This window comes from Talaromyces proteolyticus (genome assembly GCF_021365285.1).
Source record: "Talaromyces proteolyticus strain PMI_201 chromosome Unknown BGW36scaffold_4, whole genome shotgun sequence".
NCBI classification, from domain to species: Eukaryota; Fungi; Ascomycota; class Eurotiomycetes; order Eurotiales; family Trichocomaceae; genus Talaromyces; species Talaromyces proteolyticus.
In genome coordinates, this window is record NW_025764280.1 from 1,680,640 (window position 1) to 2,637,636 (window position 956,997).

The following is a 956,997-nucleotide window of genomic DNA, read 5'->3' on the forward strand; positions in this document are numbered from 1 at the left end:
AGCAGGGATCGCTCGGCACCACGAGTCACTGTGAATAAAAAAAGTCGGTAGTTGCTAGTATTGCACTCAGTATGAAGTAAGCGATAAACTGTGAGGAGGCCAGACACCCGTCAATTCTCAGTTTTTATAATAATAGTAGTCATCTCTTTAATCATAGTTTAACCCTAAGACAGAGTATGCAAGGAGCCAGGAGCAATAGGGACGACGAGAGTCGCTTAAGAAAGTTAAACGGACGGCTATCCTTGAGGTGTGTAGTATTGAAAGAATAAATAATTAGTTATTATTCAATGAAACAAAAAGTAGTGCACTTATCACATATCACATAATTGTCTCTATGTAGGTTGTCTGTTTCGGGTATAGGGCACTTCTCCAGACTGTTACAGAATCCGAGTTACAATAACGCACAAGTAACTTTGAACTAAGACATGTGGAGGCGATCCTCTCATAAGTAAATGCGCTGCGTGTCCTCGTGATGACCAGCATACGATACCCCCATGAAGCGATGATGAGAGCTGTTTGAGAGTCGATCCCTGATTCTCAACATAGAAGAGGAACAAAACAACCAGCCAAAGAAGTGAGGAAAGAAGAAAAGACAACAAAATGCGCCCACTCCTCAGCCTCTTTGGCGCTGATCCTTCACTTGATCACCAGCATCCCTTCGAAACCTCATGGTGCCTACCACCCCTCGTGCTCGCTGGATACCGCGCCATTGTCGCCATCTACATCTTCTTCTGCATCTTCTTCATCTTCGGCTGGTATGCTACCCATGACGAGGACGCCACGATCGGCCAGTCCTTTAGCTACTTCACATGGCTGAACTTCTGGGGCATGGGCTTCTACTTCCTCGTCGCATCGATCCATACCTTTGTCTACGCGGCGATAGGGCGATCTGCGATCTTCAATAAACTGCCGCGAGCCTTCATTGGCCTTCACAGCCTGTTCTATACCTGCGTCACAACGTTTCCGTTCCTGGTTGTGATTATCTTCTGGGCGATTCTGTATTCGGGAAGTTGGTATACGTATTGGTTTGGTGCTTGGAGTAATGTATGTGTATTCACTTCTTCGCCCGCTAAAACGATAATCGCTAATCTAGAGTCTGATCAGATCTCTCAACACGGCCTAATCGGCTTTTATGCGCTCCTCGAAGTCTTCCTCACCACCACCCCACCCCACCCACTTCTCCACCTGGCCTTCCTCATCCTACTACTTCTCCTGTACCTCGCTCTCGCCTACCTGACTCACAAGACCGAGGGCTTCTATACATACAGCTTCCTGGACCCCGGCAACCGCGGTCAGCACAGCGGCAAAGTGGCCGGCTACGCCTTTGCGATTCTGGCTGCTATCATCGTTATCTTCGCTGTGACTTGGTTCCTGATCTGGTCACGACGGAAGCTGACGGGTGGGCGGATCAAGAGGGCGAGGAAGGATCGGGAGCTGGTGTATTCGAATCAGCGGGGGCGTTTGGGTCGTCGCAGGGGTATGAGAAGTGATCCTGTGAAGCGGTTTAGTCTAGATAGGGTTATTTATTTTCAATTCTTGGGTTTGTTTAGAAAATTCTGTGGAGGATTTGGTTTCTGATGTACGCGATGCTTGTTCTTCATGTGTTAATATTTGCTTTTCCCTACCTGACTGGAACTGTGAACCCTAATGATCATTGATACCCTGCAATTACATATGTACATCAATTGATTTATAGTCATGCCTGTGTCGGACTTTAAAATAACCATAACTCATTCTAATAATTCATCATTGATATCACCATTATTCCGAATTACATATACCAGAGAGAGCAAATAGAGCAGAGTATTACCAAAGCGGAGAATCGGTTACACAGATACTGGAGAACTACCTACACCCTCTCCCACCCAGTCTCGCTGCTCGCTCCACTATCCGACGTGCTAAGAGCATGCCCATTGCCCAACATCAACCCAACGATACTGGCCGGAATCCAGTATCCAATGATTCCATACGAGCGCGATCCCCGTCCCACAAACACGACAGCCTTTCTGCGCTTCTTCTTTCCGAAAATAGACTTTTGCGGAGGCGTGAGACTGTCGAAGACGGCGTGGTACAACGCGCGGCCTGGCGAGCCACGGATTGCGCTGGGTCCATTGGATGCTACAGGTCGCTGCTCGATGCTGGACATGTATGATGGCCCGTATAGCGCCCGTTGCTGCGGGCTCCATGCGAGGATTTCGGTGCCGGTGACTTGGGAAACGCGGTACTGCGAGCCGAGGTCGAGATTGCCGAGTCGCATTTCGACTACGTCGGTGTTACATGGTGTGCCGTTAGAAAACTGTAGCAGGCGAAGTTCCTGTCGTAATGAGGTTGCGAATCCGGAGAGAGCGCGGGTGACGGCGACTTCGGGGCCAGCGTAAGGAGCTGAGAGGGAGGAAGAGATGGAGGGGTAGAGAAAGAGGATTGCATTGCTATGGTTTCGGTGTGTGAGGAGAGGCATGAACATCTGAGTGATTAGTATTGGTGAGAGGAGTCGTGTGTTGACGGTATCTGCCCAGCTTGATGCGGGGATTGTCGGTACTGGGCCGGTGGGATAGTTTAGAGAAGGTAGTATAATTAAGCCACTTAGGTGGCAGGTATGCGGCTGGATACCAGGCGCGGGGGATTGCGGTTGTGATATGAGGGAATAGATGCCATGAAGTGCTGGATGTATTCCGGACGGTGTGGTGGGGGTCTTGTTTAGTTAGTGATAATGATCATAGATCTAGCATGACGCGTACTCACTGTTGTCAAGTCGAGATGCAAAGCTCGGATATCCGATCGATTTTGCGTCTGAATGATATGCTCTTCTTCCACTGTTTGAACAACGACATAAACAATAAACCCACGGCGCTCCAGATCCTCTGCAATTGCTCTCGTCATAGGCTCATGAGGAGATCCGGCGATGACTGAATTAACTTAGTACCACAGCCTATGACTAAAACCACATCAACACATACCGACAATTTCCTTTCGAGCCCCATTTCCGGCCCTTCTAGCCCTTCGCTTCTTTTGATCAAACGCGCGACTACCCAGTAACAAAACTCCACCGGTCCCGAAAAATGCCACTATCGCGGCAGTCCATGCCCTATTGCGCAAAATCCAGTCGTAGACTCGCTCCGGGACTGAGCGCGGTTTCGGGGGGTGCAATAATCGAGCATCGCGAGCACTGCCGTATACTATAGAGGGAAAATAGACTGTTAATGTGTCTTTGACCACAGTGGCAGCGTAGTCCACGTGGCGATCGATGGCTTCTGCCACCTCCGTCGAGTATCGCTTTACGTCATGCGGGATGGACGACAGCTGGAAAAGACATGTCAGAGCCTGCGCGTTGTATCAGATATTGGTATTACTCACGAAATCTAGAAAAAATTGGTCATCGCTCGTCATTTCGAGATCAGTATAATAAAAGCACTCATGGAATGATGGGAACTGGCGATGAGCAGAGGCAGAAATAATCTACTCGGCGATAGCTCGATATCACCGGCTAGTCACATGACAACTACGCCGCCACAGTCTCGATCTCCACCGCCCGATAACGACCAGTTTTGTGAAGTCAGGTCATAAAGATTTTTAAACAATACATCGCAATGCCTACAAAAAGAGAGACTGGGAAGGCTGTCACTTCCTGTACGGAATGCCAGCGTCGGAAACAAAAGGCATAGCATCCGTTATTGCCCTGCTGATGATAGCAAGCTAACAGGAGATCTACAGTGTAGCCGCGAGTGGCCATGCAATCACTGCCAATCAAGAAATATACCTCACCTTTGTCAGTTCATTACCGGAAAGCCCGATAGGAACCCTCACAAAATAAGCAAACCCTCATCTAGCAATAAAAGGTACGTTAAACAGGTCATGTCACCCCTAGTTCCGCAAACTGAATGCGTACAGAACCTCGTCGGGTATCCGGAAAGAGAGCTGCCCCAAAACTGCTCCAATCAGCTCAGATGTTTCCGAGAACTCTGAAGATGAGGGGTTTCGCGCTATGGGATATATGCCTGATGAGGGAAGTTTTACCAAACTTTTCCCTGATGCTGATGGTGACTTCGTAACATCAGATACCGAGGCAATCCTGAGCTCTATGCCCCCAAAACCTTACATGGGTAAGATAAGAGCCTATCTTTAGTAGACATTGATTTTGTTAACTGGAAACAGAATCTCTCGTCCGGTATTATCTGAATGAGCTCAACTACCAATATTATATTCTCTATCCCCCGCAGTTTTTGCAGGAATACACGGCTTGGTGGGCGAAAAGAGCCAATGGACAGAAGCTAGGTGCTGCCTTTACCTGCCTTCTGCTTAGGGTCTGCGCTTGTGCGACCCAATCTGTTGGCGGAGAGCTACGCCAGAAGCTTGAGCTTGAGTTAGGAGAGAAAACACAAAATCTCTCGCAGCGATATCATGAAGCCGCTCAACAACTTAGCTCAAAAATACCATCGAGAAAAGGGGGCCTAAGCCATGTTCAGCAGTTGCTATTGACTGCCGCCTGGTTCAAGACTGAAGCATTGTTTGCAGACTCCTGGCAAGCTTTGGGACCTGCGATACATAAAGCCCAGGAATTAGGTAAATAAATTCGAATCTGTTATATTTCTTTGCCTAATGTACTTCTAGGTATGCATAAAGATGCACTGAACAGGTGTTTTGCCGACTTTGAATGTGAGATGAGGAGGAGAGTATGGTGTATTCTTTATATATGGGACTGGTATGAACGAGAGCCTTGTCTTTTGGATTTCAACGATTGACACGGGAATAGGCAAATGTCGTCGTCTCTCTCTCGACCGCTCATAATCAGCGATTTAAGCTTTGAAATGCCGACCGAAAAACTAGAAAACGATTCCGAAAACAATGACAATCTCCCATCTCCGATTACACATATCATTCTCCAATGCCAATTAATTCAAAACTTGTCCAAGATAAGAGGACTTACGATGGATGATGTTCCTGATCTTCAAGTATACACTGCACTGCAGGCTATTAATGACTGGTTTGAATTTCTTCCATCAGTCTACCACCTCTCAGATCCGGATACACGATGGGATGAAGCGCATCACTACGTCTTATTGCAGCGTCTCCAGCTTCATACTATAGGGAACATGCTACTGTTTCAGTTGTTGAAGCCTTTTCTTTCCGGATCACACCAAAACGGAAAATACAGTGTCGATGATTCTTTAACAGAGGCAGGGGTTGATTGCGCATTGAAACTGGTTGATATATCGCATCGATTCTACGACCTTTCATATCCCATCTATTCAAAATTTCACGTTGTCATATTCGTCATGTTTGACACAATCGCTGCTCTTTGTTCCGCCATTACCCACGACACCGACTGCGAGCTGTACCGGAGACAGGAGGCGATTAAAAGTATTTATCTGATTTTGAGTTTGTTGGATCAAGTTAAACACTTTTCTAAAACCGCAGCGGTGTGCCATAGAACTCTGTCTAGGCTTGTGATTAAACTTCCTTTGTCATCACAAGAGAGACTGTCAGATGTCACTCAATCTTCTCCAAGTTTTGGTGGGAATCTTGGGTCTTCAGAGCAATCTCTCGACGAGATATCTGCTAGTAACAGTTTCACATTAAGTGATACCCCTGAAAACCCGTTCCCAGAAGGATTGAAAACCCCTGCATTATTTGACCTTCCCGATATTTCGTTTGAGAATGGGCATTTTCCTACTATAGGTGACCTTTCTGTTATGGACCTGGGAGGGATCGGGTGGGAAAATATTGGGTTGGAGATGCCTTTAGGGTTTGTTCCATGAATTATCTGAGATGATTGTCAAATTAGAAATTTACGATAAACAACTTCGCTGCATGTAATATAATAAATATCCATACTATTTACCTGCTTGACTGATCGTTTGGGACCAATATGCCCTTTTTGGGAGTGCCACGTGACTTCGTGTCGGGTTTCGCGGTCTTTCGCCACCTGAAAGTTGTAGGTCTTCCCATCAATTTTTCTAACAAACATCCAAAAGTTGTTTCACTAGCTTCTCGTCAATTTTTTTGCCTCTTCCTTTTTCATTTTGGTTGGAATTCTAATATCCAATCTGTGCCTTCTGATTCAGGGGCGACGTGTCGTCGGTGCCTGCGTGTTGTGCCTGCCTGTATTGGAGCTTATTCAGATTACAAAGCTCCTTCTGGATCCATCCACAACACAGGTCTTTGCACAACAAAGCAGGCATACCTTTCAATTCGCTCATCTAAAACCAAATCTGCAAACAATCACAATTCTCGCATGATTTATATTTCTAAATAAAACAAACAAAATGCACGAAATCGACCCGCTGATCCTTGAGTATCAACATGAAAAGCAGCGACCTAGAGAATCAGAAGCTCTTCTCATTCTGCGCAAGGTGGCTTCGCTAGTTAAGCCGATTATGCGACAACGTAGCTGGAAGGTTGGAACTTTAACCGAGTTTTATCCGCGACAGAGAAATCTGCTTGGTCTTAATGTAAACGCCGGCCAAAAGATCTGTTTGAGGCTGCGGTATCCTAGTGATGAACGCCAGTTTTTGCCCCTTGAGCAAGTCGTTGATACTATGTTGCATGAGTATGTTGTATACTTGATATGTTACAGACAAATATTCTGATTGAAAGGATAGGTTATGTCATATTGTTCATGGGCCTCATAATCGAGAGTTTCACGCTCTCTGGAAACAGCTTCGCGACGAGCATGATGAACTTGCCATCAAGGGATATACTGGAGAAGGATTCCTTTCAGAAGGACAGCGTCTCGGTGGTCGCAAGATGCCTATCGACGAAGCCCGCCGACTCGCTCGCACAGCTGCTGAACGGCGGAGAACATTGTCCGCCGGCTCTGGACAGAAGCTTGGGGGAACACCACTCCTGAAGGGGACGGATGTGCGGAGAGTCATCGCTGATGCCGCTCAACGACGCATTGATGTTACAAAAGGATGCGCTTCTGGCTCCAGCGAAAGCGATGAGCTTGTGGAAGAGGCTTCTCGGAACGGCTTCCGAACCAAGGCTGAAGAGGACGATGCAAATGAGCGGGCAATAATGGAGGCCTACATTGAGATGATTCAGGAGGATGAACGTACGAAATGGGGCTCGTTATATGTCCCTCCTAGTCAACAGAATCCCGCTGGACCGCGAGGAACTGTTTATCCAAATGCCGCACCTCCTGTCCCAGTGCATTCGAGGCCCCGCAGGCAGCTGGTTTCTACCACGAGAACTCTATCCGAATCTGAACCTAATTCTGGAGCGAAGAGCAGTGATATTATAGACGATATACCATGGTCATGTTCAGTTTGTACACTCGAGAACCCTCCTACTTATCTATGCTGCGACGCATGCAGCAGTGAACGACCTACACCCTCGTCCCTGACAGCCCAGTCTCGACTCGTGACGAAGCCTACCACAAGTCACACGAGGAGGGATTTATCGAAATCTCGCAGCCAGTCATCTTCTGATGTCTCCAGTAGTCGAGTTCTCTCTCTTAAGAAGAATGCCTTGGAAACTGTCGCTGCATTGGAACAAAGCAGGTCAAAGCGGCCTCTTGGCTGGCTGTGCCATGTATGCGGTGCATTTATGGAAACTGAGTGGTGGACATGTTCAGCCTGTGGGACAATGAAAGCTAATTCATGATTTGACTGTCTTAATTATCTGTTTTGGAGGAATTACGAATACTTAAACTTATACCCTGAGCGATGGTGTTAGGGATTTCAAGATCTGCCACGCATTACATATGTACCATGAAATGTATGAAAATGACGATTTGCTTCTATACTTGAGTTAAGAACATCTCTGGTCTTCTGAAATTCTTGTTCTGTATTTATCAATAATGTACATGCCTATGTATATCCCACGTGACTTGATAGAGTGCCGATATTGCCTGTGCGGCTACCCTATGTTGTTAATTCTGAGCGCCTGAGACTTCCTCATCCGTCACATGACCTATCTATTCCTGGAGTTAACTCATAATAGGAGTACATATGATGAGAAGATCAGTTACAAGCATAATTGGTGCTCTGGAGGAACGAATTAGTGCTGTGCTGATTCATATTGTTCCACGCCTCGTCGTTCCTACAGACCGAGCTCTCTAAACACTCTAAAAACGCTCGCGGAACAGATGATTTACAACTAGGTTGTCTTGACAGGCAGATTTTACGGTAGAAGCCAACTATAAAAACGGAGATGATATAAACATACAATCACCTAGGTATCTAACTATATTAGTAATAGCGTGATATTATATAAGCAGCGCCTAACTCCCGCAGCTTGAAAATTCTCTTGTCTCAAAGCAGACACCATTCGTCGAAAGCAAGTGACCACACACACCAACAACTTGATGGACCGACTAACCAACTTGACAGCTTGAATACTAAAATCTTCATAACTACGGCATAACCAAAGCAACATTATTTTCTGCTTACAACAACAGGTAAACCATCCACCTAACCCATTCCATTTCGTTCATCCCATCTCCACCTACACACACAATTGATATGATGAGAAAAATTTCGAACCACAAAATTAATAGGAAGAGCCGGAAGAGGTATGGCACAAGAAACACTCTAAAAAAATTAAAAGAGTGGTGTGCCGTCGGTGCTTAGAATTGGTTCTACTGAAGAAGATTTGCGTGCTGTGATGTTTTGGTTATTGACGTTTGAGTCTGGTCTTGATGAAGGTTATACTAACTTCAGGGGAATATAGGGTCAATCACGATTTTTCGAATTGATATGATGGGATAATAACGGAGGAATGGTTATGGATGGCATGGATAGAGGTACCGTTGGAGATACCGATTTTATATTCGTTTTAAAGACATTGGATTTTGTGTAATTGCACGTAGTGCCATGACTAGAGTACACGAGTTTTATAGTAGGATATCTATACTTTTATTCATAAACCATCCAAAAAAACAAACACTCACCGCGCCAGAAATGCTTTTACAAAACCAAAACTAAGCAATGTTGACATATGTTCTCTTAATACCCGATGAAGTCTTCGAAATTTGCTGTTCCTCCCATGTATCCACGTCGACGTAACTTTTGCTTCCTTGTTCACGCACCTGCAACCCTATAAAGTGCAGGGCAGCGAGATTGAAACCCATCTCATCCTTTTGCTTCGCTAGCACCTCTCGCAGCGTCGACCGGATTCGGTTCAGCATCGGCCGCATCATCTTACTCGAGACAATCTGGCGATGATGAGTCTTCAACATGAAGAAAAGCACTCGACATGTCAACGGGACTTCCCACTGTCGACTCGCCCAGATCTCAAGGAAAGTGAACAGGGGTACAAGTTTCGAAAACGGCAAGACGAGAAGCGCATCTTGCAGGGAAGCAGCGGGGATGCTCTGTACGATATTGAGAAGATGTCGCTCGGCTGAGACATTGCCGAGAGCCATATAGATCGCATTTCTCTGCGGGGGCGCCGCGTTGGGGTTTTTAGCTTTGATGGCTCTCCATTGACGCATGGTTTCTAGGTCTTCCATGCCAAGGTCGAGAGCCTCGATGATTCTTTCACCAGCCATGAGAGTGATGACGGTTTGTTTGCCGGCGTCAACTGCCTCGGGTTTCTCGTCTTCGTTCTCCTCATCTTCGAGAGAGGTGGTGAGTGTGTTTTCGTACAGTTCTTCGAGTTCCTTTTCGCGTTCTTCCTCAAGGAATAAAGGCTCATCGGTCTGCTGCCATATGCGGATGCTCTTGTCATGGCTAGCACTAATGAGGAACTCGCCCGAATGCCCCATGACAAGAGCCCAGATCTCGCCGTAATGGCCTTCTAGTTTTTGAATCTGCTCGAATTTATCGCCATCCCAGTATTTGATTACCCGGTCTTTGCTGGCGCTGAAGAAGTTGTGGCCATTTCCCTCGTTGTTGTTAGGTACAAAGGCTACCGACATGATGCTGTCTTGATGTGCAAAAAAAGCCCTATGGCAGTCTCCAAAATCCAAACCCCAGAGTCGAACGTTCTTATCGGCAGAGCAAGTGACGATCAGCTTGCTATCGTAGGATATGTCCATGTTCAGAACGGGCAATTTGTGACCATAGAGGTTTAGGAAGAGCTTTAGAGTATCGACAAAGAAGACTTTAACGGTGTTATCAAGCAACGCGACTGCAAGAAGTCGGGAATCGGGAGAAAACCGAACGCTAAGGATATCATCTGACACCTTTAATGTTCGAGTATGCACAAGCTTCAGCTTAGGAGTGGTACGTTTTGTCCCAGGGATCTCCTCTTGAACGACTTGGAAGTTCCAGAATTTCGCCGTTTTGTCAGCACTCCCAGTCACCATGGATTTGCCGTCTGGATGGACTTGTAGAGTCCACACGGGTCCATCATGGGCCTTGACTGTATCGAGTAGTGTTGAGGATGCAATGTCAAACACTTCTAGGTCGCCATTTTTATTTCCAACCACCACGATCTTGTCGCCTGGTAGGAAAGAGGAGCATAACGAGTAGCCACAGTCCAGCGTCCTGAGACAACTTGATGTCCGTACATTCCAAATTTTCAGGGTGCCGTTGGATGCTGAAGCTAGCATTCTATCGTCTGAACTAAGAGCGAGGGAGCGTATGTCGGTTCGGTGGCCAGGTAAATCCACCGATAGAACCCGGCTGTACTCTGTTTCCTCACTATCTTTGGCCCGTTTTTCCCCAGCCGCCACAACACTATATGTCTCAAGTTCATTATTTGTGGCCGCAGTAAGAATCTGTAAATTACCAGTGGACTTGGTGGTCATCCAAGCAAAAGACTTCAACTTGCCACCTGTTCTAACAATCACATGCGGAACAAAGACTTCGGAGATAGGTGGCGGTAAATTGTCATCGTTCTTGTCCTTTTCTTCTGGGATTTCTTCGTTTGAAGCTTCCTTCTCCTTCCTCCTTTTCCGCTTTCTAGCAAGACTCTTCTGTACTTCTGTTGACGAACGAATCCGCCAAATCTCGACAGCTTTTTCTGACCCATGGATACCGATGTAATCTGCTCGTGGATGAAATATAATCCCAGTGGTTCGATCTTTACCCTGTCGATATAGAGTACCCTGTTCGGTCAAGATCTTTTTGTTCTCGTAGCCTTCCTTTTCCTTGGCCACTTCCATCATTGTTTCTTGGTTAATAGACCAAACTTTTAATTCGCCGTCGTTTCCGCCAGTTATACAACCACTTTGGTCTGGCGACAACCCTAAACTCCAGCATTCACCGTTGCTTTGAGCGACATGTGTCTCAATACAGTGCTTGGAAGAAAGATCCCAAATCTTAATTAGAGCGTCCTTGCCGGTTGACAGCAAAAAGCCACCGACGGCAGTCTGGTCTGTCATTCCGTCGCTGGCCCCATCGCTTGATGACAGGAAATTCAGCGAGGTGATCTGATCCGTGTGCCCGCGTAATTTGTACAAGCCAACTTCAGAAATGAGGTCCCATACGATAATATCCGTGTCTTTCGCACCGCTTGCTAGCCGGACACCGGACTGATCAAAGGCGAGTTGTGTGATTGCGCTTTTGTGGCCGTTGAAAGAAATAATCACCGTGCCTATTCTGGAATCCCAAAGGCGAATGCTTCCGTCATCGTATCTGTTTGAAAGCGTGTCATTAGTAGCCGAAGATTGAAAATTCATTCCTAGACCTACCCAACCGCGAAGACATCCTCGTCCGCCTTGCTCTGCGTGATTGTAGTCACTTGGGCCTTGCAGTCGGCGTCTCGCCATTGGCCTAATAATTCCCCTTTCTTGATATCCCAGCAGAGAACCTCTTCATTGGCGCCGACAACCGCCCGCCCAGCGCCCGTACGCCGCTCAGTGCCGGAGATATCTTCGTCTCGAGTCCATACTGCGTTGGAGGAGGAGGAAGTGACGAGACCGAAAGTCTTGGAATGCTCGAATTTTCTGGAACAAGAGTTAGAGAATTTGCCCTAAAAAATAAATTTGGAATTTCCACTCACAAATATGACTTCACCATGGTCAAGAGCTAACGACGTAAATCTGGAGCTCTGGATCGGCCTCCGCAGCTTTTTTCTACTATCGATTGAATGGCTTTTTTTTCTGCTATCGATAATACTACGGGCGGCGACAGAGCGCTGTATAGCAAAGGCGGTGAGCGGACCAGTTACGTACTCAGCACTTGCGGGCGCATGACGAAGGACGTCCACTTCCAGGAACAACACAACAGTAAACCCAGGCATTGCCTTTCTGCTTTCTCTTCTACCCCGTGCGGAGAGTTGTTCCAGTGCCATGCGCACTGTCTCGCCATAATGCTTCTCCTCGACTACCACAATGTGCTCATCCAATCGCTTCTCATAGAGCGATTCTCTGGGTAATTAGCCCCGCTGAGATATCTCCATGTGTACTCTTCAGGCAACAAAGCTAACGCGAGTGTACCAGAGCCGCACCAGTATCAATAGACCAGATTGTGTCTGATTTTGACGGCGTGACATTCCATGTTTCCACCCCAGAATCAAAGACCAAAATCGTCATTTCCATCGCCCTCAAATGCTTCCGCGAACTCGTGCAGTATGGCGCCCAAGCAGTGCTGGAGCGGGAATATGGACCTTATATCGTTAACCCAGAGGCCGGGTATGACTTTTCGGTCCAGGTAGACTTGGAGGACCTGCCGGCGGATGAAGAAGGAAAAGAGGATTTGATAAGGCGCCTATCGTTGCTCAAGCGAAACGTTATGGCTGCACCCTTCGAGCGTGCTTTCGACGAATTTGCTAAGCTGTCGGAGGAGGCATCCAAATACACTACAGAGTCTGCTCCACAGGGCATCAAGGAGGGAGGAGAAGTTATGGCTGTTCACTACCGAGAGGAGGAAGCGATCTATATCAAGTCTAGCCATGACCGCGTGACGGTTATCTTCAGTACTATCTTCCGTGAAGAGACGGATCGTATTTTCGGCAAGGTTTTCTTACAGGTAAGCATAGCACAATTATTATAACAGTACAAGGCATTCGCTAATAATCGTAGGAATTTGTTGATGCTCGAAGACGTGTACAGACGTTGCAGAACGCCCCTCAAGTCCTGTTCCGAAACGATCCTCCTCTTGAATTGCAAGGAATTCCGGGTCTAAAGAACTCGGGAGACGGCAAATACAGCTATATTACCTTCGGTTGGTCTACCTTCGCGTATGTATCAGAACGAAGCAGCTGACGAATCAGTTCTTTTCCCTCGACACTTGACGCCTCAACGCCGCAACGACAGCATTTCTCACATCCAGACATTCCGAGACTACTTCCATTATCACATCAAGGCATCTAAAGTGAGTTTTTCTGTCTTTTAGAGTTGCTATTTGTTCTCATCGTCTATAGGCCTATATCCATACTCGTATGCGAAAGCGTACAGCAGACTTTCTCCAAGGTATTCCAGCCTATAATCCAGCGTACTCATATTATTAATGACTATTCTAACTTGTTTAGTCCTCAACCGTGCGAGACCGGAAAACGAGGAGCGCGAAAGGAAAACAGCCAGTGGAAGAACGTTCCGTGTCCAGGGATAATTCGTTCGAGTTTCTCATGCATTTTGGATCAGAGGTCTGTTGCTGGTGTCAATACGATGTATACATGTTTATCTGTGAGGTAGATGTTTCTGGAGGCTAGCTAAATGCAACGAAAATAATGCACGTTATCCACTAGAGCTGTGTAGGTCATAGTCAGATTTGTTGCAACAGGGATGTAGAGCCCTCGAACGAGTAAGGGAGTCCGCGACTCGGTATCTTTAGAGGAGAGGTACGATCAAGCAATGAATTAGGGGGGCGAGGGTCTTTATCCGGCTCCTTGACGCTGTTTGTGGATTCTCCACTCATGACAGACTCAGGCGCATCTGGTTCATGGTGTCTTAGTCGTTGAATGGCCTGCACAACCTTCAAGATTCCCTCATGATTAGTTCTCAAGTTAGAATCCATAAACGATGGCCCCGGATAGCTAAGTCGCTTTCCGGGCAGTCTCTGTGAGATCGTGTAATCAGAAAAATCAGATGGCCCTTAATATCAATAAAGAGGTTAAATGGAGGGGTTAGTTATGAAAAAGTTAATCGTACCGGGCTATATATTAATCTGAACTAAATGAAGAGTAGGGGGCGGGGTAGAGACAGCTGAAGCGACCCCAGCTGCATGGTGAAAGAGGCTGAAGACACGCTTGCATGTGCTATCTGGACCATGATTTGCTCCCTTCCACAACCCGCATGAGGCTGTGTAAATGCAGCGTATCTTTTTTGGTATTTTGATAGCAGATTTTCTATTGATATTGTGTAGGTATTAATTAGAGTTCTGTCAATTTATAATTTTTTATGCTTTCTGATATTATTGCTTGTATTCTAAAGCAGCACACACATTTGAAATTGACTTTACTAGTAAACATCAGTTAATGTCGACCATCAGATGAAAACATGGAGAACCAGTGAGATATCATGTTTTACTACCCCTGCTGCTGCTGCACAGCGCTTTGGAAAAGCCTGGCCAAATCATGGGCTGCATCATCGGATCCAAACATTTTTTCTAACAGAGTGTCCGTCTCATCGCCAGCTTGCTTCGCACGTTCGACTAGGGCGGTTTCAAACTCCTTCAATAGCGGATCCAACGTGCTTTGAAATGAGTCGGTATCATTTCCAGATGTCTCATATGCTTTGATGATGGTATGTGCTAACAGAAGCGAGTCATTCATGGCGAGGTTGACACCCTCTCCTGATGGCAACATCAAATGAGCCGCGTCGCCGACGAGGGTTACGCCGGTTTTGTGTTCCCAGGAGCTTCCATGGGGGAGTTTATAGAGCGCTCTGATGTCCAGACTCGCGCCCGGGTTGTCTATCGTCTCCTCGTCGCATGCGGTAGCCACCAGTTCCTTGATCGTGTTGCCGAAGGTGCCAAGAAGTGTGTCATCACTGAGCAGCTTGTCCTTGGCGTTTGTAGCTGGCTTACCAGCTAGGTCATAGGACGTGGCGAAGTTTTCGTCAGGGTGTGTGAGCCAGAGGTAAACCCTGGACGAGTCGATAGGTCCGCGCTGCGATATTATTACGTGCCTGTTTCCGAGCGAGCTGAAGGACCCAGGCCCGAGAATATTGGCTAGATGAGGGTACTTTTTGGTTATGTCTTTGATTGTGATGGTGATATTGAGCGTGCCGGAATATTGTGGCATCGTGTTGGTGAGTAGCTTTCGGACCTTAGACCACGCGCCGTCCGCGCCAATGACCAGGTCAAATGTGTACTTGCCATGAGTCCCAAAATCGAGCTCAGTTTCGGTGTCACTAGGAGTGGCTAACTTGGTTGCAGATAGTAGTCTATGGTGCCACTTGATACTCTCCGCTGGAATGTTGTCAAGAAGGAGTTTGGTTAGGTTGTGGCGGGAGATTTCTGGGCGTGCGCCATCAGCCGTATCCGTGGCGAGAATATTTCCATTCCTGTCAGCAACTATAAAAACCTCGGCGCATTCGCCAGTGAGTGGTATGAAGTGATCATACAAACCACACTCTTTGATGACCGCAAGCCCAGATTCTGCATGGAGATCAAGCATCCCAGATGGCTTAGCCAGCTCTTCCTCGGTAGGTTGCTCGCGTAGCTCAAAGATGGTGAATGGAATACCATGCTTGTAGAGCAAGACGCCCATTGTCAGTCCAGCAGGACCTCCGCCAACAATGGCAATTCTTGGATGAGATGGCATGGTTGAGGATTGCATGATTGATGCTGAAAGTATCTTTTGTGCCTGATGGACAAGTTGAGTGAAATGCTCTGACTGAATGTCCCTGTACGATTTGAGCAGATCCGCGTTTGCAAGTTATTCTTTGTGGGAGTTGACCGTTGGCTATTGCGTCTCACAATCGACAGGGAATCCCGATGTACTTATAATCACGGTGAAACCGTTTTCGGGGCGGTAACCTCCAAATGGTGAGGTTGAACCCGTAGGCATATGAGCCATTTTCGGGTTGTAGCTTTGATTCTTTGTCCGAGCATTTCAATTCCAGGATGAGCGGTGCCGTGTTTGGAGACCAGGCGCTGTGCTAGACGAGATTTCGGGTTATCAAGAACATTATCCGAGTACGAGTCGGGGCCCGAAGCGCTCAGTAGGAACGACAGGCAATCTTTCTAACCCAACTCGCAGCTACTCGTAAATCATATAGGCAAGAGAGCAAACGACGAAGAGCTGGTGTTGGTGTGAGTAGCAGCTCGGACGTCGTCGGGCCCGAGGAAGCCCACCAATCAGAAACGCTGATGCCATACCTCCTCTCTTCCACCAGGCGAGAGAAGACACGACATCGAGAACTCCTCATTAACATCAAAAATTATGGCCATCTAGTTAGCGGGTTAGCTTATTCGACATTTTATCACTCCTAACCTTGCTCTTCTGTATTATGAACGATGGCAACTACAGAATCGTATTCTTCAGGCATCCACGGCAGACCTACCTATTCCTGTATACGCTGTGCTAACCGCAAAGTCAAGTATGTTAGGTGCTGTTGTGTATACTGTTGCACTATTTTACTCGAGCGAATAGATATGTGTCGGGATCACCCCCAACTGATTTTTCATGAAATGGCATTCGGCTGCTCTTATATCAATTGATGATTGCTGACCTACTAGTAAAGATGCGATCGCAAGCTGCCATGTAGCGCCTGCGTTAGACATGACGCCCACTGCGTCTTCAATTCTTCTCAGACACCTCGAAACAGATCCAAACGCCTCAGCATCCAGACTCTAACTGGCCGACTCAGACATTATGAAGCATTACTCCAAGAGAAAGGCATTGATCCAAACAAGCCGAAACAGTCCGCGGACCCTGAATCAAGCCTTCGACCCAGCCGTATGGCGGCGGAGTCGCGTAATCCAACGTCCAACCAGCCTGAACCAAATCGATCCATGAACACAGCACAAGTGATACAGGGCCCGGGACACTTTAAGTTGGTCGACAAGTAAGCTCATTCGGATACTTCATACATATACGCTGATAGCTTTCTAGTTTACTGTGGACAAGAATGGTAGAAGAGGTAGGATACCAGAGCTGATTCGTATGACTTCATTAGAGAGTACCATGCGCTGATAGTGCAATTAGCTTCACGAGTCTCAAGATGTCTTAAGAGATTCCCCAAATGATAAAATTGACGCAGAAACATCCGATGATGACTTTACATTTGTCCTCAGCAATCAGCTTGCATCCAATAGTAAACCTCGCCATCCACCACTAGGAGACATATATCAGTTATGGCAAATTTTCATAGAGAACATTGATCCCCTAACAAAGGTCCTACACGTTCCTACAGTGCGGCCAGCAATCGAGAAAGCTGCTAGCAATATCGAGACTGTCCCTCGCAGCTTTGAAGCACTCATGTTTGCCATTTATAGCGCAGCTGTTATGTCTATGACGGATGAAGAATGTAAACAAAAATTGTGTGAATCCCGGAAGACCCTCCTGTTGCGATATACATCTACCACAAAGGCAGCATTGTCACGTGCCAAATTCATGGAAACCACTAGCCTTGTTGTTCTCCAAGCATTGATCATTCATCTCCTTGCAGTCCGAGATATTTACGAGCCCCGTGCCGTATGGTCTTTGACAGGCGTGGCTGTTCGCATCGCACAGAGCATGGGCCTTGACCGTGACGGAGTCCATCTAGGCCTTTCTCCATTCGAGACAGAGATGCGACGACGTATTTGGTGGCAGCTCAAGATGCATGACTTCCGGACCGGCGAGCTTTGTGGCATCGCTAAGTTTTATGATCTTCACACCAGTGTCGAGAGCACGAGATGGCCTACCAACATCAACGATGACCAACTATACCCAGGCATGGTTTCTCTCGCGACTGAGTCGAGCAAGCTGACAGATCTCGTCTTCGTTTCTCTAAAATGTGAACTCCTTAACTACGCTGCGAACCGCGCCGCCCGCCTTCGCCAGCAAGGAAAGGCTTCTAACCCATGGGACCCTCCTACGCCAGGAAGCGATACTGCCGACATAGATGAATCCTTTAAAGAAATTGAAGTACTCCTCGAAACAAAATATTTACGCTACTGCGATCCTTCGCAGCCTTTGCATCTCATGGCCATGCTAATGGCTCGGTGTTCCATAAACATCATCCGTTTCATGTCGCATCATCCACGAAGATGGGCTAACAGAGAGCAGATACCAGAATCTGAGAGTCAATTGGTCTGGGAAATCTGTATCAAACTTCTAGAGCAACATAATATGTTGCAGTCAAATCCTCAGCTGAAGCAATTCGCGTGGCATGCGCCATATTTCCAGCAATGGCACGCTATCATTCACGTACTTGATATCCTTCGAACTAATCCACTCAACACCGGCGCGGAAAAGATATGGAAATATATTGGCAATACATACGAGAACAATCCAGGTATGATATTTGACATGAGAAAGCCTATTCATGTAGCCGTAGGCAATCTCTGCTTGAAAGCATACGGCAACCGTGAAGGCGCACTGCAAAACGAGAATACGCTGCAAATACCACACTTCATCTTGCAACTACGTCAACAGCGCAATTCAACCAATACAAGGAGAGAAGAAAGATATGCAAAGGACAACCAACCCGAGGATCTAGTCAGCAGTACCCAGCCAAATCCCCCCAATGACAACCTGAGACTGAGGCCGACCTCGAACGACAGCGTCAACAATTCGAGCAATGCCATAGACTGTACTCATATTAAGCACAGTACAACATCACTGCCCCCGTGTTTTTCTCTTGTGGAAACCGCGGTTACCCCTGACATCGATCCATTATCATTCAATTTCGGATTTGATGACGGCCAAGTCGGCAATATAGACGATGTAAACACGCATCTGGATTTCATGCTAGATCAAGATTTCGGCATAGGGGATACTGCTACGCAATTTATTACCTGGGATCAGTGGGACTCCTGGCTTGCAGACTCTAACATGATACGTCCGCGCTCGTCATGGGAGACCTTTACGACTGACATCTAATCTAGCTTAAGGGGTTTATCTTCTATCGTTTCTAGAGCCTTGCAACAATTGCTTGCGATCATGTTGGCGAATGAGTTTAAAAAATTGATAAATAACCCCTAGATACCTAACTTGCTTGTAATTGCCGCTGTTACTAGATCATGTAGTCTTCTATATCAATTGATATAATTTTGATTATTACTAAAATAGAAATATGTAAACCCTAATCTATTTTATAAAGATAATGTTAAAGTTTACTCAATGAGCTGTTATAGGAGTATTCTAGGTTTAAGAAATTGCGTAGTCTAGAATCAGGTACTAATAGAAATACGTAGTATATTTAATTAAAATTGTAGATCGCGAGTCAATCGAATGCTGAGATGCTAGTTTTGGTTGTGTTCCTCAGAAGACTCAATCTGGAGAATCGAGGCTCCCCCCTTGCTGCACGAGGTGCATCATATTCAACTTCAATCAATACAATACCTAACCATTTCAAATCAAGGACGGGAATTTCACTGTTGCTGGTAAGAAGATGGACCCTTTCATCAAGACTTCCCTGTTCTTGCCACTAACAACTTCCAGCTTTTCCTCCCGAATAGGCGCTGGATGTCAAAGGGCAACACAATATGATTACGCTAATACAAGTAACATCGTTACTGTGTGTGGATTCGTGTACGGTATCCTACAATGTCAGAGTCCCGGAAATCCACTGATTTTCGGCCCCAGTTCGAGCTGGTCGATTCCCATATATACTTGCGCGACCGCTACAAAAGGCCTGATCAAAATAGTGACCTTTTAATTCAACGGTAGTGACGATCTCTCTGGTTTGATGGTCACCAGAATTCCGATAAACCCTATTCTGAGGGTTCCTTAACGCCGCTATGGGGTGTTGAGAATACGAATTAGTCAATGATCGATGTTGCCTCCTTCTGGGGCTTCGTTACGCTAGGTATTGCTAGCCACATATACATATCCACCGTACGGCAAGAAGATCCTAAATATCAAGATCCACCTGGAGGTAACTTCTATATATATGTGTTGGGAGGCGTCTATGGATCTACACCAATTGAACTTGACTATAGTGGTGCATCTAATTATGCGCTCATTCGTCAATAGAAACAATTAACACAAATATCAACAGGGACAGCCCGCATGATAAGTCTCATCTGGACGGATCTAGCGGCCAATTATGTTTTAGGAACTAGAAGCTTGATATCTTCTCCTGAACCATTATCGGCTGAAAATTCCAATGATGTTAGCAAAAAGGTAGGTGAAGCATAAGAGACAAGATCAAACGTCACCTTCCCCGTCACAGCATGTGTAAAAAAGAATAAGATATCAGATTCTTTATGGCATACCGGCCTTCTCCTACTTGGATTGACATCGGTTATTTTCGTCTGTGCCTCTTGGTCAGTTCTTCGAAGCTCTGAGCTAGGGAAAATGCGAACAATACTCGACCGAACCTCGATAGGACGAATCGTTGACTCCTCTGAGTTTGAACCCCCTGGTATTCTGATAAGCGTTATTACGTCAAAAAATGGGTCCATGCAAATGGCAAACTTCAAACTACCCTTAGCGAAAAACTGCACGATGAAGCCACCGACAAGAATGATGTGAGTCAAGAGATTTCGCTACTACGTCATACTAATTAGCGTAGCTATATCATATACTATTTGTCATTTAGTAATATTACTATAAATGGTATCTATTATAATTACATCGTAAAAATAGTTATCATAGTTCAAAAAATCATTATGTAATAGTATCAAAAGCAGTAATAGAGAAGTGTTAAGCTTATTATATAGTATTTCGGCCATTAAGTCCCCGGAACACCGGCAGGAGGCCGCTAGGGAGGCTTCCCCTTAGGGCCGATCTATGGGGGGAGGCTAGGGAAGGAGAGGGGTACCCAGCGGGGCCCCGCAAACCCCTCTATAAAGATTACCTAGCGCCTACTGAAACGACATCAGACCTTCATAGCTTAAAGCTGGGCAAGGTCGTGAAAATTGATTGAATAAATAAATAAATGTATAGTATTTCTATACATATATATCAATCGATAGCGTTGGTGATTTTTGACATTGTCGTATGCTTACTGGGTCTTACGATTTAATCGACCCTGTACCAATCTCATTAGAGATTTGAAGTTATAGGGAGTAGCCCAGGCTGTTTTACACCGGCATCCAGAGCAATACACTCTCTGACTATTCTTGGATTCACTTATGGCTAATTTTAGTCGGGATACCGTGTGACTGCAAATGTTGGGGATACCTTTACAAACTGCTTCATCGCTTAGTTATACTTGCATATGTACTTCTTTAGAGCTGGCTTGTAAATGCCCAAGACATCAAGAGAAATTGTGACATTGAAATCTTATTGGCATCTCTACATAATCGACCTCGACATACTATGTATGAATGTACAAACAGTGCCCAACTATGCGGCGCAGAGGCATAATTACAGATTTAATATATAATGTCTCACAGCATTGGTCGCTAGTGTATCAATTAGCTCTAATTTTATACAAGTCAGCGATAAATCCCAATTAATCTAGACTACCAGTTGACGCTCTGATAACAAAATTCTTGTTTAATACCACCTTGTGTAACCTTGTGCTGACTTTTTAGATCAGTCACACCCAACGTGCTCCGGAACGTACGGGATTGGAGGGCTGCAACCAGATATCTCCACAGGCATGATATTTTGTTTTTATTTGTATTACTTTTCTTTTCCATTCCTTTTCTTTATTGAGTCAGCTCTGCCGTAATGCGGCAGCGCCGCAGCCCGGTCAACCGCCTACTTGGCGAGTAAGCGCCTATGCACGATTGGCGGGTATATTGACAGCTTTATCGGATCATACTGTGCAATCACACGGACTGGAAATGTGACGGGACTTGCAGATGATTATTGCTGCATGCAATAGTTGGTCTTACGAAATGGGACTACAGTATGGAGTTTCTAGCTAAATAGGGAGTGTCATGTAATTAATCGGTTGAAAGCTCAATCATCAAAGGTCCTCGTGGTAGCTGTCGTTTCGCCCACGTTGATCACCCCCGTTATCTCAGGGTTGGCCAGCAGACCAATGATACATACGTGTTCTGATCAAGCCAAGAACGAAACTTCGCATATATATGTAGCTGCGGCTGCAACCTGTGGAATAATATTGATTTGGTGTTCTTTTTTTTTCGGTTTTTCTTTGTTGGTAGCCCGCTGCATGCTTTCTTTTCCTAGGGCTTCTGCGGCCTTGCATCCGTCCACATTCTTGAAGTCGGCCAATCACCTTTTCGCTTTGCCGCAGTAGTGGGAAAAAGCAAAGACCGCGAACGAAGGCCGGGCAAGATATATCAACTCAATTCGACTCTGTTCCGATGGACTTGTTTTTTTGATCTTTCAAGTACACTCTTCTCTTACAGCCGTCATGGCTGGCTTCTTGCTAAGTTTTGTTGTTGTTATAGGGTGTCAAATGTCCGTGTGCGTCGATTGAGCCTATACCGCCGTCATTTTCACAGTTTGACAATCGTGTACAAACATACCGGATTATAGATATGAATTGCAACGCCCGGCGTTTGAGATATGGACTTTGGAGCCAGAAACTCAGAAACAATCAAATTCACTCGCACAATCGCCGGTCTTGCGAGAGTTTCAAATAGGAGAAGAGATACAAAGGCGGAGCAAGCAGCGCAAGCAAGTGTGAAAATGCCTGCTACTGACTGGCTCAGCAAGCTCCCTTTGGAGCTCATTCTGATGATCCTCACATATCTACCTATCCATTCTCTTGTCACCTTTGGTGTCACATCGAAGAGAAACTATAGATACCATGCACTCTGCATGCGAAAACTGCATATTGGTATCTTTCATAAACGATTGCACTCCACGATTGCATTTCTTGACACCGATTCGATGCATGAATTTACAGAAAGCCACGTTTTTAAAAACAGCACAAAGACGCAAAGCCATCAAATACCAGTGGTTCTACCGGAGAGCGCTCTGGGAATGGATATAATAGGTTGCAGATCGCGACCACGAGCTCGTTCTCATGTCTATCGAGCGGTCGAGTCTAGACCGGGAAAACGGCTCTATGCTGAGCTGCTGAATGACAAAGGCATTAGGTTTCTGTCATCTGCCGAGCAAACCATACATGCACAGAATGAACAGTTCGCCCAGATCATTAGTAGGTACGGAATATCGCTATTAGAGTTGGAATTCATGGCGTATGATATCAACGACGAAGGCGCCATCGCTCTGAGTGCATGCTGTGGCCCGAGGCTACGACATCTGGGCCTTCGCTTTGAGCATCCACACGTGAGAGATAGTATGCTTAGTCGAAATTATTGGACGAAGCCCGCGCCTGGTAGCCCAGCATGGAACGCACTTATTGGGATCGGTCCGATTGGAAAAGGAATTGGTATGGATAATCTGGAAAGCCTGGTGTTGGAACGGGCCGGCATCACACCCTGGCAGCTGCAGATGCTTGTAAAGCGAAACGAGAAGCTGAGAGTTCTAAAGTTGCGGACTTGTGCTGCTGCTCAACCAGAGTTTGTGAACTGGCTGGGAGGTATCGATGTTTCCGAATGTGAAGAGGAGAGCCCCCGAGAGAACAGTGAACCAGCCCCTGGGGCGTTGCTGAGAACTCTATGGATAGAAAACTGTGACAGCATTCGCTCGGTTCACCTTTGTTCTGGTGAAGATGAGGAAGGTAGCGTGGACTTTAGCTTAGAATGGGTTAGTGGACTCACAGGGCTGCAAGTAAGTGACATAAACATTAGACGCAACCCGAATGATAACTAACTCACGATAGTCACTCTCTCTGCGTGAGTGCCGGAATATTGATCCTCAAGTTGTTGAAAGAGCGAATGCGAGGCTCTGGCATATTCCCGAGGTACACCTGCCTCGACCAATTGACTTCCGCCATTCGCTGGAGGTCTCCATTGAAGTCGACCCTGATTATGCCTAGAGTAGAGGCTGATGATGGAAGCTGGCTGGCATATGCAATAGTCACCGTCTTTCTTTGAGATTTCCTTTCGTAATGATGTGTATTCATATATCCGTGTATTCACAGATCATTGCCAACTGACAATTGTCCTGCAGCGGTTTATGCAATCAATCAAGCTCACTGTATCAATAAGAGGTCTCGAGTATTGTATATGGAAGAAGATAAGATGGTGTCTATAAAGGTGGCCGACAAACGGACCATTTCCTGTTCAGGAAGGAACTAGCCCACCCACAGCAGCAGGCTCCTTTCCTCACGAGCAGCTGGCGGTGGCTGGGAGAAGCAGCTGGCATTGTAGACCCATTCAATAGGGCGAGCCTCTTTGCACTTCCATCAACAACAATGAAGAATGTCTCCCATTCACATTCGCACTGGCCTGACTCATCGGGAATACGTATGACAGAGGGAGGTGGCTGTCAACAGCCATCTCAGCTGCCATCCCATGTCTTCATTACTACCTTCTCCTCCTTATCTACCTGAGATATTCGCAGGATACCGTGAGTCGAACGACCTCACCATGCCTGCCCTCAGAGAGTTCTTTTGGCCATCCTTCGGTTTCCATCTCGACTTCAGCACTGATCCTTCTCTGACTGCTTCTGCTATGCCTCAGAATGACCTCGAAGTAGGGCCATCTCTTCCCCATCAGCAGCTCGCAATTCTGAGAGCACCAAGCATCCTTTTCTCGCCACGCAAGCCGTCTGGAGCCGCCTTTACGATCAACTCCAAAGATTGGTATGACGAAAACTACGACCCAGGCTCCAAAAATAAAGACAGTATGTCTAGAACCCCGAGAAGATCAGAGGACATCTGGGAGACTGTGTATGGTACTGCAGGGGCCGTGTATGGTGTTGCCAAAGTCTTTGTTGCTTTATGTCGGAGCTTCCGAATTGATGTACGTCAATTCCCTGGTTGATAATCCCTAGTCCATTCTAACTTAACTACAGCTCCATATGCCTACTGCCGGAATGTTGAATTTCATCGACAAGGCGGAGGTTCTGCTGAGAAACGGTTCCGTCATCGACTTTGTCTTCACGATTGAGGACCTGTATTCTAGCCTTTATGCACGACTCGAGGTTGAAATCGCTCTACTTCATTTTTGCGCTATGTTTGGTATAAACGACGGTAAAGCATGGCGCAGAACAGACCCAACATTACCCGAGCCTGGCCACCTCTACACTATCATGACTGCTTGCCAGCAAGTACTGACTGATAAATCTGTCTGTTCGACATTCGACGACCACTTAGTCAAGTACCACCAGCGTCGCTTTGTTGAAGAGATGACTAGAAAATACCAGGTCGACGGAACACTGCCTCCTGATTCCACTGGCTATCGCGCCCACGCCGATGAAATTATCCAAGATGCTGGCTCGCTAGCCTTTCGTCATTGGTGTAAAATCTTTCCTGAAATGCGATTTCTGCCTATCGGAATTCTGGCATTTTTGTCAGAGAAATACGTCTCAATTTACCCTCGTCCCCTTTCTCAAAACAGTCAGATGAAAATCAATATATCATTCGGCAATATTGAGCCAGAAAACAAATCTGCATGGGATAAGGACATGATCCGTGCTCATCGTCTTTGCACCTTGGCTCAAATTGAGGGCAAATCGGTTGGAGAATTGCGGCGGGAGGAAGAACCTTCCAACGTGCTGCGATACGCAAGTGAACGGAAATGCGTCTGTCTCGAAATATGCACCTGCTCCAGATTGTGTACCAAGTTTGCGAGCACGCTATGTCCTTGTTCGTTCCGCTGGGTGCGAGGAATTATGATCCATCGCCCTGAATATGACATCGGCTACTATGATAAAAGCACCATCATGGGAGAACTCACATACGAATCCCTGGCGGCGCTGCAACGCGACAAACCTGAGGATGTAGTACGCCGAGAGCTCTACGGAGGTATCAATGTTATTAGGGAGGAAATGATCAAGCATCACATGGCTTTTCAAACCGGCGAAATCGATATTCTACTGGTATCATGAGAGTTGCATCCGCCGCACTTGTTTTCTTCCGACCACTAAGTTCCAGTCCACCACGACTGATTTTCTAAAGTCGATAAATACTAGCACAAAACTCGGAGATTTCTGAACTTTGAGTTTGGTGGACAGCTCTCCGTGCTTTGACTGAAGATGATGCTTGCGATTTTCTTGTTTCACGAAGCACCGGACGACGGGGTTGACGACTCTATAGTTTGCAATGACTATGACGACCTTATGGCTAACGGAAATTATGATTTAAAAACTAGAATAATCTACATGAATAGGAGCAGTATTCCATCGTTCTCTTATACATACCAATTTTACACCGGTGCCCAAACGGGAAGAGCTGCTTATCAGGCCGGGGTGGGCCCCTTATCGGGCCAGCTAAGCTCAGCTCATTTTATCCTGCTGAAACTCGGCGCTCTCAGTATCTTACCATCTCTTCCTCTCTTTATGTGCCATCGCAGCATGTTATGAGTATCCCTATCCTTGTGCGCCGCCGGTGCACCACTGCTGTGTGGGTATGGTCACCACCAAATCAGTGCATTCCCCGGCATTCCGTGCGATGAGAGCGCACTGGATATGCGCCGCCAGTAGCAGTCAGCGGCCGCAACTACGCTTGCGTTGGATGACCACAAGAAGACTATTTGTCGCATCGCTATCCCGATCGCAAGCTTGCGGCTTTCACACTTCATCGTTCGGATCTAAGACACCTACTCCCGAAAACGTCGATTCGAGCCTTGCCAAAACTCCCTTTCATTTCGAAACTGGGTACGCATTGCGGCCAAAGCGACCCTCGAGACCTTTCCCACCTCCTTTTGTTTCGATTCCGTCCTCGTCCTTTTCCGATCCCTTAACCACGCATTTTAAGAGTCAAGATAGGCGGCCGAAAGTGGGAGGTGAAATTATACGCGGCCTGACTAACGGGGACGACGCTATCCTCGCTGCTGACAACTTCCTTGGCGTTAACGACGGTGTTGGGGCTTGGGCCACGAAGCCGCATGGCCATGCAGCGTAAGTATCCATATAAACTAGTCGATGCCAAAAATTGACTTTTACTTATATTTCTGTGACAGCCTATGGTCTAGGTTGATACTTCATTTCTGGGCCCTCGAGTGCGAGCGACGAGTTTCCTCCACATCGCCTCCAGATACCATTGCATTCTTGCAACACGCATACGAAGAGACACTGATCTCTACAAACCAGTGGCTGGGGACTACGACTTCAGCAACCGCCCTATTACACACCCTCGACGAGAAAGCAGACGCTAAGCCGGTTCTCTACGTAACCAACATCGGCGACTGCCAGATTCTAGTTATTCGCCCTAGGGACAAAAAGATTCTGTTCAAGTCTCGCGAGCAATGGCATTGGTTCGATTGTCCGTACCAGCTGGGTACCAACAGCGTCGACCAGCCACAGAGCAATGCAGTTCTGAATACTATAGAGCTTCAAGAGGGTGATATCGTCTTGGCTGTGTCAGACGGCGTTATTGATAATCTCTGGGATCATGAAGTGTTGACCAACGTTCTTGAGAGTATTGATAAATGGGATACTGGTGATGTAGGAAACTGGAAAGTGGAGCGCGAAGTAGGACCGGCTGGTAGCATGGTCTTTGCAGCTACGCGATTGTTGAATGCTGCTCTGGCTGTTGCTCAAGATCCGTTTGCGGAGAGTCCTTACATGGAGAAGGCAATCGATGAAGGACTCACTATTGAAGGAGGTATGTGTTTAATCTACGTTAAGGACTCTGTATTGTTGAGCTAATGAACATAGGGAAAATGGACGATATCAGCGTGGTCATCGGGCAATGCAAAAAAAGGACGTCATGATCTGCAAAAGGATATCATACAGCATATCATTATCATATTATCACATACAAGACTGGGTGAAAACGAACATCACACGCTTCATGAAAAGTCACGCAGCACGACAGGACACCCACGAATATAGTGCCAACCAACTATCCATACATCTACAGCGAGAAAGTTCTCGACATCTCTTTCCATGTCCGGCAACGTTTCATTTCCCGCTTTTGATTTGCTTTGAATGACGAATATACCCACCTTTGCTATTTATTTCCAACATGCATCTGTCATTGGTTTGGAATTATAACACAGCACGGTTACGGGCACAGCAGAATGCCACGTTCAACCCTGCGAACCCTGCATACATGTATTTTTAGCACTATTGACCACTACCCGCTCCTACGTACATAATTTCCACGTACCACGCATTATTTAGCAAAAAGTCGAAATGTTATAAATTCCTTCACAAAGTAAGGACACTACTTGTTCGAATTCCGACGGCGTAAGGGATACCATCAATACCAGTCTGAAATCGCGGCATTCGCATTGCGAGATTGGAATGTAAGGACCGAAAATTTAGATCATCTAAACTGTACCAATGATGCCACACACGCAGCCGTGCAGCCAAAAAAAGAAATATGTCATTACTGATTAGTGAGCGACAATAGCAGAATCGGATGATCTGCAACATCCTACTAGTGCTATGAACTAGCAATATGCATAATTCTAGCCAAAAAAAAAAGGGTCTGATGCCGATCTTGTGTAACCGCGGTTTTTTTGTAACTCCTTTTTGGATTACACATGTTCCGGAAGAAGGGTTGTACGATGATTCTGGGCTGCTCGGTCTGGGTATCATCCTTCCACCCTTTTTAAGAGGAAATAGTAGTCTCCTTGGATTGGTAATTTTTGCTGTTTTTTTCAAGTTATAGAATTAATGACGTTGTTATAGTGAGAGCAATATGTCTGAGAAAGGAGAAACGGAGGTCTATCTGGACAGTCCAACGGAGTCCGGCCATCAGGTCGATTTGAAGGTCTGTGGAGATGTTATTCTTGTCCCTCAACCCAGTGATGATGTTCGGGATCCTTTGGTCAGTATCCTCTCTCAAGCAATTTTTGTCTTTGCTATTTACTCATTGCGTTGTGCTGATGTATCTTCAGAACTGGAGTCAGAGAAAGAAGTACCTGATTTTAACAATTCTCACCCTGACGACTTTCAGTGGCCATGCTACCGGGCTTGCGAATCAGCTGGGGTTCCCTGCACAAGCTGAGTTGTACCACAAGACCTTGACTGAGATTTCTTATACAGTGAGATACCGAAACATCACCCGATGGCGCATTTTTTCATCTGATATTGTTTGAATAGATATCCGCAGATGTAGCAGGCTTTGCAGCGGGACCACTGCTCATTATCCCCTTCACACACGTCTTTGGCCGCTGCTCAGTTTTATTATGGGCCACTATAGCTAGTGCTAGTTTCAGTATCTGGTCCGCGGTGATGACCGGTCCGGATGACTACATCAAATTCACCATCTCACGGTTATTTGTCGGGATTTTCGGTTCGACGCCTTTTATTATAGGGCCGCAGTTATTGGTGGATATCTTCTTCCTTCATGAGAGAGGCAGAGTCTTCAATACCTTTTTTGTGGTTTCGACTCTTGGAACGGTTGTTGGGCCGACACTAGGCGGGTTTATCGTTGCGCATGCGCCCTGGCCGTGGCAGTTTTGGTGGACTATTATTTTGGAATGGGTGGTAATTGCTCTGAGTAAGTTGGCCTGTATCAGCGCTGGAAAGATCTATGGGAAGTTGATTATGATTTTAGTATTTGTTTTCGTAGAAGAAACGACCTTCACGCGAAATAATGGGAGAAAGTACCCTCCCCAACCGACCAATTTTTTCCAAAATCGTATCGCAACCTATTTCCCAGGAACTGCGGTAGCACACGGAGGAGGGCTGAAGGAAGCAGTAAGTGGCGGGATATTATACTGTGCATTCAAGTTTTGCCTCCATACTCACTCTTCATACCGTAAAGGCTCGCTCGGCGAAGAACCAGTTTCTCATCGGATTGTCACCGGTCACTATGTTGGTGGGAACTTATATGATTGGAATGTGTGGGTGGTTTGTAGCTATCAATACCCTGCTTGGTGTCTTTATTCAGGGTTCTGTCGAGGATGGAGGATATGGCTTCGATTCTCAGCAGAGTGCCGCCTGTAAGGTTGATATCTTTCGCATATACTAGACATAGCTAACTATGCTAGTTTCCATCACCCTTTGGGTTGGTCTGCTGGTAGCCCAAGTATGGGGCTACTTTGTCAATGATCGGATCCCGCTCCGATTCTCCAAGAGAGCCTCTGGGGTCTGGAAGCCCGAATACCGACTTCACTCACTCTGGGTCCCGTCATTGATAGTCATGCCCATCGGACTGGGCATGTTCGGTGCTGCTTTGCAGTATCATCTGCACTACATGGTCCTCGCCACCGGGGCCTTCTTAGTGACGGCTGCGTCCAACGCAGCAGTGCCTGTTTCTCTCAACTACCTGGTTGAATGCTTCATGAGCCACCCGATTGAGTTGAACTGCGTAACAGGTCTGTATCGCCTAGGCCTCGGCCTCGGCATCCCGTTTTTCATCAATGCTTGGGTTGCCAAGGTTGGCGTTGGCTGGGTGTTTGGCATGATGGCGTTTTTTACTCTGGCAGAGTTTCTGTTGATTGTGGTGCTGATGCTGCGTGGGCATGAGCTGCGGCAGATCAGTTTTGGAAAGCTGAATAGAGATGAGGAGGGAGTTCAGGTTGTTAAGTGAGCTTGAGGAGATGCGGAGAGCAGGTTCTGGCTCGTCGTAGATAATCACGATGAATTTTCGATTTTATAAACACAGTGAGGAACATTCGCTACAGTAAACAGCCAAGAGAACAAAAACCTCAATGGAAGAACAAACCAAAGATGTTGGAATATACAAGAAAATAATAAAATCAAAATTACATGCAAGCCTTATCGTTATCGGAAGTGGAGCAGCTGGAGCCGCACGGGCCACCCTGCATTGACGGCAGAAAAAGTTGCGCGGCCGAAATTTGATGTTCAACCTTCATATTTACGAAACCACACGTCCTATTTGATTCTAGACAACTTTCTCCCCTTTTAAACCTGCAAAATGAGGGCCAAGCGATCAAAGAAGTATCGCAAGCTTATGCACCAATATGAGATGACTTTTGGCTTCCACGAACCTTATCAAGTGCTCGGTATGGCTACTTTAAATCGATACGGTTGGCTGATTTTCATTCTGGTTCTTGCTAATTGATACGGGCTTTCTTTACAGTGGACTCAAATTTCTTGCGCGCTGTGCACCAATTCAAGATGGATCTGATTCCCGCCTTGGAACGGACATTACAAGGCAAAGTCAAACCACGTAAGTATCGTCCGGAGTGAAAACAAACCCGCTTGAAATGGCTAATAGTTGATTGGAAAAAGTACTGTCAAAATGCTCTCTTGCCGCTATAATGGCGGCCCAGCCAATCAACCCCCGGACGAACAATCCTTTCAGACCTCAACATCTCCCCCCGCCAACCGTCCTCCCACTCCGACACTGTTCCCATAACGAAGACGATACCCCCATCGACGAAGTCGAATGCCTATTATCATTGCTTTGTCCGAACACAGAGACGATGCGTAACAAAGAACATTATACCCTCGCCACCGCTGAGCCAGTTGCGCTGGCTCATGACGAACTGGACTCTAATGATGCAAAGAAACGAAGACGTGCAGAAGCAGCTTTTAATGAGAGGAATGAGAAATCCAGTGCGCTTCGGTCCGGTGCGAGGTCTATCCCTGGCGTTCCTATTGTCTATGTGAAGCGCTCGGTTATGGTTTTAGAGCCGCTCAGTATACCGTCTGAAAGGGTTCGAATAGGAGTGGAGAAGGGCAAGTTTAAAACAGGCGTCCAGGCTGCGTTGGATGTTGTCAGTAATTTGAAGAGGAAGAGGGATGACGAAGAAGAGGATCCTGTTTCTCGAACCCGAGGCCCTAAGAAAGCTAGGGGGCCTAATCCGTTAAGCATGAAGAAACCGAAAAGTCGGGCCAAGCAGACGCCTGATCAAGAAGGAAAGAAAACAAAGTCGAGGCCAAAAGAAAGTGAAGCCGGTGGCGATTTGGATAATGCTGATGGGGAAACAACCTCAATGCCCAAGACGAAACGGAAGAGAAGGCACAAGAACACCAAGACTGAAGCAGACAGTACAGAAATTCCAGCAGAATCACTAACAACTGGCGGAATAGAGGATTAGCGGCTGTCTTGATGTTTTTCATTGTATATCATTTCATGGCGTTTCACAGGCCTTTTACTGGAGTTTATGTCATTTCTATCGATGCAAAAGTGAAAAGTGAAAAATTGGAATTTAAGAATGGAGAATTATTCCCAATGCAAAACCCTTTTACAACCCATGCATGTTCATGGCTTCATATATACACAATGCTGTTGTACACCCAAACATCCAACGCCTTTAAAAAATGCCAATCGAAGAACAATCACAACGATCCTCAATCGATAAACCCAACCCCTTATATCACTCTCTATTCCTGCTTCTGAGGCAACTCGCCTTGCTCTCTCGCCCTCTCCTCTGCCCAGATCTTCTCAATGCGCGAGCGTTTCTCTCTCGCTTCTTCGCGGTTCTGTTTCGCGCGCTGGAGCCGTTCTGCGCTGAGACAGCGGTTTACCTCGCGTTTTATGTCATTGCATTGGCCAAGCGTTTTCCACAGGAAACCGCGGGCATGGCATTCATCGAGGGCGGTCATGATTTCCTCGCAGTCTTTTGCAGAAGCAGAAGTTAGCGGATACCTGGGAGTTTCGTGATAGGATGAGGAAGCAAAAACGCACTGGCATTCTCTGGGGTGTGAAGATGGGAATGCATTTTGGATAATTGGCAGAGAAACTTATTCGACTTCTGTATAGGATTCGCGCAAAATAGAGGCGTTGGTTGAAATGGCTGTGGTCTGAAAAGAAACCTCAAAACTCCGCAATGCGACTAATACGATTGGCTCTTGGCATTTTGTGGGGCTGATAGGCGGTGAGGTAGCTGTGAATTCTGCCGGGCGGAACGCGAAAATCAACACAGAAAGTGGAAAAAAATTCTCGCAAAATAAAGATTCAAATCTTTTGCAAGTCTCATAGTAGACGAGATTTCATTTTATATTTCTACCTGGGATATCTCAGATATTATCACCAACTTTTACAGATACAATCTTTCCATTCAAGAGAGATTGGATAAGATATCGGTCCACTGATTTTCCAACCCACCTATCAGCGGCTATCCCCGCTTTATCACAGGAAATTTTTCTTCTTTTTTATCTTTCCCAGATCTTTTCTTCATAACATCGTAGAAATGAATTCTATGATTACGACAACTACATGGGTGCACCGTGGGGTCGCCGCCCAATTCCCTATAAAATATGACATCGATGAGGAGGAGATCAACCGGATATCGAAGCTGGCCCGGCTACAATTAGAAGATGCCAAAGGGGATTTAGAAGCTGCTAAGGAGAAAGTCGAAACGGAGGAGAATGATGGTGATTCAATGGATGAGGACGGCGATGGCAAGCAAGGAACTGATTCAAAAAAACAACCAGCGTATGTAATTCCAAATTTTATCAGAGAACATGAGTGCTAACAGATCTGGGGACAGAGATGGAGATGACGATGATGACTTGAAGGAATACGAACTCGATCATTATGATAGCGACGAAGTTGATGAAGACGGCGAAGAAGTCACCATGTTCGGCAACGTCAAGTCCCTAGCCTATCACCAGCCGGGCGATAAAGACCCGTACCTCGAAATCCCCGAAGACGACGACCAGGAAGACCGCGAGGAGCTGCAGATCTTGGGAACGGACAACCTCCTGATTGCGGGGAAAGTTGAAGACGAAGTTGCACATTTGGAGGTGTACGTGTATGAGGACTCCGCTGACAATCTCTACGTGCACCACGATATCATGCTGCCCGCTATCCCGCTCTGCACTGAGTGGCTGGATTTCCCTGTTGGAAAGAACGAGGAGAACCGCTCAACCGGAAATTTTATTGCCGTTGGTACTATGGACCCGGATATTGAGATTTGGGATCTCGATATTGTTGACTGCATGTACCCGAATGCTATCCTTGGCCAAGGCAACACCAACGATGACAAGCCAAGCAAAAAGAAGAAGAAACCAAAGAAGGCCAATGATGAATACCATGTCGATTCTGTCCTGGCACTGGCAGCAAACAGACAACACCGAAACCTTCTGGCATCGGCATCAGCAGATCTTACAGTTAAACTGTGGGACCTCAGTACACAGAAATGTGCTAAGTCCTACACTCACCACAAGGACAAAGTTTGCGCTCTCGACTGGCATCCTAAAGAGTCAACTGTCCTATTGAGTGGAAGCTATGACCGCAGCATTGTAGCCGCAGACATGCGCACCCCAGAAGCCAAGGTTGCTCGATGGTCCGTTGCATCTGACGTCGAAACCGTGCGCTGGGACATACACGACCCGAATTTCTTCTACGTGACCACCGATACTGGCATTGTTTATAAATACGATGTGCGCAACACGCCCACCAACCCCGAGAAATCAAAGCCAGTGTGGACTCTGCAAGCGCACGACGACTCCATCTCCTCGTTTGACATCAACCCCACCATTCCCGGGTTTTTGGTCACTGGCTCGACTGACAAACAAGTCAAGCTGTGGAACACAACAGACGACAAACCGAACATGGTGGTATCCCGCAAACTCGAAGTAGGCAAAATTTTCTCAACGGCCTTTGCCCCTGACCCAGAAGTTAGTTTCCGTCTTGCAGTTGCGGGTAGTAAAGGCGTGATTCAGATTTGGGATACGTCGACTAATGGAGCTGTGCGGCGCGCGTTTGCGGGCCGTGTCCCTGATGTCGCGCCTGGTTACGACGGCGAAGTTCATGAGAAAATCACGGGTGTCAACCAGAATGATGAGAGCGATTCCTCTGAGGGGGAGGATCCAGAGCCTAATGATGTTGAAAAAGATGGATGGGAGTCTATGGAAGAGGATTAGGCATATAGATTTGACGCTGTTGAAAACTGAGATACCCGTTTTGTAGCAATTTTTCAAATTCTATATGCATGACAGTGGATTCAAATATATTTAGTATGAGAAGTATGGCTGAGGTATTGAGTGATTTGTTAACAAGGTCATTTCTTCAACCAACGTCGTTTCAATCACACACGTGTAACTGAAGTCAATTATATTACATATGTAAGATAGCAGAACCAATATACCAGGATAGGTAGAATGAAAACAAGGATGGAGTTGAGACTAAGTAAATAGGACCTGACGTTGACCTTATAAGCAAGTAGCGTTAGTCCATTGTTACAACTCAAATCCAATTAGCCCTAATTTCGACTGCGGTAATATCAATGGAATTAAATCATCTACATGCGACTTCTCAGGCGCTTAATCGAGTTCACTGCTGGTATGCAAAATCTAAATAAGATCCCAGTTAAAAAATATATATATACTCAATTTTTGTCATAACACCTGGACGACGTGATCGAATTTCTAGCATGCTTATCAAACGACAGCGTATAAAAGCTTTTTCAAACTGCTCACATAAAGATCAATCTTCAAGTCTATACTAAGATATAGTTGTATTGAGTAAAAAAAGCATTAAAAATTTTACAATGTATCAAATAAAGCTAAACTAAAGTGCGCAGTGTTCTGGTCAATAAGAAAGAGATTATTAGGTTAAAAGCCAGCTAGAGCTGATCTTCAACAGTGCACCAATCAACGCGGCGTAAGTATTGTTGGAGTGTTCAAAAAATGGTGGATCGTCAGCAACAGCACCACCAACAGGAAGGAAATGTCTCCGATTCTGAAACCAATACTTCCTTTTCCTTAGTGTATTTATCCTAGGCTATTCCATATCTTTCGCCAGACTTGTCCTGTATTTTCCTTTGGAATTAAACGTAAACATTTTTAGATATGCCACTGTTCCAACTGCTTTTATGCTTAATTACCCTGGGGTTTGGGCTGTTGCGCTTACATTACTGGGTGACCCGGAGAAACTTCATCCGACAAAATGACTGCCAGGAGACACCTTCGCTAACCGGAGGTGCTCATTTCTTCGGATTAGATATTGTCTACCTATTATTCAAATGGTCAAAAAATGGACTCGAAAAGCTGCCACTGGACAAGCAGTTTGCGTTTCTTGGCTCGACATTCAAGATGCAACGCTCCTTTAGGCTCATCATCTGCACCATGGATCCTCGCAATATCCAGTCCATCTTTTCATTAGATGCTGTCAGCTTCGGCAACCACCCCTTGCGACACTTTGCATTTTCGCCGCTCGTCGGGGATGGGGTGATGACAATGGATGGAGCCTCACATGAACGTGCTCGTGCCTTAATCCGGCCGATTTTCTCTAGGACGCACATCGAGAACGAGGCCGTGTATAATGTGCACGTGCAGAAGCTGATCGATTTGCTGCCAAAGGATGGATCAACCATCGACCTGCAGCCTCTCTTCGAAAGACTGGATCTTGACTCATCCACCGAATTCATTTTCGGGGAATCAGTGGCATCGCTGGATGCTGCAGACTCGCTCTTTGTGCCACATAAGTTTCCGACTGCTTTTAATATTGCGCAGAAAGGCATGGGGGTGCGCTTGCGAATGCTCCAGTTTGACTTTTTGCATCGTGACAAGATGTTCTGGGAGTCTTGCCGGACGATTCGCCAGTTCGTGAAGGAGTCCGTTCAGCGGGCTTTGCTTAGGCGTAGAAAGCGCGTCTCCCCGGCTGAGAAGAGTTATGTCCTCGTTGACAACTTAATCGAGGCTACCCCAGACCTTGGAGAAATTCAAGACACACTCATGAATGTCTTTCTCCCCGGTGAGTATCGTGGCTAATATGGATCCTACCATAGTATCAAGACTCTAACTATCACAGGCCATGATACCATTGGCATTCTCCTATCCAACATTTTTTTTCACCTGGCTCGGAATAGGGATGTATGGCACAAACTGCGCCAGGAAGTTCTAGGCCTGACTAAAATCACGAAAAGCAGCTTAGGACGACTTGAATACATCCACCACGTCATCAACGAGACACTTCGACTCAACCCCCCCGTGTCAAACATGACCCGCATCGCGTTGAAGGACACTACACTACCAACAGGCGGCGGACCAAAGGGCAATTCCCCCGTATTTGTTCCTCAAGGCACCATCCTCAATAGCAGTTTCCAAGACCTCCATCGTCTCAGGGACATTTATGGTGATGATACAGAAAAATGGCGACCGTCGCGATGGGAGGATCTTCAGCTCTCCAATTTGGCCTGGAAATTCCTCCCGTTCAGTGGCGGGCCGCATGTATGTCCGGCGAAGAGTTTGGCCTTGAATAGGGTTGCTTTCACGGTTGCTAAGATCGTCAGGGCAGTTGATCGGATTGAGAATCGTGATCCTGTGCAAGAGTATGTTCCCGCGTATAAACTTGTAACAGCGAGCCAGAATGGGGTCAAGGTTGCACTGTACAAGACTGCTCCTTAACTAAGCCTTTCAACGTCGAAAAGCAGGTAAAGAAATAGAAATGTTAAAAAATTAGATTAACAATTGAAGTAATCCATTAGCGTAATCTGAAGGTATTCCCAAACGCCTTTTCCCACATCCTAGTCCTGTTTATTAATATTTTCCAATCATGGTGAGATATCTGGAAATCGGAGTCCTTTCACTACCTTAGTCCTGGAAGAAATATAGCGACGATGGACCAACCAATGAAGAGGCTTTCCCGCTTATCTCGCGACTCAATTAGCAGTAAATGCTAAATTGTTGGCTAAATCCCGACGAGACCCAGCGCTATCTGTGGATCATAAGCCGAAACTTTCGCCCATGCGTTTTGCGGGGATTGGGATGCCGTTTCCGTCAACACTCGATATCACTCTAAGAATGCATCTTCCACACCTTCTTGGCCTCCACAATGTCCATTGCCCAAGCCAGCAGAGAACCGCAGCCCTTGCAGCCCCCGCAGCCCTTCCAGTGTCTCGTCTGCCAAAGCCGCTTCACCAGACATGAGAACCTCAAGCGACACGCTGCACTCCATTCTCGGCCTCAAGACCGAACCGCTCTTTACTGTCAATTTTGTCCTGCTAAGTTCTCGCGGCCCGATCTACGATGCCGTCATATGAAGAGAAAGCATCCCGAACATGAGCAGACACACACTACAAAAAGGTCACGGCAAGAACGGCCGTCTTTTGGACATGCGAGTGACGATGTACGCTCACCCCATGTAGAGAGGGCCTCCCCAGGAAGTCAAGATGGCTCTTCGCCTTCGTATCCAGGCGAAGACAGCGAGTTGAGCTCGACTGCCTGGAGTACAGCCTTGCAGTATACACAGCGCCACCGTCGAACAGGGGACAGCGCACCGACGAGTAATATAGATAACGCACAGCTTATTGCGGATTCCTTGACGCCGCACTTGTCGCTGGCTGAGACGAATCGCCTTGACCAGACTATTCAAGATGCGACAGATCTGGAACAAAGCTTACTACTAGAGACGTCGTTTCTCAAGCGAGCAAATGGCCTACATACGCAATCGGATCCGATTCTTACCCTGCAGTCTCGCTCTTTCGATTCCGGCTTGGCCGGTTTTAATTTCAATCTATTATCGAATAATCTATCCCAAATTCAGGAGGATTGGTCTCCGTCCACGTTCCAAATTACGCAAGGCTGTGATCTCTTCTTCAGCCATGTCTCACACTTCATCCCATTCCTCCATCAACCTACATTCGACACAACCCAAACTACTCCTTACCTGACCCTTAGTATTCTGAGCCTTGCCTATCAATATGGCGAGGACCCGGATTGTGCTGATCAATCAGGTTCTGGTGTGAGCTTGTCTAGACGTTGCTTTTATCAAGCTCGGGCACTCATTGCCGCTGAGGAGGGAAGTTTGGATTGTTCAGCAAGTTATTTGCCCATGGTCCAGTCATATCTCTTACTTCAAATTTGTGCCATGATGTATCTTTGTAGTGATGACTCAGCGCATGGTCTCAAGATGCATTCTGACATGATTTCTCTTGCTCGAGCCGGCGGATTAACACAGCCGCTCCCAGTTGAATCCGCCATGGCTGAGGACCTTGACTCACTGTGGCGGCAATTCACCAAAACAGAGTCACACAAGCGAACTCTTTTTGCTGTCCACCAGATTGATGCATTGTGGTATCAACTCTTTTCTATACCTCGGCAAATCTCTCATTTGGAAATCAAACATGAACTCCCCTGTTCAGAAGATCACTGGACAGCATCTTCCTCGGCGGAATGGGCACACCGGCAGCTTGTTGCAAAAAATCCCGGTCCCCTTTTGCAATATGTAGATGCCGTCCGTCACTTTCTATCATCTGATGCCGACCTCAGCGCCATTCCAGCGTTTGACCCGTACGGGGCTATCAACATTGCCCAATTCCTGATTTCTAGCGCTCGAGAAATATCAGGTTGGTCCACAATGACAGGATTACTTAGTATAGATAGATTTGCCGCTTTACGCTCATCGCTCATCGCTCTCAACCCTTACATCCACCCAGAAACTGAGACCGCAATGACAACGCACGGAGCGATATGCGCTGCAACATGGCAAACCGCTATGATTGAGCTACAGATGTGGTCCCCATTACATACTGATGGTGTCGTAGGAGCAAGTGTGGACGCCCTGTTGAAGCAGTTGACCTCGCTGGCTCCTTCTTCCGAGTTCATTTGCGAAGCCAACACTATCAAAGCTATTCAGACACATATTGACTGGTTCTTACGCTATCTGGATACAACACTTGTGCCAGATCGGGAAGCACCGTGGGTTACTTTATACGCTTATAAAGCGTTTTTAATCGCCTGGCAGCTTGTTCGTGAGTGGGTGTCAGATTCAATGCGGGTCGTTGGTATCCAAGATGGTGACATTGAGGGTGCTTTGACGTGGGCAAGAAGAGTCTTTGGGCGCAGACAGAAATGGCAGCTTGGAAAACTTATCATTTCTTGTTTGGATGAACTAGGCCAGTAAACCTTTTGATGATGCAAAAATACTGGATGATCTGATATTCACTTTGCCGGCACGATAACTGGTGTTATGAAACTTCACTTGACATTACAAAACCTATAGTCTATGATGAACATTGAAGTTGGTTTCTATCCATGTTAAATTAAATAGTGGCAATTGAGTTCAAAACTACGTAAGTGGATGTTTCGAGATATCAATAAATGTTTGAGTATATCGTTGTTCAGTATCAAAATAGAATCCCGGTGACCATCAATACATCTCATAGCGCCAGTTGAGCAGCACCATTTCCTCTGTAACTCCACCCTTCAAGACCTTTGCGATCTCATTCGGATCGCCTGAGTCTAAGCGTTTATTCTCACGCAAGACTAGCCAACGATAAAACGTAATCGTAGTAGCCAGCAACAATGCAGCGCCCATAAGTGCTCCGAAAGCAGCATAGAAATGTGGCGCCGAATAATATAGGTATGAAGTCCAAATGTTCGCTGTGCCACCAATGGCATTGACTAGAGCAGAAGCCGCTGCACGCTTGGACACCGGTCGTGCAAGGTGGAGATTGATTGTCTTGTAGAGGAGAAGCTGCGGCCCGACGGAAGCAAAGGGGAGTATCATCATGGAAAAGTAGCGTGCGCCGACGTTGACTGTCGTCATTGGAATTATATACATAACGATGGAGATAGAAATGCAAGTGATAATCAGAGGGTAAACAGTGTTTTTGCGGTCCGAGTAAAACATGATGACGTAGTAGACAGCACCAGCGAGAATGTAAGGTGGTGCGGTCAGGAGTAGGCTGATAGTACGAGAGAAGTTGAGCGAGTTGACGAGCGTTGGAAAGTAATTGGCGATAGAACCTTGGGTTTGTGAAAGCATGTTACAGAAAATGAGAAGCACCAGCTTGGGATCAGAAAGTGCTTTGGCGAATCCTCGCCAAACACTTTCGTTCTCATTGCCTTCGGCTGCACCGGCTTCAGATTCGATACGCCATACGGCCAGATCACGCTCCAATGGGGAAAGAATGCGACTGTTGTGGGGGAATTCAGGCATAATGCAGGCGCATATCACTCCAAGACCAACTGTAGCGCTACCCTCGATGATGAATAGCCACCGCCAGCCGGCAATATTGTGTACTCCGTCAAGCTGGAGAATAGCTGCGGCAAAGAGTCCACCAAAAGCATTTCCAACTTGCTGAGCAATATAAAGAGCGGCAATACGCTTTCCAAGCTCCTTTTTCGTGTACCACGAAGAGAGATAGTAGATTGCCCCCGGGAAAAAGACTGCCTCAGCTGTCCCAAGGATAGCCCTTACAGCCAATAGTTGCCCATAAGTTTTTACAGCAGCCGTTGCCGCGGAAATAGCTCCCCAAACTGCGACAGCACAGCATATATACATGCCTGGTCGTGCGATCTTGGTGATGATAAGGTTGCTTGGGATCTGAAAGGGTAGATAACCAACAAAGAGGATCGAGATTGCGGTAGCAAATTGCTGAGTGGACATATGTAGATCTTCCATGATACCCTGAAGCTTGGCCGCAGCCAGGTTCTGACGATCGACGTAGTTCAAAATGTATAACACTCCAATGGTTGGGAGGACGAGCAGGTCGACCTTGCGAACAATTCTTCTGTTGAGATTTTCAAACTCGGCCTCGCTAAGGCTATGAAGAGTCTCTGGCATGGGTCGGTATGGCGTACTGCGAGTATCGACCTGGCCTTCTTTACATGATACATTGTCTTCGGCGGGAGACTTTTTGGTATCCATGATGGAGGGTTAAACAGGCAGTGAAAAGTGTGATCCTTGGGTCTCCTCTGAGAGATGGCTTTGTGGAGCAACTCGAGAGACTGTCTTCATGCCCGACATATATGTGCAGCAGGAAATATTATATCACACTCTGTCCCTACCGCTAAAAGGAGGCTATAAAGAGAGAAGACCCTCGGTCCTCCTCTAGCATTCTAGCATATCTTTCGGCTCATTCGGTTCATGAATGCATAGATAAGAAGGGAGGAGCACACAAACCTTATCAGCAGGCCTTATCAGTGCGATCGAGGCCTTTCTCCAACAAGCTGGGGATTTGGTATAGACTGCACTAGTTAATACTAAGTAGATAAGCCTCGATACTGTGTTGGAAAACTGGGGAAGAGGAGTTTAGGGGTTTTCGAGATGGAAGGTTTGGAGGAGCTCCGCTCACGGGAAGGCAAAGTTTCGGCGCTTCATCCGATCGGCTGCTTCTATAAGCCCGGCATGGCAAGATGGGAACCGTCGCAGTAGGTGATGAGAGAAGTAAATACAGGGTCTACACTCGCCTGTCTTTTACGTCTCTTTCTCACACATCTGACTTTTACCCTGGAGCTCTACACGAAATAAACTAATTAATGTGCTGCCACCATGGGTTACCTAACCGCCCACACCACTGAAATTGAGAACCCTCGTCTGAGGTTACTCAAAAAAATTAGAGCTGGCGAGTTCCCACTGATGACATTTATGGCCATTCCTTCAGTTCGCATGGCCCAAATCGTCGCTTTGACGGGACTCGACGGCATCATCATTGATTGCGAACATGGCCACATTGGAGACGATGCAATGCACAATTCTGTCGCGGCCATATCATCACTCGGGGTATCACCGATAATTCGCATCCGTGGACCAGCCCATGACATTATCAAACGTGCCCTCGACACTGGTGCGCATGGAATCATGGTGCCGCAGATCAATAACGCCGAAGAGGCACGACAGATTGTTGCGTCTTCGAAGTTCCCCCCTCAGGGAATTCGGGGTCAGGGGTCAGCGTTCCCTGCCATTGGACATGGTATTACAACGCCGGAATATATGAAATCAGCCAACGAGACAATCGTGACGATGATTCAAATAGAGACCCGTGCAGGAGTCGAGAACGTCGAGGCTATTTGTGCTGTGCCAGGAGTTGATCTTGTCTTCATCGGCCCCAATGACCTTGCGCAGTCTCTCCTTGGGTACGTGCCCGCTCGTGGAGATGAACCAGAATTTGTGGCGGCCATCGATAAAATTATCACTGCAGCACGCAAGCATGGGAAGTGGGTTGGACGCATGGTTAACAATGGTACAGCGGCGAAGCTTGCCAGCCAAAGATATGACACAGTTGCCATCACTGGTGATACAAAAGCGATTCAGAATTGGTATATTGCGGAGTTCGATATTGCTCGGTCTTGAAAGGGTCTAGGAAAACCAATTTAAAATTTCTTAAGATAGATAATAGAACACCACATATGTAACCGTTCTTAATTTAGTGGCTTGCCATAGCCTGACCATAAGATCCCGGTGAAATTGCTGATGCAGCATATCTATACATTGAAAACCATTATGTCAACTTTATCTGCTTGACTGAGCTGAGAGAAAATGTAGGTATAGATGGTAGCTTGCTAATCAAATGTTACACGTGAAATCGAAAGGAAGACGTTAACTTGTGAGTAGAATACTTTTAAAAGGAAGATTAAATGCACACGCGTAGCTCCAGTATCTTAAACATTGTACATTGCATAACTAGCATTGAAAGTGTACTGGGATAGGCACACTGAACCTGAAAATACAACTTTTCATTGATTGAACATTGGATCCATATATTCTCAACATTTTAGCATTACAAAGCTAAGTGTTAGACCTGAGCAATGCACTCGATTTCAATAACAGTTCCTTCGCCCGGAGGCAGTGCCTGAAGACATGATCGTGATGGCATCGGCTTGGGTAGGAAATCAATGTACACCTCATTCATCGCGGCAAAATCCTTCATATCGGCGAGGTAAACATTGTACTTGACCACCTGCTCCAGCGATGAGCCTGCAAGCTCAAGAACCTCTTTCAGATTTTGCAAAACAGTCCTCTGCGTAAGCAATAGGGGTCAGTGAACAAGCCTAGTAATAGGGAATATTTGCGCAAAGGAAGCTCACTGTCGCCTGTTTGATTTCTCCGGTAGCTGTTTGTCCTGCGCAAAAAACAAGTCCCGGAACTTTGACTGCGGGGCCTACAAGAAACAATCCAACTTGTTAGTAAAAATTCATGAATCATATTTGATATATCGTTAAACATCACAGGCACTCACAGTTATGGGGCTTGGGAGGAAATTTTTCACTAGATATGAGCTGGCGAGACATGCTGTCAGATAACTGAATGATGGAAAATTTAGGTGAACAAAAGCAAAACGACCAAGTCTGGAGGATAAGAAACAATTTCTCGAAGTCTATTGTAAATTTCGGTTTATATGTGAGAACTTCTTCGTTCGGGGCGCCAGCGGTCTGCTTTGAAAGTAAGAGTGGTGAGATTCTTATCTGTCGATTATCGGATAAGAGGAGCTTTAGCTATACCTGGTCTTTTGCAGAATCGAGCTCTTACAGACTTACATGTGTCTTTTCAACATGTCTGACTAGCATACAAGGCGTGGGCGGAGCTCCTCCCACGGGACCCACATCGTAATCGTAATAGGAGAGTTTAGGGCTTCGTCTTTGTCTCAACCAGGTATCCCTCGGACTCTAACTAGTCCAAACTTGAAAGTTTAAGTTGATGCACCTAATAATAATAACGCCTTGACATCATCATCTGTGATAAGCTAGAGGAGCTCTGCGGAAATAACGAAGATAACTGGGAGGAGCATATTACGAGTGAAGGAGATGTAGCAACGAAAGCGCCGAAATCAATATTAGCCTTTCTCGTTGAAGGACGATACCACGTAAGATGCGAGCAAGCTATCCGGCTATCTTCTTACTTGGGTTGCTCTCTTCTAACCTTCTAACCGAGGAGCTCACCCCAGCGGAGTTCATAGGGTGCCCCCGAGACATGCACATCATTGAAGAGCTTCAATGTTGTATAAAGGCATAAGAAGGAATAAGATATCTATACCCCGCCATTGTGAGTTAGTAGTTTGAACACTCTTTATACGCTCAGTCATGGCTCCAACTTCCCCATTCAATCCACCTTCGGCCAACCTTCCAGGCAAGCCTTTTGTGCCGGAATGGACCCCCCCTCCAGTCACAACGGAAAAACACAATTTCGCCAAACTACAGTCGATTGACCTGTCTTTGCTCGACTCAGATGATCCAGCCGTTGTTGATAATCTGATTCGACAGGTCAAAGTTGCAATTCGTGACGATGGCTTTCTGTTCCTCGAGAATTACGGAGTTTCACTTGATCAGGTGAGATAGAAGAATCCCGAATAATAGGATTATTGACGAGTCACTGATAGATAGTTCTCTCTGAAGCTTCACCGCCAGTTTGCGCTCGCGCAATACCTATATAAAAATATGAGTGATGCCGACAAGGAACGTCTTCTTTTTCATCCAGACAGCGGTGTTTGGTCCGGGTACAAACACCCATATGGGTTCAAGGTAAGAAATAGACCTCAATTTGAACACTTATAAACACAAACCTGGAGTGTGCATTGACCCGCATATATTAGCGCCACCGTGGACCTCCGGATGGCATTGAGCAGTTTAATTGGTACAAACCTGACTGGCAAAGCATCGATCGTATACCGACATGCTTACATCCTTTCATGGATGAGATCGAGGCATTTTGTAACTACCTGACAAAGTCTGTCAATCGACGACTCTTGACCCTTTTTTCCCGTGTCCTAGAGTTACCTGATGATTATCTATGGGACAAAGTACAGTCGCATGGTAGTCCAACCGGTGAAGGCTACTTTCGCCATGCACTTTTTAGACCTGTGCAGAAAGAAACCGAGGAAGCATCAAAGGGCCTTCGCATGCACGGCCACACGGATTTTGGTCTAACTACCTTGCTCTTTTCGGTTCCTATATCCTGTCTCCAGATTTGGGGCCGCGATGAAAAGTGGTACTACGTACCTTACAAACCAGGAGCGCTTGTCATCAACATTGGTGACACCTTAGAGATTATCTCTGGCGGCCACTTCAAGGCCACACGCCATCGCGTCTTCAAACCCCCTGTAGACCAGTTACGTGAAGAGCGCCTCTCACTGGTGCTATTCAATAGCTCCGTTGGCGATCTGCGTATGGCGCCTGCGAAAGGTGAGAAGATTGTAGTATGAGATCGTTGTTATAACACGTATTCTAATATTATTACCAGACTCATTACTCATCCAGAGGGAGGGCTGCGTCGAGGAGCAAGGCGTCTACAAGGAGTTCAAGAGACTCACTGACCAAGGAAAACTTGTCCCTACCAATCGCCAATGGCGCGAGATTCAGATTTCTACAGCCACCGATCCAACAGATACTGAACGCAATAGAGTCGGAGCTGATCAAGTGCTGATAGACGGGAAAATTATGCATCAACGAGAGTACATGGGGGTTAAAGTTATGCTGCCTGTTTGAAGTACATCGCATACATGAAAGTGACGCTCCGAGAAGGATCCAATATTTGGTCTACACGAGGAAACCAAGAGGCGTAGTAGTTGAACTTGCCTTCCGGGTCATACTTCTTTTTGAGGGCTTCCAATTTCTGCAGTCTCCACGGTTCAAACCCGTACCAATTCTCCTTTTTATCACCTCCAGCTGCGTAGTTAGTGTACGCGTGTAATTCTGTCTGGTCGCTGGCTGCGAATAAAATCTGACGCAATTTCTCTCTAAAAGCGATTGCCTTCGCATCTAGTTCTGGATTCTTTGCTTTGTTATCGTAGACAATCACAGGAGCGATGAGGATATTATCATCTCGATGTGGAAAGGCAGTGGACTCACTAGGAATGGCCTTGACTCCAGAAGGGGGATAGCCCTCAAACATGAAAAATGAGTTTCTGAATTCTGGTGTTTCGGAGGTTTCTTTGGCAAAAAGCTCATATACCTCCCGTTGCGCTTGGGGATTGTAGTTTTGGATATTAATAAGGAATCGGATTACATGGAGTCCAAGTTTATAGCTTGTGGGGATTTCTCGTCTAGTCCTTGAAAATATATTAAAAGTAGAGATCCTATTAGAGCCGCATCTATGGCGACCTCTGCTCCAGAAGTTGTGTCAAATTGACCTCTCCTTTCTCACGGGCAAGCTGGAGGGGGTCTTACCCTCCCAATCCACAATCGTACTATCAACTCCGCGATCAAGTAGATACTCGACCATCTCTTCTAGGGAAATATGAGTCTCTTTAAATGGTTTCTCTCGGATAGCACAATGAAGGACATTTCCAGGGGATATCTCAACGGCTGGACGTTTTCTCCAATCCATGTCTTTGATGTCTTCATTTACGTCAGCACCTAGTTCCAGAAGCCGATCCACATTGGCCATATTCCGGTCCACCACCGGCCTACGAAGCACCTTTTTCCCATGAATAGAAGCTCCATTGTCCACCAGCAACGAGATCATATCCGGAGTCGACATACTCGCAGCCAGAGCAATCGCCCATTCACCCTTGTAGTCTTGGACGTTCGGGTCTGCACCTTGGTCCAAAAGCAATTTGGCAAGCTCCAGCGATCTTTCTACTGCCCTCCAGAGCAAAGGGCCGACCGCAACTGAGAACAAAGGGCCGAGAAGGTCAACCCAGTAGTCAACTTTCATTCCGTAGTCCAAATATACCGCGAAAACTGCCGCAGGATTGGCCCCTTCAAGGGCTGCAGTGACCGCTCCATCCGAAATCATACCCCACTTCTTGTATTCGTTGGTCACAATCTCTTGCGATTCCTCGTAGGCGGAGGGTTTTACTGGCCACCATGGCTTGTCCTTTTGAAACTCAGGGAGATTGGCAAACATGTAACGTATCAGGTCAGCCTGGCCATATCTGGCCGCATCCTGAAGAAGACGCGTAGCGGGTGGTATGGAGAGTGGGTCGCAGGAAGCAGCTTCCGTCAGTGCCGACTGGAGTCGAGCTATATCTCCAGTGGCACACGACTCCAGTAGATCTTGCGTAACTTTGTGGTGATCAGGACCTTGACCATTATTTGGTTAGTTCTAGCTGTACAAATAGCATGGTAGGGATTGGTACCGGGTGTAGACATGGTCGGCGGTGGTGCTGGACACGCAACTGAAAACCAAAAATTAATCTTCCTTACCAAAGTCAATATACTTTGTTGGTCTGGCAAACTAACTTGAGGGAATAGTTCAGGGCTGTCTCACCTTATAACGGCTTGCAACCTTGAAGATCAAAAGAGCGGTTATATGGGAAACAACATGAAGGCTCATTATGCAAACATATTAAATAATCGGCTGCGTGCATCTTCGGACATGTGCCAGCCTCCGCACTAACTATCATTCCCCTGCCATTGCGTTACCCCTCCATCAGCCCTGGTTCACCAGAAACCGCTCATGCGATGCTTATTGGCTGTCCCAAGTCAAACTTTTTAGCAAATTTTTGACCATTCTTTTATTCATGGTTAGATGATGTTCTCTGGACAACATTATTACACCAGCACCAGTTAAAGACTTTTGAAGACATGTGAAACAAACAACAGCAAATTTCCGGAGGTATGAGGCCACTTAATTCATTTTACCTACTTCTCTTGTCCAGGATGGTTGGGCACTGACTAGAGGCAGCTATCTGTATAAGATAGCCCAAGCCATTTCACCCGCGTGGCATACGAGGCTTTTTTTTGGTGCCTGATGACTGGAATTTCCGAACCTCCACCGAGCTGTCAACTCAGAATGCGGCCCAGTAGCCGTGACGAATTCGAAATAGCAATCATTTGTTCCCTCCCTCTCGAGGCGGACGCTGTTGAAACGCTATTCGACGAATCCTACGATAAATTCGGCCGGATATATGGCAAACAACGCGGGGATACGAATGCTTATACAACTGGAAGAATTGACCAGCATAATGTTGTCCTGTGCCATATGCCTGGGAGGGGAAAACGAAGTGCAGCGAGTGTAGCTACTAGTCTAAGAGTTAGCTATACTAGCATCAAACTTGCATTAGTCGTGGGTATCTGTGGCGGAGTTCCATGTCCGCCTAATAATAGGTCTCACATTTTTCTCGGTGATATTATCATTAGTGAAGGAATCATTGAATACGATTTCGGAAGGCAATACCCAGATACATTCCAGCAAAAAACTGGCCATCCCGAGACTCTAGGCAGGCCGAACCAAGAGATTAGATCTCTCCTAAGTGGTTTGAAGGCTACAAAGACAATCAGTGAATTTCAGAACCGGATCTCACAGTGTCTCCAGGACTTGCAGGCTAAGTCAGAAAGGAAATGGAGGTACCCAGGCATTCAGCATGATATACTCTATGAGGCGTCCTATTGTCACAAGCATTATCAACAAGGCAAAAATACTCCGAAGTGCATTTGTTTCGACCGGGACTCCCTCTACGATATATCTTGTGACGAAGCACAGAAAAAAGACTGTAGGAGCCTTGGGTGCGAAAGACAGAGAATCCTCCGACGTCGAGGACCCGATGTTCGAGACCCTATTAACCCTAATTTCCACATTGGGACCATCGCATCTGCTGACACAGTAATGAAGTCCGGATTGCATCGTGATAGACTAGCATCCAAAGACGGCATTATTGGCTTTGAAATGGAAGGTGCTGGAATCTGGGATAGTGTACCAGCCGTCATTATCAAAGGCGTGGGCGATTATGCGGACAGCCACAAGTCTAAAACCTGGCAAAATTATGCTGCTGCAACAGCCAGTGCTTGCGCCAAGGCCTTCTTAGAATATTGGGTACCTACTAAAAGAGACTGTTAGTGAGACAAGCCCTAAATGAATGTGGATGATGTGTACCAACTAGGATTTAGTCCCCACAGATTATGATGCTTACACGCAATTCCCCGGCGGTCCCGCATCATTTCCCGACACTCATCATGATTTGTCTTTTATACAGCAAATGGAAGGTGATGACAGTGTTAATATGGAACAGATTTACTCAAGTTTCAGCCAGGAAACAGTCATGATGCTTAGGCGTTCTTCACCCCTGCAATACGCGAGTGATAATACTTATTATTCAAGTCCAGCTTCCTCTCACGATCTAATCGAATATGCTTCCACTCTCTACTCGCCTGACTCACCGCAACGCAATAGTAGTGACGGTTTGAGGTCTCCCATACGCCAAATGCCGAGGGATATACGTCGCAAATACTATCGACCACAAAGAGTTATTCCAGATTAGGTTTATTTATTTTTATTTCCGATCTTAGAAATTGTATTTAGAAAATTATATATAAAATAGTAGAATGAACAAGGTGCGCGAATCAATTTGGTCTACACATGGATGAATATTAACTCGTTAATATTCTCTCTACAGAAATTATTTCGTCTTTGGGCTCTTGAAAATGTGACATATAGTATCAATTGGTTTTCAACATAACACCCTCAACTTCTTCATTCTCGTGGCCATCTGATTGAAATATGAGATGCCTTTAGGAAGTCGAGGCGGATTCAAGTGACAGAAGTGATAGATGGAGATATAAGAAGCTGACTCCCTCTTCCATTGTCAGTCGATTTTCCACTTTGAATTCGCTGCCAATCATCTCCATCATCTATTTTGCTTGCTGAGGCAGGACGGCTTTCCACGTCACCCGTAGGTGTCGACGAATAAGATAAGGCGGTAGGGACTGGGTCTTTAGACTTTAAGGATGCACCAGTCAAGCGAAATTGAATTAAACTGGCCTCTGAGACAGGTTGTTGTGATGCTAGAGCATTATATCGGGCATGCTTTTTGCACTCCCACAGCCCTGCTTCGAGAACCCGGAGCTTTTCCTCTTCCTCTTGACGAGCATCTCGTACTGCATCTGTCTCCTGGCATAGTTCTTGCAACTGTTCCAAAGACAAATCACTTACTATAGAAGGACTAAACAATTCCGGGAGATCCTTTAACAAGCAATTTTCCACAGCTAAAGATGCGACATTATCAATGAAGACATTTAGAGCAATACCGTAGTATGCAGTCATACAGTCCAGGATTTGAGAACAGGCATCGTAGTCCAGCGTCTCCGATTGGCGTTCCTTGCCTGTAGGCATTCCCTTCTCTCTACTCTGTAGCTCTCGCAAATTAGCAATGAATTGGCGGTTCAAAGTAGCGGGATGCCCCGTCTTAAAAGGTTCTAGGAGCTCCGTAACTTTTTCATTTACTAATCGGAGCTTTCTTTCCAGGGCTGGGTAGAAGAGGCCACGCGAGAGTCTATGTGCCATATCAGGCTCAGTGATGGCGTCCAGCAGGTCATCGAGAAAAGTCTCCATTATTTCGCACACCTCACGAACATAATCTCGAGCAATCCTGCCCCATGACCTAGAGTTCTGCTTGAACGCATGGTCGATGACAGCAGGATTAAAATTGCCCTGCAGTTCACGTCCTCGATATTGCTGCAAGTAGCCTTGAATTTTCATCATGTAGTCAGCGCGATGGATTTGCTGAGGAGACGTTTGCGTGATTTCAGTCTTTCCATCCACAATTTCGTAGGTATGGCCTCGCTCATACATCTTATTAGCGAATTCTTCGGACATGTTGAAAATTATGGCTCGGAGTCGACGAGTAGAGTCTTCTCGGTCATCAGAAAAGAAATCGTGCGTGTAATAGCCGTGAATAGCATCTCTACACAATACTTGGAACTTAACACTCAGTTCAGTCAAGAAATTCATCTGGTCCTTAGGCGAATTTCGCGGGTTCCCGAACTTTTCGAGACGGCTGTGGCAACGTCGTATCTCTAACTGCACTCTCCGGGTGACTTTAGGTAATTCCAATTTTATGCGGTTAAGCAATATCTCTCTTAGTCGGTACTGCAACGATTTTACCCCAACGGTCTGCTTTGATAAGGAGTCCCATTTTCCTCGGTTGAAAAACGTTGACTCGACTACACGTCGGTTGAAACTTTCGTCTTTTCTTTCTATGGCATTAGCATTTCGTAGAACATGCCAACCATGTAGAAAAACGACGTCTCTGTTACGGGCTAGCTCGATGTAGGTTGCCTCTCTGTCCGAGCCAGTTTCCAAAGTGTCTGGTTTTGTAATGATTCCCAGAGTCCGGGAGCCGGTTGGATCATATTCTTTAGCCAGACGAATAACGATTTGATTCTCTTTGTAATTTTGTGCCGAGACTATTGCCAGGATAATACACTCCGGTTGAGCCATGTACTCCTCGACTAGGGCTTTAATACCCAATACATCATCGTAAGTTTGGCCTCGGTTTTGTGTATGGATAAGGCCTGGTAGATCGATTAGGGTGAGATAAGGCATATCAGGGCCAGAGAGGCGCAGTGTGAGGATGTAATCGCAGGCCCTACTCTCCTTTTTGTCTTGGCCAATCACTTTACTGGCTTCTTCAATCAGTTTGGGGACATCTGACAACGAGGCACTCCTCTCTCCCCCAATCCTTTTCCCGGATTTTGGAAGTTTTGTATTAGTAGCCGAAGGTCGAGGCCGAAGTTCGGCTACCGCAGCTGGGGTAGCCGCTCGTCGGAGAATAATCTCTGTTGAGAATTGAGTGCAGTAATGCTCGCTCTTTGGGAATTCGACTCCGGAGAGCGCATGCAGAACAGAGCTTTTTCCCGACGATTGGTCACCACATACTATAAGCTGGGGCAGAGAGATGTAGTGATCGACGCCTTTGGCTCGCAGCTCGTCGATTGTATTGAGCAAGCTCAGTTGCGTATTACTTTGCAGTAGATTGACTTCATTCATCATGGCGGTAGTGAGATGAGAGGATCCGAAGATAAAACTTTTGATAGTTCCGAAATTAGTAATCGAAGGCGTTCACGGTGCGGTCTTTTAGGTCAACTATTGTTGCCTCATAAATACTTTTGTGCCCTTACTCTGATGAGCAACTGTAACCATTTCAAAGCCTGGGCACCACTCAAGAACTAATAATCATCCCTCGTGAGATAGAAATTTTTTTAGATAAGGCTCTGTGACTCAGCCATGTGAGGCTCTCATCAGCCAAAATTGAGCCCAACTACAGCCACCATTGTAGACGAGGCTGAGCTCGCCTTGAGATAGGATTGGCCAACGGTATGACACGCCCAGCCAGTAAAACTGCCATACTGGCAGCCTGTCTTCCGCCACTCTCTATGTTGTGTTCTACTTCATACTTTTATTCCTACCTATATATTATTTTATTTGTTTATTTCTTACTCTTTTTTCTTTCTTTAGAACGTAGGAAATATGCGCATACATACCTATGTGATGCAGGAACGATATGACAGGCCAAATGTACGACTCTATCCTATGCGGTGTACTCGGTGTCGCCGCCGTCGAACTCGTTACCCCTACAACTCTTCGTTGTCATATCACATCATCAGTCAGAGCAAAACTGGTTTATTCCTATCACGTAACTCTGACATTTCAATCTGTGGCAATTACCAGGATATGAAGCTTGTTCTCCTTTCTCCGCTACCCTAAACTAAACACCGATTGCACAGCGCAAATGAGCTGGATTGATAATAAGAAAGCATGCACCACTTACGGTATAACTCTTCGGATCAAAAGCGAGCATAATCAAATTAAGCAACTACAGGGATACGAATCACTCACAGGCTAATTTTCAAATCCAAGTCAATAGTGCAACGAAACAGAACAAGAAATCATAACGCCCAGAATAATGACAATGCTTGCTTGATACTAGGTGGACAGTCCATCTGTATTGGGCTTCCACTAAAAGGTCGCTGAGTCGACAAAGCTTGTAGATATCCAAACATGAAACTCTATTCAAAAATTACAGTAGCTTTATCACTGATTAATTCTTGTCCCCAGTGCTCCACTATTCTATCATTGTAGTCGGACTTCTGAACGAATGAAGTTGTCAGGTCCCTGATTTTGTCAACGCCGGAGAAAGAAGTCTCCTGGACCCTGTGCGAAACGATAGACCCATGTACACAAAGCTTTATGTGGCTCAGTGCTTTATTGTCAGGCCTAATCATTTGCATATGATCATTTGATACTTTCATCAAATCGGGCTGATAGAGGTCGCTCGGTTTGTAATGAATCATTTCATATCGAGTGCCGGAAGGAGGAAAGCACATAGCTCGGAGATAGATAGCATCTTTGAAAAGATTTATCAGATGATCTTGAAGCTTCTGATCGCGATTGGATCTTTTCAATAGAGTTATATCTATAAAAGGTTCAAATAGCTCCATAAACTCATCTCGCAATCTCTCGGCGTGGGCAAGAACAAAGAGCTGCTTGAATCGGTCGCTTCTTTCAAACATACGCCGAAGCACTACCCGGTGAAACTTCACGGCGAAGTCACCACTCGCTAAAAAGATATATTTAGATTCCATTCTGGGCAGCCCTGTTGCTCACTTACCTGCATCCTGCAAAGTGTCCTGGTATTCCTTCAAAATCAAACCCTCGAAGTGGAGTTGAGTCCACATCTCCTTGGAATAGAAAATCTGATCACGCATAAATTTGAATAATATGGCTTGGAATGACGGTGAAGTATTATTTTCGAGCATTTCCTCGTTTGCAATGCTTTCCGAAATAAGGTACCTAGTATATTCCTGTAATTCTTGGTGAGATTTGTTACGAAAAGCCCTGCGAAGCAAGTCGGCAGCAAAAAACGCAAAGGTTCCGATTTTATCCATGAATTTTGTTATAGAAGTTTTCATATCCATGTCTGCATTGGCTTCAGAAATTCTGGATAAGTGTCCATTAACTTTTATAGCTCGGCTCAATTCGAGTTTGAGATTTTGTATTTCTTTATGCTGGGAGGATATCCTGTGCAAAAGGTTGTCATCGACAGGTATACCAGGCATTTGCCGCAGTTTTGCAGATTCGGATTCCTTTGCCGTGGCGTAGAAATCTAGTTTTGCATTTTGCTTCGAGTTCTGCTGCTCCAAAATATGGATTTTTCTCTCCAGGGCACTAACTTTTTCGGTTTCCCAAATGGTAAACCGATTTACTTGGTGCTCCATCAGTCGATACTTTTGACCTGAATTCATATCTGGGGAAGAGAGTGTTTTTTTGGTTGCCAATGAATCAGGAAAAATAGATGCTAAAGTCTCACGGACCTTGGTACCGTCTGAGTGAAGGTTCGGCGTTTCGCTTTTGTGTTTAAGAAAAGAGCCTGTATTAACGAAGACCATATCGTCTTCGTCAGGCTCTGACATACTCTGGCTCAACTCTGTGAGAGGACTACTAGACGATAGTTCGTCGTAAGGATAGCTTTTTTCTAGTAAATCAGAAGTAAGGCTTGTAACCTATTACAGTGCAGTCAGAAATCAAGAGTAGAGTCAAGAAATACTTTAACCTGTGAGCAGCTCTTACATTATCAAGATTTGTCTTGCTGAGAGTTTGAGTCTTCTGTACTTCGCCCAAGGTACTTTGTAGGTTTCTTTTGCCATTTTCGTTCAGTCTAACAGAGCTTATAACCTCCGTTTCAGGTGAAGCCCGCATAGACTTGTTGGAGCGACGCTTTGTATTCATTATGTTTGTCGGGTCAATAACCGCCGAACAAAATTGAGGTGGGATATGCTCTTTATCAGAGTCTATAGACACCCAACCTTTCCACCGGCCATGGCTTGAAGAACTCCCGCTTGATAAGTATGTTGGCTTAGGTTCAGGGAGAGCCTTTTCCCCCATGTTAGAATCTAACGAAATCAATGTTTTGGTTTTATTGCGCCCTTTTTCGCTTCTTGGGAGACAGTTGATAATGCGAATGCGCAGAAATCCAAAGAAAATAGTTGAAATTGAAATTTGTTGCGTTCGTGCAGGTGGGTATAGGACCCAAAAGGAAATAAAAATGCGGCGCAGACTGAATTTCAGCCTGATCTGAGCATTTTCGGTTTCATGCACGAACTAGTACAGAATTATAGCCCCCACTGAAAAAACGCCTTGTAGCATGGTCTTCCAGCCTTGTTGTGAAAAGGGGAAAGGGTTTTCCTGTGTCGCTACTTAAGTAGTGATAAACAGAGACAAAATGTCCACGTTTCCTACCCGACTATCAGCAACTCAAACATAGCGATGATGCGAAGAACTAATCCTTCCCGAAGAGTCAGACAGAAGCGGCACCATGACTTTTCTAATGCTGACACTGATTCAATGACTAGCCTACAGGCAGATGACGATAGTGCTACTACTATAGGTGGAGAGTCACCAACGGCATCCCATGAGGAACGGCCCTACAAATTCTTAGTCGCACTCGATTTTGGAACAGCGAATACTTCAGTATCTTACCTCAAATTTGACCCAAAAAACCCTCCCACGAGACTCCACAGCAGCGATATCAAATCCATTAGATCATGGCCTAACTCGCCATCGAAGACGAACCATACAAACGCAAGATCCGCAAACGTTCCAAGCGAAAGTTGGTATTTGAATGGAGAATATCTTTGGGGATATTCCGTGAGGCGGAGAATTCAAAAACCTCAACCTTCGGACACAATTACTGAGTCGAAAAACGTGATCAAGTTTTCGAAACTGCTCCTCCAAGACGGCGGCAGATCTTTTCCGTGGTTGATCGAATTATTACACCGCATCAACAAAACTCCCCACGAAGTCATTAAAGACTATCTTATCCAGATATTCATGCATACCAAAAATGAGTTGAAGAAGCATGAAGATTTCAAAGACTCTTCTGCTGCCGTGGACCTTGTAATATGCATTCCGGCTGGCTGGTCATCGAAGGCACAGATAGATATGCAAATCATTATGCAAGAGGTCGCCAAAGAAGTAGACTTTGGGTACCGAGATTTTGAACCCTTTATAATCCATGAGCCCGACGCTGCTGCTGCTCACCTACTAGAAGCCCTTGAAGGCTATGTTACACTTGAGGTGATTTTCCTTTAGCTTCAGTCTCTTTTAAAAAAATTACTGATTACAAGGCATTACAGCAAGGCGAGACGTTCATCATATGCGATGCCGGAGGGGGAACTGTGGTACGTTGATGGCTCATACGTTAATTTCTCGTTTTCATTTTACTTTCTTTTTGTTTCCCTTTCTGTTCACAGAAGTCTTCTGACTGATGCCTAGGACGCTACTACGTATCGTGTCAAGGAAGTCAACCCATATCGATTCAAAGAAGTAATTCATCCCGCGGGTAAGACTACATTCCGCGGTACTTACCTGAAATATTTGCTCATTTCGTGATCTCCACAGGTCTTAACTGTGGATCTAGCTACATCAATGACAGACTTGCTCCAAAAATAAAGCAAAGGTTACAAGGAGAAACGTACCTTGAAGAGATTATGCCCATTGATTTTTTCGTGCAAGAGGCTGTTTCTTTTGACTTTGAATATCAAATCAAGTATGAATTCACTTATGAAGAGTACTTAGGCCAGACTCCACAAGAACACTCTATTCGGATTTTCGGTCTTCGAGAAGACGAGCAAAAGAATTTTGGCACAAGTATACTTAACCTTGAATGGTCTGAAAATCTACTATCATTGCCATCGAGCATCATATACATACAACTGGCTAACAGTTTTTCAGTGAAGAAATTGCTGAGTGCTTCAAAGACAGTATAGAGGATACGGTTAGCTTGCTCAAACAACAGGTTGAAGGCGTTGAAGCCATTCGGGGCTATTCAGGCGTTCAGGTATACAACCATGTTTACACTCAGTCTTCTTTCAAATTGATGTTTATATGACTGATATATGATATGGAAAGAAAATTCTTCTTGTTGGTGGATTTTCCCAGTCCCCAGCTTTACGACGCAAGATTGAGGAAGAATTTGCAGCAAGTGTCGTTTATACAGATTTGTCAGTGCTTCTAAAGAAAAGTTCTACATAATTTTGGGCGGTGTTAGAATGCTAATATGAGTATTCTTTATACAGAGATATGTCCTCAATTGTCTCCCATGGTGCAGTTTTCCGTGCATTGAACAAAAAAAACGGCCCGGAAAGAAAGATAGCAGCCAGCATTGGAGTACTAACGGAAGAGCTGTTTGATTCTAATAATCCGGGGCATTGGACGATACCCGAGGGCACACATAGCCATCTCGATGGAGAACATTGGGCACGAGATCTTATTGATTGGCACATAAAAAAGGTATTAGCCTACTTTATTCCAGAGGCTTCATTCCTTTGTTTGTTCTCGGAAGACTGACATGAGAAGCACGCCGTGTTGAAAGCCAAGCAATCGTCGAAGAGGGTTCTCTTCCAACGATTTGAAGAAGGAGAGGAATGGGAAATAAGACAAAGACTATATTTGTCTGATCAAAGAGTTAAGGACTCCTATTACTGCCATAGTGCCGCGAATCAAAGTAAGAAAATGATGCTACCAGAAGGGCAATAGAACAAGAATGTTCAAACTAACTGGTCGTCCTTCAAGGCGCTATTGTTGCCGGTGTTCTTAAGGCGGATTTGTCTGAGTTAAAAAATACTGGTCAAATTCAGAAGATAGAGGCAGTCGCGGCAAACTCAGGTCCCTATTACGAATTCCACTACGAACTCGAACTAGAAGTTGATGGACGCAACCTCACGGTTAGACTAATTTATCCACCTGGCGGATATTGTTACGATGAGACGAGAATATGCATTGCAGCTTACTTCAAAGCGGGAACCGAATAATGAAGCATGGGTGATAAATGTTCGTGGACGTATGTATTCAGTGTCTTTTTATTCTAGAAAGTCCAACCATTCTCAGCTCATAGAAATGAAGTCGAACCGTAAACTTTCATGGATGCATAACATGACAGTTTATTTGCGTAAATAGCCCGTATCGACCCTCAACATAGAGAGAGTCGATTCGAAATGAAAATACCATGATCAGGTATTGGCCATTTTGGTATCCTGTTCATCAACTCCGTCGTTTGACTCTTCGTCCGATGATATTAAGATTGGTGAAGGTACTGATGATGCTGACGTTTTCATCCCTTCTAAGAACTCCAACCATTTTTCAATGGATTCATGGTTTTTATTAGCATCCCAGTATTCACCGGCGTCAGTCGACTGATTGATATAATTAAAACCATCCTCGAGTCGCGGCCCTAAATCAGACGGCACCGAGGTATAATAACGTCCTTGATGACAGGCACATTGGACCAGTTCTAGGATTTGTTCAATCTCGCAAACGTTATCAATATAAAGGCACCGTTTTGGAATATCGCCATTTTTATGTAATCCGTCGATCATAATACACCCTCTGACGTGAAACATAAGAGGCTTCATATCGGGCCATATTTGAATACCTCCGAAGTTGTTGGCACTTTGTTTAGTTTGAATTTGAGAAAATCGCAAATACTGGTCAACAGGCTGTCTCCGCCCTATTTTATGCCTTTCATATGTAGCTGTCACCATCTCATGAACATTAGGCGAGTTGTCCAAGACGAACCCAAAATAACCCGCTTTACCCCTGCTTACAAGAAGTTCATTTTCAATCTTGCCTTCACGTCGATATGTTGCACTTGATAAACACATCATGAAGACGGCTGCTGTGAGATTCTGGCTGACTGATTGTTCCTTAAACCGCCGGATGTATTTCACCAGTGCGTTTCTTAATACATTTGACTTTATAGGCCTCTTCCTCATGCCAGCGGGAGTTGATGATGGAACTCTGGCAACTTTACTTGCCATTATCTTCAGGGCTGCCTCGGCTACTGCAAGACACGTAATTTGACGTACTGGCTGCCATTTCGGTCCCATGAACATGAGTATTGTGATGTGGGTATAAAAGATCTCCTGCTCGTCGAAATTTTCATCAGACTGCCTGAGGGCTTCTCCTGTCCAACAATTTTCAAGATGTCTTAGTGTAGCTGCATCTAGTCTCCAGGAACTCTGCGTATATCGCAGAATTTCGTAAATTGCTTCTCGAGATGCTTCTACCGATGTATACGAAAGAAGGAAATCTTCTATATCATTCGCCGTTATATGTAGCGCTAGAAACCTCGTTTCAATAATGGATTTATCTCGTACCGCTCCAAGGGGATCAATGATGCTCAAATAGTCTAGATCAGAAGTGGTGTCGTCGAATGAATTATCCGCGGAAAAACTTCCAACTTCGGAGAAAGCATTCAACCACCCTGAGACAGATCTTTCGCGCATTGAAAAAATATCCGGGTCAGTAGTCGCAATAGCATCAGTGGCGAGAATACCGAGCTCGTTTTGTATTGATGACCGGTATATGTCACGAGCCCAGTCAAAAATGTAGTCCACAATCAAGAGGAGCTGGATTGCTCCATCCTTTCCTCGAATATCTCCACTCCATAAATCAATGACACACTATATCCGCGAATTCATTACATTAGCAAATTGTGAACTATGGAAGAGACAAAACAACGGAGAAACATTTTTGAACACTACATTTTTTACTTACCCATTTTATATCACCATTTTCTCTTTTCACAAAGCAACTTGATACCTTCCAGCGCTCGCCATACGAAGCAAAAAACCAAAGAAGAGGCCCTGTTTTCCAGCATGATTCTGAGCCTGTTGCTTCTTTAAGGTCGTGCTGCAGTTTCAAAATTCGTCGTATGCAAAATGCAGTTTGCATTTCAACTGCGGCCGTGTCTCCTTGCTTGCTCGACTTGGCCTCTAAAATGAGAAAGGGAAAGAGAAGTGGTTCACGTTCCTCTGCAAAGGGGCTCATTTCGATCATATCTCGTAGTCGTCTGGATGGGTCTCTTACAGCAGCTGAATTCATCAATAAGCTGAACTTTTCTGTCTTTCTCAGTCCGTATACCCGATCTGGCAACTCTGACTCTTGCTCATTTTTTTTCGGTTTCTTTATTTTCAATGGTGGATCGTGCTTGATGGCCGCTTCAGCCCTGTCCGAGAAAATCATATTTATACCAGACTCATAGCCATTCCTAAAATCAATGAGACGCCCCTTCCTTCGATATACTGATTTGTTTCATCTTACAGTTGATCAGGGCATTCACAGGCCTTTCTTCTCTCACGTCGTTGTTCTAACGAGTCTGCAAATGGCTCCAGACTGTTCAAAGCGGCTCTAATTTCTGATTCCCAGAGCCTAGAAGTGCATTCAGGACTATTAATGAAGGCAGTCAGCTTGCATTAAATGTGGCCTGATTGAGTTTTTGAAATTACTATCGAATTCTCACTTACCAGGTAACTTCGACACTGAACCGGTGGAATACCTCCGGTTCGATATTGCTTCTCCAGCTTCTTTCATTCGGTCCAGCGTCATAATACTTATCTGATAGCCCTACAAGCCTTTCCGCTCGTCGTGTGGTTTGTGCCCTCCATGGCTTTTCGATCGAGTCAACGGTAATGCTTTCCCTATAAGTTCCGTGTTTTTGATCGCCCAGTTTCTGGACATCTTCGAATAGTCTTCTGTGGGTTTCCGGCCACCGAGAAGGATCAACTGGTCCATCAAAACAGATTCCGTACTCCTTAGCAAGTTCGTGACGACTGACAAATTCCGCAGCCAGCATGGTCTCGTAGGTTATGTAGCGTTTTCTTCATCAAGCTTCAAGTCGGACTACATGTCGAAGGGATACTTGACAAGTACTCGGGACTCAAATCTCACAATCTGCGCCGCAGTTTTTCCTCGTTGTGGAATACATCACACTAGACCAGCGACGAATCACAGTGTACTACATCCCTGTACTTTCATGGCGTCCAGACAAGGCGCACTGCGCTAAACTGATACTAATCACTAAATCAGATGCCACTAATGCATAACACATGATAACCAGAACCAGCTGTCGGAGTTGACTAATTATTTCTCGTCTTGGGCCGGTTAGTGAATTACGCAAGGGTGTGGGCTCTTAAACACCCCCCTCGGAAGCGTGACTAGGTAGTACTGTAAAATATTAATCTATGTAAATTCAGCATATGCCTTCTTCTCTATGCCGACTTGAAACTGCAATCAAATTATAATTAAGCTCTTCTGTATATTTTGACATTGTAAGATTGGAAAAAGCTTACTCTTGTTGACATGTCAAATACTCGGACGGAGGTAGGCTAGCGATTCGGGGGGCCTGGAAAGGGCCCCAGCCACCCCTGGAGCCGTTCTCACTGCAGTATAACCGTTATTTATATTCTGATATCGAAATTTCACAATTCTTCACGTATATTTTACCACGAGTCAACTATTCAATACCATTCCCAGAATTTATACCCGATTTTATCCCAAATTCTTAATTATTTACTTGTAAGTCTGCCTGAAGACACTCGGTTACGTGTAGAGCAAATACTTCTGTGCTTTTATGTCAAATTTTCTCCTCCTCCTTTTTCGCCCTCTGATGAACTCAGTCAAATCATCAAACCATGCATATTATTAAGGCATTTACATACGTTTACCCCAAATCATTAAATCCCCTATTTCCTACATGTATCTTATCCACCTCATACATATACAAAGGCAGAAGTGATATAGGATAAAAAAGGGATAGGCTACATCAGATATATATAGGCCTCGGCACTTATTTCCGGACAATCAGAGTAGGTCTGGAACTAAGGCTGGACGTAGATGCCTAATAGTAATAGCATGACACTGGGATTATTGGTTGAGTAGAGACTTAAATTGGAAGAGGAAATTGATGCAAAAACACGTTACACACCGAGGCATTTGATGACTACACGTGGGTGAGTGCCTCAGGAATGAATATATTCATATGCATGTAAATGTATACACCTTAGCATATACAAACCCAGGATCCTATGTGCAAATGCTTTCGTGCCATATGACATGTGCCAAGTATCTTTACTATTCAATAGTTACATATGTAGCATAAGAGAGATCAGGAGTCGACACTTTCCGGATCAGTGCATGAGGCTTGCTGCCCTATCCCTCACCGCCGCCTCTCCCTTCTTCGCCCGGTCAGTCGATGTCAGGGCAACTATTTAAAAGCAGAAATCGACTACTCTACGCGATGTAGGGTGGCAAGCTGGCGTCCCTGGGATCGTGGCCTCCCACGGGAGAACGAGCAGGAGGATATTGCTGTAGAGCAAACATTAAATGCTGATGGCACCCGAGGACGTGACTGCGTAGTCAACAGAGCAAGACCATGATCACTATTTTTGATATTTAGTCGTTTACTATCATGTATCTAGCTTATCGTGTTTTATACTCTTAAGGAAATAGTATACTACTATTACTCTTCAACAATCCTTGCAGCCTATCATTGTGATAGTACTCTACTTACTTTTAAGATTGTTTTAAATATCGTTCTCTCTTGCCTTCTGTTAACAGAATATCCATCTCGATCCATATCTCGGTGACGAGTTGTGGAACCGATTGACACAGTTGTCGGATACCAGTAAAATACTTGCCCGCTATATAGATATATTTGGGTTAATACAACTTTCTTATAATATATATAACTATACATTTGGAATAACTATATTATATTAACCATTCTAAGTTGTTTTACAAACTACCGGTGTTTCTTGTGTTGAAGCAGCTTAGTAAGCTTAGCGTTAGGAATCCACTTAACTGTGAGGTCCGGGCCCACCGAGCCTACAACTGACCGAACGTCTGCAGGCCACAAGCCGGCGGGAACAACCTCAAAGTGATACATCAGAAATGATGCAATTACCCCTCATGCTCGCACTATAGAACCTAATTAGGAAGTACGATGCTTTCTAATCATGCGTATAAGCTTGAGGACTTTCCCCAGCAGTAGGAAGGCCTCAAGCGGTTTATTCTTAAAATATATAACCCGTTTTCTTAACATATTGATTTTATAGTGCCTCGCCGCCGAGTAGCCTCCTAGTCGATTTTAAGTAGGATCCCAAACCCACTATGGAGTCCTTCCAGACAAACCACCACTTTATAGATATTATATTATAATATAGTCTTGAATTATCTTCGGATCTCTGCATTTAGCACGTTTATAGTTATATCTTTGTTAAAATCGCGATTTAAGTTCAGTACGATATTAAACTAGATTATACACTTAGTTCTCTCCGACTTGTTGATTTTCAATTTAAGAAAGAAGATAGTCAGCTATTTCTCGTACAAGAGTTGGCTGGGGAGGTAATCCTTGCTTATCTAAATCTAATATCTATTTGACAAGCGAATCTTATTTAAATTCTGATAATTTATGTCCATTGGCGCGTATTTCAGCTCGATAATCTATGCCATTTAATCTGTTTTGAAGAGTCGAACGGGTGATATTATAAATCACCGCTGCTTGTCGTATAGAGCGAATTTTTTTATTTTTTAAATTGGATAATGCTAATTGTATTTGTCCCTCTTGCTCAGCTGAATTTTTTGAATTTTTATTGCGAATTGGTGGCATATTGACGCGTTGAATTTTTGAAGATAATATAGAACGCATTCTCGGGCGGGAGTGGCCAGCTCGGGTGTGGATTACGGTAAGGATAAACACTATCCTTTACCAGTTATGGAGACTATCTGGAAAACCAAGGAGGTTGTTGACCTGAAATGGAATTTCATATGTAACTTAACCTCGGTAACTGCTATTTTTTGAGTTAAGATCCTACATTAGTTTGCTTTAAATGTTTATTGTGGACAGTAGGGCTCAAATATAAAGTACACTTCTCTGGCGGGCGTCCACATTTAAGAGTCTAACCTAATAATTAGGGATACCTACCTAAATAGAGGCCGCATCCCCCAGGCTGGCAATATTTAGGGAATACTCTAGTTACTAGTACTAAATTTAGCGGTCCCATCTCTAAATTTAGATTCAGCACCCTATATTCAGGTATATCCGATTATCTGCCTATTTTTAGGCTTATCCAACCGAAATTTAGAAATACGTAGGACCTAACTATAAATCCGCGATGTAGCAGAACGCTTGCAAAGCTGAATAAAAGATAAATCCTCAAAGTCATTGGAAGAAGTCGATTTTAGCTGCTGGACCCTGTGGAGAGAAGCAGCTAGAAGGTCCCCGTAGATCCACTTTACCATTCACGCTCCGTTTCCCTTGTTCCTTCCGTTGCTTGGTCAATTAATTTTGAGCTGTGAAAACTCATACACATGAAACAACCACTTGCGTAAGACTCTAAAGAGGGGTCGCTTTTGTTAGAATCAAAACAAATGCCCAATTTTGGTGTCAATACGCAAGGCGCTGTCATAGGACGTGAGACAGAGGGTAATTTAAGTTCCCTCCAAAGTTTTCAATGTGGAACGACAGTGTTGACTTATGTCGCCAGTCATATTATCAAGCAGGTATTGCCTCGGTTGTTGATCAATTGAGTGGTCGAGGTCTACATTCTAATTGAGCGTCCATGATGAAAAGGCCCCCAAAGACAACGGTTGCATGATCACATGCAGACGACAATATGTCCGCTGTACTTCTGTCTCTAGACTTCTCGACAACTTTCTGCAGACGATCACAACTACGACCTTCACAAGGATCATAAGGTAGATATTTACCGCGCCCCCAGATGTGGGTGCGGGAAAGTCTAACCGGATCACGCCCATATCTTTCGGCTAAACCTTTGAGACAAAATATGGTAGTCACCAAATAGTTCTGGCCAACAGGAGGCGGAAACCATGTGCCGCATACCTGTATTCTCGGTAGGATTGGCTGTGGGCTAAGGCCGTCACAAAAAAGCGTGATGACTCTCTTTGGAGATGAACCTGTTGTCCAGTCCTTCCAGTTGCTTTTCAGCATCTTCGGCCAGTCTCCGCTGGATTTCAGCTCAATATAGGTTGTCAAAATTGTATAAATACGTGGCTGGCGTGCTAAGTGCGCGAAATCTATGCCGGACAATGGTATTCGTTTCGTGTGCTTTCCCTTTGCAGGTTTTAGCAATTCATTGTCTTGTAGCTGATCAAAAAGATTTGAAAATTGTACAAAAACGCCTTCCAAGTCGATATTGGACTCATATGCGGCTTCTTGACTTTTAAATCTGTCAAAGGTTTGTTTCACATCGTGTAAGCTCATGCTGTCAAAGTCCGGGTAAATTATATGGGCTTGTGGGTACTTTGCTTTGACCCAAGCTTGCAACAGATATATCACTACGTATATCTGGGGTAGCATCCAACCGATTTTGTTACGGACATCGTAGAGTAAAACATAATTAGCTCTTGTATCATCGAGGTGTTTTTCAAGGCTGCGATCATAGAGTAGCTGCATTTGCCGCTCTTTCTTTGGTAATATCCGAATCCCTGTCGAAGAACCACCTGAAAGACCTATTGCACCGCCACTAAGGGAGAATGTGATTGTTCTGTTCCATTCTATAGGCCAGCGCTCTTTTCTTTCTTTTATTTCACTCCAAATAGATGTCGTTGAGACTGTCCTTAAAGAAAAGTGGGCAGCTGCAGTAGAAATTTTAGCATTTTCATACATGCCTAAAAAATGACGCTGATGTTGCTTCACTTCCTCATAGAACTCATCTGGAGATTGTGTAGTCTCAATAGGTAGAAGGTCTGGCTGGTTTTTTTTCACCTCTGTCATGTAAAGACGAGAATTTTGCGACTCATAGAGGTGCCACTGCACCGCAGACGCCTCGTCATGTGTTTCAAGTCTTGTATGTATTAATATCGGGACTAAGGCGTTGATTCGGCCCTTCAAAACATAGCCACCCCTATAAGCCACCGGATAACTGGCTCCTGCGAAGGTGAACATGAGACTGATTGGCAGTTCTATACCATGCATATCTTTGGGGCGAGGAGGGATCGGGAAGTTGTTGGCAACATTTAGGCCATTGAAAAGCGGGTGCCAACATGTCCCGCCTCTTCTCAGGCTCTGGCCTGGCATGTCTTGATGCATGATTCGAAGGCATATACAACCATCTTTATCAGCAGACGTGAAGTCCTCAGGCAGAAAGCGATTTATGACTGCTCTGGTGAAAGAGAGACACTCCGCAAGAGGTTCTTTGAATGTGGCAATAATCCATGCTAGCTGCGAGCCAACTTCACCAACTAAATCGCAGTATTCATCCATCTTTCCCTTCACCCAGAATATTTGGATTGCTACATTGCATTGCGATGACGACGGAGAACTGCCAGTATTGCATTCGTACTGAGCACATTTCAATATCATTTCCACAGATTCTCCGAAGATATGTAAGGGCCGCACTGCTAGAAGTTAGCGGGAGAAAATAATGCCACAACAGATAGACAAGTTTCTACAAGTATCCAGTCCAAGTGTCTGAGCAGCCAGTACGGATTCTGACAACCAGGTGAAAAATGACATCCCTCTTGTTCCCCACCGCCAGTTGATATAGCGATCAGCTTTATCAGCAAAGGCACTCTCAGCAGAGCCGGTAATGGTCAGGATAGACTGAATTGACCGGCCATTCTGAGTGTAGAAATGAGTCAAATCGGCAAAAAAGCAAACAACTAGGAGAAAAAAGTTCAGTCCTGCATCAAAGATAGGCAAGAAAATTTACCAGCACCAAGAGATTTATGTCCACGCTTGCGGTAGAGTAGCTGAAGGCATCGTAGCACAGCACTCAGTTCTTCCGTTGGTATATCGTGACCGATTTTCGCTCCCGCAGTTGCAACTAGACTATGTTGAGATGATAGTTCACTATTTGCAGGCTCGCGGATGTTGATTGTAGTCATATTCCGGGACATTTCTTGCAGCAAATTATTGTTGAGACAACCTCCAACCCGCCTTGTCTTCCAACCAAAGCCTTGAATTCTGCCATGTATAATCATATCACTGGTACAGAATACAAATTGTAAAACATCACCTGTGCCATAATTTTCAGTAGTCATGATATCGTTTTTCAAATGACTATCTGCTTTTGAGCACATATTAATACACTGTTGTACTGCTTCCCATTCATCACGTAGTCTGGTCAAGACTGCCAGATCTTGATCTTTTTGAGATCCTAAGCCTTTTCCTAGTAAGACTAATAACCAAGCTAGTACATCCTGTCTGTACTTTTCCAGTCTTGCAGTTGTAATAGCTAAGCCATTTTTGCATCCCTGTAAGCCTTCTTTAGTATGAATTTCAGATATAGTATTCAAGTTGGTATAACCAAAAGAACTGCTATTATCTTGGGGGTTGAGCTCAACTTGAGCGATGTTCTCAGATAGATTTGTGTATATTTTCAAGCATTTCTCCGCGCTTAACCGCTCTTCTTTCATCGTATGAAGCTCTGTATAAAGCTCTGTATTCTCCAAGTCAGATACAGAAGCATTTTCCTCAGAAATATGCTCAAGTTTATCATTGATATTTTTAAGATTTTCTTCAAGGTCGCTTTCTGCAAATTTGATAAGCTCTTTATAGGCTTCAAGAGTTTCGGTGGTGACGGAAGATTTGCGACTTATCCCATAATCAGCGAAAAGAAAAAAATTTTTAAGTTGTAAGCGATTCAAAAGGACTTACAGACTTGCGTTGGTAACAGCGATATTGATTGTTTGCTTATACACTGCCAGAAGCCGTCTAAAACCATCAATATTATCGCCCATATATCTCAGATTTGCCCAGTCATGAAAACTTATCTGGTTTTCACCATAGTTTGATATAAGTTTTGCGATTTCCTGTTCAAAATCTTTACAGGCACTTCCACATCTTTTTAATGGAAGATCAAGCAAAGTAAGATCTTCTTGAGCTGTGATTTGAACTAATTTGTCAAGAATATCGAGTTCTGCTATTAAAAATTCAAGCTCCTGTAGCAAGTCACGAACATGTTTAGGAAGTGATTGAAAGCCTACTACTGTCTCATACAGTGCAAGGCTGGAGTTTAATGCAAAAGTAGCCAAAGGTACTAGCCTAGAAGCTACACCACTAGCTTGTGACATAATGTAAATGAATTTCGAAGATGATTATATTGTGAGAGTTTGTTTTGATTTAAGTGAAAACACTGAAATGCCCTCAATATTTGAGGCAAAGGCCAAAGCTAGCGCCGGACGCATAAATGTGACAAGTCAGAAACTAAAGAGTTAAGTTGTAGACAACACACCGAGCCTAACTGCGCTCATTAAGCGAGATCGCTATTCCTCATGTGTATTAGATTGCCATATTCACACAGTCATTATTGCTAGCATATCGGAATTGGTCGTTAGTTCAAACAAGTGTTAAATCCTCTTAGGTACGTGCTTCAACATACTTCAAACTGCTTGGATATGATAGTACAAGCTAGCAAGTAATAGTTCCCATTTAGGTAGCAATTACGATGATAGAGAACCTAGAGCACAGGTAAGAGCCGTCAAGCGAATCCAATCTGATCTATCACATTTAGAAGCTCTCTGCCTAGCTCACCACCTATGCCCCCTAGCAAATCTGGCGAATGCAATATATCAGCCAAGAAGCCAGCCGAGACATCGTCCCAACATCCTTGCCGCTCCTGACGCTCAAAGTAGTGGCTGCGGGCATGACTAGTACTTCCAATTGATTGGTGCCAGTCTGTTATGTCATCTGTCCCACTAAGATTGAGCCAATTATCTCGAAAATTTGCGTTTAACCACCCACGCTAAACGATTGAGAGTTAGTCACACCGGTGCACCCAGTGCTAGCACTAGCCTTTGACCTCAAAATCAAGGGTAATCCAATATTCTTACTCATTTCCGTTATTATCAGTCTCTTTCGACTATCAAATAGTCATGGCAGAAGCTATTGGTGTGGCTTCTGGGCTGTTGGCTTTGGCCACTTTCGCCTTTGATTCTAGCATTTCGCTTTACGAGATGGTTAAAAGCTTCCAATATCATCCTATGCAAGTACGCGATTTGCTAGAAGAACTAGAAGCTTTAATAACAGTATTGGGACCGCTCACTGAGATTGTTCAAAGTACAACTCAAGATCTTACTATACTCGATCTTCCTCTGAAAAGATGTGGATGTGCTTGTAAAGAGTTTCAACTGGAAATAACAAAATATCTATCTCACTCTGGTAAAAACCGATTAAGTTTTCGCGACTGGGCGAAAATGAGATATATGAGAGATGATATTGATGGGTTTCGACGACTACTTGCCGGATACAAACTGACTATTAGTATCGCCCTTACGGATGCTAATCTGTGAGTCACGAATAAATTACTTATGACTTCCTTCTCGCTGATAATCATCTAGTCGCAAGTCTTCTGTCACTGCCGAAGCCCTTGCAGCCCACAAAGACCTGATCGAAACTGCAAGGGACGACCTCGAAGCTCTCCTTGGAAAAATTGATGAGAAGCTTGACTGTATACTTGGACAAGCAGTGACTAAGTCAGACTCGGATATTTTAGACCTGCACCAGATTCAAGAAGAGCGTTTAAGTACAGAGAAATGTTTGCAATTATGCTTACACCTGTCACAGCATATCGCTCAGATTCCGCTTAGTTCCCAAGATAGTAACAGTTCTAAATATCTCGACTCAAACAATTTGTCTGAAACAATCACAAAAGAAAGCTTAGCTGTAACAGCTGCAAGATTGGAAAAGCATATGCAAGATATCATAGATCGTCTATTAATCTCATCAAAAAAGGATCCAGGATCTCAAGACGATCTAGCAGATTTGACTAGATTACGTGATGAGTGGGAGACAACTCGGCAATGCATAGATGTCTGTTTAAAAGCAGATAACTATTTGAAGGAGAACAGTACTGTTACTAAGAACTATGGCACTGATGATGCTCTGCAATTTATGGTTTCTACAAATGGAAAGATCTTACATGGTAAAAAGCAGGGTTTCGGGTGGAGGACCAGGCAGATTGGAGGCTATCTTAATGATGCCTCGCTGCAACAACTGTGCCAGGATATGACTAGTCGTCACCTCAGTGTGGCTGAGAAAGAAGGCTCGTTAACTCAAGATGATCCTAAATTTACCACTCCCGGTCAGAAACAGGCCGTACCGGCGGAATAAAAAGAGGGTGATGGACAAGGCTATAAGCTCACGTCTCAACCATCATCTACCGATCTTGAAACAACCAGTTCATCAATAACTAGCCCATGTCGTTCCAAACAGATATAGAGAATTTGCCATTCAATGTTTCGTGTTCAATTTAGATAGGTCAGCCATCGCCAACTTCCTAACATACCATTCATCGGTATGAATGCACCTGTATATTGAGGCTAGTCGAAGTACTTTTCACGTGCTCTATTTCATTAACCTTAAAGAACAAGGGTCTCGGGTCCGCATGCATAGATCCCGGGGGAAGGGAGGGAAGGAATACAGTAATACTAGAACAACAAACACTGAGCGCCAGAGGTACTATCGAAGACCAATAATATCGGATTATGCCCTTGAGTTTAGAGGGCTGCTGGAAGCAGCCAATTGCCAAGATGTATTAGCCGCCTTATCTCACGACACCAACCACCACCCTTACTTCCTGCCCGTCTATCGACGTAGGTTCTAGCAGAGGTAGTACTCGAGTAGTTCGTGGCCACGGAACCTGAAACAACTGGTCAAAATATTCGTGTTGGCCTCAGGCGGGTTTATCGTGTTACGCCTTTTCATATCGTCGTCGGCTTTAGTGAGGCCTGTTGAGAGCGGATATGACGATAAAGGTTTGAAAACCATGACAGGAACAACACCGTTGGAGGAAGCTGCAAAACGAGGAAATTTCACAGTCCTATATACTCTGTTAAAAAGTCTTAAGGCTGGAACAGAAATATAAGAAAGGGCGAGCATAGAAGCAGCAGGAAATAGGAAAAGTGGGAAGACGTTTTGAAACTCGTACTTAACCAACAGGAAGAACAAATCCAGATCAGAGAAGCAGTAGTCAAGCCTGCAGCAGGAAACTGGAGAAATGGAGAACAGATTATGATACTCCTACTCGACCAACGAGGGGACTATATCCAAGTCATAGAAGCGGTAATCGAAGTTACAGCAGGACACCCAGCAATCGAAAAAGAACTCATAACAGATATTACTAGGCCAACAGGGATAACAGACCATAGAAGAAGTGGTTAAAGCCATAGTAAAAAATTGGGCAAGCGCAAAAGACGTGACGACACTCCTGCAGGATCGTCAAAGTGACCAGATTCTAATCACCAGACAAGCTCCAACAAGAAGCTGGATTTAGAAGATTTAATGGAAACAATTTGCGGTCGTTCTCGAAAGAAGTTATGTACGGGTTGAAAGATATCCATGTTCGCTACTGTATAGCGGGAAGAGTCTTCTGTACCAGATCACCAGGGATTACGCTCTTGTCAGATTTATCAGGTGCAGGATGCAAACAATACAAACATGAAATTGATACTATAGAGGCCTGAGGTCTGAAACTAAATACATGAAAACAACAACAAATTTATACACAAAATCATGCGCAATTTTCCACTAGATCATCAAGGTGATTTGTATGATCTGTTTGATTTGTATGATTGGGTGTTGAACCTGGTAAAATAGTAGAATAAGCCATATAAAAAATTTTGAGCATTATGACTGGTTCGTTTTGGATTAGTAAGGTAGGCATTTTCCGACACCCCGGGCTGCTCACGTGGTCAAGAATATGTGAGCCAAACTCAACACCAATTCAGTGAAGACACGATTCATCTTTGTCACTGGAATTTGTGACGGAGCACCTTTCCCTGCCAAAACGGTAGAACATATCCTTAGCGACGTGATTATCAGCAGATGTATTGTTCAATACGACGTTGGTAGAAAGTATCCGATTGAGTTTGTTATGCGGGATGGCCAACCCCAGTGGAGCCCTCAAGAGCATATGTAATCTGCTTGCTATATCTGAAATAATACTTGCTCGTGATTAATTTGAAAAAATAGCTTTACGTAAGCCTGAAGAAAATTCAGCATAAAGCTGTCTGAAAGCTATAGATTACTAAACATTAATAATCAGATGTTATTTAAATTAGCTGTTTCAAGCAAGCTATCTTCATAAGCATCGTTACTCTCTCTAATTTTTATACATAAGAAGCTAAAGTAATAATTTTATACTTATTAAGTCTTATAAAACTTAAATACAATGATCTTAGATATAATAGTAGGCGATATATATGTATAAAATACTTGGCTTTTCGTGGGTAATATCCTGTTCCTTTTAATGAATGGAATAATGTGAGACAACTCGTAATAATAATGCGATTTATATAGGTAGGTATTGCCGAACCCTGATTTCACGGAATCTAATTAAGAAGAGCTATGTAGATAGTTGAACGCAAGTTGCCTCTTCCTGGCCGCATGAAGTAGATTGGGACAGGAAACCCCTATCTTGCACCATGTTATATATGAAGTCATCTAAATACCAGCCGCCCGTAGAATGATCCACCAGTTGGCTTATCAATGTTATCCCGTAGATGATCAGTGGGGACCCATGCGGATCGATACACATTAAGGTACGGAGAATGTAGATTAGCAGATCGATGGCGGCCTTGTCGATGACACTGTGGACGCAACCATACCGCCCTAACAACTGTCAAGTCGATGTCATACACCATACTACGACGTGCGTGTAGAGGTTGTACTGTGGCTGGAACGCCACGTAGATATCATGTGGCCCGTGATCATGGCAGTGGATATATATGGGGTTGCTGACTATGTCAACTCCGTATATGGGAGTGCATGTGTGCTTTCTAGAATATGACCCGGACGTTGCAGTGGCTGGAGATGGAGATGACGTTCGGTGGATGGGTGGTCATCCATCCTCGTCACGGGCGAAAACTCGAGATCCTACAGTAGATGATTCTGTGCGCGGTCGGCCTAGTGCAGCGACTCGGAGCTCAGGCCGGAAACAATATTATTCCATCCCAGTAAATGTGATAGTATTGCAGGCGTTTCGTTTCTAAACAGCGCAGTTTCAAGTCGCACGCTACAAGAGCGTTCTCTAACACGACTGCCTGTGACTTATGCCGGCTAAGCGCATCTGGTAAGGCCAGCAGACTAGGGGGCCAAACACTCCACAAGACGTCGCACTTCCTATGCCGCCGGTGTGCCAGGTTGTGGTGCTAGGCGCCGTGTGATTGGTTCCTAGCTCCTTGCTGCCGTACAATGTGAGGTCAGTGTGCAGGGAGACCGATGTTTCGAACCATCTGCGCCCTTCCTACACCCTTTCCTTGAGCGCATGATTGCATTCTACAGGATGCACCAACCCCTATCATACTGCACTCCTTGGTAAACTTCGACATTCTCCGCTAGATTCTTCAGTACAACTCGAAATCTGGCCAGCAAACCGTGGTTCTGTCATAAGTGGGCCGCATTATCGGTTGTGATTGGACCAGCAATAGCTTGTTTCTGGAGGGATTCGTAGTTCGGGCGAATTGCAACCGCGGCGCGCAGGCGCTGGCGCTGCACTGATCCCCACCGGGACAGGTCGCAGCGGGCGGTCACTGGCCCACAGGGTCGGTAGTGGATGCTACCCGGCGGCGCTCCAGCCAAACAGCGCAGGGCAAACGGAGCATGGGGCGCCCAGGCCCAAATCGCAAAGTCTAATTCTGTGCCTGTCCCTCTGTCCCTCTGTCCGCCCTTCTGTCACGGTCACTCTTCCATTCTACCTGAGGCTTGCCGCCGTCACCTCACTTTCTCCTTCCCTCTCCCTCAGGTCATTCATTCCCTGAGTAGTGTGCTCCTGCATGCTTCATCGAGAGTGGTCTTCGCCCCCTCTCTGCATTCTTTTCTGCGAGTCCTGGTTGTCCGCTCCTTTCACTCTCTCGTTTCTCAGGCGAGAAACCACTCTTTGACTACTACTACCACTACAAATTTGAATCATTGCAGCGCAATTCTCGACTTTCCTTGTTCCCAGTCGACATTGATAGTGCGAGTCTTTAAGTCCGTGCTTTATCGAGTTGTTAAGACACAAGCACATATTCAACTCGACCTCAATCGCATTATAGTACTTGTCGACTATTTCGACTATCCTTCGCCGATAACCTTCAATCAAGAGATCTGTGATCTCGCTGCAAACGCTTGTGACAGTCGAACCCTTCCGGACTGGTTTTCGGAGGTATCATCACGCATATCTGGATCGTTTCTTCATCTGAGCATCGCGCATTTCGTCTTGCTATCTTGAGCACTCACTCGTCCACTGACAAACGCAATCCATCCGCCATGGCTGTCTCTATCAGTCGCGCCTTCACCAAGCGCACCAAGCGCCCTGAGATTTCAACTCCCATGCCATTTCGCGAGGGCCTAGTCAAGTATTCTGCCGGCACCATTCGTCGTGGCAAAATTTCTGGTCCCGTGGAACTCTTGTCAGCAACCAACCCACTCGTCTACAACGCTCCCGATTTGAGCGGTCTGTCGTCATCCTCATCCGCCTCTTCTCTGCGTTCTGGAGATGAGAGTGACTTGACTCCTGCATCGCCTGCTACCCCAGTATCAGAAGACGCCATGCCAGAGCCAAATCACCTGTCAGGCTATTTCCCAAAGAGATCAGCCACTATCACCAGTACAACCCGCTCATCGACGTCTTCCACCGGCCTTGATGCACCAAACGTGCCCAAGCGTGCCCTTTCACACACCAAGAAGTCGCATCAAGATCTCGCCCGCAAGCGTTCGATCTCCCGGTTGTCGCCACCTCCCACTTCCATGAACACGACCCCGCCGCGCCGCACTCAGGATGTCTTCGCACCGGTTCTCGAATCCGGCGACAATCCTTTCAGCAGGGAATTGGACAAGGTCAATGAGGTCGCTGAAGATTTTGGTGCGTTGAGAGTTTTGGATGAGGAAGAACAGATTCTGCTCAGCAGAGGCTTGAAGAAGTTCACCGTTGATGACTATCTTTGTGAGATCGAAGAGCTTTATGGGGGTGTTTTTGACGACCACCTCGGCCCTCTGGCATCCAACTCGTGGCTCTAATCATAACACCAACCCATGTCTCGACCTTTACACTAAACGATTCCACGATCCTTAAAATATTTTTCTACTCGCAGCAGGACTTTGATCCGTTCGTCCATTCCTGTCAACACACATTATCATGTCACATTCTCTATACGGTTTCTTATCGCTTGTTTTTTCATCGGGGGTACATACCATTGAGTTATAAACGTTTTGTCTAGGCGTCATGACCATTGCGGAGGATTAGTTTATTTGGTCTGGCGCTGGCTCTTCATGCACATACTTAGGGTTGAAGTAGTTGCTTCGACTTGATTTTCTTTTGGCCATGTGCCTATGATTAGGTCAATTTAGGATAGGTTCAAATTGTATTTACCAACTGATTGCTGTTGAACACTGTAACACTAAAACAACAGTAGAGTTCAGTGTAAGGCGAAGCTTTCTGGCATTAATTTAACTTGTGTTTAATTACTTATTCTTTGATTTTATTTCTTATTTTTATATAAAGACTGCCTGTACATGTTTCAGACCTGCCTGTTCAAGCAAGACTAGCGCAAAATGTCTGAAGCGAGAGGCGCACAATGGCAATTCCCCGCTCACCGCCTTCTCCAGGTGGAGAGCACCTGCCGACCCACCAGAATATTTTTCATCCTCCTCGAGCTTGCCATTCTCGAGAATCGTGGCTGTCTGCCCTTTTGCGAAGAAGTCTTTCCTGAATTCTGCCTGTCTATAAATATAACACTACCAGCAGATTCTATCGCGCACCCACAGGGCAGACAGACCGTTATTCGTCGACGCCAAATTTTCGTTCCTCACTAATCTTTGTCGTGTGCCTCAGCTTTCATCACCGCCTTATTATTCGCATCTCTTCAAATGGGTATATCATCCAGACATACGCATGTAGTACTTCCTCGCCAAATGATCGCATCTCTTTATTTAAGAAGAAACCTCATTTGCGGTGCCGTTATTATTCACAACCTGTGACGGTCATCCTCGCCCCCGCCAAAACAGTTTTAACGCCGAAACCCGCTATCAGCACTATTATCGGCATGCCGCACTCATCGTTCCCCGCCCCATCCATCCTCAAGACGTCCAAGTTGGCGTCGACGCTGCCAGCTGCAGCAGGAAGGAAGCGCAAAATGATGGACATCGATATGTCCTCGCAGCCGACCTCCATACCTTCCGAGGCCGACACCGGGAGTCCGGTCAAACGTCCGCGAGTCAAGTTTGACTCGTCCGTGGAGACTAGACATCTACCTGACCTGTCGCCTGAAAGGCAGCAGCAGAAAGAGAAAAGCGTCTCCCTTGTTCGGGAAGAAGTTCGAAGAGCTATCCAGAGACATGTTTCGGGAGCAGACAGTGAAGCTTATGATCTCATCAAGCAGGTTTTTGCTACTGATGCAAGGAAGCAGGAGGATGATGAATCAGATGAAATTCCCAGTCCGACATCGATGAAACGTCATCTGATGGGTCTACTGTCAAATGTGTCTTTGCTAGATGGAAACTGCTCTGGCCTTGTAAATGCCGTGTTGAGTAGTGAGTGGCTAGGAAGAGACGAGCCATATGTCAAGCTTTTTATCCGGTTCTTGGGGAATTTATCAGCGGCCCATTCTGCGTTTCTGCGTCCGGTGTTGAAGATGCTAGTGAACTACCTCGGAGAAAGTAAGGCTTTCTTGTTCCGTTGTTCTAGTTGTTTTGCTGACTGGTCTCTAGTCCCTAAAGGCACTGGACGCATTCCCGGCTATGCAATCACCACTCATGGAGAAATTTACGACAGGGTTCACATGGCGCTACGATATCTCATGCAGCTATTACCAGCTGGAAGTGTAACTCTTTCGCCAATCCTGTCTGGCCAATTTCCGTTTGATACGGATTCAGCACAGGCCAATGTTTGTTACACCCGCAACTTGACTAGAATTATTGAATACGTCCCTGAGCTTCAGGCAGAAATCCTTGCTTTAATCACCGAAAAGCTTGTTAAGATCGATGTGCAAATTCAGGTCGACATGGAGGATTTCGAAGATGAAGTTGGCGAAGGCCTCTTGGAAGACCTTTCTCGTCCAATTGACTTGGAAAAGGGTGACGACGAAGACGAGTCCGATAATGACTCTGTAGCCAGCGATGATGATATAACCGACGTTGAAACGCGACGGCTCCGAGGAGTTAAGGAAAATATTCGCAAAATCGATTCAATGATTGACCATCTATTTGAGTTTTACTCCCCACCATTTGCACATGGAACGGACGACGAAAAGAACAACGCATTAGATCTGCTTATTGCACATTTTGAAGGCATTATACTACCTACCTACCGCTCTCGACACACCCAATTCCTTCTTTTCCACTTCTCGCAGTCTTCGCCTGACCTTGTTGAGCGATTTGCTGCGACTTGCATCCATATCATTTTTAGCAAGAGTCAGCCAGCAATTAGACGTCAGTCCGCGGCTGCATATCTCGGAAGCTTCGTTGCGCGAGGCAAACATGTATCACCGCGTGTAGTACGTGATGTCTTTGATATGCTAGGAGACCATCTTGATAACCTTCGCGCTGTACACGAGAAATCATGCCGAGGACCAGACCTCCGTCGATACGGTCCCTTCTACGCAACCGCACAAGCCCTCCTATACATATTCTGCTTCCGCTGGCGCGACCTCACAACGGCATCGGAAGAGAACGACAGTCTCGACAACGACGACATCGACCTTGAAGACGTCAACTTCCCTCAATCCGTAAAGGAAGTCCTCCACCGCGCCATCTATTCCAAACTCAACCCCCTCAAGGTCTGCTCCCCGGCCATCGTCTCCGAATTCGCGCGGATCGCCCATCACCTGCGCTTCCTGTACGTCTATTCATTACTCGAGTCCAACAAAAGACTACGGATGTCCACATTCCGAAATATGTCCACCATGGCAGACCCGCACTTCGCCATCGTTGAGCGCGAAATTAAAGCCGGGAATGATGGCGGATACCAACTCGATGCTTACTTCCCATTTGACCCGTACCAATTGCCGCAGAGTCGACGGTGGTTGGATGGCGATTATGTCGAGTGGCGGGGTATTCCGGGGCTGGACGATCAGGACGAGGACTCAGATAGTGCGGCGGAAGATCAGGATGCGGATGCATTTGATGATGATGAGCCTACGGGTACGGACGAGGAGTGATCCTCCTCATTCCGCGAGATATACGGGCTATTATATTGGACTATATATGGGTTTGATACCATTTTTTTTGTTATATTGGGTTATGATGATGTCAAAAGCTAGATGATTGGTATTTACATTAGCGCGGCGTCTGGGGTAATCAATTAGATGAATATATTACGCCTACATATACACTCATTTGATAAATGTTTGAACATAGCAGTGTTAAGACTTTCTGTCTTTCGTCTGCATTTACACCAATCTATGTCAGATTAGGCTTGAAGACTTCTCGCGATCCCATCCGTAGAAGTAAAAGGCTCAAATATTATTAATATTGGTAAAGGAGGGCTCCTTTACCCAGTCCACTCTTGTGGTGCTATCTTCCAACTTTTGTTCTACTCTATGTACCCATCAACTGATGTCAACTGGTTTTGTATACACTACCAAACACATTTCCCTACATATGTACGATCTAACCTTAGCCTCGCCAGCATTACAGAAATTTGGTGCCCTACTTCATATAAATTAGTGCTGCTTCATAAACGTTGCGCGCCCTGCCGTCTCAAAACAATATATAGCAATTTTCAGCTTGTAGAAATATTACAACTGATAACTCTCATTCAACATGTCATTCACGGATCAAAGACCCTCCTGGCGCGTGGCAACTAAACTTGAGCAAAGAAGCTTGCTGCTTGCTGTGAACTGCGTTGCTGGTCTTGCCATTTATTTTTTCGGTATGCCCTCAGAAACTAGATTCATCGGCCCTCATTGCAATATTTCAAATTCTCCAGGGTACGACCAAGGCATGATGGGAGGCGTGAACACTTTGTACGACTATGTTAATACTATGAAGTTTGGTTTTATCAAAGCCAAGGGCACGGTCGTGGTTAGAGACACCCTTCTCCAAGGCGGTATTGTTTCTGTCTATTATTCGGGTACGCTCGTAGGTTGTCTATGGGTGGATCTCTTGGCGACCGATTAGAGGATCAAGAGTCTTGCTATTGCCTGTGTATGGGGAATTATCGGTGCCTTATTGCAATGCTCGGCTCAGAATTCCATCTGGATGATTTGTGCGAGTCCCAGTCAACGGGATAGGCACTGGGATCCTCAATGTCATGGTCCCGATCTGGGCATCTGGGATCACAGAATATAAATCTAGAGTAACCTTTATCACTATGGAATTCACTCTCAACATCCTCGGATGGCTGTACGTAATGGGGTCTTCTTTATTGTTGTAACTCAAGCCCGTAGCTGTTGGTACAATAAATCCTTGATTTCACTAGAAACCGTGTGCATGGGCTTACTATTAGCCATGAGTGGTCTCCTTTAAGATGTCCTTTGGCAAATTACCCTCTTCGGCCACCCATTGTCTCTGCGACTCGAGAGTATGCAGTATACTACAGAGTAACCCGAATTAATTTTCTGGGTCACCTAACCGAATCATTTGGTGGAATACCCGAAGGAAACCTTGTCATCAGAATTTCTGACAAGCTGTAATCAAATTTGGACCAGGGCTTTCTAAAGATGAAGTAATACTCGGTGAAGAGCTTATGATCTGGAGTGATAGAATTATTAAAATTTAATTATATTAAAAGCCTTATATTGTGAGTCCTTTAAGTGTTCAGTGAATCTTACTCAATGCGTGATGTACACTCTAAATTCTATAACCCGATAGTTGGGAGACGAAAAATCGGTGGAGCTTGGCATGGCTCTCCTTGAATCCAGCTAGCAATATTAAGCTTAATCCTAGCTAAGTAGGTATTCTACTGGAGATATTAGGTACCATGTAACTAACCACGGCCTCCCTTCCTGCTACTGGCTCCCTTACTGAATAAGATTTTAATTCACAACTCACGTCTCAACCATATCATCATTCCACCTGGCTAACATCACGGGGTCTCTTCCGACTTCTCCCCTATTACGTGTGATAAGTGGGATACTCCATTTCAGCATCACGCTCCTTTTGTGACCCAACAAGAATCATCGACGGATGAAAGATATTCATAGCAACCATGGCGAGGAACATCAGAGTTGAATCAAAGACGTACATGAAAACTTCATGGCTAATGAGATACCCAGCGTTGCCTTGCGCATATTCTACTAAACGAAAGATCGACCGCACCAGGATCAGGGCACTGGCGGCATACAAGCCCACAAGGACTGTTTGCCATGAACGGGTCGTCCTTTCATTCAGACGAGCGGCTAGTGCTATTACTTCGGGTGTTGGCTTCTTGCGGATGCGAAGGTGGAATAGAGCACAGGTTATAATAAAAAGGCCGAAGAAGACCAATTGAACACAGAGACCACCGACGGTGACGTGCTCTCCTAGATTGTAGCTACTGATGGTGCCGCTGGCCATAATACCACCACCTGCAGGACAGCATGCCATTAGCATCCTATTACACCTTGAGGGGATCAGGTGCCCGACGAACCTGCGGCTTGCATCACGAATGCGATCACATCGCCAGTGACAAAAACCTTGGTCATCCACTTAATTGACACCACGCTGAGTCCTTCCGCCCGCAGGTAGACGATTAGCCGGCCCAATACCATATAAATCGATGCAGCGTAAAGGGGTGGAGCGAGAAGAATCAAAATAGCCTGGATGCTATAAATCGGAACTGAGTCGGTGTTGTTATGGGCCAAAATACGGCAAATATAGCCGATGATCTGAACTGTTCATGAGAGATTCATCAACCGACCATAAAATCATGAGGAAGTAGGGAGAGCTTATTTTGGTACACCATGCTGCCCACTTACAAATGCCTCCAATTACAAACGCAATGAAATACCATGCTCGTCTCCGGTAGAGTTGGTAGATATGGTAAATCGTTGTAAGAAAGAACAGGACCGCAAACACTACTGCTGCTGCAGTCGACGGGGTGTATCTATAGAGCTTGAAATCAATATGATCATTGCTGGCCATGACGAGAATAATGATACGCTCAATGAAAGGTCGGATTTCGTATTATGCCAGAGAGTGTATAAGAAGGTGTAAGGGCCCAATGACGAAGGCGTCAACTGGTGGGTGGCTAAGGTGTGTCTTGTGGGAAACGAACGAACACACACACATATATATATATGGACAGGCTAGGTTAAAAGTTAACCCAGAGGACTCTTTAGAGGAAAAGAGTACTCTTGGAAAAAAGAAGAACTATTGACGAAAAGAGAAGGCTTTGTACTTGCTAAGGGTACCCCTACGATATGTATTCTTATATGTAAAGTTTCAGGGCTTGGCATCGACCCTGGGTTATGCGAACACGAGTATACGAGAACGAAAACGAAAACGAAAACGATGATTCTCGGTTGCCTGTTTAGGAACCAATACCAACAAATGGTTTCATACCATGGGGAAATTCTCAGCCACACATAATAGAGGCTGAGATAAGCAGTACCTGCAGTTCCAACTTAAAGAATCCTAAGCAGCCGACTCCATCAACTAATATAGAGAGCAACGAACTTCGAATCAACCAACAGGCCGGGATTAAAAAGAGCTCGGTCAAATCAATTTGAGAGGAGCGAATTATCACGCGAAGCATCCGTAGCCAATAACTCCATCCAAATGCTACCGTGTAAAGGGTTAACGAATTGAAAGCTCTGATAATTTACGAGCATAATTTCAGGCCATGAATAGGTGAAACTCAAGGATCTAAGATTCGTCGAGAATCCACTCTTCCTCAGTAATAATGATTGAGAAGATCAACTGCAATGAAATAAACCTATATATGAGTTCGAAGGGATGTTTATATATAATTTGCTTTTTTGTCATTGTGGTGACCATTTTGCGTATCCAAAATTGTCAACTGGTAACATCAATGTTGCTATTTTTTTAATTGGTAATGACTCTATAGTTTAGCTATCGAAGTATACAACCTAGTCCGTATCTTGAATAACATAGCGAAAGAATTGCTTCTCTACTCGCTTCAGATTCCACAATCTGTGTTTGGGGAATAGACTGAAAACACTCGCCTGACGGCCTTTCCTCCAATTCCGTGCTTCAGATATGCATTGACCTCGCTTGGATGGACCCAGCCGAAAAGAGTCATTAATCCCAGCATCAGAACAGCGTCGAACAGGTAAATATACACTTCGTGTGTCATAAAGTATCCGTTATTTCCCTGGGCATATTCCACGAGGCGGTAAAGCGAACGAATGAGGATTAGACAACTACCGCTGTATAGGGTGTAGAGATGTTTCTCCCATGGAATCCAAACACGATTTGCGGGTTTCAGCCGTAGGCGCCAGTGGAAAACGATTGCAGTGCCGATGAAGAACAAAAAGAACAAGAGTTGAACAACAAGACCCCCGATGATAATATTTTCGCCGGTCTGCAATGAGCTTACTGACCCGCTTGCCATTATACCACCACCTTATAATGGTAAATTGAGTTTAGCTATGCTATTCTGTTCTCTTGATTCTGGTTATCAGCGCAAGAAGACTCACCAGCGCCTTGCATAAGGAAAGAGATAACATCTCCACAAACAAATATCTTCGTTAAAAACCGTCGTGGAATAGGGGCGTACGACTCTCCCTTCGTGAGGAGAATTATCCGTCCTAACTCCATATAGATACTGGCTGCGAAGAGAGTTGGTGCAATGAGTAACAATAATGTTTGCATGACATATGGGCCCACGGTCCAGTTAGGGCTCTGGTGACTTGACATGCATCGCTTATAGGTAGAAGAGATATCAGCGTCATCTTCACAATTCCCGAAGTTAACAGCTTACTCCTATATATCCTAGCCATTCAACTAGGCACAGTCAGGCTTGCTCAAACTCCCAAGTTTGTAAACTCCACACTTACAGTATCCGCCAATCACAAATGGTATAAAGTACCAAGTTCGAGTCTGCAGAAGCTGCCAGGTATGAATTGCGGTGGCGCCCAAGAACAAAATAACGAATATGACTGCTGCTGCCATGGAAGGGTCATAGCGATACAGCTTGAAATCGCTGTTGGAATCCGCCATTCTCGCTGAGCGAATATGACTATCAACACAATAACTAAGTCAGTTATTGAAGTGAGGATAAACAATGGAGTCTTGGGAAAGGATGATCTTGTATGTTTATCCCTGATCAGACGCTGTCTGAGGATAGGACACATATTATATAATTTTCTATTGCCAGTGTCACTATTTATGGTATTTGTGTTATTGTTTCAGATCCATCTCTAATACGGCATGGCATACAATGTCACAGAGATAGGATCAACGTGGAATGAACAATCCTATTGGACTAGCCATATCATATATCTCCAGTAAGGCCGCCGGAGCGCTGTTGCCTAGGGTCTTTTCTCAGACATGTATTTAGAAACCTAGTCCATTGTGGACCACACATGGTAGCGAGAATGACTGGTGTCAATAACCAAACAATGGCGCCACTTGAGACGCCAGCCATGTTCTCCATCCTCCGCTGTTGCGGTTGCGGCCTCTTTCGAGAGCAAGAGGATTACGTATTCCCTTCGGATACGCTCCCAAATGCACATCTAGTGCATTGCACTAACGGGGTGAGCGATGTGGAACGAATATTTCGACGAGTTAATATCGAGTTTAGCCATAGTATCGTTATCGTTATCGTATTCGTTTTCGTTTTCGTTCTCTTTCCACCTGGCTCCGCTCTTGGGAACTCCACTAAATACACTAAGTACTGCCGTCAGAGTGTATTAGTATTTCCGACCAATTTACAAATACCATAATTACAGGCCGTTGTCGCTGTCATAAAATACATACAACAGCCAGGTCACTTTATGAGTCAATAACTCTAGAACCAATTAAAGTTTATTCAGCTCGGTATTTTGGAATTAGATTTGATTTATGGGGACTCATAGACCACATTATAATTTCTTCCAGATCAACGTAATTACAAAGGTCTGATTTACGTGTAATTAAAAATACCAAAATTCTTACACGATCCCTAGAGAGTGTTGCCATTAAGAGGGAGCATGTGTTGACTTGTTTACCTCAATTGTTTGCAAGAACGTCCGTACGCATGACTAGCTGTGGCTCTTATATATTTAGCATCCGAGCTCCCTGAGAAGATAGATTCTTAAACCCCATCCACCAAAGCAAATCTTCCATTTACTAAATTCAATGTCCAATAGCAGAAATCGATATCCTTTATAATTAGCAGCAGTAATATTAGACAGAAAGTAACGAGACGTGGTTATAAGAATACGCATGAGATTGCTTCGTAATTCGCATCCGGTGAATGAAGGTCATTATGTGGAGTTTCCGCCTAAAAGGTACGGCCTTGCTGGTCCTCTATCTGATATATGCGTTTGGCAATATTGCATATGCCTAACAAATATATGTCCACACCCAAGTTCCACCCGCTGAATGCTGCTCTACCGCGACTTCGTCCAGTCCTGCCAATAATCTTCCCACTCGCCTCATTACTGCTACGCACTTCCCAAAGACTTTGTATTTGGTGTTTCAGGCGCTGCCCGCTAGGTTGAGGTCCCAGTTGCTGACGAGGGAAGATCACCAGTGATTCTGGAAACCTTGGCTGGGACGGCTCAGAGTTTCGGAGTTTCGGATTTTGAGTATGATTACCTAGCGACCAAGAACTATTACCTCTATTAGCAAGATATTTCAGCGCTTGGCAGCCATTGCATACGGTACCTTTGATTCACTAACCCTTGGATGTGGATATTGCCTTTTTGCCTCCCGGGTTCTGTCAACTCACAGGGACTGAACACTACGACGATGTCATTGACTTCGCCATCGAGAACGGGGTACAGCCAATCGCGACACTTACACATTTGGATTACTTTCAACAAACCTCAAGCCGGTTGCGTTAGTTGGCCAGCTGTAGACACCGTAACTAAATCTAACGCCCGTTTATATCATTTTTACAGGAAAGAGCTTAAAGGAACAGGGAAGATATCAATGAAGAGGGACGCATGTCTAGGCGTACCACAGGTTCCTTCATATGCTTCCGACATAATCGCAGCGTAGCACTGCATGGACTTATATGTAAGACCTTCTTGAATCCTCTGACCATAGGCCGAGATTATTCTATTTCATACAAGATGGCGATCTAAGACTATGTGCCCTTGGCGGAGCAAGATTTGAAGTACCTCAATGGAACTGTTCGTATGTGCCAATAAGCGGTATCTTGTCATATTGGGCTAGAAGGGGTGGGACTAACTGACAACAGATTTTGTTGTGGTTGATCCTACTCCACTGCAACTATCTACCCAAGCAAAATAATGTTATTGTCTGAAGCCAGCTCCTGGGCACAACCAAAGCCGATGCTAGTTGGCGAGGTAGTAAATAGTGCCTAGGTTTCTTTGGTCGGAGTAGTAAGGCAAAAGCCGAAGTGATGCTACAGCTAGTGTAGAGACAAGAATTCACGCATCGAGAAAGTGCTGTATATCTCCATGAATAGACCTACTTACCGTTGGTATAAATACCTACAGTCTTTATCTAAAAGAGGAGTAGTGAGCACGATCCAGAGTACCATTTAACAAGACTAGTTCCATAAAAGATAAGTGAGCGGAAATTTACACTAGAGGCAAACCCTTCATGCTACATTCCCTTCAGATGAAAGCTCTCGTCAGCGTCCCCAGTACTACTACAGGAGGCTCTTAGTGTTCATTTCTCTAAACCCTACAATATCGCTCTCGATTTTGAATTGGTCTACATGTCAACTTAAAATTGGAATATCTACAATCAAAGATCTAAAATTCAAATGGAGTCACGACAACTCTGAAACCACGGCAGCTTTGTTCCTTGCCCATTCACAGCAGGATGACCATTCGGGATTAATTTGATGTAGTGCCTCTGAGGTGTGTCTTATCAGTCGAACGCCAAAGTTTTTCCCCCACCATTGGTTGTGCACGTGAAGCAGCAAGACGCCGTAATGAACGAGAATAAGCATGGCCAATGGATCACCCTCCTTGAAGAGGATCATAAGGTCGTCAGGAACCATAACTGGCCATGCGACTATCGCACCCGCACCCCTCTCTGGAAGTCCCACAATTTCCCCAAAGCTTTTTTCAAGACAATCAATCGCGGAGAGGTATATATTGTGCTTCTCAGGGTGAACGTCTTTTCCTAACTGATCAGTACGCTGCCGCAGCTTCAGCAGCGCTTCAACGTCTTCATCATCCTCTGGGTCCATGTATGGTCTGGGGTAGTTAAATAGTGCTTTCATTTGTCCACCTCGAAGTGATCCATGGGAACTAGTCTTTATCGCACGAACACCACGGAGAAGTTCGAAAATTGATATGATACTGTCGCGAGGTGTTACGAGATGCTGGTCACCGTAGCATTCCGGAAACGCAAATGCCAGGACGGTAATGATCAAGGAAAACCCGAATAATGCATGACAGTTTTCCTCTTTAATTCCATTTAATGTAGCCTTGAATTCCCGTAAGCCTGAGGCCTGATATTGTACTGCAAGTTCCGTGTATGTCCACCTGTTGCTTGGTCTATGCAATGCAATGTGGAGGGACGCGAGAGCCATTATACCATCCATTAGAAACTCATGCTTGAAGGCTTCCGCAGGGATCGATCTTTTCCACACGTCAAGATCAGTTTCGTGTTGAGCCATTGTCTCGCAAGTGCTGGTCGCATAGTGATGCATAAGTTCGAGCTCTCGCAGCCGCATAAGCTTCGTGACTGGCTGACTGGAGTAGTATCTCGAGTAGATGCTTCCCAAATCTGCACTGATATGCCCTCTAGCACTTGTGCTGTCTGTACATGAACCATCCTCTGCAACTGATGGGCTTGTGCTACAAGCTCGTACGAAGTTATAAGAGCAGCCAGTATTGCGACTGATACAATTCTGGCATCGTGGTACCTGTTCATCGCACTGATCCGGTGTTAGCAACCACTATATGGATTCAGGCTATGCCGCGCAGACATGGACCAGGTTTGCGGTTACGGGCCTCTCAGCCTGCGCAAGCAATATTTTGACACCAGGAGAAAGATCCTAGCTTACCTTAACACGCCTCTGCTTGCATTGAATACAACCTGTGCGCGATTTCCTGTGACTCCTTCGTGGAGCCATGAATTTGGTACCTAGGTTACAGTACAAGCAACTGTTAGGAAAGGCGAAGTCGCTGGTGGAGGGATTGGGTGAGGGACTCGGAGTTTCGAATGATAAAGATCCGATCGAGAAACCCGACGCCGATTTGGAATTTTGCCCCAGAGAAAATTACAACAGTTGTTTGCGGCTAAGATTGGAGCAAGCTGTTATAGCCATTAGCAAGATCACTTATCAGCGCTGTAGTTGCTTGGGATGTTTCAGCCTAGGAAATTTTAATTCGACGGAAGGGCAGTCTAACGCATACGGAGTAGATATTTGCATTCGCGTCCACAGAGATTTTGCGTGACGAACGTTCCTGTGAATGCGTATAATTTTTCTTTGGTCATGTGGTACCTGGGCCCAGCGGTAACGGTTGTATTACCAATACAGATAATCAAATGCACTGAGTCGTAAACATACCATACCGCATGATTACGGGACTGTGAAACAGATACCTTTATGTACATGGTTTAGCGCCCCTTGACAATAGGATTAGGAAATACTACAAATGCATGCACCGTTTTTGCAATCAGCTGTACAGTACCTCTCTTCTACGTACATTATTAAAGCTATATAAGCTTTACTGAATTGTATTAGTTATAATAGTATAAGTGATGGCCTATTTGAGTGCAAGGAATTATAGTGCGAGTTTAGTACGACCCTAGATTGCAATAAGGAAGAAGTCCAAATTTCGAATAACTGGTAACTAGACCTAATTTATACTTAATTTACTAGTAGAACTAATTATTTATAATTATCTGAATAAGAGTAAATTCTTAGAAATTATTGAACAATAACGCATGAAAACCACGGTTCTGAAATACCGATCCATGGCATGGTAGATTACACTAACTGGCCGACAATAAGCTTAATAGTTCAAGCCTAGCAGTTAGATAGGGCAAGCAGCTGACAAAAGTTTGAATATAGTGGACAAAACTGGATGAGATATAGGAGCCCTCCCCATATCAATACTAACAATGTTTTAACTTTTGTATTATCTACAGGTGATCCCCCAAAAAAGCCTAAATTGACCTGACATGAATTGGCGTGAACACAGATAAACAGGTAGAAAGCCTTAATACTATATTCAAACTTTTGTCATCCTACTGTATATATACATTTCAACTGGTTTTATATACACTACCAACCTTTCTGGTACAGGTAGCCCACTATGGTGTAATTATACTGTCCTTCTCAGCCTCCCATCTACACTAACTCTAGCCAATACCACAAAAATAGCTGCTACTGTTGCCAGCCCACCAGAAATAAAAATCGCCGCACGATACGGTGCAACACCGCCCTTCCCATCACCTGCAATCAATTTCCCAGCAATCGGTGTGCCCATTAAGTAGCCGCCGGTCCAGCCCGAAATTGACATAGCCATAGCCACCGCGGCCTTACTGGGATATGTATATCCCACAGCCGTAGGCATCGCAACAAAAAACGCGCCATTCGCGATTCCATTCAGTGCCGCGAAGACAACCAATGGTGCCAACCTGCTCGAAACCGGCCAGATGGCCAGCATACTCCCTGCATTCACCGCCATCGTCAGCAGAAGCGTGTTCAGCGCTCCGAACCGGTCACACGCAAACCCTGCGCTGAATCGCCCCAGCGCCGTGCAGCCATTGAACCCAGCCACGATCGCGGCGCCGACTGAGGCCGAGAGCCCGATGGACTGCGCGAAAAGGGGCAGGAAGAACGGCGGCACGAAGAGCGTGAAGGTCCCGATGCTGCCCGCGATGAAGAGCATGGTGAACGGCAGGGATTTGAAGAGGGAGAAGTCAAGAATGGTAGAGGGGGAGGAGGAAGGGGAGTGTTCCTTAACGAGCAGGGCAGCTGGGATGCCACTGGCCAGGGAAATAAGGCCGAAGATGCGGAATGTCCATGCCACGCCGACATGGTCGATGGCGTATTGTAAGACCAGAACGAGCGTGGTCGACCCAATCCCGCCGCCGAGTTTTATGAGCCCATTCGCGGTGCCGAGTTTCGAGTGGAAGTATTGCACGGGCAGGGTGTTGCAGAGGGTGAAGGCGATGGCGGAGCCGAGGCCGAATGAGACGCCGGCAGTGCCGAAGAGGCCGGGGATTGTAGTAGTGGTGAAGCTGCTGCAAAGACTACCTAGACTCATGAGGAGCACGCCGAGGAGCATGCTGTAGCGGGCGCCGAGGAGGTGGGAGAGGCGCACGCTGGGTAGCATCATGGCGACACAGAGGGCAAGACTGAGCGAGCCGACGAAGGAGAGGGTGCTGGGGGAGCCGGTGGTCAGAGAGCTGGTGAGAAGTGCGGTTTGCAGGACTCCCCATGAGCCGCTCCAGCCGTTGATCAGGAAGGTAATGATTGAGCAGGCGAAGACAACCGTCCAGCCGTAGCCGCCGTCAGGGATTGCATCGACGGCGGAGGGGGTGGATTAGCATCATTGGCATCATTAGTTAGGTTGGTGTCGTTGTTTTCCAAGGAGTTGAGCTCGATAGTGGCGGTGTGGGAGTGTGACATGGTTACATATGCATTCAAATGTTTCAAATGTTGTGATGATGGAATAAGATGATGGATACAAGTTGTCGGGTGACCCCGCTTCGAGACTAACTAATAATAGATTGTTGGTTTGATAAGACTTGACCCTAAGATTTGCAGATATTCTAGACGCTGTACCAGATATATGGAGTGATTGAATCAACAGATGTGGGAGTCGTGTGAATATCAATTGATATTTACGATATAACCGGCTCACCATCCTGTCTCCTTTCCTAATACGCGTCCCTGAATAAAATTTTCTTAATATAATTAAATATAGATTTTTCATAATTGAGAAGAAGAAAATGTATTAATAATAATTATAAACTCTGATTTCTAGTGAAAATAGAAGCATATCTAGTATTTTGAATCTATATAAAATTTAAGGCACAGCTCTAGGCGGCGTGCCAAAAGGCCTGGATCGATGCTCTGAAAAGCGACCCCAAATAAATCAAGCTAGACCCCTTGACATTAATGGCGGCTCAAGTAAATTTGAGTCAGCTCACATACTCTACCCTAAGGCAGACGAAGGATTCCATTAAAAGAACCACCTGTTGAGAGAACAGGTTACTTTTACTAGAGAATTTACCGCCACTAAATCGACAAGCCATGGTGTTTGTATGTTTTTTTGATACTAAATAAATATATGAACTATTCATAAATATATAGACAGGAATAGATATGTGTACTAGAATTAATTGATATATATTCCCTTTAATATACTATATCTATTACAAATATAAGGGCGTCACATTCTTCGTCGCTATTATCATTCTTGTTAATACAATCGTTGCCTATCATGTGTTATCGCTTTTGCTATACTATCATATTGACAATCGTCTTCTCATCACTCAACAACCAGGAACTGGAAATCAAAATCACGACAAGCATTCATTCTTATTGATAATTTTCCTTTCTGAGCAATGCTTTGCCGCCTCCAATATCTTGCCAGGTAAAAGACACAATATTATGATGCTCATCACAGCTGAACACAATCTTGTAAGTATAGGTTGATTGAATAAAGCGGCCTCTCTTTGCTTCCTCGTCATGAGCCATCAGCCAGGTAAATGTATCGTAGTGATAATGCTTGAGCTTGTAGGATTGATCCTCTCGACCTTGGATGATGAGCTGTAGATCTTCTCCGTCGAAACAAACATCTATGAAATAAAACCGGCTTTCCCAGTAGTACCGGCCGCAATATTGTTCTAGTGGCTTCAGAACTGTTCCCGAAACGCGCTCCTTGCTCAGTGTCTCTTCTGCTTCTGAGAATCGTGATCTTGTCACTTGTATGCACTCTTCAGTCAGCCTGATGAAGTCATTGATATTAGGAGAACCAAGAAGGCTGTCCAGGTACATTTGTGCAAGCCAGTCGGCGCTGTCACACAGTTCACCAACACGATGACGCAACTTTTAGTGTCTGGCAACAAGTAAACAGAGCTATAGAATCCCGCCGTTGTACCTTGATGGTAAAAAACCTGTTGTGGCAATGCTCCTCTGCCAATGATTGGCATGCTCTGCACCATGCCACTATTGTCCGAGATGATGCCTAGAGCACCAGGTACATAACCGCGAGCCCACCCAAATCCATACGTGGTGTCATTATACGCAGGCACTGTTGGGTATGGAAGAACAGAATGTGCACTGAAAACCGTTGGCACATGTTTGAATGGAGATCCACTGATGCTGTGCGAATTATCTTCGTTCCGATGCTTGTACGCTTCCAATAGCGCGCAATAATAGATGAACAGTTCATTGACGTTGCTGCATACGCCCCCCGCCGGGCCCATTATGGATGAGTCGTCGATGGCTTGTGCATCAACCGCAAAAGTGGAAGCGTCCTCTAATGCCATAAACCCTTGTGCAGCATTTGGTAAGCTCTTCCACATTGCCTCGGTTGTGGTATGCTTCATTTCCAGAGGGTCCCACAGTCTCTTCTTAACGATCATCTGCCATGGCTGGCCCGTCACTCTTTCAAGAACCGCTGCCGCCAAGCTGTATCCCCAATTGGAATATCTCCAAGAGCTTCTGAACGAGAAAGTCGGCGACATAGCGTTAACCAGGGGGAGCAGATCTTTTTTATTAACGAGAGACTTGGAACCGCCCTGATACCACAGGACATTGGCCGTCGGCAAACCCGTTCGGTGAGAGAGGAGATCAACAAGACTACACTGTTCAGTTATCGCTCGGTCGACATTGTGGAATTCGGGAATGAGGGAAGACACAGGTGTGTTCCACGCAACAAGGCTCTCATCTAACCCGGAACCGGCTGCTTGAGCCACCATTGATTTTGTTAGGGAGCCAATGTTGTAAAGAGTATCGGAGGTTGCCCGCTGTCTCCGGGAATGATCTTGAAACCCAAAGTTCTCCGTCAGTTTAATCTCGCCATTATGAAGGACTCCGAGTGAGGCCCCTGTAGAGCCGGAGAGAGAGATAATTTTCTCAGCGATCGAATGAAGCGCCTGCAAGCGAGTGCGCAGTTCGTCCATTGTCTTGGCCGTGTTACTGTTTCCTTGCTATTTCTTTCGGCCTTCTCTCCGCCTTTAAAACAATGGCTTGATCATGAATATGCAAGTATCTCTATGGGCTCTAGAAATTAGCAATAATTCCAATTTAAGGCAACACAAGAAGTTGTGTTGTATGATACTAGCTGAGGGCTCTCATTTAAAGTGCGCGATGGCTGATTAGACGGCGGTGTTGCCGCCTAAATAACAAAGATGTATGTAGTGTAATTCCCCGGCTACCCTGTCTCACAGACAAATTTAGAAAAGGAAGAACCCAATGAAATTCCGGGTAAGTTATTCCCATTGTCTTCTTTACCTAGACCTCCTGCTTCATTCCTTCCTAGATAGAGCAAGTGCACATCCTGTTCTCACTCATCATATTGCTACACGCTATTCTCGGACGGCGTGAAGGTCTGGTTTCTGGCCTGTTATCAATAAGCAGCTATCTATCATTCTCGCGCTTCTGATAGCGGCTAGCCAATACGATGGAAGTAGACAAGCAAGCAACGCCATTGAAACGAATGCGGGTTCACAAACTACACCATCCCAGCCCCTAATGAGAGCGGCCAGGGCCTAAGTATCAAAGCCAGGAATACGTTAAAAACGCACGATATATAAATTACAGGAAAAAGAGGCTACTGCGCTATCACAGGAACATACTGCCACGCAAATATCACGTAATTTCAGGTTGAGAGGTATATCAGCTTGCATGTCATGGACAGCGCTACTCGAGCGGGGTAATTCACCGGAAGACTATGATCTGTATGATCACTTGAAAACCAACCATCCAAAGCAAGGTGACAAAAGTTTGAAGATAGCGCTAAATATTTGAAGACACAGAACATGAGTTTAGCTGCGCAAAAGACTTTTTGTGCCCGTCTCCGTAGAACAAAGTACAACCCTTACTGAACCTAGACAATACGGTATAAAAGTCCCTTATTTCATTTAAGATCCTCAGTTTCACAGCCCGTATATTCAAAATATTTTTGCGCCTAGCTTTTCTGAAGGCACGAGGCTAGCAGAATCCGGCTATGCTAAGATTCCTGTCCATGAAGATCGCGCCAGTGCAATGAGAACAATAGTGGCAATCCTGCACTACCAAGACCTGCACTACCAAAATGCGAATGAACTTGTTAAGGTCGACCCTGAAGGCCTCATGGGGTGGTGTTAAAAGTACTCGTCCATGGCACAAGCAAAAATATCCGCTTTTATTGTGGATGACGGCAGGGTGCTTCGCTGCCATCAGAAATAAATTGGAGCGGGCAGAGAATCTGTGGCCTCAAATATATAGACAGCTGACGTGGAAATGCGTCATCTGTAGGTATGAGTAACTGATACCTGCTGAAATCTATGGTTTATACTGTATAGAGATCAGATTTTAAAATAAAACACACTCAGAGAGATATAAGCAAGTATAAATCATAAAGAAAAATTGCGAACGCACAAGGCATATAAATGGTGATCTTATCCATATCAACTACTATAATCCAGTAATTGTTATCCACTTTTAACCCTCAACGAAAATATACCGTTGTTGTGAGGATTCTAAGGTAATCTTGACCACCAACAGAACCAAATTCAATTTCTTGGCTAATCTTAGCACTGCAGATTCATCTCTAATTTTTATCCTGGAAGATATATGACAATGAGTTAGCGAATGCGGTTAGTAAAATTGTGCTTCTCTTGACTCCAGAGTGCATACCGGACCGAGGCAATTGTTAGGAAGGTTTCACGTGGACTAGAGGTGTTAGGGAGTAGTTTTTTGGGGTATAAACCTGGGAGATCCAGGTTTAAGAGTTGGTATTTCTATTAAATCTTATTTTTATTTAATCTATGCATAAAGTTGTATGAGATCATGACCGTCACACCTCTCACAGGACACGTCTACAACCTCACCCCTGGCGAAGATGGCAAGCTGCGGGAATTTTGGACCCTTTTATTTACTGTTGTGGCATTGACCCTCTCCGCTGTATACGAGGTTCCCGTTCCGGAAGGCTCACCCAATGATCTTTTGAAACTTTTGGACAATATCCAAGAACCCTCGATTGATGGTCTCCTTAACGCTTTGAAGACAAAATCAACACCGAGCAGCTCAACCCCGGCAGATAAAAATGGCGTCGACACACAAAGTTCCCTCGACAAAGTGGAATCCCTTGTCGGCAAAGCAGATAAGAACATCATACTTCAAGACTTGTCATCCAAAAGTATCACAACAGAGCAACTGAGAACTCTTTTCGTGGAGCTTCGGAAGGCGGGTATTAAAGAGTCGGAAATTAAATCCATAGAGAAAGTTCTGACAAAGATGAACCTGGCGGAGATGTGCTTCGCTCTGCTGAAGATGATCAAGCAGGAGCATCCTGATACTCTTCTCCTCCGGTTTCTACGCGCCCGAAAGTGGGATATCCCCAAGGCCTTTTCCATGATGGTGTCTGCTCTCCTGTGGAGAAAAAGTATGGAGGTGGAGGACGACATCGTGCTCAAGGGCGAGCTTCATGCTTGGGAACTTTCCCACAATGCCAAACTCAGCGCTGCCGATCAAAAAGAGGGTCGAGATTTTATTGCTCAACTGGAGATGGGTAAGAGTTATCTCCACGGACTGGATCGAGAGGGACGGCCCGTGAATGTGGTCAGAGTGCGTCTGCACAAGCCCGGTGCGCAGACCCAGGCTGCTCTGGAGCGCTACATCGTTCATGTCATTGAATCAACCCGTATCCTGATCGCTCCTCCAGTTGAAACAGGAGTATGTTAATTAATCTACAGCCATACAAGGTTATCGCAGCTGACATTCCTTGCAGACTATTGTCTTTGATATGACGGGTTTTTCGTTGCGCAATATGGAATACTCGCCAGTCAAGTTTATTATTCAGTGCTTTGAAGCAAATTATCCTGAGTCACTGGGCCTACTCCTGATCCATAACGCACCCTGGATATTCTCGGGTTAGCGCCTTTTGCCTGACGCTAATCAGAAGCCTCGCTGACAAAAAAAAATAGGAATCTGGAAAATCATTCACGGATGGATGGATCCCGTCGTAGCCTCCAAGGTTTGTTTCACTAACACCATCGACGACCTGGACAAGTTTATTCCCCGGGACAGGATCCCCAAAGAGCTCGGTGGCGATGAAGACTTTGAATACAAGTACATTGAGCCGGATCCAGAAGAAAATGCGGCTATACACAACAAAGCCGAGGGCGACGCTATCATGTTCGAGCGGATGATGGTTGGGTTGAAGATGGTCTCTGCCACAGCAGCGTGGATCCACGCAGCCTCATCCGCAGAGACAGAGGAAGAGAAAGAAGCCGTGAGCTTATTGAAGACGCGCCGAGAAAGTGTTATTGCAGAGTTCCGACAGACCTATTGGAAATTAGACCCGTATGTACGAGCACGGGCGCTCATTGATCGAATGGGTGCCATTCAACCGGATGGGACAGTGAGGGATTATTAGTGAATTGGTTCATTTCATTCTTTTTTTTGACTTTGCCTGTTATTTCGTGTAATATGAAAACGCAAGTTGTGGGCTTTTGATGTTCTCCCCAATAAGGTGTACACTCTGCCACCACTCACTCTGCCACGAAGAATATCTACTGGCTGTGTGCCTGTCGACATACGAACAATACTATAGTATCAACTATATTATTATCAGTAGTAATATCTAAAAATTGCTTGTAAAATTGGTCAAAATAGGGTTTATTACAGGTGATTAGTTCCTAACCCCGCCAACTGCGTGTCTACTACGGCGGATGTAGGAGCGAGCCAGCTGGGGCTCATGACTGCTGAGCTTTGGGCACTGGGATAAAAAAAGTACAACAAAGAAATACGATCGTAGAGTTAGTGCTCTACAAACTTGCAGGCGCTGATATAGTCCTAGCGCTAGGCTGACAGAAGGTCCCTGTGGAGGATGTATACAACCCTTCAGGGAAAATCGACGTTTGAATCAAAATCGACAGTAGATTTTTCTTCTATTATGTAACAGAACTAAGATAAGCTATGGTAGGGTATAGAACTTATATAACCAAGCTCATACCTATAATACAGCTAGGAAGAACTCAAGAAGAGTGTACGATTTGCATCTAAAATCATAGTATACGCACACTTATACTATATTTCTTTTAAATCATACATGATTACTATTACTATTTTAATATCATCCTATAGGATCTAGTGTAGACGTCTCTCACCCTATATTTTGAAATTCATATAAAGTACCAAATGATATTAATATATTAAGTCTATAAGTATACGAACCTAGACAATTATTTAAGCAATATCAATTGATACTGAAGTGTATTAATATTAGAAACTTATTAACACGTTCAAAGGCTACACATACCTAGGAAGTTGTTAATTGATACAGGGAATCAATTTATGCACACAGGTATTATTATTCGGGGCTTACCCATATCGTATTGAAGCTAGTGAATAAAACAGGGAGAGCGAGTGGGGTAGGTGTTGAATATCAGTTGATATGCCTCATAGGAGAGATCGATTGGTATTGATTGCTTCTCGATGTTCCTAATTAAGGAACGGGCTATTTCCTACTGAGATTGCACACCATACACACTTGGGTTGCACATGATCGCTTTCTGCGCAGAACCCTGACCAAAAGAAAATACCTCGGAGGTTCAAGTGCACAGGGACTTCTGCCGGCAGGCAGTTCAAAAAGGAGGCCTCCCTATAGGTGCAATCCCACTTTACACTTTGGAACACACGTATCACTGTGAAAATGGCAAGCCTCGATTTCTTCCTTGTTCAGCTCGTCCTTTTGCTGGTCCCTCTATACACCGCAGCTATGCCCGCCATGGGAAGGGAAATGGAAAACCTCCTACCAGTTAATCCCTTCTATACTCCTCCCCGACGGGCTTGAGTTGACAGTCCCGGGAACCATCCTACGATCTCTTGCAAAGCGTAGAAGGTGAAGCTTGTATAATAAAATGATGTGATGTGAGGTACATAGATAGGATTGCCGAATGAGGAGTGATTAAGTGATGCCTATAGAAATTAGTACGTGCAAACTTCGTCAAATTAAATGCGCACCGAAAGCGGGGAGCTCAGAAAGCGGGGGGTTCAGAAAGCGGGGTATTTAAACCAGTCTTCTTACAAGGCTACTTATGGCCCAACAGCAAGCATACTGAGATAAAAGAGTGATCAAAAGAAGAGTCCATTGCGGTTTGTTTATGGTATAAAACATTAAGTTCTAAAATTCAACTCATAATCATCCATTTTTATTCCGCATGGGTATTTCTCTCTTCATGGCTGAGACACTTAAGCGTAAAAGGGGTCTTTCTCCAACATGCTAGAAATATGGGATACAGTATAAATCTACACTTTCAATCTGGCCAATAACATCAACATGAAACTGGGCCCGCATCTCTGTTTTAACGGTGTGGAGTACGAATACACTTTTTGTGAAAAGTATTTCAATCATGAAGCTACTATTTACGATCATTGTAGATAAACAGGGACCTACGCGTGGTGTGAACGCTGCTCCCAGGTGTTTTGTTTCAGCTTCCGCAAAGGATGCCCATCTTCGAAATTCCAATGCTGTGACAAATAAGAATGGGAAACATTTAACGGAGAGAAATGTGCCAACCTAACAGGATAACAGAATGTATGACCAGGGTGATTGTTTGGCAGATCTCAATCCTGGCCATGGGCTCTGGCTGGCCGTAATATGAGATGAGACCTGGGTATTGGTTATTTTATATGGTTAGTGTTAATGGTATCTGGCTGTTGAGGAAGAGATATAAACAAGTATTGATTGAGCAGTATATACAGAAGAATAAACTAGTCTATCCAGCGCCATGCCACGCTAATTCATGCAAGAGTAATATCAGTCGTAATAGTAAAAGTAAAGTAGTACATCAGTGCTGGTCGAAAATAGCCTTCATCTCAGCGCACGCTGCCCGGTAGATGACGTTGATCTTAGCCTGGTCGCGGAACGGATTGGGCGACTTGTCCCACGCATGAGGCGCCTTCTCGACCATCATCGCGCGCACTTTCTTGCCCATGCCCTTGAGCCGCCGTACAAACCGCTGGCCCTCGTTAAGCAGCATGTCCCATTCACACGTATACAAGAAGACATGCTGCGGCAGGCCGTCGTTGAGCATATCGTCAGGTGCTCTTTCGGGCGACGCAAACGGGGAGGAACGCTGGTCCACGTCTGGTAGGTAGGACTCGTCGAACAGGTTGGTGAAAAATGCAGGCATGGTCTTCCCTGGAATCACGCTGGCGGCGCGGCGATGCTCGCGCGAGGCGACAAAGTCGAGGAGCGGGTACCAGGCGAAACTGGCCAGGATTTGGAGGTTGTTCTGGCCGTTGACGAGGTTCTGGGTCGAGTCGAGCGGGCTGATGTCGATAATATCGCTGCCGGCGTCGGTCTGGATGCGGTGTTGAAGACGCAAAGGCACTGTGATGGCGAGGTTGCCGCCCGCCGAGAAGCCCGTCACCACAATGCGCGAGGCGTCTATGCCCAGTTCGCCGGCATGGGCGGCGAGATAGAGGAGGGCATCAACGCAGTCATCGACGGCAGCGGGGAAGGGGTGTTCGGGAGCGCGGCGATAGTCGACACTGACGAAGACTGCTTCTGTTTCTTGGAGCACACATTGGGCCCAGTACGAGTCGTCGGTGGCCGAGCCCAGGGTGAAGCCGCCGCCGTGGAAATTGACGACGACAGGCAGCGGGCGGCCGGTGCGCGTCGCTAGGTGTCTGTAGTAGGCTGGCGGGCAGTAGAAGTAGAGATTGACCTTGCGGGCCTTGTTGTCGAAGGGTATGCGGCGCACGAAGCAGTGGCCGGGCGGCCACGACGTGAAGCCGGTGGTGTGCAGGAACATGCCAATCGACATCAGACAGCGCCAGAACACGGCCTGGACGTGCAGCCACCAGCGCGAGCCGTCCATTGTGAGATTGGATAATGGGTATAGATGGTAGCGGAAGCGGCGGATGCAGAGAGGGTCGAATCGGGAGGATCAACAGCGATCGAGCGGCGACCAGCGATGAGGCTCTCGAAGGTCGTGTGATATTCCACACGGGACCAGGCCAGGGACCTGCAGTGGATAGCGGTCACTGCACGTGGACGACAGCAATAGGAGTCTAGAGTCTGTGCCAATCAACGGCGCTCGATGTACGGACGTCCGCACTGGCACGAGCGACGAGGAGAATCGGGGATTCGGTGCCGTTTCTCGGCCCACGCCGGAAGCGGTGGCGGTTAATAGTCGGCGAGGCGAATTATCCAAATTATCATCCACAGGAACAATACCTGTAGTATTCAGGAGTCGACAATAAACGACAGTGGGATAGACGATGTGCAGCGAAGCACAGTGAATTGAGCGGGGCGAAGTTCTTTATCTACGACGAAGCAAGCACGAAGTTACTTATTAATTCCTTAATTAATCAATCTGCTTGTCCACGTAATCGCTGAGCCACGCGTGAGCCACGCTATCTCTCCAGCGAGTTACCACTCTCTGGTGCATTCTATTTAATGTTTAACATTTAGTATTTAATGGTATCGCACAGACTGGCGTCAACGTATCGACGTATCAATGCATCAACGATAGTAGACCATAGAGACAGTGACATAATGGCCATGACATCAGCGACTCCCAGCCGGCAGGGAAGAGACGAATTAATACGTTAACTAAGAATTACAGCATTTGCTGTTATTCTTTATTCTTGATTCATTATTCTTGATTCATTACGTCCGTATTGTTCAACCATAAATAACGCATGATCTCATTGCCTCGGCCAGCTCTGTATTCGATTTCCTTCTTATTTAACGGCTTCGCCTGCTGCTCGGGACTGGAACTGGCGTAGATCTAGCAGCATCTAGCCGTGCATCGACTCGCTGTTTCCGTCGAACCGACAGCCGAGCCCCTGCACCTTCTTCTTCCTCTCCCCAGCACTCTGCACGGCTTGCCAATTGCTGAGAAAAAGACAACTATACCAGATATCCAGCGTGAGTGTATTCTCTATTGTCCCCTCCTGATTATTCATTCGTTGTGCATTACTTTGTGTAAGTCAACTAACCAGTCAGTTAAAGTTAGCTGGGTGATTGCTGGCAACTGACTAAGCAGTGCCCCTCCCTGACAAAGCTTCGCGGGCAGCACTATCGTCCACATCGTCCGCTCAGTGATAATACTCGGATCCCCCTCCTCCCTGCTGAGAAGAGGGAAGAGTGCCAGCTGCTGAGAACAAGAACAGGACAATTGCAATTGCTTGCTCTCGGGCTCGATATCGCTCCACCATGTCCGGCATCAGACGTGCCTTGTCGAAGATCCGCCACAAAGGCGAAGGCGGGGATACAGACTCCAGCAACAACCACGTCAGTGGCACCACCAGCCCAATCTCCCCACGCCGCTCCTTGGTCAACTTCCTGCGCGACCGCGACGACATCTCCTCGTCCGATGATCAGTCCGACACGGATTCCTCTGCGCCCCTGAGCAAAAACCAGCAGAAGCGCATCGCCCGCCAGCAGCGGCGAGGCGCCAAGAGCCGTCTCAGCGAGGAGCAGAGGAACGACTCGGAACAGCGTCGTCTCGACAAGGAGTCCGAACATGCCCGCACCGAAACCCCCGAGATGGCCGCCCGCTACGGGGACCTGCCTCTCGTCCAAAGCCAAGAACGATCTCGTGAACCGCGCATTCGTCTGGATGAGATCTCGACCGAGCTGATCGGCAAGGAGGTGTCCTTCACCGCGCGCCTCCACATCGTTCGCAACATGAGTGCGAAACTGGTGTTCCTGGTCTTCCGCCAACAACTCACTACCTTTCAGGGCGTCCTCCATACAGAGGATGGCAAGATATCGAGGGGGATGGTTTCCTGGGCAGAGCACTTGCGGACCGGTACCATTGTTCGCGTTCGTGGTATCATGCAAACACCTGCGGTGCCCGTGCTTGGATGCACCTTCCACGACGTGGAGCTTGCCATCCAACAGCTCCATGTAGTCGTGCGTCGTGAAGAAGCCGTCCCGTTCTCCGTCTACGAAGCCGAAGTTCGCACCGAAGAGGAAGACCGCGTGGAGGGTCGCTATAGTCATATCCCGGACCGCACCCGTCTGTCGAACCGTATCCTGGACCTTCGTACCGGCACCGCCCAGGCCATCTTCCGCCTCCAGTCAGCTGTCGGCAATCTGTTCCGCGCTGCTCTTGATGAGCGACGCTTCATTGAAATCCACAGTCCCAAGCTTCAAGGCGCCGCCACCGAGTCCGGTGCTAGTGTTTTCGAATTGAACTATTTCGGACGCCCTGCCTTCCTCGCGCAGAGTCCTCAATTGGCCAAGCAAATGGCAATTGCCTCGGATTTTGAGCGTGTGTATGAGATTGGTGCTGTGTTCCGCGCCGAGAATTCTAACACCCATCGCCATTTGACCGAGTATACTGGATTGGACATTGAAATGGCCATTGAAGAGCATTACCACGAAATGCAAGAGACCATTGATGCTGTCCTCAAGCATATCATCAAGGGACTGTACAGCAAATACCGCCGCGAGATCGAGACTGTGAAACACCAATTTCCCTCGGAGGATATTGTGCTTCTCGACCAGACTCCCGTCATCCCCTTTAAAGAGGCAGTACAGCTGCTCAACGATTCCGGTTGGAGAAATGAGGATGGGGAGCTGGTTGCCGATGACGAGGATTTGCACACTCGCGATGAAATCCGACTGGGTGAGCTGATCAAAGAAAAGTACGGCGCGGACTACTACATCATCGACAAATTCCCCCTCTCCGCTCGCCCATTCTACACCATGCCCGACCCTATCGATCCTCAGTACACCAACTCGTTCGACATTTTCGTCCGTGGCCAAGAGATTGTCTCTGGTGGTCAGCGTATCCACGACCCCACCATGTTGGAAGAAAACATGAAAAAGGCCGGCATCGATCCCGCTTCAATGGCCGAATACCTCGAAGGATTCAAGTGGGGAGCACCACCCCATGCCGGTGCCGGTGTTGGATTGGAGCGTTTCCTCATGCTTGTCCTCAAGCTTGGCAACATTCGCTTGGCGTCCATGTTCCACCGCGACCCCAAGAGCTTCCCGGCCAAGCCTGAAGTCATTCAACTTCGTCATCCAGATGCATCTACCCTTACGCCCATATGGCAAAAGGAAAACCCCGGCCACAAGGCCACTGAAGACGAAATGCAGCGTCTGGAAGAGCTCATTGCCAACTACGGTGATGCCACGTCTACCTCATGGATGGATGACCGCTACCTAATCTGGCGTGAGCCGACCACCGGTGCTGCTATCTCCTACATCCCCAGCTACAATCATGCCATCATCCCCGGCGACCCTCTTTGCGACCCCAGCCAATACGAGCGTGTCATTACTTCCTTCCTCCACTGGCTCAAGCGTGAAACCAAGCTCAAACCCATTTGGCTTCTCATTTCACCCGCGGTTGAGGAACTGCTGGGCGAGAAGCTCGGATGGCGGAGCTTGTCCTGCATTGCCGAAGAGGTTATAGACCCAAGTCGTAACATGATGGCATCTGACACCGAAGTCGCCCGCAAAATCCGCCATGCCCAAAATGAAGGCATCAAGATTGTCTCCACGCCTCTGGGTGAACTCCCGCCTCAGGCAATTCGGGATAAGATTGACCAGCGGATCAAAGACTGGCTGGCCAACCGCAAGGGCACACAGATCCATCTGTCTGAAATCGTCCCGTGGCGCGACCACGAACACCGCTGGTACTTCTACGCTCAAGACAAGGAAGGCAACATCGCTTCCTTCGTCGCATTGGCCATGCTTGCCCCTCAGCGCGGCATGCAAGTGAAATACACCCTCGACTTCCCCGGCGCCCCAGGCGGCACGATTGAGCACATTGTCACAACTGCCATCCAGACCGCTGCGAAGTCGGGTGTCAAGTCCCTGACGTTTGGAGCTGGGGCCACGGCGCGTCTAACACCGGGCCACCACATGAAGGGAGCCAAGGTGCGCATGTTACAGCACACGTACGAGGCTGTGGCGAAACAGTTCCACTTGACACGAAAGAGCGAGTTCCGCATCAAGCTTGGCGCGCATGAAGAGCCCTTGTACATTGCCTATCCTCCTCATGGACTGGGCTCGCGAGGAATCCGCGCGATCATGAATTTCTTTGAAGACTAGTTAGGAACCGCACCGATTGGAGTAGTATATCTCAGTGTTTAGAAAGGAGTAGACTTGGCTAGGTTGATGATGGGTGTGATATTTTTTTTTTTTCTCTTCTCATCTTGCTTTTTTTTTATTCCCCTTTATTCCCCATTTGTTTGATTGGCCTAGATGCCAGCAACCGATGTAATTAGGCAGGCTGCGGGCTGCAGTCTACATATGTAGCAGTGTTTTGTATTTCGTTTCGTTTCGTCTCGTTAAATACTTGTTACTTACTGTTGATGCCCAGTCTCGTCTCCACCAACCATAAGTCGGTGAAAACAACAAATACACAGCATCCTCTACCATCAGATGTTGAACAAACTCGTACATTTACTTTTGACTCTAAATTATGGCAAATCCCAGCCTACTCCAATCGGAGCACATCCAACCTACCCGCGCACGCGACTTGGCAGGGATATTGCTTGGTGTCAGCAGCAATATGATTAAATAGTATGATTAAGTTCCGAGCTGTTGGTTGGCTGACCGTCTGCTCATGCAGGAGAAGCACTGTAAAACCACTACGTCGGTATTAAGATTGTGTCGAATGAGCGGTGAGCCCGTCAGCCTGTCGCATGTCAGCCGTCACCGCCTAGCCCAACATTGCTTTTCTTTCGTGTGACGCCCAGTCGACCACTAGCAGTGAGTTATTTGGTTTAGTGGTGAGTAGTCTATTGGTATGTTTAAAAGAAGTCCATCGCCTCGTTCTGGGCCCCAAAAAATGGGTTTTGTGTGTTCTATTGAGTGATTGAGCTGCTTACAATGAATGGCGGACAGACTGCGAGAGAACTTCGTGAGCATGGCAATGCCCTGTACAAATCTGGGAAGCTGAATGAAGGTATGATTGAATACAAGTCAATTGTTGGGGTGTGCACCTGCTGGGTCTACACAATTGATCCCCTACATATATCCATCCCATTATCTTTATCGTCTTATTAGCGAGTTGATGCTAACGTATTCAGCGATAAAAATATACCACGACGCCGCCCACAATGCCAGCGAAGACGACTACCTACCTTGGTCCAACCTCTCCGCCGCATACTTCGAGACGGGCAACTACAAGCAAGCCGCCCACTGCGCCGTCAAGGCATTGAGTCTCTGCCATCAACATCATCAAGCCAACGCTACATGTCTCGAGCAGAAGCTCGCCCCGCGCATCCTGCGCGCCTATCTGCATGCCCACCAGCACGATATGGCACGTGCATGGCTCAAGCAGCTGTCCGATTCACACACTTTACCCGCCGACGAGTTACAGCAGTACCAATCGTCCCTCGACCAGGCACAGGCCGCGTGGAGAGCAATGCCAGACGAGAAAGCGCACCGGGGCCGTCTGGCTGCTGATGTACCTCGGTATCGACCTGCATTGTTAGCCAACCCTCTCAGCCCCAAGTCTCTAACAAATCCTAACATGATATTTCCCCAGCGCCGGCTATCAGGAATTCTACACCGTCGGCCACGACGAGGTCACCGACCTGCTCGGCCTACCGTTATGCTCCGACGTGAAGAAAGACATATCAGTTTTCTTCGGTGGGATCGGCGACGCGCGGCACTTCTACGGCCAGCTCGCACTTCTCGGCGCCATGGAGCGAATTTCCTCGTCGCATGCCGCGGGGCCGATCAAACGGCGGTATCATTTCACGCTGAACGACAGCAAAGCGAGCGTGCTTGCGCGCGATATGGTGCTCTTCGCCATGTTGGATGAGCTGGCTGTCTCCAAGGATATGCTGCAGACGGAACGGACAGAGATTTATACCGTTGTTTATTATGTCTTTGTGGGCATTATTATTCCACGGTTCGCGGTGAGGAGGTTGCATAGGGTTATTGATAGGGTTATCGAGGGGTTGGAGAAGGGTGGGAATGGGTTGCTTCCGTGGATGAGGGTTTATGAGAAAGACCGTGCAGAGATAGTTCGATCGTTGAGATTCTGGAAGGCTCAGGACGATGGTGGCGGACCTCTTGCTGCTTTGTACTCGACGGGGGCGACTATTGATAGAGCGGTTTTCCAGATTAGGCAGCAGGATGTGTCGCAAGAGATCATGTATGGCACAGACTCTCGACGAGCACCGCCAGGCTGTCAAAGGGAGTTTAAAACATACCCCGAAGCCCCCTTCCTGCAACCGCCACGCAGTATTCTCAAGGACCACGAGCCGGAGCTGCTCAGGCTGCTTGAGACAGAAGCCTCGACGGAGAAATTGAGAGCTTATCTAGCCAAGAACTGGTCTACGAATCCGACCTTGTTGGATGAGGACTGGCATGTGAAAGCAATGGGCGATCTCGACGTTGCCCATGATCCGTTTGAAGTCTACCGAGCAATGCACGACATCCTGCGTGTCCAGGAAAAAGGAGGACCACGGAAAATGAAACTGTTCGATCATATCGCTTCCTTTTTTCAAATGGTTGTTGTCGCCTTACGCAAAACCCGTGGGCGGCTGGTGGCTGAATTGCTTCTTGACGATGCCGCAGCGGCAATTGATGGGATCCGATACGGGCTGATTGAGGGTAGGGAGAGTGCGGCGCCGAGCTCATTCGATCTTGTGCATGTCTCAAATGTGGCAGATTATATTGGAGGCGGATTCTTCAATTTCGTCACCGCGAGCAAAATCCTCGGCGACACTTCCAAACTGATGACCACATGTCTTCGGAACACGTCGCTGTGGCGATCTCACGACGAGTTTAACAGCGAGTATATGGCTGTCAGCGACATGAAGATGCTCTCAAAGACCACTCAGATGAAAATGACCGATAAAGAAGACATCCCCATGTTTGAAATGTCAGGCTACATGGACTGGAAGAGGGAATCCACCCCATTCCCTTACGAACTTCTCCTCCCACGAGCAGAATTGACTCGCTTCGTATACACGCATTTCCTGAAAGTAGCTCTCCCTTGCGGCAGGAGCCTCTCGGATCATCATTTCGCACACTTTATCTATCCAACACTGAACCTGACGAATTTCTTCCGTCTTCTGATCCACCTGCACGAAATAGGGTATCCGCCGCACTGGCTAGCTGATGTTCTTAACAAAATCCTCGATGACCAAGTCATCACCACCGCCAGACCACCACAACAAGTACCCATGCAACCAGACGAAATCACACGACAGAATCAGCCCGCGAGACTCAGTGTGGCGGCGTTTCTTCCAGAAATGACTACCCTCACAGCCCTCTTCCAACGGCTTCTCCCCTTCACACCCCTCACAGCTAGTCCGCTCCCGGCTCTCGATTCCATATACGAATACACCATCCAATTCGCCGAAGTCGGACCAGCCCCGAACGGCGAGCCGGCGGCAATGGTGCTGGTATTTTTCAACATGCACACGCACGTGCCGAACGTCAATATCCGGGACGAGCTGGACCCGTCGCCTGAACAATCATCATCTGGCAGCAGCGCGGCTTCGAAATTGATAGAGTTCCGGGAGAAGGGGTGTGTGGTGGTCACGACGTTCACGTGGAGTGGACGGGATCATCAGACGGTCAGGTTCTGGATGAGGGAGGATGTGGTTGATAAGTTCTGGACGCGCGGAGATTCTTGGTGGTGTGGATTGTGGAGGGTCGATGATTGGATGCTGATGTCTAGGGCGCCAGAGGAGGCGTCAAAGCTGGTCAGGGGGAGGAAATGGGTTGATGGGGAGGTAGGTGATGTGGATATGACGGGTATATGATATGATTTATGACTGTGTGAAGGAGGTAATTTTTGGTGGCTTATTTTGGTTACAATCTATGGGTTTGATCAGATCAATATTTTAAATGTTAAGAACGGTGACGCAAGTCAATAATTTGGAGTTGGAATGTAAAAGTTGCGGTTAAAATAGGGCTTTTGAAATCATCTATTTAAGAAAATATTAAATTGATATTTAAAGCACAGGGCTATCCTACTTCATTCTGAGCATAGCTTAAAGGTACTCGTTTCGCATAGTGCAGTGCTCAAGATTCATTGACGTCAACTGGCTGTGTACTATCTAGTCAGAAAAGTAGGATATGCTTAATGGCCACGTTATATAACAGATCTTAGGTGTTTCCCTCTCATTTGCAGCTTCGTCACATATAGCACCAATCAAGGCTGGGACGGCTTGCATGACCGGATGCAAGGCTGTGATGTTTGACTGTCTACCCCACCAGGTCTATGAATTCCTCAACATTTTTGCTTCTAACGACGGCGATAACCAAGTTCTTATCGGCAAAGCAACTCTCCATGACAAAGCTATTTATTGGGTGGGTATAATTCAGTGACCCTGTTATGCTTCGGCACCTTTAGCTAATCGTAACAGTGGCCTCGCCTCGCACACTACCGATGCAATTCTGCGGCAGGGGTTTGAGAAATTTGGGGAGGTGGAGGCCGCTGTCAGTTATAATCCTAATCAGTTAGATTGATGTTCAAAAGGATTGATTTGTGCTACTCCGAAAATAGATTGTGATTAAGGATCGCGACACGAAACGAAGCCGGGGATTCGGGTTTGTCGTTTTTAAACGCGAGAGAGACGCCATTGATGCAAGAGAAGCCATGCACAATAATGAGTATGGAGAAATAGCCTGGATTGTATTCCTATGAGCACCTTGTTACTCACAAAACATTTCTGCCCACAGGTTTGACGGCCGAAAAATTAGAGTCGAGAAGGCATATTCTGGTAGGCCAGACCGAGAAACCCCCGGGTTTCATGGTCGTGGGGGCTACGCTCCCTGGCAGCGGACACGAGAAAACATCTTATCCATCACTCCACCAAGAGATGAACTGGTGCCCACCAATCTTGAGCCATCAGCTGTGGAAGAAAATGTAGGACCCGAGCTACGGAATTACCGATCTCTTCCTGTACCAGGTATTATATCCGCAACGAGTTAAAGTCCCAAAGATCAGTCTTAATGATAATGGAATAGTAGTAGGCGGGGGGATTACTCCCCGGCCGCTGTCGAGGAGGGCAAATCGAACCAAGCTCCTCAAATGTACCAGCCGCAGCAGATATTCACTTCCGGCTGGGAACTGCCGTCGTTACTTAAGAACGTAACCCCCAGTACTAGGAAAGATTTCATCTTCAACGCCATCACTCTACTATCAACCCAAGGTCATGTCGAGCTAATGACTTGCAGGCGGTACCTCGAAAGGGTTCAACCTAAAAGAGGGGTCAAGCTGGTGGAGATTGTTATTGATGCCTTGATCTCTTCAGAAAATGTCTCTTGCAAGTTCTTTTACGCCAGATTGCGAATTAGTCCGGTACTGACGCTTTACGGCTAGTGGACCAAGATACGGTAATCCAGGCAACACCTGATCGACTGACTATCATAACTTCTCGTGAGGACTCTCAAATCAACGACATCGCGGTTTGGCTTTGTCTCACCTTCCGAGAGCCTAGCAACATAAGCAACGTCATGATTTCATCGGGCTCATTCGACGGTGCAAGGTTTAAACTAAATATATTATCCAATGTAGTCTCTCCCGCGTGTTGGTTTAAGCTATTCAATAACGCAGTTATTGTCGTGATGCCTGGGGAAAGTACTTTTCCGTCCGGGTGGCTATTGGAATTGAGTTTTGGGGCCTTGCTGCAGCTTGCTGCTGTGGAATACCCTGTTGTAATAGATTCTGGAATAGTACTCATGGGCTACTCGACAGCCTTGATTCCTGTTGATATAAATCCAAACGGTCAGGTGATATGGCATCTTGAGGTTGCTTCTGAGAATCGGCAGCTCCGGAGATCTGAATTACAGGCTACTCAAGGTTCTTGGTTGCAAAAACAAACGTTAGAAGAGCTTAATACGGAGACGGCCCTGTTGGGTTGGTGCACATCAGCACAGGTTCGTTTAGGCTCTGACAGTCTCGAGCCTAATGTGACATGGTCAGATGCCAAGGTCAAGCCCATTACATGGCGCTGGAAGGGAGCCAATCTGCAACTGCTAGCCCAGTCGGCAGCACCCCTCCAGCTGGGCGCTCAGGCTGGATTTGCCTGGGAGCGTACCATCAATGCCATCCGATTCACTCCGGGGGAGAACTACTTACAATGTCTGGCCAACAGTATGCTTGAGCACGCCATTCTATGCGATGTGAGTGCACAGAGATCATGGCTTGTACCTCTTATTTCCGTCTATCATCACATGTTATTGGTTTATCACCACGTAATATTTCCAGGGGATGACCGACACCCGATCCCAGTAGTGGCAATGTCCGATGCATCGTCGAGCTCGTGGGATATCCTGCGAGTCTCAGGTAGCGTTGCAGTTGAGGGAAGCGGCGAAGATAGGTTAACTGTACGCGAACTCATTATGGGGTTTTCAGTCAACTTTGCAATGACATCTCTACAGCCGCCCAAGGGGTCTAGGATTTACGGTTATGAATTCATGGATCTGGTTGTGGGATCTTTACGAAGTGAGCTGAAGGCCGTCGTGGTGGAGAGCCAAGGTCTGGGGTGGGCACCACTGTTGAATGAGGTACCTTGCCTTTTCTGCTCTGAGCTGGGAGATGCAATAGTCGGAACCAGGGCTGGCATACCAGATTCTCCATGTAACTACCTGCCTACCGGCCAGAACCTACTCGCATCGTCAATCGAGGCTATTCAGATGCTATGCCGGAAGCAAGGAAGCACTCTCACAGGTGTGTCTGGGCGGGTCACACGAGATCACGTACTCTCACTGCATGGGCAGCCATTCATTCAGTGTCCCCACAGCCCCGGGGCTTCATCATGCTGGGACCACCCGGAAGAGTTCATACAAAAGATTCGGCGTGGGACAAATGTGGATAGCGGTGAACAAGATTGCGAAGAGTGTAACCCTCCTGTCCGGGGAGCATTAGTCTTCGGCAGTACGAAATCACAGAGCCTCAACTGGGCTTCGAAACTGCGGCGATGACCCTTTCTCAAAAGAGTGACCATTTTAAGTTGGGTATAATTCTTTGTGCTCTATGCAAATGTCGCCCTCTTATTAGTCAGCCTGGGTAAGTATTATTTATGAAGTGATTAACTTTATAATAATTCTACGCTTTGTATCATTTTGTGATTATTAGCCTTTTGAAGCTGCCTTAGGTTTGGAGGATGTGTAGGCTAACCACCTACAGTCAGTAAATCTCGACTTTTTAAAACTTAGTATAATTAACATGGAAGTGAAACCCATTAATTGGCCGTAAATCTCAGCAATTAGATGGATATGTCCTTTAATTAAACACTAATAATAAGGTTTCATACTAGTTGACGTGTAATTGACAGAAGAATAGATCAGGCCTCGAACATAATATAAACTTTATGTAGAAGTCAACTGCCTTTTTATGTAATATCAACTGGATGAGGTGGAGATCAATCAGACAAAAAGGGAAAATATATCATCCTATTACTCTGTGCTTGGAATGACTTAAAGTTTCAACCCTGCAGTATGCTTGCTTGCATATGCAGCTACGAGTGCTCGCCACCGGGTGATACTAGGTCTCACCGCTACATACTAGCCACCTACCATTTCGCTACAACTAGTCCAAATTTAGAAATAAACTTTAGCTTTAAAATTGAGTGTGTATCTTTAGCAATGTTACACATGTATTGTCTAGTATTTCGTGAGAAATACAAAAACTAAGTAGGTATTTCGCTACATAGCCCAAGTCAATCCACGTCTCCATGTAACGAGCAGGATACGCACTGGCTTTGTATCCGGCGGGCTTGTTTTTTGTTATAATGAGCTATTTACAACTGAGCCCTTGGAAATGTCTTTCTTTTCAACAATTCTTTGAGCTGCCTCCTCAGAATCTTCCCACTTGGACTCTTAGGAATTTGCTGCAACACAAAAATCCCACCACGTAATCTCTTGTGATTCGCAATCTTCGGATTCAGCCACGAATGTATCCCCTCGATAACCGTCTTCGGATCTTTGTCCTTTGCTAAAGAGCTCAGAACCACAAACCCAACGGGCAGCTCGGTAGCCTTTGTTTCAACCCAAGCCCCAACGACGCCTGCGTCAGCAATATCCGGATGCTCAACGAGTTTTCCCTCAAGCTCGCTGGGAATCACCTGCAGTCCCTTATACTTGATCATTTCCTTGATTCTATCGTGAATAGCAATGTAGCCTTCTTTGTCAATAGTGCCAATATCCCCCGTTCGGAACCACCTTGTCCCATCTTCGTCGACATAAAATGCATCTTTTGTTGCCTTGTCGTTGCGATAATAGCCCTGGGTTACATTTGGACCACGGCACCATATCTCGGCTGACTCGGACGATCCATCAGCGGACGTTGCAGCATCTTTCATGGTCTCCGGGTCTACAAAGCGGAACTCCATATTAGGGGCAATGCATCCAACGCCAGAAGCTCGTTTGTCCATTCTGTCGTTTGGAAACGCGGTAGCCATCGGGGAGGTCTCCGTGAGACCCCAGGATTGGATACAAAACACCTCTGTGGAGTAAAGCTCCTTGAATTTGGCTTCAAGAGCAGATGCCAATTCAATGGAAAGCGGTGCCGCGGCAGACATGATTCTTCGGACGCTACTCAAATCGTATTTCGCGACTCGTTCGTCCTTGACGAGCATCAGAGCGATGGGAGGGACCAATTCTAATCCGTCTGGTCGATGCTTTTGTATAGAGGCAAGGTATATATCGAGATCGAATCTCGGCATAACCACAACCGTTGTACCCCAGACGAGACACTGGCACATATACATATTCAGTCCGTAGATATGGCTAAAGGGGAGAAATGCAACGGCTGTAGAGCGTTTTATGCGCTGTGAGGGGAGTCCGGAGTCCAAGCAGTGAGAACGCCACTGTTGCAAATTCGAAGTGATATTCTGGTGAGTGGAAATGACACCTTTGGCGGCACCAGAGGTTCCGGATGAAAAGCAAATGAAAGCTGCCTGGCGAGCAGCTTCTGATGGATGAATTGGAGTAAGATCGCCTTGTGGAAATGTCCCGGCAATATGTTCGCAGGTAGAAGTACCAGCGCCGTCTAGCAAAATGATTTTTTCAATAGATGTTCCTTTGGCAGCCTTTCGAGCAGTGTCGATGAGCGACGAGTGGGAAATGATGAACCGAGCACCGCTGGTTTCCAGCTGAGCATATAACTCTATCGAGGATAGAGCCGCGCTTGTGGGTGCTACAATCGCTCCAGCGCCGACTATTGAATGACATGTAATGGGGTATTCGATAGTATTGGGGCTGAACAAAGCTACCACATCTTTAGGCTTCAGTCCAAAGGTTTGCTGAAGGCCATTTGACAAAGAACGAACGCGCTGTATGACATCTCTAAAGGTATATTGCTTGCCTGAAAGGGCGTCGATATACAACGGCCGGTCGAGCGGGGTGTTAGAGGGATTGGAGAAAAGAAAGGACACCAGGTCTACGTCCTCGATGTTGAGGCTTGGCAGGGGCGAGCGATATATTTTTTTGGTCATGGTGGAATTTTATATTGTAATTGGAGTTGCCAACACCAAGTGATGTTCAGTTGATAAGAAGGAAGAATTAGTACTATACGCTAGGTATTATGAAGTCAAAGGATGTACGAAGTACATCCTTTGTTTATTTAAACCAAAGGCACGAAAACTCTATAATCTAATTAGGTTTTACTTTCGAGGTGTCATCCATCAAAGCCGAGGAGAAAACGGATTACTTATCATCGGGATCCTCCGAACCTCGCCATAGTCAGTAGTTTCGGCAGACGATTCGGGACTTATCCACTAACAAACTTTATTGACACGGGTATGTTCAATGTTTGCACATATTGAAAATTGATACGTGGTATATTTATATGGTAGGACACTGCGCAGCGCTGCATGAGGCTATTAGGGCAGGATCGATATATACAAGACAGAGCATTATATAACACTAGTAGAGGAATAAGATAGAAATGTATACATTATGTACCTCAAAAGTTTGCGATATGAAGTAGACAAAATCTAGATAACGGGATATATAAGGACGTCCATTTTGCATATACTTATTTTATTTTTCGTAGTTTTTTAACTTCTTATCTAAGATACTCTAATGATGCATAAAAACTAGCTTAAACAGGAATGGTGAAGGGGTAAATCGGACAGTGGCAGCCGACAAAGATAATGCGACGCAATGCCATGGTTGGACAGGATATAGCAGGAGCAAGGCTAACACCAGGGGAATTATGAGAGTTGAATATACCAGAAAACCAATAAAATGAGAAGTATATTATCTTACTTAGGTAATCATTAGAAGAATAAGATATATTATATATCGTATATTTCCCGAAAATAAATGATATACAATATACAGAACTTAATAGGAGGAATATCAATTTATACAGTCACTCATTCTTAATACTTAGTTATCTTATCCTTTATAGCTGTTTGATCTAAGTTACTCTAATTTCTATCGAGAGGGTCAGCAAGTCGATCTATATTTATATGCAAGGTTCCATGTTATCTTAAGGGATCTCTTCTATATAGTTGTGTTATTAGACTCTCCGTATATCAAAGGCGTCTTGGTATATCGTTACTTGTCACCCTGGGAACCCCTGTGTGGTTCAACCCTTGTATCGTTCCTTGACACAGCCAGTAGCAAGTACAGTGGATCCAGGCCCGTCACAGCAAGTCATTGTGGTAGCCTATATCCGGGTAAGTGGCTTTGCTTACCCCAACCAACACTGCTGATTCGATGCGGATAATGTTGCATCGTGGATTTTCACCCCGGTCTCCCAAGCATTGGCATAATATGGAGGGGGTCGAAATTAAAAAAAAAGAAAAGAAAAAATGATCTGCGGTACTTGGCTGCATATTGATACTACCCGGGCCGAAAACCGGAATTTGTTTTCCCCTAGAGTCGGCCTTGGCTTTAAGGCTTTCAGCGGCCATCTTCCCATTTTCTTGGTGTTTTGCTAGTCACACCACGGAGTCTAGCGGGCACGTTATACGTACAACCTTGCCAAATTCGGTTTTTACTCCCAAAATTTTGAAGTCGTACGTCTTATTTATAGTATATTATTTTGATTTTAACACTCCCCAATCGCGTTAGGAGGAATAATATAAATTAGAGTTGATATGAAATACAAAATGCTCTGCTATATCAAACCAAGATCTTTTTAAGGCAATATATTTTGTATTAGGTATCAATATTAACCCCAAAGGGGAAACTATATTGTTAGATTGGTTTGGCAATATTCAAATGTGAAAAACTTCCGCCTACTGTCCAGTACTAGTCCGATTAATGTGAGCCACGTCAGGGCGGTCAAACCAGTCCAAAATAGAACTTCTATAGGCTATTGCTCTCTCCCACCCTGGTGCCGAGGCAGGAGTTCAGAATTTATCAAGGTACTCAACTAAATCAGTATAATAGTCGAACTACTAGGCGGATTTAGATAACGGTCAGGGTCATATATTTGAAAAACCCTAAGTGGGGATTAGTGGCCATTTTAGCTTGAAAGTCAAAAACTGAATTTTGGCAAGATTGGACGTATCATATCGCCATGGAAATGCATCTCGGTGCATTAGTTCAATCGGCTTCGCTTCCTATTTTACGGTCCGCTGCCCAGCCCACCCCCAACCGCCGAGCCCGCCTTAGCTGGTGATCTGCCGCAATATAGCACGTTAAAAAAGTCCTGTATGTGCTGCCTAGGGATGAGACACTAGGGGGTTACATGATCACGTAGTAACTATGTCCTCTGTGCTGGCAGATACCGGTGCTGTGCGGGCCATTTCTGCCCGAAAAGACCGATTAGAATGCCGATCCGTTTTTAACCATAAATTAATCCTTTGGAGGGGTTGTAAACCAAATTAAAACCAGAGGAGTGACTGGGAGAAAGAGATGTAAAGAATTTGACACTCATTGATAATAATCTTCTTGAATCTAACTACAGTTGCGTTATATTGAATCAAACAACCTAATTATTGAGGATTTCAGTCATAGAGCACCAGACACCGAACCTCAATAGAGCGCCGCAGGGGGGCGTCGTGTGGCCCGTTATGATCTTCAAAGGCCCCGTGAGCCATTCCGATCAAGTTACCCTTGGGTTGAGAGTCAAAATCAACGAACAAGAGAGCCTCATCGGTAGTTAGATTGCTGACGTAGTAGAATTTGTACTCGGGGTTAAACGTTAGGCCTGTGAAGTGGCTCTTGTAGTTGTTTTTGGTGTATATCGGTGTAGTGGCACCATCTCCACGGCTGAAAGTGGTCGAGTCAACCAAAGCCAAGGGCCACTGACGAACAGTCACGCCGACAGGGCGCCAAACATTGATGATGCCCCAGTGTTTAGAGAGCCATCGCTCGGCCTCTTCGTCGCCGAGGACACGCCGGAGGTTCACTTCGGCAGTCTTGGCATCATTGTCCATGTGCATGGTAGATAGGGGTTTGTTTGAAAAGTTGAGGGGATCGAAGAGATTTGTGTCCTATACTGATGATTAGTCTGTGATAGTCCCATGTAGCGAGGTTATAATAATACAGTTTCAATGCGACGATGACGATAGTTGTAGGCAATGGCTTTGGCCGCGCCACTCTTCTCCTTCACCAATGCCGCACACTCGTCAAAATATTGTGATCGAACAAAGGCATCACTCTCAGCTTTGTTGGGACTCAGTAATGTCTCTTCCGTGAGAATAGTTGGATGGTGAACCCACTCCACACCCTCGAACGAGAGCGACGCTGGGGGCTCGTAAGTTCGTAGGTCGGTGATCTTGACTTCAAGTTCTTCGCCCTTTCCTATATTGCTCTGGAACTCCTCACCCTTCTTGAAATTGAGCGTGTGTGGCTTGTTATCGGTAGTTCTTCCGAAGAAGCGCACTGTACCTGTGGTTGATAAGGGTTCCTTCCAAGGGACATGATCGAAAGGCTTTTGTTTGGAGAAATGGCCAGCCTCTGCCTCGGAAACAGACGAGACAGTCTGCTGAGACACTGACTGGAGCTTAGCAGCCTTGTGAATACCGGCCCTGGAGATAGGCGTCCATGGGACAAGGAACTTAAGGGAGGGTTGGGCAACACGTCGAAACATCTCTGCAAACTTAATCGGCTCTTGATTAGATAGTCCTCGCTGTTCGTGTTGATTTGACTGTAGAATCTTTTGTTCAAGACTGCGGAGGCAGATAAGATATGTCAAAGGCAAAGCGACTTGATGAAAATAAGTTGAACTCATACTTTCAGTCAATTTATGCTTCAATCTCTTGATGGCAGTAGGGGACTGTGGAAAGGGTGCCTAGAAGTCGATCGCTGTTGATGATCTATGTCAAATTGGGATCTTACTGCGTCGAAGCCCAGAAATGGATCTTTCGTATATCAATTCCCTCGATGATAACGAATAGACGATACTCAAGACGGCAGGTGTACGACCACAGCCAGTTGAATGGGCATAATGGTCAGCAACTATCACACTTTTAATCACCAACAGCATGATAACAGTCTTGGCTTATCAAATTATGTGGGCTACTCGCAGGAAATCCACCTCAAGCCATGATAGATGCATCGTTCACATAGCCCTTCATGTCTGTTGTGTGAAATATGGCCCAATCACACTTGACTGTCCGACATATGGTCCCAACTTTTGCCCACAGAATCCAGAAAGCGTATATGCAACCCCCTGGCTCTCGTGAATTGCGTATTCATAGATTGAACAAGATCATTTTCAGCCCCTTCTATCGAATAATGATGTCTCCAGCCAAATCTGGGGTAGTCTAGTGGAGAGAACATGCAAGCGGAAGGGCTAAGAAAGAAAAGCATTGGTGCGGATGCTAACATGTTGGTCAGTCCGTACCGACTAGCGGCCGTGAGTAGGATCGGCATCCTAGGACGGGATTAAAGACAGAAGCGAGGTTCGGAGATTTTGCAACAGATTCAATCCATGCAGAAAGACGGGGAGGGTTCGCCGAAAATCGCACACAAAGTAATATTAATAATGAGGCCGAGGCTCAGCCAAGCTTTCCCTCATATGCCATATAGAGCCCCCAGAAATTATTGTTAGGAGTTTGGTCAAACACATGACATCGTACTGTTCGTCATGTCTTCTGAGAAGGATGCTCTACAACGGCCGCAGGAAAAAACGGGTAGGGAAGATGTTAAGCCGGAGCCTTTACTGGATTCTCCCTTGCCCGCTCATCCAAGAGAGACTGAGAAGGACCAACAGTGGCTAAGTGAGTCACCGAAGCATGAGAATGAAGATGTGTACTCAGTGTTTACGCGGGGGCAAAAGAATTTCATTGTGATAATGTCCGGTTTGGGCGGCTTTTTCTCCCCTCTATCAGCCAACACATACCTGCCTGCCATTCCGATGCTTTCCAAGGACTTGAATGTCTCATGGACACTGATAAATTTGACCATCACGGCATTTATGATCTTTCAGGGTCTGGCACCTTCTGTATATGGAGACTTGGCCGATATGATGGGTCGTCGACCTGCATACTTGATTGCTTTCATCGTGTACATCGCAGCGAACATTGGTTTAGGACTACAGACATCCTATCCAGCCCTATTTATACTTCGATGTCTCCAAGTAAGCTCACACTATGACTCTGAGGTCAGGCCAAAAGCTTTTTCTCGCATTGACACAATTGCCAGAGCGCCGGTAGCGGGGGTCTTTATTCTCTAAACAGCGGTGTCGTAGCTGACATTTCGACAACTGCCGAGCGAGGGAAGTACATGGGAATGGCGCAGAGTGGTATAATGGTAAGTTGCACGTCGCCCTCGCAACATGGTCGGTCCGCTAATCCTCTCGGCAGCTGGGACCCGCGATTGGTTGGTATTCTTTATCTTTCATTATGATGTGTACCCTGTTGACTTGGTCAAGGCCCTATTATCGGTGGTTTACTAGCCCAATATCAGGGCTGGAGATCAATTTTCTGGTGCGTGCAACAGCCTGGTCAGCCAACGTCTTCAAAGATTCCCCTTCGCTAACAGTTCGACTCAGGTTTCTCGTGATCGTAAGAAATTCTTCTGTCCTAGAGAAGATATACTCAACGAGACTAATATCTCCCCAAGTTCGGCGGGGTTTACATTATCGTACTAGGGCTGGCCTTCCCTGAGACAGCTCGCAAGGTCGTCGGCAACGGCTCCCTGCCTCCTACAGCATGGTGGAGCCGATCACTCGTTGGGGAGTGGGCACGTCGAAAACAAGAGAAAGCTAATCCTAGCTTACGCGATGGGAAAAAGTCAGAGTCTCAGAATCTGGCTCAGAAGCGCATACTGCGATGGCCTAACCCGCTGAAGACGCTTTTGATCATTGTCGAGAAAGATGTGTCAGTCATTCTTTTCTACAACGCCATCATCTATGCGTCATGGTACACAGTGACGGCCAGTTTAGCAACACAATTTACAGTCGTGTACGGACTTGATACGCTTCAAGTAGGACTGTGCTATGTGTAAGTAAATATCTTCTTTCTCTCCCTCTTTTTTCTTTTTGTATTATTACCTCTTGCTCAAGATGCAACCAAGATGAGACTGACATAACTGGTTGAATTAGCCCATTCGGACTCGGTGCAGCGGTATCCATTTTTGTCAATGGCAAGCTTCTTGACTGGAACTATCGTCGGGTGGCCCTGGCCAACGGTTGCACTGTCGATAAGAAGAAAGGAGACGACTTGGCTAAATTCCCCATCGAGCACGCCCGGCTCGCCATTGTCTGGCCGTTGGTGTATGTCGGCTGCATCGTGATGATTGGGTACGGGTGGACGCTCGAAAAGCACACCCATATCGCGGCGCCCCTAATTCTAACCTTCGTCATGGCACTGACCATGACAGCGTGCTACAACAGCATGAACATTTTGCTCGTCGATCTCTACCCGCAATCACCGTCGACTGCATCGGCTGCTAACAACCTGACACGTTGTCTGATGGGAGCTGGAGGCTCTGCCTTGATCAATCCTATGATCAATGGTATCGGCTCCGGTTGGTCCTTCACCATCGTGGGGCTGGTGGTTACCGTTTTGAGTCCGATGCTTTATGTGGTAACTCAATGGGGCCCAAAATGGAGAGAAGAGCGGCGTCTTCGATTTGCAGAAAAGAAACGCCGGCAGGAAGCAAGTAAAAGCAAGGTGTAAAAAGGTATCAAGTTTGAGAAAGGGCAGAGAATGAGAGCGATATGAGTCAGACTGGAGGTTTTTTTTTTTTTAGAAGAAAAGAACAGAAGAGAAAAATAGACCTGGTGATCTACAGCCTGGATTGTGTTGGGATAGGATGAGAGAACGGTTGTTGAATCCGTTCTCAGGTTTTGAATGTTGACATGAGTAGCCTAATCGGGCAGGTGGTGCATTACGGCTTTCGATAGAGCTAGAACTTTAGATTTCATACTTAATGAAATTATGACTTGCGCTACCACTAAATCACTAATATCCGTAGTTATATATCAAATTAGATCTTTGCAATCATAAGTTGTCGATTCTCACCATCCGATTGGAAAGACCAACGTGCTCTGCTTGTTTGGGCATAATTCTTTTTTAAGCAAGCTTTCCTAACTCTATTTGCACCTTGTTCTGAAAAGTAAAATCAATGAAAATCACCAATTACATACCGTTCGAGTCAATAGAGCCAGAGAAGGGTTACTGTCGCTCTCACATAGGATACAGGAGCAATTCACAGTGGAAAAAGTCATGGTTGTGTGCTGTTGATAACGTGTAGTAAATCTTGTCCCTGTAGGAATCGCTCTACATTCTCGGCTGTTTCTTCATACCAAGTATTCATGATGCCATTCTCAACGTAGCCCATATGTGGTGTCACTAAGAGATTGCTTCGTCCATTTCGACCCCATTCTTGCGAACGCCAGGGACTGGTGGCAGGCAAGGGTTCGATATCGAATACATCCAGTGCAGCACCAGCAATCTGATGGGTCAGCAAGGCGTCCTGTAGAGCCTGGCTGTCGACCAAGGGACCTCGAGCGGTATTCACCAACAAGGCAGAGTCTTTCATCCATGCTAACTCCTGACGACCAACAAGGCCTCGCGAACGTTCACTGAGGACATAGTGCAGGCTAACAACGTCTGAATTTTGGAATAGCTCTTGTTTGGAGACAGCGGTAAAAGTTGGCCTAGCAGAGTCTTGCTCTAGCCCGCCCCCCAAAACTGGTAACCCCATCTCCTTGGCCTTGTCATTGGCCTTCTGCTGCGTCAAATTCTGGCTCCAGCAAAGCACCTTCATATTCCATGCTAAGACGCCAATCCGCGCCACTGCTGCCCCAAGTCGACCAAGACCTACTACCCCCAGCGTCATACCTGTTAAGCCTTGAGCCATTTGAGTCTGCCATCCATGAGATGTCTTCAAAACTGCATCATCCATGGCAATGTTCCGCGCCAGCCCAAGAATCATGGCCCAGGTATGCTGTGTTGTAGGGTGGCTTCCACCGCGCTTGATATCCAGTTGCGGTCTCGTCGCTGACAGGAGCCCTTTGCCACCAGTACGGCCCTTGCCTGGCGCGGCCACCACAGTGATCCCCAATTCATTGGCAGTTTGGAGGTCAAAGGTTTCAAATTGCGTGCCCGTGGCCAGCAGCACTTTGAGATTGGGAAGCTCCCGTAATAAAGAGCCGGGAAATGGGGTACGTTCGCGCATTGTGCTGATCATGTCAAAGGGTCGCAGTTTTTCAATCAGCGCTTGTTTCTGTTGCTGGGTCGTCTGTGGGTGGCCGAAAGCGGGGAACGCATCACGAAACACGGTTACTGATAACTGCTCGGATGGTATGTGGTTGAAATGCGTGTGGGAAATATCCAAATAGTCATCTAGTACGGCCAGAGAAAGTCGTTTTGGTGCTACTGTTGTTGCCATGGTTCTTGATAATCTGGCACACTGCCGCTGGCATACTATGCCTGTTCTTGTGTAGGCCATGTTTCTAACGACGACGGCCAGGTCCAGGAAAAAGTGAAGTTGCAGGTATCAAATAGTCCTCATGCGATATTAATGGATGCAACACTGCCCTAGTTGCTCCGCAGTCGGCAATAACAAGACAACGCCGGCAACGGCGCGTAGCTAGCGACGGAAACCAACAATTCAATTATTGCCAGGATCTGCAGTGCTAGGATTCACATGAGTGCAAAACAGCGAGAGAATTGGGTGTTGCATTAAGCCCTAAATCATCCGCTATAGTAATCCATTCGGCTGCGCTGTGGAAAATAATAATGAGGAGGTACGGCATTGCGTACGGTTTGAAACTGCCGGTCCTAGAAATAGCCGCGGATGCTACTCTTACATATGTACTTGGCAACGCAAATACTTCATGATGGCGATTTGATGTACATATCTTACTTGCTATTTTCAGTAGGACTGGGATAACATTAATTGGTTTAGTATTCTATCTTCTATCCATTGTCTTCATTATTACAATGATTTGCTTTCTGTTCTATTCTCCAAAAGCCACTTACCAAATTTAGACATTGCTTGGTAACGATGCGAGATCTTATTCTTCTTTTCATCATCCATCTCAGCCAGAGTTTCCCCTTCAAATTCAAGAATCGGTTCGAAGCCTGCAACCACTACTGTTTAGCAAAGATATTCAATTTCCCATGTGTATTGATCCTTTACCAAATGCCGAAAGTTCTCTAATCGGAACTATCCGCCCCTATTGAAATGACGAGTTTAGTTGTCGCTTGGCAGGCCTTGATATCAAAGACTCAAAACCCACCTTTAGTCGCCCCTGGAATAAAATAGGCTTCTCTCCTGGCCCTGATGAATAACCGGCTGTACAGACGGCATCCGCTGATTTATCTTCGAATGGATCGAGCAATTTCAAAAGGCCTTCATTCCCAATCGTGTCCAAAAACGCTTTCCTTTTCAGAATTAGAAAGCCTCTCTGCCTTTCAAGGAAACTCGAAATTTATTTACACATATGGTCCGGGCATGCCGTTGAGAGCGCTCATTTCAAGTGCCGAATCCTCCACTAGAACAGGGCCCCCGATCTGCCGTTGAACAGTTAGAGTATTCTTTTAGCAGAAGTTAAGATTAATAATCTGACTATTTCTGCTGCAGTGCGACATTTTTCTCGAGTGATTTCCTCCAGGCTCCCTTGAACCTCAACAATATCTAGAGCCTTGGCTTGTATTGTGATGGTGTCATTGAGAATCGCTTGCACTTCTTCAACCTTGTGTCGATTCCCAGTGACAAAGGTGACACTTGGTCTCGACATGTCAGTAGGTTGAAATATTCAAGACAGCGTAGTGCGGGGCGGAAGGGCCTGGAAATGCAGGATGATGCTGATAATGAAGGTATAAATTGATTGATTACATTAATTGATCGCGCAGAAAAACATGGTGCGTCTGGCTAATCCCAAATTGGTTTAGCTATAATACATCGAGATTGTATATTTGATTCTACAGGGTTAGATGTGCTCGTCACAGCCTGAAATGATAAAAAGAAATAAAAGATTTTATTGTAATTTGTACACTTTTACATGAGAGGGCAATCTTGAAACGCATTGCAGCAGAAATTCAGCCGACGGAAAGCAGATCAGCAGTGAGAGCAGGCATATATAGTGACAACTTCGATATTCCAGATAGATTCAAAGCCTGTTGCCTTCCGCGGGCCAATTTTGCTTGAATTTAGATATTCAAACTGTTCAGGTCTAAAAAATCCCCGTGATGCCCACCACCATCATCATCATCATCAGAAACATCTTCAACATATGCCTTTCTGTAGTTCGAAAGTGAGGCCGTAGTAGTGTTGTCATCTTCGTCATCTCCGTCATGCCATCGGTCTTCATCACCATCTTCATCACCGCCTTCATCACTGGGTTCATCACTGCCTTCGGTACCATCTTCGCCACTGTCAGAAACATCTTCAACGTATGCGGGGTATACCTTTCTGTAGTTCGAAAACGAGGCAGCAGAAACATTGGAGCAATCAACACTCTCCGCAAATTTGGTTTTGCTCGCTTTTGTAGATTGATGAGACCCTTTAACATTATCATCTCTAGAAGAACCCTGGTTGTTGGCAGTACCAAGAGTAGTTCCATCAGCAGTGGTGAACATTCCCGTTTGCATTGACCTGGGAATTTCTCTTGGTTTCTCGCTGCTAACACCAGGTTTCTTCTCTTCGGTGTTCTCGCTTCTCTCTGAGATAATAGTACCTGCCGCATTGTAACGAGGTTTAGACAGTTTCAAATGCCGCTCTATCACACTGGAGTTCCCCCACCACAATTCACCTCGCTCCAAGATCGCTTCTTCAGATATGCCAGTATTCCAAACAGTGCTTGAGATTTGGCATTCCACGTTACTATCATCCAGCTTAAACTCTTTCAGATCCACCGATTTCCAATACAACCAATCGCGCGAAACTGGACTAGTTCGGAGAAATAGGCCACCAGTATCGTTATGTCCAATCTGAGCACATCGTCTAGGATATTCATAAGATATAAGCCCAGACTCTCGATGAATCCAGAAAATACGACCGAAGATTGTGCAAATTTTGTTCCATCCATATAATGCCAGCTTGTGTTTTTCGTCTTCCTCTTCTTCCTCCTGCTCCTTGGGCGGGTTCCAGAAGCAACGCTTTTCGCTTCCCCGTGCATAGGTGTCCACATAGAACAACCGATTATTATCATCAATTCGCCAGTCCCAGCCTTCTGGGAGAACTGGGACTTGTTTTTCGGGGTGGAGATCTTTACGTCTTATTTTTCTCCACGAAAGCCATAAAGATGGTGGTACTTTGTATAAAGGGGGCATTTTAGGTACGGTCTCGGGGGACTCTTCTGACGAATGACCATAGTTGTACTGACCTGTAAAGGTATTGGGATTTTCTGTATGGTTTCGAAATGAAGGGTAATTCTGATATGTAGGTGGCGGTATAGTGTCATATTGATATCCTTGGTATGGTGGTTCATATGGGTATCCTTGGTATCGTGGGAATGTCGTGTAATGGTATGGACCTGTAGGATTATGATAGTATCCGGGTGCGTAGGGGTCTTGCAGTGGCTCCGCGGGGATATACGGATATTGCGGTGCCATGTAAGGATTCTGAGGCCGTGGAGGATAAAAGCCATGGGGATTAAAGGAGTTTGAAGTGGCTCCCTGCTCAAAGCCAGTAAAAGGTTCGCTTCGGTCGTTAGAATACTTCGATGCATGGCGACGATTACCACCAGTAGGCGAGAGCGAGTTTTCTCTGGATTGGTCACTGTTGACTGTCGCAGCTGTGCTCCATGGGGAAGGGCTTCGCATTCTTAAGTCGTACTCATCGTCCACGAGTATATAATTGGGCTCAGCTACCATGGGTTGGCCATCGGGTGCTTCCACCGTTGTATATCTATCTGTGGTTCTCCCGCGATCTGGGACCCTTCTAGGTCGTCTAGATGGTGCACCATCGGTCCTTCTGAATCTAATAGGTGGCAGTGGCGCCTGAAATACCGTTGACACGTCAGAGTCCGATGATGTGTCGGAATACAGATAGACCGGTTGTATGATAGTTGACCCTGATCTGGTGGTTCCTGCGAAGTGACCTTCAGTAGGTTCATTGGCTTCAGCATCATCTTCAAGAATAGGCCCTAACCCTTCCGGATTGCTTGGTCTTGCGGAGGGAAAACTAATTTTGCTACTCAGTAATCTGGGTTCTATTAGACAATTTCTTCCATAGATACGCACCTTGACTGAAAATCTATAGATTCCTCGGTACCGCCCAGTGTCAACTCGCGCAAGTGAGCCTTCAACTTGTTGGCGTACTTTGAGATTTGATCACTTCGAACCCCGGATTGGATGAGATCTCTGCGGAACTCCCTCCAAATTTCTTTGTTGTCATTATCATACGTGGTCAGTCCGGAATTCATAGATTGATTGTCATTAACATTGTTCTGTCGAGCTAAAAACTTGTGAAGTTCCGCTAATAGTTTGAGGCCGGGATCTTTATCGAAGTCCTGAAGAGAGGGACCAGCATGCACATGAACTAATCACATCAATTAGCTTCCACAAATCATCAGATACAGCTTTCTTTTCAACTCACTTTTTGTTCCTACACGTGGTGTTAATATGTCTATATTAAACTTTTCGTTATTCCCAGTGGAGATATTTACTTACCAATGATTTCGTGGCGATCTCCCGCAATGTTCCCCAGTGTGACTCCATAATTAGCGACCGTTCCATACCCTGTCGGACCTTGGGAAACTAGGGGATCCATATATTTGATAAGAATGGCATCGTCTGATGATTTGGAGATTGAAGCAATTGGAGGAGCTGAGAATACGAAGCAAAGCAATAAGCCTGCCCCCTCGCTAAAAGTATGACAAGTATGACTAAGGCACCAATTTTTCTTTGCTAGAGGAGGCCGACTTCGCTTCAGCCTTGTCAAGTTATCGCCTCAAGCTACAAGATTAATATTACCCCATCCCAGTCGCATACTAATTATATGCTGCGGCACCACGTGGACCAATCAGGGAGACATGATCAGGTCTGCAGCTCTTCTTCTCCGGATCTTTATCCAACGCCTCTTCACACGAGGTAATTTGGTATACTGTTTGGTCGTCGATTATATTTGAGCCCTCTTTCTTTGCCTATTTTATATCTCCTGTGGGAAATGAAAGCTCTCCATTTCCATTGATCTCAGAATCGCTCGCTTCGGATAACCCTAAATGAAACCAATCTCACCCTTGTAAAGCTGCGGGGCGATATTGGTGGCGTAAGAGATAACCTTCAATCGTTATCCCTGGCCAGTAGTAGGGTTGAAACTGCACTGTCCCGGCCGAGCCTACCAGGGTTGAATTGTCAGCAGACCCTGCAATCGTATGCCGTGCTACAGCTAATCTTCAGCCTCGTGTCCAAGTATTAAGTTGATGTAGCGTCGTCGCAGCTTCGGCGCTTTTCGGCAGTATCATTACCTGGCCCAAATAAAGGTCAATTTGAGCTCAGGTCATTTTGCAAATATGGCTTCTCATCAGCAAAGGTCCTACGCAGACTACACAGTCGGCTGGATATGTGCGCTCCCCTTGGAAATGGCGGTTGCCAAAGCCATGTTGGATGAAATTCACCCTCGCTTACCCCAAGCCCAGAACGACCACAACATCTACACACTCGGGACGCTGCATGGACACAATGTCGTAATCGCCTGTCTCCCCTCGGGTGTTTATGGGTATTCATCAGCGTCTACTGTCGCTGCACAGATGCTCAGCGCGTTCCCCGCCGTACGATTTAGCCTTATGGTGGGCATTGGAGGCGGAGTCCCCGGTGCAGGAGGAAATCATGCTGACATTAGGCTTGGAGACGTTGTGGTGAGTAAACCAACAGGCACCTTCGGTGGAGTCGTGCAGTATGACTACGGGAAAACCATCAGTAGAGGCCGCTTCAAACGAACCGGCACTCTTAATAAGCCGCCGTCCATTCTTCTTGCCGCTCTCGCCAATCTTGAGGCGGATCATACGCTCGGTCTCTCACAGATTGATTCCTACCTCTCGCAGATGCTGATGCGGTATCCTAGTCTGACCAAGTTTGCCTCCTGCCCGGGCCCACAATTTGACATTCTATTTGAACCTGAGTATCATCACATTGACTCTGCAGATGGTACATGTCGCAGTTGTAACCCTCGCTATCTAGCGAGGCGGCCGTCCCGGCCATCAGGCGATGGTCCTCAAATTCACTATGGATTGATAGCGTCAGGGAATCGGGTGATGAAAGATGGGCTAGTACGTGACCGAATTGCGCGAGATCTAGAAGATAGCGTTCTATGCTTTGAAATGGAAGCAGCAGGTCTGATGGACAATTTCCCTTGTTTGGTCATTCGCGGCATTTCCGATTATGCAGACTCGCATAAAAACAAACAATGGAAGCCATATGCGGCAGCAGTGGCGGCGGCGTATGCAAAAGAGCTATTATCTGTGATTCCTGTATGGCATGTCCGGAAAGCTCCTCTCATGCCTAGCGATGTTCCTACGTCAAGCGACCTACCGCCATCTGGGTATAGAAGATCTTATAGTAAGATGAAGGCTAAAGTCCCAGAATGGCAATCTGGCTTTGGGAGTGAACGCGATCAGTATCCTGTTAGTCCCTACACACTCCATTGAAATCTATGGCGATGTGGTTGATCATGGTGAGCTGACAATCTGTATAACAGGCATCCATACAACAGGGCGGTACCTGGTTTCAGGGCCCGGTTTCAAACAATGGTGTTATAATGGGGAATATCAACTCAACCAACGGGCATCAAGTGCATGTCTTGGGATCTCCGGGGGCGGCAGTATATCTAAATGCCTCTGAGCAATAGACGAACAGTAAGGGAATGGCAAGGGGGAAAGTTTAACAATAAAAAGTTTAGGTTTGCAACGGTGCTGCCGGTCGAAGCAGGTCGTCGAGGGTTTGGGACGATAATTTACCTGAATAAAGATTATTAGATCTTCTCTGCAGTACAAAGACATGCTACATGGCTCTAGAAAGCACTCTAGAAAGTATTTCATAGCAGTTGATTTTCTCGAGACATTTCCTGTCTGGTAGTCACTGTAATGGTAAGCAGGAATCATTTATTCTAGGCACTCAGGACAAGCAAGAAAAGTTAGTGGCAACTCACAAATCTACCAATATAATGTGCTGACAAGGAGCCAAACACAAATTCTAGGGTGACTTGAAGCCTAAAAAGATTCAGAATCAGTCATACAAAATAATATTAGTCTACTTATCAATTGCTCTTATCCATAAGGTTTCAATAGGCTACACAACCCTAACGCAAATGAAAGAGGTGAAAATTGCGGGGCGGTTTTACAGAAACTGGAACAACTGAAAATGATCAACTAGAAGAAATGCGCAATCAGCTGTAGAATACTGAACTTTCATGTTATTATATCAGTTGATATTGTATGCCTGAGGCACTATGTCACGTGTGTCCAAAAAAGGAAAATAATATCCTTCCATATCCTATCATACCCCTTGTCCCTGACAAGGCCATTTCTATATGTTCGCCATTCGTGTCCTGTTATTCATGTATGTTTTGCGCATAAGGCCACCAATCCTGAAAGCTGGGACGAGAAGAGGAACAAGATGAATAGTGAAATTTTGAGCGGTAAACTTGTCACATATAAACGTAACTGCTATTAACCTAACTGCTATAAACCCATCTGCTATAAACCCATCTGCTATAAACCCATCTGCTATAAACCCATCTGCTATAAACCCATCTGCTCTATGCTAACCCACTAGACCCAGATTGTGATTACAAGGCATGGCTATAATCCATGCTCTTGGGCTCATCTTCCAGCTCATCGAGTCATCATTCACATCTAGGAATTCAACAGATCCACACCATCATTCTGATAGTCATTGAACATATGTTTAATGTCATCCTCCGACTTACCATGTTTGATGGCATCGAGAAGATGATTCACAATCCTGCATTGGGTAGGGCATGTCAGTATAGATGCCAAATTCTGAGCGCAAGAGTACCTACAGCTTCATATCCTCTTTGGTCATGGATTTCAACCCTTTCTTGCCTAGCCACTTCCCCATATCAACCACTAATTGATCAAATCCTTCAGCCATCAATTCCTCTGCTAGTAGATCACTGAAAGCAACCGACATCTCCCCTATGCCGACTCCGGCAATTAAGAAAAGTTCTGTGGTAAGAACTCGATAAACGGTGATAGCTGTCACCTCATTCCGCATGGCGGGATTGCCAATGTGCTGCCCAATAGCAGCTTTGGCATACATGCCTGCATATCCCGCAACAGCAGATGCGACTGCAGCACCGACCGGCCCGAATAAAGCACCACCAACCAAAGCAGCGCCCATCACAATGGTTGAGTAGGTGCATTCAGCAGCAGCACGGACCGCCTCATCCTTTAGAAGATCCAGGATGCGCTGGTTAGCGAGCGATCAGTTTCCTTAGTTTTTTAAAAGATCACGCTCACATGGTCACCCGATATCTCATCAATGCCAGCAACTATATATCCTATTACTGGAATATCTTCCAAAAGCCTGAAAAAAGGTCCCCGCAGATCCCAGGTACCAGCGCTGTGTAGCTTGGATCAGCAATTGATCGCTGCTGAAACAGGAAAAGAAGAAAATAGAAAAGGAATAGCAAATAAACTCACGCGTCTTCCATAATCAAGTTTCCGTCATCGTCGATACTAATCCACTGGTCCATCAGCTCCCAACATTGTATATCGTCGTTCCAGGACTTGTTGATTCTTTGCAAGCTGACCCAAAAGTTCCACTGGTCGTCTAAGGACCAATTTCTGGCAGTGTAGTCGAAGTGGCCATTTTTCTTCCTGACAATCATTCCGTCTTCATTGGCAAGGTGTTTGCCCAGATCCAGTTCGGTGGCGCGGAGTGTCCCATAACGGGTGAATGCAAAGCCTTTTATTACGGTCCACTGATTAAGAGTTACATGACACAAACGCGACCGGATATTCTTGGGGCTAGTTCATGCCTTTCGGTCAGTACCAAAGTAATAGCGACTCAATATAGGAAACTTACGGAATTTGATAAACCAGTTGGCCATTGTCATTATGGAAAATCAGATCCAAGCACAGCGGAATTATCTTGTGATTCCAGCTATCGTCTAATTTGCAGAGTAACACGGCTCCTTCGGCAGCGAGCGTCAAGTTTTCTATGTTTCTGTTCGAAGTAATACCATTGGAGTCCAACCAAAAACTGCCTCCTCCCGTAATGGTAAAGCCAACATGCCAGTCAATGGTAATCTCAGAGTAGCACCATTGTCCATCATCTCGTTTACAGTACGCACATAGGTTTGTTATATCCTTGCCATCCGGTTGATGTACGATGGAGCGAAGGGAGATATTCTTAGATGACGTGGAAAAACCCATGATTCAGAGTAACGGTGAATTTCAGGACGATGCGGAAGATAAGGAAGAAGAAGCAACGAAGAACGGTGGGAGAGGATAATATAAGGGAGAATCGAGAAAAGGGCCAGAGTAGATCATGTTCATTCCATTTTTGAGGCTGGCTGAATGTAGACCTCATGACAGCTGAAGATAGGATATCAACTAGCCTTCGACCAATAGAGAGGATTGGGAATGTCTTTAATTTGACTGTGTTTAACTCTAAATTACCAAAAGGGTTAAGCGGGACGCAGTAAGGCACCAAATAGGACATAGTGGCACTGGATATCCCTCGCGATTTATAGCACACCACATGGATCGGTTGGAATCGGATTCTCTTTGCGTACGCCATCATCCCCGACGGTGGCTATTTCATATTGGTGTGGTACGGGGCAACCCTCAGGGCAATGGAGGTAGGGGAACTTGAGGGAGATAGAAGATTGGTGGTTGGGGGCTGACGGAGCTGAGGGTGCGAGGTGGGAGTTTATAAAGTTGAGCACAGAAAAATGCCCTCAATTTACCAGATATTTAAATGTTACAGTTACTCCTATGAGCTGCTCGACCTCTACCGGAACATTGCCAATACAGTTGATTAAACAAATCACGAACTTGGACATTTAGATTGAATCCATAGGCCGCTAGCAGTACTCTGAGCAAATAGAGAAAAAAATTTTTACGTGCGGTATTGTGATGGACTCATGAAGGTAAACTTCTGATTCGTAGCCTGGCTGGATTAAGCTTTTGATTCTAGTGTAAAAGGGGTAGAGGTATGATACTTGTTTTAGGAGTAATATTCCACACATCAATATAGATTGATTTATGCATTATACCCCAATACAGCCGTTTTAGTGGTTCTTTCAGGGTCGCTGGCGGCTTAAGAGGCCGGGGTGCACTAAAACTAGCATACAAAAGTCCTCTCTAAAACTCAATCCCACTATAAATAGCCCCTCTAAACCTCAAACTCTTCCGGGGCACCCGGACATACTGCCTGCTGCCTGCACGACGCCAGTTGGCCACACTTTGACGGTCAAAATTTTCTATCACACACGTTAATATATGTGGTCTTAGGTTCCAGATTCACGTCTTTTTGCAGCTTTTTCTTTTCTTTTTCCTTTTTAAAGAGAAATGCCATTAATTGGACGATTTGCCAGCCAATCTTTATTAACGATAAGGATAATGGTTAGCAGTCTACAAGGAAGCCTTGGAAGAACTGGTATTCCGTTCAATGCTCAGAATCATCGCAACATGATGGCTCAACGCAATCAGCTCACCATCCGCATCCCGCACAAGCACCTCGAGATCGAACTTTCCATCTTTGATTTGTTTCGACGACACGCGAACAGCTAACCACTCAGTGCCTTCCTCCGGAAGAGCCATCTTGGCCTCTATATTCATCACCACAGTCGGAAACCACATTTCGGCGCGCTGCTGATCTTTTTTCCGGACATCCTTTACCTCAGCATCGCTGGACCGCTCAGGCGGCGCATTCAGAAGCTCACGCAGAGCCGGCGCCGCCAGGAACGTGTGCATGTTGTGCGGGAATGAGTCTACCACATACGCCAGCGTGCCTTGTGTGATGGGCTCGCCGCTCGTCAGACGGATCCACATATCCAGCACCCCTGGGCTCAGCGGTTCCTTGCTAGGGATGTAAAAGCGCCAGTTGGCCAGCGACGGCATCAAATTGACATATGCCTTGGGAAGTTTTGATTCCTCCCAGACATCGTCGGCGCCGTTGGTCTTTAGAGCTTCAAAGTCAGATACGGATGGGAGTTCGGCTGCGGGAGTTACTTCGTAGCCTGTAGGCATTGAAATACCGGAGAATGTGCGTAGGTTTGTGTGGGTGGTGTAGGCGAGTATAATGCGGCGGGACACGGCGCGGTCGATCCATGGCGCTTGAGAGAGAAGGCCGCCTTGATAGAGCGTTAGGTGGAGGGTGGATAGTTGGCGGCCAAGCTTGACATCCTCGATTATGATAATGGCAGGCCCGGTCGATGTCCGGTTTGGATACTCGAAATGTGCGGTCAGCGTGTCGGGCTGACCGCGGGGCCCGAGGTGTTTGCTAGCTGCTGCGAGCATGCATGCCGATGTGTAGCCACCATTCGGGACTAAATTAGTTGAGGGTCAGAGCAGTTACATATTTATGTGCTTATATCGTGATTGAGAGCGACAACGCTAGGGGGACGAAAGGAGGAAGCTAAAGTACCTGCGCCAATACAGAAGGCCTTGTCGAGATTGACTCGGTATGTGTGAGAGTCCAGCTGCTCAACCTTGGTAGCTTCGGAGAAAGAAGCAGAAACCCCGCCTGCTTTGCCTGCGGCCATGGCGATATTCCAGATGTCGTATGGACGAGCTCCAAGTAAGAATGCTTCCAGGTGGTGACGGCGTCGATAATCAATTGATAAAGGCAGCAACAACCTCGGTAATTGTCACGTGTGTCACTTATTATTGTTAATGTTACTTTTTTTTTGGGTCTGTTCTGTTGGTTTCTGTGTTATGGATTGGATGAGCGTTGTCTTATAAATAGATGTGACGGCTAAGGAAAAGGAACAAGGACCATGCCAAGTAGGGTTATTCTAGTCGCTGACTTATAATTTCTAGTGCTGACCATAAAAACATGAATATAACAGGCATGCTCAACTGCTCAATAAAAAATAGAATAAAACGAAATGGAGTAACAAAATATTAGACAAAATATATGAAACATCTTAGTAAGGTGACACTGCCCTATCCAGGGCTTATTCTCTTAGACAGATCCGCCTGACCTAGAGTTATTGCTGCATTCAATTGGTGTTTAGGTGTGGCGTTTTTGTTGACGCTGCTGGAGAGGGACAGAATAATATTTACATGAAGATGCTGTTATATACCTATTCAATACCCTACACACTGTTCACTGTTGTTGCGTCTGGTATACGATACATACCTTGACGATTTATACTTGCTACGGATGTATTATCTCCAGTCACATACATAATTCATTGAATTATTAATGAATAGTTTGATACATGTACATCTGCTATTACTAATGTGTACAATCGCCACCAAGCGATCCTATCTATCCCATACCTAATGGTCAGACGAGTGATTGCTCAGGCAGTATTGAGAGCAGCAATTTCGTAGAACAGCAAGAGAAAAGAGAACGCGAAAATCAGAAACCCACCCACCCACATTGATATCCGGAAGTAAACGTAAAAGCATTTCATCAACTGCATAAATACAAAAATCCACCCTGAAAGAGAAGGACAAAATAAGTAATAAAAGCTGATATCAGAGACCTTCTAACGCCAGTAATCAAAACAAAAGATCAGGGCCACCCACCCACCGTCCGAAAGGGTTCAGAAAGAAATAATAGAAAATGGAGACCACCGCTGTTCCGGGTCCAGGTGGAGTTTCGAATGAAGAGAAATAAGCCCGTCTATCCATTGACCGCAGCAAGTCATCACCAGAGTGGCAGATGATGAGGTATTCAAGCTGCGGGGTCACTCTATTATCATCAACTCGTCTCTTCGTGCCTGAAAATATAAAGAAATAGAACGAAAATTTCAAGTTAGAACTAGATCAGCACTCGCGCGTCTAAACAGCTAGGTAGAATCGATGTCTGTTGCGCCATTTGCATTGCTCATGATCTGGCTTTTGCTATCCTCACTAGGGGACCTCGAGTTCTGGGCTGTAAGTTTCGACACTGCCAGATTCAACTGAGCCTTTGTATCGTCCAATTCTTGTTTTAGGGATTTGATATAGTCAATTGCCATTTCGACAGTGCTGGCTTTGCTGATCGTCTGTTGAGAATTCTTCTCCTTCTCCTTGTCCCCATTTTTGCCAGCGCTAGCGGCTTCTTTGCTCTCCTTGGCAGCGTGTTGGTGAGCGAATCCCGGCGGAAGAAGCGCTTCGATTTCTTTCAGAGCTGTATTGATTCGATTGCGACGGCCTTGTTCGGCTAGCTTGTGGTTTGTGCGCTTGGAGCTTAGATTCTCAGCGAGGGTCTCGGGATAAGACACGCCTGGAAGGAGTGTGCCGTCCAGAATATGCTGATAGTTCGATTTAGACGCAAGGTATAATGCCGAGTTTTCACCTGTAATGCCTGCCATCATTATATCAAGTTAGCTATTTTGAAAGTAATTGGAATAGAAGGGGGAAAACACACCATCTCCGCGCACCAATGGTTGAATACTAGGACTGATCCGTGGTCGAAGAGCCGGGCTGACATGAGAAGAGCTCACACTCTGCCTCTTACGGCCATTAGTAGCCTTTGATTCAGACTTTTTCGCAATTGGTCCACTAGGCGATGGCATCGCTCCCGCTGGCGTCAACGACCCAGAGACAGGTCGTTCTGCAGACTTGGGCTCGGCCAAAGGAGTCGACTGAGTTTCGTTCGTGGTAACCGTCGTATCAATTCGGCTCGGTCGTGGTCGCAGTGTTGTCGCTGCCTCAGGCAGTACCACGTCTTCCATAAGCTCATCCTGTGGCTCGCCTGTGACTAAGCTAGCAAAGCCAGAAAACTGGCCAACAGGTTCCTGCGAATGTTGCGGCCGATTGCTGATCTTCATCAATGTAGCCGGGGTAGCTGGAGCACTTTCATCTGATGCATGGACCTGGGGCCGGAAAGCCGGGGATTTGCGTGTCTGTGGTACTGCGGGCGGGGGCATCAGCGGCTCTGAGATGGGTTCGGGTGATACAGAATCTTGGGAGCTGTCGTGACCGTTGTAGCGTAATGAGCTTCCCCCACTGGTCGGTGGTCGAATGGAAGCTTGTTCCTGTCCTAAGCCCGCGGCAAGATCATCGGCCATGAGTTGCGTCTGCTTCCTCCAATTTTTAGGCTGAATAGATGGCGAGGCTTTGGCAGCACGTCCGCCTGCTCGGGTCACAGTTGACGGACGACGTCGTTGTCTTCTAAAGACAGCGGGCGACGAAGGAGCTGATGTCATCACCATGCCGGCTGCATCCATCTGCGACTGGGCGGTGGGAGGCTGAGTCGTAAACGGATAGCCATTTGAATTCGAATTCTGGGCTTCCAGGGCGGGAGAGGTCAGTGGCGTGAAGTATTCACCCGGTATCGTGTATTCAGGGAGCCGAAACTGTGTCTCCAAGGGCGTCATCGCGGGTGACACCAAGGGAGTGTAAAAAGCAGCCTGTTGTGCGGTTTGATGAGACTTGTGTGAGCCAAGATGGGATATGGAAATTCGTGTTACCTGATCATCGTTCATTTGACTATATCGATCGTAGATCTCATTTCCCATATCAACGCGCTGCGGATAACGTGCAGCGCCGCCATGGAGCTCGATGCTATTTGGCGTGGGTGGGATAACATGCTGGCCCTCGGGATAGTGATGTGGAGCCGAATGGGGAGGGTATTTTTCTAGATGATGCTGCGCGTGCTGGTGCGCCAGCTGGAGCTGGTTATGTTGGGCCATCTGTCGTTGCTGATGTTGCTGGTGTTGCTGATGCTGTTGTTCATGTGAAAAGTGGAATGCTTGATCGTCGACGGACCCGTTATTCGGAATGCCCATGGCCATGTGAGGTGCGAACTGAGGCGGCGGGCCGGCATGGTCGGCATTGACGTGCGAGTCCTCAGCCATGGAGGTGACGATGTGGTTATCGGGGTGCTGGATTGTGCGTTGATGCTGGACCGATGCCGGGTTGTGCCCCTCCATGTCGGTGAAATCGAGGCCGAACTCGAGGAAACTGGAGAAGTCGTCTTCATTGCTGGGGGCCATCAGCGTCTCCTCAGGCAGCTGCTCCGGCCAGGAGACAGCAGCGTCGTGGTCCATTGCCATTGCACTGGCTTTTCGATAGTCGAGCGAGGCGGGCTGCGTGAGGGTTCGGAAGGCGCCCCGAGAGCGGCTGGCGACGATGCCGCAGGTGGCACTGCGGGAGAAGACGACGAGCAGGCGGCAATGCGATGTCTCATGGGACAGTGGCTCGAAATCGAGCAGAGACGGCGATGATGGTATTAATTGCGAGGCGACAGCGACGGGCGGTGGTTGCAGGTGAGGAGAAGGCAGATGGAAATTTTCGTTGGCAGCTGAAGGCTCGCGGGTGCGATTGGCGGGTCGCACCCAGCAGGGAGGAGGCACCGCACTGCGTACCCTCTTCGAAGTAATTAGACTCTTTACTCTTTTGGCTTCTCCGAGGACGCTGCTGCTAATCAAGCCAGCCGAACTGTTTCCACTCGCTGGCGCGCTGCTGATTGGCGGCGCCGGGTCCTGGAGGGGTCGCCGGAAGAATAATATTATAATACTATTCGAGGGTGGTGTCCCTGGGAAGTGGGACAACGCTGCATCTTGACGAGCTGCCTTTGATATCTTCTTGTCTTCGAATAATCAGCATGGATCGATCATGCGGGTGCAGGCATGGGCTGAGATCGTGCCGTCATCATGTGCTGGAGAAGGGTCTAGCCTGAGCCCATTAATATATCACCTGCATGCTGCTACGTACTAAACGTGAATAGTAACTACATCTGCAGAGCTTACCCTGTACCTTCTGGAAGAGCTTGGAAATAAAAATAATAATAAAACATCTGTTCACCAGTATTGATGCAAATGAGCGTGCCTGGCAGCACCAGAATACGATTATTGCCATTACCAATAATATTAAATAATGCCCCATCCAATGTGAATTTTGCTCGGAAATTCCCGCGCCGACACAAATTCAGGCAAATTCAGCGGCAAAAGCGCTAAACCAGAGACACAACTAGAAGCTGCGTGCACTAGCTGCATCCTGTTCGGTCTAGTGTAGTCACCCTAGTCTCTTACTACTGTTATTATTATCATATTGCTGTAACCCTGGTAATAATGGAATAGTAGACTACTCTTTGTGGCAGGCGACTTAAATGTCTTAATTGCAGTGAATTTCCTTTATCCGGTGCCCACGATGCAAACAGTGCAAACACTCGACGCTTTACTTACCCCAGGTCGAGTCATTTACCAGTAAGTGGCCAATCATTCAATTATGACATAGTCCCAATAAATTACAACAGTCGGCGGGTAAGCATGTAAATGGTAAATGGTAAATGGAGAGCATTCAGGAGTAATAGAGTCTAGTGTAGAGTACAGAGACTAGTTAACTATAACAGTTAGAGTCGAGACAGTACGGGAATGAGGTTAGATGCGGGGAAGGTAAGCCGCCCACCACACGTGATCCTTATCATCAACATCATCATTATCATCTGTATCACCGCCAGATAACGAGAGCGATAGAAGACACCGAATAATCTCGCTCAGATGCCACCACTATGCGCCCTGTCGTCCCCGATTACCTGCAGTCCCCGGCTCGCAAGTCCGCCTCGTGCGAACAGCCTGTTCCGTCGTGGGCCGACAACCAGACCACCTTCTTCCTGGCCCGCGAAACAGACGACGACCTGATCTCCTCCAGGCAGAGCATCTCTCCGCGAGAGAGCATGTACGGCGTTCAGAGCCTCGAGGAAACAATAATCACAGCAGACAGCTGTGTACCGGTCAGAGATATCACCCCCAAGGATGTCGAACCACCCAGACGCCGCACGACGCTCAAGCCATCAGATCTGTTGCACCATGTTGACCGGTCCGATCTTGCTTCGCACGGTCGAGTCTCGCCCATAGCCGCGCCGTCCCGTCCCTTGACGCCGTTTGGCCTGCAGGACGACCCGTCGTCCTTGCCCAGTAGCCCCAAGTCGACATCTACCCGATCGCTGAAACCGTTGGATGATCTGTCTATCACGGACGAAATCAACAGTCAAGTGTTAGCGTCCAGCGGGGAAGAAGAGGATGAGGTTCCGGAGACTGGTGATAAGCCAAATGATAGCTCATCTCAACTTATCATGCCGAGTATCCGAATGCCTAGTAGACGTCCGTTCACGGATAGAGGTAAGGGCTTTGGCAGATTTAAGCTTCTGGTAGCCGGGCCCAAAGGTAATAAGTCCATCGTCACTGCGATCAAGGAATTTAGCTAACCCGGCCAGGCTCTGGAAAATCATCGTTGATCAAGTCCATAGTCCAAGCCTGTGACGATATAGTCCATGTTGACCCGGTAGAAAGATCAACCTTGCATGAGAGTCACCGGCCACGTGCTTCCACAAACCCCAGGACTGCCGCTACCGTTACCCTTTCGGAGATCTACGCGAGCACCAAGCCATACCCTCCGTGGTGGTCTGATCTCGAGGACTCGCGTGTCCTTAGACGGCGTAAAAACTCTGGCGAGATTGTGCTGGAAAGAAATCTGTGTTTCGTTGATACAGTATTATCTAACAAAAACCGACTAAACCAAACCGAAACCATTATTCAATACATGAGGCAGCAGCTGTCCCGTGCTGTGACCGCCGTGAGACACCCTAGTCTTGATTTTCAAAATATGCTAGGAGGTAACGGGGGCTCACAAGTTGATGTGTTACTTTATCTTATATCAGAAGGTCAGAACCATCTAACTATATTTACTTATACGGTGACTAACATTACTTCAGAAACACTGTCGTCTGATGTAGAATGTATTCACAAGCTCTCTGATTTTACCAACGTTATTCCTTTAATCTCCAAAGCCGATTTACTCTCCGCTTCTCAAATCACCGATCTCAAAAAGTCGTTCCATTCGCACATTGAAGGTCGCGGTATCCGTCCATTCTTCTTCGAGAGTTCAGGCTCGCACGAAGCCTCATCCCCGCAGTCCCCTTTTGCAGTTTCTTCAGCCCGATCGAGTGATGACGATAATATGGACGCCAGTGTCCTGATGAGCCCAGACTATATCCAGCCTTTATTCCCATCCGAGCTCAGTGGTTTGATAGACAAGATATTCGATTGCGATAATATGTCCTGGCTGCGTCACTCAGCAGCCAAAAAGATTATTCAAAACGGAAGCTCAGGTCCTCCATATCAACCAGAGCCCGTTTTCCCAAAGACTTTACGCCAGCGCTCTATCAGCCCCGCTAGGTTCTCCCCATCTCCAGGTCTGACCTCGAACTTTCTTTCCTTGGAAGGGGCCCCTGGCTATGCGATGGCACGAGTAACAGACTATACCCAGAACGAGGAGAAATTGGCGCGAGTGCGCCTTGCGAAATGGGCCGCGGATCTGCAACAAAGCTTACAGAATGAGCGCGAGCGATATGCTGCTCTTGCACGGGGCGATCGAGCGGTCTGGCTGACGGAGCGACTAGGCGAATGTGTTGTCGATGGTAGCCTCGTTCCAATCCACCAAACACCCGGCTTTCCTACGTGGACGTTCGGCACAGACAAGGCAGGCGGCGTCTTAGTCCGCACGTCGAATGGGCAGACAGGGAAATATCGTCTCACCAAACTCAACCCCAAAGATCCTCTTGGTCTAGTCCGTTGGAACGACGACCTGCGTCGACGGGGCTGGATTATTGTTCAAGTAGTCGGGAGCTTCGGCGTGGTAGGGGGTTTGGCGCTCTGGCTGGCAAAGCTCTGGGGTTTACCGTCTCAGAGCTTGTCCGAATGGCAGTTCCACTGGATCAGTTCGCAAGACTAGACTTTCTTTACTTTGTTTCACCCACTGTCGCACAATGCATGTTGCCACGGTTTTGATCGGTACTGGACACCAAAAGCTCTCCATCAATACGCGTTTCTTATGATTATATACGACGATATCTATTACGACATGAAACAACGCTGGCGCGGGACATAATCATTCGACGGGGTCACCATTCTCTCTCTTCTTTAACCTCAATTCGTGTCTCCACACTGCCACTCCATCCTGATCAAAGCAAGACAAGTAGTACCAGTCGATCGAGCCGGTCTCAAATCTATCTATACGCCAAGCTGGTAGCTGAAGCTTGACAGGGCTGGATATTTTTTTTACGAGAGTATCAATTGATACACGATGGACATTATCGGAAGATTTTCACTTGCGCTACAGTAGTAGTGTAGTTAGCCTCATCTAGATATCATGAATGCATTTATTTAATCGTGATTCTGTTCAGCTCCTAGCGTGGTGAGTTAAGTAGCTGCCCTGGCAACGGCGGCGCCATCAACTCAGCTCTACTAATCTGCCGCCACTTTGTTTGCTGCTTCCATACAGTAATGTATGCGCATGCGCAATTATGCGTGTGTTGAAGTAAAGTAGATAATTAATTCCAAGATGACCAATTTCTACGGTAGTGACAGCCTAAGTTCAATGTTGTCTATCTAGAAAATTGCTGCAAAGCCTGTTGAGGTGAGTCAGTCAAGTGGGTCGTTCTAGATGGCTCTAGAGTGCGGAGTTCTCCAGCTTGCACAGGGCATGCAGCTCACAGCATATCCCAATTGCAGCATGAACAGTTCACAGACAAACCCGAGAACAAAAGTCCGAGGAGCAAAGCAAACGGTGATACTTACATGCATGGATATGGGCCTGGTAAAAATAGGAGAATCAGTAGAAAGACATCGAAGGTCTGATTTGCCGCTAACCATGTCTGGAAGCAGGCTAGCTTCATGTGACCTAGCGCCAGCCTGTAGAATAGAATCGATTCGAAGCTACAGGAAAGCGCAGGCAACCCGGTCGTCCTCCACCACCAGGTATTTTAGCCTTCAAACACAACCTGCTCGCTTCTTTTCTCTCCCCAAACTCTCTTCTGCCTCGTCTCCAACCGTCTGTGTTGCTAGATTAGCTGTCTAGCTGCTCTGTGATATCCCTTTCCTCTTTTTATTTGTAGGTGACTCTTCCCCCAAGCTCCTCGCTACGCTGCGCCCGCGAGAAAAAATTTCAGCCTGGTAGCTCTCCTCACTAACCAACCTGCTTCCAGGATACCCTTCCATCCCCTCACATCTTCAAAATGTCCGAGACTTTCGAGTTTCAGGCTGAGATCTCTCAGCTTCTGTCTCTGATCATCAACACCGTCTACTCTAACAAGGAGATCTTCTTGCGAGAGCTCATCTCCAACGCCTCCGATGCCCTTGACAAGATCCGCTATGAGTCTCTCTCAGACCCATCCAAGCTCGATTCGGGCAAGGATCTTCGCATCGACATTATCCCCGACAAAGAGAACAAGACCCTCACCATCCGCGACACTGGTATTGGTTTCACCAAGGCTGTAAGTTCTAGACTTGTTACCCATTTATCGAATAATTGCTGATAGTTTTTTAGGATTTAATCAACAACCTCGGTACCATTGCCCGCTCCGGTACCAAGCAGTTCATGGAGGCCCTCACTGCCGGTGCTGATATCTCTATGATCGGCCAGTTCGGTGTCGGTTTCTACTCTGCCTACCTTGTTGCTGACAAGGTCACCGTTATTTCCAAGCACAATGACGACGAGCAGTACATCTGGGAGTCCAGTGCTGGCGGTACCTTCACCCTCTCCCCCGATACTGAGGGTGAGCAGCTCGGCCGTGGCTCCAAGATCATCCTCCACATCAAGGATGAGCAGACCGACTACCTCAATGAGAGCAAGATCAAGGAGGTTGTCAAGAAGCACTCCGAATTCATCTCCTACCCCATCTACCTCCACGTCCTGAAGGAGACCGAGAAGGAGGTCCCTGATGAGGATGCCGAGGAAGAGAAGGCTGAAGAGGATGAGGAGAAGAAGGCCAAGATCGAGGAGGTTGATGATGAAGAAGAGGAGAAGAAGGAAAAGAAGACCAAGAAGATCAAGGAGTCCAAGATCGAGGAAGAGGAGCTTAACAAGACCAAGCCCATCTGGACTCGCAACCCTGCCGATATCACCCAGGAAGAATATGCCTCTTTCTACAAGTCCCTCTCCAACGACTGGGAGGACCACCTCGCTGTCAAGCACTTCTCCGTCGAGGGTCAGCTCGAGTTCCGTGCCATCCTCTTCGTCCCCAAGCGTGCTCCTTTTGATTTGTTCGAGACTAAGAAGACCAAGAACAACATCAAGCTGTACGTCCGTCGTGTCTTCATCACTGACGATGCTACCGACCTCATCCCCGAATGGCTCAGCTTCATCAAGGGTGTTGTCGACTCTGAGGATCTTCCACTCAACTTGTCTCGTGAGACTCTTCAGCAGAACAAGATCATGAAGGTCATCAAGAAGAACATTGTCAAGAAGACCCTCGAGCTCTTCAACGAAATCGCTGAGGACCGTGAGCAATTCGACAAGTTCTACAGTGCCTTCAGCAAGAACATCAAGCTCGGTATCCACGAGGACTCCCAGAACCGCCAGTCCTTGGCCAAGCTCCTCCGTTACAACTCCACCAAGTCCGGTGATGAGATCACCTCTCTCGCCGACTACGTCACCCGTATGCAGGAGCACCAGAAGCAAATCTACTACATCACTGGCGAGTCTCTCAAGGCCGTTCAGAAGTCTCCCTTCCTTGACACCCTCAAGCAGAAGAACTTCGAGGTGCTTTTCCTTGTTGACCCCATTGACGAGTACGCCTTCACTCAGTTGAAGGAGTTCGACGGCAAGAAGCTTGTCGACATCACCAAGGACTTCGAGCTCGAGGAGACCGACGAGGAGAAGGCCGAGCGCGAAAAGGAAGAGAAGGAGTACGAGAGCCTTGCCAAGAGCCTCAAGAACATCCTCGGCGACAAGGTCGAGAAGGTTGTTGTCTCTCACAAGCTCGTCGGCGCTCCTTGTGCCATCCGTACTGGCCAGTTTGGCTGGTCCGCCAACATGGAACGTATCATGAAGGCCCAGGCTCTCCGTGACACTTCCATGAGCTCATACATGGCTTCCAAGAAGACCTTCGAAATCTCCCCCAAGTCCGCCATCATCAAGGAGCTTAAGAAGAAGGTCGAGGCCGATGGCGAGAACGACCGCACTGTCAAGTCCATCACCCAGCTGCTCTTCGAGACCTCGCTCCTCGTCTCCGGCTTCACCATCGACGAGCCCGCCAGCTTCGCCGAGCGCATCCACAAGCTCGTCTCTCTCGGCCTGAACGTCGACGAAGATGTTGAGACCGCCGAGGAGGCGTCCGAGGAAGCGCCCGCCGCCGAGGCCACTGGCGAGAGCACCATGGAGGAGGTCGACTAAATCACCACCACCACGCGCTATCTCATGTGATACGAACCCCTGGATGTAACATGATTTTTTCATAATGGACGAAAAACTTGGGGTCATGCTTCCGATGGATGGATTGTGACTTCGGCGTTTGAGCGGTTATTTAATGACTAAAGTGTATTTCTTTTTACTACTTCAATGTTTCATTTTCATCTCTCGGTTTGATTTCCTGAGTCTGTAATAAGAGATGCAGGTCTTAGATTAAATAAGAATCGAATTGCTTTGAAAACAACCTACAACCTACAACCCATCTTAATTCGTATTGTAAATGTAAATCCCCTTCTTCATTTTACGTAGACTGTGATAGGATAAGGTCAGCTGATGTCGTGCCTCGCACGTGGAATACCACCTGCCCCAATTGGCCAGCCCGAAGGACGCGTGTCGATGTCGATCCCTCGGCCGTACATGCATAAATGCATAACTATAAATGATCATGACAGGAGCCGTTCCTGAAGGCAACCTCGCAGCAAGCCAGAGACAGAGACATGCTGGAGGATAAGGATAATTTATAAGAAAGTCCGCCATGCATTTCTTCGCTCTCACCGCGACGCTTCTGCTCCCCCTGGCTTCTCAGGCCATCGATATCATCTCCTCTAATGATGACGGATGGGCAGAGGTCAACATTCGCTCGCTGTACAGCGCTCTGACCGCCGCTGGTCACTCCGTGGTGATTTCTGCCCCAGCCGAAAACGAAAGCGGTACCGGTATGTGCTTAATTCGATTATCAACATAGACATTTTTCCTGACACTTGCAGGCTCAAGCACTCGTACTCCCACCGTCTTGACCGAGGCGTGCGAGTTTGACAGCTGCCCCGTGGGCAGCCCCGCGTATGGCTATAACGCCTCACAGCCGCGCTTCAACTACGTCAACTCGTACCCGGCCACCTCGATCCAGTACGGCATCCAGAATCTGTCGACCAAGTTCTTCGACGGCGTGCCCGACCTCGCCGTGACGGGCCCTAACGTGGGCAACAACCTGGCTCTGACCGTGCTCTTCTCCGGCACGGTTGGTGCCGCCGTCTCAGCCGTAGAGAGTGGTATTCCTGCGATTGCATTCTCGGGAGATACGGGCTCGCAGACCGCGTGGAATGTGTCGCCTACACCACTGTACAGCCAGGTGTACGCGGAGCTCGCGACCACCCTGACAGACCATCTAATCGCATCGGGGGCACCTCCTTACCTGCCGCCCGACATCTGGCTGAACGTCAACTTCCCGGCCGTCAGCAACGACAGCTGCAACAGCGCCGACCAGTTCAGCTTCGTGCTTTCGCGCATCTACACGGCCGTTCCCCTGATCTCGGGTGCCGATGTGGAGACATGCGGCAGCACACGCCTGCCGACGGAGACTGCGGTCGTCGACACCGCTGGTTGTTACGTGGCTGTCTCGGTGGGCAACACTGACAAGCGGGATGGGAATGCCACCCAGCAGGCTGTGGTGTTGGACAAGCTGAGCGACCTGCTAGTGTGCCTGCCATAGCAGTAAATCTACCCTACCTGATTAGTGCGTGGTAGTAGTATAGTACATAATATATATAGCATATAGTGCATATAAAATTAGATATTCCTTAACAACATCTCAAATTGGCTAGGGTCGGTTATGAGCCATAGAACGCATGATTTTAGAAGAAAGCGGTCAGCTCACATTCTGCAATAGAACGGCAAGAACAGTCATGGAAAGGAAAAGAAACTCTTCAAAATTCTCTGGAATACAGTTTTCCGATATAAATATCTTGTTGGACCAGTATAAAGCTACACATATATTGATTTAATACTACGTCCCGTTGACTCAAATCTATGATATGGATGAGTCTAGGCTTATACACGAACTACTAGGTGCTTAGTGATGCTTTGAAATGGAAGCTTGCGTGCAAAAATCTAGAAATATGTGAATGGGAATCGATTATTGAGACAATATCTTCCCAGGGTAATGCGCTCTGTTTAGAGATCATATTTAAAGGAACTACGCCTAATACTGTATTCCTTAGCTCGTAAATATCATTGAATTGCAGTTATATACATGCGAAAGACCACATTTACCTCGACTTGAGCTTTTTTGCTAGCTTAAAGGCCATGTATAGAGAAGCAATCTAATGAGTCTTTTTATATTAATGATGCCGTATTTATAAAGAAGTTTTAATTTATAGAGTTATATAAGTCGATTATAGACTATTATTTAATAGCACTGCCGAGCTGACTGAATTCCATATCATAGCCCTGCGGCTTGAGCAATGCCAGGCTTCCTCTCCTCAAGAATCTTGAGTGTCTGCTCGTACGCCGTCTTCTGCACCCTGCGTCCAACGTCGGTATAGATCCACGACTCGACTTCTTGGTTTGCCCCATCGCTCTGGAACTCGCCGTGCGAAGTTGCGGGGGCAGAGGCTGCAAGCACAAACGTTCTAGCGCCAACCTCGGCCTTGCGGTCGAGAATACTGCGTAGGATACGGACGGCTAGAGGAGGTTTGATATCACTACGGCCAAGTGTAGATGTGCACAGGCCAGGGTTCACAATATTAATTATGACGGGCGGAACAGTGTCTGTGTTGGACTTGGACTGAAGCCGGAAGACTATTTCACGTGTGAGGAGGAGCTCAAGGAGCTTGGTCGCCTGGTACCTTTTAGATATTCCCCATCAGACATTAATATAAGTTTTTGGGGGGGTTTCCATAAGATCTCAAAATGTAATCCTTACCTGGGTTGCTGGCTGAAGGATGTCTCGTCATTCAACTTGGCGTACAAATCCGGAGCGTTGATCTCGGGAAATTTGGTCAGACGGTGTGCCTCAGAGCTGACAATGACAAGATGCGGTTGTGATCCGACGAAAAATTTATTTGTTTCATTGAGCTTAGGGAGCAGTGATAGGGCGAGCAAGAAGGTGTTAAGCACGTTCACCTGGACGGTTTGCTCAAACCCCTCGCACAGCGTCCAGACATTGGTGTTGATGCCAGCGTTCTCGACGACAACGTCGACACGCGGCAATTCGGTCTTGACGCGCTCAGCAAACTCGAGTGTCGAAGTAGTGCTGGAGAGATCCAGCGGCCAGACCTCGATAGCATCGGGGTCTTTGCGATGCTTAACGCTCCTGACAATGTCCTCCTTTGCAATCTCCCCTTTGGCGGGGCTGCGCACTGAGAGGATTAAGCGGGCACAGTTGAGTCGGTAGAAGTGGCGCGCAGCTTCGAGCCCAAGCCCTGCGTTTGCACCGCTGACGATTACCGTCTGATTTGTGAAGGGTTCTTCTGGATAGCGCGGTGTGACGAACAACTGCGAGTAGAAGAACGTGCGCAAGGCCGAACCAATCTTGGGTTCAATTGGAAATTCAACCCCTTTGTTTGACATTGTTTCAGTTTTTTTCTTTATTCTTTATTTTTTATTAATCTAGAGAAAATTGGTTCTCTCAGAATGTATCTACCGTTTGAGGCGAGTGGCAGGCTTTTGGTTGAATGAGTTGAATGTGGTCGAAGAATAATAATGATAAGAGAGCTTTATATGCATTCCATAATACTCAATAATCAATAATTAATTATCAGAAGAGAGTCAGGGAATAATGTTTGATTTATATTTCTCTCACCTCTCCGAAGAGAGAATGGCCGTTGCCTAAATAGGAAAATCAGATTATATACCTAACCTTATCTAGATAGGACCCACCATCGGCTCGCATTTCTCCAGGTAACAATTCCCCCAGAACTTGAGTGGACTAATTTCTTGGCTAAGATAGTGGGAGCAATTCCCTTAGTAACATTTGAAATTTGGATTATGGACTTCGATGCACAAGAAAGAATTCCCTCGATCCCTCTGATATAGGATATGGCAGCTGCTACCTAGGGATGTCATATTACCAAGAAATAACTAGCCACTCTGCTGCTTGTGTACATAAGATTCCATCCTGCAGCTGCTATAACAATAATCCCACGGGCCAACCACAGCCAGAAATAGACGGCCCGTAGGCTACACATCCTTTTCGTTGTCTTCTTCTCTGTATTCCATCTACTAGTCTCTATAATTCCCCCAACCCCTACGCATATAAGTGGCTTAACGCGAGGAATTTGTTTATACATTGAAACACTAGGCACTAGTTTGAAATAGGTAGTAGAAGGAATTAGGGGCTTAAACCCCTATCAAGCCTCTTAACGCCCACTGAAAATGAGATCTTCATAGCTTTAGTAAGTATTATTACAAGTTGTGACAGTTCGGGTAGCTCAGGCGGGTTGTCGAAACCCAGTCAAGACACCAGAAATTGCTTTGAAGATTCCTTTCTCATGCTTAGTTTTCGATAGAATAGCACCAATTTACTCATTAAATGACTGGCACCTCACAGAATCCCCTCAAACACTTTCAACCTCCTCAGTAATCTTCTTGGTGGTATTATCCAAGTCCTCGGGCTGGTTGAATAAATGCGCAATGTCTTCTAGGGAGCGTTGTCGGGTCTATAGTTCATCAAATCCTGTTAACAAACACACCAATGCGACTGGTAGAAAAAGAGGAGCGAGCGGGTAATTGTTATAGACATACCTCTGGACAATATAGCCAAACAAACACAAAACTCACAGCCGTACAAGCAATAAACACCGTATAATACCTCCATCCAATCTGAGCAAATGCCGTCGGAGCACATTGCAGGAATATAATTGTCGCCACGAAAAGCCCAGAGACGGAAACCGCCAGCCCCTTTGCGCGAACAGGAGTTGGGAAGATCTCAGATGCATAGATGTAGGAGGTGGCGTCGCAGGTAAGAGAGAAGCAGGTGATATGCAAGAAGAGAAAGAATACTGCGGCACTAGCTGCTGCTGTATTCGAGTTTCCCGATTTTTGATAAATGCTTAGACTGATGCATTCGCCAACGAGCGCGACGATTACGCCGGCAAATCCGGCCATTAATAGACGGGTGCGCCCGATTTTGTCCACGATAAGGGAGTTGAGAAAGTTGCCAATGGGGCACACGCTGATCCAGCCACTTTGGATTAGGAGTTGGGGGACAGTGCTGAAGCCGAGGCCGGCGTATAATGATGGTCCGTAGTCTGGGTTGAGTTAGAAAAGGTATACGATGTCAGTGATGAGTAGAGAAGACTGACTGTTAATTACCAGAGTTGCAGTTCCTTGACATGCAAACAATACACAGAACCCGATAAGGCATCTCTTGCGCATGGATGGGTCGTAGAATAGATCAGCAAAGGTATGTTTATCCTGTCTTTCTTGATATATAAGGGAACGAAGATTATTAAATTCCTCCATGACCGAAGTGGAAACATCAGCGTTAGAAGCCGATGGTTCCGTGTGAATAGCCTTGAAAGCGACTAGTGCATCCTCAATTTGGTCGCTATTGATCAGCCACCTAGGGGATTCGGGGAGAAAGAATATTCCGCATGCGAGCAAAAGCGGTGGCAGGCATTGGATTGCTAGTGGGAGTCGCCATTGTGATCCTGGTAGGTCAACAAAATAGAAACCGAGACCAATCCAACTAGCAAGTGCATATCCAATGCATATCATCACGCCATGAGTCCCGACTAGGAAGCCGCGGATCTGTGGAGGTGCGATCTCTGATTGATACAATGGAACGAGAGCAAGCAATGCTCCTAGAAAGAACATTTAGTCTGGATTACAGTCACGAAATATAGCAATTGACATATAGTCGAACTAGCCAAGAAAAGGGAGGTCGCTTACCAACACCCAGCCCTGTAATAAACCGGAAAACCAAGTACATAGCAATATGCACACTGCCCGCTTGCAAAGCACCACCAATAAGACTAACCAGGGCTGCAATGAAGATCGCTTTCTTGCGGCCCAGCATATCAGCAGACCCTATACACGAAAGAGACCCAAACAAACCACCAGCCTGAAATAGGCCATTGATGGCGCCTTCTAGTTGGGAGGCGTTTGGACGGGTGTCTAGAGCAAAGTAGGCAAGGAAAGAAGGCTGTCCAAGCGTGGTCGAGATGATGCTGGAGCAGTAGCCGTAGGTCAGACTACCCAGAGCGACAAAGCCCACAATCTGAAATTAGAATTTAGCTGTGGTTTCTGTTGCAAGTTTTCTATCCAAAGAAAAAAGACGCTTACTAGAATGTGAAAGGCAGAAAGCGATAGTACCATGGTGAATACTAGTATACGAAGTATATCTATCGAATTGTTTATGGACCTGGGGGAATAAAAAATGCGGGGGAGTCTGGAGAATATTATGTATCTTGGGGGGGTGGGGGCACCGGGGAGAGTTACGAATCCTTACAATCAGGGGTTGTAATATGTTGAGTCACCGAAAGTTACCTCCATCAATTTCTGGGGCACCTTCGGATCAATGGAAATCTGCTTTCAGTTCGGCGTCTTAAAACCCTTTATCACATCTTAAAGTGGAGGACGCTCGGCCTCTCGGCATTTCCCTCTACAAAATCATACACCGGGCCGATAAAGTTTAAACATCTTGTTCATATTCTGTTATTGCATTAAAATTATTCTTCTCTAACATTATCAATCTTTTCCTCAATAGAGCATAATTAAATGTCAAATGAAAAGTTACCTTTATAATTTAGATTTTGAGTTAGTGACGCATATGAGATTCAGAGTCTGATTGGCATTTGGAATAAATTCTAATTCATCTATCAACTATAAAAGCACAGCTTTTGACCTCAATATGCTATCCTGTTGATAGATACATTCATACTCGAAGGATAACCTTCCTAGCCTTGTGCTGTGCAAACATCGCAAAGCCTTCCGAAGCGTCCTTCAGGTCCAACTCATGAGAAACGTAAGTTTTCAATTTAGCTTCGTTTTGTTTGAGACACTCAAGGGCGTCATTGAATACAGTCCGTACAGGGACACGACCAAAGTTCACACTGCAGCCGTACTTCAGTCAACAATCTTATCCCCTTAAATAACATTATGATGGATACTTACGTGATGTTCTTCAAGTAACAATCAAGCCCCGTGAAAGGTAGCTCTGATTGATGGAAACCCACAGAAGACAGTATCCCGCAGGGCCGTAGTAAATTGAACGCAGAACGAAGAGCGTCTTGATTTCCGACTACTTCGACAACTGCATCTGCCCCTCGACCATCTGTAACAGCCATTATTGTTTCCTCGATATCATCTTGTCCAAGTTTGAGGGAAGTCGCACCCAATTGCTCTGCTTCTTTCAGGCGATCTTCGACGCTGTCAACAGCGTAGATCCTCCTTACTCCTTTGGATAGGATCGTTGCGATTGCACAAATTCCCACCGGTCCACATCCTAGAACCACAATTGTCTGATCAAAGAGTAATTTAGATTTACCTAACGTGTCTTCTGAGGTAGCTGGTGTATTCTTAGAAAACCCATTGGTAGCCTTCTGAGAGAAACTGGTCAACGGCGACTCAAGCTGATTGCAAAGTCCTTCGATTGCGCGACTGGCGCCGTAGTAACCTGTCGGGAATATATCACACATCATAATTAAAAGTCGGTCGTCCAATTCCGGAGGGACACGCTGTAATGTGCCATCTGCAAAAGGAACACGAACGAACTCAGCCTGGCCTCCGTCCAGCTGTTGGGTGCCAAAAGCCGTTCCTTCGACACATCGATTGGTAAGTCCTCTCACACAATACCAACATTTCATACTGATATAAAATAATTCTGATTAGCCACTTCCATATTGATGCTCGAAACAGAATATTGAAAGCTTCAGTTACCAGACTGGTGAAAATATAGCTACAACGGAGTCGCCAGGCTGGAAGTCAATGACTTTGCCGCCCACTTGCTCAACAGTTCCAACAAATTCATGGCCCTATATGATATTACACACAAAGTTAATTTTATGCTTGGACAGATATAAATGCGCCACTTACCATTATATGTCCCGTACCAGTTTTCTGGTGGCCGCGATACATGTGAAGCTCGCTGATTTTAGGACGATAAGTAAGCGACAAAAAATCATCAATTGATTTGGCTCTTTGAACACACCTTCCACATATTCCTGCTGATTTGACACGTACAATTGCATCAGTCTGTTGTTTTATTTGAGGCTTTGCTTTTCTTTCAACGGAAATGTTGAATGGCCCGCGAAATACAACGGCATTCATTGTCTGGATGGCCATAATGAATTGGATTTTAAGTGAGTAGTAGTTTTCGAGCGACCAATTAATCATGAACAACCACTGATATAAATCACTTGAGTCCAGAGTCATTGTAAGTGGCTGTAACTGTTCGGCTTCTTCGGCGTTTAGAGCATGATCAAGATGCCGAACCAAACCCTTATTAGGGTCATCGGAATACGTCACGCTGGTCTTCATTCCATCTGACCCAAAACGTTTTCAATATTTTGAAAAATAAATAAAGGTTTCTTCTTATAAATTATTCTATTTCTTAAAAGGCATTTATCTATACTGTTGAAGGCCGCCCTTTCATCTATCTAGGTTTTGCTCTTCAATCCGGTCTAATTCGCCCGATTCCCAAAACAGCAATACCCAGAATCCGATATCAGAATATCACAATGAGTGACGCTTTAATTGGGCTTCCTATTCCAATATCCTTCAGAAAGCTTTACATCAATGGCGCGTATACGGAATCACATTCTCAACAAACACTTTCCATATACAACCCTAAAGATGATACATTAGTCGCAACAGAAATTCCCATCGCTGATGCATACGACGTCGATCTCGCTGTAACAAATGCTGAAACTGCTTTCAATGGCCCATGGGCATCATTTACTGCGTCGCAACGAGCAGAGTGTTTTTACCGTCTGGCAGACCTTCTCGATAAACGCCTCCCGATGATACTCCGACTTGACTCGTTGACAACCGGAAATCCAGTATCTTTGATCCCGACAAGAGAAAAGGGCTATATCAGAAATTGCCTCCTTTATTATGGTCTGTACACATTCTATGATATTCGTTGTGAACATTACTTACTCAAGGCTACTATCTAGCCGGCTGGACCGATAAGATGCGAGGAGATTATTACCCTGCTGACGACGGATTTGTGAAACTGGTTCGCCATGAACCATTAGGGTAAATATTAATGGGTTTGGCAAAGTCAGGAGAATATATAACTAATCCAATTTCCCCATCAGTGTATGCGCTGCTATCAATCCATTTAACTCCCCTGTGGCATCGCTGTTTATCAAGGCGGCGCCTTGCCTGGCAACTGGCAACGTGCTTATAATAAAACCGTCAGAAAAAAGCCCCCTTGGCTCACTAGCTGTTGGACCTTTATTTGAAGAGGCGGGATTTCCTCCTGGAGTTGTACAGGTCTTAACCGGCGACGGCAGCACAGGGGCGCTTCTTGCCAGACATATGCGGGTCAGAAAGGTAAACGGGAGTCCCTCAATATAAATTTTTTTTCGCAGTATATCATTGCTAACTCTCTTCATCAAACATCCAGATTAGCTTCACGGGAAGCATAGCAACTGGTAAAAAAATACAAGTAGCGGCTGCTGAGAGTAATCTCAAACGCGTGACTCTCGAACTAGGTCGGTTTATATTTCTCTATTATTCAATCTTTTCTCAAGAGAATTCTTCGCTTAATCTGCATTTTGGACAGGCGGTAAAAGCCCAGCTGTGGTATTTGATGATGCCGATTTGAAGAATGCTGTAGATTGGTGAGTTGTCTTACAAAGAAGGTTTGTGACCAATATTAATTGGTATATGCAGGACTCTCAATGGTATACTTGCCCGCAGTGGACAGGTCTGCGTGGCATCATCTCGTATTTACGTACAAAAGTCAATTGCCAACGAATTTATTAAGCAATACACAGAGCGTATGAAAGCCGCTGCTACAGGTTTTGGAGATCCTCAAATACCAGAAACAAAATATGGTCCCCTTGCAGATTCACCTTCATTTGAAAGAGTTCAAGGAATGATAATGCGTGGAAAGAAGGAGGCAGATCTGGTAGTTGGTGGGAACAGAATCGGAGATGTCGGGTGCTTTATTGAACCTACAGTTTTTCTTAATCCAAAGGACGATGCTGAGATCTATAGAAACGAAGTATTTGGTCCAGTTGCTGTGATTAAATCTTTTGATACGGAAGAGGAGGTGGTCTCGTTGGCAAATGATACAGAATACGGACTAATGGCAGGCGTGTTCACAAAGGATATCAATCGTGCATTGAGAGTATCTCAACGAATTGATTCTGGTGTTGTTGGTATCAACTGTATCAGTGTCATGAACATTCAAGCCCCATTTGGCGGCAAGAAGGCTTCAGGGTATGGAAGGGAATTCGGAGAATATGTAAGACTCCATCTAAGATTTCTTAATAGAAGCTAACCGTGTCCTTATAGGCGCTGAGAGTCTTCACTGAACCAAAGACCATCCTTATCAAGTAAGTTCGTCTCCTCTATTTTTGTAAGGTAATGCTAACTAGATTGTGTAGTATGATGAGTTCCTGATGGGTTTAAATTTTAAACAATTCAAATTTGGCGATCGAGTAAATTCTGATTGCTGGATCATATATTGTCATAGTTTACTTTTTTAAGTCTACACCAGATTTGAGAGTAACATGTTCAATGTTGATGTGTTTGAGATTTATTCTCCGTCAAGTCTTTCCAATTATGTATCAATTTATCTATCATTGTCATGTCAAGATCGACATCAGACTCTTTTACTAGCCTTACAGGCCAATAGTACGAGCATTAGTTGATAGCAATAGTTAAATCCGATCACAGACAATCTATATTCAAATAATTTGTTTCAGTCTCTTTGGCCGTCAACTTTGATGGATGGGGGGGGCTTCAAAGAGTCGAACAATATCAATAAAGAAGACATCCAATCTTGTAAATATACTTACATGATCTGCTCAAGTACTAAACGAGCACTGAAGAGTAAAACAGCAAATGATATAATCAAATTCTACCTCGTGCCAGAAATCGAACGGGTACATCCACAATCCGACTCCTGATGTATTCGCCAATGCCTTTTCCTAGTCCATCGATGCGTGCAGAGCTAGCGATCCCACCACCTAAGAAATCCAAGACACGAAAATGGACCGCCAAAATATTTGGGAATTCGCATCTCTCAATACTCCGTTTAATCCCCGTTTCAGTCAAGTCTTTCCAATCGTTTCCTAACAATTTTTTGAAGCAAGATATCGTTAAGAATGATTGAAGCCATGGATACTCATCTTCATGTCGAACAAAGATACCTACATTGAAATTATCGGCTTTGTCTCCAGATCTTGCATGAACAATACTTCCTAGTGGTGCACGTTCGGTAGGGCCGAAATAATCAAGAGATACCGGACTATCCGTTTCATATGAAGGTCTTTGCAATTGATATTCAGACGTAAGCACTGGTGGCGGTATTTCGATTGTTTTTCCCGATGATAACTTGACAGTTTGTTTGATTAAACACTGAGAAACGATAACGGGGAAGATCTCCATGAATGGCTTTGGATCCATTGTGCGAAAGTCAAGATTCATATGATAGCCTGTGGTTACTTCATCAGGCAAAGACGTTGTTGTAATAAGATTTATTGTTGGTGTTGTCGAAAAGTGAAACACGTACCTGGATAACTCTGCATTCTAAGAGCATAAATTGGAGTCTTGAACTTGTCACTTGATATGTCTTTCTTCTCTCGGGCTTGGGCAAATACGCGGAGGGAAACAGTCCCTGCTTGCTGGCTTTGTGGATCGCTTGTAGGTGTTCCATATACTTCTACGGAAAATTTGCTAAAGTTGTTGTTTCGAAAAGCACTTTTCAACTGTTGTTTCATCATTTGCGCTTTTTCCGGAACGTCAAGCCCATTGATGTAGAAAGTTGCCTCCGCCTGGTAACCACCCGGCGCAGCAATCATGGCTTTGGTTGTAGCTGGTGGTGGCATGCCCTTGACGCCGTCAACAGTAACTCTGTCTGGTGCTGTTTGGGTAACTCGGATTTCTTGTAAATCAGCAACGGTGTCCGGGTTTAAATACAGCTCGCCTTGCAGTTCGTATAATAACTGTGCGATTGTATTGAATTTGGTAATGGCTCCTCCATATTGCTCAATTTTCGTAATTGTGCACGCTCCAGTATCATCAATCTCGGCAATAGGGAAAGATAGGTCGACTAGTTGCGGTAAGAAATCCTTGAAGCCAGAGAAATTAGCCCCGGTAATATATGGGCCACATTCAATAAGATCTATCCATGGTCAGTTGGTGAATAATTGGAGTTAAATATCTCACATACGTCCAGCTACAAGAGCTCCAGCAAGTTTGTTCCAGTCATCTTTCTTCCAGCCGTACCACCATGCAGCGGCACCGATAACTGGTGATGCATCTGTTACTCTGCCGCAAATTACTATCTGCGCACCGTGTTGTAGAGCCTCATAAATACCCCAAGCGCCTATATACGCAACACCACAGTGAGGTCTCAATTTCCAATCTCTCAATCGCCAGTCTTCGTGGTCTAGGTGATGTAACCCTGAGTTGTGCTCCAATCCATCGGAATTTGTGACTAAATCTGATATGTCATCACCCAGAACTTGAGCAACAATGACTTGTTCGCATCCTTTTCTTCGACATAACTCCTCTACTTCTCTCGCGAGAGATGGTGTATTCAGTGCGCCGGCATTTGTAATAACTTTGATGCCCCGTTCTATCACAACGTCCAGACTTTCGACCAGTTGGGATAAAAACCCTGATTCATATCCAAGTTCCGGATCCTGACTTTTGGTGATAGCATTCCATGCAATATTCATTTCTGAAAGCCAATCACCCACGATCACATCGACATTACCATGACGTGCCATGCGGGACATAGCGGTTGGACTGTCACCTGTGGCGCCAGAGACGTTACCAACACGGAGACATTTTTTAGCTGTCATCTTGAGTAGTATCATGTAAGGGCGGCCTAAAAATTATGAAAATGGCAAATTAATATCAGCAATTCGAAGTAAGCTAGGATTGGCACATATGTAAAGTGAATGTATACCAATTTAGAAATCTATAGGTCGGTCACATGTACTAATAAAGAAAAGGTGGCACTTGAAGAGCCCATTATTTGAAATTATTTGCTATCAATGAGTAAAGACTAGTTCAATATGGAGGGGAATTACCGAGGGTAATCATAACATTGGAGCTGTGTGCTTGTTGAAACTCCTCTCGGCATCTCAAAGATATCGGAGTTTATGTCCGATTCACTTCGGCGACGACGCCGAAATTGTGGCAAATTCAACACTCCTCCCAATCCAATATCAATAGCCAATTAACAATATATCACTCAATTTCGGCTTTTTATCAGCAACTTAGCCTTGTCATCAATGGGGTGACCATCGGACTCAATGACCCGCAATCGCATTGAGGAATCGGTTCCGAGACAGCGCGTCGCCTGCCGCCGTTGCAATACCAAGAAGATCAAGTGCAATGCAAGTGGAGAGACGGCATGCAATAACTGTCTTGCATCCAATACTGAATGCATCCTGATCAATTCCCAACGCGGAAGGTAAGCCAGCTTACTCAATTTGAAAGATGATGACCTGTGGACTAAAACAGACATGCATTTCCATAGATACACCCGCCGTCATACCCGGACACGCGCGGCGAATGTACCGACATTGTCACAGCAGCAGAAGGCTAGCATCGCAGTAGACGCCCGTCCTACAGGTTCAAAAGTACACTCCCCGATATTGCCCTCTTACCAGCCACAAGTTAGGTCTCCTCAGGTTGGAAGTGACGGGTCTACAAGCGTTGCAGACCGGGATCCTAACGGGGCATTTTACCTGCATATTGCAGATCAGACGGTCAACCCGACCAACAACCAACGTATTACCGATAAAGTGCGCACTTTATTTCTAGGCGAATCTTTCAGCCTCACTTACGTCGTCCATGATGTACTCTCTCCATTCTTAAGCAATGCTCCCCGCTACAAAAAAAGACTACACTTCCCCATAGGTGAGGGATATGATCCATCAGTTGTGGGACAGCACGATATTGTTCAGAACCAGAGAATCTTATTACAGGAGCGTAATCTGCTTTATCAACTGGAACCCTCAACCCTAGAACGTTTGCTTGGTGTTTTCTTCCGATGGTTTAACCCAGCATTTCCGATCCTCAACCCATCAGAATGCATGCAGAACTGCCGACAAAATGAAATGTCCCTTTTGGTGCTGAATGCCGTTTTGATGGTGACAGTCACCATCTGTGATGACGAAGAGCTCGCACTTACACGCTTAGAAAACCGGCATCAAGCGAGGGCGGTGTTTTATCATCAGGCGAAGACACTTTTCGACTCTGACATGGAGCCGGATAAAATTAACAGCGTCATCGCCGTGTTTTTCTTGAGCTTCTGGTGGGGAGGGCCAAATGATGAGAAGGACTCATGGTACTGGCTGGGAATTGCGATTGGACTAGCGCAAAGCTTGGGAATGCATCGATCGTAAGTACCTGGTATTGTAAATGGGGAAATCGACTTTTTAATTATAGTTTGGGTTTCAGAACAGCAAGATCTCACATGAGTGAGCGCACCGCTCGTCAATGGAGACGGATCTGGTGGTCATTACGAGTAAGTTCCATATAACCCAAATTAAATCAATGACCTTGTTCGACATGCTAAATCCCTAACCGGTTCGAGATGTTCTCACAAGTGGCTCTATAGGTCGTCCTCAACATTTTTCTGAGCGCGATTGCGATGTAGAGATGTTGGAACTCGAGGATATTTATGATATATATACGGAAGAGGATTCGGAACAAGCGCATTATGCACACCAAATTGCGCGCTTGTCAATTATATGCAAGTATTTGCCTTTTCCTAAAGAAAACGGAGAGCTGATCATTAGAAATGTAGTCAGCAATATCATTGTTTCACGATACGCGGCTCGCCACGCGGATTCACTCAGTCAGAAAATCAATCTAGAGAAAGCACTGGACAACTTTCGTGAGCAGATACCACGCCCTCTCCAGTATTCTGGTATCAACCCTGATTCCAAAAAGGGTTTATGGTCAGCGATGTTATTAATGGCTTTCAAGTGAGTCCACTCTTCATCATGAGAGCTGAATTTCAAATTAAACCACAATTCTTTCAAGTTTTGGAGTTATCCTTCTCTCTCGGCCGCCTCGGAGTATCGATATCGACACAGTCATAAATCCTGAGTCGTGGGGAAATCATTTAATGGCACAGTCAGCATCGAATGAGGTTACAAGACTTATGGAAGACCTACTTTCAGCAGGAATGGGAAGACTGTGTCAAATTCATACGTGAGTTTCACAGACCATTCAGCATAGTCAAGGCGAGTTTATTAATGGTGTCGCGCTATAGTATACCGGCGTTATTCAACGCCCTCGCAATGCATGTTTTCTCTATATGCATGTCCGGTGCTATCGGTCGAGAATTGGCTGAAAACCGTGCTCGGACATGTATGCTCGGGCTGCGGTGTCTGCAAGAATCCTGGCCTGTTAGCGGATGGATTCTCAAGCTATGGGTGGATATAATGGAGAGATTAAAAGCTAAGCTCAGCTGTACACCAGCTTCAAGTGATATCGTCCCTCATTCCGCCTATCGTGGACGAGATGTGGTAGGGGACTTTACGACGCAACAGCTACGGACACAGCTGAATAGCAATGGTTCACCGGTATCACCGTCACTACCAACGACTGCTGCGCCGCCTATAAATGGCGGCTTTGATGATATGGGAACTTTTAGAAGTAATAATACCCGTCTGAATCCATGGGTGCTTCCAAATAACGATTACACGCCTGGCCAGGACCAACTTTTGCCCAACATGTTTGTTCTTGATTGTTTCTCCCAAGACCCGGTAGCGGAGCAACTGAGCTTCTTTGACTCGTTGAATGTTCCTGATTGGGATAATATATAGAGTAAACCTTATCGTTGATCCAGAATCACGAGTCCTGAAAGAGGGCTGGTTCCTGTGGACTAGAGTATATATAGTCTAGTCTCGTCATGCAGTCTGCCTCGCGCTCGAAATCTTTTTATTTGGGGTTATTTTACAGGTCTGCGCTTTTTTATTGGGTTATGCAAACCAATACAATCACATAATGAACGTGTATCGCTAAGGCTGAGCTCTTGCAGTCGATCCGTGTATTTGCTTTTTTTCAGATATAAACACTAAGCATAGACCTTGCCCTAACACAATAAGTTCATTGTTAGTCAACATTGAAGTTAAGGCCACATATATGTCGACAGCAACATTTGAAATGCTATCAATTGATATGTTTTTTAAGTATATATAAAATCTTGAGAATAATGTAGATATTCCGCAGTCTAGCAATTATTTTCTACTACTGCCGTTAAGTTTTTGACGAAAAAAACCCAATTATCGACATAAGCAATGCTTGGTTTCCATGAGATAGAGAGAAAAAGAGGAAATTGGTAATGGTTATCAATCCTTCTCCTTTCTGTGTCCATTCACATCCACATATCAACTGATGAAACTCCTATCAACTGACAAGATTCCACCTCCTGAAATCATTCCCTCGATCGGTTGTTTCCCCTCTCAACCAATCCAACCCACGACGTCGTCATCATATGGTGCTGTCTTTTAAACAGATAAAAGGAGAAGAAAGAGCAAAGAACTATAGTGTAACATACAGCGTGAGGAATAAAGTGTAACCGAAAACCCCAAAGCAGATGAACCCTTGTAAAAGGTTTGGGGATTAGTCGAGAAACCACCGGGATGGAAAAGGAGTACATAGAAAGAAATCTGGTGAGAAAGGGGGTGAAAATCAGGCAATTTACATAATTATAACCAGGGGAACATGATCATGAGTAATAATCGAATGCGACAAGGGGGGTGTTAAAGGATAATAGATAATAAAAGCAGAAAAGAAAAAGAAAGACCTCAGGCCCGCTATGCTAGAAACAAAACAAAACCAGTAAAGCAAGTTTTAAGACAACCAAAGCTGCCCCTGGTCAGGGGAACTTCAAGATGGGGAAAAAGACAAGGGAAAAAGGTCAAGTCGCAAGAAACCAAACGAAATTTGATACAAGAATCGAGTGCCGCGCTAGAAAACTTTTTTCCAAATCGCGAAATTTTATGATCGCAACGAACATATCGTCAGCTAATACCGTGTCGTAATTTTAAAGATTGCATGTGATAAATATCGTAGAGTTCTTTGCTGGAAATCGTCCCGTGTTGGTGTTATTCATACCATCAGCTGTCTGGCATCACTTAAGCAGCCTGGGGCTGGCTGCGACCCTTGTTGACATTACCGCCGCGGCCGCCGCGAGATGCAAATCCGCCACGAGCTTGATCGCGCTGGAAGTTGCCGCCACGGCCCTGGCTACCAGCACGGCCATCAGAGCGGCCACGGTTGGCACCACCGCGACTAGCAGGGAAACCGTTGCTGCTAGCGTTACCAGCGCGAATACGGCGCTCTTCCACAGTGATCTGCTCGGTGCCGATCTGGTGAGGGTTCGCAGCAACGGCGGCGTTGTACGAAGCTTGGTCGGCAAAGTCAACAAAAGCGCAGTTCTGGATGTAAAGTTAGCGATGACTATACTTGAATTATGTGGGAATGCATACCCTAGCGCGGTTGACATCAAAGTGAGTCAACTTGCCGAAGCGAGACAGAACAGTCTTCAATAAAGCAGCGTCAACCTTCTCGTTGACATTCTTGATATAAGCCGGGTGCTTGTGCTCGTCGCCAGAGCGAGCCTGTTTCTTGTTGTGCTCATGGCCAGCAGTTTGCCACCCAGCCCCATCAATTGAAGACTCCTGACTAGCAGTCGATGACTCAGCGACAGCAGGTTGTTCCGGCTGCGGTTGAGCATTTTGAGCTGGCAGAGCAGGCGCTACTGAAGGCGAAGGAGCAGCAGTCTTGGCCTGGGCTGTAGAAGCAGCCGCAATAGCGGCAGCAGCGGAAGCACGCTTGTTGGCGGAAGCAATGCTAGCCCACGTCTTGGGAACAGACTTGGCAGGAACAGCAGGCTCCTTCTTAGCAGCTGCTGCGGCCTCCTTGGGGGCGCTGGCAGCCGGGGTGGGTTGAGGCTTCTCGGCCTTGGGCACCTCGGGCTCAGTGGGAACAACAGGGACCGCAGGGGTCACAGGAACAGCAGGCTTTTCCGGGGTTGCAATTCCGTTAACCGAAGCAGCCTCAGATTTCTCGACCTCACTGTCGGTAGTAGAAGTGACAGTCTCAGCCACTGATTCTTCAACATTTGCTGGAGCGGCAACGGCCGGTTCAGGCTCCGGTGCAACCCCGGGGTGGGAGACGGAGGTATCCTGAAGCTCAGCAGCCTCTTCTGGTTCGGCTTGGGCAGTCTCGCCAGAGACAAATTCCTCCTCGTCGTCTGCAAGGTAGCGGAAGATGTCATTGAGCACATAGTATCCGTTTGGTTGTTCGGCAAGAACGAATGTCTGAGTGAACTTGCGGGAAGGTTCGGAGCGGTTGGAGATTTCGCCGATAACAGCGACGAGGATGTTTTCGAACGAGGCCTGGGAATCGACGTTCAAGACACGAACCTTACAGTCATGGAAATCGAGTGCCTTAATTTTCTCGTTGATGGCCTACGTAGCAATATTAGCGCACAAGATACCCATAATCAGTGATGCTTCGCCTTTACCTTTTGACCAACAGCGACTGGGACGGACTCGGCCTCAGTTCCAAAAACAAAGTGAGAGTGTCGAGAGTAAAATAGAGGCAGCTTCTCTGGGTTGCGACTCATAGTAGTATAGTATTGCTCGACGAAGTACCAGCCTACCTCATCCTTAGGAATCTCATTCTTGCCCTCCTGCAAGGAAGGGCCGTTTGAGGGAGTACCAGTTGGCGCCGGGTGGTAGCTGTTACCCACGGGATTGACGGCGGCATGAGAAACGTAGGAGTCAGGGTACGGGTGAGGAGTAGCATAGGTGCCATTGATAGGAGCCTGAGTCGTGTCGGCCATCATGAAATGCTGTGTGTGGAATGAGATCTAATCTAGCTCGTCTAGGTTGGAAGTGAGATGTTGTCGGAGTGATGATGGCAGTGTCGAGCTCAACGTCGCGTCTGAAATATGAAATATGAATCTAAAGTACGGGCGCTCTTTGTCGACACGTCACAGACCTAACAACGAAATGGTCAGTACAAGCACGAGTGAGTAATGAAAGCCCGCTGCAAGAATAGGCTGTGCTTACCCAAAGAGGAATATGGATCAATGCAATTTTAAATCTCAGAAAGGTGAGAAGGAAAGGTAGATGGAAGCTTTGCCGCGCTAAATGCTAAGAATCGCAGGAGGGCAGCGGGGATTGTGTGAGCGACTGGAGTTAGGACTTTGGCAAACGGAGAAAAAGTTTCTTCGAGGCGAAAGCAGGCTAAGAAGGGACAGGAGGGCGGCGGCGCTGATGGATAAGGGGAGTCAAGAAAGGATAGCCTTGTCGAGATCAGAGAGGAAGGGTCTCGTGGAGGGCGAAGTGAAGAAAGAAGCGAGTCTGGAGACTTTTGGATGGTGGAGGAGGTCGAGCGAGGAGCGGAAAGTGCGAGGTCGCTGGCCCGTCACAAATTATGTCCCTAACCCCGATGTGGGCCCGTGCACGCGGTGGTGACTAAGGCGACAAGGCATCTCTTATATTATGCCATCTATTGATGTCAATGATGATAGTATATACACCTCGCTTTGACATGGAAGTCATTGAACAAGTCATTTGAGTAAGAAATTGATCTTGACATTGATATTGATATTGATATTGATTTCAATACGCTGGTCTCACTATGGTCTGTACCGCAACACCAAAGAATATCAGTCAAACTGATCCAATCAACGAATAAATGAGCATAGCAGGTATATATAAGAGAGCATTTGCAGGAAGAATGGAGACGCCAATCATAACCAAGGAGGTCGTCGTTGAAGCCGTAGACAATATGCCGGGTAAACCAAGAACAAAGATAGACAAGGAAAGATAGACAAAGATAGACGCAGAAAGATTGAGCATATGTGTGCATGTATATCGTCCTGATCAGCAGATCAACATTATGCAGTGGAAAACACGCAAGAAAGAAGCAGCCGATCAATTCTCCAAAGCCTTCTTCTCGTCCAATATCACAGGTTTCCGCATGACGGCGTCTTGGCCCGTCATCCTCCGGCCGAGCGCACGTTCGACTTTGGCACCGAGAGCCAACTTGTTCAGGTTGTCAGATTTCTCTGCGCTGGGTATGAATCGCTGTTGTTCGAGCGGTTTGCTCTCGAGGCGGTCGAGGCCTTCGGAGTATTCTTTGATTTCGGCCATTCGTGGGTCGCCGCTAGGCAGCGTGCTGGTAGTACCGTCTGAGGCCGCGAGCGAGGGGACGCCGCTATATGTTGAGAAGCGCTTTGATTCGTGGTGCTATGGCGAAATCAGTCGATGCTTAGTAGCCAGAGACCGCAATAGGTCCATGAGAGAATAGGTAGAAGAGAGAAGGTGCAGTGGTGGGTGACGTGAATGGGAGGAGGCAGGATATCAAACCAGGGGGCGTACCGATGGAGCCATAATAGGCCTCTCCGAGTCCAGGGAAACGCGAGCCATCTCCTATTTATTCTTGACACGGACAGCAAATGGTGCAAAGAGAACCAAGCGTGCAGGTGGAAAACCAGTGGGTGACAAATGTCAATCGAAGGCAGTATTAGGCAAGACCCTATTTTTCCCCTTGCCCACTTTTTTTTTTTCTCCCTCCAGCCGAACACGATTGTTATTGGTATGAGCCGAGTAAAAGCAGAAGTCAGAGGAGCGGTAAAAATGCGATGTGACGAATTTGTGACAAGTCACTGCCGATTATTATTCTTCTTCTTGCCAGTGGTGTGGAGGTGGGAGAGGGGGATGCCAATGCCGATGGAGTCGCCGGGCTCCCCCCAAGCTCTGGGCGCGCGAATGAAAGAGGGGCTGCCTGTTAGTTCGTCGTCTTAAAGCCACATCCGATGGCGATCAACGAGTCTCTTCGACGCAAAGTTCACAGACCGCCCGGAAGACGTTCCTGCCCTTAATGCTAGACCTCGTGGCCGCACGAGACTCTTGCTAAATGCCAATTTTACCGGCTTGCACATGCATGTATAGTCGGTAGACGTTTCGAGTTCCAATTTTCCCCAGCCATCCGGCAACGATGAACTTGTGAAACCAGTCATGTGTGCGATACCACGAAATCCGAAAAACGGGGTGTGTTGCAATAAGCAGGCTACTGCATAGAATCGCCATTAAGCCCTTCTCAGGCCATCAATTGATCCGTTATCATGGCTGGTGAAACAAGGCTTGCATTGCGGGTGGAGTTCAGCCTTCAAATGATAATCTGGCCCCTTTCGCCACGTGTTGCGACTCGCATCCGGAAGCAGAGGAGAAAGTAAGCAAATCAGTGAATAAGGCTTTGTATTCCACGTGCGACTGTATTTTAGCCTGAGATCTAGTTCCCTTTCAATATCCACGAGTCGCGAACCTAGGGGAACAGCCGACAAAGAGTCAAAGACACAGGCATTGCACACAATGGCTTCTCTGCCCCACAGCCGTCAACGGGGCTCGTAGCACTTTCTGACTGTTTGCGTCTTGTCTCAGTCTGCGACTGTGGTTCCCTACGTTGACCTGCGTGATTGTACTCCATGGTAGCACCAGACATGTCCAAATACGTATGTAATCAACAGATCGACCAGGCTATTGCCGCTATTGAGCGGCTATTCTCAATACTGCTAATATTGAATCCCCCGATTGCCGTTCTACACGTAGCATCTGTCTGACATCGCACACTTCGGTGCCGGAAAATCGTTCGGCATGGAAAGCATCTAAGTTAGGCAATAATTACCGACTCCTGAATCATAGTAAACCTTTGTAGCTCTGCATATCTATGTCGGTAGAGAGAATAGTGAGAATAGTCATGTCCAATCAGAAGCCGTGCACCATGTGATGTCCCTACTCCTTCACCGCCTCACGTGCGCGCCGACCGCCACTTTTGGGCTGGCAGATAAACCGTACTTCATTGGCTGAATATTGGGTATGTCGCCTCATGCGGGGGAGTCGATGATGATAGCTTTTTATTTTTTATTTTATGATATCGTTCCTTTTAAGCCATAATCATATATCAGCTAATCACGAAATGCCAAAACCAAAATCACTTCTCAAGGAAGCTGGCGGTGGGAAGAATAAGCAGAAGAAGAAAGGCCGTCACCAGCCTGTGAGTTTAGCTCTGGTTGAAAATATACAAAAACATAGACGACATTGGATTTGATCTTCTGACGTATGACGTGCTTCCATTGCTATAGGACCCTGAAACAGCTGATGAATTTCTAGCTGGTGAGATAGAAATTAATTAATTAATTAATTTATTTTTTTTTTGGAAACTAATCATGAATGCAGCTGGCGTCGAGCAGGAAGAAGGCGGCGAGAAATGGCGAGCCGGTGATGCCGTCAAGGCGATGCGCTTTTTCATGCGCGCCATTGAGATTTACGACAACGGTCTGAATAAATACCCCAAATCATTTGATTTGGCTTACAACAAGTAAGATCAAATTCAATATTGTTGATGGTTAAAAAAGACTAGGAAGTGAGTTGACTGGTTTGTCTAACTAGAGCTCGAGTTCAATACGAAATCACCCAACATCCCAAACTCGCTACCCAACTGCCCGCACCACAGGCGAAGATACTCCAGATTGCGCTCCAGTCTCACCGGGAGGCGCTCGTTCTTGAGCAAGATAATGCCGATGTTCTATTTAATACGGCGCAGGTCCTCACGAGTCTTGCCGAGAGTTTGACCGAATCCAAACGTCCCAAAGAAAGTCACCTACAAGAAGCACTCAAGTATTTGCAGGAGGCATTGGAGTTGTTTCAAAGATGTCTAGTACTTCAAGAGCTTCGGTATACGGAATCCCAGGAACAAATTGAAATGATGGAATCGGGTGAATATGCAGATACCGCCGGTAATACTGGCGGGGAGGACTTGGCCCAAAATGCACCGGAAGAACAGACAGGAGATGAATCGTCAGGCGAGGAAGAGTGGGCCGCAGTGATTGAGCCAGTGACCAAGAATACACTGGTCGACACAGCCGTGGCGCAGCTGGAAACCCTGTCCACACTATGCAGCCTTCTTGCGTTAGATGGGCACAATGGCTTAGCTTGGGTCGAGGAGTACTCGTACGATTTATTGAAGACAAAAATCGCGGCCTATGTTGAAGGGACAGATAGGGAAGACGAAGTTGCTCTAGCTCGTGCGCAGTTCGTGGCTGCCTTGACGGAAATACTATATAGGAGTGGGAGGATTGATGTGGAAACGTATCAAAGGGAGCTCAGCAACGCATTTCCACCCGAGCTTGATTTGTCGGATGATCCCGAAGGTCTGTGTAGCAAAGCCGAAGCTCTCACCTCTTTCAACTCTGCGATTTCCGACAACCCTCCAGTATCCAGCGATGAGGAATTGCAAAGATCGGTGACCTTGCGCTGGCAAGGACTGACCACGGCACTGGAAGCATTGACTGCAAGTTCAAAGCTGGCGACAACTGATAATGTCTGGAAGGTACATATTGCCAGAGGAGACACTGAAATGTCGCGGTGGAGGCTCGCCGGACCACCCTGGAATTATAAGATGGCACAAGAATACGCCTCAACACTTCTCAAGAATGCACAAACGTATTATCGCGGGGCTGCTGCACTAGCCCGTCGAGACGGTGCCGCTGGGGAGGAAGAAGCTTTATGTAAAGAGGCTTTCGCAGCAGCTCTGGCTGGAGATGGATCGAAATTAGCCCAGTTGAAAGCTGCCGGTCCTGAGAAGGTCTTCACTGTTGTTCAAGATATGGTTGAGGACGGGTTGGTTGCGCCGACAGATGCAGAACCATTAATTTCGTAAGATTTTTTCATCGAATCCTGTACATTGTACATTCACATAGATAATCAAACAATACCATCGAGTTGGTGATCTTTCAGGCTGCGTTACTTTTTTGAACATCCTCGTCGACTTGCATACTTTGCTGTCGAAGACTGTTCTCCCTGCTGTACTGCGTGGATGCATTGGCCGATCCTTCGAGGTCTGCCATAACAGCTTCTAGCCCTGATAACAATGATTCAATCTCCTTGCGCTGAGAAATAATCTTATCGGCCAATTCCGCGTTCTGCGACTGCGTGGTCTCGAGCTTTGCGTTGAGCGAGTCTTGGGCATGTTGCAGGTACGGCGCTAGATGCGCCTGATAGAGGTTGTCTGCACCCATCATATGAGGGCTATAAAAATTAGCTGGATTCGCTCAAACATCTTATGAAACGAATTGGATGGACTTACGGCACAGCACTCTCGCTCTCTCCATTATCCTTCCGCCGCCTGGCCTCACTCACCAATCTGTCCAATTCATTCAGCCCCTTAATCGCCTCTCGTTCCCTGACAATCTCATTAAACTCAGCCGTTGCGCCTTCTTCCAATTTGGCGTTTAACTGGCGATGCACCGACTCCAGGCTCGCTGGCACGTGCCTCGCGGGGGTAGGGAAACATGATGCGAAATTCTCGTATGAGTTTGCTTTCACAGTTGCACGGAGGGCTTTATGATAGATATCCTGGAATCGCGAGGCGCGCGGGCCTGGAGTCAGGGCAACAGGCGGAGGTGGTGGGGGAGAGGGGGACGCAGCGGTAGTTTCGACGGCTTCTCCCTGCTGTTGAGGCTGCTGAGGGTCGGGCGCGGGCGTGGGCGAGGGCATTTTGAGCAGTATTTTATAATATATCCTGCCTGCAGTTCAGAGTTTGGTCAATGCAGAGAGGAGCTTGAGGAAGCAAGTCATTCCAAGGAATCCAAGCGGAGTTAGAGTTGGCAACGCGACGCGCTGACCCGCTCTAGCACCCCTATTGGCTACAACATACTTCTACAATCATCCATTCACACTGTTACTATTTGGCGAATCGATTTGGTTAGGAATACAAGCCTAAGTTTTCTATAACTTATCTATCTAGATCTATTATATACGAGTTCACATAATTATTTATTATAAATTAAAGCTTTTAATACTTTATTAGTTAAAATATTGTCAGCCAGCTAGTGCAATCTAACACACATGGAACGGTATGTCAAAAAACCATCGGGCTGAACTACGACAGATTCAAGAACAATGAGCCTCATCCGATGTAACTCTTTTGATTGGTTTAGTGACTCACCTCTTTCGGCGACTAGTGATCTTCTCAAAACGATCAACTGTGTGCATTCAAAAATCGGACTCATGAGACATGTTTTCGGGAATGGCCACGGCACTGAGGAAAGGTAGGACATACTAGGCGGCAATCTTGCTTCTTAACCTACTTTTTGATAGGGGATAGCATTACCATCTGCCATGTAATAGCTCCACTTCAAGTAATTAAATAGAAAATATCTTAGCCATATATTCGTCGAGGAAATTGCACTTAATACAAAACTAGTAGTACTATTTGGTAGATCATGAGATAAAATACAATAATTCTTAAACATGAAAGCACCATAAAGAAAAAAATAAGAAAGTTATCTCATATAGTCTCCCTTCCTTCATCCCAACCCCAGCCTATGAATACCTTTATACGTAGAAGTAGAGCAAAGGAGTATCCAAAAGTAAAATACCTAATTCCCAATAATTTCATCATAATAACAAGACTTAATTGCCCTCTAGAAAGTATATCCATAGATGCTTTTATCTTTTCTTTCCTAAAATACACCCAAAAAATACCCTCAAATAGAGCTTTGATTTTAGATTTTTTTTTATTTACTGTCCCTCGCTAGTCTAATAGTTCTTACTGCAGTCCAAATAATATTTATCACAGTAACATCTTTCACCATCATAAAGATACTTCTTTATAGTTCCATAAGTATTGTAAGTTATATATTAATTGATCATCCCATTATAGCCACAGCTAAATACAAGAATAAAAGGATTGCATATAATATTTCTATATAACGTTAAGCATAAGATATACCAAAATCAACTGAACTAATCTTAAATCTGATAAAATTAATTTAATCAGTATTTTGCTGCGTTTAATTTTTCTCTGAAAGAGTGCAAATTAATCCATACTTTCAATAGGCTCTTGGAGAGTTTATCAACCTACCACACAGTGAAAAAGCAACAAGTATATTGAATAGTGCTGCAGTAAGGAAAACTTCAGTTGAATATGTGCTAATGTGTTCTACCCAGGAAGTTGGGTAATTTATATATGAGGACTATGTTTTTACTGAGGTTTGTATACACTTGATAAATGAGCAATACAGAGTGCCCCTAATATTAATCTGTATCTAGCCGCCATGTCGTTGTCTATTACAGCACCCGACCTTGCCTTACAATACAACTTTACTACATCAGCTTGATTGAGAGAAGTCAGACAGGGCATAAGCCTTTTAATCACTGCACCACTGAGTTATTAATCTAATATTCAGTGTTGATCTCATGACCTTCTAAGCAGCACTTGTCATCCCATGGATGGTTCCTAAGTGTTAGTCAGGGGGTGATCTCTTCTGTATCAATTGGATAACAGATTAGTGTTCCAGGTCTGCTAATTATAGACTCCAGTGTTCACTATTATTAGTATAGCTAATTATATCTTAAACTACGAGTGATTATTGATTGTTTGGTTATATTAGGCTTTGTTATATGTCTTTTCAATCTTAGCTTGGTTCAGAAAATTGGGCTGTATATTAGGCAATAGACTAATGGTAAAGCATGGCCCCTTCTGAGGCTGGTGCTACACTGTATAGCATGTTATTAGCTGTAATCGTGTTTAGTTTTATTGATCTAAGTGTTAAGCGCCATCTCAACATGCAGTGTTTGAATTGAAAGCTATTCCCGGAGCTGAACGAACAAGGCTTCTCCATGAAGGCAAGTTCCTTTTGTAAGCTGAACTCAGTCGAGGAGTACAATGTGTGGAATTGTCTAACTATCTGGTCTTTGGCTGCGGCCATAACGGGCGGACTAACTGCCAGTCTACTGCCCTGCCTATGGAACCACTCTGGGATATTGAACTGGCGATGAGGATCGTGATAAGGAGTGATTATTGGTGTCGCCCACCGCCTTCCCATTATTAGGATGCATGCATGCCCTTCCGATTAGGATTAGCGTATCAACCAGCAGCTGGCCAGTAACTTAACTTATCTCTGCTGTAATCTGGATTTTTCTTTTCTTTCCCAACATTTAAAGCCCATGTTCCGGCACAACTAACAATCGTTGTTGCAGTTCTGTTGGCGTTCGTTATCAAACGCTGTTCATTTTTACTTCTACCATGGTCGTGCAATTCTGTGCGGATTGCGGAAATCTCCTTGACGAGTCACCACAGGACCTTGTCACTTGTGCAATTTGTGGAAAAGTGGCTAAGAGTTAAAGATATCTCATATCTGTCGCCACGACATTTCGTTGACTTCAAACAGATGAAATACTCTCTCATATACAAGTTTCTGTCTCTAAAGGCTTTCCATCGCGACTGCGAACCAAACTCACATCCTACACACAGAAGGTTACTCCAGAGACAATCGGTACAGGGCCAGTCATAAGAATGGACTACCCTGAGTGCCCATCGAAGGAAATTACCTGGATTGAGGCACAGTTACGGAGCGCTGATGAAGGAAGCACTATTTTTTATCGTTGCACGAAGTGTGGGCACAGGTAATCTATCTAGCTTTGGGTTTGAAACGATAGCTTTCTTCTAACAAAGTTTGATAGGTGGTCAGAGAATAATTAATCTCCTTGATTCATAAGTCAAAACTTCATCGGTGTTTAACAGAAACAGTGATTGTTCTTGTCATGTTTGCGACTTCAATGGCGCTTTGCTGTTTTTGGCCTCGTACTCAATTTTGAGTGGAGAGGTTAATTCAGACCAATTTCAGCTGTCTGCATGGGCTAACCGATTCTTGTAATCTACTGCTACAACTTTTTGTTTCACGCCGCGCTTCCAGCACACCTAGGTCAAGTAGTTTAAGATGTCTCCTGATTCTTCAAATAATAGGCGATCATGTGAGGCGGTGCTTATGGTAATAGTCATTTGGGCATGGTTGCAGCGAACTGAATGAGAGGAAGACTGGAAATAGACCAAGTTCGAGAAATGACAAGGAAAGTAAGCCTGACGATTTTGAGAACATGTACTCTTTGTTGTATGTGCAGAAAGGAAGCGGGAGCGTAAATTCTTTCCAATGGTTACAGATAGAGCAGCATGGCAGGGCTGTTAGACTGAATATTCAATCGCGTAGATCCACCCTAAGAGTCCATGCTTACCATGTTTGACGAGACAGTAGGCTGCAGGGAGAGAGATAAAAGCATAGAAGGCTAAATTGGCCAATTCGAGGGCTTCAGTCGAAGGTGTCATGCTGAAATTAAATAAACTGTGAAGTGCTGGTGTGTAATCAAAAACTATTGAATGTAGAAGTCGGATGGGAAGCTTTCTTGGTTCTGCAAGATGGGTTGTCTGATTCCAGAGGCACGCCCACGGTTTTATGTCTGCTGCAACAATTTAGGCGAGTGCTTTTCTTTTCTGGATCATCATTTCAATATCTATACAAGCCACTTTGGGAGTAATTTCAGTTAGCAAAATACTGAATTGAAAGATCGGCGCCGGGTTCAGCTTCTTATACAGCCCTGCCAAATACCCATCTTGATTGGCAGATTGGGTGGTGCCCATTAAGGAAGTGAACCCGAACCCGAATTTTAGCGTCTGTACGCATTGAGTATTATGGCATGGCACCGCCACAAGGATTAGGTTGCATGATTACAATCCTGAGCATAAATACCCTTCTAGATCCGTCAAGTCTTGTTTTAACTCAATCAACGCCACAGTCAAAGAACATACTTTGGACGACATCCTTTCCTCCTTTCCATAACAATCGTATTTATCATCAATCCTCTCCTCTTCTTTACACATCGCCATGGGTCTCATCAAGACTGGTCTTACCATTGCCGGCGGTTACGGTCTCATCAAAGCCGCTTCCAAGTGAGTCGCTCCCAGCCATGGGTTTAAGCCCAAGCAGGCTAATCAACACCTCAATAGAGCCGCAAATAGCTATGAGGAGAAGAAGCAAAATCGTCCAATCCAGCCTCAATACCAACCGCCTCCACAACAATACCAGCCCGGCCATGATCAGCAAACGGGAAACATGTATACGAACCCGATGAACAACAGCCAGCCACACCCACAATGGCGGTCTCCATACGAGTCTCAGCAAAATCATGGAAAACAAATGAACTACACCGCGCCTCAATCGCAATCTCACGGTATGAAGTCTCTGGGAGGCTGCCCACCCCCATATGACCAAGGATCCATGTATGAGATGCCACAGGATATCAAGCAAGGCTCGGCGTAGGATTATTATTCTGGGGATAGAACTAGATGTGGCTTTATGGGTTAGCTGGAACTGGCGTTTTGTGTTCTTGTCTACTTTCAAGCTTTGCTAGCTAGGAATGCAGTTGAATCTCCGGGAAATAAATTTGAAATACCCATATCGCTTACTGTAGTAATTGTTGTTGTTTCATTTACCCTGACCCGTTTGAAACTCTGAACTGAGGTACAAGTGTGATGATATTCTAAACCATTAATGAGGCAGGTACAGCTATTTATAGTCCTGATAGCTGCATTCATACTGCCTAGCGCGGTAGTTACCTACCAGGTTACTAGTGGTAGCCTGGCACTTATATGAAGACTGGATGCAAACAATAGTGGATATCCTATTGATATAAAGAAGGCCTGAAGGTCTCACAACCGAGAAATCAAGATAGCGACCAAAAGATTGCAGCCTGGTAACATTACTCAGCTGATGATGGCCAAGAGCAGATAGGCCAATACGGGCTCCTTGGGAGTCTAATATTTGTAGCGAATCTACTGTTGGTCAGAGGAAGCGGCATAAAGATAGAGGAACCAAATAGAAGATTGATTGACGAGCAACTTAGTTACAGTAACATACAGAAAAGGAGATAGATACATGCAATTTGGGACGGAGTTCATATACAGGCTCTCAGCACTTGTGATGTAGGCAACAATATAAGCACTAGTGTAGGCACCATTGTATACTGTAGGCATCAATTCCATGCCGAGCGTCCTAACTTTATTCATAACAATATTCCTTGGGGATCGGCGCGAATAATGCGGCAACCCAGAAGTCGATCGAACGCTCTCTGCCAAACACGAGAGAACTCACCTTCTACGAACAGACACTAGCGCCTTTCCATCATCTTCACTATCAGCCAACCGCATGGCTTTCATGACCTCTGTCGATAGCCCACGGGGTAATGACCTCCACTCTTCACGAGAAACGACAACACGGCTCTCTATTTGTGAGACCCTGACCACATCGCTCCCCGGAGCTTTCTAGGACCACCACCACTCCTCTGACTACCTGTACTTGTGGAGATATCTGCCCCTTTTTCCTGTGGGTTTTTGGGTTGTTTTGCTCCACACCATCAAAATCCTATATACTTAAGGAATTGGCTACTTCAAGGAACTGCAACACCGCGGGACTAGAGACCTGGGATATATGGTTTTGTTTTAGGGAGAATTTCAGTTCGATGATCTCTGGACTACTGCAGCTACGTAAATGCCCCTAAGAGTCTCTTCGTATATGATAAACTTCTTTAGTTAAGGGCTAAACAAACTACGAGCTGCCATAGAACACCCAAAAGCTCAATATGCATCTGATCTGTGGATATGCCTTGATAATCCAGATGTAGTTGGTGAAGGTTGCGTGATACCGCTGAAAAGGGATATGAATTCCCGCTTTGTTCTAAGGTCTGAATTCGTCCAGTAGCGTTGCGAGAGGCCTTTGACAAAAATACACCGAGATGGAGGGTTGAAGCTTGAAAATCTAAAGTGCTTTCTTACCATGACTGTGGTTCGCATTTGCCATCAAGAAGAATGTTTGGTTTATATAGGGACCAATAGACGGGAGAATAAAACACGTATTGACCAAAGATTAACGCGATACACAGCAGTTTAATGAAATAATATGAATTTATATCTGATATTATGTGCAGAGCACAAGATGTAATACCTGGAATTAAGCTAACATCGAACTTGCTTCGTCAAATGCCTGTGAATGAAGCAGCCGTGTCCCAATTGTAGTTTAGGTTACTCATATTGGATTCAATGCACTCTACTTTTCCACAATAAGAGGTAGTAATTGCTCTGTGAATCTCCACAGCAGAGATGAATCTTGCGTGTGAAACGCAGCCCCTGTATAATAAGTGCTTCTTTTGCCTTGCATTGCATAGAGTCTCTTGTAAAAGCCGCTCTCTATCGCGCTAGACGATACAGTCAGCTCGAATGGCGTATGACTGGCAAAGATCGCGAACTCAGGGGACTCTACCGAAATGGTTCTATTCGGGAGACGTTGAACACTCGCGATGATATCACTCTGAACTTGTACATCAGCGAGGGCAGTCGGACTGCCGTATTTGACATTGAGTAGTCCTGGAATAACGCTCGGTGAGATGGAGTAAATTCCTGGCAACACAGGCAGGTGATACGTTGTGTTTATGCCTATATTTTGGACTGTAGTGTTGTCATTGATGCCAGTGTAGCGCAACACACCGGTATAGTAAGCACTGTTTCCAAATTGCTGGAAAAGTGATTTTTCTGTAGCATCGAGGTCGAATCCATCGAGATTATCTAACTTTGGTGGTATTGCAAGCAAGATCTTTTTGGCCCGAATTTCCCTCCTCCCACAAGGAGTGGTGACAGTTATGCTTGAATATCCTGTGATGCTTCGTTTGGTTGCCACGATACTGGTATTAAGGAGTGCATTATCCCCAAGTTCGGCTAATGCTCGCTCGTAGATTTCGCTATTGTCATGTTTGGCAGTTGTGAGGAATCCTTCCTGGATGCTCTTCAGATCTACAAGTCCGAAATTCTTCATCACATAGAGTGTAGGCTGGTGGAGAATGTTTCCAAGACCTTGGGCATATTTGAATATAGTTGGCACTGTGTCATCCAATGCGTACTTTTCGACGAAATCACCGAAAGGAAGAAGGAGATCAGTTGGTACTGGGTTAGGCAGATCAAAACCGAATTCCAAATAAGGGTACTTTGCCAGTTGCGTGGCGTACGCTGTAAGAGCATCGGTAGCATTGCCTGGAGAATACTGGCTAACCAGCTGCCCAGTACGGTAGTCCACATATTGAACAGCCGATGGAGCAAATTCGTTCTTTGTCAGCGATATTTTGAACCGGCTGAAAAAGTTTCTCACGATATCCCAATCCTGCCAGATTTCCACACCAATATCAATTTTGCCTTTCGTAACTGGATCAGTGTATGTATGCGTGTGTCCACCAAGGCGGTCGTTTCGCTCGACTACAACTACACTCTGACCTATGTCCCGCAATCGAATCGCAGCATAGGTACCACTAGAACCACCACCAATAACTGCCACATCTCTGGTAATGATACTCTCGGTTGCACAGTTGATAGAATCGAGGTTCACACGCTCAGCAAGTCCTGCCGAAATTCTCCATAAACCAAATGTTATGAGCTTAAGGGAAACTCTCGTATATTTTTTCATTATGCCTTTCAAATATGAAGAAAGAAACGGACAGATAACGATGTGATCTTGTGCATAGATAACCAGGCGAATGCACTTTTCTCAATGAGTAGGCAGAGAGATGTTGTTCGTTATATAATGTCGCGTTTTCCATGCGGATCAGCTGCTGATCCTAGTCCTACCCATAATTTACCATTACGCCAGGACTGTGTATCAAAGTCAGCATTGCATGTCCTCGGGTTCGGTTTTAGAACTCAGATTGATTTTGAGAATTAGTTAGCTAGACTATACTAGCTCCATTTGGTGGTCGTTTCTGTGGACACTAGCAGATCCTGAATTGAAAGACTCAATCTGAAGAGTAATTCCATGCACACAGCTAGAAGTGGTGTGGATATCAGTATGCTTATTACGAGAATCAAGGCTCAATAATATTATTAAGTCATTTTCATAAACTGCAAAAATAGAGCAAGATGGACAGCAGAGATATTGTAAGGTACGAGAAGGTAAGGAGTTATGATTAACTATTTATGACGATGGCATACTGTTACGTGGTAAAGATTTCTTACGTATCAGATACTAGTAGCGGAAAATCCCTTCCTACTATGATACTATGATCCGACATCGATGTTCTAATTAGGGTAAGTATCTGGGTACTCTGTATGATAGCTGCCCACATGAATCTTGGAGGTCGGAGCCGGTTTAGGAGGAACGGCGAGACACATTGTTGATCTGCTCACTCGCCTTGGAATGGTTTTCTTCTGGTATGTGGTCCTTTGGAGGGGTGATGGTTTTTTGAGGACGCCAGGACACATGCTAATGATGCTATTGTCGACATACCGTTCTTGAAGACCAGTTTAAAAGCGGACGGTTCAGCCGTTTTGCTTGGAAGGAGGTTACGGACAAAGAGAAACTTGTTGCTGCGGTGATTTTCGCTTTTGCGAGGGCAGAATATAGCTCATAACTATAACAATAAGATATCGCTCTCTGTTGTTTATTACTCAGCTGCACATAGGTTAGGATTGAACAGCACTATAATCGTACCTAGTTAGGAACAGTTAATGATTGGTTCTTTCAATATTTTACAATGAATAGATTTTATTTTGTAATCTTTGGTTCTGATACATATCCAGTTTGAGTCCTTTACTTAAATTAGCATACTCAATTATATCCAATTACACTACAATGGAAAATTTCAATTATTACCTCTAGTCTTAGTTTGGATATTGCTTGTGATAACGTTTTCTCTTATTCAGACTTTATGTCGCTTTCGGGTCATTGGCCATAATTGGTAAAGGAATGATGAATCTCTTTTTCTTGCTACCGACTTAGACATAAATAGCGGTAATTTAATTTACAACAAAGCGTAAATAACTTTCATACAGCTGTCTTACTAGCAATATTGTTTGCAATAGGGTAATATCGGTATAGTCTTGTATCGGAAGAAGTCTGTTAGATAGGCGATCAGTTTTTAATGACCCTATCTTATGCTTTGCGTAATTCTCACTCCTTCTAGTCTCTCTACTTCTTCTTCTTCTTCTTCTCCGCCGCCGCCGCAGGTATCCTCATTCACACCGCTCCCGACTTTTGTTTCGCATCTCTATCGTATTATTTACTTTACTCTACTTCTCCATACGAGGCGATTCGTTCACATTGTGTCGTCACGATCAGCAGACAGTTCTTTATATATATCAATGGAAACAATTAATCAGCCTCGTACGACTAACCTACTCCGCCTCTTCTCCCGATGCGACCTTCGGCGTGGAAGGCGTACGTGTTCTTCCAATCGCGTCGACGTGGGCTTTTCGACGTTAATATTCCGTGTCATAAGACCAACGACCACGAAAACGACTGCGATCAACAATTGGGGTATAATGCTCAGGCACACATTAACTGCGAGTGATGTGGCGAACTTCGATTCGGACTGGAAAATGGAAACGGCACCATATACGCCTCGAATAAGAATCAATGGTATAGATATCACGACCGCATAGAGTAGCTATAACTCCCCCAAATCGTATTAGTAAAGTTTGCTAGGATACACATGAATTAAGAGAGGTTATTGGATTAGGTATTACCAACCTTACTCCCAAAGTCATATTTAGGGGCGGCAGGATATGTTTGTCGGGACGGCAATGATATTAGTGTGTAGATGGCAAGGATGATCCACGCAATTAACATCAAAGCATACCCAACTTTAGCCATGGAAGCAGCCGATGAGGGCGGGTGTGAGCTTGTCATAGAGCTGATACCACTGGCCAGAATAGCTAGACCTGTGGTAACGAAGATGTGATAGATGATGATGAGGGCCCATTCAAGTTTGTTGTTGACAATCGAAAGATGTGCTCGTCTCCTATGTAAAAGTTAGCTACAGTAATACACTGGGACAGTGCAGATACCCTCACGCTTCGTGTAAAAGACCTAAGGCGGACAGAAGCAGCGGGGAGAGGCCGATGTTATTTAGAAGTACAGCGCTCGAGCTAGTGGACCCGTTGTTGTCAAGTTGCATTCCTAAACCTGCCACTCGAATGGTCACAAATGCTGTAAGATATAGCCACCCAAGGATGCCAGCTGTTTTGTGTCGATAGAGAATGTATAGGACTGGGAGAAAAAGGATAACATAGAGGACAAATTGAGATGTGTTGAGAGCAGACATTGGGCCGAAGAGATATCGTGTATGTAGATAGGAGGAATAAAAAGAGAAAGCACTTCACTGGAATAACTTCTTCAAATCAGCATAATCTTATTTTTCATGTGTTCCTGAATAGAGAAGATATATTGCGAAAATCGCACCCTTTAACATGAGTGATTTATTATATTCTGAATGATACAGTTCGAGGACAGCATCGGAACAAAGCCTTGAACACAGCCTCCAAAGATACCCTAAATAATATAGTAGTGACCTTTGCCAAGTTATATCACTAAAATCTATGGATAAAGTCTATGGTGTCTAGTATCTGGTTGGTAAAGATCGGATTACCAGGTCCGGCAAAGAATCCGAAAGCGAGGGAACGTTCACCGATCTGCTTAGCCTCAATTTACGTTAGTCCCTGCATAAAAAGCCAATACCGAGAACCTACGCCGAACTATTCAAAAGTTCGGGTGTAAGTATGAACATAGACACTTCCTTTCATTAAAAGTAGTTCCACTTTCAGATTACAGGTGAGCATACCTCGCCGAGTTCTCCACCAGACTCCCCCACTTACCTTTGGAGGGGCCGTATGAACTCGTTATGTACACAGCAATTGGTAACTCTAATACGCTTTCCGATGCTGACATGTCTTCCTGAATCAGTACAGTAACCCGATACCGACACTGCCCCTGCACAACACCGTTGTTTGCGTTAAGGACAGTCTCAACAAGCCTTTGCGACACAAAATCTCCTGCGCCATGGTGCATTATCGGAATCAGACCTCTCTCACGCGTTTGGCAATAGCTTTGAGATGCAGGCTCATAGGCGAAGGAGGCTCAGCACTTATATCTTCCCAGTTAGTGTTGATTTCGGAACGACTACCATAATTAGAACACCGAGAGCAACCAATCAACCTACATTTACACCGTGCTCTGCTCATCAGTAAAGCCGACGGTTAAGTCGAAGGTTCAGACTAAGGGCGATCATCATCGGAATCATTACATCACCAGCTAGATCATGAGTTCAGACTGTTTTGGTGACGTTCAACAAGATTAGCCCGCAGATTAACCCTTTCCCCAAATAAAACCCCCTGCATGGTGTGGCACGAGAAAGTAGAATCCGATAATGTGGCAGTACGCTGCGATCAAGCCTGCGCACAAAGAGACAACTGCATGAACCTTACTTAAAACCGCCTCACTCTAATCCCTCATTTCTCCCGTCTTTACTTTGTCCGAACTTGATTCTATAAACAAGCTATAAAGTATATTTGCTCTCAATAATTAAACAAATCTCCACGGTAACGCCTTTCCGCACAAGAAATGAAATAGTCGTAGATCACTTATGAAACATCATTTCCATCCCTGATTCAATAACATTCAATGGCCACTTCATTGCCCACCGCCATTCTGCAGGCATTATACTATTGATTCCACGAATCTCTTGCTCTGGGATGCCACGGAGCCACCAGACGTTGTCTGCACCACTCACCAACGCGAAAAGGTACGCCAAGATGACCAAAGCGCGAGGTCGTCGCTGATATAGCAGTTGAAGAAACCTTTCTGTCATAATAGGAGGAAATGCACACAGTCGCTTTCGTATTTGGAACTCAGATTCATGGTTTCTGAGTGCAAGGTACATGACGTCGAGGTAGGATACGCCATATTTATATGCATCCATCGATACTTGATCAACATATTCTATATCTGCTTGACAATGCAAAAGGAATGAAAAAGTTCCCTTAGCATTGTTTTCAAGCTGATTTTCGTCTGGTAAGTGTTCAATGACTGGTTTCGCACGAAGGAGAGGCAAGAGCCTGCCTCCAGGCATCGTAAGCCTGTCGTATACCTGTGTGAGGACTGGCCGGATCCCACGTGACATGGACAGCCACAGCATAGGTGGCTCGTATGGACCAGTGGGCATATTGGACCTGAGAGCCAAGGTATAGAACGAAATCAAGATGGTTGTCATGCAGATGGATTCAAATTTTGGTCCTGCTGACTCGGCCAAGGCTTTCTTATGCTGAAAGAGAGCAAGGTCAAGGTAGAATTGATGACTATTCCAACATTTGTGTTCCATTAACATCGACTTTGACTGATGAAGGGCAGACACGGCGAACAGAGTATATAAAAGGGGCTTGTGTTCGAAGGCCATTTCTGGAACGGTGATATCCCACATGCGTCGCACTTGCGGGTCTCCGGCCATGCTAAGAGTCCCCGAAGTATGTGTGAGGTAATGATGAAGTAGGCGAAGACTTAGCAAGATGCTTGACTCAGGCTCAGAAAGCAGAACAGGGAAGATTGAGCCTAGGAATGATCTCTGCAAAGGAGAAACAACATCTTGACGTTCAGAAACCTGGCTCTTTCTGATCCGCTTAGATATTCCTTTGTCGGGAGTAAAGGTTTGAATTTTCAGCGCCGGATATTCGCAGTCAACAAGATGGCGGGCACATTGGCTACATTTCGGTCGAATTTCATCACACTACAGAACGCGATCAGCGGACACCGAAATCCATTGGAAAGCCAACTATACCTTTACTTTCCTTGCTTTGCACCTGCGACACCCAGTTGTCGATTTCTTATGCTCCAAGCGGGGAGCCTTTCGGAGCATATTGGATCCTAGGACATTCTCGGATTCAGCATCTGCAGGAATAAGATCGAGGAACTAAAATTACTTCTTGATTTGGTGTACCGTGACTTAAGTGGCGCGACACCAGTAACTTTAAATTAATACTGTAAGTTACTCGGAACAAGCTACCTCAGTATCCTCAGACGTGTACTAATTAGGAAAGCGGTGACTCACATGATCTCAGAACTAGTCCTAAAATGATTAGCATACATAACCTCTTTTCGGTCCACATTCAGGTTACAGGTCAGGTGAGCCGTTCTTAGCGTCGGGCGAATCCTTGGCCATTTCTTGCAACAAACAATGTAACGTACACCAAAAAGCTTGTATGGGCGCTATGTTCACGCCGGCAATTTTAATGTATTTGTTGGATTGATTGGGTCGAGTGGTGGAGGGCCTTGGACGTCAAATCCAGTGTAAAGTGATCAGGCGCATGCAGCTGGCTTGTTCAGGGGAAGGTAACAGGATGCAAAAAGCCTGGTAAGGAGAATTAATTAGCTATTCCCTTTTTTAATAAGTTTAATAAGACTATAAAAGATAATAACTAATTAAGAAATTTTAGCATTATACTAGGGTAATATAAAGTTCGAAACACCAATTGTGGATTCATTGTTAGTCACTTTAGTGCGCTTCTAGTCCAGAAGGGAATCCGTACTTCCTCAACTACCATATCCTGCGAGTGGTCCGTTCACAGCATCTGCCCTCATCGTTGTGGATCAAATATTTTACTTTGACAGCGCTTAAACGAGGCAGAGATCTGCTGTAAGGTACTTAGATTTCAACCCACCTAGTCATGTTTCCGCTTTCTATACGCCAATATATATATTCTCAAGGATTCATTCCTCTTAAATAGACCTGCCATATACTGTCGTTCCCAATATAGTAACATTGACTACGCGCCTGAGTAAAAGAGCGTTGTTTCAGGGTCACCAGCGGCAAAGATTTCAAAGTAACCAGATTCAATGGTGATGTTCAAGATGTTTGATTATGCCCTCATTCTGGCGGCTAGAGATCTTAATATAAAAGTGAGCCTGTTTCCTAGGTATTGTACCTTGGGGTACACAAAGCTCGACTTAACCATATCATTCGCTATCTACTTCAAGTCCTTACAATGAAGGGCGGTCATCTACGTTTGGATCTTCACTGCACGAAATAGGTGAGGCATTAACCTCTGTCAAGTTTGCGGGCATCGATTCATACGAGAGGAAACCACACAGTGGTGAGCACAATCAGAGAATATGTAGGAGTTCAAAACACCAAGCCACGGCGTCCAGAATTCACGAGATAACATTCATCTCCTTGAAATAAGGTTGAATTAAAATTCCTTAGACTACTCATTAACCCACAAGAAATTCATGAAAATTGAGGCCATAAGGAAAGCTCCAGAGCTGTCGGACCATTAAAAATGGCCAAAGGTTCCCTCGTCCATCATTCAAACGGGATGTAGCGGTCGGGATGTCCGACTCCTTTCTCAGTAATGAATCCTCCGTTTCGTTGGAACAGATAAGATAAGCCTAGATAGCTTTTGTCAAAGGAAAATAGAATTCATATTTTTTATCTTAAAAGTACTTGTGCTTTGCTAATCAAAGTGGTTATATGACGAGTGAACTAGGGAAACAACTGAGACGTCAATAGTCGATCGGACTGTCCGAAATTGAGTATCCTGTCCGCACTATCCCCAGTCTGGGGGAACAATCTGCAGATCCTCTACAAAGATAGGAAACTATATTACGACTGATTAAGATGAGACTTTGGAATTCAGCAAGGGAAGGTGTTATCCGCCGCCCAAGATCTTATATCGCTGATACTAAGGCTTGGTTTTGCTCCCAAATTTACCATGTTCGATACTCGAGCCAACATACTCTTGTGTGGATGCGGTGCGGTTGGCACTATGGCCGCAGTCGCACTGGAAAGATCTGGATGTGCGGCTGTCACGGCAGTGCTGAGATCAAATTTTTCAGTAGTTGAGCAGAAGGGGTTTACAATTGATAGTGTGGACCATGGTAGGCTTACTGGATGGCATCCATCATATAGTAAGTTTGTATTTTAGCATCGAAGCCGGTTGACAGCATCATGTTGCTTACTATTCTTGATAGTAGCGCGCTCAGTTGAGAACGCAATGAAGCATGGGCCTTTCCAATTTATTGTTATAGCATTGAAAGCCCTTCCTGATATATATTCAATCCCTGAGCTCATAGCCCCAGCCGTAACGCCTTTTGAGTCAACAATTGTTCTCATCCAAAACGGCATTGGAATCGAGCAGCCATTCATTAATGCCTTTCCACGTTCCACTATCCTATCCGGCGTGAGCATGATCGGCGCCCATCAATTGAGCAGCGGCGTGATTAGGCACGACAGATCCGACATTCTCCACCTAGGTCCAATCTATAACGCGTCTATTTCAAGAGAGAAGGAGGATGAACTGGCGGCTCTTTTCTCCTCACTCTACACATCCGGTGGCGCATCTTGTCTCCTAACTGAAAACATCACATGGATGCGTTGGAAAAAGCTCGTGTGGAATGCATCTTTCAATAGTGTTTGCGCCATGACGGGCCTTGATTCCGGTGCTATTATCGACGCCGGGGGCGTAGAGACAATAATTCGCCCAGTAATGGACAAGATTAACAGTATTGCCAAGGCCAGCGGACACACTCTACCAGATGGCATCCAGCAGTTGATGATTGACTCCATGCCGCGGGAAATGCACTTTCGTCCGAGCATGTTGGTCGATGTTGAGCGTGGCAACCCTATGGAAATCGAGGTCATTGTCGGTAATCCACTACGCATAGCTCAGGAGCTGGGCTGTGAAACGCCAATTTTGCGTATGATTTATGAGCACTTGAAACTGGTTCAGTGGAGAATCCGTAGGGCTAAAACCGGGAGTCGCTTACAGAAATGAATATAGCCCTTCCAATCGTGGTTATATCTCAAGATTTTAAATGATCTGTCGCTTCAAAGTATAGTCACAGTCATGACCTGGCTTGGAAAATAGTTATGGGGATTTGCTATGACGTATGATGAATGAAAACTTGCTAAGGATGTCATGAGTAATATGAAACATGATCAAGAAAAAAAAAGATAGACAAAAAAGAAACATTTAGTCATTAAACAACTTCTGTGCCAGCTATTCAACTCAATTTGCAATAGATATCCCATAGACCAGAGGCACCCAGCCAATCCAAAAACACTTCATTCAATCCTTGTCGTAAAAGTTCGTCTCCCATATAGTACTGTCTTTTTTTATCCCAAATTAAGTTCCCCATTGTGCTTGTAAGAGACTTTTCTAAGCGAATAGCCTCAATCGAGCTTTGAAGATCTGTCCAATATACACTTTGGGGCATCCAGACTCGATCGCTGTCTGCACCTGATGCAAGTTTTTCAAATTCTGGTAGAGATTGAACAATTTTCCATATTCTGGGCGCATCATAGTACGCTGCACTACCGTACGCTACCAACATCCGCTGGTGTTCCTCGGGTGTAATCATCTGCCGTGAGGTTCTTCGGAGGTACTCGGTTTGCTCGGTTAGAAGTTTTTCTAGAACTACTCGGTCTAAGGCCAATTCTGGTTCTTTCTCAACTGTCTCCAGATAATGGGTGATCTCGTCTCTCAATTTTCGCAATCTGTACTGGGTCCATTCGGGGTAGAGAATGTTTAGATTGGCGTAGGGCCTGATGTTTGTCATATAGCTGGAGTCGTAGACAGTTGGCACACTTGATCGGTATGAAGTGATGGTAGATATGCGTTCCTTAACCCCTCTGGCTCGAGCAGCTAGGTGTTGAACTTTGCTGCCTTGAAGCATTACTGCATGACCAATCCGAGGCCCTTCAACCTTGGAACCTGTCAGTTCCATGTACTCAGCGGAATGCAGTCTAGCCTACCTTCTGAGCTGTCCCATCACCCTTTTTAATATATGTTTCTCCTCCAATCATACCCTCGGTTTCACTTAGCATTAGAACACAGACATAAGGATAAGAATCGTAACTTCGGTTAAGTTAGTCTCGAAAGTATTAATAGCAAATGAAATGAAGGGGGCTTACTGCCATGGGATAATAGCACTAGCATCCTTTAGCGGATCATAAGCCCGTTCTTCTGGACTCAATTCCACTTTCTCAACCGCCGGCTCAACCTTGAGCTTCTTTGTCATTTCTGAAATGGTAGCTCCCTCAACTTGGATGTTGGTATGTCCAATCTCCGTTGGCATGATCACATCCAAAGGCACACCCATTGCCTCAGAAACTATCCTCATGGTCTCAGGGTGTGTCCAGAAATTTTTGATGAATTTCGATTGCTTATGTGCACCACGGAGAACCAAAGTACCTGGAAAAGGCGAGCTCGCACATTGATCGAGTACGTTTTGCTGGAACAAGGCTCTTCTGTAGGCTCTTACGCCTTCGCGTGACAGCAGTGGAAATGCTGTCGTTCCTGCAACGGAAGAGGTGTCTGTAGTTTGATCTAAGAGCAAGTCTTGCATGGTAATTTTCTTTTCTGGTGGCGAGTAATGGAGATGAATCTATTCGGTGTAAGTTGACTGACCAAACATGACTGTTCTCTCTTCCCATATGATCTTACTTTTGGATCGAATGTCTCTTCCTTGTCCGTACTTGTAGGAGAGCCCCAGAACCATGCACTTAGCCAACAGAAAGAATCCATGACGCCTACAATATAGCAATTATATAACGCTGAGTAATGTCTCCTTGAGGTTTCTAACCGCGTTGCCCCCCGTTAACGCACAACTCTCGATTCTTCGGACCTGTCAAGATCTTTCTCGAAATGCGTGGCCGCTGTGAATCGAGGAATGGCCTTTCCATACCCTGAATTGCTCGAGGAGGCAATAGATATGATTCACAGTCGGACTAGCCGATACTGAGACTGGCATCCAGCAGGAATGGATATCTTATCGCTTATCGGTGGTCGGGCGGAATCCATTTCCTTTTTCGGTATATATGTCCCCGATATATCGAGCACCGTTTCGACACGGGTACTCAAGACATCTAGATCCACAGATGGCCTGTATTATTAGTAGTAGTAGTAAATCAAATTTTACGTCCGCATTCAGCTGTAAGCTATGGCAGGCAAATGCCCTGTAAATTCTTAGTTATTATTCTGTCGGATCCGCCGCCGCCTGTATTTATGATACTATCAGAAGCCAACTGACCTTCGTATCTGCCGAGATGTAGTGATGACACGAGAGTTGCTTACCTCTCTTTTCTCATGTGCCCTGATAAGGGTATTCTCAAGGATTCTGATTCGCCAATTGACATCCTTGGGAAGCACTGACATAAATTGAAATCGTCCTGCTAGGGAGCTAGAGGACAACAGATAATCATAGAAGATCAATGAGGATTTCCATTTTTACAATTTCTTTTCTCTTTTCCCTCTATAAAAACAATATTATCTTGAACTCACCATGGAAAGCAGTGATCCAGCCTCTCATAATGATCTAAAAGTCGCACCACCTCCCGTAGTCGAGCAACTCGCTCTGGACGATAAAGGGCTAGAAAAAGATCACATTGTGGCACCAGATCAACTCGATGAAAGATATCGCACTACTAAATGGGAGATTTGGGCCTATTACGCGTGCGTCATCATTAGTTTCACAATGTAACTAGCTTTGATTGAACCATTATACTAGTTACTATATCGGGAACAACGGACTGTCTCTATTCAGTAAGTTCTACAAATCGAATCTTGATTGATCCTTCCTTCTCTAACGAACAAATAGATTTTGCCCCAACGGCTTTCCAAAATCTCCTCTACCAAGCGGCCGGAGACAGTGACAGTCTATTATTCGTTGGAAGACCTCGATCCATCAACAGCATCGTGCTCCTATGCAATGGAATTTCATTTGCAATCCAAATCGTGGTTTTCCTAATCATCGGCAGCTTCGCTGATATAGGGAACTGGAGACCTAACATTCTCATCGTACTATCTATCATCGCTTATGCCCTTGGGTTTGCCTGGTTGGGCGTTCACACAGAAGATAAATGGCATATAGGTGCTGGGCTCTACATAGTTGGGCTAATCGCCTATCAGACTACATTGACTTTCTGGACTGCTGCGTTCCCGGGACTTGCGCGCAACACGGCTGAAATGAAAGGCCATGCTGATGATCTCGTTGGAGGGAAGATTTCTCGTGAAGAGTACGATTTCGCTGATACGATGAAGAGGAGTCAGTTGGCCAATGTGGCATTTTATATTCAGTCGCTTGCGGAAATTGTGATTCTTGCTATTATTGTTGGGATCATGTTTGGGATCGATGTTAATGCTAGTGAGGCGAATAATAATTGGGGACAGAGTGTGCTGATTGCATTCGCGAGTGGTGTTTGGTTGCTTGTCTCGTTGCCATGGTTCTTTTTAGAGAAGAGACGGCCTGGTCTGGATCCAGGGAAACGGAATATCATTCTGATGGGCTTGTCCCAGTTTTCATATGCTCTGCGTCAGGTGTGGAAATTGAAGCAGAGTCTGCTATATCTTATTGGTAGGACCAAAATGATCCCCTCCATTGTATGGATTCTGGAATGACTTTTTCCAAGGTTATTTCTTGCTGGGTGATTCCTTGAACACCACGGTCACCGTGATTGCCACTTTGCAGAACGGCATAGTAGCATACAATACCTTGCAGTTGACATATCTCCTGATTGTGGGGATTACATCCCAGGTACGTTCCCCTTTTGAAAGCATTCTAGATTCTCTTCTAACTAGTGTCCTCAGGCAGTTGGTATTTACGCGTTCTGGTCAATTCAACAACGATATAAACTCGGGACAAAAGCTATGTTCAATGCCATTGCGTTTTGTATTATCCTTCTTGATGGCTGGGGCATGATAGGCATTTGGACTAGCAAATTTGGCTTCCATCATATTTGGGAGGTTTGGGTGAGTGGCTGATTTCTGTTATCGTCATTTCATTATACAGAAGAAGATTGTGTAATAATCCATACATTAACGGTCCTTTAGATCTACCAAGTCTTCTATGGTCTCTTTGTCTGCCCCTGGTACAGTTATTCGCAAATCATGATCTCTGAAGTGACACCTCGTGGCCATGAATTCCTTTTCTTCAGCCTATTCAGCATTGTCGGGAAAACATCCTCATTCATTGGGCCAATCGTCTCCAGCGCTATTATTGACTCCACGCCTTCTAAAAACGCATCAACACCATTTTACTTCCTGTTCGTATTGAGCCTGTTCAGCTTCGGGATCTTATTCGTCGGCGTGGATCTGAAGAAGAGTCGATTAGAGCAGGAGCAATTCTTGGAGGAAAAACGAAAGTTGAAGGGAGATGTTTCATCCGCATTGTAAGATGGATGGAGTGTAACTCAGAAAAACAAGATCAGATATTTAGTAGCATCGAACCGAAAATATTTATCTACCTACTCTACAAAGTCTTAGTTTTCATATATAGAAATTTCCAACAGAGATCTTATACTGAAGCCTTTCCACGCCATGTTTGAATAGTAGCTCATACTCACTAAATTAACCAAGATAGAACTGCCCAAATCCGAGTCGGTTTACCAACAAGTTTTCGTGATTACCACACTTATAAAGGAATATCATTTCCTAAAGTTCCGAGAGGACATCAGTGGAATATGAAATATATATCACAAGGCAAGGCAATAAAGCCGTTGATTTTCAAAGAAGAATATGGAAGCAATGATTCCGTGACATCTATTTCACCCTGGTACGGAGTTATTTTGTTGTTAAAAGTCCTCCTCTTCATCTTCTTAGGAACAGTCATACCTAACTTGTTGACTGGAATGCCCAGGACTTGCTCAAGTTCGGTCCCAACCTACAGATGCATGCTATAGGTTGGAAGAGTTCTCCCCTAATTCTATAAAACTTGCGGAGAGTTTCTATACATAATGCCGACTGAATTATTCTCGGACAAATGATTGGACTTTCGTGTGACAGCCTTGCAGCTGCACATGCAGACTACTCCCCCTGGTGTCTACGAAACCACATATGCCTTGATCGTGCTCGCCCACATGCTGTCATGAGCCCCACGATCACAATTCGACGCACCCCCGACTCTTGTATCGCTTGTTTTAAGTTTGCCTCGATAAATGGAGAGTTTGTTCTTTTGATGAAAATAGGCTCGGAAATCTGCGGAGCAGCGTAGGGCATGAATTTCGCTGTCGGTTTGGAGGGGTGCAAGGGAGATGATTCAAATGGAGAGTGGTGACAGACATGAAATATTGGAGAATGCGCTTCTCTGAATGCATGGAGAAGTTTTTCTACGTTTGTTTCGATATCTGGCGTTGACCGAACTTGTCCCCAATGAGTGGGATCGAAGAATCCTTGTTGGATGCTGGAGAAACCTAACACTAAGCCTTCTCTTCGTGTGTATATAAACACATATTTATACATACAAAAGTTGAAATACTAAGTAGGACTGCTCAGTAAATAACAATAAATAGAAAATAGCTATATACTTATTAGTTATAATAACTAACAAAATAAATTTTATTTTAATACATATATTAGCTAACTACGGCGCGTAGCTATAAGTTATACAGTCGATTTCTCTTCTTATGCTTAGTATTCTCGTTGAATGATATCACATACTTTAGCCATTTGCCGGTCGTAACAGTTATCACGGTCCTCAACCATTCATTTATCCATTGTGTTCCTTCAAGTGCTAGAAGCCAAGCAACATCATGTTGTTTTACGATCATGACTCGGATCAAGCTCTAAGATAAGCATAAATATCCTTCTCCCAGAATGGTCGCTTCTTATAATTCCCTAATTTCTCTGGCATGGACTCGATAGCGTCCGCCAATGCAGGTCCATTACCTTCAGCAATGATATGTGACAAATGCGTCATATAGGATCGTACACAAAACACGATTGCCCGGCTCTTTTTTAGACTCACAAGCGACTGCCGCTCACATCGAAGGTAGCATTTTTCAAGGTCGATTTTATCTTGGATTGTAGGCAGATTATGCCCCTGTTCGGGGTAAAAGTTGTTGCCATCAAGACGGAAAAGATCTTTGCCATCTGTTTGGAGGCTCCACTGTTTTTGCTCAGGGCTCAAAAGTTAAAAGAATAGCTTAAGTGAGAAGGTGCATAATAATTATAAGTAAGTTACTACAGTATAAAGTATTGTCGAAGGGCGAGGTAAAGGCGAAATTGACTCACATTAAAGCGTTGAACTTTCGTTCCACCTTTCATCCTGGAGAAGAACCTATCGGTCCCCCTTTTGATTCGCTCCGGATACCCTGGCACTGGATTGTGAATCTCGGCCATCGACAGACCGACTCTTGAAGGGCTATCAAACCCACCGGGAAAGCAAGCCAGGTATCCTTGTAACCGAAACTCATTTTCACTATCGGGGCACATGAAATAGAAATCTTCTTCAACGTTCTCAGAGAGCATAAGCAGCTGCTTAGTATTATCTCGCGAGACTTCTGACAATCTCCAGGTCTTGCCGCTCACAATGTTTTTGAAAACATCGCCTCCTTCTAATCGGAATAAATTGGGAAACCTCCCGAGAACATGCCTAATAACCTCTGTCCATAGTTCCTGGATAGCCAATGAGGATACATCATTGACACCGATTGTTTTGTCGGGATGATTCAGTATGGTTTGTCTCCTTTCGGCAAGTCGATCAAGATAGCCATTATCAATCTGTATCCAATCGTCGTTGGGGCAATTTTGAATTCCCATTGACACATGTGCCCGAGAAAGAAACGGACGATATGGCCTGGGTTCGGTCGAAGAAAAGTCAAAAGATGCCACATGATTCTTCAGATGAGAATACCGAATATCTACTGAGCGTCCACTCTTCAGAAAGAAAACAAAAACAATTGGAAGAATATAAAGAATTATCTGCCACCCGATGGGTTGCGATAAGTCGGTGAAAATTCCCATCGTCTGGAGAGAAATATAGCAAGAGTTGGATAGATTCCTGAGCAGAAATGTGTACTGTAGAAAAATCTAAACACAACCTCCAACGTCAGAAGGCTCGAGGACTGTTTCTAGGGCTCTATAAATACGGACAATCATCGACCGCCAACCCATAAACGGATTATACGGAACAAGTCTCCAATAATAGCATCAGCAGTTCAAGATCAAGTTGGCGTGATTACATGTGATTATGCCCCCTGCGTCTAAGATAAAAGTAGATTCCACATTAGGCATCATTGCTTTACAATAAACAAAGGTTGACATACATGAAATGAGACATTTTCTAACTTAAATTTTAGCACCACCGTGACACTACATTTATTAGGGTAGCATTGAAACCAATGCACAGTGCCGCAAACTAGGGCCTTTCTAAAGGAATGGGGACAGACAGTGTCACAGCGGCCTTCATAGCGTTCCATTCTGATTCATATCATTCTACCATTATTAGAGATGTAGCTGCACAAAGAGTCGTCATTGCGTACATTACAAATAGTTTCAAGTGGATGTACTGAGTACATGTAGGTATGAGGCGATAATGCCATCTAGCAGGCGACAGCTGCACGTAAATGACTCTTCGACAGGAATGTGTGCCATCAAGTAGGTGCCAAGGAAGGCCATGTAAACTGCTGGAAGCGGCAACATCCAGCCCAAGTCACGCAAGTGCGGTTTTACAGTATTTCTCATTCAAGGACCTCTTTCAACGGAGTTATTATCTGAAGTTGACTCGAAAGTGGCTGAATTCTCATAGGATATATATGTAAGTAGCATCTGCTAGCTCATTCATTGGCTGTGAGTTATCGATTTCCATGGCATTAATTAGAAATATAAGTCTGAGTTTCTTATAAATTATTTGTCTAGATCTATTTATATGCAAATTTACGCTATTTTTTGTTATTAGAGATTATCTGGTCTAAATCAGTATTTCTCATTATCGATAATTTAGATTTTGGCTACTATCCAAACCTTATTTCCAACAATATTGAGTGAGCATCAAGAATTTCAATATCACGACGCCAATAAGTATATAAATCCAAACTGACTAACATATTATACGCTCATTATACGTTCATTATACGCTCATTATTCTGATATCTCTGACCTCGCCTCATTCGGCCTCGCAAACTGCCTCGTACTCTCCGACTCATCAAACGACCTGAGACTGTCTAATCCAGAGCTTTGTGTGTCATACTTTCTAGTCACCTGTTTGAATCGCAATGGAACCTTATTTGTCGTGTAGCTTCGATGGCCGTGATGTCGACGGCGGATGAACGACGTGATCAACGACGACGAGATGGCAATGTAGATGATGCTGTTCCAGAAGCCCTGCAGGGGAAGAACAATCGCAGAAGCGAGCTCCAATCCGAAGCTCATCGACTCTGGACGAGCTAATGTCCATACGCGGTTGATGGTCGATGGTACCTGGTCAAAGTTCATTAGCCTCACCCATCGAGATTGAAGATTACGCTCACCCATGTTACGATGAGAGCAACGAAATAGAGAGCTGCATATTTGCAGTACGCCCACGCCGCTGCGTTATTTATTTCATTCCGCGGCCTATGTCGTGTTGTCGTTGACTGGACCAGAGTTTCTTTTAGCGTTATTGGTGTCATGGGAATGGCATTCCCCCTTTCCACCGTCACCGAATATCTCGCATAGCTTCTTCCAGCACCCCTCGCTATTCTTTCCGACTCCTGGTCTCCTCTATCATGCGACTGCCTGGCGACGGCGGCTTCGGCATCAGCATCAGCATCAATCGGGCTATTCGCCAGATTCGCCGCCTCACTGGTGATGCGGACGACCTTGGATGCGTGGATCTCAAAGCCACTATCGACGGTCCCATGCTGATCGGCACTGCTGAAGTTCTGCAGAAGACGCCAGTTTTTGAATATATGCAGGCCGACTCGGATGTAGATGCCGAATGTTATGAGAATGATGAACCACGCAGGGCCGTAGAAGGCGGCGATGCGGAGGATGTCCCAGGAAGTTGACACCCAGCACCATATCTTAGATTCTGTTCAGCGTCTAGCTTGCTTGTTTTTGTTTCTGATAGTACATACCACAGCAGATCCATATATGGGGCCCTTGGAGTCGCTGTTGATAAAGAAATATACAAATGACGGGATGAACGGGAGGCCATAGCACATCAGTACATATTTCCACTCCAGATTCCGCAAGGTCGAAGCGTCATATTTTCGAAAAAAGGTCAGATAAACGTTGCATGCCATTGCAAATGTCCACAAGGCGTCCGCGGGCATGAACCTAGATAGTCATCAACACTGACTCCTGACTCTTGCGCCTCTCGGCCAGATCTACTTACCACTGAATAAAAAATCCCTGAAACCGACAAAGCGCGGAATTCTCACCAGCAACAATCCCAGACCGCGACACCAGCGTTGCGGCATTGGTCATCACGTTGCCCCAAGCGGCATAGAAGACGAGACGATTGATGGGCTTCCGGAAAGAGCGCGAGCCCACGAAGGTACTGATAACAAAGGTTGTGCCGATCAGAGAAAGAATCGAAGTTGCTCTTTCAGCTGCCATGATGGCAGATAATTGCGAGTCGCTGAGAGACATGCTGGCACTGCTGTTGAAAAGCAGATGAAAAGGAGGAACTAGTATATAGCGCAAGATACAACGAAAGACTGCTTAAGACGGCAGGAATGCTATACAACTCATTATCAATAGCATGGATATCGTGAGTATGCTGCCGGGCAATGAGCGAACAACGGCCTTACGCCCCTTTATGACTTCTCAAAGGAGCGTTCGAGGTATATGTCTGCGGATAAGGTGAGAGCAGGCGTCAGCTAACAATGAACGGCGACGCAACAAGACTGGCTTAAGCAGGCCAGGATCATGCCATGAAAAACAAGAGTATTATTGAAAGGATATACTCTATTAAATAATGCCATCACCCGATTTCGACCTATACCCGACACTGGAACAAGTAATAACATTGAAACGGAGGCAACCTCCGTGGGAGGGAGGGAAAGAAAAAGCAATTCTGATATGTTCTCCATTTAATTTTTATTAAATTTTTTTTTAAGTTCAAGGTGTGAGATTTGACTCGTAAGGCACATTGGAAATTTGTTCGTACGAGAACAGCATTTCATTGCTAGGCGGCGCTGTGCAGCCCTAGTGCACAGGACCCTAGGACAACATGAGGCGACTGATTGGTCAAGCAATATCAGCAGCAACCTGGTGGCCGCGCAAGTGCATTGCTCAAGCCTATTTGTTAATTTTGCAATTAAACTTCCATGCTGATCATGTACGTATATAAGTACACAAGGACATGGGTGCGATTCACATGCACACCGGTATTTGCGTCGGGGCAATATGAGTAAAAATGGGCTTCAATGCTGCAACCAGCCGGCGTGTATTGATATACTAATGCTCAAGCACCTGTGTACATACACGGTCGGAATAATTATTGCATTGTGTCGAGGTACATATCATTAGTCGTGTATGTTTTGTGCTCGATAGACCAGGCGGCATCAAATATCCTTGTATAGACCCCCCGTGCTGGGTATTACCATAGCGTCTGTACTATACTCCCTGGATTTATTGGACCAGGCCTGTTTGGATTTGTGCGGTACTGGGATTATTATTAGTGTTGGGCAAGATCGAATCATAATAATCACTCACACCCAGCCAGACTCATGGCACGAGCCAAGGAACTTCCTCCAGACAAAGACTAAAGGATCGACTCGAGATACGATATTCCTCCAATCGTCTGACATGCCGAGAACGAACTCGCCTGTCATGCTGGCGTCCAGCCTCATATGATCCGGTGTAGGTGCGACAGACAGCAAGTGCACGGTGCGGCCTGGTGCACCTACACCGCCCGACTGGAGTCAACAGACAGCATACAGCCTGCGATTACGAACCGGACGAGGATGTCACGGAGTATATGCCTTATTCGTTGAATCAAGCCAACCGAATTGCGGGGGGGGGGAGAAGGGGAACAGGGCGGATTCGTAGCGCTCATGCACGACTAGCCCTAGTCAACTGCGCCAAAACCACTACTAACTGTTAACCAGCCTACAGCTATAGGCTATATACAGGGCTAGAGACGCCACCATTTTGACTAAATCTATACTACATAATCCATACCGCTAATAAATCCCAATATGTACTAACCAACAAGTTCTTTGTCCGGGGTTACGCGCAGTAGTTGTAGCACAAACCAACCGCGGTGCAGCTCGCTCACCATTAACACCTTCATGGCTCGGATGAATTTGAATATCGGCTAGAGCGACGCCAATGCTCCGTCAGTTTCGGAAAGGGAACGTGAAATGAAGTCAGTCGTATTTCCGAGAATGATGTGTTGGTCAGGGGAAATGTTACATAGGTCGGTGTGACTGCTCTTGCATCGGGATTTGTCTTAATATGCGATATACTTGCGGTGGTGGGACAGGAGTTGGGCCCAACTCAATGTTTCAATGTTTTGATGTTTTGATGTTGTGTGATGACATCTATCGTTCATGATTGATTTCAAATAATGATCCTGTGAGTCGTTGCGGAAACATGCGACGCCTAGCTGGGCAAGTGCTGGTGTATTGAGGTTTCACTAATGTCAAATTATGAACCGACCTACAAGTCTACTTTTCAATAGCAGCGAATTCATCCCTTGATAATACATAAGTACGTAGCCCTATACCAGTTGATCTGCAAAGACTCAGTAGAATGCGAGCTTTTGTTACCCATATCCGAATGCACATATGCACTTCCCTCCCAAAAACCAGACTCGACCGGCGGATCAATCTTTACCCAGAATCTACATACACGTAGACGTACTATACTGTCTTACTAAGTAGTCAGAGCAAGTGCACTCACCGTTTCGCATTCTCATTTACCCAAACCCTGGCAGTCTCCAGAAGGTACTAGTTACATGTTCGTGCAGGAGACTAAGACTGCTTTCGCGTGATGATGACCATCATCGCTGGAACATGTTCGGTCGCAAAATCAGGGCAGATGTTTTAAAAGGTCTTGGCTAGTGCATGATTCAGGTAGATTCCCTCTAGCGTTTGACTTTCAGCCTATCTGATGCGTCGCGAAAATTATCTAGAATGGAAACAGAGAAAAGAATTTAACAAAATCAATACGAATGACTATCTTACTAGAGCTCATAGAGAAGTCTGAAATCCATACGATGATAATATGAATTACTGAATATAGTAAAAGATAAACCGCATTTCTCGGGTATAACGCCTAGCCCTGCAATGACAATGTGTCCCATCAATTGAACCCCAAACTAACTCCCCATTTGACATCTAGTATCCAGGCTGTGCGGCAACCATCTTGCCATAGCCCGCCATTTGTGATTGTTGTTGCTGCTGATGCAGCTGCACCTGGAGTTGGGGTAGATCGTTGAACCATGGATGTCGTAGAGCGTCAGCGGCACTGATTCGCATTTCTGGACGCAGCTGAAGCATGCGCGTCAGTAGATCCAACCCCAATTGATCGATTTGTGGGAGAATGAGTCTCAGATCCTGCGTCGCGTAGACGTGGAAGTTGGGCTTGTATTCTGGGAACTGGGAGATGCCTGGCCAGGAGCGCTCCGAGGGTGTGCCCATCAGCCGGAAGATCTTTTGCAGTTGGTCTTCGTTGGTGGTGCCGGGGAACAGTGGACGGCCTGTATACATCTCTGCCATGATACACCCAGCAGACCAGATGTCGATGCTCGTGTTGTACGTGCGGCTGCCGAGGAGGACGTCGGGGGCGCGATACCAGAGCGTGACGACTTCGTTAGAGAAGGTATTGACGGGAATACCAAACGCACGGGCTAGACCGAAATCGGCGAGCTTGAGCTGGCCTTTCTTGTTGATCAAGAGGTTCTGTGGTTTGAGGTCACGGTGTAGGACGCGGTTCTCGTGGCAGAAGGCAATGCCCCGCAAGAGCTGGTGCATGAACGATTTGATCGTGATGTAGTCCAGCGAGCCGTGGTCTCCCTTGGTATCCATGTAGCGTTTCAGGTCTCGGTCCATGTATTCGAACACGAGCATGAGCTTGTTTTCGGTGTGGATGACATCGTACAGCGAGACGATGCTTTCGTGCTTCAGCTCCTTCATCAGCGAGATCTCGCGAATCGCCGTCGACGGGGTGCCTTCCTCCGAATCAAGGTGTATTTCCTTCAGAGCCACCATCTCGCCGGTCTGCCGATTGCGGCCTTTGAAGACCTATGATCCGGGTCAGGTATGGTCTTCACACCAATATTTATATTGCGGGTGTGTGCGTGTTTTGGGAGTAACTTACTGTGGCATAGGTTCCCTCACCGAGCTGTGGTTATGTTAGCCACGGTCATGAAAATATTAAAATATCAAAGGGTTTGAAGGGAGGAAAGAGGGCGCACCTTCTCCAGCTGCTGGAAGGAGCTGGGCTGCTGAGGCTTGTCCATGCTGCGCGAGTATTCTCTCTGGGACTGCACAGAGAGGGAGTGCGGGGTGGTGGTGGTGGTGGTGGTGGTGAACAGCAACGAGCTGGGCGAGACGAGCGAGGAGGCGATGTTGAGGAAGGCAGCGGCACGCAGCGATGAGTCGGGCGGATTGATGGGATGGATGTGATTGTAATTATTATTGCTATTCTGCATGTCGATGATCTCCAACCAAGTCGAATAGTTAGTTAATCCGCTTCAGTTTTGGCGCCGGTTTGGGCTGTCAGCGCCAGGCCCGTGCCTGCGTGGCCAATCAGCGGGCTGCACCGCGCCATGACTCGACGTCCTTGCGTCTACTATTATCATCTTATATGCATATGTATATATATTAGACTCTATTTTTATATACTGTCTAGAGGCACTCTTTATGGCAAGCGCGACACCACCTCTGGGAGCACTGCCTCCGTCCTGTGGTCGCACCGCACATGGTTCTGGAGATACCGCTCGCCCAGGAGCTCCCCAAAGATCTGCGACTCATTGCGCACGCCTCCAACGTTAATGATGCCAATGGCCATTCCTCGTCGGTGCGCTCGCTCGACTAGCCGCCACGCAGAGTACGTCGCCAGGCTGCTGCCCATGATCAGCAGCCGACCAGCATCGTCAACGGCTTCCTCGGCTGTACTGCGCACCATCGGACTAGTAGATTCCCCAAACATGATGACCGCAGGCTTCAGTATACCAGCCGTAGACGATGGCGACCAGGCGCCGTCTTGCTCCTCTACAACCGCCCTCGATCCATCTTTGAGCAGCGGCGGATTCGCCAGGCAGCGTGGACACGCGGGGTATCGGAAGCTGGAGTAGTGTGCGTGAGGGAGATCCACGTCGCCGTCCGGGTTCAGCTTGAGTCCTCTCTTCTGTTGTTCCTCAGGGTTATTCGTATCCAACGCGCCTGATCCCAGCATCTCATGTAGGAAATCCGCCCAGACAGGATTGAGCTGCGTCAGGGACTGCTGGAAGTCCTCTCGCGGCACTAGATTATGGCAATTGACGCACACCACAGACCGTAAAAATCCATGCAACTCAATCGTTGCCAGGTCTGGGTGCGCAATCGGATGGAACGAGTCTACGTTCTGCGTAATCACACAACTGATGTAGCCCTTACGACCCAGCTCAGCGACAGCCCTATGCGTCGAGTTGGGTTTTGCCTTGGCCAACCCGGGCCACCCGACAAAACTGCGTGCCCAGTATCGCTTTCGAGATTCGTGTCTCGTCACGAACTCGTGGAAATAGGTTGGGCGATACGACTTGTTTCGCACGTACGTCCCGTTTTCGCCCCTGTAGTCAGACAACCCCGATGCTACCGAGATTCCGGCGCCTGTGAGGAGAACCGTCTGGCCATTTTTGCCCACGTCGATGCCCTGGAGCAGAGGTGAGGGCGGAGCAGAGAAGAAGTTGAGCAGGGCGTCGATGGCACCGGGGACCGTGCTCGCGGTTTTGGGAAAGACGATGGCGGGTGGCAGCGGGCTTGTGTAGGGGATTCTCAGCGGCGACATCGAAGCATGATGAATATAATAATATCATTGACGGAGGTTGCAGTTGCACCTGCAGGAACAGCAAAGAATGAAGGTGAGAGAAGACGAGAGGACGGAGGCTTGGCACGCTGGAGCATGTCGGATATATCCCCGCCTCGTCTTTGTGCTATCCCATTGATACACTAACTATACTATTCCATTGATATGCATTGTTGTTATTGATAGGTATTATTAACTACTCCGTTAATATTACCGATCAATCTCATCAGATACTGCTGCGTGTGCACGCATTGGGCGTATCCAATATCGATATCAATATCAATATCGAAGAACCACTCGGAAATCCGGCAAGTCAGCGCATTCCGGAAAAGGGACACCCGGCACCACCACTGACTACATGTTCATACGCCCGACAACATCGAGATTCGCACTCAGTCCAGTGCCAGCTCTCGCGAAGTACTTCTTCCCCGGCCGGTAATCCAAATCCGCAATGACAAGTCGCCATTGATCCAAGGACGGGGGCAACGAAGGAAAAGACCAGGGTGTCCTTTTTGGTCGTCAGCATTTTGTGCCTGCCAGCTTGATGACTCTTCTGGCGCTGCGTGGCCGGGGCCGCGCGTGCCACCACCACTGTTTCCCCGGATTATTGTTCTTCTTATCCCCATCGAATTCGACACTTGGTCGTCACACGACACGACGACTTTACCAGGCCCGCGTGCTGTGTGCTTCCAGGTCGTCGCGCATTAACACAACTCATCATTATTCCCCTCGCCTGATAAATCCCGCCCAGCGCAGACCTCAGCTCGATTCCTCTTCCTCCCTGCATGCTACGACTCCCTCACCAACAACACCAACAACAATAGCTCTAGTTACATCTTTAATGACGACGCAAAAAAGGAGCCATGCTGGCCATGGCCATCACCATCACCACCATCACGACAATGTTTACCTGACCTCCAAAAACAAAAGCGACGCCGGCGTGCGGATAACCCGCATTGGACTACTCGTCAACCTGGCAATGGCCATAGGGAAATTTCTGGGCGGCTATTTCTTCCACTCCCAGGCCCTGGTCGCAGACGCATACCATGCACTAACGGACTTGGTCTCCGATTTCATGACCCTGGGCACTGTGGCGTGGTCGCTCAAACCCCCGAGCGAGAGATTCCCCAATGGCTACGGCAAGGTCGAGAGCCTGGGTGCGCTCGGCGTCAGCTCGCTGTTGCTCTGTGGCGGTGTCTTTATGGGCCTGAATGCAGGCCAGGTTCTCTTGTCGCAGTTCTACCCCGACGCCTTCGAGGCATTACAACATGCTGGTCTGCTCGTGCACGGCCATTCGCATGGGCATGACCACAACGCCGAGGTTCTAGGCCCGAATATCAACGCGGCCTGGCTGGCTGCTGGATCAATTGTGGTCAAGGAATGGCTCTACCGTGCTAGTAAGATTTATTAGATTTAATTGATCATGACTGTCACTGACATTTGGTTTTCTTTTTTAGCAATGAAAATCGCAAAGGAACGCAAATCATCCGTCCTTGCCTCCAATGCCATACATCACCGCATCGACTCTCTCACCAGCATCGTCGCTTTGGCGACCATCGCCGGCGCACATATCTTCAAAAGCGCAGCGTGGCTTGACCCGGTCGGCGGCCTGGTTATTTCTTTGATGGTCATCCAGGCCGGATGGGGCAACACCAAGACGGCTCTTCTCGAGCTCGCCGACACCACAGTCGACGACGAAATCAAAGATTCCGTTCGTCGCGCAACATCAAAGACGCTCGCCCAAGTTTCACGACCCGGGGACGTGGAACTTCGAGATATCCAAGGAATGAAATCCGGACAAAACTACTTGATGGAAATCGAACTTGCGGTTCCTGGCTCTTGGACAGTTGAACAATTCCGCCACATCGAGGAGACGCTGCGACAAGCAATCGGCTCGAAAGTTCGCGGCGTGCGGCGAGTCAAAGTGCGCGCTGTGCCGCGCGAGCTCAGCAATGTCAGTTTCATTGAGGAGTTCATCCCTGGAGATGTGAGCCCGCGGAGCAGTCCTGAGCCGGAAGAGAATGGACACAACCACCAGCACAATGGGAATACAAACAATGGAGTGCATAAACGGCACTAACCGGCGATTGAAGAATAAAACTAAAAACTAAACTCAATCCTGCTTTGGCAGGCCAAAGAATAGCAGATATGAGCAGCGAATAGACGTCTGTCTAGAAGCATGTGGGATTCAAATTCATCATTGGAATACTAGGTCACCTTTGTCAGGATGTAATAAATCAGCTAGACCATACATATTAGACATGTATTTTTGAAGATATTTCCACAATTATGCAGACCAGGATCATATTAAGCGGCCGGTTAAATGGACATCTAGAGCTTGCGGCAACTTACCCGAGCGGCCCAGCTTGCTGGTAAATCATGGCTGCATCTACGAATACGACGATCCTTACCGCATAGGTCGACGCCTGTGTAATCAGCTGTAATGGATGACAGCACTCCTTACATCATCGGAACAAACCACAAAAACAATAATATTTAATAAACTGGCGCATGCGCAAGAGAACCCGGTTATTTGCCTGCCATTTAGCCTTAAACCCTACCCTAGGACTGATTTCTTAAAGCTCTCGCTCAGCCTGGCCCGATTCAAGCTACCCCTCCAACATTGAACATTCCTGTGCCAAATACCCGGGGTTAACTATCTAGGCTGTAGGGTATAGACATCGACTGTGTGTCTTTGGATCAGCCGCAATGGCGTCGACCGGCGGACCGCTGTACATCGGCTTTGACCTCTCCACGCAGCAGCTCAAGGGGCTGGTGGTGTCGTCAGACCTGAAGGTGGAATACGAAGCCAAATTCGACTTTGACGCACACTCGCACGGCTTCCAGATCAAAAAAGGTGTGATGACCAATGAAGCTGCGCACGAGGTGTTTGCGCCCGTGGCCCTGTGGCTGCAGGCGCTGGACTGGGTGTTGAAGACGCTGCAGGACCAGGGTCTTGACTTTCGGCGTGTGAAGGGTGTGAGTGCTGCGGGCCAGCAGCATGGCAGTGTGTACTGGAGTCATGATGCGGGGAGGTTGTTGGCTGGGTTGGATAGGAATAGGACTCTGCAGGACCAGCTCGATGCGGCCTTCTCGCACCCGTATAGTCCCAACTGGCAGGATGCGAGCACGCAGAAGGAGTGCGATGAGTTTGATGCGTATTTGGGCGGGCCCGGCGTGTTGGCCGAGGTGACGGGGAGCAAGGCACATCATGTAGGGCTTTCCTTTTTATATACGGATGATTTTTTATTTTTTTTATTTTGCTGTGTTGATGGCTAATGCCGGTGGGCATTGGAATAGCGATTTACAGGTCCTCAGATTCTTCGCTTTCAGAGAAAATATCCCACGCAGTACAGGAAGACATCTCGGATCTCGCTGGTGTCGTCCTTCATTGCCTCGCTGTTTCTGGGATCAATTGCACCCTTCGATATTTCAGATGTCTGTGGGATGAATTTATGGAATATCAGACAAGGTGCATGGGATGATCGCTTGCTGAAGCTATGTGCGGGTACTTTCGGGGTAGAAGATTTGAAGCAGAAGCTTGGAGATGTGCCCGAAGACGGAGGCATTCACCTGGGCAAGATTCACAAATACTTTGTGGAACGTTACTCCTTCAACCCAGACTGCACGATCATTCCTTCTACGGGAGACAACCCATCTACGATTCTCGCGCTTCCTTTGAAGCCATCGGATGCGATGGTTTCGCTGGGAACGTCAACTACGTTCTTGATGTCGACTCCAAGCTACAAACCAGACCCCGCCACCCATTTTTTCAACCACCCGACGACGCCGGGGTTATACATGTTCATGCTGTGCTATAAGAATGGCGGGCTTGCGCGAGAGCATGTGCTGGATGCGATTGACAAGACGGTTGAAGGAAACGCGGCGGCGGACGGAGGGCCGTGGGCTAATTTCGACAAGGCGCTCTTGGAAGCACCAGCGATGGGTCAGAAAACAAAAACTGACGTGATGAAGATGGGTCTTTTCTTCCCGCGCCCTGAAATTGTCCCGAACCTACCATCTGGCCAGTGGCGGTTCAACTACAGCCCTGAAACCCAGACCCTCACAGAGACGACTTCAGGCTGGAACCAGCCTCTGGACGAGGCTCGCGCCATTGTGGAAAGCCAATTCCTTTCGCTCCGACTTCGGTCACGAGGACTGACTACGTCTCCAGCCGAAGGTCTTCCAGCTCAACCCAAACGTGTATACCTTGTTGGCGGAGGGTCCCGAAATAAGGCTATTGCTAAAGTGGCAGGCGAGATACTGGGCGGTCACGATGGCGTGTACAAGCTCGACGTCGGGGAGAACGCATGCGCGCTGGGAGCCGCATACAAGGCTGTTTGGGCCATTGAGCGACAGCCAGACCAGACATTCGAGGATTTGATCGGCAAGCGATGGCGTGAAGAAGACTTTGTAGAGAAGATTGCCGACGGCTACCAGCCTGACAGATTCGAGCAGTACGGAGTCGCCGTGGAGGCGTTCGATCGCATGGAGAAGCAGGTTGTGCAAAAGGAATCTCGTTAGATAAATGCTCATTCGCCGTTCTGGGCTGTGGCATGATTTGTTAGTTTGGGATAGAGCTAATGTAAGACTTTATGTCGTACTTTAAGCGCCTGATAAATGACGTAGTTGATCCGCGCTGATGCTCTCATGCGCAGGTGCTGCGGCTGGCAAAAAGTAGCAGAAGACATGTTGAATATCCTGCTTTCGAGAAACACGACGAGAGTGCCTGCATAAATGACAGCTGCCAGCAGAATAAGAAGGTAGTAAAAGGGGAAGAGGTCAAGAAGATGCATAGGAATGCATATGTCATGGTTAGCGTGTGCCCAATCAGGTAACAAGGGTCGTGCCTGCCTGGGCGTTCCACTTTCCCGCTTCCACAAAACAACCGACAATATTAAATGCTGCACACCGCAGAGCTTGCCACAAGACCAGCCCTCTCGCATTCAGCTTTGTGTATTATCCATTGCAGTGCCGCCTCAATGTGAGCAAGCTCGCTCTCTGCCACCCTGCAGAAACTGACCGTCTTGCAGATTATTCCAATCGCCCTCCTCCGTTATCGCCGCAAATTATGGCCGCCTTGTAAACTCGATCCGTGACCTTCCCCGTCGATGTGTCGAGCACTCTGGTCCTTCGCACGCCACCCCCTGCCCCCATATAGGCACAACTCGTTGCATCTCTTGTCCTCGAGAGTCTCCGCGACTCGCCGGGGCAGCTCACGATGGAAGAACAGGTAATTTCTGATCGGTGACGGCATGCCCGTTATCTGCCCCGCCCCCTCCATCGCCGCACCGCAAGTCGCTTCTTGTACGCCCCTACTAATGCGGTCTGTCTCTTCTACTCACAGGTAGCAAATGCCATCGAGATCGCCTCCAACCCTACCTCGGACCAATCTTTGAAAACACAAGCCTTCGAATACCTGAACCAGCTCCGCTCCGACCCCTCGGGATGGCAGGTCTGTCTGGCAATCTTCACCAAAACACCGCGACACTCGGAGATTGTTCGTCATGTCGCATTGGAAGTTGTCAACAGTGCCGCCCAGGCGGGGATTATTGATCTCCAAGGCTTGCAGTATATCAAGGATGGGTTGATGGAGTACTTGCGGCAGGTCTACGGAAGTCAAGGTGCAGCATCAGATGGTCCCGCCATTCAGAACAAAATCGCCCAGACCGTTACCTATTTGTTTTCTGCACTTTACGGCAATGGCTGGGAAAGCTTCTTCGACGACCTCCTCAGTCTGACGACCAGTAATCCGGCCGCAAATCTTCGGGACAACTCGCTTGGAATAATATTCTACCTCCGAGTCACCAACTCTATTCATGACGAAATAGGCGATGTGCTAGTTTCACGATCACGCGTGGAACAAGAAAAGGCAAACGCTTTGAAGGATCTCATTCGTCAAAGGGACATGCAAAAAATAGTTACCTCCTGGCAGGAGTTTCTGTCTCAATGGCAAGACGGCAACGACCAGATTGTTGAAATGTCCCTGAAAGCCATCGGTAGCTGGGTCAGCTGGATCGACATCGGCCTCATCGTTAATCAGACAATGCTCGATCTTCTCTTTCAACAACTATCTCGTGCTCAAAAGTCTGATCTTCGGGACGGCGAGGATAAACTGAGGGATGCAGCTATCGATGTGTTTACAGAGATTGTGGGCAAGAAGATGAAACCAGAGGACAAAATCGACATGATCATATTTCTCAACCTCGATGGTATCGTCACTCAGCTCTCCAATAGCGAACCGCTCCGTGGAAATCGATTTACTTCCAAATATGACACCGATCTTGCCGAAACCGTTGCGAAACTTGTTAATATTGTTGTTCTCGATATTGTTCGTGCAATGGATAACGACACAATCGACGTTGCAACGAAGGAAAAGGCGACCAATTTGCTCAAAATTTTCTTGATCCATGTTCTTCGATTTTTTTCGGATGACTATGATGAAATTTGTTCAACAATCATCCCATGCGTCATGGACCTTTTGTCTCACGTTAGAAAGGTCTCCAAGCAAAGCCTTGGAATGAGAGAGCAACATGCTCCCATGTTGCTCCCTATTCTAAAAGCTACCATTGCAAAAATGCGATACGACGAAACTTCATCATGGGGCGATGAAGATGAACAGACGGAAGAGGCCGAGTTCCAAGAGCTGCGCAAGAGACTGAATGTCCTACAGCAAAACATTGCCGCTGCTCACGAGGAACTCTATATCAATGCTCTTTCCGAGGTGGTTGGGAAGACATTTGAAGACCTTCGTCAATCAGGCGGCCAGCTGGATTGGCGTGATCTTGATTTGGCTTTGCAAGAGATGTATTTGATCGGCGATCTTGCTGTCAAGGTTGGCGGACTCTACAATAAGAATAAACCTAACAGCCCCGCAGCGGAGAGACTCGTTGAAATGATGAAACTGATGGTTGAGTCTGGTAATTATATTATCATTTTTGCTCATTTCCAAGCTAACTTCTTTCTCAAGACATCAGATACTTCACTCATCCTGTGACTCAGCTACAATTTATGGAAAACTGTGTACGGTACAGCACTTTCTTCGAACATCACGCACATCTCATCCCCGGTGTTCTGGAAAGCTTTCTCCAATTTGCACATCACTCTATTAAACGAGTGAGAACTCGGTCTTGGTACCTCTTCTTCCGTTTGGTAAAGAGTGTCCGTTCTCACATCGGAAATGTCGCCCAGACGGTAATCGAGGCTTTAAGCGACCTGCTAGTCGTTCAAGCAGAGCTGCCGTCCGAAAATGACGATAGGGATGACATGTCTTCATCAGGCCATGAATTAACATACGATGCCATTTTCTCGAACCAATTATACCTTTTTGAAGCCGTTGGATCGCTGTGTTCCACTCCAGGTATCCCTGCGGATAAACAGGTCATTTACGCGCAGTCTGTCATGAATCCTCTATTCGTGGATATGGAAAGACATCTGGTCACTGCTAAGTCTGGAGATGAGCGGGCCTTACTACAGATACATCATGATATCATGGCTCTTGGAACACTTGCTCGAGGCTTCTCGGAATGGACCCCAGGAATCACGAGCGCTGGAAAGCCACCCACAGACGAAATTTCAGAGGCTTTCAATCGAGTTGCCGAAGCCACGCTGGTTACCCTTGAATCTCTCAAGACATCTTTCAGTGTTAGAACTGCTGCGAGGTTTACGTTTTCTCGCCTCATTGGAATTGTCGGCCTGAGACTCCTCCCACAACTACCTAGGTGGATAGATGGGCTATTAACAGAGACATCTTCTAAAGACGAAATGGCCCTATTTTTGCGACTGCTGGATCAAATAATCTTCGGCTTTAAGACTGAAATATACAGTATTCTGGATACTCTCCTCACACCATTCCTCCAACGTGTTTTTGCTGGTATCACGGACACAACAACAGGCACAGACGACGAAATTCAACTTGCGGAATTGAAACGCGAGTATCTTAGCTTCTTGTTGGCCCTTTTGCAAAATGACCTTGGTTCTGTCATTGTTAGCCAATGTGAGTATTTTGTTCTGCGTGCAAAGCTTTATCTACTATATGCTAATAGTAGTAGCCAATCAATCTATATTCGACTCGGTCATATCTACCATTGAACATTTCATTAGAGATGTAGATGACTTCACAACCGCGAAAATGGCATTCAGCGTACTATCAAAGATGGCAGTCTCTTGGGGGGGATCTGAGACAACTCAAAATGGTGTCACCGCATCTCAGGGTGCGATACCTGGATTCAATCAGTTCATGTTCACTCGATTTTCGCCACTGTGTTGGGTTCTCCCAAGCTCTAGTGGCTTCAACCCTAAAGATGCACAAGCGAGGCAAGTATTGGGCGAAGCTGGTGCATTACAGCAGACAATTTACTCAAAGGCCGGCACTGAGTATACGGATTACCTTCGGGGCCAAGAGCTTCCTGGGGTGGGTATGGGACCGGAGCTAGTTGAAGAATATATCAATGCTTTGACCCAGTTGGATGTAAAGGGGTTCCGAGCATTTTTCCTGGTAAGCGAGATTAATTCCTGCATCCGATAGACATTGCTAATTTTTATAGTCTTTTATTCAGCGGTTCAGCTCATAATACCCATTTTCTTACTCGCCGTTTTCTGTATAATCCATGAAAGACCTCTTTACTTGATTATATCCCACGCTCAATACCTTGAAGAAATTTGAAACCTCACCCTAAGAGCGGTTTGTGATTCTTCATTTTGCTTTTTCATCATACATATTTTCGACTTTTGCATTCGTGGCGTTTTCATACACGCACTACTACTCATACTAACATTGTAACATTGTCCTCAAACTAATGAGGGACTATTGCTGGAATACATTTACCAAAAAAGGGCGATTGAGTTTGAATATCTACATGCTGATAATGTTTCAAAACAAGTCTCAATATGACTACGAGAGCGACTGGCACATTGTTTACGAGGAAATGTTTAAAAGAGAGAACCCAGAAATTCCGATATCAAGATACACTTGAGATCATCACCAAGTCGTACAAAATAAACAATATATTATGTATTAGGAATTAAAGGCCTGCCTATAATACATAGACAAAAGGACGAAAATAATAGAAATATATCCGCGAGTGGTCACATTTTCCAATTCTCACGCGTCGATGATTGTATCGCCTTTCTATCATCACTTCAAGCGAGGTCAGAACATGAATTTTATTATCTGCTATCTTCATTTTGTCACCGCGAAAATCCCCATATCCTTTATTTACAATAAATGAATGAATGATCTTAGCAGAGAAACAGGATTTGGAAAAAAAAGGCCACCCACTATGCAAATAAATACTTGGCGGCATGTTCTACATGATCGTCCGAAAACGTCGCCATAGTATAATAACTATGATCGTAATCCGGCTGATATCGGATATTCACACCGGTCACACCGGCTTCTTTGGCTGCTTTCTCGAAGTTTTCGGGTAGCAGTTGGCCTTGTTTGTAGAAATTGTCGCCGGTGCCCTGGACAAAAAAACGCAGGGTTGGTTAATTACCAAGGATATCGGACCTGGAAAAGAGGGCAATGGTACATACCACGTCAATGAGCACGTTCAACGGCCCCTTCCATTTCTTGACCAGCTCCGTAGCGTCATGTTCTTTCCACTTCTCTTGATTCTCTTCGCCAAAGTAGCCCTTGAATGCCTTCTGGCCCCAGGGACAATTAACCGGGTTTGTGATTGGCGCGAATGCGCTGACGGATTTGTATTTTCCTGGGTTTCGTAGGAACTTTTAAACAGTCAACAATACGATTTTTTTTTTCCGTTTTAGAAAAACAATTAGTAAAGGGAGCTATGTTACCAGTGTCAGAGCACCGTGTCCACCCATACTATGACCCGTGATACTGACACGGGTAGAATCGATTTCCCTGAATGCCGCAAAGACTGTTTGTGGAAGTTCTTCCGTTACGTAGCTGTACATATTGTAGCCCTTGTCGTACGGTGCCTTGGTGGCATCGACGTAGAAGCCAGCACCACTGCCGAAATCATAAGCATCGTCTTCCCCCTCAATATTCAGACCTCCTGTACAGCCCCTCATTGTAATCAGCAACAAAATCTATTTACTATGCAAGTATGATCAAAGAAGTAGGTGGTCTTACGTGGACTCGTATCCGGATACAGTACCGCAATGCCATTCTTACTCGCACCGTGCTGGAAGAACCCTTTCTCCGAGCAATTCTCCGCGGTGCAGGTCAAACCAGAGAGGTATATAAGCAAGGGAACTTTTTTATCTGGGTGCGCAATGGCTTGTGGCGGGAGATACAGATTGAAGTTCATTTCGCAGTTTGTGGTTGTGGCGTTGTGGCTCAGTTTGAGGAGTTTACCGCCAAAGGAGGCGATTGTAGCTTTTGTTGTTACTGCCATGGTGGTTTGATTTTCAATAATGGTCTTATGCAGACGGTGAGGTGTTTCTTGGGAGGCGGGCGATGTATATGAGTAAAGAAAAAGGTGTTAGTTAAGCTCAAGCTCGCAGCTACGACGTCAGAGGTAGGGATATATAGGTGGGGGGGCTCTCGCCGTGAGGGGCATCAATGTATATAGCCAGTGAGGGGAAGGCTTCGGAGTGGGTGAGGGGCAGTTTTTCTCAAGTAGGAAATCGGTGTCTATCACTACATATGTACTGTGGGGTCATGCTATCAGCCACTAGCTATGTTCAATTAATTGTATTGATGCAGGTGGATGATCAAATAATATCATTATCATATTCTACAGATGAGCTGCACCATCTATTTTGCTTATAAACATGGGTATCAGCAAACAGAAAAAGAATAAAACGCTAAAAATACATCCAGTCAACACCCCCAATGCTTATCTGTTAAGATATATAGGAATACCATAGATCACCGGCGCAGCTCCGTTCAAATACTTCAATAGACACGAGTTGCGAGACATGGCGATGGCCTCATCGAGAGCACAGTTTCCTTCTAGACTAGACTCAGCTCGAGCTGGCTCTTTACCCTTCGAGCTTTTCTTGGACTTGCTAGAGTCCTTCCGTTTCGTTATTTCTTGGTCATTCTCGCACTCATCTGGGCCAATTAAACCCCATTTCTGGAATGCGCATTTGGCAAATCGATCGATATCTTTATCTGTCACGTCCCACAGAGTTGCTACAAGCGCAGGAGATCCAGCTTGCATATAGTTCATTGGTGTGCCGTATGGCTCCAGCTCTCCAGTTTCTGTGAGACATCCACTACTGCAGCCCATGAGGAAGGCTACCGCACATTTGTCGAGGCGTTTTATTGTGCGTCCCCGAATGTACTGCGCTCCACTTCCGTGCCCAAAATACAAAAAGAGGCTTTTGCTTTCTAGTGCAGACTTAAACTCCGCTTCAGTGGGTTCGCGTTCGGTGATAGAGGACCAGCCGTTCAGATTTGACAATGTATTCTCAAATGTGCTCTGTGTTGTCTTCAAATCCCCACTTGGGTTGAGCACGGAGGTGCCATTGTTACGATCAATGTGAAAAATTTGACTCGACTCCTCTCCCATGGCCCTTCTGAATTGAACGATCCTTTCACGAAGGCATTCCAAGGATGGCATGCGTGAGACAGGTAATCCCTGCAGACATGGTAGAGATTCCCAAGGAAAAGAGTGCAATGACTTGTCGAGTACTAGGATGGTGTGATTCGGATGTTGTATATCTTGGGATGCGCTACTATTGTAGCTGTTCAATACATCAAGCGTATCAACAACCATCATGTCAAAGTCAATCTCATCGTACGCGTTGCGTTCACCTTGGAATTGAAGAATGTCGACAACGAAATACAGCAAGTCCATCAAGGAGTCTTCGGGATTTTCTTGTTTGTCGAGCCCTTTGAGTCCAACAAACAGTCCAAGTACATTCTCATGGATTTTGATCTTCTCTTTTCGGCTGCCCTGCTTTCGTCGCGAAGGTAGATGCTTGTCTAGTATTGTCTCAAATGACGCAGCAAATCGGGAAAGTCTTTCTGGGTCTCGAGGAGTCGGGTCGAATATACCCCGGAAACCACCTAACCAGACATTCTCGATGTTCTCTAGAAGTGTCTCAAGTCGACGATCTAGAGATTCACGTGTAGTCCACCAATCCTTCTTAGATTGTCTGTCTATCCGAGTTTTGGCGTCGTGGGCACTAGCATTGGCAAGTTTGATGATCTCCTTCATCTCGTTCTTACCCCAGTCAAATGTGAAGTCATCCTCACTTTCATCTCCTTCGTCACTTCGCTTAAGTGGAAGCCGTAGAAGAAATGGTGTGCTGTCACGGGACATTCTGGAGATAATGAATTCTGTATGGTCAGAGTTCAATGAAATAGATAATACGTTCCAGTCGCAGGGCAGGATATCGACATAATCTCGCGAGAAATTTGTGATAATGTCCATCTTCTCTTCTAGAACGTAACATGTAGAGGTCGGCCAATTCATTGAATCCACATTGCCAGAGAGTTTCTTATCAAGGCTGATGGCGAGACGTTCTCGATCGAAAGCGGTAATGCGTCCAAGTTCTGATAGGTTAGTAAATGAAATGTGTTCGACCTGGCTTGAGAGCTTACCATTTGCGTTCACCGGAGTCAGGATATCCTTGTCTATAACACCCGGTTTCGTCGCATGTAGAAGCATGGAAATACGGCCCATGAGGCACGACGCAGCATGTCCCTCCATCGTTGATCCAGACGCAACGGCCTTTCTAACGGTCTCGCTTATAGCACTCTTAGCCTGAGACATAATGCTCCCAATATCAATTTCTTTCTTAGCAGTCTTTGCAGCGCGACCTCGTGGTTCCTTTGCCGTTGATTTTGATCGTTTCACAGGTGCAGTTTGTTTGTTAGCTGGAGAAGTCATAGCGTCGATAACAGCTTCGATTGATGGCACGGATAAGGTAGATTCAGGGAGAACGCAATATACAGCATGAGTTGCGATACTTCTCATGGCATCTGCGAGTAAATGTTCAATTTCTTCAATTTGAATTGATATCTGACTTGTCGTGGAAGGGGATTCTCGGAGGTTTTCAAGCAGTTTGGACGCTTGATCCAGGTCTTGAACGGCCAACAAGTTTACAACTTGTTGTCGGAAAATCTCGTTTTTAAGAGCTATAATAGATTGCGAGTGGACTGCAGGCTTTGGAAGAACGACGTCTTCTGTCGCCTTAGTAGTGGATTTCGGGGTCGCTCTCGTTTTTCGTGGTCGTCGATTTGGGAGGAGCTCGGTTTCTTTCAAAACAGAAGCTTGACGAATTTTCAGGTCTGCCATTTTGTCCTCGAGACTGCTGTTGGTAGGCTTGACAGAAAATAATGAGTCTGGCTTTACCTCGGAAGCGCGACCAAGCAATACTCCGGCCTCTTCGAGAAGTCGCAAAGCTTCTTTATGCTCTCCGTGGCCTTTACTTAAAGCCGCCAGACTGATCTTCAGTTTGACGACCTCCAGGTTGTTGAGAAGATTCTCAGACGAATATGGTGCGGCGTTAAGAACCTCCTTAGCTTCCGACAGGTGATTTCCCCGAATCCACTCCAGCCCTAATTCAGCTTGACAAGCGATTAAGCGTAAAGGAGCACCGAGCGCTTTGTTGACCTTCAGAGCTTGTTCGCCATAGTATATCGCGTCTTGAAACAATCCATTGTAAGCAGAAAGACGCATAAGGTTTAGGAAACATTCATTATGTGAGGCCACATGGTTCCAATAAACCGCCCCTTCTCTGTAGCTGCATGCGGAAGAGGCAGACGCCGAGGAAATTTCCATATTTGCTACACCGTCGATGACAAGATCCATCTCCGATATTTCTTTTGTCAGCTGACCCGATTCTCTTTTCTTTTCAGACAGGTGTTCTAGTTTAGCCCATATCCGGGTACTCAGTCTGACTGATAACTTGGCATGGTACAAAGCGACTTCTAGGTTTTGTCGATAGTAAGCGATACGGGAGAACAAAAGAGTTCCGTCAACAACCAGGCGTTCCCACACAACTTTGGAATGACTTCGGTTTCCACCAACATCTGTTCCATTCTCTCTATCTTGGTAGAGCTGCTGGGCAGAAGATAAGGCTGTTTCAGAGAGATCCGGATTGCCGATCTCTAGGTAGTATTCACTTCGTGCTAATTGATATGCCACCGAGGACTGATTGTCAACGCTGTGAGTATCGGCATACTTTTTCGCACGATCTAGTAAGTAGAGAGCAGAGTTGCAATCTCCACGGCGACAATACTGCAATGCGCAACGTGATAAGATTAGCAACATGGACGACTCATCTGGGACTGGTTGAAGTTCGAAAATGTGGATGAGAAGCTCGGATGCCGCCAAGTAGAGCTTCCAGAATCCACGGGCATCGAAGTAATCCGAGGCCGCCTTGAGCTGTGCAATCCAATGCTCGCAATCATCAACGACAGAGTTGAGTGTATCCCAGGTCGTGCAGTTTCGCATCATAAAGGTCCAGGACGCGATGGTATCTCCTAATCTGTTTATCTCAATATCATCATCGTAGAAAGAGAGGGCGAGCCTGAGAGAGTTTTGAATATGTAATACAAATGGTTCTAACATGGCATCTTTTTCGGAAGTTTTGGATTTGAACACGTTTGAACTAGCACCTTTAGTCAAAGTCTCAGTGACCACATTGTCAGCTGAGTTGGGATGGTCAAGAAGAAAGCGGAGTATGAATCGGATAACACGTAAACGGCGGATCGGATAAATTTCCAAGGAATAAAGCGAAAGAAGTTCAGAGATGAGCATTTGGAATAGCTCCCGGAAATGATCGGTGTCAGAGTCAAGGCCATGCGAGCCTGTAATTATGGCTATCTGCCATTCAAGCAGAATTCCCCGCTCTTCAGAAGGCAAACTTTTGTTATCAAAAACATATTTTTCGTCATTATCTGGTCGACGTATTTGCATTTTGAGATATGAGGACAGAACTCGGCCTAAGATGAAACCGGGACTTTGGGAATCATTCAGAGGGTTAACTGGAGGCTTTCCAGAGAGATACGCCATGTATTGTTGAAGTACCCCGCAGTCGATATGTTCTTGTATTGATCTTTGAAAACATGAGAGAGATTTTGCGCCCATTCTTGCCTCCAGGTACAGATGTGCAAGTCTTTCAAATTTGAGAGCAGCAAAACCGGCTACTCTTTCGGCAACTGGACAGTTTTGTAGAAGATTGGCGGACTGGTCAAGCAGTGGAATAAGTTCCTTGTACCCTTGGCCTGCTTCTTTCTCCTTGAGGTAACGAGACCAATAAACATTGGACAGCTTCACTGTCGATGCCTTCCAACTATTGCCATCATCCAAGGAGTGCTCGTCAAGATTCTCGAGGTTACTCAATAACCTTCGAGAGTCTGACAGGACTGGCTGTACAGTTTCCCAAGGCGGAATTTGACGCAACACGGCTGTTTTCCCCAATGCGACAGACGAATCCACAGCGGAAAGTATGATGTTCTTTAACCTACACAATACCGCCTGGGCTTGTATTTTGGACGTTTCATCATCCTTATCCTGCACTTGACGACCAATATATCTCCTTAGGAAGCGGATGAATGCATGTAAAAATTCGACAGTTGGGTTGACTATGTCGTCCTTGGGGTTAGAATTAGAAGAGAAGGAGTCTCCAAAGCTTGCCATTGTTAGTTTTTTAAGCTTGGCTGACTCGACCACTAATTCTTCAAGCTCGTGACTACTACCTTTATTCGGCGATTTCAGTCCTGTAGCCGCAGTCACAAGAGAGTTGGCTACCAAACTCGGAGAATAGTCTTTGATGTTTCGGCAAAGGCACAGGTGTATAAAAGCAATTCGACATTGAATTATGCTGACTGCCAAGGGTTGTTCTACCTCTGCGGATTCGATTGCATTGGAAAAGAGTTTCAAGGCCTCCTCCAAACAAGAGGCATCTTGGGCAATTCGACCAAGAACCGAAGCAATTTTCCATGGAAATGCTATTGTGGACATGCTGTCATTCGTGCCCTTCGATTGCAGGCGCTGTACTGTCCTGTATATTGAGACAAAATCAGACCTTTGAATTTTCGATCCGTTATTCGAGAATGTCTCCAGAAAGCGCAACAATGGGTCCCAAAATTCACGTTTGAGATCAGGGATGTGACCAGATAGCTCCCATGACATAGTACGGACCTCCATTGATAATAATTGTAACGTGAGGGTAGAAAGAGAACGTGTGTTAAATTTTTTCGTAGCAGGATTCGCGGCAATCGACTTCTGTGACAAAGTTGCCAAAGATGAGATAGTGTTGGACAAGGAAACCAGTTGCAAAGCGGCCTTATCTTTGTCCAGGATTTTAGCTTCCAAAGACTGCAAGATAATCTTGGCGGGACTACTCGGGTTTGATATAGCAAGAGCACTACTCGCTTTTTCAACATTTGAAACTTTTGCCTCGGAGATAACGAGTTTCAAAACATTTGTCTGAAATGGAACAAGAGCACTGAGAACTGGTCCTGCATGCTCGACGTTCTCCAACAGCAGTAAATCGGCCGCAGTTTCTGTCACAGAGGTATCCTCAACCGGTCGAGAAACCGAAGCCTTCGACGAATTGTTGCCTGCTCTTGATTGTATAAACTCTTGTAGACGCCTTTTCAGCGCTTTCAATTCTCTGTAAGCCATATTGTTCAATCCGAGCGCGATAAGTCTTCCCGCAAGTACACAAGTTCCCTGTTCAAGTTGTAGATTCGGATAGGCGTCACTTCCTGCTTTATCATTCTTTAGTGTTCGAAGACTGGCAAGAGCTAAACTCGCGCATTCCGCTGCTGCTACCAAGCCATCGGCAGACGATTGCTCACTCGTACCCGATGAGCTTTTGCTCGTTTTCAATTTTATTGTTGGGGCGATGACCATCTGCTGGTTTGGCGACGCGGGTTTCAGGGGAGATTTGCCATTGTGCTGTGACGCACTGATCTGTAAAGCATCTGATAAAGCCCTCGAGACTGCATTAAACACCTCCGTTGCAAGCACCAACCTGTCTTGCACGGACAACTGTTGTGTCTCCTCGTCGCCTTTAATATCGGTAGCGGAAGGTTGAAAAACGGCGACTTTCGCTGCAATTTTCGGATTCACTGACCGCGTCGATTTTGTGCGAGTCACTGTGCTTGCAGTGGCCTTTGTTGATTTACTGTTCGAGCGAGCCTTTTCTGACGACGCAGGCTTTGTGGTGGACCGTAGTAGCGATTGTAGAGAGGCCACTGTTGACGCTGTGCAAGTTGTTGTTGATTTGACGGCTTCCTTGACAGACTCTGGGAGGCAGGAGTCTGCCAATGATGTTTTTACCGCCATCCTTACGCTTCGTTAGGCAAGTTGTGTCATGAAGTGACAATATCCTGCTAAGTTATTAGTAAGAATCGCATTTGATGTGTCGTGACTTTAGTGATTTTGGAGATCGCGAACACTAGCTTTACCCCGAACCTTGGCTTTACCCAGGTGAGCCGTTGCCGGGACGACCACGCCGTTCTGGAAGGAACCGACAAAGCAGGCCACTGCGCTAGTCGCTTTTTGGATCCTCACATCGGCCTCAGGCCGCCAGGTCTCCGCAGCAAAGCAGATAATTTGCCCAGTATCATAGATTGTTTTAACGCATGGTGATCCTACCACACCAAGCACCAGCTAGTTATGATGAATCCCCTCAGATCAGCCAGCCGACGCTCCGGCTATGCACTCTCGTCTCTTTCACCCTGGCGAACATCCTACAAGATCGGACTATCACACTCGCAAGCCCACGGACGATTTCGCTCTACCACTACTAGCACTGCCTCCGACGCACTACCCCGGATCGCCCAGACATCATTATGGACCTCAATAATCCCAAGATTCATCCGTGACCGCTTTAGAGCACCATCGAGTCCATCATCAACCAAATCGGCGTCACAGGAATGGAACCCAGCGACATTCTACATCGTGATATTCCTGCTCATCGGCTCTCAGGCTATTCAAATGCTGCTACTGCGGAAAGACTATGAGAACTACAATCGGAAAACGGATGCCAAGATACGGTTGCTGAATGAAGTTATTCAGAGGGTGAAGAATGGGGAGAATGTGGATGTTGAGAAATTGTTGGGGACGGGGGAGGAGTCGAAGGAGAGGGAGTGGGAAGAAGGTTAGTATGGGCTTATGTCTTGTTCGGGCTTGGTATTGAAATCCGATGCTGATATATTTCTGATGGTTGCGTAGTGCTTAAAGAGATTGAAGAGGAAGATTCTATCTGGCATCAAAAGGCTCGCAAAGATTCAGCGCCCGAGTCTGCCGGGAATACAAGTAAAGAGAACAAGTCTGTTGAGAATGTAAAAGAGCACAACAAAGGTCGCCCTCAAGAGCCAATTTTAAAAACAGGGGCTATGTCAAACATCGGTGGAAAGGGTCGCTTCTATTAGAAATCTTCATACCCTGAAGCAGCTTCGGCTTCGACTTTAAAATGTGATACCCATGCATGTCTCCATGTATATAGTTGTATAATCCTCTTGGTGAAAAGTTGTAAGAATATACATGTATATTTTCTCCGATCGACATCTGGAAGTTTCTAATAATCTCTATCCACCCTAACAGAAGCAATGCAGTATATTCATAGGGCATCGCAGCCACTCTATCCGAAGTTGAAACACCGTACTTTTTGTACAGCCCGACAGGAGGATCAAAGAAACCATGACTCTGAAGTCAAAGACAAAGCCGATCTATCTATGACAGCCAGGAAGAAGAAGTGCTCCAACACGCACCGCACAATCTATGTGCGAAGAAAAGCCCGCAACTAATACAGCATGCGCTCGCTAACAAAAAAGACTTTCAAGTCTGCCCATACTCAGAAAAAGAAACCCAATGCAAGAAAACCCAATAGATGAGTTCGTAAAAAGAGTAACGGGTGGAGAAGTACGAATTTACAATGACGGACCGCGGCGAGATACCATAATAAGAAAAATGTGCTTTTTGGTACCGTTACCGATTCCTCAAGAGAATCGTTTGGTGATAGTCAACCAGAGCCTACTGCTGAGACCGGCCGAATATTTTCGGGAGTGAGGTAGCATCAGGAATTCGGATGCGACCAAAGTTCTCATCCAAATCCAGTATCAATTTCAGGGCATTCCTTGATCGCAAGTATGGTAGCGGGGCGCTAGTCGAAGGCACGGACGAGGTTTCCACAGTTGAAAGAGATGGAGCCTCTTCTGCTGATCCGGGTAAAGGTAGCATGTTCTGAAGGACTTCATATGCAGCTAGTGTAAACCCGAACTGCGGTGACGAACGAAGAATACGGGCAGGGCCGCCTTTGAAGAAAGCCTTCAACCCTTCCTCCTTCCATATCGTTGAAGCACAGTGACGCAAAGATGTATACTTTGTTTCTCCTTTACGAGCTTCGACTTGCAGGCGAGTCTTGATCACGTCACATGGAGTTGTAAGGTAAGCAGCTGGCATACCGGCGATAGCGCCAGCTGTGAGCAGCTGTACGACGCCCAGTTTCTTTGAGGGCGATTCTCCGAAGAAGTCAGACTTCAAGTGTGCATAGGTCGGGAAGTAAATGGCAGAGAAAGGAACTGAAAATCACGAATTAGTTTTATTCCCAGATTAGGCTTCAATTCCACTTACCATCACGAAGAAGACAAGCACTAGCACCCTTATATAATCCCATGAGACCCAAGTTTCTGACAATCCACATCGCAGAACGTTTCGGGGTTCCCTCGACATTCTTAGCAAGCTCACCCTGGACTTGAAGCCGAATTTTAACGATTTCCAGGGGGTTGGTGAAAACCTTGATATAAGTTTAGTACAATTCCCGAGGTGCGAACACTACTCAACTTACAACTTGACAGGCACCAGCACTACCACCAGCAAAAACTTCCCAAGGCACTTTAATCTTACCAGTTTCCTTGTCGGTGGCATAGCCTCGGACAAAGTCATTAACAGTAAGTTTGATAGCTTTCTCGGGAGCGACCCCAATGAGTTGGGGCACAACACCGGAATACAACCCAAGGACACCTTCATTTCGAATCACCTTCTTGGCACAATCGAGAGAATTGTTGTATAGTCTCTCACCGGGGCGACCGCTTCGCTGATTTTGCATGCGTGTTTTGACCAAGTCAATAGGGTACACCATGAATGCTCCAAAGGCACCTGCAATGCTTCCGAGGGCAAAGTGGTGCGCGGATTCGAGGATATTATGCAGAATTGACGACGTCTTTTCGGCGACTTCTTGGACGGAACCATCAGCCAGTGTAGCCAAGGAGCGATCAGAGATATGCCACGAGGCGTCGATGACTTTAGCAAAGTCTTTGAGTGAAAGCCTTCCGCTAGGCGCATCCAAGCCTGCAAAGTGGAAAAGAATATCTGCTTCCATAGGTGTAAATTGTGAGAAACGAGTGATACGAGCAGACTCGTTAAGAAACTCGGTCCGAGTGATTTTCCCATCTGGGCTTTTCTTCGTAGCCTCACGAATGATCACGTCGATGATGTCCATCTCGCGAATAATATTTTGGAAGGCGCGGACATTGGCGTAGGAAATCTTGCTTCCGGTAGAAATGTTGCAGAGAGTAGGGAGATGTTCTAGCAAGTAATCCGATAGCTTGTGCTTCGAAGTCTCCAGAATAATTCGCTGGAAGTCTTCTGGGGCAATGTATCCATCGCCATCCTTGTCAAAGAGGTGGAATGCCTGGCGAATGCGCTCGCCTTGCAGACCTCGCAACATTTGGGCGAACTGTGGATATGTCATATCATGGCGAGACTTTTTCCTGCCAATGTACAGAGACGCCCATTCTGAGTTCCAATCAAACGGTATGCTCTCGTTGTCCTTATTCTGATCATATAGCTTCTTGAAGGTGTCGAACTTGACGGCGCCAGTTCCGTCTATGTCGAATAAGCGGAAGGCGATTTCGTATTCGGCATCGGGCTTAGCGAGCAAGTTCTCAAAAGCTGCCCAGTCTGTGAGATTGATTCGGCCGGTCTTTCGGCGATCGGCTACCTGGAAGAGGATTCCGTATTGATCGCGCCTAATTTTGTGCTATTCAATAGTGTTAGTATACGATGGCCATGCACGACATAGACAAATGCACGTTGCAACACTCACGTAGTCTTGGTTGCGTGGAGCAATTGCATTAACAAAATCCTCCTCTGTCATATACTGCTCTCCAGTTGTCTCGTCCTTTTGCGCAAACTGTACGAAATTGGCTTTTATCTGTTGCGACAACTGGAGCTCCTCCTCCTTGCCCACGAGCGTTGCTTTGACGGCCTCGGTGACCTTGGTCATCTTTGCTGGATATCGACGCCGTTCTCGAAAGACAGGTTATTTGCAGAACAAAGGATTGGGGATGCGCCTGTATGTACGTAATGGGCGATAATGATAATCTAATAAACGGCGAGCTGGGATAACAGGGCTGAAACTGTCCAGGTGGCAGATGGGGCTGGAAGTGAGCACACGAAGAGCAAAGCCTGGAGGGAAAGGAACAGAAAAACTACCCAGAATCGCCAGCGCAGGTCTGCACAAACAAAGGCAGTTCTGGGGATGCAGAAAAACGAATGCTCGTCAGCGGGAATACCTGGTGACGACGGAAGAGAAAGAATTATGCAATCGCGAAGAGTAGTTGTATTGGGTGACTACTATTTCCATGTAAAATGCTAGAATGCATGGGAAGTCTTTTTGCGGCGTGCGCGGTCCAGCCTGGCCAACCAGCGTCCGTTCGGGGAGGAGCCAGCCAGGGCCTTTTTTCCTTTTTGCCTTTGCCTGCCCGTTCCTTCCTTCGTTGCCTGCGTGCCTGGCGGGTTATCTTATATCATCATCTCATACAATTAACGCCGATTCTTATTCTATTTTCCACACAGCTTCTACTTATAGCTGGTTCTCCGTTTTACTACAGCTGCTCTACAGTAGGACTCTTGAGTATCTGCCTCTTCCCTGACTTTTGCTCCAGTCACACGACGTAAAAAATGGCCTGCAGTCGGAGGTCGGAGGGTGGCGACCCACATGGCTGATTGATCGATGAGTCCTGAGTCTGATGGCAATGCTGATAGCAAAACCACACCAAGCAGCCTTGTGCGACAGAGCAGCATCCCGGGGAGATGTACTATCGACCTGTCCTCTACCGGCTCCTAGCTACGCACTCACATGGCACTCTGCCTGTCGTGTAATCTGCAACATCGCTCCCAGGGGTTTGGGCGACATGGACAAGGATATAACGATCTACCGGTGTCGAATCTCTCACATGACAGACCACCAGCACCGCTATCGTCGAGAAAGGACAAGCCGCACGGTTAAAAAAGATCGTCCTGCAGATTCTACCCGAATTCTGCCGACCTACTGAGCTCCCTTCGCCTTGCCCATCCCCACCGTGGCTGCCCGGGTCAATCCGGTGTGGAGCTGAGAATGCGGGTCGAAAGTTGGAGAACAAAAGCACTTTTCTGACTCAGGCTCTCGGAGTACGGAGTAACCCTGCTGTTGGCAATAGCATTATCGATTTTCTCTGGCCAAGTCGACTGCAGCAAGTACAGCTAGTGATTGTAATGGCTTACGGGATACTCGGGTTCTAGTGGTATGTTCAAGATCAAAAGTCGCCCTGAGCGGTCTGATTGATGAGGCATTTATGTTTAATTCGGCGGACAAGACCAATCGCAACGAAGTTTGGATCGTGGCGTTCTGCATCTGCGTAAAACTCAGAATAGGAGAAAAGGAGGGAAAAAAAGGAATTATGCAGATTGACCTGAGCAATGTGCAAGAAATAATACTCTCCGATGGAGAGCCCCTCACCGAGTTGTTCTTTTTGTCCAACTTAGCCCTTCCCCGCACTACCCCAATTAACTTAGCTACATACAACTTGGCTATAACGACTTGACTACACAACATGCTATACCAATATGGATCAAACAATCGAGTGTATATCTTGTTCTTGCTGCCATTATATTGTTATTAGAGAATTATCACAAATTGTGTTGCATTATAATTAAATATATGTACGTAGCTTGGTATATTCTCATCCGCGTCGTCTTTTCGATCTACGAGTGACGGTAGTTTCAGCAGCCTGAACAATAACTTCCTCCTTTTTAATATCCTTGTCCACGTCCTCATCCCGCGGCCGTTTCGCAGTGACCGTAGACACCACTCTAGTTTCCACCGGCGTGGCATCTTCCTGCTTAACCTTAACGTCAACTTTCGAGCTCAGCCTCTCCGAGAAACTTCGCAAGTCGGCCGTGAACAAAACACTATGCGCCCATCCAGCTTCCTTGCCCCAGAGCCTGCGAAAATGGTTCCCAATAGCATCATATGTCGCCTTTGTCAATGACTTATTTCCACTTTTTCCGAATTTGTAGTCTCGTTGTGCAATCTGCCAGACTGGAATGACCATGTTAATTAGACCAGGAATAACAGGAAAGAATGATAGTTGAAAACTTACCATGTGTATCGACCGGCACTGCTTCTCCCCAACCAAGCCCCATCAAACAAACGCAATCCGCAACCTTTGGCCCAACGCCTTGTAATTCCAGAAGCTTTTCGTGAGCATTACGATACCCATATCTTCCCTCCGGTTTCATTTCACTTCCAGAAACAGCTTCAACACCCAATACCGGACTTTCTGGGTTCCGTAGCGAGTCTAACCACCCCTTTTCCCTCTCCTTCGCCACCATAACTGCTGTCTGGTATATATACTTGGCTCGATATCCAAACCCCAAATTTCTCAGGCTAGACTCGACACCATCACCCGTCAATGCCTCTGGATTCGGAAAATCGTGGTACGGACGACCGTCAATTGTCCCAACCAGATCCCCATAATTCGTACACAGCTTATTAACCATTTGCGAGATCCGAGCGATATTGTTATTGCTACTGCATATGAACGAAACTAAGGCCTCCCATGCATCCTGATGCAAAATGCGTATGCCCGTGAAATTAGGTGCTTTCTTCTTGAAATTCGGGTCGGAATCGGACCATTGCGAGTATAGCTCTGTCAGGTTGGAGGCTAGATTGAGGTAATGCGTAATGATTGCCAGGGTATCATCGGACGCCGAATCTCCATTTGTAAGGATCGGTTTGTGGTCTGCGTACGATGAAGGGGTCGATGACTGCGGTGTTGGGAATCCAGGGATATAGGATCTGTAATACAGGTGCGACGGGTCCTGCTTGAGGGAGATGATGCGTCCACGGAGAACGCAGCGCCATTCGTCATTTTCTGGCAATTGCTGCCATCTGAATTAAAGCTTGAGAAGGCGTTCTGCATAGAGATGGGTTTATTGTGTACCTGAATGATTGGCCGCATCGCAATGTCGTGTTGATGCACAGTTCGCTCAGACCGACAGGCAGTTTGCGCCATTCGGAAAAACCGAGAGACATATTGAAAGTAAAGAGCGTCAATGTCCAAGATTCACCCCATAGCGAATGCAAGTGAGTTTTCTAGCCACGAGCAGAAGACGTATTGAGGAGGCGAAGTACGCAATTGCAAAGCGGTACTGAGCCAGTATAAGCGCGCGCTTAATATTCCCGCGATAGGCGCCGGGAGGCGGGAAGACGTTCTTTGAAGCTCGTCCTGTCGTTTGCGCCGACAAAAGATTTCTGGAGCAACACTTGATTCCTCCACGCTCTGTGCTCACTCTGACGGTCAATTATCGGAGATTTCTAATCTCACCTATTGAGTAGCATTACTTGCGTGGGTTTTATTTTCATCTGTCAAGGATTTTCTTACCTGGAACCTGTGAAGCTGAAGCAACAATGAACGGAGACGCATACTCTGCCAGAGGTGAGCCACCCAAGTACCAACCGATCAAAATGACATTTGTGCTAACTCCTACTGTTTCAGAGCCTGGGCGCTCTAGGGATTTCTATGTATGGCTATTCTATTGTGCTTTTGTACGAGCTTGCTGATTTGTTCCTATCAATAGAGAGACGAACGGAGGGAGCGCGGAGATCGTGGTGATCGGGGTGATCGGGGTGATCGAGATAGAGGAGAAAGAAGACGCTCAAGATCTCCACACTACGGTTCTGGTCGGGGCTCGCGACGCGAACATGAAGCAGACTCGTATTCCTCGAGTCGCGATTACAGGGCTAGAGAGCGCGAGGATCGCTACACGAACCGTAGAGACGAGCGAGAATGGGATCGCGATCGAGGAGATCGCCGTCGCCGAGACATTGATGACCGTCCTGCACGTCGAGAACGTGGCGACAGGGGTGATCTATTCGAGGAACGTCCACGTCGTCGGGAACGTGAGCGCGAGCGTGAGGGTGGCCGGGAGAAGGAGCGGCGACGAAGCAACTCACCTCCTCGAAAGAGGGAGCCAACTCCAGACCTAACGGATATTCAGTCCGTTTTGACACGAAAACGTCGTTTGACTCAGTGGGATATCAAGCCGCCTGGATATGATAACGTTACAGCTGAGCAGGCCAAGCTATCTGGTAAGTGCACGGCCATTATTCTATCAAATATATCTTGATACTTATCGTCTGCAAGGCATGTTTCCTCTTCCAGGTGCTCCTCGTCAACAAGCTGTCGATCCTTCACGTCTACAAGCGTTCATGAACCAGCCAGGATCAGCCGATAATGCGGCACTCAACCCTTCGAATTCCAGACAAGCTAAACGTTTATTTGCTTACAACTTCCCGGATACAGTGACCGAAGATAGCTTTGTTTCGTTTTTCAACCTCCAATTGAACGGTCTGAACATTATAACGGGAATTGACCCTTGTATATCTGCTCAAATAGCAAAGGATCGTTCATTTGCACTTTTAGAATTCAAGACACCAAACGATGCCACCGTCGCCCTGGCTTTTGATGGAACAACAATGGAAGAACACGAAGCCATGGACACTACCAATGGGGGCGTGAAAGGCCTCGAACTGCGCCGACCTAAGGACTATATCGTTCCTCCTTCTGAAGAGCAACAATATCAAGAGGGCGTGATTGCTAATGAGGTGCCTGACTCGGCAAACAAGATATGCGTGACAAATATTCCGACATACATTCCCGAAGAACCAGTCACGATGTTACTGAAGTCATTTGGGGAACTCAAAGCTTTTGTGCTTGTCAAAGACAGCGGAACAGAAGAATCCCGGGTAAGTTCATTCAGATATGCGATTCGAGATGGTGCTAATTCTCATTAGGGTATTGCCTTCTGCGAATACATTGATCCCGCGGCAACTACAATAGCAGTTGAGGGTTTGAACGGCATGGAGCTTGGTGACAAACATCTCAAGGTAACTCGGGCCAGTGTTGGGTCCACACAGGCATCTGGTCTTGACATGGGAGTCAACGCCATGTCCATGTTTGCAAAGACAACTTCTTCAGATCTCGAGACCAGCCGTATTCTACAGTTGCTGAACATGGTGACACCTGAGGAACTTATGAACATTGATGATTACGAAGGTACGTAGTCCACTTTTCAAGAATAGCCTTGTGCTGATAATGTTTCGTAGAAATCTGCGAAGACGTGCAAGAAGAATGTTCCAAGTATGGTCAAGTTCTTGATCTAAAAATTCCCCGACCTACTGGTGGGAGCCGACAGTCTGCTGGTGTTGGTAAGATCTTCGTCAAGTTCGACAATGTCGAATCTGCGACTCGGGCGTTGCAAGCCCTTGCTGGACGCAAATTCTCCGACCGCACTGTTGTGACGACTTATTTCTCAGAGGTGAGTTCTTGTTGTTCCATCAAAAGCTTAGCTACTTACTCTACAACAGGAAAGTTTCGAAGTGGATGCATGGTGAGCCAAGGCACCTTTCCCACAACATTGTATCCGATTCCGTCTCTCTTTTTCCCCATCAATTCGGCATCAATATGACGCCAGTGGCAGTACGCAGGAAGCATGTCTTGCCTTCCGTATCTCAAAAATGTTCTCGGTATTGGCCGAAAATATGAAGCTCTTGTGGACATTTAGCACTGTCTTTGTATCATTTGAACGGGAGGTCTCTGGCCCAGCACTTGATTTTTCCATCACATTTCTTTACCATTTCTGTTGCTGGTATGATTGACGGGCAGTTTTTTTTGCTTTTCTTTCGTATTTGTATGTCTCAAAAATATTCGTCCGATCAGATTCGCGGGGGTGAGCAATCGTGGTTGATGCATGTACTATAGTTCATTTATCTTGTGAACTTAATGACACTAGCAAATTTGATCAATTTCTTTGGATCAAAAATACGGATTCTGAATAGTTGGATACACATTTATCTCATTTACCCGTGTACAGAGCCGACACATGCCCGTCAAAGTACCATTAATATAGTCAACACCAATAATAATTGACAAAAGTAAACCGACACAACATTGCTGTTGATGTAAACGTCCCATCATCCAAAACATGGCTAGGTCTACTAACTACGCAGAACTTGTCAGTTTGACCATCTCGCAGCGGTACCAAGTACCAAGTACACTCGATTAACCATCAACTTTTCTAGCACCAAATCAACCACACACATCCTATTGAATCTGTTCTTCCAAGATCCACCATGCACAGTACATATCAATTGATTGATACGTGTACATGGCCATACAAATAAAATTATTGTATCGTATATGTTTTACATCCAAAGACGCCCATCCCACTACAAAATCCAACAGTCCATCAAATAGCACCTCTCGCCTAATTACCTAGCCACATACGTGACATAGGAAGCTAAGCTCCTTCTGTCCGGGGAACCCCATATTCCGTGTTTTATACTCCGTGTTTTCGCTTATGTACTCCGCATATCCTAACCCTTGTTTTGCCGAATATGCTCATGATAGTGTTATTATTGTCTTGTGATTATTATGCGGGGAAACTATTGATAGTCGGATGAACTAAGTTATGCTAAGCTGAATATTTGAGTTTGATTGATCCTCGGAATGTGAGATTGTCACATGGAACCTCGGCCGCCAAATATGGATAATCGAAGGAAAAAAAGAAACGAGGACCAATTTTTTGATAATAATCCAATCAAACGTCTTATACATTTAATGTTCCCGGGGATAGAACCATTGACAAGTTGCTTTTTTCCCTGCACAATAGTATTGATTAATCGATTCACCGATTGGGATAGAGTTAGGGTTTGATGGTTCGGGAGATGTCATCTCTAGCCGTGACGATCAATTCACTTACTTCCTACTTGAGTATCAATATCTACTCGAATCTGGTGTAGAATTGATGAATCGAAGCACCCTACCTGTATGCAATCCGAAACACGGGCAAAAACCACGACTCCAAATGCCAGTTTGTTGCTTTGCATGATCCATGGCAACATGCGTATCCAGGGATCCACCGATTCGAATAATGAAATCATGCAAACGATCAATTTTCTACATCAAATATCGAACCTAATGACGACAAATCTTTCCTTAGTAAACGAGGCATTGGTTTTCATTACGTTTATCATGGCTGTCAAATACCGATTCAATTCCATGGGCTGAACGTCGCGAGGCTGGTTGGTGAGAACATGATAATGTCGATCAGAGACAAACCATAACAATTAATTATTAATAACGCGGAGAAAAGGCATTATAATAACAATAATAATAATAACAGCCATCACCGGTAGTCTCGAAAAGGAAAACGATATCCCATTCATCGGCCTTCCTGGGATTAATCTGGGACAGGGATGGCGGAATCTGCCGCAATAGCAATAATCTCCATCACCCCCTGAGTTGCTAAGCATGAATTTCTGACCACACTAACCATCACTCTTCAATATTATTCTCTGCAGTATTCTTCGCGTGGCAATTCCCTTTCCGGTAGCGTGCACAAGACACATGCCGAGTGCACAACTGCATATGAATATTATTTCAATCCATGCCTAACTAGTTGTACAATGTGGATTCCCAGATCGGCAGTATATCGATCCTTCAAGATTCTGAGTGAAGGCGAGCCACAAGGGCGAATTTTTCGAGGACTTCTTTTTTGGGGCTAGTCTTATACGAGTAGTGCGTCATTTAGAAGAAGCCGAGACGCTGGTCTTCTCCATGGTACTGCTCCATGCCATGAGACTTGGCCCGATAGACTTCATGTAACAATTAACTGGCTTAGCTATACAGTAGACTCACTAGGCTGAGGTGCTACTTGCTACTGCCATGGAGATGGTTTATTGCTGTACAACGGTACAATACTATGTATTACATGAGGTGTAAGTTACTAGGTTTGAGCTACCATGAAAAATAACATACGCCAAACCCAACCAAGGAGGAAAGCCGTTTTTAGAGGCGCCAAGTCAAGCCCCGCTGCACTAATGCAGGTGGTATGTGTGACGTCTTCCCCAAGACGGCTAGACTCAGATGTCTCACCCGTTTCTACATAGTAATTTATTATTATTAATTACAGGCAGCGAGCTAACAGCCCGGCTTCACTTTCGCTAAAATTGATTGATATTATTAACCTGCAGTTCTTTGATGATCCTTCTCTACGCGAACATGTTCCTCCGTTGGTGAATGAGAGTTCCCCGGAGTTAGTTATCCAATTCACAACAGAAGACTGCCTGTTATGTTCAATTGAAAATTTCATCGGTTAGAGAACTTGTTTACGTACATACAAGTCGACTTAAAGTTACAACCACCAGTTGACCGGTCACCCTGTTAGGTAGGGTGATGCATAAGATACACAGGAAAGAAAGCACTGTGACAATGGAACTCGAAAGCAACACGCCCACGTTTCAAGATATCTCCGTTGCCGGCGCAGGTACCCATGGGCAGAGTTACATTGACGACAGTTCTACGGCACGTTCCAGAATTCCAGAAGAACCCAGACTGCAACCCAGACCACATACTAATTAATAGATAAGATAAGTACGCACTGTACACCGGCCCTGCCTTCTTTTAAGACGCCATGTCCATAGCCTCTCTTACTAGACTTGCGGGTCTACCGGAAACAAACGCGCTCGAGCCTTGTCTCGCAACGCGCCGTACTTTTGTACCGAGTATTCATCTACCAAGTCCTACTACCGTCAAGGCGAGTTCTACCTACTAAGAAGCGCAAGCAATGCGGGCAACCCAGATAAGGATTGATCCCACAAACACGGCATTTGTCTGGGAAGCTTTGCGCTACGATTAACGCTATTTCGTGGCGTGGCTGGTTCGTGCCTTCAAAGGTTTTGAGTTTCAATTCGAACATGGTGCAAAGCTAATGTTTCAAAATTCGTCAGTGGCAGGCGAATTACGTAGCTATGTACAGAATATATGGAACGCTTATTTTTTTTTAATGGCAACGATTTCTCTGTAGGAGTTGTGTCACGCTTGTTCTGAATTGGTCTCGATGTATACATATTCATCCCAAGTTAGAATCCCAGTACGTACTAGTATATATGCATGTCGTGGTCATGTACTCCAGCTCTTCTTGAAATGTCAATAATCCAATTTACACTAGAGTTGCAATCGCGCTTGACGCTGATCATAAAGCAGAACTAAGAAAATTACGTTCTATAACAAAATTTATCCATGCGCTGAAACTCCAATGTTTGGGGACTGATGCACCGGAATGACTTTGTTATCGGAATCTGACCGTCCCATCTTTGATAGAAGCTCGAGAATCCCCTTACTCGGTTTGGTAATAAGAGGTCGGACGTACTATGACATTTTGCGCCATTATTGGGTCTCCATGTGGAAACCGAATGAACGATCTTGGGCATAAAGAATATTCGGCACCAGCGAAAATTTAAGAGGGTGGCAATCTCAGGGGTTGAAGGCCCCACCAGCTTTGCATTGACAATGTCCCAAAAGTTGACACCGAAATATAATAATCTTGAGAGGCAAAGAAAAATAATAAGTGTCTGTGCGACCAAAGTATCAATTTTATACATTGGTAACGAGTGATTATCCTAATATTGGGATATTCCACTAGTAGAGAATCCGGCGACCGACGCCTTTTCCTTCCTAATTCACCCAAGCTTCAAAGCTTCTATAATGATCAATCATAATAGACAAACAACATGCTAGAAAAAGTACGATCTCCGACCTTTTTTTATCCTCAATACAGCGTTAATATATAGCTTCGCCTGTAAGGCTATAAAATACAGTGAGAGATCATACTTCATAACAAACTCCCGCCGACACCATGCTAGAATGTAAGCTGTGAATGGAAAAGCATATTAGACATTTTCAAGGATAGTGCTAAAAGAAAAAAGAAGAATCATGGCATGATTAGCGTCCGTTTACGTAGGTATGGTGACTCATTTGAGAATTGGATCGCGAATTGGATCGCGCAAAGCTTGAAGTCACATCCCACCCGTACGAGTTGGCGCCATTGTTTTGTGATGAGCTGGGAGGTCGCGGCGATGAAAAGCTCATCGTCGGTCTTGTATATGAGGCATCCATCCCATAGTCGACTTCTTTCGGCAAGTTGCTGCCGTAAACAACAGGACTTGGTGTTCGCACCTCGACGAAAGGCTCAGGAGACTTGGCGTGCTGACGTGGGTCGAGCATTTCGTAGTCGTGAGTGACTGTAGGACGAGGACGAGACCGTGCATCGACTGAGACAAACTCAACACGCTCGATAAAGCGGCTCCTATACAGGGAGATCCAACCTTCCACCATGGACCAACGAACCGTGAAGACGATGTTCCAAAGGTTAGCAACGGCGAGCAGTACCACCATGGCAACCAATTTAGCTTCCGCAATTCCGACTAACTGGGCTTCGCTGGTGCACTCCTTGGGATTCTTCTTTTCCAGCAGGCAGAATAGCCACGGTTCTGCATTCACACGATTTGCCTCGGTCAGCGCTAATGAATTGTTAAGTTGAACAAAGACAACAAAGAAGTAAATGACATTGGCGAGAATGGTCATGACCAAAGCCATTGATCTCCACTGCAATTTAATCACTCGGTGTATACGTTTGTATGCCTGGCGAGCAGTCATAGTGCGCACGCTACCCTGGTACGAAGGCAAGCCAGAGTTGTTTGTGCTCGTGGGATCGGGGTCGAAAAGGGATCGAATGTAGATGTGGATACAGTACCCCATTGTTATAAATTGAATCAGGAGCGCTAGCCCCGAGAATACCATGATTGGAATCCAGTAATCGCCCATGCTGTTCGGACTGTTGATATGACAAACCCCTCCAAATCGGTAAGATACCCCGGTGTAGTGCAGCATCAAGGCGGTAATGAGGACTGGAACGCCGATTCCAGTAGTAGCGGAACACCACATGAATACTGGCCCGATGATGACTTCCCAGCACACCTGTAGATGAAGAGCGATGGTGCGGAGGAGACTCCAGGTTACAACGGCAATGCCGCCAAATAGTAGAACAGCTCCGCTGAAGGCACAAGAAATGTCTGTATACATGTCGTTCGGCGTGATTTCGTCATGGCATTGTTGAGGTTTTGTGCCCAAAGGAATGATAAAGGCTACCTGCAAACAGATGATTGCCAAAGTAAAACAGACGGTGATGTATTGACGGTTGGTGTACTTTACTGGGACTACCAAGTAAGTGAGAAGGAGCCATGCTTGGAATGGCAACAGCGCAACAGCAAGCCAGCCAGCTGCGTTGGTCTTCGAGGTCACATCTAAAGTACATTAGCTTATTAAAGAAAGAAACTCGCGCGCCTCAGCAAAAGTTCCTTACTGTCAGGATACCTCCAGTCTTGCAATGGACATGGTAAGCAGCATGAAACCCCTCCAACCGACTGACAAAACCGTCCACCGATATCTAGGTACAGGGGTCAGGATACACAGCACTTCCAAGTGAGATTCGTTGAATATCTCTTACATCCTGTGGCGTTGGAGAAAAGACTCTCCTGTAAGAATGGCGACGGACAGAGTCCGTTTTTTGACGAGGTCATCTTCAGTCCGGTTTTCGGTTTCCGACGTATACAATCACAATCCGATGTCAACGAGAGAGGCAGTCCTCATATTCAGTGACTTTTGGGCGTCAATATGGCGAGGAGCTGTCGGGGGGGCGCGATCCTGCGCAAACACGCCGGGCTTGAACGACAACTGCTCAGTGTAGGTGACCTCCCTTTGCGCGGGGAAATGACTAGCTTGGACAAAAGGGCAGCAGGGTCCGGTGATATAACTAAGAATGGCTGAGCGGACTAAGAAGTGGATGGCCCATGGCCATGGCAGCTTCTGAGGTCGGGATCCACCGGCGGCTGTTCTACATAGGGGAGTCGAGGATGTGTATGGAAGACTCCGTACGGGGCGTGAACGGGCTTGGGAAAAGGAACCGCGGAACATCATGGCATTCGACCAGCTAGTAAGAGGTGCTCCATCCGAAGTCGGCGTATGGTTGGCTGTGCTTCAACTATCGCGGAAACTTGTGGCACTTTGTTCTGAGGGGGGCCCCTGTGAAATTATGTTCTGGGCTGTGGACGACCCGCCTCGCGAAGCACTAGCTTGCACCACTGGATGACCGAAGGCGGGGGGTACACGGTTGTGGAAGAAGTGCGGGAGAGGCTGGCCGGTCTGCTGGGCTTAGGGCAAGACCCGCAGCCAATAAAGCGCCGGCCCACCGCCCACCAGCATGGGCCAGGGGTAAGCTGTATCGTACGAAACGCGCAACTGTAATTTACGGTCTGTTACATAGGTGATACACTCAGCCCACGAACCGCGCCATTACAGCCAATAAAAGTCGTGTATCTCCAGATCGCCTCTTCTATTTTACATCGGAATATTTAATTTCCGTTGCTTGAATCTCCTCGAATTACTCCTCCGACATTCAGACATAAGGTTGTTACTGTCCTCATCAAAGTAGTCTTCCATAGCCCTCCTGAGCAATTGGTTTCTACAAGTCCATCTCGGCAATCGTCCAGCCGACTACCTTGCGTAATCCCAGTTAGGAACGGCCAGGGCCCAACTGAAGCCAACATTTCCCTCAGCTGGGCTGAGGCTGCTCTTATTGGTGCTCCGGCTAGCCAATCAACCCAGACTTAGAGGCATCGCACATTATGCGTTTTTATCACCTCCAACTATTAATGAGTCGTGGGAATGCAATTAGCGAATTCAACGGTTTGCAGCAAGACGCATGATATGTGTGCATAACCAAACGCCCTTCAACAATCCGTCTCCCTCGTAGCGATGATTATTATGATACAGTCTAACCCACTAGCTGAGGGAAGTTTCCGAGTCTCTAACCCCGACACTCGTCGAAAGCAGGGAATCCTTTCCTAAATTGATTTCGAGCGCAACAAAGCTGTTTGGGCTACGCTCGTAGCCATACGTACTATGGGCTAGGCACTGGTAGGGGTGGTTATCCTTAGGGTCCACTCAGATTGCGAACAACAGTAAAAGGGGAGTGTCATTGGTTTGATGCGGCTTTCATGTCAGACTCCGGAATAATTGTTGCAATTAGTTGACTCGGCAAGGAAAACAAAGGCCGGTCTGCAGCCAATATTCTGGGAGTTTGCCATTGACTATAACTGAAATGGAAATGGTTATAATGGAGTCGAGACTCGGGACTATATTACTAAGGCTTGGAGGCTGCGCCAATTTTGTTATGCAGGGGTACATGTATTGACTTCATGCAGGCAGGTGCACAAAAGACGGCAGCCAGCTGTTAGCAACCTAATAGAAAAAATATTCTTCTTTTTTGTGTAGTAGTGTCCCTCTGCGCCACCGTTCAAATATAGTTTCTGACTCGTTTAGTATAAAACAAGCAGAACACCGTTGCAACGTATGATGATAAGCCCCAAGCCTAAATTATATAAGCTCGATACCAGTTGACGTTGAAACAGCTGATTGCGACACCATGTGTTTGGCAGGTGTGGGGTGTTTCGGGTAGGCTTCATCATTGTGAGACCATCAAATATTCAGTTAGAAATTAACAGTTGCATTCCAATCCAGTCCATGATCCGGTATTGTTATGTGGTTGAATGATTGGACGCGTCCTCTTCGTACAAAGCGTGGGTTAGGGCTAGGATTTTTAAAATTCGCCGCGGTTGCGTTTCCCACTAGCGAGGATCCTTGGCCTATTAATTGCACTCCTACTATTAGTCAATACCTACTACGTATTGGATTGCATTGCGTTGTTCCTGAATCAGAGCATAATCGAATTCCAAAGATTTGGATGACTCGATGTCTGAAAGTTTGATGCTAAATCTATTAATAAATATTTCACATACAAGGAAAATCCGCATTAACACGAATGAATACTTGCGTGTGGCAGATACAAATCAAAGACGCTATGGCAAACCCGACAAAAACAACCCTAATACTGTTGGCAAGGGCTGCAATATGATTGCTACGGCTAAAGAACATACGGTTAGATTTTTTAGCATGTAATACGCGTAATAGGTGGTAAAGGTGTAAGAGGTGCAAAAGGTGTAAAACGCATCGATTGACTCACTCTGCATGCTGGATTTCTACCACTCCACTTATCCGTACCAGAGACCATCCGAATAAGTAACATAATGTAAGGGGCACGATGCTCAAGGTCAAAATAAGTCTTTAAAATGGACAGAAAAGCAAAGAAGTTTCCGATGTGATTGAAACCTAAGATAGTGTCAAGAGGGAAAAAAGAACATCAAAGTATTCTTGTTGATAATCAGTTACTAGGAAGGAATGACTATTTTGACGGAAAGTCCGTTTATGGTATGATGCGAGATAGATAGTTGAGTTAGTAATGAAGTGAGTGATGCCACGATATTGAGGGAAGTTAATATTGCAATTCTACTTTTATGACTGTCTGCATAATTCGTATATGACAAGACTCGCTTCTTATTGCGCGATACATCACAATTCCTTTTCTGTCAATGACAGTCATGGCCTCTCATTTGCCCATCCTTAACATCAATGGGGCGGGGATGGTCAAGTTGACGAGCCGTCTGGCAAGAGGTAAAGAGTCTGGTTCTCTGACTGTTGATGGCACAGCCCAGCCCATTGATAACACACTTCTATAGGTTAACTGGTCTAAGTAGGATGGGTAATTCTATATACAGTCAACCCTATCTAAAAGTAACCCCTGGTTATGGACAACTGAACACCGTGCCAAAATTGATTTACCATACAAATTCCCCTAATATCTCTTTACAAGATTATTCCTTATTTTTTCTTGTCCTCCATACAATTCTCTTAAGTATGGATGAACTAGCTTTAATAAAGCTAGGAATCATATCAGATGAGGCTTTTTTGGCAATAAAGCCATCGAATCTTCCACCGGGTATTACAAACCACTAATTCCATTATTAAACTCATTACGGAAAACAGTCTTTCCACATGGTGGGAATTGGAAAATGAAGATTCGGGGCTGTATACCCGAATGATAGAGATACTTCGTGCAGCCCAAAATGAACACTTAGATAGTTCTAGCTAACACTTTTTGGTCTTCTGATATTGTGGTTTATTTTTAATCGGCACGCGTATTCCTTAACTATGTCCAGCAGTGTGTAGATGAGTGATATTATGAGGGATCATTCTTCGACATAGGAATAAATATATTCACGCTTTACCAACCCTGTCCTTACATGGAAGATCTCTATATTATAGTAATTAATAGTAAATATTGCTTATAAATAAAATATAATGTCAAATTTTAGAGTATACAAACGTTACTTGACAGAAGGGGCCATGTGAAGGTGGTTTCCATCAACCTTAACCATAGCTCTACCATGATCTACAGTAGCCAGCGTTCTCACTGCAGCAAAATAGAAATATTCAATCTGTTTATACTAGGGTACCTCACCCGTGTCCCTTGAATATCCGCACGTCGTTCTAGAAGCAGACGAAATGTGGGCTCCGAGTTTGCGATAGAAGCAGCAGATAGTGGACTTATATCTTCCCGGTTTTTATATGGGCGAGGTTTGATCACATCAGCGCCTTTATCCTGAACACATTGTATCCTATCCATAGGTGCTCCAGCCCTCAACATAATAGTCGTTATCAGATTGAAGGCAGTATCACTATCCTATTTGTTCCGGTCTGACTCGTGGATCGCCTTGTCGTAGATCAGACGAAGCAAACCGGAACTTTGCTCGAAGCTGAAGTGCGATAAACACAGATAGCGTCGGCATAATCGAAAATCCTTCAACAAATGACATGCCTTGCACCTGGAGGTTAGTTAATAATTTATTCGCACCAGGGCCGATACTACATGTTGATTCCGTACGCGCCATCAAGTCTTGAAGAATACTGGAAACCCAATCCCTCTCCAATCTGTAATTATGGGAAGATACTCTGGATCTTTATAAATAGCTATCTAGCATACAATTGCCTTGAAGCGCACCATCACATTCATCTAGGTGCATGTAGTACATTACTGAACAGATGGAAATATGATTCAGCCCGGATGGTCTAGTGGTATGATTCACGCTTAGGGTAACTCCAATGTGGTTATTTGCTGTGTGAGGTCTTGGGTTCAATTCCCAATTCGGGCCAAATTTTTTTATTTCTTTTCCAAATTTTTCGGATTGGTTTTTAGGTATGAGACCGAGTAGTTTGATAAATATTTGGGCATCTATATAGCCTTTCACGCTGCATATTTTATAATGGAATATGGTCATCACAACATCGCAACTCGGCAGGGGGGTCATCAGCTACTCATCAACCTTGAATTTTTACTTTCATGGTCGTCTGTGTATTTCGAATACTATACTGTAATCATTTCGGGTACCTCGTTGTACCAGGAATGCTTCTATGTCAACTGTGGTCATTTTGTTCTCATTCGTCCGGCCTGAGAAATTTGCATCGTGAGTCTTTACCACCCGATTGCCAATGATTGTTCATTCACACAAGGGAATGCGGTGAACCGATCCACATCAAACTGTCATTTGTGAGCTAGCAATTGTCGAAATGGATAGATAAGCTGCGGTCCATCTGACTCAAAACTGCAATCCTGCGAGACCTCGTAACGTGCGGTGACTGGACCGCCACTCAACCCGTTGCGTCTACTGGGCAGCCCAATGGTAGCCGCCAGGGGCATCGCCTCGTTGATGGCCGCCGCTATTGGCCTTGACCTAAGCGCTTACCAGGAACCAAAAACATTGCTCGTTGTCCAGTGAGAATATGCGCTTAAGTCCATAGTTAAGTAATGATAATGCCTTGTATGCCTTATCAGCTGCGTAGGATTTTGCTCCGGGCGATAAATTGCCTACCAGTCGCCAGACAATCCGGGTGCCTTGAATAAAGATATCCAACTTCTGATAATGGCTAATTCCGCCAGAGAAGCACCCGCATGCTGCTCTTTTCAGCAGTTTTACACTTTTACTGAAGACCCGCATTGCGATACCTGATTCTTTAACTGCTGGAGCGAGCCACTATCTCAGTTCTTCTCATTTTAGATACTCCTTCGGATATGGATAAAGTCGCCGACGGGTCATTAACGATGTAATTTGTTGGTATTCGAGAGACGTTATGACTGCCACCAATATATTTATCTATGCACAGTCGTGCTAGTTTTCACTTCTACAGTTTTGATTCTACAACGTACAGGCGGGGAATAGATTATCTATTCATACTGTCAAACCAGGAAGCCACAACTCGTCGTTTGTACCGCATCTTTGACCATTCCATAGGCATCGCGAATGCTTAGAACACGAGCCGGATCCTCCTCACCGAAGAGCGGCGTGATCTTGCCGCACTCAAGTGCGAGCTGTGTACTTGCACTGACTTCGTCCCATCGAGCTAATGTATCTCCTTCAACATCGATATAACCAAAGATTCTTGTGTTGTCAGCAACCTTATCGACAATGCAGAATATCGTAGGAATGGTCTACCTTAATCTTGATGTCATCCATGTCGAATTCTTGTCCTTCACTTATATGCTTGAGGGCCTTATGCCATCGATTTCGCAAATCCTCGTCTGATAGCTGAGATTGTCATACTCTGTCGAATCGTAGTTTCCTCATAGATTCTAGTCTATGCGATGTAAGTAATATGCCTCATATAGGATCCGCAGTAGGAAATTAATTTTCTTACAGCTAACGGCACATTTCCCTTTCCAGCCAGCTTGATACATAATGCCAGGACAGCAGAGCTTTCTATCGCCTACGAAGCGCCTTACGCACTCGTCGGCAGATGGGGATGACAGCTGTCTCCTAGCAGAGCAATATTCCTACTTCGACTCACCCAGGTGGATAACGGAGCCCTATAACAGATCTTCCAATCTAGGCAACTGGGCGTTGCTCTAACCGCCGATGCAATTGTCTCATCCAATCTTCAACCAGCTTGCGCACGTTATCCTTGTTTCCGGGTTGAAACCAGATCTCTTGGATGTCTTCAGTGTCCTTATGCCTGATAACCCGGTTGAATTCCTCACCATCCCGCAGCGTATTCTGAACAATGTGCCTATCTTCTCCAACCCAAATATTCACACAATCCTTCTGCAACAAAGCCTGACGTTGAGGTATCTCTTTAAAAATACTGCCCCCGAAGAAGGCCTGATAACATGCATATCCGGACTTTTGGGTGCGTCTTTGAAACCCAAAACGAGTTCTCCAGCCCTAGATTTAATATCATCCGCACCATCAATCAGATCTGCGCAGAATGTTCTGCCGCGTTTTAGTGTAACGCTCGGCAAGTCTTCATCAAAAGAGACAACTTCGTGGTCCATACTGATTTCTACACCCTTTTTTCTCACTCGGCTGATAAACGCAACATGATATTACCCTCTATGGCCTATATATCCAGCCATATCCTTTCATCATTATCAGCGCGATGTCAAAAACACTCCCCTTTCTACTTAGGGCCGGAACTAACCATCACCCCACCGACGTATATTCATATCGGGACTCTTATTGCCAATAGCAATCTCGCCGAGACCAATAGGGACGCCAAACCGGAGGAACACCCGGACTTCCTCAAAAATGACAACCTCGAAGCCGGCATGGTGCATGGTCATGGCACATGCGAAACCGCCTAAGCCTGCGCCCATGATTGTGACTCGAATTCCGTCATGATCCTTGGGATAGGAAGGAATAGAATTGGACATGGTTTCTTTTCTCAAATCTACCCGGTCTTTTCTGTCAGTTTGATCTACACAATATAGTAAACTCCAAAAAAATAGAGCTCTTTTATAAGAATGGCCACGGGTTGGGACTAAGAAGGGTGTTGTGTTCAATTGATGTGAAAGAAGTTGAGTAACGAGTTGACAATTATATTCTAGCCCTCAAATCATATGGCCAAACTATGACACCCCGGAAAAATTCTTCCTCTCAGAGGAGTACGAAGTAGCTATGGAAAACTCACTCGATATCTTTCAATCTATAATGGCACAATTAAATCTGACGTTTGTACATGTATGGAAAGCCATAAGTGACCAGGACATAAGAGTGCGGAGGATACCCCATACTGTCATGGAAATCCCCCGTCGTTTCTCCCCTCATAAATGGTCGTTCCGGTCTTGATGCAGCTACATAAAATCAAGTTTCGAATAGATGTAGTCGTATTGAGCTGGCTACAACTTACTTTGCTGCTGTAAGTGATATTCGTACAAACTATATTATTTGATGTGCACAGTTGTATAAAACGGTTATATAATATATTGCTACAATTTTCGGTAATGAGGATGAATTTCTCGGTTGATTTGGGTTGATATTGATGTAATTGACAATAGCCTATCAAGCAAACATGCAATACATAATTGTGGCAGTATGTGTCTATTTCAGTGGATTCGTTCCTGACATCCAAATAAGCACGCGAGTAAACTTGCCATCTTCATCAACATCAAAGAAATTACAATTATCCATATCATTCCTCGTCCCATCAATCAACTCTCCTGTATATCTCTGCTCAATTGCGACTCGCCTCGTGACTGGGTCCACAATGATATTTTTGATATCATGAAAAATTGTCTTGGAGTTGTTCACGAAACCAGTAAACATGCCGCGAATCTCTACCGCGCCATGATATGTGACGTTATCAGTATAAACTCTGAGCATTGCGTCGGGAGCGAAAAATGATACTATAGTATCAATGTCTCTGGTATCGACTGCCTGAAAGTATTTATGGGCCAACACACAGAGGTCACTGTGGGTGAGGGGCGGCCGGGTTTGTTGGGTCGCCATGGAAAGGATATAAGAGCTATTCCCACGTTATGAGTGTTTTATCGTTGAATGCTATTTTTGATATGTGCATTCCTTCAGGAGACTGTGTTTTTACTTTACAACGTGAATATATAGGTGAACACGGGCCACCTATCAATTGATGTAGGTGGGACTATGTGTACCAATGCCCCGCCAACACATGCATTCTGTCGATCAATTAGTTAATTGATTGATTTTGAACTGTAACATTGGTGATAAAATTTATGATACACGTGGCTATACTTTGATCTTCTTGTTGTGATTGTGATCGGTATCATTTATTTCACAACAATTGTCTAAAGCTCATTCATAAAATTCATTTGCTTTCGCGTGTATCATTCCAACATCATCCCAATCAGCCCTCCACATCTGTGAAGCAGAAATTACGCGAGGCAGAGACAACCCGGCGGCGACCTAGGGCAGCGATAAGTTATATTAAAGTGCGAAAATTTGGAATATTTGGTGCTTAAGCTTCCTTGATTTTTCAACACATCCAGAATTACAATTCTTTGCAATGTCTCCAGAAATAACAGTGTCTGCAGTTCCTGTATCCAGGATCAACAGAATATGTATCTGCAGTAGTTAATTGAGCCAACAAATATGAGATACTTCTCTGGCCGTTTTCATCCATGAACTCGCAGTTACAGACAGGAAAGAATAGAGAGGAATCTTATCAAGGGAATGGCCAAATGCCACGGAAGATCATCAGTGAGCATGCAAGGAAGCTGCCTTGTGGCAATTGTTCCTGGGTACTTTATGGTAAGCCTATACCATTTTCGAAGTCTATTCCGCGCTGACTCTGACCAGGCACCCTATACGGAAGTGCTCAAAACCAGATAAAAGAAACTCTGGAGGTTGTAAAAAAGCCTTTGGAGTAACCAAAAGCACGATATTTATACACCCGGAGCATGTTCCAGCCGATCACTATCTTCGCTCAAGAGTAAATATCTGCTCTGGGGTACCAGAAATCCGAGAGCTTGAGTGGCTGAGTTGGAAGAAGAACGGTGCACATCTACTTTTCTTCCCAGTTTGTCCAACAAAGAAGCGGGATGCCGGAAGATTATCGACATTGCCATCTGAATTCATGAAGGGTTTGGTCTCGACCTTTTCCCGACGTTCTGCATCGCCCCCAGGGAACTGCGTCTCATTTTCAACACAGTTTATGACAAAGCAGCTCTGCCTAGAGACAGCGTTCAGTAGCAGTGATTAGGAAAATGGTTGATGAATGTGCAATGGTGGGATATAGCGAGTATCGCACGCATATCCTTCTAGCCGACCAAGTGGCACAAACATACTCATGGAATAATCAAACATTACTTCGATTTCACGAAAACCTTAGAGATAGCCTTGATCCCAAGGGTATCCTTGCACCTGGTCGTAATGGGATCTGGCGCAAAAGGCACCGTGGCCAGGGGTGGGAATTACTAGCAGAGGGGTAGTAGCACTTCATCTCCAAATCCAAAGCTGTAATCAAGTTATCAAAAGACAGATGGATAAAACTCAAAACCGATCAACCTGCACCATTAGCGAAATAAAACTTCAAATATCAAGGTTAGATGAGATGTGTGCCACAAGAAAACCGAGACAGTAAACTTTCGTAGTTCACGGTAACGCGAGACCGGGCTATCTTCTTACGATCAAAAAATTTGGAAGTGCTTTTCAAGGAGTCCTTAATAAAACCGCAAAAGTCCTTTTCGTGTTATAAACGATACTCCGAACTAGGAATCGATATTCGCGAGAAAGCAAAGAGTTTCAGGCGAAGCAGGATTACAACAAAGTGTGTTGAGAGGCCAGCAGCTCAACCTCACCGACGCGCGCCTCATACATGCTCTAACTGTGGAACGAGGCGCCATTATCGTACGCCGTGTACAGACGCTCCTGTATCGATATGATGGAATTTTGGCAGGGTAGAAAGGATTGATGTTTCGGATACTTTTTTTGCAAGGCGAGGAGTATTTGGCTCGCATGTAGCAATCAGCGCAATTGATAAAGGAATATATTTTGTAAATTTTCAGATAATATAAATGAATTTGTATAATTCTAGCGACACTATGTACGTAACGAGCTGATCGTATATCTGTCAGACAGGAGCTTGCCTTGAAGTCAAGTCAGCCAAGGTATCAAATAAATCGAACACAAGAGTAGACAAAGAGATTTTCGAGAAATCAGAAGTCCGTTTCGATCATCGAGGCAACACCAACAGAAGCCGATGCGCCTCTGACACAAGAGGTACCAGAAAATAAAATAAAAGGATGTGTTTCATCATATGATTATTTGAAAGGGGGAATTTATAGAATAGGAAAATACTGACCTTTTCAAGGAGATAGGTGCCTCAGACGCAATAAGAAAAAAAGAAAAAAAAGACAAATCTTCCAATATGAGGAAAAGATAAAAACAGCTGCGAAAAACGAAGCTGTAGTTTTTATGGGTCAGAGCGGATCGGAAAATCCCTTAGCGAAAGGTTTGCCAAGACAGGTCACATGATCCACACTGCCCGGCATATTCACCATCAAAGTGGGCATATTGAACAATCTTTTCTAGAGGTCATTCCGCAGTCGACAAGTCGCCCAACGTTTCCGGCAACACAGAACAAATAGTTCATAATGGGTCGGTGAGTTACACTTCTATCGAATCGCTACGGGATAATCGAAGTATCCTGCTATCTCGGCGATCTCTCTACAATTGGCGTTCGCAGCCGCTAACTTGAATTCCAGTCTTCACTCCAAGGGAAAGGGCATTTCTGCCTCCGCTATTCCTTACTCCAGGACTCCTCCTGCCTGGCTCAAGACCACTCCTGACCAGGTCACCGACCACATCTGCAAGCTCGCCAGAAAAGGGTAGGTTACGATTGATGGTGACTGAAATGATTTTCTCTAACTTTTCTTTAAGTGCCACCCCCAGTCAGATTGGTGTCGTTCTCCGTGACAGCCATGGTATTGCCCAGGTCAGGAACGTTACTGGTATGTTTTATTTCGAATCTGAAACAAAACTGGGAAGGCTAACATGATTTGTCTGTAGGTAACAAGATCCTCCGTATCTTGAGATCCAACGGTACGAACCCCCTTGAAATTCCTCTCCACCCATCGTAGATCGACTGGCGAGGGAAATCGATACCAAGAATGGAAATTCAAAATGGAACGACGAGTACGAAAAATACTTGCAGATGTCGCATCCGAACAGTTCTATTCTTGGTACACCGATAACCCCCGGTCACCGCAATTATGCATTTTGCATATACTCTGCCTCTGTTTGGTCATATTCAAGGCTGACAGAGTGATCTTTTGTAGGCCTCGCCCCTGAGATCCCTGAGGATCTTTACTTCCTCATCAAGAAGGCTGTCTCCGTCCGCAAGCACCTTGAGCGCAACCGCAAGGACAAGGATGGCAAGTTCCGTCTTATTCTCATCGAGTCCCGTATCCACCGTCTCTCTCGCTACTACAAGACAGTCGGTGTCCTTCCTCCCACCTGGAGATACGAGAGCGCCACTGCCAGCACCCTCGTTGCCTAATTTATCTTGGACCTTGTGTACCTCTAGGCCCAAGTCACGAAACAAAAATATCTCTTCTGGGGGTGCACAGGCTCGATTCATATCCAAAGTCGACATTGCATCTGTCTCTCGAATGATAACAGATACGATAACAACCGGATACCCCCGATTTCTTCTTGCCAAGGAGAATGCACTTAAAAATCCTGTTGTACTTACCTTCTTAGGAGAGAAAATTTCAAAAGTTTTATGACCGTCTGAGATATAATGATTCCCCTGTTTCAAATATAGATATCCCACATTTGACATAATTTATTACTTATCATTCATCATTAAATCGCGTATATAATGAAGATTCACACATATTTCACCTCTCTTGCAACTGCGTTGCAGAGCTCAACTTTTATCCCAGCACCTGTCAAGACATGTATCCACAGCCTTTGTGTATCACTGAGTCGATCATTTTCCGATTTCACCTCCACAAACATAACTTCTTTCTTCTCTGTATTCCATAAGAAGAGATCCGGAATCCCACCTCCACGTTGCTGATACTCCTGCGCCATGACTTTGCAAACAGTAGCTAAGGCGGAACCATGGAAGCACTGCGCAATCTCGACAAGATCCTCGACTGGGAAAGTCCAGTCTATACCTACAATGCATGTTTGTTTTGAAAATTCGCGCGAATGGACGTCAAGGATAATAGATTCGGCTTCGTCGTTAGCGATTTGGACGAGTCGATGGTTGATTTCAGAGGCACGGGAAGGGTAGAAGGCATCTGTATGGAGATCTAGTGGACAGGTTTGGAATGGTGTTTGGAAAACGTTGGGTACATAGGTGAAAAGAATGTCGTAGAAAAGGTAGCCGAACTATATAGCCTTAATCAATCCCGCCCTAACAAATAAGTAAAGATTGAGAAGACATACCAGCGTGCGAACAATACCCCCTTCTGCATGATAGCCTTTCCAGCCTTGGTCGCGGTACCAGCTAAGACACATATTTTCGACTCTACATTCTCCACTATCCTCACGTTCATCGAGCCAGACGGTAGGGCGACCTCGCCGTGTTGTGGAAGTAGGAGTATCGCCATTCACCTTTGAGCCGGATTTAACCGGGGAGTCCTCTCTCTCAATACGGATGCCTTCAATCGTTCGCTCTTCAGGTTTGACTAAAAGAACATGGCCGAAATCATGCTGCTCTCGCTTTACTACCTTCAATGACTTTTCCAACTTCATAATTCGCTTCTGGAGATCGTAATGAAAGATGACATGGCAGTCTAGATCCTGAAGCCCAGCTTCACAGGTTTTGAGAGCCATTCGTTTCCAAAATTTCTTCTGCGAATCATCACTTCGGTCCTCCTTTGGCGTGAGAGCCCAGAGGTAATGTTCCTCTAAAAGGGCTTTCCTTTGATACCATGAGCCGCGGCGAGCAGCATGGAAGAACTTTTGATCGAGTAATTCAGTCAATAGCTCATACTCTCTTTTATGTTCTTTGAATCGGGCAAGAGGGTGAAGAGTCTTATGGAGAATTCTAGTATAAACCCACGCAGGGGAAAATCGGCGTAAATAGGCACCTTCGCCAGCGAGGTAGATGCTATCTTCCTTGCGTTGTTCTTCCTCCAGTAAGATTTTCCATCGGGGATAGACTTTATCGCCCAAGTCTTTGATTCTCTGCAGACGTTCGGTGGTTGGTTTTCCACTAAATTCTAGGATATTGTCGATCTCAAACTGAATTCTCAACGCCGCTTCAAATTCTAGTAAAGCAGCTCTTGACGGAAATATCGATGTAGATCGTGAAACAATATAATCAGGGAAATTTTTGCGGGATATTTTGGCCAAAATAATGGTCGTTAGCGATTTCTCTGTCCACTCGGTAGACCGATAGAAGACCAAGTGTACTCTCTCAAAAAGTTTCAATGGAGCCGGTGAGAGTTTGATGCAGTCGCCAGTGATATCTAGAATCTTTTGGTGAAAATGGTTGTCTCTGTTGCTATTCTCGCTGTCCCAGGTAAGTCCACCTTGAGTTTGGCTCGCTTGGCGGAGTGCCGTCAAAAGCTCGGTCTTATTCTTTCCTTGCACTTTTGCATCTTTGGCCAGCAATTTGAGTTCATCCAATAGCAATAAAGAGGATGCTTCCTCTAACGAAGTTATTTCCTCGATTCCCTCGGCGAATCTGAACGAACTCCCTAATGTGTTCTCTGCCGGAGGTTCATATTCTGCCGGGTTCTCGTATTCCGACGACGTGGAAGTTGGAAGTTTATGGACATGTCTAAGATCCGTCACAGTTTGAGATATATCAGCAATATCTTGATAATATCCCAGTCGGTTTATCCGATGCCATGCGGCGGTTTTGCGAAGGAAAAGCCGAACGTATCTTTCAATATTTGAAGAAAAAATCAATATCTGAGCGTATAAGAGCCTTTGGGGTGTGTAAAAACATACAAATACTGTGCCTCATAGCTCATATTTCTCCACTGACTAAAAACATCCAACTCCGGCTCGTCGAACAGGTGGGCCTCTTCTTCTAACACGGTCTCTAGCGCAAGGTTGAAAGCATCTACATAGATGGAGCTTCTTCCCTTTTGCCATTTTCTTTCTCCTAGCCTTTGCTGAAGAGTAAGTTGCGATTCCTCATCATCTGCTTCAGCTGCCTTTGAAGCTTCGTACTGCTCGATGGCTTCCTGACCGGTCGCCACTTGAGGAAGAGAAGTCTCCAATTCTGTTTGACTCCCTCGAGGCAGATCATCGTCTTCGTTTCCGATCGGGACTTCGCTGGGGTCTGGGGCCGGGGTCGTATATTCTGAATCGAGCGGTGGAACAGATGATTCCTTTTCGCTTTGTGGTGTATCTCCACTGCAAGACTTGTCTGTTGAATCTTTCAGATTGTCATCCGACAGCCTAATCCGCTTTGCAGTAGGGCGACTTGTTTCGAAAAAGTCGAGGAGAGAGGGCATATTTCACGTCTGATGACATACCATCGAGACATTATATCCAAATTTCATCAAAATTCGCAGCCTCGAGGTCTGTAGTTGAGTTGCGCTAGGTACAAGAACATCTGGTAAATACCCCACACGCGCACCGTGTTAATTGGAACACGAGATCATGTGACTTGATATCAGGTTCAATTTCTCAGCAAATGAAATACAAATGCTGTTAAAAATAATTCTAGGCCAGGCTTATTGCTATTGTGATCGACTTGGTATCGGAGACACCCGAAGCCTCTTTGTAAGCCTATATAGCCCTAGAGAAAGTTTGATTGTGGCTTCCTCAGTTTATGCAACGTCAAGTCCAGTGGCGTTATTGTACTCCTATTATCGTTAATCCTTTTTATATTATTATCCTATATGAATGAACGCATAAGAAGTGGCTATAAAGTACACGACAACTCCATATAATGTCAATCCAAGCCTGAGATACGATAGAGTCGCCCCACTTATGCAACAAACAGCCAATCGGGGAGACTTAAAGCCAGTAACTTCACTCCTTAAGCTTGCTCACGGAAGCTGCAAGTCATGCATGTCCCTCCATTGTTGCGCTCTCAACATATTCGTATTAAGTTATTTCCCTTCGTTTTTGAAGCTACAATTTGAAATCAACCACTGAAAGACAGCGATTTCCCTATCAAGGTGCGTCAGATAAAACATGGATTCCTAGCTTGCGATTTCTCCGCTCTCCAGCCCAGCATTTCCAGCTCAACAACATTCTTTCTCTCTTTCTATCCCGAGACCCCAGATATTCTCATACCTTATCTGACAATATATATTCTAATACCAATATTTGACAATATATAGGAACCCGCTCAGACCTAGAAGTCTCCCATCAACCACCTATCTTTAGAATCATCCCCGCATCGTCTTCCCCTTCCAAGTCAGCAAACAAGCAAACTCTCAACCATGAGTTCAAACGGAACACCCGTTGGCAATCACTCGGAGCCCCATAATTCAGCGACTCCAGTAGCCGGTGGACCGGATACAACGAGTTTACCGACTGTAGCTGGTGGTGCACCGGCGCGCTTATACATGAACGAGAAGATTGTGCCATATCTGCTGGAAGGGATGAAGAGAATTGCGCAAGATCAGTATGTTTGATGCCTTGGGACTACAACGAATAGATTGTCTGGAAATTTCGCAATGGGCAAGACTGACGGATTTTTCTTACGCAGACCGCCTAATCCATTGAAAGTGCTGGGGGAGTTTCTTATCCAGAAGAGCAATGAAGTCGAGCAAGAACAAAATAATTGATTGTATATGGAATAAGATCTTGTGTTTGCCTATTTTTTAAAGGCGTGGTGAATGGCGTGGTGAATGGCGTAGTTTTTGAACATATTGTTGATGGTCTTGACTATAGGCTTATACTGCTTTCTATTTTTTAAACCATGATTCAACTGGTCTCTACAGTATGAGAATCATGCATCTGACATATCAAACAGCATTTGTCCTTCACTTGCGTAGTGTTTCATTTTGATCTAAACTTGATGAAAACATTGTATAGAAGAGATTACGGTACAACGAAAAAGCCGAATTGTAGAGATAGCAAGTTCCTTGTTCATAACCTAACCTCATGTCAGCGTGTTTCTACAATCAAAAAACTTACCCTCTTATCAGAATCGCTTCCAAGGCAGAACAAGCCGAATACGAGTGCGGCGAGCTGGAGGAATGAGCTGATGTTGCCGGGATAGACATTACGAGGTGGGAAGTCCGTCACGATGGTTTAGGTGTCTGGTTTGGACTTGACGATACAATTTGCCATGGAAGACGTTCTCTTGTCAAGGTTGCCTCAAAGCCGACTTTCGACACGCCATGGTATGTGCTTGGGGGCGGGGCGAAATGTGACTGGATGAATTAAATCTTTTTGTGATGAAAATAAGAACGAGAAATTTTTGTGTTTGCTGAATCGCAATTTTTGATCGAGTCGTTACGTGAAAAGTTGAATACGGCCAAAATAGCTGACTATCGACTAGGATCATTCCGGAAAGTTGCAACGTTGCAGTGCTGTCCAGGACGACCACGGTCATATTACAACGCAGTAATTAAAAGAAAGTTGCTTTTTTGCTTCGCCGCCAAACATTGCCGTAACCTGAGAGCGAATAGAAAAAGCACATAAGAAAGATCATCGTAGAGCGAAAAGTGACGACAAGATAGAGAATAGTTGATACAGGTCGATCGTGAATTTAACTGGCGGTCTTCGAAGTACGGTAGAGTGCCAAAGCCGATTCCTTTTTTTCCTTTGGTCCCCGAGTGCACAAAGAGATGAAGACATGAAAATTAGGGCGTATGCTGACCGTAACCTATCGCGCCTTTCCCCAAGACCAAAATAATGAACATACCGAGAAATACAGAAAGAGGAATTGAAATTTGACGAGATGAACAGAGCCGGCTTGTAGAAGAATCTGCCATCAACTGCGTCTGCAAAAGTCATGTCCAGATCAACTGCCGTTTGCAAGGTTCGATAAACCACCTACCTAGCGCTGTATCTCTCCTCACCACGGCCTTCGTAGGACCGACCACCGGCACCACCGGTATAAGGGTCACGGCTTTCACGAGGAGCCTGATCGTAGCTAGGAGCACTAGCATCACGATCATAGAAGGCGCCGCCGCTGCTGCCGCCACCAGCACCAGCACTAGCACTAGCACCAGCACCTCCACCGCGACGTTCCTCACCACCGCTACGACGGTCTTCACCACGAGGGTAACGTTCCTCGCGAGAGGCGTACCGATCAACTCCACCGCTTCCACCACGATAACCACTGCCGCCGCCACCGTACTCTTCACGATAGTCATCACGGCGGCTATAATCGCGGTTGTAATCACGCCCATAGTCGCGCCCACCACCGCTGCCGCTGCCGCCGCCGCCGCCGCCGCTGCTACCACCTCCACGGTAACCATACTCATCACGGTAGTCACCACCACGGCGGCCATAGGAGTCGTACCGGCCATAGCGGTAGTCATCATAGCGGCGCGAGCCACCACCGTATCCACGACGGTCATCATAGCGGTCACGGCCTCCACGAGGAGGACCACGGCGTAGCTCTAGATGAACTAATTAACACTGTATATCTTATTATAGGGAGAAAAGAGTAAACTCACCTCGCTTAGGGGGACCAAAGTACTTTCCGGGAGTGGGTGTGCGCGGACGGGCACGACGGGCTTTCTCGATGCTGAGAGTACGGCCCTCGATAACCTCACCTTGCAAGCCTTCCTTAGCGGCATCAGCTTGTTCGGCAGTGACCATCTTGACGAAACCAAATCCACGAGACTCCTTGGTGTGAGGGTCAATCATGATAGAGCAGTTCTCAACATCGCCATATTTTTCAAACAAGCGAGAGATATCTGCCTCGGTCAGCCGAGGGTGGATGCCAGTGACGAAGAGGTTGGATCCAGGGTTGATAGATCCTTCGTCATCCTCATCCTTCCTAGAATCACTGGCGGGGGCTCTAAAGAATATCGTGAGTAAAATGCTTTTATTTATCGTAGATAGTCTAGGGTTTCCAAGTGTGTGCTTACCTGTCATCGGCACGGCCGTTGGGGGAAAGGCTGCGGTCACGGTCAACACGCGAATCTCCCCGAGGAGACGCACTGCGGTCGCGATCGTAGCGACGGTCGTCTATCGTCAAATTATCAGTAAATTATCGTGACTTGAGTCGTTGAGTACTTGGCACGCACCGTCATAGTGACCGTTCTCGTTCTCGTACTCCATGGCAGACATTTTGGGCGATGGAAGGTGTGAGTGATGGATGGTTGAAGGAGAGTCAAGTCCAGATGGCAAAGAAAAGAGATTCTGTGAGGGTCTTGGCGGGAAAGTGGAGACCTGCCTCGCTGCTGCGGACGGCGAGGCTGAGCTAACTCTTAGGCAGTTGCAGTTGCAGTTGCCGTTGCCACAACAATAATGAATAACGACAGCTCGCCTTTCCTTTTTGACACTGCTATTTTATTTCCTGTGCTAGTATGAGAAGCTGTTTCCCCCAACTAGAAGTGAAAGGAAGGCAAGAGACGACTGCCAGCCAGGTTTGCTTGTTCGTCTACTTTGGGAATAGCGCATTAAGCTCTGGCAGGCTGTCAGCATTACAGCTGTCTTCCACAAATAATCAATTCTCATTTCGTCTGATTAATCATAATGATGATTATTGCTGCGATATAGATCTTAAACGTTATATGCTGGGGACTTGAGCGCTCTAGGTCAATTTTCACCCTTCCTGATTGGACAGCGAAACAATGACTGACGCGATTACAATAGCTGAATCAATAGCTGAATAGACAACCTTACAACTCTCGGCATTCAATATGTTATCATTACCCTGGTCATCCGTATTTATTGATAGAGGCTATATGCAGTACGTATCGTAGAACAAAAAGCCATCAAAGAGGCCAGAAAGTTTCCCACCAGAGTTTAATATCGAAGAAATCGTAAAACCACCTTCTAGCCCTGTACTAGGATGCACCTAACAATACTAACTCCAAAAATTACACAACTGAGTCCTATGAATTAATTATAATTCCCTCCACGCCGGCGCGTGCGGTGCACCTTGACGGGTTCCGATATTATCCCGTTAGCCATGTCCGAGACGTCGGTTGACAGCCCGAGGCCATTTGCTTCTTCGTTGTTTACCAAGCCTTCGAGCTCGTCTTCGTCAAGCTCACTCAACTCTTCACTCATTCCTCGCATCACATCCCGACCCGTCCATCGTTCCTCGTGAATAGTTGTTCCAATAGGGTCGAATGGTTGCATGTACCATTGTATGCCCCCTTGCGCGAGTGGCCCTTGCTGTTGGTCACCCTGAGAGCTCAGAGGCGGTGTGATTGGGCTACGGACCGTTCCAATGACCCGAGGACGAGGTTGGGAGCTACTGACACTAGCATTGTCTTTTTTGGCGACATCCTGATTCGTGTCTTCATTGACAATTTCCACCACTTCCGCGGCTGCCTCGCCATTGGTCGCCTCGTCAGAGGGTACAGGAGCAATGCCATTGCACTCTGTGGGTTTATGATCTTCATCCTCATTCGCATGTGACGCTGGCTGTTGAGTATCTGCATCAGGCATTGGCATGTCCTCGTCATTTTTGGTCACCATTTTGTCTTCCCGCAATTGTGCCTTTGTGTCCTTCACTTCATCCACAGCTTCATCTTCAACTACTCCATTAGTTGACGCACCAAGATCGTGAGCATCAGGGTCAGTGACCTCAATGACGGAAATCCTGCGAGATAGGACACCGCTCTCGAATATGGCATCAAGTTCTTTGAGTTCCTTCTCAAAAGGCTTGCCACTCAGTTCGCTCTCCTTGTGAATGGCTTCTTCGAGAGACGGTTGGATAGATTTGATGATTCGCTTTGCTAGTTTTCTCTTTTCACGCTGGTCTAGGGAGAGTTCAGGTGCCCTTCCACTGATCTGCATCTGCAGTTCTGCAGTATCCTCGGCCGGCTGCACGCCAATCTCATTGGTGAAAATATGTGCTAGATCTGCCGAGAATGTGGATACGGTTGTATAGAATCGTGACTCCAACCGAGCACTGACTGCTTGTAAACTTGGACTAAAAATCCCTTTAGGATCGAGCCTGTTTCATAATTAGTCGAGAGCCATGAATAGAGTAAATGACATGGTACTTACGCTTGAACTTTCTCGAAAATTGGCCAAAGTAAGGGTGGTATGGGGAAGTAGACAGTGTCGACAATGTTACGAAGTACTTCAACATCCTCCAGTTTCTCCGTTTCACGTTGCTTCATGTTTTCACACAGAGTGCGAACCTTGTCAACATCAAAAGTAAGTCGTTCTGCAAAATCAATACGACGCTGCAGTCGCGAGCGACCAATAGGACCCATAGCAACAAAATTCCGCCTCGTCATTTCCATAGAAGAGAATGTCTCGAGTTGAAGTTGTAGTCGCTTTAGCAGGGCTGCTCCTCGACGAGCTTCCCGCTTGAGCGTCCAATATTTACAAGCGTCTTCAGCATATTGCTTCCTTTGGCGAACAGTAAATCGCTGCAAAGAAGCAACCACAGAGTTCAACAATGTTTGAGGAATAACAGGAGCACCAGAGGGTAACTTCCAGATAGTTCTGGGTACGGCAGTGCGCTTCCGTTTGTTGCTTCCTGCATTAAAGGTCAGATGGAGGCCTGTTCCGGGATGAACATTATTTTCTGTTGGTTCGCCGCCGTCTGGGATTGATGGTCCGAGAGCAAGAGCTGCAGCTTGGCTGTCACCCCATCGTTTACCATCCATTGTATTTTTGTAGTACTCAACTGCATCGGCATAGGCAATATCTGTTCCATGTTCTTTCCGCCAGTCAGGAGGGACGTGCTTATGGCAAAAAGCTTTCAACAAATGAGAATCCATGATGGCAGAGTTCCCGTGGCCAGTCTTCATCTTCAGGTAGAGTTGAGCCCGCCTGGCACATGTCACATGAAAGGCGACGAAGCAATTCTTGTTTCCGCATTGAATTGAAGCGCCCATGCGCTGTTTGCAGATATAACATTGTAGCTTCCATCGGCTCTTTGGGACCTTTTCCACGTCTGTAACGGGCTCCATAAGCGACTGGTTGCCAATACCCACCTCAGGAATCCAAATTGAGCACAGAAGATGTGACCATTTTGAAGTGTTTGTCTGCTTGAAGGCACCTTCGGTATTAGGGCAGAAAATACAATTCGGTGACCCTCGTCCAATGAGTTGGCATTTCCGGCAAAGCCACTGGCCTTCGGGAATATATGGCACACCATAACACTCTTGATGAACGGCAAGATCACAGCCATCACAGAACACTATAGCATTAGAATTTTCACAGTCCCCGTCATCACAAACAGCACATTTACTGTCTTGTTCTTCGCCAGCGCCGACTGGTTCACCATTGACGGCAGCAGCAGAACTAGATCGTGGTCGGTGTGTTTGTGGTGGCTTAGGATTCGGTTTTGGAATCCGCTTTTCAAGAGCATACCACTCTTTCTCAATTTTTGTCATAGTGATTTCAAAGACGGCAGGTTTGATAGGTTCTAATTGATCATCTTTCCGTTTGGCGTTATAATCTTCTAGCCATTTTTCATCTTGCTCGTCCATATCGTATTCGACTCTACCGACACCGAGAGACCCTATGGCGGCATTCGAGTCTCCGTCTGTGATAGGAGGATCAAGGTCTAAATCCTCCTCTATAGCACCTTCTGCCATACGAAAGAGCTGGCGATCGTGTCGAACAAAGAGATCACTCTCTTGATATCCCACACTTGCCATAGTCCGATCAACATAGTTCTGCTGACCCACACCTTTTTGCTCGTAGCGAACAAACGGGTCTCTGGGGTGGAAATTAGGCGTAGGCAACGTAAGTTTCTCGCGTGGATTAGGTCCTGGAGGTGGAACGGTCTTTGGTTGTTCGGGGGTAAGAAGAGCTCTGAGCATTGCATCAGGACGCCTTGGCGGCCGGCCAGGTCTTCTTTTGATAGGTGTTTGCGGGGCCTGGGGAGTGGTAATTGAAGAGGTATCGTTGTTATTTCCATCAGCGCTCGGAGTTGTACCATTTTGTGACTGGCCATTTTGTATAGGCTGTGGTTTAGTCCCATCAACTTCTTCGGCACTGAATACTGCCAGTTTTACTTCGATATCAAGGTCTTCGTGAAACTCCTCCCAGCCCCGCTCTTCGCGTGGCTTATATCCATCGCCTTGTTGGATCGCCAGGGCGGCGGCTGTAGACGAGCTATATCTGCCTCGGCTTTGGGTTCGGTCTCTTCGTGGACGAGTGGAAGGAGGAGTTGATATGGGAAGCGGGGTGGTGGTAGCTGTTTCGCGACGACGACGTGGGGAGGAAAGACTTTGGACGGATTTTGGTTCTTTGACTCGAGGCGGAGCTTGCGTCGGGGTTATAGGTTTCTTCTCAACCACAGCATCTATTTCGATGAACCTGCCACCGCCTCCAGGACCGCCTGGGATGTACTTTCGTTTCTTTGGGGGAGGGCCATCGCTTGGGGGAGGCGCCCCGTTTCGTGGGTTCCGCAGTGGCGCCATAGATCGAGCTGACGGTGTGCGCTTTTGGAACAACGGTGCCATGCTATTATATAGAGTAGAGCTTGGAGCCTCTCTGCTCGAGCCCTGCCACTGGTAAGGTGGCTGCGGCAAACAGGGCCAGGGGGTGACTCAGGCGCTTTGTAAGAGAAGGCCAACCAAGAGAAAGGGGAAGCCCAGATGAAAATTCGTAGATAAGGTGATACTCATGACTTCACTAGGCCGAGGGGTCATCCAAATACTGGCCGGAGAGCAGAGAGGCGGCGCGAAGGCTCTTGTCGCATCCAGTCTGCAGAACGCGAAACTGCGACGTCGGTTATCAACGTGCTGAGTCTCGAAGCACGGGAGGAGATTGCGCTAGCCTGTTTGGGTATGGCGGGTGGTTGCCAGAGCGCCAAGCCGAGAGACATGATATGATTGAGCTCTCCGCATCCAGGAGCTCCATCTGAGCTTAGAGAGAGCTCGACACGCGAGAGAGAGTCGCAGTTGGTTGCAATATGAGCGGCCCTGGAGAAGACCGGTGAGTTTCATCCTACTTTCATTTTGCTTGACTGATATTGCTGTCTACTGCTTGTTGGCCTCATTCATTGTGCGACAAGTGTGCACGCGCAAAGATCAATGCTGACGAGCCACATTCTTTAACCAGATGGCGCGGTGGCCGACCATTCGAGAATCGTCAGCCCACGCAGAGGAATTCTGGCCTGGGCTCGCGCGACCGCACAGGAGGCTCTCAGGGAGGAGGCTCTCGAGGAGGTCAGTCCAATTCTTGGGCTGGTCCCCGTGGACAGGCGGCTCCTAGTCCCACGCAAGAGCAACATATCCCCGTAAACGAGTTCAATGCTGCCGAGTGCAAAACTGCGCTGGAACGAGGTAAGTCGCCAAACCCGTTCGAAATGTTACACCCTAGAATCGCCAACTGATACGCTCACAGTTCCTACCCGTGCGTTGACTACTTCGTGCCTACGACAAAAAAGATAACGTACTAACGATGCCATCCAACAATCAGAACCAGCTCCCATAAAATACAGACCCTCAGGTCTTCCAGCCAAGGATGTAGCTACCAATCGTGCTAGCGGGCCATGGGGTGTTAAACGTATGTTTCGTCGTTCCATAAACAAATACCGTATATTCAAAGTCGGTCCTGACATGATGAAGCAAACTCAATGGCCAGCGGGAAAGACTTCTTCCTGGAACTTCGAAAGCAAGTAGGCGCCTTGCAGAATGGTAGCAGCATATCCGGCGGTTGATGCGAGACCTAGGTCAGAGATACTTGCAACAATCTATTCTCCCATCTACAACTTACCAGCGGCAATCACGGATAACTCGACATACGTATTTAGTTGATGTCTTCTACTAGCCCGTTGTTGACCTGTGTTCTTGCCTACATTTCCTGCAAAATACTTTTATTTCGGTCTGTCTGAAACCAATTGTACATACTTGTTCACAAGATGGGCTCCTTTCCCTATCTGTGATTCGTCTCGGTGGAACTCTGACTATTTTAGACGGAACTCAAAAGTAGACACCGACCTCAAAATTACATGCATGACCGCGAACTGGCCTCTTTCCACCTGTTTCCACCTGAAGGGATGTAACACACCTTAGTCATATCATTCAAGCCGAAACCCCTAAGTATAGTTAAGACTCCACGAGCTGAGGTATTATTCAAAAATTAGCACACATGGAATAATAAACACGAATCGATCAACATGATTAGACGGCAATTGATAAAGATTAGTCAAATGTCAGGACGCAAAAAGAGGCCGCTTAATCGACAGGCAACGATTTGCCTGAGACAGCCTCGCGCTATGCCTCCCAAGACAGTCAGTTATGGCGGCGTGCTTACTACACTAATGTTGGTCCAGACAGCACGGGGCACGAACGGGGCCAAAGGAGAAATTGGCGTACGTTATGCACGGTCAGGAATGTATATGTTGTAGACCGAACAACAATAATAGTACAGATAGTACAGGTAATGTCTTTTTATGATTCCGATTGGTACGTGGACGAACCCGTACTAACCAGCTACGACCATGACTTGGGACATCAAGGGCGTACGAAGCGTGCTGGTGTATCTACTACCTGCGATCAATTAGCGGTTGATGATTGTTAAGCAGAAGTAGTCGCCGAGACCTGTGGAAACATTTGAACCGATTTCCGATACAGGAAGTAGAAAGAAGGGAAAGAAAAAGAAAATAAAAGACGTTTGTTCAAGTGTTGGTTGTATAAACCACGCTGATTGCACGACGCGTAACAACAACTAGACATATACTCTAAAGAGCCTAAACCTAATCATCACAATCTGGCAAGGGTTCTGGTTGGTTGGTAGGTTCGAGCTTGTCTAGTGACAAGTTTGTTACTAAGCACTCCATGCAACCAGGCCGGACCCTGCGACCTATATTTAGGTTCGGTTCATGAATAATCCTCACCTATGGAGTAAGAAATCCCCCTGCTCTCCACTGCGGGCGATGCACGCGTGGTGGTGGGCCACTTGATAGCGTTGGGTGGCTTGGCTGGGGTGTCGACGATGTCGGGATCCAATATTATCCTCGTTTCAACGCCTTCAGCAATGTTACTACGTGCAGTTAGTGGTCTGGGGTCCATTACATAAACTGGCTAGCCCAATCTGATGCTTATAAATAATTCAGTAGTCATCGTAGGCCGGCGGCCGCTATCTAAGAATATATATACGCAAATAGTATATGGCTATGTGCTCTTCCGCCAATGGAGTCCGCCCGTTAACCGCCGCTGTTCCTTCGGGGCTTTGGCGCGGAAGCAATGGAGAGTCCGCTGAGTCTGCCTTGCGATGTGCGTTCAATATCGGTATTATTCTTGTCCTTCTTCTTTCTTCGGTCAGAGGACGGAAATAGTCCAATGAGCCAAATTTAGGTTCCGTGTCAGCCAGCCGGCCCATCCATCTTCAATGTTCCGACCTGCATAGAAGCCGTCGAACGATTACCGAAGCCCGCATAAGCTCCGAGAGATCGATTATGATTACTGGATTGTATTCAGTTTTATTTACTGAAGATTTACGGGGCCGAGATCAATATTGGCGGCAAGATAAAATTAACCATCTTCTGTGACTGGTACCAGCCATGCAACTAAGCTAGCACTGCGCCGGCGGTGGTTGTGCAATCCTTCAAAGGATGTAAAGTTGGCACCGTGCCTCCACCTCCCCCGCCGGGCCCGGGGAGTACGCGACAGGAATAATTTTATACGGCGGCCGCATTTAGTCGGCCTGGCTGACAGGTTTGAAGGGGGAAAAGGGCACGTGTCTTGTTCTAAATCGACGATCCTAAAAAGTGAGACGTTCGATTAGATGAGACTTGCCCAAGGAACTGTTTCAGATGCGGCAGCTGTTATGAGCGTTAATTTCTTTGACGACAAACCAACACCGTCTTCTGAATAACATGTGAGATGAAAAGTACGTGTGTTGGAATAGTTAGACTAAGGAAAGACACGAAGCGCTAAATCCTTCGATGCTGATCATTTCCCAGTGGCTGTAGATACCACTGCTACCTTAGTGAAGAACGATTGGACTACGAGTCCGGTCAGCAAAGCGATTGGTTGTGTATAACCATGTAGTAGTATGTACCTAACTTCTACCAACGAACATGCACGATAATCGCACCACATTCATAACTGTTGATTCTTTCGCAATGGTCAGTGTTTCAGACGCTCGATCGTGACCTCGATTACTTCTAATATCAATTGATCCTTATTCTGGCTCTTGGCTACAGCGAAATCGGCCGGATGGTATCGGGCCATCGGCCGATCCCGTTCACGGGGGGTGTCATCATACATTGGATCTTCTTGCGTAACCTTAAACCGGCCGCACCGACGGGACGCCGTTAGTAGATACGTATCGTCACAGTCGCGTCCAGATTAAATTAGATGACTGAAATGAAATAAACACTGGAATGATGACAAAGGGTCGAAAAGCGTGGCTTCGATGTCACGGTATACCTTATACAACCGTATACAGATACAACGGTGCTAGTTTCTCCCATGGCACTGATGACGTTTTTGAGGGCTGAATAGGCTGATACAAGATTAGCGCCCGAATGGAGATGGTGTACGTCACCAAAGCAGTATGCACTCGCACCACAGCGTGCAGTGCAGAGTAGAGCAAAGTCGGCGTAAAACCAAGAGATGAAAATAATAATCAGAATGAAGTGCGGTGTCCTGACTAAGAGCAGCTGCGGCTGGCGGAAGGAACATTCGAGGCGGGCCCGAAGCAGGGACGCACTAAACGGTCGCCATATATAGCAACGACTAGTCCCGATACGGCATAGCGGTTCCCCCTCCATTGGGTCGAGCCTTGCCGGGCCCTAGGCTGATGCTAATAATACAATCTGCACGCCTAGTGAGGAGAGCGGAAACACTGAATATAGAACATAGAACATAGAATACAGAATGTGTAGAGGTGAGGAGAGTGCACACAATAAGCAGGAAGGCGCCCGGAATCCAGACAGCAGCGCAGCGCAGGCAGGTGCGACCTGCCAGGCGGCCCCATGGCTCACGCGCCCCCAATCGCACCTTCCATCGACCTTTGTCTAGCCGGCTTACCATGGCACTTGCCGGTTGCCAAATTTACCAGGCCTGCAGGCACACTGCCGGCCTGTGCCGTGTGTCTTCTCTTCTGCTTCTCGTCCTCATCGCATTTCCAGCGACAACATCGGATACATGATAACTCTCCTATTAAGACCCCGCTGGACCTGCATTTGGATGCATCGCCCCCAGGCCCTCTGTGCATCAGCCTCGGTGCCGGTGCTGTAGCATGTTCCCGCCCGAAAAAGGCCTCGAGCTGCCACTAGCCAGGCCGGCCGGGATCAGTTACGACTCCATCGAGCGACCCTGGTCGCAGACAATCAACTAGCATGTTACACTTCCGTCCTGGCGCCCACTAGCCCGATCAGGCCCGTTTCCACCTCCAGATTGATAGAGCTCAAACACGCTAGAACAACCCATCTCCAAGAAGAATGCCTCTTCGAGACGAAGCATCGCCAACGCCCTTGGCAAGGCACCGTCATGGTCCCACTCACACCTCGATGCCCCTTCTGATGGCACATCACCTACGAAGGTGTCAACGAGGCTGTGGACCAGCCCGGAGTCTAAGTATTAATAAATTGTCCTGCGGCGTGCATCATGGTGCGCCTGTAGCGCCGCCATCCCAACCCATCCCCAACACTTGCCAGTGCTGTGCCGCTAAGCTGTTGACCGGCCAGATATAAGCTGGCCAGAGCTCCCCCTCATTTACTACCATAGTGCCAACACTTGACTCATGGTCCTTCATCGCCACATTCAGTCAAACAGTCAAACAAGCTGCCACCGGGACGATCCGTCTTTCTCTCCCCAGCTCGATTTTCGGCGCACTATTTGGTCTCAACCACCGTCTCGGCTTCATTCAATGCCTCAACAAAGACAACTATCTGTGTCTCCCCAGTAGACCGCTGTCATCAGAAGATCCGAGCATCCAGCGCCTTGCCTGTTGTTCAATTGACCCCATGCAGCGTTTCTCACCTTCACAGAACTCGACTTCGCCGTCTCTGAGCCTCAACGGCCAAGATTGTGATCTGGCCGAGATCACTCAAGGTTTTGGGAACGGCGGGCCCCTCAGCTTCACTCCTCCACTTCTAGATCACGCACAAAGCACACAGGACCTGGAGTACTCCGAAGCGGGAATGACCTCATATCAATTTAGCCCTATCCAGGCCGACAACATCAACCTGGCGCATCCCAGCTCTCAACGACCACTTCCTGACACCGGTAGCACAAATGTCTCATCGACGTGGTCGGGCAGTGATGATGCCGTGCTAATGAATGCTCGAGCTCGCAACCACGGCTGGAACCAAATTCAAAAAGACCATTTCCCTAACAAAACAGCAAATGCTTGCCGGAAGAGATACGAGCGTCTTGTGGCAAAGCGTAGAGTGCCTGAATGGGATCAGGAGAAACTTGAAAAACTGTCCGCTGAATATAATCGGCTACGCGAGGAGACATGGCAGGCACTCGCAAGTGCCATTGGTGAGAAATGGCAGGATGTAGAAAAAGCAGTAAGCATCGGTCTTAAAAGTATTAAACACAACGATAGGAGCTGACTTCTCCCCAAGTGCTTCGACAGGGGTCTGAAATTATTGACCTCACCCAGTCGGGCCCATTATCGAAATCACAATCAGGTCCAGCGAAACGAAGTAATCAAAGCTTCTGTACCGCCGCCTCAGCCTCGCAGGGACAGTGTACTTCCCCTTAAGGACATTCTGTCAGCGGATTAACTTTTTGTTTCCGAGTATCTCAACCTCCTTTCTAAATACCCTCTAGCTTTGATGTGTTGCGAAAATTGCATGATGGACATTACCACTTGATACCTTTGCATTGTGGCTTGCAGCGCTTCAATTGACTGTTTATTCTTCTTGCTTCTCTTCGAATCATCTACCTATTCCGTTCTTGTTCATACTCTACAATATTCGGATTTAACTTAAACTCTATCCCTATTCATCCCGCTCTCCTTTCCTTCTTCTTTTCTCTTCTTCTTTTATACTCTTCCATTTTTGTACTGTGTTGATTAACGATTAACGATATGATGGATTGATCCAAGTTGGACATGAGCGAGGTAATGAAAATTGGGACGGTATGGTATGGAGTATTGACGCATGATCTTCCTTTTTCCTCTTTCTATCCTTCCTTCTGATTATGTATTGACCTATTAGTCATTTATCAGCCGCGTTTTTTTACTTATCCTTTACCTTCCTTTCTGTTGATGCATTCGGGATGCTACAACCCAGAAGTCTGTTTGTGCTGTTCATGTTATATATTGCATATTGCATCTTGTCTCGGCATACACGCGGGTGTTTATGTGGACTGTTGTACATTTCTGGGTATCATTACGTACACGAATAAAGTTTGCTTTTTCTCTCTATCTTTGCCTTCTTTGCATTTTATGTAGTTCCTCGCTCTGTCCACCCTCGCTCTGTCCACCCACCCGGCCCCAGGATGCCACCATCAGATGCCTGCGGATCAAGCGTCCACTTCCTTAGAGCTCTCACACTCAAATCCGTCACCCATCCAGCCTCGAACATCTCCAACCCAGCCCATCCGATCATCGCTGCGTTATCTGTACAAAGATAGGGCGGCGGGGCCACAATTTCCACATTCTCAAATCCGCGAACATCCAGAAAAGAACGCAGCACTTTCATCAGGAACTGATTCGCCGCAACACCACCACTAACAACAAGCGTCTTAACAGCCTCGCCCTCACCACCAGCCTGTCGTCTACGCGCCTCCAACATCTCCAACCCAATAATTGTCCTCGACGCCAAATGTTCAAAACAAATCCGCATCGCCTCCCGCGCCAGCGCAATCCGCTCGTCACCACCCATCTCTCTCCCAGCAGATTGATTCTTCCTCGCAATTCTATCCACGGTACTCGCGACACATGAGAAACTAAACTTCAGATCCCGCGTGTTAGCGAACGGCGTCGTGATCGACCATCCCCAAACCCCTCCCTCATGCTTCACCGTTTCCTCGCCGCGGGTCATTGGGGGCCGGTAATCAGCGTAATCTGACGCGCCGCGCGGGAATGCGAATCGCTCGAGGAGTTTACCGTACATGGTCGTTTTTGAGGATTGCAGGATGGACTCGGGAAGAATGTGGCGAGATGATTTGTCTAGGGTTTCGCCGATGGCTATATCCGCCGTTGTGGCCAGGACTTCGTGCTCGAGGAGGGATTTCGAATGAACCAGCATTGAGTGCCCCCCAGAGGCGAGAATGGAGAGGAATGGAAATTCAGGCTGTAGTTTAAATTTCAATGGATCAGTGGTATTATTATTGTTTTTGTCGTTATTCAACCCCGACACGAGTCTTGGCGTCAGGAGATGCGCTTGCATATGATGCACGCCCACCAGGGGTTTCTGCCACGCGACTGCCAGCCCTTTCGCCGTATCCAGCCCAACGGACAAATTCGACCTCATCCCAGGCCCTCTCGTTGCGGCGACAAAATCTGGTAACCGTCGACGAACCCCATCCGCAGACAGCGTCACCGCAGCATTAGTTACGTAACCTGATGTTGATCCACCCTCACCGGCCACGGGAAGAAATTGCAACGCCTTCTGGACCAGTTTACCAAGATTTTCTTGGTGCGATTGCAGTGCCTCGATCGGGTGGATGCCACGGTATTGACGTGTGTCGGCGGTGATGTTCTCGAGGAAATACACTTTTGCAGCTGGCGACGACGCTAGGGAGGTGTGTTTCTCGACGATGGCGACGGATGTGTCATCGCTATAAGCCAGTTAGTGTCAGTACATAAATCTAAATTATATAAACACCTAAGAATGTGAAATGGGACTTACCAAGAGCTCTCAATAGCGAGTGTTAGCAAACTCCGCCGCCATCGGAACGCCAAATGCCTTGCGCCAGCATGTGCAGCGGCTGGCAGGTGAAAGCGAGTCGTTATTTGTGCATGATGTAGAATCAGCATTTCAGCCACGTGTCCACAACGAAAAAAGCAACAGAAAAAGTAGAGATAACGATTTTAAAGATATCTAAATGAACACGATTGACTTGGAGCTAGCTCCTCCGAAAATTCCGCGCACGGACCACCGGCCGAAGCCCTCACCCAGAGCCCTAACTACCTTATGAATTGGGAAGGGATGATGCTGTCAATTTTTGTTACCTCTGGAATACGTCTTTTGTAGATTTTGGGTTTGCATTCTGTCTATGTGTGTTTGGAGCAAAGAAAACACAACTGCCGCCTGTAAAACAAACCAGCCACCATCCATTCCCTATTTAAATACAAGAAAAAAGGTGGTCGAAAGGTCATGAGAGAGTCCGGTAACATTTGAAGCATCAAAAAGGGAGTTAAAAAAAAAGATTCACATGTATCCTTGTCTGTACCATTCGCAAAGTTTACGTGTAGAAGTAGTAAACAGCAGCATAGTCAACTTCAAAAGTTCCCTTGTGACCGTCGCAAGTCGCTGGAGCGCTACCACCGGCAGTCAGGACACGATAGACTTGCTATAAACCCGTCATCAATCATGTCTAAACGGATAAATACTGAAATAATTTGCAGGAAAAAGCTTACATGAATACCCAGGCCATCCTTATATCCAAGCTTCAACCACGCCACCGATCCTTCGACCGCACTCCCCGGGGCACTCACGCTCTCCAGCTTCTGCGACTCTATCCACTGCTGATTCCCAAATGGCCTGAAGTCAAATGTCGGCGTAGTCGCATCCACGAAGAAGTGCTGGCCTACGATAATCTCATTATTCTGATCATTATTACCAGCTAAAACCGAGTCGGTGAGTCGTTTGACCGTCAAGGCAGCGAGGACAGCAGCATCAAGTGGCATCTTGGCGGCAACAACGGGCAGTTCGGCGAGAAGGTTAGAGTCAGCGGCCGCAGCGCATGAGACATCGAAGAGCGTGGCGGTGGCTCCAATGGCGGATGGGGTCGTTGCACCAGCGCAGCTGTAGTTTTGGGTTCCCCGTCCAAGAGCGACATATTGAAGTGTTCCGTTTGTCTCTGGCGCAGAAAGCGCGATGGTTGTTTTGTTGAGTGGTGGGGAGACGTTGTTCAGACTGCAGCTAGTGATGTTGAGGTTGCTGAGTTTCTGGGAACTAGAGAATAGAGTAAGGGTGTCGGCGAGGACGGGGCTAATCGGAGCGGCGCCCGCCAACAAAATAGGAAGGATGAGAAGATTGAGAAGCATCTTCATTTTGACGAAGATGGTGGATAAGGAGAAATGGTCTTTGTCGGGTTAAAAGGGCTTGTTATGGTGGTGATTGTGGGTTGGATTGTTTGCTGTGTTGTTGTTTAGATGTGATAGACACTTGCTCTTGCCTCTATTTATACTTTCCAACTCTGTACAACGAAGATGTGCATGAGGCAAGAAGAATATGATTCAACCTTACAAGGCATACCCAGTTCAAATAGCGACTCTGGCATGCTGTATTTAAGTAGAAACGATTAGCTTTCGTTGCTCAAATTTAGCAGGCAACTCCACCAACATGTAAAACACTGCCGGCAAAATCCATTCTCGAGACAAAGAACATTTACCATTGTCATTGAAGTAGAGTAAACCTCCCCCACCCAACAGTGACCCGCCCACGACCGCTAAAAGTGTCTCTAATTGAGCATAGTAGAAAGCAAGATTGTCAGAACATCCGAGTGAGCGAATCATTTCCGCCACTTTTCTATAAGTAAGCTTTTAGTCGATTATTATTAGTCTATAACCGCCATTAATGCAAATATTGACTCATTAAATATTAGCTTTTTTTGAGGTTGGTATGAGGTTGGTATGAATAATATACCTGTAACAATAAATGTAGGAAGATGAGTAGATGTTGAAGCATTAAATGTGTTATGAAATTTTAGATTTGATTCTTTAACAGTTTCTATTACTATTTATTTAATCTTTTTCATATTATATTTAAATTTCATCATTATTTTGAATTATTCTAAAAAAGAATAAGAAATAAGTTCAAACGAGTCATGTAACTAGTGCCAACACCACAGAACTCAATATGGATGCATTTGAGCGCCGACCCTGACTACTACCCACCGACTATTAGGAATCATGAAGTCAATGCTTCTAGAAAATCTTAATTTTCCCATTTTTAGTACGAAATTAATACCACGTTTACGTCAATGTTTCCATATTGATTTACGTTAATAATTTGTGATAACTTTAATACCTCATTTATGTCATTGTTTCTGTGTTGATTTACGTCAATAACTTGTGATCTCAATTAATGTCGATGTCAGCATTGAACCCATACATAAACAATCCACCTAATATACAACCAAATAAGATGTCTCCCAATCCAAAAGTTGAATACTCAGTATGAAACTTCAAAGTCGATTCTAATTGATGCATTAGTTCCAAGTTCCAACACCATGGTTCAGCGCTAACTATAACCGATTTGGCTAGTAATCAGAGCGATGCGGAAGATGATTGGCTGCGAGAGGTTGAAACGCCAACAATATTCTAAAAATAATAATTATAATTAGTAGCTCCAAATATACACCAGGGTCTGATTCGCAGCACGGCTATTAGGCGGCTTGCTAGGTCGGGATTTAACGAGGCTTTACTGGGCTGACTGGATTTATTTATCAGCATTTTAGCAAATTTGAAAATCCCGTCCATGCTGCTCTTTCCTCTGCTCATACCATATCAAAGATAGCTCATAACGCCAGTTATAAATGGTGCATGCTGTAACAATGAAGAGCATCCTCGGCATTGCTACTACCTTTATCCACAACATTATCTCTGTTACTATTAATAAGGATCAGTGTTCTTTATTACAAATGTGTCTTACTCTAGATCTTTGATTTCGTAACAAAATTGCGAGATAACCCATTGTCAAAATGGGCCTATGGTCACGACAGGCATGTTTGACAGGAAAAACGACGGAGTAACCCCGGATTACTCTGTTAAACGAACTATTATATTAAAATTAATTATCAGGCCCATTTGTGACATTAGCATAACACTAGAGATAAGTCAATGTGTGGCATTAGTACGGCTATATCAATTTATAATTAGAGATAGTCCTTATTATTCGATAGATTAGAATATGATTATATGGTGTTTTAGATATTACCTTTAATATTCCTTCCCACCCCTCCCCCACGCCCCCTGGACGTATGGCTGCTTCAAATGTTGTCGTTAGAGCAGGATAAGGAATTTGAAGAAAAATTAAATTATATTCAATGTTCTAATTAGTGATCCATATTATCAGATTCTTTATATATCGTTGCAACTTGTTTTAATAGACTTTCCAACTTCGCCAGGCTAAGCTTTGACGAAAATAAATAAACCCCAATGTAGCTAGTAATACAACAAATACTAGGGAAGACATGAAATTCGACTTGTGCATAAGTAAAGGGTTCACCTCCCGTAATATTTCTGTACGGGCGAATAAATCCTAACCCTAATCCTACTAAATTCAACACGAATCAATTGATGTACTCTTATGAAAAAGGTCTTTCAGAATTTATATACACCTCGTCTCAAATACCGTGGGATAATTTGATGCTAGCATGGATAATGGTAATTCCTGAAAATCTCAACTCCTAGATTGATTGTTACGTTAGACTGGGCAGGGGGTAGGATCACACACGCCATATGTGTACAAGTGCTCTATCTAAACAATCAATATCAACCGTCTGTTGTGAACACACTTTCGATATTCCACATCAGTGGATCTCTAAATCCAATCATGAATTAGCGACAGCATTCGGTGCAGGTAGTTCAAGCGTGGTGAGATAACGCTGCATGACGGAGAACCGTTGGGATGGTTTCAGTCAATGGGGACATCTAATGTGCCAACATCCAGACGCAGAGTAGCTTCAGAGCTGCAATTGATAGTATAGTCGGCGTTTGTTTTGGGAAGAACAGAGAAAACTGTAACGAGTACAGTTGGTTCCAATTATTCCCCATGTCCAAGGAAATCTGCATTGATGCAAACAGCCTGAAACTCGTCAATATTATTGGTATCTCATTGCGATTTCAAAAAAAATTGACAAACTGCTTCCACCAGTTGATATATATTTCCACACACACACACACACACACACGATATATATGTATATATATATATCCCTTATTTGAAATAGCGCTGCGTAAAATAGGATCAATCGATAGCGTTGTTTTCCTTATCCTTAGCCACTTGATACTTCCTGCCTTTTTAGAACCATTATTATGAGTTGATAAGCAAGCGCGAATTCTGTTTGGCCAGAAACACCTATTAGTAGCCTATTACCAACATTGAGCTTGCACCAGCACTAACAAACCAACCAGATGTATCTACACACGCTCATTTGACACCCTCTTCATTCCGCCTATTAGATATTTCGGTTGCTTGCAGTTCAATGAAGACTAGTGTCTTGCAGCTCAAGTGCTGTAGCCTTTTCACAGTTGTATAGGTCACACTCTTTGTGTTTTGTATGATCTTGAAATGAATCTAATCAGTCGTGTGTAATTTGTATGCTAATAAACTTATATCTCATTGCATAGGAATAGAATGAATGCTCTTACCTATGTGTCAATATATATTTATTTGAAGCCTGGTTACTCGGAGAATTGATAACACATTCTTTCAACTCCAGTGCAAATACTTGTAGTGTTCAGTATTACATATATTCAATTATTTTATTCCATTTACTGGATTGCCTCACATGTCGTCACCTGGCCATTGTATCTAGCTGAATCCTAGGATATTACATCGAAGAGTCACTGACTGTGCTATTCCATGTTCAGGGTGTCCAGCAGTGATGGTATAAGGACACTTTAATATCGTCGTTACATTTTGTTACATAAAGGTCAACTACATCGGGTTGATTGGATAGGGGGACGATTATCTAACACATTTCATAATGTAGACCAACGAGATGTAGTATTCATATATCAAGTAACCTGAGCTTAGGATTCAAACCAAAGAACCAATTCGAATTGACGATTGCATTGCTAGAGTACAGTATATATTCCAGAACGCACAAGACCAGATATATGTACAAGTGAGAATGTGCATTCGAATGAATCAGATGATCTGCAGAAACAACCCTAACAAACAACACAGCCCATGCGTCTCCCTCCAACACCACAGTAATCAGTGAATAAAGAATGAACATCTATTAAGAGGTAGAGACTGTAACGACGAGCACCTAGACAGAAACAACGAAAATCGATCGAACAGCGAAGGGTGAAAAGCAAACGCAAAAAAGAAAAATGATATCATCCAACAACACAACATCTGCAGATGGTATCAATGATTGCAAGGATCTCGCCTGCATAGTGCAAATTGCAAACCCTCGGTCTCGCGAGGTCATAAGTAATGTGAACCGTAAAAGCGGCAAGTCGTGCCATGCCGAAACATTTTCCAGGGCAGCCCAAAAATGAGGTCTATCGTCGTAAAAGAGAAAAAGAAATGAAAGTCATCACCGGATTTCCCATCCCATTCGTTCCTTTGAAACGCTGTGCATTTCCGTTCCTTAAAAAACAATCCAGGTGGGGTATCAAATATGAACAGAACCTGAGCCTGCAGAAGATAAAAAAGACGCGTATGTTGTACAATGATGAAACGAAAACCATCTGAAACAGGATATCATGATGCGCAACGACTCAATCACGCAAGACGCCGAAAGAAACAGAATCAAAGTCGCTAAATCGACAGCGGACAAGCGAACAACGCGCCTGAACTTATATGCACGTAATATAAATCCTAGCCCGAGGGTTGGGAAGTTTACTCTTCGTCTTCGCCAGAGCCGGTTTCCTTTTCTCCCTTGTGCACCTTTTTATGCCGTCGCAGGTTGGAAACAACGGAAAAGTGGCGACCACAGCCTTCAACGTCGCATGCGTATGCTATGAAGGGGTTAGCAAAGGAATTTTAGGTAAAGAGAATATCCGGACATACGCTTTTCACCAGTATGGCTATACATGTGAGTCTGAAGAGATGATGGGCGCGTGAAGCGCTTGTCGCAAACCTTGCACTTATGCTTCTTTTGCGCGTTGGATGGCATCTTGGAGCTGAATTGGCTCATCATCGACTGAGGGCCGGCAGGAGCAGCGGCGCCGAGAAGAGTATTTGGGCGAGGCAGGGTTCGCGACGGAAGACCATCGTACGACTCGGAAGTGGAGCTGTAGTCTGTAACTGATGAGTCGACTGATGCAACCGAGGCGCTGTAGTAGGGATAGTTTCCTGTAGAAGACATGGACGAGACCGAGGAGTGGGTGGATGGGAAGCCGTATGAGTCCGTAGAGCCCCGCGAGTTTCGAGGAGCGTAGATGTTGCGCGGTGTCAAGTCCTGGCTCAATGCGACCATTCCGCGGCTAGCATCGATCGCGTCACTGTAGGTAGCAGCAGGTTGAGAGACACGGGCATCATTGCTGGAGCGCGTTAGTATAATTCTCCCGTCGGTCGGGTCTAAAGGTATAAACTTACGGATGAGATATGCGACGGCCATCTTGAATGCCGTGGCCATAGTTCATGGTTGGGTAGTTGGCAGGGGTGAAACCGCCGATCGGGGCGGCAGCGGTGTAGGAGGGAGCACCGTCGATGGTTGAGCGAGGGAGTTCATGTGGCATATTGATCATCTCGGATGCTCCGTACGGAGCGGAGGTTGAGTAGTTGCTGCCGGCAACAAGCGACGGGGCGGACACGGGAATGCTCGAGTAGGGCATGGAGATGGCGGACGGGCGGTTGACATCTCCGTGCTTAATGGGATTCAAGGCCAGTTGACTGCTGCCCATGGAGGTTGAGGTGTAGACGGGAGGAGTCGAGTGCGAGGAGGAGTGAGACCACGGATCTGTGAACTGGGGAGTCTGGCTGTGAGGCATATTGTTATGATAGACGTGATCGAAGCCCATGCCGCCGTACTGGCGGTTCTGGTTCTCAATGACCATCGTCATGGAGGCTTGCGTGTGCGAGGCTGGTGTAGTCTAAGTATGTTGTAGTAATTCACCTGGCGACGAGGCAGGCAGGAGCGCGCGGTTGAGGATCTACGGGCAGATGCGGTGATACAATGGCGTCACCGTGGGAGGGCTGCGTAAGTCTGTGTGCTGTGTTGTGCTGTGTCGATGTTCACTGGATGTAGTTGGACAATTGAGTTGTCGACGAGCCGTCTGTATGTCTGTGCAAAGATGAGAGGCGGAAGATTGGAGATGGTGAGGTGTGGTGACTCTGGGGAAGGGGATCGGCGTAGCTTAAGAGAAGGAAGGAGCAGCGCCTGGTATTATTATTTAAGAGTAGGAAGGTATCGGTTGTGTTCCCATCAGAAAGAATAGTTCCGTTCCATGTATGCAGCGGATGGGCCCTGTGCCACTGACGATGTTCCGTCGGGGGAGGCTGTAGATCCTTGACTTGGCCGGACTAGCGCGAGCCGACTGCTGCCCTGCCCCAAACGGCGCGAATATCAATGGCTCCCATGGCTCGCGCACAGCGGAGCCCGGCTACCGCTGCCCATTGGCCGGCAGCCGGTGGGCCCCGGTCTGGGCTAGCTGCTGTTTTGGGCCTTAGTGGCTCCTTTAACTCGGGCCTGCCAGCCCGTCCCAAATGCCCAAAAAGGGTCTCAACTAATTACTGTGCTCCGTGTGAAAGCTACGGGGAAATTTCGAGCGGTTGTGGTTGGCTGTGTGCTCCTATTCCATCTCCATGTCCGTTTTTGTATACAACACAATAATATCTACTCTGGGTAGTGTGCCCACTAATACAGAATAATGGATGCTAAATACGTAGTGGATAATAAATTTAAATTAGTAGGTAAAGGAAGAATGGTTGCAAACCGAACTTTAATAACTTGGGGCCATGCAGGAATCTGCGCATCGGGCGGCTTGTCGGTGCGTCCTACAAGCATCTTGAAGCCTAATCCTCTCAGGAGGGACGGTGGATGGGTTGGATGGACGATTACGGAAAGCCGAGCTGCGACCATAACAAGGGGGAGCCTGGGAAGGTGACCCGGGGCGGTCAGGTAGTCATGCTACATGGGAGTGGTGGTGGCACGGGAAGAATATCTGCCACTATGTGCCATATCTGGCCTGGTCCGAAAAACAGTATGTACCTCTGCCGTCCCGACATACTGACAAGGTGGAGAAGGAATCCTCGATGACACCAACTCCCAGCCCTGACTGGCCTTGGGGGAACCTAAAATGGACTCAAAAGTCACAAATGGAGGGGGCGCAAAATCCACACGTCACTAGTCTCCATGGGGGAGGGAAACAAGAGAGAGAAATAAAATAGTAATAAAATAAAAACGACGCTATCTTGAATAGATTGCTTCACGAGTCTTTCTATGGATTGTTTCAGGATAGCGGGGGTGGTTGAGGCAGCGAATAAGCGGCCGGCAAGATGAGCTAAGCTAGAATGGCGCACCAGGAGTAGAATAGCGCAAAGTTAAAAGTGGCCGGCGTCCACTGACAAGGCGCAGGGCGGGGGAAAGGAGGGAGAGAGAGAAAGGAAAGAGGAAAAGGAGCAGCCACTCCAGCCAGTGACACCTCCGGGTGGGGCTCCGGGCAGGCGCGCTGAATGGCTGGTGCTGGGCTGGCAACGGGAGATGCCTTTTAGCCCGGTGGGGCATCGGCATTTACTTGGTGATCCTACTGGCCTTATGTGGGTGGCAAATATGTGCTGGGCTCACAACCTCCAGAAGCCTACAGCCTACCTCGAGGAGCATGCCGTGCCGCCAGGAACCAGATCAGCACAGGACCAACGTGCGACATCTCGTAAGGTTAAGCATTCGGTATTTAGAATTCAGTCAATCGAGAGGACGGTTCTTCGTGCGAACCAGTAAGGTCAGGGAGCCGGTGTACCGAGGGACACGGGACGCGGGTGGGCTCATTTGGTGGCTTGATGATGGCTTGCGATGGCTGATGATGGTGGAGGATGGCGGCCGATGGCTGACATGGCTGAATAGCTGCATTGACAGGTGAACGAACCACGCATTGTTAATTCAATGTCAGCCATCTGCTACATCCTCTCGCATCTGAAAGTACAGCTACACACCTTCAGTGTTCACTGCACGAGGTACAGAGGCCAATCAGATGGCGTAGGGCCACTTCTCGAAATAGTAAACACGTAGCAAAAATGCAGCTTATGAAGCGAGATGATGCTATGACTAATATTCATTATTTGGTTTCTGGGTTCACCTCGCAGACTATGTGAACAAAGCGGGGCTCCTGGCCAACCAGGGGGTCTCTACTTTCCATTCAATTTTCAACTTTTGATCCCCTTTGCAATTTATCAACTTGTCTTCGGCAGCATTTGAGACGAGCGAATGTTGATATCAATATTCGAGGATGTCGACGTAGAGGAGTCATTACTATTATGAGAACGGCACTATTCTTTATATGCAATATATCGCAGCATCTACGTACAGACATACTACAGAGTATCCGTACATACTACATACTAAAAACAGAGGACGGGGTGTGGAGCCCCACTCCTGCAGGCTGGATCCTCGCAGCGCCGTACCTGCACACCGACGTCACCAGTAGCAGCACTTCCCTACCAGTTCCTTCCCCCTACGGCAGCTGTGAAGCATCTCTGTTGCTCGCGATAAGCATTACTTAGTCCACAAGACTGAAAGCCAAGACAGATGGGATCCTGGCTGCAGCATCTCACCTAGGAAATAGCCAACTATCCCCGTAGCGAATCATCCCTCTGCGCTCTCCAGTTTTCCCCAACATTCACACGCTGGTTTGGACATTCCAATCCTCGTGACCGCGCAATGCAACCAGCATGACATTTTTAATCCCGAATTCAGAATATCCTGTCCCAATTTCCAAACCATCACACGCAGAAGAAACATGGGTGGGCAAGCTGCCATGTTTCACTTGCCGGAAACCACATCCAGTCAAATTACCGCGAGATGTTGCATTCACTTTTTGTCAATTCTTATCCTTATCCATTGTCCCTTAAGTGATCCCTTAACCTTCACGGATTGATACCCTGGTCGACATAGCCATCTGTCACGCAAAGGCTGCACCGTGAGACCACGTCGTCACGGACCACGATCTACCGCCACCATGCAGTCGAGTGGATGCATGTCGCCCCGCCACGGACCCCAACTATTCAAGCTTCGAGCTAAGAATCGGTGGGCAGGGTGCTATGCGGATGCGCCGAGCGAACGGGCAAGGTCCGAGCTGGCATGTTCTCGGGTCAAGAACCCAACTTTAGTAATGGTAATGATAATAATAGATAGCATGTAGGCGATTGTGTTGGTTGAGTGGGAGACCGGTAGAAGGTACAACGCTGCACGGGGTCTCCGGGTGGAGGAATCTTGAGGGGTTCGTGCAAGCAGCCAATCAGCGCAGTGCCGTGCCGCGGTGTGGGCGCTTTGCCAAGCCGAGGCAGATGCCAGGAACGATGCAAGGGTAAATTCTTCCGGTGCCAATACTTGGATATACTGTGTATTCCTTGATCCTCTGATGATGGATATTCTATTCACTACGTTACCTGTTTCATGTTGATAGTCAATATTAGAAGTGGTAGAGTGCAGACTGGATCCAGGTCGTACCGGTGGCCCGGTCGTAATCCGTGTGAAATCACATGTTACATCAATTGATGTCACCGCGATATATAAAACACCAACGTTTGAAAAAGGACGTATAATATAATCAACTGATGACGATAATAGCAATAATATATGTTGGTTTGATGTGAAATATGTAATTGCACCATTGACTCAAGTAAGCAGTCACTCCTATCTGAGACATCTGGACATTTGACACTGCTGATGCCGCAACGTCGCAACACCGACTAGCTGTTGCGACTCTGCGCGGCAGACGTTCGTATATGCAGTGGATAATTGGGTATAAGCAGTCAGATAGAAAGTCAAATAAACTCCATATTAATCTACCAGATAAGCCGATGGATCCTTGTTACTGTATAACGTACTGTAAGCAAGTGCTGAGTAACTTGTCAATAGTAATTAACACGTCCACTGGCCCGGTGATGGAGAAACTAGGATTAACCAGGGAAGCCGGAGATCAGGACCATGAAACGCTTGGGCCGATGCTTCTGGCGCAAGGATGCGGCCCCACGCATCTCATACACGGGATTTACACTGCCACGACATAATATTAATTTTTAATTGCGCAGCAGGCATAACACCAGATATATTATTATGAATACTTTTTGCTACACATGCTATCTCCTCTCTATTTATTGTATTCGCAGTGGTGATAGTTTCTATATTCAACAAAACCAGCCTGGAGACTTATGTACATGTTGACCAAGAATCATAGTATGTAAAGGTTAATAGGTAGAACCAGGGAGGGCCGTGCTGATTGGCCACGCCACTGGATCGTCGCGATGTTCCTGAAAATCCTCGACGGGAAGCCCTCGACGATCCCTGTCGTGCAGAAGATCTCGATAATCGCATCGCGGATCACTTGAGAGCCTCAAGATTGCCAAATCAACTGACGATAAAGATAGCATCTCACGTCTTTTACAATTTTCTCTTTCTTGCTGGACTTGTCGCTGCACGGCAAGTATTCCAAATCCTGCGTATGTAAGTAGCACTAACTCCTACTACGAAACAGCAGCGCCGACCAATGAAAATTTTCCCAGCGCAAAGAGTCTCCGCCCGCACACACACAAAACCCATCACACAAATACGATTACTGCTAGTATGCTGGTGTTATTATAGGGATGATATCATTAACTCCGCCGGGCGCTCGAGCTCCCAGCAAACCAGGGCCAAACTTTGATTGAGTCCTGAACCGTGGATGATAACTTGTTGGTACTGACAATGAGAGGGTGGTTCTGACTTCTGATATCATGGCGCTTCCAACTTCTCCACAAACAAACGCCTCCGGTTGCACGTTCGGGACGCCCAATTTAACTTTCCAGACTATCATATTCCGCGCCTGGGAGATATTGATTTCGCTGATTACTGGTTTGGGGATAGTTGGTACCGGGACTTCGACTCAGACGTCTGCCGAGGTTTTACTGTATTGGCTCGCAATAGTATAATAATTATGTCTTATTATGGATATGGATATGGATTTCAGTAGCCGATTCCTGCGCACTGATGAAAGCTAAGTATGAAAAATATATAGACCGAGGATTAGATCGTACGTGCACTGCATGAGCAAGTAGGAGGCAACAACAAGAGGACGTTATTATTCTGTTATTATGACGACCCCGCTCGCCGACCACAAGATGCCACTCTCACCGCTCATGCTGCATGGAGGCATGGACTAATGAGGTTCTGGGTTCTAACCGAACATGAAGCATGGCTGAACTTTGCAGCGATTACCCCTCAGTCATCCATAAACTGTCACAAGTACCCAACTATCCGGCTGTCCAACTATTTACGGGGTAAAACGTACGGATACATGTACAATAGTCGGGAGGGCGATAATAAGTTTAGACTTGCCTTGCCGCGACAACAGATTCCCAGATTATCATTGGCGAGCAGGCGCCATCGTCAATAGACATGCGAACTAAGCTACGACCGCTCACTAGAAGGAGATGGTACTTGGTAGTGTATAGAGCCTAACGAGAAGACTGAATAATGAGAACGTCTCCACTGGTAGGCCAGCCAATCAGATAACACAGCTGCACGACTTTTCACAAAAAGACAAGTCACATGCAGCTCCTATTGGCTGAAATTCCCGTGCGTGGCAGACTCAAATGTTCTTCAATATTCCGCTGAGTGTAGAATAAATGCAGCTCGACACTCTGCCGTTATTGTGGTGCAGCAGTAAATAGTGCATCTCGGTGGGCAGGATTGCTGCCTGAGTCCGCAGCCCGATTTCGGCAAGTACTCAGCCCCTACAAGTGTGAACGTAAGACTTACTCCTGTCTCTTGCTATAGAATTAAAAAACACTGATGAGAATATTATCATAAGAATAATCTGATCACCCGATAAAGGCTATTAGCGCGAACTGCTCCAGCTTCGCATTGCGCTGGATTGGTTCTGCTGACGAGTGCTGAGGGCCTGAAACACGCCGTCGACGCTGCCAGTGGAGACAGCCCTCTTTTTCTCTTCAACACTAGCAGTGCGTTAACTTTTCGACCCTCACAAGCGCCAATATTATTGAATATTATTATTTGAAATCCGCGTCAAAGCAAGGATAGGTATATACTCATCCGGTTAGTCCTACACAGCCCCTAATCATTAACCCTTCGAGTAATGCGTGCTCAAGAGTAATAATGCGATGCGACCTCGGTTCGCTGTGCGTGCACAAAAGTAAAGTAAAATAACATCGATGCAGTGAACCCCTTATTCACCTTTTCTTGCTCCTAGTCGCATTTGCTGGAGCAGAAAGTAGACTGAAGGAAAGGGGCATCCTCGTTTCGAGACTCCAAGTGAGTCGAAGCAAGGTTCAGGATTCGCCATCATAAATGGTCATAAATGCGTGCGGGTGGAAGCCGCCGGAGGTATGCGTGTCTTGGCATGACATCATAGGATTGCCAACAAGACAAAAGGCAATCAATACAATAAACATCCGATTCTCTACGAGTATCGAAGTTCCCGAAACCATTGATTTGAGGACTTGGTCAAGTGATTCGTATCTCCGATTGTTTTCCTGGACGATATTAGGTGACCGCTTAACGATGGAGTCCAAGATCTATGTTGATGAATCGATCAGTTGTTCTGGCTTGTAGATCTCATGGATTCCACATGCCACGCACATATTTCATCCCGAACTATGTCACAGCATTTCCGAGTATCGCTGTAGGGTTTTCTTCTCTGTTGACGTATGCAGATCCCACCCGCAGATTCCTCGCGTTTTACGCACAACCCACAAATCCTTACGTACAGTAGCAGCAGCATCTGCATCCTTCCGTATCAAGCATGGCTTCAACAACTTCCTCCTAGGATGACGTAGTTGCACGCGCTCATTCTTTGGCGGTACAATACTCGTCTCTACTTTGTACATATCTTAGTTCTGATAGTTCGTAGTTCGCTCGGACGGGTAATGACGAAATGGACGCCTAGCTTATGACTGAGAAATCATGCCCCTTTGTTGTTGTTATGTGTTGGGAGCTAAGCAACATCACCGTCATTATTACTTGTTGGCAGTTACCAGTTGCTACTGTTCAAGACAAGCAAGGTACACAAATTGATTGGATGCAGCGTACAGACTATGGATTACGGAGCATGGGTGTTACACGAGTCTGCTCATAGTTCTCCTCCCTTACTGTTTACATGTGAGATTCCGGCTACGTCGCCAACTGAGAAGGCCCTGTACGTCAGTTCAGGAGCCTCTCGTATGGCATATTGTTGTGTCTGTATGTCATATTTTTGATATTTGGTCTGGATGGGTTGTGGATGATGTCAGATGTGCTTTGACTGATGGTGAGATTCGTATATCGCGCTAGTCTTCGTGATGGCTGAATTGAGTAGATAGATGTAGACGTTTTAGTCTGGTGTTGGTTGATCGAATTGTTGAATGGTATCAATTGATAAGTTAAGGTGTTAGACTACATGGATGTATTTAAATTGATTGTGAATTTATTGATTAATAAAATATCAGTAACACCAGAACCGTGGAATCATTATATAAGCGCCTAAGATATACAAGTTAAAGCACAATATTCAGCTCCGGTCGCGACAATCCATCAGTTTCCAAATCTGGGTAATAAGGAACCATCGCATCCGCGCTTTGTACATACGCATCATTATACAATCTCCAGTATGGCGTACGCACTTTACGCGCAGGATGGAACAGACCTGCCCATACGTAGTTCATTACCACGCCTGTGCCAACTGCCATGCGGATCGCGTCAATCGCTTCGATGATCCGATCAATCACGTGTGGGCTTGTCTCGAAGATGTTCGGGTATAGCAGGTTCAGCAGGTGCACCATGGCGTCTTCGCACCCAAGACCAACCACACCGAGGGCGATATGTTTGACGACGCTAGCTGCTGTTTGACGGTGCACTTGGTCGCGGTCAATTAGAGCGTCTTCTAGTAGAGGAGTAACAGCGTAGACGTAATCTTTGGCCATTTCGCCAATATACTCAAATAGGAAAGACATGGCCTTCAGGACACCGTTTTGAACGTTAAGTTCAGGCACCCGGTACTCGTTCATTAGCGCTGGAAGTACTGTGAATGGCGCGCAGGTTTCTGCGACGATACCGATGGCGACTGCGGTACACACACGCGACTGACGCTCTTGGACTCGTAGATTGTTAAGCAACGTGGCAAGCACGTCCTGAGGACCAATAGCTTTAGCAATGAAACCGAATGTGTTGTTAGCCGCTCGGCGGATACCCTTCTTGTGAGCCTTTAACATGTCTAGTAGCTCAAAGCAGATACGCATCCATTCACGGGCGTTGACTGACTCTGGTCCACGATCGGCAATACGGCCGACCAAGTCGATGGTGTTTTCCTGCACTTTTTCATGCCGATTTCGAAGGATAGGGGTAAGTCTAGGGAGAAGATCACGGATTGGTGGCTGCATCTGGTTGATACCTACGACGGTGACGATAGATCGCAAGGCGCCCAAGATGGAACCCAGAACCTCAGGATATTCTTCACCAAGGTATTCATAAAGTAGAACACTGAGTTTGCCCATAAGAGCGTCCTCGCCGCATTGCTTCATAACCATTGTAACACGAGAAACCAGGTCGGCAGCCTGTTGGCGAACGGTAGCAGACTTGTGGTTCAACCGCCATAGAATAGTACTAACAATTTGAGGGAGATATGGTTTGCATCGGGTACCAAGAGCATTAACAACGGTGCCAAACCCATTCAAGATGACAATGTCTTCAATGCTCTGCTCTTGGAAAGCAAGCAGAACACCATCAATAAGTCGTTCTTCCAGTCTTTCAGAAATATCAGCCGCTCCCAGAGATGCAATTAACTTCTCCACAGTCTCCACCGTCATCTTGCGATAAGCTTCGCTTTCATCCTTGAGGTTGGTTACAATGCGCTCTAAGATCTCGCCGACGCCAACTTTTTGGCCTAGATCCACTGTTGTTTCGACGACTTGGCGGTAGTTGCGCTTATCCAATGCCATGCGCCTTACCCAGAAACTCTTGAAAAAGTCCTGGAGCACGTGTTCTTTCAAGTACTGTGCTGTCACACCATCCGTCTGGGCACATTGAGACACGACCTTCAATACAACCTTTTTCATCTCCTCATCGGGGGAAGAGAATTCACGGAGAAGGATCTCCATAATCTGACTGGTATAGTAATTTGCATATTCTTCGTCCATCAAAGGAATTATATAACCGACAGCCTTCAAGAATCCAGCAAGACCCTTTCCACGCTGCTTTCGAGCACCTGTCCAGAGAGGGTTGAGGATATCATCGAAGCTTTCGATACCGTATGGATTGGCTGCCTCGGCCAATGCGGCAATGGCCAAACTGGTAACAGTTCTGACCTTTGCTTGTTCATCACTGAGGTTGTCTGCAATGCAATCCACCAAGCCCTTCAGGTGCGGCAGAATAGCACATCCCATCAAAATTGGAATTTGTTGAACGATTTTAACACCGGTGTGGCGAGCTTGCCATGATTTCTTACTGCGGCAAACAGCGCGAAGAAAAGGAAGAAGGGCCGGTATACCCAAAGCAGACGCAACCACAGCGAATGCTCGAGCTGTAGTATTTCTCACGTATTCATCAACATGATCAATATCTGGACGCATAGTACTGATCATATGTGCGAGACCAGCGGCCTTAGCCAAATTCGAAATAATTTCTCGACCCTCAACGCGAGCATAGTAGTCCTGATCAATGAGTAGGGGCTCAATAACAACCAAAATTTTGTGTGTGTAGGGTCGAACAAGGTCATCTAGTTTGTAAAGTACGCGGTCAATAACTTTGACAAGCAAATGACGTTCCTGATCCTCTAGTGATTTTTCCATCAAAAGAGGAAGGATTTGGTTGAAAAGAGCTCCAGCTCCGAATTGTCGAGCATTGTCAGTGAGTTGGCGTAGAGCGGTCTTACGCATAGGCGGCGTTCCGTTCTTGACTTTCAAAAGCAGTCGCATAATCTTCCTCTCCTTCAGTTCTTCCACAGATAAAGCATTCTCATCTGCGCCATCCACTAATTTTCCAAAATATGCCATATCCTCTGCTTTGAAAAATTGAAGGTCGCCAACTCCCGGGATATCCGTGGGAAGCTGTTTACCGAGTGTGCGAGCACTCTCTGGTTCCTGCATCATGAAGCCACCATATCCACCTGTGCTGGCCACAGGGGCTGGGGTGCTCGTAAGCTTTCTTGCAGGGTTTCTGATAGGCTCATACCCAGGAGGAGGATCTAGGATCTGATAACCTTCCGAGGGAAGCATCATATCCAAATCTTCATCTGACCAAATACCATTGCGACCAGTGATATCGGTTCCAAAGCCGGGTGCTGATGGGTGCATCGGTGTTGCAAGGCCTGGCTGTCCGACCGGTGTCGCACCGATTCCGGGCGCAACTGGTGCTTGATCCCAGCGGGAGCGACGCTTGGGTGCTTCTTCTGGTGTAGGTACGGCTGGAGTCTGGTCCCATCGCGACTTCTTGGCCTTGGACTCGGTCTCCTCTTGCTCAGATGCAGCGGTCTCGTCTGCAGATGCTACATCCCATCGTTGTTTTCTCTTGCGTCCGGCGGCTACTGCGACAGTGGGGCCAGCATCGAGGTTTTCCTTGTCAGCATCGTCCTTCAGAGTTGCCTGATACTCGACAACATCGCCATTTTCAGCTTGTTTCTCGGAAATGAGTTTCTTGACACGCTCTTCTTCCTTTTCAAGCTCACGAAGGGCCATAACCTCTCGATAGGTCTGACCTTCAGACTCGACATTGGCATGCGCGTTGGCTGCAAAGGGGTCCGCTCGAGTCGGAGTAAGAGGGCCGCGGTTGAACCGGCGCTTCTGGTAATCAGTTTCACGGTCTGCAATCCTGGCAGATTTTTCACGGCCGAGCAGAATGTCCTCCTCCTCAACTCCATTTCCGCTAGCCATTTCATTGATCAGCTCCTTGCTGGCGGTATATTGACCGACCAGCCGATGTCCTGGGTCTGCATCCTCCATATCCTCATCGCCATCTATAGCGATGGAGGTATTGTAACCAGCATACTTATCGGCGCCATTGCGATCATACAACTCCGTGTCGAAGGATTCAGTCAGAGATGCCTTGGTCGAAAAGTCAGTGCGCTGACTGGATGGGTCAAATGTCTTTGAACCTTTTTTTGCAGCGGCAGCGGCATTCCGCTCAGCTTGTAGGCGCCTCACTTGCTCAAAGTCGGCTGGAAGTAAAGTCAGTTGGTGAGATTTTCGCGGGGGGGAGATGTCGCCTACCGTCAGACATATTGGCAGGCTGCAGAACGACACAAGCGATGTCAACTCAGAATAAAGTTGCAAGGCTACATCCAGGGTAGTGAAGTTGACAAACACGATGCGACGTTGGATGGAGGTTGGCCTGTGTCGAATGCGATGATGGGAGGTTGAAGTCGTCGTCGAACGCGATTTTCATCTTTTGCCGCCAGCTGTCCGCAATCAGACTAGCTCTTGATCAAGATCACGTGATTAATTACTTCAGCCAATAGAATATCACAATTCAAGGCCAATTAAAACGCTCACAGTAATACATTAATATGGAGAGTTGCACATACACAGATAATTCTTTGATTTACCATTATCAATATTATCTTTTGTTTATAGAACAGAATCAGCGTTAATATGCATCTGTCGCGTTCAGTTTACTGCATTCTAGTCCAGTCAGGAAAATCATATTAGGTAAGAAGCGTCATATTGAAATAGCTAAATTGTCATCAAGTCATTAGGTGTTTTTGCCTTGTCTTTTTGTTGTCATAATTCTGCACTGTATACATGATTTCCGATAAACAGAGTTTCCATACGCCTTCAGTATCACTCTTTTCATTTGCCAGAGCAAAGTCGAGGTCTTTTTGAAAGAAATATTAATTATCCAATGTCAAGGTATCACTCGGAGCCGGACACGATAGAAGAGGCGATGCGAGGCTAACTCGTCATTTGTCTTCGTTTCTCATTTGGGTAAAGAAAAAATATGGCTTCTTGCTCGCCAGCATGGAAACAAGAAAATCCTTTCCCTTTCACGACCTTGACACCCACCGCCTCTCCTCACGCGACATTTTCGCATAACCGCCATAGTACTCATCTTTGTTCTCAATAGGCGTGACGCAGTAGACTGTCGGCGTATTCTGAAACTGAATAGCCTTCTTACTCGAGCGCGTTGCCGAAGAAGCAGCTGAATTGGTACCCTTCTTCAGAATACTCTTGGACGTGCTCGAGTTGGTGTAAGCATAGGGCTGCGGCACCTGGAAGCTCATGTCTCGCGAGTAAGCTGGGCTCATTGGTGAAGGCGAGACTGGTGTTCGGGGTATTGGAGCTGGCGATCGCAGAGAGAGAACGGGACGAGGAGTGTTTGTGGCAGCAGAAATGCTGAGTGACAGCTTAGGCTTGGCTGCGCGTGCGGCGTACATTTTTGATGAGTTTCTCAAAAAGACCGATATTAAATAGATGAAGTATGGAGTTCGTGAGGACGGATATCCACCAGGGAAATCAGATCCAAAGTGCGGTGTATTATTTAATTCAGAAAAGATACGATTGATCAACAAACGTATCTCTTAGAGGAAAACAAGCAAATTCTTTGACGTCGGTGAAAGAAGAATGGTATTTTTATTGTTTGTGATGTTATGTTTGTCGATTGGACCAGCCAATCTAGGATAAGAAAGATACGAAAATAGAAAAAAGGAAGTAAAAAGATAATGAAAATAGCAACCGATGAAACAGTTAACGTTCGAGAAAGAGCAGAGAGGGATTGGGGCGGCGGCTATATAGTCAGCCTGGGAGGAAGCGAGCAAAGGCCTCGGGGTGGTTGGGGCGGGGTAGACTGCGAGAACTTCATTCATGGAAAGTATATTGCGACTGATTGGGGTTTGTGATGCTGCAGGTTGGTGGTGATTGCTGCACAGCACGCCCAATCAGCGCCCCGGCCTGTCTGTAAGCGCCGGCCGCCTGCACTATCACCAGTCTATCACACATTCTAAGCCAACGAGTCATGTCTGGCTAGCCAATGAATAGTGATACTTTCAGTTTGGACGGATTCCCACCAAAGTACTAACTCATTCTCTACGAAGTTGGCATGAACTTTTAAGGAAAGAAAACTTAGTATACAAACGCAGAGCGATGCCCGGCCAATGAGACCACATACATTTGACAGGCCGTTGGATTTATCAACATCACATACTAGTGTCAAGCGAGCTTGCGGGAACTGATTGATATGAGATAATGGCGCTACTATTAAATTGGCTTTTAGAGTTGTCATCTTGTGACTCATGGCATTGACTGACCCCTCATACTGTCGATCCCGGCCACGGAGTGTCGGACTAGTCCAGACCACAGTATCTCGCTATTATTGGATTGAGTATGTGCTTGCTGTGCATAGCAGCACGTTAGGCACATGATTACATCGTTCGGCTTGCATTTCTTCACACTTAAAGTTTGTGGACCATATACTTTCGATCAATCATTTAGTCGTATTGAAGAGACTATGACCGGAAAGTTGTGAAGAATTGGCATATTGGCGTTTCTGATGTCGGATAGGTGACCAGCACATGTCTCAAGCATAGTTATCTATCGGTAAGCAGGATTTTGAGGTGATAAGAGCCACTCTAAACGAATAATAGTCTAGGACTATTGAAAACTTAGCGAGGCAAAGTCGGATACATCAATAATCGTAGTCGGACATAGCCTAGCTACGTATGCAGTAGGTCGAAAATGATTTTTTTGACGGCCCAAAAATGGATCTAGAATACTATGGGTCTCCGCCAAACTTACCGCAGAACTGATGTGATGTGAAATTCGTACAAATTTCATTAGGGTCAGGAGGAAAATTCTAAGTAATTAGATTGGCGAATTGAATTATTTGAAGACCTGAGTGACCAGAGTAGCCGGTCTAGTATCATGCTTACCTTCTTGATATTTCATTATGCACACAGCTGTTTGGATAGTAAAAAAATAAACTCAACGTGTCAATTTTTCAAACTAATATCAAAAATGAAATTTTGGACCTTCTTACTCATATGCCGAGGCAAAGGCTCTCATATCAGGAAGGCTGAGCGTTATTCAGGACAATGAGAGTCGCTAATCATACCATCCGCAATTGTTTCTTATTTATGAGACACAGAACGGTTTCACAAGAAAAAGCATGTTATAGAGACGGGAGTTTTGATCGCTGCTGGGTTTGCAATGTATATGGCCATTCGCCAGTGCTACTTGAGTGGATACTGATGGATCCTTGAGCGTCATAAGCATCCGCAAATGGAGGATGTCGAGATAATCTTCGTTCACAGCTTGTTCAAATATCATTACATAGTTTTTCTATATCAAGGATTGTTCTTCATATGCCCAAACGTTCCCACCACCATTTTAGTGTTTGTCAATGGTATAAAATACAAGGTAGAAAGAAGAGAAGTATATAGGATATTCAATACAGGCTGAGGGAAGAGTTTAGGATAATAGTTCTATTATGTACATGTATTGATGAGCATGAATTTTAAAAAGTCATTTATTGCTGTGCTCCCTTTAATATGTACAGTATTGGCATATAACACAAATCAATAGCACACCATCTTACTCAACCTTAATAACAACTTTGCCTACATGTCGTCCCTCCATCAAATACTGGTATGCCTCGCGAGCTTCACTGAATTCAAAAACCTTCTCGTCAATCACTGGCTTCAGATCAAGCCTCTCAACTGCACGATTCAATTCCTCAAGCTGTAACTTCGAACCTCCCAATACACCACGAACGGTGATCGCACGGGCTAACGTCGACATCAAACCGGGACCAGATCCAGAATTTCCATCATCCGCAAGGAATCCCACAACAGAAACAGTTCCTTCAAAGCGGACTGCTTTGAGTGATTGATCAAGGGTATTTGCGCCTCCGACGTCAACAACGTGATCCACGCCAACGCCATTGGGTGTGAGTCTTTTTGCAGTTTCTCCCCAGTTTTTGTCTTCGTTGTAATTGATGACGTGTTTCACCCCAAGACTCTTAAGTAGTTCTACCTTCTTGCCTGAAGAGGTTGATGTTGTTGCAATCACAGTCGCCCCTGCTACCACGGCTAATTGGATCACGAAGAGACTAACTCCACCAGTTCCTTGAGTCAGGACAATATCTCCTGGTTTGATCCTTGTGACAGCACTGCTGGTGTTTTCGCTTCCATAGAGAGTATTCCAGGCCGAAATGCCTGCACCGGGTAGTGCACTTGCCTGAATAGCAGACAAATTACGAGGAATAGGTACCAGTCCCTGTTCCTCGTATGTGGCGTACTGGCGTAGCCAACCGTCTGTGCCACCTCCTCCTAGGGTTGACGAAACTTTTTCAAAATCTATTCGGCCGGCTAGATGAATGGGAGTGATTGTAGCAGACACTTTGTCTCCCACCTTGAAAGACTTGACACGAGCGCCTACGGCCACTACAGTACCCGCACCATCCGAGGTAGGAATGTGAGGTATGTTCACAGGAAGGGGATACTGGTTCTGTTTACCAGTGTTAGTTTGTTATCAAAGAATTCCTTTGTGTCAAGGAGGTAAGAGAGAACGAACCCGAATGATGGCTATATCTCGAAAGTTCAAAGATACGGCTTCAACTTTTATCAAGCAGTCGTGGTCTCCAAGAGGTGGAATGGTAACTTCTTGGAGCTGGAGGTCCTGAAGTCCATTCTGGCCGACAACAGCCCATTGAGCAGATGTTTTAGGAATTCGGTATGCCATTCTTGTGTCTTCTATTCCGAACGTATCAATTGATTATGTTCCAGAATTTTCTTCTTTTTCTTTTTTTAATTTAAATCTTTGGGTGCGATACATATGTGGTTGAAATAATGCCGATGGAATACCCCATTGCCCTTTATCTCTTATTCGAGATGACGCCAATTTTTATTTTATTACCATTTTATTCCGATCGTCACCTCATAGTGGTGAATGATTGGTAATAAACGTATTTACAAATTGCATTTTACGAGAACTATCCTCAGTTTCTCCCCCAAAAGTTGACAGATGGATATAATTGGTTCGGCATATAAAGCGTCTTCGGCATCAATTGAGCCGCTCGGATACTAATGAAGAACCCCAGCTCACAGTCGGCCTAAAATTTGTCCGATGATGAACGAAAGTTGAAATTTGAATACTAAAGAAAGTATCCAAGAATGAAATGTTGTCAATTTCTGATTTTAGTGAATTTAGGGCCATGTTGAGGATTATTGACAACGTCTCCCCCTCACGTCTACCTTGATTAAGCCAGTTGGTCTGCCATTTTCTCTCCTTCTCTTTCTTCACCAACTTATACGAAAAAAATATATTGAGTTAGAAACAAAACCGTTGTCTACAATGATAGCTAATGAGAAAGGAAACTTTTCCGGTATACCGCACGTGACTCGCACAGCCCTGTGTTGATCCAAATCGTATGGAGGTTGGGAAGCGTTCAAGTTCATACTGATTTAAAGAATATAATTGCAATAAGGATAAAACAATAATATTCTATACGGAATTATATATTTCAAAGTGAACAAATCCAAGTTCATGGGGATGCTTGGCAATGCGTCATGTTACTTCTGGCAGCACTGAATTCATCTACTACAGTTGGGTCAATTTTGAAGTTTATTAAATGCTTCCTACATGTATTCGTTTAAATACTGAAAATTGTCTTTTCCCTTTCTCTCCAAAATATGAAGACCTCTATCGTCATCAGCTTGTCAGCCACAAAAACTAACTAGTATAACTAGTAAGATTGACCACCAGGAATGTCGGCATACTAAGCGGGGAGAGTTGGTTGCACTAATTCTGGTGAAACATGGGGAACCTGACCGGCTTCAAGAATCTCGACTTGACTATTGATGGAGTCTTATTTATCCGGCTTCTTTTAAATGTGACACTTTCAGATTTTCAATGATATCTCCATGATTCCGCGTGGCATTGGGTGCTATTGATTGGGGCTTGTAGACTGGATTGGCCTATATAATGCGGGGCAAAGAACAAGAACACTACATACGTGTAAGAGATGAATAGGATTTTTTAGATATTGCGCACAAAAATTATATGATATAAACGGTATTGATTGCATCCCATAATAAATTTGATTACTGTGTTTGTGAATGGTCGATATCATGAAACTGACTACGTCCTTCCCAATTTTGGCTATGACCACTGCCGCAGCGCTGGCACACCTAAGAGATGTATCGCCGGTTTATTTCTTCACTTTGTAAGTGTTTGGTAAAATATTTTCTTTCTGTCTTTCTTTCATTTTTCTACAAGAGATCAATGAAAAGAAAGAATTAACCTCCATATTTGTAGCGGGGACTCGTATTCCATGACTAGTTTTGATACTAGTGGTGTGCAACCGAGCGCGTCCAATCCAATGGGCAACCCTACATTAGGTTTGTTACTATATCCAAGGTTTCTTTATGATACTCTATGAGAAATTCATATCGTTGACTACCGTTCTCTCTATCGCCCAGGCCAAGGAACAACCACTGGAGGCTTGAATTGGATCGAATATCTTACTACTGAATGCAACAAGACCTTAGTTCTCACTTATGACCTCGCAGTTGGTGGGGCTACAATTGACAACGACATTGTTTCTAATCCAGGATATGATGATGATGTAGTTTATCAGGTTGGGGTGTTTGACTCAGTTTACAAGGATAGTCCTTCGGATGCTCCGTGGACATCCTCAGACGCGGTTTTCGGTTTTTGGATTGGAGTTAATGAGTAAGTTTGAACACAGATAAATAAACAAATTTCATATTATTTAACGGAAGGAGGGTGAAAAGACGTTGTTGAATTCGGGCTGACATCTATCTAGTGCGGGAAATTCATATTGGAATTCGGACCCCGAAAACATTACTTCAGCCCTAGCAAATGAGTACGAGTCACTCGTTGAGCAAATATATACAGACGGTGGGCGCAAGTTTCTGTTTCTGAATGTGCCCTCTATCCAGGAAAGTCCTTTTTGGGAAAGTCAAGGAACCACGGTTGTCCAAGAACTCGCAAATTATCTCACCGTGTTCAACGGGGCGATCAAGAACATGACTTCAAATTTCCAGCAGAAATACTCCGACGTAAGTTTAAGCAATTCTTTTTAACTAGAAGGAATGACAGGGGATTTTCTTCTATATACTATAGAATTTCAATGTCAAGAACTGATAGGCTTTTGGTAGGCTACGGTTGTTTTCTATGATTCTTTTACTCTCATGACGGCCATCCTAGCCTCACCCACAAAATATGGATATCCAAATGACACAGCGGCGTCATGCTATAATTCAGATGGGAGCACTTGTGTGTGGTGGAATAGCCTACACCCTGGATATAAGTTTCATCAGTTAATGGCCGAAGAGTTAGCACCTCAAATATCTTCCTTCGGTGGATGGTGATTCTTCAATGTTACAACCCAAGTATCATTGGATTCTAAAGCCAATTAAAAATATGAAAAAAGCCCATAAACATATTTAACTTGTTTATATAGTATTCATAAGATGATATATTTTTATCTTTACTATTTACTGATTAAGATGCCGAAACTAACAGAAAAATATGTAAGTGAAGATAAAAGGAGTCTTGGGACATGGTCGAGATGGAAAAAAGTAAATAATAAAAGAAAACATCGTTAACATAGCGGAGCTCATAACGGAAAAAATATACCCTTTTTGTCACAAGCATATGAAACTTCAAATCCGCTTCCCAAGGTACAATAAGCCAAAACAATTAGGCTCAGTAGTATCCTCGTGTAATGCAAGGAATCTATCCCTTTCATCCCCGAGTGATATGTGCGAAGTAGTGCGAAGTATGGCTATCTCGCTTTAGTACTGGAGGTGGAGCAGGAAGATGCTTTGAGCTTTCTTTCCGGCGGTCCTTCATGTGATCATTCTCATGCTCAGCAGCAGCAGCAGTAAGTGTAGAAACTTCTTCTTCCTCATCCTCTTCAATGATTGACCAACGCGGCCACGTCTCGTGAGATGTTGCAGGAGGATTTCTTGCATATGGAAGGCCGGGCATGCCTAGTACTACGGGCTTTGGGGTCCCTTCCTTAATAGACTTTTTTGACGATGACGAAGAAAGTGAGGATACCGAACGGTGAAAACTCAACTTCGAATTCGATAGGCTCAGTCCAGCTGTTATGTTTGTATTTGAAGATAACGGCACCATGAAGTCAGAAGTTTGATAAGGAATTGAAACCAGCCGTCTCACAGATGACCCGACAAGCAATATAAGGCTGAATGTCAGGTGCAGGTTGGCGATGATTGTTGCAATGGTACCATCCACACTCGGGAAAGACGATTTGTTTTGTACTTGAATGAAATGGATATGAAGTGCTGGTAACGAAATAATACTGTATCTTTACAGTTAGTAAAAATATTATTTCTCAATGTATTGATGTGGTTAGAAAAGTGTTATAGACTAACAGTACCCGACAGGTTAGGCTCGCAAGAACGCGAAATTTCTTTATTTGAGAAATTCGCACCCAATATAGGCACATGCCAGGGTAAACAAGAAGGGTCATCTCACTTGTTATATCGAGCGCCGTGACAACTTTCCAATGAAGAAGCTTCATTTTCCATAGTCAGCTCATGCAAAACTGAGAAAGGAAGGTATAGCATACGAAAGATGAGCAACGATGATTGACGTTTGTCCACGGAGTTGATGTGCATCGAATAGCTAGGATTAAAATGGACGCAATCCAAGTGGCGCCGCAAAAGAGCAAAACGTTATTGATAACCCAAACTGGCACTCTATTTACTTGCCGAAAGATATCTCGGGAAAAAATGCCAACACAGATCCTGGAGCATCCGATAACTGTCACGTAGAAGAGATCCGCTGCATATCCTGTCTGCAATACGCACAGTATTCATAAGCCAGTAGTCAATTTTCGAGCCCGACAGAGACTTGCCTTATACATAATATCCTCTTGAGACCGATGTCTTTCCCATGGTATTTGAATGTCGTCACTTCCCCATCCATGTTTTACTTGGACTAAAACCAACGCAAACTGGCAAAATGCGAGAACCGAGGCAACAAAGAACACTACATCATTGTGTTTAATGGCATGTCGCTGCTCATGCCATATATATGCAGAGTAGGCGTTGAAGCAGAGTTTAACAACGACAACAGTGATACAAAACGAGACAACGATATACATAAGGGTAGCATTATCATTCAGAATAATATCCGAAGGAATGCGAGGCGGATCTGTTATTTCGCTAGACGACATTATTAGTTGAGATAAGAAGTCATCTCAGTCAAATCGCATACCCAACAGCATGAGCAAGCTAGGTGGGAATAGAAGCTCAGGTAACGGCCCATTCGTGTTTACATATAGGACAAGACTAGAATTTTTGAAGTCATTTTATTTCGTCAAAGCCAAATTGAATTTAGAAGCCATACATATGAGCTCAATTCAGCGAATGGGCTCAAAGACAGTACAAGCGTCTATTTTCAGCATCGGGCGCATATTATTTGCTAGTGCCTTTTTATAGACATCTTCAAGCACCTGGCTTCACTTCTGGGTGCCGAGAGCTTCTGTTTAAGCCTGTGGTTACAGTATACCCCGCCGGTCCTTATTTCTGGGTTATATGTAGGATCCAAAGAACACGCTTTGTCTTAACGGCCGGAAAATGGACGAACTCACCAAGAAGATCTTATATTTTAGCATAACAAGCAGAAGTACCGCTGCAACCGGACTTGTTAATCCAATTAAAGCCAGTAAATCCATTACTGACTAAAGGGCGTAGATTCAATACTAATATTTTTCTGTTCTTTGTCTTAAGTTGGAGAGCGTAATGCTAAATTTGCACTCTCTTTGTTTGATTGAAAAGGCACTCGAAAGATAAGTTGTGGCTTTGTCCTCCTCACGGGAACTTTGGAGTTGATACAATTCTGAAACACCTAGAAAGGTGGATTCAATGTGATTAGTCTTGGTTCGAGAGTTTTGGTGATAATGACGAGTTTCATCGAGTCCAAAGAATCGTGTTTACTCATTGAACATTGTATCAACCATGATTGGAGGAAAGGGCACTGCTTCAAGTAGCAATTAGGTTTAAAGAAATTTGCCATGTGTGTTTGAATATTTCTTGCATACGCTGAAAAAAAGAGAGGGTGGGTAGATGCTAAATAATCCACCTACGCCCACCTCGAAAAAATATGGAACGGAAAGAATGTATAAACAAAATATATAACTTGTCTTCGGATACTATTTTGTACTCCCCTAGGCTATACCCTCTTCCTACTGCGCCATACCAACAAAGATCTAAAACTGCTCCGACGACGATAGCGGCCCCCTGGGGGGTGGGGGGAACATTGAACCATGCAATTTCAGCGTATGTAACAGTAGCTACCACAACCCATCACGGATCTCTTCCTAGGCTCTGCCCAGAAGCATCCTGTGAAGTGAGATATCTAATTTCCCACAAGCGGTAGACAGCGGTAAATACAGGCCAACTGCTGTAGCATTTACTCCCCTCAGGAGATCATTAACCCATTTATTTCTTAAGGCTCGCCAAAAGCTCTGAACAGCGACTGTTAACGCAATTCCTGGAAGCAAAATACCCAGGAAGCCTAGTAAAGAACCAAAAATGGTTGGAAATGGAATTGATTGCAGGAAAGCGCACCAAGGTACACCGCGAACTTGAAGTTGGGCTCAAGGAAAAGCTTGAATAATAGCAAGTCCGAGGAGAAATTCACGACTTGAAACCAATTCAGGCCCTAAAATGTATGAACGAAGTAGCGGAATCACAATTGGTCCCCCTCCAAATATGATCGTACCCGCAAGATACGTGTTGGCGAAAAGATCGAGTGCAAGAGCAGGCGTAAGCTTGACGCTACAGCCAACAAGTACGCCAATATAGGAGGCTATTTGGTGACGTTAGTTGTCGAGTGCCAAAAGATGGTTTGGAATTGGGAAGATACCAAAGAAGAGGACAACAATAGCGATACCAACTTGGACTCGGATTGCGTGATCGGAAGAAGCCTGATGTTGATACTGCTGTTGATCTTGGTCCGAAGAGCGCTCTGGTGGCGTTTGTGGATTTTCAAGACTCGGATTTCTGCAACAGTCACATTTCTTCGTTGTATACTAGGACTATCTGTCACAGTTTCTTTTTAAGGTGATGCTGTTTGTAATCCAGGCTTCCTCATCTTGAACATCCAAGATCGACCTCCTCTGCTTCAACTTAGCCTTTAATATTCTAATCCTTTGACTCATCCAACCGTCCCAGATCACTGTTGCAAGTCCGCCGATTACCATAAGCAACGGGAAATACCATAGGGTGTTATAGCACATTGCTGCGCAGGCGCCAAAAATAGCAAGGATACGGGGTAACTTGTCCCTAATAGCTTTCTCTGCTAGCTGAACAGCTGCAAGGGCGATAATGCCAACAGTCGAAGAATTAAATCCGAACAGAAGACTATAAACTGGAGACAGAAGGATATCGCTGATATGTTGAACACCAAAGGACAAGGTATACATTCCTCTTGCTCCGGGAAGACTGGATTTAACATAACATCTTTCACACCTCATCAGGGAGATGCGCTTTACCTCCATATAAAACACTGCCACTACGAGTATGAAGCCAGCACGCGATAAAATTAGACAGAAAAGCATTTTTGTGCTGCCTGGTCCCGGTAGAGCCTGACATATCGCAAACAGTTCCTGATACTAGGGAGCTAATTAGCTAATGCACGGTTTCAATACATTGAGTGACATAAACTAAAACTCTGCCTATTACCGGTTTCCAGCAATGTCAAATACTCACAGTTTGTTAATCTACACATTTTTCTCCACCCTTCCCTTCGACAAATCTCTGATGGACCGCTGAAGGCCGTGAAGCCAATATCCCAGGCGCGAAAGGAAACATCGCTTAAATTGTCGGAAAGTGATATTTGGCCGTCATTCCCGCGGTTAAGTCTTAGCCGTCTACCATGGATGAGAGATCTTAGTGCAGATATGTGGGAAGAGAATGTCGCTGTGTGTATTATTTTACTGGACATGAACTAATGTGGGCATGGCGCATTCGAGATTATTCCTCAATTAATGGAGGGATATTTGATTCTTTTACATGTAGTGACTACACAGTTCAGGAGGGACACATTTTCCTTTCTGCCACTAAAAATATGCCGAAACGACACGAGGATAGGAGAATTACAGATTTGGTATCTACATGTACATATGTGTTTCAGGTTTGACTAGGTTTTAAAGAACAAAGCGTATGCCTTCTAATATAATTTGTACGATTCCATATCTTCATTTAATTCAATGCTGATAATGCTTTTAAGTATCAAATTTATATTATACACATGTGCAGACTGGAAAGAACACATTTAATGGCCATTGAGAATTGTCATTGGAGTATTTGGTCGTCCTAGATAGAGGTTACTCCAGGCCTTCACATAAAGTCATCCCACGAAGCAGTCTATAGATAACGTAACCAGGCCAACACTGTAAGGCAGGCACTGTATGCAATTGATTTGTATCTGACGAAATAGTACTAACCCGTAATTCTACATTGTCCTGAATTACAAGGCATCGAGGTACCAGGCTGCTGGACCTCAATATTACGGGGTGTGGCGCAGTGCATGCAGCATGCCACGTTTGTCACCCTTACTCAAAAGTCCAACTTGGAAAAGTAAGCTAAAAGGGTCTCATTACGAGTCGGGGTTTTTTTTCCCGCTTGCCACGTAGACACGTGTTCAACAGTTGAATAAGCCTACACGCCCCGGTACATCCGTCGATCATCGTTGCAGTGCCGCCGGACACTCCGACCTGATCTACATACAGGTATTCTGTACGCTGTGGCTATGTACCTATGAGCTGTTTGCGCATTTAGATACGAGCTGAGGCTTCTAACAGACGGTCAGGACAAGGCTCACAATCATTGTCACCATGGCGCACACCGCGATATTCAGTTCCAAAAAAAAACCCCCCTGATAATCAATTCTATTGGTGCACCATCCATGAAATTAGAACTAAGTATAAAATCATTTTTATTGCGGCGCAAAGCAGAGCACGAGGTCCATAGGTACTGTTAAGACATCCACTGCTTTTCCAGGGCACTGACTTTGGCTTCGGGGCTTCGTTCGGGGCTTGCTTAGGCGCCGAGCTGCCTTGGGGCTTATACTGAACCCAATCCTAAGGCCTTATACAGTACGAATTTTTCTATAGTTATATGCTATTGGGTTGATAGCTGTCTCGATTGCCTGCATCAACTAGTAAATCAATAAATGTTTTTTGGATATCATTGAATTACATTCCGTGTAGACGTACAATGTATCCGTATCAAGATGATTAAACCGTGAGGCAAGTTCTATACACATGTACACCCAGATGACTAAACCGTCGAATTAAGTCCCTTTAGCGATCCTTGAAAAAAATTTTAGTTTTCACCAATTTTCGAAGGATTACAACCACAGTGACAATGAAAGGGTTCTGTTCACGTGACATGCGAGAGAACCGGTTCACGTGATGTCATTATTATTGTGACAGAGCGCGCTCTCGGAGCTGATATCACTACAAGCCCAAACATTCCTGTCTGGCATTGTCATTTCGTCACCACCTCTCTTTTCTTTTCCTTCGATTCTTTGTTTACCTTACCACGATCTATTGTCCCTCTATCGAAGTTCATAACCATCATATCCACCTGAAACTACACTCCTACCTCTATTCTACTATTTACAATCCGCGCGCAATCGCCGTCCTGCAGACCGCCAACCACGCCCGACCGATATTTTGTCATTTAGCCCGTCGCAAGAATTGTCGCAAAGCCAAAGATGACTTCAGAATACGAAAAGAAAACCGTCGCACAATTGCAGGAGCTTCTCAAAGCCCGCAGTCTTCCAACCACTGGAAAGAAGGCGGATCTAATTGCACGACTGCATGAGGCTGATAAATCGGCAAATGAATCTGCTGCAAAAGAAGCCAAGGCCGATACCGTCGAAGATGTTATTGATTGGGATGATGATGCACCAGGAGGCGAAGGCGCTCCCAAGGAAACAACACAGCCTACGACAGAAGCCAGCGCTGCTGTTATTGCTGCCGGCGGTCAAGGAGCAGTGTCCAACCCCGTCGCTGTTCCTAACCAGACACTAGGAGAGGATCCTGCTAAGACAAATGACCTCCATGTTGAATCGCAGGCCGGTCAGACTGCTGCTGCAGAAGAGAAGAAGGAGGAAAAACCTGCCGTGGATTACAGTATTGGTCTTCAAGCAACCGATTTGGAATCCGAGTTGGAGAAGCGTAAAGCCCGTGCCGCGAAATTTGGCATTGTCAATGAATCTGGCGACGCAGAGACGGGAGCCGATAAGGCTCTTGAACGAGCCAAGCGATTTGGCACAGGCGAGTCGGCGCCTGCTATCAACGGTTTAGATCAAGCACTACCTGAGCGTTCTCAGAAACGAGGACGAGGAGATGATCAAGGTGGCCGAGGTGGAAAGCGACGTAACTTTGGCGGTCACAATCGTCATCGCAATCGCAATGGGCCATCAAACAGTAACAAAGGCAACAATCCTGCGGGCCGTAGCAATGAACCGAAGTCTGTCTTCAGCGATAAAGACAAGGCTGCACTGGAAGCTAGAAAGAAGCGATTTACTACGGCTGCCTAAATTCCATGTGGATCCTGATCGAGCCTCTTATTTGGACCAGCTTTCTACTTTCGTGAAATGTATTTTTGAGACCGAGGATTAAGATTTTGGCGTTCAGGCGAATTACCTATGGGATGAAACTTGTGTATGCAGAAATAATTTGTAACAATCCAGCTCATGAAAATTCATATCTGAGCGAAATCTCAATTGATGTGTGTGCGACGCTTAATGGCACCAGTACACCAGGCATCATCGCGCCGTAGATTTGTTGAGTTACATTCTGGGTTAGTAGGTATACCGGATGCTAGTGAGCCAACGAGAATGATATTGAATAGTATCGTTATTCAACGAGGCTGTCATTATTCCAATTTCACGTACATGTTATAGTGATGGCGTTGCAGTATTATTAGACGCAGGCTTGTAGCTGGTAAGACTCAGATGCCGATCAGCTGAAAGGTGCATAAGTAGTTGCTCTAAACATGGCGTTTACCTGCCTCTAGTAGAAACAGAGCGGTCACGGTAAAAACCAGACCATGCGTAATATATTCCCCCTGCAGTATATGAGACGACGAAGGCACGTTAGTATATAGAGCTCATTTCGCGTGCCAAACGGGGATGAGCACTACAGCTCTCAGCAGCAAGGCTACAAGTACGTATACAGTGCGAATCAATTGGTGTAATTATAAATCCGTATGCCGATCCTTTCAGCAGAAATCAACGAGTCATTTCTAGGTATTATCGAGACTGCTTCAAAAATAGTATCCTGTTTTGCTCGGCGATGGAACTCCATGGTAGATATAAATTTATATCTTGATGAGTTTCCAAGTCTAGTGTCGCATAGACTTTGGCTTCGTGAACGAATAAACCGACTCATCACCCCTAAGGATTCAATAGAAAGCATCAGCACAGGTGACAGTGTGCGTTGAAGATACACCACTGTAACGCCCCGCATATTGCACACGAAGCCTGGTCAATCAATGTTATGGGCTGTGTGAAAACTGCATAGAGTATGGTACGGTTAGATATCCAACACGCTAGCTTCACTTGAGCGAGGATCATAGGCGTGACTGTGATACCGTTGAAAAATTACCTTTTTTTCTTTCTTTTTCTCTCATCTTAGTGGGTTAGTCCTATGCATCGGAAAATTATGACCACGAAAAAGGAATAGTGTCGTATGCGTGCTGCTTGAATTCACGTTCGTTTGACTCTAGACCGTAGGAGCGACCGAGAGTAATGGGCCTCCGTGCGAGGCTCAGCTCGCCCCTGGCTGCACTAATGCACGTCAGCGATCGAATCAGACTCTTCAACAGCGCCTGGTAGATCTCACTGGCTGACTAGGAACGAATCGCTGTGCTTCAAGACGTTGCGTTGAAAAACCGGGCGGAAAGCAAATAATGAATTATCCCTGGCCTCGAGTAACAGGCTACTGGAAAAGGAAACGCCTCCGACAGAAAATAGGATGAATGGAACCTGGAGGAAAAAAGGTTCGGCTCGAAGCCTATGAGTCTGACTGTTAGAGACAAAATTTGGTAAACTACGGAGGAACCGTAGATCACTGCTCGTTGGATGACGGCGGCAACTTATCGATACCTGTCCGTAAGTCAACCGCAACATTAATAACTGAACAATACTCCGTGCGCACTCATACTCAGTAGTTTGATGCCGGGGTCGTCCAGACTGAAATATGGTTGCCCGACTTGGCTAGAGCGTCCATTGCCCTTGTAAGTTGTAATTTGTAGGCGTTTGGTAGTAACAGCCAATAAAGCTAGCCTCACCAATAATAATAATGGCCCGGCAGACGCCATCGGGCCATTCTCAATCGTGGACGTGTAGTTTGAAGCCAACGTCGGTAGTCAAAAGACTCGCACTTTCCATGCAGCCCTGCTTATGGCAGCACCGGTCTCGTGACTGCGCATCTCGTGATCGGCAGCAGCCTCGGAGTACGCCGAGCCAGCAGAAACGTGCACACGAAGGCAAGAGCGAGCAGGGCAGTCACCTGATCCGTAGCTGCCTGCTGCAAACAAAAATAGAAAAAACAGGAAAACTCTTCCAGTCGTGCATATCAATATCATCAATGCTACGACACGCACCAGTGGGAGCAAGCATCACATTGCTCCGCTCTGAATCGTGCATTTACTAGTCCTTAGTTCGTCGTTAGCTGGTGACTCAATCATCAATCCGACTGGACTCCACTGGCACCCAGCCCGTGCACGTACATAACACGCCACTATCGCTCCCCTATCACGTCCTGGCTCGTTCGCCGGACGCTGGCGACGGCCCGCTACGCTCATCAGAATTTTCTCCAAATCCTGAGGTCCTTCTGGGTGGAGTCGAGTCGTTGCGTCTGATCCCTCGCAAACGATCTGATCCAACCGTCTGCCGCCGTCAACTGCTTGTTCGTCCATTCACTGGCATACAGTCTTGCTAGTCTATGTTACTCGTCTTCGTACCGTCCCCGATGCTTGAGGCCCCCGATGGGGACCCTCTTCCAATATGGTGACTCGTCCATAGAGAACCCGCGCTTGTTCGTGATTGTTCGAATTACATGAGCAAGTACAGACATGGGCATCAAATCGGGGTGGTAGGAAGCCCCGTCGATCTCGAGAATGTTACGAATGGGGGTAGTATTGTTCACCCAAACACCCCGGCAAATATTAATATAATCCCAGATTGTAGCCCAGCGCTCACTCACAAAATTTTCTTCTCTGTAAATTTGCAGACAGTTCAAGACGCTTCCACGGAGAGTTGGAAAACCCTGCTCTATTCCTTTCCTCACGAAGCTCCAACTCCAGCTGATTAACGAGTGACGTGTTCGCCCTTTACCTTTTTCAATCGGCCGGCGTTGCCTCACTGCATACTGTTCCAGCCTCCAGCCACGATCTTCCGATGTGGAGTGTGAGCCCGGCCCACTGTGTGGCGGAGTCTATGCATACTACAAGTACTTACTATATATTCCGCTTCATCATTTTTTTAGACTACCTATATACTCAGCCTTGAACGGCTTTTTAGGCCGCCTGTTGAACCTCTTTAACATATGGGTGTTTTTGTAACCTGATTGCTATTCAGTATTGATATTTCCTTACGATCCGTGCGCCGCTATATACACAATAATATTTTTAATTTACACGCCAGCAGTTTGAGAAGAAGTCGCTTTATTCGGGTGGCCAGGGCAAGCTTGATCACAAGAGAAAGACAATAACGTTTACACGACTTTACCGGATAACGAGAACCCGAAACCCGAAGCTGATAGTGTAAACTATTCGAGTATTGCGTGTGCAATATTAGATCGACAACACGCTGAAGTCTCGTGATGACATTCTTTGGTGTTGGTATTTGAAAAGAGTTGGACAAGCCGTCTTCTAAGTCCGATGCTGGAACATTGGTACGAGGCCGCGCAATGTCATCGCATAGGTTTGATCGGGTCAGGAGATCGAGGGTCTTTGAAAAACAGCCCTCATTTCATGATGCCTCATCCTCGCAACCACAAGTTACTTCCATAGCGAAATCCCCGGTCGTTGGACCTCCCAGGTCGAATATTCCAACACCACTCAGTGCTTCAGTTAGGCGCGGGAGCGAATCTCGTTCAAATGCTGGTGAGAATGAACAATTAGTGATCCATCCTTTGGCAAAGACATCACGATCTATGTCCAGTGATGATGCTCGACCGACAGGACTTCCGCGGTCTAATGGTAATCCTTCGTCGCTTAGACGCCCATCAGCACCCTCAATTTTCGCCACCAGATCCACTCCTTCACCTGGACCTGCGACTTTTGCGATACCCACTGCGAGCTCAGGGAAAATTGAGACTGTTGGAAACATGAGAGAACGTCCACGGAATGTGCTTCGCAGGAAGGCAAATTTTAGGAAACCAAGTATCGATACAAACCAAGCCATGGAACAGTCGCAAACTGGTCCCAAGGTGTCTGCAAATATTTCGTCAACCTCACTCAGTATACACGAGGCACAGCCGGCACATGGCATGGGTATCATGACACCTGTTAGTAACGATGTGCCGTCTTCAGAAAAGTCATATATTCCATCAACGAAACTTCCTAAGATGAAGATTCCAAAACCGGTCGAACAACCTCCTCTGCAGCAGATTCCCAAGGAATTTATTGGGCTCCGGACTGTAGTCAACACAAGCAATCTCCCACCTCCGCCCACACCTATTTACGCCCCAAGTGCAAGCCCGTCGACACGATATTCTGATTCTCCTGGTATGTGGAGTAGCCGGGGTTCGACACCGACGTCGCTTTCATCTTATTCACCGGGAATAACACAGCCTGCAACGGGGTACAGATACAAGCAAAGCCCTACTCAAACGCGTCAACCGGCTCTTTCACGAAGTACCACTACCCCTGTGTCTCAAACAGAAGTTGATGAACCCACCTTTCTTGGCCCCATAGCCGCAGACCCTTATGCAAGGCTTGGTCACGTTAAAGTCGGTATTGTCGAAAATAATATCAAAGATACCGTGTTGCCCAGGAGTCCGCCTCCTCGCAAGTCATCGATGAAGTTCAGGCAACCTCAAGAGTCAGACAGTGAGGATTCTAATAAACAAGCCACAGTCGACTATTCGCAAGCTGTGGATGATACTGAAGTGGCTTTGTCTAATGCAGATGTCGTACCTGATGCAAAACCCTCAACAGATAGCAGCCCGGTTAGGCCAAGACGACCAAGTCGCCAAGGAACTGATCGCTTGGAACAGGCCGTATCTCCTATAATCCGTAGTAATCTAACAACTTTACGAACCACCGGACACACTCGAAGGGAGTCTTCTGAGAAATTGGTCTCTCCTGAGCGACTTCGTGGAATGCCAGTAGGATCCGCGGCTACATCTGTCGAGTCATTTCAATCCAGTTTTTCTACCCGAATTCCATCTCGCAGCCAGAGTCCTTCACAAATTCCAAAGCGATCTGCGCGTACTTTGGTCAAATCTCCACGACCCCAAAATGAAACAACAGACGCAAATACGGGGAGAAAATTTGGCCTTTTTAGCAAGAAATCGAAGCCCAACTTGTCATCGTCCAAAGGTGACTCAACCGATAAGTCTTCCCGCAAAGGGCCAGCGGCCGGAACTGGCCACGAAGGTTATGGAAAGTATGCGAATCGAGGACGCAAACCTAGCGTTGGTAGCAATGGTGGCCCCAGAGCACGGTCGACCAGTACAAGTGGTGGGAGATCTATCGGTAGCGGAAAAGGTGGTAGCCGTCAGGAACCCGATATCGATAGTTTTTTTCTTGACCGTTTGGAGCCTGTTGTCATTAACGGTGGTGGAATGGATCGAGAAGAACTCTTTAGAACCCAAAGCGGCCAGAGTATCAGCAGCTTAAGTGTCACTTCAGCTCCTGATTCGTCCACGATGAGTACGGGGACTATAATGAACGGATATTCGTCAGAATCACTTGGAACATCCACAGAGCTTACTAAACCGACAACACCGTCACTTAGCTCGGAGTCGAATTTTCCTTCTCAGCCAGAGCGTCTTCATGGAAGTAAGCCACTTATCCCCCGAAATGACTCCTCATCTTCCTTGTTGCCGACTATGGTCGGAAGGCGCCGTGGGTCTAACGATACACGAACGGGCTCGGAAGATAGCAAAGACGCCAACTTTTCTGCGCTTCCCCTAATTGCGAAAACCTCCAGCAAGTCGACTCCTGCACCTTCAACGAAGAAACCAGTCAGTAAAGTCAGTCGGAAATGGAATTTTTTCCATAGAAGCCAAAAAAGCGATCAGAAAGATTCCACTGCTGAGGCCAGCGAGCCAACTGAAGCTCAACTTCACGCTAAAATTGCTATTCTGCCGAACAGTCGACCTGTTGCTCACTATGCTCTCCTTGACGCTGATTCGGACACGCTTGAAGACATTTTGATTCAAGTTGAGGATTCACCACTGAGTGATGATGATTCCTTCTTACACGGAGATGCTAAGCCTGATCCAAATCTGCAAGCCCGACATGGGACGTCAATTCTGCTTCCCTCTCCTCCTGCACTTTGGTCAGAGTTCACCGATTCCAAAGCCAGCCCACTGCAAAGTCGACCTGCATCGCCAAAGGTATTCTTCCGCAAGGACGATCAGAATGGTCAGGCAGAAAGTGGAAGGCCAAGTCGATTAGCTTCAGTTGGACGGATACCGCAAGTTGTCTCCCGACAGGACCGTGATCATAAACCATCTTCTCAATCTTATTCACGACCATTCTGTCGTGACGGAGCACCTTCATTTTATACTACAACTGGGACTAATCCACATGACCAACATCCAGTGTATCGACCGCAACTCGATCTTCAAACCGAGTTTCATGGGAAAATTTTCAACTCGGATTCAACTACCCCAAAGCCAGCCAGTGCTCCAGTCGTCAGCGAAACCGCGAAATTTGCGTCTAGTGCATATGCTGTGAATGAATTCTTGCAATTCCCCCCTCGAAAGCAATCTCAAGTTTCCTCTTCTACTTCAGAAGCCGATTCTATCATGGCAGTTGTAGCTTCTATAGGACCTAGACTCGATACCGCCTGTGAAGAGGACATATGGACTGAATATGATGATCTCTTGGATACTGTTCTGACTGTGGATAAAGGCACTGCGGGTAATAAAGAAGTTAACGAACCATTTGAGATGGTTACGAAGGCAAGCAAGACTCTCCAGGCAGAATTGAATGCCTTGGATGACAAGCCCCGTGTTTCTGTTGCGTCCGACACATTGTCTATTCCTGTTTCAGAGTCATCCGCACAATTAAGTGACGCCTCTGTTCGGCTACGACGATCTAAGATTGCTACGGCCCTGCACACTTCTTTGTCGCCGTCGCCGCAAGTCTCGTACAGCGACCTTATCGCTGGTTATGCGGAGCGTAACAAAAGTGGCAATGATCTGACCCTACCGGACAACCCTGGGGTCCCTCCTAATAGTGAAGACCAGACAGATGAGCCACGATCACCGACACCGACAAGAACTGACTTTGAGACTACTCGTCGGCGAAATACGATGCTGTTTGACATGGCGGAACGAGACCGAGAAGGTGCCGCTGCCCAAACAAACCTTCGGTCTGCTTCTTTGATGACGAGTAGATGGCTCTCATTCGGGCGTGTGCTATTCAGTCCAGCCCATAATCGCATCAAGGAAACCGAAGCAGAACGTATTTTGATTATCGACGGTCTTGGAAATGACGACTGGTCCTACTATTGCGCCCTTACCTATCCTAATGCTACGATATATAGCTTAAGTATTCGGCCTGAACCACCCTCATCTTCACCACATCCAGATGCTTGGAAACCACCTGTGAATCACCACCTTGTTCATCACCCCAGCGCCAGTGCAGCCTTCCCATTCCCTAAAAACTTCTTCGCTGTTTGCATTCTCCGGTTTCCTCCTGCCTATTCAGAGGACGGACAACGGAACGTTGTTTCTGAATGCAAGAGGGTGCTTCGTCCTGGTGGGTACATAGAAATGAGCGTTATAGACCTGGATCTGGTCAACGTGGGCAACCGGGCAAGGAAGGCCGTGAGGACTTTGAAAGAAAAAGTCTTTCTCGCTGATCCAACCATTAGCCTAAAACCGGCAAGCGACAACATTCAGAGACTACTAGGTATTTGTGGTTATGATAATCTAAACAGATGCATGGTCAGTATTCCAGTGGCTGGAATGATTGGGGGTTCTTCAGACTCTTCAAGATCCAATCGTTCGGTGTTTGATCAATCTTCGTCGTCGCATACACAATCTCCATCACAACCGCCATCCACGACAAGCAGCTCGCAGCCGCATACTAGGACTCCGTCTGATGATGCGGAGCTTTCCCTCGGTGACTTATTGTCCGACCCTTCTCCATCGGCATCAAACGATGAATCCATCACCAAAATGGTGGCTAGGGTGGGGCGGTGGTGGTATACACGATGCTATGAGATACCTGTTCTGGTTGACCCAAGTACGGACCGCAGCATCTGGGCTGAACAAAAATTGTTGAGAGAATGTCAGAAACAGGGCACAGGCTTCAGGCTACTCATCGCATACGCTCAGAAGCCAAGTGAAAAGAGGAGAACCGTAAGCGTGTAACGATAGCCTTCCACTCGCGACGACTATCACTATTTTTATTTACTCTTAACCCACGAGAAACGAAACCCAACACTTATTACATATTTTCTTTTGCACTATACGACGATAACGATAACTTATGATGATCGTGATGATTTGACACTTACTCTCAGATACCAGACTGGAAGTTATTTTGTTAATTTATCATCTTGTTACGAAGCGACTTCTTCAGACGTACGGAGCGTGTTTCTTTTTTTCAAATGATAAACAAGACGCATGATGGACCTCGCGGTCCTTTCTTTGCCATCATCGGTCACTAATGTGGCATGGTTTTCATTATGGGAATTTTTACATTGATGGCGTTGTGAGCCTATTGGTTGGGTTTTGATGGTTATATATCCTTGTTAACTTTTATGTCCTGGCGGCTAGTTTCCTTTTCATTTCTTTTGATTGTTTCATCACCTTTCCATGATTTCTGTGAAGGATGGAGGCTGTTTGAAATGTTCTTTCTTTTTAATTCTGTTCAGAGCAGGTCTATGGATGGATATCGATAAGGTTATCTTAATATGGAGATTCAAATTTACAAATCTTTCAAACTTGACTACCGATTAATCATGATATTACTTCATTTTAAGTAGATCCGTATTAACTTATTGATTGGTGGTGTTGATAGTTTTGATAAGCTCCCGTTTTCAATGTTGGAGAGAAAAGACAGAACGCCCGATCAAATAAATGTAAAGGTACAGAGAATGATGAAAGTATATGCCCAATACTGCCCTATTTCCTACCTATCCCTAGAATAGTTACAGAAACAGAAGAACCTTCTTTTCCAAGCCGAACGCTCATTTAATTTTTCTTCGTTTGACGGGGGAAAAGTAACACAAAAAAAAGAAAGATACATGATTGTTTCTGGATATGTCATGAACCAACTGGCCGGAATAATCTTTTATTTTCCGACTTTGGATTTTTTCTTAGGTCGGTCTTCTTCCACTTCATCGTCATCCTCATCAACAACATCCTCATCGGCATCTGCATCATCCATTTCGGCTTCACTACCGCTGCCGCTGCTTTCGTGGGCAGAGTCGTATTCTTCGGCGACGTCGGAGTCGGAATCAGCATGGAAATCTTCGTCGACAGACTCCTCATCCTCGTCTGCAGAGCCGCGGTCGAGTTGAATTTCCTCTTCACTAGAAAGGTCGTTGTTCTCGAGAGCGGCGGCGAGCAGGGCGGCAGTCTGTAAGTGGAAATTTAGTTTCTGATACGAAAGGTGTTCAAAGATTTATATGGCAGTTGGGTGGATCTTACTTCGTCAACCATCTCGTTCTTGAGCCGGATGTTTTTGGCTTTGAAGAACTCTTCGAGGGGTTGTTGCTCCTCGCTGGCTGGCTATTAGTGAAATGCACTAAAGTAGACATCTTTGCGATGTAGAATGATGCTCACCGATTAATGTTACTGAATTGGTGCTCCCCGAGACCCCCCTTTAAGCTGACTGTAATATCGAATGTACGGCTTGCAGAAATGGCTCCGCCGACACGCGACATGGTAACTACAGAGATGTTCTCCATCTGAATGTATGTAGCTGGTTTGGGAACGAACATTAGACTCTTATCCAAGAAGTATAATAGACCTTCGTTGGCTTTGATGGAACACTTCACGCCACTGTGACCGTGATGGCTGATAAAGTCCTTTGATGGCATGATGACCTTCTTCCCCGAAAGGCCACGGAAAATCTTGGTGATGACTTGATGGATAGGCTCCTCATAGCGGGGTTCAAGCTTGTCTTTGTAGCGCTCTTGCAGTAGTTCCCTAGCCGTAATTTTAGAAAAGGAGAATTATAAGCGAAAGGGTGATAACATACTCTGTCATGTTGAGCTCAATGCTGACTTCCTCGTCTAGCTTCAATTGCATAACTAGGAAAGGATACCGCGTTTGACCCTGTCGGAGTGGCGGGTCCAGACCAAAGACGATCAAAGTGTGCATCTCATCGTTCTTAGGCAACAAGAAGAATTTCTTTATCGACGAATACTGAATCTTGTAGTCGTATGTCTTGCCACGCAATCGGAACGATGATTCATACATATCAATATCGAAACGACCTCTGTTGTCAAGTTAGTGCTATTCACCCACTATGAAGCGAAAGAATATTTGCATACCTAGGAGTGAGATGTAGAACATCCAGGAAGGTAGCAAATGTATCTCCAGCAACATCGCCAATCTCGGCTTTGTCCATCAAAGTTTCGTAGAAAAGGTTTGCTGCATTTTGCTCCTCTGCACCCTCCTCTGGCTCCTCCTGCTCTTCTCCCTCGCTGCCCTCTTTCTTGACGTCGCTTCCGTCGGCCTTTTCCTTCTTTAATATGGTGCCTGGAATGTAAAATCTCATTTCAACCAATTCGTCTGTCCCAGCAGCGGCTTTCCGACCACGGTTTTTTGTGCTTCCTTCAATGTGGCCGTTTGTCTTTTCGTCTGTTGGCAGAGCGAATTCAACAGCAACTTCATTTTTGCCTGCTAGGTTTGTGTTGGAGATTTCTGAGTAAGGGATTTCGAAGGCAGGGCGGTTTTGCACATTAAAGGCAAGTTCGGCTTTTGTGAATTCTGCTTTGCCCCAATTCCATCCTCGCAGAGCATGTTCGCGTTGCTCGATTGCAACACCGTACCAGACTTTGAAAGCTTTGCTGAGTCGCTCGAAGTCCTAAGTGGCAAGACACAAAGATTAGTCGGGCGCAATTAGAGACTAGGGTGAGTGCATTTAAAAATGAGCTAACCTCTTGCTCAAACCCGTCAAGCTGGATGACACCTGATGTCCTGGAGAGAATCTTCAACTCATATGCCTTAGCTGCTCGACTCCATTGCGCAGCGCCTATGTTGCTGCTATCTAAAGTGAAGGTATCTCCGCCACCGGATGGTCGCCATCCCATACCACTCTCTGCTAGCTTGCATTTTCCTGGTTGTTTAGACAGGTCGAGATAGATGTTTTCGAAACTCTCCCTGTCATGAGATCTGTCAGTTTTTGACAATAGCAACCCAGAGAAAGTAGACTCACATATTGGAGGGGCGCCGAAGCTATTAGCGAGAAATCTGTGTTCTTGGTTTGATCAGGGATTAATATGCCACTTCAGTTTTGTTGTCAAGGAAGTATGGGTGAGAGGATAGATTGGTTCGAGTGAACTATCGTCGTAGCTGATAATTTCTGGAGACTCGCGCCGCGTTGTTCGCGCACGCGGAGCTTGCACATTTACGGCCATGTTGGGACTAGCGCAAGAGATTTTGATATAAGTCACGTGACCGCGCGAATAGCATCATATCAACTCATAGGAGCGGTCAAACAATTTGGCCTGGGATGAGAATTTACTGATCATATTGTGATATATTCGTACAAGAATTCCCTAAATCCCGGCAAATACAGCTGTTTATTGGGGACAGTCAGTCATCTAGTTCCGATTTATTCGGCGAGCATCCAGGCCTCGTGTGTACCTTTAGATGCCAAATTAAGCGTGAAATACTAGTCGGAATCCGATTTGTTTTGGTATGTACAATTTCAAATGTTTCGTTCAACGTTACTATCAACTGTCGATACGAGTAGTCAACACTCCAAATGAGAGCTGGGCGCCTGGACTGAGGCGACCTTAGATAAATGCATGTCAACGAGTAAGCGGCGCGTTGTGTGGTGTCAGTTGGACCAGGAAAAGGCGATACTTTTCAAAGGCTGTCTCCTTTCAGATCAAAGACATCGATAGTTGTGAATTGATCGGTGCCCTGCAGATGTCGTAATGATGTCAAGACTCAATACTATAAATGTCCCGCATCAAAGTATCTTTGATGCTCCTGATACGAGGAATGATTCATGATTAATTTCAATCTTTCCGTGTAGCACCGAATGATTGCTTGGCCCGTTATCTGCAGCGAGCCAATCAGACTGCGCGAAGGCCCGGGAATGGCGTCGATTTAGTGATGTGTGCAACAAATACTGCCTCAACTCGGGCGGTACACGTACGCATGTCAAATTACGAGCTGCCATATGGCGAGCCAGCGAAACCAGAATCTTTGTCTCGGAGGATTGGAATTATTTTTTGGGATCCTAACGCTTCTATACTTGGACATACAAAGAAGCTTAACATAACAGAGGACAGGCCAACATGAATATTAATGATGATGCACGCCTGCCCGTGGCTCGGCTGGCAGGACGAGCGTCTATTGGCTGCTAGCCAGCCCTAGTCTTTGACGGATGACGCTAGGCCGAGATGGCACGGATATGTGCCGCGTTTATTGGTCTGGTTTCGACGCTAAGGGCCACTACAAGCCGCTAAGCCCCATTCGCAATCTTACGGGATGGGCGGGCCCCTAAGGCTAATAGTTTGGCTGGGTCAGGGACCGAGACAAAACAAGCTGGCGGCCGCACTTCACCACCAGCTCCTGCCTGTTATCCTCCCTATACGACTGCCTCCCCTCAGGCTTCAGTCCAGCGGGATCTTCCCTCGTCAAACAGTGCTCGCCACAAGTCCCTGCTGGCCCGGCTATGTCTCTCGCTTGATCAGTTTGTCTCTCTGGATTGCTTTTTTTCCAACTACACCACGTTCTCTTCTCGTACACACGTCGGCTCCCCGTCTTTGGCCACTCTGGTTTCTTTCCATCAGTCTTTTCTGTCAACTGCGATTTTCTTTTCTCGTTGTTCTTCCGTATCCTTAATCAAATAATTCGACCGCCACAGGGGCCAATGATCGACGGTGTCTGTGAATGAGATTGGAATTCTCCCTTTCTGTTGCCGCATGCTTTCGCGGCCACCATAATTAATCTCTTAGGGGTTTTTTTTTCCTGAACATTCCTCGCGCTTTCCTCGCGTTCAGCACACCGACGAATTTAAAACTGGCCCTCCCCGCTAATTTCTACCGATCACATCCTCTGCCGCTTTTTGATTGAATAATAAATCGTGGACTGGCAATAAAATATCCCAGTGGTCTGTCGTCGCTATCTATGCGATGAGGATCTCCTCACTGTTGAGGTCTGCGACGGCGGCTGGAACATCCATTCTTCTCAGCACCTGCCAGGTACCAGTCGCCACTGCATTCACCGCCACTCCAGTATCGCTGCCAGACCTTGACCTCTCCCCTCTAGGCAGAGTCGCCTTAACAGGTGATTTTGATTCAATATCCATCTACTCCTATCAACAACAAACCGAGTCCCTACCGTCAACAAATGGCTCGCAATCATTGCTTACAGAACTCCCTAATGGCGTTATTGCTACATTGTCCACCGCCGACGCCGATATTCTCGCCATGTGTCCATGGACACGCAAGGATGGAAGCTTTGCAGGGTTGATAGTTGGCGGCAACTTCACAAGTTTAGGTGGCATTCAAGCACAGGGAATTGCATCCTACGACCCAACGACAAATACTGTTCATAATATGTCTGGTCTGTCTGGCACCGTAAAAACCTTATTGTGTGACCAAGAATCGGATTCGGTGTATGTTGGCGGCGATTTCACTGTCGGTAATTCGACAAACGCCATGGTTTGGAACGGATCAACTGGCTGGCAGTCCTTACCTTTTGATGGATTCAACGGCCCTATTTCGTCAATTGTGAAGAATGCAAATAGCCATTTCATCTTCGGTGGAACGTTTGATGGCTTGACAAGCTCAGGAAGCTCGGGAAATTCGACTGCGAGCTCAAATCAAAACTTTTCGCAAATCATCAATCTGTCGACGGCCAATGTTTCTAGCGATGCCCAGACAACCATTTCTGGGTTTATTGATCCTCGGAATATCATCTGTAAGACAGACGGTAGTGATAGCGCCGGAAACACATGGTTGTTGGATGATTACTCCCCGGGATTCTGGAGAGCTGATATGGGTTTTACTTTCCAACCGACCAAACTTCGTTTATACAATACCCATTACCAAGGCAGAGGTACCAAGTCATTCCGCCTCCAGCGCCTCCCTGATACTGGTTACATGAACTTGACATACACCGATTCTTCTACTGGCAACACCGTAGCATGCGACGCCTCGTGTCCACTCTCCAATGATGCCTCAGAGAAGTACCGTGATTTTGAACTCGTCAATTCTGTTGGCATGTCGGGCTTCATGATTCAGATTATGGAGTGGTATGGCCAAGGTGCAGGACTTGATGGTATCGAGATTTATCAAAACCAAATTTACACATATGCTATTAACGACTACAACGAGCCAAGTTGTGGAGTTGAGTTTCCCTCTTCGGTAAAAACTACTGGTGACTGGACAACAACATCTGGAGGCTCTTCAGCACCCTACTTGACTGGTAACGTCACCGGCTCCTCGGACTTGTCTGTTACGTTCCAACCAGATATTACACAGTCTGGCAATTACTCAATCCTTGTCTATACACCCGGCTGCTCAACTGATGGCACTTGTGGATCCAGAGGCTCTGTTAATGTGACGGCGACTTTGGGTTCTTCTTCTAGCACGCAAGCAGAACGCCCTGTTCAGACGATCAGTTGGCAGACAAACGAGTATGAAAAATATGAAACTATTTACACCGGCTACGTCGAAGCAAGTGGCAGCAATTTCCGACCTTCAGTCACTATATCACCAGCGGCCGGACAAAACAATGTGAAGGTGGTAGCATCTCGTGTCGCCTTCCATCTAATCAATGCAACCTCTACTGGGGAACTTAACGGGTTGTACGATTACGACCCTACTCAGAACTCGACCGATACTGACTTTAAAACCGACACTATCGATTCCATTGGAGCAAATCTGGATGACACCGCAACTATCAATAGCCTTGTGCAATCTGGCGACACTACATATGCGGCAGGTAATTTTTCGACTGGCTCCATGCGTAACATCATCTCTTTCACGACCAGTGGTAATGCTACTGCTCTCGACGGTAATGGCCTGAATTCACACGTGCAATCCCTTCTCCTTGCCAACGAGACACTTTATGTTGGTGGGAACTTTACCAACACCGCCCAGGGCGGATCGCAAGGTCTGAGCTATGTTGCAGCTTACTCCACAGGTAGCAAGTCTTGGTCTTCACTTGGCGCGGGAGTGAACGGTCCGGTTACTTCTGTCTTGTCATTTCCGGTGAATACTTCTGACGGCACAATTGAGACCACAATTGCAGTCAGCGGTAGCTTTGACCAGATTCTAGCCTTTGGCTCCAACTCATCGGTGACTGTCTCCGGATTTGCTGTTTGGGTTCCGTCACAGAAGAACTGGTTGGAGAACCTTGACGACTATCAGATGGCTTTCAATGGTCAGTTAATGGCAACTGCTAATGTGGGAAATAATACAACTATCCTTGCCGGCTCCCTAAAGTCCGATGGTATCTCATCTAGAGGGGCAGTCTCCTTAACAGATTCAAACCAGCTTGCTCTACAGCCCCTTCCAATCGATATCCTGGCTAGCCAAACTAGTGGTTCTGTCTCCAAAAGAGATACTACCTCCCAGAACCAGACTGGAGTGTCTATTGGGCTATTTGATACAAGCAATAATCGCAATCTTACCATCTTAGGCGGTCATTTTACCGCAAAGGATACCAACGGTTCCACCATTCAAAATCTTTTATTCTTGAATGGATCCAACAGCGATATGGTGACAGGTCTTCCTTCAGGTGTTGATAGCAGCTCGACTTTCACTTCGCTAGCTGTGCAAGATGATACCTTGTTTGCCGGTGGTGTGATTACTGGTAGTGTCGGCTCGTCTAGTCTCAACGGTCTTGTTGCTTACAACCTTGCTAATTCGAGCTTTGTCTCACCTCAGCCTCCAGCTTTAGCAGGTAGCTCCGTCACGGTAAATTCAATCACTGTGCGGCCAAGCTCAGAACAAATTTATGTCGGCGGGGTATTTGATTCTGTTGGAGCTTTGCCTTGTCCTGGGGTTTGTGTCTGGGACACCTCTTTGGGTCAATGGAGCCGACCTGGCGGAAACATGCAAGGCGTTGTGTCTTCTCTTCAATGGGTGGGAAGTAACAAGTTGTATGCTGTCGGGAACTTGACTGTTGAAAACAACAGTACAATGATTGCAATCTACGACGTTAGTTCACAAAAATGGACTGCGGTTGATGGCGCCTCACCCTCTGCAATTCCTGGTACAGTCACGGCATTTGGACCAGCAGCCACTGATATGTCATCATATTGGGTAGCCGGTCAGGCCTCAAATGGCTCGACCTTCATCATAGAATATGATGGCACGAAATTTAACAGTGTTGGGCAGCTTTTTGGAGAGTCTACATCTGTTCTTGGGTTGCAAGTTATTGGGCTTAGTAAGGCTCATGGCAGCACAAGTTATTTGAATGATGATCAAACGCTGCTTATTACTGGTCAGCTGGCCATTCCTGGGTTTGGAAACGCCTCGGCAGCCCTCTATAACGGCTCTACTTTGTCGCCCTTCATTCTGTCGACGACATCCGACGGTCAAGTCGGCAGCATTCATCAAATGTTTACCGAAAATCAGAATACCTTTAGCGGTAACAGTAAGTTCACACCGTCTTGATTTTACTCATTAGCCGACGAACTAACAAGCGATAGCCACCCACCATCTTTCTGTTGGACTTGTTATTCTTATCTCGTTTTGTATCGCCCTGGGTTGCGTCTTCCTCATTGTCGTCATTGGCATTATCTTAAACAAGATCCAAAGACATCGGCAAGGCTATGTCCGCGCTCCGACTGCATATCATTCAGATCGACCAACCAGCATGCGACGTGTTCCTCCCGAGTACCTTCTCGACTCGTTGAGACAACGTACCGCGGGAGTGCCTACAGTTTAACCTAACTGAACGATATCAAACGTATCGTCACATAGAGTTGGCATCGATTTCTTAGACTTCGCTACACTCTCTATCTCCCTCTCTTCGATCATTTGGCGTTTGGAGCATCTTCTAATACCCTACTAATGTCTAGCGATTTTATCTCCGTTGATGCAGATAAACTTCTGTGTGCAATAGTGCACTCTTTACCCTCTCTGTCAATATTTCCTCACCTGTCTACTCTCTCTAGTCTCATGTGATCTGCGAGAACCGCTATGTACATACCCGGAGATTTGTGGCATAATGATAGTAATGCCTAGAGATCGATTGAAATGCATATATTCACCTCGTCTATAATAACCAAAGGGACATGTTCGTAGTCATGATTTTAGAGCTATACAGTTCCCTTGCTCTTCAATTATGAGCCAACAGCAAGGCGTGTTTTAGATAGTTAGGCAAATCATATTCCAACAATGTATACATGAAGATTCTATGGCGATGAAAATCTCTGTAGTGAAAATGAACCGGTTCTTCTACCTGTTCTTAGAAAGCTAGTCTAGAGAAAGACATTTATAACAAATTTAATTATCCAGATTCTCACCCTGAACGGTACCTGGGTTAGAACGATGTCTTTAATGAACCGGCAGTGCCAAGCATGTGGGGTTCGTAACTTCGCGGAGTAAACCATCCCCACTTTGCTGCAAACCCGACAATGCACGTGGACAGCGCCAAACTAGACTGCCTTTTCCATTCTTGAGACTGCGTATTGTTGCATTGGCAACACATTGTGCGCGGTAGCTTTCCTAGGCGGCTGTCAAGAGCTGCGGATGCTGTGGTATCGACTTGGTCGCGCCCAGCGTCAGTCGGTATGCGATCCCGAACAGGATGGTGAGTGCTGTGTGAGCATCGACTCTATCTCTTTGGTGGAGACAATGATAGATCAAATTATATCCAGAGACAACATAACTGATTCAATTAACAGCTTAACATGTCGCGCTCGGAAGTTAAAGTGCGACGAACAATACCAGACGACTGGCGATGACCCAAAACCACAATGCTCGCAATGCCGGAAGGCGTCGAGAGACTGTCGGCCGAGCGAGGGCATTGTATTTCGTCATCAACAAAATGCTTCAATGAATAAGGATGAGGTATCCTCTGGCCGTGGTGGCTTGAATGGTTTTTACTCTTACAAAAATACGTTCGATGAGGACAGCGTATGGCTGGAAATCCCAAAAGAAGGTACGAATATTCAAATTTGAGCATGCAATTGAATCCTGGCCTCCTTGGACTGATTCCTTACTGAATAAGACGAGTATTATTGTTAACATACTTCCTACAGTAATTTTCGTGGATAACTCGGATCCCGACCTCGAGGAACTCGAAGCATCCTTGCTGGCTGCGGATTCTGATATAGATGGGCATCACACCAATGGCTGGGGCCATGAGTTCCCATTAATAGATCAGGACAGCCATGGTCTGAGTTCTCTGTCAAATGCTGCAACGCAAAGTCATTATACATTTCATGATTCCGTCGGAACACCGACAACTGATAATAGCAGGATCTCTTTAAGTCATTCGAATCTACCTGCACCAGCACCAACGACGATTTCCTCGCCAAATAAGTCGCGCGGCGTAATGCCTCCTCCCGCATCGCCATCAGTGTCGATTACATCATCTAACAATAATATTAACTTTCTACTCAATCCTTCAAGTTCGATGTCTCCCCCGATTGAATCGAGGTTAACGACGCCATTGGGAGTCAGAGATCCGTCATATACGCCCAATGCCACTACATTATCCAGAAATACAACAATCCACTCAAGATCGGAGCCAAAGGTGGAAAGTAGTCATGAAGTTGCCTTTCTCTTGAGACATTTTGCAGAAGGCCCTGGATACTGGTATGTAACATATATTAGCTAATGATATCTCATATATCTAATCGTTGTAGGATGGATCTTTTTGACATTGAAATATATTTTTCGTCTCTGGTGCCAGTCAAAGCTCTCTCAAATCCGCTGTTGAAGTACGCAGCATGCGCCTATGCAGCTAAACAGCTAAGCCGGGTACAAGGTTCAAAGCCTGTCATGGGTGGCAGATGCTCGAAACAAGCATCGATTGAACTATGGCCAGACGCCGAGAAAGTTGACTGGGAGTGGTATGGTGCAAAGTACTATGACAAAGCTATCCAGCTTTTGATGAAAGAACTACAGCATGATGCAGAAGGACCAGCTCCACTAAGCACGTTAGAGGCTTTTGGTCAATGGGAAGCGACCGAGTTAAGCAAGGGCGGCGAGCCTGCACGTAAGCGACGTAGGCGTTCTTCCAACAGCCGTTTTTCTAGCAGTCACTCTGATGAAGTGCTGGCGGCAACGGCTATTCTTTCGGTCTATGAATTTCTAGACGCCACGGGCTCCGCCTGGAACCGTCATTTGAGTGGTGTCAAGTCCCTTCTGGATATCGCCGAAGTCGGTATGATGCCGCTTGAACAGGAAAAATCCCCTGGAGGAAGTGCCATTCCACGAAAAGGCCCAGAGCGTAGCCTGCGAACGGCTACGTTTTGGAACTTTGCTCGCCAAGATTATCTAGCTGCTTGCAAGTACCACTTCAGTATTTCTATTGTTCTTTTATGGCAGCTAATCGCCTATTAAATTTTAGTTATCAACGAGTGTCAAACACGGTTAAACCCGGAGGACCTGTTATTATGGACAGAAGCTGGTCTGCAAGTCGACAGTCACGGTTTTGTTCGCCCGAGCAACACCGACGAAGAGAGTATTATGCGAGAAGACATGATATCAAACGCTCTTATTTGGCTGTTATCGAAGATTGTCAATTTCATCGGCGCCGGTGACCAGATCCATTTAACTCCGACTGGCAACCCAGCCGAACAGGGACCTATTGGAGTTTCACAAAACACATTACTTGAGCGATGGTATCAGTTGCACCTTGAGCTTGATGCTTGGTACAACGGACTACCCGATACATTCAAGCCATGTGCTAGACTTGAGCCTACACGAATTCCACACCAATTATTGAGCGATACAGAACACGCTCCCCCGTTTCCTGAGATTTGGTATAGCATGCCGATGTGCGCATCTACAATGCAGCACTACCACATGGCTCGAATTTTGTTGCTTATCAACAAACCTCACGAATCTACTGCTCGTCGAACGACTGTCACAGATAGACTCCGATCATACCGTTCAATTGAAAGCGAAGTTCGCTTCCACAGTCGTGAAATCTGCAGTATTTCAATGTCTCGAATGGATGCATCTGCGAGGATTCATTCGTTACAGCCTCTTTTTGTTAGTGGACAGTGTTTAACGGAGTTGAGCGAGCGACAGACAATTGTCGAACTTCTCAGGAGCATTGAAGCTGATACCGGTTGGGCCACGGAGTATCGAGTGAAGCAGCTTCTTCGTGAGTGGGGTTGGGATGAAGCCAATACTGTTTAATAAATAACGACTGAACTTCTTGATCCCTGGACTCTGCAGAGGGAGAGGCCCTCCACTTCATATGTTGGCATATATTATCAGAGACGTGGCAGCGTGCCATAAATGCACGCGCATGCAATTGTCTTTGGAGACAGACTTTGTCTTACCTTATGAAGTCCTGATGAATCCAGGCACTGGTTAAAATCAAGTTAAACCTTCTCGAGCGTGCCGACATGATATTGGTAAGCCACTAGTGACTTTCTGCCTCAGGGGCCCATAACCAATATAGTTAACCAAATCGATCCCCACAGCCAGAACCTCAGTATTCTTTTCATGACCATCACTTGTTCTTTTCCCAGTTTTAAAAAAGGCATCCCTCGCTATACTTTCTATATTCCGCCTATGCGGAGAACCCCGCAAAACTCCTCGGGTGGGTCAGTATCGACCACCGCAGACGGAAAGTATGCCGACCAGACTCCAAGCTTATCATATCGGCGTTGTACCGATGAACGTGGGGTTGGGAGTTTATTAGTCTTTGGTTGATTTTCTTGTGGTACATGACTCTTGTACATGTATTTCCTTTGAAGGGAAAGTTTTCCGGGTGATAGACCGATCTGGCGTCAACAAGGGACTGTCACGGATACTCAGCATATAAACCTCAATGGTCCCTCAACCCTCTAACTCCAGTCGTCATCAATATTCACTCTAACTTCACATACGCCATCAAAATGTCACAATTAGACACAGACATCCTCATCATAGGCGCAGGCATGTCCGGCCTGAACTTCGCCATCCGCCTCCAACAACTCTACCCCCATAGCTCCTATCGCATCGTCGAGTCCGCGTCTGATCTTGGCGGTACCTGGTCTGTGAACACCTACCCAGGATGTGGGTGCGACGTCGCATCGCATTTCTACTCTTTCTCTTTCGCCCTGAAACCGGACTGGACACAGAAATTCGCACTGCAGCGGGAGATCCTGGAGTATTTCCGCGATGTCGCCGAACGCTACGGTGTTACGAGACATATTGAATACGAATCAGCTGTTCAGAAGGCCACATGGGATGAGAACTATGGGGTTTGGGTGGTCGAGATCTTAGACAAAAAGACTGGTGTATCTAGGCTAGTTAGGAGTAGAGTGGTGGTATCTGCTGTCGGGGCATTGTCGATTCCAAAGAAATGTGAAATTCAGGGTGTAGCTGAGTTCAAAGGGAGACTATTTCATTCTGCGAGGTGGGATCATGACTTTGACTGGGCTAATAAAGAGGTTGTTGTCATTGGTAGGTGAAATTTTCTCATATTTCAAATACCCACATTGATACATCGATATATACTTATGATGGAATATAGGAAACGGTTGTAGTGCAACCCAATTTGTCCCAATTCTTTCTAATGGTAGCACTAAAACAAACTACATCGTTATTCGCAAAGCCGCTAAAAAAGTCACTCAATTCTCGCGTCAACCGCACTGGATCGCCGAAAGGCCGAACCCGGTCTACTCATCCCTTTTCAAATGGAGCATGCGATATATCCCACTTGCCATGCGTCTCTATCGCTTCTGGCTGTACGCAGACATGGAAAAGGATTTCTTCGGGTTCTATCTATCTACTGGCGGCAAAATCCGCAGAGATCTAACAAACACACGGATTGAATATATGAAACGCACAGCGCCAGTGAAATACCATGCTGCATTAACTCCGGCCACAGAGATTGGATGCAAACGCAAAGTCAATGATACGGATTATTTTGATTGTTTGCATAATGATAACATGGAGCTTGTTTGGGATGACCCCGTGACGACGATCACGGAGACGGGTGTCAGGACGAAATCCGGGAGGGAATTATATGCAGACGCAATAATCTTGGCTAATGGCTTCGAGACTCAGAAAGTTTTGTATCCACTAAGCTCGGAGATTAGAGGCGAGGGTGGTGTTAGCCTTGATGAACACGTACGGTTCCTCTTTCTCTTCATCATTATGCAAAAAAGCTAACAAGAGTTATCAGTGGGATAAGCTCTCCAATGGGCTCCCTCAAGCCTACTACGGCACCTGCGTCTCCTCCTTCCCCAACTTCTTCGTCATGATGGGTCCAAATACAACGACTGGCCATCTCTCCGTCATCTACTCCACCGAATGCCAAGTAAACTTCTGTCTCAGAGTCCTCAAACCCATTCTCCAACGCCGATCACCCCTCTTATCACGGACCCCGCAACTGGACAGCGTCTGCGTTACACCCGAGGCTGAAAAGCGGGATAATGCATGGATTCAGAACCTTTCGAAAGATCTCGTCTGGTCCTCCGGCTGCACGAGTTGGTACATCGACAACAAGAGCGGGAGAAATACGATGCTATATCCGGATTGGCAGTTTAAGTACTGGTGGCGCAGTGTTTTTGTGCCTACGAGTCGCGATTTTGTGTATAGGAGAAGTGTGAAGGATGTTGGTGGCTCTGGCCCGGGAGAGAAAAGGAATCGGCGTAGCTCGTGGAATGGTGTGGTTGTTTTGGCTTCGGTCGTAGGGGCTGTGGGCTTGGGTACGGGGATTGCGTTTGGAAGTGTCAAGATTAGCGGTGATATTGATGATTTGTTGAAGGATATATTGAGTGAGCTTAAGGGGGTGCGGGAGAGTGTTTTAGGTTCTTTGAAGAGTGTATTATAGATATCACTTTGGTATGTGATATAGCTTATGATGAAATTCATGTAGTCCCCAAAACATTGATGCATGTTGATAGTCATTAAACTTCCATCCTATTAATCTATCAATTGATATATTTATCCACACGATTGACTCATTGGACCAATAACTAATGTAATCTCCTCAAGGCTTCAATCATTTTCTGCACCGTCGCCAGCTCAATACTGGCACCTATTAAGCCCAGAATCTCCTCTTGGACTGGCCGCTCGCAATCCAGAAACCTCTCAATCAGCTCACCGTCAACAAATCTAAACGGCTCTTCGGCCTCACGCACTGTCGAGCGGAAAGCTCGGAATTTGTTGAACGACATTTGACCTGGAGAGTCAACGTAGGCAGCGATTGTAGTTTGAAGACGCATGAGGAAGTCTTGATGTTCCGGGTTGATGATTGCAAAAAGGTATATTGATCCTTCGACCTGTATTTCCAATCATCAGTATCGAAGGCAAATTTAATTGTATATAATTAAACATACCGTCCCTAGGAATGCCTTCGGAGTCACGGCAACCGTGGAAGTTTGAGGGATGTGGACTGGTCTGATCCTGTTTACCATTTCACCGAGAAGCAACTCACTGGTTACTTCTAGGCGTCGTCGATCTTCGTCTGTAACGCCATCCACGTTCCGGCGAAGCACAATGAGGTTCCCTTCAGCATCGCTGACAAGCCATTGGTTCAGTCCAATATCTGCAACTGCTGTGGTCCATACAGTTGCAAAGTGACGGGCTACTTCTTTTGCTTCTTCTTGAAACTGCTCATTTTTACCACTCTCGACAACAGAGATACTCTTCATAAGATCGGCAACAACAATCGTATTGCCATTAACAGTAAGGTCAATGGGCGCCGTCGACGTTCGGTACACGGCGGATTTGACCAGTTGAATTTTTCCGAATCGTTGCTGCTCAACCTTGAAGACAATAACCTAAGTTTATATTAGCAATGGCGACATTATTACCCTCCAGATTGTTCAACTTACAGTCTTGATAAGAGCAGCAACGATCTTGTCGCCCATCATAGCCAACGCGCGACATGCTCCTTTGACAGGGTGGTCCGTAACCAGATTTAGTTTTCTATTTGGATCAATTTCAAACACGAGAATACGTCCTCGAATCGACTCTTCCCCTTCGTCATCCAAATATGCGGTGCCAACAATGAACCGATCCCTGGAAATTGACTGTCCTGTTTCATCTTTTCCAGAAGGTATTTCAGCACGTATCACACTTTCAACCAGCTCATCTTGATTCAGATCAAAGGAATCTAGCTGTCGGAACATTATTTCGTCGGCCAGCACAAATTGACTCTCCACTAATTCTGCGCCATCTTGCAACGTGCGTTTAATCGTCCCGATACCAAACGCTTTCTCCGTAGGAGAATATGCCACTCGTCTAACAGTGGCCCCAATTGGTAATGTCTGGATCTGCGTAGTGCGCTCTTTGTCTACAAGTGCTATTTTCAGATCGCTTGCCGTTGCAACTGCAATAGAGTCGGGATAGGCCTCCGTATTGAAATAGCAGACTCGGGTTGCGCCTTCAGAGTTCACTGCCGAGTAGATGATCCGGCCCTCAGAGCCGTATATCAGACTAGGATGCTCGCATGTTGCAAATACATTGAATAGCCCATCACCACGAGGAAGTTTCTTGAACGTTGGTTGCTCCGAGCCAAGGATTAGTTTGTTTATACCGGTTAACGAGTGGTTGCTCGCATCATAAGAGAATGTCACAACACTACCATCTGCCATGGAGACAAACAGAGTTGACGGACTGTCTGGCAAAATAGCAGCTAAGACAACGGCTCGTGGGAAAGCCTCGTGAGCAGTCCCTAGCGATTCACTTTGCAGTTCATTTAATTCTTGCAAAGATAGAACAGACACTTGCGCTCTTTGTGGAAAAGCTGTGATACATATCCGTGAGGGCGATGATGGGATCGTAACACCGGAGATCTGATTGTCCTTGCCGAAGTCCTTTTGCGAGATGACCTTGAGATCACGCTTTACTTCCAAAACAAACAAAATCTGACCTCCTACAACGAGAATGACGTGCTCCTCGTTTGATGAAGCGGATGTAATTGTCTGGCAATCCGGTGACCAATTTGTGGTAACCATCCCACTCTCAACCTCAGCTATACTCGCGCCACTTTCCGTAACATGTAAAATGCGACCCCCAGATAGATTGCACGACAACAAGGTATTCTCTGACAAGTTCAATCCGAAAAATTCATCTAGCTCTTCAACTTCACCTTCGGGGCTGAAGGAAAACACCCGCGTCTCGTTGACAAAGGTAACCACAAGAGTGTCTGAAAAGTTCCCTGTACTAGAAACTTGGAGTGACCACATATCGGTAATGTGCTCCATTTCTCCCAATACACCTAGCTCTTCCATACCCACACCACTTCGCACACTCCGTAAAGTTCCGTCGTTAAAGGCACCAGACCCAGTGACTATGCGAGCCTGGCCGGATGAGAATTCGTGGGTATAATTTTCCCCTTCCCGGGTACCAAGATCCATGATGGTGAAATCCAAAATAGGCGCAATGTTAGACAAGGTTTGAATAACTTCGAAGGAGCCATCACCGATGCGAATAACTTGGGAATCACCTTGGTGGGATCCAACGAAAGTTACACCGGCACCTAAATAAACCAGAACTGATGCTCGCGAGGTCTGCCCGAGGTAATCTATCTTCCAGCCTTCCACCTCGTTTTGAGTATCCAGTACCAACATCAGGAAATACAATCGACCGTAGTCATCAGCAAGTAGCCATCGTTGGCCATCAACCCGTTCCCATGCAACAAATATCGTAGCCTCGTCAAGAGGTCTGGAAATCGTTTCGTTACTAGCATCATCAATGTACTTAATAGAAGTTTCTCCCAAAACCAAGAGCCCCCCTAAAGTCCATCAGTAATAATTTACCATCAACAATTTAGGATAAGCGGGGCTCACCTAGAGGCGCTGGAACTGGTATCAAATGCGAAGCTCCCAGATCCAACTCTTGAGCAAAATAATCCGTGTCTTGAAAGACAGGTTCTGTGGGGGCCTCGAAATTGAGTTCTCTAATTTTCAGCTGGACTTTTCGCTGGTTATCTTCGTGAAGTAGTGCTAAACGCGGATGTGCTTTGCTCTCAACATGTAGGAAGGCGGACGACCGAACCATAAGCTCATCAATCCTCGTGATCATGGGCTCGCCCAACTCTCCAATCTGGATTGGGGGTTCGTCCGGATTACTATAATGCCCAGTGCTGATTACTGGCGGCTTCCCTCGTCTCTTATGTGCTTGTACTATTGGTAGGACGGTGATAATGCCTTCGAAAATTTCCAACGTCATAAATTTTCCACTCGGGTCAATCAGACAGCGGTCGCCATTCTGGGTCTCTCGAGATGCCTTGTCGGCTAAATCAACATAACTCCTCTCTGTACGAACGATTTTCTTCTCGCTGTCCCATTTTAATGTGAAGTATGTATTCTGATCAGTGCCGACGAATAAATGATCGGTCGTCGAATTAGCCGGTACTGGCAGCCGTGCCAGCATGGAAACCTTTGCATAAAGCGCACGAGAACTTGTCAACGTCAGGCCATCGGGGGTGAGCGAGTAGAATTCAAGGCGGCCTCCTTTGCTAAACCCGATCAATGGGCAGTCAGCATTTTCCATCACAGGATAGACTGGCACTGGGAATATACGTACGCGACAACCAGGCAATCTTCCTCCGGTTGGAAGAACTGAAGCTTCAGCGCGTGTCGAACGCTGCTCGCGCGGTGAATTGGGACGACATAGGCCATGATTTGGCAGATCCCAACTCCCAGGATTTCAAATCGAGGCGGTCCCGCAGGGAATCGTGGGCGCTGCGAGTCGCTTAGACGGCAACAGTCGACCGGTGGTAGAAGGCTTCAAGTGGCAGTCCCTCAGAGAAAGAAAGTAATAAGATCAGATATTTAATATTATGATCTTGACCTTGGTATTTCTCTGGCGACAACCTGCGTGGTAGAGTTTGTGAAGGACGAGCGATAGCGCAAACAGGCCGATAAACGAACGGGAGATGACGTCCGGGCTTCCCTAACCCGCAGTTGCACCTTAGCTCCAGCTATCAATTAGCTGGTCCGATAACTCCGGGATCGACCAACATTGTTTTTTATATACAATGTACATTTTACCTTTGGACATGCTCGATTTATGTTTGATTCGCTCGAAACGCGTGTTCAATGAATCGGTTTTCTGTGCTGTAGCTTGTTTAATTTCAGCATGGTCATTGATCAAAGCTTCAGCCGGTACTGTCGAAGCCTACGTATTCAAATGCAATGTGATACGATCTGAATAAATATTGCACTACTTGTCAGAGCCTTGAGAGACACAGTAATCGGCAAGGTCAGGCCTCAAACACCGAAAAAAAGAAATATAAATCTTCCAAACCCCGAATTCCGTTCGATAGGAAAAGAAAAGAGGAAACAACTCCATTTCATATACCTCTCAAGGGTCAAAGAACACACAGATGGAAGCGAATATGAAAACAAACAAAATGGTATCCAATGAAGGCGCTATCGAGAAATCTCCTGCAAATATTTATAAACAACCGAAAAGTCCTTTCCGGGGTGTGCGTCGTCCACAGCGTCGTATAACCCACGAGCTGTTGCAGCCAGCTCTAAAGGTGTGCCCGACTCTTGGGCCGCTGCGATTGCCAGTTTCAAGTCCTTCCTCATGAGACTAATTCCGAATCCGCCGTCGTAGTTGCGAGAAGCGGGGGCCTTCTCGACAACTCCAGGGACAGGGTTGTTGACTTCGCTAGGCCAGCAGCGACCAGTCGACGAGTTGATCATGCTAGCCAGGGCCTTCGGGTCTAAGCCCCATCGAACTCCGAGATTCATCGCTTCGGCCACTGCGATATTATTGATGGCGAGTATGTAGTTGTTGGCAAGTTTGCCGCTCACCCCGGCGCCTTGTTCGCCCAGATGCCACGCATTCTTGCCCAGGTGAGCCAAGACTAGTTTGACGCGCTCGACCAAGGCGCCTGTTTTGGAGGAAGCTCCGAACATGAATGATAACGTGCCAGCTTCAGCGCCAACCACTCCCCCAGACATAGGTGCGTCAACAAAGCGACCATGATTTGGTGCTTGGACAGCATATGCCACTTCTTTCGACGAGGCTGGGTCGATAGTGGAAGTGTCGATAAAGAGGCGCTCCCGCTCCAACGTCGGTAAGGGACCAGGTTTGAGAATTGAGTGAAAGACGTGTTTTACATGAACTGGCTCAGGGAGACTGGTGATGATTGTATCCTATTTATAGATCAGAATTAGCCAATGTGTTACATTTGGTCGCAACGATTTTTGAAAGCATTGATTGTAAAACTGGTATAAGAGAAGTCGGAAGGAAGATAAAGGCAGCTTACTGATTTCTCGGCCAGCGCTCTCGCGCTGTCCGTAATCTCAACAGCATTTGCGCCTGCGCCGGCAGCTTTAGCCTCGGCAGCAAACTTTTGCATAGTTGCTTCGTTGACATCATGTACAATGAGAGTATCTGACGCAGGGATCTTTGCACGGAGATTCCGTGCCATTGGATAACCTATTCGAGTCCTGTTAGCAATCGTTGCGCGTAAATCACGTAGTCGACTACTTCAGAAAGCGGGAGAAGCAGCATCGCGCGCGGGGTTGCGACACAACAGGAATGTCGGCACGCGATCTGCGCAACGTAGGCTAGGCAGTGTGACAGAAGGGACCGAGGGGAGCAAACTTGGAGAATCAGAGCTTACCCATTCGACCTAGCCCTATAAAACCCCATGTCATATCTCGTTGCGTAGTTGTGGAAAAGCATCGTTGGGAGTAAGCGTGGCAAGCCACTCTCCGCAAGGGCAGAGCACGTGCGGGGATCATGATGTCGGTAGCGGATCGAGGGGAAGTCGCAGCGAAACGACGCGCTCGCTGAGTTTTATCTATAAGCTCAAGAGAAAGAAGACTGGCGAGCAGTGAAGATAGAGAGGAGATGAGGAGTGGAAGAGGAGAGAGGAGAGAGAGAGAGAGAGAAACAGGCGCACAGATAGACGGCAGCGCCAAAAACAGCAACGGCGGAGGCTTGGGTGTAACGGCCAGCAGGCTAGCAGCAGCAAGAGGGATTTATAGCTAATACCACCGCTTCAAGGACGTTTTGGGAACAAATGAAGCATGGCAGCCAGCGGTCATTGGGTCTCTTGAATGTGTTGCGGGGGCTCAGCCGGGACAGACTGCTCCGTCAGGAACCAGGGAGGTCACTCGGAACCCCGGTTCTTGCCGAGGTGCTCGAGTATCTCACGGATGGACCACTGCGAGGCCGTACAAAGAGCACAGTGGACTGTAGACGTGGCGGACCGGACGTGCCGGTCTTGTCGGTGCCTGCTGCGTCTGCTGTATGGGAAAGCAGAGCCGTACATCCTCCATTGATGTCCGGAGAACGGTGCGAAAGCAGGGCCCAACCAGACGGCAGCGATGCATGCGGGGAAAAACTGGGCTGGAGGCCTGGCTGGCGGCGGCCTCAGGCTGTCAGCTCCACTTGGCCCAAGTTAAGCCTAACTAATTAAGTAAGCAATTAGTGACAATCCGGCTAACTCCAGCCCGCCGCCAGCCGAACTCCGCGGGTGTCGGGTATATTTTATTTCAATAGGATCAGTAATACACATTACAGCTCTTAGATGGGGATGAAATGAATTGAATCGTATGGTATAGTATGTATGATATGTTCATATGCACAGTTAGAGACTACAAAATCTGTCCGAATATGTATAAGAATGAGAAACGCCGGAGAATGGGAATTGAGCCTTTCCCTTGTGCGCCAAGCATGATTTTAATATGCGCCGTCAAATGAAAAAAAAGTTGTAGTACAGATACCAGCTTATAATGAACAAAAAGCATCACGCTCCTCCCTGCCCTGGGGACGTTGGGCTATTCACCGAACCCGTGAGGAATTCTGCAGGAACTTTGGGCACTCGTGGAGAGTTCGCCGTCTGAACAGCTGCTCGTTGCTGAGCCCGTAAAAGATCTCGTTGCCGCTCCTTGTCGCGCGCAGAAGCGGTGCCGCCGGTTAGACGCCGCATGCCACTGCGGATCATTGACTCGAGAGATGGCGCAGTCTCGGACCCCTTCCGCGCTGTAGTTGACGATGCACTACGTGCTGGACCTTGAAACCCCCCTGTCCGCTCATCAACGTCTGAGAATCCCTCCTCGAGCTCACTGTCCGAGAAGAACGTGGCTTCCATTGTCGGGATAGTTGTGGAAAGGCTCGATTTGTGATGTGCAAGGTGGTTTGCCGGTGAGGTTACTGATCGGTTATGCATCGCTGGTCGTATGGTGGCGCCGAGGCCCGGTACGGCTGCACTTGTTTGAGAAAGTGGTGGTGAGCCAAGATTTAACATGCCGTCGAGTCGAGTTGGGGGGCGCGATGTCTCCGCGAGGCCGTTATGGAAAGACGACGAGGAAGGTGTTCGAGCAAGGGATTTGCGGAGAATCGGCGCTGTCTGTTGATCGTAGAGGCTTGCTGGAGTATCCACAAAATTGCCAGGGAACCCACGTAGACCTGAAATCATAACAAAGGATGAATCCACTCCGTCGGTTTCGTCAAAGAAGTCATCCAAGCTATCAAGCTTCTGAACAATATCGCCCATGTTTCCGTCCGTCTGAGTATCGATCGATTGCATAGTATCAGCCCGCATTGATGGGAAGTATGATTCGTTGTACTCGTCAAAATGGAACTCCACTTCAGGAGTTGCAACTCTTTGTGCTTCCGTTCGATCAGCTTCGGCACATGTGTAGAACACGGCGTGCACATTGTGACGAGTATTAGCCGATTGAGACGCAGGAATGGGGATAGACCACCCGGTCGGTTCCGGAATTCCGTATAGACTTTGAACACGTTCGTACTGCTTTCGAATAGCGCGGGAAGAAGACGAAGATGCCATGCTCATTCGTAGATGCTGCCGTTCAAGCGGATTACCAGAAACTTCCATGATGTGATCCATAACCTTGAGTGCCTGAGGGCAAAGTTCAGTCTGCAGAAGTCGCAGTAGAGGAGAAATCAGATCCGGTCCGTGACAAGTGACCTCGGAGCGCCGCATGTTCATTTCCGGAATCAAGGCACACAAGATACTCATGACCTTGATGCGGAACCATGTCGTAGTATTCGTCAATAGTCCCATGACAAATACCAAACTATACACCTCTTGTTCTGGGAAGTAGTGGGAACGTATTTCAGAAACAATATGCTGTAAAAAATCCTGCTCCTTCTTCCACTGAGTATTAGCTAGTCCGATTAGACAGGCAGCAAGTCCCTCTAAACCATATCGCTCGGCAACTTTGCCTAATAGATCAGCCCTGTCCAAGATTTTTGGGTCGCATTCCTCGACGTCGAACTGACTAAGGAAGTGAGGTAGGTTTGCCAACATGGCAAAAAGTAGTCGGTTGCTACCCCCGATGATGGCATTGTCTGGCAAGGCTATCAGCCGATGCAGTAGACTTAGTGTTCCATATAATGACTTCGATGACTTCAGGCCTTTGTACACCAAGTCTTGGATACCACTAAAACCGCCTTCCCACAGTGGAGGTTGATTCTCCATTAGTGTACTTACGACATTTGCGTCACTCATATCGATCCTGTCTAGTAGTTTTTCGAGCATGCCAATACTCTCGATAAACTCTGTCTCATGTATAGTATTGAGACATGCACACGTCGTCCAAAAAAGCTGAGGATAACGCATGAGATCCCCTGGTGCGAGAGAACTTATTATCACCTTGAGGGTGGTCAAAATCTCCATCGAAAATGTTTGATAATCGGTTTCTTTGTCAGCGATGGTATTTGAGAGTCGAGCCAGCATATCAGCTAGCATTCTTGGTTCAAGAGATGTTGAGATGCAGCGGAAGATCTGAAATGATCGACAAGCTAAATGGCGAACGGGACACGAGGTAGCCCAGCTTAAAGCTTCCTTGGACCAACTATCACCGATGTCGTCAAAAGTCAAGCTGAAGAAGTTGACAACCTCTCGTGTAACAAGGGCCATGGCCGTTGGCACTTTTGCTCCCTCATCATCTTCGTCTTTACCAGTATTATCTTCATATTCCCAGATCATTGAAGTTTCGCTTTTTCGAATCGACTCCACGAAGTCCTCGATGGCTTTTCGGCTGTCGGAAGCGGCTTCATCTTGTATCTTTGACGCAACGAGCTCATGTATAAGATGCACAAGCATTTCTCTTGCTTGTTCCTGGACTGTAAGGTTATAATGATCCCAGAGTATCAAAACCACGTGTAATAGTTTGACAACATCGTCAAGAGCCAGAGTGACAGGGGCAACCATTAAATCTACGAGGAAAATCATTGAAAGCTGTCCCAATGACAGGCCGGCCTAAAAGAAACCAAGTCAATAAAATAATTTAAAACTTCAAGACCAAAAAATTGAAGCCTTACCTGCTTGTTCCCTATTGGGAGGACCTCATCCAAATCGGCGACATAGGGTAGGCCTCGATTGTCAGGCGGTGTGACTACGGTATCCTTTCGCTCTTGTACCATATGTTTCGGCGCAACATGCAACAAGAAAAATTCGATGACTTTAGATCCTGCTGGGGTGGAAGACAGGAAAACCACGATTTGCTTTGCAAACTCAACGAAGTTCTGCTCCTTGCGATCTAGACAGAGACCAATGATGAAGTCGAGTACAACTTGCACATTGCCTCCATGTGGGCCGGTGGCTAATGCTTGCCAAAGAGCCTGCACCTCATTAGGTAGGATGCTGCTGCGACTAATAGTGATTTCGAACAAGTTTGCAAGTAGCATATAAGAGTTGGCTGTGAGTTGATTGTTGGGGTCGATTTGCAATTCCATTATTTGAATCCATGGCAATACTGCTGTCACAATATTGCGTTGTCCGTCAGGGGAGAAGGTCCGGAAGTGCAAGCAGAACTCGGAAAATATGATGAAGGCCAGATCACCATGTTGTGAGGCGAGTCGCTTAGATATCTCAAACTGGGCCAGCTTATAGACAGCTGTGGTCTTGTCAGAAATGCTGATATCAAAATCCTGCAACCGGGAGCTCTTCTGTTGTCGCTCCTCTAAAGTACGAAGGAGTCTTGCAGACTTCATCCGAATTTCGCGTTTCTCATTCCCCAAAGTGTATAGGACAGCGGCAAGAATTCTCCAGAATGCTAGGGAGTAATTGGTCTCTTCAATAAGAACTTGGGCGACAACTTCGAAATAGCTTTCAAGGGGCTTATGAGGATCAGACGTGTAAGTTTTGCGAGGTTCTGACATATAGCACTTTTCTACCGTTCGCTCAAGTAAATATGAGTATTCTTTGTTGTGAATGATCAAGTTCTTTAGTGCCCGTTGGCCAATAGCATGCAACTTGTCACTCATAGTTTCAAAGATACTGTCAATCCATTTCAATATTCGGGTGACATCAAATTGGAGAACTGAGCCACCTTCTGTAATTGTGCTGATTGGCCCGGCCTATCCATAAAATCATTAGCTTCCTTTCAAGAAATTGATGTAACAGAGAAAAAGGCAGTAAATTATGCAATGATAGCGAAAGTATAGGGCTCGACTTACGCATAACGATGCCATAGCACTTAGTGCAGCTACGCGAAGATTCTTCTTTTCTATTTCCATCGCTGCTGCTGTATTTCGTATCTCCCCGGTCTCCTGCTGTTGGGCAATAGCAATCCTTCTCATGTTTTCTTCACGCTGAGCGATTTCTTTTTGGCTGGGTGAGTATCCACACCAATCCTCCATTAATGAAAAAGCAGATTTGCGGGATTCAAATGACAACCAGCGGGAGGGCTCTTTAGACCGATTGATACCTTCAAAAAGCTCCTCCATGAGACCACAATAATGGGAACGTAGGCGTTGGAAACCCCAATCAATCTGCACCTCAGCATCACTCAGGAAAATACGTAAGTCCTTTGCGTATGTGATAAGATTGTTAACAATCCAGTCATCATTGAAAACATCTGGCTCCTTGAGAAATGTGGACGTAAGTTTGTACACGTGGGTGACTTCAGTACGTAGACGGTCAGTCTTTCGGCTGCGGCGAGGGCTGCTAGGGGTCCGAGTATGGGTGCCAATCCGGAGTTTAGCCTCTTCATTGCATGTCGTTACCGCATATTGTAAAGACTCGAGAAGTGTGCGGTAAAGACTCTTGTTAATCGAGCCCAATGCTGCAACAACAGCATCTCTGATCGAGTCAAGCGACGCAGACAACAACGGGATTACAAAAGCAAACAAAGCTCGGGCAGAGCCAATTTTATCCTGTGCAGTTTGTGTCGCTCTAGAAGTCTTACGAGCGTGCTGAGCGTTGGCTAGTTGGCTCTGAGACTGTGCCCCGACACTATTAAGCGTCGTGCAAGCCATAACTAGGTATAGCTTCCACTGTTCAATCATGATCTCTGCAGGACTACTAGCTCTACCTAACGTTGTTCGGCCCTGCATGACATCAAGAGAGCCATAATATTGATGACGAGGCATCTCAGCGAGAGAGGTAATGGTCTTATGCATGTGTACGAGCCTGGCGCATACAATCTCCCGGGCAAGCGTGACCGCAACAGGGCATGTGTCAAATGTGACGCGAATTATGTTAGGAAATACCTTAACCCAAAGCGTGGAGTCGTACGAGACTTCGCTGTTACACAATTCGATTAATGTGTTCTGCGATGCACTCCTCCTCTTTCCCTTATGTAGACGACTCCTTTCTGCAACTGTAAGCTGCTCATCATTCAGGTCCATAATTTGGTGAGAGTCCGCTTCTAGAATTCGAATTATTCTTGTGCTTTCTTTGCCAAGAGCACTATCAAATTCCGTGACTAGCCGCAGCACCGATATTGCGAATCCGCGCACTCTTCGTGACTGGGAACACAAGAAGAAGAGACCGTGTGCTTCGATTTCCTCAACATAGGCAAGGACACTAGACAAATCAAGCTGCAACGCTCGAGTACCGGAACCGGTGTTACTTTCAGAATGGTCGGATGAGGCTTCTTTCGTCTTTTGCTGGATTTCTTCAATCCAGATTCTCAAGAGCTCAACGTACAAAGTCAATGTCGACTCAATATGACCAGGCCCTAGCATTCCTTCGTCCGACATTGTCGAATATCTTGCGTCGAAATTAAAAATGAACCGAGCAAATCCAATGATGACTTGCTGAGCATGTGTTTGGCGAGCAATGGACTTGAGGGACTCGGCTGATGACCTGGCTATATTCGATTGCACATGAGCTGTTCCTGTGCAGAGGAGATTAATCAAAGAATTGAAAGGGATCTGGTCCGATAAGCATCTGGGAATCGTTTGCACAGCTACGTGTAGAAGATCGTAGAAACTCTGTTTCTGGTCTATTATCGTTGAGTGATCGTCGCGTCGAGCGAAGCTGAATGCCTCTGATATGGGTGTCTTGGGTGTTGAACTGCCGAATTTTTCGTCAAGGGCCGCCTGGCCCCCAAAGGTGTTATCACAGAGTAAGGTGATTTTGCCTAGAACTTCACAAAATCTTAAATAATAGCCTCTCGCCAAGTCGTTGAGTTTAGAGGTGTTCACCGGTCGTGATAAGGTAAGGCCATTAGCAGGTAGCGAAATGGATTTAGGGTCCGCCAAAAGCTGCGGTCGAGGAGGAAGAATAAAATTTGGAATGTCAACAAAGTGCGTTGATATAGGCCCAGCTGGAAAAGGCGGATAGAGTTGATCGCCATTTTCTAGGTCGGTCATTATGGCGAGAAACGACCTAATTCCCAACACCATTTTTTCGGGTTCCATCTGCTCGATTTTGAGTTCCCTTCCAGACATGAAGAGGTCTGAGTTTATCAATGGGAAAATGATGTTTCTGAAGCACAAATCTGGAAGTTTGAAACCAGTCATTCTTACGAGTTGAATCAATGGCTCGACCACGGCAGGCTCAGTTGTGAGATACGTTCTCTTTCCTGGAGGTAAGGCGACCTTGATCACCTCATCAACTCTCCGAAGGGTCACGTTGGGGGGGTCTGGGTATCTAAACAAATAGGTCCATAATAGTCGACATAAAGCTTGAAGCGCTAGCCCTCGAGTAGGTCGATCCTTTAGGCGTGCAGGCAGACTCATAGCCAAGGACATCCATTGACCAGCAAAAGCGTCCTTGGAAGAGACACAGAGCAATACACTGTATATAGGAAAAACTGTCATCCAATGTCGAGGCTTAGCTAACATTTGTGAAAGACGAGGCGTTATTAATTCCAAGAATTCTTTCCATCGTGAGTGCGCAAGATCGCAAGCGGGGTTCGCGGCGACCGCAAGCAAAACTTTCTCAATGATATAGCAATAGGCCTGTTTGACCCTTTGTCCATGAGAATTGACAAATAGTCGAGCTAATGAACGCATAAAATCACACGTGCTGGTCCACGCTTCTGCGGGATAAGTTTTGATACTGAAGTGCCTCATTCCCAAGATTAGCAATTCCACTTTCGCATCGAACTCTCTGGATTGCCCTCGGGCAATAGCATCTTTTTCATATCGCTCAAGTTCGACGAAGTAGCGCGCGGTGACCCTCGTAAAGTTCGTTTCGCTCATCTTACCCAAGAGTTGTCCGTATATTCGCCAATTAGCCATCCGTAGCGGTGAGGCTGCAATTTGCTCCGGATCCACGGTCTTAAGCTGCCCGAAGACTATATCTTCCAATCGCTCTGTTATATCATTTCCGATAGCGGCCAAGCTACTTTGATTGAATATTTCAATCAGAACTCGGCAGACTAAATAGACCGACACTGTGGCCTGGCGCTCGGCTAACTGTATATCTTCTTGTGTCTGTATAAGAGTTGGTTTTGGTTGTAGATTCTCGCTATTTGATTCGGCTTCGACATTGCCTACATGGATAGGTTCTGTGTTTCGGCGGACAATAGTTCCGTTCTCGGGAACAGTGGTCTTCTTCTGAACAGAGTATAAGCATAATTCTAGCTTTCAGAGGGAGTTGGTTTACCTGTTTAGCGGTGACTGCCGCCTCTCCCTTTTTCTTTCTCCATAACATTATTGTGTCAATCAAAGGCTTTGGCTTTTGGCGAGCGATATGACCCAGAGCAGAAATGCACTGGTCAAAAACCGGATCCGCACCTTGGCCGCAGATCTCTTCAACGGGCGCTTCGACTTCAGCGACTCGAATGATGCTTTGATTTATCTTAGTGTCGGCATGGGCCACAAACTGAAAGAGATAACTCGCATTAGCCAGCATCATAATGCACGTAAGGTCCACCTACCGAGTTGAAAAGATGATGCAAAGCGTATTCGCCGACTGTTTTAATTTCCGGCTTTGAAATAGAGCGACTCTGAGAGCGGCCTCTGCGACCTTCTCCACTGGACGATGTGGTTTGAGGTGTAGTACTTTTTTCTTTCACGGGACGTCCTAGATCATCATCTTGAATTGTGCTGAGGCCATGGCCTAGACCGCCGTTCCCATTACCCGAATGCGCCGAGGAAAGTTCGGGCTGCTCTACTCTGCTCGCAAGTGATAGGTCTGAATTCGAAGAGAGAGCATTCGTACTACCTAACCCAGCCGAGGCAATAAGCTCTGGGCTTAAAGGACTTGTGGAGGACGTATAACTCTTATTTCGGAGATGCTGGATGCCATGAACGATCGACGTCTTACGATGGTGTCCATATGTAGAAAGAGAAGGCTTTCGCTCAATGGTACCTTCTTGGCGACCGGCGTTGGGCTCAGGACTCTTCGAATGAGATTGACCAGGACTTCGGGATTGGGCTTGAAGTGTCGAGAGACCTCGAGTCGAAGTATCGGCCGGCCGTCCCCTCGCCAGAGTAACGGAGGGTTCTCGACTATGCAGACCGTTGAGGCCCGGCGAGGGTCCGTTTCTTGCGAGTCTGTCAGGCGGCGAGGCCGGGTTGTGGTGCGACATGATAGGAGACTCGTTGGAGCTGAGGGGCATCGTCGTGGGTGCAGCTGCCCGACGAGGATGTTCAGTCGCTGCAAACGAAACTCAATTAATACCCATGTTTTTCATAATACCGCAAACTCGTCACATCTGATGATAGCCGACTATGCACGCGGCGAGGGAGCTGGGATGGGTGTGGCACTCACGGGTGACTTGTGGTCTAGAAACCGCCTACCATCGCACGGTAGTCATTGGAGTTCATCAACGTGGAGAAAATAACGACCATTTCTGAATGGCGCGCATTAGGGTGTTGGTCGTGTCTGGATTTTCTGTAGAAAAAAATCTAAAGCAGTGGCGCTGGCGCTGGCGTTGGTGTCGTCGTAGCTTGTTGCTGTTCCTTGCAGACTCGGGCAGGGAGGGCAGTTGCAGCTGCTAACGCCGGCGCTATCGCCCTTTGCTATCGCCGCGACCCTCCTTAGTCATCTAAACCAACCTTCCATTCTGTGTAAGACTTGGATTCTTATTCAAAGGGAACCGAGCTTGTTGTTTGCACAATTTAGATGGTGGAATGAGCCCATGTTTCTTGTTAAATCTCCATTAGGTATAGTATTACGATCACAAAGCTATTTCATGGGAAGCACTTTGACTTTTCAAGCAAGTAACCGCCGAAAGCCAATGTCAATGCAACTATGAATGTTGGACTTGAGGTCTAGGTGGTCAAGCTATGTAGTTTGTCTACAGTTGACTCCCACGAAGCAATGAGTACCCCGCTAGGTTAGTACTACAAGAAGCACGTGTCCATTGCTCTCAATCAGTCGAAAACCGGCTCAACACTCGGCAATTGTATAAGGTATAAGACGTTCCTACAAAAATCCCCCACACCGCAGACCCCACTCTCCTGCCGGGGATCAAAAATATGCTGCATCATCGGTTCATGAAATACAGAAGTTTCAGATTCTCTCCTAGGCATTGCCAATTGCTAGGCTTTATACACTTATCAAGAAGGGCAAGAGAATTTGATAGACCAATTCTCGAAAATTTCCACGTCACTCTACCCCCAGCCATTCCGCTATTATTTCCCACCGTTCAGTAACGTGTCGTATCAAGCAGACATGTGGCCGCTTTCTCCATTCAGAATTTCAGATGAGCCAGTCGGCGAATGTGGAGAAAGACAAGAAGAATAGCGGTGCCTTGAAACTCTGAACACGCTTGATCCCCGAGCCCCGTATTTTCCGCAATTCCGCAATGGGGGTTCCGGTTACCCCCCGCGTACATGTACCTCTGCGACTTTTGTGTCTGCTTGTGAGTTCTGCAGCAAACCGAGGCAGGCTCCTATTCGCGAACGTAATACCGATTTCGTAGCTAGAAATCGATGTATACAAATTAGTTGCGAAGAATTAAGGGTTGGTGCTCCTGAGCCGAGAATTAAATTGTCCGAGGTGAAGAACATATCAAGTCGACCGTAGATCGATATAGAACCAGAAAGAACAGTAGCGTTAGTCGTTACTCAATGTAGGCCGTCCCACACCACGCCTATGAGCGCCGCTTCGACTACCGAATCCGAGCCATAGCCGATGAGACAGATATAAAGTGGCCAAGGGCTTCCGTCCGCGCCAGGCACTAACTATAATAGTCACACGTCAGTTTTGTATTATTCTTGTTATTCTTTGGGGACAGTCTTTCACTGTTGCTTGTTCTGAAAGCCTCGGGAGCAGTGCTTCCGGTATTGGACGTTGGTTCCGCCCAATAAGTTAGGGAACTCTTAATTATTGTCGCCTGCAGCCGATCCCGTGCTTGGCCCGGATCAGCCACTCGGTCAGGCTCAGTCAGCGTGCGTTCAACACATGATTGTTCGTTCATTCAAGAGGAAGACGTGGCTTTAACTTTGCTCTGTCCCGACTCGCTTCCTCCGCCGATCACCCTGAGTGCATCATTGATTGATTCTTTGAGTCGAAGCAGCGGATTCAAAGCAGCCAGTCCGGACACGTGTGCGGAAAGGGGATAGCGTCCTGCGACTTCTGAGCCGCCCGTTCCTCGCCAGTTGTTCACTCTTCTTTCTCCCCTCGTTGATCTCGACAGTATTGACTTCCTCTCCAGCGTGCCTGGCAACCGACATCATGGCGCAAATCGACACTCTCGATCTGGTGGTGCTTATCCTACTCCTGGTGGGAAGCGTGGCTTACTTCACCAAAGGAACTTATTGGGCTGTCCAGAAGGATCCGTATGCCGCCTCATACGCTGCCGCGAACGGAGCCAAGGCTGGGAAGACGAGGAACATCATTGAGAAGATGGACGAGACGGGCAAGAATTGCGTGATTTTCTACGGCTCGCAGACGGGTACCGCCGAGGATTACGCTTCCCGCCTGGCCAAAGAAGGTTCTCAGCGATTCGGCCTCAAAACCATGGTGGCAGATCTCGAAGAATACGACTACGACACCCTTGACAAGTTCCCCGATGATAAAATTGCCTTCTTCATTCTTGCCACCTATGGCGAGGGTGAACCGACCGATAATGCTGTGGAGTTCTTTCAGTTTTTCACTGGCGAGGACACCGCGTTTGAAAGCGGTGCAACTGTCGAGGACAAACCTCTCTCCAGTCTCAAATATGTCACCTTTGGTCTTGGAAACAACACCTACGAGCACTACAATGCTATGGTCCGCAAAATTGACGAAGCTTTCACTAAGCTGGGCGCTCAGAGAATCGGTGATGCCGGTGAAGGTGATGATGGTGCCGGAACAATGGAGGAGGATTTCCTTGCCTGGAAAGAGCCCATGTGGGTTGCTCTTACCCAGGAGATGGGGTTGGAAGAACGCGATGCCGTCTACGAACCCGTTTTCTCGGTTACTGAACAGGAAGACCTAACTCCTGAAGATGCCTCTGTCTATCTTGGTGAGCCTAATCTCAACCATTTGGAAAGTGGCGGTAAAGGTCCGTACTCTGCACACAATCCGTTCATTGCCCCGATTGCCGAATCTCGTGAACTTTTCACCGTCAAGGACCGAAACTGCTTGCATATGGAAATCGATGTTTCTGGCAGCGGACTGCATTATCAAACTGGTGACCACATCGCTGTTTGGCCAACTAACGCAGGTATTGAGGTCGACCGCTTCTTAAGGGTATTTGGGCTCGAAGGAAAGCGCGAGACCGTAATCAAGATCAAAGGACTCGACGTCACCGCCAAAGTTCCTTTCCCGACTCCGACTACCTATGATGCCGCCGTTCGCTACTACATGGAGATCTGCTCCCCGGTGTCTCGTCAATTCGTGAACACACTCGCGGCATTTGCACCCGATGAGAAGTCTAAGACCGAATTGGTTCGCCTTGGTAACGATAAAGACTACTTTCATGAAAAGATCAGCAACCAGTGCTTCAACATTGCACAGGCCCTTGAAAGCGTCACCACCACACCTTTCTCGACTGTGCCATTCTCATGCCTGATTGAAGGAATCAACCGTGTTCAGCCTCGTTACTACTCGATTTCGTCTTCTTCCGTCGTTCAAAAGGACAAGATCAGCATCACTGCCGTTGTCGAGTCTGTGCGCCTTCCCGGTGCCACTCACGTCGTTAAAGGTGTCACAACGAACTACCTGCTAGCTCTCAAACAGAAGCAGCACGGAGATGCTAATCCTGATCCACATGGCCTAACCTACTCCATTACCGGTCCCCGAAACAAGTACGATGGTATCCACGTCCCAGTTCATGTTCGCCATTCGAATTTCAAATTACCATCAGACCCTTCCAAGCCAGTTATTATGATCGGTCCTGGTACTGGCGTTGCACCCTTCCGTGGCTTCGTTCAGGAGCGTGCTGCACTGGCCACTAGGGGAGAAAAAGTCGGAACAACCCTTCTCTTTTTCGGTTGCAGAAACCGCAATGAGGATTTCCTGTATCAGGATGAGTGGAAGGTATGCATATCCCGATTATCTAAGTAGTGGAGACTCTACATCTGCTAATAAATGATTTCCCACAGACTTACCAGGAGCAACTTGGAGATTCCTTCAAACTCTTTACCGCATTTTCCCGTGAAGGACCAAAAAAGGTCTACGTGCAACACCAGCTGCGCGAGAATGCCTCCCTGGTCAATGATCTTTTGCAACAAAAGGCCAATTTCTATGTGTGCGGTGATGCAGCACACATGGCCCGTGAAGTCAACACTGTACTTGGGCAGATCATTGCAGAGCAGCGTGGGATATCGTCTGAGAAAGCCGAAGACATTGTCAAACACATGAGGAGCAGTGGAACGTACCAAGAAGATGTGTGGTCATGATCTCGTTTTACTGCTCGTCTTTCTTTCACATAGATTTGCTTCTATTGTCCTATTTTATGACAACGTATTTAAATTTTTACTTTATCTCAAGACTTTGACGCAGGACATGTTTGTTCTTTTTGTTAATCTTTGGATATCATTTTCCTGTTTCCTGACGGCCTGTTTCTTTTCTTGTTACTTGGCTTATTATCATATCCCTTCTCATTTCCTGCAAGCAATAGGAGCTCGCGCTTCCAGGCGGCGTTGACAGTGGCGGTGATGTTGAGGTCCATATGTTAATTGGCGTGATACATGTTATACATGTCATCATTGCCTTTTGTCTCATTGCTGGGATGAGGAAATGCATTAGAAGACTCAGACTGGAAATGAAATAATTATACCGCTATAGATTAGCAAATAATAACTACTAATTACGTGCATACGAGTAGTCTCAATTGATCAATGCTGATGTGAGACGGCCCCTCAAGCAGCTCAAATTACATGTAATTTTTGGTCTTCCTCACAATTGCCACTGACGAAGCCTTTACATTAGCTGTCTATTTTTCTTCGTCCCAGAGCCCGAACGTGTGAAATTATTGTTTACATATAGATGCTGTTTGGAATTACGCTGAAGTCAAGCGGGTATCAGGTGCGGTTCCGCACTGAGGACGGAACCGTTCCGGGACCAGCAAGATACCCAGCATCCATTCTATATTACATAGACTGGTAATAATAGATTGTCAATTGATATATAAGAAAAGGTCTGTGCTAATTCAGGCGCTTCTATGGTGTCCATGTCAAGTGGGTGGTTGAAATTATGTGAATGCTGGTGTTTGTTCGAAATCATCAATCACGAAATCCGAAGATCAATATACAACTATCAATTAATATCCGCAGACGGTATTGCCACAATGGAATACAGATCTCAACATCTGATGCATGCTAAGATCAGTCTTTCTAAATAATTGCCACGGGGTGTATTCCACAGGATTATTGCCCTATTGAGATTGGGTATTTGTATGAATTCCTCATCAGGCTGGCGTTGGTTAATCACAATCAAAACCATCAATCCTCAACATTGAAATATCAATTGATGTCTTTCTACCGCCAAGCAACAGATGGCACTGCATTTGCATGTCAAACTACAATTGACATAATACTGATTGAAAACTCAGAAGAATACCTGTGCAGTGACTCAATCGTCCAAATCAGCTTTTGCGAGGTCCGCGGCTTCCTCGCCGGCGGAGGCAGGAGCAGGCTCCTTCCCAAAATGGCCGCTGGTCCTGTCCTGCCGTCTACCATGCCGTTCCCTATGATATTTTCCCTCCTGTTCTCTCCCTTTTCTTTTCTCTCCTCCCCCTTCTCCAAGCATCAAAATTGGAATCAATCGTTCATCAGAACCCATTACTCATCCCAGTCATTCTACTAATACTCATCTACTTGTACTCCTGCTTATCGTTTCCTATGCTCCCGTAGCCGTCTCGAGATCTCTCCGCCCAGACCTGGACAATAGAGAGCTAGGTTTTCGGTCTTGTTCATTGCTCTTGGAAGGCTTTAGTAACAAACGATATCCCCTCGTTTTCATCAACCAGAGTGCGTTGTCCTAAGTACACCTAGTCCTTGTATTTCGCTCTTGCCGTGTCATTACTCCTTACTGTCTTCGTTTGTCTCTCTCTTCCAAAGGGTATCTCACCACGACTAGTCCAAATTCATTGTTACCTCTCGTTATGCCTCTGCTTGTTTCGTACATTCACATCACGCAAATGTCTTAATGACATTGTATGTACTAACAAGATCTGCAGGGCAGTATGAATTCAGCGGTTCAAGCCCCCGAGATTAAAAAGGAACACGCTTACGATTCAGGTAAGTTACCTCGTTTGCCGACTTAACTCTTGTTAATAACCCTAGCCAAATACGTTCCTCCAAATGGCAAACTCAACGTCCCGCCCCGGCTTCGTCCAAAGGGGCCCGAGGAAAGCAATGGATCTTCCTCTCACATTAATACTGACTTTGCGACTCTTCCGAGAGAAGTCCTTTACAATACCCCTGTGATGGTGAATGGAATGAACCCAGTTAGCCATTATGGTCAGCGTCAAGTTACTCCCCCCGGACCAACTATTCCAGGCATGTCATTGCAGCCATCTGTTCCCCCAGGTGTGTACTATCCGGGATTCGTTGGCGGAGCACCCATAACGCCAGTGAACTTCCCATCCTTGCCATGGGGAGTACAGGGAGCCGGCATGAGCCCTGCCCCTACTGCTTCCTGGTCCGTTGACGACGGCAAGCATTCTCTTGTTGATTACGCTGGAATAAATGGCTGCCATCCTTACACTCCAATGATGGACCGTACTGCCATGACCCCTTATTCAATGCTATCCCCTGTTAGTATTCAGCAGCCTTGTCTCCAATATCAAATGATGAAGACACCCACTGGCTACATCATTCAGGATATGGAAGTGCTCACTCAGCAGGAGCCGCCAATTCCTCGTGCCATCCCCGCAATGTGGACAAACCAATCCGATTTGACTTTGGCAAAGTGCCTAGAGAATCGTGAGGGTATTACTAACGTTTACATCCGTGGTTTTCCTCCAGAGACTACGGATGAAATGCTTCATGCTTACGCTTCACGCTTCGGAGATATTGATCGATGCAAAGCAATTCTAGATCTCGAGACCGGACTTTGCAAGGGGTAAGCGTTGGACTGCTTCAATTCTGTTGATATGCTATTGACTCAGTGACTAGATTTGCATTTGTTCAGTTCTACAACTTTGACTCATGCGAAAATTGTATTCGTGGTTTTTACTATCTCGGCTACCAAGCTTCCTTCGCACAGGTAAGCTATTTTAGTCGAATTTGTCTTTTAGAAAGTAGCTGACCAAGGATAGAAGAGCCGAAACTCTCGCCTCAAAGACTTGGAAGACCGGAACTCCACCAATATCTACTGCACTAACGTACCCATTGACTGGTCTGAGGCTGTAAGTTTTCGTCTCTTTGTTGAATTTCGGAGGTGTTAAGTGATGGGTTAGGATCTACGCCGTCATTTCGAACCATATCGTGTTGTTTCAGAGAAGATCAGCCGCGACGAAAAGACTGGTGTTAGCAAAGAAGTTGGATTTGCCCGGTATCGAATCTTTCCTGTGCATGTACTGTTGATGTCTTCGCTGATGAAATACTTACAGTTTCGAGAACCGCGACATTGCCGAACGGGTCATTGAAGAATTCCACAATGTGGTCGCTGGCGATGGACATAAGCTGCTTCTTCGCTTCGCCGATACCAAAGCTCAGAAATTGTTGAAGCAGCAGTCTAATGAGCGTCGTGCCTATAGAGCAGGCGAGTATAACTATTCAGTTGAGGTCGTTCAAGGTTCAACTCCCTCACCAGCGACTTCACGCCTTGGAAATGGACCCGCGTCACCCATGTCATTTCAGTCTCCAGCATGGACACCCGCCACCACCATCTCACCTTCGTATGTATTGAAAAAAACGTAGCTATCTACAAATTGTCTAATCTTTTGCAGCATTCCCGTGATGAAGAACGGTGGCGTTCGCCGTGGCATCCATGTTCTTGGTGCTCGTGCTTCGAGTAACACCGAAAATACCCCAGTAGCGTCACGTGGTCGTGCAGCTTCCACCAGCGTCGCTGCTGTTCCTGAGAATGGTTTGGTTGCTTCGCCTTCTAAGTCCGTGAATCCTGGGGATGAATCTGCTACCGCTACACCTCGTACTCCGATTAAGAAGATTGTGGGCAACCGCAAATCCAGTTCGGTTTCTCCGGTCACCTCTCGAAAGGACATCGAAAAAGTGTCTCCGAAATCTGCAGCGAACTAGGACCACCCCTTGTTCTTCTCAAGTCTTTCAATATTCCACGGAGTAATACTCATAATGAGAAGGCTCCTTGGCTGAGCATGTTCCGTCATTCAGGAAATTCTATGAAAACATGTTATCCTATACAGTTCAATTGTTTATCTAGGTACGCATCCTCGAATTTTTACTTCATATATTTTTGTTAACTTATGCAAGTTAGCTCGAGCCTACACGTCGTGGTTTAAACCTTTGAAGTTATAGTGACTCTTTTCTTTACGCATCGCCTATTCTTCTATATATTATTTCTCGTCACTACGTATGTTATTATTTGGTTTCTTACACAGAGATTCTGTCGACCGTGGAGACTTTCGCCGCTCATCGGCGAGGCGCGCTGGAAGCAAACATTTCGTAAGGCTGGTATGAGTTATCTGGATTGAAGAGCTTTTATAATTATATGAGATATCAAGATATGAGGCTATCATACAATGTATACATTTAGTCAGTTAGAAGAAGCAGGCAGCTCGAATGACACTAATACTTGTAGCACCATTCTTTGTCCAATGAGCGTACCTTTTGAGAGCCCATATACATTTGATCATTGTAAGTTCTCAGCAACAGTCATGGCAGACTTTCTTTCCAGTTATTTTATGTCTTTCCCTCGATGGTTTTCAAGGATTTCATCATCGATGTGAACATTTGAGCCTTCGTGAAGATATGATAGCGAGATCTAGCCATAAAGAACCACAAGATTTCGTAGCGAATAAAAGTGAGATAGAGACCTGCTAATCTAGCCAACACCTGACGCTTATGCCTAGAAAAAAGAATGGTAATATAAGTTGAGTACACCTGGAATCACCCTAAGACCTTCGTCTTCTTCTTTTTCTTCCCACCCTCTTTCTCTTTTTTCGTTCCCTTTTGCCAGTCCCTCCAACTGCCAATTCTTTCGTCGCGTGTATCCTCCCAAGCCTTCTCAGCGTCCCGTTTGCGTTTGCGCTCTTCTATCTCAGCTTCTTCTTTCCGCTGTTCGCGGCCTTCTTCTTGCATTCGCGCTTTGAGCTGTCGACGCCTGCGAGCCTCCTCTTCAAGCAATACCTCGACCGTCTTTTTCCGCCACTCCGCCTTGAACTCTTCTGTTTTCAATTCCGGCGAATCAAGCGTGTATTTGTGTTCGCGAATTAGGAGTCGCCGAGCGTCGGCGATACATTCATCAAGATGTTCCCGGGCTTTCTCATCTAGCAATGTAGTCTGTGCTTTTTTGAGCCGATCAAAAGCGTCTGGGGCTAGTTCATTTTTCGTTTTATCCGGATGAATTAGAAGCGACTTTTTGCGATATTGGAGCTTGATGTCCGACTCGGGTACACCAGGCTGAAGGTCGAGAACAGCGTATCTGTCGCGAGGGCCAACAAAGTCAGTCTGACAGTAGCAGGAAGCGTGGCGATTAGGCATGGGACTTACGCATCCAGGGGAAATGCTTTTCTGATACGGTCTATCTCTGCATCCTGACAACAGCAAAGTCAGCACACGGCCAGCGGACACAACTGTCTTTGGCGCAATAGCAAACCTTGTTGAACTCCGAAGCTTCTTTCTCCAGAGCATTAAGAGCCTCCAGCTCGTCGTCAGCCATAATCGCGACGTCACAATTTATCAGTAAAGGTTTAAGAATAATGATTCCCAGAAAGCAATGGCCGCGAATATGGCAGATATAAATCGCGAAGTGGGGGATGCGATGCTGGATTTGAGCCCTTGAAAGGTCCGGGCGATAAGACCTTTATCTCCACACATGCTCGTTATCGATCAGCTGACTAAGCACGCCGCAAAAAAAAGTTGTCGGCGACCAAGTTGAGGGTAACAAGAAACACGATCATTCATGAGCACAGCAATCACGACTATGGCGCCTACTGATGAAGCTCCTCGGAGTCGGAAGGCTGTCGATAGGAACCCACGGAAACTCAAACAGACACGAATCGAAACGGAATTGACAACAATCAACCAACAAGTGGAAGCACTCGACCCCAAAATCCGCTTAGAATCTTTTTCGCAACTCCCTCTCTCTGAACCTACTGCCTCCGGTCTTGCGGCAGTCCATTTTAAGAGCCTGACTGACATTCAGTCTCGAGCGATTCCTTATGCACTCAAAGGACGGGATATTCTGGGTGCTGCCAAAACCGGTAGCGGGAAAACCTTGGCGTTTTTGGTTCCTGTGTTAGAGAACTTGTACCGAAAGAAATGGGCTGAGTACGACGGTTTAGGGGCACTCATTCTGTCCCCTACCCGAGAGCTTGCTATTCAAATATTTGAAGTGTTGCGCAAAGTTGGCAGGAATCATTCATTTTCTGCGGGGTTGGTTATTGGAGGAAAGAGTCTGAAGGAGGAACAAGAACGCCTTGGACGGATGAATATTCTTGTGTGCACTCCTGGCAGAATGCTCCAGCATTTGGACCAAACGGCAGAACTTGATGTGTACAATTTGCAAATGCTAGTACTTGATGAGGCGGATCGAATTATGGACATGGGATTTCAGCAGACCGTTGACGCGATTGTCGAGCATTTACCGAAGACACGCCAAACATTACTATTCAGTGCAACCCAAACGAAAAAGGTTTCTGATTTGGCACGGCTGAGCCTTCAAGACCCGGAGTACGTTGCGGTACACGAGACTGCATCTAGCGCAACCCCGTCGACCCTCCAGCAGCATTATATTGTGACACCTTTGCACGAGAAACTTGATACACTATACAGCTTTATTCGCAGCAATCTGAAATCCAAGACAATGGTGTTTTTGTCATCCGGAAAACAGGTCCGCTTCGTATACGAGTCATTACGCCATCTTCAGCCTGGTATTCCACTGCTGCATCTCCACGGACGTCAGAAACAAGGTGGACGGCTGGACATCACAACTCGGTTTACTGAGACCAAACATGCCGTTCTGTTCTCGACAGACGTAGCGGCAAGGGGCTTGGATTTTCCGGCTGTTGACTGGGTCATTCAAATGGACTGCCCTGAAGATGCCGATACCTACATTCACCGAGTTGGACGGACAGCCCGCTATGAGCGAGACGGACGTGCCGTTTTATTCCTTGACCCCAGCGAGGAGGCTGGCATGCTTAAGTGTCTAGAGCAAAAGAAGGTTCCTATTGAACAAATCAATGTGCGGGCAAAAAAGCAACAGAGCGTTAAGGACCAATTACAAAACATGTGCTTCAAAGACCCGGAACTTAAATATCTAGGGCAAAAGGCATTCATATCGTACGTCAAGTCTGTCTATATACAAAAGAATAAGGACATCTTCAATGTCAAGAACCTGGCTCTTGACGAATACGCCGCCAGTCTCGGACTTCCTGGAGCTCCACGTATCAAGTTCATCAAAGGAGAAGACAGCAAGATACAAAAGAATCAACCCCGTGCTCTACGCTATACATCGTCAAGCGACGAGGAATCTGACCAAGAAGATGGCACCAAGAAAAACAAAAAGAAGGATGGTGTTCGTACGAAATACGACCGTATGTTTGAACGACGCAACCAGGATGTTTTGGCCGATCATTACGCGAAACTCATCAATGATGATGGTACCATGATAGACCAATCCAAATCCATCCAAGGCGATGCAGACGAAGACGATGACTTTCTCACCGTCAAGCGTCGCTTCGAAGCTGGCGACAGGGCCCTTGGAGATGACGGCGATGGCGAGTCTGATTCTTCCTCAGCTTCGGCTTCCAAGAAACCAGAAGCCACCATGAGAAAAGATGTCAGAGTTGTCAAAATCTCCGATGCGTCTGAGCCACTTGTCATCGACTCTAAACGGCGTGAAAAGCTTCTCAAGTCCAAGAAAAAGCTACTCAAGTACAAAGGACATGGCACAAAACTCCTGTTTGATGAAGAAGGCAACGCGCATAATGCGTATGAGCTGGAAGATGAAGACAAGTTCCGTGCGGGTGGTGACGCTGATACTCAGCGGGCCAAGTTCTTGGATGCGGAAGCAGAGAAGACTCGAGCGGCTGATATCGAGGACAAGGAGGTCGCTAAGCAGAAGAAAAGAGAGAAGAAAGAGAAGCGTAAAGCGAGAGAGCGTGAACTGGCAATGGAGGACGAAGAATCAGGAGACGGCGGTGTTGCCGTGTTGGCGCCGTATGAAGGCGATCAGGCTGGTGATATGTCCATGTCAGATTACGACGAAAACCAGCGAGAATCCTCGCCCCGAGAAAACAAGAAGAAGCGAACACAAGGTCGCTCGTTTTCTGACAGCGATAGCGATGTTGATGACAAGTCTCGTAAAACAAAACGTTCTAAGCGTTCCTACAAGACGAAATCGACTTCTGATGAACCTGTCGAGGTTAATACTCTGGAGGATTTGGAAGCATTGGCAACTGGTTTACTCGGCTGATTCATCTCCTCGTTACTTTTTATCTTACATATATAGATTCTCGCCTCTCGTGGATGCGTAAGTACCATGAAGTTCTATGTTTTATACCATCACTCAGCTTTGCATCTGCTGGAGTTCATCTTATCATGGATTGATGTTTGGGTCCCTAAAAGTCGTGTATTATTTATGACATAGCGAGTGAGCCAATCAATTCAAATTGTTTCTCTGGTACTCTGCCACTCATCCACTTCAGTCCTAACCAGGATATCCAATAAAGTGCCCTAGCCTGCTGGTCCCATCGGAGTAATCGACCACGTGGTTGTCCTGCAATCGCATCAAAATTGTCGACGACTGACAGCTCCAGACCCCTGGAGGGTAGTGGAGTGACAGGAGCCGCAACCACGCTGAGCGGCCCCTAGAGAGCTTAGAGAAACCGCGCGCAATCCTTACGCAGCCCCCTAAACTGCTTCGGGCCGCAAAACCCACCGCGCCCAGTGTTTCCCCGAGGCTTTTAGGTAACAGCAAAAAATTCTCAATGTAACGCGCCATGACCACAGCTTCTGATTGGAACACTTTTCAAGCACGCAATCGGGCTGAGGATATCATTATCTTCTCGATTCTAAAATGTCCGATCAGAAAGACCGTGAGCAGGGGAAATTTTCTCTCTCCATGATCGCGTGGCATTTCTTGCTTGTATGAACGGCTTCACCTGGCAGCTAGGTTTTTTCGCTGTTAGCTCCCGGCCGGCCAATAGTTGCCTCGTGCTCTCGATATTCTCCATTGCCCTTCACTCGCGAATTCTCCACTCTGGGGAACCGCCTGCGACCGTCTGGCCAGGCGCATGTTTATAGCGGCAGAGCCTATATCGACGGTTTGAGATTTGTCTGATCCACGATTGGTAGGAGGACAGTGGTGTGCGCAGCAGTGGGTGTGTGATAAGCATCATGTCGGATGCGGACATCGAGAAACGGCCTCAAGGCCGCGAGGCCTTGCCGGACTATGGCGATAATCCCATAGACGAACAGAACCCTCGTATTGTAGTTGCGGACAAATTGAATCGGTCGTTGTCTGCTCGTCAGGTTCAGATGATTGCCATCGGTGGCACGATTGGCACAGGTCTATTTCTGGGTACAGGAAAGTCTTTGGCCACCGGAGGACCGGCGTCGATGCTCATATCCTATGCAATCGTCGGTGCGATAGTGTTTGTCACTATGCTCTCTTTGGGGGAAATGTCGGCATTCATTCCTGTGGCAGGTTCCTTCTGCACATTTGCTGGGTAGGCATTATTCTATATGAACGATCTTGATTAGTCACATTTATTAACTCTTTCCCCAGCCGCTTCGTGGACGATGCATTTGGATTTGCCCTTACCTGGAACTATTGGTTCAACGATGCGGTGTCGACGGCCTCGGATTTGATTGCCCTTCAACTGCTCTTGCAGTACTGGACGGACAATTTCCCAGGATGGGCGATATCGCTGATCTTCCTGTTTGTTGTTATCGCGCTGAATGTTTTCTCCGTAAAAGCATATGGAGAGGTAGGCACACTCCGACGCTCTCGGCTGAATCCACGTACTGACAATAAGTATAGGCGGAATACTGGCTCAGCTTGTTGAAGGTTGTCACCATAGTGGTATGCTTAACCCTGCCAATTCGATGCGACGTCCCGACTAACAAATTCCCCTAGATATTCATCATTCTTGGTATCGCAGTCAACTGTGGTGGAAACACTAGTCATCACTATATTGGCGGGGAGTACTGGCATATTGGCGATGCTCCCTTTGTCGGTGGTATCGGCGGATTTGCGTCGGTTTTTGTCACTGCTTCATTTGCATAGTACGGTAGCAGCGCTCGAGCTAGGCTCTTCTGGTAGAATCATACTGACTATGTGACAGTGGAGGCACGGAGTCTATTGCAGTGACTGCAGGTGAGACGAAAGATCCGTCCAAGGTCCTGCCACGCGTTGTTCGGAACGTATTTTGGCGGATCCTGCTGTTCTACATCCTGTCGGTCCTGATGGTCGGTCTCAACGTGCCATACAACTATCCCGACCTGAGCACCAAGTCCAGCCGCACCAGCCCCTTCACGATCGTCTTCCAGCAGGCTGGAAGTGCAGTGGCGGGCAGCTTCATCAACGCCGTGATCATGACGAGCGTGATCTCGGCCAGCAACCACGCGCTGTTTGCAGGTTCGAGGTTGTTGTACACGCTGGCAGTCGACGGTTACGCGCCTTCCGTGTTTGGCACGCTGAACCGCTTCAAAGTGCCGTGGGTGGCCGTGCTGTCCACCTCCGTCATCAGCGGCCTCTGCTTTGGCGCCAGCTATATCGGCGCTGGCCAGCTATGGACCTGGCTGCAGAAGTGAGTGTCACTACATTCGTGCATGTTTTTTGCAATTCATACTAACAACACCCGCAGCATCGTCGGCGTCTCCAACCAGCTCTCCTGGATCGCCATCGGTATCGCCTCGCTTCGTTTTCGCGCCGCTGTCAAGAAGCAGGGTCTCGAGCATCTACTGCCCTTCAAGAACTGGACGTATCCCTATGGACCGATTATCGCGATCGTGCTCAACTCCGTACTCGTGCTGGTCCAGGGCTGGTCAGCGTTCAGCCCCAGTTTCGCGGCAGTCGACTTTGTCAGCTACTACATCGAAATCCCCGTCATGATCGTCATGTTTATCGCATGGAAGATCATCAAGCGAACGCATTTCGTCCGCCTTGATGAGATGGACCTGGTTTCGGATCGGTATGATAGCGGGTTTACGCATGAGGAGCGCACGCAGGCACTGGAAGTCGCGCGTCGAAGTCCGTTTGCTCGTGGTCAGTCGTGGAAGGAGAGAGCCTTGACTGTCGGGACGTGGCTTTTCTTCTAGAGGTTTTGCTCACTTGCCTACACATCTGTATATAGATCTGACCGTTGGTTTTTCGCATTGCGCTGCCTAAGGGCACTGCATATTGATGAGCGATCTTCTATATCTTAATTAACCTCTATTCTCAGTGACACTTGTCTTGATATACAATCACTATCAAAATTATCTACAGATTGTGTGACTGAAGCCTCCAAAAATAGCTGATGACGAAACACCAAGACGACATACTAGAGTGTCTTCAACTACAAATAGCCCCAGTGACTATTTAACTACATTAGTCAAAAACTCACGATACAATAAAACTTATCAGTAAGCAATCGTTTTTCCCCCCATATCAATTGCTTATAGTGCGATACTGCTTGATCTAAATATTAAGACTACTTACAAATAGATCAGGTGATTAATTTTTGTGAAATACACTAAGAAGTAATTTAGACTAGTCTAGAAATAAACTTATATTATTGGTTGATATGAGCCTGCTATTATGCAAATTTGTATGAGGAATCAATTTTGACATGGTGTCTAGTTGCTTCTTTTGAGGGATTGCTTTCCCGGGTTGCTTAATGGTAAGGTTTACTGTAGTTTCTTTCCCCTCTTTTTACATTTTTACATTTTACTTTATTTTAGGACTACATTTTCGCTCCTCTATCCCGAGGGGAAAAAAAGAAAATCGACTGAATTTTGGGCCCGGCAGCGTTATATAGAAGCCGAAAAAAATCAGGGAAATAAATCCGAAATTTCCATCCAATCATGAGATAAAGTTTCGAGGAATAAAATAAAACCCATAAAAGGATTGCTTCTTAATAAGACCTAAAAATTATCCATTACGAAATGCGAATCTGACTTTAATTGATTTGATAGTCGAGATATGAACTGACTCGACAGAACCCTCGCTGGCCCCATAACACGCAGCGGGGTATGCAGCTTAGCTACTTAGTCCATAGCCGTCTCCACGAGACTTGCACAGGGGCGGGCTTGAAATTTCAATTGAGTATATTCTGCTGCAGATCTCGCCGCTAATCAACACAGAGAAGGTTCGTTAATTATCGTTGACTAATTATCGATGACTCGTTGTAATCAACTGGTGTGACCTGGCCGTTGCAATTCGTGCTAGAGGACGACGAGCTTCCACTTGGAGTATTGATGCTCTATAAGTATCAATTGATACGAAAGTATACACAGCACAAAAGAATATTTATCTTGGCCCGCAACAGTGCCAAGGCAATGATCGTAGGAGAAATAGAACAGAAATTCTCCGTGAAGATCATCTGCTCGGACTACGGAGTAAATTAAGCTGGGTCGGGTAAGGCCCATACAAGGTTATGGATCAATAGTTTGACTTGTGCACTGATGTTAGTGTTTATGTTGGTAATTAGTTTCTGCTTCGACCCGGAAATAAATCGCTGTCCCCACCACAAGTTGATAGTTAACTCAGTCACTATTCACTAATAAGCAATATCCCGTTACCAAGGCGAAACCCTTGACCGCCGTGTATAGCCAAATCTTGTTCCCACCGTTAACTGTCGTGCGAGTACGCCCGGACCTTGGTATATAGTAATATCTATGAATATTTTAAATGCGACGGGCCCATGGTACATCTGACAGGCCACACCGCGCTTCAGTTCTCCTTCACTGGACCTTAGAAAGCATGGTACTAATTTTCATGCTAAATAACGGGAATTCCTTCCTAGTTGACGGGGCGAATTTGGCTTCACCGTTGGTCTTTGGTAGCACGAACCGTCGAACTAGTACTTGATAGATTGGGCTTCAGCCTTCCGCATCCAATACTGCATGAGCTAAGCTTTGCATGTTTGCCTCGCAGAACAACATCACTCTGATGGCGATAGTGCTGTCCATTTATTCGGGCATGCATGAAGCCACAGCATGTGAGTTGCAAACTAGAGATTAGCGCCATTACGGCCAGGCAGTTGGACTAGAACGCTTATTTTGCGCACGAATAGGAGGGAAGCCAGCATTTAATTCATATTTAAATTAATTAATGCAAATGCTCCCCAGCGGCTTAGCGTGTTACCCTGTTCGGACCAGGTGGAGATTTTGCAATTTCTCCTTTCGCGCTAGCGCGCAGCTGTCGAGTAAGTTTAGCCGGAATCCAGCCCCGACTTCCACCAATGGGCACCTCTTGTTCTTCTCACTATTCTCAGGTCACTGAATAGTAGTCTGATAGTTAATGATAATAACGATAATAACTCTGATCGCCTTAGGCATATGTGCTGCAAAGATCAGGCACTGGTTTTCCTAAGGTACAGTACAACAATAATAGTACGGAGTATGTGCATGTATTATTATTATCTTAGATCGTAACCAACAATAGAGCCCGCCGGCCCAACATATATGATGCCAAGCACGAGTCTCCCAAATAAGGCAGTAGGGTTGGTCATTCAAGGTTCCGAAGATGAGGTTCCTCCACAGCATCGAAGTTTAATCAACCAACGTTTGTGAACGATCGACACCAAAATCCGGGAAGGGTGTGAAGGCGTATCGCCGTATTCAGATTGAGGGTCTACGCGCCTCTTCTATCTATGGTATTATTGTCCTGGATACGTACTTAACTGCTACTGTGCAGTAGTGCGATCGTCGGATACCGTGTTGTCGCCGATCGAGTAGCCTTTGACAGGCGGGACGATTTTCATATTAATGATTGCTCCAGCCCAACGTCCCCTGCTTCATCTCTCCTGGTTCCAAGAAGTTACAACAATCTAACGTTCCACTGCCTGAGCGCGAAAGCAGAAGACGGCGTGGATATGTCTGACTTGGCTGGACATTCGAGGGACTCGGCAGAATTCGCGATTTCGCAGCCTATTGGGAGGTTTAAAATGTGGAATTTTTCTCACTCGCAGTGGGAACGTCGGGGGATTCTGTGACCACGGAGTATTTCATATTTCCGTTCGAGAGAATATAGTGTCACTGTGTAGTAGTACTACTAAACAGTACTAATGGGCATCCTTCGAAGCCACAGCAAAGTCTATTTAGTCAGGCGCAGACTTGAAGACCCGGATTAGGGCACTAGTTGGCTGCAGCTGAGTGAGCCCCGGGACGATCACCAAATAGAAAAAGAAAAGAATAAAAAGAAAACATGATGCTTGGTCATCGTTATTGGATGCGTTTCGAGATGCGGTGGTTGGAGGTGTACTGCTTGGTAACTCGGTGTGGGTTCAGTCAGGGCTCCAAATCTGCCGGTACGTGTTATGATTGATGCGACGCTAATCAATTCATGTGCTCTCGTGGCGAATGTGGAGCATGTCATTTCAATCACCTGATTTACGTGATCTCCCAGCTGCAGCCGAAGCTGAGTCGATCAGGCTTCAGCCCCGGTTCGTAGTTGACCCAAGCACGGGTACTAGTACGTATTACCACTTATAGTGTATCGTGATTTTGTGTGAACATTCAGTTTTCATGAAGCAAGATGTTGATTTTGTTGTTCCCTCTTCAAAGTTGACGCACTGTACCTTTCTTTCCCACTATGAATTCGAAAAAGGGCAATGATTTTGAACGTAGGCCAAGTATCTACTTCGCCATGATTGGATTCGGAATAGATGATGACAATCGCAAGGTAGAGTGTGGCATAACGGAGCTCTCCGTACTAGTTGCTCGTCGTACCTATTACTTGTCATTGATAGTTACATCTGATCGCCGCATCACTGTTATCCATACCTTGCGTCAAGGGGCCGCTCCACTCCGTAATGATGGGCCAATGGAGCCCATGGTCTCTCAATGTTGAGAATAAACTATCAGAGAAATGTCTCCTTCAAGCTCTTGTTGTTGTGGGAGTGATAGCCCAGCAGGAGGAAGGATGCTTGACTCGAGTCGATATCGATTAGTGGACGGAGCACTGGGATTGACTCTGTTGGCCGCTGTCTTCCTTGTCCTCCCTTTCTTTTTCTAGCCTCAGGTCAGAGCATCGCAGATTCATCACCTATTGGTAATAGACTGTGGAATACTGCACACCTACCTGGATCAATATGGCAACCACTGACTAACTAGTAGTAGTAGTAGGGGCTGCTCGTGCTCTGCATCAAGCACGGCAGGCAGCAGGAAAATAATAATGGAACGCGTAGAAGTAACTCGCAGTAACAATCATGAAATGGCGATACGAGTCACATCTCCCACCACAGACACTAGTTAATAGGTACATGTATCTTTCGGAAGGAACGAGCCGAGCCAGCGGAATCCGTTTCGGGAGGCAGTGGACTGCCTTCCCTTTCCTCTCCGTGCTCCTGCCCGCTCGACGTGGTATCTCAACCTCCTGTGTATCTGTGTATCACCCCAACAATCACAAAAATTCCACTCTATCAGCATGCTTGGCTACCCTATTATGAAACCACGACGCTGCATCCAGCGCCTCTAATCGACAGTCGCCCACGGTCAGCTTGTGCGCACGGACCTGAACCAAGTCGTTCTTGTGGTCGCGGAGTGTGGGACAAGCACCACAGACAGCTTAGGTTCTTATGGGAACAGCATAACGTGCGCCTCCGTGCCTAACACATATGCTATTATACGATTCACGACTATTTGGAACGTACGGATTACGTACCACACCCCACCAGTTTGTGGCTGATCGCATTTGCGTTCGAAGCTTTACTTGATGGACTGTTGCGACACCAGTGGCTTTGCCGTCTATTGATTATTGCTCTTCGGGCCCCTTGCTACGGCGTGACTGCCTATTGGGTCTACTACAATACTACTGCACCTCACGCTACGCCTTCACACAATAATATGTCCACCTGTCGTTGCAAGGGGTTTAGCGTTGCATATTTCACATTAGACCCTAAGCCTTTTGAATAATTTCCAGGGATTAGTCGATCCCTTGGGCCCCGGACCCCGGGCCTCCACTCCACCGAACTGATCTCCGTGCTGACAGCTTGACACCGACAGCAACCCAAGCGTCGGGGCATATCTTTACCCTGGGCAGTTGGGGACGCTATTCTAGAGCTAGGTGGTGACTGGTTAGCGAAGGAGTCGAATCAAAGCTGGGTCGGAATATTTTCTGCAATGAAAGTTGTTCCTGCTTCCTAACTCTGTGCAACCCTAAACTTACTGGGATTATGTTTCTTGGACGTGTGATTCGGCCTTTGAAAAATTAATTCGCCTCAGAAATGGACGCTGATTTGCTCCACTTGCAAAGAATTTTCGTTCAGGACATGAGTCAATCCGGCTGCGACAGCTACCTTAGCCTTGTCCTTTCGGATCTTTAGTTATGGCACCTTTCCCTATATGGAAAGAGAACGAATGACAAATTAGGTCAAAGTACCAAACTAATCACCCCGTACGAAGCACCATGGACAATACGCATATATGCACATCCAATAGTAGGAAGGCTTGCGTTTTACGGATCACGGGAAATTTTTACAGAATGGCGCATTAGGAAGTTAGATGATGGTGAGTGGAGTCCTCACTGCCATGATTCGCTCGATCAACATGATCTACCATTAGGTCTGAGCCACGAGCCCACGACGAGGGAGACGATTGCCGGCAGTAGCCATGAAATCCCTGCTCCTAAGTGCTGCACAAATCTGGGGTTAATTCTGTCCTCCTCCGTATTTGCTTTTGTCGCGTGTTTGCTTATTCTCGGGTTCTACTCACACTTCGCTAATGTAGTGACAACCTGAAAGACTCAGAGAAATATCGCATCTATGGAGACTCGAAGATTTGTCGATCTGAAGGACAAACTTATAGGATATTGGAAAGGACGCCTTCAACTGTGGAGTGCCTGTTGGTGTTGCAGCAAACTCGCAAACGTAACCACGAAACACGAGACACGCGGTTATAATTGGACAGAGCAATTGTGTCCTTGATTCGGCCAACCCCCTGGCGTTGAAGGCCGTATTAGAATACGCATATCTGCCCCATCATATTTCCGCTCTTGTTAAGGCAGCTCCTACATTATTAGTCAAGCTGTTGCTTTTACGGTGTCATATCAACGAATCGTTCGTCTTCAGACCCCGGCAGAACCAGACTGGATGCAAGGTAAATTTGCATTGCATTTGATTGACGTAAAACACATGAGTGGGTTACATGTAGACTTTGAATCATTTGCGAAAATGCACAGGTATGCATACTGAGTGCGAATTGTACGACATCGGTGTTTTCCACCAGAGGGCACATAGATGCACTTTCCCCATTATGGTTGGTAACAGTACTAGCCTTCGCATCAGCTCAGAGAGATACTACTGTAGCGTTCATGCCGGGGAGTCAGGTACGATAGTCAACAAAAATGAGGTTCGTGATCGGATTGTTAGCTTTGCAACCAGGGCGGCGAATCATGGCAACGTAATCCTATTTCGGTGAACTCTGTTTTCACTCTTTCATGGGGATAAAATATCCGGGATTCAAGATCGGAGCCCCACGGATTCCCGGCCATCCCAGCCCAGGCTTTGCTCCACCGAATCCATTGTTCTATTTGCCGATAAGGGTGCGAGGCTTGCTAGCACTTCTAGGCTGCCAGCCCTTGTACCGCAGTGTCGGTAGGCCATTTTTTTCGCCCGCCAAGCACGGATACATCGAAAATTAGATACGCACGATGCGTCTCGATAGTTGGGAGAATGGAGTCTTGGGACCGCTACTCGCTCGAGTCAGACTGCAATTAATGGCGACTGAAATATGAAAACGGCTCAAATGTAGACAGTTCGATGGAGAATGTCCCTGATGAGATCGCTCAAATCCAACACCTGAGATTACGCAGCGGTATCTAGGGATGTGTTCAATTTAAAAGCCATGACAATGGCACATAAGCAGCGCTGGACGCAGCTGTCATATGCAAATACTAGGAGGAATTATGCCACGGACACTATTATGTGGGCTCGCATCTCTAGTCTCGATATCATCGCAACTGTGTGGACGTCGCGTTATTTGAGTTATCGCGACAAGTTACTCCGTATCTCGCGCCGTTTTGGCGTACCCACGGTCTCCACCAGTAATGATTTTCGCTGGAGCATGTCAAATTGTCAAGCACCCAAGTGCCAAGTTTCTAGAGCAGGAATGCCTGCCCTGTGCAGTCAGCAGTAGGCGCGTCACATACCAATCATCCGTGCCATTTTGTATACGAATCAGCGCTCCCTATCTCCCGTATACCGCTTGATCCCTTGTGTTTTTCTTCTCCTTCTCTTTTGGGACGATGCCATGAACCTGCCACCGGACTCTCACCTGGCGTTTTAGCCTCTTTTCCTTTGGCTCGTCTCCTGCGCTGGCGATTGGACTATTGGCGACTATTGGGGCCGGAGCAAAAACAAGACAGGCGACAACGTCGATCCATCCGTCGAGGTTCGCGACCGCTGTCTGACGCCTCCGATTGGCTTCGGCGCATCATCTGGGGTCTCTAAATAGAGATAGCTCCCCACTAGTCACTCACGCTGATTCGACTCGCAGATTGAACTCATGTTCGAGAGCTCGACCCTCCCTCCTCCTCCCCTCGTCCCTCATCGCCGTCTAAAATTGTTCGTGATGCCCTTTTCGGCTGTCAGCTAGCCCTTTCCGGCTTCACTGGCCCTGTCCGCTGACAGCGGCAGCCATTCTCAAGCGTTCAGCTACTGCAAGCCACTGCAGCCGGCAAACCGCGGATCCTCAAAGCACAGGTCGGCACAAAAAAGGAACATCCTCGTTCCCAAGAACTTGTCGTTACTATTACGAGCTGGAATAATGTAAAATCAGACTTGGCGGCCTGGTCCTGGAGGTGGCTCCAATAGCTCCTCAACCGTCGATAATATAGCGGAGGCTACTCCATACTTGACGGTGGAAGGCGAAGCAATTGATCAATCACCTCCCCCAATCAAGGCATCCCGACCACCGACTCGTGACCGACAACCTATCGAGGGAGCAGCTCGTCCATTCTTCGCGCGCGCCGAGTCGGTCGCGATTAGGGGATGGTGGATCAATCCGCTATGGAGATCAGAAGGCTACCGCTACAGTTAATCTTGCAGACTATTTCCGTAGTGCTCCAACCGTGACTTAGTAAGAGCTGCACTGTCCCACGGACCACGGTGAATGCAAAGACTCATACCATTCATTACCCGCACGTCTCAAATCCTGGGCTGTAAATAACATGGGCGTGCTTTCCCACCGGCGCCCCTAGCTACCAGAGCTTCCAGACACTGTCATGACCTGCAGGGTGGAGGCGATCACCCAGCGCGCGCGCACCCCATCGTTGCAGATCTTGGGCACTGCTCGAATCCTTCCCTCTCTCATCATTCGTCATAAGCTCCAACGTGTGGGCAATGGGCATACGCCGGGCCTCATTACCACTAGATATCAGTAGCCCGCAGTGATCCACATATTCTTCTCTACAGACTACGGAAGACTTTCTCAACGTCCCTGATCGGCTTGGGGCATATCTCGCTGCGCTTTTCTTTTTTTCGTTTCTTTTTTATTATTGCGTTTCCTTTTCTTTGTCTTACGCTTTTAATCCAATTTGCACACACTCAAAGACAATATTGAGACGTGTCATCCATTAAACTCTCGCTATCAAGACGCGGCGTCGATCGTTCCAGGCATTAGGGTCGCGCAGAATTGAAGAAAAGGGTCCCCGTTGCGGTATCTGATGCAGAACATTTTGATAGTGATCTATCTCGCTACTCCGATAAATGGTTTGAGCCCCTGACGGACTTATTCAGCGGTTGCACGGTCAACAGGTAGATATTGGTGTGAATTGTCAGTAGTTTTCTTTCTCCAGCGGGTCAAGGTCTTGGGAGACCTGCCGAGAGCAGAAGGTGCAAGAGGCAAAGAAGGAAAAGGATCCAGGCTGTCTGCCACCGTCATCAATTCGCTGAGAGAGACATTACTGTCTGCGAGGCCTAAAGTTTCAAAAATAGGTCTACATAAAACCACACCATCAATCTCTCCATCCTTTTGAATCTGCAAATGTTTCTATCAGCATCGTCACTCATTTACTCGGTATAGCTGCGCTATACGATAATATTGTCCTAGCCACCGTACAGACCTGATCACAATTTACAGCAACAACTCCAATGCAATCTCTACTCCTTCCCGCTCCGTGGTTTTCAAATACACATTTTGGGCCGCACCGGTTTGATATCGACCCTGGCCATATCCCCATACACTCCCGGCCGCCTTCCGCAGGGTCGAAATCCAGCCTCGGGGCACTTCACATACCACTCCCTATGTCCGGCTCTCTGCCGACAGGCACTCAGTCGGAAGGTGCAGATGTCATTCAATATCAGCAGCAATCGGGACCTGAAAGACCAACCCCAATAGATCCAGTTCGTACGAGTTTGCCACCGAGACTGCCGACCTTGAATCCCATAGGCACTTCAAGTGTAACGCAGCCGCCGCGGTTTCTCTCTCCATTGGGAACACCAATCCATGGAAGCTCGGCTTTTCAGGTCCCCGGCATCAACACTGGGCTATCGCAGGTTTTTACGGAACCACCGCAAACTTATGGCGTGCCGGCCACCAGTACCGTTCGACCGTTACCACCAAGATCCACGAGACGCGCTAAGGCGCACGTTGCTTCAGCATGTGTGAATTGCAAACGGAAACATTTGGGATGCGATTCTGCCAGACCATGCCGAAGATGTGTGTTATCTGGCAAAGCGGTAAGTCTTCTCGATATCGACGAGCATGTAAATTTTTGAGTTAACAGGGATGGGTATAGTCAACATGTGTTGATGTCACACATAAAAAACGAGGACGACCACCTCTCAAGGCGGAGGAAACCCCTTTACGCGCATTTTCTTCGGTCGAGGGAGCAATGACGTCGAGAGAGCAATATCAAGTGGGATCTGCTCGTGGACACGGCCATTCTAGGACTTCTTCGCGGGAGATTCGACCAATCACCGACTTGCAATATGTACGCCCTCAGGGAAATAATGTGGCAGGGCCAAATGTAAACTTCGAAAGCATGCCTCCCCATCACCAACGTTGGCAGCCGCTCACATCGCCTCAAACGATGCCAGCTGGTCGAGGTCAACCGCCTTTGGCATCTCCGGTGGCACCTCCCTTTCAGCCACCATACACTGGAGCCAACTATCCCCAGAGTCCATACGCGCCTTCACCTGTCCCATCATTTGCAACGTCTGCAACAGGCGCTGAGTTCCGACCTGTGCTAGCGTATGGTGATCGTCCTCCTGTTGTAACACCACCAACAGTATCACCACAGCAATACCATCAGCCTTATCCGCCGTCATTGCCACCACATGTGAATCCACAAACACCAAATCGTCCAGGAGATACTGTAGGTCCGTCTCTTGATATTCAAGATCCTTCTCGTGATACTGGGTTTCGACTACCGCCAATCCTGCCTTCGCCGACGGCGTACGCTCACGGAAGCCCAGCACATTCTCACAAGCGGAGTGGCTCATTCCCTGATTTGGCCGGATTTCAAACGCAAGTCCAACCTCAGCCTCAAGAATCACCACGCTCTTTATTCGACCCGCCGACCCGTGTGGATTTGCGGTCACAATTCCCAGCGATTGCTAGGCCTCAGAGTTTGATCACCGGACAGGAACAAATGAGCCCGGATTTCCAAACACACCAGTGGCCAGATACTACAGGAGCTAGCGGAACAGCATCAGACCGTCGGCGAAAGAGCGAGGCTGATCATGAGGAGAACCCACAGCCGGCTAAAAGACGAAGGATGGCGTTAGACGACATAGTTAACGACTAATTATGGGAAACTATGCAGGAATCGAATGGGGGAAAAGTCATCTCGAATTACATGCGTTTTCAGGAGCGGGAACTCCAGTTAACTGTCTAATCTTAATTGTCTGCCGTTATTGGCAATAATACATAACAGTACGCTATTGGGTGTCTAAGTTTTGATGCACCTTGTTTGAGCTTGTACAGATTTGTGTGCTGAATCTGCGTGATGTTGAATGATTTCGCGAAAGAGCTTGGTGCATGGCTTGCAGTTCCTTTGTTTTGGAAAAGTGTAGATTTTCTTGTTGTTGGCAAGGACTAGACTTGGTTTTCCTTTTTGTTTTTTCGTCATTTTATCCTGTGTTGCGCTAGATACCTCACAGTTATTTCTGTTTCGGGTGAGCACTGCTAGCCGTCGATATTTCTACCTTGCATTTTGACTTGTTTTGTATACTTACCATGTATAGCGCTGATTGAGCTTGGAGTATGATGTTTCTTTATATCATTCTTACTTTTTGCGGTTATTTGTTCAACGATATGGCATACCGGAGTTATTTTTTCTTTGGCTAGTTCCTCCTGAATGTAGAATACCTCTGAAATATCTTCGGATCTTATTTTGTCGAGTTGACCTGATTCAGCGCTACTTTTCAGTATTGATTCATGTAAACATATTGCTTATGGGCTTCATCAATGGCCATAAAGAAAACAGCGGATGCAATTTCAAACAGAAGATACTTTCATGTTGTAATTAACGAAAACATCTAGAATAAGAGTATTCATATTTCAAATATAACAACCAGCACGACCAACACTCAAACTGATATATAAGAGCAACTATACTACTTCTTCGAATTCGTAGCCAGAAACAACACACAACTACCGACAATCACCGTAGCCACTACGGTGAAAAACAATTGCGTTCTCCAACCACTCTGCACAAGCGCCACCCTGCGACTGTACTTGGTCACGGTGGTTACATAAACCGAGAACCCGCTGATCAGACACGCCAAACTCATGCACCAAAACACAATGCCTAGTGGCAAGGAAATGTGGCGCTCAAGTGTGCTCGGCGCAGATTTGAGGTGGAATGAGACTGTGATGGCAGATGAGACGACTGCAAGATAGATGGCGAGCCGCAGCCAGGAGAGAAAAGTGCGCTCGTTGGCGAGATGATCGCGAGCATCGGACGCGGTGTTCTCGAATATCAAGGCGCCGAGCAGAGGCCGCGCAAGAAATAATGGGCCTGCGGTGAGGGGATGGCTGTTGGGATGTTAGCTGTTGATATAGACGACGTTGGTTGCATTGTATAGACGACTGTTATAGTGTAGTATGTATAAATAGCGGATGGATGACAAGATATGATAATATCAACTAGCTTTTTCTCTCTTGCCTGTACCCATTTGCCATATTTAACACTACGTAGTGATGCTCGTCTCTTCAGAATGAATCACGTACTCTTCAACGACAACTGGTCTTGCATTTGTCGGATTAACTAGAGGGTTGAACCTGCGCGGCTGGAGGATGGTCGATGGGCCACTATTATCCTGGGCCATGGTATTGTCGCATCGTAGTTTAGGGTGATAGTTCGAGATGTAGTGTGGCCATCACCATCATTGACTGGAGTTATCGTGGTGCGCGTGACTGGACAGAACGAGAACATGCCGAGGGGTTTCATGCAGACAACGTGCGCTAGCCTAAAATGGCATCATACACGTATGGAGATACACGCTTGCACAAGTTAGAAGGTGGAAAATATGGGTAGAGACTCAACACATGCCGACTTTTCATTCTTGACCTGATGTCAATATATAATATACTGACACTGCTTCTGTGCATGTAGAATAATAGATACATACATGTACCAATATTGATAAGAGAGGCGAACCCGCAAGGACTTGCCCTGTTGAGCCGGAGCTGCGGGGCTGCCGTTTTCCTTGTTCGGTCCAATCATAGTTGGTCCTGCCATAGAAAAAGACCCTGAAAAGTCGACGCTCTACAAAATCTCTTCAACTGCTGCCACTATTCTATTCTTCTCTTCCTCTCCTTGCATCGAACGCGATTACGAGGAGCTATGATCCCAGAGGAAACGGTGCAGCCGTCGGAACATTAATTGTAACCAGCTAGTAATCGCTATCAGAATATCACCGAGTGCGGAGTCCAGATTCTCCACTTCGCATCTGACTCAGTTGCTTCGACCTTTTTTTCGTCCTTCACTCCTGTCACTATCATCCTTCATTCTATGATGATGCCGTAGCGCTGTATCTGTATGCCGTTGATTCCACTGGGTGAAACGCTACACGCACCAGCTGCATTGATATAGCAGTCATTCAACATGGCCTTCAATAGAGCCGCCCCGCTTGCTGTCGAGCAGAGTGATGAGTTCAGCCGGCCACTCACTTCGGGTTCGCCCATTGCTCAAGCTGCCATTGCGCGCGATCTCGCTCAATACAGTGACCGTGGCGGAACTGACCATACGTCTGACGACGACGACGACGACGACGACTATGATGCTAACGACACATCGCTAGTGCACGAGACAAGCAATATCTTGGGCACAACACCGCATTCTTTAGCGGGCTCATATCGTCGCCTTGGATATTTTACATCCGGATCTCGAGGTATTGTTGTCCCGCACGATGCCGAACAAGAACCGTGTTTGTCCAAGCAGGAATTAGAGCGTGTTTATGCTGAAGAAAGAGACTTGTTGACTGATAACAATTTCCTTACTGCTCGTCGAACGCGGACTAGTTCTGTAAGTTATTTGACTAGTCAAATTACTGCTGGGCTGTTGCGCAGGATGCCTTCTCGAGAGCCAGACGAGGAAAACCATCAGCCGGCAAATTCAGAGCCGAATGAAACATCGGCTTTGCTAGGAGAAGAGACACTTGTTAATGATGAGGAGGAGATCGACCGAAAATGGGAGGAGGCAGTGACTGCTGGGCTCATCCAATCAACTTGGAAGCGAGAAGCGCAAGTTATTGGGCAATATTCACTGCCGCTTATTGTCACTTTCTTACTCCAGTATTCCTTAACCGTGGCCAGTATCTTCACAGTTGGTCACCTAGGAACAATAGAGCTAGGAGCTGTGAGTCTGGCAAGTATGACTGTCAGCATCACCGGATCAGCCGTCTATCAAGGTCTTGCTACCAGCCTTGACACCCTTTGCGCCCAGGCTTATGGATCTGGGAAGAAGCAGCTAGTCGGGCTTCAAATGCAGAGGATGGTTTTCTTCCTATGGGTAGTGACGATTCCAATTGCCCTTATTTGGTTTTTCGCGGATAAAATCCTCGTGGCTATTATCCCGGAGACAGAGGTTGCTCTTCTTGCGGCGCAGTATCTCAAAGTCCTTATCTTCGGCGCCCCAGGATATGCCTGTTTTGAAAGTGGCAAGCGGTTCGTCCAGGCACAGGGCATTTTTACAGCATCCCTGTATGTCCTGCTCATTTGTGCTCCGCTAAACGCCTTTATGAACTGGTACTTCGTGTGGAAACTCAACCTAGGCTTCATTGGTGCACCCATCGCTGTTGCTATTACCGAGAATCTCCTACCACTATTTCTTTTTCTATATGTATATTTCGTCGCCGGTCGCGAATGCTGGAATGGTTTCACGTGGCGTGCATTTGAGAACTGGGGCCCCATGATCCGTCTCGCTTTACCAGGTCTCATCATGGTCGAGGCCGAATGTCTTGCCTTTGAAGTCTTAACGTTGACATCGTCCTACTTGGGAACAGAAGCCCTTGCCGCTCAATCTGTCCTCAGCACGATTAGCAGCATCACCTTCCAGATCCCCTTCCCCTTGTCAATTGCAGGTAGCACACGTGTGGCTAACCTCATCGGTGCAACCCTCGCCGGCGCCGCGCGTACAGCCGCAAAGGTGACGCTGAGCGGCGCAGTCATCGTGGGAATCCTAAACATGATCTTACTCTCATCCTTGAGATTCTCCCTCGCGGGTCTTTTCACGTCAGATGAACAGGTCATCGAAATGGTCGCTGCCGTTCTCCCTCTTTGTGCCGCATTCCAACTCTTCGATGCATTGGCAGCAAGTTGCAATGGTATCCTGCGGGGCATGGGCCGTCAAGAAATCGGTGGCTATGTACAGGTTTTTTGTTATTATGCTGTTGCAATGCCGATCAGTATGGGCACGACTTTTGGTCTTGGATGGGGACTTTGGGGGCTATGGTCTGGTGTTGCGATTGCCCTAGGACTGGTCTTTATGATTGAGGTCGTGTTCCTGAGCCGGACGAGTTGGGAAAAGAGTGTGGAGGAAGCCAGGAAGAGGAATGCTGTTGCTTGATATTTTACCCATTTTGGTTGCATTTGTGAGGAGACTTGCTTGATTATTCCCCATTTTGCGTGCAGCGTGTTCTTCTGGTATGACATATATACATATATAGCTGATTGAATATCAAATTTCACACACTGATTCGTACAGGAATACCAAAACTTATACGGTCAAGATGACATCAACTGGAGCTATCTATCATTTCTTTTATTAGACTACATCAACCTAACATGTGCCCAGAGAGTGGCCTGGGCCCTTTGATAATACCATATCATAACACATCAACTTTAGCCCATCGAGAGCATAAAGAAAAGAGAAGCAGAGTTAATACATTTAAAATTCCAGAATAGCCCATGTATATTCGTCCACCGTCGAGAAGATCAATCCATCTCCTAACAGCTCATTACCAGCCTTTATGACATCTGTCGATGGCAGGTTCAATTTGGCGGATATGTTCTGCATGTGTAGCCCCTCATTACTCTGCGGCTCGTTCTTCAACATATTGTAAACGCGTCGTGCCGTGGCAGACAAGTGTGGTGGAAGTTGCGGGCCCCCGCCGGCGTTGTTACCCGCACCCTTCTCAACTGCACCGTACGCATTGCCAGCAGCAGCACCACCCTCAGTCTTGGGAGGAGGAGGTCCATGCTTAAAGAAGAGATGTGCAGCAGTCGCCTCGAGGAAATGCACATTAAGCTCATTGATATCGGTCAAGGGACGCACAGAATGCGCACCTAGATATCTCTTATTCCCAAAGACCTTGACCGTGCCAAAAGCCTTGACATATCCAGTCACTTCAATCTTTTTCTTCGCATTCTGTTTATCGGCCCCTTGCCCGTCAAGATCCATATCATCGCCGCCTACAGGTGCCGACTCGATCCATTTCTTGGCTTCTATTTCGCCCGTGCCGTCATCGATTTTGTATGTCACGTTCGTGCTTTGTGTGGAGATGTTGCGTACTTGACCGACGCATAATACGTAGCCTAGGTCAGCACCATCGATCTGGAATGGGGCCTCCGGGTGGGTTTGAGAAGCTTCAAGTAGTTGTTTGATTGTTACGGGGCGGAGAGTGTGGTTTTTCTCTTGCTAGGTCAGAGTTAGCAGGAAAATCTTATAACAAAGTCGCTGAAGATTTGGATCACAAAATATTAAGTGAAATGAAAAGAAATAGTCTCACCCTTCCTGCGGCAGGGCTGTTCATCTCGCCAGGCATAAACCCTCCACCACCACCCATGCCACCTTGCCCTCCATACGAGGTGGTGGTGTAATTTCCATAGCCAGAATCTGCAGCTGTCAGCATATTTCACAGCCAACTTACATAGCAGAAAACTTACCCATCGCGTATTTCCCGCTTGAAGACTGCTGTCGAACGATATGGCCGGGGTGTGTGGAATTGCAGAAATTGTTGATCTCTCCATATGTCTCTTTTCGGCCGACGCGCGGGGTGACAAGACGCGTCGTGCCTGCCGCCAGATGAGGCCAGGCGGTGTGCTACGGCAGTAATCTTTATCACTCTCACCGCCTTCGGATATCAATCCATTTTTTGATAGCGAAAAAAATAGAAAAACGCAAGCGCGAGGACGAGAAGCTGGATTGCACCATCATCCCTCGTAACTATGCCTGACCGAGCGGCTTCGCCAGCCGTCTCCGAAAGCGAGTTCGATATCTCAAAGGCTCTTTTCAAAGATGATGCCGCTTCCGACGCCGAAGACTGGGAACTGTCGAAACCGAAGAAACAGAAAAAACCAATACTGGCTGCCAGTCTGAACTTGCTCGACGATGTCAACGATGATGACGACGGCAACGATGAGGCTTTCATTGCCGCAACCCAAGCCGCTGCAAACCGGAAGTCGTCCAACCTCAAGGGCCGAACGGTCAAGAAGGGAGGTGGGTTTCAGGCCATGGGTTTGAATGCGCAGCTTCTCAAAGCGATTGCCCGCAAAGGTTTCTCTGTGCCCACGCCGATTCAGCGCAAAACTATACCTGTTATTTTGGACGAGCAGGATGTCGTTGGAATGGCCCGCACCGGTTCCGGAAAGACAGCTGCGTTTGTCATTCCCATGATTGAGAAGCTGAAGAGCCACAGCAGCAAAGTTGGGATGCGGGGTTTGGTGCTGTCTCCATCGCGAGAATTGGCGCTTCAGACGTTGAAAGTTGTAAAGGAACTCGGTCGTGGAACCGATCTGAAGTCAGTTTTGTTGGTTGGTGGCGATAGCCTGGAGGAACAATTCGGTGTGATGGTTGGCAACCCGGATATCGTTATCGCAACCCCTGGTCGTTTTCTGCATTTGAAAGTCGAGATGGGGCTTGATCTGTCAAGTGTGAAATATGTAGTGTTCGACGAAGCTGACCGACTTTTCGAAATGGGGTTTGCTGCTCAGCTCACTGAAATTTTGCACGGTCTCCCTGCCGCCCGCCAGACTTTGTTGTTTTCTGCAACTCTTCCCAAATCACTTGTGGAATTCGCTAGGGCTGGCCTACAGGATCCAGCACTTATCCGATTGGATACTGAAGGAAAGATATCCCCAGATCTGCAGAACGCTTTTTTTACAGTACAGTCTGCGGATAAGGAGGGCGCACTGCTTTACATTCTAAACGACGTGATCAAAATTCCCACCGGGCCAACTGGGGCAGCTCAACGCTTCGCGGAAGAACAGAAAACTGGGCAAAAGTGGTCGAAAAAACGTAAAAGGTTTGAAACGGACAAAGCAGCTAATGTGACCGCATCGCCTACGAAACACTCGACTATCGTCTTCACTGCCACAAAACACCATGTCGACTACCTGGTCAGCATTATCCGGGAAGCTGGGTTTTCGGTGTCATATGCATATGGTTCTCTCGATCAGACTGCTCGTAATATTCAAGTACAGCGGTTCAGAAATGGGGTAACAAATATATTGGTTGTGACGGATGTGGCTGCTCGTGGAATCGATATCCCCATTCTTGCGAATGTCATCAACTACGATTTCCCTTCGCAGCCCAAGGTGTTTGTCCATCGTGTCGGACGAACTGCGCGTGCTGGTCAAACAGGTTGGAGCTACAGTCTCGTACGGGATACAGATGCCCCCTACCTGCTTGATCTGCAACTTTTCTTAGGCCGGAAATTGGTTGTTGGGCGACAAACTGACAAAGTCAATTATTCAGAAGAGGTTGTTGTCGGAGGATTACCGAGAGATGCCATTTCCACTCATTGTGAGTGGGTTACAAAGATTCTAGACGACTCAGAGGACTTGCACGCCCAAAAAGGTGTTTCGAACAGGGGTGAGAAACTCTATATGCGAACAAGAAATGCTGCATCCTTGGAAAGCGCAAAGCGGGCAAAGGATATTGTTACTTCAGAAAACTGGACTTCATTACATGCACTGTTTAATGATGAGAACAGCCAGATGGAAGTCGAGCGTGAAAAGATGCTCGCTCGTCTTGGCGGATACCGGCCACAGGAGACCATCTTTGAAATCGGTGGTAGACGCACGGGCAAAAAAGGTAACGACGAGGCTTTCGAAACAATAAAACGAGTACGTTCTACGCTTGACAAAAAGAAGAAGCAGCGCCCTGGAGCCGAAGAAACCACCGAGGCTGCTGAAGCAGATGCCGCCGAAGGAAGTGATGACAACATTGAGAAGGGTTTAACTTTCTCTGATGGCGATGAGAATGATCAACTTGACAACTTAGACAACATGTCCATGGCTTCTGAATCTGACCTTGAAGTTACATTCTCTCAATACTCAGGCAACAAATCCAAATCTAAACAGTCCTCGGAGGCCACAAATTCCTTCCAAAACCCGGAATATTTCATGTCTTACATCCCTGCTAACACATCCCTTGTCGAAGATCGTGCTTATGGTGTGCACTCTGGCTCCAACTCTAACTTCGCACAAGCCTCGCGGGATGCGACAATGGACCTGACGGCTGACGAAAAGCTCGGGTTCGGAGAACATCGGTCTGCTATGCGTTGGGACAAGCGTCACAAAAAATATGTTTCTCGGCGTAACGATGAAGACGGCTCCAAAGGCGGATCGGCCTTGGTACGCGGCGAAAGCGGGACCAAAATTGCGTCCAGTTTCCGTAGCGGGCGCTTTGATGCCTGGAAGAAAGGGAAACGAATGGGTCGTATGCCTCGTGTGGGCGAGGCTGAGAATACAGCACTTTCGGCGGACTTTAACTCATCAATATCCGGTCGGAAATTCAGACATAACAAACAACAAGCGCCGAAACAGCTTGACAAGCTGCGCGGTGATTATGAGAAGAAAAAGAAGCAAGCAACTGCCAGGGAGCGTGAGGAAGCTGCTTCTGAGGGCGGTGGTGGTCCTGCTTCATACGGTAGAAATGGTCGTGCGCCAAAGAATGAGTTGAGGAATAATGAAGATATTCGCAAAGCGAGGAAGTTGAAAGAGAGGAGAAAGGAAAAGAATGCTCGACCATCGAAAAAGGGCAAAGGCAAGGGCCGGCGGTAAATAGTACAGTTTTAGCAATCGTATATAGGAGCTACTTGTCATTAAGGATATCATAAATAAAATTGAATGATGCTATTGAATTAATCTAGAGCTCCTATAACAGTAGTGGGCGTTGATGTCGTATAAGATTGTTAAGAGGTCGGATATTTTTGAAGTTCAAAAAGTGGTATCATTGAAAAGACATGAGACGGGCTCGTGATGGGAAAGAAAAACACCAACATTGCCCTATCACATGCGGCGAATATCTTTCTCTCCCTTGAATTTCTCAAAGGTGGAGGCACCGAAATGACTCCACCATTCGAAAAGCATCGAATTACAGATCAGCTTGAACCACGGGGTAAACTTCAGCGCTGGATCATTAAACATGCTCTTGAGCTCATCTGGGGTGACGTATTTGATATCTTGGACCTCATTTGGGTTTGGATTGACGTCGACATCCGCCTGAATGAAGAGGATGTAGTCAACTAGGGCGTATGTTAGTGCTGTATACAATTTATTTTTATATTAGATTGTGGATGAATAAGACTCACTTTCATGCTCTCCCCATTTCCCATCACTAGGAGCAAGGTAATGAATTCGCGTCAAAAAATCGAATTTGTCAAGCGGGACCTGCTGTGCCTTGATTCCCAATTCCTGGTCGAGTTTTCGCTGAGCGGCTCTCTTCACGCCTTCGACTGCGGCGGATAGTTCTGCGCCTGTTTCACCGGCAATACCGAGCGGATGCTACAGAAGATATTAGTCGATATTCCAGTATCAAATTATTGGTTTTCATGACTTGCCGAGCAGCAGGTGTTTGTCCATAGGTCGGGGAAAGTAATTTTCTCGGCGGCTCTCTGCTGGAGTAATAGACGATTGTTGGAGTCGAAGAGGAAAACCGAAAAAGCACGATGAAGGAGTCCCCGATCAATGTTTGTCATAAGATGGCCTAAAGACAAATTTCGTGAGTATTAATATGTTGAAGTCAAAGCTCAACAAAGAAAAAAAGTCCATACAGGTCTTCTTGCTTGCACTACCGATTGGCTTGTCATCATTGTCAAGAACAATGCAAACCTCCTCCATCAAACGAACTTGCTCCTCGTCGTAGCCTTCAAGATCACCCCCCTCTCTCGTGGAAGAATCGCCATTCGCTGTTGGCAGCGTTTGGTGCGCGAGAGAAGTGTCAACGTCAGGGAAGAGAGTCGCGACATTGTCTGCGGTGATCACGACGTGTGCCGGCGCGACGGTTTCGGTGACTGTTGCTGTGGAGCTCATGATGAGAGAGGATAGCAGGTAGAGTTGTTGTGGTTGCTATTATTGCTGTTAAATTCCCAGCGTAGTCAAACCTTGTATTCTTAAAAGTATGCTGATTGTCAGGAGTTGCAGTCAAGTTTTCCCCGCCTCCGGGGCGTAACTGGGCAAATACCCGCCGAGCCTGGCGTCCCCGAGACTCGGAAACACCGACGCCCGGGCATGCCCAGCTACCCCCTTTGGGTAGAGTTAGGTTTAGGTTTAATCCTTGTATTAATGCCTTGATTTTATGTCCAATATCATCAACTTCGTGTGTGAAGGTAGTGAGGGTATATCGCAGCATACGCGAAAATTTTGTTTGCCATAGCCATTGATAAAAGCAGAAAGCCGACCCATATCATTTTCACCAATCGTAAAATATGATTGTACGCCACCAATTGTTTTCGGCCAGGGCTTGGGAGACAGAGAAGTGAGGTGGAATATCAAGAAATATCCAACGAATGACAGAGAAGTGGTTTGAGGATATAACATTAATAGGACGTCAGTGACTTCGCTTGAGAACACTGTCTTCCTGTCCTTGTATATGTCAAAGGGCAAAGTGATGTGCCGAGAAGGTATTGGATCCATAATGAGAAAGCCTTGTCTTTAAAACGTCTATAGGAAACTTGTTAGTCAGGAGGCTCCAGAAAACTTTGAGACTCTCAGGTTATAATGGTTTTGTTGAATAAGAGGTTGTTATCGAAATTGCACTGATTTTCTTCTCATGATATCAATAAATCAGGCATCCTCAGTCTAAGAAAGGAGCATTGTCAATGGCTACCTAGTCAATTGCACTGAATTTTGGAGATTTTCTATGCTATTTCTATAAGGAACTAGATGCGATATAAGCATGAAAGGCTTGATATGATATTATTTTAGATAACTGAGATAGATGGGTGATATTGGGAGTAGATGACCGCAGAATAAGAATAAGAGTTTGGAGGAGAGAAAATTCTCCTCCCATGAAATATCCCCCGATTGCATTTAAGTTAAAAATTTATCAATATATTTTCTTCGGTTATGGAGGGTCGCCATTTTGATATCGGGCTAGAGGCCATGGAGTCATTTCGATATAAATGAATAGATAATATTGACAATTCTGGGTACTGCCAAGATCATATTATCTAGGTATCTTGGTGATATAAAATTTAAACCCAAAGTTTTCTTTTTTTTTCTTTTTTAAGGGCTAATAATATAGTAGAAGGGGAGAAGGGCCAATCAAGAAATAAGTTTATTGGTGCTTTTTATCGAGAAAACTGAGCATGATGACGGAAACTAATCTAACGTACGTCACAAGCAAACGGGTCATACAAGCGAGCAGATCAATGTAAATCACATACAAAATAGACCTTTTTTAAATCTTAATATCTCCCAATTGTTATATTATAACTGACCCTAAAATTTAATATACAAATAAAATATAATCTAGAAATATATATTCTATAGTTCTTAAATTTCTAAAATAAATTATTTATAAAAATAGTTAGATTGTTTAAAAAATACATAAAATTATATTCTATTCTTTAAAAGCTTTCTTATTTTTATTTTCAGCTAGTGAAAATTATTATATTATTATTTTATAAGTAATGAATTAAATAATTAATTTTAGTGGTTGATTATAATATAAAAATTAGAAGATATTAGAATCTGAAAGAAGGCTATTTTGTATGTGATTTGCATCGATCCGCTCGCTTGTATGACCCGTTCGTTTGTGACATATGTTACAAGAGCTTTCTGGTGTGTTGTCATTGTGCGCAAACGCTCAAATCACATGACCTCTCCAGCTGCTGCCTGAGCAGTTAGGCATTAGACCCGATATCAATCCAGACCGTCATAGAAGGTCTCTATTAAGACAACACTTAAGAAATGTGGCTCGCTCAACTTTAATTACCGTCGCTGGGGCTACTTGGGGAGCTCATAGTGCACATGTGTGCACATGTAGAATAACCCTTGTTCCAATTTGCTTTCCTATTTTTACAAAGCAAAAGTGAGCAAACTATTTTGTAAAGCTTGGAAGTAGATACATTGAAATTCTTGAAAATTTGCTCATCCAGACAGAGAACATGAATTAGGGCTCGTAGGGACCACAGTAACTACCATATTTCTCTCTTTTAAAGCAAAACCATATAGCTACACCTTCTAGGTATAATTATATGTATCGAACGAAAATATTAACAAACGCTTGGTCCAAAACTTCAAATTCTGCCAGGTCTTCTTTAAGCTATAAAATTACAAGTAGTCAATTATACGTTTTACTTTATTTTGTTTCTGAGAGGAAAAGTTTTCTATTATAAATAGAGAATTCAATTACCTCTCAATAAAACGATAGACCATAGCCTTACCTTAACATAGTGACTGTTTCCAGTCTTGTGAATTAAAAAAATGCAAATGACACGTAAAGCTGATATATGAGATCTGCAGACTAATGCCTGAAGATAGCTAAAAGGCCAATACATATGCAATACTCCTAGGACCACATTTCTATAAGCCACAAACATTAATAATCTTCATATCAGGGATTTGCATCTCCACCAACCGGGAATAATGCAAAGACGGTAATATCCTATCCAATGAGCACGCAGTTAGGCTTAACGGAGTTAGACGGCTTGACAACTCACCTAGCGATGCAAACACTAGTGCTATATAGTAGCACATTGCAGATTAACTTTGAATCCGATCTTTTTTCATGCTGTCAGGAATTCAAAAATGGATATACTACATATAATTATGTACGAGGTTCCCCCCCCTTCTCTCTTTTGCAGCATTTCCCCGAGAAAGTCCGTAAGATAGCGCCGCAATTATTCGAGAGGATCGGCGGGCTGTAAGTCTTTTGTTAAGCAAGAAATTCAATTTATAACCTCTCTTTGAAGAGATACATAGAAAATTCTTTGATTTTTCGTTGTCTTGATTTGTCATGGGCATAACCTGACTTTTTCACACAGGCGCTAATGAACACTTCGATAATCATATTGTAGATGTATTCAAAAACAGTAACCAAAATTATCGATTTCTATATATTTTTAGCCACATAAACAACACACAATATCAGGTGGTGAATCTAGATATGCGTTCTATATATATAAATATATTTATTTATTAGATAGTCCATAGGTATTGATAGCCAGATTGATAAGGAACGTGTTATGGAGATGTCAATAGCAGTCAAGTACAAATAAACCAATCTAGACATTAGGTTGACGTCAACTGGTATGTAGTAAACATAAAGGATCCATTGTGCAATACCCCCTTTTCTAAGTTTTGATATACGGGGATCTAGCATTAATTCCAACTTTGCCACGATTCAGAATTATAATTACCCATGGCTATCGTCCCAGATCTAAGTATGATTCATTTACGCTATAAAATTGTAGAATTTGTAACGTTATCATAGATGTCACCAGTATGCTCGCATATCCTTGACAGTACACCAAAAGAGGGGGGTTCTATAGCTAATTTCTGGCACATATCATATATATATGTAGCAAAGAGTGTTGCCTTGGTTGTCTATAAGGTAGACTGCGAAAGAAGTTAAATACATCAATTGATTGTTCAATAATATTCATATCTCAGTTCCTTCGCACCAGTTGACCTTAGTAATATTACTGACACTGATCAACTCCTTTGAATTATAAACAGAGTCGCCCTCTGTTCTATATAGTTTATGTATCAAGACCAGAGGATACGAAAATGTCCACGATATAGTAAGGGTGAAGGGTATTTGTAAAGCTATCTTTTCAGTGCCTATTGCCCAAACGTAGTCTTACATCGGCCTCTACATTGCCTGGTTATGCATACTCGGGAGGACAGCGCAAAGCCGCGACAACACAGGCGAACATGCATCGATTAAGCAGGCCATCACCAGACTTAGACTGAATAAAAAATTGTACTGCGTTAACGACAAGCACTGAACCAAAACACAAATCAGCAAATGAACAAGCATGATGCCTGAAACCTGACCCTGCACACTCGGTGGCTCGGCTGGAAACGATGATTGATGATTGGTGAGGTCCTAGCCTGCGTCGACTGATGTAACTCTACTAAGAGAAAATACCTCGTGGTCAGTGTGTTAGTGAGCTAAAATAGTCACAGAAAACCCCACGAAGCCTCGAGCGAGAACACAGATGCAGAATCAGCAGCAGTGATAGGCCGGCTGCCTGTTCTGCTTTTGTGATGCCGAGGGGCTGATGAGCAAGGGTCATAAACTCTAAGGGCTGCACAGAGACTGGATAGACCAAAAATCAATTGGTCGGCCTCCCAGCAGTTAATATTATTAGCACCAATGAGTGCAGATCAAGGCCCCGTGCATGATCGCCATGGTTTAGACGCCGGAAGAGCACTAAAAGCGCGTCAAATACTCGTAAGCAAAGCCCTAATGCCAGATCCAATGATTAATCCTCCGTGCCGAATGTCAATACAGCACAGCGCATCCAGCTGAGCCACGCGACTCCTTCGGCCGAGCTAAGAATAGCAATTATGTCTTATTATGCTGTATAGACCATGAACTGGGTGTTTTGTGTTTTGTGTTTCGTGTTTTGTATAGTGTTTCAAGAAACAAAACAGCTGACAAGGCTGAAACCGAACGACTACGCTATTTCAGAGCGCTGGATGTGCTTTTTATTTGATTTAGCGACTGTAATTTTAATGATCCTTGCTTTGGAAAATGCATCTACTAATGGGGTCTCTCACAAGCGTCCTAGCTTTGGATCAACCCGGGGAGTTTCTGAGACCTGGCTTCCCGACCTCCCCGCCCCCAGTCCCGATGATCGATGTCGTGTCAGGATATTATTCTGGGCCAGGCCACGAGGCTCAGTCTAGGACCGGAACTAAGCTTGGAGGACGGAGTTGTAGTTTGATACGCAATATTAAAAGCTATGATACTCTGTATTAGCTTGGGCTCACATGAAATGAACCTGGTGGCACTCGAGCCCTTAGTCACAGCGTTGACGTGCGTCTGCAGGTCTCTCCTTACGGCTTATGCTTATCAGGAATAAGTCTAATAATCATGTGGACCGTGAGAAAAAACAGGGTTTTCGGGAAGTTTAATTATATTAATGATGGAAAGAAAAAAAGAAAAAAGAGTGTTTAGCGCCAACATTTTAATAAAGCGAGCATTGGCCATGAGGGCTCGACGTGGGGATGATGGGCGCCAGCGCCTCCTGAAATTAATACCGAGTCGCCGATGATGAGGATCCCAGTTGCACTGATAAAAATAATCATCCAGTAATATGATGAATAGTAATACTGCCAGGCCTGGGAGAAATGCGTACGTAATCAGTTTAATTGCACGCCCTGGCCGAAATTTTGCCGAAAATCGTGGCAGTAACCAAGCATAGCGTTTAGGGGGACAGAACTATTAGTTGTACTGACAGTGTAGAGCCCAACGCAAGCTTAAGCCTTAAGCCTCGTTGGCGTGGTGAAATGTGCTCAGGCGCCAGGCATTTGGGGTGCTGCAATTGATTTGCATTTATTCAGCGAGAAGAGTGATGGGGGAAATGTGCCTGCAGATGTGCAGAAAGTGTGGGGTAGCGTGAGGCTTTGATTGAAGAGAAATGAGATCACGGCGCTGATATTGCCGCCGTGATAGATATTCGTTCATAGAATGATTCGATATGAAGTAATATAGAAACAGGTGTAAATCTTTAGTCTTTCCACGTCTATAGCGTTTGAATTTCAATTCTTCGATGCCCAGATAGAATCATCGTCTATGCATGTTAAACGCCATTGTTAAAAAAAGGAAAAAAGAAAAAAAAAAGAATATTTGCACTGGCTAAACATGTTGGAGAATTTCTGCTTATACATCCATTCTAGGAAATATTGACTCGAAATTCAGCTGGAAGACAAACGCAAGAAAGGCGTAAGAAGAAGAGCGCTCGTGATGCATAAATCGATCTGAATGCTGTAATCCTAACTATGATAATGCAAAAAATCCACACAAAGAAGTAAAGCTGAGTTTGGCGCCTCTCTATCATATCAAGTCCGGCGTTGAACCTGTTTGAATTTGTCGCTATTCTCGGCGGATGGTGACCTGCGCTTCCGTCTTGAACAGCCGGTTTTATTGTGTCTGAGGATATACATTAGCAGCGGTCTTTGCATTCTCGAAACAGAATACTCACCGGTGTAGAGTGTCCATCCGACTATAAGCTCGACCACATCGTTCGCATGAAAACCTTTTCTCTCCATCATGAACCTTCTCAAGTTTATCAGTATAAAAGTATCAATCATTCAGGAACAAAATTTGCTTACCGTAGAATAATGCCGTTTCAAATCCGTCTTCCGCCCAAAAGTCTTTCCACAGTCCTTGCAGGAAACAATTGTCCTCTGTTTCGGATCATGTCGCCTGGTGTGTTCTCGACAATTTGCGCGTCTGGTGAATTTTCTACCGCAGATTTCACACAACAGCCCTAGTTCTAAAGTTTCAGTTAGCTCTGTCTTTCACTCCCGTTCATATTCTGCATACCTAGAGAAAGAGAATCTAAAGATGGGGATCTTTCAACGGACCCTCGGTGACAGGTTTCAGGCTCCGAAACATCTGCTGATGGGGATCGCCCATCTTGTTCGTGGCTTTCGCCCCCAATTCCCAAGTCGCCGAGTCTCTGGTCAACTGCCAACGAACGATGAGACAGTGTTGTCCCCGAGGGCGAAAGCGACTGTTCCCACGTGGGGCTGTGAGTGTGTGGTTCCTGCTTCGGATATCGCACAGGGGTACTAATTTGCGATTGCGGAGTGATAGGCCACACTGTAGCTTCGTGGTATACCGGACTTTGACTATTCCTCGTGTTCATATTCGCGTTGTAGTAGACTGGAGCAGTATGGTCGCGAGGCAACTCTGAGTAGCGCATCATAGACTGACTGACGACTGGATCGCCTGGGTATTGTTGGCGGAAGTACGGATGGGGACCGTAGTCTGGCGCTCCAATAGTCGGATTGAAGCATGCTGATGTGCCAATGATGGGCTGGGCCGCCCAGTCATGCATGGGTAGAGACTGAGTCACCGGAAGACAGGCAACGTCCGGCACGATGCCTAGGCCAATCGTCGTCGGAGGGGAGTAGTCTTGAGGCTCCATCTTAACTGACACCGAGGTTGACGAGCGGAGGTATGAGTCATTGAGACCAAAAGGGTGTTCCGAAGAAGGTCGTCGATTTGGACTTGCGGTGGCAGATTGCTTAGGTTGCATGGTGTTGAGTGAGGAAGCGTATGCTTCAACTGGACAAAGACAAAGTCGCGTGAGACAGATGATGCTTCAGAGCAGGTTGTAGACGGTGTAGACGGTAACGAGAGGAATGCGCTGCTGAAGCACTCGAAAAACTGGGATCAGCTATGTGGGTGACAGCGATGGTGAAGATGGGAAGAAGGCCTGTATATATAAATGCAAGGTGGGTCAACGAGATTGCCAGTAACGGGCGTCCGAGAGAAGTGCCTGAGAACGAGAGTGTAGGGCAGCACAGCGCTTGCCATGGAATTAATAGGTGATGACGCTTCCAAGACAACCTGACTGGGGGTCATGCTTCCCTTTGGGGTACCTTGTCCAGAGAGGGAAGTAAGTCAAAACATGATCGAGCCAGTGTCCGCAAGGCAGACTTCTGCAAGACGAGCGTCTACCAGGTCGGGCGAGAGTCCGGCGTCGATCAGATAGGCGCGACGACAGGTACCTCCGGCGGGCTGCAGGTGTGGATGGAAGCAGAGCGAGGTGGCAAGCAGGGGCGAATCACCGGTCATTTGGGGGATTATCCAATAAGAAATCTTAACGGGGGGCAGGGCTTGGGGAGGGGCAAGTGCAGAACGGTGTAATTCTTGTCGGTGGTGAGCAAAAAGGCAGCGCGAGCGTGGGATTGAAGATATGCGCAGGGCCAGGCAGCGCAGGCAGCTCGCAGCAGTGCAGGAGGTGCAGGAGTGCAGGGCAACGCAGAGGGGAAAAGCCTGCATGACGAGCGGCGGCCGGGAAGCACGCTGGGCCATTGCAGCGAGTGCTTTTTCGTCCTTCATTTTTGGGACTGCTTGAAGCAGTTTAGGCCGGACCCGACAGTCTGGATAGACTAGCTAAACGAGGCGGCTGTGTGTGTCTGATGCTGCAACGTGAAAGGCCGCCGTCGCAGCAAACTGCCCGCAAACAGGCATCACCAGCCAGTGGCCGTCGTGCGTTGCTGGCCGGTGCAGCAGTAGGCCAGAGGGATCGTCTGCGTGGGTGGTGTGTCGCTGCCAGCGTTGTGTGAGCGTGGCCTGCCAGTGTGATATCCTGCCAGTGCCAGCCTAGTCGCAGCCACTGCCCCCAAACGGGTGCTATTTTTTTCATCCTTTTTCCCACCGAGTATCTCCAGAAAAGAGAAGCGGCGGATGAACAAGCAGCTGAGAGTGCTGAAGAATGATGGTCGAGGATGAAGATCTACAAATGTGCGCTGGAGCGAGCGACTGTCTGGCGATGGAGGATGGATGTATCGACGTTGTCCCCGGAATTAACCCAACCCCAAGTCCTCGCAGAACGGGCACGCCGTGGAAATGGCGCCCCCCCTTTTCTTCGCCTCTTTTCTGCGCGCGCCCAGCCATTGCATTCACTTTGCGACAGTACAGAAGCAGAGAATGCTGGCGTCCAAGCCCTAATCGAGGACGGCCGCGAGATGTCAGAATCGGCAGGCGCGGCCAGCTCCCGCTCCGATCCGCCGTGGCAATTGGCGCCTCGGCCGTCGCTGAACGGCTGTCAACCACTCGTTGCAGCGGGTAGCTCCCGCAGTTGCGCCGCGCCAGGCACCCCTCCTTCTCTCCACCCCCTGGCAGTAATGGCCATAGTAGCTATGATAATACAGCAGTATTATACGACGTGCGTGATTGTTACTAGTAATTAGTACAATAATACCTCAGTCTCCAATCGTCAATCGTGTCTGAACCAGGGCCTTGGCCTTGGAATGCGCATCATATGACATATATAATCTACAATCTATAACATTAATCTATCGCTGACTGGTACACGTCTGTACTCTGAAGTGCGGACTTGGCTTTCTGCCGAGCCCTCCGCAGGTAAATATTAATTAATATTAAAAATCCGGGCTTCTCCAGTGTGACAGTGCCATGTCCACCTCCTGATCAAGTCCAAGCTCTCTGCCGGTGCCAGCGCTGACCCACAATAAGCCCTTCGGAACGGTCCTCAACGGAGTCAGCGCCGTCGTCACGCTTCGTCCCTAGCATCCAATGACCGCGTCGACGGCTGCCGGGGAACTGTGGCCCGACTTGCCAGAGTGCGTCCTGGCCGCGATTCTCGCCAGATGGATGATAGCGTAGCCGACGAAGGAGGGGTTTGAAATGTCTGTCGAGATCTCCGTCGTCTAGCTTCATACGCTAGGATGATCATCACAAATGGGAGATGTGTAACTTTCAACAGCACGATGCGGAGTCGCCGCAATGCCTCTGACGAAAGGATCAGTCGTAACGGTCGCAGGCACAGCAGCGGAATTAAATTCTAGACCAACAGCATCGTGTTTAGCACCATCAAACCCTGGCGCATGTCAAGGGCGTAACTAGGCAACTCACTAGGGGAGGCAGAAAATACGTTAACCGGCGAGAACTGCTGCTCTCGAGTACATAAATCGAAAGCCTAATTATGCATATATCAGCTCGACCGAACGGTACGTATTACTGAGGGCACTGACTGGAAGAGATACTCTTCCCGCGCATGTGCCATCACCTGTGTTTATTTGCGCGCCGTGATTAGCCACACCCCTTGTCCCGCACACCCGCCCTGACGTAAGGAGGAGATTGCAACAAACTTACTCCTTCCAAGCTCAGACTCATCAAGCTGATCAGCGACGAAATCAAAAGGATATTCGTCATGCAGACGAAAATTATCCTAGTGGCATGGAATCATAATGGTCAGTTGGCTAGATCTTTTCAGCGCGGCGCTTGTTTGCTCACAAGGCAAAGCTGGCGCTTCGCCTTGTACTATGATAGAAGATAGCAATATCGAATAGAAAAATTATAGTCCGATCAACGTGACTCACCGCAAATGCGGCTTTGGGTTTGTATAGAGTGGGTGCCATATGGAATCGAAACACTCAGCGCTGATCTATGAAATCAACACTCACATAAGAACATAGCCAAAGACCGGGGAGATCTAAAATAGCGCGTCAAAAAAGCGTGCACTGTCAGCCAACCGATTCTAGAAAAACAGAACAACAGCCACACTTACATCTTGCGCGATGTCCTGAGAGCCAATCAATTCAGCCACACCATACAAAAACAATAAATCGGCCAACCGGGCAGTGACATACAAAACCAAGCGTTGCAGACCTGTTTTCATCATTAGCCGCTCCCTGGAAAATCGATAGGACCTGTCGGTGTGCCCTACCCAAAGAACACCTTGACAAGGATCCAAGACATTTCACTAAGAGTCAACCGATCACGAGCTAGCATGGTAAACGTTGTCAGGAACCCTTGGCAATCAGAATTAGCCAATGCCTACGCCACACAGAAGCAACTACCACTCACCAAGATATAACACTATGACAACCGGCATGAACTTTAGAAAGGCCTTAGTCATTTCTTTTAAGACTAGGATCTGAGGTAAACCATGTTAGTAGGTTTCTAGAACAAAACAACGAGGCTGTGCTGCCTAAAATAGACACATACTAGATTCCCAAAATAGGCATTCAAGCTAACGAGAGAGCAAATCCTATTTTCACCGCATCAATATCACGCAAGTAGCATGCCATACAATGGCAATGAGCGGTCACTATTGAACACACCTAGGGACTAAAAACAATGCCTCTAGTGATAGTATGTCGAAAGAAAGCTCGATGATGTAACCGCTCTCTTTGGCTAGGCCAACAATACCTGAAACAATCATTCAGACACGACCCACAGACCAAGGACGCCTTAAGAGGAGTTTGGATTCTATTCAAGGGGGGTGGTGGCAGTTCAGCTAAGGCAGAATTCGACCAAAATGACTCACGGCAGACCAAGAAAGCGATGCCCACGCCAATGATCCCCAGGTTCCAGAGGCTCCAAAACTCCAGCTGGTAAAAGAGCATTCCCGCATCCAAAATGCCGCTTAACTCGTCGTAGGCAAACGCTGTGATCCAGATGTACATGAGGATTTCCACTGTATTGATTGCACTGGGATTCCGCTGTGCTAAAACCGCGTAGTATATAGTAAGGAACGAAATGAAAAACACTGCTTCGAAAGTTTTGCGATACACTGGGATACGAAGCCGGCAATAAGGATCGATGTGTCTGACAGGAGAGGTAAGATACCTGAGTCTTTCACGGAGCCATTCCGCTTACCTTTTCCTAGAAACATGGGGCGTTTTCTTTGCATGCACATTCAGGCTATCCCAGAAAACAATCTCGCCGCGCCATATATCATCAATAATTCTTTGCACAACTTTCTGGCTAAGAAACTTCTTAGCAAGGACAATTCCCGCGATCTCCAACGCGTTGAGACCATGGAACGCTAACTGGTTGTTGTCTATGCCAGGTTCGTTAAAGGTGTTTCCAGTGTTGAGTGGTCTTCTAGAATCGAATACGCTATACACAGATGAAGCTGAGTTTGCCAACAGAGGAGTCCTCTCGTGTGAAAGTTGGGACCCTTCTCTGGTAGTAGGCAGGGATCCTTGCTCAGGATCCTCAGTGGTCACGGACGGCCGTCTTGAGTCAGAAAGATCCTGCAAAAGAAACTCTATAATTTCTCGGTGATTTAATGAAGTCAAAAATTGCCAGGCAACATATTCACAGGCAAGACCACGACTCTCATTGAGGCCGATTTCATCGTCCGGAAGGTTGTCAAAATGCCATTTCAAAACCCTGGGATGTCAGAGCCAACAAATATTCATTGGGAAGCCCTCGTATAAGACTTACATAAGAGCACAGATCAAAGTCGGGTTATGAACGTTATCAGACAGGTGCTTTATTAGTGGCCGTAATCTGTGACCAACTACCGATAACCTCATATCATCGAATGAACAAGGAACATCTGGAATTGCGGTTATGATGTACCTGTGTTTGCTTAGATCATGCGCCACAATCAATGCCTGTCAGACTTACTGGGAGATCTTCCTAGCTACATCCTGCATAGAGTCTGCATCATCAATTGCAGGCAATTCAAGTTCGTTCTCATCTAGCATGTGAGAGGAGAACGATCGAGAGAGTCTAGCCACCATGATCGCAATTCAGGATCAGTGTAGACTTTGCTATCGATCGCGCTAGATAAAAATTAGCAGGGGAGTCGACCTGCTGGTGTCGAATGAAAGGAGGAATACGTATCTAAGAGAATATATTAGAATCAACGGATTACAAATGTAACGAAGCCGCTAGGCCATGGGTTTAAATCAAATTGAAATGCTGTGCAAAATAGAGATTCTATACTGACTGGAGATGTCTCGGCAGGAAGAAGCGAATCACTCAGCTTGCCTTTGCGAGTGCCAAATTGGCGTACAAAATGCTGTTGCCCGACGATCTAGAGTCGAAACTGTATCGCATCCAGAATTATCGCATGTGCAGAAGGGTATAAATTAGAGAAATTGACCTCCAGGTTCCATCGCTGGGGAGATGCGCGGATGAAAGCGACCAGGAGGGCCGTTTGGCTGTTGTCTCATAGTTCGGCCACGAGGGCGGCACGGGCCAATGGGGCGGCGGACTGGCTGCTTACTAACGAGACGTTGGAGCGTGACGTCTTGCCGCAGTCCCACCACAACAGACTAACAGTCCATCGATATCATCAATCATCGGGATGCCCTTGCTGGTTGATCCGGCATGCCATCACTTTCTACAGCTGCTCTCGCCAACACGACTAGTCTTTGCACCCTGGCTGCATGCTATGGAGTCAGGCCAGCCGTCATGAACTAGTCCAGCCACTCCTGCATCTCGCGCCCAATTTTCTGTGGAAAGTCACCATCGTACTTGCGCCGAGATGGGTCAGGGCTATTCTTTGACCTCCCTGTCCGCAGGGTCGGCCGGTATCGACGTGCCCGAGCTATCGGATCTACTGTATGAAAAGTCCCTGGGTTCAGCAAGGTTTATGAAAAGCATCAGAGCTCGCCAGCAGAATGGCTTAGCTTTTGTCAAAGTTATCATGAAACCGTACCCAAGCTTACAGCTGGACCCCTACGTTAAAGCAATAACCCGTAGGAACCATTCTCTGGGATTTGCTTATTATCCTCTAACACTTCTTCCCAGGTGAAAGAGAGCTGCTCGCCAGTGTCCCTAATGCGTTACCTTACCAGCGCATCTTGGAGACTAGTACTAGTGGATATTTGGTTCGCCAATACATCTACAGCTCTCTGTACGACAGATTGAGGTAATTGGGCTACACAAACTCCTTGGGGTTTTCTAGACTCTACATTTAGGCTAACGATTACAGCACGCGCCCCTTCTTAGAGCACATTGAAAAAAAATGGATCGCTTTTCAACTTCTGTGTGCGCTTCGCGACTGTCACTCTCAAGATATCTTTCATGGAGATATTAAGACTGAAAATGTTCTAGTTACTTCGTGGAACTGGCTGTACCTATCTGATTTTTCATCTTCATTTAAGCCAACCTTTCTCCCAGAAGACAATCCAGCGGACTTCTCTTTCTATTTTGATACATCTGGTCGACGAACCTGTTATCTTGCTCCGGAAAGGTTTCTAGAGGCAGGGGAAGAGCCGGAAGGAAGACAAGTTAACTGGGCAATGGACATTTTCAGCGCAGGATGTGTCATTGCAGAGCTCTTTCTTGAAGCGCCTATTTTCACACTCAGTCAGTTCTACAAGTACCGCAAAGGAGAATATAGTCCTGAGCATAGCCATCTATCGAAAATAGAAGATCGAGATGTTAGGGAGTTGATTCTTCATATGATTCAGATTGACCCTGAGTCGAGATATTCAGCCGAAGAATACCTCAATTTCTGGAGACACAAGACTTTTCCAGAATATTTTTACAGTTTTCTTCATCAGTATATGTCTCTCATTACTGAACCAACTTCAGGAAAGACACATGTCGATGCAGAGACTGGCAATACAGGCGAGCCCGATGATCGAATAGACCGCGTTTACCTAGACTTTGACAAAATATCTTATTTCCTAGGCTCTAGCCCCAAACTATCCGATGATGGGTCGAAAATGGTTACCACAAAACTCACCAGCCAGGTCCTCCCGGTTCATTTAGACCTCCCCGCTGCTCAGCATGCATCCTCAAAATCAGAGCCACAAGAGGGTGCTCTCATTTTTCTTACTGTCGTTGTGTCAAATTTAAGGAATACGGCAAAATCTTCCGCCAAAGTGAAGGCTTGCGACTTGCTTTTGGCATTTGCTGAACGGCTTCCTGACGAGTCTAAACTGGATCGCATTCTGCCATACGTGATGACCTTACTCAATGATCGATCTGATGCTGTCAGAGTGGCAGCAATACGCACCCTCGCCCAACTTCTTTCCATGGTCAAAGTCGTCTCTCCAGTGAACGCCTATATATTCCCAGAGTATATATTCCCCAGACTTTACCCCTTGACTGGAGATACGACAAACAACACTAGTCCTATGGTCCGTGCTGCATATGCTTCTTGCATTGCCTCACTTTCGCAATCATCTTTGAGGTTTTTAGATATGATTCAAGCACTTAGGACAGACACGCGGCTACGATCTGTCATTCCTGCTGGCTCTGAAGCTGACTGGACTGAGGATGCTAGCTTTCATAACCTTTATGATGTCGGGAAAATTGACCTTTTGGAGTTCTTTGAAACCCATACCAAGTCTCTTCTTACTGACAGCGATCCATCTGTACGTCGCGCTTTCCTTGGATCGGTTCCGAGTCTTTGTGTTTTTTTCGGAAATGCGAAAACAAATGAGGTAATTTTGAGCCATTTGAACACTTATTTAAACGACAAGGATTGGATACTCAAGTGTGCATTCTTCGAGGCGCTTGTTGGTGTTGCAGCTTATGTCGGAAGTGTAAGCCTTGAAGAGTTTATTCTTCCTTTAATGGTACCATCGATGACGGATGCGGAGGACTTCGTCGTCGAGAGAGTTATTCGTTCCATGACAGCAATGGCTGATCTAGGCCTATTCCAAAGGTCAACCACATGGGAGCTGCTTCACATTGTCGTCCGATTTTTTCCTCATCCCAATGGATGGATTCGAGAGGCGGCGATACACTTTGTGGTAACATGCTCAAAGTTTCTATCCTTTGCAGACAAACATTCCATTCTCACACCGCTTGTACGACCATTTTTGAAGACGAACATCATCGCGATAACAGAATGTGAAATTCTTGACGCACTCAAGCGTCCACTACCAAAGGCCGTGTACGATATGGCTCTTGTCTGGGCGCAGAAGTCTGAGAAAGGGGCATTTTGGAAGGCTGCAAACCGAGACAGCGTTTTCAGTTTAAATGTTAATGATGTCCTCGTTGGCCGCGGTTTTCCCAGGCAGGTATCTCTCTCTGGACAGCCTAAAAACGAAGAAGACGAACAGTGGATTTCGAGGCTAAGAAGCCTCGGTATGACTCAAGAGGACGAATTCAAGCTCTTTGTTCTTCGGGAATATGTTTGGAGAGTGGGTATGAGGTCAAGCCGAAGCTCCGATGTGGCGGAAACGTCTAATTTGAATAATCTCATAACATTGGCTCAGTCTGGGGTTACACCACAGACTGTTTTCTTCGACAAAAACCAAGGCATCAAGCAACGAAGGCTGTCAACGGACTATGAACCCACACAGGGACACAAGGGTACAAAAACTCACACAATAGCAGACGCACTACTAGATGCGTCTACAACTATTAATTCTCAGGCAGCAGCTCCCCAAAGACACCATCGATCAAGTGCTACCGCTGTAGAGGCCATAAAAAATGGCCCACAAAGCCCCTCGACCTCACCTTCGCCAGCCCCCCAATCGGCCTCTCAGGAGTCTTCCGCCCCAAGTTCGGACATCGATCAGGGGGCAACTGCAAAATTTCAAGATGCCGACAAGAATTTCGACCGGGGTAGCATAGCAACAGCAACAAACCCGGGAAATCTAACCCCAACGGGTTCACTCAACCGAATTGAAAGAAAATCAAGTGCTATAAATCTTCTGAACCGCAAAGACAGTGGCAAAACTTACGCCGAAACAAGTATGAATTCGATGAATGCATTCGGCAAAGTAGATGTCCATTCTCAACGCAAGACCTCGCCATCTCCTTTAGGAATGGCAAAAGAGAATGCAGTTCAGCAAACAGTCCCCCAACAATACCATGCCGGACATTCCTATAGCGGTAATGATCCGGTGATCCTGAAGCTTCTAGACAATGTTTTCGCTGAAAATTATCCTACTGATCTCTTCGATCTTGGTCCGTTTGTGAAAGAAGTAGATCCCCGCCGCCCAATCAAGAGAGCTAGTGGTGAGAATACGGATAAACCTTGGCGGCCTGAAGGCGTGCTCGTTGCTATGTTCGGAGAGCATACAGCGCCAGTTAACCGGGTAGTAGCTGCACCCGACCACTCCTTTTTTGCTACAGCCTCAGATGATGGTACTGTCAAAGTATGGGATACTACCAGACTGGAGAAGAACTTAACGCCCAGATCACGCCAGACATACCGCCATGCCCCTGGCACGAAGGTAAAATGTCTTACATTTGTGGAAAACACGTACACATTTATTAGCGGGGCTACCGATGGAAGCATTCAGGCAGTTAAGATTGACTATCACAAAGTAAATGAAACAGTGCGCTACGGCAAATTACAAGTTGTTCGTCAATACCAGCTGCCAACAGGAAATGATGGTGCCGTTGAATACGCCACTTGGGTGGAGCACTTTCGCTCGGAGGCCCAGTCGACGTTACTCATTGCCACCAATACTTGTCGTATCATAGCTCTTGATATGAAGACGATGCTTCCGATCTATTCATTGCTAAATCCAGTTCATCACGGGACGCCTACAGTGTTTTGCTACGATCGTAAACGTAGTTGGCTTTTGGTTGGGACTTCACATGGTATTTTGGACCTCTGGGATCTTCGATTTCGAGTCAGGTTGAAAGCTTGGGGTCTTCCAGGTGGAACAGCAATCCATCGACTTCAGATTCACCCAACCAAAGGCCGCGGTCGATGGGTGTGCGTTGCGGGAGGAAGTGGAAATGGGGGTGAAGTCACAGTTTGGGATATTGAAAAAGTCCAGTGCCGAGAGGTATACCGAGCAGCATCCCCATCAGTCGCGGTCGGCAACCAGTCTTCACCGAATGGAAATTCTTCAAGCCATCGGACATCGGTTGTAAACAACTTAGTTGCGATGAATACGGTTACTAAAAGCTATGAACCTTGGCGAGTGGATGAAGACCGGCCGGAAGGAATGCTTAGTCGGTTCGCGAGTACGTCGTCAACTGGCATCGAACCCAACACAAATTTGTCGCCAACTTCACCCGGGATCGGAGACCGGAATGGCATTTGTGCTCTCAATGTTGGATTCGATATGCCAGCGGATGGTAAAGAGAGTACTAAATGTGGATTTGCGATATCGGCAGGGTCGGACCGTAAAATTCGATTTTGGGACCTTGCTCGGCCGGAGCTCTCAAGTATACTGAGTGGTTTTGACGCAGCATCTGATGCAGGAATTGCTGCAACTCCCCGATACGAGAGCGTTCAACCAGCACCTAGCCTCACCGTCACAACGGAGCACATGCCCAATGTTCCTGGATCTAGCAGTCGAAGTGGTGGTAGCGGTAAAAAAGGTAGCACCAGTGCTTCAAGACCACCTCGAAGCACTGTCATTAGCCTACAGCAGCAGCAACTCCTCAAAAGCCATTTGGACTCTATATTAGACGTGGCTATCCTCCGGGTACCGTATGGAATGACCGTCAGTGTGGATCGGGCGGGAATGGTCTACGTGTTTCAGTAACAGCAATAACAATTCTCTTTGATGTCTCCAGAATCTAGAGTCAGTGGATGGAGCCAAAGGAGTGCTAATTCTGTTGAAAGCGGGTAGATTAAGTGAATAGTATTATTCGATATTAGATGACCTAACTATATTTTGTCTTAGAGATACCTCATTTCAGATGATATTTGAGACTAGCTAGATATTCAAATTTTATTTTTAGTCCAGTATTTTAGATGTAAATACGATCTAAGTCAGATTCTTATATAACGACGACGCTTCAACCTCTCTGACCCAAAGCTTCCAGGGCTTATCTTGAGTCCCCTCATTCATTTTCCGGCAACCCTCCGATTCTATGCCGTTCAAATACGGAAGGTCCTGCTGATCAAATGCAGCCTGTGATCCAAAATAAGCTTTATGAAGCATGACTGCATTTGTCTGAACGCCCGCGTTTGTCTTGGTGTAGAGGGCCCGATAGACTGCCTCTGGAACATTCTTCCCTAGTGTAGTAAAGCCATGCCGTTTCATGAGCACGACGGTGTGATCAGGAGACTTATTGTTTGGGGATAAGGAGTTATTGGTCTCCGTGAATAGATTGGCAAGTTCGGAGCCGAATTTAACTGTGTTGACCAGCATATCTTGCTGGTCGCCATCCTGGTAGAACTTTGTAATGTCATAGATGGGGACATGCTGGCCTGGCATCTGATCAGAATCTGATATTATTTGACAGAGACAAAAAGAAGGAGAAAAAAAAAACCTAAAAACCCAGCCATGTGAAAAGCTGGACGCAGGGCTACACCATTCATGGTATACGGTAGCACTTGCTCAGCATGGCTATGGACAACGCAATTGATTTCCGGGTACCTTTTGAAAACTTCGCCATGGATAAAACGCTCTTGGTAGCCTTTTTTACTGTCCGGATTTACCGGAGAACTGTCATGGATGTAATACTCGATTAAATCATCCGGAGACTCGACTAGGGCTGGCGCGAGATATCCAGACATAATGTAAACATCCGGTTTCTCAGGGTGGCGAATCGAAACGTGTCCGTATGCGTCGACTGCATCATGGTAGTGAAGTATGTGGTTTGCGTACACCAGTTCGCGAAGAGCCTAGGAGTTTTTAGCAATCATGAATGTAGATTGTGACGACTGTACTATGTTATACCTCTCTAAGGGTGTTTGACGACATGGTTTTCTTTAAATCTAGAATGTTCGTAGACTACGGATATTTGATGAGTCTTGGAAATTATTTTATTTGAGACCAGCCGTTCGAATTTAAAATCATTCGAGGTGCACGGAATGCCACACCACGCTTGTGCAGAGAAACCCGGATTTGCTTCCGTATGGACCCCGTGTCACACTCCGAACTTGAAATTTCAAGCGGGGTAATAATTAAACAATTATTACTACTAGTAGTTCGAGTAGGTATGGAATGATAATTTTAATGCTTTAAGGCCACTGATAGACTTTAATAGGCTGATACAGGAATTTCAGTATTTCATTTACATATGTAGATGTTGCGTGCTTTATTTTATACTCAAATTGAAGGTGAACAAATTGAGAAGGAATAGGTTTCTGGGGATCATACTATTACATTTGAAGCACCCATCAATAGGTATTCCATGAGTATGATTCTAGATCAAATGGTGTAGAGTCTAGCCATGCCATATCCATTATATCAAAAGTTGTCCCCAGATCACCGAGATCCTGAATTTCTGGTGCATCATTTGGTCTCAACTGCTGAGTAGAATTCACATCTAACCATGGATCAAGTCTGGACGATTTGGTTGGCTCCGTGGCTTCTTCATTTTGTGCCTGGATTCCCCCGACAACTTTCTCATGAAGGACTTCCAAAGTGACGAGGCATCTTTTAGCGGAACGGCTGTACTCTTGGTACGCACGTAATGTCTCGAGAGCACAGTTCCAGGATTGGGTTAAAAGGCTTTCATCGATATCAGTAGCGACAGATGGGTATAGACGGGTAGCTGTCATAACAGTGGCAGCAGTGTAGATATCTAATAATATATGAGCTGAATCCTTGCAATAGTTGCTGGAAATGACTTATCAAACATACAGAACACGTTATACCACCAAGCTGGAAGCGGTCCCATAGAGCCATCTTGCTGTAGGTTACTATGGATAAGCTCAACAAGTTGCTGGGCCGCTTTGATGCATTGAACCACACATTGTTGAGCAACTGAATATTGTAGAAAGGCGTCTGAGAAAAGCTCGGCCCACGTTGTATCACGATCCTGAAAGAATGTGAATACAGGTCGAAAGAGTAGTATGCGCAAATGAAGATATCTGACAGTTTGAGTAACTGAGTGAAGTTTGGATCAAATCCTCGTATTGGATTACTTACCGTGCTTGAAGCACATTGGATTGTCGGTGAAAGACAGAGCCAAGCTTGCTAACTTCATTTTGACCATTGAACTGTAAACAGGAAGGAATTTCTTTCTTCCATCTACTCAAGCCTGCTTCAACCCGAAAGATGGAATTGTTGTCCCAGCATTGAAGTTTTCCATAGAGAGTAGCACTATCGGAATTTGGGCTATACAGAGATAAAAGAATATCGTCAAGCATTCCATATAGCTTAACAGTCTGGATGAAGAATTCAATTTGTGATGGCATTCCTGCTCGCTGTTCTCCAAATGTTTCAGCCGACTCGAGGAGATATTCATCGTCAATAGGTGCAGGGAGAGGTACTGCACTAGCAATAGCCCGAGAGATCGTTAACGGGCGCCCAAATGTCATGGATAATATTCTAATATCATCAGCCAAGCTATTGTGTAAATGGAAAGGAACATACCTGTCCATCATCACACAACCATGCCATACCCTACGTGCCATTTCGCGATCAACTTGCCGCGGTAGGTTGGCGCTTGTCTCTGGGAAGTGCAGACCAAGGCTTTGCGCAAGTCGGATAGCCAGACCAACCACTATCCAGCAGCGGTCGCGCGAGTTTGTGCTTTGTAAGTATTGTGCCATTAACAAAAGAATTTGGATAGTTTCAAAGGAGCTTCCATCGAGAAGCACAGGCTGTAGAGTTCGTTTGGCTATCTTATAGTATTCATTTGATAAGGCTTCTCGCTTGGCAGGGGAGCTATCTTCGCTCAGCTGGGAAGCCAATGCGAAGACTATATTGAGTAAGCACGGAAACGTGGGACTGTCGCTTTCCGGCTGGTCTCCGGTCCATAGTCTTTGATAGCTCCGAATAAATGACTGTCGATGAATAAATGGATACAGATTATGAACCTTTGTCCAGTACGTATCTAGTAGTCGGTCTGCAGTTCTTCGTGGAGGAAGAACATACTCAGGATATACTCGCGACTCTGTGGAATCAAACGAGGATAGTGAATGGGAAGTAATTGAATGTCTTGGTGCTGGTGTACCATTGATCGACGATATCTTTGCATCAACTGTAGCCTGGACTTGTCTCATAAAGTTCGCGACGCTCGATGTGCCGAATATGGCATGTGTAGGTAGCCCATTATCGATTTTTCCCATGCCATCATCATCACGAACATCAACATCGCTATGCCGTGAAACGAAAGACTGATCATTATCTACAGTGTCGCTCAAATCACTGGAATGAATCTTGCGCCGTGTCTCATCCAATCTGATCTGTAAAGAACTCGGTATCTGCCCTGAAGAGTTCACTGGTTGTCGAGCGTGTGATTTTGGACTGTTTGTAAGCTCCGTATTACCACTGACATGATTTTGACGGTGATGGGTTTGATGCCGATTCACCAGGGCATTGTGAGGTAAGGAGGACTCATCCAATGGAGATACGTAGTAAGCATCATACAATTGGGCTTGTGGTGTATTTTGCTTAGGGATTGGAACTTCAGTCTATGTTATGTGAGCCATATGAGAAAGCAGTACCTAGAGACTGGAGCACCCTACGTGTGAGGTTGTATCATTCTCTCGCTCATAGCTATCGGTAGTAAGGTCCTTCACCGAGCCAGTACTCGCACTTTGCCCACGCTCTAGCTCGTGAATTCGAGCCTCAAGCCGAGAAATGTAGCTGCGATCACCATTAGTACGACTATAGAGAACTACAGAATAGGGAGGCTAAGCAACCTTTTCGAAAGCGAATGAGAAAAGCTTGAGTCAAGCTCGTAAATGCAATTGGACGGTTTATCTCTTCTCCTGCGACAAGAGCCACATACTTGATTCGATTAGCGTCGCTAAAAACATCTATTGGCGATATGTCATCTTACCTGGTTTTGCACCATCGCATTTGGTTTTTCGTAAACGACAGCCCTTGCAGGCGATCGCGATCTTGGATCGTTTTGCCGGGCGCTGGTATTCCGTCTCAGCAAGCGCCTCGTTGTCCAGCTGAGTCGTGGCTGTCGCAGCGCTCAGGGTAGACTCCATGCCGGCATGCCATGCAAGTAGACGAGTTCCGGAAATGGGTCCGATGCGCAGGAAGACTTCCGAGTCGCTGCGCCCGTGTATGCTATTGAAGGGGGCAGCTCCGGGTGGAGAGGCCAGAAATAGAGCCTATATATGCCTGCATCACTTGATGGCGTCTGATCTCGGTACTTCCAAGCTCCTGATGCCGGCAGGCCCTCCACTTCCCCGCATTCCCCAGGCTTGTCTTATTAGTCCAATAGGAAGAGAGCGCGTCCGGTATTTGGAATAATTGCTGGGTATAGAATGATATAGACTGTCTAGTTCGTATTTCAGCGTGATTAGGGCGCATGTAATTGTGATTAAGGGTGTCTCTGAATTGATCAATAGGCAATCATCGCCCTGTTACTCTTGCCACTAGCAATAAGGCTACGTTTTGTGGCAAAGAAAACAAAAGGGGTTCCGAGACTCTTCCCTTTTATGAGAAGCTTAAGTTTGACAATAAAGTTGAGATTTCATTGTTATAAGACGAAGAAAGCTTTATTACCAAACTGAAATCTTCAAGGGGATAAACGAATATTCTTACCTCCTCGCGGCAATGTAGACAAGTACATTGTAGGGTATGTATAATAGATGATATTAAACTATTTCGTCCTAAATGCACAAAATTTTATACATTTATCAGGTCCAATTTCCTCTGCATCTCTGCTTCAAGTAATAATGTATCCCTGAGCCTGAAGGGTATAATGGGTGTCAATAAAGTTGAACAAATTTTAATTGACCAAGACTCCGATCTTTATCACTGCACTTCATATACTCTCATGTTCGGCTGGTATACCCTGCTTTTCTCGGATCTTCTCGCCTTTGAAAAGCATGAAAACGAGGGGAAGAATAGTTGACAAATTAATCGCAGCAACTACAGCAAATGCCACATCGTAACCATTCCGGTTACTGAACGGAAGCGCATAAAACCCAACATTGAAGGCAAAAACTAAAGAGCGACTCATTAGTTCTGCATTTCCCAGCTGATGAAAGAGGGGGGGCCATACTTGATTTGAATAAATTGATAATAGCCCCGACTTCTCCAGACTGAGGCTTGTATGAGTCCGTGCAATATGTGTAGACCACAGTATTTCCGAGCTGACAGCCCAATCCCGCGACAGCCATACAAACAGAAGACTCAATCCATGGACGGTGGAGTTGAATACAGTACCCGTATGTCGCAGTACCGACGGCCATGATAGGGCATAGAGGAAGTAGAAACAGGCGAACTTCAGGTTTTGCAACGCCCCCATGTCGTCGAGCATACAAATTAACAATCAAATCGCTGATCCAACCTGCAGCTGCTTCTCCTATCATGCAACCAATAGTAAGAGGGATACCCATGAATAGGCCAGTTTGCTTGGTGTCAAATCCATACACGTTTGAACTAATGTGGGATCCTGTCACTGCAAAGATGGTGCTTCCGTACCCATTGCCAGTCATGTAGTAAATGCAAGGAATTGTTATAGCAGCATATTTGGTCATTCGGAAAGAGAAAGCGTAATCTGACAGATGAATCTTACGGTCCAAAATTCTGCCAGTGAAGAGCAATTTGGACGTATAGGAACGTTTCTCGGGGCGATTGTGGCTCTGTCGCGAGAAAAGTGTTTCTGGAAGCGTAAAGACAACCAGGACCCAGAGCGCACCCTGAATTATTGCCGGGATCCAGAAACACCATCTCCAGCCCAGGTTCTGGCTTACATAGCCACCAAAAATGGGAGAAATATGTGGTCCATTTGTCACGGCCAGTACGTATATGCCCATGTAAAAGCCTCGCTGGCCCTGATAAAATAGATCGCAGATCTAGAATATATTAGCCAAGTACAAGAAAAAGAATGACTTGGAAACGATGTACTATCGCAGCCCCAAAACCTAATGGTACGCTTGATCCTATACCGTTAAATATTCTTCCAACAACCAGCCCTCCGTATGATTTTGCACCTGCTGACCCGATATTCGCTGCAGCTGCTATGAGGGTGAACACCTGAACCTTTGTGAGTATTTATCCACCATATAAAGTTAGAGAAACGCACCACAAAAAGATTTCTTCTACCATAAACATTCGCAAAAGGTGCCATAAACATAGGCGTGACCCCAGCAAATAGAATCCACACAGTCGTGCAATACGAAGCTTGCTGAATACTGACATGGAGATTCTTGGCTAACTCGTTGAAGGCCGGATTTGCAAGAGAGGCACTCACTATTTTTGTCAGATACAAGAGCAACATCATCACCAAATTCAACTAGTAGTCACCTTGCGCCATGAATCCAAGCATCGAAACCAGCCCAACAACATAAACTTTTTGAAAGTATGGCCAATTCTTATAATCGTCAGTCTGAAAATATTCAGAATACCAGAGGTATCTTACTAGAGGGTCTTCCACGTGATCGCTTGGCTGAGGAACGAGTACGACACCGTGTTTATCGACTTTTAGCTGAGACATACTGTTATTAGAAGGACTGTCTTCTAGATGCTGTCTTTTATCTTTAGGACATTTCTCCGTGTCTCCAGAGGAAACCGGCCGCCCTTGATGTCGATCCATCGAAACCTTGTAGGATATATTGCTTTTTCGGTGTTTTATCTCGTGGTTTTCACGTAGCTGTAGCAGCTGTATCCAAGGTTACTGCATACATCTAAGGATGTCATATTGAGGCTATTTTATCCCCTGGGAGTATGCAATGAGGACAATGCTTTGTTTCCCCAACCCCCACATACTTCGGGTCGATCCCGGTTCCTGCATACGTACAAGATCGGACTCGGAAAGAGCTCCGCATGTAGAACAGTCGGGTGTTTTCATCCGGTGGAAATGAGGGGTAATAAACAAGATGATCTAGGCCAAGGTCAAAATAAGGTCTGAGAAGCTTGTCAAGTATTCGAATGTTGCAGAAATTGATTACTTTGAAGCAATAACGTCTTCAGCTGTTCCTTGATCCAGTACATTTACATCGCATCCGTTGCACATTCGAAATACGAAAACGGTAATATGTGAGATAAAGCTGTCTTGTAGTCATGTATTCCCCATAATGACTGTGTATACTGACATAGAATATTCTGGATAGGGCATATACGACATCAGATGCATTTTTTGAATCATTATGGGAGGTTCGTCTTGCTTTTCCAATAATATAAACTGCAAACTTAAAATCATTCATAAGGCGGGAATCACAAGATGCTTCGTAAATCTAGGATCCGATCATCCTAGTATTATGGAGTCCATTGCCAAAGGCCAAAGGAATTCACCCAAGAAATTTCCAAAAATAATTACCTGTCCAAATGAGGTATAATTGCGTTGTCAAGATTCTAAAAGCTGGACGATATTGACTGTCAGAGGATAGATGGTTGCGCTGTCCATGGCCGATGGTTATGCTCGTTTCACGAACAAGCCTCAGTGCGTAATTGTACACGTCGACGTCGGTACGCAAGGTCTTGGTGCGGCTATCCACAATGCATCCTGTGGTCGAGCCCCAGTCCTGATATTCGCTGGTCTATCTCCTTTCACAGCTGAGGGTGAAATGCGCGGATCCCGTACAGAGTATATACATTGGATACAAGACATCCCGGATCAGCGAGCAATTGTTGCGCAATATTGTAGGTATACCGCGGAAATCAGAACGGGGAAGAATATAAAACAAATGGTGAACCGCGCATTGTCATTTGCGATGAGTGAGCCTAAGGGACCCGTGTATCTGATGGGCGCGCGGGAAGTAATGGAGGACACCTTGGAGCCATATAAATTGAACCAGGCGGTCTGGAGTCCGGTTGAACCAACATATCTTTCTGAGTCTGGAGTTAAATCGATCTGCAATCTACTCGTCAATGCAGAGAATCCATTGGTAGTAACAGGTTACAGTGGTAGAGATCATCGGGCAGTAGGTGAGTTGGTAAAATTAGCAGACAGGATAAAAGGGTTACGTGTCCTGGATACTGGAGGAAGCGACATGTGCTTCCCTGCTGATCACCGGGCCTGGCTGGGGTTGCGATTTGGCGTTGACGAGAGCATAAAAGAGTCCGATGTCATTCTTGTTGTCGATTGTGATGTCCCATGGATACCAACAAAGTGTCAACCCAGACCAGATGCCAAGATCGTTCATATTGATATCGACCCTCTGAAGCAGCAGATGCCATTATTCTACATAAATGCCATATTGCGCTATAGAGCAGACGGCTACACGGCTTTTTCCCAACTATGCTCGTATATTGACAGCAATGATGAATTGTTATCTAAACTCGCTGGGCCTATTTACATCGATAGATGGAATTCTTTGGGTGAATTTCATAATAGAAGATTGAGCAATATCGCTAACTTGGCCACTGCTGGTAAAGATGGGTCTTTCACAACCTCCTGTCTGACTTCGATGGTACGCAAGTGGTGCCCTCCAGACACGATCTGGTGTATCGAAGCAGTAACCAACACAGTGCTCGTAGCCAATCAGATCCAGGCCACACTTCCAGGGTCATGGATTAATTGCGGCGGTGGTGGATTGGGCTGGTCAGGTGGTGGCGCCTTGGGAATTGGGATAGCTGTCCAGGATGTCAGAGGCAAAGGATTCGTTTGCCAGATAGTAGGAGACGGCACATTTCTGTTTAGCGTTCCAAGTAGTGTTTATTGGATCTCGCGAAGATATGGCATTCCCGTTCTAACAATAGTCATCAATAACAAAGGTACGGCTTCCCATTAAAGTTTCATTGCCGTGCTGACAGTCTGCAGGATGGCAAGCTCCGAGAAAGTCTCTCCTTTTGGTACACCCAAACGGTCTTGGATCTCAAATCTCTAATGAAGAGCTGAATATCTCCTTTGAACCATCGCCGGATTACGCAGCGATTGCGAAGGACGGAGCAGGCGGGCAGCTGTGGGCAGCGAGTGCGAGGACTGTAGAAGACCTCGAAAGGCTTCTTCCAGAAGCTGTGAGTGCCGTGCAGAACGGCACAGGGGCTATACTTGATGCCCACATAGCGTTCAAAGTGGGCGAATTCTGAATTTCAGCTCAAGATAGAGAGAACCTTTGGCATTTCCAATCAGGAATAGAACAACGCGTCATTCCCGTTGTCGTATAAGCGAGAAACGAATGAAATTCAATGGATATGAATTACGACCTGTATACCACTTTAGGAGTTGAACTGTGAGGTATAGAGAGTATTAATAATAATTCGTCGTGAGATTAAATAAAAATAGAGGACGAAGAATAGACGAGACAGCCAATGGAAGGCAGCAGCGTTCGGGCTTAAGGGGCCCACCGCGAGGAACAACTTCCTTAGCCCCGACTTCCTATCTTGATCAACATCTGAGCCCCAACTAGACCCAGCATTTTGAAGTAGGCAGCTGTAACAGTGTACCGCAATATGAGCTCTCTGCCGTGCAAAGCATATAAATCGTGGGAGAGTTCCCCAGTTACTTGGCGGCTGCTTCGTGCAAGACCCCCTTAGGGACTCCTCCAATTCGTGCGGAAACAAACATAAATTATTATCAAAATGCTTTTCAGGTCTATCATATTGCCTTTTTTGGTCATTTTTTGGGCATCTTTGGGCAGCGCAACCCCCAATTGCCCATTTCTTGGATTTGATCTCCCATCGGCTCGTGCTCCTTCGAACAGCACGGCCGTTCATACAGCGAAGAGGAATGTAACTTATCTCATCCACGAGCTGTTACACGATCAACTAGCGACGGTCAATTCGACCTCGTTCTCAGTCCAAGCCTATTCGACCCACGAGGAGAGCGTTCTTTTCGAATACCATTATGCAGCCCCAGTCGGACAGGTTGGCACCAGCAGCGTTGATGGCAACACTGTGTACCGAATTGGCAGCGTATCAAAACTCCTGTTCATATATTTGTGGTTGATTGAAGACGGTGACATTCACTTCAATGATGCGATCACGAATTTCGTACCCGAGCTTGCCCAGGATGCAGAAACTTCGACTGGTATTTTACAGCCTCTATGGAGGGATATCACCATTGGTGAGCTAGCAAGCCATCTTGGAGGGATCGGGCGTGATTGTGAGTCTTTAATATTGCCTTATAGAATGTATAGTTTTATGGACTTCTTCCTTGCTGACAATCATAGATTCAACACCCTCGGAGGCTTTACTTGTCCTTCCCCCCAATACTCTCTCAGAATTAGATCTCCCTCCACCAACCGAAACGGTACCTTGTGGGCTGGGAGAAGCAAGCAGACCGTGTGACAGAACAGGTAAATATATTCAATTTTACAATCTCATTCCCTTTGATTTCTTTCTTTTTTCCTTGTCACTAATTACAATAGACTTTTTCGAAAACTATTTGCAGCGGCGACCCGTTTTCACATCATCGAAAACACCAATCTACTCAAACGTTGCATTCCGAATTCTGGGGTATGCTCTTGAGACTATCACCGGAATCTCCTTCGATGACTTATTCACAAACGATTTCGTGAACCGTCTGAATTTGCCAGGGACAAGCCTGTCTATACCGAAAAATGGGACTCCGTCTGTCATTCCAGTTAGTCCTGAGGAAAGTTGGTGGAATTACGACTTGGGAGAGAACGCTCCGTAGGTAACCTGGGTCGGGCATTGGTATTCGTCTGTGATTTCTCGATTACTGACTATCGGAATTTCTCAGGGCTGGAGGAGTTTATTCAACTCCATCGGATCTCTCGGCTATTGGGCGATCAATTCTGAAATCATCAATCTTGTCCGCGTCCCTAACCCGCCGTTGGTTGACTCCGCGTACCCACACATCTTCTCTTATAGAGTCAGTCGGCGCACCTTGGGAGATAGAGCGCGTTCCGCTTTTGCCGAACCAAACCATCGATCTCTACACCAAAAATGGAGGAGTCGGTCTCTATGGGGCTCTCCTCGTCTTGTCGCCCGACCTCGATTTTGGAGTGACCCTCACTGCCGGGGGACCCGCTAATATTGAGGTTATGGAAGCACTTATAGAAGTGGTGTTGCAAAATTTTATGCCTGCGCTGCGATTGGCAGCTCAAGAAGAAGCACAAAACAATCTGGCAGGGACTTACTCCAATCCAGCCCTTAATGCTTCAATCAAGATTAATACGCAGGCAAATAGGACAGGGCTCGTTGTCTCGGATTGGATTTATAACAGTACAGAGGTCTCGGCCATTTACAACGTGGCTAGCGGTTCTGATCCAGACACGCCGCTGGATATCGCCCTCTACCCTACTGGAATTCAGTCTGGTCTCAAAAATGGAACTCAAAACGTGTATTACCGTGCTGTTTTCCAGGAACAGGCACCGGACGAATCACCCGATACTACTCCTGGTACTATTGTCGAACCGTGCTCGAGTTGGGCATCTGCTGACTCACTCTCTTACGGAAATGTTGCCCTTGATGATATTGCCTTTACGTTAGATTGCAAGGGGAGAGCAATTTCTGTTGAGCCTCGATTTCTAGGCGTTACGCTCAAGCGTCTCTAAATGGGTTTAGAAATGGCTTAGAAATATTAACCTTAGCGGCAATTATTGTTGTATCGTGGTACTGGCTGGACTGACTTTACCAATATTTTTTAATTATCTATATCACAATTATAAAAATCCAAACATAATCTTCTAATATAAGAAGAGATACGACCCTTGGAGTGGTCTTTCTTTGGACCAATCGGCTTCAAATGTTCTAAATGCACCCTTGCAACTCACCTATCTCTGGCTTCGAGTTCCATGATCTTGAGTGTAAATTCCACATACTCTTGACAGGTCTTATGTGGTTGTGAGATGGAAGGGTCCAAGTGGGCGGTAGACACGGCTGTAACAGCGAGAAAATTTTTACATATCTAGTTTAAAGTGAATAATCGTTCCAGGTCGTTGCCTGATTATGGTTTATTACTACTCTCTATTATGAAGTTTCTGCATGCGCGAACTTTTTGGTGAGGGAATCCTTTTTGTTGGCCCCGCTCATCTATGATTGAACAAAGGAATGGTTACAGACAAGCCGGGCCAACTTTTGGTTCAGCTGTCCGTTATAAGGATCTCGGTTTTCCTTTTGATTTGAGCCCGCTATTCCGACTTTCATATTAGATGCTTATATATAATCACATGTTATAAATTCGCTTGAATCCCTTCTACAATCAAAGTTAATATTGTGGGTATACCGCTCACCATTATTGAACCTGAGTTATGCCTAAACCAACAGTTATTTTCGTTCCTGGAGCCTGGCTTCCGAAAGCTTCTTACGGCTTATTCCTCCATGCCTTGGAGAAAGAAGGGTTTCCAGTTCATTATGCCTCGTATCCATCCTTTGACCCAACCGACAACTTGAACGCGAGCTGTGAGCGTGATGCGAAAGTTATCCGCGGCGAGGTTATTCAGCCTCTTGTTGAGGGTGAAGGCCGGGATGTTGTCTTATTCATGCATTCCTATGCTTCTATGCCCGGAAGCGCTGCTGTCAGCGGGTTTTCAAAAACCGAGCGTGTCCGAAAGGGCCAGGCCGGCGGTGTTTTGGGGTTGATATGCATAGGAGCATTTCTAATTCCTCAAGGACTCAGCTGTGCCGGTATGCAAGGTGGAAATCTGCCAGGCTGGATTCTGCTTGATCAGGTATGCAATTAATTTCTCCGAGATACTCACCGTCTAAACGACTTCGTAAGTACTAAATACAAAGACTAACACCTCGTCATTTTCTTCATTTAGCCCGAGAAGGGAGTCAATATTGCAGACGACCCGGTAAAAACATTTGCAGCTGATGTAGACCCAGATCTTGCAAACCAGATGGCTGCACAGTTAAAGCCACATTCCAATTTGGCTTTTACATCAGAGCAACCGCCTCCGGCCTGGGCTGAAGCGGATTATGACGGCCGCTGTGCTTACATCGTGACTGGAGATGACCAGGCTGTTCCCCAGGCTGCGCAGTATGGCATGATATCAGGTACCGGCAAAAACTGGATTGTTAAAGAATTCGCTGGAAGTAGCCATATGGCGCCTTTCTTGACGAAGATTGATCCATGCATTCAATTTTTGCAAGAAATTTTAGACTTGTTTCCGCAGGCATGATCCTGTGCCGCTAGATTAGGAATTTATAAATAGAATGCTGGATGATTGAGCAATGCACCAATTGATATAGTTCTTAGCTACATGTAGACATTACATTGGTATGCTCAATAGCAATTTACCTTACCCAGTGTACATGCCACAAGTGCTACTAATACAAGGGGATGTAGAATTGAAAATAGAAGCAATATCTAGAGTAGCAGTACTACTCTTTTCATATCTCTAAAAATTTGGGTATCCGAAGCCTTATCCTACTTGACTCGTTGCTGATAGAGCTATTCCAAGGCGTTAGTGACATCTTCAAGCGTGACCTCTAGTAACCCACCAATAGGGACTTCATTCATAAACGCCTGGCCGACTAATCTCTTGGATACAGTTTCTACATTCTCCCATTTGCCCACAATTTTGTCTCGCCCAGCTCCTTGAATAGATCGATGTTCATATCTCGATCCTGCTTTCTCATTGAACAAGATATCCTAACCTGTTTCTCACATAGCCTTTTCTGAAAAAGACAGAGGCAGTCTTTGGGTTTCATCTTGGGAAATATCATCTCGGTAGATCTGCCGCATAATCCTTCATTCGTGCTCATGAGTTTGTTCATTCCATTTTCATAGCAAGCAAACGTCATCACAAGCTTGTGGATGTATCGCTCTTTGGTCATACAATCATCCAGCTTGCTGACGGCTTCCGATGCAAACTCCCTATGTTCCTCCTTTAATCCCCAGGCGGTAAGCCTCGTCGACGAATAATACTTTGCAGAGTACTCTATTTAGCAGGCTCCACAATCTTGGTCCTGTATGGCCATGTGCTGTGCCAACGAGATCAGTTACCGAGCAATCGATAACTTCGGTGGTAGAGAGGAACCCCATAGAGTAGTATATTTGACCAAGAACTCAAGAAGTCGTAGTCTTTTCTGTTCCTTGGTGTCTTTAAAGGTGAAGCTAAAATGACGTGCTCTCGTGGGTCTAGGCCATATCGTCGCATATTTGCTGCCATCTGTTTGTAGTCTTTAAAGACTTTGGTCACGTCCTGGAAGCCAGCCATGTTGTTAAGTAGAGAGCACAATCTTCATTAACCTGTGATCCATGATCATACTCTGGATCAAAATCCCAAGGCTCTAGGACGATTGTACATGGAATATCTTCCAGGCTTCGATTTTTCCTCGCCAACATCGGTAATTAGATGTGGTATATTAATTGAGTTGCTCCACATCGTGGTGTGTTGAAGTCATGGTTATTAAATCGTATATCTGAGTAGCTGAAGTAGACATTATCAAAATGAAGTAGTGAACAATATAAGAGTAATTTTCAGAATATATGAATTTACAGTACGTGCAGGAGAGAAAAGAAATGATCAAGAATGTAAAGGAAAGAGCAATCAATATATACGGCAGCCGCAGCCAATCCGAGGCTTCGGTGCAGCCAGGCGGGATCTCCGCGGTGACACCTCGACACCTCGACACCTCAGTCACTTCAGTCACTTCAGTCACCTCTCCTCCGTCCCTGAGCTCTCCCGCTGCCACTGAAGCTTCTAATAGTCCCCCCAGAGAAGATATGACATGACAATGTCCGAGAGGAACGGAGGCCCGTCCTCCTCGGAAAAACTCTCAAGTCGGAATGGCGCTGTTGATTCCGCTGCAATGAAAAGCACAGCTGTGCCCAAATCTGCTGCTGCGGTCAGCCATGCGCTTCCCCCGGAGCGGGCAGATGCTATATGGACGCGGACGAAGGTGGTATTATCATTCTGGGCGGTTATTATATTTTTTGGCATTCCTATGTGGTGGAAGACTACTTCAATTTACCGGGCCTCGTTACCCCTTGAAGAGATGATGAGCTGGGCGGAAGGCAAGGTGCGCAGAAGTCGATTTCTATTTCTCACACCTTGGAAGCTAACCCACGACGATATATACAGGCATGCAAACCAGAATATCCGCTAGAAATCATCCTCCGAGCACCATCAATTCCATTGCCCGAAGCGCAGAACCTAGTGCGAATAACACAGCATGCTCTGGACGATTTGAACGAGTTTCCGGTTCACCATCTCCGCCTCAAACTCGCAGAAATTACGGCGGTGAAGAATGCCGGCGAATTTAATTTAGACATTGGTATAGAAGGCAATTCAGATGCTGCCTTGGTCGTGAATCTTGTCCCTGAGGAAATAGCAACGCCCAAGTCCGAGCTGCATTCATATTCCCCGCGCCTGGATATTTTCTACCCACCGAATCAGCTTCCATCTGCAACGTCGTCGAACTCGCCATTGGTGACATTTATCGCGGACGAGATTCAAAGTCTTTACATTGAAGAAAAGGCGACGATTGCGCATATTTTGAAAGAAAGCAATATTGGGTTAGCATCATCGCCGGGCACAGGTCAATCAACCGGAGTCCATTCTATATCACCCGAGTTAGCAGAGTTTGTGAGCTCGCGTGTCACTAGGAGTTTTAAATACGCTGAAACATATCACCTTTCATTCTCGCTTTTCACTCCCGGATCTGAACCATCCTCATGGGAAATCGAGACCGCGATTCAGGAATTCATGACTCCGCTGCTTGACGCCTTTTCGCCAATCAGTAACTTTTCCATCGACTCTCAGGTGCAACTATATGCTTCATTCTCGCCTACATCACCCCGTCCAGAGTTTGATGAGACTACTCGGCAATGGACTTTGAAGCAGGAGGATCTCAGTGCTTTCATCAACGCCGCCGAATGGCCATTGAGCCCTAGTATTGGTAGTGGTCCGACAATCAACTTCGTTCTCTATGTGCCAGCTCCGACCCAGTCACCGCTAGTGGTAAAGGAGAGTCAAGCTACAAGCTGGGTTGTGCCGCAATGGGGTGGTGTTACAATTGTCAATCCACCTTTAGTATATACCAACGACAACCCCAGGAACCCATCGCACTTATCCCAAGAATCTCTCAAGCCCGCACTCCTGACCTTTTCTCACCAGCTCCTTACCCTGCTAGGTACTCCAGCTACACCATCCGCACTCCCTCTCCGCCTCCAAACACTGATCCGCACTCGTGCCGCTACGCTCCTACTCTCTGCATCCTCGACCATGGGCTCTCTTGCTCGTCTCACTCAGTCACTCGCCTCCATTCCTGTGCCTGTGACCGTTGCGTCTTCTGTGTCTACTACTTTATCTCATCTTACCTTGACCTGTCAGCTTCTTCGTGAGGGCAAATTCAAACCGGCCCTTGCCAGTGCGCGTATTGCCGAGAAAGAGGCCGAGAAGAGCTTCTTTGAGAAAAGTATGGTGGGACAGATGTATTTCCCAGACGAACACAAAGTAGCAGTATACCTGCCATTACTTGGGCCAATTGGAGTACCTTTGTTTCTGGGATTAATAAGAGAATTGAAAAGATTTGTCACTGATTTGAAACAGAGGAGGGTCGCGAAGTGATGGAAAGGTTGTAAAATTAGCGATACCGTCATGTTGTATATCGACAGAATTCAAAATGCCTTCAATTTTAAATGCTGCCTCTGATTCGCATTATTTAAACCAATAATATATTATCAAAAGAAACCTCAAACTGCGACTATGAACTCCCATAAATGCCAACAAATTATTCCTAGGGTATCGGTATATGACAACGCCGTCTATAAGCACTTTTCGCCATCTAGGGTTCAGTTTGCTCCTAGAGAAACAGAGCCTCAGTATTCCTTTTCGAAAATCTTTTGAATGGGTTTTGCAGCCTGATAAAACCATTAGCACATATATCTAGAAATCACAAGCAAAATTATAGAAAATCTTACATCAATAAACCGCTCCAAGTCCTGGTCAAGATTGGCCAAATCGTCTTTTCGCTTTTTATTCTCGGCAATGAGAGCCTGCTTTCGCTTCAGAAGCTCTTGCCTTGCCTGTTCTAGCTTCTCTCGCTCCGCGTGTTCATGGTTGATGCGGGCGATCATGAGCTCGTGTTCGTCGTCTTCGACATGCTCAGGGAATAACTCGAGGAATTGTTCAACGGGAATAAGTGGAAGAGACAGGTACTTGTGGCTGTAGTTGTGAATGTATGTTAGTCGTGTGTCCTTTTTATACCACCGCATAGAATCGTGGAGATAATAAAGATGGACTCTTACTCGTAAGATTCGCAAGCCGCTATCTCCCCCACCAGATGTTTCTGCTCATAATACAGATTCTGTAGCTGAAGATGCAACCTGTCGATTTCCTGACGAGCCTCTGCAGTCGACTGCTTCGTGTCGCGCACTCGGAGTATGGCATCACGGTTCAGACCGCGCAACTGAGCGAGCAGCGCAAACAGGACCTTTTGTTGCTTCGAAATGGCGGTGAGGGTATCTTGAGACGGAGGGTCGACGGTTTTTGTTGGCTCGAGAAGGGCCAGCAGCTTTTGGCATTCGCCATGAGCCTCTGCGCTAATTTGCAGGACGGGCAGCAGGGCTGGATCGGCGACGATATCACGGACTGTCACCGTGCTCGCCTCAGCCATGGCGGCGGGGATGGAACGGTAGAGGGTGGTCACGGTAAAGCCGATCCTCGGGCGAGCAGCGAGGAGGAATAGCAGAAGTGATTCCTAGAGCCTTGTGGTTGGGTGGCGAGCAATTGATAGTGATAATAATGATTCTCTTATGTTGAAAAGGACGAGCCAGCCAATCACCGATGCGACGGGCTAGGATACCGCGCTCTATAGGTGCTTCGGTGTAGGGGCCCGCAACAAGCGACGAGAATGGGCAGATCCAATAATATCAAGGGTCGTTGCGCAGAAACTTGATCGATGCTGTGTTGCTGCAGGCAAACTCGACGTGGTTGCGATTGCCGGACTAACTAGAGCGAAGCATCGGCCCATGTGAAGAGCCTAAGGCGCTCAGGCTTGATTTATGGCTGTGAGTGGGGACGCCAAGCCTCGCCTTGGCTCTCGACATTCCTGTCTGTCTGCGCCTGCCAGTATTGCCCCTCGCGATTCCTCGCTCACATACATGATATGATATTGTTATCCTGCAGCGGGCAGCGTACAACATACAACTGCAGTTTCTGGTCTGTCGGCTAATTGTGATGCTGAAGTGCAACCACTGCTGAACCGATACTCTCAACCCACCCGCCAATTTCTCAGCCGTGCCAACCTCCCCAACAACAAGACTCAACGATCACGACATGCGATAAGAAGAATCACACAAACCTAGTTGCGATATCGTAAAAGATGGCGTGCAAGGCTCGCACAGTGACAATTGATGCCTTCCAAAGCGCTACCTCGACCTCAGCGTCAACTCCCTACGAAGACACACCCCTGATCCGCTCCCGCAGACGACACTCGTTCCAGCATGCGAGACGGTCGTCCTGTGACTATGACGCAGATGCTGTGTTTCTCAGAGTCAGTGGCTCATATTATGATGACTGAACTGGTCTTATTGACTCATCGTTTTAGGTCGAAGTTTTCCTCGCCGAATTAGAGAGACGGCTACAATGGCTCGAAGAATACCGCAAGTCACACATGGAGCAGATCGACGCCAGCATGCGTAGAGGTTACGCTGCGCTTGAGGCCGTTCGTGACTCATGCTGTGCCGCATCGGGCGAACTGATGGGTGGTGGTAAAAAAAGGGCAAAGATTCTTGTCGAAACATTAGAAGATCGCTACAACGAAGCTCTTGCAACGAAAGAGACACTGGGAGAAAAAGCATATGCCGGAATGCGATTGATGGAGTCATTTTTGAATGAAATTGAATCAAGGTCACATCTCGTCCGTGAGGGTGGCATTTATGGTGCGCTCGATGACGGATGGAAAGCCGTCGACTCGAGCCTGAGTCATGCCAGAGAGGCAGTTGATGAAGGTATGGGGCGAGCGCGACGAGCGAAAGAGGCTCTGCGAGAAAGCATCGACCATGCAATTCAACTCGCTCAAGCGAACCGATTAATTCATTATAAAGATCTGCCGCACCCGTGGAGAGTCAACCCGCATATCCACCAGGGTTATCGATTCATGACCTCCCCGGTGGAGTGCGTGACATCCATGTTCTTTTTCTCCAATGAATTAGTGAATATTTGGTCGCATTTGATCGGTCTATTCATCGTCTTATCCGTCGCATTCTACTTTTACCCGCTGAATCCAAACTTCGATCTAAGCACAAAGGCCGACATAATGATCGCAGCGGTCTTCTTCTTCGCTGCATGCAAGTGCCTCGTCTGCAGTACAATATGGCACACAATGAACGGGATTGCGAATCAGAAAGTCATGGAGCGGTTCGCCTGTGTTGATTACACGGGAATCTCTTTCCTCGTTGCAGCCTCAATCATGACCACCGAGTATACAGCCTTCTATTGCGAACCCACGTCCCGATGGATCTATATCCTTCTTACCTTCTCTCTTGGGGTAGGCGGGGTCATCCTTCCCTGGCACCCAACTTTTAATCACCCTAACATGTCATGGGCCAGAGTCGCATTCTACTGCACCATGGCACTAACGGGATTCGCTCCGATTGCGCAACTGAGCTATACAAGAAGCTTCACATGGTGCTTGTACTTCTATGCCCCAGTGATGAAAAGTCTGTTAGTATACGGTCTTGGCGCCTTTATCTATGCATCTCAAATTCCAGAGCGCTGGTTACCTGGCTGGTTTGACTACTGTGGTGCAAGCCACAACATATGGCATATTGCTGTACTCGGCGGTATCCTCTTTCACTACTGCGCTATGCAGGAGCTGTTCGCGGGTGCCTTCGTCCGGGCGCAGGGAGAATGCCCGAATTTGGCTTCTTAGAAGCCTTTCTTTTCAAATTCTTATTTATATAGACTTTTTATCTTTTCTGCTCTGCATTTCTGGAACCTCCATCATTATATAGAGCCTTTTCGTAGATGTTATTTTTTCTTGTGAATTTTTCATTTTATTTTCGGTGCATATGGTTCTCATAAAGCAAAACGCATTTGGAACGATGAATAAAGCCAGCCTCGCATCAAGCGGTTTAATAACGCCAGAACCTTGAAGGGTTAATGAAAGGATCGATTAGTTGCATGGATATGGACAGCAAGATCACTTTACAGCCGGCTACACATATGGCAACAAACTAGCAATAGAAACGGATTTTCAGTGTCTGAAATATCTTCCAAGTAAATCCATTGATATGTAAATTTTTTGAGCTTCCATAAGTATACCACTCCTACTCTTTCCATAGCAGTCAACATTCTAGTTACCCTCTTTCTCCCGGAGTAAAATACAAAGATTCGTACGGCGGAAACCCAGTCGTCTCTTGCTCCGAATTCTCCATATTATTCCCATTAGCCGTGCTCACACTTGGGTCCCAGAGGGGATCCAGAGCCCCAAAATAGAAGTCCTGCATGTGGCCGTCCCAAGCTTGCTATGATTCAGTAGTTAGCACCCACCCTACATTCACTACTGCGTACAGCAGTGTTGAGATATCCACTTACCCAGTCAGGATTACTCGGAGCATCGATCATGGACTGAATGACATCAAGAGTACTTAATGATGGGTCAACCTCCTGAAATGGCTGCTCTTGCACTTGATTATATATCGGCAATGCTGCGTCTAGACTAGCTGGGTCGGTTGTTCGTCTTATGATGCCGTTGCCCGTCGAGGTACTGGTATTGGACACCGGGGGTGTCGGGATAACGCCACCGGTGTTGAGGCGATGGGAGGGGGTTGATTTATCTGTTTGGAAAGTTAATGGTGTAGTGAAGGGGAAGAAAGTGTAAGCATACCACGTCTATCAGAGCCACTATATCCGACGCTTGATGCGCTCTCTCCCATTGCAATATCATCGTCTCGAGCGGGCGATGTGTTCCTGGGGGCTGGTTGCCGGGTTTTGGTTATAGGCTGCTCTGGATTTCCGGTATTCCCATCTCCTTGTTTCCTTCTCTCGTCATCTAATTGGGCCTTTTTCAACATTATCGTCAACGCATCGAATGCCTTCCTTGCCTCGACTGAATGTTTCAGGTTCGTCCTCCAGATATCCCTTGACTTTTCCAAAGCATCGAGCATTTCACTTCTCCCATCTAGCACGATAGAGAAGCCGTAGCCTTGCTTACGGGTTTTCACTTCGTCGGTATTACTCTTCGCCAGCTCCAGACAAATCACCATGGCAGCTAGGACAAAGTCGTGGTTTTGCAGGGACGTGAAGAACCAGCGGTGCGAGTAAAGCCGGCCGCCGACTTGAGATTCATGGAATAACTCATGCTGATGACGCAAGGCTTCCTTTGCGGCATTAATACACACCCAACGCGAATAATTGAGACGGGAGTCGTGGTGCGCTTCAGTGAGATATTTTCGATGCAGCACAATCCGTGCTTTTTGGTACAGGACATCCAGCGTGTATCGTTTCATGATCACGGTCTCGTCGTCGGTGAGGGATTGGTTCATGGGTTTCATGCGCAGGGACGACGCCATCGATTCATGCGCTTCTTCGAGCTTGCGGTCTAGCTCGAGGATTTCCTCGTACGAGGTGGGTTTACGTGAGTACGCCAAATCGGAGATTCGGCCAAACATGTCCATGATGCGGGACTTGGAGATTGTGTATGTTGTTACTGTTCGAACGGATTCTGGGCGGGATGGCGGTAGTTCTACAGTGTTTTCGTCAAAGTCCTCGTCGAAGAGGTTATGCGGGAGCTCGGTATCGCTCTGCCAGGGTTGGAGGTGTTTGGGAACTCCGACTTGAAATGCCGTTAGGGCGTCGAGTTGGCATATCACAGCCCACGACCGTCGGCGCATTTCACCTTCAAAGGCGGATATGTTGCTGTAATGTTTCGGGTCGCGATGGTAGCCCATGCGCATGGCGAGTTTGATGGCAATGCCTAGAATAAGGGACACGCTGATGGGTGCATTGCCCTTTTTTGAGTATTCGGTTGTTGCGTACATCAAGAGTGCTTCGACTTTCAGTTTTCCGACTTTCGTGTAGTTGGAACTGATAAGACACTGGCAGCAGTTTCGTTGGAGTCGGTTGATCATTTCGATGGGGTCTCCTAATGCACCTGGTAAAGGCTCGAGGCTGCGGCGATACATGCCGACAGACATGGTCAAGCTGGCGTACAAAAGACCCAGCCATGGTAGAGATACATTTTCCGGTTCGAGCCAGAATTGATCGTACTATTACAGTATGAGTAAGCAAATTCGAGTCGACATGTGCAATAGAGATTGCATACCTCTCTTTGAAACGTAGGAAAGTGTAGGATAACTACAACTAATGTTAATTCTGTCGAATCGGCTGGTTATAGAAGTGTCACTGACCTAGTGTAGGATCTCCTGAGTTCAAGAATCGAGCCATTAGACGATCCGATATAGACCGCTCTGGGAGGTCTGCAATCAGCTCCTCCTTGGTCAAGGCACGACCGCTATAAAACAGCAATGCCGGACTGGATGAATCGTGTACTTCATCAGCCTCCTCATGATACCCATCATCAGTAGAGACATCATCATCGTGAAGATACTTTTTAACTTCATTAATCTGTTTCCAATGTCAATCCATATTCCGAATTGGGGCAGAGCAGCAGCAGCAGCAACAGCAACATACATCATCCAGAATCGCCCGCCAATGCGAAGAGTCCACATAAGTAGTACCCATCTGCTCATTATTTAAAATCTTCCCCGGATCATCTTCTACCAAGGGAGCCGCCGCCGCCGCCGCCTCCGTTGTCACCGAAGGATCGGTTGCGAAATCTGTGACGTTCCAGCTGGCAGCGGCGCCACTGCCACTTCCATCCTGCTGTTTCTTTTGCTGCGCAAACGACAGGATCAGATTCTCCAAATGCTGCATTCGACTCTGGATATGCGATGGATTGGACGCTGCATGAGATGGGCGACCACGTGGGCCATGCCCGACGTATGTACATGACGCGGCGTCTCCGCGCCGAGTACATCGGTCGCAGGGATGTGTGCGGTCACATTTCAGCCTAGCAGATAGTTTAATTATCGAGCCGGGAATATCAATAAACGATGGGTTAATCTACATACTTGCGATATCGGCAGGCCGTGCAGGAGAACTGCACTCTGCTGCGTTTCTTATGATTGGCATTGGATGATGCGGGGACTTCCTCGTTGTTGTCAAGGTCGGCCATATCGCCGGTGATCGAGCGTTAGGGTGGAAGCCGAGTGTAGTCTGAGTGTTGCGTCAGTTAGCTTATTCCAGCTAATTCTTAATGGTTTTGATCAGCTTTTCTGTTTTATATCAGATCGTACAAAATTAGCTGTGCAAGAAAAGAGCCCGCAGCGCTCAACGTATCTCCGGGGCTTCGATTGGTTCTCGGATTACGAGACTTAACTCCGACATGATCGCCACCAACATTAAACATTGAATTATTAAATCTTGATGATCTGTGGCTTGCTTTTTTTTTAAGAAGTATATAACCATGTATGTACATATTCGGCCGCTCTATCCTCTTATTTCAGCCTTCATCGAAACCACACCACTGTGATTGTAGATATTGACTGTGCTCGCTTCAGCCCCCTTCTCCAAGACAATCTCATAGTCTTCATCAGCATACAACGGACTTGTCGCCCTGTAAGTAATGCTTTGAGGCACGATCAATGAGGCATCAGCATACCCCTTACCGCCTTGTTCATACCGAAGATCCCGCCAAAAGTCAAGCATAGAAATAAGATTCAATGGCCCATGCACAACAATATTCTTATGCCCTTCTACATCTTGAGACCATGGCACAGAGTAGTGGATTTTGTGGGGATTAAATGTTAGTGCTGAGAACCGGAAGAGCGTGACTGCGCTCCTGTTGTAAGGGCGTTTGTAGACGCCTTCCATAGGAGTAGATGACACCAGCTCTGACGGTTTGGTGCGGCCATTACTACTCTGCGATAGCGATGCTAGGTTGTTCGACTCCCTTTTGGGCTGTGGGGGGTTTGTTGGTAGGGCTTCACGGAAGACCCAGTTCCTGCATGCCGTCAGAGTCACTTCGAATAAGATAAGAAAATACATGTAAAGAGGACAGACCGTCGATCAACAACTGCAACACCATCCTCGTTCGAGAATGTCTTCTCAACACCTACTACAATCATCGCCTCGCCTGTCTTGCGCACCACCTTCGGTTCTGAACTGAGCACCGTCGTGGTCTCCTTTACCTCCTGGCCCACGCGCAGCAGATTCAATTCCCCCCGCGCATCGCGCGGCCAACTGACTTCTCCACCAGCCCACATGCGTCTAGTGAACGGTGATTCGGGGTTATACGACATATCCGTGCCATCAGCGCCCAGCTCGGTTTCGAGGAATGCGGGCGTGAAGTATACCAGGTGATAAGCTGGGGGATAGGAGTGCCTGTTGGTGGCGGGGATGCATTTGATAGGTTTGGGGTGCCAGGGTACAGGGTTGGTCGGTTTAGGGTGAGGGAGAGGAGCTGGAGTTGGTTGGCATCTAGGACCTGTTTTCTGATCTGGGGCCCTTGCGACTGGAAGCGAGAAAGGAATGCTGAAGCAATCGACGCAGCAGAAGCAGCAGCGGCGGTGTTATGTATGGGAGATGTTGTGGAGAAAGCACAGCTATGTGGTTTTTGCAGAATGGTCTTCCAGAGACCTCTTGTAGGGGAGTGGGATAGCATGTTGCAGACCGTCCTTGTGGGTTACAGGTTCATTCTCGATATTAATTATTAAAATAAGTCGAACAGCGATCTATAAAGGAATTGATGCTGAGGGCATACTGAGCAGATAGCCGACTGTGATCGGATTCGGCACTGCGTGTGGAGAAACTAGCCTGATTGGTTCCATGCATACAGCCGACTCGGCTCCAACATGGCCTTTGCGAGCCAGTGTTGGTGATTCTACAAAAAGATAGGAAATGTCGTTAGAATATATATAGATATATGCATATATGCTACTCGTCCAGGTGCGGATACGGTACAAAGGTTGGTCGGTCATGGGCATGGGTATCAATCGTAACGGTGCCATTATGCTGTCTTCTAGAACAGTTCATCCAAGTCGTATACTTATAGCCTGACTTGGGCCGCAGAGAGTTGCGCCCAGTCGGCAGGAGTGAAGGGTACGTATTTGTTGCCCTGTAGCCAGTACAGGCGATCGTTGGGGGAGACTTTGCTGGGGTCCACTCCCTGCTCGCGGAGAACATGCTTTTGCTGCTTGTTGTTCCCCGTTCGCTCTAATTCTGCAGTCACCCGGAGGAAGAGTGGCAGCGCATAGCTAGGCAGATTGGAAATCACTTGCACAGCAAGCGAGTCCAATACCTGCGTAGGGACGTCAATTAACCCGCTCTTGAAAACGACGGCGGCGCAGCCCGCGCGTCCGTCGTGGTGAGGCAAGGAAACGCCATACACGTTCGCTTCGAAGATATCGGGATGGCTGCCGAGGATTTCGGCCACCTCGCTGGTTGATACGTTTTCACTCTTCCATCGGAACGTGTCCCCAATACGGTCGGTGAAATACCATCGACCTTCAGGATCCCATCTCATAGTATCGCCAGTGCGGAACCATGCGTCACCCTTGACAAAGACGTCTCGTATGATCTTGGTCTCCGACGCTTTTGCGTTATTATAATAGCCCTGGAATTTGTCTGAAATGTTTTGCGGATCTAGAGCATATAGCAACTCGCCCGGTTCTCCTCGCGGCACACGTCGGCAGAGTCCGGTGACTGAGTCGCGCCGTGGAGTCTGTAATTCATGGTCGACTTCAACAACAGCCATAGTGCCTCCCAGGATGAGTTCCCCGATGTATCCATTTCGGCCAATTGCACCAGCAGTGTAGTCATTGGATGATAGATTCCAGTGTCCAGAGAAACCCTCGGTAGCCGAGTAAAACTCGCCAATCGTTTCGATGCCGTAACGCTCCTTTACTTGGCTCCATACGTCTGGCCGCATGCCATTTCCGTACGCCAAACGCACCTTATGCTTCTTGTCAAGGTCCTCGCCAGTAACAGGGTCAGTTTGACGAGGAGCAGCGAGAAGATAGCGCATGGTTTCGCCGACGTACTGGATAACCGTCGCGTCACTATCACGAACTTCGTTCCAAAAGTTCCGAGTCGAGAAGCGATGGCCAATCACGATCGTCGACCCGTTAAAAAGTGTAGCGGTGAAAGCTAGAATAGCCGCTGTTGCATGATAGAGAGGCATACACTGACTCAAGTCAGCAGCCATACTTAAATTTTCACAGTTGAAAACCACTTACGGTAAAGATTCGATCATCAGGCTTCAGCTTCAGCCAATTGCCAATGAAGATACTTCCAGCCCAGCACTTTGACACACCGACAAGGGCAGGTTTTGGGTATCCAGTAGTGCCACTCGTGAATATTAACAAAGTCATGTCGCTAGGTTTCGAAAAGCTACGCACGCTATCTTCTTCTCTAATAGCGGGCATCTGTAGGACCTGAGTCTCAACCTCCCGGTTAAAGAAGACCACTTCCACCCCTCCCTTTCCATCTCGAAAGTCGGCAGACGATATTGTAGCTAGCTGCTCCTCGGAGAAATGACTCCGAATCTCCTCGTCGGCGATCAACACTCTGGCGGTGGATACTTTGATGCAATGGGTCAGTGGTTTCCCACTGAGGTTATAGTTGATGAACGCCGGAACGGCTCCGATGCTACACAAGCCCATCCAAATGAAAATATAATTGGCCGAGTTCATAAAGTCCAGGGCGACAATCTCCTTCGGCTTGACGCCCAGATTCTGCTTGAAGAATTGTCCATATCGGAGAACGGTCTGATACGCTTCGTGGTATGTCCATGTTTGGCCGTTGTAAACGATGAATGGTCGGTTCGCAGACTTGGGAGCCAAGGCGTGTTTCTCAAGTATATAGAAAAAATTCAGGCGGTCCTGACGAGTGGCCAGTTTCACCCTAAGGGTTATCGCGAGCAAGGTGGTGATAAGCTGATAGTCATAGAAGAAGGACCATCTTGCGTTCAGGTAGGCGAGCAATGTGGCAACCGCGGGAGCCGCATATTTCACAGGGACGTCTGGAAGAATGGTTAGTTAGAAAACCCTCGAAAATGATCGTTATCTCCGGGAGGCGTACTAGGGAGAGGCGGAAGCGACGGCATAGCGGTGAGTTAGCCCGACAAATCTTGGATGTACACAACGAAGTCTAGAGAAACAAGATCCGAGCGCGAGAAAAACACAACGCAAAGCCAGGCATGAGAAGGGGGAGAAGAGGGAGAAGGAGTAGGAGAAGGAGAAAGGCGAGCGGGAATTTAGCAGGTATTATTAAGAATGTCCGGACATTACGAATAACAGCAGCATGATGCGAGATGGGAGTTGACAGGCTAGTTAGCACTTAGTAGCTGCTGGTGTCAGTTGGTTATGCATGCGGTGCTTCCCACTTTACCTCGGCCGAACCGCACCCCCCACCACATGCCACGCTTCCCAATCGCAGCTCTCGTGCCTCTCGCCTCTTGTGACCCAGGAATGTCGGAGTGCCGCGGATGCGTAACTGTTCATTCTTCAGGTTCGTTATACGAGCATGCTTGTGAAAGAGTGGTTAGGTCAATCAATATACGCTAGTCTTTTGCTGTTATTGTTGCACAATCCGCTTTATACATAGCTAACCTACGCATCACCGATAGGGATCAGCCTATCGATTGTACTTGATAGCGCCACCCTTATCAATTAATTGAAGAGGCCAAACATTGAATGCCAGCAATTATTATTGGTGACAACGCTATCTAGTCCTGTTGTAGAGAAATAACATATAATTCTATAATAATGTCGCCTGTTGTACTATCACATCTACATGCTTGTAGTATAGATCTCAATTGATGTTACATACCCCCCCCCAATCGCAGTGTGGAATTACTCGCAAGTGCCGTATTGTGTGGGAAGAGCTTGTAGTTCTCGGCTGCCCCCCCATGTTAATTTGAAAACAGAGTCCAGGACTATCACATCGATCGTGTCAAAGAGACAACAGGAAAATGAAAAGAAAGAAAGAAAAAAGAAAAAACAAATCCTAGACAGAACCCCGCTGTTGGTGATCCGCCGAGCCGGCTGCTTGTAGTGACGATCTATAAACTTCATTCATTGCGAGGCTAGAGGTATGTAAACTTTTAACCCATGTAAAACAAGATCCAAGGCTACTTAGCCAAAGGCACATCGTCAATAAATTCCTGCTTCATAAACTCACGAAGCCTCTCCAACGCTTTCTCCAAGACCTCGGTCTCGGAAACATATCCAATGCGCACATAGCCTTTGAAATCACCATCACGGCCAAAGCACTGGCTACCAGGCACCACCAGAACGCCGGCTTTGTCATTCAGCAGCTTGCACAGAGCAATATCATCCACTGGGCGGCCCATCTTGGAGAACTTCACAAAGGCAGTCGTTCCAGCGCATGGTTTTACCCAATCACAACCCCATCGATGAGATTCAATGAACTTTTCCAGCAGGTCGAGGTTTTTCCGGGCTAGCTGGAGATTTCGGTCTAGCAGGTTATGGATGGTGTGTGGGGCAAGAGCAAACGATGCAACGGCGTCGTCGAGCTGGCTGACGGAGATGGTGGTGTAGTCCCTACCTACTGCGCACCGTTCGATGATATCTTTATTCCGCGATGCTATCCATCCGACCCGAATACCTGCGAGACTGTAGGCCTTGGACATGGAACTGGTCACTACTGCATTTTCATATCCGAGAGAAAGTAGAGAGGGCGGGAATTCCGGGTCGGCTGGGGAGATTGAGTGGAACAAGGGACGATATACTTCATCCGCATGGATGATGATTGATTGGCGGCGAGCAATGTCTACAATTTCCTGAAGCTTTGAGCGCGGAATAATAGCACCTGTCGGATTTTGAGGATTACTAGTAGCCACTGTAAGCGAGGTGTTCGAGATATATCAAAGACAATGTTGTGCAATCAACTTACTTTAGAACAATTAATTTGGTATTCGGACGGATCAGACTCTCCAATTCCTTTGTGTCAACTTCCCATTTATTCTCTTCTCTCGCCTTCCAGAGACTGACCTCAGCCCCGATGGACTCAGGGACCGAGTACAGCTGCTGGTAAGTTGGGTAGTGGACAACCACATGGTCTCCAGGGCCAACCAGAGCATAGTGGAGGAGGAAGTTTGCTTGGATAGCCCCGGATGTGATCAATATATTCTCTTTGGGCAATGAGTCCGGTGTCTTGACCGAGTACAGACGCGACAGATGCCCCAGGAACTCGTCGGAGCCTCGAATAGCACCATAGGTGAGTTTTTGTGTCAGAGAAAGAGGCCTGATGGATTTTTCTGAGGACAGGTTTTGAAGGTCTTCAATGGAGATGGAAGCACAGCATGTCTCAGCTATGTTGTACGTTGTTTTGGTTTCATACGTGTCCATCCACTATGCGACTTGTCAGTAACAAGTCATCAGTAAATTGTTGGAGTAGCTTAGGGATACATACTTGCTCGACGGCGAAAGGCTCGATTTTGACCATTGGGACGATCTGCAGTTATTTCTGATTATGACCGATGTGAAATTGACTACAGAAGAAAGGGATAATGGCAGACAGGCTTTATATTCACAGTTGGGTAGAATCGAAGGATCAATTGATGCCACGCCCTGCAACATCTTCCCCACTGTGGAGTCACGCAAAATCATATGTACACTGCGGGGTACCGCAAGTTGATGCCATTGGATCATGTAGAAAATTCTGGAATTCAAACATAGAGAAACCTTGTCATGGGGATAACATCAACAAATTGAGTGTGTTAATTCTAATATCGAATTCTATTTATTTCCATAGATCCACAGGATAGAAAGAGCACACACGATCCGAATTGAATGCGATTATCATAAACAGATTGCTCACTGTTTAAAGCGAGACATTAGGTTTACATTAAAGATAAATGTTATGTCTCAATATGGAACTAAATCTCCTCTGCAGATCGCAGCAAACGTTGTTGGTCGAGTTCCACTCGGATAGCTTCGCATCATTTTCATCCCACCCAAGGCTAGCGGTTTTGGTTCAGGCTGGAAGACAAAGTCGAACTTTCCCTTCGCTGCCGTGACCTTGGGGATCAATAGAGCGTTGAGGCCGCGGTCATCATGTTCCGAAAGGAAGAGTCCTTCGTAGGGTTCTGAGATATTGCAGAGAAATCAACCTAATCCCTAGTGTAATAAGGCCAGAGGTCTCTCAGAGTATGAAGACCTATCATTTCTGGATTGTGAACTAGATCAAACTGCGGCTTCGAATGCTCTTGAAAGTGTTCCAGCGTCTTTCCAAGTGAGGACAGATAACAGTGCATAGCAGTACATGATTATATCCATAATCATTATGTAGTACTAAACATTGAACAATCGACTGTGTACCTGAGAATGTGACGCAAGTCATCTGACAGGCGGGGCGAGGTACGCTCTTCCTGCACCATGATTGGCCAGCACGGAGCGATCTTTATCCGGGCGCAGTCTTAGCGGTCTTCCGTCCGGCAGCCTAGGTACTCCACCAATTAGGTCATAGGAGGCCATCACACTTCCCCAGCTTGCCAGCCTCACCTCGCTCCTCATCGTCATCACCAGACCTGCCCGCGACACTGCCTAGCTATCGGGCACTGCACCTTCGTTTGCAACATAAGCATCTCTCTTGAACGAATTTCTCTTTCTGTATGCGAATCAACAGTCCATTTCATGGCTTGCTAGCAATTTGATCCTGCTGTTGCCTGTTCCGCAACGGTTCCACCTATCTCCTGCTTCGTCCAGAGCTCTGTCAAAGCATTCCAGAATGCGAGCCATATATCTTCTTGGGATAGCAAGCGCCCTAGCTTCCTCAGGGAGCGGTGTTGTCGCTCTCAACTACAGTTCCGATAACATAGACCCTCTATTTTCCGTCTTCGACGACCGGCCCGCCGACTGCCCGCCATGCTTCAATTGCCAACTCGATGCGTTCCAATGTCACCAGTTCGCTTCTTGCAATAGATACACAGGGAAGTGCTCCTGTCCTCCCGGCTATGGCGGCGACGACTGTTCCACACCAACCTGTGGCTCTCTCGCTGATGGCGTCAACCGAGGCCCGCGCCAAGATAAGTACTGCAATTGCAAGGATGGCTGGGAGGGAGTCAACTGCAATGTCTGCAAGACGGATGAAACATGTAACGCAATGATGCCGGATGGAGAGGGCGGTGTGTGTTATACGCAAGGACTCGTTGTGAAAGAGAATCATCAAATGTGTGATGTTACAAACCGCAAAATTCTTGATCAACTGAAAGAGCGGAAACCACAAGTGACCTTCTCCTGCGAAGCAGAAAGCAAAACATGCAATTTTCAATGTACGTCTTATCAACAAAACTATCAAATAATCACTGACTTTGCATACAGTTTGGGTTGACCAGGTCGAGTCGTTCTACTGTGCTCTCGATTCATGCAGTTGGGGAATGGATGCGGAATACGATCGAAATAAAACACATTACAACTGTGATAAGGTCCGCTGCCAGTGTATCCCGGGGCGCATGCTTTGTGGCGAAGAGGGTTCAATAGACATTGGGGACTTTCTTACTGAGGAAATCAAAGGCCCAGCAACTTTCAATACTCTGTCAACAGATGCGGGTGTTGAAGATGGAAGCACTTTTAAAGAGCCTGCTATGGATGATTTGATTAAGAGCGTGTTCGGTGATGAAAGCATTACGCTGCAATGCCACTCCGGCGAGTGTCTCTACAAGACAGATGTGCCTGGCTACCAGCGCCCAGTGAAAGAGATCAACAAGCCTCTTATTGCTGGAGTCATTGCTGGTTGTGCTCTATTCGTCGTCGCAGTGATTCTAGGCATCTGGTATCTTTCCAGGCGTGCCGCTTACCGCGGTTACGGTGCCATCAGACTTTCTGATGATTCAGAAGACGAATCTGACAAGCTTCTCAGCGACCAGCGCGCCGCTTCGTTGCTCTTTGAGAATGTTTCATATCACCTCAATGAGAAGGAGATTCTGTCTGGTATTCAAGGGGCCGCTCACCCGGGTGAAATAACGGCCATCATGGGCGCTTCTGGAGCTGGAAAGACCACCTTCCTCGACATCCTAGCACGGAAAAACAAGCGCGGGCTGGTTCAAGGTGAATTTTACGTCAATGGTGAGAAAATCAGCGATAGTGATTTCAAGAGCATGATTGGCTTTGTAGACCAAGAAGACACCATGCTTCCGACTTTGACTGTTCACGAGACTATCTTGACGAGTGCTCTTTTGCGACTTCCCAAAGACATGAGTCGTTTTTCTAAGGAGCAAAGAGTTACTGAAGTTGAAAAGCAACTTGGTATTCATCACATCAAGGACCAAATTATTGGCTCTGAAGAAGGCCGTGGGCGTGGAATTTCTGGCGGAGAAAAAAGAAGAGTAGGAATTGCTTGCGAGCTAGTCACAAGCCCGAGTATTCTTTTCCTCGATGAGCCTACAAGTGGTTTGGTGAGAGAACTCCCATTGTTCATTTTGGTGCTGTTTACTAACTTTCGAAGGATGCATTCAATGCCTTTAACGTCATCGAGTGTCTCGTGACCTTGGCAAAGACGTATAATCGCACTGTTGTATTCACCATTCATCAACCACGCTCCAACATTGTTGCTTTATTCGATCGACTTATCCTCTTGGCTAAGGGAAAGACTGTCTACTCCGGCCCGTTTTCGACTTGCCAACAATACTTTGACCATATTGGCTACTCGTGTCCTTCTGGCTTCAATATTGCTGACTTTCTGGTTGATCTAACCATGCATGCCCTCGGCTCACAGACACCTGTCGAGGAAGAGAATTTGCTAGACGTGCACACTGACAACCTAAAAACTGCATCTAGCAGCTTGCGAGCTGTTAAATCCATTGCTAGTGCATCCAATGCTAGTATTGATGAGCTTGGAAGAAACGCTCAAGATGCGACATCGCGTGCTAGCAACAAGCGACGCCAATCTTTGAAGCAACGGCAAGATAAACAGCTCTACACTCGGCGAAAAGCGGACCTAGAAATACCTCCTCCTCCGACTCCTAAAACTGATGAAGACGAAGCCAGCCCTACAGCAGCGAGCAATACTCAACAGTGGCTCCGACTATCTGCTCGCCGTGGCGCTGTCCCTCCTCAAATCCTTGATGATCCGGATCAGCTTCCTCCACCAGCCTCGGGCACTACCGACTTGGATGTACTTGTCGCCAACTACGCCTCGTCAGACGTAGCTAGCTCTGTCCATGAAGAGATTGTGTCTTCTATACAGCGTGCTAATGCGGCAAACGGGAACCAGAATGCAGATGCCCTTGGGAACAACGTGCCTGCAATGGGATATGCTCGTGTCGGTCTCCTGCGACAGTTTGTGATTCTCTCTCAACGGACGTGGCGGAACTTGTATCGCAATCCGATGCTGATGCTAACCCACTATGCTATATCTATTCTCCTGGCAGTTTTGTGTGGTTATCTGTTTTACGGACTCACGGATGACATTAAGGGGTTCCAAAACCGACTTGGCTTGTTCTTTTTTATCCTTGCGCTTTTCGGTTTCAGCACATTGACAAGTCTTAATGTTTTCTCTTCTGAACGGCTACTCTTTGTTCGCGAACGTGCAAATGGTTACTATTCGCCTCTTGCGTATTTCTCTGCCAAGGTTGTTTTCGACATTGTGCCTCTTCGTCTAATTCCCCCAATCCTCATGGGTGTTATTGTTTATCCGATGACTGGGTTGATTGCGGCATGGCCCGAGTTCTTGCGATTTGTTCTCATTCTGGTTCTCTTCAACTTGGCTGCTGCTGGAATCTGTCTCTTTATTGGCATCGTGTTCCGCGATGGCGGTGTTGCTAATCTCATTGGAAGCTTGGTCATGCTATTCAGCTTGCTGTTCGCCGGTCTTCTTCTCAACCACGATGCTATCCCTAAAGCGGCTTTGTGGTTGCAAACTGTGAGTGTCTACCCCTTTTTCATGGCTACGGGTTATACTAATTAAGTTGCAGCTATCCATCTTCCATTACGGATTTGAGGGCCTAATTGTAAACGAGGTTACCTTTTTAACCTTAATTGACCACAAATACGGTCTGGATATCGAAGTTCCAGGAGCTTCGATCCTAAGTGCATTTGGGTTTGACACCCTTGCTCTTTGGAGCGACGTGATCGGGCTTGCCGTTATTTCTGCAGCGTTTATCGTTCTTGCGTATGCTGCTATGCATGTTCTATTAGTGGAGAAGCGTTGAGCGCTCTGCACTTGCATATATATACTTTACTGCGTACACGCTGACTGATACCAAGTCATTGATGTTTGTGAACTTATAGAAATTTTACGTGTGACTTGATATCATATGCGCTTGGTTCTGGGTTTGGTTTGCATGGTTTCGCAGGCAGGAAGTCAGCCCTGATGTACCTATTATAACTTTTCTCATAAGAATTCAATGTCTACAAACATACCTGATCTGTCGAGCAAATACCTGTACTTGATAATATATGTAGAGATGTAGCCGGATTCGGTGACCCCGCTTAGCTCAACATGGGAGTTTTCACATGACCGGGACTGCAGCAGCATTCCGCAGAATATTCTTGCAGGCTTCTAATATTGCGTGGTTGAACACCTTCAGAATAATATTTACACCACACGTCTACTCTTCTCCAGCGCCAGATAATTCGACATCCTCAGCGTCGACTTACGCAGCTCCAATTATTGCCAGGCAGAAATTCCCCACGCGGCTAAGCTAGGCCGGCCTAGTTTGCATTCGATTCACCCAGCCGACTCAGACCTCACCAAGGCTTAAGCTGCACAAGCGACCTGACCTCCAGCCAAATCCACAACTCTCCGGTGGCAACAACCAAGCCCTCGTGCCTGTTCCCTTTATCGCGAAAAAGTTCGTACCTAGCTCGGTGATCTTGTTCTCCTAACCTGCTCTTGGGCATCCCTCCTACCTTTCTCCCACTAGCGATCGCGGCTTGTCGGTCATCCTCCGCACTCAACCCAACCAGCTGCTGTCCACTTCTGAATATATCTGATCTTTCTGATCGACTAGGAGTTTCTTCACAATGTCCGGTGAGGCTTGGCTGTACCTGTTGGCGGTGTTGATAAACGCCGTCAACCTGTTCCTCCAGGTATTTTTCACAATCATGTACAGCGATTTGGAGTGGTGAGTAAGCTGCTATCGGCCATGGGATGGTCCGATAGAATGTCCTGCTTTGCTTTATGACGCATTCTGACCATGCGAAACCGCAGTGATTACATCAATCCTATCGATCTCTGCAACCGCCTGAACGCCTACATCGTACCTGAAGCCGCTGTCCACGCCTTTTTGACCTTCTTGTTCGTCATTAATGGCTACTGGCTCGCTATCATTCTCAACCTCCCGTTGCTTGCCTACAATGGAAAGAAGTATGTTCTTACTAAACCTGGGTAGAAGGACACCTTCTAACGCGCCTTAGGATCTTCGACAACCAGCACCTTCTAGATGCTACCGAGATCTTCCGGAAATTGAATGTTCACAAGAAGGTGCGTACTACCAATTTGAAGTCTTGGTTTAGGGTAACCTAACGAATATGCAGGAGTCTTTCATCAAACTTGGTTTCCACCTTTTGATGTTCTTCTTCTATCTCTACAGCATGATCGTCGCACTGATTCGCGACGAGACCCACTAAATCCGTAGCAAGTGACCATGCTATTCACGTATGACCTTTTATCCGAGATTCTATGCGAGGAAGTCATACGAAGTGGAGAACGAGCATTCCCAGAAGTTTGCCACTGGAGGAGAGAGTAGGCCCTTTGGAGTACTGGTCCAGACTGGATAACTTTTCGCTGAGAAACGGACTATGAGTGACGACTGGAGTTTGCTACTGATTTAAAGAATGGTTTCGAACGAGGGTTGTTGGCTGCGACGACGATAAATGGCACTGGTTTTTTTACCCTTTCGACGATCTGTGTGTGGGCATGATGCTCCGCAGGGGACTGTGAGGTGTGTAAAGGTTTTCTCTGTGCTTTTAAAGTTGTATATACCTCTTGCGCGATTTATCAATCGCCCAATCAATATACCTAATTTAAGATCTCTCGCTTTGGCTAGTAAGCTATAAAAATTATGGCAGCGCAACTGCACATATGGTCCGTGTGGCGGCCCGTAATATTTCAAGATAGTCGATAACTCTCCACTACTACTATTCCGCCGCAACAAAATCATATCTTACACATTTCCCTGTGCCCATCATGGCTTCACTTCTGGCCGGAAAATATGATTCATCAAGCGATGACGAAGCCAAGCCCAATACAACATACACCTCAGCGACCAAAATCGTCGCCGCTCCTGAAGTCAATGTAGAGGTTTGGTCCCCGCCACTACAGCAAGACATGAAATCAAGAGAATTTTGCGGGTACGATATCTAACAATGGTCATACAGGATCAATCCAGATTGCAGCTCATCACCGGAGCTGGGAACTCGACTGCGCTCACATACAACGCGACGTACGATGACTTGACACGCCCAGCGCAAGGTCCCGTCAATCCATTTAAATCTAATAATGGCGTTGGCAATGGGCTGAAACGCAAGAATGTGCCTACGGGCCTCGCTGAAGAGGCAGCAATCAGTGAAGCGACCTTCATTGCGCAACACCGCACGTTTCAAAGCCTCGGATACTCGCGTGACCCCAGCAAGCCGGACGCTTTCGTTGGTGATTTAGCCAGTGCCGCGCAACATGGCGGAAGAGACTTGGTGCAAATGCGGCCATCCAAAGAGGCATCAGCAGCGTTGCGACGGAAGAGACAGAAGAAGGGAGATCCGAGTATTGTGGAGGGGGAAGGGGCGTATCTGGGGCCGTGGGCGAAATACCAGAATGATGGTCAGATGTATGAGGAAGAAGCGGCTGAGGCGGACTACGAGCTTGCGAGTGACGAGGAATACGTCGAGGAGGAGGGAGGCCTCGCGATCTCGGAGCTAGGTGCCATGGCGACTGATTACCAGGAAGATACGTCGCAGAGCGAATCTACAGAGTTTCATGGTAGCGAGCAGTTCGACTATCTTGGACGAACTTATATGCAAGTTTCTCCAAGCATCTATAGGTCTATATGCGTTTTGCTAACCTTACATATAGGCATGTTCCTCAAGATCTCGATATTGATCTCAAAAAGGAACCCGGCAGCGTCAAGAATTTCATCCCCAGGAAACTGGTACAGACTTGGCAATCACACACGAAACCGATTACATCGCTCCGCTTCTTCCCCAGATCCGGGCACTTATTACTGTCCTCAGCTGCCGACGGAAAAGCCAAGATCTGGGATGTTTACCACCAACGCGAACTCCTGCGCACATTCTCCGGCCACTCCAAAGCCATTAGCGACACCACCTTCCACCCCACAGGCACCACTTTCCTCACAGCCTCATACGACCGGCAAATCAAACTATGGGACACTGAATATGGCAAATGCATCTCCCGCTTCACCACAGGCAAAACCCCGCATGTTGTCCGCTTCAACCCCGACCCCGAACACTCACACGAGTTCCTGGCCGGCATGTCCGACAAGAAAATCGTGCAATTCGACACCCGCTCCGGCGAGCTCGTACAGGAGTACGACCACCACTTGGCTGCCGTTAACACAATCACCTTCGTTGACAACAACCGCCGCTTCATCACCACCTCCGACGACAAATCTCTGCGAGCATGGGAATACGGAATCCCCGTGCCCATCAAATACATCGCCGAAGCCGACATGTTCGCCATGGTACGTGCCTATCCTCACCCATCCGGAAAATACGTCGCCTTCCAATCCGGCGACAACCAAATTGTCGTGTACGCGGCAACCGACAAGTTCCGGCAGAACCGAAAGAAGGGATTCCGTGGCCACAACAATGCGGGATATGCCATTGACGTTACGTTCTCCCCCGACGGCCAGTTTATTGCCAGCGGTGACTCTGGTGGTTACGCCTGCTTTTGGGATTGGAAAACCGGAAAGATGTATCATAAGATTCAGGCGGGTGGGAAGGAAGGCTCGGCTGTTACGTGTCTGGACTGGCATCCACAGGAAACTAGTAAAGTCGTCACGGGTGGTTTGGACGGTCTTATAAGGTATTGGGATTGATTGGTGTATAAAAGATGTTAGTTTAATTGCGGGCTAGTATGAATATGGTATTATTTGATATAAGAAGTAGATTTTCTGTATTCATATACAATTCCTTTGAGAAGAGATAATGGACGGTTTTCAAATGTACAATGTTCCATATTGTAAAACCACTTAAATGCCGCGATACTAATTAATTAATGGTGAGAAGAGTAAGACGCCGAAAGATGCATATCACATAAGCCCAGTGTAAGGGATATCGGCCCTTGTCCATTCCACTCAACGCCCGCTCACGAGGAAAAGTTATAGACAAGAGGAATTGGAAGTAGACATTCAAAAGTAAGATCTCGTAAGATTCTTTTTGGGGTGTGAGAGTGATCGATTTGGGTTGGTAGAGCGATGAGAGCGGAAAGATCACTGCTCGAATGCAAGAACAAAACGGATCAAAAGCTCGCCATCTCGATATACGTGCTAATGAAGCTCAATTTCTTGCCCTCTTCTGTATTCATAATGCGCCGAAACTCGTCGTAGTCCAATTTAGCCCCACCGCCGCGTTCAATGGACTCGCGCTCTACTTGATTGAGGCGCGCCCAGTATGCTAATTGACGGCGAGATGGTGTGCTTGATAGGTGTTTTTGAGGAGGGAGGGTTGGTGAGGCATGCACAGGAGATCCAGTGGATGGCGAGGGTTTTAAGATAGGTGAGAACTTGGGAGCTGTTGCTTCGGCTGCGTTGGAGTTGTCTGGGTGTGGGGCGGGGAATGTCGTTGATCTGTCAAGCTGGAGGCGAAGAGACAAAGCCGCTGCAGCGGGGATGGTTTCTTCTTCATTGGGTCGATGTTGAGGCAAGGTAGGGTCAATTGCTTCGACTATCTCGACTTTTTCAACTTCCTCGGAAGTGGTTGCGTCAGGAGGGGGGTCGTCAGTGATCACGGAATAGCCTGCAGCATTCAACAAATCATCCAGGGGTTTGTCGCCTGTCGACCGGCCGATTGGCTCTGGGCTGCTTGTAGCAATGGGTTTCTTTGGGTCGAGATATGACTCGATTTCAGCAGCCCATTGAAGGCGTTCTTTGCGAGTTCGACGAGCCTCCATCAGCAAATCCTCTTTCTGCTTGAACAAGGTGTCGAGTAGATCGTTCATTCCTTCTTTCGTGGCCTGGTAGAGTATCTCCTTGCCAACATCTCGCTCTGGTTCTGGCACCTCAAACCCACCCCAGCGTTCTCCCACTGAAGTTGAACCGTTGGATCGAACATCAAAGTCGTCATCTTCGAAGCGAACTTTCGAAGACGATCGTGATCGAAGAGACGGAGGTCGAGACGATTGTTCAGGATCAAGTGCCTCGTCGGGGGATTCGTTCACATCCGACTCATCCTCAAATCCCTCTGGAGCAGCGGCCCCGTCTTCTTCATCGGTGTAGAATTGCCTCCGACGCCAACGCTCATGGATCGCGTTTCTACGAGCTTCTTCGATTGCCGATGAGCCAGAGCTTTCTTCTGACTCCGATTCTTCTTCTTCCCCTTCTTCCTCTTCTTCTTCGTCTTCCTCCTCCTCCTCCTCCTCCTCCTCCTCCTCCTCCTCCTCCTCCTCCTCTTCGGTTTCGCTCGCGCTTTCGACCTCGGCCACAACTTCTACTTCGGCTTGGTCATGCTCTCCGTCGTTTTCATTTTCGTCATCGCCATCCTCCTCCTCGCCCTCCTCTTCTACCACGGCATGTTCGTAGTTTTCGATAAGCTCTGTGTCGATGTGGCCATTCAATGGCGGAGTAGGGGGCGATCCAGTCCGCACAGCTGCCAAAGGGCGTGCTTGTCCGAAACGGTCCCGAACAGCAGCTTCGCCTACAGCTGTATAAATATCGCCATAGTCCATGCTGTCGGGTCGCAGCACATCACCTCCATCGACAACCTCCATATCTCCATCAAGATTGGTGCGTTTACCTTCTCCTGTCCGGGGGGGCTCTGCATTACCGAAATTTCCGCCAAACGCTGAACTAAGAGGCCGAGTTCCCAGGACAATATCACGTGCGATGGTGCCAGTGCCATCGCCAGATCCAAAATCTTCTTCCCATCCATGCACCATATCCGCAGTTAACTCCTTGATGAGGGCATAAAACGCGCGGAACAAGCGCAAGAAATCTTTCCGTTCAACATAGCCATCCCCATCAATGTCGTATCCCTTGAAGATACGTCGCATTTTTTCGTCGATCGCCTTGTTGTTGAAACTAGCTATTCCTTTCAGAAACTCTTCAAAGCCAATGAGATTATCCCCATTGGAGTCATAAAAGGCAAACATGCGGTCAAAAATCAGGCTTGGTGGTGGGGGTCGAGAGGATGTGTTTGGAACGAAACACCGATCGAACGTTTTGCGATCAATAGCCATGCCCAACTTGTTCGGGTCTGCAGTCCAAGTAGCATTGGCTAGACATCGAAATTGGTCCCACAATGCGTCAAGCTCTGTGTTTTCAAAATTCGTCTCTTTGACTAGACGCCGTGCCAGAGGAGGTGGAAGGTTCTTCGGTAGGTTCTCAGGCTTTCCAGGATACCAGACTGGCCGTGCCTGACGGGGATTGCCCATATACGGTGCAGGTATACGAACTTTGAGAAACAGGTGCGTCTTATTATGAACTTGCTGTGCTTCGCACATCTCGCAGAGATCGAAATCCACACAGTTATCACATCGATACCGGATACCCTGAATAGGCATCATACCACAGTTATTGCAGGTCACACCACGGTGAATATATCCATCCTTCCTGGCTTGGTCCTCAGCGATGTGGTAAAGGAGGTTGAGCAAGTTCTGGCCCTCCCGAGTAGGCTCCCCATCAGCATTGTCGTTACGCCAGGAGAACATACTCTCATTATCTCCCATGCCAGGTACTGGTTCATCCAATTCTCGTATATCAGACCCTTGAACAATAACCCTAACACCATACTGTCGACGATGGCGCAATACTTGGCCAAAGTGCGGATCTTCATTGATCGCGTCAAGCATGGCATCAATGTCAGCATGTGTAATTCCCCGTTCATTAAGCTCTCTGATCAAATACTCGCGCTCCGTGGTTCCCCTGGGAAATCTGTGGCCAGGTGGGAAGTCGAGAGAAAGGAAGTTCTCAAGAAAGTAATTCTCCATCATTTCACGGTATCGGTCCGCAGTATCCTCATCTATTCCGTCTATAGCCATGAGCTGTTCACGAGTACCAAGAAATGAAGGAAGTAGGCCACACTCGAACCTGGTGGTACCACTGATCTCGATTCTGAATATTCCATAAGGGACATTATTGCGCTCTTGCCGTTCAAGGTGCGCGATCGCTTGCCAGGACGGACTATCGACAACATCACTGTAACGTGGACGGCGGTTGCGACGGAGAACAGCACCTCGGCGGCGTAGCCGCGTGGTATTTTCAGACGAGGCTCTTGTATTGGACCGTAGATACAACAATCCGCCCACTGCAGCAACGCCGGCGATCGCGAGCAACAGGGGGCGGTATCGGTGGTATTCGTCGGCCATAGTCCGGGCGATTGTATCAAACTAGTTTCCTGCGTATTCGGAATGTAGACATGTGTGCAAAATCAGACTGTGGCTGGCTGGGAGGAGCTTCGAGAGAGGTTTATGTTGACATTGCTGGCGATGACTGGAACCGATTCACCGAAGTTTCAGTAGAAATCGTTGTCCTCAATGCGCTGAATCCGTGAACTGACAGACAGAGGAAAGAGGTTGCACATATAGCTCGACTAAAACAAATTTTATGAGCAGGCGATGTGCACCAAGTTTCAAGACATGTTTGACAAAAAGCTGGGAGATCCGTAGTTGTTATGCGGTCATCAATTGAATTAGTTGAAGGCGGAGAGCTGGCTGTGCGCTTTACCCGTTTTGGAGTCACTCATGAGCAGCACCGATAGTAGGGCTTATTCTTGCGAACCATTTCCATGTTGTAGATAATAATTTTTTTGCTCATCTATTGTTCTATTCGACAGTACCTATATCAGGCTTAAATGATCTCTATATACCATCTATACGATCATGAACTCGTGGCCAACGACACTGATATCCCTAATATCTCTCCACGCACCGTCAATTCAATCGCTTCTCATTTATAAAAATGCTACCGAAGAGCGCAAAAGCCACCACGAAAATCTGAAACCCAAATGTCAAGTTGGTTGACCAGCCGTAGGACTTACGAACAACATCTTGCAAGGCCGGCGGTAAGGTCTTGATGAAGTCCAAAGATTGTCGTACATCTCGAATGATGTGGTCGATTTCTCCACTGTCTCGCAGTGCTGTCTGGAGCCGGTCGCGGAGAACTTGCTGTTCGACTGTAGCGGATAGTGATAATCCGATTACAGAGCCTAGAGTTCTGAAGAGATAGGAACAGGCTGTGACAACGGCTTGATTTTCGGGAGAGGCATTGGCGACTGCAATGAGGAGGGAATTGTTAGTATCGAGCTATTAGAATTAAAGACTGGGACAGTTAAAGCTTACTCAGGCCAATCAACGTTGTCGTGACGCCGATTCCGTTTCCAAAGGCACATATGGTTGAGCCGACAATTATCAAAACAGCGTTGTTCACAATCGTGCCCGAGAATAGGAAAATAACAGTCATACCAACTGTGAGTAATGCATATCCAATCACAGTGATGTTGTAGTATCTTCCAGTCCGCCTCATCAAATACCCTGAAAATAAGGAGCCTGATACTCCACAAAGGATAGAAGGCAGCAGTCTCATACCTGCCACAGTTGCCGATACGCCGTCGACAGCCTGGTAATGAAGCGGCAGGTAAAATATAGCAGCCAACCAGCCACCAAAACTGAAGAAATTACAAGCATAGCATGCAAAGAGAGTCTTATCGAAGATGAGATGCCCCGGCGCGAAGGGTTCGGCTGCAACGTAGACTTCCACGAGTATGAAAGCAACAAATAAAACCGACGAGATGCTTAGCGGTATGTAGCTGATAGGTATGCTCCAGGAGACGTTGCTCCCACGATCCAAGCCAATAAGGAAACCTAGAACAGCCCCCACGAGAATGATAGCTCCGAGAAAGTCAATGCGTCGTAGCTTCGAGCGCCAATCGCCTGTATCAGGATTGGGAACTTTGAGTAGAACAGTGACAAGAATAAATGCCACCAGGCAAAGAGGCACTTGCGCGATGAAAGCCCTAGATTTATGAGTAGGTATACGTCATACGTGGATCCATTTGACTTACCAGCGCCAGCCAATATAATCAGCCAGAATACCACCTATCTACGTTAGAAAATATTTCGTCAAGACGGGGACGTGTTACCTAGCGGAGCACCAAGACCTGATCCAGTAGCATAAATAATGTTGATAATTCCCTGCCAAAGACCTCGATCACGCAAAGGTATAATATCGCTCATGAGAATGCTGACAACTGTTGTCATTCCTCCTCCACCAATACCTTGATATACCTAGAGAGTAATCAGTACGATCGATATAAAACAAAAACACAACTCAACATACCCTCGCTGCAATCAATTGATTGATATCCTGCGCAAGGCCGCAAAACAGATTTCCCGTACCAAAAATCACATAAGCAAATAACAGACATGGTTTCCGACCAAAGATGTCGCTCAGTTTGCCGTACAGTGGCTGGAACGAGGTGAGGGTAAGGAAGTAAGAGGTCGCGATCCAGCTTGTCAAGTTGAGAGCATTCAGATCGCTGCCGATTTTTCCGTAACTTGCGACGATGATTGTCTGGTCGGCGGCAGAGAGAAAGACCTAGACAATATCCATTAGCCCTCCGAACTGACAGGTCAATGAGATAAGGCGATCGCATACTCCTATCGAAATAGCACCGAATATGTATTTCAATTGATTGGCGGAGATTTGCGCTTTTCCATCGGGAGTCGGCGCACTTGCTCCATTCGAAACTTCTTGGTTGATGGTACCATTGGTGTTTGTCACGCCATTTTCTCGCAGCAGAGGGGTGCTCTCTGTTGCGATCGCTTCCTCGGTAGACATCTTGGATGTACTGTACTCCGCCCAATGGTTCCGATTTTATCAGAAACTTGAAATAATAGACCGCTAGAAGAGTGGAAATTGACTATGTCATGCTTCCCATGAATCTTTGCATCTCCTCGGTTCCACATTAATGGCCTCGCGAATCGGAGGAAGCAATTATAGACTCATAATCTCGAGAACCGACGTGACGCTCGCTAGTTATGTAAGATGTGAATTAGCGGGGGAATATGCATGCACTAAGTAATTCCGCAATGATAAGACGCGGCGATGCTATCATTTCTGCATTTGATTATTCAGCGTGCATTAATTTAGTTAACTATTCAGTGGGCCATTCGGCATAATCGCCGAGCTCCCTGCGTGCCGACGAGTAATCAATATTATTGATCTGTATGTAATTACGTGAACAGAAGGGAATAACATTTATTTTAGCTGCCTGAAATTACGGAAAATGAACCCATGGGTATTTTGCTCGCTATTTTGCTCGCTCTGGATGCTTCGAAATTGCAAAGCGTTATGCCTGAGAAATATACCAAACTGTAAACATGCACGCCATCACCTCGTAGTGAGATCTATCATGTCGTCGCCGTATCTGCAGATGGAGACGGCTCTGGCAGAGGAATTGGGCCACCAGGTGAGTCCGGAAGTCTGGCTGTCAAGATCTCGACGCCATCTTCAGTCACCAGAAGAGTATGCTCGAACTGCGCAGACAAAGAGCCATCGGCAGTCACACTGGTCCAGTCGTCGGGCCATGTCTTATCTTTATGAATGCCAATATTGATCATGGGCTCAATGGTGAAGCACATGCCGGGTTTCGCGGCTCCAACGGTCTTGTTCTTTGCATAATGCGGGATATTCGGCGCAGTATGGAATAGTTGGTTGATACCATGTCCACAATAACTCTTGACAACACTGCAGTCACGACTTTTTGCATGTTTCTCGATGACATTTCCTGCTTCTCGGAATAACCACCCCGGCTTGACTAGCTCGATTGACTTTGCAAGACATTCTCGAGCGGTTTCGACAACTCGGACGGCTTCTGGGTTGGCCTTTGCCTTGTCACCCACATAGTATGTCTCATTCAAGTCACCATGGAAGCCGCCATGATACAAAGTAACGTCGATATTGACAATGTCGCCATCTTGTAAAGGTCGCTGATCGGGGATACCGTGACATATTGTCTCGTTAACTGATGTGCACACTGATTTCGGAAAGTTTACGTAGTTAAGAGGAGAGGGATATGACTAAAGAATATCAGTAAGGTTTGCAGCTATTAGAGCTGATCTTCTTACTTCACGTTCCAGACAAGCCTTGTGAACAACTTCGTCGATGTAGTCTGTTGTCACGCCTGGCTTGATTTCCCTCGCTGCAATGTCCAAGACTTCTCTCGCCAAGCGACAGACCTTTCTCATCCCTTCTTGTTCTTCCTTGTTCAAAATGGTGATATTATGGCGCCCAATGAACTTCTGTTCAGATCGCGGGATCCCATCTTTGGCATAGTCGGGGTGGGGGATCGTGGCAGGAACGACTCGACGCGGCGACAGAGGATAGACCGGACGGAGTGATCCGGTGAAAGGATATGTGGGAAATGGGTTGTATTGACCGGTAGCTGGATCTGGTTCAGAAACTACTTTCGGAGGGAATAGGTTGCGGAGGAGATTACTCTTAGGTTTGTGAATAGACTTGTGGGAGCCCTGTTATTCAAGTAAGAATAAGTCCATAACACATTCAACCCCAAATAAACATACCCAGCTGCGCTTAAAGCAGTCTTGTGAGCAGAAGAAGCTGTCTGTGCCCATTTTCAGGCAGGTGGGACATTGCAGAGTCCCCGCATCGTTGGGGCACTCAATGCCAATGCACTTGCGAGTCGCAACGTCCGCTGCCATGATCGGCGAGGAAAGGGTAGAAAAAGCGGATTGGCACGGAGAGAAGGGTCGGCTGGGACCTTGCGAGAAGCGGTGCTCCCGAGAAGCAGTGTTCCTCGGTGGTTTGTCAATAAGCAACGGAAAAAATTGACACCGGTGGCGGGGGTGGGGAGGCAATTACCCGATACGGCGCTTATCAATCGCGGAAGAGAAATCTTTTGACCCGCGACGACCCGAAGATAATGCCTGACTCACAATTGAATCACAAATCACGTTGAGAACGCCCGACACGGTATTGCGAATAAAGGCGTGTGGCCAGCAATGGCAAGCCCTCCGAAACAGAAGGTCGTCATCGTGGGTGCTGGCCCTGTTGGGTCTTTGGCTGCCCTCTATGCGGCTTCTCGAGGGGATGATGTTGAGCTTTACGAATTGCGAGGGGGTATGAGACCGTCCGATACTGTCATTCTTGTTTTTTGCGATTGAATCAGACCTTGCACCCAGCGAATCCTTTGAATATTCTTTCCTAACACATGTACTCCTTGCTGAGCTTGCATCTGAAAGCTATATATTATATTTGATGCTAAGCGTTACTCTTTGGGAAGTGCGATTGATCTAACCAATAATCCTATAGATCTCCGGGATTCATCGATTGTTCCGCTAAATTTCACAAAATCGATCAATCTGGCACTGTCAGAACGAGGCATAAATTCCATGCACCAGTCGGGCCATACAAAGGCTATCGATAACGTTCTGAACAAGGCCATCCCTATGCACGGGCGAATGATCCACGGCCGAGATATGTCTGGGAATCTGTGGGAGGCATCTCAAGCTTATGATGTTCACGGAAGAGTGAGTGAGCGCTTTCGAATAGGATGGGCCTCAGGAGTCTGACAGCGTATTAGGCTATCAACTCTGTGGATAGGGCGACATTAAACAATGCACTGCTTGACGAACTTGATAATATCCCAAACGTGAAGATATTCTTCAACCACAAACTCACAGGGGCGGATTTTAAGTCACGTAGAGCGTGGTTTGAGCATACACTTCCTGAAAAGGTTAAGAAGCCGGAGGAAAATCCCCCAAACAGGCGGCGATCTATTGATTTTGACCGCTCCCCTGAAGTCCAGGTGCAATTCGATTATCTCATTGGAGCAGATGGAGCACATTCCGCATCGAGATACCACATGATGAAGTACAGCCGAGTGGACTATCAGCAAGAGTATATTGATATGCTGTGGTGCGAATTCCGTATTGAGCCCACGGCGGATGGCGAATTTCGCATCTCTCCAAATCACTTGCATATCTGGCCGGGTACAGAATTCATGTTTATCGCATTGCCATCGCCTGACAAGTCATTCACTTGCACGCTATTCGCGCCCGCACATTATTATGCTGGCCTTGGGAACACGCCTGAAGAACTGTTTGAGTCGTTCCAAGAACATTTCCCTGGAGTGTCCCCAGAATTGATTCCCCCAGAAGATCTTTATAACCAGTACAGCAAAAACCAACATCTACCCCTGATCAGTATCAAGTGTCGACCTCATCACTATGATTCGAGTGCTGTGATCATCGGAGATGCAGCACATGCTGTTCTGCCATTCTATGGACAAGGACTGAATGCTGGAATGGAAGATGTCAGGGTATTGTTTGAAACCTTCGATAAACATGGGGTGCACGAGATCAGCGATCCTGCTCGTAGGGAGAGTGCTCGCGCTGCTGCACTTCAGGAGTACACAGAGCAGCGAGTGGCCGACGTCCATGCGATCAACGACTTATCCAAGGGCAATTTCCTCGAAATGCGAGCAGGGGTCAACTCACGCATGTACAAAGTACGCAAATTCATCGAGGAAAACCTGGATCGTTACATCCCGCAGTTGGGATGGAAAACTCAATATGCACGAGTCAGCTTTAGTAACATGCGGTACTCTGACGTCGTGAGAGCGGCGAAAAAGCAGCGTTTGTTGCTCAGTGCCAGCGTCGGGACCGTGCTCGTTACCAGCATCATGGCGGGCCTGGCACTGGGAGGGGTGTTGGTGTGGAAATGGCCTCGACAGTTTGCACCTCACCGCCTGCTGTCAAGCCTGACGATGAAGCAGTATTATCGAACTGCGTATCAATGAGTGATCACTGCTGGTGATAGAATCAAGGGGATAGACAAAAGGGAAGAAGGTGGAGGGGAAGGGAGAGATCAAAGGGGAAGAAGGGGAAGAAAATAAGTGCGAGGAAGTTATCCATGCTGGAATTGAACCAGAGCTGTCTGACGACACAAAAAAAGGGCGAAAAAGGCCAAAAAAAAGCGAAAACTAAAAGGTGCCTGCCCGTTCCTCCTCGGGTTTGTCCTGACCCTTAGTTTTAAGCTGCCATCATTGAAAGGTCGATATCAGACTGAGAGGCCAGTCCTCTACTACCATGGACCAATTAACCACCAGACCATCCTTTCTCGGCTGCTGAACGCTCCAGGATGCGAACGATTCATAAAGGAGCATTTCGTAAGGACGATCACAACAAAAACATTCCATTCTGGTCCCCCTTCACCCTGTTTGCACATGTATTATGCTAGACCCTCTCATAGAACTGGAAGCTGTATTTAATTATTAGAATTAGAGAATTAATCGATTGAGCACCAAGAGCCTGGTTAATGGGGATATATGCTGGATGATCTGTAAATCTGATGTCATGCGCTAAAAGCGTTTGACAGGTGGGTACTTCTGTCGGCACTGTGTTTGCACGCATTTTGTGGTACCTGCCTGACTGCTACATTTCTCTGTGTACTTCCATTTTTCTATGCCATCGTTAATACGCTACACATAATGATTCCTCCTATAGTAATCTACTCGTCGAGACTTCTGCCATACATCTCGATATGCTCCAAACTGACATGTCTCAACCAAAACAGCACTAGTACATATCTGGCAGCTGCTGGGTCGAACCGCTCGGCAGCAGCCGACCAGCTTATCACCCCACCGATAAGATGATACGTCGGACTTCTATCCGGCCGAATTATATCTTTGTATTCCCTGCACGACCAACCTGGCTCTTTAGAACTTGATACCAGCGCATCTCACCACCTGGACCTGTCGAGTTGCCACACCTGGCATTGAGTTGCGCGTAGAATAGTCGTACACAACTGCCATGGCCGATCAGTCTAAGCAATCAGGCTCGATCTGGCCCACTATTGCTCTCGTCGCAACCATCTTCGCGGCTCTTCTCTCCATCCTCATTGTGCCCTTCAATCCCTTCAACCTGACCATCGACGTGCACAACGACGCTCTCTGGTCGCGCATTCTGTCGTCGCCCATATTTTCGTCTCCGATATTCACTCCAAAGGAGACTTACAACGAGACGGACTTTGCGTCTCGCGCGAGAGCCATTCTTCGGAGTACGCCGCTCGTCGATGGACATAACGATTTCCCGTTTTTACTGCGGTCGCAGCTACGTAATCAGATCTATCAACATGATTTCACTCAGTTGCATCTGGGAAGCCATTCGGATCTGTTCAAAATGAGGAAGGGAATGATGGGGGGCCAGTTCTGGAGTGTGTGGGTGCCGTGTCCTGGTGGCATTGACTCTGGACTGTTGAATTTCACTGCACCATCAGGGACAGAACCGGGCTTAAATGAACCTAACGTATGTTCACCTTCGCGTCCATATTTATTCTTCGCTTATATGAATTACTTACATTTTATTAACATATACCAGTGGGCCGTACGAGATACTCTCGAACAGATAGATATTACAAAGCGCCTCGTAGCAGCCTACCCCAGCCACTTCCAACTCTGCACCGAGCCATCGTGCGTGCGCACTGCACACAAAGCCGGCAAAATCGCCAGTATGATTGGCATTGAAGGCGGCCACCAAACCGGCAACTCGCTAGGGGCACTTCGACTGCTCTTCGACAATGGCGTTCGGTACATGACATTAACACACAACTGCGACAACGCGTTTGCGGCTGCCTGGACTGGCGTTGACGCAACCAAACCGATGGACAGCCGCGAGGCAGACAGCGGATTAACATCCTTTGGACGCGAATTGGTTCGTGAAATGAACCGCCTCGGCATGCTGGTTGATCTTTCCCACGTCTCTGCGAATACCATGCGCGATACTCTCCATGTCGCCCGTGCACCAGTCATATTCTCGCATTCTGGTGCCTACACGGTGCAGAATCATGATAGAAATGTCCCTGATGATGTTCTGGTTAAGGTCAAGAGTAACGGTGGGGTGGTTATGGTGCCTGCGGTGTCGTTCTTTCTGAACGTCAAACACCCTGACCAAGCAACTGTGGAGGATATGGTTGATCAAATATTCCATGTTGCGTCTGTTGCGGGTTGGGAGCATGTAGGCATTGGCTCCGATTTTGACGGAAGTTTGGCCGTTCCGAAGGGGTTAGAGGTGAGTTGTTTCCTCTGAGTACAATTTTTGAAATAAATAATCTCATATTGATGATAACCAGGATACGTCTAAATACCCCCACCTGCTTGCTCGAGTCCTCGCGCGAGGTGCCACCGACGAACAGGCCAAGATGCTGGTTGGGAATAACATTCTACGTGTCTGGGAGGAAGCCGAGAAAACCGCTCGGAAGATTCAGAAGGGAGGAGAGTTGCCGAATGAAGCGTACTGGGCAGATAGGGAGTGGGGACCAGATCCTGGTGATATCGTTCCTTATCTATTTCCTAGAACCTAGCCAGTGAGGTTTATAACCCTAGTTTCATCTATGATACATGGACATTGGATGATCAGAAATATACATGTATTCGGTGTTGGGTAGATGATAAAACAAGTTTGAAATTGCCCTACAATTATAATACATAAAATTCAAAACCCGCAAGTATAAAAACTATATATAGAAATAGAAAAAGGGAGAAATAGCACACTTAAGGCCGTTACGGGTATCTGATGCAAATTGAATGATAAGTAATAAGGGCCCCACTTATCCAATACTCTTCTCAAGTCTCTTCAAAAACCCGTTGACCTTGTTCTCAACCTTTCCAGCTCTTTCTTCGAGTTTATGGTGCCGTGAGTTGGGGTTCGCCATGGCCTTATTAGCGTGTTTTACTGCGTCACTCTTGGCTTCGTATTCTGTTGGGCGATAGACCTGGCTATGAATGTCATACTCGCTACCAAAGGAGCCGGTATGCTGGAGCACAGGTTGCGCGTAAGAATAATTTGAATAACCGCCAATAGCCACACGCTCGTCTTCCGCACTATGCTCATAGGCCTGCCCATAGCTTCCAGACTGTGAGTTGTGTGGGGTATGAGAGTACTGTGGGGGAGCTTGGCCCTGGTGGACATCATGAGCATCCTGGGCAAATAGATGCGCGTTAGGGTTCTGAGGAGGTGGTGCAAAGTTCATTCCGCCAGCTTGCACCGTTGGAGCGCTGGAATAAGAAGGAGCTCTGATACCCGGGGTTCCGGGGAATGGTTGTGTTGGAGGAAATCCAGCACTTGGGGGTGGAGAGCTGTATCCATATTGGGGGAGTCCGGGAACAGTTTGAGCTTGAGTCTGCGACAGGCTACCCTGTATCTGGGTCTGAGGGTGATATAGTCCCTGATCTGCGGCAACAGCGGCTGCCAATCCGGTACCTTCTCCCCCATCCATAGGAGGCGGGGTCTCTTCGCGATACTTGATGGGTTCAGGAGCTGCAGGAGCGGCTGGGTTATAAACAAGAGGAGCATAGTTTGCAGTTGGTTGATTTGGCGTCTCATTGGCAGCAGGCTGTGGTTCGGATTGCGAATTCCGAGTCTGTCCATTCTGATACGACGGGTCGGAGACTGCTACATTCTCAAGCTTTTCAACAACTGCACTCACCGCCGGCGATTCGGCTTGAGCCTGTGGACGATTGGTTTCAAGTTGCGCAGCCGGTATCGCTCGCTGGACTGCATCCAAGAACTGATCGGCATCCTCGGTGGTCCAGAAATAGATATCTAACGTATGTAGACGAAACCGACGAGTTTTATTATTGCGAGGATCGGTAAACGGAAGAAGCCATTGCTCTTGAGCTCCTATCGGGCTGTGTGCCGACACAGGGGAGTTTTCGGCCTGCGCACCAACGGTCAAGGTGCATAAAGTGGGAAATCTGGTGGAATGAATGATGTGGACATGATCCAGAGCTGGCACATAGTTAGCCCAAGGACTCCGAAAAGTTCAGTATAATCGAGAGTCTCACCTCCATGGAATGCATCCTGGTCGCTAGTGCCAGGGTTGTTCGCAACTTCTACCCTAGCACTACCCCGCACCGCATCATAGTACACATACAAGTACGAGCCTTTGTCAAACCGGTGATAAACGGGCTGTGGAGTAGGCGAGGTGAAATAGTAATGAAGATCCGCAAAGCTGAGGCGGTGAAAAAGGTCAGATCATTTTGGTAGGCCTGATGAGTATGTTTGCCCTGCAAAGAACACTTACACTGTTAGTACGCGGTCTTCACCAGCGAGAGGAGGCATGGTGTCGGCTTGAACAACGGATTGCGGAGGTTACAGAGAAGGCACACACATGGAATGAAGACAACAGAAATCCAGGCGATGAAACCCAGTACATTATAAATAATCACAATGCGAAATGGGGTAGAAACGCACTCACCTACTGACCAGCAGCACTCTAAACATGCTCGGCGGCTAGAGCTGCAACATGGATGGCTGAGAAAGGCCCTCGTCGCCCAACGCCCTGTGATTTGCTTGCGTGGAACGACGCTAAGTAGGAGCTGCTCGGCGCTTGTGCCAGGACGGGCTTAGCTCCATTAGCACGTGACTTGCGGGCGTTGGCAACTTGGCAGTTTTGGCTCCTGACCGGCGGCACAGTTTCTCCGGCTTTTTTCGTCGGCGAAAACACTCGTGTTGATGTCGAGTGACAGACCTGAAAGAAAGCAAATGAAAAGCGACCAGCATTGGAAAGAGCGTCATCACTACGAATTCAATTAATGGCATTTGGATTGAAGGTGGGGATTTCCGTTGATCTTTGCTTTTGGAATTAGCCTCGACTGCTAATAATGCTAACGTTGCTTTTATCATCTCAGACATTATATACTCGGATCACCTGTTAACCTATCATCCAGGCTGTGAGCCTGCCTAACCTGCCGAATATGTCTCTCGTCAACTTAGCACATGTGTTTTCACACCTCAACAATGTCACAAAGGCCCGACTGGGTTTAACGTCCATCCCAAACACAAAAATGCACCTCAAATTAGCACTGTCCATGCAGAACCAAGGACTCATCGGCAGCGTTGTTCGAGCAGGCAAGGCGCCTCCACCACCTCATTTCCTTACGGGGCAGCCAGCAGTCGGTGGCGCGCTCGTTGAAGTCGAACCCGTCACACAACAAAATGTCGCATCGCGGCGACTTTGGCTTGGCCTCAAATACTGGCAGAGTGAGCCTGTCCTCGGAAAGATAACACAAATCAGCAAGCCAAAACGAAGGATTACTATCGATCTTCCTGGTCTCCGTAGAGTCTTGCAAGGCCAGAGGGACGGTCCCATCGAAGGTCTACGGTCACCTGGAGAGTGTTTATTCCTTGCAACTGATCAAGGAGTAATGGAGGCCCGAGAGTGTGTTGAGAAGAAAGTAGGAGGCTTGGTTTTGTGCCGAATTAATTAAGGCATTGAAGATTTGTATATGCATCCATCAGGAGTTAGTCGGTCAGACCTTGTTTTCATATGTCATGCGTTTCAGATTTTCGATTCCTGTATTATATATGTACGCTAAGACGAAGCTCTTTTCACTGTCTAAAATAATACGGCTCACTTACCGTGAGTAATTGCATCGAATTTAGATACTATGAAGACTCACTAGGTTCAGTTAGAAGCTGGCAATATCAAACGATCTGGAGACTCAGGAGCTATTCTTGCAATACGAGCTATTTTAGAGCTGTCAAACAATCAACAACGGGAGATATTCTCCAATGCCTAAAATGGGCTTATACTATTAATTATCATTCACTAAGATATGACCATGCTAATACACAAGGCAACCTCGGGTTTTTAATCGGAATAGCCCGAGGCCGAGAATTGGCCCTATCATTAGCCCGAAGACAGTCAGTCACCCTTCATATTTTCGCACCCCCGAGCTTCGGATTTACCATTAGCAATATCCCTTCCAACAAGATACAAATAATGAACCCTCAGAGCTCATCTGATACTGCACAACAACGACGGAGACGGCCTCCGCTGGCATGCGAGCAATGCCGTCGGCGGAAGGTGCGTTGCGACCGAAATCTACCTTGCACACCTTGTAGGCGTGCTAGACAGTCTCTAGCTTGTTCATATGCCCCTACCAATCATGTCTCCCAAGATATAACCTCAATTAATATCGATAGTCCAGCTCCTACATGTTCACAGGGGCAACCAAGTTCCAAAAAACGGAGCATCACTTCGGTCTTGTGTGGAGAAGAGGGTGAAAATGCCGACAACCTCGGGGCATCCAATATCTCATCCCCGAATACGCAGCTTATTGAAAATCTTCAGTTACGGGTTCGTCAATTGGAGGAGCTAGTGGGAGCTTGTGGCATACACCCGATTACTGATGCTGTGGTAACGTCTTCGACTGCAGCTCTAGAACAGAGCACTGTACATCACCCCAATCCAATTGGACAGAACCATTCCTCGCAGTCTGGACGTCCACAGGCATCTGAAAGTTATTCAATAACTGCTCCGCTACCGCGTTTGCGAGTGTCATCTGAGAAGAGCAAGTTGTTCGGGGCCAATCACTGGATAAACACGGCCGCGCAGGTAGCTATCTCGCTTTATGGTTACCTGCAGGTGTTATATTAACGTTTACACAGTTTCAAGTGATCGGTGACTTTACTCCAAGAGACGTAGAATTCTCTTTTGCAAATGAAAATATGGCTGACCTTCAAAACGCTGTGAGGGAATGTGCCGGATTACGACGGTCGTGGAAAACGCGGCTATACAATGAGAATACACTTCCTATTTTGGATATATCAAGCACGTTTCCTGATAGAACTGTATGCAACGAGTTAGTTCAGTGCTATATGAGGACGCTTGAGCCTATTTACCGTCTCTTTCATATTCCATCTTTCTGGGAAGAGTATGAACAGTTCTGGAACAACCTGCAAGCTTCTCCCACACAATTTGCAATGAAATTGGGGCTAATTCTCGCTATTGGTACTATCTTTTATGGAAACCCCGAAAATTGGGAGCACCTTCAAGGACTATCACAGAAATGGATATATTCTGCCCAATGGTGGCTAACTGGCCCATCAGGACCGGCGACTTTTAATTTGGATGGTATCCAGATATGTTGTCTGATAATCCTATCACGTCAAGTTGGATGCTTGAGTACTCCTCTATGGATTTCAGCAGCATCTTTGCTACGCATGGCTATGATGATAGGGTTGCATCGAAATACGACTCTTTTTCCAACTCTTTCCCCATTCCAGGTGGAAATGAGAAAGAGACTATGGGCAACGGTTGTAGAATTGAGCGTCCAGTCCGTGATGGATTCTGGAGTGCCTTGTGCACTTTCCTTGGATGATGGGGATAGCGAAGGTCCTTCAAATATTGATGACAACGATATTTCCCTAGGAAGCAAGTCGCAAGTAATACCAAAAGGCAATCGAGTTCTCACGGACTCTTCAGTTCAGATTTTACTGGGAAGGTCACTTCACGTGAGGCTCGAGATAGCCCGCCTAATTAATAAGACGTCTCGCGCAGATTTAACCTACGACACCACGTTAAAACTAGGAAACGAGCTGCGTGCCGCCTGTCGCGAAGTATCCGCTTTCTTTCAAGCTCATAGCTCTACCCGAAACAAGCATGAGACTGGAGTGACGGACTTCCATCGCAGATTCATAGATATGATGCTACGTCGATATATTTTGTTTCTACACCGGCCGTTTATGATTGAAGCTCGAAAAGACGCACGATATTATCTGTCACGGAAGATATGCGTGGAATCTTGCATAGTCATGGCATCATACACCGAGAAATTAGATGAAGCATCCGAAGATTCGATAGACTTATCACGTCTAACTTTTGCTGGAAATATATCCTTCAAAGGACCACTTTGTATGGATGTTATTTCAGTGCTGGGTTTCGAGATTCTGATGCAAATCGAAGAAGGGGACTCACTAGGAACCATTAAAACGCCAACGTCACAGACAGGAAACGATATCCTTGACGAACTAGCGACGGCTACCCGGGCACCACTGTTGAAATGCCTTATGCGTATAAAAGACCAACTAGAGCAGACTTTCACTTTTGGTATTCCGAGTCTCAAACGCTATACATATGCTGCCGCTATTTTGAGCTTGATCCGAACTATGGAAAATGGATTGCCTCTCAAGCCAACAATTTACGAGGACGCCACAGCCAGCCTGAAGACTTGTGTCGCGTTGCTTAAGAAATACCAAGCCGATCGAAACCAGACCGTACCAATAGAAGCAGCACAATCAGATGATGTTGAGAATATCTCTTCCTTGTTCTCCCTGGATGACTGGGTATGTGAAACATCATCGAGACTAAATAAGTTCACCACTCATGCAATAATAGGACTCGAGTACCGACCTGGACTTTTCGGATCTTCTCGGCTTCCCAGGGCTTTTCGATCAACCGCCCCATTCCGGATAATTAAAATAGCAACGAAAATTCAGAAGCAACCCGAACGAATATGACGAAGTTCGGTGTCAATCTCGGTGAATTCGGCAAGCTCGCCCGTATTGTCAATATATATGACCCCCCAGAATGCCGGTCCTGTTATCCTCAAAGAAAGTGTTTCAATAATGAGATCGAAAATGTATTCTCAAACTTTTTCTTTTTGGCACAAGTACCCAGGGCAATTATCACGCCATCATGTCTCACCCTTCCAAGTGCAGCCTCGAAGAGGCGCAGGAAAGTTTCTCAAAATCGCGACGTTGTGCACTGTGACCTATCTTGTGGAAAAGGAAATTTCTTTCCTCCCAGTATGAAATTACTTTAAACAAACTGGATTATAACACTGTTTCTAAAATGCTGCAGTGAACGAAGAGCTTCAGATATACACAACAAGAAGCTTGGAATGAACAAGAACGGAGAGACAGCCTGACCTATCTTTCGGCTTCCTCAGACCGTTAATTACTCTATACCTCGCTTATAGCATTTTCATTTAGATTTTGTATTAGTTGACATGTTAGTGGTTCCTTAGATTCCAAGCTATAAGCTATGCCATCCATATCCGGTAGCATGCGGGCATGATTCCTTGTTAGAATTCCGTGTATCTCAATGATGACCAAAAATAATTCATATAATACTGTTCTACTTGCCAATTTGGTATTTGTCTAGTTGTCTTCTTCAACATATGTTGTACAGCATAAGTTAACTGACACTGTGGCTTACGTCAACCAGAAGGTCGGCCAATCAACATCTGCACTGGTATGCATGCAACATCTGAGACCATCCGAAGTTGGAACCGTCAACATCGAACGCTCCTCTACGATACAGCAGACATCACTTGTTACTAATTGAAATACATATACAATCTATATACCCTCCGATGGAGCTTAAAAACGTCCTTATCACGGGTGGCTGTGGCTTCGTCGGTTCAGCGATCGCCAGGGCCGTAGTGGAGAAGTACCCAAAATGCCGCATTACCGTCATAGATATAACGCCGCCAGGCCCAATCCATAAAGTGCCGTCGCAAGCTGAATTCATCAAAGTAGACGTGACATCTGCAGCCCACGTTGACAAGGTACTGCATCAGGCTCAGCCCAACGTCGTCATCCACACAGCAGGTATCGTGCCCGGTCTTGCAGAGCGCTTTGGGCGACGACTCCAGAGTGCGGTGTGGAAGCTGAATGTTGACGGAACAAGGATTATATTGGAGGCTGCGAAGCACTCTGGTGTCAAAGCTTTTGTCTTCACGAGTAGTTGTTGCGTGACAATAGATGATATGCGCCTGCCGTACAGAAACATTAGCGAAGAGTGGCCCACATCGCAGACATCGCTGATATATGGCGAATCAAAGGTTCGCTTTTTGAACCCCCCGGGCGAACATGAAGGTGGGATGGTTATTTGGGAGGAGCTGACGAATATCTTGGTCGTTCTAGGCAGCTGCGGAGAAACTAGTGCTCGAGGCTTGTTGCGCCGAAATGGTTACATGCTCACTAAGACCGTCAGTGTTGACGGGGCCCGGTGACTACCAGCTGCTGCCGGCAATCCATGCGTGTATTGCGAAATGGGAGACACCGTGGGTACTAGGTGATGGCCTCAATTACTGGGACGTAACCCTGGTACAGAATATTGCCGATGCACATGTCCTTGCTGCCGAAAACCTACTTTCGACCAGAACCGCGGCAGGCGAGGCCTTTTTCATTCAGAATAACGAACCCATCACATTCCGAGATTTCTGCCTCGCGATCTGGGCGCATTTCGGCCATATACCACCCTTTACCGTGCACGTCCCCGAGTCCTTGGCTTGGATGGCTGGTCTAATGTCTGAATGCTACACCTGGTTCTCTGGCACTGAAACTACCCTCAGCAGGGGAAGCGTGAAGGATGCATGCCATATGAGGTATGCAAGTGGCGATAAGGCGAAGCGTATACTGGGCTATGAAGCTCGAATTGGCCTTGAGGAGGGCATTCGGCTTAGTTGCGAGGTGAGTAGAGGGCTTGCCTTTGTATTCGTTTGGGTTCAGAGCTAACTGTTGCCCCAGGATTATGCCCGTCGACTGGGCATCAAATTACCCGAGAAACCCAGCCTAAAAGCCAAGGCATCATAGGTTCATGTTGAGATAACAAACAAAGCCGAGACACCGGTGATCGTAACCTCTGAATGTCTTCAGCCTGACCCTGTAATCTAATCTGGTATAATATCGATGATCTCTGGCCGCGAAGCGTGTAATAAATATGGGGCAGTGGTGCCCGTTTCTTGCATCCAAGCTCTTAAAAAGCAAAAGGCTAGATTGAATAGCCTGTTTCTACGCTGAAAATTGATTCATCTCCCAACCTGTGGCTGGCTCCTGGTTACATCATGATTTCACCTACCGGGGCTGGGGGCGACTTGATATCTCGTGTCGATCATCTTATCTTGTGTTGTCTACGAAAACCACATCATTTACGAGTTAGCGTTATTGCAGAAAGCCACAATCAAAGTAAGCTCAGGACGAACAATAGTAGCGATAATACGTTGCTCTTAATGCAGCCAGGTGATCTTCCATTGGTTGGTATGCGGCAAGCCCTAAGCCACGGTTGCTTCCCAAAACGGCATACAATTAGGGCAGAAACGCCGCCCGGTCAAACGGGCCAACAAGCCTCAAACATGTCCCAGACAAGCCACTGACATAGCCAGCCGCCGAGCAACCTTCTCTGGTTTACACTCTTTTTCAATCATTTGTTATTGGATTTGCGTGCGTCCTGACAAGAACGGGTAGCCTGATGACGTTCGCCCATGACTTCGGCATTGGGCATGACACTTCACGCATATATGCCCAATGTCCAATGGCAATGGCCGACCCTTCCGGAAATGCATAAATATTCTGTTAGAGCTTCGCATAAGGCCTAGATTAACTCCAAACCACCTTTGGGCACCAGCTTAGAGGGTTTTAGCAATTGGGTGCACTAGAGGGTTTACTGACGATCACTTCCTGGAGCGTTTACTAACGTGGTGTCAGCGTCCCTCTTCCCCGGTACTGGAATTGGCGTTGCATGAGTTGGCTCCTATCAAAACCGGGGTCCTAGCGCATCATTTGATCGGCAGTGTCTGCTTTGCGGTAATAAGTGGGCGACAAACGGGGTTCTTCATAATAGCCTACCAGTCGGCAATCGATCCCATCTCTCGTCGAACACAGATCTCCATTGAAGCCGCGAGGCACCATGAACCACACTCGACACATCGCAGAGATACACTGCTTATCTTCGCCATTATTTTGATCGAGGTATCGGGTTTTGTCCGTGGATTCGGCCCAATCCGCCGATTCCATGGTTCTCCCCGCGCTATTGGGAAGAGCTGCCTTATTGGGTTCGATGAATGCCCGGAGTTGCTGCCCAAACGACCTACGAAGGGGTTGATCAAGGGCCATTTCTTTTCAGGTCTGCAAGACCATGGCAAGGAAATCCCTATTGTTCGCCCCCCTAGCTCTTATTATAGACTACTACCAGTCAGAAACAGTTAAAGGCCCCCTCTTTTTTAACTGGGTTGATCCTTGCACAAAATCTCAAAGGATCCGCCAAACGTTTCGAGTGTCTTTCATCGCGGCCCGTAACTCGACATGGGAAGTTCTTATACCGCGAAATACTACTACAGAGTGTGCTCCACTTGGCCCCTAGAATAAATGCACGTAATTCTGTGAGTCCGCAGTTACTTTACTTGTGGCCCGATCCGAAGGACTTTGCAAGTTCGCCACTGGCTTGACACTGCGTAATTATCTCTCACTAATAATTAGGTTGGCCGACCATTCGCCCCTCAGGCCCGCAGATAAACAATGGCAGTAATGAGAGAGTGTTTGGCGCCGCTGGTTGTTGAATGGGCAACAATTGCTCTTAGTCCCATCCCCCGTCTCCGGGGTTCCTTTACTCTAAACTATGTATATAAACACCCATTAGCCATTTCTTTCGCCTCACCTGTGCAACCCCCAGAGGACGTTAAATAAATATCCTTTTATTTCCCTTTGAGGTGCGGATCCAAGTATTTATATTCGAACTTTCTTCTCGCTACACTCATGCCTCAAGTGCTTGCTGCTCGATCAGTGCCTTTATCATTAGGCTTCAACCCACTTCCAGGAGTGACATCGCCAATGGACACGTACTATACATCTTCTGCCGTTCAAGACAGCTTTCCACGACGGAGGTAAGTGCATCCTTACAGTTGACTTCATTGATTATTGACTAGATATCCTCAGTACATCATCCTCGCAGCCTGCCTACTACGCTGGTTCTGCAAATGGCCCTGTGATCTACCAACAAAGGTACATTTACTTCTGAAGATCTCCATCTATCCTTGACGCATACAATGTACTGAGTCCACCTGGTGCATTTTCACAGTGGGACCCGCGGCTTTTCAAACTCCCATGACTATGTGGATATGGATGTTGCAGGTAGAGCCGCTGGACAACCCAATCCAATGGATTACCAGTCCTATTACAGTCCATCCTCTTCTTCGTCCAAGTATAGGCGATACTCGAGCGCATCGATGACTCAAACACCAATCGGACAACCACCTCGCCAAGTCTCTATACATGCAGAGTGGGATAGGCCAGCCAGAATCTCCCCGGATGGCTATATGCGTGACCCGGAGTCGCCCCGATCTTACGACACCGCAGAGTATATGGTAGAAACGAGTGGCAAGGTTCGTCCAGGCGAAAAACCTAGAGGTAGCGTTAAGTATCATTCTCAAAGACGATCATCTAATCGTGATGAATTTGACGGACCACACCAACTACTCAACCCGCCATCTCCGAAAACAATTGCCGCTCAAGACCGCGAGCTACCCAACCTGCCTACTAATCTCGATGTCTCAGAGCAAGACCGTATTCTGTGTGAGGTTAATGACCGCCTCTCACAGTGCGCATTTGATTTTGTGGCCAAGTATCAGTTTCCAATTCCTATTGAGCCGGATAAAAGACAGGTGAGGGTACCAGCAGACCGGGAATGGACCGAATGGGTTTACCTTTTGAAAAGACTGGCCACCAAGCGTCGGATCCCTGCCCGGGTTCTTTATAATGGCCAGATTAAACAACTTGTTACCGTTTTGGAAAACTCCTTGGAAATGCGTCACGCCGCAAAACATCAATCCAGGCCCGTAAAAGATGACCGTAATGTCCTTCAACTTATTTCCGCTGGAACTCAGGTTGCCAAAATCCTAAAGGATGCCACTGCCATGGAGTATTTGGACCGTTTATACCAGGAAACCGAGAAACGGATTAAAGACCGACAGACCCGTCGAGTCAAATTTGCCGCTTGAAATGATTATGGCCATATGTACTTGGATAACTCTTTTGCACAACTGGTCCTTTGTGCCTTTTTTTGCTTTTTTTTCTTCTACGCGCGTTGCTGCTTTACGCCGTTGTTTAACCCGGCAAAGAGAGATGAGAAGATGATGAATGCTCCGCGTCAATTTGTGCATGCCGACCCCAATTCCTGGGAGTAAATTGAGGGAAAACCCGATGGTCCAGTGAATATTTCAGGAGAATTTTAATGGAACGGCCCGAGTTTCAGCGACTTTTATCTATTCCTCTTATCCAAGCCTGCATGAGATCTGGTTAGCGAAGCATATCGCTAGTCTTTGCTCTGAATACACGAACGCACCATTGACTTGGAAGGACGGAACATCGAGTTTCGTTTGTTTGACATAGCCTTTACCGTTTGAAGGAGTACGCGATGAGGATGATAAACAACCCGGACCTACCACCGCCTAGGAGACACAAACCAGATATCAACCATTATGGAAAAGGAACCAAGAATAGCGCACTCTACACAAGCCTGTGTTGTTGGGTGGGGAAAAGGAAAGAACAGTAACAATGGTGATGAAAGATTGACGATCATTCTGATTGATGAGGCTGCTACTTTTCATAGCCCTGGCCAGGGCTTGTCTGCCTGCCTTGAGGATTTGATAACACTTCTGAGCCGTACCCGAAGGAGATATAATAGGATTTTTATACATGTAATGAACCCAATATCAGCTGGTACAGCTGTCTTTGGAAGGATTGAGTAACCGTGGAGTCCATCTTCACTTGATATAACATTTATCATATTGCTCGGGTGTGGTAATTGTTGTTTTTGTTTTCGTTTTTGTTTATGTTTGTGTTTTTTTCTTCTGATTTCGGTGATTTTGTATGCTTGATTTTCATGCTGTGTTCGTGGTTTGGCTGTCTGATATTGGTTTTTGCCTTATATTTCTATCTGATATTTCTAATTATCCTTTATACTATCTGACTGGATCCTCCCTGAAAGATTATAAAGAGATTTCAGAATTTCCGAAACTCACTGTGCCATATACCGCCAGTGCTAGAGGTTCTGAAAGCCTGGGTTCGCTTGGTTTTAGACTTATTCCTACTCTAATATTGGAGGTGGGTTACTCATCAATTAATTAATACAGCTCAACTGGTATCGTCGTTAATTGATAGTCGATATTTGATCCTGATGCGTTTTTCTATGAAACTACTAACCACTATTGATATAGTTGATTTTGAATTCCAATTTCGAAGATTGAGAATACCTGGGAGATACAAAACACTGGTCATGACATATGTAATATTATGTATACTACAATTATAACACATGTTCGGCCATTTTCGTTAGGCTAAACACCCAGATTTTGGTCCTAGGATTTAATGTCCATATCTGAGAATTTAGCGACAGCCTGCATCGACCATCAATTAATGCATATATCAATTGACGTATATTAAAACATCTAAAATGCGTACATCTATAGATGTCCTATCTAGTACTTGTAATACAATCAAATAAAAAAATCAAGCAAGATAAGCCTCCTGTCATCTGCCCATAAATCAAGATGATCTTTCCGCCATTTCTCCCAGGAAAACTTCTCCTCATGGCCATCACCTATCTCTCCTGCGAGTTTCAGAATTTTCTTGAAAGTAGCCAAAAAGGCTTCGTGCTCAAGATATTTCCCCGCTCCGAGACCCATTGCAAGAGAGCAAATGTTATCTTCAAGAATACGGAAGTATCGTGCAAGATCGGGTCTTCGTCGCGCTTCAAGAGTTGCAGCGATATATTCATTTGCGTTTATGCCTTCGTCGTCACCGTTATTTCTGGATGGTTGGGGTCTGAGTTGAATTGCTGACGGACCAAAGGCTTCATACCCAGGTACCAGTCTGGAAAACGTCCAATCTTGGATTTCCACGATCTTGTACTGTGCATCCACTATAATTTTATCTTCAGTAATACTCGTCGAGTGCTTGAGATAGAAGTGACTCGTGTCTAACTCCGGTTCATTAGGATAAAAAGGGTTGAAACGGCCTTTCTCTGCAAGTTCTTTCAGATAGCGAAAGGCTAGAAAGGCGTCGACTGGGAATCTGTTGAAGATTTGCCGATTAGTGATCATTTGCAAAAGCGTCTCGGCCCATGTCGTGTAATATTCTGTTGCGTTATTGAAGGGTCCGATGGAAGCGAGGGTCCATTCTAAGTATATTGCCATAGTCTGAATTTCGCCTAGATATCGAAACAGAGAGCATATTTCCTCAGGGATTCCTTTCTCTACCAGTCTCTTTCGGGGCTTGTCGAGATCGCAGATAAAGTATGCAAGTTCGGAATATATCTTTTGCCATTCGCGACCCGATGGATTCAGAGTGGAAAGTGGTTTGCCTTTGCCTGCAGCAATGGCATCCACAAAGAGAATACAGTATGGGTCAAAGATAAACTGTTCGTAATGCGGTGCTGCTTCCACCCATGCCGTATGTCGTAAATGATCGAGTGCAGCAACATCAGCGAGCATCAGAACTGCCGCCATCTCGCTCTCAGGAGCTAGTGGCGTAAAGTCGTCGCGATAAACCCTCATCAACAAGTGCTCTGCACGTCGATTCTTGCTGTCATCACTGGGGGTTGCTGGAGCATCTTTGCTGCTTGCAATTCGGAAGTCAATATAATGTTTACTTATTCGGACTGTCCCTCCAAAATGCACGGTATCGTCATTCGTGCTTTTTGCTAGTCGAGCTACGAATCCCTTCTCATACAACCTTGCTTGGGCTTGTTTTGCGAGCTCATTTTGTGTTTCTTCTCTGGAAGCACTGGTGAGCGGTGATTTCTGGAACCAATTGAAAGTTAATCAAGATATATCCAACTCCTTCATCCATGACCAGATATGTTGTGAGTAGAGAAATGAAGATCGGTTCGTTGGGGTTCTACATACATCACAGGTATGCTCAGGGCTGTCCACGTGGCGAAAACAGTAATACTTGCGACATCTTTCGCAGCCTCCGATGTCAATGGCCGCCAGTTGGGTGCAATCAACGCTTGAGCAGGTTCCATATCGATCGTCTCCCTCGACCATTATAAATAATGCCAGTAATCAAGGGATTCTGACCGAACATGTCGATTGTCCACGCCAATTCAGCAACTTACACAACCCTTTTGCATTGTTCGCTTCTGCCTGAGCCCTAAGCCGAAATTGGCAATTGATGACTAGCGAACACCCCCGCATCAACCATCCAGCTAAACACTGCCACCGGTATACAGAGTGTCCAGTCATGTTTCCATGTGTTGTCAATTGTACTTGAGATGTCCCGGATAAGAATGATAGGAATAACAATAAGAATATAATAATAACAGTCAACCTATGAATAATACAGATCCCGTAGTTAAAACAGATCAAATCGAATTTCTCGCCAGTGTGAGATGCAAAATTTGGGACCGGAAATGAGAAAACCATCGACAAATATGCCAGAGAATTTAGATACAAGAAGGGAAAGAAAAGAAAATTGCTACACAGCAGTATCAATGCAAACAGCTGAATACCGTGGTATACCTCAAAACACCGAAGAAGCGCCAAAATACAGGAGATCAAAACTCAGGGGGGAATAAAATATAGACGAGGTCTCTGGAAATTCAACGTAGACCTTTCGAGAACGTAATTCAAGTACAACGTATGTCTTTGCTAGCCTCTTACTTAGATATCTTCGATCTTTGGGTCTTCTACTTTTTCAGTAGAGGGCTCATCTGAGGAGGGTTCCTGGGAAGTCACCACAAACTCCTCAATTGAATGTTCAGGTTCACTGGGGGCAATTTTGGCATCTTCAGCAAGTTGAGCACGAGGTTGTTCAGGTTCCTTAGCGGTCTCAGCATCCGGAACAGGGTTTGCAGCAGGCTGCTCCTTCTCTTGATCAGCAACATTAATATCAGGGACAACGTCTGAGGTAGTCTCTGAAATAGTCTCTGGGACAGTCTCGTGAGGCTGCTCTTGTGTGTTCTCAGAGCTTTGGATTTGTTCTTTGTCAGTCTGCAACTCCACAGTCGGCTGTTCCTTAGCTAGTTCATCTTCAGCTTGCTCCTCAACCAGCGTCTCTTCAACTGGTTCGGCGGCATGCTCACCGGTAGCAGATTCGAGTTCTTCACCTTCCATATTATGCTCAGTTACCTGAGCGTTTAAAGATGAATCGGTAGCGGAAGGCTTCGGCTCGTTAGCAATGACTTCTGCGGCTGGCGGTGTCTGTACGACATCTGGTTTAATCTCAGGAGTGGCAACCTCAGCAACTGGAGCCATTTTGACAACCGGCTTTTCCGCTTTGGGTTCTACCGGAAGAGAGGAGACAGGCTTTGGCACAGGACCCTTGTGTTTGCTCGCTATCTTTGGGACCTCCGGTATCCCTTCACTTCGAGAAATATTTGCTACCTTGGCTAGTTTCGGTGGGCTTCTAGGTTCGATCCTATCGTGCATTTTGCTCGCAGAGCTTGCAGTTGGACGCATCATCCGAGCAAGGAACCCTTCTTCGTGCGCGCCACGCGAGGATGTAGTGCTCACCCGGGACTTGGGACGATCAGGGATCGAGTGTGCAGCAAGACGAGACACATCAGGCCTGAGAGTAGAAGGTTTGCGAGACAGAGTCTTAGGCGAATCCGTTTTGGGAGAGCTTCTCAAGTTTGCATGGCTCTGAGAGCGTGCGAGACCACCGGTCTTCGCTGCTGATGCAGCAGTTGGGGTTGTCAAAGAAGCTGGAAGGCGTACTGGACGAGTTGGAGACCTTGTCCCGGTCTTCGACCTGGGGGACGCCTGTGCTGTCGAATTCTTACTGACATCGTGAGAGGGAGTGCTTGCACGCTCTGCTCTGGCACTGGATGCTATATTTCTGGATATAGCAGTCCTGCCAGTAGCAAGTCTGTCTGATTGGGGAGTGATTCGAGACAAGACGGTAGCCGATCTCGTTGGGGCCGCAGCAGACTTGTTATCCTTAGAGGGTGTGCTTCTAGAATTCGATTTACCGATCGAAGTATCTTTTGCTATAGCCGCAGAGGATGCACTCTTCTTAATAGTCCTCGAAGATGTAGGCTGCTTGTTCACAGTCAAGTGGCCAGTCTTGTCAGATGGCTTCTGCGCTGCGGTAGATTGAGGGGCGGCCGACGGGTTGACCTTGCGTGTTGCCGTAGTCTCCAGTGTTGCCTTCACTGCTGGAGCTGGGGCTGGACGGTCGCCATTTGCATCGCCATCGCCATTGCGTTGAAACGTCGCAAGAGCGGTACGGACCTTTTGAGGAGACGAGCTGAGAATCGAATTCGTCGAGGCGGTTTCGAGTTGTGTGGAAGGTGATACTGTAGCAGATCGCTGCGTCGAGTCCCTATCTGTGCCATAGCTGTCGGCCCTTCTCAGAATACCGGGGGTAGGAGAGCCCTGGGCATTTCTCTCGACAGAGACAAAGTTGGCGCGGACTTTGGAAAGGGGCCTGTTGGAGGAGGTATCATCGGACTCGCCGGAGGGTCGGCCACGAGAAGGAGGGGAGACGTCTGGGCTGTTGCTATTATTATTATTATTATTGATGCTGTTGTTGTTCTCGAACTTGGCCAACAGACTTCGTACGCCACCAGAAGCCGGGAGAGCAGCCATTGTCAGAGGATGGAGGGATGCAGCCGAGGTGTTGGAGAATCGGAATGGTTGAGATGTGTCCAGGAGGTTTTAGCACCTGCCGCCTCGTGGACGGAGGGCACTCTGCAGGACGAGAGGCGCTAGAGGACACCTGGCTTCGAGGGGCTAAATGACCGCAGGCGTAGTATTTAATATCGATAAATATGTATTCGTACAAATAGAACGTGTGCTGACACGAGTGATGTCCGGGTAACAAGTGTTGACGGGGGGAAGTTGACGTTAGCGGACTACTCCAGGGGGCGCGCGGTGTCCTGTCCTCTTAACCTCCCGCCTTCGCGGCCAGGCTTCAACCGGCCCAGGGTTAGGGGTCGGATGATCATCGAGATCCCCGAGATCCCCACTCGGAGATCCATCACTCTGGGAATCAGGCACGCGTTGCTTGCACGGACTGGATCGATAAGAGAAGGAAATCTCGTATCATTGACACAACGTCCTCTGGGTGGCCTCTATCGCGGCCAGCTGTGCCACCAGAGCATCTCCAACAAGACTCCAACCAGACTCCAACCAACTGTCTCTACAGAGGGCCGAGGCAAAGCCCGGCCGGTTGTGAAATACCAATCAATCGATAATTGATTACCATGTCGCACCGGCAGACAACTAGCTGCTCCGTAATCTAATAAACCTATTGACTTGGAGCAGAAGCAGTCGGAATGCCATCAGCATCGCGCGTTTCGCATCCCGCCTCGATGCAACCATTCTTTCCCTGGCACAGCGCCTCGATCGCTCTTCCCCACTTACCTTACCCCGGATGTTTGATTAAAATCCTAGTCTCTCGTTGTAACTGAAAATTGGCTCTTCTCGCACACGGTTGAAGCAACGAGCATGGATATGGTAGTTTGTTTACATGTGCGAATTTCTTCAGCTTACAAAAGCCAATCGGAACGCGCTCTGTCCTCCGAAGACCCTGCGGAAATATGTTTTTCCCGCTCCCATCTCGAATAAAATGCGGGCACAGGGCTCCGACAACGGACTGAGTCACTTAACATTGCAGGCTCGAGGGCAAAAAAAAGGATCATGGCTGCTAGAACGCTGCGGATAGGTCAATTGCTCTGGAATTCGTATTTGCTTGATATGGAAAGACTAACGTGAGCGCTTTATACAGGTCTCATTCCTGGGGATGGTATCGGGAGGGAAGTAATTCCGGTTGGTACTCCGAGTGTCGCCTTCCATCTTGGCTCTGTCATAGGCTAATGTGCTGTGTTCGGGGCATTGCAGGCTGGTCGTCGACTTCTGGAGTCGCTACCATCGTCATTGGGTCTGAAGTTCTCATTTGTTGACCTTGATGCTGGCTTCGACACCTTCAAAAGGACCGGCACCGCTTTACCTGATCAGACGGTTGAAGTGCTCAAGAAGGAATGCGATGGTGCATTGTTTGGCGCCGTCAGGTAATTACTCATCTGTCCATAGACAATGTGATAATTGAGCTCCGCAAGCTAACACAATTCGCCACACAGCTCTCCCAGCACCAAAGTCGCGGGCTATTCTTCCCCAATTGTTGCTCTCCGCAAGCGTCTCGACCTCTATGCCAATGTCCGGCCCGTCAAGACTACTGCGGGTGGTAGTGCAACCGGGTCTCCAATTGACCTGGTCATCGTTCGCGAAAACACCGAAGATCTCTACGTGAAAGAAGAGAAGACAACGGAGGGACCCAACGGCAAGGTCGCCGAGGCTATCAAGCGCATCTCAGAGCGCGCTTCTTTCCGAATTGCCACCATGGCTGGTGAGATTGCTCTGCGACGACAGAAGATTCGCGAAGTGTCTCCTGGTACCTCCCACATCTCGAAGCCCATGGTCACCATCACCCACAAGTCCAACGTCTTGTCTCAAACCGACGGGCTTTTCCGTGAAACCGCTCGACAGGCTCTTGCAAACCCGAAATACAGCTCCGTTGAAGTCGAGGAACAAATCGTGGATTCTATGGTCTACAAACTATTCCGCCAGCCTGGTTACTACGATGTTGTTGTGGCACCTAACCTCTACGGTGATATCCTGTCGGATGGTGCTGCGGCGCTGGTTGGTAGTTTAGGACTTGTTCCCAGTGCCAATGTCGGTGATGGATTTGCCATCGGTGAACCTTGCCACGGCAGTGCACCTGATATCGAAGGCAAGGGAATTGCTAACCCAATTGCAACCCTCCGAAGTGTGGCGCTTATGCTTGAATTTCTTGGTGAAGAGCCCGCTGCTGCTAAGATTTACGCTGCTGTTGATGGCAACCTTGATGAGGGCAAGTTACTATCTCCTGATCTTGGAGGCAATGCTACCACTCAGGAAGTGCTAGATGATGTCTTGAAGAGGCTGTAAAATATTTGTTCTTGAAGCCATATTTTCCAGATCAGTTGAATAAAAGCTCGTTTTCCATAGTCTATTATATAGCTAGACTCTGTTCTTTGTAAAATAAATCAGATGCTTTTCGCCAAATACCCACTAGATCAACTTTATATAGGAACCAAATTCTCCCGTATCAGTCAACATCGTCTGGTTGCGGACTATGCTGCTCCTCCTTGTCATATTTCTGGGACGCTCGTTCTTCTTCGTCGCTACTGTCAGTGATAGGAGAGCTTCTTTCACGAATTTCTTCCTCCGTGTCGTGCAAGAGGAGTGTGAGTAGGACCACGAGGATCGTCTGGTTCGTCTTCTTATTCTTCAAAGTATAGCGCAATTTGTGATTTCTTTCGCTGATGTACTTTATAACATGGAGATGAAAGCCCGGTAGACGAAGCGAAAAATCTATTCACAAAATAACACGTTAGCAGGGAATCCTCATGTTACATACAGTTAGTCTACCCTACCATTAAATCCCAAATAAGGATTCCCAAAATCCACCAAATACTCCCTCCCCTTCTCAAACACAAAATCTTTGCGAACATCCTCACTCAGAAAATGCTTTCTCCTGTGGCCCGGGTCGTCGGGTATTTTCATTTTCTTCCGAACCTCTATCCCACTCCCTTCAGCCCCTTCCTCAACCACGTCACTGTGAATATCCACTGTATCCTTCGTCTTATCATCGCACACAATTTCCCCAATTCGAAAATAATTCCATGACGCGACACCAGGACTGTACATATATGGCTTATCGGCATATGCATCACCCTCCAAAGCCGGATCAATAGCCCATTTCACGATATTCAGTGCGGTGTTGAAGCCCGGTGGGATACTCTCGCGAATCGGTCGATCAAAGTCATTTCCGAAAACAAGATCGTTGCCGCAGATATCATCTTTGGGCACGAAGCTAAAACAGATTGAATACTGATCTTTGGTATGAAGCGGATGCGAGAAGTATTCGCTCGTTAATGGGGAGCCATTCGGGAGACCTGGGTTTATACACATAATTCAATCCATGGTCAGTGATGATATGAGAGGGAGCCTTACCCGTGTAGCCTTGAATCCGCATACATAGGTTGACTGAAGCATACTCATTCTCAAATCGTAAAGTCTTGTCTGAGTTGACCGGGACAATCTGGTGTGTTTTGACATCGTATTCAGGCCCCGCCGACACTCGAAGACGATAGTTCGAAGTTTTCGTGCCTTCTGTGGGATTATTGACGTTGTTAGACATAGCGAGAAATCTCAGTTCCAGCTCTAGTCAAGCCAGGTCCTCGATCCAAAATCATGTTCTCTGATAGAAACAACGACGTTGTTGTTATTTCAGGGTCGACACAACTGCCCGTGCGGGAGAGGTAGACGTCATACCGGCGTCGGTGTACAGCTGCCACGTGAGCTTGTGCCTTCCCTAGAGCTCGACAGCAGCCACGGGGTTTGCTTTTCGGCGCAATTGCACTGCTTCTTGTGCCTCGAAGTGTCTTTAATTCAAATTCATGCCACTTACATACTGGCTTTCTCAAGTGAATTCTAGACAAGTCACCCTCAAGGCGAATCGCACTAGATCTCTCCCCATTGGTCGATCTTTCGAAGTAAGCATGCTTAGCGTCGGAGTTCAGATGGGTATGCAAAAGAACCCCGAAAGACGTGCCTAGAATCGCCAACGATAGGACGTACGCGAATAGCGAATACCAGAAGCATCATGAAAAGGCTGATTAGCTTACAATATCGCTGTAGTGTATATTTGCAGCATGGCTACAAGGCGACGCAATGGTTTGCTCTCCTCGTGCGAGCCTTGCCGACAGTCCAAACTCCGCTGTGATCACTTGATTCCAGTATGCGGACGATGCATCGAGACACAGAAATCCCACAAGTGCTTCTACCACCCCGCACCGTTAACCCGACCTAAAAAAACAGAGGGATCAGCTTCGGCCCAATCAGGGAATGGGAAGAGGGGACAAGCCGTTTTGAAAGAGAAGGCCAAACGGACAACCAATTTGCTGCAGTTGTATCGAGTTTCTGTACTGGAGGCTCCGAGCCCGGCCAGAGAGCATGAGGAAGACTGTAGTGCTTCGACCAATCGCAGTCGACATGGTAGAGTTCCTGTCTCTATCACCGGCTACCTTGGGGCTTCTAGCTGCTTAGCAGCATTTGAAGAGCCCGACCAAAGCTATTTCTCCGATGCCAATTCCTGTATGGAACCGGATGTTCCTTCTGTGTTACCAGATCAAATTAGAGCTGGGGCTAGGATCTTAGGTTTGCTAGAAGATTTACCCCTGTATGACGTCTTGTTGAATTATCGATATTCGACGTGTAGGCCTTGGGTATTTGGCCAAAGATTATCGACCGAGATAATCGGATCGCTCTACGCCTTGCGTGAGGAGATTTTTCACTCTACAAACCAGACCAAGTCTTTGAAGAAAAGACTGTTTACTTTTTCTCGAAGATTGTTTCGTAACATCTCAGAGCCTATCAAGACAGATAGAATTACGATGCCATCTCAATACTTTTCTTCAATTGCTATGAGATGGGAAACTATTGGACTGATGTTTGCATGGGTGGCTCTTTCAATGACCATAATTCCTGATAATCATGAAAAATTGCGAATTGATAACGATGGACGAATGGTGGTTGCGAAATACGAACTGAGAGATCTTGCAGTTGAAGTAGTTGAAACTTGCCTGAGTTTCTGTGATGACGCCGGTACCATGTCTGATCCGTTGACATGGCTACTGCTCCAGCACACGATATTACTTTCTGATATTTATGGCGAGACCGGTGAGTCTTATCCGTGAATTTCTGTGCCTCATTTTATTCTGATGCCTTTCCAACTCGCAGATTTCAAGCCATGGCGGAAACTAGGCGACTTGTCAAACATTATTTTTGCTCTAGGCTTGCACCAGCCTGAAAATCGCGATGTCTCCAGCATCCCATTTTTTCTATCCGAGCTCCGCAAACGTATCATGGTTGCTGCATATTCATTGGATAAACAGCTTGCGACACTTCTGGGTCGACCTCCACGGATAGCATGGCAATATTGTAGTATACAGTATCCTCTCGATCTCTCTTACGATGAGTTGTTTGCCGCTTCACTAAGTAAAGAGCAAGAAAAACAAATTCTAAGTGGCCTTGGTCCCGATGGCTGGAACATCAAAGGACGGATTACCTCGGGTTCTCGGGGTAGATTTCATCTTATGATTTCAAAGATACGGGAAAAGGTACTCGCGGTATCGCTATCTCCGCATTCAGATGATGGTGCTCAAAAATTACTGTATGTTCAATCAGATAGCGGAGCCTTTTCTTGACTTTAAATGGCTGATACAAGAACAATTCACAGGGAAACATGGATTGAACATGAGCAGATGTGCTCGAGTCTTCCGCCAGCTCTAACTATTCAAAAGTTCCTGTTTGAAGAAAACATTCTAATAGATATTGATACAAATATGGAGTCGCTAGCCAACTTGCAGCTTGAATTTCTCAACAATGACTTGATGATCAATCGGCAACTCGTTAAACAAGCTGGCAGTAATGGAAACAGAGCAGCTCTTGTGAAAGTTGCAAGAGAAATGTTAAGTAAATTGTTAATCGTTATTTCTCATGCTACCTCTGAGCGCGGGTACTCCAACTCGATATGGAATGTAAGTTATTCGGTATACGTCTAGCTCAGGCAAATGTTGATGATGATATGAAAACATGCAGCTTCGTTACCTTGGTCTGCCATGCGCTGGTGTTCTTGCATTAGAACTCCTTCAACCGTCGAAGACATACGCACTGGACGAAGAACCGTTCCCTCGTTCCGAAATCCTAGAAAATCTAAGAACATTTGCCTCCCATCTGGAGAAGTCCCTTGTTATCAAAGACAGGAAACACCTGATTACTCGGAGAGGACTAAGCGCCATCCGTAATGTCCTCAATCGTGCCCTATCTCCTGTCGAAGGTCCTTCAACTCTGTTACATGCCCATCCAGTCGATCAAGGTGTGACAATGGAAGCAAAGACATCTTTTCTACAGCCGGCTCCCTTCGATAGTCATGATGTTAACTTCATGATGGTCGAATTGGACAGTATTGACTGGATTCAAGAGTCAATCCTCCTAAATTGCACTTAGATGCAGGGACTTAATTTATCAATTTGAAAATCATTGAATGAAAGAACTGATTAAATCGTAGTACACCAGGTGGCTCCCAAATGGGGCACAAACTCGGAGATAATATGTGGTAAACGCTGCTATATGTTACGCCTTCATATGCAAAACAATCTATGACAGAGATAAGAAAATAGAGAGAGGTGCCCGATCTTCGAAACACGGCTTGAATACAAAGGAAAATAATACAGAGAAGGAATACATGCGGTTTAGACATTCTCATTCGACATCGACAACACCTGATTCAACAACAGGCTCTGTAAACTCTTTCTGACCATGAATGGGGTTATCAACCTCTTCAGAGAGGTCTGCGCTCCAAAATCCAACTCCACTGTCCAGGCTTCTGCGATCCTTGCCTCGCCCAACACGAATGTTGCCAAGCGAGTAACGTTTGCTCGGTGTCGATGGCTCACTCCCAGGCAGGCCAAGGTTTGAGTTAGTGTCGTCATTGTCATCCGACATCTCAGCAGTTGGGCTCAGCCGCCAATCGACCCTCTTGGCCTTATCATTATTTCTATACGGAGTAGGCAGTTCGCTCCCTGGAGAACTGTCTGCTGTGTTTTTTGGCTCGGCAATATCGCTAGACGAATTCTGCCAATTTGTGGTTCTAGCTTTGGATTTCCTCTTCTCATTGCGAAGAGAGCTCAAGCCCCGATGTAAGATATTGCTGAAGATTTGTTCTAAATTTTCACGAGATTCAACCTCTTCATCATATTGGGCCTGTAGGCCCGTGTTGAGGGCTTTCATCTTTTCGATATTATTTTTACCGTCGGAAATCTCGCTTGACAGGGTTTCCAGCTGCTTCAAATGTCTGCATCGTTCTTCGAGATACATTGAAACCTCGCCCCTAAGAGACTCAATCTGAGAGACATATTTTTCAATCTCAGTATCTTTAGCTTCAAGCTCGAACCTAAGCTGGGCAATGGTTTCTTCTGCCTCCTGCGAATCTCTGGATGTTTCAAGAGCCTGTTCCAACTGGCTCACAATAGATAGATACCTATCGTTATCCTGTTGAAGCTTTTTATTAGCATCGATATGTCTACTAATCGTGGTTTGTTGATGCCGAATTTGATTTTCACGCTGTAGAACAATTTGCCTAGTAAGCAGCATGTCACCCGTTAATTCGTTGTGAGCCTCTTTCAGTGTCACAAGTCGACCCTGCTCCAATTCAAGCTTTTGGAGGAGCGTATCAAACTCGTTTTTCAAAGCACGGTGCATGTTGAGAGCACCCTGTGCTTTCGACTTCTCGGATACTAGGGCATTGGCAACTTGCCTCAGTCGCGACGTGAGGGCTAGCAGAGTCGCCTTTCCGTCGTTTAGATCAGAGGCTGTTTCTCCAGGGAATGTACGCTCGAGATCCATGCGGGCAGAGCGGAAACATGTACGCAAGTCGTTGAGGATTTCGTCGATAGTCGAGCCAAAAAATCCTATGTTGGAGAGTTCGATAAGAGTACTGTCTAATGTCGCCACGGCATCATGATCAACTATTGATACTTGAGATGAAGTGTGTTGCATCGAAGGATGCGTCGCATTGGGTACATCGGAATAGCAACGATCATTGTGAGATCGGAAAATCGGCGAAGTCGACATAGAAGGCTCATCAACCATCATAGTGTCCATAGTGCCACAGTCTTCCAGGCCAGTCGTAGAAACATACTGTGCAGCTTCATCGTTCGCAGATTCTTTCTGAAGGCTCTGGACATGTGCTTCTTCCTTTTTAGTCTCGCGGTTCTCCCGCTCGATCTTGTTCATTTCATCGCTCAATCCGGATCGCCAAAGTCTACGTCTGGTTCGGGGCTCGACAACCTGCCGCAGTGGAGTGAACTGTACATACGTCGGCAGATCTGACTTGAAGCTTGAAAGCAGTGGATCGAACATGAGGTTGGTGTGTCTAGGTGGCGCCGACCTTCTTCGTCTACGATCACTAGGTGTCTGGCAGTCAGAATAAGCACGATCCTCGCTCATTGATGTACGGGATATTGCCGGCGTCAGTCCGGTATTTCCATTGGAGAGTTCATGGTCGATAACAGGGCCAGGGTCAGAGAAGCGAACTCTTTTGGACCTTCTGGGTGTTTTTAGTGCTACCAGTGCATCCTGCGCCTGCTGCCGACAGGATAGCAAGGGTGATGTACCAGCTGGTGAGGGGGAAACATCACGACCCCTCTTTCGATTGTTACCAGTCGAGGTAACACCGTCCACTTGGTTTTCCATAGCAAATAACGCGTCTTGTGGACAATCAGCAAAAGCAATTACCAGGAGTAATCTCATATTGACATGGAATGGACCATACCTCCACGCAGAGAAGCAGTCGATGCCCAATTGGTTGAAGTGAATAAATTGATGGCGCAAATCTGTCAAGAAACTATGAAAATACTAAGAGAGTTGTTGTCGAGAGAGTTCTCAAGTTGTGTTGCCGAGAGCGATTCGAGAAGTAAATAAACAATCGCCGGCGGTGTCAATTACCCAGCGAGGTCAAGTCCGTACAAAAACAAACCAAAGCATCCAGTTATTCTGATTCGTCGACGAGAATTTGCCGCAGCCGAATATGAAAATGAACATAAACATAAACATGTAAACAATCGAGTCCGGCAGATCCAAAAAGGACAAGTACGACAAACGCGTGCATACAGTAGTGTCGCAACGCAATAAACGGTGAGAGAATTTATTGGATATGATAACAACAAAAGTAAATAGATCACTAACAAGCAAGCTAGCTACAGCAACTAGATCACACCACAATAAGACTAAAAATGCAGGCAGCAGGCTCCAGTTCTTTTTCGTACCTCTCATGTCAATGGCTGAGGTTATTAGTTCATAACAAGCACGGACTTGTACATGATTGCCAAATTGGGAAAATGTAAACAAACTTCTGGATGCGGGACCCACCCCACATATTGATGCACTCTGCTCTCTGCTGTATAACATGTTGTCTACAGGATTCGATACGTTTTTCTTTTTCGTCTTTATTTTCCTATGGTCAATTCACATGTCCCATTAGTTTGTAGTGTATCGTGTATCAGGTTGTATGTTTGCCTAAAGAATATATATTCCTCATAATCACGTACAGTCAATCTAATAAATCTAAATTCATTCACTGGGAACCTCATCCATTGAAAACTTCAATATTATATTTCTATAAAATTGGTTAACTTTGTAAATGGATGCTCTATTTGTTCTCTTAAAATTCGTAAATATCAATTCAACAGTTTGATGCATTTTCGCTAAATCAAGGAGCAGCAATGGGAATGTATTCATGAATTATATGCCAAGTGTCGTTCACAACATCGCGCTCAGTCCATGTGAATCGTAAAAAGACCTGATCATCCCTTCGATTCCACTTCGCAATGTCCTCCTCACTCGTCCCCGGCGGAAACCCATCTCGTGGCCGAAACATATGGATAGGTCCAAGACGCGCTTCTTCCGGGATGAGCGCTGCAGTTGGATCACTAATATCTAAGTCCATAAGTGTAGGATATTGACTTGCAGTGAATTCGGACTCCGGAATAGCGAAAAATTCGCCAAGGTCAAACTTCGAAACGTCGTTGATCATGGTTCGGCTAGGGGATTGGTATTCGCTGATTTCATTTGTAGGTCCATTTGTGGGTTCCGGGGTCGTAGAGGCGATCGCTTCTTGAGCTGCTTTCATCGCCATTCCGTATCTTTCTTCTAGGACCATGACTCGTTCGCCGAAGCTTACGGCGGAGTGGGATTTGTGCAGTCCCTGTAGCTGAGGTGCTCGGCGCAATAGAGCTAGCGATGTGCGTCGGATTTTAGGATCGCGACATCTGAGACAGGTGAACCAGAGCGGATAGCCGACGTTGATTTCAAAGGTAAACGGTGGCTGAGTGCCATCCGACCGAGCCAAAGCGTCAAGAGAGATGCTGGTATGTTCAACTATATTTCGGAAGTTAGGTATGTAGGAGTCAGTAATGATCTGCGATGGCGATAGGCAGGTCTCGGTTATTATAAATAACACTTCATGATAAGTGAAAAGGAGGGCGCTGATGCCCATCTGTCGTTGTGTTAAGACCTCTTTTGTACGTAGTGAATCCATCAATTTGGTATAGGCAGAGAGCCAGTCCCTTAATCCAGCTGATAAAATTGTTTGCTTATTTATTAATTCCTGGGGTACGGTGGAGGTATGAATTGTTCGTCGATATTCATCACACATATGCTGCAAGAGCGTGATCTTTACACCCAGCAGAACGAGGGCTTCCCGCGCAGATTTGAGAGAGACAAGTTCTTGGATCAATTCATGGTCAGTGTCTCCAAGTAAAGCGTGCACCGGAAAGCCGGAAACGGGGAGAGCGATAGCTCCTAGGCGGATGAAGATTGGAACGATTGTATCCTCGATCAAGGATGCTTCGGCAAATGACAGGATCCCGGCGACCATTTGGGCGCGTGAATCGAGGATAAGACGCACCCCCTGTGAATAAAGATGTATGGCATCTTCCACACTTCCCTGGAGAGCCTCGATACACATAAATAGTATACATGTAATTAGCCCAACAAAGATGTTTAGGCGGCCATCTTCAATTCGCTGCCGAATAGCAGACACCGAGCGTGAATACCAGTACAGTGCGTCTCGGTGATTTTGGTTGAGAGCGCGCGAATGCTCGTGGCTTATTGGAACGAGATCGGGACATGGATCGGGGCTCTCAAACAGTGCACTGATGGCGATGATGGCATCCCACACAGCGGGCTCGCTCCGGCAAACCTGCGGGACGATGGTGCTCCAGAAATCAACATCCAGTTCACCACCAACTAATGTGGCGGCGTGTTGAAAATAGTAGGCGAAAGACCTACGCTCTCGCCACACCGTGTTCGGTGCTAACGAAAGCGGGTTGTCGAGGATGGAAACTGAGCCATCGTACTCGCACTTGCGACCCGTGCTGGTGCAACGGATACAGTGCGGCTTTTCCTCTCCGCACTTGACTTTTCTGATCCTAGAAGATGTTTAATACTGGACACTCTCTATGAAAAAGCTACCTACTTGCAGGTTTTGCATCCATGTCTTGACTTCAGATGGCCCGTTGGACTACGCCTCGAACGGGCTGACGGGTCAATGACCATATTGCCGGCATTCCAAGGAGTGTGCTTGGTGACTACAGGCCAAGATCAAGTTGTTGGAACGTCATCTCAACCGTGTTTCACAAATGATGTGAGGTATTGGTGTATATCATCTCCTTAAACTTACTGGTTAGGCTATTATTAGACCCCGGAATCTTTAGCCCCCAAAACTATTGGTAGCTCACCGCCTGCTTGACCGCCCAGGAACAAGACTGGCAGTAACACAAAACACCAGCGCACGGACCACGTCATGGTGAGTGACAGGACGATGGCCAACGCCGGCCTTTCTTATCTCTTCCTCTTCTTCTTGCTGTGCATGGCCTTTCATTCAAACATGCTCCAAGAGCACTACCATTGTGCTATGCTCTGTCTGTGAAGCTTCCTTCTCTCTTCTCCATTCTGTGGGCTATCGCACATATCTTATGATGTCATCTTAAGGATTGACGACCACGGAATAATCCAGCCTGGATAGGGCCATTCACTTTTAGCATGGCTGATGCACCCTCATCAGGTAGCGTTGCGTGCCTCACAGTACTACCCGATGAGCTTAAACAGCACATATTTTCATACCTTTCAGCTGTGGATATTGCTGCCGTCTCACAAACTTGTCGAGTTTTGTACCAACAAGCCCAGGAAGAGAAGCTATGGCAAGAGCTTATTAATGATCATCTCCCAAAGAGACTTGAGAAACCGGGCATGTTTGAGTCTTTCCAACGTCTCTATTCCGCCCATCATCCGTACTGGTTTTTGCCGAAAAATAAGATTTGGTTCTCCGATTTCGAATACACGGGCCAGCTTATTATTGCTCGCTACGACCACCGCAGGGGTGTCATCGAGGCTTTTCGGCTGGTGGCGGGGATAAAAGAAGAGACATTTTCACAATGGTCGGCTAACCCAGAGGTCATTATACAGTCCTTTAACCCTCAGGTGAGACTCTGGATGGATGATCCGGTTATTGAGATGAGAAACGCCGCCTGCCTGCCCCCAAGAGATCGACAATACTCTCGCGACTATTTCAAGATGTCTAAGACAGTACAAGGGTCAGGTCCTTGCAGCTCGTTTGTATTGTGCCGTGGAAACGTTGGCAAGCGTCCACCGATTCGTAACGATTTTCTCTGGCCTCCTGTTACTATTCCTAGTGAAAAGTCGTTGCGGCGAAGTCACGAGATGCTTAAAAATGAAAAATCTGGCATGTTCCTTAACTCTATAAGCGAGTCTGAAAATCCCACCGCGATCTCAGACACTAGTTTTTATATCCGCAAGTGGCTTCACTTTGGACTTAGCCAGCCAATGATTCCGAGTGACCCCGGAGACCAATTGTCGACTTATGCAACTCTTAGTCCCGAGCTCTACGCGCCAACGAAAGAGAAGCCTTTCCAGGGAATTTGGGTTGGGGATTATAATTTTCACGGATGTGAATTCCTCCTATTTCTACAGAGAGATGCTGGCTCGATCGCACCACTGGGTCACGCTGATAGAAGTCAGTTTGTCTTCTCCAATGGTGTGCCTGGTATACATACTGCTGGATTGCATAATGAGCATGAGTTTGAGCGAGCTAGCTTACCGAACTCTGCACCTAGCAATGACGCCGAAGAACATAATGGAATGGTGTTCCGCGGGCGTCTTGAAGGAATCAAGCTCACTGGTGACCCGAACATTCCTCGTGGCGAAATTTCCTTTGTCGCAGAGGATATTGGGCCAAGTGGAACCATTGGTATTGCGGAAGATGACGAATTCAGGGGCGCTCGCGTCGTTCGTAGCAAGGGTCACATTGCCTTCCAGCAATATACAGATGGTAGGTGTAGTCTTTTACATCTATGCGCCTTGGATGATACTGACTATTCTTGCAGATCGGTGGGTTGAGACAGAATTGTTTCTCATATCTCCAGACTGTGTGGCTCAGTATTGGAAGCCTATGCGCCATGTATCTTTCTTCCGCAGAGTCAACATCGATCAATACACCAATATCTGAGGAACGACTTGCTATTTTGCACATGTCGGGTTCTGAATACATCATCGGGGCGTTTGTGATATTGAATGGACTTGTCTGACACAGTAATGTTGGGAATTATTGGTCAATCAAGATTCGTCTTTATGCATCCCTCTTCCCACGCAAGAAATAGACACATGTCATAGAAAGGGCCTTATGGTCTCTTTTTGTACACTAACAGCCAGATGCAGGTAGGTTTTAGCAAACACAAGGCATAATGATATTCCAGACAATAATTGTGATGGGTCTTAACGCATAGCTAAGCTAATGAACACATGATAAGCTAATAGCAATAAAGCAAAACAGTAATGATGTTCCTTTCCATAAAAATGGTATGCGCCATAAACTGAGACAAGAAGCAATCCAAACGCCACTTTGTATTAGCAATAGCTCTCAGGGTAACAGTACTGCACCCTTTATCCAATTCTTGAAGAGACAAGAGAAGAGACAAGAGAAGAGACAAGAGAAGAGACAAGACAGAGACAGGATAAGTGTGCCTGTATCTGTCATGTTTATGTCCCTCTGTACAGCATTAAGGAGTGGGTTTCCGGCATTGCCACCGACATATATAACATCCCTCTCATATTTCATTCATTATATCAACGTCGTCGTTCAAAGTACGAAGTCGAACCCAAAACAGCGACAGACTGGTCCATAATCCACTCGCCCACGCCGAGATAGCTCTCTACCCATTTCTTGATATCTTTGCTGTCGGTAATCTTGTCAGAGTTTAGACTGGGGCTGTGCGCACGAGTCCTAGAAACATCGACTCTGTCTTACTTTCTGTTCGGGATGGAGAAAGGAAGCAGAGCGATGTTGGGGACAGTCGCGCAGACGTTAGCTATATCCGAAGAAACTAATAGTGTGTGCAAAGGCTGCGGACCGCAGTTCTAATGACTATGTTTTTCGGGGGACATACGTGAGGCCAGTTGATCTTTTGATTCCAGCGAGGAAGGCGGAGACTGTTGATTCTTATTAGCTGCAGGTTTGACCGGGCAGGTGGGAAGAATAGTTTGTACTCAGAACCGCATCGAATGCGTAGTGTGTGAGGCGACCAAGCTGTACAAATCCTAGTCAGCTATACGTACTGATACGGTATCTCGTCGAACAGAACGTACCACCATTTTGTCTGTTTGTGCGGGGAGGACGAGGGAATAGGTTTGCTGATCGGGGATCGGCGAGAAGATATGTCGTAATTATATGCTGGTTCAAGAGACGGGTTTTGGTATACTGTTTGTACTCAATAATGTATCCGCCTGGACGGACTGATAGACGAATAACGACCGGCTGTAGTTGGTCGCAACAACTGATCACCGTCGTGATCACGGGGCAACCCGGCCGCCGAACGCCTGAGCCAATCAAGTGATGCAAGTCAGCTGACCGAAAGCATAGTCACGTGATGGAAGCGTTATCGATAACGGTAATTCGTTCAGAGCTGTCAGCCAATCAGGGCTCCGTTTCGCTCCCCGCTTGGCACCAGAGGCAAAAAAAAAGATGCGCCAACAAGAAAGAAAAAGCAGACTCGGCGATGCCAAGTTATTAGAATTATTTTATGCAAGACAACAGCGGCTGTGTTATGGTTACCTCTGGATGGCGAGATCAGCATCAGCCGATGCAGCGCCTCCTGGCAAGACGTATCATATGCGGACTTTTTCGCTTGGCCTTTGGACTACGCTGCATGGCATCGATAGCGCGCTTTCCTAAGGCTTGGATGCTGAAATTGGAGGCGGCAAATAGAATAGAATAGCTGTCTTCTATCATTGAACTCTTATTAATTACCCTATCCTAGTACGTCAAGCGCGACTTATCAGGTCCGAAGCCCCCGCGGTTTTCCCTAACCGGCACACCGGAGTGCCTCAGGCCGTGAAGGCTAGCAGCCAAAGCAAACAATTTTGACGCTGTTCCCAATTGAGCCTTGGGCCAACAACATTTTCTGTAGCGCCCACGTCTTCCTCCAGCTCCCCCCATCCACCCCTCACTCGCTCCTGCAACAGCTGCCTCTGCGACTTTTCTCTCCTGCCTTCCTGTCTCTCTACGCAAGGCAATTCTGCAGCAGTTTTTGCTTCCCGATAGACTTCCCTTTACTTGCCATCTCCCTCCATCGCCGCTCTCGTCCCAACAAAAATGGCTGCCGCCAATTCTTTCGACCACCTCACCAACCGCATGAAGCTGGAATGGTTTTCCCAGCTTCATACCGAGATGGTCCCGGACAGGAACTATCGTCGTACCTCCATCATTTGCACCATTGGTACGGTCGCATTGACTGACCCCCTTCTCTGCTGAACCATTGCGCTGATAGCCCCTCCAGGTCCCAAGACTAATTCGGTCGAGAAGATTAACATGCTCCGCAGAGGTAATCTCCAGAGCCGTCAATCCATCAATTACAACCCGAATACTTACAGTTTCAACAGCTGGTCTCAATGTCGTTCGCATGAACTTCTCTCACGGCTCATACGAGGTTGGTTCTCGTATTTGCGAATCCACTGCATTGATCGGCTAATTGTCTTGCCTAGTACCACCAATCCGTTATCGATAACGCCCGAGAGGCCGAGCGCGTCCAGGCGGGTCGCCCTGTTGCCATTGCCCTTGACACCGTGAGTTGTCCTGTCAGCATTGACTTTCCATTGCTCACACACTTCCGTTTGGCAGAAAGGGCCCGAGATTCGTACCGGAAACACTATCGATGACAAGGACTTTCCTATCGCTGCTGGAACCGAGTTCAATGTCACCACCGATGACAAATATGCCACTGCTAGCGATGACAAGAACATGTACGTGATTCTCCTGATAACCTCGTCGACTTGTAGTTCACGTCTTCTCGCAATTAAACAGTAGTCGAGATTGGCTCACTAATTCATTTTTCTTGTAGGTATCTTGATTACAAGAACATCACCAACGTGATCCAACCTGGCAAGCTCATCTATGTCGACGATGGTATTCTCTCTCTCGAAGTCATCAAGGTTGTTGACGACAAGACGGTCCGCGTCAAGTGCCTTAACAACGGCAACATCTCCTCCCGTAAAGGTGTCAACCTTCCCGGTACCGATGTAGACCTTCCCGCTCTATCTGATAAGGATAAGAACGACTTGCGATTTGGTGTTAAGAATAAGGTCGACATGGTTTTCGCTTCATTTATCCGCCGCGGTGAAGATATTAAGGAGATCCGTAAAATCATGGGTGAAGAGGGCAAGGAGATTCAAATCATTGCCAAGATCGAGAACCAGCAGGGTGTCAACAACTTTGATGAGATTCTAGAAGAAACTGATGGTGTCATGGTTGCTCGTGGTGATCTCGGTATCGAGATTCCTGCTCCCAAGGTCTTCCTTGCTCAGAAGATGATGATTTCCAAGTGTAACTTGAAGGGCAAGCCTGTCATCTGTGCCACTCAGATGTTGGAGTCCATGACATACAACCCTCGTCCCACCCGTGCGGAGGTTTCTGACGTAGCTAACGCGGTTCTTGACGGCGCTGACTGTGTCATGTTGTCTGGTGAGACTGCCAAGGGTAACTACCCTTCGGAGGCTGTCTCCATGATGCACGAGACATGCCTGATCGCTGAAGTTTCGATCCCTCACTTCAGCATCTTCGACGAGTTGCGCACCCTTTGCCCTCGTCCTGCTGACACTGTCGAGGCTATTACCATGTCTGCGGTCAGTGCTAGTCTGGAATTGAACGCTGGTGCCATTGTTGTCTTGACCACAAGGTAAGGCTTTCTCTTGCTGACATGATCATTCTCCTGCTAATATTGATTAGCGGTAAATCCGCCCGTCTGGTCGCCAAGTATCGCCCCGTCTGCCCTATTATCATGATCACTCGTAACGAGTCTGCTTCCCGATACTCTCATCTGTACCGAGGCGTCTACCCCTTCTACTTCCCAGAACAGAAGCCCGATTTCAATGTCAAGATCTGGCAGGAGGATGTCGACCGCCGCCTGAAGTGGGGTATCTCCAACGGTATCAAGCTCGGCATCATCAAGAAGGGCCAGAGCGTTGTCTGTGTCCAGGGCTGGCGCGGAGGTATGGGCCACACCAACACCATCCGTGTGGTTCCCGCCGAGGACAACTTGGGTCTCGAGCAGTAAATAATTTCAAGCCAAGCGTAATCAAGCTAGAAAACCGACCGATTCGACTTGGAAAAGCGGTTATAAGATCAAGTAGTCCGGGGTGTGAACCCTACATGGGTTTGCATGCAAGTTGGGAATCCATCAGGTCCTCACAGACAGGAAAATGTCTGTCCATTAGACATTTAATAACAACACCCAAAGGAAAAAGCCGGTCGCTCTGCTGGATCATTCTTGTCCATTGTTAGAAGACTAGTCATTTTTCTTCTTTCCAGTTTCGAGCTTTTCATCCTGTATCTGAGAGCATGAGCATGACTATCATTGCAAGTTTCACATCCTAATGTTAGATTGTACTTTGAAATGAAATCAATTCCTCCTTTCATTCATCAGGAAAAAATAAATCGAAGGGAACTGTGTTAGTGTAGGCATAAATGACACAGATTTGTTCGGATTCTTCAATATTACATGAGAAAATCAATCCATGCATAATTTCCGAATCCTCAAGGAGCTGTTAGCATGTGTAAATAAATACCCGAAGAAGAATGACAGAATTCTCATCACGATACACGCGCCCCATGTGTATCGAAACTGATTTCTTCCTTTACAAATCATGTAATTTCATGATTTGATTCTCTTCTTCATTTCACCTCTTCTTATTTTTGAAAAAGGAAAATAATAAAAGGTAATGAAAATGGCACATCATTTTCTCATATACCCGAGGCTTGTGCCTCGGTCCCGCTCCCCCGAAATTTGCCGATGGGCGCAGTCAGTTTGGTCGTTGGCGTGAGCCTTTGGGATTTTGGCAGATCCTTAAGGCTGGGCTGACTCTAGTTATTCTAGTGAAGGTCATTTTCTTTCTCTGCGTGTGTTGGTTTCATATCAATTTACTTATCGTCATGTTTGCAAGTATACTTGTAGGAACAATATGGATCATTCTAATAGTTCATAATGAGAAGTATTATTATACTGATGTGATCTCGTTAGAAACTAGACTTTTTGGTTTATTCTAGAGCTCTTCTGTGTCGCTATAGTATTTAGAGAAGTACGTAGTATGTTATTATGCATAATTACCAGAATAAGCTAACATTTGAAACCAAAAAAGCCATCCATGTCAACTATCAATCAGCTTATATCTGGGTTGTAATCAAATCTGGGTATCGTAAAGTCTTTGTATCATTGTCACATCACATAAAAAACAAATGAAATGAATACCGAATCCTGTAATCCATGTACATTATTCATTATTCACGGGAGTCACTAGCAGGTCGCTGTTCTCTGTATCGATGGGTATTGGCGTTTGCATATGGGAGAGGTGATTCTCAATGCGGCGACTGTCTAAGTATGTTGATTGGAATTGATGCCAGCAACTTGGGGCGATTTAGCAATTTGGACTTTAGAACAAAATAGGAAAAAGAAAGGCTTACTTAGGTGCATGGAGGACGTATCTAGCCATTGCTTCTCTGAATCGACTCTTGTACTCCTTCGGACTTGTCACAGTCGGTCTGTTCTTACCGCCGCCGGCAAAGCCACGATCTTTAATCCAGGATTCAAGCTTCTTGTCCCAGGTATACGTTCTAATGCAGTCAATAATTCCAACGACAAGTTCCTTGCGAGGCTCGTCAATTGCGATCATCAGGGAATAGTCCATGACGTTTTGTCGACCAAGGAACAAGGTGTCATTCCATACGCTCTGGCTGAGTAGCTTCTTTGAATGCTCGCGAGTGAATAATGGTGTCTCGTAGATAAAATCAACCATGTTCTCGTCAAGAAGCACCTCATCGCGCTCTCCAGTACTTTGCACCTTGCGATTCCGCATCGACCCCTTGAGATCGAAGATACGGGTGGGTTCTCGATCATAAAACAAGTTTTCCATGAGAAGCAAAAACCAGTTGAATTCAACGCCTGTAGCAGGATTCTTTATAATGACCTGGTAGAACCCACACATCTTTGCAATGGCCGACGGAAGTTCGTGGAATAATGCCTCAGACATAATTTGGAAGTAGGCTGGAGCAAACTTGAGGAATGCTTGTGTTTCGATCTGAGATAATGATTTCAGGACAAAGCGATCGTCGAGTGTTTTGAGAAAGAGTGACTTTGTCTTTCCGCCTTTGGAGTCCCATTTGGCGCATCGAGAAAGAGATTCAACGATACGATCTGCTACACCACACTTCCTTCGCAGGGCATCGAATTGTTCGGCGTAAAATACTTTGCACAGCATTTTGGCTTGACCTTCTTGAAATTGATATTTCAAATGTGTGCCCGTGGGCCTAAGAAGAGCATGTTCAACGCTGACTTCGTCCCGTGCTTTCACCTCTACATTCGGAGACATCTGCTGCTTGTCCTCCTGATTGTAATGCGCCTGAATACTTGCAAGTTTGCTTTTATAGTCGGCGGAATCCAACGCAAATGCAATCAAGGAGGTCGGTTCGTCTTCGCGGACGATAATGTCACAATCAGCGAAAACATGATCCGATACTTTCAAGGGGTAGTCTAGAGGCTGCCAGCCGCTTGCAGACCGTTCAGCCCAGAAGTTCGTCAACATCTTTACCAATGTATTCCGTTCATGCTTGGGAAGCTCTTTCAAATCGATCTCGTCATCAATTTTCATGGATTCTTCAGGTGATTCTGCGACGGCTATACTATGATCCTCATCACTTGGCGTCTCCTCAGTTTCGAAGGAGTTCTCAGTCGTGTTGTTCTGTTCTGGCTCCGGAGAAGTTGAAGTGGTATTATCAGCAGGACCATCCTTGCTGATATTCGTATCCGTTCTGAAAATCTCATCACTATCCCTAGCAGCAGTTTCTAATGGCAACTGTGACTTCCCAGAGAGCAGTTCTTCTCCTTCACCAGAAGGTTCCCGCTCCTCGACAGCTTCACGAACATTTTTGTAAACCTCCACAGTGGCTTTCGAGGATGTCATGGGGTATGCACGTGAATGCTTGCTCTTGGCGGCTCGCTGTAATCGTTCGCGCTGTCTTTCTTTTTCGAACTCCCTGCTTAGCTGTTCGAAGTGACGAGCTAAACTGGATACACGCGGGCTCTTCTTTTTGCTTGGAATTGAGCGGGGGATTAATGAATGGCCCGCGGGAACTTTCCCGGACTTCAATGCACCTAAACCAAGACGATCAGACAATTTTTTATCACCAGTCTTGTATTTGTCAATCGCAGGTGGGCTAGGCAAAGGACTGGGAACTTTGCTCGAGTTGCTGAAACCTGATTTCAACGCAGCCATTGGCCCTGAGTTGCCCTTCTCTCGTAAAGTCTGGAGAGGTTGTGAATATGCCCGGTGCAGAGGAGGCGACCTGGCTTTGCCATTCCGACGTGAGTTACTCTCGGTGAATCTAGGAATATTGGAAGTGTTAGGTATTGGCTGAGGGCTAGATGCACTGCCCCGGCGGCTTGAGCTTTTCTTTGCAGGTCGAGGATGATCGAGTAGTTCAGGAGATGGAGTAAGTCTGTCCGAACATACTGAGGGTGTACCGGCTCGTGAGGCAGAATCACCATTTGCAGATGCAAGATCATGATCACCAGACATAGCATTCGAAACCGCGAGATCCAGATGTTGTACTTCTTCCTGGTTGGCCACGCTTGTATGAGAACCAGGATCATTCCTTGAAGCAATTTCGGGAATATATTCCGGCGACTCGTTTCGCTTTAATTTTGTTCCGCCTTCGTCGATTTTACCAGAATGCTCCTCAACAACCGAAACAAGTACGTCTTGTGCTTTTTCTGGTGACAAAGTCATTCGACGTACAGATCTCGGGCGTGGGGATTTCTCGTCTAGTTCCTCAAGGTCTTGCTCAGTGGGAGTTGTTGAAACATCCTCAGAAGATGTCAAAGATGTGACAGAAACATCCTTATCAAGAAAGATCTTTTTGAGTTGCAATGAAGCCAACCTTCTGATATCCTTTTCTGACGGGAAGAAATTTTTCTCAAATTCAGCAAAGCAGGTGTCCCATTCAACAACCTTTTCTTGGACAGCTCTGAGAACTTCATTCAGCGGGATAACTTCCCAATAATGAGAATTCGTGTATTTATCCTGTAGGTGCTTGACTAAGCTTGCGTGATCTTCATTGGCCTTTTTGACGAGCATTTCGGTTTCTTTCCTGCATTCTTCGACTTTTTCAGGCAGAACACTCTCAGCATTTATAAGCTTGAGGCGGGCCTTCACAGAGCCCATGAACTTGGAGATTCGGTGCTCAAATTTGTTGTAAACTTCATTTCGGAGGCGCAGGTCATTGTCGACTTTCCAGGTCACTCGCGCACGTGGAACAATTATTTCCAGTAGAGTGATAGCATCATAGTGAATCCGAATAGCCATGTCTTTGAATCCAAAATATCGCAAGTAATCGCGATGGATGTCATGAGAACAAACTCCAGCTCTTGCGCGAAGATCTCTGCTCCAGAAGGACAGTTCAAGATACTTGCCAAACGAGTATCTCCAACTGCTTTCGGACATAGGAATAACCTGGGTCTCGTTCCCGCATATTTTACAACAACTCCACATGAGTATTCTGTCTTGCAAGCCACGTAGCTTCGATGGATACGGCTGCACAAATATGCTAATCTGGGCCTCACCATGAACATATTGGCGATGATGTTCACACATACGCTTTTCGCATCCGTTCACGTTACACACTGAGTTTGCTTCTAAGCACAAGTCTTCAACATATTGGCCTAAAGTGCAATCCGCTTCAAATACGTGATCGTCACCTTCGTGTTCATTGTAAAAGTCCAAGGCAAAGATATCGGGCCCAGAACAAGGAATAGAAGTCGTAGTGCAAACTAAGCTGTAAAGCACTACTATATTCTGGTGAGCGAATGGATCAAATAAATTCTTGTTTCCTGAAAGATAAGCCTCCCACTGCCGTTTTTGAGTTTGGTAGTTGTGCATAGCCCTGTCAAATTCTGCATCGTGTACCGCTCGCAGAACTTCCTTCACCTTTTCTGAAGCATTTCCCGGGTCTTGATGAACCATTTCAGGTGTGATCAGCATGAACTTTTGAGATTTGCTCTTTTCATCTGACACGTGCTCCATTGGATCACGGTCACGTAGACTTTTTAGATAGGATAATCGGCGTTCTAACTCCCGGGCCCTCATGAGTAGATATGGAGCCTCAAATTTCACACATGGGGAGGCTGAAAGAATTTTTGTCTCGTGCTTCTCAACCATATCTTCGTAGTAAGTGGGCATTGGAACATCATCGGGTACGTCGGTTGCAACAGTTGCACGAGTAAGACCGGCTGTGCCGTCTCGAGTAGATCCGTCGCCCATAGTTGGCTGAGCAGAATCCCTATGAGTTGTAGAGTGTTCGCTTGATGGCAATCCCTTGAGTACCAAGCTTTTCTCACCAGTGTTAACTTTCTTCTTGCTAACCTCCTCGGTTGTCGGTAACTTTGCAAACTCATCTCTCATCAAACAGGTTTCCAATTTCAAATTATAGACCACATAGACCATGAATTCAGTGATCCGCTTCACTCTAGACAAAACATCATTGTCTGCACCACGTAAGACTATAGTGCAGCCAAGTTCCTCCGGGCAGCCTGATATGTACATATACGTTTTCCTTCGACCTCCAAAAACGTAAGTTTTCAAGTCGAAGCTGTCACAGTGCCCCGTATGAGCTGGCGTTGTGACTAGTTTATCCATAGAGGTTATTATCTTTGTCTGTGTGCATCTTGAGACAGCTTCGAGGACAGATGGTTTCACATTGTATGCAGTCGCAATATTGGACTTCTCGAGAAGTTCGAGGGCAAGCCCTGAGACGCTTTTCTCAACAAGAAGTAAGCTAGGTCGCAATGCTGCAATCCTGCTGACTAGATTTTCGAGAAACTCTCGTTCTTGTCGGATCACTGGTTCAAGACTCATAAAATGTTGTTGATGACGGGCATATTCAATCGCAAAGGTAATAATCAAAATGTTGGGATGAGATATACTGCGGGGCATGCTTTTCAGGGCTAGATTTTTGGTGAAAACCAAGCCAGAAACATATGATGTATCCCCAGGACGCCCCCCCGGTATCCTTTTGAGCTTCACGTAATGACGAATGTCCATATCATCACCGCCTTGCACATCTGGGTCAACCTCATCCGTGGCCTTTAACAAGATCGGCAGCAGCGCCGTCTCCCAACTGTTTGAGTGGGGAATGGAGAAGTCCTTCAAAAGCTGTCGAAGCAGCTTACGAACATGATCTAAGCTCACTCGATTCAATTCAATAGCGGGCGCACTAGATCCCCTCATGGATGAACTCCTTGTCATCTTGAAGCCACTGCCCGATGTGGGTACGGCGGCATGAGCAGTATTCGGTGTAGGATGTTCATGAAACAATAAAGCATTGTCCTTAGTAACACGCGGTATGGGGCGTTGGTGGGCGCTACTTGCAATGCTAAGATTACGGCGTCGAGAATTGCGTGGGAGATTCACGGCTTTGGAGCTGCTGATACTAACATCATCTGCTTCACGCATGGAGCCAGGGCCATTTATCGTACTGCGGTCGCTGAAACGAGATCGGCTTTTCTTTACTGCTGCAAGAAACCCACCAAACGAGGCCTTCTCATGGTCATTGCTTTTGGCCAAATTGTTGTCGGATACGACTGAAAGTAAATTGGGCTGTTCGTCTCCACTGGATGCATCGTCCGATAGATATTGAGCCAGGTCAGGGTCAATAATGCTGTCCCTGTGAAAAGCTGGCAGCCGAGTATTTTGGTTTGTATCGTCCAAATGGCGCCGTTGAAACGGAGCACGGTCTTCATGGGAGGTCTTGAAGCCTCTTAAAAGTTGCTGTCGCGAGTGATGTCGTTTGTGGCTTATTGAATGACTTCGAAGGCTTGCAGATGATCTAAGTGACCTAGAAGATGTTGGACGAGTCAGCGGCCGTTCTGGGCCAATCTCTAGAACAGCAGATCGTCGATTTCCACTTTCTGCCATGCGCCTTGTTGCTGGGATGGCCATAGTAGGGGTTTTGATCACATGTTCCATCGATTGAGAGATAATAGAAGATGTATCGTCATCCTCCTCAGCGTGAGCGCGGTTGGTCACAGCTCCGTTGAAATCAAAGCTAGCAGCATCAGCGTTGGCAACTACTGGACTTTGCTCGATATCCGATAGATCTGAAGAATCAAATTCGCGTGAGTTGATCATATCTTCACAAGGTTTGCAAACCCTGATGGAGCCGCCTTGACCAAAAAGTGTCCCCGGTATGAGTGTTGTGCACTTGGAATCGAAAATTTGGCCGCATGTGCGGCAATGATGTTTTCGTCGAAACGTGGTAAACGGCTCTCCGCATAAAAAGCAGTCCTTAGCATTTTCATCTCGCATCCAGAATTCTCTGCTCAACAGTTTACTCTTTAGCTGAGAAAAGGCGCCATGCTGATTATCTTCGACCTTATTCATAGCTCTGCTTCGAAAGGACTGATTTGTAGATTGCTCAATCACGGCTGAGCGAGTAGTAGCCGTTTCGCTTGATGATGCCCTAGACATCACATAACCCGGCAATCGACCTGTGCTAACCCGTGTGACGAGTTTGTCTCGAGGTTTATCAAATGAGGAAGTTGAAGATATTGAAGGCCTTGATCCGTGGTCTCCTATAGAAGCAGACGTTGCTAGAGTGGTGGAGGTGCGCCCATCGGGGAGGGATATATCGTCATTTGAACCTTGCGTCAAACTATTACTAGCGGACGTTGGGGCTGTAGATTCATCAGCATTGAGGGAGCTCGAAGAGGTTGTAATCATGTTTCCTTGCACAGAATTTGCTTCGTGGTCGCTGTTTTGTATTTCTTTGGCCTTCCGAGTGGTGGTTGCTACAGACGTGTCTAATTCGGGAAGATCGCGATGATCATGTAGTTCCGATACAGGCTTCTTCTGTTTATCCAAGTTTGGTGTATCATTTCCGGTCTTTGTATTGTGATATGGATCAGGCAATGTTTGACCATCTCGAAAGTTATTGTGCGATTTCCCAGTCAACACAGGCGAAAAGGATCGTTGACTTGAAAAAGCAGTCGCATTTCCACTGATTGAAGATCGCAGAGAGTCTTCACTTCTCTCTGTGACGCTAGGCTCCACAACCAGCGGCTGTGTTCCGCTAGAGTTGACGTTGAGAGGGCCATCTCGGAGTGCATTAATATTGACTTCTGTCACCTCAGGGTCTGCCACTTTCGTGAGCGGTGGCACAGGCGATTTTACAGCGGGCGTAGATGCCACAGATGCTTTTGATGACACACTTGCCGGCTTTGAAGCAAGCTTATTGTTTTTGGTTCCAGGGCCGTTGTTGAAAGTATCTGTGATGGGAGAAAAGGCGCTCACTGATGGCGATTGAACCTTAGAGACCTGACCTGAAGTTGTCTGAGAGCCCTGCGCGTAACCAATGTTTGCAGAATTATTCTCTGCCACAGCTACTTTATTGGAAACGTCCGGTGACGGTCCTTCAGATCCCCGACCACCATTACTCATCACATCTTTGACACCGCCAACAGATGCTCGTAATCGACTGTAGAGTCCGCTAAGACCTCCATGAGGATCATTTGCGATGCTGTTGTTCTCGGCAGCTGACGAAGGAACTGGTGGGTTCGTGAACTCGTTGAAAACGGTAAGAGAGTCAGATTGATAGGCAGCCGAATGGATTTGATCCAGAGCTTCGTTCAATGTTTCGCGCTCGGCTTGAGTTGACAAAGAAGCACGAGAGCCACGTCTGCCCAGAGGCAGGAATATCGACGATGCTGATGGACTCACCGGCTCTGCAGCTTTGAGAGAAGTCATTCTGAATGACTGGCGGAAGCCTATGTGTTAGCGTTCTTGACAAAGCAAGGTCATTCTGGTGGCTTCGTATCAAGGTACGGGCGCGTTATTTGTTCAGCTCTTTAACATGCAGGAACTTCGGGGTGAGAAAGTCTTTCCAGGAAGAAACGAGAAATGTCAGCACAGGAAGCCCGCAACTTTGCAGCCTGACTAATTTCTTGTTGATGCGGAGTTGCCTTGATCGACGGGCCTGGCCGCCCAACGATGATGTGGTGCATGTGATGACGTGGGGTGGCGCGTGAATGGTGTGGCTTGCCACTGCCGACGCGAAAGGTGTGGCTAAGCCTGCCATATCTCCTGTTTCGGTTTAGTTAAAAATCACGCGTCCAACTGACAAACAGACGAAACCCGATTTAATGTATGACTGCAAGTTCAGTCTGGTCGCCTAGCTGGTGTTGTATGTTATGTGAAATTACATCCTGAACTGATGTGTCACTAATTTGCTAGCAAGGGATAATGACGATTGGCACAGTCCAGTGTTTTACGTGCTAGGGGAAGCTGATCCTTTCATGATCCTTCCTAATATTCGACTTCTTGGCCATCACCTTATGCCGGATATCAGGATCTACCCAAACTTGCGCAGTACGTGCACTGGAGGGTCTCGAAACGGTGATTACTCGTATTTCATTTTTGGCCTATTGTAGGCTTTTGTCATTTACAAATTCATTTCCCCTCATGCATTTCGCATTTCGCCTTGCTATTGCTATGTCGCATCCAAATCGAGCGCAAATTAACTGATCAAACTTGCTCTAGGACATAGAACCCTATAACTCGAGGGCAAAAATTGCGGTATTACGCCCAGGTTGACCAGAAAAGATCCTTCCGATTTCTCGCAATAACCGTTAGCTACAACCGACCTTCAGTTTCTCCTGACCCCGCAACCAATAAGTCGGATATCCAGTTTTGGTTTCGCAAACGGCCGTATTGTTTATAAATTTATTACCGCAAGCAGGACCTGTGCAGATTCCTGGAAGAGGGCTATTTTAAGTGCCGGTGCTCGCTGAGGATCTGATATTGTAGTCGCACCGCTCCAGAATACACTCTGTTGACCAAATTCGAGAGAAATATGACGAGATTCATGGATACAACTTGAAGTATTACACAAATTTGGAGGATTCTTGTTCTGAAAATTTTTGAATATGACCATGGAGGATTTCAAGCCTGAGGAGAATTAAATACGAGTGATCATTGTAAAGGCTGGGCTTATACTGCACACAATGACGCCTGCAAACTCCAAGCGCAAGAGAGGCATGAATCAAGCTATTGATGAGGCGAGAATTCATAAGGTTCTGGAAAATCAACGTGGATACATCGGTGATCACGAGAGCCTTGCGCATTATGGGGCCCACCCATCTCCGTCCAACTCTATAAAGTCCCAGGACCTGGATATCATACGAAGTTCTCCTCCTTTTTTCGAATCACAAGAAGTTCTAGCAACTCAGTTCCCTCCTCAAGGCCTCAAAAGGCGGTCTTCAACCGATTCTGTACGGTCCCAAGAAGGAGATGTAGCAAAGCCATCTCTCGCTCCATCTGAATCACAGGAAATAATGGCAACACAGCTGCCTCCACAAAAGTCACCAAGTTATATAGCGAGACCTCCCATTACCGATGCTTTCAACAATAGAAAGTCCCTTTTACAGCATCTTAAAAACCCCAATATTCAACGCAACGAGCAGATATCTCGATACCCGGCTCCTGTTACGGTCACAAAACGAGGACTTGCTATTGAGGCTCTCCTTAACCCCAGAGTTGATACCAAATTAAGCGGGGGCTATTTACCCGCCGAAAATTCGGCTGAAACTCCAGTGTTAGAAGTCAAGGATTCTACCAGTTCTTCGCAACCACAAGTGAGCCCGAGAAGGAGCCCTCTTCTCCCTTTGCCATCAAAACTCAATTCACCTCATTCCCCTCGAAATAGGGGAGTAATACAATCTAGAGAACGCTCTAAGTCGCAATCAGATATTATTAATAGACCCCGCCGTATAGAGGACCAGCCCACGCCTACCGAAGTCCCTGCCGAATCATACCACACCAAATCAATTGAAGTTACACGTCAACCGCATATACCTGGCTCTGATCCATGGAATGGTATGACTAAGATTAGGCGGAAGGATGTAAAAATCCCCAAAGATCAGGAGGACCTCTTTAATGGTTCTGAATGTTGGATACCTGCGAATGTAGGCCATCCTACCCCCCACGGCCACGTTCCTCCGGCACTGCTCCAGGAGTGGAACAGGAGGATGTCATGCAAAAACGTGGTAAATCCGTCGCCTGAAAGACTAGAAACACCATCGGCACAAGTGCTGGACGATTTACCACCCCTTTCTCAATCAGGGCTACAGCTAGAAGACGAAAGCGGATCGGAGGTAGAAAGGGCAGCCTCGTGGAGTGTAAGCCCACCCAGACACATTGGGGCTGCCAACCACCCTGAGATTCTGCCGCCTGACAGCAGCCCCGTTGGGCAAAAGAGGTTCCGGGTTACCAAAAGCACTCCAACTCAGAAGAAGCGTCCCAAAACCAACATCAGCAACCATACTAATAATCATGATGTTGAGAAAAGCTCCTCTCCAGCATCTCCAGAAATATCTCAAAATGATGTTATTCAGGAACCAATCATCGCTGATGATGGCCAAGATGTTGTCGTTGATTCTTCAATATACCCTTCTCTCGGCGAAAACCCAATATCAGTTGAACTGGAGAGGCCTGTAATTACCGACACGGATGATGAGTCGGACATGGAAGTTTCCATCCCATATGCATTGGGTGCAAGCGTTCAAGAGGATATTGCCAGCCAAGTTGAGCAATCACAGACCGTCGATCCAGACTCCTCAAATCCGAGTTGTGCCCCTCCTGACAGGGTTCAGATATTGAACACGCAGTCGTCTAGCATTAATCGTGCTAAACAAAGGTCAAACAAAGCTGGCGCTACACCTCTATCTTTGGTGGCTCCAAGTAGTTCATCTGACGTCAAGTCACCTTCACAGACTACTGCGAATTCGGTGGGAAGCCAGGAGAAAAATTCTTCGTTGCTATATGAAGAGAACTTGGCACTCACGCGTGGGACTATTGTGGCAGATTCACAAAACAGTAGCGGCGACACCCACCAGTCCAGTCATTCTTCTCATCAAGACGGTCAACGCGTCCTAGATATTGTTCCCGATAGTTCCATACCCTCAATACGACTCCAAACGCAAGAGGACTTTCACTATGATGAGACGCATAACGAGGATATACAAAATAGTTTCCTGGATTCGGTTGCTGTGACTCCTTCAATTACTTTGAAGCGAAGCGCAGAAAACCTAGGATTTTGTGGAGAAAGTCCATCGAAACGGTTTAAGAACGATCATAACAAACTCAATATCGCACCTGTGAAACAAATTACGGTCGTTGCGGAGACCAAACATGTGTTCAAAGACAAGCACAGGGATACCTTTGATACCACACCCGACGGACCCCTGAGGGTGTTTGAAATGTTCAAGAAAACATATCCGATCTATAATGGCGACTTTGGCCATTTCAAAAGTCTCTGCAACAAATTGCAATCCCTGCGTGGCACCGAATTACTACGACATTACTTCTGTTGGGATGACTTTATTCTTAAACACATTATAGACTACGGCAATTATGTGCAAACATGCGTTGCGGCTGGTAAGAACTGGGAGGACTACGAAGTATACTTTTGCGCCAATTTCACAAAACCCTCGTTCAAGAAGCGAAGTTTGGTACCTCACACGCTAGACGCTGTCGTTTTGGAGCCCAGGACTATATCAATAAAAACCCCCGTGGTTGATATAGAGACAGAGGCTAGTTGTGGTCGCCCAAAGAAACCTCCCCAAGTCTCACAGGCGTCGGCTATGGTGGATATCGGCATTCAAGCCAGCTTAGTGGATCAGGATATGACCCCTGCCACTTCTGATACTACATTTACGGTTCGCAAGTCAACCCGAATAGTCTTTGAAAGCCCGCCCGATCGTCCAGAGACCACCGATGATATGTATACGGTGAACAGAGGGACGCAAATTAATTTGGAAATCCCAATGCCCCTAGAGCATGAGAGTATGGTTATTGACGAGACACAACAGTCTTTGCAGGCTGAAAGTGATGGGTCGGAAGGCGAAATCGATGATGAAATGGACGCCGAGCGTCACGAAACCGCAAGCCAGGAACTTGGGAATGAGCCAGAAGACGATGTTGGTCACAGTTACATTTCGAAAGCTGAATTGGTAGCAAACATTCAGCGAGAGGATCGAGAAGCTGTCCAAGATTTGTTCAACACACTGCTACCGCAACCTCCTGCAGATCCGTTCATCCGCGAAGTTGACACTCCGTTTAGAAGCTGGGCTCGCGCTGATCAAAATGTGGTGTCTGAGCGCCGTCGACGTGGTGGCTGGCCGGTGCCATGCGATAAGGATGGAAATATCCTGGTTACACATTATCCTCGTGTTGGCGGGAGGGGAAACAGAAGGTCGATTCGAAAAAAATCCAGGTCTGCAGTCAACTATTGATTCTTCAGATGGGAATCGTCAGAAACCGGCGAGACACACGAGCCTGGTGGTTGATTTGAGATACTACCTACCTAATCTAGCATTATAGTTTAGCTTCGCATATGCATTGTCTATAGTCGCCATTAATGGTAACAAGCTTCACATTTAAACCAGATCATCACCTTCAAAATTGTATATAGCTGGATAGGATGATATCGTTTCAGCGCTTACAAATGTCCAGTTAACGGTCAAGTATAGGAGTGATAAATACGTCTTTGCATGATTCTTTCTCTGTGTCTGATGAAATATCCCAAATGTCACCATGGTAGCTATTTCTAAAGTCGGTCGCTTTATGTATCTAACTGGATTTGGAAGACATGGTCGTGCATTAATCCGTATTCTGTACAGGTTGGTCATAAGTAATGAGACGATATGGAATTAATAATTTCTACTGAGCAACATTGTGGCAGGTTCCATTGCACCGTGGTCCTCACATGAACCATTGTTTTGTTTCATCAAGAAAGACGCAATTCCTAATTATCTAATGTTGCATCCACCTTACCCAAACTCCATGCGAGAAACGGGAACATTCTTAGTCGTAGAAGATAAGGTCAATGGGATCAACCCCATCCCTTGAGGCCAATCCACTGGCGCCGGCAGCTCACAGAAGTGCATTTCCCGAGAATGGTCTGGCGCCGGCAATGTAAAATCTGGACACAAGATGATATAACATTAAAAGCTGCGCCGTCGCTAGCCTGACTCCAGATGACTGGTGTAGTATTCTCGGCTCCACCCCGATAACTAACCGCCCACTAAGTGTCGTCGGCTTGGAGGGCTGTTATCTTTCGACTACCGACATTTAAGCCTTCAGTGTCAATAGGTGTGGCAGGGGGCCAGGAGGTACGTACCGCCAGGAACATGGATTACTCAGATATTTGAAAGCAAAAAAATCCTACTCGTTTTATTGATTAGGGCAGGTATCTCATCACCCAGCGGATTGATCTGCAAGGATCAACCCGAGCAGCCAATCAGAGCAGTGAAGATAAACTTTGCGTATTACCCTGAGTCTGTGGCACAAGGCACGAGGGTTACATTGCTGTATGTTTTTGTGAGAAACGTAAGGCTAGGTGGGTACTATTCGAGACTCGCGTGCTTGGGTCAATTTGTTTGACTTTACACTAAACTATTATGGCGACTCAACTATTATAGCAACTCCTCTCTATACAATATAGAAGTAGTATGGCATTAGTCTTGGCATCGTAAGATGTATGAAATCCTGCGGCCTGCAGCCCTAGGGCTTCCAACTAATGTTGTATTGGATCCTTTTACGCCCCTACAATGGACACCATGCGCCCCAATCGGCTGTATCACTCAAAGGATGCTGATGGGAGTGGCCGGAGCGTAATCTGTAACCCAAATCACGCTGCCAATTAATATTTCAATATCAAAGTAAGTAAATGACAATACGTTGAATCTCATAATCCGACCCATATCACGAACAAGGCGGTGGCACCTAAACTTCATAGCTAAGAGGATCGGTAATAGTCCGCGGGTTGGACCCGAATCGGGAGTGCCCTACTATTGGTTCAGATGTTATGGTCCACAAATATCTTCAACGTTTCAGAACGACTATTCATATATCGAGTATATTGCTGGCTCTACATAACCTTGGGAATCACCGATTAGGATCATCTGTTAGTCTGACGTCGCAGCAAGAGTAAGCGACGTAGTTATCTTTTATAGCTACATGTACACAAATTGACATGAATTTATAATCTCGTTATGGATTAACCTTGTACATATAGGTCTTCTGTAGGCAGCAGTATTAAACATGATATGTCATCACAACGACCTTACTAAACAAAATTAGATAGTTGTGAAAGTAAGAATATAAGGTTATAGGAAAAGGAAACTGCGCCACAGTAATCCGTAAGCTCATGACGCCAGCTGAATTGGGTTGGATTGGCATGGCGAGCGAAATGCCTGTTAACGTGCTTATTGATATACTTAGGAATCATGCAAATGATGTCAAGTAAAGCTACATGTAGTTCTTTGAAAACTGATTTAAATGCCCCCACAAATTTGTATACATTCTTTGTTCTAGTTGAAAAAAAAACCATGGCAACTATGCAAAAAAACTAAATTTCAATATTTGTAGTACTAGTTATGGGTTTTTATCCAGTAGTAGATCAATCCTTTTCCTGGGAATCACAAGGAGTAAATTAAAATTACGAATAAGGATACCTATCTATTTCTATATAAGAATTTAATCAGCATATAGGATACCAAGTTTCCATGATTCCTATGGGGGTTGCTGCCATTTGCTTCCAACTAAGTAATTAGGCTAGCACAACGTAGCATGATAGTATTACAATTGATCTACATTTTGAGAAACGTGGCCTCGTTTCCCTTTTAGCAGGGAGATCCTTACAGACCTGTCAAGCCAACGGACCTAAAATCTAATCCTGGCCCCTCCAATGGCTTCTAAATCTAGCATACCCAAACTTTCCTCAATTAGGCAGCTTAATACACATGGTAAAAACCGGTTTTCAAAACCTCAGCCAACAATATATGATATGAAACGCTCATGGCCTACCGCCAAACTTTATAGAGCATATAAGTAATTATCCCGAGAGTGGTTGTATTACTCACGTAGTCTTAGCAAACTATCGGCCTATCCGATGTCAGTCTAATTTTTCTTTAGTGGAAGTCCCCAGGAAGAGAAGTCGCCCTTATAAGGCACAGAGACCCCTCCTTCGCTCCATATTATATATGTACCAAACCCAAGTGAATACAGACAGCAAACACTGGTCTTCTGTAGCCATTTAATCATGATGACAGGCCAAAGCCCAGCCGTCATTACTACTGGCTTGATGAAGCGCGCATGGTCTAAACCAGAAGGTCCTGACCCGAACCTTGCGCAAGCCAAATACTTTGCAGCAGCCTTCTCAGCCATTGCTGGTCTTTTTATCATCTTCCGTTTAACAAGAAAACTATACATCAACCACAGAAGAAACAACGGCCATGAATCGTCGGAAAACTCGCTAGTGAAAGGCGTGAGGTATGTCGATGACGAGCTTAACTCGTGAAGACAACCTGCTAACGCAACCTTTCTTAGGTCTGTCTATGAAGTTTCAACGTCTAAACTCATATTTGGATATAATGGTGGCCTTGTGCTCCTATACCTTGCATATTGGGCTATCAACGTCGTATTATACCTCACGAACGTTTCTTTAAATAATTTACACGCTGTATGCCGATATTTCTAATTACCCAATACTCTTGTCTCAGCACTAACTAAGAATAGGTCGGAAGCCGTCTAGGATGGTGTGTTTACAAGACCTTTCTACTCATAGTTACATACATCTTACGCTAATTCTTCTAGGATGGCCGTCCTTAACCTGGTAATAGTCATATTCCTCAGCCTCAAGCATACTCCTCTCGCGCTCTTATCAGTCAGTAGCTACGAGAAGCTATTACCTCTCCACAAAGTTGCCGGATACACCACCATCATCGCCGCATGGGCCCACGGAATTTTAAATTTCAAATATTTCTCTGACTTGGGGCTTCTCAATGCAGTTGTCGAGGAAGATGGACTCCTTGCTGGTGTGCTAGGTATCATTGGCTTTGCTGTCATTGGTATTTCTACGTTTCCGTGGCTTATGAAAGGTGGCTATGAGGGTAGATATTTCTTTTCTAATAAGTATAGAAAACAATTCGAATAGCTGACTCAAAATTAGTGTTTTACGTGCTGCACTTCCTTCTCACGTTGTTCGTCATTATCGTCATCGGCCTTCATAAAAGCATAATAGCTGAAAAGGTCCTCATCGTTATACTTTTGATAGCTTCAATGACATTCGTCGACCGAGCCCTTCGATTCGGCAAACTAGTCTACTATTCGTTCGGAAACTATGCAACACTAACAGCCCTACCAGGCGGGGCAACTCGCGTACGACTGCATTGCTCAATAAATGCAAAGCAAGCCTCACACGCATACCTCTGGATACCTTCCATCCGCCTCATCCAAACCCACCCTTTCACGCTCGTCTCAACGAACCCCGTTGAATTTGTTGTTCGAGAACATGATGGTTTTACAAGAGATTTACACAGAAAGGCGCAACAAGTTGGGCCCGAGGCTAAACTACGCGTCTCGCTCAACGGTCCTTACGGGGCACCAACAGAGGACTTTACGGCGTACGATGACGTGGTTCTTGTCGCTGGTGGGAGTGGTGGGAGTTTCACGTTCCCGGTGGCATTAGACCTTGTTCGACGACGACAGCAAGCGAAAGAGGACAAGCAGGCTAGGATTAGAATTGTATGGGCTGTAAGGACCAAAGACGCGTTGAACTGGTATCGGTATGAGCTCGAGGAACTCATCTCGTCTGGTATCGTGGAAGTAAAGCTTTACATGAGCATGCTCCAGGGTACGAGTAGCTCCAATAATTCAGTTCCCAGCAGCTCTGCATCATCAAGACCGAATCTTCAAGATGCTGAGAAGAGGAATCATGGTAACAGTTTTCTGGGTGTCAAGATCGAAGAGGGTAGACCAGACCTTGACTCCCTACTGAACGACTTTATTGACGAGGCTGGCCCGAGTCGGAGAGTTATTGTTGGAGCCTGCGGGCCGCGTAGTTTCATGAATATTGTGCACGCTCATGCATCGCGGAATGCCGGAAATGGAGAGGGAGCTGTGGTTACATACTATAATGAGGTATATCTATTCATTATTTGGTGATTTGATAGTATAAGTGCTAACGTGGGTATTATAGGAATTCGGATGGTGATTGTTTATTGAAGTTGATATGATTTGTATTCATTTTACATACGAACTCGATTATCTATGCTGCTTTTGTAAATTGGCGTGCGTAATTTTCTTAAAGGGCCTTCTATCATTTCATAACCAATGACATCACAATAATAGCAATTTCTAGTTACTCATGACTTTCACAACTCGTAGATAGAAATAGACTTTTCTGAACTAGCGAGCTTTCCCAGTATTCCACATCTGACAAGATTAATTGATGGTACACAAACGAATAAAAAAAATTCATACTTATTTGGTGATCACTACTTTCAATTTCAAGTAAGGTAGTTCAGCCATTGCATCAAAGACATTACCCATCTCGGGATATGACCCAAAATCTATATAATCCAACTATTTCAAATGTTTCCTTCATTACACCATTGTATAACCCCACAGAAAGCCAGTAGTGTACAGTCGTGACGTTTGAATTAGGCCTGTGCGCTCTACCCCTTTCGGCAAGTCTACGAACAACCAACTTGCCAATGCCGTCTGTCGGTAGATCGCCATTATTTAAGCACGAAGGAAGCCAAAATAGCTTCAAATTTCTTTCCGATAATTTACAGCCACATATGTCATTAGTTAATCCCGCATATCCGAAACGTTGAGACGCATGATTGTGGCGTCCGGGGAATCGGGGTATAGCGTAGCTTGGACAACTACATTTTCTACAAATGCGTCTGTATGTAGGTTTGGGTTATTCAATCAAAGGTGTTATTCGAATGACAAATATTATTTAATGATTTGATTCCGCTTTTATACAGGAAGCGAAGTAATTCCTTTTTCTTTAATACCTATTTATTATATCACTGCGCTGATCTGATTTCATAAATGTAGATAGTTCATATACAATGTCCCTCCTACACAATCAAAACCACGTCCATCAATATAACACAATAATAGATTTATCCCAACTACGTAAATCTTTTCCAATTCCATACCGATATCTTCTAGCAGGTTTCAGTTAACGATGTTTCATCGACATTGAACCAACTTCCCAAACCTAAAACTCCAATCTCTTAACCCTCCGCATCCAAGAGCTCAATATCACCAAACAAATTCTCACATCCATTTCATACCCAAACAATCACGGCCTTATCCCGATCCCAAACCAGAAATTATGGTTTCTACCCCGTGCAGATCATTACCAAACCTTCAAAGTAACACCGGACGAGCCGCGTGGCGCTCCAAAACCAGGCTACGATCAAACAAGCTTATTTCGGCGGGGTAATGGAATCTGTGAAATTCAGTATCAAAGATAACGCCTCAATACTTGATAGGAATAGTTTCGCGTTTTAGCTCAGGCTAGTTGCCTTGGGGGCTTGGGCTGGAGAGTAAATGCCGAAATTCCGCTAAGCGAGATTTGTTGTTTCCCTCTCACATAAATACTGTATAAACGAGAAATTAATGAATCTGAAATAGGTCATAAGGGTGGATTTATCTCGTTATAGGGTATGGAACATCATTCTATTAGGTTAGTCTATCTTTCACACATGGCCGGGTTTAAGGTGCGACAATAGTATGCTCAAATAGAAATCCACAGAGTAGAGAAATGGATGTACCTGCATAAGTTTACCGGATAAGTTTTAATTATTCATTCCATATAGCAACCTCATCGGCTTCGGGGAGTACCGCCCCTACGTTTCATCTTTCTACTATACTAGTTTACATGTCACGAATGACTGCACTAGTAATCCCGCTATTCTCAGCCTTTGCTTTTTTGGTATATTAGTTGGGTCCAAATATACTTAAACAAATATATAATATTGTGTGTTATTCCTGCAATTAAAGTCTTGGTGTTTGGTAATGGATATAAAGTTTATAAACTGGCGTGTTCCTTTGTCAATTGTGATAGCTTTATTTCTCAGAGACCACAAAAACGAAGAGAAGGTTTAGAATTGTCATCGATTAAACAATATTCAAAATGAAAGCACAGACTCTCGCTGTCCTTCTCTCCGTCTCGGGCATTGCCCTCGGCGCTCCAGGACGGGTGAAGAAGCGCTCTGGATTTCAATGTACATCTCCCACACTCTGAAAAGGCCGGCGATGATCAACTAACACTGGATCCGATGATAGGGTTCGGTGCAAATGAATCCGGCGCAGAGTTTGGCCAGACGTCGATTCCCGGAGTCGAGGTACCCATCAACCTGCTGTTCGATTCAAATCGAGACACTGATGAGTTGGTCTTAGGGAACTGACTATACTTTCGCCAGCACGACCGCTATTCAAACCCTCATCGACGCTGGAATGAATATCTTCCGAGTGCCGTTCTTGATGGAACGCATGGTTCCGAATTCGCTGACGGGGTCAATTGATTCTGCCTATTTTTCGGGGTATAGTAATGTAAGCCAGAAGCGAATGTACGTGGTTTGATGGCTGTTCTAATATGTGCAGGTTATCAATTACATCACCAGCAAGGGCGCTTATGCAGTGGTTGACCCTCACAATTTCGGTCGATAGTAAGTACACAGGGTTTCATAAGTGCGAATGTTTGCTGATTGTGTCAGTAACGGCAACATCATCAGCTCGACCTCCGATTTTGGCGCGTTCTGGAAGACCGTCGCATCGCAGTTCAGCAACAACTCCAAAGTCATCTTCGACACGAGTACGCACCCTCTCGTCCTTTTCTCATCGCGAATCAAGCTAACCGATTAGACAACGAATACCACGACATGGACGAATCCCTCGTCGTCTCACTCAACCAAGCTGCCATCGACGCCATCCGCAGCACCGGCGCAACAAGCCAATACATCTTCGCCGAAGGCAACTCATACACCGGCGCCTGGACGTGGGCATCCGTCAACGACGACATGAAGAGCCTAACGGACTCGTCCAACAAACTCATCTACGAGATGCACCAGTACCTCGACTCCGACGGGTCGGGGACATCGGCGACCTGCGTAAACAGCACGATCGGGCAGAACAGGGTTGAGGCTGCGACTGCGTGGCTGAAGGATAATCACAAAATCGGGTTTTTGGGTGAGTTTGCTGGAGGCGCGAATAGTGTTTGTGAGAGCGCAGTGACCGGCATGCTCGACTATTTGCAGCAGAATTCGGATGTGTGGTTGGGTGCATCGTGGTGGGCGGCGGGGCCCTGGTGGGGGGATTATATTTACTCGATTGAGCCGCCGAGTGGTGTTGCGTATGAGAGTTATATGTCGGTTTTGAAGCCGTATTTCCCTTGATTTACATTGACTGTGGTGGGGTGGGGTGGATGTCAATGTGTCCCAGCCCTCTTGTCGTGTCACTCTTGTCGGCTGCTGTGCAGTTCAATTCGTGTACATTTCCATGATATTCTCGTTCCTTTTTCCTTTTGTCTTATCAGTCTTCAAAAAAGAAAAGAAAAGAAGGGTCAATCTGATACCCGATGTCATACCTAAGCTTGCCTTGAACAATCCGACGCTAAGCCGCTCTCAGCCTCCTACATATCAGAATAATCTCCGCCCAAACCATGGTGCGACAAATCTAAAATAAGGATAATCATAATATTTTAGTACAAAGTTACTAAGATGAATACCGATCAGTGGTTCGGCCAAGTGTTCTTTATAGCCGTCAGGGGTCAAACTCGGATATATGACAATAATGTTAGTTCCGCTTGGACATCACATACATCAATCGATATGTACCCCGTCATGAAATCATATCAACAGGTCTTTGTATCGCCCAGGCTTGGCTAGACGGATGTGAAATTTGTCAATAGGCTTGGACTGTTATTCTCCGAAGTCAGTAATAGGAGCCCATCTTATAGTTATAAAGATCGTCATTTGTGCGACAGTGAAACCTATTCTAACAGGCCCTACGACGTATACTTCTACGAAGCTGCATATAGCAAGACGAGAAAGAATATTCTTAAAATGATATATGATAAAGCTGCATCTCAGTCATCTGCATCCGTTCAGTAATATAACATGACATGCACCTTGCACCCGTTCATAATATAATGACAAACACGCGTTTCAATCCTAACAATCGATAGGAGATTGAAATAGAAATCCCCGTTTTAATGCCCAAACTAGAATCAACGCCATTGATGACCAATCTAGCAACTGCAATATTGGTATGCCAGCATCCAACGACTTACACATAGAAAAATCGGTCAGAGAGGTGACAATGATAAAAAAAGAAAAAAGGTATCCCAGTCTAGGAATATACACGCTTTCAGCGCTGGTAAAGAAAGTGGCTGTCGAGCCAGGTCGAATGTAATGAAGCGAGAGAAGAAATCCATGGTATATTAATCAAATAGCCGACACCATAACCCAGCAAGTTAACCAGTCGTGATGAATATATAAAATTCGGGTATGTCGGGATCGTAGATCGATGGAGGACGAATCGGTCATGGTGTATATATATAATATCGAATAAGAGAAGCTGTCAGAGGGAGGTTGTGACAGGCAGATCGCTACTGTTATCGGCGACCATCTGGGCCTGTATTTTCGCTTCCACTCTGCTGCCTGGGATGGACCCATTGCGCGGCATCTTCGTCTTGTGTGAGAGGTGTTTTTTGCTCGTCTCCCCGGATGAGCCGCGACGAGCCTGGAAATAGCGCTGTGATCTCTGCTGCTAGTGCAGTTGTGGTGAACATGCGCAGCTCTCGCTCTTCCCGCTCATCCTCTTTTCGCAATCGCCGCAGTTCTTGTTCGGAAAGTTTCTCGCGCCGTAATCTTCTGATCTCGTAGATTCCCCATAATAGCACATCCTCGGGAACTCGATTTCGCTTCGCGCCGTGTTTGGAAGCATTGCGAACGTAGCGGCGAGTCACGTCGGTGGCTCCATCGATAGAAAATGCAATGCAATAAGAAAGTTTCCAACCCCAGCCTAGTCAATGTTAGACAAATCAAATCCGGGATTTGGAACTAAACTGTAGACTCACCTTCTGTGTAGAGGCGGGGCTTATCCCACATGCCTTCACAAGCGTCGACGTGCACCCACCTCCTTTGGTGTTCCGAATACACCTCAGTCCAAACATGGTCCTCCGAATTCCACACCCATCGGACTCGGCTCCCTAATGCTCGGCAAAGCATAGTGAAGCAGTTGGCCCACTCGCCTCCTCGACCGCATCGGGTCTGCAGGAGTTGCCAGACATCCGAGTAACGTGGGAATCGCTCCAAGGTACCACAGCCCGAACACTTGTAACCTTCCACTCGCGTAGCACCTCGTGCAGTTTCATCCGGGGTGGGAGGGACCATTCCGTAAGCGATGGTGGGCATGAAACATCGGGAACATTGCGGATTGTTCACCCAAGTGAAGAAAGAGTTCTTGAACCATCTAGCAGAGCGTTAGCATCGTCTCACATCCAGCCGGCCGGTAGTAAACTTACTTTAGTAACGACTGAATGACGAAATCTTGGTATCCCCATTGCGGCTTCTTCCCGACACTTGCACTCTGCGCCTGGTGGATTTGGTGGTCGTCATCGGCCTCGGCATACAATCGATCCAGTGGGATCACGGTCAGAGCCTCATCCAACAGGCCTGGGTTCTCGTATTTTGTCGGGGTTACAGACAGCACACGGAGTAGATTGCAAAACTTGACCGACGCAGTTTCTTGCGGATGTTGTGGCATAATAGGCAGACGTCGAGCGGCGGGCGACAGTGTGGATAGATGCGAGGATTGTGACGGGGCCGGAGACCCTGTGCGCGAATTGTTCTGTGACTGTTGCTGGAAATCATTGAATCTCTTGCTTCGCATCAAATTCTCGAAATCCTTAGAGAGCTCGGCGACATCCAAGTTGCTCGCTGTTGCTGGGGCGCGAGGAGCCCGCTGCGGCTTTTCGGCCATGGCGATCAGATCGAGACTGGGCGGGCGCGCGATTGCAGGTATCTGTTGTTGCGGGAGATGGGATCTATCTCCTCGCCCTGGTGGTTGAGATACCGGTAGGTCTCCTGTTCTGCTGAAGAGACAAACTGCACGGCACAGCCCTCGGCTCCGGCTATGGCTCCGTCGCCACTCGTAGCGCTAGGGATGGTCTGTCTAGTCGGCGGTCGCACAGGCGATGAAGTTGACAGCAAGCCGACGACGGGCAGTGATGAGGTTGTTCAGAGTTGAAGGAGCTGGCGGCATGAGCTGGAGAGAAATTAAGAAGAAGCAGCAGGGCCAGCGCACAGAGGAGGCAGACGTACACCCGGACGTGGTTCGGTGGGTTCTATTACGAAGCCTGCTCCTGGTTGCTCCTTCCGGCACCCAGCGCCAAGACCTGCGACTGCCCTAATTATAGCCTTCCTCCCTTCCCACTCACCACTCTACTACATATTCTTCTACTTCTATATTCATGTATAAATGTGTAAATATATAAATATAAATACATATATATATTTGTATGTACATAAGCTTGCTACATATTCATTCTGCCATTCTACACTCTCTCCATATTTGATACGTGTCTGACAGCGCTGAGTGTTCCCGTAACAGGACATAATGAAATTGCAGAACACGCAAGCAAGTCAGGCTCCGTGGCCGAGAGCGTCGTCAGCGCGCACTCGCGGGCCAATCACGCGGCTTGCCGGCACCAAGGCCGCGCGTGTCCCGCCCCGACGGCTCTCCAGCCTCGCGTCCATTCGGCGCTGCGGCACATGCCTGGGCTTGGCACGCTAAAATTCGAATGGTTTGACTTTTGCTTCGCTGTACTGCTGCTTGTTATGCCTTGCGACCGCTCCCTTTATTATATCGACACAAAGACATGTCAATGAGAGTATCTCGGTATGATGCGTCTTTCGCTTTCACGGTCTCCGGGCGCACTCGAGTGAAATACGCTATACCCGAAACTACCGGTATCCACAGGGCTTGGCGATCTTCTCCACCTGATCATCCCCCAGTTCACACGCCGTTCTTCTATGCATTCAGGTACTGGGAAGTAGTCTCTGAAGTCGCAATGTATGCACCTACAGACTCAAATGGCTTGGTCAATCTCATGCCTGCTCGGCTGCTTGTGTAACCTGTCCCTGCAGCTGTCCAGAAGCCACATATGGGCAGATTATTCCACCATTCATTCAGTCGCTGTTGAGCATGTTCTCTCGGCTGTGCGCAGTGCATTAATAACGTTATCTATTATCTGTATAGTTTTGCGCCTTGGCACTGCCAATGCCAATAATTAGCCCGATGATTATTAGATGGAGCCGCATTTGTCGAAGTGTTGGCTGTTGGACCTTGGCAGGGTATGCGTAAGCCACTATATAATAAGCATCGCCAAGCATATATAGTGACACCACCGGATTACGTATATATTTGTAATGTGGTTCAGTGGATGGACTCATTACATGTACATGCACATGCACATATATTCAGTATTGCCACGTATATAATCCAGATGCATCCCATGACTTGTTAAATATTAACTAGCTCAACATCTAAATTATCACCACGCCATTACGAGGAGGACTACGTAGTTGCATATTTAACCTTCAATTAATATATGATTAATGAACTGCGTTACGAATCAATCAGAGAAGGCGCATTCCATTCATCACCACCTATGTACTAATATGTAGTCATCAAATATGACATTGCACATGACAACGACTGGAGGACGCGCAATCAGAAAATAACAGTCGATTTATAGTCCCTAGTGGTATATTCAAATTGGTTAGATACTACGGCAATGAGATAAGTAGTAGTAAAATATCTTCTTTATACCGAACCTTTTCCCTATAGATATGTATATACACCAATTTATGTCTGACTATACCATAAATAACTACGGTTTGGTCCTAGTATCACTAAGCAGTTTAGAGGCTCTAACCTCCAACCTTTACAGTCTTAGCTGTCAGTCTCCTTCTAACATTGAGATATACTTCTAGAGTTGTTTGACTATATCTATCAATATCTGTACTGTTAAGGTTCACGTTTCGCCGATCCTTGACTGGCCGTGGTCGATTTTGGGGAGAGTGCGTCAGATGTCGGCCTTGGCGGTGATTTCGTAAGTCATGAGCGTAACATATAGAAAAAGCAGTAAATGCCAAGGCCTGGCAGGTGCGGGAGCGGGCACGGGCGGCCAATCAGAGTCGCGAGAAATCCAATTAACCATCAACTGATAGGTCACACCTTCAAATGTATGTGCGAAACGACATCATTGCAACACCCCCCCATCCCTAATTATGAAGTTCTCTACAACTTGCTATGGAGGAATGTTGACGACGAGGATATATAGTCAACCACCCCGAACCATGACAGCGCCGATCATCCGACGGGAAATTCGATGAGCGGCTGTTGAAAATAAATGTCTGTCTTTATTATGATCATGCTCTGCTAACAATATCCAACCAAGCACACCAAGTCAACCCTTGGACAGCTTGAACCCCCCCCGAACCTTCGTCTGGAAGAAGCCAAACGGATCATATTTCGCAGCCACCTCTCGCAATTTTGCTACTTGCGCCGCTCCATAGCTCACAATCGGATCCTGCCACTTCGCGGCATAGTTCATGTACCTGTATCGAACGTTGACACCTTCTTTCTCTGTAATCGCCTCTATCTCCCTCAGCAGTACTTTGGTAGCAGCCTGGACCTCCGCGGATGCGGACGTGTCGGACCAGTAATTTGACAAGAGGCAGAGAACGAGATCGCGCTCGGGGTGGCTATTGGGTGCGAAGCCGAAGCTGTTCTGTGGTGCCGAGGTGGGCGGAACGGGGGGAATGGCCTGGAAGGTGAGGACGGCTAGTAGGGATTCGACGTGAGAGAGCGCGTGGACGGACGTGTTCCAGGCCACGAGGATGGACCGGAGCGCTGGGAGCGAGACTTTGAAGGTAGTTGTTGCATAAACGGCCCTACGCGATCAATTTACCAAGTTCGTATCAATTTGGAACACGGTATCGTTAAAGTCAGATACACACGAGGGACTTAGCATACAGTTGATCAACTGGTTGATACTCAGCCAGCTCCTTAGCGAAATCAGTCGTATTTGAGATGCGCATTGTGTTCGATAATTGCGGTTTAATGGTCGTGAACTCGGCTAGCGCACTAGCATTGACTATAGGCTTGGTATAGAACATATTATTAGAGCTGGTCCTCAAGTTCTCCGCCGCGGTATAGAGGAAGCTCTGCTCGAGTTCCGCATAAGGGTCGAAGTTTTCCGGATATTTAAACTTGGCGAAAGCCAAAATTTGGGCCTCATCGCAATCGTCTGGGTATTCAACTCCACCGCCCCAGTAATCTGGTTGCTGGAAGGAACGAATATCGAAGCGGGTCACGATGCCAAAATTGTTCTGTCCTCCTTTCAGCGCGGCAAAAAGATCGGCGTGGCTGGTCTCATTCGCATTGACAATGGCGCCGGATGCTAGCACAACTTCCGTGTTGACCACATTGTCGCAGGCAAAGCCATGCTCGGGCGAGAAAGTAGAAAGACCACCTGTTATCAAGATGCTCAGGATTTGCTTGACGAAGCAATCTAAAACTAAGATACACGTACCTCCGGTAGTCAGCCCTCCCACACCCACCGTTGCCACTCGTCCTCCCACAGCAGCGAGTCCGTACGTGTCCAGGACCTGGTACACCTCCTGCCATAGTGCACCCGCACCGACAGATGTGATGGATCCACCATTATGCACCTGTACAGCATTGAGCGTTCGCATATCAAGCGTAACTCCCACATTCGCATTGGCGGCGCCGATATTTGGCGAATGGCCGCCCCCTTTTACGGAGAGCAGTGCGGACGGAGAGGCGGCGATGTGGTTGACAACTGTCACCACGTCCGACGCGGAGGCGGGACGGACGATGCATGTTGGGTTCAGACGTTCTTCCACAAAGTAGTAGGACTCGACGGAGCTATTGTAAACGGTGCTGTTGGTGAAAAAGACCTTTCCTGGAAGAAGGGTGGCTAGCGCAGCACAGTCGGTTGCAAAGCCGGCAGTGCAGCATATGGGCAGCAGGGCAAGGCCCAGAACAGAGGGGGCGTTTCGCATGATCCAATGGAGTAGCTCGATCTGAGTCGGGTAGTAGTTTGGATCCTTTACCCAAAGAGCTTTATGCAGCAGTTAAGGGAGAGGGTGATAATCGCTTCATAATATATACATGTCGTCGCGCGATCAGCGAATGGCCAATGATAATATCCCCATTAGTCGTCGAGCATATCGTCACCCATTACAACTGGGACCCCATGCGCATGCATATCACCTACCATCATATGTAGTTGGTCAATTGCAGTGCCCGTTCAGGCGGACCTGGAAGCTGAAAAAGCAACATTGCTCGTTGTATTATTTAGTGCACGCCGTAAGTACGTAGTTGGACTAACCACTCGGCGATTAATCTTTTGAAAATATCTCTGGGATGTCGAAGCTAGTCCCTAGCACATACTCGTTTATTAATACGCGTTGCCTGCTCAGGGTTCTTTCGCTGGACACAGGCGCTATTTTAGTCAATATTACATGGTATGTAAAAACAAGCCATTGTATTACACGGCGTTTCGGGATATAAAATATTGTGGGCCATGCATGTTTGACTAGGATAATATATAACTAGAATATTGATCTACCTAGCCGAGGCTGAGGGCTGTTGGCTGCATGTTGGCCAGCTCACTCGTCCGCTCAGTCAACTAAATGATGCGCGACATGCAAGACTCGGTACGGATCATCAGATCGCAGATCAGCCCTTGACCGGCACATGTATACAGAAGTGGAGGAGAGGGGAAAGCCACTCAGGACAAGTGTGGGGTTGGTATTTGAAACTAAATTCAATTCTACGCCCAGAAGATGATTGGAAATAAGGAATGTTAAGTGGCCATGAACCATGACATTGAGCGACATTAGCAACGTGGATTGTAGTTTGGATAACCCACAGCATGAAGAATAGGTCACAAACTCTACAGAAAAGGACTAGCTGGGACGTGAAGAACGAATTAAAAAAAAGCAAATACTGTATAAAAACCGTCCTCTTTGCAGATGCAAGTTATGGTGTTTGTACAGGTTGTGCTCCGTTACTTAACCCGTTAATTCGGACCGACGACGTAGTAGCACGCGTGTAGAGTTGTATGGGATGCTGAACGACTCCCACGTCCAATGCCGACGAGACCTCTTTGCGTCCAACTCAATTTCATAGTCAACGAGCAATGTCGCGACTACCAACTTCAGGACCAAACTGGCATGATGTCGACCGGGACTGGAAAGGGCGTCAGCTCTACAAACAAAGAAAAGAGAAATTCGAGACATAACGTACCATGCCAACGATCCAAGACCCCAAATCAAGTAGTTCTCAGAGACATCGGTGAATCGATTAGCTCGATCATGGCATTGGCCATTCGTAAAGCGGCGAGCGTCAAACGTCTCCGGCGCCGGGTAAACCTGGGGATTATGAGAAGCAGCGTACGAGTCGGCACAGATAGTGGCCCCGGCCGGAATTTGGGCATATCCATCGGAGAAGGTGTAGTCTTCTAGAGCCTTCCGACGAATTGCGACTGTGAGACGAGTCACGGAGAGTTAGTGTTGAAGAAGTTGGAAAAGAGTTGATATTCACTTACTCTTGTCCAAGGAATTGAGCCTCGCAGTCTCTCGCATAAAACCATCCAGCAGAGGCAGCTGGTTTAGCTTGGTGAAACCGTCAAGTGCCCCATTTTGCATCACCTCATCTCGCAGAATCGACTGCCATTCGGGACGGATGCAGAGCTCATACATGATATGGTAAAGATTCACCCATGGCTGGTGAGATGCCGCAAGCCAGAGGCCAAGAATTGACTGGGAAAGAGTGAATGGGCTCCAGTAGTCACGGTTAGGAAGGGATTGTTCGATCAGGTCATAGAAGATGGTCGACTAAGAGGTGGGTTAGCAAGTCACATCACACCCGTCACAATGACCCAAAGCTTGGCATGTCCTCGGTCTATCGTACCTCTTTGATGCCCTTCGGCTCGTCCCAACTGTCGACCCCCTGATCAATGATGGGCATAAGATAGTTCTGAATTTTGTGCATCTCCCGACCTCCTCGCGTCATGATATTATGTACCAACCTAGTTAGTGTCGATAAATTCGTCAATCAATGCTAACCTGGGGTAGCACACGGGTAGACATACGACGTTAAGAAAGAAGGAGTGAACTGAAAAGCGCCCATGCAAGCAATGGTCTGGTTCGGATGTCGTAGAAGGGCCTCGGCTAAGTCAGGATTGGACCCTGGAAAGTATCAGATCTTACCACCGGCATCGCATTGGGGGTAGAAAATGCGAACCAAGGTTTTCTCCAAAGAACATAACACCCATCAGTCTTGATGAGAGGACCTTGGCCGTGGAGGCGAGGGGAATCAAAATGGACCCTGGATATTGTATCAGCATGGACTAGTATGATTCATTGTCCCAGGCATGGAAGAGAGACCGACGTGAATCTGGGATGGCCAAAACTTCCAGCTCTCCATCGAGAAAGGACAGAAGTCGTTTTTGTAGCACTGGATACAACCGTACAAGTTGACTCGGCCCATTGACGTTGAGTACCCTCCCAAATAACCGTGATTTGATAATATTGAGCTCGTTGTGGTCGAACTTGTTCATGGTATGTTTGAAGCCGAACATCTAACAATGGGTTTGGCTCACTTAGTATCTTCCAACCGTGTTCCTCCACATAGTCTTAGCTCCGAGGAGGGGCATCTTCTTACATCTGCGTACACCGCTCTCTGAGATAACACAGGCGTGTCGCTCAATTCCAGCAGTCTCTTTTTGTCTCCGGCAATGATGATCGGCGGCGTGCCCCATGGTTTGTAGTACCTGCCATTGCTCTTCCCATCAGGTGGTCAGTGATGTCCCACCCCCGCCACACGCGCAGAGGAGGGGTGACATACAAAATCGTGAATTACGGATCTCAATTTTGAAACTAACGATGCGACAGATACAGTGAATTTGGAGATGTTCGAGCTCTAGAAGGTGTTCAATCAGTTTCATCATCAATTCCTTCCAGGATCACTCAACCAATCGTGCATTGGGAACATGTTCATACCTTCAGAGCAAAGAAGAGCTCAGACAGAACCAGTCCTATGGCAGCGAGCCAAAACAGCCAGGTTGAAAGATTGTCAAGGTCCATGATAGCCATTGTATTGAAGCTAAGGTCTCAAGTTGAAAGGCATGTATACGCTGCCACAAAGTGTGTCGTTATGTATAAGTATAGATGAATTACCCTTTCCCTCTCTGTTTATTTTATTGTCGACAGTGTTCGCCGCTACGACGATGAGTAGTTTGTCTGACTGGCTTGATAGCGCGAATTGGGCTATCTACATGTATCACGTCAACCATCGTTAAGACATGCTAACACGGTGGGTTTAGATTGATCCGTCCGGATAACAACGCTCGACCCAGGCGCCTTGCTAGAGCGGCTAATTAATAAGCTCTCCATCTATAGACCGTTAATGATACCGCCCCCATCACTAACCAAGCGTGACACTGAGGGGGCTTGCTTATGCATTACGGTATTAAGGTATCGCCAATAGACTTACTAGCTCCGGGGCTATGCTATCAATAAAATAGGTATTGTCCAGAGCTTTAACGCCGAGGAGTATCTAGAGACTATATTAGATCAAGTAGTCCGAAGACTAGCCAATGAATTCTAGATTTTGTTGGTTTCCTTCTGCAAACTACCCCTGTACTTGTACCTCCAACGATATACAGTGTTTACATCTTATCCAGCCCAGTACCCTTGACGAGACCACTGTCCTGAAATAATGAAAGAATCATTAGCTGAAAGCTGTAACCCGCATCTGTATGTCAGAAATTGACCACCCACCATGAAGGATGTTGGCAGGTAGTTGGAGCCAAATTTGACAGCACTGGCATTATCACCACACCAGAATTTACCAGTGGCGCCCGTGGTAATCTTAGTGACGACTTGATCGCTATAGGTCATCAGGTCCATCCGGGTCGAGCCATCGATGCCCTGCGCCCGAGATGCAATGGTGTCCTCGATTGAGTGGTATGAGGAATCGGCGGGCAATTTGAAATCTCCAAAATAGGTTTGACCCTGCGTTTTCACAGCTCCCGTCACGACGGACAAGACGCCAACATTGAAAGGCCTAAGCTCCAGACGAAGGGTCTCGGCGATAATCTCGATGGATCGCTTAGAGGCAGCGTAGCTTCCTGCGAAGATGTGCGCGGTTAGTCTTCAGAACAAACATGTACAGTTCCGCTTGCGGGTCTGGGCACGTCGAAGCATCCTTGCAATGAAAGGCAGACGATGGGAGGCAACCATGACAAAAGTAGGTTGGTCTGATATACTATCCACTGAGCCAATGGGAGCCTACTTACCCATCCATGGAACATTGATATAGCCCGAAATGGAGGTGATGAAAACAATCTGGCCCTTGGCTTTGATGAGTAATGGTGCAAAGGCCTGGGTGACTGCCACTGGTCCCCAAACATTAGTGTCGAAAATAGCGCGGGTGGCGTTCAGGTCTTCGTCCAGAATGGGCATGAAATGGTTGCGGCCTGCATTGTTGATGAGGTAGTCCAGGGTGCCTCCCGTTTGATCGCTGACCACCTTGGCAGCTGCAGCAATCTGATCAGTTTCCTTCACGTCTAGCGTCAGGAGGGTGACATTTGGGAGGCCTTGCAGCTTGGACATCTTCCTGATGTCACGCGTGGTGGCAAAGACGCGGTAGCCTCGTTGCTGGAAGGTCAGCGCGAGCCCGTAGCCAATGCCATCGTCACTGCACCCGGTAATGAGAACGGACTGTTCCGGCATGACGAGCAGAGAACACTGGGGTCGAATAGAGACGAGTGAAGAAGAGACAAAAGAACCAGACTATAGTGTTTGGTAGAACGAACGAAAGGGCGGCTTAGTATGATGGGAAGAAGGATCAGAAATTTAACTAGTAGAAAGGAGGGCGTTTCTGATAAATTATAACACGCATCACCGCTGGATGGTTGATTTAGAGGGCTAATATTGGAGTGTGAAGTGTAAGGCTACCCATGAGCGGATGTGCTGGCCATTATCGAGATTGTGGCAATGGGAGGGGAAATGATCAAAAAAGACGAGGCTGGCCCTCATTCGATCGCCAATCAATAGCTGCGGCGGGGATAAGCAATGACAGGGTCCAATTTTCTTTGTCCGCCTAGGTGTAGCTCCATTTCCCTTTCTGTAATAACCTCACTGGCTCATCGTTCATATGCCTATGCTTATATTGCACAGTAATATTACGTTGGAGATGTTGTGCTGAGCTTCTTCTTGGCCCCAGCAGGGGCAGGGATCACGCGTCGGAATATTGAGGAATGCGATTACGACTCATTCGTATACATTCCAGAATGTCTGGAGCTAGCCAGGGTACAGCTCAATGGGTGTCTCAAAAGTGTTGGCTGGGCGTTAACTAAAATTTAGTGGCTAGGTGTCAAGGTTATACAAATAAAATTTGGTAATTTGTTTTTACTTAAAAGAAAATCAAAAAATAATTTCTAAAGATTTATATAGGGAGCCAGGGAACAAGGAGGTAATTATTTACGCTGTTACCGCACTAACCCTAAAAACCCTAAAAGGGAAGTTGTTTGTACTGATACCCGTTTACCGTTTTCGCACTAAAGTTTTATTGACACCCGCCGAGCGATCCGAGACACCCCGGAGCTAGCAATTCCTGATAGATCAGCTCTATAGTATTAGTTCCTTCGGCTCAACGAATGATTCGAATCAATACCTTGCTGGTCTCTTACGGCGGACTAGTGAGGGCTTGCAGCTGTTAGCTGTAAATAATTTGATCCCTGCCTTGTATCTCCGGCATTAGCGCATTAGAAAGGGTGGTGGCATTACAGTGGTGTATTGCATGACTCCAAGCCTGCCTTGCATTCCAATTCACGGTTCATAGTAAGAAACCGGAGATCGGACTGCGGAAAGCAACGCCAAAAAAAAAGGTAAAAAAATTAGAGTAATTACCTATGCTATACTCGTACAAGACATGGTGGACACTAATGGCACACAACATGCGACTACTAACTGATTAAACGGCATTTGCATCGTACTGAATGCCCTGGTCGATCCCGTACTGCAAGCGGATCCCATCATCAACCAGGCCATGTGGCCGTGGCTCCGCCCGGATCACCGTGCGCACGGGCTGTTCCCCGTCCAAGGTCGCCGTGCTGTGGGGAGCATCTTCCACTCGCCTGTACTGGGACTTGTCCGGTATGGGACGCAGCGGCCATTGGTCAGACGATTCATGGGAGAGATCGGCATTAATGCGTTTACTCGACCCAAGCTGGGACGAGTGCGGAATGATCCGCGAGAAGAGCCGGCTCAAGGAACCGCCTTTGGTGCGGAAAAAGAGGGCCATGGATGGCATGCAGCTCGCTGTGATTCCGACACACATTTCGACCAGGCACATGGTGAGTACAGGGAGCGTATAATAGCTGAAATCATCGGTGTGATGGTCTAGCTTGTTCTTGAAGTAGATGCTGAGAGACGACGCGACACAGGCTCTAGGAGAGCATTAATAAATCACGATTATGTGAGAGGAGGAGAGTGAAGAGAACATACACCAAACCGGTCCCAAAGATAGCCAGAACGCCCACTTTTTTCTTCCGACTCATCTGTAATCCCCAGATAGGGAACATGGGGAGGATCAAAATGTACAGGTCCAGGGCGAGACTGCCAGACGCAATGGGGATGGTCATCGTTAAGGCCTTTGCGTATCGTGGCGAGGTAAATGACTCCTGCCAGGTCTGCCCCGGCGCGGGGCTGGTAAAATAGAGAGTAGCGATGATGATGGCGATGTAAAATCCCCAGGTCACAAAGAGTCCGGAGTAGACGGCATAGCGATGCCATCTGATACTTTGAAACATCGTGAGGTACATCAGGAAGAAGGTGGTCTTTGCAAAGCCCCATACGATTGATGTCACCCAGTTCGAAAAGTACCCCGACTAAACTGTCAAGTCAGTATATGCACCGCTGTAGTCATGAAATCGATCGTGTTCGCTCTTACAATGATAAAAGCGTCGCTTGAAACATGAGCGACTGAGAGATCGTACATGTGTGTCCCATACTTTCCTTTCACGACGGCTATTTATCACGGTCCATTAGAGGAGTCGAACGGAGATAATAGGGTCGATTACCGATAATACAGATCACAAAATAAAATATCGCGCCGATCTTATATGCAAAGTTCATGAGCAGGCCACAATAAACGTATAGCGGAATTTCTCAGAAACTCACCACTGCAACCAGTCGTGTCCCTGGGAATTGACACTCGATTAGCTTTCTTCTTTGAACGAGGGCGGGTGGATTGGGAAATATCACTTACAGTCCTCCGGTGCGGTTTTCCGTCTGATAAAAATTCTTGTGTACAAACTCAACCCCGCCGTGAGGAGCATCAGGGCCATCATGATACTCCCGACGATAACTAGAATATTGCCATCCGCTGGTGGATCTACAAGGTTGGGCACCACGCCCGGCGGCGGGACTCCCGCAGGTGTGGTTGCCATCTGCTCGGGGGTCAACGAGCTGGCCATTAGTAGTTACAGAGTGGAACTAATTTGCAACGTCCTTGCCGACCGTGAATGTGCGGAATCTTAGGCTTTTGAATTAATTCAAAGAGGTTATTGACAATTTCCACCACTACCATGCTCCGAGAGAAGATGATTCGGCACAAAGTAAGCATTAGCCAGATCAGATCGTGGACCTTTCGCAGAAATGCGCCAGGAATCATAACGAACGCTGATTTGACAGTGCTGGGAGAGGGGACAATTCTGTCAAGGGTGGCTGATAAATGGGGATAGGGCCAAAAAATCCATCCCGAATCAAATAGTCCTCGTATATAGACGACTGACTGGCAAGGGTGTGAATATTACCCCGGCATTTCAAATGCTTTAGTTATGCAGCCTGATAGCGTCTTGGCACCTTGGTAAGTAATAATACCGTTGCTTGTGCGCTAACACTGCAGGAATGCCATGCCTGCTGCTCTATTATACCTGAGCTGAGAGCGAAACATCCTCAAACAGTATTTTATCGGACTATGATTGCCGCCAACACTAGTCGGAATACGCTACCAATACATTCTAGGCTCCTCTGTCCACGCTCGTCACATACTATCCAGCAGCAGCCTTATGCTCTTAAGGGATTTGTCCTTTATAACCTGGCTCGTTGTATTAAAAGGGGGTTGACTTCTATCATAGAAGATACTCAGCTCACTAGAGACACTGTCCTATGTAGACACACTCATGATGTCGCTCGAAAAAATAATCAGCAATATGTCTTCTACGTTCCCACCCTTGCTCGCTCGGACCACCGAATATCTTCAGAGTCCATTTTTCTCGGCTTTCCTTGTAGCGAGCGGACTCCTACTATGCTGGAGAATTTGGCGTTTCTCAATCCAGCCCATGCTCTACCCGAATGATCCAAAAGAGCTACCCTACTGGATCCCCTGTAAGAAATCCCGAATTCTCCAATAGAGGAAGTCCCGATTCCCACAGGAGCCCTAGATAGACTGACTCAGAGCTCATTATTACCAAGGACTATAGTCGTCGGTATGGTTGGTCCAGGAATTCCAACCTCTCTATAACGAATATCTAACATAGCCCTATCCCAGGACATGCCATTTCTTTCCTTTTTGACTTCAATGGATCATTGGACAATGCCATGTGGGTTCCCTACCGATGGCGGTTGCATCTCAGCTAACCCAGTTCTCTAGCAAAAAGAAAGGGAGCTCTAAGGAACCGTTCGGAATCACTATGGCGGGTAAATCCATTTACTTGCTCACCAACCCGAAAGATGTAGCGGAGGTCTATCGCCACGAGGATACCCTGTCCAGAGACATGGTGGTAAAGGATTTGTATTCACGCACTGGAATCTCGATGGCAAAGGTCGAGCGACTCTTGGTTGCCAATTCAGAATCGCCGCATAACAAGGGACTGCCGCGTCCTCTCCACTATGTTGATATTGCGATGGAATATTTTCGTCGGGAGCTGTCACCGGGGGAGCCGCTTGATCGCTTTGTTGACGAGGCCGCTCTTCCAGCAATTCTAAAGGCATTCGATTTTGGTCGTACCCACGCCCATTCGGCAATTCTGCACAACAATGGCGACTCTCTCGTGGTCTCGTTGGAGCATCTTTGTATTGAAGCTCTTATCAATGGCGTGATAGACACCTACTACGGTCCCAGTCTCCGGAAAGTGAATCCCGATTTCGTGCACTCCTTTATGATGTGGGAGCGGGTGAACTGGAAGTACATCTTCCAGCTGCCGGGCTTCCTCAGTAAGGATATGTTGGATGCAAAAAGTGACTTGGTCGATACATTTGTCACTTACTTCGAAATGGACCGTGCCGAACGGGGTTGCGGTAACTTCTTTGTAGACTCCGTGGAAGATACGCTTCGGGAGGCAGGAATGGGAAATGAGGAGGTTGGAAGAATATTCTTCCTGCACTCTTGGGCGTACGACTTCACTTCTTCGTTTTTCTGGCCCACCTGGATGTTTGATAGCTGACTCACTTTGTAGGATTCTAGGCAACATGCAGAAGGCCGCCTTCTGGATCATTGCACATCTGATGTACGACCCGAACTTACTTGAAGCAATCCGCGCCGAGATTCTCCCGGCCGTAGAAGGGGGAGAGGTCAATCACCAGTATCTTGTCAAAGACTGCCCGTTGCTTGACTCGCTTTATGCAGACATTCTTCGCGCTACAATGAGCAGTCCTATGGTGCGCGACGTAATGGAAACCACCACGATAGCAGGAAAGAAGCTGCGGAAGGGAAACCGGATCATGGTAAGCAATATCCACCCAGTAGTTCTTCCAAGATTGCCAATAATATGCGTCTCTATATGCAGATATCATATCGTCAGCTGCATCTGAACACTGATGTTTGGGGAACAACTCCCGAATTGGTGCAGCCTGATCGATTTTTGCGGGATAAAAGCCTCAAGACAAACAATAGCTACCGACCATGGGGAGGCGGCAGCACGCTCTGTCCGGGTAGATTTTTTGCAAAGAAGGCAATATTTACCTTTGTCGCCGTGTTGCTGGGTCGTTACCCGACTATTCGCATCGACGAAGTGACGGTGGGAGGCAAAAAAGGAGGCAGTAAACCAGCATTCCCGCGTGCAGATTTCTCTAAGCCAATCCCGGGAATTGTGCCCCCGATTATGGGTGATGATATCAGGTTGGTGCTTCGTTAAGCGATTGCCAGTGAGCAAAGAATGCGGGGCCCTGCAATACTGGTCACTGGCGACGAAGCCAGAAAATTCTCCGTAGAGGATAGAGTCTTTGTGTTAGCCTAAATAACCACTAGAAATGCCATTACCCTATGGGCAAACCGCTTTTGGGATAGTGGTTAAGTGCCTAACCCTTTGCATACAGTCTAGCTCAGGCCGTACACCAAAGATAAAGGTGCCTCCCCTTTCATAGGAATAGGTTCGCGTCAATTGCACTAACTTTTAGTCTTATTTTCAAACTCCTGTCCTAGTGTTGTATAATAATACAAGGTCGTATTCGCGGGATCATGCCTGGCCCTCCCGCTTCTTAGAGCGACGCCCGTCAGCACGATAGCCATACGGACTGTCCCGGATAGGTTCAACTATCCATACTTGCGCCCGACCGAGCACTACGAATCATAACTATGACAAGGTACAAAAAAACAATGGGATTTAATTCGACCACCAGGGGGAATTCATGCGTGCTGAAAACGTGGCATGGCAGGGGTCTGTCTCAGTTCCTAACCATTCTAGAAAATGGCCAAAATATTGATCGGTCAGGTCTGCTGAGCGGCCAAGCTTCGGACCGATCCATTGGAAATTATTTAAGAACAGGATTCCCTGTAGTTACTGATGACCGACCCGTTTATCTTCTGTCTTCAAGCTCGACTTCTACCTTGGCTAGGAGTAGCTGGGTTCAATTGAGTCCCTGTCAAGATGGGCGCCAGTACGTTCTTTATCGTTGTTTCCTTTTCCACCTTCGGGATGGTTTATTCCCTGGCATTGGCCAACGCAATGGCTTGCGGAGCTCTATCCATTCTCATGCCAAAGAAGGTCTTCTACTCCAACTCGACCAGTTACACAGCGGCTCTTGAGTCCTACTTCAGCCTCCAAGAACAGGAAGTGCAGCCCGAGTGTGTAGTCATTCCGCAGGGCGCCCATGATGTTTCTGAAGTTGTTGAAACGTTGGCGGCATTTGCTTGGATTGGAGCTCAGTTTGCCGTCCGAGGGGGTGGCCACACCAGCTATGCTGGGGCGGCCAATCTCCAGGGTGGTGTCACCATAGATCTGAGCTCTCTCAATGAGGTGACTGTCAGCGCTGACAAGTCCACCGTTGACCTTGGACCTGGAGGGAAGTGGGGTGCGGTTTTCGACGTACTAGATCCTTTGCAGATTACAGTCCCTGGTGGCCGAGACTCAGATGTCGGGGTCGGAGGATACATTCTCGGAGGTGGAATGAGTTATATTGGCCCCCTCGTCGGCTGGTCTTGTGACAGCGTGGTGGAATATGAGGTAGTCCTGGCGAGCGGCAAGATAGTGAATGTCAACAAAAATTCATATCCTGATCTGTTCCTGGCTCTTAAGGGTGGAGGCAACAATTTTGGTATCGTCACCCGCTTCACGCTCAAGACATTCCCTCTGGGCAATTTCTGGGGCGGCTTCCTGGCCTACCCGGTAACCGCTGTTGACCAGCAGATTAATGCTCTATCGAAATTCCTGGGAACCGAGCCTTTTGACCCTCACGCAGCCATGATCCAGAGCTGGGGGCACACCTCGGGGATGACCACTATCAGCGACGGAGTATACTACACCAAGGACGTGCAATCAACGCCAGCTATATTCCAGGACTATGTTGATAAGAGTACCATGCTAATGGGTAGCTTGCGCACGTCGAACATGTCCAGCTTTGTGGCGGAGACTGATTCGTACCAGTCATACAATATGAGGTTAGTATTGCCATGTTGGTACTTCCATCTCTGGTTAGAAATCAAATCGACTAACGTATTGTCCAGACAAGGATACTACACAACGTCCTTCCTGCACACCCCTTCAATATATAGTACTATCTACGACATCTTTAACAGCTCTCTAGCTTCAATAACGAAGGTCCAGGAAATAAACTGGTATCTCACCATCCAAGCCACTCCAGCTCTCAACGGCACCAACAGTTTAGGCCTCAAACCCGCCAGCGCACGCCTCGTCAACGTTCTCCTCACGACATGTTGGTCTAGCGTTTCTGATGATGCGACAGTGGCCACTACCGCCAAAAACCTCATTTCGTCCATTGAAAATGCGACTCGTACGGAGGGTGTTTACCAAGCCTACAAGTACTACAATTATGCCGACAATTCCCAAAAAGTGATCAGTGGATACGGCTCGGCCAGTGTGGCAAAGCTTCAGGCGGCTAGTAAGAAGTATGATGTCTATGGTTTGTTCCAGAACAGTGTTCCAGGTGGCTTTAAATTGTGGTGATTTTATGTGGTGGGGACCGAAGATGGTGGATTGGTGCAAGCTAAGGAGCCCGCACAAATAATTAATAAATTAGTTAATCTATCAGTATTATTCATTATACTATAAGAAAAAAGATTATTATATAGAAGACACTAGATCTGTTTGACCGATCTCTTGCCGAGTCCCACGATTAGGAGACGCCAACACGTCCCTGACCGTAATACGGTGGACTATAGGGAGCACCATACCTGACTATCGACACTTATCATCCAGATGAGGATAGCTAAATCTTTGTTGCTGCAACCCTTCTCCATTTGGACATGTTGCAAACAGATCACCATTGTAGTCTATGAAATTTGAAAACAAAATAAAATGTTATAGTACTCTACTATGCATCTATTGAAGAGGATACGATATTAATATGTAAGTTTATTCACTATGGTTGTGTTATATTTTTATAATGCATATTTGGTTAGCTGATGCTCTGAGAAGAGTAGCCTCCAACAGATATCAGGAGTTAGCGAATTCAGTAGGATGAATGGTCCCGAAATGCGATTCGGATTTTATCGAAGCTGTTTTTTAGATAGTTGGTTCTAGAGGCGAGGCTAGAACAAAGTAGAACGGAGATAAGCTTTTCCCGGTGCCCAAACACCCTAACTCCGATTCGACGCTAGGTCTCCGAATCTAGTACCTGAGACGCAACAACACCAAGACTAGATAGCTCAAGGAGTAATTCTGGTTGCACACCGGCGATAAGGCTACCCCCGTTAAGGAGGAATTCATTGAATTTATATATAACAAGGATGTTAGTTGACTTCAAAACTGGGACAGAGTACAAGAACGATGACCGTAGGATACAGCAAGGATCAGCCTCAAGGCTTCACCAATCGCATCGAAAGGATTGCCATTGTCGGGGTACGTCCGCAAGTCAACTTAACACAGAATAGAATCGGTACAGGTATCACTAACAATAAAACTCCAGGCCGGCGGTTCAATTGGAAAACATCTCACAGAGCAACTCCTCAAAAACGGCAACCATGTTGTCACAGCCATCACCCGCCCTAGCAGCACCAACAAGATGCCTGAGGGCGTACAAGTCGCTCGAGTCGATTACGGGAACGACGATGACGCAGCTCTTGTGGAGGTCCTCCGTGGTCAACAGGTCCTTCTGATTACCATGAACGTCATGGCTCCCCCCGACACCACCATCAAACTCATCCGAGCCGCCGCGAAGGCCGGTGTCCCATATATCGAGCCAAACTGGTACGGCCATGACGCGGCCAACGACCCCCTCTGTGATGATAGCATGCTCAAATCCAGACGTGACCTTTTGATTGCAGAAATCAAGCGTCTCGGCGTAAGCGCTTATCTGTTCCTCGTATGCAATTTCTGGTACGAGTTCAGCTTGGGTGGTGGAAGTGACCGATTTGGGTTCGATTTCACCAAGCGCACATTCACCATTTTCGATGATGGCAATGTGCCCATCAACACGAGCACGTGGCCTCAGTGTGGTCGGGCCATTGCGAAATTGCTCAGTTTGAAGGAACTGCCCGAGGATGAGAATGACAAGTCCCCTACATTGTCCCAGTTCCGGAATCGCTCTGTTTATATTTCGAGTTTTAGATTGACGCAGCACGATATGTTCGAGAGTGTCAAGCGCGTCACCAAGACGACAGATGCGGACTGGACCATCACACATGACTCGATTCCGGAGCGGTTCAAGGAAGGACAAGAGGGTATGAAGGTGCACAATTGGGAGGTGTTCACCAAGATGCTTTACAGCCGGATGTTCTTCCCGAATGGTGATGGGGACTATGAGTCCAAGCGGGGTCTGGACAATGAACTACTTGGCCTCCCGGAGGAGGACTTGGACGAGGCCACGGCGGAGGGGATCCGGATGGGAGAGAACAAGGAGGTGCCGTTCTCTCATTGAACAATAGAAAACGATGTGGAAATATACGTATTCTTATATATAAGACATCTATACAGTAATCGAACAGATCTGATTTGTAACATGTGGACTTGGAGACGGACAAGTTCAAATGTTGCCGAACCTCTTCCATGTATGCGCTTCCCATAAGTGTCTGTGACGATTAGCCGAAGACCTCCATCCAATGACAGAGTATTAATGGCTGTCAACCTTCTTTCGGTAATAGTATATGTCGAAGAATTTAGGTAGTGAGAGAGATTATTGATGTCGAAACCATTAAATTCATCGCCACAATCTGTCCTCTCAAGGCCTGACACCCAATCCTGATTGCGCGACGATTGATCCAAACTAACTGAGAATGGCGCTAAATTGGTATTCCTGATTCTGTTACAGGCGACTATGTATACGGCGGTATCATACAAGAAGGTTACCTTCTGTGAAGGTCTTGGTCACTTTGGTAGTCAAAGCCGTCACATATACTTGTTTCATGATGATTGCGTCGTATCCTTCCATGGTGGATGATTTGACTTAGTATGCTAAATTCTGTTAATTAATAAGGAGAAATATTATTTATTTATCACTAACATTTGAAGACACAAATATCGTTGGGCCTTTCATTAGAGTTCGTCCAACAGTAATTGCAACTCAGTTCTCCCCGTTGAGGGGCTTTCATTTTGTTGTGATACAGTCTCATATGTTGTAGCTCCAGTAAACCCATTCAAGGCCCACGAAGTGAATTCGTCGTCCACCCCAAACAGCCATGGGGTATTTCCAACCAGAGGGGAGGTAGAATATTGTGGGCCTTCAGGACTGATCATCGGGGCCTGAAAAAGACTGTCTGTTGTACTGTATGTAACGTCAGGTATTGAACTTCTGTTGTATACCTCTTGTCTCTTTGAATCATCTCGGGAATTTCGGGGTGTTGTCCATCTAGCCACGACCTCGATGAATTTAGTTGCGAAATGCGCCGAGTAGTAACTGTCCTGCAGCTCCCGCATCATCTGCCAGCACTGATTAAAGCTCTGGAGGCCATTTTGGCGGATCTGCTCGTCGTCTGACCGAGTGTCAGAGATGTGACTTATCATTGCCGGTACGAGGGCACTGAATCCTGTCTGCGGAAGAAGACGAAAAAGGTCAAGTTGATGGAGGTCTAGAGCGATTCTAGTGATCTCATTAGCTGCGGAACGTACGATGGTGCGCGGATTGCTTCCGGCATTGTCTTGATTGGAGGTGTTCCAGAGGACACTTGTAGAGCGGCTTTTCGGCATAAAAAGCGTGATCAGTGTAGCACAGTAAACCATGTGCAGTAGTGCACGGTGAAGCTGAAGGGAGGAGTCAGGAAAGTCGGACGACTCAGGATTGTACGGATTATACAATGCTTCCTTTGGGAGACGTTCTCGCCACAATTGTAGATCGTGATCATAAGCTCTGAGCCTATGTTGATCTACCTTGCCAACGCGGGGCAGTAATACCATTGTAGTCGATTTCCCCCCTGAGGTTAGACTGCTCTTATCTGTCATGGCGTATTCCGTACTTAAAATATCTCTGAGATGCTTACAAACCTTCGTCATCTCGATGAACAAAATAGCGAGTTGACGTTGTTTTTCTGGCTGAAAATTTTGCATCGCTTCTAGAGGAATGTCGTGGTATTCCAAAGATACCAGTTCGATATCAAAATCTTCGATCATCAAGATAGATATATCGTGTTCCTTAGGGGATACTATCATTGGTCTCTTTAGTCCCAAAGAAACAATGGCGTCCCGGTTGTACAGCGACCACCATATACGTCTTCGCAACTTCTGCAACCCAGGATCTGAATTCTGCCTGGCCTTGCGTTGGTTCAATCCTACGGTAAGCGCCAGGGAATGCGCCCGGCCAATCCAATGCCAAGCATCTTTCTGATCATCTGGGGTTTCGTACCATAAGGACATTAGCAAAAGAGACTGAATCAGACATATCCGATCCTGTTCGTAGTCTTGATCGTAAAGTAACTATTTCCGGATTAGCATTATCCATTTATTTCATTCTTCCTATGTGACGGGTTCTCTACCCTAACTCTCTTAAATAGGGCTTTACGTGCGGCTTTCCTGGTAAGAAAGCCCATCATTCTCAAAGGCTTAATACCAACATAGGCACTTCCGGCAAACATGACAGCTTGAAACAGCAGTAAGCTTATTTTGCCACCTAGGGCGTTCGTACCTCGCGTTACACCCAAGAACTTTGGCAAGTCCAAGACCGGCATGAACGGATGGATGTATTGGACGTAGCCCTCAAGGATGGAATTAAAGAGTGCAGGAGACGGTATAGACAAAGCACCCTTCTCGGTAAGATAGCGTATATCTTCATGATCTAAGTGCGGAGGTAGCGGCTTTATGTAAGAAGGTAATGATTCACCGGACCACAAGTTAGAGTTAGCCTTATATCTACCTTCACTTGACATGGGGCTTGGTGGAAGATCTGTGCGAAAGTCTATGGCCCCTTGCTCCCATGTCGGTGATGGTGGATCTCTCTGAGTGCAGCCCTGGTGTTCGTCTAAAATGACCTCGAGGACACTACCTTCCCTAGAGCAATCTTCTCGTGCATTCTCTGCCGAATAGTATTGAGCAGGCGGTCCTGGCGAATTTCGATTGAATATCTCGGAGCTTTCGTCCGGCGTGATTGCTGCTACTTGACCTTGTGGTTCTTCGACCGCTGTTGTCTCAAGGGCAGATTCTCGACGATTGCGTGGGGTCTTGGAGGTGCTTTCTAACATTCGTTGACGCTTTCTTATCCGGCTCCAGCCAGCCACGTCAGTGTATGCAAATAGAAATAGACCAGTCAAGGACTTAATTTCGAGAGTAGGGTTATGGGGAAAGGGCAAAAGAAAATTTATTCCGTTGCTTACTGTGTCCGTTGGGTCTTTGCGACTTCACATTTTACCTGGTCCAGCCTACAGTTGAGGCAGGGCACGCCTTCCTCGACGTTGCAGCGAACCTTTCTGAACTGACAGAATGTGCAAGCAACAGTAGCCCTCCTCTTCTTCGAGAATCCGGGTTGGCGATTGCCACGGCCAACAGTTGTACGTGGTGGCTCCATTGGGGCAACGATGACGAATGATTGAGAGACTCTCGGACTAGAGATGTACTAAGTTTTGAACACTGTAACAGATAAATAAGCTCTCATAAAGGCAATACGCACTTGATGAGCCCAACAAAAATTTGGAGGGATCAGAACTCTGCGTAGTAAGTAGGAAGTAGGAGAACTACGGTTCTATGCGGGGGCCCTGGAGAATATAATTAGCATTTTGCGGGGGTTGGGGTGGTCTGGACACCAGTTGACGGCATCAAGGTTCATATCCCCACATCTAATTACCCAATCAGTTGATACATGTAGTTAGTCCGTACTACCTAAATTCTATTGGGTGTGTCTATTGTTATCGGATATTTTGACCATCTTAGACGAAGATGATCTCGAGCCTTTCATTGTTCGGCCTAGGTTGCTTCTATTAAACGAAGCTAGGACATTGGATATGATATCTAACAAGCAGGAAAGGACCTGCAACGGAAGAAAGTATCGAATTCTATTTATCCCCTAGTGGTGTTTTTACCATGTCTAGTTTGCTTGCAAATAAATAAAGTGGCAGATGTATATGCCTTGTAACGATGTTTGTTACATCTTTGTCGTTCTCAATCGACCGAAATTATCATCTGATAAGAGAAAATTAGGATACTCGAAATCGTAGCTTGAGTCTCCACCATGCGTGCGCCAAGCGCCTCCGTCCACTATCGGCGTCAACCGCAATGTTCAGCAATATGAGTCGTCACTTCTTTAGCTTACCTACGAGGATCTCGCCATTGACATAGTTCCCAGCATCGGAAAACAGATAGACGGTGGCATCCGCAATCTCCCTGACATTACCCAATCTTCCTAAAGGAATCCTAGCAACAGACTTCTCGTTTCCGGGTTTCGTCAACCTTCGCATGCCTTCAGTGTTCGCAATAGGCCCTGGTGCAATCACATTTGCCGTCACGCCTCGTGGCCCAAGCTCAATGGCCGTATTAGCCGCTAGTACATCGATACCCGCTTTTGCTGCCAGTGCGTGGGCTTGGAGCGGTACACCGGTGTAGTATGTCGCTGCACTGAGGAAGATGATGCGTCCACCAGACCTGGCAGACTTCTCGCTTTTGGCACGGGAAGCAGACTGGAGTAGAAAGGGAAGCGTTGCCTTTAACGTGTTGAACGCACCCACGAGGTCTATTTCAACGACCGTCTTGAATGCGTTTTCCGAAAGCTGAGTTATAGGTGCTAGGAAGTTCCCTGCAGCTCCAGCACTTGCCGGTTTAACATAATTCTATTAGTCAGGAATTCCTTAAAAAGGGTGTCCAAACAGGACTCACATTACAAAATCGATCCCTCCAAGCTCACTCGCACACTTTTGAACAGCTTCCCGTAAAAGCCGTGGATTTCTCACGTCGACTGAGCCGTACCCAAGAACCTTCGCTCCAGGCCGCACCATTGCAATATCTCTGGCTACTTTCTCTGTTTTCTCGATATTCCGCCCAATAATGCAGGCATTCGCACCGAGATATACGAGCGCCTTAACCTGCGCGCTGCAGATGTCTCCACCCCCACCAGTACAAAACACAACCGTCCCATCTAAGGGGTACCGTCAGCTAAACATCTCTTTCATATCAAGATAGCTAAATACTCTACCAAAGATGTTTTCTCTCCAGACGTTGCTGACATAATTATTTCCACCTGGTGTCATACTGTATACTATCAATATGTTCAACAAATCAGTCAAGTTGAGGGAATAAGTTTAGCCAGCCCAGGAAAATAATTTGCCATTTTAGTTAAATTTACATATGGTAAAGATAACCATCCTAGAGCAGTCATGGACTGGGCTTGGAGCTGCTCGCTGTATGGGAATCTGAAGAGTCCCTCGCTACCCGAACTTACCTCGCCGAGGCAAGTTCGGTTTGTTTGCAGCGCAGCAGATGGGCCATAATCACCCTCGATGTAGCAACTGACCAGATGCTTGCCCATGTCTCTTGTGGAATTAATTCAACTCCCTTAAAATCACAATTACACGATTTAATTAGCGGTGCTGCCGCCGCCTATTGCTTTGTAGGCGATATTCTAGAGCGTCAGGGTTGTTCTCGGTTAGGGTTAGGGTTAATGAACCTGCTTCCGAATTTGGCAAGGTTACGTGTCTCATGACCCTTCCCAGATATAGGGAGAGATTCCCAGGCCGTTTAATATATATAAAAATCGAAATCTCTATGACGTCTCAGATCTCGTAACCGTCACCTGTTTACAATAAAAATCCTTATTCCGCCAACAGACAACAATCACGGCTGGTGTTTCTCCGTAGAGATATTCAAGTCTATGTTTTTCAGGAGTATATCCAGTTTTGCAATATGCACCATAGAGTATTTTACGGAGTTAATATAAAGAGTTAAGACACGAGTACATGTACATATGTAGTTGACAGCTTGAATTCGATGCAAACGCGGATTATTCCCCCCATCAGCATTTCATTTTTCAACTACCAACCCCTTTCCACCCCCTTTGTACATCAGAGTAAAATAAGTTAAACAACCATACTATCTGGCATTACAACCACATCCTCGATATGTTCCTGTTGTTTGCTCTGAGGGCGGGTTTTCTCGTTGGCTTCTCCTCCCCCATGACGACCCTCACTGGTAACAACTAGTTCCTTAGTGCTGCTGTCGGTATGTATATCTCGGGCATACACGGCCACCTCATCCTCATCACCAAACATAGCCGCCATCTCTTCAAGCGGGATGCCTTTAGTCTCTGGAACCTTCCAGATAACCCAGACAAAACCGAGTCCAGATATAATGATGAAAACCTAAGACGAAGAAATATAACAGGATTAGCGGCACGATACATTAACAGGATCGCTTTAGAATACTTGTTTCTCTCCTGCTCATCAGGTGTTTCGAGTCAAGGAAACATATCCAAGAAGTAGAAATGTTCAGATAATGAAACTGAGCTCACCAAGAAGAACTTCCAGCCAATATGCGCAAATGATGTGGGACTAACTTGAAGATATACAAGATCTGTCAAGGCGTTGGTTGCGACGGCCAAAGCGAGTCCCTTGGCGCGGAGGTGATTCGGAAAGATTTCGGTGTAGAACACATAGCCACCAACGTCCACACCAATGCTGTAGATGAATATGAAGAAGTACAGAGCAAAAACGCCCACGCCCAGGCCTGCCTTGTTAGTTGCTGTGCCTCCGTACGTCGCCACCATGGCCGCCTCGATCACTAAGCACAAGCAACAACCTCCGACACCAAGCGCCATAAGTGGCCGTCGACCCCAGCGGTCAACCACCAAAGAGCCTATTAGATTTGCTGGAGGGCCAACTGTAATAACATATTCGTTAAAAATGAGTATCAAAAGTATTGATAAACTTCAGCGGGTGGGGGCTCGTGCCTGATATATAGCCACATAGTAGCCGTAACTGATCCCGTGTCCCGAAACCTAATGACTGGTAGATAGTAGGGCCCTGTGTTGTGTATGAGTATCACAAAAGCTAAAGAAGGTAAAATAAATGTTGTCATACATAATTGGTTATTACCAACGGTCCAGCACTTTGACTCAGGAACGCGAAGGTGACGGCCAGAATACAGCGTCTACGATATGACGGTCTCCGGAACATCTCATACCAGGATGGGTCAAGGGTAACATCTATCTTGGTTTGTTCCCGCATCTGGTAGAACTCTCTGCGAGCATATGTCTGATTGGGATCGTCAGGGACGGTGTGGAGCTTCGAGATGATATTCCACGCCTCTTCCGGCTGTTCCGACATCAAAAGCCAGCGTGGTGACTGAGGAAGAAACGGTAACATGAAGAGTATAAGCACTGGCCATACCAATGCAATTCCGAGAGGGCCGCGCCACTGTGTATCTGAAGTGGTAAGGTCGTAGAATGCTAGGCCCATATAAGATGCTAAAGCGTAGCCGAGTGTTATCATCACACCGTTGATGCCAACAAAAAAGCCACGCAGTTCAGTTGGGGCAAGTTCCGCCACATAGACGGGAGCTGTTAAATCATTAAAATCTATTGACAAAGTTCCAGCAATAGGAAAAGCACACATACTAATTGAGAGAAATCCCCAGCTCCCGGCCCCGGCAAAAAACCGGAAAGCAATGAACATGCCCGTATTCTGAGCAGCGCAAAGCAGTACCCCTCCGATGATAGAAAGAACAGAGCAGTATGCAAACGCCATTTTTCGACCCCATTTGTCACTTACCCAGCTTGCGATGATGACACTGAAGAATGCCCCAGCCTGGAAGTTCCAAATCAACAGGGGTTGCACTCATATCATTTTTCGGGTACACTCACTTGGAATACTCCTGACATTGCCCCAGTAAGACCATCGGCCCCCGGTTTCATCTCCCCGTCGGGTGTTACCAGGTTCATGTATTTGAGGAAGGCTGGCTGCCCCAGGGTTGTCCCAATAATAGAAGCTGGATAACCGAAACCTATCTGGCCCGTAGATATGAGGCAACATATCCAGAGGGTTCTCCAGGTCCAAGGACGGGATTTTTGGGAAGTCATATTGCCCGCCATTGGAGATAGGCTCTTACCTGAGACGTGGTTCTCGTCTAGCGGGGACGTCGAAATCACGGGTTGCTGGGAGTTGAGAGGATAATTGAACAACCGAAGTAGTTTTATATAATCAGATTGGAGGTTGAGCTGTTGATTGTCGCCGCAAGGTGAATTCTATATTAAAGAAAAGTTGAAAGGTTGGGACCAAAATTTTCAAGAAAGGGCGAGGAAGGTACTGGTAGTTCATGCTTAGAATCGGCAGAAATTACTGTCCGACGTTGCGGCTTTATCCCCACCTATTTCCAAAGCTCCAATTTTGAACAGGGGGTCTGAAAGTAGTAGATTCAGAAATAAGGTTGATGGAGTGGAATTTCCCTTGATCTGTATCGTTCAATATTCTGTTGTTTACCGAGGTCTGCTCATAATGAAAACTTTCCCAAAGCCTTAATAAAGCTCGGAACGGCATCGGCAACAGTCAAAAATAGCGGTTCAATCAAAGGTATGGTGACTTCATAATTGAGTTTGTGTCTATAACTAATTCGATTACGGTTAACTAGAGCAGACTTGCTGTCAAAACTGGCCTAGGAAATTACGATTTCGTTTTGGAAGTCAAAATCAGTGACAAATTGCCTTTTCCTCCCTCTGTTACAACTTTCTCTTAGAGTTGAATGTTCCATGATCGCGTTACTCGGCTGAATCGTCGAAAATGCCTTACAAGTCTCGTTGGTCCGTCCCTATTGAAACGGCCAGTTTACCCTCGTTCCTCTTCGGCTCTTCGCACAGCAAGCTTCCTGAAGTTCTCTCATATGTCGACGCTGACCGGCCTGAGACGCATTATTTTACATTCCATGACTACCGAGAGTGGTCGAAACGTGTTGCAGCCGGTCTCATTTCTGCCGGTCTCATTGCAGGAGACCGCGTGCTGTTGTACTCGGGGAATAACCTCTTTTTCCCTACTGTCTTCATGGGTGTGATCATGGCAGATGGTATCTTCACGACTGCCAATCCAACCTTTACCACCCGTGAGTTAGCATATCAGCTGAAAGATTCTGGGACCCGTTTCCTCTTGGCGGCAGAAGGAAGCTTGGCAGTGGCCTTGGAGGCGTCTAGAATCGCTGGACTATCACAGGACAGTGTATATATTTTTGATGATGCACCTTTCGATAAACGGGGGGAGGATAAAGAAGGCATCCGGCATTGGAGTCATTTGATTTCTAACCCTGAAAGTGGCAATCAGTTCACCTGGAAGCCCTGCACGACATTGGAAGAGGCGAAGCGAACTGTCTGTCTTTTGTACTCCTCTGGAACCACAGGCGTTCCCAAAGGGGTTGAGCTTTCACACTACAATCTGATTGCGAACTGTTGTCAAGTGGATCACTTGATAGATTTAGATCCACGTTTTTCCCGCGATAGTGTTGAGCAGCAGCGGTGGCTCTGCTTCCTACCTTGGTACCACGGTCTGGCACTCATTTACTTCGGAACCGTCGCCCCAAGGAGAAAAATACCAGTATTTTGCATGAAGCGGTTTGATCTACATAAGATGTTATGTCATGTTCAGCAATTCAAGATATCAGAACTGCTTCTAGTGCCTCCAATCGTGGTGGCCATGGCCAAGTCTCCGACCATTCGGAATGGAGCATATGACCTTAGTAGCGTACGAAAGATCTTAGCTGGAGCTGCTCCAATGGGTCGAGAAATCTGCGAAGAATTAGAATCGTTGTGGCCAAATGGACAGGTAAATGTAAAACAAGGCTGGGCAATGTCTGAGTAAGCTTCACTGTGGATGGAGTAGTGAGTGAGTGAGTGAGTGAGTTAACTTGCAGAGCAGGGCACCCTGCCAACTCCTAAATTGGGACACCCGAGAGACTTCTAAGTCGTCATCTGTCGGAGAGTTGATGGCCAACTGTGAAGCAAAGATCATGGACGACGATGGGATTAATGAACTGCCCGATGGCACCGCTGGCGAGTTGTGGGTTCGCGCACCAAATGTGATGAACGGATACTGGCGCAATGTACCAGCGACTCAGAACACCATAACTACTGACGGATGGCTAAAGACCGGTGACATTGCATATATTGATGCTCATGGAAAGTTTTTTATTGTAGACAGAAAAAAGGTCGGTCCCCCTTTCCACTGGCACTTGCCAACCAAGACATATATGTGACAAAAGCCCTAATCGGACCTTTTAGGAATTGATCAAGGTGAAAGGCAACCAGGTTGCCCCAGCCGAGCTCGAGTCAGTTCTGCTGGATCATTCCGAAATCGCTGATGCAGCCGTTGTGGGTGTTAAGGTGTAAGGCTACTCTCACTCTGATATCCTGACTATGCGACAATAGCTAAACAAAATTATTACAGGGAGGAGGATGAACGACCGCGGGCGTATATCGTCAAGAAAAAGGGGGCTTCTGTCACCAGAGAAGAAATCCTGAAGTTTATGGAGAACAGAGTGGCTAAAATCAAGAGAATAACGGGAGGAATTGTCTTCACCGATGAAATTCCCAAAAACCCTGTAACTCAGTCCCTAGAGCTGATGGAAGCCAAACTAATTTGTTATCAGTCCGGCAAGATTCTTCGACGACTTTTACGTGAGCGCGCCACCGCTGAACAAGCTCCCATGGCAGGCATAATGACGAAACTATGAGATTTTGATGACTTGACTAGGGACCACATATTCGTGTGATCACAGAAAAATTGGCAGCTCTAAATAGCAAAGAGACTACATGTATTTGCGCTACTCTCCAGAAGTTTGCGCTCGAGCCTAGTATTCATCGATTTTTATCAGCATAATCACCAAATTGCAGAAGCACGAGATGTCCTCAAAATTAAGTATATATAACCCTCTATTAAACATAGTTTGGACTATCGAGGGGTCTATACACAAGGGGAGTGGGACCAGCTTGACGTCAACTGTTTCCATCATATGAATTCTCTGCAGCTCTTAATAAACCCCAGTGTTGCACATTGTAATGCTCCCAAAGTCAAATTTCAAAGACGACTCCATCAAAAGTGATATTCTATCAGAATTGACGGGTCTAGAATTAAGTAGGCTGTTTAACGGTTGAGCCTCCTGCGAGAGAATTTCCGGTATGGATGCCGAGCTATTCATAATATTTCAAAATCCCATTAACTCAATAATTATCAGACATAAAACTTGAAATAATCATAAAATTGACAGCAAAACCAACAACTAGATTCACCATGTTATCGTGTCGCAGACACAGGACAGCGGGACTTCTAAAATGACTCCCGACTCTCAAGATTTCGGACGGAAGATAACGACTCGTCTAGGTATTGGATAATACATGAGTTAAAATTGCTACTGTATTAGCTTTCGATATACTAGACGAAGTTGCGTTGTGAAAAATATACCTCAATGTGTATTAGGCGTGTCTGGCGTGGCAACCACCGAATCAGCCCGAGTCCATGATACGATACAACGATACAACTCCTAAAATTAATCCTTTGTTCTCTCTAATTCATTGGTTTTTAAGTTGGAAGTAACATCAGTGATAGGAGTCTTGTATTTAGAACATATCTCGAAGGAAAAGGAACTTTACTCTCGTATTTTCTAGGCTCCAAGCTCATAACCATTCGCAATTCATTGTTTTTATTAATCGATAACTGAAGTTATGGCATAGAGCAGATACGTTTCCTTGTTCTAAATAGTCTTGCTTGGCTGGCTTGGTATCCATCTGCCATACCAAGCCAGCATTAATCCCGGGAGTGATCCCTGGGGAGTCGAATCTAAAGTTCTGCCCCGAATCTCGCGACGGATTTGTACCAAATCAATCGACTAGAAGTTCATCCAACACCCCACTCGTGTAAGAAGCCTTCCCCAATAATTCGGTTCAGCCTAACAATGCCTCTTAGAGAAGAAAATCTTGACATCTATATTTATGGTAAGTTTTACGAAAGCGCCTTAGTTACATTTACTGACTGCCCTAGGATTTTTTCTCTCAGACATCTCAAACGATCCAGTTTGGAATTGGTATACGCGAGAGAACTTGACTGATAATGCAGGGAGGTCTGGTACAATGCGTGTCTGTGGTTCGATAGATTCTTTTGACTAGCCAAATCTAAACCAGATCAGGTCTGTCCGCCCGTGAAAGGGTTCGCTATAATGAGACTTCATGCTTATATACCGTGACTTGTAGGCGAAGTACGTTGGCCATGCTTTCTTCTATCTAGATGTGAACAAAGTTAATAAAATAAGGAAATTTTAAGTCAAAGCTCTGGGAGAGCAAGTTAGGTTTTTTTTGACTGATTTGATCTTCAAACATCCCACGGATCTAGATATCTGAGTACTGAAAAACCGTCAAAACAATCTGAACTTCAGTAAATAATTGTATTGACAATTTTTTCCGAACGAGGTGAGATATTTATCAGTATCTTGGCTCTGCAAGTCGTACCCGTTTTCTGAAGTGAAATAAACAAAACTAGACATTATCAAAGATGTATTTCTTTATTTGGAACGACTTGAACTTCCCTATCTCCATGAAAAGCTAACTCAAAATGATCAACTAGAAATTTCCAATGATCCCTGGAACTGCTAGAATCTGGCCTGAACTTTCTTCTCAGTATCTCCCAGTGCCCAGTCACTGCGCTTTTTTGATCGAACTGCATTGGATTGATTCACAGTAAACCCTCCGGCTTTGGTAGCAGGGTTATATCTCAACCCTGTCACCTTTTTCACCTCTTCATTATCGACTCTTCGATTATCCGCACCGTCCGCTCGCCGGTAAATAGTTACAACCCCTGTCCCACCGAGTCCAACATTATGCGCCAATGCAACGTGGGAATTCTCAACAAGTCTGTTATTCGCCCAGCCGCGAAGTTGCCAGACCAACTCTGCGCACTGTGCAAGTCCCGTAGCACCTAGAGGATGGCCCTTGGAAAGCAGGCCGCCGGAAGGGTTGATAACCGTACGCCCGCCAAATGTGATATTCCCAGCTCGTACGTACTCATGCGCCTTACCTCGTGGGCAGACACCTAGAGAATCTATAAAAACCATCTCCGCAGCCGAAAAACAATCATGCAACTCGATGAGTTTAACGTCCTCGATGGAGACTTGTGCTTCAGCCAGCGCATCATGCACCGCGCGCTGAGTGATCCCTGCTCCTACTAAATTCATGGCGGTGCGGTCAAATGCTGAAGGATTATCAGTCGCCATTGCCTGGCCTGCAATAAGAATTGCTTGGGACTTGAGTTCCGGTCGAGCTTCAAGGAATGCCTTGGACACAAGGACAGCAGCAGCACCGCCGTCACTAGTTGGACAGCACTGTAATTTGGTAAGCGGATCCTGGATCATAGGTGCATTCATAATCTCGTTGAGACTGTAGACATCACGGAACTGTGCGTAAGGGTTATGCTGTGAATGAGAATGATTGACTCGCGATATTTCTGCAAAGTCGCTGGGTGTGGCTCCGTATCTAAACGATATATCACTCTCTGTAACACGCGGACACGACAACTGGAGAAGGGAGACTCACTTCTCCATATATTCTTGAGCTGCATACCCAAATAGCTGTAAAGCAGGCGGTGCATTCGTGTCGCCTTTAGTGGCATGTAACAGATCCATATGTCTTCCGACTGGGTCAGCGCGATCGTTCCAGTAGCTTTTCAAGCTTCCTGGGTTCATTTTCTCGAAGCCCACAACTAAGATGCAGTCGGCACCACCGTGACTGATAGTGTTACGAGCCATGGAAAGTCCAGTAGATGCTGTAGCGCAGTTATTGTTCACGTTAAAGATTGGGATCTCCGTCATCCCGAACTGATAGAAGACTCGTTGACCGCAAGTACTGTCGCCATAACAGTAGCATGCAATACCTTGGTCAACGTCATCGTAGCTGATATGGGCGTCTAACATGGCCTTGATGCCAGCTTCATAGCCAAGCTCCGTGTAGTCTACTTTTCCACGAGGCTTTGCAAACTTTGTCAAGCCAACTCCTAAGACGTATGTGGGTGCCAGGTTATTTCGTGGCATCTTGCGAATATCAGCCTAGCTTCAATGCGTGGGAAATCGGGATATACTTTGCTCCTATTTCTGTTAATATCCTGTCTGTAATCTTCTAGTCAACTAAATAAGTGATGAAACGTTAAAGCGTGTCGGCCTTCCGTAGATAAAAACTCACTGTATTCATGGTCTGCAGATCAGAACCCGACCTGCACCGAGGAAAAGAAAAATCCATACTATTCCCGAGTCGGAATTCCCCAACCAAATTCTAAAGTATTATTAACCTCTTTGTTTGTCCCTCCCGAATTCCCGGGGTTGACATTGTGGCGGTAATGCTAAGGTCGTCTCGACCCGGTTTTGCCGTGGCGAGGTTGCTCGGTATCTCAGTGACAGCTTCGCCCAGTTCTAAAATCAGACAAAGCACTCAATCAATACTTGAATTTTGCTGTCATGGTGTAACCGTGCATACTTTTAAGTTTCTGAATGAAAATATGACCTTACAGGCAAGAAATAGTGAGCCCGTGCAGACCGGCAATGGTACAGTCTAACTGATACTTACTAGCCCTGCATCGGCTCAAGACAACTCATAGCCGCGATTAAGTATATCTGACAGCCAAAAGCCATCCACTCTTTTCTTCTTGATGGTCGATTCTGAGACAAATTTCTACTAGTCTGCTGCAATTCTTCTGCAGACATAATTTCTGGCCGCCTTGCTGTAATTGATCACATCTCTACATCAAAGGGACTAGAAGATGTCGTCCTTTAACTTCAAAGACCAGACTGTCATCATCACAGGGATTAGTCATGGGTTCGGAACCGCATATGCAACTGAGTTTGCAAGACGTGGTGCGAATCTCGTCGTGAATGACACATCGAAAGAGGTCAAGAGAACCGCACTCTCTCAAGATCCGAGTTTTGAATCTCGCTGACATGGTCCTTTATTCCAGGCTGTCGATACTTTAGTTGAGGAACTGCACCGTCTTGGAGCAAATGCTATTCCAAATTATGATGATATCGGCGAAGGGGACAAGATCGTTGATACAGCGGTCTCCAATTTCGGGACTGTCCACGTGTTGGTCAGCAATATGGGGACCATTGGGCATAAGAATTTCGCCCTCCTGGGCAATGAGGAGTGGTTGTCAATGCTGAGAGTGGACTTAAAAGGATCTTACAAGGTATACGTCATAGTAGTGTAGTCAAAGCATCGTTTCTAATATGTATGATGTATAGTGTGCAAAAGCCGTTTGGCCACACTTTCGAAAGCAACGATATGGACGGATCCTTAACACAGCATCGATAAGTGACTCATCTAGTCAAACGCTGAATTATAGTAAGAATCAATCTAGCAAACAGAACGATAGGAGAACTCACCGTGATTAGCGGCGCTGTTCGCCCAGTTAGGCTTTACTGAAACACTTGCGAAAGAAGGCATGAAGTACAATATCTTGGTCAATGTCCTTTCGCCGGTTTCCGCCACAATATTTGAGCCACGATGGGTGGTCCCATTTACTATGGTGTTGACGCACCGTTGGAACAATGAAACCGGTTGCCTATTTGAGGTGGGAAATGGATCGGTCCAGAAATTGAGGTGGGAACGAACGAAGGGTGCTCTGCTCAAACCAGACTCGACCCTCACCCCGGAAGCCATCTTGAATAGATGGAAAGACGTAATCAACTTTACTAATCCTGATTATCCTAATGGTTCTGTGGATCTTCAAAGCACGTTGGAGAGGACTCAAAAGTTGATGCCCAGCGTCGGCGGTGACCGGATAGAATTCAAAGGCAAAGTGGTACTTGTTACTGGAGCTTCTTCAGGGTAAGATCCCTGAATATTCTTAGTTGTCATTTCGTTTCGGGTCGCAACATGCAGTACGGCCGTTTTTCTAACTTTTACAGACTTGGTCGCTCGTACGCACTACATCTAGCTACACGGGGCGCATATGTAGTAGTGAATGACCGGGCTGACCCAACCCCGGTCGTTGATCAGATTCGACGTTCTGGTGGCACGGCAGTTGGTGTGATGGCATCCGTTGAAGATGGAAATGTCATCGTTCAGGCGGCGATCAACAGTTTCGGTCGCATTGATATCCTTATTAACAACGCCGGGTTCGTACGCGACAAATCCTTCGTTAACATGACAGACGATCTCTGGGACTCGATTATTGCGGTACACCTCAATGGTACTTATCAAATGACTAAAGCGATCTGGCCTTATTTTGTTCGACAGAAGTACGGAAGAATTATTAATACCACCAGTACCAGTGGAATATATGGCAATTTTGGTCAGGCAAATTATGCCGCAGCCGTATGTAATACTATAGAGACAGTAAATGGCTTTATTTGATAATATTCAGGTGCTAATCAACTTTCTAGAAGCTAGGGATTGTTGGCCTCTCCAACGCACTTGCACGCGAAGGAGCAGAGTTCAACATTCACGTTAATACTATCGCTCCAGGTGCCAGTACCCCTGCGCTTGCTGCTGCTCTTGCTGGCAGCAGCAACGATTACAAGCCGGAGTACGTGGCTTCATTTGTGTCACTGATTGCCTCTAATAACATGCCCGAACCACGGAGCAACGGTCTATTCGAGGTGACATGTGGGTGGCACGCACAAACAAGACTACAAAGAAGCCAGGGGTATGACTTTAGTTGCGATTTTCGCTTCTGCGGTGATGCCGAACTTACTGCAGAAGCCGTTACAAAGGCTTGGAAGATGGCGGTCAGCTTCGAGACGACGGGTAGTAAGGATCCAGGGGATAGCCAGGCGTTGCATTCCGACGAAAAAACACGACTCATGATCCTTCAAAACATTGACAGAGGAAAGAAAATGCGGGGAAAGGGAACTGAATTCATCTACGGCATAAAAGATACCATTATTTATAGTAAACTGCACTCTAAAACCAATTAAAGTATGAAAGCTAATTATCCAGACCTTAGTGTTGGCGCCAAACGACGCGATCTATCTTTAATATACGAAAGGTCTGGATCTCTTCACCCCTTACCTACATTCGGTGTAATCCCATTTTTCAATACTGCCCTCCCTTTTGATATCAGCGACATTGTTCCAGGTTTCACACCACACAAATTCCTTCACGGTGAGCACTACCTTGAGATCCTAAAGCATCCACTCCCAGCCTCCGGAAAGTTCATCACGTATCCGAAGCTGGTGGATGTCTTGGACAAAGGTACTGCGGCCATCGTTGTCATTGGCTACACCACGGTCGATACTCGTACTGGTGACAAGGTTCTTTACAACCGAACCTCCCTTTTTGTCCGAAATGTGGGCAGCTTCGGCAACAGAAGTCTCGCAAGCGCAAATGACAAACGTCCCGGAGATAGCCCCTTACACCCACCAGAACGAGACCCGGATGCCAACGGAACTGAAATAACATCTCAAGAACAGGCGGCCTGGTACCGGCTCACCGGTGACAAAAACCCGATGCACATCGACCCGGCCGTGAGCCGGCGCGGTGGCTTCGACATCCCCATCCTCCACGGATTGTGCACATTCGGTATCTCAGGTCGGCACATTTATCAATGCTATGGGCCATTCAACAAGATCAGTGCACGATTCACGGGAACGGTCCTCCCGGGACAGACACTCCGGACGGAAATGTGGAAGGAAAAGGGGAGTAATGTGATTATCTGGCAGACCAGAGTCATGGAGACTGGAAAGCTTTGTATTCAACGAGCCACTGCTGAGCTCTTGGTTGAAGACCATAGTTCCATTTATAAGCTATGAGTCCGGCCAATGATGTTCAACTTTATGACAGAGCCGATTATAGTATCAGCACCGTCAAGGAGCCGATCCAGGCAATGAGAGACTCTAGCTCGCTAAGGTTCTCTCTAGTCTTGAAACCCCTCGTAGTATTCGAATTATCTCAAGATTCTAAGAGATCCGCTGGATAGTTAGTTTTACATCAGGAAATTATAGTTATTCTTTATCCAATCGATTGCCGACGCACCGGCACCAACGGTGATTTAACCCTAACCCTAATATTGAAAACGGATAGTGCATTTAACTGAATAAAGTCCTTACACCTGTCACCTAGTATATACCTGCGTATTCTATCGAAACAATACCTGAATCCATTGTAATTTCGAAACCCCATATATGCGGGACATACAAATCTCGCTGAACTCTTAACGAGATTTCTCTAATACCTACACATCCACGCGCAGTTCGATTAATCGAGTGTACATAGGTCCACCCAGCTATTCCGGAACACCCGGATCGACAACATGCGACAAAGAACTTGAATGAAGCAGAGACACGTAGATACTCTCCGCACCCCACTGGTACAGTAAAACCTAGGAATAAGCAACGGGAGGTCTGTGCCAAATCGATTGCTTAACCCTAGGCTTTATTGTACCACTGTCCGGGAAATGGTGAAAAGGGATATTTCTCCAATGCGGGGATATCTACTGCGAGAAGTGTTAGAGTTGGCGGGACGGCGGGACCGTTGACCAGAAGAGAAATCGAAAAATGGCCAAAGTTACACGAGAGTCGGAGAAGGCTGGCCTTCTGCTAGAGACGCCGAGATAAAAGGTAAATATTATGTCGGCCTTACTCCCTCTTTCTACCCCTTCTGAAGAACTGATCTTCATCAGACTTTGCTGGCAATGAAATAAAAAAATGGCCGAACAACGCCCCGCCAGTTTAAAAGAGTATGCGCAGACAGACACTCCAGCATCAGAAGAGAAAGCCGGCCAGGGCTCCCATGTCGAACAGGCGCTGGATTCGAATCTTGTCTATGACAACTACGATGAAGAGCCTGAGTTTCACGCTCGCACGTGGATTGCCGTGTTGGCCATGTTTTTTCTGAATCTGGTCCAGGTTTTTGCCTTACAAGGACCACCGGCGGCGGTAAGCAACCATCCCATACATTTATCGATTATGATCACCAAAACCAATGATATACTAATAATTATACAGTTAAACTACATAGGCAAGGACCTGAATGACACGCAACGAGACACCTGGGTTCCCAATGCGCTGTCCCTCGTACAAGCCGTGCTAGCACCAGTCATCTCCTCGGCCTCCGACACCTTCCAGGCTCGGAAGACAATTCTTGTCAGTTCCTCAGCCATTTCGTTCATTGGAGCTGCAATAGCGCCCGGCTCGTCAAATATCTACCGCGTCATTGCTGCGCAGGTGCTTATTGGTTTCGGATTTGCTACCGTCCCGCTGGCCTATACGGTGCCGAGCGAGATATTACCTCGGAAATGGAGACCGAGTAAATTTCTACAACCCTATTTTTATAAAAGATAGACGCTTATGTTTTATTTTGGACAGTGGCACAGTCATGTATGAATATTGCAGCGGCTATCGGCGCGATTGTTGGGCCGTTGATCATTGGCGGGCTGACCAGGCGGAATGCGCATACTGGTTGGCGGAATTTCTTCGTATGTATCTCCCCTAACACACTTTTCCAAATTGCTGAATTGTGATCAGTGGATCCAAATGGCCCTCTGGGGTCTTACGGCCATCTGTCTGTTTATCGGCTACCGCCCCCCTAAACGCCATACTAGCCTGGACCACCTCTCACTGATCCAGAAACTGAGACGTATCGACCTACTTGGAGCCTTTCTCCTGACTACTGGTCTGACTTTATTCCTCGTCGGGCTGAACTTGGGCGGTGGTATCTATACCTGGACGGCTGCACCCGTTTTAGCGACCCTTGTCGTCGGGTTAGTCGTACTAATCGCATTCGGGCTGTACGAATGGAAAGGCACTCGAAGTGGAATTCTACACCATGACCTTTTCCGCGGCGGCAAAGACCGAGGGCGTACATTTGCACTATGCGTGTTGCTTATCTTCATCGAGGGGATTTTATTGTTTTCCTATATTCTGTTCTATCCGGTTATGTAAGCCCCAATCCCCCTTTCCACCATTCAACACAACAAGACTAATTTGACAACCACAGGACGTCCAACTTATTTGAAACCGACCCCTTCCTTGAAACTGCCCGAGACGTCCCCTTCTGGCTCGCCTGCGGTCTGAGCACGGTAGCTTATGGCTACGCCAGCACCAAACTCCGCACCATCCGTCTACCACTATTCGTCGGCTTTCTAATCTTCACCGCTGGTATCGTCGGGCTAGCCACTATCGAGCTTTCCAACAATGCCTCCGCAATCGTCTTCGCTGGTCTCGCTGGCCTCGGGTTCGGCGGACCGCTTATCCTAATCATAGCCGGCGTGCAGCTCTCCACGCCTCACGAGTTCATGGCAACAGCTACGGCCGCAACAGCATGTGCGCGCGCGGTCGGCGCTACGACATTTACAGCCATCTATTCTGCTGCTCTTAGCACGAGATTGGGCAGTTATATACCCGACTACATTGCTGCTGCAGCAATGAAGGCCGGGCTGCCGCAGCCTTCGGTAGGGCCGTTTATTGAGGCGCTTTCAGGTCATAACAGTACTGCCCTGAACAATATTCCGGGTCTGACGCCGGTTATAATCGATGCTGGAAGCACGGCGCTGAAGCAGGCGTATGCGGATGGTGTTAGGGTGGTGTATATTATTGCCGCGCCTTTTGGGGCTCTGGCGTGTGTGGTGTGTTGGTTCTTGGGCGATATGAAGAAGACGATGAATTATTATGTAGATGCTCCTGTTGAAAATTTGCACGCGAAGAATGAGGGGCATGCAGCGACGGCCTAGTTGAGTTTTAATACTGTTATCACATTCAATTTATTAATTAGGGGGTGTATTCTGTATACATGTATGTGATAACCTTCACGTTTATGGTGATTAGAATCTATGACAATGTATAGCTTTCATGCTGGGGATTTTTACGATAAGATTAGATGCATAAACGAAACACAAGATTAAGCTTTTATTTCCCCAGCATGTAAAATCTCAACATCTGATTGGATGACTATATATGTATAGCTAACGCCCGGTTCGCATATACTTACAATAGAGCTATATATATATATATTTCATCATCAGAGAACTTGAACTAAGAAAGCATATGGACTGTAAATCGGCATCTAAGTAAGATAATTCCTCCCAATTTTCTTTCTATAGCTAGATCAAGAAAGAAATTGACTATGTACAAGACGGATTGTACCTTTTGGCAACTATGAACTATCAACTCACACACCAAGCTACCCCAAAGTAATGTAACAGAACTAAAGACCAGTATTCGACTCTCCCACCGTCACATTCTGCACTATACACCCTGTCGTCGAATATATACTCGCATACCTCCCCTCCAACACCGTCGTCAACCACGTCATCGCCCTCGCAGCCCCATTCGTCAACTCATCCACATGCCCTCCTCGGGTATTCCTCTGATACAAAACATTCACACCCAATCCACACACCCTCTCCACATACGCATCCGTTTGATTTATCGGCGTAATCTCGTCATGAATAGCCTTGTATATAAACAACGGAGTCTGCGGAACCCCATGATACGTCATGATGGTATTCAACTGCAACGCCCTTTTCACCGGCTCTGCTTGCATAACATCCCTCCCATTGATAAAGTAATCGTACATATTCTGCCCATTAAACGCTGCGTGGCCTTGATCATACGACATATTACGAATAGATAAAAAGGTAGTCTTGTTGTACGGCCCGCTAGGCTTCAGGTGGTCGAGTATGTAGTTGTATGCGTCTGGGTACTGCGACGTCACGCCCAATAGACCCGCGATGCCGTGGCTTGCCCACATAGTATTTCCGACGGTGTCAAAGACGTATGTGGTATTGCAAACTAGGCCGCCGAGGGCAGCACCGGTGATCTTGAGTTCTGGTGCGTATTGCTCTTGGAATTCGAGTGCCCATTCAGCTGCTATAGACCCGCCGGAGTACCCCCAGAGCGCATTCTGGGCGTCGATTGCGAGGCCGAGGTCTGAAGATAGCACGGCTCGGATCGAGTCTAGTACGGCATGAGCTTCCTCGATACCGGCAACGTTGCTTGCAGTTGGGCCCTCGAAGTCGGGGACATTAACGAACCAGCCACTCCCCAACTGGTCTCCGTATGGGGGAGTAGAGCTGGAATAGAGAATGTAGCTGGGGCTGGAGTCGACGTCGACGGAGTTGTAGGGGATTAGGTAGGAGAGGAGAGCAGAACCTAGGCCGGAGACGGTGGAGTTGGTGAGAGGCGTGGAAGGGATGAGGAGGGTGGTGACGGACCAGGAGGGAAGGTAGCGGCTGTTGGTTGTGCGATAGACAATGTTGTATGCTGCAGAGCAGTTGGAGCCCATCACAGCAGTAAAGTTTCCTGGTGCGCGCCGGATACGGAGGATTGTGCCCGGCGTGGTGTATTCGAAACCAACCGGGGCGGTATAGAAGGGATCGAGACTGGGTGGGATGGCGGCTGGGAGGGAGGTGTTAAGATGGGAGATGATAGGGTCATGACCGGTTTGTAGGGCAGATGACACTGCTGCCAGCAGAGACAGAGTGAGGGAGGTGAAAATGGAGGTATACATGTTCATGATATTATGCTATAGTAATTGAACAGTGGGCTAAGGAAAAGAAAAGACGAAGGACAAAGCAGCATTAACCTACGGAGGCAAGGATCTTTATATGCCCTCTTTGACCAGGCTGAACTAGAAATTTAATGTAACCGGTTATCATCAATTTTTAAAATTGTCCAATCCAAAAATAAAGAGCTCTAGCTGCTAACACTACTACTGCTAATTTATCCTAAACATCAACTATGCAACGTCAACTTTTCCCAAGAAGGAAATGGATTCTGTCTACAGAGCCAATGACAAGGATTTTGCTTCCATGGTACGTAGGTCGCATCCCAAACCACATGGACTTTACACAACGTTCCCACAAGCCCAAATAATCTCCGAGAAAAAACAAAGCAAATATTTCCGATAATCATGGCATCATGCAGGTGCATGGTTGTTTGTCCCACATCCGAAATAAGAATATAACACGTTGATGATTTAGTGTGAGTATGTGGGGATGGGGAAATGGGAATATTGTTGACGGAGATAGAGAGTTTGCCGAGATGGGTCACTGCAAGCTTTTCTTGGTGCTAGCAGGGTTGGTAGACCCTAGAGAGAACTCTTTGTTAACTATTGGTGCTACTACGTACTAACTAATCAATGCTTGAAGTGTCGACAGGGATTGACGGGTAGTCTTAAGCGGGCAAATGAAACTTGAACTTCTTATCTTCAAGAACATGCAAGATGGGATGATGCATCTGGGTACCAATAGCTAATTAAATGTGTTGTTAAAATACTACCTTACACATGTACCATTCCAGCAGTCATACGTTGGAAATACTTAAACGTAATCTCATACAACATCGAATTATCTAATCACGACAACAACCTCACCGCATTCCCCTTCAATACCACCCTCCTCACCTCCTCATCCCACTTCACCTCGTCTACCATCCCCTTCTCCATCTCCTCCGCCAGCTGCACCACCAACACCTCTGGAGTAAACGGATAATCACTGCCATACAATAACCTCTCCGTGCCAACATACCTCAACAACCCGAATATCTGATCCGGGAACGGAAACCCTGCAAGATCGAAATAAAACTGTCTCGCGAAAGCCTCTTTCACAACAGTGCTTGTCAAGCTCTGATCTGCGCCGATCAGTGGACCAAAGCCTGTGAACCGTTCAATCAGCGGCGGCAACGCGCCGCCGGCATGTGGGATTATGAATGTGATGTTCGGGCAGCGCGAGATTGTGCCGGAGGTGAATAGGTTGATCACAGCGCGTGCGGTGTCGAAGAGGAATTCGAATATGGGGTTGGGATAGTGGTTTGACAGGGCAGTTGTCGCCGGAGTACTGGTCTCGCTGTTGGTATTATTACTTTGCAGACGCAGACATGGCGTGGTCGGGTGAATGAATACTGTCGCGCACCGCCGATTCAGCTCGTCAAAGATGGGGTTAAGGCGGCTATCGCCGAGATAGACTCCGTGATGGTTTGTTTCGACGGTGACTCCATTGGCGTGCAGGGTGTCAAGCGCATAATGGATTTCAGTAAGGCTGCCCTCTACGTCCGGTAAGGGGAGTGAGGCCCAGAATCCGAAACGAGTGGGATGCTGGCGGGATAGGCCGGACGTGTACTCATTACACTGTCGGGAGAGTTTTCGTGCGGCTTCATGGTCGCCGTCGGTGAGATAGGTACCTGGAGTGCTGATGGAAAGTATTGATTTGCTGATGTTGAGTTTGTCCATTAAACTGAGATGGGATTCCGGGGTCCAGTCCTGGAAAAAAAGCATTAGGGTATTATCCTTGGATGTAGAAGCGGCGGATGGCTTACTGGCAGTCTCGGCATACCGTCTGGTTTCGTATGCCCATTTTCTCGACATGCTTGCTGATAGAAGGGGGGAAGCAGATGAGTATGCGTGTCAATGCGTTCTTCAAAAGGCATTTTGGAGTTTCAATTTTTTTTCCTGTTTTTGATTCAGAGTATGTTTACAGCAAATCAAAGTGGTAAGTTAGCACGAGGAGAAATCTTCAGCAAAAGTCAGAAATACAGAAACGGCATTGGAGACGTGCAAAAAGCATACTGCACAGGTAAGTACCACCTAAGAAGCTCTGATATTGGAAGGAATCGGTAAGAAACGCCGTGAGCGAATGGTTGAGCTCTGTTGTTTCGACGAACTACTCGTTTGCGATACATTTCTGCATCGTTGCCCCACAGGAACGGCGGGGCTGCGGGACGAAACAGAGTTTACCAATAGTTGCTTTGACTTTAACCCACGGATGGAACGCGTCATCTTATGGATCAAAATTAGGAAAGCCAGCCAGTGTCTGCTTTCTAGTATACACGGGATAATCGCTGGATAGGCGACAGCAATTACATGCTAACTTTCAGAATAATGCGGCCTGTCGTGAATCAGAACTGAGAACAACGACGCCATCTTCTGGCTGATGCCCCAGTGCCCCAACCTAGTCAACAAATCAATCAAATGAAACAAGGTACTCGACTCCGACGTTGTCGGGCGAGTTCTCTTAAACCCATTCGCCGCAAATAATACACGCCGGCCATCAATGCCTGCTTTGGTCAGCTCCGGAAACTCGAGTTCCGCAGAAATCGAAGATTCTTGGCGGCCATGATAGTCATCCCGGCCAAACCGGGTGTAGGCGTACCAAATCAACGATGCACGATAGAGTAACCGAGGAACATGGATTGCTGGTTCTTCGCCGATGGGTATTCGTTGCAGGTGCTTCAGTATCAACGCAGCGTGAATCGCGCATCTATGGCCAGCAGCCGAGGAAGCCCAGATTGTGGCGTACTCGGCCTGGTTCTGAGCTTCTTCAAACCCTTCGCGTCCAACAGCGCATTCAATTTTGTTCATGTCGCAATACAAAGACATAAAGAGAGAGTGCCATAGGGCTTTGAGGCTGAATGGGTCAGAATCGGTTTGGTGACGGAGGTGTTCGTTGTAGACTGATGTTAAGAATTGTGTGATTTGTTGCTGGGTTTCGGGGGAATGCACCTGAGTGTGTTCCATGATGTAGCTTGCTTTTTCTTCGAGGAGAGAGTAAAGTGCGAAGGAGGGTGATACTGCGATTATACTAGACATGACGGATGAATCAGTAGAGGTGGTTCCGTAGGTTGAATCGGTGAGGTCGCGCTCTCTCAACACACGAGCCCAGCTTTTGGCAGTCGGTGCAGTCCAGGCATCATTGTGCGCAACCGTCAACCGTGTATTAGCTGAACTCCGTAGAAACGGTTCAGCCATAAATAGTTCAGCGAGCTCTGCATCATGAATCCGAAGGCCAACGGCGACTCTGCGCGAAATTAGAACTGAAATCACATTTAGGGATTGTCAGGGTAGTAACAAACCGTTTCTTCTCCTCGCTGTGTACCCACCGTCTCCACGCAGATTCAACTTCTGTCTCCGCGATTCCTGTGGAATGAATCGGTGCAGTTGTTTGATCAAACATTTTTTGCCGCCGGGCCCACTATGAGTCTCATAAGTAGTGCTCAAAGGTAACACGATGGCTTGACCTACTGCTATTATTGTACCGTGAAAGGTTTGCACGATTGCAAGATGTCTCGGATTCTGTCTATATTAGTAAATATTAACAAACGTACAGGGTAGCAACATACTCCAGAAAGCATGCCAAATGTCTGGCCTATTAAAGCTGCTTGGGTCATGGCAAGTGCGTCTGGTGCTCCTCGGACAATGTATGATTCCCACTAGACATTGGTTAAACACCTTTCGATAAATATGCATTATTGGACATACCGATGCAAGAATAGCTTTGTTCAGCCTTTCAAAAATCCTGACTCCCTGCGCTACAGCAAAGGACGAGCCTAGGAAAAGACTGCCAACGGAACAAATAGACAAGAGAAGCAAGGATCTCTTAGCAGACGGACGAAAGGTAGGTGCATGGACGATAGGAAAAGTTGGGTTAAATCGTGTAAAATACATTTGAATACATAAATTCTAGTAGCGCGTTAGCAGACAAAGTAATCTCTAAGGGGGAGGCCGTACAAGAAAGTCGGTTGATGGAAGGGGTTCATTATTGACGCGTTGCTGCAGCTCCCGAGATAAGTCTTCGCGGTATCGCTCATCGACACTCGTAGGCTCGTTGCTGACATCTGGCGTGATATGGCCAGATCTTTCTGGACTTAGATATGTAAACCACTGTCGCCGAATATAGTCCTCTCTTGGCACGGTGATGATCTCTGTCGGGCTTTGGATGACGATATTGTTGTTACTATTATTATTAACTTGGGTCGATCTCGCACCACTCGTCATAAACCCGTCCGTAGACCAATCCAGTGAGTCAAATGAAATTCCTGGTGGCAAGATGTGCGCATTCAGCACACTCATATCAAAGTCATCGCGCACTAGCCAGCCGGGGATCTGGTGACTACTCGGACTAAAGATCCATTGATTAGAATTTGCAGTGTCTATTCCAGACGTTTCCAATGTCGGTTCAAGCGCTAATTGATGGTGATTCTGCCCATCCACTGGCTGCGAAAAGCTCGATCCAGCCCAGCCAGACATGCCGGTGAGCTCTAACGGCGCTGGATAGTCACAAGGCAACGATTGATTAGTGGCGTGTGACTCGTGCGTTGATGGTGATGAATGGACTATTGATGCTGTTTGAGCGGCATTAGATGGATAGCTGTTGGCGGGAGACCCGGCTGTGGTGGTTGAGAGCACTGGGTTTAACAGTGTCGAGATTGTCTCTGCTGATTCTGATGCATGCTGCGATGGTAGTCGTCGATCGTCCATGTGCGATCTTGAGTGTCGCAGCAGCGAGTCACTATCGAAGTGTTATTTCCTCTTCATCTGTTTGGGTCACACAACATACTGCCTGGTGAAAGACTTGCCACACGTCGCACAGGAAAACGGGCGTTCCTTGGTGTGGCTGCGTACATGGCGTGCGAGATGGTCGTCCTTGGAGAACGTCTGCGAACACCACGAGCACACTCTTTTCTTGCGCGCCATACGTTTATCAATCATCAGCGTGATCGATCATTGCGACAAACTTCATCTGGGGAAGTGACGACGGAAGCTCGCGGGGCCCCGCACGTGCTTTCTAGTTAGGGTTATGGTTGCTATACCTAATATGGTTTAGTCCCATTTGTCTTTCGATTGGTCTTTGATTTTGTCACGGCGTCCATAATTTATCCTTTTGCAGGCCACTAATGACTATGTATAAGAGCTATATTCAGGTCCGTACTGAATGAATGATATTGGAGGATATTGATGTCTCATCATCCTCCTATGTCACTAGATCAATGATGTAAAGACGACACATTGATGAATTGACATATATCACAACTCTACACTACAATGCTCCATAGACCTTCAACTGACAGATTATTGGGGAGTAATTACCTTTTTCATTTTCTAAAGTATATTTCCCTCTTTCTCCAGACTCCAGCTCGTCCCACATGGACAAACAGGTCCCGCATTGACCGCACGGATATAACTTTGTAAACTCTATCTATTCCCGTAGACCGAAATAAAAGAAACACAGGCAATATCTTATTTTCAACTTCAAAACGTAACGAGCCTCCTACAAATATTGACAGCTACGTAAAATGCCTTCGTGGACTCACCTTGTTCGTTTCATCGCCGTCGAGGATAGCCAAGAGCATCTCGGCCAGCTCGTCGATCCCACCCGCGATGTTGGGCGAGACAGTGCCGATGGCAAGGAGATTACAGTGTATCTAATTGACGGAACAATCTTCGATGGAAGAGTGACTAAGGAGATCTTGCATGTCAAGCAGGTGTGTTATTCGCAGCCAATCTACCCACCAAACTAACGATATCAATTTGCAGCTACTCTCTCCAGTCTCGAGAGAGGATTGCAACTATATCCGATGTCTAGGATTAAACTACAAGGATCACGCTAAAGTAACTTTTATATATGTTCTATACTATGTTCGGGTTTCTAATGTTCATCAGGAAGCCAATCTCGCCCTCCCCAAGGCCCCTATCCTCTTCAGCAAGCCTCGCACGGCCTTGACCGGCCCCTTTCCTGCCACCATCAATATCCCAAAGTGTGCACAGGACGAGACTAGTGACTACGAAGCCGAGCTATGCCTTGTTATTGGAAAAACAGGAAGGAATATCCCTGAAGACGAGGCTCTTGACTATATCCTTGGGTATACCGCGTCCAACGATGTCTCGGCGCGTGCACTCCAACTAGCTACTACACAATGGTCTTTTTCGAAAGGACTTGATGGGAGCTGCCCAATTGGTAAGTCTTACGAACTTAGCTTCGCTTGTATTAACGCAGACTAATCTAAGTTATATAGGACCCGTCCTTGTCGCTCCATCCGTCATTAATGACCCCCAAACCCTATCTATTAAAGCCATCCACAACAACGACACTGTGCAAGACGGGCATACTAGGGACATGATATTTGATATCAAGAAGCAGATCTCATATCTCTCGCAAGGAACCACGTTAGAGGCTGGCACACTTTTTTTGACGGGGACGCCAGCTGGGATTGGCTATTTCAAACAGCCGAGAAGGGTTCTTCGTGATGGGGATGAGATTTCGGTGCAGATTGAGAAGATTGGGACGTTAGTGAATAAGGTTCGGTATGAGAACTTGTAGGTGAAGATAGTTAGCAGATATAGCAATGATAGATTTAGATTGAGAGAGATATTGTACTTTGTCGTGAGAGTGTTGAAATTTAGTATAATAGTTTGAATAAAATGTACAGAGCTATGTGGTAATAAAATCATTCTGTGTTACTAATATACCAACATTGAATTGTACATACATCAATTGGTCGATTATCCATGACGAGATTGTCATTGCCGTCATGGTACCTCATGTAGATGTATGGTCCTCGTTCTAATTTTGTTACATAGAATGATCCCAGATTGCTAATTCTAGTGAGTGGCCGTTATCTGCTGACTACGTTCGCATATAGAGTTCGTATGGCAATCAGGTGTTTTCCTCCGTATCTTCACAGATTCCACAAGCGCCTGTTCCTCTCGAAGAGTCAGGCGTTGCGACAGAAAAAGATAAATAAAATGTCATACGCAACTAAAATACACGGCGACTATTGTACATACTATAAATACATACTATTAATTATTACAGGACAAGGTAATTACCGAATGGCCATCCATGCTAGTTGGTCCGAATTATCTAAAAGATCATGCGTTGAGATTTTATTCCGAGGATGCTCCCTGGTTAGCTATACTCACTTGTAGACCAGTATTAATGCTGATATATTTTTCAGACTGAAAAAACTGTTAAAAATAAACGAGCAAACGGGAATAGAATCTCGGGCTGTTGTAGACATGTGGAATGATCCTAGGTGGAATTTAGACACTCTTCCAACAGCGGAGGTCCTCGATAAAGTGTTTCGCATTCATGGAACTCAGCTTGCAAAAGCGACTGCTCTTAAAGCGCTAGAGGACGGCGGTATGGACGCGACTTCCAACACCCATATATTCGCAGTCACACGCACCCACTCCGGTTGTCCTGGATATGACTAGCTAGTTGCGCGGGAATTGGGCATTCATAAAACAGCAGAAGAGCTCTTCTAAAATGGCCTAGGGTTTGCTGGTGGTCTTGCGGCTCTTCGAGTGGGCATCGAATCTAGCAACTGCAGCTACTTATTGTAGTCATAAAACCAAGGTTCTAGTCATTGCCTGCGAAATACGCAGTACGCATATTCGAGCACAGTTGCACGCAGCATCAGAGTCTGAGGCTAGTGGAATCGGACTTGCGCTTTTTGGCGATAGGGCATCTGAGCTCGTGCTATGTAACTCCCATGCATTGAGTCATAGCGCACCCAAGAGATTCTTGATAGTTGATTGGCGTACACAAATTTGGGGGACGTGTCAAGAGATGCCCTACAACGTGACATCGCATGTCTTTCATCTATCGTTGTCGAAAATGTGCCAGCTCTTGCGTCGGCAGCTGTGAAGACACCTTCCCAAAACTTGAAGATGGCAGTATTTCTATCCCTCAGTCGGAATTTGACTGGGCGCTCCATCCCGGCGGCTCAGCTATCATCAAAGGTATTCAGATATCTTTGGGCCTGTCTGACTGCGCCCTGATACCGACAAATGAAATCTAAATGAAACGGGGAAATACGTCGGGTGCTGCCCTCCTGCTGTCTTAGACACAATTCGTATACTTAAAAACCGCAGAAAGGATAATATTTCCTGCAGTTTTAGACCTAGTCTAACAGTCGAGATGGCGCGTTTGGAAGAGTTTTCATGAAACCGATAGCATGAAACACGATGCATTTGAATACCATTTAGCTCATTGATACATGTACTTTCCATACACTACCAATCCTTCATATAAAGCAAACTACTGCAAAAACCACCCCGGCACCTCCGGGCCCCAAACAGCCAACGACTCATCTCCCGCCGGCCCATACCCAATAGGCGTTTTCTCATTAACCAAATCCCCATCTGCATAATGCTCAATCATATTACCAGTAGTATCCCACCAGTAATCAAAAATCTGGGAACCGAGAATATGCCGGCCAACGCCCCACACAGACTCATACCCCTTTTGGGCGAGCCACTGATGGCCCAGGTTCTGGGTATCATAGTCGTGGACCTCAAACGAGCAGTGGTGGACATGGCTAGTTGCGTTGCTAGTGATGAAGAAGGAGTGGTGGTCGACGAGCTCCTCTCCGCGGTCGATATGCGCGAACAGCGCGACGTTTTTCTTCTTACCGTCCGGGCTGGTGACGTATAGAAAGTCGGTTGGGGCGATGTTGAAATTGGTCGTGTAGAAGGATACCATTTCGGTGAAGTTCTGGGTACAGACGCCGAAATGGCCAAGCTATATCACACATACTCTCTCTTATCAGAAAATAGGTTCTCTAGCAATCTGAGCGTGCGGATCAGGGTGAGGGAGGCGAACTTTGTGCACGGCCGCCGGACCAGGCTTAAACCGCTGAAACTTGAGCTTGCGGGCCTTCTCAGCCTCATAATTGAGGGTTAGTTTCTCAGGGTACGCGCCCGTCGCAGCGGGTGTTTGGCCGAACATGAGATTTACAGGGAATCCATCCGGGTCGGTTAGGGTTAGGATGTAGCCGCCGCCAGGTGCATCTTTCATTTCACGGATCTCGGCGGCTGATGGGAGCTTTGCTGCTCTGATAGAGCATTAAAATAAGTGTATTGAGTGGAAGTGTGTATTAATTTACCTCTCCAAATCTTCGTAAGACTCGACTTGAAAAGTCCCGCCGAGGAATTTCTTCGGCCCTTTGCAGGCGTAGTACACGTACTGATCGCTGCCGTATCCGCGGAACCAGATCTCATTATCGGTTCTGCAGGCGATTCGCATTCCAAAGTCTGATACTCAGCAAGTACACTTTACACCAGTACCCTTTTTTCAAGAGAGAAAGACACACCGATGAGAAAAGTGGTAATTTGCTCCAGATCCGGATGCTGATACCGCATATGCGCCAGCTTCACCAGCCGGATTTGGTTCTCCTTGTTGATGGCGGAGCGTTTCTGCCAGCTGGAGAGGTCTTCTGCCTCATCGCCGATTGCGACGACGTCGGGCACGGAGGCGCCGTGGTTTGGAAGGACGGTGGTAGCCTTAATTTGTATCAGTATTCAAATGTTTTATTTTAATATATAGAATGGAAGGCAGAATCTAGACCAGACATACCATGTTGAATGTGTACGGTAGCTACTTTGATTCCCCGACCTTACTACAAGGGGAAATCGCTATTTAAACGGGCGATTTCTCCATGCTAATAATATGATATAATATTATAACAATTAATGTGATTTGTTGGTGCTGTATATCCGGGGTAAGGTCCCGCCGCTATGACCAGGTCCCGCTCCCGTTGTCACACTGCATACCAGCACCCCGCCCACCTCTGGCATAAGCTCTCTCAATCATTATGATTGGATGATTGATGATTGATGTCCCGCCGGAAGACTTAATCGGTAAATCAACAATACATCTACAGCACTATATACAACTTATAAAAAATACCGACGACATTCCCTCAACACCAAACCTGACATCCACAATAACATCGAGCCCTACCATCCTTCCATTAAAAAAGGCATAAGGATAACGATAACGATAACGATAACGATAACCATGGTAGAATCGACAGACCCAACAGAAAGCGAATGCGAAACCACCGCCATCCTGATCTGCGGCTGCGGGCCCACAGGCGCCATGCTCTCCGCCTATCTCGGGCAAATGTCTATTCCCAACATCGTGCTCGAGCAAGAAGCCGACATCACGACTGATCCGCGCGGAATCGCGCTCGACGAGGACGGGATTCGTTTGATGCAGGGTTTGGGCGTTTATGAGGAGATATATACCGAGATTGGCACATGTAATCATCAATCATCACATCTGTGGGAACGTTTAGGGTTAGGGTTATGATGCTGATGGGTGCAGGTATGCATTTGTTCAAGTTTGTCGATGGGTCGGCGTACGATTTGAGTCGGCAGGCATTTCTGGAGATGGATTATGCGACTGTACGTCCACATTATATCTATACAATGTATATATGCATGAGTGGTTGACGATGGACAGACAGAAGGAGGCACCGGCCACGTCGGCTTCATATGCCACAAACAGCCCGCTCTCGAAAAGACCCTACGTTCCAAAATGGCAGCCAATGGGTTCAGCGAGCTACGGTCTAGATGCTCAGTGACCGGGCTGAGAGAAGATGAGAACTGGACGTACTGCGAATACACGGACTCGAGCGGCGCCACACGCCGAGTCCGCTCAAAGTTTTTTGTCGGGGCAGATGGGAAGACGGGCTATACGCGGAAGAAGTATCTTGAGTCTAGAGGCGTGTACATGGAGCGCGCACACAAGTACCTCACCCACTTTTCCTCTTCCGCTTGAATATCTGGATTGACATTCACTGACTGATGTGATGTGATGTATGGATAGTGCGTTTTATGAAGAAACCTGGGTAGCACTGAACTGGAAAATCTCGCTGCCAACTAAGGCAACACATCCCGATTTCCCGCTGTGGGCACTGGGGTATACGGCAGAAGAGGTCTATGATTTGTTTTTCCCCGTGAATTTCCGTTTCCTGTGCAATCCAGCTCGGCCGGCGGTATGCGGCCGCTTTGGACCGCCGGCAGATCGGTTGTGGAGGTTCGAGTTTGTCGTGCGAAGGGATGAGAGGGGTGAGGAGATGGCGGAGCCGAAGATGGTGAAGAAGATTGTGTTTCCGTATTTGAAGCATCCCGGGCGGCGGTATGGGTATGTCAATTTCCAACTAGAAGAGGAGAAGAGAAGGATTGTGCTGACGAAGTATGTAGGCTTGCGCAGGATGTGCAGTTTCCAGAGGACTGCATCCAAGTGTTACGGTCACGCCCATTCATGTTCTCAGCCCGCAGCTGTAATAAATGGTCTGAAGGACGAGTTATTCTCTGCGGCGACGCCGCTCATGTTTTCCCTCCCTGTCAGTCTGATCCGCCTACCTCACCTCTTCTTTTGCATTTTCACTGCTAATACCACTCAGTCGGTGGGCAAGGCATCGCATCTGGCTTTCGCGACGCATCCTCTCTCGCCTGGCGGCTCGCTTTCCTTTGCAACCCATCTCGCTCGCCGTCAATCTCACACTCCAGCATCCTCACAGCATGGTATCTCGAGCGCAAACAACAACTCGAGAAATCCCTGGCCACGACGATCGAAAACGGGCGATTTGTGACCGAAACCAATCCGCTCAAAATCTTCATTCGCAATTGGTCGTTATGGCTGATGCAGTTGATTCCCTCGTGGCGCCACGAGTTGCGGCTGGGACGCCGGAAAGAAGGGATGGTGCGATATCAGCAGGACGCCGGAAATACTCCATTCCCGTTTCTGGCGCAGTTGAATGGCGGGTTGTGTGTGTCGCAGGTGTATTGTAAGCCAGTGGGGATGGAAGGGAAAGGGAAAGACGGGGTTGTGTTTAGTGATGATGCGATATTTGGTGGGAAGAAAAAGGGACTTTTTCAGCTGCTGGTTTATCTGAAGGACGATAGGGAATTGACGGGTGCAATGGCGGATATAGCGGGTGTTGAGACGCTGGCGAGGGGGTGGTTGAAGGATGCCGATGTGACGATTGTTCTGGAGAGGGAGGGTGGGTATCAGGTTGATGAGCGGTGGAAGGGTAGATCGGTGTATACGCTTGCTAGCGGCGAGGAGTTTGCGCGGTCGAGGCTGTGTAATGGACGGCCGGAGCCGCAGTTCTATGACCCGTATCGTCTGGGTAAGGAGTTGAAGGGAAACAGGTACACGATTATACGCCCGGATAGGTTCGTGTTTGCGTCGTGTTCGAAGAGGGAGGAGCTGCAGACTGCGGTGGAGGGGATGGTGGCGTATTTGACCAGGGGGGAATTGAATTAGAAGGTTATACTTATGCATTGTATTCTATTATTAATGACTTGGAGGGAATGAAATCTAATTAAACCGCTTCGTCACTCATCATCGTCGTCGTCAATGCTATTCGTGTGCAGAACAGCGAGATAGTTCTGCAACAAAGGACTTGCCCCAAAACGCACTAGAGAAGGTCAGAGTTAGAAGTATACGCTAGAAATACTATAGGAACCTACCTCGTATACTTTGACGTATACTTCCACAGCTTCTGGTACTTGGCGGCACGCTGCTCCGGCTCCATAGACACCGCCTGGTGATATGCCCTGGCGAGATCTTCAGTGTTCCATGGGTTGACCACCAAGCTTCCATTCAAGCTCTGCGCCGCACCGGCAAATTCCGACAGAATGAGAACCCCTTGGCGTTTCTGTTGACTGGCAATGTACTCAAACGAGACCAGATTCATGCCATCGCGCGTCGACGATACCACGCACGCATCGGACACCGCGTACAGCGCGAGCAGCTCGTCAAAATTGACGGATTTATGCATAAAATGAATCGGCATGTAGTCCACGGTTCCTGTATCGTCTTAGCGTGTCTCTATCAATCTTGATGCTGGACTCACCAAATCGCCCGTTAATCCGCCCTACCAACTCATTCACGACGGTGCGCAAGCTTTGATATTCCTCTACATCCTGACGACTAGGTACTGCAACCTGCACTAAAACAACCTTGCCAACCCACTCCGGATGGTTCGAGAGAAAGACCTCGAGAGCGTGCAGTTTTTGCGGAATACCCTTGATGTAATCCAAGCGATCCACACTTACCATCAGCTTTATGCCTTGGAATTTCGATTCCAGACTGGCGATGCGATTCTGTACTTTCGGTTTATTCAGGCCGTCGAGAAACTTATCTGGGTCAATTCCAATTGGAAATGCGCCCACAGCCACCCATTGGCCTTCAAAGCGCACGCTGTTGGGGGTTGTGTCTAGGTTTCTATATAATGTTAGTCCAACAGTATATTACTATGTAGGAAAATACCGCACAATAGAAGAGAGCAGCTGCTTAGAAAGTGGCGTGCATAGTCAAAAGTATGAAAGCCAATGAGGTCGCAGTACAAAACTCCTTTGAGAAGATCCGTCCGCACAGGCAAGACCCGATAGATCTCGCTGCTTGGAAATGGGGTGTGCAGGAAGAAGCCGATTTTGATATTCCTCTTGCCAAGAGCCCGCAGCTCCTTGCGAAGAAGCTCAGGCAGAAGCATCAGATGGTAATCATGGACCCAAACCAGGTCTCCATCCTGGGCTTCTTGCGCGATAGTATGCGCAAACAGCGAATTGGTTTCCCTATACGCATCCCAAGCAGCCTCATCAAACACAATTTCGCCGGGATGATAGTGCAGAAGCGGCCATAGAATAGAGTCTGTGGAGGTCAATCGGCTGTCTGAAAATGTACGGTGATTACTTGATTACACACTTGAGAATCCGTTGTAGTGGCGGTCGGCGAGTTTGTCATCGACAAACACTGGAATGGCGCCGTATTCCTCTCGCAGCCTCGACTTGACGATCTCGACTTCGTTTTCAGGCACCTCCAGACCAGGCCAGCCGTACCATTGGAAGGTGGTGGTTTTTGCCAGGCCACTGAGGCCAGTTACCAAGCCGCCCGAGGACATGGAGAACTCATATTTCCCCCCTTCTGAGCGCCGGATTGTAATGGGCAGGCGATTGGATACCAGCAGCAACCGGCCACCTTCACCTTCACCATCACCACCACCACCTGCACCAACCTCGTTCTGCGATGACTTGGCGGGGCACATCATATAGCGCAAAACGGTACAAGCAAGTAAATGGGCAGCGTGGGTGGAAAGATGAAGATGCAGATGAAGATGCAGATGACGATGCAGATGAAGACGAAGCAGGAAGCAGGAAGCAAACAGCATAAAATATAAATTATAAACACATTATGTCATAGTCATATGTTCCTGACGGCGCACAAAGGAAGGAAGAGAAGCCGAGCGTCTGGTTGGTGGGGAGCGACCCACCTATAGCCTTGCGCGACTTCCTTGTTGACTCTATTCTGTGCATACTCTTCTTCTGTTATTCCTTCCTGTTGAGATATTCAACAGCCTCAATTGTCGACAGCTTAAAAAGAAGAAAAGAGAAAAGAACCAATGTGCTGACACGCTAATTGCATGCTGTGCGGGGCATTCATCTCTACCACTTGACTACACATCCAGCGTGGTCTAGAATGGCAATTATATTATATACAACACTGTATTAACACCCATCAGTGGATGTGAATGTGATTGCGTCTGTGAAACAGCATCGTGACGTGAATATTGGATGTGACACTTGGATGATGGTACATCAAGACGTGGCTAATGTATACCAATATATAGCTGGTGCACTATTTCTCTCACCGCTCAAATGAATGGCTGTCACGCAGTTTATATTAAGTAATATCCATTAACATCATTTGATACATACATATTCACTATCTTAGCAAATGTAAAATGTCCAATTCCAATCTATTAATTGCATACGCTATCTTTCAACTTCACGTGTCTGGCTGCTAATTACTAATAATTCTTATAAATCACTGCCCTAACATCACTGTATATGTCTCGCTTTGCGGAAATCCTCTTTACCCTTCCCGGTTAGTATCCTGCCCGATCCAGCAACTGGTCTTTATCTACCTTAACGTATTTCACCAGCAAACAGGCTACCGCAATTGTCATACAAAACTGGCACTTTTGGGCTCTCAATATTTTGCAACTTTTATTAAAAAAGTACGAACTGAAATTGATATATAATATAAAACTTATTTATAATAGATATTAAGTAAAATATCAATTTCAGACTATATTTTCTAATAAAAATTACGAAATATTAAGGGCCCAAAAATACCAGTTTTGTATGACAATTATAGGTGACCCGTTTGCTAGTGAAATACGTCCGGAGATATACATTGGTAATTACTAATATCCGGCAAACGAGCGGGCCATCGGCAACAACATCATGGGTCGCCGGGCGAATCAGCGTGTTGGCCAGTGTCGACGCAGTGTAGTTCGTGCTATACAGCTTATAAATCAACTACATGTGGTTATCTACAGTATATCTAGATGATGAGGAGTATAAATAGGTCTGTCCGCTGTACACTATTCTCCCACCCCGACCCCACCTCCTTGACCCCCCGGAATCGATATCGTTATCGATATAGATATAGACATGTCGACGCTCTTCTCACCCCTCAAACTAGGTCGCCACGAGCTCGCGCACCGCACGGCTCTAGCCCCCCTCACACGCTTCCGCGCCGACGACAACCACGTCCCACTCCCCTTCGTGAAGGAGTACTACGCGCAACGCGGCTCCGTGCCCGGCACTCTGCTCATTACTGAAGCCACCATCATCACGCCCCAGGCCGGCTTGTACCCCAATGTCCCCGGCATCTACACGCCTGCTCAGATCTCCGCGTGGCGCGAGATCACCGACGCCGTCCACGCGCGCGGCTCCTTGATCTACCTGCAGCTCTGGGCCCTGGGCCGCACCGCCTCCCTCGACACGCTCAAGGCTGAGGGCGTGCAGGACCACCTCGTCAGCAGCAGCGCGACGCCGCTAGAAGGTGCTCCGGTGCCGACCCCGCTGACCGAGGAAGGGATACAGGCGTACATCCGCGACTTTGCGCTCGCAGCGAAACGCGCGGTGGACGAGGCGGGGTTTGATGGCGTTGAGGTTCACGGCGCAAATGGGTACTTGATAGACCAGTTCATTCAAGATGTGGTGAATAAGAGGACAGATGGCTGGGGCGGGAGCGTCGAGAAGCGAGGGCGGTTCGCGCTGGAAGTTACCAAGGCAGTGGCCGAAGCCGTCGGGGCAGATAGGACGGCGATACGGCTGAGTCCGTACAACACGTACCAAGAGATGGGCATGGCAGACCCAGTCCCGCAGTTCACTTATATCGTGGGCGAGCTGGCGAAACTGGGGCTGGCGTATTTGCATGTCGTTGGGCCCCGGGTGACGGGCAGCACGACGATTGAGACGACGAAGGATATTGATTGGCTGTTGAAGGCGTATGGGAATGCGTCGCCCGTGGTGCTTTGTGGCGGGTTCTCGGATAAGACAGCGGTGGAGGCGGCGGAAAAATACAAGGGGGAAGGGTTTGATGTGGTAGTTGCGTTTGGGCGGTGGTTTATATCGAATCCCGATCTGCCGTTTAGACTCAAGGAGGGCATTGAGTTTGCGCCGTATGATAGGAGCACGTTTTATCAACCCAAGGTTGTAGAGGGGTATACGGATTATAAGTTTAGTGAGAGATTTGCGCTGAAGGCTGCAGCGTAGGTGGATATGTTTGAATAGACTGCCCATGCATATAGATAGAGAATAAAGTGTACATTTAACAATATGCTCCGAATACGACAATTGTTGACCGTCCACATAATAAACGAAAGCATATCCAACGCCTATCCAACCATGCTGTCCAATACCCCCATAACATAAACTAACATAACTATTCATTTCTCCTTCTCCTTCTCACTCTCTGTTTGTCTCGTACTCTGCGTTTGTATCGACGCTGAATCCTGTGCAATCAACGTCGGCGCAATCCGCCTTTTTTTAGGCGGTTTCTCGAGCTCAGTCACATTTTCACGGACATGTTTCTGTCCAGTGTTGACATTCACGCTAGGTTCTTCTCTTTCAGACTCGCTGGCTGTGCCGATGTCCCGTTTACCTAGCACCGTGCTGCTGAATGAGCTGGTTGCGCTGTGGGAGATACCCGGCATGGGGGTTTGCGGGGGTGTGGTCAGAGGGAGCGGTTGCGATGAGTTTGTTGCTGTGACGAGAGGGACGGAGCTGAGGCTTGGCGTGGGGTTGTTGATTACATTATTGTTGTTGCTGTTGGTTTTCGATTTTGATAGAGAAGGCGTCGGCGTCGGCAATGGCGTGTTATTTGATGACGAGCTTGCTGAGTGAGTGGCATGGTGGGAGGTCGGTACAGGAGGGACATAGGGCTGGCCCAGTTCGTCGGGTGCGAATGAGAGAGTTGAGCAAAAGCCATCCGACGAGCTCATAACCAGCGTTAATCCATCCGACGACCTATCTACGTTAATCACACACAAGAATAGAGTAAGAATAGGATAAGGCGTACCAAGTCAGATCAGTAAAGGTTGCATAATGTAGATTGCTCACCACGCAAAGCGGCGTTTGTTGCTGTGTATCATAAATGAGAACTGCGTCTTGGGTAGCAACTGCATAGACGAGTCGATATGGCAGTGCAAACGCAGCACTTGACGGTGTATCAGTTTCGGTCTTTGGAGAAGAAAGCGGCTTCGACGCATCCGCTGCAGCTGTAGGAGGGGGTTCCATTGACGGATGGCTGGTGACGCTGCCGCCGACGACAGGATCTGGCAACGCCGGAAACGACTCGTCGCCAGAAGACGTGTCGATGGTGAGTTGGTGTGTAGGTCGGGAGCCCTGTCTGAGAGTGTAGAAAATCGGGGAACACCTCACGGCTACAGACGGCTTCTTGTGTCCTGGCAAATGCGCAATCGGGGGTTTACTGAAGCCAGCACGGGTGTAAATATACACTGTGTTCGTAACGTCCTCGCCAGATTTTGTTGGGTCGCTAGTAGACGACTGGGTCGTTTTGTATTGCCCTGCAGGCGTCAATAACAGACTTCCATCCGGCGTAAACGTCAACCGACGGAAAAACGAGGTGAAGGATTCGTTGGCGTAGAGATTTGAATTCCTGACCACTAGGCCCCCGAATAAACTCGGCGATGAAACCTCCATAGGCTTCACTGCAGGTAATGGCAAAGACGGAGCGGGAGAGGCGGATCGACGGATAGAAGGAGATGACCCAAAAGACGAGCGGCGACTGTGGGATACTGGTGGAGGGTCCATCGGCAGGGTCATCGTCTTTGGCGTGCCAGGAGTAGACGGCGACGGCGAGGCAATTGCCATGGCGCTGGGCGGTTGGGGCTTGTTTTCTGGAGCAGGACTACTCGCGGGTATCCTCCTCGCAGGCAGATCCATCTTCAAGAATTTCCCGTGTGTAGTTAAAGAAAACTGGCCATCCTTTGTCTTCAGGCTGTAGATATGAACGGATCGGTCTGAGGACTGTGTAGCGATGAATTCGTTGAGGGGGTCCCAAGCAACGCCTTGAACGTAGTGCGAGTGTTCCGCGATCTGTCGAACCATTTGTCCTGTATTCTATTTTAATATACTTCATACTTCAATCAGAGTTATATCATACCAGTTTGAGCATTGTAAATACGAGCGACGTTATCCATGCTGCCGGTGATTATAAAAACGCCGTCTGGAGACCAGGCCAGGTCATAAATCTCCGCTCCAGATGACCGACACATATGCTTGACTCGCCAACTCTCTTTATCGTCAGCGTGATCCTCTCCCATCGCGGTCATCCCCAACTCCGACGGGCCCGACGGTACCCATAGCAGCACGTTTCCATCGTCTCCTGCAGATGCCAGCATCTCACCTGTATTCGTCAACATCAAAACCCAAGAAAAGGGTAAGAGTGTGTACCTTTCGGCGAGAATCGAACCACATTCACAGCCTGCGTATGCTTCACCATCGTACTCAAATACGTGATCTTGCGCTCCTCCCCCGACCCCTCGACTTTCCAAAGCTGTTCGTGTTAGAATAGTAGAATCGGACGCGAGCGAGGTGTAGGAGAGCATACTCGAACATTATTGTCACTGCCAACAATCATCGTCAGTATGCCATACCACAAGCAAAACATTCAGAAATCGGACGAGGGATTAGACGCACTTTCCGGCAGTCGCCAATCGACCCTTGCCATGTGGATCAAAGTGTACTGAGTAAATGGGGGCGTTGTCGTTGTGCCAGGCGATCAACAGTGGCGTAGCTTTCATGGTGAGCTACAGCCTATCGGTACAGTGCTCCGCAGAGCACTGCTGTGTGCAATGTTCTGTCAATTCAAACGTCGAGCAATGGCAGACGCATTAATAATATTCAACGATCATTGATGGCGAGACAGCAGTGATGAGAGAGCACAGGAGGTGGGAGGTTGAGGTAGGAGGTTGGAGGTTGAGGAGAATAATTGTTAGGTGGAACAGAGCAGCCGACGGGAGCAGAATATCACCAAATAAGTGTATGTTCAACCATACTACTATTTGGTTGTTGGCAGGCTCTCCACAGTCCACACCAAGAAAATGAAAGGATGCCAATAAGGGTGAATTAATTATCGAATAAGAATTGCAGACGAGGCCCTATCGTCGCATGTGGCACGCTCGGACAACCGTACACACAAGAAAGTAGTAACCTAAAGTTCAGCCGTTCGCGTTGTTCTCTAGTATTAAGGACGGCGTCGCGTCGCTCCACTTAGTCCTCTGCTTACTGGTAGCCCTAGTCTCTTGACTGGTTACCCGCATTATTAATATTCACGCTTGACTGGACACTAGAGTCTGGGTTAAATGGCAGGCCTTATCAGTGCAGGATGATTATTAAATTAGGTAGTTATGTGACACCGACTGTCACAACAGTAGTCTGCTCAGTCTTACTTCTCCATACATGCATACTCATTGCCATGATCAAATATAATATATTAATACACGATATTAAAACAATTTCACTCATCAACCGTAATGTTCAAATGTTTAATATTTACATTGAGATAATCGATAATCACGTAATCCACTTCCCAATTGTCTCGCCAAACCAGCTCTTGGCCTTCTCCTGCCTCTTATTCCGCGCCTCCTGCTGCATCTGCAGATACGGCGAGGCCTCGTCGACATACATCCTTTTCTGCTGAAGATCCGCATTGATCGACCGAATCTCAAGTTCGCGTTCGTGCGGCGTGAGGCCTTTGAGTGAGTTCGGCGGTGTGAAGCCCGCAGGCAGCTGCTCGCCGCCCGGTGTGATATTATCATCCTGGCTCATTGGAACTGGCGTCGATGTCGGGCTGAACAGAGACGTAATCGGCGGTGGCTCGTCGCCTGCGGCCCGCGCCTCGGCTACGCGCCGCTCGTAGTCGAGCATCTGGTGATAGAGCTTGTCGGCGTGCATCTGAATGCGCTCTTCTTTCTCCGCATCCCACTCCATTGCCGCCGCGTATCCGAGCGCCTGCAGGAATTTCTACAGCAGTTAGCTCATACAGCCTCATACAAAGAAGAAAAAAGAAATAGAGAGGGCATACAGCCTGCGTCGTAAAACAGCGCGAAAACTTCCGATTCTCGTCCGCACACATCGTCGCCCGCGCCTTCGCCATACTCCACCAATCCCCCTTCTGAAAACAGGTCGATAGGGCCTCGTGCTCCAGCGCGCAGTTCTCCATGGCCGCGTCCTGCACGGCGTCCTTGCGGGCCTTGAATTTCTCGATTACGCGCTCTGCTGCGGCTTGCGAGTGTGTTGACTCGGTTTCGGCGAGGGGCTTGTATGTTTTCCAGAGGTGGGCGTAGCGGCCGTCGGGGAATAGAGAGGGTACAGACGTAGGAGAAGAGGAGGCATTATTTGAGGATGGGTTGGTGGTGGTAGTGCTGGCGCTGTCTGGGAGGGTGTATGGCGCTGGCGTTTCTTGCCTCAGGTACTCTTGCAGTTCCGGGTCGAGGTTCTTGGTTGGGTCGGGCGTGGAGCCCCAAAACCAGCCCATGTTAGAATATCAATATGAGTTGCTCAGTAGAGAAATGTAGTGGAGTGTAGAATTAAAGTGAGTTTGTGTGTTGTATCTCTGAGATCGTCATAATGCGGAGAACGAATTGCAGCGCCAAGCCCGCCTAGCGCCTTCTGTCTCTGTATTAGTCCGCGTTGATATACAACATATACATACATACACGCGCTTTCCCAGCGCGACACTCAACCTCCACCCTCCCCCCGGAGCCTGGAGTTAAAGCCTATGACAATGGAATCAAGTACGTCCTGTACATCCGAATCCCCAATGAAATCTAACCAAACTCTCGCTAATACATACCAGCCCGCGAGGAGCGGCTGCAAATGCGCCAGCGCGGCGCCGGGTACGCACCAGCCATTACACTCATTAAAGAAACGCCGTCTAATTGTTTCGTGACAGGACTCGCAAAATCCAAGAAGTCGATTTTGGATTCTCGTTCGGATCGCCGGTGGCCACTGCGACTGCGGGGAGTATTAATCAGGTGCTTGCTGACGGGCCTGCTGCGAGGACGACGACGCGAAGTCCGAGAGCGAGAACAAGTGTGAATGCTGCAGCATCAGATGACCTGGAGCAGAGGAGTAGTAAGCGCAGGAAAATTGGTTGGTATGGATTCTCTTGTTTTGGGCTTTGTTGACGGCTTTTAGAACAGGGGAATGGCGATGCGGTTGTCTCACCTACGCCGGGGTCTGCACGTGTAACAAGACGGTCACCACCTACGAGGGGGTCGAAGCAGGATCAGACTGAGGCCGAGGGGCCTTCTAATGATCAGAATGTAGATACAAATACGACCACTGATCCTGTGCAGGGTGGGGAATCTACAGAGCGGGAAACAACTTTGCGGCCTGCTCAAACGAGTACTGAAACGAGTCCGAGAAGCAATCGCGGAAGACGCAAATCGGGGACAGATCGTTCTACAGAAGTGCAAGAGAATAGTGCTCAGGATAGCGCTACAGCTGAGTCGAAGTTACAGGCGGCGGATAGAAATGGAGAGTACACAGATACTAGCGCGATGTCGAGGTCGAGAAGACAAAGGACGAAGAACACACAATCTGCCGAAACTGGCGATCGAGGAAAAAGAGGCAGCGCACAATCCAGCACAGAGCAGCCAGATTCTGTGGGAAATGCCAAAGACACAGTCCAAGATCGTCCTAGAAGAAAAGGCAAAGCAGCGGCTACAGAAGTCGTGGCTGATACTGGTCCTGAGAGTGTTATATCAGAATCTCGTTCTAAGAGGCAGAAGCGAAAAGAGAAAGAGATGGAGCCAGAACAAGTTCAGAACGAACCTGATCGTAATACCGAGCGCTCCCGAAGGCGGTCTTTGCGAAATACCAGTCCTAGGCAAGACGAGACCGAATTGCAAGCTTCGAAACGACGCAAAGGCAAACAAAAAGCATCAGAACCAGAACCAGAACCAGTCAGAGAGCCAGAGCCAGAGCCAGTGGAAGAGGAAGAGGAAGCACCCAGCCAGAAACAGAAAACCAAAAGAAAACATCGCGAATCGCGAAGCCCAGCCGAGGCACCTCGACGCAGGGGCCGTCCATCCCTTGACAAGGACATATCTAATAAGGACGCGGGTAAGGTCGCAGCAGAACCTATCACTCACCCTCCACCTTCATCTACTGGATCAGAACGCCCAGCGAAGCGCCGCCGCGGAAGGCCATCTACAGACGCCGAGCAGCGTCGACAGACGAACCCAGAAGAGAAACGGCGTGAAGGGACGGTCGCAATCACCGTACACCGTCTCGCCAACACCAGCGCGCTCGGTGACGCATCGTCCGACTCATCCGACTCATCCTCTGACGAGCTCGACACCCGCAAGACCTTCCCCAGCCGCTCCGGCGTCAATCCAGCCGACGTGTTGTCTCAGATCTGCCAGGAGATACTCGACAAACACGTTACCGGCCTCAGCAACAGCATCGCCAATGAATCCAATCAATCAAAGCGGTCCGAGGCCGTCCGTCAGCACAAGGCCGTCGAGGCGTATCGCAGCCAGTTAGAAGGACGGCTCTTCGAGCTCAGCGAGCTGCTCGAGAGTAACTTTGCGATTGGCGTGAAGCTGAAACGTGCGAAGAGGGAGACAATGGACATGCGCAACCGCTTGCTCGAGGTGCGACGACAACGGCAGGAGATTGCTCTACGCATGGACGCGGTGAGGCTAAAACATGGCGAAGAGGAGGATGCAAAAATGGTATTTTCTCTCCTCTCTTCCATACCTGTTTTTATCTCCTTGAAGTAGATAGAAGTAGATAGCTAGCTAACTCTGATAGTCCCGCAACGCGATCAACAATTCACTACACAATCTCGAGCTCACGCTCGACCGGAACCGCGTGCCCGCAAAGACCGACACCGCGAGCGCAGTGGCCGGGCTGGAGTTTACGTTAAGGACGGTGTCGGAAAACGTCAGTTCTGCTGCTGAAGGCGCGCAGGGGGGATTGCTCAGCCAAGTACGAGCATTCAACGCGCAGTTAGAGATGGCTGCCAGGAAGCTCTCTTAACTACCTGTACGTCTACATATGTACGCTAAATGTACTAAGTAAATACTATTATTTATTAAGCTATTAAGATCACTTACCTAAATAATTACCTACATAAAAAAGTGATGTGCGGCGCTAACTTGCTCGGCACGGTACCGCTTTATGCGCAGCAGGCTCAGGGATCGCGCACTGAACAGCACCCCGGGGAGCGGGGCGCTCAGTGAGCGATCCCTGAGCATGCTCAGCCCGGGATGGGCGCCCTGGAGCCGCTCACTGAGCACCCCGAGTGCTCAGTGATCGCGCTGAGCAGGCCCTACCACTGCCCTCTGAAATTCCTATGGCAACCCGGCGAACGCTTGCGGACCCAACGTGTATTCATGGTCCCTGAATGGGCCTGTTTGGATGACCCGGCTTCATTGTCAAAGTTTATTTCGATAACATGTCCTGATTGCGACGTGCTGAACAGGCGATTTCGGTAGCCTGGTTGGGGTCGCTTACTGAACACGACTTGTCACCACCGTCCCCTCGAATCTAGTCTCTTGCTGCTTGTCGGTCGCATGCTGCGAAACTGGCAGTCTTTATTCGTGACGCTTTGTAACGCGAACAACCATTGAATGTCCGCAAGTGAGTCCTTAGCTTCCACCTTCCGTATCACCCCTCGTCTGGCGACAGATCTCCTCTCCCTCATGTGCTGGACTCCGAGAGTTGATGAGAAGTCGCTGTACCAAAATCTCTGGTATGTGCTCCCGGGTCCTACGGCTCCACATCAATATGATGGGGTAGACGGAAGAAACTGGCACGATTGAAAATCCTGGCTCTGCATTCAGCAGATACTATTCCTGAGTTAAAGGACTCTGTTCGTGACCCGCCCCAACTCCGTTTTCTTCGCTTTGCTATGCTAACCCCTCGCGGCTGATTTCGATGCTAACGGGGTTCCCGGTGAGAAGATTCCGATGTCACCGCTTGCTATAGGAAGACCACTTTGCGTGGCGTTTTGAGGTGAGGGGCTAGGAGCATCGTCTTCCAAGATCGCTCTATCGAGAGCGTCTTTCCCTGTGCCGGCTCTTAGGAGCCGATGAATGCAGACTTTGGTACTGCAGACGTGACTACGCACTACCCATGACCAAGCACAAAGGGTACGCTCAAATGATCTATATTGATTCTTGGGCTAACTCTAAGCTCCCTCTGCTGTCCTAGAGTCATGGCGTCTAAAAAATTCCGCTCTCCTCGACGGTATGTCTGCGATGTTATTTGCAGCGCTTTTTGCAATCCTTTCATTCGCTATTGGCGATTCACTCAATTGCTAGCTTCGTTGAATATTGGGCGTAAATTCTGAACTAGATCGCTAGATAAGAGGCTTCTCACTCTTGAGATCGCTGTTCCTGTGGAAGTTTCCCTCTTTTATTTCATCGAGAAACGAGTTATTGCTTTATTGTCACAACGTTTGAACCATGTAAATTCCAATGTGAATGTGAATTTAATGTGATGCGGGAAGATAAATAAGAGGGAGCCCTGATGATACTTTGTGCATGAAGCGCGGACAACTGATCTGGATTGCAGAAGTTTCTTTTGGACCTATCTGTTCACCGAATTCCATTTCCTATTTTGAAGCCATACCGATATCAGGGGTGCAGCATCTATAGCGATGTGATATATTGTATGTCCTAGGATGAGTGCTGCATAGTTAGACTTGTTCTAGCTTTCGACCTCGCGCATGCTATCATTGTCAATTTGATGTTGACTCTTGTAGCCATTTAAATTATTACGGTCCTGTGGTTTATCTAGAAATCAAGTATTTTTGCTTCGAGCTTCAATTATTCAAAATTTTTATTTCCGCAGAGAGCGATCAGAAGTTTCAAGTATCAAAGGGCTTGGAACAGTATTAGATACTGTATAGATACTTTGAGAACTTGAAGGGTCAAATGCTTAATGCCTGGTATCTCTCTCGGCGGGAGCAATTAAAGTAAATTGATCGAGTAGTTAATTGGAAGGGAATGCATCATCTTCGTCCCCCTCGGTACAATTAAACATGCTTTTTCTTAGGACTCCTGCTATTCACCAAATGACGGCTGCATGGACTTGACTGGACCACAATTAGGCGGGTCTGTCTTGATCGCCGTAGTCAAAGAACATTGTCAAATATCCCTTCATCCATGTCAATTTCCCAGATGTACTGAGCCTGGAGATATGTTAACTGACTTGAAACGAAAGATAACTCATGGCACTGCACAATGTATGCATATAGGCACAGCTTGGGAATTCTAAGTTGATAGAATGCTCAGCTCTTTTATTTTGTGCCTATTAGAGGCATGGAGACACACAAGGGACTGGTTGAGAGGCTTAATTTAATCATTAGCTTAGATATGATGGTATGAGTTATAGGTAGGATAGCAGGGGAAACTTATTCCCAGTTGCTGGTGCTAGAGAATACAAGCTGTCCGTCACCGGTTCACTTATTTAAGCCGTTCTCGCACATAGTTTGCTTAGCACATAAGGCCCCATAGCATGTGATTTCATCTAGCATATGTCTAGCTAGGGCATATTCTAGATGAAATCACATTTCTCCTGCAAGCTTGCGCTAGCCATCACCACCAGGGCAGCAGCCGTCACATGCAGTGAGACACAATTTTTCTATCCAAACAAGATACAGCCATACTTGAGCACCCGGGCCTGTTTCGCATACAGACGTGAAATGTCCTACGTATATTCTCCGCCTTCAAATGGTACTCAGATGTCAACGGGCCGCCGTGGACTGTGGCGAGGGAAGTCAATGTCTTTGATTCGATTTTTCATCGATTTCGGTATTAAGAACAGTGGATTCACTCCATCCATGGTCGCTGCATTAGGACTACTGGTCGGGGTGACTACTTGTTTCTTGAGTTGTAGCCCGGCTTTTCCCTGCAGGTTTCCTAACTCCCGTCCCCTGAAACCGCTTTTTTAGCCGAGCCTCACGATTACGTGACTTGGATGATGCGGGCTCGAGTTCAACAGGATGGTTTGGTTCGCTCTAGCCGTCGGCCACATCCTGCACATAAGAGTCGAGTAGTGAGCTATCAAACGCATAACGATCCGGCCTTCGAGATCACTGATCCCACCATGATGGCGGACGATTTGAGTGGTCAAGAGTTCGATGACCGATCAGATGTCAATTTGAGTCCGACGTATTGGGCCAATACTTTGATTTTGACGCTGCATCATAGTGCGCGGAGCCAATGCAATGTAAGAATAATAACGATAATACTTGATAAGAGTTTTCTTATCACAAGGGTCATAACGTCATATATTTATTAGTGGATGGATTAAAATCTATCAACTGAAACTAGTCCTCCAACGGATCATGGACATGGGTATGTATGTCAAAAGTCTTTGCCTCGTGGTCAAGCGCCCATTCCTTGATTGCGTCGAAGTCACGACAGGTATGTAGGGTGGTTAAAAGACCTCTTGCGTTATTTGTCTCCTCGTACCACTTCCAAGTAATGGGCGAGATATCCGATGAGCACATGAAGCTCTGTCGCATGGAGTCAATACAATGATCGATATGGCCCATATCCATCATGGTAGTCTCATTAACGCCAAGATCTTGATGTCCTTCACCAGCCCAGATTTTGAGTCGGATCATGTTCTAGATAGTTCATAAGATTGTCAGTGCCCTCTGTGTGAATATACATGTACCCGTCTCGTCGCAGACCGCCAAACTGCGAGAAGACGGGTATACATTGACGAAGGCTACTGACCAAACAGTGGAGTTGGTGGAATACGTCGAGTTGTATAACATATTCTCCTGGGTATTCGGGAATAGGCACGGTTTTGTTCACCAGTTTTGCCGCTTCGCTCATAGGGATCCTGCTTATGCCAACTAATCTGTTAATACAAATCGTTTTAATCACCTGAGATACTTACAGGAGTAAAGGTCCTCCCAGGCTGCTAGATTCTCTGGAGTAGGAGGTCCCTGGTATTTAGTCAAGTCTGGACTGATGCTGCGCGTGAAGGCGAGGTTCTTGTATCTGATTGCCTTTTCGGCGGGTGCTTAGAGAGCATTAGGCAAATACTCAAGATAATAATAGTGAGTTAATACTAACAATAGACATGATCTAGTACTGTTCCATCTATACTTTTATACGGACAATCTTGCACTGTTTGACCTTTCCAAAGAACTCCGATGGCCACCAGGAGTGCAGCCAAGAGAGCCCATTGCGCGACAATTAGTCGCTGCTGCCTCCGATAACTCAATCCCAGCGCTGAGTTCGTGTATGAGTCTGATGAGGACTCATCGCCTTGCAGAAAGCCTTCTTCCTCAGGCTTTTGTGAAACGCGTTGGTAGGTATCTGAAGGCATTCTGTGACATGGCAGAAAGGAAGGTTGAATGAAGAAAGATAAACCTGTTACCAGGCTCATGCGGCAGGAAGGCAAAAGTTACTGCCATATTTAGTCTAACCAAATCGAATAATGAATTCTAAACTACCATTTTAACCGGCCATTAATATTAATCCGTGCTATTGTTAGAGTGGAGATCCATTGGTGATATCGCGCCATATTAATTTCTACGCTTGTAATTGTTATCGGTATGGTGAAATGGAGACACAAATAACACCATAAGGCGAACAAACAATCCGCTCAAGCATTAGATAAAATGCTATGTATAATACGTCAATTCGAGAATCCAGACAAACTCCGTACTAACTCCTGAGCACCATATGTAAGCATTGAGGTAATCGGAACGAGGAACGCAAAACCATGCTACAAGCAAGTGGCGTTCAGCCGGACCTGTACAAAAAATGGCACATCTTGTATAATTACTTATCGTGCCATATAAGGTAAGAGGATGCGAGGGTGGATCCTCGAGAAGGTGCCTATATCTTGACTAACAACGTGGAATACATGAATTAGTCCTAAACTCCTAGGTAGTCTGTATGCCGTGTGCTATGTGCTAATAAGTATACAGAGCAGTCTTTTTCATATATAAGCATCGTCAGTCAACAGGACAGTTACCGACGGCTGATCAACCAGCAATGCTCAAAACCTTATTAGGAAGGTCGTAGAAAGGCTCGAAGAGTCGAATGGAATAACAACGAATGAAAAAATAAATTAAAAAAGCCTGTCGCGTGTAGATAAGGCGGGGTAGCCAACTAAGCATTTTTCCAATTGCCTATCATTTACTAGCTCACCAACAATTTGCAAGCCACCAACGCACTAAGATCACCAACCAACAAGCTTATCAGTGTGTAGTACGAGGGCTGAGGAAATGCGTCGAGCCGTTCCTGCATCCGCGTTACGACTAACAGAAGCGTTATTTAATTCAGTGCAGCTGTGCATGGATGGCGATGTCTTGCCTTATTGATAGATAAAAAGGGACACGATGGACGATGAACGAAGATTCAGAAAATAATGATGTGACGGGACTTGATGACTGTCAACCGGGAGATCGAGATGTTTCGATGTTGTAACAATGCGCCTTATTTTCGTGATCCCTAGTTGGAACAGTTTTCGCTCTGTAGCAGGAGGCTCCTGGGTTTTATAAAGTTTGTTTAATTAACTCTATACAATATGATGGGATTTCTAACAAAGTTAGTGGCTTGGCCAGGGATATTACCTATTTAATTGGTCATATACGAAGTAAGTAAATCGTTTGTTATTATAATGTATTGCCATAGACCCCTGTAAAGGCATTGAAATGAAAAAAATTGCGATGTTGGAAATTCTGGCTAAGCAACTCCGTATTGTTGTGATGGGCGCTTCAAGCCGCGAACGTCGGAGTCAACTAAAAATAGTAACCTCTTCATGCAATATCCCTCTTTGAGGTAGTTCTAACAATCGCAGAACAGACTGGGAGGATTTTGACTGGCGGGATATACCACAGAAGGTCTTAACTCTCACTATCCACAAGAGGCAACCTTCATAATTAACGCATAACTAAGAGTTTTAGGCTACCAACAGTTTGTTGGCATGTTATTAATAAAGGATCCGATAATGGTTGATACATGCAGATACCGAGCTCGTACTATCTTGTTTATAAATTTCGATATGGCGCGATGTCACCTCCATATCCACCATAAAAAGATAGCTCGATAGGCTCAAGCTCTTCCACCTTATGAATTCTGCCACCAACCTCTACGGGGTACGTAGGTGGGAGTGGGCTTCCAACTGACCAATGCTTTCTTCAGAGAATCCTGCCAAAGGTGGGACACAAACACGAGAAGCAATCAGTCTAGATGACATAGTTATGTATAAATACAGGCTCCATGTCTGAATCGGATACACCGAACCAAGTGTCATATTCTGGCTTCCTTTGGATTATTTTTGATTACACTTTTCATCATGAAATCCACCCTCGCTGCTGCCTTTCTTCTGGCTGCGACATCGCTCGCTGCCCCCGTTGTAAGCACTATTTATTTCGGATTTTATCAATTGACTTGCTGAACATGAATGAATATAGGACAAGCGTGATGTCGACCTAGTTGACGTGTCTACTCCCGACGGCTGGGGATATAAGCGCGGTGCTGAGAAGCGTGACGTCGACTTAGTTGACGTGTCCACTCCGGATGGCTGGGGCTACAAGCGTGACGCCGAGAAACGCGACGTCGATCTCGTCGATGTGGCTACTACTGAGGGTTGGGCTTATAAGCGTGATGTCGATCTTGTCGATGTCGCTACTGCCGAAGGCTGGGGATACAAGCGCGATGCTGAGAAGCGTGACGTCGATCTTATCGATGTAGCCACGACTGAGGGTTGGGCTTATAAGCGTGATGTCGATCTTGTCGATGTCGCTACTGCCGAAGGCTGGGGATACAAGCGCGATGCTGAGAAGCGTGACGTCGATCTTGTCGATGTAGCCACGACTGAGGGTTGGGCTTATAAGCGAGATGCTGAGAAGCGTGATGTTGACCTGGTTGATGTTGCTACCACCGAGGGCTGGGGATACAAGCGTGATGCCGAGAAGCGCGATGTCGACTTAGTCGACGTGTCCACTCCCGACGGCTGGGGCTATAAGCAGTAGGGATGCCATGCAAATCTGGCTTGGGAGTATAACCTCTAGGAGTGATAATGCATGGATTCAGTTAGTTCCTCTTAGTTAAGTACTTGACCAAAATAGCAGTATGTGTTGGATAATGACAATATTCATGTATCCTTTGGAAAGGCTTGAAGAAATAATCAAGAAAATAATCTTATTTGATCTATTTTGGAACAATGTCAATAGCCGTGGGCGTAGAATGGGATATTAAGGTCAAATATAGCGGCTCCGAGGCGTGCTCTCCCAACCTCAGGATGCAAGAAAAGACTATTTCTATTGATGAAATCTATGACCAGAATGATTAAGAGTACAGGCTAACCATGCGGACTATTCGGACTTTAAGAGATATCCACTCTATCTCGCTTACCTTATTGAGCAGCCGCCTTTGATCATAGCACCTTGAATCTCTCCTTCCTTGAACTACCTCGCCATCTCTTCAAACGTCACCCATTCAACGCCTTCGTGGGAGCTAATGTGTTCAATGAGCTTTTCGTGCAAAAGTTGAACCTGGGGTCTACCCGACACTTGCGGGTGGATGCTGATTGGGAAGATAAAAGGGTCGTATTCGCGGCAGTAGAAATCAAACTGAGATTTCCAGTTCCGCAGGACGACGGAATCCAGTACCAGGTCTTCCGGAGTTGAGTGGAGGCCAGTCATCCAAGTGCCAGTTGGCCGAAATTTCGACAATGCCAGGTGGCTGAAGCTTCGACATGGGCGTCATCCAAGACTCTGCTGGTTTGCTGACGTTTGTTTCGATATTCGTTGGGGCATTGGGTAGATAGTAGGGCTGACAATCATGATGCATAAATGAGTGGTCATAAATAAGGTCGTGCTCCTCCAGAAGTCGGACTGTGTTGCCAGATGTTGCCCATGCTGGTGCAGTCCATCCACGGGGCCGTTTACCGCTCATTTTGGTGATAACCTCTATGCTCTTGGCAAGCACGGCTCGTTCTTGTTCTTCGGAAAGTTCGGACACGAATTCCTGGGTATATCCATGCAGACCGCCGCAAAATTGTAAGCACGGTCATTTTCGAGCTGAAGAGACATCAGTACTTACATCTCATGACCGTTGTTTACAATATCCGCGAAAATTTTGGCAGGGAGAATGCTCGAGACTGGCACCTGGCTTCGGTTTAGTCCTGATCAACTCTGGGATAATTTGAAAGAAAACTTGCTGTTTCTCGATGAATTCTGGTAGCATAGTCCGACTACATGAAAATATCAGAGTCTATAATACTAGAATTGGGAATTGCTAACACTATATCCACTGCCCCCTACATTCACCGCCGGTTATTCTGAAGATAACCATCCGATAGAAGGATTGGACAAAGGCTAACCCTATAAAAGACATGTCTGTACCAAAAACCCCCTATCAGAAGAACTGGCTTCCTACCGTGCAGTCTGCTACTGTTCCCAGAGACGGATGTACACGCTCGAGCAGCAGTAAATGACCCGATTGCAACCCGATTGCAACAGATTCCACTCTCACACTCTGAATGTGTGCGTATCTACAATGTTCCATTGCCTACCAGAAGCCATTGCATGGTCACGCAAGAAACAGGGCACCGTCCCACCGTCCGAAATACAAGCTTGAGCCAATTGGCCCACGCAGCACAAAGGACATGCGGTCTTGAAAAGGGGCTGTAAACGAAATATTCAATACTAGGGTGTTGTGAATTACCATGAACTGCTGGGTATTATACCGCCTTAACATGACTAGTACGTAGTTTCTTAAAACCCCTCTCGTTACAATTGTTAAATTTCAATCGTACGGAGTGGAGATTACAATTAGGCGTGTGGGGACGCGGGAATAATGCATTATTGCATCAAACGTTGCTTCTGAACTTCGTATAGCCGCACTTGATACTGTCTGCCATTTCCTTCGATGCACCGTATCCAGACTATCGAACAGTCAAAAAGCAGCAAGAACTACGCCTCAATTTTTTAAAATATTCGCCACCAAGCCCGGCGGTATCAGGGACATCATAATAATATTGTGGTGGCAAGAAATGTCAGCTAAAAACATTGCATTCGGCGTCTGGTGCATTTTCGCGGACATCTCCTTTTGCATTCATTAAGTTAGTGGTTTACCAACTCCACAAGAAATGATCAGGGGCTCGACCCGAGTGAGTTAGCCCCAAAATAACCAACCTAGAGAATCTAAATTAATTTCAGCCGTATATCTCGATACCTTGTTTTTAAATTACATAATTACAGAGACACAAAAGCTGTAATTTCAATTATGACAATTACAAATGCTTGTTTGGAAAATGTGCCTAACTGTTACACATATAAGGACATTAGTGACTTTTAGTCAATCTGCGAATTTAGACCTTTATCAATGCCGTCTTCGCTAGGCGTCCTACTATACGCCGTCAGTGCCCGCCCTCGCAGTTCATGATGTGGACGCGACCGATCCTGAGTCTCCTTTGGGCTGCGACAGAAATATTCTTGGCACTAGCTGACGTTGAACCATATTATGCATCCGAAGATTATGAACAGGGTAGTTTCGGGGAATGGCCTCAACAGTCATACAAATCCTCATCAGTGATAGGGCCTGTGTTGAATTATCATCGAAGTGAGAAATGCAATGGAGATGGGAAGTATATCATGATTACGCCGCGGGGGAATAGCGTGCCTACATGGGGCCCCATGATCCTCGATGGACACGGAAATCTGGTCTGGACGAAACGATATGGCCCAACGTTTGGCCTGAACGTTCAGAAGTACAGAGGAGAGAACTATCTCACATTCTGGGTGGGGGATGATCAGGCCGGTCACGGTAGTGGCAACTATTACATGGTAGTATATTCCTGTATTAGTTCTAAGGGTTTATCTAATATTGTATAGTTGGATTCCGCGTATCAGGAGGCGTACAAAATTAGTGCTGGCAACGGGAGAGCTGCCGACCTCCATGATTTTATCATTACCAGTGAAGGAACGGCAGTGTTAACCCTGTATGATGTGTTGCCAAACATTGATCTCTCTTCGGTTGGTGGGCCGGAGAGAGGATATCTGTTGGACTGCGGATTTCAAGAAATTGATATCGAAACTGGCCAAGTGATTTTCGAATGGTGGGCATCAACCTATTTTAGTTATGACGAGGCATATCGAGGTGTCGAAGGCCAAGGTCAAGAAGAGAAGACAGCGTGGGATTTTTTCCACATCAACAGTGTCGACAAAGACTCAGTTGGCAATTATCTAATTTCTTCAAGATATATGCACTGTCTTGCATATATAAATGGTAAATCCGGAGATATTATATGGAAGCTTGGTGGGAAGCATAATATGTTTCTCGACATGGTTGGAGGTGCCACGAACATTAGCTGGCAGCATGATGCACACTTTCATAATAATGGTAAATCTATAACGCTCTTCGATAATGCCTCCCGTGGTATCGATGGATTCTCACCTGCCCCAGATGATCCTCCCAGTCGTGGGTTGTATCTTGATCTGGAAACGGAGAATCTGACTGCGAAAGTACGGCATACTTACTGGAACCCCCGAGGAATTACGAGCATCTCACAAGGATCCCTTCAAATTCTTGACGGAGATGATCGCGTGATAGTTGGTTACGGCATCACTCCTGCTTGGACTGAATACACGATTGATGGAGAGGTCCTGTGTGATGTACACTTTGGCACCGAGTTAGGCGTTCCTACCCGAAATGCTATTTCCTATCGCACCTCTAAATATGCCTGGGTCGGACGACCTGAAACGACCCCGGATATGGCGATTGATGGGAACCAGGTATATGTTAGTTGGAATGGTGCAACAGAAGTTGCAACATGGATCATTGAAGGAACTAGGTCTACGAGTGAAAATTGTCGTGGGGTTTGTCGGGAGAATTATCATATTTTAAGCTCTCGGCCAAAGACCGGATTTGAAACCGTCATTGAAATCCCCGATCATAGTTCTTATCGGTTCCTTCGTGCGCGTGGCCTTGATAGGACTGGGTATCTGCTAGGCTTCACAGAGACCATTGAATTGGGAAACACTACTGAATCCAGGCAGATTGCGAGTTACCTGCGTAATCCGACTGATTGGCTCTTATTTTCTATAGCACCAGCTATCGTGTCTATAACTCTTCTGGCGGTGACAGCAACTTTTATAATAAGAAAGAAAACGAGCCAAAATGGTCGACCTTGGGAGAATGAAGAAATCGAAATAATCGGGTTGTTAAAGGCTGAACGTTCACTTGAATGACTGGTGATGTTAATTCGACTTGTAATATACGTAGCATGAAATTATATACGCAAACTTATATTTACAGAAAAGTTTGACACATTTTCGATATAGACTTAGATATTATTCTTCCAGTCTCGGTATCACGCATCTATCAAACCATCCCATCGTCGCAATGTCTAAAATTATCTTTGAATGATTTTGAGACTTCCGCATAGCATGCGTATGTTCCGCAGCGTAGTCTCTTAATGCGTCCCCGTCTCTACACTTGTGATGCTCACCATAGCCTACATAAGTATCCCCAAATGTATACAGAGTAGAATCTGCATTTCTCATTGGTACCTATAACTAAATGGTATGTTAGTGTAATAGGAAAGCTATGGATCGAGCAACTCGTCTAACACGTAATACTACAAAAACGTACTTGTAAGAGCTCATCAAAGCAATGTACAATATGGGCCCAGGTGGATTCGCTTTTTTTGCTCAAATCCACACCAGATATACCTTTGCCAAATACTTCCTGAGAACCTCTTGCTTTTCTTATTACAGGTTTGACTCCCTACGGCGTATTCCACCCTTTGAACTCCTCTCTATAGTGATGCAAACGCCTTGCTCCCTGCATATCACATAGAAATTACTATCAGACAATACGCAATCAGCTCTTATCAGACGGGGTATAGAAAAATTTACACCATATGGACTTAGCTATTTCAATACTGAATTACAGAAGTTAACGCTGGTTAGATCATCCGTATTCACAATACGCCGTACTATAAGTTACATACGTTTCATTACGCATGGCGCCACAGATCAGAGTTGAAGATCTCGCGTAAATACGGTATAAGGTTATACTAAACATAGTCCTATAACAGCTCTAACTAAAACCGCGCGTTATCTCCCGGCCTTAGGCTTACAGTACTATAGCGAGCGAAACTTAGTGCGGCAACCTTAATTGATGCTTCATTGGACCACGATGTTCTCATTTAAGTTCAAATTACATGACTCGACAGACTTCGTACACTACGATTTATTGTTTTGGAAATGGCAATCGTCATCGAAATGAGCGGAGACGATTGGCTGCACGATTTATCCTTCTGCAAAATGGGATTCGCTAATCGATTATTTGCCGCTTTATTTGGGGGCATTTTCACTTCCCAGCTCGTTGTATATCATGTCGTCCATCCAAGCAGTCATTAATAATTGCTATTAAGCCCCTTATATCATGATGCATACTTTCATTGCGAAATCCCGAGGCCCGAGGTATGATGTCTTACAGGAATGCTAACTGTATGTTTATGGGTGAGCTGATTTGCAGTAAAAAAGGGGGCGGTGTAGGTAGCACTCTAGGTTTGCTCCTCTACATCTTTCGCGACAATATATGCCTATGTAGCTTACGACTGTACTCACTTTCATCTCTATAGACAGATATACGTAGATATTTAATTATAGATCAGAAGCTGAATTGATAGTCTTCAGAAAATATAACGAGAATGAACATTACTCAGGAGGGTCGCTTATAACGAAGTCATTCATTCATTCATTCTCACCTAGCTGATATACACGTATACCGTCTAATTATTTGGAATTTATTTCCTCTAGGAGAATATTCACGCCTTAGTCTGTACTACATATATTATTCAGATCGTTTAAACCCTCATTCTCACTTTGCATTTGTCAATCTAACTTGGTAAGACAGTACGTGAAGATCTCCTACATACTTGGTTAGATATATCACTAGCAGGCCTCATAGCGTATGTGCTGACTGAATAATTATGCACTTGGTTTATTGTGACACTGAATAAAAACATATATTACGGCGACCACCAGTACGACTGTAGCAACCATTGAAAGAATAGACATAAGGACAACGAGGAGTTTGTGTTGGGTGAGAATTTAGTATAGAAACACTGCATATCATACCTTGATAGATAAATGGATTATCTCATAAGTTCAGCTTGCTATAGCCTTTAGATAGAATAGGTAATATATCCGTCCACTTCTTAGTAAAGATACGTGTATCTAACTATTGTGGATAGCGACCTTATGGAACTTAAGCCTCAACCCTTCGATATAGCCATGACAAGATTAACTTGGCCCCGATAATGCAGTGAACCTCAAAATGCCTCATATACGAGCCGCCTCTGCTAAAATCTGACTTTCACAAAATCTATTGCCGTCTCTGCATTGACGTACTTCAAGTCATCTGAGCATCATGCGATTAGCCTGACCTTCCCTGTTTCTGTTCCCCACTCGCACCTTTCCTGAAGGAGAAAAAACCCACATAGCCTATCTGGGCCAAGATGAGAGGGCTAGCTATGACCTTGAGGTCTTAGCATTCACGACGTTGGATCGAACGCCCCGGATTTGCAGAAGAGAGTCAACCAGCTTCTCTTCTTTCTTTTCTTTTCTTTTTCTCTTCAAAGCAAGTCAATTTCAAAATGCCCGAATATCTACGTCTTTCGCAGTCAGACTCTGGCCCTTCTATCTCAGAATTATCGGGGAAAGAGGCGAGTTTTGACAACCCTCGACATTACAAATCTCATCATCATCCTCAAGGAGCTTGCCTCAGTCGTCAGCAGTCATTCGTTTTATACCTTCTGTCATTTGCTACAGCGTTGCTGGCCTTGAATATTCTTTTGATAACGCTTTTTTATTTTCGGTCGCGGAGATATACATATCAACCTGCTAGCCATTCTCCATTGCTGTCGTGGGAATTAGACGTGCAGAATTACAAGAAGGATGGCGACTTTAGGAGCTAGGGTGATATCCAGTATGTGTTTATTCTATGCTCTACAAGAAGTATATTGTGAAATAACTTAATGCCTCAGCATGATAAGTCTATATTTGCGACTAAGTTGCTTTAAAAACATAATTTACTTGGTCTTTTATATCGACATCGTGATCTTAGTATCTACATCGGATGAAAATGATGGATAATTTCTTTGGTAGAGCAGATTCCGGACAGCTAAGGAATAATTCGTGTATGGATATATCACTTCCTCAAGATAACCAGAATACCGATGGAAGTGGAAATCCCCCAAATCCTCAATCCCTCATAGTCAGCTTCATCTACCCTCTATCACCAGATCGTGTTCGATGACGGGCTTGTAGCAAGTATTTAAACGGCAATATACAAGTAACGAATTGAGAATTTTAGTTCATATTATCAATATTATATATTGCTTTTATCTCTAGATTGATATGTAGCACGAATTTGATATACTACGAAAGTATACGGTGTCTGCTGCTCGCAATATGTAGTGGTAAAGACTGGATGCGTTCATTTGAAAAAGCTCTCTGAAATAGTAATGATCGCTTTGTTACGATAGTTACATGGTTTGACCATACTTCTAGCACCGATCCCTAAAATTGTCTCCAATCCTCAAGTATATCCCCGTTCCTTTCGGGTCAAGTATGGCTAATACTTGAAGCATTCAGTGCAGAATTCCAGCGCAGTAACCATTTTATTCAATCCCTCACGGCTTGTTCAACGTCGTCTGTTAGATTTGCTCAGCGGCAGTCCCTTTCAACGTATACAGAAGACAACTTACGCCAGGAAGACTGGGACAAGGTCTAGCAGTCGACAGTACCTCCCTCAAGGGTATCACGCGCCTCGACATCAGCAGCGGCATTGACTGGGGCTGCGACCGCAATCATGGGCAAAGCAGCCAAGAAGGCAAGGATGGCTCCAATAAAACGCATTTTGAAGTTTGAAAGTAATCCGTAAGTAAAAAGTTTGATTCAAATAATGATCTTGACAGAAGGATGTTTGTTTATAATGAGCCAGTTTAGCCCGGAAACTCTTTGCCTTTTAAGTGATTCCCATCTCGCCGAATGTCCAATTTCATCACTTCGTATAACCTGCCGCTTGCAGATAAACAGAGCGGCCTTATCAAAGGATTTAGTGTATAACGTAAATTCTGCATGTATGGTATAATATTGATCGACATAGATATTTTATCCCCGGAATAGAAGAGACACTAATTTCTTACATTGATTACAGAGCTTATCAATTAAATCAAAATTACCACCTATGAGAGATACAGTGATACACAAGTACAATAACAGAACTTGAGTCACGCCCTCGTACTTATCAAGGCCGCACTCTGTACGAGTATTCGCCGCCACCGTCCATTACTATCGGCGACTTCGGTGAGTCGGGCAATGCTTTGCTGACAATTGAAGGCCTCTCCTCTCAGTTGACGTGCGGCTACCCTTGACCTTGCTTTTGCCATAGTCTCAACCACGTTACTTCCGTTTTTGCTTCAAAGACTTGTTCTCAGGTGCCTATAGATTTCACAATTTTTCTTCTCAATATCAATCCTTTTATGTCCGGCAACCATGCAGTTTGGACGTTCGAAGTATTCGAGTCTAAGCGATGAGGAAGAAAGCCAGTCTCTGACTGGAAAACGTCTCAAGGGCTCTGAGTTGCCGTGTGGCTGTTATACTAGGAGAACAGGGATACCTATCAGGAAAATTTGTGTTTCGGCCATTGTCGTTGCCAACATCTTGCTTTTTCTTTCCACCATCGCAATGACATTTATGTCTAAGGGAACTCTCTGCTCTGAGAAAGAGATGAGCTCATACTGTAAGTCTTGACTGCCGTCTTCAATTTCAGATACTGAGTAAAAAGCTCCTATATTCGACCGACTGGGTATTTATAGATCGGAATACCGGCACAATTACACCAATTACTGGTGGGATAATAAACCTTCCATTTTCCAACAAAGGCCCTCACCTGAAGTTGACGAAGCTTGGGAAAGATTGACTAGCACGGAATCCATCGCTCTGAACACAGATGAAGTTCGCAAACTAGGGTATGACCCGGAAACTGTGTGGCCAGCACCTGCAGATGAATTCGGGGAGGGTGTCTACTACGGGGTCATAGACGTATTTCATCAAATGCACTGTCTGAACATGCTCCGAAAAACAGCATGGCCTGCATATTACGGAGATATGAGAGAGAAAACCAAACACACACCACTTAAATGGGAAGATCACATGCTTCATTGCACGTACGCCGTTCTGCGAAGTCTTATGTGCCACGCAGATGTAGAAGTTATCGTCGGCCAGAAATTCAAGGGATGGCCTGGGCTTAACCTGAATTTTGCCTCCACCAAAAAGTGTCGCAATTTCCAGGATATTCTGGAATGGAAGGAGGCCAATACAATCCACCAGAAGGCCCCATGGTCGGAGTACCCTAATATACCAATTATAGAGCAGGATCCTCAGGGAATTTTGACCCCCTATGGCAACCATCTAGGACTGGAGGACTGGGCAGAAAGTCAAGGTATTGATTTAGAGATGCCATCAGAGTTGGCCTGGCAACCAAAGAAAAGCAACAACGATCCCGAAGGTCAGAACAAAGAGGAGTAATCACTTTACATATTAGATAGTTGAAAGAATGAACTTTTTTTTACTAAGTCTAATCATAAGGCGTCGTCTTGTGTTTTCATGGATACCCCTCGTGGCTTTATTATTGATAACTCACTGGCGTACTAGAAATAACAGGCTTTTCAGCTGTTGAATGATATTTTGCAGAAGATGGGCCAGTATTTCGGCGCCTTCTTTATTACATACCTCCGTATTCTTAGCGTCGTCACTGCATAATCTAAGTAAATATAGATGTCTATACTAGGGCTGACGTCGTGGTCAGCAGTGAGTCTCAGGACAAAATCCACTTTTATTGAAATTGTGAGACTGACTGTTATGTCAGTCCCCCCAGTGGTTCAACATTACACTGATTTACTATGGGATAATTGAACTGGATGACTATGTTGATTTATTCTGAATCTCTGGCTCATTGCGAGGGGGGCGATAGACAAACCCCATACAAATATCAATTTAGGTGCACTCTGACCGCTACCCTCATTGGACTATTACTAACGGTAGGCAGCATCACATGAAGCCACAGTTTCCCAAGCCTCATTGATTGAAACGCAACTTCTCTGACGAAAATATATATGTCGCTGAATCCTCTTCACACCTCGTCGAGGGCTTGATAGGGAATGCCAAAACCTATCACGACTTCAGCCTGCTGTTAGAGCGAGGGCCACACAGATTCATCCATTTATCGATTGGGGGAGAAATGCCAGATATGGTCAAGCAACAGTATTTTAATCTTTTAATCTGCTCGTGCATTTTATCGTCTTATATTATCTTTCGTTTTGATACGGAATACACAGAAGGGCCACGTTCTATCGCTAACATCTTCCTTGCCTTCGCAGATCCAGTTTTCTTTTTACATTACGCTCAAATAGATAGACTATGGTGGAAATGGCAAATCAAGGAACAAAATGGTGGCTTTCGAGGTTATGATAGTATAAATGGTGTTTTTGAACCTTATGACGATACTGCATTGATCTCAGACAAAGATATGCTGATATTCACTGGGCTTGGTGATGATCTAGAAGCTGAGAAGCTGGGGATGTAATTTCAACGAATACCTCGCTACTGTGCTACGAATATGAATGACGAAGCTTTCGGCCATTGACCAATCTAGCTATACTAAGTGCGACTTTTCGTCCAATGATATTGCAATATTTGAAATTTTTACTCTATACCATTTTATTTAATCCTCAGAGTTCCTTTTGAATTCGACTATTTGTGTTTTCTCTCTATGAATATGGACAGTTTTCCCATCATTCTTTCCAAGTCTCAGGAGAATGGAAATAATCCGGCAGTCATACTGCCTCTTGCATACCATATAACTGACAAGGGATTCACCGTATCGACTTTCCTGATTTTCTAGCTTCTATAAAAAAGATTGATTGATATCAGTATTCATATCGATTGGTCCTCAAGCCTTAGGTAGCTAAACATGAAGTTTATTGCGAGAAGTCTTCATTATGTATTCTCAATCGTATTGGTAATATGGCAAGCCAATCAATCAATTATTGGACAATTGGACCTTGATATTAAATATTTAGTATATGTAATTGGTCAATTCTCACTGACGCTCCGACTTTTGATCAGCCAAGACTAGAGATTCAGAACCCAGCCAATTAAACAATTTGTTCGGTTAGGCTAAAGCTGTCAACATCGTTTTGAATTCCAGCTCACCTTAATTTTTTACGCTATAAAAAAAAAACACCCTATTCACAATACTCTTTCCCAAATTAAAACAAACTTTAAAGATGTCTCAGGCCCCAACTATACCCCAGCAAGACCGACCCCCATGGTTTCGCAAACAGTTCGGCAGTCGCTTCTCGCCAGCCATGCGTCAGCTACTTGTAGAATACAGCAAAATTCCAGCTGCAGAAATAGATGAGCATATTTACAGCATCCGTGAACGAGCATGGCAAACCTCTCCATATCCGTGTATCGGCGGGTTCACTTTCTTGGATTTCGCGTTTGCAAAACACCCTCGATACAAGACTGTACTTGGACAATTAAAGACAGAGAAAGATGATATTAAATTTATTGATATAGGATGCTGTTTCGGGCAAGAAGTTCGCAAACTTGCCTTTGATGGGGTATCGCATGATCGATTATACGGATCCGACATCCATCCGGAGCTGCTAGAACTTGGGTTTGAGTTATTTAGAGACCGCGACAGATGGGCTTCTGCTACTGCTGTTGCGCCATCCTTCTTCCCTATGGATATTTTTTCACCCGTTGTTCCCGGTGATATTAGGTTTGATATTGTGTATATTGCAATGGTGTTCCATCTCTTCTCACGGGAGAAACAAGTGCAGGCAGCGACAGAGATTGTTACCAAACTTCTTGTTGACAAGCCCGGTGTTATCATTCTTGGATCGCAAGCTGGAACGATCAACGCCCGCTCGGTGCAGTCTCGTCGACATGCCGACAAGGCATCATTTCTACATGACGTTGATAGTTTCAAAGAAATGTGGGTAGAAGTAGGCGAAATGACAGGGACTACGTGGGCAGTCGATGCAGTTCTTACAAAACCATGGGAGAGTCCAGAAAACAAGGAGATTGCGGAGAAAGACCGCTATTTTGTGGATGACGATGTACGGTGGTTGGTCTTTAGCGTTGTCAGATTATAAAATTACTATTGACCTAAGAAATGATATTTTTTCTAATCCTAAGCACAATTTACACGATCTCCTAAATATACCTGATAAGTCACCCCTCAATACATACATGCAGTAATAAGATCAATCCCCGCATACCATGAGGCCAACTGAATTACATCATTCCCCACTACTCCAGATACTGGATGACTCGGTATACTGTATGGTCTCCAACTACATGTACCGTCTCCGTCGATCTCGGTCTACCCTTATTATGCTGCGGTGTGTAATGACATACATACATGTATTTATATATTGGGGTATATCCATGTGACCACCTCCACTCGCTGATCCGTAAGCAGATCAGTGATCCGGATAGCCCGGCCAACAAGCTCCATACTGGCTCTCGTTGCGGGGATACTCCGCATTATCGTCTAAGAAACCAGTGATCACTGGTTCAATAAATAATGTTGGGTTGGTGATGTACCAGTCCCGCGTGCGGGGAACGGGATCGACTCGTTACATGTAGGTTGTCTGCAGCCGATTCTTACTAAGTACTGTGCTATTACTATAATCTAATATCGGCGATGGCAATGATCTTCAGCCCAATTTTTAGCAGTTTATAATTTATATTCAAATCAACCAAACTTGGCTGAGTTTTTAGTACCAAATAGTGTGGAAAACACGTTAGAAAATATCGAATAGGTTAAAATATTGAAAATAGATTAGTCTCCGCCACAACTCAAGTTTTTTTCATAATTTATTCGGCTCGGACGTTATTCTTTATGCATATTTTATCGGTCACTATTTTACTTTCGGGATTGATTTCTATTCTTATTTTTTTCTTTTCTTTATTTTGAAATTTGGGGTTATTAGTGGAACCTCACCAGACATGCAGGCAGACTATCGATGAATGAAAATAGGAATCTATCGGAGGATAGAAAAGGTGAATTATTGAGATGATTGTGGGTTCAACTTTGTCTTCCTAAATAATTATAGGTTAGTAGGTTCAATAGTAATTTGAAACATATATTCGACGCCATAAAGTAAAACATACGTCAATTGATTGATAAGTACATTTGCATGATGTTGGGGTAAAGAAGTAGATATGTAAATTACACGTGTCGCAATCACTGTACAACTCCAGTTGAACTCTTCTATACGATGCTCAGTAGATGTAACATAACATGGAGTGTCGCGGGTGCATTGCAGGGATCAGGGTTGGTGAAAATAACGTCGACTTCTATCTACTATCGATCTAGCTATAGGCACGAATAGTACGGAGCTGTACTATTGTCTCATCAAGTCAAGCATAGTATAGTATCCCACAAACACAAACGCAGTGTACTTATTTATAATTTTACATGTCTACTAATACGAAGTTCGACGAACCCTGGGTCAACGACCTTAGGATAGGTACGGTGAAACTAGGTCAAAAGCAATTTATTAAAATCTCCCCGGTCTATTTTGTTAGTCTTAGAACCTATATTATTATTAGTACGGGATCACTTTCCCCTCTGGGCTAGCCGCGGACTGTCGGCCGCACAATAACACGCGAATCAGCCATGCACGTGAGATTCAACTCCTATTTTTTGAACCTCAACCCAGTCAATAGTACTAGTACTACTTACTAAGGAGCAAGGACGAAGGAGTAAGGAGGAGAAATGAGTGGTGGATTATTTGGACCAGGCCTAGACTAGTCTCATTTATGAGCAGAGACCCACTCGCTGCGACAGTACTGCAGGATCAATTGGCTCGGCCTTACACTATTTCTTCATCTGAGGACAGAGTATTTTACTACCAATTATGTAAATCGTCCCATATTATTACTAAGCTGTAGACGCAACAGGAAACAAAGACGATGCTGTATGACGCGAATACGTGGATACGTGGATACGTGGCTACGTGGGTACGGTTCATGCGTCGCTGGTTGCATTAATAATAATACTAATTACAGGTAGTATTAGAATCGTAAAACTAATATAAAACGGCGCTCAGCACGGACAAGTCTCAAGCACGATCGGCGGTTTGCCTCTCTGTACATACTATGGCACAACGTGATATGTCTGTATTCGGACTCGCATAGAAATGAATTCGACTTAGTCAGCTGTGGTACAATTGGAAGTGTATTCTAATCGGAGAGTTATGTAATGGAGCGTAATATATGCGTAATGTAATGTGAGAAATATGCGGGGATTACATCCTTGCACCCGACGCTGTCCTGATTGGTCCGTGCTACCCCGGACGCCTTTCAGCCAATCGCCGCGCCACATCTCCATCTCTCCACCCATCCACCAGCCAATGAGGGGGGCCACCCTTTTAGCCGACAGAAACTTCCATTCACCCTGGCCAATCAGCTCATGCGTCGTAGAATTTCCCCTCATTTGCGAGTGCGTTCTCTGCTGTTTTCTGTATGATGTCCGCTCGCTGTTAGCCTGCAGCAGCTGCATGGGCCGAGCAGTAGTCCCATCTTGATGAGCAGACGGGCTCGATCCCGCTTCCTGAAATTTGGATCTCCGGCCGAGCTCGAGTCCGCTCGTCAGCGGCTCACCTGTTGCTGCTCCCGAGCTCCAGTAGCTAGCATGTCTCCGTCTGCTTTATATAGAACCCCTTTCTGCTCGGTCCCCAGCTTACTGCAGCTCAGTCCAGACAGCCCAGGACCTGGTAATCTGCAACTTCAATTTCAATTTCAGATTAATTAATTACTCCTTAATTACTCCTCCAGTCTTGTTTCATCCTCTTGCGGGGCTCCCGTCTCAACCCTGTCACAAGCACTCCACCTGCAGCTGCCGTTTTCTATCAACGATACTATTATAATATAATATTATATTGTCAGTGCATTGTCTGAGGTGAGTGTGTGCATGGACTAGCACCCTCTTGCATGCATCTATATTTATAATAAATATCACCCCTACTGTCTGTTTTGGGCCACGCTGTTGGCTTTGTTGTGTGTTTGTACCGTGGGCGGGCTGTTTGTGCTAACATCACGCTAAAAATTTTCTCTTGCTCATCTCTTTCTCTCTTTCCTCTCCTCTCATCCTCTCACTCATCCTCTCATCGTCTCATCGTCACTTCTGAATCCCATCTAAGCTAAAGAAAGAAGAAGAAAACCATGGCCGACATAACCCCCCCGATAAAGAGGCCACTGTCGCCGCGCCTGCCGCCGGGGCCAATGGCACCAGGGCTGTCCCTCAGATGTCGCACGAGGAGCACGAGGTTGCGCGCGCTGCCGCTCGCTTTGGATACGGTCCTCTGGCCCATGTCAACACCGCTGAGTCTCGCCTACCCGCCTTTGGAGGTGAATTCCAGCCTGGTCTGTACCGGCCCGTGAGCGACCGCAAGTTCGCCAACCCTGCGCCTTTGGGCCTGTGTGGTTTCGCATTGACTACCTTTGTTCTTGGTGCTATCAACATGGGCACCCGCAACATCACTGAGCCCAGCATCGTTATTGGCCCTGCCTTTGGCTATGGTGGTTTGGTCCAGCTTCTGGCCGGCATGTGGTAAGCCCATCCCCTTTTCTTTCTATACATGTAAGTTTCGTCGCCAGACCACTAACAGAGCCAGGGAAATGGCCGTCGGCAACACCTTTGGTGCCACCGCCCTCTCCTCCTACGGCGGCTTCTGGATTGCCGTCGGCATCATCCTGACCCCTGGAGGCTTCAACATCGAGAGCACCCTAACCGTGAACGGCCCGCGTGAATTCAACAACTCATTCGGCCTGTTCCTAATGGTCCGTCCCTTCCCCTTTTACTTAAAATCCATCCTACTAACTCTGCCTAGGGCTGGTTCATCTTCACATTCATCCTGCTCCTGTGCACGCTGCGTTCCACAGTTGCATTCTTCAGCCTTTTCTTCTCCCTCGACATGGCCTTCCTGCTGCTCGGCATCGGCTACCTCGTTCAAGACGCCAGTGGCGCCCCGACGACCAGCATCATCAAAGCCGGCGGGTTCTTTGCGCTCCTCGCGGCGTTTTTGGCCTGGTACAATGCCCTCGCCGGTATCGCGGACTCGAGTAACAGCTTCTTCGTTATCCCCGTTGCGCACTTCCCGTGGAGCGAGAAGGGTATGGAGCGCAGGACCAAAGCTGAGCGGGAGACTGTTTAATCGTTCCGTCTTAAAATGGTAGGATGGGACGGTGGTTACTCATCTGATGAGAGAGAGAAGAGAAGAGATGGTGCAGGAATTGTCGTTTGCGATACCCGTGTGTACTACACCACCCTAGACTTACTTGTGCCTTCCTGGTCTGATCGCTTTGATCTGCTGGTTGGTATGGTCAGGGTTGGTCGATGCAGCCTAGCCCGTTACAGTCGTTTCCTTAAATATTGTGCAGATCCGAAAACATAGTTCCTAGTAGGTACTCTAGTGGACGCACTAGGACTATAATGTGTATCTTAATCTAATAATGCGGAGGAAATCAAAATGAATCAAGTTTCAATTAAATAATAAGAATAATCAATCGTAATGTACATCATTCGTTAGCATAATAACATAACCATACAGCTAATATCATAACTATACAGGTATACCCATTAATATATATATATATATCTACTCAAGTCCAACTTGAATCAAGTCCGTTTGAATAATCGCCCATAACTCCCGCGCCTCGTCGCGATAACAGCGCGGCACGTAGAAATACCGCTGCAGCAGATCCTCCAATGAGTCGAAGGAATCGATTCGTTCAGATTGGGTATAATCCGTATCTACACCCATGCCCCCTGCGATTTGGAGTGTGTTATTGGTAATATTACTCGTCTTGATAGCGGAAATCACCACATCGAGGAAAAAAGCGCGACTTGGGGGTATCAATTTCGCCGCGCAGTACCCGATAAACCCGATCCAGATGAGGAGGGGGTGAGCCGATTCGTAATTTCCCGCAGCGAGCCCATTGCGGACCCCCGTTTCGAGTGCGAAGATGGGCGCGCAGAAGATCGGGCCAACTGCAGGGTACCAGGCCCAGGTGATGGTGTTGTGGAACAAGAGCATGGCGAGGCGCACGCCGCCTTCGATGGTGTCGTCGCCGCGCAGGACAGGAGTTGGGTGGGTAGGGAAGGATGTAAAGCGGTCGTTGCAGAGAGTGTATTCGATGTAGAGGACTTCGTTGTTGAAGTATTCCTCAATGTCCGGCTCGCAGAGCAGCGGGGGTGCGGAGGAGAGGGGTTGGGGCTTGTGGGTTTTGTAGATTTCGCAGAAGATCGTGAGTGAGGTTAGGTCGTCGATCGTGCGGCGCATTTCGATGCCGAAGAGGCCGGGGACGAGGGCGAGAGCGCGGAGATTGGAGGCGAGGGGTCCAGCGTTTTCAGGGAAGAGGATTGCGGGTGTGTGTTCGGGCATGGTGTAGCGGATGAAGGGGAAGATTGGTTGGGACATTTTCTTGCAGGCGGCGCGGATGTCGGTCCTACTCAATTAATATCTGTATATGTAGATATTAGATGAACTAACCACTCGATTTGCCATCGTACGTGTTTGGCGATGTCTGAGAAATTCTGCCGCAGCGAAACGATCTTGCGTAGACCATTCAGATGGATCATGATCCAGTCGAGATGGCCGCCGACAATCTGACAAGTTAGAAAAGTCGACCAAGCGTCAAAGCGTCTAACTAACCTCAATCCCTATCATCAGAGCCACCGCCGCTATCAAAGCATCGCTCGACGCTCTCGACGGGTCCGATAGATCCGAATTGATCAGCTTGATAGTCTCGCCCCGATGGTACAGCCTGTCGAGGATGAACGAACTCCCACGCTGCGTTGCCGGATCTGCGAAGAAGACGCCGACGGACAACGCCTTGTGTGTGGCTGCCAGAGTGATGGCCGAGTGCATCAGAACTGGACTGGACTGGATTAATGCAGTCCAGTGACTCTGTAACGATGGGATACCGTGGTTCTGAAACGGCGCTGCTTGTCCGACGAGAATGTACAAGACTATAAAATTAGATTTGAACGTATGGTATTCCAGGATAGAGTACCCACAGGTATGAAGATGCTGGAAATGCGAATTCGAAACCGACACTTGAACGGCATTGAACGGGTCGCTTCCCCCAACGCCTATATACGACCAAGGATGCGCAAGCAGAATCTCACCCTGCTGCAACGGGTCTACCTGCACACTCTCAACCATCTCAGGAGCCGTATTTACAATGAATGTATCCGTATCCGCGATAAAAGTATTACTATCCTGCTGCATCTTTTGCACCGCGCCTGTAGGCAAGTCGTCCCCGCTCTCCGGCGACGCAGAGTCCTTTGAACTCGCATGCTCCGGCGACGACGAGGATGAGGTCGACGAGCCTGATGTGAAAAAAGTCGGCGGCGACTGGCTCGACTTGCTGGTGGCCGCAGGATCCGGCCGAAAAGCGAGGTTCTTCCATGTCTTGTTCTTGTTATACCGTCGAGTATTCTCCAGCCGCTTCTTCCGGTTGTGCTCGGACATGACGTGCGATCGAATCCGTTTCAGCGTCTCCTCCCTCGATCCTCCCTTGACGGACTGCACGTCAGCGTTCACCCAGAACAATGGCGATCGGCCGTTGGCCTTGCGCGGCGGGCGCACCTGTGCCGATACTGTTGTGGGTTGGAGGTGCACATTGCGGCGGGGTGCAGTGGTCGAGGGACGTCGTGCTGTCGCTGTGGCTGTCGCGTCTGACTCCTGCTTCTCCTGCTCTGCAAAGACGGGAAACACCTGCTCGTATGCGTGCGTGGTGGGTTGCGATGCAGCAGGACGAGTCTGGCTGGGGAAGCCGGGCTTGGCGTCCATGTCCATCCCATTGACTTCCAACACCAACACCAACGCACGGCTAGTCTGGACTCTGCTAGTCAGTATGTAAGCGAGATAACGCAGAATGCTACTGCTGTCGTTTGTATCTATCCCCGACTGCTCACACAAGGTCCGGGCAGACGAGTCCCGGCTGCATGGTTCAGCGGCGCTTAGGAATATAAGAGGGAAGATCAGAGTGCGAGAATAATAATCAGGAATGATCCAGACAGATTCCAGCGCCAGAATGTACAGCCACTGTTTAGCCCCGTGGATGCCACGGATGGACGCCGACCCGGGCAAATCAAATCGAAGCTGGAACAATCAAGCTTTGCTCTAGAAAATGCCGAGACTGGCTGTTATCAACTGCCTTAATGCGTAAGCGCCGTTCTCGAGCGATGAGGCACTGCCGGAAATTAAATGGAGCTGCGTAGCAAGGCCAATAGAGAATTGGATAATGGAGTCAATCACGTGGTGGGCCTGGCCACTCGATCGGCCGTCCTCGTTCCGGTCGTATTTCTTTTCTTTTTTTTGATGTCGTTTACTATTGGTATTTTATTGCAAGTAGAAGAGTTTTGTAGACGGACGTTGTCTTGACATGATACATCGAGGCTCACTCGCGACGATCGCACAGTAGATACTGCGTTTAAGCTTTGGCTATACCGGCCAAGCGGCTCGTTCTCCAGTATGCTGATACTATAGACAAAGTATATATCAATGGATGTCATCATAGTATCATTTTAAAGGACTTATTGATTAATCTCATATTAGGCTAATATCGATTAATAGCCAGTCTATTTTTAATATAAACAATTCCAAATAATGTACACCAATTGTTCAGCCTCCACGTGCTATTTATATATAACATTCAATGCTGAATCAATACAACTAAGGATAGACTACTATAAGCATATATCAATTGATAATTATCAGGACTTTAGATTTCACCAAAAGCATTAAATATTTGAATCTTATTGGTGCCATTCTTTGCACATAGTGCAATATTCTTACTTAGATATATATATGTACATATAGTTGACTTAGCGCCAGCTGATAATGATATTATTGCAATTGATGTCCAGAATAATTAATAACATATAGTTTATCTTATTATGTACGTAAACTCGGCTACTTATACCTAAACTACATATGCAATTTAGATAGTTTTTGTTATTAATGCTGGTATGTAAGTATGTATATGTAAGCGTGGTGGCTGAGCAGATATTAATAGAACTGCACGTGCCACTCCATCACCTATCAATCAACATCAAACATCAACATTTGAAATAATATAGACGCGCTTATGGTCAATACCCAATGACATGCATTATCTATCAAATACGGTATTGTGTAGTAGCAGATTAGAAGTATCCACAGAAAGAAGCCAATAAAACGAAAGAATGATGCGCTGGTGATGTTGCACAAGTTTCAAACATAAGATACGATTATGTACGGTCTATTCACGTCATTCCCGGGCGAGGGAAGATGGGCACGGTGTCGAGCTGTTCTAATCCCCCCATAGTCCCGTGCTGCCCGCCGACTTGCCATGCTTGGCCGGTCTGCTGGTTGATAAACGCGCTTTGGCGGAAGGGATTGGTGCTGCCGGTTGGATTGGGCTGTAAGGGTTGGAGAGTTTGTTGAGACGCGGTTGGAAGCGCCGGGGACTGCTTGGCGAATGGGTTTGTGCCTGTGCGTTGAGGCTGGAGGGGATGGGCGGTGGGTTGGCCTGGCTGAAAGGGGGATGGAGATGGAAGTTGTTGTGGCATTGGTGGTGGCTGGGATGGAGGAGCCATCGAGAGTCTCTTTGAGAAGGGGTTGGTGTTTTGCCGCGTTAGTGGTTTAGGGGCCTGCCCTGGTTGATTGAAGCCGCCGGCACTGCTACTGGGATTGGAGATGAGCATGGATGCTCGGAATGGGTTAGTGCCGGTCTGCTGCGGTTGTAAAGCATTTGATTGTTGTTGGAAAGTGTTTTGCTGCGGTTGGAAACTCGTCTGTTGTGGTTGGAATGCGTTTGAAACGCCTTGTTGCTGTTGCTGTTGGAACGTTGATACTCCGTTTTGAGGAATGGCTGGCAGCGTGCTCTGGAATCCATACGATTGTGGACCGTAGCCACCGAATCCTGCACCCGTGGGCTGGGTCTGGAGTTGCTGAGGCGTGGCCGGTACTGGTGCTTGGGGTTGAGGTTGGGGTTGAGATTGGGCAAATGGATTAGTGCCCTGTTGCTGATTGTAGCCACTAGCAAAACTAGTCTGCTGAAACCCCAACTGAGACTGGGGCTGCGCAAACCCTGTTTGCTGAGTGGGAAAGCCCGTTGGTTGCCCTTGAAACATCTGTTGACCAAAGCCGGCCTGTTGGAAGTTTTGCAGTTGCGGTGGTTGGCTAGGTTGTTGCTGATTCATATCAATCGAATCGAAAAAGTCAATGAGATCGCCACCTGCGGCCTTGGTCTCTGGCTTTGGAGCTGGTGCCGTTTGAGGTCTGCTGGGCGTGAAACTAGACGGTGCATTGGCCTTGGACGTTATCGGCGACTTGCTGAATGACGAAGTTCGCCCTTTCTTGCCATTCTTTTGCACCCGATAGTCTCTCCGCCGTAGGTCGAAATCAGGATCGTTCAGGTCATTCTCCAATAGCTGCACGAGATCGGTTGAGGCGTGTTTGAGGTTCGGGATCTCCAATCGGGTGGCATACTCGAAATGCCGGGCCACACCGAGGAATTTGACCACCTCTTCAGTTTGCGCGCCGAACGTTTTGTAGATTTTCAAGGCACGCTCGCTGTCTGGGCGTGACATCTCAAAATAGTGCTCTGAAACAATTAGTATTTTCAAATAATTAAGGCAATCAAAGAGAGATCTCACCCAGGACATTGATTGTGCCTTCATTCATAACAGAGTATAGAGCTAGCAGATCGAGGGTCAAAAGCCGGAAAGCAGTCAGGGTGATTTCATTTTCGACATCATCTGTCAGGAGCTAAATATCGAGTTAATATCAACACGCACCGCTCAGATAATTCAACATACGTCACATTTCAGCAATGCCTTGATCTGCTTTTGCACAACTTCCGTCTCTCTTAACAAGCCTTTGTCGACTGTTAGACGTTTTAATCGGCCTTGTCCACTACGGACGTAGTCGACTTTGGAATCCGAAAAGGCTCGGGCGCGAGCAATAAAGTAATCGGAATATCTCCGGATGTTGTGTCCCTGTGATTGAACTGCCAGGAATTAGCATAGTCATTATAAATAGCAGTGAAACTCGCCTTCTGAAAAGCTGCTGATTGCTATTTTCCTCGGATTCTCCGCAAGGTATTCCAGCGTTGCCGATTCGGCACCCTCTCGGATCATCAAGTGAAGCACGATGAGCGATTTAAAAACAATAGTCCATGTTGAGTCGCGTAATCGAAACTGCAACGTGCGAAAGATTTCCGCGACACCGGCCTCTCCGCTGCGCGTTGCTAGGAGAATATGCTCGATATATTTCGACTTGGGGGGGGCAAGCTGTAACAAATTCGGTCAGCAAAGAGCCATCGGAATCACCGGGCACACCAGAACGGCCAATAGTAGACGTACCTTAATCTTTGTGGCCCCTTTGACCGACTTTTCAAAGTTCTGCGTCATTCTCTAGATTGTTGATAGGGTAATGCAATTGGCGATAGACGGAAGTCCAGGGCAGACGTGACGGCTCCTCAGCATTGGCCGGGCCAATGTCCAATGTGCAAGACGCGCGAGATACGGTGTTTAGATCAACGATTCAGCGCTCAGCATCATGCTTGCTCGGTGTGACATGCCAATAAGGGAACGATGTGCCCCTCTGCGCAGAGGGTAATGATGACGGTTGGCGAGCTGGTACGGATAAATACCGATACACGGGAAGAAATAGCAGAATAAAAAGAGGTAAACTGCAGGTGGTCGAGTAGCCGGCGTACAGCACGGTGGAAGACGATTGCAGTCAGACTCGCGGTTGAATAAATAATCGTGGACCGCAGACTGCATGAGTTGGCAGCAGTCATAACAGGATTGACTTGCGGCTGCCAGCGTTGTCGTCCGTTTGCTGTGGGTCTACTGCTGCCGCTGCTTGCCAGTACTAGAACATGACTGCCGAATGAATGTCTTGGCACGTCTACCGTCCTTCGACTTGTATCAACACCATGCATGATACCTTGTACGTGTGCTTTACTGGGTCGAGATGGCCGCGGTGAATTGCTATATCGATATTTGATTATCAATTGAGATAAATCTTTTGACTGAATTTTTTCTCTCACTTTACCACCACTTCTTGGGTAAAATATGTTGGAGAACAAATTGCACTGTACTCCCAGCTAGACTCTGAATATGAACTGTTATTTCACCACAAGACACTTCTGAGAGTGACAATGTGACAAGCAGGTCACCGAGATGGTGCCTGGAGAACCGCCCTCCACCTTACCCTGCCATCGCCCCTCAACCATGCATCTGACTTTCTCTCTCTCGTTCTTTCTTTTCAGCTTCACGTCCCTCTCATCTGAAAGATAGGCTCTCACAAGCGCAGCCTTGGTTGATAATATTATTATTTATTCCAAACAGATTATCTACCCTGTGCCGTACTCACACACAGTTCTCACTTTCAGATTACTTGACATTGTACCATTACAAGCTCACCTTCTTTCCCTATCTTACTAGGGCAGCATGGGACCACCTGTATCCCTCAACTTCAGGGAAAAGCGGCCTCATCATAGCTGGACCCAGGAAGAGCGGTTCCTTCTATGTTGCATGAGAAGGTTCTTTGACCTTCACCATGGCGAGGTCACAAAAATTTTCAATGAAATATATCGAATCAAGATATCAGCCGAAGGCTTTCCTCCTGATGGCCTCAAAAAGTCCACTTTAGTAATTCAGTGGGAGGACTTAGGACGAAAGCTACATCATGACTGGCGTGTGGTCCACGAGCAGGTCTCATTTAGTGAAGGACCTAGTCGCTTCTCGCACCTCTTTGAAAAGATCAGAGAGTCCGCTCGCAGATGTCATATTGGGCTTGTAGCGAGAGCACGAGACTTGGACGTGTCTCGATTCCAAGTCAAGGTTGAAAGAAGACGACAATTACAGAAACCAGCACATCCAGTACAACCACCGCCACCACCGAGCCGATCAAACCTCATCACGATTGCAGATGAACCAACATCAATTGAGAGTCAACCAATAGCTCCTCAGCTAATCCAACGACCTGAAGAGAATGTCAAGGCCAGTCAAATGTCGTCTACGTCTGTAGTGAGTCACCAATGTCTTACAAATGACGCCAAGGTACTAATCAGTGACATAGCAAATTGAGCCAGGGGTAATAACCGACCCAATCGAGCACATTCGCTCCTATGGACTCAACAGGAGGGAAGAGTTTCCGAAGCCGCCCAAACCAGATCAGATGCCTTCTCTCCTGTTCCGCTTCTCCAATGATGAAAGCGCGGGTATCAACACACGGTTTGGCTACATCGCCTACGCGTTCACTGAGAACCTGGCCAATATTCCGAATCCAGCAGAGCGGCTGGAGGAGTTTCCAGCGTGGGTTTGGACTCACGTTAATAAAAAACGCATACCCTCGCCTTTCATCTCAACATCGATTGATCCGCTAATCCCGATTCACCGAGCTTTAAGAGCTAACAGAAATGCTATTGTAAGTATTGTTGACCCGGGACAAGTTAATCCAGATCATGTTTTTTACATGAGAGATCTCATGAGGCGTTACTCCATCAGAACCATGGGCTATTACGGGACGAAAGAATGGATCATCTGGGGATCCATTTCCCGGAAGGCAATCCTCACCACGTTCAGAATCGACGAGCTTTTAGCTTTAGCAAACCAGCACCAAGATATAGAAGCCGTGCTACAGCTCGACAAAATAGCTGCTAGCAAGACTGTTAAAACAAAGCTTCACGACAAACTGTCCGAAAAGAGGTTCGAGAATGACTTTGTTGTAGGAACGACTATTGGGAAACTAGTCAAGTTACTTCGAGTTAGAAACGAATATGTCAATGATGTCGCTCTCGCCCTGAATGTTTCTTGGTCATTTGCTTCCTCTAGGAATACGGATGAATATCTTCGCGGTGTGGAATCGGGCCATGATGCCACTAAGATGGAAAATGTTGAGGCGATAGCACCCAGCACAAATGAATCTAGCCAGTCGAGCGATAACAATAATTCTATCGAGGACTATGTGATGGTGGAAAAATCATCACCGAAAAACAACACCGAGAAACATGAAGACCCTGCAACCGAGGCTTCTCGGATCGTTCGTGAGTCCATGGATAGGCTTAGTATTTTCGATGACGCCGATGACAACGTTATGGTCATCACAAACACTCCTACCCCTTCTCCATCGAGTGGAAAGGGCAAGGAAGCCGTGAAAATTGCTGAGAAACGACCAGCTCTGCATCAGTTCTCTTCAGAAAGCAAGGTTCGCAAGACCAGTGACGAAACATTCTCAGCTAGAAACAGAACTGTAGCTACACTCCATATCTCTATGTTTAACCCGGAGTCAGCGTCTTGGTCGCCAGTTCACGCAAGTCCCTCGCCTGAAGTCAACCATGCACCGTCTGTGAAAGAAGAAATAGTGCCCTCAATCGAGAGTATCCCTTCTAGCGCTCAAGTCCAACGTGTACCTTCCGCGGCGCCGGACGTTCAAAACCCTCGTCAGTCGGATGCACCCGTCACACCATCAAAAATAAAGCATAGCCCACACTCTAGCAATGCCAGCGATTCAACACTTAGAAACGACACGCCCGGTGGTGATCGTTTCGGCGACGAGCGGACACATACTAACCGTATCATGGACTATGACTGGTCCGCCTTTTGGGACTCGATAGGGAGTTCGACGTTTAGTGAGTGAATCGCTAAATTTACTGATTTTGCCAAGTGATACAAATATTTTCTACGATAGAGGATGAGATATGGAGACATATTCGGGTTTTGAGCGGGATTTGTAAGCACGATGGGCTGATGGACTTGATTTAACTGTGAGATTCCTTTCTCATGTTGAGAAGGCGTATCAGGTGGAGATAATGGTCATTCGCCCCAAACTCTGGTCAGAATCAATATCGTGATTGGTGCCATCGTGTTGAATATCTGCCGCTGCCGAGTCGGGCTCTCCCCCAATATAGGCATGTTTACCACCTTCAGGTGTATTATCTTCTTTCAAAGTTAGAGCCGTCTTTAGATGGATACCCCTTTTCGATGTTTGGTCGGCATTTTTGGTCGATAACTGTGGATGGGACTAGATTTATCGCCTTAAAATTGCCAGACTTCGCCTTGTCTCGTCTCATTACTAAAGTGGAAAAAAGAAAGTACACAAATCCATTGATTTGCTAATGCAGTAAAAAGTTTACTTATACCAAGCCGAGTCACCTAATGTAAGAGATCAAAAAAAATTTCTAGGGAAACACCTGCCATACACAAACACTCGTCGCCGATTAATCAACCCATCCATGTTGTGAAATGATGATGACCTTTGTTTTATTTCCTCGCGACTGGTTTGCAATAAAAAACAGCAGTTTAGCTGTCAGTCCCATTTTTGAATTTTTTTCCTCCCATGTCCCGTTTTGCTGTGTCGTTATAATATCCTCACAAATGAAAACCCCATGAACATTTCAAAATCTAGCGTTGATTTGTTTAGAATTTGGAGAAGGACTTGACGGCCTTGCCGGTGCGGGGGAGGACACGGAGAACGTTGAAGCGGACCTACAATCGGTATTAGTAAATTCGCTGAATATACCATCGAATATCGAACGTTTTGACGCGTATTCGAAATGGAGTAGATCTACATACAGTCTTGGACAGAGGACGGCACTGGCCGACGGTCACCTGGTCACCTTCTTCAACACGGAAGGCTGGCGAGACGTGAGCAGCCAGGTTCTTGTGGCGCTTCTCGTAACGGTCGTACTTGGGGACGTAGTGAAGGTATTCACGGCGGATGATGAGGGTACGGTGCATCTTGGTGGACACAACGGTGCCGGTCAAGATACGGCCACGGATGGAGACGAGACCGGTGAAGGGGCACTTCTTGTCTTGAGAATAGTTAGCATCGCATACCCAAAAAAATTGTCGCAAAGCATCTTGAATTTGTGGGTCCGAGGAATCGCAAATTGATATTAACGCATATGTTGTAATCGTCGAGCCGGTTTTCTCTCGTTTCCTGTGGCAAAAATAATGCTGGATATTCGTATTTCCCACTTAAAAACTGTGATTTCCATCATATGCGTATCGTCGATCAATGCGAGTTCCTCGGTTTCCAACACTTCAGATATTCTTTCGACGTGATATTCGTAGAGCGTATCATACCGATGTAGCTGCCCTCAATGGCGGTCTTGGGGGTACGGAATCCCAGACCAACGTCCTTGTACCATCTTCGGCCACCCTTTCCGACTCTCTTGGACTTGGCCTTAGACTTGGAGTTGAGGAAGATGTGAGGCTGCTTCTGGAAGGCGCGCTCCGACTGGACGGTCAACTCGGTCGCCATGGTTGCGAGGAATCAGGTCGACACTGCGAGAGGTGATGTCGAGCTGGGTGAAGAGAGGGGTGGTGGTGGTTGTCGACGTCGAAGGTTGAGAAATTTGTGCGGAGCCCAGGCTGCAAGTCTTGCTAGATGGATAATTGTGTGCGAAATGTGCGATGTCTACACTAGTGCATAAACGGCATAGCGCACCTCGGCTAGGGCTTCTTTGGTTTGTTTACATTTGCCGCTGCAGGCCCGATTCGGGAAGGCGGTGTCGTTTGTAGGTCAAACGCGCTTTGCATCATCATCGCTGCTACCGTTGCCTGTCGTTGCTGCTATTGTTGATGCTGTTGTGTTTCTGATTAGTGCTGCGTTTTTGCGCGCCATTGATGTCACGACGGGTCTTTGAAAACATTGTTCATTGCTATTAATTTCTTCTCCATCCCATCTATTGCCCAATAATGGCGTCGCGCGACACCGCGGGGGCAAGCGTTCGCCCTCGCTCTCGACGTTCAATCGCCTACGTACCGAAGAGGAATGCAGCGCTGGATAAGGAGAACGCTACGGCAGATATTGACGCAATGAAAGATGCGACTGCTGCTGGTCGGACAGTGACGCGAGACAAGAAATCGCGTAGCAAAAGTTTAGGACCTGGGGGATTAGATGCGCTTCAAATATCAAATGGCAATCGACGAAAGGTACACCACCTTATTCTTACTCTGACCTGGTGAAGTGGATATTTACTCATTGATTCCTCTCTAGTCATCGATGGCGATTCCTCTGAAATCTATTCTCAAGCCAACTGTTCCACTTTCGCCCCCCCGCCAAATACCAGCATTCGATGGTGCACGGAAACGAAATGCCAGCCGAAGCCCGTCACCAAGGAAGTCGCGAAATACACCGAAATCGCCTCAGGCAGAAGAGGGTCTCCTCATTGATTTTTCCACGCCTGCAAAGGCCCCCGTGACTGGCACAGAGCAATTGGACAATCCTTTTGACGGCTTCAATGCCGGCTCGGCCATCCGTGATGCCAAAGAACGCGAGGAGAAAGAGCGGAGGGAGCGTGAAAGAAAGGCAATTCTTGAACAGAGAGAGGCCCGGCGGAAGTCTATGGGTGAGTTACGATGATATAGGTGGTTGGACAGCGCGATTAACATTCGATAGGTAACCGCAGAGTTTCATTTGCTCCCGAAGCTACCCTTCACACGTGGAACGTTGTTGAACTGGGAGAAGATTCGACGGCTTCATCTTCATCAAACTCAACTAGGCGCGCATCTTCATTGGCGAACTCCACCAGTCAAGCCCCTGCCGACACTCCTGAACTCCCAGCGGACGAGGAATTCGACGAAGACCCGGACGTTTCATTCTCACCAATTCAACATGGTTTGCAAGAACAGCCAAGGGAGTTCTCATCAAGTCCATTTAGTGGCAGTTCTATGGGTGGTAGCGACGGGACACGAAGTCCGATCAAAGATGTTGATGATGCTGAATCGGACAGCGATAATGATTTCGACGGGGAAAGCACAGCGATGAGCCTTGATGATGTGACTGCCCGTACGAGTGGCTCAAATCAAACGGATGATTCTAACACAAGCTCGAGTGCTCGTTTGAACGAGGCATTGCGACAAGCCGCTCGGGAAGCTGGCACCAGAGACATCGACTTTCACGAGCCTGGCGATACATTAGCTGGCAATCAGGAAATTGCGGGTGCATTCAAGCCCTGGATTCAAAAGGGCCAAAGGATTAGCTTTGATGTGGAAGACATGAGCGCTTTACAAGATCAAGAAAATATAAATCCACTCCAGGATGCAAATACGAAATCAAGTGACGACGATGACGGTGCAGATGATGTTGATAACGAAAATGAAGATCTCAGTATGGAAATTACAGGCGCTGTAGGACGAATACTTGGAGGAGCCGCTAATGGCCAGAATCTGAATCGTCGAAAGTCAATAGCGGAGCAGAGCAATTATGACGAACAGACTATGGACCTGACTAATGTTGTTGGCGGAATTGAAGCAACGAAGTCGCCGGCCAAGTCAGATGCTGACAGTAATATGAACGAGGACGAGGAGATGACCATGGAATTAACAAATGTGGTTGGTGGGGTACTTAGCAAGAAACCATCTAGCACTGAACAGCTTAATCAGGATCTGCTAAGCGTGACGCCTCAGCATGAAGAACTAACTGGTCGTGACTTTTCGGAATGGGGTGATGGTGACGAAGAGGATGAAGATGACGCCGCAATGGATTTCACTGGAGCAGTTGGCCGCATCCTTTCCCCCATTGAGGAGAGTACTGAATCACAAGATGGACATACTGAGGGAATGGACTTTACTACAGCTATGGGCCGGATTCTGCCTCCTGGGTTGGAAACCAACACTAAAGAGCAGGCGAAGCAACTTATGGAACTGGAGACGGATTCAGGTCAATTGGCTAGCTCACCATTTCAAGACAATGTACCACTATCTCCTCCTAAAGCTCTCAACCCACAGGATGTCGCTGCCGTTGTTTCAGAGATAGAAAGTCCTACTCTTGCCAGAGTTCGCGTACAACGGACGAGAAGAGAGTCTGCGTCGTCTGCCACGCGCCTTTCTCCTCCACGACAAACCACACCCACTAAACCTCGAACACCTTCAAAACAACTCACTCCACAACCTCCTCGACCGACTACTCCTGAAAAAACCCCTCCTTCCAGCAACATCACTTTCCGTAGTGCTTCGCCAAAGAAACTCTTTCGCGAAGAGATTCGAGCCTCGGCGAATAAATCTCAGTCGCCAGGGCGCAGGAGTCTTTTTGAGAACAGTGCAGGTGGCGAGTCGGCTCCAGCATTTATTCTGCGTCCCCATCCACGATATTCATCCGGTCTTGGTATTGATAAAGAAGGCCTGGGATCGCCAAAGGTTGCTGCCATACTTGATCGTCGACGCTCTATAGGTGAAGATGCCGAGGATTTCGTACCTCAGGATCAATCACCCAAACGACTTCGGTTTGAGGATCCTGTTAAAATACACGAGGAGGTCGATCGCGAGCGAGAGGAAGAGGAACATAGGGAGGAAGGACACAATCTATCCCTTCAAGCTAGTGACCTTGATCCGACATTAAGTCTGAGAGATCTCATCTCCAGCCTGACGCCTAAGAAGCGCAAGGTTGGCAACCGCAAGAGTCTCCATGTTGGTGCTGCTAAGGGCCTTCTTGGTAAACGCCCTCTTGAACTTGATGAGGACGAGGAGGAAGAAACTCCCAAGAGAATTCGTGCCATTTCTGCAAGCCCTGTCAAGCCGGTTAAGCTCCCTGCTCCTCCATCGAAAGACGAAACAGTGCGCCGCTCAAAACGTAGCTCTGGGAAACTCTTTGACCTTTCACCAGAGAAGCATGGCAGTTTTACACCTAGAGGCCAGCCTCCAGTAGTTTTCAAAAGTCCGATCAAATTGAAGAGTCCTATTAAGAACGTTCAATTCAACACCGAGCCCACCGAAGAGGAACAAGAAAATGGCGAAGAGGGTGATGAGGAGGCGGAGGGCGATTTGGATTGGGAACCGCTTCAGTTACAGGATTTCTTGAACTTGACCAACATCCACTTTATGGAGCTAACCACGACCAAAAGACGACATACCACTGTTCCAGGTAACGACAGCACACTGAATCGTTCAGGGAGCTTTCATCGAGGAAAGAAAGAATTCAGCTTCGAGGACTGTGTCGCAGCTGGCTTCTGCACAGTTCCGATGCTTGAGTTGTATCAACACGTAAGTGACGTTCAATTGTGCAGTGAACGTATTTCGCTAATTATATACGGAAGTCTTGTCGTGAGTTGAAGTCGTATATTTCTGAAGGGCGCCAAATTATACGCTCAATCGAAACTGAGACGTTTGCTGATAATCCACCGCTGTTCCGTGAATATGTGACTGCACCACCCGACATTCGCGTCGTTATGGATAATCAATTCCGTAACATCAAGACACATGCTAGACTTTTGAGTAAAGCTATGTGGTATGAATGGCGGATGAAACTCTTGGAAGGTCTCAAGGAAGGGCTGGATCGTCACGTGGAAGAGATGAAAGATGATGACAACGCTCTTGCCCAACAAGAAAACGTCCTCAACAGTGTAGTCCCCGACCTCGTTAGCAAACACACCTCTCTCGACTCAGAAGCGTCGAAATTGCGGGAACTTATCAACGAGATGGAGAATTGTGATCCTGATGAGTTGCGCACAGCAAGAGAGAGACTTGCTAAAGTGGATGCTGAGATTACGACCAAAAAACAACAGCTCCAGGCAATGCAAGAGGACTTACAGGATAAGGTTGACACCATCGAGGCTGGGACAGAGCTCAAGTCGGAGTTTTTGGAGCAGATTCGAGAAGCAGAGAGAGTTAGAGAAGAGTGTCGTGGATGGAGCGTGAAGGAAGTGAGCGCTCTCAAGGGTAAGAAGTCTGAATTCGCTCTGTAGAAGTCACATCTAATTCAATTATTCTTTACTAGACTCTGTCGATCTGCTGCAATCGCAGACGGGATGGTCTGTAGTATTGGCTGCCGATGCACCTGAGCTAGCTGGTCCCGTTTTGACTCTGAGCTACAAGGAAGAACTTCAAGTCAAACTACACCCAAAATTATTTACAGTGCCTGACACAGCAATGCAAGTGGATAGCCTTCAGGCCGTTGAGCTTTCCTATGTTCCACAAAGACCTGGGTCTCCTAAATTTGTGGCGCCTACTATTACTCCTACCAAGGCGCTTATTCTGTCTTGCCTACAGAAGAGGATCGCCTCCATACCCCCGTCTTCCATCTCTCTCAAACAGCTATTCGGTTTTATGTCCGACGGATGGAATTTGACCCAGAAACTGGAGGAAGAAATCCGGGTCTTGAACTTCCAAGGTGTCACCAAGACTATGCTGGTGGAGAAACCTGATGCCGAACCAACCTTGCGAGCCCGATGTATCCTTGTAGGCTCTATTGGTGCTGGGGAAGAGCAGAAGCGTGCTCGAGTGGATGTCGACTTTCACATCACGCCTCGACTCAGCCAGCACAAGGATGACGGTGCAAACGAGACCCAAAAGCTGGAAGTAGGCACCGACATTGCCCTTACCAAAGTGTATGGCTTCGGTAACAACCACACCAAAGGTCTGTCAGACACGCAAATGCGAGAAGTCATTCTGTATCATCTGGGTGTCTCCAGCAAAGGAAAGAAAGTCTCGCCGGAACTGAAACAACCTCAGCCAACCGTGGGACAAGGACTCTGGAGCAAATCGGTACAAGCGTTGGCGTCGAAGCTGTTTTCATGATTTGCAATTTAGTATGATTATTATGTGGCGTTAGCGTGTGAGATGCGATCTTATCTGAGCCTTAAGAGCGGCGATCTCTGAGATTTTTTATTGGCATCCGGGTGGATGTTGGGGCGTTTTGTTATCACACCACTGCTTTTTAGCCTCAATTTTACGATGAGCTCGAATTGTTATTTCTGCTAAATATCATATCAGAGGGTCTACGATCTAATTAAGCTATGAACCATATATTGCTAACAAGTCAGAAAAATCGATCGGTCGACCGCAGCAAGCAGACGCCCGATCGCGGCCGATTTGCGCAAATCAGATGCTCGTTCTACGATCTCTAACTAACGTTAAAATTTAAGTCTAATATAACTCTAAAAGTTAAAAATTTTTTTATACGCACGTAGGCCATTGCTGCATTACTAATGATAGGTTCTGCCGCACTGGGCGGCGGCCGGCATTCGATTGCTCCGTATCCCGTCCTACCTAGCACTTGCTGCATCAGCAATTGGTTCCCTCGCCCTCATACAGTACTACCACCAGCTATCCAAGCCTCGAAAATCTCACCTTATAGCTCCCATACTCGCTCGTGCGTCTGCTGCTCCTCGTCTTGTCTGCTCGGCTTCACGGACTGCGCCTCTTCGCTGCTCTTATCTTAGTCTCCGTTATCTCCGCCGCCCCCGCGCGCAGAGTAGCCCCAGAACTGGTGCCCGTGAGGAATAGCAGCGTCATTTAACCAACCGCCACTCAACGTCACAGAACCCCTGCTGCCGTAGCATGGATGTTTCCCTCGTGCGATCCCATTCTCTAATCGGTCGGTTTGCATGGGACTAGTCTGCAGCACAGTACACACACAGCGCGGCCGTCAGACGAGGAAAAGAAAAAAGGCGACGCCGGTATGATGCAGGCCGTCAGTGGCGGTCGCGCAACCCGTGTTCCTCATGGAACAGGCCCCCGGAAAGCATCTCTGCATGAGACGAAAAGGATTTATTCAGATGGATTGAAAGAGCGGGGTGTTCGTCAAGAAACGGTATATCTACCTCCCTTCCTCCTTCTGCGTGCCGCAAGCTTCCGGAGCTAATATGAAGGAAAATCGTGATAGACGTGTGATGCGTGTCGCCAGCGAAGATCGACATGTACCTTTGAATTTTCGGTGCCGATTTGTGTGGCGTGTTTGAATCGGGGGACGAAATGTACTGTAACGCAGTTTAAGCGGCCAAAGGTTGATTCGGTGAAAAGGTATTGATTGGGAGTTTTTTTTTTGGGTCTCGTTGGGGGACTGTGATGCGGATGCTAATTCTTCTTTGCAGAAGTCAACATGTACGGAGACTCCAAACGAGGTTGAAACAAATGGAGGATTTGCTGCGATCTGCGGGGATTGATCCTGGGGATGACGGAATGGATATTAAATTGGAAGATGATGGTGATGGGTTCAGCTCGGACGATGACGTGGATTACGCCCCGCCTTACGAGAACGAAAGCGCATCAACACCATCACATACCGATAGTACTCCGAACTCAATGTCCTCTCCGCAGTCTGCAACTAGTCAGAGCATCCCGTTCAATTCGGCGCTTTTCATAAAGTCGGACTCGGGGGAGGAGCCCATATATTATGGTGAGAGAGCCTGGAGACTGTAGTTCTGATATAGCCCCATCTAATGTTTCCGCAGGCCGTGCTTCGACTTACTACATCCTCTCACGAGACGGAGTTCAGTTTATCCGAGATAAAACCGGTGAAGCGGATTGGCCCAATGCTTTGTTTTCACAACCTTGCTGGAAGACACAGCCGATATATTGGCGTTCGGATGTCTTTGCCGATTTGTTTCAATGTCAGGTTTATAGGGCGCTACCTCCTCGATCAGAAGTATTCTCGCTCCTGAAGACCTACTTCCGAACGATCAATCGCATATTTCCGGTTTTCCACGAAGAGACGTTTATGCGCATGGTGGAATGGCAATATACACAGCAGGATTGTACGGACGTTGGTCGATGGGCGAGTATTAACGCGTTATTGGCGTTGAGTTATCGATATCGACATGGACACACGTCAAGACCCGAAAAGGACACGGAAAAGGCTTGGATGTACTGGAAGAATGCTGCAGCAGTGTTGACCGAGTTGTTTTTGCGCCGGAATGATTTACTGGGTGTGCAGACTTTGCTCGCTATGGTAAGCACTTCATCGAAGTCTATCGAATCTGGCTCTAGTCTGATTTAGAATAGGCAATATTTGTGCGAGTGAGTGGAGGGATACGACAGGCTTTACCACTCACCACGGCAGCAATACAATCCGCAGACGCTCTAGGGCTACACAGGAGGAACGCTCGTCCTGACCTTAGTCCGACGGAGCAAGAGATTCGGAACAGGGTTTGGTGGTGTGCATTCTTTCTGGATCAAACGTAAGATGTCTGAAATTTGCTTAATGGTATTTAACTCACAATGTTTTTAGCCTTTCTATCCAAACAGGAATGGGTAACATGCAAAGCGCGGACGAGTTTGATCTTGACTTGCCAAGCGATGATCCCGACCTCGGAGACAGCTCGACAGACTGGTATCCCAAATGGTTTCGCATAACTTGTGCCCATGCTCTTCTCCGTCGCAAGATTTACTGCGAGCTATACAAGAGCCGAGCCTTCTACAAGACTTTCGCAGAAGTTTGCAGTACGGTTGACTCCCTGAATGCCGAACTAGAAGAATGGAAAAACCAGAACCCATATCTCGATTTCAAGCCCCCTAAATCAGAAGCTTTGGACAGAGAACAGGAATTGGAGGTGCTTGCCAAATGCTCTCATATACTTTCCTACCGCCATTCGTTGGCGTTGATCAACCGTATGCCACTCCTACACGAAGTCGCGATCTGGAGACGTCTCAAACCGGAAATCGACCCCGTTCAGTTTGTCTCTACGAACTCTACTAAATATAGTACGATCTGTTTACAAGCTGCTCGAGATTCGTTGAAATTATTGCGTGGATTACCTTGGAGGGATCTCGGGTATAGTTGGTAAGTAGATGTGTTTTAGAACTAGTAATATGATTCTGAGGCTAACTCTGCTTAGGTGTCTTGTGGATTTCCTCTTTGTCGCAAATCTGACAATTTTCTCACATGTTCTGCGGGTACCAGTGAATCCCGACACCGCGTCCACTGAGGAGAATCTGGAGATGCTGAAAACCGCAGCAACGTATTTCAAAACAGTGGCACCGCAGGATGGCGGGTCCAGACAGGCGAAATTCATGGCTACCACGAGCGAAATCATGGAACGCACAGCACGCAAAGTCATTGACAAAGCACACAAGGACGCACAGGCCAAGCCCACCGAACAACAGCCTGTATCAACCCTACAAACACGTGCCCTCAAAGACAAGCCATCCAGCAACGTCCACATCCCTAACGTCGACGGCCTTCCGCCAGTCCAATCATCCGGCTATTTCGTCCCTGGCGAACCACACAACGAAATCAACGCAGCCGACATATTCTACGAAACCGCTGACCTGGCGAAGATGATCCCGCATGAAGATGCGCCACTGACTGCTCCGTATGCATGGATGTTGCCCGACATGTTCGGGCCTTCGGTGGACTCGACACTTGCCGGCGATACGGCTGCATTGCCGTTCATGGATATGCCGTTTGCGACGGCGGATTATTTGGGACAGACGAATCTGGACGTGGCGGCTGGAGATGGAAATTACCGTGCAGGTAACGGCCCGGCGATGAATGGGGATATGCTCTTTGGATATACATGGAACAACGTTGGTCAGTAGTAGAAATTATGACGACGACGAATCCTCGCGTCGACGACAAAGGCATGTCGAAATTGCTATTGTACTTCGTAGTACAATGGCCCCATTACTCCTGGCCACTTCGCCAGCCCGAAGGCTATAAGATCATACATGATCAAGCCCGCGCTGAATGAGCTGTATATATAATGATTCTCTAAAGAGGACTTGGTTTGCATCAAAATGGCGCTTCGATCGGTAAATAATTCGAGTATCCCACTTGACTTGACTTTATCTTGTTATGGGCAATGTACGGCTGGTTAAGGGAGGATGCAAGGAGTCTCGTTTGAAATGATTAAATATGAGTTATGAATGGTAGCCGCGGGTGTTAGGATAGGTTTGGTATATAACATTGAACCGTCTTGCATATAGTTTTTGTAATCCCTGATATTGAATATTACATATTACAACTTTAATCATCAAATCAAGTTTGACGCAAGTTTGATTGGACTTTCAGTATTAAACTGGTCCAAGATCCTCAGCTCTAGACTCGATGATACATGTAAACTTCCAATTTCATCCGCGATGCACCACGAAAGCGAACAAGGCAGCTAGGTCGGTGGAAGACGAAGCCTATTTTCGTAGCTCCTGATAAGGAACGCTGCATATTTTGCGGCCTTGCTTTCAGGGGTTGGGGTTCCTTCCTGGCAGCCATGGCATGCAGAAGTCAGAGCGCGTGAGTCAAAGCATATCTCTCTTAATGCCTCTTCTAACCGCGTCTAGTCTATCTGACTCCAAACAACAAGGTCAAACTAACAGGGGTTGGGGTCTTCCAGGATCATGAGTATTTCGTTCTCGATAAAGAAAATGCACAATGGTATACCGAGAAGGACAGTGACTTCTTCACAGTGTATGGTATGCGGGAGATGAAGGGCCTCTACCTGTTTCACGATCGATGCTGGGGTCGCGTCATGGAGCATTTTTCTCCTGATGAGTTCGATTTAGTCAGTCTTCACAAGGCTTTATTACCTTTTCCAAGGTCAACAGGTCTGCCCCTACCCTTTAATCTAACTTCTTCCATATAACAAGTTACTTGTACCACCTAACAAGCTTTAGAGCCACCTTCGTACTGCCTCGCGAGTAGATACGAAGATAAAGAAGAGGCTCTTTATGCTCTACCCTCTATCGATCAACTCATGCTGTCTCCAAAAGCGGTCCCTAACACCCTGGATTCAGTCAGAAAGCTGGCGACTAAAACCGATGTGTTCAGTGTTCTTCCAGTTGAAATATGTGAGATTGCCGCAGTTCATCTCCCGACTCACGACTTTCTCTCATTGCGCAGTATCTCCAGAGCAATGGTACCAATATTTGCAAGTGCACATTTCTGGAGATTACGATTCTTTATTAACGAGGAACGCGGATATCTTCATTTTGCGATTCAAAATTAGCCAACGACAGTAAGAATCCCGACAAAATGAGTCACGAGACTGACTGGCGATTACTTTATCATTGTACTTGTAAGATCAAGTGCGGCCTGGAGTTTGATTTTCAGATTGGCATATGGGAATCAATGAGATGGTTAAGAGACGCAACTTTGGCCTTCAAATCCGGTACCACTGAGATGCCATTGCACTACCGCGGCAAGGCGCTCCAAGACTACCATAATTATTATGCCACTTTATGGATGGGAAATACACATACAGAGTCAGTTGATATAGGCCCATCTCTTAGTGAAATTGCAATATCAGGGGTCAAAATTGGTGATTACGCGTATATAAGTGGAATCAAATTCATTTTTGATGATGATCGACCAGATGTCTTGATCGGCTATGCAGCACCTGGGGCGACGATTATGCATGGACTGGTTGACGAACGTCAACAAGGACTTAAGTGGAAATTCCTAGGGATTCAAATCAGAGTAAAGGTGTCAAATCTGCTTGGTTTCAGTTTCTATACTGATGATGATTACATCCGATCGATCATGATACTCCATCTCACGGAAGTCCAGCTGGCTTTACTCATGGGACTTACCCTGGGGGGCCATCCCTCTATATTCCTCGTAGATGAGGTCACCAAAGTCATTGCTGTATTTGAAGCGAGTTCAATTCTAATTTCTAACACCATCGACAGAGTCATGAGACTAACACTAGGAATAGGGCCTTAAGTTAGTCAACCTAGGAATTCTCGGCAGAGTAAGAGACCCAGACAACGTGCAAGGTTTGGAGGGTTACCGGAAGATACTCCGACGGATGGGTTAGACTCTCGAATGCTGTAGAATTTGGGGGTCATGGAATTTATTCATTCAGATGCGTATCATTTCTCGGTACAATAAACTATAGTCTCAGGAATATCAAATGTTATGTGTCTACTTACAACAGCATTTGTTCCTTTAATAAGTATCGAATTCTAGCTAGAACAAGATATATAAAACTCTATTTAGCCCTCTGTCGCTAGTGTCTATCTAAAATTTGAATTTGCGAATTGACCGTATCTACCAGAGGTAAGAACAATGAGCAATTTCATAATTACCTTGTTTACTGCTGAGCCTCACACTAGCTGGGGAGAGGTAATCGAATTTCGATAAGGCTTACTCGAGTCAAGATTGAACATCAGATATTTTGGTTCGTTTTATTAAAGCAACTATAATCGTTCTAATAATAGGCGAAGAAAGAAAAGAAATTCCACGAAATAAAAACCAAATGTATAAAGTGAGACAAAGATACAAAATATGGACTGGTCCTACTATCTCCAGAAGGCCCATTTCGACCAACCTGGCCAACTTGTATATTAGTGAATAATAGTTTAAATATTGAATCAATTGTATAAAATATATATTAGAATAAGGATTATGCTAAAATTCATAATCCTAAAGAATAACCTTATTACTCTAGGCTTTTTTCTAGCTCTAAAGAGTGGTATTTTGCGTAGTTTTGAACAAAATACCCTAACAGTAGATGTCTCACGCTCATTCCAACCCCATATCATGCCAATTTAAATATTATTGGAAAGATTTCTAATATATACTCTATTTATTATTAATTATTAAAAAAATCTCTAATAATTATACTAAAAATAAAATAAAATAATCCTCCGCTCTCCACCTTCAGCCAGCCTACCAAGCAAACTTTGCGAGAATCCCATTAGGCCAGCGGCGTGCACACGCTTTTCGTCCTTCATCAAGACACAGCAGTCCGATCCCGAAAGTTGCTGGCAAAAAATAGTGCTGGGCAGGAATGCCAGACGTGCCAAGGACCACTTGCAGTTGGGGGATATACAGCCATATCACGGCGATTCCTAGGGCTGCCACTATAGCTGGGAAAAGTAGAAGGTTCTGCGTTTCCTTATTGAATGCTGGCGGGTGCTGGAAAATGGAGAGATGGCGGGTTCGTACGCTCATGAGGTTGAACCATTGCCTGATTAGACAATGTTAGTAATGTGGTTATAGGAATATGTGAAAATGGTTGCTGTTTCCTTACATAACCACAAGGTTCATAAAGTAGATAGAGCTAGCTTCGTTTAAGCGCGCGTTGTAATAGTCCACGTCGATGCTAGATGGAAGGTTTCCAAAGCTGAACCAGACATCAGAGAAAGGAATACCTTGGCGCTCGAGATACCAGAATGCCATGGAGAAGGAGCAGACACTTTCAATAACTCCGATAAAAGCATATGAATGGAACATTAGCTGCCAGTTGACGAGACGGGTCTTCTTAGGATGGCGAGGTGGACGGAGGAGGACGTCAGCTTCCGGCTTTTCATATGCCAGAACAACAGCCGCGATGCAGTCAGTGAAGCAGCTGTTATGTATGCCACATTAGCTTCAGACTGGAGGTGTTCGACAAAGTCACAGACCTACCAGATGATAATCATCAGAAATGACGATAGAACCTGTGGAAGTCCAAAAATAACGTTGCAAAAGACTGGCCAGAACTCTGAAAAAGACCCAGCTGGCAATAGATACGCAATTGTTTTCTTCAAGTTATCGAAAACAACCCGCCCATATCGGACAGCTTCGACAATAGCGCTGAAGGAATCCAATAAGACCATATCTGCTGCTTCAATAGCAATATCAGAACCGCTCGCTAAGCTGATACCAATATCTGCAGCTTTTAGGGCCGGTGCGTCGTTGACTCCATCTCCAGTCATCCCAACGGTTTGGTCTCTGGCTTGGAGCTCACGAACGATGCGAAGTTTCTGGTCAGGTGTTGTTCTGGAAAATACAACTTCGGGATACTGGCACGCAAGGTTCCACTGATATTCGTTGAGACTCAAGATATCTATCCCAGAGAGTAAGAGTGCTCCATTGGGCTTGATGGCCTCCCCTTCATCCTTCGGGGCTCGGGGGAGATGCGAGATATCATCAACCGACGGCGACGTTACCATTCCACACTGACGGGAAATTGCAACGGCCGTCAATCCAAAGTCACCAGTAACCTATATGCGTCGCGAATCAGCCTGACCCCTCATACATAAAAGCTTTTGAGGAAATCCAACCATAAACATGCGAATTCCAGCACCACGGAGAATTTGCATTACTTCCGAAATTTCCTTTCTGGGGGGATCGATAATACCAATAAGACCAACAAGAGTGAGACCTGATTTTGCTTCTGAGATAATTTGAGCCTCAAGTTGATCTGAAGAAGGGTCTGGAAGAATCGTATCTGGAGCAAGGATCTTACGCCCAGCGAGAATTACTCGTTTACCCTCATTGGACCAGCGGTCCTTGATTTGTCGCATTGTGGTTTCAATTTCAGGTGTCATTGATTCAACTTTGCCATCTGCATCGATATAGGAGCTGCATTTTGGCAGGAGGATGTCCGGAGCCCCTTTCACCGTGAGAAGGCTAAAGTATCAAGGTATCAGTATTACCTCTGAAGCTTTGAGAAAGTGGCTGAGAACGGCACTTACACGCTGTTCGTATCGAAAGAAAGAGCCTCTGCAGATGAAACACCAGTACCGACGTCGTTGGTTTTGGCACAAGTAACACCCTTAACCATGAACTTGCGCTTGCTATCGAATCCTAATTCAAACGATTCTTTCCACTCCCGGCGAAGCTCCATGACTGAGTCAAGACTCTCCGAAAATCGAAGAATGGCCTGATCCGTCGCATCGCCAAAAATTCGTCTCTCAGGTAGGGGGAGATGAGACACTGAAGCGTCAAACTCGGCTGCGTTGCACAGGCCGGATATTGCACGAAGTTGCTGAACTGCGGATCTTTTATTGCCGTTGGTTTCTTGCGCGCTATTTCCTTGAGGGACAGTAAAAGTTTGGTTGCCAATTGCATAGTCGGTTACGAACATTTTGTTCTGTAGGTAGTAAACTGTCAGTACCATCCATGTCTCAACCTACATATTCGTTACTACGTTGACACACCTGGGTAAGCGTTCCTGTTTTATCGCAGCAAATAACCGACACTGCACCCAATGTCTCGACGGTTTTGAGAGACTTGCAAAGAATTTTGTTTTTCTTCATCAGATTAGCAGTGATGGTAAGCGTTGAGGTTACCGCAATCGGAAGACCCTCGGGAATATAAGCGATGGCAACGCTGACACAGTCGACAATGAGAGCAGGAACGTTAATCCAATCTGGATAGTCTTTATGAAGCCATCCACCCCTAGACACGTAACCGGCAGGTCTTAATAATTTGTCTTAGGTTACGAAGCAGAGGGGTAGAGTCTTACCAAACTGCAGCTAGAATAACGATCCAAGTGATCATAATGGCGAAGATCAATAACACAAAACGAAATATTTCTTTCTCAATGGTAGTTAACCCTGTACGAGGCTCACCAGCTAACTTGGCGATTTGGCCGAAGACCGTCGAGTCTTTCGTCGCCACGACAATTCCAGTTGCATGACCACCAATGATGTGAGTGCCTTGAAGGCCAATGCACCGGGTTTGTAAGTAATTGTCATCCGTTGAATTGACTGAGATATTGACCGGTTTAGATTCACCTATGGCCGGTCTGTTATGAGCTGTTTCTATCATAGTCGGAATCGCGCTTACCCGTGACGATAGAACGATCCATGGATGCATCGTGAGAGGCGCTAATAAACCTGAGGTCGGCGGGAATACGATTTCCTGCCTTCAGCAAGATCAGGTCTCCCGGAATAATATCGGTCGCGCTAACCTCGACCTTGGTGTTGTCACGCATCAAGAAGCATGATTCCGGTAGCATTGCGGTGATCGAGGCCATCACACGAGACGAGGACCAATCTTGCCACGCATTGAATGCAGCTTGAATAAAGAATACCGCGATGAGGACGATTCCAAGCGCGAGATTCGCCACAGCAGGGGGATCACCAAGGGGCTTCCAAGAAACGAAGACCAGGATACCGCCAATCAGTAGAATTGAGCCAAACCCCTTGAAGAAATAGCCCATGATTTTCCAGAACCAAGGATTTGGCAAGGGCGAGATCTTGTTCTGGCCATACTTGCGCAGTCGCTCCTGGACCTGTCGGTCTGACAGACCAGCCGCTGCATCGACTTCAAATCGCTTTTGGATCTCTTCAATCGACAGAGTATGCCATTCGATCTGCTCGAGGTCTATTAACCGTTAGTTGATATACGGTTGATAGTGTGGCTGAAAATACCATATGCGAGTTTGCCCTTAGTTTTCTCTGCTTCGAGCTGTGTTTTTCGTTGGCTTTCATCGATTTCGAAAGACCTAAACGTCGAGTCAGCGACTAGGTTAGATGTAGAACCGGAATGAAGAACGTGACAACACGCACACGCTGCGGTATTGAATAGGCAGGGCTGTAGCAGGGTCGATCTCATGACGGCTGTGAGTTGACAGTCGTCGCGAGCTGAATCGCTCAGCCTGGGATGTATTCCTTTGGCTCGATCGAGGTCTATGACCAGACTCCTCGTCGGGTTCCTTCCATTGCAACGGCCGTGTTGCGCTCATTTTTGTATTCCTTGGCTGTTATACACACAGAAATGAGAGAAACTAAGGGGGTCTTATTTTTCTTCTCCTCACTTTCGAGGACATGATGATGGCCTTTTAAACCCCTGCATCGGCAAATACTAGCCTCATTCGTTGACTAAATTCTGAGAGGAAAAACTGCTTTGAAAGTCAAAAGCACAACTTGAGGTCCGGTTTGGCGTAACTGTTATGTTATAGAAACTGCGACAGAAAATGGCTCATGGAGTGTGGTCTGCGTGCGGCATTTAAATATGCCAATGGAGATGATGCCCTAATTCGTGCCGCAAAGCTGGGGCGCCACATGGTCGCGGGCCCTTACGGGAACAGGCAATTCCTTGTCCCTGACTATTATATCAAAGAGGAGACGAGTCATGAGAATGTCGCGGGAATATTGCCCTGAGTCGTTTTTATGAGGTCATAAATATAGCTAGCTCATGTCAGCAAGAAATAACTTGTATATGAAAAATACCGCACTCAAACAAACATAACCCACCTCGCCTGGAGGGTGCTGCACAACACTTAACAAGCGATGCGATAGAACAATCCATAAGTCTAAGGTCGCAACTCCTGCAACTCAGTGAATCATTACGTAAAGTAAACCAGGGTTTAACGATCTGTTATAATTGTAGTCGGTTCAATTGGCCCTGAAATAACTGAGGTATATCGCGCATACAATGTTGCCATTGGGTCGGTTGACCCCTTAATTGTGATATAATGAAAGACTTGAGGGCTTTCAATATACGGTCTTCTGAGACCCATCGCTGTGAGTCTGAATACAGAACAGACTTATTGATAATGTTTTGATAGGATCCGCATAGGTCCTCTTGCACCTGCCAAACGAGAGTTCTTTCGAGTTTCTCCAGTCATCCTACGGTGTATATATCCATGACTACCAAAAGTCACAATGCGCAGAGAGTTCATGCTAATAATTGAAAGGTACCTGGTACTTGTGGATCCCTAACATCTCGGTTATATAGTTGTGAATGTAGGCGAGGCCGTATGTTCCATGCCCGGGATTCAGTTACACGAGTCGTCCAAGTCGACAATTTGTGAGCCTCTATTACGTCAAACCTCAAAAAGTGGAGAAGGAATAGCTAACACAGTAATTTGAGGTTCTAATACAGAATCCTCCGACAATCCGCCTGCTCTTCAGGGTACCCCGTGTAGTAGCGCGGAACTGCACTCAATCAACTCGGATTGCGCGGTGTGTACAGAGACTCTTGCGTATAAGGAGAATGTTCGAGTTTTTCCATGCAACCATGCATATCACGCAGAATGTATAGATCCTTGGGTTATAAGATTTTCCGGGACTTGTCCGCTCTGGTAGGTCTTTTTCCACTAGACAGAATCCTCGGGTCCAGCTTCAGAAGATATGTGTTAACGAATAGCCAACAGCCGCAGTAAAATCCAAAACTACGTCCCTGATACTTCAACTTTATCTGTATCAGACGTCGGACAAGTCATGTCATCCTCGGCTACGCTTCCAACAGCACCTCACAATATCGCCCAGCTACCACTAACTTCACAGCCGCGAGCTCTTTCTGGAGTCAATAGAGCTTTCCGGTCTCTTTCCTTGTCCATAGATTCTCATATAATATCCAACCAGATGATATCCGATGACACTGACGTGTCAATATTAGCGTCAATGCGGAGATTGCAGATGTACAATCAACCCTCAAATAGCACGGGGCTGTCACATGCAGTACCCAGCAGCGTGCCTGGCCGCTGGCGGTTGGGAACCACAGTAAGAAGGAGATTTCGGTCTTTAGTTTGAAAATGTTTGCCTAGCTAGTTTTAACTGGAGCTGACCACCTCATTGCGATTGGGATTTCAGCATTCGTTCTTTTGGTTCTTTGGGCTATACTAAGCTTTCCATAATAATTTCAAGTAATCTAAAATTACACTATTTTGGCCAACGATAATATTTAAAGATGTGCAAGGCGGTCTTTCAAAATGACTGTCAAGTTTTTTTACCATTCTAACAACCCTGTGAAGATCTCCATGCGGCTGACACGGATTTCTGATTCATTACGTACGTGCTAGATTCTGTTTTTATTATAGACACTAATCATTTTTAAAATTTGGGACATTATGATGCGTAAAACGGTTGAAATCGTTTTTCTATATCCTAAATACTTTACAGCCGTTCCTGATCCACAGAGGCAGGAGCAGTGGGAACAGGGCCATTGCGCACGAACTGCGCTGCAACAAAACCTAGAAATGCAATAACAGCAACTGTCCACCATGAAAACACGGCAGATTCCAACTTCAAACCCTCTTGATATAAGTATCCCGCAAAAAATGGCCCTAGAGTGCGGAAAAGGGCGGAAGCCATTTGTCCAATTCCATGTACTTTTCCCAATAGATGTGCAGCAGGCGCGCTATTATTAAGTACTATTATCGTTGCCGGTATGACGAAAACCCGCCCGGTGACATGTATTAACAATGTTAAGAAGATAGCGGGCCACATAGCTGCAGCTGGCTGAATAGCCTGAAGAAGTGGAAAGGCAAGATAGGCCAGCAGAAACAAACTACTGAAAGTTCGATAGCTGTTGACCGTACCAATAATGTCATTCACTCGTGGATAAATGAAGATTTGTATAATAACCCCGATAACACCTGAAATGCTTGTAGCCAATCCGACGCTTTTTACCGACATCCCAAGGCCTCCAGCATGGCCACTTACTTGATCCTCAGGTGATGCACGAGCATTAGATAAAAATAATGGCCAAAGACCAGCGAATGCTCTGTATTGAAGAGTAACAGGTTAATTGTTCAGTGTCCTTTCAAAAATTCCGATGTGCATTGGTTGACTGCTTACCCCATGTGGAAGTCGAAAATGGCCTGAGAACCAAGTGTTGCGATAAAAGTAAAGGTCCAGATGCTCATAGATCTTCGCACTGGACTGCTCTTTTGAGCCCGATCCATGCGTGGACCTGATCCAGCAGACGCACGCTCTTCGAGTTCAGCTGAATCCATATCTTCGGGGACTTCCTGTATTAGTGCTGCGTAATCAGTTGGTTGACGACGCCCGACGAGTCTGAGAATTAAGTATTTCAAGTTTCGTAGCGCTTGGTCACGAGGTTCTAAATTTGTGGCAGTCTACCGACTCTATTAGCTTTAGTACCATCGTACTACCACAGTGCCATACCTCTTTTGTAAAGAGAAACACCACAGCTGAAAGCAAAAACATCGTGGCCGCACTTGCCAGCGAGGGCAGGGCATATGGAAATCGCTCAAGCCAGTGGGAAGCTGGGTCTCTTGAAGCGGAAGTAACTTTCATAGGGTTTGAGAGAAAGCCGGTGATGACTATTTACATTAGAGATTGTCATCCGACTTTCGTTAATATGAATCATCACTTACGAGGACCCAAGAATGTAGCCACATTGAAAGATAGTGATAGCAAAGAAAAAGCCCGGGACTGGAATCTGCTCCTTGCTTAGCCTAAACCCAAGGTGGGTTGATTTAAAGACGACTTGCCGTTTCTCGACTATATTTTCTGACATCATGGTCCGACTAGAATTGCAAGTCCGTTAGTATAGGGAATTGCGGTGTTCAAAGTTAATAACTAACACAATGCCCACTGTTCCATTTAATAAACCGCCAATTACTCTAAAGACAACTGTACCAGAAAATGAGGTGGTGAACCCTAAGCCAATACACGACAATCCTGTTCCACTTAACCCAATTAAGAGGACTGGTTTTCGACCACACCATTTTTTATCTGCACAGGATCCCCATAAAACTGAAGTGCAAGTTTGAGCAGCAGTGAACGCTCCGATTGCAATCCCTGTTTGCCACGAAAGAGTTATTTCCGATGCAGATGGATCAATAGCTTTGAGCTGATAGTAACATATCGTCTGGAAAGAAGCTATTTGCATAAAGTCAAACACTCGACAGAGAAACAGCAGAAAGAGCTGATCTTTCTGTGGGAGAGTTAGCCATGACGTCTCTTGCCCTGGGTTCAGACTTTTGCTTTGAAAACACGGCATAGTAAGGGGAGTCTATTCAAAATAATTAATCTAACAGCGAACGAAAATGACACCCAAAATCTTCAGTAACTACACTTTGCCTTGTGACCTCAATTATTTTGCAAACTATTCAAACAACTGCAAATTACTTTTATTTGTCAATAGTCAAAGTACTTATCTCCGGCATAGTTAGCTGATCACGCAATGGGCTGGGATGATGGGATGATCCCGGACTATATCCCTACAGTGGGGAGAACCTCGTACAGCCCCGGTCCGCGATACTACATGCCCAAGGCCAAGGCAATTGGCGGTCAACTCTTGAGGACCATGCGCAAAAATATTGAATCCTGAAAGTGGGCTGGTGTGGATGTTTTCCCAGATCATGTCGTCAGCAAAACCGCGTCACGGCGTATTCGCCTAATAACGAACAACTACCGACATTTTTGGATCATAGAGGATGATATTGGAGTTCAGTGAATTTTTATACAGTGGATTTTCCAGTCCAATTAGAATTTACACTACACGCTGGCCACTGGGGTTTGTGACTTAAGCAATTAGAGCGAGCGAACTTGCAAGAATATATCGAGAACGGTAACACCTATTATATATTTCATGATATTTTCGATGGATTTTCCATGTCAAATGATGGTCGTGGTTGACAACTCAAGGGTTTGAATTGATAAAACGTACGAACTAGACCAAAAAAATATGATCTGCATTTCGCCCAACACTGGCTGACGGATGGCGTCTGAATACGCTTAATACGTAGATGGATAGTGGCAGACACTAAGCGATCCTTCCAACCTAAAAGTCTAATGAATAGACGTGACTTGTAGACAGGCCTGGTTAGTTGTGAAATTATGTGTGGGCCAATATAGTATTCCTTGAAAATCGCATATACGCAGTAATTCCAAATGCACGTGCGGCTTCGATAACAGCTTGAGGCCAACCCAGCCCCTCATTCCTACTACCTCGCAATAAAAGTAAGTATTGACTAGTAAGGGAACTAATATTGCTCTATCTAGGCTGTATGTAGTATTTATGTCTGCCGAGATGCTCGGACTAAAGAGTCCTTACTAGTATAATTACAGAAGAATTCATGGACTCTATCAACCCCGCGAATGGCCCTGAAAACCTAAGTCGAACGGCGTTTTGGATCGACTAGACATTATCGTCTCCTTCAATGTCTAGATAATCTCATGGCCTTTTATCTATGGCTTCTCGGCGTCGTTTGGACATCGTTTGCACAAGCCGATGTTGAGCCATACTACGCATCTGCGGATTACGATAAAGGTGAATTCGGGCCTTGGCCGCTGCAGTCGTATAAGTCCTCCTCTCTTGTAGGACCTGTGGTGAACTATCTTTTTCGCGCCGAAGAGTGCAACAAAGATGGGAAATATACGTTTATTACGCCGCGTGGATATAGTGTTCCGCAGGCAGGGCCATTGATTCTCGATAAACATGGAAGTTTAGTTTGGACAAAAGGCTATGGGCCATCATACGATTTCAATGTCCAGAGATACAAAGGAGAAAATTATCTTACTTTCTGGGTGGGCAATGATGACCTAGTTGGGCATGGGAGTGGCAGCTATTATATGGTATTACAAAGTTCATTGAAATCGTGACTTTTTATTAACCTTTGAATATAGTTAGATTCTTCCTATAAAGAAGCCTACAAAGTAAGCGGCGCCAATGGTAAAGCCGCTGATCTCCACGAGTTTCGCATTATCCATGAAAATACAGCAGTTCTGACCTTGTACAATGTCCTACCAGCAAATCTCTCATCAATGGGCGGACCGGAGAATGGGTATATTTGGGACTCTGGATTTCAAGAACTAAATATTGAAACTGGTGAAGCAATATTTGAATGGTGGGCTTCCGCTTACTTTGGCTACGATGAAGCATATAGAGGCATTGAGGGCGAGGGAGAGGAGAAAAACACTGCGTGGGACTATTTTCACATCAACAGTGTAGACAAAGATCAAGATGGAAATTATCTGATTTCCTCGAGATATATGAACTGTCTTACCTATATTAATGGGACCAGTGGAGACATTATATGGAAACTTGGAGGGAAACATAACATGTTTGTCGATCTATCCGGTGGCGCGGCCACAAATATCAGCTGGCAACACGATGCCCGCTTTCAAAAGAACGATACAGCTATAACGCTGTTCGACAATGCTTCTCGGGGTAGCGATGGATTTTCTGTCGGCGATGGAACATCCGAAGAATACTCGAGTCGGGGACTCTACCTTGATATTGACAAAACAAACTTGACTGTGAAGGTGCGATATACATACTGGAATCCCCGAGGAATCACTAGCATTTCCCAGGGGTCCGTACAACTTCTCGAAGATGATCGTGTGATTGTAGGGTACGGGATAAACGCAGCCTGGACTGAGTACACACTTGATGGACAGGTTCTTTGTGATGTGCACTTCGGCCCTGAATCAGGCTTTGGTACTAAGGACATTGTCTCTTACCGAGCATCTCGACATGCTTGGGTTGGTAAACCTAAAACATTACCAGATATCGCCGTACATGACCACAAAATATATGTGAGCTGGAACGGAGCCACAGAAGTGGCAGACTGGGTTCTAGAGGGAGCAAAGACCAAAATGTCGACAGCTGAGTATCATGTCATAGTCTCTCAACCTAAAGATGGCTTTGAGACTGTTATCTTGGTTCCAGAAAATCCGTCTTACCGGTTTATCCGTGCTCGTGGTCTCGATCGATCTGGTTATTTTCTCGGCCACACAAAGGTAGTCGAGTGGAAAGTTACCAAATCCGAATCTCATGACCCCCATTTGCATACGATTTGGTGGGTTGTATACACTGCAACACCAATTATTATTTGCGTTTCTTTCTTGGGTGTGGTTGCTATCTATCGCCAAAGAAGGGCAAATATTACGTCTCAGAATGTCTTGCAATGTGACGAAATGGAAGAACTCGGCCTTCTAAAACCTAGTCAGGAATGATAGTGTATACCAGCTAAACGGCCTCAGAACTGAGCAGAACTTTGAATAACTTTTAGGTGATGGCGGAGAACGGCCCTCTAGAAATGAAGATTGGGCTGTATGGGGCTACCATTATAATACAAACGGTAGATACATCTGACCTAAGTTAAAACGTAAGGACATGTCAAATTGAATTTCGCTGTAGTCTCAGACTGTGGAGACCTCATAAAAACATACGGAACCAAATCCTCGGTCCGCTGAGGTCAATGGCACTAAATACGTCTTCAAAATAGTACTAGGGATGCAATTATAGCACATTCAAGTATTTATCAACAGTGCAGCTATGGGCGCAAGTAGAATATGCCGTGATACTTCAAAGAAAAACCAAAAATTAGATGCGGATATTGTAGAGTACAATACAATCCAAAGGGGCGAATAGTTTTTTTATTAAAGGCTAGTGTAATACAATTGACACCATCATATGCTCGAAACATTCGAAGTTTGACAGTGGGTTCAGTGGGGGCGTTTCACAACGGCCAAATATTTGACTGAATAACAGCTGCTATAAAATGACAAATAAACTAACTTCTAGTACACATGTAGCGTTGATCGGGCTATAAATATACATCATTTAAGGCCGAAGCTTCAGCCTTCTCCCCCAACACAGCCAAGATATGCGATTACGCAGAAATATCTAACAATGAAGTGGGTCGTGAAACTAAGCCACTGGCTCTCGTCAGTGGCTCACCCATGCGAAGATATTCTTGAGCCTTGACCCAGTTGTATCGACGGCATCTATCCACAATTTGTAAATTCTATCTGGGGGCCAAACCACTTTACCTAGTAGGCTATTGCCAAGAACAAACATTCCGTCTGTGGTATTGTATAGATATTGTATCTCCACCGCCGTACTCAAAGACTCTCGTTCATTTGAACGGTCGCATCTGACATATAGAGGCGCCAATATAACATGTCCTCTTTGAAGCATTTGTCGTCCATCGTGAAACATGAGGTAGGAGCTAAGTTGATTGCGTAATATTAGTGTCGATTGTGTCTATGCCTAATGCAAGAGCTAGATACTACTCTTATCATTACTCCGGGGCTGACTGCAGCGCTAGGATAAGCGTGCAAATTAAGAAAAGTGGAAACGAGCCAAGAAAATCCCAACTCAATGTGGCATTTTATTGTTCGTACGTATATACATGTGCATACACTCGCACAAAAGAGCGTGACAATCCTTGGCTGAGGTGACCGCGCCTCTTCATCAATTGATCAAACAAAGTTGTAACCAGCAGCATTATCATGTCTTTGTGTAATGCTAACAAGTTACGACACCAACCATGGACAGATATATTCACTGGTGATAGTTGTATTGATCGCCGAAAATGTCGCCGCACTGTACCTATGAAGGTCCTCGCATTGGGTGTTGGTCGCACAGGAACAGCCTGTAAGTTCGAGGATATCTCGCTGCCTTAGGAAATAATCTACTTTTCAATGCTGCATTTTATATATAATCGGGAATTTGATTCTAATAATCTATATTTTGCACTTGATTTTGTTTAGCTCTCCGAACTGCCTTACACCAATTAGGCTACATAAAAACCTACCACATGATGTCAGCTAGCATTGAAAACCCCCCAGATTGCCTCATGTGGCTTGATGCGCTGGCAGCAAAATATGACGGGGTTGGAAAGTTTGGGCGTAGGGAATGGGATCAACTACTTGGAGATTGTCAGGCAGTCTGCGATTGGCCAGCTTGCGCATTTGCAAAAGAGCTCATTGAGGCTTATCCGAATGCGAAAGTCATTCTGACTACGAGGGACGTCGACTCATGGCATACGTGAGTATTTTCCTTGATTTAATAGACAAGTTGCTGATTGGGTTTCCCGGCAGATCTACAATGAAAACGGTATATTGGCGTGCTACCGATGTCGAACACAAGTTCGTTTCAAATTTTAGCTGGGCAGCAAGCATGTACTATCCCATGATTAATAAATTTTTTGCAACATTCTTCCACAACGACTTCCCCAACCAGGGGAAACAAATTTATCGTGAGCATCTGGCCGAAGTTCGCAGCCTAGTACCACCTGAACGATTGTTGGAATTCAATGTCAAAGACGGATGGGAGCCACTCTGCGAATTCCTAGGAGAGGAAATACCGGAAAACCCGTTTCCACGTTCGAATGATATTGCCAACTTTATCGAACGAAGCCGAAGACGTAATAGGAGACAGATGCTAAATGCGGTCCTGCAGCTATTCACTGTGGTATTAAAGCTGTTGATTATCTTTTTTATTGGCCATTACGCCCTGAGGCGGTTTGATGTCGTACCGAAATTTCCAGCGGCATTGAATGAGACAAGTTTTTGGACTGGTCGGACCACTACGTGTTGATATAATGAGTCTGCTTTAAGTCTGGGCGGCGAGAATATACTTCAATGTTAGGACAAGCAGACATCTGGACGTTCTTACAAAAATACCGCGGGCAGGAGGCTTTCCTCTCCCAGCGCCTCGAAAATATGAGTTTATGAATTTTATCGAAAAGTAGGCAGCACAAGCTGTCAAATGATTGCAAGTTGCACATGCAGAATTGGAAACGTGCAGGGAGACATAGCTCAATGGACGATGAAACAAAATTTATTTATTCCTAAATTGATGAAAATCATATGTGAATACAACCTATTATTCCGAATGGCAAAGAATTGACATTCTTTGTACGATGATATTTCAAATGTTGATTGGTTCCATTCTTATGTCGTTTTCAATGCTGCGAGAAGTTCTATCCAAACTCCGTCATAGAATCAATTGGAAAATTTCTCTCTATTTTGCTCACAGTGACTATATATCACTCATCTATTCACATTCACAAATCCTGTTGATGGTTTTACGGATGGTTGGGCACCCGCAACGTGTTTTTCAAGCCGTGAAGAAGTATAATCGAGAATGACTGAAGAACACAGTAAATAATGTTCCGATTTCTTAATATCGGTATTTTTTATTTTTAGACGGAAGCATTCCAAACTGGATTATGTGTCAGATATACAATAATATACTAGGTGATGTCACGTTTGACCAGATCATTGACTTTGAGGTGCCGAGAGCAGCGACTAGCTGAAACTATATCGTGTACAATAATCTCAGCACCCTGGTATAAATAATAAATGGGAAACACTTCCGACCAGAATTTTCCGCTCCCGTACTTGACAATAAAGTATGGGTCTAGCCATGGGTTCGGTGTGCGAACAGTACCACGCAGCCAAGAGAAAGGAAGCTGTTGACTTCCTGCGAGCCAATACACCTATTGGCGCCCGTCACAAGGATATAGGACCCAGAAGGGAGTTCGAGATGCTGCGGGGGTATTTTTGCAAATGGTAATTGCTTGAGAAAGTCGGAAGGAGGTAGAGATTAGTTTCAAAAATACTATGGAGATGCTAAGCCATTCTTTTATAACCGAAAGCCCTACATATTAATCATGTTGACATGTTGGTATGATATATGCTGTCCCTTCTAGTAATTGGCTTTAGGCAAGTGGGCATCGATCGACTATAAGCGAGCGGACCAAGCAAAAGATATAATGTTGCACATATCACGCTACCAACACTTTTCAGCTGTCTCCTAATTGAGAATTTTCGAATAGCGTATTGACACTTCTTATTGCGAGTTAAAAAAGACTCAGCGTCGCCGGGAACTAAAAAGTCCTAAGATCTATTGAGGACATCAATGAAGACAGAAATTATAACGAGCAAAAGTCTTTACAAACCTTGAGAACCGTTGAGTGCAAGACGGAATTTTCCTTTGACCAGTCTTACCCAGCTTGCATAAGGCCCCAAATCTAGGAATTTTTCTCCCTACCCAGTGGAAATGAGATTTTGAGATATGTATGTCAAGAATGGTTCATGCTGTGTCATCTAATCTACACAAGCTCGTCATAACTGGGGAGGTAACCCTAGAGATTCAAACATTCGATCTAAACATAGAATGGTGCAGAAAGAAAAGGAAAATGCCTTCATATATCAATTTCATCATCAAAATTGACCAAGAAATTGATCTCTAGATATATTAATAGGTAGCAATAAAAACATTGATGATCTAGAACCAAATTCAAAGTAAGAAAGACCAATTAATTGTATCCACATTTGCAGCTCTTCATCTAAATTACGTTCATGAGTTATATTCCTTAGCATTAAAGCTTGTTAATCATACATGTACATCGGTAGAACAATAGCTGCATGCAATCATGGCATCTCGAAGCTCAGAATAGTGACAACTCTCATCGCCCCTCTGCAGGAGGTCTACTCTATATTCCCGTGTTGGCAAATTCGAATGACTCATGTTTTAATGCAAGGATACAGTCGGATCATCGAATTTCCTCCTCCAACAACCTCCGCTACAAACGACAATCCATCTGAGGTATCATATTTAGAAGGGAAAAGACGCCGATCGAAAGCTAAGGGTCGGTGACAGGGCTAATTGAGTAGTAAAGCTTTTATAACCAATTAAGTCGTAATTAGATATTGAAAGTTATATACAGTTAACCAAATTTGCTATAAATACAAAGAATAGTGACAAGTTGGGAGGATATCCTAGAGCAGTCAGCGTTATGCAGAGACCAATAATTACCCCCAAGCTGGTGAATATACTGATCGATCACTGCTCAGAAAAATTGAATGCCATGGGTGCATTGTTACTAATCGCTCAAAACCGCAAATTCAGGAGCTAGTTCCCCCTAGCCCAATAACTAAAGATTGCTGCAAAACAATCTCGGATCCTGCCGATGCCATGGATGTCGCATTGACGCATCCACTACAGCCATGGTCTGCTCATTCCCTTTCCTGCCCGAATTCCTCAACTTTCATCCATACGGCACACCATCTCCGGAAGGCACGATCCCGGCCTTCGCTGCAACAACAATCAATGTTCTCGCAGGCCAATATGATGCTATTGGCCATGACTCCAGACTCGTCACAATCTGGCGAATTCAAGGAACTTTGTTGAAACTTGTATCTGAACGCGATATATCCGCGCCGTCCATCAGCTAGCTGATGAAAGGACGTGGAAAATACGCGTCACGGTCCATGCGACATCTGGGATGGCAGGAGTAAGAAAGGACCTAGGGAATACAGCAAATCCGGTCACGAAGATATTTTGTGTGAGTTCTGGGTAGTTTGGGGCGAGAGGTGAATAGCAACATGGGAACCTAGACTGTGGCCGACTATGTGTGCAGAACCGTTACGGGATTTGACACGTATGAGCTGAGCGACATTTTGGGAGCATGTTTTGGTTGAGTGAATGTGACTGGCCATGCCCTGGGAGGTCGGAAATTAGAAGGTGATAGGATTGTGGCATGCATGTATGGGATGGTGGTTGGTGAGGGTGACACCGCGAATGAGAACCACTGTTGTTGTGCGCTTGGTGTTGTAAGTCGTATAATGTCGCGACATTTCATTCAATTTTAGTATGTAACAGACAGAAATCCATATGTGTTGTGGAAATCCTAATATATTAATTGTTCGACGTAATCATTTATCTTTTTGCACCCGACACTACGAATGACTAGTGGGTTTCATTGCTGCCTAGCCATTCAAAAATAGAAAAACCGGATTGACAACATTGTGCTTGATTAACTAGCTGCATCTCCATTGATATCCTAAACTACGATAAACACATTTTATTTAAAACTGCAAGCAGTGATTGCGACAAAAAAAAAAAAGCGACCCCCAACCACATTAAGATGAGAACATTAAGGCCACATAACAAATCCCGCCAAGGCTGTCTAAACTGCAAGGCCCGCAGAGTCAAGGTGGTTTTGACCCTACCCAGGGTAAACGCATTTAACTGATGGTTTCTTTAGTGTCAAGAGACACGCCCTAGCCCATGCTACAACTGTAGTAGTCGGCAACTGGAGTGCATATACCCATCCAAGGACCAGCTAGTGCGTCGACGCCATGCGACACATGGAATCTCGTATAGACGAGGAGAGGAAAGGGAACATGATTTCCTCGTCAGCACCCCAATAAATGGACATTACTTACCCTCATCACAAATGGAATTGGGCTCACCTTCATATATGTTGCCGGAGGCTTTCACTGGACATGACCTAAGGTTCTTACATCACTTCTTGATCACCGCATATCCTCATCTTCCTTTTGGCAGTGAAGACTTGTGGAAAACATCTCTGCCGGCGTATGCACATGAAGTATGTTCTATAGATTTCTGAAGCGAACCTTGAAAAGTTACCCAGTGGTGTACTAAATTGAATTTAGTGTCCGCACTTAATGCACGCAATTCTCTCTCTGGGAGCTTCTCATTTGTCCTTAATTTCGCCGAGAGCGGACGAATATACCCCTCTAGCTCTTGCTCACAGAGGTAAAGCGCTTAAATATCTTGGTGACATGCTTGCAGCAGTGGACCAATACACGAAAACTGATCTAGACTTGATCCTGGCCACAACCTATGCGCTTACATTCCAGGCAAATTACATGACTGATGGATTAGTTGATTTTGCTGTCATGGTTCGAGGCTGTACGACTGTCACACGGCGAATTCGAAGTCAGGACCAGGAAAGCGATATGTTCCGTCTGCTTATGTCGGAAGCTATATACGCTCGAGTCTGCTCTCAGCTCCCCTTAACGCCATGCTGGGATGCTGACATGCTTGAAATGTCTATTGAGGCAATAGAGGGTATACAGCCTCTACTAGAGACAAATGGTCACCGAATCAACTACCACGCTATCTTAAATACATACCGTTGTATGCGGATCTCTGGGCAGCAAGGCTTCATCGCCTTGAGTGAAGTGTACAACGGATGGGGAAGTATGGACTATCAGGAGTTCATGAATTTCCTGGATTCTGGAAACCATGTCTCTAGACTGTTGTTGCTCCATTATGTCACTGTGACAATTATGATGAAGCCAGTTTTTAGTATTTTCAGGCCGTCTATGCGAGAAAGTCCTAAGGACACACTCGCTAACCATCAGTGGGGAATTGGTATCTATAGAAGCCTTCCTGCCAAATTTCGCGGCTTGGTTGAGTTGCAGTATCGGTTTATTGTTACGGATAAGGCGTGGATTGAGGAGGGAGGTACGATATCTGCAAGCGTGAATGCAGCCGACGTTTTTGCAACTATAACACAAGAAATTTGAAACGAAGTAAACGGTCATTTAAGGCCTCTATTAACAATCCAAATGTACTGGTAGTCCAAGAAATCCCTAACAATCCAAAGAGACAAGCATGAGGAGGTGCGCCGAAATACGGCGAAGTACGCAAGAGTCGGTAGGTCGAGACATAAGAAGAAAAGGTCGATGGAATCTTGCAACCTTTTTCCAAAAGGTTCACAGAGATCGGCCCAGTGGCTGCCCATCGCTATCCCTTCCACGAGACTGTAACTCTGTCGGTTTGTCCTCAAGAATCGACGCGAGCCATCGTGCAGGATGATACCACCCCATTACCACCATCGCAGCAAACATCGGAACTGCCTCGAAGACATAAAGCGGCCACTCATGAGTCCACGTATAACCTCCTATGCCGATAGAGAATTCAATGACTCGGTAAATCAGACGAACCTAGTAGTCAGCAGTTAGTAGGTTCGGTCCTGGTCAATAACAAGGACAACATAGGAGTATGATTTACCGTGATAAAGAAACCTGCGATATAAATCCCATTCAACACCGACTTCACCTCGGAGCCCTTTGTATCCCTTGATGAAAGAGGAATTATGCGAATATGGTACCAAATGACAAGAATAAGGAAAATCGCAAAGGTAACAAGCTGTAACACCAGCCCAGCAATGAGCACACCTATACCGGCATCTTTCGAGGAACCTTGCCAGTCATTCGAAGAAGCAATCCCACTTCCCGAAGCTTGCGTGAGGAAACTAAGAATATCCGATATGACAAAGATCCGTGGGATCCAGGCTAATGAGATCTTGCCTGCTAACGGCGCTGGTAACCTTTTCGCCGTCGAGCCATTCGAATATCGTTCTAGGCTCGACCGAAGCAACCGTCCGATCAGGATATACAAGCTCGCGCAGACAAGAACAGGTGCAATAACGACTAACGTCGAGGACGTTGCGTATAACCCGACGTTGTCTGGCATCTTGATGCTGGCAGCACGGACGCCGTAAGCGGCTACTTCTATTGCGGCGCCAATCACGATTGGGATGAAGTACCCTGTTCGGTTGTACTGCCCTGTACAGGGAGCAATGACCGTTATGTAAAAATGGTAGAGGAAAGGGAGGACGTAGAGGATGGTGAAGATGATGGATGCCGCCAGCGACGGTTCATAGAAGTATATGGATTTGCCCATTTTGTGAACTTCGTCTCTTTTAGTGTTTAATTGATATGAGATAAATGTCCTGAATAAAGATCCTTCTTTGCGATCTATCTTGAGACTCGTTCAAGCTTTATATATTTTCATTTAATGATACATAAATAGACCATTTATCAATGATCTAAATAGCCCACTGCAATAATTCATTGATACATAGTAGAGAAAAAGGCGCTATTCAATAAGCTCAATGCTATTGGTCTGCATTGTGGAACTCGTATTCGCACTTCGCTTTTCGCTTTCCACTGATATATTTATCAGACCGGGACAGGCGGGGAATTTTATAGGTCAAAACTCTGTTGCCTACATGTGTCGAACTATCGATAATTCTGCTCTGACAACATGTATATTAAGATACAAAATGGATTTTGAATTTCGATCCCAGCCTCAGTTGATCCAATTATCGCACATTAGGCAGCGATAAAAACTTCTTGGCGACCTGTGAAGATGGATGGACTGGACTGTTGTTCTCTACAGCTAGTGTCGTCCCTGGACCAGATGGAGTTATTTCCAAATCTTAATCGATCCAAATATAAATATACTTCTCCTATAACAGCGATGATGCAGTTTCTATTTCATCACTTTCAATGACCCTTAGGACTTCATTCGCTTTTATTTATTAATCAATTTGTATGACCTCACCTAGCTTTAAGCCATAAAGGTCCCGTTTTAGTGCCCTAGGGAGGGTCTTCAGGGGCCAAAGTCCCAAATTCCTCACGCCGCCTGCTCTGAACTAGTGTCAAAACTTTCAAATACAATTACACGTTCCTCGCTCCGGGCCGATTATATACCAGAGCGATTCGGGCGCTTTATAAGGGCTCGCGGGAGCCCGGCCACCCTGCTGGAGGCCGAACAGGTGGGCGTCGCGTGCCGATGGCAGACCGCCTAGAGCTATCATCGTATAAGTGTCTAATGGCCTACCCACCTGGATACTTCTGGACTCTCTCTCAAACGATGTTCTGAACGGCCTAGTACATGTGCAGTTTGGGTATACGTGTAAATAACCAGCTATATGAGTTGTGTAATTTGTGGAAATATTATATACGTTTCTTACAGTGCTTGTGAATTGAAAATACCGAAGTGAATCGATTTTCAACTGTCTCTAAAAGACAATAGCCAAATCACGTGTTAATAGATATAACAACATTCTTTGCTTATATGAACCGCCTCATGTACAGCCATCCGCAGGCAACCCCGCACCCAGAGATCATCATCATCGTCAATATTTTTATTCCAAGTCTCACATTACTATAGTTTTAGCTAATACATTCACCCGTCCTTGTTCATTTTTAGGATCCAAATGGTCGAGGTCGGGCTTGCAATGAGCCTGACGCCCCTACTATCTTATTTTATGGGGAACGATGCTTGATACATACTAGCCATGTCGAGATAGATCCATTTTCTGTTCATCTTTTCAAGTTCCAAAGTCACCTACAATAGAGTAATATGTCATGGGATGGAGATCAATTTGTGTAAATTTTATTGTCGACAATACTATGGAGAATGGCAGGAGGCTTGGAAGCGGTGGAAATTATTTCATGAGCTTTAGCATTAATATTATATATAAATAGATAATTTTATCGAAATATACTAGAGCTATGGGTTTCTGCGACCCGCCATCTTCATTTCCTTTTCCTGGAGAGCATATACATCTGTACTCTAGCAATTGTAATCCCTGTCCTATCAAGTTCAAGTAAATCTCACACCAAGAACCATCATTCACTAACCGCCTGATTTAGCGCATTCACCCTATAACTCTCACTGCGCTCCAGAAGTTCTAAATGTGTGCCTCTGTCGACACATCGCCCATTCTCGATCAGGAAGATCACATCTGCCTTGCGAATAGTGTACAGGCGATGTGCAATGGCAATGATGGTCATATTCTTGGAGACCTTGTCAAGGCCATCTCGAAGCAATCGTTCAGACTCCGCGTCAAGAGCACTAGTGGACTCATCTAGCAACAGAAGTTTTGGTCTACGTACAAGCGCCCGCGCGATGGCCAGTCGCTGCTTCTGTCCTCCTGAAAGCCGATCTCCGTTTGGCCCACATTGGGAGTCATAGCCATCTGGTAACTCCATGATGGTATCGTGGATGTTAGCCAATCGGCATGCTTCCTCTAGTTCCTCCTGAGTCACCCTTTGGCCTGGTCTTGCGCCCAGGGTTAGATTGAATCGGATGGAACCGTCAAACATGAAACTTTGCTGCGGAACATAGGAAATGTCATGACGAAATGTGTCTGCTCCATATGCGATGTTGTGACCGTCAACTTCGACTATTCCCGATTCTGGCATATAAAGACCCTCAACAAGTGATACGATTGTCGATTTTCCAGCACCACTCGGGCCGACTAAGGCAGCGAATTGCCTGGGCTGGATGCTGAGATCCAGGCCGTGGAGAACTCGAGTGTCTGGCCTTGCAGGATATGAAAAGACAACCTGCTTAAATGTAACGCCTATGCCGCCAACAGATGACTGTGGCTTCTCACTACAAGTAGCAGTAGCTTCAATGTCCCAAATTGGAGTGAGAGGTGCGGAAAGCTTGTTCGTCGATCCCATTTCGAGCACGTTCAATAATCTACGTGTAGCCTGGAATGCGCGCGAAACATCAGGAGCGAGGGCGAACGCTTGACCCCATAGCTGAGAGCTGACGAGTAGAGCAATTTGTACAATAAAGAATCGAGTTTGACTGTACTCGCCGGCGATAATCCTTGTCGATCCCCACCAGTATGCTAGTGCGTAGAGAAAGTTGCTCAGCCCGTATCCAGCAGCTAGCCACAAGTTTGCCCATGCACTGTGCATGGCAATTTGACGCATGGGTTCCTCAAGTGACCGACGATATGTACCAAGAATCTCGTGTTCTAATGAAAGAGACATCACGGTTTTGATTGAATTCACCGCCTCAACAGCAATGGCGTTGGAATTTGCAAATGCTTCCAAATGCTTCTCCTCAAAATTCGCTAGCGTGGTGATCCGCATATAGGCGGCACCCAGCAGCAGTGGCACTACTGAAAGACACACTATTGCAATTTTCCAGGCTATTATGTGAGTCATGGTGATTGACGCAATCAGACTAACAAGAATTGATAGAATTGTACAGACTACAGAGCCAGTGAGACCACCCAACGCATTGCTATCATTCGTAATTAATCCAAGCAATAGAGACGGGTTCTGACCTTTCGATTCGTGCCATGCCAGATCCTGTTCGAGAATCGACCGCAAAGATAGTACGCGTACCTTATAAATAATTTGCTCTGATACCCAGCCAAATAAGGACCAGCTAACGACATTGGCGGAGAATTCGATGATAGCTAGGATGAAAAACATGAGTCCGAAAAGTTCACCGGAATGGCGAATGGAGCTTGGTTCCTCGCAATAACTGAGCTTGCCCACGACGTTACCGAAAATAACTGCTGAACCACAGTATGTTCCGCCAATAATGACCGCTCCGACTATGGCGATGATCAGCACAAAAGAATATGGTCTGAAAAGAGCACCCATAGAGCGCGCCGTCGACGTCAGTCTTCTCTTGTCAACATCATTCTCGTTTCTTGACCCCTGGCTTTCAGCCTGCAAAGCTTCCTTATCCGTCTCTATGGTTGATGTCTGAAATTCTGCAGGCTTATCAATGATCTCTTCTGTTGAGAAGCCAGAGCGAACAGAGCCAACACCCTGTTCTTCATTATCCTCACTGCTGCCGCTGACATTCAGGTTCTGCAGACGAACAAGCTCGGCATAGGCACCATTGGCTTCTACTAAATTCTGGTGTGTTCCTTGCTCTACAACTTTACCTTGACGCATGACAATAATATTGTCTGCACTCTTGATTGTTGAGAGCCTGTGAGCAATTGTGATTACTGTTCTGCCAACGGCTACTTTGGCCAAAGCTTGCTGAATGCGCATTTCCGATGCTGAGTCGAGAGATGCAGTGGCCTCGTCAAGAATAAGTATGCGTGGGTTCTTGACGAGGGCGCGTGCCAGTGAAATCCTTTGTTTCTGGCCACCGCTGATGAGATGGCCTTTGGCGCCAACCGAGGTTCCATACCCTTCATCAAGGCTTTCAATAAAACCTGATGCATCTGCTAACACAGCAGCATTTAAAACCAATTGGACAATTTCTTGCACCTGTGCCCCATAGTCTTGAGATGCCGCCGTTAGGTCTTGGCCATCTCTTACTGCTGTAGCCACATTTGCGAGGATGTCACTCATCAGAACGGTGTGCAGATGTTCATGACTGGGAGAGTTAACGAGACCAAGAGCGATATTCTCGAGAATGGATCTGTCCAAAAGATATGGCTCCTGCTGCACAAGGCTAATCCAGCTTCGGACCGTCCGAACATTCAACTCCTTGACATCGTGGTCATCCAGTAGCACAATACCTTGATCCGCGTTGTAAAATCGGGTTATCAAACCAGCAACGGTGGATTTACCACTTCCTGAAAGACCAACAATAGCAGTGTGCTGACTGGATGGACATTTCAAAGACAAATCCTGTAGTACCGGTTTTTCTGGTCGAGATGGAAAAGTAAAATGTACATTGCGCAGCTCCACACTTCCAGAAAAGTATGACAGGACTCCACCGGTATCTTTGACAGTACCGTCAATCTTTGATGAATGTTCCATTTCTTTCTCTAGCTTGGTAAAAGCTACCAAGGCCGAGTCAAAACTACGCAGAAAGGGGGTAGCCTGGCTAAGAATCAAAGAAGCTGGAGCAATAAAATTAGCATATATGCCTTCAGACTGAGAGAAAGCTAAACGAGAATATACCATCCACAAGAATGAGGATCACAGTGAAGATAGAGCCAACACTAATGCCACCATTAGCCGACTCTACGGCACTCGCAATTTGTCGTGAACCTTGCCAGAAGGCAAGACCATTCGCCGAAAAGGCGATAAAGTATAAGAGTCCAGCCTGGATCGCCATGACTACGGACTTCCATACACCAGCTGACAATGCCGGGGTTAGGACTTCAACGAATTTCTCCTCTAGTCGCGCATTCGCTGACAGTGAGTGCACAAGTGCTATATTGGAAAATGCCTCCAGCGCCACCGATGACGCTTTACCTATGCTCTCCAATGAGCGTCCAAAATACTTTTGCACAAAATATCCGCCACCTAGCGCCATAATAAGATATGCTGGGGTAAGAGATACCAGCATACCGGCCAGCTTCGGATCTTTGATGAATGCCACGACATACGCAGCGATGAAGAAAGACACGCTATTTATAACAATACCGACCTTTTCATTCGCACCCTGCTGTACGACGGAAATATCACCGGTGATACGAGAAGACACGTCACCAGCAGGCATATTGTCGAAGAATGCCGCATCCTGGCGCAAAATGGCGCTGAAGTATTTCTCGCGCAGCCGCTGAGCTAGCCGTTCACTAGAAAGATTCCAACAGAGCGTATAGATATATATAAGCACAAAATAGGCAATTCCGACGTAGACGATCACTAAGATTTTGGAGTTGATTCCGTCTTGGTAGGATGCAGCCGTGGAGGACTGCACTTCACATGTGGCCGAGTTCAATCCATTAACCAGCTGTCCAAAAACAATTGACATGATAGGGAATGGCACTCCGGAGGCAATTGCGGCGAGTAACCCGATAAAGAGGATAATCAGGTCAGTAGACGAGGGGTCACCGTAGACCAGTAAACGACCGAATGATCCGGCAAGGCGCCATATCTGAACAAGGGTTCATTCAATACATCTCACGCACAATACTTTAAAACAGTAGCAGAACGTACACTTCGCTTTGCCGGCGTCCTCTCTTCCGCAGAGACGTCTGGTTTGGCAGCCATGATGTCCTCCAGTCTGTGCCCTTTCACTATCGTTGATTGTGGTAGTCAAAAGTCATACGATCAAACCCCTACCAGCATCAGACGACAAAAGGGAAATATGTGCAAGAACAGCTCATAATTCATTACCTAAAGTCTAACAGCTAACTACCTCCCCAGCCTACCCACCGAATTAAATTCTAACGGTGATCTAATCCCTATCAGGCATTTGGTTTTGTTTGAAATAATTGCTTTGCTTGCGACATCGGAGTACCATACTTCTTAGATAATCTTATCTGATCATGCTAGGTACCGTATGTGGGGCGCACTATGTGACGTTGGCCCACCTTTTCTAGTTTAAACAATACGCCTCAATACGCACTAGTATTGATTTTCTCTCCCTTGCTGTTCTAGCATAGAAAGCGACGAAAGCGACGAAAACGACGAAGCAGGTGCCATATATAGACATTTAATTGGATATTAACCTAGAAATTTATTAGATGAAGGCGTGGCTATATGTTAGCGTATGACAACAATAGTCCTTGACGTAAGCCTTTTGTTGTGACAGTATAGCTTCATGCGTGTGATACTAGTAGTAATAATACATGTGGACCCCTTTAGACAGGATCTGAATACCGAGAACAACCGATTGCCGTCCCTTTCCCCTCGGAGGTAGAATAAATCTTCAACCCTGCATGTTGCGCAATTTGTTTTCTGCCTGCCTTTGTACCATACCCGGGGATTGTGTCTAGCATCTCGAAAGGCCATTCGCAGGTATTATAGCATTAAAATGGGCGAAATAGCCATAACGGGAAGCAGCAAGCCAACCGCCATCTCGCTTCCCAGCTCAGAACAGTTCTGTCTTGACAGTGAACAAGGCGAGACATATCAGATCCAAATATCTTGGCCATTGCATTGGCAGAATGGTCGCGCATCTGATCACGGGCCACTTCCCATTATGTAAGTGACAGTCTAGTAACTAACTAGTTGTCTCAAGACGTGCTCGCTAACCTGTTACGCCTAGATACATTGTAGATGGGAATGCGCTGTTCTTGACTGCAACTGAGACAGCCTGGCGTCGCGCGGCATCTTCACATTTCGCTGGCGGGGGCATCATTGTTAGCATCGGATACCCATTAACCGGAAAATTATACGACGCACGAAGACGTAGTCTAGATCTGACGCCGCCGACAGCCGCCCCGATTCCTGGGTATGGAGGCGCAGACATATTCATAGACTTTATCGACAAATGCGTTCGACCCGCGGTCAAAGCCCGATTCCCCCATTTGCGTGTGTCCAGAGAAGCGCTCTATGGACATTCCTATGGGGGACTGTTTGCCCTCCACGTATTGTTTACACGACCTCATCTATTCGACTGTTATTTGGCTGGTAGTCCGTCGATTTGGTGGAATAGCCGGTGCATCTTACACGAAGCAAAGACATTCATCGAAGAGAAGGAAAAGCCTATGGATGAGAAGACGCCGTCGCTGATGGTTTTCTGGGGTGCCTTCGAGCAAAACCCGCCTCAGTGGGACAACGAACCGCTCGACCACTATGAAGGAAGAAAGCAGATCGCGTCAGATTTGCGAATGGCTGGCAATGCCATCGATCTTTGTACGATACTAAAAGGTAGCAAACGCTTGCGTACCATCATAGATTATGAGTATGATAGTGAGGAACATACTAGTGTCATGCCATGCTCGATTAGTCGGAGCTTGACCATGTTCTTTGAAGATTGGCCCCTGCATCAAGCATGGAAGAAGGGCGAGACCATGGAAACTGCAGCCATCCGATAATTATTTTTGCTTTTCTTTTCCTTCCGTTTTGCTGTTTAAAAAGATTTGCATCTTTATACGTAATAGGGGTTGCAAGCGCTATTCAAAGGAAAATTAGTCCCCAATTTTTTTTGGTGACATGAGCTTAAGAGACGAAAGAAATAACTGAGACATTGTTGTTGTTGTTAATAACGTCAACAACAACAACCATAATAATAATGCGAATAGTTAAAAATACCCTCATTTGCCCCACTTGTCCCCTTGTAGAAGGTATTTTTCGGAAGTTCCTTCCTAGCGGCGTAAAAGGGGGGCAGGCGTCGCCCACTTCCGAGGAATAACCCCAGAGGTGCCACTGTCGACATTAGGAAAAATAGGGGGGAAATAGTCCCTGCCCTTATACTAGTACCATCATCTAACGATTGGAATTCCTATTCGTAAAATATATAGTACGATTCCCACGGATCTATAGATGTTTTATTTTCTGCTGGGATTTGTAGTGGACATCTAAAAAGTTGGTATAATTAGCTAGTGAGAACCGATCATTTACTCCTATTGATAGTATTGCGTTGTCCAATGATAGTCGTAAGGAGCAGAATCTTAGATCGGGAGAAAATAATTTTTGCGAAATAAACACTGAAAAGCGCTCACACAACTCCACTAGCACGCTAGGACGACCGCGACCGAACTTCGTCTAAGCCAGCCGCAATCTAATCTTATCCATCTAAACTGATGCGGTACGTAACACCTCTGGCTACATAGATACGAAGAGCCTTTACCTAACATCGGCCTAGTCTAACCGCATGACGTAGGGATCAACCAGTGTCAGAAATGGTTTCAAATAAATATGTCTACCGCAATAAGAGCAAATTAATTACCGGCACCCATAAGGTGATCCCTTTTGGTATAGTGGTTTTACGGCGGAGGTAATATACTCATCCTTCAATCCAGATCGGTCAGCATCTTACGGAAGGAGTGGAAACAGCAAGTAATATTAAGCATTCTGTAGCTATCGAGTGCAGGCAAGACCAACATAGCTAGCCATGATGCTCATCATCGGGGGTTAACTAGTTTGACCGAGCATTTAGAGGACTGGGGGCCAGATGGTGTCTGGGATTATTTTCTTATTATAAAAAGAAGAAGAAAGGAGACAGAAGCAGCATACACAATCATAGAGCAATTGTACGAAAAATTGTCTATAACTACAACATATCGAGCTGAAACATTTTTCCCGCCATGATGATCAAGAATCAATCGGCTTTGAGTACCACACGTCTCAAGCTGGTTCCTCTTGGACCCGAGCACCGTGAGTTCACTATGCAATTAGACATGAATCCAGAAGTCATGAAATACGTTGCCTTTGGTAGGCCGTTTACCAGGGAAGAGGCCATCCAAGTGCACGACTGGCTTCTAAATTCCGCAACATCCATACCCGGTCTCGGAACCTGGGTCGGTTTCGCAAATGGCGAATTTGTGGGCTGGTGGATACTGGCTGCTATCCCTAGCAAGGAAAATCCTGAAATCTTCATCGCCAACAAAACCGAGTACGGCTTCCGACTCCTTCCGAAGTTCTGGGGTCAAGGATACGCAAAGGAGGGTGCGCGAGAAATGGTCCGACATGCCTTCCAGGATCTTGGCATGACAGAGGTGATTGGTGAGACTATGGCCATCAACCAGGCTTGTCGGGCGGTTATGGCTGCCTGTGGCTTGAAGCACGTGAACACCTTTTTCAATAAATACGACACACCCCCTCCAGGAATTGAGGAGGGCGAAGTGCGCTATTCCATCGCCAAGGAGGAATGGTTGGCGCTTGGTTCTTAGCCTCACTAGCCTCTGCAGGACTGCCAATAATACGTATTTCCTTGTACAAGGTTCGAGTCTACTGCTCATTTTGGGGCAAAATTATCCTGGGTAGCTGAAAAATGTCCGCTTCTGTGCCCTCTGTGGATAGTATTTGAATATCCAACTCGTCTGAACATCTAATCTAATCTAATCTAATCCGATCATCCATTTCAAATTAGGTAACATATACAACAACCAACTGAGTTTCCCCTGCCCGATTACTCTAGATAGCTAAAGGAATTATTGAGTTTTTACTGTGCACGGATAATTTCCTCGTCGAATAATAGCTAATGAAATTCTGGCTGCCACAAATATGCGTAATCGGGAACGCCAGTTGTATACATCGGCTGTCTGTGTGTTGTGTTGGACTCTGGCAATAGACAGCATATAGAGAGCTCTCGTCACCACCACCCCTAACAAACACGTGGTGGCGCGTTTACCGGATTATATTGAGATCCTGGCACACCATTAGATACACTTTGGTTCCGCTCTCGTCGGAGAGCCATGCTTGATTGGCCGTCAGAGGACGCGCTTTGCACAAACACGGCTTCTAAATGTCGCACGTATTAGTGTAACAGGCTAGTTGTAATTATCGCTTCAAGTAACCCAGTGCCATCCATGTCTCCGAACGCGGCATTCAACTTGATCCATTCTTTAGTGGCTCATGTCTTTTTTTGTTTTTTCTTTTTTGTGATTCTTTCTCATTTCACTGCGAAAAACGGCCGTCAGGCCCCGCAGTGTAGGCTCTAGACATAATAGACCGGAATCACCTCTGCCGTAATCAGATATTTATTCGATCTCTCGCGCTTGCTATCAATCTCTCATTTGTTCGGAACGTGTATTCCTCTACCGTGAGAGCAACAATGGCAATCGTGCAAAAATTCCACACAATTGTTGGCGGAAAGTCCGTCGACGACTTTGAAATCGACCAAAACCCTCGGCAAGCGAATGCAGACGACAAGGAAGCCGGGCCTGCTCCCGTTAATGATTTATCTATCAATGAAGAGGCCAAACCGGCTGAGAATGCGCAAGCCGGTGCCCAAAAAATCGAGGCTGTGACTATAACCTGGAAAAGGTCGTCGATGTATACGATTTTGGTTCTGTCAGTCTTCTTTGCCCCTCTGCTGAATACGCTGCTGCAATGGAGTTGTGCGACTGACTTTAATCCTTTCCAACAGCATCTGGTTCCTCACATTAGTCAACAACTTCAAATCTTCTATTGTACTTAGCTTGACTCCCTATGCTACGAGCTCTTTCTATGGCCATTCCTTGTTGACTGTCATCACCATCGTGGCAAATGCGATGACGGCTGCGGTTTATATTCCCATGGCCAAGGTGCTAGATCTTTGGGGTCGTGCGGAAGGCTTCCTCGTAATGCTTGTGTTCTGTCTTCTGGGTTTGATTATGTTGGCTTCATCTCATAATCTCCCTACTTACTGTGCTGGAGAGGTAAGATACCACCTGACATAACAACGCTGCCATCATTGCAATTGTCTCTGATAGCCATATCAATGTTAGGTCTTCTATTCAGTCGGTTTCGGAGGTCTTGCTTACAGTTGGGATGTGCTCGCAACCGATGTGACCAATTTGAGAAATCGAGGTTTGGCATTTGCTTTCACCTCATCTCCGGCTTTGATCTCAGCATTCGGTGGATCCAAGGCCGCCGAAGCGTTCTTGAACAATGTCAACTGGCGATGGGGCTATGGAATTTGGGCAATTATATTGCCATTTTTTGCCCTGCCCATCTACCTCTTGCTAGCCTACAATCTGAACAAGGCCAAGAAAAATGGTATCCTTGTAAGGGAAAAGGAGAACCGAAAGTTCAACCTGCAGACAATTTGGTGGGTTATTACAGAATTTGATCGTGAGTAATGACCAACAGGCTCTTCCAGAAAGGGACACAAAGAAAGCAGCCTCTACAGATTGCTAATTACTCTTCTTGAAACTAACAGTTCCTGGAGTTGTTCTTTTCGCTGGTGGCTTTGTCGTGTTCCTTCTCCCTTTCACTCTGGCAGCCACCGCGCCTCACGGTTGGCAGACGGGTTATATTATTGCAATGATTGTGGTCGGTCTAATAGTCATCATCATTTTTGGGTTTTATGAGACTTTCTTAGCCCCTGTGCCATTCCTGAACTATAAATTCCTAACTGACCGGACTGTTCTCGGTGCATGTCTTCTGGATATGACTTATCAAATCTCCTACTACTGCTACGCCAGCTACCTCTCATCCTTTTTGCAGGTAGTGTACGAGCTGGACGTGGCTACAGCTGGATACGTCTCAAACACATTCAGTGTGGTCTCCTTCGTCTTCTTGTTCCTGACCGGCTGGCTCATCCGCGTAACCGGTCGATTCAAGTGGATTCTGTGGTTCTGTGTTCCACTGTACATCTTCGGACTTGGATTGATGATTCATTTCCGGCAACCTGGAGGATATATTGGATACATTGTCATGTGTGAGATCTTTTTCTCCGTTGCTGGCAGTATATTCATCCTTTGCGTACAACTGGCAGTTCTCGCTGCTGTTGATCATCAACATGTTGCTGCCGTGCTTTCATTGCTATTCGTTATGGGCAGTATTGGTGATGCGGTCGGCAGTGCCATCTGTGGGGCCATCTGGACAAACACATTTTTGAAAGAACTTGAAAGAAAGCTGCCAGAATCCGCTTTGCCCAATTTGTCTCTCATCTACGAAAGTCTCCCCGAGCAGCTCAGCTTCCCGGTTGGAAGTCCCACGCGTGACGCAATCGTGAGTGCCTACGGCTACGCACAGGTAAGAATGCTTGCTGCCGGTACGGCCTTCATGGTTCTGGGTTTTATCTGGGTTGGTATGATGAAAGACATTAATGTTAAGAACAAGACACAGACTAGGGGTAATGTTCTTTAAGGGACTAAAATTCCGTCGAGTAAAAGGGATGCTAGGGTAGTCCATTTAATATAGAGATGGGCGTAATTTAAAACCTAGCCTTTCTTTGGCTTTTGTGTATTACCGAATAAGATGGTAACCCGACTCCTCTGGAAATGCGTGTCTTTTGTATTTAATCATCACTCACTTCCAAGTTTCGCTTATATACAAATGGAATGTAATACATACTCCTAACAGTACCGTAGCTCTAAGCATCAATATTTCCACCACAAAACATAATAAGTGAACACATCGTTCTGTGTTTGTCGACTTAGGCGTATATCTGTATTTTGCAGCACCTCTGGATTTCATTTTATAAAAATTGTGAATATTTCAACTATTATATTCAGAAATAGTTCAGATGCTACATAGATGCCCGACGGAATAGACTTTAGTTGTGTTAGTTAACGTAACCCACCACTGAACAGATCACTCAGCCAGCTATACATTACCCAACGCAGAGTTTCTCAGTATGCGAAGTAAATATTCTGACGCTCTACAACACCATATAATATTAGATATTTATAACATTTATAAAGTAGCAGTAAATCAGCATAGAGATTAGTAGATTAATTATTAACTTACTACTAATATTTTCTAATATTTTATTCTAATATTTATATTTAATTAAATAATAAGGGCCTTTGGTATATTTAATTTTTAAAAAGAGATTAAGATTGTTTTAATTTTAAAAAAACAGCTCCTACGTCGGTTTCACTTCTCAATGGCCGACACAACAAACCCGTAGAAATCCTTTAAAGCAGGCTTTTTCAACCAGACCAACCTTAACGTTCGCATTACTCAGCGAGGGAGCTGATAATTCAATTATTAAGTATGTGGTCAGAAGGAACGCTAATCTAGGGCAAACATGAAGTCAAACCTATGGCTGTTTAGAATAAACCCTAAATCTGGTGAAAGTATAAAGTTAAACAGATGACGTGGCTTTGCCTGGTCAGAAGGGACGCTAAATCTCAAAGGTGAAGGCAAATTTAATTGCGCTGATCAGGATAAACTTTAAATCTGGTGAAAAGTGAAATTATGCACACAACATGGATCTAGTTGGTCAGAAAGGGCTATATCAGGGCAAAAATGAAATCAAACTTAATTTCAAAGGATTTTCATCACTGTAGAACATAGAACATTTCACGAAAAGGAGTATAGAATGACATGATCGCCCCTAATACTACAGCTAGAACATATATAAAACATTCAGAAGTTAATTTTGCATGCAAAATCCAGTCCCCAGGACATCATACCGTGGACTCTCCGGTGTAATCTGTCTCCCTTGCCGACATTTCCTCGCTGGCCCCTCATATCCTTTGATAGGAGAGCAGCTAAAACAGCATCGATGTCGTGAAAACTTGCAGTTTCACCCATAATTATATACCAGGTACAGTTCCATAGATTGAATTCAACGATGACGGTGGCTATGATGTCCAAAGCAATTAAGACGGCGGGATCCACAATACCATTAACGCCATCTCTATACTCGTCTTGTCAGATTCAGATGGATTCTTCAAGTTGTTCTGTAACTCGCCCGTAATAACTGTCAACAATGGGCGGGACAAGAAAAGTCAGAAGCAAAAAAGCAACCCACCATAGTATTGGAGCCCGATGCATTACAATCTATTTTTGAATTACCGTCTTCCCAGCATAGAGATTGGACGACTTGGACTATGGTCAGAAGAATAAACGAGTTTTGACAATGAACATTAATATTTTACTCAAACACGAATCCTGAACTTTTTCAGTCAATCTTTCAACAATCTACTGTGTTAAAATTCTCATTCTGCTTCATTATCGATGCCTCAGTAATTATCAGTTGATTGTAATCTATAGTCACGGCCTCATCTTTCTCGTATAACATTGACAAGGTGCAGCTGTCCTGGGCGTGTATGCCACGATCATCGACGACATCATTATTCATTTTAATGTTCACTTTGGCGCTTCTCACCTACCATCCGATAGGAGCTCGGCCCGTTATTTTTTCAATTAAAGGAGGGACGTTGATGAATGAAAAACGAGCATATATTTTTACAGTTAAATTTCATGTAAATATAAGACTGTACTGTACATTCACGACTCAGAAGTAAGTAAAGCCCAATACATGCCTTTTATCGGGCCATCCTTAGCTAAAACTCTCGCGGAATGTCACAGCAGGGTAGAGTATAGTACGTTCTACGTATCGAGAACGTACTGCGCCCCATCTCGTGTTCTTCCTGGGTTGAGAAAGAGGGAGCGCTAGCGTTGATTAGTCGTAGTCCTATTTATCGTCTCCGTCGCGGCTAGTCTAGTTTCCTACCTTTGAGCCGTCTGTCCTATCGGATGGTACGCCCCAAATGAGGAAATCGCGGGGTGGCGCACAATGAATGACTTCGTGATGTGATCATGCAGAGGACAGGGCTAAATGAAACAAAGTCCCATCGTAATCAACTGTAATCCGAGCCGAGATGACTAACGCAAAGTTTGTAATTGAGTTTCATTTGAATTGTGACCAGTATTCCGAACACTGAAATGAACCGGCGGGCGTATGATAGCCGGTACCCGATTCAGATCTGGAGGGCTGACTATTTGATTTCGAGGTGCTGTCATCCTAACCTCCAATACACATACTCAATAGCACTTTTGAAGATCTCAACAAATAAATATTTTTCAGAAAAAACACTGACCCAAAACGATGTATACTTTAGCCTTAATAAGATTACGTCCGAAATTATCTGAAACATCAAATTACGACAGAATCCAGTGTTTCTACAGTGTCTGTAATTTCGACACACCCTCGCTTGCAGAATACTTGGACTGCTTACACGTGGAATAAGGAGAATTGCTTGTTCCAGGCCTGTGATGTTGTTATACAATTGCTCTTCAGATCAGGTGAGTGTACAATCACACTGAGTAAGGAAGTTTCTGATTCTTGGGAGGTGCAGCATGGTGAATATTTACCTGGGTTTTATAAAGCGGTCTCTTCAGCAACTTCGTGTCTAAGCTATCCGTCGACAGTGACGTTTGTACAAAGTTTGTGACTCCACAGTCGAGCATCAGGTGACTCTGATTGGATTAAAATTCTTTACTCAAAGAGTTTAAGTGTCGCTTCGAACTAGCTGTTGGTTTGAATTGACTAATCCCATGGGGATCAGTTTAGTGCCAAGACTTCCCCGCACCCCTTTTCAGCCCAGTGCTTTTCAAGGCTTTATCAGTTGAGCTCGTCCGGTCAACGAGGGTGACGGCTAGAACACCGAATGGAAATGATGGCCTTTGGTAATCTAGATAGAAAACGACGATCCGCATTGGCATGCCTTAACTGCCGAAAGAAGAAAACCCGATGTGATATTATATCAAAAGGAGCAACACCTTGCTCGCGTTGTCGTATCAATCGCGAGGAATGCCTGGTTGCAGAGAGCAGACGGGGAAGGTAAAGTCATATGATCTGTAACTTTCCATTTTTCCAAGCTAACTGATTATACTATGATTGCAGAAAACGGGGCGAGGGCTTTCGCGAGAATACAGATTGGCCGGAAGTACCGACCCCGGCCCCAACCTCTCAAAATCTATTCTTGGGCCAAGAACCCTTGACTGAAGGCCACTATCCGCAACCAACTTTAGAAGATGAAAGGAGCACAATGGCAGTATCTGTAAATCAGATGGGCAATTACTCTAATGGTATGGTGGTATTTTATGTCAGATTCCGAACTCTTTGATATCGAGCTTATCGCTCTCAGAATCAATTCATGTCCCACCGACGATTCAACCTACCGAGAGCGCTGCAAGCGAAGACTCCAATAATTTTTTACCGGCTTATATTCAACCATTTCCCTCCGATTGGCCACCTTATGATGTTGAATTCTTGAAGCGGAAAGGAGCCTTCACATTACCTAGTGATGAGCTCCGCAACGCTCTCATTGATAGCTATATATCCTGGGTGCACAGTTCTTGCCCAGTCATTGAATTGCATGAGCTCTTATCCCAGGTGCTACATTGCGATGGCTCCAAGGGAAGAGTAAGCTTGATGGTGTTATATGCTGTTATGTTTTCGGCAGTCGCCTTTGTGCCGTTTAAGTTTCTTCGCCGTGCAGGTTATGCCGTACGACAATCTGCTCGGGAGCTCTTTTATTTTCGCGTCAAGGTACGTATTCTAGGACATGCTGTTTGACGGGTATCGATTTCGTGAGCTGATTTACAAGCCTAGTTATTATACGATTTTCGGTACGAAGAGGACCGCATCCGTACAATACAAGCTTTGTTATTAGTGTCTTACTGGCAAGACAAACATGATGCCCTACAGAATCATTGGTATTGGGTTGCTCTGGCGAATGCCATTGGCCGCACCATTTCTCTGCATCGCGACCCCGGTGAGCAGTTGTCCCCGCAGGCGGCGGGCTTGCGAAGGAGATTAGGCTGGACATGTTTCGCACGAGACCGGGTTCTTTCGATTGGTCTGAGACAAACGCCTTCCATACTACTGAAACAATTCACTCTGCGGCCGCTGGAAGTATCGGATTTCAATATTCAACCCTTCTCATCGGAAATACTAGAGACGTTCGGACAGTCGAAACTACTCATAGATCAATCTAGCCAAATTGCTCTAGCCGAGATGTATATTGCCCAAATACAGTTGGCTGTCATTTTAGACCAAGTGTTTGATGAGCAATACACAACTCAGATACTTCGACCTTGTGCGACGAACGAGCTGACTACGGCGCTCATTGAGCGGGACTACGACAATGCTATCGAGAAACATGTATCCACACTCCAAAATTGGCTTTCACAGCTGCCAGAGTCTTGCCAGTATCGTCCCACACCAACGCCCTTTTTGAAAACAGTCGACAAGATTGTATTACTCCACCGAGCTTTTCTTAATATGTTCTACCATACCGTTCATTTGGCTCTTTTTCAACCACAGCTCCACAAGAAAGAAGTTTCTGAAGCTGCCTTACACCAAGTGCGTTTGTCATCGGTTATGATTACTCGTGTAGTAGAGGAATTGCAAAACCACGGTGCATTGCGCTTTCTACAATCAGCAGCCGTCTCGATGCTTGTACGTGCGGCTGTCAGTCATTTGTATGAGTATTCAATGATGAGCGAGGCGCAACGGGATCACAGTCTCCGCCGGTTTCTGGACTGTGTCAGCTATGTGACACAGCTGAAAGACATTCACATGTATGCGGGTTTCTCTTCGTCATTTCTCTGTTACTCAGCTGGCAAACTCGGTATTTCGAGCCAGTTGTTGGCTGACTCTCTGTCATTTGACTACGGGATATGGGAGGACGTGCATACTCCTGAACGGTTCTTTAAGAGGCCAACAACAGAACGTAGTGCCACCAGTAGCCATAAAGTGGACCCCCAAGCTCAGCAATCGTCAGAAAACGGCCAGAATACGTCACTAGCAACTGCAAGTCCAATCAATATGTTCGATGGATCTTCCGGAGCTCATCCGATAGACGAAGAAACTATAATGGAAAATTTCGACAGGAATACAAATACCATCTACAGTCAAGTCTTACCATCTCAGTCTGGGAGATGGTTCAATGACATCGAAACATGCTCAGATCCGACATATTTGGCATCTTTGGATGCCTGGTTTAGGGATTGTTTCGAATCGCTAATTCAGGAGGATTGATTTCTATTCCATTAACCAAACAATTCTTTCCGTCCATTCTAGCACCCAATATGAACTTGATGCAATTCTTTAGTTGAGATGACCGTACCCATATTTCGTCACCTGTATTTTGAAAACAAAACCATTTTGGAAAAAAGGCATACAGAGCTGTCGGCATATCTGTGTAATAACAAATGTGGAATGGACGAATATTTATTGAAGTCAGTGGCGATGTAAGAATACATTCACTCTCCTTTGAACCTGCCTAGTGAAAGTTAATGTCTGTTTCGCTTCGTTCTCAGTAAATTCAAAGACGTTCAACTTATGAAGCTCAGAGCCTTGTACCAGCAACTTTGAAGTGGTTTGTCGACGAAGTAACCGCAAAGTTCGTACTGTTCAACCTGTTTTGAAGAGTTGCGTACAAGTATTTAAATTACGATAGCCCAGATGATAAACAGATTGCCAGGTGCGCAAGCTAGAGAAGCTTAATCCCTGCAAGAAAGACTCACTATACTAGTTGCCTTGTATACAACACGGAAAGTTAAAACAGTCAAGCATACAGACCTCTTTGCCACCAACGACACCTCGCACTCGCAGCTGGATCTCGCATCTCAAAAATATTATCTAAATCTATATTCAAAACAGTTGTATTTTCTCCATGCAATGGGAAACTTGGCCCAATTTTCGATACTGGATGTCCCGTTTTCGCGAAGCTCGTGATGTAATCCTGTAGAATCAAAGCAACGGTGTCGTTTAAAACGGCAGGGTTAGGACCGTTATAGAACGTGTATGGGAGGTCCTCTGCATGAACCCCAGGTGGTATGCTAAATCGATATGCATAGGTATGGTTTCCGAAAGCACGATTGACGTAGTCGGTATTGCATTGAAAACTGAAATCGGACAGAGTTAACGCACCTCTGCCAATTCCATCCATGTACCCATAGCTGCCATTGAAAATGGGTGGGTATAATTCATCTGATATATACTGTCGAATAGATTCGGCGAGATTTGGTGGCAAGTTTTCAGTTAAATATAACTCGTATCCACTGGCATTCAGTGCCTCGGGGGTAATGAATAAGAGACCTTCATCCGAGTTTGAGCCTACCATTATTCTCAGACTGTTGTGGAACCGGCCATTCATCAGTAGCTGACCTGGTAACGCAGGGACAAAATCACCATCAACAGCTGGTCCGAAGGTGAAATCCCCGTAATACGAAAATTCGCCAATGTGATAAGCATTTCCGGATATTAATTCCCCTGAAGGTAAAGTTCTAGCCTCCTCAACTGAGGTCACATTCAGAATGTCAAGCATCCGTTTGAATGTGCGGTCCTGGCGCTCTCTATCAGGAAGAGGCAGGAATCCGGGACTCTGGAGCAAAGCTTGTTGAAAAGGTAACTTGCCCCTGGATCCCCCGTAGGCCGTGATCTGATGAAGAATAGATCCGCCACCGGCAGATTCTCCAAATACTGTTACTCTTGCACGGTCTCCACCAAAGAGATGAATATACTTTTGTACCCATTCCAAGGCCATTTGCTGGTCAAGTAAACCGGCATTAGGATTTCCGTCCTTCTCGAATTCCGGACCTGCCAGCCAGCCAAAAGCACCGAGCTTGCAGAGACGAGGATACATAAGCATTATGTTCAATACAAATCAAAATCAGACTTACCCTATAGTTAAATGCCACGAAAATCACACCGTCATTGCCATCATTCATACTTCGTCTGATAAGCCCAGGAGCCCCAGTCTGCGTCGTCTTATCTCCAAAGGTATATCCGCCGCCGTAGATCCAGACCAGAACCGGGGCCTTTCTCTGGTCAACCTGCTTACGGATGGACGTTTGTTCCAGAACCATCTTCGGAACCAAGATATCTAGAAACAGGCAATCTTCTGTCGTTCTTGGGTCTAAAGGCGTCGGAATATATGGATAACTAGACAGATTTCTCGAGCCATTGAATGATATTCCTGATAGGTAATCCGGCACGAAGGCACCTTCAAGAGTAAACCATTTAGGATAAGCTTGTGGACAAACTCTTCCAATCGATGCATCTTGAATAACAGAACGGTTTGTTAAAGGCAGATGAGGCGCACGAAATCGTCGATTCCCAGTAGGTGGCGCAGCGTATCGAATGTTGCTGAAATTGTAAAATGCGCCAGTTTCCTTACCGTGCGATGTGAGATTCTTGGAAGGTAAACCACGTTTGGGATGAAATTCTTTCACTTACATTGAAATACGATGCTCTATAGATTTCATAGCCTAGGTCAACAGTTGGCATCTCTTCGACACTTATGGAACAAGATAGGTGGCATAGGATAAGTCCCACCAGGGCCACGACCATTTTTTGAGCCATGTTACAAACAGTGATGAGTCGTGAACTGATCAAGCTCACCTTTAGTGACCCATTTTGGAATTATTTTCTATGAAATATACATTGGGTCTATATGGTTGGGCTATTTCTGTGTGATACGGGCGGAAACAGTAACCGAAACAGACTCTCCCAAATCAAGGTTCGTCTAATTGTATTTTTACTATAACGAAGTCCTCAATCTACGTCAGGGGTCTGTGAGTAGCATTACGCCCATCCGGCCAGGTCAAGCCGAACCATAACCGATACCATGAGATACAGCGTATTCTGACCGGTCATCCGGCAATGAGATTCGTCGACGGCAGTCGAGGCTAGTGATTGATTATATTGCGTTCATATAATTAGACTATACACTATGGCTGCTTGCATTCTCCTAACTAAAGAGCAAAAGCGGATTGAGAGTCAAAAGCACACGCCTGTTATTTGATTGACATCAGATACGTCACATCTTCAACATGAAGAATTTCATGGAAAATGGATGGTTCTACTCACGTAGACAAATTCTTCATTATCTGAAGACACGTCCATCAAGTCTGAAGCCCCCAAAGGTTTTTAATATATTGTCATGTCAAGTATTTCGAAAGCGGCTAACTAGGTAACAGACAAAACTCGATAACCCGATTCATGTCTTAGGGCAATTGAATCGTCATCAATGGCTTATGTTTTCTTGTGGATTTATTGCATGGGTTTGGGATGCGTTTGACTAGTCAGTCTGTCAATGTCTGTGATTTCTTCGTTAACTGACAGTTTTCTGTCCCAGTTTTTCGGTCTCGTAAGCTTTGTGCCTTTTTCCGGTTGCCTTATACTGCATTCTTATCATTTGTTATCTAGTCTAACCCTGACCGATATCGCAAACGATTTCGGAGTTGATTACTCAGATGTTTCATGGGTCTGTGATCTCTCCTTTTCTAGTTTAAGGAACACGGCGCTCATTGTCTATTCAGGGAATGACCATCACGCTTATGTTACGTTCCGTTGACGCCCTTATATTCGGCACCATTGCCGATCGCTATGGTCGGAAGTGGCCCATGATCATCAATCTCTGTTTCTTCATTGTGCTGGAACTAGCGTCAGGGTTCTGTCAGAATCTTTCACAGTTCCTTGCCGTTAGGTCGCTTTATGGCATTGCTATGGGAGGTAAATAATGCTAACTAGACTCATCAAACTTAGCTATGTCACTTGCTAATTAGGGATAAAAATAGGAATGTTTGGTCCTGCAGCAAGCACTGCTCTTGAAGAATTACCGTATGACGCGAGAGGAATCCTGTCTGGACTGTTCCAGAACGGCTACTCCACGGGATACCTCCTGGTCGCCATATTCTATCGAGCTCTGGTGCCTACGACCAGGCATGGCTGGAGGAGCCTATTTTGGTTCGCATCTGGCCCACCAATATTTATTATCGCCTTCCGGCTTTGGCTACCTGAAACAAATCATTTTCAAGTCCTACAAGGGGAGAGAAAGGCAAGAGTTGAACTCCTAAATTTATCAACAAACGAAGACATTGTATCTTCATCCCCCAGAAAACGGAAAGAAATGATCGTCTTTCTCAAAGATGCTGCAAAATCTGTCGGTGAAAATTGGGTCTTACTTATCTACATGGTGATTCTTATGACCGGTTTCAATTCATGTTCTCACGGCAGCCAAGATTTCTATCCCACGTACCTAAAGGCGCAGGTTGGATTGGGGCCGACAGATGTTACTGTCATTTCGGTGGTAGGTCAGATTGGATCTATCTGCGGAGGGACAGTCATAGGATTCGTTAGCACATTTTCTGGCCGACGCCTCGCCATGTTGACTGCTTGTGTATTTGGTGGTTCTCTGGTGCCAGCGTACATCATCCCGCGTAATATGGGTCTCGTCGCTTCTGCATTTTTTGAGCAGTTTTTTGTGGGAGGTGTATGGGGGCCAATCCCGATTCACTTGATGGAACTTGCTCCTCCATATCTCCGTACTACCGTCATAGGTCTTACTTATCAGCTGGGTAATCTTGCATCTTCCGCATCGGCGACGATTCAAGCGGTGATTGGGGAGCGATTTCCGCTTCCGCTATCCTCAACTGGAGAGAAAACATTTGATTATGGCAAAGTCATTGCAATATTCATGGGAGCCGTGTGGGTATATGTGTTTATCTTCTTATTTTTAGGACCTGAAATGTCACAGGAAGAGAGAGAGCAAGAAACCGAGGCGGTGCGGGACTTGGAAGCCAAGCGACGAGAAGGAGCTGATCTGGCCCAAATCGGCGCAGACTTGGCTGGGGGAGGTAACAAGGATATGTTTTCTATACAGGTTCATCTTGAGAACGTGACAGTCGCAGTGGGTGAGATATAATACTATTGTTGTTGATCTCCGACGAGTCCATTTGATCTGCCTCAGGATGCAAGTATTGAAACTATTGTGCAAAATCTTGAAATATACTGTTACCTACTAAAAGATATTATTCAAGGTGTGAAGCCATTTCTAAATTTACACTTTACAAGTTTAACAAGTTATATTCTACATAGTTTGTGGTCTTAAAATACTTTCAGTGTAGCCGCGTAAGTTCGGGTAGCTAGAAACGATAGTTCCGAGTACAATGTCAACTTGTTTTATCGGGAATAGTTCTAACTAGCTGGGTAACACAAGCAAGGTGGTTGTACAATTTTAGTCATGGGCGGCAGATTTCAAGTAGCAACTGCTATAATCCGTAGCAGTGATTCAAGATCTTCAGAGCTTCAACTAATTAGGGTTGAGATTGCAGATCTGAAATATGAAGTTAGAAATCAGATCCACCTTCGAGTTGTACCAGTACGGTTCCAGCTATTGTTTGGAATGTCTATGCTGCCAAATTCGCCTGCGATTTCCATGTTGCCTTTCGCTGACAAAAGTTCAATAGACGCGGCATACGGTAACTTTACAGTGATATTATTTTTTGTCGTCCCTCAACGCTTGATCACTCTTTCACCGTTTTAATCGGAACAAAACAGATCAAGTCACCGAAGAACTCCAACATGACTGATTCGAAGCTGCCCTGTTTTGTGGTGGGAGGCTATGTGGCCTTGGGTATTTTTCATCGAGCCTTTATTAGCCGGAATCGAATGCCTATCCCCCTCTTCTCCCACATTGAATCTGCCCCTTTTGGTTTCTACGAGGATCTTGATTTGTGACAACTCTAGCAAGACGAACTCCCGCCTTTTTCGATAGGTTGTATAGCGGCAGTTGTTGAAACAAGCTTTGTTCATGATGAGATCCAAAAGCTCATGCTGAAAGACCTGGCCTGTGGGAAACCTATCCCACGTTTGCCAGATGCGTGTTAAGACATGCTCACCATTTCGGAGCACAACAACTTAGGCGAACCCGGGTATGTCTTTTGGCCCTCGGATGTAGCCGTCAATCTACCTTTGCAGTCGAGAGTGGCATGGTTTCTCATTCCGCTGGCACCAAACAACACTGGTACCAGGATGCGATCCACGGTTTTGTTAGGATTCTGTAGGGAGAGGGGAATAGCTTGTTGGTGTTGTATATTTTTACAGTAATAACCAGAATAACTTTGTGTAAAGATCGCGTAGACAATACTTGAATAAGCTTGCATGATAGAAAAGTCTTCATGTTCAATGCTAAAAAGATTTCGAGCTGAGTGGCGTCTGCATATACTAAACTCGGAGAAGCCATATTACATGTCGGTATTTGAACACCGAAAATATTGAAATTACGTTCAGCCGATAGGTCCGGAGCGGCTGGTAAATGTTGGTTCATGAGCCAAGAGCCCGAATAAGATCTACTTCTAGCCCGATCTAAAATTTCTAGCTGAGAATTTTCCAGTAGACACCACCACAAGGCTCGCAAGGCTGGAAGAGCCCGGTTCTTGCTTGAAGGGGTATTGACGGGTGAATTCATAAAATAACGACTCACAGCATTGCCAATCCTTGAATTTATTCCCTTCCTTGTTATCAATCCTCCACATGGCTCCATATGGTGCTCAAAGCAAAGCTACAGCTATCTAACCCCTGGACTTAGAATCTCATTTCTGGATCTATCCTCTTTGATTTTCGTCTCATTCCGTAGGACTTGAATGAGACATCTTGATATTTTCCACTCTACTTGCTCCTTCATGACGCTTATCTTTGTTAAGGTTTACGCCGCATGAGAGCTAGTTGTTGGTTGATCCACTGGGAAGCCTGTGTGTTGTAGGTGTGAGGGTACTCCATGTGGATCATAATGTTATTGCCACTGGCGCAGAAAGGGTCCCCGGTGTTACAGTATGAATGGATGACACTAGCGCAGGCATTGCAGGCTCCTGCTGGTCGAGCATATATCTAAAATGCACGGTGAGTATACAGTAACCTAGGAATACTGGCTCTTTAAATTGTCACACTCAGCCCATTCGTGGTCGCTGTTCCCTCATCCCATGACTCGCCTGCGACATGGCCAGGATCACCATGTCCGACGACAGCTGCAACTATATTCCGTCGTCAGCGACAGAATTCGTTACGGGTACGAAGAAATCAATATCGCCAACATACTATTCTTCCCTTGCGAAGTAGTAATAGTTGGGCTGCCAGTGCTGCCATTTGCCGCATTTCCAGAGCTGCAAAGAGCGTCTAGGATAATCTGTGCGCCCTGCGAGTAGCCTATAAGCATGAGAGTTGTATTAGAGCATGAAGCATATTCTGTGAATTCATTCGTGTCTGCTGTGATACCCGTCCACACATCGTCTATATATATAGGAAATGATCCCCCTGGGTAGTTAATTGCCTCTTGAGTGGTTCCTGAACTTTCATTGATGACTAGTTGCGCTAGAGATCCTATAGAGCCGTCTCCAGGATACTCACCAGTCCTCACGCGTGCAACAAATAGGTGGATAGGAGCACAGCTCGTCTGTCTCTTCTCAGGAACGGAAGCCAACGAGTATGCAGTGACCATGACAACAGTCAAGAGGCTAGCTGCAGCAGAATTGCATTTTCCCATAAAGACCCGCGAGGGAAGTGATTTATAGTTGCTAGAATGCTTAACTCGAAGCTTCGAGTTCGACGTACTCTCCATACCGTGGACTGGCAGTACCAGCCTTCTTATATTTTTGGTCTCTGCCATATTTTCCTTATCCAACGCCAACCCAAATAAAGACATCCGCAAACTTGCCCTAGATTTTTCCCCCGAAGCACTGGGTAGGTGTTTCATACTAAGCCGGGTTCGGCTGAAGCTAATGTAACAAGAAACGGCTATGGTATGATAGCCGGTATCCGATACACATCACTTGTGGCTATATAGAGTTTCATACTTGGTCTATTGTAACGATCTTCATGTGGAGGGATAATATAACCTTGGTTCTAAGCTTTAATGATCATAAACGGTGACTCGGTTACAGTGTAAACGGTACAGTATAAACTTCACTGTAACAGCTTCAATTTCTCGAAGTGGCAGCGTCATCCTAATTAGGGAAAGGACTGGAAATCTAGAGTTTCTTGGTACAGCATTGGTGCTCTTGGATCCATGCAACTAAGTCCACTTTGCAAGTCTCTTTCTCTGACAGGCTAATCACGGACATGGCGAATAAGGAGCGTTTAAATCTCGAGAGGCTTAGTTTACTTCGTCAGCTGAGGTCGATTGAGGCTTGTTCCTTCTCGCTCGAGGATTAGCAGGCTATACTATGTTCAAGGCAACCAATTAGAACTAAAGCGTCATTGCACTGAAATTTCAAATTTAAGAGAAAGGATTATTACTACCCAGTTAGGTACGAATTATAACAGATTCATGCTTCATAGCTGATGGGCCTGACAGAGTAGGATAGAACCATGCGCTTGTCTCCGTGTAGAAGAGTTTCCCAAGAGTCTTTGGAATACACCTTTATCGAATTTCAGCTTTGCGACAACCATGTATGCCAATTGAGATGGCCTTATATTACATACGACCCGCGTTTTGTCTCCTTTCCCACCTCTCGAAACTATCATCTACAGAATCAGAAATTAACTGCTGGGAGATAGCAAGGGGATTAACCGTTGAGTCTGAGACTCGATAAATGGGACAGGTCAATTTCTTTTGCCGTCGTTAGGAGGTGGACGGTTAACTAAAGTATACAATTTGTCAAAGTAGGATGATTGTCTTCGGGTTCTGTTTCCATAACTGCGGATCATATCCTCAAGTGAAGCAGTTGGGACTAGACTGTACTAAGGTCGGGAGAATGGAGGCCAGAAAGGGCGCAACGCCGGGGCACAGATACCAATCCATATCTCACATCAATAATCACTGGTAAACCATATATTGGATCGCGGTGCGCAAGAAAAGTAAATGCTAGACACTCACAATGCCTAATCCCAGCTATACAGTAGAGGTGATAAAATGCCGCCTCTGTGTGCCAGCTGAGATCGAAATCGAAATCTTTGAAAAAACCATCCATATAAATAGTGCAATATACTCACGTCGCAACAACAACAAGCTCCAGAGCGAAAATACGAATGATAATAATACGCTATCTTAGAAGTACTAATTCATGATTTCACGTATTAGTAATCTCAATCTACGGTGATTAGAACTATATAAGGGGGCTAGGATGGCTCTAAGCAAGGACTTAAGTGCCTTGGAACATCAACAAGTATGCGAACACAATTGCTAGACCAGGACAATGGCCGTGGCCAAGCAATATTTCAATATTCGGATACCCGCTGTGAGGCCAGGGTCAAGGGGGGGTAGGAAGAACCATGACAATACGATCCGAATCCAAGTAGATGAGAACGCGAATAACATCATGGAGTTAAGATTGAACCCCATTCCATCGTTAATCAACGGAAGAATGATATCCCAGAGATGTCAATTCCGGCCCAGACACTCAATTCAGATACACTAAAATATGCACATAGGAATTTGTAATAGACTCTCAGCTCAAATTGCCATGCAACTAGACTTCAAGGCCATGTACATAGTATGTCATTTGAAGCCACTTTTACAGGTCCCGATACTAACCGCCTCCTATCACTTAGACTGGCGCGGGTACTACGAGCCAACATTAATCTGCTCGAAGGCTTCACATCCAAAGGGCAGGCCCTGGTCCCTTGCTAGTTAGTGATTCCTACTAGCGTGCTAGTGCATCCAAATTGATACGGATAGCTAAAAATGGACTCTATATTTTCTCAATAAATATGCTTTAAAACTCTGAAGATCTTGGTCCTATATTAAAAGCTTATAATTATAAGCTTTTACTGTATTAAATAAAGCTACAAATAAATTTATGTAAAATCTTCTAAATAGTAGATCTTTATTTCAATCTAATTATCTTTATGATTTACAAAGAAAAATTCTTACATCAAAATATAAGAATTTAATAACGTATTCAGAATCTTATATATAAAATATTAATGACCCTATAGAGTTAGTTATGCATTACATTACGAATGTATAGAGAGCCACTGACTTTATAAAGATTGTCATTGACACGTAGCATTGTGATATAATATAACTCAAAATATGATTCTTGAGGGTAGACTGCAAAGTTCTGTACAAAGTTCTGTAGACTACCAGGTTCCTATGAGTACATATATACTGGGATTGACTAATTCTGTTTACGGTGCAAACCCAGACATAAAAGTAATATATCGCACCTTCTTACACAATTTGAGTACCGTTATGCGAATGCTACATTATGTCTGTTGGCTGTACGGCTTGATGATACTGCTGTATGGAACCATCGGCTTACGCAGTTCTAGATAGCCTAAGCCTCCCGACATACCAGATGACTTCGGCTCTATAATGTCTCACTGGTGGTTCGTATAGTTGGTTCGGCAGTAGTGGGGCTGGATGACATCTCCACCAGGGCAATGGCCTTACTCTTGCCCATCCTTGCAAATACATGTAAGTTACAGAGATAGTGCAAGGCGAGCGCTAAAGTGCATGCAGAACAGACAACTCAACAAAGAGGGGACATGAGAGGATTCTAGATAAACCAGAGTATATTGTCTAGTGTGGGGGCAAGTCTGTGTATGATTAGTCTATTATATACATTAATAGCGCATCCATATCCCTCATCTAAGCGGCTGCCTCAGAGCCCTTAGTGCGCTTATAGTACCAAACAGCACCCTTGCTATGCGCGCAGGACGTGTCACTACCCACACTATCAGCATCAACAGGCTTATACTTCAAATCCTGGGGCCGGCCATGGGCATGGAAATAATACCAGACCTCATCCAAGACGGTTCGCCCGTTGTCCTGGGAGCCTTTTCCGGCTGCGGTCTCATTGAAGCGGGGACCAGTGCAGCCCAGGTATGGCACCGCGCCAGAAGCCTGGGTCAACGTCCATTGAATTTCGTCGAGGGTGTATGCGGTCTTGTTCGACGGAGTAATTCCAGCTGCGGAGAGCCAGTCGTAGGTTGGATGGCGCAGGAAATAAGTGATTGCGGTCTCGAAGAAGTTGACGACGTCGGAGTGCGGTTGCGCGTCTGGGCCGAAGCAGGGGGTGTCAAAGGTCGAGTAGCAGGTGGCGTGTTTGGAGAACTCGTGGGCCCATAGATTCTTGCTTGGGGCGCCTTGGTTAATCCAGTACTTGCTCATCCAGGCCAGCAGATCGAATTTGCCGAAGGGGTGCAGGAAGGTGTCGATTGAGGGACCAGTGTAAGGTGGAACGCGGGTTCCTGAGTAGGTGGAGATGTTAGCATGTTTTCGATCAAAGTGATGTGAGTTCAACTCACCGTTTGCGGTGCCTGTGGTGGTGTTGGGAGAAGGGGCCGGGTCGTATTGACGGTTCAAGTCGCAGTACTGCGTGTACGAGCCATTGCAGAAATCGGGCCAGAGGCCGTGGAGAGTCCAACTGTTGGCGGGCAGAACCTGGCCCTCGGATTCGAGGCCGGTGTAGGTATTCCAGAACTGGGTGCTCAGGAACAAACCACCAAAGGTCTCGGAGCAGCAGGTATCAACGAGGCCGGGATGAGCTTTGGCAGAGCACGACCACACGGGTTCCTCTAGAGAAGTATGTTGGTGTCAGGAAGTGTGTTGGTATCAGCCAATTGATCGTTGGGATAATTAAAACATACGTAAAGCACATGTGTGGTTCAGGTTGCTCTCGCCGTATAGCGACGCCGAGACGACGCTACAAAGGGCGGCCACAGCAGAAAGCGAAGCAATGCGAGGCATTTTCAGGCCAGGAAGATTCGACGACTCAATTGTCCCTGAACTTCGCTCGGAGTCGCCCGAGATTTTTGAAGTATTTAAATAATTGTCATGAAGGCGCAACACGTGCGCTGACAACCAGCTGCCCGGAGCCGCCAAGCTATGTAACATCAGCCCGCGCCGCCCATTGGCTGAAGCATATCGGGTTTGTCCAGATCTGGCAAGAGATAACACTAGCGCGGATCTGTACTGCAACGATGATGCCATGTGCGCCGTTCATTGGCTGAGGCAGTGGATTATCGGACCCTCTGCACGACTGGCCAATCATGATGCTTTCTGCTCGGTTCTGGAAGAGTGCCAGATGCATCGTTCTTACCTCTCTTCTTCTCGTCTTTTCTCATTCCATTTCTCTCCAGTCTGTTCTGTTCGTTGCTGATAGATCTTCTTGCAATGCGGTGATAGCTTATATGCGTTCCTGCCTGAAGATGTATCGTTTCGTGAAGATTCGGCCGTCAGAGCCTCGATCAATATTAAGATGAGCACGACTCGGAATGCGTCCGATCGTATCCAGCAAGATGCATCAAATATCAATTGAAGTGTGCGAGAGTGCTCACCAAACCAGCGGGGCTGAAAGCTGCTTTATTCGGTCACAATATCCGTATCGACGGATTGACGGATTGCAGATTGACAGCATGTCGACCCCGCATAGTCATCTCCCCGCGCTAAGAACGAAGATTGGTTTATTTGTCAGCGCATTGATTGGCCATTAATACAGCCATCTCGCTGAATTTAAAAGTTCTTCTTTCTCTGCCATCAAGATTATTGTGATTTGTCCAGCTTGCTATCATAACCACAACATGGCGGTGTCGGTGGGAATACTCTCTATCGGTGACATGGGCCTAGGCATAGCGCGTCTCCTGCAGGCGCATTCTTATCGCGTATTGACGGTAACGGCCGGTCGAAGGTACGTTACAATATATAAATTCACGAAAAAATCTATAATTCACGAGCCGTGCTGAAGGTTCCAGCCAGGATACCATCAACCGGATCAAAGCAGCGTCTATTGAAGCTCTGTCCACCGACCAAGACCTCGTTGTACAATCCGACTACATTCTCTCAATTGTGCCACCACGAGATGCTCTGGCAACTGCACAGCGTGTCGTGGAAGCTACACAGCATGTCGACACTCTTCGCAGACGGTCAGAGCGTGAGAGTGCCTCAAAGAAGCCGTATTTCTTCGACTTGAATGCCATATCGCCACGGTCAGCGCGAGAAATCGCAGCGCTCTTCTCGCCAACCACCTCTGAGGACGACACAATTGCTTATTTCCTCGATGGCGGGATCATCGGCGGTCCGCCGTCTCTCGACGCTGTGGGTCAAACGTGGAAGAAGCCGAGCCTGGTGTTGTCTGGCTCAGTACCTCTTCCGGGCACATTCGCAGCGCTGGCCGAAACGCTAAACATGAAGATCGTAGGACCGAAAATCGGGTCTGCGTCGGCACTCAAGCTGTCATTTGCGTCACTAACCAAAGGACTGACGGCGCTGACAGTACTGTCGTTCTCGACGGCACACTCAGAAGCGGTGCTGCCAGAACTGTTGGAGCATCTCAACGAGTACTCGCCCAAGACAGCGGCGTTGAGCACGGGCGGGATCGCAGCGATGCCTCCCAAGGCGTACCGATGGGTGGAAGAGATGCGTGGAATCGGCGAAGCGTTCGACACGGAGGGCCACTGGGACGGGGTGGGCAGCAGCGTGTACGGGGCGTTTGCAGAGATCTACCGGGGAATCGCAGAAGACACGATTCTTGGGCAGGAGAAAGTTGGCCAACGCAGGCGAGGCACCACGGCAGAAGATGTGGCTGCCATTGTGGCTGCGGCGAAGAGCCATCCATGACGCATCACGTGGACAGCTTCTGCATTGATCGTGACTACCTGCTTATTTCGGCATACTTTGGAAATGCCAATTGCCAATTACCAATTACCAATTACCAATTGACGTTCGGGGAAATCCGAGACTTGTCTACATATGATGTCAGTGCAAATTTGAGGGAGCCAACATGGCTCAGCTGAGACCCTGAGCCGCGATGCTATGCTGTGAATAATAGAAAATAGAGCTCGTCATCTGTGGGCAATATCACCATATCGCATCTGGAGATGCTTGTCCCAAACAGGCATAGTGCGACGGTTGGGGCCGTAAAACAAATGACACAAATAATAATAATGATCCTTCAAACTTCCACGTTTTGCTGTGTCTTACTATTAATTAATTAGTACGTAGTAGTAAAGTAAGTGCAGGTCTGGACGCTGTACGCATCCGGAGCAATTCCTGAATAGAACGACGACCGAGCCAATCAGAGGCAGATCCGGGCGGACGAGAAAGGATTGTGGGGCGAGACTCGTACACCATCCATACATAGTACATCGCCATCTACATCCATACAGATATAACTACAGTATATACTGTCTCCAGTACGTCACCTGACCAGCATCCGTACATATGCAAATACAAAATACTGCATATTATATAGTATATAACGGATGTACAGGCACGTACATGTATTTAAATAATAAGCGCACGCAGCGCCAAACAGAAAATGCGCCGCCTCTGATTGGCCGCCATGGATCACGACATTTCCCCATCGCATTCGACAATCACCCTAGGCCCGTAGCGCCCGAATCGCACCAATCAGAAGGCGTATATCTCTAAGATCGCCTGCTTAGCCCCGCGGCGCCCTGGGTAAGCCCCTGCCGTGTTGGCCAGCAGACTGGACGGCAGGATCATCACGTCTTCAAGCCAAACGTGGAGGGAGCCACGATAATAAGATTCGTTAATCCGGACCTAATCATCGTTAATGATTAATCAATGACAATTAACTAATCCCCCATCCTCATCGCCCTTCACCTGGGAACCACGCCATGGCCGAGGGCCGCCGCCAGCATCTGCAGAAACCGCAACACCATCCACAGCAGCCACAACCGCAACCGCAATCTCAACCATCCCAGTCTGTTCTGCAGCACGACCAGACGCAGACGCAGACGCAGGCGCACGCTCAAGCTCAAGCTCAAGCTCAGGCGCAGGCGCAGCAGGCTCACGCACAGCAGCAATCACAGGCTGCCCTATCTTCTGCCCGTCTGCAGCACTTTAACTATTTGGCAGCGCCCACCACGCAGGCCCAGGTGCAACCCGCCCAGCAGCAGCATTATATTGGGCTTTCGTCCTCTGCCTCTGCTTCTGCGTCGGCCACCACTGAGCGACGGCATTATTCGTTCGATACGGATCGTGACTCTCGGCGATTTTCGCTCAGCACGGCGCTCAACAGCATGGATTACGACCAGACCGAAGGCCTCGGCGGGCTGTCTGTCAGTTCGTACGAAAGCATCGACGACGACCGCAGCGAGCCTGCCATCCGCGGCTACCATTTTAATGGTGAGTTTCACTCCTTTTGCTCTTTTACTTTGTTCGTATCTTTTCTGTTCTGTTCTGCTATTTTCTGTCACTTGAGCCCTCGCCTCTTGCATAATCCCGATATTCCTATTCGTCATCAGCACCTCCGGCCACCATGGGGCATGTATTATCTATTTTAAATCTAGCCTAGTCGTCTGCATGCCATCTGCTACTCTGCCACCCTGGTAACCAGTGGTGCTGTTAGGCCAGGTGAAGCTATATCCGCCGCTGTTAGACCGTGTGTAACTCACCGCTGTTTTGCTTGGCACACCCCTTTCTTCATTCCTCTTACCATTCACCGCGCTTTGATTGTTCTATTATTCAATTATGAATTTGAATTGTTCGATTGCCCGCGTCTGTGCGGCTGCGGCTGGTTGTCGGTCGTATCGATATCGCGACATCACCGAGCACGCCATCTGGCGCCCCGATTGCCTTTGCCTTTGCCTAGCGATGCAGTCGATCATCCACGGTTCCCCCGGATTGAAGTCTCCAAAGCTTATTCTCTTCTTCTCTCACCGTTGCCTTTTTAACTTCTTTCTGGCCATGTACTCACGTTCCGCAGGCGAGAAACATATCAACTATCCCATGCCCGAGCAAGTGCTCCCCTATTCAGCGTCGCCGCTGTACCCGTCAATCCCCTACCAGATTGACGAGCTTGGCCATGCGCCGGGCAACTACACGCCATCCGACGTGTCCTCGTCCATCTCGCCGCCCAACGGCCAGATCGGCAACAACAAGTACAGCACCGTGCCTTCGGGCGACCGACTGGCCTCAGCCCTCGGGTTCGAGGAACAGTCTCGCATGACCGCCGATGAGGACAAGCGACGCCGAAATACCGCTGCCAGCGCCCGCTTCCGCGTGAAGAAGAAGCAGCGCGAACTGGCCCTCGAACGCACCGTCCGCGAAGCCAGCGAGATGAACGCCAGCCTCGAAGCCCGCGTCGCGCAGCTGGAGATGGAGAACCGCTGGCTGAAGAATTTACTTACTGAGAAGAACGACAACCAGACCTCGCGCATGCCACCGCCGCCGCCGCCAGAGAACAGCACGGCACTGACCCATTCAGATCCTGCAAACGCAGGCAACCAAAAGCCGATTCAGCCGAAGCGCACTGTTGGGGTTGGCACTGAGAATTGACCAACATAATGTATTTTCTCTTTTTGACTCTACTACCTATTTCTGTCTTCACTTTCCGTCTTCACTTCCTGTCTTCTACTACTATTTCTGTCTTTATCTTGCTGATCGGGATACTATCGACTATCCCTGGAGTTGGGGTTTGATTGGGATGTATGACGGCATGATTATACGAATGGCAGTCGATGCACTCTTTTCATTTCAAATCTATTCACGTAAACAGTAAATACCTACAGTAAATGCAGACTACATCATTGTCACCTCGAACATTTGAACTAGTTACAAGATCTCCTAATCTACCCGCTATGTGATTGATTGATAATGAAGAATGAGCTGAATCGAGTTAGTCCCAACGCCTACCTCACTAGTTAGCAGCAACATCGATCTACTATTGATTCTCGAACACATGTATTAGTACCTATGCGTAACGAATGCTACAATAACCTTCCCCCATCTTTCCCATCCCCATCCCACCTACCCTTCCCTTTTCTAACATATGTCCACCCTAACGTCTAATACTGCCCGCCGCTCCGCCTGCGACAGATGTCGCGCCCACAAACTGCGCTGTATCCGCGAGCCCCTCCCCAAAACCTCCACCACTGCCACTCTTCCTGCTGATAACCTACTTGATCCATACTCGTCATCGTCGTGTCGCCGATGTCTGAATATCGGTGCGCAGTGCACGACTAGCGCGAGCGCGAGGATCGGGAGGCCAAATGTGCGGGGAGGGGGGGTATGTTCATTACTATGGCACAAATACAACTACAACTACATTTACAAACACAACTACAGATACAAGTGTAAGCGCAGGGACAGGGATAGGGACAGGCACGAGGAGTGAGAATGGCTGGAAGGGGCCATCGAGTGGATATAGAGCACCACCAGATACTGCTCCATCACCCGCCGACATCACCACCCTCAGCCCATTCAACATCGCCGAGCCCTTCCTCTTCGATGCTGGGCTATTCATGGACAACAGCGACATCTTCGAGCCTCTAACAGTCCCCGGGTTCGACGGAACTGAGTCGTCCGTAGCACCAGTATCAGTATCATCGCTGCAGGGAACAGCCTCCTCATCGTCAGATGCATGTGCATGCGAGTATGGCGATGCAGAGGGTCGAATCGAGCACATCTCACACACCTTATCCACATACCTTGCACAGCTCTCCCTCGGCCCACCGGCCATCACCCTCACAACCATCATCTTCACTCACCCTACCCCTACAAAAGGGGAGTGTGAGAGGACGGATACGGTTGATAATATCCTAAAGTACACAACGCGGTACGTCGAGGCGATCAAAGCGGTACACCAATCGATTACTTTCAGGAGTAAAAATGGTGCGCAGAAGATTGACTCCACAATGGTCCTGCGCCTGCTTACCGGCTACGTGACGCTGATCAAGCTGTATCTGATTCTGTTCGCGCACGTGCACGAGTTTCTGCAGGATATCATCACGGACTGTGACGAGCAGGAGGATGGAGTAGGGGGGAGGAAGTTGGAGGGTATTCCGGGGATACAGATCCTCGGGTCTGATATTCGTACGTCTCCCTCTACATCTACGTGTATAAATAATGTATGTGTGTGTTTACGTGTAGGTGTGGGCTGACGCACTGGTGTGGTGTAGAATCCGGCACGTTGCAAGTCACGCTCTTCACGCAGATCATCACGCATCTGATTGCGTCTATCGAGCAGATGCTCGGTCTGCGCGTGGAGTACAGACTCGATAACAGGCAGCGGAAAACTGGGGAAATGAAGAACGGTGAGGAAAGGTTGTTTTCGGATGATGATGAGGAGATTGTTACTGCCGTTATGCGGAAAGAGGCTGCTAGCGTTGATCCGATGAGAGGGTGTGGAGGGGTGGAGGTGCTGAGGGCGACGATTGAGCGGGTTAAGAGGCTTGTGGAGAGGCTTCCGCTGTAATATTTAATGTACTTCTTACTATACTTCAATATTACGTATTAGGTTGATGGGTGTTGATGTATGTCGGAAGGTTAATTGTCCAGACTATTAGTGATATTAAACTAGAATAAGAAAATTAACGCCGAGACAACCGTCCCGCAATCGTACATACACTGTTGAGTACTGAGTAACCTGATTCTGATATTGGCATGATAATCGACATAAGAAATGCGCCTAAGCAGCAACTGCATCGCGCTCTTCAGTTCGGCCGCGATGCTCGCCGTTGACACCGCTGTGTGCAATACTGCCGTCGTCCTCCACCACGCCGTCGTCGCTGACGTCGTCAACATGGTAGTCTGCGTGCTGGTCAGCCGGCACCCACGAGTCACGCTCCTTCAACGACTGATCGGTGAGATCGCCCTCGGCGTGGCGCTTGATATTGTTAGCGCGACGCTGTGACAGCGTACGCGACCGCGTCGACAGATTCGAGCGAACTGCTGCTCCAGATGTGACCCAGTTAGTCAGCGCATCCTCGCAGTCCTGGATGATAGCCTTGCTGGCATCGTATCCGTCGTATGCCTGGCGGGTCTCGCCGGGGGTAACGGGAGTGTCGTCAACAAGCTCCAGCAGGTGTTTGCCGTAGCCGGCGATGATGGCAATCTTCTCGCAGTGCTCGCGAAGAGCGTCGAATTGGTAGGTGAAAGCCCCCTTCAATTTCTCGCGGGTGATGTTGGACAACTGCGCCTCCGCAACCAGCGATTCGGCCTCGGCACGCACCAATTCCTGCTCGAGAACGACAATACGAGGGGAGTTGGGATCCTTGTACTTCAACTTGGCGATTTCGTCGGTGATTTTCTGCTTGCCTGATAACTGTCAATTACGGTCTAGCCTATCAGATAGAAGAAACATACGGTCTCGGCTGGGCTGCACAGAGGCTTCGATGTTGCGAATGCTCTTAATCGTAAGACGGTACTGATCATAGCGGTCGACAAATTGATCCTCCAATTCACCAATCTCGTAAATCAAGACACCGAGCTTATCCGTGACGTCCGAAACATCGTCGTCGCAGGCTTCGCCCCAGATTGACAATTGTTGCTGCAATTGTTAGTCAATAATCCACCAATCTGCTGAATAGACCACATACGGCGACTTCCATGCGCTCCCGGCCAACCAGTTCCATACTCCTCATTACGTTTTTCTCCATCTTGACCAACTGCGAAAGCTTCTTGGCCAGGTCGGGACCGAATGCACCGGCAGCGTTCTTGCGGAAGGCATGGCCTAAACGGCTCATCTCAGTCAGCAAAAGGGTGGCAGACGGATCTCGAAGGCATCTGCGAAACGCGAAGCGTCTGGAGAGGTCCAATTCGCTTGTTCGTGACATTGTCGACGAACAACACCAATGCAGCGCAAAAGACAACAAAACGCAAAACAAACTACAAAAGAGGTGCAAGGTTACTCACCAAAGTTGCTCTTCCCGAACAAGCGACCGGACTTGGTGCTGGACGACGGCGGCGGCGGGTTTTCGATCTGCGAGGCAGTCGGGGCGCGAGACTGGCGCATAGAGTAGGTGCGATGCATGGCTGCGCGGGAGTTTGTAAAAATGGGAAGAGCGAGGGGTGAGCACTATTAATGTCTCTCGTCGCGGCTGAAGCTGATCTGAAACTTTTTGGCCGCCGGTGGTGTGACGTGAGGGTGAACGCAGGCGGGGTCACTGGCGGAAATCAATCAATCAAAAGGGGCCAGCTGGAAGGACTGAGGCTGAGTCAGTACTGTACAATCCCTGCCAGTGTAATTGGGAGGTCGGGTTGAGGCACAATCTAGGATCTCTTGTCCAGAGTATGTAGTTTGTAGTAGGCTGTATGTACGGGTCGATGGATGCGCAACGGTATATCGAAGATTATAGATTATTATAAAGAAAAGAGCAGAGAGCTCCAGCCGCCCAAGTGGGTGACGTCGTCGCAAGCGGCTTGGGCGATGCCCGAAGCGGCGGCCCGCATCACGTCGAGCCCGCTGATTGGCTGTGCACCGTCATCAAGGCCTTGCGCTATCTGCTTATCCAGAGCTCTTCGATCAAGTGCACGAACCTGGAGACAACTCAGCATAGCTGCAGGGACAGCGCTGTAGATCTGACGCCGCAGAGTAGTCTGCTGTGCGCTTGGAATTGGTGCCATTCCTGTTGTATACACTTTGCACGGCTGTAAGCAGTAGTTGCAATAGTGGTACATCGACGACGTCATCACTGCAGCAACGGAAGCCCGGGAGACGACGACGTCATTTCGCCCAAAGTTGGACGATTTATGGTTCGACACTAGGTCCGATCTGGACGGCTCTTGTGCACAGCCTCACCGAGCAACAGCAGTGGCTTGCCTTCGTTCCCTATCTGGGGTTGTCCCCTATCAATCTGGGAAAGAGATCACCGCTTTCTTCTGCGTCGTCCTTCTCTGGTCAGCCGTAGCGCCCAATTGGGAGACGCGGACAATTTTTGGGTTGTAGTCGGCTCGCTCATTGGTCAATGGCGTGAGGAACGACTGTGGCAAAGATAGAGATGTATCTTAAAACTCGTAGCTTGAGCTATGGCAGGATGTACAGCATATAGGATGATTTACGATCAGTATCAATACAGTACTGAAGCTATTGTAGGCTATATCCATTGATATTTATGACTGAATATATCGCCGTAAGATATCAGGCTAATCTCCCCTTCTGCGCTTCCTGCTCTCTTTGGCTTGTTTGGCTTGTGTGGCTTGATTTGCCTGTTCTTTCTGTTTTGCTTGTTCTGCTAGCCGGCTCAAGGCTTTGTCCATGCGGCTCTTTCCTTCTGCGCGCACACGTGGGGCAAACGCTCCTGCTCCAAGGCCGCCGCCGACAAACCGCGTGATGTTGGCCTGCGTGCCTTCCTGCTCGCGCTTGTTCATGTCGCGAATCACCGGCAGCAGAACCTCATCCGTCCTTTCTTGCGACCAGCCGATCGTCGCCATCAGGTAACTGCGCAGCCCGTTAAGGTCCGGGACCCCCCATTGGAACTCGGATGCGTCGTTGTCGACCTCGGGGTTCAAATATGCCTCGTCGATATGAGTGTCCGGGAACGACGGCGGCAGGAACAGCTTCGTCGCCATCTTCTTGAACTTCTTGCGGAAGTTGTGGTGTGGGTCATCAGTTATTTCTACTCCCAGCTGTACCTGCATCCACCAGTCGCGGAACTTTTCAAGGTCTTGAAACTCGGTGATGATCTCCAACGCAGTCACCGGTCCGACGCCAGCAATGCCCTCCGTGTAGTCGCTTCCAAGGAGATGGGCAAATCGAATTAGCTTAGGGCGGTCGAGGGCATATTCCTTCTCAAGGTCGTTGGCAAGAAAGCATTCTACGTATTTGCTTTGATTGAACATGTTCTTGTAGATGCGAGTGCCGCCGAAAAGGAACGTGTCGCTGTCGTCAGTCACAATCCCATCTACCAGGCCCAGAGATACGAGCTGCGCACACTGCGCTTCAGCTTCCATAGGCGCCGTAATATACGGTAATCCAAACAATCGAAGCAGTTGCTGACATTCAGAGACCATGATCTGAGATACTTCATCAGCATCACGTCGGTCTTTCTTTTGCTGGTTGCGGAGCTGTTTCAATTCTTGCTCAAAGTCACGAGCGTTTTCAGCCTGCGTTTTGTTGTTGAGCGTAGATGCAAACCGAGCATGTTCTTCCGCTTCGGCGGCTAATTGCACCATTAGGTCCTCATCTTCTGGGTCCGAATATGGAACCTCATTATCAACCATGGCAGCATCTTGCTCGTCCAAAATAGCCGCACTAGTCTCTGCGAAAGCAGCTGTGTTCTGCACTGGTACTGCAGCAGCAAGTTCCACATCCTCAAACTCCGGAGAAGGCGATATACTTTTCACTAGGTCGGTGTTCACATGAGCGGTAGCACTGGTGGCTCTCGCTAATGTAGATTCTTGCTCGTCATCGGTGGGCTCCCAATCGGAAATTTCCTTCTCTTCGCCAGCACCTTCTTGATCGCGAAACACAGTCTGTGTTTCCGCCACGGTCGATGGTGTTGATGGTTTCATGCGGATATTTTCAGTAATATCATCCATCAAGGTAGGCTGTTCCATGATTTGTTCCACGGATTCTGTTTCTGATGCTTCTTGCTCTTCAGCGTCAAGGTCAATAATCTCTTTTGATTCTGGTATTTCGTCGACATCGATAACCTCTGGCGATTTATTTCGTGATAAAATTTCCTGGTGAAACAATGTATCGTCATACTGCCTTTTCACGGGCTCCTCCTCATTTCTATCTTCGATAAAATCCGCTTTAACCCCATCATTTTTGATAAACCAAGGCGGAAGAGCTTCGGCTTTCTTCTTTTTTCTGCTTTGAATACTCTCATCTTGCCTCTCGAAACCACCCGCATCAGCTTCAGGTGGGGCGGTTCGAGGCAATTCCTCTTTCGCTCGGTTGTTTATCTTCAATGTCTCGAACGGCAATGGGCCGTTGAATTTATATTCTGGACGAACTTCTGGGGCCTTGGCCTTGGATCTTGGCTCTGGCTGTGCTTTCTTAGCCTGCGCTAGAGCCGCAGTAAAGTCCATCTCATCCCCATCCTCGCTCTCAGAAACACTCATAGAGTCAAACGTGGGTGGAGCATGTTTGGCCAGGTTGTCTGTATTTACAGGTTGGGTAGATTCCGCTTCCGGTGCCCTCTCTAGAGACATTGCAATAGCTCGGCTAAGATCTTCATCCTCATCATCACCAAATAGGCCAGCCATATCTCCGCTAGCAGGGCTTCTCTCTACAGGGACGAAAAGAGCGTCATTATCTTCATCGTCAACTGTACTATTGGAAATTCCCGCTTCCTCGCGGCGCGCTGTGTATACTGCTTTCCTCCGATCCAAGGTCTCCGCTTTGTGCCGCTGAATAGCCTCATCGAATATCCCCTTTTGTAGTATGGGAAGCTTAGGTAATCGATTGAGGCCTTCGATAGGAATGTCTTCAAACGCATTGTCGTCGTCTTCATCATCTTGCACCGGTAAAATATCAGGCTGACCATATTGATCGACATCGATCGGCCGATCGGCCACTGTTCCTTCTTTATTCCCAACAACGCCCAGGGCCCAACCACCCTCGACATCGGGATTTTTGACCAGCACATACTCTTTTCCGCGTTCGCCCGCAATTCTTTGACCACTATTAAAATCTATAGCCTCTTCTCCATTCATTCCGTTTATGTTCATTAAACGTTGAGTTAGGTCATTTCGTTCTTTGACTCGTTCTATCTGGAACTTGGAGAATGCCATTCGATCTGGAAACATAGAATCAAGTTGTTCTTTAGAGTAGCCCATTCGCAGACGACTACGAATTCGGGCGGCGTTGAGGATATTGTATCGATCACTTGCGGGAAGACTCATGAAGAAAGGACTGTCAAAATCAATCTTCGAAAAATCATAGAGATTGATATCTTCCCCATTATGGAACTGGCGAGCGTATTCCTCTAGCTCTTCTTGCGACATGATTCGCGGGTCGTCAGCTCCGCCCATGTGATCAAGAGATACATCGAGGTCAGGCAAATGATAAGTATCCTTTTTACGAAACTTTCGATTTTTCTGCCTCTCTTTCGGTGTCATAAAAGTTTCGTCGACATATCTTGCCTCCGCCGATATTTCTCCTTGTTCTGTCACCTCAATATTTCCATGTCTTCGCCTGGTCTCTTCCTCCTCGGCCTGCCTCTGAATCTGGATTGCGAGGAGCTTGCCAGCAGTTCTCACAGCATCTTCCCTTCTACCCTCTCGCCTCTTCCTTCGAGCCGCAATCGTTTGGCGCTTAAGCACCGGAGCTCCGCCATCGAAAACAAAAACTGGCTTGATTCCGAAGAAAAGCAGCTTACAGATCCGACGAAAGAAACCAACCACATGAGCGTTTCGCAGAGCATTTCCTTCTTTGTCTCGAACCGCTTTGAGAAATTGGTAGATCCAGATGGACGCGTCGACTGCGAGGCGCTTGCGATTCAACGTTTCCAGTTTGATTGGTCGCGCACAGGGCTGGACCACAGTCCATAGTCCGGTAACACCCATGGCTGAGATTTAAGACCCCAGAAGTAGATTTATCAAGAAACCATTGCAAACCTGAGAAGAGAGCTGATGCTGAGGCAGCCGTTGCCCGATGGCTGCATGTGTGAAAGTGGGACGATGGCGGTCGGGATGACGCATTGTCAGAAACACGCATCGCGAAGTCATGTGATCTCATATATCCGCATCAGGAAGGCGGGGATTAAACGGACGAATCCACTACGAGAACGCGGGGCTTGGCAGGTGAAGGCACAATTTTTGCTCAATCAGAACTTCACTAGACATCCCCGAGATTTGCTGTGTTGGTTTAGGACTGGGTGTCGGAGCTGTCTTTGGAAATGCAAAGAGCTCCACTATATATTTTGCGTGAATGTCGATATCTTTGGAGGTAAGTAGTCTGCAATTGAGTTGACCGTAGCAGCAGCTAATTTTTTCTTGAGCATTTTGATGGCCGTGTCCCAGTCACTGGCTTGAAAACGTTCCAGTATGGGAATCTATCTCTACTCCTGCAGGGCCAAGGGCCTTTTGCCTCGGTGATTAATACAGAGAGCGGGAAACTGCTCTCCAGAATCAGAGTGTTTAGAAGAAACAACATTTATGGATATATGATTGATGAATCACGACACAATGGAGCCGATAATATAGATATACTGGCCTGGGGCGGCCAGTCTCTACGTATAATCAGTATAAGTAGCCAGGACGGCAACATATCAGTCGCGCACACGACATCCGAATATGCGGCCCCTGATTGGATATATGATATTTGTCCCGCCAATGTTGACGACAAATCCAGTCTTGCCTATCTAGTTACCGGTCACAATTCCCTACTCTGTCTTGATGTGGGAAACACAACTACTTCCAAGTATTCTAAAGCTATACGGCTGCGACGAGTCGCCGCAGGCGTTAGATCAACACTTTACTCAGCCAACCTCGTAGCCCTTTCACCTTCACATATCTTGATAACTGCCGGCACAGTTTTCGGCGAGATCATTGTCTGGTCTTGCTTTCGAGAGACGGAAAATTCTGACTACAGCGGAAGTGCCAAGTCCTCTATCCACCATTTCTTCACCGGCCATGACGGCTCGGTTTTCGGTGTAAATATCTCAGATGAGATGACTCTGACGGCTGGGGGAGGATCCGGCAGGCTTTTAGCGAGCTGCAGTGATGATAGGACGGTTCGTATATGGGACATTTCAGACTGCTGTCACGCGACGTCTACGGATGTGACGGCATACTCTACAGACGGATTCGATCTTCGAAGCACCGGTTATGGAAGCACAGCACCTGTCAGCATTGCGGGTGGTTCTGAATCGGCGGTTGCAAAGGCGTGGGGTCATGTTTCTCGTATATGGGGCGTTTACTTTCTTCCAGTCAAAGAGGGAACTTCTACCGTCATCAACCTGGTCTCGAGAGGGGAGGATGCTACTTGCCAGCTGTGGAGGTTGGATCTGAGCTTGCAACCAGGCAAGGAAATGAGATATGATTTGAAAAACATAATGCAGCTAAACCATCATTCTGGCAAGCACATATGGTCACTAGCACTAGCTAGAGATGAGCACGACGCAATCACGGTATTTAGCGGTGGCGGCGACGGGGGAATCAGGACATTCAGGCTAGACTATTTCGGCCACCTCGCTTCCAAGATAGAACTGCCTGAGCGGTCACCATACAACTCGGGCACGATGGTGAAATTCGCGCATTCCAAAGTCGACAATGGTGATCTACCCCGATCTTCAGCATTTGTTTCCAGGGACAGTTTTATTGTAGCCAATGCTTCTGGTGCAGTGCAGCTAGGGTCTATAGACCTTTCTTCGACATCCGCTAGATTTCAAGAGAGGCCGCATATTACTTGGCAGGGTATAGCCGTGGAGCAGGATCTTCGGTCTGTCTCATTGATGGATTCGCTTCCACATTCCGGGATCGCTGTTATCGGCAGCTCGAGCAAACGACTGTGGGTTTATGATCATCGCACGAAGGCCTTGACTGAACTTGTGACTGTGCAATACAGACCTGTCAGGATTGTAATGCTTGAGGGCACAGTTGATGCTTCGGATGGTAGGATGAGTTTCAGTTTCATTGTATCATATGCAGATACCAGGCAGGTTGGGCTGTTCAGATATGACTTCTCAGAAAGCGGACAGAATCTTCAACGAACAGAGTTATCGCTGCCTACTCATTTTCAGGCAACGGTTGCGGCAATCTTTTGCCATGGAAAATATCTAGCGATTGGAGGGAAATCGGGAGGGATATTGGTATACAGACTAGATGTCGAGGTAGATAGGATTGATCACTTGTTTCACATGGAACGTGTCCATGGCAAGGAGTACGTGGCTTGTCTTGTCCCTATAGATGACCCGGATAATACAAACACGGGTTACATCTTTTCAGGAGGCCAGGACGGCCACTATTCTGTACATCGTCTCCGACACCAGCCCGGTGTTGGTGGGAGCGAGGCTTTCCAGGCCATCCATAGAGCATCCACGCCGTTTTCGCATGTTGAGAATGCATATTTCGATTCAACGACCGGCGACTTTGTTCTCCTTGGCTCTCGAGGTGGGATATTTATAATATGGAATGAGACCACGCAGACAGAACTTATGAAAGTCAATTGCGGCGGCGGCCATCGCGTTTTGCAGTTTATGCCAGGTCTAGGTGAGTCTGGTTCTGGGATAGTGATGGGGATTCTGCAGAGGTTTCTGCATATTGTTGTCACAGACTCTGTTACACCTCGCCCTCTTCGCGCTGGGAGTCATGGCCGTGAGCTTAAGAGCTTGGCTATAGCCAATGTGACGGGTGATGCTACAAGTGTACCGCTCATTGCGAGTGGTGCAGAAGATACCGCGATACGCATCTCTATACCACGCAAGGTTACAGATGACAGCATGTCAGAATCTTTACAGTGCGTAAGGGTCATGACACGCCACGTTGCCGGCATCCAGCATGTCAAATGGTCAGCTAACAGACGGTTTCTGTTTTCGAGTGGCGGCGCAGAAGAGTTCTTTGCCTGGAGGATTCGATATGTGCCGAAGTTTGGAGTGGCGGCATTTATGGAAGCTGCTATCCCGAGGGATAATGCTGAAGTGGAGTTGAGGATTACAAGCTTTGATGTTCTGAATTTGAAGTCGACGGCCGACGGGGACTGCTTTTTGTTGGCGATGGTTTACTCGGATTCTCAGGTCAAGGTATGGTTTGGCTCGAAGTGACTAATTACATGGGAGTGTGCTGATTGTAGGTGTAGATGTTTAAGTATACTAGCTCCCCAACCAAGTGTGCTTTCGACCTAATCGGCAGAGGTATGTATTCGACGAACTGTCTAACCGAGGTTCATTTCGTGGAAGTTGGCTCCACGACATATCTAGTCACGGGGTCGACCGACGGCCATCTTGCATTCTGGCCACTAGGCCTGGATAACGAACAGTGGATTGCAGCAGAGGGTATGCTTTCTATAAAATGGGTGATTCACCATCCCATCCACAGCAGCAGCATCAAAAGCCTCGACATAGCCAAACTATCACCCACCTCTCATCTACTCATTGGCGGTGGAGACGACAACTCCCTTTCTGTCACACTCTTCCGATCAAACGACACTAACAAGTCGGATATCGCGACTGTATCTATCCAGAACGCACATGCATCAGCCATTACAGCCATCAAAGTCTTGACCACCACGTACCACCCTTCCTCTAATCACCCCCCCTCTGCAGCAGCCAGCAGCAAGAGAAATCTCATCACCGTCACCATAGCATCCTCCGGGAACGACCAGCGCGTCAAAATCTGGTCTGTCTCAATCGACAACAACAAGCCCGCTACTCAAGCCGTCACGGTTTCACTGGAAATTAACCGCTACTGCTCTGTCGCAGACATTATCGCAATGGATGTGCTCGAATCTAGCGAGAGAATGTTGGTGATCGGCGGTGTGGGCGTGGAAATGCTGCGGTTATGAAAACATCTTAAGTACATATATAGTGAGAATGTCAACATAGGGCGGAGTAGTAAGAATTTGTTCATCTGAACTCTTGCTTAATTATATATATTATTAGTGAGTTAGAATCCGAAATCTATAATCTACAGGTAATGACCACCAAAGAATATATCACCTTCTCAATTCGCAAGTCTGGCTTGTCCTCCTACTTTAAATACCTCAATTGATGTATCCTAGTGACATATAAAGTAATATTATCTGTCCGCCTTCCATGTATCTTTTCTCTTACCATCCAACAATCCTTCACCAATGATCCAGCTCTCCCTCCTAGCTACAATCCTGGCCCGTTAACTATCTCTTCCAAGCAAGATATGCCAGACCAGCCACATGGGACAGAGCGTGTGGTCGAGTTCATCCGTTTCCATAGGGGGAGAAAGGCATTTGTGTATTTCCAGCAAAAGAAGGAGTTCCTTCTTCTAATTGGTGCTGTGGATTGCTCTCAAAGGGGGAGGAATTCGATGATAACATAGTCATATACGGGGACGTTTGTTGGGATGTCGGATAGCCCATCCATGCATCGTGATGGAGATACGGAAGCACACCAGTCTTCTTTTCGGTGGCAAGCTTTCCAATGTGGTGATAGTGCAACTGATCCATGGAGATCTTCCGTGACTGGAAAGATACGCTTGAAGGCGGAGGACTAAGCAACGTACTCATTGTCATCGCTGGACTGTAAGGAGACATTCTGTTGTATAAGAGAGGCGGTGAAAGGGGGATTTCAGATATCCGATCATAGAGATCATCAAATGAAGACATGGTGCTAAAGGAATGGACATTCCCGTGCGGAAATGAGCGGCTGAATACATTTATAGGAAACGGAGGAGACTCCTGTGCCGGGACTGAAGAGTAGGACGAGCGAGTGTATGGTAAGGTCAGAGGGGCGATGGAATTTGAGGTCGCTTGATAGTCGCCCAGCTGTAGTAAACGAGGAGAACGTAGAATTGGTGTAGGCTCTAGAGGCGACATCGTGACTAGAGGTTCAACTAGCGGAGGAAATAGTACAGAGGAGACTACCGGTAAAAACGGCGACATGTGTGGACGATTTTCAAGTGAGACCATTCCCGCTCCCGACCCTTCTTCGACATAGTCATTTAATCTATGCTTGCGAGAATACTGGGGAAAGTCATTACCAGGGAGTTGTCGTGTCGGGGATTGTATCCGAATGGGGGAGCCAGCACTCAATGGTGGGCTCAAGGTATTTTGAGATTGATGGAGGCCGGTTGTAGGATGGGAGTGTGATTTTGAAGCTGGCAATGACGGTAAGCCGTTTGGGCCAGGCGAACGTGCCGGGTTTGGTGATGCTTGCGACACAGGATCGGCTAGGATTGGGTGGTTTTTAATCCACATACCCAAAGCCTCATCAGAGACGGCCGCGAACCGACCAAGTGTAGAGCGCCAGAGCGTCCAGTCTTCGTAAGAAATGAACAGATTGTACCGTATGTTGCTTAGAAACTCGATTTCCATAGTGTGGATCTCATGTACTGCTATTCCAGATACCTCAGCCCAGGTTTTATTGGTATAGGTGTTGTCATCCAGAACTATAAGGGGTTAACTAAATATCAACCCAGAGAAGGTACTACATACATTTGTTGCCCATTAACAATGCAGTGGTCAGCAGTCGGAACTCACTGCCCCTTTTTCCTATAACCTTTGGGTTCGTCTGCTTCAGGCGATAGATGAAGAGAAGGGCCAGTATAATGACATTATGGCTGATTTGGGTGGTGAAAAGAATCATTTCCACCCATTTCTGGAATCCTATTGTGGGCACTGCCTCGGTAGAGATAGGGACGGCCGTCACCTTTGAATACTCGATGGCTATCAATTTAAATGGATTCTCAAACCAGAAGAGACAGGTAATCTAAGATCCCAGATTAGCGTGCAAATCATGTGTGTGTTCTGGGTGATATCCTCACCTGACTTGCAAATTTAGCAATGCTCGCCTTTGTATTATCAATTGCAACCGGGTTCCGCAGATACAAAGGTATCGATTCCTTGTTGCTCGTGTTCTGGCTCTGTGTCTCTGGCGGAGGAGTGGCGACAGGGGTTTCTCTAATTGACAATGGGATATACCCCTGACTCGTTGTCGCATTCGAGATTCCGATAGACGAAGGGACTTTCTGGGAACTCTGAGAAATGGCTTGGTCGGGAGTTAAAGGGGTTTGTGGTTTTGATGAACTCGAGTAATAAGGCGTATAAACGCGGACAGCCTGGGGAGTTTTGGGAGTAGAAGCTATAGAATCCTAATTGGGCAAATCATTTAATATACTGAGAGCTACAAGCATGCTAACCTTTGTTGTAAGAAGGAAGATTATACCGAGATATTTCCTTCTTAACCTTTGAGACGGAGATCTTCTCGCGGCCAATACACACTTCGCTTTTTTTCCCCTGACGATTTCGTCGTTCAATGCGATCAGCGATAAATTTCCAAGTGGCTTCAGGATTATCCAAGCGTTTTCGAAAACCCCATTTTCTGAATGTCCGTTCGTATTGTGCCTTGCTACGAAATTGTCAGCTAAAAGTTCTAATGATTTCGGATTCCATACCTAGCGTGGAAATTGTGTTTTTCCTTCATTACACCTATCACTTCTTGAATGGTCATTCCGTCCTCCAAGAATAGCTTCTTCAACGTTTCCTTGTGAGTATTCCATCGCTCCACCATGGCCGAAAATCAAAGAGAGAAACTCGCTGAAGTTTAGGGGAATCAAAAGATGCAGTCGGAAGAATACATATGTAAACTCAGATATAGAATGTACAAGCTTATGGGATGAAGAACAACCTTGCAAGCCCATGTATATAAGAAAAAGACATCCGGAAATGTGAAATATATAACAACAGATCAGCCTCGTTGTAGTCTGAAAGTTTCGGCTGGTGATTGGATGTGGCCAAACCCTTCATCCCATTGCTGGTTAGCTCCAACTTTCAAGGCTCAGATGATGATCCAGCGGCAATTGGTCGAAGCCGAAACCCTCATCAGGGGACCACGAAGCACTAGCGCCAGTATGGAATACATGTATCCATCCATAGTAAAATTACTTCCTACTCTTCTGCAAGCGCTTAAACCAACCGAGGTTCGGATTGGTTGCTTCCATAACCATCTCATAAAATTGTCGATTTGGGATCACTTCAGACTGATTGGGTTTTTCCAAACCCATCAGTAATATATCATATAGCTACGAGTGATGTAGAAATAGCTTTAAATATCAGTTTTCCCTCGTTCCATAGGCGTGGTTCTGGATGATAGTTGGATCTTAGTATTCTCATACCTTGTAGCCTCAAATAAAGACTGTTCTCATTGTGATGGCCATTTCAACTGAAGCAATTATCGGGATTATTGCCGTCGTCGTCGCATTGCCACCGTCTCTCCTGGTTTTTTGGAAGGTCATCTCCCGTAGAGGCCGAGAAAGAACAGCAACAGATATCGGTACGTTAATTATCTAGATACTTGGTCTGTTGAGCCGACATCGCATTGCTAACTGGGGCTTCTTATAGAAGAATGTCATCCACGGGATGTAGACTCTATGCGATTGTAGAGATGTCTTCACATCACGTATGCAACTGATTTGGAAATGGACTTTCGCTTGAAGGTTAATTCTTCTTCCCGTTACATACATTACTATCATATTGGTATGATACCTAATGGGTTGTATTTTACAGGAAAATTATAGTCCGTATACGTTTTGCCGAATGTAGCCCTCGTCGGCCGTCTACAGTCACGAAGCCGAATAATTTCGTGAAGCGCTCGCTATTTGCGAATTTTATTCGAGAATAAACTTGCATGCGGTTGGTTGCGATGTCAAAGGAGAAATATGTGTATATCCAAGATAGTTTGGTATTACTGTGTATATGTGGAAGAACGAGGCTTGTCAACGCGGGCAAGTAGTTATTTTTTTAGGCAATAGACGAAGGTTCTAGACTTGCTTAAGTGCATTTACACGTTTTGGCACCAGTTCGGGGCTGGCGGCGTGGGGAGTTAGGGGCTTAGGCCCCTAAAGAACCCTCAACTGTCCGCTAAACCGAGAAATTCGTAACTTGAAGCTGGGTAAGGTCGTAAAACTTGACTAAATAATAAATAGTTCCAGACTTGTTGGAAGGAACCACAGCTTACTACCAATACTATTAAATTTTCTTTCGGGATTTGTGACCTGGTCAAGTCATCAAACAAGTTCTGGCACTTATTCATTGCCTTGGAAGACTATTCGACCCTCCAACGTGACATAAGCAAGGTTTATAGCAAGGCTGTCGAAAGTACTGAACTTTGGAATCATAAATAAACCTGAGCAATGCCCTGTGTTTCCATGTATATTTCGTGTATCATAACAAGCATGACCCCGTTCAGCCTGGTTTATATGAATACGTTTATATGAATATTTTCAATGGCGGTCAGTCATGCCCTTTAAGAGCAAGTACGGCGTCCTTCGAGTTCGTTGATAAGTGAGGTAATAGTGTTGATAGCAATAACATGGACATTAATGACTATATTTAGTCTCTGCACACGTGATCACAGAAAAACTTGAAGGTGTGCGTATATTTCTTGACGTGATGTCTGCTGCTGGAATTGAATGTTTCTGCCTAACTCTGTCGGCCAACCAGCCACCATACCCAGCCACCAGCCCCACCCAGCCTGAGGGCCCAATAAGGCAACACGGAGCGCTCTGTGGAACATTGCATGCTTTTCGTTGCAAGAGTTCTGTGGACTTGATCGTAGAATAGTGTTATCGATATAAAATATCTAAATTCGTACTATTCGAACTATTCTATACTACTATATATCGGCCTCAAATCTCGTCCTCCATAGCTGAGGAATTCAGGCACGCCGATCCATTCCAAGCCAATGACGTCGGTCGCCGTCTCCTGGGCCGAACTTTCTCTACACCAGGTCTTGGCAGGCCTCATATTCAATCTGTGCAACATTGTCCTACACAGCAGTGTCTACTTGGGTATCTCTTCATTTTCCATCTTTGCTTATTTAACCAAGTAGTCCATGGTACAGCCACGCCAGCCACGCGAAAAATAGAAACATACGTGGACTGCGACCCGCTGGCAGACCGCAAGCCCGCTTATCGCGTCTGCTCCCCGCTGAGCCACGCTGGGCAGACCAATCAGCCAGCGCGCTCTAGTGGGGCACAGCAATTTTGGGTGTGGATTGCCAGCCCTGTTGACGTGCCTTCGTTAACGGTCGGCAAGGCCCGTCTCAGTATTTATTCCTGCCTCCGCCGTCTGTCTGACTTGTTCCTACTTTCTACATTCAATCACTCGCTCTCGACTGTGTTGTACTTCACTATTTCATCACTCGTTGTCGTATCTCATCGCTCGCTCGCTCACTTACTTGCTTGATCGATTCATTACTTGCCTGAGATTGACCACCATGGGCAAAGCAGGCCGCATCGCGTGTATCTTCACCCCTTATGTCGTCAGCGTCGCCGCGCTGGTGGCTATCATTTTCGTCGGGTTGGGCAGCACAAAGTCAGGCTCCGGCACTCTCGACAACCTCTACTTCTTCAGGGTATGTCTCTAGATGGTTACATTATGAAGAATTGGCTAATACTGGAATAGGCTGATCTGAGCAATTTAACCTCGTCGGGAGGCTCGTCCCTCGCCGATGCACTTGCCAGCGACCTGGGCGACCTCGCCAACCTCGGCAGCGATTCCTTCGAAGTTGCCCTAGCAAAGTCCAAGGCCGAGGGAAATATTCGCGATTTTTATGATATCGGTTTGTTGGGCTACTGTTCCGGCAACAAGACCAGCAGCGGCAGCTTCGAGGTCGATTACTGCTCGGAACCCAAGGCTGAATTCGCCTTCGACCCCGTCACGGTCTGGAAACTCAACACATCGAGCAGCGATTCCGACAGCATTCTGCCAAGCAACCTCAAGAAAGCCATCGACACCTACAAGACCGTCTCCAAGTGGATGTTTATCGCCTATGCGATCGCATTCGGCGCCACCATCGTCGAGCTTCTTGTCGGCCTCTTTGCGATCTGCAGTCGTCTGGGCAGCTTGTTCACCAGCATATTCGCTGGTATTGCCTTCTTCTTCACCATCGCCTCCTCGATTACTGCGACGGCTTTGTTCGCTGCTCTGACGGGAACGTTCAACTCGGCGCTGAAGCAGTATGGTATGCACGGCTCGATGGGCAAGAACATCTACGTTGCCACCTGGATTGCTACCGCCTTTGCGTTCGGTGGATCACTGTTCTGGCTGCTGAGCTCGTGCTGCTGCTCCGGTCGCTCGCCGTACCACGGTGACCGCCGCCGCGGCCGTGGCATCTCCGCCGAGAAGGCCCCCTACACATACGAGCGTGTCGGCAGTCCGTATGGAGGCGTTCAGCCTACAACCCCGTACATGCACCAGCAAGCCCCGCATGATGTCCCCATGGACACATTCCACCAGAGCAACAACTACCAACAACGCCAAAATGCGTACGAACCATTCCGTCACGTATAATGACTTTTTCTTTTTTCCGTTCATTAGAGCAGGTCTGATGTTTTGATCTGTATTACGATCTCATGATATGCCATGCCTGTGTTTATTATACTACATTATGTACAGGGGATACGGATAAACCTCGATACCCAATGAATCAATTCGGTTTTTACAATTTACCTATTAATCTTAATCGTAAGCTAAGGGGTGGTTATTCATGCGCATTAATAATCATTAATATTGTAGATGGGCCTTCTCATTGGCGACGCTGGTGGCTGTTGAAACCTGAGGCTTCCGCAAACGGCGCTAACTATCCGTACACTGTACTAATACGAAGTACAAAGTAACTAGTGTAGTACGGAGTAGAACTTACTATGGATTGTTTAAACAAAGAATGCAAGGATACCCGGCAAAGCTTCATTCTAGCAAACAGTAAACAACACGATCAATTAAGTTCAAGCTCGTGACCCCTACTGTATTTGCGGTGCGGACAGGCGACGGCCTATGAATAGTGAAAACTCAGCTGGAATCGGCCTTGGGCTCAGCCTCCTCGTGTTGGTTTGCTTGGCCCGCCCCACTTTCTATTTTCGCCGTGCTACATTGCACCTGCCAAGGCACTGCTAACTGCTAAGGTAACTAGCGGGATGCCATGCTCTGCCGCTAAGGGCTATACTCGGATTGTGGCGATGGGAAGGCGCCTGGTCGTCCAACACTGCTCCGTCGTATGTGCTGTGAATAATAATCCACCAGCAGCAGAGAGCATAGGTGCGATGGAACGAGCCAGTCATCGCACGCTACAGTCGAGCAGCACTGCAGCCTACCATGGCTCCACCGCGCCGTTCTCGTCCAGCGAAAAACGGGGCCGCGTGGTCGTCTCGTCATGCTACGCCCAATAGTCGCATCGCCGCTCCGCCGCAGACTCCGAGCCAAGATCTCCTCGTTCCTAGCCCGTATTTTTTCGCGAGTCAAGACTCTCCTTTTCCTTCAGCCTCCCCCAACCCAAACCCTCCCAGTCGAACAGAGCCGGTGAGCCGCAGAAAAAAACTGGGGATCGCTCGCAAGCGCTGCTCGCCGTCGCCGTCGTCATTCGCTATATACGACTATATAAGCCGCCCCCAGCCGCAAATCTTCGTCTTGTCTGTCTCCCCAGCTCCTTTTCGGTCACTCCACCACCTACACACCTCCCTTCCCCTACCGCTTATTGAGTCCTCACCATGGCTATCTTCTCGTCCCTTGGAGGTTTGGGTCTCGCCCTATTGGGTCTGACTGCTACAACCGCTCTCGCCGAGCCTAAAGTCCTCCATATGCCGTACAGCCGCAGTGCGAACCCCAGGAATCTCGCCAAACGCGCCTCCGACACTGCGCAGGTCACCGTGACAAACGATCTGAGCTACGGCTTGTACTATGTCAACGCGTCGGTTGGTACACCCGGTCAGCAGGTCAGTCTGGTGCTGGACACTGGTAGCAGTGATGTGTGGTTCTTTGGACCCGGCGCTTGCGAGTCGTCGACCCAGTCACAGGGCGATTGTTTTGGAGGAGATTGTAAGTTTTATTTTCTTTCAGTTTGCTTTATTTTTATTTTCATTTTCATTGTTATTTTTAATTTTTCAATTTTATTGTTCTGTCGATGCTGCATTTAAACTTCCGAGCCATGTGCTCCATGTGCTCCCGCATACCGATCCGCATTCCACTGTTCTCGGCACTCGCTAACTTTATGCCTCCAGACGATCCTACCAAATCCTCTACCAGCAAAGTTATCAATAAAGGCGGATTCTCCATTCAATATGGAACTGCGAACTCCGATGTCCAGGGCGACTATGTCCTTGACACTATCACCGTTGGCGGTGCCACTGTCAAGAACACCACCATGGCTGTCGCGTACAAGGTCGCCGAGGTTCCCGCTGGAATCTTGGGTATTGGATTCGATACCAACGAGGCCATCGTAGCCGAGGGAGGCCACAAATATCAGAGCTTCGTCGATAATTTGGTCACCGATGGTGTGATCAGCACCAAGGCCTACAGCCTGTGGCTTAATGACTTGTGTATGTCGTGGTTCTTTTCTCTGTTCTCATGAGACCGATTGCTAACCATTGTAGTCTCGAGCTCGGGAAGCTGCCTCTTCGGCGGCTACGACACCAAAAAATTCACTGGTCAGCTCTTGACCGTCCCTATCCAGGCTGATGCCCAGAGCGGCGATCTGACCAGCATGACCGTCGCTTGGACTTCTCTCCAAGTCACTACCGGCAATGGAGTGAAGACAATTACCTCCGACAACTTTGCTAGCGCCGCATTGCTCGACTCTGGTACAACTTTGACCATTATCCCGGAGGATTTGTACTACGATCTGTACGAATTCTTCGAGGCTGCTCCGGCTCCAAATCAACCAGACGTCATCCTTGTCGAATGCGATCTGCTCAACAACGCCGACGGCACGCTGAACTTCCAATTCGGCGGCTCCAAGGGCCCTGTTGTCAAAGTACCTTACTCCGAGTTCGCCCTGCCGGCCACTTCCACTGACGGGACGTGGATTAAATTTGACAATGGTAAATTGGCCTGCACGCTTGGCCTACAGCCCCAGGATCAGTCAACCCCCGTTATCCTCGGCGACACCTTCCTCCGCTCCGCCTACGTGGTCTACGACCTCGACAACAAGGAAATCTCCATCGCTCAAACCATCTTCAACACTACCGATACCAGCGTCGTCGAAATCACCAAGAGCAGCGCCATCGCCAGCCTTGTCACCGGCGTGACTGTTTCCCAAACCGCCTCCGCTGGCTTCGGTGGCATCCCCGGCTTCGGCAGCGGTGGCAGCACCCCCACCGCCACCGCGGGCAGTGGCTCCAGCAGCGTCAGCATCGGCAACATCAAAAGCGTCCCAACCAAGTCCGGCGATGCCTCTGTCGCTGGCACCAGCTCGGGCTCTAACTCAGGCTCCGGCTCTAGTCCCAGCTCTTCATCTTCCTCTTCCTCTGGGAAGGGCAACGCCGCGGGCGCTTCATTCCAAGTCCCCGGCGCGCTTCTCAGTCTGCAGGCCGTTGTTCTGAGCATGTTTATCGGCGGTGCCATGATCGCATTCCACTAATATCCTCCTTCGATCTTTCTGCGCCTATTATGATTATACGCGCGGTTTGATATATAAATTGGTTTTGGGCAGTAGAGTAGGAGACGCAGGCGCTTGGTGTCTTTTTCTTTCCTTTATCTAGCTTTGGTTTTGGCTTCTCATTGTATATACCAATCCGCCTGGTTAGGTCGGGATATTGCATATATATTCAGCGCTATATAGCATATATTTGAATAATGATCGCTATCAACAAATACACGTGTTTCCATCCAGTACGAAATATAACATTTCAACATTTGGGCATTTTAGCTACATAGATGTCAGTGTCACGCACCTGGATCCACTTTAGTTGTCATTGGCTGTGTCGTGGAGCGATACGATAGTTGAACCACACAGAGGTTCCTTGAGGGTAACTAGTAGCGATATACTATATACTAAGGTTGCCGAAAGGTACGAGTAGTTAAGTAGCACAACTAAAGTAAAAGAGTTGCCTCGAAGTGCCATAGAACTTCAAATATGATTGCCTTGCTGACCCTCTCAGTGTAATCAAAGTAACTTATGTAAAGAGCTATGCCAAGATGACTAGATACATAGAAATGAGCGTGGTTATATTGATAAATTCCTTATACAGACTGCAACTCATCCCGTATAGCCCTTTAGAAGGTCTTGCATTACAATTGATCTCCTTTTCTCATACCATGAGCTTATATAATCTCAATAACCGTTTTACCAATACTACGAGAAGCACTTGACATCTGAACACATGCTTCTCGTACGGCCTTTATATCTTCGAATTTCACCGTTCTTCCAACTATGGGTTTTAACTTGCCCTCGTCAACCCAGCCAGCTACCCTTTGAAGATCAGGACTATTTGCGTTCTGAAGGGTACCTTGCCAGTAGATCCCATACCACCATGCATGAAGCCATTTCCATCCCGCTCGAAAGTCTAGAGCCAATTGTACGAGAAGTGGGATGTGAAGATTTGGAATCGCAGCTTTGACACTCTTTGAATCTATCGTCCCATATATGCTTGTAATTGAACCGCTATTTTTCAGGAGCAGTGGATACTAATAATCGCATTTTAGACGACAAACTGGGTAATAAACCGACGAGAGAAATTTTTGGGACTTACGTATTCTTTGCTTACTCCAACGGTGTCAAGCAAGACATCCACCGATCCATGTGGGATCTCTTTCAGAACATCCGATTTTTTGTAGTCGATAACTAATCCGACTTATTAGTATATAAAAATATTCCACCGGACGTGGGTCGAACATACCTTCATCGACAGCGCCTTTGCCAAACAAATCATTCACTTTAGACACGTTATCTGTAGATACAGTTGTGATGACTTTCTTCGCGCCATAGACGCTTTTCGCAATTTGACAGGCGATTGAACCGACACCGCCAACTTTGAAAATTATTCATTATTAAGGAATGTAGCAGCATTTTTAATTTTAATTTTTGGAAATAGAAATACGTACGTCCAGCCGCTATCAGGATAGTCTTCCCGGCGAGTCCATTCGGCACCTTGTCTAGAGCTTGTACGGCTGTCATTGCTACCATAGGCAACGAAGCTGCTTCCACATGGCTCAAGCTTTTCGGTTTATGCGTAAGCAAGGAAGCTGTTGCTAAAGCGTATTCAGACCAAGCTCCTGTATCTGTAGCAAGGAGAGAGCAGAAAACCTCATCGCCAACCGCAACGTTATCCACCGACGAACCGATTTCAACCACAGTTCCTGAGAGATCAAAGCCTAGCTTGAGCGGAAATCTATGTGTAGTCTATTGAGCTTACGAGCTGTGGATACTCGATTTGTTGGGGGGGGTGTTTTTGAAGACTAACGGCGGTGTCATTATGGCCTTGAAGTTGCCTCCAGCAATCTCCATATCAACTGGATTGATACATGCAGCGTGCACTCTGATGAGCACCTGATTTGGAGTCGTAATTTTTGGAACAGGGATATCGGCAATGCCGAATTCTGTAGGTTTGACATACGCATGCACACACAGAGAACGCATCGTTGGTGGAATAACAGATGTCATTGTATTGGCCAATAGCAAATTTTCCACTATACAGTAATATATAAACCCAATACGTCTGCCAAATTGTCAAACTAGAGGCTAGTGAATGTCACGCTTCACCTCTCTTATATAAGTTCGTAATGCAGAGTTACTTGGAGATCGGGCCAACTAACCACGTGACGCGGACAGAATATTGTGCCGTATCACTACCACCCGGGCTATTATTCTCCCGAAGAGGATTCTGATTGAGAAATGATAGAATTGTTCAGCACCGGTTAGCTTTCACTGGCCTTTGAGATATTTCGATGCAAAGTTGAACTGTTGTAGAGAACACATGATGGAAATAAAATGACGGGATTCTAAATAGGTGCAAGATGCAAATAATATAAACACAGAATTGATATAATTGAGGTCTGACAATTTGAGAACTAACTACATGTCAACAGTAACAATTTTATAGGTAAAACCGTCATGATTTTGCTTAATAGATCATCAAGCTGAATTGTATGATGTTGTTGATGTGTTTGATTGCGAAATTCATAGGTGTGAACCTAGAATCTGTTTAATAAGATGCGTGTTTATGTTTGTGTTCCTATTTAATCGCGTTTATTTATGCGGTTGTATTGACTGTGATAGCTCGTGAAGACAGACACTGGAAGAAGTCGATTTTTTATGATAACAGAAGGGCTTGTCTATTAATCGATGAAGCTCTTGAGCATTGACCTACTTGCAGGAAGATCAGGGTTTTTCTGTCGTCTCTTGATTTGCTAGTTCTCTTCTGTACATAGCTTATCTCGAGAAGCAGAAATAGTGCCGTGATCAAAAGAATGCTTTCTTGAAAGAGGTCAGCAGGCTGCGTGATGAGTGTTTAAATACCTATTGGAATTGGAAAAAGACCCAAGCCTGAGACTCCAATTTACCGATCACACCCTTCAAAGCTTGGTGCAGTCTTTAGAGAGTCGTATTGTAGCCATTCTAAATAACGGAATTGCTTGCATCAAGTTTGAACGCAACAAGCAAAGGCCCGGTTGACGCAGTATCCCAATTGAAGCCATAGAAAGATTCTAAATCTAAAAATAACGTAAAACAGATCAAGCATTGTGTCTGATAAGACTGGCAGCAAAATTGCTATGTGCTGCATCTTCGATGGCTATTCATGGTAGAACGAAATCGAAGCAGGGCATAACGCGTAATTTATGCCAAAACCACTGATTGACACCCTCTAATATCTTGTTCATATAACAAATGAGGTGGAATATAGGCCTTTGCCTTATTCTGCTAAAATAGAGTGTCTACAACTTAATATAATAGCACTCACATAGAGCGCCTACACCTAGATAGAAACGTTTCGTCTATCTAAAGCGGCTTTGCCCATTAATTGATACAGAACATCTACGCCTATATAGGACAGGTTCTCCTATATCGAGCGGCTTTGCCTGTATAGCGAAGCCGGTATTCGTTCATAAAATCTTAATACACATAAAATATTACATTTAATAGCGAACGATAATTAGAATAGCAGGTTCTGATTACTGCGTGGCACCTAATCTACAATGTGGAAATAAAAGTTTCAGAGTAAAAACATGAATTGTCCCTAGCATCGGTTTCGTCCGCCACATTAGTGAAACTCCAATTACGAAAGAACTTTTTTTATTAGTTAGAGAACAATTAACTAGGATGGATGAACTACAGGAGTCTGAATGACTGGGTAAAACATCATCCCGCCACAACCACGCAAACTATTGACAAAAGAATCAGTATATAGTCAGGTATTCATGGTTCGTTCGATTCTCCATCGATGGTGACAATTTCTCTCAGAAGGAATGTGAACTAAGAAGTACCTGCGATACTAAGGTCAACCCCATTTTGGTGCATTCGACGGCTACAGGCCTAGAGGCTAGTTTTGATATAAAACTTCCACTATCTCTAGCGCAGATAGTCTTATTACACGAAATTCATAGAGTTCTCCACAAAAGAATGAATAGGGAATGTTTGTTAGTACGTCTCAGAAAATAAACATCTTATACGAAAATTGAGATTTCTTTATAACATTGAAACTAGGGAGGTTGTCGGAAATAATATGAATTAGAATTACCTGAGTCACAAAGGGCGAAATCTCCTTGCTGCAGCCCTAAAAGGTTCGACTGATGGTGAATTCATACCTCGTTTCCAGTCATCTACCGATGGTCCAAATATATATTCAGACCGAAAGCACTCTGTTTCATCCGTCCCCTTCTGACAATCCTGCATCCCTTAAAATAAAGTCACTCCGTACGTGATCAACTACGTCGGTCTCTGTGTCCGCGAGACCCAAGCCACGGTGGATTGGTATACGCGGGTGTTCGGCTTCGAGCTCATCGGCAACAACATCTCGTATATCATTCCCGACCAAATCCCTGACGACACCATCTTTGGCATCTACCAAGACTCCCTGCACAAAGTCAAGATAGCGCACATGGTGACCTGCAACGGGGTCGCATTTGGGCTGTTCGAATTTAGTGATCTCAAGCCCAGCACCACCGCCATCAACTCTGTCACCCGTTCGAGGAGGGATACAACCGCAACGGACTGTTCCATATATCTGCCTGACAGATTCAAACCCCGAAGCGGTCGCGGATCTGGTTGAGGAGGCCAGCGGGCGGAAGATCGACCGGGAAAAGCCGTCAAACTGGCCAACAAGATGGTGGATTGTCTGTATGTGGCGGATCCGTGGGGGAATGTGGTGGAGGGTGTTGAGCGCCAGCTTTGATCGATTGGCCAGTCGACTCAACCGGGGTATTTGGTGGGGTGATTTGGCATCGGATGTCGCGTCGCATGAGTTTCAGGCAAACATGGCCGCGTATGTTTGATATGAGATATGAGATAAGCCACATAGGTGACTCGCTTTTTGATATAACTCCCTACCATACCTAATTGTAATGGTATTTCGGCCCTGCCCATCTACATTGCCCTCCTCACATCTTTTTCCGTTCACATGTTCACCATGGACAGCCACGAGATACTTTCTACGCCCACAATGGACGACGCCCAACGTCGTCTTCAGTCTCATCTCGATGAAATGAGGCTAGAATTTACCCCCGATCGCCACTTTGTTCGCTGGTCGGCCTCGAACCGCCGCCACCCGCGTAACTGGCCTATGGTGCGTAAAGTCTACGACAGTAGCTTGATCATCTGGTTGGATCTCTTCACGTATGTGCGGATCTCATACGAGCAATCGATTCGGAGGCACTGACAGGTAAATGCAGCACCGCAGTGAGCACCGCTGGAGTGAGTTCGGTCTCCTAGAAACGGTGTAGATGAGGTTGACGAGGCGATTGGCTGCAGAGTTCCGCGGCAAACAGCGCACAGCAAGAGTTTGGCACGGAGCCGACCTTGTCTATCTTTATATTTGTGTCGATGTACGTCCTATCCTACGGTTTGGAGGTCTAGTTTCTCCCAAGTATTCACCCACTGTCATAGATATCTTCTGGGGCAGGGTCTCGGCGGCATCATCTTCCCACCTTACTCGGAAGCCTTTGGTCGCAAAAAGCTCTACATCATCAGCACCGGCCTGTACAGCATCTTCTGCGTCCTGGTGGCCGTGGTGCCGTCATTGGGCCGGTGTCGTGATCGGCCGCTTCGTCACGGGCTTCTTGTCGGCCATTCCGACCGTCGTCGTCGCCGGCAGCATCGAGGACATGTTCAATGCCAAAGATCGCATCTGGTTGATCTTCCTCTGGGCGATGGTCTCTAACATGGGTTTGATCACCGGGCCCATCATGAGCACGTACATCACCGCTGCGCTGGGATGGTGAGTTCTGTCTGCAGTTCGGGCCGTAGAGTCCAGAGTCTAATCCGCAGACAGGAGATGGGTATTCTATGTCGCGGCAATCGTTCTGGGGATCACAACCAGCCTTCTTTTCGGCCTGCGTGAATCTCGCCCATCGCTGCTTCTCGTCCGTGAAGTCGCCCGGCTGCGCCAAACCACCGGCATGGACGACCTCCATGCGCTGAATCCTGACCACACGCCTGACCTGCGCACCTTCGTCCGCCTCGCCCTCTTCCGGCCTGTTCACCTCTTCTTCACGGAACCCATTGTCTTCATGGTCTCAGTCATGAGCGCTATCGCCTTCGCGTTGATCTACCTCTTCACCGAAGCCCTACCCCCCGATCTACGAGTCGTTCAACTTCTCCGCCGAATCCGCCTCGCTGCCTTTCCTTGCCATCGGCATTGGCCTGATCGCTGGCATCCTCACCCGTGTGTGCGACAACCGCATCCTACAAAACCACCGACGAGACGGCCACCCCCTCACACCGGAACACAAATTGCTTGGTTTCACCATCGGAGCGCCTATCCTCGCCGGCGCCCTGTGGTGGTTCGCCTGGACGATCCCCCCGCACGTCCAGCATCTGCACTGGCTGGTCTCGACCGTCGCGCTGGTCTTCATCGGGTACGCGCTTAATGAATTTGACACTGTGCTCGCCGGGTACCTCGCTGACAGCTATCTGAGCTACGCGGCGAGTGGGTTTGCGGCGCTGGCGCTGCTCCGCTCGTGCATATCCGCGGCATTCCCGCTGTTTGCATCGCAAATGTTCAGGGGACTGAGTGCCAACGTCGCGGTCTCGGTCCTGGCAGCCTTGGCGACCTTGTTTTGCGTTGTTCCGCGACTGTTTACGCAGTATGGAGAGCGGATCCGGGCCAGAAGTAAATTTGCCAAGCATAGTTTGCAGGTGTATCATGATAATGGGGTGGATAAGAACGGTTATTAAGTGGGAGAGGTAGAGAGTGCAACATGCCTGGTGATTAAGTGCATTTTGGGTTGGCTCTACAGGCTGCTACTAGATGTTGAAGAAGGTCAGTGGTATTACTAGATGTTGTGAATCTCCCACTGGCAGTTTAATCTATGCCATGACTTAGCGATTTTTTCCCTTAAGAAAATGAATGAATCAATGAATCAATGAAAGTTGCAACACGTTCTTGTAAAACACATAAAATCTGTTGATATACATGCATACAATATAAATTCTGCTAGTCATTTTCACCTCCAACATCACCCCCCCTCGTCAACCGGCCACCTGCAGGATCAAAATGCACTCCACAGTTACTTCCAATACTTCAATCAACCTGACCTTTGGCACCCATTGCAGCTTCTCTTTAGTCAGGGCAATATCTGGCTGGCGTCTGAATGGATCACTAAAACGTTCTTGGTTCCTTCGAAACAGGTGTCCAAAATTCCTAGAGGATTCTCGGGAAATCATTTGGGGCTGGCAGGACAAGCAAGATGATAGATCTCGTCCACCTTCTTGACGTCTGGAGGGAAAGGTTTGGTAACATCATGTCTGCAGGGAAGCCGTAGACAACAAAAAATACGTGATGTGATGGTGCTTTCTTACTGTATGAACATGAACCGTTTGTGATGTTGCAGTTTGGTCATGGATTTGATGGACCCAGTCCATGAGTACATGACAATTACGTGGTGATTTTGTTCAGGGGGGGAAACCAAGGGGGATCCCAGAAATCCAGTCCCTTTCATGAAGCGTCAGCACGTGTAGGGCTGGTGCTTAGAAAGCGTTTAATATTCCTTACGCCAGTCACAAGGATGGTTGACATCTGGGGCCTTGATGTTGAAGTTACGTTCAATACAAAGTAAAAAACACAATTGCCGCAATCGGTAATCTTCCCATGCTAGCTTCCGAGCGGGTCTAGACTCAGCCGATTTCACTCGGTATTCTAAATGGAAATAGCCGCAACGTCATCTCTTTGCAGAAAATAAATTAATAACCAAATGCTCCTCCCGCACTTTCTTCATCGACTTTTCATTACGGCTATTCCTAACTCTGATAACCGTCTAAAGACTGACATCAGGTGGCCTTCGCTGAATCACAAGTCCCGTAATCCAACAGGCTGTTCTTGAGACAAAAATGAAACCAGCACTCAAAGGATGGCATCCAGGCGAGGTAGATCTGCAGCGGAAACTCGGTTTCTCTGATGCTATGCGGGATAAATGGGCTAGTGTTAAAGATGCCATGAGTGAACAGCACCGTATCTTCCATACGTCGAACCTGCACTTTATCCCCATCACTACGCTAGACGACCGTGGGCGACCATGGGGCTCACTACTTGCTGGAAACAATGGGTCTATTGGCTTTGCTCAGAGTCCTAATGACACTACACTCAGTCTAGATGCTACTGTATGGAATGGCGATCCGCTATTGACAACGGTTTCAGCCTTTGCGGACCAGGAACACCGCAAAAATACGGATAAAGAGAGATTCTTGATTGCCGGAATCGGTGTTGAGCATTCTACAAGGAGACGGAATAAGTTTGCTGGTCGGCTTAGAGGTATCAGACAGAAGGATGATACTACTTACAGGCTGGATTTAGAGGTTACCCAGGCGCTGGGGTGAGTTGATACGTATATTTTCTTTGCTATCTCAAAGAAACTCCAGCCCCGGATAAGCCAGCATTATTTTGATCCTTGCTCTAATACTAAGCGCATTGTCAGGAATTGTCCAAAGTACATCAACGTTCGTAATTTGGTACCGCATGCTGATACGCATCCTGTCGTTGTATACCGTAATATGGACATGGCAGCTTGCGACACACTGCCAGAAGAAATCGTCAAGTTTGTCACGGAAGCTGATACAGTATTTCTGTCATCTGTTTACAAATCTACAACCCAAAATAACGGAACAAATCCCTCACATGCAGGAATGAATATTCGAGGCGGACTACCGGGTTTCATTCGAGTCGACCCTTCTGATGCTCGCACAGTCGTAATTCCTGACTACTCGGGGAACCGGTTTATGTCGAGCCTAGGGAATATTGTAACCACGCCTGTGGCAGGGTTAACTATTGTTGATTTCAAGACCGGCGACGTGTTATACTTAACCGGTACAGCGCAAATCTTCTCCGGCCCTGCGGCAATGGAAATCATGGCGAGGCAAGCGTGCCTCACGACCATCAAGATAACAGGCTACACCTTAGTACGCGATGCATTGCCAGTACGACAAGAGCAAGGAACACCAGTGGAGAAAAGCCCATATAGCCCAAAAATAAAATATTTACGTGCTGAACCGGAAGGGCTATCTGGCGCAGCAGGTAATGGGCTTAAAGCACGATTGGTTTATGCGACACAATACGCTAGTGATATCGCAATTTTTCGATTCGATATTATCAACGCATTCGGTGATTGCGCTGGGTTAACCATACGCCCGGGTCAGGCGGTCGTGCTCGACTTCATGGATTGGATGGGCCCGCCGACGTATTCACACATGGCAAACGACGCTCCCAGCTCCATAAATGACGATCGAGTGCGCACTTGGACTGTGTCTAGCGCGTTTCAGGATGGAGATTCTACTTGGATTGAGATGACAATGCGTGAAGTGAAGAAAGGCGCGGTGACTGGCTCCTTGTTTGATATTATACGCGAGAATACCGGAAACAATTGGGGCGAAAGAGTACAATTAAGTGCAAAGAATATAATTGCAGATATTGTAGGGGTCACTGGCGACTTTTATCTGGGAACAAATGAGGTTCGAATGCTTTGGGTAGCTGGGGGAATTGGAGTCACGCCCTTCATGTCTATGCTTACTGCAATCATCCAAAGAGGCTATGGTAGCAAGGCTGATATTGTTCTTGCCCTTGCTACCAGAGAACCCGAAGTTTTCATAAAGCTTATCAAAACATCACTTCCCAGGGCTTTGCCAAAAGTCCGGGTCAGAATTGATGTTTTTACGAACGAGGAAGATGCCCAGACCCATGGACTGGAACAGATGAATGTGGATCTTTTTTTCCACAAGGGTCGTATCTCAATGGATTATTGGCCAACTGTTACGGATGGCCGTGACGTTTTTATTTGTGGTCCAGGAGGGTTTGGCGATGCAGCAGAAGCTGGGATAAGAGCCGCAGGGGTACCAAATCACAAGATATATAGAGAAGGCTTTTACTGAGGGAGGAAATGGGACTTTTAATTTCATTTTCTTTTAAGTCGTATCCTAACAAATCAATGCCTCAAATATTTAATGATCTATGCATTATTCTGTCGTTAGAAATTAGAGTATAAACGACCACAACTATATAATCACGAAGGGCATGGTCTACGCTGAATTTGGAATCAAATGATCATTGGATCCAATCTGTCAGCACGGGTTGATCCTGCAGCCAATTTTCAGTGACCAATCTTCCACCGTCATAGAATTCTACTTCTAATTCACTGCTGCTACCAAATATATCCTTCTAGCTCCAAATGCGTAGACGCCTGCACTTGTTAAGGAAATCATTTCGTTCATGATCCGAGCTTTTCGGCCTCAGATAGTACGTGATAAACGCACTTTTGTTCGAAGAGGAAGTAGAGGGAAATTCCGCCATGACGCAGGCTGGCTTACACTATTTCCTTCCATATTTTCATCTTCAAATCCCCCTAGCAGTAGTATAATTTTTTGCGAAAACTCGAATGGGAAAGAGCCCTTCTTGTTCGACACTCCCCATTCTTCAAGTGATCCCACTCTGACCATGATGGCAAAGGGCAGCAATGAAGAATCTGATTGATAAGCAGAATTTTGGAGCGGGGATGGAATTGATTACTCAGCGTTATTTGGTAAGCAAACCTTGGCAAACACCAAATTAGGCAGGTGCCGCATTTTGCAAAAAAATAGCTTACCGTAAAATTGAGAGGGGATGTTTCAGTCATGCACCTTGTGTAATTTCAAGGATTAGAACAATTTCTCTAGGACCACTTGAATAGAACTAGATGAATGATAGGATGAATGATAGGATGAATGAGGATATGATAAATTAAGATCGTTTTACTCCCCCGAAACCTGGTAAATCGCCATTCTGAGGTTCCGAAGAGGCAAGAAGTTTAAGCGAGATAAGCGAAGTAGACAAAACAAATGAGATTCTATTGTTGTTTGTATGACGATCTAGCCAAAAGTTACATAATGGAATGCTTGCAATGTTGTGGGCATTTCTCTTCGTTATTGGGCACAAGGGTCGGTATAGTTGTCTCCGGATGACCGTTTTCATTGCGATTGAAGCAGCTACAGTTTGTTGGAGGGAAGGATTGCAAAATTTAATAAAGTGATTTGCTATATTCGACGATCAAGCTTGTGCTATTAGCACCCCGGCAATGAGAGATATATTTAACTAGATATTGGAATAACCTGCTCAATTCATTTGATAGAAAGAGAACGACTTCTGGCAAGAATGAAATCATATTTTCAGTACAAACCATTTTCAACCCAGATTCAAAGGCAAAGGGATAAGGTGAAACCGTTGAAATGTTTTGGGAAACATACCAGAGCATTTCATATATCTAATAGGAACAATTATAATGAGTCAGACATCTCTAGAGTTGACGTACAGAGAGACGAAAGCTCTGGAACAATATTTATTGTTCAGTTGGGGGGGCTGGATGACACATGTACTTCTTGTTTAATCTAATACTTCTTCATCAGCCTTTGATTAATTTTGGGACTATCGATAGCGGTATCTGATTGAGTATATAAGCACCTACATGAGTCGAGGCTAATTGGTATTTATGTCGGCTGTTGGAAACTCTTATCGTATTGAAGCGACGTACAAGTCCTGGGTTTCTGATAGGGCTAACAAAGCCTCTAAAGGTATGCATTGGATTTGATTTTCCGGTTCGTAATTGGAGACTCATACTCAAGATCGACTTTATATTTTATTCTACTGTAGTATAGATTTGTATCATAACCCGAAAATTGTATTTCTAATCATGTCACTAAATAGGGTGACCTTTTAGACTATAAACTGGCTAGTCATAATATGCATGACATGATCTAGGTAATAAAAAGTGTATCACTGGGAAATCACCAGGCAATCTTCGCTACCGGACCACTTGGCCAAAGTCTCACAGCAAGCTTCCGCAACTCATCCATGAACAAAATACCCAACGCCATCGGGATCGGAATGAGCCAGAACTCAATCGGCGCAGAACCAGTGCCGAAAATGGACTGGATTCCAGGTTCTTCAGTAACAAAGACAGCAATGGCAAGACTGATAATCGCGCCCACGAAAAGCCAAGGATTGCGTCTCTTTTTCTGCGTCAATGGGTCGGCTTGCAGAATCGACAACCGCTTGTTGCGGACGCTGAGAATGTTGCCCCACTGGAGGATAACGAGGGTGATGAAGTAGACGCTCTGGCCGACGGTGTTGAAGTTGGTGAGTTCGTCTTCGGTGTATCCGTAGAACCCATCTGAGTAGTTCTCAAATGCAAAAACAAGTGCGTGGAATGGAATTCCAGCGTGCTTGTACATGTATAGGAAAAACATTGAGTGAGCGGCAATGGTCTCCATGACGCCCATGAAGAGATAGCTCTGAATGTAAATCTTGAGGTTGATCAGATGGTCTTTCTTGTGGTTGCGTGGCGGTAGGCTGAGTAGATCGAACTCTTCTTGCTCCATGATAAGGGACAAAGCCAGGAATAAATCGGTGAAAACGCAGATGATGATCATCAAGAACGAGGACAGTGGCAAGGGGACACCAAAGTACACATTCATAAGGACGGGCCAAATTTCGGACCATGAACCTGCAGGAAGCAGATAGCTGATGACCTTCTGGAGGTTCTGGAAGACAAGACGGCCAAGACGGATGGCTTCAACGATTGAGTCGAATTTGTCCATCAAAACAAGATCTGCTGCTTCGAGCGCTACATCGCTGCCGGAGACAACGGCAACACCGACATCTGCTGCACGCATGGCTGGAGCGTCGTTGACACCGTCACCAGTGACGGCAACAACATAGTCGCGTTTGCGGAATTCGTTGACGATTTTGAGTTTCTGATCCGGCATGGTACGACCAAAGACAATTTCTTGGTAACCGCAGACGAGATCCCAGTCTTCGTCTGTGAGGTTGGGGATTGACGGACCTTCTAGAAGAAGACTGGTCTGTGACCAATCGCTGTTCCTGCTGTTGCTGTCTTCATCACCCTCGGATTGGCTCTTGTCCTTTTGTTCGATTGCGTGTCCGCGTCTTTGAACGAGTGTCTCCATCGTATCCGGTTCAGCGGTACTGGTGAAAATGCCGACTTCGCGAGCAATAGCTGCACCCGTGAGACCAAGATCGCCGGTAACCATGAGGAAGCGAATACCAGCACGACGGCAAGATGCCACAGTGGCTGCGGTCTCCTTGCGAGGGGGGTCAATTATACCAAGAAGGCCAATGATGCATAGATCAGTCATTCCAGTAGTTTGTATTTCGTCGCTGAAAGCATTGGACCCGACAGTTTCGCGGGGAGTGATATAGCGCTGGCAAAGCATTATAATACGCTCAGCATTGCGAGACATTTTCTCCTGGACACTAGAGAGCTGCGACCTTGCGTTTTCATCGAGGGGCTGAATGGTGTTGGTCTTGTAGGACCAGTAACGGGAGCAGCGTGGCAAGAGGATGTCGGACGCGCCTTTGACAACCATCAGATAGCTCGAATCCGTAGCCTGCTCGCTTTCGGTTTTATGCAGGGTGAGCATCCACTTGTTGGTTGAGTTGAATGGGATCTGAAATACTTGAGGGTTGGCATTTTTCATCGATTTGAAAGAGTTCTCTTTCACAGTTTCGACGAACTTGAGCATCGCACCATCTGTGGCGTTACCCTGAACAAGGCGCTGGGTGATTGGCTTGTCCATGGTTGACGAATCGAATGCACCGTCATTGCAAAGAGCAGCTGCTTTGTGAAGTTCGGTCAAAGCTACGGAGCTCTTGTCCTGAATCGTAGTGATAGCTGTGTCAATTGGCATAGTTTCATCCACGAATGTGGCTGTGACAACAGCCATGCGGTTCTCAGTCAAAGTACCGGTCTTGTCGGAGCACATGACATTCACACAACCGAGCGTTTCAACAGTCGAAAGCCCTTTGGGTAGGATGTTGTTTTCCTTCATGCGACGCGCAATCATCATCAATGTGAGAGCCACGCCAACAGGCATACCTTCGGGGATGAACGCCACTACACAGCCCATCACATCATCCAGCATCTCAATGACATTCATAAACGCGAAATGGTCACGGCGGAGCCATCCAGCCCAGGTGACCAGAAGCAAAATAGCGAGGAAAGCAGTTAGCCCGACAATAATCATCACGAAGCGGTTGATTTCGCGCTGGATCAGCGTCGCCTGGGTTTTCACTGAGGTTGCGCTCAAGGCAATATGCCCCATGACTGAGTTTTTGCCGGTCAGTACAACCACTCCAGTTGCACTGCCATTTGTAACCATTGTGCCCATCATCGCAATGTTCCGAGTTTCGAGGAAATTTGTATCGGTGATGGTTGTAGCGCCTTCAACTTCATCAGATTCACCCGTGAGCATCGATCTATCAAAACGTAGGTCACCGGATGTGCTAAGAAGACGTAGGTCGGCTGGGACTTTGTTTCCGATACTGAGCTTGACAATATCGCCGACAACAAGGTCTGACGACGGCAGTTTCGCTGTCTGGCCGGACCGTACCACGAATGCATCTGCAGGAAGGAGGTCGAGAATTGCCTTCATGGTCTGCGCTGTAGACCAGTCTTGGAAAGCGGAGAAAGAAGCCTGTAGGAAAATCACGATGAGAACGAGGATCGCAAGACCGAGGTTGTATGGCGCGGGATTTGGATCGCCGAGTGGGCGCCAGCAGATGAAAAAGATGATAACACCGATCCAGAGAACTGAGCAGAATCCACCAAAGATGTACTTGAGCAGCTTCAAAACATAGTTCTGGCGACGATGAGGAAGCGTGTTTCGCCCATCGCGCGCCAACCTGGAAGCTGCCTCAGTCGATGATAAACCATCGTTGGGGGCAACATCTAGCTGTGCGCAGAGTGTATCTGCGTCGACGGAGTGGTACTCGAGATTCTCAAAGGTAGCAGTATCGTCGACCTTCTTTCCTCCTTTCTCAGGTTTGCCTTTCTCATTGTAACTACTAATGGGGGTCTTGTCCCCATATTCCACGCCACGTTGGTCGATGGAAAGCCCACGCACACGATTGGACTCGGAGAGCTGGAAGCTCATACGACGGTACTCGATGGGGATTTCAGAAATGGAGCGAGCACGGCTGCGCGAGCGAGAGCTCGAAATCGAGGCCCTGCTGCGCGAGCGATGGCGGCTCAACCGTGGTTGGACCGCATAGCTGGAGTTGTCGCCGTAGTCCTTCTCATCTGGCCTGAAGGTGATGCGCTGAGGGGGGGACACTGCAGCTTCCGCATCTACGTTGTCGCTGCTGGGCTCGAAAGGAACGACATTTTTGGATTCGTCGTCCGCTTGGATTTTGGGTTCTTCGATTCCCATACCCTCTTTAGAACAAGGGGGTTTGAACGAGGGGGAGCAGGGGTTGAATGCACACGCAGATCAGATTATGCAAGAAGGGGGCAACTGCAGGTAGATCTTTGTGCGAATAGAAGAGGAAATTAGAAAGAAGCCATCTTCGAGGATGAAAGCACCTGCAAGTCCCTTTTAAGGCTGGGAAAGCGAGAACGCAACCAGTGGAGCTGAATGTTGCAATGACTGTCGATGACCAAATTTTTCCAGTAACAGAAAACGATCAAAGAGCAAAAAAGAAAGAAAAAATTGGACGACAGGCCCGATCCATCTACGAACATTGTCACGGCTTCCTCCGTTTTGGCCATTCTGGGCATTTCCGAACGAACTAGACAGGAACAAACAGATGGAAAACTTAAAAAGCAGCGACTACAGTCATTTTAAGTTACGTAACAGCGACGCATAGAAGCAAAATACACCTGTCAGCGTTGTGTCTGAAGCGCCAGAACGATTGGTGAAGCAGTAATGAAATAAATGCCTCGTGGCGAGGGACTGCTTTGCGTGCGGCGGTCTGAAAATAGTTTGGTTGGCGGGAGCGATTGTGGTTTGCTCAGAATTAATCTCTCATATAAAAAATGTAAAAAACACGGGAGCGAAAAGCTTGTTTTAATTTCAGACCACGCCCTAATGTTATTATTATTATTAAATAATTATTGGTTATTGGAATATTATCGCCGCGCTTGCACGTGCGATGGACGAGTATCAAGACGCCTTATACGTATTATTACGCTGGTATTCAAACGGTTGGCAGCGTTGTTTTCTCCGAGTCAAAAATAGAAGATACGACGAAAGCAGAAAGAATAAAGAAGAATCATCGACCTTCATTGTTTCTCGCATTAAGCGACGAAAATAAAGTGAGTCATAGTCGCGTGGTGGGTGAGGGTCTTTTTCTCTTTACAGCCGTAATTTTCAGCTTCCTGTCAATGGTCTATAGCTTCGAAGGCAGTATTTGGTAACCCGTACAGCTATTTGGAGCTGCCTACAGTGGAGCACTCTGGCTGTAACCCTCACAGACCGAGACGCCCCTCATCCAGTCTGTCTGCAGGGCCTGACTAGCTGTCAGGCGAGATTTGGGCTTGGTGTGTAGCATCGCACAGATGGTATTTTGTCGCGCTTCCTGTTACAATCGTAGTTAGCATTAGTACGATTGAGAATGGGATGCAGAAGAAAAGGAAGAAATTTTGGTGGCGATTATACATACACTACCCCCTAATACGAGCTCAATAACACTGCGCTCCTCACTCCCGTAACTTTTGGCGTATTTATGATACAGTCCATCGCCTTCATGGGCGATTCGCCAGGGCCAGCGGCCAGTTCTCATAGCAAAGTATATTATACCTACAGACCACATGTCAACGGCCATGGGGTCAAACCTTTTGTCGGTGAAGACCTCCGGAGCAATATACGGGACTGTGCCCAACACGCCCCCAAGATATGCATTGAGGTTCTGGTCTGTGTCTTCTTGTGATGTAACTTTTGCCTTTTGCCATGGCAGTTTGAAGCACTCGGCGCAGCCGAAGTCGGAGATTTTCAAAACACCGTTTCTCGTCAATAGTAAATTCTCTGGTTTGAGATTTCGATGTGTGACTCCGACACTGTGAAGGTAGTCGACGCCGTGGAGGAGCTGTTTAAAGAAGCAATCGGCCTCTCCGTCATCCTCTAATTTGGTGACTTTTTTCAAGAGGCAAAACAGATTTCCGCCCTCACAAAACTCCATTACCTGGCAAAATTCGTTACCAGCAGTGGTTGTTTGAAGCAGGTCCAGAGTTTCGACGACATTGGGATGGTGTAGGGAGTGTGAAATACAAAACTCCGCCGTCAGATTTCTGAGATATCGTTTGGTCGACTGTTGTCTTCCCTGGCGAGTGAATATCTTCACCGCGTAGAGATTCTTATTCCCATTCTCTGTTGTATTAATTTCGCATTTCGCCCCTCTTTTTTGAATCAAGCGAACTTTGGAAGAACTGTTTGAGTATAGAATATCTCCATGATAGATGTATTTTTCCGAAAGCAAAGATGGAGACACACAATTCGTGCTATCGTCCCGGGTGCTCTTCGGCTTTTCCTTATTACTGTGGTATTTATGTGCCACCCGATCCAGCCAGCGAAATGTCGACATAAAGGGAAAATGCATGTCGGGATCTTTCCAACGCTCCGTTCTAGAGATGACGATACCATCATAACAGATTATTGAATCATGGCCATCTGAGGTTGAATGATAGAGGCAATGCCGATGCCCTCCATCAGCTAAACGTATGTACCGCTCCGTAGAATTTTTGTTGTTTTGTCCACGGGTGGCCTTCTTTTTCAGTATCGGAGAAGGCTGGTTAGTTTTAGTAATGGATCCCGGAAGAGTCTGGGATGATTTGTGTCCAAGAAGATGCTGCCGGTCTTCATTTTCAGAAAATGAATCGACCTGCGGCATCATCTCCGGATCGAAAGGGTAGTAATGGGTGTTCATGAACGAACGACTAAGATGGAAACTTTTGCTGAGAAGAATGAGACATGGCAAGGGCAGGCATCATTGTAGGCAACCCCAGTATATCTATGTCTGTCTAGGAACGAAGGCAGAGCGCGATCATTTGTCTCCATTAGTATCAGGGGTGTTGACCGCATGTGCGCATTACCTAATGTCAAAACAAGCCATTGGATCAAGTATACCGCTCACTACGCGCTATAAATGCCTCATAATGCGGAAGGTGTTCATTGTGTCGATGACCCAATATAGCATTGCCATTAGATTATTACCGCGAGATAATTTTATAAATAATAATTGATAAATTTATTATGACATTAAATGGTGCAATTTCGATTTACCTGGAAAGTACACGGACAGGCCTCCACGGGTAGTATGTAGCACCTGTTATCGAGGGAATCCGTACTATCCTAGCTAACAAGAAAGCTTTGAATAGAGTTTGCTTGCCTATTTTAATTATCGGCGACTATTATGGTGCCGATACAGTGCCAAACAAAACTAAAGAGTTATATAAGTTAATATAGCGTATTCTTTTGCGTGATTTAGTCGACGTGCCGGATTTCATTATAGCTCGAGTATGAAAAGCTCGTCTTCATACAGAAAGCCGTGTTTGAAGGGAAAAGCACCTATCTAAGCTTTGGGCGGTCTAGCTCAATAATTTAATTTCTAGTTTCCTTAAAAATATTAAAATTTTACCCTTTTCCAACTGCATATCTACGCGAACTCAATTCAAGCTTGCCTGTTTGTAAATAAATCGCCAACCCCTCTTCATGTATCTTTAGTTTTCCTTGTTTTAGTTTCCATTGAGCCATGGATAAGAGATACTTTATTCTAAAGTCGCATCTTGACTGGGAGGAATCTCAAAGCAATCCACATACTCGTGAATCACATGTATTTATACCTTGATCCCCAATGGAATCTCCTTGGCTTAAAACGTCTTCCGTTGCAAGATGCTAGTAGCACAATACTCATGAAATCTGTTTTTGCAAAAGTTTCCCACCCATATAGTCATTTTCACCATGGATATGTATGACGGTGACATGACTTGAAATGATAGGTCAGGCCATTCATTGGCTGGGAAAAATTGAAGACTCGCTATTAAAGCAGAGCTGATTGGGTATAGAGATGGAGGGTCTTTCCATAAAGCGCCTAGCGCGCACTCAATGTCCGTAAGTAGATTGACCAATCGGGGCCTTCATCTACCAACAAAATTTCCTCGCGTTGAATACTTTTCTATCTCTTTAGCTTGAATTATATATATAAGCTGTGAAATCCTATCGTAAGAGTATTAATTTAATTCTATCTATTTTATCTGTACAGGAGATTTGTGGAGTTGTTTTACAGTATTATACAACAGGCTCTGCGCATACAATACATGAGCCTCATAGAACAGTTTCGGCATCATCTTGAAATCCTTGACAGACTGTCCTCTAGGGTAAAGATTCGAGCATTCCACCATGACATATGTCACAACTGCCATCTCATCCGAGATCTTTTCCACGATGAACTCTTGAAAGCCGCCTTCCATCAACCGCCACGGCATGCCAAATGACGCGGCTCTGTCGACGGCGTTGAATAGGCTATCTGGAAATCTCCAGTATATCACTGCACCAGCTGTGTCTATGGAGCTAGCTTCGACGACGTCTTTGTTTGAAGGAAATTCGGAGCTAGGTTCAGGAGCTCCCGAAGGAAGATCTGGCAGTTCGAGAGATTTTCCCAATGTTGTGCTCCAAGTTCCGAGCATGAAAGCTCCGGGACCTGATTTATCCCCAAACAAAAGAGAAGCGGGTGCAAAAGACAATGGCGGTACACCTCGATCCATAAGCCGCGCTTCCAGTCCCGCAGCCCGCGCATCGAGAAATGCTGCAACAAGATTACGCATCAGATACTCCGCGTCATGTTTCTTATTCTCACATTCATGGCGGCATCTTCCGTACTCTGCAAGAAGTGACACTGGAATTTCGGCTCGAAGCGCTGCAAATGAAGGAATCCACCGAGTTTTATCTTCATCGTTACCTGGTGGCCATGGTTTCAATAGGGTTGAATGCTGTATTCCCCATGATGTTGTGTGGCTAGTAATTTGTTCACCTGTTTGCTCCACAAGTTTGCGACAAGCGCTTGATTTTGGAACTTCTGTGATGGAGATTCTCGGGCATGAGTGGTCAAACCGTTGTTTCCCAAGGTATGCAAAAACACCACCTAGAGCGGCTAAAGTCACAAAACTTGCAGTCAATCCAAGTCGGCTTCGGATTATAGTCGTCATGAATACGAAGGAGGGGATAATGCAATTGCTGAACAGAGTAAAGAGATTTAGGATTCAATCTGGGGAGTTACCCAGTTAAGGGCGAACGGGTCGTCGTGTATAAAAAATATAAATGAACTCTTGAGCATGGTAGAATGATAAAAAGTGGAGAAATAATAGATCCTAAATATATAGGCAGTTGTCTCAGCAAGAATGTTAGGTGCGGGTGGACCCGGAGCAATCTAACGTCGTGCACGGTAGGTCCGGATAAATTCGATTATTTTGAACCTCGTGATATGAAGAGTTTGATGAACTTCAAATAGAACAAAGAATAATTAACCTTGACAAGAATACGCTAGTTTTTGGTTAATTTATCTATCCGACTTATGTATATGACGTCAATCCCGATATTACTGAAATTGGTGCTTGGTTCCATTATCCTATTCGCTTGCTTTAATCTGACTTTCCTATTTTCTTGCGTTGAGAGTACCAGGATTGAAGATTCAACGCCAGCACCTGTACCCATGCAACACCTGCCAGAACACAAATAGCCGTCAGGGCATGGCGATATAGTGGTGCGTCTGAGGTCCGGAATATCTGCGAGCCAGAAATACCCGCACAATTCGCAGCCATTACAATTAATCTGTTCCGAGATTATTAATTACTTGTATTACTAGAATACGGGGGATTTGGATAATACATACGCCATGGCAATGCTGCGCTCCTGAGGAGTCTTGCAGTACACTGAAAGCCAGCCAATGTTAAGAATGCTGTACGCGAACTTTGATTAGCACTCACATATTGACAGCACACGGCATGATTGATACTACTTACTGGACGCCAGCGTAGAATAGATTGGCCGCAACGATAACTCCATAGCGGTGCCATGAAGATGAGTGCACTGACGTTTGCTGGAAGCAAACGTACGTAATGACGTTCCATGTCGCGCCAAAGAGAACTCCTGGCCCGCGATGGCCATATTTATCGCTAAAAGTTACAGTGTAAATAAATTTGTCTCACGGTGTGCACAGAAAAGGTCCACAAACCTGACATATGATACAATGGCCAACAGAACCATAAAACTATATACGGGGACGGAAGCCAGAGCATTTGCATTAATGGCGCTAAAATCCAGGGACTTGATCATGCTCGGCGTGTATTGCGTCAGACCTTGGAAACCGGACATGGAAACCAAAGTAATGAAGAAATGCTGGATGACTCGGGGTTGGCGAATGGTTTTGAGGATGTCTCTGCCCGTGATCTTGATGTGTCCACGAGCTTTGAGGGGGTCATCGAGCAGTACCCTGTCTTGTATGATGCGCGATTCTCGCTCAGTAAAATAACTCCAACGGCCGAAGCTAATAAGAGGGCGTCCATCTCCGACACGAGGTGGGAGAAGGAGAACAAACACAATGCCGGCGAAAATGGTAATTAAACCCTCAACTGTTGTAACCGATTAGTCGGCCTTATGGCATTAAATGGGGGCAAGTGAAAAATACCGAGAAATATCCATTGCCATCCAGCCAGACCTCCTTTCCCGGAGAGTCTCAGTAATCCGGCGGAGATGAGACTGGTAGTAGCACCAGCAAAAATCTGCCCAAAAAAGAAAAAAGTCACACGCAAGCTGGTTTCATCCCTTCTGTACCAGGTTGATAGGTAATATAGAGCACCTAAGAGGTGGTCAGTAAGAGGAGATACGTATAGAATTTTCTCATGTCCGGCTAACCAGGAATAAAACCACCCTCAAGCAAGCCTAGGAGGATTCTCGTCACTAGATATGCAGGGTATGATTTGATGAAGGTCTGGAACGTTGCGACTAGTCCCCAGGCAAATAACTGCCCGGACAACCATCTCTGGGGCCCGATACGCTGGAGGATAATATTGGATGGAATCTCGGTGATAACTATACCGGCCGACAATAGTTGAGTTCCGACATTGATCTGATTCGTGTCGATTCCCAGGTCTTTTGTGATCGTAGACGTCAGAGCAGCACTTATATTCCCACGGTCCATTTGCAGGGCGAAAAAGGCGAGACCGAGAACTGGCAACAGGATAAAGTCGACCCTACACGTTAAAAAAATAGGTTAGATGATGCAATTTTTGTCTGCAAAGACTCCCAATCAGGTGGAAGATATACGAACTTGCGTCGAATTGCACTCTCCTCCTTCTGATCCCAGTCGCATTCGATAGAGGCATCGTTCAGCACATCGCCTGGTACGTCGCTGTCCGAATTCCGTTCTTCGTTGGTAACGTCACCAAAAGGTGTCTTTTCGGCGAGTTTTCCACTCATCGTGATTGCAAAAAAGGTAACTGAAATATCCCTTGCTTGCGAGTTACCGATTCTCAATCCGCAAACATTCCAGCTTCTATCTCAGCCGTCTCCCGCAGCGAAGCCGTAATATTTATTCAGCCGATAGTGAATCATTGTCAAAAATTATTATCAACGGACCAAGACCACAGGCGACTTTCTCAATGGCTGGACTAAGTACTTAGTAACGTACCTCGCCTTTGCGACAGAAGATGGAGCAATGGCGCCATCACGGCTCCATTGAGTATGAATGCGGGGCCCACTTCTCTATACTGGCGAGTCAGGCTATACTTATGTATTCTTCGACATTGCTGTAGAATTAACTTATTGATTTATGAATACGTACAATCATAGGATAGAGGTCTGTTGCTAGCTGTTGATAGAGGTAGGTTATGTCCATCGGGGCCTGCGATGTGATCGATGGATACTAATCTGCTTGAGATATCTCCGTCAATTAATATTCCTTGAATACATATAAAGCTCTCTTTCAGATTATGTCTGTCAGATGTCAATTTTGCACATGGCCACACTGCAAATCCTCTGTTTAACTACTTCATTAAATAGTGAAAAATGAGGGCGTAACCAAAATAATAAAAATAGCATAAATGAAATGAAAATTAACCCTCATAATGGCGCGTGATACGCGGCCCGTAATCCCCCTGTGAATGGAATTCATAACCATAACCTTGAATCGCACTCTCTCCACGAGAAGAGTAAATCTCGAAATCCGTACTGCGTTCGATATAAATCATATTCCCTTAGCAGTTCCCGTGTGAATGGAGATATCCTCCTGATTAATGGCTCATACATTGCTACCTCACGACGTGATCCAAGTACCCAGAGCAAACAAGTTCCAAAGGAATATTCACGACACCTCCGGAAGAGTATGCCTCAAAGGCTGATAGAATAGCTGGCCCTGCATCTGTCGTCCCATCCATCACAGCGCCGTAGTCAGTGACATCACAAACCTTCGTGCTCATTTCAGCATTGGCGATATTAGGGCGCTAGCCACCGACTATGAGGAATTGACTGACTGACCCTGGCGTGATAATTTTCACCTGACCGGAAGCCGTCAATTGATCAATTGATGCGGCCATCTAAACTTGTTAGTTTTAGCTGGAGAAAAGCGTAATGATGGCAAGTCGCTAGCTATTGTCATGTTGTACGAAATTGATCTTGACAGCTATCGTGTCTCCGTTTCTTATAAATTGATTAATCTGGATGCCATAAAACAGACAGTAAAAGGGGAAAAGATCGATGAAAGAGACATATCTATGTAAGATATTTGATAATGCCTTTTCTTTCGGATTTTACAAAGAAAGCTTAGACAGGACTATCACAATGTTCATTATATTATCCACCGCTCCAACCAAAATTAAGCTTGTCGAACTAATGCCAAACAGTCTCTGAGGTGACCTATAGATCAACCAGTGATATTTTATAACGGACGATATTGTATCATGTTCTTCATAGGAGTTTATGTGGACAATCGTATCTTCCTGAAGAATAACTTATTACAACCTCGTATTTCATTTTCGATCAATGCAACCTTCGCCCCCGACACGATTAACTAAATGGAGGGTGGCGGAATGTTGGATTTATTACTGGTCCGTAAGCGGGAGATCTACAGAGCATTATCTTAGATTTACTATGAAACGATTGAATCCGTCACTGACGAGCTGAAACACGAGCGATCAACATGGTAAATATGGAGTCTTTTCTCGTGGTGATAATAAGCTCGGGTCATATTTCCCGGTTAAGCTAGGGCTTCGAAAACTGAGTTCTGTTGAAATTGAACCCGAGATTATTTAGTCAGCTCTAATCTTCAATGGTTTATCTCATAACTCTGGGACTAATAAATCTATCCACGCAGGATCATTGAACTCAAAATGAAAACCACAACTTCTGTCGCAGTAGGTTTGTCATTGCTGAGTGTCGCACATGGAGTGGATCTCCAGGTGCAAGCCGGCTACCATGTTATTTATTCGTACGAAGGGACGGTGCCGCCAACTGAACTGTCCAGTCTTATTGAACAGGGATTGGTAGGAGGTGTGCTGCTCTTTAGTGACAATGTTGATGAAAATCTGCCAGCCGCGATTGAAAGCTGGCAATCCACATATAAAAACAGCTCGGTTTACGCGGGATCTCCTTTGCTGATCATGACGGATCAAGAAGGAGGAGAGGTGAAACGACTGCCAGGAGGGCCGACGTCTTCTGAAAAAGTGATCGGCGAGGCATCGGATCCTGAAGAAGCTGCGTCGCAAGCGGGTTCACAAGCCGCCTCCGCCCTTGAGGCATATAATATGAATGCCAACCTGGCCCCAGTACTAGATGTATTTCGTACTCCAGGAGATTTTGACGACCAGTACCAGCGGTCATACAGCGACAATGCGACTTTGGCAGGAGTCTGCGGTGCAGCTTTCATTGCAGCCCAGCAATCAGCAGGATACATTGCGACTGCGAAGCATTTCCCTGGCCTAGGAGCAGCAGCTTCCAATGAAAACACGGATGAAGTGCCTGTAACACTCAATATCACGCTCAACGAAATTAGATCCATTGATGAAGTGCCGTATCAATCTGCTATCGCAGCCGGGCTCGATATGGTAATGCCATCGTGGGCATTGTACCCTGCCTTTGATTCACAATATCCATCTGGTCTCAGTGAGAAATGGATACAGCAGGAACTAAGGGCCCGCCTAGGCTTTAAAGGGGTCACTATTAGCGATGCAATTGAGGCGGGTGCATTAAAGGCATTTGGAGACGATTCAAATCGGGCTCTGTTGGCTAGCCGTGCCGGAATGGATATCATACTCGCAGCTGCACAGAATGTTACTCAGGGACAAGCTATTGTGAAGGCCCTTGCCGATGCATTGGGTGGAGGAACATTAGATCAATCTTCATTTGATGCTGCTACACAACGTATTCTTAGCTTGCGGCGGAAAGTCACCCCCTCAACTCGATAGGGTTATTTGAAAATTAAGGTCTGGTCTCCGCCAATTACCGAATATTAATGTCACCATATTCCTTTGAAAAGGAATCTATGTGTATAACGTGAGATAAATTAGACATCTATTGTTATTTGATTCTTCGGTTGCCAGGAAGTTCAAACTTTTCATCTGGAAGGGCAGTTGGCTAGCATTCGATGCTCTTGACAAACTTCCGATCAGAATGACTTGACATGCTCGGAGTATATTATGCACCAAGCACATGTAGACTATTGACCATTGGCAGAAATAGAGGGGAGAAAATGATAAGATGTCTCCACGCGTAAATTCCGACCTCTGTCGGTTTTGGAGATTCTGGAGAATCAGGTGGACTGGGCGAGGTCCTGATTTGGCATGAAATGCGGTGATAACTACATATACCTGCAGATGGAAAACAGCCTTTAAAGCCGTTGGCACTTATCAGTTGCCACGTGCCTTCTTTGCCAGAGTAATTGTTTATAATCCGCGACGAATGTCTTCAAAATGAGGACTTCGGTTATGTCACGAGCCCTATTCGGCCCAAATGCGGGATCACGGCCAATTTTGCTGTTAATGTCATCTATACAATAATAAATATATATTTACATTGTCTAAAAGCAGGAATTCGCCCGATACGCTTTTTGTCCTCTCGCCGAAAAACAATTTGACAATAGCTCTAAACATGCGAAAGATTAGGGGACTTGTTACAGCTCGGGCGGCATACTGCATCTATTTTGAGGATTGGCCTTCTCTGTTTCCACACCATAGGTTTACAAATTTAATGATGCCTGCCGTATCGTTTCCAATATCAGCGTATCCTATACTGTGGGGTCAAATCAACATCAAATCAAAATTCCTACTTCAACCTGTCCCACTCCACGTGGACCCGCTCGGCAAAAGATACCGCAGAGGACAATAGCATACCATTTCTGCTCATTCTGAGTGCACTTCTAGCACTGATACCTGTCCCAAGCAGCTCAATTATGAGGTTAGACGATGTCAAGTATTGAAAACAATACGCGTAGCAGAGTCGCCAAGGCGTATGCACCCTTTTTATCACATAAAGGATCTTAATGACTGACGCAATCTTACAAAAAGACGTCGAACGTGTCGACTAAGGAAAGTGAGATGCTCAGGGACGGTCCCATGTCGGAGCTGCACAGCTCGGAACCAACAGTGCATTTTCGAGGAAACCGATCGCAAGGTCGTTATCTCAGAGAGACATTTGCGAGACCTCCAGCGCCGAGCTTCTGCTTCAAATGCACATAACCAGGAACAGACCACACATCTACCAAGAACAAGCGACAGCTACTCACCGGCGCATCTAGCAGACGACGAAGAGATTCCAGAGGGTATTGATAATGTTGATAACCACCCGTCTACTTTGTCTCAAAACGAACCCCCCACTTCCCCGATTATTCCCACCGGGCCATGGAGAGGAATGAATGCAATCAGCCGGGTAACTCCTTAAGAATACAGAGAAAAAGGCATTATTATAGCTGATCAAGAGCAGGCATCTACATGGGCATTTGTCAGAAAGGCCCTCTCTATTCAGGGTCTACAGTATCAGAGGCGACATATACGCCTGCCCCCGAGAGCCTCGTATGGTATTGCATTGTGTACAGACCCAGCCCTATGGAACGCTTCTGATATAGCCTGCCTGCCACGGTCAGAATATATTGCTCACCTTGCCCGGACTGCAGACTTTCACCTCAACACAAGTCTCTTTCTCTTTGATGTCTCAATATTCTTGAAGAATCTTCGTGATGATACGACGCCCGATCGCACGGAGCCGCATGCGGGCTCCAATGTTTGGTTTGCGCAGGTATTCATCGTAATTGCACTTGGCAAGCTCTTCCTAGTGAACAGAGCGTCCAGTCTTGGACCTCCAGGAACAAATGAATTTGTACAAAGCATGAAGCTGCTTCCACTTTCTCCCACCCTGACAGATCAGGGAAGCCAGGTGATGTTCATTGAGACTTTGTGTCTCCTGTCGGTTTATGCCCAAGCAGCCGATCTACATGGCACCGCATATATTTATGGAGGTTTTTATACATTGTTCCATCTGATCTGCGCTAACATGGGTGTAGACTGGCCAAGCTTCTAGACTTGCTCGCTTGTGCGGATTAGATCGAGGGAAATTCGAAACTCCTCAGCAAGACTGTATGACAAAATTATGGTTGACTATATGCGTGCTAGATAACAGACACTCTGCAGTTGTCGGTACTCAGCCGGATTGCGACGCCAGAGCGATAATGCTTGAGAGGATTAGTTTCACCCCTTATCTTCCAGTTCACTTTGATCTATCCATTGCTCAAAGACTGAATTGTGTCATGGAAGGTAAAGATTGGACCCAAAAATGATTTTGATTATTTCCAAATAGCCTAACATCCGAGGCCAGTTATGTCAAAATCATCCGAACACCAAATAATCAATGTCTCAGTCATAAAAGGGCTATCCATTCAACTTGCAGCCATAGCAAAACTTGGGCAAGAAACGAGGAAGTTTGATCCACTATGTTGTGGAAATTCTTTGGTATCTATTTCAAGATCAGTTGGTACACTGCATCTATTATATTGCCATGTATGAAGCTCTAATTAGTTCTGATATTCATTCCTAACTCTTTTGCATAGTGCACTCTTATGGCTACCATGCCGATTCTGATAGAATTTGTCAAGAAACTTGTGAATGAAGGTGACGAATACCTTGAATCACAAGATGTACTTCTGGAAGCAACATATTCAATGGTCCGAACTTCCGCTAATGCTGCGAGCCTCAGCTTGAACATACTTTATGCACTACATGAGCAGAGTCTTCTTGGTACATAATTCCTTTCCTGCTCATTCCCAAATGAACTTACATATATGCAGAGGTTTTTATGTTCCGCGATCTTGAAATATGTTTCTTATCTGCACTCACACTGTTTCTTGCCAACACAATAATCCCGGATGCCACGGATCCATACTTCATCGACATCGCAAAATTGATTCTGCAAGACATGTCTCAAGCTGGAAACTATCCAGCAGCCGCACTCCTTTATGAGCTAGGGAAATTAAGTGAATCTATATTGAACCTGCGAATAGCACCCCCCATGCATAGCGGGGAGAGCAGCGGAAGCAGCAAAGTCTCAAAAACTATAACTATTATTCGGGACGGCCAACGTCTTAACGAAGCCATTTTCAACGTGATAATAATCAATCCACGATATCATCATTCTTCGAGTCTAGAGACCGGAACTCTAACAGACTATGCCTTTAAAACGGGAAATCACCGAAATTGCGAGCATGATTCTTTCTCTACAACGAGCCCTGCAGAGACATTACGACAGGAGTTGTTTAAACAAACAGAGCCCGCTGAGTCTACGTTACCGATGGCCAGTGTGTCTTACACACAAGATCAAATATATATGCATGATTTCGATCCTCTAGCGAGCTGGGTCACATTCGATAATTCGGATTTAGAGTGGTTAGACACTGTGCAATAACAGTCTTTTGGTTTTGCCTTGGCGCTTCCTTGCTGACATATATTACACCTAAACCCAAATCGATCCAGGTCAAAATGTATTAACCCATCGCTTTGGTATATTGCTTTTCCTAACTATATTTCCAGGCTGTTATTATTTAACATTGATAATTGGCACTCTGCTGATACCTTCATTGCTGCATATGATTGCGTCGTTCTCTTGGAAGTCATGTTATATAAGCAGTAAAAATCTCTATATTAGATAAACTAGAGTTCATCGTTGCATTTGTCATAGAAAGGTATACTACATATATGGGATTATTATAATATTACAATATTTCTTATCATGGAAGTGTATGAGGCTACACAGGAGCATCAACCGCCTTCCTGAACAGTTAGCATAATCATAAACTTACTGACTGCACGATTGATCTATCAATTGATATGTTAAAATTCTTTTACGTATTCAATTGCATGTATAAAATACTATGAATATAAAACTTCAGGACCCCGGGAAGCATCACATCTATAAGCTTACAGTTCGTGAAATGAAAATGAAAAACCAAATAATTATATGTTGAGAGCCCTTACTTATCTGACCTCATTTTATCCTATTATTTGCTAGTGCTTACCATGCTATTTAGCCTACCTTTTGTGAAGATTGTCAATCGCTCACTGATTACGGGTGATACCGCTCGACGATTCGGATGCGGGTTACCGAGCCCGCATCTCGCTCGGACCTTCCATCCGAGCCCAGCCGAACGTTCTGCCAATCATTTGCCATCATACACAGATAGTCATCCAGTCATCAATACTAGACTTGCTGGTACACCGGTTTCTTCTCAGTGCTTCTTGGGAGAGCTTCAGCAGTCTCTAATCGACAACAATGCTTCAAAACAATCTTCTCCAGAAGGTATCTGAGAACCATATCTGTAAGGTAAGATCAATACACAGCAGCTTGATATGTCTATCTCCGTGTCGAAATACTAGCAGTAAACGAGACCCTCAAAACGAATAGCGAGCTCATAAGTAACGTTTTAAATTTAGGCATTCGGTATTAAAGTCGTCAAAAGCAATGAGGTCATTCTTCTAGCGAAAGCCGCTGGATATGACGCCGTCTTTATTGACCTCGAGCATTCAGTTCTTTCTACCCAAGATGCAAGTATATTATGCTCCTCGGCACTATTATCGAAGATTACACCGTTTGTACGTGTGCCATACCAGTGCGGCCAGGGATTTGTGCAAAGGGTGCTTGATGGAGGAGCGATGGGTATTATATTCCCGCATATAAATACGGCAGGTATATTAAATCTTCTCTTTTCTCGTTTCTTGAAGAAATACTTTCTAAGATACGAGTTACCAGAGGATGCCAAGAGGGCAGTTTCGACAACAAAGTTCCCCCCTCACGGCAAACGCTCCCTCACGGCAGCAGTACCCCAATTTGAATTTCAAAGAGTCGGTGCTAAGGATGTAATACAGCAGCTTGACAGTACAGGGTCAACTGTTTTCATCATGGTTGAAACTGTTGAATGCCTCAATAATATTGACGCAATTGCCGCCATGCAAGGCGTCGACGTCCTCCTGATAGGCGCAAACGACCTGTCCCTAGAACTTGGTATTCTAGGGGAATGGGAGCACTGGAAGTTTCAAAATGCCCTACATAAAATCGCAAACGCGGCGCAGAAAAGCGGAAAGATACTTGGGGTGGCTGGCTTGTATGCTCGTCCCGATATCTGCAAAATGCTGGTGAGGGAGCATGGGGCTAGATTTGTGCTGGGGCATCTTGACGTGGGCCTGTTAGCCATGGCTATGAATAGAAATGTTGAATTGTTGAGAGATATGGAGATGTAATAATACATTCACAAGGCTTAATGAATGAATAATGTTGCCAAATTACTACCATTACTATCCAATTTTCAAGCATTAATTAACATTCATCACTTGGACAAACGTAGTCTAAGGAAACAATTTAGTTCTATTTGTATCGACACGTCATTTGAGACGCCGAAAGAGAACCAAAAAAAGTTTACAGTTGTAACTAGTGCGCTTGAAAGTGTAACCAAATAAATAAGCTACCTCTACGGGCTCGGACTATCCTCCCGAAGGCGATTCGAATTCGACTAGAAACTAGTTTTACTTAACATGCCTCTGCGCCGAAAGAATTTCGTTTTCAACCAAATTGCCTATTTGCTGCATGTCTGTGAAGTACTTGGACCTTGGGCTTTCAAAATGGCGGTGCAGACTGGCGCAGATATCCTACGCAAACTGCTCGATAAATCCAAACCAGCAATCGCCATGGCAGCTCATAATCCACTCAGTGCAACTATAGCAGCCGAAGCTGGATTTGATTCTGTATGGATCAGCGGATTTGAGCTTTCAGCCTCATATGCAGTGCCAGACGCGAGTATCATACCGATGGGTACGCATCTTGAAATGACGCGGTGTATAGCCGAATCCACGTCAAACAGGAAGTTTCCAGTTATCGCCGATATTGACACGGGCTTCGGAAATGCCATAAACGTAGCGTATTCCATTCCACGATATGAGGCAGCCGGTGCGGCTGCAGTGGTTATCGAGGACAAAAAGTTCCCCAAAGATAGCAGTTTGCGGCTCAACGGCCGACAGGAATTAGTCTCGATCGAAGAATTCCAAGGAAAGATCGCTGCTGCAAAAGCAAAGACTCATTTGATGCTTATTATTGCACGGACCGAGGCCCTAATTGCCGGTTTGGGAGAAGAGGAAGCTCTGCGGCGGGCACTTTCTTATGCGGAAGCCGGTGCAGATGCTATCTTGATTCATAGCAAGAAGTCTACACCAGAAGAAATTTTATCGTTTTGTCGTGCCTGGCCAGATGAACAAGTTCCTCTTGTACTTGTACCGACGAGCTATACACAACTCTCCTTTGCCGATATCGCCGCCCTTAAGAAAGTCGGGTTAATCATCTGTGGCAACCACGCTATACGCGCTTGTGTTGCATCGATGAGAAAAGTTTTTGGCAGGATATTGAAGGACGGTAGCATAGCTTATGTTAATGAGGATATTGCATCCGTTTCAGATGTCTTCGAGATTCAGGGTGATGCTGCATTGCGTGCACTTGAGAAGGAATATCTACGCTAAGAAATATGCCATTGCCTCAGTAGACTTTGATAAGAATTGATAGTCGAAAGGAAACAGCATATCCTCCTTTAACTATTTACTGTAAGTGTAGTGGTTATAAAACCACATCTCTAACGAGTTAACAATGTTTACTAGTATGATGCAGAAGCTTTAGGGAGTACAGATCGCAGATCAGAGCAAGCGGTGAGCTTTCGTATTTCGAATGCCGCGAGAATATCATGTTAATTCACAGAAACCCAAAAGGCTAGCCGAGCTGCTGACTGGATTTGCGAATAGTGTGTACATACATGTGCATAGACATTCACCGAATTGGGAACTTCCGTCTGTCATCACGTATACATGCATTACATGTGATTGTTCTGTCAGTTAGTTCCAGCTTGAGAAAAGGGGTTATTAGAATGGTCCTTACCGTTAAGTTGTGTTAGTAGTGAATAGGAATAACGACAAATCAACTTTCTTTTTGCTGAGCGGTCTGAGTCCTTAAATTTCATATATTTATCCATAACGCTTCTGTAGATGTATCTCAATTATGACACGTCCTACGAACCACGGGCACCAGACAGCATTCCCATGTATATAGGATTCCTTCTATCCATATATTACCACAGAGATTTTGCACGGTTAATATTTGCAAACGGATATCTCAGTACAAATAAAACCCTAACCTCGAAATGTAGAGAGAGAGAGATAAGGAAGAAACAGAAACAGCGAGCCCGTGGAAATGAAAAAAAACGCACCTCGCCGGTTACACGTAATCGCCGTCCCAGCTCGCCGGTCCATGCGACTTCTGCACCTGAACAAGTCTGACACCGTCATCATCGCTGCCTTGAGGGTAAGGGACAGAGTATTGAGCAAGGTATTTGTCGCTGTTTCCTGCATTTACGCTGAATTTGCTACCGTTATGGACTGAAGTGCTGCTATTATTGGATATATCTCTGTCAATCAACTCGACAGCGCCTGTCTTTGACTGCGACTTCAAATATTCAGTGCGGCTGCCAGTGCTGTTTATGGCATATGAGTAGTATGACCGGATGTGATCGAAGCTGGTCGAGACGAGGGGCTTATATGTCGGCAGACAGGCGGAAACAATGGCTATGCCAACATGAACGTTCATCCAGAGGGCATCTTTGTTCACCTGCAGCCCAATGGGATCTTGGTAGGATACTGCGATACGAATTATGGCGGTGATTATGACACTGTCCCAAACCGGCGGTTGGCAAATGAGCATACAGGAAATAACAGGGAAACACACCAGCCACCAAGTAAAAAAATCCCTGCAACAATGATTTTGCGATTCTTTGACAGCTGCAATTTGCGCACTTCATTCACTGGCAGGATCAACATGAGGCACTCTAACAAGAGCTCAATCAGCATCATTGTCAGCCAGAAGATGCCGTAGAGGATACAAGTCGGCTTCGGGGATGTCCACCATGATGACGGTGGATTGCAGACCCAGATTTGCACGATCGTGCCAGCAATAGTCCAAAGCGCCTGGACTATGATGAAATAAAGCGAGATGCGGCTAAACCAGCTCGTCTCAAAGATGCGGCGATACAGCAGCAGAACAGAAATATTGGTGATACCGATCGCTGGGAAGTAGAATGGCCCGTAAATATATATAAACTGTATTTATCCATCAGTAAAAATTGACTCAGCACTGTCACACGTGCAACTTGTGGTACTTGAAACAAAAACCGATGCTTCCTTACCTTTGCGTAAGTCTGATAATTAGGGTCCTCGGCACCATTTGTGATGGCGGAAAGTGCTTTCACTCCTAAGATTCCATAACTAGATCAGTCTCTTATACTTCGATAGAAAAGACAAATTTCGTCTAACCTCTCAGTTCCAAACCAAGCGCAACAATAAATATCACCTGTGCCAGCAGTATAGTCCAATCATCCCACCCACAGTGCGCTGTCTTGATGAGTCTCGATGTGAAACGCAAGATAACGGCGACAGTACTAAGAGCGCCGAATACGAAGCCTGTGAACCAGATAGCTGGTGCTTGATCCTTGCCAACGTCGGACATGCTTTTGTAATTTATCTTTCGCTCTCTCCACAGACTGATGGAATCTGTGACGAACAAGATGAGCTAATGGTCGCTATTATGATGCTGCCGTATCCAGCCATTTCAAAACCAGTTATATAGGACAAGTTGTAAAATCTAATTTTACCTGTTTACACTTGATTTGGGAGATGCGGCAATGATGACCTAAAACATGCTTATGCACCGAAAAGGTGGTCTAATACATGCAGGCGCTCATGTTCCAATCGCTATAGTCTTCGCGACGTAAGTGGCTATCCATCGGATACAATCTCGCCTTCTAGTGCTGAGCGCGGGTGGGTTAGAATTGGGGTCTGCATGAGCCGCCCTATCATGATATTCGAAGACAGTGTCAATTCTTCAGTCCCAACGCTAATGCAGAGCGAATCATCCCTGCAAGCGGCTACACTAGAGACCCGTGTAACGTAGACTCAGCTGACGAATAGCCAATTCCTAGAACATCGGTTCTCGAGACAGAGGACATAGTCCATTGGCCGCTACCCTCTCTCCAAATGGCCCCAGCATAAAGGAGATTGACAGTGGCAACTGCCGACTCACCCTCGTGTAAGACCCGGAGAACATGCAAGGGCCTACATCTGCACATGCCTATGTCTCACAGAAAGCTGGCAGTACTTGGATTTATCTCAACTACACAGTAACGTAATCACATAGTAATCGTATAGTCCGTGTGTACTTCAACACCATTCGCCAAGATGCATGCATACTTTTACAGCTAGACATTTCGTCACTTGATTTGTTCAGTGAGTATATTTTTCATTGAATATTTGTGCGAAGCTCACAAGTCCTATGTATTTCAATAATGTTCTAAACTTAACTAAGTACTCCATCCGTAAGGCTCGAAGCGACATTGTGGTATGTATTAGCTAAATGTGCATGCAGACTTTCTGGGGCGACACAATCAACTTAGTGCATTCCTCAACCTCCAATCAACACCTAGGACCCCAGCTTTACCATCCTGAAAGTCGGCGAACTATTCGACATAATCTGCGGTCTTTAGTTCATTAAACGAGCACTATTATCACAGCCAATTCTCTAGAATTCGGGTCTATTGGTTGGCACATGCATCTTTCACCACCAGCCTCTAGCAAGCACACGAATCATTTGTTCGATAGCTTTTACATAGCATCAGAATAACATAGTTATTCTTCACTGCAGACAGTTTCTGGCCCTCGTGGTTGTTTCCCAGCTGACTTCACTATCATTTTGCTCTGTTCTTCAATGTACAGCCCTTTCAATGCGTACAGTTACGAATTTTCTTCCAGGAGAAAACTTTTTAGTCTCAAAATAGAGTCCTTGACGTCTCACGTCTACAACTTCCAACTGAACATTGGGACTATCCAAAAGCTTATTATTATCCTCAAAGATAAATAAATTAGGAGAATAGAAGGAAGGCATCAGAATTGGTCATGCGCCTGCTTATTAGGATGTTCTCTGTAGCAAGACTCGACGACCTACAGAACCACAGCTCTATAGGACTAACTCTGACGAATTACGCTAATCCTTTATACAACGCAGAACAGAAACCCCCCACAAGCCAGCAAATTCAAACAAGTTCTCACTGAAGCATTGACCAAGAACGCAACAATCCCAAAAGACCTTGAAACAAGACTTGAGGATTACACTGTCAAACATCGTGAACTTCTTTTCCTCGTGTGCGGGTCTTGCGATGACAAGGTCTGGGCTCTTGTTTGTGGCATAGTTAATGTTAAATAAGTTTTTCAACTCCTTGCTGACCATTATGGGAAGGTAGACTCAAGAGATCCTTTCAGACTAGGCTTGAGCTAATATAGTACCAGGACCAGTGTCAGTCCTATTTGCAGACAACTCTATTCTAATAGGCAAGGGTGCTGGTTGAAATATTATAGAGATGAAACTTCTCAAACACTGCTTGTTTGATCCACGTTGAGGAATATCTTTTTTGTATAAATGACATATTCAACAACCCTGGAATTCTGTAGAAACATTCGAGAGACTATAATTGCTTCTCCAGGAGCAGGTTAGTAGACATCTATATTTACACATTAAAACTGAAAAGAATATGCAATAGCAACATCTGTCTAGTCTCCAAAGATTATGCATCTAACTTTATGCACTAAGTTAAAACAAAAGATATGAGATGTCTAACATTTAGTCAATCGGCAATCGCAGATGAAACATTTGAAGAAACAATTGGAGGGTTAAAAATATTTCCCCCTCTTGTTTCTTTGGCGTTTGTGATTTACTGAACGTTCCCGCTCCATGTTATATAAAGTCCATTTATGACTTATCTGACATATTACAAAACAATCATGTTTCTAGTCCATTCACTACTCAGAAGAACCATTTCTTTCCAAAGGAAATAAGCTCAAATAAAGTAGCAAATGTGATATCTGATCTTGCAAGCTGAAATTTTGTTTTAAAGTTTATACATTTAATTATCCAGCAATTTAAAAATCTACATACCTCTTCCTCAATTACACTTTTGCCGGACATTTTTCAGTCTAACCTACTTTTCGCCATGAGAAACCTACACTTCCTCAAATTCTCGTTTCATTCTCTTCAACAACTGAACACACCTCCCAAAAGCCTCATCATGTCTGACTTGGACAATTACAGTTACCGCAGACCCTTTTATTCCCATCTCACACTGTTGAACAAAAATAATGGTGCCGATGACTAGCACCGATGTCCTGTCACCGCTACCTCGAGTGAGGACATCAAAACATTTTTCAAAGGATTGCAGAAGCACACCAAAAGCAGCAACGCGGCAATAACCAACATGCAACCTTTCAATGTAGCGCAGTGGACTTTTCAAGCTGCAGAGTGCTATAATGTGAGGAGCTTGTTATTAGGATCTACCGTTTGGATCCATTTTGGTACAAAAACATCCAGAAATTGACCGATAGTCTCAGCGATGCCAATATCACACTCTCTTGGACTTGGACGATGCCAGGGGGAGAAACCGACCGATACGTCCTCCCCAGAACGTTTCTTTTGAGGATTATTGAACGGGTAGCGAAGAGCGTATCTACCACATTGACGATCCTTGTGTTCACCCATCTGTCTTTGTCGGTTTTGAGAAAACCATGCGCTATATGTCTAAAAAGACGGTGGGACGTGGAATCTGTCAGATTACTGCAGTAATTTTACCCGGAAAAAATGGGTCAATTTTATGAAAACAAATTGAGATTGTTGAAATTCAACTAGTTGCTTATTATGAATAAATCTGTACCTTATTTAAGCGGAGAATTTTTCCCCTATTTAGAAGAATTCATGCCCCTTCTTATAAAATATGTTTTCACCTTATTGATCCATCGAACCTTCGCTTGAGGCGGACTATGCCGTGAATCGGCACCCCCAAAATTACTCATATTATCCAACAGAATGTAGTTCACTTTATAAGTTGCAACTATTGTAAACGTGGAAACCGTTGAGGAAAGAGGGACCGGAGAACACGGACATGGCACGCGGAACAGATAGAGCGAGAAGCAGGAGGACTTTGACTCAAGTTTGCCATCGAAGTGGAATTGGAAGTTATAAATTATCAAATACGAGACTAACACACGGGGAGCACGAATATTAGAGGCATTGGCATTACTGATTGCTTTAAGAGAATAGGCGATAGTCCTTGTAATGCTGATAAGCTTGGGCTCAATTGAGGCGATTCGAAAATATATTGAATTAACTTAGTATCAGAGTAGTCCTGGAGCATGTAAAACTACAGAAACCTGAACCCATTACTTAATAACTAGAGACTCGACACTGATTAACGATTAGGTTATACGAGAAAGGCAGAGGTGATGAATTCAGTTCCATATAGTGAACACCCCCTTTACATGGGAGTGAAATAAAAGGGAAGATAGATGAGGAAGTGAGGGATAAAGGGCGGTACTGTGCCGGTGAAACATTTCGCTGGTTTTTAACTACGAAATATTGCAGTTCTACGTGATATTCTAGATAAAAGTTCTTCCGGGCTATCCCAGCATATTGTAATTGATCCTATTCGACGATTATAATTATACGGACGTGCCTTCAATACATAAATATATTTGTGGCAGCCGTTTCGTAGATTTGAATAGTGAATCCATATATTTATATATCTTTTGAGCCGATTGAAAATATATATATGTATCATTTTCACAACTGAATGAGATCCCGGCCACCAAGCATGCTTGTTTGCTTATTACATAGAAATCAAATTGAAAGTTCGAATAGAAAAATTAAACTGCAGCACCGCATTGTGTACAGAAGGTTGTTGATATAGCCGTGCCACACTGGCCGCAAAACTTCCTTGTCGACTGTTGGTTCATGCCTGTATGTCCATAGGGTTGCGGTAGGAGAGGGTCCGTAGTAGGAGCTGGAGAATATTGAGGTTGGCGGTGTGGAGGCGCATAGCTGGTCGATGTCTCTGGTTTTGTTGAGTAGTCTCCCATGGAAACATTAACGTAGGTAGATGGAGCCGCCTCATAGGAACGGTAACGACGACGTTGAGTGCGATATATGATGAAAAGAATCCAGAATGTAAGTTTCAACACACCACCAAGACAAAGACATGCGATTCCTCCGTCCCAGAGACCTATATTTCCATAGCTGTAGCAGTAGTCATCGTAGCTATAGTCATCATAGGATGTGCAGCCAGTATTGAAGCTGTTATAGTATGCGCCGAGAAGGCCTCCGCCGATAGCGAAGAATATCAATGCAGCGATTATGACGCCTATTGGCCACCATTTTGACAGTGGTCGCTTTGCTGGTGCACCGTATGTTGGTTGGTATGCCATTGTGGAATATGCACTGGTGATTATATTCAAGGGTGCAGTTCATGAATTGGATGTAAGGGAAGTTGGTTGATTGTCCTCCGAATGGACATCAAAGGGTCTTTAAGGGTCATCCTATTAATCTAATTTAAGTAGAAAAACTTCCGCCAACATAGAGGCTCATTCGCAATTTCCCTTCTTTGGGGAGTTAGGGCACAAGTCAGGTCAAGCGGGGGCTCCTTTCAGCTCGTATTCAGTGATGATCCCTTGGATGCTAACGCTGCTGGATACGAGATGGGGCTTTTTCATTTCCCACCCGACCCCCCTTCCCGTTTTCAATCCTCATATGTTCACTGGAAATAGTTCGCCTAGCAAATAATAATGATCGTCCTGAGGCTTAGGCACACATTCAGCTATTCAACGCTCGACCCACCGCTTTTTCGAAACCATTTCTTCGGGTCCAACGATTCTGCAATCGAATGCGAATCGTGGAACGTTCCCGATTAAGACACAACACTTAGAAAACTCTATTCCAATATTAGAGTCAGTTTGGTCCTTGCATGTATCACCCTTGTAGGTTTGGTAATTTGGTGTCGTGTAATAAGCCCATACCTAGCATCTCACTGACATGGTCAAAATGATCAGCTAATAATGATGCTATGTGACTTTAAAAAATGATTCATCGTTTTCTATTTCGTATCCCCTTTCTTCTTAATCCATATCGCCGCTCTATTTATCTTGGCACTGGGCATGCATGTTTACGAGCTGAGCCAAGTCGAATACGAGGCACAAGGCTCCTATGCTCAATTAAGCGCGCTCACTAACACATTGAATTGCTGGATGTCGTATTTTAGTATAAAAATTTCAACTTGATTTGCAATAGTAGCACCTGACAATCCTGCTGTCGTGATATTAGCATATTTACAATCGGCATGGGACGAATTGAGTTCCGCCTGTCGTGCGTTACCGTTACAAACCAAATATTGCTTAACGGCGCTGTGGGCATGAGCATTGTCTAATACCCTTAGATGTCTTCAAAAAGCTGTATGAATCGTATGACAAGGCTAAGAAGTACATATAAACGAAGAACTATTCTAGCTAGAATATAAGCATGCCGTCTTCATGTTTGTTAAGGGAATACAACGAGACTTAGCTTACTTGAGTAATTGATGGTTCACAGCGAGATCTAGGCCTTGGGGTTCTATGTATGGTGTCTTGGCTTTTGAAAATTGCTAAAAATGCATCTTCCGAAAACGCCATTTTTCACGATAGGCTAGCACCGCCTAACGCCACCTTTGGGCCATCCAGATGGTTGTGGTCGCGAATCCTGCCCATGTCGATCAATGAATCTGAACCCTCATGTACTACTAATATTATATATCAAATCCAATAGAGGCTGCGAGCTAGAAGGCAAAAACGACACTTAAGAAGCGTCAAGCGTAGCCGAAAGCTGAAAATGACGACGCTTTCTTTAGGATGGAAATTTAAGGCATGGAATACAGATTGAAATTCGCGACCTCTTTCGAAAATGAACTTATCATTTATTCAATTGGCTTTTAAAAGTTGCGCTCACATACAATAATCAAGTCAATTTAGGACTAGCCCCTAACTTAGGAAACCTTTGAAAGAATGTGTTACATTTGAAACATAACGTAGCTAATACACATGTAGATAATACCCTTTAATCAAAATAAGTCTTCGATGCAGGTTATGCGCAAGGAGAATACTGGGCCCCAGACCACCTGAAAACCCCCTCCCTTCATGAGGAAGCAATAGGTGCTGATAGAGATGGAATCGCTCGGGCAGTTTTCGAACACAGAGGTTCTAGCACCGTAGCTGCACGTGCTGATATGAAGAGTGGCGGTGTAAGACTGGTTGAAAAGAAAGAATATATATTGAAGGCAGCACTCAAAGTCGGGCTTTCAATTAAATATAGACTACAAGTATAAGCAAGAAAATTTCATGATTTCTAAGAATAACAAAAGGTCTTTAATCATGCCCAATCAATCTCTTACTACTTCGAGCGTAAAAAAATAGTCGTTGTATTTACCAGTGTTACCATGGCGTTGGTCGTGGTATTGTTGAGCAGCTTTACGGTGAGAATTCCCCTACTCGTTGTCTAGTTCGATACACTAAGTTAATAGCCTACGAATTCTGTTCTCAAAATAGTTGCCGGCGCAAAAATAGCATTGGCGATGTCGATGACCCTCTTTCTCAACGACTGATTTCTTCATTAAAAACCAGCAGTGACGATTCAGATCCGCAGGCAAACTAGGTACACCGCAATACATCATCGTACAACGACCAACTGTCCCTTTTCCAATCGACATTCATGCTATATAGAAAGATCGATATCGTAATAGCCAATGCCGGTGTTAGTATTCATCGCAACCCTTTTTCTCCGACGAATCTCACCAGCGACGAAATTCTCACCGAGCCTAGTACTCAGAAATCGACATTAATCTAAAGGGGCGATACATCCGGCTCGATGGGAATACTATTGTTTAATAAAAGTCCAACTACGCATCACAGAGGTGAAATAGTATTGGCATCTAGTATAGCAAGCTTCAAGGAATGCGAAGGTCTGACTAGAATACAGCAAGTAAACATGGCGCTATCGGTGTGATGAGGGGGTTTGGCGTTGCAAGTAGTAAAGGAGGGAATTAAGATCAATATGGTTTGTCCGTGGATGACAAGTATAGCGTAATTCAATCGTCAGTTACTTGCAAATACGGACTACTAATGCAGTAATGTAGAAACTCGCATGATCAATGGTATTGAACAAGGATGGTATGAGCTCGGTCTACCCACCAACGAGCCTGCGGACGTCGCTATGGCAATCCTTATTGGTGCTCCTGCGAGCCGAGCTTCCAAATCTCCGGAGGAAAGGCATGACGTTGCCATTCTGCAGATCTCGGGAAATATTGTGTGGGTAGGGGGTGGGGAGAGCTGTGGGATCGAAGATAAGCTGCAGGGTCTGGAACCCAGTTGGCTGGACATCAGAATAGCGAGGTATTGAAGAAAGGCCAGGGGTATCTATCTACATTCTACAGGTACAATTTGGGATAATAAATAGAGGATGCATTGATCTAGAATTTATACCAGGAACGATAATATCTCATCCTCAGCAAATGGCTATATGGCCAAGACGAAGCCAAATGGAAAGTTAATTCTCGAGTTGTAGTCTCTGAATGTCAGCTTATTCAGCCTCTGGCCAACACCCAACAACTTCTCTATTATCGCCGTCAAAAGTTAGGACAACACTAGCGCCATACTCAAGCGGATCACCTTCCCAGATCACAAAGTCGGAATTTCTTTCACTTTTCTGTAAGCCAAGAACATCATCAATCTTGATTGAAATAAGATCAATGGCCTGCTTTGAAGAGATGCCAGCCTCTTTGGCAATAGCGGCTGCTTCAATGGGTAGGTTGGCAAGATGCCAGTCATCTATTTCCATGTGTCAGAATTTAAAAGCCTAAATATGCAGAAGGGTGAGCTTACGGCCGGGCAGCAGGGAGAGCGCAAATGTGACGTTAGATTCCAGAAGGACCTGCACAGGAGATATGGTCAAAGGAGGCCCAACGAGGAGGTCCTTTTTCTCCCATTCTGATGGAGCAGAATGGGCGGCGTTGAAAATGACCGGAATTCCAGCTGATGCAATTTCATCAGCCACCTATATTTCACGACTTGTCAGACCATGTTTTGAAAAAGATTAGATCAAGAACGTATAAAAACTCACAGCTGGGGCCTCTGAAGCACCGTAAATCACCAGGTTGACTTTGGGAAAGTCGTACTTGATTTTGACAAGTTGAAGAATATCATACTTTTCATATAATTAACCACCCATAATCTTGGCTACCTGGATGGAGATGCACTGACCTTATTCTCAGAATGTGCAACCACTGGAATTTTCCCATTGGCGGCTTTTCCATACAATGTGTCTTTACCCTTATTGTCATTCAAAATCCTTCGAAGTGTAGCTATAGACTTCGAAACGCTTGGGGTTTGCAGCGAAGCTAGATACATGTCAGAATTGCTTATATTGTATGAGTAAGGTTGAAACGCACATTTTGCATCTTGTCCAATGGAAATGTGCAACGCAACGTCATCTTTGAAAATGCCCCCATTGATAGGATTACCACCCTCGGCTGTTTTAATCCCAACACTAACGCCCTGTAAGAACCCGTCGCCGTATGGGTACGTGATGGACCTTGTCACACCCCCAATGCGGGCACGATTAAAAGCCTTTCCTTCAAAATGAATTCCATATTTAGTGTACAGCGCAGTTTCAGGATCTAGTACATTAGCTGTCCTATCAGCGTATCCATCGGCAGTGGTCTCCTCGGATTCGATCTCCGCAAGGCCCAAAGTATCAGAAATAGTAGTAAGGCCTGGAAGTACGTGCCCGTTTTGAAGGGTGATCACACGGCTGGTCGATGTTGTAGAGATGCATCGATCCTGATCTCCTAAGCAACTTATTTTTCCATTATTAATTACCATTGTCAAGTTGAAGCTCGCGGACGGTTTGATATCGGGAGTGTCCAAGTAGAAATTCTTGATTCCAGTAACGACAATGCTTTCGTCTCTCTTCGGGTGTTCACAGAATAATTTGATATCTTCCGCGGCGGTCTCAGCGCGCATTCCAGGTTTCGTATTATCAGCGGCTTCTGGTGAGAAAGACTTTTCCTCAAGTGTAGATTTGCCGTCAATGTATACCTGCAACGCATTTGCCCCGGCCGAAAGAGGATGCGAGTTCCATACAACAATGTCGGCGTCGTACCCAGGTTTCAGATATCCTACACGATGATGTAGTTCAAGAGATTTAGCCGGTACGCTAGTTACTGACTGTAACGCGAGAAGCTCTGAAAGGCCGAATGAATGAGCCGTAGCAGCTTGAGACCTAATCAAGTAAGAATTCCGTTTGATATTGAAAAGAAAAGCGAAACCTACAATAAGTATCTAGCGTTGGTGTTTTCATCAACGTGGTCCTGTGTTAGTTATTAGATATATACCATTCAAACCCTGAACAAGTGACGGGAGATACCGATTTATATGCGACCGGCACACCATGCTCTGTTAAGATCTTTCCGGCCCATAGATTTCCATCGTATGCTTCCTTTTTGTACAAGCTAAAGTCGGCAAATGTCGCGATCGTAATATTTCTACCGTGCCGTAAGTAAAGTAGCACAAGCACTAGAATCATGCACGTACTGTCCACTACTCTTGATTAATTCGGGTACCTTCCATGCACTCAACGCGTGATGGAATGCCTGAATGCGGAATCCGAATTCTTCACTGTGAAGGAGCATATCTTCAAAGTCTTCCTGCTCGTAACAATGAACATTAATACCTATCTTTCCTCGTAGCATTGCAACACTAGAATCTAGCTCAAGCTCCTCTGGAAGCCCACCCTTAGCATAAGGCCCTTCAGCTAGGAGGGTTGCAGCAGCTGCAGAGTCTTTTCTCTGCCTGGCGATCCCGGCGGCGGCACACCAGGCATCCTGTTTCTCACGCAGTTCTTTTGCACGCGCCATATGATGGCGGAAGTGCCAGGCATTACCCATACGAGTGTGGTGATATACACGTCTGGGGTTCTCTCCACATGCCATTTTCAAATATCGCCGTCGGTTTTCTTTTGCAATTCCATGTTCAAGAAGGAGCTCCTCGACGATTTCCTCGCCGTACTCACCACCTCGAAGGAAGTTTTTAACTGGATAGGCCTCTCCGCCCATGATATTTGCTGAGCCGGGAAGAATCAAGGATGTGGTGATGCCGCCAGACGCGATGATCTTGGCGGCTATATCGTAAGGCTTGATAGCGTCGAGTGCTCGGACCATTGGAGTTAATGGACCAGTGGCTTCGTTGATCTCATTGTCATCTACGTAGCTTTCCAAACTAGGCCAAGGAATAGCTAGATGATGTGAGTGCATGTCCACGAGACCTGGAGTGACAAAATGTCCATGGTAATTGTGAACAATTGTATTTGCGACGGCGTCGAAGTTGTTGGCACCACTTGAGGTGATTGACTGCACAACACCTTCTGCAAAAACAATATCTACAGGCTCTGGTAGAATGGAGTCACCGTCAAACACAGTCACATTTCGCAAAACTACAGTTTGCTTTTGGCCACTAGAGACTTTCCACCGCGGATTGGTGCGATTGGCTGACGGAGGAAAATCATACGTTTGCCATGGTGCCTGCAACTCTTCGCATCTCTGCAGGTGGGCATCTAGTTTATCCCATTGAGAATGAGACAGCTGGGCATCTCCGTGGAATTCCACGACATAATTAGAAAGCTCTGGCGGACGGTAGAATGTAAACAATAGAATGCTAATTGCGATAAGAGAAGGGAAGAGGAACACGCGACGAGGCCCCACTCGCCGGAACGCGGTGGAGGGAATTGTACCCGCCAGCTTCAATGTATCCATGATGCTTATATCAATTGGACATCACGCATCAAGTTGCGTATGCTCAGAGAAAGAACCAGTTCTTATCTGGGTCTGCGGACTGCAGAGCTGTTGACATGTTGCTCCGAACTATGTGGGGTTTCCGCGATAATACTTGACTAGCGAGCATAACAGCAGCTTAGCAATTAATGATGTCAGCTGCTAACTCTCCGATAGGCTGCGACTGTGTAGTTCGATTAAAATGCTGAATAATGGATAGTTTCTATGATTAATTGATTTTCAGTGAGCCATGCATATGAGTAAATATACGTACATTGCTGCAGAATATGTTAACATCTACTTATTTGTTAGATAACATGGATGATTTTGGATGGTCGCCAATGATTCGCGTCATTCGCCCCTAATCAGCACTCATCACATCTAAATGAAACTTTAACCAATTAAATAAAAGATTATATATAATAAAAAATGAGTTAAAATCTTGAAATCTAAAGGTATTCTTCTTGGTAAATTGGATATAAATTTATTAATTATAAAAATAATAAATTATCAAGATTATTGGGCTTCACAACGTTGTTCATTACCTTATCTCGATCGAACACTGTTTTGGTGATTGACATCCCAGATTTTAACATGACAAAAAGAGTTTTTGATTTAATGAAATAGTATTTTAACAGCTGATAGAAGTTGGCCAAGCTCCTGAACTTCATATTGATCTAGCCTGCTGCGCTGTGAAGAACTCGATTGTATGTAGCCCAACTAGAGGGGGGAAAAGATCAAAGGACGAAACAGAAGTAAAGCTTCCTCACCCAATCCTCTGTTTGTACCTACAAGTTCCCGGCATTTGTATGTACATTTCTACCTATTGAGAGACCTCGGATCGATATTTCCAGATTGGCGTCCAATGCATCGATTTGTCTTGCTTTTAAAATGGTAAGTTGAATGATAAGAATTTAGGAGTTCAAGGTTTATTATCACTTTTAGTTCAAAGAAATATGGGTACGAAGTCACCATACAAGCTTATAATAATATTGCAACACATACAACTAGGCTTCAATCACGATAAATAAAGTTAAATGGCGCGTCTTTAACATAGTGTTGTTTTGGATGGTGTCTCCGGGGAACACTGATCTCAAACACTTTGGCTCCAGAATCTGACACAATGGCTCAAATGTCCGATAAGCGTCGAACAACATAAGATCTTCGACCCCATGTGTTGCTCGAAGCTGTATATACAGCTCTTCAAGTCGAGGCAGCCTTGACAGCACTGTACAAACTTCTTCCCAGGTATCTTCATCTTCTGGGGGAAGCAGATAAGGATTCTTCCACGTATCACATTCTTCTAAACGACGAACAAATGGGTACATCATTTCTTTAAAGGTGTAGTGTAGGAGCAGTACTCGGAAATGATCCAATCTAGGCCTAATCACGGTTCGTGAAAAGGCCATGATTGTGTCTAGATAGTCGAAGTCGAGAATATTCTCTTTGTGAATGATGTTAGTTGTTTCTGAATATCTGTTATAATTAGCTGATAGTTAGAAATAACCAAAAATGGCGACACAATAAGCTTTCTCACTTTACCCGGCATGTCACTGGAACAGAGGGAAGATTGGTAGATTCACAATCGAGTTCGTCCCCATTAGAATAGACCACGACAGTCCAAGCAAGCCCTTATAACTTCTGATGTGTTTGCGACGACGACAAGTATCAATATTCATGGGCAGGTTAAGTATACCACTGCATGGGATTGCTGAAAGCTGCCCACGATTCCGTACTATATGTAAGCGTTTATTTCCCAGAAGAAACTGTCAAATTGTCTGCCGGATTTCAGGTGGCAGACGCGTAAGAAGGAAAGACTGTTCTTGATTCGATGTATGTTGAGGGACCAGAGCCTTTTTCTTGACGAATCCAGAAAACTTATGTTGACATTTTTCAATCAGTGTATCCTATAGAGGTAAGGTCAACACCCGGGGCCATTGTTCAGGAAGGGGTTACACAGTCAAAGCATTGCCGTCTCTGAGTTCTTTAAAATAGAAACGCAGTATGAGCCAATACTCTTGATCAAGGGCGTGCTTAACCACACTGGCAGTCGAAAGTAATAGACAAAGATCTTTTTATGTGAATAGAATAGAGAAATCTGCCCAGTCTGGAAGATAATCAATATCCACAACGTGCCAAGGTTTAGTGATCTAACTACAGTTTGTGAATATTCGTCGGGCTATTATCTGATAGAAGCAAGAACTAGCAAATAATAAGAACAGCAACAACAACAACAACAACAACAACAATGATGAGATGATGATGATGATGATGATAGGAAGAAGATGGAGAGAAGGGAGAGAAGAAGGAAAAGGAACAGAAGGTAGAGTGGAAAAATGGTGAGAGTTGTGTTTCATTGTTCGAGCACGGGCTAGTTGATTTTGCATATAGTGACCAATCGTGGGGATATTGTTCTATACTTAAACGTGCCTGATAAATGTGGCTGTGAAGTCGTTTCACTAGAATATACTTATTTGTGTTTGTTGAATACTTTTCCCTGTCTCATCATTCCTACCAATCTTGCACTTTATTCTCGTAGACCTCTTTTGCTTTTCCCCCCTCAATTATTCAACTGGGGGAGTGTTTACCTTGGTAGGTGAGAAAGATATTGCATGTTGACTTGAAACCCCTCTTGATTGTATCTTTACTCTTTTGAACCAATTTTTCACCATTTTGAGCGCTTTACAATGAAGGACATTAGTCTTCATATCGCACCAAACAGACTAATCAGGCACTCGGAATAGAACTGGTATAGTGAGATAATTTAATTTTTAGCTCAGTCTTATCTATTGGTGTTAATGCTAAGGCGCGCCTTTTTAGTGCCATATGAAAACCAATATCCTGCCACTGTGGTCACTTACTACTTCAATGTTGACATGGAGAATGGCAAGTCGCTCATGGATGGACTCGCGATTTACGTGTGACCTACAGGCAATCCTAACTATGTGTAGTCTGAATGTTTCGATTCCGAAAACTACTAGTTGGAATATTGATTGCAAGAGAAATTGTAATTTGAGGCGGTGTTGAGCTCATTTCATTGAATCTAAGCTACACACACGAGAGGATCCGCATTCTATCATGCCCGCCGGAGGGAAAAACTCGTGATAAATGATCATTTTGGAGGTATGTCAATGCCCGACAAAACCAAGCCATTCACTGCAACACAAATACCCGAACCCAATAATACTGCGCCAAATAAAAGTCGTGCGAATTTTTATTTACTCGTTGATTTCGCGCAAGCGACGGAGGGTGGAACGAGCAGCCGAGGCAGCAGGGGTACTATTCAGTAAGATTAGCGGCTTTTCCTTCGTCTTCGGTAGGCGGAGAACTAACGCGAGAGTGTAGGCGCCACCAGTGATGGTCTTCTTGCAGCCAGAGCAGTGCCAGATACCGACGGAGTGACGGCGGACAGTGTTGCGACCGCAGAATGTGCTAAGCCCCTTATTAGTTTCGTTCTTCCCGCTAGTCTCGTTTATTCGACATACCAGGTGTAACGGGCGTGCTGGGAGACTTCCATGCGCTTGACTTGCTTACGGAGGGAAGCACCGTATCTAATTTTTGATCAATATCCATGTGCGAATCCACCAATTTCACAGATAGTCATACCTAACACCGTACTTGCCGGTGATACCGACCTCTAGAAGTCATCGTTAGTAAGTTCTTCGGTTTCTCATTAAGCGAAATTGTGAATTCATTGTCGCTGGGTTTGAATATTGACATGGAATCGATATTTCGACGGCATGGTGTATCGTGGTAGGAAGGAGGTCTTACTGGTAGTTCTCTTGGCCATCTTGACTAGCTGTTAAACGATCAGCACAATGTTCGAAGATGCAAATATTAAAATGATTTTTCAAATTCGAGGTCGACCAAGGGCGCACTACACTGCGACAGAGAGGCGAATTGGTGTGGAAATTGTCCGGGAAATTATTTTCTTTGCATATTTGGGGCTGGAATCGATGATTTGAACGTACCTTCGAACTTGATGTCGGGCTGGATAAAGGGTGATGGATACAGAGTTCGACAGTTTGTGGATAGCCTCGAGTTTGGCGACTGTGCGGTGGTGGTGCGGTGAAAACTTTTTCCGGGACGCTTTCGGGCACCACGTCGCTTAGCGAGCACAGGTCACGGACTGCGGGATTCTATTGGCTGGTCGACACTATGCCCCCACCCGCAACATCACTTACAATTCACGTCCTCAATGAGATTACGCCAAAAGGGTTATGAGAATACTGGCTTTATACAAGCAATAAACGTATTAAGGATGCAGAGAAGCTGTGTCAAGAGCAGTCCAGTCGTGGAAATTGGCTATTGCTTGTACAAAGCCGAAATGTCTCAACGGCTTTGATCACTAATTTGCAAATAGTTCGAGCATCAGCCTCTCAAGACTATTTGCTATCTGGCAGATTACGGCTCAATAATGAAAAAAGATTGACGCGTCAAGACTTTCTAATTCAAGCTAACCGATGAAAATACAATATGCATAAGAAACACCCCCATGGCCATCGACTCAAATACTCCAGAATGACAAACAAGTCAAGTAATCAATCTACGTGATCGGTAAGCTCTAAGTGACCAGCACTTAGAAGCAGCCAGAGCAAGCGTCCTATGAGGATCATGTTAGCGTTTTCGATCAGTATGAGTTGCCGTGCAGTTGTCGGTCGCTTACATTGGCAACAGTGGAGCCGACAGAGGCGAAGCAGGCAACATCAGCAAGAGGGTCTTTGAAGAGGAGTTAGTTTATCTTATTTAGTGACTTTTGGAGCAGGTCTCAGGGTATCTTACCCAAGCCAGCCTGGGCGGCAGCAGCACCGCAAGCAGCGGTATCACCAGCGAGAGAAGCGATGCACTCTGTTCGTGTTTGTTAGTCGTGTTTTATGCACGGCGGATGTGATGCTTGAACGTACTCAAGGTGTCGCAGCCATCATCCTGGAGGGCTTTGATGGTAGATTGGGCTTGGACCTTGAGGTCAGCCATAGTTGCAGCCTTGCCAGATGCTGGTGCCGCAGAAACAGCAACGGCGGAGGTGATGAGAGCAACGACGACCTTGGAGAACTGCATGTTGATGATATTGAAAGAAGTTTGTAGATGAAAGTTGAAAAAAGCGTTTTTGCTTGTTTTTGAAGTTGCGTTGAGCTGTTGTTGTTATGATTGTGTGATTGATGATGAAAAGAACGAATTTTCGATGGGAATCGAAGATGTATTTATAACTTTTCTCTGACTCTACACTGACTTCATCAGCCTTGAAAATAGACTACATATCTCATGACGTTTCATCTAACCTTCCATGTATGGAAGGCCTTCAGCAGATCAAAGATGAGGCTAGAAGATTGATCGAACATAGACGATTCGCCCAATAGAGGCTTGGGAATATGCCCGTGAACCTTCCAACCAGTCGATCCACATTCCTTCACAGAACTAGTGCTGTAGTAGTTTATACCCCACGAACCCTATTTGAATGAGCAACCACTGCTACCACAGTTAGGCCAGTCGTGTTCCAACACTCCATCTACGTCTATATTATTCGTTACAACGTCCAGGTGTCAATAGCGATAGAGCTTAACTATATAAAAAAATGGTTAATATTCTCTAGAGAAACAATACGCAAATTTTAATGCTGATCTAGAAATATCTAATGGCATGCTACAGATTAGACAATGATGAAATCTGGGGAAATCTAGCATTAGATTGGCTATATAATATAGGGCAGGTTCTAAATGGAATACGGGCATGCTTCATCCTACTTGTTAGAGAGAAGAAAACCAAGCTCAGCCTCAGGTCATGTTGGCTTTGGGGCGATGATGTAAATGGAGCTTGTCGGCGACTTGTTCATCCGGCCAAAGATCCTGACCGAGAACGGGAGTTTCCCACCACGATTATCTGGCTTAGCTGCCTGACAGAAAAAGTCAGAGAAAGTCGATCTAAGAATAAAACCCCCCACGTGGATCGAAAAGCGCGGTTCGAAATCTAACATTCATTGTACTTGACAACAAGAAGTAATCGCGGCCCCAATAGTTTATCTGAGACCATGGGCGCCACAAAAGCGCCCCCGTCGATCAACGGTGAATTTGCCCGAATCACCATGCATCCTACCAGCCGCCTCGTGTTTCTGCAACCATCCAGTAAGATCAGCATGTAAAAACGCCTCTTTTTGCAGTTTGTGGGGTGAAGTCGGATTCATCTTCAGAAGTCAGCAGGCTTGTCCCAGAACAAGCAACTTGACGTATGTCGGTAGGCGGATATCGGTACCTAAGCTATTTCTAGAAGCCTACCCCTTTTAGCGGGACTGAAGGACCTGAAACTCGCACTCAGCCTATAGAGATGCTTTAATAGACGAGATATGTCGCATGGCATATTTTAGTCTGCAACCTTCTGTACACCCCCTCGAATAACTCGGTTGCTTACAGAAGCGTTTATCATTGCCTTCGCTGTAAATATTTCATCCAGTTCGTGACCAATAGAACTGACGCTGACAGTTTAATCATCCCCGTTTTGAACCATTATGACTCCCTGAATGTTTGGAATCGGTACTATATTGATACCAAGAAAGATATTTATGGGTCTATATTTCCCCATAAATCCATGTAAGAAGGCTTCACTATTTCTACTTATCAGGTGAGACAAGCGAGGCGTTTACAGGCCTCAAAAGTATGGCTTCAATTACTGTACCGCAATTTAGCAAATATATAGTGAGGGATTTTCTACATACCACCGTCCTGATAGGGATTAGGCAAATGTTGTGGATATTTCTAGCCCCTTATAAAATCAATTATGGGTAGTTTTCATCTAAAAGTTATGTCACGAGGGCTTATGCCTCTCTCTCGTCTGTGATAGAAGAATTCAATACTAAGCCACTAGTTAAAGGCTAGCCTTCCTTCGTGTATGTGATATAGGTCATCAACCAGGGCATTCAGCTTGTTTTTGACCTTTTCATCATTCAGCCCATCCTCGAATAACCTAGAGATCTAATACTTCTTTTTTCCCCATCCATTATAGCATAGCCCCAAGAACCAGTACTATTATTTATTGCCATTCACCAGGCAAAGTCTGGGTAAAATAAATAGAATTAACCGTCCAACTTGCCCAGCATCTCCATCTGGGAGACTCCCGCGATCGATCGATAATTCGTGTGGCGGAATGTATACAAAGAGATTTCAGTCGAGATTAGAGATGAATTGACCTTTAGCACTTACGAAAAGACTTGATGTTTAATACTAAGGTATATTGCAGTGTCTGAGGACAATTTATGTCTATTGATCGCTGACACAAGTTCGTATAGGTAGACAACCTCCAACATTCCGATCAACGATCATTTCCAAACAAATAGAGGACAAAACATCGCAAAGATAACAGCTTGGCGCCGAATCGTTGCTCAGGAGGACGGTGCGTAAACCAAGATTTGATTGGGAAGATAGAAAGAGTCACTTGAAGAATTTGGAAATCATTCTGATTCTTCTACTTTGTATATTACTCCAAAGCTTTCTCAAGCTGGTGATATAACAAGAAAAACAATAATTTCCCCTAATAAGCGTGGAAATGATTGTCGTCTTAAAAAGCTCCGATAAACGATATCTGTTTGTGACAACGGTTTGTGCAATCATTTTACTTGACTATTATAACAAGCCATCTTTATTCTCAATTTAGGTAATAAGAAATCCGTTTCCTCCAGCAGCGTTGGCACCTGTGAAGATATAAGCTTAACAAGTCCACATAATATCGGATTATAGAGCACCTACCAGCGACACCACCACGCTTATTGCATTTGCCTACAATCTTCCGCGCACCGTATGCCACGTCACGACTAGATTCAGTAATATCCAGTCAGCATGAAAAATATTATTGAGACCAAGGTAAGGATATTCTCAAGATCAGCCAATAGGAGCTCGCACTACCTCCACCCGAGACATTAGAGCCACCAAGAGCAGCCTTGCCAGATGTACAGAATATGGCATTTGCACCATTCACTGTGCATTTCTTTGTGTCCATTGACACAAGCCTGGGCATTACTGGCTGGCACTCGCCCACCACCTTATCCTGGCAAGTGAGCTTAAACCGCTTCTCGAGAGGAGAAGGCTTGCGCTTGCCTTATTTCTCAGTTAGTAAAATTATATCAAACCCCAATCTATAAGTCTTTGGCTTACGTATAGTTTCATAGTAGAGATCCTCGGATGTTAAACCAAGGGACTCCAAGCTAGGCGGTCCTGGTCCTGGAATAATCTCAGCAATTCCTCCCTGGGGAGCAGCAGCTGGGATAGCAGATGCGCTACTTAAAGAGGCAATAATGGTAATGAGTGCGATGGTGGTATTCTTGGGCAACATCTTGCAAACTAAGTCTTGTGGTAAAGGATAATGTGACAGATAGATGCTAGCATATATTGACTGGTTTAAATGCGAAAATTCACTTTCATTCCAAGGCAGGGTACGGAATTGATGCCGGTTAAAAAAATTGATCAGTTTTGGGACAGAGAACATCCGATTTATACTTCGCGAGACAATATCAAACGGCAGCTAACTTGGTAAGACAGACATTGGATCGTGTAGTTCGACACTTGGATTTAAGCTCCCACGCAGCTGAAGAAAACATACGAATAATCTCAGATTCATTGATTAAATTCATTAATTGTCTATTTTATTACGTATCTCTCTACAATCGACTTTATTGTTGGCTCAAAAAAACACTCGAAGATACTTCTTGATTCAGGTCGGCATACGACGCTAGAATGAATCGGGCCGTATCTGATGCCCAACGTTACATGCTTATTCTCATTTGTTCACAAAATATAAGCAAATCCAATTCTTATCTCAGCTCTAATAGATTCTCTTTGAGAAGGGTAGAACTAGTGGTCGCATCGCTGCATGATGCTTCTCCACCCCCGCAACTAATTATATATACATCTCAGCGGGATAAGACCCTAGAACCTCAGTGTGTATCGAAAATTTATTTATAGATACCGACGGTTCCTGGTCCGTGAATCATTGTGCCCATACCAATCATTCCATCCCGCGCGGGATGCACCCCTAGTAATTGTTTCGTTCATCGTGGTCTTTCTAGAGCTAGTAACTAGCCAGTAGAAGGTTACAACTATGTTGAATGACGATCTCTGTGCCTTTTAAGGGTAATGAAAATTACTTAATGTCATAAAAATCGTGGCGGTGTAGCATTCACGGGGACTCTCTTCAGCCGCACTCATTTATGATTAGACATGATGCAAAAATGTAGCATTTCGTTCTAGAAAGACCTGGTAAATTCCGCAGAGGACTAACATCTGACTTACAGAAGCAATATCACTCCGTCGACATCGTTGAGTTTGAAGTCGACTATTTCCCAGCAGAATCTATTGATAGATAGTTTGGTGATATACAGGAATTTGCACATGCTGCACGATCATTTTATCCATATTCTTGTTAACTTTCTGCAATATCCAAAACGTCAATTCTCTGGGTCTGGGGTAAGATTCCACGCGTATTCCAAATAAAGAATCCAGTGGTAGCCATTAGTCTCGAGGAAGTTCAAAAAGTCCTCGCCTCACAGAAAGGTATAGGTATTATGAATTTGAAGAAGTTTGTGATTCAGGTACGATTCTTTATTTAATAACAATGCTTGACCATAGGGAAAGCTATTTGACGAGCCTCAGAGCACAGCATCACTTTACGGCAGGCCACATGCGAGTTGCTTCAGTCAATCGAAATTAATAACCCATTGAAGGTACGTTGGTTGGTGTAGAGTATAACCGTGAAGGAGGAAAGTAAACACAAACGTAGAGAATACACGGATCTGGCACTCGCATGTGATATTAAATTGACTAAAGAGACGACTATGCTACAGAAGTCCGCAGTGTTAGTAAAAAAAGATGTTGCTACTTCTCTGGAAAACTGAACAACCTGAGGAATTATTCGTCTAGGCGTGCCGGAGGTAGTGTCTGGAGTTGTGCTAATTAGTCTTACAGTGGACATTTCAATCCCATTTCCTGTGGTACTTGAAACAAATGAGGAGACAAGAGTATCAGTCACGAGCACATGTTCCATTCAGCTTGCATCCATAATACCTCGTAAAAACGGTGGTAAATCTCTGCCTAATTTAGTTAAACATTACGAAATCCTGGGCGGGAATAGAAGTCTCATAAATGATAAATGGGTATAGAGCGTTGAAATTTACCTGATCTACGAAGCATGTTATACTCACAAAGAGCAATTGAGTGGTAGCAACAAGACTACATTATGCAGATGAAAGTTGATAACGTCATCAACGTTGAAGCTCGATACAATTTGATAGAATGTTAAACTTGATTATTCAAAGAAAATCGACAAGTCTGAAAAAGGGGCCTAACATTCGTCTTCTCAAATATATATATGTACACATGATAAAAAACCGGTATGTCTTATAACATTGAAATTCCATATGTTTAGAGTACATAATATTGTCACTAAATAATTGGATAAAAAGATATGACATATATGAGGATAGAGATATATGCCCCGGTCAAAAAAAGAGTTGGCATTTCAGATGAAAGTGCGCAGGTGTAGAGGCAACAGGATAGAAATATCCATCACTTCTGTAAGAAATATAAATAAACTAATCAAAGCAAAGATGCCTACCCATATATGCCATACAAAGCAAGACTCTAGAAGAGCAAAGAATAATTTTATGTTGTGATACCTGCCGACACAATTCAGGTGGGGTGCCATGTAGCAGCTCCGCCGCCCCGAGAAAGCATGTAGAGAGGCCACAGTTCCCCGACCACAGGAATGAAATGATGTTTGACACCACTGAAAATAATTATGGCATTAAAATAAAGGTACGAAGAGAATGGATAAATCGCAGCTTTATATTTGTTAGTACATATGTAAGAATATAGTAATACATAAATTCAAGGACGCATCATTCAATTTTACTGTCAATGATTTCTACATACATAAGATTCGCTTAAAGTTGATAATTGTTAGTAGAATCGGTGATGTTTTGTAACAGCTTTGATTATCTAATATACTACTAGTTATTAAAACCAACGATATCGTGCTCAGAATCCGACTGGTGTGAAACCCACACCCCCCCTGTTGCATGCATAAGGATGCATTAGTAAAGATAGGCTACTTCCTTTCTCGGTTAGGGGACGAAATTCTCAAAATTGCAAGATTATTGAAGATCCAAACGACTTCCGAAATATTCGAATACCGCCGCTATAATTTTTGAAAGATCGAAGATCGTACTTTGGGAAATTCTTAGCCCTCTCCACGGCCTGCCATCAATATTAAATTTAGAGTTTTTCTTTAAAAAATAATTTCCAAAAAGTGAGGAAAAGGGTAATTATAGAATCGGGAAGGCAAATGGCCTCTCACAAAGTATCAATTGATACCGGATACTCGATAAATTACGCGATAGGTACAGATTTTGCACTACTCCCGAATGGGAAGTAAGTGTCCCAAATGTCATGATGGGTCCTGGAGGAAAGGGACTTACGTGGTAGCCAATGGCAGTGACATACAAGGTCGCCATTGAATACTAGAAATTCTAGAATAAATATATCAAACGTTCATCAAAAATTTGGAAGGATTCAAGCAATGAAACCGACCAATACATGTTCACGACGCAAGTTATTACAGCCGAGGTACTGGATTTGAGTGCAATTGCGAGACTTTTGTTCTCCATTAAGACGATTGAATGCTTAATCCCGGATCTCTATGAGAATATGACAGTGTGAGGGTATTGCCGTTTTCTGGATTAGTGGAACGGGGATCCTTGCGTGGTACTGCTGTTCGGGGTGCTGCTGGGATTGTTGCATAGAGCCATTGACATGCTGGGACCCTCGCTTAGTGCTGAGGAATATAGCCCAGTTGGGCAAGTAAACGGGGGTATGCCTTTGTTTGTGCACACACCACGGTTATAGATTCTTGGCGGCGCTTCGAGAATTACTGATTGATCAGAAGCAATCCGAGGCAATAATTGATGAATGAAACGGGCGGTCAAGATAAGCAGATAAAACCGTCACGAACCATGGCGTGCATGTCAACCCGATACTGCAGTAATATATGAGGATCGTTTGCTTGCAATTACGTTATTTTTGATTTGAAGTGTTGCACAGTAGCTGGCGGAATGGGAGTTCAAATTCGATGTTTTCTGCGAAGGAGGTCAGCTTCGGACATGACACATGACACTGTCTATATGTATGAAGTGCATGACTAGTGAGTTTAATTGTCCACTACTGTCGATATAGTCAGGCCGTCTATTCGAGTCAGTCGATGCCAGTAGCCGCCAGGAAGCAATACGTACAATTGATAATTGTTTACCCTTCTTTCAAAGACGCGTGTTAGTGGATTCCCGGACAGTATATATCAGACAGGCATACATGTACTGCAAGGTGATAGGGTAAGCAAAGAATCGTGGTCAACATTTCAATAGACGAATAAAATGCGTTGGTATCTGGAATAACCATGCTCTTATGAGGCAATCACGCCGTTACCCTGGATTGAATTCTGCAATTCCTCGACATCGCACTGCGAATTGGACCTATATCAGATGTCGGTCTCTCGCGTAAGAAGTAATGGTGCATATTCAACTTCCTGGCCAGGCCATTGGAATGTGAAGCCTGTGCGGGTGTCTCAGGCGTTGATTCACCGGTCTCCGAAAGCACCAAACTGCTCAACTTTTCGATAGCTTTCACAATTCAAAATAATTTTGTGCTAGGACGTCGTCGGTCAAAATTCAAACACTTGTAAACTTGAAATGTACAAACTCCGGAGTAGGGGGCCTAAAAATAGGCGATTTATGAAGGCGATTTGTCACAGGCGGTGGGCTCTCCTGTATCCCAAAGATTTAGCGTTGCCGCAGCCGAAGACTAGCCCCACGATGACGCGCTATGGGAGAAAAAGCTACATTCATCTAACAAAACAAGGCCTTGCAGTTCATTAGTGGGTGTATTTTACGCCACGGGGACTGACTAGCATTTCTGAACGGCGTTCATGCCATGAGCTCGTGTGTTTTCAGACTTTAAAACTCAACATACCTCCAGCCTCCGAGCGATCGACGCCGAATTCCGACGGCAGGCAAATGCTAGTCTGAAGTCTCGTTGATGATTCGAAAATCTCTTATTGAGAGGAGGATTCATTCTGCCCAAATCATTTGAGTGCTACGAATCAATGCGATTGATTATTCTTCAACCACCGATAAACCAACGATGATGGCTTCCCCGATCAATGTAGCCGGAGGAGAACCCGCAAGAATCAAGAAGCCTGCAGTAAGAATTGCCTTCAAAATTCGTTTCATAATGACAACTAATTCGGAATTCTAGTGTGATAACTGTAAAAACCGTAAAGTGAGATTCTGCTGGCAAAAACCAATGTGTTGCAAAGACAAGAGTTATTAACAGCCTCCAGACAAAATGCGACCGCAACACGCCTTGTTCAAGCTGTGTAACGGCTAGTCTAGAATGTTACACCGCCCAGCAAGCCATGGAGAAACGACAAAGAGTTTTAATCTCGACAAGATACGATGAGGCCATGGAAAGTGTTGATCGTGTGCTTCAGGAAGTGCTTCAAGGTGTCAACAAAATTGTAGAAAAGACCGAGACTTGGCGGAGATCGCCAATGGACCATCAAGCCTCTCCAGCAAATATTGTCACAAGCAACCTTCTGGAAGCATCAAGTACCGTGGAGGGGTACAGAGGCGATTCGTCGTTTAATGCTCATGTTAAGCGGGTGGCGGATACTCTGAAAAACGCTGCATCCGATATTGGCTCCATATCTGATTCTCCTGCGGGTGCCGACAGTCAACACATTTACAATGCCATGGATACTAGCGAACTCGCGAGCCAATCGTCAGCTGATTCTCAAGTTCGCGAGCCCATACAGTTTCCTGAACTAGAGGGCAGATCTCTCCCACCTATGCACCCTGTACTTTCATTACTGCGTATGATACAAGATGAAAAACAGCCCTTATTTTTCAATATCCCTATCATGGATGAAAAAGAGTTCACGGATCTCTGTCAGAAAGTTTATTTTGCTATCCAACGCTATTCGGTCATGACATGGACAATCGTTAATGCAGGGCTTTACTATCTCTTTCTGTCTATTGAGGAGGAAGATTACGACCGATTGGGTGTCAGTGCTCCAGAACTGAATGGGTATATTCAAATATTGTCGGCGAATGTGGAGGCAGTAATGGCAAACCTGAGGATGATCTTAGAACCATCTGTTGAATCATGTCAGGCCTTGGCGTTCCTCGTGAGTATGTCTTATGTTTAGTTGATGCTAGTACTAATTATTGCAGTCAATGTTTGTTATGAGGTCGGGTCAAATTTCCATGACATGGAGACTTAATTCGGCCGCCGCAAGAATGTGCATTGAACTAGGACTCCATCGCTTGCCGCATGGCGCCAGTGGACGCAATATAGCAAGAAAGCGCAAAGTATTCTGGCATATATACACCATGGACAAAGGGTTAGCTATGACCTTAGGAAGAACACCATCGATCCACCAGTACGACGTTGCTACTGAAAAACCCGCTTTTCCAGAGGATTTATCCAAAGTTTCGACATAGTAAGTTTTCGTCTTATGCTTTGCTACAAGAACAGGAGAGTTCTAATGCTAGCCAGCGATCTGACGGCTTTTCATTTACATTCGGGCTTCCTGGATTATGGTATTATTTCTGGAGAGATGTATATTGAATTGTTTTCTGCGTCTGCACAACGAGTACCACAAGATATTCGTATTAAGAAAGCCGAGCATTTCGCCGGGAGACTGATGGAAGTCAACGACAACGTTCAAAAGGTTAGTAAATCGAGATTTGAATGAACTTTTGTTTTTAACATCGAGAAAAGCTCCTCCAGGACGAGCCACCTACAGACACTAACTTCGAATGTTCCGGAATCCTTCTCGATATAATGATGCACTGCCTTGTCACAATAGTCTACCGCATAGTCCCTTGCCAGGCGCCGAATTCTCATCCACTACAATGTAGCGATGGCTGTGTTGACGCAGCCCGGAAAGCATTAGCTGCTATCGATAGAGCCAGACAAGCAATCTCGGCAATAAGTCCAGCAGGTTGGGTTCTATTCCTTAATACGTAAGTCGATTCTACCTTCGCTGTAGTGTTGAAACGCTTAAGCTTACTTCTAAAAGATTATTCGCCTTGGTGCCGTTTACACCCTTTATTGTGCTGGCTGGAAATACTGTCGCGAAGCCATCAGCGGAAGATCTTAACCTTTTATGGTCCGCACTGACTAGCATTGAAGCAATGTCTCACGAGTCTCCAAGTTCGCAGAAACTATACAACACATGCAAAGCATTTTATCAATTTGCCGAGGACACATTTTCACGCAAAATGAAAGGCGTGACTTCTACTGGTGCTGAGAGCGAACAACTACTCTTTAATGCAAATATCTCGCATCCAGCGTCGGTATGGGAGAATGAGATGAATGAGACCAGCCAGTTTGAACAGGCCATGGCTCCACAAGCGTGGGGTGCGTTCATGTCTGAATTCGTGAATGAACACGACACCAACTTCGAACCAGCGACATTGGCATCCGTCCTTGAACCATATTTGCCCTTGGACCAGGAAATGCGGTATTGATGCTACCCTAGACGCCCTACGGCGACGGGCTATGTAGGGGTGATGATCATGAAAGGGTCGATAGTATTAAGAATCATACACAATATACGGTAGAAAACGCCGATCACCAAGTTCCAACCAATACTATTTTCTATAAAGACATACCGGTGAAGTCTATTGAAGTCTTTGGGAATAATATTAATTGTGCGTCCCATATCGACCGGGCCCGAGGCCCCGAAAGCAGGGCTGACCTCGAGTGGCGGAACACGCCGCCGTGGACTCGAGCCCCGTCAATCTCGCAGCCTATCACACGTTTGGTTGCATACACCACTGTATGTCGATCTCTTGTCCGAAGATCCCGGTTACCACCATGGATTAATATTTTGTTTCAGCTGGTTGTCGTTATTCAGTGCATGGTATATGCTAATATCATTGCAGGAATGCTTATCACTAAAACTTAAAACCTAGTGCATTGATTTGAAAGGGTTTGAAAGCTATGGAACTAAAAAGGTCGAAAAGTCTCAAAACTATTGCAGCTAAAGTGGGATCGATCCAAGGATCACGCTTTTACTGTATATGATGACTTGAATTGGCCCCGGACGACGGTCAATATTCCTCTGGAAAGCCATCTCCTGCCTTGTCGTGCCTGAATTTCCAGGATAATGACTACTTGAACAGCCTGAAGTCACTGTGCTACGATGATTTGTACAAAAGCATGTCTTTGTTCTTTCTTAGGGTTCGTTTAGTTGCACGTAAATTGATATGTACTATTGATTCTGTAAAAAGCCTGATTGTTCTTTTTCAACCAGATTACGGTTGCACTCTGAACGTGACAACACAAAATGAAAATATCACCGTTGGTTTGTATTTGAGAGTGTTGTATAGATTGAGGATAGGTAGAAAGTAAGCCTCATCTCACTGAGCCTCTTTTCTAAGTACGAATGCAACTATCAAGGGCATCAAGTTTCTTCTAGTGCCCTTTCATGACAGAGATAAAACTAAGGGCCAACCCAAGGACTGCTAACCCAACCGAAAACCATAAGGCACCACGGTAACCGAGCAGCCAATCAGCTTTCTTGATTCTGCCGCCGTTGATGTTAGTCTCAATGGTACCGGCGAATCTCAGGCCCAGAGAAATGTTATAGTTGATGACAGTCATGACTATGCTAGCACCCATACCCTGATACTGCCGCGGTATCGCATTCGAGAAAATAATGGTGGCGGCAGAGAATGATATGTCTATACTGACGGTGATGATCAGGACACTAAAAAAGAAATATGTCCAATAGGTCGAGTCTGGACGTCGGACTGCCGTTAGAATTGACACAGCAAGGTAGGCAGTTTGCCCTATAGCCATTATCCATGATGCGGGGATATTCTTGCTTAAAACTCTGCCTACAACAAGAGCCGAGATGAGACCTGACGGAATGACGGAATAACGGCAATGAACCACGCTGCCATTTGGAATGGAGTGTTATTTCTAATCTTGATTGCAACTTCCAGAATATAGAGAGCCTGATTATGTATATTAATATACATGTCTCCCAATGGACATGAGTGTAGGGGAAACTAACCCATATCCCACCGCAAGCCCATCCTGTTGCTGTGCAGGCAAAGACAAAGGCGATATCTGAGTTGAATGCGGAGAGGGGAAGGATTGGTGATTTTGCCCAGCAAACTTCAATTAAAAAGAACAAACGCCAAAAGCACACCAATAACCAGACAGACATAAGCGTAGGGCTCCTTCCACCCGGCCACAGCAGCCTGGTCCCATGCAAGATTGAACAATACCAAAGCTCTGACACCAGTAACCCCCTCCCGCCCGGAATATCTAAACTATCAATCATTTCACGTGCGGATCTTTTCTCTTCTCGGTGTACTGGCAAATGCGGAATTGTCCAGGAAGAAAAGGCCGCAACCTCAGCGAGAACAAAAAGACCCCCAAATAGAAAGCCAGCAATGGCTCCAAATGGTGCTGCTGCACAGACCCAAGCGAAGGACATGTTTTTGCGTGGTCCGGGGGAGTACGATTGTCCCAAATCGTGAGTCCATTTGGTAACGTCAATGCGGGACCCATGCCCTAGAATACACGCGCCAAAACAAAAAGAACAAGCGACGAATACACTGGGAGGCCTGCTACGAGAGACCACAGCGAGTACCAGCTCATACCGACAACGAAAAGTTCCTTATTGCCAAACTCGTCGCCCAATTTTCCGCCAATGAGAATAAGTGTACCCGATAGTCAGACTATTCCCAGCTATAAGCCAAGATAGCTGACCTTGGTTTGTGATGCCAAACGACTCCCTAATCAAATTCACTGTGGCCAGTGTATTTCCTAGGCCAACTTGATTGGTGAACATGGCGGTACATAGAGGTCCAACAAAGAGGATCTGTCGTGCCGTTAAGAGACCATCAGCGTATGTATACTCATGCTTCTCAGGTTGTATTTTGGATGTTAAATCTTGGTCTGATTTCAAGTCAATTAAGTGTCAATTAATATCATCGGCTTATACCTTGATGTAATAATACATGTAGCTGAGCCGTTGGCTTTACAGAAACCTCAGTTTCGGGTGCTGATGCCATGACAGGAAGGTCTTTCGGAAGAACAACATTGAATATTGAACTACTGTGGAAGACAGATTCAGGGACCAAGGCAATGCATAGACATCAATTGATCAGTCGATTCTTTTATATTAATCTTGTGTCTAACTTTATAGACAGTGTTGAGAACAACATCCTTGCCAAGAGCCGTTTTTCGATCTTCAACCACCGTTTTCCCGCGATCCCAACTCTTGTCGGAGACATAAATAAGACAGCGAAAGGTTTCCCCATTTTAGACAGGATTGCGAAGGGAAACAAGGAGCTTGTTTATCCGAAATGGATAGCTGTTTGCACACATCCGAATAGTGGCTGACAAACCGAGAGCAGAGCAAACACGTCAAACACAATAAACGCCAATCAGGAGTGGTTCTAGCAATGCAAATAGCGCAAACAGTGCAAACAAAGGTAGCTAATACAAACTCAACAACGATAGTTATGTTTGCAGCCTCATTCCTGCCTTTGCTCTCACCGTGTACATTATTAAGCATTATGCAACTCTCACATTAGGTCTCAAAAGATGATAGACATAAAAATCGAAGAGATTCACCTCCAGAATCCCATATTTTCCCACACAAACCACAGTTCCTTCCCAAGTGTAAAATATTTGATCTTACATAATGGCTTCAAGCTCTCCAGTTGTTCTCATTTTCGGTGCTGGTAGCAATATTGGTAGCCATGTTGCTCGTGCATTTGCTGCCAAGAATTACAAAGTCGCGCTTGTGGCTAGAAAATTGAAGGAAGCAGAGAGTACACCAGATCAGCTTCACATTCAAGGGGATTTGTCCGACCCCAGCGCTGTGATTGATGCTTTTGCCAAGGTGAAAGCAGCATTTGGTCTACCAAGTGTTGTTGTATACAATGGTACTTATCACCAGCCTTCTATATTCTTTCGTTGTTATATAAGTATAAAGGATACAAGGCTTACGAACTGTAGCTGCTGCTCTAACGCCAAACGACAGCAAAAGTCCACTCTCTCTGGGTCTACCGGACTTTGTTCGTGACCTTAACATCAACACCACGAGCGCCTTCGTCGCAGCCCAACAAGCAGTAAACGCCTTCGAAATGCTATCCAGCTCTGCTTCAAGGACCTTCATTTACACTGGCAATCTCCTCAATACCGCGCCAATTGCCAGTTTGCTCGATCTTGGGGTGGGAAAGTCAGCAACGGCACATATAATTCACTCTGCGTCGATTGCTTATAAAGACCGAGGCTTCAAGTACGTTCCATTGCGAGCACAGTCTGCTCGAGTACATCCACTTATCCACAGATACATTGACTTTTACTAGGTTCTACTACGCAGATGAGCGAACGGCCAATGGGGGGGCAGCCTTTGCCGTTGATGGCGAAGCACACGCAAAGCTGTTCACTCAGTTGGCCGAAGACCCAGCTCAGGGTCCATGGCAGTATACTTTCGTTAAAGGAGTAGGATATAAGTCCTTTTAAGCCAGTAGGTTATAGGTACTTGAGAACCGCAGACTTTGTTCACGCCCGTATGATAAGTTGTATGAACTGAAGATGTCTCAATATTGTTTCGAATAACTGGGTTTCTAGGAATTCATTAGCGAGAGACATTTCTTAGCGATTGGTTATCTATGTTAAATCTCCCATTTAAATGTCAACTGCTTTTATTGGAATGAAATAAATAACATTTGTCACTTATTTCTCTTAAATACATGTATGCATTTTACAGATATATTTACAAAAATTCTTTCTGTTTCAAAGGAAAACAAAAGAAATAGAGAAGGAAAAAAGATAGAAGAAACAATCTTTCTTTTCTATTGCATAATATCGCTGTTGTTATTCAGAGATTACTGGAATCCTCACCTTGGTTATGTCGGTGCCGAGCCACCCCACCTTCACATAATGCGACATTATCCAAACCATCACGATCACGATCTTGTCCTGCTTTCATCCATCTCGATCTTCATCTACTCCCAAAATGTCCACAATAATCTGCCATACCAAGTTAAACCGCCTCGGTGATTAAGACGTTAAATAGCAATAGTCATGACCCAAGAAGTCCGCTCCAAACGGCGTCAGGTGGCTCGTGCCTGCGACTGGTGTCGAGCGCATCGAGTTAAATGCGACAGCAGCTTTCCATGTCGAAATTGCCTAGAAAGAGACCTCAGCTGTAACAAAAATGTCTCAAGCAATACCAGAACACTTCCAGATGCTCTCAGGTCCGCCTCTCAGGGTTTCTTGGAGTGATGGCAGAACCGTAGCTGACCCTGCCTTCTAGAGAAATCGAGCGTCTCCAAGCGCGAGTCAGGGAGCTCGAAAGGCAACCCCAGAATTCAAAGCACACTACTAATCATCCATCGGTCAGCTCCACCTCAGCACTTGTATCATCATCATCCCCGCCTCTTGACATAGCGGGAGCGGTTACCAAAGGAGAAGAAAGAAGAAGGCTGTTAGAAGGAATTTACACCAGCACAACTCAGTCAAATCAAAGCCAGTGGTACGGGCCATCGTCCTCCTTTTTTTTCATCGGGCGAATGAGCACCTATATGAGTACGGTGCTCAACCAGCCTCAACTCGACCGTCATATGTATCCAGATACCGCCAGCAAAGTGTCTCCTAGTGCACTGGCTTCAAAGCAGGGCAGCGACAACCTTGAGAATAATTCTATGTCTATCGATCGCGCATCATCAGATGGATATCTGACGGCAACTCAGGAGGACTACTTTCTAGATTTATTCTGGCAATCATATCATTGCACTGTTCAAATTGTAGATGAAAGCGAATTTCGCCAGCATTATCGATCTCTATGGTCGGCTTCTTCTGCATTGCGGGAACCATGTGCGCTTGTCGACATCATACTGGCTCTCTGTATTCAGTGTGGAATTGCTCTCATGCCTCGAAATAACGACGGCATAGAGAGCAGATTAGATACAGGAGGGAATGACGCAAGCATTGCTGGGAGGTTGTATTATCGACGATCGCAAATGCTTCTATCATCTGATCTGGAAAGTCCGACCATGATGACTTTGCAATGTCATATTTTTTCCGTCATATATCTCTGTAATGCGTCTTTTACGAACATGGCTCATACTACTCTTGCTATTGCTGTGCGGACAGCTCACATCCTCGGCTTGCATTTAGAGCCCCCGGAAGCGATACCCCGACCTCGGAGAGAGTTACGCAAACGCTTATGGTGGGCTTTATATGTCATTGAAAGCAAGATATGTATGAAATTAGGACGGCCATGGTGTGCTCAAATTTCGGAGGGGACCTGCCAACTTCCGGCAGATGATCGCGAACTGGCTTTGGTCTCAGGCTCCAATTTTGGCATGTATGGTAATAATGTGACATGGTTGACATACAGTCTATTCAACGCCAAGCTGATTCTTGCTGCTCGTGCTGTCTATATTGGTTTCTCTGACAAATGCGCAGACATTCTCGCCATTAATGACGGGAAGAGCCTCTACACGGATTTTCAAAGCCTAGAAACCTGTGCGGAGTTTCTTGCAGGTAAGATGGAAGTACTTCATAACTGGGCCCAAAGTGTTCCAAATGCGCTAAAAAATAAACGAAAACGGGAGGGTAGCCCATTATCAATCGATGGACCTGCCCTTGAGGTGGAGATGTTTGCACCGACATGGCTTCAGCGACAGCGTATCGTTCTTGAGTTGCTTTACCATAACCTTTCGATGAACCTGTACCGACCTTTTATCTATTTTTCATCAAAGACAAAAGAATATTCCTCATTAAATATACCCTATCCCATGACCGAAAGTCACGCTGTTTCATGTGTTAATCATGCGATAGCGATCACGAATATCATTCATTAAATTCTAACTTCTCCGATCTCCAATGTCTTGAGCGGCTGGCTAGAAGCATTTCAATGGGCGTGGAATGCTAGTCTGTCTCTTGTAGGCTTTCTCGTTGCCTATCCGATGTCCCCGTTGATCCAAGCTGTCCGCGATGCAATCAATGACGCTATTCTCATCTTCGAGATTTTCGGAAACTCTTTCTCCGTTGCAACTAGCGCTGCCAAAGTGACTCATGAACTGGTTGTAAAGGCGGATCTCGTTATTGATCAAATTTTTAATCAGGGGGCGTCTTCGAATATCTTATTATATGATAATCTCGGACTGCAACCCTCCTATGAAGGGCCGAAACAGACCGGCATGGATCAGGTAGGTATATCATTTGAGAACGTACCAGCAGATATGTTCCCAATTACCAGTTCCATGGATATGGCGTTGTCAGTGGATTCATTCTATTCCTTTGACCCGTTGTATGCCGGGGCCACCAACCTAGCAGCTGAGTGGGTCTTTGGCCAAAGCGAAGTATAAGAATACTTTTCACAGCATTGGGCTCGCGTATTTCCATGTGTTTGAAAAGAGGGTTGTTTGACAATTAAATCGTTTCTATACGCTAATCTAAAAAATGGGCCCGCTATGAACGACTATGATTTGTTGAAAATCTCAGTTTCATTAACGATGAGGTATTTGAAAACCAGAGTTGACATTTCATGATGTAGAACTTTCAAGTAATAACCTTTTGCCTACTCCATGGTAAGCACTGCCCGGAACCGCACCGATCCATTTAACATTGCTTCTATATTGTAAAAGAATTAGTTCTGACTCCATCCTAAACCATATCAATGCTCATGGAACTTACCATATGCCTCATTGGCTTTTTCCAGAGGAAATCTTTCGATCATGCAATTGATATTCTGAAGTTCTGTGAACTTTATTGCGTCTTCCGAATTCATGGCATGACCACTCGGCCATGATTGAACCGAGAGTCCGTATCGAATCTGACATTCCCAGCATTAGTGAGACACCTTGATGATAGCATTGCTGTTTCATTTAAATGAAGGGAATATATACCATTCCGCCAGTATTTACAGGAACATCACCAATATCTTTCATAAAGTAGTTAGTACGAACAGCCCAACTATATAATGTGCGAGTCAGAACAATTAACCTACCGGATAGAATGAGCAACTTTCCAAGCATGTCCAGCCCCTTCATCAGCGGCGATATCACCTCCACTGACGGAGCAGTACAGACAATCAGTGACGCCCTTCCGAGTCTCTGCAAACTTTCACCGGCGTTTTCTTTGCTAGTGTCGATGTACTCATGTGCACCGAGCTGTCGAGCAAATGCCTCCTTTTGCCTTCCACGCGACATTGCAACAACACGATAACCGAAGCGATTCGCATATTGGATCGCCAAATGGCCTAGTCCTCCGAGACCCTGAATAGCCACCATCGCACCAGGAGCTATATTCATTTGGCGTATGGAGGTGAAAACGGTTACCCCAGCGCAGAGAATAGGGGCATATTCAGCTGCGTCAACGTGTGCTGGTACACGGACGGCAGCTTCTGCACGGAGTAGACAGTATTCTGCATCTGTTATAAAAGATTCATTAATTTTGGACTTTACATTCGGTTGTCGTGTTTACCATACATCCGCCGTCTTTGCTGATACCGTTAATTTCTTGGTGGTCGCACATCTGATACAACCCCCTTTTACATGCCGCACAGGTTCCTGTCAACTTAATCAATAATTTCACTTCAAATGAATGATTAGAAGACTTGAAACACACCATCATGACCCCCATGCCAGCCGCCACCAATTCGGTCTCCCAAATTCCACCCAGATACGCCATCCCCAATAGCCGCGGCTCGTCCTATAATTTCGTGTCCTGGAACAAGCGGACTGGAATCATATTCATTAGTAATTGGAATAAATATATCATTCAATTTTGCATACAATCCTCTGCCTGCGAGATTATTCTGCGCAACTGTATCAGAATAGCAAACCCCACATGCTTCGACCTTGACTAGGATTTCCCCTGGTCCCGGATTCACTATGTCAGTCTCTTGAATGATCAGGGGGCCGCCGGAATGTGTGAAGGTAGCTTGTTTGAAACTTTTTGGGAGACTCATTTTGAGTTTTCTTTCCCTCTATAGATGTGGAAATATCAATGTTACGTTTCTATTGTCGGTTCGTGGCATTAATGGTAAGGCTTAGGACTTGTAGAGAATGATACTTATGATAAGAATGGTATTTTATTCTTTCTGAACATCTAGAAGAAGAAAGCAGAGTCTCTTCTAATATACAATTTCTGTCGTCGTCACCATGTCGTAAAAATAGTCCGCCTAAGGAGAGTCGGAGCTGATAAAACTCTAATCCAGGGAGACTTGGCTTCATGTCCTGAGTTTCCCTCAAATGTGTCAGATAAAGCTTAATTATTAATTAACCTAAGAATGCATTCCCATAAATCATAATCCCCTCTTTCTCTCTGTAACCGCGTGAATGAGATTGGTGGTTTCTGGAAATCCGGAGTCTCGGAGTTGGAGTCTGGAGGCTAAAAGAATGGGTGGCCACAGCCTTTATGACCTCCGAAACTCCGGGTACCGGTTCCTCGAACATCTTATCACTTTATATTACCATCTATAAACATATAAAAACTACAAAATATGCATTAATAGTAGACCACTAATTACTTAAGTCCTAATTCTAGAAATTCAGCAGGTGATCAAATTCGGTGGAGTACTTATATACAAACAGCCTCTACCCTCGTCACAATTTCCTCACTCTCCTCAATATTGAACAACCATAATCAAACCAATTATATTCAACTCAGTGAATAAAATCTAGGGAGAAATTGAACTAAAATGTCTACTAAAGGTCACTGCAATTGTGGGAGTGTCAAGCTTATACTAAACGAGCTACCCAGCTCCTGCATTCTATGCTACTGGTGAGTCTTGGGCACACCTTTTCTATCGCGCTCCGTGGAAACTAATTATGATGAGCAGTGGCAATTGTCGACGAGCAGGAGGATGTAAGTCTTATTCCTATCATTCCATACTTTCCTTACTGGCATCGCGAAATTTCTTATCAGATTGGAGTAGTGTGTTCGGCGAATTACAACATGGCAGTGTCAAATATCTCTCTGCAAGACGACTCGGGTGCCTTGCGAACGTATGAAGACCACAATACGACAAGTGGAAATGTACAACATGTAAGTAGAGTGCATGTTCCGAAACTATTGAGGCTTCAAATGCTGAATCTCAATAGAGAAAATTCTGTGGAAATTGCGGATGGTATAATGCACCTCTTGAAAATCCCAGAGCGTCTTTCTGATACTTTTTTCTACTGTAGTGCAATTCTCAGTATCGAATCCTCGAATCCCGATATAGCGTTTGTCAAGGCATCATTATTTGAGAAGGTTCCGGCACCGACCTTGGAAGTTTTCACCGAGCAGAAGCCGGCGTGGTTAAGAGCATTAACTAATTAGTCAATGAATGGAGGGGACTGTCACAGCTGATCATGTTACTTGCGTATCAAAGAAAAGCTGAGGATGTTGTCATCTACGCAGTGTTTCTGTCGTGGTTAGAGTCTTTATTTAATCTCCTATCCTTCCACCGGGGATATTTCCTCATAGAGCAAGGGGATGAAACAGCCACTACCAATGTAGATTATCATGTAGTGCGGCGATATAGCTCCGGTAGTTTCTACATCGGATGAAGATCTGCATCATTTTTCATAGCCGATGCATCTAGCTTCGACGCTTTCCAGAAGAACGGAGACCGGGCGAATAGAAGAGGAGTGTCGGGGGAATGTCCAGATTTCTGACCAACGAGTGTCTCAGGCTAGGAAAGCCCGTTGACTTTAGCGCGGATGCTGCAACTGAAACGAGGCGGCATTACTGGCGGGGGAGACCCTCCACAGGAACGGGACACGAGGCGTGTGGGGGAAGCGAAACTCCCCGCAAGCAGCTTCAAACTTCCATTGTTCGTCCTAGTTGTGTGTTGCTCCCTCAACCTTTTCTCAACGTCAAGAGCCATCATACGTCCAGCTTTTGAGGCTTTCGTAATTTTGTCGTCTGGTTGACATGGTTCTGGGAAACCGCAAGGAACTCGCCGCTCGATTGTAGTCTGATATCGCCCCTTGAAGTCTCCTTGAAGTCTCTCAGTCTTACCAGCTCCAGTGGCACCGATATGCGACATCCCCGAATTGCGCTGTTTCTTAGCTGGGTCTGTTCTACTTGACGGATATGTTGGCTGAAGAATCCACAAACGATCAGATGGAGGAGCTTGAACACGAGGAAGAAGAGGAAGAAGAAGAAGAAGAAGATGTTGCTCATGACAAGGACGTCGCTCACGAAGAAGGCGTCGTTGGCGAGGAGGAAGCAGTAGCAACGACGGGTGTTAAGAAACGCTGGCGCCGGAATCGCGTCGCCTGCGATGCCTGTCACGCCCGCCGTGTGAGATGTGATCGCGCATTTCCCTGCTCTCGATGCGTTGGAAGTAGCATCCGCTGTGAGCTGACACGGGAACGCCGCAAGCGGGGTCGTATTCCTCGAAATGATGCCTCTCGAGCAAATAGTTCCTTTGTACGAGAAACACCAAGGGCTGATTATGGTGTTGGTAATGGGCAGAGGAAGCCAGAACCACACCAGCAAGACTTTATCAGCGTGGTAACCAACCCCCCTCTCGCCGACCAAATCCCACCAACAGCACATTTCTCTCGCTCCGCTCCTACCTCCCCAGATAAAAGATTGGAACCATCGGCGAACAGCAGTGGTGAACGCCAATCGCGGACAGAGAACATACAACCCTCGCCCAAGGAATCAGGGACCGGGGTTGCGAAAGCTGTTGAAGATTGGATGTCTAGATCAAACGGCTTCCAGCAAGCCCCATATCCATATCCGATATTTGGAGATATTGGACTCGCGGATGGGTTATTTGACCTACCACTCGAAATGTTTGGGATGAATGATATCAATGGTTATCAAGTATCACGATCCGCATCGCGACAACGTATGAGCAACGGTCAAACTCCACGGGCACAGGAGGTGCCTCTCAAATATCCTGTTCTGGCACCACTAATGCCATTTATCGAACCGTATCTTTCTCGAACCTTGGTATATGATCTGATTGATTTGTACTTCACAAGTGCATTTTCCACTATCATGCATCCGGTTTGTCATCATATTCACTGTTACGTTGTACGCAAGGCATCATTCCTAAGCCGCGAAAGCCCTCGCAACAGCAGTCCAGCATTGATATCTAGTATGCTCTGGGTAGCAGCACTTGACGACCGGGCTTTTTCATTATCTATATCACCTCAGAAACGTAAGAAACTTTGTCGGTTCCTATGCGCTTTGACAGTCCGGCTCTTACGTCCATTGATCCACGTTTCGTTCAAGGATGACGATACTGTACCTATAATCGAAAACGATCACAGCTTTCCGAATCCTGCCTACGACAATACGCAATATTTTGGAGAAGGTGGTGATGATAGAGGCCTGGTTGGACCGGCAGGCTCGTTAGATGATGTCATTACATATATGCACATTGCCTCGATAGTATCTGCAAGCGAGCAAAAGGCTGCTAGTATGCGATGGTATTTTATCCTCCTTTAACTTGTCTGTCCAGTCTTGTCTAACAGAAAATTCGGATAGGTGGCACGCTGCATTCACCCTGGCAAGAGAGCTGAGGTTAAACCAGGAAGTCGAGGTGACACCAAGTCTGGAGAGCCCAGTCGAAAGTTCATCCAGACCCTTTGAATTTGCCGAGGGTACGGGCCGAGCTACCGGTAGCAACGGCGCCCATGCTGATTATTTCTCTCAACCCGGCCGGTTGAGCTTGAATTGCATATGCACAACACCACATCGACCCAATTTAATGACAGAGGAACATCGTGAGGAACGTCGCCGAGCATGGTGGCTGTTGTATATCATGGACCGTCATTTGGCACTATGCTACAACCGACCTCTCGCATTACTCGATGCCGAATGCGAAGAACTTTTACTTCCCCTCGATGAGGGACCCTGGCAAGCTGGCGAGGTACACAGCAACAGTCCCAAGCCGGATGGCCCTCAGTGTCTCGTGACAGGCGATAAAACAAAAAGACGCTGCTTCCCAAACTTTGCGTGCAACAATCACTCCGTTTTTGGGTTCTTCCTACCACTTATGACCATCACAGGAGAATTAATTAACCTTAACCAAGCAAAAAACCATCCAATTCTTGGTATGCGACTCCAGGGTAAGGAGGCCTGGGATGTACAGGTCAACGAGGTTCTACGCCAGTTGGATACATACAAGGCGACTTTACATGCCTTTGCGTCACAACACCCTTCGCCTCCTGCTCCACCACCACGGCATGCCTTAGCCACACAGCAGAATGGGGTATCCCCATCAATTCTCAGCGAAGGAGTCAATATCGACGAAAATAACCTGACTTCTTACCATTCCTGGCATACGCAGACCGTAATTGCCTATGCATCCTATGTCGTTCATGTACTGCATATTCTTCTCATGGGCAAGTGGGATCCAGTCGCACTGCTCGAAGACAAGGACTTCTGGACCTCATCTCCCACATTCGCATCCACAATTTCGCATGCTCTTGAGGCCGCGAATGCCCTAGAGCAAATCCTACACTACGATCCAGACGTCAGCTTCATGCCATACTTTTTCGGCATTCAGCTTCTTCAAGGCAGCTTTCTGCTCCTCCTCATCGTTGAGCGATTGCAAAAGGAGGCCGGGGAGGGTATCCTCAAGGCATGCGAAGTTGTGATTCGCGCAACGGAGTCGTGTGTCGTCACGCTGAACACAGAGTATCAACGCAACTTCAGACAGGTTATGCGAAGTGCAGTTGCACAGGCTAGAGGGCGTCCTGTCAATCATAGTGAAATCAGACATCGACGGAAGGCTGTGTTAGCGTTGTATCGCTGGACAAGAAATGGAACGGGGTTAGCTTTGTAATCCCACCTTTTATATTTGTAAATATGTTTTTGACATTTTGTACATGATGACCAACAAAAGGGGAGAAGATGATGAGTTGTCTGTATTATTGATCGCTATATATCCATCAATGCCGTTATTCTCAATGTTCAACCTTATGCACGCGCTCAGTTTAACGACGGATCAAAATCTATTAAGCGTAGTTCATGAATTATCCAAGCAAAACCCCGCCTTTCTAACAAGAGGCACCTGCTTCTCATCCTGCTGTGTAGGATTACTATTTTCCAAAATCCATTCTCCATTTAGCGCTTCATATACCACGCCGCCCTTCTCAGCTCTCTGCATCATTTCAGCATCTGCCAATGTTCTCTTCCCCGTCTCCCAATCCCATACCCATCCTTCTCTTAACCACATCCATGTCAAATAAGCCCTGAGTTCTTTATCTTGAGGGATAACTCTTTTCCACTCCGGCTCGAAGACTTCCCCACCTTCATCAGCATCATTATCTTCGAAATTTGAACCATCTGACCAAAACCCACGAAGCCTATCCCGACAAAAGATGCGCCATGAATCAATCGCATACGCCCCGACACCCGGTAAATGCGCAATTTCCCATCCAACTCTTCCATCATCATCGCCAATGGTCTCATCAGCGCCAATATCTGCACCATCCTTTTTGCATGGGTAGTGCAGTTTGCGGTACCTACGTCCCTTTTCTGGCGGACTCTTAAGCCATTTTTTCGCCAACGCGATGAATTTTGTGGCTCGTTGGTTTTGGAACCCGAGATTGTGTATCATGCCCACTATATCCTCGTGGTTTGCTTCAGCCATGGATTCAATGGTTGGATACTTGTCGAAAAGTTTGAAGAAAACGGGGATAGCGACTGGTCCACGCGTACGGTTGAGAAAAATTGTGGCTATGAGGAGCCGGAACGGGTCGCTTGAAAGCTGCTCTTGAACCAGCCCGAATGAATGGGCGGATATAGGCGGGAAAGGGAGACAGGAGGTCTCAACTAGTGGTAGGGGTTTGGGGAAGTAAGGGGATAGCTTGGGTGGTAGTTTTTTGGGGGGTGACGTGGATTTGGCGTGTCTATTATTGGGAGATAGTCTTGTTGTCGGTGGCTTTTGTCCATCTGGATTGGGGTTATCTTGAGTATTGTCTGCGCCACGGTTTGTGCTAGGCAAGTGGTTGGAAATAATCGGTTCCTCCACAGATACACATATCTCCGGATTTCCAACAGCAGTTTCAGTAAACCCGCGACTTTGAAGGCCATCTGCCGTGTCGATATCGATAGATTTCCCAGTCACCCTAACATTCTCACACTGTACCGAAGGGGAATCGATTGTCACCTCCGGGCTACCAATGAATATGTCCAAGATAGACGAGCTGTGAGAAAAACTGGTATCACCATTATAATTACTCTCTTTCTCTCCTTTTTTAAGAAGAAGACTGTCACTTTGACTCTGATGTAGCTTCTTCACTACCCTCGTGTTGGATCGAATGAAATAGCTCGATGTCTTGGACGTCTTTCTTGAATTCTTTTTTGTCGCATTCTTGCGACTAACCATGCTAAGCCTACTAGAAGCTTTCTTGTGATACCTAACAATATCTTCAGATATAAATTAATAATAGTGCTGATGATCAGGTTAAAAGATAGATGGGTCATAAAAAGATGTTTGTTTGTGTTGGATTACGTAATGGAGCAATGTGGGGCTGAGCTGTCCAATTATTTTTCTTGTTTTTCCGTCGCCCTCCAATATGCACTGCAAGTCTATCTGCACCGAAAGAGAAGGGCAATACATGAGGATAATCGGATTATATCGAACATTACGTATTTGGAGCAGACACACTGTCCATTATGCGCAATGTTGGAGGATGCGATAAGGTGTTGGGCCAAACAATGCAAGAGCAGTGCTTGCCGAATCTCCCCACATGCACAGTCTCCATATTCTACCTACCAGCCCAAGAAATATTTCTCCTCGCTGTACCTGCAGGGCTTTGAAACGTACAGACCAGTAACATGTCTCGTCCGTTGATGATGTGGGAATTGCCACTCCGGCTTCGTGGTGATCGCAATACCAACAATATCCAGATAGAACAACTTCCGCATGCAGCACGAGTCTTGATGTCATTCGTCTTCATGGGGTTATCTACTATCGAGGCCACCAATGAACACTCTAGCAGGGCTGTAGCCAAGAAATTTGCACGGATGGCAACTTGTTTAAGGGGGATGTTAAGACTGCGCAAATTGCTTTTATTGAGTTCCGAGAATCCCGCCCATAGCAATGGTCCAACCGGAAGAATGCAAGCATCAACATCCCTAGCATGTGTCAGTGACCCATTTGCGGGGTTTTTAGTGCGACGCATACTCCTGTCAGCTTTTAGCGCTTGCATAGAAGGCCATATACAGCGTCCATGTTCACTATTGATGATTGTCTAGGAACGAGAAAACCATGCTGTTTTCAAGTCCGAAAAGGGCGAAAATCTTTGTCGCGATTCTGACCGTGTGCTTGCTTTATTCTTTTACTAGGTGGTCGTACAGAGCGTCGCCGTCGCGGCTTGTACAGGCTAGCCATCCCCAGCAGCAACAACAGCAACAGCAACAGCAACAAGTGCCGTCCTGGAAAGGTGACGAGTTAGAGAAAGGGTTGCACAGCAGCGGTACTGAGGATCATGATAGTGATAACCATGGACCGCATGATACCCTTCCCCAGGTTATGCCAGATAAAGACTACACAGAGTCTTCGACATCCCTGTCAACCTACCTAATCAGCGAAACCGACCTGATTCAAGATGCGCACAAACGATATACCACGGCAGAAGCCTTCCTACCGTATCTTCGATATATAACGACACACCTCAAACCTGTAACTATGGCAGAATCGAAGGCGGGATGCAACTGGATTGCGCCGCAAGAAGTGAATTTCCAGTATGGTGATGACGCGGACTGGGTCACGCAGGATCGCACGGACTTTGAGATCAACCTGCGGCGGGATCAGTGGCATGAATTTATCAACAAGAAGCTACTTCCTTATGCACGATTCAAAGACCGGTTCGATGGGAGAGGTATTGTAATTGTGGCGGGGAACCAGAAATCATTGAAGAGAGTCCGCGTCATCTTACGGCAGCTGGCGAAGCTGGGTTCGCACATGCCGATCGAACTTCATTACTGGGCAGATGAAATGACCGAGGAATCAAAGCAAAACATGACGGATATGTGGATTCCCGGAAGGATGTTTTTCAATGACTTATCAATGCCGTCAAATATTATCAAAACGAACCACGATGGTTACTACATCAACTACCAGCTCAAAACTGCCGCAGTCATGAATTCGCGATTCGCCGAACCGTTGCTTCTAGATAGCGACAACATCCCCCTCGTCGCTCCCGAGAGTCTGTACGAATCCGACGTGTATCAGGAATACGGCACGCTCTTCTGGCCAGACATTGCGCGCACACGTCCCAACAATCCCATGTGGGCGATCACAAACACACGATGCAGGACTGACGAGTACGAGCAAGAAAGCGGACAACTAGTCGTCGATAAACGCCGCTATTTCTACCACTTACAACTCGCAGCGTGGCTCAATAACGAGCAAGCAGACTACTACAACCAATTCCTGCTTGGCGACAAAGACATGTTCCGGTTCGCATGGCATGCGCTGAAGACCAAATACGGGAAGCCTAAGAAATGGCTTACCAGCGTCGGAACCCTCTCGGACGATGGGTACTACTGCGGCCATAGCTTTGCGCAACACTATCCTGATAATGATAAAGTCGCCTTTGTGCATGGCGGGTTGATCAAGACGATGTCCAAGGAGGTTCTTCGGTGGCAGCGAGAAAGCCGCGGGGGGATTTTTCAGGTTTATAAACGGAGTGAGTTTGATGAACAGCATGCCGTCAATGTCTATAACTCGATAAAGTGGGACGGTGCGGATTACCTGCCGAATCGGTCTGCAGATATCGAGGTGGCGTCTTGTACGGATTTCTGGACTGTCCAGCCTAGGCCGCTAGAGGAGATCATGCCTGGGTTTGAAAAGCGTTTTGAGGAGCTTGGAGGGTACTGGATGCTTGATGATTAATTTTCAGGTGGTGCAAAATGCGAGTTCATATCGTTGTTCAAATGTTGAGACGAGAGCTTAAACCTAGGAATAATTTCACGTGAGCACATGATATTGTACAAAGCCACAGTAAATTTATGCATGAGGCATCTACCAGTCCAGCTAAGCACGAGATGATCTGTATCCAATGGTATAAATTGATATATCAATAGGTTGATAGCTGTTGTCCGGCCGATTTCACGGCCTTTTCTGTGAACGCACATAAACATTATAAATACGCTTGGATATAAATAAAAACGAGTAGCTACGTCAAATGACAGGAAATATAAAAAGATTGTATAACAAATCAAACCCGCAACGAAAGAGCGCCACCAACTCTATTGTACAAAACACTAGCATTTGAATGTGCTGGGTTATTTATTCATGCATGTATAAATGGTAAAAGGACACAGTCCTATTTGTTAACACCAAGTCAAGACTGGACCTTGCCAGCTTCTCGGACCTCGTTCATGAAACTGTCTTCATCACTCGACAAGTTCAAAATCCAATAATAATGTTGCTGCTGACCAACGCCGGCGTTGGCGAACTGACCGCCACCGTAACCCATTATTGGGGTTGGAGAACTATGGCGCGTTTTGTCTTTGTTGTTTTTCTTGCTACCAATAACAGCCCCCATATCGTGAGGGCCCCAGCCAACAACGTGCTTGAGTTCTTCGCGTGACTTCTCGTCTGACGTACCGAAGCCAAGGAGTTGGGTCTGGAGACAGCCTAAAATGGCGACGCCCGCTCGAATGATAATACGATCACCTTCGAATGCCCAACAGTCCCATACACGGCTCAAGCACTCCAAGTCAAGGCCATTGGTAAATAATGAGCGAAACATTGGTTCCCAGAGTTCGTCATCTGACAGATGGACGGTTTCGTAGAGATGGGTGAACAGTTTAGGAAATTTGTATCGGAGTGTCGCAGAAGCCAAGCTATAGGTACGAGTCATAGCACCGCGATCCTGAGTAAGGAATGCAAGAGGAAGGGACCGATTAAGAGCATTGGCCATTACAATGAACGCGGAAGCAGGGGTAGGTAGTTGCAAAACAAGAAGTGCGGCAATGGTCTGGCAGATGGGTCAGCGAACCTGGGTAGCTAATTATTAGTCACCGACGCTTACATGAAGACCATAAGTGTATCCAACATCACTGCGATACATAGCATAGGCTTCCAGAACATCAACGAGGGTTTCGCGTAGCGGTCCGCCCTCTTGAAATAGATGAAGGTCAGGGAAGGCAGATGAAACATCCCGAGAGATAGCAGCAAAGCATTCCCGCATCCGCCGAGCAGTCTCACCAGTGTCTTGATCCTTAGAATGCAGATTTTTAGCTCGTTGAAGTGCCTTCTGATATGAGTCTTCGGTTAAAGAAAGCTCATTGCCGATGGCACGTCGCCATACAGCCCCTCGACATCGAGGACTAACTCCACGCCACCAAAGCTCTCGCGTTCGAGGCTCTGAAACAACTGTATCCCAATTAGGCAGGACATGGTCTTCCCAAATCTGCTGAAGCGCCTCCCTGGTACTATCCTTTTCGCACGCCGCGGCTGCTGCCTTGGCAGCCTTTTTCTTTTCTGTAGAAACTGGTTAACATCTGCAATACATCAGATACTTCAATATACCAACCTGTTTCCTTTGCCTGCGCCATCATCTTTTTATATTCTTTCAAGTGCTTCTTTTCCTCCAAAGGATCCTTGGGAGGCAACCAACTCGGGCGCGTGCGACTTAATACTTTCTCTTTCTCCTTGCTTACAGGCAACGGATCTATCATAATGTTCGATTTCTGCAATGGAGGCAGTTCAACCATGCTGCCACCCGAAGTCCGTTTTGAGTCAATACTGGTACGCCCGGAAGCGGTGCCGTTTTGGACTCTTTCTTCGCGCCTCCGCTCCGAATCGTCAGCGTGGTATTCAAGGGTTTGAGTCAATACTTTTGCCTCTTCAGATAATTCTGCCATGGCCAGGTTATAAGAATATGTGCGCGGGTTCCGCGGTGATATTTGGCCCCTCTCTGGACCGGCTGAGGCTGAACGTGTAACCTGTAACCTCGACTTCGCGCCAGGTGAATGTCGAGAGGATGAAGGTCGCGACTTTGAGCGAATTGGTGTCAAGTTCTCCTGCGAGACCGCATGTGATAGGGGAATGGGCTTGGGGCTAGTTTGTTCCGGGCTGTTACTGCGTGATTGCGATCGTTCCTGAGGCGGCCGGGGAGACAATGGCACGTTCCACAAACTAGTATCGCCTGGCAGATCATCGTCTGAATCATTGTATTCGGCCTCTAGCTCCTTCACAGTTTTTCGATTAGGCTGCAAGGAGCCGCGACGAGAGCCATGTGCGGATAAAGGCGAGAGACCCATGCTGGCAGTCGACGGGGAAGGAGACCGAACAGCAGGTTGTGGAACAGGCGTGGAGGGCGAGACTGAGCGGGATCGATGTGGACGATTTTTGGGCAACGGGCCATTTGCCGCTGCATAGTTTTTCGCCATTCGGCGGCCATTCTTCAACATTCTTGGATCCAGCCCTCGCTGGTTCATTCCCATCATGCCCTGCGTCTTCAATTGCGGCGGACTAAACGGGTTCTTCTGGCTCGATGACATCGATGTGAGGTCCCTCGTAGGCTTGGGTGTCGGCGTCTGCGTTGATGTTGTAGCTGCGCTGTTTAGACTAGTCATGCTACTCATGCGCGAAACAGCACGTGGCCTGCTGTTGGCTCGTGAGCTCGCTCTGGAACGAGAATATGGGTATTTATTGTTCATATTTTCCGGATATGCCAGCTCCGGTTCATCGGCTAGACCAATGTCTTCGAAATTAGAGACATCCGCAAAATTCACGTCTTGACCGGAGTCGTGTGAGGAGGAATGAAAGGAAGACGACTTGGAGGATTTGGAGCCGGACAGGTCGGGGGGAGAATTTGGCGAGGCTAGCGTAGCGGCCGCCATGGTTGATCTTTTTGTTTTCTAAATATACTTATGGAGAAGGTCCAGTTCCAGAAAGTATCACAGCCGCGTGTCCGAGGTTGCAGTCAGGGTTCAATTGAGGCGTGATGTGAAACCCAGGAGCTTGGCCCCTCGGCAAGTGACAGGGCGGGGGTCGGCTTACTCCGAGCGGTTCTAGAAATCGAATGATCAATGGGATATTATTGGTATATTGGATTCTCGGACAGAAATGCGTTGGCTCGAGGATTGTCTGGTCGGTGGAGGAGGGGGTGGGTAAATAATAAAAGAATGAGAGATAAGAGAGAAGAGAAATAGGGGAAAAGGAGACACTGTCTGCCTGAAAAGAGAAAGGAGAAAGAATGGATGATACGACCTGGCCCAAACAGGGACGATCAAATGCAAAACGAGAGCAATGAAGAAAAGAAAAGAGCAGCGAAAGAGTGGACAAGTGTGAGATGCACGCAGCGACAGGATGAGAAGAGGAAGAGCAGCCTCGATGCGAGCAGGCGGAAAGAGCGAGTTCAAGGTTGGATGCGCACAGCGCGCTTAGCCTGATTCGGCCTTGGCGCCTTCGCATGCGGGAGGGTTGCCTGAGGCTGCCGACCCCGAACCCTTCTTCTTTCCTTCTGTATACTACTATAATTATATTCAGTCCAGCTCTGCATAATAATGCATAGTCAGGTGGCCGATGCAGCTAGCCCTGCACCGTCATGCGTGGCTGTCCCTCGGCCACTTTCCTGACATCCATGTTTGTTGACGCTAGCCTTGTTACATTTTTCTCCCTTGCAATAATGCCTTTCAATCCTTCGGCCACTGGCAGTTGGAGCAAATCAAAAGCCACGGCAGTGCACTACGGAACGCCACAAGCTTGGTGTCCTCTCATTCCACTATTCTACTGTTTCACTAACGAGGTTGAGAACAGAATTGCGAAGGCGAGAATTAGTAGTTAATATTGGGAATGACAGAGGACGAAGCGAGACCCTAGCTGCGCCACAGGACTGGCGAGTATTCAACATAATTCGCAGCCCTTGCTTCTTCCTTCCAAACCTTGTGCAACTCTCGAATCTCGATCGAGTCGGCCCTAGGCTAGCTAATTTTCGTTCTAGGCCCTGCTCCTTGATGACAGGTGGAGCTTAAAAGATAGTGCGCCACTGCACCTTCTTGACCGCCTTTCAGATGGAATCCAACCTGGGCTGTGGTTACTACTACTCTAGATTCTTGATTGAAAAACAAACATTGAGTGAGGTCCTGACTTGATGAGTAATGCTGAGCCCACTTGCATCCAGTCCATTGTCAGTAGCTGCCTCCTTATTAGGTAGACCATTCTGTCCTCAACATGTGGGTCAACACACAAACGCCAATTGAAATTGTTATTCTTATTGCAGACCTTAATTAATATTGTTTAATACAATGAGTGTAGCAGTGTACGTGCTGCCAGCAATGACGGTAGAAAAGTTCTGACTGTAAATCGGAATCTATAGGCAACTGGCGGGGCGGGATCATAACACTCACGGCCATGACCGGCTGTGGAATACTATTCAAAAGGATCTTGATGAACCTCAGTATCGCGTGCTCGCTCTGTGCTTTTTGATATCATTACGAATTCTTATTTTCCCTGGATTAAGACAAAATTGCAAATATGATACTAATTCTTCTTGACTTATGAGAAAGTCAACTCAAACATTTGGACCATATCGTGTATCACTGGGTTAGTGGATTGATGCTTCAGTTATTGATCTTCAGTCAACTGACTCGCCCGTGCGTTTCTAGGTCAGGAATCAGAAAAGTAAAATTCGATTCTTGAACAAGACGACCTGTGGTATCAAGAACAAAGATAATATAACCCGAAGAAGCTCGCTCTCATAGAGATTCGGCTCAAAGAGGTCAGACAATGAAGATTGAAATGCTTCATTATTGCCTGATTTAGAAAGCACTGAAGCGGACAGACAAAGAGACGAAGAAAAATAAATAACATTAAGGTAGAGCATCAATACCACTGTCAGACAATTAATGATGGCTCCTGGGCGGTATATTATGATCAAGACTCCTTCCTACGCGGAGGAAGGCTTTAACCATCTATCTTCAGAGATGCGCGAGTTTTTTTTCTTTTGATTACTCAGTCGACTGAACGGAGACCTTCGATGAATGGAGCGATTTTCAGAATTGCGTGCAATCTGTTGCCATTTGTACCATCTGAAGGAGCCCGGCCAAAGCAGGGAGCTAGATTCAAGCTCAGCAAGCACACTCCGGAGTCCACTTGATCCACCTTCGAAGATCTGCTCAGTCACTTGAGAGATTGCGGCGCCTACTTGCGCAGAATGACTCGGTGGACCGCTTTCTTCCTTTCGAACACCAAATGCAAGGCGAAAATTAGATCTTCTTCCATCAAGACATGACTTCATTAATCCTTTAACAATGTTCTCCTCAAGGTCAACCTCCGCCTCTTCTGCTGCATCTAACAAAGCTCCACTGATGGCCAGCAGCAGGAGCGAGGATGGAGAAACCAGCAAAGCAGAAAGAGCATTTACGGTATTAAGCTGTCCTTTGGTGCAAGAAATGAAAAATAGTCGCTCGAGTAATTTCGGTCCATCCTGGAAATTGACGTTATTATTTCCCGGGACATCTGGGTCCGAGAAATGGATAAAGTCACAAGCTCTTAGCAGAGAACCTACTGTTAAGAATGGGAAGCTCCATGCCAAAGGGGTGGTATATTTTCCTACGTCGTATGACATATGACCATCTGCGTCAACTACTGTCTCTCGCATAGAGTTACAGGTGTTGAGGACGTCGGCAATGCGCCTTTTGCCTTCTGGTTGGCTCATTATTTGATGCATTTCAAACCCCAGCGTAGTCAGTATAAAGCATAGAAGCGGTCGTTTCTCTATATAGTTGCAAATGTCGTTCTGGGATCCATCTGCAAGCTGATGAGACGGCGAAAGAAGCATAGGCTCCAAGTACGGCAAAATTTGCCTCATGTATGTTCCTCTCTCCCAGCGAACCAAACTTTCAGCCTCGGCAGGTGAAAACCCCAGATCAAGTGAGCTTTCATCCTGTTGAAGGAATGTCCTGACGCTTTCGTGTGGAAGTTGCAAGATATCCCATCGAGTCGGCTCCAAGTATTCGCGCTCCTCGGTTCGTGGCACGGCAGGGATAATTTCTATGAACGAGCCACATAATTTCTCAATTTGTCGTTTGAATGACCCCCAACCCGTAATTCCTGCAAAGGCATTTGTATTTTCTGTACTTCCATCGGCCCTAAAGTCATGGGAGATAATTTCCAGTAGGTCCTGCAGCTGGAGCTCATACTTGGAAGATACAGAAACCCACATCAGAGCTCGACGAGCCTTCTTTAACGTGTTCAGGTTTCCTTTAAAACTCTGGAGAAGGTTCACTACAACCCGAGAGTAGAGGTCTGTTAGCTCTAGTGGCAGGTTTTCGAGCTCAGCCTTCAGCGAGTTAACGTCAAATAACTGTTCTTCCTTGCATTTCCTTTTCAGTATATCAATGACGGTTGTAACCCAAAGCACAACTCCTTTAGCATTCACCCTCAAGTGGTTTTCAATATCTGAAAGCACAGCCCTCTTCTCCAAACCAGCATTGACAAAATATTCTAGCTGAGTACTATCAGTTCTTCCGAAATCAAAGGTAGAAGATCGGGACCTCGATAGTGTCTTGGTTGGGGAGTATTCATCATCAGAATCAAAGCCATCTAATATCCGAGATAGGTCCTTTACTCCTTGTTCAATAAGGAAGACTATATCAGGGCGGTTGACTCGGTGCATGGATATATGATATTTTCTCTGGAGGGTCTTACTGATATCATCGGATGGGCGACTCAAGAAAATTACTCTCAGGGGAAGCGCTTTCAACGTTAGGCCGAGAATAAATTGTAGGGCTTCTGCCCGCGAACAATCATCCCCATGATCGTTAGCATTTGCTTCGTCCAGTCCATCGGCGACTATCAAGCACGACTTCATTTCCGTATGCGTGGTTGTGAAGACGGCTGACATAGCATCTTTCAAGCTCTGAATGGGCCAGACAACGGATTCCTCCTCGGTTTGTCGTGTCAAGAGCGACCTGTATGCGTTTCGGACCCTCTCGAAAAGGTCGCGTGCCTGAGAGAGTATTTGATATAATACCGCTGAGAACATCTGTCTATGTAATGTAAGATTGTCTCTGGCACTGTAGAACCATGAGGCAACTATTGACTTCGTAGCCTCAGAATCTCCCAATAAACTTGCCTGCATCGTTTTTGCAAGAACCGACTTTCCACTCCCTGGCTTACCGGCAACCCATATGACAGATGACGCCTTGGATTTCCAAGCAAGGTAGGACGGGTCGTTCCAGATCCAATGATTTGTACCAACTGTTGCCGAGACAATACGATCTCGCCGGATGTTCATGTTATTAAATTGGAGACTATTCAGACATTCTGTTTGATCTATCAGCATGATTCAACAATCTTTGCAGTAGGTAGGTACCTACCCAAATACTCCGTGTCAATATCAATCACTGCAGAGTGACGGGAGACCATTGGCATAGTTTGAGGATCTCCGCCCAATATAACAACCCTAAGATTCACGGCTCTGGAGTTTGAGGATGGGTCAAGAAGTCTTCTGAGAAGCATCCCGACTTCCGTTCTAACATCATTGTGCAATGAATCAACGTTGTGCAGGAGTATCACCCACTTCCTGTCCACATCCATATCCATGAGTAATGTCAATATTCTTATAACCTCCACGCGTAGGAGCTTCGGGTGTCCTGGGTCGTGATCAAAGATGCCATCTTTGATGAGGTATGCAGGGAATGTTGCGTGTGCGAAGTTGAACATGTAAACCTGTTGGAGCGTATATACTAATGCTGAAGTGGCTCTCACTGACCAACCGATACTCTCTAGGGCGGGAAATTCCGACAAAGAGGGGGATTCGTCGGAGACGTGAATAATAGAAATATCCTGTTGGAGTAGGAGATGGCCGAAAGCTGTGGAAATTCGGTCCGCGCTCTCGGTTTGACACCAAATAATAGGGTGACGTCTGGTTCCTCCAGGTGATATATCACTCCATACGCGATAAGAAGATGTCTGCACAATCCAATCTAGAGATTCGTCCGGTTCATGATTTGAGAGAATATTGAACAAATTGTCTACGTTTTTTGAAACGGACTCACAGAATTGTGAGAGACTGCGGGTATCTCCTGGATGCCTAATCAGCTACTGTTGGGCTTTGAGGAAACATTTAATTTCAATGTTAACTAAGAAACAAATACATAGTATAATTCCAAGCATAGATTTAAATTTCAAAGTCCATCAGAAGATAAAATGACCTACGATAGCTCCATTTCTGGCTTTGACTCACTTTCTGGATTGATCGGCTCTGTTTGTTTCAGCTCTTCAAATCTTGTCCCGATAGCTGCTTCCTTCATGGCTTCTTCATATAGCCAGTAAAAGTTGTTTTCCACGAAATCGTAAAGATCTTTGTCATCTTCTATTTCGGTGTTGAATTTGCACATATTGCTGTGATCTGCCTCCAAACCTAATATTGTTTCGCGATGGCCCGGTAAGCCGAATGTAGCAGACTCTTTTGTTACAATCTAAGTTGTTCTGGTGAGTCTGACAGCCAGGAAGCGTGATGAGGCTGACTTACAGTGCTTTTTTCTTCCCAAAACGAAACAATCCAATAGTTTTCGAGTTGGTGGCGGAAAGATTCTCGGAGGAAGTCCCCGAAAAGTGACCCTGGAGTGAGTACTTTAATGATGGAATCATTGGCGGGGAAGCCTAGACTCTTTGCTATATTCGCCGCAGTCAATCCGAGTTTATTTTTTGCTGAATCGGTATTTCCGCCTGCATGGGGGGTTCCGAAGAAGACTAAGCCTTTCCTATGTCACTAGTTAATATGGAAACAAAGGACGAGCATCTAGTTCACAGCGTACACAGAGGCTTCGATGTCTGCATAATGGCTATTGTCGTGTGCATTGACTAAGGCTTGTTTGATAAGCAATCCCCCAAGACTATGGCCGACCAATATCAATGGCCGAAGTCGATCCTAATGAGGATCAACCATCATATTACCATTTAGCAAATGCTCAATGACAGCTCACCCCTCGTCTTTTGCCCTGCAGACAATCGAGGAACTTGTTTCCCGCCTCCCAAAACTCGCCATGTTTACCGCTGAATACACGCGAGTCGTACTCATATAGGAAAATTCTAGCCTCCGGGAGACTTTTCGGCAAGTCTTCCTGGAGCCAAATCTTTCCTTTATCACCGTCTCCTTTTCGCCAAGTATCCCAAGCGTGTTGCTTTACATCCTTGCCTTTCGGGTTGAGTCCGTGTACTGCGACAATACTAGAACGAGGTATAAGTACTTGTGCGAGGTTTAGACGGTCTTCAAGAGCAAGAAGCTCACTCGATTTTCGGACTCTCCCCGCCTTGGGCTAGCTGACGAAGGGCTGGAGGCTGCGGGGTAAAGTCAGCGCTTGGTGAGTGCCTGGTTATTTGTAAGGTACACTTGCCATATCACCACTATAAGTTGTTCCGTCTTCAACTAGCAACCCTTTAAACGATCCTCCCAGACAGGCCTCTTAATGGAATGTTGGAGTTCGTAGGAAACGAAAATTAGTGGGGGTTGCAAGCCTGACAACTAGGCGAAATCTAACTAATATATGGCGGACGCTAACCCGCGGTGCATATACTTGCAATGACCACTTCCTAGTGTACCAAACAAACTGAATTGAAGCTATTCAAATGACGCGTGAGCGAAAGAATATTCAAACTAGAAGCTCATTTACTCTTTTGCTCAATATATTTGCAGACTAGCTCATTTTCACGGCCTTCCAGCTAGTCTAAGTATCAAATAAAGCTTCATTTTCTCTGGAACATCGCCAAGACCTTCCAAGTCGTCTCCGTGACTAAAATGCAGTTCTCGGTGGGAATCACAATCCACGCTCAATGGCCGGCGTTTTCGCTGGTAATTCTGTTACTAATCAGTATTATCAAAGCTTTAAGACGTAGAGCTTCATGATTTGTATATGGGAAGCATTGTAAACGTGCCCAGTTAATGACTTCGTCATGTGGCCCGTGTTTAATTCAGCCGCACGGATTAGGCTCTCTCATCACAAGGCAGACTGGAAGTATACCTTTCTGCCTGGTACCCCACAATGCCATTGTTTATTTATTGATTTACATCTAGTCATTATTTCCTTATATTTTCTATTATTCAAGAAAGTGAAGTGGGAAATAAGAAGAAAATTAGTTCAAAATGTCACTCACAATCAGGCCAGACTTTCTCTCACCGCAAGCACCACCAAATGTAACAAGCAGCATCATCGATTTCAATTCGACAACGCCTCGGATCCGAGCATACAAACGCAACTTTGCAGCCGTCATCGACAATTTTATGACCGAAGCCGAATGCAACGAACTCCTCGCGCTAGCCGAGAAATCAGCCGCCCTCTCATCCGACAACAAAATACAGACGCCAATATGGGAACGCGCAATGATCAATGTCGGTGGTGGGAAACAAGCGATGGCTACTGACGTGCGTAATTGCGGTCGCATAATCTTTGACTCGACCGAGCTCGCTGACCGGCTACTGGCGCGCCTAATACCATTTTTCCGTCGATGGGATATGGAGCGCCTTGAAAACCGGATGGCTGTTACGGGCCTTACCGGTAGGCAGAATACCTACTATCTGACGCGGCTGAATGAGCGGCTACGGTTTTTAAAATATGTTGGTGGTGAATATTTCCGGCCCCATTGGGATGGAAGATACATCACACCGGATCGCGGCGAGGTCTCGTTCTATACAGTCCATTTTTATCTGAATGGCGAGGGGGAAAGTGGTCAGGATCTAAAGGAGGTATTGAGAAGAGAAAAGGAAGAAAGAAAGTGGGGTTGTGACGGTGAAGTGGGCGACTCGGAGGAGGAAAGAGGAAAAGGGAGGTTGCTGGGAGGTGCCACCAGTTTCATTCCTTCGTGGGAAGAGGATGATCAGGCGGTTCGGGTGTGGCCGAAGACCGGGCGGGTGCTGGTATTCCAGCATAATGACCTCCTACATGGCGGTGATTCAGTCTATGGAGGTACCAAATATACCGTCCGGACTGACGTTATGTACTCGAAAACGAACCCGTTGAGTCAGGCATCTGCCAAATCCTGATTGTATAGTTTCCATTGGTATCTCATCAAAAACAGTAAATTTATATACATATGCATGACAGTGGGTATCATGAAAGCAAAAGAAAAGCCAAAGGAATCTCATCTGATAAGCATAACATATGTTCAAAGGTCTTTCAAGTGAAGACACATTTTTGCTCCTTCAGCATCCATCGTAGTGGACTTGTGTTTGCTTTCACAGACTTGTCTAAACCAACTCGGTCGACAATCCTCGGTATTCAACCACTATGTCAATGGTGTCAACTTATCCTTCTGACAGCCAAGACATTTGTCACTATCCGGACAATTACTGAAGATGGAGTGCTAGTATCCAATAATCCAATATCTCAGAACCAATGAATCTGCTCATTAGCAGCAAACAAGCCGAGCGCGACGCTATGAACAGGCGCATCGCTCCAGCGCCCGTAAAAGAATCCACCGGTTTTATCTAACCATTCGAAATAGGAAGTATATTCTTCAGGGCTCCAGAAATCGAGATCACCGACTTCAAAGTTGCTCCAGAATGGCACGTGCTATAGCCGTTTGCTGTCTTGCTGTGTTTGGGTCGCGATATATGAGTCAGTCAGCCAGAGGAGCGAGTTATCGTGATTCAAATAGCCAGGGTGTTCATCCAGGAATGAGGTTGTCGTTGGCCACAGAGTGGGTATGGTGTTTGGGTCGTCATAAACGTTGATGGTGAATCCAAACGTCTTATTGTTGGTTTCCATGAGCCGGAAAACGTCGTATTCAATATCGCAGAAAAATCTATCCCGTATCAGTATGCTGCATTCAACGACACAAAGGTGCCAAGACACACTGCACATTCGGTTCGATTCTCCAATAGTACTTAAACTAATCCAAAGCGGGATGCCGGAAAAAGAATCCAAAGTATCATCTGCACATCTTATGGTAATTCAACTAGTTACCGTGCTTGATCCATGCCCGACTGGTCGATCCAGTCCGGAAAATCCCAATGTTACTTGGGAATCACCCCCGCTTCTGCATCATCTTATTTCCTCCTTCCTAGTATTCGTCTCGCTCCAATCCAAACGAACCATACCGCAGGGCAAATATCATCAATTGATGTATTCAGCTCGAAGCTCAAATAGTTGACATGGGATTTAATCGTCTCATCCCTGCCAACTCGAACATGAGAATGAAACGACAAACCAAAACAGACCCAATATATTGCGCTGCTACACTGAGTGCCTCGAGCATGCCAATAAATAATAATGATGACAGAACCATGGTGCCGAATAGTATGTGGGCGAATCCTGCTCCACTTGCAAGCCACTGCAGAGAAACGACTGTAAAGCCATCCGCTTCCTTTAAATCCATCGGCATTTCTTGGGCTGCACAAGGTGTTGCTTCCTGTCTCAACATATAGACCAGCCTCCCCCATACGCTGTTAGGTTTCTTCATCTTCGAGTCGCTAATCTGCGAGAATTTTTTTCCTGCAGGAGAAATTCGAAATGCACTGGCAGCGATGACGTGCACCACCAGTGGGAGTAGCGTCCATAGCATTGGCATGAATGAGTTTTGACACTTCCAGTTCAAGACGGTGTAGGTGCCGACTGTATAAGAGCAGTAAATCACATTGACACAAGCTCCAAAAGCGAGCATGTATTGAAACGAGCTGATTATAACTTTCCTCCGGTGGCTCTGTATCTCTTTCGTCGCAAAATTTCCAGGTTTAGCATCCAAAACCTGGAGTGGGCTGGAATACTCTGCGAAACGGGTAATCGAAACTGAGACACACCCGATCGCTAAGAAAATGGCAAGAATAGGCCGTCGGGATGCGAGAAGAGACATTTCTGGAATAGTCGGCCCAAGACTTGCGAGGAATGTGGGAATGATGCCGAGGAGAACAGCAGCACTAGCCTCAACCGCTTTCTCCTCCTCCGGTAAATTAGATAGAATGCATCTTATTTGAGCGTAACAGAGGTTTGCAGTAGCCGGTTGGAAGCCAGATGAGAGGTACTTTTGGAGCGTAGAATTGCATGTTTCGGTTGACACTGGCAAGAGAACCCAATTCATAGACGGATAGAAGTGACTGAACCGTTCCTGAGCGATTGACGCATGGACCACTGTCAGCTGCAGCAGAAACAGAACCACGGCCTTGCACGCCATCTCCGTGAAGTAGGTATATTAGACCTGAGGAAGGGGGAGAAGCCCGTAACTTGTGTGATTTATCAATGCTCAATGTACACTGTTATATATAGCGCAGATCCTTTTAGTTGCCGAAGATCTTCCATTTATGAGCATTTTTCGCTATTTGTCCAGCAATCTGGCCCCCAATGCGAATAGCGCCACACGTCGCATGACTTGTTGGACGAGATTTAGCGGATCCGCTAGCCGGCTACACGCGTTCCCAATGGCTGAGTCCGGACCCTGGTGTTCGAGAGGAGTACATGCCGAACTGAGCAGTAAGAGATTATTGGTGAAGTCATAATACTAAATCTTTATAGTACCTATTTAATGCAGTTTCAAAAAGACCTTCCTAATCTATTGTAGAAGGCAGTTGTCCGTCCCGCGGTTTCTATCTCGTAAATCGCAAAGTTGAAACGGCAAGTTGACGTGGCTAAGCTGAAAAGCCGGCAATTTCAAGCACTGCCCTGAGTTGCTGCAGGGATTCCTGGTTAGTTGCTGGACATCAACAGACCGAATTAGGTCAAAACAGTAGCATCAATGAAGACTAGGTTCCAGCTCCCCTAAGCGAGACAACTGTAGAGAAAAAATTATTCGTATAGCTGTTTAACTTATCGCGGGCGGTGGGAAAGACATAAAAATTGTGCGGCTACCAGTATTTTCTGAGAAGAAAGATAAAACATTCCGTTTCTAAAAAAAAGCTGCTTTGGGCTGTCTGACTTGCCTACTACCTACTGTATGGTATTTTGAGCTTTGATTTGGGAGATGCGGCGGCAATGCGCGACGTGTGGATGGTCGCTCCGAGGACGATCGACAGCGGTTTGTGTATCACAGAAGCAAAGCCCGGCCAATTAAAAGTAGCTGTAGGTTGATGCTTGGCTCCATCATGTTCTCCATCCAATAATGCCAACTGCAGTGCGATATGCGTAGTGTGATTCTTGAGCGGGCACCATGCAAATTATCTATGCGGGGTTATTTCTGTGCTCCATTAAATTTGACGATATTCGCTTCGTAAGTCTTGGTAGGTTTTGTTAACCAAACCAAACAGAAGAAACTGGCAGGACGTTTGGATCAGCCAATAAACGACCGTGTTGGTAATCATACGCAAGCACGCGGATTTGTGTTTGCTGTTGACAGCCTACGTTGTTGTTCTATGCTTGCAGGGATAGTCCAATCTCTCCGTCTGGTCTAGCAGCAGAAACAAGCAATCAGGAATTTTACTAGTCTTTGGCGTCCATATGTGATGTTGAAATGGCTGATGAGGACAATAATTGAATGCGAACATTACACAATTCCTAATAAAATTGGTATATAACAGAAAAGCAACATAGCCACCCCGCCCCCTCCACTTCCTCAAAGAAAAATTTCAGACATCGCACGCCCCTAAAAGCCGAAAATCAAGACTACACAACCCTTTCTATCTGACTGTCCTTAAACAAAGGATTATGATCGATGACTTCTAACGAAAGCTCAACAGAAGGATTGAATAAGTCGTCGTCTAGACTATAAAGTCTATGGTTACTTCTCTGTTGCTGAACAGTCGAAGCTTTCATATTACCAGAACCACAGGGCTGGCGGTCACTGCCAGCAGGATGAGCATGAGAAAACTCTGCAGAGCTGAGCGTATTCTCTGTGCTATGGCTGTTGCTAGGCGCGCTCCTCTGTAGGGAGCGAATAAAAGAGGATGTCGACACAGCCTTTTTAATGCATAGAAACACTGGACGCAGTGTTGGCAGACAAGCGCAAATGATCCCCATTCCCGTCTCGATGTCTGACCAGGCAATTACCCAGACGAGACTGTACGTGATGTCAGACGAAATGAGCTCATGGTCGAGAAAGACAAAGAGACGGAAGATAGAGGTGAATATCACACTTTAATAATTAGTTATACAGAAGATGATTTCAATGGGTGACATGGTGTATGTTTAGGTTAATACCTACAATAGACCCAATCCGAAAATCAGTGTCAACAAAACCTTCTCGCTCAGTCTCAATTGCAATCTCCATATATGTGGGAGTGGTAGAATAATAATAGCGATATCACTCGCAATATTTGTAACAGAGCTAGCAATTGATCCGGAAACACGATTCGCGCAGTGACCACGTAAGTCCGTGTCCCATCTCTTCTGAACAGGTACGCAAGTGAATATCAAAATGAAGAAGAAAGCAATGAACCACGTAGTAACAAGAAAGCCAAGACCCAAGACCCATCGCCGAAAATGTGTTGCGACATCAAATATGCGGTGTTGCATCAACAGTACACTGAGCTTGGTGAAAAAAAGGGTTAAAATATACAGTAAATCACTTGCCAAAAGGAGTTTGTTCACAGCGATCAGGTCGTCTTGAGGCACGTCGATAGCATGTTTCCCCAGGCCTTTTTGTACCATAGTCAGGTAAACGCCACCGATGCTCAGTCTGCAGATTAGTGCAGCTGCAATAAGTGCATCGTCCCACCAGAATCTCTGTTTTTTAAGATGTCGTGCAAGCACTCTTAGCAAGAAAAAGATAATGGTAAGGATCGCCATCCCCGTCATGCACCATATCTCTGGACGAACCATTTTAGCCCGTAGCTTTGGGAATACCAAACATCACCATCGATAGGCCACGGCAGTCATGACTTGACAAATTGATTTTGAGGCAAAAGCATGGGTTCAAATATGTGTCAAGTTTTCCAAAACTTGAAAACCAGATTGTGGGCGACAACCTGACCATCTTGTAATTGTAGGCCGTTCTCGATTCCAGACACACTATCGAGTCTTATGAGGGAGCCAGAGCTTTACACAGATGGATACGATCCAGAATGAGGGCTCTTTATTCTTTGTCATATGTTTGTCTTGGCAATTCCTCCGGACGAGGCGGGCCAAACTTGGGGCTGGTAAAAGAGTGTCACTTACGAAGCCGAAAACTCTTATATTTAAAATGAATTATGCGGCAAGAATGTATTCAGTAGTTTTAAAGAGGCATCTATTTCCTCAGTTCTCACAACTCACGTCACTCGATGGTTGATTAACTGTCGACATGCAAGGAATAAATGGCAAGTGCCATACAGCATTCATATCATGCTCATGTACGCAAAGCGGATCCCAACCCTAACTGCACAAGAATCAAGATTTAGCGTTAGTTCTCGACCCTACAGACTCTGGTCTTCCTTTTTGCTTGACACAATTGCCCGGCTTCATCATTCCCAAACCGTTTAAACCGTGACGCGGATTCGGTAAGCCGCTGCAAGCGCCGCCCAGCAACAAAGAAAGGTGCAGTGGTGGAGGAACTCAATCGCGGTGATCACGATTAACTACACGCTAATTTTGAGGCAAATAGATTTTCTTTGTTCTGTTCTTTGACAGTTGGCAAGTGAGGTCAGTGGGACAATTAGCTGGTGAAAAGTACGCTGATTGGCGAAATAAGCGCTTTGTTCTACATTTTTGACCTATTTTTGATTTTTCAAACAGTCAAGACATGTAATTTGAAATATTTTCAATATTACAGTTCATACTACCTCAACTACGTCAGAATATCATAAGGTTGATAGTAATAAGGAGACGATGTCCGGGGGCACTCGAACGCACTATCCCCACGTTCATGAGGGGCACCGTCATATGGGAGATTACTCTTAAGTGTCAGCATATTGAGTTACCTGAGGCACCCGGTCACAGGTAGTGCAGACGATATATCAAATTTTCTCCCCTCCCCAACGAAACTCTCATCTAGTCGTCAGTTTATCTAGTTTATTTAAATTCAAGGTATTTACCTGCTATTTTATCCCAGACACGTCTTGTTTTATCCACAAATACAAAGTGCATTGTATTCCAGTGCATGAGTAGGCAGACTTAAACAGGTTTATCATCGGCCAGGCTAAGTAGGTAATGATCTATTGGGATACACTATACATGACCTCATAAAAGACCAATGTGTGTGATCGTGCACATTTCTAGTTCGAAAAGGACTAACTCCAACATTCACAACCCGAGGAGGTATAAATATTTCAGCAACAAGTAAGTCCCATCTTTATGTTAATGCATTGCCGGAGTTGCGTCCTGGAGCTTTAAAGCTCACCTCTTTGGACAAAACAAGTAAATTTGAAATAAAAAGGCATTAAATACCTTCAATTTGGATAAATTAGATAACTGACTGAGTTGACAACGGCTTAGGGAGGGGAGAAAACTTGACATAAAATACAAAGACTGTTGAACTACACGTGATCGAGTGCCTCAAGCAAACCATATGCCGACAGCATTTTCAATGTTGTTGCCCCAAGCGACTTATAGAATCTTTGTTAGTTTAAGTAGGAAAGAGGCAGCAGCTTAGCTCTGCTATCTGCCTGGCTAGCTATGCAATTTAGAGAAATATGGGAGTTTTGGAGCTATTCTTGAAAATGAAGAATATCGGTGGTTTATTAACAAAATGTTGCGTTGGAGATTTCTTGATAGATGAGCCAACTACTATTGTATGATCATAATGAATATTAATTTAGGCTTGACAAACTTCCCAGCTATGGCAGATAGAAACTGGTACCATGTGGAATATCACCGTCGTTTGCTAGTCTTGTAGGCTGTCGATTAGTACATTGATTCTTTGCTATCATTCACATGATAAAAAAGCTAAAGCATTGTGACTGCATCTTTCTAGGAGAGACCCGATTGGCTATCATATATATGTATATCTGTTTGTGTTTGTAGCTAATAGAGATGTGTGACACGCCAACTAGTAGCCTATAATCAACCTAGACTGGAATATTTAGGAATGGAAAAAAAATCTTCTATAGATATAATGCCTACTAATGAAGTGTAATCAAGCGCGGAAGTTGTTTGAGATAGCCCCATCTGTGGAGGATGTGGGAAGAAATTTTGGGTGTAATGACGATTCTCTGCTTTGATAAAGTACAGGAGCCCTTAGCAGCGTCTCAGATTTTTCGATCACGAGAATTAGAATGAGAAAAAAGGAAAGAAAGAGAGTTTTTGCTAAGATGGGTTTACTAGGAAAGGTATGTACAAATAGGCGATCAGCTTATCCCTGTATTGTGCATGTCATGGAGCTGCATCGCCTCCGTAGGGATCATTTGACTACACGTGTTATCCATAGCGCCGACTGTAGGTACAACTCGATGGGCAGCAGTGAATCAGTTAAACTTGTCCGAGAGCTCTACTGCGTTGATACTGATAAGGTCAGGCCCCAAATAGGTGAGATGCATGGAGTAGCACAGAGATCGCCTGCCCCACGCCGAAACAGAGTACCCTAACAGCTGACGATTCGGCCAGAAAAGCACCTTAAAAAGAAGCCGTTCTTTTGTGGAGGAAAGGGGAAAGCTGGCAGGCTCCATGACTCGTTCCAGGTGCATGGGGAGGTGATCTATTTTCGGTGATGTGTATGCAGATGCTTTAAATCGCGTGGAACTCGAAATGTTTCGCATTTCCTCCATATCAATGCACGGCACTCGCCAACTCTCGACCAGTTAATAATTTGAGCCTTGAAGTGAATTATTATGGGTCTCCGCATGCTCAAGGTAGGATACATGTTAATTATTGCCGCAAGGTCTAATTTTTCGCCTAGACAACGAGCTTGCAAGCGTCCCGAGTACCGTTCTGCTCAATGACGACTTGTCAAATGGAGATACCACAGAAACGGATTTAAAACATGAGACCGGCAGAAATGCACATATTGTACTCTCCCCGCAGCCCAGCAGCGACCCAAATAATCTAGTGGAAGAAGGAATTGTTTATTACTATTCTAGCATTTGGTGGCATGTTGAACGCTGGCACAAGCGTAAGCGTCTCTCTCCTTTCCTTACCTTTTTGAGTATTAAATGTATGAGTAGGGTATCCTTCTTAATGTATCGTATTCACCAATCGCGAAATCACTCAATCGATCTCTAACAGGCGTTGTCCTCGTCTCTGGGTATAATCATCTAGCAAGCAGGTTGTTCTGTCCATTTGTCTGTGCATTCAGTCGGAAATATGGCAAACAGCCAGTATTCCTCGTTTCAACACTCTTCGACATCATCGGCACTGCCATAGGCGAGGCGAAACTGGATTACGAGTACCTACTCGCAGCACGAATCATGCAGGGGTTCTCGACCAGTGCTTTTGAGTCTCCGCTAATTGCCGTCGTGGGTAACATGTACTTTGTTCATCAGCGGGGGCTACGCATTGCAATAATCAACTTTATTCTCGATTCTGCCTCAAGTTTTGTGTCCATCATATACGGTCATGTCTATGCTGATACAGTGTACTATTAGTTATTCCATCTCTTTCAGGTATTCTTTGTCCTCCAGTTTGCGGCAATGTTCTTGTTCTGTCCTGAAACGACGTATATTCGAGACGTCCAATACGAAACGGATGTTGTCACTGATGAGAAAATAACTCATATTAGCCCATCCAACCCGAAGAATGTAGATAGTGGGCTGATAGCCACGGATACAAGATCTCAAGCCTTGGACATCCCCCAAAAGAGAACATTTGTCTAAGAACTTGCCGAATTTACAAAGGTGTACTCGCCCGATACCATCATCAAATTCTTGTTCGGCCCGTTCCTTGCTCTGCTGAACTCAGCTGGCTGTTATGCAGTCATTGCATCGGGTTTGTAGAACAGTTGGTATATTTGCGTCGTCTATTATTCTGTCGGGTATCTGTGCTGGCCCACCGTGGAAATTTGGCCCGGCTTAAGTTGGGTATCTCGGACCTGGTCCGGTTATTAGAGGGGTTCTTGGGACTACTATTGCTGCGTGGTTGAGTGATCCGGTTATCAAACGGATGGGTAAAAGGAATGGCGGGATATAGTATGACTTCGTCTTCCATCATTGTGTTAGTGATCAATTGGCTGATAATCATCCGCCGGCAAAGCGAGCCCGAATTTCGCCTTGTCTTATGTCTCTTTCATGTGTGACCTGTAGAATAGGCATGTTTTTATTCAGTCATGCAATGCAAATCGGCGCCAACGTGGTCCTCTGTGCTTTTCTCAGGGCATCATAAATTTTGGAGTTATTGTGGGCATCTTCTCTACTCTATCCTATGGTTTAGACGGTTTCCGTCGGCAAAACAATAAGATTTTCCTCATGAACATGTTATTCAATGCTAGTCCCTTTCCACCAATTTTAATTTCTATAAAACGCGGCTAACGGCAAGGTTAATCCAGAATTGCATGTTCTACGATCTCAGCACCTTCGCCAACAATTGGGTTGCTGCCAACGGGCCGGCGTAAATCATGGATGTATTTGGCGGTATCTCAGTATCTCTGGCATTGATGGCTATTCTTGTTTATATTTATGGCACGAAGTTATGCAGTTGGTGGGCGCGTCATGATTTCTTCATTAAATTTGGCATGGAAACGTCTGGTCCATCTTTCCATATGGGATGACCTATAACGAATTTACTTGGCAATATCAAGTGATAGTGTTTGTGAGATTTTAAATGTTATTAATGAAACTGATGAGAATATAGTAGAATTTGTGCCAGAGTACTTTTTCGGTTCGGGAGATCCATTGAAAAAAGGGATTGGTGCACGCCAGTAGAGGCATTTCAACATCGAAAATATTGTCTTTTACATGTTGGATACCTTAACGAAATATATATTTGCATGATCCCACATCCAGCTATAGAAGAATATATACGTAGTCTCATTTGCAATTCATGTTTTTTTTTTTTGAAGACTGTACGTCAATTATTTTCAATGCTTCCTAATACCAAACTCGACCAAGAATCAGAATATCCACATTCATGTGAGGTATATGTTGTTTGTTTTCATACTGAGGAATGAATACAGACTTGGAGCTTTTCCGGGCCGATGCCCAACTAATCGATGACGCATACAGTCACGTGATTCATATTGATGCCTCAGAACTAGGGCAGCAGCCCCATACCAAGATAGGTCCGCATGCGAGAGCTCCATTCCTCCTTCCATTGTATGGTATACCAGTCGTGCCGGATACTACCTCCTGATATGAGACTCAGACAATTGATAGGGTATTAAATTACATGGATCTATTTGTTAAACGGTCATAATGAATAAATACAGGAATTATTACAAAACTTAGCTGTTTTGAAATCTCTATACCGATTGACACCCCTTTATTTGAAAAAGGTGCCGTACGAATACAAGTCATGTTGTCATACTTACGAAAGACCCAGCGCCAGGTTCTCCCTGAGCAGCCAATCAAACCGGCAGTTTTGGGTCTTCATGAAACGACTCTGAGAAGCCTTCGCCCACCCATGAACTGATTTTTTCGGTTCAGCAGAAGACTTCTATGTAAATAATACCACGTAAGACCCGCACTGAGATCGGGTCTTTTCGTTTTCTTTGTTTTATTACTCGTGTATGGAATGCTATCATTAGGAGTTTGGTAAGATAAAAAGATATAAATACCAGCATTTCGCGATGCAGGTGCAGACGAATTCTTTCTTCCTCTGCATATATCACCGAATTGATGCATAAATTGAGGCATGGCTCGGGGGGAAGCAAGCGATCACCATCATGTGACTGGTACTGCAAGGTTGTCCTGTTGGACGGGATTCCCCCTTAATCGGCATAGCGTGGTGAGAAGGAAGGTTTCCCGAAATGATCACCGGCGACATCACATTCTATACTCAGATCCTTTCCATGGCTATTTTTGACCAGATTTTCTACGCAATTGAGCATTTATGGGGTGGTGTATATGTAGAGGTGTTGAATCACGCTGCTGTATCTGTTATAGCTCCAAGCTGGTGGACAAGGAGATATGTCTCCCAGAGGGAGAGCAGTAACATGGCAGATCCCGGTTAAATACAGTAATGCAGGATTGTATGGGTAAATTAGTTTTCGTAGGGGATTATCTAGCGCGGACCACTTGAGCTGCTTGCTTCGGCCAATAAGATAGCCGAGAGCCGCGCGTGTATGCCAACCTGCCGAGGATGTCGAATAATGGCAATCCGATGACCCGGTTTTGTGACGAAACGTATGGTTAGGAGGCTTGCATGAGATCCACAATCCAGCGCTCCCGTGAGAGCCTCTGGAATCTGCAATGCTCTCGGGTTGTGTTTACTCTTGTCTTTATTATTGACGGAACCGCCTCTCTAACTGCAAGGTACCGACGGCCAGCTGCAGACGTGCTCGGACAGTGCATGGGCAGTAGCAGTGCAGGGCAGGGTATCCCGAGAGAAATTTTCTCGCTCTGCCGGGGCTTTGCCATACCCACATGGCTGGTGGGAAGCCGTGGGCCACTTGCCTGGACTCGGAATCCCGATAGCTGCGACGACCAGGTGGCCAATCAGAGGTGCTCCCGAGCGGGGCTGGGCATCCGATCCGGCCCGATTGGGATAGATCCCGTCAGAACGTTCCGGCAGCCTCATCAAATTAGCTGATATTATTGGCTGGGGCTATCGGTCTTGGCGTCCCACTACCTCGGTGAGATCCACTTGGGTTCAAGCTGGATAAGAAAAAAAAACAACAGCTCTCACAGCTCCCCCCGTCAGAAAAATATTCTCCCAGACCTGCTCATCCACACTTGACTAACTGGTTCATGAATACGAAGCTGGGGAAGCTCAATTGATGTTTGCTTGACCGTGCATCTCTGGGGATGCCACTTACACAGAAATAGTTCAATGCTGATCCCATTGTGTAGCTTCACGAGTCCCATGGCCCCATAGTTATAACCACGTCACGTCGTAAGACGGCGGTAATAGCCCGGATCCGAATCAACCCGAAGAATAGGTGGAGGGAAATCTTCATGCGTATTGTTCCGTAATAATGAAAGAAACCATCCAGAGTTCTGCGGTCCTCCATTTGTATAGCTTCCGTAATGTACCGTTGCTGGTTTTTCGCTCGTTTTCCGTCTCCTTGAACAACGGAAAAAACAAGCCCAGCTACCCGAGCGCAGTAATTAGCTAGCTTGGAAACAGTTGGGAAAGGGAGAAAGCAAAGACTCCCAGACACATAAGAAAAAAAAGGGACCCACAGCCGTATTATTGAATCGGTCCTAGTTAGGCCACTGTGGCCCTTTTCTTTCCCCTAACTAGCCTGCCTCTTCTTCCTTCCCTTCCTCCTTTCTCTCTCCAGAAAAGTTTTTCTCATCATCAAAACACATCTTCCATTCTCCCCTCCTTTTCTTCTTCTACATCCCCAATTCTCTTCAGAGAACCAAAACAACATAATCACAATGGCCTCCAAGATGCTCACCTCCCGAATTGCCACCATGGCTACCTCCAGCGTCGCTCGCTCGACCGTCCGCAGCCAATTTGCTGCTGTGCCCAAGCGCACCTTCACCAGCGCTCTCCGTCCTCAAGGCTCTGCTTTCCAGACCCCCAAGCGCACCATCCAGGCCACCGTTGCCCGCCAAGCTTTCCAGGCTCAGGCTCGCCGCAACTACTCCTCTGAGATCGCCAACGCCCTCGTTGAGGTCTCCTCCAACGTCGGTATGGGTACAGCTGCTATCGGTCTCGGTGGTGCCGCCATCGGTATCGGTATGGTCTTCGCTGCTCTCATCCAGGGTGTTGCCCGCAACCCCTCCCTCCGTGGTCAGCTTTTCTCCAACGCCATTCTTGGTTTCGCTTTCGTCGAAGCTATGGGTCTTTTCGACCTGATGGTTGCTATGATGGCCAAGTTCCTGTAAACAATTTGCTTTTCAAAACTATTTCGTGATCAACGCGCACCCATCATCCAGCATTCTCGATCTCTCTTTCCGACCATATTCGATCCGAATTTTGAGCCGCCGACGGTTTACTTGATGATCTGTTTCGTCTCGAACTTTGCCCGATCGATCAACAACACATACCTCGAACCGATAAAAAAAAATAGAAACCCGTCTATCTCTTTTGTATTCTACTATCTCTAGAGGCATAGAAGAAAATTTTAGAAAGGCTATAGAACAAAGGCATAGAGGGGGGTGGGTTTTGTGTGATCTATTTTGTTTTTTGGAATGAAGAAGCCACCCCCAGTTTTTTTAACCGATTTCGGTGTGTGGGATGTAATATCATCATGTGTACTACTTTCTAGCATCATCCAGCATTATCATTTATCATCAAAAACGATCTCCTATCGTTCCTTTCATTTCTTATTCTACCCCTTGGAACAATCTCCACTGAACCACTGAATTGTACATAAAGAGCTGGTGAAAATCTAGGAGGCTGAAAAGGACCGGATTTTTCATACCATCCTTTGACCGTACTATATGTAAACGTATTTCTCCACTCCCAAGCTTGAACCCCAGATTTGACCAGCTCTGGAGGCTTCACGCTATACCTACTACCCCGGATTCAGTGGATTGGATTTCGTAGTGTAGTGAGTTAGGGGGACTATTTAGCTAATAACTCAATTCACCAACTGGTGTGGTTCTCGTGATCCTACAATTAAGATTCAGCCCCCGTCCTCGTTGAAAGCATACCGCATTGATTCTTTCTAGTATACCATGAGGGTTGCTTGAATACCTAAGATCAACGTCCAATGCAGAATGAAATTCAATTTAGTTGTTCCTGTCGTGTTTATCATGAAGAGTTTTAGCCGAGGGCTCCGCTCGGAACTCCGGATACGTCACTATTATTGGGAAACGCAACAATCCCCCTAAGAAATCAAGTTTTGAAACTTTATTTTATTGGCGAAACATTCAACGCTAGCTTATATAGCTATTGTACTAATTTCAAATCCAATTGGCACGTCCACGCCGGGCGAGCTCTGTACCAAGCACCCAAGTAGCTGAAGATAGGAGCTTGGTCCGCTGGCCAATCATGTTGCTTTATACATGTCAAATCTAAAGACTAAACAATAGTGGAATTCTAGACAATTGACCTGGAGGAAAATATATCAGCATCAAATTCTTAGTGAAAAATTGAAACAAGAGCTAAAAGTCCAACCCCATAAAAATAGTTCCCTCAACAGGTGTCTCATAATACTTCTCAATTTCCCGAAAACCATATTTTCCATATAATACCCGGGCACTGGCCATGTACTCCCCCGACAGTGTATCCAATCTTATCCCCTTGTACAACCCTGTTCCTCTGGCGTGTTGAATAATCGCTTCGACAAGCCTTGCTCCTAGCCCCGAGCCGCGTGCTGACGGGGAGATGTAAAGTCTCTTCATCTCGCAGTATCCTTTATCTTCATTCATAGTCTTGTCATCCCCATCACTGACTGGACTTGTGGAACTCGTCGTTGAAATTGTTGTTGATATCGGCAAAGCCCGAACAGCAACACATCCGACTATCATCCCTTGATTGCTCACATCGCGTGCAATGAGTATAATACCGCCGTTTTCTGGCGAGTACTTACCGGGAAGCGAATTCAATTCGGTTGAATAGTCCTGAAATGTGAGATCCAGTCCGAGAGCACTGGTGTAGTCGGAGAAGAGGGATATGATGGCTTCCTTGTCGGTGGGAAAGACTGCGGGAGTGATTGTGTATGTTTGTGTTGACGACATTGGGTTTGGTGCGTCTACCTCAGTATGTTATGATAATAAACGATCTTTTTCAGATCTGCAAGATATCTATCTCGAATAATTGTGGAACTATTTCAAGTTTTATGTAGCATGGATTGAATTGATTTGGCAAAAAGATGACAGTCTGAATGGATGATACAGGTTGGTATGATATTGGTTGCTGAAAACCAAAATCTCGGCCACGAGAAAGATATAATAGGCTATGAGACTTATTCACTTTGTGAAATCGCCAAAGTAAAAGGTTTTGTTTACATGTTAACATATTCAGACGAGCCTGAGCAGCGGAGATAATGAGTCACTAAGTCCGATATCGGCCCTAGATGTCTGTTCCTCTAGTAACATGCAGTCAACAAACATAACAATTCGCGACCGTTGTTGCTATAGGATCAGAATACATAATATTGAATATTATTTAAGTTTCTATTTCTGTCGTTTTTGGCCTTCTCCTAAACTGTGAATTTTCAAGTGCTATTAGTAATAATAACTGTTGTACGATCTAGATGATTCATGGACGGATTGAAAGATCTAAACCAAGAACACATAAACATAAACCAATCATTGGATCATTCCATTACTGAGTATTTTATTGTTGAAAATGATTCGACTGAAAATAGGACCGAATGTAACTTTGAGACTTGAAAGCCCATGTAAGGGTTATGCGAAGTGAACCATTCAAAGGAAGCATCAGGTAAATCTGACTTTAGACATGTCCCCAAAATCATCAAACAAGTGTGCCTTCGTATAGCCCGCGTCAAGGAGGTCATTGAAAACATCCAGCACGGCATTCTTTTCTACTCCCTTCCATATGTCGTCCAACCTGTTTACTGCTGTGTCGCTCAAGGGACCGGCTTTCAGCCATTCCAGTGCAATTTTCAAGCTCCTTCCGTAGCTACACCCAATGATGACTGCATCACCGAGCTCGGGCCTCAAGAAAGAGTGATTTCTTAGCCATCTATAGGCTAGCTCCGCTTGGGAAATCCCTTCCTCTTGAGCAATCTTTCCAAAGCCTGCCATAAATTCCAACATATCCGTCTTATTGAATAATATGTTGAACATAGGTTTATAGTGATCACTTGCAAAGCGACCCTTAGGATTCACTGCGATGTCTTGAGGTTTTTTCGCTAGGAAACCACCGCCTAAAGGGGCATATGCATGAAAGGACATGTTATTTTTGCGAAGGATAGGAAAGATATCTGTTTCAACGCGGCGACCCACGGCATTGTAGAACCCCTGATAGACAGATGGCAAAACGAATTTATTTTCCTTTGCGATGCTGATAACTTCTTCTATCTCTTCGGCCTAGAAATTCAATAGACCGAAGTATTTAAATGCGCCTGATTTGTATAATTCGTTGATACCTTCAAGTGTTTCCTTAAGTGGTATCTTGCGACCAGGAGCATGGATGTAGTAGATATCGACCTTTATATTAATTAATCAGTTTTCTATCATGATTGAAAAAGAAACGGAGTACTGTAAAGTAAATACCTGATCAACACCAAGGGTTTTAAAGCTCCCCTGTCTAGATCGAATTACATTTTCTTTGGTCATCTCAACATGGGGCCACAGTCCACCAGGAATTTTGGTATTGATTTGGAATTCGAAAGTTGCCACATTTGTCTTCCCTATCAATACCTCACTATCCAATATAACGGGGAGGTATCGATGGTGTTAACACCCTCTTTCGCAAGGTACTTTAGAATCTGACAGATACGATCCGGAGTGAAGCCATTAGCGCTGGTCCAGTCAGCTCCCCCATATATTACTCTTAAGTGATTGGTCGTCATTTTTGTTTTATGGCTAGCGTATATTCAATGTCCTGAAGAGACAATATAATAGTCTCTCAGTAACGTTTGAAAAAGAGATTTGCTCAAAAGGGAAGTCGGGTACGTTCAAGTAGGTACTTCATACACCCTACGTACATCACAATCAGTAACTGGATGTATGAACTACAGAAACTCGGAGTTCTATAGTAATGGTGGGAAGACACTCCATCTAAATATAGTAGGGGAGCAAGAAGCACGTCGACGACGGTGTGACGCCCGCCAGCCTCTTTTTTCCAAAATCAGAGAGTTACCATATTCCACTGCAGATATCCAGCTAATAAGAATTTCCTTACATATCTCAAGCGAGAAGACTAATTTTGTGGCCAGCTCTATCCATCAAAATTTCAAATCTTCAACAGGATCGCACCAAAGCCGCATTACACCCAAACATATCCACGGTCACCTCCTCTCTTCATAGCCATCAAAAATAAGAGTTTTAGGCTTTGAGAACCATTTCTCCTTGGCGATGCTGGTCCGTAGTGGAGACACGAGGAACATTATGCATGACATGTTCCATGACAGAACGTGAGTCGGCAAATAAAGGCCCGGAGTACATATTGCCTGCATGTGCTGTTCATTGTTTGAATTGTCGCCCAACCGGATAAGTCGGAAATAAATTACACTGAGCCATCTCCATATAAAATTCGGCAAATAATAGCAAAAGGGTAATTTCCCGCTTCCCTACCAACCTTGTAAGTTCGACAATGGCCGACAATGACGTATCTGAAAAGCTGGCAATACGTAGACGTCTAGTATTTCGATTGCTTGAAAAAGGAGTCGATTGATTCTTCCAGTAGTTATAGAGTATATGCTGATGGAATTCCTAGCAAACCCTTTGGAAAGGGGTCCTGACGCATTGCGTTTTGGTTACCCGGTCCAAATCGAATTTCTTCCAACTCGCTTGACATAGGTTCTAGGAACCCTATATAAGAACATGGCTGATGACAATGTTTGGCTTATTACAGGCTGTTCGTCTGGCTTTGGGCTTCACTTAGCTCGCCTGGTTCTATCACACGGACATCGGGTCATCGCGTCTTCAGGCAGCCCTTCAAGAACCCCAGACGTTGTCCAGGAAATCGAGGGAAAGGGTGGGCATTGGATTAACCTAGATGCGACAAGCCCAGACATCAAGCATACGGTTACAAAGGCCACCGAAATCTATGGTCGTCTTGACTTCGTTGTCAACAATGTGGGATTCTCGATCATTGATGGGTTTGAAGACTTCGCGTGAGTACATCTGCTATATGCATGGCTTGCCGTGCACGTATCTCCTAAGTACTGATATACAGCCCAATGTGAAACCTACGTTTTTGGTGCTTTCAACATGATGCAAGCGGCACTCCCAACTATGCGTACTCAGCGGAGTGGGACAATAATTAATATTAGTTCCACTGGGGGGGCTGCGTACTGTACCAAGCCTCAGTCTATATTCAGCGTCCAAGCATGCACTAGAGGCTCTTAGCGAGGGAGTCTCGAAAGAGCATGCGGAATTTGGTGTGCGCGTTCTTATGGTTTGAGCTAGGGCCATTTCGTACTGACATTCTCCAAACCAAATTTGCGTCTGATCGGCCTCTGAGTAAGTTCTATTAAGGAACCACCATAGAGGAGATAATAGGATTTATCAAGAGTTCAAATGGAAAGCAAGCTGGGGATCACCAGAAAGCTGCACAGTGAATCTACGAAGTTGTTATGGGTGAGGGAATTGCTAAAGGAAGAAAGAATATCTACGCTTGATTCTGGGGAAGTCGGCCCGGAATACGCTCGGATGAAGCGAATTTACAGAAAAAAACTTTCGACGCCTTTGAGGACATCGCAGAGAGCGTCGACTATCGATCATCTCACTAGCCCACCTAAGCATAGGTGTGGCTATGGGGGTACGTTGGAGTAGAGGTGAACCCATTCAGAGACTCATTAGATCTGTACAATATTAGAATTTGGATTATTTTTTTAAAGAAATTCCCCCGGAAAGAAACTAGGAATTAGTCCCATCAACTTTCTTTCGTCGACTACCCACGATGCTCTGCAAGTAAGCGAGACGGGACGACTCTCAATTAACGTAGCGTATATACGAATTAGCGTCGATTAAAGAATTTATCATTAATAGGTGACGCAATAAAACAATTATTTTCTCGGACTTCTACATACAATTAGAGGAAATTGCATACATGTCATAAAGTGTTGCAAATGATGTAGGTTTAGGAGTAGATTCTTAACATGTTATGCACTCTTCTGTAGACGAAACCTGAACGAAGCTACAGTAATCCGGAAATGACATCATTTTTTTGGTTAAATTTGGACTAAAATTGAAATGTCTAGGGTATCGAATACTTCGATAAAATCTTCTTTACTGAGGTTTAAATATGGCCTGTTAGACTCGAGATGTATTTAGTGCTTCCGGTTTGAAGTTAAAGTATTGATGGTATCTTGCTCCCCGGCAAGGTAAAATGCAGTTGGCCTGTATTCCAAAGCCGACTTTCTCTCGTCTGGCGACAAAACGCGCAAGTCATGTAGATACGATCGAATAACTGGTAGATTAGCAAGACTAGATGAAGAAGAAGAAGAAGAAGAAGAGAACGGTCTATAAATATCGGCAACATCACGAACGAACCGAAAAAATCCAAAGGCATCACACACCATAAGACAAAGCTGGATCCCGAGCGCAACGCCTCCTCAAGCAAACCTTGTATGCTGAATGGCTAGTATCGGAGGTCGGTGGAATTCGTCTATCGGTGAATTGAAAGGTGGCACGAGACTGGCGCCACAATCTGGCAAGTCCGTCACCATGACTCTACGTGATGCGTTATTCTTGTAGGAAAGGTCATCTAGTCGGAGGTTGCACTGAGCTTCGAGAAGCTCACGTCCTGTCCCCAGACAGCCTATCTCTGGCGCTCCATTGTCGGGGTTGGTATGCAACCGTTCCGTTAAATGTGGGTAGTCATTAAGAGCATAAGAGAGAGCATTTCGCAGACGGTCAATCGGGATGAGATCTTTTCCAGAGCTGAATGTCGGCTTTTCATAGACAAAGATATTTTCGATAGGAACCGGAAAGATTACTTCGTCTAATGGGCCAAGCTTGAACGGAATCTCATCTGTGGACATCACGTCATTATTCTCACAATGTAGCGGAAAGCGATTAATAATTTGTACATCAATTTGGCCGGCTGATGTGGACATTTCGGTGACAGAAAAAATATTAATTATGGAGGAGAGAAGATGATATAACGAGTGAGCACTTAAGACGACTTTGGATCGGCTTATTCTTTTGGATCTGAATGCGATGTTGTCAGGCGTCAAAAAAGAATATTTACGAAGGGACAAATGTAACGAAATTGTTGAAAATATTGGCATATAAAGATTCTAAATTAACCCAAAATTTTCGGGTTTCCAATTCTAATTCTTTGTTCTCAGTCTCCCAGCGTTATGTTACACAACACAAACGGAAGATTGCGTCAAAGATCGGACCCGGACCTTTTGTTTACTTTTAAATTTGTCCGAGAGAACAAGGTGTGAGGCAGCTCGTGATTTGAAGGGAACTTTATCTATGGTCTCGTGTTTTCATTCCAAATGGTATAATTTCCTTTGGCTGCGTAATGAACTCGATACAGCCTTGGAATAGAATGATGCCTGCTGTCTTAAGAATGAAGTGAGAAGCTGTGCAGCGAATCAAAGCGCAAATGACTTCCCGAGAGGTACAAATCTTTTTTCAAGTTTGGAAATCAAAATCGGATTTAGTTGTACAATATAGTAATAGATTTTGGTAAGTTTCCTACCTTCTATTTCAAGTATTCAGAGTATATCGTGAGAGAAGCTGTAAATAAACGAAGGGATGCATCTAGCTGAGTACATATCGGGATATATCAATTGATCTACTAGGATCGAGACCTTAACTGATAATATAAGATTCCCAAATAGCCATAGGCAACTTAGGATACATTGCAAATTTACTCTTGGGAAGAACTCCGAGCTCGTCGACAAAACAAACAATATCGCAAAGTTCATATGTTACTTCAAAAGTTAAATTGTATGTACAGCATATGTTACGTTTCAAATGCGTTTAAGCCAAATTTTCTCTTTCATCTGCTTATTCCATCCAATGCCAAGCTCGTATGGGTTTCCGTCTGTTCCTACGCGGAACTCCGCGGGGTAGGTCTCCGGAAAGAAAGCCCCATAGTCACCCTCATGTTCTGATTTGATTACAAAGTACTCACCACTTACATGCTCGAAGCTCATGTACTCTGGCCACGTGGTGTCCTCCCTATCGGCGCGCAGAACACCGCTTGACTTATCAAGATATATGTCCACTTTTTGGTAACCAGGATGAAAATAGGTACCAGTATATTTCTGTAGAGAGACCGCAGTGGGAAGGGTTGGGGAAGGGAGATTAGGATAGAATCGTTGAATGGAGTTGATGTTCTTTTCCCTTTCTGCTTTTATAGTATTCAAATCACTAAATAAAAGGTTAGTGATCTCTAGGATTAAGATGGGAATTCATGCTACGGAACACCGTATTTTTCACATACCGTTGATTCCAATCAAATCTTTTCTCGGGTGGCACATCAAGCTTTTCATCAATTAGATGGAATGCAAGAGTGTGTGAAACGCAGTTTGAGGTAAGCGCAGTGTTCCCCAAAATTGTAACACTGTATTTGAGCTCTGGAATTAAAATAAGCTCGGCCCCAAACGCATTCATGCCACCCGAATGTTCATAGAATTGAACTCCTTTGTAGACACCGATTTGCCAGCCGAGTGCGTACGAGAGAGGCCCGGTAAATGGTGCTTGGTGTGGGATTAACGTGCGTGGCTCCCATATAGCCTTGTATGTTTCCTCAGATAATGGTTTTTCCCTGTTTATTAGTGCACGAGCCCATTTAGCATAGTCTAGCACATTGGTGATCACCGACCCTGCACCAGAGATTTCATCGAGCGGCATCCATTCCACCTCTTTGAAGCCCTTTTCAGGGGAGTATGAATATCCACGAGCCAGATCCTCCTTGGCAGATAGGGCATCCTCTCTACTGAAAAACGTAGCCGTCATCCGAAGCGGCTCCCAAATGCGGTGGGCTAAGGAGTCGCCCAACCATTCGCCAGTCAGGGTTTGGATGACGTGAGAGGCTGCAACAAACATGAGGTTGCAGTACTGATACTGCGTGCGAGGCTCGGCTGTGAGTGGGAGATGGCGCAGCTGACGCACCATCTCTCGTGCAGCTACATCGCGGCTGAGGCGATTGCCGTAAGCTGCGTCATGACTTGGAAGACCTGTTCTATGGGACAAAGCATCTTCAATTGTGACATGCTCTGTCGCATAAGAATTCTCGAGAACAAAATCGTCTCGAATCAGATCGCTGATTGGGGTATCCCATTGTACGTGGGGATATGTTTCATTGTCCTCCACAAGCGTGGCCATAATCGCCGACGTAAAAGCTTTAGTAGTGCTACCTGCATAGAACAGTGTCGAAGGTGTGACTGGTGTTGATGGGAAAGATGCCACTCCATAGCCCTGTCAAACATTTTAGGAACCAAGTTTCAAGAACATTTGGAAAGCTACCATAAGGTGTATGGTGTGAAAGATATACCTGAGCCCAGGTGTTGTCTCCGTCTACCACAGCAACTGCGATCCCGGGTACATGCCATAGGTCTAGTGTCTTTTGCACCAGCTTTTCGAACTCTTCGTTGAGTGGATTACCACGCATTGTCACCTTTAGCTCTGATTTATTTCAAATTGAAAGAGCGTATCCTTTCATGCGGTGACTAGTAATATCTGAAGTGGCTTGTGGTATCCATTGATTCCGTGCGGGGTAAGTGTCAGCCTTTAGTTGTCCCTTCCAATTCTAGGCTCCAGAATATTGAGATGACGAGAAGTGATCCTCACAGCCACAATAAAATATCATATTTAATTACTTAAGAACAAATTGAAGAGCTTGTAAGCCTGCGGTATACTATTTTAAGTCTAGAGAAATATTGATTTTCCTTTGACATACATGGAACTATATGGAGAGTCGCTTGGTTAGCATCAGCCTGAGACGACATTTGAAGTAGTATATTTTCATTTATAAGGCCATTATCTATACCTTGAAGCTGTAAAAGTAGTATGAGTGAGGATATAAATGACTGATAATAAAATAAACAAACCCAATCATGCCGGAACTCAAATGAATATATTACACCAATAACTGTTGAAGTCATCCTTGTTGTCCTGCTTCATGGGTCAAAACCGATCATAAATTACTATTCGCCTTTGATCATTTAAATACTTTATTTTCTCTAGCCAATCAATTCGACCAATCTGATCTGGTGCCAGAGGAGTTTGATAGGGTCCTTCCCTATTACGCTAGATAATTTTTCAAATACATGTCTACCCGGGTTGTGATTCTGTAAATCCGCTCCAAGGAAGAACCATATAAAGTCGAACTTTTCATTTTGGCTCAACAGTATAAGTGCTGCACTGCAGAAATTTATCCTTTATCAGCAGGGAATTCAAGAAAGGAAAAAAAAGTACAAGCAAATAGTGCTACCGATTTTTGAGAAATTCCCGACCATAATAAATCATTCGTAAACTTTGAAGAGAGGGTATTAGATCTCATCATAGTCCATTCTGCTATTGAATCTATTTCAGTATCTTATACCCATGTGTACCATATATGCTCCTGAATGGTTTTTGAGCTTGTTCTTTTTCTTGAAAAATTTCTTATTACGACAGTTGGGATTGACGGAGACAGTGCAAATGAGGGACCAGAAATGTCAAGGTACTAGTATCCTAGTATCCTCATAGCGCTTCTAGCTATGAATAGAGATGGATTAGGGTAGTTACGACTGGCTATAATGGGCAAATAGCTAGGAATTGGGCTATATGTGTGTGGTGAGCTTACAGACCATTCTCCGTTACACGGCGAATGAAATAATATTAATCTCTGGAAAGGATGAATTTCAAGTAAAATTTCATAGAAAAATGTGATCCGCATCTGAATTGCTCTGATGTGGAATAATGTAGCTAGACATACATGCATGAGACTCGACTATGAAGATAATGGTCAATTTATGAGGTCTGTCAAAACCGACATTTTGAAGAAAAGGGTAGGCATTGTAGCTTTGTGCACTGCTTGAGCGGAATTGACAATGGTGGTAATTTATTAAGTTTATGACCTCAAATGATTGAAGTTGTGCAATGGCTGAACTTGGCCGTTTTAAATACTATTATCTATCAAATGCTATATATGAAATAAGTTAAATGTACGATCTAAAAGTCATGTTGTTGGGATGCGTTTGGGATACTAGAGTTCTTGTAAAGATTTATGAAAAAAAGACAAAAAAAAAAGGTCTTGATTGTTTAAAACTACATCTATCTACAGGCCATTCTCACATTGGCGTTTGTCAATGATCTATTGATCACCTCCGTAAGTGTCTACTTACTTGATGCACGGACTTCTCATTTGTTGAAGACGATTTATATTGGCATTAGAAATTTAAATGGTGACATTGTAAGCCTAAGAATGATGATATCATAGAACATGCCTGCCCTAAACGCAGGTCACATTTTTCCTACGATGGTGTGCTGATAACTTACTACAGAGTCGCTCCATTCGGTCGATTGAGAAATATAAAGATTGAGATAGTGAAGCAAGAGTTAATTGTGTAAGACGAAAATTCAAATTTCGTGGCGCCTCGGTCTAACTGGGATTGACCTGGTGGGTAGTACTTTGTGAGAGGGCATGCCTTGCCAAAAGATTCGGCAAGCTTGATTCTTCAGTGCCGATTAATCCGATCTGAGCTGCTGGTATATTCAATCAAAAGGACAAAAATGAGCCATTATCTCACTGATGCGCGACGCTCCCCCCCTCCAAGTTCAAAATCTAAAGCATTTAAGCGAACTGCCGACCAATTGCTTTGAAGCTTAATCAAACTGTTTGGAGAGTGTAACGAACCTGGGTACCTTTTTCCGCGCTAAGGTAGCCAATCATGTTGAATGGAGACCTGACCCATTTACCAGTGTCCAATGGGAAAGCGTTCCTTACTTTTTGGAGTTCTGGCTAGTGGCGCATTGGCGCATTTTTCATTGAACTTTCCAGAACATTGATGATTGTTGTGACTGGCCACTGAGACCCACAACGTTAACCGTCCAATAAATGCGTTTCCAGATCTAATGAACCATGGAATTTGAGGCTTCGCAAGCTCTTTATCTTGCCACTTGTGGTTAAGATTGAACGCCGGATTTGGAAATATAAAGAGATTTCCGCTGGCGTTTTCGCCTTTTCGCCTGGGGCCGTTTCTTGTTGACCCATGATGCGATGACCGCATAATGGAGACGGGCGTTCGTCTGTACCTCTCAGGCACCAGGCACCAGCCAATGAAAGTACATACCATACTATTGGGATAACATCTTGTTCACCGTGCTCTCGTGAGGGCTGCCGTTATTGAATTCTCCTCTGGAAAAGTCGGTGTATATGTTCGCAGTCACACTGTAGTTTATGGAATATTTTTCTTGTTTCACTTAGGCCAAGTGGTACAATAATATTAGAAGATATTGGTATGGCGGTCAGGAAGTTCGATGTGCACGATTAGCACATATCTCAACTACCACGAAACGTTCTGGTTGGTCTAGAACCCGCTCTAAGATCTGATTGAGGTTCTAGACTGTTATTCATTGAGAAGGAAGATCCGGAGTAGTGACAAGGTGGCGGGGAAAAGTCGATGGAAATACCAGATTAGTTAGTTCCGGTAGATTAGCTGCGACAGTCAAGGCTTGACATGGAGGTGGGGAACTGACAAAAAGTATGTACTCCAGAGATCAACTCCATTACAGCAGTCATTTGGCATCCTGGTTTGCATGTGGCCACATTGACGACCATGGTACACACGTTTTGCTGAGTCAGGAGAAGGGTATATATTCTGACTCAAGCCCTCCCACTTTTCAAATTTCCCTTCTCTCTTCCATCATTGAGTCGAAGGATAACGTTCATTTATACCACTTCTTTTTCTAGTCATTCTTTCCGGAGTTATCAACATCGATCTTGTATCTTGGATATACCCGGTTCAAGCTTACTTTTCAATCATTTATCAAAAGAAATTAGTCTCATCACTCTTTTTTTACATACCAAACAACATGAAGTTCCAGTATACTGCTGCTGCTGCTGGTGGCCTATTCTTGGCCGCTGGCACCTCTGGCCAATCAACCATTGCAAGTGGTGAAGGCTTTGGAACATACTACTACGATATCCAACAAGTTGACGCTTGCGGCACCTCTTTCGAATACCAGAACCAAGGTGGCGTCATGTGCAACTCTCAGTCTCTCTTGTCCCTGGACCAGATGAACACAAACTATGTTGTCGCGATGAACAACAGCGACATTCGTGCCGATCCCTCAAAGTACTGTGGCAAGAAGGTCGTCGTTACTGTTAACGGCCAGCAATCTGATATGCCGCTCTTCATTGGAGATGGATGCCAGCGCTGTGCTACTGGCTCTGCCTCTAGTGATACCTGGGACGCACAGGGTGCTCCTGGTCTTGACTTCAGCTACAGTGTTCTTAACGAGCTGAGTGGAGGCAGTGCCTGTGATGATGGCCATGTTGCCATCTCATGGGAGATCTTGGATGAGACGATCTATGACTTCTCTGGATCCGGATCCGGATCCTCAGGATCTAGTAACTCTGGATCTAGCACACCAACAACGTTGGTGACCAGTGCTGCGTCTTCTCCAACCCAGGGATCGTCTTGCTCGAACAACGCATGGCAGTGCAACGGAAATATTATCGAGCAGTGTGTTGACAGCGCTTGGAGCCCTCGTGTTACCTGCGCCGCTGGTTCCAGCTGCCAGGGTGACTCCAACCCTTACTGCACTTAGATGGAGCATCAATCACGACTCGTTTGGAACGAGAAAACACCCTTTCTTTCTATAGGACAAGCTACCCAGTCGCTAGAGGCGATAGTAGCGAATCCATGTCAAGGCTGCGCCGTTGAATTTATTCTCTTCTCTTGTTATGCTATTATTTGATTCTGAAGTATATACAATCTTACATACACCTCTTTCAATTTTATATTTCATATATTCTTTTCTCAAAGTTAGAGTTTATAAAAAAGTGAATCTATTTGAAAACATCGCCATTTCATAATGTGTTGCAATTCATGGCAAGAAAATTCTCGTAAAAATTCATAGAATCAGATTATTTCTAGGCAACTCTATTCATGGAGGTCAGCCAGTTTCTGCCTATCAACTATCCCAATCCCGGACCATTGCTTCCCCGCTTTTCTCTGTGTGATTGGTGGGATCGCTGGTAAGCCGTGCCTAGACTATAATCCCTCGGCTTTAGCGTGCGGTTGGCATGTTCGGCATTGTCTAATACATCTGCCTTGCAATTACATGGAATTGAAGACCGCATGAATTAATTTCGCATCTGTTGTCAATTCTACTAACAAAACGAACATTTATATAATATATTGTTGTTGACTATCAACTACTGAAAAGGATGGAAAACAGTTGGCAGCCATATTTAAAGTCGATGGATGATGTCTGGTCGAACCACACGGATCGTGCGGAGAGAAGAAGGGCGCAGAATAGACTAGCACAACGGGCAAAGCGTATGCTAGAAGAACTTAAGTTTTGGTATAGCCTAGTGACAGAATCTGATATTATCAAAATAATAGGAAAAAGAAAATCCCGCGCACAAGTCGCCAAGGGCAATTTGTCTGATCAACAATCAGCCGGACAACAAGATATACCTGGGAGCGGTGAATACGAAGAGATCAGTATTGATAACCAGCCAGAAACCCAATCGCTATTGCAGACACCTACCACTGCTGAGATCCCTAGATTGGAACAAGTCAGCAGTCATAACCAGGAAAACTTTCTACCACCATTCAACAGCAATACAAGCACTCACACTCAGCCTTCAGACCCTAGCTCCGACACCCACTTCATGATTCTCACCTCCTGTCGAAGCCATGAAGCTTTTTCACGAATCCATACGATTCTTCAGCTTAAATGCTCTTACGCCCTCGCTATTCATGTACCGCCATTCGTCCAGCCACCGGCCTCTCTAGTACCGACGCAGGAACAACTGACTATTCCTCATATGATGGCCATTGATCTACTTCCTTGGAAAGAGCTACGCAGCAATCTAACCCTAGCAACCGATGTTATAGACTATGAAGAGTTCATCCTCGATATGACATCTGATCAGTTAAAGGTGTGGGGCTCAACGCCGTGGGACCCGATGGGGTGGGAGGTTGGGGAGAACTTTGTCAGAAAATGGTGGGTCTTTATGGATGAAAGTATATTGTATACGACAAACTTTTGGAGGAGGCAGAGGAACGAAAAACCATTGGAGTTTCCAACGGTGTGAGTCAGGCGGAAAGCGGTCATAAGGGTTTGCGTAATTCCTGAAATAAATGGAGTTCTCTGCTAGGTACTGAGTCTTTTATCAAGTATTTTGAATAATGGTATTATCAATCATACAACGTGAACTTTCTTTGACCATGATGAGGTATATTAGATATCACGCTAATGGTGGCGCTAGCTGACGGCCTAGCTGACGGCCTAGCTGACGACTAGGTCAACTAGCTGACGAGATGCTGCGGACCACTCTGTGTTTATGTATCAAGTTCGGCTTTGATTATACGTTTAACATCCTTATTTCCGAGGTTATACGTATGCACTAAAGAAGTTACAGAAAGCTTTACCCCACACGAAAAAAAAGTATAAATACTCTTTATTGCCTCAGAGGAACGAGTGAAATAAAATGTAATTGACCCTTGAGCTTATATATGATTTGCATTGATTCATTGATTCATTAACTTCTTTCCAAATATGGCAGAGGTGCACGGAACATACGACGACCACTTCGAGTCGGTCAAGAAAGCCCTGAAAACAAACCTGGATAACGGGGAGGAGTTGGGCGCAGCAATATGTGTCAATATTGGCGGGAAGAACGTTCTCGATATCTGGGGAGGCTACGCTGATAAAGAAAAGAAGTCACCATGGGAACAAAGCACCATTGTCAACGTTTGGTCAGTGACCAAGAATGTTGCGGCATTGGCAGCATTGATGCTTGTCGACAGGGGAGTCCTAGATCTCGATGCCAAGGTGGCTGAATACTGGCCCGAATTTGCTGTGAAAGGTAAGGATAAAGTGACTGTTCGGCATATTCTGTCTCACATGTCAGGAGTCTCTGGCTGGGACGCGCCTTTTGAGGATAAAGATATGTATGACCTAGAGGCGTCTACTGCGCGTCTGGCGGCTCAAGCACCTTGGTGGGAACCAGGAACATCATCAGGCTACCACGCATCAAACTACGGCCATTTGATCGGAGAGCTTGTCCGTCGCACTACAGGCAAGTCAATTCGGGAGTTTATTGATGAGGAAATTGCGCGTCCGTTGGGAGCGGATTTTCAAATCGGTGCCCTTGAGTCGGACTCACATCGCATCGCAGAGCTCATAGCTCCTCCCCCAGCTGATATAGCAGCCTTTTCATCACTCGATCCAAATTTACCAGCCGTCAAGACACTGCTGACACCGCCTCCAAATGCACTCAAAGCAAATACGCTGGAATGGCGTCTTGCGCAGATTGCTGCCGTCAACGGACATACTAATGCGCGCGCACTGGCTCGCATTTTTTCGGCTGTAGCCCTTGGCGGGGAGATTGACGGGGTACGGTTACTTTCGCAACAGACTATTGACCAAATTTTCGACGTACAGTACGAAGGCGTGGATCTGGTCCTTTTTTGTATGTTACGTTGGGGAGTTGGTTATGGCCTCCCGCATGTCGATAGCACCCCGTGGATTCCTCAAGAGCATGTAATGTTCTGGCCGGGATGGGGTGGGTCAATTCTCTTGGTAGATGTGAAGAAGCAAATGACTATTGCATATGTGATGAACAAAATGGGAAATGGGGTGTTGGGAAGTGAACGAACTCGACAATACGTTGAGACGATCTATGACGTTGTCAACCAACTCCATACGGGGAGTTGATGTGATGGTGCGGTTCAAACAGGTCAACAATTACAAGATTGTACAAATGAAACATGGACAAGGATAATATTGAATGCTTCCATGTCAGCTTGTAGCCCACTGTGAAAGAAGCCGTCTATGTAATTTCTAAAATATTCATTTAGCATGGAATTTGTGCATCAAACAGTTTTCTGCCGCGAACGCCAACATGGCACTTGAAAACTCCTCCATGCCATTTCCCAGATTCAGGATACTTGTCAACCTCAGGATCCTCCTCACTAGTAATGTAAACATCTTCATCGGCAAAAGCAACAGCCTGAGTTGTAATTAGACCGGCAATTCAAATAGCGAAATGAAACTAAATGAAGCGGCAGTGACTCACAGTTGGACACCTTGTTGGTACCTCGATTTCAGCTGTCACTTTTCCTTTCGGTGAAACTTTGACAACTTTCCATGCACCCCAAAGCGCAACCCAAAGATTTCCTTCTTCATCCATGGCGTGTCCGTCAGGTCCGCCTTCATCTGAGTGCCAAAATACTCTCTGATTGGTGATATTGCCAGTAGAAGCATCAAAGTCAAATGCGTAAATATTTCCGGTGGGAGTGTCAGTCCAGTACATGGTCTTGTCATCTAAACTCCATGAGATCCCGTTTGGGATAGTCACATTTTCAAGCATGCGATGGAAGGAGCCGTCTATATCGAGACGGAAGAGGGTGCCTAATTATACATGTGAAGTTTTGAGTTTCCATTCATTATATCAAAGAGGGGAAATTCGTACCAACAGGATCAAATTTGCCATTAGTGACAGCTGGATCGTTCATTGCGCCGACCCAGAAGCGACCCTGGCTGTCAACGCCGCCATCATTCGCGCGCATGATATTTTCATAGCCCTTAGAAGTTTCGGCATCGTTCCAAAAGCGCTGGATATATCTGTATTCATTGCTGTTGCGTTTAGCTATTCCGACCCCATGCTTTCCACCAAAGAGAAAGCTGTCTTTTGATGATGCGAGATTCGCAGTCACACTGGAAATTCTATCAGCTTCACTACGGAAATGAAGGAGGTTATTCAATAAAGTTCACACACCCGAATGAAATGTCGTAACCAAATTTCTTAGCAGAAGATGGGCCTACGTTCAGATCTACCCACCACGTATGGCGTTTGGCAATATCGATGAAACGTAGGGTGTTGGTTGATTGTTCGTAAAACGGTCCCTCTGAAAGGCCGCATTTGAGGTCGAGGAATGGCTTGCATTGTCAGATTGGCGGGTGTATTTACCTTAGGAAAACGTACCTGCGTTATTTTGAACTTTTGCATTTTGCAAACTTTTAATATATAGCTTAAAGTGATGTGGTGAGAGCCCAGGGAATGAATGGCCGCGGGGTCGATATTTATCGGGGGACACTACTCCAGAGGGGCTGCAAATTTGATGGTCCGCCCAGGCGCCTTGTATATCACCGAGTACGTTGACGCCTTGGTGGGGCTTATAGTGGGACCGACACTTGCCAATACAATATTTTGAAATTTATTATGGCCGTATTTCGACGTGAATATAACGTTTCGATTTTGCTTTCTAGCACACTGGAGAGGCACAATCTGGTCAGTTTCATAGGGCCCTTCTTCTGGTAAGGACTCAAATACAGTACATAGTTTCAAGAAGTACCGTCAAGACCGTAGACTTCTATTGAAGCGAAATATTGGGCTTAGTCTTCATAGTCTACGATCTCAGTATACTTTGAAGATTCCCGAAGAATCATAGCTAGAAACTTGTCAATGAGAATTTGAAGGCTGCGGGATAGCGCCATTTAAGAGCAAAAAGTGCATCACTTCTTCGTGGCCTTTTGCTGCTGCCCTTGCGATGGGTGTTAAGCCATTATTGTCTTGTGTATTCACATCTGCACCGTTTTCTACCAAGGTTTTTACTACGCCTGCATGGCCTTTCCCTGCTGCGAACGAAAGCGGCGTCCGATTTTCCAAATTTTTCGAGTTTGGGTCTGCCCCGTACTTCAGCAAGTAACGGGCTGAATCCGCAAATCCGCCTTCTGCTGCATAATCAAGTGGAGTACGACCCTTTTGATCTTTGGTGTCGACCAAAGCTCCCCTTTTCAGAAGAACGTCGACCACTTCTTCGTGTTGATCTCCCTCCTGAGTGTGCGTGTACCATGGGTAGCGATCGACCTGTTTTGCGGCGTGCGATAATGGAGTAAGACCGTTAAAATCTTCTGATTCTAAGTCAATCCTTTTCTGTTCGAGAAGTAGCTCAACAACGGCCAGGTGACCATTTCTTGCCGCGATTGATAGAGGAGACAGACCACCAGCCCCCTTTAGGTTCGGGTCTGCTCCGCTTTCCAGCAGCATCCTCGTTATTCTGGTATTTCCTGCTTCCGAGGAGTAAATCAATGCCGTTCTGTGATAGCAATCCGCGGAATCAATATCTAATCGACTAAAAGCTCCGTTCAACAGAGACTCAACCGCTGCTTCTTGTTCACGTTTAGCCGCCCACACCAATGGAGTGGTGTCTTTTGTGTCTTTTGAATTAGGATTGGCTCCTTTTCCGAGAAGAAAACTAACCATCTTTGCCTGACCATATTCTGCCGCGTGTGATAGTGGGGTTTGACCATGCCTATCCCTTAATTCAAGGTCGACACCCTTCTTGAGGAGCATCTTGGCGACTTGCTTGGAGCCGGATTGGGCCGTAATTGCCAGAGGACTATGGCCAAAGCGATCTGGCATATCAAGTTCAACACCCTTACCAATGAGGGTTTTGACAATAGCTGTGCTTCCAGACATGGCGGCATTCCAAATAAGCTCCTGGCCATGACGATTTGTACATTTGCAATTCGCGACCTTCCTTAGGAGGAGGTTGAAAATTCCCTTATGACCGGAATATGCGGCATACACTAGTACATTTTCTCCCTCGTCGCATTGAGCGTGCGGAGAGGCCCCCCGTTCCAAAAGAAGCTTGACTACTGTCTCATGTCCATTTTCAGCGGCAAACATTAGTGGCGTCATACGATGGAATTGACATGGTAAATCGACATCGGCCCCTGCGGCCAAAAGAACTCTTACAGCTGCTTCAGAGCCTCTGCTTGCTGCTGATGCCAACGGGGTCCTCCCATCATTGGCTATTGCATTTGGGTCGGCGCCACTTTCCAAAAGAAGCTTGACAATAACAATGTTATTGTCATTCGCAGCTCTTGTTAGTGGGCTATCGCCTTTCTCGCAGCTTCGGTCTGGATCTGCTCCGTATTCGAGGAGTAGCTGCACGATTTCATCTTGCTTGTGCATCACAGCTAGGAATAGAGATGTGAAACCAAAGTGGTCCCGCAGATTCACATCACATTGATTCAGGATTAAACGCTGAGCAGTTTTAAACTGACCGCGCTCTGCGGCCCATAGTAGGGCTGATGGTGTGGCGTCATGCTCGGAATATTGATAACGTCGCACATGAAATTGGTATAGGAACTCGTTTAAAAGTATGTATAAGCGGGCATTAGTTTGAGTAAATGCATTGATATCTTTCTGTGAATCTAGAAATTCGGTTATGGTGTGTAAAAGTTCATTGGGCAGGGTAAGCAGAGACATTATCGGCCATTGATGAAGAATGAACGAATGTTGCTGGGAGGAGAGAAAGTAACATTTTATATGCCTAGCCAGGTAATATTTCATATTTTTCTAATTTTAAATGAGTCATTTTTGGGTGCGTGAAAGTTATTTGTCATTGGTCAGGAGTACCCATGCCGCTGACAGCTGTCCAATGATCGACATTTGAAACTCCAACACTGCCACGAAGGAAAACATCCAACACTCACAAATATTCACACCTACTAATATAACAGCGAAAAGATCCAATACTGGGTCTGGCCGAGATTTCCTGAAGGTGGTTAGATGGTTTTAAACATAATTGCCACGACAGCCACAGGTTGTACTTCGTTTCTGTCTAACCTCATTTTAGTCCATAAAGTGCCGCTTTATGGCTTTATAGGCAGTAGTTTTAGTATTTTTCTTGCAATTCCAAATAGTTTCAAGCAAATAGTAGTATTTACAACAATTTAGAATGTTACGGGACATTTTCAGATCTTCCGACATCGATTTTCAGAAAGGGAGAAGTCCGCTCAGAAATTCGAGCTATGTAGATTGAACGACACTTGGGTCTCTAAATTTTGTCTCAAACCCACCCTCCATCGACAACCAATCCCTGGTTTGTAACACCCTCGCTATCATCTGCAACAAGCCACAATGCCATGCGGGCAACATCACCCGGCTGCAGAAGCCTCTTCAACGCCTGCCGACTCAGCACCCATTCTTGATACTCGTCAGTTAGAACCTCTTTCTTTTGTCTCTCGGTAGCAATTGCTCCTGGCAAAATGCTGTTAACTCGTACGCCTTTAGACCCAAGCTCATGCGCCAGCGTCCTTGTCAACCCAACAATCGCAGCTTTGCTAACTACATACGGTGCAAGTCCTGTTGCTGGGACTGCCCAGGTGATGCTGCCCATATTGATGATCGAGCCTGAGCCACTGTCAATCAATGCTTGGGTCAGGAATTGCGTCAAAAAGAAGTGGTGGCGTAAATTAACATTCAAACTATTATCCCAGTCGTCAACTGTAATAGATGATGTTTCCTGTCGCATATCCCTGGCTGCATTGTTTATCACTGCGTGAACCACAGTCTTGCTTCGGAGGATCTTTTCACAGGCAGGTTTTAGCGAGTTGTTGATATCGGTAACGTCACAGTGGATGAATTGAGGGATATGAAGGATTTTTGTATTTGTTTTGCTTTTTTGCTTTAGGCTTTCGATCAGAAGGTGGGCTGCATCTGTTTGGATATCGAAGAATATCACTTCGCTGCCCTGCAGTGCAAAATGTTCCACAAGCGAACCGCCGATCCCAGTTGCACCGCCAGTGATGACCACAACGCGGTCAAGAAGGCTAGGATATGATGCGTATTTTGATGTCATGGTCATAATTTCGCTGAATTTTAAAACGAAGCAACTCAGTTCCCTTCAGCGTGCAGATCAAATTAGTCAGTCCATCCTTGTGCGGGGTTGGTTGTTGGCCGACATTCCACTCGGCGCCTCTCCGATCGGGTTCGCAAGTATCCCGAGAAGTGTTTTGGGCATGCGTATAATGCTTTTTTTTTGTGATGAAAACTTTCAAAAAGTATATTTGAGCTCTCATCGTGATTCTTAGTCACCACCTGGGATTACAAGCTAATATGTGAATAGGTGATAGACTTCACTCCTCACAGTTCGACTCATCGGTTTTAATATTTGAGTATCTTTGTTATGAATAATGATATCCCGAGTTTATGGCTATCATATGCTGCCTCTATTCTTCCGCCTTTTCTCCATTAGTTGATTCTCAGGGCTAGTCGAAGTTGTTTTTAGAAACATCAACTGATCAACTATGTTGACATCAGAAATTGCAGTATGCACCACTAACCACCACTCGGAAAGCAAAGGACGACCTACTTATTGTCAACAGACAAATTGTTGAATTTGTTATGTAATACATAATAATAGCATGGACTATTACGATTAGGAAATCACGAGTCAACGAAATAGTCAACGCAGTTACTACGGCAAAAGTGGAATATACAGTTCTTTTCCTCTTGGTAAAGTATCGTTAAAAATTTGCGATCCCAAATGAGAGATAATCGGCCTAATCGTCATTCTTGTCCGCTATACATGTATTTATACTTCTACACCCCCAGCAATATCTCTTTATTTTTGTCTCTACCCTTCTCACACCTTCAATGTTCATATATTCTGTTTTGATATGTCCACCCTCCTTCGTTGCGGCCCTACAAGACTTTTTCCATTTCGAAATAGAAAAAAGTGGCGAATGTAAAAAGCGGGGTTGAAATCTGATGATAGGTGAGATGTTTACCAATATTCAATGTCAATATATCATTTAACACGCTTATAGGACCAAAAAAATTTGATCTTTGCCAAGTTTTCAAGTTCCATATTGAAAATACACGATTTCTAGAAATATCAAGTCGCCATAAATTTTGACAAACAATTGCGAACTTGCCGATCACCCCTGCAGAAGAATTCAGTATGAGAAAAGTCGCCGACATATCGGCAAATGTGGTATACAAAGAACCAAATTAAGTTATACGAAGACCAAGTGGGGGGCTTCTTGGCAGGTCCGGCAAATGTGGTTGTGCTGGGTTTTCTCAATATTCTGTATGGTGCCCTTGAATCGCATGTCAGTATTAAACTATTTTGGCCCATTTCGACTAAGGATGATAAATCCAAAGGCTATTCCTTATAGCGTGTGCCAACGGAGGCCTAATGATTATTGCCATTGTCAGCATTTTCAGCCGCAATGATGAAACTTCGTCGCCGCGACTTGCATCTTTTGACGAAGAGGAGGCAAGAATAGTAACCATGTCATTTGAAAGTTGCTAGGGGGCGAGGGGCTGAACGGATTGTACTGCAGGCCTCAAGTGCGACGACTGAATGGTCGCAGATAGCAGTCACCTTTGATTCTGAATATGATATTGCTGCATGCCTCAGATTCTAGAAGGGATCTTCACGGGCCGAGTGTTGAATCATCCTAGTTTCTTTTTCCGGAGTGTCCGACATGGGGACAAACACGGACAAGTATGTTTCAACGCCGACAATTTATAATTTGCCACCTTTGGGTTCTCAAGGGGCCTTTTATCTCTCAATAACAAAAGAGTGTGGATATGAAAGATTTTAGAAAGTCGTTTGTTAACGTATTAAAGTGAGATCAATCTCTGAAAGTACTTACGAATGGAGATCCGCGAAAAAGAGAACATTGCTGGTATTACACTCCAGTGTAACCAGTGCACCCGCCGGTATTCGACCCAAAGTGCACTTCTGCGACACAAAAAGAGCCATGACCGAAATGCTTGGTACTCCTGTGAGGTTTGCCATCTAAAGTTCTCGCGAAAGGATATTTTGCAACGACATAAACAAGTGCATGGTAATACCGAAAAGCTCTCGGAGCGCAAACGCGCAATCCACGCCTGTGATGAGTGTCGCAAGAATAAAATTCGCTGCAACAGTGATTACCCATGTCAAAGCTGCATAAAATCCGGGAAACAATGTACTTATCTGACCCAGGTGTCACGGCCAAGCATTCAGGGCTTCCGGGGAAGACGCAAAAACGTTACGCATGAGGCAAGACTTCCATCAGAAAGCATAGATGCGGATTCACCCCAAAATCGTAAGGTTATATTTTTCTAGATATTCACAGTGATAAAGTAAACTAAACTGGCGTAATAGAGCAACCTAGCCGCAGTCAATCAGATGCGTCGAATATTTTTCTTCCAATAGTGCCACACGGGGATACATTCACCTCACTGTCAAGCTCCAATCAGTTGCTACTGACAGATATTGATTTACTATTATCTCAGTCACAAACAAACCGCAGTTTGACAGCGAGACATGCTGTAAATTTTCCCGCGGTGTCTGAACTTGTCCCCTCGTGTACGACTCGGTCTAGCTTCAACGGCCCATTGCATTTAACAGACAGCATCGGATATCCTAGCTTGAAGCAAACCGATCCCTCAACTTTTTCAGTTCTTCAAACCTTAGGTCCAGCAAACAACTGGTTTCAAGAACTAGCACTACCTATGGCGATATCGCACAATGTCGTTCGCGATATGGTCCAACAAGCTGCCGCCGACTTCGTGGAACTTGAAATAAAAGATGCCGTATGGCGCAGTCGTAAACGGCGTTCCTTTTCTCACGTGATACTAGACAATTTCAACCTTTCTGCATGGATGAAAGGGAAAAAGACACACTTATTACACACTTTTGTTACTTCTTTCTTCGATAACTTTTCACCATTATGGCCAATATCATGGCGACAGGGGTTTGACCATGATGCGGTTGAGCCTCTGCTTTATTTAACAATGACTGCAATTGGAGCTATGTATGCTGGATGCCCCAGTGCAGCATCGTACGGCCTTATTTTACATCAGGAGCTATGCGCAGTTCTTCCTGATTGCTGTCTTTTGTGTGCGGATATCGAAACAAAACTGGAGGCTATTTTTGAAGCTCTCTTACTCAGTGAAATCATGTCTCTTTATCGAGGAGACTCACAAGCTTCCACTTATGTGAAGCACGCTAGTGCCATTCTTGTCGCCCATGCACGCAGGATTGGTGTTTTTCTCGAACTTCCTGCTCAACAATTCAAAGATTCAACTTTGGAGATCTGCCATGACCAGACGGAAAAGAAACTTCAACAATGGATCCGTATGGAACGAAGAAGAAGAATGGCATTTGGCTTCTTGCGTTGTGAAGTATTCTCCAGTATAATTTTCAACACACGACCTATTATTGCAGCGGAGGACCTGCGTCTTAGAGCTCCATGCGATCATGGTGTATGGATGTATGTAGGACCAGAATGGAGGGATAAACTTCTCTCGGTCGTTGAAAAGGTTGTTTGTTATCCGCTTTACTCTGATCTGATGTGCACCATTACAAAATGGGACCGAAGCCAGATTCCTCTTCTTGATCCTTATACACACGAGCTCGTTCTATATGGACTTCAAATATCTCTTCTTACCTCATGCCACAATAGCTCTAAATTATTCTCAAACTTTCAGAACTCTGACCAGCTATCAACTAACGACCCTTCCGTTGTTATCACGGACTGGCAAACACCCATTGAGGATCTGACTTTATCGAAGATTCTGCGTCACATTGATGAATGGAAAACTGTACAGGACAAATTCCAGGCAGCTGGTCACAACGGCACTGATAAATTACGAAACCCCTCGGCACAGCTATTATATCATATGGGCTACATCAGAAGCAACGCGGATCTTGTAGTGCTTCAGGAAATCTTGTCTTATGACAATAACTCACCCTTGAGAACGGAGTCTCAAGAACGAGCATTCAGAAAAGTCTGTTGGTGGGCTACCACGGATGCAGCCAAAGTTGCCTTACTACATGCATGTCACGTCTGGGCGGTGGCTGAAAAATACCTCATGATGCAAAGTCACCTGGCCAATTCCAGCTTGAGGTACGATCAGGGTATTGATATTTTTTCAGTCATATCGCTTTGTTATGCGGCTATCGTCATCTGGGTTATGGCAGAGTTATGTCCCAATATTGATATCCAGGTCGGACATCCGGACAACAATGATGCCGACTTTCTTGTAGTAAATTCTGGAAATATTCGCCAAGGTATTGAAAAAATTAGTGACGTTGTCACAAGGGCAAGTCCTCCGTCGTGGCAAACAGCGTCTTTCCTCGTTATGAGCACGAAAGCATTGACTCATAAAGCACTGTATTTATTTTAGAATTCGTATTCGAGACGAATGATAGTACTCTCTCGGCTTCTTCGGCGTCGGGACTTGCTGAAACATATTATAATGATCTTAATACCGCCCATCTACTCACATATTTTCATAATAAATAGCCATAAAGATATTACGGCCCTGTAGACTGGTAGCTGATGCCTCAGGCACTGGAATATAATCTGCGTCACCAAACCATGTATCCTTACGTACCGCAATATCGTGCTTCTATCAGTTTTCCAGTCTTCAGAAATGATGAATTTCTCCTCGAAGATCCCACAGTGAAGCGACAATCATTCAGCATAACGCAGCATAATTCCTCAAGCTGTCGGTGTTGTGTTGTTAGCCATGACGTAACCGAGTGAATCGGGCACTGTTATGAATTATCATTCATTCGATGCTCTAATAGTATTCCGCGACAAGGAAAAAGTTTACCCCGATGCAATGCAGGCTCAGAGGGTTTATTGATGATATTGAAAAAAGATGAGATGGCTGATCCGAGGATCGAAGTCAGGGGCGACCCAATCGGTGTGGGTACGGCATATGGGGTGACCTGTGTGTCCTATTGCAGGCGTCTACAGCCCAGACCATCAGGGTCCTTTTTCCAAGCTTTGGAGATTGTCTTACCACCGCCTATGTACCTCGATATCTTAGTCTTTCCACCCACCGACAGATAGCTTACCTACCATGGCGACTGTACACAATGTAGGTACCAATAATACTATGAATATAACCACGGTTCCCACGGAGCTGCTGCTCCTTATTGTGTCGCAACTGTCCAACATTGAAGACCTGCTCGCATTGGGTTCGGCCTGCCGTGTGTTTCACGAAATCATCACCCAGCAAACCTCTCCACGCGTCATCCTTCGTCTTTTCGCCTCGTCCGCCCCGACCTTCTGCTCGCCGCATCCTCACTTTTTAATTTTATCGCTGGCTCGTCAAATCGCGACATGGACTTTAGCGGATCCTACGGCGCGGAAGTCGCTGTTGATTGAGGCCTTTCGGGGGGGAATCGACTCTTTGTACGATTTCTGTCTGCAGAACGCCCCATTTGGCTTGTCACTGGATCAAATTCGGCGAATGCATGCGATGCGATTTAGTATCATAAACCCTCTCTCAGACGCGATCGATCGCATGGCCGGGGAACAGTGGTATAAAACTCCGAGATTCTGGAATGGCGGTGTATCAGAGGCCGAAACACTCCACACCGACTCTGGTCGGGCAACGATGCAAATTCTTATATACGGAGAGCTTTTTGGATCCACTATGGACGTGTTTTTGCGGAATGGTGGGAATGATCGGCCGCTTGAGGATGTAATTTTCACTCAAGAAGATCGCTTTGAATTTATCAAATATTGCATACCGGACCTTTGCTGTCGCTCATGGGGGGAAATATTTAAGGTGGAAAGTACTGGCCCCTATGCACCAGACCTAGAGGGAGAAGGTGTAATAGAGGAAGATCAAACTGCGTTGCGGCATATCCTCGCGTGTCGGCGCTGGCACCGAATGTGGCAGAAGGCGAAAGCTATAGTTACTGTCAGTGACACTAGAACTGTACCGGAAGAAGAAAAGTTTGACTTCACTGCTCTCTCGCAATATCTTAATCGAAGCAGAGAGATTGAAGTGAAAGATGATATTAATGAAGAAGACTGGAGAGAAAGACTGTATCGCGAGGCGCTCGTATATCAAGGATTAGAGGGAATGCAGTTGGTAATATTGCCTTATGGAAAGGTGGACAAAAAGGTGTTAGATAAAGCCAGCTGGATTCGCAAAAGGATAGGAGATATGGAAAATCCGTTTGAGTGCGTGAAATGGGGAGCAAGGTCACAGATACCCGTCTCTGTAGCACCAGACCTATTGAGAGAAGTTCAAGTAGCCAGTAGATCAAGATATCCAGGTAATTCGTGAGTGATATATCAATTGATAGATATAGGACGTTCAAGGGTCATACACGTGGGCATCGCACTAACCAATTTTATGTTATCAACTCAGAGACTTTTAAGCAATGTCGTCAACTGAACCCAGTTTTCTTTGAAATGTAAGTACATATCTACAGCCTGATATCAAAAGGAAATTGTTTGCCTGCAGGCCTCAGGCATCAAACTTTGAACATTTAATCAAGAGAGCTGTTTGACCAATGGAAGTTGGGTTAGCTATGTAATTTTGGGACTTTGGTAGATCGAAATTGCATCATCTCTGAGAGCTGTGATTGGCTAAAACTATAAAATTTCCCCGACCGCCTACCCTAGAGGTCGGCGGTGAATGCAGAAGAGTACTTCAGCCTTCCAAATAGTCTGTTACTCAAAGTTGGCAAAGCCATCACGTATCTCCATAGACATATATAGCGGTCTGAGATGTACTATAAGTTGAGGAAATGCTATCAGCATTTCTATCAGTCGAGAGCTGAATGCAAAGGATCCGTTGGAAAATAGCTCCTCGGTGGTGTTGCTGGCAGAAAACTAAGATGATAGCCAATGATGAGTCTATTAACAAGGCGGTGGGGTTATAGGTTCAGATTCTGCCAGCAGAAAACCTAGCTCCGCACTGCCAGTTTTGTCTTGAACGATTTCATTTTCAAGTTTTTGTCATCACATTACTTCATTACTTCTATGTGCTCGGGGCTACAAAAGATCTTGCTTTACTAATTCTCTCCAGAACCCAATCTCTCGTGTTCACTGCAATTTAGAATGTTTCGCAGCTGCATTACGCAAACAGCCTCTGCTGCGGGGCGCTCTGCGACCGCCGCGCAGTTCGTTTCGTCAGCAACCAGAAGTTTCGCTACAGTAGCACCAACATCGCCTGTGACATCTGCTTCTAGGGATCACAAAATTGTCATCGTCGGAGGTGGTACCGCTGGTCTAGCTATCAGCCACCAGCTTTTACGATCAGGCAAATTTGTGCAAGATGATATTGCTGTCGTTGACCCCGCGACATTACATCACTATCAGCCTGGCTGGACTTTGGTCGGTGGTGGTTTGAAAACGAAACAGGAGCTACAAAGACCTCTCAACAGTTTAATTGATCCAAAATTCAAGTTTTACAATGAAACCGTTGATACTTTCCAGCCGGAATCGAATCTAGTCACCCTTGGAAACGGCGACAAGATCGGATACGAGCAGTTGATCGTCGCACCGGGTATTAATATCGATTACGAGAGCATTAAAGGCCTACCTGAAGCATTAGCTGATCCAGATTCTTTGGTTTCAACTATTTATGGCTATGATACGTGTGACAAGGTGTTTCGTACCGTTGAGAAGCTGAGAAAAGGAACTGCCATATTCACCCAACCGGCCGGGCTTATAAAATGCGCAGGTGCTCCACAAAAGGTCATGTGGCTTGCATTGGACCACTGGAAAAAGGCTGGTCTCTACAATGCTACCGGTAATTCCGACATCAATATTGGATTTGCAACCGGAATTCCTGCCATGTTTGGTGTACCCAAATACAGCGCCAAGCTTGAGGAGCTGCGAAAGGAAAGAGGTGTGGAAGGGTTTTTTCAACACGATCTAACTGCCATCAATGGTAATACTGCAACATTCGCACTTCCAGATGGCAAACAGGTCACAAAGAAATTTGATCTATTACACGCCGTTCCAAAGATGGGACCTTATGCATTCGTCAAGAACAGCCCCCTTGCTAATGAGGCCGGTCTTGTTGATGTTGATGCTGCTACTACTCGCCATACTAAATACCCCAATATCTGGTCCGCCGGTGATGCTTCGAGCCTCCCAACTGCTAAGACGGCGGCAGCTATCACCTCGCAAGCTCCTGTCTTGGTACGCAACTTGCTGCAATCCGTAGAAGGAAAGAGCCTCGACGCAACATATGATGGATATACGTCATGCCCGTTGTTAACCGAATATGGTAAAGTTCTCCTCGCCGAATTTAAATATGGCGGTGAACCTAAGGAGACCTTCAATAAAATCGGAATTGATCAGGCCACTCCACAGCGTGCATTCTACCACCTGAAGAAAGACTTCTTCCCCTGGGTGTATTATAATTCTATGGTGAAAGGTACCTGGGGTGGTCCCAAGGGTTGGATTCAATAAAGATAGGTGTTGAAGATAGAACTTGTTACAATAGTTGTTAGATCAAAACTAGATTTCTGTGCATACCCGCTTTTTACCTCTGCATAAATATGACATTACTATAAATCACGGAAGTAGACAATATCGTCGGTGCTTGAAGTAGTGCTGAAATGTAAGAAAATATTTTGTATAGGTTGAAAGTCATAGATGCACGACGTATTCAACCGAGTGAAATATCCTGAAAATTACGGGTACTATGATTACTTTTCCTTGGATTACCTAAATTTTATGTCCTTGGTTCATTGAAAAGCCTAAACTATGCAGTACAATATCTGAACCAAGGGTTTGCGCGTCGGTTGCAACTGAGTTAGGGCGTACAAGCCAAGTGACTCTTATCGATGCGGAGTGAACTATAACGATAGCACTAGTCCTCAAGTAGAGGAGATGATGAAGTAAGAAGAAAGGGGGAAAGGAAGTTGTAGATATGGGTTTTCTAAAAATACTAATCAAACGCGTTGAAAATCGCAATTTAGTGATTATTTATTGTCTACTTTTGATTAGCAAAACATATTGCGAGTATTATAGCTTCAAGAAAGACTTACCAAATTTGACCACTTTTCCCTTTTGAGTATATGATAAATTCTGTGAATGGCTCTCTTGTCCATTGAAGTAAACCGCCGTTTTTGAGACAAGGACGATGGTTTGATAGAAAATGCGATTGAAAATATTTTTCTCTTTGCGGATTATCACCGGAGTTTTCCTTTTCGACGTGCAAGGTGAGAAGATATTCCACAATATTCTTCGTTGAACTCCCGACCTTTCCATTGATGGAGCGCCTGGGATTGACCGATCTCAAATTGAATGTAACACGATCCGTCAACGCACACCTCCTCATCTATGGGTAGTATCAAACCTGATTCACTCATCATCTATCCCATAAGCCTTCAAATCCTCCGCCATTCCTTTCAAGGCATAGACAGCACTATGCGCACCTCCAAATATCTTCAAATGTCGTTCTCCTCTAAACTCCAATCCAACCTTTTCTAAAACTCGTTGACTCCGCTTATCCTTCGCAGAACAAAATCCGAAAACTCCATCCGCGCCGAGTTCCTTCCTTGCATAGTCGATCAGGCCAATTGCTGCCTCTGTGGCATACCCTTTGCCACTTTCCTCGGGTAGTATAGTATATCCCACATCAGGCGCAGTATATGCATTAGGAGGCTCGCCTTTCATAAGAGATACGATTCCAATTGGTTTGCTCTCTTCTAGCGATGCTTGGGGATGCGGCTTCAGAGATACTAGCATCTGACCATATCTGTTACGACTGTAGTCGCTTTGGACTTTTCCGGCGATGAATTTGGCTGTTTTTTCAGGCGTATCCAGACCTGTGTTTCCTTCCGCTTGAATAAAGTCTTCCGTATTCCACAGGTGGTGGAGAAAGGTACTGTGGGCCGTGTTTCCTGATTCGAGATAAGAAATATGTAAGCGTTCGGTTGGAATGGTGAAGTTTGGTGGGGCGTTGAAGGTGGTAGCCATGACGGGCAGATCTAATTGTGATTCTTGCTAAGTATTGAACGTGTAGATGGCGAGTTGAAGGATCAATGAAAGAAATCCTGATAATTCATATTCTTTTGAAACGAAGTTGGGTTATTCCCTTCCGGTTAGCGTCGAGCAAGAAATCTATGCTGACCTTGTCACTAGCTGTGAGTCACAGTATGCCGTTTTTATTCGGTGTTTTGGCTTAATTTGGTTAGCCGGAAATGCGACGGGACAATTATCACGACAGCACTTGATCCTTCAAAAGCACATATTGCGTCTTATGAGTATGTCCCCGCCTTCTTATCGTCCCACATGGTCGGAGTTGCTGGAAAGTCACAGGCTTGTAACACCTGTAGGGAGAGGAGGGTGAAGGTACGCAATCATCCAAGGCCGAACAAAATGGCACCGGTTACCGCTAGTTTTATTTTAAATACATATGCATAAAATAAAGCTATTTGAGTCATCCGTTGGTATATCCTTCCATTAAACCTTGCTGACCGAAAGCCTTGACTAGTGCGACTTGAGCCGACCCTCTTGTCTGAAGTGCATTTCTTCGAAGCGAACATGCGCTGGTTATGGGCGAGATCTCATTTTTGTGAACAGAACCCCATCAAGACCAGCATCGACTGCGACGTCAGTGCTGTCAGAGCTCAAGGCTCAGCAGCAGCTGAAAAACAATTTAGCTACTTCAAAAACGGAGGCTGAGTTGCACCGCTTATTTTTTAATTCTTCCCAAAATTGCCAGGAGTTTCGAAAGTACGCTGTCGAACTATTGAAAGCTACATATCTTCCCAAACAGTCAGCTTCGAACAGCCCCAAGGGAGAGACCAGCGACGGAAGCTATTCGTGGGCGTATAGCCTGACAGACCTAGTCGAGCCTAGCAAGTCATTGGATACTTCGATCTTTGCCTTCTGCCTTGCTCAACTCCATATTACTGCCACAGGCAATGTCTCACTTTATCAATGTCTTGACCAATATAATATTGCTCTACAGCAGCTTTATTCAGATTTAGGCGTTCCGGGCCGGCAGTTACGAGAAGAAACATTGGCTGCTATTTTAGTTCTATCAACATGTGAGGTATGTTCAGGAAACTATTTAAGACATGATCCAATTCCACAGGATCTTGAGTACAGTATTATTTACGAATTTCATTAGCTGTTCATTAGTAAGGGGAATAATGGCTGGAGCATTCACGCACACGGCCTCACAGAGATTTTACGATTGCGTGATCCGGGAATGACGATCACTCCAGCATGGCGACACTTATTATCACGCCTGAGGATTATCTGCGTAAGTCACATCGAGTTTGTTTGTTCTCCATCTAACGAACCACCAGGTTCTCGAGGCTTTGACCAACCGACAGGCTCAATTTCTTAAAATTGATACATGGGGACAAATTATAACCGATCCTAGATCCAGCGATGCCCTGAATGAAGTTTATCAAATGATTATAGATGTTCCTTTCATCCTCGAAAAAGCAGTTGCTTTGCCTTCCATCGACGATTCAAGCATTCTCCTAAAAGAATCCATAGCGCTTATGCAATCAATATTTGCTATACTACAGGCTATCAGATCATGGAATGATGATTTCTGGAACGTCTCGCCAACTCCTCGATTTTGGTTGGTGCCAAGCCGTGTAACTAACCCAGCCGATGTCGATTCTTCGAACAAAATCTTTCCATTCTGTTTCGAGTTTTCCTCCATCAACGTCGCTGTGGCGATAGTGATGTCCTGGTCGGTGGTCACTCAGCTGTATAGCAATATTATTCAAATATATGACCTTGTGCAAGCAAGACTGGGTCGTAGTGTTGAGCTTGATGATACCCTGGCTCATGCCGACCCATTTTCGGTAGACATACCGACCATGTTGGGGCCTCCAGGAGGGAAAACTGAAGGTTCTACTACTGACAAAGGCCGCTCAATACAAGAAATTCAAGAAGAGGGAACAAGGATGGTACGCTACGTATGCCAGTCCCTGGAGTATCATCATAGGATAGAGATGGGAACATATGGTGGTCACGCAACAACCTATGCATGCTGGAGCGCTCGCCAGTATTTTCGGCTGCATTCCGGGCATGAGCGAGAGCGGTTATGGTTGCAAAATATACATAAGACAAAAGGCCCAGGTACACAATGGGGATTATCGATGATGACATTTGTAGATATCGCCGACCCATTAGGGAGTTCACCAACTAAACAATTATAACAAATTCAAATCTTGAAGAGGATACCACTCCATCGAAGTGTCTGTAATGGACGCAAGTAGTAGTTCTTCGATATCTTATTCTGAGCCCCTTAAGATAAACTATGATTATCTTTAAAAATCGGGCCGTACGGAAAGAGTGGTAGCGCATGTAGTTTGACTAATTAGTATTCGGACCACTAGCCAACGTAATCGGACACCCACCGACCACTGACATCTGTGTATTGCATATAACAAATATCTATTTTTAATACATTATTAATACAGGTTTTCATGTATATATATATTTCATTTTATTTTATAATTTATATATCATTTTACTGAGATATATTGACATTAAGACGGCCATTTTATATGCAATACACACAGTCAGTGGCGGGTGGATGTCCGATTACGTTAACCCCCTTATCGGCGTTCTTTTCGTTATTCTGATCTCTTCGCATAGCTTGCGGGACTGATACCACTTGGCGACGCTAATATAGTGATCGAAAGATGATACCGCATTAGGACTAGGGCTATCTCTAGCCTAACCAAGCTTCATTGACGTAAATATCTATATAGCCAAGGAGATCGCTCCCACAATTAGATTTTTTTTGTCAATGGGTTCTCATATTTTGATATAATAAATGATCAGTTGAGAATTTGTGTTGCTTTCGTGTGTCAATATGATGTCAAAAGCAGACGATGACTCCGCCAATCACCAATCGGAGAATTTGGGGAACAATAAACACGAACCCCAGCTTTCGGAACCGCTTTCAGAGAAATTGCAAGATTCGACTGCTGTTGGGCCGGATCCAAACATTTTCCCAGATGGCGGCTTTCAGGCATGGTTTTGTATTGTCGGTGGATTCTGCACGATCTTTGCCAGCATGGGTTGGGTGAATTGTATAACACCAATTTTTGGAGAGTAGTAATGCAATTTGTTGACCGAGATAATAGGCATTGGAGTCTTTCAAGACTACTATCAAGCTCACCAGCTTTCATCTTATTCGCCTAGTACTGTAGCATGGATACCAGCAGCACAGTCATTCATGTTATTCTTTTTCGTGGGTTCATAGCACATACGTTTGGCTTCTATAATGCTAATGTTGAGTAGGGTTTAGTTTCGGGCAAAATGGCAGATAGCTACGGCCCACGTTGGCCGTTGCTAATCGGATCCTTTTTACATGTTTTTGGGCTGATGATGATATCGCTATCTAAAGAGTACTATCAGATATTTCTTGCACAGTGTATCTGCAGTGGCATAGGAACAAGCTTTTTATTTTACCCCAGTGAGTAAACCAACACTCTCGTTATTTGATATTCAAAAGCTGACAGTGCTCAGCTGTTGCTGCAGCAGGCACTTGGTTCAAAAGACATCGAGCACTCGCGTTCGGTATTATGGTGTCTGGATCTAGTCTCGGTGGTGTCATACTTCCGATCATGGTCCAGAACTTGATTCCAGAAGTCGGATTTCAATGGGCAATGCGCATTACTGCATTCCTTCTTCTTGGGCTTCTGATAGTCGGTAACATAGCTGTCAAGTCTCGCCTCCCTCCCGTCCGAAAGCCTTTCTCGGTGAAAGAGTATTTCATTCCATTTTTTGAAATACCGTTTCTACTGCTTGCTATCGGTTCCCTTTTAATCTACTTCGGTGCATTCTTGCCTTTCAACTTTATCATTGTTCAGGCAAAGGAGGCAGGCATGTCCACCGACCTTGCAAATTATCTCATTCCGATTGTCAATGCAGCAAGCATTTTCGGAAGAATCCTTCCCGCCCACCTTGGAGATATATGTGGAGTCTTCAATGTATGCATTGTCTTCACGCTTTTCTCAGGCATTATAAGTCTTGCGATATGGCTACCTGCCGATAACAATGGCCTGTTGATTGCCTTTGCGATCCTATATGGTTTCGCGTCAGGTTTGACACTGGCGATTATTCCTGCCTTGGTAGCTTCAATCTCAGACATTCAAAAGCTAGGCATCCGCGTAGGCACCTTGTATGCCTTCTCCTCATTTGGTGTTTTATTCGGTAGCCCGATTGCTGGGGCAATTGTGACTTCACAGAATGGCGGCTACTCCGGCCTTAAGATCTTTTGTGGTATCACATTAATCGCAGTAAGTACCCTCAGAGAATGTTTAATATTGAATATTAACGGTTATAGGGTGGTCTTTTTGTCGTTCTCTCGCGGATCGTATTAGTTGGCCCTGGACTGCTGGCTAAGAAATGAACAAAATACTTTGGTAAATTTAAAGAAAGGATCATAGCTCGGCCGGCGTACTGTTTTTGAGATTATCAAAGCAAATTCGAAAGGTAATAGAGCATAGCGGGAGTGGGTGGGAAATAAGTAAGTGTATATGTTTACAAAAAGAAATGTTAATTTTGTGAGCCGTCATATAGAACAATATAGAAAATAGATTCATTTATTACTCTACCTTTAATTACTAAAATAGCAACAATTGGCTCCCTCCCATGCCATCTTCAAATTTCCTTGTGATGTCATGTGGTTCGCCAATAATTTGTTTCTCTAGTCGTATTTACCAAGATTTCCATCAGTACTTCTTGTTCTCTCAAATCCGTGAAGCGATCGGAACATATATTACTGGCCATACACACTGTAAGGAGACATGGCCAGGATTTGCGATTCGACAGTGCTATTCCACATGTCTCGAATACCAAATCCCTTAATTTTGGATCCGTGTCATCCATAGACTGGCACCTAGCAAGACCTACCTACCACACATGCGGCGAAAAGAAGATGAGGATAATTCGAAGTAAACATATGGTTTGGAAGGCAAGGCTGTGGCAATCTTCTAGAGACCAGGGGGGGAAAATTCACTATGCTTTCGATTTGATCTCTTAGAGTAGATTGAAGAAAATGATAGCGGTTGAGATTGGAGCCAGCGGTTAAGCATTTCAACAAAATGATGATGGCATTTCAGGCTCCGATCTGGCTCTGTGTCGCAAGAATATTGTAAAATGTGAGCGCCAATAATGAGCAGTCGGTTAACCCACACATGGTCAGGGGCTCCCTCATTGAGTAGCAATTGTCCCTAAGCCTTGGTATTTCATTGTTGTATTTCAGCGAGGGACCATGGCTTTTAGTCAGACATAATATACCCTAAAAGAAGCCAGTATTGCCGTAAATGACTACCCTGTTTGCACGGTGGTTGAAATAGTGTGGCGAAATCTCCACTTAGGCTTTATGCGAATACATTCTCTTCCCAATCTTTCGCATCTTGTGTACTTCTGGTCGTCCCATTGCCTAATCTCAGTTTTTGGATCAGCGCGAAACTTCGATATTATTTTTGAGGTGGGGGTTATTACACCTAATTACTATATGGACAATATTAGATCTAGCCGTATAGTTGTGTACAAACTATAACCGGTTTTCCAGTGTAATCGCTAAAACACAAATAAAATATAACAAGACATAAACCGCTGGATTAGAAGTCTCATATTCCATCAACTACATATGTACAAGTATCACTTGGCATATATACATATGTATATTTAAAGTTGATCAACTGATTACCTCAAACGTTAACTGTCAATTGCCTTACATATAGCGGTCACATATTCCTCCGTCCTTGCAGTGCCCTGAGTACCAAATCCTAGCTTGTTCATAGCGTATGCAATGGTTAACTTGCGGTCAAGGTCCATAATAATAATGGAACCACCGTAACCACCCCAGTAGCAGACGCGACCCTGTGGTATCCATGGCTTGCTACTTAACTTGCTAGGTAAGGCGAACCCGATGCCCCATCTAATGTGGTTGAGAAGAACGAGGTCCTTGACATGTGACTGTTCGTAAAAAATCATATTCAATGTTTTGGGAGAAAGAAAAGTCTTTCCATCGACGGTTCCACCCATCGATATAGGACAAAGACTACGTGCCACCGAACGTGCATTGGCGAACCCATTGCAAGCTCCTAGCTCGGCATTCCGAAACTCGGCTGTTGTGGTAGCTCCATCCTTGAAATATTGTGTCGCCAGTGCTCTTGCTGCAATGCTTTCCGGGTCTAACTGAGATTGAGTATTATGCAAAGGTGTCTGAGGCGGGATATAGAGCTCAGCGATGCGTCCCCAGTCCTCTTGCGGGGCGCCGATGTGAAAATCGGCGTTTAGCGGACCGGTGATTTCCTCTTCAATGAATTGTCGCAGAGACTTTCCAGTAATGCGTTTAACTAATTCACCAATTAAGTGACCTTGCGTGATGGCATGATACCCGGAGGCAGTTCCGGGAGTCCACCAAGGCTTTTGTTGCGCAAGGATTGCCGCTCCCTTAGAAATATCGTACAGCTCCTCCAAAGTTATCGGCTCTTCCCATGCAGGAAGGCCAGCGTTATGGCTCATAAAGTGGCGTACCTCAACATTCTCTTTACCATTTGCTGCAAACTCTGGCCAGTATGTGGCTACTTTTTCATATGGATCAAGGAGGCCGCGATCAACCAGAATCAACGCAGCAAAGTTTGTAAGACATTTTGTTGTTGACCAAACAAGTACCAATGTATCTTCCTCCCACGGTTGTGAGCAATTCGCGTCTTTAAAACCGCCCCAAATGTCGAGCACATTGGTCCCGGCCACATTAACGCAAATTGAAGCCCCGATTTCCTCTCCAGAGGATATGTTACGCTGCAGGAGCTGTCTAACTCTATCGAACTTGGGGTCACAATGCCCGTGGACGTCCATTATGATCGACGGTTTGCAAATGAATATTTGCCTACTTATATAAAATGTATCAGACTTTATTCTTCATCATGGGGAAGACTTCGGTGGTGCGGGGGATGTGCCGATGATAGTCACTAGTCATACCGAGGCTAATGATCATCGTATCTCCGTGTTAGTGCGGTAAGACAACGTGGGGAAGGGGCACGAGGGGGATATGCAGCTTATGTCGAAGTCAAGTAATAACAAACGTATTAGTCAGCTTATATAACTTACACTCTCTCAATTTTGTAGTTGGTATTGCAGTTCAAGTCACATTCCGGCAGACACTATGATGTGCAACCGAGGTCGTATCATACTCATTTGCATTAGTTGTGCTTTGTCTGCAGGATTAGTGTTCATCAACATCGGAAGCTCTCTCCTCCATAGTCCCACTTAATTCAGTCGATGTGATGCTTATGTGTATGTCATTTCATTGTTCCATTATTGGATTCTGGATACGGCATTTGAAGCAGACAAGCAGGGAAAGAGTGCTTTTTATTTTACAATTCCCTTTTCTCGTAGATAAAATAATGTTCAATAGATTTCGATCTAGCATTAATACTAGAATGCGAATTTACCAGTTTGTGCATTTCTGCCAAGTTCCTGTAAGAAGAAAAACGATTATCGCCAGCCAAGCATTATTAGCATCTCCGCTGTTTGTATTGTTTGCACTCCCTTTTGGACTAGGGTTAGGCAGAGAAATTGGGAGGCATCGACGACATGTTGCTGAACAGTAACGATATGTCTCGTCTCTATGATTTCTCAATAATCTACCATTTTATCATGGCATTGTGGCCTCATCTGTGGCGCGTTGTTGCGCTGCTTGTGCTGGCTGCTTTTGTTTTGCTCGTCCCACAACACGCCGCTGAAGTAAACTGGCTAGGCGGGTTTGGTAGTAGCTACTATAATATGAGATGGCCTCACGAGCGGAGTGACCGATACTCGCATCTTCGAAATCCTATTACGCCTGCAGAGCCTGGTGTAATTCGCTACGGTGGAGGAGGTAGCGGCTTGGAAGGAGTCTATAAAACGCTCACGACCAACCAGTCTATCAGGCACTTATTGCTGTCCTACAGGAGCTACGGATGTATTGTTGATTCCCAGCCGTTTGCCTTTGAATTCGGCGACGGTGATCGATTTCCACCCTTGGAGACATTATATCTGTAAGTCTACAACGCTTTGCATTAGGATCGATTGCTAATAGCCCAAGCTCTGAATACGAGTTTATGAACACCCGTGAATATGAGTACGAGAAACAGCGATGGGAGACTTCAGTCCTCTACAAGTTATTGAAGACATTGGCGGGGCTTGGCCTGAACTTTACGCCAGACAGTAGGCTCACAGTACCTGGTAAGCCCAAAGCGTGACTCGAGCAAATTTGAGTCTAAAAAGTTTATAGAACCAAACATCGACAAATGGCTACGAGTGATGGATTTTAGCAATATCCAGGATCTTGAGCTATCCTGGCCAGAGGATATCTTCTTCCACAGGCTAACCAATAAGCTTCCAAAAGTAAAGCGATTTTTGCTGCGAGCTAATCTCAACCAGTATCGTGACGATTATATTATGTTCATCAAGAGCCTTGAAGGTTTACAGACCCTTGAGTTGGTTGGAACAAACACAAAGATCTGCAAATGTCATGGCAATCGTACATTCTTTCCTATAACAGATATTTTGGAGGATCGAGGTCTGCATCTACGAAGCCTATCACTGCATCAATTCGAAGGGACCGACCCCGAAAATCGCCGCACGATGCTAAGTGTCTCAGAAATAGAATATATTTACAAAGCATGCCCAAACCTTACCCATCTCGGATTGGACATTGATCGTAATGGGAGCTGGCCACTCGAGCACCTAAAAGCCATTGTCCAGGGACAAAGTGTAACTTATCTCACCCTTGGTCTGGAAATTGGTGCCGACCTGCATCCACCCGGAAACTATTACCCTCACGTTGAATCTTATAGTTATCGTCAGGAAAAATACCGCGAGCCTTACATCGATTCCAATTCTGCTCATCAGCTGTTCACGTTGATGCGCGACGCCAAGGTCGGTGAGGAGCTTGAAAGGGTCGACATTGTGGTCGGTGACCAGAGAAGGGATTGGCGAGGCGGACTTCGAACAATTCAATGGCACGAAGGTAGAGCCTATAAAATGGTTTGCAGTGTCAAAGATAAGGAAGGAGTCAGGTGGGCAGCCGGATTACCATGGTGCATGCTTGAGCGCGAATTTCTAAGAGAAGAAAATGAGGAGGAATTGAGCGAGGATGGAGAAGTCCAAATGTTCCGACCCCGCATACCTGAGGAAACTGTCGAACTATTCTAATCTACTTGTAAGGAAATGTCAATTTAATCCTTATTCATAATAACGAGACATTTTGTGTTTCTGCAGTGGGTCGGAATTAACCTAAGAGACACTAAAACGTTGAAGATGGTTTCGAGACTTCCTCAATGTTACCATTAAATAATGGCTCATTATATCACACGCTACACATCTGTCTCGTAGTGTTTCATGAACGATCAGAATATCCCGCAACGAACAAAGGATGCTTTCCTATAAGTAAGTATGTAATTACCATTATTTGCGCAACTTTTATCGACGATTTATCTCTCAACCTCAAATCTAAGAGACCATTGATTATTCAATTCTCACGTATATTAAGGTTATTCGCAGCCATATTAGCCTCTTCGAATACAAATTGTAACCGCTACAATGAGCAACCGGAAATATAAAAGCTGCTCGGGATGGAAAATTGCCTTTTGGTTAGTTATTGCTGTGGGCGGTATCATTCTCATCCTGGTGGGACGACCACGACCGACTCTCTAAGCCATTCATAAGGAAAAGACATCACAAGCAACATAAAAACTCGATTTCATTCGGATTTGATTTCAATATCCAAGAAGTTATCAATACATTCAAAGCGATGACCGGTGGAACGCCTCAGGGTTGGTGTTCTATCCGAAGAATAGTGATACAGTCTTCATTCTGTGTAGTTTTCATTTTAGGAATGCTTAGGATCTGAAATCGCCGCATCAATATCAAGAATTACAGTTTGGTCGAGTAAGCACGTTCGAAGATGCAACTCTTTGCGGTGGAGGAGTAGGTCGTTTTCAAACTGTGGAATTAGCAACGGCCAAGTTATACTATTCTTTTTCGCTCTCTTTTAAGTTTGAAGTGCAACCCCCAGTTTTGGCCCTTGGTAATAATGCATAAAGTGGAATACAGAATATTCACTTAGTCATAAAACCTAGCTGTACAAGGTTAGCTCTATCTCCGTTACCATGGCAAGATTATATCAAGCAGCGCTATCTCCTATAACCAGAATATTTACAGAAATATTTGAAAAGCCGTTGTACAATTTATCATTTCCCAACTATGACATATATATGGTTGGCAAATCAATAACTAACATAACTATCGAATTATAATGTACGTAATTTAGACGCCATATTACTAACCGGAGCATTCCTGGAACATCTATATATGTGATCATTTCTATCTTCTATAGACACGATTTCTGGATTCAGGTGATATAATATTGACTAGGAATGCGACAGCCTAGGAAATATTAAGCTTTTCTGCTTTCGAATTAGGGCTACGATCATGAAAGTATTACCCAGCCGATTTTGAAAAATTTCCGAACGGATCCGAGTATAGATTCTATAAAATATTGAAGACGTAAGAGCAAGTGAGTGTGTTGATCTCAAATCGGGGATTTGTTTCGTTTCACGATAAGGATCTTCAACTCGATGTGTAGCCCGTCAAGGGTTAGTAGTGTCGTTTGTAGCCGTTTATTAATTACTCTTCTTGGGTTGTATTTTTCGATACTAAGGTGTAACATTTGGGATTATTATTGATCCTTTGCTATACCTTTTTTGGTGGGTTACTATCTGGATTTCTCAGATTGTCTTTTTGTTTTAATAGCGGTTCGATTGACGTAAATCTAAGTATTTGATTTTGTCGAGAAGAACACAAAGATTAAATACATATTGATATGATTCCATTGCAGATATAGCTCGGGAGAATTATAAGGACATTAAACGCAGGAAGTAGAAGTCTAGCACACCAAGATTCTAAGGAGGACAGGGTAGCAGGGAGGCAATCTTTGTATCTGGATTTCCTTGAGCCAAAGCCACCTTTCACAGATACACAAAGGCCTATGAAAACCAACAAGGCATGAGTAAATTCGGGAGGCAATAATCATCAAAGACAGGTTTCGGAGGAAAGTATATGTGACTACGTACAAAGAGCTGACATATAATTGGACTATACAGTCTTGTGGTAAGTTGTATATGGCAGGTGACTTGAAACCCCCTTTTAGCTCAATAATGAATCTCTAATTCACTTTGAAGATTCAGGTTATGTAATACTAAGAGTAAGGGATGTCGATTTCTAAGCTGTGAAACGAATATATGAGGCTTTATTTTGTCCAGCTTCGCATAAAACAAATATCATATAGACTTTCCATGAAAAGTGAATTTAGCATTATTGAAAGTCTCCATTCAATTCATTCGTAGGCTCCACTATTTCAAGTGAGACTTTTTATTTCTAGATTCCTTTCTTCTACGTGGCCGATTTTGAGGTAGATGCTGGCCAACTCCTTCCCCAGCGCTTGTAAAGAGTCGACGCTGGCTTTAGGAATCAGGGAAAGCTCATTGAAGAAGTCCGCGATCTCTGTGTGATCACCGTCAAATTCATCCAGCCCATCGATAAAGAAGAAAAAGTCAACATCGATAGCTATTGTTGCGAGAATTTGACGGAACAGTTGTTCCTTCAACATGGGGTTCTTGAGTAAGAATTTCATCAGTGTCGATTTTCCCGATGCTGCTTTGCCATTGATCTAATATATCCCACTTCCACTCTGCAGCCAAGCCACAAAGCTATCCCATGGTCGATTGTGGATCGCAGGGTCTTCGAAGATCCAAGCGAACGTGTTCTCATGTGCCGTGACGATAGATTCGTGACGGTCATGAATACCTTCAAAGCAAAAGCTCTTCAGAATCGCCTTCTCAACAAGTGTATAGTCTGCTCGCGTGACTTGGTGTCTCCGTTGAAGCTGGTCTCCGTCGTGAAGGTGCTGTTGAGAGTGAGACGGTATTTCCATGTGTCGTTCGGTGGATGTGATGATTCGACCACCTGGTTCAACAATCAACGACTCTGAGTTGTTCTGTCTGTTCATGAGCGAAGTCTTTAGGGAGTCCAAGCTTTCCAACAGTGCATCTTGGCCTGCGCGAAAGTCCTTGAGAATCTGCTTGCTGATCTTGCTTAACGTATCATAACGGTCGGATTGCTGCAATGAATCAACGTCGATTTCTTGCCTGATAATCCATAGTTGCGCGGGTCAACCTCGACATCTGCAGATGAGCTATCGCAAATTTCCCAACATTCTAGTAATAGCTTAAATGTAAAAAATTTTATCACCATACCAATATTGTAATTAAAATCAGTAATCATACTGTACATTACCATATCAAACTAATATTATTCCCAAACTAAGCCATATGCATCCTAGTCTATCTTGACATGTGTTTAGTTCGATTTAACCTTCATTATGAATGTCAAGCTGATTATGCAATCTACTGTAGCTGATGTTTCTCCTTTCAAAATCACTCAGAGAAGGTTGGAGTACTATTATCAAATATCATCATTTCGACGGAGATTGTAGCCCCAGCAGCGTAATTGATAGCACTAGGAAAGAACAAGCCCATGCACCACCACTAGGAGCAGCCAGCAAGAATCTACTACCCTAAGTAGGTTTTGGCGAAAATTTATTTATTGCTGATACTGCAGTTGTATCGATATAAAAGATATTCTAAATCGGGTCACATATCATTAGTCATTCCGGTGACGTCACGACTCACGGTTTCTATATCTGGTCAATGAAGCACACTCAAGATAACCGTCAACCAGCTTCAGTCAATTATAAATAGTCGAATTCAAGGCCTAGAGATTCGAATTGATAACTATATGTCACGCATTCCAATGAAACATTCAGGAAATAATCGGACATGTTGAGTTTACTCAATTCCCCACCTACTGATGAGAAACTTTGTGAAGCCTATCATCTCGATCTTCAATCGCCTGATGGTAGCTCCATTAAATTCGGAGAGCTTGTAGCAGGCAAAGGGGACTGCATCACCACAGTGGTCATATTTAGTTCGTATTAATAACTACCTTGAGGTCTTTCTTGTTTATTTAAAAATCGGAAATACTAACCATTAAATGTGTCTTATACAATCAGTCCGACATTTTTTCTGTGCTTATGATCAAGACTATGTTCGAGCCCTATCGAGGCACGTCACAAATACCTTCCTCTCCAATCTTCCGGCCCCAGCCGGCCCGACACAACTTATTGTCATCGGATGCGGAGATCACTCACTGATTGTACCGTATATGGACGAGACCACCGACGCGTTCCCAATATATACCGACCGTTCTGGGACCATATACGAGACACTTAGTATGAAAAGAACATTAGCCGGGATGGTTCGCCCCCCAGAGTACACCAAAAGATCATATCTTCTCAGTCTCTTTCAGGCATTGAAGCAAATGTTCCGAAGTGGGCCGTCAAGAGCTTTCAAAGGTGGGAGTTGGAATCAGAATGGTGGCGAGTGGATATTCAAAGGAGGGAAACTGCAGTATGTGCATCGCATGACACATGTTTCCGATCATTTGTCAGCAGGAGAATTGCTCAAGATAATTCAATTGGACGAAACCCAAATTGGGATGATGCAAGGAAATATTAGAAAGTACTGATGGTGCGATCTGTTTTGATGCGTGTATTATAACAATGTTCTGTCCTATTTTCTTGGTGTGCACGTGCGCAAAGGTGTCTATTAACTATACCAAACATTATAAATATGAGCTTATTTTATAATTGATATAAGCAGAAAAGTTATTTCTCTTTCCCCTTCACTATAAAAGAACAACCAGTAAATTAAACGACCAATACGATTTGCTAAATCATCCCAAGGTTGGCAGATAGATTCCGGCAAGGCCTTGGAAACATTGATAACTCCCACGGTCCCTTGCCTTATCACAGTTTAAATTATGCACAGCAGCCCACTACCAGTCTACACACGTAGTGACGACTCCGACTTTCTTATGGTCAATACTGAAGTGCTGAACTAATCTAATTTAGCATCGAAATAACGTGGAATTTCACGTTGAATGGGCATAACTAAAATACTGGATATTGCTGGGTTGTGGCACATCGACAGAATCAAGCAACACATGATCGGTAACGACCCTAAAATTAGAATAAATCACCCTCGGCCACGCAGAGCCACCACGCCCGGTTTGCTGAGATGCATGAATGCCTAGGCTGTGCAGCCTTTGCTATCAGCCTCGACGGCTAATTCGACAACAACGTTGTTCGAAGCCCGAAGCCGAAAGTCAAAGGTCCACAGCCAAGCATGGGACTCAGCCAGAATTCATATTATTGCCAGAGGAAAATAATGATCAGAAGGAAAAACAAATTACAAAACCAGCCTCCAGAAAACGGACATTGACACTATCTCCCAAAGAAGCAAAGACTCGCCGCTATACCTGCATGGTTCCGAACTTCCATGGCTACCCGAGAGAGACACTAGGCTAGACTAAGAATTGCTTTGATCGCTGAATGGCCATGTATCTGCTGTGCCGCATGAACAGGGATCGATTTGCGACTAGTTCGATATGTAGCTCCAACAATCGAGCAATTTCGTTTTTCTTTGTGCAAGTACGGGCACGTCACACACTAAGAGCATTAGTTAATTACTGCTGGACTAATTATGACCATCGTCCCTTTTTCGTACGGAGGCCTCTCCCGTTCATTTCGCCCTGCCTGTTTGCTTCACAACTTTCCTACACTATGAAAAGGCAATGCTGAAATGGATCCTAGAATTGAAATCTGAAAGCCGCGTTAATCCAAGATCAGCTTCGTGGTTCTCAGAATATTCTTTGCCACCCCCCAAAATCCCTTGATCATGTCTCGAAAAATCTTTATTCTGGGGTTCCTATTCGGTATTACTCCCTTGACTGTCGCCGACTTCAAATTTAGCAGTCTCTCAAAGAATACATTGCAGCCAAATCAGGTTATCACATTTAATTGGACTCCCTCTAATGGTGGGAAAGTCGACCTGCGATTGCAATCACAGGATGCAGATTATTCGGACACCATTATAAAAGGTACAACCAACATAGGGGCTTATACATGGACTGTCCCTTCGGATATACCGTCGGATTCACACTACGTTATCAACATATCCGATTCCAGCGACTCCACGAATACTGGTACTAGCGATTCTTTCTCGGTTCAGGGTTCTTCATTTTCCGTGACGACGAGAGCTTCTTCGACATCAACATCAAGTGCATCTTCAACCTCAACATCAAGTGCAGCTTCAACCTCAACTTCAGCTTCCACGACTTTTACAACTTCGACATCCTCCGTAGGAGACACGCCTGCTACTACTCAAAGTAGTACGAGCACAACATCCTTGCCCCCCTCACCTCAGACTTCGGCCACTACTTCAGCCATCTCCTCCTCTACAGGTGTGACTACGCCCAACACCTCTAATGGCGGTTTGTCAACCTCAGCACGCAACGCGATCATCATATCCTTGATCCTGGCCGCCGCACTAGCCGGCTTTGCTGCATTATTCTGGCTATTTCTCCGCCGCAGACGACGATCAAAAGCTTCCGAGATACCTGCCGATGATGGTACTCTCAACGCCGAAAAGAGATATACCGATGACGGCAAAGGATATATGTACAGCCCAACCCTCTCACAGGGTGTCAGGAGCTCCCAAGCTACACAGAATACAGAACTATGGCATTACAAACCCGAACTACCGGGATCTGATCCAACGCGGGAGTCGGGAATACAGTTTCTCGCACCCGTTGAGCTGCCTGCCTGGGAGCCAAGTGAGATTGACCCATTGACACATGTCAGTAATGAGGAACAGCATGGTGTACATGTAAATGATATTCATGAGAGCACCTCTCGACCAAACGAGGGGCCAGAAGCTTAAATGTGAATATAGTGAATTTAATAAGGCAGTTAATATTAATGAACTAATACTGTTTCATGTCGGTTTGCTGGTCGAACGACAGCTCCCTTAAAACTAATGTAGTCATATTTGTCTGTATTACGACTATGACTAAAAGTAGTGGATGCCACACGTCTTTATTCCGAAACTGTCTTTTTTCGTGAAACTTACGAAATAAAACGAACCTTTGATGCAGCGACTTGAGCTAGATAATTTTGATACATGAGTGATATTTTCCCTGATAACAAATCATGCCAAGTTGCATGAATTGTATTGTTCGTTGTAAAAAGTATAGTGTAAAGTCCCTTGTTGGTTCACCATGCTGAGAGCTGTTAGAATAAGTAGTCCTAATAGCAATAATTAGACTTCATTCCGAAGAATCATTTCGTCGCCTGCTGCTGAGGAGGTGTTTTGCCTGGAAAAGATGAAAAGTGTCAGTAAGACCTCTTTGGGCACAAATGTAATTTAGAGGAAAACAAATGAAATAAACGAGAGGGGAGCAGAAATATTCTGAAGAGACAAAGGAACAACATACCTGGTTACCACCTATTTCTGATTTTTCATTCGCGACTGTCTTCGAAGCAACTGGCGTACAAGTTTTGCGACATCGGCACGATCCGCGGTTTCCGCCATATGGATGGCCCATTCGAGCTCCCACTTTAAATACTTCCGGCTCAATTTGGCTTTGAGCAAAATCTCTGCCACGTCGAAGCTTTTATTCCGGCAAGCCATCATCAACAGAGGATCGTTGTCTCTGGCCGTTGCACCGTGTTTCAAGAGGAGTTCCACGATCGGGCCACGAGATCTGTTTACAGCATGATAAAGCATGCTACTGTGGCCCCTTGCAAAATTAGGATCGAGTCCACCGTCGAGAAGAAATTTCAGGATTTCGAAATAACCGTGACATAGTGAAATATAGAACGCCTCCCGGCAATGGCTGCGAATGGTCTTGCTAGGGTAGTCGCCGGCCTTTAATTTATGGAGTAGTAGTTCTACTGCATCTTTGAACCCATGAGAAGCAGCAATCGCCAATGGGAGATTATGTCGGTAGGGTCCATAAGGGACAAGGTTGGCACGATGACTGATCAACAACCTGATCACTTCAATTTGATTCTGTCGTATGGCACCCATCAGCGCAGAAGCTCCACAGTACTCCCCTTCTCCAAGGTTGATGGGCATTCCACCACTAATTAGAAGCTCAACGATTGATACATGACCAAGTTCAGCCGCGCGTCTCAAAGGGTAGGAGGTATAACCATGATAGTGGTAGCCTGAGTAGTAGCCCTTATATAACCCAAAGTTTGCCCCTAATGCGAGAAGCTTTGAGAGAATGTCTGGCTTATTTCCCTCAGAAGCTTTGAGTACACAGCGAGTAAGATCATTATTGTAGCCGGTGGTAGGAATGACAGCAATACGACGATAGAGGTACGTGTCGAGGACCGCAAACAGGCATCTGCATGTCGTAATCATTCGTGTTACTTCTTTGGCACCAAGGTGATTGGATATGAGATGCAATAGCTCATTTGGAAGCGATAGAAGATAGCATTTGTTGGAATTATTGGGCCGGCCGACGGAAGAGACACTCATCTTGATGAAGCTGTCTCTTGCCGGTCAGCGCAAGGATTCCGTAAGAGTTTGAAGGGTTGGCGAGTACAGAGACGGCAACTCGATATCAGGTAGGCGCACTGGTGGTCGGAGGAAGAGAGTCTTTGCGTGGGCAACAAATTCAAAATTAGAAGGGAGATATTAACCAACCGTGTAAGCGCGCGGCATAGGCAATGGCCATTGTTCGAGAAGATAACAGCGCAAGACACGATCAGACGAAACAATGTACAACCATACAAACGGCCGTTTGTTGTTCTTGCCTGAATAACACACAAGGCATCACATGACCATGGCTACCTCATCGGCAGATAAAACAATCTTTTCTTCATACTAACCCTTCATTTGGAAATGTAAGAAATGGGAGAAAATGGAAGTATACTAAATCAACCATGGAGGGAATTCCTAGGATACTAAGGGTGAAAAACTATATCTTCGCCTTCTCTTCAAAAATATGATTTCATCAAGAGGAGAATTACTTAGGTTATGGAAACTACATATAGAAACCAAAGAACTCATGATTATTAGAGTAATCTATAAGCCAAGTACGTCCACTATCGTATTAATCTTAGTTATATTGATATTGATTCGGTCGAAAACGCTACATATTAGTTTCGGTGATATTTCCGTTTGCCCAGCCCAAGTGTGAATGTGAATGCCTACTAAAAACCTGATGCCATATACAGAGTATCTTTGAACAATCACCTTTGACTACAACGTCGATTCTGACGGCGACTTAGGATTTCAGCGTGCTCGGATATAGTCGAATATCTCACCTCGAAAAAGCAAGCCCAAGAATTTGCTGAGATCGCTCGCCTAAGGATTTTCCTTGCCCCATCATCTTACCATCGTGCTGACATTAAGTTACTTTCCAAGCCTTTCTCCTCATTGTGACATTCATTAAGATATTTTCTGTGGTCCAAAATGTTTGCTCAATTGAAAGTTCTACGGATATCACATGAGTTCCGTCCTATAAGTAGGCCGCTCTGCGCGTAACATTTATCGTTTTTTCTCCTTTCACTCCGCATACTCACAGCAGTTGTCTTCTATATCATCCCATTTATCAGCACGTTTTCTCCTCCTGAATACATCTCACGCTCGACACACAGTGCGAGTCTAATGAGTCCCCTTCGCTGGCCAAATGGCCTCGTTGACCTATCACTATACTGCCTAAAATGTCGCCAGGCCATGACGTAGACTGGGCTCTCGCAAGCTACCAGAGACCAGACACGTTGCTAAATGTCAAAGGGAAGGGTCAATGCCGTCTTTCATCGCTCTCAACCAAATTGCTGTATCTCTTTGCTGATTATCTGGACTCAGACGATATCAGACGAATGATCAAAGCACGCAAGTCCTTGCGCGACGTCCTCAATAAATACCTTTATCGTCGTATTGCATGAAATCGGGGACGCACACTACTGAATAATGTATTCCATTGTGAATGATAGACCTCAAACACCGTCAAACCTTCTTAGCCTAAAGGTTTAAATTCGATACTATTTCTTTCCCGGGTCTCGTCGATGATAGGTATTGGAAATTCAAAGTCGATCATCGACTTGCCGTTTTTTCACTGTGTTATGCAGCTCATTATGGACATATTAGAATGGCTAAGCTTCTACTTACCGGTGGAATGAATATCGGCGAGGAGCATATTGGGTTTCGCTATTTTCAGGGTCCTATGACGCGACCTTTGAAACCATTGTGTTGTGCTATTCAAAGGCGACATCATGAAATGATCTGATTACTTATCAGTCATGGGGCCCTTATTCCATCTAAGGAAAGGCAAAATCAGCAAATGTGGTCTCCACTCGCGATTGCAGCATAGTCTAGGTTCAAAGACGCAGGATGATCATTCGTGCGCTGAAGGAAGCTCCCCAAATGCGAAAGGGCTGTTTTTATTCGACAGTGCCAAACAGCCTGCTACTACGCTGTGACTGAAGGACATACTGAGATAGTGAAATTGTTTGTACGTGGTGGTCTTGATCCTAATTTTGGAAGTGGAGGCAAGGGCATGCTCTCCTGGGCCACAAAAACAACTCTCTTGGTATTGTTGAAGTTCTTCTACAGAACGGCGCAAAACCTGGAAAGACACATCAGAAATAATTGAAGCCTGTGGAAATCGCAAATTTGAGGTGGCTAAGGGTTTACTCCAAAGTGAATTCGACCTTCGAGACCACTGGGCTCAGCACCTCAAGCTTTTGGTGAAGATCAACGAAACAACCGCATCTTGAGAATAGCAGTCGGTTTGGAAATTCTCAAGCTCAAGTGAGTGAGAGACAGCCAATTAATGTCCGATATCAAGAAACTTTCTTTTGTTAGCAGTATCAACCCTATGTTCTTTTACGTCGTATTCCATCAGGGTGCAGTCGACACCGATATCTGTGCAGTTTTGGCCACAGTTCGACTGACCAGAATAAGGTTTCACTCTTTGATATTCTGTTTCTATTACTGACTAGGACCGTATAGAAATCGCAATGACTTTCGGGAAGACACAGCATGTTACAATTTTCTAGCAGTTTGCAGTTCGTTTAATGAAGGTCGTGGAAGGCACTTGGGCCCAGGGCAAATATTCCAATTCAGAAACTTAACTTTCCTATATCTCATCCTCTTCTATGATTATTTCGCAATGCATGCAATAGCTATCTATCTTGATTCCAAATTGAATATGTCATCTGGTTCTTTTGATTAAGATGATGTAGACCTACGGCGCATATCAGTCTCGGTTCTATGGAAGTATTCTGTAGTTGCCTAAACAACACAAAGGAATCACATGAGCGCGCCTGACTTGCGACATAAAGCCATCGTCCTTGCATGTTACCCTCCTATATTCTACCTCAGCACCCGATTTTGGGCCTTTTGGGAAACCGTCATCGATGTCCTTCACCAATCTGCCAAACGAACTCGTCCTTCTTATTGCCAAGACACCCGATCAAAGCTACCTCAACGCTCTCGTCCGAATATCCCAACATCTTTACGAGCTCCTGCTCCTCTATCTCTACAAATACAACGTCCGATACTACAATAGCCTTACTCTTCTTCATACTGCCTGCCAAGGAATTCACTGGTTAGCCGTGGAAGTTTTCAAAGCCGGAGGAAGACTAGAACAACTCTCTGGTTTCGATGGAGTGTTTCTAGGAGACATATCTCCGAGTCTAGCAATGAAGCCCAATGTGCATCCCCAGTAGATCGCTGCTCTCTTGGGTCACACCGATGTGCTCAGCCTCTTGTCAGATGCCGATCAACAAACCATATTTACGACGGAAATATGGCTCAACAAATTATTACAAAGGACAGTCTGGGATCGCAAACCACAAGCAGCGAAGGCCTTGCTCGATAGAAATGTACAAATAGACGACGACTTTGTGGATTTATACGGGCTGTTAACTAAGGCGCGGCGGCGGGTGATACGACGATGGTCCAATTTTTGATTCGCAAGCGGTTTTTGGATCAGTGCTTTCATTCTTGTTCAACAGCTGCGTATCATCGGCGTTGCGACATGGTCCGTATTTTCTTAACGGCTTGTGTTTCCGCTAAGGATAGGGAAGATGGAGCTTCACAGTTGATGGCTACTATAAAGGGGGGGCGATCATTCGACAATTCAGCTTCTTGCGAAAAAGGTGGCTAGACTGAGAGTTGTAACTACAGATGAGTTCAAGAGAGCTCGGGATAGCCCTCATTACCAACCGTGTCAGCGTTGTCAGAACATTGGATGGTCTCAGGATCGCGTTGTCGCTTATAGAACTGATGCCGATATTTTCTATATTTTCTATATCGTAATGTGGGTTATCCGCGTTACACCAAATTGAGGGTTACGCCATGCAGTTTGGCATGATGATCACCTCCAGATCATAGCTGATGTCGTGTTTTTCGGCCACGTCGACCAGGCCGCCATTTACAACAGAACAGAATAATATTTCTGAAGTGCTTCTTGTTAACAATATCTAGTCGGTATTTTACAACCATATTCGCCGGTTATGGTGAAGCGTACCCGATTGGGAATGGCTTCAAGTACATGAGTCAGGACACGTGATATATACACCTAGTAAAGTGGTCGATACTCTTCTGCCGCTCTGAATTTCACCAACTTCCTTGGGCGTCTGCTATTGGGCTAGAATTTGGATAAGGTATTTACGGACGCTATTTTCTGTTCTGTAGGTTGCTAATAGTGTTAAGCTCCTCAAACAGATGGCGATTGGCATATCATGTGCTTAGAGAGTCATTCGACGCCTAGCAGGAATTAAAAGACGGTGCTTTGCTACTGTTATTCTTACGACTAGGAAAAATACAGGGTTGGTAAATCAAAGGTATCAATTGATTGGCTAAGTCGTTTCATTCGTAAAACGAGCGCTCAATGACGGCCTCACAGAGAAACCTATAAGCAGGACAAAGACCCGAAGGCATATGGTCTACGATGCGATATTGCCTGTCTTTTTTGTTTCGGGTGAATTATGTACACCGAAAATGATAGAAGCAGAAAATAAAAAAAATGGTCGCCTTAAGCCTCAATGCAGTATTGATAGCCTAGCCACAGGTTGCTGCAAGATGAGTCCAGACCTGGATTCCAGTCCATGAGCTGGGACGCCGTGATGCCGGCTTCAGCCTCAACCCGGAGACAGTAGTCGCCGGACACCACGGTGTAGTACTTCTTGCAGGCGGATTTGGCCTGGGGGTAGACGGGGCCAGACGAAGAAGAAGCGGGAGTCGCACCGGCAGCGGCAGCAACAGTGGTGGTGGCTGCTGGAGCGGGTGCGGCGGTGGTAGTTGGAACAGCAGCAGTCGTGGTGACTGGAGCGGGGGTGGTGGGTTCTGGCGAGGGAGCGACGCTGGTGACGGGGGCAACGGTGGGCGAGGCTGAAGTAGTCGTGGTACCCGAGGAACCGCCGTTCCCACCAGAAGTGAACGAGCCCTGGGCGCTGGTAAGAGACCCAATGGTGCCAGTATTGCATGAGCTAGCACCAGTGGCCCAGCCCAGAAGACGGTTGGCAACATCGGAGACGTAGCAGTGAGTAGCAATGCCCTGGCCGAGGTTGCCGCCGCTGGCGATGGAACCAGAGTTGTAGAGTCGAGCGGCCTTGTAGTACTTGGTAACGTCGTCAGCGCCAGCCTGGGCGAGGAGTTGCTTGAGACCATCACCGCTGGAGGTGCCAGCAGTACCGTCGGTGATCATTTGGGTGATCTGGCTGGAGGGGCATGGGCTGAGGACACCTCCATTGTTGCAGGATCCAGTGCCGTCGTGGCTTTGCATGAGGCCAGGGTTGATGACGCCGTAGTTGGTGGTGGGAGCACGCACACAGCCATTGCTCTCTTGCATAACGATGGCGAGAATGAAGCGGGCATCGACACCGGTAGACTTAGCGACGGATTGGATACTGTCAGACAGGGCGCTTATCTCGTCGTCTGAGTTGTTGGGGACGTTCCACTGGGCACAAGAGCTGGACAAGACTTCCTTATTGTTTGAAAACCTACACACGTTAGTCATGCTCTATTCCGACGAGGAGAGGAAAGCTTACATCTCATCAAACGACGAGATCCAGTCGTTGATGGCGGGCCAGCCGTCAGAGACCTCGCCATTGCCGCCGAAGACGGTGTAGGCACTTGTATCACGCTTGGGGAATGAATGAACGCTTGCTGCTCCTGCAACATCGCGAGAGGGAAGGGATGGAACCGGGGCTCCGAAAATGAGTGCTGGAAGGCTGCCGGCAGCCAGGATCTTGAGGAGGTTAGTACAAGCCCTATACAGAAGTCAAGATGGAACTCACAAAAGGAATGACAGACATGATGCCTGGAAAAAAAAGAGCGTCGAGGGAGTGGAAGAAGTCTCGCTTACTTACCAAGAGAAAAGAAGAGAAGGAGGGACACCGCCGCGTGGGCGTGAGCGATTTATATAAATGATTATTCGCAGCATGATTCATCCCAGGCAGGCATCCTCACAGGTGAATCATGGTCCAGCGCCGACGTGCCCACTACTCCACCTGAAACAACAGTGTTCTGCCAGTAGAGCGGCCTACGCCAGGGACACCGAGGAAAATTTATCGGACTGGCTGCAGGAGGCGCTGATCGCAGGCCAGCGACAGGCCAATCACAGCAGCATAGTGCTGGCGAGCCAGCGCGATGAAACAACCGAGACGATTTAGCGATTTAGTCGGCGCGCACTGTTCCCCGCACGCCGTACCGCCGCCGCCTGATTGGGCCCAGCCAGAACTGTGCCTGACTGCTTTGTACTTAGAACATGATTAGTCGGTGTTCTCCGTCTATCTACTTGTTCCTGTTCCTCATTCCAAGACAGGATTATTGGCCTGCGCTGTAGTGGCAATCTATGCCGCTATGGAGTAAGTCAACAGTTAGGTAGTGGGGGCCCTCAGCTGTGATGTTATTAGCCCAGCCATCCTGCTACTGGGGAGCCTTGCATAATGACTTTGCATTGTCGATATTCTCCGCAAGCCTCACGCCACCAGGCCAACTGCGCCGAGGCCGTCCTTGTGATCCTTGTAAATGTGATTGTTGTATGACCCTCCCGTACCGAAGTATCGACTATGTAGAGTATGTAGAGTATGTGGTGTGTAGTTGTACCTGATGAATTGGGCCAGCAGACTTTGTGTTGGCACCAGCTGTTGGAGAATAAAATTAAAAGAGCAATTAAACGAAATGAATGCCAAATGACGTGTAAGAGAGAGGAAATGAAGTGTCGCGGCGGCGTTTTCTCTAACCCTGCAATAATAATGCATCATAGCGCCTAATTGGTTCCTGGGGCATGAATCTTGGCGCCAAGGCGGGATGTTACTAGGCACCCAGGCACTCAGGCATCAAGGCATCAACCAGACTCTAAGGCACTAGCACATCTGCCTGAGGAACTGGTCATTACCTATAGGCTGGTCGGGACTAGCCGTCCACGTGAACCTTGTCGGCCCATGACTGGCCGAGACAACCTTGATCGTCAGAGACAAGCTTTGATAATGCGCTGACCAGACACAGCATGTCTAAACACCACAGCGAAACTATTACGCAGAATACAGAGTCCGATATTCTCGCAGAATGCAGAGAAAGCGCTATAGCTGCTGTCCTCAGTGCTACAGTGGAATCATAGTATAGAATACTAGATAGATACTACCGCTATCTCAGCATATAACCACCGGATGTTCTCCTCGCAGTCTATTCATTGGTCTATTAAGCGCCAATGAATTGACTCGTTAAATGTACATTCAATAGTGTCCGTCACTCAAAAAAAACGCAGGGTAGTTCTCATGGTGTATCATTTTATTTTATTGTATGTAGGTAAAAGGTGAACGATACCATACATTCTAGATGTTTTGATCGTCTTAGCCCCGGCATTGGCAACTGGAATATCACAATTTCAAATGATCTTAACATTCTGAATTTTAGACTACATGAGAGGAAAAACAAACCACCTTGTAGAAATAAGCAGTGCAAAATCCGTTCAGCAGCGTTCATGCTAGTTTTCTTTGAAAGATATGGAAGCAAGGATGAGAGGCCTCTCTGAAAAATACATTTCTTCCAGGCCACCTCTTTGTCGTGGGAGTATTAGAGAAATATTTTTCGGCTTTACCGCTACCTCTTGCCGTTACCAACATTTAGCAGAATGATTGAGACAAGGAAGATACCAATTAAAACAAAAGGTATCGCACGACTCAAATTTCTCCTTCTTCTGCCAGATGAGTGTTCAGATCTGCAATCGCACGGTCTTGTATTCGCCTCCGGGTCACGCTGGCCCATTAAAATCGTCTGATGTTGCACCGTTGCCTGCGAATAGCTGGGGGGAGCCTGACCCAGGTAGGCGTTCTGCGGCCGAGAAATTTGATCGACCGGATGCATCATATTGTTTCTTTGCTTGATTGGAAATTTCACCAGTAACGAGTGGTCACCAAGCAGAAAGAAGTATTATGCTAGATAAAAAAAAGACAAGGCTTTTGGTTGCGATTTATGATAAGTGTAAAACATTGTAGCCTATCTTTCCCAAAATGGAAATGTTTCCCAAATGGGACAAGGCATCCTTGCTCTAAACTCAAATTGCGGAAATGAACAATAGTTGACGTTAGGTAAGTAGGACACAATCGGATATCAGCTGATGCGCTTAAGCTTTTTATTTGTGGGAAAGCCCGAGGATCATCGACTGAAGCTTGTTTGGCGTGGTGTTGTGGTGTTCTATGAATATTATAGGTTTATACCTTCAATGTGGTCAGCCGGTGGCTTGTCGTAATCCTCGCCTATGACTAAGGTTTTATTATTGAGAACGTAAATTTGCATATCCTTGATAGAGATCAATGATGTGATACAGAATTATTCCTCCTTCATATGGGTATTTTACACAGTTGCCTGAAGCATATCTGCCTCGGGAGTTAATTGGGCCATGGTTGAGAACGGGCTAGTTCTGGTTTAAGCCTAAGATGAACATGTTTCGTAATCGATTGAGAGAATATGAATTGTCAACTTGTATGTTACGTGTCATCCTTCATAACTTTCTTTCTTTTTGGGTAGAGAGGGAAGGCTGCTTTTCCATCTTACATCCTTAAATAATAGAATAAATCAACTTCCTGTTGAGCGCTCAGCTTTGAGAGGAGATCAGGCCGGCAGGAAGACGGATTTATGGATGAGAGTCGGATGCACAAGATGCAAGAAAAGCCAATTACATTATTTCCGTCCAGTCCTAGAGGTTGAGCTTGTATACGACCCTAGAGAGCGCTGTACGGGTACATGTAGAGCGTGCGAATTCGTCGCCAAGGACATAATATGGTAGTAACGATTGTGCAACGTTGCCGTTACGCGATTGTTCTCCACAATCTGCATCAACTCTCCGGTTTCGCTTTTGGCTTCTTTGCATTCGTCAAGCTTCTTTTCAAGACGTCCCTGGATGCCTTTGAAGTTGTCGACCTTCAGTTTCACGATGTAAGCTTTAATATCCCTTTTTGCGACCATCTCGTCCGCTTCGGGTATCGTATAATATTTGTGCGATAATGTGAGGCGTAGGCGAGGTGTTTTGATGATGATAGGACGGATTCAGGCACGTGTTTGTAGCCCTGAGTAGAATCTTCCTCTTTTCCTACACACACACACACACACACACACAACTCATATTAATTATACGGGCACTACCACGAACATATCCAGTTCCGGTTTTCGCTTTTGTCCTTTGTTGGGAGCCCCCTTCAGGAGTGAAGTTTTCAGGTTTAAAACTTGGAAACTTGATGTTAGGGTTACTGGATATTCCAGATACTCACATCTTTCCTGCAACTATCTCCCGTAGCTAGATCAGATGTTCGTTAGTAATCATTTCTCGTTTGCCAGCAAGATACACTCACTGGCTATTGATGTTAGGAAGGCTACGGTGTATACTACGGCGTGAAATTTGCGGTAAGACTCCGTCTGTCCAGACATTATAGTTTAAAGTTGTTAGGCATAAAGCCTGGAGAAGTATCTGGTTTGAAGTTATTGATTGATTCTGGTTAGATAGAAGTGCCAGCAGCCTGCGCAGCAGCTAGATACTAGATAGACGGTGTAATGCACGGGAATTCTAATCCTCTATGGGTAGAGGCTGGCAGAATAACAATGAGCTATATTGGCATAAGAAAATCCTCTCTAAAAAAAATAAACCTCAACGTCCTCGTTAAAGGATTAATCAAAGAAAACTGCAATATCAATGTCATAATCGCCTCTAAGAGCCCCATCGTGAAATTAAATCATTCGGTAGCCGTAAGAAAATGTGCTATGAGTCGTAAGTGCTGGCTATCAAAGAATATGTGGTGAGATATCTGTTATCTGTGTTTTGAGCGTAGGTGAAAAGTATTTGTCTGCGCTACTAGAGGCTTGCCTTCTCGTTTTCAACGCTTCACTGGAGGGCATAGTGGTATTTAGTATTTGATATCGGATCAAAGAGTATAAACTGAGATGCCGGCTCATTGATTATGTCGCTCATATTGAATACAGGCTTTGGAGAAGTTTGTATTGTATCAGAAGCCTACAGATCTTTTCTTTGCTTCGTCCTTAGTCTTGACGTTGCAATCGTCATCCGCGGCCGGCTGTTTTCCACTGGCCTTTGTTGAACCGGGAACGTAAGTAGGGACCGTGATCCGTCAGCAGTAAATGACTATTTTTTATTCCTTCGAAGCACCGTAAAACGTAAGTCAGCCTTTCCGTTCAATCAGTAATCCTTGAGGTAGATCAGTCAATAATTGAATTCATCGGTGTCTATTATCTAGAAAACTAGGCATGAAGTTTTAGGTGTTTCATTATACTATGAACACACGCACCTGGTCAAGGTAACTCGCTGTCTGAGGCCATAGTTCACCAGGCCGTCACAATCCTCGTCTTCGTGAGTCATTTAGTTGAAACCATCAATTGATCTCGTGCCGCGAGCCACCTCAGTAGGTACTTTGTTCAAATCGGCTTTCTGATATCCCATCTGTAAAATAAAACCTACCTCCCGACAGCGACGATACCATAGGATTTGTGTGGCCAACTATGTTTCCCCTATTGGTCCTAAAGATATCCCTCAAGCTGATCGAGCACTCCTTTCCAAGCAGCATTTGATAATTTATAAGCCTGCTTTTTGCATTGAGTGATTAGGAAATGGCATTCTACTGCCGTTTCCGATTCTGCGGGTCGACTAAAGGATAAGTAAGGCATATCAACCGGCTCTACCAGCTAGCCCGGAGATTTTCCGATTCTTTTTTAGGATAATGAAGGTGTAGTCGGTTGTAGATAGCCTGATTTCTCCGTCCATGAAACGGGAGACATATTGGCGCTCCCACCGCGTGTGGAAGGACGCTCGGGCTAATGTAGGCGTGGTCGGTTATAACAACCGGATTTCTCCGACCATGAAACGGGAGACATATTTGTGTTCTCCATATAGAAGCAGCCAATAGAGGACGCCTACGACTCTCACCTTAGCGATGACCTTGCATAAGGAAGTGGTTTATCGAGGACCCTTTTCACCCACTGTTTAGTGTGAGTCAGGAATATGTAGTTCGAGAGTTTTTCTTGCTGAGCTGTGGATGATGATTCCAAATTTTCATCCTTTCCTTGTCTCTTAACGATCTGGTGGCCATCTTTATCGAGCGCTGATCTGCACGGAGAACTTTCTCCATAGGATAGATGTATAGCAAGGTATCGAGTAACTGAAGGCAGCGTACGTTGCCGAAATTCCAACTGGCGCGATTCCCGTCCTCTTCCTGCATTGCAAGGCAATTGATGAGCTTGGCCGCGTCTCAGTTGCATTGCATCCTCTCAGTGAGGGACAGGGTGCATACGAGTTCGCGCCGGATCGCAACAGGGGTGTCCTCGCCGATCCGTTTGCTGGTAGGATCCTGGAGTCGAGGGGAATTCGGGATGAGGTGGATCGACAACCAGTCATACTGAAGGTTTATTGACCGTGTAGCTGACCACACACCGCTACGTGCTGGAGCTTCGCATGAAGTGGACGAACGTGCGGTAGAACGTTTAGTCCATATCCGGATTCATCATGGTTATGTTGTTCGGAAAAAATATACATCCCCCCAACCTGGCTGAGAGCGATTGTGCCAACGGACACATCCAGATTGTGCGACATGATATAATGGAACGAAACTTCTGGACAATGGCTTTTAAGATGTTCCCTTCGCCGGTTTTGTTGGAAGAATTCGTTATTGGATAGAGGAATCGTTAGCCCCTTCATCGAGATGGCCGAGATTGGCTTTTCCTCTTTTGATTGTAATTTTCTGCTTTATTTGAGGTGGTGGTAGATGAACAATTGAAGTCGCCCTCTTGACGTTTTTGTAATTTGCTGTGGACGTTATTCTAGGAATCCTAGAATCCTTGACAATATTTCATTATTATCTGATCGCTTGGCGTCGATTTTGATCCTATGTTTGACTTTGCCCCTGGATTCATTAATCCACCAAGCGATATCCTTTGCAAGTTTTGCTCTTGATTCAGTGTATCCAACTTCTACTGCTACAGTAGGCCACTTTCGTTCTTAATGGGTTAGCTTAAAAGATACATCAGCTTGTTTGCTTCGATTAGGGCATTGACGCGAGTAGCTTGGCATAGTGAATTCTTCGCCGGACATTCATCTGAATAGCAAGATTTATAAATTCGATTCGAATTGCCCGCAGCTGCGTCCTCGTGAGGTAGGCTGGGGATTTTCAGGACCTTCTCGAAGGCGGCAAGCTCGGCATGTGCGGCAGGTCTAGTTGCTCCATTTTGAAGGTCGCCGGAAGAGATTCATGATTTCACCGACTATCGAAAAGACACCTGTCGGGAGGATCTGAAACCCGACTCGGTAGGTCTTAAAACACATTTTTCAAGTTGCGGTTCGCCCTATCAACTCCGACCAATATAACAATGTGAACTTGACCTCCCGAGCTCTCTATCCACCATTTAGCATCTGTTGGGCAAGGAATCAGAGACACCGGATTCAATCCCAAGAAAAGGACAATCCTCAAATGGACATCCAATTTTTTGATCCAAGCTAAGACCTGACCGCGAGCGAAATGATAAACTTGCAATAAGTATAGTGATATGAGGATAGAAAGCAGTATGTAAGCCCCAACGCTATGATAATAGTATCATCGACTCTCTAGTGAGATGAAATGTGGAAGAAGGAAAGATTCCGTAAAGGAAAAAAGAAGGATATAAGAAGAGCTAACAAACAGCTTTGTTTATGTGCCTAGTGGCTTACTCGTGATACTCATATTAGTCTAGGGGCTGGAAGGGCGGTATCAGTTGGAGCATATCAAACACAAAATTCGAAGGAAAAATTAGGGCCGACATCCCGAATAGGAAGGTGGCCTGGGCTCCACTAGAATCGGCCGCGGTAAGGACTAGTTCTTTGTATACGGAAACGATTAGGACAATCGATTGCCTCGTTTATATGCATACAAATGGTGAGGTGTAGTCATTAATATACGGTTAGTAGACAATCTGCTAGGCACCTACAGAAACCCCTCTACAGCCTCCAAGAACTTCTCAGGCTGCTCAGCCATTGGCAAATGGCCCGCTCCTTCAATGATAGCCAGCTCAGCAGTACCATTCCCACCATAATCCTCAGCCATCTTCTTCATTCCCTGTGGTAACACCCCATCTCCGGCTCCAACAACGAATAGACCCCGAACGGTACCGGTCTTCATAGCGTCCCGCAAGTCGTACGAGTACAGGGCTTTGACGCTCTTTTTAAATCCTTCAAGGTGGTTGTCAAAGACATACTTTTTGACCTTCTCGGCGCGTGCTTGGCCCACACCGCCGTCGTAGCTTTCAGCCACAAACCAGCGGCGTGTGGTCGCTTCAGCCAGTTTTTCGCCGACAAGCCTGGCACCGGTGGATGGATCGGTTGGCGCTTGTGGGTCGTTTTCGGCCAAGGCGATGCGTTCTCCCCATGCGGTTGGGTTGCTAGGCGGTGCCAGGGAGTTGGTGTCACAAGCAATGAAGCTCTGCACACGAGAGGGGTATTTGAGTGCGACATTGAGTGATGTGGCGCCGCCTAGGCTGACTCCGATTACGAACGCTGCCTTTTGCACGCGCATGGCATCGAGGATGGTGATGACGTCTTGGCTCAGCAGATCGAGTGTGATTGGCGTCTCGCCTGGGTCACTGGCACGACCCCGTGGGCGGTAGCGTAGAACGCGGTATTTCCGGTTCTCTGGCTTTGCGAAAAACAAATCCAGGAACTCGTCCCAGATGCCCCAATCAGACAGGATGGAGTTCACAAAGACGATCAGAGGCGCCTCTGGATTAGAGCTTCCTTCGAGCTTGAAGGGAAGCTGCACCCCGTCTGGGGTAGTGACGAATGACTGGATCAGAGCTCGCTTATTGGCTGTTGTTGACGCAGAAAAGGTCTTGGTCAGTCCGTCCCGAGATGAAAATGTGGCCGCGTATGCAGCATCAGATAACGAATTCAGGTCTCTTGGCGCCGGTCCAAATGTGTAGTACCATTGATACGCACGTCGGACACGGCCAGAAACTACAGTACCATAAACATCCTTGGCCCTATCCGATGACGTGGCAGCCTTGAACTCAGGCCCTCCAAGGCCATTCTTGGGCGCATACTCATGCAGCGCCAGGTACTCCTTCGTCTCCGCCGATGGATTGAGAACGGAGGAAGTAACAAAACGCCTTGAGCGGCGCCAGCCAGGCACCTTTTTCAGCATGTCAACGTGTTCCTCGTTATACCAACTAGTAAGCTTGTCCTCTGTTCCAGGCTGGATCTTGAAGCACACTGAGATTAACACAGTCCCCTCTGAATCCGCGTCGATGTCCTCCGCCTGCTTGTAGTCATCCGCTTTCCATTCCTTTACAAAGTCAAACATGCGTCTGTCGACTGAGATCTGTGACATAGTCTGCTTCTCGCGCTCCGTCTTGATAGTGTCTTCGCGCAGGGTGGTATATGGCGGGCGCACAAACTCTGCCGAGTCAGTGATATCATACAGAGCCACCCATTCGTGCTTTGTTGCGCTGTAGGGACTCTCGGCGTCGGCGTCGGTTGCGCGATAGCGGAAGCCGTTGGGGAAGAAAGGAAGACGCAGGCGAAGGGGGCCGTGTTCGTTATTGTACCAGTCGTGGAACTGAGCATCCGGCAAGCCGCACTGCGGCTGCATAGTTACGTAGAGGAGGCCGGCGGTCATTTTGGCGGTTGTGTTTCAATATTCCAAGGAGATGTCTGGAATGAGGTTGTTAGTGAAAAGACCATCATAATATTGACTGAATTAATTGTTCTCCGGAACAACTAGGAATAACAAGTGACCTCCAAAAGATTTATCCATCCATTGCTCACCTATACAACTAGCTCTCGGAGACATCACCGATCAGCCCCCCGCATCCAGGAATCAGCTCAATAGTAACGTCAGAGCAGGGCAGCAATCGCTTCCAAAAAGAGGGTTGCATTCTTCAGGATGGTGAAAAGGTTGGTTTTCTAATTATTTGGCGCAATACCATTGTGTCAACCTGCGAGCGTGGCAGTGATGAGCATTAGCCGAGACGCATTGCCGGGGGGGAAATATGTTTGCAGCGTCGGAAGGCGTGGCGGGGCAGTTGCCGATAAGATAGCGCCATATATCTTTCCGTTTAATATAGTGACATTGCCAAACAACAGCTGGAATTCATTTTTCTCACAATCAAAGTACAGGATGCAGATCTAAAATATTCAATCAATAAGCTCGACAGCTACATACATTCAAAAAGAGCATCGACTCATTTCTTTGCTCTGAGCTTATTCAGATTGAACATGCGCCGGAAAAACCATCCATAGAACCCAAACCACAGCCACCCACCTGCCAAAAACTTAATCATGCGCGTGCGGTTCCCCTCCCATATCCAATTCCGGTACCACCGAGAAGTCGAGGATGTGCTTCCTAGGACCTGTGACACTACGCTCCGAGCATAGGCATCACTGTTCATGGCCCCTTCTTGGCTGTGCTTGACGCGACGATGGTACTCGTTCATGATGGGCTGGTAGATTGAGTTGGGGAGAAGTTGGCGATCCTCACGGGCAATCTGAGATTGGACGCCTCCAGTAACAACAACGATCACTTTCACGCTACAAAATATTAACATAGGATAAAAGGAGATGGGGGCATTCCATACTCGAATGGTTCAAGCTCAATTCTCAGGGTGTCGCTGAATGAATGGAGAGCTGCTTTGGAGGCATTATACACCGAGCCAAAAACATATGGGACTATCTAATTCCAACAAAACGTTCCAGTCAGATTGTGGACGCTCCGTGTGAACAAGGGATTTATTTGACTCACTCCTGATACAGAGCCAATCTGCACGACCGTCCCCTTTGCTTTCATAAGCAAGGGTAGGAATTTTTGGCACATTGTAATCACAGCAAAGAAGTTGGTCTCGAAGACTGCTCGTGCTTCTTGGAGATCGACCTCCATAGCTGGAACAGTGTAATCTGTAACAAAACATTCAGCTCAATCCAACCGGTTCTATGACAGGGCTTAAATCCATCATACTTCGTCCACTGTAACATCATATGTTAGCTTTTGACCATACAAGGGCGAGGAGGGCCGGCAAAATATTACGCATTATTAACCAAATAATCCAACCCCTTTGAGCCTACTCGTGACTCGATTTCTGTAAAACAGGCTTGCACGCTCTGCAAATCATCAACCACGAGATCTAGAGTCTCGATTCCAACAGCTTCAAGATCAGCGATTTTGGACCGATCTCTTGCTGTCGCGAAAACGCGTAGGCCCCGTTTATGAAAGGTATGACTCAAAGAGTGGCCAATTCCTCCAGGGGAGCACCTTGGTTGAAGGAAAAAGGTCAGCATACATTTCTAGACAAGGGGCGTATCCATCAAGGGTTAAGGTGTACCCGGTGATAAGCACCGATTTGCGAGAGTCTGTGGAACTAGCCATCTTTACAATTGAGGAAATGGTAATTCAAAAAGAGAGAGGAAATATAGGATTTTCAAAATTTATTGAATGAGAAACTCGCTGCAACAAAAAGGTACGTATAGGATGGGCACTGACATAGCACGCGACCGACATAGCACACGGCCAGCACGGTACCGGCATATACAAGGGCTGATATTACTGCCTCCACATGATAGGCGCTAGTTTAACCGAGGTTAACTGTTCATATATTAACTATATCAATAATCAACCATCTAAAACGCCCGTATATTGCCATCTCAGCGACTTCACGGCGATGACCTGATATTATTCGTTATTCCTCCGAAATGACAGATCTCTATGGGAACGCGTGAAGTTCCTCCACGGAGAGACTCCAACCGTACCAACTAGCACGGGCCGCAATGGAGCGACCGTTACGTCGGGAACTGTTTATGTATTTTAATAAATAATGTTTAACTTCAAAATTCATGTTTCATGCGATAGCATATCATTTCCAGCACGCGTACAATATGAAGCCATTTTCGCGACTGATCCGCTTCGAGTCCGGGGGAGAGACATTCTTCGCCGATCTTAGCACAACATCAGAAATACCACCAGCAGGATCATCCATAACAGCGTATCGGACATATGATGATCTCACAAACACCCAAAATCCGGTGGAAGTCGCTTTCGGAAAGGTATGCGTTATTCTCATACTGATTGTATATAGCAATGCTCAAGATTATCTGGTCCCAGTTACTTGCTCCATTGCCACGAGCCGACTTACCTATCTACTGTGTCGGGCTCAATTATCGATCCCATGCAAAGGAAGCCAAGGTGCGAATCTTCTAGCTTGCCAATCTATAATTTAGGCGGTTCCATGTACTGATCGTATGGATAGCTCAATATTCCCATGAACCCACCGGTGTGGACCAAGCCGCCTGCTGCTCTGGCATCGGCTGAAGAGGACATTCGGATGAGTCGCTATTGTGCATCAAATTTTCCAGACTGGGAGGTACGCTACATTTAATTTCTTGTCAAGTTTTTACAAAAAGAGACGACTAAGCAAAATGCACTCTTAATATTTTACAGGGTGAACTCGTCTTTGTCACATCCCGAGAATGTCGAGATATCAGTATAGACGAAGCAGAGGCATGTATTCTGGGGTACACAGTAGGCAACGATCTCAGCTGCCGGTTTTTCCAGCTTCCAGCGCAAAACGGTGGGCAATTTTACTATGCAAAGGCATTCGATAAATTTGCGCCTATCGGGCCTGTACTCGTCAGCCCAGAGCAATTCAACAGTGGCAAGAAAACAAAATTGACGACACGGGTCAACGGGCAAGTTATGCAAAATGTTGAGATTCAAAAGGATCGAATATTTTCGCCGGCGCAGGTTCTTAGCTTCATGAGTCAGAGTAGGAATACCCACCCTTTATTATTATAAAAATAAAGCTGATATGTAAAATCCAGGCACAACTATACCCGCGTATACTGCGGTTATGACAGGCACCCCAGCCGGCGTAGGTGCATTCATGACACCCAAGAGGTTTCTACGGCAAAACGAGGTGGTGGAAGTAGAGATAGATGGGATAGGAATTCTTCGCAACAAGATTGTTTTTCCGGATGGCCAAGATTCACTACTGTAAGTTTTTCATAATCTGCCCTTGGGAACTATATTAATAACACCCGTAAGAAATGATTCGCGCTGACGGATTCGTGGTATCACAAAGTTTTACATATCTACGAGGACTTGTGAGCATTATCATTCATCGATTGAGTGGGTGGCTGTAGATATCAATTGATGTCTTCTCGGAAACATGTAAAATATAAATTTATATAGTTCATATAGCATGGCGAATAAGCAGAATCTTAGATAAGGAAAGTTCGATTATTCATCACGGTTTTCCTGCTCCTAAATATGTCAAACGTAGTCAGGATTGATGCTCTAGAGCATATCTCATCCTGTATACAGCTTTTTGAATAGCAAGTAATTGAGTCTGCAGATCGATGATTGGCTGATGTCTCTTTGCTGTGGGGTCCCCGCACTGTTGGGGCACGTGATGCGTAACCTTCAATTTCTCCTACGCAACCATACTCATCAGAAGTAGAGAGTATACACTGTAACAATAATGTCAGATTGGATCAAGTCCGAGATCTGGTACTCTTTATCCTACTTTATTCTTTGGACTTGATGCGCTACCGAAATAAGTCAAACGGAAGTCCAGCGGTGTGATGAATTCCACAAAAGACGAGCACCAGAGTGACCGTGTTTGTGACCGTGTTTGTGACCGCTGTGTCCAGTCAGTTCTTCCACCATACAAACCCAAATCTTCTTTTGGTAGTTTGTATCAGCCGACTAACTTATAAGCAGGAGAAAAGTTAAATGTATGACATCTGAGTCAATACCTGCACCAATCAACTCCTAATTGATGTTCTTGTTCAAAGGTAATCAGCAACGTCCGACGTGTTCAAGATGCCAGGAAGCTGGGATCGCTTGCATCTACTCGTCAAAACGTCGTAAGCCTGGTCCTCCGAAAGGAGTTCGTCGAAAACGACGTTCTCCCCAGACAGGGACAGACATACCCACAGATCCTACTCAGCTGATGGAGGAATTAAACTCGAGCATCTTTCCTGGCCATGACGTCAACTCTGCGGCTACGAATATTTATTTTCCGTCAGAGAGCGGATTTCCCGATACAGAAACGTTTCTGGGACTAAACTTTTCTAACACGCATTCGATGAGGGGAACCCAGCTACTAAATACATCTGGCACTGAGAGTGGATCGCACGAGTTGCCATTTACTCCGACAGAAGAGTTGGATTTGTAAGTTAAATTTATTTCCTTTTTAAATGCAGTTTGGGACTTACTAAATACAGATTGAATAATTTCTTTGCCTATTTCCATCCATCCGGCTTTCTCTTTCAGAAAAACAAATTCTTGGCTAAGTATCATAATGGGCTCCTGGACAGGAGTCTAATAAACACCATCCTAGTTATAACTTTACTGACATTGAGGCCACGCACCACGACTGACCATATTAATCTCGAAGATCTACTAGACAAATTGAGGAACTCATGCTCTTATGCCATTGAGACTTCCAGTGGCTTCCTGACTCTCGATGTCTTTAGGCAAGCCTGTATGCTTGCCTTTTTCGATTTCCATCAAAGACCCGGACTTCAGAGTTGGATGAAAGTCGGGCAGCTGACGCGGCATGCATATCGACAGGGGCTAAACCAAATTGAAAATCCCGACACATGTGCAATATATCAATTTCCACACACAATCGCTGAAGATATTGAAGAATGGCGACGCGCGTGGTGGTTCATTTATACTCTGGATTCATATTCGAATATCATGGCTTCAACACCCTTTTTAATTGAACTGGATGGTGTCCATACCGCGCTGATAGGTCAAGAGTCTGAAAGTACCAGCGATGAAGGCTTGGAGAAGTCAGAAAGAGCTTTTCTAGCATCTGAACCAGATCAATTATGGAAGACCATGCAGACGATTGTTGCCAATGGGAATGAGTTGAACGCCAATATCCATTTAATTACAACTACGATCCTGCGAATGGCTGCTAAACTATCACTCCTACGCAAGCAAAATCCATCAGAAGATTTATTCCGCCGAATAGAGTCTCTCAAGGGCCATATATCAGCTGTGCGGCTGGCAATGCCGTTACGTTATATGAAGCCCACGCGTGATGTGATCATCAACGAAACAAAAGAAAGGCATCATGAGCGATTGGTTTGCATACTTCATATTCATGCGGCTTTGCTTATGCTATCTATTCCTCCATATCCGCATAAAGATGAGGATGCGTGGCTTCTTGCTTGGCGGCAAACCCTCGAGCCATGTGACGATATTGTATCTGTTCTCAAAGAGTGGGACGGTTCGTTTTCTTCTAATACAGACCCTGCTCTATGCTATATAGTGTTTGCTTCGCTAGTTGTTATTTGGCTACTTGGTAAATACGGCTTTGAAAATGACGTCGAGGTACGAGAGAGAATGGGCAGAGCGAGTGACATTCTGACACTATTCCTGGACCACTTTGAACCATTGTGCTGTCAGCCTAGAGTCCTCAAGAGTAGGTTTATTTCTATCTTCCAACTTGTCAAATTTCCCGCCCTCTGACTAATTTTTATAGTGTGGTTTCAAAAGTTTAAGGTTCAATACCCTGGCTCTTTTGGATCAAAGCAGATTTCGCAGATATTGCGATCAATTAACGTTCCATTTCAACTGAACGCATCGCATCCACTCATGCAACAAGACCATCTAGGCGCAGGCTCTACACCACCACCTCTCAACCCTTTTGGAGAACAAAGCTTAACGTCATTGAACTTGCTCTCACCGAGTTTTGACATTGACGACCTTCAACTTATAATTTAGATGGTATACGACTTATAAATTCCCCCAAGTTGTATATATACAGAGATAATGAAACATCAACCAGCCTTATTTGCTGCAAAGTCACTCGGGATTTCTGGTCCCCATATAGCCAACGGCCCTCCTACACTGCGCCTATTCTTATAATCGTTATTGACAAGGTCTCCATCCGCATAATGCTCAACTTTGAACCCGCTCGAATCTAGCCAGTAGTCAAATATTTGACTCCCTAGAATATGTCTGCCAACACCCCAAACAGGTGTCCATTTCTGATCCTCCAGCCACCGATGACCCATCAGTTGAGTATCAAAATCAGCCACTTCGAATGAAGCATGGTGAAGGTACGTCTTTGATGTTCCCGGCGGTGCTCTTCCTAGGAAAAAGCAATGGTGGTCAGAATACTCTTCGCCCAAGTCGAGATGCATGAACGTCATGAAATCAACCCATTCAAATTTATCATGTCGCAATATGTCTGAATGAACAAAGTTGAAATTAGAAGTATAAAAGTCAAGTTCTTCTTCGAACTCGCAGCACACGTATCCGAGATGCCCTAGTTTGTGGACGAGAGCTGGGGCCGGTTTGAACCGTTGGAATGTGCCGAGTCTGCCTTTCTTGAACGGCTCATTCAACGGACCATATGACTCGATTATTTTCGACGGCGGTTCTTGAGATGCATCTACATCTCGCTCCTTTTGACCGTAGACGACATGCATGAAAGTCCCATTGGGACGTGGGATCGTAACGAGTTGCCCCCCACCAGGCGCATCGCTGAGATTTTTGGTGATAGCACCTTCAAGTCTACTCGCTTTCTCGAAATTCTCCTCGTCTCGCGCAACGAACGCCGCCCCGAGGAATCTTGACCGGCGATTTTGACTCTGCGACGCGACGTAGACATAGGGATCCCTGCCATAGCCCCGGTAATAAATAGTGTTCCCGTGTCGCTTTTCTTCCACAAATCCGAAATCGGCCGCGAATTTTTCAAATGTTTTTAAATTGGCATGCTCAAAATACACGTGTCCGAGTCGAGACAGCTGGACTTTTGAGTGGTGATTATGCACATCTGGGATTGCAATGGGAGCGACAATCCATTCTTGCACCGAGCGAGGAAGGCGGGCGACGACGTCGACGATGAAAGACATTATTGTTAGTAGTCATTTACAACTAGAATTAATTATCAATATCTAGATCTGTTCATTATTATTTATTCTAAATCAAGGTGGTGTGTTTAGGAAGACTTGCCAACCGTCCAAGGATGATTTTCGAAGATGTTCCGCGGAGCAACCCTAACCTCAACAATCATCCTAGTTCCCAACCAAATGAAACATAGAACACCCTCGGAACGGAGTAAATATGTCAATAGAATGTATTATGTAATTGAATTAATTTATTTCCATAGGCTTCTCACGTCATAATGTAGCTCCTGTCGGTTTTCCCCGATAGTCCTGGTTACATGGTTTATATGTAGCTTTCCAATGTAAATACAATCTATAGTGATTGTATACAAGATAAATTCAAACGAACTTCTAAGAGGGCAGTATTAGAAGCACTTTTACGGATTTGAAGGAGGCACCACTGGCACTGGCGCCATCCGATACTCCAAGATATCATCATCCACAGAGACCGAACCAGAGTGCTTTGTAACGACAGACCACGGCACTATTATTCCTCCTTCCACGCCATAGTAACGTTAAATACCAGTTCAAAATATTCGACGCATTTCAATGGAGTCAGCCCCAGTTGTCGTTGTCGGCGCAGGGCCTTCAGGGCTCGTGTTTGGATTATGCCTTGCCAAATTCAAGATACCGGTATGTTCACATAAAATGAAGTTCCAACTACATCACGTGCATAATTAGAGAATATTAAGCTAACGGGAATTCAGTGTATCATCCTAGAAAAAGAAAGTGACATAACCGATGATCCGAGAGGCGTCTATCTTGCCGGAGACGCCTTGCGTGTTTTATGGAAACTTGGGTTGGGAGATGCAATGCCATCGATTGGACATGGTTTGTTTCTTCATATTTTCTACTTAATATAGAGCATTTTTGAAGAAAATAGCTAATGGTGGAAATGTTCAAGAATTGGACGCGATATATTACCACCCAAGCTCATTCAAGGCACCGCCGTTTTTGACCATCCCGATTGCGCATGATTGGATGGGACATACCATCCCAGGTGGTATCTTACAGAGTCAGCCAAAACTCGGTACGCAAATAGTCAATAGACACAAATCAACATTGTGAACTAATCGTTAAAAGAGCGCGCGCTTAGGGATGCCGTTCAAAAGTCTCCGTTCTGCACTCTCCGGCCAGGCTGTGAAGTCGTGGACCGAGAAGAAAATGATGACTACATGATCATAACCTACCTCGATTTGGATAACAATATCAAAAAGAAAATCAAAACGCAATGGCTCATTGGTGCTGACGGCAAGCGAGGCGTCGTGCGCAAAAAGTTCCTTGAACCGAAAGCAGGTATAAAGCAAGAGGATGGAATATTCCGTTACGATGGGACCTGGGTGGCGGCAAATCTGCATATTTCTCTACCTACACCTGAGACGCATCCTGACTTGGGTCTCTGGAAACTTGGTTTTACGCCGCAGCAGGTTTATGATGTGTTCTGGCCACAAGGGTGGCATTTCTGTTCGCCGCCTGGAAAAGCAACTGCCTGTGGAAGATTTGGACCACATGAGGACCGACTTTGGAGGCACGAATTTGCAGAGCCAGAGTGGAATGATTCAATGAATGCGGAGGAACTGCTCTGGGATCATCTGACGCCAATGATTACTCGATCGGAAGATAGCTCTGGGCGGCAGTTTGGAAGCGAAATCACGTATCCGATAGACTGTATTGAGGTTTTAAGATGTCGCCCATTTCGCTTCACCCATAAAGTTGTGAACAAATGGTTTGATAATCACACAGTGCTGATCGGCGATGCCGCCCATGTGTTCCCTCCGTTTGGAGGACAGGGTATTGCGTGTGGAATTCGAGATGCGGAAGGCCTTGCATGGAGGATTGCAATTCTGGCAGGTATAAAAGAGCCTGCCCCTTCGAAGACTTTGAGTAACAACCTTTTGTCTTTATGGGCAGAAGAGAGGCGTATGGGGGTCAAGCTGTCGATGAAACAAACAATGATGAGTGGGAAGTTATGCAATGGAACTGCAGGCTGGTTTTTTTCGTCTATTGCACCAATGCTGGTGTATCTGTTCACGTCGCCGATATTCTACAATCTTCCATCCCCAATGTCTCGAGGCGAGACTTTGGGCTACCAATTTGCGAAAGATGGGTTTTATCTGAGACAATATGCGGGGGGCAAAAAACTTGCTCAGATATATGGCGTTGCTGAAATCGCAGCCGATGGATCCTCAAAATCTCCTACGCGAAGAAAAATGTTATTATCAGACCATATTATCCATTCTGTGCCTACAGCTCTCACGCTACTTGTGTGTGACAGAATTACGCCCCAGGAAAACTCGCAATTAAATAGATTGCTGGAGGGTGGTCCATTACACCCATTGATCCTATCCAAGCAATCAGTCATCCACTTCTATCCCAAGTACATTCATAATAAGGAAAGCTCACTAATTGCAGACAAAGCTCCTTCTATCTCATGGTCTCCAATTCCTTCTGAACTCACAATGGGCTCAGTTCTACGGCCAGGATACAATCCTCAAACCTTTCAGAATCGTCTTGGAGGGGCGATTTCAAAATACGTCATTATCAGGCAAGATAGTATTGTCTTTTCGGTGGCAAAGGATCTTCAACAACTACAAGACTGCTTGGATAATCTAAATGCTTATGTCAGTGCTTAAAGTTGCCAGGTTTCTCAAATTCCTTTGAGAACTTGGCAAATCAGGATATCATAAGAGGCTCACCGGAGCTGGAAAGCGCATAGAAGTGGTGTACTTTAGATATAAAGCCAATATAATTGTCTTAAATAATGAATTATTTGTCTTTGTAAACAAGAATTTTAACCGTGGCTAGGACAATTTAGTAGACATCGTAATCAGATGGCGATTAAAGTCTCAAAATCAGATATTAAGCCTCGATGTTAGATATATAAGTCACAGTTAAGAATATCAATTGATAGGCACGATACAGAACTACATATGAATAATGCTCACCCATTAGCAATGACCGGTTAGTTTCAAATCAATCGATTGGTTAGAAAATAAATATTTGATATGTATACGAAATACAAACCCATCCAACACCATACAATGTGATCATTAAGCACGCAGAGCACAGGAACTTAATAGACTACGCCAACTTTGGCTTTTTATTACGCCCCTTTCCTGCACCAGCACCCTCATCAACATCCATCATATCCACATCCGATGGCGCGTCCTCGTCGATGAAATCAATTTCCTCGCTCACATCAGACCCGTAGTTAGAAGGTTCATCATCGTTTTCCGAATCCGTATCAACGCCAGCTCTCCTCTTGAGACCCTTCATCTTCCGTGTTTGCATGTTGGCGAGATCCTGCTTTCCAAGATGCACACGACCAACCTTATCACCAATTATGTCCATGGAGATATTCTTCTTCGTCCTGGGTTCTTCGTTGGGCCGTTTGCCTTGTTTCATGGCTTCCTTCATCAGGTTAGGATCAGCCTCGCGAACGCGGCCGACCTTGAAGTCAAATTTAGGTCCTATTTCCTCCAACTCAACCCGAGGAAGTTTGTGTCCACTGCGTTTCGTACGAGTTTTATACCATCGCAGATGAACAATAGGCGATAAACCAGGCTCGGCAGGCTCCTCAGCGGCAACCATCATCAGAAATTGGAGTCCTTCAACGTCAATCTTATCAGTCTCCTCGCCCTTGAATATGTCTAAGAAGACGCTTTTGATCATTGCATAGGTCCCGGATGCGTTATCCTCCCATATACTACCAGCAAACAGCACCATTGGCTTCATCCCAATCCCCATCTCAAATTTCAACGCATTGGGCGCTGGAATGGCATCTCCATCGGACCCAGGTAGTAACAGCAACTCGAACATTTCCAAAACCTTCGCATTGTAAATCCGAGCCAGTGTGATGCAATTGGGTCGCTTCTTGTTGCTACTTCCATAAACCACGATACCGCATTCATTCTTACCGGCCAAGAATTCAATGCTATCAGTGTTTTCGAATGGGCGGATATTATCGTTTTTTTTATGGAAGAGAACCGAATTGGGGTTCGTTAGTCCATGAAATGTCTTGAGCAGAGTGTTCAGTGGAACCGGACATTTTGTGCCGTGCAGGAGCAGTGTGCGTTTGGTGGGTTCGATTAATTTTGGTTCTTTCTTCTTAAGAATACGCGCTGTGCGCGGATTCTTGGGTTTCCTGTTAAGCAATGTGTCAGCAATGGGAACAGTAATTCAGCAAAGCGAGCTCTAATCGACAGTCGCTGTAATAGTCCTATTCGCTATGATATGCTAGATGGAGGGTATTCGGGTTGCAAACAAAACAATACAACGGGCAGAACGAATATCACTTACACTTCTCGAAGCATCTTGACTCTGCTTGTGTGACAAATACCAAACTCCTGTTTGAAGAAATTCCTGACAGTCTCGCTTTTTTGGAGGCGGAAAAAAAGTCGAGAATATTTGTCTTGGCATTCCTTATCGATAACCTTATCTCGGACCGATAAGCTCCACCTTGAGACCAGCCCAGCTCATCCTCGTCAGCTTTTTGTATTTTCATAATCTAATTGTTTTCATCAGGGCGAGGCTCTTTTCGCTGTTCACCATTCTCATAACTTGCCGGAACAAGTTGGTATTACCCCGCCCGATGTCGTTCATCTGTAAACTAGGCGCTACTCCCACCGTCTCGCTACTCCAACCGTTTCGCTACTTGCTATCCGAAACCAAAGCCCCTGCGCCAGAGACGTCGTTATTATCAGCCCCCAGCCAAACCTGAGACTACGGCCAAGCAACCTGTAACATTTGTCAAGAACAGAAAAATCTAAAATTGTAGTTCTCATTTTGGATACAAGCTAATAGGGCATCCTCTACCCACACGACGCTAGTCTCAACTTTTCTGTGACGTCTGATGAAGTACTGTCAAATTCGGAATCAAGATCTAAAGTAATATTGAGGCAAACACGGTACTAGACTTCAATAGATTAGTGTGACAGTATTGGAGACAGGAAGCCCCTAGGCGTCCAAAGGAAAACCCGCCCCGGATCTTATTCTTTTTTTCTTCTCTATAGTCTATCTCTAGAAGACATCTTTCTCAATGAACCCTTTCACAATTCCATTAAGTTGAACAAGCCCCCAGGTGGAACTCCAAATCCTCTTTTCTAGTAAGCGTGAAATATTGGGCTATACCACATCCTTTGAGATCGGCGAAGAGTCAAATCGAGAAAATAAACAATATGCACCTAAGGGGTATTCTCCTAGGCATCGTTGCCTTGCTTGTCGGATTCCAGGTAATACATTCATCCAGTCTGACTGCGGAAATCCTAAGATGTATCAGGAAATCGTCGAAGCTCATCACCATGTATTGGGGCATGATCCATCGGCAGCAGGTATCCGTAAGCATGGGGGAGACGGAAGGCGAAATAGCAATGCCAGTGCAGGATCACAGTAATCTTCTCCAAACTCCCAAATGAATGTTGCTGACCATATAATAGGGCGACAGTTGGAGTCATCCAGCCTTTGAACCCCAAAAAGTCAAGTTCACACATTGTGCAAGCCTCGTCGCAGGCAATCCGGAAAACGGCCTCTTCGGCGGCATGTAAGTCTCGCCGCTTCTGGGGGTGATTATAGCTGACCAGAAAGCAGTGAAACCAACTCCAAGTACACAAGCAACGGCTCAAGCAACTGTGCAAAACTCGGCAAATGCTGCGCCAGCCACCTCTCCTGGTACCACTAGCCGACAATCTCTCCCATGAATTGTACGAAAACTGCTAACCAACCATGCAGAATTTACGACTCTGACGACCGTGGTAGCCGTCAGTGCTGCCGGGACTACCTCTATCGCACACACTGTAACGGGTGTTGAAAACGGCAACGGCCAGGGGAGTAGCGTCGCAGTTGCCTCAATTCCCACATCAACGCCCATTGCAACCTCAGTTCCAACCTCTGTCCCAACCTCTGTCCCGACGTCAGCAGTCGCAAATGCAAGTGCTCGTGCTTTTTTTTCCCTTGTGACAGTAATATGTCTAACGTTGATTCAACAGGAACCCCAAACGCAAACATCTGTGGCTGTGACAACAAGCACACCAGAAACGAACCCAGCTGCCGTTGCAGCCTCGGCACCCAAAACAACATTGACAACGACAACAATCCCTCTTGCGACAACAGCGGCCGCAGCTCAGCCACCGGATTTCAATACTATGACATTTCATTCTGCGGTGACGATCATGTTGGGTCGGTAATAGGCGAATTATAGCGTATGCAATATAAAATATACCGTTGGCGTTCTCCATATTCGTTCTAGATAGGGCGCTATTGTCAAGTCACAAAGTATGCCCGTTAATAGTTTTTGTACAACATTCCATCTTTTTAATGCATTTGCCTTTCAAGACGGTTCAGTGGAGATGCTGTACATCGTATCAAATAGATCGTATCAACTAGCTTGCAGTTCAGTGAGTAATTCTTGTTATGACGGTGCGTTTGCCTCGAGGCGAGCCTTTTTCGCCCGGCGCTTTAATTCGCGCTTGGAGAGAGGCTTCTCGTTTTCAGGGACTGAGCCCAGAGAAGCTTTCCGTTTGAGACTTTCCCCATTCTTTTCAACTATCGGAATATCCTTCTTTTCATTCTGCTTCCCAGGGGTATCTCGGGGTTGGTTTTTTTTCTGTCCACCATCCACGATGTCCACGATGCCTCGCCAGCTAGTTCGCTTCAAGCTCGATAGAGCAACGACTTTCCTAACTTCCTCGCAGATGGCTTCTTTGCCTCGTTCCTGGGAGAACCCCCAGAGACAGGCAAGGTTGACAATATCCATTGGTGCACGTATTGCTAACGCCCTCTTTGCCTCGCTTGATATTATTATACCTCGACCTTCTCGGGTTGCTCTAACGAGAGCTCGCGCATTTCCAATGACGTTTCTGCGGGCTTCAGGCCCACCTCCAGTTATCCCAGAGCTATAACATATTTCGAATCTGACGCCTCGGTCGAATGCAGACTTGAGAGTGTTGATCTTGAAGTGGGAGGGAAATCGGACAGAGAGATCAATCGATATCAGATCACACTCCATGTTTGTGCAAGCATTCAAAAGGCTTTTCTCGTTTGTTGGGCGTACTGCCACAATAGAGTAGAGCGGAATTATGTTCGCTAAACGGGGGGTGTCGGCTGGATCGGAGAGGACGATGGTGAGACGGGTCAAAAGCGTGAGAGATTTCGGGGCGTTCGAGGGAAGCTGCGGAGGAGTAAGTTTGGAAGGCACCTTGCCTGATATTGTTTGCGACAGAGCTACTGTTGTGTACCCCACTAGAATGTTATAAGCTTCACATGGTTATTGAGAATAGCTCCAATACTCACGTTCGGCCAAGAATTCGAGAGTATTCAGTATCCCAGGATCCTCAGCAGAATACGGCACATTAAGGTCATAGAACATGTTGCTCGGCTTCTGGGCAAGAAGCAGTCGTCCTCAATCCAGCGACGCAGTTAAATGAGTCGAGAGAAACGTCAGAAATGAAATCGAAACAAAAATGCTGGAGCTGTCAAAATAATGCGTGAGTCGAAATTCTACCCGATATATAATTGGCCGTGCTGTCACCGCCTTCCTCCGGGCCAATCAGGTCGGCGAACCGGCTCTCGTCACAACTCTGCGGCCGGAGCAGAACCAGCGACAATCACCACGCCAGGCTCAGGCTTCACAAGTCCCACAATTCATGCGCATTACCTGTCGCCTCGGTCGTTTTGTCCACTGTTATTCTTACTGATTTTCAAGCTCATGTCAACATCAATATAGCCCGTCCTTGTGTTTCCTTCAACTTCCTTGCCATCGTCAATCGCGCGTTGACTTTTGTCTACCCCGCTTTGCGCAATTTAGCCAGCCACCACCATTGTGGGCAGCTCCTGTTCACCAACACCACACGATGGCTCGAATCTACGCCGATGTGAACGCTCACATGCCCCGGTCCTACTGGGACTACGACAGTGTCAACATTTCCTGGGGTGCTTTGGAAAACTACGAGGTCGTCCGCAAGATCGGTAAGTTAGCCTACTACAGATGAAGTTCCCACTACCCATCCAGCCCTACATCAGACTAATCGGAATGAATGCGAAGGCCGCGGAAAGTACTCTGAAGTCTTTGAAGGAATCAACATCGTCAACTATCAAAAATGCGTTATCAAGGTGCTGAAGCCGGTAAAGAAGAAGAAGATCAAGCGTGAAATCAAGATTCTTCAGAATCTCTCCGGCGGACCGAATGTTGTCGCGTTATTAGATGTTGTCCGGGACAGTCAAAGCAAAACTCCAAGTCTTGTGTTTGAGTATGTCAACAACACCGACTTCCGGACTCTCTACCCTCGCTTTGTGGACTATGATGTGCGCTACTACATCTTCGAGCTTCTCAAAGCCCTTGACTTTTGTCATAGCAAGGGTATTATGCATCGGGACGTGAAGCCTCATAATGTCATGATCGATCACGAGAAACGCAAGGTTAGTTTCTTACGAACCATAAAACTCAACATCAAATTCTGATGATTTGTCTTATAGCTACGGCTTATTGATTGGGGTCTTGCGGAATTCTACCACAAAGGCACCGAATACAACGTTCGTGTCGCGTCAAGATACTTCAAAGGACCTGAGCTTCTTGTGGACTTCCAGGAGTATGATTACTCTCTTGATATGTGGTCGCTTGGCGCGATGTTTGCCTCGATGATATTCCGCAAAGAGCCGTTCTTCCATGGACAAAGTAACTCTGACCAGCTCGTCAAGATAGCCAAAGTACTTGGCACAGAGGAACTTTTCGAGTATCTTGACAAATATGATATTGAGCTTGACTCTCAGTATGACGACGTTCTCTCTCGCTATCCTAAAAAGCCATGGCATTCGTTTGTCAATGCTGAAAACCAGCGGTTTGTCACCAATGAAGCTATCGACTTTCTGGACAAACTCCTCAAGTATGATCATGCGGTATGAAAACTCTCATTTTAGTCTCTTATCTTCCTTCCCTGCTAATTTCCTTGATAGGAACGTCTCACTGCCGTGGAGGCGATGGCCCACCCCTACTTTGAACCTGTCCGTGTAGCACAGGCGGGTCAGAATAACAATGCAGCACAATCCTAAACACTCTAAATAACTCAAAGTCATTTCTCAATCAAACATGGCAGCTATTCCTGGGCAGGCATACTGCCATGTACAATCTCGGAAGACTATCAAACTTCCACACCGACGATTTTCCTACTTAACGCAATATTGGGGGATGTTACGAACAACCTTTTCAACCTAGCTTGTAACCCTCAAGCAAATTCACAATACCAGACGAATACCAACAACTCGTGGAGGTGACAGTGGACCGCACCAGCTTCGGGTATAATACATTCAATGTCACATTCGGTCACTTATCCTCTACAAATCAATAATCTCCAGCTTCTGTACGCGACAGCCGTTGGCGATCTAATAGGGTTATGGCTTTTACTGTTCTACGTCAATCATCCAACCAGTCTATACACATACGGGGTATGTCGCGGTATTAAGGGCCGTGGTTCCTTTTTGATCCATCTATATGTCACCTCAACTTTGATGCTTGTTTACGGGTGTGTGAGTTCTGTGTGGAGTACTGTGAGTTTGTGCATTTCTAGGCGAAGAAATGATATATTTGTGTATTGATTTCATGCTACTTGGCCAATCCTAATATCCTCCAAAGGAACAGAAAAGTCAATTTCTTTATCGATATCGATAGGATATTGTAGTAGCACGTGACTTGCCATAGCTTGGCCTTACCCAGCAACAATCCCTCAGTAGTCATTTTACCGTCGAAGCCTTTCTGCAACTCACCAAACAGAACCCCCAACCACATCAATGCTATAAACGAGCTTGAGGAGTAAGTCTACATACCTGACGGCGTGAGCGGTGGCAGTCTCCACCATGCCGCCAGCCGCCATTGGCCCCGCAGTTGCGAACCAGTCACTGAGTCATCCCCAGGATAAAAAAATTCCCCTCCAACCAAGCTCCTCTGTGCTTTCACTCCGTCTCAGTCCCATCGTTTTACGTCGGGCGGTCAAAATACTTATCCGGAGACTTGTGGCGCATCGGGCGCCTTGGAGAACCGTTTCTCCCACTTTTCGTTCCTTCATGGCTACCAATTCTGGGTCTGCAAACCCTCGTGAGTACAACCCCGCCTACTCCCCTCCTCATCCATGCGACAATTCGATATTAACATAGCACTATATCAGTCGGGGAGCAGACTGCTCCTGTAACACAACCGCCTCCTCCGTTATCCGAAGAAACCAAATCCGCTATCCAAGAAGCTGCGAAAAATGGACAATCCGAACCAGGCCAGGACACCTCCGCGGCCCCTGGCAAAAAACCAAAGACTGAAAAGGAGCTAGAGCGGGAAAGACGCAAGGCCGAAAAGAATAAGAAGTTTGCTGAAAAGCAGGCAAAAGCGGCGTCTGCCAAACCTGCGCAGCCCAAGGCAGAGAAGAAGGAGAAGGTCATTGACAAAACCACCGATGCGTACGAGCCCAAAGTAATTGAACAGGGTCGTTATGAATGGTGGGAGAGGAAAGGGTTGTTTCAACCCCAACTTGACGAGAATGGGAATATCAAGCCGGCAGGTGCCTTTACTATGGCCTGTCCTCCTCCCAACGTTACCGGTTCTCTCCACATGGGTCATGCTCTCATGGTGGTAGGTTTATCAGTGGTTATTTGATAAGGTTTATGTGAGGAAATTAATTGTGATTCTCTAGGCCCTTCAAGACACCATGACGCGATTCTACCGAATGAAGGGAAAGACGACTTTATGGATTCCCGGAGTTGACCATGCGGGTATCTCGACTCAAAGCGTTGTTGAGAAGATGTTATGGAAGGAGAAGAAACAAACCCGCCATGATCTCGGTCGTTCCGCATTTGTCGAATTGACCAAGGAATGGAAAGACAGATATCAGGGATCTATCCTTACTTCGTTGAAAGCAATGGCCGCCTCACTAGATTGGTCTCGTGAGGCCTATACCATGAACAGCGATTTCTCGGCCGCAGTGACAGAGCATTTCTGTCGCCTCCATGAAGAAGGCACTATCTACCGTGCCAATCGACTTGTCAATTGGTGTTGTAACCTGAATACATCTTTGTCGAATTTGGAGGTCATAAATACGGATATTCAAGGCCGAACTCTGCTCGACGTTCCAGGCTGTATGTTTTCAAAAGAAAGCTTTTGTTGCGGGAACTAACAATGTTATTAGACGATAAGAAAGTCGAATTTGGTGTCCTCACCCATTTCTACTATGAGGTTGATGGCCTTGCTGAACGCATCGAAATAGCAACGACCAGACCTGAGACAATGCTTGGCGATACTGGTATTGCCGTACATCCTGATGGTGAGAGACATTTACCCGCCAGTTTTTACTCTCTCTTTTCTCTCAACTAACATCGATGGGGATAGATAAGAGATATCAGCACTTGGTCGGAAAGAAGGCCAAGCATCCTTTCGTCGACCGCCTCTTGCCAATTGTAGCCGATTCATCTGTCGCCATGGATTTTGGTACCGGTGCAGTCAAACTTACACCCGCGCATGACTTTAACGATTATGCCCGTGGAAAACAACATGGCCTTGAATTCGTCTCAATTGTGAGGGTGATCTTTTATATTGATCTGAATAAAGCTAATACAAACTAGTTGAATGACAATGGCACTCTTATGGATAACTGTGGTGAATTTTCTGGTCTCAAGCGTTTTGACGCGAGATATGCCGTTATCGCAAAACTTAAGGAGAAAGGCTTATATGTGAAGTGGGAGAACAACCCTATGGTTATTCCACGTTGCGAGAAGAGTAAGGATATTATTGAGCCTGTGCTCAAGCCGCAATGGTGGATGAAAATGGACGAGCTCGCACAAGCTGCAGTGAAGGCTGTTGAGAACAAAGAAGTTACCATCAGTCCTCAGTCTGCTGAGAAGAACTTCTTCCATTGGATGAGGAATATCCAGGATTGGTGCATTTCCCGTCAATTGTGGTGGTATGTTTGGTTCAACCCCTTTTAAAAAATGTTTGGCTGATTTGCCGATGAATAGGGGTCATCAAGCACCCGCTTATCTTGTCGAGTTAGAAGGAAAACCTGCGGATCAAGAAGACAATAACTCGTGGGTGGTTGGGCGAACAGAGGAACAAGCTCGCGAACGAGCAGCAGCAAAGTTCCCAGGACAGAAATTCACCCTCAAGAGGGATGGGGACGTACTCGACACATGGTTCTCCTCTGGTTTGTGGCCTTTCGCGACTCTAGGCTGGCCAAACACCGAGAACCCTGATTTCCAAAAGTTCTTCCCCACCAGCACTTTGGAAACTGGCTGGGACATTCTTTTCTTCTGGGTCGCGTATGAATCTCTACATTTTTCCAGCGTGTTCTCATGACTGGATATGACTAACTTTTCACAGGAGAATGATCATGCTTAGTCTCAAGCTGACTGGCAAAGTTCCTTTCAAGGAAGTCTACTGTCACTCTCTGATCCGTGACAGCGATGGTCGCAAGATGAGCAAGTCACTTGGCAACGTTATCGATCCTCTCGACGTTCAGAAGGGTATCACTCTGGATGCTTTACATGAGAAGTTGAAGCTCGGTAACTTGGCTGAGAATGAAATTAGCGTCGCCACCAAATACCAAAAGAAAGCCTTCCCCAAAGGTATTCCAGAGTGCGGTGCTGATGCCTTGCGCATGGCGCTTGTATCGTATACTACGGGCGGTGGTGACATTGCTTTCGACGTCAACGTTATTTTCGGATATCGACGATTTTGGTAAGTCTCTTGTGTATTAATTTATGAATGTTTCTTTCTAATGGACATAATTTTCAGCAACAAGATTTATCAGGCTACCAAGTTTGTTCTCGGAAAATTGGGTCCTGACTTCAAGCCTTCGGCATCTCCTTCCAAGACTGGGCATGAATCACTCTCAGAGCGATGGATCTTGCACAAATTCAACGAAGCAGCCAAGGAAATCAACAATGCCATCGAAACTCGCGAATTCTCCATCTCCGCATCAACAGCATACCAATACATCTATTCCCAACTGTGCGATGTCTTTATTGAAAACTCCAAGTCGCTTCTTCAAGCCGATACTCCTGCTGAGATCCAAGAGTCGGCCAAACAGACTTTGTATACTGCCCTCGAGGGAGGTCTACTCTTGATACACCCCATCATGCCTTATATCACCGAAGACCTCTGGCAACGCCTACCACGCCGCGAAGGCGACAAGACTGAGTCTATCATGGTAGCCCGTTTCCCAGAGTACACTGCTTCTTTCGATGATGCAGCGGCCGAGAATGCTTATGAGCTAGTCCTGAACACTTCCAAATCCATCCGCTCCATCCTAACGCAATACGAAGTCAAGGAGAAATCCGACCTCGTTCTCGCATGCTACAACGACACGAGCTACAAGACCGTCTCCGACGAAGTCGTGTCCATCAAGTCTCTTGGCGGAAAGTACGCCGGTGAGATCTCCATCCTTGGTCCGGAGAACAAGACTCGCCCGTCGGGATGCGTGGTGAGCCCGATTGGCGCCGACGCAGCTGTTTACCTGAAGGTCAGCAAGCAGGTCGCTCTTGAACGGGAAGAAAAGGCCAGAGCTAGTTTGGCAAAAGCTCAAGATGTTATTTCCAAGGCACAAAAGACGATGAATACTCCTGGCTGGCGCGAAAAGGCTAGGCCAGATGTTCGCGAATTGGAAGAAAAGAGGTTGCGGGATGCAGAGGGTGAGGCTCTTTTGATTGAGGAACAAATCCGTGAGTTGGAGAAGTTGCGTCTAGATGCTTAGGTGTGAAGTATGTACCGGAGGTGAACATAAAAGATAGTTGGGTCTGGTGCTAGAATTTCAAGTCCTAGATACAGCCTAAATCTTCGTTTACTATTGAAAGGAAATAGTGTCAAAGCTTATCAAAATTCATCAAATATTTATATGAAAGAATTAATTCGGATATCAATATTACTAATGTAAAAGCAGCACATATCTATATACACGGCCACAGACCACGCAAAACAGTCGCCAAACTTCTCAATTATGATAAATTGCCACCAAAATACAGCAAATAGCAAAGGAGAGGAAAGAAACTTAAATCCGCATCATAGCCCGCCATGCAAAAACGGATCTGTTAGAGGAGATGGTCTTGGACCTCCAGGCCCTCCACCCCAATACCTTTCGCCTTCATTATTCGGCTCATCCCTGCACTGCGGACTCAACCTATCTTGCACTGTACCTTGCGGCCAAATAGGGATGTAGCAAGCTTCATTATAGCCGCATTTCTCCGAACATTCCTTCCACGTCGTCCAGCCAAGATACTCGATCAACGCATCAATACGAGAAACCGCAACATCGAGATCAACGTCCTCGAGAATGCTATGTAGCGTCGAGCAGGTTGTATATGAAACGTCATAGACGACTTTCCCAGCTAGACTATTGATAGCGTTGGTGTTCTTTTTGATACTGTGGGGGATGAATTGCAAGGCACATAGCTCATTTTCGAGTGTGTCGTTGCGCTGGAGTGGGTCAATGAATGGTCGTAAGGGCTTGTAAACTTGTTTCTGGAGACTTTCCAAGGTACCGAATTTACTCGACGCCAGAAGTGATTTGAGAAAGTCCGAGTATTTCAGCACGACCATGTCGGCGATGGACTGCCAGTTGAAAGATGACTCGACCACGTCATGCTCGAGGACAAGTTGACTCAGGTCTGATCGAATAGGCTCGAGTTGCTCTGACGATAAATGCTGGAGTCGGGGCTTGCTACCACTGCCGCTACTTTCATTGAACAAATCGAGGTTTGCGTATGTATATGCAGTCACGAAATTGTCATAGTTGACTTTGACGCGCTCACCGCCAATTCCGTCGAACCGCGCAACGTTGATAGATTTATATTCATAAATATCATGTCTCTCCATAAATTCCTGCGAAGACACAGCGGCGATTCGTTGAAGATTGACATCGCGTGAGAAGTCGCACAGAATTATTTCGAAACCGGACTCAGTTCGTATAAATCCATCGATACGGTCATTCCATTCATCCTTGGCGATGCGACATGCGAGTTCAGCACGCACAGATTCGCCGAAGGGCCCTCCGGGTCCTTTCTTCTCATCGTCGTCTGCCCGCGCCATCTTACCTTCGTTAAGTTGATCCCGAAGGAGAATTCTATCTTGTGAATCCAACGTGCCCATATCTGTTTTTCCAGCTGAAAGACCGTCGATATACAACAGACGCAGATCTTTGGCTGCGGAGTACATATGAAGATAGCCGTACTTTTCTTCTCCCTCTTGATTGTCTCGCTCATCCTCGGGCCGCTCGTGGAGCACCTCTTGCTGTCGTTTCAAAAGCTTTGGCCGAAAGGGTCCCGGAGGAGATGGACCAGGTCCACGGCGAGGACCACGAGGCCAAGCAAAAAATAAAGCATGTTCGGGCTCAAATGCCAACCATTCGGTATCGTTTACACGAGCATCAGAAGATGAGCCATGGAAGAATTGTGTTCCTTCAGGAACTGTTGCCAGGAAGAACGACATTCCATTATGATACCAAGCAGCGCCCCATTGTCGCATCGATGAGTGGATTGCGTTAAAGATATGATTTGCATTGTGGACTTCTGATGTGATGATGCTTGTGTTGATGGCTGAAGCGGCACAGCTGATTAGGGCAAAGCTGGCGAGGACGTTCGCAACCCACAACATGATTCCTATAATCTGGAAATCGCTTGGTTTATGATATTCATGCCTCGTTCTCGTCACACACCGAGGAAGAAGAATAAAGAAAAATAAAATAAAATAGGCAGAAAAAGCAGGAAAGACGGGGGATAAGATGGAAGATCTTATCTTGTGGCGCCCACGGGCCACGCAATCGGTGGGGCAGTCACTACGTACGCTATTTTCTGCTCTACAAGTACGTTATAAAACACCCATATAAGAATTATGCCTTCGTTGTAAAGCAACTTGGGATCACCGTGAACCCGCATCTGACGGGCAATATGGCAGAATCTTCGCCAGGGGAAGCAGCTGGGAGGGAAGGGTTCTACGTCAACTGATACTTAGGAGTCATTGTTTAAGCAATGTATCAAACTAATCGTAGGCCATGACTGTGAAGCAGCTTATAAAAATAGAGTATGCAAGCTAACATTATTGCGTTGCAAATAGAATATACCATTAAAAATGTACAAATTAGATGATGGTTCAAAAAATAAGTTAGAAATAGAGAATGATGATGATGGAAAGGGAGAGCCACTTTGGGCCTGGGAGTGTGATCTGAAATTATGCGTAATTTGTAAAATGGATCACTCATAGTCTAGAAGAAATATGTTTGCTTATTATCTTCTAATTAGATAGACTATCAGTAAGCAAAGAATCAATTCTCTTTTAATTACTTCAGCTAGTAAATTCACAGATTTCTCAAATAGAGCTTCATATCGCTTCCTCGTGGTATATGATATCTTCTCTTCTGGTGGAGTCGAATGGGTAGTCCCAAGGGTGCCAAGGCTGTTTAGCTTCTATTCCATTGTTTTGAACTCGCTGATGATGCGTACATCAGATCAGGAGACTTCAAAAAATTGCTGATCCACCTCACTTCTATTCACACTGAGGGTGTGTTTAACTTTGCCTAGTCCAACCCGTGGGGACCCGGTCACCAACTTATTCGAGGGCCAACTCAGCGTATAGTCAGTCATATGCTACCGCTCCCAAACACTATGACTCAGAGTTCACAAAAGCATGCACATCTCCAAGGCCAACAATCTGGCTAGACTTCTCAAGTACATCATGACCTTCCCCAATATCCGGGTAGGTATTTTCATTTCCCAATATAGGATGGAATAATTCGCGAAAGGTGATATTAGCCGTGGACTGGGCTCCTGACAGGATCTGGTTACGGGGAGTATAGTCATTCGCCTATTAAAGAAGGCACAACTGAAGCTCACATCCGCGGCCGGACCCTCAATTGCATGTATGCTTCCGTTTCCGTGGTGCTTTAGAGATTAGGGCTTCATATCCATAACCACATAAACCCGAGTCGCATTTCCTAAGGCTCTTGAAACGCCGGAAACTCATCATATATCTGCTTCATTTGCATTGATCTGTTGAGAAATATAAAGACTTACAATAAGAGTTTTGTCTCAAGCAGAAAGTCTAAACCATAAAGAGCAAATACAAAAAAAAGGAAAAGAAAGAAAAGAAAAGAAAGCAAGGAAGCATCTTTCCAGCAATATATCTCAAATAGTTTCCCAGAAAAATATTGAAGTCTCAAACTGCAATCCCAACACCATTCTATTCGAATAAAACCTTTCATCATTATTGCTGAGCCATAGCTTGAAACAAAGGAGTAAGGTTCCGTGCAGCTGGATCCTTGAATAGTGTTTCTGGAGCTGCAGCCGTCGCACCTTGAGTACTCATAAAATGGTGGCTTGAGCCTGTGTATGACGTTGATACTGACTGTACCGATGCAACGCTGCTGGCCGTCCCCGTACTCTTACTACTAAACACACTTGGTACTCCTACGGAAGACGATGTAGAAGAGGAGGTAATTGCCGATGAAGGTGTATTAACCGACGTCCATGGATTTGCGTGCTTTTGAGTCTGGCTTTTGAGTTTTTCTCTAGCGTCTCTTAATTCATTATACCATCTTTTCGCAATCGTACCTCCTTGCGGGAGTGTATCGCGGTGCCAACGAGGACATAGCATCCAGTCTGCTAGCTCTCGGAGTGCATTCAGCTCGAACGTATCTCCAGGGTCAGATGACTTCATCTTTGCTATACGGTCGGCTGCATATGACTTATGAGCGCTCGAAATGAAATTTTGGCGACAGCGTGCGCCCTTTTTCGTGACTCCGACGCATGTAAAGTCCGAGTTCAGATCCTTTGCGTATTCCAACAGGTCCGAAGGCAAGGTGAATGTAATTAAGGAAGGAGCCGCCGAACCAAAGCCTGAGGTCAATCCAAAAGCTGGTTTATAATCAAGACCTGATGAGCGTGATGTTGGTCCAAAGCCTGGTGTTGAATCAGAGGTAACTTTTGAACCAAAGACCCCTAGTGGGTTTTGTGCCTTAAATTCCACTTTCTCCAGTTTTATCTTTCGAATCCTGTCTTCTGCGGCCTTCACTTTTTGTTCTCGCTCTTCCAGCCTCTTCTGTAGTGCTTGTAGCGCTTTTTCCCTATTTTCTATTTCCAACTCTCGATCCCGAACGCTCTTGTCCAGCAGTGAAATCACATTATCTCCAATTGATTCGGTGATGTCAGCTATTTGTTTTCTTCGTTGAATTCGAACTTCATCTGCTGCTGCAGCCAGCCGTGCAGACCGCCGCTTCTCCAGGAACGAAGTATATTCCAACCATTTTGTTTGAAGCCACGATATCAGCGTCAGAGATATCACCATGAACCTAGGAGTGCTTCCCACAATGTATAACATAAACAAGAGTGTGCCTACGTTCAAAACATTGAAAGAACAAGGCTTCGACTTTTCCCCCATCATCGTGAAGCACTGGAGACGAGAAAATTCCGTAAAAAAGTAAAATTAAACGAGCTATAAAAAAAATGGACATACAAACCTAGTGCGCAAACGATTCCGGTTGTTGGTCACTATACTATATTTCATCTTGAATAGAAAGTTGGGCTGCCCTGGAGGGGGATTTGCCTTTAAAAAGGCGGCAGTGTCAACTCGCGTGGTCTCGCATTGACGAATAAAATGACTTGTATTCGCGCTGGAGGCGCAGCTTTGACGGATGTTCGCAAGGCTGCGACAAATCATGCAACAAATCATGCGACAGGGTCCAAGCCAGATTCTGAGGAGGGGTTCTCAGCCTATCACCACAATCTTAATGCACAGGGTTCACGACATGTTACATCCAGAGTTTGCACTAGAACTAAGTTCCCGCCGGTTTAGGGGTCTAACAATTTTCACTATCCAAAGACGACGTCTATTTTTGGATTGATGCTAGACCGTAATTGTCCTGGTCGAGACAGGTGGGAAGAACAATTCCCATTATATTCTTTTACTAACTTAATTTAGACGGACACAACTAAGCATTACATGTGCATATGTAAAGGCTTAATTTAGCGTTTTCTTCATCCAATCATTCTAATTATTGCCAAAGTCAGTGTGGTTACAAATGTACTGCCACGACTAGCATTATTACATCCAGGCAACTCGATTTCTCAGTTTCCAGTACATTAGATGCGCAACGTCATCAACCTAGTCATAGCTATCAGCGATCTTATACAATTTCTTTCGGAATTTTGGGAGTCGAGACTAGATGCCTAGCTCAGTGTAGTCGATCTCCTTTTAGTTCTTAGAAGAAACGGAGCGACCGGGGCGTTCGGGTTCGGCCACGATCATGATCACATCGTTAGCTTTGAGACCTGGGCTTGTACTCCATTCCTACACTCTGTATAGGTCCTCAGTTCCTTCGTTGTCATTTTCGGCATCCTTGTCATTGCAGACTTCGCGATATAACCTCCTTGGCCTAGACACTTTCGTGCCTGGCTCGACCCACTCAAACTCTTCCGGTGCATCGCACCTGATATAGTCTCTAGTGGGAAAGTCCAGTAAAGGGTGACTTTAGAGCGATAAGGTCCCTTTTCCCAGGTGAATTACTATATAATCGTATACATGGACAAGGCAGTTGCGGCAGTCACGTATTCAGTTGGCATGATTCCCTTTTCCTGCAGTGTTTACTTACCCCTGTCCCATTGGGCCCCCAGAGCCTCTTCGATCAGTACGCTGACTCCTTCCATATGCTCAAGTCAATTGATATGGCCTTTATTACCAAAGAGCAGCAGATAAAGAGTATCATCAATAATATACAGACAAGGACGGTTTTTATTTGGATTCTTTGATGCTCTGATAAAAACCTGTACACATAGGGGTCGTTTTTGCCATTTTTTATATTTCCTACCTCTAATGTGGCTTGTAGTTTGTAGTTTTGTTGGGATTTAAGGACATTATGGAGGCTATTTAATATGGTGTATGGGAGTGGCCGACTCTGGTGTGGATTAGGTTAGTCGATTTTTGATTAGTAAGGGGAATAATTCCAAGTGGTGCTATTCTGACCGTAACATTTTCATGAAAATACTCAATTCATCAGGATGCTGCTTCTTTCTTTGCCCCAAGAAATCCTCGTGCTTATTGCAAGACAGCTACGGACTATCGACTTCATTCCCTGTTTGCAAGTGAATCGCATGCTTTACCGTCTCCTCATATATGAACTATGTAAACGAGACGTTAGCGACAATGGCGGTCTGGCCATGTCCTTTTATGCGTTCTGGGGCTATGAGACCCGGGTACTCGATATGATTGCCGCGGGGGCTACTATTGATCTTCCCCACCCACGATGGAGAGACAGAACACCTCTAATGCTTGCTATAAGCCGACACCATGTATCAATCGCCAAGGTCTTACTCGACCATGGAGCTAATCCAAATTTCACTGGAGATGTTAAAAATAGCCCCTTGGATATTGCCATTCTAAACGCAAGCGGAACTGATTTTACCATGATAGCATTGCTATTGGACTATGGGGCCAATATCAATCAAAGAGGATATCAAGGCCGCACCCCGCTATACACAGCTATTCTTCGCCAAGACCCTGCCAAGGTGGCTTTCCTTCTTTCTCAAGGAGCCGATGTGTCTGTACGAGAATCAAAGAAAGCACGAACCCCACTCTTATTCGCGCGTGGAGAGCGAAGCTCGCATGAAAATGATGAAATCGTAAAGATGCTTTTAGATGCGGGCTCTGAAGAGGCCTGACAAGTCCTATCAGACACCATACACATCCATTTTAGTGTATAATAGTAAATTAGAGTTTGAAAGGCAATCTACATACCTGTATGTTTGGTATGGAAGGACTGTACCACGTGTATTAGCTAGACTTGATATATTAATTCTTCTGAGTCTCAATGTTCCTGTAGACTCGTAGTTCTTGTTAACTTTCGAATTAAGCCTTATCTATAGGAATCAAGACCTATAACACTTGAGCCTGGAGAGTAGGGAGCCGATACGGGGGGAAAGCGCATTAAAATGCATCACTGATATGGAGGTGTAGAGTAAGGTGGAAGGAGAGAAGATGTTGACATGTGACGAATAAAGCTTCCCGAGTTAGGTCAGTTAGGGTTTGCTACAGCCATTTACTACAAATTGAAATCCAGTAGAATCGATTGAAATTAGCAATTTAATTATTATATTTACGCAAATGAGGATATATACAATTTCATCACAAGATTATACTACGCATAAACTGCATCGGCCTTCTCATGAGGCTGAACAACCTCCTTATATGTGACCGCAATGCCCTTATCAACATCCTCCTCAAACACATCGACCTCCGTACTCGCAAACTTCCTCGCATTTACTTTCTTTTCAAACAGCATGTCCAACTCTGCAAACGTGCGGCCCCTTGGCTCTGGGACACGGAAGTAAGTATATATAATACAGCAGAAGCATATACCGGCCCAGAAAAACCCGGCGTAGTTGCTCCAGTTCCAGGCGCTGGGGTTCAGCATGTACGGCGTCAGGACGCCGGTGATGATGGCGACCACGTTGTATAGGTTGCGACCAAGGACCACGGTTTTGATTTGGAGCCGGCGTGTGGATAGTTCGGAGACGAGGGAGTAGCAGACTGTGCCGACGGAGAGTTGGTAGAAGAGGGCCCAGATGATCATCATGCTGCCGGTGGCCAGAGCGCCTTGTTCGCGGTGCGCGGCGGGAACGAGGCCAAGGAAGCCCATGATGAAGAGCATGGCGCAGAGGCCGCAGAGGCCAAAGAGGTAGAGAGATCGACGGCCGACGCCGAGGGTCATAAGCCCCCATGCGCCGAAAACGCCAGCGATATTGATCGCGTATTGGCCCATGGCAAAGGAGTACGAGGTCGAAGCATCGAGACCGGCTTGTTGGAGGAAATAGGTGGAGTAATTGGAGAAGGAGTTTCCGCTCAGGTTCTGGATCGCCCACACCATGCAGACGATTTCTGTGCGGCGCAGGTCTGTTCCCTTGAAGCAGTCCCAGTAGTTTGATCCGCGGGTGATGTTTTCTTCTAATGCAGCGGTGTGCACCATCATGGCGACGGTTTCGTTGGCGTTGAAATCGGTCTCTCGGTTCTGGCTAGTCAGCCGAAGGAGAGATTTCTTCGCGTCCTCGGCGCGGCCTTTACGGACTAGCCACCAGGGCGACTCGGGAGCGAAAAAGACCCCGATGGCGAGCGGCAATGGCCACATCCATTGCAAGCCGTATGGAATGCGATATGCCCATTGATCGTCACGGTTCAGCATAGCCTTAATGACTCCGACGCCAATCAACTGCCCAATTCCCCAGCACATGTTGACATAGCAAGTGAGGTAACCGCGAAGGGCGACGGGGCACACTTCCGAAGCATAGGTAATGGTCAGGGTCTGAAAGACACCCCATGGAATACCACATAGAATCTCTCCAGCCAACAGAGTCTGCACATTCTGGGCTGTGAAGAAGATAGCCGTAAAGGCGCTGACCATAGCGAGACAGGCTAGAATAGTAAACCGGTATCCAAATCGTTCCGAAACATAACCGTTAATGAAGAGGCCGATAATCTCACCGACTGTCGCGCCATTTCCCAGAGCAGCCTGCCACTGTATTTGAATTAGTATTGCCATTTCCCAGTCAATCAGAGTCTAGAAAAGCTTACTCGCGCCGGCACTTGATACGAGCCGTCGGAAATCTGCACGCCATACTTGCGATTAAACGCAGGAAAGGCGAAGAAATTGCTCACGAGACAGATATCGTAGCCCTCCATGACGATGCAGGTGGAGATGAGCATACTCCAAAAGACGGCCTTGGGGTAGAGCCTGACGCCCTGCATGAGGGTCATCGTGTGCTCCTTCTCAGTCGCAGCCTTTGCATTGGCGATCAGTTTATCCATTGACTGGGACTGATCCAGGCCGTCGTCGTTGGTAACGTAGCGGAGGCCAGTCTCGGTCTCCTTGTTGGCGGGCTCGACCGCGTCGGGTTGGGGGGTAGCCATCTTGCACAGCAATGGCAAGTTGATTCCTGCTTGACTGAATCAAACCGACGGGGGCGGGAGTGTTCTTATATAGGCCGGCGCGAGAGCAGAACGGCTTTTGTTTGGCGAGAAATTAATAATTAGTGCGCTGCTGTTAGCTGGTTGTGATAGCCAATTGCGGAGTGATTGTACTCCACCCCAGCACTTCAAGCCTCAAGCCGGGGATATACTCTCGTAATCAGATCAATAGCCGATATGCCTCCCTCCTTTACGATGTGGTGCGATGGCAATTGACCGTTCTCTTCTTCCTGCGTCTGTTTGACGGGCGGGGTTGAGCCACTCGGAAAAACCAGCACGAGGAGAAGAAAAAGCTAAAAGCGGAGGAAAGCGGGGTCTCCCATTGGCCCGTCGCAAGTAGATCTCCTCGAGTCTCGTGACACGTGCTGCCTGAGGCAGAACTCCTCGCTTGTGTTTCCTAGAGAGGATAGTGCCAGCTGCCCTCTTCAGCGCGTCTACCTAACCACGACAAACTGCAACAGCAGCAGCTGCGAACATCGATATACAAACTATACAAATGTGACAGATGCTAATGAAGCCTAACTGAGAGCGATCGCCACGCCTTCCCCACGGGGAATGCCATGCTGAGCACCCAATGGCAGCCCCCTTGCAATGCGCCTACGGAAACCACTTTCCGGTGCGAGAGTCTCGCTCCACAGTAACCCTCACGGCTATAACTATACTATGGATATACTAGTATAAGGAGTATCGCTTATGGTTTTTTTTTATTGAGTTTCTATATTCCTTCTCCAGCTCGTCTGTACGCTCATCTGTCTGGCTACATACACACCCTCAAACACATACATGGTAGGTATCATGACGTAAAACAACAAGAAATTGAAAAGCCAGCATCTATCTGCACACCCTAACTCCTCCTCAAAACAACGCTGAAATTCATGGTCAGTCAACCGACTGACAATTGTAGTGAATGACACACGTAGCAAATACTCAACTCGTCCCCCGCAGCTTGGAGTCGTCGGCAATGTCAACGACAACTCGTAAATCATTGTCCATCCAGTCGATCGTGCCAGCCGACAGCTGCGCGATCGTCCAATCGCCGTCGTTGGTCACCGAAACCAAGCCCTCAGGGAGCCAGACTTGAATTTTCCAACGCGACGAATCCACGTTACCGTTCCCATCTAGTCGGTAAGTCGGCAGCTGGGTGGCGAAGCGGTGGCCGATCAGGTTGCGCAAGCTGGGGAGATCGGGACATTGTTCTGCTGTAACATCGAGTCGCGGAACCACGCGTTTGCCGTCTTGGATAACATTGAGTCGCAGGGTGATGGGCGACGTCTCGTCGTGGTGGGTGTGGTTTGTTGCTGGGCCCGAGTCAAACGGGGACTGGTGTATTGATTGCATGTACGAAGTGTGCGACAGCCCGTGTGTCTCTGTGTGAGTCGGGGTGTTGAGGTGAGAGGGAGTAGGCTCCTGTCCTCTTTTGACGAGATTCTCTTTGATTATTCGCGTGAGATCACGGGTGATGCTGCTTGCGCTGTGGGACTGTCAGTAGATTATTCAGTGTGCATATGGTACTATATACATACAATTGCTCACGGACGGTCTTGTCAGATCCGCCACCAACTCTCCAATCTAGGCTGATAAGTTCATCAGACGAGATAATGTTATCCATATAATTCTTTTCGCAAGCAGGAACGCAATCCGTTGGGTTGCCGTGATGCATCACTTGATAATGGCTGTCTATAGCAGCAACAAGTCCCCACCAGTCTGGCTGCTGCAAGCCTGATACTCCCCAAAGCGTATCTAACTGATAGTCTTGGTTCAGTGCACTGTACGACTTAGACACATTATCCCAATCTGCAGGGTACCCGTCCATCACTAGTTCTGACAGACCCAAGCCCATTTCAGGTGATGAAGATGATATATGTGGAGGCAGAGGAGGCGGAGGGGCTGATAGGAAGTGATCATGTCCGTGCTGGTGCATTTGCCGGTGCTGATGTTGCGCATCCTGTGTGTGCTCAGAGGTATTCAAATCTTGAATAATGTCATCCGTCTTTCTGCGTTTGCGCTCTTCAACTACCCCACCCTTACGAGTTTCAATCGCATACTGTCTCTGACGCTCGTTTGTGACCATACGACGAAGCAACGGAATAACGAGCGAAATGATCTTATGCTGATCGCGTGGCCAAATGAACTGCCGAGGTGGCATATCTTCATTGGTAACATGCTCTCCGAAGAACCGTTCTCCATACCCTTCAGCATCAAGAAAGTCGCGCACGCAGTTCCATAGCCGCAACTTCACCATTTCAGTATCCCCTTTTCCGCGTTGGCCGACGCACTCTCGTCGCTCTGGATGGTTATCGTCTAGCATGTAGTTCTTCGCAGCCGCTTGTAGATGCAAAAAGTTCTCCGGCGATAGCTCAAGCGACGCAAATAATCGCGACATTGGAGGACGAGTGTACTTCTTAGTATTGGACGGTTGTCGAAATAGGGCAGCTGCAGAATGCACGCCCGCAGCTCGCGCATCAGTCAACGATTGTTGCGGGGGCAGTTCTCTGATACTCAATTCGCTTGCATCAAATGCCTGCTGTTGTTGATCACCCTGGCCGCCAGCAGCAGTCAACGCCGGGTCAAGTGCCTCTTCTCCGCGTTTCCTCTTCTTCGAAACAGCTCGCGATAAACCCTGTCCTTGCCCGTTGGCCGTCGACCCTCGAAGCTGGCGATTAGCAGCGGGCGCAGAACCAAGGCCACCGAATGCCCCATCACCGAAACCGTCCTCTGCAAGATTTAGGTCTGCCGAATATCCCTCGAGGTGATGATGCCCGGCGGCGGCGGCGGCGGCTGCTGCGGTAGCCCAATCGGAGACTTCCTGGCCTGCTGCAGCAGTAGCAGCTTGTACAAGACCAGCGAGCTGGTTTTCTGTGGTGTCATAGTTGCTATGGTCCATATGCGAATTGTGCGCTGATTGAAAGTCGGCTTGTTGTTGTTGCGGCTGTTGTGATTGCTGCTGAGAGCTCGATGTGGAAGCCATTTTTAATTCAATATGCTGCGATCACTGATCTGAAATCAACAGCAGCCCTGTGCTTCCATCTAATAATCACGTCTTAAATTTTGCGACAACTGCACGCGTTTTCGGGCGGGACAGCTTGACTTGAGCTACGTTCGAGGCGACAGCGAAACTTCGCAAAGCAAGGGAGTCGTGGCAACGGTCGCGGACTGAGAATTTGAGCTTGGACGAAGCCCGTCCGAGCTCCAAAGAACTCTTGGAGCTAAAAAGCTCTGGGGAATTCAAGCTCAAACTTGTTGATAGAGCTTGTAGTGGCCGCTTTGTATAGCAAAGTAATGCGATGTTTGCTTCGTTTGGCAAGCAGTTTTGGTTGTTTGAAGAGAAGACAGACAATGCAAACTCTGCCCGGCAATACTTAGGCCCGATACGTACACCAGTCACGATAGGTTTTCCGGCAGCTGTGGGGCCTGTCCTGTTGTATCACGTGATCCGATACTAGAATATAAAATATAGAGAAATATAGAGAAATATTAATATTTATATACGGTATATCAATTGGTGTCACATAATGTACGGCACTGTCTAGACTTATAATCCCGTAGTAAAAATCATTGATCTATGAATATCGTCGGTTTCATGGCCGTAGGTGGAAATTTGACCATTTCTATATTGACTTTGAATGCAAGCAGTGAATTAATATGGAGCAAGCCATCATAAAGACTCATATAGCTCTTTGAATGCACTATCTCGCGACAGCAAAACCCGCGGAGAGTCAAACTCAACCAGCTCGCCATCACGCATCACAGCGATCCGGTCAAAGTCCATGATTGTATCAAGTCGATGCGCAACAGCCAGTATCGTGCAATCTGCAAACTGCTCACGGATAACACGCTGCATTAATACGTCAGACACCAAGTCCACGTTGCTAGTCACCTCATCCAGTACCACGACTTTACCGCTTTGACGTCGCAGAAGCGCGCGCGCAAGACAGAATAGCTGTCGCTGGCCATGGGAGAAGAAGTTTGTTTCGAGATCGGCATCGAGTCCGCCCTTGGACTGCACGATATCCCACAGCTGCACAGCCCGTAATGCATCCGTGATCTCCTCGGTTGAGAGACTGTCCGATGGATCTGCGTTCGCACGCACCGTGCCACGCGTAAAGAATGGCTCCTGAGGGATCGCGTTGAGAGCGGCTCGCAACTGCTGTCGTGGGACACGTGTAATATCGACACCGTCTATAGTGATCTGGCTCTCAGCATCGACCTCCAACATACGGAAAAGAACTGCCAAAAGAGAGCTTTTCCCACTACCACTACGGCCGCAAATACCAATCTTTTCGCCGGCAGAAATAGACATGGATAGGTTGCGAATGACGGCCTTGTCTTTGTCACCGGTTCCGTATGAGGCAGAGACATTTCGGAATTCGATGGCTCCTTTATGCGGCCATGACGATTGTTCGTTAAGTTTAGTATTGCTACTGCTGTTGCTGCTGCGCCTGATGCTGCTAGGAAGCGGAATATTCTCCTCCGGTCTATTCTCATTTGCTGTAGTACCAGTAAAGTCTCTAATTCGTGCGATCGCACCGATCGAGGTCTCGAGTTCGGTCCAAGTGCGGAGGATCAACGATAATGTTTGACTGAAACTGATGACGTTAAGGATACCCAAGCCGACATATCCAGCGCCAACTTCGCCTCGGAGTTTCACGATCATGGTCATTAGAACAACAGATAATCCTGTGACCATCAGGTCCAAGGAGAGCTCGAGCCAACGCTGGATACAGTAAAGTAAGTAAAACGGCTTCTGTGATGCATCCAGCAAGACGAGGTTTTCTTTCTCAAAAGTGGATGACCATCCGAAGGACCGAATAGTAACCAACCCAGAGAGACTCTCAATAAACTGGGAGAACAGAGGTGATTTGGCTTCCAAGTCAAGAATTCGCATTTGGCGGGACGTTCGGAGGTAGAATTTCTGTAGTGTCCACATGAGCAGGAGAACTGGTGGCAGGGTTGCTGCAAAGTAGCGTGCGGAGGTACACATCAGTATCGCAGACATGATTCCACTCGAGAGCGACAAGAGGAAATCGGTCATGGAATACGTAAGATCGTTGTCGATCAGCGTCATATCTTGACTAAATCTATGTAATGGCCAGTAGTCAGTAATGCCCTCTCTCTTTCCTATTCCAGAAGGAAGCCCCCTACCTGTTCGTTGTAATTCCCATGTCCACAGAGGTAAAGAATGCGAGTGGCGCATTCATGACTGATTTTAAAAGCCGCTCATGAAAAACTTTGGCGCTGATAGGAGCATAATACAAGATGTAATGAGAGCCGCCTCCGATCAAAGCGACAGTGGATAGGGCAGCTAGCATACCGTAAAGACCGAGATAGAACCCGTTGACGCTATTACCCTGTGACTCAGCTGCACTTGTCCAAAAATTCACTAGAAATTCACTAGATTTTGCCGCCACTCCTTGGAGCACAAAGCAAGAAGCCCAGACCAACGCCGATGACCAATGGACGGAGCCCAAGTAGTACGCATATAGCGACAAATCCCCATGCTGCCTTGACAACCCATTATCTGTAGTAGTAGCATCTTCCCGTATCTCCGGTATAATTCCATTTGTCTCTTGTGGTTGCTGCCGGTCTGATTCTGATACTTGATTCATTGCTCGAGTAGATGCTTTAAGCAATGATACGGCGTTTCCCGCAGCTTCAATCTGCGCAAGAGTTCCCTGTGCAGCTATCGAGCCTTTTTCCATCGCGATGATACGATCAGCGTAAGCGAGACGATGGATAGCATGGGTAACTAATAGCACTGTAATGCCCGTCTTGCGTAAAAGACCCTGCGGCGACAGCAGGCGCGTGAAAATCCGTTCTTCAGTATCGGCATCAAGACCAGAAAAGACATCATCAAGCATTAAGACCTGCTTGCGAGCATAGACTGCACGAGCAAGTGCAAGGCGCTGTTTTTGTCCTCCGGAAAGTGATATTCCCGAGCTTCCAACTTTAGTTACTAAATGAAAGTCAGCAAAAAGAAGTAGTGGACTTATCGTCCATAATATTGGCTTTCACTTACAGTGTCCATTGGGAAGTGCAGTTTCTTGATCCAAAGCACAAGCCCAGACAACCTTATTATACCAAGCCTCATCATAAGCAGAGATCCCCAGGATGTTATCCTGGAAAGTCGCATTGCGAATCCATGGCGACTGGTCTACGAACGCAATTTCCTGGTCCTTAACATAAAGAAAACCCTTGGTAGAGAGCGTTTCGCCAAGGAGTCCCTTAAGCAGCGTACTCTTACCACAGCCAATGGGGCCTATGATAATACATAAATGGCCCCGCGAAATGCTGAAGTTCACATCATTGACAACTGGCTCATCATTTTGAGTCCACGAAAAACTGACATTCCGCGCGAGTACCATTGCAGAAGAATCAGCCTCGACAGGTGTTCGCTCTACAAGCTCGTACTCTTCAGCAGTCTGGTAACCAAAACCTTGTCTCGGACCAACGCTCAAGTCTTGCAGAGAAAGACGATTGTCTCGTCGCGAGTCAGAATTGAGGAATGATTGAATGCGGTTCAAAGACGCCATAGCGGCATTCATTGACGGAATAGCACGAATTAATTCGTTCATAGGACTGGAAATTAGTGATATAAGCGATAGAGCAGTATATGCAGAATCTGCAGTCAGCACGCGTCCATCCTTGCTTCCTTGGATCGCGAATATGGCAAATGTCGCAAACGGTGCCAGTGTTCCCAGAAGATTGCCAAAGAAGACACGAACAATCAACAATTTTCGAAACATTCCGGCCATTTTGAGCTCCTCTACTCTTAGCCCTTGAACGATGCTACTTAGCCAATCGGTGAAACCAAGCATCTTGACAGACTTCATCGAGCTCAGCATGGTCGCCGTCACGTCTACTCTGGTCTGTATGCTTTGCATCCAGACCACCTGCGCACGATGCATCAGTTTTGCGATAGACAAAATGCCAACTGCAGAAACGAGAGTCAAAATGGCCGGCATAATCCACGCAAGACCAAGCTGTCGGGCGAGCAGGTAGAGAGCAATTCCTACTTCAAGTGGCACTGCCCAAAAAGTGTGAATCATTTGGAAGCCATTGCAGATAGATTGAGTATCACTTGACATCAATGTTACGGCTACTGATTCGTCCAGAGCAGTAATACTCAGGTCAAGAGTTTTGGCGTATATAACGCTTATAAGACTACCTCGAACACTGGTAACAAATCGATAGTTCATATGGTAGTAGAGGCCGTTTGAAACAGCCAAACCAAGAAGCACCAGGAAGAAAGCCCCAGTAAGTCCCCAGCCAATGCTCTCCGACTGCGATAGGTCACTTGCGTACCAGACAGTGCGAGTTAAAAGGAATGGTTGTGTGTATCGAAAAGCAGTTACGCAGAGCCGTGGAACAATACAGTAAAAAAATGATCTGCGGTTTGCCTTTATAACAGCCCAGAAAAGTGCCCTTGAAGAGGCCTGAGAGACTTTAGTGGTATTTCCCCAGGTACGTTGCATTCGTGTCTGTAGTGCTTCGGAGCGCATCTCGCGATCAATGGGATACAGGTCACTATTCCGTAGAAGACGGCGGAAGCCGCTCGTCATGAGTTGATTCAGCCAAAAGAAGAACGACTTGCTATATATGCCGCTTGTTTCCTCAGGCGACAAGTGCCGATAAGGCTCGAGCAGCAAATCGCGCTTTTCGATGGCTTCGACAAGTAGAACCATGACCTTGACACCGATCATGCTCGAGAAACATGCAGCGATTGATTTATCAGCATTGGTACGGAAAAGGCTTCGCACACGAGCAATATCGAATACCAACGTCAACAGTAGGTAGGCATTAATAATTGGCGATGGCCGAATCGACCTGATATGTTCAAAGCGTGAGAGCACACAAAGCCCCAAGCTCGTGACAAACACAAGGGCCGCCGTAGCAACAGTGACACTGGTACGTTGTGATGGTATTCCAGCTTGTAGGCCAAGTAAAGCCAGGTTCATCGCAGTCAAAACTGATAGGAAGAGCAGCTTGCAATCATGTAGAATGCCGCCCTTGGCAACCTTCGGTCGACTCCTTTGCAAGCTGAACATACGAAGCGGCAAAGCGACCAGAAGGAGCGCAGATGGCAGGATACTAAGGAAGACATCTTCAAAGAGTATTGTGAAATCAAAGCCAGAGTCCGCAGCTGGGCCGATTGAGAACAGCCCGACGGCATCAATGCCGCTGGAGTTTTTTTGTAGAATTTGAGTGCGAAACAACGCACCAACTATAGAATCAGATGGCTCCATGTCTATCAGCGTCGTATTTTCAAAGAAAAGGAGATCGCTAACAGCGTTGTTGCGGCGTCTTTATCATCGCGAGCCGTTCCCCGCGCGACTTCAGGCACCTAGTTTAACAGCACCTTTGTCCGTTTTTTCCTATCTTGCTGCCTTGGACATGCCGTCATCCTTATCTCTAATTGTACAATTTCTCAGGCAGGTATTTTATCGAACCAACAGAAATTTTTGCACCAAAGGGACGTCGTATTATGTATGCATTTGCCTTTGCCCAATCACATGTCTCGTTGCAACAATTTCCAAATCAGGATCTCCAAATCCACTGATACAGCAGACTCATAATAAATAGAGCTAAAACATGCTCAATTACTTAGCCCTACTCAGTTAGCAAAAGCCTACATGATCGGAGACACTATCCAGCTGTTCACGAGATCGCTGCCTTACCGAATCTTTCAGTCTCTTCTTCTTCTATCTTCTTGTATTTCCTAATAACAGTCCTGCTCATCACATATTGTATGTCCCCCGCATCGCAGCTGGCTTATCACGACATTCATCATCAAAAAGAGTGCTCATAGATCGTCAGGTCGCCACACCTGTTCCGTCGCCGCAGCACGCTGTTTGTTGTATGTAGGTCACTCACTTTTCATTTCAAATGAAAAAGCGAAAATATCAAAAAAAGCTGACCCCACTGTGAGTCGAACACAGAGTCTTCTGGAAGCCGAGTTCGTCCGGTGAGACAATCTAAATGGAAAGATAAACGGAACTCTCTGGAATCAGACGCGTTACCATTACGCCATAGGGCCATTGTGAATGCAGATCAAATAAGGCATCCTAAACCAACACCTGTACTGGGCTTCGGGAAGGTGCTCGTTCGAACCGTCCGAACATCTCGCACATCCATTTATTTAAAAAACCAAGACATTTGTTGCGCTACTACCACCTATAATAAAATGATTAGACGGCCTAATTAGTAACGGCACGAGAACGTGTTTGTGCGCGGATTGGCACAGATTTATTTTCATTTTCGTAGGAATCCGTGGAACATATAATTATGCGCTCTTCATTCAAGCACACTAGTCAATATTTATTACTTATATCTGTTTTCGAGAAATTAGGTTTATGAAATAATATATCGTAATAATCTTTTCTATCGCCTTACTTTTTATTGGCACAGTCCGAACTTACCGTATTATTTTATGAAGCAAGCGTAACGCGTTATCATTTTATCCAAATACCATTAAAAATATATCGGCAAACGTAGTAGAAACATTTGAAGCGTAGACACCGCGCTATAAATGTACGTGGCACGTTGACGACCATCGGATACTTGTAATTATATCTGCTACTAGTATAAAATGTGTTGGGATACAAAACTAATTCCTCTTGTGCTTTAGATATAATAAACTAGCATGTACAATATATATTAAGGGTGTGTCTCGGTTTCGACTTTTTAGTAAGTCAGTAGGTTCGCGTTAATTTTTAATCCGCCTTTATTTCCTACACGGAATCAATTGATAATTAGTTTACAGTAGCGAAGTACATTCATTTGATCTCGAGAACAGCCAAGCGAATGCCCCTGTAGAATCTGTTGATCTAGTAGCTAGTCTAGGGCCCATTAGGGCAAGATTATTAGTAGTGACTTGAGGGCTCAATAGCAAGACAAAGAAAGAAGTGTGAAAAACAAAGAAAGAAACAAGAGAGGAAGGAAAAAGATGGTTTAGAACTCTGACGACTGCAGAGGTGCCACGGATAACACATTGGGACCTGGTCCTGAGTACAGTTGATCGTCATCTAGTGGAATCCCCTAACAGTTCGGGTGAATCACAGCCAGCCGTTCTTTAGGTGTAGCAAAAACTGGCGTTAAGCTTCTACACGAAGGTATTTTGATGATCTTAGGTGGTATGTGTAAAACAAGAGAGTTGTTAGGTATAGTTACTCGCTGTGCGGAAATATTATATAAGCGAAGTTGAGCGGTGCCAAAAAAAGGAAAGAAGGGAATGGTTATAAAGAGCATAGGCTGTACATATGTACAAATGTCCGGTAATAGAGATACTATTTTTGCACATACTCTGTTGACTCATAACGAGATAAATGCACTCTCCAATTTGGTAATGATATACCTAGGTAGATATCAAAATGACACAATTGCTAACAACTTTATGCTGACATTCGTTGATAACGCCACAAACCACATGCAATACCAGAAACCAACAACATCCCGTTGAAAATAGCCATGATATAAAAAGGACTTCCTGAAGAAAGCACGTCAAATAGTAACCCACCTAGCTTCGTCAATATGAGGATACCGGCTCCTCCGTAGAGCGAATATATGCCGGCAATCGCGCCTTTCAGATGATTTAAATTGTTGGTAGCAAGTGAGCTACCAGGCTTGGAAAGAAGGGGCTCGTGCTCACCCTGGGGAGCACTGTGGGTTTCGTCTTCGCTTGGATTGGGTACTTGTAGCGATGGCCTTTCATGACTGGGCTGAGGGTTGATGCTTAGGACACCGTTGCTGAGTATGCCTAGACTGCAGACAATGGCTCCAATTTGACTGATTCCAATAAGACTCATTATAAGGAACACCCCACCGTTTCCATTCGGTCCTTTGAATTGAGGACTTGGGAGGAGAGGGAAAGCAACATAGCCAGTAATACCGGCGATAGTAGCAAAGAGAAGCGGGAAATTACTACGTCGGGACTTTTCAGAAAGGTAGCCGAACGCTGGTGCACAGAGCAGAGCAATTAGCTGTGACACGCCGGTAAGAATGGAGGCAAGAATATAGGCCTCCGGACAAGACTTCTTGATATCTCCAAGATCGCGCCTGGAAATGACATCAGACCCGGGATTACTGCACAGGTCTGAATTCCGATAGTAATGGTTGACAAATAATGGGATGAAAAGGGAAATTCCAACGGATGATGCTCGAGCTACAAAACCGCCTACATATCCGAGAAGAATATCAGGTTGTTTGAAGCTGAGAGAAAATGCGTAAAGGAGGTTAAGATGATTGACAGAAGAGCTTGGCTGAGAACCGTTGCTCTCGACGGCTTCTGAGGGAGGCGTCCATAGCGATCGTAGATGCTTCCCTTGCTCTCCAGGTAAATTTCGCAACCCAAAGAAACAAACAATGGAAATAATTAAAGCAACCAACGAAACGATGTAATAGCTTTGTTTGACCGCATCTGCAGGTGAAGAGCCGTACTTTTCAAAGCGTGCTGGAAGGGGTAGAAAGACGGCAAGTGCAATCAACGCACCGCATCCTGCAAACATTCCAACAAACCCCGCGAGTCTGGAAGATGAAGAAGCAGTCTGCTCAGCTTCTGCCTGTCTCGACAGACGTCGTTCAAACCGGGATGGGGTTATTGTCACTTCAGACGATAAGGATGCTCTCCATATGTGATGTGACCGTCGCTGCTGGTTTGATTTATTATTGCTCTCGGTTACTGTAGGCAATACAGCTGTCACCATTGTCGAAACAGCCGATCCACCGAGGCTGAACAGCAGTCGGCCAAGGAGGAGTTGCGGGTAGACGTTGGAGGCTTGGACGAAGAGGACCAAGGATAAAGCGATTATCGCATAACCAGCGGTGCATACCTATCCAAAGAGCAATTAGGTTAGATTGAATGGGAGTATTCAATTTAAAACTAGTTACTTACATATCGCACGCCTATCTTGTCAGAGAGCAAACCCCATACTGGGCATGCCACCAAAGCTAGCAACTCATCGGCGAATCCCAACGTCCCGATGGCATCGCCCTCGCCGCTCTCGAGCCCGATAACATCTGAGACAACGAAAGAGACCGAGGAATTGAGAAATACCAGAAACGCGATGGAGAAAGGGCAGACGCCCAGCAGATAGGTAGCTGATTGAAGACGCGATGCAGTGAAGAGCGGCTGGCGTGGCGGGGCCATGATCTCACCTCCTTGCTGGTAGTGAGCAATTAACAGGGTAGTCAATTTATGAGACCTGATGTCTCATGGCGTAAATAATATCATCAAGTCCACGAGCGTCACCATAAACTCCGTGGTAGGACGCTTTAGTCAAGGGGTTGTTTACCCTCAATTCCTGAGCGGTCTCGGGCCCGATCTGACATCACCGAGATATCACGTGCACGATTTTGTTTCAAGCTCAAATGACTACAATTTATATCCCAAAGCATCAATTACAATGCGCCGTTCCACAATTTTCCTATACTACAAGGCTAATGAACATCCTCCTCAGTTACGCATTATTGAGGTTTCTACGATAAGGAACCAAAGTCAACGCTTATCGGGTTTCGACTTCCTGCGATCTGGCTGCTGACATAAGCGTGGCGGGCTGCGGAGGCGTTCGGGGAAATGATGGGCCTGGATGATGATAGCTGGCTTGTTCTGCCACACGCGACTGTAGCTCTCCATCCATCTCCTACCCAGCACGCCTGCGATTTATCGCCTCTGCGCTGGTGACCCGAACTTGAAGAATGCCTTCTTGATATCGGGCCGTTACTTTTATTTCCTTACATTGGTGTTGATGGTTGCGTGCACTCCCTGAGTGCTTAGTTTAGGATGCGGTTGGCCGCGTATGCTGGGGTGAGCGAGCATCGATATTGAGCACCCTACTGTTTGAGAGAACATGCGCTGATAAATAATAGGTCTCGGCGACCCTGGCTGCTGGAGTTGTTTTGAAGGCTTTGCATCAGAGGTCGAACTTCTATGCAGCTGCCGTATATCTCTCACAAAGTAGTGCCAATTTGATGGTAAGTCCGCCAGCACGTTGAGACATCGACAAGTTGTTTCACTTTGGAGTTCCCACTAAACCTTCCTCGAAATAACAGATATTAACAAACCTTTTCCTCGTCACTTCGGGATTCTTTCTTTATGGAATGCAGCGACTTTTATACGGACCCCTCCGACCTATCGAGACCGAACAGCTTTATGAGAAAGCCTGGTTCGCCGTGACGGAAACATGCCTTGCCATGACGATATTCAGAGGAGAGCTGGGTGTTTGGTTTCTAGTTATGTTTGTCTGTCTTCTCATTGGCAAGGTATGGGGTTGGATTGGTGAGGGCCGGGTTGAGATTCTAGATCAGCAGCCGCCAGCCAACCCTCGTCTTTTCCACGCCCGTCTTGCATCATCTTTGATACTGTCGGTGGCTTTCGATGCTTTTATGTTGAACTATTCAGTGAACACTGTGCTGGAGCAAGCTCGGCCGGACATGATGGTGATGTTTGGCTTTGAGTTTGCTATTCTCACGATATTGTCGACGTCAACCCTATCTCGATACGGCATTTCTCTCGTTGAGATTTACGTGAACCACCGCCAGAAGAAACTCAAGTTGGAGGAACGTAGAGCGGAAGTTCGGGTCGCACGAGAAGAAGCTCTTCGCGAGCATCGCGAATCGGGTGCTGAAGGAGTACCCGATAATCTTCCAGACGAGAATGACGTGGATGAAATGGATCTGGACATTCCCGGCTGGGAAGAGAAAGGCCGATGGGTCTTCTACCTTGACTTAATCACCGATTTCTGCAAACTAGTCGTATACTTATCATTCTTTGCTATTCTGTTCATCTTTTTCGGCCTTCCCATTCATATTTTACGAGATGTCGTCGTTACTATCCGCTCGTTCGGTCGACGAATCATTGATTTTATGCGATACCGCACTGCGACGCGAGATATGAACGAGAGATATCCCGATGCTACCCCCGAAGAGGTAGCGAGAGAGGATGTCTGCATTATCTGCCGTGAGGAGATGACGCCGTGGCAGCAACCGACTCCAAATACGCAACAAGTTCCTGACAGACTGAGGCCAAAGAAACTCCCTTGCGGCCACATTCTTCACTTTGCTTGCCTGAGGAGCTGGCTTGAGCGGCAACAGAATTGTCCCACCTGTCGACGTCCTGTGGTTGTTCCTGCAAATCAACAATATCGCGCGGGTGGTGCGAACAATGAAGGTCGCCAAAATGGTGCACCTGGAGCTCAGCCAGGTGTTAACCCACAAGGTGGTCCTAACAATAATGCCGGTAATGGTCAACCTCGAGCTCGCGTATACCAATTTGGGCCATTCCGCATCGGCTTTGGGGCTGGGAGAGGAGACATGTTCCAAAATCTTCACCAACAAATACATGGGAATAACGCCGCTCCTGTTAATGTTCCTCCAGGAGCTCAACAGATTGGTTTCGGCTTTGGCTTTGGCCGACCACAGCCTGCACCTCAAAATCCCGTTGTTACCCAGCCTGGAACCGGTCAGACCAACTGGGCTAATATCCAGGCTCAGATGACGCAGATCGAACAGCAGATTGCCCAGGAATACCAGAGCCTACGAGCTACGGCGGAGCAACTGCAAGTTTTGCGCGTTCTGCAAGCAGATCTTCAGTTGTTAAGGGCTGCGCAGCTGCATCCTCAACAGCACCCTCAACAGACTGGCGTATCAACCCAATCGCCTGCACCACCTTCGGCAGTGTCGGCTGCCTTTCCCCCTTCTACAACATCTTCCTCGTCAACACACCCAACTACCAACTCGTTACCCACTCCCATCGCCGCAGGCGATAGCCGACTTCCTCAGGGACTGGTCTTGCCTCAGGGGTGGACATTAACGCCGCTTCGACGCGTTGAGACAACTACCGATACTACGAATATTACCACAGCATCTCCAGCAGCTGCAGCCCTTAACCCTCAGTTATTCGAGACTAGCCCGTCGGGAAGCGCCTCAGCAAACACGACCACCGAACCTACTGACGTTCCAACATCAGCTCCAGAAAACCATGATGAAACTCATGACGAAAACGACTTTGAGTATATCCGTCCCTCATTTCAGTGGCCGAGCAGCTCTGAAGCAGAGCATCACGATGAAAACCACGATTCAACTGCGCCAGGTCCCGCAGACGAAATGCCGACATCAGCCTCCTCGTCAGACAAAGGCAAAACTAGAGCTGTAACGGTAGAGGATGTCGACGAAGAGGAAGAAGATTAATTCATCACGTGTACAGGGCATTCGCTTTGCAATATCTCCCATTCAGATATGTAATTTTTGAAAACACAGGCGTTTAGATTTGCATCATACCCAGTATTTTCTCACGCCTATTGTAGACTGTTCTTAATAATATCACCGATAAGCATTACGAATTATTCCAATATCCACTTGCCTGCAGCCGCTCAGCCCCATCAAAAGTGGACCTGCAGCGAACCAGCAACAACTTGCCACAGCCTCATCCTGACAGTGAGCGCGATCGACAGGGTGCCATTCGCTAATCGAATGAGACAAGAAGGAGCGGCCTCGTTGCGGCCCTCGACCCGCCCGTCATCGAGATTTGTTCTTTCTGTTCCAAGCTGTGTCAATCAGGAGCACGTTGTACGTACATACTCCAACCTTAATCTCAGACACGCGCCTGCAGGGTTTTTCATTTCATCTTCACTACTTTAGCAAGATCCCTTCTTCTCTAATGGGATTTCATCTAAAATCACACAATTCCTTCTCGTTCTGTCTTATCTGGAGAGTCGAATAAGCGACCGACTTCCCGCTTCCCGTTGACGAGATTATTTTTCATGTTGACTGGCGCCCATCCGTTGATTGAGACTATCGATATTTACTAGTCGCACATCGAATTGACATTTTGTTTCAGACGGATTCTTATGGTATACTGGGCTTTCACAAATTCAATCGTTATCGCAGCAACGTGCGAGCTGCACAAGCCAATGACGTGATATCTAATCCATCAGGTACGTTTTGCCAGCTACATTTTGCCAGCTACATGGATTTGTTTCGTCAACGATGTCTGCTATCTTTAATCCGTGCTGGTGATTATGAGTATACTAAATGAACCCAAAACTAATATGTTCGCCTAGAATTAATCGCTCACGTATGCGAAGAACCCAATACTCCATGCGCCCAGTCAGAAGCTTTATACCGATCCTCAGCATCGCTGCGTGCAGCTCTCTTATTCTTTTTGCAACATTCTACTTATCCCACGGAGGACGATGGCGGGGGATACCTCAAAAGATAGGTCTAGGCGACTTTATACGGCCGCAACCAGCGAAACCATACTACAACGCAGACGGATCAGCGCCGCCGTTTAATATCAGTGAATTCGTCTCTGGTATACCCAAACCGCTTGGTGAGCGGTATTCTAGAGCCTTGGTCATCGCAAAGACAAAGAAAGAGAATTCGAGCTGGGTCGATGACGAGGTCACAGGCTGGGATAAGGCTGTTTACGTTATTGACGACCCTCAAGCCCCTTTGCACACGCCCAAGAACAAAGGTCACGAAGCGATGGTTTATTTTACGTATATAATCGACAATTACGATAACCTGCCGGATGTAATGGCATTCATGCATGCCCATCGAACTGGCTGGCATAATGAGGAGATTTTTGACTTCGATGCTCTCGAGATGATAAATCACTTGAGCATGGAACGGGTTACGCGTGAGGGATATATGAATATGCGATGTCTTTTGGCGCCGGGGTGTCCGGACTGGCTGCATCCGGGCATGCTGCAAGAGGATGGACAAAAGAAGGAAGAATTCCTAATCGCGCAAGCCTGGAGCGAGATCTTCCCGGACATACCAGTTCCGCAGGTTCTTGCGCAGCCATGCTGTGGGCAGTTCGCATTATCCCGGGAGCGTGTGTTGAGTATTCCGCGAGAGAGATATATTTACTACCGCGACTGGCTATTGCGCACCGATATACGCGACACAATGTCCGGGCGTATTTGGGAGTATCTTTGGCACATGGTGTTCACAGGTGAAACTGTCCACTGTCCATCAGCCAATGCTTGTCTCTGCGACGGCTTCGGGATCTGTTTTGACAATGACGCCCAAATCGATACATACTACCAAACCATGTGGCGAATCCGCGACGCCAAGGACGAATTGAAGGATTGGGTACAGCAGGATGGCATCCTCGACGAAGATGCTCGCATCAGCCTGAGTCTAGATGAAATGGAAGATGCAGAGCTCGCCGAGGGCGACAGTAAGGGAATCCTGCTCACTGCCGAAGTAGAAGAGAAAACGGCAGAATTGGAGAAGATGAAACAGGAAGCCTTGAAAAAGGGCGAACAGGCACTCTGGCGGGCGTATTCAGCGGGCAGAAAATACCACCAGGGTGATGGATTTTAACATACTTTCTAATGTATATGATAATGCATATTTATGCTCAGCTACTTTTCTCGTACTGTCTGAAGATCCTCGCCGCACCTTCCTTTATTAATATTACAACCCTTCCCCTTGATACATAACCATATATTTTATAGTTTGATATTTGTCATTTTACGCTCTGCATAAGCAATCGAGCAACGTGGCTGAGGACGTTGGGCCAAGCCCTAATTCCAAATCATACTAATAACGCTATCGTTATGCTACAGATCTTACACTCAGACAGAAGTAGATAGATAATAAATAAAGTAATTATAGGGTATTTGAATAAACCTGAAGATGTAAGCAGTATTGTGGCTGTGAGCAAAAAAATGCGAATGCGAATACCTACATGCTTATACATCAACGTAAGGGAATATGTACTCTAGATGCCCTATATAAACCCTTACTCGTTCTGCCACTACCTACTTGATTTAATCAATGATTCCGCCGTTAAAACAATTCAATCACGTACATACTAAACTTCTCAGACGACAACTTCTTTCATCGGACTCCTCAATGGCGTCTATTCTGGTTGCAGCGATTCTATTCTTGTTAAGTCGTCGCAGTTCCGCGCTGGCGACTGACCATTTAAGCCAAGAGCAGCCAACATGCCATCAATTCAAGGACCCAGTGCATGCATCGGCTACGAGTGCACGTGCAGTTTATGATGTCCCCAGGGTAAGACAATCATATCGACGCGCCAGTTTCGGCAATTAACTCTGATAGCCAGTACACATGGCGGCAAAAAAAAACCCCCTCATATCCTTAAATTCCGACGTCGAAAGGCAGAATGAAATTTGTCCAACAACCCATACCAACATCGTCCGAGTTACATACACGGTTCAACTACCTCTAGCCCGCGTCTAGCTATAACCCTAGCTTCCCCGACCGATCTATTTCCCCTGGCACTGATCTAGCGTCCAGATTGTACATATATTCTTTGGTACTGCGTTCACAGAGGAGATACTAGAGTACGGCAACTCGACAACCTAGCCCATGGCGCGGGTGAGTGGCTAGATTTTGCAGTTGTGATGGAGATTGCAGGAATTCCCATGATGAGAAAGAGGGCGTTGAATAAGATTTGTCTTAATGCTATCGCCGTTGAGTGTAAATCGAGAACCTGTCCATGCTGCTTTAGATTTATTGTATATGGAATTCGATGCATCAATTGATGCAGTGAGCAATTTTATCAATCTATGCAAATACTTTCCACCTGCAATAATCAATTTGATGTACTGCTCGGCCAGGTACCGTACTGATAGGGGTTACAGCTGAAGAATTCAATGTCATATAACCCAACAAACTCTGAGCGGTGATTGGGTATTCTATAGTTCCCCTACGAAACAAGGCCAAGGCACTTGCATAGCTCAAACCATATCACATAGCCAAGAGTCTTCGGCTAGAGTCCGATCTTCGCAGAGATAATCCCCGATTATATACTTACTCTTCTTAGCAATATTGACTTTATTGATGAGGGGGCCAAAGACATTTAAGTACCTATCGTAAAAAAACGGCGGTATTAGCCGACTCATTTCTACCTCTCCGAAACAACAGTCGAGCCTGATCAATTTAATTAGGAGTGGAAATAGGATTCCGTATGTCGCTGTGTAATGTCCTGATTGTCGAGCGACCATGGAACCCGGACAATAGCCGGGGATCAGTGCGCGTGGCGCAAGGTCTGACCATTAAGTGTTTACTATAGCTCTGTGCGAATTTTTTGCAGGCGGCCGGGGAGATCCCCATGTCGAGAGAATCTCCACGTTAATATGAGAGTCCACGTTAATATCAGAGCATCCAAGACTGGAGACCACTGGAGACCAGTGGAGAGCATGACTAGGGCTTAATACCGCTACAGCGAGACCTGGAAACCAATCAGTGACTCTACACAGAGAATTAATAATGATACTGATTATTACGTCGAGGAATGTTTCTTGCCAAGAGCACACCAACATTGTTGATGTTACATTAGGGCTGGGGAATACCAGATTCTCCCACTTTTGATTGGACCCCGCAGAAGACGGAGAAGTTCCGCCAAGCAGAAAACGCGTGGTTTTTGGTCAATTGGGCATCGGATCAGCGTGATTCGGTCCGAATTTGACTGGTCAAGAACGTGGACTCGGACGCTTGCCCGAATTTCTTGGCCACCGCTTGATCGAGAAGCAGAGCGGGTGGTAAGTGGCCGGCAATGCCGATAAAAATAGGGCGGGATATTGATATTGCCCGCATGACTACAGCTTCCCCGCCGGAAGAAAGAGGCCTTTTTTGCGGAGCTGGCCGACCTAACGTAGGTTGGACAGCCCGATTGGCCTTTACTACCACAGAGGCTAGTCCTAGAAAGCCCTAATTCGTGCATATTTCACCCCCGCGTATTCCCACGTTGCTCAGAAGGCCCTTGGGGGTTGTCACTCGTCTGGTATCATTCGATTCCTGAGTCTAATCCCAACAAACTTAGCCGAGCTGTTGTAGTTACCATTGGAGAACTTAATAAGAAATCACAGTAGACTAGTCAGTAATCAGACACGGCCTTCCGTGGGATTTTCGTGCTGGTTGGTAGAGCTAGGAAAGCTCTGCTCTAGAAAGCACAGAAGGGGCAGTTCCAGCCTAGTATGCCCGTAAATCGGAGAAATCCCGATATCGAGCACTGTAGGACAAAGCTCTACTTATTTGGGGACTATATTAGTAGACCGCCTACCCCGCGCTTTTGACCCTAGCGACGTTTTCAAGTTTTCTTCGGCTGCTTACAATTCCATCATGGCGGGAGGCGTGAAGAAACCGGTTAACATCTTCAAACTCAGGGATTCCAATGAGCCCAAAGAAGTCTTCAATTGGCGACTATGGTTTGCAGTCATCTCCTTTGGCCTCATGGGCGCAGCCCGTGGTGTGGATGAAGGGTTGATTTCAGGTGCCTTTTCGTCCAAGGATTTTCAAAACACAATCCACTATTCTTCCTATAGCAAAATTGAGCAGACCAACATCAAGGCTAATGTCTCTGCCATGGTTCAAATCGGCTCTGTTGGAGGTGCACTTTTGTGAGTATCAATTCATGTTTTCGAGGCTATTCCACTGCTAATAGCTAATTTCCTCGCCAGTGCTTTCTTCGTTTGTGATCGTATTGGTCGTGTTTGGGCAACGCGCCAACTTTGTCTTCTCTGGATTCTCGGTATTGCAATCTTCATGGGCAATAACGGTAGCCTCGGCGCTGTTTATGCCGGTCGTTTCATTGCTGGTCTCGGAGTCGGTCAGACGCCTGTGGTGGCCCCCGTGTATCTTGCTGAAATTGGTACGATATCAAAGTTTGCCCAGTCGAGCATCCCTGCTAACATATCCAGCACCTGCGTCAATCCGCGGTCTTTGTACCTGTATTTTCACCGGATGCGTGTATCTCGGTATCGTCTTGGCGTATTTTGCAAACTACGGCGCTCAGGTCAATCTGGGTGATGCGACGCACAATCGATGGGTAAGGAGCAAGTTCATAAATGCAGGATGGGCTTTCAGTGCTGATCCCTCTCTAGGAGGTTCCAACTAGCTTGCACATCATGTTCGCTGGCATCATCCTGGTGTTGTCTTTCTTCCAACACGAATCGCCGCGTTACTATGTGAAGGTCGGCCAAGATGAGAAGGCATTACACGTAATGTCGCGCATCAGAAACCTGCCTCCTGACCACGAGTATGTCGTCCGAGAGATTAGTGAGATCCAGGCGGCACATCAAGAAGAAATGGAAGCCACTATGGGCGCCGGATTCTTGGGTGTCTGCAAAGAATTGTTCTTGATCAAGAGCAATCTGTACCGTCTATATCTGGCCGTCTTCGCTCAGATTCTATCACAATGGTCTGGAGCTGGCAGGTACGTATCTCGCCATCTGATCCATCATCATGCAGCTGACCAACGAACAGTATTACTGTCTACGCCGTGAACCTCTTCCAACTTCTCGGCGTTACTGGTAACAACGAGAGCTTGCTCGTTACCGCAATCTTTGGAATCGTCAAATTCGTCGCCGCCGTGGTGTGTGCCCTGTTCCTGGTGGACTTCATCGGCCGAAAACGCTCGCTGCTATTGGGCATCACCCTGCAAGCAATCACAATGACTTATATCGCCGGCTTCCTGACAGCCGTACCCAAACTCGGCGTCGACAGCCACTACGTATTGCCTGCATCGATGCACGGTGCAAGTCGAGGTGCCATTGCCATGATGTACATCTCTGGGTTTGGCTGGGCACTAGGCTGGAACTCGATGCAATACCTGCTCACAGCCGAACTATTCCCTCTGCGTATCCGCGCTATCGCGACGTCGATTTCCATGACACTGCACTTTGTCAACCAATACGGCAACACGCGCGCTGTTCCGAACATGCTGCTTGGAACCGGAGAAGGAGGCATTTCGCCGCTGGGCACATTCTGGTTCTTTGCAGTGGTTACCGTGCTTGGTGGGGTGTGGGTGTGGTTTACAATCCCTGAGACGGCGGGTCGGTCATTGGAAAGCATGGATCGGTTGTTTGCACTGCCATGGTACAAGATTGGACGGTACGGAAATGAGGATGCGATGCAGCAGGATATGGTGCTGGACGAGAAGCAGCAGCAGATGGAGGCGCATCAGGCACAGCATGTCGAGGAAGTGCGAGACAACACCACGAGGGTGTAGCTGAGACACTGGCTGAGACACTGTCGTATTATATAATGTTGGCGGTTATGAATAGCAGGATTGAGTGGTGAAACAAGCCATAATGCAATAGTTCATTCTTGATTGTACGGATGAATATCGATGTAATCGCAAGGAGTAAACTAAAAGGAAGGAAATACAGAGTACAACAAGTATCTGGAGCATTCGGCTCAGCCCGCACCAAGAACAACCCAGAGAAGCCCGCGGCTCTGTCGGCCCTTCCGGCACCAATCAAGCACCGCCAAGCTCATCCAGACCGTCGATTTCTGCGCCTCAATGCTTCACATATGCCGTTTTGTAGCAAGCCCCGTTTGGCGCGACACGCTTATATAACTTAAAAAAAAGGAGCCGCCGTGTTAGTTTCTTCTGCACATGTAATTATTTCCATCGACATTCGTTTAGCCATCACTGCTATTCTTCTTCCTCTTCTTCTTCTTATTCATTCGTTTATTAATTAATTGATACCAACATCCTAATAATACCGGTAAAATGGCCTCGATCGCGCTCGCCACCCTTGCCCTCCTTGGCTCAGCAGCAGCCGCGGACCAAACCGTGACTCTCTTTCTCCCTGGCTTCGACCCGCAGGCACTCGTTGCATCTATTGCTGGAAGCGTATGCGCAGTCTCCATCGGTTCACGTATAGACAAATGACTAACCGCCACAGGATGCCTCTGCAACCACCTACGCCATACAATGCGCCCCTGGTACATCCTCAGACGACTGTGGCGCCGGCGATGGCTTCACTCTGATCGAGGGTCCCAAGACGGCTCACCTAGAAATGGTTGATGGTGATGCTTCCACGTATGCATATCTTATAACCACTGCCAGATCTCTTCGAACTAACATTGCCTGCAGCTTCGGTTACATAAATAACTGCATCTTAACCGACTCGCCGCCGGCCATCTGCACTGAAGTCGTTACCGGTCACGAGGCCAATGACCCAGGCACCACGACCGTGACTTATGAACCAAGTGATTACTCGTCTGCCTTGATCGTCGTCACTGTGACCGCTGGCTCTGCCGCTGCTGCTAGCACTGCAGCCTCGGTGACTGCGCCTACTGCGTCTGCGACTGGTACGACTGCGAGCGCAGCCGCTGGGAGCACCGCATCGGCTGGTCAGTCGACCTCTACTGCCGCCGGGACTCCAACTTCGACGGCGGCGAGCACACCTTCTGCTGCTGCGTCGGCTGCCACTACCAAGGCTTCGTCGGTGAGCACTGGGGGTATGCCACGGGTTACTGGAAACGTCGAGTGGATTGTGGGGGGTGCTGCTGTTGCGATGGCGCTTGTAGGAATGTAGAACGTGGTTCCTGTATTATAATATCAGATAGAAATCCATCTCATGATAAATAACTGTTCGTGATGACATATATCTCTAAAGTATTCCCAGCTAGCAGCCTCTGCGATGGATCGATTGAGAGGCCGACTGATGCTCGATAGCGTCGACACCGCGTGTTTCGGTGCGCTCGCTCTCTGAAGTGTAGTCAATGGATCTGTCTTTATCGATCTGATGAAATAACGAGGGTCTGCTCGATGAAAGATTCGTAGAGAAGTGATCTGTTGGATGGAATATGTCAGCTTCGAAGCACAGCGTTGTGGTGGTTGGGAACGAGTCTCCTCTGGTCGCTGCGCCATCAGGGTTTCTCTCATTCCAGCTCAGGCAAGCCTGTCAGTCGCGTTGAACTGTCAGGTCGAATTTCGAATTTTTAGATAATGAAGATAGATGACGGGCAGAGTTTCTTGATGAATTTTTGGATGGGCGTGATGGAAGGTGGTCACTCAGGGGTCGCGCGCGATCTGGGATAGCAACAACACCACAGGGAAGGAGCGTACGAGCAGGCCAACAGGCACAAGGAGGGCTGTAGACATCTATTTTCATCATCAATGGTACCAGGTAGCTCTATACAGATGAAATAATGTATAATCAATGCCACTCTACGATAATTTGTGATGGAACTGTGATGATTATCCTGCTGGGAGGCACCCACGATGCTTCATCTCAGCACTCTACAGCTTACCAGCTTAAAACTACAACCACAACTACAATCGGCTACAACTACAGAAGCACAAGAAGAAGAGAAAGTTCACGTAATGTTTTGTATTGATTCCCACCCGCCCTTCGACCTAGATGGTAGATATAAAAGAGACATCCCCATTCGGGCCTGGAAAAGTCCAGTAGCCTAGGAAAAACCCAGTGGGTGAAAACCTCGACTAATGCTCTGGTGGTGCAAGAAAGGGTAGAATGGTGCAGAGTGCGCGAGAAAGGGTGAAGGGGTCTACAGGTAGGGGTTGGGTGCAGATGGAGTGAGGTGGATGGGGTGGCTTCAGAGGAGGAGAACACCTCGACTCGACTCTGGAAAGTGTGTTGTAGAGGAGAAGAAGAGAAGAGAGGAGAGATTTGGGAGAGCGCGGTACTTATACCCGGGAATCGGTGCCTGGGGTTGTGCCTGGGTGCCTGCGCCAATCGTGCCTTCCTGTCTGGGGAAAAATCACGTCATGGACGCGATTTGCAAACATAGATTTGCGACTGTTTGCAATTAGCTGCACGGTATAAGGGATTTATAGACATTGTGCTGGATATGATACAAAGAATTGAAACTCCTTGCTTCATCGAAGTATCTCGAGTTCGCTGCGGTATCCTAGCAAATGACTCCAAACTAATCACCTTCAAAATTAGACTTTAGATATGATATAAATGCTTTCGGTGTATCCGTCAACATTACTGAAGCTGCTGATTGTGATATTGACATTTGTGATGGTACTTTATGGACCTCCTATATCCGTACCAAGCTATTCAAAAACCCTCTCCCCCAGAAAAGCATGACAGAGTTAGCAGCAACCCGTCCTGTTTGTAGGCAATTGATTCTCCAAAACAGCTAATGCTTGGATACTAGAGAGCAGTATTGCGTCACTGGCACCGGCATTCCAATTTATGATACGAAAGTGTTTGTATCTTAGATTTATATCCTTGAGTCCTACAATACATCTGTAGATAGCACCATCAATATTGATGATCCAGTGACTGGATATAATTATCGAGCTAGATGCATACCAACTTCTAATGACACTTGCATGAAAAGGTTACCCACCTTGGTGCCTTCTACAGCTGACTCTAATAGAACAACATCAGAGGACAATAAGCAGTTCAATATTGAGAATCCCTTTCAAGACTCTCCGGGTACGCACATCCTGATCCGAAGGGACAATGGGCTTGAGAAAACGGAGACCACAAAATCTAACGTGAAACTGAAAGATTGGATGGATTTAGTGTGACTCATGCTAAGATCTCAGCCAACCTTTGATTGAAAATGAATCAATGAGCTATTTACCAGAAGTTTTTTTTACAGCACATTTTGGATTACTTTATCAACTTTATATACTATCTCAGAGAAATATTAAGATTATTATATAATTGCTAAAGCATAGCAGATTAGCTTCCAGCCATGATACTCCGCCGCTGAATTTCGTCAATGTCTTCAAAAGTACTCTTATGAGTTCCAAAGCCTAAATACTATCTATATATTAGATATTATATATATTCAATTCTAGAAAATAGTTATCAAAATTACATTAAATTACAATGTAATTTTTATAAATTTATTACTTTCAATTAGATCTTATTTTAATTTATAATATATCTCTTTTTTTGGGTATATTTTCTTCTCGAAATGTTGAATTATTAAGGTCTACAAAATGCCATTTTGGATGTGTATTTGCTGTCCGGGTTGGGTGTCCTGCCCGATTACGTTAGTACAGACTGCTAATCCAGCTACAGCAGTAATAACAAAATTTACTGATTCGACGAATCATAAGACGTTTGCAACCCCGAGATCATGCGAAGAATCTGCCCAAAAAGCTGTAGCATGTCGGTGGATCAACAAATGGAGTCGACTTTTCTCGTACATGGCGAGATGCAATGTGATAGCCTTGCATATTGACGTGGCAGGTTTTGATTTGTGTTCTATATAGCAGAGATAGCCCATGAGGCTGAATGCAGTTGTAGTATTTTCCCCTCGTCCAATTTTCCATTTTCGATCTCCCAGACTCTTACATTTCAACCAGTTTCTTTCAGTGAAAAATCCACATCTCTAGCTTCTTAAACGTTTGGTTTGTTTTAGGCAAAGTAAGAACTATTCACGTTCGCTGAGGAACTATTATGAACGGATCCCTCTTACCTACCTTCATAATATGTTTAATCCTAAGGATTACACAGTCGGCTGGCTCTGTGCCATAAGTATGGAGTGCGTCGCCGCACAGGCTTTTCTCGACGAAAAGCATAAAGGACCAGAATATTTGTCCCAAAATGACAACAATGATTATACATTGGGCAGAATTGGGAAACACAATGTTGTCATTGCCGTTTTACCTGATGGAGAATACGGCACGTCCTCTGCAGCAAGTGTCGCTAGAGACATGCTGCATAGCTTTCCTAATGTCAGAATTGGCTTGATGGTTGGCATCGGCGGCGGCGCACCAAGCCGAAAGCATGATATTCGTCTAGGCGACATTGTGGTCAGTGCTCCTCGCGATGGCAAAGGTGGCGTCTTCCAGTACGACTTTGGCAAAACAATACAAGATCAGAGCTTCCGACCAACGGGGTTCCTGAACCAGCCACCGATGGTCCTCCGGACGGCAGTGAGTGGACTGAAGACCCAGTATGAGAGTGAAGGCCATCAGCTTGAAGAGGCCATTAACAGGATTCTTGAGAAGAAACCAAGACTAAAAAAGAAGTACAAGCGACCAGACCTAAGTAGCGACAGGCTCTACCAATCTGTGGTCATCCATCCTCTGAATGACGACACAAACTGTGGTGTAGTTTGTGGCGATGATCCATCAAATTTGATACTCCGACCAGAACGGATCGCATACGAGGATAATCCGGCAGTTCACTATGGCCTGATTGCTTCGGGGAACCAGTTGATGAAGGATGCTTTGCTTCGGGATAAATTTGCTGTGGAAAACGACGTTTTATGTTTTGAAATGGAAGCGGCAGGTCTAATAAACCACTTTCCATGTCTAGTTATTCGTGGGATATGCGACTACTCGGACTCCCATAAGAACAAGGAGTGGCAAGGATATGCAGCAATGGTAGCAGCTGCATATACCAAGGATCTTCTATGTCGAATCGCTCCAAACAGGATTGAAGCTGAGAAGAAGATCGGTGATATCCTCTCTGGTCAGTCCACAGGAGATTAAGAATCATCCTGTCAACAAATACTAATTCTACATAATATGAAAGGTGTCCAAGAAGGATTGACTGTCATATCAAGAGATGTTGACAAACTTCTCTGTGTGCATCATGATCAAGAGCATCAAGCCATCCTCAACTGGCTCACTGCAACTGACTATTCCTCTCAGCAGAGTGACTTCATTGAAAGACGACAGGAAGGCACTGGCGAATGGCTATTGAAGTCGAATGAATTTCAGGAGTGGATAAACCAGAAGCAGATATTGTTTTGTCCCGGCATTCCAGGAGCTGGAAAGACCATTGCCACATCTATTGTGATTGACCACCTCTATAGAAAATTTCAAGAGGACACCAGTGTTGGCATTGCATACCTGTACTGCAACTTTCGGCGGCAGCAAGAGCAACACCTCACAGACCTACTTCTCAGTTTACTAAAGCAATTTGCCCATCCTTCCGTCCCCAAAACTGTGATAAGCCTCTATGAATACCATAAGGAGAAAGGAACCCGCCCCTCCTTTGCTGAAGTCTTAGATGTATTATACACTGTTGTTACTGGCTATACAAGGGCTTTTATCGTCATTGATGCGCTCGACGAATGTCAAGTTTCTGATGGAACTCGGGATAAGTTCCTGTCGGAGATATTCCAGCTTCAGGCCAAAACTGGTGTAAATTTCTTTGCAACGTCACGGTTCATACCGGATATAAGGGCGGAATTTGAAAGAAGGGAGAGCATTCTGCTAGAGATCCGTGCTAGGGATGGAGATGTGAGGAGTTATCTAGAAGGCCATATGTCACGGCTGCCATCATTTGTCAAAAGACAACCAAATCTGCAAGAGGAAATCAAGACTGAAATTGCTTGTGCAGTTGACGGGATGTATGTGCGTCCTATAACTTCTAAGCAGACTAAGCAAGTTAACGATTTGTTCAGGTTTCTCCTAGCGCAACTTTATCTAGATTCTCTGATCGGAAAAATATCGCCGAAAGCCACTAAAATTGCATTGCAAAATCTGCGAAAAAGATCCAAATCATCAAATAATAATGATGATTCTAACCCATTATATCTTGCATATGAGGAAGCCATGAAGAGAATCAAAAGTCAGCACGGGGACTTCCCTAAGCTTGCCACGATGGTTTTATCTTGGATCACTTTCACCGAGAGACCCCTAACCATATCAGAGCTCCAACACGCTCTTGCTGTAGAAGTTGGCGCTGCTAAACTTGATGAAGAAAACCTTCCAGACACCGAAGACATGGTTTCTGTATGCTGTGGCTTAGTCACTATTGATGAAAAGAGCGATACTATCCGTTTAGTCCACTATACAACACAGGAATATTTCGGGCGTACCTGGGAAACCTGGTTTCCAGATGCCCATACCGATATTACCGAGAAATGTGTTACCTACTTATCGTTTGAAGTTTTTGAGACCGGTTTCAGTCCATCAAGAAAAGCTTTTAAGGAAAGACTAGAGTCAAACGTTCTATATAGCTATGCTGCACGGTATTGGGGATATCACGCCCACAAATCTTCAATCGAAGGTGAAATGTTGATTTTAGATCTTCTTGAGAGTACTATGAAAGTGTCTGCCTGTAGTCAGGCTATGATATACGATGGATCCTATACCAGGATGACAGGTTTGCACCTCGCAGCGTACTTCGGACTTGAGAAATCTACATCAGCTCTGCTAAAAAGAGTCCACGACATAGATCCAGAGGATCGCAGCGGCCGGAATCCACTATCATGGGCAGCCGAGAACGGTCATGAGGCAGTGGTGAAGCTGCTGCTCGATAAGAATGCCGACATTGAGTCTAAGGGTAGTATCTCTGGTCGGACCCCGCTGTCAAGGGCAGCCAAGAAGGGTCATGAGGCAGTGGTGAAGCAGCTGCTTGAAAAGAATGCCAACATTGAGTCTAAGGATAGTGTCTATAGCCAGACCCCACTGTCAAGGGCAGCTGAGAAGGGTCATGAGGCAGTGGTGAAGCTGCTGCTTGAAAAGAATGCCGACATTGAGTCTAAGGATAATAGATCTAGCCTAACCCCGCTGTCATTGGCAGCCATGAGGGGTCATGAGGCAGTGGTGAAGGTGCTGCTTGAAAAGAATGCCGACATTGAGTCTAAGGATGACAGATCTGACCTAACCCCGCTGTCATTGACAGCCATGAGGGGTCATGAGGCAGTGGTGAAGCTGCTGCTCAAGAAGAATGCTGATGTCGAGTCTAAGGATAATGAATTTGGCCGGACTCCGCTGTCATGGGCAGCCATAGAGGGTCATAAGGCGGTGGTGAAGCTGCTGCTTGAAAAGAATGCCGATATTGAGTCTAAGGATGACAGATCTGGCCTAACCCCGCTGTCATTGGCAGCTATGAGGGGTCATGAGGCAGTGGTGAAGGTGCTGCTTGAAAAGAATGCCGACATTGAGTCTAAGGATAGTGTCTTTGGCCGGACTCCGCTGTCATGGGCAGCCATAGAGGGTCATAAGGCAGTGGTGAAGATGCTCCTTGAAAAGAATGCCAACATTGAGTCTAAGGATAGTGTCTATAGCCAGACCCCACTGTCAAGGGCAGCTGAGAAGGGTCATGAGGCAGTGGTGAAGCTGCTGCTCAAGAAGAATGCTGATGTCGAGTCTAAGGATAATGAATTTGGCCGGACCCCGCTGTCATGGGCAGTCATAGGGGGCCATGAAGCAGTGGTGAAGCTGATTCGAGACGCAAAATCTTCTCGGCTTTCTGTCTGATTAGACCTTTTTACGTAGCCACGACAATATTACATCCTACAGTACTGTTATAATAACAATTCTTTTGTGTTTCAAGTAACAACTTTGAAGATACTTCTCTTTTTTCTAATCTCTATTCAGCAGGAGGGCCTGGGATGAGTGGTTACTTTATACCTCCATAAATCGTTTCTAGAATGTTTCTGGTTATTTCTAGGAGATACTAAATAAATACAATTCGATCAGTAGTATGGCGTAGAAAAGCAGCGAAGTCCTCATCTCATAGCCACTGCTTATTAATCATACATGTTGAATATGCTGTGACCATACTCAGAATCATATTAGTGGCGCGTCTCTGGTATTTTAAGCTAAAAAGAAGAAAGAGCTTTGGTGGTCGAGGGATGTGTCGTGACGACACAATAGCCGTTTGAAACTTCAGGAAACTTCAAGAGAAAAATATAATTAAAATTCTAGAACAGAACAATACTCCTCCATGCCCCGTATCTCAATTTCCTGTCTGCCTTCTTCTGCTTCTTGAGTTCGTGATCGCCTTCTACTACGCCCCGAAGCCGATGGTTTCTTCCAGCTCGAGCGGTTTCTTTTATCTCGCGCTTCCTCTTCGCTTCGACGATATCCTCGTACTTCATAATTTTAGCGTTGCCAACCACAGTCGACTTCACCAGTTGTCGCATTTTTCTTTCATTATTTTGCCGGAACAAATCCCGGTTCTGTTGTAGAAGAAGCGTACGTTCCGCACAAAGGCATTTTCCGTCGCATTCAGAACCATCTGGAGGCGAAGCTTGCAACCATTATCTAGTCTATGAATGTCGTCCTCAACTTCACTACGTAAGAGGGCCAGGTTCTCATGGGTGACCGGCGTTATAGGTAGCTCATCAGTAGTAGGATAGAAATTACTGCTCCTAATATCGGTCTGGACGCGACAGTCCTCCGCTGGCGGCTTTTGGATGTCTCTAAGAACCTTCTCAGGGTTGAAAGGGCGAAAGTCCAGTTTTAGACCAGCCGGATAGAATGTTCCTACAAGTGAATTTCTCGCTTCGGGCGCGGCTGTAGAGATAAGTGAAATGTTGCTTGCCGATAGCATTAGCACCTCCACGGTCCAACGATTCGGCTTGTTCACGATATGCCGTCTTCAATGATGAAAACACGCCAACGTCACAGGGTTGAAGCTTATGGGATGTATGGGATGGGATCCGACAGGAGATGATGTTGTTCTGATAGTAAAATTCCATAACTTCGAGGGATTCATGGGTGCCAAACCCATCACTAATGAGAAGGCGTGGCTTGTTCCCGGCCTAAGCCTTAGTCTCAGGGTCGAAGACATGCTGAAACCTAGTACAGACTAATCACACTATCGGTGTATCCGGATTTGGAGCGAGCAAAATGCCATCCAGGAGTGGGGTAAGTGGTCCAGGTGCTGCGATGTGTGGCAGCTGGCCAGATGAGTGGATTTCCGGAGAGACCTACCGTCTGCCGAGATACATTAAATCGCCGTGACTAATGTCCGCTTCACCCTTGCTCCTCTAGAATTTCTATAGTCATCCTTACCTACCAAGACTTTCAACAAGTTGGGGACGCTCAACATGACTCCTGTCTCATCCATATTATAGACGTTTACAGGGTCAGTCACAGGATTATGGAGCTCCGGTCCAATCACGCTGAACCACTCTTCAACTTTACTACGAATATTATAATCGTGCCTTTTACAGTCCACGGGTTTCAGCCCTCTGGCTCTGACCTCTGGATGTCGTTTGTAGAAGCTTCGGGACCAACTGGGGCCAGGTGGTTTAGCAACGGCACTGCTGGCGGGGACGTGGGAACTCGAGCTACGCTGCTGAACGATGAGTAGAGCCAACGATCGTAAGGATTTGACTAGTAAGGGATAGCCATTTTTAGTCGTGCGCAACATGTAGATAACCAGGGCTTTCTCCTCTGGATCCGTGAGGTATTGTTGATTTGCTGCCTTCTCTTCCTTTGATGGTCGTCCATGGGCACGGTGCTAGAGTGTGGACGCTGGGACCTCGGTGGAATCTGATTTGGCAGCCCAAGTTTTACAGTCAGTAGAACCGCTTAATTTGGCAAGTGCTAAGATTGCTGGATCCGACCAAGGGACAAGTTCCCCAACACTGGGGCTAGGTACCCGTCATGTAGAGACCGGCGAGGGGCTATATTTAGAGTATTCGGATAAAGTGTATATCCGAAAACATTAGAGTACAGTGCAGTAAGGCCACAATACACGGTCGCATGGGTCAACCGTAAATTATTCTGTAAAATAGATTACATTAGGTATCTATAGGACGGACCTGGGAGACTGATTCCAGCAGATTTTATTATGGTAATGACTATAGATATTGATACTAAATAATTTTCATACTTCTTTATTAAGTAATTTTATATATCAGATGTCTGTGGCGAGATGTTAGGCGATTATACTAATCACATAAACTATTAGGGGCTCTTGTTAATTATTTTACAGATAATTATAAATTTGTAAATCTTAGGTCTTTAACATAAAAAATTATATTATATAAAGTAGAGGAAGTATAGTATATACTAAGCTATTTAAACCACGATAATAATCTCTTTTGGTGGATATTTACTGACTTATAGCCAAGGTACCAAATTCATAATTCGGCACATGGCTCTTCTTCGGCACAGCATACAGACTTACAACCTCCTTCCCATGCCAGAGCTTACAGAAGAGAGTCGCCACCCATCAATAATTACGCAACAATGACGCAGTTTGGAACTTAAATTTTATGCATCATATAAACTATTTTTACTGTGGCGTATTTGACACGGTTACATTTAGAATCACTATGGAGCCCGAGACAAATAAAAAATCTGATCCTCAAGTACAAACTCTTTAAACTAACGTGAATTATGTTGACGATTTCTAGCCACTCTCTGAGGCCGAAAGACGCATCTTCCAAACCTATGGACGGATGCCTGGCGAAAAAAGTTTGAGGGGACGGCTCAAGGCGAGTTGAATCAACCAGTTTATATGCCATAAGTGTCACTTCCTAAGTGATAAAAAGAAGGAACGAAAGTACTTTGATTCTGGGGACTTCGCACTTTCTGCGACTGGAAGGACCGTCACCGATAATGGTGCTATGAAAACTGGCGTGGATCATCCACAACGCAGGAGTATTTCACGTCCTCATGCTCCAGTTCCCGAGGCTAGCAATGTCGATGAGGATGCCAATGAGAAGCTTCATGACCAAAAAAGCGCACATTCGGACATGGTAGACAGCCCTCTCTTTCAACATACCGATTCGAGTGAGAAACCAGTCGAACATAGTACAGGGCCTACTATGTAAAATTGAAATTATTTTTAATGATCGATACAAGATTGATATGCAATTTCAACACTTATTTTTGATTTGGACATATTTTCAGCATTTCAGATATATGCCTCGCGCTTCCGAAAATCTCGAAACCAGGCAGATTCTTGAGTCTTATGCGACTCCTAAAATATGATGGTCATTGATCATGTCAACGCCCCACCGAGATCCATCGAGCTGTTAAATATGAACTACAGTAACTTAAGATAAACAGTTCGAACCAGGAGACTGGACATCCTAGACAGTTTATTTCTATGTACCAGGAGGTTAAAACCGGGAAGTATCATCTATATCCAAAGGAATACATGTATGACATTGCACCAAGATGGCAAGCGGTGGCGATTCAACGAAGGTCAAATAGAATAAGAAACGGTGATATAAGGTTATGTGCAACTATCCTACTGTGGTATATGATCCTAGCTTTTTATCATGTTAAGATAAGTTTCTAAGATGCCAAATTTCGTATGTCGAAATACAGGTAGGAGAAAGAACATAGTTCTGAAGTTTGACAGGTAGTGAGATCTATTGATATGTGTTTTTGGGTCAGGAAGACGAGAAGCACTATGTAGAATAAAACAATTGATTCTCTATGTACATATACGCAAGGCATAATGGGTATCATTGGAGAGGTTCTCCATGCTTTTATTCTGCCTGAGGCCATCGTGGCTATTATCCTTGCAGTAAAGGCAAAGTTCAGGCAGCCAGGCAGCTAGGCTGCCATAGTGAGTGACGCCCTGCTCTGGGTGTCCACGCTTGGACTGTTTCATTCAGACGAACGCATCGATAGCTAGAAATTAACTTTCGCACTCGAGAGTACACATGTATTCTCTCATGCAACCTTTCGCCCAACATTTCCAATCCCCTTTCCAACAATGCTCACCACCACATCTCCATCCAGATTCTCCTCAGCTGCATCTCGAATCCCCCACCCTGCCGCGCCAAACTTGGACAAATCTCGCGCAAACTGGATCAATCCTTGATCTGCAATGACCTCCCTCCCGATTTGAAGACGCCCAACATCTTCAGACCCCATCGCCATCAGCATCAGCATCGTGGGTGCAGCCGCAGGAGCAACACAGCCACCCTTGGAGATCGTTTCGAGCAGTTGATACGCACACCGCTTGCCGATATCCTCAGGCGGCTCTCCACCTGCCGGCGGCGAGGCAATATCCGCCGAAAACAAACAGCCTGTGGATGTTTCTGCGACAAGGAAAAGACCAAAGCCAAGGCCAGTCTTCCTCTTCGCAGCCGGATTATTTCTCTCTGGCGCGGGGATCAACGGTGCAGTAGAGGCATCAGAGGCGATATATGTGTCTGGAGCCAGCGGGTTCAGAACCCCCCTGGCAGTCTGAATCATTCTCGCATTATTAGTGGCAGAAACACCCGTCGAATAAGCAACTCCGCGTATAGTCTTGATTCGTCCTGGGTTCATCAAATGCAGCGTCTTTGGCAACCGCACTTGGTGGCCGAAAACCAACTGAACCTCCCCCCCGCCTCCCTTGCCATTGTTCCCAGGATTCGATCGTTGTAGTATCCGCAATTCAATGTTATTCCAAATATTGAACTGTTTGTATAATGGCAAAATTGCCATGCGAACCGCATCCACCGACATATCCCCCGTCGGCGTGGCCGATGTGATCACCCCTGGGCCCGTAAAGAGCACGTTCACAGGGCCCTTGGAGAAGGGCGCAAGAAGACACAGCGGGATCAGAAAGTAGCTTATCCCGCGCGCGCAATTCGACGGAATCTCATGTCTAACCACGCCATTGCTGGCACCCAGCCCCGACGAGCTTCCTGTAATCAGCCCGGGCTTGTAGACGATAATCGTACCACTGTACGAAATCTCCATTTGTGAGCCATTCGTAATCGCTTCTAAAAGTCGCAGAAATGATATTTCGTGTGTCGCTAGACCGGGGTTGGCAGGCGAATTGGACCGGATCTGCGAAATGTGCACCGGTCGCCCGGTCAGGGTTGCGAGGACAAGGCGATAGGTGAAATTCTGTTGCGAGGTTAAACGCACTGGGGGGGTCTGCATCGAAGCCATTATGAGAAAATTCTCCAACAGCCTGATTTTTTTTTTTCCGTATGCCTGGCTGGACCAGCACAGAAAGAGTGGTTGTCGAAAAAAATCCCAGAAAGGTAAAGCTCAAAAATAGGTCACGTGAGACCTTATCTTATCGGATTATCTCCGCAAAAGTGGAGTCCGCGCATCGCCGATAAGGCCGAGCGATGAATTAATAATTTCCTCGAATAGCAGTATCATGACTCAGTCTCACGCTGTCAACTGCCAACTAACAATCTTCTGTTGTATCCGAACTACTATCTAAACAATCCACCTATATCTCACACTACACCTCCCTTCGCGCCTTGACAATGCTGCCCCCCTCCCTCAATATACCGAAATGGTATGTACACAGCATACCCCTCCTCCGGCTCCCTCCATACTAACATAACTTCCCCAGGCTCGAAGCCAACTCGCACCTCCTCCAACCGCCCGTCAACAACTACTGCATCTACCACCCGTCGACGTCGGCAGGCTACACAGTCATGATCGTCGGGGGGCCCAACGCCCGCACCGACTATCACATCAACTCCACCCCCGAATTCTTCTACCAATACCGAGGCTCAATGCTACTCAAAACCGTCGACGAATCCACCACCCCGCACACCTTCAACGACATCCCCGTACACGAGGGCTCGCTGTTTCTTCTACCTGCCAACACGCCGCACTGTCCCGTGCGCTTCGCCGATACCGTTGGCGTGGTCATGGAGCAGCCGCGTCTGCCGGGCGCCGAGGATACGATGCGTTGGTATTGTTTGAGTTGTAACGAGGTGGTCTTTGAGAAGAGCTTTGTGTGTACGGATCTGGGCACCCAGATCAAGGCCGTGGTAGAGGAGGTTGCGGCGGATCAGGCGAAGAGGACGTGTGGGAAGTGTGGGACCGTCGCCGAGACGAAGTTTGGGGATGGGCAGGTTGTGCAGCCTCCGCGGTTTCCGGAGTAGATATATATCCCGACTTTGTTGATGGGTGGTATGTTGGGTGGTTGTGTATAAAAAAAGGTGGCGCGAAGTAACGTGATGACGAAAAGTTTTATCCCCACTCATAGTTTAATGAATGTATGATTGAATCGTGAGACTTAAGTAAATAAATGATTAAGATTAATTTGTACAACAAAACTGTTCTGTTGAATAAATATAGAAGAAGAACGCTAGACGCGAAGCAAATGGCACAGCCCAAACATTCAAATCTGCTATCACAGAATATTAGTACATTACACATGCAACGATATTGCGACTGCTGAAACAAGAGATGTTGGCAGAAAGAGAGGAAGGTCTTGATCTCGTCCCATGGTACATGACATGACGTCGTCCTTCTAATGGTAAATCTAACAATAACCCAACCCCCACTCTCACTCCCATGGAAATGCATATATTAATGAATTGGCAATCGATCAATCGTCGAAAGGACAGTCAATGCTCTCATGACCGTCTCGCTCGCATAATGCGCACCATTTGCTCTCGTCAACCACCCCAGAGGATCTACCGGCGACAGGGCCCATCGAGTTGGTCAGTCCGCCAATGCCCTTGAGTCCCTCGAGAACGGCGTCTCGGCCGGTCTTGTGCGATACTGGGCTTTCGACTGGCTGCTTGAAACCGTTGGAGTGGTGGTGGTTTTGCGTCGGAGATTCAGTGATAGTATCGATTGCTGGTTTGGACGGGCTGGTGATGGGTTCGGGTTTGCTCTCAATATCGTGTGCCTGGTGGTTGCCGTTGGCACCGAATGTCGTGCAGGTCAGAATGTCGTGGCCGTTGGTCTCACAGATCTCGCACCAGAGAGAGCCGTGCTCGGAGGACTGTTGGTCGGAGTCCCGGTCGATATCCTCGCTGTGGTTGTTGGTCTCAGGATAGGTGGTTGTCGGCGGTGAGCCTAGTTCGTCGGGGCTCGGCGAGTCTTGCCAGTCTGGCGGGACGACGGTTCTGTCGGAGAGACTATGGACATGGCTGACGGAAGTGCCACGGCTCCCTCGAGCAGAATGAGACGACCTCATCTGCCTGAGAGGCGCGATGGTTACTGTACCGCTTCGGCTTCTCACTCCATTCATAGAATTGCGGTTGAGGGAGTTGCGATTCTGGGGCTGGCTGATTTGCTGTTGCAGCTCTTCTATACGAGTTGAGCGAGAGTCTGCCAGGCCTTCGAGCTCTTGAATGCGCTGCTCAAGCTGGGACACACGCTCTGTATCCTTCGGGTCTGATTCCGCTATGCTGGTAGGAGACATAGGCCCGTTTTGATTCAACAGGGCTGGGTTTACATCCCCTCTGCTCAGAGAATGGATGATAGCTTTCAGCCCTCGAATCTCGTCGTCTTTCTGATCTAGTTCCCTCGTGTTTCGTCGTCCTTCAGCATCTTTCAACGCAGCAGCTGATTTTTCGCGTTCTTGCTTCAGCTCGAGTCGCGTTCGTTCAACCTCCCCACGCAGAAACTCAACGTCTCCTCTGGCTTCCGCTTCTCCTCGCCGTGCATCCTCTAGGCCTTCTTCCAATTCAGAGACTAGTTCCTCGAGCTGCTTAAGTTGCATGGCAACTGCCTCCACATCTTCTCCCCGGTCCTGCAATTCCCGATTCTGCTGCATAACTTCGTCCAATCTTTTCTCATATACTCTTTCTGTCTCCGTAGCAGCTATTTCAAGCGTATCTAATGTGCTGCGGAAATCCGCGCGGTGGCTATCAAACTCGGCTGTTAGCTGCGCAATCTTCTCGTTCTTCTCTCGTAGCTGAGCACGAATCGAAGCACCGTCCTGTCCTTCCAATTCTGTAATACTCTGCTGGAGCTCTGCAAGCGCAGACGACTGATCCTCGAGCTGTCGATCACGGTCCTTCAGCTCTTGCTCTAGCTTCTTGACCTTTTCCTGTAGCTCATGCGCGGCTGGCCCGCCACCAAATGCAGGCGGAAACTTGCCGGATGTTGGTGTATCGTCATCCACGCTCACTCTCGACGGAGGACGATCAGACAGTCTTGACGGCGTCTTGAACGGCGTTCGCGGGAATCCGTTGGAGATACCAGCCGACAGCGGCTTCGAGACCGTCGACGACGGACTGCGCAAGGCAGGCAAGTTCAATCTGTTCGGCGGCGCGGTGCGAGGCGACTCAGGGCGCGGCAAGGATGGACGGCGCACACGCGGGCGAGAGATTGACGGCGGACCGACTGATTTGCTGAAGTTTGTCGATATCGATGGACGAGACGGGGTGGGCGGGGTGATGACGGTTCGTTTGGTGACATATTTGGAGCTGTTGATGGGCACGAAGATGCCAGCGCCAGGGACAACGGTGGTGAAATAGCTTCGGCCGTCGACATCGCCGTTGTTCTTGCCCCTGGATGCGTGCTCGGCGGCCAGCTCGATGCCGGCAAAACGTCCTGGCTTCCCATCGACTATGCCCAGAAAGCGCACCACGCCGTGCATGCCCCCGGGGACGTTTACCTGGTCGCCGACCCGGATATCGTCGGAGGGGGCCATGGTATGACGATGCTGGCCGTCTCTGTATATATTCCGATATAAGACGCAAAGGGGGGAGGCCGGGAGAGAGGGTGTGGTGTTGACCAAGACAAGACAGGGGTGAAGAAAAGATGAAAAGGAGAGCGGGGGGAGATGGCGTTTAGATTTAGCCTGCCCGAGGCCGATAATAGTATTATTGCAATTGCTTAATCAGACCGCCTTGTATAAACTTGATGTTAGTATTTCTTTTTCTGCTTTCTGATTTTTGTTTGGAGCGTGCGGTTGGCTGCGAAGCTGCTAGGCGAGCGGACTGCATATATAGTCCATCAATGCAGTGATCGATTGCGGTTCTGGCCAGCTAATACTTACATCAATTGCTGTATTGTCAATAATTTTGCTGCAGCTGCATGCGCGCCCAAAGCGATTTCTAGTTATGGATCTTAATTACAGATGCGAGGGCGCGTTGGATCTGCACAGTCGGCAGCCAGGGGCTTACTCGCCTCGTCAATCGAGATATACGCCGAGCGTTAGTTGTATACAAGAATTCATGTTTACAGATTAATATTAGAGTAATGGACGAACCATGGTCGGCTGGTGCGACGCTCTGCGAATGAGAGCGAAGAACAGTACATTAGATAAGCAACTGCTGACAGCTGTTCTCTGCGCCTCCCCCAGCACGTCGACGTTGCATCCAATCCCACACGGCATGATCATGCCGTCAATTACATATATTTATTGATCGTAACAGTTGTGTCTTTCTCCTATTCCCTAAATTACAACCACCCCCGGCCACTGCCGCTTACAGCCTCTTGACTGCTGCGACCGCCGGGATTAGCTCTGGAAGCTTCGTCTCCTGTCGCCCAGTCGACTATTTCAACAGCAACCGGTGCTGCCGCCGCACCCCGAAGGAGAAGAACAATCGACAAGATGGCGCAATATCTTTTTGACCTCCTGTACACGTTGACAGACTGCATGTGCTGCTTCCCCAGCTCTCCGCAGCTCAAGATCAACAGCCGCAGCTTCAAGCTGCTGCGCTTGCTCGGCGAGGTACAGCACCATCGTCTGTTCCTGCCATCGCATCTAACATGTTTATCTTAGGGTGGCTTTTCATACGTGTATCTCGTGCAGGACAAAAACACCTCGGAACTATTCGCGCTGAAGAAGATTCGCTGCCCGTTTGGCCAGGAATCGGTGTCGCAGGCGTTGAAGGAAGTCGAGGCGTACAGTTTATTCACGCCGAATGTCAACATCATCCGCTCCTTCGATCATTGCGTGACGACCGAGTCGGGGTCGAAGTTCCGTGGTGGTGACGATGAGGGCAGCTCGAAGACGGTTTATATTCTGTTACCGTACTACCAGCGCGGGAACCTGCAGGATGCGATCAACGCCAACCTCGTCAACCATACCAAGTTTCCGGAGAAGGAGCTGCTGTCGCTGATGCTCGGCGTCGCAAAGGCGCTCAAGGCGATGCATCAGTATAAGGTGAAGAGTGGTTCGGGGGCTACGCGTCAAGCAAAGGCGGTGCGAGGCGAAGGCGAGCAGGCTGATGAGGAGCTGTCCAGGAGGATGGGGAAGCCGAAGAGAAGGAATACACATGGGATCGATGATGATGTGGAGCAAGAGCCTTTGATGGATGACGAGGTGACTCGCAGCCAGGAGGGAGTTGGCGAGGGAGATTTCCGACCCTACGCCCACCGCGATATCAAACCAGGTAGGTCTACATTGTGTTATCTATTATCAATGGCTAATGTTTGGATATAGGCAACATCATGATTGACGATGATGGCCGCACGCCTATTCTAATGGATCTCGGATCCTTGGCCCCCAGCCCCATCGCGATCACATCGCGATCTCTTGCAATCGCCGTCCAGGATACGGCGGCGGAGCACAGCACAATGCCATACCGAGCGCCAGAACTGTTTGACGTGAAGACCGGATCGATCATCGACACAAAGGTCGATATTTGGTCCCTCGGCTGCACATTGTACGCGTGCTTGGTGGGCAAAAGTCCATTCGAGGCCCGAAGCGAGGAAACCGGAGGTAGCTTGAGCATGTGTGTTCTTGGTGGCGACTGGAGGTTCCCCGACGAAGCATCAACCACGGCGAAAGGAAAATCAAGAGTCAACACGCAAGATGGAGGCGCCTCATCTCAAAATAGCAGTGAGGGCGGGATCAGCGAGCCCATTAAGGATATCGTCAGAAAGTGTCTCCAGGTTGAGCCGGCGGACCGTCCGGAAATTGACGAGCTGATCCAGCTCATTTCAGATACCATCAAACAGCTGCCGGATGGGGCTGAATGAAAGACACGTCTTGTAAAAACAAACCATTAGCTATTGTTTCAGCCTGCTTTTGCCAGGCTTGTATGGTGTGATATTCGTTTGGTGTTGGCGTTTCATTAGGCAATAATCTGCATATACACCTTTGTCGCCCTTAAATATTTGAGAACGAAGTCTTAACCCTTCTTTTCTATGCAAAGTAAAACATTTAATTGTTTCTTTCATTCTCTGTTTCAAGCCCCGCGTGGTCGAAAGACATTGATCCTACACTATGCGGGCTACCGTCATCCGGCCGGAGATTAATGATTGATAAGAATAAATATTCCCGCAAAAAAGGGTCCTCAGTCTTTACTCCGCCCCAACATTCGCCCTTGACCTACTCATGAGCCCTTTGCAGCCCCTCGCGTGCACTAAGGAAGCTCATCCCCCCGCCGTTTTTCAATCCGTGTGATTCTGTCGGTAATAGTGTACAGATGCTTCCTTCGGTGGCGGTTCCATCTAACCCACTGCAACCGCGCCTCCCTCACGAATACCGATCGATCCCCTTCCTGATATGCGCATTTGATGAAACCGGATACGCATGATACAATCCCACATCCCCGCGAGACATAGCGTGACTTGTTAGTTGAACAGGAGGAGGAGGATGAGAATGACCCTTGCTGTGCGCTCCCTGGCGGTCTTGCACGTTTCCTCCGCGCGCTCAGCAGCAGCCAATTGCACCAGGCTACTACATGGACAGAAACGATCCTTCCATGCGACCACTGCCCGTTCACACATATCCTATCTTGTCGCGGGATCGTGCTCCGCAAAGGGCAGCCGGTTCAACGCCGACAAGCACACGTACGTCTTCAACCCCGCAAGCCAAGATGCGATTGGCGTGGTGTTAGACGACACGCACCTAAGCCCGGTGAACCGGCGATACGGCAGGCCTGGGAGTGGTGAAGACGCTTTTTTTGCGAGTCGAGTTGGTGGTAATTCTGGAGCGATCGCGTTTGCGATTGCCGATGGAGTGGGCGGGTGGGCCGAGCATAAGGTTGATCCGGCTGATGTCTCGCATGGCTTGTGCACGTATATGGCGCAGCATGCTTTGAGTGTGGACATGGCTGCGCAAGATGTGCTGCTGCGGCCGAAGGAGTTGCTTCAGAAGGGGTATGACGCCGTGCTGGCGGACGAGGTGATCAAGGCTGGAGGGACGACAGCGTCGGTTGGGATTGCGCAGGCAAATGGGAACGTTGAATTAGCCAAGTATGACCCTGACCCCTGTCCCTTTCTCGAAGGTATATAAAATAGAAACGGTTGGCTAATCAGTGACAGCCTTGGAGACTCCGGCTCAGCGCTCTTCAGGCTTGGAGCAGTGCATCAGTACTCAACACCGCAAACTCATGCGTTCAACACCCCCTTCCAACTCAATGTCATCCCACCACAGATGCGCCAGCAGGCGCACATGTTCGGCGGAATGTATTTCGAAGACCAGCCGCGAGACGCGGCCGTCTCCACGGCTTGTATGCAGGACGGCGACGTGCTGGTGCTAGCCACCGACGGGGTCTTTGATAACCTAAACAACCAAGAGATTTTGAAAATCGTGACAGGCCGTATGGTACACGGCGGGGCATGGAAGGAGACGCCAGAAGGGGGGATCAGCGTGACTGGTAAACTGCAAGCGATGGCAGATGTTTCATCTCTTCCAACCCCCCCTGCTTCACCAGCGCCGTCTTCATCGTCATCGAGCTCGGCGATGTCGAAAACAGGCAGCCACCATACACTCCCCGGACTCGTTGCGTCGTCGATAGTCCACGAGGCGAAACGCGCGAGTCATGATATCCGTCGCGACGGACCGTTTGCCAGAGAGGCACAGCGGTATTTCCCCGGTCATTGGTATCGGGGTGGCAAGGTGGATGATATCTGCGTGCTTGTCATTGTGGCAGTTGGCGAGCATGTATAACCATACTCTAATCTGCAGGGCGGAGAGGGTATGATATCGACTACATATATACGTATACGCGCACGCGCACGCACACGCACACGCACACGCACACGCACACGCATTCGACGGCGTCACTAGATGGTTCTTTTTTATTACGTTTATGTTTATTCTTCAAATGTTGTTTAGATGGGAGGTTGGTTAGAATAAAGCTGTGCCATGTGTTACCTCGCGGTACGCAGCGTGGCATTTTAATTTCATTTAGTACAGTCATTTATACAAGAAGTCAGACAGCACTTGGTATCATTATTGAACAGTTTGGTCGTGTCAGGGAGCCACCATAATGAAAAAAATCAAATTAATCCATATCTATTCAGAATATAGTAATATAAAACATAGTTATATAGATCTGCGACTGCTTGGCGGTCTAGCTCCGCCCCGCCGTGCTCGCTGGTTGGCCGGAGCTTAACCTGTGGAAGCTTTCAAATGTTCGACGGACGACCGAAAAAAGAACGTCCTTCTTCCAGCAAACGACACATTTAATGTTATTGCGCCTCGCCGTCCACCTCTCTCATATTTAGTCTGGGACCGTCTCTCCATCTACTATCTACTACCTCTGATTAGCCTCTACCATACACAGCCAAGATGATGCACCCGGCGCGGCAAGCCTATGTCGAGGAAGCCGCCGACGATGACGCGGGCATCGATCTGGCAGACCTCCGTAAGCCCTCTAACACCTCTCTGCCATACTTACCACATACTAACTTTCTCAGCCATCGACCGCGACTATGACCTGCCCGCCGCAGCCGCCGGCATCGCCCCCGAGCGCGCCTCAGCGCTCCTCTCACAATTCGCACGCAAACGCCGCGCCGCCGCCATTGTCGTGCCCACAGACGACAACCGCGTGCGTCTTCGTCTACGCGAACTCGACGAGCCCATCACCCTCTTCGGCGAAGGACCCGCGGATCGCCGAGACCGATTGCGCGAGCTCCTCACCACCCTAGAGGAGCAGCGCAATGGCGAGGATGTAGAGATGCTAGACGAAGCCGCCGAGACAGAAGCCGCCGACGACGAGGAGGAAGCAGAGGTGCAGGAAGAGTTTTACACTGAGGGATCTCCCGAGTTACTGGATGCGCGGAGGAACATCGCTTTATATTCCCTGCCCAGAGCAAAAGCGCGGGTAGCTGAGCAGATGGAGCAGTCGAAGATACAGTTACGAACGCATATCAAGCATCGAAAAGCGGTGAAGGAGAAAATCCAGGGCTTTGAGCTTTTTGGCTCGCAGAACGTGTCGGCTAAGAAAGAGGAGAATAGGCCCATTGGTATCACCCGGTTTGCGCCGGATGGACAGACGCTTGCGACGGGAGATTGGGCGGGGAAAGTGAAATTGTGGTCGGTGCCGAATCTCGATGAGAAGATGTGTTATCAGGGCCATGCTGGTCTAGTTAGTGGGTTGTCGTGGTTTCCTGGCGCGACGTTGCCCGGTTCGAATGTGTCGGAGTCCGCGGTGAATTTGGCGTCGGGGGAGGAAATGGAGGGGAAGGGAGTATTAACCTTTGGTCATTGGATAAGAAAGAGCCGTTATCGACGCTGTCTGGCCATACAGGCCGGGTTTGTCGAGTCGAGTTTCACCCCTCAGGGCGGTATTTGGCATCGGCTTCGTATGATACGACGTGGCGGTTATGGGATGTTGAGACGACGACGGAGTTGCTTCTACAAGAAGGCCATTCGAGCGAGGTCTATGCTGTGTCCTTTAATTCAGATGGGTCTCTTTTGGCGAGTGGTGGTCTAGACAGCTACGGGCGGATCTGGGACTTGCGCACAGGCCGGACGGTCATGGTTCTCCAGGGCCATATCCGCGAGATCTACGGCGTGGACTGGGGGGTTGATGGCTACCGAGTCCTAACGGGCTCTGGCGACGGCTGGGTGAAATGCTGGGATCTGCGTAAAGTGGATTGCAGCGGCAGCATAGGCGCGCACAAGAGCGTCGTCTCGGACGTGCGATGGTACAAAGGCGGCGACGCATCATATCTCCCATCAACATCGGCAGAAAATGGCGACGAGATGGTCACAGACGAGTCTAATACACCGCCACAACCTCGAAAGGCGGGCACGTTCTTTGTCAGCTCCGGCTTTGATAAAAACGTGAATATATTTAGTGCCGATGACTGGTCCATGATAAAATCGTTGACGGGCCATTCGGGCAATGTGCTCAGTGTGGACGTTAGTAATGACGCTAGATGGATTGCTAGTGCAAGTCATGACCGAACTATCAAACTTTGGGGTATTGAATAGATTCATATCAGCATGGATTTTACGCTTTACGCCTTCTTTTCAATCACCCCATAGTGGTACTAGATATACTACATGGTACTAGCAAAATGCTACACCAAATCATCGCTTCGAACAGCCACCAACGGCGTTTTCCCAAAGGACACCGGCCGGGTGCAGGTCAGTCGACTGATGACTATATCAGGACTATATCGCCGTTGAGCCCAGCTTCGTTTTACACGACTATAGCGTTAGATAGCACAATATAGCTAGGGACAGAACTACTAATGATGTAAAGATCTTTTTTTTTTGCAAAAAACTTACTAAAACCTACGGTCTATCCTTATTCTAGAGGGTATCTCTTAAAAATCGCCACTGTGATGACGGAAGTCCATGGAACCGTTCGTCGACGTCTAGGGCGAACCATTCGTTACCGCGTACATCAATTTGATTTATTTCAACCTCGTTCAAATTTTCGGGTCCTTTCCGCTCGACTACGACAGTATCCTATACACGTTAGCTGGACAGAAGGCACTATGAGGGTATCGAGAAGGGGGAACCAGTCAATAATAATGGCGAAAAGAGAACGGTGGAAGAGGAGGGCTCACATGACCGCCGATTACAATAAGACGCTCAAGTCGAAATCCGCTCTTGTCATTATTTATGACGTCCCAAATCTTTGGAGCCATCTTATGTAAACTCGTTATATCTGACGGTACCGAGAAGATACCCGTAAAGGATAATGAAAGCACTTGGAGATAATGATTCTGGGGAAATTCCGGCAAAAAGCCAGAGAGGGAGAAGTCAGAGAGGGAGTTGTCATTCAGACTTGCTATTACCCAATTTGGAATACCCATATGTAAGTATTCCAGAAATGGGCAGTAACACATGACTTTCTTGAGCTGTTTTAGGGACATCCTGTGATGGATGGTCATTCTGCGCAGTGTCGGGCCATGTCTCTGGAGAACCTTCTCCATTGAAGAAAAAGGTATATTGCATACCAAACGAAGGTCTTTTAGAGGTGGTAGGCAATCCATCATATGTTCTATCTCAGATGCTGTTGCGTCGGTGGGTAATACGTCAAGCATCTCGAGGGATGTAAATTTAGTACGTGCCACGGAATTGATTACCTGCCGATCTGATACCTGTCCCAGAATCAAGTAACGGATCTTAGACAAGTCAATGCAGTGTGACCATTCTAATAGTTCTCCTAATTCTACTCCTGGATCCCCAGAGTAAGTGAGAGAAATGAGTTCGCCCTTCTTGGAGAATTCTAATGGTGGGACGAATCCTTTCCAGGGTTGCGGCGATCCGCTACCCCCCTGCATATAATATCTCATTACTTCAGGAGATGACGCTGGTCGAGTTTTGACGATGTTGACATGCTTGAGATTCGCAGCTACAGCAGCAACCTGAAATATTGCATCTTTATTATAGTCCGGTTTACCGTCTATACCACTCGTCGTGACTCTCACGCTGATACTGTGTAGATTAGGCGACTGGATCAGGTCTAGCTCATGAGGGTCAGTGATTCCATGGTCTTCATCACTGCAAAGACTGCGAAGGCGAAAAGACCGCATGTGTAGTCGACTGGTTGGATGGCTCTGTTCAACGGCCTTGAGCAAACACGGCGGTAGCTGGTTCAGACAAATCCATATAAAATCAGAGATGTGGTGGGACTTCTGGATGATCGTAACGAGAGGCTTCCAAGCTTCCTGAACTTCTTCTGCTGATCCATCAGGCCGATCCCCATAAAACACATGGCCGTGCTCTGGGTCCCATTCCTCGGGATAATCAGGGAACTCCTCAAATTCGGGGGAGTCTTCTTCGGTTAGTAAGGGCAGATAACCCCAGACTTTAAGACAGCGAACATGAACCAGGAATTGGCTGCCAAGCCGATTTTCTTGGAGTTCAGCACAATCTTCGTGCAGTCCTTTGTGTGAGGAGACCATTAGCGAGAGGTTTCGATAAACATAGGGAACTGCGGCATGATAGCAGCCCCTGCTCACTAGCAACAAACATCGCAGAGTGTTGGGTGATGAGAGGTAGATCTATAGTCTTATTAGTAAATGTGATACTAAATATAGAGATAGAAGACGTACTTGATCGTAAATCAAAGATAGGACGAGCGACGGCAGGCAGTCAAGATTGAGACTCATTCTTGTGTTGCGCGGGGCTTTAGACAAGTGAGAGTGAATCAAATCGAAATCGGGGACAAGACCTTATCATAGTTAACTGGTGTTATTATTATATAATCTAATTAAATATGTATTTATATATAGCAATGAAAGTAGATATATATGGGAATAAGGGTGGTGTTGTTGTTGTACAAGGTTGTGACGTAGCAAGCCCGACCGTTTTGCGGGAAAATTAATCCTTCGCCTGTCACCTCCATCTCCATCCCAGACTGTTCCTCCACAACAGCACATATACAACAATCGCTACGCCATTCTACTAGACTTAAGATGCGAGGAACTATCGCACTACGATCGCAGCGACTAGTGCTGGCTGCACCTCGCGCTAGAGGATTTCCAAGACCTGTGCTACGAATAACACCCAGCAGAATAAGCAGCAGCAACAGCAGTGTCTGTCTGCTATGTCGATACAACCATACGTCTACAACCCCTTCCATCCTACGACAACTCCCGCTCCAGCAACGACGCACAGCATCCGGCGCAAGCCGAGATGATAGCACCCCAATCACTCCAGACGTCACGAACCACTACACAATCTTCCCCTCCACACTCCCCAAGGGCCCTCCTCCGCAATCACCCTTCGAAATCGACACCTCCTCTCTCCGCCGCGAATTCCTCAGACTCCAAAACGGCGTCCACCCCGACAAAGTCCCACAGGGCCCCGAGAAACAGCGCGCCGAAGCGCTATCGTCGCGCATAAACGACGCTTACCGGACCCTCGTCGACCCGCTCAGTCGCGCGCAATACCTGCTGGCGGAGTTCCACGGCATTGACGTTCTGGCAGAGGACGGCGGGAACTCAAAGGCCGCGATGGATTCGGAGACGCTCATGGAGATTATGGATGTGCAGGAGGCCGTTGAAGAGCTCACGAACGCGCCCACGGCAGAAGCCGAGAGCGAGATTGCGCGCTTGCGGAAGGAGAATGCGGAGAGGATTGAAGACTCTGTGCGGAAGCTGGGAGAGGCGTTTGATAACGCCGATATGGAGACCGCGCAGATGGAGACGGTGCGCTTGAGGTTTTGGTATAGTTTGAGAGATGGGTTGAGGGAGTGGGAGCCGGGCCATGCGGAGATTCGCATTATTCATTGAATTTACCACCCACTTCTCTGCTGAATGCTGCTACCACTCATTGTGGGATGTTGGGTGAAGCTAGATGTGGTACCTGTAACATATTCGTGTATTATCTCCACTGCTACTGATTTGACTCGACATCGCGTCACTGGGTTGTGTTCACATTGATCTCGAGTGATTGCTGCCGCTAGACAGGGCTTGTGGATTTGTCCACCGTCACCTTACATATCGTTCTACACGCATTTAAATAGACACATTTAAATAGACGAATTACGTTCCTCGCTAGCGTCCCTGTACAAAATGGGTTTAGAAAAAGACCAATGCGAATTAGCGGTGTGAATCTGCGCAAACTATGCTAGTCTGCCGATGGGCATCATCATACAAACATTGGGCATACATGTTACAATTCCACAACAGCCACGACGAGAAGAGCAGGTAAAAATTTTCGGTCTTCCTGCAGCCAAGCCACATGAAAAACGGGTTAGACGGTAGACTAACGCTGCTTGGGCAGGGATTATTATTGGGCATTTGTATTGTTCAGTGGTCTTTGCTGGGTTTTTTTCGAGGATGCATGATCCGCCATACCAGCCCCCTCGAGTTTATCGCACAGGCCATGCTGCACGGAGTTACAGTAAAATTCTGCAATCCCAGAGTAAGAGATCAAAAGCCGTAGAGAATAATTGCTCAATGAAATAGACCAGAGAAAAGGGTACCATTGTTTGTCAACATAGATATCAAAATGAAAGTCGGCGTAGGGAAGCTCCATACTGGTGGACAACTCTTATCTCGTTCTAGCGCGCATTGTGGCATTTAGAGTCATAGAACTAGTGTCTGATAATAACGTCTTTGGTAAAGCGCACCGCACTGGGCAAGCAAGCGCACACCCATGTTGGCAGTGGTCGCGCGCCCATCATGTCTGCCCACGTAGTCATTCTCCATCATGGACGAACCGTGAGTCGGTCTTCTTATAGCTGTTCTTCGCTGTTTCCCCTCCCAGCCACTTGATTTCCGTGGTAGGGGAGTTTGGTGAGAGTAGCAGAGGAAGTAGGTGCCTCGGTTTTTTCGGTGTCTCACGGAAGAAGTGATTTTCTTCTTTTGACCTTTCGCCAATAGTTAGTTCTCGTCCGTGGTAGCCAAAAACCGACGCGACGCCATGGAGACGTTACCAGATTTTAGCAGGTGCGTCTTCAACTTTCAAACGTTCAGAAATAGCCTGGATATCAATTAATCGCGTCGCTAGGATAATCTCCTCGCCTCCATTCACGTTTCTAGTTGGCAAGGATCATGCCAAATTGACCATTCAATCCGGCCTGGCAAGACATGTCTCCAGGCCTCTGGATCATCTTATGAACAATGGTCAAACCCGCGAGTCAAAGCATCGCATCACCGTACTGGAAGATGAAGAGGTCGAGGTCTTTTCAGCTTTCACCGAGTATGCATACACAGGCGACTACACTGTGCCGGTGGAGAAGAAAGAACAGCCTGAACAGCCTGCACAGCCTCCAACTCCCTCACCACCACAGTTACAGCCACGACCACAAACAGAGGCTGTGAGTGTGAGCCCATTGAAGCATCGTGCACTGCGCGCCCTGTCTACTGCTTCTTTTTTGCCCCCGCCTGCCCCGACTCCTCCCCCTGTAGACCGACCAGAGTCGAAAATGCTGCCGCAGCAAGAAGAGCCGTTGATGATCGAGTGGGAGAACCCATTTGAAGGATCGATTGCCCAGCAACAGAATAGTCCGGCTGGGCCTGCGAGCAACACGCCAGCAGATGAAACTGTCGAGGACAGCCTGCTTGACTCAAAGGACGAACCTTTGCTCTTCCCGCCCAGAAAGTTAAGCAAGAAAGACAGAAAGAAGACAAAGAAAGCCAGCGCAACACTATTTGAGGAAACCGCAGCCCCCGTCAGCCTAACTCCGCCTTCCACGCCGCCTTTCCAACACAAGGACGTCAAACCAGAGATCGACACAGACAATAACGACGCAGATCGTGATTGTGCCATTGAGACCGACCCTGGAGACGATATCCCGCCTAACGCCAGTGACTGGTGGGATCGACCCTTGTCACCTGGAGCTGAGCATCCCAGACATGGCTATCCACGCAGACCACTGCATTCTGCATCGATGATCGATACTTCCTTCGCAACCCAGGGAATTTCAGCTCCTCGAAAGAAAGGTGTTAGTAGTTGGGACGAGTTTGCAGATCTTGAATACTTCCACCAGCCCTCGAAACCACCAGTCACCTCACAACCCGATGTCCCTTATATCTTGTTCCACGCCAAGCTCTACGTCTTCGCAACAAAATACCTGATCTCCGGCCTCGCCCAGCTCTGCCTCAAGAAACTGCATCGCGAACTGCTAGACTATTCTCTAATCCCCCCCTCTGAGAACGAGGAAGGAGACCTGGACGAAACCGAAGCAAACCGCTTCGATGCTCATGCAAGGATGTTCCTAGACGTCCTTCGCTACACATACCACAAAACCAACAGGTTCGAGCCCGAGTGCCAGACCTCTGCTACCTTGCTTCGAGAAAGTGAACTACGCAAATTAGTCGCTCAATACGCCGCCTGTAAGATGCGTGAGCTCGCTCTTTACTCCCCTGCGGCCATCCCAGTGCCGTCTTCGCCAAGTCATGGTCCGGGGTCGGGGGTTAGTGTTATTGCGGCTCCTGGTGGAGGGCTAAGGGAACTTTTGGATGGGATTCCTGAGCTCGCCTCTGATTTGGTGTTCCGCATGATGTAACATTTTTTTTTAGCTTTTTTCTGTGGTTGATGTGTTGATGTGTTGATGTGTCTAGAGATGAGGGATAAGGAGTCTTGGGGTGTTCTTTGATCTGTTACGTCTTTATGCGTGTGAGCATTTACTATTGTTTTATTGATATGCGTTTTGACGACCTCCCATTGTATTCATGATGACTAATGTATGTAACAAATTATGTTAGTTCACGACGAGACGGATAGATCAAGTTATCATTAATTCAGAACTTTTTTCATACGAGACAAAGTGCTTATTAAGTCAATTCTCAATTGATGTACGACTAACATGTAACTTATGCCTGCATACGTTAGATGGGATCTCGCCTTCGCGGCTTATAATTACCAGTATCAATAGATCAACTTGAATACTATATCAGCTTTGATTGACCATATCGCTTCAGGGATTTCACTTGGGGAATTACCTCATTGAGCCTCTGCTGCTGCTGCAAATTTTGAGACAGAGCAATAGCAGATAGCTGTACGCATTGTCATGTACCGCAGCAGGCCATTAAAACCGTAAGATCAGTAACCGGATATTAAGGAAAGTATCTTCCTACCGCATTGTACCGATATCAGTTGACCTATGGCCCATGCAGTCTAGGCGGATGCTGATGGAAACATTTCACGAATTGGGCGATTCTGCCAGCATCGTCTTTTTCAAATCCTACCACACCTCATCCATACCCGCCTGCGCCCTCCACTGATGAAATGGCACAACCATCCAGAGCAACGAGCCAAACGAGTCCACTCCTTCACACCAACTGAGAATATCCGGAAGAATATCACTTCTCGGATCATCCGGCTGTAGCTGTCTGAGCGTCCCGGAGTCATCCAGTGCCAGCAAGTCCCCTATCGTTAAAGCCTTTTTCGTTTTCCGCTTCGATAGGTACCGCTCAAACTCAGTCCGCCAGATGAAGTTTGAATGTGCCTCCCATAGATCCCGTGTTGCTGGAAGGGGGATTAAATGTAAATGAAATGCGCATAGAGAAATGGCTACGCTTCGTAGAGGCTCCCTGAGACCGTCGAGCATAAGATCTATGACTATGATTAATACTATTGTCCTGTGGAATACAAAATGGACGTTAGATTGCGTTAAAATTATACCGGGATGGTAGGGTCGTACCTCCGGATACTCTCTTCGTGAATCCACTGCTGCCGGTCTGGTACGCCGTCTAAGATATTCGTTTCTAGTCTGCTAGTTTTTGAGAGCGCCATGGCGATTTCCTAGAAAACGGTCGGTCAAAAACTTCAAAATTTTCTATCATTATCGATTGATGCCCAACTTACCAGCACGCTACGCATGAGCGAGTAGCCTCCATTGGCATCACTAGATTCTACATCGTGAGCTTGGAGCAATGCATAAATAATTGTCGCCTGCAGAGCGGCTAGCTGATGATGTGGATCCAAATCCTCAATCTGTTCGGAAAAATATAAATCAGTTTCGAATGCTTTTTTTTGGCAACTCGACTCCATATTTCCGCATGGGAGAAACTGACCTCTCTGTGTAGCCTGTCTTTCTCAGCATATATTGTTTTCCACACGAAATCTGCGTTCTGTGGGGTCCGGGAGTAGAACATATCTACTAAACCAGCACATATGGCTAGTTCCTTGGGGAGACATTTATGTCTCCTGTTCTTCGCACAGTCAAAAGCTAATTCTTCATGAAGGTAACAAGGTGGGGAAATGAATGGCGGTAGACGGTCGCCATGGGTCATCATTTTCGGAAAACTAGTCAGTTGTCCAATAACCACTCTCGTAAGAGCGCAACTTTTGAGTACATGTCGCAGCTGAAAGGTCCGGAGAGGCGGGCGTAACAGAACTGATTCAGGTGAAATGGTACAGGATGAATTGTCTGGCCTTGATGACACTCCAATTCTCCCCATGAACCAAGCACTGACGTTATTTTGAGGTGCTCCCATACTGTTCATGGTATCGATGCCTGGTGTTTCTACGCCGATATCTGCTAATCCTTGAGTTCCGGCCCAGATCGGATATGGAGCGGGCATAGTAGGTAAGCCCAATGATGGGCTTAATTTTAATACATCGAAGGATTGGTCGTCAGCAGTATTGATAGCATTCCAATCTACTTCAATATCACCCGGCTCAAGTCCCGCAACCTGATGTGGGGGGTTCATGAACACGGACGCCGGTAGATCGGGAATGTCACTGGAATCTTGCGACTGCAGTGCGTTGTCTGATAGCTCCTCGAAAATTCTTGGCGATGTCGTAGAGGTTCGAGATGCTCTAGACACTGAAGATGATGACCCATAGCCAACCTTCCAATCATAAATGCAGCTCACACCTCGCTCCGAGCAGCGAGAGCAGGTTGGCGTCGCTTGATTGCATCGTAGCTTGGATTGCCTGCATCGCATACAGGACTTTTTCCTTGAGAGCGGCATTATCGGAGGAAGATAGGCCGCCGATATCTTTTTGTTTGGCTTTTCACCAGATGATCTTTCGAATCTCCTTGAATTGATACAGGGCTCAAACGAAGTCCGCGGAGTTCAGGTGGGGCCTGGGGAAACGGGGCGCATCTAGACAGGCTTTTGCATATGAGTCTCGTTTGCCTTTGAGATTCGCTTGGTTTGTTTCCCAACCTAGAATTCTATATCCAAACCGCGTAGATATCCAAAGGTGAAAGCCCTCCCGAGTCGGCAGTTGGAGAGAAGTTTCCAGCTCTGCGGACGAATACTTCCCGTAGTAATCCAACGCTTCGAATCTTCGGCTCGGAGTTCGGGTGGGTCCAGCCAGACTTTACAGAAGCCCAAAATCGGAATTCCATGTTGTTGGTTCATCAATCAAGAATTAGTAATGCACTAACTATAATGTGATCTATAATCAGTCAGCCACACTATTCTAAGTCTATTATTGGTGGGGCTACTATTAAATGTATATGGCTCAGTGTAGGATCGCTTCAAGATGACACAAGCTGATGTTAATGATATTGGATGCTTTTTTCTGACGTTCTGAGTTTGGTTTCATAATTCGGAGTTCCGCGGTACGAAAGTACTCAATTTCTAATCAAGAACAGCCGTCTATAGTGATTATTAACAACAACACTTGTAACTATATAACCACAAGTTTGCAGCAGGATATGGCTTCTAAAACAAATCATCCAAAAGAAAATTATTAGCCTCGTTTAATACCGTCAAAAGCCTACTTTGAAAATGGCGCCTATTCGTGTTGGTATCATCGGTCTGAGCATCGTCACCCCCACCGGTCAGGGTTACACGTCTGGTACCTGGGGTCTCATGCATCTCGAGTCTCTCATCAAATCTCCACACTACAAGATTGTTGCTCTCTGCAACTCCACTGCCGAAAAGGCTCGCAAGTCGATCGAGCACCATAAACTTGAACCCACAACAAAGGCTTATGGCTCCCCTGAGGATTTAGCCCAGGACCCGGACGTCGACCTCGTTGTCGTGTCTGTTCACGTCGGCAAGCATTATTCTCTGGTGAAGCCTGCACTTCAAAATAAAAAGAGCGTCTTTGTTGAGTTCCCTCTCTCGGGTTCCTACCCCGAAGTCGAGGAGCTCACAAAGCTTGCCAAAGAAGGTGGCATAAAGACTATCGTCGGTGCTCAGGCTCGTGGCAGCCCCGCGTTTGCCAAGGTAAAAGAGTTGCTCGAATCTAAAGCAATCGGTGATGTTATTAGCTCCAGCTGGACTGGTCATCTACCTCTCTCAACCTGGTATGGATTACCGCAGAACTTGAAGGATTTTCTGGATCTGAATGGTGGACCAGGCCGCATCAACATTGGTCTTGGACATGGTATGTTTCTTTCAAATCAATGCTGATTTTCAGTTTCTTTTCGATGGATATTTAATGAATAACCTGAATATAGGTCTGGAGCCATTCATCAATACACTGGGGGAATTCAAAGATCTCCAGGCTGTCCTAAAGATCCATGGCAAGACAGCACCCTTGTTTGACGACACTGGCAAGGTCGTCGATCCGGCATACAAAGTAACAGCTCCGGAGTACATTTTGGTACAAGGCGTTCTCGAAAGCGGTGCCGTCGCCTCGATCAATCTGCGCTGCACTCCAGCCTCTGTTGACGAGGAGGGGTTCCGATGGATCATCAGCGGTTCCGAGGGCGAAATCGAGTTTACTGGTCCTGCTGGTAGCTACATTCAAGCCAATTTCAAGGCGAAGGTGTTTCTCAGAAAGTGGAAGGGTGAAACCGAGGCGATTGACCTGAGTCGTAATGAACAAGAGCATGTCACCAGTATTGGTGATTTGGGCATCAACACGGCTCGTTTGTATGAGGCTTTCGCAACAGGGAATGAGGATGGATATCCATCTTTTGAGTCGACGAGAAAGGTACATCATCTGATTGAGAGGATCAAGAGCGTGGCTGTGTGGGCCCCTTAGCCATGTGCGCCTTGCACGGCTGTCGTTGAATTGAACCGATGTCAATAATGCTCAATATCAATTGCTTGTATTATTGAAAACCAAAGGGAGGGATTCACCTTTAATTCTAAGTTGTTGGTAGATATTTATGAATGTCGTAGTGATATTAAAGAGATGACTTGTGTCGCAGCCGGTGGAGGGGCTCCTTCCCTCGAACCTCACCCTCCTTCCGCCTCGTTTTCTTCCATACATGTATTTGATCTATTCGTCCGCCTTGTCTAATTTAAGGCATTACGTTGATCTACCTTCAGAGAGATTATATAAATCACAAATTCATTGAGAGACGAATGCAACAGTGAGGCGCTTCGGGCTGGCGGGGCGAAACACCACCTCATGTCGTGAACTAATCTGGTTACACTATAGAATCTCACACCACAACGCCGAGTCCCGCTTTTCTCCATGCACAACAGCTATACAATCTGACTGGGGTCACTGTTCTATCTGACTATCTAGCTATAGTATTCCTCCAGCCATTTCCGCAAATCACCAATCGTCGGGTAGTCCAGGAAGAGACTGCCACCGACCTTAACATCCAATTCCGTCCTGAACTTTTCAGCTATGACAAGTGACATCAAACTGTCAATACCAAGATTTGAAAAACCGGCATCATCCTCCAAGTCCGAGATATCTAACGCCGCTTCTTTAGCAATAAGCATGAGTGCTTTGGCAGTGACGCTACCCGAAGCGGCTGCAGCCTCGATTGACGGTGCATCGGTGTCAGTAGTAGCAGTGGCAGGAGCTTCCTGAGGTGGAGGAGAGGGTTGGCTCTGCACGACCTTTTTGCTAGCTTCGGAATCAGGAATAGATGCTTCTAGCTTTGACTCTGTCGCGGGGGCTTTGGGTGCTGGTGCTGGTGCCGTGGCCTTAGGGGCAGCTGCTTTTGGTTTACCCTCCATGGCTGCCATTTTGTCTGGAGGTGAGAAGAATCTACTGAGTAGGAGACGTGGATAACGACGGAACTGGATACCACCAACCATCCCAATGATGACATCGTCTTGCATGATATAAACATCCCCCAGGAAGACAGTTGGGTCCTCGATTGTCGGAATCATCTTGACATAGGAACGATATTTAGCACCGGGGAGCAATGGCTTCGCAAGTCGCATTGACTTCCAACCTGGAGTAACGCAATAATTGTTCTTTGTATCCATAGCGTCAGAGCAGTTCATGACAAAGCCTGCCAAATGTGCCACGCTGTCAATAAAATATGGAGGGACCGTCCAGACCCCGCTTTCCTTCGTGGTAAGTTGCACATCAGCGAAAGCCTCCAACTCATGCATCACAACCGATTGCATGCCGCGGTATTTTTCAGCATAGTCAACTAAGTTGCTGGCGAACAAAGTGTAGGCCATATTGCGCGAGAAGCGGTTGGCTTTACCTTCGACGGCCAAGCGCTCGAGGGTTTCGATTCGGCCTTGAACAAGATGAGTGACGGGGCCCCAAGAAGATATCCATTCGGATGCATCTCCATAATAAAGTTTTGCGGTAGCAAACGGCTCATGAACATTATCGTCATTGTCGACATTTTGCCATGTCAAATCTACTGCGCCAGAGTGGACATCAGAAGTAGCAGCAGTCACTCGGATCAACTGAGGCACTTTGGTATTACTTTGAGCTACAAGTCCCTTTGTCACAACTAGATCGACAATATTCATGTTGACTCCCTTGGCCTTGGGAACTAGCTTGCGGTATAGGTAGTCACCGAGAGTGTAGGCGATGTCGGCGTGGATAGACTGGAATAATAGTAAGTAAAGTTACCGCCAACCAATTGAAATCAAACAGCTAACTTACAGATGTAACAACGCCGCAGTTATTCATCTTGTGTCCATGGGCAGCAGCGAGGAAATCAGCTTGCATAAGATCCGACTGCATTGTCACCGTACCCGCAGACCCTTTGAAATCCTGCTCAATGATCTGCTGCACTGTTGATGTCTGGATTTCACTTGGCGGAAGTGACTTAGGTGTTGAATTGGCTTTACCAGCAATTTCTTTAGTATAAAAAGTATTGCCTTTTGTCAAGCACCAGTCACCCTTGTACTGCAACCAGTAGTTCTTCTCATTCCAGGCATACGTCGGCAAATCAAGAAGTCTGACTCTGCTCTCGAAGGGACGATGGAATTCATTCCAACCAACTTCAACGCCGGCAAGATGCAATGCAGCCATGCTCTCGGCCAAAGTTTTCCAACTGTCCTCGCCACGGCGCAATGATGGAATTGTGAGCCGAGTAGATGGGATTGTGGACTTGACAAACCCGGTACAGACTGGGTGAGGTCCAATTTCGACCCATACAGTTTCATCACTAATCGTGGATATCGCTTGAGCATTCTCTAATGCGGATAGAAAGTCAACCGTCTCTCTGGTTGCTCGTCGGACGTAATTTGCGTTGAAAGTTTTACCGTCGAAGACGACCTTACCAAGTAATGGCGAGATTACTGGTAACTTTGGCTCCTGGAAAACGACACCCGTCTTTGAAATGGTCTCGAAATCGTCCAAAATAGGATCAGTCTGTTCGGAGTGGAATGCAAAAGCAACATCCAGCTTAATGCAGCGGTAACCGGCAGCCCCCAGTACGGAAGCGAGGTCATCCATTTGGTCCTTGGTACCGCTAAGGACTGTATCCGAAGGACCGTTGACACAAGCAATCGTATGTGGCTTGCCAGCAGAGCTTTCAACTATTTGGGCCAGAGAAGCTCGTACAGCCATCATGGTATGACTGCCGACCTTGCACCTTTCCTCAAGCATTTGAGCCCTGCATCCCACCATAAAGATAGTATCGTTTGCAGTGACTACACCAGCCACGTGCATCGCAGCATATTCACCGAGGCTGTGGCCCATAACAACATCTGGCTTGACTCCTAGAGAAGTCCAGTATTTGGCCAAAGCAATCTCGGTGCAGACCAATGCCAGCTGAGTAATGACTGGGGAATGCGCATGGTCTTTAGGATGCGATCCATCAAGTGCGGGAATAAAAGATGGAAAACCTTGTCCACGAGCGAGTGAGTCAAGATGTTCGATATGTTCTCGGAATGTCGGTACATCGCGATACAATTCCAAGCTCATCGATTTATAAGAAGCGCCCTGGCCAGTGAATGTAAAAGCAACTGGTGGTGGTCCGGACTTGCCAACAGGTTTTAGCGAATCAACTTTTTCCAAGCGGGAGTTTAGCTGTTTCTTGAGATGTACCACATCAGAGGTCGCTATTGCTACACGATAACTGTGGTGGTAGCGACGCGCATTTGACGTGTATGAGAGATCGGCGATGTTTGTATCTGGATTTGCATCAAGATAAGCAATAAGGCGCTCTATATTCCCGGTCAACGATCCCTTAGTCTTTGCCGAAACTGTAATGACATGGTTTGGACGAGGGTCTTTCTCTGTAATAATGCGATCTGGACCCTCTTCTAGGACCATTGTTGTATTACCACCAGCCGCACCAAAGTTATTGACAGCTAAAAGCCGTTTCTTACCGGGAACTTTTGGCCACGGGGTTTTCTGGAAGGGGATATGCAAGTTGCGCTTGTCAAAATCTTTGGGGAACTTGGGGTTGATCTCTGTTTTGATACCAATATGGGGTGGAATGGCATTCTTTTGAAGCATGAGAAGCACCTTAATCAACGACGATGCACCTGCAACAGATTCTCCATGCCCGATATTCGCTTTAACAGATCCGATATGCAGAGGTTGATCCTTGCTGCGGCGCTTAGTCGGTGGCGCGTATACCTCCATAATTCCCTGCATTTCTTCATGATCACCAGCTTGAGTACCGGTTCCATGAAGCTCGACATATGATACATCCAAGGGATCTACACCGGCTTGTCGGAGGACCTGGCGAGACAAATAGGCTTGATGGCCTGCATGAGGGTGAGTAATGGAGACCGCTTCTGCGGAATGGTTTGTTCCTGCACCGAGAATGACGCCCAAGATGTTGTCATTGTCAGCTTCTGCATCCTCTAGTCTCTTAATCACAATCGAACCAATACCGTCGGCTCGGCAGTATCCATCAGCGGTTGCATCCCAGGTTTTGCATGCATTGTGTCCCTTGGTGAGGAAGTGACCGTTGCACAACCCAGTGAAACCGTCAGGGTTTGTTAGCACGTTAACACCACCTGTGACGGCCATATCAACAGTGCCACTCCAAAGAGCTTGGCAGGCAATCTATAGCAATCAATATACAGTTAGCACCTTACTAGTTTCAATCAAAACTTGCAGATATCATACCTCAATCGCCGCAAGCCCAGAGGAGCAAGCAGTATCAATGCTGTAGCTGGGACCCGCAAATTTAAAAAAGTAATTAATTCGACCAGGCCCAAAAGCGCGACATCCACCTGGGATATAGTAGGTGCTAACCTCCTGACCTTGGTTGACCTCGCGGTAGTCATCGGCAGCTTGGCCATAGTATGTACCAATGCGTTGCAAACGTGTGGAAGCGGTGCGATTACCAACGTAACCAGAACGCTCTAGCGCCTCATACGCAGTGACAAGAGCCAAGCGCATCTGCGGGTCCACAACCTGGGCTTCACGGGGTGACATATTGAAGAATGGGGCGTCGAACAGGCCAGGCTCGTCGATAAAGCAGCCGTATTGGGTCATGGTCTTGTTCAGGTCCTTGCCGGTAGGATCGAAGTGTGTTTCAATGTCGAACCTATCAGCTGGTATTTGCCGTGAGACATCCAGACCTTTCTCTAGGAGCTCCCAGAATTTCTCTGTGTTTGTCGCGCCTCCTGGAAGTCGACATGACATACCAATGATGGCAAGTTTGGCCTGGGCTGGGTTGCGGGGCGTAGTGTCATTAGGATTTAGTTTGAAGACCCAGGAAATCAGATTGTTACTTGAGACTTCGACATCTGGCACATCATTTTTGAACGCAGTGTTGAGGTCGTTGAGAGGTATGGAGTTGCCAAAGCTGTACAGTACTGCTTCAGGGGCAGCAGTTCCCTTAACTCGGTCCACCACACCACGAATGACATTATCCCAATAGATCGCCTTCGTCAAGAGTTCTGTCACAACACTTTCAAAAAGGTCACCGGCAGTCTTGACTGGGTATGGCAGACCAGTGCTAGTCGAGTAGACTGGGATCGTTGGTGAAAAATTTGCACTGACTGTATTTAAAAGCCTCCCATGAACAATGCTCTTAACGTCCGCCACTCCATAAATATGTGGAGCATGACACAAGCCACCATAAACAGGCAAAGCAATAAACCTGGTTTCTCGAAAGAACTCTGATTTATTGAAAATCGCCTTCAATCTTGTTGGTGGACCACTCACTGTCACCGAAGTTCGGCTTACAGCACTGATAAAAATTCTACCAGTGTCAGGAATTTCCGAACGAGAGTACATGAAGTCGAGTTCCTTCTGGGCGTCATCGGGATTGACATTATGCACCACGTATGCCCATGTATCTGGGGTCTCTGACAGATCACGAGCTTCTAGATTCTCGGATACGGCCAAGACATGAATACCCAAACGGAATGCCAGACGAACGACATCTGCGCCAGCTAGGGGAAAGTCGACAAGCGTCGAAGATAAAGAAATTGCGGTCGATGCCAGCAAGCCAATTCCGAGGCCAGCAAGACATGCGTTTGTAGTATCGCCAAATTCTTCGGGAAAGCTCTCGATATGTCTAATAATAAGTATCCGTCAATACCTTCATGTAGCGCAACATATTAGGTTAGGGGTGACAACAAAACTCACCCAATATATGCCGCTAGCTGAACAACTATGAGAAGGACGCCATCCACAGCACCACACATCGAACCTTCCCGAAGCTCATTGTCTTCTGCCCAGCTTAAAAGAGTATCAAATGGTGGTATAATTTGTTTCAATTCAGTCGGTAGGTGCCGGATCTCGTCCTTAATTGCCAATGTAGCCTCCTTTATGAATTGAGCCAGAATCGAGTGGCTCTTGTCTTTACTCTGGTTGTGTATGCGACGAAAAAGATCTTGCAGATCGTCCCTTGGAAACTCATTGCTGAAATATATGAGTTCCATTTTTGGCAACTCCCTGTCAGAACCCAAACTGGATGTTGGGGTGTAGACGGCCATCAGTTCTAAACTGTAAAACTGTAAATGGTGAAAGAACGGTGGGAGAATGTTGAACTACAATACGTAGTTAATCTTAAGCCCGCCTGTATGAAGAGGCCTGAGGACTCGAATATGTCGTCTATAAGAAAACCAGGAAAGAAAAGAAAGAAACAGCAAAGTAGTGTATAAATGGTGTCCACAGTCAACTGTTGGGCTATGGCAAAAGTGAAGCACAAAACTGCACACCTGTAAATTGATGTGCTGATAGTGCATTATTATTGTAAATTTGACACGGCTCATTTGATATAGGAATGATACTAAGCACTATCTATCATGGGTAGTTTCGGGACCAGTTTGTTGGTCGGATGATTGGATCAGCACAATATGCCATTCTCCCATTGTACCGCTCTTACCATCATACGTTGTCTTTCAGACTATGTAAAAGGTCATCTTTGTCTCAAAACGAATAAACTTTCGTATTGACTCATACATCAGAGAAGCATGACTTCAGCCCCTAAAGCAGTGGCGTCTTCCGATCCTTACGAATCGCCACCGGCTGGTCCGCCCCTAAACCTTCCGTGGCTCATCCCGATGCATGTAATCCGAAGAACGCAGCTCCGATGATCTAGAATATGTCGAGGGATTGGGATTGTTTACTTTATCGGAGAGACCAGTTACGCAGCATCGGACCCCGGGCTTGAATATACCCCCGGTATAGATTAAAATGCCGATATACAAGTGACCTCCTTTTGATCGAGATCTTGGAGAACCCTCAAATTTTAACATTACCTCACTTTCTTTTTGATTTGTGTTATGTTGGGCACTATTTAAGATCCCCTGATTATCAAGAAATTACTCTTCTTTGCATCTTTTGAGTGACAAAATGGTTCATAAAGTTACCATGGATGACAAGGGCGGGTACAGACAAATTAACAAATCACTTAATATCTGCGCATTCGACGAATACCTCAAAGGTCAAACCGCAAACCTGCCTGTTTTGGCCGATGTAGAGCAACTCACGCCTAGGGTGCTTCGAGTGTTAGGTCAAAACCCAGGAAAGGTGATTCATAATACCCATTGTGTCGTTTCAAGAGCTAAGACTTGTTATATCAGTTTACTTTTCAAGGGACCAACACATACATCATTGGCACCGGCCATGATCGAGTTATGGTCGACACAGGAGGTGGTGAGCCAGCATGGGCCGAGTTAATTGAATCTACACTCAAGTCCATGGGAATCAGACTATCACACATCCTACTGACACACTGGCATGGCGATCATACTGGTGGCGTTCCTGATCTGTTACGACTATACCCACACCTCAAGAACTCCATCTTTAAAAATGAACCTGATAAAGGCCAACAGGACATTACCGATGGACAGCTGTTCGAGGTTGAGGGCGCAAAAGTCCGGGCTTTACACGTGCCTGGACACTCCGAGGATCACATGTGTTTCATTCTCGAAGAAGAGAACGCGATGTTTACCGGCGACAATATCCTTGGTCACGGCACAAGTGCCGTAGAAGACCTTGGAATATTCATGGAGAGTCTGCAGAAGATGCTTGATCAGAATTGCGCTATTGGATATTCTGCTCACGGTGTCACCATCGAAAACCTGCCAGCCAAGATATCAGGAGAACTTGGAGCTAAATTGCGTCGTGAGAGACAAGTTCTCCAAGCCCTTGGCCGAGTTCGTAGTCGTGGTGAGAAAAGTGCCACTGTCAAGGACGTCGTCACAGAAATATACGGCGAGTCTATTGATGAAAGCACAAGGGTTCTCGCCTTGGAACCTTTTATTGACGAGGTATTGCGGAAACTAGCAGGTGATAGCAAAGTCGCTTTCGAGATGAGAGGAGGCAAGAAGAAATGGTACTCGTTGGAGGCGGTACAGCAGACTGCTACACGCAAGTTCTTAGATGTCAAAGCTCCCTCAGTTCGTTACGCTGAAGTCGGAGTAATTACGGCTTAGACTGCCGATATCCGAGCAATAAGAGAAGATGTGCCTGGGTTTTGTTGGGGGCCTTTAGCTACTTGGTTTATACGGAGAGTCACAGCGCTGGAGTTTTGTCACAGCACAGTGTCAAAGCACTTCCAATTGGTCTCATGTGAACCGGCTATGCCACAAACAGGTACCTTAGGTATTTGAGAACTTGAGGGCCACAATTTTGGCTCCTCGCGGTTGGACAAACTTAGGTACCCTTGCCCCACTGAGCATCTATTACCGAAGCAAATAGTGCGTTCATAACGAGAATGGCCGGCTATCGAAACTGTGAACGGCATATGACTATCTCGAAATAGGGAACAGACAATAGCGACAGTCTTGGGGTATGTAAATAAGATTGAGATTTTGTTATTTCCACGCGCAAAGTGAGCTTAGACTAGTTGATTTGTGATTCAGAATTCGATATTATAATCGCCAACACTTCTTAAAAAATATACAATATAGAGCCTCGGACTGATGAATGCTTCTTGGCAAATACGTAAAATTTTACATGCGGCTCTCTTCCTGAGACCACGTGTGGCATGTACGTACTTGGTTTAATTAGAAAACTAATCTTATCAACCAGAAGAGAAATGTGCAGAGTCGTCTTCTCATTGGCGTATTGTGTTACTGCAGGGACTTGGCCCGGAGCCCGATGTTTTATGAACAGGGGTCTGAATTACCCGATGCCCTAGCTGCAAATTCGGATGATTTAATACCGTAGACAACAAGTACTTATGAGACTTGTCTACAAGCAGTAATTGGAAGTTAACTAACTAGCCAATAATTTCTGTTTATTAATCTGTCAGCTAAATTATGAAATCATTGATTTTACACTCAGTGCACATGAATTGCCTTGAAGACATATAGTAGTCCAGTATAATACCCTTATGCTAATAAGTGTACAGGGAATTTGAGACCAGTAGAGAATCATGTGAAGGCTGCATAATTTTTGTACAGTAAACTATGGATCATCTAGTGTTTTTTATTTCTACCAAATGCGCTCCTGCAAGACGCCAACCAATCCCAGAATCGAGCCAGCCAAGGGAAGCAGTGACCGGACAACATGCAACCAGGCCCATTTCATGAGTAGCTTTCGGACAGTGGGTTCGTCCATCATCTGTGTTGATCCCTTTGGAAGTTCGTCCAGTCCAAATAATATATAATTAGTTGGGTCCATCAAAACCCAAGTAAAAGGAACAATTGCAATGGTCGAAACTCCCGCGGCAGCATATATGAGCAACCTATTGTGTTCCCGTGCTGCCCACTTGCGCATTGCAGTGTATATATACAACCCGGTCGTTGCGACAGCGAGTGCAGGCATATAGATATGTCCGTAGTGGTAGAGACGAGCCCATTGGTGAACCGTGTGTCCAGAGTCAGTGAGATTTGTGTCGAGGAGGACCGGAACTGCGATTACCGACAGACTCATCATGGCACCTATTTACAAATATGTAAGTTCAATGAAAATTTTGACTACTAATACTAATCCTGGTAATTATTACCTGATAGAAACGATCCCGTCACGAAGGCAGTCGTTTGGACGCCAATTCTTGGTTTTTCGGATTCATGTTTCGGTGCCATTGTGTCTCGTGCAGTTTAGTGACAATTGGCAGTATTGACTGGCTTTGCATCCTTTTTTACAACAGAGAGCTCTGGCTTTCATTCATAGATGTGGTGCATTTCTATCATCGGGTTTACCAATTGAGAACAAAGTGAAAATTTGTTTTTACATGTTGACCATCGGACCGAATCAATTGCCCGATTGCAGTCATCCAATGACCAGGCTTTGCTCTTTTTATTGTTATCGCTTTCTCCGAGAACGTACATGAATAAATACTTCTTTATTGCAGCAATAGATATCTTTGACATGTGCAAGTAGGTAATCCAGTCATGGCAACCTCCAATCAACTTGCCGACACTATGTCGTCCAGCAGCACACCCAGAGCCAAGTATCTATGCCTTACGATTCTTGGTTATCGTAAGCCGGGCATGAGCGAGGAAGACTATCGCAACCATATGGTCAATATATCGGCACCTATGACTAAAGGGCTTATGGCAAAGTATGGAATCAAAAGATGGACACAGGTAAGCTAACCAGTTGAGCAGTTCCACCGTCGATATTTCATTAATATTAGTTTGTGATGAAAATAGATCCACAACCAAGAGTCAACGCGTTCCCTGATGTCCGAGTTATATGACCCACAAATGGCTAATGTCGCCGACTTTGACTGTTTTAGTCAGGTGGTATTTGAAAACATAGAGGATTATAAGCGTATGAAACAGGATCCGTGGTATAAGGAGCATTTGATGAAAGATCACGAAGCTTTTGCGGATACGAAGAGAAGCATGTGAGTATGCGACATAATTTGTGTATGGGACGATGCAACTGACGGAGCAGCAGGATGACAATTGGGTGGATTGAAGAGTTTGTGAGGGATGGCCAGGCTGTCGATGGGTTCAAGGCCTGCTAAGTGTATATTTTCAATTGGAAAGTGAACTACAATGTGTGTATTTCGATAGGATCAATACACAAATTCATCAAAAATATACCGAATTTTAAGAATGTTTTAATATTTTCCGTGTTCACTCTTTCCTAGTCTAAAATAAGCACGTTTTCACTTCCAGAGCTGTCAATTATAATATTAAAGCATGAAAATAACTCTATGTGTTTCTACAAAGCTTCCAACACAAGTCACTTTGGCGAATTTGTAACGTGATCCTACTCTTCCCGATACCGCGTGCTAGTCTCGAAGAATATTACCTAAGACTATATGGACAAATTCTATAACAAGGAAAAATGAGACAGGTATTGAAAACCCCCACTTTGTGTGCATCTCTCATGTTACAATAGTCCGAGTTATGTCGGGGTGATTAATTACTGTTGACCGAAAAACCACTACACCAAAATGGGGTTCCCCTCATTAGTGAGTGTAATTAATTTGGTATTTATTGGCTGACAATTACGCATAATCCCTGACGACAACAGAACCCCGGAGTGGGGTACAGTAGGCTATGTATGACCGTGACCTGCACTGTATTTTGACTAGACCTAGTAAGCAGAAGATCTACAATCTAGTAGGAAAATGGATTTAACGCGATGTTAAAAAACCGAGTCTTCTCTACCGCCTCACTTGCCCTCTGTACTACACTGATATTTTGAGCATTGAAAAATAATGTTGATTAAAGAACAATGTCTATATTATCGCTGTTCTCTTTAAGAGGCCATTTCTCAGCCGTTTAAAATAAATATGCCATCAGTATGGCTTCAAGGATAGAGATGGACATCGGATTATTTTCACCAACAAAGGCGCCCAATCCTTCTGGTCAGATCGGTTAGCGATGACGCATGCGGCGCCACCATTTTGAAGTCGGAATTGATCATAAGGGCACCAAAATTATCATTCAATGGCTGTATATCATCTACGAAATCTCAATATCTCCAGCAGACGGATACCCTAGATTATTGAATGGTACCACTCGATTATCAAATACAGAGCCCACCAATTAACATGGATAATCTCACCGAAGTCCAGGCAGCGACACTGCAACGATTCCTTGAGGCTTGGAAAAAGTGGGATGCCCAGGAATGGATGGCCACTTTCGCCGACGACTTCACTCAGGTCACGCTTCCATTTAGCCTGGGTATTCCCAATAGGACGCGGGCACAGGTTGAGGAAATACTACCTGCCCTCATGGCTATAGTCAAGTCATACGAAGTAAGAGAAACCAACCACTGGAAAAGAGGCTAGATTGCTAACCTGGCTTGTCAATAACTAGCTCACAATCCACCATGTCATCCATGACGCCGAGAAAAACAAGGCTGCAGTATACGCATCGTCTAAGGGAATCCTTCCATGGGGCCTTTGGGAGGTGGAGTACTCGACTTACATAACTTTTTCTGAAGCAGGAGATAAAGTTTCAGTGTTAGAGGAAATGATTGACCCTACGTTTATGCGAGACTTCGGGCCCAAGTTCAAACAGTATTTACAAGATAATGGTGGACCAGTCGCAGTGGCAGCAACTGGATAGATAGCTTTTGACTTGAATTTAGAACCCCTGTGACAAACTAGTACACAGTTTATAGTCGATTATCTGCCTAGTACTGTATAATCAGAGGCCTAGCTACAATTTTCGTTAAAGATATAAACGTATAGTACGTACGTCAAACAATGTTTTGCTTATACTGGTGGATAGCTTGGCAGTCTCTTAATCTCAAAGTCCGAAATCCTGGTATTGTCTTTTTTGTAGCTATACTTGTAGCATGATTGGCTTTATTATGAACGCATTGACCTTTTTCTTATTGATACCCCGTACTTTTTCGGTCCGATGCCTCTTTATGGTACCCGGTGCCCGAACAACATGGAAGCGAGACCCGGAAGCACAATATAACCAATGGCTAATTCCACTGAAATATTCAACATAAAGCAATTCTTACTATCGAGACACATTTCAGTTTGTCTCTTGGCTTCCTCATGGGCATGGCAACGTACGCCGTTCTAGGTGCCACCGGCAACTGCGGCGTCGCTCTTATCGACAACCTCCTACGTAAAAAGGATGCAAAGGTTAATGCATATTGTAGGAATAAGGCCAAGTTAATTCAGAAGATCTCTCAAGTGGAGTGCAGCAAGCAAGTTCAAGTCTACGAAGGAAGCATCTACAACATTGACCTTTTGGCCGACTGCATTCGCGATACACAGGCGATTTTTCATGTCGTTACCACCAACGATAATGTTCCCGGGTGCCATGTGGGCTTGGATACTGCCAAAAGTATCATTTCTGCCCTACAGAAGCTCAAGGCAAACTCACAGCTGGGCACAAAGATGCCCAAAATTGTCCTCCTCTCCTCAGGCACCATCGACGACCATCTTAGCCGCCATATGGCCTGGTGGTTCCGCCTAATCCTGCGGACCTCTGCATCGAATGTATACGCCGATTTGAAGCGAACCGAAGAGTTTTTGCGGTCCCAGGAAGACTGGGTCTCAACAATTTTCATCAAACCAGGCGGTCTCACAGTCGATGTGCAGCAGGGCCACAAGCTCAGCCTTGATCATGACGAATCTTTTGTTTCGTACCTTGATCTCTCTGCTGCTATGATCGAAGCCGCCGATAACCCAGATGATCGCTTCCATATGATGAATGTTAGTGTTAACAATATAAACGGCTCTGCAAAGTTTCCAAAGGGAACTCCGATGTGTATCTTGACGGGGCTCGCTAGGCACTTTTTCCCGTTTTTGCACCCTTATCTTCCTTCAACGGGGCCTAGCTAGATATTTGTAACAAGATTGCTTAGTTTACGAAAGAGTCGGTCGTTAACTAGGCCTAATAAATTTGATGTACTTTGCTTCACTTTGGTATCAAAATATCGTTCTAGCCATTAGCTTGAATACCTTTCTTGAGCGAGTATTGGTATATAAATCACAGATAAACATTTTCTTTGACTAAATAATTTGGCTTGTCAACCAAGACGTCAGATCTCAGGCGTGGATATATCCACATTTAACAAACTTTCAGACGAGAAAAGTAGTTTCCTCATGCCTTTCTTTTGAGGAAAGTCTGGAGGATATAGTTTATGATACTGTCTATCTAGTCATAGTAATCCTTGATCGCGCCATTTCCGCTACGAAGCCGTGTGGCTCGAGGGAACAGATAGGAACAGGACTTCATAATCCATGTTACCTCCCGAAAGCTAATTATCATTGCTGAACACACAACCCCTATGATCACTTGTGGGGGTTGAGTTTTGCCTACACCACCACAACATTATCAACTTCACACATGGCCAGACTTATCGATAGTTCTAGTAGATACAGAGTAAGTAGACGAATTAATAACTAACAGCAGTCGAGAAAGCCATCCATAAATGAAAAAGCTATATTTCAACTAGCAATACAATTAACACTACTTTCCAGGACTGACAGGAACTAAGTATCTACAAAAAGTACCCCCACTATTCGCAGCATTTCTTTTCCTTTTCCTTTGACAGTATAGATTGCTCAATACATTGCTCAATTCTATTTACACGTGGACAAAAGAAGTTTAACCTAACCTAAACCCCAACACCATGGTCTTGCAAAGACTTGCGCCTACGTTTGAATCATTTAACGAGATCAGCAGCAATGATGTCTTGCGCAGCACGATAGCCCATCGCGTAAGAGGTAGCCATGGTATGGCAAGTGATGATTTTCGGCGCAGCAGGCGATCCGATGACACGGAGGCCCTCCACACCACGGACACGCCAGTTTTCATCCAGAACAGAGCCAATGGCAACGGTACCCATGGGATGATGGAAACTTCCCGAGGTCTGCTGAATAGCTGACCAGATATCCTCGTCGCTCGTGACGTTCGCACCTGGGAACAGTTCCGAGGGGATATACTGCTTCAGCTCAGGACTTCCGATGAGTGCACGATAGTCCTTGTATGCGTATAGTATCGCAGCCTTGTCGGCCGGGGTACTCCAGTAAGCTGCGTTGATGATGGGATAGTCGCGGTAATCACTTGTAGCCAAGGTCACATTACCACGACCCTCGGGCTGGACGAGAGCCATAAAAGGCGTGATAACACTGCGACTCTGGTACTGGGTCTGGAAGGGTACCGTCGAATACTCGTAGATGAAGTGTGGCCGGTCGGCTGGCAGGCTCGTGTGGTAACTGCCCAATCCGGTAAAAACCGAATCCGGCAACCGTATCGCGCCGAATACATTTCCGTCTGCAAGTCCTAAGAGACCACCACCATTTGCCTTGTACTGGGCCTCCGCAAGCTGCTCTCCAGTTGTATTGCCCGTAAACTGCCACACCGTCCCCATGGATGGAGCGGCCTCGAAGACAAGTTGGGCATAATGGTGATCCATTAGGTTCTGTCCCACCATCGGCGAGTCATGTACGACGGGGATGTTTAATGCTTCGAGATGGGCGGCGGGACCAACACCAGAGAGCATAAGAATTTGTGGGCTACCAATGGCACCCGCAGATACGACAACCTCCTTGGATTTGACCGTATGCATCGTGCCTGTCAAGGTGTCATTATAGGTGACAGAGTCAGCTTTCTTGCCGGTAAAGCCAATCTTCGACACCCAGGCATCATGTCGTACTTCGAAGTTGGGGCGATTAGCAGCGAGCCAGCCAAAAGTGTTCCAAGCATAACTTCGAGTCCGGTTACTGGCACGGATCGCATCTACCTGTTCTGTGATGCCAATTCCGTAACCAGAAACGAAGTCGATCTCAGGCACATTCTTAGTCGACTTAAACAAATCAATGAACGGCCGGTCCAGAGAGAGCTGGAAACGCTGCGTAGTAATTTCGACAGGGCCATTGCCAAACGAAGTGTGGTTGACCGCCACCTGGTCCTTTGGATGTACGTCGTTTTGGAAATGCGTGGTGTCCTTGAAAGCTTCGAACATAGAATTCCAAGCTAATCCTGGGTTTCCTGAAATCTCGGCCCACTCGTCGAAGACGGAAGATGCGCCGCGGCAGTATCCCATACCATTGACTGAGGAGCCGCCGCCCAGAGCCCGGCCCTGCCACAGGTCGGGAGTGCGTCCGTTCAGGGCAGGGTCAGGGGCGGAGGCATAGTTCCAAAAGTATGCCGATGTCTCGAAGAAATAAGCCGGCGCTGCAACGATGTTAGAAACAAAAGGGCCTTTTCAAAACGGTACTACTAATATTAAGTTATGTACTTACTAGTGACGTGGGGATCGAGACTTGAGTCAGGCCCAGCTTCTAAAAGAAGCACCTTGACATGAGGGTGACGCGTGAGCTGCTCTGCCAGCACTAATCCTGCAGGCCCGCCACCGACAACAACGTAGTCGAATGTATCGTTAGACGGACATTGCGTGCTAGGAGCTGCAAGTGACGAGGTAATCAAAAAAAGCTGGAGCAAGCTCCTAGCTGTAATGCTGTCGCGAAGCATGTCTCTAGGTGGCTTGGCGTGGTAGTTTGATATGACGGTTGGCTCAAGAAGGATGATGAGACTGGCTTATGGCGTTCATGTTGACAAGAATTCAAGTACGATTTTATACTCTCCCACAAGACGGTTTAGTTAATGCTCCCCGAAAGCCGAAAGGCGGATGATTTGGCCCCCGCTCACATATACGAGTCAATTGTCGCTACCAGGATCTCACTCATCAATTGATGGCTTGCCATCGGTAGTGACTACTACTAAATCGGCCAGTACTCAGGGGCTCCTGCACAGATGGTCGAAAATAAGCAAGGCACCCATAACACGAGGTTATTAATAGCCCAGCCACGTGGATACGTCGAACAAGGGTCTCTAGGCTAGAGGTCGGTCAAATTACTGGGTAAGACTTTTGAAATTGTCCGACTCAAGTTCGAAACATCGGAAACTCAAACCTGAACCGGGTCGCGACTCCGTTTGATTCGACTTAGATCTGGGGTGCATAATGCTAACCCTAACCCTAATCCCTGACCTCAGAACCTGCGGCTTGGCTCCAAGGCGAATCGACGAATCGTATCTGACGATGCTTGTATTAATACCAGCTACTTTATTTGTTGTTTACATTTCTAGAACATACCTAGCGCCCCTAGGAACTTACTAGTAAGAGGGCCGCGAAAAATAACCCAGCCATGCCAGGGCCCGTTTTTAGCTGAGCTATGATTGCATGCTGCTTGAATGCTAAGGATTCGTTCCCCGTAGTGGGTCGGTGGCTGCTCCGCAATGTATTTTCACGACAATACAAATAAATACCTTACCGCTGTCCGATGTCTCATAGCGAAGCTGACAGCCCGAGAATCTTGAACTATGAACTTGATTTCCATCTGCAGCCATTTATTCTCCAACCAACTGTACACTTACGCGTAACTGGTAATTGTCTAGGCGATTTCATTGCTAGTGATTTCGGGGAGGGAAATCAGAGACTCCCGCTTGTATTAGCTGCATTGAGCAATAGGCCATCTGTATAATTCGCCGCATGCAATGAAATGGATGATTGTTCTGTGTCGCTTGTATCCTGTCCGAAAATACAATCTATAACTAGGGACTCTGAAGTAGAAAGACGAAAGAAGACGATATCCCATCACAGCCAACCCTTACTGTTAAAACAAGGTACAAAGATATTAAGTAAATATCTCTCTTTCCACTTCTTGCGAGTCATCACTGCATATATCTGGCCCCTAAAGAGATTGACTCGGCCTATCTAAGAATTATGGCGTTGAATACAGCCCTCGATCTCTCCCCATCTCATCTGGGCGTCGTGCGGGGAAATCTCAGTCCTCCAGGCTCACTGGAGGAGTGCAACCGCTTGCTATATAAAAATCATGAAACCTATCACATGTTTTTCCGAGAGATAGCCGGCATGAACCACATCTCCCATAGCCTGCTCACATGTTTTGCACTGGGCGCCGACATCCAGGAACTTCGGGACCGTTACCAAGACGAGGCGGCAGGCCAGCGGCCAATGCCGCCCGTGAATGCTGACCTTCTGGATAAACTGGACGACCCTGCGGTGTTCCTTCAGACCATGTACGTCAAGAAGGAGTACAACACGTTCCTCCACTTCTTCGAGCGCCGTATTGCCGCAGCCGGCGCAGGAGGCTGGCGGAAGGTCGTACACGAGTTCGTCTTTTCTCGCAGCGAAATCGCCGAGCGCATGTTTTCGAGTATGTTCGACGGTCTCTACCACCCTCTCATTCATCTTGGGCTGGGAATTGAGTTTGACTTGCCCGGAATCGTGGCCGAGGCGCTGGCCCAGGCTGCCGCCAACGACGACAGCGATCTCCACCGGCTGTTTAGCATGTGCGAGGAAGAAGCTGCAAAGCAGGCTGTACCCTTGGGTGCAGATTCAAAGAAGGCATCCATGCTAGAGCTACTGGATGCGATGCGCAACACCGACGAGATTCGCACGGCGCCGCTCTGGTCAGATATGGGACTCAAGATGCGTAGCGGCGTAGTAGGCCGCGCAGGCGATGCCTTTGCAGCCGTAGCCGGCCGCTTCAGAGTCTCGACCGAAGATGAGGATGAGCTTCTGGAACGCACAGCTGAGATGATCAGTACCTGCGCGCACATGTGCGGTGGTGGACAGCATGCCGGTCGTAAAACAAAGATCGACTTCTTCTGGATGCACTCCGTGACCAGCAGCATCTTCATGAGCGTTTTAGCCGCGCAGAAGGACTGGATCTCCCTTCCTGACCGCGCCCGCCTGCTCGAGTACAAGGTACGCACCGATCTAGCCTGGTATGTCGCCTCGGGCAGCGTCCCACTGGACGCCAAGTACGTCACAAACTACGCCAACCCGGAGAGCGACGGCTGGTCATGGGAGGACATCTTCAGTGCCGTCGTTAAGCAGCACGACGACGGCCATGCCGCCAAGTTTATGCGCGCTGTCAAGAACGGCGAGATTGTCTGCCAGCAGTACGAGACCCGCACTGAGTCGACAGACCGCTTCCCGGTCAGGGGAGACATGTGGCTCAAGCTGGCCAGGATGTGCCACGACACGACGAAGAACATGGAGATTGATCTTAAGTGGGTCAGGTTCACTGGGTATGACGAAGCATGGCGGCGACCGGATTTGTTGAACTAGTATATCCTATAGGGTAGGGAAACACGCAGAATGAATTTTGTTTCTTTGACAACTGAGAGATAAATGTACTCCTGTATCGAGTTAGTTGTATTCCGTTTTCATCAAGGCTAATGAGCTCATATACTCTCGGATAAATAATAACTTGCTAGTATAAAGTGTCTGATTCTTCCGTACAAGGCAGCTGTGGATTGCTAACTATATATACTCTTGGGCTAATAATTTACGAGTGTTGTTACAACAAATTGTCTGATTCTCCTGTAGATGGCAGCTCTCAATTGTTCTAATTCCATACACTCGCAGCAAGCTTGCACAAACACCAACTATTTGTCCGGGCCTGTTGCAGGCAGGTAGGGATGCATCCATGGGAAGTAGTGCCGGACAAAGCCCAATGCGATACACAGCGGGGTGCCGCCGGGGACCCTGGCGCCCTGACCTGTCACCTTGTTCACGACACCGACGTTTCTGCCAGCATAGCGGCCTTCTTCGTCATCTGCGACCTCAAGCATACCGCCAGCGATGTCCATATAGCTCACAAAGCTCTCCTGCTCGTCAAAGGTCAACCGGTGGCCGCGCGCTATGTCAGGCGACAGGCCGGACGGCTTGATGAAGATGGATTCGATCCAGTGGTCGTGCGAGCGCATGATGTCCTCGGCACGCTGGAGATCTGCGTAGATTCTAGATGCGGCGCGGACGATGATCCAGCGGAACGCCTTGGACATGGTGCGTGCGAGGTGGTCATCCATGGCGCTGGCGCTGAGCTGGACCAGCTTCGGAGGCACGTATGAAGCCGGGCCTGCTTCGTCGCGCAGTCGATAGATGGATCGCAGAACTGCCAGTGCAGTGTCGGTATTGAGGCGGATTCCTGGGATGTTGTCATTGCTGGTTACTGCTAGGAAGACTGCCTTTGTGCCCCGCAGAAGGTCGTCCATCAGCGCGTCATCGCCGATGCTGCCTTCAAACACCTCGACTTGTTTATTGTCGATGACTTCAGGGATCACTGTGTACAGTTTGGCCTTGTTGCGGCAATACGCCTTGATTTTCGTGTCGGAAGATTTCTCGAGGAGGCGGCGAACCACGGCGGAACCACAGTTGCCCGTGCTTCCAAGAACGGCGTATGTCGGCATGACGAGGTCGTTGACAATGAGCAAAGGCAGTAAAACTGATTTCAATGTCAATGGCTAGTAGACAAATACTCTGGGTATTTTTGGAGGGGGCGACGGCGGGGGCAAGGGAGGGTCCTGATATTAAGCGGAATCGCTGTCCTGTTTAGGAGGACAGGAGCTTTGGCAGCTTCATTAGAAGCTCTGAAATTCCCGTTGACAATGATCGAGAGATCTCTATATTCCTTAACAATTGAGCGGTGTCTTGAGTCAGACATGCTGCATGCATGCATTGCATGTTTATCCACACTTCGTATTCCGGCCACTAGCCGAGTGAGATCTTCGGTAACCGGCATCCTAGCTTCGGGGGTTTATGTTCCAGCCATTCGAATCCTAAAGAGCAGAAGTTCACGTTTCCTCGGTGCTTTGTAGATTTGACTGGACAACTGATCGTGCCGGACAGGATTAAACTTCGCTGAGGCGAGTTACGTACTTCACCGGCCGGGGATTCCATGGCTAGGTGGCTCTCGTTCTAGAAGTAGAGACGACCCACCTGTACTCACAACATGGCCACTCTGCAGAACTTGGAGTATTTTGATAGGTTCTGCGTATATACATAACGGGAGGGAGCTCTGCTTTTCATTATTTTCGCAAGCCCGTCACCTACATCCAGGCCAGCAGCAGCATCATCATCATGGGCGCTCAAGACTTCACGGGAATCGTCCGCAGAGCGGTCGACTCTGAACGTCTTTCGGGCTTGTTCGAAAAGGCTATGAATGATAAGTGGCTAACTCTTCAAAACTCCCTCCTTGTGTGCTTTTCACTTTACTCCGCGTATTGGTTGGTCGTATACATCTATCGAGTAACGCTACACCCTCTGGCAAAATTTCCAGGCCCCGTACTTGCTGGTGTTAGCTTCTGGTATGAGTTCTACTACGATGTGTGGCCCAGGAGGTACGGCTATATGTGGAAGATTGAAGAGCTGCACAAGAAGTATGGTGAGTTTATAGTCTGGACTTTTTCGAGTTATACATGACCGCAAAAGCCTCCAGTCCAACTGCAGCTGTCTGACAAGCTGACAAGCACTGCAAAGGCCCGATTGTGCGCATCAACCCGATTCATATTCATATCAATGATCCCAACTTCATTGACCAGATCTATGCGCCTGCTGGAAGGGAGAAACGTAACGGTGACCCGTGGTTTAGCATGGCGACCGAGTCGGGAATGATGGCGTGGTCGACGCTTCAAACCATGGACCATCACCAACATCACCTACGGAGAGGTGCCCTCAGTCGCTTCTTCAGCAAAGCCTCTGTACGGCAGCTGGAAGGCCTCATCTCAGACAAGATCGATCGACTCTTACAAAGACTCGCCCAAATGCACCGCGCCGGCGACTCGGTCATCAATTCCACCCATGTCATAGCTGCACTAACCATGGACATCATATCGTCGTACTCGCTGGGTGTCGACATGGGAAACTTAACCAGAGAGGAATGGGGCCGGGACTGGTCAGAGACATTCCCACGACTAGGCACTATCAGGCCATGGGGTCGGCAGTTCAAGAATTTAACAGTCATGTCCCTGAGCATCGAACCAAGCATCGTGCGCTGGTTCAACCCCACCGCAGCGGCTGTGGCCGAGAAAGCGAAATACCCAATGGAGGTCATCAGGGCACACATTGACAAACATGAAAAGGATGGTGCAACTACCAACATGGCAACTAATAATAGGACAATATTTATGGAGATATTAGACAGTAGCCTTCCTCCCCATGAGAAGTCGGTTGGACGGCTGAACGCCGAGGCCTTCTTGCTCCTCGGTGGTGGCACCGATCCCACGACACGCAACTTGACGGTGACCATGTATCACCTCCTAGCCAATCCAAAACTTCTACAGCGCCTTCTCGATGAGCTCAAGTTGATCATGCCACGGCCAGACTCTCCAGTGACAGTGGCTGCCCTGGAGGCCTTGCCATTTTTCGTACGTATCGCTTGGAGGCGACGAGTGTCGTCGTCCACGAAAGATCAGAAACACTGCTGACAACCTCTTTCTAGTCTGCATGTATCACAGAGGGTCTCCGAATGACTAACGCAGTCTCTACACGTATGCCACGTGTGTCGCCTGATAAGGCGATTGTGTACAAGGATTGGGTCATCCCCAAGGGTGTAAGTGTCTCACTCTGTCCCTCACAGGTACACGGAAAGATCGAAAAGTTAACATCGCCCCCTCTTTTCTAGACACCAGTGATGCAGTCTCTGTATCTGCTGCACATGAACGACGACATCTTCCCCGAACCAATGAGATACAACCCACAACGGTGGCTGGACAATCCGAGCCTCAAGTCACGTTACCTAATGGCATTTGGCCGTGGTAGTAGACAGTGCCTTGGCATAAAGTGAGTAGTTCGCACAGATACGAACACACAAACACACCTGCGCGTGACATTCCATCCTTGTTTTTGTGACTGAAAACTCGAGAAAATTGTGGGAAAATACTGACACATTATCTTTGAAAATAGTCTTGCCAACGCGGAAATGTTCCTTACCTTGGCCCGCGTTCTGACCCGGTTCGATCTAGGCCTGTACGACGTCATCAGGGAGCGAGATATCGATGTCAGTGGCGATTGTTTCAATGGCATCGTACGAGACGATAGTCCGGGAATTCGAGTGAAGCTGCTCAGAGATAACTTAGCCGAAATATAGAAAGCATCATCATATGCGTTTCCGTGTTTTCTCTGTAGAAACCAATCCTGAGCGGAGGTGTCGAGGCGGATCTAAGGTGAGTCATGCATAGGGCTCATCATCATATTAAGGGGGGTTTTGTTTTTGTTTGAACATTGGTTTACTTGTGCCTGTGACAGTCTAGTAGAGGGGCGCGGAAATTTGAGTGCATCTAGTAGATGGATGTCCGTGAGAAGTAGTGTCTTTGGAGGAAGGAAGCACAGCTAGCCCGGCGTGCATTTTTGGAATGGTTTTCTTCGTTCTCTAAACTCAATGAATTTCTCCGGATGCCAATATATATTTATTTTGATATAGACTTGTATATCTAATTAAAATATTTTTGCAGCTTTCTATTTCGTATCTTCTTCTTCTGCTTCTTCTTCTTCTTCTTCTTCTTAGCTGCTAGGGTGTGGCAAGGAAGTGTTTGACGCTGGGTTATTGGGAAAGGAAGCCCTAGAGTGTGCGTCGCCGAATTGGAGGGTTTTCGACTCGTAGACCGCCAGCTGCATCAGACACGGCCAGGGCCTCGGGATCCAGGTGCCCTCTAGATAGAAGCAGGGCCACTAAAGGATTGGCCTTCATAGAGGTCATTTAGGCCCTAGCGACCGACGGGAGGACACTAAGGACGCCACAGGGCCGATTTATGGTGATTGGAAGCCATGATGGAAGAAGCGGCCTCAGGGTGCCTTGAGGGAAAGGTTGAAAGCACAAGGCGGCCTGTACTGTGACTTACAGGTGATGCCCCCACGTTGGGCTTCCGGGACGTAGTCGGAGGCCCGGAAGTCCCTATATTGCCCCCGAATAGCCCTAACCATACAAGTGGCTTGGCTCGAGGAATTGGGAGCTTAAGCCCCTAAAGACCCCCCGGGAGCCCACTAAAACGAGACCTTCATAGCCTAAAAGTTGGGTAGGGTCCACGAAATATTATAATAATATAGTCCGACGTACTCTATACTCGTCGCTGCGTTGAAAGGCCAAGTCTGTTCCACAACATCAAGGATTTATTACTTAACATTCTGGAGATCAGGCATACAATCACGCATGTCCTGACGTCATTTTGGAGGTTTCTTATCTATATTTGTATGTCTTTGGCACAACTATAGCATCTGCGCAAGTAGAATACATAGCCTTGTATGATGAAGCTATACACCAGGATCCTTTATCCTTCGTTGAATTCCTTAGGCTCCGCCATCTACGCCAATGACCTTGCCATTAACCCATTCACCCTCTTTGCTAGCCAAGAATACTACCGTGTTGGCAATATCTACCGGATAGCCGTTCCGCACAAGTGGCGAGGCATGAGCAGCCATCTGTGGCGATAGAGTTAGCGGGTGTTATATGTTGCGAATAATTTCAAATTTGAGAAGTGGATTGAATAAAAAATACCTCTTGCAACCGCTGGGGTGTAAACTGGTCTCCGTTTGGGATGTAGTGCTGTGCAACGTCGTGGAACATGTCGGTCACCGTACCACCGGGAGCAACAGCATTGACAGTGATCTTCTTCTTGCCACAGTCGATAGCCAGAACTTTGACGAAGGACTCAATGGCACCCTTTGATCCAGAGTAAACAGAATGGCGGGGGACGGCGAAAGCGTGGGCCGTGTTCGAGCTCATGAGAATGATACGGCCACCTTCGTTCAGGTTCTTGTAGGCTTCACGGGCGACGAAGAACTGGCCGCGCGTGTTGATAGTGAAAACACGGTCAAACTCTTCTTCAGTGACCTCCTCTAGGTGGCCGAAGGACACGACTCCGGCATTCGAGCACACGATGTCCAAGCCACCCCAGACCTCAACTGCTTCCTGGAAGAGCCTGACTGTTTCAGGCACCTTGCTTACATCCCCCTGCAGAGCGACGGCGTCGGAGCCGAGCTTCTTGATCTCAGAAACCACTTCCTCAGCAGACGCTTTGGACTTGGCATAGTTCACGATGACTTTGGCACCAGCACGACCAAGTTCAGTGGCCATGGCAGCGCCAATGCCTCGACCGGAGCCTGTGACAAGCGCAACCTTGCCATCAAGGCGGAAGGGGATGTGGACGCCGTTGGAGGTCATTGTTTTTTTTGTGGAATGCTCAGTGCAAATGAAAAAAGACGATGCTGATGACAGTTCTGTATCCGTGGATCGTCGACTTTTTATTTTCTTTTAATGTACAGAGTCATGGGCCGGAACTACATTGGAAACGCGACGCACCCTCCACCCCCAAACCACGGGCAATCTTTGATTTCCAATTCTCCGGGCGGAAGTCAAGTCAGCCGAAGCATATTTACATTCATGTCCGATGACCCTACTAACAGGTAACCTGATCCTTAGTCCGCTTTCCGACGAAGAGCTGCTCTTATTTACCTCCCTTCTCCCCGCAATCGGGTTAGGCATCTCCGAAGCCCGATGTCTACACTAAGGACAAAGCCTGCAGAGCTGACTCTACTCTACCGACTTTCGCAGGCTGCTTTATGATTCTATCTCTTGTACACGATTGTTTGCCTTTTCATAGAGTTTTCACATTCTTCGTTTAGTTTCATCTACTTCGCCTATCTACAGTGTTAACACCATGCCAGAGCAACCTGCGCCTGAGGATGTCTTGGGCTGCCAAGACGTCTTGTTTCAGTGGGCTGAAAGCTTCGATACTAAGGCAAGTTGGGGTCTCTCCTTTATGTGCTTCTAATGCTAGGAAGTTAATACAGATGGGTTCAGGACTGGGAACGTTTGCGGCTATACCTTGCCCCCATCATGCGTGTAAGGATTCAGATTCAATTAACCCGCTTGTCTTGACAGATGGGAGCTGACACCAAAATCAGGTGGATTATCAGCATGTGATGGGCAAGATTTGGGAGCAGATGCCAGCAGATGAATTCGTCTCGCTTGCCTCGAACCCACATTTTCTGGGCGACGAACTACTCAGGACGCAGCACTTGATCGGCGGGGCATCTAGCTGGGAAAAGGTGTCCGAAGACGAAATTCAGGGCCGTCATCAACTCCGAGTTGCTCACCAGCGCTATACAGACAGCTCGATGAAAGAGGTTGCTATTAAAGGCCATGCCCACGGCGGTGCGACGATGTGGTACAAGAAGGTCGAGGGCAAGTGGAAGTTTGCTGGACTTTGTCCGAACATCAGATGGGGCGAGTTTAATTACGATGAGATATTTGGTCAGCATTAAGCTCCATTAGAGAATCTTCGAGGTTGTTTCCAGACTCAATACAATTTCATTGGAATACTGCCTCAACCAATCGCGTTAACAAATTGGATTTGACTAATATCACGAATTCACCCGGTATTTCCATATTTTATCAACTTAAAAATCGCTCATTTAAAAAAAGGTATGGCAGTTCTCTGCCAAACCTATGAAATTTTATCAGGTACTTAAACCAACCACCTATTTACAATGTCGACACTAAACCATAAGCTGTTTTGTCGGTATTACAGTACAAGAATTCACCAATGCGTTTTTTATTTTACGGGTACCAATTTAGCCACCCGAGATTTGGATAATAATTGCCCGATGCCTAGCAGGAATGACCCGTAATCTGCCAACCAGCAACTGGTTTGAAGCCTTTCTTCCCCCTGCAATCCCTTTACCCCACACTGACAGTCTCATATTGCTTCAACAGCTTCAAGGTATGGAAATCTAAGCGGGGTCGGTACTAACCGGATAACGGGGCAGCCATGGAAAATAGGGAACTACATATCGGCGTTCTGGCGGGAATCTTAGCGCTATCCTAGACGTTGAAAACGCTCACCTTCTTCATACTGGACAGGCCATACAGACTTCAATCGGCTCGACCATAGCAGCAGCCAACTCCGGCCAGAGCTGTACGTATTTTTTGTACTTTTTATTAGTGTTAGCCAGTTAGGTAGTTGATCTTTGGCCTTCCAAT

General features: G+C 46.4%; 350 protein-coding genes and 2 non-coding genes across 352 annotated transcripts; 175 read left to right on the top strand and 177 right to left on the bottom strand.

Annotated features, from left to right (window-relative positions):
• Positions 1–435: 435 nt before the first annotated feature.
• On the top strand, positions 436–1,714 carry BGW36DRAFT_134419 (uncharacterized protein). Its single transcript, XM_046209382.1, has 2 exons — positions 436–1,044; positions 1,105–1,714. Exons 1-2 carry the CDS (start codon positions 601–603, stop codon positions 1,576–1,578), a joined length of 918 nt encoding a protein of 305 aa, XP_046074391.1. The 5' UTR covers positions 436–600; the 3' UTR covers positions 1,579–1,714.
• A 135-nt stretch (positions 1,715–1,849) lies between these two features.
• On the bottom strand, positions 1,850–3,387 carry BGW36DRAFT_395734 (uncharacterized protein; the record flags this gene model as incomplete). Its single annotated transcript, XM_046218077.1, has 4 exons — positions 1,850–2,692; positions 2,743–2,906; positions 2,958–3,300; positions 3,355–3,387. 4 exons carry the CDS (start codon positions 3,385–3,387, stop codon positions 1,850–1,852), a joined length of 1,383 nt encoding a protein of 460 aa, XP_046074392.1.
• Positions 3,388–3,587: 200 nt separating this feature from the next.
• On the top strand, positions 3,588–5,756 carry BGW36DRAFT_425502 (fungal-specific transcription factor domain-containing protein; the record flags this gene model as incomplete). The annotated part of the gene is made up of 6 exons (XM_046220123.1): positions 3,588–3,642; positions 3,701–3,836; positions 3,889–4,100; positions 4,153–4,560; positions 4,609–4,699; positions 4,751–5,756. The coding sequence occupies 6 exons, from the start codon at positions 3,588–3,590 to the stop codon at positions 5,754–5,756; spliced, it is 1,908 nt and encodes a 635-aa protein (XP_046074393.1).
• Positions 5,757–6,735: 979 nt separating this feature from the next.
• On the top strand, positions 6,736–7,973 carry BGW36DRAFT_374780 (uncharacterized protein). The gene has a single exon (XM_046215700.1). The coding sequence runs from the start codon at positions 6,745–6,747 to the stop codon at positions 7,600–7,602; it is 858 nt and encodes a 285-aa protein (XP_046074394.1). The 5' UTR covers positions 6,736–6,744; the 3' UTR covers positions 7,603–7,973.
• Positions 7,974–8,648: 675 nt separating this feature from the next.
• On the bottom strand, positions 8,649–11,950 carry BGW36DRAFT_134483 (putative small nucleolar ribonucleoprotein complex subunit Dip2). The gene is made up of 3 exons (XM_046209383.1): positions 11,890–11,950; positions 11,579–11,833; positions 8,649–11,522 (listed from the first exon to the last, which is right to left on the bottom strand). The coding sequence occupies exons 1-3, from the start codon at positions 11,904–11,906 to the stop codon at positions 8,921–8,923; spliced, it is 2,874 nt and encodes a 957-aa protein (XP_046074395.1). The 5' UTR covers positions 11,907–11,950; the 3' UTR covers positions 8,649–8,920.
• A 248-nt stretch (positions 11,951–12,198) lies between these two features.
• On the top strand, positions 12,199–13,439 carry BGW36DRAFT_425505 (putative ARP2/3 complex 34 kDa subunit; the record flags this gene model as incomplete). The annotated part of the gene is made up of 6 exons (XM_046220124.1): positions 12,199–12,260; positions 12,329–12,857; positions 12,911–13,052; positions 13,102–13,202; positions 13,252–13,300; positions 13,360–13,439. 6 exons carry the CDS (start codon positions 12,199–12,201, stop codon positions 13,437–13,439), a joined length of 963 nt encoding a protein of 320 aa, XP_046074396.1.
• Positions 13,440–14,355: 916 nt separating this feature from the next.
• Positions 14,356–15,594, bottom strand: BGW36DRAFT_357344 (salicylate hydroxylase; the record flags this gene model as incomplete). The annotated part of the gene is made up of 1 exon (XM_046213864.1): positions 14,356–15,594. One exon carries the CDS (start codon positions 15,592–15,594, stop codon positions 14,356–14,358), a length of 1,239 nt encoding a protein of 412 aa, XP_046074397.1.
• Positions 15,595–16,818: 1,224 nt separating this feature from the next.
• On the top strand, positions 16,819–19,041 carry BGW36DRAFT_374788 (uncharacterized protein). The gene is made up of 2 exons (XM_046215701.1): positions 16,819–16,913; positions 16,979–19,041. Exons 1-2 carry the CDS (start codon positions 16,904–16,906, stop codon positions 18,859–18,861), a joined length of 1,893 nt encoding a protein of 630 aa, XP_046074398.1. The 5' UTR covers positions 16,819–16,903; the 3' UTR covers positions 18,862–19,041.
• Positions 19,042–22,533: 3,492 nt separating this feature from the next.
• Positions 22,534–23,791, top strand: BGW36DRAFT_395739 (F-box domain protein; the record flags this gene model as incomplete). The annotated part of the gene is made up of 2 exons (XM_046218078.1): positions 22,534–23,583; positions 23,636–23,791. The coding sequence occupies 2 exons, from the start codon at positions 22,534–22,536 to the stop codon at positions 23,789–23,791; spliced, it is 1,206 nt and encodes a 401-aa protein (XP_046074399.1).
• Positions 23,792–24,428: 637 nt separating this feature from the next.
• Positions 24,429–25,806, top strand: BGW36DRAFT_293123 (uncharacterized protein; the record flags this gene model as incomplete). The annotated part of the gene is made up of 2 exons (XM_046210968.1): positions 24,429–24,719; positions 24,772–25,806. 2 exons carry the CDS (start codon positions 24,429–24,431, stop codon positions 25,804–25,806), a joined length of 1,326 nt encoding a protein of 441 aa, XP_046074400.1.
• A 625-nt stretch (positions 25,807–26,431) lies between these two features.
• BGW36DRAFT_291928 (phosphatase 2C-like domain-containing protein) lies at positions 26,432–27,632 on the top strand (the record flags this gene model as incomplete). The annotated part of the gene is made up of 3 exons (XM_046210879.1): positions 26,432–26,817; positions 26,880–27,523; positions 27,577–27,632. The coding sequence occupies 3 exons, from the start codon at positions 26,432–26,434 to the stop codon at positions 27,630–27,632; spliced, it is 1,086 nt and encodes a 361-aa protein (XP_046074401.1).
• A 935-nt stretch (positions 27,633–28,567) lies between these two features.
• Positions 28,568–30,406, top strand: BGW36DRAFT_292323 (major facilitator superfamily domain-containing protein; the record flags this gene model as incomplete). Its single annotated transcript, XM_046210906.1, has 6 exons — positions 28,568–28,696; positions 28,767–28,913; positions 28,972–29,355; positions 29,413–29,571; positions 29,639–29,816; positions 29,865–30,406. 6 exons carry the CDS (start codon positions 28,568–28,570, stop codon positions 30,404–30,406), a joined length of 1,539 nt encoding a protein of 512 aa, XP_046074402.1.
• Positions 30,407–30,694: 288 nt separating this feature from the next.
• BGW36DRAFT_316841 (putative rRNA processing protein) lies at positions 30,695–32,006 on the top strand. The gene is made up of 3 exons (XM_046212568.1): positions 30,695–30,842; positions 30,920–31,009; positions 31,072–32,006. The coding sequence occupies exons 1-3, from the start codon at positions 30,755–30,757 to the stop codon at positions 31,881–31,883; spliced, it is 990 nt and encodes a 329-aa protein (XP_046074403.1). The 5' UTR covers positions 30,695–30,754; the 3' UTR covers positions 31,884–32,006.
• BGW36DRAFT_374801 (cytochrome c oxidase biogenesis protein Cmc1 like-domain-containing protein) lies at positions 32,007–32,641 on the bottom strand. Its single transcript, XM_046215702.1, has 2 exons — positions 32,474–32,641; positions 32,007–32,405 (listed from the first exon to the last, which is right to left on the bottom strand). Exons 1-2 carry the CDS (start codon positions 32,505–32,507, stop codon positions 32,170–32,172), a joined length of 270 nt encoding a protein of 89 aa, XP_046074404.1. The 5' UTR covers positions 32,508–32,641; the 3' UTR covers positions 32,007–32,169.
• Positions 32,642–32,978: 337 nt separating this feature from the next.
• On the top strand, positions 32,979–34,656 carry BGW36DRAFT_425514 (putative rRNA processing protein Pwp1; the record flags this gene model as incomplete). The annotated part of the gene is made up of 2 exons (XM_046220125.1): positions 32,979–33,223; positions 33,279–34,656. 2 exons carry the CDS (start codon positions 32,979–32,981, stop codon positions 34,654–34,656), a joined length of 1,623 nt encoding a protein of 540 aa, XP_046074405.1.
• A 927-nt stretch (positions 34,657–35,583) lies between these two features.
• Positions 35,584–37,140, top strand: BGW36DRAFT_338497 (putative N-alkane-inducible cytochrome P450; the record flags this gene model as incomplete). The annotated part of the gene is made up of 2 exons (XM_046213012.1): positions 35,584–36,487; positions 36,545–37,140. The coding sequence occupies 2 exons, from the start codon at positions 35,584–35,586 to the stop codon at positions 37,138–37,140; spliced, it is 1,500 nt and encodes a 499-aa protein (XP_046074406.1).
• A 389-nt stretch (positions 37,141–37,529) lies between these two features.
• BGW36DRAFT_374806 (fungal-specific transcription factor domain-containing protein) lies at positions 37,530–39,813 on the top strand. The gene has a single exon (XM_046215703.1). It carries the CDS (start codon positions 37,568–37,570, stop codon positions 39,635–39,637), a length of 2,070 nt encoding a protein of 689 aa, XP_046074407.1. The 5' UTR covers positions 37,530–37,567; the 3' UTR covers positions 39,638–39,813.
• A 70-nt stretch (positions 39,814–39,883) lies between these two features.
• BGW36DRAFT_425517 (putative pantothenate transporter) lies at positions 39,884–41,386 on the bottom strand (the record flags this gene model as incomplete). Its single annotated transcript, XM_046220126.1, has 1 exon — positions 39,884–41,386. One exon carries the CDS (start codon positions 41,384–41,386, stop codon positions 39,884–39,886), a length of 1,503 nt encoding a protein of 500 aa, XP_046074408.1.
• Positions 41,387–42,010: 624 nt separating this feature from the next.
• BGW36DRAFT_291701 (Pyruvate/Phosphoenolpyruvate kinase-like domain-containing protein) lies at positions 42,011–42,811 on the top strand (the record flags this gene model as incomplete). Its single annotated transcript, XM_046210860.1, has 1 exon — positions 42,011–42,811. The coding sequence occupies one exon, from the start codon at positions 42,011–42,013 to the stop codon at positions 42,809–42,811; it is 801 nt and encodes a 266-aa protein (XP_046074409.1).
• A 442-nt stretch (positions 42,812–43,253) lies between these two features.
• BGW36DRAFT_459840 (translation initiation inhibitor) lies at positions 43,254–43,934 on the bottom strand (the record flags this gene model as incomplete). Its single annotated transcript, XM_046222066.1, has 3 exons — positions 43,698–43,934; positions 43,546–43,619; positions 43,254–43,478 (listed from the first exon to the last, which is right to left on the bottom strand). Exons 1-3 carry the CDS (start codon positions 43,747–43,749, stop codon positions 43,254–43,256), a joined length of 351 nt encoding a protein of 116 aa, XP_046074410.1. The 5' UTR covers positions 43,750–43,934.
• A 604-nt stretch (positions 43,935–44,538) lies between these two features.
• On the top strand, positions 44,539–45,939 carry BGW36DRAFT_291736 (uncharacterized protein; the record flags this gene model as incomplete). The annotated part of the gene is made up of 4 exons (XM_046210862.1): positions 44,539–44,784; positions 44,851–44,976; positions 45,048–45,636; positions 45,695–45,939. 4 exons carry the CDS (start codon positions 44,539–44,541, stop codon positions 45,937–45,939), a joined length of 1,206 nt encoding a protein of 401 aa, XP_046074411.1.
• BGW36DRAFT_293043 (putative FAD-dependent oxygenase) lies at positions 45,923–46,486 on the bottom strand (the record flags this gene model as incomplete). Its single annotated transcript, XM_046210959.1, has 1 exon — positions 45,923–46,486. A coding segment is annotated over one exon (564 nt), but the record flags the coding sequence as incomplete, so codon positions are not given.
• Positions 46,466–47,569, bottom strand: BGW36DRAFT_374810 (ankyrin repeat-containing domain protein). Its single transcript, XM_046215704.1, has 3 exons — positions 47,535–47,569; positions 46,642–47,478; positions 46,466–46,615 (listed from the first exon to the last, which is right to left on the bottom strand). Exons 1-3 carry the CDS (start codon positions 47,545–47,547, stop codon positions 46,545–46,547), a joined length of 921 nt encoding a protein of 306 aa, XP_046074413.1. The 5' UTR covers positions 47,548–47,569; the 3' UTR covers positions 46,466–46,544.
• Positions 47,570–48,190: 621 nt separating this feature from the next.
• BGW36DRAFT_338512 (nucleoside phosphorylase domain-containing protein) lies at positions 48,191–49,739 on the top strand (the record flags this gene model as incomplete). The annotated part of the gene is made up of 2 exons (XM_046213013.1): positions 48,191–49,229; positions 49,285–49,739. The coding sequence occupies 2 exons, from the start codon at positions 48,191–48,193 to the stop codon at positions 49,653–49,655; spliced, it is 1,410 nt and encodes a 469-aa protein (XP_046074414.1). The 3' UTR covers positions 49,656–49,739.
• A 185-nt stretch (positions 49,740–49,924) lies between these two features.
• Positions 49,925–52,165, bottom strand: BGW36DRAFT_357360 (vacuolar sorting protein; the record flags this gene model as incomplete). The annotated part of the gene is made up of 1 exon (XM_046213865.1): positions 49,925–52,165. The coding sequence occupies one exon, from the start codon at positions 52,163–52,165 to the stop codon at positions 49,925–49,927; it is 2,241 nt and encodes a 746-aa protein (XP_046074415.1).
• Positions 52,166–52,946: 781 nt separating this feature from the next.
• BGW36DRAFT_134665 (uncharacterized protein) lies at positions 52,947–54,677 on the bottom strand. Its single transcript, XM_046209385.1, has 2 exons — positions 53,784–54,677; positions 52,947–53,732 (listed from the first exon to the last, which is right to left on the bottom strand). Exons 1-2 carry the CDS (start codon positions 54,583–54,585, stop codon positions 53,182–53,184), a joined length of 1,353 nt encoding a protein of 450 aa, XP_046074416.1. The 5' UTR covers positions 54,586–54,677; the 3' UTR covers positions 52,947–53,181.
• An 839-nt stretch (positions 54,678–55,516) lies between these two features.
• BGW36DRAFT_425525 (uncharacterized protein) lies at positions 55,517–57,984 on the top strand (the record flags this gene model as incomplete). Its single annotated transcript, XM_046220127.1, has 9 exons — positions 55,517–56,248; positions 56,308–56,352; positions 56,447–56,513; positions 56,573–56,840; positions 56,906–57,011; positions 57,083–57,174; positions 57,250–57,463; positions 57,530–57,677; positions 57,746–57,984. The coding sequence occupies 9 exons, from the start codon at positions 55,517–55,519 to the stop codon at positions 57,982–57,984; spliced, it is 1,911 nt and encodes a 636-aa protein (XP_046074417.1).
• A 99-nt stretch (positions 57,985–58,083) lies between these two features.
• On the bottom strand, positions 58,084–60,806 carry BGW36DRAFT_447513 (uncharacterized protein; the record flags this gene model as incomplete). The annotated part of the gene is made up of 4 exons (XM_046221723.1): positions 58,084–59,634; positions 59,729–60,221; positions 60,275–60,400; positions 60,478–60,806. The coding sequence occupies 4 exons, from the start codon at positions 60,804–60,806 to the stop codon at positions 58,183–58,185; spliced, it is 2,400 nt and encodes a 799-aa protein (XP_046074418.1). The 3' UTR covers positions 58,084–58,182.
• Positions 60,807–66,649: 5,843 nt separating this feature from the next.
• BGW36DRAFT_293155 (uncharacterized protein) lies at positions 66,650–68,047 on the bottom strand (the record flags this gene model as incomplete). Its single annotated transcript, XM_046210970.1, has 2 exons — positions 66,650–67,568; positions 67,632–68,047. The coding sequence occupies 2 exons, from the start codon at positions 68,045–68,047 to the stop codon at positions 66,650–66,652; spliced, it is 1,335 nt and encodes a 444-aa protein (XP_046074419.1).
• An 801-nt stretch (positions 68,048–68,848) lies between these two features.
• Positions 68,849–70,085, top strand: BGW36DRAFT_357365 (uncharacterized protein; the record flags this gene model as incomplete). Its single annotated transcript, XM_046213866.1, has 2 exons — positions 68,849–69,261; positions 69,314–70,085. 2 exons carry the CDS (start codon positions 68,849–68,851, stop codon positions 70,083–70,085), a joined length of 1,185 nt encoding a protein of 394 aa, XP_046074420.1.
• Positions 70,086–74,222: 4,137 nt separating this feature from the next.
• On the top strand, positions 74,223–74,972 carry BGW36DRAFT_395753 (uncharacterized protein; the record flags this gene model as incomplete). The annotated part of the gene is made up of 1 exon (XM_046218079.1): positions 74,223–74,972. The coding sequence occupies one exon, from the start codon at positions 74,223–74,225 to the stop codon at positions 74,970–74,972; it is 750 nt and encodes a 249-aa protein (XP_046074421.1).
• A 634-nt stretch (positions 74,973–75,606) lies between these two features.
• Positions 75,607–78,435, top strand: BGW36DRAFT_338526 (RNA polymerase I-specific transcription initiation factor RRN3 superfamily). The gene is made up of 2 exons (XM_046213014.1): positions 75,607–76,610; positions 76,662–78,435. The coding sequence occupies exons 1-2, from the start codon at positions 75,998–76,000 to the stop codon at positions 78,107–78,109; spliced, it is 2,061 nt and encodes a 686-aa protein (XP_046074422.1). The 5' UTR covers positions 75,607–75,997; the 3' UTR covers positions 78,110–78,435.
• Positions 78,436–78,713: 278 nt separating this feature from the next.
• BGW36DRAFT_357368 (uncharacterized protein) lies at positions 78,714–79,241 on the top strand (the record flags this gene model as incomplete). Its single annotated transcript, XM_046213867.1, has 2 exons — positions 78,714–79,031; positions 79,071–79,241. 2 exons carry the CDS (start codon positions 78,714–78,716, stop codon positions 79,239–79,241), a joined length of 489 nt encoding a protein of 162 aa, XP_046074423.1.
• A 765-nt stretch (positions 79,242–80,006) lies between these two features.
• BGW36DRAFT_357369 (putative RTM1-like protein) lies at positions 80,007–81,014 on the bottom strand (the record flags this gene model as incomplete). The annotated part of the gene is made up of 3 exons (XM_046213868.1): positions 80,007–80,458; positions 80,521–80,763; positions 80,849–81,014. The coding sequence occupies 3 exons, from the start codon at positions 81,012–81,014 to the stop codon at positions 80,007–80,009; spliced, it is 861 nt and encodes a 286-aa protein (XP_046074424.1).
• Positions 81,015–82,011: 997 nt separating this feature from the next.
• BGW36DRAFT_291901 (putative RTM1-like protein) lies at positions 82,012–83,054 on the bottom strand (the record flags this gene model as incomplete). Its single annotated transcript, XM_046210876.1, has 3 exons — positions 82,012–82,457; positions 82,532–82,786; positions 82,892–83,054. The coding sequence occupies 3 exons, from the start codon at positions 83,052–83,054 to the stop codon at positions 82,012–82,014; spliced, it is 864 nt and encodes a 287-aa protein (XP_046074425.1).
• Positions 83,055–85,694: 2,640 nt separating this feature from the next.
• Positions 85,695–87,431, bottom strand: BGW36DRAFT_374845 (uncharacterized protein). The gene is made up of 2 exons (XM_046215705.1): positions 87,031–87,431; positions 85,695–86,901 (listed from the first exon to the last, which is right to left on the bottom strand). The coding sequence occupies exons 1-2, from the start codon at positions 87,097–87,099 to the stop codon at positions 85,783–85,785; spliced, it is 1,188 nt and encodes a 395-aa protein (XP_046074426.1). The 5' UTR covers positions 87,100–87,431; the 3' UTR covers positions 85,695–85,782.
• Positions 87,432–88,198: 767 nt separating this feature from the next.
• On the bottom strand, positions 88,199–89,643 carry BGW36DRAFT_374847 (major facilitator superfamily domain-containing protein). The gene is made up of 2 exons (XM_046215706.1): positions 89,510–89,643; positions 88,199–89,426 (listed from the first exon to the last, which is right to left on the bottom strand). The coding sequence occupies exons 1-2, from the start codon at positions 89,608–89,610 to the stop codon at positions 88,298–88,300; spliced, it is 1,230 nt and encodes a 409-aa protein (XP_046074427.1). The 5' UTR covers positions 89,611–89,643; the 3' UTR covers positions 88,199–88,297.
• Positions 89,644–90,375: 732 nt separating this feature from the next.
• On the bottom strand, positions 90,376–92,138 carry BGW36DRAFT_459853 (beta-lactamase/transpeptidase-like protein). Its single transcript, XM_046222067.1, has 2 exons — positions 91,104–92,138; positions 90,376–91,035 (listed from the first exon to the last, which is right to left on the bottom strand). Exons 1-2 carry the CDS (start codon positions 92,112–92,114, stop codon positions 90,526–90,528), a joined length of 1,521 nt encoding a protein of 506 aa, XP_046074428.1. The 5' UTR covers positions 92,115–92,138; the 3' UTR covers positions 90,376–90,525.
• A 1,846-nt stretch (positions 92,139–93,984) lies between these two features.
• On the top strand, positions 93,985–95,572 carry BGW36DRAFT_425536 (CRAL-TRIO domain-containing protein; the record flags this gene model as incomplete). Its single annotated transcript, XM_046220128.1, has 3 exons — positions 93,985–94,869; positions 94,925–95,066; positions 95,121–95,572. 3 exons carry the CDS (start codon positions 93,985–93,987, stop codon positions 95,570–95,572), a joined length of 1,479 nt encoding a protein of 492 aa, XP_046074429.1.
• Positions 95,573–97,988: 2,416 nt separating this feature from the next.
• On the bottom strand, positions 97,989–99,023 carry BGW36DRAFT_425537 (putative lipase; the record flags this gene model as incomplete). The annotated part of the gene is made up of 1 exon (XM_046220129.1): positions 97,989–99,023. One exon carries the CDS (start codon positions 99,021–99,023, stop codon positions 97,989–97,991), a length of 1,035 nt encoding a protein of 344 aa, XP_046074430.1.
• A 1,343-nt stretch (positions 99,024–100,366) lies between these two features.
• BGW36DRAFT_425538 (aspartyl-tRNA synthetase, cytoplasmic) lies at positions 100,367–103,219 on the top strand (the record flags this gene model as incomplete). Its single annotated transcript, XM_046220130.1, has 1 exon — positions 100,367–103,219. The coding sequence occupies one exon, from the start codon at positions 100,367–100,369 to the stop codon at positions 103,217–103,219; it is 2,853 nt and encodes a 950-aa protein (XP_046074431.1).
• Positions 103,220–103,961: 742 nt separating this feature from the next.
• Positions 103,962–107,101, top strand: BGW36DRAFT_405925 (uncharacterized protein; the record flags this gene model as incomplete). The annotated part of the gene is made up of 4 exons (XM_046218980.1): positions 103,962–103,970; positions 104,018–104,078; positions 104,203–104,605; positions 104,664–107,101. The coding sequence occupies 4 exons, from the start codon at positions 103,962–103,964 to the stop codon at positions 106,897–106,899; spliced, it is 2,709 nt and encodes a 902-aa protein (XP_046074432.1). The 3' UTR covers positions 106,900–107,101.
• Positions 107,102–107,356: 255 nt separating this feature from the next.
• BGW36DRAFT_374858 (uncharacterized protein) lies at positions 107,357–110,236 on the top strand. The gene is made up of 5 exons (XM_046215707.1): positions 107,357–107,449; positions 107,506–107,578; positions 107,712–107,752; positions 108,116–108,401; positions 108,488–110,236. The coding sequence occupies exons 1-5, from the start codon at positions 107,361–107,363 to the stop codon at positions 110,066–110,068; spliced, it is 2,070 nt and encodes a 689-aa protein (XP_046074433.1). The 5' UTR covers positions 107,357–107,360; the 3' UTR covers positions 110,069–110,236.
• A 650-nt stretch (positions 110,237–110,886) lies between these two features.
• On the bottom strand, positions 110,887–112,581 carry BGW36DRAFT_395761 (uncharacterized protein; the record flags this gene model as incomplete). Its single annotated transcript, XM_046218080.1, has 1 exon — positions 110,887–112,581. The coding sequence occupies one exon, from the start codon at positions 112,579–112,581 to the stop codon at positions 110,887–110,889; it is 1,695 nt and encodes a 564-aa protein (XP_046074434.1).
• Positions 112,582–115,035: 2,454 nt separating this feature from the next.
• BGW36DRAFT_338548 (uncharacterized protein) lies at positions 115,036–116,184 on the bottom strand. Its single transcript, XM_046213015.1, has 2 exons — positions 115,593–116,184; positions 115,036–115,539 (listed from the first exon to the last, which is right to left on the bottom strand). Exons 1-2 carry the CDS (start codon positions 116,136–116,138, stop codon positions 115,051–115,053), a joined length of 1,035 nt encoding a protein of 344 aa, XP_046074435.1. The 5' UTR covers positions 116,139–116,184; the 3' UTR covers positions 115,036–115,050.
• A 953-nt stretch (positions 116,185–117,137) lies between these two features.
• BGW36DRAFT_425542 (major facilitator superfamily domain-containing protein) lies at positions 117,138–119,172 on the top strand (the record flags this gene model as incomplete). Its single annotated transcript, XM_046220131.1, has 7 exons — positions 117,138–117,629; positions 117,695–117,802; positions 117,856–117,871; positions 117,924–117,978; positions 118,044–118,056; positions 118,115–118,494; positions 118,596–119,172. The coding sequence occupies 7 exons, from the start codon at positions 117,138–117,140 to the stop codon at positions 119,170–119,172; spliced, it is 1,641 nt and encodes a 546-aa protein (XP_046074436.1).
• Positions 119,173–119,433: 261 nt separating this feature from the next.
• BGW36DRAFT_374864 (D-isomer specific 2-hydroxyacid dehydrogenase) lies at positions 119,434–121,252 on the bottom strand. The gene has a single exon (XM_046215708.1). The coding sequence runs from the start codon at positions 120,947–120,949 to the stop codon at positions 119,720–119,722; it is 1,230 nt and encodes a 409-aa protein (XP_046074437.1). The 5' UTR covers positions 120,950–121,252; the 3' UTR covers positions 119,434–119,719.
• A 132-nt stretch (positions 121,253–121,384) lies between these two features.
• Positions 121,385–122,410, bottom strand: BGW36DRAFT_374865 (non-canonical purine NTP pyrophosphatase, rdgB/HAM1 family). Its single transcript, XM_046215709.1, has 5 exons — positions 122,073–122,410; positions 121,943–122,016; positions 121,743–121,887; positions 121,643–121,679; positions 121,385–121,584 (listed from the first exon to the last, which is right to left on the bottom strand). The coding sequence occupies exons 1-5, from the start codon at positions 122,241–122,243 to the stop codon at positions 121,439–121,441; spliced, it is 573 nt and encodes a 190-aa protein (XP_046074438.1). The 5' UTR covers positions 122,244–122,410; the 3' UTR covers positions 121,385–121,438.
• A 181-nt stretch (positions 122,411–122,591) lies between these two features.
• On the bottom strand, positions 122,592–123,450 carry BGW36DRAFT_374868 (uncharacterized protein). Its single transcript, XM_046215710.1, has one exon. It carries the CDS (start codon positions 123,189–123,191, stop codon positions 122,679–122,681), a length of 513 nt encoding a protein of 170 aa, XP_046074439.1. The 5' UTR covers positions 123,192–123,450; the 3' UTR covers positions 122,592–122,678.
• Positions 123,429–124,196, bottom strand: BGW36DRAFT_374869 (uncharacterized protein). Its single transcript, XM_046215711.1, has one exon. It carries the CDS (start codon positions 124,173–124,175, stop codon positions 123,723–123,725), a length of 453 nt encoding a protein of 150 aa, XP_046074440.1. The 5' UTR covers positions 124,176–124,196; the 3' UTR covers positions 123,429–123,722.
• Positions 124,197–125,593: 1,397 nt separating this feature from the next.
• On the top strand, positions 125,594–127,497 carry BGW36DRAFT_405932 (nucleoside phosphorylase domain-containing protein). Its single transcript, XM_046218981.1, has 2 exons — positions 125,594–127,070; positions 127,145–127,497. Exons 1-2 carry the CDS (start codon positions 125,961–125,963, stop codon positions 127,292–127,294), a joined length of 1,260 nt encoding a protein of 419 aa, XP_046074441.1. The 5' UTR covers positions 125,594–125,960; the 3' UTR covers positions 127,295–127,497.
• Positions 127,498–128,108: 611 nt separating this feature from the next.
• BGW36DRAFT_374871 (uncharacterized protein) lies at positions 128,109–129,997 on the bottom strand. The gene is made up of 5 exons (XM_046215712.1): positions 129,496–129,997; positions 129,111–129,437; positions 128,928–129,030; positions 128,468–128,856; positions 128,109–128,409 (listed from the first exon to the last, which is right to left on the bottom strand). The coding sequence occupies exons 1-5, from the start codon at positions 129,843–129,845 to the stop codon at positions 128,301–128,303; spliced, it is 1,278 nt and encodes a 425-aa protein (XP_046074442.1). The 5' UTR covers positions 129,846–129,997; the 3' UTR covers positions 128,109–128,300.
• A 558-nt stretch (positions 129,998–130,555) lies between these two features.
• Positions 130,556–132,487, bottom strand: BGW36DRAFT_374874 (thioesterase family protein). Its single transcript, XM_046215713.1, has 2 exons — positions 132,064–132,487; positions 130,556–131,965 (listed from the first exon to the last, which is right to left on the bottom strand). Exons 1-2 carry the CDS (start codon positions 132,179–132,181, stop codon positions 131,049–131,051), a joined length of 1,035 nt encoding a protein of 344 aa, XP_046074443.1. The 5' UTR covers positions 132,182–132,487; the 3' UTR covers positions 130,556–131,048.
• A 951-nt stretch (positions 132,488–133,438) lies between these two features.
• BGW36DRAFT_357386 (uncharacterized protein) lies at positions 133,439–135,631 on the bottom strand (the record flags this gene model as incomplete). The annotated part of the gene is made up of 2 exons (XM_046213869.1): positions 133,439–133,938; positions 134,002–135,631. 2 exons carry the CDS (start codon positions 135,629–135,631, stop codon positions 133,439–133,441), a joined length of 2,130 nt encoding a protein of 709 aa, XP_046074444.1.
• A 1,457-nt stretch (positions 135,632–137,088) lies between these two features.
• BGW36DRAFT_425550 (uncharacterized protein) lies at positions 137,089–139,310 on the top strand (the record flags this gene model as incomplete). Its single annotated transcript, XM_046220132.1, has 3 exons — positions 137,089–137,743; positions 137,794–138,240; positions 138,292–139,310. The coding sequence occupies 3 exons, from the start codon at positions 137,089–137,091 to the stop codon at positions 139,308–139,310; spliced, it is 2,121 nt and encodes a 706-aa protein (XP_046074445.1).
• Positions 139,311–140,322: 1,012 nt separating this feature from the next.
• On the top strand, positions 140,323–143,010 carry BGW36DRAFT_374880 (Hsp90 protein-domain-containing protein). The gene is made up of 2 exons (XM_046215714.1): positions 140,323–140,850; positions 140,904–143,010. The coding sequence occupies exons 1-2, from the start codon at positions 140,593–140,595 to the stop codon at positions 142,749–142,751; spliced, it is 2,106 nt and encodes a 701-aa protein (XP_046074446.1). The 5' UTR covers positions 140,323–140,592; the 3' UTR covers positions 142,752–143,010.
• A 202-nt stretch (positions 143,011–143,212) lies between these two features.
• Positions 143,213–144,531, top strand: BGW36DRAFT_405938 (acid phosphatase precursor). Its single transcript, XM_046218982.1, has 2 exons — positions 143,213–143,482; positions 143,534–144,531. The coding sequence occupies exons 1-2, from the start codon at positions 143,302–143,304 to the stop codon at positions 144,253–144,255; spliced, it is 903 nt and encodes a 300-aa protein (XP_046074447.1). The 5' UTR covers positions 143,213–143,301; the 3' UTR covers positions 144,256–144,531.
• Positions 144,532–144,984: 453 nt separating this feature from the next.
• BGW36DRAFT_459871 (uncharacterized protein) lies at positions 144,985–146,114 on the bottom strand (the record flags this gene model as incomplete). Its single annotated transcript, XM_046222068.1, has 2 exons — positions 144,985–145,390; positions 145,468–146,114. The coding sequence occupies 2 exons, from the start codon at positions 146,112–146,114 to the stop codon at positions 144,985–144,987; spliced, it is 1,053 nt and encodes a 350-aa protein (XP_046074448.1).
• An 843-nt stretch (positions 146,115–146,957) lies between these two features.
• On the bottom strand, positions 146,958–148,862 carry BGW36DRAFT_459872 (general substrate transporter; the record flags this gene model as incomplete). The annotated part of the gene is made up of 5 exons (XM_046222069.1): positions 146,958–147,202; positions 147,288–147,793; positions 147,848–148,348; positions 148,437–148,764; positions 148,830–148,862. 5 exons carry the CDS (start codon positions 148,860–148,862, stop codon positions 147,101–147,103), a joined length of 1,470 nt encoding a protein of 489 aa, XP_046074449.1. The 3' UTR covers positions 146,958–147,100.
• Positions 148,863–149,421: 559 nt separating this feature from the next.
• Positions 149,422–150,830, bottom strand: BGW36DRAFT_395773 (chaperonin 10-like protein; the record flags this gene model as incomplete). Its single annotated transcript, XM_046218081.1, has 6 exons — positions 149,422–149,599; positions 149,661–150,033; positions 150,100–150,353; positions 150,426–150,520; positions 150,582–150,633; positions 150,697–150,830. The coding sequence occupies 6 exons, from the start codon at positions 150,828–150,830 to the stop codon at positions 149,422–149,424; spliced, it is 1,086 nt and encodes a 361-aa protein (XP_046074450.1).
• A 395-nt stretch (positions 150,831–151,225) lies between these two features.
• Positions 151,226–153,059, top strand: BGW36DRAFT_447574 (aldehyde dehydrogenase domain-containing protein; the record flags this gene model as incomplete). Its single annotated transcript, XM_046221724.1, has 7 exons — positions 151,226–151,604; positions 151,664–151,745; positions 151,808–152,045; positions 152,119–152,206; positions 152,278–152,335; positions 152,388–152,964; positions 153,015–153,059. The coding sequence occupies 7 exons, from the start codon at positions 151,226–151,228 to the stop codon at positions 153,057–153,059; spliced, it is 1,467 nt and encodes a 488-aa protein (XP_046074451.1).
• Positions 153,060–153,420: 361 nt separating this feature from the next.
• Positions 153,421–155,792, bottom strand: BGW36DRAFT_374886 (uncharacterized protein). The gene is made up of 4 exons (XM_046215715.1): positions 155,641–155,792; positions 154,897–155,559; positions 154,237–154,848; positions 153,421–154,159 (listed from the first exon to the last, which is right to left on the bottom strand). Exons 2-4 carry the CDS (start codon positions 155,546–155,548, stop codon positions 153,576–153,578), a joined length of 1,848 nt encoding a protein of 615 aa, XP_046074452.1. The 5' UTR covers positions 155,549–155,559; positions 155,641–155,792; the 3' UTR covers positions 153,421–153,575.
• An 85-nt stretch (positions 155,793–155,877) lies between these two features.
• Positions 155,878–158,873, top strand: BGW36DRAFT_405942 (fungal-specific transcription factor domain-containing protein). Its single transcript, XM_046218983.1, has 7 exons — positions 155,878–156,150; positions 156,217–157,083; positions 157,143–157,209; positions 157,272–157,437; positions 157,492–157,672; positions 157,731–157,901; positions 157,963–158,873. Exons 1-7 carry the CDS (start codon positions 155,990–155,992, stop codon positions 158,516–158,518), a joined length of 2,169 nt encoding a protein of 722 aa, XP_046074453.1. The 5' UTR covers positions 155,878–155,989; the 3' UTR covers positions 158,519–158,873.
• A 720-nt stretch (positions 158,874–159,593) lies between these two features.
• BGW36DRAFT_135153 (uncharacterized protein) lies at positions 159,594–161,668 on the bottom strand. The gene is made up of 3 exons (XM_046209387.1): positions 161,227–161,668; positions 160,187–161,170; positions 159,594–160,135 (listed from the first exon to the last, which is right to left on the bottom strand). Exons 1-3 carry the CDS (start codon positions 161,548–161,550, stop codon positions 159,833–159,835), a joined length of 1,611 nt encoding a protein of 536 aa, XP_046074454.1. The 5' UTR covers positions 161,551–161,668; the 3' UTR covers positions 159,594–159,832.
• Positions 161,669–162,184: 516 nt separating this feature from the next.
• BGW36DRAFT_135181 (uncharacterized protein) lies at positions 162,185–163,415 on the bottom strand. The gene is made up of 2 exons (XM_046209388.1): positions 163,094–163,415; positions 162,185–162,961 (listed from the first exon to the last, which is right to left on the bottom strand). Exons 1-2 carry the CDS (start codon positions 163,139–163,141, stop codon positions 162,647–162,649), a joined length of 363 nt encoding a protein of 120 aa, XP_046074455.1. The 5' UTR covers positions 163,142–163,415; the 3' UTR covers positions 162,185–162,646.
• A 1,275-nt stretch (positions 163,416–164,690) lies between these two features.
• BGW36DRAFT_292979 (uncharacterized protein) lies at positions 164,691–166,433 on the top strand (the record flags this gene model as incomplete). The annotated part of the gene is made up of 4 exons (XM_046210952.1): positions 164,691–164,768; positions 164,857–164,887; positions 164,951–165,092; positions 165,164–166,433. 4 exons carry the CDS (start codon positions 164,691–164,693, stop codon positions 166,431–166,433), a joined length of 1,521 nt encoding a protein of 506 aa, XP_046074456.1.
• Positions 166,434–166,469: 36 nt separating this feature from the next.
• BGW36DRAFT_135198 (putative MIND kinetochore complex component Nnf1) lies at positions 166,470–167,465 on the bottom strand. The gene is made up of 2 exons (XM_046209389.1): positions 166,860–167,465; positions 166,470–166,801 (listed from the first exon to the last, which is right to left on the bottom strand). Exons 1-2 carry the CDS (start codon positions 167,267–167,269, stop codon positions 166,507–166,509), a joined length of 705 nt encoding a protein of 234 aa, XP_046074457.1. The 5' UTR covers positions 167,270–167,465; the 3' UTR covers positions 166,470–166,506.
• A 3,879-nt stretch (positions 167,466–171,344) lies between these two features.
• On the top strand, positions 171,345–172,004 carry BGW36DRAFT_135219 (uncharacterized protein). The gene is made up of 2 exons (XM_046209390.1): positions 171,345–171,500; positions 171,558–172,004. The coding sequence occupies exons 1-2, from the start codon at positions 171,436–171,438 to the stop codon at positions 171,868–171,870; spliced, it is 378 nt and encodes a 125-aa protein (XP_046074458.1). The 5' UTR covers positions 171,345–171,435; the 3' UTR covers positions 171,871–172,004.
• A 1,648-nt stretch (positions 172,005–173,652) lies between these two features.
• Positions 173,653–175,056, bottom strand: BGW36DRAFT_291748 (amine oxidase, flavin-containing superfamily; the record flags this gene model as incomplete). Its single annotated transcript, XM_046210865.1, has 1 exon — positions 173,653–175,056. One exon carries the CDS (start codon positions 175,054–175,056, stop codon positions 173,653–173,655), a length of 1,404 nt encoding a protein of 467 aa, XP_046074459.1.
• A 2,043-nt stretch (positions 175,057–177,099) lies between these two features.
• On the bottom strand, positions 177,100–177,688 carry BGW36DRAFT_357402 (uncharacterized protein; the record flags this gene model as incomplete). The annotated part of the gene is made up of 2 exons (XM_046213870.1): positions 177,100–177,385; positions 177,438–177,688. The coding sequence occupies 2 exons, from the start codon at positions 177,686–177,688 to the stop codon at positions 177,100–177,102; spliced, it is 537 nt and encodes a 178-aa protein (XP_046074460.1).
• Positions 177,689–178,893: 1,205 nt separating this feature from the next.
• On the bottom strand, positions 178,894–180,393 carry BGW36DRAFT_135228 (uncharacterized protein). The gene is made up of 2 exons (XM_046209391.1): positions 180,194–180,393; positions 178,894–180,142 (listed from the first exon to the last, which is right to left on the bottom strand). The coding sequence occupies exons 1-2, from the start codon at positions 180,269–180,271 to the stop codon at positions 179,000–179,002; spliced, it is 1,221 nt and encodes a 406-aa protein (XP_046074461.1). The 5' UTR covers positions 180,272–180,393; the 3' UTR covers positions 178,894–178,999.
• A 1,730-nt stretch (positions 180,394–182,123) lies between these two features.
• On the top strand, positions 182,124–183,185 carry BGW36DRAFT_291500 (ketopantoate reductase PanE/ApbA C terminal-domain-containing protein; the record flags this gene model as incomplete). Its single annotated transcript, XM_046210842.1, has 2 exons — positions 182,124–182,319; positions 182,383–183,185. The coding sequence occupies 2 exons, from the start codon at positions 182,124–182,126 to the stop codon at positions 183,183–183,185; spliced, it is 999 nt and encodes a 332-aa protein (XP_046074462.1).
• Positions 183,186–183,414: 229 nt separating this feature from the next.
• Positions 183,415–184,937, bottom strand: BGW36DRAFT_395782 (uncharacterized protein; the record flags this gene model as incomplete). The annotated part of the gene is made up of 4 exons (XM_046218082.1): positions 183,415–184,116; positions 184,166–184,268; positions 184,325–184,797; positions 184,857–184,937. The coding sequence occupies 4 exons, from the start codon at positions 184,935–184,937 to the stop codon at positions 183,415–183,417; spliced, it is 1,359 nt and encodes a 452-aa protein (XP_046074463.1).
• Positions 184,938–185,694: 757 nt separating this feature from the next.
• BGW36DRAFT_395783 (autophagy protein) lies at positions 185,695–187,583 on the top strand (the record flags this gene model as incomplete). The annotated part of the gene is made up of 6 exons (XM_046218083.1): positions 185,695–185,864; positions 185,920–185,954; positions 186,010–186,765; positions 186,821–186,945; positions 186,999–187,160; positions 187,242–187,583. 6 exons carry the CDS (start codon positions 185,695–185,697, stop codon positions 187,581–187,583), a joined length of 1,590 nt encoding a protein of 529 aa, XP_046074464.1.
• Positions 187,584–188,964: 1,381 nt separating this feature from the next.
• On the bottom strand, positions 188,965–189,947 carry BGW36DRAFT_357407 (uncharacterized protein; the record flags this gene model as incomplete). Its single annotated transcript, XM_046213871.1, has 2 exons — positions 188,965–189,294; positions 189,420–189,947. 2 exons carry the CDS (start codon positions 189,945–189,947, stop codon positions 188,965–188,967), a joined length of 858 nt encoding a protein of 285 aa, XP_046074465.1.
• A 1,320-nt stretch (positions 189,948–191,267) lies between these two features.
• Positions 191,268–192,761, bottom strand: BGW36DRAFT_292700 (uncharacterized protein; the record flags this gene model as incomplete). Its single annotated transcript, XM_046210927.1, has 4 exons — positions 191,268–191,606; positions 191,657–192,190; positions 192,245–192,446; positions 192,505–192,761. 4 exons carry the CDS (start codon positions 192,759–192,761, stop codon positions 191,268–191,270), a joined length of 1,332 nt encoding a protein of 443 aa, XP_046074466.1.
• A 2,449-nt stretch (positions 192,762–195,210) lies between these two features.
• BGW36DRAFT_374901 (cyclin-dependent protein kinase PhoA) lies at positions 195,211–196,624 on the bottom strand. The gene is made up of 3 exons (XM_046215716.1): positions 196,537–196,624; positions 196,440–196,463; positions 195,211–196,363 (listed from the first exon to the last, which is right to left on the bottom strand). The coding sequence occupies exons 1-3, from the start codon at positions 196,579–196,581 to the stop codon at positions 195,458–195,460; spliced, it is 975 nt and encodes a 324-aa protein (XP_046074467.1). The 5' UTR covers positions 196,582–196,624; the 3' UTR covers positions 195,211–195,457.
• A 358-nt stretch (positions 196,625–196,982) lies between these two features.
• BGW36DRAFT_425573 (putative SIR2 family histone deacetylase) lies at positions 196,983–198,110 on the bottom strand (the record flags this gene model as incomplete). The annotated part of the gene is made up of 1 exon (XM_046220133.1): positions 196,983–198,110. The coding sequence occupies one exon, from the start codon at positions 198,108–198,110 to the stop codon at positions 196,983–196,985; it is 1,128 nt and encodes a 375-aa protein (XP_046074468.1).
• An 859-nt stretch (positions 198,111–198,969) lies between these two features.
• On the top strand, positions 198,970–200,208 carry BGW36DRAFT_292311 (putative cation efflux family protein; the record flags this gene model as incomplete). Its single annotated transcript, XM_046210904.1, has 2 exons — positions 198,970–199,525; positions 199,586–200,208. The coding sequence occupies 2 exons, from the start codon at positions 198,970–198,972 to the stop codon at positions 200,206–200,208; spliced, it is 1,179 nt and encodes a 392-aa protein (XP_046074469.1).
• A 312-nt stretch (positions 200,209–200,520) lies between these two features.
• On the top strand, positions 200,521–202,755 carry BGW36DRAFT_374906 (D-xylulose kinase). Its single transcript, XM_046215717.1, has 2 exons — positions 200,521–201,341; positions 201,429–202,755. Exons 1-2 carry the CDS (start codon positions 200,838–200,840, stop codon positions 202,650–202,652), a joined length of 1,728 nt encoding a protein of 575 aa, XP_046074470.1. The 5' UTR covers positions 200,521–200,837; the 3' UTR covers positions 202,653–202,755.
• A 269-nt stretch (positions 202,756–203,024) lies between these two features.
• On the top strand, positions 203,025–206,814 carry BGW36DRAFT_135318 (putative tRNA exportin). The gene is made up of 6 exons (XM_046209393.1): positions 203,025–203,112; positions 203,162–203,361; positions 203,476–205,048; positions 205,099–206,124; positions 206,180–206,625; positions 206,675–206,814. The coding sequence occupies exons 2-6, from the start codon at positions 203,350–203,352 to the stop codon at positions 206,699–206,701; spliced, it is 3,084 nt and encodes a 1,027-aa protein (XP_046074471.1). The 5' UTR covers positions 203,025–203,112; positions 203,162–203,349; the 3' UTR covers positions 206,702–206,814.
• Positions 206,815–207,407: 593 nt separating this feature from the next.
• On the bottom strand, positions 207,408–208,492 carry BGW36DRAFT_395789 (putative esterase; the record flags this gene model as incomplete). The annotated part of the gene is made up of 4 exons (XM_046218084.1): positions 207,408–207,593; positions 207,666–207,857; positions 207,930–208,150; positions 208,228–208,492. 4 exons carry the CDS (start codon positions 208,490–208,492, stop codon positions 207,408–207,410), a joined length of 864 nt encoding a protein of 287 aa, XP_046074472.1.
• A 319-nt stretch (positions 208,493–208,811) lies between these two features.
• On the bottom strand, positions 208,812–215,437 carry BGW36DRAFT_316951 (putative separin). Its single transcript, XM_046212569.1, has 2 exons — positions 210,652–215,437; positions 208,812–210,603 (listed from the first exon to the last, which is right to left on the bottom strand). The coding sequence occupies exons 1-2, from the start codon at positions 215,351–215,353 to the stop codon at positions 208,937–208,939; spliced, it is 6,369 nt and encodes a 2,122-aa protein (XP_046074473.1). The 5' UTR covers positions 215,354–215,437; the 3' UTR covers positions 208,812–208,936.
• Positions 215,438–215,589: 152 nt separating this feature from the next.
• Positions 215,590–216,550, top strand: BGW36DRAFT_135409 (uncharacterized protein). Its single transcript, XM_046209394.1, has 2 exons — positions 215,590–216,170; positions 216,254–216,550. The coding sequence occupies exons 1-2, from the start codon at positions 215,687–215,689 to the stop codon at positions 216,442–216,444; spliced, it is 675 nt and encodes a 224-aa protein (XP_046074474.1). The 5' UTR covers positions 215,590–215,686; the 3' UTR covers positions 216,445–216,550.
• Positions 216,551–217,045: 495 nt separating this feature from the next.
• BGW36DRAFT_357417 (putative mitochondrial carrier protein) lies at positions 217,046–219,299 on the bottom strand (the record flags this gene model as incomplete). Its single annotated transcript, XM_046213872.1, has 4 exons — positions 217,046–217,593; positions 217,646–217,808; positions 217,860–219,053; positions 219,120–219,299. The coding sequence occupies 4 exons, from the start codon at positions 219,297–219,299 to the stop codon at positions 217,046–217,048; spliced, it is 2,085 nt and encodes a 694-aa protein (XP_046074475.1).
• Positions 219,300–220,973: 1,674 nt separating this feature from the next.
• BGW36DRAFT_374920 (putative DNA N-glycosylase) lies at positions 220,974–222,445 on the bottom strand. The gene is made up of 3 exons (XM_046215718.1): positions 222,280–222,445; positions 221,437–222,227; positions 220,974–221,375 (listed from the first exon to the last, which is right to left on the bottom strand). The coding sequence occupies exons 1-3, from the start codon at positions 222,369–222,371 to the stop codon at positions 221,017–221,019; spliced, it is 1,242 nt and encodes a 413-aa protein (XP_046074476.1). The 5' UTR covers positions 222,372–222,445; the 3' UTR covers positions 220,974–221,016.
• A 301-nt stretch (positions 222,446–222,746) lies between these two features.
• On the top strand, positions 222,747–224,732 carry BGW36DRAFT_425582 (splicing factor u2af large subunit; the record flags this gene model as incomplete). The annotated part of the gene is made up of 7 exons (XM_046220134.1): positions 222,747–222,774; positions 222,835–222,860; positions 222,917–223,427; positions 223,483–224,084; positions 224,133–224,394; positions 224,445–224,656; positions 224,706–224,732. 7 exons carry the CDS (start codon positions 222,747–222,749, stop codon positions 224,730–224,732), a joined length of 1,668 nt encoding a protein of 555 aa, XP_046074477.1.
• A 4,390-nt stretch (positions 224,733–229,122) lies between these two features.
• On the bottom strand, positions 229,123–230,759 carry BGW36DRAFT_292218 (uncharacterized protein; the record flags this gene model as incomplete). The annotated part of the gene is made up of 3 exons (XM_046210898.1): positions 229,123–230,483; positions 230,543–230,626; positions 230,687–230,759. 3 exons carry the CDS (start codon positions 230,757–230,759, stop codon positions 229,123–229,125), a joined length of 1,518 nt encoding a protein of 505 aa, XP_046074478.1.
• A 1,842-nt stretch (positions 230,760–232,601) lies between these two features.
• BGW36DRAFT_135540 (uncharacterized protein) lies at positions 232,602–233,051 on the top strand. The gene has a single exon (XM_046209395.1). The coding sequence runs from the start codon at positions 232,778–232,780 to the stop codon at positions 233,003–233,005; it is 228 nt and encodes a 75-aa protein (XP_046074479.1). The 5' UTR covers positions 232,602–232,777; the 3' UTR covers positions 233,006–233,051.
• A 2,141-nt stretch (positions 233,052–235,192) lies between these two features.
• BGW36DRAFT_t21 lies at positions 235,193–235,286 on the top strand. The gene has a single exon. It is a non-coding gene; the product is annotated as a tRNA-Pro (tRNA).
• Positions 235,287–236,759: 1,473 nt separating this feature from the next.
• BGW36DRAFT_135554 (uncharacterized protein) lies at positions 236,760–237,731 on the top strand. The gene is made up of 2 exons (XM_046209396.1): positions 236,760–236,775; positions 236,829–237,731. Exon 2 carries the CDS (start codon positions 237,045–237,047, stop codon positions 237,507–237,509), a length of 465 nt encoding a protein of 154 aa, XP_046074480.1. The 5' UTR covers positions 236,760–236,775; positions 236,829–237,044; the 3' UTR covers positions 237,510–237,731.
• A 774-nt stretch (positions 237,732–238,505) lies between these two features.
• Positions 238,506–238,913, bottom strand: BGW36DRAFT_357421 (uncharacterized protein; the record flags this gene model as incomplete). Its single annotated transcript, XM_046213873.1, has 1 exon — positions 238,506–238,913. One exon carries the CDS (start codon positions 238,911–238,913, stop codon positions 238,506–238,508), a length of 408 nt encoding a protein of 135 aa, XP_046074481.1.
• Positions 238,914–241,442: 2,529 nt separating this feature from the next.
• On the top strand, positions 241,443–242,850 carry BGW36DRAFT_135560 (40S ribosomal protein S13). The gene is made up of 5 exons (XM_046209397.1): positions 241,443–241,542; positions 241,646–241,768; positions 241,821–241,891; positions 241,950–241,982; positions 242,219–242,850. The coding sequence occupies exons 1-5, from the start codon at positions 241,535–241,537 to the stop codon at positions 242,437–242,439; spliced, it is 456 nt and encodes a 151-aa protein (XP_046074482.1). The 5' UTR covers positions 241,443–241,534; the 3' UTR covers positions 242,440–242,850.
• On the bottom strand, positions 242,772–245,365 carry BGW36DRAFT_292573 (VRR-NUC domain-containing protein; the record flags this gene model as incomplete). Its single annotated transcript, XM_046210923.1, has 3 exons — positions 242,772–243,281; positions 243,339–244,785; positions 244,854–245,365. 3 exons carry the CDS (start codon positions 245,363–245,365, stop codon positions 242,772–242,774), a joined length of 2,469 nt encoding a protein of 822 aa, XP_046074483.1.
• Positions 245,366–245,903: 538 nt separating this feature from the next.
• Positions 245,904–246,769, top strand: BGW36DRAFT_135665 (putative COMPASS complex subunit Sdc1). The gene is made up of 3 exons (XM_046209398.1): positions 245,904–246,037; positions 246,203–246,489; positions 246,574–246,769. Exons 2-3 carry the CDS (start codon positions 246,305–246,307, stop codon positions 246,650–246,652), a joined length of 264 nt encoding a protein of 87 aa, XP_046074484.1. The 5' UTR covers positions 245,904–246,037; positions 246,203–246,304; the 3' UTR covers positions 246,653–246,769.
• Positions 246,770–247,868: 1,099 nt separating this feature from the next.
• Positions 247,869–249,116, bottom strand: BGW36DRAFT_425588 (uncharacterized protein; the record flags this gene model as incomplete). Its single annotated transcript, XM_046220135.1, has 4 exons — positions 247,869–248,440; positions 248,498–248,844; positions 248,915–249,014; positions 249,074–249,116. 4 exons carry the CDS (start codon positions 249,114–249,116, stop codon positions 247,869–247,871), a joined length of 1,062 nt encoding a protein of 353 aa, XP_046074485.1.
• Positions 249,117–249,692: 576 nt separating this feature from the next.
• On the bottom strand, positions 249,693–253,770 carry BGW36DRAFT_316971 (putative PHD finger domain protein). The gene is made up of 2 exons (XM_046212571.1): positions 251,013–253,770; positions 249,693–250,959 (listed from the first exon to the last, which is right to left on the bottom strand). The coding sequence occupies exons 1-2, from the start codon at positions 253,430–253,432 to the stop codon at positions 249,894–249,896; spliced, it is 3,486 nt and encodes a 1,161-aa protein (XP_046074486.1). The 5' UTR covers positions 253,433–253,770; the 3' UTR covers positions 249,693–249,893.
• A 12-nt stretch (positions 253,771–253,782) lies between these two features.
• On the top strand, positions 253,783–254,870 carry BGW36DRAFT_374950 (uncharacterized protein). Its single transcript, XM_046215719.1, has 5 exons — positions 253,783–253,907; positions 254,034–254,257; positions 254,319–254,327; positions 254,394–254,480; positions 254,543–254,870. Exons 1-5 carry the CDS (start codon positions 253,885–253,887, stop codon positions 254,632–254,634), a joined length of 435 nt encoding a protein of 144 aa, XP_046074487.1. The 5' UTR covers positions 253,783–253,884; the 3' UTR covers positions 254,635–254,870.
• A 4,021-nt stretch (positions 254,871–258,891) lies between these two features.
• Positions 258,892–259,659, top strand: BGW36DRAFT_292130 (uncharacterized protein; the record flags this gene model as incomplete). Its single annotated transcript, XM_046210889.1, has 2 exons — positions 258,892–259,440; positions 259,498–259,659. The coding sequence occupies 2 exons, from the start codon at positions 258,892–258,894 to the stop codon at positions 259,657–259,659; spliced, it is 711 nt and encodes a 236-aa protein (XP_046074488.1).
• A 663-nt stretch (positions 259,660–260,322) lies between these two features.
• On the bottom strand, positions 260,323–261,860 carry BGW36DRAFT_395803 (putative O-sialoglycoprotein endopeptidase; the record flags this gene model as incomplete). The annotated part of the gene is made up of 2 exons (XM_046218085.1): positions 260,323–261,661; positions 261,733–261,860. The coding sequence occupies 2 exons, from the start codon at positions 261,858–261,860 to the stop codon at positions 260,323–260,325; spliced, it is 1,467 nt and encodes a 488-aa protein (XP_046074489.1).
• A 428-nt stretch (positions 261,861–262,288) lies between these two features.
• On the bottom strand, positions 262,289–263,099 carry BGW36DRAFT_425593 (malate dehydrogenase; the record flags this gene model as incomplete). Its single annotated transcript, XM_046220136.1, has 2 exons — positions 262,289–262,396; positions 262,464–263,099. The coding sequence occupies 2 exons, from the start codon at positions 263,097–263,099 to the stop codon at positions 262,289–262,291; spliced, it is 744 nt and encodes a 247-aa protein (XP_046074490.1).
• A 4,528-nt stretch (positions 263,100–267,627) lies between these two features.
• Positions 267,628–268,793, bottom strand: BGW36DRAFT_357431 (C2H2 conidiation transcription factor FlbC; the record flags this gene model as incomplete). Its single annotated transcript, XM_046213874.1, has 3 exons — positions 267,628–267,746; positions 267,799–268,271; positions 268,327–268,793. The coding sequence occupies 3 exons, from the start codon at positions 268,791–268,793 to the stop codon at positions 267,628–267,630; spliced, it is 1,059 nt and encodes a 352-aa protein (XP_046074491.1).
• Positions 268,794–276,334: 7,541 nt separating this feature from the next.
• Positions 276,335–280,335, bottom strand: BGW36DRAFT_338627 (splicing factor 3b, subunit 1). The gene is made up of 2 exons (XM_046213016.1): positions 280,123–280,335; positions 276,335–280,070 (listed from the first exon to the last, which is right to left on the bottom strand). Exons 1-2 carry the CDS (start codon positions 280,130–280,132, stop codon positions 276,418–276,420), a joined length of 3,663 nt encoding a protein of 1,220 aa, XP_046074492.1. The 5' UTR covers positions 280,133–280,335; the 3' UTR covers positions 276,335–276,417.
• Positions 280,336–280,554: 219 nt separating this feature from the next.
• BGW36DRAFT_374973 (uncharacterized protein) lies at positions 280,555–281,720 on the bottom strand. Its single transcript, XM_046215720.1, has one exon. The coding sequence runs from the start codon at positions 281,283–281,285 to the stop codon at positions 280,896–280,898; it is 390 nt and encodes a 129-aa protein (XP_046074493.1). The 5' UTR covers positions 281,286–281,720; the 3' UTR covers positions 280,555–280,895.
• Positions 281,721–283,437: 1,717 nt separating this feature from the next.
• BGW36DRAFT_291886 (alcohol dehydrogenase) lies at positions 283,438–284,586 on the bottom strand (the record flags this gene model as incomplete). Its single annotated transcript, XM_046210875.1, has 2 exons — positions 283,438–284,352; positions 284,419–284,586. The coding sequence occupies 2 exons, from the start codon at positions 284,584–284,586 to the stop codon at positions 283,438–283,440; spliced, it is 1,083 nt and encodes a 360-aa protein (XP_046074494.1).
• A 1,388-nt stretch (positions 284,587–285,974) lies between these two features.
• Positions 285,975–287,240, top strand: BGW36DRAFT_425598 (uncharacterized protein; the record flags this gene model as incomplete). Its single annotated transcript, XM_046220137.1, has 5 exons — positions 285,975–286,069; positions 286,162–286,244; positions 286,326–286,578; positions 286,673–286,928; positions 287,028–287,240. 5 exons carry the CDS (start codon positions 285,975–285,977, stop codon positions 287,238–287,240), a joined length of 900 nt encoding a protein of 299 aa, XP_046074495.1.
• Positions 287,241–287,616: 376 nt separating this feature from the next.
• Positions 287,617–289,075, bottom strand: BGW36DRAFT_425599 (uncharacterized protein; the record flags this gene model as incomplete). The annotated part of the gene is made up of 2 exons (XM_046220138.1): positions 287,617–288,196; positions 288,849–289,075. The coding sequence occupies 2 exons, from the start codon at positions 289,073–289,075 to the stop codon at positions 287,617–287,619; spliced, it is 807 nt and encodes a 268-aa protein (XP_046074496.1).
• Positions 289,076–290,207: 1,132 nt separating this feature from the next.
• Positions 290,208–292,594, bottom strand: BGW36DRAFT_447603 (uncharacterized protein; the record flags this gene model as incomplete). The annotated part of the gene is made up of 9 exons (XM_046221725.1): positions 290,208–290,259; positions 290,295–290,499; positions 290,545–290,712; positions 290,770–290,935; positions 291,005–291,347; positions 291,375–291,517; positions 291,576–291,580; positions 291,672–291,824; positions 292,582–292,594. The coding sequence occupies 9 exons, from the start codon at positions 292,592–292,594 to the stop codon at positions 290,208–290,210; spliced, it is 1,248 nt and encodes a 415-aa protein (XP_046074497.1).
• A 1,031-nt stretch (positions 292,595–293,625) lies between these two features.
• BGW36DRAFT_395810 (uncharacterized protein) lies at positions 293,626–294,456 on the top strand (the record flags this gene model as incomplete). The annotated part of the gene is made up of 1 exon (XM_046218086.1): positions 293,626–294,456. The coding sequence occupies one exon, from the start codon at positions 293,626–293,628 to the stop codon at positions 294,454–294,456; it is 831 nt and encodes a 276-aa protein (XP_046074498.1).
• A 968-nt stretch (positions 294,457–295,424) lies between these two features.
• BGW36DRAFT_136114 (uncharacterized protein) lies at positions 295,425–296,573 on the bottom strand. Its single transcript, XM_046209399.1, has 5 exons — positions 296,211–296,573; positions 296,078–296,136; positions 295,763–296,014; positions 295,526–295,707; positions 295,425–295,433 (listed from the first exon to the last, which is right to left on the bottom strand). The coding sequence occupies exons 1-4, from the start codon at positions 296,238–296,240 to the stop codon at positions 295,581–295,583; spliced, it is 468 nt and encodes a 155-aa protein (XP_046074499.1). The 5' UTR covers positions 296,241–296,573; the 3' UTR covers positions 295,425–295,433; positions 295,526–295,580.
• Positions 296,574–296,869: 296 nt separating this feature from the next.
• On the bottom strand, positions 296,870–297,401 carry BGW36DRAFT_357438 (uncharacterized protein; the record flags this gene model as incomplete). Its single annotated transcript, XM_046213875.1, has 2 exons — positions 296,870–297,344; positions 297,382–297,401. The coding sequence occupies 2 exons, from the start codon at positions 297,399–297,401 to the stop codon at positions 296,870–296,872; spliced, it is 495 nt and encodes a 164-aa protein (XP_046074500.1).
• Positions 297,402–297,832: 431 nt separating this feature from the next.
• On the top strand, positions 297,833–302,479 carry BGW36DRAFT_357439 (uncharacterized protein; the record flags this gene model as incomplete). Its single annotated transcript, XM_046213876.1, has 1 exon — positions 297,833–302,479. One exon carries the CDS (start codon positions 297,833–297,835, stop codon positions 302,477–302,479), a length of 4,647 nt encoding a protein of 1,548 aa, XP_046074501.1.
• A 611-nt stretch (positions 302,480–303,090) lies between these two features.
• Positions 303,091–305,783, bottom strand: BGW36DRAFT_415741 (uncharacterized protein). Its single transcript, XM_046219326.1, has 7 exons — positions 305,499–305,783; positions 305,221–305,443; positions 304,612–305,147; positions 304,317–304,556; positions 303,899–304,264; positions 303,764–303,836; positions 303,091–303,692 (listed from the first exon to the last, which is right to left on the bottom strand). Coding segments are annotated over exons 1-7 (1,728 nt in total). The 5' UTR covers positions 305,501–305,783; the 3' UTR covers positions 303,091–303,404.
• A 1,507-nt stretch (positions 305,784–307,290) lies between these two features.
• Positions 307,291–311,663, top strand: BGW36DRAFT_136134 (putative cellular morphogenesis protein). The gene is made up of 2 exons (XM_046209400.1): positions 307,291–310,906; positions 310,962–311,663. The coding sequence occupies exons 1-2, from the start codon at positions 307,432–307,434 to the stop codon at positions 311,198–311,200; spliced, it is 3,714 nt and encodes a 1,237-aa protein (XP_046074503.1). The 5' UTR covers positions 307,291–307,431; the 3' UTR covers positions 311,201–311,663.
• A 649-nt stretch (positions 311,664–312,312) lies between these two features.
• Positions 312,313–314,631, top strand: BGW36DRAFT_425604 (uncharacterized protein; the record flags this gene model as incomplete). The annotated part of the gene is made up of 4 exons (XM_046220139.1): positions 312,313–312,418; positions 312,519–313,077; positions 313,128–313,786; positions 313,835–314,631. The coding sequence occupies 4 exons, from the start codon at positions 312,313–312,315 to the stop codon at positions 314,629–314,631; spliced, it is 2,121 nt and encodes a 706-aa protein (XP_046074504.1).
• Positions 314,632–315,338: 707 nt separating this feature from the next.
• On the top strand, positions 315,339–317,263 carry BGW36DRAFT_357443 (putative flavin-binding monooxygenase; the record flags this gene model as incomplete). The annotated part of the gene is made up of 3 exons (XM_046213877.1): positions 315,339–315,888; positions 315,959–316,557; positions 316,613–317,263. 3 exons carry the CDS (start codon positions 315,339–315,341, stop codon positions 317,261–317,263), a joined length of 1,800 nt encoding a protein of 599 aa, XP_046074505.1.
• BGW36DRAFT_415745 (putative UV-damaged DNA binding protein) lies at positions 317,257–321,286 on the bottom strand. Its single transcript, XM_046219327.1, has 5 exons — positions 320,968–321,286; positions 320,229–320,899; positions 318,270–320,173; positions 317,772–318,215; positions 317,257–317,714 (listed from the first exon to the last, which is right to left on the bottom strand). Exons 1-5 carry the CDS (start codon positions 321,060–321,062, stop codon positions 317,409–317,411), a joined length of 3,420 nt encoding a protein of 1,139 aa, XP_046074506.1. The 5' UTR covers positions 321,063–321,286; the 3' UTR covers positions 317,257–317,408.
• Positions 321,287–321,815: 529 nt separating this feature from the next.
• BGW36DRAFT_425607 (3-hydroxyisobutyrate dehydrogenase) lies at positions 321,816–322,828 on the bottom strand (the record flags this gene model as incomplete). Its single annotated transcript, XM_046220140.1, has 2 exons — positions 321,816–322,550; positions 322,664–322,828. The coding sequence occupies 2 exons, from the start codon at positions 322,826–322,828 to the stop codon at positions 321,816–321,818; spliced, it is 900 nt and encodes a 299-aa protein (XP_046074507.1).
• A 1,119-nt stretch (positions 322,829–323,947) lies between these two features.
• On the bottom strand, positions 323,948–332,511 carry BGW36DRAFT_338652 (putative cell morphogenesis protein). Its single transcript, XM_046213017.1, has 6 exons — positions 332,327–332,511; positions 331,491–332,212; positions 331,217–331,435; positions 327,835–331,167; positions 326,698–327,735; positions 323,948–326,635 (listed from the first exon to the last, which is right to left on the bottom strand). The coding sequence occupies exons 2-6, from the start codon at positions 332,172–332,174 to the stop codon at positions 324,155–324,157; spliced, it is 7,755 nt and encodes a 2,584-aa protein (XP_046074508.1). The 5' UTR covers positions 332,175–332,212; positions 332,327–332,511; the 3' UTR covers positions 323,948–324,154.
• Positions 332,512–334,237: 1,726 nt separating this feature from the next.
• BGW36DRAFT_292036 (putative NADPH cytochrome P450 reductase) lies at positions 334,238–336,387 on the top strand (the record flags this gene model as incomplete). The annotated part of the gene is made up of 2 exons (XM_046210886.1): positions 334,238–336,025; positions 336,091–336,387. 2 exons carry the CDS (start codon positions 334,238–334,240, stop codon positions 336,385–336,387), a joined length of 2,085 nt encoding a protein of 694 aa, XP_046074509.1.
• Positions 336,388–338,174: 1,787 nt separating this feature from the next.
• On the top strand, positions 338,175–340,194 carry BGW36DRAFT_395820 (putative RNA binding protein MSSP-2; the record flags this gene model as incomplete). Its single annotated transcript, XM_046218087.1, has 7 exons — positions 338,175–338,229; positions 338,275–339,055; positions 339,109–339,199; positions 339,252–339,341; positions 339,393–339,487; positions 339,546–339,833; positions 339,885–340,194. 7 exons carry the CDS (start codon positions 338,175–338,177, stop codon positions 340,192–340,194), a joined length of 1,710 nt encoding a protein of 569 aa, XP_046074510.1.
• An 828-nt stretch (positions 340,195–341,022) lies between these two features.
• Positions 341,023–341,794, bottom strand: BGW36DRAFT_395821 (uncharacterized protein; the record flags this gene model as incomplete). The annotated part of the gene is made up of 3 exons (XM_046218088.1): positions 341,023–341,557; positions 341,626–341,669; positions 341,732–341,794. 3 exons carry the CDS (start codon positions 341,792–341,794, stop codon positions 341,023–341,025), a joined length of 642 nt encoding a protein of 213 aa, XP_046074511.1.
• A 264-nt stretch (positions 341,795–342,058) lies between these two features.
• On the top strand, positions 342,059–344,551 carry BGW36DRAFT_291032 (putative DEAD box RNA helicase; the record flags this gene model as incomplete). Its single annotated transcript, XM_046210811.1, has 1 exon — positions 342,059–344,551. One exon carries the CDS (start codon positions 342,059–342,061, stop codon positions 344,549–344,551), a length of 2,493 nt encoding a protein of 830 aa, XP_046074512.1.
• Positions 344,552–345,277: 726 nt separating this feature from the next.
• BGW36DRAFT_136261 (putative amino acid permease) lies at positions 345,278–347,880 on the top strand. The gene is made up of 6 exons (XM_046209401.1): positions 345,278–345,806; positions 345,866–346,067; positions 346,121–346,162; positions 346,217–346,365; positions 346,425–346,889; positions 346,947–347,880. The coding sequence occupies exons 1-6, from the start codon at positions 345,475–345,477 to the stop codon at positions 347,398–347,400; spliced, it is 1,644 nt and encodes a 547-aa protein (XP_046074513.1). The 5' UTR covers positions 345,278–345,474; the 3' UTR covers positions 347,401–347,880.
• An 8,495-nt stretch (positions 347,881–356,375) lies between these two features.
• Positions 356,376–358,033, top strand: BGW36DRAFT_357452 (uncharacterized protein; the record flags this gene model as incomplete). Its single annotated transcript, XM_046213878.1, has 2 exons — positions 356,376–356,963; positions 357,023–358,033. 2 exons carry the CDS (start codon positions 356,376–356,378, stop codon positions 358,031–358,033), a joined length of 1,599 nt encoding a protein of 532 aa, XP_046074514.1.
• Positions 358,034–358,723: 690 nt separating this feature from the next.
• BGW36DRAFT_338666 (uncharacterized protein) lies at positions 358,724–359,893 on the bottom strand. The gene is made up of 3 exons (XM_046213018.1): positions 359,783–359,893; positions 359,461–359,733; positions 358,724–359,265 (listed from the first exon to the last, which is right to left on the bottom strand). The coding sequence occupies exons 2-3, from the start codon at positions 359,556–359,558 to the stop codon at positions 358,845–358,847; spliced, it is 519 nt and encodes a 172-aa protein (XP_046074515.1). The 5' UTR covers positions 359,559–359,733; positions 359,783–359,893; the 3' UTR covers positions 358,724–358,844.
• A 444-nt stretch (positions 359,894–360,337) lies between these two features.
• Positions 360,338–362,299, top strand: BGW36DRAFT_292446 (putative MATE efflux family protein subfamily; the record flags this gene model as incomplete). The annotated part of the gene is made up of 1 exon (XM_046210916.1): positions 360,338–362,299. The coding sequence occupies one exon, from the start codon at positions 360,338–360,340 to the stop codon at positions 362,297–362,299; it is 1,962 nt and encodes a 653-aa protein (XP_046074516.1).
• A 154-nt stretch (positions 362,300–362,453) lies between these two features.
• BGW36DRAFT_136450 (replication factor-a protein) lies at positions 362,454–363,779 on the bottom strand. The gene is made up of 3 exons (XM_046209402.1): positions 363,619–363,779; positions 363,462–363,568; positions 362,454–363,370 (listed from the first exon to the last, which is right to left on the bottom strand). The coding sequence occupies exons 1-3, from the start codon at positions 363,620–363,622 to the stop codon at positions 362,621–362,623; spliced, it is 861 nt and encodes a 286-aa protein (XP_046074517.1). The 5' UTR covers positions 363,623–363,779; the 3' UTR covers positions 362,454–362,620.
• Positions 363,780–363,846: 67 nt separating this feature from the next.
• On the top strand, positions 363,847–366,806 carry BGW36DRAFT_375020 (putative ATP dependent RNA helicase). Its single transcript, XM_046215721.1, has one exon. It carries the CDS (start codon positions 363,901–363,903, stop codon positions 366,736–366,738), a length of 2,838 nt encoding a protein of 945 aa, XP_046074518.1. The 5' UTR covers positions 363,847–363,900; the 3' UTR covers positions 366,739–366,806.
• Positions 366,807–366,966: 160 nt separating this feature from the next.
• On the bottom strand, positions 366,967–367,989 carry BGW36DRAFT_395828 (isopentenyl-diphosphate delta-isomerase; the record flags this gene model as incomplete). Its single annotated transcript, XM_046218089.1, has 4 exons — positions 366,967–367,202; positions 367,269–367,461; positions 367,518–367,663; positions 367,731–367,989. 4 exons carry the CDS (start codon positions 367,987–367,989, stop codon positions 366,967–366,969), a joined length of 834 nt encoding a protein of 277 aa, XP_046074519.1.
• A 199-nt stretch (positions 367,990–368,188) lies between these two features.
• Positions 368,189–368,695, bottom strand: BGW36DRAFT_375023 (uncharacterized protein). Its single transcript, XM_046215722.1, has one exon. The coding sequence runs from the start codon at positions 368,590–368,592 to the stop codon at positions 368,239–368,241; it is 354 nt and encodes a 117-aa protein (XP_046074520.1). The 5' UTR covers positions 368,593–368,695; the 3' UTR covers positions 368,189–368,238.
• Positions 368,696–373,974: 5,279 nt separating this feature from the next.
• Positions 373,975–375,179, bottom strand: BGW36DRAFT_425620 (uncharacterized protein; the record flags this gene model as incomplete). Its single annotated transcript, XM_046220141.1, has 4 exons — positions 373,975–374,065; positions 374,118–374,191; positions 374,248–374,411; positions 374,462–375,179. 4 exons carry the CDS (start codon positions 375,177–375,179, stop codon positions 373,975–373,977), a joined length of 1,047 nt encoding a protein of 348 aa, XP_046074521.1.
• Positions 375,180–375,547: 368 nt separating this feature from the next.
• On the bottom strand, positions 375,548–375,988 carry BGW36DRAFT_425621 (uncharacterized protein; the record flags this gene model as incomplete). The annotated part of the gene is made up of 1 exon (XM_046220142.1): positions 375,548–375,988. The coding sequence occupies one exon, from the start codon at positions 375,986–375,988 to the stop codon at positions 375,548–375,550; it is 441 nt and encodes a 146-aa protein (XP_046074522.1).
• Positions 375,989–378,071: 2,083 nt separating this feature from the next.
• Positions 378,072–380,148, bottom strand: BGW36DRAFT_425622 (uncharacterized protein; the record flags this gene model as incomplete). The annotated part of the gene is made up of 11 exons (XM_046220143.1): positions 378,072–378,104; positions 378,180–378,194; positions 378,262–378,280; positions 378,339–378,423; positions 378,479–378,548; positions 378,620–378,662; positions 378,736–378,823; positions 378,942–379,222; positions 379,274–379,792; positions 379,847–379,984; positions 380,033–380,148. 11 exons carry the CDS (start codon positions 380,146–380,148, stop codon positions 378,072–378,074), a joined length of 1,407 nt encoding a protein of 468 aa, XP_046074523.1.
• A 542-nt stretch (positions 380,149–380,690) lies between these two features.
• Positions 380,691–386,030, top strand: BGW36DRAFT_375073 (uncharacterized protein). Its single transcript, XM_046215723.1, has 3 exons — positions 380,691–381,111; positions 381,164–381,284; positions 381,348–386,030. Exons 1-3 carry the CDS (start codon positions 380,898–380,900, stop codon positions 385,825–385,827), a joined length of 4,815 nt encoding a protein of 1,604 aa, XP_046074524.1. The 5' UTR covers positions 380,691–380,897; the 3' UTR covers positions 385,828–386,030.
• Positions 386,031–386,052: 22 nt separating this feature from the next.
• Positions 386,053–386,994, bottom strand: BGW36DRAFT_459924 (class II aldolase and Adducin N-terminal domain-containing protein; the record flags this gene model as incomplete). The annotated part of the gene is made up of 3 exons (XM_046222070.1): positions 386,053–386,498; positions 386,561–386,915; positions 386,971–386,994. 3 exons carry the CDS (start codon positions 386,992–386,994, stop codon positions 386,053–386,055), a joined length of 825 nt encoding a protein of 274 aa, XP_046074525.1.
• Positions 386,995–387,413: 419 nt separating this feature from the next.
• Positions 387,414–389,723, bottom strand: BGW36DRAFT_338677 (fungal-specific transcription factor domain-containing protein; the record flags this gene model as incomplete). The annotated part of the gene is made up of 5 exons (XM_046213019.1): positions 389,712–389,723; positions 388,615–389,657; positions 388,168–388,569; positions 387,880–388,109; positions 387,414–387,820 (listed from the first exon to the last, which is right to left on the bottom strand). The coding sequence occupies exons 2-5, from the start codon at positions 389,310–389,312 to the stop codon at positions 387,414–387,416; spliced, it is 1,737 nt and encodes a 578-aa protein (XP_046074526.1). The 5' UTR covers positions 389,313–389,657; positions 389,712–389,723.
• A 1,162-nt stretch (positions 389,724–390,885) lies between these two features.
• On the bottom strand, positions 390,886–392,647 carry BGW36DRAFT_459926 (major facilitator superfamily domain-containing protein; the record flags this gene model as incomplete). The annotated part of the gene is made up of 6 exons (XM_046222071.1): positions 390,886–391,152; positions 391,211–392,006; positions 392,059–392,187; positions 392,237–392,403; positions 392,458–392,524; positions 392,573–392,647. The coding sequence occupies 6 exons, from the start codon at positions 392,645–392,647 to the stop codon at positions 390,971–390,973; spliced, it is 1,416 nt and encodes a 471-aa protein (XP_046074527.1). The 3' UTR covers positions 390,886–390,970.
• Positions 392,648–393,010: 363 nt separating this feature from the next.
• On the top strand, positions 393,011–395,347 carry BGW36DRAFT_447651 (thiamine pyrophosphate enzyme, N-terminal TPP binding domain-containing protein; the record flags this gene model as incomplete). The annotated part of the gene is made up of 5 exons (XM_046221726.1): positions 393,011–393,044; positions 393,281–393,306; positions 393,360–393,482; positions 393,540–394,866; positions 394,913–395,347. The coding sequence occupies 5 exons, from the start codon at positions 393,011–393,013 to the stop codon at positions 395,179–395,181; spliced, it is 1,779 nt and encodes a 592-aa protein (XP_046074528.1). The 3' UTR covers positions 395,182–395,347.
• A 147-nt stretch (positions 395,348–395,494) lies between these two features.
• Positions 395,495–397,774, top strand: BGW36DRAFT_338681 (beta-lactamase/transpeptidase-like protein). The gene is made up of 4 exons (XM_046213020.1): positions 395,495–396,196; positions 396,264–396,389; positions 396,462–396,726; positions 396,797–397,774. The coding sequence occupies exons 1-4, from the start codon at positions 395,674–395,676 to the stop codon at positions 397,611–397,613; spliced, it is 1,731 nt and encodes a 576-aa protein (XP_046074529.1). The 5' UTR covers positions 395,495–395,673; the 3' UTR covers positions 397,614–397,774.
• Positions 397,775–398,309: 535 nt separating this feature from the next.
• Positions 398,310–399,182, top strand: BGW36DRAFT_395834 (Alpha/beta hydrolase fold-1; the record flags this gene model as incomplete). The annotated part of the gene is made up of 2 exons (XM_046218090.1): positions 398,310–398,729; positions 398,823–399,182. The coding sequence occupies 2 exons, from the start codon at positions 398,310–398,312 to the stop codon at positions 399,180–399,182; spliced, it is 780 nt and encodes a 259-aa protein (XP_046074530.1).
• A 221-nt stretch (positions 399,183–399,403) lies between these two features.
• Positions 399,404–399,920, bottom strand: BGW36DRAFT_136754 (uncharacterized protein). Its single transcript, XM_046209403.1, has 2 exons — positions 399,505–399,920; positions 399,404–399,454 (listed from the first exon to the last, which is right to left on the bottom strand). Exon 1 carries the CDS (start codon positions 399,838–399,840, stop codon positions 399,559–399,561), a length of 282 nt encoding a protein of 93 aa, XP_046074531.1. The 5' UTR covers positions 399,841–399,920; the 3' UTR covers positions 399,404–399,454; positions 399,505–399,558.
• Positions 399,921–400,818: 898 nt separating this feature from the next.
• On the top strand, positions 400,819–402,578 carry BGW36DRAFT_293094 (putative GPI transamidase component PIG-S; the record flags this gene model as incomplete). The annotated part of the gene is made up of 2 exons (XM_046210965.1): positions 400,819–401,028; positions 401,091–402,578. 2 exons carry the CDS (start codon positions 400,819–400,821, stop codon positions 402,576–402,578), a joined length of 1,698 nt encoding a protein of 565 aa, XP_046074532.1.
• Positions 402,579–402,639: 61 nt separating this feature from the next.
• On the bottom strand, positions 402,640–403,974 carry BGW36DRAFT_375083 (Fms-interacting protein-domain-containing protein). The gene is made up of 3 exons (XM_046215724.1): positions 403,259–403,974; positions 402,932–403,175; positions 402,640–402,871 (listed from the first exon to the last, which is right to left on the bottom strand). The coding sequence occupies exons 1-3, from the start codon at positions 403,624–403,626 to the stop codon at positions 402,830–402,832; spliced, it is 654 nt and encodes a 217-aa protein (XP_046074533.1). The 5' UTR covers positions 403,627–403,974; the 3' UTR covers positions 402,640–402,829.
• BGW36DRAFT_317044 (hemolysin-III related-domain-containing protein) lies at positions 403,953–406,213 on the top strand. The gene is made up of 2 exons (XM_046212572.1): positions 403,953–404,505; positions 404,560–406,213. Exons 1-2 carry the CDS (start codon positions 404,335–404,337, stop codon positions 405,883–405,885), a joined length of 1,497 nt encoding a protein of 498 aa, XP_046074534.1. The 5' UTR covers positions 403,953–404,334; the 3' UTR covers positions 405,886–406,213.
• On the bottom strand, positions 406,214–409,305 carry BGW36DRAFT_317045 (uncharacterized protein). The gene is made up of 7 exons (XM_046212573.1): positions 409,088–409,305; positions 408,648–409,026; positions 408,365–408,581; positions 408,280–408,311; positions 406,843–408,223; positions 406,551–406,792; positions 406,214–406,480 (listed from the first exon to the last, which is right to left on the bottom strand). Exons 1-7 carry the CDS (start codon positions 409,189–409,191, stop codon positions 406,313–406,315), a joined length of 2,523 nt encoding a protein of 840 aa, XP_046074535.1. The 5' UTR covers positions 409,192–409,305; the 3' UTR covers positions 406,214–406,312.
• Positions 409,306–409,505: 200 nt separating this feature from the next.
• BGW36DRAFT_395839 (uncharacterized protein) lies at positions 409,506–410,679 on the bottom strand (the record flags this gene model as incomplete). Its single annotated transcript, XM_046218091.1, has 3 exons — positions 409,506–410,019; positions 410,079–410,399; positions 410,447–410,679. 3 exons carry the CDS (start codon positions 410,677–410,679, stop codon positions 409,506–409,508), a joined length of 1,068 nt encoding a protein of 355 aa, XP_046074536.1.
• Positions 410,680–410,690: 11 nt separating this feature from the next.
• BGW36DRAFT_136798 (putative long-chain fatty acid transporter) lies at positions 410,691–413,250 on the bottom strand. Its single transcript, XM_046209404.1, has 3 exons — positions 413,097–413,250; positions 412,253–413,037; positions 410,691–412,200 (listed from the first exon to the last, which is right to left on the bottom strand). The coding sequence occupies exons 1-3, from the start codon at positions 413,119–413,121 to the stop codon at positions 411,064–411,066; spliced, it is 1,947 nt and encodes a 648-aa protein (XP_046074537.1). The 5' UTR covers positions 413,122–413,250; the 3' UTR covers positions 410,691–411,063.
• Positions 413,251–414,147: 897 nt separating this feature from the next.
• Positions 414,148–415,484, bottom strand: BGW36DRAFT_425636 (putative aminotransferase; the record flags this gene model as incomplete). Its single annotated transcript, XM_046220144.1, has 3 exons — positions 414,148–414,868; positions 414,933–415,390; positions 415,452–415,484. The coding sequence occupies 3 exons, from the start codon at positions 415,482–415,484 to the stop codon at positions 414,148–414,150; spliced, it is 1,212 nt and encodes a 403-aa protein (XP_046074538.1).
• Positions 415,485–416,515: 1,031 nt separating this feature from the next.
• Positions 416,516–420,411, top strand: BGW36DRAFT_375090 (putative ABC transporter). The gene is made up of 4 exons (XM_046215725.1): positions 416,516–417,312; positions 417,362–418,434; positions 418,485–419,900; positions 419,953–420,411. The coding sequence occupies exons 1-4, from the start codon at positions 416,769–416,771 to the stop codon at positions 420,187–420,189; spliced, it is 3,270 nt and encodes a 1,089-aa protein (XP_046074539.1). The 5' UTR covers positions 416,516–416,768; the 3' UTR covers positions 420,190–420,411.
• A 126-nt stretch (positions 420,412–420,537) lies between these two features.
• Positions 420,538–422,011, top strand: BGW36DRAFT_375094 (putative ER-derived vesicles protein ERV14). The gene is made up of 5 exons (XM_046215726.1): positions 420,538–420,831; positions 420,991–421,104; positions 421,191–421,346; positions 421,397–421,463; positions 421,517–422,011. The coding sequence occupies exons 2-5, from the start codon at positions 421,004–421,006 to the stop codon at positions 421,607–421,609; spliced, it is 417 nt and encodes a 138-aa protein (XP_046074540.1). The 5' UTR covers positions 420,538–420,831; positions 420,991–421,003; the 3' UTR covers positions 421,610–422,011.
• Positions 422,012–422,133: 122 nt separating this feature from the next.
• On the top strand, positions 422,134–424,086 carry BGW36DRAFT_375096 (putative mRNA splicing factor). Its single transcript, XM_046215727.1, has 3 exons — positions 422,134–422,282; positions 422,360–422,994; positions 423,051–424,086. The coding sequence occupies exons 1-3, from the start codon at positions 422,169–422,171 to the stop codon at positions 424,033–424,035; spliced, it is 1,734 nt and encodes a 577-aa protein (XP_046074541.1). The 5' UTR covers positions 422,134–422,168; the 3' UTR covers positions 424,036–424,086.
• Position 424,087: 1 nt separating this feature from the next.
• BGW36DRAFT_317062 (EF hand domain protein) lies at positions 424,088–430,218 on the bottom strand. The gene is made up of 9 exons (XM_046212574.1): positions 429,808–430,218; positions 429,490–429,747; positions 429,293–429,437; positions 429,215–429,248; positions 428,493–429,166; positions 428,120–428,425; positions 428,054–428,070; positions 425,724–427,541; positions 424,088–425,576 (listed from the first exon to the last, which is right to left on the bottom strand). Exons 1-9 carry the CDS (start codon positions 429,988–429,990, stop codon positions 424,458–424,460), a joined length of 4,554 nt encoding a protein of 1,517 aa, XP_046074542.1. The 5' UTR covers positions 429,991–430,218; the 3' UTR covers positions 424,088–424,457.
• A 344-nt stretch (positions 430,219–430,562) lies between these two features.
• Positions 430,563–431,873, bottom strand: BGW36DRAFT_293197 (putative methionine aminopeptidase, type I; the record flags this gene model as incomplete). The annotated part of the gene is made up of 4 exons (XM_046210977.1): positions 430,563–431,231; positions 431,280–431,596; positions 431,651–431,681; positions 431,736–431,873. 4 exons carry the CDS (start codon positions 431,871–431,873, stop codon positions 430,563–430,565), a joined length of 1,155 nt encoding a protein of 384 aa, XP_046074543.1.
• A 300-nt stretch (positions 431,874–432,173) lies between these two features.
• On the top strand, positions 432,174–433,972 carry BGW36DRAFT_291933 (putative kynurenine 3-monooxygenase; the record flags this gene model as incomplete). Its single annotated transcript, XM_046210880.1, has 3 exons — positions 432,174–432,291; positions 432,484–432,701; positions 432,755–433,972. The coding sequence occupies 3 exons, from the start codon at positions 432,174–432,176 to the stop codon at positions 433,970–433,972; spliced, it is 1,554 nt and encodes a 517-aa protein (XP_046074544.1).
• Positions 433,973–434,984: 1,012 nt separating this feature from the next.
• Positions 434,985–436,533, top strand: BGW36DRAFT_292133 (membrane dipeptidase-domain-containing protein; the record flags this gene model as incomplete). The annotated part of the gene is made up of 3 exons (XM_046210890.1): positions 434,985–435,479; positions 435,552–436,241; positions 436,303–436,533. 3 exons carry the CDS (start codon positions 434,985–434,987, stop codon positions 436,531–436,533), a joined length of 1,416 nt encoding a protein of 471 aa, XP_046074545.1.
• Positions 436,520–438,471, bottom strand: BGW36DRAFT_136995 (uncharacterized protein). Its single transcript, XM_046209405.1, has 3 exons — positions 438,256–438,471; positions 438,017–438,183; positions 436,520–437,960 (listed from the first exon to the last, which is right to left on the bottom strand). Exons 1-3 carry the CDS (start codon positions 438,291–438,293, stop codon positions 436,780–436,782), a joined length of 1,386 nt encoding a protein of 461 aa, XP_046074546.1. The 5' UTR covers positions 438,294–438,471; the 3' UTR covers positions 436,520–436,779.
• Positions 438,472–438,663: 192 nt separating this feature from the next.
• BGW36DRAFT_375109 (40S ribosomal protein S8) lies at positions 438,664–439,820 on the top strand. Its single transcript, XM_046215728.1, has one exon. The coding sequence runs from the start codon at positions 438,929–438,931 to the stop codon at positions 439,439–439,441; it is 513 nt and encodes a 170-aa protein (XP_046074547.1). The 5' UTR covers positions 438,664–438,928; the 3' UTR covers positions 439,442–439,820.
• A 34-nt stretch (positions 439,821–439,854) lies between these two features.
• BGW36DRAFT_137076 (uncharacterized protein) lies at positions 439,855–442,882 on the top strand. The gene is made up of 3 exons (XM_046209407.1): positions 439,855–440,571; positions 440,625–442,301; positions 442,354–442,882. The coding sequence occupies exons 1-3, from the start codon at positions 439,957–439,959 to the stop codon at positions 442,429–442,431; spliced, it is 2,370 nt and encodes a 789-aa protein (XP_046074548.1). The 5' UTR covers positions 439,855–439,956; the 3' UTR covers positions 442,432–442,882.
• Positions 442,883–443,332: 450 nt separating this feature from the next.
• On the top strand, positions 443,333–444,557 carry BGW36DRAFT_395850 (uncharacterized protein; the record flags this gene model as incomplete). Its single annotated transcript, XM_046218092.1, has 3 exons — positions 443,333–443,803; positions 443,886–444,434; positions 444,492–444,557. The coding sequence occupies 3 exons, from the start codon at positions 443,333–443,335 to the stop codon at positions 444,555–444,557; spliced, it is 1,086 nt and encodes a 361-aa protein (XP_046074549.1).
• Positions 444,558–446,176: 1,619 nt separating this feature from the next.
• On the top strand, positions 446,177–447,976 carry BGW36DRAFT_137057 (uncharacterized protein). The gene is made up of 3 exons (XM_046209406.1): positions 446,177–446,623; positions 446,676–446,741; positions 446,818–447,976. Exons 1-3 carry the CDS (start codon positions 446,496–446,498, stop codon positions 447,734–447,736), a joined length of 1,113 nt encoding a protein of 370 aa, XP_046074550.1. The 5' UTR covers positions 446,177–446,495; the 3' UTR covers positions 447,737–447,976.
• Positions 447,977–449,156: 1,180 nt separating this feature from the next.
• BGW36DRAFT_459948 (uncharacterized protein) lies at positions 449,157–451,060 on the bottom strand. The gene is made up of 2 exons (XM_046222072.1): positions 450,644–451,060; positions 449,157–450,538 (listed from the first exon to the last, which is right to left on the bottom strand). The coding sequence occupies exons 1-2, from the start codon at positions 450,782–450,784 to the stop codon at positions 449,234–449,236; spliced, it is 1,446 nt and encodes a 481-aa protein (XP_046074551.1). The 5' UTR covers positions 450,785–451,060; the 3' UTR covers positions 449,157–449,233.
• A 3,282-nt stretch (positions 451,061–454,342) lies between these two features.
• BGW36DRAFT_375119 (isocitrate dehydrogenase LysB) lies at positions 454,343–455,701 on the top strand. The gene is made up of 4 exons (XM_046215729.1): positions 454,343–454,406; positions 454,470–454,510; positions 454,583–454,752; positions 454,822–455,701. Exons 1-4 carry the CDS (start codon positions 454,382–454,384, stop codon positions 455,666–455,668), a joined length of 1,083 nt encoding a protein of 360 aa, XP_046074552.1. The 5' UTR covers positions 454,343–454,381; the 3' UTR covers positions 455,669–455,701.
• BGW36DRAFT_459951 (uncharacterized protein) lies at positions 455,702–457,143 on the bottom strand. The gene is made up of 3 exons (XM_046222073.1): positions 456,737–457,143; positions 456,157–456,678; positions 455,702–456,094 (listed from the first exon to the last, which is right to left on the bottom strand). The coding sequence occupies exons 1-3, from the start codon at positions 456,921–456,923 to the stop codon at positions 455,829–455,831; spliced, it is 975 nt and encodes a 324-aa protein (XP_046074553.1). The 5' UTR covers positions 456,924–457,143; the 3' UTR covers positions 455,702–455,828.
• Positions 457,144–457,437: 294 nt separating this feature from the next.
• BGW36DRAFT_357489 (uncharacterized protein) lies at positions 457,438–459,793 on the top strand (the record flags this gene model as incomplete). The annotated part of the gene is made up of 4 exons (XM_046213879.1): positions 457,438–458,464; positions 458,525–458,957; positions 459,024–459,324; positions 459,386–459,793. The coding sequence occupies 4 exons, from the start codon at positions 457,438–457,440 to the stop codon at positions 459,791–459,793; spliced, it is 2,169 nt and encodes a 722-aa protein (XP_046074554.1).
• BGW36DRAFT_137271 (uncharacterized protein) lies at positions 459,699–462,216 on the bottom strand. Its single transcript, XM_046209409.1, has one exon. It carries the CDS (start codon positions 462,095–462,097, stop codon positions 460,049–460,051), a length of 2,049 nt encoding a protein of 682 aa, XP_046074555.1. The 5' UTR covers positions 462,098–462,216; the 3' UTR covers positions 459,699–460,048.
• Positions 462,204–462,863, bottom strand: BGW36DRAFT_137249 (uncharacterized protein). Its single transcript, XM_046209408.1, has one exon. It carries the CDS (start codon positions 462,752–462,754, stop codon positions 462,302–462,304), a length of 453 nt encoding a protein of 150 aa, XP_046074556.1. The 5' UTR covers positions 462,755–462,863; the 3' UTR covers positions 462,204–462,301.
• A 78-nt stretch (positions 462,864–462,941) lies between these two features.
• Positions 462,942–465,059, bottom strand: BGW36DRAFT_375125 (C6 zinc finger domain protein). The gene is made up of 2 exons (XM_046215730.1): positions 464,823–465,059; positions 462,942–464,775 (listed from the first exon to the last, which is right to left on the bottom strand). Exons 1-2 carry the CDS (start codon positions 464,900–464,902, stop codon positions 463,056–463,058), a joined length of 1,800 nt encoding a protein of 599 aa, XP_046074557.1. The 5' UTR covers positions 464,903–465,059; the 3' UTR covers positions 462,942–463,055.
• Positions 465,060–465,388: 329 nt separating this feature from the next.
• BGW36DRAFT_357492 (F-box domain protein) lies at positions 465,389–466,871 on the top strand (the record flags this gene model as incomplete). The annotated part of the gene is made up of 2 exons (XM_046213880.1): positions 465,389–466,694; positions 466,750–466,871. 2 exons carry the CDS (start codon positions 465,389–465,391, stop codon positions 466,869–466,871), a joined length of 1,428 nt encoding a protein of 475 aa, XP_046074558.1.
• Positions 466,872–467,488: 617 nt separating this feature from the next.
• Positions 467,489–468,013, bottom strand: BGW36DRAFT_425657 (uncharacterized protein; the record flags this gene model as incomplete). The annotated part of the gene is made up of 4 exons (XM_046220145.1): positions 467,489–467,597; positions 467,809–467,851; positions 467,909–467,948; positions 468,008–468,013. 4 exons carry the CDS (start codon positions 468,011–468,013, stop codon positions 467,489–467,491), a joined length of 198 nt encoding a protein of 65 aa, XP_046074559.1.
• Positions 468,014–468,803: 790 nt separating this feature from the next.
• Positions 468,804–471,343, top strand: BGW36DRAFT_137477 (pyruvate kinase). The gene is made up of 7 exons (XM_046209410.1): positions 468,804–469,137; positions 469,198–469,242; positions 469,301–469,347; positions 469,403–469,483; positions 469,539–469,660; positions 469,759–470,592; positions 470,643–471,343. The coding sequence occupies exons 1-7, from the start codon at positions 469,014–469,016 to the stop codon at positions 470,968–470,970; spliced, it is 1,581 nt and encodes a 526-aa protein (XP_046074560.1). The 5' UTR covers positions 468,804–469,013; the 3' UTR covers positions 470,971–471,343.
• Positions 471,344–472,183: 840 nt separating this feature from the next.
• BGW36DRAFT_292921 (putative 1-phosphatidylinositol-3-phosphate 5-kinase) lies at positions 472,184–479,704 on the bottom strand (the record flags this gene model as incomplete). Its single annotated transcript, XM_046210946.1, has 2 exons — positions 472,184–472,316; positions 472,374–479,704. 2 exons carry the CDS (start codon positions 479,702–479,704, stop codon positions 472,184–472,186), a joined length of 7,464 nt encoding a protein of 2,487 aa, XP_046074561.1.
• Positions 479,705–480,960: 1,256 nt separating this feature from the next.
• Positions 480,961–484,248, top strand: BGW36DRAFT_425660 (uncharacterized protein; the record flags this gene model as incomplete). The annotated part of the gene is made up of 1 exon (XM_046220146.1): positions 480,961–484,248. The coding sequence occupies one exon, from the start codon at positions 480,961–480,963 to the stop codon at positions 484,246–484,248; it is 3,288 nt and encodes a 1,095-aa protein (XP_046074562.1).
• Positions 484,249–487,061: 2,813 nt separating this feature from the next.
• On the top strand, positions 487,062–488,962 carry BGW36DRAFT_357497 (ferric reductase NAD binding domain-containing protein; the record flags this gene model as incomplete). The annotated part of the gene is made up of 5 exons (XM_046213881.1): positions 487,062–487,288; positions 487,346–487,478; positions 487,535–487,554; positions 487,613–487,908; positions 487,968–488,962. The coding sequence occupies 5 exons, from the start codon at positions 487,062–487,064 to the stop codon at positions 488,960–488,962; spliced, it is 1,671 nt and encodes a 556-aa protein (XP_046074563.1).
• Positions 488,963–491,097: 2,135 nt separating this feature from the next.
• BGW36DRAFT_291067 (endo beta 1,4 glucanase) lies at positions 491,098–492,213 on the top strand (the record flags this gene model as incomplete). The annotated part of the gene is made up of 5 exons (XM_046210812.1): positions 491,098–491,163; positions 491,219–491,371; positions 491,423–491,487; positions 491,536–491,633; positions 491,684–492,213. The coding sequence occupies 5 exons, from the start codon at positions 491,098–491,100 to the stop codon at positions 492,211–492,213; spliced, it is 912 nt and encodes a 303-aa protein (XP_046074564.1).
• A 1,220-nt stretch (positions 492,214–493,433) lies between these two features.
• Positions 493,434–494,803, bottom strand: BGW36DRAFT_292773 (putative peptidase; the record flags this gene model as incomplete). Its single annotated transcript, XM_046210930.1, has 3 exons — positions 493,434–493,843; positions 493,899–494,293; positions 494,346–494,803. The coding sequence occupies 3 exons, from the start codon at positions 494,801–494,803 to the stop codon at positions 493,434–493,436; spliced, it is 1,263 nt and encodes a 420-aa protein (XP_046074565.1).
• Positions 494,804–497,094: 2,291 nt separating this feature from the next.
• Positions 497,095–498,915, bottom strand: BGW36DRAFT_447684 (uncharacterized protein; the record flags this gene model as incomplete). Its single annotated transcript, XM_046221727.1, has 2 exons — positions 497,095–497,781; positions 497,864–498,915. 2 exons carry the CDS (start codon positions 498,913–498,915, stop codon positions 497,295–497,297), a joined length of 1,539 nt encoding a protein of 512 aa, XP_046074566.1. The 3' UTR covers positions 497,095–497,294.
• A 1,014-nt stretch (positions 498,916–499,929) lies between these two features.
• On the bottom strand, positions 499,930–502,014 carry BGW36DRAFT_357501 (putative cytochrome P450; the record flags this gene model as incomplete). The annotated part of the gene is made up of 10 exons (XM_046213882.1): positions 499,930–500,107; positions 500,165–500,402; positions 500,466–500,754; positions 500,831–500,948; positions 501,012–501,108; positions 501,164–501,247; positions 501,311–501,500; positions 501,584–501,703; positions 501,767–501,841; positions 501,922–502,014. 10 exons carry the CDS (start codon positions 502,012–502,014, stop codon positions 499,930–499,932), a joined length of 1,482 nt encoding a protein of 493 aa, XP_046074567.1.
• A 412-nt stretch (positions 502,015–502,426) lies between these two features.
• BGW36DRAFT_375145 (putative hydroxybutyrate dehydrogenase) lies at positions 502,427–503,917 on the bottom strand. Its single transcript, XM_046215731.1, has 3 exons — positions 503,220–503,917; positions 502,702–503,051; positions 502,427–502,631 (listed from the first exon to the last, which is right to left on the bottom strand). Exons 1-3 carry the CDS (start codon positions 503,653–503,655, stop codon positions 502,590–502,592), a joined length of 828 nt encoding a protein of 275 aa, XP_046074568.1. The 5' UTR covers positions 503,656–503,917; the 3' UTR covers positions 502,427–502,589.
• Positions 503,918–504,898: 981 nt separating this feature from the next.
• Positions 504,899–506,842, bottom strand: BGW36DRAFT_447692 (uncharacterized protein; the record flags this gene model as incomplete). The annotated part of the gene is made up of 7 exons (XM_046221728.1): positions 504,899–505,373; positions 505,432–505,814; positions 505,877–505,953; positions 506,007–506,043; positions 506,107–506,108; positions 506,195–506,394; positions 506,829–506,842. 7 exons carry the CDS (start codon positions 506,840–506,842, stop codon positions 504,899–504,901), a joined length of 1,188 nt encoding a protein of 395 aa, XP_046074569.1.
• Positions 506,843–507,545: 703 nt separating this feature from the next.
• BGW36DRAFT_395863 (putative cytochrome P450) lies at positions 507,546–509,063 on the top strand (the record flags this gene model as incomplete). Its single annotated transcript, XM_046218093.1, has 3 exons — positions 507,546–508,321; positions 508,386–508,653; positions 508,716–509,063. The coding sequence occupies 3 exons, from the start codon at positions 507,546–507,548 to the stop codon at positions 509,061–509,063; spliced, it is 1,392 nt and encodes a 463-aa protein (XP_046074570.1).
• A 780-nt stretch (positions 509,064–509,843) lies between these two features.
• On the top strand, positions 509,844–511,331 carry BGW36DRAFT_291744 (uncharacterized protein; the record flags this gene model as incomplete). Its single annotated transcript, XM_046210864.1, has 2 exons — positions 509,844–510,805; positions 510,872–511,331. 2 exons carry the CDS (start codon positions 509,844–509,846, stop codon positions 511,329–511,331), a joined length of 1,422 nt encoding a protein of 473 aa, XP_046074571.1.
• A 695-nt stretch (positions 511,332–512,026) lies between these two features.
• Positions 512,027–513,365, top strand: BGW36DRAFT_338755 (uncharacterized protein). The gene is made up of 2 exons (XM_046213021.1): positions 512,027–512,225; positions 512,293–513,365. The coding sequence occupies exons 1-2, from the start codon at positions 512,154–512,156 to the stop codon at positions 513,241–513,243; spliced, it is 1,023 nt and encodes a 340-aa protein (XP_046074572.1). The 5' UTR covers positions 512,027–512,153; the 3' UTR covers positions 513,244–513,365.
• Positions 513,366–513,857: 492 nt separating this feature from the next.
• Positions 513,858–516,451, bottom strand: BGW36DRAFT_338756 (fungal-specific transcription factor domain-containing protein; the record flags this gene model as incomplete). Its single annotated transcript, XM_046213022.1, has 3 exons — positions 516,125–516,451; positions 515,291–516,005; positions 513,858–515,231 (listed from the first exon to the last, which is right to left on the bottom strand). Exons 1-3 carry the CDS (start codon positions 516,313–516,315, stop codon positions 513,858–513,860), a joined length of 2,280 nt encoding a protein of 759 aa, XP_046074573.1. The 5' UTR covers positions 516,316–516,451.
• Positions 516,452–516,888: 437 nt separating this feature from the next.
• BGW36DRAFT_395866 (oxidoreductase) lies at positions 516,889–517,987 on the bottom strand (the record flags this gene model as incomplete). Its single annotated transcript, XM_046218094.1, has 4 exons — positions 516,889–517,001; positions 517,057–517,550; positions 517,617–517,875; positions 517,933–517,987. The coding sequence occupies 4 exons, from the start codon at positions 517,985–517,987 to the stop codon at positions 516,889–516,891; spliced, it is 921 nt and encodes a 306-aa protein (XP_046074574.1).
• Positions 517,988–518,812: 825 nt separating this feature from the next.
• On the bottom strand, positions 518,813–520,405 carry BGW36DRAFT_395869 (general substrate transporter; the record flags this gene model as incomplete). Its single annotated transcript, XM_046218095.1, has 5 exons — positions 518,813–519,094; positions 519,244–519,611; positions 519,697–519,754; positions 519,812–520,290; positions 520,348–520,405. The coding sequence occupies 5 exons, from the start codon at positions 520,403–520,405 to the stop codon at positions 518,813–518,815; spliced, it is 1,245 nt and encodes a 414-aa protein (XP_046074575.1).
• Positions 520,406–521,506: 1,101 nt separating this feature from the next.
• BGW36DRAFT_291759 (putative 4-coumarate-CoA ligase) lies at positions 521,507–523,442 on the top strand (the record flags this gene model as incomplete). Its single annotated transcript, XM_046210867.1, has 5 exons — positions 521,507–522,567; positions 522,629–522,917; positions 522,991–523,094; positions 523,157–523,310; positions 523,359–523,442. 5 exons carry the CDS (start codon positions 521,507–521,509, stop codon positions 523,440–523,442), a joined length of 1,692 nt encoding a protein of 563 aa, XP_046074576.1.
• A 1,908-nt stretch (positions 523,443–525,350) lies between these two features.
• BGW36DRAFT_293013 (non-specific lipid-transfer protein) lies at positions 525,351–526,784 on the bottom strand (the record flags this gene model as incomplete). Its single annotated transcript, XM_046210955.1, has 2 exons — positions 525,351–526,230; positions 526,291–526,784. The coding sequence occupies 2 exons, from the start codon at positions 526,782–526,784 to the stop codon at positions 525,351–525,353; spliced, it is 1,374 nt and encodes a 457-aa protein (XP_046074577.1).
• A 722-nt stretch (positions 526,785–527,506) lies between these two features.
• On the top strand, positions 527,507–530,495 carry BGW36DRAFT_425676 (putative peroxisomal multifunctional beta-oxidation protein AoFox2; the record flags this gene model as incomplete). The annotated part of the gene is made up of 7 exons (XM_046220147.1): positions 527,507–527,635; positions 527,702–527,929; positions 527,985–528,084; positions 528,135–528,570; positions 528,651–529,059; positions 529,128–529,635; positions 529,684–530,495. The coding sequence occupies 7 exons, from the start codon at positions 527,507–527,509 to the stop codon at positions 530,493–530,495; spliced, it is 2,622 nt and encodes an 873-aa protein (XP_046074578.1).
• Positions 530,496–531,389: 894 nt separating this feature from the next.
• BGW36DRAFT_292328 (major facilitator superfamily domain-containing protein) lies at positions 531,390–533,413 on the top strand (the record flags this gene model as incomplete). The annotated part of the gene is made up of 5 exons (XM_046210907.1): positions 531,390–531,620; positions 531,690–531,990; positions 532,050–532,159; positions 532,209–532,621; positions 532,681–533,413. 5 exons carry the CDS (start codon positions 531,390–531,392, stop codon positions 533,411–533,413), a joined length of 1,788 nt encoding a protein of 595 aa, XP_046074579.1.
• Positions 533,414–533,709: 296 nt separating this feature from the next.
• Positions 533,710–535,228, bottom strand: BGW36DRAFT_375156 (lipase 1). Its single transcript, XM_046215732.1, has one exon. It carries the CDS (start codon positions 535,195–535,197, stop codon positions 533,887–533,889), a length of 1,311 nt encoding a protein of 436 aa, XP_046074580.1. The 5' UTR covers positions 535,198–535,228; the 3' UTR covers positions 533,710–533,886.
• Positions 535,229–535,865: 637 nt separating this feature from the next.
• On the bottom strand, positions 535,866–537,361 carry BGW36DRAFT_137676 (uncharacterized protein). The gene is made up of 3 exons (XM_046209412.1): positions 537,265–537,361; positions 536,997–537,191; positions 535,866–536,940 (listed from the first exon to the last, which is right to left on the bottom strand). The coding sequence occupies exons 2-3, from the start codon at positions 537,105–537,107 to the stop codon at positions 536,038–536,040; spliced, it is 1,014 nt and encodes a 337-aa protein (XP_046074581.1). The 5' UTR covers positions 537,108–537,191; positions 537,265–537,361; the 3' UTR covers positions 535,866–536,037.
• Positions 537,353–538,879, bottom strand: BGW36DRAFT_137664 (uncharacterized protein). The gene is made up of 4 exons (XM_046209411.1): positions 538,797–538,879; positions 538,699–538,749; positions 538,530–538,648; positions 537,353–538,474 (listed from the first exon to the last, which is right to left on the bottom strand). The coding sequence occupies exons 1-4, from the start codon at positions 538,842–538,844 to the stop codon at positions 537,544–537,546; spliced, it is 1,149 nt and encodes a 382-aa protein (XP_046074582.1). The 5' UTR covers positions 538,845–538,879; the 3' UTR covers positions 537,353–537,543.
• A 1,870-nt stretch (positions 538,880–540,749) lies between these two features.
• BGW36DRAFT_395876 (putative fumarylacetoacetate hydrolase) lies at positions 540,750–541,774 on the top strand (the record flags this gene model as incomplete). The annotated part of the gene is made up of 4 exons (XM_046218096.1): positions 540,750–540,938; positions 540,991–541,065; positions 541,117–541,411; positions 541,470–541,774. The coding sequence occupies 4 exons, from the start codon at positions 540,750–540,752 to the stop codon at positions 541,772–541,774; spliced, it is 864 nt and encodes a 287-aa protein (XP_046074583.1).
• Positions 541,775–543,496: 1,722 nt separating this feature from the next.
• On the bottom strand, positions 543,497–544,816 carry BGW36DRAFT_357518 (trihydroxytoluene oxygenase; the record flags this gene model as incomplete). Its single annotated transcript, XM_046213883.1, has 5 exons — positions 543,497–543,979; positions 544,061–544,292; positions 544,344–544,491; positions 544,551–544,740; positions 544,814–544,816. The coding sequence occupies 5 exons, from the start codon at positions 544,814–544,816 to the stop codon at positions 543,497–543,499; spliced, it is 1,056 nt and encodes a 351-aa protein (XP_046074584.1).
• A 441-nt stretch (positions 544,817–545,257) lies between these two features.
• BGW36DRAFT_395878 (putative monooxygenase) lies at positions 545,258–547,516 on the top strand (the record flags this gene model as incomplete). Its single annotated transcript, XM_046218097.1, has 7 exons — positions 545,258–545,501; positions 545,567–545,646; positions 545,705–545,991; positions 546,071–546,388; positions 546,448–546,590; positions 546,651–547,034; positions 547,068–547,516. 7 exons carry the CDS (start codon positions 545,258–545,260, stop codon positions 547,514–547,516), a joined length of 1,905 nt encoding a protein of 634 aa, XP_046074585.1.
• Positions 547,517–547,612: 96 nt separating this feature from the next.
• Positions 547,613–549,299, bottom strand: BGW36DRAFT_395879 (putative alpha,alpha-trehalose-phosphate synthase subunit; the record flags this gene model as incomplete). Its single annotated transcript, XM_046218098.1, has 6 exons — positions 547,613–547,670; positions 547,723–548,062; positions 548,109–548,479; positions 548,530–548,905; positions 548,960–549,238; positions 549,260–549,299. The coding sequence occupies 6 exons, from the start codon at positions 549,297–549,299 to the stop codon at positions 547,613–547,615; spliced, it is 1,464 nt and encodes a 487-aa protein (XP_046074586.1).
• Positions 549,300–550,522: 1,223 nt separating this feature from the next.
• BGW36DRAFT_375178 (NADH:flavin oxidoreductase/NADH oxidase family protein) lies at positions 550,523–551,882 on the top strand. Its single transcript, XM_046215733.1, has one exon. It carries the CDS (start codon positions 550,711–550,713, stop codon positions 551,818–551,820), a length of 1,110 nt encoding a protein of 369 aa, XP_046074587.1. The 5' UTR covers positions 550,523–550,710; the 3' UTR covers positions 551,821–551,882.
• On the bottom strand, positions 551,883–554,760 carry BGW36DRAFT_375179 (WD40-repeat-containing domain protein). Its single transcript, XM_046215734.1, has 6 exons — positions 554,269–554,760; positions 554,180–554,195; positions 554,023–554,125; positions 553,733–553,975; positions 552,626–553,682; positions 551,883–552,573 (listed from the first exon to the last, which is right to left on the bottom strand). The coding sequence occupies exons 1-6, from the start codon at positions 554,370–554,372 to the stop codon at positions 551,994–551,996; spliced, it is 2,103 nt and encodes a 700-aa protein (XP_046074588.1). The 5' UTR covers positions 554,373–554,760; the 3' UTR covers positions 551,883–551,993.
• A 225-nt stretch (positions 554,761–554,985) lies between these two features.
• BGW36DRAFT_375181 (uncharacterized protein) lies at positions 554,986–556,176 on the bottom strand. Its single transcript, XM_046215735.1, has 2 exons — positions 555,656–556,176; positions 554,986–555,594 (listed from the first exon to the last, which is right to left on the bottom strand). Exons 1-2 carry the CDS (start codon positions 556,106–556,108, stop codon positions 555,145–555,147), a joined length of 903 nt encoding a protein of 300 aa, XP_046074589.1. The 5' UTR covers positions 556,109–556,176; the 3' UTR covers positions 554,986–555,144.
• Positions 556,177–556,300: 124 nt separating this feature from the next.
• BGW36DRAFT_137777 (uncharacterized protein) lies at positions 556,301–558,690 on the top strand. Its single transcript, XM_046209413.1, has 5 exons — positions 556,301–556,367; positions 556,430–556,469; positions 556,526–556,707; positions 556,771–558,314; positions 558,394–558,690. Exons 1-5 carry the CDS (start codon positions 556,352–556,354, stop codon positions 558,619–558,621), a joined length of 2,010 nt encoding a protein of 669 aa, XP_046074590.1. The 5' UTR covers positions 556,301–556,351; the 3' UTR covers positions 558,622–558,690.
• Positions 558,691–559,095: 405 nt separating this feature from the next.
• Positions 559,096–559,549, top strand: BGW36DRAFT_137796 (uncharacterized protein). Its single transcript, XM_046209414.1, has 2 exons — positions 559,096–559,456; positions 559,548–559,549. Exon 1 carries the CDS (start codon positions 559,215–559,217, stop codon positions 559,404–559,406), a length of 192 nt encoding a protein of 63 aa, XP_046074591.1. The 5' UTR covers positions 559,096–559,214; the 3' UTR covers positions 559,407–559,456; positions 559,548–559,549.
• A 2,370-nt stretch (positions 559,550–561,919) lies between these two features.
• On the bottom strand, positions 561,920–562,925 carry BGW36DRAFT_415802 (uncharacterized protein; the record flags this gene model as incomplete). Its single annotated transcript, XM_046219328.1, has 4 exons — positions 562,680–562,925; positions 562,501–562,626; positions 562,335–562,456; positions 561,920–562,222 (listed from the first exon to the last, which is right to left on the bottom strand). The coding sequence occupies exons 3-4, from the start codon at positions 562,434–562,436 to the stop codon at positions 561,920–561,922; spliced, it is 405 nt and encodes a 134-aa protein (XP_046074592.1). The 5' UTR covers positions 562,437–562,456; positions 562,501–562,626; positions 562,680–562,925.
• Positions 562,926–564,873: 1,948 nt separating this feature from the next.
• Positions 564,874–565,594, top strand: BGW36DRAFT_406045 (uncharacterized protein; the record flags this gene model as incomplete). The annotated part of the gene is made up of 2 exons (XM_046218984.1): positions 564,874–564,975; positions 565,034–565,594. Exons 1-2 carry the CDS (start codon positions 564,916–564,918, stop codon positions 565,592–565,594), a joined length of 621 nt encoding a protein of 206 aa, XP_046074593.1. The 5' UTR covers positions 564,874–564,915.
• Positions 565,595–565,864: 270 nt separating this feature from the next.
• On the bottom strand, positions 565,865–566,612 carry BGW36DRAFT_447726 (uncharacterized protein; the record flags this gene model as incomplete). Its single annotated transcript, XM_046221729.1, has 1 exon — positions 565,865–566,612. A coding segment is annotated over one exon (423 nt), but the record flags the coding sequence as incomplete, so codon positions are not given.
• A 1,100-nt stretch (positions 566,613–567,712) lies between these two features.
• Positions 567,713–569,815, top strand: BGW36DRAFT_459982 (ASST-domain-containing protein; the record flags this gene model as incomplete). The annotated part of the gene is made up of 3 exons (XM_046222074.1): positions 567,713–567,735; positions 567,791–568,411; positions 568,460–569,815. Exons 2-3 carry the CDS (start codon positions 568,007–568,009, stop codon positions 569,813–569,815), a joined length of 1,761 nt encoding a protein of 586 aa, XP_046074595.1. The 5' UTR covers positions 567,713–567,735; positions 567,791–568,006.
• A 4,163-nt stretch (positions 569,816–573,978) lies between these two features.
• BGW36DRAFT_447734 (uncharacterized protein) lies at positions 573,979–575,170 on the top strand (the record flags this gene model as incomplete). Its single annotated transcript, XM_046221730.1, has 4 exons — positions 573,979–574,382; positions 574,413–574,419; positions 574,459–574,661; positions 574,683–575,170. The coding sequence occupies exons 1-4, from the start codon at positions 574,136–574,138 to the stop codon at positions 575,168–575,170; spliced, it is 945 nt and encodes a 314-aa protein (XP_046074596.1). The 5' UTR covers positions 573,979–574,135.
• A 712-nt stretch (positions 575,171–575,882) lies between these two features.
• Positions 575,883–576,227, top strand: BGW36DRAFT_357530 (uncharacterized protein; the record flags this gene model as incomplete). The annotated part of the gene is made up of 1 exon (XM_046213884.1): positions 575,883–576,227. One exon carries the CDS (start codon positions 575,883–575,885, stop codon positions 576,225–576,227), a length of 345 nt encoding a protein of 114 aa, XP_046074597.1.
• A 360-nt stretch (positions 576,228–576,587) lies between these two features.
• Positions 576,588–578,247, top strand: BGW36DRAFT_375195 (uncharacterized protein). The gene has a single exon (XM_046215736.1). The coding sequence runs from the start codon at positions 576,931–576,933 to the stop codon at positions 577,804–577,806; it is 876 nt and encodes a 291-aa protein (XP_046074598.1). The 5' UTR covers positions 576,588–576,930; the 3' UTR covers positions 577,807–578,247.
• Positions 578,248–580,968: 2,721 nt separating this feature from the next.
• On the top strand, positions 580,969–581,877 carry BGW36DRAFT_292375 (GPR/FUN34 family protein; the record flags this gene model as incomplete). Its single annotated transcript, XM_046210911.1, has 3 exons — positions 580,969–581,273; positions 581,338–581,503; positions 581,554–581,877. 3 exons carry the CDS (start codon positions 580,969–580,971, stop codon positions 581,875–581,877), a joined length of 795 nt encoding a protein of 264 aa, XP_046074599.1.
• A 444-nt stretch (positions 581,878–582,321) lies between these two features.
• Positions 582,322–584,520, bottom strand: BGW36DRAFT_291974 (uncharacterized protein; the record flags this gene model as incomplete). Its single annotated transcript, XM_046210885.1, has 4 exons — positions 582,322–583,171; positions 583,216–583,331; positions 583,378–583,694; positions 583,743–584,520. The coding sequence occupies 4 exons, from the start codon at positions 584,518–584,520 to the stop codon at positions 582,322–582,324; spliced, it is 2,061 nt and encodes a 686-aa protein (XP_046074600.1).
• A 1,104-nt stretch (positions 584,521–585,624) lies between these two features.
• BGW36DRAFT_317136 (ANTH domain-containing protein) lies at positions 585,625–588,526 on the bottom strand. Its single transcript, XM_046212575.1, has 5 exons — positions 588,081–588,526; positions 587,771–588,008; positions 587,535–587,725; positions 587,373–587,484; positions 585,625–587,320 (listed from the first exon to the last, which is right to left on the bottom strand). Exons 1-5 carry the CDS (start codon positions 588,126–588,128, stop codon positions 585,978–585,980), a joined length of 1,932 nt encoding a protein of 643 aa, XP_046074601.1. The 5' UTR covers positions 588,129–588,526; the 3' UTR covers positions 585,625–585,977.
• A 649-nt stretch (positions 588,527–589,175) lies between these two features.
• On the top strand, positions 589,176–591,366 carry BGW36DRAFT_425699 (uncharacterized protein; the record flags this gene model as incomplete). Its single annotated transcript, XM_046220148.1, has 2 exons — positions 589,176–589,754; positions 589,807–591,366. The coding sequence occupies 2 exons, from the start codon at positions 589,176–589,178 to the stop codon at positions 591,364–591,366; spliced, it is 2,139 nt and encodes a 712-aa protein (XP_046074602.1).
• A 779-nt stretch (positions 591,367–592,145) lies between these two features.
• On the bottom strand, positions 592,146–592,992 carry BGW36DRAFT_293111 (40S ribosomal protein S11; the record flags this gene model as incomplete). The annotated part of the gene is made up of 3 exons (XM_046210967.1): positions 592,146–592,214; positions 592,302–592,540; positions 592,815–592,992. 3 exons carry the CDS (start codon positions 592,990–592,992, stop codon positions 592,146–592,148), a joined length of 486 nt encoding a protein of 161 aa, XP_046074603.1.
• Positions 592,993–593,251: 259 nt separating this feature from the next.
• Positions 593,252–598,530, top strand: BGW36DRAFT_138021 (uncharacterized protein). Its single transcript, XM_046209415.1, has 5 exons — positions 593,252–593,666; positions 593,731–594,082; positions 594,133–596,714; positions 596,768–597,389; positions 597,448–598,530. Exons 1-5 carry the CDS (start codon positions 593,430–593,432, stop codon positions 598,245–598,247), a joined length of 4,593 nt encoding a protein of 1,530 aa, XP_046074604.1. The 5' UTR covers positions 593,252–593,429; the 3' UTR covers positions 598,248–598,530.
• A 992-nt stretch (positions 598,531–599,522) lies between these two features.
• Positions 599,523–601,988, top strand: BGW36DRAFT_291961 (fungal-specific transcription factor domain-containing protein; the record flags this gene model as incomplete). The annotated part of the gene is made up of 5 exons (XM_046210882.1): positions 599,523–599,847; positions 599,903–600,399; positions 600,453–600,628; positions 600,679–601,230; positions 601,286–601,988. 5 exons carry the CDS (start codon positions 599,523–599,525, stop codon positions 601,986–601,988), a joined length of 2,253 nt encoding a protein of 750 aa, XP_046074605.1.
• A 668-nt stretch (positions 601,989–602,656) lies between these two features.
• Positions 602,657–604,107, top strand: BGW36DRAFT_447746 (uncharacterized protein; the record flags this gene model as incomplete). The annotated part of the gene is made up of 4 exons (XM_046221731.1): positions 602,657–602,669; positions 602,727–602,990; positions 603,054–603,233; positions 603,392–604,107. 4 exons carry the CDS (start codon positions 602,657–602,659, stop codon positions 604,105–604,107), a joined length of 1,173 nt encoding a protein of 390 aa, XP_046074606.1.
• A 924-nt stretch (positions 604,108–605,031) lies between these two features.
• BGW36DRAFT_375208 (putative H /K ATPase alpha subunit) lies at positions 605,032–609,065 on the bottom strand. Its single transcript, XM_046215737.1, has 10 exons — positions 608,670–609,065; positions 608,532–608,605; positions 607,945–608,484; positions 607,622–607,892; positions 607,314–607,554; positions 606,849–607,246; positions 606,435–606,783; positions 605,797–606,374; positions 605,420–605,737; positions 605,032–605,356 (listed from the first exon to the last, which is right to left on the bottom strand). Exons 1-10 carry the CDS (start codon positions 608,843–608,845, stop codon positions 605,056–605,058), a joined length of 3,246 nt encoding a protein of 1,081 aa, XP_046074607.1. The 5' UTR covers positions 608,846–609,065; the 3' UTR covers positions 605,032–605,055.
• Positions 609,066–611,000: 1,935 nt separating this feature from the next.
• On the bottom strand, positions 611,001–612,855 carry BGW36DRAFT_395892 (major facilitator superfamily domain-containing protein; the record flags this gene model as incomplete). The annotated part of the gene is made up of 6 exons (XM_046218099.1): positions 611,001–611,610; positions 611,685–611,949; positions 611,999–612,172; positions 612,227–612,291; positions 612,344–612,379; positions 612,437–612,855. The coding sequence occupies 6 exons, from the start codon at positions 612,853–612,855 to the stop codon at positions 611,001–611,003; spliced, it is 1,569 nt and encodes a 522-aa protein (XP_046074608.1).
• A 1,178-nt stretch (positions 612,856–614,033) lies between these two features.
• Positions 614,034–615,964, top strand: BGW36DRAFT_395893 (ASST-domain-containing protein; the record flags this gene model as incomplete). Its single annotated transcript, XM_046218100.1, has 3 exons — positions 614,034–614,432; positions 614,484–615,599; positions 615,872–615,964. The coding sequence occupies 3 exons, from the start codon at positions 614,034–614,036 to the stop codon at positions 615,962–615,964; spliced, it is 1,608 nt and encodes a 535-aa protein (XP_046074609.1).
• Positions 615,965–617,096: 1,132 nt separating this feature from the next.
• On the top strand, positions 617,097–618,279 carry BGW36DRAFT_447752 (P-loop containing nucleoside triphosphate hydrolase protein; the record flags this gene model as incomplete). Its single annotated transcript, XM_046221732.1, has 3 exons — positions 617,097–617,241; positions 617,358–617,634; positions 617,688–618,279. 3 exons carry the CDS (start codon positions 617,097–617,099, stop codon positions 618,184–618,186), a joined length of 921 nt encoding a protein of 306 aa, XP_046074610.1. The 3' UTR covers positions 618,187–618,279.
• Positions 618,280–621,426: 3,147 nt separating this feature from the next.
• On the top strand, positions 621,427–622,941 carry BGW36DRAFT_459995 (C6 transcription factor). The gene is made up of 3 exons (XM_046222075.1): positions 621,427–621,592; positions 621,644–621,988; positions 622,056–622,941. Exons 1-3 carry the CDS (start codon positions 621,524–621,526, stop codon positions 622,932–622,934), a joined length of 1,293 nt encoding a protein of 430 aa, XP_046074611.1. The 5' UTR covers positions 621,427–621,523; the 3' UTR covers positions 622,935–622,941.
• Positions 622,942–623,123: 182 nt separating this feature from the next.
• BGW36DRAFT_447764 (RTA1 like protein-domain-containing protein) lies at positions 623,124–624,142 on the bottom strand (the record flags this gene model as incomplete). The annotated part of the gene is made up of 2 exons (XM_046221733.1): positions 623,422–624,142; positions 623,124–623,354 (listed from the first exon to the last, which is right to left on the bottom strand). Exons 1-2 carry the CDS (start codon positions 624,094–624,096, stop codon positions 623,124–623,126), a joined length of 906 nt encoding a protein of 301 aa, XP_046074612.1. The 5' UTR covers positions 624,097–624,142.
• A 1,690-nt stretch (positions 624,143–625,832) lies between these two features.
• BGW36DRAFT_447773 (putative ABC multidrug transporter) lies at positions 625,833–629,918 on the bottom strand (the record flags this gene model as incomplete). The annotated part of the gene is made up of 3 exons (XM_046221734.1): positions 625,833–628,819; positions 628,881–629,802; positions 629,865–629,918. 3 exons carry the CDS (start codon positions 629,916–629,918, stop codon positions 625,833–625,835), a joined length of 3,963 nt encoding a protein of 1,320 aa, XP_046074613.1.
• Positions 629,919–630,684: 766 nt separating this feature from the next.
• Positions 630,685–631,690, top strand: BGW36DRAFT_425710 (putative siderophore esterase; the record flags this gene model as incomplete). Its single annotated transcript, XM_046220149.1, has 2 exons — positions 630,685–630,854; positions 630,919–631,690. The coding sequence occupies 2 exons, from the start codon at positions 630,685–630,687 to the stop codon at positions 631,688–631,690; spliced, it is 942 nt and encodes a 313-aa protein (XP_046074614.1).
• A 1,161-nt stretch (positions 631,691–632,851) lies between these two features.
• Positions 632,852–633,487, top strand: BGW36DRAFT_447775 (putative acetyltransferase, GNAT family; the record flags this gene model as incomplete). Its single annotated transcript, XM_046221735.1, has 1 exon — positions 632,852–633,487. The coding sequence occupies exon 1, from the start codon at positions 632,903–632,905 to the stop codon at positions 633,485–633,487; it is 585 nt and encodes a 194-aa protein (XP_046074615.1). The 5' UTR covers positions 632,852–632,902.
• An 884-nt stretch (positions 633,488–634,371) lies between these two features.
• On the top strand, positions 634,372–636,392 carry BGW36DRAFT_425712 (siderochrome-iron transporter MirB; the record flags this gene model as incomplete). Its single annotated transcript, XM_046220150.1, has 4 exons — positions 634,372–634,610; positions 634,687–634,957; positions 635,027–635,372; positions 635,461–636,392. 4 exons carry the CDS (start codon positions 634,372–634,374, stop codon positions 636,390–636,392), a joined length of 1,788 nt encoding a protein of 595 aa, XP_046074616.1.
• Positions 636,393–640,188: 3,796 nt separating this feature from the next.
• On the top strand, positions 640,189–642,027 carry BGW36DRAFT_292438 (fungal-specific transcription factor domain-containing protein; the record flags this gene model as incomplete). The annotated part of the gene is made up of 2 exons (XM_046210914.1): positions 640,189–640,533; positions 640,597–642,027. Coding segments are annotated over 2 exons (1,776 nt in total), but the record flags the coding sequence as incomplete, so codon positions are not given.
• A 242-nt stretch (positions 642,028–642,269) lies between these two features.
• BGW36DRAFT_447779 (Alpha/Beta hydrolase protein) lies at positions 642,270–644,355 on the bottom strand (the record flags this gene model as incomplete). Its single annotated transcript, XM_046221736.1, has 3 exons — positions 642,270–643,615; positions 643,674–644,165; positions 644,230–644,355. The coding sequence occupies 3 exons, from the start codon at positions 644,353–644,355 to the stop codon at positions 642,557–642,559; spliced, it is 1,677 nt and encodes a 558-aa protein (XP_046074618.1). The 3' UTR covers positions 642,270–642,556.
• Positions 644,356–644,825: 470 nt separating this feature from the next.
• On the top strand, positions 644,826–646,699 carry BGW36DRAFT_459999 (carboxylic acid transporter; the record flags this gene model as incomplete). Its single annotated transcript, XM_046222076.1, has 6 exons — positions 644,826–644,918; positions 644,973–645,076; positions 645,131–645,142; positions 645,202–645,259; positions 645,315–645,507; positions 645,573–646,699. The coding sequence occupies 6 exons, from the start codon at positions 644,826–644,828 to the stop codon at positions 646,697–646,699; spliced, it is 1,587 nt and encodes a 528-aa protein (XP_046074619.1).
• A 1,775-nt stretch (positions 646,700–648,474) lies between these two features.
• BGW36DRAFT_425716 (cutinase-domain-containing protein) lies at positions 648,475–649,438 on the bottom strand (the record flags this gene model as incomplete). Its single annotated transcript, XM_046220151.1, has 3 exons — positions 648,475–648,663; positions 648,721–648,806; positions 648,871–649,438. The coding sequence occupies 3 exons, from the start codon at positions 649,436–649,438 to the stop codon at positions 648,475–648,477; spliced, it is 843 nt and encodes a 280-aa protein (XP_046074620.1).
• Positions 649,439–652,363: 2,925 nt separating this feature from the next.
• Positions 652,364–653,245, bottom strand: BGW36DRAFT_293035 (ribonuclease T2-like protein; the record flags this gene model as incomplete). Its single annotated transcript, XM_046210958.1, has 2 exons — positions 652,364–652,965; positions 653,023–653,245. Coding segments are annotated over 2 exons (825 nt in total), but the record flags the coding sequence as incomplete, so codon positions are not given.
• A 1,052-nt stretch (positions 653,246–654,297) lies between these two features.
• On the top strand, positions 654,298–655,333 carry BGW36DRAFT_291114 (6-phosphogluconate dehydrogenase; the record flags this gene model as incomplete). The annotated part of the gene is made up of 2 exons (XM_046210815.1): positions 654,298–654,404; positions 654,469–655,333. 2 exons carry the CDS (start codon positions 654,298–654,300, stop codon positions 655,331–655,333), a joined length of 972 nt encoding a protein of 323 aa, XP_046074622.1.
• An 899-nt stretch (positions 655,334–656,232) lies between these two features.
• On the top strand, positions 656,233–658,340 carry BGW36DRAFT_375223 (uncharacterized protein). Its single transcript, XM_046215738.1, has 2 exons — positions 656,233–656,866; positions 657,447–658,340. The coding sequence occupies exons 1-2, from the start codon at positions 656,356–656,358 to the stop codon at positions 658,016–658,018; spliced, it is 1,083 nt and encodes a 360-aa protein (XP_046074623.1). The 5' UTR covers positions 656,233–656,355; the 3' UTR covers positions 658,019–658,340.
• A 171-nt stretch (positions 658,341–658,511) lies between these two features.
• On the top strand, positions 658,512–659,936 carry BGW36DRAFT_357558 (uncharacterized protein; the record flags this gene model as incomplete). Its single annotated transcript, XM_046213885.1, has 4 exons — positions 658,512–658,686; positions 658,808–659,589; positions 659,612–659,629; positions 659,676–659,936. The coding sequence occupies 4 exons, from the start codon at positions 658,512–658,514 to the stop codon at positions 659,934–659,936; spliced, it is 1,236 nt and encodes a 411-aa protein (XP_046074624.1).
• Positions 659,937–660,149: 213 nt separating this feature from the next.
• Positions 660,150–661,493, bottom strand: BGW36DRAFT_425721 (putative cell wall integrity signaling protein Lsp1/Pil1; the record flags this gene model as incomplete). Its single annotated transcript, XM_046220152.1, has 4 exons — positions 660,150–660,778; positions 660,827–661,010; positions 661,060–661,193; positions 661,376–661,493. 4 exons carry the CDS (start codon positions 661,491–661,493, stop codon positions 660,150–660,152), a joined length of 1,065 nt encoding a protein of 354 aa, XP_046074625.1.
• A 1,112-nt stretch (positions 661,494–662,605) lies between these two features.
• Positions 662,606–665,974, bottom strand: BGW36DRAFT_395903 (DNA excision repair protein Rad2; the record flags this gene model as incomplete). Its single annotated transcript, XM_046218101.1, has 1 exon — positions 662,606–665,974. The coding sequence occupies one exon, from the start codon at positions 665,972–665,974 to the stop codon at positions 662,606–662,608; it is 3,369 nt and encodes a 1,122-aa protein (XP_046074626.1).
• Positions 665,975–666,067: 93 nt separating this feature from the next.
• Positions 666,068–670,055, top strand: BGW36DRAFT_317165 (WD repeat protein). The gene is made up of 3 exons (XM_046212576.1): positions 666,068–666,356; positions 666,409–669,150; positions 669,207–670,055. The coding sequence occupies exons 1-3, from the start codon at positions 666,339–666,341 to the stop codon at positions 669,909–669,911; spliced, it is 3,465 nt and encodes a 1,154-aa protein (XP_046074627.1). The 5' UTR covers positions 666,068–666,338; the 3' UTR covers positions 669,912–670,055.
• A 128-nt stretch (positions 670,056–670,183) lies between these two features.
• On the bottom strand, positions 670,184–672,782 carry BGW36DRAFT_447798 (uncharacterized protein). Its single transcript, XM_046221737.1, has 5 exons — positions 672,494–672,782; positions 672,239–672,447; positions 671,864–672,180; positions 671,535–671,808; positions 670,184–671,488 (listed from the first exon to the last, which is right to left on the bottom strand). The coding sequence occupies exons 1-5, from the start codon at positions 672,607–672,609 to the stop codon at positions 670,302–670,304; spliced, it is 2,103 nt and encodes a 700-aa protein (XP_046074628.1). The 5' UTR covers positions 672,610–672,782; the 3' UTR covers positions 670,184–670,301.
• Positions 672,783–673,787: 1,005 nt separating this feature from the next.
• BGW36DRAFT_375243 (uncharacterized protein) lies at positions 673,788–674,542 on the bottom strand. Its single transcript, XM_046215739.1, has one exon. The coding sequence runs from the start codon at positions 674,128–674,130 to the stop codon at positions 673,948–673,950; it is 183 nt and encodes a 60-aa protein (XP_046074629.1). The 5' UTR covers positions 674,131–674,542; the 3' UTR covers positions 673,788–673,947.
• A 773-nt stretch (positions 674,543–675,315) lies between these two features.
• BGW36DRAFT_291623 (uncharacterized protein) lies at positions 675,316–676,391 on the top strand (the record flags this gene model as incomplete). The annotated part of the gene is made up of 2 exons (XM_046210854.1): positions 675,316–675,453; positions 675,504–676,391. The coding sequence occupies 2 exons, from the start codon at positions 675,316–675,318 to the stop codon at positions 676,389–676,391; spliced, it is 1,026 nt and encodes a 341-aa protein (XP_046074630.1).
• Positions 676,392–677,817: 1,426 nt separating this feature from the next.
• Positions 677,818–679,702, top strand: BGW36DRAFT_138285 (aspartic peptidase domain-containing protein). The gene is made up of 2 exons (XM_046209416.1): positions 677,818–678,412; positions 678,467–679,702. The coding sequence occupies exons 1-2, from the start codon at positions 677,998–678,000 to the stop codon at positions 679,450–679,452; spliced, it is 1,401 nt and encodes a 466-aa protein (XP_046074631.1). The 5' UTR covers positions 677,818–677,997; the 3' UTR covers positions 679,453–679,702.
• A 232-nt stretch (positions 679,703–679,934) lies between these two features.
• On the bottom strand, positions 679,935–681,591 carry BGW36DRAFT_375250 (chaperonin 10-like protein). Its single transcript, XM_046215740.1, has 5 exons — positions 681,275–681,591; positions 680,916–681,202; positions 680,711–680,842; positions 680,564–680,655; positions 679,935–680,498 (listed from the first exon to the last, which is right to left on the bottom strand). The coding sequence occupies exons 1-5, from the start codon at positions 681,472–681,474 to the stop codon at positions 680,136–680,138; spliced, it is 1,074 nt and encodes a 357-aa protein (XP_046074632.1). The 5' UTR covers positions 681,475–681,591; the 3' UTR covers positions 679,935–680,135.
• A 2,140-nt stretch (positions 681,592–683,731) lies between these two features.
• On the top strand, positions 683,732–684,101 carry BGW36DRAFT_258477 (uncharacterized protein; the record flags this gene model as incomplete). The annotated part of the gene is given in 2 exon segments (XM_046210045.1): positions 683,732–683,951; positions 683,968–684,101. Coding segments are annotated over 2 exon segments (354 nt in total), but the record flags the coding sequence as incomplete, so codon positions are not given.
• A 368-nt stretch (positions 684,102–684,469) lies between these two features.
• Positions 684,470–686,202, top strand: BGW36DRAFT_395907 (putative MFS transporter; the record flags this gene model as incomplete). Its single annotated transcript, XM_046218102.1, has 7 exons — positions 684,470–684,642; positions 684,699–684,720; positions 684,778–684,851; positions 684,913–685,053; positions 685,121–685,243; positions 685,298–685,544; positions 685,591–686,202. The coding sequence occupies 7 exons, from the start codon at positions 684,470–684,472 to the stop codon at positions 686,200–686,202; spliced, it is 1,392 nt and encodes a 463-aa protein (XP_046074634.1).
• A 1,005-nt stretch (positions 686,203–687,207) lies between these two features.
• BGW36DRAFT_375255 (putative oxidoreductase) lies at positions 687,208–689,447 on the top strand. Its single transcript, XM_046215741.1, has 2 exons — positions 687,208–687,836; positions 687,939–689,447. The coding sequence occupies exons 1-2, from the start codon at positions 687,355–687,357 to the stop codon at positions 689,383–689,385; spliced, it is 1,929 nt and encodes a 642-aa protein (XP_046074635.1). The 5' UTR covers positions 687,208–687,354; the 3' UTR covers positions 689,386–689,447.
• A 1,701-nt stretch (positions 689,448–691,148) lies between these two features.
• BGW36DRAFT_375256 (putative Na/K ATPase alpha 1 subunit) lies at positions 691,149–695,195 on the bottom strand. Its single transcript, XM_046215742.1, has one exon. It carries the CDS (start codon positions 694,711–694,713, stop codon positions 691,270–691,272), a length of 3,444 nt encoding a protein of 1,147 aa, XP_046074636.1. The 5' UTR covers positions 694,714–695,195; the 3' UTR covers positions 691,149–691,269.
• A 192-nt stretch (positions 695,196–695,387) lies between these two features.
• On the bottom strand, positions 695,388–697,302 carry BGW36DRAFT_317177 (kinase-like domain-containing protein). Its single transcript, XM_046212577.1, has 2 exons — positions 695,945–697,302; positions 695,388–695,860 (listed from the first exon to the last, which is right to left on the bottom strand). The coding sequence occupies exons 1-2, from the start codon at positions 697,202–697,204 to the stop codon at positions 695,723–695,725; spliced, it is 1,398 nt and encodes a 465-aa protein (XP_046074637.1). The 5' UTR covers positions 697,205–697,302; the 3' UTR covers positions 695,388–695,722.
• Positions 697,303–698,491: 1,189 nt separating this feature from the next.
• Positions 698,492–699,619, bottom strand: BGW36DRAFT_460013 (uncharacterized protein). Its single transcript, XM_046222077.1, has one exon. It carries the CDS (start codon positions 699,480–699,482, stop codon positions 698,523–698,525), a length of 960 nt encoding a protein of 319 aa, XP_046074638.1. The 5' UTR covers positions 699,483–699,619; the 3' UTR covers positions 698,492–698,522.
• A 45-nt stretch (positions 699,620–699,664) lies between these two features.
• BGW36DRAFT_447811 (putative allantoate permease) lies at positions 699,665–701,926 on the bottom strand. The gene is made up of 7 exons (XM_046221738.1): positions 701,603–701,926; positions 701,188–701,525; positions 700,961–701,131; positions 700,508–700,904; positions 700,296–700,448; positions 700,166–700,231; positions 699,665–700,104 (listed from the first exon to the last, which is right to left on the bottom strand). The coding sequence occupies exons 1-7, from the start codon at positions 701,749–701,751 to the stop codon at positions 699,915–699,917; spliced, it is 1,464 nt and encodes a 487-aa protein (XP_046074639.1). The 5' UTR covers positions 701,752–701,926; the 3' UTR covers positions 699,665–699,914.
• Positions 701,927–703,658: 1,732 nt separating this feature from the next.
• On the top strand, positions 703,659–704,732 carry BGW36DRAFT_357572 (putative glycosyl hydrolase; the record flags this gene model as incomplete). The annotated part of the gene is made up of 1 exon (XM_046213886.1): positions 703,659–704,732. One exon carries the CDS (start codon positions 703,659–703,661, stop codon positions 704,730–704,732), a length of 1,074 nt encoding a protein of 357 aa, XP_046074640.1.
• Positions 704,733–705,728: 996 nt separating this feature from the next.
• BGW36DRAFT_425735 (uncharacterized protein) lies at positions 705,729–706,839 on the top strand (the record flags this gene model as incomplete). The annotated part of the gene is made up of 3 exons (XM_046220153.1): positions 705,729–705,772; positions 705,831–706,191; positions 706,246–706,839. 3 exons carry the CDS (start codon positions 705,729–705,731, stop codon positions 706,837–706,839), a joined length of 999 nt encoding a protein of 332 aa, XP_046074641.1.
• On the top strand, positions 706,774–708,273 carry BGW36DRAFT_138353 (uncharacterized protein). Its single transcript, XM_046209417.1, has 4 exons — positions 706,774–707,072; positions 707,134–707,315; positions 707,366–707,552; positions 707,603–708,273. Exons 1-4 carry the CDS (start codon positions 706,898–706,900, stop codon positions 708,214–708,216), a joined length of 1,158 nt encoding a protein of 385 aa, XP_046074642.1. The 5' UTR covers positions 706,774–706,897; the 3' UTR covers positions 708,217–708,273.
• Positions 708,274–708,980: 707 nt separating this feature from the next.
• On the top strand, positions 708,981–710,096 carry BGW36DRAFT_375263 (Pyruvate/Phosphoenolpyruvate kinase). The gene is made up of 3 exons (XM_046215743.1): positions 708,981–709,131; positions 709,242–709,494; positions 709,558–710,096. The coding sequence occupies exons 1-3, from the start codon at positions 709,081–709,083 to the stop codon at positions 710,043–710,045; spliced, it is 792 nt and encodes a 263-aa protein (XP_046074643.1). The 5' UTR covers positions 708,981–709,080; the 3' UTR covers positions 710,046–710,096.
• A 327-nt stretch (positions 710,097–710,423) lies between these two features.
• On the top strand, positions 710,424–711,311 carry BGW36DRAFT_425738 (phosphoenolpyruvate phosphomutase; the record flags this gene model as incomplete). Its single annotated transcript, XM_046220154.1, has 1 exon — positions 710,424–711,311. One exon carries the CDS (start codon positions 710,424–710,426, stop codon positions 711,309–711,311), a length of 888 nt encoding a protein of 295 aa, XP_046074644.1.
• Positions 711,312–711,810: 499 nt separating this feature from the next.
• On the bottom strand, positions 711,811–713,340 carry BGW36DRAFT_406079 (uncharacterized protein; the record flags this gene model as incomplete). The annotated part of the gene is made up of 4 exons (XM_046218986.1): positions 711,811–712,507; positions 712,564–712,934; positions 713,021–713,085; positions 713,148–713,340. 4 exons carry the CDS (start codon positions 713,338–713,340, stop codon positions 712,057–712,059), a joined length of 1,080 nt encoding a protein of 359 aa, XP_046074645.1. The 3' UTR covers positions 711,811–712,056.
• A 4,235-nt stretch (positions 713,341–717,575) lies between these two features.
• Positions 717,576–718,133, bottom strand: BGW36DRAFT_357577 (uncharacterized protein; the record flags this gene model as incomplete). Its single annotated transcript, XM_046213887.1, has 1 exon — positions 717,576–718,133. The coding sequence occupies one exon, from the start codon at positions 718,131–718,133 to the stop codon at positions 717,576–717,578; it is 558 nt and encodes a 185-aa protein (XP_046074646.1).
• Positions 718,134–721,172: 3,039 nt separating this feature from the next.
• BGW36DRAFT_138382 (uncharacterized protein) lies at positions 721,173–724,803 on the bottom strand. Its single transcript, XM_046209418.1, has 8 exons — positions 723,321–724,803; positions 723,154–723,271; positions 723,060–723,097; positions 722,177–723,009; positions 721,989–722,125; positions 721,849–721,932; positions 721,611–721,782; positions 721,173–721,556 (listed from the first exon to the last, which is right to left on the bottom strand). Exons 1-8 carry the CDS (start codon positions 724,535–724,537, stop codon positions 721,309–721,311), a joined length of 2,847 nt encoding a protein of 948 aa, XP_046074647.1. The 5' UTR covers positions 724,538–724,803; the 3' UTR covers positions 721,173–721,308.
• Positions 724,804–727,773: 2,970 nt separating this feature from the next.
• On the bottom strand, positions 727,774–728,345 carry BGW36DRAFT_395913 (60S ribosomal protein L37a; the record flags this gene model as incomplete). The annotated part of the gene is made up of 5 exons (XM_046218103.1): positions 727,774–727,834; positions 727,889–727,987; positions 728,041–728,106; positions 728,162–728,192; positions 728,327–728,345. The coding sequence occupies 5 exons, from the start codon at positions 728,343–728,345 to the stop codon at positions 727,774–727,776; spliced, it is 276 nt and encodes a 91-aa protein (XP_046074648.1).
• Positions 728,346–729,134: 789 nt separating this feature from the next.
• On the bottom strand, positions 729,135–729,613 carry BGW36DRAFT_425743 (uncharacterized protein; the record flags this gene model as incomplete). The annotated part of the gene is made up of 4 exons (XM_046220155.1): positions 729,135–729,158; positions 729,222–729,274; positions 729,338–729,403; positions 729,460–729,613. 4 exons carry the CDS (start codon positions 729,611–729,613, stop codon positions 729,135–729,137), a joined length of 297 nt encoding a protein of 98 aa, XP_046074649.1.
• Positions 729,614–732,192: 2,579 nt separating this feature from the next.
• Positions 732,193–732,871, bottom strand: BGW36DRAFT_357580 (uncharacterized protein; the record flags this gene model as incomplete). The annotated part of the gene is made up of 4 exons (XM_046213889.1): positions 732,193–732,233; positions 732,289–732,353; positions 732,399–732,636; positions 732,694–732,871. The coding sequence occupies 4 exons, from the start codon at positions 732,869–732,871 to the stop codon at positions 732,193–732,195; spliced, it is 522 nt and encodes a 173-aa protein (XP_046074650.1).
• A 1,935-nt stretch (positions 732,872–734,806) lies between these two features.
• Positions 734,807–735,255, bottom strand: BGW36DRAFT_375276 (uncharacterized protein). Its single transcript, XM_046215744.1, has one exon. The coding sequence runs from the start codon at positions 735,236–735,238 to the stop codon at positions 735,053–735,055; it is 186 nt and encodes a 61-aa protein (XP_046074651.1). The 5' UTR covers positions 735,239–735,255; the 3' UTR covers positions 734,807–735,052.
• Positions 735,256–737,998: 2,743 nt separating this feature from the next.
• On the top strand, positions 737,999–740,117 carry BGW36DRAFT_425745 (uncharacterized protein; the record flags this gene model as incomplete). Its single annotated transcript, XM_046220156.1, has 5 exons — positions 737,999–738,769; positions 738,816–739,084; positions 739,141–739,315; positions 739,366–739,610; positions 739,667–740,117. The coding sequence occupies 5 exons, from the start codon at positions 737,999–738,001 to the stop codon at positions 740,115–740,117; spliced, it is 1,911 nt and encodes a 636-aa protein (XP_046074652.1).
• A 949-nt stretch (positions 740,118–741,066) lies between these two features.
• Positions 741,067–742,679, bottom strand: BGW36DRAFT_415827 (uncharacterized protein; the record flags this gene model as incomplete). The annotated part of the gene is made up of 7 exons (XM_046219329.1): positions 741,067–741,487; positions 741,529–741,611; positions 741,671–741,774; positions 741,809–741,911; positions 741,977–742,258; positions 742,295–742,563; positions 742,610–742,679. 7 exons carry the CDS (start codon positions 742,677–742,679, stop codon positions 741,067–741,069), a joined length of 1,332 nt encoding a protein of 443 aa, XP_046074653.1.
• Positions 742,680–743,314: 635 nt separating this feature from the next.
• Positions 743,315–746,996, top strand: BGW36DRAFT_425747 (uncharacterized protein; the record flags this gene model as incomplete). Its single annotated transcript, XM_046220157.1, has 5 exons — positions 743,315–743,558; positions 743,632–743,914; positions 743,985–744,101; positions 744,938–746,433; positions 746,533–746,996. The coding sequence occupies 5 exons, from the start codon at positions 743,315–743,317 to the stop codon at positions 746,994–746,996; spliced, it is 2,604 nt and encodes an 867-aa protein (XP_046074654.1).
• A 212-nt stretch (positions 746,997–747,208) lies between these two features.
• BGW36DRAFT_395917 (alcohol dehydrogenase) lies at positions 747,209–748,600 on the bottom strand (the record flags this gene model as incomplete). Its single annotated transcript, XM_046218104.1, has 7 exons — positions 747,209–747,261; positions 747,325–747,463; positions 747,537–747,571; positions 747,638–748,060; positions 748,119–748,199; positions 748,258–748,370; positions 748,425–748,600. 7 exons carry the CDS (start codon positions 748,598–748,600, stop codon positions 747,209–747,211), a joined length of 1,020 nt encoding a protein of 339 aa, XP_046074655.1.
• Positions 748,601–749,210: 610 nt separating this feature from the next.
• On the top strand, positions 749,211–749,984 carry BGW36DRAFT_375292 (uncharacterized protein). Its single transcript, XM_046215745.1, has 4 exons — positions 749,211–749,415; positions 749,474–749,499; positions 749,570–749,815; positions 749,903–749,984. Exons 1-4 carry the CDS (start codon positions 749,333–749,335, stop codon positions 749,953–749,955), a joined length of 408 nt encoding a protein of 135 aa, XP_046074656.1. The 5' UTR covers positions 749,211–749,332; the 3' UTR covers positions 749,956–749,984.
• A 760-nt stretch (positions 749,985–750,744) lies between these two features.
• BGW36DRAFT_291140 (putative C6 transcription factor) lies at positions 750,745–753,427 on the top strand (the record flags this gene model as incomplete). The annotated part of the gene is made up of 2 exons (XM_046210817.1): positions 750,745–752,066; positions 752,125–753,427. The coding sequence occupies 2 exons, from the start codon at positions 750,745–750,747 to the stop codon at positions 753,425–753,427; spliced, it is 2,625 nt and encodes an 874-aa protein (XP_046074657.1).
• A 62-nt stretch (positions 753,428–753,489) lies between these two features.
• Positions 753,490–755,044, bottom strand: BGW36DRAFT_375294 (uncharacterized protein). The gene has a single exon (XM_046215746.1). The coding sequence runs from the start codon at positions 754,973–754,975 to the stop codon at positions 753,611–753,613; it is 1,365 nt and encodes a 454-aa protein (XP_046074658.1). The 5' UTR covers positions 754,976–755,044; the 3' UTR covers positions 753,490–753,610.
• Positions 755,045–755,800: 756 nt separating this feature from the next.
• BGW36DRAFT_138713 (mannosyltransferase putative-domain-containing protein) lies at positions 755,801–757,755 on the top strand. The gene has a single exon (XM_046209419.1). It carries the CDS (start codon positions 755,861–755,863, stop codon positions 757,487–757,489), a length of 1,629 nt encoding a protein of 542 aa, XP_046074659.1. The 5' UTR covers positions 755,801–755,860; the 3' UTR covers positions 757,490–757,755.
• Positions 757,756–757,940: 185 nt separating this feature from the next.
• BGW36DRAFT_292880 (uncharacterized protein) lies at positions 757,941–760,449 on the bottom strand (the record flags this gene model as incomplete). The annotated part of the gene is made up of 4 exons (XM_046210942.1): positions 757,941–758,579; positions 758,634–759,085; positions 759,138–760,143; positions 760,201–760,449. 4 exons carry the CDS (start codon positions 760,447–760,449, stop codon positions 757,941–757,943), a joined length of 2,346 nt encoding a protein of 781 aa, XP_046074660.1.
• Positions 760,450–765,516: 5,067 nt separating this feature from the next.
• BGW36DRAFT_375302 (uncharacterized protein) lies at positions 765,517–767,057 on the bottom strand. The gene is made up of 6 exons (XM_046215747.1): positions 766,954–767,057; positions 766,848–766,897; positions 766,543–766,786; positions 766,375–766,487; positions 766,089–766,320; positions 765,517–766,035 (listed from the first exon to the last, which is right to left on the bottom strand). Exons 1-6 carry the CDS (start codon positions 766,954–766,956, stop codon positions 765,769–765,771), a joined length of 909 nt encoding a protein of 302 aa, XP_046074661.1. The 5' UTR covers positions 766,957–767,057; the 3' UTR covers positions 765,517–765,768.
• A 613-nt stretch (positions 767,058–767,670) lies between these two features.
• BGW36DRAFT_460032 (uncharacterized protein) lies at positions 767,671–768,596 on the top strand (the record flags this gene model as incomplete). The annotated part of the gene is made up of 1 exon (XM_046222078.1): positions 767,671–768,596. The coding sequence occupies exon 1, from the start codon at positions 767,700–767,702 to the stop codon at positions 768,594–768,596; it is 897 nt and encodes a 298-aa protein (XP_046074662.1). The 5' UTR covers positions 767,671–767,699.
• Positions 768,597–769,693: 1,097 nt separating this feature from the next.
• BGW36DRAFT_357594 (uncharacterized protein) lies at positions 769,694–770,722 on the bottom strand (the record flags this gene model as incomplete). Its single annotated transcript, XM_046213890.1, has 1 exon — positions 769,694–770,722. One exon carries the CDS (start codon positions 770,720–770,722, stop codon positions 769,694–769,696), a length of 1,029 nt encoding a protein of 342 aa, XP_046074663.1.
• Positions 770,723–771,734: 1,012 nt separating this feature from the next.
• Positions 771,735–773,265, bottom strand: BGW36DRAFT_338843 (uncharacterized protein; the record flags this gene model as incomplete). Its single annotated transcript, XM_046213023.1, has 2 exons — positions 771,735–772,612; positions 772,682–773,265. 2 exons carry the CDS (start codon positions 773,263–773,265, stop codon positions 772,144–772,146), a joined length of 1,053 nt encoding a protein of 350 aa, XP_046074664.1. The 3' UTR covers positions 771,735–772,143.
• Positions 773,266–776,479: 3,214 nt separating this feature from the next.
• On the top strand, positions 776,480–776,972 carry BGW36DRAFT_425759 (uncharacterized protein; the record flags this gene model as incomplete). Its single annotated transcript, XM_046220158.1, has 2 exons — positions 776,480–776,500; positions 776,553–776,972. The coding sequence occupies 2 exons, from the start codon at positions 776,480–776,482 to the stop codon at positions 776,970–776,972; spliced, it is 441 nt and encodes a 146-aa protein (XP_046074665.1).
• A 3,891-nt stretch (positions 776,973–780,863) lies between these two features.
• BGW36DRAFT_357595 (uncharacterized protein) lies at positions 780,864–781,316 on the top strand (the record flags this gene model as incomplete). The annotated part of the gene is made up of 1 exon (XM_046213891.1): positions 780,864–781,316. The coding sequence occupies one exon, from the start codon at positions 780,864–780,866 to the stop codon at positions 781,314–781,316; it is 453 nt and encodes a 150-aa protein (XP_046074666.1).
• A 1,035-nt stretch (positions 781,317–782,351) lies between these two features.
• On the bottom strand, positions 782,352–783,383 carry BGW36DRAFT_375312 (acyl-CoA N-acyltransferase). Its single transcript, XM_046215748.1, has one exon. The coding sequence runs from the start codon at positions 783,114–783,116 to the stop codon at positions 782,541–782,543; it is 576 nt and encodes a 191-aa protein (XP_046074667.1). The 5' UTR covers positions 783,117–783,383; the 3' UTR covers positions 782,352–782,540.
• A 435-nt stretch (positions 783,384–783,818) lies between these two features.
• BGW36DRAFT_395924 (NADP-dependent oxidoreductase domain-containing protein) lies at positions 783,819–784,918 on the bottom strand (the record flags this gene model as incomplete). The annotated part of the gene is made up of 4 exons (XM_046218105.1): positions 783,819–784,426; positions 784,451–784,553; positions 784,620–784,766; positions 784,808–784,918. The coding sequence occupies 4 exons, from the start codon at positions 784,916–784,918 to the stop codon at positions 783,819–783,821; spliced, it is 969 nt and encodes a 322-aa protein (XP_046074668.1).
• Positions 784,919–785,659: 741 nt separating this feature from the next.
• On the top strand, positions 785,660–786,400 carry BGW36DRAFT_375313 (uncharacterized protein). Its single transcript, XM_046215749.1, has one exon. The coding sequence runs from the start codon at positions 785,892–785,894 to the stop codon at positions 786,186–786,188; it is 297 nt and encodes a 98-aa protein (XP_046074669.1). The 5' UTR covers positions 785,660–785,891; the 3' UTR covers positions 786,189–786,400.
• Positions 786,401–787,627: 1,227 nt separating this feature from the next.
• Positions 787,628–788,131, bottom strand: BGW36DRAFT_357598 (uncharacterized protein; the record flags this gene model as incomplete). The annotated part of the gene is made up of 1 exon (XM_046213892.1): positions 787,628–788,131. The coding sequence occupies one exon, from the start codon at positions 788,129–788,131 to the stop codon at positions 787,628–787,630; it is 504 nt and encodes a 167-aa protein (XP_046074670.1).
• A 794-nt stretch (positions 788,132–788,925) lies between these two features.
• BGW36DRAFT_375315 (beta-lactamase/transpeptidase-like protein) lies at positions 788,926–790,759 on the bottom strand. Its single transcript, XM_046215750.1, has 3 exons — positions 790,531–790,759; positions 789,478–790,454; positions 788,926–789,404 (listed from the first exon to the last, which is right to left on the bottom strand). Exons 1-3 carry the CDS (start codon positions 790,645–790,647, stop codon positions 789,002–789,004), a joined length of 1,497 nt encoding a protein of 498 aa, XP_046074671.1. The 5' UTR covers positions 790,648–790,759; the 3' UTR covers positions 788,926–789,001.
• A 3,295-nt stretch (positions 790,760–794,054) lies between these two features.
• Positions 794,055–794,561, top strand: BGW36DRAFT_261986 (uncharacterized protein; the record flags this gene model as incomplete). The annotated part of the gene is made up of 1 exon (XM_046210084.1): positions 794,055–794,561. A coding segment is annotated over one exon (507 nt), but the record flags the coding sequence as incomplete, so codon positions are not given.
• A 595-nt stretch (positions 794,562–795,156) lies between these two features.
• On the top strand, positions 795,157–796,496 carry BGW36DRAFT_375317 (uncharacterized protein). The gene is made up of 2 exons (XM_046215751.1): positions 795,157–795,526; positions 795,593–796,496. Exons 1-2 carry the CDS (start codon positions 795,415–795,417, stop codon positions 796,288–796,290), a joined length of 810 nt encoding a protein of 269 aa, XP_046074673.1. The 5' UTR covers positions 795,157–795,414; the 3' UTR covers positions 796,291–796,496.
• A 190-nt stretch (positions 796,497–796,686) lies between these two features.
• BGW36DRAFT_138837 (beta-lactamase) lies at positions 796,687–798,230 on the top strand. The gene is made up of 2 exons (XM_046209421.1): positions 796,687–796,688; positions 796,762–798,230. Exon 2 carries the CDS (start codon positions 796,992–796,994, stop codon positions 797,913–797,915), a length of 924 nt encoding a protein of 307 aa, XP_046074674.1. The 5' UTR covers positions 796,687–796,688; positions 796,762–796,991; the 3' UTR covers positions 797,916–798,230.
• BGW36DRAFT_138824 (uncharacterized protein) lies at positions 797,985–799,326 on the bottom strand. Its single transcript, XM_046209420.1, has 5 exons — positions 799,186–799,326; positions 798,979–799,139; positions 798,673–798,917; positions 798,277–798,611; positions 797,985–798,210 (listed from the first exon to the last, which is right to left on the bottom strand). The coding sequence occupies exons 1-5, from the start codon at positions 799,207–799,209 to the stop codon at positions 798,055–798,057; spliced, it is 921 nt and encodes a 306-aa protein (XP_046074675.1). The 5' UTR covers positions 799,210–799,326; the 3' UTR covers positions 797,985–798,054.
• A 2,571-nt stretch (positions 799,327–801,897) lies between these two features.
• On the bottom strand, positions 801,898–803,012 carry BGW36DRAFT_375323 (short chain dehydrogenase). Its single transcript, XM_046215752.1, has one exon. It carries the CDS (start codon positions 802,856–802,858, stop codon positions 802,061–802,063), a length of 798 nt encoding a protein of 265 aa, XP_046074676.1. The 5' UTR covers positions 802,859–803,012; the 3' UTR covers positions 801,898–802,060.
• A 1,646-nt stretch (positions 803,013–804,658) lies between these two features.
• Positions 804,659–807,180, top strand: BGW36DRAFT_425771 (uncharacterized protein; the record flags this gene model as incomplete). Its single annotated transcript, XM_046220159.1, has 2 exons — positions 804,659–805,094; positions 805,154–807,180. 2 exons carry the CDS (start codon positions 804,659–804,661, stop codon positions 807,178–807,180), a joined length of 2,463 nt encoding a protein of 820 aa, XP_046074677.1.
• A 684-nt stretch (positions 807,181–807,864) lies between these two features.
• BGW36DRAFT_425772 (uncharacterized protein) lies at positions 807,865–809,085 on the top strand (the record flags this gene model as incomplete). Its single annotated transcript, XM_046220160.1, has 1 exon — positions 807,865–809,085. One exon carries the CDS (start codon positions 807,865–807,867, stop codon positions 809,083–809,085), a length of 1,221 nt encoding a protein of 406 aa, XP_046074678.1.
• Positions 809,086–809,648: 563 nt separating this feature from the next.
• Positions 809,649–811,320, top strand: BGW36DRAFT_375327 (Sulfide:quinone oxidoreductase/flavo-binding protein). Its single transcript, XM_046215753.1, has one exon. It carries the CDS (start codon positions 809,865–809,867, stop codon positions 811,224–811,226), a length of 1,362 nt encoding a protein of 453 aa, XP_046074679.1. The 5' UTR covers positions 809,649–809,864; the 3' UTR covers positions 811,227–811,320.
• An 803-nt stretch (positions 811,321–812,123) lies between these two features.
• Positions 812,124–812,741, bottom strand: BGW36DRAFT_395931 (putative GNAT family acetyltransferase; the record flags this gene model as incomplete). The annotated part of the gene is made up of 1 exon (XM_046218106.1): positions 812,124–812,741. The coding sequence occupies one exon, from the start codon at positions 812,739–812,741 to the stop codon at positions 812,124–812,126; it is 618 nt and encodes a 205-aa protein (XP_046074680.1).
• A 315-nt stretch (positions 812,742–813,056) lies between these two features.
• Positions 813,057–814,951, top strand: BGW36DRAFT_425775 (uncharacterized protein; the record flags this gene model as incomplete). Its single annotated transcript, XM_046220161.1, has 4 exons — positions 813,057–813,116; positions 813,259–813,822; positions 813,901–814,035; positions 814,082–814,951. 4 exons carry the CDS (start codon positions 813,057–813,059, stop codon positions 814,949–814,951), a joined length of 1,629 nt encoding a protein of 542 aa, XP_046074681.1.
• Positions 814,952–815,546: 595 nt separating this feature from the next.
• Positions 815,547–817,158, top strand: BGW36DRAFT_447864 (major facilitator superfamily domain-containing protein; the record flags this gene model as incomplete). Its single annotated transcript, XM_046221739.1, has 5 exons — positions 815,547–815,833; positions 815,888–815,994; positions 816,045–816,219; positions 816,273–817,045; positions 817,093–817,158. The coding sequence occupies exons 1-5, from the start codon at positions 815,614–815,616 to the stop codon at positions 817,156–817,158; spliced, it is 1,341 nt and encodes a 446-aa protein (XP_046074682.1). The 5' UTR covers positions 815,547–815,613.
• Positions 817,159–818,383: 1,225 nt separating this feature from the next.
• Positions 818,384–820,031, bottom strand: BGW36DRAFT_317221 (beta-lactamase). Its single transcript, XM_046212578.1, has 2 exons — positions 819,873–820,031; positions 818,384–819,748 (listed from the first exon to the last, which is right to left on the bottom strand). Exon 2 carries the CDS (start codon positions 819,618–819,620, stop codon positions 818,472–818,474), a length of 1,149 nt encoding a protein of 382 aa, XP_046074683.1. The 5' UTR covers positions 819,621–819,748; positions 819,873–820,031; the 3' UTR covers positions 818,384–818,471.
• A 390-nt stretch (positions 820,032–820,421) lies between these two features.
• On the top strand, positions 820,422–821,960 carry BGW36DRAFT_425778 (uncharacterized protein; the record flags this gene model as incomplete). Its single annotated transcript, XM_046220162.1, has 3 exons — positions 820,422–820,801; positions 820,849–820,988; positions 821,038–821,960. 3 exons carry the CDS (start codon positions 820,422–820,424, stop codon positions 821,958–821,960), a joined length of 1,443 nt encoding a protein of 480 aa, XP_046074684.1.
• A 2,102-nt stretch (positions 821,961–824,062) lies between these two features.
• Positions 824,063–825,051, bottom strand: BGW36DRAFT_460050 (uncharacterized protein). The gene is made up of 2 exons (XM_046222079.1): positions 824,512–825,051; positions 824,063–824,421 (listed from the first exon to the last, which is right to left on the bottom strand). The coding sequence occupies exons 1-2, from the start codon at positions 824,812–824,814 to the stop codon at positions 824,164–824,166; spliced, it is 561 nt and encodes a 186-aa protein (XP_046074685.1). The 5' UTR covers positions 824,815–825,051; the 3' UTR covers positions 824,063–824,163.
• A 463-nt stretch (positions 825,052–825,514) lies between these two features.
• Positions 825,515–826,671, top strand: BGW36DRAFT_138950 (AhpC/TSA antioxidant enzyme-domain-containing protein). Its single transcript, XM_046209422.1, has 2 exons — positions 825,515–825,791; positions 825,877–826,671. Exons 1-2 carry the CDS (start codon positions 825,644–825,646, stop codon positions 826,389–826,391), a joined length of 663 nt encoding a protein of 220 aa, XP_046074686.1. The 5' UTR covers positions 825,515–825,643; the 3' UTR covers positions 826,392–826,671.
• A 719-nt stretch (positions 826,672–827,390) lies between these two features.
• BGW36DRAFT_138958 (uncharacterized protein) lies at positions 827,391–828,711 on the top strand. Its single transcript, XM_046209423.1, has 2 exons — positions 827,391–827,462; positions 827,518–828,711. The coding sequence occupies exon 2, from the start codon at positions 827,603–827,605 to the stop codon at positions 828,644–828,646; it is 1,044 nt and encodes a 347-aa protein (XP_046074687.1). The 5' UTR covers positions 827,391–827,462; positions 827,518–827,602; the 3' UTR covers positions 828,647–828,711.
• A 201-nt stretch (positions 828,712–828,912) lies between these two features.
• BGW36DRAFT_406110 (ankyrin repeat-containing domain protein) lies at positions 828,913–830,251 on the bottom strand (the record flags this gene model as incomplete). Its single annotated transcript, XM_046218987.1, has 2 exons — positions 828,913–829,079; positions 829,200–830,251. The coding sequence occupies one exon, from the start codon at positions 830,249–830,251 to the stop codon at positions 829,211–829,213; it is 1,041 nt and encodes a 346-aa protein (XP_046074688.1). The 3' UTR covers positions 828,913–829,079; positions 829,200–829,210.
• Positions 830,252–833,139: 2,888 nt separating this feature from the next.
• Positions 833,140–833,451, top strand: BGW36DRAFT_357616 (uncharacterized protein; the record flags this gene model as incomplete). The annotated part of the gene is made up of 1 exon (XM_046213893.1): positions 833,140–833,451. One exon carries the CDS (start codon positions 833,140–833,142, stop codon positions 833,449–833,451), a length of 312 nt encoding a protein of 103 aa, XP_046074689.1.
• Positions 833,452–834,761: 1,310 nt separating this feature from the next.
• On the bottom strand, positions 834,762–836,043 carry BGW36DRAFT_425783 (uncharacterized protein; the record flags this gene model as incomplete). Its single annotated transcript, XM_046220163.1, has 3 exons — positions 834,762–835,728; positions 835,777–835,976; positions 836,026–836,043. 3 exons carry the CDS (start codon positions 836,041–836,043, stop codon positions 834,762–834,764), a joined length of 1,185 nt encoding a protein of 394 aa, XP_046074690.1.
• A 7,146-nt stretch (positions 836,044–843,189) lies between these two features.
• On the bottom strand, positions 843,190–844,875 carry BGW36DRAFT_395936 (putative alpha/beta hydrolase; the record flags this gene model as incomplete). The annotated part of the gene is made up of 3 exons (XM_046218107.1): positions 843,190–843,257; positions 843,285–843,344; positions 843,375–844,875. The coding sequence occupies 3 exons, from the start codon at positions 844,873–844,875 to the stop codon at positions 843,190–843,192; spliced, it is 1,629 nt and encodes a 542-aa protein (XP_046074691.1).
• Positions 844,876–845,263: 388 nt separating this feature from the next.
• Positions 845,264–846,877, bottom strand: BGW36DRAFT_375350 (uncharacterized protein). The gene is made up of 6 exons (XM_046215754.1): positions 846,575–846,877; positions 846,280–846,504; positions 846,211–846,218; positions 845,998–846,149; positions 845,834–845,928; positions 845,264–845,786 (listed from the first exon to the last, which is right to left on the bottom strand). The coding sequence occupies exons 1-6, from the start codon at positions 846,616–846,618 to the stop codon at positions 845,441–845,443; spliced, it is 870 nt and encodes a 289-aa protein (XP_046074692.1). The 5' UTR covers positions 846,619–846,877; the 3' UTR covers positions 845,264–845,440.
• A 247-nt stretch (positions 846,878–847,124) lies between these two features.
• On the top strand, positions 847,125–848,242 carry BGW36DRAFT_292952 (fumarylacetoacetate hydrolase family protein; the record flags this gene model as incomplete). Its single annotated transcript, XM_046210948.1, has 5 exons — positions 847,125–847,292; positions 847,351–847,431; positions 847,496–847,609; positions 847,687–848,011; positions 848,067–848,242. The coding sequence occupies 5 exons, from the start codon at positions 847,125–847,127 to the stop codon at positions 848,240–848,242; spliced, it is 864 nt and encodes a 287-aa protein (XP_046074693.1).
• Positions 848,243–849,025: 783 nt separating this feature from the next.
• On the top strand, positions 849,026–850,986 carry BGW36DRAFT_357621 (uncharacterized protein; the record flags this gene model as incomplete). Its single annotated transcript, XM_046213894.1, has 4 exons — positions 849,026–849,420; positions 849,474–850,489; positions 850,532–850,684; positions 850,745–850,986. The coding sequence occupies 4 exons, from the start codon at positions 849,026–849,028 to the stop codon at positions 850,984–850,986; spliced, it is 1,806 nt and encodes a 601-aa protein (XP_046074694.1).
• A 56-nt stretch (positions 850,987–851,042) lies between these two features.
• BGW36DRAFT_291214 (putative oxidoreductase) lies at positions 851,043–852,122 on the bottom strand (the record flags this gene model as incomplete). Its single annotated transcript, XM_046210826.1, has 1 exon — positions 851,043–852,122. One exon carries the CDS (start codon positions 852,120–852,122, stop codon positions 851,043–851,045), a length of 1,080 nt encoding a protein of 359 aa, XP_046074695.1.
• Positions 852,123–852,704: 582 nt separating this feature from the next.
• BGW36DRAFT_447883 (putative monooxygenase) lies at positions 852,705–854,788 on the top strand (the record flags this gene model as incomplete). The annotated part of the gene is made up of 4 exons (XM_046221740.1): positions 852,705–852,788; positions 852,863–852,986; positions 853,060–853,185; positions 853,239–854,788. The coding sequence occupies 4 exons, from the start codon at positions 852,705–852,707 to the stop codon at positions 854,786–854,788; spliced, it is 1,884 nt and encodes a 627-aa protein (XP_046074696.1).
• Positions 854,789–855,033: 245 nt separating this feature from the next.
• On the bottom strand, positions 855,034–856,522 carry BGW36DRAFT_415847 (putative ribosome biogenesis protein). Its single transcript, XM_046219330.1, has 2 exons — positions 856,455–856,522; positions 855,034–856,299 (listed from the first exon to the last, which is right to left on the bottom strand). The coding sequence occupies exons 1-2, from the start codon at positions 856,466–856,468 to the stop codon at positions 855,237–855,239; spliced, it is 1,077 nt and encodes a 358-aa protein (XP_046074697.1). The 5' UTR covers positions 856,469–856,522; the 3' UTR covers positions 855,034–855,236.
• Positions 856,523–857,332: 810 nt separating this feature from the next.
• On the top strand, positions 857,333–858,337 carry BGW36DRAFT_425790 (uncharacterized protein; the record flags this gene model as incomplete). Its single annotated transcript, XM_046220164.1, has 5 exons — positions 857,333–857,386; positions 857,434–857,543; positions 857,591–857,694; positions 857,742–857,822; positions 857,883–858,337. 5 exons carry the CDS (start codon positions 857,333–857,335, stop codon positions 858,335–858,337), a joined length of 804 nt encoding a protein of 267 aa, XP_046074698.1.
• Positions 858,338–858,561: 224 nt separating this feature from the next.
• On the bottom strand, positions 858,562–859,518 carry BGW36DRAFT_291801 (putative ribonuclease P complex subunit Pop2; the record flags this gene model as incomplete). The annotated part of the gene is made up of 2 exons (XM_046210873.1): positions 858,562–859,391; positions 859,443–859,518. The coding sequence occupies 2 exons, from the start codon at positions 859,516–859,518 to the stop codon at positions 858,562–858,564; spliced, it is 906 nt and encodes a 301-aa protein (XP_046074699.1).
• Positions 859,519–860,002: 484 nt separating this feature from the next.
• Positions 860,003–861,197, top strand: BGW36DRAFT_357627 (putative casein kinase; the record flags this gene model as incomplete). Its single annotated transcript, XM_046213895.1, has 4 exons — positions 860,003–860,117; positions 860,161–860,567; positions 860,625–861,044; positions 861,102–861,197. 4 exons carry the CDS (start codon positions 860,003–860,005, stop codon positions 861,195–861,197), a joined length of 1,038 nt encoding a protein of 345 aa, XP_046074700.1.
• A 700-nt stretch (positions 861,198–861,897) lies between these two features.
• BGW36DRAFT_415850 (valyl-tRNA synthetase) lies at positions 861,898–866,039 on the top strand. The gene is made up of 10 exons (XM_046219331.1): positions 861,898–861,954; positions 862,056–862,236; positions 862,307–862,761; positions 862,823–863,264; positions 863,315–863,449; positions 863,515–863,699; positions 863,748–864,085; positions 864,141–864,440; positions 864,502–864,858; positions 864,916–866,039. The coding sequence occupies exons 2-10, from the start codon at positions 862,206–862,208 to the stop codon at positions 865,871–865,873; spliced, it is 3,201 nt and encodes a 1,066-aa protein (XP_046074701.1). The 5' UTR covers positions 861,898–861,954; positions 862,056–862,205; the 3' UTR covers positions 865,874–866,039.
• On the bottom strand, positions 866,030–867,852 carry BGW36DRAFT_375359 (uncharacterized protein). Its single transcript, XM_046215755.1, has one exon. The coding sequence runs from the start codon at positions 867,766–867,768 to the stop codon at positions 866,179–866,181; it is 1,590 nt and encodes a 529-aa protein (XP_046074702.1). The 5' UTR covers positions 867,769–867,852; the 3' UTR covers positions 866,030–866,178.
• Positions 867,853–869,171: 1,319 nt separating this feature from the next.
• Positions 869,172–870,719, bottom strand: BGW36DRAFT_139198 (uncharacterized protein). Its single transcript, XM_046209424.1, has one exon. It carries the CDS (start codon positions 870,547–870,549, stop codon positions 869,374–869,376), a length of 1,176 nt encoding a protein of 391 aa, XP_046074703.1. The 5' UTR covers positions 870,550–870,719; the 3' UTR covers positions 869,172–869,373.
• A 1,436-nt stretch (positions 870,720–872,155) lies between these two features.
• On the top strand, positions 872,156–872,929 carry BGW36DRAFT_375365 (ankyrin repeat-containing domain protein). Its single transcript, XM_046215756.1, has one exon. The coding sequence runs from the start codon at positions 872,163–872,165 to the stop codon at positions 872,820–872,822; it is 660 nt and encodes a 219-aa protein (XP_046074704.1). The 5' UTR covers positions 872,156–872,162; the 3' UTR covers positions 872,823–872,929.
• A 369-nt stretch (positions 872,930–873,298) lies between these two features.
• On the bottom strand, positions 873,299–875,064 carry BGW36DRAFT_395945 (putative MFS alpha-glucoside transporter; the record flags this gene model as incomplete). Its single annotated transcript, XM_046218108.1, has 2 exons — positions 873,299–874,672; positions 874,729–875,064. 2 exons carry the CDS (start codon positions 875,062–875,064, stop codon positions 873,299–873,301), a joined length of 1,710 nt encoding a protein of 569 aa, XP_046074705.1.
• A 1,017-nt stretch (positions 875,065–876,081) lies between these two features.
• On the bottom strand, positions 876,082–878,074 carry BGW36DRAFT_258995 (uncharacterized protein; the record flags this gene model as incomplete). The annotated part of the gene is made up of 2 exons (XM_046210053.1): positions 876,082–876,592; positions 876,645–878,074. Coding segments are annotated over 2 exons (1,941 nt in total), but the record flags the coding sequence as incomplete, so codon positions are not given.
• A 702-nt stretch (positions 878,075–878,776) lies between these two features.
• BGW36DRAFT_425799 (putative multidrug resistance-associated protein) lies at positions 878,777–883,364 on the bottom strand (the record flags this gene model as incomplete). Its single annotated transcript, XM_046220165.1, has 3 exons — positions 878,777–880,199; positions 880,264–881,074; positions 881,138–883,364. 3 exons carry the CDS (start codon positions 883,362–883,364, stop codon positions 878,777–878,779), a joined length of 4,461 nt encoding a protein of 1,486 aa, XP_046074707.1.
• Positions 883,365–884,032: 668 nt separating this feature from the next.
• Positions 884,033–884,155, bottom strand: BGW36DRAFT_t23. Its single transcript has one exon. It is a non-coding gene; the product is annotated as a tRNA-Trp (tRNA).
• A 1,118-nt stretch (positions 884,156–885,273) lies between these two features.
• Positions 885,274–887,402, bottom strand: BGW36DRAFT_317257 (putative MFS transporter). Its single transcript, XM_046212579.1, has 2 exons — positions 887,009–887,402; positions 885,274–886,946 (listed from the first exon to the last, which is right to left on the bottom strand). Exons 1-2 carry the CDS (start codon positions 887,261–887,263, stop codon positions 885,510–885,512), a joined length of 1,692 nt encoding a protein of 563 aa, XP_046074708.1. The 5' UTR covers positions 887,264–887,402; the 3' UTR covers positions 885,274–885,509.
• A 95-nt stretch (positions 887,403–887,497) lies between these two features.
• BGW36DRAFT_139274 (uncharacterized protein) lies at positions 887,498–890,573 on the top strand. The gene is made up of 3 exons (XM_046209425.1): positions 887,498–887,920; positions 887,983–888,087; positions 888,166–890,573. The coding sequence occupies exons 1-3, from the start codon at positions 887,897–887,899 to the stop codon at positions 890,299–890,301; spliced, it is 2,265 nt and encodes a 754-aa protein (XP_046074709.1). The 5' UTR covers positions 887,498–887,896; the 3' UTR covers positions 890,302–890,573.
• A 334-nt stretch (positions 890,574–890,907) lies between these two features.
• Positions 890,908–892,737, top strand: BGW36DRAFT_139297 (uncharacterized protein). Its single transcript, XM_046209427.1, has 2 exons — positions 890,908–891,047; positions 891,174–892,737. The coding sequence occupies exon 2, from the start codon at positions 891,190–891,192 to the stop codon at positions 892,441–892,443; it is 1,254 nt and encodes a 417-aa protein (XP_046074710.1). The 5' UTR covers positions 890,908–891,047; positions 891,174–891,189; the 3' UTR covers positions 892,444–892,737.
• Positions 892,738–895,212: 2,475 nt separating this feature from the next.
• Positions 895,213–897,100, top strand: BGW36DRAFT_291458 (putative MFS quinate transporter; the record flags this gene model as incomplete). The annotated part of the gene is made up of 5 exons (XM_046210839.1): positions 895,213–895,490; positions 895,551–895,741; positions 895,791–895,918; positions 895,974–896,305; positions 896,356–897,100. The coding sequence occupies 5 exons, from the start codon at positions 895,213–895,215 to the stop codon at positions 897,098–897,100; spliced, it is 1,674 nt and encodes a 557-aa protein (XP_046074711.1).
• Positions 897,101–897,319: 219 nt separating this feature from the next.
• On the top strand, positions 897,320–898,471 carry BGW36DRAFT_375384 (uncharacterized protein). Its single transcript, XM_046215757.1, has 3 exons — positions 897,320–897,730; positions 897,783–897,919; positions 897,974–898,471. Exons 1-3 carry the CDS (start codon positions 897,608–897,610, stop codon positions 898,416–898,418), a joined length of 705 nt encoding a protein of 234 aa, XP_046074712.1. The 5' UTR covers positions 897,320–897,607; the 3' UTR covers positions 898,419–898,471.
• A 2,835-nt stretch (positions 898,472–901,306) lies between these two features.
• BGW36DRAFT_406132 (nucleoside phosphorylase domain-containing protein) lies at positions 901,307–903,447 on the top strand (the record flags this gene model as incomplete). Its single annotated transcript, XM_046218988.1, has 3 exons — positions 901,307–902,294; positions 902,358–903,180; positions 903,235–903,447. Coding segments are annotated over 3 exons (2,022 nt in total), but the record flags the coding sequence as incomplete, so codon positions are not given.
• A 613-nt stretch (positions 903,448–904,060) lies between these two features.
• BGW36DRAFT_338919 (ankyrin repeat-containing domain protein) lies at positions 904,061–905,038 on the top strand (the record flags this gene model as incomplete). The annotated part of the gene is made up of 2 exons (XM_046213024.1): positions 904,061–904,467; positions 904,672–905,038. The coding sequence occupies exons 1-2, from the start codon at positions 904,361–904,363 to the stop codon at positions 905,036–905,038; spliced, it is 474 nt and encodes a 157-aa protein (XP_046074714.1). The 5' UTR covers positions 904,061–904,360.
• Positions 905,039–905,543: 505 nt separating this feature from the next.
• BGW36DRAFT_139384 (uncharacterized protein) lies at positions 905,544–906,316 on the bottom strand. The gene has a single exon (XM_046209428.1). It carries the CDS (start codon positions 906,114–906,116, stop codon positions 905,691–905,693), a length of 426 nt encoding a protein of 141 aa, XP_046074715.1. The 5' UTR covers positions 906,117–906,316; the 3' UTR covers positions 905,544–905,690.
• BGW36DRAFT_375389 (uncharacterized protein) lies at positions 906,298–907,154 on the bottom strand. Its single transcript, XM_046215758.1, has one exon. It carries the CDS (start codon positions 906,939–906,941, stop codon positions 906,516–906,518), a length of 426 nt encoding a protein of 141 aa, XP_046074716.1. The 5' UTR covers positions 906,942–907,154; the 3' UTR covers positions 906,298–906,515.
• An 898-nt stretch (positions 907,155–908,052) lies between these two features.
• BGW36DRAFT_293018 (uncharacterized protein) lies at positions 908,053–908,352 on the top strand (the record flags this gene model as incomplete). The annotated part of the gene is made up of 1 exon (XM_046210956.1): positions 908,053–908,352. A coding segment is annotated over one exon (300 nt), but the record flags the coding sequence as incomplete, so codon positions are not given.
• A 769-nt stretch (positions 908,353–909,121) lies between these two features.
• BGW36DRAFT_139388 (RNA-3'-phosphate cyclase family protein) lies at positions 909,122–910,475 on the bottom strand. Its single transcript, XM_046209429.1, has one exon. The coding sequence runs from the start codon at positions 910,418–910,420 to the stop codon at positions 909,206–909,208; it is 1,215 nt and encodes a 404-aa protein (XP_046074718.1). The 5' UTR covers positions 910,421–910,475; the 3' UTR covers positions 909,122–909,205.
• An 80-nt stretch (positions 910,476–910,555) lies between these two features.
• Positions 910,556–911,528, top strand: BGW36DRAFT_460076 (putative 3-hydroxyanthranilate 3,4-dioxygenase Bna1). The gene is made up of 2 exons (XM_046222080.1): positions 910,556–910,781; positions 910,839–911,528. Exons 1-2 carry the CDS (start codon positions 910,750–910,752, stop codon positions 911,377–911,379), a joined length of 573 nt encoding a protein of 190 aa, XP_046074719.1. The 5' UTR covers positions 910,556–910,749; the 3' UTR covers positions 911,380–911,528.
• On the bottom strand, positions 911,519–914,388 carry BGW36DRAFT_375394 (putative Noc1p protein). The gene has a single exon (XM_046215759.1). The coding sequence runs from the start codon at positions 913,887–913,889 to the stop codon at positions 911,829–911,831; it is 2,061 nt and encodes a 686-aa protein (XP_046074720.1). The 5' UTR covers positions 913,890–914,388; the 3' UTR covers positions 911,519–911,828.
• Positions 914,389–914,558: 170 nt separating this feature from the next.
• BGW36DRAFT_338932 (kinase-like domain-containing protein) lies at positions 914,559–916,327 on the top strand. Its single transcript, XM_046213025.1, has 3 exons — positions 914,559–914,915; positions 914,967–915,579; positions 915,630–916,327. The coding sequence occupies exons 1-3, from the start codon at positions 914,796–914,798 to the stop codon at positions 916,166–916,168; spliced, it is 1,272 nt and encodes a 423-aa protein (XP_046074721.1). The 5' UTR covers positions 914,559–914,795; the 3' UTR covers positions 916,169–916,327.
• Positions 916,328–916,793: 466 nt separating this feature from the next.
• Positions 916,794–918,086, top strand: BGW36DRAFT_425811 (phosphatase 2C-like domain-containing protein; the record flags this gene model as incomplete). The annotated part of the gene is made up of 2 exons (XM_046220166.1): positions 916,794–917,389; positions 917,459–918,086. 2 exons carry the CDS (start codon positions 916,794–916,796, stop codon positions 918,084–918,086), a joined length of 1,224 nt encoding a protein of 407 aa, XP_046074722.1.
• Positions 918,087–918,569: 483 nt separating this feature from the next.
• Positions 918,570–920,666, top strand: BGW36DRAFT_375397 (putative pre-mRNA splicing factor). Its single transcript, XM_046215760.1, has 3 exons — positions 918,570–918,786; positions 918,839–919,583; positions 919,613–920,666. Exons 1-3 carry the CDS (start codon positions 918,711–918,713, stop codon positions 920,358–920,360), a joined length of 1,569 nt encoding a protein of 522 aa, XP_046074723.1. The 5' UTR covers positions 918,570–918,710; the 3' UTR covers positions 920,361–920,666.
• Positions 920,667–920,669: 3 nt separating this feature from the next.
• On the bottom strand, positions 920,670–922,669 carry BGW36DRAFT_375398 (uncharacterized protein). Its single transcript, XM_046215761.1, has 2 exons — positions 922,439–922,669; positions 920,670–922,387 (listed from the first exon to the last, which is right to left on the bottom strand). The coding sequence occupies exons 1-2, from the start codon at positions 922,493–922,495 to the stop codon at positions 920,900–920,902; spliced, it is 1,545 nt and encodes a 514-aa protein (XP_046074724.1). The 5' UTR covers positions 922,496–922,669; the 3' UTR covers positions 920,670–920,899.
• Positions 922,670–922,686: 17 nt separating this feature from the next.
• BGW36DRAFT_375400 (uncharacterized protein) lies at positions 922,687–923,883 on the top strand. The gene has a single exon (XM_046215762.1). The coding sequence runs from the start codon at positions 922,802–922,804 to the stop codon at positions 923,618–923,620; it is 819 nt and encodes a 272-aa protein (XP_046074725.1). The 5' UTR covers positions 922,687–922,801; the 3' UTR covers positions 923,621–923,883.
• An 872-nt stretch (positions 923,884–924,755) lies between these two features.
• On the top strand, positions 924,756–926,343 carry BGW36DRAFT_395960 (uncharacterized protein; the record flags this gene model as incomplete). The annotated part of the gene is made up of 2 exons (XM_046218109.1): positions 924,756–924,781; positions 924,843–926,343. The coding sequence occupies 2 exons, from the start codon at positions 924,756–924,758 to the stop codon at positions 926,341–926,343; spliced, it is 1,527 nt and encodes a 508-aa protein (XP_046074726.1).
• Positions 926,344–927,021: 678 nt separating this feature from the next.
• BGW36DRAFT_357651 (uncharacterized protein) lies at positions 927,022–928,756 on the bottom strand (the record flags this gene model as incomplete). The annotated part of the gene is made up of 4 exons (XM_046213896.1): positions 927,022–927,418; positions 927,481–927,581; positions 927,645–927,773; positions 927,854–928,756. 4 exons carry the CDS (start codon positions 928,754–928,756, stop codon positions 927,022–927,024), a joined length of 1,530 nt encoding a protein of 509 aa, XP_046074727.1.
• A 768-nt stretch (positions 928,757–929,524) lies between these two features.
• BGW36DRAFT_293109 (putative oxidoreductase) lies at positions 929,525–930,731 on the top strand (the record flags this gene model as incomplete). Its single annotated transcript, XM_046210966.1, has 2 exons — positions 929,525–930,128; positions 930,202–930,731. 2 exons carry the CDS (start codon positions 929,525–929,527, stop codon positions 930,729–930,731), a joined length of 1,134 nt encoding a protein of 377 aa, XP_046074728.1.
• A 488-nt stretch (positions 930,732–931,219) lies between these two features.
• Positions 931,220–936,811, bottom strand: BGW36DRAFT_292936 (putative polyketide synthase; the record flags this gene model as incomplete). Its single annotated transcript, XM_046210947.1, has 4 exons — positions 931,220–932,503; positions 932,562–934,925; positions 934,989–936,390; positions 936,462–936,811. 4 exons carry the CDS (start codon positions 936,809–936,811, stop codon positions 931,220–931,222), a joined length of 5,400 nt encoding a protein of 1,799 aa, XP_046074729.1.
• Positions 936,812–937,691: 880 nt separating this feature from the next.
• On the top strand, positions 937,692–938,758 carry BGW36DRAFT_395964 (beta-lactamase-like protein; the record flags this gene model as incomplete). Its single annotated transcript, XM_046218110.1, has 2 exons — positions 937,692–937,850; positions 937,904–938,758. The coding sequence occupies 2 exons, from the start codon at positions 937,692–937,694 to the stop codon at positions 938,756–938,758; spliced, it is 1,014 nt and encodes a 337-aa protein (XP_046074730.1).
• Positions 938,759–939,750: 992 nt separating this feature from the next.
• BGW36DRAFT_375420 (uncharacterized protein) lies at positions 939,751–940,622 on the bottom strand. Its single transcript, XM_046215763.1, has 2 exons — positions 940,276–940,622; positions 939,751–940,210 (listed from the first exon to the last, which is right to left on the bottom strand). Exons 1-2 carry the CDS (start codon positions 940,352–940,354, stop codon positions 939,762–939,764), a joined length of 528 nt encoding a protein of 175 aa, XP_046074731.1. The 5' UTR covers positions 940,355–940,622; the 3' UTR covers positions 939,751–939,761.
• Positions 940,623–940,693: 71 nt separating this feature from the next.
• BGW36DRAFT_292956 (EthD domain-containing protein) lies at positions 940,694–941,244 on the top strand (the record flags this gene model as incomplete). Its single annotated transcript, XM_046210949.1, has 3 exons — positions 940,694–940,858; positions 940,925–941,121; positions 941,175–941,244. 3 exons carry the CDS (start codon positions 940,694–940,696, stop codon positions 941,242–941,244), a joined length of 432 nt encoding a protein of 143 aa, XP_046074732.1.
• A 1,038-nt stretch (positions 941,245–942,282) lies between these two features.
• On the top strand, positions 942,283–942,802 carry BGW36DRAFT_425822 (uncharacterized protein; the record flags this gene model as incomplete). The annotated part of the gene is made up of 2 exons (XM_046220167.1): positions 942,283–942,489; positions 942,551–942,802. The coding sequence occupies 2 exons, from the start codon at positions 942,283–942,285 to the stop codon at positions 942,800–942,802; spliced, it is 459 nt and encodes a 152-aa protein (XP_046074733.1).
• Positions 942,803–943,208: 406 nt separating this feature from the next.
• BGW36DRAFT_375423 (putative NAD-dependent epimerase/dehydratase) lies at positions 943,209–944,144 on the top strand. The gene has a single exon (XM_046215764.1). It carries the CDS (start codon positions 943,246–943,248, stop codon positions 944,038–944,040), a length of 795 nt encoding a protein of 264 aa, XP_046074734.1. The 5' UTR covers positions 943,209–943,245; the 3' UTR covers positions 944,041–944,144.
• Positions 944,145–944,867: 723 nt separating this feature from the next.
• Positions 944,868–946,678, bottom strand: BGW36DRAFT_292444 (choline dehydrogenase; the record flags this gene model as incomplete). The annotated part of the gene is made up of 2 exons (XM_046210915.1): positions 944,868–946,381; positions 946,450–946,678. 2 exons carry the CDS (start codon positions 946,676–946,678, stop codon positions 944,868–944,870), a joined length of 1,743 nt encoding a protein of 580 aa, XP_046074735.1.
• Positions 946,679–947,779: 1,101 nt separating this feature from the next.
• On the top strand, positions 947,780–949,361 carry BGW36DRAFT_375425 (uncharacterized protein). The gene has a single exon (XM_046215765.1). It carries the CDS (start codon positions 947,931–947,933, stop codon positions 949,302–949,304), a length of 1,374 nt encoding a protein of 457 aa, XP_046074736.1. The 5' UTR covers positions 947,780–947,930; the 3' UTR covers positions 949,305–949,361.
• An 88-nt stretch (positions 949,362–949,449) lies between these two features.
• BGW36DRAFT_375426 (uncharacterized protein) lies at positions 949,450–950,657 on the bottom strand. Its single transcript, XM_046215766.1, has one exon. The coding sequence runs from the start codon at positions 950,426–950,428 to the stop codon at positions 949,625–949,627; it is 804 nt and encodes a 267-aa protein (XP_046074737.1). The 5' UTR covers positions 950,429–950,657; the 3' UTR covers positions 949,450–949,624.
• Positions 950,658–950,841: 184 nt separating this feature from the next.
• BGW36DRAFT_375429 (benzoate 4-monooxygenase cytochrome P450) lies at positions 950,842–953,471 on the top strand. The gene is made up of 5 exons (XM_046215767.1): positions 950,842–951,402; positions 951,498–952,384; positions 952,459–952,569; positions 952,642–952,799; positions 952,923–953,471. Exons 1-5 carry the CDS (start codon positions 951,099–951,101, stop codon positions 953,104–953,106), a joined length of 1,644 nt encoding a protein of 547 aa, XP_046074738.1. The 5' UTR covers positions 950,842–951,098; the 3' UTR covers positions 953,107–953,471.
• An 831-nt stretch (positions 953,472–954,302) lies between these two features.
• On the bottom strand, positions 954,303–955,176 carry BGW36DRAFT_291540 (putative versicolorin reductase; the record flags this gene model as incomplete). The annotated part of the gene is made up of 2 exons (XM_046210845.1): positions 954,303–954,434; positions 954,511–955,176. 2 exons carry the CDS (start codon positions 955,174–955,176, stop codon positions 954,303–954,305), a joined length of 798 nt encoding a protein of 265 aa, XP_046074739.1.
• Positions 955,177–955,498: 322 nt separating this feature from the next.
• BGW36DRAFT_375431 (putative scytalone dehydratase) lies at positions 955,499–956,355 on the top strand. Its single transcript, XM_046215768.1, has 3 exons — positions 955,499–955,753; positions 955,816–955,857; positions 955,920–956,355. The coding sequence occupies exons 1-3, from the start codon at positions 955,673–955,675 to the stop codon at positions 956,277–956,279; spliced, it is 483 nt and encodes a 160-aa protein (XP_046074740.1). The 5' UTR covers positions 955,499–955,672; the 3' UTR covers positions 956,280–956,355.
• The last annotated feature ends 642 nt before the right edge of the window (positions 956,356–956,997 follow it).

Excerpts from the sequence above, each read along its gene's own strand:
- BGW36DRAFT_134419 (XM_046209382.1), top strand. The coding sequence starts at position 601 with ATGCGCCCACTCCTCAGCCTCTTTGGCGCTGATCCTTCACTTGATCAC. Across the intron at positions 1,045-1,104 it reads GGTTTGGTGCTTGGAGTAAT|ATCTCTCAACACGGCCTAAT; the intron begins GTATGTGTATTC and ends GAGTCTGATCAG.
- BGW36DRAFT_374780 (XM_046215700.1), top strand. The coding sequence starts at position 6,745 with ATGCCTATCGACGAAGCCCGCCGACTCGCTCGCACAGCTGCTGAACGG.
- BGW36DRAFT_134483 (XM_046209383.1), bottom strand. Across the intron at positions 11,523-11,578 it reads GAGGATGTCTTCGCGGTTGG|ATACGATGACGGAAGCATTC; the intron begins GTAGGTCTAGGA and ends GCTTTCAAACAG.
- BGW36DRAFT_316841 (XM_046212568.1), top strand. The coding sequence starts at position 30,755 with ATGAGGGCCAAGCGATCAAAGAAGTATCGCAAGCTTATGCACCAATAT. Across the intron at positions 30,843-30,919 it reads CGAACCTTATCAAGTGCTCG|TGGACTCAAATTTCTTGCGC; the intron begins GTATGGCTACTT and ends CTTTCTTTACAG. Across the intron at positions 31,010-31,071 it reads ACAAGGCAAAGTCAAACCAC|TACTGTCAAAATGCTCTCTT; the intron begins GTAAGTATCGTC and ends GATTGGAAAAAG.
- BGW36DRAFT_374801 (XM_046215702.1), bottom strand. The coding sequence starts at position 32,507 with ATGCATTCCCATCTTCACACCCCAGAGAATGCCA. Across the intron at positions 32,406-32,473 it reads TCACACCCCAGAGAATGCCA|ACTGCGAGGAAATCATGACC; the intron begins GTGCGTTTTTGC and ends CTTCTGCAAAAG.
- BGW36DRAFT_374806 (XM_046215703.1), top strand. The coding sequence starts at position 37,568 with ATGTCCATTGCCCAAGCCAGCAGAGAACCGCAGCCCTTGCAGCCCCCG.
- BGW36DRAFT_374810 (XM_046215704.1), bottom strand. Across the intron at positions 46,616-46,641 it reads ACTTGATCGCGGAGTTGATA|ACCCCCTCCAGCTTGCCCGT; the intron begins GTACGATTGTGG and ends TGGGAGGGTAAG.
- BGW36DRAFT_134665 (XM_046209385.1), bottom strand. The coding sequence starts at position 54,585 with ATGTCAGAGCCTGACGAAGACGATATGGTCTTCGTTAATACAGGCTCT. Across the intron at positions 53,733-53,783 it reads GGACACTTTGCAGGATGCAG|CGAGTGGTGACTTCGCCGTG; the intron begins GTAAGTGAGCAA and ends ATATCTTTTTAG.
- BGW36DRAFT_338526 (XM_046213014.1), top strand. The coding sequence starts at position 75,998 with ATGCCGCACTCATCGTTCCCCGCCCCATCCATCCTCAAGACGTCCAAG. Across the intron at positions 76,611-76,661 it reads AGTGAACTACCTCGGAGAAA|TCCCTAAAGGCACTGGACGC; the intron begins GTAAGGCTTTCT and ends ACTGGTCTCTAG.
- BGW36DRAFT_374845 (XM_046215705.1), bottom strand. The coding sequence starts at position 87,099 with ATGGCTCCACGAAGGAGTCACAGGAAATCGCGCACAGGTTGTATTCAA. Across the intron at positions 86,902-87,030 it reads GCAAGCAGAGGCGTGTTAAG|TGCGATGAACAGGTACCACG; the intron begins GTAAGCTAGGAT and ends ACACCGGATCAG.
- BGW36DRAFT_374847 (XM_046215706.1), bottom strand. The coding sequence starts at position 89,610 with ATGTCACACTCCCACACCGCCACTATCGAGCTCAACTCCTTGGAAAAC. Across the intron at positions 89,427-89,509 it reads GCTAATCCACCCCCTCCGCC|CGGCTCATGGGGAGTCCTGC; the intron begins GTCGATGCAATC and ends CAACGGCTGGAG.
- BGW36DRAFT_459853 (XM_046222067.1), bottom strand. The coding sequence starts at position 92,114 with ATGGACGAACTGCGCACTCGCTTGCAGGCGCTTCATTCGATCGCTGAG. Across the intron at positions 91,036-91,103 it reads GAGGAGCATTGCCACAACAG|TTGCGTCATCGTGTTGGTGA; the intron begins GTTTTTTACCAT and ends AGACACTAAAAG.
- BGW36DRAFT_374858 (XM_046215707.1), top strand. The coding sequence starts at position 107,361 with ATGAATTCCTCAACATTTTTGCTTCTAACGACGGCGATAACCAAGTTC. Across the intron at positions 107,579-107,711 it reads TTGGGGAGGTGGAGGCCGCT|AGAGACGCCATTGATGCAAG; the intron begins GTCAGTTATAAT and ends TTTAAACGCGAG. Across the intron at positions 108,402-108,487 it reads CCTTGATCTCTTCAGAAAAT|GCAACACCTGATCGACTGAC; the intron begins GTCTCTTGCAAG and ends ACGGTAATCCAG.
- BGW36DRAFT_338548 (XM_046213015.1), bottom strand. The coding sequence starts at position 116,138 with ATGTTTCGACGTGTTGCCCAACCCTCCCTTAAGTTCCTTGTCCCATGG. Across the intron at positions 115,540-115,592 it reads GTCATCGTCGCATTGAAACT|GACACAAATCTCTTCGATCC; the intron begins GTATTATTATAA and ends TCATCAGTATAG.
- BGW36DRAFT_374864 (XM_046215708.1), bottom strand. The coding sequence starts at position 120,949 with ATGGCCTACACAAGAACAGGCATAGTATGCCAGCGGCAGTGTGCCAGA.
- BGW36DRAFT_374865 (XM_046215709.1), bottom strand. The coding sequence starts at position 122,243 with ATGTCGAGACCAAGTGTCACCTTTGTCACTGGGAATCGACACAAGGTT. Across the intron at positions 122,017-122,072 it reads GTCGCACTGCAGCAGAAATA|ATCGGGGGCCCTGTTCTAGT; the intron begins GTCAGATTATTA and ends GTTCAACGGCAG. Across the intron at positions 121,680-121,742 it reads TATTCCAGGGGCGACTAAAG|GGGCGGATAGTTCCGATTAG; the intron begins GTGGGTTTTGAG and ends TCATTTCAATAG.
- BGW36DRAFT_374868 (XM_046215710.1), bottom strand. The coding sequence starts at position 123,191 with ATGCGGCAGGTACTATTATCTCAGAGAGAAGCGAGAACACCGAAGAGA.
- BGW36DRAFT_374869 (XM_046215711.1), bottom strand. The coding sequence starts at position 124,175 with ATGCATCGAAGTATTCTAACGACCGAAGCGAACCTTTTACTGGCTTTG.
- BGW36DRAFT_405932 (XM_046218981.1), top strand. The coding sequence starts at position 125,961 with ATGGCTTCTCATCAGCAAAGGTCCTACGCAGACTACACAGTCGGCTGG. Across the intron at positions 127,071-127,144 it reads GTGAACGCGATCAGTATCCT|GCATCCATACAACAGGGCGG; the intron begins GTTAGTCCCTAC and ends TCTGTATAACAG.
- BGW36DRAFT_374871 (XM_046215712.1), bottom strand. The coding sequence starts at position 129,845 with ATGGGTTTTTCCACGTCATCTAAGAATATCTCCCTTCGCTCCATCGTA. Across the intron at positions 129,031-129,110 it reads AACTTGATTATGGAAGACGC|CGCTGGTACCTGGGATCTGC; the intron begins GTGAGTTTATTT and ends CAAGCTACACAG. Across the intron at positions 128,410-128,467 it reads ACCAAAGAGGATATGAAGCT|GATTGTGAATCATCTTCTCG; the intron begins GTAGGTACTCTT and ends TACCCAATGCAG.
- BGW36DRAFT_374874 (XM_046215713.1), bottom strand. The coding sequence starts at position 132,181 with ATGGCCGCAGGCAAAGCAGGCGGGGTTTCTGCTTCTTTCTCCGAAGCT. Across the intron at positions 131,966-132,063 it reads GGCCTTCTGTATTGGCGCAG|TCCCGAATGGTGGCTACACA; the intron begins GTACTTTAGCTT and ends CAACTAATTTAG.
- BGW36DRAFT_374880 (XM_046215714.1), top strand. The coding sequence starts at position 140,593 with ATGTCCGAGACTTTCGAGTTTCAGGCTGAGATCTCTCAGCTTCTGTCT. Across the intron at positions 140,851-140,903 it reads GTATTGGTTTCACCAAGGCT|GATTTAATCAACAACCTCGG; the intron begins GTAAGTTCTAGA and ends ATAGTTTTTTAG.
- BGW36DRAFT_405938 (XM_046218982.1), top strand. The coding sequence starts at position 143,302 with ATGCATTTCTTCGCTCTCACCGCGACGCTTCTGCTCCCCCTGGCTTCT. Across the intron at positions 143,483-143,533 it reads CGAAAACGAAAGCGGTACCG|GCTCAAGCACTCGTACTCCC; the intron begins GTATGTGCTTAA and ends TGACACTTGCAG.
- BGW36DRAFT_374886 (XM_046215715.1), bottom strand. The coding sequence starts at position 155,548 with ATGATACTACTCAAGATGACAGCTAAAAAATGTCTCCGTGTTGGTAAC. Across the intron at positions 154,849-154,896 it reads TGGAGCTCTTGTAGCTGGAC|ATCTTATTGAATGTGGCCCA; the intron begins GTATGTGAGATA and ends GACCATGGATAG. Across the intron at positions 154,160-154,236 it reads TAGAATGCAGAGTTATCCAG|GCTATCATATGAATCTTGAC; the intron begins GTACGTGTTTCA and ends AAGTAACCACAG.
- BGW36DRAFT_405942 (XM_046218983.1), top strand. The coding sequence starts at position 155,990 with ATGACCCGCAATCGCATTGAGGAATCGGTTCCGAGACAGCGCGTCGCC. Across the intron at positions 157,084-157,142 it reads AGCTTGGGAATGCATCGATC|AACAGCAAGATCTCACATGA; the intron begins GTAAGTACCTGG and ends TTTGGGTTTCAG. Across the intron at positions 157,210-157,271 it reads GGATCTGGTGGTCATTACGA|GTTCGAGATGTTCTCACAAG; the intron begins GTAAGTTCCATA and ends AATCCCTAACCG.
- BGW36DRAFT_135153 (XM_046209387.1), bottom strand. The coding sequence starts at position 161,550 with ATGATGGCCGACACGACTCAGGCTCCTATCAATGGCACCTATGCTACT. Across the intron at positions 161,171-161,226 it reads CAGTCGCTGTTGGTCAAAAG|GCCATCAACGAGAAAATTAA; the intron begins GTAAAGGCGAAG and ends ATTGCTACGTAG. Across the intron at positions 160,136-160,186 it reads TTGATGTCAACCGCGCTAGG|AACTGCGCTTTTGTTGACTT; the intron begins GTATGCATTCCC and ends CTTTACATCCAG.
- BGW36DRAFT_135181 (XM_046209388.1), bottom strand. The coding sequence starts at position 163,141 with ATGGCTCGCGTTTCCCTGGACTCGGAGAGGCCTATTATGGCTCCATCG. Across the intron at positions 162,962-163,093 it reads GGCCTATTATGGCTCCATCG|CACCACGAATCAAAGCGCTT; the intron begins GTACGCCCCCTG and ends ATTTCGCCATAG.
- BGW36DRAFT_135198 (XM_046209389.1), bottom strand. The coding sequence starts at position 167,269 with ATGCCCTCGCCCACGCCCGCGCCCGACCCTCAGCAGCCTCAACAGCAG. Across the intron at positions 166,802-166,859 it reads GAGAGCGAGAGTGCTGTGCC|CCCTCATATGATGGGTGCAG; the intron begins GTAAGTCCATCC and ends TAATTTTTATAG.
- BGW36DRAFT_135219 (XM_046209390.1), top strand. The coding sequence starts at position 171,436 with ATGGGTCTCATCAAGACTGGTCTTACCATTGCCGGCGGTTACGGTCTC. Across the intron at positions 171,501-171,557 it reads CTCATCAAAGCCGCTTCCAA|AGCCGCAAATAGCTATGAGG; the intron begins GTGAGTCGCTCC and ends ACACCTCAATAG.
- BGW36DRAFT_135228 (XM_046209391.1), bottom strand. The coding sequence starts at position 180,271 with ATGCTCCGAAAGGCTCCCCGCTTGGAGCATAAGAAATCGACAACTGGG. Across the intron at positions 180,143-180,193 it reads GCAAAGCAAGGAAAGTAAAG|TGTGATGAAATTCGACCGAA; the intron begins GTATAGTTGGCT and ends CGCGTTCTGTAG.
- BGW36DRAFT_374901 (XM_046215716.1), bottom strand. The coding sequence starts at position 196,581 with ATGGACAAGCCTCAGCAGCCCAGCTCCTTCCAGCAGCTGGAGAAG. Across the intron at positions 196,464-196,536 it reads CCTTCCAGCAGCTGGAGAAG|CTCGGTGAGGGAACCTATGC; the intron begins GTGCGCCCTCTT and ends ACATAACCACAG. Across the intron at positions 196,364-196,439 it reads GTGAGGGAACCTATGCCACA|GTCTTCAAAGGCCGCAATCG; the intron begins GTAAGTTACTCC and ends CCCGGATCATAG.
- BGW36DRAFT_374906 (XM_046215717.1), top strand. The coding sequence starts at position 200,838 with ATGGCGTCGACCGGCGGACCGCTGTACATCGGCTTTGACCTCTCCACG. Across the intron at positions 201,342-201,428 it reads CGGGGAGCAAGGCACATCAT|CGATTTACAGGTCCTCAGAT; the intron begins GTAGGGCTTTCC and ends GCATTGGAATAG.
- BGW36DRAFT_135318 (XM_046209393.1), top strand. Across the intron at positions 205,049-205,098 it reads GAAACTGATGGTTGAGTCTG|ACATCAGATACTTCACTCAT; the intron begins GTAATTATATTA and ends TTCTTTCTCAAG. Across the intron at positions 206,125-206,179 it reads TTCTGTCATTGTTAGCCAAT|CCAATCAATCTATATTCGAC; the intron begins GTGAGTATTTTG and ends TAATAGTAGTAG.
- BGW36DRAFT_316951 (XM_046212569.1), bottom strand. The coding sequence starts at position 215,353 with ATGGCGGTAAAAACATCATTGGCAGACTCCTGCCTCCCAGAGTCTGTC. Across the intron at positions 210,604-210,651 it reads GACTCCGGTGAACGCAAATG|AACTTGGACGCATTACCGCT; the intron begins GTAAGCTCTCAA and ends CTAACCTATCAG.
- BGW36DRAFT_135409 (XM_046209394.1), top strand. The coding sequence starts at position 215,687 with ATGATGAATCCCCTCAGATCAGCCAGCCGACGCTCCGGCTATGCACTC. Across the intron at positions 216,171-216,253 it reads GGAGAGGGAGTGGGAAGAAG|AGATTGAAGAGGAAGATTCT; the intron begins GTTAGTATGGGC and ends TAGTGCTTAAAG.
- BGW36DRAFT_374920 (XM_046215718.1), bottom strand. The coding sequence starts at position 222,371 with ATGTCTCTCGGTTTTTCCGAATGGCGCAAACTGCCTGTCGGTCTGAGC. Across the intron at positions 222,228-222,279 it reads CGATGCGGCCAATCATTCAG|ATGGCAGCAATTGCCAGAAA; the intron begins GTACACAATAAA and ends GCTTTAATTCAG. Across the intron at positions 221,376-221,436 it reads AGTGCCGGTCGATACACATG|TCTGGCAGATTGCACAACGA; the intron begins GTAAGTTTTCAA and ends TGGTCATTCCAG.
- BGW36DRAFT_135540 (XM_046209395.1), top strand. The coding sequence starts at position 232,778 with ATGTGGTTGAATGATTGGACGCGTCCTCTTCGTACAAAGCGTGGGTTA.
- BGW36DRAFT_135554 (XM_046209396.1), top strand. The coding sequence starts at position 237,045 with ATGCAATTGTCTCATCCAATCTTCAACCAGCTTGCGCACGTTATCCTT.
- BGW36DRAFT_135560 (XM_046209397.1), top strand. Across the intron at positions 241,769-241,820 it reads TGCAAGCTCGCCAGAAAAGG|TGCCACCCCCAGTCAGATTG; the intron begins GTAGGTTACGAT and ends CTTTTCTTTAAG. Across the intron at positions 241,892-241,949 it reads CCAGGTCAGGAACGTTACTG|GTAACAAGATCCTCCGTATC; the intron begins GTATGTTTTATT and ends ATTTGTCTGTAG.
- BGW36DRAFT_135665 (XM_046209398.1), top strand. The coding sequence starts at position 246,305 with ATGAGTTCAAACGGAACACCCGTTGGCAATCACTCGGAGCCCCATAAT. Across the intron at positions 246,490-246,573 it reads AAGAGAATTGCGCAAGATCA|ACCGCCTAATCCATTGAAAG; the intron begins GTATGTTTGATG and ends TTTCTTACGCAG.
- BGW36DRAFT_316971 (XM_046212571.1), bottom strand. The coding sequence starts at position 253,432 with ATGGCACCGTTGTTCCAAAAGCGCACACCGTCAGCTCGATCTATGGCG. Across the intron at positions 250,960-251,012 it reads ATTTTCGAGAAAGTTCAAGC|GCTCGATCCTAAAGGGATTT; the intron begins GTAAGTACCATG and ends ATTATGAAACAG.
- BGW36DRAFT_374950 (XM_046215719.1), top strand. The coding sequence starts at position 253,885 with ATGAGCGGCCCTGGAGAAGACCG. Across the intron at positions 253,908-254,033 it reads AGCGGCCCTGGAGAAGACCG|ATGGCGCGGTGGCCGACCAT; the intron begins GTGAGTTTCATC and ends TTCTTTAACCAG. Across the intron at positions 254,481-254,542 it reads CGGGCCATGGGGTGTTAAAC|CAAACTCAATGGCCAGCGGG; the intron begins GTATGTTTCGTC and ends GACATGATGAAG.
- BGW36DRAFT_374973 (XM_046215720.1), bottom strand. The coding sequence starts at position 281,285 with ATGTACGCCGCACGCGCAGCCAAGCCTAAGCTGTCACTCAGCATTTCT.
- BGW36DRAFT_136114 (XM_046209399.1), bottom strand. The coding sequence starts at position 296,240 with ATGGCGTCTGCCGGGCCATTATTATTATTG. Across the intron at positions 296,137-296,210 it reads CCGGGCCATTATTATTATTG|CCAAGTCGGGCAACCATATT; the intron begins GTGAGGCTAGCT and ends TGGACGCTCTAG. Across the intron at positions 295,708-295,762 it reads GATTCGTTCCTAGTCAGCCA|TGCAGCCAGGGGCGAGCTGA; the intron begins GTGAGATCTACC and ends GACGTGCATTAG.
- BGW36DRAFT_415741 (XM_046219326.1), bottom strand. Across the intron at positions 305,148-305,220 it reads TTGACGGGTTTGAGCAAGAG|GACTTCGAGCGACTCAGCAA; the intron begins GTTAGCTCATTT and ends CTTGCCACTTAG. Across the intron at positions 303,837-303,898 it reads CAATTCAGTAACATTAATCG|CGAGGAGCAACAACCCCTCG; the intron begins GTGAGCATCATT and ends ATAGCCAGCCAG.
- BGW36DRAFT_136134 (XM_046209400.1), top strand. The coding sequence starts at position 307,432 with ATGAGGATCTCCTCACTGTTGAGGTCTGCGACGGCGGCTGGAACATCC. Across the intron at positions 310,907-310,961 it reads GAATACCTTTAGCGGTAACA|CCACCCACCATCTTTCTGTT; the intron begins GTAAGTTCACAC and ends AACAAGCGATAG.
- BGW36DRAFT_415745 (XM_046219327.1), bottom strand. The coding sequence starts at position 321,062 with ATGGCCTATGTCGTCCCAATTCACCGCGCGAGCAGCGTTCGACACGCG. Across the intron at positions 320,900-320,967 it reads GAAGATTGCCTGGTTGTCGC|CAAAGGAGGCCGCCTTGAAT; the intron begins GTACGTATATTC and ends GATCGGGTTTAG. Across the intron at positions 320,174-320,228 it reads ACCAGTTCCAGCGCCTCTAG|GGGGGCTCTTGGTTTTGGGA; the intron begins GTGAGCCCCGCT and ends GATGGACTTTAG.
- BGW36DRAFT_338652 (XM_046213017.1), bottom strand. The coding sequence starts at position 332,174 with ATGCCCCTCAGCTCCAACGAGTCTCCTATCATGTCGCACCACAACCCG. Across the intron at positions 331,436-331,490 it reads TGCATCATCTTTTCAACTCG|TTTGTGGCCCATGCCGACAC; the intron begins GTAGGTGGACCT and ends TATCTCTTTCAG. Across the intron at positions 327,736-327,834 it reads GTGCTATGGCATCGTTATGC|GCCGGGCCAATCAGCACAAT; the intron begins GTAAGTCGAGCC and ends TTTTATGGATAG.
- BGW36DRAFT_136261 (XM_046209401.1), top strand. The coding sequence starts at position 345,475 with ATGTCGGATGCGGACATCGAGAAACGGCCTCAAGGCCGCGAGGCCTTG. Across the intron at positions 346,163-346,216 it reads TGAAGGTTGTCACCATAGTG|ATATTCATCATTCTTGGTAT; the intron begins GTATGCTTAACC and ends AAATTCCCCTAG. Across the intron at positions 346,890-346,946 it reads CTATGGACCTGGCTGCAGAA|CATCGTCGGCGTCTCCAACC; the intron begins GTGAGTGTCACT and ends CAACACCCGCAG.
- BGW36DRAFT_338666 (XM_046213018.1), bottom strand. The coding sequence starts at position 359,558 with ATGGCCCAGGATAATAGTGGCCCATCGACCATCCTCCAGCCGCGCAGG. Across the intron at positions 359,266-359,460 it reads AGACCAGTTGTCGTTGAAGA|CCATCCCCTCACCGCAGGCC; the intron begins GTACGTGATTCA and ends ACATCCCAACAG.
- BGW36DRAFT_136450 (XM_046209402.1), bottom strand. Across the intron at positions 363,371-363,461 it reads ACAGCCCTGCCGCAGGAAGG|CAAGAGAAAAACCACACTCT; the intron begins GTGAGACTATTT and ends ACTCTGACCTAG.
- BGW36DRAFT_375020 (XM_046215721.1), top strand. The coding sequence starts at position 363,901 with ATGCCTGACCGAGCGGCTTCGCCAGCCGTCTCCGAAAGCGAGTTCGAT.
- BGW36DRAFT_375023 (XM_046215722.1), bottom strand. The coding sequence starts at position 368,592 with ATGGATCCAATACCTTCTCGGCACATCACTTTGCCCTTTGACATATAC.
- BGW36DRAFT_375073 (XM_046215723.1), top strand. The coding sequence starts at position 380,898 with ATGGGTCAGGGCTATTCTTTGACCTCCCTGTCCGCAGGGTCGGCCGGT. Across the intron at positions 381,112-381,163 it reads CTACGTTAAAGCAATAACCC|GTGAAAGAGAGCTGCTCGCC; the intron begins GTAGGAACCATT and ends ACTTCTTCCCAG. Across the intron at positions 381,285-381,347 it reads TCTCTGTACGACAGATTGAG|CACGCGCCCCTTCTTAGAGC; the intron begins GTAATTGGGCTA and ends TAACGATTACAG.
- BGW36DRAFT_338681 (XM_046213020.1), top strand. The coding sequence starts at position 395,674 with ATGCTTTTCAGGTCTATCATATTGCCTTTTTTGGTCATTTTTTGGGCA. Across the intron at positions 396,197-396,263 it reads TGGAGGGATCGGGCGTGATT|ATTCAACACCCTCGGAGGCT; the intron begins GTGAGTCTTTAA and ends TGACAATCATAG. Across the intron at positions 396,390-396,461 it reads CAGACCGTGTGACAGAACAG|ACTTTTTCGAAAACTATTTG; the intron begins GTAAATATATTC and ends TAATTACAATAG.
- BGW36DRAFT_136754 (XM_046209403.1), bottom strand. The coding sequence starts at position 399,840 with ATGACCAAAGAGCGATACATCCACAAGCTTGTGATGACGTTTGCTTGC.
- BGW36DRAFT_375083 (XM_046215724.1), bottom strand. The coding sequence starts at position 403,626 with ATGGCTGAGGCGAGCACGGTGACAGTCCGTGATATCGTCGCCGATCCA. Across the intron at positions 403,176-403,258 it reads GCGGCTTGCGAATCTTACGA|CCACAAGTACCTGTCTCTTC; the intron begins GTAAGAGTCCAT and ends TCACAACTACAG. Across the intron at positions 402,872-402,931 it reads ACTTGGAGCGGTTTATTGAT|GCTGCAAAACCCATTCAAAA; the intron begins GTAAGATTTTCT and ends TGGTTTTATCAG.
- BGW36DRAFT_317044 (XM_046212572.1), top strand. The coding sequence starts at position 404,335 with ATGGCGTGCAAGGCTCGCACAGTGACAATTGATGCCTTCCAAAGCGCT. Across the intron at positions 404,506-404,559 it reads CAGATGCTGTGTTTCTCAGA|GTCGAAGTTTTCCTCGCCGA; the intron begins GTCAGTGGCTCA and ends TCATCGTTTTAG.
- BGW36DRAFT_317045 (XM_046212573.1), bottom strand. The coding sequence starts at position 409,191 with ATGGCCGACCTTGACAACAACGAGGAAGTCCCCGCATCATCCAATGCC. Across the intron at positions 408,312-408,364 it reads CTCAGGAGATCCTACACTAG|TTATCCTACACTTTCCTACG; the intron begins GTCAGTGACACT and ends CATTAGTTGTAG. Across the intron at positions 406,481-406,550 it reads CTCCGAGTAATCCTGACTGG|CAAGCTTGGGACGGCCACAT; the intron begins GTAAGTGGATAT and ends ACTGAATCATAG.
- BGW36DRAFT_136798 (XM_046209404.1), bottom strand. The coding sequence starts at position 413,121 with ATGCCGTCGCTTCCGCCTCTCCCTA. Across the intron at positions 413,038-413,096 it reads GTCGCTTCCGCCTCTCCCTA|ACGTCCCTGTGAAATATGCG; the intron begins GTACGCCTCCCG and ends CCATTCTTCCAG. Across the intron at positions 412,201-412,252 it reads CTGATGATCGAATCTTTACC|TGTATGCCTCTCTATCATGC; the intron begins GTAAGTGGTTTT and ends GACTTGAGTCAG.
- BGW36DRAFT_375090 (XM_046215725.1), top strand. The coding sequence starts at position 416,769 with ATGCGAGCCATATATCTTCTTGGGATAGCAAGCGCCCTAGCTTCCTCA. Across the intron at positions 418,435-418,484 it reads ATGAGCCTACAAGTGGTTTG|GATGCATTCAATGCCTTTAA; the intron begins GTGAGAGAACTC and ends TAACTTTCGAAG. Across the intron at positions 419,901-419,952 it reads CGGCTTTGTGGTTGCAAACT|CTATCCATCTTCCATTACGG; the intron begins GTGAGTGTCTAC and ends ATTAAGTTGCAG.
- BGW36DRAFT_375094 (XM_046215726.1), top strand. The coding sequence starts at position 421,004 with ATGTCCGGTGAGGCTTGGCTGTACCTGTTGGCGGTGTTGATAAACGCC. Across the intron at positions 421,347-421,396 it reads CTTGCCTACAATGGAAAGAA|GATCTTCGACAACCAGCACC; the intron begins GTATGTTCTTAC and ends AACGCGCCTTAG. Across the intron at positions 421,464-421,516 it reads AATTGAATGTTCACAAGAAG|GAGTCTTTCATCAAACTTGG; the intron begins GTGCGTACTACC and ends ACGAATATGCAG.
- BGW36DRAFT_375096 (XM_046215727.1), top strand. The coding sequence starts at position 422,169 with ATGGCTTCACTTCTGGCCGGAAAATATGATTCATCAAGCGATGACGAA. Across the intron at positions 422,283-422,359 it reads CTCCTGAAGTCAATGTAGAG|GATCAATCCAGATTGCAGCT; the intron begins GTTTGGTCCCCG and ends ATGGTCATACAG. Across the intron at positions 422,995-423,050 it reads TATCTTGGACGAACTTATAT|GCATGTTCCTCAAGATCTCG; the intron begins GCAAGTTTCTCC and ends CCTTACATATAG.
- BGW36DRAFT_317062 (XM_046212574.1), bottom strand. The coding sequence starts at position 429,990 with ATGTCTACCGAGGAAGCGATCGCAACAGAGAGCACCCCTCTGCTGCGA. Across the intron at positions 429,167-429,214 it reads GATTATATTGGCTGGCGCTG|GGCTTTCATCGCGCAAGTGC; the intron begins GTAAGTCAAATG and ends TCATAAATCTAG. Across the intron at positions 425,577-425,723 it reads TCGAAAACTACGAACATGCC|GAGGAGGAGGAGGAGGAGGA; the intron begins GTGGTAGAAGAG and ends GAGGAGGAGGAG.
- BGW36DRAFT_136995 (XM_046209405.1), bottom strand. The coding sequence starts at position 438,293 with ATGCCTCCTCTCGCTGGTGAAGACCGCGTACTAACAGT. Across the intron at positions 438,184-438,255 it reads GAAGACCGCGTACTAACAGT|CTTTGCGGATCTTCATTACT; the intron begins GTAAGTGTTCTT and ends TCACCGCCTCAG. Across the intron at positions 437,961-438,016 it reads CCAGGATGCATTCCATGGAG|CTCTGGATCATGTCCACATC; the intron begins GTGAGACTCTCG and ends ACTATGTGCCAG.
- BGW36DRAFT_375109 (XM_046215728.1), top strand. The coding sequence starts at position 438,929 with ATGTCTCTCGTCAACTTAGCACATGTGTTTTCACACCTCAACAATGTC.
- BGW36DRAFT_137076 (XM_046209407.1), top strand. The coding sequence starts at position 439,957 with ATGAACCCTCAGAGCTCATCTGATACTGCACAACAACGACGGAGACGG. Across the intron at positions 440,572-440,624 it reads GGATAAACACGGCCGCGCAG|TTTCAAGTGATCGGTGACTT; the intron begins GTAGCTATCTCG and ends ACGTTTACACAG. Across the intron at positions 442,302-442,353 it reads TGTTCTCCCTGGATGACTGG|GACTCGAGTACCGACCTGGA; the intron begins GTATGTGAAACA and ends ATGCAATAATAG.
- BGW36DRAFT_137057 (XM_046209406.1), top strand. The coding sequence starts at position 446,496 with ATGCCTCAAGTGCTTGCTGCTCGATCAGTGCCTTTATCATTAGGCTTC. Across the intron at positions 446,624-446,675 it reads GACAGCTTTCCACGACGGAG|TACATCATCCTCGCAGCCTG; the intron begins GTAAGTGCATCC and ends AGATATCCTCAG. Across the intron at positions 446,742-446,817 it reads CCTGTGATCTACCAACAAAG|TGGGACCCGCGGCTTTTCAA; the intron begins GTACATTTACTT and ends GCATTTTCACAG.
- BGW36DRAFT_459948 (XM_046222072.1), bottom strand. The coding sequence starts at position 450,784 with ATGGTCGAGGGAGACGATCGATATGGAACCTGCTCAAGCGTTGATTGC. Across the intron at positions 450,539-450,643 it reads GCCCTGAGCATACCTGTGAT|AAATCACCGCTCACCAGTGC; the intron begins GTATGTAGAACC and ends AATTGGTTCCAG.
- BGW36DRAFT_375119 (XM_046215729.1), top strand. The coding sequence starts at position 454,382 with ATGGCTGCTAGAACGCTGCGGATAG. Across the intron at positions 454,511-454,582 it reads TCGGGAGGGAAGTAATTCCG|GCTGGTCGTCGACTTCTGGA; the intron begins GTTGGTACTCCG and ends GGGGCATTGCAG. Across the intron at positions 454,753-454,821 it reads GCATTGTTTGGCGCCGTCAG|CTCTCCCAGCACCAAAGTCG; the intron begins GTAATTACTCAT and ends TTCGCCACACAG.
- BGW36DRAFT_459951 (XM_046222073.1), bottom strand. The coding sequence starts at position 456,923 with ATGTCTAACAACGTCAATAATCCCACAGAAGGCACGAAAACTTCGAAC. Across the intron at positions 456,679-456,736 it reads GCGGATTCAAGGCTACACGG|GTCTCCCGAATGGCTCCCCA; the intron begins GTAAGGCTCCCT and ends GTATAAACCCAG. Across the intron at positions 456,095-456,156 it reads TCCTTATTTGGGATTTAATG|ATTTTTCGCTTCGTCTACCG; the intron begins GTAGGGTAGACT and ends TTTTGTGAATAG.
- BGW36DRAFT_137271 (XM_046209409.1), bottom strand. The coding sequence starts at position 462,097 with ATGAGATTACTCCTGGTAATTGCTTTTGCTGATTGTCCACAAGACGCG.
- BGW36DRAFT_137249 (XM_046209408.1), bottom strand. The coding sequence starts at position 462,754 with ATGTTATACAGCAGAGAGCAGAGTGCATCAATATGTGGGGTGGGTCCC.
- BGW36DRAFT_375125 (XM_046215730.1), bottom strand. The coding sequence starts at position 464,902 with ATGGTCATTGACCCGTCAGCCCGTTCGAGGCGTAGTCCAACGGGCCAT. Across the intron at positions 464,776-464,822 it reads CATGGATGCAAAACCTGCAA|GATCAGAAAAGTCAAGTGCG; the intron begins GTAGGTAGCTTT and ends AACATCTTCTAG.
- BGW36DRAFT_137477 (XM_046209410.1), top strand. The coding sequence starts at position 469,014 with ATGGCTGCCGCCAATTCTTTCGACCACCTCACCAACCGCATGAAGCTG. Across the intron at positions 469,138-469,197 it reads CTCCATCATTTGCACCATTG|GTCCCAAGACTAATTCGGTC; the intron begins GTACGGTCGCAT and ends TAGCCCCTCCAG. Across the intron at positions 469,348-469,402 it reads TCTCTCACGGCTCATACGAG|TACCACCAATCCGTTATCGA; the intron begins GTTGGTTCTCGT and ends TGTCTTGCCTAG.
- BGW36DRAFT_375145 (XM_046215731.1), bottom strand. The coding sequence starts at position 503,655 with ATGCCGGAACAGTCCGTTCTCATTACCGGGTGCAGTGACGATGGCATT. Across the intron at positions 503,052-503,219 it reads TATCAATGTTCCATGGATGG|GAAGCTACGCTGCCTCTAAG; the intron begins GTAAGTAGGCTC and ends ACATCTTCGCAG. Across the intron at positions 502,632-502,701 it reads ACCTGCCAACATCCTTCATG|GACAGTGGTCTCGTCAAGGG; the intron begins GTGGGTGGTCAA and ends TCATTATTTCAG.
- BGW36DRAFT_338755 (XM_046213021.1), top strand. The coding sequence starts at position 512,154 with ATGACCGTAGGATACAGCAAGGATCAGCCTCAAGGCTTCACCAATCGC. Across the intron at positions 512,226-512,292 it reads AAAGGATTGCCATTGTCGGG|GCCGGCGGTTCAATTGGAAA; the intron begins GTACGTCCGCAA and ends ATAAAACTCCAG.
- BGW36DRAFT_375156 (XM_046215732.1), bottom strand. The coding sequence starts at position 535,197 with ATGAACATGTATACCTCCATTTTCACCTCCCTCACTCTGTCTCTGCTG.
- BGW36DRAFT_137676 (XM_046209412.1), bottom strand. The coding sequence starts at position 537,107 with ATGCCTTTTGAAGAACGCATTGACACGCATACTCATCTGCTTCCCCCC. Across the intron at positions 536,941-536,996 it reads ACGGTATGCCGAGACTGCCA|GACTGGACCCCGGAATCCCA; the intron begins GTAAGCCATCCG and ends CTTTTTTTCCAG.
- BGW36DRAFT_137664 (XM_046209411.1), bottom strand. The coding sequence starts at position 538,844 with ATGACCCAAGCAGCTTTAATAGGCCAGACATTTGGCATGCTTTCTGGA. Across the intron at positions 538,750-538,796 it reads CATTTGGCATGCTTTCTGGA|AATCCGAGACATCTTGCAAT; the intron begins GTATGTTGCTAC and ends TAATATAGACAG. Across the intron at positions 538,475-538,529 it reads CACAGCGAGGAGAAGAAACG|AGTCGCCGTTGGCCTTCGGA; the intron begins GTTTGTTACTAC and ends AATTTCGCGCAG.
- BGW36DRAFT_375178 (XM_046215733.1), top strand. The coding sequence starts at position 550,711 with ATGTCGACGCTCTTCTCACCCCTCAAACTAGGTCGCCACGAGCTCGCG.
- BGW36DRAFT_375179 (XM_046215734.1), bottom strand. The coding sequence starts at position 554,372 with ATGAAAGCTACGCCACTGTTGATCGCCTGGCACAACGACAACGCCCCC. Across the intron at positions 553,976-554,022 it reads GGTTCGATTCTCGCCGAAAG|GTGAGATGCTGGCATCTGCA; the intron begins GTACACACTCTT and ends TGACGAATACAG. Across the intron at positions 553,683-553,732 it reads TATTTACAATGCTCAAACTG|GACAAATGGTTCGACAGATC; the intron begins GTATGATATAAC and ends AATAGAATACAG.
- BGW36DRAFT_375181 (XM_046215735.1), bottom strand. The coding sequence starts at position 556,108 with ATGGGCTGGTTTTGGGGCTCCACGCCCGACCCAACCAAGAACCTCGAC. Across the intron at positions 555,595-555,655 it reads GCTGTTTTACGACGCAGGCT|AAATTCCTGCAGGCGCTCGG; the intron begins GTATGCCCTCTC and ends TAACTGCTGTAG.
- BGW36DRAFT_137777 (XM_046209413.1), top strand. Across the intron at positions 556,470-556,525 it reads ATGCGCCAGCGCGGCGCCGG|GACTCGCAAAATCCAAGAAG; the intron begins GTACGCACCAGC and ends GTTTCGTGACAG. Across the intron at positions 556,708-556,770 it reads TGACCTGGAGCAGAGGAGTA|AACAGGGGAATGGCGATGCG; the intron begins GTAAGCGCAGGA and ends GACGGCTTTTAG.
- BGW36DRAFT_137796 (XM_046209414.1), top strand. The coding sequence starts at position 559,215 with ATGTCCGCAAGTGAGTCCTTAGCTTCCACCTTCCGTATCACCCCTCGT.
- BGW36DRAFT_375195 (XM_046215736.1), top strand. The coding sequence starts at position 576,931 with ATGTCTCAGGCCCCAACTATACCCCAGCAAGACCGACCCCCATGGTTT.
- BGW36DRAFT_317136 (XM_046212575.1), bottom strand. The coding sequence starts at position 588,128 with ATGACGCAGAACTTTGAAAAGTCGGTCAAAGGGGCCACAAAGATTAAG. Across the intron at positions 587,726-587,770 it reads AATCAGCAGCTTTTCAGAAG|TTCAATCACAGGGACACAAC; the intron begins GCGAGTTTCACT and ends AATTCCTGGCAG. Across the intron at positions 587,485-587,534 it reads AGGCATTGCTGAAATGTGAC|CTCCTGACAGATGATGTCGA; the intron begins GTATGTTGAATT and ends CTCGATATTTAG.
- BGW36DRAFT_138021 (XM_046209415.1), top strand. The coding sequence starts at position 593,430 with ATGGCGTCGCGCGACACCGCGGGGGCAAGCGTTCGCCCTCGCTCTCGA. Across the intron at positions 594,083-594,132 it reads GGCCCGGCGGAAGTCTATGG|GTAACCGCAGAGTTTCATTT; the intron begins GTGAGTTACGAT and ends AACATTCGATAG. Across the intron at positions 597,390-597,447 it reads GGAAGTGAGCGCTCTCAAGG|ACTCTGTCGATCTGCTGCAA; the intron begins GTAAGAAGTCTG and ends ATTCTTTACTAG.
- BGW36DRAFT_375208 (XM_046215737.1), bottom strand. The coding sequence starts at position 608,845 with ATGAGCGCAACACGGCCGTTGCAATGGAAGGAACCCGACGAGGAGTCT. Across the intron at positions 608,485-608,531 it reads TAAGGGCAAACTCGCATATG|ACCTCGAGCAGATCGAATGG; the intron begins GTATTTTCAGCC and ends AACGGTTAATAG. Across the intron at positions 606,784-606,848 it reads TCTTTCGATACGAACAGCGT|CCTTCTCACGGTGAAAGGGG; the intron begins GTAAGTGCCGTT and ends TTGATACTTTAG.
- BGW36DRAFT_459995 (XM_046222075.1), top strand. The coding sequence starts at position 621,524 with ATGAGAACATTAAGGCCACATAACAAATCCCGCCAAGGCTGTCTAAAC. Across the intron at positions 621,593-621,643 it reads GCAAGGCCCGCAGAGTCAAG|TGTCAAGAGACACGCCCTAG; the intron begins GTGGTTTTGACC and ends TGGTTTCTTTAG. Across the intron at positions 621,989-622,055 it reads TGCCGGCGTATGCACATGAA|TGTCCGCACTTAATGCACGC; the intron begins GTATGTTCTATA and ends AATTGAATTTAG.
- BGW36DRAFT_375223 (XM_046215738.1), top strand. The coding sequence starts at position 656,356 with ATGGCCGAGGGCCGCCGCCAGCATCTGCAGAAACCGCAACACCATCCA. Across the intron at positions 656,867-657,446 it reads CCGCGGCTACCATTTTAATG|GCGAGAAACATATCAACTAT; the intron begins GTGAGTTTCACT and ends CACGTTCCGCAG.
- BGW36DRAFT_317165 (XM_046212576.1), top strand. Across the intron at positions 669,151-669,206 it reads ACTCGGATTCTCAGGTCAAG|ATGTTTAAGTATACTAGCTC; the intron begins GTATGGTTTGGC and ends TTGTAGGTGTAG.
- BGW36DRAFT_447798 (XM_046221737.1), bottom strand. The coding sequence starts at position 672,609 with ATGGTGGAGCGATGGAATACTCACAAGGAAACGTTGAAGAAGCTATTC. Across the intron at positions 672,448-672,493 it reads AAACACAATTTCCACGCTAG|CAAGGCACAATACGAACGGA; the intron begins GTATGGAATCCG and ends ACAATTTCGTAG. Across the intron at positions 672,181-672,238 it reads TCTTCCTTCTTACAACAAAG|CTTCTACTCCCAAAACTCCC; the intron begins GTTAGCATGCTT and ends AGGATTCTATAG.
- BGW36DRAFT_375243 (XM_046215739.1), bottom strand. The coding sequence starts at position 674,130 with ATGAATAAGTGCCAGAACTTGTTTGATGACTTGACCAGGTCACAAATC.
- BGW36DRAFT_138285 (XM_046209416.1), top strand. The coding sequence starts at position 677,998 with ATGCTGCATTTAAACTTCCGAGCCATGTGCTCCATGTGCTCCCGCATA. Across the intron at positions 678,413-678,466 it reads CCTGTGGCTTAATGACTTGT|TCTCGAGCTCGGGAAGCTGC; the intron begins GTATGTCGTGGT and ends TAACCATTGTAG.
- BGW36DRAFT_375250 (XM_046215740.1), bottom strand. The coding sequence starts at position 681,474 with ATGACATCTGTTATTCCACCAACGATGCGTTCTCTGTGTGTGCATGCG. Across the intron at positions 681,203-681,274 it reads AAGGCCATAATGACACCGCC|ATTTCCGCTCAAGCTAGGCT; the intron begins GTTAGTCTTCAA and ends GACTACACATAG. Across the intron at positions 680,843-680,915 it reads TATCCTGATAGCGGCTGGAC|TTGGCGGTGTCGGTTCAATC; the intron begins GTACGTATTTCT and ends TAATTTTCAAAG.
- BGW36DRAFT_375255 (XM_046215741.1), top strand. The coding sequence starts at position 687,355 with ATGAAACCAGCACTCAAAGGATGGCATCCAGGCGAGGTAGATCTGCAG. Across the intron at positions 687,837-687,938 it reads GAGGTTACCCAGGCGCTGGG|GAATTGTCCAAAGTACATCA; the intron begins GTGAGTTGATAC and ends GCGCATTGTCAG.
- BGW36DRAFT_375256 (XM_046215742.1), bottom strand. The coding sequence starts at position 694,713 with ATGGGAATCGAAGAACCCAAAATCCAAGCGGACGACGAATCCAAAAAT.
- BGW36DRAFT_317177 (XM_046212577.1), bottom strand. The coding sequence starts at position 697,204 with ATGAACACCCATTACTACCCTTTCGATCCGGAGATGATGCCGCAGGTC. Across the intron at positions 695,861-695,944 it reads AGCTCGTATTAGGGGGTAGT|GAAGCGCGACAAAATACCAT; the intron begins GTATGTATAATC and ends CGATTGTAACAG.
- BGW36DRAFT_460013 (XM_046222077.1), bottom strand. The coding sequence starts at position 699,482 with ATGACGACTATAATCCGAAGCCGACTTGGATTGACTGCAAGTTTTGTG.
- BGW36DRAFT_447811 (XM_046221738.1), bottom strand. The coding sequence starts at position 701,751 with ATGAGTGGAAAACTCGCCGAAAAGACACCTTTTGGTGACGTTACCAAC. Across the intron at positions 701,526-701,602 it reads GAGAGTGCAATTCGACGCAA|GGTCGACTTTATCCTGTTGC; the intron begins GTTCGTATATCT and ends TTTAACGTGTAG. Across the intron at positions 701,132-701,187 it reads TGAGGGTGGTTTTATTCCTG|GTGCTCTATATTACCTATCA; the intron begins GTTAGCCGGACA and ends ACCACCTCTTAG.
- BGW36DRAFT_138353 (XM_046209417.1), top strand. The coding sequence starts at position 706,898 with ATGACAAAATTATGGTTGACTATATGCGTGCTAGATAACAGACACTCT. Across the intron at positions 707,073-707,133 it reads ACTGAATTGTGTCATGGAAG|TTATGTCAAAATCATCCGAA; the intron begins GTAAAGATTGGA and ends ATCCGAGGCCAG. Across the intron at positions 707,316-707,365 it reads TGCATCTATTATATTGCCAT|TGCACTCTTATGGCTACCAT; the intron begins GTATGAAGCTCT and ends TCTTTTGCATAG.
- BGW36DRAFT_375263 (XM_046215743.1), top strand. The coding sequence starts at position 709,081 with ATGCTTCAAAACAATCTTCTCCAGAAGGTATCTGAGAACCATATCTGT. Across the intron at positions 709,132-709,241 it reads CTGAGAACCATATCTGTAAG|GCATTCGGTATTAAAGTCGT; the intron begins GTAAGATCAATA and ends TTTTAAATTTAG. Across the intron at positions 709,495-709,557 it reads CCCGCATATAAATACGGCAG|AGGATGCCAAGAGGGCAGTT; the intron begins GTATATTAAATC and ends ACGAGTTACCAG.
- BGW36DRAFT_138382 (XM_046209418.1), bottom strand. The coding sequence starts at position 724,537 with ATGGATACATTGAAGCTGGCGGGTACAATTCCCTCCACCGCGTTCCGG. Across the intron at positions 721,783-721,848 it reads GTGCTTCAGAGGCCCCAGCT|GTGGCTGATGAAATTGCATC; the intron begins GTGAGTTTTTAT and ends CGTGAAATATAG. Across the intron at positions 721,557-721,610 it reads GCTCTCCCTGCTGCCCGGCC|ATGACTGGCATCTTGCCAAC; the intron begins GTAAGCTCACCC and ends ACATGGAAATAG.
- BGW36DRAFT_375276 (XM_046215744.1), bottom strand. The coding sequence starts at position 735,238 with ATGGCACCCCACCTGAATTGTGTCGGCAGGTATCACAACATAAAATTA.
- BGW36DRAFT_375292 (XM_046215745.1), top strand. The coding sequence starts at position 749,333 with ATGTCTACTAAAGGTCACTGCAATTGTGGGAGTGTCAAGCTTATACTA. Across the intron at positions 749,416-749,473 it reads TCCTGCATTCTATGCTACTG|TGGCAATTGTCGACGAGCAG; the intron begins GTGAGTCTTGGG and ends TATGATGAGCAG. Across the intron at positions 749,816-749,902 it reads TTCTGATACTTTTTTCTACT|TGGAAGTTTTCACCGAGCAG; the intron begins GTAGTGCAATTC and ends CGGCACCGACCT.
- BGW36DRAFT_375294 (XM_046215746.1), bottom strand. The coding sequence starts at position 754,975 with ATGGTTAGTCGCAAGAATGCGACAAAAAAGAATTCAAGAAAGACGTCC.
- BGW36DRAFT_138713 (XM_046209419.1), top strand. The coding sequence starts at position 755,861 with ATGCTGTTTTCAAGTCCGAAAAGGGCGAAAATCTTTGTCGCGATTCTG.
- BGW36DRAFT_375302 (XM_046215747.1), bottom strand. Across the intron at positions 766,787-766,847 it reads GGGGAGAGTCCGAAAATCGA|TATTGTCGCAGTACACGGAC; the intron begins GTGAGCTTCTTG and ends ACCTCGTTCTAG. Across the intron at positions 766,321-766,374 it reads GCAGACATCGAAGCCTCTGT|GAAAGGCTTAGTCTTCTTCG; the intron begins GTACGCTGTGAA and ends CTAGTGACATAG.
- BGW36DRAFT_375312 (XM_046215748.1), bottom strand. The coding sequence starts at position 783,116 with ATGTCGTCAACACAAACATACACAATCACTCCCGCAGTCTTTCCCACC.
- BGW36DRAFT_375313 (XM_046215749.1), top strand. The coding sequence starts at position 785,892 with ATGGCTGATGACAATGTTTGGCTTATTACAGGCTGTTCGTCTGGCTTT.
- BGW36DRAFT_375315 (XM_046215750.1), bottom strand. The coding sequence starts at position 790,647 with ATGCGTGGTAATCCACTCAACGAAGAGTTCGAAAAGCTGGTGCAAAAG. Across the intron at positions 790,455-790,530 it reads GAGACAACACCTGGGCTCAG|GGCTATGGAGTGGCATCTTT; the intron begins GTATATCTTTCA and ends AATGTTTGACAG. Across the intron at positions 789,405-789,477 it reads AGATTTGATTGGAATCAACG|TGATTTGAATACTATAAAAG; the intron begins GTATGTGAAAAA and ends CCTTTTATTTAG.
- BGW36DRAFT_375317 (XM_046215751.1), top strand. The coding sequence starts at position 795,415 with ATGGAAAACAGTTGGCAGCCATATTTAAAGTCGATGGATGATGTCTGG. Across the intron at positions 795,527-795,592 it reads ACTAGCACAACGGGCAAAGC|GAAAAAGAAAATCCCGCGCA; the intron begins GTATGCTAGAAG and ends TCAAAATAATAG.
- BGW36DRAFT_138837 (XM_046209421.1), top strand. The coding sequence starts at position 796,992 with ATGCTTGTCGACAGGGGAGTCCTAGATCTCGATGCCAAGGTGGCTGAA.
- BGW36DRAFT_138824 (XM_046209420.1), bottom strand. The coding sequence starts at position 799,209 with ATGCAAAAGTTCAAAATAACGCAG. Across the intron at positions 798,612-798,672 it reads TGGCAAATTTGATCCTGTTG|GCACCCTCTTCCGTCTCGAT; the intron begins GTACGAATTTCC and ends ATGTATAATTAG. Across the intron at positions 798,211-798,276 it reads TACCAACAAGGTGTCCAACT|GCTGTTGCTTTTGCCGATGA; the intron begins GTGAGTCACTGC and ends ATTACAACTCAG.
- BGW36DRAFT_375323 (XM_046215752.1), bottom strand. The coding sequence starts at position 802,858 with ATGACCATGACATCAAAATACGCATCATATCCTAGCCTTCTTGACCGC.
- BGW36DRAFT_375327 (XM_046215753.1), top strand. The coding sequence starts at position 809,865 with ATGTTTCGCAGCTGCATTACGCAAACAGCCTCTGCTGCGGGGCGCTCT.
- BGW36DRAFT_317221 (XM_046212578.1), bottom strand. The coding sequence starts at position 819,620 with ATGGACGTCCACGGGCATTGTGACCCCAAGTTCGATAGAGTTAGACAG.
- BGW36DRAFT_460050 (XM_046222079.1), bottom strand. The coding sequence starts at position 824,814 with ATGAACAGACAGAACAACTCAGAGTCGTTGATTGTTGAACCAGGTGGT. Across the intron at positions 824,422-824,511 it reads ATCGACCATGGGATAGCTTT|AACCCCATGTTGAAGGAACA; the intron begins GTGGCTTGGCTG and ends TTCTTACTCAAG.
- BGW36DRAFT_138950 (XM_046209422.1), top strand. The coding sequence starts at position 825,644 with ATGTTGAGTTTACTCAATTCCCCACCTACTGATGAGAAACTTTGTGAA. Across the intron at positions 825,792-825,876 it reads CACCACAGTGGTCATATTTA|TCCGACATTTTTTCTGTGCT; the intron begins GTTCGTATTAAT and ends TTATACAATCAG.
- BGW36DRAFT_138958 (XM_046209423.1), top strand. The coding sequence starts at position 827,603 with ATGTCTCGAAAAATCTTTATTCTGGGGTTCCTATTCGGTATTACTCCC.
- BGW36DRAFT_375350 (XM_046215754.1), bottom strand. The coding sequence starts at position 846,618 with ATGGCTAGTTCCACAGACTCTCGCAAATCGGTGCTTATCACCGG. Across the intron at positions 846,505-846,574 it reads AAATCGGTGCTTATCACCGG|GTGCTCCCCTGGAGGAATTG; the intron begins GTACACCTTAAC and ends CCTTCAACCAAG. Across the intron at positions 845,929-845,997 it reads AGATTGGCTCTGTATCAGGA|ATAGTCCCATATGTTTTTGG; the intron begins GTGAGTCAAATA and ends TGTTGGAATTAG.
- BGW36DRAFT_415850 (XM_046219331.1), top strand. The coding sequence starts at position 862,206 with ATGGCTACCAATTCTGGGTCTGCAAACCCTC. Across the intron at positions 862,762-862,822 it reads TGGGTCATGCTCTCATGGTG|GCCCTTCAAGACACCATGAC; the intron begins GTAGGTTTATCA and ends GTGATTCTCTAG. Across the intron at positions 864,859-864,915 it reads TTCGGATATCGACGATTTTG|CAACAAGATTTATCAGGCTA; the intron begins GTAAGTCTCTTG and ends CATAATTTTCAG.
- BGW36DRAFT_375359 (XM_046215755.1), bottom strand. The coding sequence starts at position 867,768 with ATGTTGTGGGTTGCGAACGTCCTCGCCAGCTTTGCCCTAATCAGCTGT.
- BGW36DRAFT_139198 (XM_046209424.1), bottom strand. The coding sequence starts at position 870,549 with ATGATGGGGGAAAAGTCGAAGCCTTGTTCTTTCAATGTTTTGAACGTA.
- BGW36DRAFT_375365 (XM_046215756.1), top strand. The coding sequence starts at position 872,163 with ATGCTGCTTCTTTCTTTGCCCCAAGAAATCCTCGTGCTTATTGCAAGA.
- BGW36DRAFT_317257 (XM_046212579.1), bottom strand. The coding sequence starts at position 887,263 with ATGGCCCCGCCACGCCAGCCGCTCTTCACTGCATCGCGTCTTCAATCA. Across the intron at positions 886,947-887,008 it reads ACAAGATAGGCGTGCGATAT|GTATGCACCGCTGGTTATGC; the intron begins GTAAGTAACTAG and ends CTCTTTGGATAG.
- BGW36DRAFT_139274 (XM_046209425.1), top strand. The coding sequence starts at position 887,897 with ATGCGGTTGGCCGCGTATGCTGGG. Across the intron at positions 887,921-887,982 it reads GGTTGGCCGCGTATGCTGGG|GTCTCGGCGACCCTGGCTGC; the intron begins GTGAGCGAGCAT and ends GATAAATAATAG. Across the intron at positions 888,088-888,165 it reads AAAGTAGTGCCAATTTGATG|ATATTAACAAACCTTTTCCT; the intron begins GTAAGTCCGCCA and ends TCGAAATAACAG.
- BGW36DRAFT_139297 (XM_046209427.1), top strand. The coding sequence starts at position 891,190 with ATGCGAAGAACCCAATACTCCATGCGCCCAGTCAGAAGCTTTATACCG.
- BGW36DRAFT_375384 (XM_046215757.1), top strand. The coding sequence starts at position 897,608 with ATGGCCTCGATCGCGCTCGCCACCCTTGCCCTCCTTGGCTCAGCAGCA. Across the intron at positions 897,731-897,782 it reads TTGCATCTATTGCTGGAAGC|GATGCCTCTGCAACCACCTA; the intron begins GTATGCGCAGTC and ends TAACCGCCACAG. Across the intron at positions 897,920-897,973 it reads GTTGATGGTGATGCTTCCAC|CTTCGGTTACATAAATAACT; the intron begins GTATGCATATCT and ends CATTGCCTGCAG.
- BGW36DRAFT_139384 (XM_046209428.1), bottom strand. The coding sequence starts at position 906,116 with ATGCTATCGGCAAGCAACATTTCACTTATCTCTACAGCCGCGCCCGAA.
- BGW36DRAFT_375389 (XM_046215758.1), bottom strand. The coding sequence starts at position 906,941 with ATGTTGCGCACGACTAAAAATGGCTATCCCTTACTAGTCAAATCCTTA.
- BGW36DRAFT_139388 (XM_046209429.1), bottom strand. The coding sequence starts at position 910,420 with ATGGCTTCGATGCAGACCCCCCCAGTGCGTTTAACCTCGCAACAGAAT.
- BGW36DRAFT_460076 (XM_046222080.1), top strand. The coding sequence starts at position 910,750 with ATGCTGCCCCCCTCCCTCAATATACCGAAATG. Across the intron at positions 910,782-910,838 it reads TCCCTCAATATACCGAAATG|GCTCGAAGCCAACTCGCACC; the intron begins GTATGTACACAG and ends TAACTTCCCCAG.
- BGW36DRAFT_375394 (XM_046215759.1), bottom strand. The coding sequence starts at position 913,889 with ATGGCCCCCTCCGACGATATCCGGGTCGGCGACCAGGTAAACGTCCCC.
- BGW36DRAFT_338932 (XM_046213025.1), top strand. The coding sequence starts at position 914,796 with ATGGCGCAATATCTTTTTGACCTCCTGTACACGTTGACAGACTGCATG. Across the intron at positions 914,916-914,966 it reads TGCTGCGCTTGCTCGGCGAG|GGTGGCTTTTCATACGTGTA; the intron begins GTACAGCACCAT and ends TGTTTATCTTAG. Across the intron at positions 915,580-915,629 it reads CCACCGCGATATCAAACCAG|GCAACATCATGATTGACGAT; the intron begins GTAGGTCTACAT and ends GTTTGGATATAG.
- BGW36DRAFT_375397 (XM_046215760.1), top strand. The coding sequence starts at position 918,711 with ATGATGCACCCGGCGCGGCAAGCCTATGTCGAGGAAGCCGCCGACGAT. Across the intron at positions 918,787-918,838 it reads CATCGATCTGGCAGACCTCC|CCATCGACCGCGACTATGAC; the intron begins GTAAGCCCTCTA and ends TAACTTTCTCAG. Across the intron at positions 919,584-919,612 it reads GAGTCCGCGGTGAATTTGGC|TATTAACCTTTGGTCATTGG; the intron begins GTCGGGGGAGGA and ends AGGGGAAGGGAG.
- BGW36DRAFT_375398 (XM_046215761.1), bottom strand. The coding sequence starts at position 922,495 with ATGAGTCTCAATCTTGACTGCCTGCCGTCGCTCGTCCTATCTTTGATT. Across the intron at positions 922,388-922,438 it reads TATCTTTGATTTACGATCAA|ATCTACCTCTCATCACCCAA; the intron begins GTACGTCTTCTA and ends ATAAGACTATAG.
- BGW36DRAFT_375400 (XM_046215762.1), top strand. The coding sequence starts at position 922,802 with ATGCGAGGAACTATCGCACTACGATCGCAGCGACTAGTGCTGGCTGCA.
- BGW36DRAFT_375420 (XM_046215763.1), bottom strand. The coding sequence starts at position 940,354 with ATGGCACCGAAACATGAATCCGAAAAACCAAGAATTGGCGTCCAAACG. Across the intron at positions 940,211-940,275 it reads GACGGGATCGTTTCTATCAG|GTGCCATGATGAGTCTGTCG; the intron begins GTAATAATTACC and ends ATTTGTAAATAG.
- BGW36DRAFT_375423 (XM_046215764.1), top strand. The coding sequence starts at position 943,246 with ATGGGCATGGCAACGTACGCCGTTCTAGGTGCCACCGGCAACTGCGGC.
- BGW36DRAFT_375425 (XM_046215765.1), top strand. The coding sequence starts at position 947,931 with ATGGCGTTGAATACAGCCCTCGATCTCTCCCCATCTCATCTGGGCGTC.
- BGW36DRAFT_375426 (XM_046215766.1), bottom strand. The coding sequence starts at position 950,428 with ATGCCGACATACGCCGTTCTTGGAAGCACGGGCAACTGTGGTTCCGCC.
- BGW36DRAFT_375429 (XM_046215767.1), top strand. The coding sequence starts at position 951,099 with ATGGGCGCTCAAGACTTCACGGGAATCGTCCGCAGAGCGGTCGACTCT. Across the intron at positions 952,570-952,641 it reads ATTGGGTCATCCCCAAGGGT|ACACCAGTGATGCAGTCTCT; the intron begins GTAAGTGTCTCA and ends CCTCTTTTCTAG. Across the intron at positions 952,800-952,922 it reads AGACAGTGCCTTGGCATAAA|TCTTGCCAACGCGGAAATGT; the intron begins GTGAGTAGTTCG and ends CTTTGAAAATAG.
- BGW36DRAFT_375431 (XM_046215768.1), top strand. The coding sequence starts at position 955,673 with ATGCCAGAGCAACCTGCGCCTGAGGATGTCTTGGGCTGCCAAGACGTC. Across the intron at positions 955,754-955,815 it reads CTGAAAGCTTCGATACTAAG|GACTGGGAACGTTTGCGGCT; the intron begins GCAAGTTGGGGT and ends AGATGGGTTCAG. Across the intron at positions 955,858-955,919 it reads ACCTTGCCCCCATCATGCGT|GTGGATTATCAGCATGTGAT; the intron begins GTAAGGATTCAG and ends CACCAAAATCAG.